The sequence below is a fragment of the Typopeltis vanoorti genome, chromosome 22 (assembly GCF_054136105.1).
Source record: "Typopeltis vanoorti isolate ZY-2024b chromosome 22, IOZ_Tvanoo_1.0, whole genome shotgun sequence".
Lineage (NCBI taxonomy): Eukaryota > Metazoa > Arthropoda > Arachnida > Uropygi > Thelyphonidae > Typopeltis > Typopeltis vanoorti.
This window is the reverse complement of record NC_143570.1, coordinates 67,204,855-68,055,105: the sequence shown is the minus strand read 5'-3', so window position 1 is coordinate 68,055,105 and position 850,251 is coordinate 67,204,855. Positions and strand designations below refer to the sequence as shown.

General features: G+C 36.6%; 4 protein-coding genes across 4 annotated transcripts; 1 reads left to right on the top strand and 3 right to left on the bottom strand.

Moving 5' to 3' along the window:
* Positions 1 to 46,808: 46,808 nt before the first annotated feature.
* LOC150094473 (uncharacterized) lies at positions 46,809 to 307,964 on the bottom strand. Its single transcript, XM_090411803.1, has 8 exons — positions 307,600 to 307,964; positions 264,687 to 264,784; positions 234,135 to 234,349; positions 188,231 to 188,447; positions 178,266 to 178,389; positions 127,037 to 127,239; positions 88,504 to 88,758; positions 46,809 to 49,260 (listed from the first exon to the last, which is right to left on the bottom strand). The coding sequence occupies exons 2-8, from the start codon at positions 264,763 to 264,765 to the stop codon at positions 48,650 to 48,652; spliced, it is 1,704 nt and encodes a 567-aa protein (XP_090267929.1). The 5' UTR covers positions 264,766 to 264,784; positions 307,600 to 307,964; the 3' UTR covers positions 46,809 to 48,649.
* LOC150094474 (zinc finger MYM-type protein 1-like) lies at positions 294,287 to 294,670 on the top strand. The gene has a single exon (XM_090412475.1). The coding sequence runs from the start codon at positions 294,287 to 294,289 to the stop codon at positions 294,668 to 294,670; it is 384 nt and encodes a 127-aa protein (XP_090268601.1).
* A 19,346-nt stretch (positions 307,965 to 327,310) lies between the features above and the next one.
* mus201 (rad2 superfamily protein mus201) lies at positions 327,311 to 623,803 on the bottom strand. Its single transcript, XM_090412474.1, has 12 exons — positions 623,583 to 623,803; positions 592,388 to 592,563; positions 522,526 to 522,704; positions 459,439 to 459,484; positions 458,238 to 459,177; positions 422,989 to 423,116; positions 399,196 to 399,321; positions 391,344 to 391,557; positions 363,619 to 363,763; positions 344,155 to 344,343; positions 338,098 to 338,182; positions 327,311 to 331,775 (listed from the first exon to the last, which is right to left on the bottom strand). The coding sequence occupies exons 1-12, from the start codon at positions 623,668 to 623,670 to the stop codon at positions 331,410 to 331,412; spliced, it is 2,682 nt and encodes an 893-aa protein (XP_090268600.1). The 5' UTR covers positions 623,671 to 623,803; the 3' UTR covers positions 327,311 to 331,409.
* Positions 623,804 to 677,793: 53,990 nt separating this feature from the next.
* On the bottom strand, positions 677,794 to 789,701 carry LOC150094471 (sodium-dependent organic anion transporter-like). Its single transcript, XM_090412263.1, has 6 exons — positions 789,407 to 789,701; positions 717,064 to 717,269; positions 712,100 to 712,304; positions 704,080 to 704,340; positions 692,888 to 693,038; positions 677,794 to 677,981 (listed from the first exon to the last, which is right to left on the bottom strand). The coding sequence occupies exons 1-6, from the start codon at positions 789,587 to 789,589 to the stop codon at positions 677,920 to 677,922; spliced, it is 1,068 nt and encodes a 355-aa protein (XP_090268389.1). The 5' UTR covers positions 789,590 to 789,701; the 3' UTR covers positions 677,794 to 677,919.
* Positions 789,702 to 850,251: the final 60,550 nt, after the last annotated feature.

Below are 850,251 nucleotides of genomic sequence, written 5' to 3'. Positions count from 1 at the left end.
GTAGTCAGTCGTTCTGCTCTGTATTTATATTTTGTTTTTCACTTGGGGTCTTAAGCTTAGTTTCCAATCTGTTCTGATATTCTGTTCTTAGCCTGTCTTCATTTAGTTTTGAGATGTCTTTAGCTTTTTGCAACTTTCCTTTTTACTTCTGTTTAAGTTTTAGTCTTATATTCGCAATCACTAAGCTGTGGTCCGAATCAATATCAGCTCCTTGGAATTATCTGCACTGTTGAAGTATGGCTCTTCATTTCTGGTCTATTAATATAAGGTCGATCATATTCCTATGTTTGCCATCGAAGGAGCGCCACGTCCATTTACGACAACTTTTTTGTTGGAATTTGGTATTGCAAATCATCAGGTTATTATCCGCGGCAAATTCCAGAAGCAAATTCTCTCCACCTTCATTTCTTTCTCCATATCCAAATTTTCCCATAACCTTTTCCCATGCTGTGATATTTTTGCCAATCGTTGCATTCCAGTCTTCTCCAATGATGAGTACATCCTGCTTCGGCACGTCATCAATTTCCAGTTGTAGATCCCTGTAAAATCTCTCAATGTTTTCATCTACACTCTCTGCAATGGGCGCATGTATTTGAATGGTCGTGATATTAAATGGTTGGGCACTGAATCTTGCAACCATTATTCTTTCACTAACTGGTTTGTATCCTATTATTGCCTGACAGGCCTTGTTACTTAGCAGGAAACCTACGCCTGCTTCATGCTTACTTTCATTTCCTGACCAGAGAACTCTTTCACCATTTGATTCTCCTGACAACGTCCATCTCATTTCTGAAATACCCAATATATCACATCTGTATTTCTTATTGAAGCAATTGCCCAGAGTGGACAGACATTCCATGTGCCAATTGATATTCCATCCTTTACAAGCCTGAGTTTGATTTTTTTTGTCTTTGTTTTCAGTAACTGATTTTTCGATCCAACCTTTATTACTCGATTGGGAACGCGGACCTTGTTTGACGGGGCCACGTCCGAGCGGGCATGAGTCTTTTCTCTTGTTCTTTGACATCAGATTTCAATCGTGTTTTTTTTTACTGTCAGCACATCAATATTTATCAGAAAAACACTTAGTCTTCCTTGAAGATCTTGGGAGAGGATCAGAAGGACATATAGAGTTAGGCTTAGGGTGGCCTAAGCTCGCCTTGACGCAGTGCCGTCATTGGACTTCTGTGGCATTTTATAGAGTTACTGGAGTTGTCCACTAACCCGCCATGTCCTGTTAGTATTGCCGCTTCTTGTTCGGGACTGCTCATTGGCTATTCGCAGCTAGCCACCATCTCTGATGGCCATTCCCCAATCCGCAAACAGGGGACCCGTCCGATGGCACGTAGCTTTTCCTCTGGGGGAAAGACCCCAGACCCTATATAGTACATACGTAAGTGAAATGCTGTTGTTCTGAATATCTGTAGATTCGTAAATTTGTAATGCAAACAATTTCGATTTTTTAAATTTTTTCAATGAGTTGCATTTCTGTATCGTTTGCCATATCAGATACCCGCCTTTCAACTGTATCATTCAACAATGGGATGTCTTTCATTTTACTTGCTGCAGACTGGCCTAGTACTTCATTACAAGCAGCAATCAAAGAAAAGCTTAATGAGTTCTTTACCAATGGAATACGGTTTTCTACATTTAGCTATCTGTAATGATATTAAATAGGATGCCATCAGAAGTGAAGTGTCAGTTGCTGAAGCCTGGGAAATAATTTTCTTTCTCTATTTTAAGTGCATCTCTTTTACGCATAAAGAACTCAATGGGCTTGTTGACTAGATCTGAATGTATTGTGTTGATTTTGTCGTAAGTCGCGATGGCTTCATAGCTTCGTTCCTCAGAACAATAGCACAAATGAGACATCGTGGTCGTGGCAATTGGTCAGGGTTTTGCATGAAGCCAAATTTTAAATAGCTGTCCATGTACTTACGAGTGAATGCAGACTTTTTCTTCGGTGTGCTGGTAGTTTTCCCCTCGTTTTGTACATCCTGAAGATCGCTCTGTAGGCTTGAGGTGGATGATTCACTATTTGTTGCATTACACACACATCTTCAATACGAGATTTCTCTTATTGAAGATGTCTCTTATTCATATTAAGATTTAAATCTGTAGGTTTATTACTTTTAAAAAATCACGGACCTCGGATTTCGAAACAAGCACTTACACACAGCAATGCGAACTTGCGAAGACAGTATCCAGTATTACTAGATTTGAGAACCGGATACAGCCTGCCTTGATCTTCAATTTCAGTGGAAAAATTTTCTTTATACTTCCATGCTGATTGTTACTGACATTTGAAACACAGATTTTAACACAACTTCGTTCAAATTTGAGAACTGAGGATATTCCACCCACTATTGTGGGTGGTGTATCCCCTGTTCTAATTGGCTTGTAGGCAATCTTTATCACCGGTCATAAACAGCAGTATTCCCCTTCCCGAATGTTGAAAGATTTCGATCTCTGAAAATTCATGAATACTTCCATGTTTAAAAATACACGGCTTAGTCATTGACATTTGCAACACAGATGGTATTTAGGCGTTCTGGATCTGAGCTTTTCGACACATTCACGAATACAATTCTCCTCGGAATATTTCCACTATAAAATATTTATTCATGAAAAATGCTTAGAAAACTAAAATGAAAAATTCCAGAAATTCCCGCGGCCGGTATAATTGATGCCAGGGCATCAATTGGTTGAGAAACACTTCTCTATAACGTTTCATATAATTATTCTTAGCAACCGTATAAATTCCACTTCCCTCTTGCCACGTCCCCTTTCCTCCCTTCCAGTAACGGGTTTTGTTCCTTTGAGGCCCTAGGTACAAATAAATAAATAAATAAATATAAATTTTCACTAAATTTGTAGATGCATATTATTTTTTTGGTATGTACGAAGGTGGTCTGAAACGTTCTCGGCCTCGACCATAGATGGCAACACTACCGGCACAATTTTTTTTCTAAGTTAGTACATCTGTCATAACTTTTGTAATCGCAAGTCACTCTACCAAGTAGTTTGTTTTATACAGCTCTGAAGCAAAAGTGTTGTATCCCTTGAAATGGATAAAATTGAGTATCCTGTGTTTATAAAATTCTTTGTAAAAGAAGGTTTAAGGCCAAATGAAATTCATTCGAAGTTCATGAAAGTTTCTGATCGCTCTTCTCCTTCGTTTTCGACAATTAAGAAATGAACTGCCGAGTTTAAACGTGGCCACACCAGCCTTGAAGATGATCCACTTGAAGGACGTCCAAAAAGTGTACACCAGAAATCATTGATCAAGCGTACCATAAGGTATTGGATGACCGGCGAGTCAAAGCGCGTGATATTGCTGAGACTATAGGCATTTCATAAGAATGTGTAGGATATATTTTGCATGAAGAATTGCATATAAAAAAGCTTTGCGCATGATGAGTGCCCTGCTTGCTCACAGCAAATCAAAAACGCACTCGCATGAAAATCTCTGAACAGTGCTTGGAGCGTTTTAACAAGAACAAAACTGATTTTGTGCGTCAATTATTACTATGGATGAGACATGGATTCACCATTACCCACCAGAATCCAAAGAGCAGTCAAAACAGTGGACAGAAGCCGGTTGTTCAGCGCCAAAGAAGACAAAGTCGGTTTTCCATTAGCAGGTCATGGCATCGGTGTTTTGGGATGCTAAAGGCATTTTGTTTATTATCTTGAAAAGGGTAAAACAATAACCAGGGAATATTATTCCGATATTTTAACCAGACTAGACGAAACAATTCGTGAGAAAAGACCTGGTTTGCAGAAGGAAAACATCATCTTTCCAAAGGACAATGTACCTGCCCACAAAGGTGTTCTGGCAATGGGAAAATTAAGGGATCTGCACTATGAACTGTTGGAACATCCATCCTATTCCCCAGATTTGGCTCCCTCTGACTTCTATCTCTTCCCAAAACTAAAACTCTTCCTCGCTGGTAACGTTTTTCTTCAAATCAAGGGGTCATTGCTGCTGTAGATAGGTATTCTGCAGATCTTACTGAGAACCACTACAGGGATGGGATAACGGCGCTGGAATAATGTATTAGTCTTAAGGGAGATTATGTTGAAAAATAAAAATAAATTTGAAATTATAAATTTCTTTTTTTATTGTTAGGCTGAGAACTTTTCAGACTACCCTTGTATTCTTTGAGGCCGCTCGAGGCGATGAAGCTCTAGGGCGCACCTATTGGTTACTCAGCCACCGCTTCCTTCAAATAATGTCCCCATAGTTAAAATATTCCATAATAATTGTTTGGCCTACACTCATTGTGTTAATCTGCTGATACACAGCATCTATATCTTCCTGTGGATCCCCTGGTCTGTAGTAGCACCCAACGTATCTTGTCCTATTTGCCTTTATCTCACACCAGATAGCCCAAAATTAACCATCTCCCTCAGACCTAAAATCCTCTTTAATTTTATTGGTTGTAATTCTCCGCCTATCACCAGCAATACCCCACCTCCTATCTTGTTCCTTCTATCCTCCTTGAAAATACAATATCCTTTACATTCTGTCCCTGTAATTATATCATTTTCAGTAACCTTGGTCTCACTGATGCCTATAATTTTGGCCAAGTCGAGCTAACCAATTCCAAAAACTCTTCACCCTTATTCCTGATTGCACTCATGTACATGCATTTTAAGATCCCTTTGTACCCATAGTTACTCTTGTACAGTCATTACCAACCCGTTCAAATAGGAAACCTGTGAAATCCCATTCAGCATTGCATAATCATTACTGTACACATGCTCATTTATCACAGGACTAGCCAGACACTCCCAAATATCTCTAGTTTTACCACACACACACTAAACACTTTCTCCAAAACCATTTAAATGTAGTCCATCAGGCATATATATAAATAATTTTGTCCATCAAATTCTCTCCATACATCAATAAAACTGCACACCATTCCTTCGGCAGAATCTTCTCATCGACAATCATTGCTCTTCTCAGTTCTGTCCTGTCATACTGAGGTAGCAGGCTCACAATCTTTACTTTCTTACTGCTCATTTTTAAGATCAGTAAGAAAGGAAAGTAAAGAAAGTAGCAGGCTCACAATCTTTACTGTCTTACTGCTCATTTTTGCTTCTACTGACAACTCTTTCATATCTTCTCATTGCATATATCTCACCTTTCAAATCATTTGTGCCTGCCAAAACAATTAACTCGTTCACTTCTTTCTCCTGCATACTTACAGCTTCAAACATCCTTTATCTTTGCACCTGGAAAACATGCTTTAATCACTTTCTCAAGTATACCTCTTATCATCGAACTGTGATACAATGCTATTACCTTTTTTTCCCCAGTTTTATGCTTTTCCCATTAACTTTTTTTTCATTGTCCATTCTTCTGTACTACACGTCAATCATTTCTCCAGTAGCTTGATCTCATGTTTTGTCCTATGAATGAGTCCACGTAAGCATGCAATTTCTTTGTGCACTGTCATCTCATCATCACTTTCAACTTCCTTCAAACTTACATTCGTATTTCGTGCACCAAATACTACTAATGCACTAATACTAGTCTCTTCATTCTTTCATTCCTTACAACTTGAATTTCTTAGTCATTTACGAAACATTTCCTACAAATAATCTCTCTCATACGACAAACCGTTCGCTCTCAGCAACAAAATCTAGGTTTATTTTTCAAGACAGAACTTTGCTCATAAAGTTAACTTTGGAGAACTGCAAGTTACAGAACTTAAAAGGTCAGTCCTCAAAACTGGAATGACTGTTCAAGTTTTTATCTTATAATAAACCTTTTCAAGTTCTAATATATATATATATATATTATATGTAAAACGAACCCAATTTTAATGGGAGATACAAAGTTATGTTCCACGCATTAAAAAATATGCACACGAAGTATGTGTAACATTATATTTAAAGCTTTAATAACACATACATATATATTGTTAAAATAAAATTATTAATAACGAAAACAAAACAAAATTATATATAAAAAATATGAAACTTCGTAAAGATATTACATATTTCTATGTTTAAGTTCCTGGTTTCGGATCACCTGCATTTTTTTTTTTAAAGTATCCAGTGTTAACTGCCTAGATTTTCTTTTTCTTTCTTTAAGGAGTTCAGTGTAAGGTCGAATAGATGCGATTACACTCCTTTTTACGTTCGCACGCCATTCCCAATCATGGTCTATTTCACAAAGTTCATCAGTCAATGTCTCTATGCTTGCAAGGATACTCTGTAAATCGGCCGTTTTTATATCTCTCAGAGGACCTTCGTTTTCTTTCTCCTCCTTTGCATGTTGACTTAATTGCTCGGCTAATTCTTTTAAGTCTTCATTGGAAAGCGGTTTATCATGGCTCTCTAAGACTTCTGTCACATCTTCAGCTGTAGTGTCGTCCAATCACACCTCTTGCGCAAGCTTGGTAACGTCTTTAATAACATTCTCCTCTTGTTCTAATTCCTCGAAATCGTGCATAAATGCTGGAAGAAGTTTTCGTCAAGCTCCTTTCATACACTTTGCTGACACTTCCAAGCTTCCTTGATGTTGTTAATGCCCTTCAAAATATCGAATGACCACCAATAGTCTTTAATAGTTTTCCTGAAGTGTCCAAGACTCTTACCATTTCCATAAATGTTATATGGAGGTAATAGGATTTGAAGATTAATATAATCCCCTGATCCATCGGTTGCAAAAGCGATGTGTTTGGGGGCATGTAAACAACCTTGTCATCCAATGGTGTTCTTACTTCAGCAAGGTTTTGTGGATGTCCAGGGGCATTATCCAAGAGAAGCAATGATTGGCTGGCAAATTATTTTCTTTACAGAAGCGTACAAATAATTTGTGTACCAATCTATAAAAACGTCTTGTGTAACCCAAGCTTCTTGTCCATTTCCAATAGACTGGCAGCATAGCTTTTAGACCCTTGAAGGTGCATGGTGTCTGTGAATAGCACACCAACATTGGTTTAAGCTTCAAGGTTCCAGAGACATTTGCACCCACCAAAAGTGTAAGTCTATCTTCTGCAGCTTTAAAACCTGGAGCAGAACGGTCTTCACAGGAAATGAAGGTGCGTGATGGCAATTTTTTCCAGTAGAGCCCAGGCTCAGCATTAAAAATGAGATCAGGAGGATAACTTCCTTGTTCTATAGTCTTGAAATTCTTTAGGAAAAGCAGCCGCTGCCACAACATCTGCACTTGTTGCCTTACCACATAATTTGACACTATGGCACTTTGAGATTTAAATCTCACGAACCAACCTTTGCTTCCTAAAAATGTTTCTTCGCCTCCGTATTTTTAAGATCCTCAAAAATTGTTTTTGCTTTCTCAGTTATACCAGCCTGAGTCAGAGGAATGTTTTTCTGATTCAAATCAATCCACCCATGATGATAATAATTTTTTCATTTTTTCATGAAGTTTATCCCTGCTATAACTTACATGGTTTGCATTTAATATACTGCCGTAGATTGTTTTATTCTATCTGCATTTTCCATAATTGTAGTAACAGTCGATGGAGGTAAGTTCATACTTCTACAGACATTAGCACGTGTCTGCGCATCTTCTATTCTACAAATCACCTCCATCTTCTTTTCAAGTGTGATTGATTTCCGCGCCTTCTTAACACCAAGTTCTGTTAACTTTTCTGCACTTCTTTTATCAGACATAGTAAGTATTTACGTACTTTATCAATTTAAATACATATGTATGTAAAAAAATTAAATAAAACAATTAGGTAGATTCAACAGTAAAACTAGGTTTGATACATATGTCGTAGTAGCTCGGTAAACACTACTGGTCAGACTTCTCAGTCAGGCCACACTACAGTAAGAAAGTATGCGCAGGTATCCGGGCGTTATTGTGAATCGGCATAAATTGAACCATAGTAAATAGATGGCTGCCTCTCTCTCTCTCTCTCTCTCTCTCTCTCTCTCTCTCTCTCTCTCTCTCTCTCTCTATATATATATATATATATATATATATATATATATATATATATATATATATATATATATATATATATATATATATATATATATATATATATATATATATATATATATATATATATATATATATATATATATATATATATATATATATATATATATACAGGGTGTTCGGGATAAATTTGACATATTTATAATTAATTATATTTTTCCGTAAGTTACATGTATTAACACACACTTCTCTTCATTTAAAAGTTTGGACCCTTCTTCATTCATATACAAGATGTCAGAAAGGATGGATAGCTGGAACCCACCTGAATCATGGAAGAGAATAACTTGTATCATGATGATTCGTGCCCGCCATCAAAATAAGGATATTACGACTGCTGCCCAATGCTCCCTGAATACAGTAAAAACAATCAGGCATGAACTAGAGACTTGCAATGGTGACTACGAGGATGTAGCAAGAAGAAAGATCCCTAGCAGACGATCTGATTGCGTTCGTACAGCAGAATTCCTCGCAAATCTGCAGGAACAGGTGTTGAAGAACCCTGGCATTGGAATTCGGGCTTTGTTCGTGGAGTTAAGCCCTAACTGTAGTCAAGCCCTGGATAACAAGGGTAGCCAATGGTAGGCCGTATGTATGGCAGCAGGATTCGGTCCCTTGCCACACCTCTGGGAAAAGTCAAAAATGGTTGTCTGAAAATTTCTACGACTTCACCAGTCCAAATGTTTGGCCTCCAAACTCCCCAGACCTTAACCCCATGGATTATTTTGTATGGGGCGCAGTTGAAAAAGACACCAATCGCACTTCCAGTAATACAAAAGCCCAGTTAATGGATAAAATTAAAACAGTTTTTGCGGCCCTTCCCAGGGAGACTGTAGCATCAGCTTGTTCGAGGTTCCGAAGCAGAATTGAAGCTGTGATCGATGCTAATGGTGGTTATTTTGAGTAAATCTTGTTGATAGTATTGTAATTAACTCTGCCTGTAATGTTTTTTTGTCAATTCATTAAATTTAATAGATACAAAGAAGATTTTCTTTTTCCTTACGAAACTGTCAAATTTATCCCGAACACCCTGTATATATATATATATATATATATATATATATATATATATATATAATGCAATGGAAGACCTCTAGATATAATGAATATTTAGCACTACTTTTGCTATAGTTTATGATGTAATCTCTCCTTTATATGTTAAATGGTATTATAAATTACTAAGAAAGTAATCTGCTACTGCTTATTCTCCAAAGGGGATAGGCATGGAAAATTTACCTTCTAATATTTTTATTTTGGAGATCGTGGGAAAGTCTTTCTCCATCATTAGCCAATCAGAGATACTAGCCCAAACTATTGATATTGAACAGCATCCAGTGAAGAAAATGTTTTGTGCTCATTTTCTGAGGTATATGGGATGAAAAACTCCCTTGCCCCTGTCAGAGATCAAAAAACTCAAAAACTGGTCGAAGAAAGGCTTAGAAAATGTTCCTCCAGTCAACAACTAGAATCAAATTTAGCATGATGTTTCTTAAGGTAGCCTAGCACTATGGATGTAAATGTCATTTCCACATGGTTACACTATACAATTATATATAATCATGGGTCAAAATATTAGAGGCATCATCATCCAGAAACATATTGCAAAGCAGACAATGGAAACAAATAACAAAAATAATATTAAAATAAAAAGTACACTATCTCCAGGAAATTGTGTTCAAGCTTGTGTCATGATGTGTCATCAGGTTTCCACAATGTATACAGGAATATACATTGTGGAAACCTGATGAGTAAGTAAATTTCAGAAGCCACTAAACTGCTAGGACAGTCACTTGCAGCAGTGTTTCTGGTATACAAAGAATGCCATTATAATAAAAAAACATTATCAATGTTGGATGTTGTTTAGGATACTGTCCAACATTATGTGTTGGACAATATCCTGATAACCATTACAATTTCTGCCCAGTCAAAGCAGGCAGCTATGGCTAAGGCAATGGAGTCAGTACTTTTCCCCCCTATGCTTGTTGAGCGTTTGATAGTTCTAGAATAACGGCTGAATAATGCAGCCTACATTAACATGTGCAACAACGTACACTCATTCATACTGATCAATTAATAATGATTAATAACTTCTAACAGAATAACGTTACATCCCAAAACATAATGGTCGATTGGTAGAGCCTCTGCTACTAATGGCTCAGTTAAATAAGTTTGAGCGCAGTTAGTAATTGGAAGGGAGGACCAATCGTTCGACGCTGTTGGCACACTCTCATTCGATGAGTCTTTGGACTCCCTGGAGGTGTTAAATCATCATAATAATAATGATGATAATAATATATTAACTAAAAATTGTTACAGGAATACATATTATCCTAAATAACCTGGCTTCCTCACTAACTAGATCCCAATCCCACTGAGTTGTGCCAAAACATAAATAATTACATGGATTCAAAGAGTCCATGAAATTAACACAAGTATAATGCTTGATACAAATTGAAATAACATGGATATGAAGCTTAGATTTTTTATGTATTTTATCCATTTGGCTATTTGGGTGATTAATAAGGCACCCTTCAAAGAATTTCGTATGTATTCAGAGAAGAAATTAATAGTACTATTAATTTCTTATGCTCTCGTTCTTCAGTAAACAGTATATGTAAATACACAATTTGAAGAAAAATTTGTTCGTATTTTGAGGTCAATCTGTGAAGTATCGAAAAGCTGATGATGCATGTGTTTTAATATTTAATGAATTATGATCATGGAAATTATTTGTAGAAAACATGCAAGCAGCAGAAACTAAATGTTTATAAAATAGCACTGAATAAATTAGTAAAAGATGGGTCATTAATCAAACTAACTGGCTTTAGAGAGTTCTCAGGAGCACCATTCCAAATGATTACAGTAAGGAATGGCCAGACTAATTTGTATAAATTTAACATATGTTCAGGAGAAAATTAATAGCTCATGTGAAAGAAAAAACCTAATTTCTTAGATGCTGAGGAAGTGCTATTTGTAATATGTTCATGTGAAGAAAATGGAAGTTATATCAAATAAATAAATAAATCCTATCTTATCAATATACATGGTGTTGTCAAAATGAAACTTGAATAAAAGATTCTTTGTTATGAGAAATTAGAAAGGATTGAAAATAAATTATACTGAACAATATTGTTTTTATCGTTCCTCCAAGTGTGAGCAACCTAAAGGTTTGCATGTGAAATATCTTCACAACAAGAAAACAGATGATAAAGATATTCATGATGCCCAAAATAATTACTTGATAGCTTGATTGCTAAATAAAATAAGTGACAAAACAGCAGTACAAAATATTAAAGAGGAATGCAATTAGACATACATATCAATAGTTAAGGTACAAATAAATCCGCAAACACCTGAAACGTGGATAAAGCAGGTGGAGTAAATATTTGACCAGAAATGCTGAAATATGGAGGTTTAAAAGTGGTTAGAAAGTAAAATTCCAGATTAGAATAGAGTTCTCGCAGTACCCATTTATAGAAAGGGAAATAAAACTGAAAGAGGAGAAGAATGTTCCAGGCAAAATTTATATCATACTGGGGAAGAAAAAAAAAATACCTTGTTAGTTTTTTTTTGACCTGAAGAAATAACAAGTGTTTCAAATCTTTAAAACACTAAATGTAAAGTGGGGAACAAATACCAAGAAGACAAGGATGTTCTCTTTCTCCAATACTGTTAATCTCTGCATTAAAAAGTTATTTTCATTTGACGTCAATGGATGCTGTATGGTTACTCCCTTACCTCATAGGGTTTGGGAGTGAAGCCTTCTGCTAGAAGAATTGGTAGAGTCACAGATTCCCTTTCCACACAGGGGTAGTATAAGACAATCACAAATAGCTATGCTCATGGTCAGATTAAAATCTTCAGCTTCTTGGCTAGAAAGCATATAAGCTAACCACTCAGCCAATCAGGTCGGATACACTGAACAAATCATAAATTAACAGAACCAATAAACAGAACTGAAATTAACTTGCTCTGATTTGCTCATGATATAGCAATTATTGCAAATGATGAGGAAAAACTGATTTATGCTGAAAAAATTGAAGACATTTTCACAAAATACAGCCTAAGAATACTAAATACTGCTAACCACAAATAAAGCTAATCCCATGAAATTAATATGAAAATAAATAACAACCAAATACAACATGTGACTACCTTTAAATACCTTGAGTCTCATCATGGAAGAAGCCAATCAGACATAAAAGCAAAAATAGGTTTGGCCAAACAGGTTTTCCATAAGAGAAGGAACACTAGTCAAGGATTCAAAAGTCAGTTTAAAAAAAGACTGATGAAAACATATGTGAAGCATAGCATTATATGGCTGTGAAAATTGACTTTAACAAAACAAGACACCAAAAAGTCGGAGGAATTCAATTTTGGTGCTGGAGAATTATGATGAGAATTAGCAAGATAGAAAGAAAGATTACTGAAGAAGTTACAAATGGGGTTCAAGAAGAGCAGCCATTAATGAACCAGATCAACAAGAGAAGAAAACGAATAACTAGACACTACTTGAGACATCGAGGCCTGTTTATAGAAATAATGGAGGGAAAGAAGCCAAGAGGTGGAACAAAAAAACATTTCTATATAAACAACTTAATAAAAATGGAACTAAGTGCTATAAGAAATAAAAAGAATGGGACGGGATAGGATGTTGACATACTGCTCCCACTAACCAATCTTCAGACTGATGCACCCGAGAAGAGGACTTGAAAATAAGAAAAAAATGTGGAAGAGAAACTCAGCGAAGAACAAGTTGAATCCAGGACAAATAGAGGTTGTCAGGATCAGATTTTCACTTTAAGAGAAATAAATGAGAAATTATGGAATTATAACAAGGAATTGTGTTTGTTTTTCAGGCCTGAAAAAGGCATATGACAAGGTGCCAAGAGAAAAGCTGTTCAAAGCACTTCAATTATATGGTGTATGTGGTACATTATATCCAGGAATATACAGTCTATATCTGATTGCAGTTCAGCAATTGGAGCTGAAGGAGATACTTGAAGATGGTTTCATATAAAATCAGATATTAGAAAAAGAGTAAACTATCTCACGATTTTTCATCATCTGCATCAATCAGATTAAGAATGAACTATAATAGCAATATCAAAACTGGAGATGCTAATCTCACTTCTTTACTTCATGTAGATGAAGTAAGTCTGCAGGATTCCTTAACTAAATTGAATAATCGATGTAACAAATTTGTTAGGAAAATTAACAATACAAAGACATGATAAGACAAAAGACTATGAAAATAGGCTACAATAAAAAAAAAAACAGCTGCATCCTGAAAGAGAAATGTATAGAACAAGTAAAACATGGCACGAATTAAATATGGAAATAAACAACAGAATAAACAAAGCTGGTATCATGGGGAATCAAATAAATTTATGTGGAATCAGAGGAAAATCAGTCAAAACATATTAAATCATAAATTTTTAATCTCTAAAGTTTTAATTATCTGAGAGTTGGGTTAGAAATAAAACAGTTCATCAAAGACTGGAGAATAGATATTAAAATTCTGAGAACAATTAGGTGTGTAAACAGATAGCATCAATGGCAGATGCTCTGGAAGTAGTCAACAGCACATTCTAGTACTAGCATGAGGCTGAAGATATGCAATATTCCCCAAGGGCTATTTGGCATGGTTGAATCAGCACTATTGGCAATAGCTCTGTGGTAGAGAAGGCAAGGGAAAACCACTCTACTATCCTCCCATGATGACCATAGCGACAATCAAGAATGATGATATGAGTGGGGCAGCTACCAGTCTGGTAAACCAAAATAGTACCTCTGAGGAAAGAGGTGGGGAAAGGAACGTTCACGCCCAATCTCAACACCCGATGAGAACCTGACGTTCTAAAGAACTGATACTTTTCTCAGCTTTAATCCAGCTATGACCAAAAAGTACCAATTAAGGAAACTTACACGTATTGGTACTTGGAATGTACAAGTATTACTACATACAGGCAAACACTGGACATAGTGCAAAATGAAATGAAAAGACTGAACATCGGTATACTAGGAATCGCAGAAACACGTTGGTAAAACTAGGGACACTTTACATCACTATTTTGATGGATATGATTCTATACGCAGAAACACAGAGTAGCAATAATTGTCAAAAATATATGTGCAAATCAATGTTGAGCTACAACCCTGTCAATGATAGGATATTTCCTTAAGGATTGACAGTAAGCCAATACCAATCACACTCTTACAAATTTATGCCCCTACAAACAGTGGCGTAACTAGGGCTTTTGCTGCCCTTTTCGATATACACCAAAAATACTAAAAAAAAAAGTCAAAAGGACAAAGCATTTTTGACAATCTGAGGCTTAATCACCGTCTAGCTGGTAAGACTGGCTGGCGTTTTTGCCGCAGCTCTCTGATCGCCGTAAACTCCCAAACGTGCAGCAGTATGGTAGATTTATTTAAATCTAGACCAGGGGTGGAAAACTTGTGCATGCCAAAATCGCGAAATCTTTGATACAAAATTTTCTCACGTGCCAACCGAAATTTTGGGGAACATATTATTATTTGGTGTCTTTTAAGTATTGGGAAGACCTTTTCAAATAATCAAAAATCACACCAGAATGGTAAAATCAAAGAATATTTTAAGAGTGATTATTGTAAATATTGAATGAATATAAAAATTAGAGATGGAATTTTTACTTAAAAGTCCTTCTACCCTGCTGATAGCGTGAATATTTTTTTATTTGCATTTAAGTATAATTCTAGCTGCCATATAAAGCCGCGCAATTTAAAGACGCAATTTTTAACATCAGCAAAAGAGTAAACAATAATTATGATTTATTTTTATTTTTATTTTTATAAAGTCAATCAGCAGTGCATAATCTCATAATCGTTCTACTTGACTAAAGCACAATAAAACAAAAAAAATTAAAGATATAATTGTATTACTTCTTAATCCCTTACGAGTAATACATAAAAATTACAAACAAAATAAATTGTTATTTTACTTACATAATATAATAAACAGAAGTTAATCTTTACTATTTTTAGCAAAAAACATCAAATCAAAACTAAAGAAAAATAGTGGACATTTTATTTATTTAGTATCAATGAGACTTTTGCTGCTGCATCATTAATGACAATTAATTTATAACAGGTTTATATTTTGTAACCTTTAGAGATATGCATGCGCTACTAGTTTCATCTGTAAGGCTACTCCTGTTACGCGACTTAACAGGAGTAGCCGTTTAACAGGAGTAGCCTCTTTTTCCTCACTTCTCTCTGTTACTTCCGTCTCTAATCACTCCTTTTCAATATTTTCCAAGTCAACTCTGAGGTCAACAAATTTCTGTCACCAAATTGAGCTACTTTGAAAATCAAGTGTAGAAATTTAATTAACAACCTTGGTTACTGTTTGCATCACTTCTTGAAGTTTCTTTAGGCCAGCGTTTGCACATAAATTTTCCTCATGTAGGATGCAATGAAAACCTATTAATGGATGACCAATATGTTTTGCAAACAGATTTACAAATTCTGCTTCCTTACCAATCATGCTGGGCGCAACATCTGTTGCGTTGGATACCACTTTTGAAATATCAATTTCACAAATAGATAATTCGTCCCTAACTGCTTTACATATTTCAATCCCACGTACGCTCAGGTAGTGTTACAAGGTTAATCATCTCTTTGCATACTTCGTCATTTCTACAAAATCGAGCAAAGATTGCCAGCCTAGCTGATGATGTAATGTCTGTTCTCTCATCAACACAAATAGAAAAGAACTTACATGAAGCCAAATCTTTTGTTAATTGCTCTGCTGTATTCCTTTCCAACTTAAGTATTCTATTCTTAATTGTTTTTCTACTCAGACAATTCGGAGGAGCGGAGCACATTCTCGCCATGCTGCACTAATATACTCCCCATCACTGAGTGGTTTTCTACGTTGGGTAATAACTTTTGAAACCTCAAAACTAGCAGCAACTAAGTTGGAACTAGGCCTACCTGAAATAAATTTCATCAAAGAATCGGTGTATTTTTTGTCTTGCTCAGTTCACGAGAAATTAATTCTTTGTTCTTGCTCACTTTTGTTACTTAATTTCTTGTGAACAGTTTCAAAATGTCACTTTACAGAAAAAGTCTTACAAACAACTGATTCGGAACATAAAATGCATAATGCTTTATTATCTTTCGTAATCATGCCACATTTTTCAGTCCAATATTCTTTAAATTGTCTAATATCGTTTTCATTTGAATGTCTATGTTCTTTGCTGGTGGTGGTGGTGACATTCTGCTCAATCTGTAAAGAGCAGGAAGCAAATACACACACACACACACACACACACACACACACACACACACACACACACACACACACACCACAAGAAAGCAATTAAATAATTGATAATTGATTTATTCATACAGCTCTTAACTTTAATGAAAATCGGATTATTGAGTGTAAAAATGTGGACAGACACATATAGACACTGACAAAAATTATAATTTGGACTCGATCTCATCGTAATCACTCTCTGCATATACCAAACCAAGTTTAAGCAAACCAAAAATTTGTGCAATTATAAGCCGACCTACACACGCAAATGAAAGAGAAGGGTATGCATGCAATCTAATCACGTGCAGATAACACTTCATAATCCTGAATATTGATAATACATTTCACATAGCTTTAAAAATAACTTACCGTATTTACTGGAATATAACTCGCCTTCGCGTATAACTCGCACCCCTGATTTTACTTTGTGAAAAAAGAAATTGAAACATTTCGCGTATACCTCGCACAGGAAATAAAAAAGTTTATTCACGTTCAGGGCGATAGTGACTCGCTTCCCGTGGCACACCACGCTCTCTCCCCTAGTAGCCAATAATAACTGCAGACAAGTAAAAGCAGGTCGATTTATTGTATCACTAAATAAGGTACAGACATTTGCAGTCTGTGTATTATATTTCTCAACAAATAGTGCAGTTAAAGACATCTGGGATAAACATGGCACTAACTAATGAATCACATGTCCCCTTCCCACAGAAACTATGCTATTTAGACTAAAGCAAACCATACTCCCACACATCTAGTTTTTAGGGTTTGCTGCACCACCAAACAAATGCAAAGCAATAATAAAAATCAACGGAAAGTATTAAAATTCGTAAACGTGTTAAAGCTAAGAAATATATAGTGAACATTGTTATGGCACTTTCAGATATTGAATTTGGTTGAAGAGAATTAGCATTTCAATTCAAAAATTGTCTACTAGCTTTTATCTTTGACTCGTGCGATCTTTTGTTAATCCAGCACCAGTCATATGCACATCTTCATAGGCACTATATCTTTACTAGCCTGGTAATAAGCTATCTGTTCATTAGTCATTCGTGAAGGATTGTTCATTAAATATCTCAAGTCTTGTAAATTACTAGTAATTTTTACTTGAAATAATGGGAAAGAAGGTGGTGCTAATTAGGTAGGATTCACACAAGGAAACTGCTCTCTAAGTAGGAAACAGCAATTGCGATCGTCGTGCAAGATATATGCGCGGATTTTACGAAAAAAACTGAAAACTTAAGTTTCCAACCCCCTCCCATATATATATATATATACAGGGTGTTCGGGATAAATTTGACATATTTATAATTAATTATATTTTTCCGTAAGTTACATGTATTAACACACACTTCTCTTCATTTAAAAGTTTGGACCCTTCTTCATTCACATACAAGATGTCAGAAAGGATGGATAGCTGGAACCCACCTGAATCATGGAAGAGAATAACTTGTATCATGATGATTCGTGCCCGCCATCAAAATAAGGATATTACGACTGCTGCCCAATGCTCCCTGAATACAGTAAAAACAATCAGGCATGAACTAGAGACTTGCAATGGTGACTACGAGGATGTAGCAAGAAGAAAGATCCCTAGCAGACGATCTGATTGCGTTCGTACAGCAGAATTCCTCGCAAATCTGCAGGAACAGGTGTTGAAGAACCCTGGCATTGGAATTCGGGCTTTGTTCGTGGAGTTGCTAACTGTAGTCAAGCCCTGGATAACAAGGGTAGGCAATGGTAGGCCGTATGTATGGCAGCAGGATTCGGCCCCTTGCCACACCTCTGGGAAAAGTCAAAAATGGTTGTCTGAAAATTTCTACGACTTCACCAGTCCAAATGTTTGGCCTCCAAACTCCCCAGACCTTAACCCCATGGATTATTTTGTATGGGGCGCAGTTGAAAAAGACACCAATCGCACTTCCAGTAATACAAAAGCCCAGTTAATGGATAAAATTAAAACAGTTTTTGCGGCCCTTCCCAGGGAGACTGTAGCATCAGCTTGTTCGAGGTTCCGAAGCAGAATTGAAGCTGTGATCGATGCTAATGGTGGTTATTTTGAGTAAATCTTGTTGATAGTATTGTAATTAACTCTGCCTGTAATGTTTTTTTGTCAATTCATTAAATTTAATAGATACAAAGAAGATTTTCTTTTTCCTTACGAAACTGTCAAATTTATCCCGAACACCCTGTATATATATATATATATCGCACCACGATTTTTAGCTTTAATTTTTGAAAAAAGTTCGAATTATATTCGAGTAAACATGGTATGTTTATGGCAATGTACAGGAAATTTGTTTTTATATCTAATAAGTTAAACATATTAATTGACAATAAACACTTCCAATCAATTTTAATGACTTACGATTTAATAAAATCCAAATCCACCTATATACAGACATTAGAAAACGGGTACGTTCTTTACGAAACATGAAAAGATATATCAAATGATTGTAAAGAAGTCGCTTTATTACTTTATTGGATGCCTGACGAATGATGCAACGATTGAATTGGATGAAACTTGTACATCAGTATATTGCAGAGATATAGATAAATAAAAAATAAAATAAAATAAATCAGCTAACGCCTTTTATTCCCTTATAGGGAGTATGCGAGGCCTTTATACCCTATCTAGCTTTTGGAGACTGAGTGGGCAGTTCAATCTCCACTGGAAGCCAATCAGAGATAGCTGGCCCATGTCTATCACTAATTATAGCAGCCACCGATGAAGAGGCTGGCAAACAAGTGCTGCCATCTCTTGGTACCTAACCCTAACAAGATATATTATTATTATTAATATTGTTATTGTTATTATTATTAGACATCTCCAGGGAGTCCAAAGACTCATCAAGGGAGAGTGTGCCAACAACATCCAACGATTGGTCCCCTTCCAACTACAAAACGCGCTCAAACTTACTTAACTGAGCCATTAGTAGCAGAGGATCTACCGATCGACCAACCTTTGGCTTTACTGTCTGAAATAATGTGGGTACTACGGTCGATTTTCTTGAGTTTACGGGATAAAAAACTCGAGTTTACAGGAGGAAAAACTGGCTTTCCTGTGCCAGAGATCGACTAACTCGGGAATCGGTTGAAGAAAGGCTTACAAAAAGTTCCTCCAGTCGGCGCCCGGAGATATAGATGGCTTGGAAATAAGATGTTTGTTTCTAATTTTCTTATTACTTATTATTACTCAAACAGTTGGTTGGGTTTGTTTATTTATTGCATTATTATTTGGTATTGCTGTACTTAATAAAATTGTATTATATTAATTTAAAATATACAAGTCAGCGAAGAAGTTCAAAATGTATTTTTTTATTTAATTATTTTTTAAGATGAGCCCTGGGTTACATGCTGGAAAAATCGTTGGCATGCCAACGGTTGTCCACCCCTGCTCTAGACTAACCATACATAAAGAATATAATAAATATTTTTTAAACGGTTTCGATAACGACCCAAATAATATAAATGTGTAACAGATTAAAAAAAAACTAATGATGAGTCAGGGATTTTAGCATTTTTAAGGTAAAAATGGAATCATATTTGTTAATTTTTATACACTGCATAAACGCATCAAAAGGGTTAAGCAAAAACCTTAATATAATAGGGAACCACAGAGATATTATATTACTGGGCCCTAAAATCCTGTCGGTGGCCTTAGTTATACACAGAATTGCTTATACTGTGATGGCTGCTTCTCGCAGCCGTCACAGTATAAGCAATAAACCAATAAAGCAATCGCCTTGCCATGCGTTTTATTGTTTTATTTTTAAGAATTTGGATTATAGTATGATAAGGATATATAATGGTTTTGTTATATTTATATTTTATTTATTTCAGTTGTAACTATAGTTGTTAAAAACTAATTATTAATTAAGTAATAAAAAATACTAAGTTAACATAAATAAAAGAATCGTCGACAAATAAAATTGTGTCTCATGTGATAGTCCCCAAAAAAGTGCCGCCCGGGGCATTTCTCCCTCCCCCCTTACTACGCCACTGCCTACAAGTGATGCAGATGAAAAGATCATTGACCTCTTCTACAAGGATCGGAATTTAGTCATAAATGGAGTACTGAAAACAAACATGTTGATCATTAAGTGATCACACTTAATTATTATTATTATTATTATTATTACGGGCAACTCCAAGGAGTCGATAAACTCATCGAGGTAGGCCCTAACATCATGTCAAGAACAACTATTCGACATTCACACAGTATCTATCATACCTCGCCTTGAACTCATTCACAGTCATGGTACCCACAACAGACTCTGGCAGCTTATTCCACTCATTCACCACTCTCCAAGTAAATAACCTAGTTCTAACACCCTTGCTAACCATACTCCTACCCAGCTTCCATGTATGGCCGCTAGTCCTCCCACCACCAGTCCTATTCTCAAAAATATCTTCTGAATTAATCTTATAGAAACCCTTCAGTGATTTGAATGTCTCAATCATATCACCTCTTTTCCACCTATCAACCAATTTCTGCAACCCACAAATCTTCAAGCTGTTCTCATAAGATTCATTCCATAGACCTGTTATCATCTTCGTCACTCGTCTCTGGATCTTCTGCTCCTCCTCCCCATCAAGAAGAAACCCTGCACCCATATCTGGGCACAGTAGTCTAGATGGGGGTCTTATCAAGACTCGATACAGAGGAACAATAACCTGTTTGTCTCTGCTTGTTAAAGTATTTTTCAGCAACTTGAAGAGCTGATTTAGCCACTTTTGCAATGTGCCCCCTAAACTTCAACTCCCTATCCACCAACACTCCCAAATCCCTGGCTTCGTCAATCTCGTGGAGTACAGTTTCACCAATGTGATATACTGCTGCTAATCTTTTCACACCAAAAACCTTACACTTTGCCACATTAAAGTGACATCCATTTTGCTTAGCCCACTCCTCCAAACTATCCAAATCATCTTGAAAAATTTTGACATCCGGTGCACTCACTATTGCTCTACCCAACTTTGCATCGTCAGCAAACAAATGAACACTTCCTCTCAGATCCTTTCCTATATCGTTAATGAATAAATTGAAAAGTAGTAGTCCAAGAACAGAACCCTGTGGCGCACCACAAGTCACAGGCCGTCTTTTGGACTCTACTCCTGAATAAACCACTCTCTGATATCTCTCCATCAACCACCCCTATCCATCTCACCAACCCTATATTCATACCCATATGCTGCAGTTTACTGATTAAAATTTCATTTGGTATCCTGTCAAAGGACTTAGCAAAGTCCATGAAACCAGGAAAGTTTCATAAGCTCTCGGGAACTCTTGGAAGTCTCTGGGAAACTTCCAAGGATGCATGGGCACTGACCAAGCATCCATATATTTGCCTTTTATTAGATAAAGATTTCACTGGCTTTACAGCGTTTTCGAACTGGTTGGTTTCTCTTCAGAGACCAAACAGAAACCTTAAAAGAGCAAAAACTCCTCCAGTACTAAGAAATCTAAATGTCAGAAGTGTATTTTTCATAAGTGAACCTCTTGGTCGGCATAAAAGTAATTACTACAGGAAGAACCATAAGGCTTCATTTCACCTATGTGAAATTACATATGCAAAGTGGATACTTGATCCAACATTATTTCAAAGCCAAATGTTTGTAGAAATTATGAAAGTTTCATAAGTTTACCTGAGAGCTTAAGAGAATACAATCCTTGGCATCCCTGAATTGCCTTAGCTTTGTAATGTTGGATCTAGTATCCACTTTACGTATGAGAATTAATGGTTACTAACACCTTCATTAAGCAGCACAAATGGAGACTATAAACGTGGAGGACAAAACAAGGAACCAAAGTGATGACATCCTTATTAGCAAAAGAAGGATGTCTATGATGAAATGTTAAAGCATTTCCCAGAGCTGACTGTGGCTCTGATCACCAATTCATTGCTGATATGAAAATACATTTGAAAACAAATAACATAATATAATATAATATAATATAATATAATATAATATAATATAATATAATATAATATAATATAATATAATATAATATAATATAACCCAGATTAGACTTCAGGAATTACTGAGACATATAGCATTAAATTGGAAAATATATTTCTAGAAACGAGGGAATTACTCCGAATGAAACTACCCCAGAAGAACTCTGGGATAAAACTAAAATAGTACTGGAAACTGCAAAGTCAACATTGCTCAAAAAATCCAGAATCAACACACCCTGGATATTAAATGAAACTTGGAAACAATTTGAGGAAAGACAAGAAATAAAGTCAAAAGGATTTTCAATGGAAGATGATAAGTAGGTCTATAACGAGTCATCGAAGCTCATCAAAGAACTTTCCATTAAAAATAAAAACAACTTTATCAACAACATATGCAAAGAAATTGAGCATCACTCATATTAAAATCAAACCCAAAACGAATTTGGCAAAATAAGGCTGTTGAATAGAAAATTAAAACCAAAGTATTCAAAGTACAGCCGATTCAATAATCGCATTCTTACTGAACTAATGGATATATTTAATAGATGGAAAGACTATTGCTGAAATACATACAAAGATAATTCAGTATCATTCAACAAAGAAAACACCAGAGACTTCCATAAGTAACCCTGCATTTTAAAAGAAGAGGTAGAAGCTCTAAAAAAACTCAGAAAAGGGAAACCTCTGGGCCAGAACCAAATACCAAGTGAACGTCTCAGATGTCTAGGACCTATAGGAATCAAAATCAGAAAAAAATCGTAATAAAATCTGGAGACAGGCGATTGGCCTGATGATTGGAAGATACATTTTTATCCCAATACTGAAAAAAAAGGAAATGCCAATAAATGCAATAATTATAGAACCTTGATCACACATGCAAACAAAATTCTTTTCTATATAATTATTAAAGAAAGACTTAAACAATATGTCAAGCAACAACTCCCTGCAGAAGAGGCAGATTTTAGAAAAGGAGCTGGAACCAAAGATCAAATTTGGTTGAAAAGGCTCAAGAATTTAATATTCTCTTGTATATGTGCTTCATTGATTATGCCAAAGCATTTGACTGTGTCAGGTGGGAGGACCTGTGGTAAATACTAAGTAAAATGGGCATCTCAGAAGATTTGGTACACCTTTTAAAACAATTATACGAGAGGAAGCAGACTGTGATGAAGATGGATGGGAAAACATCTCAGTGGTTCAGAGGTCTGAGACAATAATGCATACTATCCACTGATTATGAGAAAGGCACTTCTTTTAAAGTCCAGTTCTCCTTTTCCAGCAGCAAAGAAGAAATGGACTCCCTTATTAAGAGTTGAATGGGAAAGCTTGAAATATGGTTTAAGAATTAATCGTGATAAAACAAAATACATAAAATACATAGCAATAGATGAAAATGACAATTTTGCCCACAACATTGACTTCAAGAAGGTGGATGAATTCATTTACTTTGGAGTTCTACTAAGCACCAAGAGTAAGTGTCAACAGAAATTAAGAGAATTGCCATGGAAAGGTCAAAACTGGTGCATTGGCAGAAAATATGGAAAGACAATTATTTCTATCAACAATTTTTAGTTTAATCCTTTATCCAAGTGTAAGCAAACAAAGTTTGCACCTGGAGTATCTTCAGGACTGGGCAACTCGTGGCAAAGGTGGACTGAGTTCTCATCACTTTCCTTAGTATCCCATAATGCAAAGCACATCCTCTTGCAGACATGTATAATGCTATGCATTATGGGAAGGGTCACTACCCAGACAGGTTTCGACCTTTATTGAGGTCTCTTCAGTGGGAGCCAGACCCAGAGGTGATACCTAGCAGAATGCAGAACGTTACTGTCTATAAGGGTGAAGCATAATGCTTTTAATCGCTGCTATCTGATAGGTTACTGTGTAGGGAAAAATTTATGAGCTACGTGCTCAGCCCGAGTTTGGCAAGTAATCTTGAAAGGGAACTAGAATGGCCTTAGATCGTCTATATTTGCATAATTCCAATTCATCATAATTTGTTATTTGTTGGACTAATTCATTTGGATGTGAGGACGATTTTGAGAAGTACTTTACTGCGAGAGATTGCAGGAAAGAGTAGATATAAGGGATATTTTTGTCTCGATGAAGTTGAACATTTCTAATGTACCATGATGCATTTAAGTTCATGCAAAAGCATTTGTTTTGCAGTCTTTGCAGTTTAAGTATATTTGAGCTTGAAGTATGGCTCCAGGCGGGGGTATGCATAAGTGATAATGGGACAAATCATCAACTGGTAGAGGAGCAATTTGATTTTAATATCTAGTTTGCTGTTCCTATTGATAAGAGGATAGAGCTAAGCGATAACTTTTGATGCCTTTGCACATAAGGATTTTGTATGCAGGCTGAAGGTTAGTTTTCTATCTAGCAGTACGCCGAGATATTTGGCTTCTGTTTTCCAGGGAATCCTGATGTTAAATAGAAAGATGTATTCTTTGGGAGATGTTGAATTTTTTGTAAACAGAAGAGCACTACTTTTTTGGGGGTTTTTACTTGCAGTCTCCAAATAGAGAACCAGTGTTCCAGTTTCAGCAGGTTATCTTGTAGTTTCTTTGTAACAGGATGCAGTTTAAGAGATCTGGCCAGTATATCTGTATCGTCGGCATAGAGAACAATGATAGATGACATCGGGTTATGCGGGATGTCCGCCATGTAAATCGAGAAAAGTATCGACTCCAGGAGGGATCCTTGAGGCACTCCAGCCAAAATCCGCCGCTGGGTAGATACCACCCCATTCAGTTTAACATGCATGCATCTTCCAGAAAGAAAGGAATTAATGAGGTGGATCAGATCCAATGGAATGCTGGCTAAAATCAGCTTGTATAGGAGTCCAAAGCGCCATAATTTGTCGAAGGCCTTTTCTAAGTCAAGAAAGCCTGCTCTGGTGTATTGATGCCAGTTGAAGCTGGTGGTAATGTATTCAACTAGTCTATGGATCTGTTGAGTACTGCTGTGGAGTTTGCGAAAACCAAACTGCTCTATAGGTAGGATATTTAGCTTGTTTAGAGAAAGCTGAATTTTAGAAAGGATGACTTTTATCAGCAATTTTGCCCAAATTGGAAATCAGACTGATGGGCAATAACTCTGTGGCAGCTGTGGGTACTTACCAGGCTTATAAATAGGGACCACAACTGCCAACTTCCAAGCTTAGGGAAAGTATTTAAATCTAAGCATGGCATTTATTATTGTAGTAAGATGTACAATGGCCTTTCGGGGTAGCAGTTTGATAACTTTATTAGGGATGCTGTCAGGTCCAGGAGCTTTTTTATTTTTTAAATTTTGTACGATGTCGTAGATTTCGACTGTAGAAGTAGGTGTGAGTTGGCTGGTACAAGTATCACACTGTCTTAGTGCGTATCTGACGTGGCAGGGATTTTATAAATAGGATTGAAGTTCAGGTTATCGTATGAAGGGATGCACTGCTTTTCTAAGTTTTTGACTATAGTTTCGGCTTTTTCAGCATCTGAGTGAACTATGCCTAAATCCGATTTGAGATGAGGAAGAGTTCTATTTTTATTTTTGATATTTCTTAACAGTTTCCAAATGGTTTGATCACTGGGCAAAATGGAAGCTAATTTATCTTCCCATAGTCTGTTTCTGTGGGCCTTCAGTGCATCTCTCACTGGACTATTCAATTGGCTGAGTAACTTTTTATCCTGGGGAGTCCTGGTATTAAAGTATCTTTTTCTTGCCTTATTTTGTTTCCCTGATTAAGTTCATAATATCTTCTGGAAGTCTTTTCAGCTTAGAAGTAGGTGTATTTAAGGTGATAAATGATAAGGCTGCATTGATTTGTTGACTAAATTTATTGACTGCAGAATCAATTTCTTCTCTAGAGTTAATATGAGGAACAGGACCAAAGTAGTTTGGGAGCACATTGGATAATTTTTCAAAAGGTATGAAGGTGTGAGGCAGGGGAACAATCCCTTCTGATTGCCTAATTGGAGCAGAATAGGGTTGTGGTCAGAGGTTAATTCATCAAGTGAATCCAAGTTGTACTGCAATTTGACATTTTGGAGGACAACTATATCTAGGACATCGGAGGAGCCAATTGGACTGAGATGAATTGGTACTGAAGGACCAGCCACAGCTATGCAATTGGAACTTGCAGTATGCAGCCATTTTTGTTAGATTTACTGTTCCAGGCAGGATGTTTTGCATTGAAGACTCCAGCAATGATGGCCGGTCCTTTTACGCCAAGGATGGCATCCAGATCTGTGGTCAACAATGTTTTTGATGGAGGATTGTAAGCAGCAAAAATTTTTAGGTTTTCAATGGAGTTTGTGAGGACATTAATGCCTGTGATTTCGAGGTTGGTGGTTGTAGGGTTGGTTATTGAATGATGGTCTATATAGTTTTTTATAAGGGTGACTGTACCTCCACCTCTATACCCAAGTCTGTTGTTTCTGTAAATCTGATACCCTCTGATTTTTAGGTTGTCAACAGGCCTCAGGTGAGTTTCATTGATTAGAAATATATCTGGGTTATATTTATTATTGAATTCCTGGATTTCCAACACTTTGTTTTTGATACCGTTGACGTTCCAAGCAATAATCCTAAGTGAATCTGGGGTGGTGTTTTCCCTATGCATCAGAGAGTGCAGATAATATGGATTGGGTTTGCTGTAAAAATCTCTTTGTAACACTTAGTGATAGGTTTGAGTTGCTGAAATCCTGCAGCATATTTGCAAGAAAAGAGGTGATAATAGCTGATAGATTTGAACGTGGATTAACCAGGTTCTGGCTTTGTACTATCTGTTTGGAGCAGGCCACATCAGCATATATTCTCGCTTGATGTTGAAGATCCATTTTCTTAAGGGGCTCAGTTAATGGTGGACTAGCACCTGTTGTCATGTTCTCTCTTGGAGGACTGAGGAGCTTGAATTTCAGGAACTCTCGCACTAGATGACGAGGTAGATTGATTATTTGGATTGTTCCATCTGTTTTTGGGGTGATGTATACACCCTCTATAATTAGCAGGGTGAGGACCGCCACAATTAGCATACTTAGCCAGGGTGGATTTTAATTGTAAGCATCTTTTGTGGCACTGCCCAGAAGATTCTCTCTTCCTCAATGGTTCTGGGGTGATTTAGATTGTATGTCTTTGTATATATGAATCTCTACTAAAACTAGAGGCATAGGTGTCTTATTTGATCTGAACATTCTACTGACCTTTATGGGAGGTAGATCCTGTAAGTTGAGGTCAGTGACTATTTCATCCGTGTCAATATCCTCGTAGGACCACTTTCAGATTTTTTTTCTGAGGTAAGTGAAATTGTATGGAATTGAATTCTCCTTTGTAAGATTTCTATAATCAGCCACCGTGGCACGCTGAATTTTTATGCCCTCATCTACATTTTTGGCCAATCTATAATTTATTTGCAGGTTAGTCATGATTCTTAGGGCTGTCCATCCCTAATTTTCCCTTAGGATGATCGGTGGAGGCGGAGGGGTCTGAATTGGGAGTGTCTTCGTCCATACCAACATCATTTGTTGGTTTAGAAACGAGTTTTCCGCATCTTACGCGCGTGAGTTTACCCCTTGATCAGACGCAGACACCAGTAGATTGAGTTTTTCCTCCATTTGAGGAGTCTTCATTCTCTTCATCATCATTCCTGCATAAAGAATATAAGTTTAAGTTGTCGGGCCATTCTTGTTCAAATTTTTTAAGAAGCTTTTTAATGAAAGTGAGTGCTAGCACTTTGTCAAGAGTCAATGATGATGTCGGGATCAATTATGTTAGTAGGCCATTTCAGCTTGAACTTCTTTTGTAGTTATTAATGAATATGATAGCCTGCTCTTCATCAAGCAAGTCAGTGACATCTGGGTCAGGCACGCTCATATCGATTTAACTGTGTATGAGCGCGAATAGAAATCCTGCAGGTTTAGAGGAATTAGCAGGTTAGACTCTAGGCTAATGCGAGTCTACCAGCTAAACAATATGCAAGCGCAAAAATAGGAGAAATGAAGAAAGCTTACCTCTAAAAATCATTCGGAAATCCCAAAAAAGATATTACATTAATCAAAATGCAACACTAGTCACTTGACTTCCAGGTAAATACTCTATTCTTTCTCGGTATATTTTTTTTGACTTTCTTATATCGGTCCTTATCAATCAAATCGTGATACCTAGGTTGAAGCAATGCAGGTCATATTTCCACATACCAGTTGTTAAAAGGTGTCACAGCTTATTATTAAATTACTCTGGATTAGAAAAAGATGTTGGAAGCTTTTTTCACTTGGTTAGACTATAAATTATATATTTAATCCTTTATCCAAGTGTAAGCAAACAAAGTTTGCACTTGAAGTATCTTCAGGTGCAAACTTGAATACACTTGGATAAAGAATTAGTGATGAGAACTCGATCCACCTTTGCCACGAGTTACCTCGGTCCTGAAGATACTTCAGGTGCAAACCTTGTTTTGAACTGGTCTTCATAGTGACCCTTCCCATAATACATAGCATTATACATGTCTGCAAGGTACCCTATAATGCAAAGCACTATAGAATACTAAGGAAAGTGATGAGAACTCAGTCCACCTTTGCCACAAGTTGCCTCAGTCCTGAAGATACTTCAGGTGCAAACTTTGTTTGCTTACACTTGGTAAAGGATTAAACTAAATATATAACTTATAAAAATATTGATGTAGTTTGGGACGAAATGATCTCTCAATGTATTAGTGGCATATGGAAAAAGACATTAAAAAGTTTTGTGCACGATTTTGGAACTTTTAATTAAAAATAAATTGAGGTAATAGTGGGCCTAGCAAATGATAACCACACAGTTCAACTCATAGAAAGTGTTCCCTGAAGAGTTGGCCAACGAAGAATTGGTCGAACTGGAGGAATAACGTGTTGCAGAAGAGGAAGAACGAGAAAAGGAAGAGGAAAAAGAGAAACAAGTATCTAAGTATCTCCTATAATGCAAAACACTTGCATTATAGGAGATACTGATGCAAAATAAATAATAATTCAAAAAAAAAAAATAAACTTTCAACATCTTTCTCTAAATCCAGAGTAAATTATTAAAAAAGGGTGGCACACCAATTGGCAATCCTATAGATAGAGATGACCTGCTAATGCTTCTGCATGATATCTCCACTTGGGCCTGGCTCCCACTGAAGAGACCTCAATAAAGGTCGAAACTAGTCTGGGTAGTGGCCTTTCCCTTAATGCATAACATTAGACATATCCGCAAGATGTGTTTTGCATTATAGGAGATACTGAGATAGGAGTGTTGGTAGCTTGTTCCACCTTTGCAACAAGTTGCCCTGGTGTTGTACCACCTTAACCCAGTCCTGAAGATACTTTCAGGGGCAAACTTTGTTTGCTCACACTTGGATAAAGGATTAAAATAAATTTATTATACTCTAACCAAGTGAAAAATAAACTTTCAATAACACATGTGGTGTGTCTCCATAAATTCTTCACCTATGAATGCTGACCACTGTGTAACCTCACAAGAAAGAATTGCCACTAGGAAATAGATTATATAATGGACTTGGGATGTTATTGAGTCTTTAGCTTGCCACTGAATCTCCAAGGTTTGGTTCCTGTTCTCAAACTCTTTAATTTTTCCTTCAATAATCATTGTGTATTTTAGTTTACAGTTCACATCTGAGAGCTGATCAACTTTTATTTGCTTTAAAACTTTCTTACATGTTATTCTTTTCAATATGAAATTCAATTTTATCCTGCTCAAGACTAAATAGTGATCATTTCCAATTTCAAATCCTTCGTACACACTGGTGTCCTGTACCAGGGAGAAAATATCACTGTCGATAATAACGTAGTCAATGAGACTTTTCTTATTCCTTGCCTCTTCTCTCCATGTGAATTTGTGCACATTTTTATGTTGGAACATGGTGTTAGTAATAACCAGTTCATGTCCTGAGCAGAAATCCAACAAGTATTTGCCATTATTATTAGCTTTGCTCTTTTCTCCAAATTTTCCCAAAATATTTTTGTATGTCTGACAATCATTTCCTACTCTGCTATTTAGATCCCCCAACAAGGACCAACTTTTCATTTTTCATTGTGTCAGTTGCTTTTTCTAAAGCCTCAAAAAATTTCTACACTTCTACCTTAGGAGAACCTTCTGTGGGACCATAGGCACAAATAAGTCTCTAGTTCCCCATTCTCATATTTGCCCACATCACTCTACTTGAGACTGCCTGCCATTCAAGAAGATTAGCCTCATATTTAGTGTTGAATACTATGACTACCCCTTCTTTTCCTTGATTGTCATTGCCTGAACATAACATTTTGTATTTAATGCTCAGAAAGATCTCACCAGTTTTTGTCTTTTTTGCTTCGGTCACCCCTATTATGTCGATCTGGCACTTATCTAATTTCTCAACTAGCTCAATTTTTTTGCCATTCAGGCTTCTTATGTTGACAGTACTGATCTTTAACTCTGGTGATGTTGAGTTGGGGTGTGCTTTCAGATTTGTTCCAGTAGCTGACTTTTCGCTGTTCGCCCTGGTTCCCTGGCAAAAACAACAAGGGGGGGGAGGGCTTGTTTAACTGGGCAACGCCCCAGCTGGCATGAAATTCTATGAAATATTAACAGCAAATCACAAATGTGCAGATCCCCTGTAGTTCTATCTAGGTTTTCATCTCCAGCTATTTGGAATAAATAATTAAAATGTCTCAACAGTTGAGATCGTTCCTGAGTACTACATCATTCTGTGCATAACTACTGCTACATTATTCTGTCTTGAACATGTTTTCCATTAATAACAGCAGAAATGTGGTAAAAGGAAATATCTAACTTGTTCAACCATGAATGTCCACACTTAAGTTCTGAGTGCTAACAATGACACTCTGTTTAATAACTTATTGAAGTTATAAGAATACCCTAATAGGAGGGTTCTTGCTTGGAGAATTGCATATGGTTACCTCTCCAGTAAATGCGATCCAATAAGGATACTTTAATAACAGAGATCCAATCTGTGACATCTATTATAGGATTGGAAACAGTAGAACATGCATTCTCTTGACCTGCATATTTGGAACAGATTACGTAATTTGTTTGACATTCCACTGCTTACAACAGAACAGGTTCTTTTGCAATCCCCCTACCTGTTAGCAATGGGAAGAGAATTTTGAATTTTATAATTAATGAGTTAAAATAGTATTTATGGAAAGATAGGGAAAAAACATGCCTTTGAAAACAGCACCATAATATACAAATGTTTACAATATTCTATTATGAAATTTAGGAAAAAAACATTGTAAGAGATACCAAATTTTTTGGCTAGGTAGTGTAGACCAGTGCTTCCCAAACTTCTGGATGTCAGGGCCCCCTTTGCAAAAATTAAAATATTTCACGGCCCCCCTCGAAAAAAAATCGTAATAGAGATATATTATTATAATATTTAATGTATTTATATTCAATACAAAACATACACAGCGAATATTGCAAAAATCAAATACAAATATTACATTTTTTGCCTCTTACCGTTTGATTCTGAAGACGATGCGGGCTGTTCTGGTAAAATATGAAATACTGTCCTTTTTTTTTTTTTTTAGTCTGTTTCTGATTGTTCGCGGGATTTTTTTAAATTTTTTATCAGCCACTTATCGATCTCAGGGTTAAATTTTTTAACGTAAAATAGATCAAATACTATCACCACTTACCGATACTGGCACACCACCACACCACAGATTGATAACATGAAATTAGTGAATATTACCTGAATAAAGGAATCCCCGGACCAGGAACATTTTTTTCTTTTGTGACTTTTCTCCCTTTACGGTAATTAAGCCTAACGCGAAACAGACATCAAAGGCAGGTTATTAAAACGTGCATATGATTGGTGCGGTATTAGATCGCGCAATCGAAATATAAAAGCATAGCTGACAATTGAGTTGAAATGCTGATTATGAAGAGGAAAAGATGGCGGCCCGTGTGTTAGTGTTTTGTGTCGTGTATTATTGATGAATTGTGAATATGATTGATATGTTTTAGCGATTTATATTTATGCTTATCTATTAGTAATAGTAGTTAATTGCTTGCCACCATAAAGTTACTTTCTTTTCCATAGTACTTTACCCAGGTAAGTCATTTGTAACTACAAGGGCGATACGCTAGGCCTAAAACCGTCAGTATCGCCTTTCATTGTTTCTTATAGTGACATTTTATTGCTGGTAGACACCTAAACTACCAGTTTTTCACAAGCCAAACTATGGACTCTCCATAAGACGAGCTTGATTTCAAACAGCTATTGGCTATCTTTAAACATGTAGGAGGCCTACTACAAAGGAAATGGCAAGGTAAGGTGGCAATCCACCAGGTTGAAGAGGTAGAAACAGAGGACTGCCAATCCCCTGACCCTCTCCCCTGCACTTCTCAAGATAACATTAGAGAGATTATGTCACCGATTAATGATCAGACCCTAGTGGACTCAGATAACTCATTAGATTATCAGGTTGTCAGCAGAAAAAAACGTAAGAAAGATTCGCCAGCAACAGAGCCTGAAATAGTCCTTCAACCCCTGGAAAAAACAACTCCAATGGAGTTAACAGCACAACCTGACGTAAGAATAGAGACCGAATCCAGGGCACAACCTAAAGAGAGGATCCCACCTATAATCTTGAGAACCAAAGAAAAATGGTCATCAATAACAACCAAGATGAAGAACGTAAACATCAGATTTACATCAGCAAAGAGCACATATGAAGGAATCCGAATTCAACATGAAGGTATTTCGGACTACCGCCAACTCACCAGATTGCTGGATGATCTCAATGCTCCTTATCACACATTTCAGCTTAAAAGCGAAAAGAACTTAAAAGTAGTAATCAGAGGGCTGGCTGAGACCATACCAGCCGAAGAAATAGCTACTGACCTCAAATCACAAGGCCTAGAGCCGATTAAAATTTCACGGATGTACCGATCGGACAAGCGCCCTATGCCTCTGGTCCTGGTTGAGATCAGTAAAGAGCATAAAGAAATTTACGATCTTAAAGTAGTTTGCAGTTTGGTCATCAAGATTGAGCCTCTCAGAAAAAAGGCTTCAGCTGGTCAATGCCATCGCTGCCAAAAGTATGGACATGCGCAAAAGCTATGCAAAGCAGAATTCAAGTGTGTCAAATGCGGCAACAACCACCCTTCACACACTTGCATCAAGCCACGAACCACACCTGCTAAGTGTGCAAACTGTGGCGGCCCACACCCAGCAAATTACAAGGGATGCTCACTTTATCCACTCAACCTGCAGAAAACTAGAGAGGTTCTACCCCTGCCCAATCAGAAGAGAATTACACCAGAAAGCAAACCGCGAGTTGTTACTCCTGAAAAGTCATATGCTTCTACCGTCTATACTAATAATAAACCGGCATCTTGCAACCAAGCCACTGCAGCAATCCTAGCTGCCACACTAGGAGAGATGTTGACAACCTTTAGCAAAACAAATCCCAGTCAGGCTGACACCAATAAATTCCTCAAAAGCACACAAGTCATCTTCTCTATGATTAATGGATAACACGGTCAATTTAAATAATTCACTACAGATTGCTTATTGGAATGCTAACGGGCTAAAAAACAACCTCCTAGAACTAAAAGAATTTACTGAAAGATACAAGATAGACATCCTTCTGGTCAATGAGACGCACCTTAGACCTTGTGACAACCACAAAATAAAGTACTACACACTACTAAGATCAGATAGACTTAATGCCAGCGGGGGCAGAACTGCTATATTTGTTAAAAATAGCATTAGATACAATGAGATCAAGAAATCAGCAACCATAAACCTGGAAGAAACAGGAATTGAAATACAAACAAAAAACACAGGCAGTTTAAAACTATATTCAGTCTACAACCCTCCAGGCAAATCACTTCTAGCCCCAGACCACTCCCAACTCCTTGACACAAACGAAGCAACAATAGTGGCAGGAGATCTAAACGCAAAACACCCTGCGTGGAATAGTAGAAACACCAATAACAACGGGAAGAGCCTACACAAATTTGCTATGTCAAGAAACATCACCATAGCAGGTCCTGTCGAACCAACTCACTATGGACCAATGGGCAGGCCTAATGTGATAGATATCGCCATTTTCAGGAACACCCCATATCATTTAAAGTTGCAAGTTATTAATGATCTTAGCTCCGACCACAATCCAGTTCTGCTTAGCCTTTTGCGGAGAAGCAGTAACCATCCCCGAACAATCCTACATAAATCTCAAGAAGCTCAACTTAATTATCAGTAACACCACAGGCCCTGTTCCAACCATCTCCTCACCCAAAGAAGTAGACATAGCGATCAGTAAACTAGAAAGAACAATCCAATCTGGCCTACAACAGCCTCCACCGTCACCGTTCCAACCCAAACTAACCTGCTCCCTGATGAGATTCTAAAACTTATCCGAAGCAAAAACAAAATTAGGCGACAGTACCATTCAACACTATCACCCCAGGATAAAAAAGAGCTTAACAGAGCAATAAACCTAGTCCGATATGCAATCAAAGACCATAAAAATCAGCAATGGGAGAGAAAACTAAGCTCCTTAAGCATTGAAGATAACTCGCTATGGAAGATGACTAAAGCCCTTCGCAGCGATCACCTCAACATAAAACCAATACATGGAGAAAAAGGTAGTCTACCGAGACGATGAAAAAGCTGAAGCTTTTGCAGACTCATTGGAGCTGCAATTTCAACCAAACTACACTCATGCGGACTTGCGCTTCATTGAAAAAATCCACAAGCAAGTACGCTATGCACTTCGTCGTCCCGCCACCCGTGACAACTCAAACTACACTACACCAAATGAAATCCACCAAATTATCAAGAACCTCAATAACAGAAAAGCACCAGGTCCTGATCAGATTTCAAACAAAATTATTGAAGTACTTCCTCATAAAACAATAATGCATCTTGTGGCAATCATTAATGCTATGCTAAGACTCAATTATTTTCCCACTCGATGGAAGCAGGCAGATGTAATCCTTATACACAAACCAGGGAAAGCACCCCAGTTCCCCCAGAATTACAGACCTATCAGCCTCTTGTCGAGCCTGGGGAAAATAGCAGAAAAAGTAATTCTTAAACGCCTCCAAACTAAAACAGAGAATCTAGGTGTAATCCCAAAAGAACAATTTGGATTTAAAACTGGACATAGTACAATCCAACAAATCCACAGACTCATAGAATACATCACTATTGGATACAACTGGAGACAGCATACAGGTGCAATCTTCCTAGATGTGGCAAAGGCCTCATCCACAAACTAATTACTGCAAAATACTCACTAAACCTCATTCAAATCATAGACTCTTACCTAAAAGACCGAAAATTTCAAGTGAAAATTCGTGGACTCAGATCAACAACAAGAAGAATCACAGCAGGTGTCCCACAAGGCTCCCTGTTATCACCACTACTCTTTAACATTTTTATCTCTGATGTCCCAAGTACGACATCAACCATCATGGCATTTTATGCGGACGACATGGCAATACTCACCAGATTGCTCAAACCATACCTGGCCACCCAAAGATTACAGACTGCAGCTAAAAATCTTGAAAAATGGTTTCGATTATGGAGAATAGATGTTAATGCAGATAAAAGTACGGCCATACTATTTACAAGGAAGAAAGCAGACCATCATGGAACAATCACGATGTTCAACACTGTTATCCCATGGCAAACAGAAGTAAAATACCTGGGAATCATACTAGATAACCGTCTCAGTTTCAACTCCCACATCTCTCATGCTTGCAATAAAGCAAATTCAACAATAGCTCAGCTCTACCCTCTACTCAACCGCAGAAGCAAAGTCAGTCCAGTAAACAAATTAAGAATATACAAAACAATCATCAGACCTATACTGTCTTATGGTTCCCCGGCATGGAGTCACACCTCTCCTAGCAACATCAAACGATTGCAATGAATCCAAACCAAATGCCTCCGAATGATCTTTGATGCCCCATGGTTTGTAAGAAACACCATTCTCCATCAAGATGGAAACCTGCGACATACCTACATTTCTCCTCTCCTCCAGATAGCAACCAAGTACTTTACTCAAGCATCACTCCATCCCAACCTACTCATTCGTGAGTCATCCAACTATGATGAAAATGACAGATGGAAACATAAACGCCCAAAGGCGGCCCTGATCACAGATTGAAACCTTTCAACATAGCCCTAATAAGGGCGAGCCAAGTGCTCAAAAATTTCTCCATTAAACAAAGAATTTCAGAGCGATGTAGGGAGTAAAGTCCACGGGACTGACATCCATCAAGCCACAGAAGATAAAAGATAAAAAAGTTGAAATGCTAACTCCCTTCAACCGAATTCCATATGTGAAACTGCCATAACATTATATATATATATATATATATATATATATATATATATATTACTTAGTTTTAACACTTTTACGAATTTTAACATGTTCGGTTGAATTTTATTGCTCCCTTGGGAAATCGAACTCACACACATCTAATTAATAACAATAGTTTTTAGTTAGATACTGTGTTTACCCATGCAACATATGGTTTTGTTTCTGTATGAGGGGACACACGATTCATTAATTAGTGTTATTATTATCCCAGTTGTTTCTAATTGCACTATTTGTTGAGAAATATATTACACAGACTCCTCATACTTTATTCACTGGCATAATAAAAGTACTCGTTTCGATTGCCTCTGCAGTATAGTAGCTGTTAGGGAGGGGTGTTGTTTACCACTGCAAGCGATTTACTATTCTCCCCACATGAACTTGTTTAAGCCTTTCTTCCTGTGTGAAGTATATGCGAAACTTTTATTGGTAACAGAAAACTAGCTCGGATGACAGTGATAATATAAAACGAGTTTTGATATGTATATAAAGTCAATATCAACAGTCCCTGATTAGGAACGAGTGATGAAAGGGACAGGAAGATTTGGAGCTTCCCTGGAGAGCATTCGAAGTAAATACAATTAACCACTGCTTTGAAATGAAACATATGAATAAGCAATATTTACTAATATTCATTAAGCGCCGAAATACGCAGGAAGCAAAGTTTGTGAACCAACACCAATGTGTGAATTTTTCCATTAAAATAAAATAAAAAAAAAAAAGAAATAATAAATAATAAAAGTTAAATAGGTTTTTTTTAAAATAAAAAAATCTACTTAGTCTTAAAACATTTTAAATTTGTTTTCATTATTTCATAGCCCCCTCAACAAAATCTATGGCCCCCAGTTTGGGAAGCGCTGGTGTAGACCACCCACATTACAACATTCACCAGAGGGAGATAAAATTCTGTCTATCATTAACAGAGATTAACTTAAAATAGGCTAACCACCTGGGTACCAGTCTATTTTTGAATTTTACTTCCAACTGTCTTTTGGTTATTCAGCTGATTATGATTATGAGAGTGGTGAAAAAAAAAAAAAAAAAGATGGTCTTTGGCTACATGATGATATAAAGGAAATGAAGCTTCTTCCTCTCTCTCTATCTATTCTGGCTACTTTCAGGCTCTCTTATACCCATGTTACTCTAGGCCCATGATGAATACCACTTTTACTTTTCACATCTATAAAGGTCAATACCAGTCTGGATAGTGACCATTCCCACAACACAGAGCAATATACATGTCCAAAAGAAAGTATGTTTTGCACTGTGGGATATTAAGTGATTGACATGAAGTTAACAGCCTCTTTATAGAAGGAACCTAGTAATGAATATACTTCTCACACAAACTGTTTCTTATTATAATAAACAAAAATATAATTTCTTGTCAAATATATTTTACTTTATAACCAAGTAAAAAAAAAAAAATTCTACAACTATCCCTTAATGTTGGCAAATTATTATTATTATTATTATTAAGAGAGACCTCCAGGGAGTCAGGAACTCATCGAGGGAGGCCACATACTACACACACCAGCTATCATATTTATTCTTGAATTCATTTACACTGCTTGCACTCAACAACATTCAACGGCAATCCATTACAATCACGCAACACCCTATGAGAGAAAAATCTAGCCCTCATCCCCCTTCTTAGCGGCATTCACTCTCAGCTACCAAGGATGCCCTCTTGTCCTTTCCCCACCCTCCATAAAGTGAAAAATTTCATCAATTGAAATCCTGTATGCCCTTTCAGAAGTTTGTAAGTCTCAATCATATCAGCCCTCTTTCTCCTGTTTGCTAGTGTCTGCAGTCTACAAATTGCCAGCTGAGCTCTGCTAGTTGGTGCAATGTGAAAATTTGGTCTATTGTTGAATAGTTTCCTCGGAAACCAGCTTGTTCTATGCCTATCATTTCTTCACAGGTGTTTTTTAATCTATTTTGTATAATTCTTATGAATATTTTATAGGTGTGAGGGAGTAAATTGACTGGTCTGTAATTTCTGCAGTCTCATTTGTATCCTTTCTTGTATATTGGGATGATCTTTCCAGTTCTCCAGTCATCTGGGATCTCTCCTGTTTTGTATTTTATTGAATAGGGTTGTTAAATATTCTATTGATATGCTGCCTCCATATGACCACAGTTCAGTAGGGATAGTATCAATGCCTGGTGCTTCATTGTTTTTCATCTGTTTTATTGCATATCTAACTTCTTGTAAAAATTTTTGGGTGATCATTATTTTCTTCTATTGTTGGCATTGTAGTTTTGTTTCCTTCGTGGAAGATCTTAAAATGGTTTGACCAGATTTTTCTTATATATTCAATATTCCCGGTTTCAGTCATCTTGCTGTTTATCATTGTTACTGCTTTTGCTGAGAATTCCTTTGTAATTTCTCTTACAGTATCATGGAAGACTTTTAGGTTGTTTTGTTGGTATGCTTCTTGGCATTTCTTAGCTTTTTCTTCTAACCATTTTTCTTTGGCTTTTTTGCATAGGTTATCAACTTTATTTTTTAGTGCTCTGTATTTTGTTGTTTTCTTCTTTTACGATATTATTTTTCCTGTTGAATTTTATCTTTACTTTTGCAGTTAATATTTCGTGGTCAGTATCAAAATCAAAACTTCTTAATGTTCGTACATTATTTACTGATCTTTTCCATTGTTTGTTTATGATGATATAGTCTATGCAGTTCTTTATATTACCATCCGGGGATGTTGTATATTTATTATTAGGGTGTTGATAGAACAATATGTTTGTAATCATTAGATCGTTTGCTTTACAGAAGTGGAGTAATTGTTCTCCTCTGTTGTTAAGTTCTCGGTATCCAAATTTCCCCATCACATCTTTTTTGTCTGCTGTGAACTGTCCTATTTTAGCATTAAAATCTCCCATCACTATCATGCGTTCTCTATTTTTGGGATTATCTATTTCCTGTTGTAGTTCTTCATAGAAATTTTCTATTTCTTCCTCTGAATGGTTACTGTCCGGTGCATATATTTGGATTATTTTAATTGTTTGACCTTTTTATTTTGCTTGAAGTTTGGCTGTTTTTACTCTAGGAGACACTGGGTTTATTTCAATTACTGAGTGTGTAAGTTTCTTTTCAATTAATAATGCAACTCCTTCTCTGTGTATGGTATCTTTCTTCCTGAGAAGCACAGTCTTCCTTCTGGTAAATCCATGAATCCATCTCTGCACCAATGTGACTCTGATAAACCTAAAATACTCCCATTTCAGTCTTTTTAAATCTTCCTGAACTAATTGCAATTTTCCAGGTTGGTATAGTGATCTTATGTTGAGGGTGGCTACATGTTTCACATCCTTGGCTAACCACATTGCTGATTTCTCACCGACTCTATGTGGTCTTCGAGTAGGCGCGTCGGTTGTCCCGTACGCAGTAGCACTATCTCGGTTTGTAGACTTTCTCCTGCTCATGAAAGTTACTGGCATAATAATGTAGCCAGCTTGCCATGCCTCTGCTACATCCTTTGGTCCACAGCTCTTTATTCTTTATTCAGAGCAACCCATTTGGGTTTCCCCCATCTGCCACCCAGGGGACGCACCTAGTAGGAGTGTGGTCTCCCCCAAGTTGCATACGACTGGTATACAACAGCTACCAGTCGTATTCTCCCAAAAGCCTTAGCAAATCCAAACGTATCATGGTGTATCAATTCCCCTTGTCTAGTTCAATGGTTACATTTTTTTACAAAATCTTCACTACCACTTCTGAGATACTAATTGGTCGATAGTTAGATACATCGGTCTTTGCACCACTCTTATGCAATGGAATTACCATACATTCTTTCCATTCCTGTGGAATCTTCCCTGTTCTAAGACTCATTAAACAGTCTGGTCAATGGAATAGCCAGTTTAGGTGAACACTCTTTTAGTACATATGCTGATATCCCAAGTCCCTATTGCTGAATTCTTATTCAATTTCTGCAACAGCACTAATACCTCATCCTCATACACCTGAGTTTCTTCATCCTCTGAAGAAGTAGGAATGAGCTCAATGTTGCATATACCAGGTTGATAGATTTTAACAAAACAGGCACTCTTTAGTTGAACATCCTCATCTGTAACCCTCACACATCTGCATTTTGAAGTTATTCTTTCATATTCATCCTTTCTTTTACTTGCAGCATATCGATAGAATTCTTGTGGGTTGTCTTTAGCACACAGAGCCAGTTTCTTTTCATACTCAAACTTTGCTTTCTGTACAATAGTTGTGACTATTCCAGCTTGCTGCTTATAATGTTCATAAAGGACTGCATCCTTATGCAAACGGTATTCCTTCCACATCGTCCTTTTCTTACGAATCTCTTGCTTAATAAGATTACACATCCATTTGACTCCTACTCTATTTATTCTTCGAACTCTCTGGACACACTCTGATATCGCATCATTTAAGTATTGTTTAAATGCTTCCGATGCACTGTCGATATACTTCCCATCCATCAACTGATCCCATTCCACTGAACTCAGTTTATTCCTCAGTTGGTCATAATTTCATGCTTTGTAGTTCAGCATGTAGCCTTTTCTGAAAGGAAAATTCATAAATTTAGTCACTTCCAAAGTGAGTACCGAATGATCACTAACCAGAGGCAGAATAGTTACATCTTTAACTGAAACGCCCTCTGATACTATAATCAAATCTAACTCTTTGCCTTCGAGTTCTTTCTGTCACATGCTGCTTGAGGAAGTTGACCTGCAACAGCTCAATAAATGCATTTTCATTCTTCTCATGATTCTATTGCTATCCAATCAATATTTGGATAATTAAAGTCTCCCATTATGATTATCTTTTTGAACCCATCGTATTTATTTGATGATGCATTTCTTCATCACTAGCAACTGATCCACCAGGTCTGTAACAACACCCCACTATGTAATTGATCTTGTTAGATTTCACCTCACACCAAATAGCTTCAAACTCACTGCCACTTGAAATACTGTTAGTAGTACTACAATCACAGATCTCAACTCTACCTGGATTCAAGTCATCCGGTATCATTAGCAGCACGACCCCCTCTCCTGTCCTTAAAAATACTGTACCCTTTACACTCGATACCAGTTAGTATGTCTGATTCTGATAACCAGGTCACTAATGCCTACAATCTGAGGTCCCAACATATTGACTAAGGCAACAAATTCTACCCGTTTCTGATACTCCTAGCATTCGTGTACAGACATGATAATCTACTTGCACGTTCTTTTGTATACTCGTCTGCAGTCTGCATGGTATAGCTGAATAACTTTCAGATCTCTATTCTTCTCTAGTAATAAATGTTATAAAATACTAAATGTATTTATCTTTGCACACATTTGATGGGTCAGAACCGGATGAACTCAAAGTCGAAATCATTCTCTTCTCATCATTTCCATGAAAAAGCCCATTCTCTTCATTAACATAGTTATATAACATTGTCATGCTTACACTCACATTCCTCCATTTATACTTTAGTTTCCCTGACTCTCTGTGTTAGGTCTCATAGCAGTTATTAATTTATCTACACACCTGATACCAAATGCATTCAGGTGTAGGCCATCTCTCTAATACAAATCCAATCTTCCCTCAAACTCACTTTACACATCCAAGAACTTGCATCCATTCCTTCTACACAGGCTATGCATCAAATCGTTTGCCATCATAGCCCTTCTTCTTAATTCATTTTTATCATATCGAGGTAAAATACTGACGATTTTCACTTTCGCCTCTTCCAACAACCCTTTCATGTCCTCTCTCATACTGAACTTTTCTAGTTAAGTCGTTAGTACCTACTACAATTACGATCTCATTTAATTTTCTTTTCTGAATTGCTTCCTTTATATTCTTAATTTTCACTCCAGGAAAACTTAAAGTTATAACTCACTCATCAATAGCATGTTTTATTATAGTCACTATACCAAATAATCTCTTTCTTTTTACTAACAACGTCACTTACCTGATTTGTGTTACTTCCTGACTTACCTGTTTCTGTGCTTTGTTTCATATTTTGCTGCTTAATTTTCATTTTCTCCCTATGCTCATTTAAATGACTCTCGACGTTTTGTAATCCTTGCATCGTTTCTCTGATGATCTGCTTCAATTTTGCTATTTTGGAGGTTAATTCATTTTCATTCACTTCCTCCACAATTCCAATAACCTCATTATTGGGGATAGCTTTCTTGTTCTTGCCTGCAGTGCTCTTTTCAGCATTACTTTTCTTGTGCATTTCTGGCTTCATTTTAAACTTATATTTATTGTTGAAATATCTTAATAAAAATATTTTATAAAATACTATTTACACTAAAAAAACTAAAATCTACACTAATATACTATAAAACACCAATTTTCTAAGGAAAAAATCACAATAAAACAGAAAATCACCAATTTTACAGGAATGCTAAATTCACTGACTGATATGCCAAATACTTAATGTTGTTAACAAAGAATAGTTTTTCTCTGTTTGGTTTACCAATATGTCTTAACTCTATTATGCTTTTTATAGCAAGAACTAGAACGTTTTAACTTACAAAAAGAAAAATCAATGACTAACAGATCTTAGCTACATTCCATTCCTTGGGTACCTTTCCCATAGACAGACTCATTGAAAAGCCAGGTCAAAGGAGCTGTCAGTTCTTCAGCACATTCTCTCAAAACCCGTGGTGAAATACCATCCAATCTCACACCATTACTAACATCCAGAGTACTCAGTATTTAGAACACACTCTCCTCTTGCACCTCTAAACCTGCCCTACCACTCTAGTATTAAAACCTTCTCCAGGAAGAAATGCTGCAATAAAGTGCTCACTGAACAACTCGACTATGTCCTCTGCATCAGTCACTCTATTCCCATTTTCATCCCACAATGTCATTCTTCTACAATCATTTCTCCTCCTACTGGCCACACAGCTAAAAATATTTCCTATGAATATCTCTGGATCTCAGTGCCAATCTTTTCTCATATTCCAGTTTTGCTTTCCTCACAATACTAGTCATTCTCCTGGCCTGAGTGTTATATTCTTCATGTATCTGGTCTCCACCCCTTTATATCTTTTTCACCTGCAGTTCCTGTTTGTCATCCACTTTACACCAAATTGTGTCCGCTTCTGCACTAGTGGAATACAGCTTACTATTGATGCTAACAAATATTCTTTCACAATTTCAAAAGCACTAACATGCCCTTCATGGAACTGCCCCTAGTTCATACCCAAGACTATTATAATCACCTGCCTTATAATTCCACATATATGATCCCTTTTCTTTGATACTCCTGCATGTCTATTCATCTTTCAAGTCAAAACCACATGGTCACTCTCTCCAACTGGGAGAAGAGTGTCATCTCAGTTATTATTAGCTCTTCTGATGCTGACCAAATCCAAAACTTTTGAACCTCTTGTTCCCTCTATTACATGTTGCCTAAGACATTTGTCCCACACGAATTCTAGAAATTCCATTCCCTTATTACTATATATATACATTTTCCTCTTCCCAACTTATATTGCTATTGTTAAAATCTCGCATAACAATCATTCTTCTTGCTTGCCAAGCTCAACTGCCTAATACATCTCCTGCTACCCACCCTCTGTACATCTTGGATTGTAGCAACACCCGATTAAATATCTTGTCTTGCCCACCTCTACCTCACAACATATGCTTTCAAAACCATTATTGACACTGCCTTCCAAAGCCTCCACTCTTAGACAGAAGTCATCACTTATCATAAGCCGTACTCCACCACCATGTTTTCTCCTAGCCTGCCAAAGAATGTTGTACCCGGCTACTTCTATTCCTGTTATTATATCATCTTCCATCAACCACATCTCAGTGACCCCAAAAATCTTTGGCCAGACTGATGCTGTCAGGGGCACCAATTCATCGCCTTTATTCTGGATACCCCTGGCAATAATATAAAGCATAAAAATGTCACTGCTTCTATACTTATTATCCCCCTCCAATCCCACTGGACTCATTGTTATCTGATGTCATCCCCCTTCTCCCAAACACCCATTCCTATAAGAGGCCACCCCCTGCTAACATCCACCCTGGGAATTCTAGTTTCCCTGCAATTTTGACACACCGGCTCGTTCAGAAAACAGCAATCTCTCCAAATGTCTACGTCCTTCCTCATTCAAATGCAAGCAGTCTCTCGCATACAGTTCTTTTCTGTCCTCAAATGCCCTCCAAGCATCCACACGTTCCAATCCTCTCCTGACACATTCTGGCTATTATGCTATTCATTTTTAATGCTCTTCTGGTAAGTTTCTCATTATCATACCTGGGTAACACACACACAATCATTCCTCTTTTTTTCTTTTGTACAACCTCAAGCATGAAGCATAGATCTCTCACCACTCAACTTACAATGCCTCTCAAGTCATTCGTGACCACCATCACAATCATTTCATCCACCCTTTCACCCTGCTTAATTGCCATAGCCACACTTTCTATCATTCCTCCAGGCAAACACTCCTCTGGCATTCTATCTTGAACACTACAGATCATTGAGTCTCCATACATCACACCACTTACCACTGTTCCTTGATGGCTCACCTGCATTCCTCACTCTCCTCTAACCCTTTCTCTTGGTGTCCCTCTACTTACCTGCTGTCCTGGCATCACTCTATCCCTGATTCCAGCACTCCCTTGCATTCTTCACACTTCCTCTCTCTGGATGTTTCCATTCCCTCCTCTTCTATCATTCCAATAACTCTCTCTCTCTCTCTCTCATTCCCTCTCTTCTACTGTTTCTATTCTCTCCTCTTCAATCCTTACCATACCTCTCTCACTCCTACTCTGATTCGCCATGAATTCATCTCTTCCATTCTCCTAATCTCATTGTTCATACTTCTCATCTCGTTCACTAGCCATTTCACCTCATCTACCCCTCTCTGCAAGTTAGTCTCTCCCAATTAAGACCATCTCCGAAAACTTCACAATCATTCAAGTCTTCCACACTCCCCACTCTTATTTTTTCATTCATATTTCACTCGTTATTCTCACTAATCAACCACTCATCTCTTGAGATTCTACTGCTCCTGACACAAGGAGGCCTTGTGTCAGGAGCAGGAGAATTGGTAATTGAAACATCTAACTCACTGAATTCCTCCCATTGCCTACATTTTAGATATATGCGCATTCCCCCTTCTCTCACCCACCACATATCCAACTGGTGGGATGCATACATGCCGGAAAATTCTTTATTATGTTATATCTTCCCCCATTTAATCCTTAAATGGGGGAAAAGACTTGGTTACATGCCATTTGTAATTGGAGTTGTGGCTGCCGTCATCATTAACTTAGTGCCGAGGAACTACTACAACTAAACGCTAAATACTATGTTATATGCTCTACTGTAAGTTAATTTACTTACATGATACAAGTATAAACTATATTTAACTATACTAAATAACGAAACTTATCTTCTCTTCCACTGCAGATGCATCCAACTCTGACCTTGCCTTCTCGGTAACACAAAAATAACACAATATAACAACTAATCTCCAAAAGTAGTACCACTAAAGAACATTTATGTTATGAGAAAAAGTAGCACAATTCGTGACAGAGTCACACTATACACTGTTTAAAAAACATTTTTTTTTTTTTATCACAGCTCAAATCCCCAAAAGGTTTTTAGCGTCCTTCCAAATGGGATTCGCACCAAACCAACAACAGAAGCAGAAGCTAAGCAACATTTATTCACCAAATAATAATATCAAAACTAAAGTTTCATGTATTATTAAAGATTAAAAATTACTGCATTAGATTGGAAGGTGGAAAGTTTTAAATTAATTTTTAATATTTATTTCTTTAACCACAGTGTTTCCCAAAATTTAAATACTTGCATACAACTTTTAAGATTCTGGTGATACTAGAGTACTCCCTTCTCGGGAAACTGAGAGGGGAGTACTCTGGTGTTACTAAAGGCAGTCTGGGAAAGTCATAGTAATAGTTCATTCAAACACAAAAAATTATAAAGGTATTTTTTAACATTTGCCTTATAATAAAAAAAAATAATTATGAAATGCATTTTAGTTATACAAATCAAATATATGGTGTAGAAACAAAAGTTATCAAATTTAATTTTCAATAATAATAATAAAAATTAATGAGATGAATAAAATTTACAAAGAGTTCTGGACAGTGATTTGAACTATTTGAATTTAAACTTTTAATGCAAACAGTTTGAACCATGAAGTTGAACCACTACTGAGTCATCAACAAAGCAAGGCACTAACAGAGGTCAGTTTTATACATGCCAAGAGCCACATTTTGTGTAGAACTTTCTGTACATATTATGAGACTTTACTTGAATAATAATATATTAAATTACAGTTTCACACATATAAAGGAAACTAGAAGTTATTATATATTCCTATATAATATTATTTCAATGTAAAATGAGTATCACTCAGGGAGAAAGCAGAAGAATTGCCTGAAACATTTAAAATATAAACACAAGAATAAGTCGTACTAGCATGTGTATACTTCCACTTGTCTCAGTCAGAGCTGAGCAAGTAGAAGGATACGTTATTAAACTCCCACTGAAATAGGTATAGCATGTAATTACAAAAATAAAAATATAAACAATTAAGGGCAATTATTTCCCAAAACTTAGAGATGGGCTTACAGTCTGTTCAATTAAGACTAGGGCAATGGTGAAGGGCCTCAGACAATTCAAAAAATTGTGTTAAACACCAGGCAAGGATAGAGGTGGTAGGAAAGAAGATAACTTCTAGGCTGGTTTGAAAGTGGTATACAAATTATATTTGCACAGAATTGTTGCTTTTCGTTCAGAAGACCCTTTAAAATAGGGTATATGGTTCCTTGTAACATCAGACTGCAGTCTAGAAGAAGGATGATATTGATTATTTTCTGTATTGTGTGAAGCCTCATGCCACTGCCCTAATCTTTATTATTATTATATAACACCTCCAGGGAGTAAAAAAGACTTATCGAGGGAAGGATTCGAACCCACAGCCTTTTGGCTGGAGAGCAGATACGCTAACGACTCAGCCAACCAGGCAGGCCCTTTATCAAACAGAATGCATGCCTATCTCTAAGTTTTGGGAAGTAATTGCCATTAACTGTTTATAATTTATTTTTTACTTTTTGATTAATTACATAACTATGCCTGTTTCCCTGGAACTTTAATAGTGTTTGCTTCTACTCACTCATCTGTGACAGAGACACATGGAAGTATACACATGTTGTATGACTTATCTTTGAGTTCATATTTTAAATGTAGCCAATTCTGCTTTCTACATGAACGATGCTCATATTATACTGAGCAAAATATATAAGAGTATTTAATAAATTCTAATTTCCTTGATGTGTGAAACTATTATTTTAAAATAATATTTTGTCTACCATGATGAACATTTCCATTGTCTAACTGGCTTTATGAAGTCTGACTGGGGGATATATATAAACTATAATATCAGAGCATTAATCAAGGATATAGTTTAAAAATTCATCAAAAATCATTCATCATGTCCTGAATAGACTAATAATTTTCTGTTAAAAAATTGTTCTTTCTTCTTGCAAGACAGAGATGATCAATATTACAAGAATAAACATGTCTCAAATTAGCATCACTACCATTTTGAATCAACTCTTCAGCAAAACGAAATATTTCTATCAGAATTGCTTGATAAAGTGGTGTATCTCCAGGAGTAAAAGTTTTTACAAAAAAAGGAAAAAAAAAAAAATTAAAATGTATTAATGCAAGAATATGTTTTATTGTAAAGATCATAATTTGTATTCACCGATTGTGTATTACACATATCACACTTAAACAAAATCTATGGTATTTCATTACAAATAACTAAATGGCTGAGGATGGGAGGAATGCAATGCATAATTAAAACCATTAAAAAAAATGAAGAGAATGTTTCAAACAAAACTGCTTCAAAATCCTTCATCAAAACTTTTATCTCATAAATTAATATAAAAGGTTCTTCTCAGTAGCAAAATCTCCTTTATCTTGCATTTGTATGATTACAAAAAAGTCAGTGGCACTATAAAAGATAAATAATGGTGGTACCGTCAGCTAGGAGAATTGTTATTATCAATTTGAGATTCCATTTTATCTACTGTATCTTCAAAAAGAAGAAATCGCTTAAGTTGTAGAGGAATATACAGTCTCTGAACATTTAGCACAATATTGTCTCTAAGACTATGTCGAATAACAATGCGACATAAATCTACTAAATTCATAGGATTACATTTCATATAGATCAACCACCCTTTTATGCTCTGTACACTATAGTTGTGCTGGAAAGTAGAAGGAAGAATTTCCAGCCAAGGAGTCCTCCATAAATGAAATCCTGAATAGACTAATAATTTCACTGTTAAGAAATTGTTCTTTCTTCTTGCAAGGCAGAGATTATCAATATTACAAGAATAAACATGTCCCAAATTAGCATCACTACCATTTCGAATCAACTCTTCAGCAAAACGAAATTTCTCTATAAGAATTGCTCGATAAAGTGGAGTATCACCAGGAGTAAAAGTTTCAACATTCAACTGACACCCTTCCTGAAGAAGCATATGTAAAATTAGGCTAAATGTTATAATATCTTGTTCCTGGATTCCATCAACTGCTTCATGAAGCAAAGTCTGTCCTGATAAGCTATTGCGCATATTGACACTACCACCTAGGGAAAAAAAACAACTGATGAAGAGATTTAAAATTTTAACAGTTTTGATTGCAATAATATGAAAATTTGATTTTAAACAAAATGCAATGGAATAATTTTCCACAGTACTTTACCAGTTCCAAAGAATTACTGCACCTTGATTCAGACAACTGTTTCTATTTTTTGATATTCATGTATGGGCTTTTCACAAAATATTACTTTGTGATATTTTGTGAAATAATACTTTCAGTTTCCCTTTCATTGATATTACTTTCATGTAATATCAATCAAGGAAGGTATCTCAAGTTACTTTGTTGGCAGAATTTTGTCCAGTATGTTCTACACACTTTTTTTTTAACTGTATATTTGAATTCATCTTTTACTGTTGACAAGAAAAGGCAACATGTAGATCACCATAAGTGATTTTATATTTTATTATTTTTAACTGTATTTATTTGTCACTATGCAAACAGAAGTAGGAGCAGCCCAGATAAGGAGTGGCAGTGATGAACAGTAAAGGATGAAGTATACAAAAGGTATAAAATGGATTAATGGATGAAGCAAAAATGTGGAAGAAAGCATCATTAACATTAACACTAACATCATTGAGAAGGATGCTGAACCTGCAGAGATAAAAGAGTTATCATTCCATTGTATAAGACCCTGATCAGACCACACTTAGACTATTGTTCTCAAATTTTGTCTCAAGGATTTGAAGGAGATAAATTAACTGTGGAAAGGGTACAGAGGCAGATAACAAAGATGGTTTCAGGACTGTACAATGTTAGTTAGAGAAATGGCTGTGGGAATGTGAACTGCAGAGTTTGGTAGATAGGAGAGGTGAGATGATTGAGACTTTTAGATAGTCGAGATGTAGTTAGAGGGTTGACAATGGAGAGAAGCTGTGAGCAAGAGAATGAGGAGTGGTTTCTTTTAATGATGTTTGGCAACCGTGGAATTCACTGCCGAATAGAGCGGTGAGAGCTAATGAGTTCAAAGAGTGGTAAGATAGAAAAGCACCAGTTGTTTACATCACACCAAAACATGGTATGAATGCAAATTGTGAGATTCTTATCAACCACCCCAATCTGAACAATAATGACTTTTAAAAATCAAAAGCATATGGAAGGCACATAGTTACTGAAAGAAGACTATCTATAAGAAAGAATATTTTTCCCATGTTATCTTAAATAGAATTTAGCTTTGATGTAGTTTCTAAATAATTAATTAATTATTATATATTTTTTTTTCACTAGAGGTCATGCCAGTAGAATAACCGGTGATTAAATCATTGTTTCTTTAGCTTACTGTGTGTAATGTAACTCAGCTTGACCTTGTATATACTCCAGATGATGATCTTAATATGAAGATCTAAATGTTGGGAAATTAAGAGTTATTTATAACACGGTTGTAAAGTCCATAATTTCTAAAATGAATGCTGATCACCGTGCAACACTAAAGGAAAGAATAAAATGAGTGGTATGATAGACTTAGTGTTTCCTAGGAAGGACCTCCCACGATGAGTCTTTTGACTCCATGGAGGTCTGAATAATAAAAATAATAACATAGCAGTATAAATTGGGAAAAATAATCAGTTACATTAGGTAGGTAACACAGTTGATAAAAAAAGAGAAAGTAGAGATAAACAGAGCTTGACCAATCAGGCCAATACTGACTAGTAAGGAAAAAGTAAAGTGATATCCACATTATCACATTTTGCTTTTAATTTCTTTTCTTTCTTTTTTCTTTTATTTTTTCTGCTTATTTTTTTTAATGTGTGTGTGTGTGTATTTCACCGATGAAAGGCTGTCAGCCTACAGTTCATAACTCGATAGTATCAGTACTCTGAGCAGGTTAAGATAAATAATCTGGAAATCCTACTTGAGAGACCAATAAGCAGTGTGGTGATCTAACACTGAACAATGAAAATCATGAGCATGGTTATTCACAAAATACCAATGCCCATGGTGGAATTCAAATTCCCCATAGCCATGGATGTTTTGTGAATGTCTTGATTAGAAAATGGATAAGTTCAATAAAACAGTAATTCTGTTTTTCTTAGCTTTAATTAAGATGGTGTAATAGTGTTTCAGTACACTCTTTGAACAATCTCTCAAACTTAAAATACAACTAACATAACAGATGGTACTGGACAAGAGGATACTGTGGTCCATGTCCACGCCATGTTGCACAAGACTACAATATTGGTACACAATAAATAACGGGAAAAACTCACGTAGAAAGATTATTTATTAGTATAATTTTCAGGCATCTTCAGTACATTAAGCTCAAAATTAAACACTAACTGACAATTCCAAAAAGCGCCACCTAAGTAGCTAGTGTGAGATAACTAAAAAGGTCAATAACTTGCCTAAAAAAAAAATTAATACAATAAAAAGTTAGGAAAGATTAGCTGATTTGTAAAGTACTATCTCCCATAAAGGGGATAGACGTAAGCTGTCGGATCTGTTTAAGTTAGGAGAATGAAGTAGAGTTTCACATGTTTCTTTATAAAGGCTTTCCATGAGAAACTGACTTTTGTGAAGAACTCTTGTCTTTCTCCAATGAACTCTGTGTCTAGTGAAGATGGCATGTTCAGAAAGTCCAGACTTTTCAGGTTTAAAGTATTCAATATAAGATTGGTGTTCTTCTAGCCGAATAGAGGCAGATCTTCCCGTTTGTCCGAAATAAGATAATCCACAAGAGCACGGAATCTGGTAGACACCTGGATGATTAAGATGTGGAAGCTTGTTCTTAGGAGAAGTGAGAAAGGTGGAGATTTTTATAAACGGTCGAAAGGCAACAAAAATATTCAGTGGTTTTAAAACTTTTGCTATACGTTCACTGATGCCTTGTACATAAGAGATAGTAATGCACGTTATTTCCTCTGTGTTTGAAGAGGAAGACATATTAAAACTACTCAAAGTTCTTTCAATGAAGCAATTCTTATAACCATTAGATAGAAAGGAAGAAGTTATGTATTGTAGTTCTTTCTGTAAAAGATCGTCTGTAGAACAAAAGGAGTGGGCCCGATGAATATTTTTTACAATATTTTTTCAACAGAACATCCTTTTATCAAAAGTAAGAAAGGAGACAACCACAGTGTTGTAAACGCTCATAAGAAAGAGGGGGGGGGTGCTAATCCTTGGTGAATGGTAACCAGGAAGAGAATTTATTAACAGGAAAAAAATGTGTGATCTAAATTATATCTTTTAAGGATATTTGAAACTAATTCTGAGACTTGCAATGTGTGGAACTGGAATTAGACAGGGTCAGGGTTATTGGGAATAAGCCTGTGTCACAAATGTGCTGAATCTTCTTTGAGGTGAAATCATTCAACAGCATGATGCTTTCGATGGCTTCATGTTCTAGTTTCAGATCAGGTTAGAGCAGACAATATGAGGCCTATTAAATAAAGATCAGGTGATGATGACTTTTTGAGTATCTTCTTGGGTAATCTCAAGCTGTCCATTCTTTCAACATGTCCAATCCAATCTATTCATAGATCTTTATATATTTCTCTGCTGCTTTTCATGAATTCTTCTTTTAGCTTTTGCAGTCCCTACTTCACTTCCATACAATCAAGATGGTCCTGCCAAAACCTTACAGACCTTTCTTGTATGCTTTTAAATTTGGTTAGGTTTAAATATTATTGATCATCATGAACAGAAACTGGAAATTCTGGCATCAATAACAGCTTCTTCATATAATCTAGATATAATACAGAGAAGGCGTGGCCAACTTCATTCTATACGAGAGCCAATATATGATGAGTGGTAGCGTCACGGGATGGACACTTTTAGACAGAACTTATAAATAAAAATAAACTTTGCATTTTTTCAAGGCAAAGTTATATGTATTGAATTACTATCTCTCTTAAATCATTTTACTACTCGGAGAACAATATAAAATACTGATTTAAATATAAGTTGCTAATTTAAATTTAATTACATATTTCTGTAACCAGAGCAGAGCAAGTGACTTTCAATGATGCATTACTCTGGAGCACATAGAAATCTACCACTTCCACTACTACAACTTGCACAGAGAAGCAGTAGATTTTATAAATTGAGTAATCTTTTAAAGCTATTTTGATTCCTTGAGAATATAAATTTTTTCCGCCATCAGAAATAACTATAACTAGTATATCAATCAAAAAATCTGCGGTCGAAACCAATAGCTAAATTAATAATACATATAATTTAATATAGTTTTTATCTTGCCGCGGGCCACACAAAATCACGTTACAGGCTGTGGGCCTGTTGTTGGCCACCTATGATATAGAGCACCCAAGGTATGTGAAGCATTTAATTTGTTGCAAAATTTTACTTTCCATCATAACATTACTTCAGACAGGAGATAGTTCTTTAAAAGTAATGATTTTCATTTTATTTGTTCAATACTTACATTCTAAATTCTATTAGCAACACAGTTGTGGAACTCAGCCTAACACTAGGTTTATTTGTTATAAACCAAACAAGAAATTATATTCTTGTTTTCATCTTTATTTCAAGCAGGTATAAACAAACCAAAAATATGCATACGAAATATCTTTGCAACTAAGTTACTTGTTGTATTCGAACCTATATAGAGAGCAGTCTGTCTCAATGATTTGCTTTTGGTATCCCATGTGTATCACACTGCCTTTTCATACATATAATATGAAGAGCCACTACCAAAACTGGTTCTGACTGTTACTGAGGTCCCATGGACAGGAGCTAGACTGTGAATACACTGAATGCTATTTCAATGGCACAAGTCATGTTTCTCATATACAACATACTTTCCAATGTCGTATAACGCATTTTCAAATATTAAGTATAACATACTTCGTAGCCTCAGTAGCACAATTGGAAGAATGACAGCACTTTGCACCCTTCGATTGGAAAAGGCCTAATTTCGTTTCTCGCTGTGACGAGAAGAATCTTTATATGGATTTTTTCAATTGAAGGTGAACTAGTCGATCTCATATGGAGGTGGCATGGTTTTTTCTCCCACAAACTCAGGTTCTTCATCCCAAATACAGACAAATCAGCCATTTACAGATACTAGTCAACAGTAAACAATAAATTACAGCTAACCACAGTAATCAACTTTAATGAAATGAAAGTAACAGATATTTTTAATTTCTAGCATGCGCAACAGTTTTTAATTGGTAAACCACAGACTGCTGTATGTACCTTGAATTCCGGTTTCTTTGATTTGCTTGTTTCTATGCACTGATGATGTACTGTTATTTTCAGTATGAAATATCTGTACTTTCGTTTCATTAAAGTTAATTACTGTGGTTATTGTGTAATTTATTGTTTATAGTCATGCCACAGGTACCTTTAAAGATTAAACTTTAAAAAATACTACTGGTGGTGGGCAGTGGTGGCGTTGGTGTGGATGATGATAGTATTAGCAGTTCTGTGTAGTTGGTGGATTAAGTAGTGGAGACAGCGAGTTGCAGAGTAGATTGCCCTCCCTTGACGAGTCTTTGGACTCCTTGGAGGTGTCACATAATAATAATAATAAGCACCTGAATAACACAATTGGAAGAACAACAGAACACTGTACCCTTCGGTTGGAAAAGACCCGAGTTCGATTTTTGTCATGATGAGAGAAATCTTTATATGGGCTTTTTTAATTGAAGGCAAGTTAACTAACTTTGTACAGAGGTAGGAAACAATTGGTCTGGCTAATCAGAAAAAAGGGATCATCATCAATTTTCTTATATGTAACCAAACAAGGGTGTTCAGGTTACTATGACAGAACTACATGATGAAGTTTACATTATTATTACTCTATCAATAATTTTCCTCCAAATCAATCTATTACTTGCAAGAATTCCGATATTGTCATATCTAACATTTCATATTTTAAGGCACTTCTGACTGAATCAATCCACCTAGACCTTGGTCTTCCTCTTGGTCTCTTTCCTGTCATCTTGGCATCAAACACCTGTATTGCTAAATTTTCCTCACCCATTCTTGAATGCTAATAATGCCAAGATACTTTCTAATATCTACATTTTTAATATGATTGTGCCACTGATGTCATCTGTTCACTGTCCTAATTTTTCTCAGAACCCTTATATTTGTTGTCTCTAGTCTTTGATCAAGTGCTTTATTTCTAACCCAACTCTCAGATCCATAACTTAAAACCAGTGTAAACACTGGCTTGTATACTGCTAGTTTGGTATTTTGGCTAATTTGTCTTATTCCATATAAATTTCTTCAGCTGGCTACCCACAATACCAGCTTTGCTTATTCTGTTGTCTGGTTCCAGATTTAATGAAATCAAAGTAACAGATATTTTTAGATAAACAGATACTATAGGTTCCCCACTGAGAATGCAACTGATGTCTTCTATGTTCCTATCTATTTTCAAAGTTTTAATCTTTTTATTGCTGATTTTCATGCCAAATTTGTTACAGCTGTTATTCAATTTAATTAATCTTGAAGACTTTCACTAGATGTGTTTAGGAGTAGAACATCATGTGCATAAAGCAAAGACCTAAGTTTGACATCTCCAATTCCAATATCATGCCTAATGCCACCTTCTTTCATAATGTAATCCATACAGATGATGCATAACAGTGGAAATAATGTGCATCCTTGTCTTGCCCCTGATTTTACATCAAGCCTTCCCGTATTTCTTTCAATTCTAACTGCTAACTTACAACTTAAATGTAGACTAAGTATTGTTCTGTATAATATTATATTTACCCCATTTCATTGTAGTATTTTGAGAAGCTTTTCTCTGGGCACCTTGTCATATATTTTTTCCAAATCTACAAAATTTAAGAACAGATCCTTGTCATATTCCCGTGATTTCTCAACTGTTTGTTCGTGAAGCAAAAATCTGATCTTGACAACCTCTATATGCTTGAACCTAGCTTGTTCTTCAAGTTTCTCTTCCACAATCCTTTTCAACCTCTTTTCAAGTATAGAGCTCTCAAGTGGTAAAGGAGTACTTAAACACAGAAGATAGCCAACAATTGGCACAAACAGCACGATTACCAGACTTAAATCTGACTGAACATTTGTAAGACAGCAGCTGTTGTAGCAACAAATCCCATTCAGAAAGAATGGGATTTGTTACCACAGACTCTTATAGACATTCTTAAATTGAGCATGGCTCACTGCTGTCAGGCATGTTCAACCATTAGAGGGAATCATCTGCTGTACTGATATTGTGACCATATCTTCAAGCAGATTGTGTTAATTTCTAATGTGATCTTGGTAAATTTTTATATGCAACTATGTAGTGTCCCTTATACCTGTCTGATGTTTCTGTCTCCTCATTTTACTGCTATGCTATTGTACACCACCATACCAAATTTTGTCCTGCTTCATTACAAACTGCACAAGTTATCCCACATTTTCTAAACGTTTTTAAATTTTGGTGAACAGTGCAGATACTGTGGGGATCACTTGTCCTCTTAATAAATCAGCTTGTAATCTTGTGGAAATTTTCTCTTATATGAAATTTTTGTTCCCCTTAGCTACTCTTAATGTCATGTTCTTTGGCATCACAATGGCACCAAGAGAGTGGCCCAATCTTCAGAAGTTCTAATCTTCCAGTCCATGGTTGAACTACTGTTTTCACTCATCTGATCAAACTACAGAAATTTATCCTCTTTGGAATGAAATTCTTCATTCTCTATTCCATTCAAAATTCTCCCCAAATATTTAAGAGAACTGGTTTTCAAACAAGTGCCAAAGAGAGAGAGTGGAAGGAAAAAAAAAAAAAAAAAAAAAAAAAACCATATTGTCAGTGGCTGGAGACAAAAATTCCAGCTACATTCTTAATCTACAATGATTAATACATGCTTAACTGCATAACCATCAATAAATCAAAATTTGACTTTAGAATAGCTAAACTTTATAAATGCAGCACACTCATCTCTTGTAGAAATGGCAATCAAAGTTATCAGTTTTTTTGTAGAGGCGAGTGGATGCACATTCTGTCCATCAGTGCTTTCCTGACTTCTCATCCACACAGTATTATTGTAACAACACCTAAATATGAAGTCAGCTTTGTATCCCTCTTGGAGGCAACTTGCCTCCAAGAAGGATACAGATCTATATTACATCCACCTGGCTTCTATGGCCTCCATTAGAGAAATAGTTTAAGAATCATGAATAACCTACATACAAAAAAAAAAAAAAAAAAAAAAAATCATCTTTTCTACGGGTATTTCCATGAGTAATGTTCCACTGAACTGACATATATATCATTCCTTCACTTTCTGTTTAGTCTATAATAATATGAGCAGTACCACCATTTATATTTCAACTAATTCACTGAACCAGTTCCTTTTGCAGTTCTTCTATCATATCCTCTACCTCTAACCGGTAAAAATGTTCACTTCCACCTCCAGGATGCAAAACGTTACCTACTTTTCCTGAGAGAAACTCAAATCTCAACCTCCTCAAACACTGCTCACTGCTACTCTCCCAACTATGCACTCTTTGGCTCCTTTTGCCTCAGAGGTTGTGTGCGTGTGTGTGTGTGTGCACACATATTTGCTCTAGTATGCCATGACAAAGAGTATCAAACCTGAAATCTCCCAATTTTAACCTTCTTTGGCTAAAAATCACTCTACCTCATCTACCAAATTCTTATGCTGTCCCTACCACTTTCCTAATGCCAACAACCATTCTAAACTCTTCAATTACCTTTTCCGAAATGTTTATTTTCTTAAATCCAACTTTCATAAAAGTGAAGCCATTTTTCCCAAAGACTTCAACATTCACAACACTTCAAAAAATGGCATAAATAGAAGATATATTTGAACATCTGAACAAACTTAATTGAAAATGCAAGAAGCAAACAAAAATTATATTAACTTACACTGATAGTTAGTGGACTCAAATCTAAAATCCAGTTTTGGAAAAATGAAGTTAATAAGAGTTCACTTTCAATGTTTATTTGGTGTTTTAGTTTTAATTCAAGCAAAGAACTATTAGTACTTGTAGGGGAACATCTGAGAATGCTTGAGGAGAAGCACTATTTTATTTTGACCAAACCAACACATAAAAGTTCAACTGGATTTCACATTCATTTGTATCACTATCAGAAAAAATTTCAGACTTTGATCTTTCAATGAAAGAAAAGGAAGGGCTCCTAGATTTCAGGAATGATCAAATCATTTAAGTTCAATTTAAAGAGATTCAGTTCCAGTTGATGGAACTGAATCTCTTTAAATTCCCCATTAGAGAAAAAGCAATTAAGCTTTTATGATTTGTTACAACTTATCTCTGTGAACAATATTTCTAGTCGATGGTCACGATCAAGAATTTGAACAGGTCATGTTTAAAAGGTCTTGATCAGGAATTATGCATAGCTCTTTCAAGCATTGACAAAGACTTATCCGTCTCTTATTGAACAAATTAATTATTATTTTCCTTTGTGATTATTTTTAATGGGAGTGCAATAATAAATCTATACAATTTAGTTTTTTTCTTTCCTTCAGCTTCTCACTAAGTTGTAAAATAAAACTAGCAATGGGCATTGGTATCTACCTTTATACCATTTATTATTCCTGTCAAGATGCTGGTTGCACCCATATTTCATATTGGTTTTTATGCTATCATGAAAAACCATTATTAGAAAGAAGAGTGCTTTTTTATGTGAGAAGAAATGTTGCCAATAATAAGAGAGAAAAACTGAGAGCAGAATAGGGAGAGCAATGCTACACATTAGACTGCAAGACAAAACAAGGAATGAAGATGGAAGAAAAGAAACAAAAGTGTTGGATTATTATTATTATTACTATTATTATCCAGGCCTCCATGGAGTCAAAAGACTCATTATGGGATGTCATTTTTAGGAAACCACTCCTTGAACCCATTGACTGTTCCTGCTCTAACCACTCTCCCAGACAATGCGCTCCACGGTTCAACCACCCTCCATGCAAAGAAACCACTCCTCACCCTCGTGCTCACAGCCTACTATCGTAACTTCCAGGGATGGCCCCTTGTCATCACTCCTTCCCACTGTTCACCCAAGCTAAAGAATTCCCCAATGTCTACTCTGTAACAAATCCGTGTTGATTCTCACAGATAACATTACCCTCATCTGTCCAATGCTGTATATAGTCTCTCACTAATTTCTTTAAAACAGTTTAAAAGTCTCGATCATATCACCTCTCCTTCTTCTATCGACCAAACTCAGCAGTCCAATTCCCACAATCGATCCTCATAACTGACATTGTACAGTCCTGAAACCATCTTTGTTATCCGCCTCTGTACCCTTTCCACAGTTAATTTATCCCCTTCAAATCCTGGGGACCAAACCTGAGAACAATAATCTGAGTGTGGTCTGATCAGGGTCTTATATAACGGAATGATAACTGTTTTATCTCTGCAGGTCAGCATCCTTCTCAGTATTACAATAATCATCTAGGTTACCTTCACCACCTTTGCAATATGCTCCCTGAATTTCAGTTTTCTACACCCTCAAATCTCGTCTCCCCCACTTCCTCCAGTATAGCTCCTCCAATCGAGTATGCATCCTCCCATCGATGGTTCCCAAACTTCAAGACTTTACATTTTGCTGTATTAAACCGACACCCCCATTCATTTCCCCATCTATCCATCCAGTTTATTCAAATCTTCTTGCAGGGTTGCCACATCTGCACTAATACTGATAACCCTACCCAGCTTCACATCATTTGCAAACAACTGAATATCCCCTTGCAATCCATTGATATAAAAGTTGAACAATACAGGTCACAGTACTGAGCCCTGTGGAACACCACTTGTAACATTCTGCCTCCTTGATATTGCCCCACCATAATCTCTGATACCTATCGGACTGCCAATCCTGAATCCAGTTGGCTAATCCGCCATCTAAACCCATGTGCTGCAACTTAAATATCAGATTATCATGTGACACCCTGTCAAATGTTTGCAATATTTAAAAAAAAATGGCAGTGTATACCTTACCCTCATCAACTGCTCTTGTCACTTTATTATAAAAGGCAATCATATTACTTAAGCAAGAGCACTCCTTAACAAATCCGTGTTGATTCTCACAGATAACATTACCCTCATCTGTCCAATGCTGTATATAGTCTCTCACTAATTTCTCCAGGACTTAACTACTAATGACACAAAAACTGGCCTATAATTAGACACTTCCAGTCTGCTACTACACTTGTGCAGAGCACTATCTTACTTTCTTTCCATTCCCTGGGCACCTTTCCCACAGCCAGACTCTCACTGAACAGACAAGTCAAAGGAGGCTGTCAGTTCTTTAGCACATTCTCTCAAAATTCGTGGTGAAATACCATCCAGTCCCACAGCTTTACTGACATCCAGAGCACTCAGTATTTGGAACACACTCTCCTCCTGCACCTCTAAACTTCGAACCTGCCCTATCCCTCTAGTACTAAAATTTACTCCTACAGGATGAAATACTCCAATAAAAGTGTTCATTGAACAATTCCACTATGTCCTCTGCATCAGTCACTCTATTCCCATTTCTATCTCACAATGTCATTCTTTCACAATCATTTCTCCTCCTACTGGCCACATAGCTAAAAAATTCCCTAGGATTTTCTTTGGACCAATCTCTTCTCATATTCCAGTTTCGCCTTCCTGACCATACTAGTCACTCTCCTGGCCTGTGTCTTATATTCTTCATACATCTGCTCTTCACCTGTCTCTTTATATCTATTCCATAGCCTCTTTTTCACATGCGGTTCCTGTTTGATATTGTTTGTCATCCACTTTACACCAAATTGCATCCACTTCTTCACTCATGGAATGAATACAGCTTACTATTGCTGCTAACAAATATTCCTTCATAATTTCCCAAGCACTAATGATATCCTGGCCTTCCAATTCCTCCCTCCATGAAACTTCCCCAACTTGATATCTAAGACTATTACAATCGCCTGCCTTATAATTCCACATACGTTCTCGTGTCTTTGATGCTCCTGCATGTCTATTCATCTTCCAAGTCAAAACCACATGGTCACTCTCTCCAACTGGTGGGAGAGATGTCATCTCACTTATTAGCAACTCTTCTGATGGTATGACCAAATCCAAAACTCTTGAACCTCTTGTTCCCTCTATTACATGTTGCCTAACACATTTGTCCCTCAAGAATCCTAGTAATTCCATCTCCTTATTACTACATGCATTTTCCTCTTCCCAGCTTATACTGCTGTAATTAAAATTTCCCATAACAATCAATCTTCCTGCACTTGCCAAGCTCAACTGCCTAAACATCTCCTGCTTGCCACTCTCTGTGCTCCCTGGTTTATAACAACACCCCACTAAATATCCTGTCTTGGCCACTTCTACCTTACACCATATGCTTTCAAAACCATTAGTGTCACTGCCTTCCAAAGCCTCCACTCTTAGAAGACATAAGTCATCACTTATCATAAGCAGTACTCCACCACCATGTTTTTCTTTCCTATCCTGCCAAAATATGCTGTACCCTGCCACTTCAATTCCTGTTATTATATCATCCTCTGTCAACCATGTCTCAGAGATCCTAATAATCTTTGGCCAGACTGACGCTATCAGTGCCACCAATTCATCTCCTTTATTTCGGATACTCCTGGCATTAGTATAGAGCATAAAAATGTCACTGCTATACCTATCATTGTCTCCTCTCGACCCCACTGGACTCAGTGTTACCTGATGTCGTCCCCCTTCCCCCAAGCACCGATTCCCACAAGAGGCCACCCCTGCTACCATCTACACTGGGAATTCTAGTTTTCCTGAAGTGACACACTGACTTGCTTGTTCAGAAAACAGTAATCTCTCCCGTCCTTCCTCATTCAAATGCAGACATCTCTCGTATACAGTTCCCCTCTGTCCTCAAATGCCCTCCAAGTATTCACATATTCCAATCCTCTCTTCTGACACATTCTGGCTATGGTGATTAAAATCTGGTGATTTTAAAATTAAAAGAGAGATGGGTAAGACACTGCACAGATGAAAAGCAATAGATGGACAAAGACAATATCATCCAATTGCATTCATATGAAGGAAGGCCTGGGTAACCAGAGAAAAGATGGAAGGAGAATTTTAGCATCAGGAAGGTTTCAACAGAGAAAGATAGATAGACACAAACAGGGTGGCCTATAACCAAAAATGGTTATAAAAGGAGTGAATATGTTGGCTCTCTCTTGCTTGACAATTTATAGGTTAAGACATGAATCTGGGTGACTGTGGAACAGAATGCACAATTTTGTTTATTAATTATTAGCAAGTTGTATATCTAAAAGGAGAGGAAAGTTATATCAGAGTTTAATAATAAATAGTGAGGAGAAGGGGAATGGTTGCAGTAGTACATTGGTGTCGAAAAGCTAAAGACAAACTACATTTTTACCTGTATATGAAAAAATTTTCATGACTACAGCCAAATATGGAGATAAATTTATTGCCAGCACAGTAATAAATTATATTATACAAAAATGTGTTATAAATTGCATACAAATTAAATTGAGGTATGTTTTTGTCAAAAAGTTAAATTTCCTAAGGGCATTGTTAAGGAATTAACGTACAATGCTTATAGAAAACTATGTGGAGAGACATTTAAGCATGAACTATGCCCCAAACTGTGATGCAGCTCTCACAACGTTGTACCATGCTTAGCACTATGTGATTCAGAAGTTCTTGAGGCAAACTGGCCCACTCCTCCTTCAGAGCAAGGATAAAGTCTTGTTTGTTTCCTGAACAGGAATTTCGAGCAGCAATGAGTCTCCCTATTGTGTTCTATGTAGTCGAGATTTATAAAGTGTAGTGGTCACTTGATCTACAGAAGTATCTCCACTCCACGTGTATGATGTGGTATGGCACTGTCATCCATAAAAATGAATTCTTCGCCTACATCACCACAGAACAATTGAACATGACATTGATGAACCTCGTTGCAATATCAATCATTCACCAGTCATAGTTCCTTTTCCCAGCACTTGTAGCTTGGTGCATTCATTGAGCATAATGACTCCTCACACCATGACCCCAGCACCACCATATCTATCCCTTTCAAGAACATTCTTGCAATGGTAAACAGTACCAATTTCATTCCAGCTCAAGTGTCATCATCTAGAATTGAAGAAAAGACTAAAATGACTCATCTGTAAAGAGTACATTAGCGCATTGGTGTCTTGTACAATTTTTATGGATACAGAACCACTTAAAATGCACTCTACGATGAGCTGTGGATAAAGGAATGAAGACTTCAGGCCTTCGGACTTATAGGTATACTTGTCACGGGTGTCTTGCCACAGTTTGTTGAGATATCTATGTGCCTATAATTGAATGGAGCCGACTGACAAAGATGACCTACCGATTTTTTTTTTTTATGTTGAGCCCATACATGAGAAGTTAGGAAAGGAGGAACTTGTTTACATTTGATTTAAAAGACTATATTGTATTCCTTGGGAAACATCGTGGGAAGACTGTTCCACAATGTAGCAGTAGTAGGGATGGAGGAGGAGGAAAAGAAACTTGTTCTGGGGGTTTTAAGGTGCACTGTGAAGGGATGTTGAGCAAAAGATAAATCCTAATTTTTTAAAAGCCAAGAATGCAATGGTTGTGATGCATTTATGGCAGGAAAGGCTTGATGTCAGAGTAATTCCAAGAAGAGAAATATCATCTTGTCTGGAAATCTGGGTGTCGTCAAAAGTAATACTAGGAGAAAATGGTTCTTTTTTTGTGAGAAACAAGACACAATTGAGTTTTATGAGCATTAAAACTGAAGAGGTTATCTGAACCCCATTAGAGGATGGCTTGGAGATTAGAATTGAGTGAAGTCATGGCTGATGTTTGGTAGGTTGAGGTGAGCTGTGTAGAGTAAGGTTTAGCAAATGAAAGGTAGGAGTGCAATGTGCTGTCATCTGCAAAACTGTGCATTGGGTTGGGGGTCAGCTGAAGAGAGAGGACACAACTTTGTGTAATCCCAGTGTTAGTTGAATAGTGAGAGGATAAGAAACCATCCGCCACCACACATTGTGTGTGTGTCCAGACAGAAAGCTGGCAATCCAACTACAGAAGTCCTGAGCCAGACCAAACGATGGTAGTTTGTTTAGTAACCCTTTGTGTCAGACCCAGTGAAAAAGCTTTAGAGATATCAAATACAACCACTTGAGATTCACCAAACTTCTCCATGGCATTTGTCCAAAGATCGGTGACATATGTGAGCAGATCTCCTGTTGATCGGCAGTGACGGAATCCATACTGGCAGTCATTTATTAGTTTGATATAGGTAGTGTAGGAGTTGGGGAATGATGATTTTTTCAATTACTTTAGACAAGACTGAAGTGAGTGAGATAGGGGAAGTCAGATGGCAGTGAGAATACCAGTGAGATACCAGGAGAGTAAGAAAGCATAGGTAACATAGGATAGGAGTCAGTTCTAGTGCACACTTTCAGAACAATTGGAGGAATGCCATCAGGGCCAGGAGACTTTTTTATGTCTATCTGGACAGTATTTTTCTGATCTCTTTCTGGCAAAAGGATATAGGGGACATTTGCCATTATCCTCCTTCACACTTTGCTTCCAATGCATGCATTAGAAGCAAAGTGTGAAGCCAGGAAGTTGGCTTTTACTGTGGGTGATGATGCAACAGTGCTATCACCCATCATGGATATGATAGGGGAGGGGAGGGAATAGCGTTGGGCAAAAGTTATGACCAATTGATTTGGCGAAAGACCAAAAGGCTCGACTTCCTGGACAGGCTGCTAGTTTCCTGCTTTATGCTCTTTCAAACTCTGTTTGGAAGCATTGATAGTTTTTTTTTGCACTGATTTTGGGCTTGAGTATAAGCTCTAAAGGAGGATGGAGTTCTTGATTTGAGCCAGTTATGGTATGCTTGATTTTTCATTTGTACAGCCTTGGCACATCTTTTGGAGAACCAGAGTTAATTAGGGAACGGCAGTTCAAAGTAGTGTGGGGAATGTATGTTTCCATGTCTGTGAGGATTACTTTGGTGATAAGTTCAGTGCATATGCTTGGGTCGGAAGGCCGGAAGCAATAGTCCAACCATGAGAACGAGGCATAGAAGTTGCAGAAGCTGTCACACATGGCACTGTTATAATGCCAAACTACTCTTGAATGGGAGTGGCTTTGTAAGTGTTGTTGAATTGGGGGGGGGGGGGGGGGATGAGCACTAAATTGTGGTCAGAATTACCTAGTTGACCCATTACATTCACTATGTATTTGAAAGGGTCACTGGTGAGGAAGAGACCTAAGATGTTTGGAGAGTGGTTTAGGTTATCTGATATTCTGGTTGGCATATTAAAAAGTTGTGAAAGGTGACGGCAAATGTTTCAGCATCTCTGCCTGCAAGATCTATACAAATAGAGGAGGAAAGCCATTTGGTGTTGTGGACATTAAAATCTCCTAAGAGGATGATTTTGCTGTTGGGAAAGTGGAACTGGAGAAAATAAATTTTTAAGGAGAGGAAATTAAAAAGCTCAGGTTGGTGGCATTCTGTCTTCATGCTCCATTGTAGAGTGAGGATGACATCTTAGCAAATGTCTGGAACACATTCCATTGGCTTGAAATGCTGCTCAAGGGTTGATACAATGCTGTATGAATTTCCCAACTTTCTTGCAATATCAGTAATTCTATAGCCTTCTTCAAGCTTTTCAATAATTCTCCCCCAAGTGAAATCATCTAGATGATGTCTTTGAGACATTACAAGACATCCAAGTTAACAACTTTGTTCTTTTGTAAAAAGAGCTTCCTTTAAACATAATTCACATAATAAACATGATGGGTGATAGATGGCGTTGATGGTGATAGTGTCATAGTTGGAGAATTAAGTAGTAGTGAAGAGGAAGAGATGTATTTAGCGAAGTAGAGTAGTGTGCCCTCCTGCGATGAGGCCTTGGACTCCCTGGAGGTGTCACATAATAATAACAATTCACTTAGCACAGCCTTTTATACTGTCAAGTGCTACCATGTGACCCTTTCACAAGTGATTTGAAAATTTGAATGTGTACCCACTTCTTCATCTCATCTATCTGGTGATGGGTTGGGTGCCCTTTGTACAATCTGTCTTCAAATACTTCTATTTCTAGTCTTCTCAAACATGGTAATGAAGTTGGGGAATTTGCCTCTTTCTTTTAAGGATCTGAGCCAACTTTTCCTCGGTCTTCCGGGTGGGCACTGTGTACAAATTCAGGCATACAAATCAGTTATACAATCAGGTATACAATACAAGTCAGGTATACAGATTTCCACAAGCTGATTCGTCTGAATTTGCAGTTGTAATCTTCAGAAATAGTGTTCATCCTTAGGTTTTAGACATTAATGTATATGTAGTCAGTGATAAATATGTTACTGAGGATGAACTGAGTTATTTGTTTTGAAGTATCTGAAGTTTAAGTTATCAATAAGCAAGTATTGAGCTTTTACTGCACTTTGTGTTTTCTTATATTAGTATGAACCACAGTTATCCTTAAAAACTAATCCTCATACTCAACATTTCATAGTCCTGAGACAGTTTTAGTTACCTCTATGCTTCTCCCAATGTTTTTCTGTGCATAAATTCAGATATGACCTGATCAGTGCCTTATACAGAAGCATTATAAACTCCTTTGTGTATCTGTCATTATTGGAGGAATACTGATTAACCAGTAGAAACAACATGTCTGTCTGAACTTTGCCAACATGAATGATTTTACATTTGCCAACAATGACCTAAATCCTAATCCATCTGCCTGAAGTACCAATTTATTAAAAGGCAAAATTATTCCTCTGGCAGGAATAATTTTGTCAGTATCAGAGCCCTCTGGCCGTACTCCCTCCAATTTAGCATTATATGTAAACAAATGAATATTTCATTTTGCACCTGTGAATAATATCATAAATAAATAAATTAAAGAACAGCAGTCCCAAAACAAAGCACCTATGAAGTCAAAAAAGCATGGCATGGACAAAGTCAAAGGCATATTTAGACCTTGGGAAGATCAAGAACAAGGAAAACAATTTGGAGGTGAAGAAGAAGCAGGAAATGCACTTCGAAAATTTCTGGGGAACATCTGGTACTTTTCAGAGAAATTTATCACATCTGCTATTTTTCAATAACAAAGTTCCTTTTGAGACAAAGCAAAAAATTGGTGAAGATTTGAAGAAGTCTAGAGAAGAGAATCCAATGAGACAAGCTATACTTGCTACAATTAACCTAGCCATAATAATTTCTATGCAACTGAAAGATTTTGTGACATCAAACAATGTGGTTCTTCTCTACCATCAGAATTCCCACTGATTTCCTGAATAAGGATGCTGCAGCTGTCAATGACATTGAAGAAAAAGACATGGCCCTGATGGACAATTACAACAAACTGCCCGCCAATGATGAAGACTACAAAGAGTTTCTTTTGCTGGTTATAAGTGACTACAGAAAGTACTCCATTGCAAGAAAGTAACATGCTAAAATAACAGCAAAAAAAAAAAAAAAAAAAAAAAAAAAAAACAGAAAATTTAAGAATTTGTAAATTTTGTATAAATCTGTTTTGTATAAATAATAGTTTCATTTTGTCATTTCCTCTATAAATGAAATTGATTTTCATTTGAAAAAATAAATGTTACACGCTACTATAATAAATGTTACTAATTAAATAAAGATTTTTTTAAAATTCACTTTAGGCACTAATGTATATTTTTAAAATGAAAAAATAAACAAATTACATAATTTTATTGGGTGCAATATTAACAACTAATCATCACAACCTCTAAATATACTCTAAATCATTCATTTCAAATTTTCAAAAGCTTTTCAATGAGCAAGTGCCTCAAATGAAATTTAAAACATTTAAACTTTGCTATTTTTAAGATGGGTTGGGTCTCCTTTGTACAATCTGTCTCCAAATGGTTCTATTTCTAGTCTTCTCGAACATGGCACCATTTCTGGCAGCTAACTACTATTTTCACTTCTTCTCGCTCCTTCAAGACCTTCCTATTCTATTGCAAGGCTTGCATGAAATAATATGGTCAAGGGCATAAGTAACACTTTTGAACATTCCCTAAAAATACATTACAGTATGTCATCTTCCTCAGACTTAGTATCATCTGGTCCACTCAACATTCCATATATTCCATTTTCTGATTTTCTTGCATTAAGCCCCTGTATATAAATCATTTCAAATTGCTCACAGCTAAAATCTATGATTTTTTAATGGAATCAAATCAAATGGAACATTTCAACATTTTGGAAACACTTGGACAAGAAATTATAAACACTGGTACAGTTTTGGGGCCAAGATGGGATGCTTGCAGCTTAAGATCAACAGTTGCTACATGCCATGCAGCATTATACAAATATTTTTCTTCAAACAAAGAATTCAGGAATGGCTACATACCTTAACAAAAATTCTTCTTAGAAGATTTAACATTAATGATTAACATACTACAAGAAATCAAAACTTTTATAGTTTCTGTATTTGGCTTTGAAATTATGTTGGATTTAATATCCACTTAATTTATATAATTTTGCATCGGCAAAATGAAGCCTTTGGCTCTTTACTTTGGTAAATACTTTACTCACCGACCAAGAGTTTGCTTATGGAAAATACATCTCTCTGACACTTCAAGTTCCCTAATACTGAGAGTTTTTGCTCTCTTAGGTATCTGCCTAGTCTAGGGCAAAATCCAACAAGTTTGAAACATCTGTCAGACTAGTGAAATAGTGATGGTTTCAACTATCAAAATGGACCAACAGAAAGCAACATACAGGTGCTTTTAGCATCCATGCTTTTCCTATTGGGTTCGGGTAGGGCAACCCGTAATATGGTGACGGTGTATTCCCGCAAAACAATTTTCTAGTCAATTTTCACACGCAACTTTTTTTTTAGTTTCTGTATTCGGCTTTGAAATGACGCTGGATTTAATATCCACTTAATTTATATAATAGTAATATACAAATAAATAAAAAAGCTTAAAAAAGAAAATTAATGAAATCAAAAAAACTGATGTCTGTAAAAATACTGATTTTACAGAAATTCAAATCTACATAAACTTTCCTTGTGATAAGCTATTGAATGAAATTTAAACATATGAAAATTAGATTGATGGACTTATAATTTAAAAACAAGATATAATGTACAAAATAGTGAGAATTAACTATTTTGTACCTTCTCTTTAACAAAAGTCACAAAGTAGTGAACATGCTCACATGAGATTCTTGGAATATCAATGAAGTTTTTGTCCCTTAGAACGTTATCAAAGAGAAATTGTGTGAATTTGTAAATTCAACAATGAAATCAACATCAGATTTTTTTTACTATATGAAAATATTTTTTAAAAAATGCTTTGGCCTCAACATAAAAAGAAAAGGCTAAACCTGTCCATAATGCTGCTGCTGTTCTGCCAGAGGCAGAAAAACTGTTTTCAATTAGATATTACACCCAGATAAAAGAGGCTGTCTTGCAATTCAAAACATGACAAATTTGACAGAATTCAGCTGGCACATCATTTATTTTAATATACATCAGTAATTCTCAACCTATGGGGCGCATGAAGAAAGCGAAGAAAGTGGAAATCAAAGGCAAAACTGAAAAACTACTTTATTGAAACAAAAGCATTTAAAGAATTGATACAAAAATAATATAAAAACAAAAACATAAAATACACTCTGAAAATAAAATACTAAAATATATGAAATCCACTGTATTGAATAAACTAGTTATGCTTACAGGAGCATATCAATATTGCAAAATATACAACTAATTAAAACTACTAAACAATAACAATGAATCTAAAAATTAATGGCTTCCTTGGCCTGTGTTGAGAGCAAAGCTTTTCATATGATGGTGATGATACATTGAAAATTTACACTTTTAGTTCTCTTTCTATATTTAATTGAGATCTACATTTTGTTTTTAAGGCAGCCACTGCAGAAAACCCGATTTCACAAAGATAAGATGTTGGAAATCGCAGAAGTGCACGAAAAGCTCTTGACTTTAATGCAGAAAATTCATTGTCGACACCAGCCAAAAATTCAAACAGCGATTAAGATGCAAATTGTCTTTTGATTTTGCCACTTGGCATGAAGTCTATAAATTGTTTCTCTTCTTAAATTGAGAAACCTTCAGAGTAATTTGAAATGGGTTAAAACCCATTTCAAATTACCCCTGAGTGGCAAATAAAACCTTGATGTGTTGCTCTTCTGCCTTGTTGGTTTTGATAAATTCATCCACATTTGCAAACATTTCTAATTTTTGTTGCTTTACCTTTTGTTCCATAACTCTAGTTTTTTTTTACAAAAAGCATTAACTTTGTCACTCATCTCTAAGATATATGCATTTTTTCCTTGGAGTTGCAGGTTTAATATATTTAGTTTCTCAAATATGTCTACCAAGTAGCTCAATTTCATCACAAATAAGTGGTCTCTAAACTTCTCTGCTTATTCGTGATTTCCCTCTTCCAAGAAGATTGCTATTTCATCTCTTAATTCATAAACATGTTGTAAACATTTTCCCTGTGAAAACCATCTTGTCTCACAGTAAAATAGTAACGCTCAATGTTCCGCTCCAGCCATGTCTTTGCAAAGTTCAGAAAACAGTCTTGATTTTAAGGGTCTCATTGTTATATAATTCACAATGGTTATAATTGTTGTTAACAGAATGTTTAGGCCAGGAATCATTTCATTTGCAGGCATTGCATGATTCATAATCATACAATGTGTCCAAATACATTGTGGGGTTTTTTTCTTCACAAGGGCTTGTAAACTTTTAAACCTTCCAGACATAACTCGAAAACTACCAGTGCAAATTCCAACACAATTTTTCCCCTGTATGTTTGCCTTGCACATAAAATCGTCCAATATTTTGAACAACTCAGGTGCTGTGGCTCTTCTTTCTATTGGTTTACAAAACAATAACTCTTCAAAAGTTGTTGCTGCATATCTTCACATATATCAGCAATTTGCAAAGCAACAGTATCATTTGATAGAGGTATGCACTGTAGTTGTTTAGTAAAACTTTGAAAAGTTTTACTAAACAACTAAAGACCTTTTACTAAAGAAAGGCAAAACTTTCCAGTTTTGCCTTTTCTCCTTTTGCATGAGAAAAGGCAAGACTGGATTTAAGTGACACTGAAGATGACCAGGTTATCCTCATTCCACTGAAAAATGGTATGGAGATCAGTGTTTAAAGCATTATGGCACTGAATGCAGATGTTCTTGAAATCTGGGCACTGCATAATTTATTGAATGAGTAGGATGAATGGAGTATTCTATCATCAGCAAAGCAACAGATAGTATTAATGGTGACTAAGAATAGGTCATTTATGTATAGAGAAAGAGGGTAGTTGCTAGAACACCAAAGGTAGCAAATGTTCAAAGAGATGGAGCCATCCACCATGACACACAATAAACAACCAGAAAGAAAACTTGCTAATTACAGAGTGGCAAGTAGATCATCCTTTGGTCTACCTGCAACTCTGACTGAACAGGCCATGCTAGACATCATCAAATACTCTGGAAATGTGAATAGCACAGCACATTTCTCCAAACCTTTTCATGGCATATGTCAGTGATGTAAACTATGAGGTTAGCCCTGTATCTAGATTGACAGAATCCACACTGGAAGTTGTTGATTAACTGGTAGACCTCCAGATAATGGTGAAGTTAATTTTTTTATGACTTTCTCCATTATTTTGGAGAGGGTTGAAATGATGGCACTTTCAATCCCCTCATATTATTCTGCTTGTGTGCAACTTCTGTTCAAATTTACTCCATATGTTCACAAACTGCACACCTTTTGTCCCACAAAACTCAGCTTTTGCACCATTTATTATCTCTGTTCTCAGCTTGTTATCATCATCATACCTGGCAATGCTAACCACTTTCTCAACTACGTTATTATTCTTCACCTCCTGCTCTCAAACATGCTCTCAAATCTCTTTCTCCATTCTCAGATAACATTTTTTTTCTCACCTATAAAGTCATTTTGTTTCCATTACTACTACCAATAATTCTGGAAGCTGTTTATTTCTTCCACGCAAAGCCTTGTTTATATATGTCATACTGTGACGTCTAGAAAACATGTTTTAAAGTACCACCCTACTATATTACTATAACCAGGGACTAAAAATTTTTGTGTCAGCACACTAATCAGGCATATACTGTTGATAGTCAGGTACCATCTGATATAGTCACATGGACTTGGTCATGGTTTTGTTAATACTATGGCAATTTTTAACCAGCTTAACTAGTAACGTTGAAGCCAATATGTCAACTACTTATATATTAGTGTATTTATTGGTTTATGAGAAATGAAAAAAAAAAAAAAAACTCATCTTCTTCTTTAGCTTGCTGAACCTCTAAAGATTCTTTGCTGCAAATACCAATTGCTTCCATTCTTTTCTTTCATGAGCTCTTTCAGTATAGTTCAGGATTCCTATCTCAGCTGTTGTTTTGGATGTTTAAATTCCAAACTTTGCTTCCTCTTGGTCGCATTCCATCTGACCACATTCCAAACGCTTCCTTAGCTATTCTCTTCTCCATTTGTTCTGCATATGTCCAAACCATTTCAATCTACAAGCTCTTCATCAGATAGAAGTGGGGATCTATACAGCTCATATAATTTTTGATGTCTTCTCTCTGATTCATCTTGTGTTATCTCTTACCCAAAGATTTTTCTGAGGATTATATTTTGATAGATCTTGGTCTATTATGCTCCAGTTTCTGCTCCATATAAAACAATGATTGTCTTATATGTTTCTATTTTAACTCTACTTGACAGAATTTTGGAAGATAATGAATAATGTAGTGAATAATAAGATCTATGGAGGAATGTATTTTAGCTTGTATTTCTGTACTAATTTTATTATCTCCAGTAATCAATATTCCAAGATATGTGAAGGAAGTGGCATTTTTAAATTTCAGGTTATCAATGGCAAGCAAGCATTGGAAATGAAGCAACCCTATCAACATTTTTCTTGAAAAGCTAGAGGTATCAATTACTGTGAAACATTTCATGAGGAAGCCAGTTCCATAGAACATAAGAAGATAAAATAAGAGAGGTAAGTATGGTGAGTTTTCAGCTGGATTGTAAAAAGATGATAGACAGCTGCTGCTATGATTTAATATGCCCAATAGAAAGCAGAGGAATGATGGATGCCAGTTTGGTGGCGTAGCATCCATAGACAGCCTGAAACCAACCATCTGTCAGTGAAAATGGTGATTAAAGTGAGCTGGTGAGAGAGGGATCATTGATCAGACTATCCTCACACCATATAGAATTTTAGGGATATTTTGCACCCCCAAAAAGCAAAATTTGTATAGATGATGTCAATCTATACAAATTGGCAGATTTGCAATTTGTATAGAATTAGCAGCTGGATTCTATTCCTTTTCATTACGTGGAGCATTCTTTTTTTTCCAAGGCTCATAGGGATTTGCAACTGTCTTCCTATTTTTAAGTCATTTCCCATGTCTCAATAATATAGATAAATGCTGTAACACACATATTAAATAGCTTTCTTTTGAAACATAACTAAATATCCTAACAGGTAATGTTTATATAAATAAAATATTTTGTTTTAATAGTAGGACTTCTATTTATCTTTTTATCTTGTTTTTCCATAAAGTTGGATGTCTGGGATATATGTCAACTACATTTACAACAACATCATCTAATAATTTCAGTTTGACATGATCTGAATCTGTCACAAATTTTGTTTAGTGATGTCAATCTTTAAACCTTCTTTCCTGCTTTCTCTGTCAAGGATATTTAGCTTTTGGTGAGCTGCCACTTTATTTTTTACTATCTAAACAATATCATCTACAAAATGTAAATGATTTGGATTTCTCTGATGTTTGACCATTATGCCAACTGGTAAGTTCCAGTGTATAGATTGTTAACAATCTGATATATTTTGCTGGAATGACCTGCTGTTTGAAGCTGTTTCTCAAAATCTACAAATACTAAACATGCATTAAGTTGATATTCTTTTACTTTTTTCTATTACCTGGGTAATAGTTGGGATATGATCTGTTGCTTAAAGCCCAATTTGTTGGGAAAGCTGTGTGCATCATCAAAAATCTTGTATCTAAAATAATCGATATAAAAAGTTTGTACAACTGTGATAAAGTGACTAGCCTATAGTTATTTATATAATCTCTGCTGCTCTTTTTATGTAATATATTAGCAGATTAACAGATGCAGAGAACTCAGTAGCAAAGCAGATATACCAAGACAAGGAAGGGTCATAAAAGAACAAGATGTAGAGATGATGTACAAAACATGCAAGATTTTTTTTTTTTTTTTTTTTTTGGTATACATATATCTAGCAGTGGATAGAAAGAGGCTGAAGAAGTACCTGGATGAGTGAAAAATAACATTTTGATCAGTACCTGATGAATGAAAAATATCAGTATACACAATGCCCAGTTTTTTACAGGCCAAGAAAGCTAATGATATGATGCGTTTATGACAGAAAAGGTTAGAGATAAATTCCAGTTCAAGAAGAGAGATCTAATCTTGTCTGGTGATATATGGGTATTAATTATTAATACCCATATCATCAGATAATAATTAATAATCCTTGCATGAATTTATATTCAAGGATCATTAATTTGACATGGATTTTTATCATGTATTTGTATCTATTTTTGAAATTATGATCTTTATAAGTTATTATTTTGTAATTTGGACATGTTGCTTTATTTAAAAAGTAGTGTGTGTGTGTGTGTGTGTGTGCATGTGTGTGTGTAAGAGAGAGAAATGTGCATGCACTGTTCATTTCATATTGAAGAAATGAACAGTGCATGTTCATTTCTTCAATAATGATTTTTTTTCCCTACATTTCCTAAGAAATGTAGGGAAAAAATTTGTGTCAATAAATATAAGATATCTATATTTCTGTATTATTATAACTCATGTCTACTTTTTTTTTTTTTTGCAGATTAAAAGGTTTATTTGTAAACCTATAGTACATTTGTACAATGGGCAGGCCAAGGGTTTCCTGCCCCCTTCCCATTTTTATTGATTTTATATATATGGGCAGGCCAAGGGTTTCCTGCCCCCTTCCCATTTTTATTGATTTTATATATATATATTATTATTATCCCAAGACATCACTTTACGACAAATAGTTGAGAAAGCATGGGAATATAACAAAGATCTGTATTTAAGTTTTGTCGATCTGGAAAAGGCATATGACAAGGTGCCTAGAGAGAAGCTATTCAATACGCTGCAGTTATATGGTGTCAATGGGGCATTATATCAAGCAATACTTAGTCTTTATTTGAGTTGTAAGTCAGCAGTTAGAATTGAAGGAAGTACAGGAAGATGGTTTAATGTTAAATCTGGTGTGAGACAAGGATGTACATTATCCCCTCTGTTATTCATTATCTATATGGATCACATTATTGAAGGAAAGTGGTATTAAACATGATATCAAAATTGGAGATGTTAATGTCAGCTCTTTGCTTTATGCAGATGATGTTATACTTCTAAATAAATCTGCTACAAGTCTGCAAGATTCTCTGACTAAATTGAATAGCTGTTGTAATACATATGGTATAAAGGTCAGCAATAAAAAGACAAAGACAATGAAAATAGGCAGAATCATTGAAAATGTCAACTGTGTTGTGAATGGAGAACCTGTGGAACAAGTAAAACATTTCAGCTATTTAGGCACGATTTTTACTGAAGATGGTAAACTAAATATAGAAATAGACAACAGAATAAGCAAAGCTGGGATGGTGGGAAGTCAATTGAATAAATTTATATGGAATAAGAGAGAAATTAGTCGGAACACTAAATTAGCTGTGTACAAGACAGTGTTCAAACCAGTTTTAACTTATGGATCTGAGAGCTGGGTCAGAAGTAAAACACTTGACCAAAGACTAGAGACCACAGATATGAGAGTCCTGAGAAAGATTATAGGCATGAACAGATGGCATCAATGGCAATATCATATTAAAAACGAGGATATTAGGAAAGAACTTGACATTGTCAGCATCCAGGAATGTGTTAGCAGAGCTAATCTCAGGTGGTATGGTCACTTAAACAGAATGGGCGAGGAAAGATTAGCAAAACAAGTGTTCTCTGCCAGGTTGGCAGCAAAACGACCTAGAGGAAGACCAAGATATAGGTGGATTGATACTGTACAAAGTGCTTTAGACGACAGAAATATAAGATCTGATAATGTTGGAGTCTTGACTAGTAACAGACTGATTTGGAGGAAAATTGTAGATAGGAAATTAATAATGATGTAATTTTTTCATGTAGTACTATCATATCCTGTACACCCCTTGAGGGTACATGGCAGGAATTTGATGATGATGATGACATCATGGAGTCAAAGACTCATCTGGGAGATCCTTTTATCGCACACACACAGCTCATCATACCGTGTCTTGAACACATTCAAACTCCTTGCAGACACCACACTCTCGGGCAAGGCATTCCAATCATTTACAACTCTGCACGAAAAAAACCTGCCCCTCATTCCCCTATTCACATCCTCTTTATACAGTTTCCAGGGATGACCTCTGGTTCTCCCCCAATCTCCCATTATTTTCTGTAGAACTTCTCCAGCATTGATTATTGATATTATCAAGTCCCACAGTCTTATTAACATCTAGTTTACTCAACTCCCGATACACCTCTTCCTCACCTACAGTCAGTCTCTCTCTCCTCCCCATCATCTACTGCTCTCAAAATCTCCATGAAGTCACATTCACAAGATTGAAAGACCTTTATGAATTGCTTATTAAGTATCCCCACCACACATTCTGCAACAGCTGTCTTTATATCATTTTCTCATATCAGTGTCATCCTTCCATAATCATTCTTTCTTTTGCGGGCTACATATCGAAATAACTCCCTAGGATTCTTTTTAGCTTCATTAGCTAACTGCTGTTCATACCTCTCTTTAGCTACCCTCACCAACCAAGTCACCCTCCTTGCCTGGTCTTTGTATACCTCATGGAATTGGTTATTTCCACTTCTCTTATGCTGCCTCCACAATGCCCTCTTTCTCTGTATCAGATGCTTAATCTATTTATTCATCAATCTCACACCTACCTTATTTAACCTTCTCACCCTTGGAATACACTTAGACATTGCATCTACTAGATAGTTTTTTAAAATCCTCCAAGCTGCATTGATCTCTTTTCCAGCTAACTCCTCATTCCAGGCTACAGCCGCAAGCTGTCTCCTGAGCTCCTCATAATCACCCCCCCCCCCCCTTGTAGTTCCACATATACCCTTTTCTGACAGAGGTCCTCACACTGCTGGCAACCACTCAGGTAATCACCTCATGGTCACTCTCACCAATTGATGGATGATTTGACACCCGATTTATAATTACATCCTGTGATGAGATAACCAAATCCAAGACCCTCAATCCTCACGTGCCCTCTGTTACATACTGTCTGAGGTAGTTATCCCTCAAAAACTCAAGAAACTCATTTTCTTTACTTCCAGTTGCTATCTCATCATTCCAGTCTATATTGCCATAATTAAAATCGCCCATAATGATCACCCTTTTCATATTTGCTTGACTAATTTGATTATACATTTCACTATCACCACCATCCACATTACCTGGTCTATAATAATATCCAACCAAGTATTTGATTCCATTCACCTCTATCTCACACCATACTGCCTCAAATATTGGCACTATTTCCCTCTTGCATCTCTACTTTGTATGGACATAACTCTTTCTCTATCATCAATAGCACTCCCCCTCCCATTTTACCCCTTCTATCCATGCAAAACACATCTTACCTTCCATCTCTATTCCTGTCAGGATGTCGTCATCTTCCAACCATGTCTCACTTATTCCAACAATTTTGGGGTGAACAGACATAATTAATGCAACCATTTCATCTGCATCATTTCTTATACTTCTAGCATTTGTATACAAACACAACAGCTCATTTCTGGATCTACAACTACTTTCACTGATGCCTCTCACTCGATGTGATCTCTCCATGCTCGACTGGGGCCATTTCCCTTTCTGCTTATTCATTTTAAAACCCTTTTCAATTCCAACTGTTTCCTCTTGATCCCAGGTCATCCCATTTCTTTCCTGTCTACACATGTTCTCACCTCCTCTCGGAGCATCCACCTTTCTCACGCTGTGTACCCCTGTCCACCCTGAGCCTCCCCGCTTCCCTGCTCCTCTCCAACACCCATTTCTCTCATTTTCTACACTCATACCACTCACTTCCTCATTCATAACCACCTCTTCAATCTCTCCTGTCTTACTCTCCTGCTCTTCCACATCACTTCCTGCTTGATCTGATTCATTCTCTCTCACGCTACTCACTTCTCTACCTTCCAGCAGCAGTCTCTCCAAGCGACTCACACCATAACCACTCAAATGCAGTCCATCGCTCCCATACTGTTCACTTCTTCCTTCAAACTCATTCCACACATTAACAAACTGTACTCCCATCTCGTCACACATTTCAGCCATCATATCATTCATAATCCTTGATCTCCGCCTCATCTCACCACAGTCATACCTAGGCAACACGCTGACTACCCTTCCTGTCTGTTCTCTTTTATCCTTCTAAGCAGCCTCCTGACATCCATTCTGACTTGTTCTTTGTCCTCTGTCAAATCATTCGTACTGATTAAAACCATCAACTCCTTTGCTCGCTCCCTCCTCATATCCAATGCCTCAATCACTCTGCTAATTTTACCGCCTGGAAAACATACCTTGTGCATCCTATCATCCAGCACACCTTTAATAATGGAGTCGCCATATAAAGCCACTTGCTCATCTTTCGTTTACTCTTTCGTGCCATCATGATTAGTTTTAATAGTTTTTACCCGAATTTTCTTAATTTCATTCTGCATCCATTTCATCTCTTTCCTCATCCAATCCAATTCAACTTCCGAATCTCGAGTCACACTCTCTCTATCATTCATTCTTTCTAATTTTCTAACTCTCGACACTCTCTTCTTACTTTCACTCTTATTCATACTTCTGTGCTTCCATACTTTCGGTCCAACATGAGTCCGACTTTCGCTATCATTCAATCTTTTGATTTTTTCCGCTTTTGATTCCTGCATCACGCCATTTCCAGTTTCATTCATTCTCTCAATTTCGTTTCCTTCTGCCACTCTCACCTCACTTAGAGGGCTATATGGTATGTCGTGTTTGTGGATAGCGCATGAACAGATAAGTGATATTTTGAGTAAAAATTGATGAATTTGCATAGAATTTACATAGTATTGTTTACTTTTAGTATTTTAGCGAGGTCTGGGTGATTTTTGTGCATTTTTTGAGTATTTTAATAGTAAATTGATAGATACGATTATCTGTGCACATGGCTCCCATAAAGAGGAATACAAAGATGGCATCCAGGTCGCCCTATTTGTCTAAAAATCTTAACTTAAAGAATTTGATGCAGTGTACCGTTTGCAAAATATATGCATTGAGGAGAGAGGTTGGAGTCTGGTTAAACAACGACAGTGGAGTGAATGTGTGCAAAAAGTGTAAAGAATGTGAGAATTTAAAAAGTGCTTCAGGTCGTGTGAGTGATATCGTTGATGAAAGTGAGAATCTAGATAACAGTGATATTCGAGGTATGAATGGTGATATTTGCGAGATAGTACCTGATAGCTATGAGAGTGGCGTTGAAAGTGAGAATGAAGGTAAACATACAGAACGATTGAATAATCATCGGAGAATAAAAATGATGACACCAATCCAATGAGCGAGATCGCTTTGTTACGCAGAGCGATACATATTGGCAGCTGGAGTGTTGGCAAAAATGTTTACCAAGCGTACTGACTAATAATTGGCAAAATATGATAGAAAAAATAAGGGTATATGATAGTGAGTGTAAACAAAATGAAAGAGCATGTGTTATATGGAGATTCCTTAGTAAGAGTTCTGTTAGTTGGGAGTTTAACAAAATTGTACCAACCCGGTGCAAATGTTAAGAATGTAAGCAAATCAATTAGAATGCAAAAGCAGCGGGTGAAAGAAATGATAGTGATGGCAGGTACAAATGATTTGAAAGGAAACAAAAAGCCTATGAGTGAGGATGTGAAGGAATTGCTTCAGGTAGCAAAAGAGAAGAGTGAGAGAGTTAGGTTGGTGAGTCTGTTGCTGCGGTGAAGAGTATAGAAGGAGGGCCATAATTGCTAATGACATTATGTGTGAATTATGTTTGATGAGTGGTGTGGAATTTGTGGATGTGTGGAATGAGTTCGATGGGCGAAAGGATTTATATACAATGGATGGTTTACATTTGAATGGATTTGGTGTACGGAGACTTGAAAAGGTATTGTCGAATGTAGTGGAAGTGAATGTGCAGAATCAGGGAAACTAGAGTTATTGGGGGGGGGGGGGGGGGGGACAAGTAGATATGCAGATTTTAGGGAGACAATTGAGTATGTGAATGTGTGTAATATGCCCAAGAGAGTAGGAAAGACCATGAATCAGAACGGGATAGTTAGTATAAGGCATCAAAATATGATGGGACAAATCGGCTTCTGCAATTCATGTATACAAATGCCAGAAGTAACAGGAACAAGAAGGAATTATTTCTGGCCTTGGTTGCCAATAGCCTGTGCACTTGCAGACCACAGGCTATTGGCATTAGTGAAACATGGCTGACAGAAAATGACACAGCTAGTGGGATTGAATGTGAGGGGTATGGTGTGTTCAGGAGTGACAGGGAGAATAAAATGGGGGGGGGGAGTGTCATTGATGATAGCTGATGAGCTACAGCAAAGAAGAATAGAAGTGGAACTGCAGGATAGAGAAAAGAGAACATCTGACGCAATTTGGTGTGAGATTGAAACTGGCAGAACAAAATATACAGTTGGGTGCTGCAATAAACCAGGTGATGGAATAGATGGTGGAGAGAGTATGCACAAGCAAATAGAAGAAATGAGTAGAAGGAGGGTAATTATTATGGGAGATTTCAACTATGGTAACATTCATTGGAAGGAGGAGAGGACACATGGGAGGAAGGAATTGGATTTTATGCGGTTATTAAGGGATAACTATCTGCGACAGCATGTAATGGAAAATACTAGGGGTCAGAGAGTGCTTGACCTGGTAGTTGCATCTGAGAATTTCGCTGTAACGAATATGACCACGTTGCCACCAATTGGTGAGAGTAATCATAGGGTCTTGATTTGGGAGGTGGCTAAAGGTGTGGAATTTACAATTAAGACAGGGTACATGTGGAATTATCAGGCTGGTAAGTATAACAAGCTTAGGAGATTGATTGGTTTAGTGCCATGGCATGTACAACTACAAGGGCTAGAAGTTGATAGTGCATGGGAGGCGGTTAAGAAGTGTTTGCATGAAGTATACCTACGCTGACTGTATACCTATAGTCCAGATAATAAATTAAGTAGGGGTTAAATGGATGAATAACACCATTAAGATTGAGCTGCAAAAAAAGAAACAACTATGGAGGAAACTTAAGGAAAAAGGTGACTGACAGACTCATGAACGATATAAAGTGCAGGCCAGAAGGGTAACAAGTGTGGTAAGAAAAGCAAAAAAGGATTACAAAAGAACATTGCCCATGCAGGCTAAAGATAATCCTAAACAGTTATTTTGATATGTTGCAAGTAAAAGAAAAAATGTATATGGCAGAAAGATTTTAAAGAATGCCGATGGTAGGGAGGTAACCGAATCAGTTGATATAATGGAATTACTGAGCGAGCACTTTGCAAGAATATATCTTCCAGGTGGCAACATTGCAGAAATGAATGAACCAATAGATTATACGGGAATTGTGGTGAATGAAGTGTAGGTAAGTAGTCTATTGCAAAACCTCAATGTCAATACATCTGTGGGATTGGATGGTATACCAGCTCATGTCGTACATGAAGCGGCTAAAGAATTGTCAGTACCCTTGACCATTTTGTTTAATTTGAGTCTGAGGTCTGGGTTAGTCCCGAGTGGGTGGAAAGAGGGGAAAATAGTTCCACTGCATAAAGGAGGTTCCAAGACTGCTGTTGTAAATTACTGACCGATTAGCATATCAGGAATCGTTGTCAAGGTCTTAGAGAAATTATTCAAGAGAAGAATACAGGATTGGATAGATGAAAATGGGATCTATATGGGGGACAACATGGTTCTGTGAAGGGTAGATCATACCTCAGTAACTTGCTCACGTTTTATAACACAGTGATGGCTGAACTGGGTAAGGGTAATGGGTTTACAGTGATTCTACTGGACCTTGCCAATGCCTTTGACAGGATACTACATGGAACTCTAATGAGTAAACTGGAGCAGATGGGGATGGATATAGGGTTGGTGAGATGGATAGGAGGGTGGTTGATGGAGAGATACCAGAGAGTGGTTTTTTCAGGAGTGGAGTCCAAAAGACAGCTTGTGACTAGTGGTGTGCCGCAGAGTTCTGTTCTTGGACCACTACTTTTCAATTTGTTCATTAACAATATAGGAAAGGATCTGAGAGGAAATGTTCACTTGTTTGCTGATGATGCAAAGTTGGGTAAAGCAATTGCGAGTGCACAGGATGTCAAAATTTTGCATGATGATTTGGATGGTTTGGAGGACTGGGCTAGGGAAAATGGATGTCAATTTAATGTGGCAAAGTGTAAGGTTATGCATTTTAGAGTAAAAAGATTAGCAGCAGTATATCACATTGGTGGAACCGTACTCCAGGAGATTGATGAGGCCAGGGATTTGGGAGTGTTGGTGGATAGGGAGTTGAAGTTTAGGGGGCACATTGCAAAAGTGGCTAAATCAGCTCATCAAATCACTTGGTTGCCGAAAAATCCTTTAACAAGCAGAGATAAACAAGTTATTGTTCCACTATATCGAGCCTTAATAAGACCCCATCTAGACTACTGTGACCAGATATGGGCACCAGGGTTTCTTCTTGATGGGGAGGAGGTGGAGAGGATCCAGAGATGAGTGACCAAGATGATAGCAGGTCTGTGGAATGAACCTTATGAGAACAGGTTGAAGATTTCTGGGTTGCAAAAATTGGGTGATATGATTGAGACATTCAAATTACTGAAGGGTTTCTATAGGATTAATCCAGAAGATATTTCTGAGAATAGGATTGGTGGTGGGAGAACTAGGAGCCATACATGGAAGCTGGGCAGGAGTGTGGTTAGCAAGGGTGTTAGAGCTAGGTTATTTACTTGGAGAGTGGTGAATGGGTGGAATAAGCTGCCACAGTCTGTTGTGGGTGCTATGACCGTGAATGAGTTCAAGGCGAAGTATGATAGATACTGTGTGAATGTCAAATAGTTGTTCCTAACATGATGTTAGGGCTGACCTCATGAGTTAGCCCTAACATCATGAGTCTGTCGACTCCTTGGAGTTGCCCGAAATAATAATAATAATTAACATCAGTTATGGATTTTAAATCACTCTTTTTCTTTTTTACTGATTTTTTAACATTCTTTCACCTCTTTTTCACACCATCCTTCTCTTTCGAACGTGCACTAATTTTCCCCATGACATTCTCGCTACTAACACTTTCTGCCATCAATTTCATATTTGCATTCATCAATTCCTTGTTCAGGTCACACTTGAACAAGGAATTGATGAATTCCTTGTTCAAGTGTGACCTGAACAAGGAAACAATCCACTCTAAACATCCACAAATCATTTATGTAACCGAAAGAATACATATAACACACCTCACACTTAACGAAACGACTGAAGTCTAAGTTAAAGTCATGGAATGACAAAGCGGCCGCCATGTTTAATCTGCCAGTTACCACTCTAAAGTCTAATAATAACAACGAATTCATAATTAAGTTTAAGCAAAACAAACTCCCCCACACTAATAATAATAATAGTAGTGCACAACTTTTACAGCAGCTCTTACTCAAACAAACACTCAATCTGGAGCTCTTCTTACACACGTCAGCCATGCTTGACTCACGCGCGCTCTCTTCATATATACATTGTATTTTTACTTATTTTTAACATAATCCAGAAACTCTGGTCTAGAGACCAACACTGAACTTTTTCAAGCCACTTCAGGCCTCTATTACCCTACCATTCAAAAGAATACAAGGCAAGCTGAAAAGTAAAAAGTAATACTTCTGTTGAAAGAAACTAGAAAAAGCCCTTCAAAGATATAGACTAACCTAAAATTATCAGACATAACCCAACATAAACACACAATAGAACTGTTTGCATAACGTCCTTGACATTTTGAAGTCTGGATGGACAATCATTGGCTTTTAGTTTAGACTAAAATCTATGCGATTAATTTATTTGGTCTCATCACATTAACACTGAAGAGAAATTAAAAAATCAAAAAAGATTGTGCTACATGCTGGAAGCATATCAGAATAAGTGAAAATAATTATTATTCCTTCTTCCAAGCTCTTTTTATCACCACTTCTGGTTACCGGCCTCCTCCATTTTTCTCCCACTTGTTCTGTTGAAGGCTTCCAAATGCCAATTGCTATTATTATTTTTTTAATTTTTGCAAGGAAATGCTACACAAAATTTATGATTAATACAGAAATAATGAACTGACCAAGGGGTTATGAGCATGATGATTCTTTGTGACTATCTTTAACTGGGCAAATTTCATCATCTGATTTAAAACTACTCTCCCATTACTGAAGGTCTGAAGTGGTTTTTGAAAACGTTCATTTAGTTGTATAGTGTGTAGTCTCTAATGCAGAGTTTCTGGATTGTGTAAAAGTGTGTGTGTGTGTGTGTGTATAGAAAAAACTATATAAAATTAATAAAAACAGAAAAAAAAATCCTTAGCCCACACATGGTACTAATGTACTATAGGTTCACTGATGTTCACTATGTGCCTTTATAAAACTATGGTTTTAAAATAGTCTTTTCACAGTAGAGAGCATGCTGAATGCTCAGGAATGGTAATGGCCCACTGCATTAAGCTTCATGTCCAATAGAATAAGTAGATCAAATTCACACTAGAAAGAGTAGAAGCTGCTGGAATAAGGAAATTAGAACTGCAGAGTTCCCTGAAATGTCAGCATGTGCACCTATTCATAGAAAATGCCATGAACATTGACTGATTAGACCATGACATTCCTGCTTCTCAACAGTCAACAGCTTGTATTCACAACATCTCTAACTCTAACGCAAACAAAGAATGATTGTATTCACAATATCTCTAACTGTTGTGATTACTTGCAAACAAAGAATGATTAGCAATGAACAGTTGTGCAGAGTAACTTAGCTATAATGTCTCAATATGGTCGGTTCACATAAAAACAAATTTCAGATGAGTATTTAATACAGGCATTAAAAATTTCTGTATTATAAAAATTCTACTTTTATAAATTTAATTTTAAAACATACCAGAGTTGAAATATTTACAAATAAGAAGCTATGAACATTATAAATCCTTTATTATGTGAGGTAACTTTTATTACAAAATTAATAACTTAGCACGTATATAACCAACAGTAATAAACTTTAATGAATTAAAGGTACAAATATTTCATACTGAAAGTAACAGTACATCATCAGTGTAGAACAAACAGTTAAAGGAATGGAATACAAAGTACAGAATAGTCAGCGGATTACCAATTAAAATTGTTGCCACGTGCCAGAAAATTACTACTAATGAAATATTATTAAATAATTCTTAAAAACTATTTCATTGGTTACATAAGATAAGAATCTCCCAAACTTTTGGGAGAGAGAGAGACAGTCATTTCGATTCAAATCTGGCCGATGTAAAAGGGCTTCGCAACTTTCTTTGAAACCGTGTTCATATTTAAACTTACATCTGTGGATAAGAGAAGCTTTATCACACTGGATATTATGTTTAATGTCAATACTATGTTGTGCTAAAAGTTTATTTTTCACTTGGTTAGAGTATAATAAATTTAGTTTAATCCTTTATCCAAGTGTGAGCAAACAAAGTTTGCGCAAGTATCTTCAGGACTAGAGTAAGGTGGTACAACACCAGGGCACTCCTTGCAAAGGTGGAGCAAGCTACCAACACTCCTATCTCAGTATCTCCCATAATGCAAAACCCATCTCTTTGCGGATATGTCTAATGTTATGCATTAAGGGAAGGGCCACAACCCAGACTAGTTTCGACCTTTATTGAGGTCTCATCAATGGGAGCCAGGCCCAAGTGGAGATACCAGGCAGAAGCATTAGCAGGTCATCTCTACCTATAGGAGTTGCCAAATGGTGTGCCACCCTTTTTTAATAAATTACTCTGGATCTGGATCAATAAAAGTCTAAACTAGTCTGGGTTGTGGCCCTTCCCTTAATGTATAACATTAGACATATCTGCAAGGAGATGGGTTTTGCATTATGGGAGATACTGAGATAGGAGTGTTGGTAGCTTGCTCTACCTTTGCAAGGAGTGCCCTAGTGTTGTACCACCTTACCCCAGTCCTGAAGATACTTTCAGGTGCAAACTTTGTTTGCTCACACTTGGATAAAGGATTAAACTAAATTTATTATACTATGTTGTGCTAGACCAGACTTAAGAGGTTTCATGTATTCGATATAATACTGATGTTCCTTCATTCTTTTTTCCACAAAACAGTCTGTTTGTCCAAAGTATGTTAAATTACATTCACATGGTATCTGGTAAACACCAGCTAATGATAGAAGTGCCAGTTTGTCTTTTGTAGATGGCAACGAGTGAGAAATTTTGTTGATAGGAAAATATGTGGGAATAAGATGATACTTCTTCAACATTCTGCCAATAGGTTCTGAGATGCCTGAAATATAAGGGATTGGAACTCTGCGGTCTGTTGTGCAGAGTAACTTAGCTATAATGTCTTAATATGGTCGGTTCACATAAAAACAAATTTCAGATGGGTATTTAATACTCATCTGAAATTTGATACTTAATATCAAATTTCAAAGTATAAGTATAATGACAACCAATATGACAGTATTAACGAACTATGACAGTTTATTATCTAAGCTACTGCAGTATGTTATACTGTGTAAAATCTTCTGAATGTAGGGATCCCTGAGAGATAAATACTACCATAAAGTATCTTTCAGACTTTTATATGATATATGGTATTAAACCAAAAATAGTGACTTCTGCACAGAGTTTACACACAAAAGTACACAAACTGCAGAAAAGTTTTGTGTTTTGCCATCCAGTCTGATTATTATCATTCATCTTACAATAACATGCATGTGCACTATTCCCAATCAAGTGTGTTCTCATCCACCCTCCTCAATAATAAAATTTTTACTTTTTATTAATAGTCTAACATTTGAAAAAGTTTTGCTTGTGATGCATAAAATCTCTGCAGCTTTTGTTAGCAAAGATGATTTCTAAATGCACAACAGTTATACTATTAAAATTTCTGAAAGCTTCTATCCATCAAATGTCACACAATATTCAGAACAGGCTACTCACTCAGGTTACTACAAATGATCTTTATACTTCAAAATTTCATCACAAAGAGAATACTTCTCAAACTTTATTTACAAATTCAATGAAATCCCTCTATAGACAAATTTCATCCTCGGCCTGTTTAGGGCTTTTACCTTTGCAAAAGCAGTCATTTTGCACAGGTCTTTCATACCCAAAAGTAAACGAATGGTCAATATGATTGGCTCAAATTAAAACTCATTCCAAAACCATTAGTGTACAATAGTCCATCCATCTGTTCACTGGATATCAACAGATGCCATATGGTCACTCAGATGCTTGGTAATGTACCACACCAGACCTTGCCATGTGGTCCTGTTGTGTGCCTTTCTTGAGGCTTTAACTCTCTAAAGATCAGTCAATCCAGACACATCATCCATCCATCTCATTAATGGTCTTCCTCTTTTTCCATGAACTTTACCTTCTATTACTGTTCTGAGAAGTTTTCGTTCCATCCTTTCAATGTGTCAAAAGTATTTCAACTTTCTTCTGTCAATATCCTTATGGAGCCTTAAAGCTCTACCGATCCTTTCTAGCATCCATCCATGTGTCTGTTTCAGTATATCCTCAACGGCCTTCTGTAACACCGCATCTCAAAAGCAATTATTCATTTCCTATCAGACTTCTTTAGGTTCCAAGTCAATCTATCTCACATCACACTGACATGACAACATGTGATTGTACACTTATAGCCAAGCTGAAATTGCATCTACTGTCACAGATGCATTAGCACTTTTGAAAGTTGTTCACTTCTGTAATTCATTCAGTGTTTGGTAATATATATCAGTGCAACGATCATTTCTAATTACCCTGTATATAGTACAATCTTATGTGAATCCAAGATCCCAAAACTGATCATTCTGCCAAAACCAATGTTTTTTTGGAAAACAACTTATTTACAAGGATTTATTTTCCATAAAAAAATGTACGCCCCAAAGTTCACAGACATAATATACATACCACATTCAAGTAGTTCTTTAAGTATATCCACTTGCGAGCTTCGAACTGCAATATGTAAGGGAGTGTCTCCTCTGTCATCTCGGATGTTGACAAAGGCGCCAGCATGGAGTAACAGCTGAGTCAGTTCAGAAGAACGATGCATAACACAGTAATGCAAAAGATGATGTGTTCCTGTTACTTTAGCACCAGCTTCCAATAGTATACGAACTAATACAGAATCCTTTTGCCATACTGCTTCAGTTAAGGGAGTATATCCTAAAAGCATGCAGATATTAAAGATCAAGCAGTGCTAACAATAGATATAGAATTATATGATAACCATATAAAAATACTGCTTAAACTGTATGAATACCATGTTCACATTCAATTAAGATTCAGAAACATGCATCTGTGTGTGTGTGTGTGTGTAAGAGAGAGAGAGAGAATAACAGGAGATTGCCATTATCAACTTCCTGCTATTCACACAACTGTAAAAAACATTTCCACTTTTTCAGAATATGCTGTGTTTTGAACTCAGCAAGTGTAGCCTGTGATATTTTTTTTTTATCATGAGAATGCCATCAAATCATCTTCTCTTCAGCATCAATCTGAGTTTTGTTTTGCAAAAGAAAATATAATGTTCATGGTGCCAAAATCTAGGAAGTGAGGAGGGTGTAGACCAGGGCGTGGGTAATCTTTCCAGTTCAGGGGCCAAATTATCGTTCTGTCTCCGAGTCAAGGGCCAGACCAAATTATTAAATAAAATAAATCAATATTAAATGAATTAAAACAAGTTGCTACTTCATATTTCATTTATTTATAATATAATGAACGACATAATTGTATAGCTCAGTGGGAGTGGTGCTTGCATCCTCTGCATTTGGCTGCTCGAAGTTAGACCTAGGTTCAAATCTAGTCGCCAACTGGAGGAACTTTTTCTAAGCCTATCTTCCACCAGTTCCCGAGTTAGTCATTCTCTGGCACGGGCAAGTGGGTTTTCCTCCCGGAAACTCAGGTTTTTAGTCCCGTAAACTCAAGAAAATCGACCATAGTACCAACATTATTTCAGATAGTAACATATCCTGTTAGGGTTAGGCACCAAGAGATGGCAGCACTTGTTTGAAAGCTTCTTCATCGGTGGCTGCCTATAATTAGGGGCAAGCTATCTCTGACTGGCTACCGGTGGAGATTGAACTGCACACTCAGTCTTCAAAAGCTAGATAGAGTATAAAGGCCTCGCCTACTCCCTTAGGGAATAAAAGGCATTAGCTGATTTTTTTTTTACGTAACAATTTAATGTGAAGATTGGCCTTGTACTTCAACTACGAGACTATCAATATTGACGTGAATATTACTTAAGGATAATCACATAGAATTTTCGAGGTTTTCATCTGTTATTCTTGTCCGAATTTTTGATTTATTGTATTTCATCCCCGAAAAAACTTTTCACACATATGTGCTGCCGAAAAGACAAATGATTTTTCTTGAAAAGGCATGTAAATTGTATATTTTTCTTCCACCAAATAAAATTTATAAAAATCCATCAAAGCAATGTTGTTAAATTGTGATTTTAGCACTAAATCCGCCTGAAGTCAATAAGTTCCATCTGTAAGTTTTCTGGCACATTATTTACATCAGCATCCATCGGACGAGCAAATATAGCGAATGTGGAGTCTGTTTTTGAAGTCGGCAAACCTTGTATCAAATTGCTCTATTAGTGCCTTCAGTTCATCTCCATAACAATTATAACAGATATTTTTATGAGTTGCTAGAGTAGGAAAATTATAACAATTTTTAGCTCTGACTTTCCAACAATCTTAGTTTATTACAAAAAGCTTTGACATGTCCATGCAGTTCATGACCCAACTGCCCTTATTTTTACAATTTAAGATTCAGTTCGTTTAGGTATCCAGTGACATCTACAAGGAATGCTAAATCACACACCCACTCATCATCTTTTACTTAGTTAATTGCATTTCCTTTTATGTCCATAAAATCTGCAATGTCTTTTTTATTATTATTATTATTGTTCCGGGAAACTCCAAGGAGTCGACAGACTCATCGAGGGAGGCCCTAACATCATGTCAAGAACAACTATTCAACATTCACACAGTATCTATCATACCTTGCCTTGAACTCATTCACGGTCGTAGCACCAACAACAGACTCTGGAAGCTTATTCCACTCATTTACCACTCTCCAAGTAAAGAACCTAGCTCTAACACCCTTGTCAACCACGCTCTTGCCCAGCTTCCATGCATGGCCCCTAGTCCTCCCACCACCAGTCATATTTTCAAAAATATCTTCTGGATCAATCTTATAAAAACCCTTCAGTAATTTGAATGTCTCAATCATATCACCCCTCCTTCGCCTATCGTCCAATTTCTGCAACCCACAAATCTTCAACCTATTCTCATAAGGTTCATTCCACAGACCTGCTATCATCTTGGTCACTTGTCTCTGGACCTTGTCTCAGATCATAAAATTGTTTTAACATTTTACCTTTACTCAATCACCTCACTTAATAATAAGACACATCTTCATAATCCGAAAATAGTCTGCCAAATACTTCTTAAATTGGCTGTGATTAAGTGCACATGACTTAATAAAGTTAATACTGGCTACTACAACTTCCATAACATTTGTGAATTTAATCTATTTTGCATAAAGATTTTGTTGGTGGATAATGCAGTGAAAATTTGTTAAATTTTCCAGATGGATCTGTAGTTCTATTGCTCTTTCATGAACTATTCCAATAAATCCCTTCTGTGTACCAACCATTGCAGGGGCTCCATCAGTGCATATGCCAGATAGTGAACTCCATTTAAGCCCAAATCTCTCGAAGAAGACTGTGTTGACTGTTTCAAATATATCTTCACCGGTAGTTGTTCCTTTTAAGCCGAAGTGCCAATAATTCTTCTGATGATGTTGAAATCTGCATCAGCTCCTCGAATAAATATTGCTAGTTGTGCTGTATCGGAGGCATTGGTGCTGTCATCCAAAGCAATTGAAAATGCTTCCAATCTAGCAATCTTCTCTTTTAAACTTTTTTTGATATCATCAGCCATAATTTCTGTCTGACAACAGTATGTCTCGACATACGAATATTCTCGAAGTCTTTTTTTTCTTTTTAGAACATATTATACTTGCAACATCCAGCAGACATTCTTTGATAAATTCTCCTTCACCAAATGACTTAGAATGCTTAGCAATTTTTTCGCTTACCACAAAGCTGGCTTTGACAATGTTGTGGTGCTGTGTTCTTTGCTTGTTGAATATTTGCTGCTGGGTATTATAACTTCTGTATAATAACTATATAATAACTTCTGTATTTCATCTTTTCGTAGTTGTCCATCAATTTTTGGGTGATCCGCATGTCTCGAAATAAAGTGTCTCTTCAAGTTGTATTCTTTGTTGACGGATACGGATTCGCTGCACAGCAAACATACAGGCAAACCTTTATTCAGAATAAAATAATAATCCTCCGTCCAGTTGTCTTGAAATTGACGATTCTCTGCATATACTTTTTTTTTTTTTTTGCAATAATCCCTGACATTGTCCCAAATTTATAAGCGATATTCAGAACTATCAAACAAAACTGTCTTCTACACCGCAGGCACTGAACAGAACACAACATCAATGCAGGCACTGAACAAAGCACTACACCAGTGCAAGTACCGAACTGAAACGTTGTAACACGTTTACACACACCGCTAGTCAAAGTGAGAAAGAGACCTTGGTTGGAGAAAACAGTGTGTTTTGCTCAAGTCATATGACATCAGCTTAATGTGAGTTAGTAGAACATCAGTACTTTGGCTATCTTTTCTGATGTACCTCTGTATTACGGAAGGAAGGGCTAATGGGGCTATGTAGTATTTTATCTACTTTGTAGGAATTGTAGCTGTTGACCAAGAAAGTATGGTGCAGATATCTGAGTTCTGTGGACAGAGCTGTATTGTTAGAACAAATGGCTCTGGCTCTGTGTGTAAGTGTTTTTAAAATGCCATGCTGTTGGAATGGATGATGATGCAATTGTTTTTATGTAGATATCTTCCTGTGTGTGTTTGTTTTCTGTAAATAGGAAAAGATAGTGATCTATCTGAAAGGCAGGTGACTAAAGTGCCAAGAAAAGGTAAACAGTCATTAGATTCTTTCTCTACTGTGGAGTGGATTTTGGAGTGTTGGCTGTTTAGGAAAGTGACAAATGCATCCAAAGCCATTTGGCCCCATGTCTTATCTATGTGGCCAAATTGCAAACAATCATAGTTTAACCACACTAGGGGCTCGTATATAGCTGTGGTTAGTATTTTGTTTTCAAAGTGTTCCATGTAAAAGTTTAATAAAAGTGGGGGGGGGGGCTCACAGCAGTACCATTAATTTGTTTGTAGATTTTTCCTCCCCTTGTAAAGTAACCTGCATACACAGTAAATTTGAATAATTCAAAGATATCGGAAGAAAATTCAGACTTGATCAAATCAAGTGTCTATAAGTGGTACATTGGTAAATAAAGAGGTGACATCAAAACTAACCATTATGTCTGAATTTTTTACAAACGTAGAAGAGTTGCCAATAAGAAGAGCAAGAGACTTGGCTAACTATTGGGCAAGTTTATACATGGGGACAATGTGTGCTATCGACTATGGGATGTAGAGGGCGTAAATTTCCCCCCGATATCTTTGAATTATTCAAATTCTAATGCTAAAATACACTCAGTTAAAAAGAGAAAATACAGAGTAAAAAGGTTGGATTATACAAACACAATAAAAGCGCACTATGTTATCTCAAAATGCTCAACAGCATATTCTTGTAGAAAGGCTTATAAGTAGGCAATACATGACTATTAAATTATTTAAGGAATTCACAACATACATTGGAATATTAATTAAAAGAAACTTTAATAAATACTTCCTATATTTCGGCAAAGTCACATTGCCATCTTCATGGGAACATACAAACATGACACGTGCACACAGGCACTATAAAAAGCAAATGAGGCAGAAGATAATAAACTATTGTTGTCCCTAAAGTCCTAATGGTGTCCCCAAGTGGGCTATATTGCATTCTCTCGACCAGTGCTTCCCAAACTTCTGGATGTCAGGGCCCCCTTTGCAAAAATTAAAATATTTCACGGCCCCCCCTCGAAAAAAAATTGTAATAGAGAGATACATTATTATAATATTTATTGTATTTATATTCAATACAAAACATACACAGCGATTATTGCAAAAATCAAATGCATATATTACATTTTTTGCCTCTTACGGTTGGTTCTGAAGACGATGAGGGCTGTTCTGGTAAAACATGAAATACTGTTTTTTTTTTTTTTTTTTTTTTTTTTTTTTTTTTTTTTGAGTCTGTTTCTGCTTCTTCTGATTGTTCGTGGGAATTTTTTTATATTTTTTTTATCAGCCACTTATCCATCTCATGGTTAAATTTTTTAACATAGAATAGATCAAATAATATCACCACTTACCAATAATGGAACACCACAGACTGATAACATGAAATTAGTGAATATTACCTGAATAAGGGAATCCCCAGACCAGGAACATTTTTCTCTTTTGTGACTTTTCTCCCTTTACGGTAATTAAGCCTAACGTGAAACAGACAGCAAAGGCAGGTTATTAAAACGTGCATATGACTGGTGCGATATTAACAAAAGATCGTGCAACCGAAAGATAAAAGCATAGCTGACAATTAAGTTTAAATGCTAACTCTCTTCAACCGAATTCCATATGTGAAACTGCCATAACATTCATTATATATATATATATATATAATGAATGTTATGGCAGTTATATATATTACTTAGTTTTAACACTTTTACGAATTTTAACATGTTCGGTTGAATTTTATTGCTGCTTGGGAAATCGAACTCACACACATCTAATTAATAACAATAGTCTTTAGTTAGATACTGTGTTTGCCCATGCAACATATGGTTTTGTTTCAGTCTATACAGCATAGTTTCTGTAAGAGGGGACATGTGATTCATTAATTCGTGTGTTTTTATCCCAGTTGTCTCTAATTGCACTATTTGTTGAGAAATATATTCCACAGCCTCCTCTTACCTTATTCACTGGCATAATAAAAGTACCTGTTTTTATTGCCTCTGCAGTATGCAGGCTATTAGGGAGGACGTGTTATTTACCACTGCAAGTGAGTTACTATCTCCCCACATGAACTTGTTTAAGCTTTTTTTCATGTGTGAAGTATATGCGAAACTTTTATTGGTAACCGAAAAGTAGCTCGGATGACAGTGATAATATAAAACGAATTTTGATACGTATATAAAGTCAATATCAACAGTCCCCGATTACGAACGGCTGATGAAAGGGACAGGAAGATTTGGAGCTTCCCTGGAGAGCATTCGAAGTAAATACAATTAACCACTGCTTTTAAATGAAACATATGAATAAGCAATATTTACTAATATTCATTAAGCGCCGAAATACGCAGGAAGCAAAGTTTGTGAACCAACACCAATGTGTGAATTTTTCCATTAAAATAAAAAAAATAACAAAAAAGAAATAATAAATAATAAAAGTTAAACACGTTTCTTTTAAAATAAAAAAAATCTACTTAGTCTTAAAACATTTTAAATTTTGTTTTCATTGTTTCACAGCTCCCCTCAACAAAACCTACAGCCCCCAAAGGGACAGCAGCCCACAGTTTGGGAAGCGCTGCTCTTGACCATTGGGCTGATGTTCTCATGATGTAAGTCTCCCAAATTTGGGGCAGTCTCATGCTCCCAAATTTGTTGAGGTCTGGAACGTTTTTTAGAGCTGAGGCAGATTCTATGAATAATCTTTTTAACTTAAACTTACTGCAATGTATTACTTTGGCTTTCTTCCAACATATTCTGTGATGGGTATCCAGAGCATGGTCTGCAAGACCAGAGTGGCTGTACTGGTAAAACCGGATGTGGTCTTTGTTCCGAAATCCTGCCTGTTTGGCCAAAGTAGGATAGTTTACAGCTGCAAGGGACCTGGAATACCCTAGGTAGGTCTAGGGGAAGTGGTTGGTCTTTGGTAGAGCAGATAAGGGATGCCAATTTTTTATATGGTTTGTAACAAGAAGTCAAGTCATATTTTTAAGGATTTTGGTTACTTTTTCAGAGGTGCCTGGGATGTAAGGAATGGTGATAGATTTAGTGTAATCTTTATTGTGAAGGAGAGGGGGGGGGTCGACTGGTTTTAATATTTTTTGGATTCTATTGTTGCCGAAGCGCATGAGACGTCATAGAAAATCGTCCAAATGTTGTGGTTCAGCGTGCCAGAAAGCTCCTTCTCTAGCACCCAAATAGCTTTGTTGTCATATTTGCATGTTTCCATGAAGATGGCAATGTGATGTTGCCGAAATATAGGAAGCATTTATTTATTTCTTTTAATTAATATTCCAGTGTACATTGTGAATTCCTTAAATAATTTAATAGTGATGTGTTGCCAACATATAAGCTTTTTTACAAGAATTACTATCATCCACGGAGATTCTATCGCATGCAAGGCCTGCCAATATGGCAAACTGAAGTTGAAGATTTCTAAATCATTTGATCTTTCTAAAACGCTGCTGGGATAATGAGGTAATCCCAAATTGTGTTAAATTGAAGCACAGTTTCTCTTTACAGAAAGCTCTACGGATTTATAACCACGCTAGCTTTGCCCTACTATGAGAACAAATTACCGCTACAAGCATTCTCCTAGCCGATGAAAACAATGCTATTTAGGTGCTAGAGAAGAAGCTTTCTGGCACGCTGAACCACAACCTTTGGACGATTCTTTAGGACGTCTCGTGCGCTTCGGCAACAAAAGAATTTGAAAAAATACGTAGTCGGCACATCAAGAAATTGGATCATTTGAAAAAGGACTACCTCCATACCACAGCAACCACTCAATACAGTAGTCAACCTCTCTTCCGTTTGTTTGAAACCTGAAGCACTCATCGCTCTTGCATGTGGCCACAATTTCATCATATCTCCTAAAAAAATACCTGCCGAAGAAATAATAATCCAGATAGAACATGGTATCCGCAGCCTTCCAAACCATATCGCCAACAATGTCTGACTGGGTATAGCAGGTGTTCTCACCAAAGCAAGACCACCAAAAACCAACATATCCAAAGGTGAATATAAAGCTCTACAGGAAATGAAGAATAACAAAGAAATAGTAATTACCAAAGCAGATAAAGGAAACGCCACTGTGGTTCTCAACTAAAAAGACTACACAGGTAAGCTTAATGCTTTATTGTTAGATCGGGCTACCTACCTCCCAATTGAACATAATCCCACCAGCTCTCAAATTAGAACGCTCAATAGGCTCCTTAAGGTTATTTCTTCGCCTGCAGAAGTTACCAACAAATTAAAACCTTTTAACTCTAGACTCCCCCCCCCCCCCCAAATATATGGACTTCCAAAAATTCATAAATAATCTGTGCCATTACGTCCTATAGTGGATGGCATTGATTCCTCCACACAGAAATTAGCCAAAACATTTAGCCATCATACTGGCAACACACCATCACACACAAAAAAAACTCAGCCCACTTCAAAGCTAGTAAAGAAAACCTCTCACTCCAACATACTGACATAATGGTCAGTTTTGATGTCTCCTCCCTATTAACAAATGTCCCACTCAAGGAAACCTTAGAGCTCATCCAAACCAAATTTCCTCCCGATATCTCAGCCCTATTTCAGTTCACAATGAACTCAGGCTATTTCGTTTGGCAAGGAAAATTCTACAAACAGATAAAGAGGGACAGCCATGGGTTCACCAGTCTCCCCACCCTTGGCCAACTTCTTTATGGAGACTTTTGAAGAAAAAGCCTTAAACTCTGCCCCACAAAAAACCACCGTTTGGCTTCACTACGTGGATGATGTGTTCGCTATTTGGCCACATGGCTCAGATACACTCCACTCCTTAACACACTTAAACAACCAACACCCCAGAATCCTGTTCACCTAGGAAAAAAAGGAAAACAACTGCCTCCCTTTCCTAGACACTCTAATCACACACCAACCTGATGGATCTTTGGTTTTCTCTATTTATAGAAAACCTACCCATACAGGCAGATACATTCAGCAACAATTCCCCCCTCCCCCATCAATATGGAGTTATTAAAACACTACATAACAGGGCAAAATTAATCTGTTCAGATGACAATGCCCTAACCACGGAACTAAACCACATCCTTAAAACTTTCTTAGCCAATGGCTACTGTTGTGTCCCGAATAAGCATTAAAAGGGTTTATATTAAAATATGCAGGTCACAACATTAATTCTACTCAGGCAGAGAACATGGAATGTTGGCAATAGAAAAAATAAGTTGTTTGTGAATACAAGTCAAGATAAAGTATAAGGAATTGTAAAAAATTGTATAAAGTGTTTAAATATAATCTGTATTTTGTGTGGGCCTGATAATAGAAATCCATGTAAGCTGGCAAAATCCATTTGAAAAAACCAGCCTCTTGCACTGAAATAGTAAAGCCTGTGAGTCAGGGCTCAAAGGTCACTTTTACCGTCCTGAATTATGAAAGTATTGGAAAGGGAAACCTAAGTGTCTTCCAGGAATAGGAGACAGACACACGTGCGAAGAAATAATAAAGGGAGCTAATGAGATTGACGTGGACACAGGTGACCGAGTTGGCACGTATCGCAAATATCGAGATTTAACGAGAGGAGAAAATTGAACAAAAAGGCCTTGCATGAAGATTTGCGCTCTTACCTTTTTTTCCTGGATTCCTGATCTCTCGGAGTGGTCCTGCTCATCGTAGGAGGGAAGTCCCTGGCCAGTCGCGGAAAGCACTTAGTTCGTCCGTCGTAGTGTTTGTATTGGGCCAAGCTATGTCCGTGTTCTAGGAGAGCTGTGATGTTGTCGTACGACGGAGGGACTAAATTGAGCCGTCCATTCAAGGCAACGTTACCGTGCCACCTCCCATGTTTCCCTCGGAGATTCTACTAGCACTGTTCTATGGAAGATATCCTCCAAAGCGATTACATTTTGAAGGCCTTGATGATTAGACAAGGCGGGAACAAGTTTTAAGAGTTCAAGGACAGAAATGGTAATGTAGACTTTTGAAATACTAATTCCAGTTGTAAGAAGAGTGTGAATTTCCTGTATGAATGTTTAAATTGGACTGAACTTAAAGAACTGTAAGAGTTGCCTACAACTAGATACGTGTCCGAGACAGAGTTAAGAATTGTTTGCCCAACAGGCCGAATAGATACAAGATCATGTTAAACTAAAAGTGTAATTGTGCTGATGTGTTCACTGATAGCCACATGTATGCGAACGGCTTAATGATAATCTATGAATTGTATTTTATGATTGTATTTAAGGTTATTAAGATTTAGTATGTGTGATAAGTACAAGTTTATTAGAGCTTTTGATCTGAGTTGAGTGCAACCATATTATCCTGTTTTGAAATGTATTATAGTGTATCACCTTAAAGCTAATTAAATTGTTTCATTCATGTACTTGCCTGATCTGCCTATATTATATGAATTCAAAACTACCGCTCAAAATTACCAAACGAACCAAGCAGGATAAACCCATGAATACTAATGCAATAAGTAAGCTGCGACTGTAAGAAAGAAAAGGACAAGCGAAGGGGAGATAAATTTATGCTTGATCAAATAATCATTAACTCTCTAAAGGGGTCACCCTGAACAAGAATCCTTTCTACCTAGGTATTAGCTGGCGCAGCATAAATATAAATGTGTTAATACTTATAGGGTGAACTTCTTCAGATAGTTTGTTTAGGACATAGAGAGGCCAATAGGACTGCAAAGCACTGTAGGAGAGAATATTTGTTTATAGAGTTTAAATTATAAGGGATAAATGTGTATAAGTAAGATACAGTGTTAGACGAGTTTGAATTTAAGAAAGATAGAATATTGGACTAGTTAAGAAAGGGTAGATAAAGGGTAAATAACTAATTAAATAAAGAAAAGGCAAACAAGATAAGAAAAGGGCAAGAACATAATAGATTAGAGAAAAAACAAGAATAGTACACACCACTACAACCCCCAAAAAATATTAAAACCAGTAAAACACAACCTCCCCTTCACAATAAAGATTACACTAAATCTATTGCCATTCCCTACATCCGTGGCACCTCTGAAAAAATGACCAAAATCCTTAAAAAATATGACTTGACTTCTTGTTAGAAACCATATAAAAATTTGTCATCCCTTATCCGCTCTACCAAAGACCAACCACTTCCCCTAGACCTACCTAGGGTATAGCAGATCCCTTGCAGCTGTTAACTATCCTACTTTGGCCAAACAGGCAGGACTGTTTTTTAACTGAAGGGTGTTTAGTTGTGTTGCTTTGATTCTTTCTATTTCTAATTCATACTTTTTGATCAGGTCCTTCATTCTGGGCATGTTGTGGTTATTTGAGCCAGCTTTTGATATGTTGATTTTCTTGTAGAGTATGGAAGTCATCTGTCTGTGTTCTTATAGTTGTTCTTGACATGATGTTACGGCCTTCCTCGATGAGTCTAAGGACTCCTTGGAGTTGCCCGTAATAATAATAAATAATATTATTGTAATATTTATTGTATTTATATTCAATACAATTTATACTCAAGCTTTTGTATGTGTAATCTTGTGTTTCTTATTAATACCTTTGAAAGAATATCAGGATTTCGGAACAAAGAATACATCCGGTTTCACCAGTACAACCACTCTGGTCTTGCAGACCATGCTCTGCATACCATTCACAGAATACGTTGGAAGAAAGCCAAAGTAATACACTGCAGTAAGTTTTAAGTTCAAAAGATTATTCATAGAATCTGCCTCAGCTCTATAAAACGTTCCAAACCTCAACAAATTTGGGTGCATGAGACTGCCCCAAATTCCAACAGCCAAGACAACCCAATATAGCCTGCTAGGGGGGGTCACCATTAGGACTTTAGGAACAACAATAGTTTATCTTCTGCCTCATTTGCTTTTTGTAGTGCATGCACGTGTCATATTTGTATGTTCCCATGAAGATAGCAATGTGGCGTTGCTGAAATATACGAAGTATTTATTAAAGTTTCTTTTAATTAATATTCCAGTATTCGTTGTGAATTCCTTAAATAATTTAATAGTTAACAGTATATTCACTGTCAATCTGATTGGCTGAGTGGGTAGCAGATTCACTCTCCAACCAACAGACTGTGGGTTTGTATCCAGCTAGGTAACAGGTGAATTTTATCACATCAATTACTCCATTTACTTAAGGCCTAAAGAGTGGCTTGAAAAATTCTAAGTTCATTTCTAGATTATGTAAAAGAAAAATAACAAAACATTATGAACAACAACTCAAAATAGAAGAAGATAGCCACTCATGGTATTAATGTACTATAGGTTTCAACATTTCATGAGTGAGATTCACAAAAAAAAAGTCTGCAGATCAAGCTGTCATCCTCAATCACAAGGATGCACAATGGGGGGGGGGGGGGTCTGTCTGATTTTATTATAGGTTCTTCTACAATACTACATATCTATCATTCTGTATTTACTTAATTTAAGTATTTGTATTAATGTTCACTAATGCATTTACTGATTATCTTTTGTTTTCAGCATTAACCACCTTACTGGCCATTAAAGATCAAATACACACCCTCAAAAGCTTCATATCCATCATAAATTTCAATGGTATTACAATTTTAATATGCACTTCGCATCCATGGAAATGTGGACGTATATATATGTCCTGGCCGGTAGCGTGGTTAATGATGATCATCCTAGTTTATGATTAAGTTAATCAGTGCTCTTTTTTCTGCTTTAAAATTTTGTAGGTTAGAAGTTTTGAATGAAAGACTATAACTGTCATCTGTATAGGATCTGAACCATTATTCTAGCCATATCTTTTGATACACTACATATGCCATTTTCTATATGACCTAGGATGTACACCTCAAGAATTTGCTCAAGTGTTACTGTGTAATGAAACCTTTTGAAAGTGCACCAACTACAGAATACTTTTGTAGCTGTTATAATCTTATGATAAGGCATCAGCTGGAAATGATAAGGCAAGTGTCCTGTAGTGCATATATAATATCTGTCCATCATTAGATGTGTTATTTAGTACCTTATCTAAAAAAAAAAAAAGCATCTCTTAAATCTTAGAAATGTGAAAATGACATCACCTGTGACAAAATGCCACCTGCATTTGAAACATAGAGTGTTAATTTATTAAGTAGGAACATTTGGGAAGATTCTTGAGGATATTCATAATGTTTATACTCAAACATCATGCATCCTGAATATTATATTTAATGCTCCTTGTTCTCATGGCTGATTGAAAACAATCTTAAAGAGGTAAAGGAGTGTGGAGAGGACACTACCATGCCTGTTTAAGATGCCTGACTTATCAAGTCTGGCATCTTAAATATAAATTTATGATCAAAAGTATTGTTTATGATCAAACATATCAATATAATTTAATTGTTTAACTGACCAATATGTTTAATCATAAATATAAATTTAAGTAAGCCTGTGTAGCTCAGTGGATGTGGCGTTTGCACACCACGGCACTTGACCGCATGAAGGAAGACTTGATTTCGAGTCTAGTCAGCAACCAGAGGAAATTTTTCTAAGCCCTTTTTTTTTGATCGGCACCCGAGTTAGTCGATCTCTGGCATGGGCGAGCGGGCTTTTTCTCCCGGAAACTCGAGTTTTTCATCCTGTAAACTCAAGAAAATCGACCGTAGAACCAACATTATTTCAGACATTAAATACAAGTGTTAGGGACCACAAGATGGCGGCACTTGTTGAGCCGTCTCTCTCTCTTCACTGCGTGCCGCTTAATTAGTGATAGCCTTGGGCCACTTATCTCTAATTAGGTACCAGTGGAGATTGAACTGCCCACTTAGTCTCCAAAAAAAGTCAGATAGGGCTAAAAAAAACGGCCTTGCCTACTCCCTATATATACGGGAATAAAAAGGAGTTAGCTGATTTTTTTTTTTATTTTTATAAATTTATGATCAAATTTAACATATTGTGAAAATTTTATAAACTACATGCAATTTGTCCAAGTCTGAAAAGATCTGCCTAAGTGCATATGACTCAGCCAGCGTAGTACACTTTATTCCTTTCTTGCGTAAAGTGCCGGCACACCAAAAGAACGTATTAAACGGTAAAATGAATGTCATATTATTCACAGATAGGTAGTCATCAGATCTCCATTGAGAATGTGTATGATGATTGTAACCTATATGAAAAGTAGGAAAAACAATTTCCTCTCTTCTGCTTCTGAACTAGGTTGCAAACGTTTAAATTCAAGTTTAATCTCATCAAGTTTATTTGTCTGTGATTCCAGTCATGATGACTGTCATTATTTAATTATATTTTCTCTTATTAACTGTCTATATTCTTGTGATTCTCGTAGACAGGCTTATACGTTGGTTATGCATTTCTAAATCACTTAGGGAATTGAAACAACGTAGATCCGAATATAAATTAAATAATACTTTAATAGATATTTCCGATATTGCAGCAATGTCACATTGCCATTTTCTAAAGGAACTTACAAAAAGGCAGGTGCACACAGGCACTAACAATACAGTAACTGTACAGGTTACTGTATTGTTAGTGCCTGTGTGCACCTGCCTTTTTGTAAGTTCCTTTAGAAAATGGCAATGTGACATTGCCGCAATATCGGAAATATCTATTAAAGTATTATTTAATTTATATTCGGATCTACGTTGTTTCAATTCCCTAAGTGATTTAGAAAAGAAAAGAAATATATTCTTGTGGATGGACTTATATGTTGGTTACACATGACTTTAAATTTTTGAGGAAATGACAACGTATACTAAAATATTAATTAAAAACCTTTAATCAATACCTTCCAATATTTCGGCAATGTTACATTGCAATCTTCTGGGAACATAAAAACATGATATGTGCATGCAGGCACTAACAACGAGAAATTAAGCTGAAGAAGACAACTGGTGTTGGTCCTAGAGTCCTAAAGATACCACCTAATGGTCTAAATTCGGTTGTCTCGGCTGTTGGGCTGATGTTCTAAGGATGCAAGCTTCCCAAATTTGTTGAGATTTCGGAAGTTCTTTATAGCTGAGGCTGATTCCAGGAACAATCTTTCATATTTATATTTGCTACGGTATAGTAAAGTGGCTTTCTTCCAAGATATTCTGTGGTGAGTATCTAGAGCATGATCCGCAAGTCCTGAGTGGCTGTATTGGTGAAATCAGATGTAGTCTTTGTGTTTGGATATCCTGATATTAGCTGTCCTGCCTGTTTAGCAGTAGTAGGACAGTTTACAGCTGCAAGGGACCTGGTGTAAAATTTTGTTCTTTATTTATCGTTAATGTTTGTTGTTATTAACTACTCTGTTCTTCCCCTCGTGACTTTGTTTTAATACTCTCTTATGTAAATTTTATATCTTTGAGGTTTTCTAACATGCTATGTCTTTTCATTCTTAAGTTACTTACTACAAATTCAGTTTACATTAATTTCAATGCAGTCTCATAGCTCAGTCTAGGCCATAAATCAATCCAATCGGTAGTGAACGTGTATCAGTACATCAAGGGTGTGCCATGGCTTAACGGCAATTCCTTTGTTCTGCACTGCCGCTAATTCCCTTTCAGACTTACAGAAATTTATTTTTAGCTGCGTCACTCTATGTCTTAGATAGTTGAACAATGCAATATCAAGGAATTAGTTTCCAGCTTAGCACACTACAATGTTTATCTTAACTGAAACTATAAATTACTTAGATCACCTAAACTATCAAGATTTGCTTTGCAGTCGTAGCCTACTTTACTTTTATTCCCTCCTCTCCTTGGTTCTACTTTTATGAGCGGTTCAATAGGAAGAAAATCAGTCAATAAATTAACATAACAAAAACATTTAATCATCAATTTCACGAAAGTACAGACATGAATCATTTCAAGCATATTATTATATCAATAGTAAAGCTCTAGAGTACTCTGTTAATTACTTTAAATTTTTACACATTCTCTAAAACATTAATTGCGGATTACAGTTCAATTACAAGGCAATCTTATACTCCACCAACAGCATTTCTGGAAGAGATTTGCACTCTATGTGAATGCATCGAGTGCAAATATCTCCTCCACGGTGAAAATATCTCTCAAGGAATTCTACACAGCTCTTCAGCTTAAACTTTCTCTAGTCTCTTGAGTGAGAACACATAAATCCTTTCACTATTCAGTCTTAGCAACCTGAAAGTCCATCACACTAGCAACACATGATTTTCTCAGTAGTTATAAAACATATCAAAAGTCTACTTTACCCAGGCATGAAGAGATACCCGGCCTTCTACACATGCGTCCAGGCAGCACATCCTGCATCTCGTCCTAATTCTAATGAGACTTCATCTACGCGAATCTGCAATCGTCTCGGGTAGGGCACATCTTCATGGAAGCGACAGTGTAGGTTTGCCGCTCTCAGGCCAATCAGCTCGGCATGGCATTCTGTTCTCTGATGGGTTCCTTGCTGGATCGGGAACTTTGCTCTGCTTGGCTACAGGTTGACTCTCGAACTCCCTTGGACACATCCACGTGGCCTTCCGACCTCCTGACTCCGTTGAAGAAAAAGGACCAAGAGCTGTAGGCACCGCAACCGATTTTATATTGCACGCCCTATGTTTTTCTACCAACGTCACTGCTTTTCCTTCACTGCACATGGTACTTACTTCTCCCTGGCAACTAGCACACATACTTTACTCTAGTAAGCTCCCTGGAGAAACTCGCGTGCTACTCTGCCTTGCTCACATATTTTGCTTCGGGCATTTCCTTTTATAAGTCTATTTCTTCGTTCTCTCTCTCATGCACAATTATTTATAGAAAGCACACAGTTATTACATTAGGAGATTTACAAGAATTATCTACAATTAAATGACTCGAAACAGTATGTAGAAAGAAAAAGGAATTATGTTGGTAAGTTAACATCATCTTATTTAGTGTGATAAACCAATACTGACTCTGTGAATGACATTTTGCGTTAAACTCGGAATGAAGCTCTTGTAAGTTCAATCTTTCATTCCGAATTTAACAATGGTATACTCCAGACAGGTCTATGGAAAGTTGCTGGTCTTTGGTGGAGCAGATAAGGGATGCCAGTTTCTTAAGTGGTTTGTAACAGGTAATCAGGTCATATGTTTAGGATTTTTGTGAGCTTTTCAGACATGCCCGAGATATAAGGAATGGTGATAGATTTAGTATAATCTCTGTTAAGAAGGAATGAAGGGTTGTGGTTAAGTGGTTTTAATATTTCCTAGATTTTTTGGGGTGTTGTAGCCATTGGCTGAGAAGGTGTTAATGGTTAAGTTCAGTAGTAAAGCATTGTTGTCTGAACAAATTAATTTAGCCCTGTTATATAGGGATTTTACACCCGCTGTCCATAAAGAAACCGAACTTTTGATCGAAAATAAAACACAGGCCAATTATCATTATTCAAGTCATTTATTTCAATCAATATACTCTCCTTCAGCTTCAAAATGGCATGGTCAATTAATTCATTAAATGAGTTTTTTTATATCGGTTTTTGGGATACTGTTGAGGGTCGTGGTTACTGTCGCTTGAACGTTTTTAATGGTGTTGTATTGCTTTCCTTTCATCGGCAATTAAGTCAGGGGAAGAGAAAGAAGTCACAGGGTGCTGAATCAGATGAATATGGCAAGTGATTCAACACACAAACTTGGTTATTGCACAAAAACTATCTGACAGTGTTCGAATGATGAGATGGTGCATTATCGTGCAAAAGTGACCAGCTGTCTGCATCACAATATTCATGCCATATTCAATGAATTCTCGCTATCAATAGCTTCAAAATTTCGAGATAAAACTCATCATTGACGGAATGAATTCTTTGTGGATAAATGCCCTTGGAATCGTAGAAACAAATCAGCATAGCCTGTACTTTTGACCTCTCCAAGCGACTTTTTTTAGGATGCCCCTCTTCTGGTGGGGCATCTCCACTCAGCACTCTGGCGCTTTGTTTTGGGTTCATACTCAAAAAAAATGTTTCGCCACCAGTAATGATCATTTCAAGGAAGTCTGAGTCCTTCTGAGCAGTTTTAATAAGGTCCTTGCAGTGTTCACTTCGATACATTTTTTGGTTGTCGGTTAACTTGTGGGGAACAAATCGCGAATTCAATTTACGAAGGCCAAACTCTCGGTCAAAATGTTGTGCACAGTTGATTTTGGAATCCCCAATTCATCTTCAATCAATCTCACAGACGATTTCGGGTTTTCTTCGATGAAATCACGCACTTTTTGGATGTTAACTTCGCTCAGCCCAGTTTTTGGATGGCCTGGCTTTTCATCATCCTCAAGCGTCTCACGACCACTTTGAAATCGCTTAAACCACTCGTAAACTTAAGTATGGTATAAGCATTCATCACCTTATGCTTTTTGAAGCATTTGATGTGTTTCGATAAAAACTTTTACCATGTTTAACACGTCAATCGCAGCTCTCTGTTTGAAACTCATTTTCTGACCGTTCGTCATAACACACTGCCACTCTTGGCACTATAACTCAGCTTCTAATGAAACGAATGTCATAAAGAGTTGACACAACACTAATGAAGGTTGCCACTTTCGACAACAAAAAGATACAACAGGTGGCGCCACTAGTTTCTTCTATTTTCAAAAAGTTCATTTCTTTTTGGACAGAGGGTGTATAATCCCATATTGTTGAGAAGGGGGGGGGGTGATTGCTGGTGAATGTATCTACCTGTATTGGTTGGTTTTCTGTAAACAGAGAAAGCCAGGGATCCAACATATTGACATGTAATCATTGTGTCTAGAAAGGGGAGACTGTAGGTGTTTTCTTTTTCCAAGATGAACTGGATTCTGGGGTGTTGATTGTTTAAGCGTGTTAGGAAGTTGTGGAGTGTGTCTATGCCATGTGGCAAAATAGAGAACACATAGCATAGCCAGACAGTGGGTTTTTGTGGGCTCAGTTTAAAGCTTTTTCTTCAAAAGTCTCCATAAAGAAGTTTGCTTGGGGTGGAGAACCCATGGCTGTACCCTCTATCTGTATGTAGAATTTTCGTTGCCAAACTAAATAGCCTGAGTTCATGGTGAACTGAAATAGGGCTGAGATAACAGGAGGAAATTTGGCTTGGATGAAATCTAAGATATCTTTCATTGGGACATTTGTGAATAAGGAAGAGACATCAAAACTGACGATTATGTCAGTGTGTTGGAATGAGAGGTTCTCTATACTGGCTTTAAAGTGGGCTGAGGTTTTAATGTGTGATGGTGTGTTGCCAGTATAATGTGTGAGCACTTTGGCTAAATGTTTGGCTAATTTGTATATGGGAGAATCAATGCCATCCACAATAGGATGAAATGGCAAATTCTGCTAAATGGATTTGGTAATCCATATATTCGGGGAGCGGGGGGTCTAGAGTTGAAAGGTTTAGTCTTTTACCAAAATAAAGAGCCAAAGGCAGAAACTATAAAAGTTTTGTGCAAAAATTGACTAGAGAGCTTGCGGGAATACACCGCCACCATACTACGAGTTGCTCTAGCCAAACCCTTATATTGCCTTCTATTGATCCATTCTGATAGGTTTCACTAGTCTGAGAGCTATTTCAAACTCAATGATTTTCGTCAGAGACACTGTTTAAGTAAAGGTCTCTAAAAATTAGGCGATCCCCAAGACCACTCCCTACGAGTGACCAAAAAGATGTCCAACTCAGTGTTGGTTCTACTCAGTGACAGGCTCACTTCACCACTCAGCAGAACCGCTCATATGCCAGGGAAAAGCAACCACCAACTTGACCCCACACAGACCACGGAGGAAAGCTCTTCCTCTGGAGACTCAAAATGCTCTCTCAGGCAAAACTCTTCCGAAATCTTAAGCCCCCTCAGTGGGGCAAGATTCGGCAGAAACCGAAGAGAGCAAAAACTCTCGGTACTAGGGAACTTTAAGAATCAGAGAGGTGTATTTTCTGTAAGCGAACTCTAGGTCGGTGAGTAAAGTATTTACCAAAATAAAGAGCCAAAGGCTTCATTTCGGCAATGCAAATTATATAAATTAAGTGGATATTAAATCCAACATCGTTTCAAAGCTGAATACAGAAACTATAAAAGTTTTGGGTGCTCTTGTTAGTGCTAAATGTACATTCAGGAAGAAAGTAGAAAATAGGCAATTCACAGAGTTCATGCTACTAGAAGGTCAGAAGTAACAATAATAAATGTTAAAAATCAAATAACATTCCTAAGACTATAAAAAAAGCAGCAGTATGATTTGATAGCTGCTAATTAAATAGTTTCAGAAATATGATTGTAAGTTAGCCAGTCTCATATGGGAAGGAAGGTGTTCCTCCCAGAAACTCAAGTTTTTTATCCTTAACAGGCAAACCAGCCAGAAGAACACACAAAAGTTGCAGACAATGCAAAATAAGATTAACTGCCCTGTCATAACCAGTTTCAGGTTTCAAAGAAGCCAAGTCACTTCACCATGACAGGCCACTTGACCTAACATGAAAAAACATAAGCTATAATGGGTTTACGGACAATTCATAGCAGCAGGGAAAATTCACAGAGAGGAAAAATCATTGCGGGGGAAAATTCATTGCTGTCTGTTTCACATTAGGCTTAATTATTGTAAAAGGAGAAAGTCACAAAACAGAAAAATGTTCAGAGTGCATAAAAAAGTACTGGGGCCAGGACCTGAAGAGCCTGGCTGAATTTAGCCACTGGACCCTGAACATAAAAGTTCCCAGAGTATAAAAGCTGCTGTTCACTATGTTGGAGCTGCTACTGTGAATATATATTCCTGCTTAGATATTTGAAAGTGAAGTTCTGCACTGAAAATTTCAAATTAAACAGTTTTACATCATGTGTTCTCAGAAGTCCGATCCCCGACAGTTTTTTCTTTTGGTAATTTTTTCACCTGGATTGGCAAACCTGATTGTTGATCACTTCGTCGTCCACCTCGCTTTCCCCATGCCTTATGGAATTGTAACCATGCTGCTCTGGAAGGGTTACAAAAGACAAACAACTCATGTGAAGGGTGGCATCGTGTGTTCAGGAAACTAATTGGTGCTTCTCATCTGACAATATGGAAGTTTCTAAAAACTTTGAAGGATGAGCAACATTTCAATGAGGTGGGGGAAAATAGAGCAATATATAGCTGGCACCCAACCTCCTGGTAAGAAATGCTATCGAGATACCACAAAAACACTTGAGCTCATCGTTAGCGATTATGAAAATCCTGAAACTCTTAATTACTTAAGAGGAGTTGCCCATAATTTTTTTATTTTATTTTGTGGCTGTATATTCACCTTTTCTGTTTCATTTTTTTTTCTATACTGCTCAATTTTGAATAGTATGATATAAAAAGTGTCCCTTTTCATGATTATCAAAACAGTCCCTTTCAGGACTACAAATATTGATAGAGAGAGAGATGCCTGATTGTACTGGTTCCAGTTCCTCTTGAAGATAAATTTTTAAGTTGTTTTAATAACAACAAAATATAATAATTGCTCCTTCAAAGTGGCTAATGGTACAATTTTGAAGGAATAAAATAAAAACAGAACATCACAACATTCATGCCTTCTAGGTCACAACACTTGTTTTAATGTGTTTTAGCAGATAACAAACAGTTAAAATAATTTGAATTTTCACTAATAGATTTCATGTTATCTTTTCATGTATAACATTGTTTACGGTGTTCTTTTACTCCCTAAAAATAAGTCTCCATTATTACAACTACTGATTGTTGTCAGAAATCTGACAACATTCAGCAATTAGTTGGATATAACAATTCTTCCTAAATATTCTTAAATATGATGCTCTTTCTCCCTCACCTTTCTATCCCAGTTCTGTAACAATTAATATTCCATCTACAGAGCCTGCAGTAAGAAAGAATATGAATAACTTTATGCAAATTTAAAAAAAAAAAAAAATTTTGCACATATATCTGCGATGAATTTTTGTGCGATTGATTTTCCCCAGGTTGCTTAAAGGTCAAAGCTGTATAACTGAGAGGAGACCTCCACATAACCTTTAAAGGAATGCAGAGAACCAACCAGGGCTTCTGACCTAATGTCCAATCATTACCTTCTCGTGGTGCACCCTGTTGGGTATCTACCTGGATACTGAACGAACGAGGATGGGCTGGCAATTGGGATTTAGCTGACCAAATTGTATTCTTATTGGCTTAAACCAATATACAAAATGATGGTACAACATGACAAAATTTCATGCCATCACCTGGTTAAACAAGGCCCCTGTTGTTTTCGCCAGGGAACCAGAGCGAACAGCAAAAAGTCAGCTACTGGAACAAATCTGAAAACAAATCCCAACTCAACATCACCAGAGTTAAAGATCGGTACTATCAACATAAGAAGCCTGAATGGCAAAGAAATGGAGCTAGCTGAGGAATTAGATAAGTACCAGATCGACATAATAGGGGTGATTGAAACAAAAAAGACAAAAACTGGTGAGATCTTTCTGAGCAATAAATACAAAATGTTATATTCAGGAAATGACAATCAAGGAAAAGAGGAGTAGCCATACTATTCAACACAAAATACGAGGCTTATTTCTTGAATGGCAGGCAGTCTCAAGTAGAGTGATGTGGGCTAATATCAGAATGGGGAATTGGACAATGAGACTTATTTGTTGGTCACTGTCCAACAGAAGGTTCTACTAAGGTAGAAGTGGAGGAATTTTTTTGATGCTTTAGAAAAGGCAACTCACACAATGAAAAAGGAAAAGTTGGTCCTTGTTGGGGAACTAAATAGCAGAGTACAAAATGACTGTCAGACATACAAAAATATTTTGGGAAAATTTGGACAAAAGAGCAAAGCTAATAATAATGCCAAATACCTGTTGGATTTCTGCTCAGGACATGGACTGGTTATTACTAACACATGTTCCAACATAAAAATGTGCACAAATTCACATGGAGAGAAGAAGCAAGGAATAAGAAAAGTCTCACTGACTACGTTATTGTTGATAGTGATGTTTTCTCCCTGGTGCAGGACACCAGAGTGTACAGAGGATTTGAAATCGGAAGTGATCACTATTTAGTCTTGAGCAGGATAAAATTGAATTTCATATTGAAAAGAATAACATCTAAGAAAGTTTTAAAGCAAATAAAAGTTGAGGAGCTCTTAGATATAAACTGTAGACTAAAATACACAAAGATTATTGAAGAAAAAATAAAAGAGTTTGAGAACAGGAACCAAACCTTGGAGATTCAGTGGCAAGCCTTGAAGGAAACCCTGATTGATTCAGCCAGAGAGGCATGTGGTGAGGTTGTCTGCAAGGATATAAAAATCAGAACTCCATTGTGGAAACATGAAGTAAGAGAGGCAGTGAAGGAGAAGAAGAAAGCATATCAAAAGTTCCTGGCAAATAAGTCAGCTTGTGCTCTTAGAGAATACAGAGACAAATGTAAGAAAGCTAAACACTGTGTAAAATTAGCTAAACAAAAGTCATGAGAGGACAATGGCAAGACCATAGGAAAATAAATATCATGAAGGTGGTAAGATATTCTGGAGGTTGTTGAAGAAGCTTAGAAATGGAGGAAAGAGTGCTGTAAAAGGAGTTAGAGATGACAAAGGTGACATGAAAACGAGAGAAAAAAATATCATTGAAGTATGGAGTAATTACTTTGAAAAATTGCTAAATTATTACTATTATTACTATTATTACGGGCAACTCCAGGGAGTCATTAGACTCATCGAGGGAGGCCCCAAATCATATTCATCACAACTATCTGACATTCATACAGTATCTATCATACCTCGCCTTAAATTCATTCACTGTCACAGCATCCACTACAGACTCAGGGAGCGCATTCCACTCATTCACTACTCTAAAAGTAAAGAACCCAGCTCTAACACCTTTACTAACCACACTTTTGCCCAGTTTCCATGGATGTCCCCTAGTCCTCCCACAACCAGCCCTGTTCTCAAAAATATCTTCTGAATTAATTTTATAGAAACCCTTCAGTAATTTGAATGTCTCAATCACATCTCCCCTCCTCCGCCTATCAACCAATTTTTGCAACCCACAAATCCTCAACCTGTTCTCATACGGTTCATTCCACAGACCTGCTATCATCTTGGTCACTCGCCTCTGAAATGAAACAAGCAGTGATAGCACAGTGGTAAAAAAACACTCAACAGGCATACAGTCAGGAATACATATCCATACTTGAAGTAGAAAAAGCCATCAAAGGCTTGAAATGTGGAAAGGCAGCAAGAGTAGATGATATTCAGCGAGAAATGCTGAAGTATGGTGGTATAAAAGTCTTACAGTGGCTGCACTGCATAGTTCAGAAAGCCTGGACAGAGGGATGAATTCCCGATGATTGGAGTAGAGCTTTAATAGTACCCATATATAAAAAGGGAAATAAAACTGAATGTGAGAATTACAGAGGTAATTCCTACTGAGTGTTCCTGGCAAGATCTATGCAAGTATACTTGAAAAACGGTTGAGAAGAATTGTGGAAGAAAAGCTTGGTGAATAACAAGCTGGATTAAGGCCAAATAGAGGCTGTCAGGATCATATTTTCACTTTACGACAAATAGTTGAGAAATCATGGGAATATAACAAAGATCTGTATTTAAATTTTGCAGTTCTGGAAAAGGCATATCACAAGGTGCCAAGAGAGAAGCTATTCAATAGGCTACAGTTATATGGTGTCAATGGGGCATTATATCAAGCAATACTTAAGTCTTTTTTTGAGTTGTAAGGCAGCAGTTAGAACTGAAGAAAGTACAGGAAGATGGTTTAATGTTAAATCTGGTGTGAGACAAGGATGCACATTATCCCCTCTGTTATTCATTATCTATATGGATCACATTATGAAAGAAAGTTGTATTAAACATGATATCAGAATTGGAGATGTCAGCTCTTTGCTTTATGCAGACAATGTTATACTTCTAAATAAATCTCCTACAAGTTTGCAAGATTCCTTGACTAAATTGAATAACTGTTATAGTAGATATGGTATGTAGGTCAGCATTAAAAAGACAAAGACAAAGACAATGAAAATAGGCAGAAACATTGAAAATATCAACTGCATTGTGAATTGAGAACGTATAGAACAAGTAAAAGATTTCAGCTACTTGGCATATTTTTAGTGAAGATAGTAAATTAAATATGGAAATAGACAACAGAATCAACAAAGCTGGCATGATAGGAAGTCAATTGAATAAATTCATATGGAATATGAGAGAAATTAGTCAGAACACTGAATTAGCTGTATACAAGACAGGGTTCAAAACCAGTTTTAACTTATGGATCTGAGAGCTGGGTCAGAAGTAAAACACTTGACCAAAGACTAGAGACAGCAGATACGAGAGTCCTGAGAAAGATTAGAGGCGTGAACAGATGGCATCAATGGCAATATCATATTAAAAAAGAGGATATTAGGAAAGAACTTGACATTGTCAACATCCAGGAATGCATTAGCAGAGCTAATCTCAGGTGGTATGGTCACTTAAACAGAATGGACGAGGAAAGATTTGGAAAACAAGTGTTCTCTGCCATGTTGGCAGGAAAATGACCCAGAGGAAGACCAGGATACAGATGGATTGATACGGTAAAAAGTGCCTTAGATGATAGAAATATAAGATCTGATAATGTTGGAGTCTTGACAAGTAACAGAGTGATTTGGAGGAAAATTGTAGATAGGAAGTTAGTAATGATGTAAATGTAAATTTTTCATGTAGTACTATCATATCGTATACACCCCTTGAGGGTAGTACATGTCAGGAATTTGATGATGATGATTTTCCCCACGATTAAATTTCCAGCGATGAATAGTCTCCGTGACGAACTGTCTGGATACGGCTGTAATGAGGGGGATATGTGAATATATCCTTCCCCCATCTTCACAACTAGGCTACTTGTATATAGAGGTTAATGACTGCACATTAATTGCCTTAATATCTTATAATGCACAGCACACATCCTTTTGAGTGTCTATAATATAAGTACTTATATTATACTTAGTATTATATAATATTATACTAAGCATTATGGGAAGGGCCACTACCCACACCAGTTTTGACCTTTATTGAGGTACTGTTAAGGTGTAGGGGTATATATATATATATATATATATATATATATATATATATATATATATATATATATATATATATATATATATCCCCCATTGCAGTTTATATTATAAGCAGCATGGATGTGTTTAGATGGCTTGCCTATTAAAATACTGAAACGGATTTAAAAAAAAAAAAAAAAAAAACTGCTGAAAACAAAAAGTCTGTAGAGCAGAATTCCTAAATTTTCTTACTCTTAGACAGCATATAGTACTAATGTGCCATAGGAGTAAGATAATTTAGGAATTCTGCTCTACAGACTTTTTTGTTTTCAGCAGCTTTTTTTTTTTTAAATCCATTTCAGTATTTTAATAGGCAAGTCTTAAATCTGAAGTCCATAAAATAGAAGGTTTACTGTAATGTCTTTGCATCTTTATTTACTCATATTTACAACCCACATTTTTATATGTTTTATATAATGTTTTATATAAGATGTTTACAAGATGTTTTATATAATGCGTCTGATTTTGCAGTGTGTGTATATATATCAGTGTGTTTTGATCTTATCAGAAGTATATCATCTGCATAATCTAGATCTTCTATGATAAAGGATTCCATTTGATTCCTCTCCTTATACCTGCAACTTTTTTTTCATAATCCAATCAATGACTATACTAAAAAACAGTTCAGAGTTGCATCAATTCTTATCTCAAAAAATTCTGATGTTCGCTGTGCAATAATGCAATTTTTGCATTGTTTATACATTTCTTTTATTATATGTACATATCTGTCAGGAACTCCACAGCTTCTAATAATCATCCATAATATCTATCTATCAATACTGTCAAAAGTTATTTGATGGTATTGATAGAGAGAGAGAGAGATACTGATGACAGTAATACCGTTAAATGTCACTACGTAATATCTTTGTTTCATCTTCCCTTGCATGTTACTCAACAGCCTATCATGATAAAGAAGCTTGGCTTTTTGGTAACCTAAATTAATGTTTCAATACAAATGGTAATCCTACCTACAGTATACTATGGCTGTAAATTGAGTGTGTTCTGGCCAGTTTATCTGTTTTGTAGGAAGAAAAACCAGAGTTTCTGGGAGAGAAAAAAAATCTGCCATTTCCATATGAAACTGGCTAACTCACCTTCAGATGAGAAGTCCAATAAAGATTCTTCGCATCCTAGAGAGGATTCGAACCCTGAGGCATTGTCAAAACTGACTGACCTATGGAGGCTCTCCATCCTTAACTTTTCTTTCAATTAATTAGAAGAGTTTTTGCACCTTAGAAGTGATGCTTTATAATATTTAGATTATTTATATTTGTATCATATATATATATATATATATATATATATATATATGATACTTTATTATATCTTTATCTGAAATTTTATTGCCTTCATTTAATCATTACAATCACTGTATTGTAAATTTAATATTTCTCTATTCCAGGTCTCTCTGTCAAATAAGGGTGACTAATAAAAATCAAAGATTTAAGAGCAAATGAATCACCTTTAAGGATGCCTGAGAAAGTTATTTACATCTCACATACTCTTGATCCAAACCAGAGTCGCATTAATAATTTTTTTTTTATCTCTCTCCCACCCACGAAAGCTTCTATAAACCTATAGTAGACTAAAGATTTTTTTTTTTTTTCATTTTTATTAATTATTTTGTTTCTCTAGAAAATGGTTTCCAGTCTGGAAACCATACTCTAAAGACCAAACATGAAACTTTTTCAAGCCACTTCAAGCCTCCAATAAGCAGGGCAGTGGTTTCATACCAGGTAATGAAATTCATCCACAACAGGATTTGAACCTGCGGCCTGTTGGTTGGAGAAGAGATACACTAACCACTCAGCCAACTAAGCTGGCTGAATTGCTAATTGAAAACTATGTACAACCTAAAAATTAAAGTATTAGCATGATGTTGGTAACATAAACAGCAGAAACTTTCAGACACAAGAAAACTAGAATAAAGTTCACTATACTGCCTACCATGACAAAAAATTCAACTGTCATTGCTTAGTACTAATATCAATATCACTAAAGAGAAACATCTAGGACTATGAAATCCCTTTCCATTCTGCATGAAACTGTACAATTTTAAAATCATACTTTTTCAAAATGAAAGCTTTCACACTTTGAATTGGCGCTATATAGATGTTTCAAGAATGAAAGATTCAGTGCATGAACATGCATTTTCCAAATCATTTTGAATTACTATACAATCCATTAGTATTAACTTCTACAATGTTTTAGTATGATGAACATTGACAATTTTGTACAGTAGTAAAAATGTTGTGAATAACAAGATTTATGTATCATTTGACTCAATTATGGATGAAAATTTCATGAAAAAAATACACGAAAAGTAGCTTAATACTTCCAAGACATATATAGGGGCAGGAGAATCTCAATCTAGAGAGACGAATAGTGTGAAAGAGGGTGAAAATAATGAGCAAAATAAAAATAAAAAAAAAGTGTGGAGTGTTGAAAGTTTGAATCAGTGTAAAGTTTCCAGAGATGGTCTTTAATTGGGAGGATGAATGGCAAGCAAGAGTGGCTAACTTGCCGAGAGAGAGATAGATGAGCTGAAAGAGGAGGTGGAATGTCTCGGGAATGAGATGAGAAGTGTGGAAGATGAGATTAAGCAAATGGAAGAGATGGCTGCAAGGCAAATCAAACTAGGAGTGAGAGAGAGTTATGGGAATGATAGAAGGGGAGAGAATGGAAACAGTAGAAGAGAGGGAATGAGAGAGAGAGTTATGAGAATGATAGAGGAGAAGGAGAGAATAGAAACAGTCAGACAGAGGGAATGAGAAGAAAGTGAGGAAGTGCTGGAACCAGGGATAGAGTGATGCCAGGTAAGTAGAACACAGAGAGAAAGTATTAGATGAGAAAGTGAGGGATGCAGGCGAGCAATCAAGGAACAGTGTAGTAAGAGATGTGATGTATGGAGACTCGATGATCTGTGGTGTGCAAGATAGGATGCCAGAGGGTCTGCCCGGAGGGATGATAAAAACTGTGGCTATGGCAATTAAGTGGGGTGAAAGAGGGTGGATGAGATGATTGTGATGGTGGGCATGAAAGACTTAAGAGGCAGTGTAAATCGAGTAGCGAGAGATCTGAGATTCATTCTTGAGGTTGTACAAAAGAAAACGCAGAAGAAAAGATAGAGTGTGTTTGTTGCCCAGGAATGATAATGATGAGCTGAGCAGAAGAGCAGTAAAAATGAATAGCATAATAGCCAGAATGTGTCAGAAGAGAGGATTGGAATATGTGGATGCTTGGAGGACAAAAGGTGACTGTATGCGAGAGACCACTTACAACTGAATGGGGAAGGAAGTAGGCATCTGAAGAGATTGCTGTTTTCCAAATGAGTTGGTGCGTCAATGCAGGGACGCTAGAATTCCCAGGGTGGATGGTAGCAGGGGTGGCCTCTTGTGGGAATGGGGACAACATCAGATAAAAATGAGTCCTGAGGAGTGTGGAGGAGATAATAAATATAGAAGCAGTGACAATTAATAAGTTTTATACTAATGCCAGGAGTATCCAGAATAAAGGAGATCAATTGGTGGCGCTGATAGCATCAGTCAGGCAAAATATTATTGGGATCTCTGAGATGTGTTTGACAGAAGACGATATAATAACAGGAATAGAAGTAGCAGGGTACAGCATTTTTCAGCAGGATGGGAAGGGGAAAATGCGGTCGTGGAGTACTGCTTATGATAAGTGATGAGTTATGCCCTCTAAGAGTAGAGGTTTTTGAAGGCTGTGACACTAATGGCTTTGAAAGCATGTGGTATGAGGTAGAGTTGGTCAAGACAGGATATTTAGTGGGGTGTGCTAAGTCAAGGAGCACAAAGGGTGGGTAGCAGGAAATGTTTAGGCAGTTGAACTTGGCAAATGCAAGAAGAATGATTGTTATGGGAGATTTTAACTACAACAATATAAGTTGGGAAGAGGAAAACACATGTAGTAATAAGGGAATGGAATTTCTAGAATTCTTGAGGGACAAATGTGTTAGGCAACATGTAATAGAGGGAACAAGAGGTTCAAGAGTTTTGGATTTGGTCACAGCATCAGAAGAGATGATAATAATGATAATAACTGAGATGACATCCCTCCCCGCCCCGTTGGAGAGAGTGACAATGTGGTTTTGACTTTGAAAATGAATAGACATGCAGAAGTATCAAAAAGAAAAGGGAATGTATGTGAAATTATAAGGTGGATGATTATAATAGATATCATTGTGCTTGGGAAATTGTGAAGGAATATTTGTTGGCAGCAATAGCAAGCTGTATTTCATGAGTGAAGAAGTGGACACAATTTGGTGTAAAGTGGATGACAAACAATACCAAACAGGAACTGCAGGTGAAAAAGAGGTTATGGTTATAAGCAGAGGGGTGGAGAGCAGATCCATGAAGAACATGAGACTTAGGCCAGGAGAGTGACTAGTATGGTAAGGAAGACGAAAGTGGAATATGAGCAGAAATTGGCACTAAGATCTTTCTAGGGAATTTTAGTGAATTCCGTAGAAAGATCTTAGTTAAAAAATTAAAGAAAATTCTAGGGAATTTTTTTAGCAATGTGGCCAGTAGGAGGAGAAATGATTGTGTAAGAATGACATTGTGGAAAAAAATGGGAATAGAGTGACTGATGCAGAGGACATAGTGGAGTTGTTCAATGAACAACTCCACTATGATAACGAACACATTATTGGAGTATTTCATCCTGGAGAAGTAAAGTTTAATACTAGAGGGATAGGAAAGGTTACAGGTATAGAGGTGCAAGAGGAGTGTTCCATATACTGAGTACTCTGAATGTCAGTAAATCTGTGGGACTGGATGGTATTTCAACCATGGATTTTGAGAGAATGTGCTAAAGAAGTGAAAGTCAATGAAAGTCTGGCTACGCGAAAGGTTATAGGTCATGTTAAAAACATTTAATTTTCTTGACCAAAAAGCTCTAGAAAGAATTTTAACGGGATTATATTGATCAAGTGCATATAATAACAACTAAGTTATACCAACTAGTTTCACCAACTGAGGCTGTTGGCATCTTCAGGGTACATAACTGATGTAAGACACTAAAAGGTAAACAACTGTTACAAACTATAATCAACCGATTCCAATTAAATTAAACAAAGAACAGAGCGTGTACAATAAAATCATAGAGCGTGGATGATAGCACTTGTTGTTTAGGAACGTTCTATAGTTGGCACTATAATTCAGTTCTGGCGAGTTAAAGGATCTGATAAGGGTCTTCCAGATCATGGGCAAGTTAGTCCTTGGTTCATGTTAAAGTTATGTATCCAGCGGGCAACTGTTGTGGCCTCCTTAAAAATTCGGGAGTGGAAGTCCTCCTCCATGGAATTGTGCTTCTATCCCACTCTATGGTATGGTTCGTTCTTGAGAAATGAAATGCTAATCCCGATTTTTCTTCTCTGTTATTACTGATGTCACCTATGTGTTCTTTTTGCCTAATTTCAAGGCTTCTTGAAGTTTGGCGATGTAATTCAAGCCGCACGAGCAGGGTATGTTATAAACCCCAGCATATTTGGAGAAAGGATGGCTATCTTTTGGAGATCTTAAGAATTGTCTAATCATTTCTGTAGGTTTAAAGGCCATATTTTATGTGGTTTGAGGAGTCTAGCAATCTTATTGGAAACTTTCCCTAAGTATGGAATGACGATGGTAGAAATATAACGTACATCATCTTGTTGTCTTTGTCTGGGTTCAGAGAAAAGTATCTTGTGGTCGAGTCTTCGATGAAATCCATTCATGGTAAGGTTGGTGGATATCAGGGATTGTTCTTCCTGGAGGTCTTGTTGATCTGTTGTAAGGAGAGAGGCACGGTTCTTCAACATGCGTACAATACTGAGTTTCTGAGAAATGTGGTGTGAGGAAGTGAAATGTAAATAACGTCCTGTATTGGTAGGTTTGCGGTAAACCGAGAGGTTGATACCACCATTCGGAAGCTTCTTAATTAAAGTGTCCAGAAATGATAATTGGTTATCTTTTTCAAGTTCTAGAGTGAATTTGATTGTGTGGTGTAGAGAGTTGATTTTGTTGAGAAAGTCAAACAGGTGCTTTTTTGTGTGGTTCCAAACTATAAAGATATCGTCCACGTATGTCCATCATTCTGAGGGTTTAGGGTCTGTTTGAGTTAAGATTTTAATTTCAAATTCCTCCATAAAGAGATCAGCACAAGATGGAGAGAGGGGGGGATACCTATTGCAAGGCCAGTCAATTGCTGATATACGGTCTTATTCCATAAGAAAAAGTTTGATGTTAAACAATGACGGAACAGAGAAGTAATGTCTTGTGGGAGCAAACTTCCTAAAATGTTGATGACATCCTCCAAAGGGATGTTAGTGAATAGAGATGTTGTTCAGTTTCTCAACGAAATGTTGCGAATTTCGTATATAAGCATCCGAATTATGGATGTGTGGTTTGAGGAGGCCTGCCAGGTGTTTAGATAACAAGTTGGCAAATTGATTCCATTCACAATCGGGCGTAGTGATATTCCATTTTTGTGTACCTTAGTAGTGCCAAATAGTCTTGGTGTTAGTGGATGCATGGATTTCAATCTACGTTTTAAGTCTATAGACCAGTTCACCATATGACGTATTAAATCGTTGGTATCATTGTGGTTCTTTAGTGTTGGGTCTGTGACTAGGACACGGTAGGTTGATGTATCTGACAATAAGCTGTTAATCTTATCTTTGTAATCACTGGTGTTTAATATCACTGTTGAATTACCCTTATCTGCCTTCAATATGATAATGTCTTTCTTTTTCTTCGAACTATACAATGTTCTTTTTTCCAGAGTAGTGATGTTTTTGTTAGGAGTTCTGGAAGATGAGAGGATGATACTACTTTTTAATCTGATATCATTAGCTATGGGTTCCAGAAACAACGAGACTGCCTTTTCTATATTACAAATGATATCCACTTTACGGATATAACGAGGTGTTATTGCAAAATTGAACCCTTTTTTAAGTATATTGATCTCTGGTTTTGTTAATACATGATCCGATAAATTAAAAATAACTTTGCTGTCTGGTAGAGAAGGTTTTGACTTAAAACGTTTTGTACAAAGATCGTTAAATTTTTTGATTTGGTTTCGTTTGCTTGTTGGTAAAGGCTTTATCATAGCTAGTAGTGATCATTCTGTCCAAATGCGACCATATATCTTGATCTAAAGTACTAGAAATATCGTCATAAATCTGATAACAGTCTAAATCTATTTGGCTAAAAAGGAATCTGGTATGCTGTATCTGTTCACGTACAAGTGACAAAGATGTTTTAAAATAAATATGTTTCGCTCGTCTTGAATGGAATTGTTCTTTTAAAAATAGAAATTTCAGAATAATCTTGTTATCTCTGCATCTTTTCAAAAAAGTGAGGTGATTTAATAGTTTGGCTTTTTTACATTTAAGGAATTCAAAATGGCATACCTTGCTTTTGGTTTCCCCATGGATTCTATTCATGTTAAAACCGTTTAATTTTCTTGACCAAAAAGCTCTAGAAAGACTTTTAATGGGATTATATTGATCAAGTGCATATAATAACAAGTAAGTTATACCAACTAGTTTCACACTGAAGCTGTTGACATCTTCAGGGTACATAACTGATGTAAGGCACTAAAAGGTAAAAAACTGTTACAAACAATAATCAACCGATTCCAATTATATTAAACAAAGAACAGAGCGCATACAATACATTCATAGAGCGTGGATGATATCACTTGTTGTTATTTAGGAACGTTCTATAGTTGGCACTATAATTCAGTTCTGGCGAGTTGAAGGATCTGATAATCGTCTTCCAGATCGCGGGCAAGATTAGTCCTTGGTTCCTCTTAAGGTTATGTATACAGCAGGCAAATGTTGTGGCCTCCTTAAAAATTCGGGAGCCACAACAGTTGCCCGCTGTATACATAACCTTAACAGGAACCAAGGACTAATCTTACCCATGATCTGAATTACAGTGCCAACTATAGAACGTTCCTAAATAACAACAAGTGATATCATCCACACTCTATGAATGTATTGTATGCACTCTGTTCTTTGTATAATATAATTGGAATCGGTTGATTATAGTTTGTAATAGTTTTTTACCTTTTAGTACCTTACATCAGTTATGTACCCTGAAGATGCCAACAGACTTAGTTGGTGAAACTAGTTGGTATAACTTAGTTCTTTATTATATACACTTGATCAATATAATCCCAATAATAGTTTTTCCAGAGCTTTTTGGTCAAGAAAATTAAACGTCTTTTAACATGAATAGAATCCATGAGGAAACCAAAAGAAAGCTACGCCGTTTTGAATTCCTTAAATGTAAAAAAAGCCAAACTATTAAATCACCTCACTTTTTTGAAAAGATGCAGAAATAACAAGATTATTCCAAAATTTCTATTTTTAAAAGAACAATTCCATTCAAGACGAGCGAAACATATTTATTTTAAAACATTGTTGGCACTTCTACATGAATGGATACAGCATACCAGATTCCTTTTAAGCCAAATAGATTTAGACTGTTATCAGATTTATGACGATATTTCTAGTACTTTAGATCAAGATATATGGTCACATTTGGATAGAATGGTCACTACTAGCTATGATAAAGCCTTTACAACAAGCAAACGAAACCAAATAAAAAAATTTAAGGATCTTTATACAAAACGTTTTAAGTCAAAACCTTCTCTACCAGACAGCAAAGTTATTTTTCATTTACCGGATCATGTATTAACAAAACCAGAGATCGATATACTTAAAAAAGGGTTCAATTTTGTGATAACACCTCATTATATCCCTAAAGTGGATATCATTTGTAATATAGAAAAGGCAGTCTCGTCGTTACCGGAACCCATAGCTAATGATATCAGATTAAAAAGTAGTATCATCCTCTCATCTTCCGGAACTCCTAACAAAAACATCACTACTCTGGAAAAAAGAACATTGTATAGTTTGAAGAAAAAGAAAGTCATTATCATATTGAAGGCAGATAAGGGAAATTCAACAGTGATTTTAGACACCAGCGATTACGAAGATAAGATTAACAGCTTATTGTCAGATACATCAACCTACCGTGTCCTGGTCACAGATCCAACACTAAAGAACCACAATGATACCAACAATTTAATACGTCATATGGTGAACTGGTCTATAGACTTAAAACGTAGATTGAAATTCATGCATCCACTAACACCAAGACTATATGGCGCTCCTAAGGTACACAAAAATGGAATACCACTGCGCCCGATTGTGGATGGAATCAATTCGCCAACTTATTTGTTATCTAAACACCTGGCAGGCCTCCTCAAAACACACATCCATAATTCGGATACTTATATACGAAATTTGCAACGTTTCGTTGAGAAACTGAACATCTGCATCTCCAATACGGATTTACTCACCAGCCCGGATGCTACATCTCTATTCACTAACATCCCTGTGGAGGAAGTCATCAACATTTTAGGAAGTTTGCTCCCACAACACATTACTTCTCTGTTCTGTCATTGTGTAAGATCAAACTTTTTCTTATGGAATAAAAGCATATATAAGCAATTGACTGGCCTTGCGCCCCCCCCCCCCCTCAATCTTGTGCTGATCTCTTTATGGAGGATTTTGAAAATAAAATCTTAACTCAAACAGACCCTAAACCCACAGTATGGTGGACATACGTGGACGATATCTTTATAGTTTGGAACCACACAAAAAAGGACCTGTTTGACTTTCTCAACAAAATCAACTCTCTACACCACACAATCAAATTCACTCTAGAACTTGAAAAAGATAACCAATTATCATTTCTGGACACTTTAATTAAGAAGCTTCCGAATGGTGGTATCAACCTCTCGGTTTACCGCAAACCTACCAATACAGGACGTTATTTACATTTCACTTCCTCACACCACATTTCTCAGAAACTCAGTATTGTACGCATGTTGAAGAACCGTGCCTCTCTCCTTACAACAGATCAACAAGACCTCCAGGAAGAACAATCCCTGATATCCACCAACCTTACCATGAATGGATTTCATCGAAGACTCGTCCACAAGATACTTTTCTCTGAACCCAGACAAAGACAACAAGATGATGTACGTTATATTTCTACCATCGTCATTCCATACTTAGGGAAAGTTTCCAATAAGATTGCTAGACTCCTCAAACCACATAAAATATGGCCTTTAAACCTACAGAAACGATTAGACAATTCTTAAGATCTCCAAAAGATAGCCATCCTTTCTCCAAATATGCTGGGGTTTATAACATACCCTGCTCGTGCGGCTTGAATTACATCGCCAAACTTCAAGAAGCCTTGAAATTAGGCAAAAAGAACACATAGGTGACATCAGTAATAACAGAGAAGAAAAATCGGGATTAGCATTTCATTTCTCAAGAACGAACCATACCATAGAGTGGGATAAAAGCACAATTCCTTACATGGAGGAGGACTTCCACTCCCAAATTTTTAAGGATGACACAACAGTTGCCTGCTGTATACATAACCTTAACAGGAACCAAGGACTAATCTTGCCCGTGATCTGGAAGACCCTTATCAGATCCTTTAACTCGCCAGAACTGAATTATAGTGCCAACTATAGAACGTTCCTAAATAACAACAAGTGATATCATCCACGCTCTATTCTTTGTTTAATATAATTGGAATCGGTTGATTATAGTTTGTGACAGTTGTTTACCTTTTAGTGTCTTACATCTGTTATGTACCCTGAAGATGCCAACAGCCTCAGTTGGTGAAACCAGTTGGTATAACTTACTTGTTATTATATGCACTTGATCAATATAATCCCATTAAAAGTCTTTCTAGGTTATAGGTCAGTTTTTGTTTCATCAGTAGATGCTAAGATCTTGAGAAATTAGTGAGGAACCATATACAGCATTGGGCAGATGAGGGTAATGTTATCTGTGAGAGTCAACATGGATTTGTTAAGGGGCGTTCTTGCTTTAGTAATATGATTGCCATTTATAATAAAGTGATAAGAGCAGTTGATGAGGGAAAGGCATATACTATCATTTTTTTTGGATTTTGCAAAGGCATTTGACAGGTTGCCACATGATTAGCTAAAATTTAAATTGCAGCACATGGGTTTATAAGTCGGGTTAATCAACTGGATTCAGGATTGGCTGTCCGATAGGTCTTTATATCAATGACATTGTCAATGGATTGCAGGGGGGATATTAAGTTGTTTACAGATAATGTGATGCCAGGTACGGTTATTAGTAATGTTGCAAATGTGGCAGCCCTGCAAGAGGATTTGAATAAATTAGACAGATGGGAAAATGAATGGAGATATTCATTTTGATTCAAATAGTAATGATCCATTAATGAAGCAAAATGTGAAGTCTTGAAGTTTGGGATACATTGATGAGAGGCTGCATACTCGATTGGAGGACTTGTACTGGAGGAAGTAGGAGAAACAACAGAACTGGGGATGATGATTGATAGAAACCTTCACTTCAGAGAACTTATTGCAAAGGTGTTGAAGGTAACCCTGAGCATTGCTGCAAAACTGAGAAGGATGCTGACCTGCAGAGATAGAAGAGTTATCATTCTGTTGTATAAGACCCTGATCAGACCACACTTAGACTACTGTTCTCAAATTTGGTTCCCAGGATTTGAAGATAATTAACTGTGGAGGGGGTGCAGAGGTGGATAACAAAGATGGTTTCAGGACTGTACAATATTAATTATGAGGATTGGCTGAGGGAATGTGGACTGCAGAGTTTGGTGAATAGAAGAGAGAGGTGATATGATCGAGACTTTTAAACTGGTGAGAGGTACTTACAGGAGTTTTTTCACTTGGTGGAAGAACAGCGGGAAGGAGCAATGACAAGGAGCCATCCCTTTAAGTTATGAAAGGAAGCTGTGAGCAAGAGGGTGAGGAGTGGTTTCTTTGCATTGAGGGTAGTTGAACTGTGGAATGCATTGCCTGGTAGAGTTGTGAGAGTAAAAACCATCAATGAGTTCAAGGAGTGGCATGATAGACTTTGTGTTTCCTAGGAAGGACCTCCCATGATGTGTCTTTTGACTCAATTGAGGTATGAATAATAATAATAATAGTAATGATCCTTTAAATGGAATGCAGATCCCATTAGGAAACTCCATGCCAGCTAAATAAATTATTAATTATGGCATAGGGATCTGAAATTATTTCATGCTGCTCCAAAATTAAATATTAAGACGTCGACAGCAAAGCTTATTTAACAGGAATGGAACCATTAAAACTATTAATTATGGTACAAAGCTCTGAAAATATTTCATATCACTCTGAAATTAGATATTAAGATGCATATAAAAGAACTTATTTAACAAGATACAGTGCTTTGAAAGATACGTTTTGCCAAAAAACAACTTAAAACTATTAAGTTTTTTTTTCTTTTTTCAATTGCATTAAATCATCTGATTATACTATTATGAAACTCATAATGTAGACTGAAAATACTACCCTCCTTCATTTACAATGAAATATTTAGTAAGGAAATGAAGTCTCACCATGTATTTCTTGAACATTGACTTTTGCTCCATGCTTCAATAGCATTCTTACCACATCATGATTTGCTCGGCTCACTGCTAATACAAGAGGAGTACGATCAGATGCATCTAAAATATCAATTTTTGCTCCAAACTTTAGCAAAATCTGGACTATGGCTATATAGCCTCTACTTGCTGCAATATGCAATGCAGAAGACTTGTCACTGAAATAATATCAAAACATTATTTAACTATGCAAGATATCTGCATATCATCAAACTCAGTAGAAAATTTTAACATCATAAACATCTACATTTAATCAGGATGCCCATCAAGAGCAGAAAGTACAAAACAAACATTTTACAAAAATTTACTGGTAACAGAAACTGAATCTTTCAATCTGAATTTATTCCAGTTCTATGAATCCTAGCAATGCCTATTAATTATTGTACATGCCATTGGCATCGAACCTGCAACTTCACAATGAGCCATCCTTTGTTTTGTTGTGGATTATGTCAGGAACCTTCAACACATGACCTGCAAGCCACATGTCGCCCATGGAGCTCTTTGCATTCGCCCGCCGGCCATTTTGAAAAAATAACTACTTAACATTAAAATGCGATTAAATAAAAAATAATTTCAATGAAGCCCACGGGCCACTAAGCTATACTGCAGTATTTAGAATCGTAAGATGCTTTCCAGATTCACAAGAAATGCTGCGCATATGATACTTTACATAAACGCCTATAAAAGTAAACATTAAGTAGACATGCTTCTTCAGCCATCTGCCAGCGCCAAGCGGTATTTAAGTACTAGTACTAATGTTGCAGGTAGATGGCTGAAGCAGTAGTTCATTCGAGTGCGCTATCTAGTGCCTTCTCGATACTTCATTATTTTCATATAAATACAAGAGGATCTCATCCACAGTCAGTAAGTCTTGAACAGTGTGATATTCATGTATAAGTGCACACAGGTTCATCAGGTCAGCTATAGCCTATTGTGGTTTTATATTGCCTGAATTTTTTCATTAGTGCGAGACATATTCAGTGGATAATAACCATTACACGGACATTTTGGATCATTTTTTGGGTTCAATTTGTGTTTAATTTGTCGTGAGGCATGGTATAATGTTTCTTATTGTGTGTTCACTCTGTTATACAAAGATAAGATGAAATATTTTATGTTCATCTTATCTTTGGAACATAAAATATTTCATCTTATCTTTGTATAACAGAGCGAACACACAATAAGAAACATTATACCATGCTTGCCTCTGAGTATTAAATTAATGCATTGTAAAAATATCAAATATTTCATACTATGAGAAAACAATTAAGTATGCAATTTGTACCACTCACAAATTAGTTAAATAATAATGGAAGTGTAGACCTGTAGCAAAGTTCAATAGAGCATTATGTACTAAGAGATATAGAATGTTTGCACAAGTTCAAGATGGGGGGAGGTGAAGTCATGGAGCAGCAACGCGAAGAAGCGGTTCGCCCCAAGCAATCACATGCCGTCAGTGCACACGGGATATAGCGGCAAAAGCTGGATGGCATGACGTGAGCCCACGTGAGTGCGTTGGGTGGACATCGCAGAATGCAAGAATCGCCAAGAAAGAAAGGTGAAAATATAAGGGTCTAGCACCCCTGAAAAAAAGGCTTTTTGTTCCTGGATCTCCTGATGTTCATCTCGCGGTGTCGTGAGCGGGTGGAGGGCGGCAGCACCTCCACTCCGGAGGGTTTCGATAAAGGCATCGTCGGAACTACAGGGTGTCCCAAAATTAACGCAAGAAGTAATTTTGATAGAAAACACAGGTTTTTAATTAAAAATTGTAATTTCTTATTGATTCATAAAGTATATAGTATAGGGTTATGCATGAAATAGCATATCGGGTAAATGGCCTCCACGGCTTTGCTAGCACATATGCACTCTTTTGTCGAAATTTTCCATGACCGTTTTGCATAAATGTGGCTGAATTTCATTGATACAGCGTTCAATTTCCTCCTTCAAGGCGTGGGTGGTTGTGGGCTTGTTGGCATAAACCTTAGACTTCAAAAAACCCCAAAGAAAAAAGTCCAACGGCGTTAAGTCACATGATCTGGGCGGCCAATTCTGATCACCAAAACGGAAAATTACACGACCAGGAAATGATTCATGCAGTAATTGAATTGTTTCTCGGGCTGTATGGCATGTGGCACCATCTTGTTGAAACCACGTCATCCACATCCATATTGAAAGTTTATTTTTCACTTGGTTAGAGTATAATAAATTTAGTTTAATCCTTTATCCAAGTGTGAGCAAACAAAGTTTGTGCCTGAAAGTATTTTCAGGACTGGGGTAAGGTGGTACAACACCAGGGTACTCCTTGCAAAGGTGGAGCAAGCTACCAACACTCCTATCTCAGTATCTCCCATAATGCAAAACACGTCTCCTTGAGGATATGTCTAATGTTATGCATTAGACATATGTCTAATGGCCCTTCCCTTAATGCATAACATTAGATATATCTGCAAGGAGATGGGTTTTGCATTATGGTAGATACTGAGATAGGAGTGTTGGTAGCTTGCTCCACCTTTGCAAGGAGTGCCCTGGTGTTGTACCACCTTACCCCAGTCCTGAAGATACTTTCAGGTGCAAACTTTGTTTGCTCACACTTGGATAAAGGATTAAACTAAATTTATTATCCACATCCATATCTTGCAATTTAGGCACAAAAAACTGGATTATCATGTCATGATAGCGAGCACCATTGTTATTGCCTTACTGGTCACATTTTCGAAGAAGAATGGACCGATGATGCCTCCAGCCCAAAATCCGCACCAAACAGTGACACGTTGTGGATGCATTTGTTTCTCAACAATCACTCGTGGATTTTCTGAACCCCAAATGCGACAATTTTGTCGATTAACAAAGCCATCAAGATGAAAATGAGCCTCGTCGCTGAAGATGATTTTGTTCGAAAAATAAGCATCCACTTGTTGTTCCATAATCCATTCAACAAACTCTCTTTGCTGTGTGTGGTCAGTAGGCTTCAGTTCTTGAGGCAATTGAACTTTGTAAGCATAAAAATGCAAATCTTTCGTGAGAATACGCTGTAGAGAGCTTCTCGAAATGCCCAATTCAAGACCACGGTGCTGAATTGATGTTCCTGGACTCTCAGCAACACTCTCACGACTGCTTCGATGTTTTCTGTTGAACGACTTGTTGAAGGACAGCCAGAGTGTATAAGATCATTAATTGATCCAGTTTCCTTGAATTTTTTAATTAATCTTTTCACAGTTGAAGTTAAATCACTATTCTGACCATATTTTGTACGAAAATTGCGAACTGTAGCTGCCAAACCTTCATTAAATTTAAAATATGTTGCTCAACAATGAAAATGCATTGTTCTTTCGTGCAGCACTCCATTTTTAATAACCCTGAACTGTCAGCTGTCACGCTGTCTTTTTTTTCTCGTTGGCAACACTTTACCGCACAAATGGCGCTAAATTTAAATCTTGCGTGAATTTTGGGACACCCTTTAGAAGGTCGTATCCCCATGGAAAGAGTATGCCCGGCCGTCCATGGAAAGCCATATTGGAGCATATGGACATTTCGTCTAGGGAGAGGCAGATTCCGGTAGACCTTTGACGCAACGCAGAACCAAAGATAGATAAGTAGACCTTATTTGTATTTTGCTGAATGTGAATGAAAAATTTGTGCCACGTTGTAAAAACCAGAGGAAGGAACATTAATGATATTAATTAGGACTGAACTGCAGTGATCTAGAGAGGGTTACCTAAAATTCTTATTGTCTCCTATTGTGATAGAGTTACATAATATGTTCTAGGAGGTTTATAATATGTTTAAAGTAAGGAATTGCTTTCAATGAAGGAATCGTAAAAGATATAAATGCTATCTTGTGTGGTTTTATTGAAATACTAAAGAAATTAGAGAGTTATTGTGATAATCATGCATGATTAAGGTATTTAAGGGAAAAATTAAGAAATCTTACTTCAGAGATTTACAGTTTAATCAGTTTGAGTATACTTATATTATTGTAATATTCTAATTCTATCCTGACTGTCAGGAATTCCCTTAAGGTGGGAATTAAGCTTATTGTATTGTATGTACATATTTATGATATCTAATAAACCTTGCTTTTGTACCCAACTAAGACTATCTGTGATTTCTGGAATCTGATGCACCGCTTATGAAAAAAGTACCACGAACCTAGGCAGGAGACTAGAAAAAGAATAGAATTTGGCCACGTCTGTGAAATTACAAGGTATCAGTTAAGTACTGTCTTGAGATCTCTTCTTAATTAATAATATTGTTTAATCTAAAAGCACTAAGTGGCGCAGCGAAATATAAATTTCTTAGCGTTTTACGAGAGGTTGATCTCAGACAATCTGATATTGGTATTGGCTCGATCTCAAGGCAATTCCTTTGTCCCCCAGAGGTACCATGTGATACCCGAATGAGAGTTTAATGGGGATTTGACCCAAAGACTAAAGAATAGATATATGAGTAGAAAGTAAGACACAACAGTATATGAGTGGTGTGTATGAGTAAAGAGCATAAATCAAGTGATTCTTGTCAAGTTTTTAATGAAAAGTGGACCAATTTGTACTTTTTTGTGCCAATCAACGATAAGCCGATGTGTTTAATTTGTCGTGAGTCAGTGTCAGTATCAAAAGAATACAATATAAAATGACACTATGAGACAAAAGCATGCGTCCAATTTCAAAACCTTCAAGGGTGGTTTCATGTGGACAAAGTGAACCGTCTCCAAAGTGATTTAAAATGCAAGCAGGGTACGTTTAAAAGGCAGAGAGAAGAGAGCGAAGCGTGCGTCAAAGTAAGTTATGTAATAGCTGAAAAAACTGCTAAAAAAGATGGCAAGTTTGTGAAAGAGTGTCCCATTGCTGCTGGGGATATTCTGTGCCCAAATAATAAGGAAGTGTTTAAAAAACTGAGTTTGTCTGGGGTAACTGTAGCACGACATGCGAAGAACTTGCCAATGACACTGAGGAACTTTAAAAAAACAGTCATTCGAATTTATGTCATATTCACTTGCTTTAGATGAGAGCACAGATGTGAAGAATACAGCACAATTCGCTATCTTTGTCTGTGGCATTGATCAATAATTCATTGTGACAGAAGAACTGCTAGCATTCGGTACCTATGAAGGGAACGATGAAAGGCACTGATAATCTTGAAGCTGCCAAGAAAACGTTCCAGCGTTTCGACCTCAGCTTAACCAACCTCGAGGGTGTGGTAACTGATGGTGCCCCTGCTATGGTGAGAAAGAACGAAGGGTTTGTTGCACTGCTATGGAAAGAACCGGAACAAGAAGAATAAGATTTCATCCATTACCACTATTTAATCCACCAGGAGAATTTGTGTGCAAAAACTATTTGATTTGAGAATGTCATGAAAGTTATTGCGACTATCATCAACATTATTAGGGGAAGAGGATTGAATCTTCATCAATTTCAAGAGTTTTTGACCCAAGAGTGTGAAGCAGATCACGGCGATGTGGTTTATTATAGTGATGTGAGTTGGTTGAGCAGATGGAAAGGTTCATAAAAGTCTTTGACTTAAGGAGCAAAATACAGCAGTTCATGCAAACCAAGGGGGAATCCGACTGCAGAATTTAATGATCCGAAGTGGATGACAGACTTCCTTTGTGACTGACATCTCGTTGCATATGAATGACCTAAATACGCGGTTACAATCTAAAGATCAACTGGTGCACACTTAAGATGTGCGCTTTATTAGGCAGCACATACTTATGTGAGTAGTTCTTCCCCAGAATGAAGTATGTGAAGTCCAAGACAAGAGCTCAGATTACGGACCAAAATCTCGAAAATACTCTGCAGATAGCGACTTCCAACATTGATGGCAGCATCGCCAAACTGGTCAAGGAAAAACATTGCCAAATTGCCCATTGACAATGTAAAAATTGAATGTTTTCTTCAAGTATTGATTGTATTTACTTATCATGAACCCAACTCCTACCTATGCTCTTAAAGCTGAGCTTGTTTATTTTTATAGGATTTTATGTAAAGTATCAAATGCAAAGCATTCCTTGGGAATCTGGAAAGCATCTAAATACCACAGTATAGCTTAGTAGCCAGCGGGCTTCACTGAAATTTTTAATGTGGCACGCAGTGTCTGAAAGGTTGAAGACCCCTGGATTATGTTAAAGCATAATAGGGCAACAAGATGAATATATTATATCTGTAATAATGTATTTACATTACATATGCTATATTATATCATATTATATACTATATTATTCATTATGCAATTTATGCATTATATAATGTAATAATACAATGTAATTGATAGTAAAGTATAATCAATTTGTCAGTAATTTTTCCTTTGTTTGGAAAGTACTTGTAGATATTCCTTTATTACTATGATGAAATCAAACCTACCAACTTCCAACCTTTCAACCAAAGAGCATCAACAAAATACTAACTGCACTACAAAGGCAATGGTTTGTTTTAAATTTGTATACACAAACAGACAGTATATATATCTGAACTGAAATGAGAGATATTTATTAAAATGTCTCAATGTTAATTTAAATTTGACAGTTTTTTAGCAACAAAATTAGGTAAAAGGTTAAAGGACTACACAGTATTAATTAATTGTAGCGTATGATTCTGATACATCTTAGCATTAATGTTAAGTGTGAAGTTGTATTTTTGACTCTAGATACATTAACAGTGGGGAAGGGTAGATTAATTATTTATATACATTAAGTGAACAGTTCGTAAGGTTCACCATACATAAGTAGCATTTCTCCCCTTACCCATCAAGAATGGTCATGACTTATATGAACTCTGAATAGGCTGACTATACGTACCGTTTTTTTTTTTCATATATCCCGGCCGTCCTGTCGTTTTAATAAAAATGTCAATTTTGTCCCCTTCTTAATAAAAAATTATAAATATACTTTAATACTGGTTAATCATAAATTATTATACATAACCTATAGTCGTATATCAATATCATGGATACCAGTAATTTGTATAACCATGGAATCACATTGTTTGATACTAAATATCTGCAGTGATTTATTCAGAGAAAATAAAAAATACATGTTGGCAACACTTGAGCACCTCAGACGCAGCATCTGTTCTGCTGTAGCATTAGTTTTTGTTTTGCCTGTATGCTAACTGCTGGCTTTGTTATTCAATGCCATAGGTTTAAATTGCATATTTTTTAAAGTTTTAAGTCTCTTGCAATGTCAAAGGGGCAAAATTGCAGTTTAAATCATGATCTCCAGAAAGAATTCAAATTCATTAAACTGGACAAGTTGTGGAGTGATGGAACAAAAGTGGTATGCCAACATTGTAATGTCCATTTTTCCGCTGCTCATGGAGGCAGAAGCGACAGTCAACCAACATATATAGCTAGAAACATAAGGATGCTGAAAAGACTCTAGCTTCAGTTAAAAACATCACCTTGTTTATGGTGAGACGTGATGGTGATAGTGAAAGCGATAAAATTGCAGCAAGTGAAGCTCTTGTTGCCTATCATACTGTGCGTTCCTGGCCAAAGTTTTCGTGCAAATGACTGCTTGTCGACACTGATAAATAAAATTTATGAACCAAAATTTTCTTCAGCACGTACCAAATCAGAAGCAATAATTACCAAAGTCTTATCACCATAAATAGTGGGCAAAGTAATAGAGGATTTGAATAAAACAAAAAAGCATTAGAGCCAGTTTAGATGCATCAAACAAAAAAAGACAAACTTTTTCCAGTCATTTGTGCGGTACTTTTTGCCAAATTGTGGTGTTGAAGACAAAATTATAGACTTTATTTCCTTACCTGGTGAAATATCCGACCTACAGTGTGCTATGTTGAAGGAAGCAAGTGACAAATTTGACTTACAAAACAAAACTGTTGCTTTGTGTGCATATCACGAAGATATCACGAACACCAATTTTGGTGGTTGCAAAAGACTTGGAAAAAATAATGCGTGGCAAAAACTTGAAACTGAACTGAAGAGGCAGATTATGAAGAGGGTCTATCAATTGAGAGAATTTTAAGCATGTTTGATGGACTTTTTATTTTCATTCTCAAGAAAAATTCCATTATGTTGCGAAAATAGTTTGAAGATCCCTATTTGAAATTGTGGTTATCATTTGCAAGAGATCAAGTGTCTATGTTCAAAACATACATTAACTTAATTAAAAAAAGATAATTACAAAAATTAAGTGGATATTAAATCCAGCATTATTTCATAGCAAAATACAGAAACTATAAAAGTTTCGTGTGGAATTTGATCAGAGAGCTAATAAGAATACACTCACTAGCATTTACAAGTTGCCCTAGCCAGACCTAATAGGGAGCACGGCCACTAGTGTCCGTATATGGGCCTCCTACTGGTAGATTTTGATAAAGTTTCACTGGCCTGACAGCTGTTTTGAACTTATTGGTACATCCTAATTTTCGCATTGCCGAACTGAAGCCTTTTGGCTCTTTATTTTATAAAGTGAAAAAGATAATATTTCAGCTACAGAAGTAGCCACGAACATTGAAAATCTTGTAAGCAACTTTTCTGGACTCTTGTTTACAAGAGTCCAGAAAAAGTGAAATGTTTGTAACTACTGATGTTAAAAAACAACTGAAAATGTTAATAGATTCAGGAGAAATTAATGAATATAAGTATTCAAATTATGTGGATATATTGAATCCAACATTATTTCTTAGCCGAATAAGAAACTCAAAGACAGAAAATCTAAGAGTTTTATGCCGAATATAGAAAATTATAAAAGTTCGGCGAGTGCAAGCATAAGCCAACACCTGGTACATGCTACGGCAGCTCGTAGTAAAGGTGGAGTAAGATCCGATCACTGTCCTTAGTATTTTCCCATAATGTAAAAAACAACTCCTAGGAGATGTATGTTGTCATACATTATGGGAGAAGATCACTACCCAGACTGGTTTAGACCTTTTTTTGAAGTTTCATCAGTGAGCAGGTATACCCAGATGTAAATACTGAGGTTGCAGTAGTGCAGAGCTTATTTCTTTACTGTACGAGTCGCCAAAAGGTGCACTACTAAATTACTGAGATAAAGAGCCAATAGGCTTCACTTCGGCGAGGTACATTTATTCAAATAAATCCAACATTATTTCTTAGCCGAATAATTAACTCAAAGATGGAAAATCTAAGATCATGCCGAATATAGAAAACTATAAAAGTTCGGTGAGTCCAAGTGTAAGCCAACACCTGGTACGTGCTGGGGCAACTCGTAGTAAAGGTGGAGTAAGCTCCGATCACTGTACTTAGTATTTTCCCCATAATGTAAAACACAACTCCTAGGAGATGTATGTTGTTATACATTATGGGGGTAGGTCACTACCTGAATCGATTTCGACCTTTTTGAGGCCTCATCAGTGAAGTAAAGAAATAAGCTCTGCACTACTGCAACCTCAGTATTTACATCTGAATCTACCTACTCACTGATGAGACCTCAAAAAAGGTCAAAACCGGTCTGGGTAGTGACCTTCCCCCATAATGTATAACAATATACATCTCCTAGGAGTTGTGTTTTACATTATGTGAAAATACTAAGGAAAGTGATCGGAGCTTACCCCACCTTTACTACGAGTTGCCCCAGCATGTACCAGGTGCTGGCTTACGCTTGGACTCGCTGAACTTTTATAGTTTTCTATATTTGGCATGAAATTCTTAGATTTTCTATCTTTGAGTTTCTTATTCAGCTAAGAAATAATGTTGGATTCAATATATCCACTTAATTTGAATAAATGTACCTCGCCAAAGTGAAGCCTATTGGCTCTTTATCTCAGTAAATGAGTATAAGGTTTTTGAGGTAGTTGAGAATTTCTATGAAACTAGCTTAGAATATGTCAACAAGTGAAAGTGCAGTTTAGGAAACACTGAGAAGTTCAAGTGGATACTACTAAGGAAGGCAAATGAATGGAAAGAAATACAGGACAGCCTGAACGAGGAACTCAATCACACGCACAGAAACAGAAGAAACTAGTGTATTCGATCAGTGGACCCTTATAAAATCTATAATTGTCAGGCAATTGAATACATGGAATAAAGAAAACACTCCTATATCTAATAGATGGGTACAGATTTTTTCTGAAATGAGCAGAAACCACCTAGACTTTCAAGACTTTTGTAATATTGTAGAGTTTATTCTTTGTCTTCCAGGAAGTATAGCACCTGTTGAGAGAATACATTCTGTTATGTATGTGGTCAAAGGAGAAATCTAGATTAAGTGTTGAGACAATGAGGGCTATGTTAGTTGTAAGACAATTGTGTCATGGAGAGTGAGAAGCTTTATGATAATATGCTGAAAGACCGAAATGTGCTGTGTAAGATCACTTCAATGGAGAAACATTCATGGTATAATCGCGGTAAAATAGTCCCCTAAATCGTCTACCTAAATTTTTGTATGGGTTCTGTTACTGGAGAATAATGGTAAGCTCAATATGTTTATGTAATGAAACTTTTTTATCGTCTTACTTTTTCAAGAATACAGAATATTACATAACTCCCGTCCTGTTTTTGCCATCTCAATGTCCCGTTTTTGTCTCACAGAAATATGGTCAGCCTAACTCTGATCAAGGCTGATGCAGACTTGATCAAATTCTTCAGCAGCCTTAGATTAAGTGCAGCAGACTCTTATTTTGAACAGCTCATATCACCTCATCCCACAGATGTGCAGTTCTACTGAGATCTAGAAAATGAGCAAGCCAAAGTAGTAAATAATGCTCCTGGAACCATTCATGAAAGACACACACGTCTTGTAACACTGCACATTATTCAGATGGAAGTCAATAGCCTGGTTGGCTAAGTTATTCACATAGCCACTCTTCAACCAACAGGCTGCAGATTCAAATTCTGCTATGGAGATGGATATATGCAATTGTCTTTAAGTGGAAGATGAATTTCACTACCCAGTGAGAGACTAATATCTGCATACTGGAGTCATCAAAATAACTCCAGTATAAAAATAGAAAAAAAAAATCCTTAGCACATCCAGCATATTAATGTATTACAGGTTTACAACCTTTCATGGATGGGAGTCACATATATATGTTACGGTTAAAGTAATAATTCCTAGAGAAGTCTGGTAAATGTAATAAAAACATGTTTATAGGTTTTCGTTCTCAATAGAAATTATAACAGCTATAATATTCCGGTTATTGGTTACGTTAGGTTAGTTTATAATGAAAAAAGTAAGGAAAGTACTTCTTTTGCACTCAATGAAATCAGAAATCATTATAACCTAACCTTTATCGGTTAGGTTATAATGATTTCTGATTTCATTGAGTGCAAAAGAAGTACTTTCCTTACTTTTTTCATTATAAACTAACCTAACCGGTTAGGTTAGGCTATTGAGAATGAAAACCTATATAAATTAGGTACAAAATATTCTAATTTAGATGGTCAAGGCAAGATTTCCAATATTGCAATTGGTTAGGTTAGGTTAATTTATGATGAAAAAAAGTAAGGAAAGTAGTTCTTTTGAACACTGTAAACGTTTTTATTACATTTACCAGACTCCTCTAGGAATTATTAATAATAACCACATTTATTACTTCAACCGTAACATATATAAATTATAAAATTAAAAATTCATAATTTAAATTAAGGGGATATTAAATCCCACAGAGTTTTAAAACCGAATAAGAAACTCAAAGATTGGAATCAGAGAGTTTCTTGCAGAATATAGTAAACTATAAAGTATCGGCGACCACTGGCGTGAGCAAATGCAAGTGACCCTAGTCACTTGCATTTGCTTTCTACATTTGCAATACCGAAAGACTCGCAGCAAAGTTGGTAAATTCTGATCGCTATTCTTAGGTATTTTCCATAATGTAAAAACACATTTCCTAGGAAATGTATGCTGTTATTACATTATATGTAATAACATAATATGTAATGTATTGCTGTTATTACTAGGTCACTACCCAGACCGGTTTCAGCCTTTTTTGAGGCTTCATCAGTGAGTAGCTAGACCTAATACAGAAGTGTATAGCGAAAAGAACTTTGTGGAAAGGAACTTTAAAACTATGTGGGATTTAATATCCCCTTAATTTAAATAATGTTTTCATTGCTGAAATGAAGCTTATTAGCTCTTTATACTTAACTTAATGGTTGCACCAGTTTGGAAACTCGTATCACAAAGTATATAAGTTCTTTTCGCTATACACTTCGGTATTAGGTCTAGCTACTCACTGATGAAGCCTCAAAAAAGGCTGAAACTGGTCTGGGTAGTGACCTCCCTACCATAATGTAATAACAGCATACATTTCCTAGGAAATGTGTTTTTACATTATGGAAAATACCTAAGAATAGTGATCAGAATTTACCGACTTTGCTGCGAGTCTTCCAGTATTGCACTACCCGCTAGGGTCACTTGCATTTGCTCGTGCCAGTGGTTTCCGATACTTTATAGTTTACTATATTTGGCAAGAAACTCTCTGATTCCAATCTTTGAGTTTCTTATTCGGTTTTTAAAACTATGTGGGATTTAATATCCCCTTAATTTAAATAATGTTTTCATTGCCGAAATGAAGCTTATTAGCTCTTTATACTTAAGTAAAAATTCATATATCACAACTTTCAAATCAGCAGATCTAACATGTGCCAAGAAAACACTTCTGTAACTATACATGATATCATCCTGGCACAGCATCTGTCAGAAAGTGTAAGTATTCCTATAAGTAAGGTCTGACGCAACTTTCCAGTGGTCAACTGGAAAGTTGCGTCAGACCTTCCAATAGCATTAACAAGCCATTTTACCTCAGAAATACCAATGGTGTAGTGTTTTCAGGTATATCGATAATTCTTGGTACATTCTTAATACCGTATAAGTATATCAAATACAAATTATCATACTTTGCTCAAAGTCAACTATATCCATTTTGTTGAACCATCAGGTGATGAATAAGTACACACAACTGTTTGGTTTCTCACTGTGTTTTTATATCTTTAAGAAATTTGCTAATGTTAGCACAAATGCCTATGAAATAAGCTCCCAATATATGGTCTGTCTTCTACAATAATTTCTACAACTGAAATGTCAACTTCATCTCTGTATGCACATCAAGTAGTAGATGGTTGGTTGATGGTCTTTATCCTCAAACTTAGTAAATGCAGAAGTTCCATAGGAATCAAGTTTTTTTTTTCTTTCTTTCTTTTTTTTTTTTAAAGTTGCTTCCACCCACAAAAGGTTATTTTGCAAACCTATAGTACATTTTGTATGGGTGACCTAAAGATGTTTTTTTTTTCTATTTTCATCAATTCATCATCATCAGCCATTGTCAATCCAATGCTGGATGAAGGCCTTTCCAAGATTACTCGAAAACTGTTTGTCCATGGCTCTCCTTTCCCATGTCACTTGTCAAATCTGATGACATCATCAATCCACCATAATTTAGGTCGGTGTTGTGGTCGTTTTTTCCTTTCATGGAATCCAGTACGTCTTTTGTCCATCGTTGCCGTCGATCTTGTATTTGAGCAATATGTCCAACCCATTGCCACTTCAGATGTTTCACTCTTCCTATGATATCAGAGACTTTGGCTTGATTTCTTATTCAAACATATTCTTTTTGTGATCCAGTCTTGTGATTTCAAGCATACTTCTTTCCATAGCAAATTGTGTTGTTCTTACTTTGAATTGTATATAATTCAAAATTTTCAATCAATATATATATATATATATATTGATGTGTGTATGTACACACACACACACCAGGGATGTCACATGATTATTTCGGTTGGGTGTGCTGTCACGTTTTCCAGGAAGGGGGGGGGGGGAGAAGCTTGGAGATAAATAATTATTATTATTTATTATTATTATTATTATTGTGACACACCTCCAGGGAGTCCAAAGACTCATCGAGGGAGAGTGTGCCAACAGCATCGAATGATTGGTTCCCTTCCAACTACTAACTGCGCTCAAACTAGCTTAACTTTTTGTGAGCCATTAGTAGCAGAGGCTCTACCTATCGACCAACCTTTGCTGGAATTACATCAATAAATTTTTATAATTATTGATTTAATTAAATAATTACATCAATAAACGACTTTTAGCTTTTTTTATATAATTATTTGTCGATGTAAACTATAAATACATTATTTTCATTTTGCATCGATTTTAATGATCTTTAATTCTGGGGGGGGGGGGGGAAGCTATTCAGAATTAATAGTTTTTAGCACAATTTCATATATTAAAAAATTGACCAGCATATTTTATTATAAATCAACTAATTAATTAATCCTAAATTAAATTATTTCAGTTTAAAAGTAAAAAATCATAAAACTAACAAGTAAAATAATATAAAGTTACATACACTTACCTTTTAAAAATTTATTTTTTTGTTTAAATTTGTTTCACTAAAAATTTACAATTCACACTTCACTCTGTAACTCACTAGACACAGATGGCATACTGACCGGTCACTGTTCACAAATCAGAAAAAGATGAACCAAAAACAGGAAGACATGTTTTATTACTGCAATAAAACACATATTCTATGGCTACCCCACAACAGGCCAACCCATAATAAAATTTTAAAACAGACAAAGCGTTCCCAGGGTCGAGGGTGTAAGATTACATATCTCAATCAATTTTACGATTATAATTTGTGGAATTTTTTAATCGATCCCTGGGGAAGGGCCTCGTCCCCCCCCATTGAGACCCATGACGTGGCATTGCATTTTATCGACGTATGAAAGTTTTGAGAGGGCACAGCATCAGCACTCATCTTAATCGGTCCTCTGATACAATTAATTGCAGGATAAATTTGAATATTTCTGTGTAGAGTGAGGGAACAATCTGTTTTATGATTGATTAGAAAACAACAATGCAGGAGAATGCTATATTTGGTTGGTATATCTAAAATACTCAAAGATGAAAATATGTGAACCATCATTTACAAGACATGTGAGAATAGGAAGGAATAAGTGTGAGTAGAAACACTTTCATTAATGGTAAACGAATAATTAATAATTATCATTCGTGATATGTGTGTCCTATAAGTTGCTGGGTAGAGCGAGTAGCATGATCCTATAAATTCTAAACATGAATAAGTGAATTTATGATGGCATAATTAAAAAAAAACTTGTGTGAGAGAGAGAGAGTATTGCAGGAATAAATATGGTTTGATGGAGCAGAAAATCATCTTGTAAAATTTGTTCCACATGTTATGTATATTTCTCTGGTTTGTGTATATTTCGCTCCATTTTCCAAGAATTTTATTTTGTTTACTGAGATTCAGTATACATAACATCCGATCATTATCAGAATTATCCACACTATCGGGACTCCTAAATGCATTAGTTTTTTATTTTTATTCATTTTATTTTTTAGTATCAGCGATTCTTCTGTCTTATCAATCTCACATGTATTTTGTTGTAGATCAACGCCTTATAATACAGAGAATATTCATTTTTATTCTGGAATAGATATTTTTTACTGTCTGTTGTTTCCAAAGACTAGAATAAAAATGATTCTATACCATTAAAAAGCTTTGCAACCTCAACAGATGCTATACTGCACAAGCAAAAGAAAAAAACAATTAGCATTTTTCTCCTAACATCCACTTTCAGATTTTCAGTTCCAGGAAACATGTGTAACAGCTGTTTTGTAATAAAGCAGTCAGATATAGTAATATCTCAACTCATAACAGTGACAACATTCAATTGCAATGGTTGACACAATAAACAATCACAGCCGCTAGGCGCTGAGTGAGCTCAAAATTTAAGCTCACCTAGTCACGGCTTCTCAGCGGTTTAAAAATAATACAACGCTAAGAATTTGACAAGCTGTGCCCTCTTTACTTATTTCCTAATGGCTCAAAGGTGTATGTATTTTGAAAGCACACCCGGCTATTAACACAAATGTGATGCAATGTTTACGCAGCGAAAAGCGCCTTCTTCATGAAGCACTAATGCTTTATTATCCTCGTGAAGAGGACAATGAAGCATTAGTATAGTATATTGTGTTCAATTTTAGGAATCGCACGAAGTCTGCAAACAATTGGGTGAGTCTTTAACGGGAATAAATGCAAAAATATAATATCAGTGATAGTGATATTTCGTGGATGAGCACCGCACACCTAACATGCCCAAAATATTCGCCCCTGATATACACCCTCTGTCTAAAAAGAAACCAAACTTTTGATAGAAAATAGAACACAGGCCAATTATAATTATTCAGATCATTTATTTCGATTAATACACTCTCCCTCAGCTTCGATACAGTGTTTGGCACGGTCAATTAATTCGTTAAATAAGTTTTTTTTATATCGGTTTTTGGGATACTGCTGAGGGTCATGGTTACTGATGCTTGAAGTTTTCAATGGTGTATCACTTTCCTTTCATCGGCAAATGAAGTCGGGGAAGAGAAAGAAGTCACAGGGTGCTAAATCAGATGAATACGGCGAGTGATCCAACACGAACTTGGTTTTTGCTAATCTCACAATGTTCAAACGACGAAATGGTACATTAGTGTGCAAAAGCAACCAGCTGCCTGCATCATGATATCCATGATGTACGTGACGCTCTCACTATCAATCGCTTCAAAATAAAACTCACCATTGACCCTTTGACCAGGCAGAACAAATGCCTTGTGAATAAGCGAATCGTAGAAACAAATCAGCATTGTCTTTAGTTTTGACTTCTCCAAGCGACGTTTTTTTCAGATGCCCCTCTTCTGGTGGTCTCCACTCAGCACTCTGGTGCTTTATTAAACGATCATTACTGGTGACGACATTTCGTCACCAGTAATGATCGTTTCAAGGAAGTTTGAGTTCTTACAAGCGGTTTTAATGAGGTCCTTGAAGTGTTCAATTCGATATCTTTTTTGGTCATCAATTAACTTGTGGGGAACAAATCGCAAATTCAATTTACGAAGGCCCAAACTCTCAGTCAAAATATTGTGCACAGTTGATTTTGGAATCCCCCAATTCATCTTCAATCTATCTCACGGATGATTTCAGGTTTTCTTTGAAGAAATCATGTACTTTTTGGATGTTAACCTGTTAACATACAAAGACATCTGTGACACGTATTTTGTTTATTGCACCAAAATTGATTTTGACATATCGCAGATGTTACGAAGTTCGTGTCAATTTCAAACGAATTTCGAGTTAACATACAAAGACGTCTGCGACACGTATTTTGTTTATTGCACCAAAATTGATTTTGACATATCACAGACATTATGAAGTTCGCATCAATTTCAAACGAATTTAGGGTGTCAGGCAGTGAATATATATGCATATAAACTCTATTCACTAGTTAGTTTGTGTTGCAAATTATTATCGTACCTAATACGTCTGCAAATATTTATAATATATTAGCCAAAAGTGATACTGAAAGCATAGAGGACAGTCTGGATAAAAACAGGGAGACAAATTTATATCATCCAAGTGTTGGCATTTTTGACTTGTCAAGTGATAATAGTAACAGTAGCAGTGGAAGTTCGGTTTGAGGCAATGTTTGTAAACGTTTGAGACCGATATCGTCTAGTAGCGATGATTCTGATGTAACAGAAAATGAATGGAATTGGCAAGAAAAGGAAAATATTCCTATTATAAAACCATTTCCGGAAATTCCCGGCATCAATGCAATTGCTTTGAAGATTTGGTGCAAATCCGACACCTCTTTCTGTTTTGAAACAAATACTTGTGATGATTTCTTTGACATGATAGTTACAGAAACTAATATATTTTTGGCTCAAGCAATAAACGAGGAAATTACTAAAAAGATTGAAGAATGGATCCAATAACAAGTGACGAATTGCAGGCATATTTTGCATTATGTATAATTATGTCACAGGTAAAAAAATCTAATATAGACATGTATTGGTCAAAGAGGGCTGTGGTGGAGACACCCATATATTCAAAAATTATGCCTGGTAAATGCTTCTTGGCTATATCTCATTTTCTCCATTTTGTGGATAATGAAACAATAAAGGAAAGACAACAAAATATGTCAAGTGCGAAATATAGTAAACTAACTACCTGAATAATAAGTTTCAGCAATTATATACACCAGATAAAAATGTAGTAATTGTCGAATCCCTTATGAAATATATAAGTCGACTAAATTATGTACAGTTCATTTCTAGGAAACAAGCTATATGAATCAGACTCTGGATCTTGTTCAAAGTTCAAAATTTATACAGGAAAGGATAAAATTCTGGGAAGCGATACACCTGCATCTCAAAATGTCATCATGGAGTTGGCCGAACCTATTTTAGGAAAAGGATATACGTTATTCTTAGATAATTGGTATTCGTCACCAGAATTATTTTATTTCTTGAGAAAAAATAGTACAAATGTTGTGGGGACAGTTAGAAAAAATCGCAAGAATATGCCTAAGAAATTGATGACATATAAAATAAAAAAAGCCAATCAAAAACTTTATCTTGTTGAGGAATTTTGTCATTACGTTGCCACGATAAGAAGGATGTTTACATGATAAGTACAAAGCATTCAAAAGAAGAAATGGTAGATACAGAAGTAAGACGGGCAATGAAGAAAAAGTAATAAAACCTAAATGTGTTCTTGAATACAATTGCGGAATGGGCAGTGTTGATAGGCAAGACCAACCACTTGCTTGTTTTCCAATTATGCGAAAATGCATCAAAGGTTACAAGAAAATATTTTTCTTGTTGATGGATATCGCTATTTACAATGCTTATTTTTTATATTCCAAAGTACCCGATACATCAAACTAACAATAGTCAATTTCCGTTTGAACGTAGTAGAAGATATATTGTTAAATATATCTTTACCTAATTATAATACCCATGGATTTCCATCGCAAAAGGACTGCCCAATTAGACTGCAGGCAAAAAATTGGGCACATTTCCCTGAACATATACCTCATACTGATAAAAAGCAACATCCAGCAAAGAGATGCCATGTATGTGCCAAGCATAATGTAAGAAGTGAGACTACATGGCAATGTAAAAAAGTTTGACACTGTTACATTTACCGAAGTGCTTCGAAAAGTATCATACCTTGCAAAATTATTAATATTCTTTATAATAAGGTAACAATTAACGAAATAAATCACATGAATTAAATAAATAGCAGTTTTATCTGTTCCAACTTTAAAAATAATTTATATGTCAAAGGGTTAACTTCGCTCAGTCCAGTTTTTGGACGACCCAGCTTTTCGTCGTCTTCAAGCGTCTCACGACCACTTAGAAATCACTTAAACCAGTTGTAAACTTGAGTACAGGATAAGCATTCATCACCATATGCTTTTTGAAGCATCCGATGCATTTTGGTAAAACTTTTACCAAGCTTAACACAAGTTAATCGCAGCTCTCTATTCGAAACTCGTTTTCCGACGTTCATCAAAACACACTGTCACTCTTGGCACTATAACTCTGCTTCTAATAAAACAAATGTCATAAATAATTGACACAAACACTAATGAAAGTTGCCGCTTTTGACAACAAAAAGATACAACAGGTGGAGCCACTAGTTTTTTCTATTTTCGAAAAGTTTGGTTTCTTTTTGGACAGAGAGTGTGTGTGTGTGTGTGTATGAAAATCGATTTACTCGGTTGTTATACATTTTTATAAAAAGATTGAATGACTAGAACTGAGAGAAATGAAAACAAAGTTTATTAGTACTAGCACAACTAGTTTCAGCTTGTATCAGCCATCGTCAGATGTACATTAAAAAAAGAAATAACCAGTAAAAAAAACTGAGGAAATAACTGTAAACAACACGGAAAGTTAGTGTACATATATTTCAACATTGAAGTCTGTGCATTTAAAACTGTTCCCTTGTTAATGCATTACAGGCTGATAAAGCCTTTTATGTATGGGATTATTCTCCTCCCCAAACAAGATTTAGACATATCTTGCAGAATGATCAGTAAAGCTGGGAAGAAACTTCCTTTGTATGAGGAATTTGTTTTTTTTTTTTGTGGAGGGAGGGAGTGAAGAGAGACTCCCAATAAATGTGAGCTGTGATTATTATTTGGTTTAAGATATAGGTAATACAACATCAAAAATGCAGCAAATGGAGGTTGTAGTCCAGTTTAGTTTCCACATTTTGTACATCGAAGGTACTATCTTCCTGCTTAAACTGACTGCTATCACAGAGAAGGTTTTCATTTTCCTCTGTCAATGTGCACATTGATAGAGGAAACGTGCAAGAATGTGCAAGTGAACTGGCAGTGTCTCTGACGAAGTTGTTAAGTCTCAGCTCTGGCAGGGTTCCAAGGGAGTGGAAAACGAGTAAGTTAAATTACATAAAGTTGGCTCCAAGTCAGAAGTAGCAAATTACATACCAATTACTATCTTTAGAGTGGTGATTAAGGTAATGAAAAAGTTGGTTTAAAGTGAAATACAGGAATGATTGGATAGGAATATGATACTGTAAAGGGCTTTGTAAAAGGCAGGTCCTACCTCAGTAATTCATTCATATTTTATAATGTGACAGCAAAACTGGATAAAGGAAATGGCTACAAAACTATGATACTGCTGAACTTTGAAAAGGCATTTAACAAAATACTACATGGAAAATTATTACATAAGTTGGAGCAAATGGAAATCGATAGGTTGATGGCATGGATAAGGGGTGGCTGATACACATCAGAGGGTGATATATGGTGGAGTGAATCAAGGAGAATGAGGGTGACTAGTGGAGTGCCCCAGGGCTCTGGACTAGGACCACTGCTCTTAAATTTGTACATCATTGATATAGCAGAAGATTTGAAGGGGGGGATATTCAGTTGTTTGCTAATGAAGCAAAACTGGGGTGGACAATAGATGACAAAGCTGATGGAGATATCTTGAAAGAGGATTTAAATAAATTGGCTGTGTGGGCAAAGGACAATGGTTATCAATTTAATGTTGTAAAATGTAAGGTAATGCACTTTGGGATGAAAGGGTTACATAATTTGTATCATACTAATGATACTAGATTACAGGAAATTGATGAAGCTAGAGATCTGGGGGATGATAGTGGATACAGATTTGAAATTCAGAGGACATATTGCAAGAGTTGGCAAAATAGTGCAGAGGATTCCTTGGATGTTCAAGAACACATTGACAAATAAAGATAGGGAGGTTGTTATCCCTCTTCATAAGGCTATGATTTGGCCACATGTTGACTACTATGCACAGATTTGGTCACCTGCATTTCTAAGACCAGGAGGTGATGAAGATTCAGAGTTGAGTGATTAAGCTCACGGCAGGTCTGTGGAATTTTCCCTATGAGAATAGATTGACACAATTCTATGTCGGATTCTATCATGCAGAATAGATTTTCTGCATGATAGAATCCGACGCACCGCCTGAAAAAAGATTAGCATACGAACCTAAGCAGGAAACAAAAGAGTTAGGAGGTCTAGGTCACGATTGCAGTGGCCTAAACGTATTGTAGAAAATTATTGTAGATCTCTGGAATCACCTGTTGATTAAGACTTGCCAACTTAATATAATTACCTTAGGTGGCACAGTATAAAATAAATATTCCTAAAATTATAGGAGATGTAATTCCACAGAAGTTTCCATGTTACCTCTATCCAGGGACAACCCTTATGCTTGGAGGTACCACGTGACTCTTTTGGACAATTTTCCGAGTTCTAAATGTAAATGTTAGTGTAAAGAGAAAACGGGGACACAACATAAATGTGCAGCCGACTGGATAGGTTGGTTTTGGATTCTGTCCAGAAAATTTAGTGTAACAAAAAAGGCAGTTTTCCTTTTGAAGTAAGATTGCATTGGATTGTAAACTCAGATAGCAAGTATGTCTACCCCTAATAGTAGTACTGGGATGAACGACAAAGAATTCTTTAAATGTATAAACCCTCAGCAAGTGTTCCCTCAATTCTCCGGAGCGGAATCTGATGACGTGATTTCCTTTTTTCATTACATAGAGAAACTTAAAAAGGCTGGGAGGGAGGGGTCTGATTTTCAGTTGCTGGTTCTCCTTCACAGCAAACTGATTGGAAGAGCTAGGACGTTCCTGCATTCCTCTCCTATCTTGAAAGAGACATTAGAATACTCCAAATTTAAAGAGGGCCTAATCTCTCAGTTTTTGAAATTGATAAGCCTGGGACCGAATTTATGGATAGGGAGGATAGGGAGGGAATCTCTGAATTTCGAGACAGGTTGTTGATGTTGGCTAGCATCTTGAGTGTTTTTTCGAGTGAGGAAAGACCTCACTTAGACTGGGCAATCCTCCAGCAATTTAGACAGGGGTTAGGCAGGAGCTGAGGGAGGTAGCATTAACAAGAAAGCAACAAGCCTGGATCAGTGTTTCTGTGCAGTCAGGGAGCAAGAGCAATTGTTAGGGGATAACCGACCCACCACTGCTCAGGTCAAGTCAACATGATAGGAATTGATCACAGTCTATCCAGGAATTGTGAACAAGACAGAGAATGCAAAGAAATGAAGGAGAAGTCAAAGCAAAAGGATAAGGGTATCAGCTCTGGTGAGGTTAACAGCCTTGTAGACTTCTCTTGATATGCATAACTTGAGGTCCTTTATCGAATATGAAGTGGTACTCCTTCAGAAACCCATCATGGATAAATTAGAAGAAGTGATGGGAAAGTTTGGGGTAATGTCACTAAAGACCTCAGATTTAAGTGGGTTCAAAACTGAAGAGAGTACAAAGATAATTAGAGAAGAAGTAGAGCGACTACAAAAGCCCTTGTCTGACAAGCTAGATGTAGTAATACAATGGCTGGCAGAGGTATCCTATCGAGAAACAGGAGCCTCCCAGATGCTACAATTGTGACAAGATTGGGCACCTTGCCCGCAACTGTTTCAGTGGAAGGAGACGCTCTACCAGAAACCAAACTGATGAGCCGAGGTTGCATACGTATGTAAATAGGACTTGGAGCAAAGGACAGGGATGGAAGTAACCCTCTTGTGGAATGGTGACCCAAGGTAAGATTTGTGGAAATTACTGCAGTGCCTTGATAGACACAGGGTTCCAAACTTAAATTATCTCAGATGATTTCTTTAAGAGAGTGGAACCCTATGTGAGCAGTGAAGTCGCATACCTCAAAGAGCCTGTGAATATCTCGGGAATTTCGGTCTCCATGACACGAGTGACCAAAACTGTATGTTTAAGAGTATTTTTGCCAGAGTTTAGGCTGTGTGCATGACATGAGTTTCCAGTCTTGTCCACGACCAATCTACCACACATTAAACTTAATCTGGGAAATGATTTTATGACACAATACAACTTTAGGTGCGATTATGCTCAGAGAGAAGTGTATCTCCTTGGAAAAAGGCAGGTCACCCAAAGGAGTTATAGAATGTGATCCCACAAAGCTGAATGGGATTCTCAAGCATCTTGGTACCAAGCGAGGAAGTCAAAAAAGTACCCTGTTGACAAGTTTAAGGAACCAATGCGCGGCGATTTGGATTGGACAGAAACCCGATTGACCGAGAGGGCAGGCAATGAAGTAAGATCAAACTCACAAAACAAAGGAACATCAGATGGAGAAGACGCTTAACTAATGAAAATGAACTGGAATAGGTCTTGGCCTGCAGTGGAAGGGGTGTATATTACTAGCACTGAAATAGATAAGAGAGAGTCAAAGGAAGTAAACCTCGATCATGATAAAGTACAAGATAGAACCAAGTGCCTCAAGTTTGTCGGGGATTTCTTTAATAGAGTCATTCCACAGAATAACAAGAGGGAAGAAAATAGGAAATCATTAGAAAAAAAAAAAGGGGGGGGGGCTTTAGAAAGGGGAAACACTCAAAGCATAAACTTATCGGATGAAAATTTTTTGCGGGGAAAGGGGACCTTTGTTAAACTTTGATTAAACAGAATTCCAAAAAATTTCTGAATGTATCACAGTTTAACAAGAAAAAATATTTAAAGAAAAAGGGATGGAAGAAAAAAAAAAGGGGGGCGAGGAAATTCCCTTAGCAAAATGCTTGCTTCTGTGTGTGTACTTCTACCTTATAAATCAAAGAAGGAAAGGGAGTTATTTATGCAAAGGTCAGTAATATGGAATAATTCGAAGTTTGTCTATTCATAAAAAAAAAAGTTTCTGTATAAGTGATAAAAGAGTAACTTATGCAAAGCCAGTAGGGTAGAATGAGAAAAAAAAAAAATATAAAATGTGTTATGTAGTATTCGGATTAGTATTGAAACTTACATGTTAGCACCATGACTTGCATTTTTCATTCAAGGTCACGTAAACGCTAAATGAAGGAGGGATCAAGGCCCCAATCGGACGCGTGCACGGACAACATGGGGTAGCAGTGAAGAAAATTTAGCATATGCCATTGAGCGAGGGCCACGCTCAATCGCATATGCTATTGACATCAAATTAGTGATGTGCTCTAATTTGTTGGATGAGTGGCAGAGATAGCACTGATTTGTCGATAGGGGGAAGTGATATAAAAGGGTGAGCAACCCCCCTTTCACTCTCGAAATTTTTTATTTCATTTTATTTTTTATTTATTAGTATTTTTTTTTTAATCGGTGTTCATGCAGTTCCTGGAGCGGCGGAAGGAGGTCTTGTCTTCACTGGGCATAAGAAGCAGCCTCGGCCGGCAAAAGTCCTAAGAGAGGTTATCGGAGATGAGCATATGCCTATATCCCGCAGATGAAGGCTGGCAATTGTCAGATGAGAGGCTGAAACAAAGATTCGTTCTCCTGATTACATGAAGGAAGAGTCGACTTCCCGCCTGGTCCGAATACACCAACCAGTCTGAGCAGTAGGACACTCGATTCAGCGAGAAGACGTCAGGAAGCTACAAAATACTGTGTGAAAGCCACAAAATACTGTGTGAAAGCCTTGGTAAATGGTATCGTTACAATTTCTTTATCCTTTTATGCATATGGCTTTCAAACTTGTTATAGGAAGGTACCAGAGACATTGGGGAACATGTGTTTCTGATAACGGGAAAGTTTCTTGCTAGGACAGTAGCACGCTAAGAAAAGGAATGCTACAGAGAACTTAATAAAAGAATTACTGAACTGGCTAAGGCATTGCATAAGGTGTAAGAGAGAGAGAGAGTTTTAGTTGATATATCAGGATGTGTTATTAACGTTGAATGAATGAGTATATCATTGAAATAATGGAAGAAAGCTTAGTATTGAATTTTGGGGAGTAATTGTTTCCCAAGGAAGGAATATTTGTCTATGTGCAGACTGTAGAAATTTGCCACACCTTGTGGGCATATGTGCTAAATTTTAACTAATAATGATGTTCTTGTATAATGAATGATTAGTGCTTAGTATGAATTTTATATGAGTTGTAAATTATATTTGTGTCAATTAAATCCATGTTAAAATTTTGAGAATTAATGTTTTCTGCATGATAGAATCCGATGCACCGCCTGCAAAAATATTAGCATACGAACCTAAGCGGGAAACAAAAGGGTTAGGAGGTTTAGGCCACAATTGCAGTCCATAGAGTCGTTATTGTAGATCTCTGTAATCATCTCCTGATTAAGACTGCCCAACTTAATATAATTACCTTAGGTGGCACGGTATGAAATAAATTTTCCTAAAGTTATAGGAGTTTTGGACAATTTTCCGAGTTCTAAATGTAAATGTTAGTTTGAAGAGAAAACGGGGACACGACAGGATCAATGAAACACAGAATATATGAGGAATGGAGTGCTAGTGAAATCTTTAATCGTATTAAAGAAGTTGTTCATATGGTAGCTAAGGAAGCAATTGATTTTGAAAGAAATTTGAATCATAGTAATGTGGAGTGGATGACCAGAAATAGTGTTGAGATTATTACTGAGAAAGAAGCATATAAAGTATGGCTTAGTTTCTGGAAGATGTAGGATAAGCAGACATGGCTTGAAAAATTCACTTATCTATTTATCCATGACAAGTAAGAATTTTTAGTTGATGAGTAACAAAAAGAATCAGAAGAGGAGTTCCAGTTTAATTTAGTTTACATAATGCTGATTCTGTTTCATGTCATTAATAGTTTTTCACTGTTTACTTGTTGCACCTATTGGAAATTATGGTCATCACAAATACCTGTTTTGTCAGTTATCACTGACTTCATAATGGAATATGACAGTCGGCAACTTATAGTATCCTCTCCATGAGAGGATATGATAAGCACATATCATTTTATCTTCAGAGAGTGTGCTACAAGGTAACCAGTTAATTGTGACATGCAGAAGATGGCAGTAATTAGCATATTTCTTAACTAGTGATAGAATATATAGAATTTAACCCTTAAACAATGGATATTAAAACTTGGAAACTTGAGATAGAAGCATTTACTTTTTTCAAAACACTTCATGTTGACTGTTTTCTGAGTTGCCACATGGTGACAACTCAAAAAAACAATGAAAAAGTGATTTCCCACTTAAATTTCACAAGTGAAACCATAATCTCAAAACCATAATTCTCAAAAGCATAAAATATCGAGGAGAAACCCATAAGTTCTCTTTAAGAGCCTCATAAGTCTTTTTTATTCCTATAATATCAGACATGTGCAGGCAGTAAAGCCCCAACAATGACAGAGTACACAGGGCATATATAATAGAGTGCAAGCATCAGCACAGATAAATCCAACAATGCCATCAAGTGTTGCAGCTCCAAACAAGAGGTCACAGACACTAAAAAAGGCCTCCTATGTGATTTGTCACCAATGATCGTATGCTTAGTGCATAAAAATCGACAAATTGGCAAACATCTTGTGAACCTGAACCAGCCTTTCTTCTCTCCAATCCTCCCTTCAGCAAAACAGTTCCTCAAACCTAAAAAAAACATTGAAAGCTTGGAGCAGTGTTTTCCTACCATCGACCAAACCTTCTCCTGCATAATCAAATTAACTGAAACCAAGCTAGATCCATGATTGCACATAGATGAAAAATCACCCACACCAATACTAGTCAGCTCCATATCCTCATTGCATCAATAGTGCATGACTTAATCGAGGCCAAAAACAAAAAATATAATGCCATTATTTCCAACATCCACACCGAAAGCAACAATACACTGAATGAAGAATCACCAAAAGAATGGAAAAATCTGGTTTCGACTGTAGCAAATCACTAGATGCCACCGTTTCAGATCTATTATTATTATTATTATTATTACATCACACCTCCAAGGAGTCCAAAGACTCATCGAGGGAGGGCATCTACTCTACAACGCTTTGTCTCACTAGTCCACCAACCTTCATCATCTAACACCAACACCATCTACCACCGACTACAACCACAAACATCCATGCCCACGGCGGGATTCAAACCCGCAGCCTTTTGGTTGGAGAGCGGATATGCTGACCACTCAGCCAACCAGGCCAGCTCAAAATACCTATGAACAAAACAGTGATGGGACAACTTCCCTGTGACTGGTGAAAGTAACCTGTGATGCACTGGTGAATGCATCACAACTAATGACAGCTGTGAACAACCTCAAAGTCTATTCATCCCAGTCACGCATACGAGCCCAGCCTGACCTTACCTTTACCCAGCACAAGCAAGGCCAATGACTTCACAAACAACTGGAAGAAAAACTACAAAGCACTGCTGAAGCATGGTACATCGACTACAAAAGAGCAATTCTAGTGCAGAAAATTTTAGACTACAACCTAGTGCTTATTTTTTCGCCCACCAAGCAACACCCACACAGCTATTCTAATTCCCAAGGTAGGATACAGCATTTGGTCTTCAAACCCAAGCATATGCACTGAACTTGTCATTGAAGTAATCTTTCCTGGAATAGAAGCACATATTCTCCATTCCCCTGTAAACTCCCATCCCTGGTTCTCCAAAAGATGCACTAAGGCTGTACAAATGAAGAACCAAGCATACTGCAACTGGTTATCATCAATAACTCTGCCTTCTCTCACTGGTTACACCAAAGCCTGAAACAGCTGCAAGAAAATCATCAATGCATAAAACCAAACAGCTAAAAGCAGGAAACTTGCATCATATCCAAATGGCAGCCACACATTTTGGTCTCTGACAAAGCTGTTAGCCACAACTTTTGTGCAACACTGCTACTGCAACCAGATGGGTCTACTGCATTGTCATCCACAAATAAAGCTAATCTCTTGGCATCATACTTTTCCTCAAATGTCTGCACAGATGATTTTGGTAAAATTTCCCCAACCATTCCAAATACCCAACATTCAATGCCTCCCCTAACCTTTCACCAGAAAGTGATCAGAAAAATCCTATCCAAATTAGATACCAAAAAGTCTCCTGGTCCTGATAGCATTCCTCCTATTGTCCTAAAGATACATGCCCCAGAGTTGACTCCTATACTGTGTCGCATCTTTATGTTTTCTGACTGCACTGGCATCTACCCTACATTCTAGAAATTAGCCCATATCCAACCTATTCCTAAGAAGAGTGACAAATCCTTACCATCAAATTATTGTCCAATCTCTCTCACCTCTGTTTTCTCCAAAGTAATAAAGAAATATCAACAGTCAACTTCTATACTATCTTGAAAGTACTCACCTAATAAATGACAGCCAATATGGATTCTGCCAATGCCATTCAACAGGAATCTGCTCACCTATGTCACACACACCTCTGGATAAGTACCACAGGAATGTTTGGTAAATTCTAAGTGGTTGCACTAGATATCTCCAAGACCTTCAACCTGGTCTGGCATAAGGAGTCATTAGGTAAGCTTCTATCATTCGGTCTGTCTCATGACTTCTGCAACTGGGTCATCAGTTTTCTCACCACACACACACCAGGAGTAATGGTTGACAGTCCATCTTCTAACTATACAACTAATGCTGGCTTTGCACAAGATTTTGTCCTCTCACCCATCATGTTTCTTCTACACATCAATGACCTGCTACTGTTGACCAACATAACGATAGTACACTTCTCACTTGACAAACATTGTACCAAACAAACCACCACAATGCACAGAGCCACAATTTCTGCAAGCCTAAATTCTGATCTCCACACTATTCTTTGATGCAGCTTGGATAACCTTGTAAATTTCAACCCCTGCAAAACACAGTTCTGCCTTATTTCTCACAAAAGAAACTCATATTATTCCTGACTTACCTTTGACAACACTGAAATCTCTCTCGGGGTGCTTTAGGGCCAAAGCTATATAACTGAGAGGAGACTTCCGCATGGCCTTTAAAAGAATGCGGAGAACTGACCAGGGCTTCTGACCTAATGTCCAATCCTCACCTTCTCGTGGTGCACACTGTTAGGTATCTACCTGGGTATTGAATGAACGAGGATGGGCTGGCAATTTGGGATGTAGCCGACCAAACTGTATTCTTATTGTTCTTCGTATGTAGGGGCTTAAGTGCTGTGAGGACATCATGTTAGAGGCTTAATGGATTTTTTACAACACTCAAAAAGGATTAAAACAGAATTTAATACTTCCTATATTTCGTCCTAGTCACTAGGACATCTGCAGGGATTACAAAAACAACTAATGTAACATGAACACAAATATCATACAATACTAAGCCCAAACCACGTGGGTGACACTAAAGTCCTATCTAGGTGGAGCGCCCTCTAAGGGCGGTTGTAGGTGGCTTGGAATGTAAGGTGGGACAACTGGTGATGAGTGTTTCCCAAATCTTCGGAAGCTTAATGCAACCGTATTTATTAAGATTTCATTGATTTCTGAGAGCTGCTGCTTCTAAGAATAGTCTCTCTTTCTTGAATTTGCTGTGGTGGAGCATGGTGGTTTTCTTCCATGATACCCTGTGGGTGGTGTCCAAGACATGGTCAGCCAAGCCTGAATGACCATAGTTGTGTTTATAGATGTAAGATTTGTGTTCCATCTGCCTGGAGGTAATCTGCCTGTCTGTCCAAAGTACGCCAGCTTACAGGAAGGGGATACTTTGTAAACTCCAGGCAGAGAGAGAGGAGGGAGCTGATCTTTTGTAGAACAGATAAGGGTAGCAAGTTTGCAGTGGGGCTTATATGCTGTGTGTAGATAGTACTTTTTTAGAATCTTGGCTATATTTCGGATGTGCCACAGACGTAGGGAATGGTGATGGCATTTTTAAAATCTTGTTGATGAGAAGGACGGGGAATTGGGGAGGAACTGATTATTTTTTTGAAACTGGGATCGCTGTAGCCATTGGACAGGAAAGTGCTGTGTATGTGGTTAAGCTCAGTAGTGAGGGCAGTTCCACTGGAACAAAGATTGTGGGCTCTCTTGGTAAGAGTTTTAATAATGCCATGTTGTTGAGAGGGGTGGTGGTGGCAGAGTTTGTGAATGTATCAGAGTTTGTAAATGTAGCCCCCCCCCATGAAGAGGTGATATCAAAGATTATCACTAGTAATTACCAATAGTAACCTTGAATAACTGCGTTATTCAAGGTTAACTTTTCTATGAGGGCTTTAAAGTGGGTGGAGTTTTTTATATAGGAAGTGGACCTTCCAGTGAGGGGAGTCAGAGAGTTGGCCAGCTGTTTAGACAGTCTGTAGCAAGCTGCATTGGTGGCATCTCCTATAGGCCTGAGTGGGGAATTGGGTTTGTGGATTTTTGGTAAACCGTACATTCAGGAGGGATAGGAGCAGAAAGGTTTTTCGTGATGTCAGGGGGCCAGGAAGATACTTTTTTTAAGTAAGATTTTTAATTTCTTAAATTGTGTTTTTGTGGGGTCATGTTCTAGCGAGATGTAGGTAGCGCGATTGCAGAGGATAATATTCATTTTATGATTGTATTCACTGGTATTAAGAACGTCTGTGGCATTACCCTTATCTGCTGTGGTGATGACGATACTTTTTTCTTTCCGAAATTTCAGGAGAGCCATGCGTTGGACATACGATAAATTACTTTTTGAAAGCGAAGAATGAGCGATGATGTTCGCTACATCAAGTTTGATGTTGTTGGCTATCTCCGACAGTAAGCGACCGATCCCATTCGATGTTAGCCATTACATCAAGCACCGGCACTTCCTTCGGAGCGACAACAAAATTACGGCCAAGGCAAAGGGCGCCGATGGCATCGTCGTTGAGCATTTTGGAAGAGAGGTTTACTACTGTCTGGAGGGGGTTGAATTTGTGGTTGTGGTTTGTCATTAACCAGGTTGTTATATTTCTTGACGTGTTTATTTTTTGAAATTCTTTCTGTGTGGAAGTTTCAGAAATGCCAGGAGAATCGACCAAAGTTCAGGGTTAAGAATGGTGGAGAGCTCTGAATGTAAGGAGCCAATGGCAGCATTTGTCACTAAGAGGGTGGCACAAGTAAAGGCAATTTGTTCACGTAGTAATGCCAAGCTGGCACAGCTATATATGCAGAGTGCTTTTTTGGAATGGAAATTGGTCTTTAGTTTAACGCAGTTCGGTATCACTCTTGTATCCCAATATATTTTTAAAAAGGCCAGCCTATTTAGTTGCCTAGATAGTCGTAGTTTTTGACTTACCGTATTGCTTAGATTTGCGTGCTAAATCTTCTCCATGAATGATTAGAATTCGTGTGTAGAGGCTTAAGTGCTGTGAGGACATCATGCTGGAGGCTTAATGGATTTTTTTGCAACACTCAAAAAGGATTAAAACAGAATTTAATACTTTCTATATTTCGTCCTAGTCACTAGGACATCTTCGGGGATTACAAAAACAACTAATGTAACATGAACACAAATATCATACAATACTATGCCCAACCACGTGGGTGACACTAAAGTCCTATCTAGGTGAAGCGCCCTCTAAGGGCAGTTGTAGGTGGCCTGGAATGTAAGGTGGGACAACTGGTGATGAGTGTTTCCCAAATCTTCAGAAGCTTAATGCAACCATATTTATTAAGATTTGGTTGATTTCTGAGATTTGCTGCTTCTAAGAATAGTCTCTCTTTCTTGAATTTGCTGTGGTGGAGCATGGTGGTTTTCTTCCATGATACCCTGTGTGCGGTGTCAAAGACATGGTCAGCCAAGCCTGAATGACCATAGTTGTGTTTACAGATGTAAGACTTGTGTTCCTCCAGGCGGATGGATGCTGATCTGCCTGTCTGTCCAAAGTACACCAGCTTACAGGAACAGGGTACTTTGTAAACTCCAGGCAGAGAGGAGGGAGCTGACCTTTCGTAGAATGGATAAGGGTAGCAAGTTTGCAGTGGGGCTTATATGCTGTGTGTAGGTTGTACTTTTTTAGAATCTTGGCTATTTTTTCAGATGTGCCACGGATATAAGGTATGGTGATGGCATTTTTAAAATCTTGTTGACGAGAAGGACGGGGAATGGGGGAGGAACTGATTTTTTTTTTTTGATACTGTGATCGCTGTAGCCATTGGAGAGGAAATTGTTGTGTAAAAATAATCAGTTCATCCCCCATTCCCTGTCCTTCTCGTCAACAAGATTTTAAAAATGCCATCACCATACCCTACATTAATGGCGCATCTGAAAAAATAGCCAAGATTCTAAAAAAGTACAACCTACACACAGCAAAAAACGCCACTGCAAACTTGCTACCCTTATCTGTTCTACAAAAGATCAGCTCCCTCCTCTCTCTCTGCCTGGAATTTACAGAGTATCCTGTTCCAGTAAGCTGGCGTACTTTGGACAGACAGGCAGATCAGCATCAATCTGCCTGGAGGAACACAAATCTTACATCTGTAAACACAACTATGGTTATTCAGGCTTCGCTGACCATGTCTTGGACACCATCCACAGGGATTCATGGAAGAAAACCACCATGCTCCACCACAGCAAATTCAAGAAAGCGAGACTATTCTTAGAAGAAGCAGCAGCTCTCAGAAATCAACCAAATCTTAATAAATATGGTTGCATTAAGCTTCCGAAGATTTGGGAAACACTCATCACCAGAGGGCCCACCTTACATTCCATGCCACCTACAACTGCCTTAGAGGGTGCTCCACCTAAATAGGACTTTAATGTCACCCACGTGGTTGGGCTTAATATTGTATGATATTTGTGTTCATGTTACATTAGTTGTTTTTGTAATCCCCGAAGATGTCCTAGTGACTAGGACGAAATATAGGAAGTATTAAATTCTGTTTTAATCCTTTTTTGAGTGTTGTAAAAAATCCATTAAGTCACCAACACGATGTCCTCTTATTGGCTTAAACCAAAATATCAAATGATGGTAAAATATGACAGAATTTCAAACTGGGTGGAGCATCGCCCAGTTAAACAAGGCCCCCATTGTTTTCGCCAGGGAACCAGGACAAACAGCGAAAAGTAAGCTACTGGAACAATCCTAAAACCCACCCCAACTCAACATCACCAGAGTTCAAGATCGGTACTATCAACGTAAGAAGCCTGAATGGCAATGAAATAGAGCTAGCTGAGGAATTAGATAAGTACCAGATCGACATAATAGGGGTGACTGAAACAAAAAAAGACAAAAACTGGTGAGATCTTTCTGAGCAATAAATACAAAATGTTATATTCAGGCAATGACAATCAAGGGAATGAAGGAGTAGCCATAGTATTCAACACAAAATACGAAGCTAATCTTCTTGAATGGCAGGCAGTCTCAAGTAGAGTGAGGTGGGCAAATATCAGAATGGGGAACTGGACAATGAGACTTATTTGCACCTATGGTCCCACAGAAGGTTCTACTAAGGTAGAAATGGGAGAAGTTTTTGAGGCTTTAGAGAAAGCAACTGATACAAAGAAAAAGGAAAAGTTGGCCCTTGTTGGGGATCTAAATAGCAGAGTAGGAAATGATTGTCAGACATACAAAAATATTTTGGGAAAATTTGGAGAAAAGAGCAACGCTAATAATAATGGCAAATACCTGTTGGATTTCTGCTCAGGACATGGACTGGTTATTACTAACACCATGTTCCAACATAAAAATGTGCACAAATTCACATGGAGAGAAGAAGTAAGGAATAAGAAAAGTCTCATTATGTTATTATCGACAGCTATGTTTTCTCCCTGTTACAAGACAATACAATGTACAGAGGATTTGAAATTGGAAGTGATCACCATTTAGTCTTCAGCAGGATAAAATTGAATTTCATATTGAAAAGAAGAACATGTAAGAAAGTTTTAAAATGAATAAAAGTTGAGCAGCTCTCAGACATAAACTGTAGACTAAAATGCAGAAATATTATTCAATAAAAAATGAAAGAGTTTGACAACAGGAACCAAAATTTGGAGATTCAGTGGAAATACCTGAAGAAAACACGTATTGATTCAGCCAGAGAGGCATGTGGTGAGGTTTATAGAGGTTGTCTGCAAGAATAGAAAAATCGGAACTCGATGATTAAAGAGGCAGTGAAAGAAAAGAAGAAAGCATATCAAAAATTTTCTGGCAAATAAGTCAGCTTGTGCTCAGAGAATATAGAGACAAATGTAAGAAAGCTAAACTCTGTTTAAAACTAGCTAAACAAAAATTATGGGAGGACTTTGGTAAGAACATAGAAAATAAATATAAAGAAGGTAGCAAGATATTCTGAAGGTTGTTGAAGAAGCTCAGAAAAGAAGGAAAGAGTGCTGTAAAAGGAGTTAGAGATGATAAATGTAAAATGAAAACTGGAGAAAAAGATATACTTGAAATATGGAGTAATTACTTTGAAAAATTGCTAAATGAAACAAGCAGTGATGACAGCACAGTGATAAAAAACACTCACCAGGCATGCAGTCAGGAATACATATCCGTACTTGAAGGCCATCAAAAGCCTGAAATGTGGAAAGGCAGCAAGAATAGATGATATTCGGCCAGAAATGCTCAAGTATGGAGGTATAAAAGTCTTATAGTAGTGCACTGCATAGTTCAGAAGGCTTGGACAGAGGGACAAATTCCAGATGATTGGAGTAGAGCTCTCATAGTATCCATATATAAAAAAGGAAATAAAACTGAATATGAGAATTACAGAGGTATTTCCCTACTGAGTGTTCCTGGTAAGATTTATACAAGTATACTTGAGAAATGGCTGAAAAGAATTGTGTAAGAAAAGCTTGGTGAAGAACATGCTGGATTCAGGCCAAATAGAGGCTATCAGGATTCAATTTTCACTTTACAACAGATAGTTAAGAAATCATGGGAATATAACAAAGATCTGTATTTAAGTTTTGTAGATCTGGAAAAAGCATATGAAAAGGCGCCAAGAGAGGAGCTATTCAAAATGCTAGTTGTATGGTATCAATGGGCTATTGTATCAAGCAATACTTAGTCTTTATTTGAGTTCTAAGTCGGCAGTTAGAAATGAAGGAAGTGCAGGAAGGTGGTATAATATTAAATCTGGTGTCAGACAAGGATGTACATTATCCCCTCTGTTATTCATTATCTATGGATCATATTATGAAGGAAAGTGGTATTAAACCTGATATCAAAATGGGAGATGTTAATGTCAGCTCTTTGCTTTATGCAGATGTTATACTTCTAAATAAACCCGCTACAAGTCTGCAAGATTTCCTGACTAAATTGAATAACTGCTGTAATAGATATATGAAGGACAGCATTAAATAGACAAAGACAATGAAAATAGGCAGAAACATTGAAAATATCAACTACATTGTGAATGGAGAACCTACAGAACAAGTAAAACATTTCAGTTGAAGATGGTAAATTAAATATGGAAATAGACTACAGAATCAACAAAGTTGGTATGGTAGGAAGTCAACTGAATAAATTTATATGGAATAAGAGAAAAATTAGCCAAAACACTAAATTTGCTGTTTACAAGACAGTGTTCAAACCAATTTTAACTTATGGATCTGAGAACTGGGTCAGAAGTAAAACACTTGACCAAAGACTAGAGACCGCAGATATGCGAATCCTGAGAAAGATTAGAGGCATATACAGATAGCATCAATGGCAATATCATATTAAAAACGAGGATATTAGGAAAGAATTTGACAATGTCAGCATCCAGGAATGCATCAATCCAAATATGGTCACTTAAACAGAATGAGAGAGGAAAGATTAGCAAAACAAGTGTTCTCTACCAGGTTGGCAGGAAAACGACCCAGAGGAAGACCAAGTTATAGGTGCATTGATACAGTAAAAAGTGCCTTAGAAGACAGAAATATAAGCTCTGATAATATTGGAGTCTTGTCAGGTAACAGACTGATTTGGAGGAAGTTAGTAATGATGTAAATTTTTCATGTAGTACTATCATATCCTGTACACTCCTTAAGGGTATATATCAGGAATTTGAAGATGATGATGAAATCTCTCTCTTCTTGGTATTACCTTGACATCAAGGTTCTCTTGGCATAAATGCATTACAACCTAGGCATCCAAAAAATTAAGAATCCTCTTTTGTTCAAGACATTACTTTATCCTGAATAGCTATTAAATCTGTACAAATCACAAATCTGCCCATTATTTGAGTACAGTTTGCACATCTGGGGAGATGTTCCTAAGAGCTGCCTAAAAATATTCAATGTCATTTAGAGGAAAGCAGTCAGACTGATTAACGACTCCTCTCTTACCAACTCACTTCAACCACTCTCACACAGGTGGCTAGTATCTACTGCATGCATCTTCTATAAATATTTCCATAGTAAATGTTCATCATAACTATCATCAATAAATCCCCCCCCCTCTCTACCGAATCCACTGAAACACATCAGCTACCACCCAACATCCCTTCAGTCAAACACCATACTCATAGAACAAGTTTCTCTTCTTCCCCGATCATCAATACTGCTGTTGTATTCTGGAACAGTCTTCTCTTCCATATGTTTCCCTAGGAATACAATGCATAGGCCTTCAAATCTAATGTGAACAAGTGCCTTGTTTCCCAATTCTCTTCCAATACATGGTATTCATGTACTATAGGTTGATTAACCAACTTCTCGTACATGGGCCCAACATAAAAGGTCATGTAACACTATTTGCCTTGTTTGTCTAACAATGTTTTGGAGCAAATCAGAATTCAGAACTGTACTTATGTAGTTATATGTGTAAACCTAAGGGTTTTATTTTATTAAAATTTTATGATATGAATGTTTTACAATGTATGTTTGTAATGGCAGGGGAAAACTGTTGGCCTTTTTCCATAAAAGTGGTTCAAGATATGTGCTAGAAGTAAAAATGTAGAGTGAAGCAGATATATTAACTACTCATGTATTAGTGTATTATATATGTAATATATATTATGTATCACTTATAAAATTCATGCATTTTACAATACAAGATAAAAATAAGCCATAGCATTAACAAAACCTTATAATTTGAACAGATCGGAATAAACACGACTATGATAAAACAGGAAGCACTGTTAGAGTACACCCTGTCTAACATCTGACAAGTGAGATTTGCCTGTCTGGTGATTGCAAAATGTTTCAAGCTCTGAGGATTGGGAAAAGAGTCAAGTTAAGGGGAAGGTGAAAAAAGTGTATAAAAATGTAAGGGGAAATGTTGGAGCAGAGTTTGTTTTGATATTAATCACTCATTAAGACAGGGCTCCAGAAATGCATCTTAAATCTACTAACAACAAAAAATTGTGGGAGAGTAAAAATTTTTACTCACTCAAGGTATCAGTCTACTTCATATAAATTGTTATAGAGGATATTTTAAAAAATAATGTTATGATTGATGACAAAATAAAATACATTCTTTATTTCTTGCTACACAGGATTATACATAAATGTCCTTTCTTTTTAAATGTACACAACACAGCCCATTTACATAAGGGCTTCATATGGCCTCCAGTGTATCTTTTCTTGGTTGCAAAATACCACATGATCATTATCATTATCAAATGATTCATCTGCAATAAAATCCAGCAAAGAAGAGTCATTCATATGTGTCATCAACAAGTCATTCAAGGTGAAGGGTGCTTAAGGGTCAAAGCTATATAACTGAGAGGAGACCTCCACATAGCCTTTAAAGGAATGCAGAGAACCAACTAGAGCTTCTGACCTAATGTCCAATCATCACCTTCTCGTGGTGCACCCTGTTGGGTATCTACCTGGATACTGAACGAATGAGGATGGACTGGCATTTTGGGATTTAGCTGACCAAATTGTATTCTTATTGGCTTAAACCAATATACAAAATGATGGTACAACATGACAAAATTTCATGCCCGGCTGGAGCATCGCCTGGTTAAACAAGGCTCCCGTCGTTTTCGCCAGGGAACCAGGGCGAACAGTGAAAAGTCGGCTACTGGAACAAATCTGAAAGCACACCCCAACTCAACATCACCAGAGTTAAAGATCGGTACTATCAGCATAAGAAGCCTGAATGGCAAAGAAATGGAGCTAACTGAGGAATTAGATAAGATAAGTACCAGATCGACATAATAGGGGTGACTGAAACAAAAAAGACAAAAACTGGTGAGATCTTTCTGAGCAATAAATACAAAATGTTATATTCAGGCAATGACAATCAAGGAAAAGAAGGAGTAGCCATAGTATTCAACACTAAATATGAGGCTAATCTTCTTGAATGGCAGGCAGTCTCAAGTAGTGATGTGGGCAAATATCAGAATGGGGAACTGAACAATGTGTTGGATTCTGGGTGAAGGAATCTTGCAAAGAAATCATTCATTCAGAATCCTACATATTAAACTCACCAACAAAGAGAAATATCTGCACGTCAGCTGAAATTAAAAGTGAAACTTCTTCACTTTATGTATAAAATTTGTATTCTTTATTTCATGTACCATATATTTAAGCTATTGTGATTATATTAAGATTTTTTTTTGAGTATGTCTTAAAAGAGGGATAATCTGATTTAATTTAAGCCTCACTTAAGCTGTGTAAAAAATAACTGTGAGTCATCAAATAGTTACTAAATAATAATTCTTGGAAGGTATAAAACTACACGTGTACAGCGTAACGCTGGCGGCAGTTGCATACACGGAACGTACTTTGACGCAAATTCTGGGAATGCAAGAGCATAACAGTGTCAGGAGGGCAAGGAATGAACCCAAGGGGAGAAAAGAGACAGGTCATGTGCAAAGGGGACTCCGAAAAAGAGGGTGCTCTATCGAAGAACATAAGGGAGCGAGCAGCGTACCAGGGATCTTGTCTTGTTATATCGTTTTCCTGTTCGGTGGCTCGGAAGTTAGCGGGATTCGCGTAAGGGGAGGGATGAAGCATCTGTGCTAAAATAAGATGTCAGACAGCAGGCTTTCTTGAAAATGGAAAAGGATTCTACGCAGAGCTGAAGGTAAAAAAATTTCCAGTCCTATCAAGAATCAAGCCGTCACTGAGAAGTCCCATCGAGTTGTTCCTGAAATGTAAAGATTTAAGTCTGTTTTCGGCAGAAATAATGAAGAGAGCGTAATCCCTACATTGGCGTATGGACAGCCAATAGATAAGAAGTAACCAGACGTATACGCGATGCTGAAAGACATGGAAAAAGTTCGGTAAGGTGAAATTACTCTATTTTGTGTATAAAATTCATTAGAAGAGAGAAGATTGTTTGCAAATGTGAAATTAAGAACAGTATTCTAAAGAACTCTGTGGACAGTCTCTAATTAGAAAGTTAACCTCCTTTGAGAGAGTAAGAAGAATTGTTTGGAAAAGATCTTTAGTAATTGTATGTGATAGGATTAACTTAATGAGATCAGAATTGTGGATTTTAGTAACTGAATAACATTAGAATGTTTGTTCATATTATCTTATGAATAGCATTACGGAAAGGAATTTTAGTTTAACTACATATCATTTGCTATCTATCCCAATATGCAGTTATTGTGTTTGGCATGCTTTATGACCTTTAATTAATTTAGAATATTCTAACCTCTTAACTCGAGTTTCATTTAGTATTAAGTCACAATTGAGTGTATGAATTTTGTATTCTGTTTAGATATTCCAATAAACATGTCATATTTACCTAAACCTGAGTCATGCCCGATTACAATTCCAAACTACCACTTATAAAAATAGAACCTATTTTGGCGGGAAGGAATTAGGAAGTGTATATAATTATAGATTTAGGTCACGACTGCAATAGACTGAATCTATACGGCCGTGTTAAAGTAAAATATTGTGAAAGAAAGCCTCAGAATCTAGTATTGTCTCCCTGAGCAAGGATCCTTTCTGCTATAGGATACTGGCTAGCGCAGCATAATATAAATTTGCCAGTATCCGAAGAGGAAACAATCCTAGATATAAGTATATCAGGCCCTATATCTGACGAAGTAAAATAGCGATAGAAAGATACAATAGATATATATAAAACAGAAAATATATAGAGAAAGCAATGACCTAACAACAGAACAGCCAGTAGGATTTTAATTGAATAAGGCTTTGAATAAGAAAGGACATAATCAAGTAACAAACTAAGTATAAATCGTATAAATAAAATATTTCACAATGAGACTTATTTGTGTCTATGGTCCTACAGAAGGTTCTACTAAGGTAGAAGCAGAGGAATTTTTTGAGACTTTAGAGAAAGCACCTGACACAATGAAAAAGGAAAAGTTGGTCCTTGTTGGGGATCTAAACAGAAGAGTAGGAAGTCATTGTCAGAAATACAAAATATTTTGGGAAAATTTGGAGAAAAGAGCAAAGCTAATAATAATGGCAAATACCTGTTGGATTTCTGCTCAGGACATGGACTGGTTATTCACATGGAGAGAAGAAGCAAAGAATAAGAAAAGTCTCATTGACTATGTTATTGTTGATAGTGATGTTTTCTCCCTGGAGCAGGACACCAGAGTGTACAGAGGATTTGGAATTGGAAGCGATCACTATTTGGTCTTGAGCAGGATAAAATTGAATTTCATATTGAAAAGAATAACATATAAGAAAGTTTTAAAGCGAATAAAAGTCAAGCAGCACTCAGATGTGAACAGTAGACTAAAATACACAAAGATTATTGAAGAAAAAATGAAAGAGTTTGAGAACAAGAACCAAACCTTGGAGATTCAGTGGCAAGCCTTGAAGAAAACCCTAATTGATTCAGCTAGAGAGGCATGTGGTGAGGTTGTCTGCAAGGATATAAAAATCAGAACTCCATTGTGGACACATGAAGTAAGAGAGGCAGTGAAGGAAAAGAAGAAAGCACATCAAAAGTTCCTGGCAAATAAGTCAGCTTGTGCTCTTAGAGAATACAGAGACAAATGTAAGATAGCTAAACACTGTGTAAAATTAGCTAAACAAAAGTCATGAGAGGACATTGGCAAGAACATAGAAAATAAATATCAAGAAAGTGGTAAGATTTCTGGAGGTAGTTGAAGAAACTTAGAAATGTAGGAAAGAGTTCTGTAAAAGGAGCTGGAGATGATAAAGGTGACATGAAAACTGGAGAAAAAAATATCGTTGAAGTATGGAGTAATTACTTCGAAAAATTGCTAAATGAAACAAGCAGTGATAGCACAGTGGCAAAAAAACACTCAACAGGCATACAGTCAGGAATACATATCCATACTTGAAGTAGAAAAAGCCATCAAAGGCTTGAAATGTGGAAAGGCAGCAGGAGTAGATGATATTCAGCAGAAATGCTGAAGTATGATGGCATAAAAGTGTCTTACAGTGGCTGCACTGCATAGTTCAGAAAGCCTGGACAGAGGGACGAATTCCCAATGATTGGAGTAGAGCTCTAATAGTACCCATATATAAAAAGGGAAATAAAACTGAATGTGAGAATTAAAGAGGTATTTCCCTACTGAGTGTTCCTGGCAAGATCTAAGCAAGTATACTTGAGAAAAGGTTGAGAAGAATTGTGGAAGAGAAGCTTGGTGAAGAACAAGCTGGATTCAGGCCAAATAGAGGCCTGTCAGGATCAGGTCATCACTTTACGACAAATAGTTGAGAAAGCATGGGAATATAGCAAAGATCTGTATTTAAATTTTGTTGATCTGGAAAAGGCATATGACAAGGTGCCAAGAGAGAAGCTATTCAATAGGCTACAGTTATATGGTGTCAATGGGGCATTATATCAAGCAATACTTAGAATTAATTTGAGTTGTAAGTTAGCAGTTAAAATTGAAGGAAGTACATGAAGATGGTTAAATGTTAAATCTGGTGTGAGACAAGGATGCACATTATCCCCTCTGTCATTCATTATCTATATGGATCACATTATGAAGGAAAGTACCTCAGACGATAGAAATATAAGATTTGATAATGTTGGAGTCTTGACAAGTAACAGACTGATTTGGAGGAAAATTGTACATAGGAAGTTAGTAATGATGTAAATTTTTCATGTAGTACTATCACATCCTGTACACCCCTTGAGGGTACATGTCAGGAATTTGATGATGAGGTGGAGGGATTCATTGATGATCTCAACTTCCCTTTTATTAGATTAATTTAAAACCTTGTTCACATGATGACTTGATGGTATAATGGCTATAATTTCAAGTTGTTTTGAGAGAAATAGAAACCTGTTATTATTTATTGTCTAAAATTTTGAACTCTTAACCAGTCTTTCCCAAAATTTGTTGACTGATTCTTCGTTATCATCAAAATATTTCCTGGAATTTAATGTTTACCCAAATTTTAATTTCTTCTTTCCGTAAATCTTCCAGATCTTCAGCCAGATAAATGTATCAAATACTGAGACAGTTTTGGAAATTTCTGATTCATTTTCACTAAATATTTTTATCACATACAGAATAACTCTTTACATGCATTATTGAATATTATTATATATCCCTGAACTATTTATATTATCTAAAAATTTCCTCTCAAGAGGATGAGCTTTCATTTCTTTCAGGGGATTCAAGGTAATATCTACATGGTATTTTGTTTGACTTATTATAAGTTTTCCCTTTGAAAAATCAATGACAGTTGTTTGAATTAAGTTAAAAATCTAAGAGAAAACAGATTCTTCTTGCAAAGCAGTATGTTTTTAATTTCATTAACGAGCCTTTTGATATTGCAGCATCATCGCTTTTTTTCACTGTCTATTTCTCCAAATGCATGCACCCACACTATTCAACCTTAACGAATCATATACTTAAACTTCAGAATTTTTGAAAGAATGAGAAAAGTAACATAGCTGCTACTTTTCTCATTCTTTCAATTTTTTTTTTACTACTGTTTCAATGTCCAAAACAAAGGGAACATCTAAAATAGAATTTTGAACAGCCAAATTTAAATTATGTGTAATACAATATGTTGAAATAAGATCTAGCACATCTCTTTAATTTTGCCACTAGCCCATTGTTTTTTTCCCCAGCATTCCTGATTCAATGCCCACCAATTACGAGTCTTCCACAGCAAGAATAACTTATTCATTTCTTATTAACTTGCATAACTTATTCACCTCACTTTCGCATATAGCAAAGTATCTGGCAGCTGTTGAGTTTTGAAAAGGAATTATGAAAACAAATGTCTCTTTCAGCTTCTGATTTTTATTTATGTATCTCATATAAAGAACTAGTTTATCCTAATTTGAAACATCTATAGAAGCATCTAAAAGAAGAGGAGTATTTGATTTCCTTAACTAATTCATGCTTACAGACATCATTGATGCAAGTTCCTTATTCATGTCATTCTAGTACTGCTCTGCTGGACCTGTATCTATATCATGCTTATTTAGCAAGGCTATCAAGTTTTTGATATCAGTAATGGTTTAGCGAATTTAACTATATAATATAGGTTGTATTAAAAAGGCACTTAAGGTGTTCAAACATTTTAGAATCTATTTTTCTTCATCAAGCAGCTAGAGGTGTGTTTTCTGGATGATATCTAACCAAGTCTATGTCACAGCATCTTTTGTGAGAACTGAATGCTTCATGAGACCTAAATGTCTCTACTCCACTTTCTTTTCCAGGGTCCTTGAAAACCCTGCAGCAATCTAGTGTTACTGTCAGCAGCCCCCAAGATAATTTTTATAAAATGCAACTTAGTCTTTGTAACACATCTACATGAATTTCTTAGGCCATTTGTCTTGGAAAGCACATCTCATCTGACTGATTTTACTTGATGGTACAACAGAACTCTTTCCTCCAGTGTTTTTTTAGCACTTTCTAGTCCCTACAATTCGTTTTCAGTTTTGCATCATTTCACAAAACTTAAAGGTGTAGCTTGTGTTTTCTTTTGTTTATTATTCATAATGAAGGGTTAATTTATATAAATTATATAAATTCAAGTAATAAATTTCACAAAAATAACAAGACAGTAGCACTCGCTGTGGAACCAGACTCGCTTTTCATGATGTACACAGTCACATGATCTGATCTGTGACTTGTCTTTATATGATAAGTGTATTTTATAATAAAATAAAATAAAATAATTGAATTTTTTAAATAACAATGTTAAAATAGCCCTGTTGTTATGTAAAATGTTCAAGTATTTAATTGCACTAAGCCTAAGATAATACTATATTATAATTGTGCACCTAGATATACTACAGTATTTAAATAAATTGCGCCAGTTTTAACTTTTGTGTTTGTAATTACAGGTTTATTCGTTAAGGAAATTATATAGGAGAAGAGTACAATTTTTGTTTTTAATAATAGACTATCTATTACATATGTCATGCATAATGAATACACATGTAAGGTTAATATTGAACTAAATTAATGCACTAATTATAAAAAAATTTATTGGAAATGATAACTATAATTTAAATGAATTCATTATGTGAAAAACTTACTTATTTTGCTTGAAGTGTGTGAGATTTTTTATTTTCAAATAAGGCACTGTAACAACAACATGTAATGGTGGTTCTTTACTGCTTCATGACTGAAACAAAAACCGAAAGTATGACACATAAGGGGCATGCATGGAGTGAGAAGAACACTGTGATGTGGCTGGGAGAGAAATGAGAAAATTTTTGGAATTTGATAGCAGATATTATTCAATCCTTCATATAGAAAGAAAAATGTATAAAAGTTATCAATTGTTATGTTATGATGACAACGACAGAACATTGTTACAGGGAGAAGTAAAGCAGGATAAGATATTAATGACTGTTTGTTTTATTAATTAAATAAAGATGCTATCTCCTGGTTGGAAATAAAATTTCTTTAATAAATTCATTGGCTGCTGCCCGAGATCAAATGACTTGACAATGAATGAGATGTTTTAAAATAAAAACATCATCTCATTCATTTTAGAATGCTTAATATTCACTCATCACTTGTCTCTGATAACTTGCAAGTGGGTGAGTGGATTTCTGAAACCCTGCATTAGGATATTATAGGTTTCCTCAAGCATAGAGAACCATCAGGTGCATGATAACATAAAACTGTAGATCACATCTAGTGAGGTTAATACAGTCTGAATGAAATATTTTAAGCACCTTTTGAAAGAGGATAGGAAAGAATACATTCAAGGAGACAGATGATCTGAGGGTACAGGAGCTAGTGGATCCTTTTTTGGAAGATGAGGTGTGAGATGTCTTGGCAAGGTCACAGAATGAGAGGAGTACACACAGAATTGTGAGGCATGGAGGTGACCAGATGCTAAAAAATAACTGGAATGTTAAATCAAGTTCTAGAAGATGTGACTCCTGATGATTGGTCATCATCATCATATCTATAAAAAGTGTAATAAGAACAATCCTCCAAATTACAGAGTTATCAGTGTGATGACCACCACTAGTAGGTTATTGGGTAAAATGAAAACTACAAGTTTAGAGAACATTGTTTTCTCTCTCTCTTTCTATGTGTGTGTGCACACACTTCAGCAGAACAGGCTGGCTTTACTGATGGAAAGTCCTATAACATTGATAACATTTTCATCTTAGGACAGATCACAGAAAAAAAAAAAAATTGCCAAAGGGCCCAAAATACGTTTGACTTTTGTAGATCTTGAAACAGCCAATGATTCAGTTCCAATTAGCAGACTCTATAGATCGATGAGGAAGATGAATGTGAATAAGTTGATTCATTTGATTAAGAAAGGTAAAATATATAGAAGTTGCAGAGCAGTTGTTAAATGCTGCGATCCGGTATTGGGTGAGTTTGTAACATCCAAAGGCCTAGGATAAGGATGTGGAATGTTACCTACTCTGTTTAAGATCAACCTTGATGCAGTGCAGTCATACTGGAATGATTGATATATAGCTATGAAAACTGAGATAGGTGATAAGTGTCATTCATTCACTATTGCTTGCCAATGATCAAGACATAAATGCTCAGGATCAGGGTGACACAGATTTTATGATGAGGAAACTGGCTAATGTTTATAGTATGGAAGATCCAAAACTAAATTTTATGAAGACAACATATTTTGGTAATTGGTGGAGAAAGCAAAGACTTGGACCTCCTGGTTGGTAAAGTCAAGGCAGTAGATCATTTTAGATACTTGGAATCTATGATTCATAAGTAATATGTGCGAAAGATGTAATGACTGTCAACCAAGCCAATAATGCTATTAAGTATCTGAATGGTGATTTGTGGAGTCAAGATATTTGACAGAAAACCAAGAAGATGATACTCGAAATGATAGTAGAAACGTTCTGATGTATGGGGAGAAGGAGGAGGGATTTTGAATTCAAGGCAATAGAATGATAAAAGCTATGGAGGATGGATGACTTATGAAGAAGTATATGTATATCTTGCATTCAGAGAACTCAGAATGAGACTATTATGGAGAAATTGAATTTGCAAGAAAATGTGATGGAGACTGCTTGAAACATTGATCTTTTCAGTGGTATGGAGGGGAGGAGGGCTCAATGGATGTCTCAGGAGAGATAGCCCAAAAGGGTGGTGCATGAATCACCATCAGGAAGACAGAAGAGAGGATGGCCTTGATGTACATGGAGAGCAGGAATTGTGTAGGCAATGCAAGTCAGAGGGCTTCAAGAAACCTCCTGGAGAAGACCATTCACAATGATGAAAGAAATTATAATACAAAGCAACTGCAGAGAAGTTATCTTCAAATTCAAACACCTCTTCAAAGAAAGTGCTGAAGTTCTACATTGTCCCAACCTTTATCTCCAGAAGAACTACCTATGCTCAAAACCTGGGAAATTATTATCTGCAACTGTATTATTTATTTATTTTTAGAATACTATCCTAAAAGTGTCAGTCTATAATCTAGCACCCTCACAAATGCATATATAAAAAGTAATCACAAAAAAGGTAACTGTCATTTCAATTTAATGTTATTGGAATTTTCAACTGTTCCTTTCTACACTAATGATGGTCTGCACGCAAGCACGTACACGTGCACATGCACACACAAACCAAAATATCTGTATATTAACTGATTAGTTCATTACATAATCCTTACTGTGGTATGTTTATTCCTCTTACAAATTGATTCCCTACCTCTCAAAAAAGTTATTCTGGATATTTGGCATACCTTACTGATAAAATTACTTGATTCGCATACTCTCAAAAATTTTCTACATTAAAAAAAAATTAATTTTTTCTTCTTTTTGTCTAAGAAGTACATTTCATTCTTTCATCCGAAATTTTTAAATTACGTAATTGAAATTTATAACTGAATAAAATTTTAATATTAAATTTGTAATTAAAATTTATAAGATTCATATTATATGAGAGAAATCTTGGGGACGGGGAGAAATGCAACCCACAATGATATTGAGATTTAGTTCAATAAATTCACAGTTTATATAATTTCGAAATATAGGGTAAAGGAACAATCCTGTAGAAAGAGCTGGAATTTTTTCAAAAGAAATTAGGACAAAAAAGAAACCTGCATTTTTAAAATACGAAGCTTTAAAAAAACTGCAAAGCAAACTGGAGAGATACCAAACCATTCTAAAAATACCTACAAACTACAAACTGAATGTTCCAAATTAAAAAAAAAAACAACAACTGCAAAGCAGACTAGAGCGATACCAATTCATTCCAAAAATACCTAGCAAACTACAAAATTTATTTCAGAGGAAAGCCGAATGTTCCAAGCATCTTATCACTGGAAGAGTCAATTTTTTCAAAATGTAAAAAACAAAATCTCAGAGAGTGAACATCATATCAATGTTGCATTAAAAGACAAGAGAAGGCAGCCTTAACTGCACATCACATTGACATGCTATATCATTGGAACATGTGCAACTGCCACCCAACATCCCTTCATAGTGCAACTTGAAACCCACACAACAAGTTTCTTCTCCTCCTCCATCTATGAGGGAGGTCTGAAAAGTACTCTGCCTCGACCATAGATGGCAACACTATCGGCAAGATTTTGTTTTTCTAAGTTGGTACATCTGTCATAAGCACCCATGTGAAATCACAAGTCATTCTATCAAGTACTTTGTTTTATACAGCTGTCTGAAGCAAAAGTGTTGTCTGTATCCCTTGAAATGGATAAAATTGAGTATCGTGCATTTATAAAATTCTTTGTAAAAGAAGGTTTAACGCCAAAAGAAATTCATACGAAGTTCATAAAAGTTTATGATCACTCTTCTCCTTCGTTTTCGACAATTAAGAAATGGGCTGCCGAGTTTAAACGCAGCTGCCTAGCCTTGAAGATGATCCACGTGAAGGACGTCCAAAAAGTGTAAAACCAGAAATCATTGATCAAGTGCACGATATGGTATTGGATGACCGGCAAGTCAGAGTGAGTGAAATTGCTGAGACTATAGGCATTTCATAAGAACATGTAGAATATATTTTGCATGAAGAATTGCAAATGAAAAAGCTTTGCGCAAGATGGGTGCAGCGCAAATCAAAAATGCACTCGCATGAAAATCTCTAAACAGTGCGTGGAGCGTTTTAACAAGAATAAAACTGATTTTGTGTGTCAATTTATTACTATGGATGAGACTTGGATTCACCATTACAACCAGAATCCAAACATCAGTCAAAACCGTGGACAGAAGCCGGTTGTTCAGCACCAAAAAAAAGACAAAGTCAGTTCCATCTGCAGGAAAGGTCATGGCATCGGTGTTTTGGGATGTTAAAGGCATTTTGTTTATTAATTATCTTGAAAAGGGTAAAACAATAACCAGGGAATATTTTAACCAGACTAGACGAAAAAATTCATGAGAAAAGGCCCGGTTTGCAGAAGAAAAAAAATCATCAGGACAATGCACCTGTCCATAGTAATAAATTGACACACAAAATCAGTTTTATTCTTGTTAAAACCACGCACTGTTTAGAGATTTTCATGCAAGTGCATTTTTGATTTGCGCTGCACACAATGATATTTTGGCAATGGGAAAATTAAGGGATCTGCACTATGAATTGTTGGAACATCCACCCTATTTCCCAGATTTGGCTCCCTCTGACTTCTATCTCTTCCCAAAACTAAAACTCTTCCTTGCTGGTCAGCATTTTTCTTTGAATCAAGAGGCCATTACAGCTGTAGAGGTTTATTTTGCAGATCTTACTGAGAACCACTACAGCGATGGGATGGGATAATGGTGCTGGAGCATCGCTGGAATAAATGGGAGATTATGTTGAAAAATAAAAATAATTTTGAAATTATAAATTCGTTTTTTCATTGTTAGGCAGAGAACTTTTCAGACCACCCTCGTGTATATATATATATATATCCTTTAAGATTGGAGTTGGGAATATATATATATTCCCAACTGCAACCTTATCAAATGATAATAATTAACCCTTCAATAAGTAAATCTTGCTTGTACCTATCAACTAGTCAAATATAACCCTAACCAGATTAAAAAGAAAACAGAATTATTTAAGTTGGTCACTACCTGGTCACCAGAGAGTTAAAACACTGCTCCACACTATATTCACTCTCTGAGAACTTATAGTCTTTCTAAGATACACAAAGAGAACATATTGCTTTGGCTAATAGCTGAGGGTATTGACAACTCTAATTATTGTGGAGTTTATATTCCCATGGCTTGTGGCATTCATAATCAAATTAATAAGCAAAAAAAAAGCACGTAAAAAAGTAAAATAATTTAATAAATGAATGATGAGTTTCATACAACAATATTGTGTACTTCTTCAGATTGATACAATAAAACAAAAATATGAAAGATATTAACGTGGAGATTTCTAAATAAATAATCTTTTTTTTTTATTTTTTATTCGTTCAATACACGACAGCACTGAATGCAGGAATGAAATATCATGAACGAAGGTCAATGTTACAGGATATAACATATTTTGTTTCATAGCCTAATTCATTAATCTCTAATACATCTCTCATATATGATGCTTTAGAGATCATTTAATCAGGCCTTGGTTTTTATTACACTAGATTATACATATCATCTCACTAGCCTCTTGAAGTCTGCATACATAAGTATTGAATTCTATGTATGGCATTTTAGTGATTTGCCAACTGCCAAAAACACATCACATCAGTAGCTGTCTCAGCATCCAAGAAACTGGGCATTCTCATTTGTTCAAAATTTGTTCTATTTTACACCCAATCAACTCCTAACTATACACAAATCCCAAATCCATGTTTAGAATACTGGTCACATGTTCAGGATGCCCCACCTAAAACTTCCCTTAAAATCCTTGATGCTGTCCTGAGGAGCAATTACAATTCAATCTCTTACAGATTCACTTCAACTTATATCTCACAAATGCAGTTTTTCAGCACAGTGTCTATTCTACAGGTACTTCCATGGTCAATGCTCAAGTGAATTGGCAACTATCATTCCTTCACTTTCAGTTGCACCTGTTACAAGAGCAGCAGCTGCCCAACATCCCTTTACTGTGCAACTGCAAACACATTAAACCTGCTTCTCTTTTCCAACTAACAATTGTTAGTTGTGATTGAAATTGTTTTCCACAATTACAACTTGCAGCTCTTCAAAATAAACATTGATAAACATTTATCTGTCCTTAGCTCACCACACATGGCACTGATGCGCTCATAGGCCTCTTGACCTATAAGCACATCATTTAAAAAACATTTAAAAAAAATTGATTTGATGGTTTTCATTTGTGGTGTGGTCCACGCAGTTAGCCTAGTGGCTTTGCGCTTCGCAACCCCCCCCCCGGAGTTTATCTGGGGTTTTTCATCCTGCAAGCAGGCAAACTGGCCCTGTGAACATGCATGGATCTACAGCCATAAATATTAACCCCCCATGAGGGGACTCAACTCGCCCAAATAGGGACGGGGGGGGGAGGAAACTCCATATAAATAAATAAATTTGTGGTGTGAAACACCAATCCAGATTTATGCTCTCATTTTTCCTAAACATCTCGCACATTTTCTTTTTAATGGATTTCTCCAGAACAGCCCATCTGCTCAGAAATAAAGTAATTGCAATAGATTTTATAAAACTGCTGTTCTCTTCATAGGTTGATGAGCAGCCCTAATTATTGCTTAGCTAAGAGACTGGCACTCTGAGAGGGTAGGTTACTTCCTCTCCTATATAAAATGCACATAACACTTTGTAAAACAAAATTAAGAACATCATACTTCATAAAAAATGATGATGATCCTAATAGGAAGGTCCAATGTCTGGAAATTAAGTTATGCCTCTTAACAAGGTCTCCATAATTCTACTATAATGAATGCCGATCACCATGTAACATTAAAAGAAACCAAATTATAAACTCAGTCATAAGAAAAACATAATCTTGCAGCATACCTTGTCTTGCTATTTATACGACTCCCAGCTTTAAGCAACATTTCTGTTACTTCTTCATGTCCTCTGCTTACTGCCAGATGTAAAGGTGTAATATTTTCACTATCCGAAACATTCACTCTACAGCCTATTTAAAGATATCAATCATACAGATTATGAAAGTACAGTTTTTTAAAGTATAGGAATATATATCTGTATGATATACTTCATGAAATTATATCACACTTATGAAGGTCTATCTACACATGGGTCCAAGACAGAAGTAACAAATTACAGATCAATTAATATCTCAGAAGCGTTAGTTAAAGTATTGGAAAAATGTTAAAGGTAAACTCTACAATGCGAGGATAGGAATAAGATACTCTATGTTAAAAGTTTATTTTCCACTTGGTTAGACTATAATAAATTTAGTTTAATCCTTTATCCAAGTGTGAGCAAACAAAGTTTGCACCTGAAAATATCTATAGGACTGGGATAACCCCAGTCCTTAAGAAATTTTCAGGCGCAAACTTTGTTTGCTCACACTTGGATAAAGGATTAAACTAAATTTATTATAGTCTAACCAAGCGAAAAATAAACTTTCAACATCTTTCTCTAAATCCAGAGTAATTTAATAAAAAGGTGGCACACCTTTTGGCAACTCCTATAGGTAAAGATGACCTCGCTATTGCTTCTGCCTGGTATCTCCACTTTTGGGCCTGGCTCCCACTGAAGAGACCACAATAAAGGCGAAACTAGTCTGGGTAGTGGCCCTTCCCTTAATGCATAACATTATACATGGTGAATGAGTTTAAGGATAAGTGACAAGTACTATTATTTTACGCCATCTCCATGGAGTCCATTCACCATCAGGGAACTCGCAACCAATTCTGGCAATCCACTCCACTCATCGCTCTCCATGCAAAAAAAATCTAGTCCACACACTTTTACCACACTTTTACGCAACTTCCATGGATGACCCCCTAGTTCTCTGACTATTTGCCATATATTAAAAATTTCACTTACATCAATTTTATAAAACCCCTTTAATATCTTAAGTTTTTATCATGTCCCCTCTTTTCCACCTATTGACTAAACCAGCTATCAGAAAAAATAAATACAATACTATATAAATGGAATCATAATGCCACCTTTAAACCTCCTGCAGAATTAAAGAACATGTTCAACTCCTTTGATTCAACTCTGCTGACAGTGTTTCACATTTACTTCATGCTTCTGCATAGGCTGAGTATAAAGCTGTTGTAAGCTGAGTTTTCTGTTTCAAAGGCTTTCATACAGTTGTAGTTGAGCCAGGGTTCAGAAAGAAGGTGGAAATTTTGGATGGAATGAAGGGTGATAACTTTATGGCAGTGTGGATGATTTCTGTGACTCACTCTATGCAGGTGTCTTGGTCAGAATAGCAGACGCAACAGTTATGCCATGGAAAGTAATAGTTCCGGAGGTCATTCCACTTGGTATCTTTATAGTGACAAATGGCATGAGGTTGGCTGTAGTCAGAGGAGAGGGCTTTCTGTGAGACTGGAAACTTGCACGAGTGTGTGGTCGGAGTTATCAAGAGGAGAGGTGACCTGTACAGTGTGTCTGTAAGGAGAACTAATTAAAAAAAAAAAAAAAGATCAAGGGTAATAGGAAAGTGGAGAAAATTATTGGGAATTTGGGTAGGTGGGCGTAAGATTTGTATTAGATCACTGCTTATAGTCAAGTTGGAGTTGTTGATATTTCAAGTCACCCAGCTGTTTGGATGGCTGGATTGAAGATGGTTGAGCTTCATGGAGAGGAAGGTGAAGAGGGTCTTTGTGGTTTTCAGAGTTCAGAGATCTGTAAATGAAGCAGGTGAATGTTACTAAGTGAGGCAAGAAAACCTTGATCCAGAAGAGGTCAAAAGTAGGGGATTCTAAATTTGGCATTCTCTAGCAGACAATATCAGAATGCACATAGTTACAGGCGCTACCTTTGTGACAAAACAAATCATGGAGAGTATGATTTGGGCAATGAATATGAACTGTGGTTGATGTAGCTGCAACTTGGTTTTCTGTTAAGAGAATGAGGTATGGTTTAGATGTCTAAGTTGTGATGAATGTCATTTATGTAGGAACTCAAGCTGTGGATGTGAGAAAATGATTTTGTTTGGTAGGGATCTTGGTATGTTTAGAATATTGTGTTTTGATTTTGATTTGTTTGGATGAATTGGTCAATGAGAGAGATTTATTTTGATCGCAGTGTTGCTGTCATTGTTTGTCTCTTTCATTTTTGAGTTCTTGTTAGATGAAAGGAAATAGTGGGGACAAGCAGTAGGAGGAGAGAGACTTGTGAACATGATACCCAAGAGAACTACCAATCTCCATTCCATGGTTGCAACAGTGCCTCCTCCTGCAAACCACTACTTGGATTCCCTCCCCAATGACCTCGCAGTGTATGTGGCAGTGGGATTACATGTCAGATGACCAGGAAGCCTCCCGACTCGTTATTGACAAGTTCAGGCCCATATAATTATACCCTCTAAGAGAGTATAATTATATGGGCCTGAATCTCAAATTATAAAGAGAAGAGAGAGAGAAAGAGAGACCAGAACCCCTGCTCTGAAAGTCAAACATTGCCTTCACTATCTTCAGGGCCCCCAGTAAGCAGTGTGGTGTTTCACATGGAAATGAAGGTCATCTACCCCTAGTGGTCTAGTTGGCTATTTCCTTCAACTAAGAAGATATCCTTTTACAGCAGGAATGCTCACTGAATGCACCAGAGACCAGAGGCCTTTTTGTCAAAAGAGATCATGCCATGGGAAGGCAGGGTTGACTTGACAGGAAAAGGCTGCATATAACATGTATCACAAAGTATCACATGATACAAGGAAGAGACAAATTTAAATTATTTCAGTGCAAAAGCTTAGTTTGATTCCAATGAACTTTGTAGACAGCATCAATGGCATTTCAAGTGAGGTCAAACTTAAAAGAAGATTTCAAGAATTTGATGGAATTCTACATACATATATACGTACATCTTCAAGGTCCACCTTTCCTAATTGGGTTATGGGGGCAACAGCTGCAAGAGGAACTGTCAATGGTCATGGTCCTCTGCCACCAAGCCCAGGTGTTCTGGGGGGATTCCCAAACGTGTCTACCCAAGGTTTTGGATATAATCTATCCAGCGAGTCCTTGGCCTTCCACGTAGCCTCCCACACTCTGGCTTGGCAAAGAGGGCCTGCTGAGGGAGCCTCTCTTGTGGCATTCTGACCAGGTGCCCATACCAACGTAACTGTGATCTCTCAACATGGAGAAGCAGCGGTTAAGTATTGAGGGTTTCCCGACTTGCAGAGATTCTGAATTTGTCGAGTCTTGTCAGCCCCCTGCAATCCCCCTCGAAGGAACCTCATTTCAGACACTTGGATTCGTGTCCGCATTCTTTCGGTCATTACCCAACTCTCATGACCATAGGTGAGGATGGGGACATAGACTGTATTGAAGACAGCCAGCTTTGCCCTCTGGCTTAACTCTCGCTTCAATACTACCGAACGGCCAAGCTCCCGCAATATTGGGCTTGCTAAGCCAATTCGAGTATCTAGCTCTACGTCCCATTTTCCATCATTCATGAATATGGACCCAAGGTATTTAAACTTCTCCACCTGTCTCATTGGGACTCCACTTACATGTAAAGTGCACTGGGATGGTTGTCTTGAGATCACAAATGTTTCAGTTTTGGCCACACTGATCTTCATTCCGGCATCTACACAAACAGCTACAAACCTATCTAGGGGTCCGCTGGAGATCATCTGCGGAAGAGCTAAGCAGAACTAGGTCATCTGCAAAAAGCAGACATCCAATGTTACATCTTCCAATTCTGACACACTCACTACCTCGGCTGTGCCTATCAATCCAGTCCATAAATATTATGAAAAGGAGGGGTGACAGAACACACCCTTGGTGGAGGCCAAAGGAGACTCTGAAAGGTTCAGACTTTGTGCTGTTTACCCTGACATGGCAGCTAATAGTTGGCCATCCACTCCATACTCCTGTACTACTTGCCAAAGCTTATCCCAAGGAACCCGGTCATATGCTTTCTCCAAGTCCACAAAACATGTGTAGACATTCTTGGCATATTCCCAAGATTTCTCAAAGACTTGCCTTAAAGTGAAGATTTGGTCAGTTGTGCTTCTACCAGGACGAAAGCCAGATTGTTCTTCCTGGAACTTTGACTCAACTATGCTCCTGCACAGTCATTCCAAGCACCAAGCATACACTTTCCCAGCCAGGCTGAGCAAAGAGATGCCACGATAGTTACTGCTTCTGGTCTCCCATCTTGAAGACTGGTATTATTATGCCTGTCTGTCATTGCTTTGGTGCTCGCCCAGATATCCAAGCAGCCTGACACACTTGAGTCAGCCAGAGAACACCGTCTCGATTTAAGGCTTTTGGTATTTTGGGGCGAATTTCATCATCGCCAGCAACCTTGCCCGATTTTAGTGATGTCATTGCTCAATAGACCGTTTCTGCTGTGAGACTAGTCACTGTCCCGATCTGCACCTCTTGGATGTCCACAACTGTTGGGCCACCCAGGTTAAGAAGGCTCTCAAAGTATTCCCTCCATCTCTGGAGGATATCCTTCTTGGTTGTTAAAAGTGCACCATCAGAGGCCTTAATTGTCTTTGCTGTGCACGACTTCCTCCCTCGAAGGCGGTGGATGGTCTGCAAGAATACTTTGTTTGCATTTGCTTAGAACGAGTCTAATCTTTCTCCAAAGGATTCCCAAGTCTTCTGCTTTGCTGTCTTTACTGCCTCAGCAGCAGCTTTTCGTGACTCAGCATACTGCAAACGCATCCCAGGTGACCTGACCCTAAGCCATGTTAGATAGGAATCCTTTTTTGCCCAAACAGTTTTTTGGACTTCTTGGTTCCACCAAGGTGTCCTTTTCTCACTGCCCATTGCCATGTCGAGCCGCTTTCTGCCACAGCATGAGAGTGAGCTTCTCTCTTTGGGCTTTGTCATATGTTCCCACAAATCGGATCCTGATAACCTCCAATCTTCCCTTTCACAATTTTTCTTAGCCTTTCTTGCTTACATAAAACTTACTTAGAATACTCAATAAAGAAATTCATCTGTAATGCTCACATGCAGTTTTATTTCCCTATTTTACAAACGAATAATACAGTGTAGCTACTTTAAAACTCTTATATCTCCATATTTGAGCATTTCTGGTCAAATATCATCTACCTCCAGCTGCCTTTTCACAATGACAAAATTTAATGCCTGGTTAAACAAGGCCCCCATTGTTTTCGCCAGGGAACCAGGGCGAACAGCGAAACGTCAGCTACTGGAACAAATCTGAAAACAAACCACAACTCAACATCACTAGAATTAAGCATCAGTACTATCAACATAAGAAGCCTGAATGGCAAAGAAATGGAGCTAGCTGAGGAATTAGATAAGTACCAGATCGACATAATAGGGGTGATTGAAACAAAAAAGACAAAAACTGGTGAGATCTTTCTGAGCAATAAATACAAAATGTTATATTCAGGTAATGACAATCAAGGAAAAGAAGGAGTAACCATAGTATTCAACACAAAATATGAGGCTAATCTTCTTGAATGGCAGTCAGTCTCAATTAGAGTAATGAGGGCAAATATGAGAATGGGGAACTGGACAATGAGACTTATTTGTGCCTATGGCCCCACAGAAGGTTCTACTAAGGTAGAAGTGGAGGAATTTTTTGACGCTTTAGAAAAAGCAACTGACACAATGAAAAAGGAAAATTTGGTCCTTGTTGGGGATCTAAATAGCAGAGCAGGAAATGACTGAGACAAACAAAAATATTTTGGGAAAATTTGGAGAAAAGAGCAAAGCTAATAATAATGGCAAATATCTGTTGGATTTCTGCTCAGGACATGGACTGGTTATTACTAACACCATGTTCCAACATAAAAATGTGCAAAAATTCACATGGAGAGAAGAGGCTAGGAATAAGAAAAGTCTCATTGACTATGTTATTGTTGATAGTGATGTCTTCTCCCTGGTGCAGGACACCAGAGTGTACAGAGGATTTGAAATTGGAAGTGATCACTATTTAGTCTTGAGCAGGATAAAATTGAATTTCATATTGAAAAGAATAACATGTAAGAAAGTTTCAAAGCGAATAAAAGTTGAGCAGCTCTCAGATGTGAACTGTAGACTAAAATACACAAAGATTATTGAAGGAAAAATGAAAGAGTTTGAGAACAGGAATCAAACCTTGGAGATTCAGTGGCAAACTCTGAAGAAAACGTTGATTGATTCTGCCAGAGAGGGATGTGGTGAGGTTGTCTGCAAGGATAAAAAAATCAGAACTTCCTGGTGGACACAGGAAGTTACAGAGGCAGTGAAGGAAAAGAAGAAAGCATATCAAAAGTTCCTGTCAAATAAGTCAGCGTGTGCTCTTAAAGAATACAGAGACAAATGCAAGAATGCTAAACACTGTGTAAAACTAGCTAAACAAAAGTCATGGGAGGACTTTGGCAAGAACATAGAAAATAAATATCAAGAAGGTGGCAAGATTTCTAGAGGTTGTTGAAGAAACTTAGAAATGTAGGAAAGAGTGCTGTAAAAGGAGTTAGAGATGATAAAGGTGACATGAAAACGGGAGAAAATGATACCCTTGAAGTATGGAGTAATTACTTTGAAAAATTGCTAAATGAAACAAGCAACGATAACAGCACAGTGATAAAAAACAATGACCAGGCATGCAGTCAGGAATACATATCCATACTTGATGTTGAAAAAGCCATCAAAGGCTTGAAATGTGGAAAGGCAGCAGGAGTAGATGATATTCGACCAGAAATGCTGAAGTATGGTTATACATACTTCATGAAGTATGTATAACCATACTTCTTGAAGTATGAGTCTTACAGTGGCTGCATTGCATAGTTCAGAAAGCCTGGACAGAGGGACGAATTCCTGATGATTGGAGTAGAGCTCTCATAGTACCCATATATAAAAAGGGAAATAAAACTGAATGTGAGAATTATAGAGGTATTTCCCTACTGAGTGTTCCTGGCATGATCTATGCAAATATACTTGAGAAACGGTTGAGAAGAATTGTGGAAGAAAAGCTTGGTGAAGAACAAGCTGGATTCAGGCCAAATAGAGGCTATCAGGATCAGATCTTCACTTTACGACAAATAGTGGAGAAATCATGGAAATATAACAGAGATCTGTATTTAAGTTTTGTCGATTTGGAAAAGGCATATGACAAGGTGCCAAGAGAGAAGCTATTCAATATGCTACAGTTATATGATGCCAATGGGGCATTATATCAAGCAATACTTAGTCTTTATTTGAGTTGTAAGTCAGCAGTTAGAATTGAAGGAAGTACAGGAAGATGGTTTACTGTTAAATCTGGTGTGAGACAAGGATGTACATTATCCCCTCTGTTATTCATTATCTGTATGGATCACATTATGAAGGAAAGTGGTATTAAACATGATATCAAAATTGGAGATGCTAATGTCAGCTCTTTGCTTTATGCGGATGATGTTATACTTCTAAATAAATCCGCTAGAAGTCTACAAGATTCTCTGACTAAATTGAATAGCTGTTGTAATAGATATGGTATGAAGGTCAGCAATAAAAAGACAAAGACAATGAAAATAGGCAGAATCATTGAAAATGTCAACTGTGTTATGAATGGAGAACCTGTGGAACAAGTGAAACATTTCAGCTACTTAGGCAAGATTTTTACTGAAGACGGTAAATTAAATATAGAAATAGACAACAGAATCAGCAAAGCTGGTATGGTAGGAAGTCAATTGAATAAATTCATGTGGAATAAGAGAGAAATTAGTCGGAACACTAAATTAGCTGTATACAAGACAGTGTTCAAACCAGTTTTAACTTATGGATCTGAGAGCTGGGTCAGAAGAAAAACACTTGACCAAAGACTAGAGACCGCAGATATGAGAGTCCTGAGAAAGATTACAAGCATGAACAGATGGCATCAATGGCAATATATTAAAATCGAGGATATTAGGAAAGAACTTCACATTGTCAACATCCAGGAATGCGTTAGCAGAGCTAATCTCAGGTGGTATGGTCACTTAAACAGAATGGGCGAAGAAAGATTAACAAAGCAAGTGTTCTCTGCCAGGTTGGCAGGAAAACGACCCAGAGGAAGACCAAGATATAGGTTTATTGATACGGTAGAAAGTGCCTTAGACGATAGAAATATAAGATCTGATAATGTTGGAGTCTTGACAAGTAACAGACTGATTTGGAGGAAAATTAGATAGGAGGTTAGTAATGATGTAATTTTTTTCATGTAGTACTATCATATCCTGTACACCCCTTGAGGGTACATGGCAGGAATTTGATGATGATGACCTGTGATATGCATATCCTTACTGCATTCTTGAATATTTTCTGTTACTTCTTGTTTTATTTAACAATATTTCAAAGAGTAATTGCTGCAGACATCTAGAACATCTTTATCTTCAGTTTTTATATCACCTTTATCAATCCTGATTCCTCTCACAGGACATTTTCCTCAATTTCTAAGTTTTTGAAAACATCCAAATGTTTATTGTCTATATTCTTATCAAAATACCCCCGTGGATTTGTTTAGCTGGTTTTACACATTACTTCGTTTTTTTTTTGTTTTTTTTCCCCTCTGAATTCTCTCAGAGTACTTTCGATATGCTTTCTTTTTCATGACCTGTTTAACTTTCTGAGTCCTCCATGGAATTATCATTTTTCTATCCTTGCAAACAACTTCACCATGTGTTTACCTGGGTGAATCTATCAATGTTTTCTTGAGAGTTTTCCAATGAGTCTCCAAGATTTCATTCTTGTCTTCAAACACTTTCATTTCTTCATAAGTAATATTCAATATTTGAGTTCACAATTTCTCTCTGAAAGCTGCTCAACTTTGATTGCTTTAGAACTTCCTTACACACTTTTTTTCTTTTCAGTATGATATTCAGTTTCATGTCCTGAACTAACAAAGCTATGAACAATAAGACTTTTCTTATTTCTTGTGTCTTCTATCCATGTGAATTTGTACACATCCTTATAGTGGAATGTAGTGTTAGTGATGACTAGCCCATGTCCCGAACAGAAATCCAACAGTTACCATTATTTTTAGTTTCGCTTTTTCTCCAAATTTTCCCAAATTATTTGTCTGGTATTCATTTCCTACTCGACTGTTAACATCCCCATCAACTGCCAATTTTTTCTTTTTCTTTGGGCAGCTACCGTATAATCTGCTTAATAGTGCCTGCATTCAAGAATGCTTATCCTTGAGTTTAGTGCTCAGTACTATAGATACTCCTTTCTTTCCCTGATTATTACTGTCTGAATATAACAACATCTTGTAATGGTTATTTAAGAATCTCTCATCTGTTTTGGTAACACTGATTATATATGAACCTAGTGCTTCTGTAATGTCTTCTGACAGTTCCATATCCTTTCCACTGATGCCTATAATGATGACTGTGCTAATCTTGAATTCTGCTGATGTAGATTTGGAGATTGTGAAGTTTGTTCCAGTAGCTGAATTTTCACTGTTTGTCCTGGTTTCCCAAAGAAACAGCAGGGGAATTGTTTAACTGGACAACACTCCAGCTGGCATGAAATTCCATCATTTTGCTTTGTATTAAAAGAAAAAAAATTATACAGGACACACCTTAAACCTCAATACAAGGCATAATAACAATGATGACAATAATAATAACATACAATGTTGTGTTTTTTTTTGTTTTTTGAATAAATAACAAAAAACCATTAATTTACTATATATATATATATATATATATATATATGCTGGATATATATTAATGTTTAGAAACTTACTTATTTTTTAAGATAACTAGTCTGTTAAGCTACAGGATAAGCCTATTGAATTTCACTGCACTATAAAAAAAAAGATACTATTTTGGAAAATTAATTTCAGAATAATTTTCCAAAATATTAACAAAACAATTACTCATGTATTTCATTAAAAAGTACCTGATTTAAGAAGTAAGATAAGCACTTCCTTTTGACCAGCTTCAGCAGCATAATGAATAGGCATTCGATCATAAAAATCAGGCAGGTTGACATCACATTTTCTTCTGTGTGATGCATATCTACAGAGAGACTGATACAATCCAAGACCATGGTGACTACTTTGAGAATGGCTATCAGAAGACTTTCTTAAAGTTCTTTCTTGACTTGTTGACGCTAACTAATTGCAAAATAATTTTATTTCGATGCAATAATTAAGATTTAAAATATTTCAGAAATTTTAAATTTCTGAAAATTATTTCTATGAAAAACATATATTAATTTTAGCAAAATCCCATTTCATGAAATTTAAATTGCAATTTTGAATTTGTTATATTTTAACTGTGCATATTTCATCACAGAAACTTAGTAATAGTGTAAGTAGGTAAGGAGTGAAAGGCAAGATAGAACTCTCAGCTAGTTCTTATCTTAAAAATGTTGGTAAAGTAATGAGACCAGCACTAACATAGTATTGCAGATATTGACTTATGACCTGATATTTCATGAACACTGTTTCAGAAACCTCATTTTCAATGGTGGCAAAGAAAGATATACATTATTTAATATGTTTTTAGACAAACATGGGCATGGAATTTTACATTAAACTTTAAAAAAAAAAAAAAACAGTCATGGTTGCAGATGTATGATTTGTGTTCTTCTGGACAGATGGTTGCTGATCTACCTGTCTGTTCAAAGTGACTGAGAAGAAATATTAATGGAAGTATTAAAATCAGTTTTAATCCTTTCCAAGTGCTGTATATATTCCATTAAGCCTCCAACATGATGTCCTTGTAATATTTTCTTCATCTTTTATTTTTTATTATTATTCGTGACACCTCCAAGGAGTCTGAAGACTCATCGCAGGAGGACACCTATTGTACAACTCTCCGTCTCCACCACCACACCGAACCTCTATTACTATCATCTACATCAGCAGCCCACCACCACCACAGCTAGTATTTTTTGTCTGTAAATTGCATGTGTTCTGAAGGGCAGATTTGTCTGTATGCGGGATGAAAAACCGGAGTTTCCAGGAGGGGAAAAACCCTGCTACATCCGTATGAGATCAGCTAACTCACTTTCGATTGAAAAAGTCCATATAAAGATTCCTCCCGTCATGACAAGACTCAAGCTTAGGCCTTTTCCAATTGAAGGGCGCAACATACCGCTGTTCTTCCAATTGCACTATGGAGGCGCTACAACATCTTTACTGTTTTTTTCAACTATGTCAACTTTTCCCCCTTTTCTATTATATCTATACTATAGCTTGACTCCTTACAGTTATTATCCATTTAATACACTTTACCTTATTCTAATCCGATTAACTTAGTCCCACCTGTAATCCCTTATACTTCCTACAAGTGTTCGCGCTAGTGAAAAGGCCTCTGAAACGGGCAATTCACGGATACAGTTTAATATCTCCCACACCACACTATGTAATTCAGGAAAAATTTATATTATTTATCGAATGCATCATCCTGAATTAATTGTATAGCACGAGAAGATTAGTAATAACACATATAGGACAGATCACTTTCTTAACTAAACCTTAAATTACTCAGTCATGGCAATTTCTCTAATTTAGACACACACAGGTTCGATCATTTTTGTGAGACAGTGCATTGGTCAAAGATCAGGCGATAATTTTTAAATAAACAAAACATGTTTATTTAACCTTAAGCAACTTAACAATATAATACACAATTGGACATTTTCTCTAATGCCTATCTTGAGCTCAAATCATAACCTTCACAATTAGATCTGCTACTCACAATACTTAAATAACTTGTTTACAAATCTAGGCAATCACTGGCTTTACAAACGACATCACTGGTTAAACATTCTTTCTTAACATATACTAGCTAACACTCAGCCTCAATGATCTCTTATAGCGACCTTACAATTATTTTAACAGAGCTACGTTCAGTGGACAGACAATTCTTAATCGTTACCTTAGCATTAGTACAACAGAATCTACTCGCAAATTTTTCAGTATCACATACAGTCCTACCAGTTTTGAAGATTTTATAGTCTGCTGACTGCTTCCCTCCGTCCTATGTACCGACTTTCACTGATCGGCTCTTGGCAGTCGTCCTTCCATAGTTCTTTCCCAGGAATCATAGGACTGTTCCACGTAGGTACCAGATCTATTGTAGGCAGAGTGTATCTGGTTGCACATGGCACGTTCCGTTACTGGAAACACATTTCCGAAAAATAAACTACCACTCCTGGGTTCCCCGTACATAGGAGTAATGCTCCAACAAAATCTCGGGAGTCCGAGTGGGCCAACAAACTGCAGTAAGAGGAAAAACTAAGAGCCTTTTCTGAGGTTCTCAAGACCTCCTTTATATGATCTGTTATAAGTTCTTTGTTTCAGCGTTGGAGATCCCTGGATCTTCTGTAAAAATACTGACGTTAGTTGTCTTGACCTTCAGGTTTGGTGGCAAAATCTCCATATCCGAATGACCTTCAGCTCCTTTGTTCACTCTCAGGTCGCCAACATAATGTGTCTAATCGTCTTAACTTGAGGCAGAAATGTGTCTTTATAACATATTTTATTGGGGCTGTTGCCGCTAGAGGGATTCATAGTGTGTGGTGTTCATGAAAGCTCTGGATAAGATAAGTATTATTTTCAGTTATCGTTGATAAATTTATTTAATATTGCGTAGTTTTGTTTGCCTTGCATCTCTTGTGCATCTTTTTGTGTGTTTTTGGTGTGTTATAATTTGATAAAATACATTGCAAGTAAGTATGGCTCCAGTACGAAGGAAAATGGCAGCCAGTAATGATGGTTTGCCATCTTTATCAAAGAACAGTAGTATAAAACAGATGATTCAGTGCACTAGCTGCAAAATGTATGCTTTGCAGAGTGCGGTCGGAGAGTGGTTAGATGATAATAAAGGAGTGAATGTGTGTAGAAAATGTAGGGAGAATGAAAAACTGAAGAGTATTTCAGATCGTGAGTGTGATATTTTTGTCAAACTTCAGAATGAAGAAAATAGGGATATGACAAGAAACGACGAGGTTGTACCAGAGAATTGTGAGAGTGTGAATGTAGAAAGTGTGAATGATAGTATTAATGGTTTTACTGAGAATAAAAAAGATGAGACAGACGCAATGAGTGAGATCGGATTGTTGAATGGTGCGATACAAAGGGCAAAACAGCAGCTACAGCGTATGAGCAAAAGTCGACTGAATGAACCAGCCAATAATAAAAAGTATGACAGGAAAAATAGACATATGAGTGTGAACATGAACAAAATGAAGGATAGAGTGCTGTATGGAGACTCGTTAGTACGAGGTGTGATAGTAGAGGATTTGACAAAATCGTACCAACCTAGTGCAACCATTAAGGACGTAAGTGAGTCTATTAGAGAGCAAAAGGAAAGGGTGAAAGAAATGATTGTTGTGGCAGGTACGAATGATTTGAAAGGAGACAAAATGGAAACGATAGAAGACCTGAATGAATTGTTTGAGGTAGCAAAAGAAAAGAGTGAGACAGTTAGAATGATTAGTCTTTTGCCACGGTATGACAGTGAAATGTTTAAAAGGAGGGCCATAATTGCGAATGACTTTATGCATGGGTTATGTATGACGAGTGGTGTGGAATTTGTGGACGTTTGGAGTGAGTTCGATGGGTGAAAGGATCTACATAAGATGGATGGCTTGCATTTGAATGGTTACGGTGTAAGAAGACTTGAGAAAGTGTTGCTGAATGTGGTGGATGCGTAAATTCAGGGAAAGTAGATTTATTAAGGGGGGGGGGGAGTAGATATGCAGTCCTTAGGGAGGCAGTTGAATGTAAGAATGAATATAATATGCCCGAGCAAATAAGGACAACAAATCAGAGTGGGATAGTTAATATAAAGCATCAAGGTAGGGTTGGGGCTAATGGGGGTCTTAAATTCATGTACACTAATGCTAGGAGTATTAGGAACAAGAAGGAAGAGGTTTTGGCCATGGTTGGCACTTCCAGACCACAGGTTATTGGTATTAGTGAAACATGGCTGACTGTAGATGATATAGCTAGTGGGATTGAATGTGATGGGTATAGTGTGTTAAGGAATGACAGGGAAAATAAAATGGGGGGAGGAGTATTGTTGATGATATCTGATGAGCTGCAGCCAAGCAGAATAGAAGTTGAATTGCAGGATAAAGAAAAGAGCACATTTGAGGCCATTTGGTGTGAGATTGTGGCTAGCAGAACTAAATATGCAATTGGGTGCTTCTATAGACCAGGTGATGGAAAAGATGGTGGTGACAGTATGCACAAGCAAATAGAAGAAATGAGTGGAAGGAGGGTGATTATTATGGGAGATTTCAACTATGGTCGCATTGATTGGAGTGAGGAGAGGACACACGGGAGGAAGGAATTGGATTTTATACGGTTATTAAGGGATAACTATCTGCGACAGCATGTAATGGAAAATACTTGGGGTCAGAGAGTGCTTGACATAGTAATTACATCTGAGGATTTGGCTGTAACAAATATGACAACATTGCCACCAATCGGTGAGAGTGATCATTGGGTCTTGACTTGGGAGGTGGCTAAAGGTGTAGAATTTTCAATTAAGACAGGGTACATGTGGAATTATCGGGCTGGAAAGTATGACAAGCTTAGGAGTTTGATTGGTTCAGTGCCATGGCATGTATAACTGCAAGGACTAGAAGTCGATAGTGCATGGGAGGTAGTTAAGAAGTGTTTGCATGAAGCAATGGCTGACTGCATAGCTAGAGTCCGAATAATAAATCAACTAGGGTTAAAATAACACCATTAAGCTTGAGCTGCAAAAAGAAGAAACAACTATGGAGGGAATTTAAGGAGAAAGGTGACCGGCAGGCACACGAACGGTATAAGGCGCAGGCCAGAAGGGTAACGAGTGTGGTAAGAAAAGCAAAAAAGGATTACGAAAGAACATTGGCCATGCAGGCTAAAGAGAATCCTAAACAGTTATTTCGATATGTTGCAAGTAAAAGAAAAAATGTATATGGCAGAATGATTTTAAAGAATGCCGATGGTAGGGAGGTAACCGAATCAGTTGATATAGTGGAATTACTGAGCGAGCACTTTGCAAGAATATATCTTCCAGGTGGTGACATTGCAGAAATGAATGAACCAATAGATTATACGGGAATTGTGGTGAATGAAGTGGAGGTGAGTAGTCTATTGCATAACCTCAATGTCAATACATCTGTGGGATTGGATGGTATACTAGCTCGTGTTGTACTAGAAGCAGCTAAAGAATTGTCAGTACCCTTGACCATTTTGTTTAATTCGAGTCTCGGGTCTGGGTTAGTCTCGAGGGGGTGGAAAGAGGGGAAAATAGTTCCACTGCATAAAGGTGGTTTCAAGACTGCTGTTGTAAATTACTGACCGATTAGCATATCAGGAATCATTGTCAAGGTCTTAGAGAAATTAGTCAAGAAAAGAATACAGAATTGGATAGATGAAAATGGGATATTGTATGGGGGACAACATGGTTTTGTGAAGGGCAGATCATGCCTCAGTAACTTGCTCACACTTTATAACACAGTGATGGCTGAACTGGATAGGGGTAATGAGTTTACAGTAATACTACTGGACCTTGCCAAGGCTTTTGATAGGATACCACATAGAACCCTAATCAGTAAACTGGAGCAGATGGGGATAGATATAGGGTTGGTGAGATGGATAGGAGGGTGGTTGAAGGAGAGATACCAGAGAGTGGTTTATTCAGGAGTGGAGTCTAAAAGACGGCTTGTGACTAGTGGAGTGCTGCAGGGCACTGTTCTTGGACCACTGCTTTTCAATTTGTTCATCAATGATATAGGAAAGGATTTGAGAGGAAGTGTTCACTTGTTTGCTGATGATGCAAAGTTGGGTAGAGCAATTGGGAGTGCACAGGATGTCAAAATAATACAGGATGATTTGGATAGTTTGGAGGACTGGGCTAGGAAAAATGGATGTCAATTTAATGTGGCAAAGTGTAAGGTTATGCACTTTGGGGTGAAAAGAATAGCAGCAGTATATCGCATTGGTGGAACCGTACTCCAGGAGATTGATGAGGCCAGGGATTTGGGAGTGTTGGTGGATAGGGAATTGAAGTTTAGGGGGCACATTGCAAAAGTGACTAAAACAGCTCACCAAATCACTTGGCTTCTGAAAAATAACATGCAGAGACAAACAAGTTGTTGTTCCTCTGTATCGAGCCTTGATAAGACCCCATCTGGACTACTGTGCCCAGGTATGGGCACCAGGGTTTCTTCGTGATGGGGAGGAAGTGGAGAGGATCCAGAGACGAGTGACCAAGATGATAGCAGGTCTGTGGAATGAACCTTATGAGAATAGGTTGAAGATTTGTGGGTTGTAGAAATTGGTCGATAGGCAAAGGAGGGGTGATATGATTGAGACATTAAAATTACTGAAGGGTTTCTACAAGATTGATCCAGAAGATATTTTTGAAAATATGACTGGTGGTGGGAGGACCAGGGGCCATGAATGGAAGCTGGGCAAGAGCGTGGTTGAAAGGGTGTTAGAGCTAGGTTTTTTACTTGGAGAGTAGCGAATGAGTGGAATAAGCTTCCAGAGTCTGTTGTGGGTGCTATGACCGTGAATGAGTTCAAGGCAAGGTATGATAGATACTGTGTGAATGTCGAATAGTTGTTCTTGACATGATGTTAGGGCCTCTCTCGATGAGTTTGTCGACTCCTTGGAGTTGCCCGGAACAATAATAACAACAATAATAATAAATACTTCAACATTTGGTTACCTTTTACAATTTTGCATCAGAATTTAACATTAAATCAATGTTATGTATAATTTGAACCTTTACAATATTTTATAACTCATGAACAATTCTATAGTTACCTACCTTTACAAGTTAACAATCAGTATTTAACCATTAAAATACAGCAATATACAATTTTGTTTTTTCCTTTACATGATTAATAACCTCTGTAAAATCAATGTCGGAAAATTTTCACAAAATTTCACTGAATCGGATTTTACATCCTCACAGCATTTAAGCCTCAACACACAGAAGAGCTGTCATTTCGAAAGAGGAATGCTGGGAAGTAAGAAAGTAGACAAGAAAGGAAGGAAAGCAGGAAGAGGTCTAATAAATTATTGAGCTAAGTTCACTAATCTCGGGAAAGTTTTCATATGTATTCTTTAATTACTTTCCAAGGAGACATAATTCCAAAGTTGATAACTCAAATATTGTATACATATCCAGCCTTTATATATATATATGGGAACAGTTTATGCTTAATGAAAAGCAAGTGATATGCTCCAAGGAGCAATATCGAATCTGCCTTAAAAAGTCACTGTATTGAAAATGCATTCGGAAATGCTCAATTAATATATTCTTATTGTTTGAGCAATTATTCTTCATGACTACTTCAAAACTTTGAAAGATAGATGCAACCGACCAGGACGTATATATATGTCCAGATAAATCTGGATACGATTCTGTAACAGCTATTGAATAACATGGATAAGAAGTGCAAGTTGGTCTCACTATTTCATCCACCACAGCTGGCAGAGAGGTTAAGGATACTGGAAGACATATTCAAGTATATTGGACAAGTGAGATCTTTAGCTAATATATTTAAAGAATTTAAGAGATAGACTTAATGATTGAAAAAAAAATTTAATTAAAGATATATATTGAACTGTGATAAAATATATGCTGCAAAGGAGATTTCCACATGGCCAAATGAGACTACAGAACTTTTAGCTATATGCTGTATCTGTATGTATTATCTGTTGTATATATTTTATAGTGGAAATATTCTGAGGAGAATAATATTCATGAATATGTCGAAAAGCTCAGACCCAGAATGCCTAATAACATCTGTATATCATTAATTTTCACACATCGAAACCTTTCAACATTTGGGAAAGGGAATACCGCTGTTTATGACCGGTCATAAAAATTGCCTGCAAGTGGATTATAACAATGGGTGGAGTAACTTCTGTTCTCAAAACTGAAGGAAATGGAATCTGTGTAGCAAATGTCAGTGACCAAGTGGCATATTATGAAACATGGAAATATTCATGAATTATCATTAATTTTCACACATCGAAATCTTTCAACAATCGGGAAAGAGAATACTGCTGTTTATGACCGATCATAAAAATTGCCTGCAAGCCGATTACAACAATGGGCGATGTATCCTCTGTTCTCAAAACTGAACAAAATAACATCTGTGTGTTGCAAATGTTAGTGACCAAACAACAAGGAAGTTTGAAGAAATTTTTCCACTAAAATTGAAGATCAAGGTAGTCTGTATCCTTTCTTTTAAGCTTACACGGTGATCCGAATGCATTTTTGAAAATTATGGAGACAACTACCGTGATTGAATAAAAACTTTAGTTTAATATAACTAAAATCTACATTCGACGTTTAGACCTTTATGTCAAGGTCATCTTCTGGAGCATACAACGATACACAGAAAACAAGCTACACTACAATCAAACTGGTTTGTTAAAGATACTGACCAACCACTGCAACAATTGTTGGCCTGACTTCGGGGGGGAATTATACATCAACGCTCGAGTCCTATGATTAGTGTTATTTGTTGGTTGTAGAAATACACTGGCATAACAACAAGTCTCTATCTATATACATATATTAACATCATGATTATACTTGTACATTCCAGCCAGTTGGTATGGAATGGTTTCTAATACTAGCTGAAGATTGGCTAGAGTCCTGACTTATGCTGGATCTTATATATTAGGTAGGCTGAATGTGTGCCATCCAGATCCTTGGAATTTTCATGCCATCTTTGTTGTTGATATTTGGGATATTTATCAGGATTTCACAAACTTCCTTAAATTTCTTTTCATACCAAGTTTTTGTGTGGAGTAAAGAGCTGGTGCTTTTCCAGTTGAGTTGGTGCAAGGTGTTGAGTGCGTGGTCTAGGAGGCCTGCTTCACCATAATGGTTATATTTAATGTGTCCTTTCTTGCATATAGGGATTGTCCGTCCTGTTTCACCAATGTACGGTAAGTTACAGGTGCAGCAGATTCAATAGACTCCAGGATGTGCTAGTGGGAGGAGAGGATCCTTAGAGGAGTCATTGGCCAATACAGACATGGTAATTCATACCACTGCCCATCACAAAAATATGGAGTCATTAACACTCTTAAAAACAGAGCTACAACAATTTGCTCTAACCAGCAAGCCCTGAAACAAGAACTAAAAATCATCAGCGACACATTCATAAATAATGGCTATAAGAAAAATACTATTAATAAAATATCCATAAAACAACAACAAAACGAATCTAGATTACAGTAAAACCACAGCCATTCCATACATTAAAGGGTTATCAGAAAAAATCAACAGAATCCTACAACATTATAACCTCGATGCCACCTTTAAACCACCCACTAAACTTAAAACCATATTCAACTCCTCTAAGGATTCTCTCCTCCCACTAGCACATCCTGGAGTCAACTGCATCTGCTGCACCTGTAACTTACCGTACATTGGTGAAACAGGCCAGACAATCCCTATACGCAAGAAAGAACACATTAGACACATTAAATATAACCATTATGGTGAAGCAGGCCTCTCAGACCACGTGCTAAACACCTTATACTAAATCAACTGGAAAAGCACCCGCTCTTTACACCACACAAAAACCTGGCATGAAAGGAAATTTAAGGAAGCCTGCAAAATCCTGATAAGCCACCCAAATATCAACAACAAAGATGGCATGAAAATTCCAAGGATCTGGATGGCACACATTCAGCCTACCTAATATATAAGATCCAGCATAAGTCAGGACTTTATCCAATCTTCGGCTAGTATTAGAAACCATTCCATACCAACTGGCTGGAATGTACAAGTATAATCATGACGTTAATATATGTATATAGATAGAGACTTGTTGTTATGCCCAATGTATTTCTACAACCAACAGATAACACTAATAATAGGACTCTAGTGTTGATTTATATATATATATATATATATATATATTTTTTTTTTCCCACCAGAGGTCAGGCCAACAATTGTTGCAGCGGTTGGTCAGTATCTTTAACAAACCAGTTTGATTGTAGTGTAGCTTGTTTTCTGTGTATAGTTGCATGCTCCAGAAGATGACCTTGACATAAAGATCAAAAGGTGGAATGTAGATTTTAGTTATATTAAACTAAAGTTTTTATTTAAACACGGTAGTTGTATCCATAATTTTCAAAAATGCATTCGGATCACCGTGTAAGCTTAAAAAACAAGGATTCAGATCATCCATGGAAATGATACCCACAAGCGCTGCAATCGCTATGGTAAGTTAAAGATTCGTATTTCCCTCTTGATCAATCGACTGGCCTTTTTAAAGAGATGTAGAGACAATAACCTTTTTCCTATCTGCATCAGGATAAAAAAGAAATTTACGTACGCTAAGGCACTCCGTATTTATGACCACACAGAAAAAGCAATGCTCAGAGAATAGATCCAAACAGCTCGTCAAAACCTAGCAACAACACAAAATCAGGTGTTTCAAAATTACAATCAGAACTATCAAACTATATTAATCCAGACATTCTACAAGTACTTGAAAGAATTATTGACAATTCGGCCAAATATACCCTGGAAAAGAATAAAGAAGACCAAATTCCACAGTTTGAAACAATGGCAAAATATGGTGGCCGATCACAGGAATCCTCCAATCAGAAGACCTCCTCCCCGATAAACACCAACAATGAACAACAAACAAGAGAGACCAACCACCCGCAAGCAAGAACCATGTGATCAACCTATCAAGTCACACCCTGAACAACGGCGAACTTATGCTACTGAATAAAGGACTTAACTACGCAATAGCACCTAAAAAGGTAAACAAATCAGATTTTATCTACCACATAGAAAGAGGCATCAGGTCCCTACCTAACAATATAGCCCTTAAAATACGACTAGAAACTAGTAATGTCCTGAACACTAAGAAAACCCATACAGAAAAATTTCACAAAAACAGAACTAGCAGCAATTAAGTCATTAAAAGCCAAACAAAACATAATAATAACGAAATCAGATAAAGGCAATGCCACTGTCGTCCTTGATAGGTCAACATACGTACTTCAAATGAATTAGTAGCTGATAACAACACATATAAAATGGTAAATTGTTACACCTGATATCTTAGGAATATAATATTCTCAGCTATCATGGTGTAACATGAAGAATAAATATCATAAATTAAAACCCCTGCATGAAAAAAATGAATTATTTAATGGAAAATTTCTTGCATCCAGTAAAATGTATAAAACGTAAGGGTTGTTGTTAAAGTAGCTGATAAAGGAAGGAATGTATTAATATTGTAATATGACTTAAAATAAGGAATTCTAACTAAATAAGTAGCTAACAAAGGAAAGTATAGATTAATATTGTAATACGATTAAAAATGAGAGTTAAGTAAATAAGTAGAAAAGGGTGAGTCATAAAATACGTTATGTGAGAGATTAAGTTATTAAGTAGAATTCATAGAAAAGGTTTGAAAGGGGATTAAGTCAGGCTAGCACAAGAAAAGCAAAGCTATCGCTTAGGGCCAATCCCCGGATTGAAACTTTGAGAATGGGCTTGCCGATCAAATGACGTTTGGCGAGAAAACGCCACCCTAATTGGTCGATGATTAAAAAAACAAGTAGAAGGAGGAGAAAGGAAGTAAGAAAAGGTACCGTTAGGGAAGCAGCTATAAAAGGGTTGGTAACCCCACAGAGGACTTCTTTTTGGATAGTCGCTTTTGGCCTTGGAGTTTGGTTTTGGTTCCAGTGGAGTTCACGGGGTTTTCCTGAGTGGCGACAGGGGTGATATATCCTCGTCACAACACGGAAACGAAAGTGAGCGGGATTTCGATTCCCGTTTTCCAGAGTAGGAAGCAAAGGAAAAATTGCCATAGAGTCCTAGAAAAGGAGGGATCTTCTTCGTTTCGATGCTAGTGATAACTACGCAAAGCAGAAAGCTGTAAAGAGATCGATGTCCTCGTTGCTGATAGTAGAGCAAATATATGTGTGTTAAAGTATTCCAGAGCTCCGAGAAGTTATACCAAAGGTTCGTTTGGAAAAGAATAAAGGCCCATACGAAAAGCTCAAGAAAGGTACTGTAAATCATAACCTTTGTTAGCTAGAAATTTGTCTGTGAAAAGTATCGTGATTCCAATATAGAACTGTTGAAGTTATACTAGGACTTTAGTATATGATAGAATGTGTTATGTGTAGATTGACTAGTGTTAAAGATTTGTGAATGATTAAGAGTACTAAGGTATTTTTGCATGTCTATTATATTGCACAAGATATTTAAATGACATAATTGTGTGTTAGTGCAAATAACGGTATAACGGAATAGTGTGAATTAAGTAATTACGTATCCTAAGAATTGAATGCCTAATGTAATGTATAAAATAATTGAAATGTCACAAGTATGTGTTAGCAGTGAATGATTTGTTAATCTACTTCAGTATTAATAATCAGATAGTGTGAATTGATCTAATTTGTTCACATCAGGTGAATTTATGAATTAATGTGTATGGCGGCATAATCACAAATAGCCATATTGCTTGTAATGATTTAATGTTAGTCTATAAGTATTTTAGTTTAGTATTTGAATTGTACCATGTTTAGAATCTTAATAAACCTTTTGTTCAATGATAAAAGAGTTGTCTGATATTGCTATTCCAATGCACGCTTAAAATCATCGTACCTAATCACGCGGGAAATTTAATGTTGAGGAAAGAGATTAAGAGTCACGACTGAAATAATATTTAAATACTAAGAGATATATTCGAAATTGACTTTCTCCCTATTTATGACAACATAAATGGTGCAGTTGATAACCACTTGAAAATATTGTACTTAGTCACACGGAAATTTTAATTGAGAATCGAGTTAAGTGTCACGACTGCAATAGTTACACTTTCAGATATATTTGAGTTCTTTCTCCTTGTTTATGTATGTAATATCCTAAACTAAATATCCCAAAAGGTGCAGTATAAATACAAATATTAGGGGTACTACGGGGAGCAATAACTTAGATATTGGTATAAGTTTTGGTAAAATCTCGGGCATAGAAGTTAGAAGAATATAGATACAAGGAATTTGTAAGATTAGAGTAGAAATTGTAAATTGGGACGCAACAAAATTATAACCCAACAAAAAGGATAAAACTCAAGTCAGTCACTTCATGGCCACCAGACACGGTTAAAAAACTCAAACCCCACTACGCCCCCCCCCCCCCCAGAATATATGGGATCCTGAAAATACACAAACAAAATATGCCCCTCCGACCAATCGTAGAAGGAATAGACAGTCCCAATTACCACTTAGCCAAGAAATTAGCAGTAACACTCAAGTAGTTGGCAGGTCATTCCCCCTCCTACATAAGAAACACACAACACTTTATAAACAAAATTAAAAACATAACACTTGACAAAGAAGACTTACTAGTCAGTTTCAACATTGGTGAAACAGGCCAGACAATCCCTATACGCAAGAAAGAACACATTAGACACATTAAATATAACCATTATGGTGAAGAAGGCCTCTTAGACCACGCACTCAACACCTTACACCAAATCAACTGGAAAAGCACCTGCTCTTTACTCCACACAAAAACTTGGTATGAAAGGAAATTTAAGGAAGTTTGTGAAATCCTGATAAACATCCCAAATATCAACAAAAAAGATGGCATGAAAATTCCAAGGATCTGGATGGCACACATTCAGCCTACCTAATATATAAGATCCAGCATAAGTCAGGACTCTAGCCAATCTTCAGCTAGTATTAGAAACCATTACAGACCAACTGGCTGGAATGTACAAGTATAATCATGATATTAATATATGTATATAGATAGAGACTTGTTGTTATGCCCAATGGATTTCTACAACCAACAGATAACACTAATAACAGGACTCTAGTGCTGATGTATAATTTTTTTTTTCCACCAGAGGTCAGGCCAACAATTGTTGCAGCGGTTGGTCAGTATCTTTAACAAACCAGTTTGATTGTAGTGCAGCTTGTTTTCTGTGTATAGTTGTATGCTCCAGAAGATGACCTTGACATAAAGGTCGAAACATCAAATGTAGATTTTAGTTATATTAAACTAAAGTTTTTATTTAAACACGGTAGTTGAATCCATAATTTTCAAAAATGTAGTCTGTATCCGGTTCTCAAATCTAGTAATACGGAGTACTTTCTTCACAAGTTCGTATTATAGGGTGAAAGTTTCAAAACCGTAATGCCGTGATTTTTTAAAAGTAATAGGCCTGCAGATTTAATTTTAATATGAATAATAAAAGACAAGGGACTTTGTTTAAGTTTGGTGTTAAGAAATCTCTTATTGAAGGTGTATGTGATGCAACAAATAGCGATTCATCCACCTACAAAGCGATCTCCAGGATGTACAAAAGGAGGGGAAAACTACCAGCACACAAGAGCAAAAAAAGTCTGCATTCACTCATAAGTACTTATAATATTATAAATTTTTGGTGATCAGAATGGGATATGTCAATGAAAATCAACACATTAATTTAATGATGTTTATGTTTAATTAATTATTAATTAATTATGAATTAATAATAAAAAATCAGAAAAATTAACAATTAATTAATACATTACAAAATAACCAAGGTGTTCCGTGAAAATTTCAGGATTTGTGAAGTGTTCCGTTGTCAGAAAAGTTTGGGAAACCCTGTTCTAAAGAGTGAATTCTTTAGAACACAACAAAATAAAAATATATTTAATTTTATTTTTTGTTGATTAGAATGTTTTAGATTTGTATCCATGATGGTTAACTTACTCCACAACGGTCTTTAATATAACAAATTTGGATATAGGTGAGGCATAACATACTTGGAGCAAATAACATTCCTTAAAAATATAACACTTACACACCTCCATTCATTTCTAGCTCCATTAGTATTATTCTTTCCTCTGGGCTTTCTATAAACCTTTCGCCAGTATGAAATGCACTAATGAAACACTCATTCACTAAATCTTTTTGTTAAAATGCAGTGGCTACAATGCTAACATCTACCATCTTTGTTAATGTACTATAATTGAACTATAGTACATTAGAACAGTGTGTGTAACTCTTGTGTGTATTGGGACTATCATACAGGTATCATCATCAAATAGTGACACAGTACTAACGTACTATAGTTAAACTATCCTAAATTAGCACGATGAATGAGAAGAAAATTAACACTGGATTTGAAAACCCATAGATTGTACTCATTAGAAAAAAGATGAAAGGGAGGATTGTTTTCCAAAGTAAAAAGAATAAATAAAGAGGGAAAATTGTTCTGCGAGTGACTGAAAATGTTTAACAAATATATAAGGGAGCAGGGAAACTACCAGTGCCAATATTTCTAATGTACAATAGCTATTGAAATATTTGAAGAACATAAAAGGGTTGTTTGAAAAGTTTGGTAAATTTCCAACAGATGATGACACAATTCGTTCATTCATACCAGTGTCAGCATATATCATCTTTTTCATGACCTCTGGCAAAATTTTAGCTAGATGCGATGCACAGTTCTCGTTTGGCAAACATTTAAAATGACCGTGTTCGCATTTTTCATAAAAATGGATAAAAACGAGTTTCATGCAGTGATAAAACACTTTTATTTCAAGAAGTGGACAGCCGCATGGATAAAAGCCGAGTTACATGCAGTTCATGGGGACTCTGCACCAGCATTAAAGACTATTTATTTTTGGATAAATGAGTTTAAATATGGTCGTAAGTCCATCAAAGAAGAAGCTCGCTCTGGACACCTGACTGAGATCACTACGAAGGAAATGATTGACAAAATCCATGGTATTGTACCATAGTACAATACCATGGATTTTTACAATACCATGGTACAATTCCACGATATTGCTGAAATTGTAGGTATCTCAACTGAATGGGTGTACAATATCCTGCACGAAAAATTGCACATGAAAAAGCTGTGTGCACAATGGGTGCCGCGATTTTTGACTGTCGATCAAAAACAAATGCGAAAAGACATTTCAACGCAGCGTTTGGCGATGTTTAATCGCAATTCGCAGGATTTTTTGCATTGATTCGTGACTCTAGACGAAACTTGGATCGACCACTAGACACCTGAGTCCAAACCGCAGTCCAAACAGTGGACAATGCCTGGTGAAAGAGCACTGAAAAAATTTCAAAGTAGCCTATCATGATAATTCCTTGGGATTCCCAAGAAATTATCATGATAGACTATTTGGAAAAGGATAATAAGACAATAACAGGAGTCTATAATGCATCATTGTTGGACTGTTTAAAAGAAGAACTGAAGAAAAAACTGCCAAGATTGGCACACAAAAAAAGTGCTCTTTCATCAAGACAATGAACCGTCCCACACACCGGGCCGTCGCAATGGCAGAATTGCACAAATTGAGGTTTGAATTGGTTCCACATCCACCATATTCTCTGGACTTAGCCCCGTGTGACTTCTTGTTGAAAAGGCTGATAATGACTATTTTGCACAATTTGACAAATTCTACTTTTTAGATGGGATGAAAAAATTGGAAACTCGCTGGACCAAATGTGTAGACCTCAATGGAGACTATGTTGAGAAGTAAAGGTGACTTTTTCCAAAAAAATGTGTTTAACTTATTTTTTTTACCGAACTTTTCAAGCAACCCTCATACAAGTATCAGAAACTGAATGTCTGTGTGAAAGAGAATGATGAGAATTGGTGAGAAATGAGTCATTAATCAACCTAATTGCTCTCTTTTGCAGCAAGATAAGTACTTTTAGAGGGAACCATCTCCAAATGTGAGAACAATATACAATGTGAACAGATTAGTTGCAAAGTTTCAGGATAAAGATTCATAGCTAGTATCATATGGAGGTGGACATTTTTCTCCTGAAAACTTGGGTTTTTTTTTTGCCCCTCAAAACAGTCAAACTGGCCCTGTGAACACATATCTACAAACATAGGATACTAACTGCAAGATGGAAGAGATTTGAGCCTCACCATCTTATCTTTCTACTGCACATTATGGATCTCAGGTAGAGATCCATAACAGTCAACTTCCTGGATGGAGATTAGACTTGATAGGACAGTGTTTTCACCACTGCTGATCAACAAGGAAGCTTTCTTGAATATGTCAACTACCTTTAAAAATGCCATGGAAAAATCTGGGTAATCCATGTAGTTGCTGTTGATATCCCTGAAGCATTTGAGTGGATTTGTTACAAATGCCTGTTAAGTAAGCTCCCATCTTATGATCTATCCTCTGACTTCTATCACTAGATTTTAATTTTTCTCTCTCTCTCTCTAGTCACATATTGCATGTAATGCTATGGATGAATCTTTATCCTGAAACTTTGCAACACATTTTTGCAACTAATGGAGAGATTTTAAAGCCTGTCTTCTTTTATCTACTCTTCCTTCTATATGCCAATGTCTTCCATTTGAATGCAAATCCAGTCCAGTTTTGCTTTCTGTGCTTCTTTCTTATTTGACAAACCTTGCACTACACAAATGAACAACCTTCTAAACTGTTACCTTCTGCTTCACAGATACTGGGGGAAACTCTGAACTGGGGTTTTGATAACCTTGTTAATTTAGGTTTTTTGTTCTTGGGATAACCTAGCTTCCGTCTTTCTTTGCATAAACATATTATTACAAATATTGCCTCCTTAGTATCCAAGATATTAGGATTTCTATTTCATTCAGGATGTTAACTTGACCCCTAAGCAACTGTTAACTCTGTTACAAATTACACATCTGTTCAACATTGCTTCATAAGATGGGAGCTTACTTATCAAGCATTTGTGCCAAATTGACTGAAATGCCTCCAAGATATCAACAGCAACTACATGAGATTACCCAGATTTTTCCATGGCATTTTTCCAAAGATGGGTGACATATGCAAGAAGCTTCCTTGTTGATCAGCAGTGGTGAAAATACTGGCCTGTCAAGTCTCATCTCCATCCAGAGGGGGTTGACTATTATGGATCTCAACCTGAGATCCATAACATGCAGTAGAAAGATAAGATGATTAGGCTCAAATCTCTTCCATCTCACAGTCAGTATCCTATGTTTGTAGATATGTGTATTCACAGAGCCAGATGGGCTGTTTGAGGGGAGAAAAATCAAGTTTCCAGGCAAAAAATTCTCTGCCTCCATATGAACTATATGACTCAACATTTGATTGAAAAAACCTGATAAAGATTCCTCTCATCATAGACAAGATCTGAACCCAGGTCTTTCCAACCAAAGGGCTCATCTATAACAACTGAGCTATGGAGGATCAAAACCTTACTGGTGATTGTTCATTACATGCAACACAAAACTGATATAACAAAAAAACTGAGAGTTTATTTATGGTTTGCTCAGTTATATTAGAAAGACTGATTGAAATTATAACCTCACAGCTAAAGCTGAGGCAAGTATATTAGGTTTGTAAATTGTATGTATTCTCCTGATTGGTTTACCTGATTTGCATGATGAAATTTTAGAAAGAACTGAAGTTAAAGAAGTTATATGTTGCGACCTCAGATTATAGGTATTAGTGAGACCTGGCTATCAGAATCAGACTTACTAACTGGTATCGAGTGTCAAGGGTACAGTATTTTTTAGGAAGGATAGAGAGGATATGAGAGGAGGGGACCTGCTGCTAATGATATCGAATGACTTGAATCCAGTTAGAGTTGAGACCTATGATTGCAGTAATACTACTAACAATATTTCATGTGGCAGTGAGTTTGAAGCTATCTGGTGTGAGGTGGAATCTAACAAGACTAATTACATAATGGGGGGTTGTTACAGACCTGGTGGATCAGTTGCTAGTGATGAAGAAATGCATCACCAAATAGAAAAGATGAGCATGAAAAGAGTAATAATGGGAGACTTTAGGTATCCAAATATTGATTGGGTAGCAGCAGAATCTCATGAGAAGAATGAAAATGCATTTATTGAGCTGTTGCAAGACAATTTCCTCAAGTAGCATGTGAAAGAAGGAACTTGAGGGCAAAGGTTGTTAGATTTTATTATAGTGTCAGAGGGCATTTCAGTTAAAGAAGTAACTATTCTGCCTCCCATTGGTTACAGTGATCATGCGGTACTCAAGTTTATGAATGTTTCATTCAGAAAAGAATACATGCTAAACTACAAAGCAGGAAATTATGACCGACTGAGGAGTATACCGAGTTCAGTGGAATGGAATCAGTTGCTGGATGGAAAGAATATCGAGAGTGCATGGGAAGCATTTAAACAACACTTGAATGATGCGACAGAATGTGTTCCAAGAGTTCGAAGAATAAATAGGGTAGCAGTCAAATGGATGTGTAATCTTATCAATCTCTTGCTTAATGCGGAAGGAATACTGTGTGCATAAGGATGACATCCATTATGAATGTTATAAGCAGTAGGCTAGAATAGTCACAACTGTTGTAAGGAAAGCAAAGTCTGAGTATGAAAAGAAACTGATGCTGTGTGCTAAAGACAACCCACAATAATTCTATCGATATGCTGCAAGTAAAAGAAAGAATGAATATGAAAGAATTACTCTTCTAAATTCTGATGCTTGTGGGTCACAGATGTAGAATACGTTGTTCAGTTAATGAGTGTCCATTTTGTTAAAAGTTATCAACCTGGTGTACGCAACATTGAGTTCACAACTACCTCTTCACTAGATGAAGAAATGCAGGTGTATGATGCCTAGGTATTAGAGCTGTTGTACAAATTGAATAAGAATTCAACAGCAGGGACTGATGGGATATCAGCACATGTGCTAAAAGAGTGTTCAGCTGAACTGGCTATTCCTTTGACCGGGCTGTTTATTATGAATCTCAGAACAGGGAACATTACTTTCCCCCTTTGATATTTTGCCAGAAAATATCAAAGGGGGAAAGTAATGAATGTTGCATGTTGGGAATGATAATAATTTACCAAGCTTATCACAATACAACAGAACCACTCAAATGCAAAACAGGAGGAAGCAGGGCTGGACAGTAGTCACAACCAATAGATTTGGAGAGTCCAAAAAGTATGAAAGCACAACTGCCATTTGGATCTGATATAATTTCAGATCTCAAAATGAGTTTTGGAAATATGGATAATTACTTTCAGCTATTTAGAGCTTCAGTACTAACAGAAAACAGACAGAGCCGAAAGCTCATTGAGATGTGCTTGATTCTTCTTTTGTATCACCTTTGATTACTACTTGGAAATGAAAGTTCAAATAAGAAATGAGAAATAAACATGAAATGAAGAAATGAATGTTTCCATTTAAGAATTGTTTCAGTAGTATGTTCAGTGAAAACATATTATTGAGAATGAGATGACTGAAAACAATAATCCAACCAAGGAAATACTACAACACAGAAATTATGAAGATCCATCCACTTGGCATACTTATGTCAGATAACACATGCAAGAATGGCTAAGTGATGCTGCTCTGTGGAAGAAGAAGAAATCAAATACTAGACTGGGTCTAAACTGTGGATGACAAAAACATCCACTGTACTATACAGAGTCACTAGTAAGAAGTGATCAAGAAAGTTTGTTACGATAGTTAAGGTTATCTGATAAACATATGAATGATTTGTGTAACATCACTGGTGACAGCAAATGACTATCAACCATTATCTCTGAATCTGACCACTGATCCAGCAGGAAGTCATAAACGTGCTGGTTCAGTGGAGTTGGAAAATACAGTAGTGAACTAGTGAAGAGGAAATCAATCACGTTATGAGTTGTAGCATTAGGATAGCAAATCAAGAAAGCAAATGACTTCAAGAAACAGTGGAAGGGGAGTATAATTATTAGTCAAAGAAGATCAAGAGATTTTACATTGGAAATTCTTTAACATGGCATATCAAAACAAACACACGCATAAAAGCCACCTTTGAGACAAAGATTGTGCAAAACTGAAATGAGTACACACCGAGGAAACCAAAATTCAAATCTGTGTTAGGAAAACTGGTTTTTGTAGATGGATTTTTTTTTCGTTTCTCCAAAACACAGTAGTAGAAGGAATGAATGAGAAAGAAGAAACATCTGTTTTATGAGTCTGAAGCTAAACTGTGACCCAGTTTTGAACATCTGCTGCACATATTTTCATTTTAACAACAGTGACCATAGAGAAATGTCTCATAAAACAGATGTTTCTCCCTTAAATTTCGATTCTTCCTTACATGTAGATTCCTTAGAAGTCACAGAAACCTCATTGTATTTACTTATTTCTAGTAAACAGCATCATTTGTTTATTGTCATGCAAGCTTATATGCATGTGCAACAATCTATGAAATGAACAATCAGACTGAATAATGTTAAGCCAATGTACCTTTTAAGCAATAATCGTGAACAGTTTCATGATAAATAGTAATAATTTTATTAAACTGTTTAAACTAAACATATTTGGTCATTTTATAATTAAAATACAAACTTATTACTGATCATTTACAAAACAAACGTTTTGTAAAGAAACATAAAAAACCTTGTAAGGGTTTACAACGTTTTTTATGTTCCTTTCAATTTGCATTTACTAGTTTTTATGTCTTTCCATAAATGCCTTGAAAAAGCCAGACAGTTTGCTGGCTAAACTGGTAGGCTCGAATGTAAGTTTGTTTTGTAAATGGTCAGTAATAAATAAGTTTGTATTTTAGTAATAATTTTATAAATTTTCACATTCATGATATTGACTTCTAAAAGAAAAAGTTAATTTAATATAGTTGACCTTTGAAAAATGCAGGATTGAACTGCATGATCCACTCATGCGCATTTTTTTTTTTTTTTTTGGAATAAATATATTGAACATTTTTTCAGAGATTTCAACAATTTGAAAAAACTCACAGATGAATTGCATAGCTTAGAAATATCAAAAAAATTAAGAAAATGTTAGGTATGTCATTAATGCATAAAATGTGTAGATACTAGTCTATTTTATCATTTACTACTATAAAATAAGCACAAATTTATTAAAAAAAGTTAAAATTTCAAAACTTGTGCACATAAATGCTTACAGACTGATGGCGACATTTGCAATCGAAAAAAAATGTAAACAAACATAATGTGGTATTAAATAATATGTAGTATTAAATAAAAATAAAATAAAATATTAAATAAAAAAAATTGTTATTAATTAGTTAAATTAATGAATTATCATAAAATAAAAATTATAATGATTCATTCATTAGTGTATAGGCCATGCTAAAGTGAAGCAATCTTATCAATTGCACTAGACTACCATAAAGCAATCATATTGCTGCTGCTTCGTAATCAAGGCATGAATAGTTATACCTGTAAATAAATATGAATTTCTTTATCACATTATCTTTTCATTTTTGATGTCTAATGTAAGTGTTTTGTATCATATAAGACAATATTGATGTAGATACTGACAGACATATGATTCATCCTGTAAACAGAAAACGCAAACTTGCGGTATCAATGAATACAGTACAGTACACTACTGTAACTGTATTTTCACTTTCTTATGATTTTCTTTAATAACATTTTCTTTTCTCTAGCTTACTTTATTATAAAATTACAGTATATAATACATACATACCTTACAAAATGTTAATCGACTGCTTATGTTATCGATATGGTTTCTGGTCAATAGTAGGCTATTAGTGATTAAGTTTTTGGGGAGTCAAAAGTTATATGCAGATTTTCAAACAACGTGGGGGTTCGGTGCCCCTAATTCCTGCATTGTTCAAGGGTCAACTGTACTTATAAAAAGAAATTCAGTTTTATTCTGAAAATAAAATCTGTCAATGACATGAAGTGATATGCAATATTTGCATAACAAAATTTTCTGTAAATCTGGTCACCCTAAGTATTTTTTATCAGAAAGACTGTGGCTGGATTTCCAGTTGTACACAATGATGAAATGGCATGTTTGGTGGGGCATCACATGGTTTTTTACAAGCCCCTGTTGGTTTTGTCAAGAAATCAGGGTGAACAGTGAAAAGTTAGTTACCAACATTAGCAGAATTCAAGAAAGGTACTATCATCATAAGAAGTATCAATGGAAAACAAATGGAACCGGCAGAAAAATAACTACATAAGTACCATATTACAAGCTGACAAAACTGGTTTTACTGAAATGAAAGAGACAAAAACACATGAAATTCATCTAATTAACTATAAGACAGACAGACAAACAAGAGTAACTATGAAATAGGAAGTGACAAACAAGTAGGCAGGTAATAATGATAATTGAAAGGAAGTAATGACTATAGTATTCGATGCTAAACACGAAGATTATCTTCCTGAATAATAGGCAGTCTGAATTGGAATGATAGAGATTATTTGTGCTTATTGACCCATAAAAGGATTTACTAAGGAAAATGTGAAAAATATATCATAAATAAATCATAGCAATTTTTGACTGTACTGTAAGTTTTGATATATAGAAAAATGAAAAGTTGGTCCATGTTCAAGGTCTGAACAGCAGAGTAAGAAATGGACACCAGAATATTTTTTCTCCAAAAATTTGGAGAAAATAACAAAGCCAATAATACTGTTAAGTATTTGAGGAATTTCTCTTCAGGTCACAGAATAGTAATTACTAATACCAATGTTCCAACATAAAGATGTACAAATTCACATAGAGAGAAGATGGAAGAAATAAGAAGTCTCACTGATGAGGTTATTACTGATAATGGTAACTACATGCTGGTTCAGGATACAAAAGTATATAGGGAATATAACATGGAAAGTTGTTGCTGTTATTTGGAATTACAGCAGAAGCAACAAAGGCTATGAGTCCAGAGTATTATGTCAATCAATTGTGAGTGCTTTGGGTTGGTTTGCCTATCTTGCAGATGAAAAATTGAGTTTCAATGAGGGGAAATCCTGCCACCTCTGTACAATAGCTATAAAATAGGAAGTGTCATGAACTATTCATGAACAAGATAAAAATGAATTTCATATTAGAAAAAAAATTATATATAAAAAGTTTTAAGAAGATTCAAAATCAAGCAACTTTCAGAGGCTTTGACTGATTATAGAAGACAGCTAATATACAGAAAAATGAAAAGCTGGTCCATGTTGAAACTAAAGACTCAAATCTATAAATATTATTGAAGAAAACCTTGAAGACTCAGCAGCAGACACCCCGAAAACAACAGTGATTGATTCAGCCAGAGAGGTATCTTGTGAAGTTCTTTTCAAGGATAAAAAAATCAGATAAAAACTCTGTGGTGGACTACAGAAGTTAAAAAGGCAGTCAAGGAAAAAATAAATCATAGCAAGCAAGTCCAGCATGTATTTGGAGAGAATGTAGAGAAAAATACAAGAAAAACAAAGTAGTACTATATATGTCATAAGAAGCCTAATAAGAATAAAATAGATCAAATGAAATGAATGAAATCAAATGAAAAAGCTTAGAAATGGAAGAAATAATGCTGTTAAAGGAATCACAAATGATCAAGATCATGGATGTCATCAGAAGTAATTACTCTGAAAGAATGTTAAATGAAATGAAGTTACAGAGCAGTGGTAGAAATTATTCAAGAGGCATGCAGTCAGTCAGAAAAGCATGTCAATACTTGAGGGGGGAAAAAAAAAAAAAAAAAAAACATCAAAAAGCTGAAAAGTAGCTGAAATAGATTATATTCTAACAGAAATGCTCAAAAGTGGAAGCATAAAAGTTTTACAGTGAATACACTGAATGATTCAAAAGGTTTAGTTAGAAGGTTGAATTCCAGATGATTGAAGACGACAGTGCAATAGCATGTAAATGTCCATACTGTGTACTGTAATGTAATATACAGCAGTAGTACGTAAATGTCCGTTGCCGGCCTGGTTGGCTGAGTGGTTTGTGTATCTGTTCTACAGCCAAAAGTCAGGCCGCATCCGGCCCGCGAAACGATTTTGTGCAGCCCGCCTGTGGGTTTTGAGTTTCACGAGTGAAAAAATAAAATAACAATTTGAATTGAATGCATATATTAGATATTGTAATTCTATCACTATATTAGATATTGTAATTCTATCACTAATCGATAACCTCGATGTTGGTAATTTTATTTGATGTTTTTACATCACTATATACCCACGTATTTTTCAAATATTAGATGTGTCAAAGAAGCATTCTTACACTTTACTTGTTTCAACGTGCATGCTTCGGGCACTCACAGGAAATGTGAGCACGCGATCAGTGTTCTTCGTTTGTGCTATCCAGGTTGTGTCGCTGCTGCTCACCAAATTACTAGATACGCATTGTGATGCAGCCCTTGGATTACCTAAGGTTGGACAGCCCTGGTGTAGATGATGAAGGTAGAAGGAGAGTTGTAGAGTAGGTACCCTCCCTAGACGAGTCTTTAGGCTCCCTGGAGGAGGTGTTATGTAATAATTATAATAAAAAAAGGAAATAAAACTAAGGGTGAAAATTACAAAGGAATTTCCCTAAGAATAGGGAAAGAATGCCAAGGAATTCTCTAAGAATGCCAGATAGGATTTATGCAAAGAAAATACTAAGAAAAAAACACTGCACATTAAGGCTAATAAATAGGGATTGTCAGCATTTTTTTTTCTTTAATTTTAAGACAAACAGTTGAGAAATCACTAGAGTAACAAAGATCTTTTAAGTTTTGTAGGTCTGTAAAAAAGATATGACACGGTGCCAAGAGAAAAGATGTTCAAAACATTACAATTATGTGGTGTAAATAAAACATTATGCAGTGACATTATACTAAACAATACGTAGTCTATATTTAAGATGTAAGTCAACAGTTAGAATTTTAGGAGAGAAAAAGATGACTCGATGTAAAATCAGGAATAAGAAGGATATATACAGTTTCTAAATAATAATAATAATAATTATTATTATTATTATTAACATTTCACCTCCATGGAGTCAGAGACTCATTGTAAGAGGTATACACTATTGCATCCATGTGGAAAGGCTTATGTGTTTGTCACATATATTGAATTGGATTTTAACAGTACTGATGCGAACAAAGATTGTTAAGAAAATAACTATTTATTAACTTAAAAGCTAATATTTCGCTGGTATTATATCCAGCATCTTCAGAGCATGCAAACAAAGTTTGTTACAATAGTGAGACAATCCAGTGTAACAGTGGAGCTAGTATAAGTAATTGCAGCATGCAACACAAGACTAAAGTCCTAAGTCATCTAAGTTATAAAAAAATTAAAAAAAAAAAACAGTAATCCAAAGTTTTGAAAAAATAGTAGTCGAAAGTTTTGAAAAAAAATAATTTGGTCTTAGGATGACTGTCTCCCAACTCTTTGGTAGATTTATACAGCCATACTTGTTAAGGTTTGGAGTATGTTTTAAGGCTTCTGTTGATTCCAGGAACAACCTCTCTGACTTGTAGAAGCTTCTGTGCAGTACTTTTGTTTTTTTTTGCCAGACCATGCTTTGGATACACCAGTGCACAGGATCAATTGGAGTTGGTGTTGGCAGTACATGTTAGCTAATTTTAATGGTATTGACTTGTTTGGTCACCAAAAGTAAGCCAGTCATCCTGTCTGTTCATAGTAAGCCATAGTAAGTCACAAGAAAGATATTATTCTTGTGAAGGAAGAACTGTTGACATCTGCCTTGAACATAAAATATACATAGCAAGTCAGATCTAGCAGACCATGCCTTGAATACCCCTTCACACAGGATCAAATGGGAGAAAACAAAAGGGCTACACAAAAATTATAAGAGGGATTGTTTTTGGAATCAGCAGTAGCTTTAAAATGTACTCCAAACCTCAATAAGTATGGCCACGTGAATTTATCAAAACTCTGAGAGACAGTCATTTTAAGATCTAATTAATACTTGTTTCTCTCTTTTTCTAGCAAGGGATGGTGCCAATTAGGACTTTAGTTCCTTGTGTTGTCCATTACATCTTTTTTTTTAAACTAGTCCCACTGTTAAACCAAGCTGCTGATGTTTCATGTACTGTGACTAACCGTTCTTGCACTATGAAGATGCTGGATGTAATACTAGCAAAATATCAGCTAAGTTAATAAATATTTATTATTTTCTTAACTTTTTGCATTGTAATCAATACTTTTAATATAAACTAATAATCATTTATTAGTTGTTGTTGTTGTTTTGTTACATACCCCACCAGGAAAGAGGTTTCTTTACAGTAGAAATTACCTGTAATAATGAATTTCTCTTTAATCACTGCAGAAAGAACTGAATGGTAATTTGATAGTAAATATGCGACTTTTTTTTCCTTCTAAGTAATCAGTTGAATACCAGCTAATTTATAGGCTGCAAGATAGATATATCTTGTAAAAGAGAAGAATAAACAACTGACATAGAACAGGACTCAACCTTGAAGCAGCATCTTTAAAATATCAAAATTGAAATCAGGAAAATTTTGAGTATCTAGATTGCAACATTCTTCTGATCTCTTTCTTTCTACCAAATGACATATATTACATATCAGGAATGGCAGTAGGACATTTGGCATGATAATCAATGAAGAATTTCAGAAAAAGTACAAAGACTGGCTTTTTCTGTGAGTAATGATGCAACAGAACCATATAAAAAGGATGGAAGTATGAATGGATAAAAGTTATAAACAACAAGTTTGGCATGTGACCAGAAGGCAATGCTGTTAATTACAAAGGTGCTTTTATCTCTATCAAAATCAGTTTTACATGTATTCATCATTTTCTAGCAGTTATTTCAGCTTTGCTATACACAGAAAATGATAGCGGAGATTTTAATGAAAGCCTATGGCAGCATGCCCAGTTTTTCTCTCACAGAGCTCTGGCATACTTCTTTGAGAACCAAGACTAAGATGAGGGAAAAGAATCAATAAAGGGGAATGAGGAAAAAATGTTTCCATAATAATAAAAGCTGCTTCAATGATATCATCATCATCAATTTCCTGATATAATATCCTCAAGGAGTGTACAGACCACTGACAGCATTACATAATTAAATTTACATTATTAAATCTCCTATCAACGATTTTCTTCCAAATTAGTCAGTACTCCAATAATGTCTAACATTTTGGTATTCTAAAGGCATGTCTTACTGAATCAATCTACATAGATCATGGTCTTCCTTTAGGTCTCTTTCCTGCAATCTTCATCAAACATCTGTTTTGCTAACTTTTCCTCTCCCAATCTATTTGTAAGTGATTACACCACATTAGGATTTTTTTTTTTTTTTTTTTTTTTAAATAGTTGGGTTCCACCATGAAAAGTTTTTATGTAAACATATTATAGTACCATGCATTGGTAGAGATTTTTTCTATTTTTATTAATAAAAACACTAATTTTTATTTATTTATTTATTTTATTTTATTTTATTTTTTTTGCATAATAGGGAAACCCTGCTCTAAAGACCAAACATGGAACTGTTTACTTTTTCAAGTCACTTCAGACCTTCAATAAGCAGGACAGTGGTCTCACACCAGGTGATGAAATTCATCTACTACCTAAAAGCAATCACAAGCATCCACGCCCATGCAAGATTTTAATCTGTGACCTGTTGGTTGGAGAGTGGATATGCTAACCTGAGTTAGCATATCCACTCTCCAACCAGTAATCCAGCAATTACTATTATTACTGTTCTCAGATCCGTAACTTCAAATTGGTTTCAACACAGTTTTGTATACAGTCAGTTTGGTGGTTTGACGAATTTCCCTCTTATTTCATATAAATATATGCAGTTGACTTCCTACCATATCTGCTTTGCAAATTCTCTTGTCTATTTTCATATTTAATTTGCCATCTTCACTAAAAAGTGTGCCTAAATAGCCAAACAGGTTTCAACATTCAGGATGCAATTGATGTTTTCAATGTATCTATCTACTTTCGTAGTCTTTCATATTTTATTAGTGATAGTCCTACCAAATTTATTACAGCAGTTATTCAGTTTACTTAGGGACTCCAAAAGATTTGTACTGGCTTTATTTGTAACATCATCTGCATAAAGTAAAGAGCTGAGATTGATATCTCCAAATTTAATATCATGTTTAATGCCACTTTCTTTCATAATGTGATTAAAGAGAGGATGAATAATAATGGAGATAACGTGCATCCTTGACTCACACCTAATTGCACAACAAGAAGAAAAAAAAGTATAACTTTTTTTTTATAAAAATTGTAACTGAATAGAACTAATATGTACCCTCTAAGGGCTAGATAACCATAAAGTTAATTTGATGAATGACTGTCTCTGAGATACGGTCATTCATCTGGAAAATTAATGCAGTTATACTTGTTGAAGGAGTGCCTCATGGCTGACATGGATACTAAAAATAGTCTCTCAGATTAGAATTACTTCTATGTAGCATAGAAATCTTCTTCCATTTAATTCTGGGTGAAGGAATATTCAAAGCATGGGGAAAACCAACTTGTGATAGATGACTGCAGATTTCTGCAGTCATTTCTGTGTTGTTCTTGGAAGATGTTAACTGAGCTACTAGCCTATCCAAAGGAGGCCAACCTGCAAGCTCAAGAAACTTTATATAGTCCAAGATGTGCAAGATTTGCATTATAACTGTGGAGAACTTAAGCCATCTTTTCCGATACATCCTGAATATGCATATGAATATGAGTATGGAAAGTTTGGCTGTAATATTGTGTGCTGGTTGCAGGAAGAACACAGTGTTCTTATCAATTTTATAAGGACTGTAGCCACTGGACACACTGGTGACATGAAAACTTTTTTTTTTCAATGCAGTTCTCACCAACACAAGGTTTTCTGTAAACCTATAGTACAGTGTTTCTCAACCTGTGGCCCACAACGATGGGACAGGTGGTCTGCAGGCAGACTTAAATTAATTAAATAAATATAATTTTTTTAATTATCCAAAAAAAAAAAAAAAAAAATTAAAATTGAATAAGTAAAAATTATTGAAATCAAACCAACAAATAGAGTCAGAATGTTCAAAGGTGGAAGCAATAAAACTATATTGTTCTTCATTTCACTTTACTCTCTTTTATTATTCATCATTCTGCCACTAAATTTGTAGCTGCAGAATGACGAATAATAAAAGAGGGTAAAATGAAAAACAATCCAGTTTTATTGCTTTCGCCTTCCCTTGCTATTTTGTCAGATTTGAAGTGAACATGTGTTATCCACATTTCAACCAATTGCTTGTTGTGTATTGATTTTTACTATTGAAGGTTTCCTTCGACCAAGGCTCAGTATATTTTCAGAAGTGCTAAGTGATACTTGAACAAAGTGTGTCGTGAGTTAACCCCAGTATTTATATATTTATATTTTTCAGAAAAGTTTTTTTAATAATGGAAAAGTAGCTTAGAACTAGGACTTTGAAAAGAAGAGCAAATGAAACAGGTAATGCTAATTGAACTAATTCCTAATTGAACATGTGTTATCCACATTTCAACCAATTGCATGTTGTGTAATGATTTTTATTATTGAAGGTTTCCTTCGACTAAGGCTCAGTATATCTTCAGAAGTGCTAAGTGATACTCGAACAAAGTGTGTTGTGAGTTAAACCCAGTATTTATATATTTTTCAGAAACGTTTTTTTAATAATGGAAAAGTGGCTTAGAACTAGGACGAAAAGAAGAGCAAATGAAACAGGTAATGTTAACCCTAATTGTAATACACGTGTTGTAACGGCCAGTAAATCTGATACTATTAAAGTAGAAGAAACAAGCAGTTCAAAGAAAAAATACAGTAGGAAATATAACAGTTCATTTACTTAAATATAAAGAGCTAATAAGCTTCATTTCAGCGATATAAACATTATTTAAATTAAGGGTATTAAATCCCACATTGTTTTAAAACCGAACAAGAAACTCAAAGATTGGAATCAGAGAGTTTCCTGCTGAATATAGTAAACTATAAAGTATCGGCGATCACTAGCGTGAGCTAATGCAAGTGACCCTAGTATGTAGTACAATACCGGACAACTCGCAGCAAAGGCGGTAAAGTTCTGATCGCTATTCTTAGGTATTTTCCATAATGTAAAAACACATTTCCTAGGAAATGTATGCTGTTATTACATTATGGTGGGAGGTCACTACCCAGACCGGTTTCAGCCTTTTTTGAGGCTTCATCAGTGAGTAGCTCTAGACCAAATTATTACCAAAGCGTATAGCGAAAAGAACTTATATACTCTGCTATACGAGTTTCCAAACAGGTGCAACCATTAAGTTACTTAAATACAAAGAGCTAATAAGCTTCATATCGGCGATATAAACATTATAAGACATTATAACCGAATAAGAAACTCAAAGAGTGGAATCAGAGAATTACCCGCCGAATATAGTAAACTATAAAGTATCGGCGATCCCTAGCGTGAGCTAATGCAAGTGACCCTAGTACGTAGTACAATACCGGACAACTTGCAGCAAAGGCAGTAAAGTTCTGATCTGTTTGAAAACTCGTATAGCAGAGTATATAAGTTCTTTTCACTATACACTTTGGTATTAATTTGGTCTAGCTACTCACTGATGAAGCCTCAAAAAAGGCTGAAACCGGTCTAGGTAGTGACCTCCCACCATAATGTAATAACAGCATACATTTCCTAGGAAATGTGTTTTTACATTATGGAAAATACCTAAGAATAGCGATCAGAACTTTACCGCCTTTGTTGCGAGTTGTCCGGTATTGTACTACGTACTAGAGTCACTTGCATTAGCTCACGCTAGCGATCGCCGATACTTTATAGTTTACTATATTCGGCAGGAAACTCTCTGATTCCAATCTTTGAGTTTCTTATTCGGTTTTAAAACAATGTGGGATAACAGTTCATATTTAGAATTCGGGTTTACTTGGTGTAGAGATTAAAGTGAACAGAAACCTCAATGTGTTTTGTGTTAAAATGTTGTCGAACGAGTGCATGAAACCTGTGAAACTCCGAAAACATTTAGAAACTAAACATTGCGATGTGAAAAATAAGCCAACTAAATTTTTTTAGCAATGCTTAGGGACATTAAATCATGGGAAAGATATAATTTTTGGCCATGGCTTCCATTAACAGCAAAGCACTGGAAGCATCCTATCTCTTAAGTTTGACCATAGCGAAAACAGGGAAAGCTCATTCTATCAAGGAAAATTTACTACTTCCATCTATAAAAGATGTGGTAAAAAGTATGTTTGGTAACAAGTTACTAAAAGATGTTGATTTGATTCCTCTTTCGAATGACACTGTCGATCGCAGAATTAATGATATGGCAGGTGACATAGAATCTCAGTTAATCGAAAGAGTTAAGAAGAGTCCTTATTGTGCGTTACAAATAGATGAGACTATTGATGTTACAAATGATGCACAGTTAATATACTACATAAGATATGCTCATGATAACAACATTCATGACGATATTCTGTTTTGTAGAACTTTGTCATCCTGAACAACTGGAGTAGGAATATTTCACACTCTCAATAATTACATAATACACAAAGGGATCCAGTGGGAAAAATTAATAGGCTTCTGTTCGGATGGAACTTGTGCTCTTACAGGCAGGCATGGTGGGGTTATTTCTAAGATCAAAGAAGTAGCTCCGGATATGAATTGGGTGCATTGTTTCATACATAGGGAAGCGTTAGCCTCCAAAGGAATGCCACCAGAATTCAAAACAGTGCTATACAACGCTGTCAAGCTAGTTAATTTTATTAAAGCTCAACCGTTAAATAACAGGTTATTTTCAGTATTCTGCGATGAAATGGGCAGTGAATATACACAACTTTGGCTTCATTCTGAAATTCGCTGGCTTTCCAGGGGCAAAGTACTAACAAGGTTATTTCAATTAAGGCACGAAGTTTTATTATTGTAAATGGAGATAATTCTGATTTTGCATCACTCCTTGTTAACGAAGCATGGTTATGAACACTATCTTATCTTTCAGACATTTTTTCTAAATTAAATGAACTAAATCTCCCCCCTTCAGGGAAATTTTTTAACTGTTCTTGATGCCTACGACAAAATAAAGGCATTCGAGAAAAAACTGGTTTTATGGATTAATTATGTAAAAGACAGACAATATGCACCTTTTCCAACATTGGAATCCTTTTTAGTGGAAAATAATATTTTTGTTCATTCTGAGTTAGTGGAAAGGGTTTGTGACCACCTCAAAAATCTGAAACGGAATTTTGAAACATTTTCCGAATAACTTTTATAAGAAATTTCTGTGGGTTCGCAATCCATTTCAGGCTTGCAGTCACGATCTTTCGGTATCGAAAAAGGAACAGTTAATTGAGCTTTCAAGTGACAGTGGGCTTAAAATGCAATTCCGTGATCTTGGTTTTGCTCGATTTTGGATCTCGTCTTCGGTGAGAAGTGAAGTTCCAGAATTATCTGAAAAAGCATTGAAAATCGTCCTGCATTTTCTACAACCTATCTTTGTGAGAAAGGATTTTCATCGCTCCTTCAAATAAAAACAAAATACAAAAATCGTCTTAGTGTGTGTGACGATCTTCAACTGAAGTTGATAAATATTGAGCCAGATATCCAGCAACTCTGCAAGGGCCTAGAAGCTCAACCATCTCAATAAAAGTAAGTAGTAACATAATTATATCATATTATTTATTTGCTTAATAAAACTTAAATCTTTCTTCAATGATGATACACTTTTAATCATTTACTTCCAATTTAATTATGTTTCCATAAGTATTCAAAACATGCTTTTAGATTTATTATGTTATAAATGGCACAGTTTTTCCCGAAATGTTGGTAATTCCTACATAGGTTTTTTAAAAAAAATTACAAAAAGTCAAAACGATGTATAGGGAAATAAATTAAAAACACTATGTTTATTTTTGAATTCTTAATAAAACTGCGTAAAACTTTAATTCCAACATTCTAAAATGTTATTTTTCTTGTTTTCCGTTAGCAAAATCAATGACATTGTCAAAGTCTATTTCATCATTCAGTTGCCGTTTTATAGATAGTAAGGCAAGATTTCATAAACACCAAAAAAGGTGCCGCCAGGGGCCGATCTTCCTCCCCTTCCCCCAAACTACGCCTCTATAACTTAGTGGTCTGCAGAATTGTTTTAGGCATTTTACTGGTCCTTGGACTTAGAAAGGTTGAGAAACACTGTTATAGTAGATTCATATCATAGGTGAGTTAAATATTTTTCTATTTTTTTTATTAATTTTATAATTTTTTTGTATTTTTTACTTATTTTTTTACACTGTCTAGAGTTTACCTGCTCTAGAGATCATGCATGGAACCTTTCCAAGTCACTTCAGTCTCCAATAAGCAGGGAGGTGGGAGATGAAATTCATCTCCTATCTAAATGGTTCATTATCCTTTTCTGTTTACTGGAAACTTATATATATATAAAAGAAGGTATTTACATAAGTAATCACACCATCACTAACTCATTTACCATCAAAATAAAAAATAATTCACATCAGTCTTCATGCCTTTATACTTACTGCAATACAAATTAACTGGAATTCTTTCTAATACAGGAATGAAATTAAAAAAAAAAAAAAAAGAAGAAGAGTGAAGAGTTGCAATTATCAACTGTGTAATATATACACAAAACAAAGGAATCACAACTCATGTCGGGGACATCATCACATCTCTGCTGGCAAAACATGTAACACGGTGGCTTTGAAATTTGTAATTCAACTATATGAAGTACTCGGTTAACTGTGGTTCGGATAATACAGAGTTCAGCGTATATCCATGGCTACTAAGGGAACAACAACATTTAAGTTATAGGTTGAGAATTTGTTACTCCAGAACAACCAGATCACTAAAGTTCATTGTACCCTGTACTGAGATGAACAGAAAATTATCAGCATTTTAGATATTTGGCAAGTATTAACATCACATATATTTGTGAAGTGAATCTGGGAAGTTAAGTCTATTTACTGCATATGACTATTTCCTTTGTTTTACTTTATTGGGTGTTACTGAGTTGAAACTGGAAGAGAGTGGAATACAAGGTAACGGATTCTTAACAATGACATACACAAAGAAACCTTTGCAAATTGTAGTCCTACATACAACTATAGCAAGTACTCTTTTATATATATATATATATATATATATGACTTTTTTTTATATGTATATATAAAAAAAATATATATATATATATATATTTTTTTTTTTTTTTTGAGCCTGTGTAGCTCAGTGGATGTGGCGTTTGCACACCACCGCGCTAGGCCGCACGAAGGAAGTCTTGGTTTCGAGTCTAGTCGGCGACTAGAGGAAATTTTTCTAAGCCTTTTTTCGACCGGTTCCCAAGTTAGTCGATCTCTGGCACGGGCAAGCAGGTTTTTCCTCCCGGAAACTCGGGTTTTTCGTCCTGTAAACTCAAGAAAATCGACCGTAGAACCCACATTATTTCAGACATTAAATATATTGTGTTAGGGTTAGAGACCACGAGATGGCGGCACATTTGAGCCGTCTCTCTTCACTGCGTACCGCTTAATTAGTGATAGCCTTGGGCCATCTGTCTCTGATTGGGTACCAGTGGAGATTGAACTGCCCACTCAGTCTCCAAAAGTTAGATAGGGCTAAATGGCCTCGCCTACTCCCGTATATACGGGAATAAAAAGGCGTTAGCTGATTTTTTTTTTTTTTAATATATTTTTTTTTTTTTTTTTAAATCAAATCCACGAGAGGTAGGAAAATGTATAATATATGACTGCCATGTGGGGAACAGGTGAGGATTGAGAAAGAAGTCTAATGATATTTTACTTGAAAAATTGGAGGTTGTAGTTGTTTGGCAATGTGTCATAAGGAGGGTTGTTTCAAAGAACAGAGGATGAAGGAATATAAGGGGAAGGGAAGAAGCTAGTTCAGTGGGTTTGTAATTCTGCCAACAAAATAGATACTGGGCAGCTACTACTCATATTAACAATCCCAACAGAAAGTGGAGGAATGATGGTTGCCAAAAATAGTGAAAAATAGTGGAGCAACGTACATGGAACTACCTATAGAAAAGTTACAGCTGAAGCAATATGTCTGTGAGATGGAGGTTCAAATGAGCAAGCTGGGGGAGGGGGGTCAACTATAAGCCAAATCACTCTGCTGTGGAGAGCACTGGTGAAAGGTGAAAAACTTTCAATAAAAGTTGGATCTGGGAGAATTGCTTCCAATTTTACCAGCGAACTTTACGCCATAAATAAAGCACTTGAAGCCTACTTAAAATTATCATCATCTCAACAATCTGAGGGAATTATAATTTACAGTGACTCAAGATCAGCTAAGGAAGCAATCAAAAATGGCAATACCAAGCTCACACAACACCCATAAACTCTTGAATCAACTAAAGTGTTTAGGAAAAAGTTGCATTTCACAATGGATCCCTGCTCATGTAGGCATTGATTACAATGAAGTAGCTGATAAATTAGCAAAAGAGGCCAGAGAACTCAACCAAGAAACTCACATGATAACTCTTGCTGATGCTAACACACTAGCAAAAGCTAAACTAATTCCACCGAAATCAGTGATACAACATCAAATTCCCGAAGTCAATGCTGACAGAGAGACCTCCACCACGATAGCAAGACTACAAACAGGACATTATAGAGGAATGAAGATCAATACAGATGATACGAGAACATATAGAAACTTCAGCAACTGCCCCAATACCGAACTGACACCCACTCACATCTTTACCTGTCCAGCAATTACAGCAGCCTTGCAAGAAACAGATCCTAATCCTGAACAACAGCTCTATACAAACAAAATAATCGACATAGCCAAAGCAGTTCAAGGAGCACATGGAAACATCTAAGACAACAACAACCTCAAACATGTAAATAATATTCTAAGGATAAACAGATTTGAGATTTATATAAGTTAGCTGGATGAATGAAAAGAAGCATATAAAGGAAAAGAAGGCCTGGTTTTTCAGTAACTAAAGAAGCTACCAATGTGATATGTTTGTGTCAGGAGTGGCTGGAGGTAAATGTCAGCCTAAGGAAAGAGATCTGATCCAGTCTCACGATTTGTATATTATTCCAGTGTAAGGGTAAGCGAGATGAGATCCTTCTGTGAGAAGAAATAGCAAACAGCATTTTAGCTAGGTTATCTTTACTCTGCTAAAGGCCAGTATGGAGATCAGCATATTTTGAACACTGGTTATAAACAATCTTGAAGCTCAGAATGTCTGAATATTAAGTGATCTGAAGTGAAATGAGTAGGATGAATTGGAATATACTATCACTAGCAAAGCTGTAGACAAGATTAGTGGTGAATGAAAATAGATTATGGGGAGGGTGAGGGGGGAGCAAAGATATGTGACAGAACAGAGCCCTGAGGCACCCCTGCATTGATGGGGGAGCTCAAAGGAGAGAGTTGATATGATTGAGACTTTTAAACTGTTGAGAGACAGTTACAGGGTGGACACTGGGGAATTCTTTCGCTTGGTGGAGCAGTGGGAAGGAGCGATAACAAGGGGCCATCCCTGGAAAGTACAAAAGAAAGCTGTGAGCAAGAGGGTGAGGAGTAGTGGTGAGAGCAAGAACGGTCAATGAGTGGTATGATAGACTTTATGTTTCCTAGGAAGAACCTCCTGCAATGAGTCTCTTGACTCCATAGAGGCCTGAACAATAATAATAATAATGATAATAATACTGTCAGCCTATTTAAATCATCTTGCAAGCTCTCTATAATACCTTGATTAACTATTGTCCTAACCAACTTTGCAGTATCAGCAAACAACTGAAAATCTCCCTTCAAATGATTCCTATATCATTCATGTTCAAATTAAACAGCAGTGGTCCAAGGAGAGAGCTCTGCAGCACACTACTAGTCACCTGCCTTCTCCTGGATTCTGCTCCTCCATATACTACTTTTTGGTATCTATCCATGAGCTATCCTTTTGTGCATATCACCAGTTTCATATCCATTTGTTGCAGTCTGCATAACAGAGCTCCATGTAGTATCCTGTCAAACACCTTTACAAAATCTAGCAGTATTGTATAGCTATTCTCTTTATCCAACTCAGCTGTCATTCTATTATAAAAAGTTAGTAGATTACTAAGGCATGACCAACCCTTCACAAAGCGTTCTGCCCCTCATAGAGTACCACATTCTTATCCACCCATTCCAGAATTCTCATTTTAACCAACTTTTCCAGTACTTTTACTATGACTGCTGAGATACTGATTGATCTATAATTTGCTGCCACAGATGGATAGGTGGGTGGTTGATGGAGAGATATCAAAGAGTGGTTTATTCAGGAGTGGAGTCCAAAAGACGGGCCTGTGACTAGTGGTGTGCCGCAGGGTTCTGTTCTTGGACCACTGCTGTTTAATCTGTTCATTAACGATATAGTGAAAGATCTAAGTGGAACAGTTCATTTGTTTGCTGATGATGCAAAGTTGGGGAGGGCGATAGTGAATGCAGAAGATGTCAAAGTCTAGCAGGATGACTTAGATAGATTGGAGTTCTGGGCTAAGGAGAATGGATGTCAATTTAATGTGACAAAATGTAAGGTTATGCATTTCGGAGTGAAAAGATTAGCAGCAGTATACCACATTGGTGGAACTGTACTCCAAGAGATTGATGAGGCCAGGGACTTGGGAGTGTTGGTGGATAGGGAGATGAAGTTTAGGAGGCACATTGCGAAAGTAGCTAAATCAGCTCATCAACTCACTTGGTTGTTGAAAAATACCTTGACGAGCAGAGACAAGCAAGTTATTGTACCTCTGTACCGAGCCTTAATAAGACTTCATCTTTACTACTGTGCCCAGATTTGGTCACCTCGGTTCCTTCTTGATGGGGAGAAGGTGGAGAGGATCCAGAGGCGAGTGACTAAGATGATAGCAGGTCTATGGAATGAACAATATGAGAACAGGTTGAAGATTTGTGGGTTGCAGAAACTGGTTGATAGGCGGAAAAGGGGAGATATAATTGAGACATTCAAATTGCTAAAAGGATTCTATAAGATTAATTCAGAGGATATTTTTGAGATCAGGACTGGTGGTGGGAGAACTAGGGGACACCTATGGAAGCTGGACAAGAGTGTGGTTAGCAGTGGTGTTAGAGCCGGGTTCTTTACTTTTAGAGTGGTAAATGAGTGGAATAAGCTGCCTGAGTCTGTTGTGGGTGCTTTGACAGTGAGCGAGTTCAAGGCAAGGTATGATAGATACTGTGAGAATGTCGTATAGTTGTGTGGACATGATGTTTAGGGCCTCCCTCGATGAGTCTAAGGACTCCCTGGAGTAGCCCGAAAATAATAATAATAATAATAAAAAAAAGACTTAGATCCTCCTTTATGCAAAGGAATTATTTTGACCCCTTCCACTCTTTTGGGACTTTGCCAAAGCTGAGACTTAAACAGCCAAGTCAAAGGCATTGCCACTTCCCTGCACATTCTCTTAAAATGCAAGTTGATATCCCGTTCAATTCCACAGCTGTAGTTTTCCTGAATTTGTGCCTCCACTCTCTCTCACTGAACAAAGCTCTCTCTAGAACCTAACCTAACATTCAGATTCTGCAATATCCTAAGCACCTCCAATTCCTCAAGACAATTCCACAGCTGTATTTGCATTCAGATTCTGCAATATCCTAAGTACCTCCAATTCCTCAACCTCCGTTCTCACATCAGTTCCTTTCACCTCTGCCATAACAATATCTTCACTTGGATGATATACCCTTGCAAAAATGGTCATTCATTAACTCAACAATTTCATCTGCCTCTGTTACCTCTACGATCTGCACTCATTAAAGCTATCCTTCCTCAGCCATTCTACCTCCTACTTGCCACATAATGAAAAAGCTCTTTGGGATTTCCTTTCACCGGCTTGGCTAAATTCTTCTCATAATCTGATTTTGTCTTTCTTACCAGGCTGGTCACCTTTCTTGCCTGTTCCTTGTACCCATCATGAGTTAGTTGGTCATCTTTCTCCTTATATACCCTCCACGACATTTTTTTTTTTTGCAACTCTTGCTAAAGATGTTACTCATCTCTAACTCCTACTTGATTTATTTCCTGACCTTGGGTATACAGTGTAATGTTGCTTCCTCGAGATACCACTTACAAGTAGTAACTTGTAAGTCTTTATGCCACAGTACTGATTCATTTGCTGCACTGCCTTGTAGTTGCACATATACACTTAACTGGAATTTGCATGTTTTGCTACCTCCCAAGTCAAGACTAAATTCTTCTCAGTATATGATCACTTTCTTCAGTTGCAGAGATAATGTAGCCACCTTAGTTATGGACAATTTTCCTGATCCTATAACAAGATCCAACACTATCGTACCCCCAAGTCCCCCTCCATCACATTCAGCTTCAAGTAATTATCTCTCAGTAAGGGTATGAACTTTGGAGGAAGTTGAAGATCCCCCCCCTCTGCCAATAATAAATATTTGACTTGAATTCATTGTTCTAATCTGCTGATGCATGCCTTCCACAACATCCCTGGCATCCCCACGACCTATAGCAGTAACCAATTTTATATTTTGTTCTATTGGCCTCAATCTCATACCACAGTGATTCAAAAGAACCATCTGCCAAACTGACTCAAAATTTTTGTTGGCTGTATGAGTTCAGTAGTACCCCATCCCCCTGTCCTGTCTACTCTATTCTCCCTGAAAACACTAAATCCATCACATTCTGCCCCTGTAACTATGTCATCTGCTATTAGCTACTCACTAATGTCTCACTAATGCCTATAACTTTTCGTGAGGTTGCACTAACCAATACCAAAAACTCCTTCCTCTTATTCCTGATGCTTCTAGCATTAGTATATACAAACTATAGCATCACCTTAGACCTCCAACTACTTTTACATCTGGAAATGAGTACCCTGTTTGATATTGTTGCCTGAGAGACTAGATTCTGCATCCATATTTTGTTCATTCACTTCATTCATGGTTTCCTTCACACACGTGACTGCTTCAGATCTAATTTCTTTAGTTTTCCTGAATTTGTGCCTCCACTCTCTCTCACTGAACAAAGCTCTCTCTAGAACCTAACTCCAAATCCATTTAAGTGCAGTCCATCAGCATTGTACAAATCCTTCCATCCATGAAACTCAGGCCATGGGTCTACAAACTCTACATCATTCTTTCTGCACAATCTGAGTATTGATTCATTAGCTATCATCACTCTCCTTCATTCACCTCTATCACAGTATGGCAAGAGACTCGCAAACTTCAACTCCTCACTCTTCTTTTTCACATCCTCCCTTATACTTCTCACCTCTCAGGTAATTGGTTCCAGCCAAAACAATCAATTCTTTTACCTTCGCATTCTGCATTCTAACAAGATTACTAATATTATTAATTTCTGCACTAAGGAAAGAAGATTTTGTAGTGCTTTTGTGAATTACTCCCTTATCATAGAATCAGCATAAAAAATTATCTGCATATGCTCTTTCTCTCATTTATTCTTACAATTTTCTATTTTGCCTTTGAACCCCCTTGCTTTTTTTTCTGTTTTCAGTTCAACTGATCTCTTGCTGTTTATGCAGATTTTCAATCTCGCACTTTGTCCTGTGAAGGACTACATGAAAACATGCAATTTCTTTATTCAGGCTTTCTACATTCTCCTGAATTTCCACCACCACACTTTCAGTATTATCACTGATATTTACAGGGTGTTCGGGATAAATTTGACAGTTTCGTAAGGAAAAAGAAAATCTTCTTTGTATCTATTAAATTTAATGAATTGACAAAAAAACATTACAGGCAGAGTTAATTACAATACTATCAACAAGATTTACTCAAAATAACCACCATTAGCATCGATCACAGCTTCAATTCTGCTTCGGAACCTCGAACAAGCTGATGCTACAGTCTCCCTGGGAAGGGCCGCAAAAACTGTTTTAATTTTATCCATTAACTGGGCTTTTGTATTACTGGAAGTGCGATTGGTGTCTTTTTCAACTGCGCCCCATACAAAATAATCCATGGGGTTAAGGTCTGGGGAATTTGGAGGCCAAACATTTGGACTGGTGAAGTCGTAGAAATTTTCAGACAACCATTTTTGACTTTTCCCAGAGGTGTGGCAAGGGGCCGAATCCTGCTGCCATACATACGGCCTACCATTGGCTACCCTTGTTATCCAGGGCTTGACTACAGTTAGCAACTCCACGAACAAAGCCCGAATTCCAATGCCAGGGTTCTTCAACACCTGTTCCTGCAGATTTGCGAGGAATTCTGCTGTACGAACGCAATCAGATCGTCTGCTAGGGATCTTTCTTCTTGCTACATCCTCGTAGTCACCATTGCAAGTCTCTAGTTCATGCCTGATTGTTTTTACTGTATTCAGGGAGCATTGGGCAGCAGTCGTAATATCCTTATTTTGATGGCGGGCACGAATCATCATGATACAAGTTATTCTCTTCCATGATTAAGGTGGGTTCCAGCTATCCATCCTTTCTGACATCTTGTATATGAATGAAGAAGGGTCCAAACTTTTAAATGAAGAGAAGTGTGTGTTAATACATGTAACTTACGGAAAAATATAATTAATTATAAATATGTCAAATTTATCCCGAACACCCTGTACATTTTCCAGTCTACTATCAATACCCTCATACTCTACTATCATATAATTTGTTCTCTTGGCATTCACTCTCAAAACATTTATTACATGCTTACCCACTAGTTTTGCTCTTCTTCCACAAATCTTTCAACTTTTGCAACAAGTATATCTTACAAATTTTACACCGGACAAAATCACATGAACTTAGCTCACCAAACAAAGACACCTTAGCTGCCAATGTGCTGCTATGCATAGGTGCCATACCAACAATATATAGTTTAAGAAAATATATGTTTTACTTATGACTAAATAACTTAGTCTATCTCACACATTTAGGAAACAAATAAATACAATAAATTAACTCAGTATTTTTAGCAAATATTTGAAAAAATTACCTTTCCACAGCATTACAAATCAAAAACATTCACCAAATATCCACGAACCCAAACTTTTAATAGTATAGATTGTAGAAACAATATAGGACAGGTATTAGCTTTGGAGCACAAAGTTTGAGTACAATGTTAGAGATGCCATCAAGACCAGAAGATTTATTAGTGTTCAAGTTGTTTAGTATTCTTCTGATGCCTTTTAGCTGAAAAACCACAAGAAGCATAAGTTGCTCAGTTTCTGGTATAATAGGAGGCAATTTTTCATCTATGTAAGAGTTGGAGAAGAATGATGCCAGGTCAGCAGCTTTAATTTTAGGTGCTGTGACGTAGGAGCCATCTGGAACACACACACAGAGAGAGAGAGAGGTGGTAGTGCAGGTGAGCAGAAGTTGCATCCAATGGCCTTTGTAAGAGACATGAAGGCATGTCTGCCATTTGAACAGGAGTGGAGTTTATCTGTTGATGGTTGTTCTGCATTTACTGCATGCTTCAGCAGAGCATATGCAGCTAGTATTTATTCTTGATGCAAGCCGCTAGTAATAGGCTGAGTTTTTTCTTCAACAGCTTTGGGGCACCCTTGGTTGAACCATTACTTGGAAAATGATTGAAAATTTTGGACAGAATGAGGAATGAAGGATTTCATGCCAATGAGGATAATTTCTGTGACTCATTCACAGGAGGTGTTTGAAATAGCAGAGCAGAAACAGTAGTCTAACCAAGGAAAGTAAGAGAAGATGTTCTGGGAGTCATACCATTTGGCATTTTTCAGTTCATGAAGTGTTTTGTAGTGATGATATATAAACATTTGTTGGTGACTGCTCCCTCTCCCCATACATACAAAAAAGTTTACGAAGATAAGGTATGGAAAAACATGTAAGGAGTTGGTCCCCCAGCTAAACCAATCCAATGTTCTGGTCATCAAGTAATTGTCAGACTTCTAGGTTGTACCAGTGATGGGTGCCATCTTGATGAAATTTTCATCTTTATGGAATGTTCTGCATCAGTTGTGGTCAAAACCAGTTTTCCAGCATATCCAGATAGTTGGTGGCTAATAGTGACTGTTGACAAAGAAGAATGCTCCTCATATCATCAGCAACTAAATTACACAGAAGATATTCAATTTAAGGGAGTTGCCCTCTTGCTTGACAGAAATCTATGGGTTTTCTAGAGCCCACTGATGACAGATGCGCTTACTGATCTTGCTCAAGAGATGATACATTGCTTCATTATGAAACCCCAACTCAGTTATGAGTTACATCATATGTTATTTTAATAAAATCCACAACAAGTGTAATGAATTTCTTGGTAATGCTCACTTAGCTTGAAGACTTTGCAGTCTGGTAGAGCTTCAGATGAACATTTCTTCTGAACCAACCATACTTCTATAGATGAAATCTATGGATCAATGATTTGCCAATGAAACAATGCTATAAAATCATCGCATGTTGTGGCATCATACCTAAGGCAGTACTGCACCTTTTTCTTGAGGAGCATCCATGTTGCTTAACCTGCAAATGATGCCAGTCACGAAATTAACACTATTTACAAGTTAAGCAACACAGGAAGTTGAGCAACTGCTGTTTTGACAGCAGGAAACACTGGATTTTTTGACTATTTCTGAAATCTTCGGCATACCAATAAACATAAAATGTTTATAATCTATCATGCTTTATGAAATACCCAGTACATACATATGAAACATAATATACAGCATATCTGGCAGAATGCCTAACAACAAACAAATTATATATTTCATGAACTTGCACAAGTGCAATCCTGATGGCATGACAAATATCCAAATGGTACTAAATCACTCAACAGGTGAGTTTTTTTTAGCAATATGGTGTGACAGAATCACAGAAGTGGCTATTCACAGAATGCATTTCAGTCCTTACTCATCCTTTGAGTACCCACAAGAGGAAATCAAGGAGGCTTAAACCTGATGAACTACGAGTACATGCAATGGGATAAACCCTTCCAGTCTATCTAGAAATTGCTTATTTATAAAGATTTCACTAGATCAGCACAATGTCTGGGCTCTGACATGCTGAAGATATATATCCTTATGGTATACAGAAGGACTGCATATTGCCCCATGGGATACTTTCTGTGTAGCTCTGTAAAACGGTCTGATCATCCCAGTAACAAATTCATGGAATATCATAAATGATATTCGAAAGCTACACGAAAAGCATCCCATATCACTTCAAGTCAATCACATCCACTGCATAGTTATCACTTCCTTCTTAACTCAACACAGAACCAGTTTCCAATTATTTATACCATACCACTATGATAAATAAGTGATCCAATGTGTGCTCCATATCCCTGCCTAAATTCTCCTTGTACAATATCTGGAAACAACTACAGCAAACCAAAAACACACTTTCTACTGCTCTGTATGAATAGTACAATTCATTCACAACATGCACTGTACAGTAAACAAGATCACATATTTCTTGGGCTTCTAAAATTTCTGTTCAGCTTTATTAGTTTAGCATCAAAACCTTAACTTTTAATTAGTATTGCCTTCAGTTACAAATATAATCAAATATAACTGATAATTTCAAAAATAAATAAATAAACATAGAATAAGTACTACACATTTGTGATGACAAATGAATGAAATAAAATATCTAAAATGAATTATCTAGTTTATCAGCATACAATATTATAGAAACAGTGTTTACACCAAGCAATGAAAAATATTAATAAAATTATGTGGCTCTGGTAAGTTCAAATATATTTCACTAATAGGGGGCTACACCCCGTGGTGCCTATGGCACCCAACTCCCCGTGTTCAGGACTGGTAGGTCGGTTCTCCTTGAATTCTGATGACTCGAATTTTGAAGACTCGAAAGGGGGAGTTCTGGCACCTGCAGCACCCAACCCTCCGAGTTCTGGACTGGTAGGCCGGTTCTCCTTAAATTCTGATGACTCGCATTTTGAAGACTCGAAAGGGGGGTTCCAGCCCCCTGGCACCTATGCCGCCCAACCTCCCCAAGTTATCAGAATTCAAGGTTCTCCTTGAATTCTGATGATTCGAATTTTGAAGACTCGAAAAACATGACATACAAAGGCTTATATATAGGGTAGATATCAAAACAACAATATCAGTAATAATTAACTTTACCCTTCATACTGTAATAAAGCCATACCTCTATATTATGAAATTCCTCAGACCACGATAACAGTTCAGGTTCCAGAAGTGAATTTGAAAAACTGTTCTCTTCTCCATCTTCATTATTTATGTCATCTGGAGGTAAATACTCTTCTGCTTGCAAAAGGACCTGAATAACATCCAAATGTCCTAACTGTGCTGCTCGACCCAGAACAGTACACCCAGAATGAGCCAAACTATTCACATTTGCACCTAACAACATCATAAATAAAAAATTATAAAATAAATGATTGCAGCGCATTTTACCAGCATGGTTGACCAAGTGGAGTGTATCTCCATTTTCAAACCAGCAGCCTGTAGGTTCAAATCCCACTGCAGCACAAATGTTTCTCAGTGTCTTTAGGTGGTAGATGATGCTATTTAAAGGAGTATAGTATAGTATATTTAGGAAGGACAGACAAGAGAGAAGATGGGGGTATGGTGCTAATCATATCACATGATTTGTGTCTAATTATGGAAGAAAGCTATAACTGCAATAAGAGCAACGTTTCCCATGTAGCAGCGAATCTGAAGCTGTATAGTGGGAAGTGGAGTCTAACAAAATCAAATTCATGGTGAAGTGTTGTTACAGACCTAACAGATTAGCTGCTAGTGATGAAGAAATGCATCCCCAAATAAACCCTAATAGGTACTAAACAATTATGAATATGTCAGGTTGGTGCAGGAAATGTACAGAAATGTGAAGACAAGTGTTCGGACCTGTCTGGGACAGAGAGAAAGTTTTCAAGTAACAGTTGGCTTGCATCAAGGGTCAGCATTAAGTCCGTTTCTGTTTAATATTGTGATGGAGGTGGTAACAGAGGAGGTGAGAGAAGATGTGCCTTGGACAATGTTGTATGCAGATGACATCTTGCTGTGTGCAGATTCAAGAGAAGACGTGGGAACTAAACTGGAAAGATGGAGAAAAGTACTGGAAGAGAGAGGTATGAGACTGAGCAGAAGTAAGACAGAGTATATGTATTGCACAGTGGGGGGTGGACAGGAGACAGATCTGGAGCTGGAAGGAAATGTCATCAGGAAGGTGAGAGACTTTAGATACTTAGGTTCAACAGTGGAAGAAGATGGAGGAGCTGAGAAGGAAGTGGGATGCAGGATACAAGCAGGCTGGAGGAACTGGAGGGAGATGGCTAGAGTGTTATGCGATAAGAGGGTGCCGATCAATCTGAAAGGCAAAATCTATAGGACAGTAGTGAGGCCAGCTATGACATATGCTATAGAAACTGTGGCCCTGAGGAAAAATAACATCAGCAGGATGGAAGTAGCAGAGATGAGAATGCTTAGGTGGAGGATGTGTGGTGTGACAAGAAAGGATTGTCTGAGAAATGACTGTCAGGGGAATAGTGAAAGTTACGAACTTAGGAGCGAAAATACAGGAGGCAAGGTTGAAATGGTTTGGTCATGTGATGAGGAGGGAAGACGAATATGTGGGAAGAAGGGATGGATGTGCAGATGGATGGGCAAGGAAGGCAGAAGCGTGAGCGGCCAAAGAATAGATGGAGGGAGCTGGTAGAAGAGGTCTTGAGGATGAAGAACTTGAATGTGGTGACAGCCCAAGACAGGAAAGTGTGGAGGATACTCATTATCAACAGTGACCCCACTTAAGTGGGAGAAGCTGCAGAAGAAGAAGAAGAAGGTACTAAACAATTAATTATCATAAGTGACTTTAATTATCTAACCATTGACTACATAGCAGTGAAATCTCATGAAAAGAATGAAGGGGAATGTATTGATCTGTTGAGGGACAACTCCTTAAGCAGCATATAACAGAAGGAATTCTGTGTCCAGGAGTATTAAGATCTAATTACATTGTCAGAGAGGGTTTCAGTAAAAGACATGACTGTTCTGCCTCCATTTGGTTAAGACCGTGATTGTGATGTACTGACCTGGAAAGTAGCTCAGCGTATAGATATTCTGTTCAGAAATGGTTTCATGCTGAACTACAAAGCAAGAAATTAACCAACTGAGGAGAATACTGGGGTTTGATCACATGGTATTGGTTGCTAGATGAGAAGAATATTGACAGTGCATGGTGTATTTTTTTTTTTAATGTTTGCCAATGAAATTTTGGATTGTGTTCCTAGAGTTCAAAGAATAAATAGAAATAGGGTCGAAGTGAAATAGATGTGCAATCTTATTAAGCAAGAGATCCTTAAGACCATGTGGAAGGAAAAGTAGAAGTAGTGGAGACAGAGTTTTACAGTTGGTGTCCTCTCGCGATGAGTCTTCGGACTCCTTGGAGGTGTCACGAATAATAATAATAAAACTGTGTACATAAGGATGACTGATGCCATCCTTATGTACATAGTTATGAAATTTATAAAGCACGAGTCAGAAGAGTTGTAACTATTATATGGAAAACTACGTGTGAGCATGCAAAGGATCTAGCTCTGAAAGCCAAAGACAATCCAAAAGAATTCTATCATTATGTTACAAGTAAAAGAAACAATGAATGTGAAAGGATATCGCTGCTAAATGCAGACAGTATGAGAGTGACAGATGCAGAAGATTGTTAATAGGGACCAATGGGATTTCAACATAGATGCTAAAAGAATGTTCAGCTGAAATGGTTGTGCCTTTGACCTTGCTCTATAATGAGTCTCAGCACAGGAAAAATTCCACAATTGCCCTGAAACTTTATATTCATGAAATTAATTATATAATAATGTATATATATTTGTTTGTTTGTTTTTCTCCCAAAATCTTCGGTTATTCCTCTCACAAAAACAGGCAAAATGACTAGAGAACACATGCAATTAACAGATAAAACATAAATCTACGGGAAGTGAATTGCAGTTGCAGAGTAGTCTTCCCATGATGAATCCTGGAATTCCACAATGATACCGTGTAATAACATACTGTTTAAACTTTTATAAATAAAATGTTGAAAGTTTTTTCACTTGGTTATACTATGAATTAAACATGCCAAAAATTATATTCTTGGTTTAATCCTTTATCCAAGTCTAAAAGGAGATGTGCTTTGTATTATGAGATACTAAGACAACTGATATTTAGAAGCCCAGTCATTAAGATACTTCATACGAACTTTGTTAGCTTACACTTGGATAAAGGATTACACAGAATATAATTTTATGATAAAACCAAGAACATGATAAAATATTATCATCATGTGGGATCTCTATGAAGTTTGTAGATGCATTAAGGGAGGCTCTAAACATTATGTCAAGTCCTATTCAATATTGGCACAATATATATTGTACTTTGATTTGAACTCATTTACAGTCACACCAACCACAACAGACTATGGCAACCTGTTCATCTCATTCATCATGGTCCAAGCAAAACACCTAGTCATCACACTCTGGCTCAATTTCCAAGGATGGCCCCTAGTTCTTCCACAACCAGATCTGCTCTGAAAAATTTCCTCTGTAATTTGTAATGTGTATGTCTCAATCATATCATCCCTTTTCTGCCTGTCAACCAACTTCTATCATCCACAAATCTTCAATCTATCCTCATAAGATGCATTCCAGACCTGCCACCATCTTGGTCACTTGCTTTTGAATCCTCTCCACCTCCTTCTCATCTCCAAGAAACACAGATGACCAGGTCTGTGCACGGTAGTTAAGATCAGATGTTATCAAGGCCCTATAAAAAGGTATAATAACCTACTTATCTACTTGTCAAGGTGTTTTTCAATAACAAAGTACAGATAACCCTCGTATAACGCAGTTTTGATATAACACGGTCTACAAATTGCGGTATCCCTTGTTCAACACAGTTTCGATATAACGCGGTCTACAATTTCTAGTAACCCTTTTTTTTTTTTTTTTCATATTTTTCACTGCGGGACTTAAAAATCAAATTTCATCTTCATTAAATTTGTGTCTGCCCATATCGTGCAAGTAGTTATAAGTATCGAATTTAGTTTTATTGTATCACTGAATAAGGTATACTGTACAGAGGGCTTTTGCAGTCTGTGTGATTCTCAAAAAATAGTGCAATTAGAGACAGAATAAAAATGGTGCTAATAAATCACATCTACCCTCTCACAGAAGCAACACTATATAGACTTAAGCAAAACCATATGTTGCACCGAAACACAGAATCTAACTAAAAACTATTGTCCAATTTTTTTCAATTATGAAATAAGTTTTTTTTTATTGCATTTGAAATTCTTGATGTCATTATGACAGATCACAAAGGCTAACTTAAAATAAAAGACTACCAAGAATTGAAACATGCCATATAATAAATGTGCGAGTTCGCCTGCTACCTCAAATGGAAACAAGAAGCCATAAAATTCAACCAAGGATTGAAACGTTAATATAAGTTGAGTCAGTCAGTAATGAGAAGTTCCATCAGAATGATAAATGACACCCTGTTGTGAATGTGTTAAAACTAATAGTGAATGTTGAGAGTTTATTTTTCACTTGGTTAGACTATAATAAGTTTAGTTTAATCCTTTATCCAAGTGTGAGCAAACAAAGTTTGTGCCTGAAAGTATCTTCAGGACTGGGGAAAGGTAGTGCAACACCAGGCAACACGTTGCAAAGGTGGAGAAAGCTCTCATTACTCCTATCTCAGTATCTCCCATAATGCAAAGCACATCTCCTTGCAGATATGTGTAATGCTATGCATTAAGGCAAGGGCCACTACCCATACCGGTTTCGACCTTTATTGAGGTCTCGTCAGTGGGAGCCAGGCCCAGTAGTGGAGATACAAAGGCAGAAGCAATGAGAGGTCATCCTAACCTATAGGAGTTGCCAAAGGGTGTGCAACCTTATTATTAAATTACTCCGGATTCAGAGAAGGATGTTGAGAGTTTATTTTTCACTTGGTTAGACTATAATAAGTTTAGTTTAATCCTTTATCCAAGTGTGAGCAAACAAAGTTTGTGCCTGAAAGTATCTTCAGGACTGGGGAAAGGTAGTGCAACACCAGGCAACTCATTGCAAAGGTGGAGAAAGCTGACTGACCTCTCATTGCTTCTGCCTTTGTATCTCCACTACTGGGCCTGGCTCCCACTGACGGGACCTCAATAAAGGTTGAAACCGGTATGGGTAGTGGCCCTTGCCTTAATGCATAGCATTACACGTATCTGCAAGGAGATGTGCTTTGCATTATGGGAGATACTGAGATAGGAGTAATGAGAGCTTTCTCCACCTTTGCAATGAGTTGCCTGGTGTTGCACTACCTTTCCACAGTCCTGAAGATATTTTCAGGCGCAAACTCTGTTTGCTCACACTTGGATAAAGGATTAAACTAAACTTATAATAGTGAATGTTGTTATGACAGTTTCAGATGTTATGGAATTCGATTGAAGAGAATTAGCATTTCATCTCAACACTTGTCGGTTGCTTGTGTCTTTGGGTCGCGCGATATTTTCTTAATACCGCGCCAAAATGTCTTTATAGCTGTTGTCTAGGGTAAAACAAAATTCAGCTTGTACGTATTGTAACAATTAAAAAAAAAATTGAATAATTTATAAGCGTATAAAAGGATACGTACATACATACATCTTCAAGGCCCACTCTTCCTAATTGGGTTGTGGGGGCAAAAGCTGCAAGAGGAACTTCCAATGGTCATGATCCTCTGCAACCAAGTTCAGGTGTTCTGGAGGGATTCCCAAACGTCTCCACCCAAGGTTTTGGATATAATCTATCCAGTATAAAAGGATATCACCTATAAATCGTTGACATGCCATCAAAATTCTCAGATGTGCCACCTGTGGCACGAGTGCCATAGGTTCACCATATAGGGTTTACTGTATAAAGTGTTTATTGTTGAAAATTGTCTTCGTTTTCTGCCAGGAAAGCCAGGAAATTGGAGAAAAACCAGGAGTTGTTGCAAGGAATCTGAATTTAAATGAATCAATAATTCGAACAATCAAACAAAATGAACATAAAATCTGAGAAAGTTTTATTGCTGGGTCAACGGTAAGTACAAAGCGCGTTGCTCATGTTCACGATATTCTAATAGAAAAAATGGAGAAATCTCTAATGATTTGGATAGAAGACTGCACTCAAAAGAAAATTCCTTTGGATGGACACCTTATTAAGCAAAAAGCTCTCAAAGTTTATAAACATTTAAAAGAACTTGATCAAGATTCTTGAGAAGAAATCTCTCAGCATGGATTTTCTGCCAGTAAGAGTTGGTTCGAAAACTTTAAAAAGCGGTTTTCTTTGTATAATCTTAAAATCCAGGGAGAATCAGCATCAGCAGATGTTGAAGTTGCACAGAAATACCCAGCAGAACTTTTAAAAATCATTAAAGAAGGTGGTTACAGTGCAGACCAGGTGTTCACTGCAGATGAATCTGGATTATATTGGAAAAAAATGCCAAAAAGCACCTATATTTTGAAAAATGAAAGATCAGCTCCTGTATTCAAAGTTTCCAAAGACAGAATTACTCTACTGTTTTGTAGTAATGCATCAGGTGATTACATGACAAAACCAATGTTTATTAACCGATCTGCAAATCCTCGTGCGATGAAAGGGCTCGACAAGTCCATCCTACCTGATTATTGGCAGGCCAACAAAAAGGCATGGGTTACAGCTAGCATGTTTGAAAATTGGTTTTTCTAGTGTTTTGTACCTGATGTAGAAAGTTACACAAAGAAAAAGAATATGGACTTCAAAATTCTACTAATTTTAGATAACACACCAAGCCACCCAACAAATTTAAGCCACCCAAATATTAAAATAACTTTTTTGCCACCTAATACTACTTCACTTATTCAACCACTTGACCAAGGAATAATATCAACATATACAGGGTGTTCGGGATAAATTTGACATATTTATAATTAATTATATTTTTCCGTAAGTTACATGTATTAACACACACTTCTCTTCATTTAAAAGTTTGGACCCTTCTTCATTCATATACAAGATGTCAGAAAGGATGGATAGCTGGAACCCACCTGAATCATGGAAGAGAATAACTTGTATCATGATGATTCGTGCCCGCCATCAAAATAAGGATATTACGACTGCTGCCCAATGCTCCCTGAATACAGTAAAAACAATCAGGCATGAACTAGAGACTTGCAATGGTGACTACGAGGATGTAGCAAGAAGAAAGATCCCTAGCAGACGATCTGATTGCGTTCGTACAGCAGAATTCCTCGCAAATCTGCAGGAACAGGTGTTGAAGAACCCTGGCATTGGAATTCGGGCTTTGTTCGTGGAGTTGCTAACTGTAGTCAAGCCCTGGATAACAAGGGTAGCCAATGATAGGCCGTATGTATGGCAGCAGGATTCGGCCCCTTGCCACACCTCTGGGAAAAGTCAAAAATGGTTGTCTGAAAATTTCTACGACTTCACCAGTCCAAATGTTTGGCCTCCAAACTCCCCAGACCTTAACCCCATGGATTATTTTGTATGGGGCGCAGTTGAAAAAGACACCAATCGCACTTCCAGTAATACAAAAGCCCAGTTAATGGATAAAATTAAAACAGTTTTTGCGGCCCTTCCCAGGGAGACTGTAGCATCAGCTTGTTCGAGGTTCCGAAGCAGAATTGAAGCTGTGATCGATGCTAATGGTGGTTATTTTGAGTAAATCTTGTTGATAGTATTGTAATTAACTCTGCCTGTAATGTTTTTTTGTCAATTCATTAAATTTAATAGATACAAAGAAGATTTTCTTTTTCCTTACGAAACTGTCAAATTTATCCCGAACACCCTGTAAGTCATATTATATGCGCCAAACATTTCAATTAATTTTGGAAAGAATGGAATCTAATCCAAACATGACACTGCCTTAAGCGTGGAAAGAGTTTTCAATATTAAATTGTGTAAAAATTATTTCTCTGTCTCCATTAAGGAATTACAACCCTCTACGCTGAATGCTTGCTGGAAAAAAATATGGCCTGAAGCCATAATGGAACAAAATTTTGTACCTCCAGTGGATGCTGAACTACGTTGTATAATAAATGTCGCACACATATTTGGTGGAGAGGGCTTTTGCGATATGGTTGAAAATGAAATTAGTGAATTAATTGATGGAGAAACAGATTTAAATGAGAAGGAACTGGTACAATTAATAGATGGTGTAGAACCAAATGGCAGGGACAGTTCTGCCAAAGATTCTGATTATGATGAATCCGTTAAAGAATTCAGTTTAAAGAAATTGGCAGAAGGATTGGACTTGGCAAGAAAGTTAGGAAGTTATTTTACAGATAATGATCCCTCAATGGAGCATTCGGTAAAATTCACGAGATAACTAGATATTTGTTTAGCGCCATATTATGAACTTAATAAAAAATTGCAACATAGCAGAAAGCAAAGTCTTATTACTGACTTCTTGATGACTAAACCAGCTGAAGTATGCAATGAGAATTATACAAATGATGTCCAAGAGATTTCAAGTGGTGACGACCTCTGGCCACTTAAAGAACATCTATGAAATGTTATTTCTGAAGACTGTGATGACGATTAAAATATGCGCTTTATTTTAATGCGTCTAAAACATTTATGCATTATGTGCAAATGAAATTTATGTACAATTTGTAATTTTAAAATTTTATACTAAGCATATGTCATAGTTTATGTTTTCTTAACTTACATGAATTACCTGAATTAAATAAAAATATTGTTTTTGTTGGATATGTCATTGTTGTTTATATAATTTAAAAAAAAAAAAAAAAAAAAAAAAAAACAATTTCGGAACCTAACCCTACTTTTTCTATGTGATCTATGTCTCGTATAACGTGATTTATATAACGCGGCATTTCTATGGAACCTAACATCCGCGTTATACGAGGGTTACCTGTAATATGATGAACTGTTTTTAGCTATTATGCCCTCTAAACTTCGACTCCCTATCGACTTACACCCTGAAATCCCTGGCTTCATCAATTTCCTGGAGTATGGCTCCATCAATATGGTTAACGGCTCTGATAATCTTCATAATCATCATAAAATTCCTGATATATAGCCTCAAGGGGTGTACAGGATATGATAGTAGTACATGAAAAATTTACACCATTACTAACTTCCTATATACAATTTTCCTCCAAATCAGTCTGTTACCTTTCAAGACTCCAGTATTATCAGGTCTAATATTTCTGTCTTCTAAGGAACTCTTTACTGTATCAATCCACCTATATCTTGGTCTTCCTCTAGGTCTTTTTCCTGCCAACTCAGCAGAAAACACTTGTTTTGCTAATCTTTCCTCTCCCATTCTGCTGCTTAAGTGACCACACTACCTGTGATTAGCTCTGCTAACACATTCCTGGATGCTGACAATGTCAAATTCTTTCCTAATATCCTCGTTTTTAATATGATATTGCCATTGATGCCATCTGTTCATGCCCCTAATCTTTCTCAGGAATTTCATATCCACAGTCTCTAGTCTTTGGGCAAGTGTTTTACTTCTAACACAGCTCTCAGATCCATAAGTTAAAATTGGTTTGAACATTGTCTTGTATACAGCTAATTTAGTGTTCCGACTAATTTCTCTCTTATTCCATATAAATTTATTCAATTGACTTCCCACCATACCAGCTTTGCTTATTCTGTTGTCTATTTCTATATTTAGTTTACCATCTTCAGTAAAAATCGTGCCTAAATAGCTGAAATGTTTTACTTGTTCTATACATTCTCCATTCACAATGCAGTTGATATTTTCAATGTTTCTGCCTATTTTCATTGTCTTTGTCTTTTTAATGCTGACCTTCATACTATATCTACTATAAAAGTTATTCAATTTAGTCAGGGAATCTTGCAGACTTGTAGCACATTTATTTAGAAGTATAACATCATCCGGATAAAGCAAAGAGCCGAGATCCAATTTTGATATCAGGTTTATTATTCTTATTATTTGACACCTCCAATACCACTTTCTTTCATAATGTGATCCATACAGATATGAATAACAGAGGAGATAATGTACATCCTTGTCTGACCAGATTTAACTTCCTGTACTTCCTTCAATTCTAACTGCTGACTTACAACTCAAATAAAGACTAAGTATTGCTTGATATAATGCCCCAATAACATCATATAACTGTGGCATTTTGAACAGCTTCTCTCTTGGCACCTTGTGATATGCCTTTTTCAGAACTACAAAACTTAAATACAGATCTTTGTTATATTCCCATGATTTCTCAACTATTTGTTGTAAAGTGAAAATCTGATCCTAACAGCATCTTTTTTTTGTTGTTGTTGTTGGGTCCCATACACAGGAGGTTTATTGGTCAACCTATAGTACATTAGTACTGTGTATGGGTGGTGGGTTGGGAAAGGAGGAATTTGTTTACATTTAATTTGAATGGCTTTAAATTGTATTCATTATGAAACACAGTAGGTGGGAGACTGTTCCACAGTGCAGCAGTTGTAAGGATGAAGGAAGAGGAAAAGAAATTTGTTCTGTTTGTTTCCAGGTGTACTGTGAAGGGATATTGTGATGCAGTGGCTGCATGTGTTTCAATGATTTGGCCTGAATCCAGCCTGTTCTTCACAAAGCTTCTCTTATACAATCCTTCTCAACTGTTTCTCAAGTATACTTACATATATCTTACCACAAACACTCAGTAATGAAATACCTCTGTAATTCTCACAATCAGTTTTATTTCCCTTTTTATATATGGGTACTATGAGAGCTCTACTCCAATCATCTGGAATTCATCCCTCTGTCCTAGCCTTCTGAACTATGCAGTGCAGCTACTATAAGACTTTTATACCTCCATACTTGAGCTTTTCTGGTCGAATATCATCTACTCCTACTGCCTTTCCACATTTCAGGCTTTTGATGGCTTTTTCTACTTCAAGTGTGGATATGTATTCCTGACTGCATGCCTAGTCCTGCAAAATTTTAAAATCTTTATTGACTATTTCACAATGAGATTCCATGATGGATGGGGTGTCGCTTGGTTAAATAAGGTTCCCTGCTGTTTTCGTCAGGGAACCAAGATGAACAGTAAAAAGTTAGCTATCGGAACAAGCTGCAACTCAACATCTAGATTCTAGAAGAAGACGAATAAACCCAACATCAGAAGAACTAAAAATAGGAAACCATCAATATAAAGAGTATTCATGGAAAGGAAATCAAACTTGAGGAAGAATTGGAAAATTACCATATGGACATAATTGGTATTACTGAGACAAAGAAGACAAAAACAGGGAAGATATTACTAAATAATAAGATGTTATTTTCAGGCAATAATGATAAAGGAAAGGAAGGAGTAGCTATAGCATTCAACACCAAGCATGATGATAAACTTCTTGACTGGAAGGCAGTTTCATATAGAGTTATGTGGACAAATTTCAAAATGGGGATATGCACAATGAAACTTATTTGTGCCTATGGTCTCACAGAATGTTCCTCCAAGTGGAAGAATTTTTTGAGTCATTAGAACAGGCAGTTGACATAAAGTAAATGGAAAAGTGGTACTTGTTGGAGATCTGAACAAAAGAGTAGTAAACAAATCCCAACAGGCACACAGGAACATTTTGGGAAAATTTGGAGAAAAGGGCAAAGCTAATAATAATGGGAAGTATTTACTGGACCTCTGCACAGGACACAAACTAGTCATTACTAATAACATGTTTCAACATAAAGATGTGCATGAGTTCATGTGGAGAGAAGACACAAGAATGGATACAAGAGCGTACAGAGGATTTGAAATTGGAAGTGACCATTACTTAGTACTAAGCAGGATAAAAATGGATATCACATTGAAAAGAACAGTATGTAAGAAAGTTTTAAAAAGAATTAAAGTTCAGCAGACTTTACAAGTAAATTGTAGACTCGACTATGCAAACATTATCGAAGAAAAAATGAAACAAATTGAAAACAAGAACCAAACCTTGGAGTCTCAGTGACAAATTCTGAATAAGACATTGATTGATTCAGTTAAGGAGATATGTGATGAAGTCGTCTGCAAGGATAGAAAAATAAGAACACCATCATGGATACAAGTTTAAAAAAGCAGTCCTGGGAAAAAAAGAAAGCATACCAAAAGTTCCTAGCAAACAAGTTGGTACATGCCCTAAGAGAATACAAAGAAAAATGTAAGAAAGCTAAATTATGTGTAAAAGTAGCTAAACAAGTCATGGGAAGACTTTGTAAGAGTATAGAAAATAAATATCAGGAAAGTGGCAAAATGTTCTGGAGGCTATTGAAAAAGCTTACAAATGGAGAAAAGAGTACTGTAAAAGGAATCAAAGATGATAAAGGCAACATGAAAACTAAGATAAGGATATCCTAGATGTCTAGAATAACTGCTTTGAAAAACCGTTCAACGAACCAAGCAGCAGAACCATACTAGAAAATTTTCAAGAGGAATGCAAACAGGAGTACATATCAATATATGTACATATAGCTATCAAAAACTTGAAATGTGAAAAGGCAGCTGGAGTAGATGATATTTGACAAGACATGCTTAAGTATGGAGGTATAAAAGTTTTGCAGTGGCTACACTGCATAATTCAAAGGGCCTGGTCAGAGGGTTGAATTCCTAATGATTGTGGTAGAACTCTCATAATACCTATCTATAAAAAAAGGAATAAAACTGAATGTAAGAATTACAAAGGGATTTTTCTACTAAGTGTTCCAGGAAAGATTTATTCATGCATACTTGAAAAGAGGCTGAGAAAGATTATGGAACAAAACCTTGGAGAAGAACAAGCTGGGTTCAGACCAAACAGAGGTTGCCAAGATCAGATTTTCACTTTCAGACAAATAGTTGAAAAATCACAGGAATATGACAAGAATCTGTACTTAAATTTTGTAAATTTGGAAAATGCATATGACAAGGTGCTCAGAGAAAAGCTTATCAAAACCCTACAATTTATTGGGGTGAATGAAACATTATACAGATCAATTCATAGTCTATATTCAGTTGCTGGTCAGCAGTTAGAATTGAAGAAAATACAGGAAGATGATTTGATGTAAAATCAGGGGTAAGACGAGGATGCACATTACCTACACTCTCATTCATCATCTATATCAATGTTTCTCAACTTGTGGTCTGCGACGATGGGACAGGTGGTCTGCAGGCAGACTTAAATTAACTAAATATATATTTTTTAATTATCCAAACAAAACAAATTAAAATTGAATAAGTAAAAATTATTGAAATCAAATGGAGACAGAAAAAAAACAACAAATAGCATCAGAATGTTCAAAGGTGGAAGCAATAAAACAATACTGTTGTTCACTTCATCCCTCTTTTATTATTCGTCATTCTGCCGTTAAATTTGTAGCAGCAGAATGATGAATAATAAAAGAGGGGTGAAGTGAACAACAATATAGTTTTATTGCTTCCACCTTCCCTTGCTGTTTTGTCAGATTTGAAGTGAACATGTGTTATCCACATTTCAACCAATTGCTTGTTGTTCATCGATTTTTATTACTGAAGGTTTCCCTCCTTCAACCAAGGAGGGAAATCCCTCCTTGGTTGAAGGAGGGAAACGTTTGCACATAGCAAAAACAGGGAAACCTCATTCTATCGGGGAAAATTTACCGCTTCGAGCTATAAAAGATGTGGTAAAAACTATGTTTGGCAACAAGTTACTAAAAGATGTTGATTTGATTCCTCTTTCAAATGACACTGTTGGTTGCAGAATTAATGACATGGCAGGTGACGTAGAATCTCAGTTAATCAAAAAAGTTAAGAAGAGCCTTTATTATGCATTACAAATAGACGAGCCTACTGATGTTACAAATGATGCGCAGTTAATATGCTACATAAGATATGCACATGATAACAACATTCATGATGATATTTTGTTTTGTAGAACTTTGCCATCCTGAACAACTGGAGAAGAAATATTTCACACTCTCAATAAGTACATAGGTTGGTTGATTGGTAGAGTCTCTGCTACTAATGGCTCAGTTAAGTAAGCTTGAGTGCGGTTAGTAGTTGGAAGGGAACCAGTCGTTCGATGCTGTTGGCACACTCTCCCTCAACGAGTCTTTTGACTCCCTGGAGGTGTCAAATAATAATACTCAAAGGGATCCAGTGGGAAAATTGTATAGGCTTCTCTTCGGATGGAGCTCGCACTCTTACAGGCAGGCATAGTGGGGTTGTTTCTAAGGTCAAAGAAGTAGCTCTATATGAATTGGGCGCATTTTTTCATACATAGGGAAGCATTAGCCTCCAAAGGAATGTCACCAGAAATTAAAACTGTGCTATACAAAGCTGTAAAGCTAGTTAATTTTATTTAAACTCGACCGTTAAATAACAGGTTATTATACTCTGCAATGAAATGGGCAGTGAATATAGGCAACTTTTACTTCATTCTGAAATTCGCTGGCTTTCCAGGGGCAAAGTACTAACAAGGTTATTTCAATTAAGGCACGAAGTTTTATTATTTGTAAATGAACATAATTCTGATTTTGCATCACTCCTTGTTGACGAAGCATGGTTATCAACATCGTCCTATCTTTCAGACTTTTTTTGAAATTAAACGAACCAAATCTCTCCCTTCAGGGAAATTCTTTAACTGTTCTTGATGCCTATGACAAAATAAAGGCATTCGAGAAAAAATTGGTTTTATGGATTAATTATGTAAAAGAGAGACAATTTGCACCCTTTACAATATTGGAATCCTTTTTAGTGGAAAATTATATTTTTGTTGATTCTGAGTTTCTGGAAAGGGTTTGTGACCACCTCAAAAATCTGAAACGGAATTTTGAAACATATTTTCCCGAGTAAATTTCTTATAAGAAATTTCTGTGGGTTCGCGATCCATTTCAGGCTTGCAGTCACGAGAATGATCTTTCGGTATCAAAAAAAGAACAGTTAATTGAGCTTTCAAGTGAGAGTGGACTTAAAATGCAATTCCGTGATCTTGGTTTGGCTCGATTTTGGATCTTGCCTTCAGTGAGAAGTGAATTTCCCGAATTATCTGAAGCAGCATTAAAAATCGTCATGCAGCTTTCTACAACCTATCTTTGTGAGAAAGGATTTTCATTGTTCCTTCAAATGAAAACAAAATATAGAAATCGTCTTAGTGTGTGTGCCAATCTTCGACTGAAGTTGACCAATATTGAGAGAGATATCCAGCAACTCTGCAAGGGCCGAGAAGCTCAACCATCTCATTTAAAGTAAGTAGTAACATAATTATATCATATTATTTATTTGTTTAATAAAGATTAAATTTGCTCAATGATGATATATTTTTAATCGTTTACTTCCAAAATTGTTTCCATATGTATTCAAAACATACTTTTAGATTTATTATGTTATAAATGGCACAGTTTTTCTGAAATGTAGGTAATTCCTACATAGGTTTTTGAAAAAAAATTACAAAGATTCAAAACGACGTATAGGGAAATAAATTAAAAACACTATGTTTATTTTTGAAATAAAACTTTAATTCCAACATTCTAAAATGTTATTTTTCTTGCCTTCCTGTCAAAATCGATGACATTGTCAAAGTCTATTTCATCACTCAGTTGAAGTTTTATAGACAGTATGGCAATATTTCTTAAATACCAAAAAATTGCCACCCAGGGCGGTCGCACCACCCACCCCAGGTACGCCTCTGTAACTTAGTGTTCCGTAGATTGTTTAGGCATTTTACTGGTCCTTGGGCTTAGAAAGGTTGAGAAATGATGATCTATATGGATCACATTATGAAAGAAAGTGGCATTAAGCCTGATATTAGAATTGGGGATGTCAAACTTAGCTCTTTGTTTTATGCAGATGATGTTGTACTCATCAACACATCTAGTGCAAGTCTCCAGGATTCACTAACTAAATTGAATAACAGATGCAACAAATTTGGCATGAAAATCAGCAATAAAAAGACCAAAACTATGAAAATAGGCAGGAGCATACAAAACTTCAGCTGAATGGAGATCCTATAGAACAATTAAAATATTTCAGCTATTTGCGCACAGTTTTTAGTGAAGATGGCAGGTTAAATCTGGAAATAGACAATAGAATAAGCAAAGTATGGTGGATAAACCAGTTTTAAATTATGGATCTGAGAGTTGGGTTAGAAATAAAGCACTTGATCAAAGATTAGAGACCACAGATATGAGGGTTCTGAGAAAAATTATAGAATCAGTGGCACAATCATATTAAAAATGTAGATATTAGAAAGGAACTTCACATTATTAGCATTCAAGAATGTGTCAGAGCTAACCTAAGGTGGTATATGGCCACTTAAATAGAATGAGTGAAGTAAGGTTAGCAAAACAGGTGTTTGATGCCAAAATAGCAGGAAAGAGACCTAGGGGAAGACCAAGGTCTAGGTGGATTGATTCAGTCAGAAGTGCCTTAGAAACACATAATGTTAGATTATTATTATTATTCAGGCCTCCATGGAATCAAAAGATTCATCGTGGGAGGTCTTTCCTAAGAAACACAAAGTCTATCAAGACTTGTCGAGGGGAGGTTCCCCCTAAGAAACACAAAGTCTATTATATCACTCCTTAAACTCATTGACCATTCTCGCTCTCTCACCACTCCATCAGGCAATGCATTCCATGGTTCAACCACCCTCCATACAAAGAACCCACTCCTCACCCTCTTGCTCACAGATTCCTTTCGTAACTTTCAGGAATGGCCTCTTGTCGTCACTCCTTCCCACTGTTCAACCAAGCGAAAGAACTCCCCAGTGTCAACCCTGTAACCACCTCTCAACAGTTTAAAAGTCTCAATCATATCACCTCTCCTTCTATCCACCAAACTCTGCAGTCCACATTCCCTCAGCCGGTACGCATAACTATCATTGTACAGTCCTGAAACCATCCTTGTTATTCGCCGTTGTACCCTTTCCACAGTTAATTTATCTCCTTCAAATCCTGGGAACCAAATCTGAGAACAACAGTCTAAGTGTGGTCTGATCAGGGTCTTTTACAACGGAATGATAACTGTTTTATCATTCCGTTGATAAAAGTCAGCATCCTTCTCATTATTGCAGCAATCTTTGTTACCTTCACCACCTTTGCAACATGTCCCCTAAATTTCAGGTTTCTATCAATCATCAACCCCAGATCTCGTCTCCCCTACTTCCTCCAGTATAACTCTTCCCATAGAGTATGCAGTGTCCCATCGATGTTTTCCAAACCTCAAGACCTTACATTTTGCTGCATTAAACCAATACCCCCATTCATTTGCCCATCTATCTAGCTTATTCAAATCCTCTTGCAGGGCTGCCGCATCTGCACCATTACTAATAATCCTTCCCAGTTTTGCATCATCCGCAAACAACTGAATATCCCCTTGCAATCCACTGACAATGTCATTGATATAAAGGTTAAACAACATATGTCCCAGTACTGAGCCCTGTAGGATGCCACTTATAACCCTCTGCTTCCTTGAAATTGCCCCACCATACACAACTCTCTGATACCTATCGGAGCAACCAGGTCGGTTATTGAGATATCTACTGCATTTATTTCCTCCCAATATTGGAGTGTTCACAATGTAACAATATTGGAGTGCTCACAATGTAACAATATTGGAGTGCTCACGATTAAGATTGATTTGGAGGAAAATTGTTAATAGGAGATTAATATTAATGTAAACTTAATCATGTAGTTCTGTCATAGTAACCTGAACACCCCTTGCGGTTACATATCAGGAAATTGATGATGATGATTATTGACTATTGCTCTACTCAATGTTGCATCCATTAGCAAACAATGAATAGTTACTTTCAGATCATCTAATATAATATAATATATAATCCTAAATGAAACAATCAATATAACAGTGTGGTATCTGCAACTGGTTACTATGCTTCAATGAAACAAGCATATAAATAATTCCAAATGTAAATTTCCAAGATAATGCTATGAAAATTTTAGAAATTTTATCACAATAATTTTATAATGTCAATGGTGTAAATGATGAAAATGAACTCTTGATTTTATTTTTATTTTTTTGATTATGTGGCTCCCATCAATGAAAGGTTGCAAACCTGAAGTATGTTAGGGATAAGAGATTTTTTTGATTTTTTTAAAATAATACAGAAACATGGTTCTAGAAACCTAGCATGAAACTTTTTTTCATGTCATCTCAAGACACCAATAAATGGAACAGTGGTGTCACACTGGGAAATGCAATTCATCTCCCATTACAGATATGGGTGTTTGTAAACGTCTTTGCAAACACCTGTACTCACACAATGGGATTCAAACCCCATGGCCTGTTGGCTGGAAAGAGGATATGTTAACTAATCAGCCAACCATGCTTGTCTCCAATGCTGGAAAGAAACATAAATGAGTTTAAAACAAAACAAAACAAAATATTATATTTTATATAACTATAAAAAGTAGTAAAATCAGTTGTGGTTTAACTACATAGTTTCGTAATCAATTATCAGTGTTCTTTATTCTTGACATGTCTAATTATTAAATTTAATACAATATGATTATCGCCATCAATTACTGAAGAAAGCCTAAATGGCTTCATTTCAACAATTATGAATTATTATTATAAAGCCATTCTTATTTCATGGCTGAACATATAGAAACTCAGAAAATTTTGAAAGAAAACCAGGAGCTTATGAGAATACAACTCTTGGCATCAAAGCTACCTTGGCTTGCACTAGTTAAAAGATACAAGCTATGTCCAGGAGCCCATATATTTGCCTTTTATTATTGCTTTTAGGTTTCAGTGGCATGACAGCTGTTTCAAACGTTGGTTCTCATCAGAAACAAGGTAGAAACATGACTGGTGTCTAACATTTGGATTGCTATGACTCCTTTCATTAATTTTTAAAATGTATACACCATAACAAAAGAATAAACCAATGATAAAAAAAAGATTACAAAAAAAATAATAATTAAAATAGTAATTATAAGTTCCTTCTGGGTGAATGTGGTGTAGTGCCAGATGACAAATAATCCAAGTTACCAAGGAGGGTAATTATTTCACTTATGGTAATTAAATATGCTACTAGTCCCCATCCCCAGTTATCTGAAAAGTAGTGCTTCATTTAAAATTTTTAAAAAATATGCGAGACTAGTGTAAGTAGAGGCGGCAGTTAATGTATTCCATTTCTGATTCAGGAGAGCAAGTGGTAATAATAACAACATTAAGCCTAAGGTCTTATGATATATAAAGCTAAAGTCGTGCGTTGTATTGTCCACTGTTCCAGTTGCAAAGTAACTTCTTTATGAAGTTTTTATTTGGTCAGAAATGAAATAACATAAAATAAAACAATCACAAGGTGTAACGGATGTTGTGGGATGAAGGGAGTACTGTCGATTATACTAATAACAGAAGTAAGAAGTATTCAGAATAAGGAAAAGGAGTTTTTGGCATTGATTAGCCAAAAGCTATAGGATTACTGAGATTCCACGATGAGTCTCTCACTCAATAGATGTTGGATGTTAATAATAATTTGGTTAAATATACTCATACACAAAGGATATAGTATCTTCAGAGAAGAAGGCACAAGGAACAAAGATGGTAGGAGGATTTTTTTGCTAATGATAGCAGAAGAATTGAAGCCAAAAAGAATAAAAATGCATCAAAAGGATAGAGATGCAGAGGAAAGTTCATTTGACACTATCTGACATGAGACAGAGGGTGAAATATATAATTGGTATCTGCTGTAATCTGGGGGGAAGGGTATAAGAGAAAATGCAAATGACAAGCATTGGTAAATTAGCACAATGAGTTCAGGTCAAGTAATTAATATGGGGAATTGCAACTATGGTGAAATATATTAAGAGAAGCAATGGTCAAAAAGAGGGAAGGAAATGGAATTTATACAGCTGCTAAGAGATAATTACCTGACACAGAATGTAATGGAGGGAACTCGAGGTTGGAGAGTGCCTGATCTGATTATAACATCAGAGAACTTAACAGTAACCAATCTAGCAATGTTGCCTCTGCGTGAAGTACGAAATCTTGTAATCTTCACCTGGGGGATTGCAGAATAAGGAATGCAGAATTTTCTGTTAAGAAGAGATATACTTGTGAAATTACAAAGAAGGAATTATGAGGCTGAGGAATTGATGTCTGGAAGTGCCATGACATTGTCAAAGGTGCAGGAGTTGCAGGCAAAGAAAAGTTGTGGAGGGAATATAAAGAAAAAGGAGGATCAGCATGCCCATAAGCAGTAAAAGGCACAGGCAAAAAAGGTCACTCTTCTTGAATGTAAAGACGGCCAAAGCTGACTATTAAAGAAAGGTAGCTAATGAGGCCAAAAGAAATCCTAAGGACTTCTTTTGCTATGTGGCAAGTAAATGGAGGAATGACTATGGAAGGATGACTTTAAAAAGTGCTGATGATGGGGAGGTAAGTGAAGCAAAGCAAATACTTGAATTACTGAGTGATCATTTTACAAGAGTGTACCATTTAGGTGGTGATATTGCAATGCTGGAAGTGATCGGCTGATGGGAGAATAGGCTGAACAAATGGAGGTACTAAAAATATTGCAGAACCAGTACCTGGGCCTATTGTAAGGGCGTATGATCTAGGTGATGATACTGCAATGTTTGATATGAAATTGACTGACGGGAAAATAGAAGTTGAAGAAATGGAGGTAAGAATATTGCAGAACCTGAATGCAAACATAGCCATGATATTAGATGGCATATCAGCATGTGTATTATGAGAATGTGCAAGAGAATTATCAGCTCCTCTGACCAAGTTGTCTGATTTAAGCCTCAGTACTGGAAAAGTGCCAATATCATAGAAAAGGGTGAAAATAGTCCCAATGCACAAAGGTGGGTCCAAGATAGAAGTAGCAAATTATAGGCAAATCAGCATCTCAGGAATAATGAGAAAAACTGATAAAAGACAGAATTCAGGACTGGGTGGATAGCTTTATGATACCTTATAAGACTTCACTTAGACTACTGCGTGCAGGTCTGGTCTCCTGATTTCCATGGTGATTCTGATACAATGAAGAGAATGCAAAGGAAATGTCAAAAAATTATATCAGGATTGTGGAATACTGATTATGAAGACAGACTGAGAATTTGAAGGATGCAGACACTACAAACAGGAGTAATGTGATTGAGACTTACAAACTTCTGAAAGTGTTATACAGAATTTCAGTAGATAGAATTATTCGTTTTTTGGAGGCTGGGGAAAGGATGTGAGGGCATCCTTTGAAGTTGAGAATGAGTGCTGTCAAGAAGGGTTAGATTTTTCTCTCATAGAGTGGTGCACGATTGGAATGGATTGCCGTTGAATGTTGTGTGTGTGCAAGTTGCTTAAATGAATTCAAGAACAGGTATGACATCTGGTGCGAATACTATGGCCTCCTTCGATGAGTTCCTGACTCCCTGGAGGGCTCTCTTAATAATAAAGGACAACATGGTTTTGTGAAAGGTAGGTCTTGCCTTAGTAATTTGCTTACTTTTTATAATCAAGTAACAATGGAGTTCGATAAGGATATGCTTACTTAGTGATACTGCTAGACTGCAAAGGTATTTGACAAGATTCCATATAGAACTCTGTTGCATAAACTGGAGCAAATGAGGATGGATGTGAATCTGGTGATTCAGATTAGAGGGTGTCTGACAGACAGATATCAAAGAGTGATTTATGAAGGAGTTGAGTAAAAGAGAAGGCAAGTGACTAGTGGTGTACCACAGAGTTCAATACTTTGTCCTCTGTTGTTTCATTTGTACATCAATGACAGAGGAAATGATTTGACAAGAAATTTTCAGTTGTTTGCTGATGATGCAAAACTCCAGGATGTCAAGAAGGATTTAAACAGATTAGCAGTATGGGAAAAGGTAAATGGCTGGCAGTTTAATGTGGAAAAGTGTAAAGTGATGCACTTCGGGAAGAAGAGATCACACTGGTGTAACTGAGCTGCAGGAAACTGATGAGGCCAGGAACTTGGGGCAGTGATTGTGGACAGGGATATGAAGTTTAGAAGGCATATAACAAAGAGCCATTTCAAATGGCTTTTTTTCAAACCATTTCAAATATCAAAAAAGAGGATTCAGATATCACACCATGTGATTTGGAAAACCATTTACAATTTAAAGACGATCACAAAAATCCCTGGCACAGAGAGATACAACCTAGCTAGAATGCAGGCATGTGGATAGTCTTTTTGGGGCAACCTGGCCAAAACTGATGTAATTGTGTTTCTGCTTATATTTATTTGCAATGTGGCATGTTTGGCCATAACATATGGGATCACATGCATTGCTGAACATATAAAATTATGTTGTAAGAGAGGAAACTAGATATTGTGACAACTGTGAATATTTTAGGTGGTCCGAAGATTTTTGACAGTGTGTATTTTTGAACAATCCTACTGACATTTTCTAAGGCTTCTTATGCATAACATGATACATTTGGCATTTTTAATTTCATTATTGTGTTGATTATTTCTAAAGATGTTCTCTATTATTTGGATTTACTTTTGTAGGTGTGAATGACTGATTAGAGTTCCAATAAATCCCACTTTTGGAGAAATGTCAAAAGACCTCTTCTAGCACCTGAAAACCCATAAATTAATCCATGAACCAAAATTGATTTTGGCACTCAACCTACAATAGATCTCTTATCCATCATTAGCCACCTTTGCACACAAACCATAGAAAGGTTTGGAGAAACTCATGTTGTCACTCTTGACATTTCCAAGGCAAATGATCTGATATGGCCTAAAGGTTCATTTAATAAACTCCCATGGTATACCTTTTATCCTTTGCAACTCTGCTCATTCAGTACATGAACAACCAAAGAGGAAAATGCCCACTTAAATATTCACGTGTATTTGCAAACTACAGTTCACATTATGTTCAGTTTCAGAGTATACAGGCCTCCATAAGCATATCCACAACTTCCTCATACATAAATGGCTTTCTCTCTTCGATCTTAAATCCTATCTATAGTTTTCTTGATAACAGTACATTCTATTCTTCCTCTTTATTTGACAAAAAACCTCACAGTGCTCATTCCAAACCTCAAGACCTTCCATAGCCAACATCTCAACCACTGATCTAATCATTCTCCAGTGGGGTGAAGATAACCATGTCAATTTCAAATCACAAGAACAAAGTCCTGTCTTCTTTCTCATAATAGATATCACAGTTTACCTCCTCATATGATAATGCTCCAATGTCTAGACATAATGAGATTTCTCTTCTTGGACTAATATACATCATGAGTACATCAATACTAATATATTGTACAATACAATAAATTAGAACCATGGATGGGCTAAAGACTGGATAATTTGCCAATTCCATTCTAGAGATCATGCATGAAATTTTTCAACCCATTCAACTATTTCAGGCCTCTAATTAGCACTGTATTTGATTCACACCAGATGAGGAAAATCATCTACATATAAGTACTTTCACAAACATTCATGCAACCCAAATTCATAGTCTTCTGTTTTGAGAGCAGTACACTATCCACTCAACCAACCAGGATGGCATTTCTTGCTTCCAGTATAATTATATAATTAAAGTCTCCCATTATTACACTCAACTAGTTGTATCTGCCTGAAACACTTCTGAATCACATCCCTCTACATTTCTTAGTCTAGGGCAAACATGTAACATCTCCTAAACATTTGAAATGCCTGCACACCAAATGATCTGAAAGAATTATTACTAGTGCTTCCTTTAATCTCCACTTGAGGAGACAACTCTTCTTGGATCATCAGCAATATCCTCTTCATCTTTTTTATATTACTGTATTCTCAAAAATTACCATATTCGTCACATGCTATTCTTGTCAGCATGTCATCCTCTATTCAACCACATCTCAGTGCTGCCAACAATCTGCAGGCCAACTAATTTTATCAAGGCCACAAACTCTGCCCCTTTATTCCTAATAGTTCTCACATCAGTGATGACAACTCCTTCCCACAATTCCTTGCCCTATCATTCCATAAGACATTTGATCCCACTGCTCCACCATCATTCATCATATACATATTCTTGTAGCTTGCACTCAGTGCCATCACAGTTCAATTCTCATTTCCCTGCCTAGACAGACAGACAGACAGACAGACAGACAGACACACACACACACACCACCTGTCAAAAGCAATCAACCCAGCTTCACACTGCCACTCTCACTGAAATACAGATTTTCTCCTACCTTCAAATACTGCATACATGCAATATACGTATTCAAGCCCTCTCTGTGGCTATTGCTGAAGCTATATCTGCTTCAGCAGCAATTCCAATTAAAGCAAACCTAACCTCATTTGAGAACGACAAAGAAAACAATATTTAATGCACAGATTACAAAAGATTTTGAAGCTTGAACTCATGCACTACAGGTCTGTCAAATGAAGAGAAGAATGGAGCATACTGTCATAAACAAAATTATAAATAAGATATGATATGAAATCAGAGAGAAGTTGTTTATGTAGAGGAAGAATAGCATGGGCAAAAATACAGAGCTTTGAGGTAAACAAAGGTGGGAAAGTCTGAAGAGAGTAATCTATCAATCATGGCACAACATGAACAATCAGAGGCAAATAAAAATCTAGTTGAAAATAGGTGGAAGATAGATTATAATATGATTATTTGGCAAGCAGGACTATCTGAATCAAATGCAAGCCTGACGACAAGTTCCTCCAAATCTTTCTGTAGGTGAATAATGCATTCATCAACTTTTGGGCCTCCAGGTAGTAAAGAAGTGATTGTTGATGACATTATCCATTTGTATTTTTGAGAGAAGTAAAATGAGGTGACATGAGGGCAACAGAAGGATAGTTTAATGGCTGACTTTTTTCCTCTCTTCTATAGGATGGGGTGAATGTATGTTTGCTTGAAGATGATATAGAATGCTTGTTAATTCTAAGCACAAATTCTGAACACAACCAAGTTGGATGGAAGGAGATTACCACCAAGACTAGTAGACCTGTTGATATTCAAGTTATTAAAGGATTCCCTGATGTTTTCTAAAAAAAGATGATAATTATTATCATCATAAGACCACAAAAGAGTCCAAATTCATTGTGAGAGGTTCCACCATCTCACACACACACACAGATCACCATCATACTGTACTTAAATGCATTCACTGTCTTCACACTGACCATACTTTCAGACAATCATCCACCACTCAACATGGAAAAAACCTACTCATCTCGCTAATCACAATCTCCTTATATTGCTTCCAGGAGTGACCAATTGTCCCCTTCCCATAGATGAAAAATCTCATCCACATTGATTTAGTAATAATCCCTTACCAGCATACAAGTCTCAATCATATTTCCTTCTGATATCCACCAGACTCTGCAAATTGAATTCCTTCAGCTGTCTTCATTCATACTCAATTCCCAAGACCAGCAACCACCTTAGTCAATCATCTCTAGACCTTTTCCAATAGCTCTTCATCCTTTTGAAAACCATTTGATCAAATCTGTGTACAATAATCCGCATGCAGCCTGATAAAAGTCTCATACGATGAAACCCTAGCATCTTACTTCTATACATCAGTGTCCTCTGCATCACTGCCATAATCCACTGTGCTGGTCTCATAATCTTAGCAATGTGTCGCTGAAATTTCAGGTCCCTGTCCACCACACACCCTATATCTCTCATCTTCTCTACCTCCTCCAAGATCTCTTCTTGTGCTGCCTCCAAACCTTACACTTTGTAACACTGAAATGTCAACCCCAATCATTTGCCCATTCAAGTCCTCTTTCAAGGTTCTACTCCTCATTTCTCTTCTCAACTTTGCATCTTCAAACAATTATATATATACTGGAAGATCCTGCTCAAGAGAAGACCCAACCCGTCTTGGACGGAAAAGAAGAAGAAGAGGATATATACCGGTATATATATATAAATATTGCCATTCAAACTTTCACAAATACCATTAACATAAAAGTTAAATAGTAACAGCCCCAAAACATACCCTTGCACCACACCACTAGTGACTTTTCTTGGATATTATTCCTCCATACACAACTTGCTGATCAGACAACCAATCTCCAATTGAACACATGCATTCCCCCCTTGTCCAATGCATTTGTCACCTTGTTATAATATGTAAATAATAGATTGCTAAAGCACAATCTTCCTTTAAGAAACCCATGCTGTCCAAAGAGAATGCTGCCAATATCAACTTCTGAATCTTGGCTCTAACTATCCTCTATAACTTTAACAACAACTGCAGACTCACAGATTGGCCTACACAAATTGCTCCCCTCCCTTGTGAAGGGGAGCAACTTTGTCCTTTCTCTACTTTGTCAACTTTCTTTGTCCTTTCCCGTTCGAATTTGGCCCGATTTAAGAGTTCTGTTAAAAAATAAAAAATAAAAAAAAGTCAACAAGTTAATTCCCTGAAACACCTCAAAACATGCAGAGATGTAGCTTTATTCATATGAATCAAGTTTATTCAATTCCTCACATATCTCCTGTTCACTCATCATCAGTGGCTCCTCTCCTCTTCCCAGTGCACTCAAGTTCTACATGATTTCACTTTCAGAAGAATGAGATACCTTCATGAATTGCTCATTTATTATCCCAACTATATCCTCTGCAGTGGTAATCATTCAACTCTTTTCACCATCCAATATGATCCTTCCATAATTCTTTTTTCTACAGCCACATATCAAAAGAACTCTGGGATTCTTTTGTCATCATTTGCTAACTGCTGCTCATACTCTACTTTTGCTACCATAACCAAGCAAGTCACCTTTCACATCGATTTTTTGTACTCTTCACACAACAAATTGCCACTCATCTTGTGCTGCCTCCATAATGCCTTCTTCCACTTCTTCAGTCATCCATTCCACACCTACCTACTTACTTTAATCTCCTGACCTTTAGACTTTGCTGTGGTATTCTTATTATAAGAGTTGCTGGAGCAGAATGATGCCAATACAATGGCAGTACTACCTGGATGTGAAGGGTGCCAAGTTTTTGGCATCTGGATCAGAAGTGGATTTGATGGATTTTTTCTTTCTTTTTTTTCCTAATAGCTGAAAAGCTAAATCTCGCTCCTTCACCACTTGTGATATGATGATTTGGTGTGTTCATGGAAAACCAAGATATGAACAGATGACAGAGTGTTCAAATTAGTAATCAGCAAATGGGAAGAAGGAATTCAAATCTCTGAGGTCACACCATTTGGCACTGTGATGGCCAAAGGACAAAAGAGTGAGAATTAATTGGTGAAGGACTTTCTGTAGAACATGAGAAAAGGTCGATGAGGTTATGGTTTGAGTTACTAAGAAGGCTGTTATCTATTGCACATGTGGAAAGCAACTTGATTAAAAGCTTGTATACTAAAATTATCACTTTTGGCCTCGGTAAATTATGTGATGCACTTGTGTCACTCATATAGTTTACATTAGGACTGTATTTTGTATAGGATGCATCAAAATATGCATCCTATACAAACTGCACAATTCATGTTATCTGGTATTCCACTTTTGTCTTTGTGTTGCTACTGATATTTGTTTCCTTCACCATCTTCCTTTCATTTCCCTCAGAAACAAAAAAATAAAAATAAAGTGTATCTGGGACCTTGGGTTCTGGTTTTGTAGACCAGAATGAATGGCATCCCAATAACTGGGGAGACACAACTATTGAGATGCTTTTTTGCATTATGGGATAAAATGTGGAAGAGCTATGTCATGCTGGAAATACATAAAATTGTGTCAACATAAATACATTACTTAATACTTGCAGAAATAGTGCATACATATCACTTAACTAAGATAAACTTCAAAAAATAAAACTGATCAGTGAACTCATTGCAAAAGACACCAGCACAATGAAAATTACTTTCCACAGTTGTTAACATTTATTTCAACAGAGTTTTGGATTTGGTTATAGCATCAGAAGAGTTGATAATAACTAAGATGACATCTCTCCCACCAGTTGGAGAGAGTGACCATATGGTTTTGACTTGGAAAATGAAGAGACATGCAGGAGTATCAAAGAGACTGGAACGTATGTGGAATTATAAGGCAGGTGATTATAATAGTCTAAGACGTCAACTTGGGGAAGTTTCATCGAGGGAGGAATTGGAAGGCGGGGATATCATTAGTGCATGGGAATGAAAGAATATTTGTTAGCAGCAATGGTAAGTTGTATACCACAAGTGAATAAGAGGAACACAATTTGGAGTAAAGTGGATGACAAACAATATTAAACACGAATTGCATGCGAAAAAGAGGCTGTGGAAGAGATATAAAGAGACAGGAGAAGAGAAGATGCATGAAGAGTATAAGACACAGACCAGAAGAGTGACTAGTATGGTAAGGAAGACAAAACTGGAATATGAGAGGAGATTAGTCCTAAGATCCAAAGAAAATCCTACGGAATTTTTTAGATATGTGGGCCAGTAGGAGGAGAATTGACTGTAGAAAAATAATACTGTGGAATAAAAATGAGAATAGAGTGACTGATGCAGAGGACATAGCAGAATTGTTCAATGAACACTTTATTGGAGTATTTCATCCTGGAGGAGTCAGTTTTAATGCTAGAAGAATAGGACAGGTTCAAGGTTTAGAGGTACAGGAGGAGAGCATGTTTCAAATACTGAGTACTCTGGATGTCAGTAAAGCTGTAGGACTGGATGGTATTTCACCACGAGTTTTGAGAGAATGTGCTAGGGAACTGATAGTGCCTTTGACCTGGCTTTTCAATGAAAGTCTAGCTGCAGGAAAGGTGCCCATGGAATGGAAGGAAGGTAAGATAGTGCCATTGCATAAGGGTGGTAGCAGACTGGAAGTGAATTATAGACCAGTTTGTGTGTCATCAGTGTATATACAGTTTGTGTATATACACGTTGGGCAGATAAGGATAATGTTATCTATGAGAGTCAACATGGATTGTGAAGGGGGCACTCTTGTTTTAGCAATATGCTAGCCTTTTATGATAAAGTTACAAGAGCATTAGATGAGGGAAAGGCATATACTGCCATTTTCTTAGACTCAGCGAAGGCATTTGACAGGGTGCCACATGATAAGCTGATATTTAAGTTGCAGTACATGGGTCTGGATGTCAGATTGGTCAACTGGATTCAGGATTAGCTGTCCGATAGGTATCAGAGAGTTGTGTATGGTGGGGCAGTTTCAAGGAAGCAGAGGATTACAAGTGGGGGTCCCACAGGGCTTAGTACTGGGACCTATATTGTTTAACCTTTATATCAATGACACTGTCAGTGGATTGCAAGGGGATATTCAGTTGTTTGCAGATGATGCGAAGCTGGGAAGGAAAGGATTATTAGTAATAGTGCAGATGCAGCAGCCCTGCAAGAGGATCTGAATAAGCTAGATAGATGGGCAAATGAATGGGGGTGGTGTCAGTTTAATGCAGCAAAATGTAAAGTCTTGAGGTTTGGGAAACATCGATGGGACACTGCATACTCTATGGGAGGAGTTATACTGGAGGAAGTAGGGGAGACAAGAGATCTGGGGTTGATGATTGATAGAAACCTGAAATTTAGGGGACATATTGCAAAGGTGGTGAAGGTAACACAGAGGATTGCTGCAATTATGAGAAGGACACTGACCTGCAGAGATAAAAGGGTTATCATTCCGTTATAAGTCTCTGATCAGACCACACTTAGACTATTGTTCTCAGATTTGGTCCTCAGGATTTGAAGGAGATAAATTAACTGTGGAAAGGGTACAGAGATAGATGACAAAGATGGTTTCAGGACTGTACAATTTTGGTTATGAGGATTGGCTGAGGGAAAGTGGACTGCAGAGTTTGGTGGTTAGAAGAAGGAGAGGTGATATGATTGAGACTTTTAAACTGTTGAGAGGTGGTTACAGGGTTTTGACACTGGGGAGTTCTTTTGCTTGGTTGAACAGCGGGAAGAAGTGATGACAAGAGGGCATCCCTGGAAGTTACAAAAGGAAACTGTGAGCAAGAGGGTGAGTAGTGGTTTCTTTGCATGGAGGGTGGTTGAACCATGAAATGCATTGCCTGATGGAGTGGTGAGAGCGAGAACTGTCAATGAGTTCAAGGAGTGGTATGGTGTTTCCTGGGGGGGGGGACCTCCCCTCGATGAGTCTTGATAGACTTTGTTTCTCAGGAAGGACCTCCCACGATGAGTCTTATGACTCCATGGGAGCCTGAATAATAATAATTTCAATACACAAACTCTGTATAGACAGGTGATAAATATATGATAAATATAGTATAGTGACGATGATAAACAGCAGTGAAAAAAAGGGAAGGTTGGTATCAAACAAGCATTTGATGCTTGGATGGCAGAAAAATAAAAAGAGAAAGATCCACTTGGATTGATTCAGTTAGAAGAGTAAAATCTCTTATAAAATATAAGATCTGAGAAGAATGGAGTTCTGACAAATAAGACAATGCTGGAGAAACACTGCTAAGTTACTAATAACATAAACACTAATCATGCAGTACTATCATAGCATCATGTACGCTTCTTGAAAATCTGTATTAGGAATATAATAATGATGATATAAAAAGACACCAATTAATATTATGAGATTATTCCATTTAATATTTAGGCATATTTTCTCTATGCTTGTGAAAATCACTTGGTGAACAAGGTGAAATACTGGCCTAATAACTAAATAAAATTTAGCATATTATTATTATACCATTAAACAAAAAATCAAGAGTACTGCATTCTTTTTATATTTTGATGTTTCATTATTACATAATAGTGGTTTATTTTACTTGATAATTTTATGAGTGAAATTATCCAAGTTGATCATACCCCTCCTTAGTAATGCTTTGATAAGCTCAATATCATTCTTATTTACAGCAGTAAAGAGTTCTTCATTCAAACTAGACATGGTCAGCCATTTGCTTTCCCTAGAAATAATAATACATGTTGTTATAAGTAACTTGAAATGCAATATCATTCCAATGCCACAATAACATATATAAACAAAGAAAATGTTATCACTACACTAGAAAACACTTAAACATTGTTTTAATTGTTTAGATTGTTTTAATGTTCTGTTTAAGTGTAGGGAAAGATTCTTCCCACTTCAGACATACATCCCAAAAAATTAGACACACTGCCAAATTCAAGCAAAAATGTTCCTGAAAATAATGATCAAATTTCAAAGTTTTTATTTTTATTTTTTATTTTTTTTGTGTGTGTGGAGGGGATCCTGCTTCTTAAGTAGTTCTGCTGGGGAAATCTACTAACTGGTTCTTTCATACCTAAAGTTCCTACAGCCTCTAATCCAGGTTTCTGACTTCTTTTTTCCCTCCTAAGTGAGATATTTGTGGTCTCTAAGACACTTAGGCTTAGCTTGCAGATGATATTCTTGCGCATACATCTATTATGCACTTTAGATGACACAAATTATTCCTTAAAAAACAACTGAGTAGAAAAAAAGATTCTTTCTGCATCACACACACACCAAAAAAAGTGCACAGACTCTAGATTGATCAAAGAGTGTCTCTGGAAATGTTAGCAAAATCTAAAATAGTCAAAGGATTCTTCTCTCCCATAGAATCAGTTTACTAATAAGTTTACCTAATAATGTGTGTGTGTTGTGTGTTGAAAGGGGGGGGGGGATATCTAGTCATGAAGTCATTCTTGGGAAAGCTCCTGAATGATGAAGCCCCATATTCTTGCTCCCAATTCAAAGTCCTATCTGAGAAGTATTGTACATGCAAAACATACTACAGGATTTTGTAGCAGGCCTCACTTGCAGCATGAATGATTCCCATCATTTAAAAATGTGGCAGATAAGATACAGGAAATGCATGTTTGAATGAAATGCAGGCAATGGGAGGAGTTGGATGATACTGTAATAAGTATCTCAGATTTCGCTGGTGACAATGGTGCTAAGGCAGTGTTTCCCAAAGTGTGATATGCAAAAGGCATTTAAACAAAATGTGACTCTTGACACATATCGACCAACCTCCATTAAGGAAATACCTGGTTGACGGCACGATCGGATTCTAAGCACATGGTTAAACTTTTGCTTTAAAAATTGAAATTCAAATAGTTTGAACCATGCGGTTGGAACTCTCTGCTAAATCTAACAAGTGTTTTTATATATATATATATATATACGCGCGAGCACACGCGCGCGCGCGCACGCACACACACACACACACACACACACACTAGGGTCTCTTTTTATGCAGATCTTTTTTATGCGGATTTGAAGTTATGCAGTGCATGCCCACAGATAGGAGACCTTTCAACACTTCTGTGCATGTCAACAGAAGGAGAATCCATTCCAATAATATAGTAATCCAGCGTTTCCCAAACTTTTTCTACGACAGAAACACTTCACAAATCCTGAAATTTTCATGGAACACCTTGGTTATTTTGTGATGTATTCATTAATAATTAATTGTTAATTTAGCTGATTTTTTATTATTAATTAATAATTGATCATTAATTATTAATTAAATTTGGCCCAATGGAGGGGAAAAAGCACCGAAGAAAAGCAATTTCTTTGGAAATGAAAATTGCAATTTTAGATTGCTTAGCAAAAGGAGAGGGATCTACGGCGATTGGTAAACATTTTAATTTAAGCGAATCTACTACAAGAGCAATTAAAAAGATTGAAGTCGCAATAAGAAAATCTGTCATTTCTGGCACAAAACTAAGTGCCAAATTATCATCTCGTAGTCAAGAGATGCTCTATTAGAAAACACAGAACAAGTGCTCGTAATTTGGATTGAAGAATTAACACAAAGGGGAATTCGTATAAGTGGTTATTTAATTAAAGAAAAAGCTCTTTGGTTTTATGAACAGATGAAGCAATTGGAGCAGTCTCCTTCCGCTTCCCAGGCTGATAAAGAATTTTCGGCTAGCAAAGGATGGTAAACCAGGTTTTTAAAAAGGAATGGACTTCATAACTTGAAGATTACAGGCAAGGTTGCATCAGCAGATGAAGCAGCCACCAAAAATTTTTAAGAGAAATTAGCCAAAATTATTGAAGATGGTGGATATTGTCCCAATCAAGTGTTTAACGCTGACAAAACAGGATTATTTTGGAAGAAATGCCTAGTCGAACTTACATCGCAAAGTCTGAGAAAAAAGCAAGCGGATTTAAAGCAAGCAAAGATCGAGTAACGTTGTTACTTTGTAGCAATGCATCAGGAGATCGAATGTTAAAAACCCCTCCTAGTAAATCGATTTCTAAGACCACATGCTCTAAAAGGCAAAGATCTAAAACAGTTGCCGGTACATTGGATGGCTAATACAAAGGCCTGGGTAACAACTGCTGTATTTACTGAATGGTTCAATAATTGCTATGTACCAGAAGTGGAAAGATACATGAAGCAAAAGGCTCTTGATTTTAAAGTTTTATTAATTGTTGACAATGCACCAAGTCATCTGCATTTAGAACATCCAAATGTGCAGGTAGTGTTTTTTTCCACCCAATACAACAAGCATTATTCAGCCATTGGATCAAGGCATAATTACTACTTTTAAAAAAATATTACGTTAAGCACACTTTTCAATTTATATTGGATAAACTAGAAAATGAATCATTAACAGTAACTGATGTTTGGAAAAAAATTTATATTTTGGACTGCTTAAATCATGTTGCATCTGCTATCACTGAAATAAGACCACAAACTTTAAATGCTTGCTGGAAAGCAGCTTGGCCTGGATATATTGCAAACAGTGCAGCCATGCAAACATCTTGTGGATAATGCCTTAAGTGACAATGATATTATTGGATAGCGATTAACTTTAGATATCGTCGAAGATCCAGAAAACGATAGTGAATCGGAAGAAAAACCTGTCTCCCTCACTGCAAATATAATTCAAGGTCTTGAACTGTGCAATAAATTGGAAAATCATTTTCTTGTTAATGACACAAATTCTGAACAAGCCTTTAAATTCCAACGTGAGCTGAAGAACTATGTCTGGATATTGCGAGCTGTATAAAAAATTAGTGAAATCATCAGCACAGAACGAGGGCGAAGCTAATCCTGTTTGTGAAGAACCATTGCCTTAACCATACAGATCTGATGCACCGACTATCTCTTCTGGTGATGAAAGTGATTTTGCACCAGTTCGCAAACGTTGCCAAATAGTGTCTAACAGCGATGATAATTCTGATGACAAAATGTTAAAAAAAAAAAAAAAAAAAAATGTTACTTTTCAATAAAATTAAATGAATAAAGTTTTAAAACAAAGCTTTATTCTTAAATAAGAATGCCTTAAAATAAGGCATTCTTATTTTCCTGAATTTTCATAAACTTTTTTTATGCAATTTTAGGTTTATTTTAATTCATTGCTTCGGTTTTATGCGGTTTTAGAAAATTATGGAACGTATCCCCGATTTCTCAATGTAAGTTAGGCCTGTTTTGTGCGATTTTTTATATGCAGTTTTCTGTGGAACGTATCTACTGCATAAAAAGAGATCCGAGTGTTACATGTATTTTTAACAAAAAATGCATGTAAGAATGTATAAAAAATTTCAAAGTTTGTAATTTATTTTTACACAGTTGTCATAAAATAAATATCTTTATTAATAATAATATATGAATGAAAATTAACTTCTTCCCAATTGCCTTGGTCTAAGAGAGAGTACATCTGTGTTACTAAAATTTCAGGAGGGATACATTGGTACTGAAATTTTGGGAAACATTGTACTAAGGAAATCTGTTTGCAAGAGAGTTATGAGTAGTATGATCAAGGGGAAGAAAAGCTAGTGTCAGGTGACGGACTTGATAATAAGTAGCATAACTGAAGATACGAAAGATCTAAAGGATGATGCTGACTGTGTCAAAGAATCTTGGAAAAAGAGAGAGAGGAAGTGGAGGGTATGAAAAATGAGTTGACCCACATGAAATGAGAGATCAGAATAGAAAAGCTGATTGATGCAAGATAAACAAGAAATGTGAGAGAAAGTTGCAGGAATAAGAGAAAGACAGACAATGGGCATATCAGGGAACGAGAGAGAATGAAAATATATAAGCAAGGGAAAGTGAGATGAGAGGAAGGCAGATGATAATTAGAAGAGCAAGGAAGGAGAACACTGGAGAAAGCGAGTTAGGGATGCAAGTGAGCAAGGAATGGATGGATCTGAGAAGAGTGATGTATAGAGATTCAGTGTTTTTTGGCATGCAGAATACAATATTAGAGAAGTGCTTGCCTGGAGGAATGATGGACGATGTATATGGCAATAAAGCAAGGTAAGAATGGAGATGATAGTGATGACTGTACAAAGATCTAAAAGACAGAGTGAATCAGATTGCAACAAATTTGGGGTTTACTGTTAAGAACTCGGAAGTGTGAGAGGGAAGACAGTGAATGTTTCGCAAAGATATGATGTAGAATTAAGGAGGAGATCAGCAATAATGAATGGTACAATGGCAAGGATGTGTCAAAAAGGAGGTCTGTATATGTGGATGCCTGAAGTGCATTTTAAGATAGAAGAGAGCTGTATGCAAGAGACGGAGAGCATTTGAACATAGAAGGACAGGCATCTGGATAAATTGTTGTACTCAGGGCAATTGAGAATGTTAATACAGATAAACTAAATTTGCAAGGGCATATGGTAGTAGAGGAGGCCTCTTATGGGATAGTTACTTGGGGGATGGAAGAATGTATGGTATGTTGCAAAGTCAACTGGAGTCTACAGGGAATAATAATAGGGATAGAAATGGTAATAATGCAGTTCTTTATACAAATGCCAGGAATATCAGGAATAAAGAAAGTTAACTGAAGTTTATAAAGGACATTAACATTTCCAATTTTCACATTAAAAGCTTCAGCCTGTCCTAGGATTACTGGATTCAGTCAAATCTAGTTGCATGAAGATAATGACCTGACAGGAATAGAAGTAGAAGGCAGAAGAATATTTCAGCATGATCATCAGCATCATCAAATTATGATGCTGATGTAACTGTCATGTACCCTCAAGGGGTGTACAGGATATGATAGCACTACATGAAAATTTTACATCATTCTTATCTACAATTTTCCTCCAAGTCAATCTCTGTTACCTGTCAAAGCTCCAACATTGTCAGATCTTATATTTCTATCTTCTGAGGCACTTTTTACCATATCAATCCACCTATATCTTGCTTGGTCTTCCTCTGGGTCGTTAACCTGCCAACCTGGCAGAAAACACTTGTTTTGTTAATCTTTCCTCTCCCATTCTGTTTAGGTGACCATACCACCTGAGATTAGCTCTGCTAACACATTCCTGGATGCTAACAATATCAAGTTTTTTCCTAATATCCTCGTTTTTAATATGATATTGCCATTGATGCCATCTTTTCATGCCCCTAATCTTTCTCAGGACCCTCATATCTACTGTCTCTAGTCTTTGGTCAAGTTTTACTTCTAACCTAGCTCTAAGATCAATAAGTTAAAATTGGTTTGAACACTGTCTTGTATACAGACAATTTAGTGTTTTGACTAATTTCTCTCTTATATCATATAAATTTATTCAGTTGACTTCCTACCATATACCAGTTTTGTTGATTCTGTTGTCTATTTCTGTATTTAATTTACCATCTTCATTAAAAATCGTGCCTAAGTAGCTAAATGTTTTATTTGTTCTATAGGTTCTCCATTCACAATGCAGTTGATATTTTCAACGATTCTGCCTATTTTCATTGTATTTGTCTTTTTATTGGTGGCTTTCATACCATATATATTATAACAGTTATTCAATTTAGTAAAGGAATCTTGCAGACTTGTAGCAGATTTATTTAGAAGTATAACATCATCTGCATAAAGCAAAGAGTTGACATTAACATTTCCAATTTTGATATCAGGTTTAATACCACTTTCCTTCATAATGTGATCTATATAGATAATGTACATCCTTGTCTGACATTAGATTTAACATTAAATATGTTCCTGTACTTCCTTCAGTTGCAGTAACTAACTGCTGACTTACAACTGAAATAAAGACTAAATATTGCTTGATGTAATGCCCAATGACACCATACAAAACTGTAGCGTTTGAATATCTTCTCTCTTGGCACCTCATCATATGCTTTTTTCAGTTCTACAAAACTTAAATACAGATCAGCATGTTTTTCACCAAGCTTCTCTTCCACAATCCTTCTCAACCATTTCTCAAGTATACTGGCATAAATACTAATAAATATTAAATAAATACTATATAAATACTAATAAACACTGGCACAAAAAGCTGGCCTAGTTGGCCGAGCGGTTAGAGTATCCGCTCTTCAGCCAAAAGGCTGCAGGTTCGAATCCTATCGTGGGCATGGATGGTGGAAGTTTTTTTTTTTTTTTTGCAAACTTTGTTTGCTTACACTTGGATAAAAGATTAAACTAAATTTATTATTTTTGTGGGCATGGATGTTTGTGATTGTCTGTGAAAATAGTAATGGTCATGGTGGGCAGTAGATGGCATAGGTGTAGATGATGCAGTTCACTGTAGTTAAGAGGATTGAATGGTCGGATAGAGAGTTGTAGAGCAAGTGCCCTCCCTCGATGAGTCTCGGACTGCCTGGAGGTGTCAAGTAATAATAATAATAATAAATCTTACCAGGAACACTCAGTAGAGAAATTCCTCTGTAATTCTCGCATTCGGTTTTCTTTCACTTTTTTTACATATGGATACTATGAGAGCTCTACTCCAATCATCTGGAATTCATCCCTCTATCCAGGCCCTCTGAACTATGCAGTCACTGTAAGACTTTTATACCTCCATACTTGAGCATTTCTGGTCGAATATCATCTACTCCAGCTGCCTTTCCACATTACAGACTTTTGAGGCTTTTTCCACCTCAAGTATGGTGTATTCCTGATTGCATGCCTGATCAGTGTTTTTTTGCTAGTTTCATTTAGCAATGAAGCTTTTTTCATTACTTTTTACTATTTTTACATTATTACTTGTTTTCAAAGTAATTACTCCATACTTCAAAGATATCTTTTTCTCCATGATAGGAAAGGCAAACAGGGTGGTGGAGTGTTACATATGATAAGTGATAAGTTTAGTTGTCTCAGAGTGGAAAACTGAGAAGGAAATAGAACTGACAGTTTTGAAAGTGTATGGTGCGAGATGGAGATGGACAAGTCAAAACATTTAGTTGGATGCTGCTATACGCCAGGAAACATAGAGGATGAGAAGCAGAAAATGTTTAGGTGGATTAGTTTAGCAAGTGCAGAGCGAATGATCATTATTGATGATTTTAACTACAGCAGTACAAATTAGGTCAAGAAAGCAACGTACAGTAGTAAGGGAATGGAATTTCTGGAATTATTGAGAGAGGCAAACATCTCACATAATGCACAGTGGCGAAAACACAAGGATTAAGAGTCTGATCCTTTTGTTCTAGTAAGACTGACCATACATGCAGATGTTTCAAGGAGAAAGGAATTTATTATTATTATTATGTGACACCTCCAGGGAGTCCAAAGACTCATCAAGAGTGTGCCAACAACATCGAATGATTGACCCCCTTCCAACTATAACCACACTCAAACTTGCTTAAATTTTTGCGAGCCATTAGTAGTACCAATCGACCAACCATTGCTGGCAACAGCAGACAACTATAATAGTCTTAAAAATCAGCTTAGAGCAATTCCATGGATGGAAGAATTGGGGGGGGGGGGGAGTAGTGAAGAAATATTTATCAAACAGCAAAAACAAATAGCTTGCCTCAAGTGAAAAAGATAAAACAATTTGGTGTAAAGTGGATGACTAATGAAATCAAACAGAACTGCAGATAAAGAAGATGTTGTAGACAAAGAGAAAGAGAGAGAGAAAGGTAGAAAGCAGTTGCATAAGGAATATAAGACTCAGGCCAGAAACACACCATTGTCTTCCCTGGAACATAATCAATGTGCTGTTGCTAATTGCAACAGCACATTGATTATGTGCTGTTGCAGACACTTTGGATGAAATTTTGTTAGAATCACAACAACAGTTTCATATCCTCCTAAATTTGTAATATTGAAAGAGCGAAAAGAGAAACAGTGACTAAACTTTTCTATCCATGGGTTAGTACTGTAAAATCATACGAAACAACAGGAAAACAGGTCCACATTCAGCCCATCCCCAAAAAAGGTGATAAAAGTCGACCAATGAACTACAATCCAATTGATCTAACTTCTATTCTCTCTAAAATTATGGAGAAGATCATTAACAACCAACTCTTGGGCCAGCTAGAGACCTCCAAACTACTCAGTTAACAGCACTAAATCCACTCAAAATCTACAACTGATCTTGCTTTCATCACCCACTTCTGGACTCAAGCCATGGAAAAATTTGGAAACATTCATGTGATTGTCCTCAACATTTCAGACATTTTATTGGATTTGGTACAGGGGCCTACTTAGCAAACTGCCATCCTATGGTCTGCCTTCCACAGTCTGCAACTGGATCACAAACTTTCTCACTGGTTGCTCAGTGTGTGTTATGATTTAACAGGAGTGCCCCAGGGTTCCATTCTTTCACCCACTCTCTTCCTCTTGTATAAAAATGACCTGCTCTCACAGACCTCCAATCGTAATCATGGATTTACTGATGGCAGTACACTTCATTCCTCCTCTTTATTTGACAAACCATGAAGTGCTCAAGTATTAGAATTCAGATCCACCATAACCAATGGCCAGAACTCCAATCTCCTAGCTACAACCCAATCAGCAGGAGCAACCTTGTAGACTTCAATAATACTGAGATATCCAAACATGATCAGATATCCCTTCTTGGACTTCCAATTTTTCTTGCCACAAACACATTTCAACTGTAGCTTCTGAAGCCGCTAATAAACTTGGTGTATTTTTTTCGCACAAGACACTTCAGACATTGTTAGCATCTAGGAATGTGTTAGCAGAGCTAATCTCAGGTGGTATGGTCACTTAAACAGAATGGGACAGGAAAGATTAACAAAACAAGTGTTTTCTACCAGGTTGGCAGGAAAAAGACCCACAGGAAGACCAAGATATAGGTGGATAAGTAACCAAGGTACAGTAAAAAATGCCTTAGAAGACAGAAATATAAGATCCGATAATGTTGGAGTCTTGACAAGTAACAAATTGATTTGGAAAAAAATTGTAGATAGGAAGTTATTAATGATGTACGTTTTTCATGTAGTACTATCATATCCTGTACATCCCTTGAGTGTATATGTCAGGAATTTGATGATGACACTACTTCAGACCTTCACAACTGTTAACTCTATACAAATCCCAAATCCACTCTACCATGGAATATTGCTCCGATATTTGGGTGGTTGGATCAGAATTCTCTCTAAGATTGATCGATTCTATCCAGAAGGCAATCTGGCTAATTAATGTTGTTTTCACAGAAACTAAGTAAATAATTTATTAACTTGATGCTGATATTTCGCTGGTGTTATAACCAGCATCTTCAGAGCACAAAAACACTGTTTGTCACAATACGCGAGACTAAAACAACATGGTGTACTTAAACAAAATTGTAGCAGCAACACAAAGACTAGAGTCCTGATTTTGGCGCCCTCTATCTGAAAAAAAAAAAAAAAGCTATCATATATTACTAGAGTCCTAGAAAAGTGCTAGTTTTTTCTTAATATGACTGTTTCCCAGATCTTCGGCAAGTTAATACAGCCACATTTGTTGAGATTTGGAGTGTGTTTTAGGACTTCTGTCGCCTCTAAGAACAATCTCTCTGATTTATACGGGTTTCTGTATAGTACTTTTGTGTTTTTCCAGTTGATCCTGTGTGCAGGGGTATCCAGAGCATGGTCTGCTAGGCCCGACTTCCCATAATGATAATTCCGGACGTATCTTTTATGTTCGCTGATGCGGATGTTCACAGTTCTTCCTGTTTGACCGTACTAGGCTTGATTGCATGAGCAGGGTACCTGGTAGACTCCTGGATGTGATAAAGGAGGAATGCTGTCCTTGGGTGAGTGGATGAGGGTGGCTAATTTGCTACATGGTCTGAATGTAGTGCGTAGTTTATGTTTATTGAGAATTCTTGAGATCTTTTCGGATGTGCCTTTAATGTAAGGGATGGTGACTGTTTTGTTGTAGTTCTCTGTGGTGGATGGTGGGAGGGGTTTCTTAGGAGTGTTTAGTATTTTGTTTATTTTATGTGGATTGTAGCCGTTGGCCAAGAAGGTGTGGCGTAAGTGAGTCAGTTCAGCAGTAAGAGCCTTGTCATTGGAACAGATTGCTCTCGCTCTATGGGTTAGCGTTTTTAATATGCCATATTGTTGTGAAGGATGATGGTGTGATTGTTTGTGTAAGTATCTGCCTGTATGTGTGGGTTTTCTAAAAACTGAAAATGATAAGGAACCATCTGGGAGACGTGTGATGAGTGTATCCAGGAAGGGCAGACAGTTGTTGGTTTCCAGTTCCATAGTAAAGTGGATTTTTGGATGTTGGCTATTTAAATGTGCTAAGAATGTTTTCAATGTCTCAGGGCCATGTGGCCAAATGGCAAGCACATCATCAACATAGCGTAGCCAAAGTGTTGGTTTGAGAGTGGCTGTATTGATTGCTTGTTTTTCCAGGTGTTCTATGTAAAAGTTGGCTGGGGGGGGGGGGGGGGGGGGGGGGCATGGCTGTCCCATCAATTTGTTTGTATATTTTCCCTTTCCATGTGAAATATCCTGTTTCAACTTCCACTTACCATATTGTCATGTCTTGCGTGCGATATCGTCTCCGTGAAGAATCCTTAAACGTGTGGACAGACTTATGTGTTCGTCGAACATGTTGTTTATTATTTTAACGGTATAACAGAACACAGAAACTAAGTAAATAATTAATTTATTAACTTGATGCTGATATTTCGCTGGTGTTATAACCAGCATCTTCAGAGCACAAAAACACTGTTTGTCACAATACGCGAGACTTAATAGTAAGCTTTGACATCACTTCACTATTCATAAATGTACCACTAATAGAAACCCTCAATCTACTGAAGTCACACTTCCCCCCTGATATATTTGAACTATTCAAATTCACAATACATGCAGGATATTTCACATGGAAAGGGAAAATATACAAACAAATTGTTGGGACAGCCATGGGCTCCCCCCCCCCCAGCCAACTTTTACATAGAACACCTGGAAAAACAAGCAATCAATACAGCCACTCTCAAACCAACACTTTGGCTACGCTATGTTGATGATGTGCTTGCCATTTGGCCACATGGCCCTGAGACATTGAAAACATTCTTAGCACATTTAAATAGCCAACATCCAAAAATCCACTTTACTATGGAACTGGAAACCAACAACAGTCTGCCCTTCCTGGATGCACTCATCACACGTCTCCCAGATGGTTCCTTATCATTTTCAGTTTTTAGAAAACCCACACATACAGGCAGATACTTACACAAACAATCACACCATCATCCTTCACAACAATATGGCATATTAAAAACGCTAACCCATAGAGCGAGAGCAATCTGTTCCAATGACAATGCTCTTACTGCTGAACTGACTCACTTACGCCACACCTTCTTGGCCAACGGCTACAATCCACATAAAATAAACAAAATACTAAACACTCCTAAGAAACCCCTCCCACCATCCACCACAGAGAACTACAACAAAACAGTCACCATCCCTTACATTAAAGGCACATCCGAAAAGATCTCAAGAATTCTCAGTAAACATAAACTACGCGCTACATTCAGACCATGTAGCAAATTAGCCACCCTCATCCACTCATCCAAGGACAGCATTCCTCCTTTATCACATCCAGGAGTCTACCAAGTACCCTGCTCATGCAATCAAGCCTACTACGATCAAACAGGAAGAACTGTGAACATCCGCATCAGCGAACATAAAAGATACGTCCGGAATTATCATTATGGGAAGTCGGGCCTAGCAGACCATGCTCTGGATACCCCTGCACACAGGATCAACTGGAAAAACACAAAAGTACTACACAGAAACCCGTATAAATCAGAGAGATTGTTCTTAGAGGCGACAGAAGCCCTAAAACATACTCCAAATCTCAACAAATATGGCTGTATTAACTTGCCGAAGATCTGGGAAACAGTCATATTAAGAAAAAACTAGCACTTTTCTAGGACTCTAGTAATATATGATAGCTTTTTTTTTTTTTTCAGATAGAGGGCGCCAAAATCAGGACTCTAGTCTTTGTGTTGCTGATACAATTTTGTTTAAGTACACCATGTTGTTTTAGTCTCGCGTATTGTGACAAACAGTGTTTTTGTGCTCTGAAGATGCTGGTTATAACACCAGCGAAATATCAGCATCAAGGTAATAAATTAATTAATTATTTACTTCGTTTCTGTGTTCTATTATACCGTTAAAATAATAAACAACATGTTCGACGAACACATAAGTCTGTCCACACGTTTATGGCTAATTAATGATCCCACTCTCATATCCACTTCAATCCCTCTCTCACAGACGTTCAATTTCTACTTTGTTCCACAGGAATTGCATGTCTGTGAGACATTCAATTTTCTTCTTCTTCTACAGAAATTATTATTCCTCCGCCTCCAAAATCATTAGAATGAAAGCCATTGCTAACCAACACCCTTTTCACAGCTCATCTTGAAACTCACACAACCAACTTCACTGCCACTTCTTTGATTCCATCTACTTCTGTTGTTTGGAAGAGTCTCCCCATTCTGCCTTCCCCAATGAATACAACCTTCAGCTGTTCAAACAAAATGTGAACAGATTCCTCCTTTCTTCTATTCCTCTTGCCCACACACACACAGCACTAATGTGCTATAAGTCTTGTGACCTTCATATGTGGATCAGATACACATATATATATATATATATATATCTTTCAGTTTTGAGAACAGAGGATATGCCGCCCATTGTTATAATCCACTTGCAGGCAATTTTTATGACCGGTCATAAACAGCAGTATTCCCTTTCAAAATGTTGAAAGGTTTCGATGTGTGAAAATTAACGATAATTCATGAATACTTCCACGTTTAAAAATACACGGTTTGGTCACTAACATTTGCTACACAGATATTATTAGGCATTCTGGGTCTGAGCTTTTCAACATATTCACGAATATTATTTTCCTTAGAATATTTCCACTATAAAATATTTATTCATGAAAAATGCTTAGAAACTAACATGACAAATTCCAGGAGAACTTCTCGCAGAACACAGCTTGGGAAACCTTGCTCTACTGTATGGGGTGCAAATTGATCTTCATTGCTTTGTCTTTATTGTGCACTTGTATGTTCAAAGAAGGATTATGGGTCTCAAATATATGGTTCTACAAGGCAAAGTAGCCTGCGATGGCCAGATCCCATACACATCAGGTTTATGCAAACTATTGTCATGAATGTTGACAACATTACCAACACCAAATATAACAACCTTCCTCCATTGCGAGTTAGCATTCCATCCTGTAACCTGTCACTGTACTTATTAAGGAAGTCTCGTACTCCATCTGTCTATATGCAATTATTTAACACACACACACACACACACACACACACACACACACAGAGCAGAACTAATTATCTTCCACTCTATACTGACAATTCAAAATCTGAAACCTCTGTTGGTTGTGCTACTGTATTTCATGACTTAAAGGGAGGAAACTCCATACGAATAAATAAATAAATAAAAATACCACATTCAATCATATCTTAATTTATTGCAGTAGCATAAACAGAGGTGTCAGATTTTGAATTATAGGCAAAATTAGAAATTATATAGGTGAATCAATATCTCAGGAGTGTTGTTGGTTAAGGCATTGGAGAAGTTAATAAAGAGACTGCAGGACTAGTTAGATGTGAATATGATACATTATGGGGGGGGTGGCAACATAGTGTTGTGAATGGCAGGTCTAGCCTGAATAATTTGCTAATTGTTTTGGAACCACTCTTATGCAGTAAAACTATTTTGCCCTCTTTCCACTCCCTTGTTTCCAGAACTGAGAGTAAATTAAGCAGCTTAGTCAGAGGAATTGCCAGTTCCTTTTCACATCTTTGATACACAGACTGATATACCATCTAAACCCATGTTTGTGTTCACATTAAGGTTAAGCAATACTAAGCACATCCAATTCATCTACTTCTGTACTCCCATCAGTAAATATCACAGCAGATACTGGAATATCTCTACACTTGCAAAACGATACTCAGTAACTCAACTATTTCTCCATCTGCTTCTGTAACCTCCCTACCATTAGCACTCATTCAAGTCATCTTTCCATACTTGTCCTCCTTTTTACTTACCACACAGCAAAAGAACTCTTTGGGATTTCTTTTGGCCTCATCAACTAATTTTCTCTAATAATTAGCTTTGGCCTTCCTTACTATACAGGTCATCCTTGTTGCTTGTGCCATGTACTGCTTATGGGCTTGCTGTTCATCTTTCTCTTTATAATATCTACACAACTTTTTATTGTCCTGCAACCCTTATTTAATAATGCAATTCATCCATCAAATATGTTTTCATAACATGTTAGATGACTAGTTACTGAGAGAGTCCATAACGTCTGCTATCTAGGAAGGAGAATGAGTAGGATAATTAAGGTGTTGTACATGAGAGAGAAATGAGCAAGAGAGTTAGTCATGATTGTGAGGACAAATGATCTAAGTAGATATAATGAGGATGTGAGGGCAAGTATCAGGAGGCTATTGAGAAGAGTGAAAGATAATAGTGTGGAAGGAAAGGCTGTCAGTGTGTTGCCGAGGTATGATGATGAGTTGTGATGGAGAGCCAAAATCATGAATGGTATGACAGTGGAGCTATGTGGGGAGTATAGTTTGTAGATATATGGCATGTGTTTGAGGGAAGAATGAAATTATACAGGCGCGATGGATTGCATTTGAATAGCTTGGGAGTGAGTACACTGGAGAAAGTGTTGCTGGATGGAAATACAGTGTGTGATGAGTGTAAGAGAACAGAAGAAAGATGAAGGGAAAAATCAGGAAAGTGGTATTGAAGAGACAGAAGTGATTGAAAACAGTAGTGTGAGAGATGAAGAGAGAATGGGAATGCAAGAGGAACAGGGTGGAAAGGGAGAGAGGGCATAGAGAGAGTGGATGTGAAAGTGGGTGAACATGTGTATGAATATGAAGTATATTGCGATGTGGATGGAGAAGTTGAGACCGAGCAGATATATGTAGTAAGTGGTGATAAAGGTGATCGGACAGGTGTGGTGCGGAAATCACAACCAACAAATGGCTTGGATAGGACGGGTTATAGATCTAAAAATGAACTACCATGTTCATTTACAAAACCAGAAGTATCAGAATTAAGGGAGATGAAATAGTTTTGCTGATTGAGTTTATTTGTCCCAAAATCATTGGAATAAGTGAAACATGGTTGAATCAAGAGGATATTCTTACATGAATAGAATGGAAGGATAGTAAGGACAAGAAGGGAGGAAGAATGCTGCTGATGATAGCAGGGGAATTATGTCGACATAAGGTAGACATGAAAGAGGGAAATAGCGGCAATGGTTATGAGGCAGCATGGTGTAACGTGGAGGTTGACAGGAAGACATATTTAGTGGATGTTGCTATAGGCCCAGGAATGTAGAGGGTGGTGATGAAAAAATGTATAAACAACTTGAATTAGTGAACAAAAGAAGGATAATTATTATAGGTGATTTTAATTATGGAGGCATAGACTGGAATGAAGACATAGCGCTTGGGAATAAGGAAAATGGATTCTGAAGTTCTTGAGAGATAACTATCTCAGACAGCACGTGAAGGAGGGCACGCAAGGATCAAGAGTTCTAGATCTGATAAATTCATCAGAGGATGTAATTGTGGGAATTGTGGGATGAGGATGAAACACCCTTATAAGTTGAACGGTAAGGAAATAAATGCTGCATGGAACTGACAATAAGAAATACATAACAGCATCAATTTGTGAATGTTTCTGAAGGCCAAAAGACTGAATAAAGTAAATGTAAAATGGATGAATGTGGAGCTTAAGCATGAAATCTGGAAAAAGAAGGTACTTTGGAGGAAATATACAAGATAAATAATGGTAATAATCAGTTACATGAGTATAAAGAACAAGCCAGAGTGACTCAGTTAGTAAGAAAAACAAAAGTGTATCATGAACAGAAACTGGCAAATCAGATGGAAAAAATCCTAGACAGTTTTTTTGTAGACATGTGGTAAGTAGAAAGAAGAATGATCATGGTAAGATGATGTTAATGGATGAAAATGGTAGAATAGTAACTGCTCCAGAAGACATTGGTAAGGTATTCAGTGATCAATTTATAAGGGTGTTACATCCTCATCAGGGGGAAATCATGAGAAACTCAAGTGTAGAAGACACAAGAGAGGGTGGCTTAATTGTGAGTGACATGAGGTATTTGAGGAAATAAATAAACTCTATGTCAATAAGGCAATAGGATTTGATGACATATCACCAGGTATCATAAAGGAATGTTCCATAGAATTGGCAGTAGCAATGGCATGTCTGTTTAATAAGTCTTGCAACAGCACAGGTCCCAAAGGAGTGGAAGGAGGGTAAAATTGTTCCACTGCATAAAGGTTTTGATAAGGTTATAGCTTCAAATTATAGGCCAATCTGTATATCTGGAGTTATGGTGAAGGTACTGGAGAGGCTGGTGAGAAGTAGGATACAGAAATGGGCTGATAACAGCAGTATTCTCTGTGGTTATCAGCATGGGGTTGTTAAAGGGAGATCATGTTTCACTACCTTACTTATGTACTATAACCAGGTGACAAATACTTTGGACAGGGGAGATGCATATATAGTGGTGTACTTGGATTTTGCAAAAGCTTTTGATAAGCTGCCACATGACAAGCTGCTAAATAAATTGAAACAGATGGGATTGAATAACAGACTTCTGAGCTGGATCAGTGACTAGCTGTCGGATAGGTATTAGAAAGTTGTATATGGGGATGCAGTATCCTGAAAGAGGAAGGTCACTAGTGGTTGATGGAAGTTTTTTCACTTGGCTATGCTACCAATTACCGTATTTGTTGGCGTATAAGACGCACCCCCTTTTTTGTACACATATTTTCAGAAAAAAAGAATATTATAATGAATTTACAGTATTTCAAATATAAAGTAATAAATAGATCTATTTTCAACAAATACCTAATCTAACTAATGATGAATCAATGAAATCCAATAATTTTTTCTTCATATTCAGTTGGCATTCTTTTGTGATATTTTTGTTTTAATCCGCATACATAGCTGGTTTCTCTTCTTGAATACCATGATGTTGATCCAGTAAAGTTCGCGATCCCTCTGTTATTGACTATCGCTTTCGCTTGATGAATAATAATTTTTATAGACATTGAAAGTCCACCTTTTCTGTGGTCTAAAATCCAAGTATTCAGTTCTGCCTCAAGTTCTAGCCATTTTGTAGTTCCACTTCATAGGTTATGTTTACTGTGAGTTGCTTTTTTTAGATCCTCTTCCTGAGGAGAAGTGAGAAAGGTGGAGATTTTTCTAAACGGTTGAAAGGCAACAAAAATATTCAGTGGCTTTAAAACTTTTGCGATATGTTCACTGATGCCTTGTACATAAGGGATAGGAATGCGCGTTATTTCTTCTGTGTTTGAAGAGGAAGACATATTAAAACTACTCAAAGTTCTTTTAATGAAGCAATTCTTATAACCATTAGATAGAAAGGAAGAAGTTATATATTGTAGTTATTTCTGTAAAAGATCGTCTGAAGAACAAAAGGAGTGGGCCCGATGAACCCTGCCTTTTGACTGGGATGGTGATGAGATTTCGCATGGATATAATGGCCTGTATGAGTCTTCTTTCTATAAACTGAGAAATGTAGGTTACCATCTGGTTGCCGAAGAATTAGAAGATCTAAAAAGGCTAACTGCTTATTTGATTCTACTTCTAGGGTAAACTTGATCCTAGGATGAAGTGCGTTTAACTTAGTGAGAAATTGTTGAAGTTCATCCGAAGAGCCCTTCCATACAGCAAAAATGTCATCGACATATCTGAACCAATGAGTAGGTCTGGGAGAAATGTTGTCAAAGATACGTTGTTCAAAATGTTCCATAAAGAAATTGGAGATAGCAGGAGAAAGAGGATTGCCCATTGCTGTTCCTTCAATTTGTTGATACAACTTATTTTTAAAGGAAAAATAACCAGAATGTATTACAAAATCAAATACGTTTACAATGTCTGAAGGAAATTCCTGTTGTAGTAATTCAATGCTTTCAGAAAGAGGCGCATTTGTAAATAAAGAAACAACATCTAAACTGATCATGATATCAGAAATGCAAATGAAGATCTGAAATTTTATTTTTGAAATCCAAAGTATTTTTTATATAAGTATCAGTTCTTCTAGTTGAAGAGGAGAGTAAATTTGATAAAAATTTTGAGATTTTGTAAGTGGGGTAACCTATACAATCTACGACTGGTCTTAACAGAATGCCTGGGTTATGAACTTTTGGAAGACCATACAATCTAGGCAGACGACCGAAAAAGGTTTTAAGTTTTTTCTTTTGATCTTCATTCCATGTAGATACATTCTCTATAAGAGAATTAAGTCTCTTCAATTGACTCCGGGTAGGAGTCAATTGAAGAGACTTAATTATGACCAACTTAGTATTCTCCTAAGTTGGTCATAACTTCCAGCTTTGTAGCTTGTTCTCTAATTGGAACAACTATATAATTAGCTACTTCAGAGGAAAGTGTGGCATGATCACTGTCACCAGCTGATCAAAAAATAGTCATTCTTAACAGAGCCCCCCCCCCCTTCTGACACTATGAACAAATTTAATACCTTTGACCTTGAGTTCCTTCTTTCATATGCTGCTTCAGAAATTTGTCTTGTAAGAATTCAATAAATTCTGCTTCATTCTCATCATGAGATTTCCTTCTACCTAACAAATGTTTGGATAATTAAAGTCACCCATAATGATAATTTGTTTAGTATACCCATCAAGGTAATTTAGCGATGCATTTCACTGTCTCCTGCAACTGAACCCTCAGGTTTATAGCAACACTGTACCATGTATTTTAATCTGTTAGCCTCCACTTCACACCACTGCTTCATGGGACATTATTACTGTTATTGCTTTCATGCATTTCTGAATGAAAATGATTTCTCAATCCCAGTTACAACATCTGATTCTGATATACAAGTTTTACTAATGCCAACAACCCTATGCCACAATGCATTCAATAAAGCAACAAACTCAACCCTTTTGTTTTCCTGATGCTCCTGGCATTTGTGTATAGACAAATTACCACCTGCCTTTTCCTATACTTAGATATGCAATCTGCTTGGCCTTGTTATATAACTTTCTCTTTTCTCTCCCCAGACAGACTCAAAAGTACTGAAGGTACTGGAGAGGCTGGTGAGAAGTAGGATACAGAAATGGGCTGATAACAGCAGTATTCTCTGTGGTTATCAGCATGGGGTCTAAACCAAAAGCATACATTTCCACCCCTTCACCAGATGTATAACCATATTCAATGCTATTAATAACTTTATCATATTTTCATACCACAGTTGAAGTTTCACACATCCTTGCCATTCCTCTTATCAGTTTCCTTCACTCTTCTTAATATACTCCTTCTTAACAGAAAATTCTGTATGTCTGGCAATCTCCCATGTGAAAACTACATCCATCACCTGTCCTCTCCACTACAAGTTGTCTCAAATGGCTCTTAGTAGCCATATAAATTCCATTTCCTTCGTCCAATCTATCACCATAGTTTAAGTCTCCCATAATAATTATTTGATGTGCACTCATGCTAATTTGTCAATGCATACCATTTATATTCTCCTTCATATCTTAGCAGCAATATTCACTCATGCACATGCTCTTGGCTGCACTGTGCATTAGATTTTCTTGTTAGAATGATTTATAACATGTATTATAACAGTCAGCAAACTGTGAAAATGTGTCGCCTTTCAGACTAAATTTTCTCTTTGGCAATTCCATCTGATCTCCATTTTTGTACAATGTTCTGGAGAAGTTTAAAGCATCAGAATTCACTGTCACAACCTGTCTGTGTTCTAAGTTCTTAAACTATACTCTATAAGATATGTTCAGTGTGAATTAAAATTCATACTGAACATTATGCTTACATTATGCTTCATAGTAAGTCATATGAATGATTTACATCTCATTTGTTTTTAAATTTAGAACATGATATATAAAATAGGATTCGGTATACTTATGACATAGTCTTGTATTTGAGATGCAGAAAAGTAAATATAGTAAAATAAATAATTAAATCAGCAGCCTAGTTGGCTGAGTAGATAACGCTTCCACTCTCCAACCAAAAGTTATAAGTCGGAATCCCACCCTAAGCATGGATCTCTGAGAATGTCTTTTAGTGGTAGAAAAGTTGTGTTGGGTTGTGATGCAAGTCTACTACTCTGTGAAATGGCTAGAAAAAAAAAAATTCTGTTATATAACTGAACAAATAAATGAATTAGTGGAATGAACTGGCAGAATTAGTTCTGTGCTCTCTGATAGTGAATGAGATTAAGGAGAGATATGATAGGTTTTATGTGTATAATAGTTAGTTGGATCTTCCACAGAGATACTGTATGACATTATTATTATTGTGTGATCCCTTCAGGGAGAACAAAGACTCATTGAAGGAGAGCACCTACTCTACAGCTCTCGGTCTCCACCACTCAATCCATCAACTACAAAGAACCGCAACTATCATCATCTACACCAGCGTTTCCCAGATTGTTCCTACGACGAAACACTTCACATATCCTGAAATTTTCACGGAACACCTTGGTTATTTTGCAATGTATTAATAATTTATTAATTATTAATACATTAATTAATTATTAATACATTACAATATTAATAATTAATTGTGGAATAATAATAAAGAGTATTAGTACACATATTTATACGGTGTGACATGTTGACAAATATAAAATTACATTTAAATCAATTATCAATCACTGGACTAATGAAATCGTGCAGCATATTGTAGTTTTCCTCAGGCCAACATCATTAAATTAATTTGTGCTGATTTTCATTGACATATCCCATTCTGATCACCAAAAATTTATAATATTATAAGTACTTACAAGTGAATGCAGACTTCTCCTATGTGCTGGTAGTTTTCCCCTCCTTTTTTACATCCTGGAGATCGCTTTATAGGCTGGAGGTGAATAAATCACTATCTGTTGCATCATAAACACCTTCAATAAGAGATTTCTTAACACCAAAATTAAACAAAGTCCCTTGTCTCTTATTCATATAAAAATGTAAATCTGTAGGCCTATTACTTTTAAAAAACACACCACTACGGTTTCGAAACAAGCACTTTCACCCTACAATACGAACTTGCAAAGAAAGTAGTCAGTATTACTAGGTTTAAGAACCGGATACAGACAACCTTGATCTTCAATTTCAGTGGAAAAATTTTCTTTATACTCCCTTGCTGATTGCTCACTAACATTTGCAACACAGGTGTTATTTCGTTTAGTTTTGAGAACAGAGGATACACCACCCATTATTGTAATCGGATTGCAGGCAATTTTTATGACTGGTCATAAACAGTGGTATTCCCTTTCCCGAATGTTGAAAGATTTCGATGTGTGAAAATTAACGATAATTCATGAATATTTCCATGTTTAAAAATATGCGGCTTGGTAACTGAATTTTGCAACAGAGATGTTATTTCATTCAGTTTTCACCACAGAGGATATGCTGTCCATTGTTGTAATCGTCTTGCAGGCAATTTTTATGACCAGTCATTAACAGTGGTATTCCCTTTCTTGAATACTTCCATGTTTAAAAATACACGGCTTGGTCACTGACATCACAGAACATAATTTGGAAAACCCTGATCTACACCAACGCCATCTACCGCCCACCACCACCACTAGGTATTTTCACAGACAACCACAAATATCCATGCCCACAACAGGATTCGAACCCGCAGCCTTTTGGCGGGAGAGCAAATATGCTAACTGCTCGGCCAACCAGGCCGGCAATAATATTAATAATGATTATATTATATATTAATACATTAACATATAATATATTATTAAGATAATATATTAAATTAAATAATAAGATAATATTAATTATTAATAATAATAACCCTTGGCACATCCAAAATTACTAACAGACAACACTCTTAGCCTTTAACTAACTGGATATGATCAACAATATATTCTTAGGGAATTTAGAATTTATATATTTTTATTCACAATAAAACAAAACAAATTAAAAAAAAAAACATGGAAAATCACCTCCCACCAAAGGGGAGCGAAGAAAAACACTTTAGTTACTAATTTGTTATTTTTATTTTTTAAAAAGGGTAATAAAGAAAATCCTAAAAATTATACAGCTATAAGCATTTTAAATTATTTTCAGAAAATATATAGAAATAATATTGAATAAGAAACTTCCAAAATATTCAAAATAATTTTTTCCAGAATCACAGAATAAAAAAGGAAATTCATGTACTCATACAATCTCTACCCAAAATTAAGAGAAAAAAAAATTCAAACACATTAGATTTATATTTTTTCAAAAGCATTTGATACGAAAACAGAACACATGCAATTTATACACGAAAATTTTGTTGTTAGTGATGATGGGCAGTAGATGGCATTGATGATAGTAGGAGAATTAAGTAGTAGTGGAGAGGGTGAGATGTATTTAGCAAAATAGAATAGAGTGTCCTCCTGCAATGAGTCCCTGCACTCTCTGAAGGTAACAATAACAACTATTATTATTATTATTATTATTACGTGACACCCCCAGGGCGTCCACTGACTTATCAATGGAGGACACCTACTGTACATCTCTGTCTCCACCACTCAATCCACCAACTACAACTAACTACAACTACACGAATACCATCTACTGCCTGCCACCACCACTAGTATTTCCTCAGACAATCACAAATATCTATGCTCACGGCAGGATTCAAACCTGCAACCTTTTGGCTGGACAGCAGATATACTAGCTGCTCGGCCAACCAGGATGGCATTTTATTATAATAATAATAATGAGCATTTTATTTAAAATATAACAAAGACAAATACCAAATCTCGGAAAGAAACCACAAAGTTATACAGAGGTGTCCCATATCTGCAATGTAATATATTACTATTTATAACTATTTATTACTATTTTTAAGTGACACCTCCTAAGAGTCCATGGGAGGGCACACTACTACACTATACACAACTCACTGTCTCTTCTACTTAATTATCCTACTACAACCACATCAACATACAATGCCATCTACAGCTTACTGACACCAACTGTATTTTTTGTATGTAAATTGCATGTTCGTTTGGCCGATTTGCCTGTATGTAGGATGAAACACCTGAGTTTCCAGGAGAAATAACTAAGCAACTCTGTATGTTTAATATATTATTATCATCTCTGAATATCTGATATATTAGTATTATTATTCTGAACCCCAATGGAGGCATAAGACTCGACATGGGAGACCCATCTTAGAACAACATAAAGCATCACACAACTGCTAAAACTCATTTCTCTCTGCACATTCATTATATCAGTTAATGAAATCCATGGTCCAACCACCCATGCAAAAAAGTCCTCTTTCACCTTCCTACTCACCACAATCCATGTGTCAATCCTGAAAACATCCAACAACACTTTAAATATCTCAATCATGTTGCACCTTCATCTTTTGTGCACCAAGCACTGAACTTTGAGTTTATCCTCAAATAACACTGTAAAGTGATGATATCATTTTGGTTAATTGCCTTTGTATCCTCTTCAAGGTTAACTCACTTCTTCAAATCCCTGCACACAATAATCCAGATATGCCTTGATCAGTTTTATACAAAGAAATCGCCACTCTTATCTCTGATGGTTAACGTCCTTTGTAATATTGCAGCAATTCTCTGAGTTACCTTCACCTTAAACTTCAAACTTTTATTTACTATCACCCAAGATCCCTTATCTCATCTATTCCCTCTAGTATATAACCACCACTGGAGTACGCACCCACCAATCAGTGGATCCCTTCCCTATACATCCATTGTCCAAAACCTTACATTTAGTTGCATTAAACTGAGATTATTATTAAGAGATCTTCAGTGATTTCCACATCCTACACATACCAGTTATCATACTTGTTCTGGAATTCATTCGCACTGCTTGCACTCACAACATCGAATGGCAATCCATTCCAATAATGCACCACTCTGTGAGAGAAAAATTGAGATCTCACCCTCTTCTTTGCTGCATTCATTCTCAATTTCCAAGGATGCCCTTCTGTTCTTTCCTCACTCTCCGTAAAATAAAACATTCCATCAACTGAAATCCTTTATGACCCTTTCAGAACTTTGTAAGTCTCAATCATATCACCCTTCTTTCTCCTGTTTGCTAGTGTCTGAAATCTACAAATTCTCAATCTGTCTTCATAATCAGTATATCACCAACCTGATATCATTTTAACACTCTTCTATCCTGTATCAGAATCACAACAGAAATCAGGAGCCCAGACCTACTCACAATATTCCAAGTGAGATCACGGCTTTGTAAAGAGGCAAAATGACATTTTATCTTCACAGGTTAAAGTTCGTTTCAGCATTGCAATTATCTTTTGCATTAGCAATCTTTGCTACATAGTCCCTGGACTTTAACTTACTAACAATCTAAGATTCCTAGTCTGATCAGTTTCTTTTAACCCCACCAATATAACATGACATTGGATATCTAATCACACCAAAGTGCATGAATTTACATTTACTGACATTGAACTGATATCCATTTTCCAATGCCCACAATTCCAGCCTATTCAAATCATTCTGAGTGCTGCATATCAGCTACATTCCTGATTACATTAACTTATCTTTGTATCATCAGTAAACAGTGCTGGATTAAGGGATGGGCAGACCAGGCAGCTGCCCAGGGCATCAAAACTAAGGCCAGAATAGAGTCTTATATCTAAGCAACTTTGAAAAGGTGAAGTAGGGTCTTATTTCCTATTAAAAGTCCATAGAGAGAGTGAAGAATGTATTGATAGCAACAATAAACGGTAACAGCAAAATAAACCACTGCTAGATAGCAGGGACTTCATTTGATAACAGTCATCGTCACTATTCATTATGCGTGATTTTTTTTTTAAATATTTAAGATAGGATGGATCGCAAAGAAATTAAATTAAAAGTACCATAAAGTTGTTTTAATTGAAGCTCAAATTATAAAAGTTTAGTAAACAAATCAAAAATGTACATAATATTCAGTAGGTGAGGTGGAAGCGTGCGCAAAAGATTGAATATTGGTACGACACAGCACATTGGCTAAACCAATTAACTAATTTAAAACTCTCTCATAAAAGGCTTTCTCCATATTGATTCTAATTTTAGGTGTTAGTTCATTAAATCAGAATTATACAAGATCGTCTTTGTCCATTCTGTGTTTTTGTATGTGTTATGTGTTTTGAAATTATTAAGTATTTCTTTTTGTTTTATTTTGCATGTCCTTGAAATTTATAATAATACTGGTGATTTAGTGGTAAGTTTTACATTTTATTATTTTTACTATTAATACAATGTCAGGTAAGACTGTCAGGTAAGACAATGTCAGGTAAGACTGAGCCCAGTGGAGTCTAGAAGGGATAATGCTGGGTATAGAAACAATGGCATTTATATGCTGTATACTAATGCCAGGAGTATCCGGAATAAGGGAGAGGAATTGGTGGCGCAGATAGCATCAGCCTGGCCAAAAATTATTGCGATCACTGAGACGTGGTTGACAGAAGGGGATATAAAAACAGAAATAGAAGTCGCTGGGTATAGCATTTTTCGTCAGGATAGGAGGGGAAAGCGTGGTGGTGGGGTGCTGCTTATGATAAATAATGACCTATGTCCTATAAGAGTGGAGAATTTGGAAGGTAGTGAGACAAATGATTTTGAGAGCGTATGGTGTGAGGTAGAGGTAGGCAAGACAGGATATTTAGTGGGGTGTTGCTACAGACCCAGGAGCACAGAGGATGGGGACCAGGAGATGTTTAGACAGCTAAGTTTGGCAAGTGCAAGAAGAATGATTGTTATGGGAGATTTTAACTTCAGTAGTATAAATTGGAAAGAGGAAGATGCATGTAACAATAGGGGAATGGAATTTCTAGAATTCTTGAGGGACAAATGTCTTAGGCAACATGTAACAGAGGGAACAAGAGGTTCAAAAATTTTGGATTTGGTTATAGCATCAGAAGAGTTGATAATAACTGAGTTGACGTCTCTCCCACCAGTTGGAGAGAGTGACCATATGGTTTTGACTTGGAAAATGAATAGACATGCAGGAGTATCAAAGAGACGGGAACTTATGTGGAATTATAAGGCAGGTGATTATAATAGTCTTAGACGTCAACTTCGGGAAGTTTCATGGAGGGAGGAATTGGAAGGCAGGGATATCACTAGTGCGTGGGAAATTGTGAAAGAATATTTGTTATCAGCAATGGTAAGTTGTATACCACGAGTGAAGAAGAGGACACAATTTGGAGAAAAGTGGATGACAAAGAATATTAAACAGGAATTGCATGCGAAAAAGAGGCTATGGAAGAGATATAAGGAGACAGGTGAAGAGATGCATGAGGAATATAAGACACAGGCCAGAAGAGTGACACGTGTGGTAAGGAAAGCGAAACTGGAATATGAGAGGAGATTGGCCCTAAGATCCAAAGAAAATCCTAGGGAATTTTTTAGCTATGTGGCCAGTAGGAGGAGAAATGACTGTGGAAGAATGATATTGTGGTAAAAATGGGAATAGAGTGACTGATGCAGAGGACATAGTGGAATTGTTCAATGAACACTTTATTGGAGTATTTCATCCTAGAGGAGTCAGTTTTAATGCTAGAGGGATAGGACTGGTACGAGGTCTGGAGGTACAGGAGGAGAGTGTGTTTCAGATACTGAGTACTCTGGATGTCAGTAAAGCTGTGGGACTGGATGGTATTTCGCCACGAGTTTTGAGAGAATGTGCTAGGGAATTGACAATACCTTTAACATGGCTTTTCAATGAAAGTCTGGCTTTGGCAAAGGTGCCCAGGGAATGGAAGGAAGGTAAGATAGTGCCATTGCATAAGGGTGGTAACAGACTGGAAGTGTCTAATTATAGGCCAGTCTGTGTGTCATCAGTAGTTGTTAAGATCTTGGAGAAAGTAGTGAGGGACCGTGTACAGCATTGGGCAGATGAGGGTAATGTTATCTGTGAGAATCAACATGGATTTGTGAAAGGACGCTCTTGTTTTAGCAATATGCTAGCCTTTTATAATAAAGTTACAAGAGCATTAGATGAGGGAAAGGCATATACTGCAATTTTCTTAGACTTGGCGAAGGCATTTGACAGGGTGCCACATGATAAGCTGATATTTAAGTTGCAGCACATGGGTCTGGATGTCAGATTGGTCAACTGGATTCAGGATTGGCTGTCTGATAGGTATCAGAGAGTTGTGTATGGTGGAGCAGTTTCCAGGAGGCAGAGGGTTACAAGTGGGGTCCCACAGGGCTCAGTACTAGGACCTATATTGTTTAACCTTTATATCAATAACATAGCCAGTGGATTGCAGGGGGATATTCAGTTGTTTGCAGATGATGCGAAGCTTGGAAGGATTATTAGTAATAGTGCAGATGTGGTAGCCCTGCAAGAGGATTTAAATAAGCTAGATAGATGGGCAAATGAATGGGGGTGGTGTCAGTTTAATGCAGCAAAATGTAAGGTCTTGAGGTTTGGGAAACATCGATGGGATGCTGCATACTCTATGGGAGGAGTTATACTGGAGGAAGTAGGGGAGACAAGAGATCTGGGGTTGATGATTGATAGAAACCTGAAGTTTAGGGGACATATTGCAAAGGTGGTGAAGGTAACACAGAGGATTGCTGCTATTATGAGAAGGACACTGACCTGCAGAGATAAGAGGGTTATCATTCCATTGTATAAGTCTCTGATCAGACCACACTTGGACTATTGTTCTCAGATTTGGTCCCCAGGATTTGAAGGGGATAAATTAACTGTGGAAAGGATACAAAGACGGATGACAAAGATGGTTTCAGGACTGTACAAGGATAGTTATGAGGATCGGCTGAGAGAATGTGGACTGCAGAGTTTGGTGGATAGAAGAAGGAGAGGTGATATGATTGAGACTTTTAAACTGTTGAGAGGTGGTTACAGGGTTGACACTGGGGAGTTCTTTCGCTTGGTTGATCAGCGGGAAGGAGTGATGACAAGAGGCCATCCCTGGAAGTTACGAAAGGAAACTGTGAGCAAGAGGGTAAGGAGTGGTTTCTTTGTGTGGAGGGTGGTTGAGCCGTGGAATGCATTGCCTGATGGAGTGGTGGGAGCGAGAACGGTCAGTGGGTTTAAGGAGTGGTATGATAAAACTTGTGTTTCTCAGGGGGGGACCTCCCCTCGATGAGTCTTGACAGACTTTATGTCTTAGAAAGGACCTCCCTCGATGAGTCTTTTGACTCCTTGGAGGCCTGAATAATAATAATAATAAAATAATAATAATTAAATCCCCTTTAACTGTTAATTCGATTTTTTTTTTTAATCATAAAAATTTGGAATTTTTAACCCTTCAAAATGTCTTCTAAAAAATTATCTGGAGCAGAAAACCATAAAAGAAAATTAGAAAAAGAAAGAAATATTTCTAAAAGTGCAAAATATTTAACTAGCTTCCTAAAATCAAATTCATCTTCACCTGACTCTACTTCTTTTAACATTTCAATAAAAGAAGATGCATCACGTGATGAAAATTCTAGATAATTAAATTCTGATGATATAAGTCTAAATGAAAAAGATCAAAAAAATGAAAATAATGATTTGCAAATTTCAAATTCAAAAGTGACAAATTTCAAAAAAAACCCACAGAACATTTCTGATAATACTTTTCAGTATAACAATCCTGCTACATGGCCTTTCCCATTAAACTCTGCAGTTTGCAATTATATTTTATCTTCAGATTTATTAGAATGTACCAGAGATGAAAGCACTGATTTTGTTTATCCCAGAGACACAGAAAATCGATATTTTTCAGCATCAACGTATTATAGAATAACTCCAAATGGTGAAAAATATTTACGAAAATGGCTTATTTATTCAATGAGTGCCAACAAAGTATTTTGTATTTGCTGCAAATTATTTTACTCTAATAAAGTAACTTCAGCCTTAGGATCAGTTGTCCATTGTAAGTGGAAACATAAATGATTACTTAAAGAGCCAGGAAAATTCACCAGAACATGTAAAAAATAATTTCAAATGGGTTGAAACAAATACGAGATTTCAAAAAAGTAAAACAACAATAGATGAAGAAATGCAATCAGTCATTGCTAAAGAATGAGAGCATTGGAAATATGTATTGAAAAGGCTGTGTGATATTATATTATTTTTTTTATCAACCCATAATTTGGCTCTCCGCGGTTCATTAGATCGGTTGTATACTCCAAATAATGGCAATTTTTTGGGTTTGATAGAATTATTGAGTAAATATGATGTCATTATGCACGAACATGTACGTCGCATTTTGTCGAAGGAAACCCATGTAACATATTGCAGCAAAACTATTCAAAATGAAATAATCTCTCCTTTGGCATCAGCTGTTTGGGATGATATTGTTAAGCATGCCAAAGAAGCAAAATACTTTTCAATTATTTTAGATTGCAACCCAGATATTAGTCACAAAGAACAACTTTGTTTCACTTTACGATTCATAAATTTAACAGAGTCTATTTTAGTTATTCAAGAACATTTTGTTTCATTTTATGAAATCAATGAATCTACAGGAGAATCATTATATGATAAGATCATTAAGTTGCTTTTAGATTTAAAATTAAATATTAATGATATTAGAGGGCAGGGTTATGACAATGGGTCCAATATGTGATTAAAAAATAAAGGTGTCCAAGCTCATTTACAGCAAGTAAATCCCCGAGCATTTTAGGAGATGCAGCAATGTCTTGCCCACAATCTGTTTCAGTTTTTGATGTTATTCAATGGCTTTATACATTATTTTCAACATCTGTTGCTAGATGGAAAATTTTAACTGATAATGTACCAAATTTCACTGTTCAAGCAGTATGTGAAACTCATTGGGAGAGTCGTATTGAATGCATAAAGTCAGTTAGGTATCAGATTGTCAAAATTCATGATTCAATGATAATACTTAGTGAAAATTCAACTGATGCTGCCACCAAATCTGAATCTTTAACATCAGCGGAAAAACTCTGCGATTATTCCTTTTTAGTTATGTTAGTGACGTGGTATGACATACTTCATCGGATTAACATAGTTAGCAAATCAATGTAAACAAAAAGTATGGATTTAAAAACGGCTATGAATTTATTAAAATCATGTATGGAATTCATTAGACAATACCACACACTAGAATTTGAAAATGCTTTGACTCAAGCTGAGGAATTAGCCAAGCTTTTAAGAATGGAGCCAATATTTACTGAAAAAAGAATAATTCCTAGGAAGAAATTTAGTTATGAATCTGAAGACACTCTTGTTACTGTTGATGAGAGAACAAAGTTTAGAATAACGATATTCAACATCATTTTGGACATGATATTAACATCTCTTGAAGGAAGATTTGAACAAATAAAAACATAAGCGAAATTGGGTTTTCTTTTTAACATAACTAAAATAGGCGATTTAAACGAATTAAAAAAACTATGGATTTGCATTCAATTCTTCATCATGAAAATAATAGTGACATTGACGGGAACGAGCTCTTTGAAGAAATTAAATCTCTAAACAGTTTACTTCCGGAAAACATCAATTCACCATTGGAAACTTCATAATTTTTAAAAGCAAATAATTTGCAGAATATAATTCCAAATACAATAGTATTGTATTGGGTTGCAGTGAGAATTCTGCTGACAATTCCTATTACAATAGCAACAGCTGAGGGAAGTTTAAGCAAATTGAAACTTATCAAAACATATTTGCGATCAACAATGGGGAGTGAGAGATTAAATTCTTTAGCCTTACTATCTATTGAAAATGCAGTTGTTCAGAAAATAGACATTAGTGAAAGAATAAAAACTTTCGCAGATTTAAAATCAAGAAAAATGTATATTTAAATTATAATTGACAAAATCAAAAGTGTAAAACCCATAATATTTTTAATAACCAATAATTTAGTAATTTTTTTTTGTATGTACTATTTTATTTTTTTGTTAGTGAATAGAAATGATAAGTAGAAATCTTGAAGTTATGAAATTATTAATCATTTGAAAAAACCTATACCTACTTACAATCAGGAAGTATTAAATATTTAAAAAAAACCTTGGGACGCCAAAGAAGGAGTTAGCCCAGGGCGCAAAATTGTCTTAGTCCGGCCATGTCAGTAAATAGCAATATGTCACCTGTCAAATCATTCACAATGTCATTAATTTGAAGATTGTAAAACAGTGGGCCAAGGATTAATTATTGTGGTACACCACTGGTTACATAATTCCAGCAGAATCACATTTCACATAGGCCACTTTTTGATATCTGTGAAGTCAGCCACCCTCTTATCCATGCTAATATTTTATAATCCAAACCCATATTCTTCAATTTAGACAACAGTTTGTCATGCTGTATTATGTCAAAAGCTTTAGCAAAATCCAACAGTATATGGTGTATCCATTCCCCTTGTCCAGTTCAATGGTAGCATTATTATAGTAGGTGAATAAGTTGCTAAAACATGACCTTCCCTTAGTAAACCCATGCTGTTCATTGCAAAGTAGAGATTCACTGTCAACCCATTTCTGAATGTGAGCACTAACCAACTATTCCAAAATCTTCACCACCACCATGAAGTTTTCGAAGATGGTCTCAATTGGGAGGATGAATGGCAAATAAGAATGACTGACATGCAGAGAGAGAAAGATGAGCTGAAAGAGCAGGTGGAATGTCTAGACAATGAGATGAGAAGTGTGAAAGATGAGATTAGGTGAATGGAAGAGACGAATGCAAGAGACAAATCAGAATAGGAGAAAGAGAGAGTTATGGGAATGATAGAAGAGGAGAGAATAGGAACAGTAGAAGAGAGGGAATGAGAGAGTTATGGGAATGGTAGAAGAGGAGAGAATAGGAACAGGAGAAGAGAGGGAATGAAAGAGAGTTATGTGAATGATAGAAAAGGAGAGAATAGGATAAGTGGAAGAGAGGGATTGAGAAAGAGTTATGGGAATGATAAGAGGAGAGAATGGAAACAGTAGGAGAGAGGGAATGAGAAGAATGCGAAGGTCAGGAAGGCAGGTAAGTAGGGGAACACAGAGAGAAAGTGTTAGAGGAGAGAGAGAGAGAAGCATGTGAGCAATAGAGGAACAAGGTGGTAAGAGGTGTAATGTATGGGGACTCAATGATCCGTGGTGTGCAAGATAGGATGAGTGAGAAGTGTTTGCCTGGAGGAAGGATAGAAAGTGTGGCTATAGCAATTACAAGGGGTGAAAGGGCAGATGAGATGATTGTGACTGTATGACGTGAGAGGTAATGTAAATTGGGCAGCGAGAGATATAAGATTCTTGCTTGAGATTGTACGAAAGAAGACACAGAGAAGAAAGATAGTATGTGTGTTGCCTAGGTATGATAGTGACGACTGAGCAGAAGAGCAATAATATTGAATAATATAATAGCTAGAATGTGTCAGAAGAGAGGATTGGAATATGTGGATGCTTGGAGGGCATTTGAGGACAGAAAGAAATTGTATGCAAGAGAGAGAGACCCCTTGCATTTGAATGAGGAAGGACATAGCCATCTGGATAGATTGCTGTTCTGAACGAGTCAGTGTGTCAATGCAGGGAAACTAGAATGCCCAGGGTGGATAGTAGCAGGAGGGCCTCTTGTGGGAATGGGTACTTGGGAGACGGGGGACGATATCAGATAACACTGAGCCCAATGGAGTCTAGAAGGGATAATGCTAGGTATAGAAACAGTGGCATTTTTATGCTTTATACCACATATGGGCAACCCCCGGCCCTCTACTTCTTTTGATCCGGCCCTAATCGATTTCAGCAAAGTTTGTCTGATTCACGGTGGGAGAAAACATGGTGTGTTCTACTAGCTCACATTAGGCTGACATCATATGACTTGCACAAAAACACTATGTTTTCTCCAACCAAGGTCTTTTTCTCACATTGACTAGCAACATATGTGAACGTGTTACAATGTGTCAGTTCAGTACTTGCGTTGGTGTTGTGCTTTGTTTAGTGCCTGCATTGATGTTATGTTCTGTTCAGTGCCTACGGTGTAAAAGACAATTTTGTTTGACAGTTCTGAATATTGCTTATAAATTTAGGACAATGTCAGAGGTTATTGCAAAAAAAAAAAGCTAAGTAGATGAAGAGAATCGTCAATTTCAAGACAACTGGATGGAGGATTATTATTTTATTCTGAATAAAGGTTTGCCTGTATGTTTGCTGTCCGACGAATCCGTATCCATCAACAAAGAATACAACTTGAAGAGACACTTTACTTCGAGGCATGCAGATCACCCAAAAATTGATGGACAACTACGAAAAGATGAAATACAGAAGTTGAAGAAGAACTTGGATACCCAGAACAAATGTTCAACAAGCAAAGAATGCAGCACCACAGCATTGTCAAAGCCAGCTTTGTGGTAAGCGAAAAAATCACTAAGCATTCTAAGTCATTTGGTGAAGGAGAATTTATCAAAGAATGTCTGCTGGATGTTGCAAGTATAATATGTCCTGAAAATAAAAAAGACTTCGAGAATATTCATTTGCCGAGATGTACTGTTGTCCGACGGATAGAAATTATGGCTGATGATATCAAAAAAAAGTTTAAAAAAGAAGATTGCTAGATTGGAAGCATTTTCAATTGCTTTGGATGACAGCATCGATGCCTCCAATACAGCACAACTAGCAATATTTATTAGAGGAGTTAATGCGGATTTCAACATCACAGAAGAATTACTGGCGCTTCAGCCGTTAAAAGGAACAACTACCGGTGATATATTTGAAACAGTCAACACAGCCTTCGAGAGATTTGGGCTTAAATGGAGTTCACTATCAGGCATATGCACTGATGGAGTCCCTGCAATGGTTAGTACACAGAAGGGATTGGAATAGTTCATGAAAGTGCAATAGAACTACAGATCCATCAGGAAAATTTAACAAATTTTCACTGCATTATCCATCAACAAAATTTGTGTGCAAAATCAATTAAATTCACAAATGTTATGGAAACATTTGTGAATTTAATTCACAAATTAAATTGTAGTAGCCAGTATTGACTTTATTAAGTCACGTGCACTTAATCACCGCCAATTTAAGGAGTATTTGGCAGATTATTTTCGGAATATGAAGATGTGTCTTATTATTGTGAAGTGAGGTGATTGAGTAAAGGTAAAATGTTAAAACGATTTTATGATCTGAGACAAGACACTGCAGATTTTATGGACATAAAAGGAAACACAATTAACCAAGTAAAAGATGATGAATGGGTGTGTGATTTAGCATTCCTTGTAGATGTCACCAGATACTTAAACGAACTGAATCTTAAATTGCAAAAACAAGGACAATTGGTTCATGAACTGCATGGACATGTCAAAGCTTTTTGTAATAAACTAAGACTGTTGGAAAGTCATATAAGAGCTAAAAATTGTTATCATTTTCCTACTCTAGCAACTCATAAAAATATCTCTTATAATTGTTATGGAGATGAACTGAAGGCACTAATAGAGCAATTTGATACAAGGTTTGCCGACTTCAAAAACAAATATTCCACATTCGCTATATTTGCTCGTCCAATGGATGCTGATGTAAATAATGTGCCAGAAAACTTACAGATGGAACTTATTGAGCTTTAGGCGGATTTAGTGCTAAAATCACAATTTAACAACATTGGTTTGACGGATTTTTATAAATTTTATTTGGTGGAAGAAAAATATACAAATTTACACGTTTCAAGAAAAATCATTTGTCTTTTCGGCAGCACATATATGTGTGAACAGTTTTTTTGAGGATGAAATACGATAAATCAAAAATTCAGACAAGAATAACGAACAAAAACTTTGAAAATTCTATGCGATTATCCTTAAGTAATATTAACGTCAATACTGATAACCTCGTAGTTAAAGTAGAAGGCCAATCTTCACATTAAATTGTTATCTCATTCATTATGTTATAAAATTTATGTAGAGCTTTATACCAAAGCATTATATTATAAATAAATGAAATATGAAGTAGCAACTTGTTTTAATTCATTTAATATTAATTTATTTTATTTAATAATTTGGTCCAGCCCTTCACTCGGAGACAGAATGATAATTTGGCCCTCGAATTAGGAAAGGTTGCCCATGCCTGCTTTATACTAAAGCCAGGAGTATCCGGAATAAAGGAGATGAATTGGTGGCGCTGATAGTATCAGCCTAGCTAAAGATTATTGAGATCACTGAGACATGGTTGACAGAAGAGGATATAATAACAGGAATAGAAGTAGCGGGGTAGAGCATTTTTTGGCAGGATAGGAAAGAAAACATGTTGGTGGAGTACTGCTTATGATAAGTGACAACTTATGTCTCTAAGAGTGGAGGCATTGGAAGGCGATGACAGTAATGATTTTGAAAGCACATAGTGTGAGATAGAGGTGGGCAAGACAGGATATTTAGTGTGGTGTTGCAACAAACCAACGAGCACACAGGGTGGGGACCAGGAGATGTTTAGACTGTTGAGCTTGGCAAGTGCAAGAAGAATGATTGTTATGGGAAATTTTAACTACAACAGTATAAATTGGAGAAAGGAAGATGCATGTAGCAATAAGAGAATGGAATTTCTAGAATTCTTGAGGGACAAATGTCTTAGGCAACATGTAACAGAGGGAACAAGAGGTTCAAGAGTTTTGGATTTGGTCATAGCATCAGAAGAGTTGATAATAACTGAGATGATATCTCTCCCACCAGTTGGAGAGAGTGACCATGTGATTTTGACTTCGAAGATGAACACACATCGAAGAGATATAAGGAAACAGGTGAAGAGCAGATGCATGAAGAATATAAGACACAGGCCAGGAGATTGACTAGTATGGTAAGGAAAGCGAAACTGGAATATGAGAAGAGATTGGCCCTAAGATCCAAAGAAAATCCTAGGGAATTTTTTAGCTATGTGGCCAGTAGGAGGAGAAATGATTGTGGAAGAATGACATTGTGGGATAAAAATGGGAATAGAGTGACTGATGCAGAGGACATAGTGGAATTGTTCAATGAACACTTTATTGGAGTATTTCATCCTGGAGGAGTAAATTTTAATACTAATCGGAATAGGGTAGGTTCGAGGTTTAGAGGGGCAGGAGGAGAGTGTGTTCCAAATACCGAGTACTCTGGTTGTCAGTAAAGCTGTGAGACTGGATGTTATTTCACCACAAGTTTTGAGAGAATGTGCTAAAGAACTGACAGCTCCTTTGACCTGGTTTTTCAATGAAAGTCTGGCTACGGGAAAGGTGCCCAGGGAATGAAAGGAAGGTAAGATAGTGCCATTGAATAAGGACGGCAGCATAGTGGAAGTGTATAATTATAGGCCAGTTGGTGTCATCACTAGTTGTTAAGATCTTGGAGAAATTAGTGAGGGACCATATACAGCATTGGGCAGATGAGGGTAATGTTATCTGTGAGCGTCAACATGGATTTGTTAAGGGGTGCTCTTGTTTGATTGGTAGATAAGAGAAAGCCACATACTGCCATTTTCTTGGATATAGTGAAGGCATTTCACAAGCTGCCACATAATAAGGTGATATTTAAGTTGCAGCACATAGATTTGGATGTCAGGTTGGTCAACCGAATTCAGGATTGGCTGTCTGATAGGTATCAGAGAGTTGTGTATGGTGGGGCAGTTTCAAGGAGGCAAAAGGTTACAAGTGGGTTTCCCACAGAGCTCAGTACTGGGACCTATATTGTTTAACCTTTATATCAATGACATTGTCAGAGAATTGAAGGGGAATATTCAGTTGTTTGCGGATGATGTGAAGCTGGGAAGGGTTATTAGTAATAGTTCAGATAGTCCACCAAGAATAGCCTTACAAGAGGATTTGAATAGGCTAGACAGATTGGCAAATGAATGGGGGTATCGGTTTAATGCAGCAAAATGTAAGGTGGGAAGCTGCATATTCTATTGGAGGAGCAATACTGGAGAAAGTAGGGGAGACAAAAGATCTGTGTTTGATGATTAATAGAAACCTGAAATTCAGGGGACATATTGCAAAGGTGGTGAAGGTAACACAGAGGATTGCTGCAATAATGAGAAGGACGCTGTCCTGCAGAGATAAAAGAGTTATCATTCTGTTGTAAGACCCTGATTAAACCACACACTATTGTTCTGAGATTTGGTCCGCAGGATTTGAAGGGAATAAATTAACTGTGGAAAGAGAACAAAGGTGGATAACAAAGATGGTTTCAGGACTGTACAATGTTAGTTATGAGGATCAGCTGAGGGAATGTGGATTGCAGTTTGGTGGATTGAAGAAGGAGAAGTGATATGATTGAGACTTTCAAACTGTTGAGAAGTCGTTATAGGGTTGACACTGGGGAGTTCTTTCACTTGGTTGAACAGTAAGAAGGAGTGATGACAAGGGGTCATCCCTGGAAGTTATGAAAGGAAGCTGTGAGCAAGAGGATGAGGAGTGGCTTCTTTGCATGGAAGGTGGTTGAACCGTGGAATGCATTGCCTGATAGAATGGTGAGAGCGAGAACGGTCAATGAGTTTAAGGAGTAGCATGATAGACTTCATGTTTCCTAGGAGAGATCTCCTGCGATGAGTCTTAATAGACTTTGTGTTTCTTACGAAGTGCCTCATGCGATGAATCTTTTGACTCCATGGAGGCCTGAATAATAATTCCTGAAATACTTATTGGTCAATAGTTGGACACATCAGTCTTTGTACCACCTGATGCAATGGGATTACCAGACATTCTTTTGACTGCTGTGGAATCTTCCCTGTTCTGAGACTAAAATTATATAGCCTAGTTAAAGGAATAGCCAGATCAGCGAAGCACTCATTTAGCATCTATGCTGATATCCCATCAGTCCCTATTGCTGAATTCTTATTCAGTTTGTGCAAAATTTTTAATACTTCCACCTGATGAAGAAACACCTGAGTTTCTTCATCCAGTGAACTCAATGCTGCATATGCCAGGTTGATAACTTTGAGTGAAATGGGCACTCAGGTGAACAACCTCTTCTACATCTGTCACCCTCACACTATCTGCATTCAATAGTTATTCTTTCATATTCATTCTTTCTTTTATTTGCACAGCATATCAACAGAATTCTTTGGGATTCTATCTTTAGCTTGCAGAACCAGTTCTTTTTATACTCACTTAGCTTTCTGTACAACTGCAGTGACTCTTCTGGCCTGCTGCTTATAATTTTCATAATGGATATCATCCTTATACACACAGTATTCCTCCCACATCATCTTTTGATTGATAATATTACGAATCTTACAAATCTCTTGATTGATAAGATTACACAAGTATGTCACCTGTGTAGTACTCTATAACCATTTGAGTCCTAAACTATTTATTCTTCACCCTCTTGGAACACATTCTGATACTGCATCATTTGAGTACTTTTTAAAGGCTTTCCATGTACTGTCGATGTTCTTCCCATCCAACAACCAATACCATTGCACTGAACTCAGTATACTACTCAGTTTATCATAATTTCCTACTTTATAGTTCAGCATGTAACCTTTTCTGAATGGGCATTCAATAAACTTAGCCACTTCCCTAGTGAGTATCACATGATCACTGTCAAAAACCAGAGGTAGAATAGTTATATCTTTAACTGAAACACCCTCTGAAACTATAATAAACTATAACACTCTTTGACTTTGAATTCCTTCTGTCATATGCTGCTTGAGGAAGTTGTCTTGCAATATCTCAATAAATTCAGTTTCATTCTTCTCATTGTGCCCATCATCTTTATTTAGAATAGATTTCTTCATCATTAGCAACCAATCCACCAGGTATATAACAACACCCCCACTATGTATTTGATCTTGTTAGACTCCATCTCACATTTCGTGTGATGATGGCATCAAAGTCACTGCCACATTAAAATCTGTTACCAGTATTACACGCATCGGCTTCAACACTAACTGGATTCAAGTCATCTGATATCACTAGCCGCATGCTCCCTCCTCTCCTATGCTGTTTATCCTCCATAAAAATATTGTATCCTTTATACTTGATCTTAGTATCTCTGATTCTGAAAGCCAGGCTCACTAAAGCCTGCAATCTGAGGTCCCAACATATTGAAGTCTTTGTTGTTTCTTATTCTGCTGCTTAACTTTCTCTTTCTATGTTCATTCAAACATCACTCGACTTTCTGTAATTCATGCATTGCCTCCCAAATAATCTGCTTTAACTTCGCTATTCTAGTGGTTAACTCATTTTCAATACCCTCCTCAACATCTTCGATATGCTTAGCAGGGCAAGCCTTCTCATTCTTGACTTAGCTGCTCTTCTTAGCATTACATTTCTTGTGCATTTTTGGCACCATTTTTGAACTATTTAATATTCATCTTAACAAAAAAAGTTACAAAACATGTTATAAAAATGTTACAAAACACTAAATACACTAAAATGTAAACTAACATACTATAAAACACTAATTACCTCAGGGAAAAAACACAATAAAACAGATAAAAATCACCAATTTTACAAGAGTGCTAAATTCACTGACAATCACAATGTAGACTTGAACCCAAGCATCAATAAAATAAAACTTATTATTCAATTACAGTTTTACCAACATTCGATTATTCCACATTGCCACTATTTCTAATAACCTTTCAAGGTTTCACATCTTCTGCAATAACTGAATATCACCCTGCAGCAGTATCATTGAAATAAGTGTTAAAAAGCAAAGTTCTAAATACTAATTACTGTGGAATCTCCACTTGTGACCTATCCCTTCTTTAATATTGCCATTCCATACATAATTCTCTGATATCTATCAGACAGCCAATTTCAAATCCATTTCATTAGCTTGATATCTAACCATATGTGTTGTAACTTAAATTTTATTATTTTCTTGACCTCCACAAAGTTGCAAAAGTCATCTTCCCTTAATGGTCCCCTAATATCGTCTTATCATATCAACTTACCATCAACTATATATCAATTTATCATGTGCCACCTACCAAAGGCCTTATCACATTCCAAAAAAAAAAAAAAAAAAAAAAAAGGGCAGTATATGCCTTTCCTTTATCAACAGCTCTTATCACTTTATTATAAAGGGCAAGCAAATTACCAAACCAATGGTGCCCTTTAAAAAATCTATGCTGACTTGCACAGATATTATCCCTCCTCTGCTCAACTTCGTAGTAATTTCACTGATTTCTAAAAAATCCTAATGACCACAGAAGAAATACAAATTGATCTATAGTTTGACACCTGCATTCCATCACTACCCTTGTGCAATATCACTATCTTCCTTCATTTCTTCCACTCACTGACACTGTCCCATAGCTATGCTTTCATTGAATGGCCAGGTCAATGGAGCTGTCAGTTTCTTAGCACATTCTCTTAAATCATGCAGTGAAATCCCATCCAGTCCCACTGCCTTTATGACTTCCAAAGTTCAGTATTTGAAACACATACTCTTCATGCACTTCTAAGCCTTCAATCATCATCCCTCTAGGAACAAAGCAAGCTGCTTTTTTAGGATGAAATTCCTCAATGTAGATTTCATCAAATAGCTGCACTATAATTATTTGCACTGGTCACTTAACCTCCTTTTCCATCTAATAGGTTCATTCTTATACAATTATTTCTCCTCTTACTGGTCACATAAAATTTCTTCAGATTTTCCTTGAACTTCGAATTCCCTTACTATACTACTCATTTTCTTGGCCATATTTCTCATGCAGTTGATCTCCACTTCTCTCTTTATGCTTTTACCATAACTTCTTTTTCATGTGAAGTTCTAGTCCGATTTCATTAGTCATCTACTTTAAACCAAATTTTGTTATCTTTTACGCTTGATGAATACAATTTGCCATTGTTGCTGATAAATGTTTCTTCACTAGCACCCTCATGCACTGCTATCTCTCCCTTGTAATTCTTCCGTCCATGGAACTGCCCCGAGTTGATTTCTATGATTATTATAGTCACCCACCTTATAATTTCACATAAATTCCTTTCTTCTTTACACTACTGCATGTCTATTTGGCCACTCTCAACAATGCAGGAGGGGGGGGGGGTCAGATTGACATCTTAGTTACAATTAGAGCCTCTGATGCAAAGACCAAATAATCCAAAACTCATGATCCTTTTCTTCAAGAATTCCAATTCTTTATTACTGTGTGCTGCTGTCTCTGTCCAATTTATACTTTTATAGTTAAAATCTCCCATTATGATTACTCGTCTGACTGATCAACCTAAAACATTTCCTGCTCATCATACTCTGTGTTCCCTGGCTATAGTAACATCCATCTATATATCTTGTCCTGGTTCCACCTCACCCCATATACTTTCAAAACTGTTAGTGCAATTCCCTTCCAAATTCTGTACTCTGAGAAGACTTAACTCATCACTTCAGACCCTATTTGCTCTTCTTATTCTTAAAAATAAAAAATAAATAAATAATTATGTGTGTGTGTGTGTGTGTGTGTATATATATATATATATATATATACATACACACACACACACACACACATATATGAATGAAGTCATAATACAATAAAACAGAAAGCAACATCAAGTTACTAACTATCCTCTAATGTAAATTTAAACAAACTTAAAATTTAAACATCTTTTCTCTGATGACCAGGTAATTAGATACTAAAGAAAAACACAAAAATCAGTAGTTTGTCAATTGGCAGAAAATAGATTTCTAGATTCCTAGAATATACCAAAAGCTCCAAGGATCAACAACAATACCAATCAAACTATGTGTATAATAGAGATACTTTTTTTTCTGTTGTGGTAAAATTTGATTACGACAACCTCCATTTGGCCTTAAACAAGTTATTCTTCTTTGTTTCAATCCATGGTTGAATTGTCATCTATAAAACAGCAAGCTTCAAGTAAAATTTTAAATTTTGGATAAGGTGGGATGCTTCATACTCACTTGGTAGAGATGTGCTGGAATAAGTGGGGAAAGCAACAGATATTCAGGTGATTGAAGATAAAAATTTTGGGTTCAGAAGACATATTGCAAAGGTTGTGAACACATCTCAGAGAACTGCTCCAATATAATAATAATACTGAGGAGGACACTGACCATGAGAAGAGTGATATCTCATTGTATAAAGCTTTGATTAGACCACAATGGATTTCTGTACTGAGATATGGTCACACTGGGATTTGAAGATGGGATAACCTTGGAGAAGGTACAGAGAAGAATAACAAAAATACTATTAGGACTGCACTATGCTGGTTATAAGGGTAGATAAGGACATGCAGACTGCAGTATGCCAATTAAATCAACAGTATGCCAATTAAACTTTGCATGACTATGGTGGCAATATTCATGTATGACTCTCAGAAGGGCAAACAATCTTAAACAACTTCTTAAATAAATCTGACTGGTTAATTTATTGCATAAAACGTTTATATTCTTATACAGCATGTTAATAAGTGCATATGTGTGTATGCAGGGGAGTGTGAGTGAGTTTGAAAGCACTTTTAGTCTTTTTTTGTACTTTAGCCATTGGAAATTTCATCATCATGTGTAAAAATACAAATAAACTGGTGAGAAATACCAATCGTCTTGCTACTAATAGATATAACAGGGTCGTCCCATTTATATGTTGGTCTTGTAATTTGGTTCAATTGAAAATGAAATATATTACCTACCATTTGTACCCAATACTAGACTGACGAAAACTCCGTCATTTCGATACTTCAACAGGCCATTATAATCCGATTTCATTGTTCTTAAAAGGAAAATTTTTTTTCGTTGGCAGTCACCCTATTCAGAACTAATTCAAAAGTGATGCACTGCACTCAAAAATATCCCACAACCATTCACTATCAGTTTAGGCTGAGTTTATGGAGATACGACTTTATGACCGCAGTTAAAGTAATTGTTTAAACAAGAATTATTCTAATAATAATAATAATAATTTTCATTATATTTTCTTCAAGTCGAATTAAAGCAATAACGAACTGAGATAAGCTATTTTTTTTTCTTTGCTGTGTTTTTAAATTTACAATTTAAATTTAATGTGATAATCTTTCGCACCCAAACAATCTAATCTTAGTTACACTGTGGAATTATTAAAAGATATTAGAAGTTAAAAAGCATTTAATAAAATATTGGGTATTGACTTGAAAATTTGGATGTCAATATGATCTATCGATTTTATTTTTATAAATTGTTATAAATTTCTACCATTATTTTTATATCTTTATGTGTAAATTTTTGTCGTGTGTGTATAATGTATAAGTTATTATTATTATTATTATTATTATAACGGTGTCTGCATGGAGTCAAAAGACTCATCTCGGAAGACCCTACATTGACACACTGACTATTATTTACACAATACCTATCATACCTCTCATTAAATCCATTCACAGACGAAGCATTCACAACCACCTCTGGCACTCCACCCATTCACAATCCTCCCAGCAAATAATCTAGTCCTAACACCCTTGTTAATCACACTCTTACATGATTTTTATGGATGGTCCCTCGTTCTCTCCCTTCCTGCACTGGTCTTAAAAATGTCATCAGTATGAATCCTATAAAATCCCTTTAATAATTTATATGCCTCTATAATATCGCCTCTCCTACGTCTATCAGCTAGTTTTTAGAGCCCACAGATATTCAATCTATCCTCGTAGGAAACATCCCACAGACCTGCAACAATCTTTGTAACTCACCTCTGAATCCTCTCCACCATTTCTTCATCAACAAGAAATCCAGGTGACCAGATCTGTGCGCAATAGTCCAAATGCGGTATTATTAATGCGTTATAAAGTGGATCAATGACTTATCCCTGCTGGTTAGTGTGTTCTTCAACAACGATGTAATTTGATGTGATCTTTTGTCAATCTTTGCAATATGCCCTTTAAACTTAAGTTCTCTGTTCACAATAACTCCAAAGTCCCTTGCCTCGTCAAATCTTGCAGTCCAGTTCCATCAATATAGTAAAAAGTGTAGGATCACACCTTCCGGAAGTGCATCACCTTACACTTAACCACGTTAAACTGACAGTCATTTACCTTAGTCCATACCGTCAGCCTATGTAAGTCATCCTGCAAGATAATTACATCATCTGAATTGATTATCACCCTTCCTAATGTTGCATCATCAGCAAACAAGTGGATATTTCATAACTGGCCTATAGAAATTATAAAAAAAAACTAAAATCTATGCACCCACTTACTCCTAGATTGTATGGCCTTCCAAAAATTCATAAAGAAGGTATACCATTACGTCCAATAGTTAATGGAATCTATTCTCCCACTTAGCAACTGTCCAAGTATCTTGCGAAGATTTTACAACAACACATTCACGTCTCAGATACTTATATTAAAAACTCAAAACATTTTATAGATAAAATAAAAAACATCCCTATTTTTGAAGAGGATATACTAGCAAGCCTGGACATTACATCTCTGTTTACTAACATTCCAGTGGTTGAAGTCATCAGCATCTTAGACAACTTGTTTCCAAGAAACATCACTACTTTGTTCGATCACTGTTTAACTTCTAACTATTTTATTTTGCAAAAAACGATCTACAAACAACTCACTGGATTAGCTATGGGTAGCCCCCTCTCACCTCCTTGTGCTGACTTATTCATGGAAGATCTAGAGAAAAAAATCTTAACCCAGATCATTCCAAAACCGAAAATTTGGTACAGATATGTAGATGACATTTGTATCATTTGGGATCATACGAAAGAAGAACTAATGAATTACCTCAACCAAATCAATAGTTTCCACAATACCATCAAATTCACATTAGAAATGGAAAAAGATAAAAAAAAACTATCATTCCGTGACATTTTAATAAAGAAACAATCCAATAATAGTATCAACCTATCTGTATACAGAAAACCTACAAATACTGGACGTTACCTCCATTTCAACTCAGCTCATCACATAGCTCAGAAACTTAGCATTATCCATAGTCTCAAGAAAAGAGCTATACAGTATACGACAGACAAGGATGACCTACTAACGGAATTAACCACATTATCCAGAGAACTTTCTTTAAATGGTTACCCAAAAAGACTCTATAACAAGATTCTCTTTACTGATATACCACATTGACAACGTGATGACGCCCAATACATCAGTACAATTACGATTCCTTTTGTCAGCAACCTTTCCAAAAAATTAACTAACCTTCTAAAACCACATAATATCAGGGTAGCATTCAAGCCAATCAACACTATTCGGAAATTTTTAAGATCATTGAATGATCCTCATCCATTCTACAAGTATTCTGGAGTATATAATATACCTTGCTCATGTGGTATTAATTGTGTAGGTCAGACTCTAGAAGCTTTGAAAAGAGAAAGAAAGAACACTTAGGATATGTCAGAAACAACAGACAAGACATTTCAGGCCTGTCTTGCCACTTTGCCTCTACTAACCATCACATTGAGTGAGATAAGAACCTTATGCCCCATATAGAAGATAACTACCATTCAAGAACCTTCAAGGAAGCAGCTACAGTCGCCCGTAAAACTGAAAACCTAAACAAGAATCAAGGTCTAATTTTACCAGAAATTTGGAAAACTTTTATCAGATCATTAAACATCAAAGAAATGAACTTTCATAACAATTACGTCATGAGCCATAACGAATAAATCACGTTATTATTATTATTATTATTATTATTTTGACACCTCCAGGGAGTCCAAAGACTCATCGAGGGAGAGTGTGCCGACAGCATCGAACGATTGGTCCCCTTCCAACTACTAACCGCGCTCAAACTTACTTAACTGAGCCATTAGTAGCAGAGGCTCTACCAATCGACCAACCTTCGCCGGCTAACGAGACACGCACATTGTCACGCACAATACCAATTTTTTGTATGAATTAGAACCATCAGTTATAACCTAGTCTGTAACCTTCATTTTAGCTTACTAGTTTGTATTCCCTGAGGATGCTAATAGAAAAAGATTGGCGAAACATGTAGGAGGATAAAATAAAGCTACTTGACAAAGATTATATAAAAAAAGTGTAATAGCCTTATGAATAATTGTCAAGAAAAAATTCAACACAAGTGGATATTTCATTTCAAAGTATTCCCAGTATCATTGATGTAGAAATTAAACAATAGAGGGCCAAGTACTGAGCCCTGAGGTACACTAATCACCTGCCTTCTCCTAGACTCAGCTCCTCTATAAACCACTCTTTGATATCTATCCACCAGCCACCCTCTAATCCAAATCACCAGCTTCGGATCCATACCCATTTGCTCTAATTTATGCACAAGAGTTCCATGTGGAATTCTGTCAAATGTCTTTGCAAAGCCCAGCAGTATGACTGAGTGAGGATTATCTTTATCCAACTCCACTATTACTTGTTTATAGAAGGTAAGCAAGTTACTGAGGCAAGACCTACTCTTCACAAAACCATGTTGCCCCTTATAAAGTATCATATTAGTATCATATTGCTCTCCATCCAGTCCTGAATTCTAATTTTTAGCAATTTCGCCAAAACCTTATCCACCACTCCAGATATATTGATTAGTGTCTATAATTTGCAACCTCTGTCTTAGACCCTCTCTTATGCAGTGGAATTATTTTCTTCTCTTCCCACTCTATTGATACTTTAAAAGAACTGAGGAGTAAATTAAACAGCCTGGTTAAAGGAGGTTCTAATTCTCTTGCACATTCTCATAACATGGGCGGATATGCCATCTGACCCACTGGCAGTGTTATCATTAAGGTCCTGTAATATATTAAGAACCGCTATTTTGTCTATCTCTAGACTCTCATCAGTCAATGACACATTTGATAGTGCAATACCACAACCAAGGTGGTACGCTTTTGCAAAATGATCACTAAACAAATAATTATTTGATTTACTTCTGTAATTTCCCTACCATCAACACTTTTTAAAGTAATCTTTCTGTGGTTATTCTTCCTTTTATTTGTCACATAGCAAAAGAACTCCCTAGGGTTTCTTTTGGATCATCTTCCTTTCATAATTAGCTTTGGGTTTCCTTACCATACAGGTTACTCTCTTTGCCTGTACCTTGTACTGCTCATGGGAACGCTCATCTCCTTTTTCTTTATACTTCCTCCACAGCCTCTTCTTTATCTGCAACTCCTGCTTAATAATATTATTCATCCATCTTACTCCTACTTGATTTATCCTTCTGACTCTGGGAATGCAGTCTGATACAGCTTTCTTTAAATAGTCCTCGACAATCTCCCACGCAAGTCAACATCTCTTCTCTTCAAATTCTTGTGCCATAGCACTGCAAAAAGCTGACTTTCTGCAGTGCTATGTCATAATCACCAGCCTAATAATTCCACATATATCTCTTCTTAACAGAATAGTCAGCACATCTTACAATCTCCCAGGTCAAGACCACATGATCGCTTTCCCCAAGTGGATGCAGTGTAACTAAATCACTTATTGATATGTGATATGTTATGACCAGATCTAACACTCTCGAATCTCTTGTCCCTTCCATTACATGCTGTTTCGGGTAGTTATCTCTTAACAACTGCATAAACTCCATTTCCTTTGTTCCTTGTGAACATTCCTTCTCCTACTCTATGTCCTCAATGTTAAAGTCCCCCATAATTATTCAAATTAAGTAGATATTGAATCCAACATTACTTCAGAGCTGAGTAGAAAAACTACAAGAGTTTCATACCGAATATATATAGTAGAGACTATAAACGTTTCGGCGGGTACAAGCGTAAGCAAAAACTTTCATGACAAGGACAACTCGTAATAAGGGTGGAGTAAGTTCCGATCAGACCGGTTTCGACCTTATTTGAGGTCTCGTCATGAATGTTGTATTCAATATCCACTTAATTTGAATAATTTTACATCGCCGAAGTGAAGCCTTTCGGCTCGTTATTTTTAGCAGTCCCCCATAATAATTACTCGACTTTCACTCACTGTGCTAATTTGCAAATACATACTATCTACATTTTCCCTTATACCCCTTGGATTATAACAACAACCGATTACATATTTCGCCTTGTTGATCTCTATCGCAGACCAAACAGCCTCCAATGAACTCTCTACACACTGGCGCACCCAGGGAGGGGGACAAGGGGCCTCCCCCCCCAAAAAAAAAAGAAAAAGGAAAAAACAGTAGAAAAATTTCCAAAAATATTTTCTTAATTAAAATTATATATTTTTTAAAATTTATGTTGTGTCTTCTCTTTCTATGCAACTTATGAATTAGCGATCACATAAGATGGGAATACCCTATAGCACTCGGGAATTCTGGCCGCTGTGAACGCAAGGCGAATGAAGTAGTGCTCGGTCGCTACTTTGTTTGCTCGAGCAGGGCCAGAGGAGATCACGGATATCATGTATTGGCGTTCACTGCAGATGCTCAGTCATAGCTTGTATGCAATGCATAGTGTGTACTCTCAAATCGTCTACTCAATTGCCCCCTCCCCCAAGATTAAATCTTGAGTGGCGCACTTAGGATTAAATCCTAAGTGCGCCACTGTCTCTACATACCTGTCACCTTGAGGCACTTCTACCTTTTTTGGCTTTAACGCTTCGCTTATCATTAGTAAAACCCCTCCCCCCATTCTGTCATCTCAGTCCTGCCTGAAATAACTGTGCCCTTACATTCAATCCCTATACCTATATCATTATTAGTTAACCAAGTCTCACTAATTCCTATAATTTTTGGTCAAGTTTTACTAGGTAATGACAAAAATTCTTCGCACTTATTCCGAATACTTCGAGCATTAGTATATATAAACTGCAATATTCCCTTCCTCCCATAAACTCATTGTGTATGAATTAGCCCGCTCTCTATACTGTTAATTTTCTGCGAACAATTAATCCCAAATTCACAGCGATTAATGACCGTAGTACTATTTACAGCTGACTCTATCACCTGCCTCTCTAGCAAATCCCATTTCCCTGTTTTTGACCATATACTCTATCCTTTATCAATAAATGTTCTAAATGCCAAGCGCCCAATCCATTTAAGTGCAAACCATCTCTCTTAAAATACTTCTTCCTTTTATCAAACTCATTCCAGACATTCATAAAATGAATATTCAGTTTCATTTCTTTGCAAAAGCTTTTACACAATCTTGACATCATTCCATTTACTATAATTGCTGTTATGTTTAATTCATCACTGTCAAATTTTGGTAGCACACTCATGATCTTTCCACTCTCGCTCTTTGCATTCATTGCTATCATTAAATCCTTCAAATCCTGTCTCACAAAAAATCTTTAGCTACCTAGATCATTCGTCCCTATAACTGCAATAATCTCACTCGCTGTCTTTTTTGCAATTTCACAGCCTTAGTTATATCCTTAATCTTTGACCCTAAATAACACGCTTTAATTACTCTACTATCCTTCACACCCTTATTATAGAATCCCCATACAGCACAATATCTTTTTTGCTCCTTTTTAACTTGACATGCTTTACCCCCACTGATGCTTGATTTTGTCCCTGATCTTCTCTCCCATTCTTTTGTACATCGCTCAGCAATCTCTGTGTATGTGTTTCTGCACTATTTATTTCATGCACACACACTCACTTAATCCGTTACTAATAATCTGTCATTCTCATTCCTTGTCATTCTTAATCCCCCCCATACTTTCTATTCAATTAAAAAAACATTAGAACATATTGGAATGCTGCAAGATAGACTATACAATTTGGTCAGTTCAAAATTATAAAATATATTACAGTCATTTAAAAATATCAGTTCCTTTATCTCAGGAGATCTTACACAACAAAGTTTACTCCACATGCTTCTATCAGTTACATTGGGATATGGCTGTATAAAAAAGACATGTTTCCTATGAGACTAATGGCACCTAACTGCGAAGTCTTGATGATCACTTAAACTTGGGACATTAGACAAACCAGATGTATCATCATATATTACGGTAAAACTTCGGTGTTTATACGAGTCAATTAATACAGGCAAAACAGTTGATACATTAGATGTGAAATGGGCTGCATAATCTTTCGTTTCTACCTTGGCATCAGATTCAAGAGGTGATACTATAGACGCAAAAGATGATAATAATGTTAAGTAATCTGGATTGACATCCCTAGTAAGTACAGAAGAAATGGTTGACTCAGATGACATATCAAAACTAGAAAGTAAAGGATTGATGTCATCACTACCCAAGATTTTGATTGGCAGGTGAGAATTAACTGTAGCATCAGAAACTGAATGGGACAATATACTGGTATGTACACATTCACCTGACAGCTGACCTTCAGCACCCAGGTCAAGGCTGCTAAAAAGTTGATTTAGATGACCATACTCATTTGGCAAGTCTGTCTCCTTGTTCTTTAATGATACCAAGTTATCTATGACACTGTCACATGAGTTGTCAAATATTTACCCAGTTTAATTTTACTAAGTGGGATAGAAACAAGCGTTTCAAGATGCTTAACCTCTGACATTGACTGCCTTACATTACTTATATCAGACATTTTGGCCATTTGGCTCTTTGTAACGTTCAGATCTAAGTCCATCATAGGTCTTTTTGACGATTCCCTCGTTGACTCTTACTTATCTGTTTCTTTCTTTGAATGCCCCTTTCTTTGGCCAGACACAATATGATTATGCATGTTCGGTTTCCCCTGCTTCGTGACGATCATTACCTGAAGCTCCTTGCTGTGTGCCTTCCACAGAATCAAAGCACTTAATAGCAACTTCCGAAAAATCTTTAATTTTTAGCAACCTCGCAGCTTTTAACAATGATGGAAGCATATCCCGTGAAATATTAATTTCTCCATGGTACATATATCGTACCAACAACCAGGGGCGACTTCTAAAAGAAATAGTGCCAGGGCTCTACCTTGGAAACAAAAATCCAGAGCACGAAGTACGGCATTATTATTATTGCGACGGCCATATGGCAGAGAGATTGCTTTGTTTTCTGAAACAAAATAACAAGAGCGGCAAGCTGCTATTTTTTGACCGAAAGCTGGAAATGCATTATAAGTCTCATTATTATAATTTATTATAATGAATTTAAAAAATTTGATAGTTTTAAAAAAGTACCAGGGCCTGGCCCGACTACACTCCTGCCTTTAACCATGTCTGAATATCATTCCCCTTTATCAAGATTGTCTAACTAAAAGGTGCTTTCAAATAATATGGTCGCAATATTGAAAATCTTTATTAATTGTCTATATTAGTAAATATACATTCACTGAAATTATTTTTATAGTAGGGTTTCTCAAATTTAGTAGCAATAGAAAATTTTAATGGATTTTAAAACTTGAAAGAAAAAAAAAAGTTTTCTTATATTCATAACTTATTAATGGAGTAAACTGAATCATACTTCAATAAACAAAAATTTCAAAATAATGCTAGGACATTGAAATTTATTTTATTTAGGCGAAGATTACAGTCTTACATTGTTTTCCCTTCACCAATTCTTGGATACGAGGAGGAATGCTTGAAAGGGTACAATGCAGGTCATTTTCAACCCCCGCTTGATTTCGAGTCTAGTCGGCGACTAGAGGAAATTTTTCTAAGTCTTTTTTCGACCGCTTCCCGAGTTAGTCGATCTCTTTTCTGGCACGGGCAAGCGGGTTTTTTCTCCCGGAAACTCGGGTTTTTCGTCTCGTAAACTCAAGAAAATCGACCGTAGAACCCACACCATTTCAGACATTTAATATCTTGTGTTAGGGTTAGGGTCCACGAGATGGCGGCAGATATTGAGCCATTCTCTTCACTGTGTGCCACTTAATTAGTGATAGCCTTGGGCTAGCTATCTCCAATTGGGTGCCAGTGGAGATTGAACTGCCCACTCAGTCTCCAAAAGTTCGATAGGGCTAAATGGCCTCGCCTACTCTCTATATACGGGAATAAAAGGGCGTTAGCGTAATTATATATATATATATATATATATACTGTATATATATATATTTTTTTCTAACCTTCGACACAAATGGAAGCAATGTATGAATAGAATTTTTTGACAAAACTTTGCTACAAATAACACATTGATACCTTTCTTCTCTATGATGATGACAGATGCGAATCCATATTGAATATATGAATCATTGTATCTTTTTTTTTTTTTAACTCCTGATGGGCAAAAATAATGCACAAGTAACAAAAATGTACACGCGTATACTACTATATGCATCTTTAAAATACTGCAAGTGAACGCAGAGTGATATCTTAATGTTACCACTTCGGCACATCACCATTGCTATGCCAACTTTGCTGTTATCAGTTTGCAATAGACAGTTGAAAAGACTTAATTGCGGTTGATAGGTGGGGCTTATTCAGCCATGTTTTAGTGTGAATGTCACGTGTGTGAGACACGTCACATTTTCTAAATATGTCGAATATATTTTGGTTTGTAACAAATGTTTATTAATCTTTCTAAAAATGGTAAATATTTGTGAGTTCCTGAGTGTAAAAATTGTACCATTAAAACATCTAAAAACTGAAAATCATATTCAATTTCATATAAATATGTATTTAAAGAAAATTGATAGGTTACAATATAGTGACCAGATTATCCAAGGACCAATGCTGGACACGTTCCACTGGTTGCATAACTTTTGTTTGCTGCTTTGCCTACCCTCCAGGCATAGGTTCTAAAATTGCTGTATTTCTTCTTATCCCAACAGAAACATAATCATACCTTTTCAATAAAATATTCTGCATGTGGTGCTAATACATTCTTGATGATAGCTTCTGCTTTTGTCCTTGCACATGTGAATTTGCTGTCGAATAATTTGTGGATCAATTTGGATGTAGAGTCCATGGATCTAAAAGTTTGATTTTTATATGGTATCGAAGAAAACACAGCCTCAGCAATCGCTAATTCTCTTTCTTTCATCCCAAATTCAGTTTGACAGAGAAAACTGGTCATCTTTACAGATGAAGCTGCCTGTAGAGCTTTCTTATCGTATCAGATCGTATCAGAAGCTAAATGCCAATTATGATATCTCGCTTTCCTCCAGAGTTCACAGAAAAATTTCCCAAACATGAAACTGTACATGAAACATATCCATCCTGTTCATACTCCTTAATAAGCGGATACTCTTTTTTTTTTTTTTTTCAAATTAACTGTCAGTTTGCAATCCCTTCATTTTCTTTTTACTGACATAGTTTAAACCTGATTATTAAAAAATAATTAAATATTTTAAAATAATTATAAACTTTACAATTTTTGAACATATAAAAAGGATATACCAAAGTTACTTTGTTATATCTTTTTGCCAAAGTATTACTTCTGCGAATACCTGGGATGTGATATCAAAAACAACAATTGATACTATATCTACAAGTAAAACTTTTATTTTGAAACATACAACAAAATATCATTCTTTAAATTACCATTACTATAACCATGGTCGATATGTATCGTTTCGTGGTTTCCTTTGCTCCACAATCGATTTTGTATCGACATGAATGAGGTACTGAAAGGCCTCAAACTAACAATAACTTAAATTACGGTTTCGACCTCAATAAAGGTCGAAACAGGTCTGGGTAGTGACCTTCCCTCATAATGTTAAACAGTAATACATCTCCTAGGAGCTCGAATTTACATTATGAGAAAATACATCTCCTAGGAGCTCGAATTTACATTATGAGAAAATATTAAGGACAGTGATCGAAACTTGCTCCACCTTTGCTCCGAATTGTCTAGTGTTGTACTACCAGGTGTTGACTTACGTTTGGACTCGCCGATATTTTATGAATGAAATTTAGAAGCAACAAATATCACATCTAAACTTTGTTTTATGATAATAATAATGTTTATTACGGGCATTAGCCCAATTACAATTTGTTACAGATGGTTGTGAATTGTACAGCAAAAATAGGTAATATTTTTACAAAACAGAATACAAATAACATGCATTAAACATACTGTAAATTATAGAGTAAAAACAAAACATAAAACGTTCGTATTACATAAATTTAGATTACACTGATTGATGATACTTTTGTCAAACCTTAAAATAAGTTTGGCATATAATCAAAAAATAACTTTACATGAAATAGTTCTTCAGAATAAACAACTAATGTATGTTCGTAGTTTACTCTTTCTCTTAAGGTGAATTAAGATAATTTAAATGCTGTACACATACTACTGCTGTTCAGGACCGGTAAATGCTATACAATAGTACAATAGATGTATGTTTGTACATCTGGTCACATAAGGTTACAACCTAATTTTTTTTTAATTTCCTTTCAAGCATCCTAATATATTAAATTTATTGATTAAAGTACAGTTAATTCTGCCTAATGACTTCAATAACTACGGCCATTAATTATTAATAATAAAGTAATTATGTTTAAATTCTCATTATTGTTTAGATTCTCATTATCGGAAATAGGCTTCTCATTGTTGTTTAGATTCTCATTATTAGGTGTTCCATTATTGTTAGGTACAACAGTATTTCATTATTAGGTTGTTCAAATGCATCATGAAGATGACTAAATCTCAATGTTGTTAATTCCTATCTAACTTTTGGAGACTGAGTGGGCAGTTCAATCTCCACTGGTAGGTAGCGAATGAGATAGCTGGCCCAAGGCTATAACTCATTAAGCGGCACGCAGTGAAGAGACAGCTCAACAAGTGCTGCCATCCCATGGTCCCCTGACCCTAACACAATATATTTATTTACTGTTTGAAAAATAATGTGGGTTCTATGGTCGATTTTCTTGAGTTTACGGGACGAAAAAAACCAGAGTTTCCAGGAAAAAAAGAAACCCCTTGCCTGTGCCAGAGATCGACTCACTCGGGAACCGGGCGAAAAAAAGGCTTAGAAAAATTTCCGCCTAGATTTGAAACCAAGTCTTCCTTCATATGGCCAAGTGCTGTGGTGTGCAAACGCCACATCCACTATATTTTATTTACACCAAAGCATCTAAGTACATTCAAAATAAATATATGTGCAACTATTTACAATATATATACACATGTACATAGAATGCTTATTCTATTGGGCATTTTGATTTACATTTTTTCATATCTTAGCAATATGTATATTTTTACAATTTATTCTTCCGGATTTTTAACATCATAATCTGCTTCTTCCTCAAGTCCTTTTAACATAAGCTGAGCAGTATTTTTTTTTTCTTTTCATATAGCATATCTTTTGTATCCATTCCATTCTATATTATGAGTTTAATTTAACAGTCACATATCTATTTTCATAAATCATATTTCCTTCTATTATACAGGGTGTTCGGGATAAATTTGACAGTTTCGTAAGGAAAAAGAAAATCTTCTTTGTATCTATTAAATTTAATGAATTGACAAAAAAACATTACAGGCAGAGTTAATTACAATACTATCAACAAGATTTACTCAAAATAACCACCATTAGCATCGATCACAGCTTCAATTCTGCTTCGGAACCTCGAACAAGCTGATGCTACAGTCTCCCTGGGAAGGGCCGCAAAAACTGTTTTAATTTTATCCATTAACTGGGCTTTTGTATTACTGGAAGTGCGATTGGTGTCTTTTTCAACTGCGCCCCATACAAAATAATCCATGGGGTTAAGGTCTGGGGAATTTGGAGGCCAAACATTTGGACTGGTGAAGTCGTAGAAATTTTCAGACAACCATTTTTGACTTTTCCCAGAGGTGTGGCAAGGGGCCGAATCCTGCTGCCATACATACGGCCTACCATTGGCTACCCTTGTTATCCAGGGCTTGACTACAGTTAGCAACTCCACGAACAAAGCCCGAATTCCAATGCCAGGGTTCTTCAACACCTGTTCCTGCAGATTTGCGAGGAATTCTGCTGTACGAACGCAATCAGATCGTCTGCTAGGGATCTTTCTTCTTGCTACATCCTCGTAGTCACCATTGCAAGTCTCTAGTTCATGCCTGATTGTTTTTACTGTATTCAGGGAGCATTGGGCAGCAGTCGTAATATCCTTATTTTGATGGCGGGCACGAATCATCATGATACAAGTTATTCTCTTCCATGATTAAGGTGGGTTCCAGCTATCCATCCTTTCTGACATCTTGTATATGAATGAAGAAGGGTCCAAACTTTTAAATGAAGAGAAGTGTGTGTTAATACATGTAACTTACGGAAAAATATAATTAATTATAAATATGTCAAATTTATCCCGAACACCCTGTATATTCATATATTTTGTATATTTCCACTTACACATGGGATTCGATCTACGTTAGTATCTCTTGTTAGGAGACACTTAAAAAAACAAGCCTATGTAAGGTTACAATGTAAAATCTGAACCTGTATATGTTTTAACATATACAGGTTCGGATTTTACATTGTGAATTAATCTGACAACTGAATTCTATTTCCATATACCATATTTATATATGTATATACAAATAAACACATTTACATACACATACATATATACCTATTACTACTTTACATATAATACAAATTCTCTACATATGATCATTCATATTCTATAGATGTAATTATAATTATTTTACCTATTATATATATTCTATACATAGTTTCTTTCATATATTTTTGGCTGTATATCATTAATTGGGTTATTGCTACATCATTATCTCTTGTATGTATGCGTATATAGGGGAGCCACATCCACTGAATTACACAGGCTCCATTTTTTAAGCTGATAGGTGCACAAAAGAAATAAAAAATAAGTGTTATTATCCTGATTCATATAGTATAGTATGACTAAGAAAGGTGTTAATATTTATTATGTACAAGTTGTTTTGTGTATAGAAAGGCATTAGGAAATCTCAGAACCAGTTGATTTACTGAACAATAACAATTTTGTATATTTGTATTTTAATATTCATCATTATAGTAAACTAGATTACTAATATTTTATGGAATCTTCATAACTTTTGAACTAGTAGGAATTCTGCAATGAAAGTTATATGCTTATATAGCCTAAAAATTTGAAACAATTTATTTTGATAATTGTAGGGGTTATTTATTCACGATTTTTAATTGTGCCTTTAATTTGTGATAATGCTGTCTTGTTCTAATCTTTGCAAAGTTTACAGAGATCTTATATATAGGAGCAGTAGAGCATTTTTTCACGGTATAATACACTTTTTGTATATATTATCATTTTTGAACTGTGGAAATATTTTATATTTTAACTGAACCTCACGTCAGCATTTCTGTACTAGAATTGTTATCTACACTTTTGGAAAAATATTGTATTTTTCATTCACGTTTGTTGAATTTCATTTGAGAGAGCCAGAACTTGCCTTTCCTGTACTACTAGTGTAGTATATTTGCATACCTCTTTATGTTCTGACACAGAAATTCATTATCTATCACAATTATCATCTTGCACTTTGAACCCATCATGATTAAGGATATCTTTACAGATATGTTTAAATTCAAATCTTCAGGTATTAATTTATAACCCGTTTTATGTATGGTATTCTGCAATTTTTTATAACATATCACTGCATCTTCATTTTTTCCGTGTTTTCATTTATGGTCTATTGGTAGAAAACCAAGTGCCCAAGATGCACTGTAATTTGGATGGAAAATATTCGTCCCAAATCAACTCTCTTTTTGTATCTTCTATTTCTTGCCTGCATGTCCTAGGAGGAACAGATGACACATATCTTGCGGGCAAGAGTCTTGACTGTCCAATCTTTTTATTATTTCACACCTCCAGGGAGTCCAGACTCATCGAGGGAGGGCACCTGCTCTACAACTGACGGCAACCACCAACAAAATCTACTGCCGACCACCATGTTTTTCCACAGACCATCACAAACATCCATGCCCACAGCAGGATTCGAACCTGCAGCCTTTTGGCTAAAGAGTGGATACAGTCCTGAAGAATACATCTTCTGGTGAATGGTCTCTTATATACTGAAAAGCTAAGAATGGCAAATACTTCTCTCTTTACTAGATTATTCAAAAAAATGAAATAACCCATTATTTTCCTTTCCCAAAATAACTTAATTCTTAATTCGATTTTGTCCAAGAAAATATATTTCTGTGTGTGGCCAAATTGTGAACACATCATCATAAAATGGAGGGACAAGAGGTGATAGTAGTGAAGAGAAGTTCCTCCAAGTGTTTCATGAAGCAATTTGACAGAAGTAGTGAAATGAGTGCCCATGGGAAAACCTAACTGCTTGTATAGATTCTCTTGCCAGAAAAGTATCTGGGCACTAATAGCAAAATCAAATAATTTCATATCAGCTCAAAAATCCTAGAAAGTAATTAAATTTTTATATCTAATAGAACATTGGTGAAGACTGAAATCACATCAAAGTACACCATGATTCAGAGCAGTGAAGGTGGATACCTTTTACTTTAGTGATGAAACCTGGTATTTTTTACATAGGAAAGCGATTTTCTGTTCTAATGAAGAGTAGGTTAGAAAAAAATTTGATAATTTATAGGGAAAACTGTCAACACAGTTGATCACTAGTAGCAGGAAGAGGTGATGTCCATTTTATGAATTTTTGGCATACATTATAATCTGGGTATTCTAGCATTAAAATTTTTTTTGATTAGTGTCATCATCTGAGTTTCCAGTGTCTAGCAACTGATTTTATTTGTGATAGATTTATAAATAGACCAATCTCGGAGCAGAATGTTCATTTTACATTTATTTTCTGTTGATTCCATGGTAACTTCCATGGAGTCAATACTCGTTCTGGGAGGCCCACTCAACCAACAACAATACATGCATGACCTCCAGGATGAGAAATATTCTTGTAGCCACAGGATCCTATGTAGGACACAAAGATTGCTCACACAATCCTTTCTTTTACTGTTGCAAGGTGATCAGCATTCATTTTTGAAATTATGGACTTTACAACCGTGTTATAACTATTTTTAATTTCCTGACCTTCATATCAAGGTCATTATCTGGAGTATATCTTGAAGTATATTCATGAAGCAATTTGAACTACTTTGGTTATTCTACTGGCATATGGTCATGCCAGTAGAATAACCGGTGATCAAATCATTGTTTCTTTAGCTTTCTGTATGAAATGTAACTCAGCTTGTCCTTGTATATACTCCAGATGACCTTGATATGACGGTTGAAACGTCGGGAAATTAAAAATAGTTATTTATAACACGGTTGTAAGGTCCATAATTTCCAAAATGAAAGAGGATTGTTCACACAAGTTCTTTCAAATTTGAAGTTTTCAAATATGAAGATCTTTGGAATAAATCCAATCTTAATCTAAAAATTTCCCAATTCTAGGAATTAGTGACTTTGATTCATACCAAAACACATTGCTTGGAAAGAAGTCAATGGACACATTAGCATTGTAAACAAAGAGCAAGAGCAACAGCACCCATCTTAATAAGATGCAGGGGCAAATTCTCCATGCTCGCTGCTCAAGCTCATTACTTGAGAAAGAAGTAATATTTATTTGTTAATAAATGCATGCATTTATAAGCATTCCATTTAGGCTTTTATTTTTGTAGACAGAAGACGTCGTAAGCTTGCACTGCAATAATTGAACTTTGCGTTGTATATCGAAGACTGATGCTTGCTTGTCTAGTCAAAGCTACCTTGGCTTGCTCGGTTGTGGGAGCTTCCAAGTCCTCACTGCAGCAATGTGATTTCATGCGCGTGCATAGCCATTTCCACTCCCTTCACGTAGTCTTAAACACAGGCCATACGCAGCCAAAGTAGCTCTAGCCAGTGAGCTTCAGCCAGCCTTTACAAGTGCGCATGTTGCCTGGGAAAATTAAGTTACAACCAACTTTTTATGATGATGTTATTGACCAGTGTTCATAAAGAAGAACCGTATGGTAGAATTTGTATTCAAGTAGCTAAATTGAAAAAGATAGAATATCGTTTATAAAATAAATGTTGTATTTGTATGATTAAATGTACATAAATTTCTAAATATATAGTTTTAAATGGTCAGTAATTCACTATTCTGCTAATCAGACTTCAATCACTCCCTGAATGATAACCAGAGCAAGCATGAATTTCAAGACCAGCATTCGCCCCTGATAAGATGTAGGACCTCCAGCCACTGCAATGGTCACAGCAATCCTATGGGGAATACTTTCCACAAGCATACAATAGCAATCATTGAGAATTTTGGACCATTCTTCATGTAAGTATGTAATGAGGCCCTGCACTGTTGTGGGATGCACATCCCTTGATGTTCCAGTCCCACAGATGTTCTCATCAATATGTACCAGTTGATCTCAACCCTACATTTTGATGTAAGTTGAGATCAGGGCTCTGTAGAGGCCAATCAAGTGTGGTGACGCTCATGTTCACAAAACACACAGTTATAGCAGCAGCCTTGACATGGTGCATTGTCTTGCTGAAAGAGACAATGATGGGTTCTGTAGAAACTCCACAAAATAGGATGCATGTCCAGAATGTTCAGATGCCTCTTGGAGTTCAATGTTTGTGCTACCACAAACAGAGGTCCGAGGCCAAACCAAGAAAAACAGGACCATACACCATCACACTACCACCTCCGAAGTTCATAGTTTGGGTCATACACTCTGGTAAGAGACATTCACTAGGCATCTGCCACACCTATAATCTGCTCAGTAGATTGTGTAATGTGATCTGTCACTCCATAACAGCTTTCCAAACTTCATCCCACTGTACAAGCTCTTTGCACCAATATGGAAGACCCACATTACCCAAACCAACACTGCATGTTGGTTCGGGTATAGTGGGGCTTGCATATTGCAGTCCTACCATGGAAACCTATGATGTGAGCCTCGGGTTCTGAATGTTTTAGTGCCCGGAACTCCTAATTCAACATGTAAGACAATGCATGCCGGTTTTTACATATTATCCTTCATATCATCCTATGGTCACATTTGGTGAGTCATCTACTGCGAGCAGCTCTTGCAATTGAATCTCTGTACTTTCATCTCAGTGTGGTATCAGTGTTTTATTTTCTATGAAAAGTTCGGTTTCTTTTTGGACAGAGGGTGTAGTACATTAGCTGGTTAGATTACTATTGCCCCACTGCTAAGCAAGTACAGTGGTACGCTAATTCTTTCTCTTCTTAAATTCATATATGGTTTTGTGTCTCATTAATGTGCATTCATATACAATTTCTTTGACCTTTTAATAATTTAAATGATAATCGCACCTTGTATTCTCCAAAGGGAGAATGCATAGTATCCGTTTAGTGATGCTGCCCATCAATCATCTTCAGAGTTTCTGAAGATGATTGATGGGCAGCATATTTATCCATGGGGAGAGAGTATTTACTTTAATAGTCTTACTGTAAATAGTCTTTCTTCTAGCAGTCAAATGCTATCAGTTGCCATTTCAACAAGGCTTGAAAAGCACCTTAAATATATCAACCAAATATAGAATTTCCCTTAAGAGAGGGCAGCACCACCACTATAAATGTTAATTACTTAAATATAAAGAATAACCAAAGGTGTGGGGAAAGGAGAAAAAAAAGACCAAACTATTTTAAGTTATAGAATATATACTCCAAAATCATACAAGTGAGAAAGAAGCCAGTTAGCATTTGCAAGTCCTAACAAGCACTTGCATATTTTTATTAATGCATATTTGTGTAAGATTGGTCTTTTTGCAGGTGCAGGAAAATGTAATATAGTAACTTAGTACAGCACATCTACGAAGTATCTAATTTTTAATGAAATCTTTAAAAACATACAGGATGTTGAAAAGCATTTACAGTACAAAAATGTCTTGTGCTTGGATATTTGAGTGTAACAAAAGATTGCTGGATGGTCTAGAACAGCGCTTCCCAATGAAAACAAATTTAAAATGTTTTAAGACTAAGTGTGCCATGTCAAATATGTATGTAAGATGCTAAAAATGTAATATTTACATTTGATTTTTGCGATATTCGCTGTGTATGTTTTGTATTGAATATAAATACAATAAATATTATAATAATATATGTCTGTATTATGATTTTTTTTTTTGATGGGGGCCATGAAATATTTTAATTTTTACAAGGGGGCCCTTACATCCATAAGTTTGGGAAGCACTGATCTAGAAGATGGGCACATAACCCAAAATCTAGTCAACACAAAACCTGATGAAAACATATTCTCGTTAGCAACTGGAAGACAGATGGAACATTGTAGTGTTTGTTTAGAAAAGATCAGAGTTCGATTATTCTCAATATGTCAAGAGGACTCTTTGTATGGCCTTCTTCAATTGAAAGCGAGTTGCCAATCTCATAGGGCTGTAGCAGTTTTTGTTCAGGGAAAATCCAGTTTTTAATCCAGAGTACAGGTAAATCAGCCCTAGTACATGTATAATTTACAAAATTCACTATTAATGATAGTAGATGGCATATTATTACATGACACTTCAAGGAGTTCAAGGGCACCCCACACAACCTACTGTCTACACTACTACTTAATCCTAAAGCTACACAGATGGTAGATGGCATTGTGTAGCTTGAGGATTAAGCAGTAGTGTAGAGAATGGGTTGTGTGGGATGCCCTTGAACTCCTTGAGGTGTCATGTAATAATAACATATACCAAATTCTAACTGTGCAGTGATTGCACAATTAGAATGATGGTTAAATAATAAACCATTTGCAAATTTCTGGCCAAATATTTGGATATGACGAAGGTAAGTGAATATGTTGTATGATGTTTTGATGCAACAAATCAAAGTTCAGTCTGTGGGCCACTGTTGTTCAATCTATGCAATAATGACAATGACTGGCCTGGTTGGAGTGATTAGAGTATCCGCTCTCCAGCTAAAAGGCCGCAGGTTCGAATCCCACTGTGGGCATGGATGTTTGTGATTGTCTGTGAAAATACCAGTGGTAGTGGGTGGTAGATGGTGTTGGTGTAGACGATGATGGTAGTTGCAGTTTGTTGTAGTTCATGGACTGAGTGGTGGAGCCAGAGAATTATAGAGTAGTTACCCTCCCTCAATGAGTCCCTTGTGCTCCCTGGAGGTGTCATGTAATAATAATAATAATAAAAACCAAAAAAAAAAAATAAATAAAAAAGTATGAAATTCTCTTCTTGAACACAATGGAAATGGAACAGGGAAGCAGCACACAAACAGTAATGAGAAGTCCCGTAGGTACAATAAACATGCGAAAAACATTTCCCAACTTGAATGTGTTAAATGAGGCGGTATTTGATTGCATCCCTAGTGTTCGAAGTATAAATAAGTTGGGAGTGAAATGAAATGGATGTGGAACCTTATTAAGCAAGAGATCCATAACAAGAAGATAATGCAGAAAGAATATCGTGAGAGGAGTTATGAAACATATAAAGCTCAGACCAGAAAAGTAATGCATACTATGCGAAAAGTTAAATCGGAGTATGAAAAGACATTGGCTATGCAAGCTAAAGGCAATCCAAAAGAATTTTATCGTTAGAATGAATGTGGAAGAATAACTTGACTGAATGCAGATGGTACTTGAGTGTCAGAAGCTAATGAGATTGTTCAATCAATGAGTGCTCACTTTGCTAAAATATATCAACCATGTCTATGCAACATGGTGCACAATGCTATTAATACATTGGATGAAGAAAATGAGGTTGAAGAGTTGTTACGTAACATGGATAAAAATTTGTCAATAGGGACAGATAGAATTTCAGCACGTTTGCTAAAGGAATGTTCAGCAGAATTGGCCAGGTCTTTAACATGCTTGTATAACTTGTGTCTCAGCTGAGGAATGATATCACAGGAATGGAAGGAATGTATGATAGTTCCATTGTACAAGGGTGGTGCAAAAACTTATGTCTAACTACCAACCTATCAGTATCTCTGGTTTGGTAGTGAAGATTTTAGAGAAGTTGGTAAGAACTTGCATACAGAAATGGGTATATTTCATTGCTCATATTTTATGACAATGTTATGGCGAGTTGGATAAAGAGAATGGATACACTATGATAATGTTGGATTTTGCTAAGGCATTTGATGGGATACCACACAAAAGGCTGTTGCATAAACTAGAGAATATGGGATTGGAATATAAACTCTTGACTTGGATTGTTGGATGGTTAACAGAGAGATATCAGAAAGTTGCATATGGTGGGAGAGAATCTGCCAGATTTAAGGTGACCCAGTGGTGTACCTCAGAGTTCAGTCTGTGCACCATTGTTGTTCAATCTATACATTAATGACATTAGGAAGAATCTAACAGGAGATGTGCAATTGTTTGCAGATGATGCAAAGATAGGCAGGGCAACCAGGGATGCTGCTGATATCCAGCACTTATAAAATGATACAAAGGCTGGAAATTTGGGCAAATGAAAATGGCTCTCAGTTTAATGTTAGTAAGTGTAAAATTATGCACTTTGGCGTGATGAGAATTCCAGCAGTATATTATATTAGCAGGGTTATGCTACAAGAAACTGATGAGGCTAGGGATCATGGAGTAATGGGGGATAGGAATTTAAAGTTCAAAGGTCGCATAGCAAAAGTTGCAAATATAACTCTGAGGATAATTGTGATGTTGAAGTGAACCTTAATATGTAAGGATAAGGAACTCAATGTGTCTCTTTATAAGGCTTTGATAAGATCACACCTGGATTATTGTGCAGAGATTTGGTCTCCCAGGTTCCAAGGGGATAAAGAAGCTGTGAAAAAAGTGCAAAGAAGAGCTACAAAAATTATATCTAGATTATGAGGATAGATTGTGAGCATGTGGATTGCAGACTCTGGTTAATAGGAGAAAGAGGGGTGATATGATACAGGTCTAAAAACCTTTTAATGGATGTTACAGAATATCATCATCTGATGAAATTTTTTGTTATATGGAAGGTGGGGAGAGAACACAGGGTCATACCTTGAAGTTCAATTTGTTCATAGTCAAGAAAGGGGTAAGATATAGGTTTTTGTCTCACAGAGCAGTGATTGAGTGGAATAGTTTGCTTTTGGGATGGTGAGTGTATCTAGTGTGAATGAATTTAAGGGAAGGTATGATAGCTGGTTTGGGTGATTTATAGCCTTCCCTTGATGAGTCCTTGACTCCCAGGAGGTCTCAGGTAATAATAATAATTGCTTTAATCACCCAACTGGCCTTGGCAGATGAAACACATACATCACTTTACATCCACATTTTGCATAATTGAAAAATCCAAAACTATCTAAAATCTTTATTCCATTTTCTCCTTGTGCATTAGGATCAATGACTATTCACACCTAAGTAACTCGACTTCTTTGAAACCTAATTAATGCTTAGATAGGGACGTTAATCCTCAATCATGTGTTCTTCTGGCTGGTTGACTGTTTTGTGGGATGAAAAACCTGAGTTTCTGGGAGGAAGAAACCTGCTACTCTTGTATGCGACCAGTTAACTCAACTTTCAACTAGAACGCCCTGATAAGATTCTTCACATCCTAGACAGGATTCTAACCCAGATCTTTCCAACTAAATGGCACTGGAGTGGCAAAACCAAATGACCTACAGAGGATCTAAAATCTTTATATCTTCTTTTAATTTTTAATATTATATTATGAGAATATTTGAATACATATAGGGATATTTTATTTTTAGTATGTCAGTTATTCTCCTTAATTCCAACATAAAATCTTTAGTTGTAAAATTAATTATTTTATTATTATTCAAAATACCAAAAGAACTCAAGTTCAAAGCATCCTAGATTTTGATCTCTGTCTACATTATGTTAAAAATCTATGACAAATTGCTACACTACCAAGCAGGTAAATGGCAGAATTTATATCAAGAGGGGGGGGGGGGGAGGAGAATTTGGGTTCATTCCATTCAAGTTCTTGAGAAGAGAATTTAGCATTTTTCTTATGAACTGAGACATCTGTTATCCATAGTGTTAGTGGACTAAATTATTATTATTCCCACCTCACTTCACTTCACTGAATATTTCATCTTACTGACTAGCTGTATCTTCAATTTTTATGTAATTCAGTTCAGTATGTATCAAAATTCATGCTACTTCTTAAAGTTACAGATTTTGTGTATAAGAAGGGCATTACATTTCTTTATGCCAATTTCTCAGATGGAAGTGCAAGCAGTTCACACAAGCATGGTGCTTATTTCCCATATGTATATTTTTTAGAGCTATACTCAATGTCACAGTAAATTAATAACACACTTCAAAATTGTTCTGAAGGCAATTAAATTCTTCTGCAGCAAAATAAACACAAAATGAACTGATATCAGTCTTTTCTTTACTTGGAAAGTTCAAGTTTCAGGGCTTATTGGAAAGCTGCTGAACCTTCCAAGTAGACCCTGAAATGAAACACCAGTGATGACATTTCATGTTGGGCCTTAGTGTTTTTATTGAAAATGGGACAAATTTAAAATAATAGCAACTTACCATAATTAAAAGAGAATGGTAATATTTAGATTTTTATTCTTAAGAGTGTCTGGATCTATCTATACTTTCTGGATTGGCCTTTTGTTGGTAAACTTGTCAGGAGCATGGTCTTCAGAAACATCAAAATTTATAGTTTCATGGTTCATGGAAATGCTCAAATTTTGCATATTAAGCTACTTTTTTCTTCTTTTTTTTTTGCCCCTTTTTTTTTAAATAAAAATAAACTATATATATTGTCTTGTTCAAAAACAATTGCAAAAAAAAAAAATGCTCATGAGTTGTCCTCTGAACTATCCTCCGAAAGCTGTTCAGTATGTTTCCTATGGAATGATACATTCTGCTGTATGCTATTATTCATATACTGAAGCATTTGTTTATTTTTTTTTATTTTTGTCCTTTTCTGATTCAATGATCTTCTCTTTAACTGTGAATGAGTCTTCATTTTAAGACAACCAGCTTTTTCATCATTACTCTGAGGCATTGAAACATGCTCTTGAATTTCATATTGTTCTGATTTATTGGTATTCTTAGCCAAAGGTCTAATATTCTTGACTGCATTTTGGATTCTTTTGCTTGGAAACAAATTTATTTCCTTCTTTAAGTTAATGGTAAAGAATGATTCTAGGTGTTTCTGTGTCTGAAAGTAAACAACAGATTATATTGCTGAAAACAAAAGTTTTTATGTATTCATTTATAAAATAATAAAAAAAAGTCATACTTTACAAATATAATAATAGTGGAGTACCAAATTCAAGAAATGAAACATATGCTTAAATCTAAATAAATTATTTCAGGAAAAGAAATATTGCTTTATGACTGTTAAATTAAGAGTTTTCAAATTTTTGAAAACAGGTGGATTTTTCAGGTATTTCCACAGTGGTTAACATCAACAATAAAACTGGAAAGCAGTAAAAAAATATACCTTCATGATGTTTTGTATTGAAGAAGTTGGTCAAACATCAAACTAATGAATGAGTGGATAGGAAAACTATGATACCCCCCCCCCCCACAGGAAATATCATAGCTTTGTGAAGGGATAGGTCATGCCTCAGTAATTTACTCACTTTTGATAAAAACATGACAGGTAAATAGAATAAGTTGTTATAAAAGTGTGCTCCTATCATTTTCTATGTTGCCATATTTTTTGCTTTCTTCTTTCACTGACATCTACTCCACACCCTCAAAATTAGTCTGGCATCTGTACACCCACAGATGCAAGACCCTTTGACACTTCTGAGCATGCCAAAAGAAGGAGAATCCATTCCGATATTAGGGTAATCAATGCGTTTCGTGGGATGATTGTTTATTATCATACGTCAGAAAATTGGCTTTTCTTTTATGAAAATTCTAGTTTTTAAAGTGGTAAATACTTTGCTTGTACAACAGTTGGAAAATTTACACATAAAGCACATGATTTTGCATGTTGGTGACCAATTCTTACATCCTTTATTCTTTCTCCCCTTCAGCATGAATTAACTCTTCTTGGCACGTTGCCTAATAAATCACTGTTAGTATGGATTCTGCCACTAATGATCAACATGGAACCTGGTTAGATATATCACCCATCTCTGGGCGATATATCTAACCAGGTAAATATCATGAAGGTATTGTACTTAACATCTCCAAGGCTTTTGACAAGATTTGGCACAATGGAATATTAAGTAAGCTCCCATCATTTGGTTTCACCCATGACTACTGTAACCAGATTTTTGACTGAATGCACATGTGATGGTGGATTTCTCCTTATCTTCTACACAACTAATACTGGGTTCCACAAAGTTCTGTCTTCTCACTCCACTTTTTCTTGCTCAGTTGACAAACCTTGCTCTATAAAAATTACCATGCTTTACAGAGCATGAACCTCCACTACCTTTAATTCTGATCTTCAAACCATTCTTAAATGGGGTTTGGATTGCCCTCTCAATTTCAATGCTAGCAACAGGCATTTCTACCCGCCCCCCACAAAAAAAAAAATCTTCAGCATTATTTTGGCAAAGCACAAATCTCTAGAAGATTATATTTCCCTTCTTTAAATTATCCGATATCAAGCCTCTCTTGGCATAAACACATTATGACCATTGACTCCTCAACATCCGAAAAAACTAGGATTGTTCTTTTGTTCTAAGATGGGTAAGGAGAGAGGAATGGCTGGTGGAAGGTATCAATGTCTAAGAAGTAGTATCAGTGGAACTTGTAACAGATCCAGAAATGAACTGTTATGTTTGTGTACAAATGCCAGAAGTATCAGAAATAAAGAGAACAAAATTGTTGGAATAAGTGAGATGTGATTGGATGAGATCCTGACAGGAATAGAGATAGAAGGATATCATGTTTTCTGTGAAGTTATTTTAGGTGTTCTGTTGTATTAATGCCAACTTCTTGGCATTAATACAACAGAACTTTTTAAAGTTAGACTACAAGAAAGACTACAACTATGATAGTTAAAACAGTTTACTTCTTCAAGAATTGTATTTTCAATAAATAATTTACTTTGAATTGGTTCTGTTGCTTGAAAGGCCATAATGTTGATTTTTTTACACTTGACATTTCCATATTAATTTTTTAGCATTAAGTTTTAAATGGCACACAGACCTGATCATCTGTATATAACACTTTGTCAAGATGGCTATTTCTTTATAACAGGATATTCCATGAGCAATCTTGAAGGTCTCATAATGACATCTACGAGGGCAGTCTATAAAGTTCTTGGCCCATAGATGACAACACTATCAGCAAGATTTTTTTTTTTTCTAAGTTGGTACATCTGTCGTAAGCATCCATGAGAAATTGCAAGTCATTTTATCAAGTAGTTTGTTTTATACAGTTGTCTTAAGCAAAAGTGTTGTCTGTATCCCTTGAAATGAATAAAATCGAGTATCGTGCTATAAAATTCTTTGTAAAAGAAAGTTTAACGCCAAAAGAAATTCATTCGAAGTTCATAAAAGTTTATGGGCACTCTTCTCCTACGTTTTCGACAATTAAGAAATGGGCTGCCGAGTTTAAACATAGCTGTACCAGCCACGAAGATGATCCATGTGAAGGACGTCCAAAAATGTGTACCACCACCAGAAATCATTGATCAAGTGCATGATATGGTATTGGATGACTGGCAAGTCAGAGTGCATGAAATTACTGAGACTATAGGCATTTCAAAAGAATGTGTACAATATATTTTACATGATGAATTGCAAATGAAAAAGCTTTGCGCAAGATGGGTGCCATGCTTGCTCACAGCAGATCAAAAACGTACTCGCTTGATGACTATGATTTATTACTATGGCTGAGACTTGGATTCACCATTATATACCAGAATCCAAATAGCAGCCAAAACAGTGACAAAGTCGGTTCCATCAACAGGTCATGCCATCGGTGTTTTGGGATGCTAGAGGCATTTTGTTTATTAATTATCTTAAAAAGGATAAAACAATAACTGTGGAATATTATTCCGATCTTTTAACCAGACTAGATGAAACATTTTGTGAGAAAAAACCCGGTTGCAGAAGAAAAAAATCATGTTTCATCAGGACAATGCACCTGCCCACTAAGGTGCTTTGGCAATGGAAATATTAAGGAATCTGCACTATGAATTGTTGGACCATCCACCCTATTTGGCTCTCTCTGACTTCTATCTCTTCCCAAAACTAAAACTCTTCCTCGCTGGTCAGTGTTTTTCTTCGAATCAAGAGTCGATTGCAGCTCTAGAGGGGTATTTTGCAAATCTTGCTGAGAACCACTACAGAGATGGGATAATGGTGCTGGAGCATCACTGGAATAAATGTATTATTCTTAAGGGAGATTATGTTGAAAAATAAAAATAATTTTGAAATTATAAATTTGTTTTTTCATTATTAGGCCAAGAACTTTTCAGACCACCCTCGTATATTGTCTTTCTTGTTTGTCTTTGCCATTATCCCATTTTACTTGGGGTCGCCTGTCATGGTCTATTCTGTTCCTGTGGAGCCAGGATATTCTGTCCTGGGTTGTCAATGTCCCCAACTGGGCAGTTTGAGGTCTTTATTTATTTATTTTTTATAAGGGACGTACAGTTCTGTATGTACTTCCATACACATTTATAGATGGCATATATATATATGCCGATGGAGTTGGAGCAGATGGGGTTGGATATTAGATTACTGCATTGGATTGGAGACTGGCTATCTGATAGGTATCAACAAGTTGTGTATGGGGGAGTGATATCCAGGAAAAGGAAAGTCACTAGTGGAGTGCCTCAGGGGTCTGTTTTAGGGCCATTACTGTTTAACTTGTATATTAATGATATTGGTGAAGATTTGGATGGAGATATTCAGTTGTTTGCAGATGATGCAAAGTTGGGACGAACCGCAAAGAGTAGTGAAGATGTTGTGGTCTTACAAGAAGACTTGAATAAGTTGAGTGATTGGGCATGGAAATGGGGATGTGAGTTCAATGTTGCAAAATGTAAGGTTTTAAAATTTGGAAGACAAAGATGGGATGCAGAATTTATGCTTGGTGAGGATATATTGTTGGAGGTGGAAGAAGTGTCCTCCGCTTCTGGGAATGATGTGGAGGACACTGACATGTAGAAGTAGGGAGATTCTTGTTTCGTTGTATAAGGCATTTATTAGGCCACACATGGACTATTGTGCCCAGATTTGGTCACCTGGTTTTCAGAAGGATGAAGGGATGTTGGAAAGGATCTAAAGGCGACTGACTAACGTAGTTTCTGACCTGTGGAATGCCGAGTAAGAGGAAAGATTGAGAAGATGTAATTTGCAGAGGCGGGTGGACAGGAGGAAGAGGGAGGGATATGATAGAGATCTACAAGTTGGTAACGGGTTGTTATAGGATCAATGCTGAAGAAGTTCTACAGAAAATAGCGGGAGATCGGGGAAGAAAAGAACCAGAGGTCATCCCTGGAAACTGTATAAAGAGGATGTGAGTAGGGGAGTGAGAGGCAGGTTTTTTTCATGCAGAGTTGCAAATGATTGGAATGCATGCCTGAGAGTGTGGTGTCTGCAAGGAAATTGAGTGTGTGTTTAAGACACGGTATGATGAGCTGTGTGTGATAAAAGGACCTCCCAGATGAGTCTTTGACTCCATGAGGTCTTGGGGTAATAATAATAATAATAATAATAATAATAATATATATATATATATATATATATATATATATATATATATATATATAAATGCCATGTATAAATGTGCATAGAAGTGTGTATGGAACATGTCAGATGGCATGATTTACTGGTTTCTAATTTCCAATTGAATTTCAGTTCCTAAATCGACTGTTATGAGGCCATACATACAAAGATTGTCGATTTTTACAATTATTTGGTTTAAATAAGTAAATGTTAGCCAGCCTTGTTGTCTGAGTGGTTAGCGTATCCACTATCCAACCAACAGGCTGTTGGTTCAAATCCCATTATGGGAATGGATGTTTGTCAATGACTAGGTGGGGGATGAATTTCATTGCCCAGTGTGATGAGACCATCACCCCTACTTACTGACTGGAGGACTGAAGTGGCTTGAAAAATATTCTCATGCTTGACCTTGTTCCCAACTGTAGAGTAGGATTTCTTTCCAGACTTGGTAAAAAATAAATACAAATATATATATATATAAATAAACTCAATAAAAATAGAAAAAACAATTCTTAACTCAACCATGGTACAAATGTGCTATAGAATTATAGAAGCCTTTTGGGTGGGAGCCACATAAAAAGAGAGTAGAAGAAGAAAACTCTGCCACACAGAAATTGCTATAGGTCTGAGAGACGTTTTTCAGAATATGCATTAGCTATGAAGCACTCCCCTGGCATCAACAAGCATGGTTCTATTAATTTGCCAAAGATCTGGGAGGCAATCATTCTGAGACCTAATACAGCCTGACTTCTAGTTTAACTTTATGGTTACCTGGTCCCTAGAGTGTCTTCTTAGGGCATTAGTTCTTTTCAGTTACAATTTGAAATGTTTCCACAACAATCTAGTCGAGGGCTGTGTGCTTGCCACAACTGTAATTGTGTTCTAATGATGATGGGTAGAAAAACCAGTGAAATATTAGTATGTTCAATAAATTAATTATATATTTTTATCTCTTGGTATGGTTTATGCTCTGAAGCACTATTCTGAAGATTTCCACAACTATCTGGCTGAGTTCACTGTGTACAGTGATAAGTATTTTTTGCTCTGAAGATGCTGGTTTGAATTCAGTATAATATTAGAAGCTTAATAATTGATTGTGTCAATTATTATGTTATAATTGATTCTGTCAATGTTATTTAGGATGCTAAGAACATAATGAATGTTTGCCAACAAGTAGGATTTTCAGCACAGCATTTAACCTTTATTTAGAATTATGGCTGATGGAACAACAAAGGCTATGAAGCTAGTATACTATTATGTCATGTGTGTTCTCTTGCCCCTTTTTCTGTTTGTGTGGAATGAAAAAATACATTCCATTTCTAGGAGATTAAACTCTGCCATTCATCCATCCATCTATCTATCTATCTATCAATATATATATATATATATCATTTGGTATATAAGACTGGCTAACTCACCTTCAGTTGAAAATTCCTCCTCCTGTCCTAGACAGGATTAGAAACCAAGTCTTTCTAGCCAAAGGGCAAACAGCAATATCCTTCCAGTTATGTTACAGAGACAGTCCCATTTGCATAGCAGTAAAACAGATGAATTAGTCAAAATTTGAATATTGGTGCCCTTCTCCATATATTATTATTAAATATTGAGCACTGAAGATGGAGTTAGTTGATTTATAAGCTTTAGATTAAGCAATATGAGAGGAGCATTTTGCTTGTTTCCTGGTTGGTTGAGAATGCATCTGCTATTATAACATGAATCCAAGGGTAAAACTATTTGTGTGATTTAACTATATTTTCCAATAACTGCATTAAAACTACATAATTATTAGTAAATTATATGAATTCAAGGATATACTTCGAGCAAAGTTATACTTACTGTTCTTTCATTCACACGTTTAATTACTGGCAGGAGAATACTATCCACTTTATTTTTATGCCAACCTAATTTTTCTTGAGCAAAAGTAGCAGCACATTATGAAAAATAACTCAATTTGGAAAACATATTGTTTAATGTTCAGAATATTCCTAATATTCTAAACATATTTAATTCAAAATATCAATTAATATTCTAAGTATTAAATGATATTTAGAATACTGGAGGTAATAGAATTTCCTCTGTATCCAACTTATAAGCTAAAATCTTGTTTTATATTAATACAAAAACTTATTAATTTAAAATAAATGTACAAATTTATTCATTAGAAAGCTGATAATCAGCCGATGATTATTACTTTCATATATATATTCATTCCATTAGGTTGGTTTCATAGCCTGAGTTGCTTCGGCCATAAATGCAAAATAACCTAACCTAACCTAATCAAATTTTTGGCCGAGAGGTTAGCATATCCGCTCTCCAGCCAAAAAACTATGGGTTTGAATCCAAGCATGGGCATGGATGTTTGTGATTGTCTGTGGATATACTAGTGGTGGTGGTGGCGGGAGGTAGATGCCGTTGGTATAGTTGTGACTAGTTGTAGTTGGTGGATTGAGTGGTGAAGACAGAGAGAGATGTAGAGTAGGTGTCCTCCCTCGATGAGTCTTTGGACTCTCTGGAGGTGTCACATAATAATAATAATAATAATAATAATAATAATAATAATAATCATTTATGAGCAGTGTCAGTGTGGACATTGTTCACAATTTTTGGGGCACATCAACTTTGGTATATAAAGAAGAGGGAATATTGTCAGGAAATATGGACTTTGATGAATGTGCTTAAAGAGTTTGTCAGTGTTTTTAATCATAGATTTCAATTCTGTAACAATAGTTTTGTTATGAGATAAATTTTGATAATGGGGGGGGGGATTTAGGAGTAAGCAAGCAAGAGTTGGTAGTGGTAGTAGGGACATATGACTTGAATGGGAACAAGGAGAAGGTAAGATTAGATATCAGGAGGTTGTTGAGAAGGATAAAAGATAATAGTATGATAGTAAAGGTAATCAGTGTGTTGCTCAGGTATGACAGTAATGAGATGAGGCAGAGAGCAAGGATTATGAATGATATTATTATTCAGGCCTCCATGGAGTCAAAAGACTCATTGTGGGAGGTCCTTCCTAAGAACATAAAGTCTGTCAAGACTCATCGAGCAGAGATCTCCCCTAAGAAACACAAAGTCTATCATACCACTCCTTAAACTCATTGACCGTTCTCGCTCTCACCACTCCATCAGGCAATGCATTCCACAGTACAACCACCCTCCATGCAAAGAAACCACTCCTAACCCTCTTGCTCACAGTTTCCTTTCGCAACTTCCAGGGATGGCCTCTTGTCATCACTACTTCCCGCTGTTCAATCAAGTGAAAGAACTCCCCTTGTAATCACCTCTCAACAGTTTAAAAGTCTCAATCATATCACCTCTCCTTCTTCTATCCACCAAACTCTGCAGTCCACATTCCCTCAGTCGATCCTCATAACCAAAATTGTACAGTCCTGAAACCATCTTTGTCATCCGTCTCTGTACCCTTTCCACAGTTAATTTATCTCCTTCAAATCCTGGGGACCAAATCTGAGAACAATAGTCTAAGTGTGGTCTGATCAGAGACATATACAATGGAATGATAACCCTTTTATCTCTGCAGGTCAGTGTCCTTCTCATAATTGCAGCAATCCTCTGTGTTACCTTCACCACCTTTGCAATATGTCCCCTAAATTTCAGGTTTCTATCAATCGTCAACCCTAGATCTCTTGTCTCCCCTACTTCCTCCAGTATAACTCCTCCCATAGAGTATGCAGCATCCCATCGATGTTTCTCAAACCTCAAGAACTTACATTTTGCTGCATTAAACTGACACCACCCCCATTCATTTGCCCATCTATCTAGCTTATTCAAATCCTTTTGCAGGGCTACCACATCTGCACTATTACTAATAATCCAGCTTCGCATCATCTGCAAACAACTGAATATCCCCTTGCAATCCACTGGCAATGTCATTGATATAAAGGTTAAACAACATAGGTCCTAGTACTGAGCCCTGTGGGACCCCACTTGTAACTGCTCCACCATACACAACTCTCTGATACCTATCAGACAGCCAATCCTGAATCCAGTTGACCAATCTGACATCCAGACCCATGTGCTGCAACTTAAATATCAGCTTATCATGTGGTACCCTGTCAAATGCCTTCACTAAGTCTAAGAAAATTGCAGTATATGCCTTTCCCTCATCTAATGTTCTTGTAACTTTATTATAAAAGGCTAGCATATTGCTAAAACAAGAGCAATATGTTTTAGCAATACCCTTCACAAATTCATGTTGACTCTTCACAGATAACATTACCCTCATCTGCCCAATGCTGTATACGGTCCCTCACTACTTTCTCCAAGATCTTAACAACTACTGATGACACACAAACTATCCTATAATTAGACATTTCCAGTCTGTTACCACCCTTATGCAATGGCACTATCTTACCTTCCTTCCATTCCCTGGGCACCTTTCCTGCAGCCAGACTTTCGTTGAAAAGCCAGATTAAAGGCACTGTCAGTTCCCTAGCACATTCTCTCAAAACTCATGGTGAAATACCATCCAGTCCCAAAGCTTTACTGACATCCAGAATACTCAGTATCTGAAACACACTCTCCTCCTGTACCTCTAAACCTCGAACCTGCCCTATCCCTCTAGCATTAAAACTGACTCCTCTAGGATGAAATACTGCAATAAAGCGTTCATTGAACAATTCTACTATGTCCTCTACATCAGTCACTCTATTTCCATTTTTATCCCACAATCATTCTTCCACAGTTATTTCTCCTCTTACTGGCCACATAGCTAAAAAATTCCCTAGGATTTTCTTTGGATCTTAGGGCCAATCTCCTCTCATATTCCAGTTTCCCTTTCCTTACCACACTAGTCACTCTTCTCGCCTGTGTCTTATATTCTTCATGCATCTTCTTTTCACCTGTCTCCTTATATCTCTTCCATAGCCTCTTTTCGCATGCAATTCCTGTTTAATATTGTTTGTCACCCACTTTACTCCAAATTGTGTCCTCTTCCTCACTCGTGGTATACAACTTACCATTGCTGCTAACAAATATTCTTTCACAATTTCCCACGCACTAATGATATCGCGGCCTTCCAATTACTCCCTCCATGAAACTTCCCGAAGTTGACATCTGACTATTATAATCACCTGCTTTATAATTCCACATACGTTCCCATCTCTTTGATACTCCTGCATGTCTATTCATTTTCCAAGTCAAAACCATATGGTCACTCTCTCCAACTGGTGGGAGAGATGTCATCTCAGTTATTATCAACTCTACTGATGCTATATCCAAATCCAAAACTCTTGAACTCTGACGTGTGTTTTGCTGAAAAACTACAGGAGGCACACTTTGCTAATCAGATTATGGCATGTTAGGAGGTGATCTATGGTCATCTATGCAGGAGTATAGATGATTAATATTCATTAATCATCTATGTTGAGGTTGAGTTGAGGCTGTCACAGAGAAGGTTGTTGCCCTGGGGAAGCAGATGAATTTGGAAGTAGAGGCCGAAGATGTCACAGAGCTTCTGGCATCTCATGGGGAGGAGTTGTCAGCAGAAGACCTCATTCAGTTAGAGAAGCAGCTGATTGAGAAAGAGGAGGAAACGGTTCCAATCCCTGAACCCAGGAGATTCACCATCAAGGGCTTGGCAGAAAGTTTCCTCATTGAGGATGGGCTGGCCAAGTTTGAGGCTGAGGATCCCAACACTGCTAGGTACACAAAGGTCTTCCAATGGGTTAAGCCAACCACAGGATAAAAGGTAAAGAATTGTTTTCATTTTTTTTTTTTTTTTTTTTTTAATCACCTGTACAGAATGTATAGTTTCGTTTGTCATTTTGGGGGGATTGTTCTCATTTTTGTTTGTTTTTTTATTACAGTTTCATTTTTGTCATTTTTCTGTACTATACAGTAATTATGTTCTCCCTTTCATTTTCCTATGGCCTAGTTCTGTTTCTTGATATATATGTATGACTTTAGGATGTTTTAGCTTAGATAACTTAGACTATGGTAATTCCGACTTTCATCGAAAATCGCCTTATGTCAGTCCGTAGGAACAGATCTCCGACGTAACTCTAGGTCCCTTTGTATTTGTTTTTAATCTTTGTGAGTGATATGGTCACAGGATTGCAGGAGGATATTCAGTTATTTGTAGATGGTGTGACAGTTCAGGAGAATTGAAATAAGCTGGACTGATGAGCATATGAATGGAGGATGTCAGTTTGATGCAACTAAATGTAAGGTTTTAAAATTTGTGATCGGCTGATGAGCAGCTGCACACTATTCGTGGATGCTAGAGGAAGTGAATGAGGTAAGAGATCTTGCAGTGATAGTAGATAAAAATTTGAAGTTTAGGGTACGTATTGTAAAGGTGGTGAAGGAAATCCACAGAATTGCTGCAATACTAGGAAATTTAACCAGCAGAGATTAAAGAATGATGATTCCATTGTGCTCAGATCTGGTTACCAGCATTTGTAGAAGATATATTAATCTCAAAGTTTTACAGAAATGGATAGCCAATATGATATCATGACTTTACAATGAGGCCATCCCTGGAAGTTGTGAAATGAGATACTAAGAGATGGTAAAAATGACTTTTTGCATAGAGGGCAGTTGAACCATGGAATTCATGGCATGATAGAGTGGTGAATGGATTTAAAGAGTAGTCTGATAGACTGTGTATCTGAGATGGGCCTTCCTCGATGAGTGTTATGACTCCATGGGAGTATGGAATAATAATGACTAGTAAAATGTTTGTAAAAATGGTTCGCCATCTTTGTTCAGTAACTGTAACATAAAGGATTATTGAATGTACTATCTGCGAAATGTATGCATTGCAGAGAGCGGTTGGAGTATGGTTAGATGATGATGATATTGGAGTGAATGTGTGCAGAAAATGAGGAATTAGTGTGTTTCAGGTCGTGAGTGTGATATTTTTATCAAATTTCAGAATGTAGAAAATAGCGATATGATAAGAAATTGCGAGGTTGTACCAGAGAGTTGTGAGGGCGACGTAGAAAGTGAGAATGAAGGTATTAATACAGAGCAAATTAATGATTTAACAGATAATAAAAAATATGAGATAGATGCAATGAGTGAGATCGCGCGGTTGAGCGGAGCAATACATAGGGCAAAATGGCAGCTGGAGCATATGCACAAATGCCTACCGAGTGTACCAGTCAATAAAAACAGTATGATAGGAAAAATAAGAGTATGATTGTGAACGTAAACAAAATGAAGGAGCCAGAGCTGTATGGAGATTCGTTAGTACGAGGTGTGATAGTAGAGAATTTGACAAAATCGTACCAACCTAGTGCGACCATTAAGGACGTAAGTGAGTCTGTTAGGGAACAAAAGCAAAGGGTGAAAGAAATGATAGTGGTGGCAGGTACGAATGATTTGAAAGGAGATAAAATGGAAATGACGACATTAAGGTCCCTAAGAAAATGACTTCGCTATTTGGATAGCTGGATTGCAGATGGTCAAGCTTCATCGAGAGGAAGATGAAGAAGTTAGAATGGCTTTTGAAGTTTGAAGACAGGTAAATGCAGCAGATGAATGTTACTAAATGGAGTAAAATAATTATATACAATTCTATACATTATCTACTCATCAATTATATAGATTATTATAACCCATTCAGGTTATAATAATGTACATAATTCTGTCTATAACCAATATAACTTTCATATCTTCAGCCTCTTGACCTCTCATTTCAAGCTAATCATATGCATCCCATGCACATTCTTGGTTCAATTCTTAAAAAACTTCTGAATTTTCTATCAAACCTAAAAAATGAAGCATAATTTTTTTGTTTTATAACATATTTAAAATTACTTATAGGATTTACGAAATGACTAATATCATGTCTACAAATTGTCATGACAATAAAATTTTTCAAACATTCATAAATAATTTGCAGCAATTTAAATAATAAAATAAGGATATTCTCTTAGCCTATCCAAATCAGGCACACTCCAGGAAAAGCTTTCAGTCGAAGTGCTGACTTCAGGCTGAAGATAAGCATCAAACACAGATGAGTTTGGAAATCCAGTTGGTAAAAGAAGCTTCTGAAGTTTGGCTCTTAATTTATTTTTGGGTGGTATTGCATGTTTTTGAGCATTCTCCCACCATTGCCTATATTATGAAAAACGACAGACTTACAGACACAGAGTATACAGAACTGAAAACTTAACACACAAATGTTTTACTAACTATTCAGGGAAGAGAAAATATACAAAACTTGTTTATCATATAAATATTTTGCAATAAATGTATCAATTTAATTAAAACTTTATATCATTTTTAGATCTCTCTAACCAAAAGAATGAAAACTTAACATGCTCACATTTTATATTCAAGCAACCGAAAATACAAAACTTGCTGTGAGATAAATATTTTTCAATAACTGTCAAGATCTGTCATGAAAAAAAAAAAATAAAATAAAATAAATAAATCATCAACATTCTTTATATCTCTAACAAAGACAGATAATACGATAAAGAGCCAAGAGGCTATTTTTCCGGCAACATAAATTAAGTTAAGGGGGATAGTAAATCCCGTATTATTTTACAGCCGGGTACGAAACTCGGAGATCGAAATACATTGAAATCTAAGAGTTTCATGCCAAAGAACTATCGGCGAGTCCAAGCGTAAGTCATCACTTGGGTAGTACAACACTAGGGCAACTCGGAGCAAAGGTGGAGCAAGATCCGTCACTATCCTTAATATTTTCTCATTATGTAAAATGTAAAATTATGTAAAATGCAGCTCCTAGGAGATGTATTACTGTTTTACATTACGAAGAGGAGTCACTACCCAGACCGGTTTCGACCCTTATTGAGGTCTCATCAGTGAGTAGGTAGACCTGGAATATCAAGGTTTAAGTGAGCCAAACTTACAAAAACTCTTAGATTTTGATCTCTGAGTTTCGTACCCGGCTGTAAAATAATACGGGATTTACTATCCCCCTTAACTTAAAGACAGATAATGTTAATCATTCTGCTTTGTGTGTCAAATAAACAGTTTATTCAGCAATTTTCCCACTGCTGCAGACAATATTCTTCCTTATATACTTAACTGCTATGTATGAATCCTAAACATACATAACAATTTGGCTCTGAATGTTTAGGATTTAGTAGTTTAGGCTCACTCTTAAACATATATATATATATATATATATATATATATATCTATCTATCATAAAATATGGCTGTTCTCTTGAGTATCCTTCCCCTCTAAAAAACAAACAAACAAACCTTTCTATGAAATATTATTTGAGACTAGTGCACCACTCAGCCTTCACTCTCGCAGAGAGTTAGTTTCTTCTGTAGAACAGTCTCTCATTCCCCATCCCAGATACTTCCATGAGTTCATTTGAAACTTTCTCTTATACCTTTTCAAACAAATCATCATTCATTGATAACTTTTTTGAATTTTATAACTTTTCATTCTTTACCACAATTTATCTTCATTTATTTTTCAAATTATTAAATAGTATTGATAAACCTTGTTTGTTAATTTCTAATCTTCAACCAATCCTCCATTTCACAGCAGGAGTACTACAACAGTGTTTTGAGAAATAAGATTAACAGCCCACTACTATGAAAATGTATATGTGCAGAGGGAGGCTTGAATAGTAGAAGTGAGCATTTATTATTACTATTATTATTACTATTACTATTATTACGGGCAACTCCAGGGAGTCATTGGACTCATCGAGGGAGGCCCCAAATCATATTCATCACAACTATTTGACATTCATACAGTATCTATCATACCTCGCCTTAAACTCATTCACTGTCACAGCATCCACCACAGACTCAGGGAGCGCATTCCACTCATTCACTACTCTAAAAGTAAAGAACCCAGCTCTAACACCTTTACTAACCACACTTTTGCCCAGTTTCCATGGATGTCCCCTAGTCCTCCCAAAACCAGCCCTGTTCTCAAAAATATCTTCTGAATTAACTTTATAGAAACCTTTCAGTAATTTGAATGTCTCAATCATATCTCCCCTCCTCCGCCTATCAACCAATTTTTGCAACCCACAAATCCTCAACCTGTTCTCATACGGTTCATTCCACAGACCTGCTATCATCTTGGTCACTCGCCTCTGGATCCTCTCCACCTCCTCCCCATCAAGAAGAAACCTAAGTGACCAAATCTGAGTACAGTAGTCTAGATGGGGTCTTATCAAGGCTTGATACAGAGGAACAATAATGCTTGTCTCTGCTTGTCATCGTATTCTTCAGCAACCAAGTGATTTGATGAGCTGTTTTGGTCACTTTTGCAATGTGTCCCCTAAATTTCAATTCCTTATCTACCAACACTCCTAAATCTCGTGCCTCATCAATTTCCTGGAGCACGGTTCCACCAATGCAGTAAACTGCCGCCAATCTTTTCACCCCAAAATGCATAACCTTACATTTTGCCACATTAAACTGACATCCATTCTCCTTAGCCCAGACCTCCAATCTATCCAAATCATCCTGCAAAATTTTGACGTCATCTGCATTCACTATTGCCCTACCCAACTTCGCATCATCCGCAAACAAATGAACTGTTCCTCTCAGATCATTTCCTATATCATTTATGAACAAATTAAACAGCAGTGGTCCAAGAACAGATCCTTGTGGCACACCACTAGTCACAGGCCGTCTTGTGGACTCTACTCCCGAGTAAACCACTCTCTGATATCTCTCCGTCAACCACCCTCCTATCCATCTCACCAACCCTATGTCCATTCCCATATGCTGCAATTTACTGATTAGAATTCCATGTGGAATCCTGTCAAAGGCCTTGGCAAGGTCCAGTAGAATCACCATAAACCCATTACCCTTATCCAGTTCAGCCGTCACTGTGTTATAATACGTGAGCAAGTTACTGAGGCATGACCTACCCTTCACAAAACCATGCTGTCCCCGATACAGTATCCCATTTTCTTCTATCCAATCTTGTATTTTCCTCTTGACTATTTTCTCTAAGACCTTGACAATGATTCCTGATATGCTAATCGGTCGGTAATTTACTACAGCAGTCTTGGAACCACCTTTATGCAGTGGAACTATTTTCCCCTCTTTCCACCCGCTCGGGACTAACCCAGACCCGAGACTCAAATTAAACAAAATGGTCAAGGGTACTGACAATTCTTTAGCTGCTTCTCATACAACACGAGCTGGTATACCATCCAATCCCACAGATGTATTGACATTGAGGTTATGCAATAGACTACTCACCTCCACTTCATTAACCACAATTCCCGTATAATCTACTGGTTTATTCGTTTCTGCAATGTCACCACCTGGATGATATACTTTTGCAAAGTGCTCACTCAGTAACTCAACTATCTCAACTGATTCAATTCAATTCAAATGATTTATGGCATCTATTCTGTTCATACAACAAATGCAGGATACTTCTATGTATATAAACATATACAGAAAAGTAAGTAACATGATCCAGTGTCAGTTGATAGAAGTGAAAGACATATATATAATGTAAAACATGGAAATGGATTTGGGATTGTAGCAACATTTTTCACTGGGTCAGAAAGTGCATTATACTTCCAAGAAATTGAATTATTGTTTTTATCTTTCCTAGAGTAAGAATGAAAACAAGAATATTTCCTTAGTCATATAATTCACAGCACATTTTCCTTTCAGATATATGTATATTGCAATATACACGTATTGCAATTTAAAAGAGGGCTCATCAGTAAGAAATCATATTCAACATACCAGTACCAAAATTGAATATAATGTTATAATACTCTGAGACATTTGAAGCCAGTTCTCCTCTGCTCCCCATCAAGTTAGAAAGTAAATTATATTTGTCACAAAATTATATTCTTCTTTTCATCTTTTATCCAAATATAAGCATATAAATGTTTGCAAGTGAAGTAAATTCACAAATAGTTGTAAAGACTTTCCTGTCAAGTCACAGAGCTCATCTAATTTGATACCACTGCAGTGGTAAAGGATACAAGAATGAGAATGGCTAAATCTTTGGCGTTACAAAAATGCCCTCCATAAGAAAAGGATTTTCTTATAGAGAGAAGAGGTGACAATCAATATAAAAAGTAATCGACCAGGCTTTTCAATGAAAGTCTGTCTATGGAAAAGGTACCCAAGGAATAGAAGGAAGGTAAGATAGGATAGTGCATTGCATGAGGGTGGTAGCAGACTTGAAGTGTCTAATTATAAGCCAGTTTGTGTGTCATCAGTATAATAAATTTAGTTTAATCCTTTATCCAAGCGTGAGCAAACAAAGTTTGCGCCTGAAAATATCTTCAGGACTGAGGTAAGGTAGTATCACACTGGGCAACTCGCAGCAAAGGTGGATCAACCTCTCAACTCCTTGTCTCAGTATCTCCTATAATGCACAGCACATCTCCTTGCAGACATGTATACTGCTATATTAAGGGAAGGGCCACTACCCATACTGGTTTTGACCTTTACTGAGGTCTAGTCAGTGGGAGCCAGGCCCAGAGTGGAGATACTAAGGCAGAAGCAACAGGAGAGGTCATCCTTACCTATAGGAGTTGCCAAAAGGTGTGCAACCTTATTATTAAATTACTCTGGACTTAGAGAAAGATGTTTGAAAGTTTATTTTTCACTTGTTTAGAATCAAATAAATTTAGTTTAATCCTTTATTCAAATGTGAGCAAACAAAGTTTGCGCCTGAAAATATCTTCAGGAGTAAATATATTTATAGGAATAAATATCTTTATTATAGTCTAACCAAAAGACTATAATGACTAGAATATAACCAAGTGAAAAATAAACTTTCAAACATCTTTCTCTAAATCCAGAGTAATTTAATAATAAGGTGGCACACTTTTTGGAAACTCTCCTATAGGTAAGGATGACCTCTCCTACTGCTTCTGCTTTAGTATCTCCACTCTGGGCCTGGCTCCCACTGACGAGACCTCAATAAAGGTCGAAACCCGTATGGGTAGTGGCCCTTCCCTTAATGCATAGCAGTATACATATCCGCAAGGAGATGTGCTGTGCATTATAGAAGATACTGAGACAAGGAGTTGAGAGGTTGATCCACCTTTGCTGTGAGTTTCCCGGTGTTGTACTACCTTACCTCAATCCTGAAGATATTTTCAGGTGCAAACTTTGTTTGCTCACACTTGGATAAAGGATTAAACTAAATTTATTACAGCCTAACCAAGTGAAAAATAAACTTTCAGACATCTTTCTCTAAATCCGGAGTAATTTAATAATAAGGTGGCACACCTTTTGGCAACTCCCATAGGTAAGGATGACCTCTCCTATTGCTTCTGCCTTAGTATCTCCACTCTGAGCCTGGCTTCCACTGACGAGACCTCAATAAAGGTCGAAACCGATATGGGTAGGCCCTTCCCTTAATGCATAGCAGTATACATGTCCGCAAGGAGATGTGCTGTGCATTATAGGAGATACTGAGACAAGGAGTTGAGAGCTTGATCCACCTTTGCTGTGAGTGGCCTGGTGTTGTACTACCTTACCTCAGTCCTGAAGTTATTTTCAGGTGCAAACTTTGTTTGCTCACATTTGGATAAAGGATTAAACTAAATTTATTATAGTCTAACCAAATGAAAAATAAACTTTCAAGTGTCATCAGTAGTTGTTAAGGTCTTGGAGAAATTAGTGAGGGCAATATACAGTGTTGGGCAGATGAGGGTAATGTTATGAGGGTAATGAGAATCAACATGGATTTGTGAAGGGGCGCTCTTGCATAAGTAATATGATTGCCTTTTATAATAAAGTGAAAAGAACAGTTTACGAGGGAAAAGCACACACTGCCATTTTTTTCTGGATTTTGCAAAGGCATTTGACATGGTGCCACATGATAAGCTGATATTATAGCACATGGGTTTAGATGTCAGGTTAGTCAACTGGATTCGGGATTGGCTGTCTGATAGGTATCAGAGATCTGTGTATGGTGGGGCAATATCAAATTAGTAGAAGGTCACAAGTGGAGTTCCACAGGGTTCATTACTGGGACCTGTATTGTTTAACCTTTATATCAATGACATTGTCAATGGATAACAAGGGGACATTCAGTTGTTTGCAAATGATGTGAAGCTGGGAAGAGTTATTAGTAATAGTACAGATGTGGCAGCCCTGCAAGAGGGTTTGAATAAACTAGACAGATGGGCAAATGAATGGGGCATGTCAGCTTAATGTAGCAAAATGTCAAGTCTTGAAGTTTGGGATACATCGATGGGAGGCTGCATACTCGATTGGAGGACCTGTACTGGAGGAAGTAGGGGAGACAACAGAACTTGGGGTGATGATTGATAGAAACCTTCCATTCAAGGAACTTATTGCAAATGTGGTGAAGGTAACCCAGAGTATTGCTGCAATACTGAGAAGAATGCTGACCTGCAGAGATAGAAGAATTATCATTCTGTTGTATAAGACTCTGATCAGACCACATTTAGACTATTGTTCTCCAATTTGGTCCCCAGGATTCAAAGGTAAATTAACTGTGGAGAGGGTGCAGAGGTGGATAACAAAGATGGTTTCAGGACTGTACAATATTAATTATAAGGATCGGCTGAGGGAATGTGGACTGCAGAGTTTGGTGGATAGAAGAGAGAGGTGATATGATCAAGACTTTTAAACTGTTGAGAGGCAGTTACAGGCAGACACTGGGGAGTTCTTTCACTTGGTGGAACAGTGGGAAGGAGCGATGACAAGGGGCCATCCCTGGAAAGTACGAAAGGAAGCTATGAGCAAGAGGGTGAGGAGTGGTTTCTTTGCGTGGAGGGTGGTGGAACCGTGGAATGCATTTCCTGATAGAGTGGTGAGAGCAAGAATGGTCAATAAGTTCAAGGAGTGGTATGATAGACTTTGTGTTTCCTACGGAAGACCTCCTGTGACGAGTCTCTTGACTCCATAGAGGCCTGAATAATAATAATAATATAAATAGGCTGAGAATGTTGGAAGGATGATGAGTAATATTTGTATCCTGGTGAAGTAGATCACCAAATAATCTGTTTGTTTCCAAATAATTACTAAATTACTTTGGTATTGCTTCCAACTTGATTAGTGAAGGTAAAGAAGGGTAGTCAGTAACCAAATGCATTAAACCATGTTTCAGAGATAAAAAAATCAAACAGATATTGACTATTAAAGTTAGGAGAGTGGTGAAGGCAGCAAAGAAATCTTAATACAGAGTATATCATAGGGAGAATTCAAATTTCAGCTATCTCTAGACTAGAATATCAGATCTCACAAACATCCATCTTTTATGGAAGTCATGCAGAATATACAGAAGATGCAGCTTTACAACTTCTATCCTGTTTTTACAACTGGTATAAATTTTCTATTATGACTATATGAAATGACATATAGTCATAATAGAAGCAAAGAGATTAAGATGTATATCCTTCAAGAGCAGGTTGCCAACCAACAGAGACCATAGCAATAATTTGAGAATAAAATATATTAACTACCATGAATGATACAAGTTTTGTTGCAAAATAGTATATCATGCATTTTTTAAAAAACTATTGCTGTGTCCAGGGGCTATAGCATGGAATGAGGAATTGATGAGAAATAAAATGAATTTTGCTTGGGAACTGACAAAGAGATACTTAACAGCATCAATATGTGAATGTATTCTGAAATTTGGTGGGCTGAATATGATAAGTGTCTAATGGATGAATAAGAAGCTTAGGCATGAAATCTTGGAATGTTGGCCTATCTTCCTGATCGACCTGCTTAAGTATCATGGTGTATCCATTTCCCTTGTTATAACATTGTGAGCAAGTTGCTAAAACCTTCCCTTAGTAAACCCATGTTGCATAATGCAAAGTAGAGATTCAGTCAACACATTTCTGAATGCGTTGACGCTGCTCTAACCAATATTTCCAAAATCTTCACCACCACTCCTGCGATACTAACTGGTCAATAGTTGGATACATCGGTCATTGCACCACCCTTATGCAATTGAATTACCATACATTCTTTCCATTCCTGCAGAATCTTCCCTGTTCTGAGACTCATATTAAACAGCCTGGTCAAAGGAATAACCATTTCAGCTGAATACTCTTTTAGTACACTTGCTGATATCTCACCTATTGATGAATTTTTATTCAGTTTGTGCAACTCTAATACCTTGTCCTCATACACCTGAATTTCTTCATCCAGTGAAGAGGTAGCAGTGAGCTCAATGTCCTGTACACCAGGTTGATAGCTTTTAACAAAATTGGGACTCATTAGTTGAACAACCTCTTCTGCATCTGTAACCCTCACTCCATCTGCATTTAGAAGAGTTATTCTTTCATATTCATTCTTTCTTTTATTTGCAGCATATCGACAGAATTCTTGTGGGTTGTCTTTAGCATGCAGAGCTAGTTTCATTTGATACTTTGCTTTCTGTACAACAGTTGTGAATATTCTAGCCTGCTGCTTATAATTTTCATAATAGACATCGTCCTTATGAACACAGTATTCCTTCAACATCATCCTTTTCTTATGAATCTCTTGCTTAATAAGATTACACATCCATTTGACTCATACCCTATTTATTCTTCGAACTCTTGGGACCCATTCTGATATCGCATCATTTAAGTATTGTTTGAATGCTTCCCATGCACTAGTGATATTCTTCCTATCCAGCAACCGATTCCATTCCTTGTTGTAATTGAACTTGTTAGATTCCACCTCACACCAGATGGCTTCAAACTCACTACAAGGGGATAAAATACTGTTAGTAGTACTACAATCATAGGTCTCAACTTTAACTGGATTCAAGACATCCAATATCATTAGCAGCACGTCCCCCTCCTCTCCTGTCCTCTCTATCCTTCCTAAAAATAGTGTACCCTTTACACTCGATACCAGTTAGTATGTCTGATTCTGATAGCCAGGTCTCACTAATGCCTACAATCTGAGGTCCCAACAAGGCAAAAAAATCTACCCCTTTGTTTCTGATACTCCTAGCACTCGTGTACAGACATAATAATCTATCTGCATGTTCTTATACTCTTATCTGCATGACACGGACAACTTGCAGATCTCTATTCTTCTCTAGTGCCTTATATATATATAGATATCTTTGCACACGTCTGATGGGTCCAAACTGGACGAATATAAAGTTAAAATTGTTCTCTCCTTGCAAACATTTCCATGACAAAGCCCATTCCTATCATTAACATAGTTGTATAACATTGTTGTTCTTACACTCACATTCTCACCATTCCTCTCTTTATAATTTAGTTTCCTTTCCTGACTCTCTGTGTTAGGTCTCATACCAGTTATTAGTTTTTCTAGACTGATGATACCAAACACATTCAGGCGTAGGCCGTCCCTCTTATACAAACCCAATCTTACCTCAAACTCGCTCTACACATCTAAAAATTTGCATCTATTCCTTCTATACAGCCTACGCATCGAATCATTTTCCATCATAGCCCTTCTTCTAAATTAATTTTTATCATATCGAGGTAAAATACTGACGATTTTCACTTTCTCACTCTTCACTCTTGCCTCTTCCAACAACCCTTTCATGTCCTCTCTCATACTGAACTTCGCTAGTTATGTCGTTAGTACCTACTACAATTATAATTGAATTGCTTCTTTTATATTCTTACTACACTAAAAAACACACGTACTAACCACAGTGATAACTTTTAATACATAAATAATTCATCCCAAGTATCTTGGGACATCATCAGTACAGTATTCAAACAATACTAGAAATAACATACAGTTGGGGTGCATGATTACAATGGAATCTCAATATGCATGCAGTAACGTGTTATAGAAGTAAATTAAAAATATAACTGAACAAAACAAAAAAAAAAAAAAACTAACACATATAAAGATTATTTTACACAATTTTGTATGACAATTTTCCATACTTTAGGAATAGTAAGAACATCGTTGCGGTTTAAATTTGGTCTGTGTAGTAGGAACTTCAGCACTTTCTTTATATAAACGTTCATGTTTATATAAAGATCTGTGTAAAAGTTTGAACTTTTCCCAATGGATCCTATGGTTTGGATTTTCAACTCCGTGTTGAGAGAGAGACCAGATTTCTGCGGTTCAAAAAGACGAATGTGGTCTTCATGTTCCGAGATGTGTTTCTGAACAGATCTACCTGTCTGTCCAAAGTAAGACAATTTGCAGGAGCATGGGATCTCATAAACGCCAGGTAAGATCAGAGGTGAGAGTTTGTCCTTAGGAGAAGGTAACAAGTTATAAGATTTGGTTGATGGGTTTGTAAGCAGTGGCAAAAATTGTATTTCTTGATAATTTTTGAAAGACTTTCGGAGATGCCTTTGACGTAAGGTATGGGAATCCTATGGACTTCTTCTTGTCCAGGTTGATGTGTGGGGAAGTGACTGTTGATTTTTTGAGTTGTTTTATCCATTTAAGTATGGCTGTATTTTTGGTTATTTCTAATTCTTGGTTTAGAGATTCTTCAGAGGAGCAGAATTTGTGTGCTCTGAAAACTAGTGATTTAATGATGCCAAATTTCTGAGATGGATGATGAGCGGAAGAATTGTGAATGTAGCGACCTGAAAATGTAGGCTTGCGATAGACAGACGTGCCGATGGAACCGTCTTCTTCTCTTTGAATGTGTAAATCCAGAAAGGAGATATCCTGTGGAGATTCTTTTTCTAGCGTAAAGTTGATGCGAGGGTGAAGAAGGTTTATTTTATCTAGAAACAGTTGTACTTCCTGTTCGGGATGATACCAGACTGCAAAGACGTTGTCAACATATCGTAGTCAAATTTTTGGTTTGGGTTCAAAAGTGAAAATTTTTTCTTCCAGGTGTTCTAGAAACAGACTAAGTTTCGTGATAAAGGAGACCCCATTGCTGTTCCTTCATCTTGCTTGTAAATTTTACCTTTCTAAGTGAAGTAACCAGATGTAATAACAAATTTGAATAATTCAACTATATCAGATGGAAATTTTTGAGTTAATAATTCTACTGTTTCTTTATGGGTAATGAACGTGAAGAGGGAGACAATATCGAAGCGAATTAACAAGTCAGTTTTTAACAGTCAAAAGGGTCAAAGCTGTATAACTGAGAGGAGACCTCAACATAGCCTTTAAAGGAATGCGGAGAACCGACCAGGGCTTCTGACCTAATGTCCAATCCTCACTTTCTCGTAGTGCACCCTGTTGGGTATCTATTTGGATACTGAACAAACAAGGATGGGCTGGCAATTTGGGATTTAGCCGACCAAATTGTATTCTTATTGTATAATAAATTTAGTTTAATCCTTTATCCAAGTGTGAGCAAACAAAGTTTGCGCCTGAAAGTATCTTCAGGACTGGGTTAAGGTGGTACAACACCAGGGAAACTCATTGCAAAGGTAAAGCAAGCTACCAACACTCCTATCTCAGTATCTCCTATAATGCAAAATACATCTCCTTGCAGATATGTCTAATGTTATGCATTAAGGGAAGGGCCACTACCCAGACTAGTTTCGACCTTTATTGAGGTCTCTTCAGTGGGAGCCAGGCCCAAGTGGAGATATTATGCAGAAGCATTAGCAGGTCATCTCTACCTATAGGAATTGCCAATTGGTGTGCCACCCTTTTTTTAATAATTTACTCTGGATTTAGAGAAAGATGTTGAAAGTTTATTTTTCACTTGGTTAGAGTATAATAAATTTAGTTTAATCCTTTATCCAAGTGTGAGCAAACAAAGTTTGCGCCTGAAAGTATCTTCAGGACTGGGTTAAGGTGGTACAACACCAGGGCAACTCGTTGCAAAGCTGAAGCAAGCTACCAAAACCCCTATCTCAGTATCTCCTATAATGCAAAACAAATCTCCTTGCAGATATGTCTAATGTTATGCATTAAGGGAAGGGCCACTACCCAGACTAGTTTCGACCTTTATTGAGATCTCTTCAGTGGGAGCCAGGCCTTAACCCAGTCCTGAAGATACTTTCAGGCGCAAACTTTGTTTGCTCACACTTGGATAAAGGATTAAACTAAATTAATTATACTCTAACCAAGTGAAAAATAAACTTTCAACTGTATTCTTATTGGTTAAACCAAAATAAAAAAAGATGGTACAACATGACAAAATTTCATGCCGGCTGGAGCGTCGCCCAGTTAAACAAGGCCCCCATTGTTTTCGCCAGGGAACCAGGGTGAACAGCGAAAAGTCAGCTACTGGTACAAATCTGAAAACATGCCCGAACTCAACATCACCTGAGTTAAAGATCGGTACTATCAACATAAGAAGCCTGAATGGCAAAGAAATGGAGCTCACTGAGGAATTAGATAAGTACCAGATCGACATAATAGGGGTGACTGAAACAAAAAAGACAAAAACTGGTGAGATCTTTCTGAGTAATAAATACAAAATGTTATATTCAGGCAATGGCAATCAAGGAAAAGAAGGAGTAGCCATAGTATTCAACACAAAATACGAGGCTAATCTTATTCAATGGCAGGCAGTCTCAAGTAGAGTGATGTGGGCAAATAGCAGAATGGGGAACTGGACAATGAGACTTTTTTGTGCCTATGGTCCCACAGAAGATTCTACTAAGGTAGAAGTGGAGGAATTTTTTGAGGCTTTAGAAAAAGCAACTGACACAATGAAAAAGGAAAAGTTGGTCCTCGTTGGGGATCTAAATAGCAGAGTAGGAAATGATTGTGAGACATACAAAAATATTTTGGGAAAATTTTGAGAAAAGAGCAAAGCTAATAATAATGGCAAATATCTGTTGGATTTCTGCTCAGGACATTGACTGGTTATTACTAACAACATGTTCCAACATAAAAATGTGCACAAATTCACATGGCGAGAAGAGGCAAGGAATAAGAAAGTCTCATTTACTATGTTATTGTTGATAGTGATTTTCTCCCTGGTGCAGGACACCAGAGTGTACAGAGGATTTGAAATTGGAAGTGATCACTATTTAGTCTTGAGCAGGATAAAATTGAATTTCATATTGAAAAGAATAACATGTAAGAAAGTTTTAAAGCAAATAAAAGTTGAGCAGCTCTCAGATGTGAACTGTAGACTAAAATACACAAAGTTTATTGAAGAAAAAATGAGAGTTTGAGAACAGGAACCAAAACTTGGAGATTCAGTGGCAAGTCTTGAAGAAAACCCTGATTGATTCAGCTAGAGAGGCATGTGGTGAAGTTGTCTGCAAGGATAAAAAAATCAGAACTCCCTGGTGGACACAGGAAGTTAAAAAGGCAGTGAAGGAAAAGAAGAAAGCATATCAAAAGTTCCTGTTAAATAAGTCAGCTTGTGCTCTTAGAGAATACAGAGACAAATGCAAGAATGCTAAACACTGTGAAAAACTAGCTAAACAAAAGTAATGGGAGGAGTTTGGCAAGAATATAGAAAATAAATATCAAGAAGGTGACAAAATATTCTGGAGGTTGTTGAAGAAGCTTAGGAATGGGGGAAATAGTGCTGTAATAGGAGTTAGAGATGATAAAGGTAACATGAAAATGGGAGAAAAAGATATCCTTGAAGTATGGAGTAATTACTTTGAAAAACTGCTAAATGAAACAAGCAGTGATAACAGCACAGTGGTAAAAAACACTGACCAGGCATGCAGTCAGGAATACATATCCATGCTTGAAGTAGAAAAAGCCATCAAATGCTTGAAATGTGGAAAAGAAGCAGGAATAGATGAATGATATTCGACCAGAAATGCTGAAGTATGGTGGTATAAGAGTCTTACAGTGGCTGCACTGCATAGTTCAGAAAGCCTGGACAGAGGGACGAATTCCTGATGATTGGAGTAGAGCTCTCATAGTACCCATATATAAAAAGGGAAATAAAACTGAATGTGAGAATTACAGAGGTATTTCCCTACTGAGTGTTCCTGGCATGATCTATGCTAGTATACTTGAGAAACGGTTGAAAAGAATTGTGGAAGAAAAGCTTCGTGAAGAACAAGCTGGATTCAGGCCAAATAGAGGCTGTCAGGATCAGATCTTCACTTTAAAACAAATAGTCGAGAAAGCATGGGAATATAACAAAGATCTGTATTTAAGTTTTGTCGATTTGGAAAAGGCATATGACAAGGTGCCAAGAGAGAAGCTATTCAATATGCTACAGTTATATGATGCCAATGGGAAATTATATCAAGCAATACTTAGCCTTTATTTGAGTTGTAAGTCAGCAGTTAGAATTGAAGGAAGTACAGGAAGATGGTTTAATGTTAAATCTGGTGTCAGACAAGGATGTACATTATCCCCTCTGTTATTCATTATCTATATGGATCACATTATGAAGGAAAGTGGTATTAAACATGATATCAAAATTGGAGATGCTAATGTCAGCTCTTTGCTTTATGTGGATGATGTTATTCTTCTAAATAAATCCGCTACAAGTCTGCAAGATTCTCTGACTAAATTGAATAACTGTTGTAATAGATATGGTATGAAGGTCAGCAATAAAAAGACAAAGAAAATGAAAATAGGCAGAATCATTGAAAATGTCAACTGTGTTGTGAATGGAGAACCTGTGGAACAAGTGAAACATTTCAGCTACTTAGGCACGATTTTTACTGAAGACAGTAAATTAAATATAGAAATAGACAACAGAATCAGCAAAGCTGGTATGGTGGGAAGTCAATTGAATAAATTTATATGGAATAAGAGAGAAATTAGTCGGAACACTGAATTAGCTGTATACAAGACAGTGTTCAAACCAGTTTTAACTTATGGATCTGAGAGCTGGGACAGAAGTAAAACACTTGACCAAAGACTAGTGACCGCAGATATGATAGTCCTGAGAAAGATTATAGGTGTGAACAGATGGCATCAATGGCAATATCATATTAAAAACGAGGATATTAGGAAAGAACTTGACATTGTCAACATCCAGGAATTCGTTAGCAGAGCTAATCTCAGGTGGTATGGTCACTTAAACAGAATGGGCGAAGAAAGATTAGCAAAACAAGTGTTCTCTGCCAGGTTGGCAGCAAAACGACCCTGAGGAAGACCAAGATGTAGGTGGATTGATACGGTACAAAATGCCTTAGATGATAGAAATATAAGATCTGATAACATTGGAGTCTTAACAAGTAACAGACTGATTTGGAGGAAAATTGTAGATAGGAAGCTAGTAATGATGTAATTTTTTCATGTAGTACTGTCATATCCTGTACACCCCTTGAGGGTACATGGCAGGAATTTGATGATGATGATGTCTTTTATTTTTACGTGAAACTCTGTGGGATTTTTGATTGAAGAGGCTGAGTGGCCTATGTGAGGACGGAGAAGGTTAGATAAGAATCTTGATAACTTGTAAGTCGGACTGCTAATAGAATCTATGACGGGTCTGAATGGAACATTAATTTTGTGAAGCTTGGCTAGGCCATAAATTCTAGGAGGTCTAGCAAGGGATGTCTTGAGTTTTTTAATGAAGCCAACAGACTTTGTTTCGAGGTAGCAAAAATAATCTATGATGCCAAACCTTCGGACTTAAATATCTCACCATCGGAATTGAAAGCTCTTACCTCCTTAAAATGTAATAAAAACATAATCATTACCAGAGCTGACAAAGGAAAATACCACTGTGGTTCTTGATACCAATTCATATAACCGAAAAATGAATTTATTACTCCGCGATCGTAATACTTACGCCAAACTGGATTATGATCCTACGAAACGTCGACTCCGGAAATTAAATAAGTTACTTGATGAAACCTCCTCCTTTGATGAAGAAACAATTAAAAAACTCAAGACATACCACGCTAGACCTCCTAGAATTTATGGCCTACCCAAGCTTCACAAAATGAATGTCCACTCAGATCCTCGTAGATTCTATTAGCAGTCCAACTTTTTTTTTTTTTTTTTCTTTTCGATCAATGTAAATTATAAGATGATATAAACTGGGTTTAATAGGTCAGAGATTTTTGATATAGAATGTTAGCCTACTAGTTTTGCCATCTGACTGGTGGCTTCATCTGGGCAAGATAATTCTATACAAAACAGCTTAAAGAACAAAAACAAGCTTAAATTACAACTAATACATAACCGAAGGATGAAAAATATCAAATTCATATGAACCGTTACACGAATGGGTGGAGCATGTATGTTGGCAGTTGGTCAGCCATTGTTTATCAGGTGCATCACATCAGAGTTCAACTTCGTAGCCAATTATAGGATACACCTGCTAAACGATGACTGACCAACTGCCAACATACACGCTCCACCTGTTCATGTAATGGTTCATATGAATTTAATATTTTTCATCCTTCAATTATGTATTAGTTGTAATTTAAGCTTGTTTTTGTTCTTTAAGCTGTTTTGTTATCTTGCCCAGATGATGTCACCAGTCAGATGGCAAAACTAGTACACTAAGATTCTGTATCAAAAATCTCCAATCTATTACACCCAGTTTATATCATCTTATTCTTTCTTTTTACTAACAATGTCACTTAATTGATTTCTGTTATTTCCTGACTTATCTGTTTCCGTGCTTTGTTATTTTTTATTTTGCTGCTTAATAAAAATAACAATAATATTAATGTTATTTTTTTATTTTGCTGCTTAATATTAAGCAGCAAAATTAATAATAATATTAATTTTGCTGCTTAACATGGGAATCACAAAAACTCCTCTTGAGTTTTTGTGATTCCCATGTTGTTTCTCTGATGATCTGCTTCAATTTTGTATTTTCGAGGTTAATTCATTTTCATTAACTTCCTCCACAACTGCAATAACCTTGTTAGCAGGGCTAGTCTTCTCGCCTGCGATGCTGTTTTTAGCATTACTTTTCTTGTGCGTTTTTGGTGCCATTTTAAATTTATACTTATTGTTGAAATAACTTAATAAAAATATGTTATAAAATATTAAATACACTAAAATCTACACTAATATACAATGAAACACTAATTTCCTAAAGAAAAAACACAATAAAACAGACAAAAATCACCAATTTTACAAGAGTACTAAATTCACCGACCAACCACAATGTATCTTCAAACCAGAATTTATTATGATAAGTTGGTTTACAAGCTGCAGAGGACAGAAATAGATAATATACTATTTCTATCCTCTGGTTAGGATCAGAGAATGGCTCTCTGATTGATACCAGAAAGTTTTGTATGATGGAGCTGTGTCTCAGAAAAGGAAGGTGACCAGTGGCATGCCTCAGGGTTCTGTTCTTGGGCCCCTACTGTTTAACTTGCTTGTTAATGATATTTCTTGTGGATTGACTGGGGATCTTCTTCAAATGTTTGCCAATGATGCAAAATTAGGTAGAATTATCAGGAGTAGTGCTGATGTTAATTACAGGAAGTTTTCAATAGGCTTTTAGCTTGGACAAATGAGTGGGGTTGCATTTTAATGCCAATAAATGCAAGGTATTAGCAAAATAAGTAGAATTATCAGGAGTAGTGCTGATATTAATTCTGTACAGGATGATTTCAATAGGCTTTTAGATTGGACAAATGGGTAGGTTTGCAGTTCTAATGTCAATAAATGCAAGGTGTTACACTTTGGAATACAGAGACATAAGGCTACATACTGTATTGGTGGAGCTGTACTTCAGGAAGTGGATGAGATTCAGGATCTTGGAGTGATGATGGACAGGGGACTGAAGTTCCTAGGGCATATCGCATGTGTTGCAAAGACTGCTATGATAAAAAGTACATTGGCATATAGATATAAGTGGGTGGTGGTGCATCTATATAAGGCATTGTTTAGACCACATATGGACTATTGTACTCAGATTTGGTCACCTAGTTTTCATTGTGATGTTAATTTGGACACTAGAGAGGGTCCAAAGATGAATAACTGAAGTGATATCAGGCCTCTGGAGTGTTGGTTATGAAGAGTGTTTGAGAGAATGTGGATTACAGAGGTTGGTGGATAGGAGGGAAAGAAGAGATATGATAGAGACCTTTAAGTGAGTTAAGTGAACAGATTAATACAGAAGAAATTATACAAAGAGAGGATATTAAGATGGGAGGAATGAGGGGCCATCTCTGGAAGATTTATAAGGATGTGGTGAAGAAGTGAGTGAGGAGTAGATTTTTTATGTGGAGAGTTATGAATGAAATGGATTGCTTGAGCGTTTTGAGTGCGGAAAGTGTAAATAACTTCAAAGCTCAATTATGATAGGCATGTTGCTGGTTGAGTGGGTCTCCCACAATGAGTCTGTTACTCTATGGAGGTTATCAAATAATAATAAGAATATCGATGGTATTGGTTTGCAGGAAATTGATGAGACTAGCGACTTAGAGATAATGGTGGACAAGGAGTTCAGAGGGCATATTGCAAAAGTTGGTAAAATAGCTTGGTTGTTGAAAAACATGCTAACAACTAAGGATAAGGAAGTTATTTTTCCTCTTTATAAGGCTATGATTCGACATCTTGACTACTGCACACAGAATTGGGTTTCTTGGGGACTAGGAGGTGGTCAAAAAGATTTACAGATGAGTGACCAAGATGGTAACAGGTCTATGGAATACTCTCTACGAGGATAGGTTGAGGGTTTGTGGGTTACAAAGTTTAGTTGATAGGTGAAAAAAAGGAGACATGATAGTAAATTTTAAGATATTAAAGAGGTTTTATAGAACTGATGCAGGTGAAATATTTCAATATATGACAAATAGAGAACTAGGGAGCATCGGTGGAAATTGTGAGTGTGGTTAGTAAGGGGGGGGAGGTGCAGATGAAATTTTTTGTGTGGAGAGTAGTGAGTGAGTGGAATGGATTGCCAGAATTGGTTGTGAGTTGCCTGACAGTGAATGGATTCAAGGAGAGGTATGATAGGATTTGTGTGTATGATGGTTGATTTGGGTCTCCCTCGATGAGTCTCCAGATTCCACATAAAGATGCCGTCAATAATAACAATGACAAATTTACAAAGACCAACAATCATGCAGGTACACTAAGCTATCAAAAACACTTATTATATAATAATAATAATAATAATAAAAATCACTTACTATATAATAAAAAATATTATACGAAAATGCAAGCAATATCACCAATTATTTTTGTATTTTGCATTTTATCACAAGCTTTTATAAGATTCATCTCCCCCCCACCACCAAGTCTGGATACAGATAGCATTGTTGCTAAGTGGTTTCGAAGATAATTAAAAATGCAGGCTGCAAATAAAAGTTGGTAGAATAAAAATATTTTACAAATGTTATCAACATATTCTATATTTGATTTATTATATGTTTGCAAAAATATTGAGTGATATTCTGACAGAATGTAAGCTGTGACCCTTTCTTACAAAAAGAAAAGATTCAGCCTGAAATCAGGCTAGATTGCATATTCCACTCGAGCCATGGATGTGTGCTTATTCAGATAAGGAAGAAAATTTTTGGCCATAAAAGCCAATGCCTTAGACATGCACACAACAGAATACTGGTATATTTTATTCTTTGTAGACATATAAGTTAAAACATTTTTCTGTAAAATATGAATTCCTAATTGGAATGTAAATCTTTACCTGAATAGATTGAGGGATTCAATGCCATCTGACTGAAATTCACTTAAAATTTCCATTGCAGTTACTGGTCCTACATCTTCTATACCATTTGTGTAATCTGAGCCAGTCAACATAGCAAAACATATTAATTTTTGGCGATTCAGACCTACAACAACAAAAATTATTATAACAGCAGAATTTTGTCATGATTTGTAATTAATATATCATAAGAGATCCATATCAGATAGATGAATAAGTTGCATTATTTAGAAGTACATTTCATGATTCACACAAACAAACATGAGAAATTTTGTTGAGAAGAAAAACCCATAATTCATTTATTATGTATGCAAAAAAGTATTTAAAGACAATCACACAACCAACATTTAATCCTAACGACATGTTATGACAGTCAAGTAATCATATTCATAAATCTTATTTTGGCTAAGATGGGAGCCAAATTATTGTGTGTTCCCTAGTTAGCTTGTCTATTTTGTAAAGAGAAAATGCTAGTTTCTAAAAGGGGAAAAAAATTGTCACAAGTGTATGAGATTTTCTAACTCACCTTGAGTTAAGTCATTATGGGAGATTTTAACTGGGATGTTATCCCCCCCGGTAGAGCGTTGGACCATGTGATCCTGACTCCCAAGATGAAGACATCAAGGAAAAAAGTAATTTATGTGTAATTTATCACATTATAATGCATGTGATTATAATAATCTCAGAAAACAGCCTGGGGCAGTTCCATGGATGGAAGAATTAGAAGGGTGAGATATCACAAGTGCACAGGAACTAGTGGAGAAACATTTATTAGCAGCAAGAGTAAACTGTATATCTTGAGTACAAAAGAGAACAAAACAATTTGGTGTAAAGTGGATGACTAACAATATCATACAGGACTTACAGATGAAAATGAGGTAAGAAAGCTTAAGGAAAAGGGAGGAGAGCAGTTGCATTAGGAATATAAGAATTGGACAAAGAAGGCAAAACTGGTATATGAGATGAGATTAGCCCTGAAATCCAAGGAAAACCCAAAGCAATTCTTTCATTATATGACCAGCAGAAGTAGAATGATTGTGGAAGAATGACGATGTTTGATGAAAATGGAAGTAGCGTGACTAATGCATAACACATAATGGTGTTGTTTAATGATAATTTATTAAGGTATTTCATCCTGGAAATGTAGGTTCTATTACTAGAGGGTTAAGGATGGTTCAAGGTTGAGAAGTGCATAAACAGAGTGTGTGTTTCATCAAATGCTATGTACTTTGGATGTCAATAAGACAATGGGACCAGAAGCAATTTCACCATGTGCTTCAAGAGAATAATGTTCTAAGGAATTGCCAAATCTGTTCACTTGGTTTTTGAACCATGATAAGTCAGGCTATGGAAAAGGTGAACAAGGCATGCCATTGCATAACAGTGGTGGTAGAATAAGTGGCAAAGTATTGACCAGTTTGTATTTTTTTTGAAGTTGGTAAGATAACATTATCCTTGGCAGACAAGAGTAATGTTATCTACAAGTGTGGTCTGAAAAATTCTTGGCCTAACAATGAAAAAATGAATTTATAATTTCAAAATTAGTTTTATTTTTCAGCATAATCTCCTTAAGACTAATACATTTCTTCCAGCGATGCTCCAGCACCATTATCCTTTCCCTGTGAGTACTCAGTAATATCTGCAAAATACCCTTCTACAGTGCAATCACCTTTGATTCGAAGAAAAACGCTGAGCAGCGAGGAAGAGTTTTCTTTTTGGGAAGAGAGAGAAGTCAGGGGGAGCCAAATCTGGGGAATAGGGTGGATGTTCCAACAAATCATAGTGCAGATCCCTTAATTTTCCCATTGCCAAAACACTTTTGTGGGCAGGTGCACTGTCCTGATGAAAGGTGATTTTTTTTCTTCTGCAAACCGGGTCTTTTCTCACGAATTTTTTTGTCTAGTCTGATTAAAAGATCAGAACAATATTCCACGGTTATTGTTTTACCCTTTTCAAGATAATTAAGGTTTTCAAGGTGTTTTGGGATGCCTTTAGCATCCCAAAACACCGGTGCCATGATCTTTCCTGCTGATGGAACTGGCTTTATCTTCTTGGGTGCTGAACAACCGGCTTCTGTCCACTGTTTTGAATGCTGTTTGGATTCTGTGTGTGTAATGGTGAATCCAAGTCTCATCCATAGTAATAAATCGAGGCACAAAATCAGATTTTATTCTTGTTAAAATGCTCCATGCACTGTTCAGAGAATTTCAAGCGAGTACGTTTTTGATCTGCTGTGAGCAAGCATGGCACCCGTCTTGCGCAAAGCTTTTTCATTTGCAATTCTTCACGCAAAATATATCATACACGTTCTTTTGAAATGCCTAAAGTCTCAGCAATTTCATGCACTCTGACTTGCCAGTCATCCAATACCATATTACGCACTTGATCAATGATTTCTGGTGTTGTTACACTTTTTGGACGTCCTTCACGTGGATCATCTTCATAGCTGGTACAGCCACGTTTAAACTCGGCAGCCCATTTCTTAATTGTCGAAAACGAAGGAGAAGAGTGCCCATAAACTTTTATGAACACTTCGAATGAATTTCTTTTCATGTTAAACTTTCTTTTACAAAGAATTTTATAGCATGATACTCAATTTATCCATTTCAAGGGATAAAGACAAACAACACTTTTGCTTAAGACAACTGTATCAAACAAACTACTTGATAGAATGACTTGCAATTTCTCATGGATGCTTATGACAGATGTACCAACTCAGAAAAAAAAAATCTTGCTGATAGTGTTGCCATCTATGATTGAGGCCAAGAACATTTCAGACCACCTTCATATGAGGGTCAGCATGGATTTCTTAAGGAGTGCTCTTAAGAAATGTTTTAGTACTCTGATTGTCTTTTTTAATAAAATAAAAAGTGTGGTTGATGAGGGAAAGGCATATGCTGTCTTTTATTTTATTTATTTATTTTTGATTTTACAAAGGCATTTCACAGGGTACCACATGACAGACTGATATTCAAGTTACAACAAACGAATTTAGATATCAGGTTAGTGAACTGGGTTGGGGATTAGCTGTCTGAGAGATATCGGTGAAGCAGAAGTAGGGTTACACCAGGGCTGAGTACTGGAACTAATATTGTTTAACCTTTATGCTAACCACAGGATCAATGAATTGCAAGGGGGGGGGTATTCGGTTGCTTGCCATTATGCAAAGCTGGGAACGGTTATTATTTTAATAATAGTGGCAGTGTGTCACACTTTAGGAAGATTTGAATAATCTTCCTAAAGTGTTAATGTAATTCCCAACAGTTTAATGCAACTAAATGCAAGGTCTTGAAGTTTGGGATACATACATGGGTGGCTGAATACACTGTAAGTATAGTGTATTAAGCCACCCAACAATGTATTAGAACTGTATTAGAGGAAGAGGAGGAATCCAGGGACCTTGCCATGATGATTGACAGAAACTCAAAGTTTAGTAGCCATTTCTACTAAATATTGCACAGGTAGTGAGGGGAGCCCAGAAGATTATTATTGTTTATTATTATTATAATTCAGGCCTCCATGGAGTCAAAAGACTCATCATGGGAGGTCCTTTCTAAGAAACACAAGTCTATCAAGATTCATCGAGGGAGATCCCTCGTAGGAAACGCAAAGTCTATCATACCACTCCTTAAAGGCATTGACCGTTCTCACTCTCACCACTCTATCAGGCAATGCATTCCATGGTTCAACCACCCTCCATGCAAAGAAACCACTCCTCACCCTCTTTCTCACAGTTTCCTTTCGTAACTTCCAGGGATGGTCCCTTGTCATTACTCCTTCCCGCTGTTCAACCAAGTGAAAGAACTCCCCAGTGTTAATCCCATAACCACCTCCAAACAGTTTAAAAGTCTTAATCATATTACCTCTCCTTCTTCTATCCACTAAACTCTGCAGTCCACACTCCCTCAGCTGATCCTCATAACTAACATGTACAGTCCTGACACCATCTTTATTATCTGCCTTTGTACCCTTTCCACAGTTAATTTATCCCCTTCATATCCTGGAGACCAGAACTGAGAACAATAGTGTGGTCTGACCAGAGTCTTATAGAACGGAATATAACCCTTTTATCTCTGCAGGTCAGTATCCTTCTCATTATTGCAGCAATCCTCTATGTTACCTTCACTACCTTTGCAATAATGTCCCCTAAATTTCAGGCTCAATCATCAACCCCAGATCTCTTGTCTCCCCTACTTCCTCCCACAGAGTATGCAGTGTCCCATTGATGTGTCCCAAACCTCAAGACCTTACATTTTGCCGCATTAAACTGACACCCCATTCATTTGCCCATCTATCTAGCTTATTCAAATCCTCTTGCAGGACTACCACATCTGACTATTACTAATAACCTTTCCCCTTGTAATCCATGGACAATGTCACTGATATAAAGGTTAAGCAATATAGGTCCCAGTACTGAGCCGTGTGGAACCCCACTTGTAACCTTCTGCCTCTTTGATATTGCTCCCCCATACACAACTCTCTGATATGTATTGGACAGCCAATCCTGAATCCAGTTGACCAATCTGACATCCAGACCATATTCTGCAACGTGAATATCAGCTTATCATGTGGAACCCTGTCAAATGCCTTTTCTAAGTCTAGGAAAATGGCAGTATATGTCTTTCCCTCATCAACTGCTGTTGTCACTTAATTATAAAAGGCAATCATAATACTAAAGTAAGAGCGCCCCTTAACAAATCCAAGAAAACATTACCCTCATCTGCCCAATGCTGTATATGGTCCATCACTACTTTCTCCAAGATCTTACTAACTACTGATGACACACAAACTGGCCTATAATTAGACATTTCCAGTCTGCTACTGCCCTTATGCAATGGCACTATCTTACCTTCCTTCCATTCTATGGGTACCTTTCCTGCAGCTAGACTTTCATTGAAAAGCCAGGTCAAAGGCACTGTCAGTTCCCTAGCACATTCTCTCAAAACACGTGGTGAAATACCATCCAGTCCCACAGCTTTACTGACATCCAGAGTACTCAGTAGTTGGAACACACTCTCCTCCTGCACCTCTAAACCTTGAACCTGCCGTATCCCTCTAGTATTCAAATCGACTCCTCCAGGATGAAATACTCCAATAAAGTGTTCATTGAGCAATTCCACTATGTCCTCTGCATCAGTCACTCTATTCCCATTTTTATCCCATAATGTCATTCTTTCACAGTCATTTCTCCTCCTACTGGCCACATAGCTAAAAAATTCCCTAGGATTTGCCTTGGATCTATGGGCCTATATTCCAGTTTCGCCTTCCTTACCATACTAGTCACTCTCCTGGCCTCTGTCTTATATTCTTCATGCATCTGTTCTTCACCTGTCTCCTTATATCTCTTCCATAGCCTCTTTTTTGCATGCAGTTCCTGTTTAATATTGTTTGTCATCCACTTTATTCCAAATATTTCTTCACAATTTCCCAATACTAATGATATCACGGCCTTCCACTTCCTCCCTCCATGAAACTTCTCCAAGTTGACGTCTGACTATTATAATCACCTGCTTTAAAATTCCACATACGTTCCCGTCTTTTTGATACTCCTGCATGTCTATTCATTTTCCAAGTCAAAACCATATGGTCACTCTCTCCAACTGGTGGGAGACATCTCAGTTATTATCAACTCTACTGATGCTATATCCAAAACCAAAACTCTTGAACCTCTTGTTCCCTCTGTTAGATGTTGCCTAAGATATTTGTCCCTCAAGAATTCTAGAAATTCCATTCCCTTATTGCTACATGCATCTTACTCTCCCAAATTTATACTGCTGTAGTTAAAATCTCCCATAACAATCATTCTTCTTGCACTTGCCACGCTCGACATCTCCTGGTCCCCACCATCTGTGCTCCTTGGTCTGTAGCAACACCCCACTAAATATCTTGTCTTGCCCACCTCCGCCTCACACCATATGCTTTCAAAATCATTAGTGTCACAACCTTCCAAAGCCTCCATTCTTAGAGGACATAGGTCGTCACTTATCATAAGCAATACTCCACCACCATGCTTTCCCTTCCTATCCTGCCAAAAAATGCTGTACCCAGCAACTTCTATTCCTGTTATTATATCCTCTTCTGTCAACCACGTCTCGGTGATCCGAAAAATCTTTGGCCAGGCTGATGCTATCGGTGCCATCAATTCCTCTCCCTTATACTGACTACTCCTGGCATTAGTATACAACATAAAAATGGCACTGTTTCTAGAATCCACTGGGCTCAGCGTTACCTGATGTCGTCCCCCCTTCTCCAAAGTACCCATTCCCACAAGAGGCCACCACTGCTACCATCCACACTGGGACACTCTGACTCATTGAGAACAGCAATCTCTCCAGATGCCTACATCTTTCCTCAATCAAATGCAAGCAGTCTCTCGCATACAATTCCCCTCTGTTCTCAATCACACTCCAAGCATCCACATATTCCAATCCTCTCTTCTGACACATTTTCGCTATTATGCCATTCAATATCACCGCTCTTCTCCTCAGCTCGTCACTATCATACCTAGGATACATACACTATCTTTCCTCTCTCTGTCTTCTTTTGTACACCCTCAAGCAAGAACCTCATATCTCTCGCTGCCCTACTTACATTACCACTGAAGTCATTTTTTCCTACCATCGCAATCATCTCATCCACCCTTTCACCTCTCTTAATTGCCACAGCCACACTTTCTATCATTCCTCCTGGCAAACACTCCTCACGCATCCTATCTTGAACACCATGGATCATTGAGTCCGCATACATTACACCTCTTACCACCCTATTCCTCGAATGCTCACATGCATCCCTCACTCTCTCTCTCTCTCCTGTAACACTTTCTCTGTGTGTGCTCCCCTACTTACCTGCCTTCCTGACATCATTCTATCCCTTGTCACTGTGCTCCCTTGCATTCCTCTCATTTCCTCTCTCCAGCTGTTTCCATTCTTTCCTCTTCTATCATTCCTATATGTGACACTCATTCCCTCCCTTCCACTTTTCCTATTCTCACCTCACCTATCGTTCATACAACTCTCTCTCTCATTCTCTCTCTTCTACTGTTCCCATTCTCTCCTCTTCTATCACTCCCATAACTCTCTCCCATTCCCTCTCTTATACTGTTCCTATTCTCTCTTCTTCTGCCATTCCCATAACTCTCTCACTCCTCCTCTGATTTGCCTTGCATTTGTCTCTTACATTCGCCTAATCTCATCTTTCACACTTCTCTTCTCATTCCCCAGACATTCCACCTGCTCTTTCAGTTCATCTATCTCTCTCTCTCTGTAAGTCAGCCATTCTTGTTTGCTATTCATCCTCCCAATTGAAATCATCTCCTAAAACTTCAGAATCATTCAACCTTTCCATACTCCCCACTCTTATTATTTTATTCATACTTCTCTCGCCCTCTATCATACAGTCATTTCTCTAAGTGGAGAATCTCCCATCTCTGACTCAACGAGGTCAGTTATGGTCATTTCTAAATCATCAACTTCCTCCCATTGCCTGCATTTTGCACATATACGTTTTCCTCCTCTCTCTCCTGCCACATATACAATCGCTGGGATGCATACATTCCCGATATCCCGCATGCTACAAAATCCTGTATGATATTGTGCAAAATGGAGTCCTTAAATGAGGGGGGGGGGAACTTGGCGATATGCCATTTGCAATTTTTACTGCCCTGCCGCCATTATTCAAAATAGTGTCGCTAATTAATGTTAAAAAAAATAAACGCTAAATAAGTATTAGGGAGTATAACTATAAAAAAAAGTACAAACAATTACAAACTGAACATTTAAGTACACTAATACTGAGAATGATGCTGACCAACAGAGACAGAATAATTGCATTTGGATTGTATAAAATCCTGATCTCACCACATCTGAATTACTGGGGTCAGGTTTGGTCACTGGGATTTGAAAGGGATAAATTAACCTCAGAGAGGTTGCAGAGACAGATAAAAATTATATCAAGACTGTACAACATTAGTTATAAGGACAGGCTGAGGACATGCCGATGGAAAAATCTGATAGAAGGAGAGGTGATATGATTGCAACATTTTAACTGTTCAGAGGTAGTCACAGGGTCCACACTGGGGTAGATCTTTCATAGGATGGAACAAGGAAAGGAGTGAAGACAAGGAGCCATCTCTGGAAGTTATGAATGGAAGTGCTGAATAGGACAGTGAAAATTAGGTTTTTTGCATGGAGAATGGTTGGATTGTGGAATGCATTAACTGATGAGGTAGTGAGAGCATGAATGGTAAATGAGTTTAAGCAGTGGCATGATGGACTGTGTTTTCTAGGATGGCCCTCCCACAATGAATTCTGTGAATCCATGGGTCTTGACTAAAGTCATTTATAAAGGTGAGCCTATAAGTATGAGCCTAAAGGAATAGATTAATACCGTTGTATAAATAATAAAGTCATTTATAAAGGTGATCCTATAAGTATGAGCCGAAAGGAATAGATTAATACCGTTGTATTCCGTCCTTTCCTCATATTTTGTATTAATCGATAACACACCAACCACCAAATCAAACTTTTATAGATATAGAATGAAGTTTCATAATATGTGCAAGTGTGGCATATGCTCAATTTGTAGTATCTAACTAGGTTACACCATGGAAGTCAAATGCTGGTGGAACTGATGGTCAAGTGATCTCAGTATAAGTTGAACTTTGGCAAATTCTTGTGGTCTGTAGTAACTAACATTCAAGAAGGAATTACTGGCCGAGGTGGATGAAATAGCCAGAACATTTTCATGGATCAAAACTTTATCGGCATTCTACCTTTTATCATGTAATTATCCACCTCTGCATTTAATCCCTTAACGGCGATTTTAGAGCCTTTAGCGGATTAACCTTGGTGGAGCGACCTTTGTACCACTTGTCTTTATGTGTACTGTGCTACTTGGAATTTCCTTTACTTGTCCTACGATATCTGACCTTTTCTTTTGCTGCATAATTTATTTATTGTGTCTCTTCATAAAAAATAAAAACGAATTTCAAATATGCAAAAATAAATATTCGATCCTGAAATGACCACAGATCAGCCTTTACAATGAATCTATTTAGTAGTAGTAAATTTGCTGTCGTTTATTCTTCAAATCACTACAATGGAACAAGACAACTTTATGTTCTTTCACTTTACAGACAATATAGAAGCAATTTTTTTTCATTAATTTTCAAATGCTTGTTTACATTAAAAATATTATGCCAAATATATATATTTTTAAAATAACATTTATTGAAATAAATATGGACCTTTTGCTTTCTTTCCTTGCAAAATACCATTATATGGATTGTCACATTTCAGTTTTAACACGATTTTTTTTTTTTTTGTTGTTGTTGTTTTTATGAGCAACAAATGATGTTAAATTGCATTACTTGGTTTCTGAATGCGAGTCCTTTTTTAGTATCCAAAATTTATATCCAATGATATTTTAGCAGGGTCACTTCGCCTTGCCTTTTCTTGTCTTTTGCTTAAAATTGCAAGTTTTTTTTTTCTTTTGTAGGATGCACATTACTATAATATCCAGTGCATAACCACTGTAGATATGTTGAAAATATAATAATAATAATATTATTATTATTATTATTATTACAAGCAACTCCAGGGAGTCATTAGACTCATCGAGGGAGGCCCCAAATCATATTCATCACAACTATTTGACATTCATACAGTATCTATCATACCTCGCCTTAAACTCATTCACTGTCACAGCATCCACCACAGACTCTGGCAGCCCATTCCACTCATTCACCACTCTAAAAGTAAAGAACCTAGCTCTAACACCTTTACTAACCACACTTTTGCCCAGTTTCCATGGATGTCCCCTAGTCCTCCCACAACCAGCCCTGTTCTCAAAAATATCTTCTGAATTAATTTTATAGAAACCCTTCAGTAATTTGAATGTCTCAATCATATCTCCCAACCTCCATCTATCAACCAATTTTTGTAACCCACAAATCCTCAACTTGTTCTCATAAGGTTCATTCCACAGACCTGCTATCATCTTGGTCACTTGCCTCTAGATCCTCTCAACCTTCTCTCCATCAAGAAGAAACCTAGGTGACCAAATTTGGGAACAGATGGGGTCTTATCAAGGCTCGATACAGAGGAACAATAACCTGCTTGTCAACGTATTCTTCAGCAACCAAGTGATTTGATGAGCTGATTTGGCCACTTTTGCAATGTGTCCCCCTAAACTTCAACTCCTTATCCACCAACACTCCTAAATCTCGTGCCTCATCAATTTCCTGGAGTACAGTTACACCAATGTAGTAAACTGCTGCTAATCTTTTCACCCCAAAATGTATAACCTTATATTTTGCCACATTAAATTGACATCCATTCTCCTTAGCCCAGACCTCCAATCTATCCAAATCATCTTGCAAAATTTTGACATCATCTGCATTCACTATTGCCCTACCCAACTTTGCATCATCTGCAAACAAATGAACTGTTCCTCTCAGATCCTTTCCTATATCAACAAATTAAACAGCAGTGGTCCAAGAACAGATCCTTGTGGTACACTACTAGTCACAGGCCATCTTGTGGACTCTACTCCTGAATAAACCACTCTCTGATGTCTCTCTGTCAACCACCCTCCTATCCATCTCACCAACCCTATATCCATCCACATATGCTGCAATTTACTGATTAGAATTCCATGTGGTATCCTGTCAGAGGCCTTAGCAAGGTTCAGTAGAATCACTGTAAACCCATTATCCAGTTCAGCCGTCACTGTGTAATAATATGCGAGCAAGTTACTGAGGCATGACCTAACCTTCACAAAACCATGTTGTCTTCGATACAGTATCCCATTTTCATCTATCCAATCTTGTATTTTCCTCTTGACTATTTTTTCCAAGACCTTGATAATGATTCCTGTTATGCTGACTGGCTGGTAATTTTCAACAGCAGCCTTGGAACCACCTTTATGCAGCGGAACTATTTTCTCCTCTTTCCACCCCCTTGGGACTGACCCAGACCCAAGGCTCAAATTAAACTAAATGGTCAAGGGCACTGACAATTCTTTAGCCGCTTCACATACGACATGAGCTGGTATACCATCCAATCCCACAGATGTATTGACATTGAGGTTCTGTAGTAGACTAGTTACCTCTACTTCATTCATCACAATTCCAGTATAAGCTGTTGGTTCTTCCATTCCTGCAATGTCACCACCTGGATGATATACTCTTGCAAAGTGCTCGCTCAGTAATTCCACTATATCAACTGATTCGACCTCCCTACCCTCAGCATTTTTTAAGATCATTCTGCCATGAACATTTTTCCTTTTACTTGCAACATATTGAAAAAACTGTTTGGGATTCTCTTTAGCCTGCATGGCCAATTTTCTTTCGTAATCCGCTTTTGCTTTTCTTACCACCCTTGTTACCATCCTGGCCTGAGCTTTATACTATTCCTGCGCCTGCTGGTCACCTTTCTCCTTAAATTCCCTCCACAATTGTTTCACATTTTACAGCTCAAGCTTAATAGTGTTATTCATCCATTTAACTCTTACTTGATTTATTATTCGGACTCTTGGTATACAGTCAACCATTGCCTCCTGCAAACACTTCTTAACCACCTCCCATGCACTATCAACATCCAGCCCTTGCAGTTTTACATGCCATGGTGCTGAGCCAAACACACACCTAAGCTTGTCATACTTACCAGCCCGGTAATTCCACATGTACTCTGTCTTAATTGTAAATTCCACCCCTTTAGCCACCTCCCAAGTCATGACCTTATGGTCACTCTCACCAATTGGTGGCAACGTGGTCATGTTCGTTACAGCCACGTTCTGAGTTGCAATTACTAGGTCAAGCACTCTCTGCCCCCTGGTATTTTCCAGTACATGCTGTCGCAGATAGTTGTCCCTTAATAACCGCATAAAATCCAATTCCTTCCTCCCAAGTGCCCTCTCCTCTTTCCAATCAATGTTACCATAATTGAAATCACCCATAATAATTACCCTCCTTCCACTCATTTCTTCTATTTGCCTATGCATACTATCCCCACCATCTATTCCATCACCTGGTCTATAGCAGCATCCAATTGTGTATTTTGTTCTGCTAGATTCTATCTCACACCAAACAGCCTCAAATGCCTGCAGTTCAACTTCTATACTCCTTGGCTGCAACTCATCAGCTATCATCAATAACACTCCCCCCCCCCCTTTTTATTCTCCCTGTCATTCCTGAACACGCTATACCCATCGCATTCAATCCCACTAGCTTTATCATCTTCTGTCAGCCATGTTTCACTAATACCAACAACCTGTGGCCTGGAAGTGCCAACCAAGGCCAAAAACTCTTCCTTCTTGTTCCTAATACTCCTGGCATTAGTGTACATGAATTGCAGAAGTCCATTAGTCCCATCCCTACTTTGATGCCTTATACTAACTATCCCATTCTGATTTGTTGTCCTTCGTACTCGCTCGGGCATATTATACTCATTCATACACTCAACTGCCTCCCTAAAGTCTGCATATCTACCCCCCCCCCCTTAATAAATCTAGTTTCCCTGAGTCTGTACATCCACTTCCACATCATTCATCAACACTTTTTCAAGCCTCTGTACACCAACTCCATTCAAATATAACCCATCCATCTTATATAAATTCTTTCACCTATTGAACTCACTCCACACATCCACAAATTCCACACCACTCTGCATGCATAACCCATGCATAAAGTCATTGGCAATTATGGCCCTCCTTCTAAACACTTCACTGTCATACCGCGGTAAAATACTCACCATCCTAACTCTCTCGCTCTTCTCTTTTGCTACCTCAAGTAATTCCCTCACATTCTCTATCATTTCCATTTTGTCTTCTTTCAAATCATTTGTTCCTGCCACGATTATCATCTCTTTCACCCTCTGTTTTTGCACTCGAATAGATTCACTGACGTCCTTTATGTTCGCACCCGGCTGGTACGATTTCTTCAAACTCTCAACTATCACACCTCTTAATAGTGAATCCCCATACAGCACTCACTCCTTCATTTTATTGACGTTTACAAACATTCTATTCTTTTTCGTAACAGTCTTTCGCCGTTTATTAGTCAGTATGTTCAGCACACATTTTTCCATACGCTCCAGTTGCCTTTTTGCTCTGTGTATCGCTCCGCTCAAATGTGCGATTTCACTACTCGCATTTATCTCACCATTTTCATTATCAATCAAATCATCCATTCGTTCTGTATTTCTGCAATATGTACGCTATCTTATCTTAAAAATAATAATTAAAATAACACAGAAAACACATAAAAATTGCACAGACACACCAAGAAACAAAAAGCAAACAATACTACATATAATTCTAGTAAAATTGCCAATGATAACACAAAATACTACTAATCTTTTCAGGAGCTCTCGACAAGCCGACGATCATATCAGTGCGACACCTAGTGACACCATAAATAAAGGATATATAAAGGATATCCTATATGGAATGATTCAAAATTTTGAAGATTTTCTAATGCATCCCCTCCCCTCCCTCTCCTCTCCTGGAACTCAATTACATAACTAATCTAAATTTCAATGGGTTTGAAAGAAAGCTTTCACAAGCAGTATTCAAAATATATTATTTCATTTTATCATTTTGACAAAAGATATAAGGCAATAATATTGTTGTGCCATCGAAGCTTCTAATTCTGTACTGCAGATATTTCAGAGAATTTATTTTAAAAATTGTTTAAATGTTTAAACAATTTAAATATAATTTCACAAAACAACTGTTACAAACATAAGTCACTTGAGGTACATGCACATGCATTTTTAGCATAAAAAAGTAGCAAAAGTTTAGCTACTTCAACAATGTGACTTATCTAAACTAGAAGAAAATGTCGTTATATCTGCTGATGTTAGAACTCTTACATAAATATTTTTTTTCTGGCATAATTTCTCTATTAGTTATAATGTAATCAATTTACAGATTTTTGCCCTCTTGTATTCTCCCATCTTATGTGCAGTGATTTCTTGTTCTTCCTTTGTGCTTTGAAAAGAAAGTGCAAATCATTATTTACTTACTATTTTTGCCAACAGAACATCTGGTATAATCATAAGAGTGACATTTTACCTTTTTTCTCCCACACAAGAAAAAGAAATAAGGCAACGTTATTGTTGAATCTGTTGAACTTTATTGCAGTAGAAATTTTTATTACAAAACTTTGCTGTTTTGTAATGCTGGCCTGGTTGGCTGAGTGGTTGGCATACCTGCTCTCCAGCCCAAAGGCTGTGAGTTTGAATCCCACCATGGGCTTGGATGTTTGTGAAAATACTAGTGGTGGTGGGCAGTAGATGGTGTCAGTGTAGATGACGATTGTAGTTGAAGAATTGGGTGGAGACAGAGTAGTAGAGTAGGTGCCCTCCCTCGATGAGTCTTTGGACTCCCTGGAGCATAATAACATAATAATAATAATAATAATAATATTATTAGTGCTACTTTGAAAATTTTTAATCTGTGTGCCACAGATTAGAAATTTAGAAGATTAGAAAACACTGCTATGAAAATTTAATAGACAAAGTTTCACTTCACTGAATTCTTATTTACTACAAACAATCTTATAATAGGTAAATTTCAAAAACAGTTGCATCAGAAGGGATTGTGGTACACAGGAGATTTCAAAATTAAGAAATAAACTGGGGAGAATTCTCCATGCTTGCAATGCTTGCTGCGCAAGCTCATTACTTGAGAAAGAAGTAATATTTATTTGTTAATAAATGCATGCATTTATAAGCATTCCATTTAGGCTTTTATTTTTGTAGACAGAAGACGTCTTAAGCTTGCATGGCAATAATTGAGCTTTGCGTTGTGTATCGAAGGCTGATGCTTGCTCGTCTAGTCAAAGCTACCTTGGCTTGCTCGGTTGTAGGAGCTTTCAGCTCCTCGTTGCAGCACTGTGATTTCATGCACATGCATAGCCATTTCCACTCCCTTCACGTTGTCTTAAACACAGGCCATATGCAGTCAAATATTCTAGGCAGTGAGCTTCAGCCAGCCTTTACAAGTGCGTGTTGCTTGGGAAAATTAAGTTACAACCAACTTTTTACGATGATGTTATTGACCAGTTCATAAAGAACCATAGGGTAGAATTTGTATTCAAGTAGCTAAATTGAAAAAGATAGAATATCATTTGTAAAATAAATGTTGTGTTTGTATGATTAAATGTACATAAATTTCTAAATATACAGTTTTAAATGGTCAGTAATTCATTATTCCGCTAATCAGACTTCAATCACACCTCTCACTCCCTGAATGATAACAACAGCAAGCGTGAATTTCAAGACCAGCATTCGCCCCTGGAAATAAAACATCTCAGAGAATGATTTAGCCTACTATTCAGAATTTTTTGGAATATAATTAAAGGTATCACTCACACACACACACACATATATATATATCCCACACACAAAATTTGGAATCCATATCACATCAATGCTGTGTGTTGGCAAAGAGAAAATGTTTGTTATTATTTATATATTTTATTTTAGTATATCACATCAATGCTGTGTGTTGGCAAGGAGAAAATGTTCATGTTATTATTTATATATTTTTTGGTGAAATAATTTACTTTTCAAGCAAGTTTTCCCAATTTATAAAAATTTATATTTCATGAAAAACAGAATTTGAGTATTATGAGATAACATGAGTGTCTTCTGTTGATTATTACTCTGTAGGTATTAGGAAAATTCCATGTTCTAATAGTAACTGTTTTTCTTTTTTTAAAGTTAGAAATAAAAATTTTATAATAAGAGTAATAGTTAATCTTATTTTATTTGTTCTTCTTAAGTGAATGAGAATAATAGAAAATTATATTATTGTTATGTAACTATTGTTATTATCACTATGCTGTTATTATAGAATACAGTTTACATTATGATAACACAATAAGTTTTCTGATATAAATTGATACGTACATGAAAAATGTCCCTTTATCCCATATTTAGTAAAATATTACAATTATAAGATTGTTATTATTCTTAATTTACTTATTTTATTTTTAGTTTACTTATATTCATTTATTCTGTCTTAATTTTAGTTTATTTTATTCATTCAATTCAAACTCACTATGTTTAGACTATCTCTACTTAAAACATAAGCCTCTCAAAGTTAATCCTTTCGTGACCTATTTCTGTCCCCCTTTGCTATTAGACAAACTTAGTGATATTTGTTAGTCTAATGTGTGCAGTGTCCCACTCAAGCACAAAGTCAAATTAGAAAATTTACTTTTTATTTTCGACTGCGCCACCTAATTTGATTGGATATTGTTAGAAAGATGGGGTGGGAAAAACAGGAAATATTCACAAAACATATATACTATTTCTCAAAAATGCAAGTCGTGACTATTTGTTATTCTTCCCGCAGGTTCACAATCTTAATTTTTAAAGATAATACATTGGCTAAGGAAAACAAACCAGGTACAGTAATCCCTCGATTAATGCGCCCCTGTTTAGTGCGTCATTTTTTTCAATACCCAAATTCGATTAGTGCACCTATATACATCTTAAAAATAAATGTTACAGATTTTAAAAATTTTCTCTTTGTGCATTTTTATGGCTAACTATTTTAAAAAATCACTCACCAGAATGAAATAATTTAGTTACTGATTGAAAACATTTTACAAAGTTATTTTTAATGGCATACTACACTACTACTATGTACACTATGTTCCAAATTTTTACCGCCAAAATTCATGTCATCTGCTATAGTACGCCCACAGATTCGAGACCCTTCGACACTTCTGCGCATGTCATAAAAAGGAAAATCGATTCCGATAATAGGGTAATCAATCTGTCTTCTGGGATGAGTTGTTTATTATTACACGTGGAAAATTAACTTCTCTTTTGTGATCATTGTAATTTTTAAAGTGGTAACTATTTTGCTTGTATTACAGTTGGGAAATTTTATCTATAAAGCACGTGATTTCGAGTGTTGGCCACCAATTCGTACGTCCTTCATGATAATGTCCAAGAGTTAATTAAATCTCATTCTGAAGAATTGAGTGATTCTGACCTGCTAAATTTAGATGCACAGTGGGAAGATCCCGGAGAATATGAAGAAAATTTAACCACTGATAGCCAAAAGAATTTTCACAGAAACAATTGGAAAATATTTTTCATACAATCGAAGTTTTTAAGCAGCAATGCTTAGAGGCTGACCCTGATGAAAAGAGAAGCAGTAAAATTTGCAGAAGAGTAGAAGAGGCAATAGGGCTATACCATCGGTTGTATGAAAAAAAGAAACAAAATGCCCGCCAAACTACGTTAGCTCAATTCTTTGTTAAGAAGTAGAATAATAAATTTATATTCTGATTATGTTTTATTGTTCTTTTAGCTTCATGGTTTTCCTTTAACTAGACCCTAAGACATATCCTAATTCTTTTATAAAAAAAAATAAGGGTCAAAAAAGAAATCTGAGGAACGAATTATACATTTTCCCATAGGTTATTATATCCGGTTAGTGCATTTTCGATTAATGCGCCTGTTTTAAAGAATGCATTAGGCTCACTAATCGTTTTTCTACTAAGACAATAATTACAAAGGACATAAGTTACTGAGAAGTTAAATCACACAACCATTAAATACACATTTGAATGTAAAATTCATGCAATAAAGCTCACAATGCATTTAACACTGAGGTACTTTATAAGGAAGTTTCCTTTGACATTGCTATACATAAAAATTGTGCACTGTGATCACAAGTAACATAAACTCATCCTTTAAGTGTAGCAACTTAAATCTTGTCTAGCTACATACACTCCTTATTAGCACTATTCCGTCTTACAATTAAACACACATTCAATATCCAAACACGTAAATAAACATATTATTCCCCACAACACTTTTGATTTTAGAAACTGCCTGTTTACAAACACTTAAGCAACACACATAATTCCGATACACACTTTAACAAAGATATAAAAGCTGCTGCTTACTCACATAACCATGTGTGAACTCTCCCAAAACTTTTACCATAAACCACCTCAGGATTTGACCATTCCTCTCCTGGAAAATTTCTTCTTGCTTTTAGGACCTACGCTAGCGGTAGACCTATGGAACCTGCCTCATCAAGATACTGCCAACATAGGAGGTTCTCAGATCGATCGGACACCATTGACCCTCTACGGCCTGGGGAACGGCTGGTTACAGGAATACAGCTGGCAACTGTGGGAGACTTGTCGATGATCACGGGAACACAGCCCAATGACTACAAGGAAAGGCCTTGACAATGACCAGAGAAAAGGAGAGCGAGCTAAGAGCTACAAGCTCCTTATATACCATACTTATTCCTTTGTTCACATAGTCTGCTTTTCCAGATAAGCCTATAGCGTTATTACGTCAATGCTGCCCGTTTTGATAACAACATTTAGCCTCATGACCTTTGGCAGATATTTGTCATTACTAATCTGGCTAATCCCTACCAAGCTTTACAATTAAGTCGACCTATATGCACTTTTACAGCAATTCTTATAACATTATTAGAAATATATACATGTTTGCACAAGAATAATGTTTAATTTGCCAAATATTTCGGTCTGAATATTACGGACCATCTTCAGTGGCTACGTAGGAATAGTTTTAAAAAACAAACTGGAATACGAACAATTGATCATTCACACATAGAACAAGCTGCGTGATGTCATATCGCTAAGTATTAGAAGAGTAAACGTTTTTTAAGTCATAATTAAAGATATTAATTCAGAAATTCATATAATAATCTTAAATAACATTAGACTAATATAGGAAATTTACAAAAAATAAAAATAAAAAATAAATAAATAAAATAAAAATTAATGTATTATCCTGATTAAACTTTCGCAAATTTTTGATATCGATATACAGTCATTACGATTCAAGTTAGGACGTTGAAGTAAGGCCTCCACACTTTCTTTAAATAAACGTTCAAATTTGTAGTGACATCTGTGTAGGAGGAGAGTCTTGGACCAAAGGATGTTGTGGCTTGTTTCTAATCCATATGCTGAGCTAATCCAGATTTCTCAGGTTTGTTGTGTTGAACTGATGACTGATGCTCTTGAATTTTTTTTTTCTATAGAACATCCAATTTGTCCAAAGTAGGAAAGATTACAATTACAAGATATATAGACGACATCTTTGCTGTATGGCCTCACAACATAGACTCCTTACCTTCCTTTTTAATCAGTATCAATTCCTTACATCCTCGTATAAAGTTTACCATGGAGATTGAAAAAGACAACAAGTAATCTTTTTTAGATGTCCTTCTCATCTGTTCACCTTCTGGTATTCTTACAACAGTTTACAGAAAACCAACTTTAACAGGTCGTTATATTCTCAAAGAATCTGCTCATCATCCTTGTCAGAAAACAGGAATCACAAAATGCTTAATCCGACAAGCCAAAACTAACTGTTCAACTTCTCATTTATTACAGAAAGAACTTTCGACTATCAAACATCACATGAAACTAAATGGCTTCTCCGAAAAGGGTACACAACATCTTTTCGATTCTTACAATCCAACACAGAACAGCAAAAATTTAATACATCGAGTTCCAATTCCTTACATTTCTGGAATTTCAGAACCAATTTCAAGAATTCTGAAGAAATATGATTTAACAGCCACTTATACATCTATTAACAAATTATCCCCCCATTTTCCTTCATGTAAAGATAATTGCTCAACCTTGTCTCTACCTGGTGTGCCTGGTATGTATCAAGTTCCTTGTAATTGTAATCTTTCCTACTTTGAACAAATTGGACGTTCTATAGAAAAAAGAATTCAAGAGCATCAGTTATCAATTCAACAGAACAAACCTGAGAAATCTGGATTAGCTCAGCATGGATTAGAAACAACCCACAACATCCTTTGGTCCAAGACTCTCCTCAGACTCAAGTGTTCATCTCAATACAAAGAAAACTTATCTTAAATATTCTAGCTGAAGTTAGAAATTACTCCAAGTAAATTCAAATAAGTAGTCAATCAATTATTATTTAAAGTAATTATATATAACTCATTTAGGAAACATATATACATAAGTGATGATCAGTAATATAAGTATCAAGATCAGTAATATAAGTATATAAGTGGGAGGCTTAAGGGTCAAAGCTGTATAACTGAGAGGAGGCCTCCACATAGCCTTTAAAGGAATGTGGCGAACTGACTAGAGCTTCTGACCTAGTCCAATCCTCACCTTCTCGTGGTGCACCCTGTTGGGTATTTACCTGGATATTGAACGAATGAGGGATGGGCTGGCAATTTGGGCTTTAGCACGACCAAATTGTATTCTGGAAAAACTTTTATTGGGATTATATTGATCAAGTGTATATAATAAACAACTAAGTTATACCAACTAGTTTCGCCAACTAAGTCTGTTGGCATCTTCAGGGTACATAACTGATGTAAGGCACTAAAAAGTAAAAAACTGTTACAAACTAAAATCAACTGATTCCAATTTTATTAAACAAAGAACATTAAGGGAAGGGCCACTACCCAGAAGGGTAGTGGCCCTTCCCTTAATGCATAACATTAGACATATCTGCAAGGAGATGTGTTTTGCATTATAGGAGATACTGAGACAGGAGTGTTGGTAGCTTGCTCCACCTTTGCAACGAGTTGCACCACCTTACCCCAGTCCTGAAGATACTTTCAGGAGCAAATTTGTTTGCTCACACTTGGATAAAGGATTAAACTAAAATTTACTATACTCTAACCAAGTGAAAAATAAACTTTCAACATCTTTCTCTAAATCCAGAGTAATTTATTAAAAAAGGGTGGCACACCATTTGGCAACTCCTATAGGTAGAGATGACCTGCTAATGCTAGGTGCCTGCCTGGTATCTCAACTTGGGCCTGGCTCCCACTGAAGAGACCTCAATAAAGGTCGAAACTAGTCTGGGTAGTGGCCCTTCCCTTAATGCATATCCACAATTAGACATATCCGCAAGGAGATGTGTTTTGCATTATAGGAGATACTGAGACAGGAGTGTTGGTAGCTTGCTCCACCTTTGCAACGAGTTGCCCTGGTGTTGTACCACCTTACCCCAGTCCTGAAGATACTTTCAGGCGCAAATTTGTTTGCTCACACTTGGATAAAGGATTCAACTAAATTTATTATTAGTCCTTAGTTCCTGTTAAGGTTATGTATACAGCAGGCAACTGTTGTGGCCTCCTTAAAAATTCGGGAGCAGAAGTCCTCCTCCATGTAAGGAACTGTGCTTCTATCCCACTCTATGGTAAGGTTCGTTCTTGAGAAATGAAACGCTAACCCCGATTTTTCTTCTCTGTTATTACTGACGTCACCTATATGTTCTTTTTGCCTAATTTCAAGGCTCCTTGAAGTTTTGCCGATGTAATTCAAGCTGCACGAGCATGGTATGTTATAAACTCCAGCATATTTGGAGAAAGGATGGCTATCTTTTGGAGATCTTAAGAATTGTCTAATCGTTTCTGTGGGTTTAAAGGCCACTCTTATTTTATGTGGTCTAAGGAGTCTAGTAATCTTATTGGAAACTGTTCCTAAGTATGAAATGATGGTAGAAATATATCGTACATCATCTTGTTGTCTTTGTCGGGGTTAAGAGAAAAATAGCTTGTGGAAGAGCCTTTGAGGAAATCCATTCATGGTAAGGTTGGTGGATATCAGGGATAGTTCTTCCTGGAGGTCTTGTTGATCTGTTGTAAGGAGAGAGGCACGGTTCTTCAACATGTGTACAATACTGAGTTTCTGAGAAATGTGGTGTGAGGAAATGAAATGTAAATAACGTCCTGTATTGGTAGGTTTGCAGTAAACTGAGAGGTTGATATCACCATTCAGAAGCTTCTTAATTAAAGTGTCCAGAAATGATAAGTGGTTATCTTTTTCAAGTTCTAGAGTGAATTTGATTGTGTGGTGTAGAGAGTTGATTTTCTTAAGAAAGTCGAACAGGTCCTTTTTTGTGTGGTTCCAAACGATAAAGATATTATCCACGTATCTCCACCATACTGTGGGTTTAAGGTCTGTTTGAGTTAAGATTTTACTTTCAAAATCCTCCATAAAGAGATCAGCACAAGATGGAGAGAGGGGGCTACCCATTGCAAGGCCAGTCAATTGCTGATATATGGTTTTATTCCATAAGAAAAAGTTTGATGTTAAGCAATGACGGAACAGAGAAGTAATGTCTTGTGGGAGCAAACTTCTAAAATGTTGATCACTTCCTCCACAGGGATGTTAGCGAATAGAGATGTAACATCCAGGCTGGTGAGTAAATCCATATTGGAGATAGAGATGTTGTTTAGTTTCTCATCGAAATGTTGCGAATTTCGTATATAAGTGTCCGAATTATGGATGTGAGGTTTGAGGAGGCCTGCCAGGTGTTTAGATAACAGATAAGTTGGCGAATTGATTCCATCCACAATTGGGCGTAATGGTATTCCATTTTTGTGTACCTTAGGAGTGCCATATAGTCTTGGTGTTAGTGGATGCATGGATTTCAATCTTCGTTTTAAGTCTATAGACCAGTTCTCCATATGACGTATTAAATCGTTGCTTTCATTGTGGTTCTTTAGTGTTGGGTCTGTGACTAGGACACGGTAGGTTGATGTATCCGACAATAAGCTGTTAATCTTATCTTTGTAATCACTGATGTTTAAAATCACTGTTGAATTTCCCTTATCTGCCTTCAATATGATAATGTCTTTCTTTTTCTTCAAACTGTACAATGTTCTTTTTTCCAGAGTAGTGATGTTTTTGTTAGGAGTTCTGGAAAATGAGAGGATGATACTACTTTTTAATCTAATATCATTAGCTATGGGTTCCGGTAACGACAAGACTGCCTTTTCTACATTACAAATGATATCCACTTTAGGGACATTATGAGGTGTTATCGCAACATTATGAGGTGTTATCGCAAAATTGAACCCCTTTTTAAGTATATGATCTCTGGTTTTGTTAATACATGATCCGATAAATTAAAAATAACTTTGTTGTCTGGTAGAGAAGGTTTTGACTTAAAACGTTTTGTATAAAGATCCTTAAATTTTTTTATTTGGTTTCGTTTGCTTGTTGTAAAGGCTTTATCATAGCTAGTAGTGACCATTCTATCCAAATGTGACCATATATCTTGATCTGAAGTACTAGAAATATCATCATAAATCTGATAACAGTCTAAATCTATTTGGCTTAAAAGAAATCTGGTATGCTGTATCCTTTCACGTAGAAGTGCCAAAGATGTTTTAAAATAAATATGTTTCGCTCATCTTGAATGGAATTGTTCTTTTAAAAATAGCAACTTTGGAATAATCTTGTTATCTCTACATATCTTCAAAAAAGTGAGGTTATTTAATAGTTTTGCTTTTTTACATTTAAGGAATTCAAAACAGCGTATCTTTCTTTTGGTTTTCCCATGGATTCTATTCATGTTAAAAAAACGTTTAATTTTCTTGACCAAAAAGCTCTGGAAAAACTATTATTGGGATTATATTGATCAAGTGTATATAATAAACAACTAAGTTATACCAACTAGTTTCACCAACTAAGTCTGTTGGCATCTTCAGGTGTTGATGTTTCTGTTGGCATCTTCAGCTGTATAACTGATGTAAGGAACTAAAAAGTAAAAAACTGTTACAAACTAAAATCAACCGATTCCAATTATATTAAACTAAGAACAGAGCACGTACAATACATTCATAGAGCGTGGATGATCTCATTTGTTGTTATTTAGGAACGTTCTATAGTTGGCACTATAATTCAGTTCTGGTGAGTTGAAGGATCTGATAAGGGTCTTCCAGATCACGGGCAAGATTATGAATGTATTGTACGTGCTCTGTTCTTTGTTTAATATAATTGGAATCGGTTGATTTTAGTTTGTAACAGTTTTTTACTTTTTAGTGCCTTACATCAGTTATGTACCCTGAAGATGCCAACAGACTTAGTTGGTGAAACTAGTTGGTATAACTTAGTTGTTTATTATATACACTTGATCAATATAATCCCAATAAAAATTTTTCCAGAGCTTTTTGGTCAAGAAAATTAAACGTTTTTTAACAAATTGTATTCTTATTGGCTTAAACCAAAAGACAGAAATGATGGTACAACATGACAGAATTTCATGCCAGCTGGGGCGTTGCCCAGTTAAACAATGGCATGTTTTCGCCAGGGAAACAGGACAAACAGCGAAAAGTCAGCTACTGGAACAAATCTGAAAACATGCCCCAACTCAACATTACCTGAGTTAAAGATCGGTACTATCAACATAAGAAGACTGAATGGCAAAGAAATGGAGCTCACTGAGGAATTAGATAAGTACCAGATCGACACACTAGGGGTGACTGAAACAAAAAAGACAAAAACTGGCGAGATCTTTCTGAGCAATAAATAAAAAATGTTATATTCAGGCAATGACAATCAAGGAAAAGAAGGAGTAGCCATAGTATTCAACACTAAATATGAGGCTAATCTTCTTGAATGGCAGGCAGTCTCAAGTAGAGTGATGTGGGCAAATATCAGAATGGGGAACTGGACAATGAGACTTATTTGTGTCTATTGTGCCACAGAAGGTTCTACTAAGGTAGAAGTGGAGGAATTTTTTGAGGCTTTAGAGAAAGCAACTGACACGATGAAAAAGGAAAAGTTGGTCCTTGTTGGGATCTAAATAGCAGAGTAGGAAATTATTGTCAGACATACTGTGTAAAAACTAGCTAAACAAAAGTCATGGGAAGACTTTGGTAGGAACATAGAAAATAAATATCAAGAAGGTGGTAGATATTCTGGAAGTTGTTGAAGAAGCTCGGAAATGGAGGAGAGAGTGCTGTAAAATGAGTTAAAGATGATAAAGGTGACATGAAAACAGGAGAAAAAGATATCCTTGAAGTATAGAGTAATTACTTCAAAAAAATGCAAAATGAAACAAGCAGTGATAGCACAGTGGCAAAAAATACTCAACAGGCATAGAGTCAGGAATATATATCCATACTTGAAGTTGAAAAAGTCATCAAAGGATTGAAATGTGGAAAGGCAACAGGAGTAGATGATATTCGACTAGAAAGGCTCAAGTATGGAGGTATAAAAGTCTTACAGTGGCTGCACTGCATAGTTCAGAAGGCTTGGACAGAGGGATGAATTCCCGATGATTGGAGTAGAGCTCTCATAGTACCCATATATAAAAAAGAAAATAAAACTGAATGCGAGAATTACAGATGTATTTCCCTACCGAGTGTTCCTGGTAAGATTTATGCAGGTATACTGATAAACGGTTGAGAAGAATTGTGGAAGAAAAGCTTGGTGAAGAACAAGCAGGATTCAAGCCAAATAGAGGCTGTCAGGATCAGATCTTCAATTTACGAGAAATAGTTGAGAAATCATGGGAACATAACAAAGTTCTATATTTAAGTTTTGTAAATCTGGAAAAGGCATATGACAAGGTACCAAGAGAGAAGCTATTCAATATGCTACAGTTATATGGTGTCAATGGGGCATTATATCAAGCAATACTTGGTCTTCATTTGAGTCGTAAGTCAGCAGTCAGAATTGAAGGAAATACAGGAAGATGGTTTAATGTTAAATCTGGTGTCAGACAAGGATGTATATTATCCCCTCTGTTATTCATTATCTATATGGATCATATTATGAAGGAAAGTGGTATTAAACATGATATCAAAATTGGAGATGTTAATCTCAGCTCTTTGCTTTTTGCGGATGATGTTATACTTCTTAATAAATCCGCTACAAGTCTGCAAGATTCCCTGACTAAATTGAATAACTGTTGTAATAGATATGGTATGATGGTCAGCAATAACAAAACAAAGACAATGAAAATAGCCAGATTCACTGAAAATGTCAAGTGCGTTGTGAATGGAGAACCTGCAGAACAAGTGAAACATTTCAGTTACTTAGGAATGATATTTAATGAAGATGGCAAATTAAATATGGAAATTGACAACAGAATCAACAAAGTTGGTATGGTAGGATGTCAGTTGAATAAATTCATATGGAATATGAGAGAAATCAGTCAGAACACTAAATTAGCTGTATACAAGAGAGTGTTCAAACCTGTTTTAACTTATGGATCTGAGAGCTGGGTCAGAAGTAAACCACCTGATCAAAGACTAGAGACAGTAGATATGAGAGTCCTGAGAAAGATTGGGGGGCATGAACAGATGGCATCAATGGCAATATCGTATTAAAAACGAGGATATTAGGAAAGAACTTGACATTGTCAGCATCCAGGAATGCATTAGCAGAGCTAATCTCAGTGGTATGGTCACTTAAACAGAATGGGCGAAGAAAGATTAGCAAAACAAGTGTTCTCTGCCAGGTTGGCAACAAAACGACCCAGAGGAAGACCAAGAATTAGGTGGATTGATACGGTAAAAAGTGCCTTAGATAATAGAAATATAAGATCTGGTAATGTTGGAGTCTTGACAAGTAACAGACTGATTTGGAGGAAAATTGTAGATAGGAAGTTAGTAATGATCTAAATTTTTCATGTAGTACTATCATATTCTGTATACCCCTTGATGGTACATGGCAGGAATTTGATGATGATATACATAAGTTATTTTGTTACTTGAAATTTAATTTTTTAAGTGGATGCTAAGCAGAGTAGATAAATTATATCAAATCCTTGTATGGAATTGTAATTTTTTGTTTTCCTCAGGCACTCATTCCTTTTCAATAAGAAAAAGAATTTAGCGTAAGAAACAAAGTAGTCATACCACAGTAGTGTTCATCAACAAAACAACTTCCAGGATGTGAAGAAATGACAGTTCTTACAAACCAGAGGGATGTATATTAAAATAATTTTTCTCCTCCAGTCACTAATGAGATGAATTATCAACAACTGCTTTGCTTTCTTAATTAAAGAAATTCCTGTACAAAATATTTTGAAAATATCACAATATCAATGCAATTAACAACCTATATATCTTGATGAACTGTTTTATTCCTTAATTAATTTTACACAAAGTTTCAATCTACATTATTCCATAACTTTCATTGTTCCCCTCTCTCTCTCTCTCTGTATATATATATATATATATATATATATATATATGTAATATCCAACCGTAATAAATTTTCTAGCACGCTTTCATCACTAGGATGCTGTGTGACATCATGCAAATTGCATTTTCACATTTAGTCATAAGTTATTACTGATTGCAGTAAAATGTGCTTTTGTATTGAGATAAATAATTTCTAATAACTTCACTAAAACATATTATCCACATTTCACTTCAGTATTTTCTTGGACTATGCATCTAAAAATCCAACACATGTTAAAGCAATTAAAACCTACTTTCAGTATCAGTCATGTATGCTCTAATTAATTAACATGAATCTTGGACATTTTCATATTCTCAATATTTCACAATACTATATACTATTTATTTATTTATTTGTAATCAATTAAAGCAATGTGTATTTCACTTGAAAATGTTCATGAAATAACGGTACCCTATAATAATGCTCCTTGAAGGTATAACACAGGAAATGGCAATGATAGCAATAATAGTAATGAAAAGCCTGAAATCTTTGCAAAAACAAATTTTATAAAGTGAGAAGAAAAGAAAGAAAGACATCATGAAAAACCATTTGTGATAGCACAAATAAAACAAAAGGAGGAGAACTGCTAATATTTGATACTGAATCCAAAAACAACACATTGTAATGAAAACAAGTTCTTTAATGAAAGCATTTGCTTCTTATAAAAATACTGTACACAACCACAAAAAATTCTTAATTTAAATAAAATGCTTACCCAAATGAGCCAAAATTTCTGAATCTTTAAAAAATTCCACATATTTGTTGTGTGCAAAGAAGTTCTTATAAACTCTGCGTCCACCAAACAACCATACATCACTATCATCAGTTATAGTGCCCTCTGTTAAATTCATGAGATCTAAATAGGCACACTGTGCTTCTGCTTCCATTGGACTTAAAATATATGGAATACCAAACAGCTTCAACAGTTCCTATATAAGAGATAAAAATTAAGTTTTATTAAGAATTAATTTAAACTTAAGCTAAGACCATTATAGTATTACGAGGCACATCGAGAAATAACATGCATTTCTGGCACTGCAAGTAGCATATATAACAGACATGCTGTCAATTCTCAGTCTGTGTTTATAAGTTTACCATTGTATTGTACAAGGGAGAGGGTTTCGAAAGTTGTAATAAGCACCTAGAATAAAAATGATACTAAAGCAACTGATATAACCCACAAGAAAGAACATATCTTAAAATCTTTTAATCTCCAATGTTTCATCAAATTGCAATAATTTGTTCTTTTTCTTTTAGAATATATAAGACATAAAATTAATTATTTTTTTGTTCTAGGTGTTTATCAGAACTTTTCAGATCCCTCCCCCCTTGTAAAATGAGTAAATAATCAAAATCCTCACAGTAGCAAGCAACAGTCAGTGATAAAATTTTGAGTGAGGGAATGGTGAGAAGATGGCATAGGATGTTCAGCGAAGGGAGGATGAATGTGCACACTCGAAGACCATGGAACGTTGGGACAACATACATTCTTTGAATATGCTTATAGAATATGCCACATTATTCTTGTAACGTCTGATATCTGTAATTTCACTGCCAATCTGCTCGATCAGGTGACATGAATGAGCACACATTTCATGCACACTTCTCATTCATTACTACACAAAATCATCATGGAATACTTAGAGTATTGCAAAAAGTGCCAAAATTTGCTTATTGATGATCACAAAACAAAAGTGCATGGTGGCAACATTAAATTTTATGAAGGTGACAAATTTTTGAACCATGCTGTGAAAGGATATGAAACTTGGATTTTTCACAAGATACCAGAGAGTAAAAGCAATCAATGCAATGGCAACATAGTAGATCTCCAAAAACACAAAAATTTCATTTGATGCTTCCCTCCAGGAAATCATGAATAGTGTGTTCTGGGAGAGATGTGATTTGCTCATTGATATTATGCCTCAAGGAACAATAATAAATGCAATATTTACTGTGAGACTAAAACAATTGCAGTAGCCTATTTGAAACAAAAAATGAGGCCACCTCGGTTCTGGAGTTGTTTTAATTCATGATAATGCATGACCTCACACTGCTGCTCAAACATATGAGCATCAACTGTTTGAACAATTCAAATGGAATGTCTTTCAATCCCACAGCCTGATTTTGCATCAAGTGATATTCAGCTTTTTCTCTACTTGAAGAGATTTTTAGCAGCCCAGCAATTCAACAGGGATGATGGCTTGAAAAAGGAAACGAGTGATTAGGTCAAAACACTAGCAACAGACTACTTTGATGAGGGAATGCAAAAACAAGTGCCCAGATATCACAAATATTTCAAAGTAGGGGCAAATATGTGGAGAAGTATCTGACAAGTATATGTAAATAATAATATTGAAAACATCATTTAATTGACAACCAATTAGAACTTAGTTTCTAGATGTGTCTCGTATATATATTTAAAAGGGTTCAGATACAAATATTACTAAAATGATAAAATATGAAATTGCAAAGTATTATATCAAATATATAATACAAAATAATGCTGGAGGATAATATATTTGTGTTTATGTTTATATTGGAATATGGTGTATAATCTTGGGCAAGTTATTCTATTCTGCAGAAAGAAACACCAAGTTTCTTCAAGCAAAACTTCACACCACAACATAAGTGACTTTCAGTTACCAACAGGAACATTATGATTTTAAAAGCAGATAAGAGAAATGTCAAGAACTAATACAGCATACTAATGGACATTAGATATTCTGTGGTGCAAAATGAAATGAATAAAAGTTTTGTATGGATTTTAGTTGTGACAGTGTGGAAAACACATTTGTATTTTGAAGTTTACTTTTCCAATATACTGCTTTGTGTGTTGTATTGTTTATTTCTATTGATTATGGTAGCCACTGTATCTCTGTTTACTGATACACTGTTTCCCACTAACATTTAAAGATTACATCAATTTGCACAGTATCATACCAAGTTTTGTTGCTCCTACTGCTCCTGTGGTATGTATGCTTTCCATCATTTAAAAAACTGTGGCAAGTAAGAGACAGAGGAGGCATGTTTGCATGAAATGAAGACACTGAGAAGAACTAGGTGATTACAGTATCAGTATATCTGATTTCAGGGATATTAGTAATGATAGTGGTGTGATGGAAATGAGCAGTGTGTGTGAGAGAGGGGGCAGGGTAGGAAGAAGAAGTCAAGTGTGAGGTGACGATGGATGTTTTGTGAGTAAAGATATCGAAAATGTGAAGGATGGTTTCAATAGTGTCAGTGAATCTAGAGTGAGGGTAGAATGTTTAGAGAGAGAGAGAGAGAGAAAGTAGAACGTACGAAAAATGAGTTGATTCATGTAAAGAGAGATTAGGAGATTTGAAAGGCTAACTGATGTAAGATGAACATGAGGAGGTGTAAGAGAAACTTATGGGAATGATAGGAGCAAGGAACAGAGTGATGGGAGGAAGGCAAACAATATGTAGGAGAACAAGAAGGGAAAGTATTGAAGGAGAGAGAGAGAGAGAGAGAGAGAGAGAGAGAGAGCATAAATGAAAAGGTGAGCAAAGAAAATAATGGATCTGTAAGGGGGAGTAATACATGGAGATGTAATGATTCTTGGTGTGCAGAATAGAATGTTAGAGGAATGCTTGCCTGGAAGAACAAGAATGTGATAATGGCAATAAAGTGAGGTGAGAATATGGATTACATGATAGTGATAGTACAAATGATTTCAGAGGGAGTGTGAATCAAATGGTCAGAGATTTGAGGTTAATATTAGAATTGAGCAACAAAAAAGTGTGTGAAGGAAGATAGTGAGCATATTGTCCAGATATGATAATGCAGAAATGAGAAGGAGAGTGGCAATAATGAACAACTTGAGAGCAGGAAGGTGTTGCAAGAGAGGTCTGGAACATGGGATGTAACTGAACATGTAATGAATAGGCATCTGGAGAGATTGTTGTTCTCTGGGCAAGTAAGAGTTGCCCAGAGAAACAACGCAAACAGGAATGGTCTCTATAGTTTTTAATGGAACTATTTTACAGAACCAACATATAGGTCAATAAATAAATATTTCAAAATATTATGTAATTTAAATAATTTTAAGCTCTTTCCTTCACTCTCAAAAATGTCCCAGTTTGAATGATAAATTATATGGTCACCCTATATATGGGATATGTGAGTGCAAGATTTAAGGTGACCAGAGGTGTATCACAGGGATCAGTTCTTGGGATCCACTGTTACTCAATCTTTACATTAATGGCGCTGGGAAGGATTTGACAGGTGACATCCAACTGTTCACTGAAGATACAAAGATAGGTAGGGTAATTAAGAATAGGGCTAATATGTAGAACTTGTGGAATGATTTGAATAAGCTGAAACTGTGGGCATGTAAAAAAATGGTTGTCAGTTCAATGTTAGTATATATAAAGCCATACACTTTGATGTAATGAGATATCCAATGTTATACAGTAAACCCTTGCTGAAAGCAGGGGTTACGTCATTAATACATTGCGCGCATGGCAAAATCGTGTTCCGCAAAGTTAACTTTCTATGGAAAAAAATGTGTTAGGTATAGTTCAAATTAAGAAAGTATGTATGTATAATTTAAAATAACCTAAATATTGTTGCATTTAAAATGGAAAAATGAAACAAATGTTAACTAAAGGATTTTTATTACTGCTTAATAAGTAGGTACATGATACAATTATTTTTTTAAAAAGCTAGTGATTTTTGCTTGGGACAATGACTGACACAACTCTTTAAAAGTTTCGCAGTAAGGAGCGCAGAGTTTTTCAATGCCTTTCATAAAGTGTCCTCTTCTTTCTTCATTTGGGTCAATCTCCATTGCAAAATCAGACAGTTCCTGTGCCTTTTTTAACAATTCATTTAACTTCTTGTAAGTTAAAGGCACTTTATCTTCTTCACTATCGCTGCTTTCACTGTCTGCTGGTGTTACAAGATCATCCAATTCTTCATTCGTCATTTCTCGATTAATTCTTTGACTTCTCCTTCTTCCATATCTGAAAATCCTTCACCGCCAATTGCTTTTGCAATTTATACGATTTCTTTGGCTTCATTTTCAATCAATGGAAATCCTTTAAAATTGTTGATAACTTCTGGCCAGAGCTGATGCCAGCAAGCATTCAATGTTGATGAATTCACTTGTTCCCATGCGAGTTTAATCATTTCTATGCAGTGGCTTATGTTGAATCGCTTCCAAAATGCCATTAGCGTGTCGTGCTTTCCTTCGTCTAGTGCTTTATTTGCAGAGGTGTAAACATGCCTGACATAATAGGCTTTGAATATTTTTATGATCCCTTGATCCATTGGTTGGATTAAGGAAGTGGTGTTAGGTGGGAGGAATAAAACCTCCACATTTGGATGCAATGTTGTGAGGGCTTCAGCATCGTGTCCTGGAGCATTATCGAGAATTAGGAGAACCTTAAAGCACAGGTTTTGTTGTTCTAAGTAATGTTTGATTTCTTTAACGAATGAATTTTCAAACCAGTTATTAAAGAGGGCTTTTGTTACCCAAGCTTTTCTATTCCACTTCCACACAACAGGCAATTGCTCAAAATTTTTTCCCTGCAATGCACGAGCCGTTTTAGATTGAAAAATGAGCAGAGGCTTGCACTTGAAGTTGCCTGATGCATTTCCACAAAAAAGCAAATGAGTCTATCCTTAAAAGCTTTAAAACCCAGGACAACCTTTTGTGTCTTTGTGATGTAGGTTCGTTGTCCCATTCGCTTATAAAATAGGCCCGTCTCATCCACATTGAAAACTTGTCGCGGAATGTAGCCCCTCTCTTTAATGAATTTCAAAAATTCGGATTTGAATTTCTCTGCTGCTTCTTTATCTGCAGAGCCAGCTTCTCCCTGAAGCTTTACATTGTGCAAATTAAAACGATGCTTAAAGTTTACAAGCCAACCTTTGCTTGCTTGAAAGTCAATTTTCTCTGACGATTGGCCATCTTTATTTAAAACAAAAGAAAACAAATCTAAAGCTTTGTTTCGAATACCAACACCATCCACAACTGAGCCTTTTTCATTTATTTGATTGTCAATCCAAGCTATTAATATTTTTTCCATCTTTTCCAATTGCGGAATTCTTCTTAAAACTTGAGCAACCTTTGCCGAAGTATCGCCTGAAGCTTTGACACTAAAACGAATGTTTTCTTCATTCTCCCATATTGTTCTTATGCCTGATTCGTTTATAGCTAGTTCTCTTGCAAGCAATGAAATGCATGTACCATTTTTCAACTTATCTAAAATTTCAATTTTCTGAGATAATGTCAAAACTTTGCGTCTTTTTGCTGCTTTATCATTTTCATTCTTCCTCTTAGATGTCCTATTGTATTTTTGAAATTAAAAGAAATACAAATACAAAAGGAGAAGAGGATAAACACTGATAAATATGTGATTACAGCTCTGCTAACATGAGTGAAATGATTGCAACTCGGCCTGGGTCACTCAGCTAGCGAGCAGTGCCAAGCAGGGTTGCTGGCCAATGCTCTGCAGCGTATCACGTATGAATGAAATTCTAGCATTGGACAAATTAAATGGAAAAACAATTAAGATAACGTGTATGTGCAAAATCGCATTCTACAAATCTGTGCTCGGCAAGGGTTTACTGCATTGTGGGATTATGCTAGAAGAGACTGATCAGGCAAGGAATTTGGGAGTTTAAGTAGATGGGAAGTTGAAGTTCGAGGGTCATATAGCAAAGATTGCAAATACAACTCAGAGGATAATTGCAATGCCGAAATAAACTTTAACATGTAATGATAAGGAAGTCATTTTGACTCTTCACAAGGCCTTAATATGACCTCATTTGGTCTTGTGCACAGGTCTGGTCTCCTGGTTTGCATGTGATGCTGATACAGTGGGGAGAGAGAGAGTGCAAAGAAAAGTGTTAAAGATGATATTAGGATTATGAAACCCAGATAATAAAGACTGATTAAGAATTTGTGGATTACAGGCACTATCAAAAGAGGGGTGATATGACTGAGATGTACAAACTTCTGAAATGGTCACACACGATGATGAAATCTTTCATTTTACGGAGAGTGGGAAGAGGGCATCTATTAACTTGAAAATGAATGCAGTGAAGAAGGTGTGAAGGCTAGATTTTTATCTCATAGAGTGAGATGTGATTAGAATGGACTGTCTTTGGAGGTTGTCTTGGAAGTTTTTCCACTTGGCTATACTATAAATTACCGATAGCAAGAAATTATATACTTGGTTTAATCCTTCATCCAAGTGTAAGCAAACAAAGTTTGTGGCTGAAGTATTTTCAGGACTGGGGCAACTCGTATATAGAAGCTAATGACTTCACATCACTTACACAGCACATATCCTTGCAGACATGTATAATGCTATGCATTATGGGAAGGGTCACTACCCAGACCAGTTCAACCTTTATTGAAGTCTCATCAGTGGGAACAAGACCTAGAGGTGATACTAAAGTTGAAGTAATGCAGAAGTAATCCAGAGTATTTTAATAATAAGGTGTGACACCTTTTGACTACTCGTATATGAAAATATGACTTCCGCATTATTTCAACCTTAATATCACCTCCGGGTGTGGCTCCCACTGATGAGACCTCAATAAACCAGACCAGTTTCGACCTAAAGGTCAAAACTGGTCTGGGTAGTGATCCTTCCCATAATGCATAGCATTATACATGTGCACAAGGATATGTGCTTTGCATTATGAGATACTTTATGAGATACTCGTGTATATATATATATATATATATATATATATATATATATAATATACGAGTTGCTTCAGTCCTAAAAATACTTCAGCCACACTTTGTTTGCTTACACTTGGATAAAGGATTAAACAAAGTATATAATTTCTTGGTATCTTTAATTTGGAGGTTGTGATTGCAGGTATTGTGAATGATTTCAAGCACAATGTGCTGGTGCAGGTGATATGTGATCATCCTCTATGAATCTCTGATTCCCTGGTGGTCTCTCTCTTAATAATAATCAACATATAAGAATTCTGATATTGTCTTAAGTTACTCATCTCTGGATGCTCTCTAGTTTACACATCCCGATGTACACTAGGTGACCAAATTTGTGCAAAAAGGGTGGTGTTAATATGTGATAAATGTTTAATTCTGGTTTTCTGTCTTATAAACTCTTATTTATATATCCATGAAATGGCAAAGTCTACATACTTCTATGTGTGTGTGTACTTTTTTTTTTAATGTGGCTTCTACCCAAAAAACTTTATTTGCAAATCTATTGTATATTAACATTTGCACTGTAGGTGGGCTAGATTTTTTTTTCACTAATTTTATCAATTTTCTATATATATATATTTTTGTATTTATTTTTTTACATAGTCTGAAAATCCTACTCTAGAAATCAAAAATGGAACTTTTTGAAGCCAATTCAGGCCTCCAAAATGTGTGATGATCTCATAATCAACAGCCATGCCCATAGCAGAATTCATGCTTGGAGCATGCTAGTTGGAGAGCAAATGTACTAATCACTCAGCCAATCAAGCCGTAATATACTATCATTAATTTTAAAATCAATAATATAAACACAATATAACTATAATACTCAATTAATTTGGTATCTTACCTGAATTTCTGGATACATTTGATGATTCAGAGTTGCTACTTGTCTTTCAAGCTTGGCAGAATCAGCTTGGAGAGAGACATTTTCAGAGTCCAACTCTTCAGTCATTTTCTTATCATCATAATGGCACTTTAAGATTTATAAAACAAAAAGATCAGAAAAAAGTCTCATTGATAATTTTTAAATAAATTGATAAATGTGTTTTCTTTTTATCCTTTTTTAAAACAGTTCATAAAAGTGAAAATTTCTTTTCTTGTACCTTTCTAAAGTGGGACCTCCTTCCACCACCAAAGTGGAGGCTGTTAATGCTTAATTTTCATTAAGAGTTCTCACTCTGCACAAAATAAACGTTTAATTTACAGGCATACAATTTAAAAGGATATAAGAAAGTTCAACTCAGATAGGATTTTGTTACTAGCTACTTCACAGGACTTCTGAATTCGATGAGCTCTTACTTTTCTACCTTCTTAGTCAAACCTAACTTGCACTACAGTGTCAGAGGTATTTCTTCAAATTATCAGGAAGATAATTTGAAGAAATTATTACATACCTAATAGTCATTCAGACTATTAGGTATGTAAAGAACCAAGGGCTTTAACATAACATGCAAAACTTAATTTTCATGGTGTGTCCAATTATCAGGTATCTATCGGATGCTAAACGAATTTGTAAGAATTAACAATTTGGATTAGAGTATGCATGCACTAGAGCCTCTAAAGCCCTTTGGTTACAAAGACCCGGGTTTAATTCCCATCAGTGACGTGAGGAACATTTATCTGGTCTCTTTCGACTAGAGGTGAGTTAGCCGGTCTCATACAGAGGTAGGGTATTTTTTACCCAGAAACTTGGGTGTTTCATCTCCCAGAACAGCCAAATCGTCCCCATAAACACACATCAATTAGTCATCAAATATGTCCTAGCCATATGCTGGTCCCGAGCCTGGATAAAATTAGGGGGTTGGGGGAAATCAATCAATCGTAAAATCTCACCAGGAATGCTTTGTAGGCAATGCCTACAAAATCACCTATAGTCGGAAACAACTGAAAGAGAAAAACTAGCAGCAGCATGCATGCATGCACTACAGAAAACACCGTTATAACAAAATGATGCACTATAACGAATTATGAAAAAGTTCCACAGAACCAATGCTATTTTAAGCTCAATATTACAAATGGTAAAAACTCAAACCCTCATGATAGCAAAATGAATTTTGTAGCAAATGATGTCACAATCAGTAGACAATGGAAATCATACATTGACAACAGAACACAAAGGAAGAACTCAGTGAAATAAAAGAAAGGAAATAAACAGGAAATAAAATAAAATAAACGGCAGGAAACCATATATTGAAAATATGCAAAGTACTGACAGGAACCATATATAAAGCACACAAAAATTACAACATGAAAATGTACGAGGTGCCATAAAAAAAACAGACTAGTTACAACTCACTCAATTTAAATTTGAACTCAAACCCCTTCAAAGTAGTCCCGTTCCAAGTTCATGCAGTGATCCCACTGCTTTTGCCATGCTTCAAATGCTTCCCATAAGTCTTTTTGTTGAAGCACATCAAGCACCGCTTGCAGTTCATCTTGGATCTTCTTAAAGGTGTTGAACTGCCACCCCTTCAGCTTCAATTTCATTTTTGAAAACAAAAAGAAGTCACAAAGGGCTAAATCTGGTGAGAAAATAGGATGTGGGATGACTATCATGCTGTTGGCCACCAAACATTATTGCATTTTTATGGTGCTGTGTTAGGGAGTGTTGTCATGGCAGAGGAGCCAGTTGCAGCTGCGGTATAGTTCTGGTCTTTTGCAATGAACTCTTCTTTCAACCACCTTAAAATGTTGCAGAAGTATTCTGCATTAATCATCTGACTGGGTGTGACAAATTCTTGGTGCAAAATCCCCCCTTAATGTTTAAAAAAAAAAAAACGCTCTTTGTTGCCCTCCTGACTTGCCTTCTTCGGTTTCGGGGAATGTCGATTCTTCCAATGTGATGGTTGCTGTTTTGTCAATGGGTCATGGCTGTAAACACAAGTCTTGTCCCCTGTGATGATCCTTGAAATAAAGGTTGGGTCACAATTAGCCTTTTGATGATGATCTTGACAGACATTGACACAGTGATCCTTCTGGTCAGAAGTCAAGACACAGGGAATGAACTTGGCAGTGACGCGATGCACATTCAAATCTCTTGTGACGATCATTTGAGCAGCTCCATATGAAATCTCAACTACGTCAGCAACATCCTGGATGGTGATGGATGGTGATGTGTCAATCTGCACGGATGATCTGTTGAAGTTTTTCCACATTTTCATGAGTTGTGCTGGTGGATGGTCATCCCGGATTCTCATTGTCCTCCAAGGGCAGAAACCCTTCTTAAAACATGAGCACCACTCAAAACACTGAGTTCAGCTCATGGCTTAGTTTTCATATGCCTTATGAAGTAATCAAGTTTCTCTGTGGCAGATATCCCTAGTTTTATGCAAAATTCACATTTGCCCTTTGTTCTAATTTCACATTCATGGCGAAATCGCAGAACAGCAAACAAGTAGTAAGAATAATGAGCATTACAAGTTAAAGTGCACACACAGCTCAATAACACATGACAGGTTGACTCAAAGTGTATGCTACTGACACATGGTGGCATGAGATTGTAACTCGATCTATAGCCGAGTATCTCATAGAGTCCAGTTTTTTTTTTTTTTTTTTTTTTTTTGACAGCACCTCATACAAATGCACAATTAGGTGTGGCATAAGAAAGAAGTAGAAGAATATGAAATAATAAAAATGAAAATCCAGAATTAAATTTATTTTACAGTAGTTTATTAAATTAATGTCATTTACCCCAAATCTTCATAATGAACCAATTATGGGCAAGAATATACCATTAAAATATAAAATTACATCAAAAACTAGAATTTTAAATCAGAAATATGCACTCTTTTACCTTATGGATAAAGAATCTTTCAAACACAAACTGTGGCGATTCTGTACATCGCTGGAAGTCTATCCAATTAGAAGTTGACATTTACAGGAGCTATGTCAATCACTTATCTCTTTCCCTCAGGCTGACTAATGCAAACTAGTTTTCATCACTCTATGTAATTGAAAATGATCATTTGTAAAGTTAACTGCTGTAAAGTTAAGTTTTCAGACCATTTTTGATTTCAATGGTACACTGCACATATGGGTTCATTATGAAGGTTTCAGGTAAGTGACCAACTAATGTAACATTCTGAAATTTAAATGCTATTTCTGGATTTTTCATTTATATAATTTCTTACTCAACTAGTTCTTATGCCTCCCATTATTGTTTGTATTTGTACTTTTTCATGTTACCATTTTATGGAATTATGTATGATTCCTGCCAATCTTTTGTTCTGTTATTAACATACAATTTTTTGCAATTTCCTGTGTTCTGTATGTAGTGATTTCTTTCTCAATTTTTAATTTCCTTTGTTCTGTTTCCTACATCTGTTTCATAGCATGTGTGTGGTAGGCTGGGAAGAGGTCAGCATTTTTTCCCTTAAATTCACTACAGCGAATGCCGGGCTGTAAAACTTATCTCTCTGGTCCCTAGAGACCAGACACAAGTCTGTTATAGCATCATTATTTCCTGATATATATTTTCAAGGAATGTATTGCTATGCTGATAGAAATATTATTATTATTATTACACACTCCATGGAGTCGACAGACTCAATTCAACTGACAACATATTTATGATACAGAATCTTAAAAACCTTAACACTCCTTGCATTAACAACATATTCTGAAAATGTGTTCCATTCATACAATTCTCCATGTAAAAAAATCTACTCCTCACCCTGCTTTACCACACTTTTACATAATTTCCAGGAATGACCTCTAGTTCTTCCCCTCTCACCTTCTCCTCTTTTTATAATCCCCTCTGCATTAATCTGATAAAATCCTCTCACTAACTTAAATGTCTCTATCATATCACCTCTCTTCCTCCTATCCACCAAACTCTGCAATCCACATTTCTTCAACCTCTCACCATAGCCAGCATTCCAAACTCCTGATATTGTCTTAGTCACTCATGTCTAGACCCTTTTCAATGTCTCCACATCCCATTGAAAACCAGGTGACCAGATCTGAGCACAATAGTCCAAGTGTAGTCTGACCAGTGCCTTATACAGTGGCACAACCACTTCCTTATCCTTACATGTTAGTGTACTTCTTATCATAGCAGCACTACGATGTGCAGCCTTTGCAACACTAGCAATATGCCCTCTAAACTTCAGTCTACTATCAACCATCACTCCCAAATCTCTAATCTCATCCACTTCCTGCAGTACGGCACCATCAATATAGTACATAGCCTTATATTTCTGCACTCCAAAATGCAACACCTTGCACTTATTGTATTAAAACTAAAATCCCACTCTTTTGTCCAAGTAAAAAATCTATTCAAATCTTCCAAAAGGGATTCAGCATCAGAAGTGCTACTTATAATTCTTCCCAACTTTGCATCATCAGCAAATAATTGAAGATCCCCAGTCAGTCCACATGATATATCGTTTCCAAACAAGTTAAACAGCAGGGGCCCAAGAATAGAACCCTGGAGCATGCCACTGGTAACCCTTCTTTTTTGAGACATTGCTCCAGCATACAGCTTGCTGGTATCATTCAGAGAGCCAATCTCTGATCCATCTAACCAATATACTATCTATTCCCATCCTCTGCAGCTTGTACACCAAGTGGTAATCTATTAAACGCTTTTGCAAAGTCTAAGAATATCACTGTATATGATTCTCCCATATCCAACACACTCATCACCTTATCATAAAATGCAAGTAAATTACTGAAACAGGACTTACCCTTTACAAATCCACAGTGACTTTCATAAAGAATGCCATGTCCATCAACCCAATTCTGTATTCTATTTCTTACCGATCTCTCCAACATCTTGACCACAACTGCAGTTATACAGACTGGCCTATAGTTGGAGACTTCTGTCTTTGAACCATGCTTGTGGAGTGGTACTATTTTGTCTTCTTTCAACTCCTTAGGCACCTTAGCCACTGCAAGACTTTCATTAAATAACCAGGTCAAGGGCATAGCCAACTGTGGTGATATGTCATCCATTCCCACAGCCATATTCATATTTAACCCAACCAACATCTGATATACCTCTGTTTCTTTCACTTCCAATTCTCCTAATATTTACCTCTGTTTTATATATTGCACGGATCATTTACACCAGTATAACATATGCTGATAAAGTGATCGTTCAATAATTCCACTATATCCTTTGCACCTGTTAGTCTGCTGCCATGACTATCCACCAATGTTAATCTGTCATAATTATTTCTTCCTCTTGCTTGCCATGTAACGGAAAAAACGGAAAAATTCCCTTGAGTTAACCTTGGCCTGACCAGCCAATCTCCTCTCATACTGCACCTTTTCTTTCCTTACCATGCACGTCACCTTTCTAGCCTGCACTTTATACTCTTCATGGATCTGATCATCAATACTGTCTTGTACCTCCTGCATAACATTTTCTTTTCCAGCACAGCTTGCTTGATTTCACTGTTCATCCATTTCGCTCCTACTATATTTACTCGCTTAACCCTTGGTATGCAGTCATACATTGCTTTTATCAGATACTTATGACTTTCCATGTATTGCATCCATTTTTGGCAGTGACCTTTTCGTGTTTCATCACTTCCCAAATGAGTACCTCATGATCACTCTCAAAACAGGCAGCAGTGTCAACACTTCATTAACAATTACATCTTGAGAAGTTATTACCAAATCTAAAACATTAAAGCCTCTAGTTTCTTCAATCACATGCTGCTAAAGATACTTATCTCAGAAATTCCACAAACTCGTTCTCCTTGCTCCCATACACTATCTCCCCCCCCCCCTTCCAGTCTATATTCTTGTAATGTAATTAAAGTTTCCCATCAGTATCGCCTTCTTTTTTTATGCCCAACTAATTTGCCTCAGCATTTCATTGCACAATCAGTATTCCCTGCATTCCCTGGCCTATAACAATATCTTATCAGATATACTAACCTGTTTATTTCAATTTTGCATCACACAGATTCAAAATCTGTGCATGCACTATCAACTTCCACACTTTGCGAACACAATTCCTCTGCAATCATTAACAGTACTCTCCTCCTCTTTTCACATCTCTATCTTTCCAGAAAATTATATATCTTTCTAATTCTATTCCTGACACCACATCCTCCTCACCCAACTTTGCACTTGTCAGATGTCATCTCCTTCGAAGAGGTTGACAACCATGAGCTTCCACCATGTATGGTTTTGTGCTTCTCTTTTGCATTCTTCATAGTACAAAAAGGTCCAGTCCTTAATATTTCCCATCCAATTTGTTCTTTGTTCCTCTTCTTCTTTTCCCTTGTATCATTCCTTCTAGAAGTGTTTTTTGTAGGAATTCATGCCTTAGTATGTGACCAAGGTAGGTAGTTTTCCTTTTCTTAATGGTGGTCACTTATTCCAGTTATTTTTGGGCATACCATCTCTATCAATGCAACAAACTCAGCACTCATTTCAAATACTCTTTACATTTGTGTAAGGAGTATTTGAAACTGTGTTTTTGAAATTTGAGTATTTGAAATCTGTGTGTTTGGGGCCATTCTACCAGCAAAAACATTCTCTATTCTAGCTGCTATACTACACCTCTCTCTTCAGTTTGACCACTCCCATTTCCCTGATCCTGACTTTGATTTCCATTCCTACCTGTCTCATCCTCACCTTTATGCATTCCATCATCTTGTGCTGCTGCAACCACATCTTCAATCTCATATCCATCTTCCTCCTGCTGTACAATCTGTTGATTTGTGCTCTCCTGTTTCACAGGTAGACTCTGATCATTTGCTACCTTAACTTCTTGACTCTGTGCCTTCACAGAAAACAATAGCCTTTCTAAATATCCAGCACTAAACCCATTCAAATGTAACCCATCAGCTTTATACCATTCCAAATTCCTTTCAAATTCACTCCACAGATTTACAAATTGAACCCCCTTTGCCTCACACAACTCAACCATCTTACTAGTCATTATCTCCGCTCTCCTTCTCAATTCTGTTATATCTAGGCAACTTTCCCAACAACACTATTCTTCTTTACCTGTTGCAACAACTTCCTCAAGTTTCTATCAACATTCTTTTTCTCACCAACCAAGTCATTTGTGCCCATGCTACCACTAATTTTGATGACAGGTATTATTTCTTTTCCTGCAACGCATTAGTTATTTGATTCATTGTTCCACCAGGAAAGCATATTTAGTGCACTTTATTAGTAATCACAACTCTAATGATTGAGTACCCGTACACTGATATACGACTATCCTTTGACTCTTTCTATATATTACCTTCCTCCTTCTCATTATCATCAGCCAATCTCCCCTTTAGTTGTTTAATACCTTCTTCCAGATGTTTCATTTCATTTTTTATTTTCACTAACTCCTGCCAAAGCTCATCTGCTACAGTCCCGACGTTTGCTCCCATTTCTAATTGCTCTAATCTATCCAGACACTTTTCACATACGTTAACACTTTCCTTCTCATTTACCCACAGTCCAGAAATCTTTCCCATTTTTCAGTGCATACATATAGAAGTTTTCACAATGTATCCGTTGCGAAAAATCCAAGGCAGAGCCAGACTTTTGTACAGAAGCCTTCTGTGCTATTGACGTACCTTTCTTTATGGATGCCATCTTCAGTTTATCGTTTAGAAGAAAATATCAATTTTCTAAACTGCTAAACAAATTCACTTGAAAGATCTCCAACACGATTTCCAATGCCAGCAAAGACCAGCCACACTCATTATGTTCTTGATGTATGATATGTTTCTGTAACTAATGCCATCTTGTTCACTCCATTAATTTTCCAAACCTATAGTCTCCAGTTTTCAACATGATAGTCTAATTTAAGTTAAGGGATATTATATCCCATATTGTTTCTTAGCCGAATAAGAAACTCAAGGAGTTTCATGCCAAATATAGAAACTATATAAAGTTCGGCGATTCCAAGCATAAGCAAATACCTGGATAGTGCCACACCTGATCCATTAGGTAGCGCAAGCTGAGGCAACTCATAGAAAGGGTGGAGCAAGCTACGATCACTATTCTTGGTATTTACCCATAATGTGAACTTAGCTCCTAGGAGCTGTATTATTATTCAACATTATGAGAGAAGGTCACTACCCAGACCGGTTTCAACCTTTTTTGAGGTCTCATCAGTGAGTAGGTAGACCTAGTTAATACCAAATTTGTAGCGAACAGAACTTATCCCTTTTATGAGAATTGCCAAGAAGGTGTCCTAATAAATTACTAATTATATGAAGAGCCGAAGGCTTCAATTCTGCAACATGAACTTATTTAAGTTAAGGGATATTATATCCCATATTGTTTCTTAGCCGAATATAGAAACTATATAAAGTTCGGCGATTCCAAGCGTAAGCAAATACCTGGATAGTGCTGCACTTGATCCATTAGGTAGTGCAAGCTGAGACAACTCATAGAAAGGGTGGAGCAAGCTCCGATCACTATTCTTGGTATTTACCCATAATGTGAACTTAGTTCCTAGGAGCTGTATTATTGTTAAACATTATGAGAGAAGGTCACTACCCTGACTGGTTTCAACCTTTTTTGAAGTCTCATCAGTGAGTAGGTAGACCTAGTTAATAATGTAAGTTCTGTTCGCTACAAACCTGGTATTAACTAGATCTACCTACTCACTGATGAGACCTCAAAAAAGGTCGAAACCGGTCTGGGTAGTGACCTTCTCTCATAATGTTGAACAATAATACAGCTCCTAGGAGCTAAGTTCACATTATGGCTCATCTGCTACAGTCCCGATGTTTGGGTAAATACCAAGATTAGTGATCAGAGCTTGCTCCGCCCTTTCTATGAGTTGCCTCAGCTTGCACTACCTAATGGATTAGGTGCGGCACTATCCAAGTATTTGCTTACACTTGGAATCGCCGAACTTTATATAGTTTCTATATTCGGCATGGAACTCTTTGAGTTTCTTATTTGGCTAAGAAACAATATGGGATATAATATCCCTTAACTTAAATAAGTTCATGTCGCTGAATTGAAGCCTTTGGCTCTTCATATAATTAGTAATGATAATCTAATTTATTTTGACTTTTAGATCCATGTGTTAAAATTGATTTGAACACTTTTGTATGAATTTGAACTCCAATAATGACTAATGTCTCTCTTATTATTATTATCCAGGCCTCCATAGAGTCAAAATACTCATCGTGGAAGGTCATTTTTAGGAAATACAAAGTCTATCATACCACTTCTTGAACCCATTATCCGTCCTTATTCCATATAAATTTTATTAACTGGCTTACCGCTTATCATTATCATAATCAAATTCATGAGATGTACCCTTACAGGGTATGTTATGAAAATGTTACATCATTAGTACCGTCCTATAAACAGTTATTTTTCTCCAAATTAATCTATTATCTGTCAAGACTTCAATATTATCAGATTTTATAGAGTGATGAGTTTAGTTGCAATTCTTTGGGATTGCTCAATGAGATATGGAGTGATCTACAAGATCACTCAGAGTTTTTGGAGAGGTATCCCCCACGCTTTAACATATCTCAAATAAAGGTCAAAACCAGTTTGCATAGTAGCCCATCCCATAATGCATAGCATTATACACATTTGTAAAGATGTGTGCTTTGCATTATGGGATACTAAGGCAATTGATGTGAGGTCATTAGTCTCTACATACAAGTAGCCCAGTCGTTAAGATACTTCATGCACAAACATTGTTTGCATATGCTTGGATCAAGGATTAAACCAAGAATATAATTTTTTGGCATCTTTAATTTATATGTAAAGTCTAATATTTGTTATGTAGCTGAGCAGGTAAGATAATGGTTTTAAATACTATGGTTTACGAAGAAAAGGAAAGTGGCCCAATTTCCCAGCATTCTAATGTTTCAAGAGTCTAGTGTCAGATACTGAATGGAGAACTTCTTGACAAGTTATTCATTCAGGATCTAACATGTAAGCTTTACAAAATGACAAAGAAATTTGCATAATACCTGCTTACCAGTAGAAGATGAGAAACACCTAAATTATTGTATGTGAAAGTTTATATCAGAATGTGTAATATATTGGAATTTATTTATTGTAAAACGGAAAGCTAAAAATCAAGAATAATGTCAGATTAGCATTTCATGTAAAGGGATAATGGCTTAATTTATGTATTACTAAGCTATCATAAAATTGTAAGTCGCCAGGTAAGAAATGACTAATAGGTTCAACGGTTACGTCTAAGCTGCAAATACCTGTCATAACGCCGAAGGCTGTAGCTTACGGGGAAGGCTGACATAAGCGCTTTTCCTCGAAAACAACACCTAATAGCAAGGAGGGAAAGCAAGGGGATCAACCTAAGGGCAATGCAAGCTATGGATCGTGTGAAAAACAATACAGAAAAGAGGGCACTGAGAAAAAGTATTTAAGGCAATACGTGCCAAGCTCATGGCTTTTTTCCTGTTTTCTTCGGAGATTTTGGAGATCGAGGACTCTCGACGAGTGATCGGAGATAGGACAAGCCGAGGGTGCTATGTCGACGACATAGCACCCTCGGCTTGTTCCCTTTTATTACATGAGGAATATAGGGATTTGGCTAGGAAGGTGACTAATAACTAATATTTAAGGAATTGACAGCGTATACTGGAAATATAGATTAAATAAACTTTAATATACACTTTCCGATATTTCGGCGAACGTTACGTTGCCATCTTCTTGGGAACTTACTAAAAAGACACGTGCACACAAGTACTAATACAACAAATGAGACTGAGGCTAGGACGCTAGCGTTTTCCTAAAGTCCTGATGGTGCCCCCTGGCGGGCTATATTGATAGTTCTTGGCCTTTGGGCTGAAGATAAAAGTTTCCCAAATTTGGGGCAGTTTCATGCATCCAAATTTGTTGAGGTTTGGCATGTTCCTAAGGGCCGAGGCTGATTCCATGAATAGTCTTTCATACTTGAACTTGCTGCGGTGTATTACTGTGGCTTTCTTCCATCTTATTCTGTGGCGAGTATCCAGAGCGTGGTCTGCAAGCCCAGAGTGGCTGTACTGGTGAAATCGGATGTAATCCTTGTGTTCTGAGATTCTGATATTTGCTGTCCTGCCTGTTTGGCCAAAGTAGGACAGTTTACAGCTGCAAGGGACCTGGTATACACCAGGTAGGTCTAGGGGAAGTGGTTGGTCTTTGGTGGAGCGGATAAGGGATGCCAGTTTTCTATGTGGTCTGTAACAAGTGGTCAAGTCATGTTTTTTTAAGATTTTATTGATTTTTTCTGAGGTGCCTCTGATGTAGGGAATAGTGATGGATTTAGAGTAATCTTTTTTGTGAAGGGAAGGGGGTGGTGGGTTGTGGATAACTGGGTTAAGTATTTTTTGGAGGGGGTAGCCGTTGGCTGAGAAAGTGTCACGGATGTGATTTAGTTCAGTGGTTAGGGCTTGATTATTAGAACAGATTATTTTTGCCCTGTTGAATAATGTTTTAATAACTCCATATTGTTGTGAGGGGGGGGGGGGGATTGTTGGTGAATGTATCTGCCTGTATGGGTGGGTTTTCTATAAACTGAGAAAACCAAGGTTCCATCAGGTTGGCGGGTGACTAGTGTGTCTAGGAAGGGGAGGTTATTGTTTTCCTCTTTTTCCAGGGTGAATTTGATTCTAGGGTGTTGGTTGTTCAAGTGTGTTAGGAAGGAGAGGAGTGAATCCGGGCCATGTGGCCAAATAGCGAAAGCATCATCAACATAGCGAAGCCATATGGTAGGTTTTTGTGGGGCTGAGTTTAAGGCTTTCTCTTCAAACATCTCCATGAAGAAGTTGGCCAGGGGTGGGGAAAGTGGTGAACCCATGGCTGTCCCCTCTATCTGTTTGTAGAATTTTTCCTGCCAAACGAAATAGCCTGAGTTCATTGTAAACTGAAATAGGGCTGAGATATCGGGAGGAAATTTAGCTTGGATTAGCTCTAAGGTTTCTTTGAGAGGGACATTCGTGAATAGGGAGGAGACATCAAAACTGACCATTATGTCATTGTGTTGGAGTGTAAGGTTTCCTATACTGGCTTTGAAGTGGGCTGAGTTTTTTATGTGTGATGGTGTATTGCCAGTATAGTGTGAGAGCGCTTTGGCTAAATGCTTGGCTAGTTTGTAAGTGGGGGAATCAATGCCATCCACTATGGGACGTAATGGCACATTTTCTTTGTGTATTTTTGGGAGCCCATATATGCGGGGGGGTCTAGAGTTATAGGGTTTTATTCTGTTAGTAATCTCCACAGGCCAAGAAGTGACCTTCTTAAGGAACCTATGGAGTTTTCTAATTTGTGAGTTGGTGGGATTGTAATTAATGGGGAGGTAAGTGGAACGATCTAATAATAAAGCTTTGAGCTTACCTGTGTAATCTTTAAGATTAAGTACCACAGTGGCGTTTCCCTTATCCGCTTTGGTGATCACTATATTTTTGTTTCTTTTCAATTCTTGTAGTGCCTTGTATTCACTACTGGATATGTTGGATTTTGGAGGTTTTGCTTTGTTGAGAACACAGGCTACATCCAATCTGATATCGTTGGCGATGTGGTTGGGCAGTTGGCGAATCCCGCGTTCAATTTGAATCATTAATTCCTCGGCCGGTAATTTCCTAGGAGCAATGGCGAAGTTGTGACCACGTGACAGAGCGTGGAGTGCTTCTGGCTTTAAGGTAGCTGACGATAGGTTAACCACAGTGTTGGTTTGTAGTTTGGGCGCCGAGTTCTTTGTTAGTTTATCAAACTTGTTGATATGTCGGCTTCGTACTCGTTCAAATTCTTTTTTAGCTGCCGTACACGAGACGTCATGTAGTACCGACCAAAGCTCGTGATTCAGCGTATGTGAAAGCTCGTTTTCCAGCGTTGTTATAGCGATGTTTATATCGGCTAGGGAACCGCGTGTAGCGGTAATTTGCTCCCGAAGTAATGCCTGGCTCGCGCGGTTGTAAATACGGAGAGCTTTCTGTGAGATGAAGCGGTGTTTGAATTTAACACAGTTCGGGATGACATGATTATCCCGGCAGCGTTTTAGGAATGCCAGACGGTTAAGTTGTCTGGATTTGGCCAACCTAGACACACTAGTCACCCGCCAACCTGATGGAACCTTGGTTTTCTCAGTTTATAGAAAACCCACCCATACAGGCAGATACATTCACCAACAATCCCACCCCCCCCTCACAACAATATGGAGTTATTAAAACATTATTCAACAGGGCAAAAATAATCTGTTCTAATAATCAAGCCCTAACCACTGAACTAAATCACATCCGTGACACTTTCTCAGCCAACGGCTACCCCCTCCAAAAAATACTTAACCCAGTTATCCACAACCCACCACCCCCTTCCCTTCACAAAAAAGATTACTCTAAATCCATCACTATTCCCTACATCAGAGGCACCTCAGAAAAAATCAATAAAATCTTAAAAAAACATGACTTGACCACTTGTTACAGACCACATAGAAAACTGGCATCCCTTATCTGCTCCACCAAAGACCAACCACTTCCCCTAGACCTACCTGGTGTATACCAGGTCCCTTGCAGCTGTAAACTGTCCTACTTTGGCCAAACAGGCAGGACAGCAAATATCAGAATCTCAGAACACAAGGATTACATCCGATTTCACCAGTACAGCCACTCTGGGCTTGCAGACCACGCTCTGGATACTCGCCACAGAATAAGATGGAAGAAAGCCACAGTAATACACCGCAGCAAGTTCAAGTATGAAAGACTATTCATGGAATCAGCCTCGGCCCTTAGGAACATGCCAAACCTCAACAAATTTGGATGCATGAAACTGCCCCAAATTTGGGAAACTTTTATCAAAAGAACTTCAGCCCAAAGGCCAAGAACTATCAATATAGCCCGCCAGGGGGCACCATCAGGACTTTAGGAAAACGCTAGCGTCCTAGCCTCAGTCTCATTTGTTGTATTAGTACTTGTGTGCACGTGTCTTTTTAGTAAGTTCTCAAGAAGATGGCAACGTAACGTTCGCCGAAATATCGGAAAGTGTATATTAAAGTTTATTTAATCTATATTTCCAGTATACGCTGTCAATTCCTTAAATATTAGTTATTATGTCTAACCAGCGTATAAGCCTCTCAACAAGAATAAGGAAGGTGACTAGCATTGTAAAGAGAGAAAAACTGGAATATGAGGGGAGAATAGCTCTGAAATCCAAGGACAATGCTGAGGAGTTTTTTTACTATGTCACAAGTAGGATGAAAAATAATAGTGGACAGATTACCTTGCTGTATGGAGATGGGAATCAGATGACCAATGCAGATGACACAGTTGAACTATTTAAATGATCACTTTATTAGTGTGTTTCATTCTGGTATGGCAGGCTTACTCCTAGAAGGTTAATGAGTGGTGAAGTATTAGAAATGAACAAAGAGGATGTATTCCAAATACTGAGTATACTAAACAGCAATAAAGCAGGGCGACTAGATGGAATTTCACCAGATGTTTTAAGGGAATGTGCTATGGAAATGACTGTGCTATTAACTTGGCTGTTTAATGAAAGTCTTATAATGGGGCAGGTTCCTGGAGAGTGGAAGGAAGGTGAGATAGTACTATTGCATAAGCATGGTGGTAGAATGGAATGGAGGTATCAAACTACAGGTCTGTTTGTTTTTCTTCTGTAGTTGTAAAATTTTAGAGAAATTCATAAGAACTCGTATACAGAATTAAGCAGATGAGAGTAATATTATTTATGCAGACCAGGCATGGATTTGTTAAGGGGCATTCTTGTTTTAGTAATCTGGTTACCTTTTACTATTGAATAACAAGAGCAGTGAATCAGGGTAAGGAATATGCTATCTTTTTTTTTTTTTTTCAAAGGCATTTGACAGGGTGTCACATGACAAATTGATTTTTAAATTGCAAGATATGGGTTTGGATATCAGTTAAGTGGATTGTATTGGCTCTCTGATAGATATCAGAGAGTTGTATATGGGAGAGCCGAATCAGGGAGTAGGAAAGTTACAAGTGGAGTTCCACAGGGTTCAGTACTGGCACCATTAATGTTCAATCTTTATGTTGCTGATATTGTCACAGGACTACAGGGAGATATTCAGTTTGTGTTTGCAGATGATGTGAAGCTTGGGGGATTATTAGTAATAGTGCTGATATTTTGGTTCATCAACAGGATTTGAATAAGCTGGAAAGCTTGGCAAAGAAAAGTGGTTGTCAATTTAATGCAACTAAATATAAGGGTTTAAAACTTGGGATGCTTCATACTCAATAAGCAGAATTATAATAGAAGTTGTGGAAGCAAGGGATCTTGGGGTGATTGTGGATAGAGATTTAAAGTCCCAAGGACATATTGCAAAGGTTTTGCAGACATCTCAGAGAATTGCTCTCATGTTGAAGAGGGAGAGCACTGACTGTAAGAGATAAAAGTGTGGTAGTCCCATTGTATAATGCTTTGATCAGAAAACATCTTGATCTCTGTGCTCAGATCTGGTCACCAGGAATTGAAAGGGATGAAGTAACCTTGAAGAAGGAAAATGAGATCAGGACTGTACAATGTTGATTATGAGGAAAGACTGAAAGTATGCAGACTGCAGAGTTTGGTGGACAGAAAACAAAGAGGGGTGGGGATATGACTGTAACACTTAAGATGTTGAATGGTTATTATCATATTAATACAGAAGAGATTTTTCATATGGTAGAATGAAGGGAAGAAACAAGGACAAGGGGCCATCCCTGGAAGTTGCAAATGGAAGTGGTGTAGTTAAAGTGTCAGAGAGGCTAGTGAAGGTAAGGATCCAGAACTGGGTTGACAACAGTGATGTTATCTTTGATGGACATCAAGGATTTGCCAAAGAGAGGGCATATTTTAGTAATCTACTTATTACAATAAAGTGACAGCTGCATTGGATGACAGAGATGGCTACATGGTATGCTTAGATTTGGCAAAAGCTTTTGACAGATTACCATATAAGTTGATAGTCAAACTAGAGAAGATGAGATTGTATATCAGACTAATACAATGGACTGGAAATTAGCTATCTGATAGATGTCAGCAAGTTGTGAACAGGAAGCAATATCCCAGAAGGGACAGTAACTAGTGGAGTATCTCAGGAGTCTGTTTTAGGGTCACTGCTCTTTAACCTGTATGATAATGATATTGGGAAAGATTAGAAATGTGAATATTCAGTTGTCTGTAGATGATGCAAAATTGGGAAGAACTATGAGGTATAGAGATGTTGCAACCTTATACAAAGACTTAAATGTACTGAGTGAATAGGCACAAGAGTGGGGATGCCAGTTCAGTGATGCAAAATGTAAGGTTTTAAAATTTAGAAAACAAAGATGGGGTGCTTAAGGGTCAAAGCTATATGTGGAGGTCTCCTCTCAGTTATAGCCTTTAAAGGAATGCAGAGAACATACCAGGGCTTCTGACCTAATGTCCAATCCTCACCTTCTCGTGGTGCACCCTGTTGGGTATCTACTTGGATACTGAACGAACGAGGATGGGCTGGCAATTTGGGATTTAGCCGACCAAATTGTATTCTTACTGGTTAAACCAAAATAAAAAAATGACGGTACAACATGACAAAATTTCATGCCAGCTGGGGCGTCACCCGGTTAAACAAGGTCCCCGTTGTTTTCGCCAGGGAACCAGGGCGAAGAGCGAAAAGTCAGCTACTGGAACAAATCTGAAAACAAACCCCAACTCAACATCACCAGAGTTAAAGATCGGTACTATGAACATAAGAAGCCTCAATGGCAAAGAAATGGAGCTAGCTAAGGAATTAGATAAGTACCAGATCGACATAACATGTGCAACTGGAACAAAAAAGACAAAAACCGGTAAGATCTTTCTGAGCAATAAATACAAAATGTTATATTCAGGCAATGACAATCAAGGAAAAGAAGGAGTAGCCATAGTATTCAACACAAAATACGAGGCTAATCTTCTTCAATGGCAGTCAGTCTCAAGTAGAGTAATGTGGGCAAATATGAGAATGGGGAACTGGACAATGAGACTTATTTGTGCCGATGGTCCCACAGAAGGTTCTACTAAGGTAGAAGTGGAGGAATTTTTTCAGGCTTTAGAAAAAGCAACTGACACAATGAAAAAGGAAAAGTTGGTCCTTGTTGGGGATCTAAATAGCACAGTAGGAAATGACTGTGAGACATACAGAAATATTTTGGAAAAATTTGGAGAAAAGAGCAAAGCTAATAATAATGGCAAATATTTGTTGGATTTCTGCAAAGGACATGTACTGGTTATTACTAACACCATATTCCAACATAAAAATGTGCACAAATTCACATGGAGAGAAGAGGCAAGGAATAAGAAAAGGCTCATTGACTATGTTATTGTTGATAGTGATGTTTTCTCTATCAACAATAACACTAACACAATAACAATAACAAAGGACACCAGAGTGTACAGAGGATTTGAAATTGGAAGTGATCACTATTTAGTCTTGAGGCACAATATTATTATTATTATTATTATTATTATTATTAAACAAGATCTCATGGAGTCAAAGACTCATCTAGGAGGTCCTTTTATCTCACACACATCTCATCATACCAGGTCTTAAACACATTCAAACTCCTTGCAGACACCACACTCTCAGGCAAGGCCTGGTTGGCCGAGTGGTTAGTGTATCCGCTCTCCAGTTAAAAGGCTGCAAGTTCGAATCTGGCTATGGGCATGAATGTTTGTGATTGTCTATTTAGTCTTGAGCAGGATAAAATTGAATTTCATATTGAAAAGAATAACATGTAAGAAAGTTTTAAAGCAAATAAAAGTTGAGCAACTCTCAGATGTGAACTGTAGACTAAAATACACAAAAATTATTGAAGAAAAAATGAAAGAGTTTGAGAACAGGAATCAAACCGTGGAGATTCAGTGGCAAGCCTTGAAGAAAGCCCTGATTGATTCAGCTAGAGAGGCATGTGGTGAAGTTGTCTGCAAGGATAGAAAAATTAGAACTCCATGGGACACAGGAAGTTAAAGAGGCAGTGAAAGAAAAGAAGAAAGCATATCAAAAGTTCCTAGCAAATAAATCAACCTGGGCTCTTAGAGAATACAGAGACAAATATAAGAAAGCTAAACACGGTGTGAAACTAGCTAAACAAAAGTCATGGGAGGACTTTGGCAAGAATATAGAAAATAAATATCAAGAAGGTGGCAAAATATTCTGGAGGTTGTTGAGGAAGCTTAAGAATCGAGGAAAGAGTGCTATAAAAGGAGTTAGAGATGATAAAGGTGACATGAAAACAGGAGAAAAAGATATCCTTGAAGTAGGGAGTAATTACTTTGAAAAACTGCTAAACGAAACAAGCAGTGATGACAGCACAGTGTTAAAAAACACTGACCAGGCATGCAGTCAGGAATACATATCCATACTCGAAGAAGAAAAAGCCATCAAAGGCTTGAAATGTCTAAAGGCAGCAGGAGCAGATGATAATCGGCCAGAAATGGTGAAGTATGATGGCATAAAAGTCTTACAGTGGCTGCACTGCATAGTTCAGAAGGCCTGGACAGAGGGACGAATTCCCAATGATTGGAGTATAGCGCTCATAGTACCCATATATAAAAAGGGAAATAAAACTGAATGTGAGAATTACAGAGGTATTTCCCTACTGAGTGTTCCTGGCAAGATCTATGCAAGTACACTTGAGAACGGTTGAGAAGAATTGTGGAAGAAAAGCTTGGTGAAGAACAAGCTGGATACAGGCCAAATAGAGGCTGTCAGGATCAGATCTTCACTTTACGACAAATAGTCAAGAAAGCATGGGAATATAACAAAGATCTGTATTTAAGTTTTGTCGATCTGGAAAAGGCATATGACAAGGTGCCAAGAGAGAAGCTATTCAATACGTTACAGTTATATGGTGTCAATGGAGCATTATATCAAGCAATACTTAGCCTTTATTTGAGTTGTAAGCCAGCAGTTAGAATTGAAAAAAGTACAGGAAGATGGTTTAATGTTAAATCTGGTGTGAGAGAAGGATGTACATTATCCCCTCTGTTATTCATTATCTATATGGATCACATTATGAAGGAAAGTGGTATTAAACCTGATATCAAAATTGGAGATGTTAATGTCAGCTCTTTGCTTTATGCGGATGATGTTATACTTCTTAATAAATCCGCTACAAGTCTGCAAGATTCTCTGACTAAATTGAATAACTGTTGTAAAAGATATGGTATGAAGGTCAGCATTAAAAGACAAAGATAATGAAAATAGGCAGAATCATTGAAAATGTCAACTGTGTTGTGAATGGAGAACCTGTGGAACAAGTAAAACATTTCAGCTACTTAGGCACGATTTTTGGTGAAGATGATAAATTAAATATAGAAATAGACAACAGAATCAGCAAAGCTGGTATGGTGGGAAGTCAATTGAATAAATTCATATGGAATAAGAGAGAAATTAGTCAGAACACTAAATTAGCTGTATACAAGAGAATGTTCAAACCAGTTTTAACTTATGGATCTGAGAGCTGGGTCAGAAGTGAAACACTTGACCAAATACTAGAGACCGCAGATATGAGAATCCTGAGATAGATTATAGGCATGAGCAGATGGCGTCAATGGCAATATCATATTAAAAACGAGGATATTAGGAAAGAACTTGACATTGTCAGCATCCAGGAATGTGTTAGCAGAGCTAATCTCAGGTGGTATGGTCACTTAAACAGAATGGGCGAAGAAAGATTAGCAAAACAAGCGTTCTCTGCCAGGTTGGCAGCAAAACGACCCAGAGGAAGACCAAGATATAGGTGGATTGATACGGTACAAAGTGCCTTAGACGATAGGAATATAAGATCTGATAATGTTCGAGTCTTGACAAGTAACAGACTGATTTGGAGGAAAATTGTGGATAGGAAGTTAGTAATGATAATTTTTTCATGTAGTACTATCATATCCTGTACACTCCTTGAGGGTACATGGCAGGAATTTGATGATGATGATGAAAATAAAGATGGGATGTAGAATTTACTCTTGGTGGGGATATATTGTTGGAGGTGCAGGAAATAGATCTTAGAGACAATTGTCTAGGGTATTTTCTGGTGTCTGGAATATTGAGTATAAAGACAGGAAGAAGAGGGCTGATATGATAGAGATGTACAGGTTGGTAAGAGGTTGTTATAGAATTAATGTTGAAGAGGTTTTTCATAAAATGGTGGGAGATGGGAGAAGAACAAGAGGTCATTCCTGGAAGCTATACAGCAGGAGTATCAAACCCAATCGGAACGCAAGCCATTTGACATAAAATCGTATCTCAAGTGGGCCGCAAAAACTTTTCAAGTAAAAAAACCTGCACTAATTACAAAGGGAAGTTAAAGAATAAGTATAAATAAATTGGAAAATTAATAACAAAAATTTTATTTATTCTAAGTCATTACACGACAAAACAATAGTATAATGATTATGACAACTCAAAAAAAAAAAAAATAATAAAATAAATAAAGAATATTTTTATTATATTAATGTTTACAAACAGATGGCATTTAAACCAAATTAAACTGAAATTAATTTTTTGCTGCTTTGTGTTTGAGTTAGTGGATGCACTCACACACATCCAACTAAAAACAATACTTTTTAGTTTAGATACTGTGTTTGCTGGTGCAATATATGGTTTTGCTTGAGTCTAAACATCATTGTTAATGTGGGAGGAGACATATGATTCATTAGTTAGTGCATTTTTATCCCAGTTGTCTCTAATTGCACTAAAGAAATATATTACACAGACAGCAAATGTGTCTGTTCTTGTGTGATCACTGTGGAAGGACTTCCTGACCTGGGGGGCATCTGTTGTCTCAGGATGCCCAGTTTTAAACTTGGCCACCTATCTGGACTGTTGGATATGTTGGGGCACCATCACCTAAAGCAGGGGTGGGGAATCTCTCGCCTGCGAGTCTATTTCAATTCACCCCTTTGCTGATGTACTCGTATGTATATGTAAATAAAATTTTATAATAATTTAAATTTATTATAATTAAATTTATTTAAATTTAAATAATTAAATATACAAAATCAAAAATAACTATATTACATAAAATATGATCGTAATACGTCTGGCAACCATCAAATCGAGACCAGCCATTAAAATATAAAGAAATCAGAAGCATTTCTCAGGGGCAAAGTTCTGACTTTCTCTCATTGGTTGCTTCCCAACTACTGCCACGACATTTTCCCGCGTGTGAAAACATATTGACTTTTGACTTTGTTTTTCTCATGTAGTACTGCAAGTGCCTTGTAATTAACCAGCTGACAACTTTATTCGATTTATTTTTTTAAATGACAAGCTGTAGTGAAAATCGTAAATGAAGTAGTGAATGTGATCTGTTTTGTGACAAATGGACAGAACTATACTTCTTTATTGAAATTAATGACAAGTGCATTTGTCTTATTTATAACGAACATGTTGCAATTTACAAAAAATATAATCTTGAATGACATTATTTGAGTAAGCATAAGAAATATGAAAATTTTAAAGGATCAGAACGTTTAGACAAGATAGCCACTTTGAAAGAAAATATAATCAAAAGCCAATCTCTTTTTAAAAAGCTTATTCAGGAAAGATCATCTGTAACTATGCTATAATTGCTTTAATAAAGTTCTCAGTTAAAATAAAATAAATATAATTTTTTAAATAAATTAAATATAACCTTTGCTTGATTGTTATAATTATATGTCTACACAATTGTAATTAAAAGATACCATATCAGATGAGAATGTTACACATTTACTTATTGAGATATATATTGCACACTACATACACTATATATAAGAATTAAAATTTGCCAGTCGTCGCCTGCAGAAGTTTTTAAATTAGCAATTTTCGCCCTTGATACTAAAAAGGTTCCCCACCCCTGACCTAAAGTCTCACAGAAAGTTTGGTGAATGTCGGCTGCAGACTTTTCTTGCAGGGCAAAAAACTTAATGCCAGGCTGCGCCTCTGTGTCTACGAATTTCTTCAAATCTCTGACATGTCTTCTTATATATCCTAAAAGAAAAAGAACAAATTATTACAATTTGATGAAACATGTGGATTAAAGGGTTTTAAGATATGTTCTTTCTTGTGGTTATATCAGTTGCTTTTAACATAATTTTTGTTCTAGGTGTTTATTAGAACTTTTGAAGACATCTCGTATGTAATCTGTGCAGGGCATTTCATTATGTACTGCAGAACAATTTTTTTTTTTCATAAGGAAGAAAGTTTTGATATTTATAAGTAATGAGCTAAAATATCATTTATGGAAAATTAGAAAAAAAATGGCTTTGAAAACCAGCAATATGAAATAAAAATGCATTAAAAATATTGTATTATGGGCATTCATTCTACTGTTCAGTTTCACGATTTTTATATTGAGAAAGAAGCATTTTTCATCAGGGGAAGATGAAATGTTGCCTATTCTTATTATGAGAGGTTTTTCATCCTATGGTCTTATGATGAATGGAAAGCCATCCCCCGGCAGAGAAGGCTAACTCAAAGTGGTTAACTCAGAAAAGCTAAGTACCTTGGTAACCACTTATGTGGATTTTAGTTCCAACTGGTATTTTGGTTGTTCAGCAGCATGAGACCAGTGAAAAAGAAAAAAAAAAGATAGCCTTTGACTGACATGATGATATAAAAGAGATGAGGTCATTTTTTTATTTCTTCTACTATCCACCAGGCTCTCTTGCAACCCTACTACTCAAGGTCTATGATTCTAGAATCAGTATATAATTAGTCTGGATAGTGACCCTTTCCATAATGTTTTTGCACTGTGGGATACTAAGACAATTAATGCCAAGTTCGTTGCCTCTATATAAAAGTAGACTAGTCATGAAGATACTTCATGCACAAACTTTATGTTTGGATAACGGATGAAAACACTTAAGAATATAATTTCTTGTCAAGTATAATTATAGTTTGTAATCCAATGTTAATACTTTCTCCAAATATACCCTTTACAATGTTATTGTTGTACCACTTTTACCAAAACAATATCATCCTTAAATAATCACTCTTTTTTCTACTGACTATTATCAAAAGAACTTCTTGGAATTTTTTTGGCCTCATTAGCTAACTACTGCCCATATTGAGGGCAGTAGTTAGCTCTATCTCACACTATATTGCCTCAAAACCACTAAACCATTGCCACTATTTGTCTCTTGCATCTCCAACTGAGAGGAGCATAACTCCTCCATCTTCCCACATCTCATGTACTCTGACAATTTTGGGGAAAATAAACTCTTTGTGGTGTCAGTGAGATTTGATCTATATAACAAGTCCCACTGACACCACTTTTCAGATATGCTTCTTACTCCTTATATCCAATGCCTCAATCACTCTACTGATTCTACTTCCAGAAAAACAAACCCTGTGCATTTCTCTTTAAATCACTTGAGGCTTCCCATTGAAAGCCTGAAGTGGCTTGGAACCCCCCCCCCCTTTCTAAGCAAGGTTTATGGATATACGGATCTTCACTGACCCAGTGTTGATGTATTATCCATTTATATAGTATCTATCTGTAGCATTTGATGGATGGGATTATCAATATGTAATGGAAAAAATTTTAAATACTCATTAATAACACCAAACAAAAACATCTGAAATTAATCTTCTAGTGAATTGACTAATCATGTAACTAAGTAATAACAACAGATATGGGTAAGTATATAACTACAAAGCAGGGTAAATGATAACTGCATTTTTCTTTTAAATTATTATTCAAACTGATGAAAGTGATTGTATCCTTACAATTAATGTACAATTTGCTCCTTTTATGATTTCTGATTTCAGATAATTATTTTCTTCCAAAACTTCAACTTCTTGGGTCTTGCAAAAAGCATGGGAATGCAATGGTGATGAAATTTTATATGTTTCATCTAAAATAAAAATACAGAATGAAAAGAAACTTGAAATGATAACAATAAGTTTTACTTATTAATACTTTTCACTCTATACAGTCCCAGAACTAAGGCAATAAAATGATAACATTTTTTATATTCACTTACTACTATGACTCTCTACAGCCTAACCTAAAAGTTTCTTTACTATATCATACATTTTGTGATATCTGGAAATGATTTACAGAAACACATCTCACTCGTAATAAATTTAGTTTAATCCATTATCCAAGTGTAAGCAAACAAAGTTTGCACCTGAAGTATCTTCAGGACTGAGGCAACTCGTGGTAAAGGTGGACCACGCTCTCATCACGCCTCGTCTTAGTATCTCCCATAATGCAAAGCACATCTCCTTGCAGACATGTATAATACTATGCATTAAGGGAAGGGTCACTACCATGACCGGTTTCGACTTTTATTGAGGTCTCGTCAGTGGGAGTCAGACCCAGAGGTGGTGACACCAAGATGAAAGCAATGGAGAAGTCACATTTAAATATACGAGTTGCCAAAAGGTGTCTCACCTTATTATTAAATTATTCTGGATTTAGAGATGGATGTTAGAAGTTTTTTCCCACTTGGTTAGACTATAATAAATTTAATAAATTTAGTTTAATCCTTTATTCAAGTGTGAGCAAACAAAGTTTGCACCTGAAAGTATCTTTAGGACTGGGGTAAGGCAGTACAACATCGGGCAACTCGTTGTAAAGATGGAGCAAGCTAACATCACTTCTATCTCAGTATCTCCCATAATGCAAAAACATCTCCTTGCAGATATGTATAATGTTATGCATTAAGGGAAGGGCCACTACCCAGACTAGTTTCAACCTTTATTGAGGTCTCTTCAGTGGGAGCCAGGCCCAAGTGGAGATACCAGGCAGAAGCTTTAGCAAGGTCATCTCTACCTATAGGAGTTGCCAAATGGTGTGCCACCTTTTTATTAAATTACTCCGGATTTAGAGAAAGATGTTGAAAGTTTATTTTTCACTTGGTTAGACTATAATAAATTTAGTTTAATCCTTATCCAAGTTTGAGCAAACAAAGTTTGCGCCTGAAAGTATCTTCAGGACTGGAGTAAGGTAGTACAACATCGGGAAACTTGTTTCAAAGGAACAAGCTAACATCACTTTGGGAGATACTTAAATAGGAGTGATGTTAGCTTGCTCCACCTTTGCAACGAGTTGCCCGATGTTGTACTACCTTACCCCAGTCCTGAAGATACTTTCAGGCGCAAACTTTGTTTGCTCACACTAACCAAGTGAAAAGTAAACTTTCAATATAATAAATTTAGTTTAATCCTTTATCTAAGTGTAAGCAAACAAAGTTTGCACCTGAAGTATCTTCAGGACTGAGGCAACTCGTGGTAAAGGTGGACCAAGCTCTCATCACTCCTTGTCTTAGTATCTCCAATAATGCAAAGCACATCTCCTTGCAGACATGTATAATGCTATGCATTAAGTAGACTGGTTATTGAAGGGAGTAATGAGTAGTGGCCCTTCCCTTAATGCATAGCATTATACATGTCTGCAAGGGGATGTGCTTTGCATTATGGAAGATACTAAGACAAGGAATGATGAGAGCATGGCTTCAGGACTACTTCCCAGACCGGTTTCGACCTTTATTGAGGTCTCGTCAGTGGGAGCCAGAATACATGTCTGTAAGGAAATGTGCTTTGAATTATGGGAGATACTAAGACAAGGAGTGATGACAGCTTGGTCCAACTTTACCACGAGTTGCCTCAGTCATGAAGATACTTCAGGTGCAAACTTTGTTTGCTCACACTTGGATAAAGGATTAAACTAATTTATTATAGTCTAACCAAGTGAAAAATAAACCATAAACTTTCAACATCTTTCTCTAAATCCAGAGTAATTTAATAATAAGGTGAGACACCTTTTGGCAACTCGTATAGGTAAATATGAATACAACCCAATGTAAATATTGAAGGCAATGAGAGAGCAGACAGACTAACCAAAGAAGCAAGCTACTCACCTTAAAAATTACACCCACTACCTGATGCTAATTCTGTCGCAAAAATAAGATTGTTAAAACAAACTATCAAGAAGAAGCATAAAATCAGTGAAATTAATGAAAATAGAGAAATAACCACAATCAACACCAGACAAAGGAGGGAACATTTTAAAGGCATGAACATCCAGCCGGATGGTACCAGACGCTATGAAATATGCAAGAACTGTCTAGGAGCCGAATTAACACCTGCCCATATCTATTTTTGTCCAACAATTGCCACTGCTCTATAGAAAATTGTCAATAACCTTATAGAAAAGCTCTACTCAATCAAAGTTCAACAGATTGCCAAAGCAATTCTACAGGCTCATGGTCATATCTAGAAGCCCTTCAACGGACTCGACAACAACAACAACAACAACATGAAATTATATGTCAATATATCAAACACTTCTACAATAGCAAACAAATTAATCTGAACACTCAAATTTTAAAGAAAAATTTTAATTTTGCAAGAAAATAAGTTCCTAATAAGTTCATGAATTCACTTAAACATGGACTCTACCATCAGAGAAAACATTTTTCTTATTTCTGCATCTCGAAACCATACTTTTAAAATGGATTGTATTAAGTAAACCTTTGTATCACAAGTTAATTATCTAGGTCTCTTTTTTACTATGGCTCACAAATTTTCTATTGGGTTAATATCAGGAGAGTTACCTGGCCACTGAAACAGTTGGATGCTGTGATTTGAGGCACTTTTTCACTTTTTTCAAAGTGTGGCATGGAGTGAGATCCTGTTGGAAGATAAGTTCTTTGTCTACACAAAATGAATAAAACACTACAAATATCAACTTGTTTCTTCTTCAAGTGTCATTCCCTAGAAGGAGGTTGGCAACCATGTCACGGAACTTTTTTCTTTCTTTTGCTGCTCTGGAACATTTATGGTAATTCAAGCCAATCCAGTCTTTAATGTCCTCAAACCACATTCTCCTGGGTCTTCCTCTCCCTCTTTTTCCATCCAGTTTTCCTTCTGATATTAATTTCTGAATGCCTTCTTGTCTAGTTAGATGTCCAAAATATTTAAATTTCCATTCTTTAATTATTTTCATTAATGTTCTTTTCATTTTTGCTTTCTTTAAAACATCTTCGTTTTTTATTTTCTCTGTCCATGGTATTTTCGACATTCTTCTGATGGTCCACATTTCGAAAGCTTCTAATTTTTTTCTCTGCTTCTTTATTTAGAATCCAAGGTTCAGTGTTGTAGAGAAGGCTTGACCAGATATAGCTTTTATTAATTTTTTTCTTGTGTCTATATTAATGTCTCTGGATGTTAGAATAGTTTTCATATCAATAAAGGCTTTTCTTGCTATCAATATTCTACTTTTTATTTCTTTAAGGGAATTTCCTCTCTCTGTAAACATTTGTCCCAAACATATAAAAGACTGAACCTGTTCAATTTTCTTTTTGTTAACAGTTATGTTTAATTTTTTATTTATTGGTTCTTTTAATATAATAATGAACTTTGTTTTCTTTAGGTTGATAATTAATCCCATGTCTAAGCTTCTGTTGTAAATTTCTGTGACTAAGTTTTGAATTTCTTTTACACAATTCTTATTCAGCTATAAGAACTGTGTCATCTGCATACCTGAAGTTGTTTAAGTTCCTACCCCCTGACTTTTTACAGCTTTCAGTTGTGAAATATTTTTAAAAACTTGCTCACTATATATATATATTAAGACACATCCTTGTCTTACTTCTTTTGATTTGCTAGAATATGCATTTTCATATCTTATTTAAGCCATTTGATTTCAGTATATATTTGTAATTATACATAGATCTTTTCTTTTTAACCCGTTATTCTTGTGATCTATCGAATCAAATGCTTTGGTGTAATCAATAAAACAAAGATATATGCTTTTCTGGTTATCAAGAGTTCTTTCACATAATGTTTCAAATTGAAAATTCCTTCTCTTGTACCTTTGTCTTTTTGAAAACCTGATTGAGTGTCTTCTATTTCTGCTGATAAAGTGCCTTTTTTTCTTTCTAGGATTATTCTCAGCAGTAATTTTGTAACATGGCTTGTTAAACTTATTAGTCTATATTCTGAACATTCAAAAGTTATTGGAATTTTGGAAATAGTAACAAAGATGGATTTCCTTAGATCATCAGGGATGTATCCTGTATCATAGATGATATTAAAAATAACCTTTAGATCATTAAGTGTGTTTTCATTTACTTTCTTTAACAATTTGATAAGGATCTGATCAGGGCCTGGTGTTTTACCTGTTTTCATTTGACTTAGAGCATATTCTATTTCTTCATATGTAATTGGTTCATATTTTGTCTATCTGGTGCATCTGTGTAATCAGAATCAAACAGTTCTTTTCCATATTCTTTCCATCTTTTTATGATATCTTATGTCTCTAGTAGCATTTTTCCATTTTTTATCTTTTTTACAAGGGTCACTATTTGTAGCGAGTCTCCTCCACAATCTCCTGTCTACGACAATCTCCACCTCCTTCCACTGAGGAAGGAGGTGGAGATTACAAAGGAGCAATTTGACTCCTTTGAGAATGACAAGAGATGCTATCTTTGGGTTATGGCAGATGATAGAAAAGTTTCGAGAGAAGCAACGGGAGCTACATCTAGTATTTATTGATCTGGAGAAAGCATACAATAGAGTGCCAAGACAAGAAGTCTGGAGGTGTCTAAGGGAGAAGAAGGTACCAGAGAAATATGTCAGGCTGGTGCAGGAGATGTATAAAAATGTGAAGACAAGAGTTCGGACCTGCCTGGGAGAGACAGAAAGTTTTCCAGTGATAGCTGGCTTGCATCAAGGGTCAGCATTAAGTCCGTTCCTGTTTATTATTGTGATGGAGATGGTGACGGAGGAGGTGAGAGAAGACGCACCTTGGACTATGTTGTATGCAGATAACATCGTGCTGTGTACAGAATCAAGAGAAGAAGTGGCAGATAAACTGGAAAGTTGGAAGAAAGTACTGGAAAAGAGAGGTATGAGACTGAGCAGAAGTAAGACAGAGTACATATGTTGTAAAGTGGATGGCAGCCAGGAGACAGATCTGGAGCTGGAAGGAAATGTCATCAGGAAGGTCAGTGACTTTAGATACTTAGGTTCAACAATGAAAGAGGATGGTGAGGCTGAGAAGTAAGTGGGATGCAGGATGCAAGCAGGATGGAGGAACTGGAGAGAAATGGCTGGAGTGTTATGTGATAAGAGGGTGCTGATAAAAATCTAAAAGGCAAAATCTACAGGACAATAGTGAGACCAGCTATGACATATGCTATGGAAACTGTGGTCCTGAGGAAAAATAACATCAGCAGGGTGGAGGTAGCGGAGATGAGAATGCTTAGGTGGATGTGCGGTGTGACCAGAAAGGATTGTCTGAGAAATGACTATGTAAGGGGAACGGTGAAAGTTATGAACTTAGGAGCAAAGATACAGGAGGCAAGGTTGAGATGGTTTGGTCATGTGAGGAGGGAGGAAGAGTATGTGGGAAGAAAGGTCATGCAGATAGATGTGCAGGGGAGGAGGAAGCGCAGGTGGTCAAAGAAGAGCTGGAGGAAGATGGCGGAGGAAGACTTGAGGATAAAGAACTTGGATGCGGCTACAGCCCAAGACAGGAGGTTGTGGAGGAGACTCACTACAAACAGCGATCCTACTTAAGTAGGAAAAGCTCCAGAAGAAGAAGAAGAATCTTTTATACAAGGATTATAGTTGAAATTTTTCTTTTTATTTGTCAGAGCATGAATTGACTTATGCACTTCTTTACTATTGTTTTTTGTCCAATTCCTCTATTTCTTTACATTTTTCATTTAGTCACTTGTCTTTAGCCTTCATGCATTCATTTTTTATAATTTTACTGAGTATTCTATACTGTTGTGTACTTTTCTTTTTTCGTCTTCCATTCATAAGTTCTAGTATTGATTCAGTCATCCAAGGTTTTTTCTTATTGTATTTAATTTTTGGAATAACCTCATTAGCTGTCTTATTTTCAATTTCCTCTGTGTTACAAAGTATACTGTCTTCTGTTTTATATCCTACATGATCTAATTTTTTCCTAATTTCTGAGTTAAACACCATTATGTTGTCAGGTATATTCAGAGCTGTCAAGTCTTTCAGTATGATTGTTTTTAGAAATGTTTTTTAGTTTAATTTTCAAAGTAGACACAACAGGGTTATGGTCTGAATCTATATCAACACCAGGTATGTTTTTATGTTGGTTGTATTATTTTTTAATTATCATTATGAACTCTATTTGGTTTCTTATAGTTATCTGGGTTTGTCCAAGTATATAGTCTGTGCTTTGGATGTTGAAAGAAAGTATTGATTATGTGTAAGTTGTTTTGAATGCAGAATTGCATCAGTCTCTTACCTCTTTCATTTCTTTTGCCTAATCCAAATTTTCCAACAACTGGATTTTCTTCTTCTTCTCCAACCTTTGCATTCAAGTGACCCATCACTATAAGTATCTCATTTGATTTTACATATTCTATAGATTTTTGTAAGTTGTTATCAATATCTTCTATTTCTTCATCATTGTGAGTCACTGTAGGGGCATAAACCTGGATAATTATGATGTTAAAAGGCCTTGCGGCTAATTTAATAAGTATTATTCTTTCATTTATGGGTCACAGCCCCATTGCACATTTAAAGATGTCGTCTTACTTAATCATGAAACCCACTCCATATTTGTGTTTCTCTCCACCAGAATATACAAAAGTAAAGCCATCTTTTTCTAGTTTTCCCGTGTTAGGCCATCTTCTTTCAGTAATTCCCATCACATCAACTTTAAGTCTTTTCATTTCCTGTAAAAGGTTGTCAAAATTCCCAAGTTTATATAATGTTCTCACATTCCAAGTATCAATTTTCATGGAGTGCATTTGCAGTGCTCCATGATGCATTTGCAAAGCTCATTTTATTCACACTTTCAGTGTCTTCTTGGAAAGTAACGTGGTGAGGCCCCGATCTCTTTCACATCTGCAATAGCCAGCTAACTTGGCTCACTCTTGTTCTTGGCTCACAATTGTTTAGCACTATCATAATAATCTGTACATAACAGGAACTGATGATGACTTTTACAATTTAGTATGACAACTTGTTTACACTATTCAAATCGCACAACACTATTAATAAACATTGTAGAGCCAGTTAAAACATGCAGCATTCAAACAAAATAGTGAACTAACACCAAAACCGAAACCAAATTTATTATTAACTGAAACAAAAACCAAACCCAAAACAAAAATTCAGCTTGTTTGGATTAAATTGTTCACTATTGCAGTGTTCCTCAACCTGTGGTCTGCAGGCAGACTTAAATTAATATATATTTTTTAATTATCAAAACAAATTAAAATTGAATAAGTAAAAATTATTGACATCAAATGGAGACTTAAAAAACAACAACAAATATAATCAGAATGTTCGAGGGTGGAAGCAATAAAACTATATTGTTGTTCACTTCACCCTTTTTATTATTCGTTATTCTGCCGCTATAAATTTAGCAGCAGAATAATAAAAAAGGGGTGAAGTGAAAAACAATATAGTTTTATTACATCTGCCTTCCCTTGCTGTTTTGTCAGATTTGAAGTGAACACGATTTCAACCAATTGCTTGTTGTTTATTGATTTTTATTACTGAAGGTTACCCTCCTTCAACCAAGGCTCAGTATATCTTCAGAAGTGCTAAGTGATACTTGGACAAAGTGTGTCGTGAGTTAACTCCAATATTTATATTTTTCGGAAACATTTTTTAATAATGGAAAAGTGGCTTAGAAATAGGACTTTGAAAATAAGAGCAAATGAAACAGGTGATGTTAATCCTAATTGTGATACACGTGTTGTAACGGTGAGTAAATCTGATACTATTAAAGTAGAAAAAACAAGCAGTTCAAAGAAAACAGTACGAAATATAACAGTTCATTTACTTAAATATAGTAAATATTTACTATAGTAAATATGTAAACTGTAGGTCGCAGAATTAATGATATGGCAGGTGAGGTAGAATCTCAGTTAATTGAAAGAGTTAAGAAGAGCCCTTATTATGCGTTACAAATAGATGAGACTACTGATGTTACAGATGATGACCAGTTAATATGCTACGTAAGATATGTGCATGATAACAACATTTATGATGATATTCTGTTTTGTAGAATTTTGTCATCCCGAACAACTGAAGAAGAAATATTTCACACTCTCAATAATTACATAATACACAAAGGCTCCAGTGGGAAAAATGCATGGGCTTCTGTTTGGCTGGAGCTCGTGCCCTTACAGGCAGGCATAGTTGGGAGTTGTTTCTATGGTCAAAGAAGTGGCTCAGGACATGAATTGGGCATATTGTTTCATACATAGAGAAAGGTTGGCCTCCAAAGGAATGCCACCAGAATTTAAAATTGTGCTATACAAAACTGTAACGCTAGTTAATTTAATTTTATTAAGGCTCGACCACTAAATAACAGGTTATTTTCAGTATTCTGCGATGAAATGGACAGTGAATTTCCAGGGGCAAAATACTAACAAGCTTATTTCAATTAAGGCACGGAGTTTTATTGTTTGTAATTCTAATTGTAAAATTAGAATTAGAACATAATTCTAATTTTGCATCATTATTAAGGCTTGACCACTAAATAACAGGTTATTTTCAGTATTCTGCGATGAAATGGACAGTGAATATATACAACTTTTGCTTCATTCTGAAATTCAGTGGATTTCCAGGGGCAAAATACTAACAAGCTTATTTCAATTAAGGCATGGAGTTTTATTGTTTGTAATTCTAATTCTAAAATTAGAATTAGAACATAATTCTAATTTTGCATCACTCCTTGTTGACGAAGCATGGTTATCAACACCATCCTATCATTCAGACATTTTCAGGGAAATTCTTTAACTGTTCTTGATGACTACGACAAAATAAAGGCATTGGAGAAAAAAAAAAAAAAAAAAAAACTGGTAAAAGCCAGATAACTTGCACCTTTTCCAATATTGGAATCCTTTTTAGTGGAATATAATCTTTTGTTGATTCTGAGTTTCTGGAAATGGTTTGTTACCACCTCAAAACTCTGAAACAGAATTTTGAAACATATTTTCCGAATAAATTTAAGAAATTTCTGTGGATTTGAGATCTATTTCAGGCTTATAGTCATGAGAATGACCCTTTTGTTATCGAAAAAAGAACAGTCAATTGAGCTTTCAAGTGACAATGGACTTAAAATGCAATTCCATGATCTTGGTTTGAACTGAATTTCCTGAATTATCTGAAGAAGCACTGAAAGTCATCATGCAGTTTTCTACAAACTATCTTTGGAGAAAGATTCTCGTAGACAGGCTTATACATTGGTTATGCATTTCTAAATAACTTAGGGAATTGAAACAACGTGGATCCGAATATAAATTAAATTATATTTTAATAGATATTTCCGATATTTCGGCAATGTCACATTGCCATTTTCTAAAGGAACTTACAAAAAAAGGCAGGTGCACACAAGGCAATAACAATACAGTAACTGAGAATGAAGATTTGAAGCTATTGTTCTCCTAGAAGTCCTGATGGTGCCCTCTGGAGGGCTAAGTAGGCGTTCTTGGCCGTTGGGCTTAAGGTCTGCTGATGTATGCCTCCCAAATTTGGGGCAGTCGCATACAACCAAATTTGTTGAGGTTTGGAGAGTTTCTTAGGGCAGAGGCTGATTCCATAAATAATCTTTCGAATTTATATTTGCTCCGGTGTATTATTGTTGCTTTCTTCCACCGTATTCTGTGGCGAGTATCCAGAGCATGGTCTGCAAGACCAGAATGGCTATACTTGTAAAACCGGATGTAGTCCTTGTGTTCAGAAATTCTGATATTCGCTGTCCTGCCTGTTTGGCCAAAGTACGACAGTTTACAACTGCAAGGGACCTGGTATACACTAGGCAGGTCTAGGGGAAGTGGTTGGTCTTTGGTAGAGCGGATAAGGGATACCAATTTTCTGTAAGGCCTGTAACAGGAGGTGAGGTCATGTTTTTTTAGAATTTTGGTAATTTTTTCTGAGGTGCCTCGGATGTAGGGAATGGTGATGGATTTAGAGTAATCTTTTTTGTGGAGGGGGGGGGGTTGTGGTTTGTAGGTTTTAATATTTTTTGGATTTTTTTTGGGGGGGGTAGCCATTGGCTGAGAAAGTGTTGAGGATGTGATTTAGTTCAGTGTTAAGGGCTATGTCGTTAGAACAGATTAGTTTAGCCCTGTTGTATAGTGTTTTTACCACTCCATATTGTTGTGAGGGGGGGTGGTCGGATTGTTGGTGGATGTATCTGCCTGTATGGGTGGGTTTTCTGTAAACTGAGAAAACCAAAGTTCCATCAGGCTGGCAGGTGACTAGTATGTCTAGGAAAGGGAAGCAGTTGTTTTCCTCTTTTTCCAGGGTGAACTTGATTCTGGCGTGTTGGTTGTTTAAGCGTGTAAGGAAGGAGAGGAGTGTTTCAGAGCCATGTGGCCAAATAGCGAACACATCATCAAAGTAGCGAAGCCATATGGTTGGTTTTTGTGGGGCAGGGGCTAAGGCTTTTTCCTCAAAGGTCTCCATAAAGAAATTGGCCAAGGGTGGTGAGAGTGGTGAGCCCATGGCTGTCCCCTCTATTTGTTTGTAGAATTTTCCCTGCCAAATGAAATAGCCTGAGTTCATTGTGAACTGAAATAGGGCTGAGATATCGGGGGAGAATTTAGCTTGGATTAGCTCTAAAGTTTCCTTGAGTGGGACATTTGTGAATAAGGAGGAGACGTCGAAGCTGTCCATTATGTCAGTATGTTGGAGTGTAAGGTTTTCTATGCTGGCTTTGAAGTGGGCTGAGTTTTTATGTGTGATGGTGTGTTGCCAGTATAGTGTGTGAGCTCTTTGGCCAAATGTTTAGCTAATTTGTATGTGGGGGAATCAATGCCATCCACTATGGGACGTAATGGCACATTTTCTTTATGTATTTTTGGGAGTCCGTAAATACGGGGGGGGGGGGTATAGAAACGGTTTTAATCTGTTGGTAACTTCTACAGGCCAAGAAGTGACTTTCTTAAGGAGCCTGTGAAGTTTTCTAATTTGTGAGTTGGTGGGATTGTAATTAATAGGGAGGTAAGTAGCCCGATCTAATAGAAGAGCATTCAGCTTACCTTTGTAGTCCTTTTGGTTAAGTACTACAGTTGCATTTCCTTTATCCGCTTTGGTGATAACTAATTCTTAATCTGTCAGCCTCGTATCTTTTCAAACTCTTTGTCTGCAGCAGTACACGATATGTCATGTAAAATTGACCACAGTTCTTGATTCAAAGTGCCTGAAAGTTCATCTTCGAGGGTACGAATAGCTTCGTTAATTTTGGCTAAGCCTAACCGCGTGGTGGTGATTTGTTCGCGAAGTAACGCGTAGCTAGCGCGGTTTTATATACAGAGCGCTTTTTGCGACACAAAACGGTGCTTCAATTTTGCACAGTTCGGGATTACCTTGTTATCCCGGCAGTGTTTCAGGAAAGTCAGACGATTTAATTGTCTAGACAGCTTCAACTTCATTTTACCATATTGGCGAGCCTTCCGTGCGATTGTATCTCCGTGGATGACGTTGATTACGAGAAAGCCTGAAGCTCTCAACGTGCTATCACGTGGCCACAACTTCGCCATTGCTCCCAGAAAAATACCAAGTGAGGATATTATGATCCAGATTGAAAGAGGAATCCGCCACCTTCCACATCAAATCGCCAACAGTGTAAGACTGGATGTAGCTTGTGTCCTTTCCATAGCAAAACCACCCAAAACCAATATATCCAACAATGAATTTAAAGCCCTACAGGAATTGAGAAATAATAAAGAATTAGTTATCACCAAAGCGGATAAAGGAAATGCAACTGTAGTACTTAACCAAAAGGACTACAAAGGTAAGCTGAATGCTCTTCTATTAGATCGGGCTACTTACCTCCCTATCAATTACAATCCCACCAACTCACAAATTAGAAAACTTCACAGGCTCCTTAAGAAAGTCACTTCTTGGCCTGTAGAAGTTACCAACAGATTAAAACTGTTTAACTCTTTACCCCCCCGGTATTTACGGACTCCCAAAAATACATAAAGAAAATGTGCCATTACGTCCCATAGTGGATGGCATTGATTCCCCCACATACAAATTAGCTAAACATTTGGCCAAAGAGCTCACACACTATACTGGCAACACACCATCACACATAAAAAACTCAGCCCACTTCAAAGCCAGCATAGAAAACCTTACACTCCAACATACTGACATAATGGACAGCTTCGACGTCTCCTCCTTATTCACAAATGTCCCACTCAAGGAAACTTTAGAGCTAATCCAAGCTAAATTCTCCCCTGATATCTAAGCCCTATTTCAGTTCACAATGAACTCAGGCTATTTCGTTTGGCAGGGAAAATTCTACAAACAAATAGAGGGGACCGCCATGGGCTTACCACCCTTGGCCAATTTCTTTATGGAGACCTTTGAGGAAAAAGCCTTAGCCTCTGCCCCACAAAAACCAACCATATGGCTTCGCTACGTTGATGATGTGTTCGCTATTTGGCCACATGGCTCTGAAACACTCCTCTCCTTCCTTACACACTTAAACAACCAACACGCCAGAATCAAGTTCACCCTGGAAAAAGAGGAAAACAACTGCCTCCCTTTCCTAGACACACTAGTCACCCGCCAGCCTGATGGAACTTTGGTTTTCTCAGTTTACAGAAAACCCACCCATACAGGCAGATACATCCACCAACAATACACCCCCCTCACAACAATATGGAGTGGAAAAACACTATACAACAGGGCTAAACTAATCTGTTCTAACAACATAGCCCTTAACACTGAACTAAATCACATCCTCAACACTTTCTCAGCCAATGGCTACCCCCCCCAAAAAATATTAAAACCTACAAACCACAACCCCCCCTCCTCCCCCCCTCCACAAAAAAGATTACTCTAAATCCATCACCATTCCCTACATCCGAGGCACCTCAGAAAAAATTACCAAAATTCTAAAAAAACATGACCTCACCTCCTGTTACAGGCCTTACAGAAAATTGGCATCCCTTATCCGCTCTACCAAAGACCAACCACTTCCCCTAGACCTACCTGGTGTATACCAGGTCCCTTGCAGTTGTAAACTGTCGTACTCTGGCCAAACAGGCAGGACAGCGAATATCAGAATTTCTGAACACAAGGACTACATCCGGTTTTACAAGTATAGCCATTCTGGTCTTGCAGACCATGCTCTGGATACTCGCCACAGAATACGGTGGAAGAAAGCAACAATAATACACCGGAGCAAATATAAATTCGAAAGATTATTTATGGAATCAGCCTCTGCCCTAAGAAACTCTCCAAACCTCAACAAATTTGGTTGTATGCGACTGCCCCAAATTTGGGAGGCATACATCAGCAGACCTTCAGCCCAACGGCCAAGAACGCCTACTTGGCCCTCCAGAGGGCACCATCAGGACTTCTAGGAGAACAATAGCTTCAAATCTTCATTCTCAGTTACTGTATTGTTATTGCCTTGTGTGCACCTGCCTTTTTGTAAGTTCCTTTAGAAAATGGCAATGTGACATTGCCGAAATATCGGAAATATCTATTAAAATATAATTTAATTTATATTCGGATCTACGTTGTTTCAATTCCCTAAGTTATTTAGAAATTGTGAGAAAGAATTTTCATCTCTCCTTCAAATAAAACAAAATACAGAAATCGTCTTAGTGTGTGGCAATCTTCGACTGAAGTTGACCATTACTGAGCCAGATATCCTGCAACTCTGCAAAGGCCAAGTAGGAATTGCAGAGGCTCATTAAAAGCAAGCAGTAACATAATTATATCATCTTATTTATTTGGACTGCAGTTTCTGATTATTCTTGTTACTGGTTTTGGAATTAATCCATTTCCAAAATCGCAGATGAAATGACAGTTATGCAAAGTGGCGTCACGGTGAGGCTCAGCTCTGCTGGCGAGGAGGATAGCTGCCTGCATCCCATTTAGTGAAGTTCTGTATCTTGTACGGTCACTTGCAGGAATATGCGACTGAGCACACCGAATCTGTGGGAATGCAGATAACAACATCCATACGGTCATGGATTGTACAGAAACACACATCACAACATAACGAATACAAGCAGCACACAGGATGGATATAAATAAAACCACCACACAATTGATGATCTGCCAGATTTACGATGATCACTGTTGTGGCTCTGGATAAAACAGGACGGATATAATTAAAACCACCATCATCACACGACTAGTACAAATCACATGCGTACGGTATATACGGCATACGGTCACTGGCAGGAAAATGCACCAGACCACATGGATGGCACTTTGCGACTGACATCGTGGGGTGGACTGTTTATAGATAGTGGGAATGACCTCACATAACAGGATGTCTTAAATTTTTTTGCTGGTCATGGAAAACTCCTCAGAAAAATAAGGCGATTCGTATCGGCCAGAAGTGTGTGTGTGGATGGGGAGGGCATTAATTGCTTTGGGATGTTCTGAGTGAAATTTTTGGGTATATGCAGGGGATGGATTGGACAGGACAAGGGATGTCATCCATGATGGAATCCATGGATGTCAAGTTCGTAGTCAGTATTATGATGAATGGAGTAAGATAAGAACAATATTTTCCCCTCGACTCACAATGCACTTAGCAAATGGAACAGCTTACATGTCACAGGTCGAATCTGAGAGTATGTGAAGATAAAAGTTGCAGGGCTTCATGAGTATGGGCAGATAAATGGGGATAACATATAAAATAGAAAAGTTGCTGTGGGTAGATGAATGGGGATTAAAGATAAATGTCGTTGTGGGCAGATAAATGAAGGTATCAGGACGTCGCTGACATTCTTCATTCATTTGCTCATGGTACCAACGTCGCTAAAAATGTTGTTGTTGTGGGGTGAGCTTAATGAGTGTGGGCAGATGATTGGGGATTTTCAGCAGGATGGTGCTGACATACCCATTCATTTGCCCACAGCAAATCGGAAACTGATACCTTTATTTGTTTAACAAAAATTAAAACTTTGTTCAGTGATAATACACTTAATCGTTTGCTTCCAACTTAATTATGTTTCCATATGTATTTGTAAATGTTTATGTATATGTAAAATGTATATGTAAATGCTGTATGTAAATATGTAAATATTATATGTATGTGTTGTAAATGTATATGCAAATGTTGGTAATCCCCACATACATTTAAAAAAATTACATAACTTGGTGGTCCGTAGAATTGTTTTAGACATTTTACTGGTCTTGGGGTTAGAAAGGTTGAGAAACGCTGCACTACTGTATGTGATTTGTTGATGTGCAACGTAATAGTATGAAATTAAGCAAACTGCTTCTTTAGTTTTATTATTTGTTATATTTTTTTCAGCATCCTTGTTTGAATTTTTTTTAACCAGTTCATTTCTTTGGTCATTAAATCAGACCTTGTGGTGCAAGTTTTCTCTCCTACAGAACACATACCTCCTTCAGCCACTCTCAACCTTGTGTCCTTTGGCACAGTGGAATAATCCTACATGGAATAATGCTCAGCACCTCTTTTCCCTTCCAAGGTCAGACTAATATTCCACTTTCATGATCAAGTAATAGAAATTATTCTTGTGGAAAAAATCCTTTCAGAATGAATAATTTCTGTAATATTTTAAAATAATTTTAATAAGAATTTAATTTTTTTCCTTTGTAACAATTTTTGTAATAGTTTCATTCGCAACTCCTAGTCATTGTCTAACAAGTAAACCAAAGTGGTTCAAGAAATTCAGTATTATGCAAATGTTGTGAGACAAAAACTCAAGTTGCATTCTGAGCATATACTGAAGATCACAACTGCATAATAAACTGCAAACAGATTCATATCTGACTTTAAATAGGATGAACATAGATAACTCACACTGCCTCTGAGCAGAGATGTACTTATCCCTTTTCTACACATGTGCTATAGGTTTCATTCTCTAGTGTGTGTGTGTGAACAAACTTTCTGTCTATTAATGTTCCAGTTCTCTCTCTCTCATGCAAATTACACTACTGCAAAGTTAGCTAAAGAAAATGCTGATCTGGAATTATTTGTCTCCAACTCCTCAATAAATAACCTGAGCAATTCATCCTCTACCATACCAGAAATGGTAAATTACATGCCTGTTGTAGCCTTTCATCAGACATCCAAAGAATTTTGTATTCAAGAATTGTTCTTTGGAACCTGTCCTATATAGCATCTCTGCTCTTGCATACTTAAATGCCATCCATCCCCTACAGCCTGGAAGGAAGCTCATATTAATTCCCTACCCCTTGCCCAAAATGAGAAGATAAGAGCATGCTACTGTCCTATATCATTCATCTAAGTCTTCTCTAAAATAATGGGAAAGATCATCAGTAACATCTTATTACCTAGAAACCTGCCACTCTAAATGCATAGATCTGTTCTAGACATATGCCATGAAACGTTGTGGAAAAACCTTTCTGTGGCATTTACACAGCATTTGATGATCTGATATAGAATTAAGTTCAACAAACCACTTTCTTATGGACTGCTTTCCCAGCTTATGTAATTAGACAATAGCCAAAGTTTCCTTTAGTGATTCACTGCATTTCATGGTGATGCTTGAACATTCCAAAGCTACAAGATCTACAATAACAACTTGATCTGCATGTCATGCTTCAACGCTACCAAATAGTCCCATGCTACTTTCTGTAAAAAAAACTCATCTGTCTTGCAAATGTGTGTGTGTGTGCGTGAGAGAGAGAGAGAGTCAGTAGCTGATAATCCTTCTCTTACAAATTCACTCCAAATGTTGTTTCACAGACTGTTCTGTTCTATAACTTAAGATTTAAAAAAGTTAAGCAAACTTAGATCAGTTAGGCCATCATTTTAAAATATACTATATTATTAATTAATGCTTATTTTTGCATATCAAAGTGACAAGCATTATTATATACTACCACTTCAACTTCTTTGTAAAAGTACACAAAGAAATTGTGTAACTCTTATAGGAAACGGCCTATATTTAATTATTATTATTCGTGACACCTCCAAGGAGTCCGAAGATGCATCGCGAGAGGACACCTACAACTGTCTCAACTATTACACCGAACCTCTACTACAAATCATCTCCATCAATGCCATCTACCGCCCACCTCCACCACTACCACAACTAGTATTTTTTGTCTGTAAATTGCATGTGTCCTGAAGGGCCGATTTGTCTGTATGCGGGATGAAAAACCCGAGTTTCCGGGAGAAAAAATCCTGCTACCTCTGTATGAGATCGGCTAACTCACCTTCGATTGAAATCGTCCAGATAAAGATTCCTCCCGTCACGACGAAAATCAAACTTAGTCCTATTCCAATCGAAGGGCGCAATGTACCGTTGTTCTTCCAATTGCGCTACGGAGGCACTTAACCAAAACAAAACCACCAACTGCTGATATTACCTCTTTTTTTTTTTTGTTTCTGTCAAGCCACCATCTGTTTCAAGAGGAAGGGAGTACTCCTACCTTGTTTTCCCTTCAGAGCTAATTGAAAATCTGAAATCCTTTCACCAGACTTATTATTATTACATGACATCTCCAAGTAGTAAAAGGACTTGGCGCTTGAGAGCAGACTACACCACTATAACTCACCATCTTCTTTACTTAATTCTCCAACTACATAACACTATTGCCACCAACACAAAGTGCAATCTACCACCATCACTACCACTAGTATACGATTGTCTGTAAATTGTGTGTGCTCTCTTAACTTTTTTTTTTATTGGTAACCCACAGCAAGAATTACATGTATCAGAGTGAGCTTAAAACATATTTAATTTGAAGATTGTGATCTCAAACAAATTTTTATATCTTGATTCATGTTTGGGTTATCAGTACAGTATTCTGATTCTTAAATAATGTAAATGCCATTTTTCTTTCTAGGTAAATATGGACATGTGTCAAGTTTCTTGATCGTGAATCAATCATATTATGATTATTTCAGCAGCCCTCAAAGGAGTCGCAACACTCATCACGAGAAGCCAAACTTAAATAACCACTCCTTAAACCTATTCACTGCTTGCATATTTACCACCCTATCAGCAAATGAATTCCATGGTCCAACCACCCTCCATGCAAAAAACAGCCACTACTCACCCCTTTCTTTTGCAAACTCTGTATTGTGTAAGCTCTCAGTCTGTACTCATAAATAACATTATCCTGATATCATTTTTGTTATTGACCTCTGTACCCTCTCCAAGGTTAATTTATCCTCTTTATACAAAGGAATTACTACTCTTTTAACTCTACTGGTCAAAGTCCTAATTAGCAATGCAGCAATCCTCTGAGTTACCTTCACCACCCTTGCAATATGTCCATTAAACTTTAAATTTTTAATCGCCTATCATCCCAAGATCCCTTATTTCTGCATCCACAAAGATCCACAGAGTATGTTACTCAAACAATCAGGGATTATTTGAGTGACACAGACTGCATACTTGTGATCAAGAGGATAAATCAAATAGGGGTTAAATGGATGTAGGAACTGGAAAAAAAAGGGAAAAAAAGTGGAGGAAACATAAGGAAAAAAAGATGAACAGCATACTCAAGAGTTTTAATATCTTTCCTCTCTGCTGACCTCTTCTTCTACTTTCACATTTATAATAAGAATCTTTGCACATAAAAGCTGTTGTAAATTTGTCTTATAGTTCAGATTATTTATTTATTTTTTTTACATATTATAAAATAATCAATTTGGCTAGTAAAGAATGTAACCTGCTGTTTCCATTCTGTTTTTCAAGAGTTAAAAGTGGTAAGTCAGAAGGCAATTACTGCTTGCTAACATTCAAAGGTCACTTTCAAGGAACAAATTCTTTTCCAAGTTCCATAACATAGAAGTTTAGATTTTTAACTTCCACATTTTGATATTATGTCAATTTGTCACAGTTTATGCTTCCTTTTATGCCATTAATTTATGTATTTCATGAAAGTTATTTTCAACTTTATTATACAGTTCACATTTTAAGTTACCAAAATGTGAATAGGAATTATTTTGAATACCTGGTCCTTACTTATTAGACAATTATAGTCATTTGAAGTATTTTACAGGGCATTAATAACATCAATTCTGTAAAATACATATTAGTAGAGCTTGAAATCTCACCTGTGATAAAGCACATAACATTTATGCATTGTAAAATATTGATGACTTCAACAATTAATAGTGGTTTTCCAGTTGATTCACAATGTGAATGAAAATGATATTTCTATTAATATAAAAATCACAAACCAGGATTGTAAGAGTGCACTTAGTAAGCAGTCACAGTCTGTAAAGGCTCTATAATCTCTAAGCAGTCTTTGCCTTTTTTTTTTTTAAATTAACTGGTAGGAATTTAACTGTGTGTGTGTGTGTTGTAGTGTAGTGTATTTTGTTTTAATTTCAGTTGTATATTATTAACTAGAAGAGTAAAATATGCTGACTGGTGGAAGAGTGATGACAGCTTTCTCACTGTATTAATTAGAACAATTAGATAAGTTGTGGGAGTTCAAATCAAATATATTTAAGATGAATTGATGAATGAAAATAAAAATAAGGCGAGTGTAACTAAAGAGAATGAAAACATACATAGATGAGAAGAATTTATCTTATTAAGAATTATTATTATTTTTTAATTTGAGGATCACACACACAGTCCTTAATGAGAAAGGGCAGTGTGTGAGCACTTAAAAAAAGTACATTATCTTGTAAAAGAACCTGGTAAAAATGGTGGGAGTGAAAAAGTGAGATAGCATGAGAGTGAGAGCTTTCCTTAATGCATAGCATTATGGGAGATACTGAGACAAGGAGTGATGAGAGCTTGGTCCACCTTTACTATGAGTTGCCTCAGTCCTGTGAATACTTCAGGCGCAAACTTTGTTTGCTCACACTTGGATAAAGGATTAAGCTAAATTTATTACAGTCAAGTCTAACCAAGTGGAAAATAAACTTACAACATCTTTCTTTAAATCCAGAGTAATTTAATAATAAGGTGGTACACCTTATGGCAACTCGTATAAGTAAATATGACCTCTCCATTGCTTCTGACATTTCTGGGTCTGGCTCCCACTGACGAGACCTCAATAAAGGTCGAAACCGGTCTGGGTAGTGGTCCTTCCCTTAATGCTACGCATTAAGGGAAGGGCCACTATTAAGACATATTTAGACCACTATTAAGACATATTTAATGCATAGCATTAAATATGTCTGCAAGGAGATGTGCTTTGCATTATGGGAGATACTGAGACAAGGAGTGATGAGAGCTTGGTCCACCTTTACTACGAGTTGCCTCAGTCCCAAAGATACTTCAGGCACAAACTTCGTTTGCTCACACTTGCATAAAGGATTAAACTAAATTTATTATAGTCTAACCAAATGGAAAATAAATTTCATATTCACTTGGTGGAGTTATAGAAATGGAGGATGCAAGGTATCTTGGGGTGATTGTAGACAGAAATTTCTAATAAAAATTTGAAGTTCAGAGAACAGCTGCAATATTCAGGAGCATACTGACCACAATAGATAAAAAGGATAGTGATTCCACTAAATAAAGCTTTTATCACACCACATCTGGACAGGATTTGAATGGGATGAAGTAACCTGGAAGAGGATGCAGAGACATATAACAAAAATTGTATGCAGACTACATGATGTTGGTTACGAGGAGAGCCTTGAGGACTTGCAGACCTCATTGTTTAGTGGATAAAAGACAAAGTGAGGGGGGGGGGAGTTATGATTGAAACATTTAAGCTATTGAAGGGTTATTATCAGATTGCCATAGGGTCATACCATGGACATGAATGATCCCCATGTCCTTTGGAAACAAGAACAAAGGTCATCCTTGGAAACAGTAAAAAGGTAAGAAGTCAGTTTTTTTTTTTTTTTTTCCCATGGAGAGTAATAGGAGCATGGAATGTATTGCTTGAAAGGATGGTGAAAGTGAAAATTGTGGATGAGTTTAAGGAGTGGTATAATAGACTTTGTGTTGACTGGCACTGACCGACCACAATGAGTCTTGTGACTCCATGAAGGTTGGAAAAATAATAACAGTTGGAAGACAAGAACCTTACACACTAAGTGACAAAAGCTGAAGAAAATACTGATTCAATCAGGAAATCATGTTGTGACAATATCTGCAAGGATAACAAAAAATTAGAACTTCGTGGCTGACTCAAGCAGTCAGAGGCAGTTCTAGAAAAGAGGAAAGCATACTGCTAACTGATGGCAATCAGTTAGCAGTATGCTTTCCTCTTTTCTAAGAAAAATGAAAAAAAAGTCACAGAAGGGTTTTTTTGGAAAAATATGCTAAGATAAATATCAAGAAAGAGGTAAACTGAAGGCTACTGAAAAATCTTAAAAATTGACAGAAAGAAAGAGTACTGTAAAAGGAATTGGAGATGATAAACATGACAAAAAAAAAAGGATATTAAATACATTATATTATATATTAAAATATAATATTACAATAAGAGCAAACTTGTAGGACACTCCAGAAAAAATTGTTAAGTTTGTTATTGTGAAGAGTTTGCTATAGTGAATTTCTTTTAGCATAGCATTGAACCTATGGTTGGGGCTTTTCAGTAGTTTGTTCTAGTTCTGTACTTTGAAAGTTTATTAAATAAATAGCCACAGAATGGTGGCAGATAAATGCAGACTACATGGATGTTGATGTGGACATTCTTAGGTAAATTAAAGTTAGTGGATAAAATGAAGAAAGGAGAGTGCTATTCTGCAAAATATTCATTTCCCAATAAGATTAAAAGGAATTTTTTTTAAAATAGTGATATGACATTTATTGTTGTGCAGATCTGAAAGCTGGGCATGAAAAAGAAACAGGAACAACTGACATGCAGCAAAAATGGATATGTTTCAATAGATATCTGAAGTTAGAAGGGATTGAATAAGGAATGAACATATTGGGAAAAATTTAAAAGTGCATGCGATATTTACTCGAATATAACTCGCCCTCACATATATCTTGCATCTCTATTTTTACTTTATAAAAAAAGGCGAAAGTTTCGAATATACTTTGCACATGAAAAAAGTTTAAAACTTTAAGAAACAGATAGTAAATGTTATGGCAGTTTCAAATATTTTGGAATTCGGCTGAAGGGAATCACCATTTTAACTCAATACTCATCGACTTGCCTTTGTTGTTGAGTCGTGCGATCTTTTGTTAATACTGCAACAACCATATGCAAGACAGGAGGAATCAGCGATACCGAATAGCAGATTCTTGGTAAATCATATACACATTTTTCAGTTTTTTTTAAATCATGGCAATCGTATGATTACGAAATGATAAAAGCACAAGCCATAATGAAACTGTTTGTTTTAATTTAATTACAGAAGCATTATTGCTACACTTGTATCACATGACGATCAGCAGCCAATTGCATAAATAACATTCATAATTAAAATTTAAATGCATTCATTTTATAAATAATGCGAACAATTATAAATTATAATGAATACAGAGAATTTAATTATAAACATCAATTTAATTTTTTCCTGAAAAACTTCAGTTTACGAAAATCCCTGTACAACTCGCACCACGATCTTTTAACTTTAATTTTTTGGGGAAAAGCGCAAGTTATATTCGAGTAAATATGGTATTATTAAGGAGAGTGACTAATGGTGTGCCACACTGATCTGGGCACTACTGTTTTAACTTGCATATTAATGATAGTGTCGATGGTCTGGAGGTTGTTAAAGGACATAGCTAATACAGAATTCTTGGAAGGCTGATTTGAACAGATTGGTTGGTTATTGTTTTTGGATTTATTGTCAAAGCAAATAAGGCTATGGAGCCTGCATATTTATGTCTGTAATTTGAATGTGTTCTTCTGGCTGATTTGCACAAGGTATGAAAAACCCAAGTTTCCAGGAGAAAATTCTACCAACTCTGCCAGTGCTGGATTAAGGGGTGGGCTGACCAGGCACAAAATGTAGGGGGCACCAAAACTAAGGACGGCACTAGGGCCTTAGAGCCTGTGCTCCTTCCAAAAAAAAAATAACCTGGCAATGGAAGCATTGCTACACTTTATTCCACTCCGAGAAGATGTAAATATTGAAGGAACATATAATAATTCATTATCTTCTATTGATAGAAATGTCAACTTAGCAAGTAAAAAACAGTCACATATTTAAGAATGCTGTCTATATACTTTTTATCTTTATATATGTACTAGTATAACCTGTTGCAAATGTATTTCTAATTATAAAGCAAAAACAGAATAAAGTGTAAAAATCAATAAGGAAAAAGGAAAGAAATAAAAACTATTAACAATTTAACTATCCTCTGCTTGTAATAAACATAAACAAATATAAATAAAAACAATTAAATACAAACCCCATTACAGTTATCTAAACTAAAACTAATTATCTTCTTTTTTTGTCAAAGGCCAATGGTTTCTATCTCCTATCCATGTAAAGTAATACGTAACACAAAACTTCATAGAAAATTTTTTTAACATTGTGCGAAACATTTTTTGTACCAAAATAATTTTTATTATCCTACGATAGCCATGAAATCCAAAAATTTCCATCAAATCATGTGTATTATGGACATTGTGGACAGACAAATATTTTAAAAAAGACAACTGGCAAACAATTAATGAAAATGAAAAGGAAATAACTAATGAAGAATTAGAAATCAGCCTGAAAGAAACAAGAAACGGAAAATCAGCTGGAGAAGATAAACTAGGTTCAGAACTATATAAATATGCAGGAACTAGATTCAAAGAAAGACTTATTTTCAAATAAAAGTTTATTCAACTGGTATCCCCCTAATAGAATGGAAAAAAGCAATTGTGATTCCTATCTTTAAAAAAGGTAATAGAGATGACACTAAAAACTATAGAGGTATCAGTATACTAAATTCCTGTTACAAAATATATAGCAGAATCTTAAATAGCAAACTAATGAAATATTCCAAAAACTTTATTTTAGAAGTACAGAATGCATTTAGAAAAGGATGATCATGTATAGACCCAGCCTTTTGCCTAAAATTAATAATAGAGAAAAGAAGAGAATACAATTTAGAAACACATATTGCATTTATTGACTTTGAAAAAGCATTTGACAAAGTTAAAAGAAACATATTATTTAAAATATTAAAAGCAAGACAAATACCAAATAACATCCTAAAAGCTATCACAAGTATATATGAAAATAATCAAATACAAATAAGATTAAATCACGAGCTATTATATACGAGAGAGATAAACCAAGGGGTCCGACAGGGATGTCCACTCTCAGCAACTCTTTTTAATATCTACTTCATCATCATCATCATCATCAAATTCCTGCCATGTACCCTCAAGGGGTGTACAGGATATGACAGTACTACATGAAAAAATTACATCATTACTAACTTCCTATCTACAATTTTCCTCCAAATCAGTCTGTTACTTGTCAAGACTCCACCATTATCAGATCTTATATATCTATCGTCTAAGGCACTTTGTACCGTATCAATCCACCTATATCTTGGTCTTCCTCTGTGTCGTTTTCCTGCCAAGCTGGCAGAGAACACTTGTTTTGCTAATCTTTCCTCTCCCATTCTATTTAAGTGACCATACCACCTGAGATTAGCTCTGCTAACACATTCCTGGATGCTGACAATGTCAAGTTCTTTATTAATATCCTCATTTTTAATATGATATTGCCATTGATGCCATCTGTTCACGCCTCTAATCTTTCTCAGGACTCTCAATACTCTCACAGGACACTGCGGTCTCTAGTCTTTGGTCAAGTGTTTTACTTCTGACCCAGCTCTCAGATCCATAAGTTAAAACTGGTTTGAACATTCTCTTGCATACAGCTAATTTAGTGTTCCGACTAATTTCTCTCTTATTCCATATGAATTTATTCAATTGACTTCCCAACATACCAGCTTTGCTGATTCTGTTGTCTATTTCTATATTTAATTTACCATCTTCAATAAAAATTGTGCCTAAGTAGCTGAAATGTTTTACTGGTTCCACAGGTTCTCCATTCACAACACAGTTGACATTTTCAATGATTCTGCCTATTTTCATTGTCTTTGTCTTTTTATTGCTGACCATCATACCATATCTATTACAACAGCTATTCAATTTAGTCAGAGAATCTTGCAGACTTGTAGCGGATTTATTTAGAAGTATAACATCATCCGCATAAAGCAAAGACCTGACATTAACATCTCCAATTTTGATATCAGGTTTAATACCACTTTCCTTCATAATGTGATCCATATAGATAGTGAATAACAGAGGGGATAATGTACATCCTTGTCTCACACCAGATTTAACATTAACCATCTTCCTGTACTTCCGTCAATTCTAACTGCTGACTTACAACTCAAATAAAGACTAAATATTGCTTGATATAATGCCCCATTGACACCATATAACTGCAGCGTATTGAATAGCTTCTCTCTTGGCACCTTGTCATATGCCTTTTCCAAATCGACAAAACTTAAATACAGATCTTTGTTATATTCCCATGCTTTCTCGACTATTTGTCATAAAGTGAAGATCTGATCCTGACAGCCTCTATTTGGCCTGTATCCAGCTTGTTCTTCACCAAGCTTTTCTTCCACAATTCTTCTCAACCGTTCTCAAGTGTACTTGCATAGATCTTGCCAGGAACACTCAGTAGGGACATACCTCTGTAATTCTCACATTCAGTTTTATTTCCCTTTTTATATATGGGTACTATGAGAGCTCTACTCCAATCATCGGGAATTCATCCCTCTGTCCAGGCTTTCTGAACTATGCAGTGCAGCCACTGTAAGCCTTTTATACCACCATACTTCAGCATTTCTGCTCGAATATCATCTACTCCTGCTGCCTTTCCACATTTCAAGCCTTTGATGGCTTTTTCTACTTCAAGTATGGTTATGCATTCCTGACTGCATGCCTGGTCAGTGTTTTTTATCACTATGTTGTCATCACTGCTTGTTTCATTTAGCAGTTTTTCAAATTAATTACTCCATACTTCAAGGATATCTTTTTCTCCTGTTTTCATGTCACCTTTATCATCTCCATATAGCCCCAGCCGGCATGAAATTTTGTCATGTTGTACTATCATTTTTTATTTTGGTTTAACCAATAAGAATACAATTTGGTCAGCTAAATCCCAAATTGCCAGCCCATCCTCGTTCGTTCAGTATCAAAGTAGATACCCAACAGGGTGCACCACGAGAAGGTGAGGATTGGACATTAGGTCAGAAGCCCTGGTCGGTTCTCTGCATTCCTTTAAAGGCTATGTGGAGGTCTCCTCTCAGTTATACAGCTGTGACACTTAAGCACCCCTAATATCTACTTAAATTAAATAATAATAAAATGGAATAAAAATTTACATCAAGGAATTAAAGTTTCTCCTACAGTAAACTTAAACACTCTCCTCTTTGCCGACGACCAAATAATAATTACAAATTCTGAAGATAAACTACAGAAAGCTATTTTAGATCTAAATGAGATATCCAAAGATTATGGTATGATAATATCAACAGAAAAATCAAAAAATATGGCCTTTAAATGACAAGATCCACAAGAACTAAAATAGTAATAGATAACAAGATCTTAGAACAGGTGAATTCATTTAACTACCTAGGATGTATGATCACATATGAAAATGAAAAAGATATAAACATAAAAATTGCAAAATATTTAAAAATAACAGTGTAATTAATTCTATATTTAAACCAAACCTAGTTCAAAAACAAACCAGACTCAAAGTATACAATACATTAACCCTACCAGTCTTAATGTATGGAAGCGAAATCTGGACAATAAAACAAAAAGCCAAACAAAGATTAACAACAGCAGAAATGAAGTTTATGAGAAAAACTGCAGTATACCCTATTTCATCACAAAAGAAATGAAGAAATTATAAAAGAATTAAATCAAGAACCAGTAATAGAAAAAATTAAAAAATATAAACATAAATGGATGGAACACATTCAAAGAATGAAAACAGAAAGATTACCAAAACAAGCTTTAAAATACAAGCCATTAGGAAAAAGAAAACCAGGGCGTCCTCTTAAACGATGACTTCTAAGGCTGGAACAGGCCATGGTAGGCCTAAATCTTTGATATGCATGATGATGATGAATAAAAATAATCTAACCTTCACATTATAAATATAATATTACATTATTTATTATTGAGTGTTAAATGCATTTGTAATGTCAAAATACATATAAGATTTTGTAACATTTACGTACAGATACTAAAGAAAACATAAAATTAAACACCAAATTGAAATGAGAAGAATTTCTATAGAGAATTGTGGACAGATAAATATTTTAAAAAAGATAACTGGCAAACATTTAATGAAAATGAAAAGGAAATAACTGAAGAAGAATTAGAAATAATCAGCTAAAGAAACAAGAAATGGAAAATCACATGAAGAAGATAAGTTAGTTCAGAATTATATAAATATGCAGGAATAAGATTGAAAGAAAAACTACTATTATTTTTAATGCTAGAGGGATAGGGCTGGTTCGAGGTTTAGAGGTACAGGAGGAGAGTGTGTTTCAGATACTGAGTACTCTGGATGTCAGTAAAGCTTTGGGACTGGATGGTATTTCACCACGAGTTTTGAGAGAATGTGCTAGGGAACTGACAGTGCCTTTAACCTGGCTTTTCAATGAAAGTCTGGCTTCGGCAAAGGTGCCAAGGGAATGGAAGGAAGGTAAGATAGTGCCATTGCATAAGGGTGGTAACAGACTGGAAGTGTCTAATTATAGACCAGTTTGTGTGTCATCAGTAGTTGTTAAGATCTTGGAGAAAGTAGTGAGGGACCATATACAGCATTGGGCAGATGAGGGTAATGCTATCTGCGAGAGTCAACATGGATTTGTGAAAGGGCGCTCTTGTTTTAGCAATATGCTAGCCTTTTATAATAAAGTTACAAGAACATTAGATGAGGGAAAGGCATATACTGCAATTTTCTTAGACTTAGCGAAGGCATTTGACAGGGTGCCACATGATAAGCTGATATTTAAGTTGCAGCACATGGGTCTGGATGTCAGATTGGTCAACTGGATTCAGGATTGGCTGTCTGATAAGGTATCAGAGAGTTGTGTATGGTGGAGCAGTTTCAAGGAGGCAGAGGGTTACAAGTGGGGGTCCCACGGGGCTCAGTACTAGGACCTATATTGTTTAACCTTTATATCAATGACATTGCCAGTGGATTGCAAGAGGATATTCAGTTGTTTGCGGATGATGCGAATGGGAAGGATTATTAGTAATAGTGCAGATGTGGTAGCCCTGCAAGAGGATTTGAATAAGCTAGATAGATTGGGAAATGAATGGGGGTGTCAGTTTAATGCAGCAAAATGTAAGGTCTTGAGGTTTGGGAAACATCGATGGGATGCTGCATACTCTATGGGAGGAGTTATACTGGAGGAAGTTGGGGAGACAAGAGATCTGGGGTTGATGATTGATAGAAACCTGAAGTTTATTGGACATATTGCAAAAGTGGTGAAGGTAACACAGAGGATTGCTGCAATTATAAGAAGGACACTGACCTGCAGAGATAAGAGGGTTATCACTCCGTTGTATAAGTCTCTGATCAGACCACACTTGGACTATTGTTCTCAGATTTGGTCCCCAGGATTTGAAAGGGATAAATTAACTATGGAAAGGATACAAAGACAGATGACAAAGATGGTTTCAGGACTGTACAAGGATAGTTATGAGGATCGGCTGAGGGAATGTGGACTGCAGAGTTTGGTGGATAGAAGAAGGAGAGGTGATATGATTGAGACTTTTAAACTGTTGAGAGGTGGTTACAGGGTTGACACTGGGGAGTTCTTTCGCTTGGTTGAACAGCAGGAATGAATGATGACAAGAGGCCATCCCTGGAAGTTACAAAAAGAAACTGTGAGCAAGAGGGTGAGGAGTGGTTTCTTTGCGTGGAGGGTGGTTGAACCGTGGCATGCATTGCCTGATGGAGTGGTGAGAGCGAGAACGGTCAATGAGTTTAAGGAGTGGTATGATAGACTTTGTGTTTCTTCGGGGGGGGGGACCTCCCCTTGATGAGTCTTGACAGACTTTATGTTCTTAGGAAGGACCTCCCACGATGAGTCTTTTGACTCCATGGAGGCCTGAATAATAATAATAATAATATTTTTAAATAAAATGTATTCAACAAGTAACCCACCAATAGAATGGAAAAAAGCAATTGTGTTTCCTGTCTTTTAAAAAGGTAGTAGAGATGACCCTAAAAACTATAGAGGGATAAATATTCTAAATTCCTGTTACAAAATATATAGCACAATTTTAAATAACAAATTAATAAAATATTCTGAAAACTTTATTTTAGAAGTACAGAATGGATTTAGAAAAGGATGATCATGTATAGACCCAGCCTTTTATTATTATTAATTACTAAAATTAATAATAGAGAAAAGAAGAAAATACAATTTAGAAATACATACTACATTTATTGACTTTGGAAAAGCATTTGACAAAGTTAAAAGAAACATTTTATTTAAAATATTCAAAGAAAGACAAATACTAAATAATATCCTAAAAGCTATCATAAGTATATATGAAAATAATCGAATACAAATAAGATTAAATCATGAGCTATCATATACGAAAAAGATAAACCAAGGAGTCTGACAGGGATGTTCCTTTTCAGCAACTCTTTTTAATTTTTATCTAAATGAAATAATAATAAAATTAATTAAAATGAAATGGAAAAAAAAAAGATATTTCAAATTTAAATGAGACAGCCAAAGATTATGGAATGATTATATCAACAGAAAAATCAAAAATAATGGCCATTAAAGGACAAGATCCAGTAAAAACTAAAATAGTAATAGATAAAAAGATTTTAGAAAAGGTGAATTCAATTAACTATGTAGGATGTATGATTATATATGAAAAGGAAAAAAAATATATACCTAAAAATTGAAATATTTAAAAATAGCAGGTGTAATTAACTCTATATTTAAACCTAACCTAGTTCAAAAAGAATCCAGACTAAAAGTATACAATATGTAGCCCTACCAGTCCTACTGTATGGAAATGAAATCTGGACAATAAAACAAATAAAACAATAAAAAACATAATAGTCACAACTGTTGTTTGTACAGAAAGCAAAGTCTGAGTATGAAAAGAAACTGGCTCTGCACCTACAAGAATTCTATCGATAAGCTGCAAGTAAAAGAAAGAATGAATATGAAAGAATAACTCTTCTAAATGCAGATGGCATAAAGGTTATAGATGAAGAAGAGGTTGTTCAACTAATGAGTGCCCATTTTGTTAAAAGCTATCAACCTGGTGTACGCAACACTGAGCTCATTGCTACCTCTTCACTGAATGAAGAAACTCAAGTGTACAAGGGACGAGGTATTAGAACTGTTGCACAAACTGAATAAGAATTCAGCAATAGGGATTGATGGAATATCAGCACGTGTGCTAAAGAGTGTTCAGCTTAACTGGCTATTCCTTTGACCAGGCTGTTTAATATGAGTCTCAGAACAGACAAGATTCTGTTTGAATGGAAAGAATATATGATAATTTCATTGCACATGTATGGTGCAAGACAATGTATCCAATTATCGGTTGGATACATCCAAAAATTGGTTAGGGCTTGCATTCAGAAATGGGTTGACAGTGAATCTCTACTTTGCAATGAGCAACATGGGTTTACTAAGGGAAGGTCATGTTGTAGCAACTTGCTCACATTCTAAACAATGCTACCATTGAATTAGACAAGGGGAATGGATACACCATGATACTTTTGGATTTGACAGAATACAGCATGGTAGACTGTTGCATAAATTGGAGAATATGGGTTTGGATTATATAATATTAGCATGGGTAAGAAGATGGCTGACTGACAGATAGCAAAAAGTGGTATATGGGGGATGTGAGTCTGCAAGATTTAAGGTAACCAGTGATGTACAAGGATCAGTGCTGGTCCACTGTTATTCAATCTATACATTAATGATATTGGGAAGGATTCAACAAGTAACATACAGCTATTTGCTAATGATGCAAAGATAGGTAGGGTAATCAGGAATGCTGCAGATATGCAGTACTTGCAGAATGGTTTAAATAGGCTGGAATTGTGGGCATGGGAAAATGGATGTCAGTTCAATGTCAGTAAATGTAGTCATGCAGTACTTCGGCATGATTACTGAATACCTTTTAACAGACAATTAGTATCCTACATGAGCATAAAAGGGTCAACACAGTTCACACTTTCCTGATATTTTGTAGCCGTTAAATATAATGGAGGCAAAACACTTCCCATGATGAAAAGATATTGGTGGGATTATGCTTGAAGAAACTGATGAGGCTAGGGATCTTGGAGTGTTAGGAAGTTGAAGTTCAGGGGGCATGTAGCAAGATTGCAAATACAACTCAAAAGATAATTACAATGCTGAAACAAACATACATGTGTAAAGATAACCAATGTCATTTTGCCTCTGTACAAGGCATTGATATGACCTCCCTATTGTGTGCAGGTCTGGTCTCCTGGTTTCCATTGTGATTCTGATATACTGAAAAGAGTGCAAAGCAGTGTGTTAAAAATGATATCAGGATTATGAAATACTGATTATGAAGACAGATTGAGAATTTGTAGACTGCAGACACTAGCAAGCAGAAGAAAGGGGAGTAATATGATTGAGAATTACAAACTTCTGAAAGGGTCATACAGGATTTCAGTTGATGGAATTTTTTAATTTATGGAGGGTGGGGAAAGGACAAGAGGGCATCCTTGGAAGCTGAGAATAAAGGGTGAGGGCTAGATTTTTCTTTCATGGATTGCCATTGGATGTTGTGAGTGCAAGCAGTGCGAATGAATTCAAGAATAATAGCTGATGTGTGTAGTATGTGCCCCCCCCCCCCCCTCGATGAGTCCCCGACTCCCTGGTGGTCTCTCTTAATAGTAATAATAATATTGTAGTAAAACCATTCAAAATGAAATAATTACTCTTTTGGCCTCAACTGTTCACAAAGATATTGTTAAGCATGCCAAAGAGGGAAAACACTTTTCTATTATTTTAGATTGCACTCCTAACATTAGTCACAAAGAACAACTTTCTGTTACTCTGTGATTTGTAGATTTAGCTGAGTCTGTTTTAGTTATACAAGAGAATATTGTTTCATTCTACGAAATCCACGAATCTACAGGAGAATCATCATTTGATAAGATCATTCAATTACTTTTAGATTTAAAATTAAATAGTAGTGACATTAGAGGACAGGGCTATGACAATGGGTCCAATATGTGAGGAAAAAATAAAGGTATTCAAGCTCGCTTAAGGCAAGAAAATCCATGAGCATTTTACATACCTCGTGGCTGCCATTCTTTAAATTTGGTTATAGGAGATGCAGCAATGTTTTGCCTACAATCTGTTTCATTTTTTGGTATTATTCAATGCCTTTATAGATTCTTTTTGGCATCTGTAGCTAGATGGAAAATTTTATCTAAGAAAGTACAAAATTTCACTATTAAAGCAGTATGTGAAACTCAGGAGGATCGCATTGAATGCATAAAGTCAGTTAAATACCAGATTGTCGAAATTCATTATGCACTGATAATAGTCAGTGAAAATTCAACTGATGCAGCCACCAAGTCTGAATCTTTAACACTAGCAGAAAAACTTTGTGACCATTCCTTTTTCATTATGTCAGTGACATGGTATGACATACTTCATTAGATAAACATAGTAAGCAAATCTATCTAAGCAAAAAATATGGATTTATAAACCATTATAAATTAATTAAAATCATGTACAGAATACATTAGTCAATATCATACACAAGAATTTGAAAATACTTTGAATCAAGCTGAAGAATTAGCAAAACTTTCAGGACGAAGCCAATATTTACAGAAAAAAGAATAGTTTGTTAAAGGAAATTATTTAATTACAAAACTGAAGACACCATCCCTGTTGTTGATGAAAAAATAAAGTTTAGAACGAGGATATTCAATATAATATTAGACACAATATTAACATGAAGAAAGATTCGAGCAAATAAAAAGTTATGAATAAAATTGAGGTTTTTTTCTCTTTATAATTTAACTAAAATAGGTGATTTAAACGAATTAAGAAAACATTGTATTGATTTGCATTCAATTCTTAAGGGTGAAAGTAGTAGTGACATTGACAGGAACAAACTGAAGAAATTAAATCTCTGAATAGTTTACTTCCAGAAAACATCAATTTGCTGTTAGAAACTTTACAATTTTTAAAAGCAAGCAATTTGCAGAATATTGTTCCAAATTGTTCCATGGGTCACACTGAGAATTTTGCTGACAATTCCTATAATGATAGCAACAGCATATTTAAAATCAAGAAAAAAAAATCTAAACTATAATTGATTAAATTAAAATTACAGTGTAAAATCAATACTTTTTGTTTGTAATCATTTTCATTTGTTTCCTTTTTATGTAGTATATCTGAGTGAATAAAAACAATAAGTAGAAATAATGAAGTTATGAAATTATTAATAATTTGAAAAAATACTTATACTTACAATTAGAAAGTACTTATTAAAAAATAAAAAAAACTTAGGGGCATCACACACGGAGTCTACCAGGGGCACAAAATTATCAAACTCAGGTCCTTCCACCCAGTGGGCATTGTTGACACAATCTGTGCTACAGAGGCTCCAGATTTGAACAGACTTCTGTAAGCCTTGCACTGACATTCATAGTAATGAATGTCAGTGCAAAGTTATGCATTCTGGACTGAGGACAATGTAAACTGAGTATCATATTAATGGGAAATTTACTGCAAGTGGTATTTAAAGCTAGAAGGTAAGGATGATAGCAGAATAGTTTAAAGGCTGCAATGTTAAGATGGTTAAGTCATTGCATCAGATAAAACTGCAATGTCAAGGAGGAACAGTAATATGCAGGAATAAAGAAGTCATTTTCCTACTTTTCAAAATTTCAGTAATACCACATCTGGACTACTGTGCTTAGATATGTTAGCCTGGGTTCTATGGAGAACTATGGAATTTTGTATATAAGAAAGATGTGGTCTTCAAAGTTTCAGAAATGGATGAAAGATAGGAGATATGACAAAAAATTGGTAAAGAAATTTAAGTATACAGAAACAAGAGAGACTATGCAACTGCTGGAAGGTAGGAGGAAAACTCAGAGTCAACCATGGAAACTTAAGTGAGGGAGCAGTTATGAAGCAAGTGAGGTGCATATTCCTATTACATAGTAGTAAGTATGTGAGAGTTGTGAGTGTATCTTTAATGAATATGTTTAGAGATATGAGTATTTAGATTGTGAGTCACTGGACTGTCTGGAAGAACCTACATAATAATATCTAGGAAGAATGAGATCAGGAGTACATTTTAGTACTGGAAGTAAAAAAATCAGAAATGTAGAAATGAAGTGTAGAAAGAGCTGGAAAAAGATATTCCACTAGAAATGCTCACATATGGAGATATAAAAATTTTACAGTGGCTACCCTATATAACTTGGGAAAGTCTGCTCAGAAGGTTGAATTATAAAGCATATGACTGGAGCGGAGCTCTCATAATATTTTGCATATACGAGAAAGTAAAACTGAATGTGAATTACAAAGGAATCTTCCAACTTGAATATTCCATGTAAGATTTATGCAAGCATTCTCAAGGCTAATAAAAATTGTTGATGAGAATCCTGGAGAACAGCAACCTTAATTAAGGTTAAACAAAGGTTGTCAACATTTGATTTTTTTTTTAAGACCAGCAGTTATGAAATCTGGAGAAACCATTTCTAGGTTTGTCAAATTTTGAATGCTACATAATTTATGGATAGAGACCTTGTGCCTAATCATAGAATAGCAGTTTTTAAGAAATTATAAGCCCTTTATACAGTTGACTCACACTAAAGCAAGCACCAAATCTGAAACAACTCTCAGTATAAGAAACTAAAATTTCCTAATCAAAGCTCCAGAGGTACAATGCTATGCAAATGATTGTCATAGGTGGTCCCTATGACAGTTAACTGTAAGAAACATCTGATTATGTTATGGAACATTTAGATAACCAACTAATCAATGTAAAGTCATTAGCATGGTAGATTTTGATTGCTGTATTACAAATAAATAATGAAGCAAAAAAAAAAAAAAAATGCAGGATACCTGAGAAAGTGTCAATCATTTTGTATTCATTCCCATTATCCTTTAGTAATGAGACATCTAAGTTGCTTTTGTTGGCAGCTAGTGAAGATTCATCTGTATTATCATCAGCACTTATGTGAGAGAATGGAAATTTGCAGTTTAATTCTTGATAAGTCTCTTCATCTTTTGGTATAGGGAACTGCATATTTTGTTTACTAATAAGATTAGCATAATTTTCTTCTGCAGCCTCTTTTAGAGGCTTCAAAGATGGAGGTTCTAAGTCATGCAATACAATGCATTCTGCAAGAGATTCATTTTCAGAAGATGAATTTCCAGGCAAAATTAAACTGGCATCTTCATTATAATTTGGATGTTGATGTTTTAAACTATCATCAGCTTCATCTGGACCTATGACAAGTTTTCGACAACTTGACTCTGAATTTAATATTGAAGTGTCTTTAACGCTATAATGTTCAAATTTATCTTTACAAAAGTTCTCAGCAATTGCTGTACTTTTCAAGGGATGACTCATGGTTGACATAATATGTATTTCAGTTGAAGTTCCATGGTCTAATTGTTTATCTTTTATCAAATCTACTTCACTGTGAATGCTATTACTGTCTGCTATATATGTCTTAGATGATTCAGAAATATCTCCTGAAGTAAGTTCTGACTCCTTTACATGTTTCTCTGAACTGTTTACATGGACTGCTGGACTGTTTATACATTTTTCAGGACTGTTCTCAATCTTTTTCATTAAAATATATTGAGCAGAATCTTCAGATATAATTTTTCTTACTTCAACATCACGATTATTTGTTTCTTCATCTTCTTCATAATACACACATATACGTGATGAGAAATCTTTATTTATTTCCTTTTTAACTTCTTCTATCTTCTTTTGCACATGTCTTCTCTTCAAAAGATTATTAACTTGGTATTGAGAGAAGATATAGGATTCCTATTTAATAAAAAAAAAATAAAAACATATGTATAAATTTATCTATCTCATATATTTAATAAATACTTGTAAGAAATTATTTTGGGATATGACTACAAGACATGTAACTTATAATCACAACCAAACAAAGAAGAGTTTGCAATAATAAACTCTTCTTAGCTGGCTTCATCAAACATGAAACTTGTAAACATCTCAAATGTATGATAAATACAAAAGCTAGACCATTCAAAACTTGGAAATTTAATCAACATCTTAATTTACATGATAATGATTCCTCACTACTCCAAAATGAAGATGGAAATTCCACCTAAAAAAAAAAAAAAAATCAACAAGGTTAATAACTTCACATATATACTACAATCTTAAATCTAAACATACAATGACAACGCCAAGAAGGGTGTATACAGCTGATTCATTAATCAAATTTGTCACACTGCAAATAGCTATAAACAAAAATCCTTATTTTTTTAAAGGTCATTTATGTCAATTTATTGTTTGATTTAGCCCGGAGAATGATTAGAATTACGTGAAGATAAAAATATTTTAGCAACTAATCTTTATTCTACTAAAAATAGGAAACCTTAAAATATATATTTAATGTTGAACATTCCAGAGCATAATATTTCATGCAATGTAAGTTCATTATCAAAAACAGGCAGTTAGTACCAACTACCTATCAAGGGACAATAATCATTGTAATGTGACAAGATACAGTTGACCCTTGAATAATATGGGTTTGAATTGTGCAGGTCCACTTGTGCGTGGATTTTTTGCAATAAATATATATGAAAATTTTTTGGAGATTTGCAACAATTTGAAAAAACTCATAGATGAACCGTGTTTACCTAAAAATATTGAAAAAAATAAGAAAAAGGTAGGTATGTCACCAATGAATAAAATATATGCAGATACTAGTCTATTTTATCATTACTACAACAAAATAGACACAAATCTATTATAAAAAAGTTAAGATTTATCAAAACTTATGGACACAAACACTTACAGACCATACATGGTGTCATTCAGAGCAGAGAGAAATGTAAAGAAACATAGTATGCAGTATTAATACTATGTATAAAAAATAATTATTTTTATGCATAGTATTAATAAACTGCATAAAATTAATTATTAATTAGTTAAATTAAATTAAATTAGTTAAGTTAAATCAGAACTGCATAAAATTAATTATTAATTAGTAAAATTAAATTAAAATTAATTAGCATAAATATAAACTTTTTATAACAATTCATTTGTTAGTGAACAGGCTAAGCTACCATGAACCAATTGTATCGATTACACTAGACTACCATAAAGCAATCAGATTGCTTCTTTGTTGTCAATGCATGAATCATCATCATCAAATTCCTGATATATATCCTCAAGGAGAGTACAGGATATGATAGTACTACATGAAAAATTTACATCATTACTAGCTTCCTATCTACAATTTTCCTCCAAATCAGTCTGTTAAATGTCAAGACTCCAATATTGTGGACAGACTTATGTGTTCGTTGAACATGTTGTTTATTATTTTAACGGTATAATAGAACACAGAAACTAAGTAAATAATTAATTTATTAACTTGATGCTGATATTTCGCTGGTTAACCAGCATTTTCAGAGCACAAAAACACTGTTTGTTTTTCAGAGCACAAACAGTGTTTTTGTGCTCTGAAGATGCTGGTTATAATACCAGCGAAATATCAGCATCAAGTTAATAAATTAATTATTTACTTAGTTTCTGTGTTCTATTATACCGTTAAAATAATAAACAACACTCCAATATTATCAGGTCTTATATTTCTAGACCAAGATAAATATATTTCTTATATTTATCTTGGTCTTCCTCTGGATTTTTTCCTGCCACCCTAGCAGAGAACACTTGTTTTGCTAATCTTTCTTCTCCCATTCTGCTTAAGTAACCATACCACCTGAGATTAGCTCTGCTAATGCATTCCTGGATGCTGACAATATCAAGTTCTTTCCTAATATCCTCATTTTAAATAAGATATTGCCATTAATGCCATGTGTTAAAGTCCCTAATCTTTCTCAAGACTCTCATATCTGCTGTCTCTAGTCTTTGGTAAAGTGTTTTACTTCTAACCCAGCTCTCAGATCCATAAATTAAAATTGGTTTAAACACTGTCTTGTATACAGCTAATTTAGTGTTTTAGCTAATTTCTTTCTTATTCCATACAAATTTATTCAGCTGACTTCCTACCATACCAGCGTTGTTGATTCCGTTGTCTATTTCCATATTTAACTTGCCATCTTCACTAAAAATTGTGCCTAAGTAGCTGAAATGTTTTACTTGTTCTATAAGTTCTCCATTCACAATGCAGTTGATATTTTCAATGTTTCTGCCTATTTTCATTGTCTTTGTATTTTTGCTGCTGACCTTCATATCATATCTATTACAACAGTTATTAAATTTAGTCAGGGAATCTTGCAGACTTGTAGCGGATTTATTTAGAAGTATAACATCATCTGCATAAAGCAAAGAGCTGAGATGCTGTAAAGATGCATTTACTACAACAAAATAAACACAAATTTTATTCTTATTTAATCCTTTATCCAAGTGTAAGCAAACAAAGTTTGCACATGAAGTATCTTTACAACTAGGCTACTTGTATATAGAGGCTTATGACTTCACATTAATTGCCTGAGTATCCCATAATGCAAGACACACCTCCTTTCAGACATATATACTGCATTATAGGAAAGGCCCATATTCAGACTAGTTTTGATCTTTATTGAGGTCTCTATCTGAAGTCATTAGCCTCTATATACAAATAGCTTAGTAATGAAGGTACTTCATGTGCAAACTTTGTTTACTTACTTGGATAAAGAATTAAATGAAAATATAATTCAATGTTTTTAAAGGTGCACGGTCTCTGGGAATGGTAAACTGTAAGATTTAAGTTTTAGGTCCCCTGAAATGTTGTCGCCAATCATAACAGTGACCTGATCTTTTGCGACCTTGAATCCAGGCATAGATGAATGATAGAAACCTGAAATTTAGGGGACATATTGCAAAGGTGGTGAAGGTAACACAGAGGATTGCTGCAATAATGGGAAGAACACTGATCAGCAGAGATAAAAGAATTATCATTCCGTTGAACAAGACTCTGATCAAACCACACTTAGACTATTATTCACAGATTTGGTCACCAGGATTTGATGTGGAAAGTGTACAAAGGCAGATGAACAAAGATGGTTTCAGGACTGTACAATGTTAGTTATGAGGATCGGCTGAGGGAATGTGGACTGCAGAGTTTGGTGGATAGAAAAAGGAGAGGTGATATGATTGAGACTTTTAAACTGTTGAGAGGTAGTTCCAGGGTTGACAATGGGGAGTTCTTTCACTTGGTTGAACAGCGGGAAGGAGTGATGACAAGGGGCCATCCCTGGAAGTTACAAAAGGAAACTGCGAGCAAGAGAGTGAGGAGTGGTTTCTTTGCATAGAGGGTTGTTGAACCATGGAATGCATTGCCTGATAGAGTGGTGAGAGAGCGAGAATGGTCAATGAGTTTAAGAAGTGGTATGATAGACTTTGTGTTTCCTAGTAAGGACCTCCCATGATGAGTCTTTTGATTCCATGGAGGCCTGAATAATAATAATAATAATAATAATAATAATATTCTGGCAAGTTTAATTTAAATTATAACAAAGTGAAAATACTTCATCACTATTTCTAATCCAGAAAATTTTAATAATAAGGAGATACACATTTTCACTACTTGTATATGGGAAATATATAACTTCTGGATTACTTCACCCTTGGTATCCCTTCTGGGTCTAGCTGCAAATGAGAGACCTAATAAATGTCGAAACTGGTCTGGATAGTGGCAATTCCCATAATACATAGCATTACATAGATATGAAAGGATATGTGTGCTTTGCATTATGAGATATGAAGGCAATTGATGTAAAGTCATTTTATCTCTATATACAAGTCGCCTAATCATGAAGATATTCCATGTGCAAACTGTCGATGAGTTTAGGGAGTGGCACAATAGACTGTAATCTTGTGCTGGTCTGACACAATGAGTCTTGTGACTACATGGAAGTCAAGAAAATAATAATCATTCCTAATTTTTGTGGCAGGATGCAATGGTGTGGTGTATTGGCACCTTTATTAAGTGACGCGTAACATACAGATATTGTTGGTTCTTATTCCAAAAGCATTAATCACACTAAGAAGTAAAAATATCAGTAAATAATTTTTTCATTTTTGTTTCATATCCTTTGTAATTTTTCCTACCAGAAAATAATTAGTATCTGCATCTATTGTTTTACAAAAAAAAAAAAATTAATAATGATAATAATTTTCCATAGGGAGTAGGCAGCACTCTCTCAGTACAGTAGGCATGAAAATCTAAGGAACCAGAGAAATAGTTTGTTATGGGAGAGGAAGAATCGATTCCTCCTCCCCACACCACCACTACATTCCCACAATGCCAAGGAAAAAGTGGGAGATAAAACAAAGGAGTTTTCGGAAAAGAGAACTTATGGTAAATATAACTAACAAAATTAACGGAAATAACAAAAGAAATGACACTGATGATTTATGTGCTTTATGTATGGCAGGAACCATACATAAAGCACATAAAACATGAAAAGTACAAATATATACCCTCTGTCCAAAAAGAAACAGAACTTTTCGAAAATAGAAGAAACTAGTGGTGCTACCTGTTGTATCTTTTCGTTGTCAAAAGCAGCAACCTTCATTAGTGTTGTGTCAACTGTTTATGACATTTGTTTCATTAGAAGCCGAGTTATAATGCCAGTGTGTTTTGACGAACGGTCAGAAACAAGTTTCAAACAGAGAGCTGCGATTGACTTTTGTGTTAAACTTGATAAAAGTTTTTTTTACCAAAACGCATCAAATGCTTCAAAAAGAATTTTGAAGCATTTGACATTGTGAGGAGAATGCATTGCTTAAGTGTGTTGTGAATGTAGAACATCGAATCAATTCAAGGCACAGTTGGATGAGCTTTGTGTGTGATAGTGTGTAGCTCCCAAGATGAGTCTCTACTCCATGAAGGTCAGATGTTAATAATAATAATAATACAGATGTTAACACCTATATAATTTCATTCGCATTTGAATGAAATATTATAACTTCTTCCAAATTGCTTTTTCCAGAGAGGATCATGCTGGTGTTACTAACATTTTAAAAGAGATATATGTGTGATGAAAGTTTGGGAAACACTGATCCAGATGATATCTCCTCTTGGAGTGGTAAGGCACAACTTCAAGTGTGCACAGCAGTGATCTGATGAGCTATACAAACAGTAGCCAAGATACTGGCAGGTTCTTCCTATCTCGATAAGTTAAGAGTCAAGTGCCAAATTACTACGAAAAAGATACCCTGGTCTCCAGGATGGGATTTTGTATAAAGCTAGTAACTCCATCAAATAAAAATATTTGTAACTCAGAAGCTTTCTGAGTGTTTTCTCCTTGTTTGTAACAATTAATTAGTAGATCTTATCATATAAGTATGTTATTACTACTAAATGAGTTATTAAAAGTACACATGAAAACACATTTTGGATTGTTCCACTGATCTGTAAATCATTATTATTATTACCTGAATAATAATAATAATATATTATTATTCAGGCCTTCATGGAGTCAAAGGACTCATCATGGGAGGTCCTTATGAAACATAAAGTCTAACATACCACTCTTTGAACTCACTGACCATTCTTGCTCTAACCACTCTCTCAGGCAATGCATTCCATGGTTCAACCACCCTCCAAACAAAGAAACCACTCTTCATCCTCTTGCTCACAGCTTCCTTTCATAACTTCCAGAAATAGCCCCTTGTCATCGCTCCTTCCCGCCATTCCACCAAGCAAAAGAACTCTGCAATGTCTACCCTGTAACTGCATCTCAACAGTTTAAAGGTCTCGATCATATCACCTCTCCTTCTTCTATCCACCAAACTCCGTAGTCCACATTCCCTCAGTTGATCCTTGTAACTGACATTGTACATAATAAATTTAGTTTAATCCTTTATCCAATTGTGAGAAAACAAAGTTTGTGCCTGAAAGTATCTTCAGGACTGGGGTAAGGTGGTGCAACACCAGGATGACTCCTTGCAAAGGTGGAGCAAGAAACTATCACTCCTATCTCAGTATCTCCCATAATGCCAAACACATCTCCTTGCAGATATGTCTAATGTTATGCATTAAGAGAAGGGCCATTACCCAAACTAGTTTCGACCTTTATTGAAGTCTCTTCAATAATCTGGTGTTGCACCACCTTACCCCAGTCCTGAAGATACTTTCAGGCGCAAACTTTGTTTGCTCACACTTGGATAAAGGATAAAACTAAATTTATTATATTCTAACCAAGTGAAAATGAAAAAATAAACTTCTGACATTGTACAGTCCTGAAACCATCTTTGTTATCTGCCTCTGTACCCTTTCCACAGTTAATTTATTCCCTTCAAATCCTGGGGACCAAATTTGAGAACAGTAGTCTAAGAGTGGTCTGATCAGGGTCTTATACAATGGAATGACAGCTCCTTTATCTCTGCAGGTCAGCATCCTTCTCAGTATTGCATCTAACTGATTCTAAGTTCTAACTGATGAAATGCATGCTTGTAACAATAGAAATTTATTAAATAGACATCTGTGCAGTCTTTTTATGACATATAATACAATGAACTTAGATCATATCCAATATGTCTTTTGTAGAAAGTCATCTGTGTATGCATTCATAGGTTAATAACTTTAGAAGATTGTTCTTGATTTTGATCTGAAAGAACTTTTTTAGCAGAAGGTAATATACAATCAACTCTCACTATAGTAAACACACTGTAACAAACTACTGAAAATCCTCAATCATAGATACATTACTGTGCTGAAAGAAATCCACTATAGCAAATTATATACTACTGCAGTTGCTACAAGTTTGTTATAGTTAGAGTTTTGCTTTCCACTAATGCCTTTTATTCATAAAGAATTAAATTAATAAATAAGATGCACATACACTAGCGCCATAGGGTGGCGCTAGTGTCCTTGGTAAATGTGGCGGTCGAGTTTAGCTAGTCTAGAAAACGTGTTTTTAAAGTTAAATATAGTGTGGCTTTTTGTCACAAATTATGCTGCAATTGTGCATCGGTTAGAAACAAGTGTCCTTCAGTGGTATTATTGTTTAGAACTGTGTTGTATATATTGTGTTTTCACTGCCGTTTGTTTCACTATAACAACGTGTAAAGATGGCGTCCAACAAGAAACGTACGTCAGCGGCGCGCAGGACTTCTACTACTACACGAAAGGCTGGCTCAGCGTTAGATTTTTCGCAATGGATGCGGTGCGGAAACTGCTACATGTATGCACCGAAAAATGTGAAGGATCTGTGGTCGGTCTGGCAAAATGAGAAGAAAGAAAATGTCGACGTATGTGAGAAGTGTCGGGATAGGCTGGAGCGTTTAGGAATGGAAGCAGACATCGGGACCGTAGCGGAAGAACTTCGGCGGGAGTTTATGAAAATGAAAAATGACCTTCATCTTCTTCATGAGGAAGTGGAAGTGATCGGTAAGGAGATTCTGGAAGTTAAAGCTGAGTTTAATGTGTTAAACAGAGAAATTAGGACTATAGAGATTACTTTAGCTGAAGTAACTAGAACAGGATTACATATGGGTGAGTCTTTGAATGATTCAGTAATAAATAGTATGGGAGTGATTGGGAGTCAACATAATAAAACCACAAGTGGCCTAGAAGAAATGAGATGTAGTGAGAGTGGGGGGGTAAGTAATAGAGAGTTGAGTAATGAAGCTGGGAGAGTCATGCTGAATAGTGTAGAGAATGAGTCCATGAGTGTGGACTTGAATGAAGTTAAGAGTGGTAAAATATATGGTGATTCTATGATTAAGGGTATGGAGAGTGGTATGCATGAGGAGTGCTGGGCTGATGGGACAATAGAAAGAGTGGCTTTAGCGATAAAGAGAGGGCATGAAACAGACAAGATGATAGTTATGGTGGGTACGAATGACCTGAGAGGTAGTATAAATCGGGTAGGAAAAGATTTAAGAACATTATTAGATATTGTGAAGAGGAAAAGTGTCAATGGGAGAATAGTGTGCGTGCTGCCTCGTTTTGACAATTACGAGTTAAGTAGACGAGCAATGATAATGAATGATATGATTGCAAGAATGTGCAGAAAAAGAGGTCTGGAGTTTGTTGATGTTTGGAGTGTGTTTGAAGGAAAAAGGCAGTTGTATGCTAGAGATGGACTGCATCTTAACATGGAAGGACATAAGCGATTGAAGGAGTTATTGTTTTCTGAACAGGTTGAAGTTATTGGGCAGGGAAACTAATATTGAAAAGGTTGAGTGTAAGAGAGAGAAACTTTAGCACTGATTGTGTATTTATTGATCCTTATAGGCAGAATAAATTGCAGAAGAGAGGGGATAAAAATCGGCATAGGACTACGGTAGTTAGTGACTTATATATCAGTTCTAAAGCCGGTACAAGATCTAGAGGGAATCTGCAATTTTTGTATACCAATGCTAGAAGCATTCGAAATAAGAGAGAAGAATTTTTGGCATTAGTCAGTGAAATCTCACCAAAAGTTGTAGGCATTAGTGAAACTTGGCTGTCAGCAGAAGATGTGGTCACTGGAATTGAATGTGAAGGGTACAGTATTTTCAGGGAGGATAGAGAAGATAGAACAGGAGGAGGAGTACTGTTGATGATAGCCGATGTGTTGCAGCCAAAGAAAGTAGTATATCATGATGATAGACATGTGAATGAGAGTTCATTTGAGGCAGTCTGGTGCGAAATAGTGACCAACGCAACCAAATATAGAGTTGGATGCTGCTATAGGCCAGTGAGTACGGGGGAAGATATTGAATTCATGCATCAGCAACTTAGTGCAATGAGTGAAGGCTTAGTGATTATTATGGGGGATTTTAATTATGGTGATATCAATTGGAAGGAGGAAATATCTCGTAGCAAAAAGGAAATGGAGTTCATACATCTTCTACGAGATAATTACTTGAAACAGCACGTAACTGAAGGGACACGTGGTGTGAGAGTGTTGGACCTGGTTATTGGTTCAGAGGTTATATGCATAAGTAAGGTGTCCTCGTTACCTCCAGTTGGTGAAAGCGATCATGTGGTATTGACTTGGGAGGTTGCAAAATCTGTGGATTTTTCTATTAAGAAGGGGTATATACGGAACTACAGGTTAGGCAATTATAACAAGCTTCGGAGTGAGCTTGCAGCCATCCCATGGCAAAACATATTGCAAGGGAAAGATGTTAGCAGTGCTTGGGATAAAATCAGCGGGTATCTGAGGAAAGCAATATCAGATTGTGTCCCTATGGTCAGGAGGTCAAACAAGGCAGGCATTAGATGGATGAGCAGTAGTATCAAGCTTGAACTGCAAAAAAAGAAAATGTTATGGAGAATTTACAAGGAGAAGGGCGATCAGGACACCCATGAGCAGTACAAGGCTCAAGCTAGGAAGGTTACCAACATAGTAAGAAAAGCTAAATCAGATTATGAGAAGACCTTAGCCAAAGAGATCAAGGGTAATCCCAAAGAGTTCTTCCGCTATGTGGCAAGTAAGAGGAAGAATGACTTCGGAAGGATAACCTTAGTGGGTGCTGATGGTATTGAGGTGACAAAATCAGATGTAAGAGTCGAGTTACTGAGTGATCACTTCTCAAAAGTCTATCACCCAAGTGAGGATATCTCTATACCTATAGCAATACCTAATGTGAGAATTGAAGCTAAAGAATCAGAGGTATTAAATATATTGCAAAACTTAAATGCAAACACTGCGGTAGGCTTAGATGGAATATCAGCTCGGGTGTTGCGTGAATGTGCAAATGAATTGTCAACCCCTCTTACCTGGATATTTAATTTAAGTTTGAACTCTGGTATGGTCCCTAGGGAGTGGAAGTTAGGCAAAGTGGTTCCTTTGCATAAGGGTGGCTCTAAAACTGCGGTATTGAATTACAGACCAATCACCATCTCAGGAGTAGTGGTAAAAGTATTGGAAAAGTTGGTTAAAGACAAAATTCAAGAATGGGTGGATCAGGATATGATACTCTATAGAGGCCAACATGGTTTTGTTAAAGGTAGATCCTGCCTTAGCAATCTATTAACTATTCATAATAGAATAACATCCAAGTTGGACAAAGGAACTGGCTACACAGTGGTACTTCTGGATTTTGCTAAGGCTTTTGACAGGATACCCCATAGAATACTGTTACGCAAATTGGAGCAGATGGGAATGGATATTAAATTGGTGATATGGATAGGAGAATGGCTCAGGGAGAGATACCATAAGGTGGTGTATGGAGGAGCTGAGTCCAGAATGAGGCAGGTGACCAGTGGTGTACCTCAGGGCTCTGTGCTTGGGCCAATGTTGTTTAATTTGTATATAAATGATATAGGAAACGGCTTAAAGGGAGATATTCAGTTGTTTGCTGATGATGCAAGGTTGTGTAGTGCAATAAAAAATCAAGCTGATGTTGAAAGTTTGCAGGAGGATTTAAATAAGCTGGTAAAATGGGCAAAAGAAAATGGATGTCAGTTCAATGTGGAAAAGTGTAAAGTCATGCATTTTGGGATTAAAAGATTACCAGCTGTGTACTACATCGATGGAAAGGTACTCCAAGAGATTGATGAGGCTAGGGACTTAGGGGTATTGGTAGATAGGGAGATGAAGTTCAGAGGACACATTGCTAAGGTGTCCAAGATTGCACATAGGATTACTTGGTTGTTGAGGAACACACTGACATCCAGAGATAAAGAGGTTATTATTCCCCTTTATAAAGCATTGATACTTCCACATTTGGATTACTGTGCTCAGGTCTGGTCACCTGGATTCTTTGGAGATCAGGAGGCTGTGGAGAGGGTTCAGAGAAGAGTGACCAAGTTGGTGAGTGATATAAAAAATACTCCCTACATTGATAGATTGAGAGCTTGTGGATTGCAGAGATTGGTTGATAGGCGAAGAAGAGGTGATATGATAGAAACATTCAAATTACTAAAAGGTTTTTATAGGATTGATGCAGGGGAAATGTTTCAGCTGTGTGATAGTGATGGAAGAACAAGAGGTCATCTCTGGAAATTAAAGAAGAGTGTGGTTAACAAAGGTGTCAGAACAAGGTTTTTTTGCCTGGAGGGTGGAGAATGAGTGGAATTCATTGCCTGACTTAGTTGTGAGCTCTTCGTCTGTAAATGAATTCAAGAAGAGATATGACAGATATTGTTTTGCTAGTTTGGGTCTCCCGCGATGAGTCTACTGACTCCATGGAGATACCCGTAATAATAATAATAATAATAATAATAATAATACAAAAAATTAAGTTAAACAATGCAGTATCGACATATAAATAGAATTCATATGTAGATAATAGATACAGTATGTAGTACAAATAGAATTTGTATGTAGTTGGTAAAAGAACTCAAAGTAATCCTTTGTGCTATTTTACCAACTTTTGTAACATGCCCCTTGAACTTCAACTCTGTCCATCATTACCTCCAAATCCCTAGCCATTTCCTGAAATCCAGTACCAACAACATGATACATGGTATGTAACTTCCCACCAAAAGTGCTTAATCTTACATTTTGCAACATTAAATTGATAATCATTATCATTTGCCCATGATGCCCATGCATACATTAATCGATAGTTGTGATTTTCATTCTGGAGACAGGACAAAGTATGTAAGTTACTTCCAGTGGATAAAAATCTGTATCTATATACACTAAGTGAGAATGAAATAAAGAATGTAGTAATGAGGTTAAAAAAAAGGGGCGGAGGGAGGAATTGGGATGTGATCATATAAAGGTCAAAAAAAACTACATATTATAATTAAACCTAATTAAAAGTTCTCTACACATTTTATTAATAAATCTTTTGAACACGGGAAATTTAAGAACACTTAAAGGTTGCCTCTGTTATTTAAAGGAGATAATAGAAATGAAATCAGACATTACAGACCAATATCTACATTATCTACAGTCTCAAAAGTTATTGTAATCTTAATTTAAAAAACAATTAAATAATTAAATATGCTACCTAAATTCATATCCTTTTGTGCACCTAATCAGTACGGATTCAATTGGAAAAAGCGCCATAAAACAGTTTATAGTGGGATAAATAAAAGGAATGTACACAGCAGTTCCATTTTTCTTGATATATCTACAACATTCAACTGAGTGCATCAACTTACTCCTAAAAATGTCTACATACAGAATTAGAGGAGTTACAGGAAAAACTTAATTAGATTAATTAATTGCATTAATTAATGCAATTAATTAATCTAATTAAGGCACGCTAAGTGAAATCTCCTTAAGCGATTACAATAAACAATAGTAATAATTATAATTCATCCATCAGTTAGTGTAAATTTGAAAAAAAAATACAGTATAAGCTATGTTAGAGGATAAAATCAATTGCTTAAATTTTTACTTAATGTCTAAACATTTGATCGAGCTACTTTTTCACAAAAATATTAAGTAAATATGTTTGAATCATGCTCGACTTTTTCATCTTGTCATGCAATTTGCAATAGCTGGCGATTGCTTTATCAAGATTTCGGCAGACTTCGAAGCTTCATTCCATATCACGATCAGCATCAAACAAAATTTCATTAGCATACTCAAAATACTGATAAAATTAAATTCATATATTTCACCTTAACAGATAAGCTAGATCACAACATAACTATTAAATGGCATGAAACAAATTATTGGTACTCAAAATTGTAGTTTTTACTAAATAGTTTAAGGAAATTACAACGTAAACACTTCCAATATTTCGGCAACGTCATGTTACCATTTTCACAGGAACTTAAGAACAAGACACATGCATGCAGGCACAACAAATAGTAAATGAGGAAGAAGCAGGAAGCTATTCTTTCTCCTAAAGTCCTGATGGTGCCCCCTATTGGGCAATTGGGCTGAACATCTTCTGATGTAGGTTTCCCAAATTTGAGGCAGTCTCATGCAGCCAAATTTGTTTGCTCAAATTTGGGAAACCTACATCAGAAGACCTTCAGCCCAATCGCCCAAGAATACCAACATTGCCCACTAGGGGGCACCATCAGGACTTTAGGAGAAAGAATAGCTTCCTGCTTCTTCCTCATTTACTGTTTGTTGTGCCTGTGTGCACATGTCTTGTTCTTAAGTTCCTGTGAAAATGGGAACGTGACGTTGCTGAAATATTGGAAGTGTATTAAAATTTATTTTAATGTGTATCCTAGTTTACGTTGTAATTTCCTTAAACTATTTAGTAAAAATGTATAACCAACGTCTAAGCCTTTCCATGAGAAAAACTGTAGTTTAGTCAAAAAAAATAAAAAAATAAAATCAGTTATGTATTTGTGTCTCCATAATCAAGAGCAACCTGAAATGGAACTCCCTTAACTCATTTTTAAAAAATAAATTGTGGTTTGTAATTAACAGAATATATCGTGCTAAAAAATTTGTAAATGCAACATTTTTAAGATGCTTATAATGTTCATGAGTAAATTCTTCATTTCAATATAGTATCATCTGTTGCAGTGCCAATTACTACAGAAATTTGCTTCCACTGGTCCAAATACAAAATAGAATAATCAGAGCTATTGCAATTACTAATTTCTTTGCTTATTCAACTAGTGATCTCTGTTTGCCATTCTTAACATTTTGCCATTATAGAACTATATATATACTATATGTGAGAAATAACATTATAAATTTCTCTGCATATAATGTAAATTATGGTTTATGTTGTGGCCAGAACTTGCTGGTAATTCCCAAGGTTAACGAAGAAATTTTTCACAAATCTTTTGAGCACTTAGCACCAAGCAGCTACAATAAACTGCCTAAAGAAGTAAAGTCTGTAACCTCAGAATATGCTTTTAGAAATAGATTGAGAGACCACCTCATGGAACTAAATAATGTCAACTTTATTTTAAATGTATATTATAAGAAATGACTCTAAATATAATATATATGTTTCAAGTATATGCTGTATGTTATGTGTGCCCTCATAGATATAATAACCTACATCATCACCTACATTTGTATTTTTATAGCAACAGTAGAGCTATGGCCATTGGTTGCACAAATTGTACAGTTCCTTCTAGTTTTTTTTTTTTAACTTATCTATTTATTACCACTTGAACAGGGATGGAGGAGGTGGAGACAGCCTTCCCTACTGCCTCTCCAATCAACCCTTATAAATCCCCTTAGAACCCAGTGAAATCAAGGTACCCATTTTGGGACATAACCAGAGGCTGTTCAGGTCCAGCACCTTCAACTCATGACATCTGCAACCAACAATGGGCTGTGAACTTGCCAACAAATGGTTCTCTTGTGAAAGACCCCTGCATCTGCCAGCCCAGCTTCATCCTTCCAAGAAGGCTATGGACAACTATCAACAGAATCAAGGTGAACCAGGGCAGATGCAGCTACCTCCTACATAAATGGAATATGGCAAATAGCTCCTACTCTGACTGTGCCCATATTCTGCACTCTATTAAACATATCATTAGAACAGAAAATACCAGAAAATTTAGAGGCTGAGGAGACTATGTATGTAACATATTTGTGACAGGATAAACTGAATGTGACAGTCAGCCTAAGAAGAGAAAGCTGATCTTGAAAGGAAATTGGAACATTATAAAAGTGATACGGAGTGAAGTAGGATCTTTCTTGCAGGTAATAAGGCAGGTCTGAGTTTTTATGGCATTGAAATTTACTGTCTTAATGCCATTTGAGGAGATCAATTTTTAAGTCATTGGTTATTGAGGATCTCGAGGCTTCCATCATTTGAGTACTACAGGGTTTCTCAAATGAGAATGAGGAATGAAGAGTACTGTCATCACGGTATCCTCACATAGGGAAAGGCTGTCAAGAAGGCATAAGGTATGTATATATGCCTTCTTGACAGCCTTTCCCTGTGTGATTACCTTCCAAACCATTACCTCATGATCACTTATACTTGGCAACATTGAATGGACATTCATTGTCCTTTTGCCCATATAATCAGACTGTTCAAATGGTCATGGAGGATCTTGAGGCTTCCATTATTTGAGTACAATAGGGTTTCTCAAATGAGGAAGAGGAATGAAGAGTACTATCATCGGCAAAACTGTGAATAGGAATTGAAGTCTCAGAGAGAGAAGATCATTCACATAAAGAAGGAAGAGTGTGGGTAAGAGTACAGAATCCTGAGGCATTCTAGCATTGATAGAGAAATCTGATGAGAGGAAGCCTTCCACCATGAATAACCAATGAGGATGTTGGCAATTCAATCACAAAGTGTAGGAGGGAGGCCATAAGATGGTAGCTTGGTCAGGAGGCTTCAATACCAGATATGATCAAATGCCTTCGAATCTCTACAACATGAACATAAAAAATACACCCGGCACTATCGCTATGGCAAGTCAAGTCAAGCAGACCATACTTTAGATACCCCTGCACACAGGATCAATTAGAAAAAAACAAAAGTGCTGCACAGAAGTCCTCCTTCCTTTTTAAAATTTTTTTATGGAATTTACAACCGTGTTAAAAAAACTTTTTTATTATCCCAACGTTTCATTCTTTACATCAAGATCATCATCTGGAGCGTAGATGAGCTGAGTTACATCATTAACTGTAAGCTAGAAAAACAATGATTTGATCATGTTATTCTACTGGCATGACCTCTGGTGGAAAAAAAAAATTCAAAAAAATAAAATAAAATAAAATAAATAAATAAAAAATTAAAATAAAATAATTTTTTTTTTTAAAATAAACCCTAAAAGAAAGGATTGCTGCACAGAAGCTTTTATAAGTCAGAGAGATTGTTCTAGGAATCAACAGAAGCCTTGAAACATACTCCAAACCTTAACAAATATGGCTGTCTCTCTTTCTCTCTCTGTTATTTTTTTTTTTAATATAGATGGCGCCTAATTAGGACTTTAGTCTGTGTTGTATGTTACAATTGTTCAAACTAGTCCCATAGTTATACTGGATTGTTGTTGTTGTTGTTGTCTCATGTACTGTGATAAACTGTTTTTGTGCTCTGAAGATGCTGGATAGAATACCAGCAAAATATCAGCAATAAGCTAATAAATTGCCAGCCTGGTTGGCCGAGTGGTTAGTGTATCCACTCTCCAGCCAAAAGGCTGCGGGTTCGAATCCCGCCATGGGCATGGATGTTTGCGATTGTCTGTGAAAGCACTAGTGGTGGTAGTCAGCGGTAGATGCTGTTGGTATTAGATGATGAAGGTTGGTGGAGTAGCGAGACGAAGCGTTGTAGAGTTGACTTCCTGGAGGTGTGTGAAATATAATAATAAAAAAATAGTTATTTTTTTATCAGTCTGTATTCTCATCAATACTGTTAAAATTAACCAACGTACAACGAACACATAAGCCTTCTCACACGTTCTCTATAGCAGTTTTGCTATTTTGCCTTACGCTGTTAACACCAGTTGATTCATTCTCCCACTTTCCACAAATGGCATTTTTTGCACTCACACATAAAACATTTGTGACACACTTTCTCTCCACTTCCACTTTAATACTATAAACCATTCACTACTGGTAACGAGTACATAGAACATACACTATAGTGTACAACATCCCTCATGCTGAACTCAATGAACAAAGAAACCTTGGCTGCCATTTTCCTCAGATGTATCAGTGCAAAGAAAAACACTTTCTGAATGATATGACACACACACTCAAGTTTACAATCTAAATGGAAGCAAAATACTAAACAAAATAGCTACTAAAATTAATATTTAATAAAATAAAAGAAATCTGGAAGCCACATGCACTAATGCTTCTAGTATGTACTACGCCATTGTGTCCAAATGGCTGCTGAGTATCTATTTTAGGCTGCCATGTTGCATTGCGATTAATTGGTTACCTCCTGATACAACCGAATGCTCCATAAAATAAAACGATGCATGCATATTCTAATCCTATCAGTGGTTGTATTCCATTAATGATAATCAGCAAAACAGGTATTTGTCATGACCAGCATTCCTCAATATATGCGATAAGTATAAACACACAAAAAACTATTAACATAAACAGAATCACATTACATAACTAAAACAGACAAACAGAAACTTCTGTGTTTTTTTTTTGTTTTTTAACTCATCAATGAAAAATTCTCATTCATCAGGGATGAGTACCTGAGTGTATTTTTCAAGCCCAGTATATATACACTCATGCAGAAGTTATAAATCAGCATTTAAAATTGAAGGGTGCTCAAGAAGATGGGGCTAAATCAGGTGTAAACCAGGGTTGTGCACTTTTCCCATGTTATTTAGAATTCACGTCGCATCATTAATCAATAAGTATTAAATCTGATATTCAAATAGCAGATGTTGAGGTAAGTTCATTACTAAATGCAGATGATGTTATATTCTCTTAAATAACAGCTGCAATTTGGTATGAAAATCTGCAATAAAAAGACTGAAAGTTTGAAAATGGAGAGGGAGACCAAACATATTAACTGCATTCTCACAATTATTAGAGATTAGCCATTAAACATGGAAACTGAGAATAAGTATGGTAGCTAGTTAAATAAATTTATATGGAACATGAGAAAAATTATCCAAAAAAATAAATCTAGTAGTAGCTAGCTTTATTTTTGATGGTATCAATAACAGAACCATATTAGAAATGAATATATCAAAAAAAGAACGAGACATCACTAATATTCAAGAATGGTAAGCAAAGCTAAATTCAGATGGTCACTTAAACAGGATGGTGGATGATAAATTAGCAAAAACAAGTGTCTGAAGCAAAAAATGAAGAAACAAAGATTGTCTGGATCTATTTTATATCCACTCTTTGAAACGGTATGCTTTCTCCCCCTTAAAGGACATCATAATATTATCCAACCATTTCTGAATTCTGTCTTAAATCAAGTTTTCCAATACCTTTACCAAACAGGCATATTTGCATTGAGATTCTGCAATATCATAAGTACTTACAATTCGTTTATTATCACATCATTTACTGTTACATCAGCCACAGTATCATCTATCATCTAAGTGAATTATCTTCACTTAGATGATAGATGCTTGCACAATTCTTTCTTTCATGCTTACATGATGATCAGAATACATTACGAAAAATTATGGATGCAACTACCATCTTAGAGTAAAACTTCAGTTTAATATAAACCAAAATATACACACTCAACATTTCGACCTTCACATTAAGGTCATCTTCTGGAGTATATGTATATATACAAAGAAACAAGCTGCACTACAATCTACATGGCATGCTAAAGTTAGTGATCAAAATAAAATTACTTATATAAGTATACATATAAATTGTAACTGGTATGGATAGTGGCCAATAAAAAAAGAAAAATTGCTTAGAGTCCTAAGTCAGGGTTTGCTGGAAACTAAGTAGGCTGAGAAATTTGGAGTCATCAACACCCTCAAAAACAGGGCTATAACAATTTGCTCTAATGAACAAGCTCTTAATCAAGAATTAAAAATTCTTAGCAATACATTTATAAATAACGGATATAGCAAAAATACTATTAATAAAATTCTTCATAAAACTTCATCAAAAAGTAATATAGATTATAGTAAAACCATAACACTCCCATACATTAAAGAAGGGATTGCCAACCTTTTTGTTTCCTAGAGCACATTCAAAATACCGGTAGGGCGACGGGCGCCATCTATTTTTTCAAGCAAATTTTTTGAATTCTTTTGTTAAATGAATACATACAAAGTTTACATTATATAAAAATTTAAATATATATATGTAAGATAGTGTGATCTTTGGCATTGCATTTCATTGGCTAGTGCTTCATAATTAGGAGAATATGATGATATTCCATTTCTTAAACTGGAATGAACAACTTCGAATGCGTGTCTACTTTACATTGTATGCGTTTAATACTCGTCATGTGTCATTAACGCATGCCATGAATTGTTGCGTGATTATTTCAAACTATACGGCACACGGTTGAACAGCAGCGGGCACACACAAATTGGTCGACGGGCGCCATGGTGCCCACGGGCAAAGGGTTGGGACCCCTGCATTAAAGGGTTATCAGAAAAAAATCAACAGAATCCTACATCATTATAATCTTAATGCCTTTTAAACCACCTTTAAAATTAAAAAACATATTCAACACCTCTAAGGATCCTTTCCCCCCACTGGCACACCCTGGAGTTTATTGCATCTATTGCACCTGTAACTTACCTTATATTGAGGAAACTGGACGTACAATCCCTATCCGTAAAAAATAACACAAACGGCACATTAAATATAATCATTTTGGTGAAGCAGGCCTCTCAGATCACGCTTAACACCCTGCATCGAATTGATTGGAAAAATACTTGTTCTTTGCATCATACAAAAACTTAGTATGAACGGAAATTTAAAGAAGCCTGTGAAATTTTGATTAACCTCTCTACTCTTAATAATAATCGGGGCTTAAAAATCCCAAGAATTTGGATGGCAGACATTCAGGCCCACTTAGTTTCCAGCAAACCCTGACTTAGGACTCTAAGCAATTTTTCATTTCTTTTTGCCACTATCCATACCAGTTGCAATTTATATGTACACTTATATAAGTAACTTTATTTTCTGTTTATTTATTTATCTATTATTTTATACATGAACATGTTATTCTCCAGCTTAATTAACTTTGTAACTTAATAGATAATAATAATAACAGGACTCTAGCTTTGATTTAGTGAGGGTTTTTTTTAACACCAGATGTCAGGTAAATAGTTTTAATGGTTGATCAGTAACTTTAGCATGCCACGTAGATTATAGTGCAGCTTGTTTCTTTGTATATATACATATACTCCAGAAGATGACCTTAATGTGAAGGTTGAAACGTTGATGTATATATTTTGGGTTTATATTAAACTAAAGTTTTACTCTAACACACGGTAGTTGGATATAACTACCGTGTTAGAGTAACCAACTTTTTTGGTAACAAATAGACAGTGCACTGAGATAGAAGAATTACAAAATAGGAACAAAACCAAAGAAGCATTTCTGAAAGTGAAAGAACTTAATGGAAAAACAAAACGTACACAGTTTAATAACATCAAGGACAAACATGGAAACATACTCATGATAAGAAAAAGATAAATGGAAGATGGGTGGAATACTTATCAGATCTCTATGATGATGATAACAGTAACATGTTAGATGATTCAGGATATCATGCCGGCCTGGTTGGTCGAGTGGTTAGCGTATCTGCTCTCCAGCCAAAAGGCTGTGGGTTTGAATCCCGCATTGGGCATGGACGTTTGTGATTGTCTGCAGAAAAATTAGTGGTGGTGGTCTGCGGTAGATGGTGTTGGTGTAGTTGCGGTTCATGGTAGTTGATGAATTGAGTTGAAGAGCAGGTGCATTCCCTCGATGAGTCTTTGGACTCCCTGGAGGTATCACATAATAATAATAATAATCTTAAGTTAAACGTAACAACAGATACCATTCTATCCACATGAAAGGAGGTAGAACAAGTAATTAAGAATCTTCCTAATAATAAATCCCCTGGGTGTGATAATATTCCAGCTGAGCTACTGAAACCTTTGACTGGCAATAATAACAACTATTTAATGGAATCCATTCAGGACATCTATAAAACAATAAAATTACCTGAAGTTTTTACAACATCTATCTGTATACCAATTCCAAAGAAACATAATGCACAAAATTGTGAAGATTACAGAACTGTGAGCCTAATATCCGATGCATCTGAAATTATTTTAACCATCGTTAACAAACAAATTGAAAGAGCCATAAGCAGTGAATTGAGTGAACAGAAAGGCTTCAGAAGAGGAATGGGAACCATTAATGCTATCCTGGAACTAAAAATACTAATAGAAAGATCACTTGAAAGAAATAGGAACATTTACATATGCTTCATAGACTTTCAGAAGGCTTTTGACCAGGTAAAACATAATAAAATGTTCAATATATTAGATAAATTAGACATAGAAGATCATGTACTTAAGATTATAAAAATTATTTACACCAAATAGAAAATGCAGCTGTTTAACTCTAAGACTTCTGAAATGAAAATAAAAAGAGGAGTTAGAAGAGGTTGTATCCTTTCACCAAACATATTTAATATCTATAGTGAGACAGTGATGAAAAATATTGAAAAACAAAAAAACAGGAATTAGTATCAATGGTATAAAATAAAATGGTATAAGTATTCAACACAAAATACGAGGCTAATCTTCTTGAATGGCAGTCAGTCTCAAGTAGAGTAATGTGGGAAAATATGAGAATGGGGAACTGGACAACGAGACTTATTTGTACCTATGTTCCCACAGAAGGTTCTACTAAGGTAGAATTGGAGGAATTTTTTGACGCTCTAGAAAAAGCAACTGACACAATGAAAAAGGAAAAGTTGGTCCTTGTTGGGGATCTAAATAGCACAGTAGGAAATGATTGCGAGACATACAAAAATATTTTGGAAAAATTTGGAGAAAAGAGCAAAGCTAATAATAATGGCAAATATCTGTTGGATTTCTGCTCAGGACATGGACTGGTTATTACTAACACCATGTTCCAACATAAAAATGTGCAAAAATTCACATGGAGAGAAGAGGCTAGGAATAAGAAAAGTCTCATTGACTATGTTATTGTTGATAGTGATGTCTTCTCCCTGGTGCAGGACACCAGAGTGTACAGAGGATTTGAAATTGGAAGTGATCACTATTTAGTCTTGAGCAGGATAAAATTGAATTTCATATTGAAAAGAATAACATGTAAGAAAGTTTTAAAGCGAATAAAAGTTGAGCAGCTCTCAGATGTGAACTGTAGACTAAAATACAGAAAGATTATTGAAAAGAAAATGAAAGAGTTTGAGAACAGGAATCAAACCTTGGAGATTCAGTGGCAAACTCTGAAGAAAACATTGATTGATTCTGCCAGAGAGGCATGTGGTGAGGTTGTGTGCAAGGATAAAAAAATCGAACTCCCTGGTGGACACAGGAAGTTAAAGAGGCAGTGAAGGAAAAGAAGAAAGCATATCAAAAGTTCCTGGCAAATAAGTCAGCTTTGTCTCTTACAGAATACAGAGACAAATGTAAGAAAGCTAAACAGTGTGTAAAACTAGCTAAACAAAAGTCATGGGAGGACTTTGGAAAGAATATAGAAAATAAATATCAAGAAGGTGGCAAAATATTCTGGAGGTTGTTGAAGAAGCTTAGGAATGGAGGAAAGAGTGCTGTAAAAGGAGTTAGAGATGATAAAGGTGACATGAAAACAGGAGAAAAAGATATCCTTGAAGTATGGAGTAATTACTTTGAAAAACTGCTAAATGAAACAAGCAGTGATGACAGCACAGTGATAAAAAACACTGACCAGGCATGCAGTCAGGAATACATATCCATACTTGAAGTAGAAAAAGCCATCAAAGGCTTGAAATGTGGAAAGGCAGCAGGAGTAGATGATATTCGACCAGAAATGCTAAAGTATGGTGGTATAAAAGTCTTACAGTGGCTGCACTGCATAGTTCAGAAAGCCTGGACAGAGGGACGAATTCCCGATGATTGGAGTAGAGCTCATAGTACCCATATATAAAAAGGGAAATAAAACTGAATGTGAGAATTACAGAGGTATTTCCCTACTGAATATTCAATTGAATAAATTCATATGGAATAAGAGAGAAATTAGTCGGAACACTAAATTAGTCGTATACAAGACAGTGTTCAAACCAGTTTTAACTTATGGATCTGAGAGCTGGGTCAGAAGTAAAAACACTTGACCAAAGACTAGAGACCGCAGATATGAGAGTCCTGAGAAAGATTAGAGGTGTGAACAGATAGCATCAATGGCAATATCATATTAAAAATGAGGATATTAGGAAAGAACTTGACATTGTCAGCATCCAGGAATGCATTAGCAGAGCTAATCTCAGGTGGTATGGTCATTTAAATAGAATGGGAGAGGAAAGATTAGCAAAACAAGTGTTCTCTGCCAGGTTGGCAGGAAAACGACCCAGAATAAGACCAAGATATAGGTGGATTGATACGGTACAAAGTGCCTTAGACGATAGAAATATAAGATCTGATAATGTTGGAGTCTTGACAAGTAACAGACTGATTTGGAGGAAAATTGTAGATAGGAAGTTAGTAATGATGTAATTTTTTCATGTAGTACTGTCATATCCTGTACACCCCTTGAGGGTACATAGCAGGAATTTGATGATGATGATGGTATAAAATACAACAATCTTAGATATGCTGATGATACCATTCTAATAGCAGAAAACAGAAACAAATTAATCAAATTACTGCAGCTACTAATTGAAGAAGGTAAAGAATTTGGATTAGATATTAATGCAAAAAAAAACAAAATTTATGATAATCTCAAAGAAAGTAGATCCGAGCCAGAAATATTCATAAACAATATGAAAATTGAACATATAACAGAATACAAATATTTAGGCACCTACTTTACTGCAGACGGAAAGCAAGATAAAAAATAAAAATAAGAACAGCCATAGCTAAAGATGAATTCTGGAAAAATAAAGATCTGCTCAGAAGTTCTATGAAAAGAAAAGCGTGATAAGAACATTAGTGTGGCCAATTTTTACATATGGAAGTGAGACCTGGATATTCAAGAAGAGAATAAGGCAACAGATAATGGCCTTTGAAATGTGGTGCTATAGGAGAGCTCAGAAAATCCCATGGACAGAACATGAGATTGGCAGGACACATACTGAGAGGTTCAGCAGGACAGAGGATACTAACAGTTTTAGAAGGAAAAATTATGGGAAAAGGATCAAGAGGCAAAAAAAACGAAGGAAATGGCTTGAAGATATAAGATCACTGACAGGATCACATGGTGTAAAATTATGCGTTTTCTTATATATATCCTTATCCTGGTTTTTACTGTGCCTTTTGGCTTGGGGGTTTTATTTTATAATATCGTCATTCAATCTTACACGTTCCTCTTTTTATACTGTAGATTCCTACCTTCTGTATTCTATACTCCTTCTACCTGAGAGCAATGGAAAAATTTATTTAGATTTTATGACTGTGCCATCCATGCCTCAATATGGTGCAAGAAATATATTACTTCCAGTAGGTTATTAAATCTTCCACAACAAAATTCTCTTAATCGTCCCCAAGTTAATCGTTTGCTTTGCAGTCCTGGCCCTTTTCTCACTTACTATTTATATCAATGTTTCCCGCTTAGGTTCGTTTTTTATTTAAGATCAATGCATTGCAACTAAAATAAGATCAGGCAAAAACTTCGTTAAAATACAACATGGGATTTAATGGTCATCAAACAGGCATATAATATACACTACAAAACAGAGGGTGATCCTCTGTAATTCAAAAAAAGAAAAACTCTAGAGCAAATTTGCATATATCTCTACTTCAAATAAATAGAAGGCACACATCATGTTATCTAACTAGCTCATAGAGTTATCGTTCATAAACTTCTTAATATTTGCATCTCTCAGAGAATTATCATTTAACAAACTTCTTAGTACCTGCACATATCTCTCTTCAATTAATACAGTGCACACATCATGTTACCTATCTCGCTTAAAGAATCATCACATAACCAACTTCTTAACATTTTGCATATATCTCTCTTTTATCTATATAAGGCACACATTATGTTATCTATCTGGCTCAAAGAAATTCTCATTTAACAAACAACTTAATACTTGAACAATCGGCATTAAAGATATGTTACAAATAGTATAATATCATACATAGTAGAATAGTATAGCATCATATTACAAACTTAAAATTTCATACAAGATTATATACAGGCATTAATTTAAAATTCATAACCCAAAATACTTCCTAGGAATTTGCTATACACTCTTTCTTAGATGCAACTATCAAAGCTATATTCATTCTTAAATGCAATCATCAAATTTCAGACAGAGCAAGTCTCTCATGGTTATTCTAGCTATTCAAGTCCATATACATGCAATTTTTTTCCAATTTCTACAACCTATTCTTATAGCTTTGCACTCTCAGATCCCATTGGCTGCGACTTCCTATATTTTCTTTTCTTTGTCTCGCGTTTTCGATCTCTACTCCTTCAGATCCTTGGGGATAACCGGGCCATTCATCAAGTTGTCTCGCAGGATGTGGATGACAATTTATCGGTGTGTTGATACACCGGCGAAGGGTTGCAAATTTTTCAGGGCTTTCACAGACTTAGATAAACGGGAACAGCTCATTAGACAAGTTCGGCGGTACCTCAGCTGATTCATTCCCAGGTCATCTACGCTTCTGGGCTGAATAACGGCTGGCAGCATGGCTTCCCTCCTTGACACATCAGGACATCACTCTCAGGCCTTTCTACCACATCGTCTCCTCATAAGCTCATTTCTTCTCTGTGTCAGAAAAAACTCCTTGTGTCTCTGGAAATCCCATCTTATATTTCATCAGTTTTGAGAACCTGGGTTCAGTTTTCTAAACCCCATGCACTCCTTGCGTGCACTTACGTGAACCCGTTACATTGTCATATGATTCCTGGTTTCTGGAACCTTCAACAAGCCCTTTCTTCTCCGTCTTCGTGTTCTAATCTCATTAAGTCAGTCAGCGGAACAGCCGTTTGAATTTTTCCGTCCCCTTTTTGCATTGACCTCAAGGTTTTGCATTGACCTCAAGGTACGAGTTCAACCCTAGGTGACCTCAAGGTCACCTAGGGTTGAACTCGTAAACAAACTTTCAAACAGCGTTCCGACTGTAGAGCGTTTCCCTTAGCCTTGAAAGTTTTGCATCTTTTGTTCAAAGAGACAGCTAATTCCCGTTGGGCTGTACATATGTTATACACAATATAAAAATGTTAAAAGAAAGGACTATTTACAGGTGTTCTGGGTTCTGCCTAACTGTAAAAACTTGATGCATTTGTTATACAAAATTTATTCTTGTTGCATCGAATATTTACAATGGCTATGCAGAAACAAAAAGGAAAGCCACCAACAGAGAGAACTGGAAGGACATGGTGTTGCACCCTCTCACTGAGGAAGCTACATGAAGAAGAAGAATGTATGCTTGCACAATGATCACTCAATAACTCAACTATTTTATCTGTTTCTGTCATCAGCACATGTTCAAGTTAGCATTCCACAGCCATTCTTTCTAGTACTTGCTATATAGCAAAGAAAATTCTTTGGGATTTCCTTCAGCCTGCTCAATTAGTTTTTTTTTGTAATCTGATTATGCCCTCAAATAGAGTAAATAAACATAATATATAGCATATGCTATATACAGTATATACCATATTTTTCCGTGTATAAGATGTCCCCATGTATAAGACAAACCTTACTTTTTCGAACCCAAAATTAAGAAATCAATATTTTAAACATAAAACAGAATACATTTGATATCTTTTTAAATATTCAAAGTATATTTAGTAATTAGGTAATATTTTTAAGATAAATACTAAGATGCATTTTTAAGAATGCATTTTCTGGGCTAACTTGGTTTGTGTTCTCATCGTCAACCCTTCTCTCCTCATGAAGTTGAAGCACCATTTTGCCTTTCCTGTGAAATCAACAATGTTCATTTCTCTTGCAAATCTTTTTGCCTCATATTGAATAAGCTTGGTTGACACACATATCCTACTCTGGCACTACTCCATAATCCAAGTCTTAAGCCTCTGCTCCAAGTTTGGCCATTTTGCTGGTTTCCTCTTAAGGCCCTCTACTTTTTTTGGCATCTTGAGTAGTTGTTCTTCCTGTTTTCTCCACTGTTTAATCATACACTCAGTGGGAGAAGGTCCAAACTGTCTCTCTGAAGCTTTATTTCTATGTTCATTTGTGTAATTGATGACTTTTAACTTGAATTTTGAAGAATATGACAATCGTTTTTTATTATCAGACATTTTTACGGGCTAGTGCTAAAAATATTGTTAATGCATTAACTTACATTGCCAACGAGTTGCAGACGTACGAATGCTTTCAGAGTTCTGATTGGTTTATTCAGAATCAGCTGTTAATGATGTCAATTAGTGTGCATAGTGTGTGTGCTGCCTCGTTTTGACAATTACGAGTTAAGTAGACGAGCAATGATAATGAATGATATGATTGCAAGAATGTGCAGAAAAAGAGGTCTGGAATTTGTTGATGTTTGGAGTGTGTTTGAAGGAAAAAGGCAGTTGTATGCTAGAGATGGACTGCATCTTAACATGGAAGGACATAAGAGATTGAAGAAGTTATTGTTTTCTGAACAAGTTGAAGTTATTGGGCAGGGAAACTAATATTGAAAAGGTTGAGTGTAAGAGAGAGAAACTTTAGCACTGATTGTGTATTTATTGATCCTTATAGGCAGAATAAATTGCAGAAGAGAGGGGAAAAAAATCGGCATAGGACTACGGTAGTTAGTGACTTATATATCAGTTCTAAAGCCGGTACAAGATCTAGAGGGAATCTGCAATTTTTGTATACCAATGCTAGAAGCATTAGAAATAAGAGAGAAGAATTTTTGGCATTAGTCAGTGAAATCTCACCAAAAGTTGTAGGCATTAGTGAAACTTGGCTGTCAGCAGAAGATGTGGTCACTGGAATTGAATGTGATGGGTACAGTATTTTCAGGGGGGATAGAGAAGATAGAACAGGAGGAGGAGTACTGTTGATGATAGCTGATGTGTTGCAGCCAAAGAAAGTAGTATATCATGATGATAGACATGTGAATGAGAGTTCATTTGAGGCAGTCTGGTGCGAAATAGTGACCAACGCAACCAAATATAGAGTTGGATGCTGCTATAGGCCAGGGAGTACAGGGGGAGATATTGAATTCATGCATCAGCAACTTAGTGCAATGAGTGAAGGCTTAGTGATTATTATGGGGGATTTTAATTATGGTGATATCAATTGGAAGGAGGAAATATCACGTAGCAAAAAGGAAATGGAGTTCATACATCTGCTACGAGATAATTACTTGAAACAGCACATAACTGAAGGGACACGTGGTGTGAGAGTGTTGGACCTGGTTATTGGTTCAGAGGTTATATGCATAAGTAAGGTGACCTCGTTACCTCCAGTTGGTGAAAGCGATCATGTGGTATTGACTTGGGAGGTTGCAAAATCTGTGGATTTTTCTATTAAGAAGGGGTATGTACGAAACTACAGGTTAGGCAATTTGGGTGGGGGGGGGGGGGGGTGGGGGGGGGGGGGGGTGGGGGGGGGGGGGGGTGGGGGGGGGGGGGGGTGGGGGGGGGGGGGGGTGGGGGGGGGGGGGGGTGGGGGGGGGGGGGGGTGGGGGGGGGGGGGGGTGGGGGGGGGGGGGGGTGGGGGGGGGGGGGGGTGGGGGGGGGGGGGGGTGGGGGGGGGGGGGGGTGGGGGGGGGGGGGGGTGGGGGGGGGGGGGGGTGGGGGGGGGGGGGGGTGGGGGGGGGGGGGGGTGGGGGGGGGGGGGGGTGGGGGGGGGGGGGGGTGGGGGGGGGGGGGGGTGGGGGGGGGGGGGGGTGGGGGGGGGGGGGGGTGGGGGGGGGGGGGGGTGGGGGGGGGGGGGGGTGGGGGGGGGGGGGGGTGGGGGGGGGGGGGGGTGGGGGGGGGGGGGGGTGGGGGGGGGGGGGGGTGGGGGGGGGGGGGGGTGGGGGGGGGGGGGGGTGGGGGGGGGGGGGGGTGGGGGGGGGGGGGGGAAACCTGCACATTTGCTATGATGAGGTAGAACGCCGCATTGTCGAGTCAAAAGAAATTACCTTGGACCCTCTTCATATGAACAATAATCTCAGCTGTAATTTGCCTGACTCTTTCAGCTCTACTATCAGATACTGGTGATCTCGTGGATACACACATGCAAAGGTGTACAACAATAGAACTTTAACACAGACTATAGCTCAAGTTCATAATAACTGTAATTTACAGTCGAATTTATAGCTTTAGAGTGTCTGAATGATTTTTTCAGTGTCTTTTAATAGCTTTCTATGTTCTTAACACCTGATGAAGTCAATCCCGACAAAACATGTTGTATATCCAATAAATCTCAATTTGTTATAATTCTCAGATTTTTAGTCAGTTTATATAAAAAATGAATATATATTAGGGTTACCAAGTAATTTTATAAATAAACTTGGTTATTTTACTCCTAATTCCAAGTAAGACAGTTAAGTTTGCACCTGAATGTAGTTCAAGTCTAAAGGTGGTACAACATCAGGGCAACTCATTGTAAAAGTGGATAAAGCTCTGATCACTATTCTTAGTATTTTCCATAATGTAAAGCACATCTCACTAAGAGATGTATACTGCAATACATTATGGGTGGGGTCACTACCCAGACTGCTTTCAACCTTCTTGAATAAGTAAAGCCGTCTCTAAAAATTTGGACGATCCCTAGACCACCCAATAGTGGGCGAAAGATCATCCATCTCAGCGTTGGCTCCACTCAGTGATGGCCTTCCACCCACCACCGAGCAGAACCGCTCATATTCTGAAGAAAAGCATTCACTGACAAAGCCCCTCACCAGGCTGTGCCAGAAAACACTTTCCCCAGAGACTCAAATTGTTCCCTTAAGGCAAAAACCTTAAGAGAGCGAACTCATATTAGCAATCTCACCGGTTTCAACCTTTTTTGAGGTCTCCTCAGTGAGTAGCTAGACCCTAAATACCAAGGTTTTAGTAATACAGAGCCTTATCAACTTTACCTATACAAGTTGCAACAAGGTGTTTTTTTGAATAAGAATCTCTGGAGGAGATATAGATGTAAAAAAGTTTTTTTAACTTGGGAATAATGTATATTACTTGATACCAAGTAATTTTATAAATAAACTTGACTATTTTACTCCTAATCCCAAGTAAGCAAACAGTTAAGTTTGCACCTGAATGTAGTTCAAGTCTAAAGGTGGTACAATGCCAGGGCAATTCATTGTAAAGGTGGGTAAAGCTCTGATCACTATTCTTAGTATTTTCCATAATGTAAAGCACATCTCACTAAGAGATGTATACTGCAATATCTCCTCCAGAGATTCTTATTCAAAAAAACACCTTGTTGCAACTTGTATAGGTAAAGTTGATAAGGCTCTGTATTACTAAAACCTTGGTATTTACGGTCTAGCTACTCACTGAGGAGACCTCAAGAAAGCTTGAAACCGGTCTGGGTAGTGACCCCACCCATAATGTATAGCAGTATACATCTCTTAGTGAGATGTGCTTTACATTATGGAAAATACTAAGAATAGTGATCAAAGCTTTACCCACCTTTACAATGAGTGGCCCTGGTGTTGCCCCACCTTTAGACTTGAACTACATTCAGGCACAAACTTAACTGTTTGCTTACTTGGGATTAGGAGTAAAATAATCAAGTTTATTTATAAAATTACTAGGTAACCCTAATATACATTATTCCCAAGGTAAAAAACTTTCTTATATATATATATATATATATATATATTATTTTTTTATTTTTAAAAAACTCCAGGTATTCTAATTTAATATTCCCACCTTGTCTCAAACATCCCCCCACCCCCCTTTTATTGGCCTAACAGCAGAAGTATGGAGAACAAAGACATCCTAAATGATATAATCACGTAATCACAAGAAAGATATTTATTTAACCAAATATTTCGGTCTGGAAATAGCAGACCATCGTCGGTGGTATTACAAGAACAGTTTAAAAAATATACAAGCTAGAATACTAACAATAGATCGTTGAAATTAGAACATGCCGCGTGATGTTATATCACTAAGTATGAAACGAAATATTTTGAAGTAGAAACATGATTGAATTTGCTAAAAAAAAAAAAAAAAAAAAAAAAAAAAAAAAAAAAATTAATGAGTAATCTTGATTAGGCTTTCCCAGATTTTTGATATAGATATGCAGTCATTACGATTCAGGTTGGGATGATGGAGCAAGGCCTCCACGCTTTCCTTGAACAAACGTTCGAACCTATAACGGGATCTATGTAAGAGGCGCGTTTTGGACCAAAGGATGCTGTGGTCAGTTTCAATCCCGTGTTGAGCCAAACCAGACTTTTCAGGTTTATTGTGAAGAATGGATGATTGATGTTCTTGGATTCTTTTTTCAAGAGAAAAAAGAATTGAAATCGGGATTGAAACTGACCACAGCATGCTTTGGTCCAAAACGCGCCTCTTACATAGATCCCGTTATAGGTTCGAACGTTTGTTCAAGGAAAGCGTGGAGGCCTTGCTCCATCATCCCAACCTGAATCGTAATGACTGCATATCTATATCAAAAATCTGGGAAAGCCTAATCAAGATTACTCATTAATTTTTTTTTTTTTTTTTTTTTTTTTTTTTTTTTTTAGCAAATTCAATCATGTTTCTACTTCAAAATATTTCGTTTCATACTTAGTGATATAACGTTGAAAATTTATTTATCACTAGGTTAGACTATAATAGATTTAGTTTAATCCTTTATCCCAGTGAGAGCAAACAAAGTTTGCGCCTGAAATTATCTTCAGGACTAAATATAGTGTTGTACTATCTTATCCAGTAAGTAGTGCAACACCAAGGCAACTCGTGGCAAAGGTGGAGCAAGCTACCAGCACTTCTAACCCAGTATCTCCCATAATGCAAAACACATTTCCTATGTGGATATGTATACTGTTATGCATTAAAGGGATTGGCCATCTACCCAGACTAGTTTCGACCTTTATTGAGGTCTCTTCAGTGGGAGCCAGGCCCAGAGCTGGAGATACCAGGCAGAAGCAGTAGCAAGTCATCTGTGCCTATGGGAGTTGCCAAAAGGTTTATCACCTTTTTTAAAAATTACTCTGGATTTAGAGAAAGATGTTGAAAATTTATTTATTATAGTCTAACCTAGTGATAAATAAATTTTCAACATCTTTCTCTAAATCCAGAGTAATTTTTAAAAAAGGTGATAAACCTTTTGGCAACTCCCATAGGCACAGATGACTTGCTACTGCTTCTGCCTGGTATCTCCAGCTCTGGGCCTGGCTCCCACTGAAGAGACCTCAATAAAGGTCGAAACTAGTCTGGGTAGATGGCCAATCCCTTTAATGCATAACAGTATACATATCCACATAGGAAATGTGTTTTGCATTATGGGAGATACTGGGTTAGAAGTGCCTGGTAGCTTGCTCCACCTTTGCCACGAGTTGCACTACTTACTGGATAAGATAGTACAACACTATATTTAGTCCTGAAGATAATTTCAGGCGCAAACTTTGTTTGCTCTCACTGGGATAAAGGATTAAACTAAATCTATTTTAGTGATATAACATCACGCGGCATGTTCTGATTTCAACGATCTATTGTTAGTATTCTAGCTTGTATATTTTTTAAACTGTTCTTGTAATACCACCGACGATGGTCTGCTATTTCCAGACCGAAATATTTGGTTAAATAAATATCTTTCTTGTGATTACGTGATTATATCATTCAGTCTTATGTCGCAAGTATCCTTAAAACAACAAAGACATCCTAACATCCAAACAAGGTATGTGCAAAATTTCTTCCTCTATTAGTCTGCATATATTTACCTCTAAAATACACTTATAATGCCCTAAAAAATTTTTGAGTAAAAAGCCAATGTATTTAACATAAGGGACAGAAACAGGCTAAAATAGCCGTATAAATAATAGTTTTTTATTTATTTATTTTACGTATAGGGATTGTACACCCAGTTTCACCAATATAAGGTAAGTTACAGGTGCAGTAGATGCAATAAACTCCAGGATGTGCCAATGGGAGTAGAGGATCCTTAGAGGAGTTGATATGTGTTTTTTAATTTTATAGGTGATTTAAAAGTGACATTAAGATTATAATGGTGTAGGATTCTATTGATTTTTTCTGATAGGATGGTTATGGTTTTACTGTAATCTATATTCTTTTTTTAATGAAGTTTTATGAAGAATTTTATTAATAGTATTTTTGTTATAGCCATTATTTATAAATGTGTTGATAATAATTTTTATTTCTTGTTTAAGAGCTTGTTGATTAGAGCAAATTGTTATAGCTCTGTTTTTAAGGGTGTTAATGACTCCAAATTTTTGCAATGGGTGGTGATATGAGTTAGCATGCATATATTGGCCAGTATGTGTCGATTTGCGGTAAACCGACACTTTTTTTTTTTTACCAGCAGTCAGGCCAATAATTGTTGTAACAGTTGGTCAGTAACTTAAGCAAACCATGTAGATTGTAGTATAGCTTGTTTCTCTGTATATATATATATATATATGTGTGTGGATGCTCCAGATTATGACCTTGATATGAAGGTCTGTTCATTTTGGATTACATTAAACTAAAGTTTTGCTCTAACATGGTAGTTGTCTCCATAACTTTCCATAATGTATTCTGATCACTAAGCATGTGTAGTTCTTAATAAACATGTGCTCCAATTCAGTGGAGTATTTAGGTATTTCCTGACCCTAGGCCTGCAGAAAGTGCTGCCCCTCATGACCATTCCCCTTGCTTCACATTGTGTAACTTTCTTCTGGGTGGTGTCATTTTCAATTTCGGACAAAGTGGAAATTATTTCCTTCCATCCCTCACGAAGACTCCGACAGGCATCATCACGAGCTGACCAACGAGTAAGCGAAGGACGTTTGATTGCTTCTGCAGACGTTTCCAGGCGCTTTCTTAGAACACTCCACCGATGTGATGAAGATATGAAAAATACGTACGGTTTCTGAAGGATATCAAAAAATGCGGAAAAGTACCAACGGGATTCGTCGCAGCGCAAGTACCAATTAGAGACAGAGAATGTCCAGTGCACGGTGTGAATTCTGCCAATGGATTTATTTCAACAATTCTTGCTGCAGTCCTGTGTACTTGCCTGACATGTTACTAGCATGTCACTATGCCTGCCCTCTGCAATTTGCTACATCAATTCCAAGCTCGTTTAGCGAAGTCAAAACCGCCTCTTGTAACCCTTCGGATTTGTGACTTACATTAGGAATGAAACGCAAGAAACGCTCCACAGGAGTTCCATGTTCTTTCACATATCATATAATGGACAGCTGATCGACATGTGACAAGTCTGGTGTTGAGTCAACACTTATGGAATTGTACTTAACTATTTTAAGTTCTTCCACAATACTTTCTTGCCTATTATTTTAATAAATTCCTCATACGTGACAAAGGAAAGATAGGAAACGAAACCTTTTCTTTTTTCCCACTTTTGGCAATCTGCTCAGCAAGAAAGGGATCAAATTCACTAATCCCTACTGCCTTTGTGTCACATTACCGACAACAATACAGTAGCTTTCCATGCACAAGTCTTGGTCTGTATAGTTATGCAGAATCTGATTACATGCCAATATGCTTGCAGACTAAACTTACAATGAGGAAAATAAAAATATTTCTCTACTTGTGAGTAGATGTGGCATATAAGGAACATGTTATAATTACAAAAATGAGAGCCTGGAAATTTCAGCCGCCCCTCAAAATTTGCTGCTCTAGACCCGGGCCTATACAGCCTATACCTAAATATGCCACTGGTCCAATTACTGGAATCTTTCTTATAAACAAGATTTAAGTTCTTCATGCTATAAATCACTTTGGCTATCCAACTTATAAACTTTCAAAACATCTGTCAAACTTCTCTCCTTATTTATTAGAAATTCTCCAATATTTGTTAAAAACTCAGAAGATTTCAAGAACAAAATTTCCAGAATTATATTACTACAAGCAGATTTTTAAATTAATTTTGATACGGTTTCACTCTTTACAAGTATCCCTCTTAGAGACACATTACAGTTAGTACCTAATGATTTTTCTCCAAACAATGCAAAACTGTCTAACTTTGATATAAATGTAAGATACTTTATTTTGTAGATAGTTTATTTTGACAGAAAAAGTATTTCCTGTCAAAATAAACTCCTCATGCAAATTGAAGGAACCACAATGGTTTCACCTATCTGTCCCACCACAGCCAGCAGGAACATTTCAAAGAGTATATACTTATACTTAAGAAAACAAATATACGGAAGTACATTGATCTTGATTCACATCATCAGCCATCTAGCAAGTCTGGTATCATCAAAATCTTAGTGTGTCAGGCACACTCCTTAGGCACCAATGGCTCTTCTGAAAAACAGAAGTATATTTAAAGCTACTTTCATCTCCAATAGCAACAACTCTGATGTTATCAACAAAGTCATTGATATTCTTGGCATTTATCCCAGTCCTTCTTCAGAGGAAGTTTCTAGTCTCCATTCTGTGGCATCTCTATTTTTTGCTATGTAGCAAGTATGAGGAAAAATTATTGTTGATGAATTACTTTGCTAGATGGAGATGGGACTCAGATAACCAATGCAGATGACATAGTTGAGCTGTTTAATAATCACTTTATTAGACTGTTCCATCCTAGTACAGCAAGCATTGTTTCTATAGGGAAAGGAGTGGTGAAGTGTCAGTAGTGAACGAAGATGAGTATTTCAAATACAATACTGAGTACACTAAAAGTCATTAAGGAAAAGGAACTAGATTGAATTTCATCATATATTTTAAGGGAATGTGCTGTTGAACTGACCATGCCATTAACCTGGATGTTTAATGAAGATCTTAGAATAGGACAGGTTCTGGAAGAGGGGAAAGAGAGTAGGATACTACTGCCAATGCATAAAGGTGGTGATAGAATTGAGGTATCAAACTATAGGCCTGTTTGTATTTCTGCTGTGGTTGTTAAGATTTTGGAGAAATTGGTAAAAACTCATATAGAGAATTGGGCAGATGATGGCAATATTATTTATGCAGGCCAGAAAGGATTTGTTAGGGGGGGGGAGCTTTTGTTTTAGTAATCTCAATGCCCTTTACAATAGATTAACAAGAGCATTGGATGAGGGTAAGGTATATAGTGTCATTTTTTGGGTGTAATATATGAGTTTGGTTACAATCTTCCTACTTTCGGATAGAAATCAGAGAGTAGGAAGATTGTAAGTGGAGTTCTGCAATGTTCAGTATTTGGACCATTACTGTTCAAACTTTATGTCACTAATAATGGCATAAAGTTTAAACATTCCCTGTAGTCCTGTAATATTGTTGCAGGACTACAAGGAAATATTGCAGTCCTGTGACAATATTATTGACATAAAGATTGAACAGTAATGGTCCCAATACTGAACCTTGTGGAACTCCACTTATAATCTTGCAGGTGATGCAAAGCTTGAGAGAGAGAGAGTTATTAATAATAGTGCTGATGTGTTGGCTCTTCAAGAGGATTTGAATAAACTGAAAAAGTGGATAAATAGCTTGATTGGAAGAAGTGGAGGAAGCAAGGGATCTTGGAGTGACTTTATAAAAATTAATAGTTCAGATAACATATTACAAAGGTTGCAAAGAAATCTCAGAGAAGTGCTGCAATAATGATGACAATTAACCACCTTTGGATTTTTGTATTCAGAACTGGTCACCAGGATTTGAAGGGTTACAGGAAAATTCATCGAAAAGCGAATTCATCGAAAGACAATTCATCGAAAAGGCAATTCATCGAATGAATAATTCATCGAAAGACAATTCGTCGAAAATGCAATTCATCGAAAAACAATTTACCGAAAATTTTAAATTTTCGAAAATGTTATGGTAAAAGTATTCCATTTAGAACAAAAACTGAACCATGCAGACAGCTTCTTGTACCAACAACTTCTGCTAGGTCATTTAAGTCAGAGAGGTTTTGTAATACAGTACATAATTTGGACACATTATTTCTTTGTCGCCCCGAATATAGCTGAACTGAAAACTGGAATGTTTCGACATTTTCTTGTAAAAGTTTCACATAGCGAATCTGAGTAAAATTCATCCCATAATAATTGCTGTATTGAAGTCGCATATTACTACTAGCAATAATAATAATAATGAAGCCCGCATAGTTCAGTTGGTAAAAACGAAGCCGTTCAGTTAGAAAGACGTGGGTAGTTAGATCCCATTTACACATAATTTTTATCAGTCCTGTTCTGCTAAAGGTAAGTTAGCAGGCATAATATAGATAGGGATGGGCTTTCTTCCGGAAACAGGCAAATCAGTCCCATGAACAGACATGAAACAGTAATCGGACAAGAAAGACTATAAGAACCATATTGTTCTATAATTTTTCCCTATGAAAGTAGCATTGTAATCTCTTTATTCACGGTTCAGGTTTTGTTCCAAATGGATCAATTTTCTCATAACATTTTCGAACATTTTAAATTTTCGGTGAACTGTTTTTTCGATGAATTGCATTTGCGACGAATTGTCGTTCGATGAATTGCCTTTTCGATGAATTGTCTTTCGATGAATTGCCTTTTCGATGAACTCTCCGGATACCGATTTGAAGATGAAGTAACCTTGGAGAGAGTACAGAGATGGATAACAAAAATGACATCAGGACTGAACAATGTTGATTATAAGGATAGTTTGGTTAATAGAAGACAAAGTGGAGGGGGGGGGGATATGATTATGACATTTCAGCTATTGAAGGGTTTGGATTAACTGGGGAAGGAAAAAGGAGCCATCCTTAGAAGTTGCAAAAGGAAGTGATAAAAGAATAAGAGGTTGTATCCTTTCTCTGATTAAGAGTAAGAGGTTTTTTGCATGAAGAGTGGTAGAAGCATGGAATGGGTCTGAGAGTGTAGTAAAAGTGTAAACAATGGATGAGTTTAAGGAGTTGTACAATAGCCTTGGTAATGACTAGTGCTGACCTCCCACAATGAGTCTTGTGACTACATTGAGGTCAATAAAATAATAGTAATAATAATTCCATATGTCAAATGTCTATCTGAGTAGCTTGAAACTAATCTTCAAGCCTCATTCAGTCTGATTTGCAAACATTCTTACACTCCCCAAAAGATAAATATCCTCCTCTTTCCTATCAAGAGGTTTAGAGAAATCCATGTTCATGTGGCCTTTCTTAATATGGCACATAGGTGAGTTGAGTTTGCAGAAATATGTCTACAAGAACATCAACATTACATCAAACTCTGATTTTGATAAGTTATATCTTGGCCAGCCATGCCTTATCTATTGGATTCATTGAAATAAAAGTAAAGTTTTACACTAAAATCAGCTGTGTATTGTATAGGTGGGACACCTCTGAAAAAATAGGTTCCATGGAGGTTGTAAAAACAACTGCCATCTGACATCTCTTATCCACTCTTCTAAAATAAAATCACCCAGTGATCAATAAGTCTCCTTGTTCTTGCAAGATGCCTTATTTCAATGAAATTAGAAGAATAACAATCATCCTGTTTAAAATCATCTGAATAATAGATTGGTTATTCTCTTTGGATTCTGTACACTGGATAAATCGAAAAATCTCCCTACTGTACAGAATTGAATATAAGTTTGCAATATTCCTTCTGGCATCCTCTATAGCTGAATACCAAACCTCAATAAGTATGGTGTCTAAACACATCAAAGATTTAGTTAGAAGTCTTTCTCTCTCTTTTTAATATACCTTTTTCAAGTCATCAGGCCTCATCATATATTTTGCTCTGTAGTCCTCTCAGAGGATCCAGGTCTTGTTCTAAATGAATTTATTCATCTCCAACAGTGGGAAATAGTTTTTCACTATATCACTTTTATTTCTTCTATTATCTACTTCCATATTTAATTTGTCATCTTCAAAAATATTGTGTTCATTGTTCACTGCCATCATGAAATTGCCTGTACATTTTCATCAACTTATTTTGGTGAGTAGATATCGCTCCTGCAAATGGTGTTAGTCACATTATTTATACTGCCCAGTATTCCACATGTAAGTGTTACATACATCCATATGTAACATTGAGCAAAGCATATTCCCAAATGAAAGCTTTGCTATTTCTTTGGAGCATTTCAGATCATTACAAATCAACATTTGAGGCAACACTAAGTGCTACACTGGTCATGTAGTAACTAGTAAGTAAATAAATATATTATTTATTATCTTAATATTGTCTTGGGTTGTGAATTAAAACTATCATAAAAATTCAACAATTTCTCTGACTAGACTGGTATTTTGATCTACTCTAAAATTTGCTGTCACCTTGATTTTGGTTTGAACTCAATTATTTTTAAGCTTAGACAAAAAAAATAATAATAATAAAATAAAATATAAAATAGCTGCTCTGGCTAAAAAACAGAATTTAATGAAATTGTTATTTAGGATCTTAGCAAAAATTTGTCAAAGTATTTTAATTTTGATTTAAATCAGGCCACCTTCTTTGACAAATTAGGCAAAAGCAATTCAGAATGATATATTATAAAATTTATGCTATAAGAGGCATTAAAATATATATATAAAAAAAAGGGTTGCTTAAGGGTTAAAGCTGTATAACTAAGAGGAGACCTCCACATAGCCTTTAAAGGAATGCGGAGAACCGACCAGGGCTTCTGACCTAATGTCCAATCCTCACCTTCTCATGGTACACCCTGTTGAGTATCTACCTGGATACTGAACAAACGAGGATGGGCTGGCAAATTTGGGATTAAGGCAACCAAATTGTATTCTTATTGGCTTAAACCAACACACAAAATGATGGTACAATATGACAAAATTTCATGCCGGCAGGGGCATAGCCCAGTTAAACAAGGCCCCCATTGTTTTCACCAGGGAAACAGGGTGAACAGCGAAAAGTCAGCTACTGGAAAAATTCTGAAAACACACCCCAACTGAACATTACCAGAGTTAAAGATCGGTACTATCAACATAAGAAACCTGAATGGCAAAGAAATGGAGCTAGCTGAGGAATTAGATAAGTACCACAATACTGAGGCTCTGATATGATCGTCGGCTTTTGAGAGCTCCTGAAAAGATTAGTAGTATTTTGTGGTATAATTGACAATTTTACTAGAATTTTATGTAGTATTGTTTGCTTTTGTTTTTTGGTGTATCTGTGCAATTTTTGTGTGTTTTCTGTGTTATTTTAATTATTATTTTTAAGATAAGACAGCGTACATATGGCACCGATAAAAAAAAAAAATGGCGGCCAGGTCGCCATGTTTGTTTAAGAGTTTTGATGTAAACAAATTTATGCAATGTGCTGTATGTGAGATGTATGCTTTGCGAAGAGTGGTGGGAGTCTGGTTAAATGATGATAGTGGAGTTAATATGTGCAGAAAGTGTAAGGAGAATGAGGATCTCAAGCATGTTTCGGGTGGCGAGAGTGATATCGTTAACGATAGTCAAAATGTAGAAAATGGCGGTGTGATAGAGAATTGCGTGGTAGTGCCAAATAGGTGTGAGAGCATCGTTGAAAGTGTAAATGAGGGTAGAAATACAGAACGAATGGATGATCTGACTGATAATGAAAATGGTGAGATAAATGCGAGTAGTGAAATCACACGTTTGAACGGAGCGATACACAGAGCAAAAAGGCAACTGGAGCGTATGGAAAAATGTGTGCTGAACGTACCGACTAATAAATGGCGAAAGTGTGTGACAACAAATAATAGACTGTTCATAAACGTAAATAAATGAAGGAACGAGTGCTGTATGGGGATTCACTATTAAGAGGTGTGATAGTTGAGAGTTTGAAGAAATTGTACCAGCAGGGTGTGAACATAAAGGATATCAGCGAATCTATTCGAGTGCAAAATTAGAGGGTGAAAGAGATGATAATTGTGGCAGGAACAAATGATTTGAAAGAAGACAAAATGGAAATGATAGAGGAAGTGAGGGAATTACTTGAGGTAGCAAAAGAGAAGAGTGAGAGAGTTAGGTTGGTGAGTATTTTACCGCGGTATGACAGTGAAGTGTTTAGAAAGAGGGCCATAATTGCCAATGACTTTATGCGTGGGTTATGCATGGAGAGTGGTGTGGAATTTGTGGATGTGTGGAGTGAGTTCGATGGGCGAAAGGATTTATATAAGATGGATGGGTTACATTTGAATGGAGTTGGTGTACGGAGACTTGAAAAAGTGTTGATGAATGATGTGGAAGTGGATGTACAGACTCAGGGAAACTAGACTTATTAAGGGGGGGGGGGAGTAGATATGCAGACTTTAGGGAGGCAGTTGAGTGTATGAATGAGTATAATATGCCCGAGCGAGTACGAAGGACAACAAATCAGAATGAGATAGATAGTATAAGGCATCAAAATAGGGGTGGGACTAATGGGCTTCTGCAATTCATGTACACTAATGCCAGGAGTATTAGGAACAAGAAGGAAGAGTTTCTGGCATTGGTAAAACATGGCTGACAGAAGATGACAAAGCTAGTGGGATTGAATGCGACGAGTGTTCAGGAGTGACAGGGTGAATAAAAAAGGGGGAGGAGTGTTATTGATGATAGCCGATGAGTTGCAGCCAAGAAGTATAGAAGTTGAACTGCAGGATAGACAAAAGAGCACATTTGAGGCTGTTTGGTGTGAGATATAATCTAGCAGAACAAAATAAACAATTGGGTGCTGCTATAGACCAGGTGATGGAATAGATGGTGGGGATAGTATGTATAAGCAAATAGAAGAAATGCGTGGAAGGAGGGTAACTATTATGGGTGATTTCAATTATGGTAACATTGACCGGAAAGAGGAGAGGGAACATCAGAGGAAGGAATTAGATTTTATGCGGTTATTAAGGGACAACTATCTGCGGCAGCATGTAGTGGAAAATACCAGGGAGCAGAGAGTGCTTGACCTAGTAATTGCAACTGAGAATGTGGCTGTAACGCACATGACCATGTTGCCACCAATTGGTGAGAGTGACCATAAGGTCATGACTTGGGAGGTGGCTAAAGAAGTGGAATTTACGATTAAGACAGGGTACATGTGGAATTACCGGGCTGGTAAGATTGACAAGCTTGGGTGTGTGCTTGGCTCAGCGGCATGGCATGTAAAACTGCAAGGGCTGGATGTTGATAGTGCATGGGAGGTGGTTAAGAAGTGTTTGCAGGAGGCAATGGTTGACTGTACACCAAGAGTCCGAATAATAAATCAAGTAGGAGTCAAATGGATGAATAACACCATTAAGCTTGAGCTGTAAAATAAGAAACAACTGTGGAGGGAATTTAAGGAGAAAGGTGACCAGCAGGCACAGGAACAGTATAAAGCTCAGGCCAGGATGGTAACAAGGGTGGTAAGAAAAGCAAAAGCGGATTACGAAAGAAAATTGGCCATGCAGGCTAAAGAGAATCCCAAACAGTTTTTTTAATATGTTGGAAGTAAAAGGAAAAATGTTCATGGCAGAATGATCTTAAAAAATGCTGAGGGTAGGGAGGTCGAATCAGTTGATATAGTGGAATTACTGAGCGAGCACTTTGCAAGAGTATATCATCCAGGTGGTGATATTGCAGGAATGGAAATGGAAGAACCAACAGCTTATACTGGAATTGTGATGAATGAAGTAGAGGTAACTAGTCTACTACAGAACCTCAATGTCAATACATCTGTGGGATTGGATGGTATACCAGCTCGTGTGGTTCGTGAAGCAGCTAAAAAATTGTCAGTGCCGTTGACCATTTTGTTTAATTTGAGCCTCGGGTCTGGGTCAGTCCCAAGGGGATGGAAAGAGGGGAAAATAGTTCCACTGCATAAAGGTGGTTCCAAGGCTGCTGTTGAAAATTACCATCCAATCAGCATAACAGGAATCATTATCAAGGTCTTGGAGAAAATAATCAAGAGGAAAATACAAGATTGGACAGAAGAAAATGGGATACTGTATCGGGGACAGCATAGTTTTGTGAAGGATAGGTCATGCCTCAGTAACTTGCTCACATATTATTACACAGTGACGGCTGAACTGGATAAGGGTAATGGGTTTACAGTGATTCTACTCGATCTTGCTAAGGCCTTTGACGGGATACCACATGGAATTCTAATCAGTAAATTGCAGCATATGGGGATGGATATAGGGTTGGTGAGATGAATAGGAGGATGGTTGACTGAGAGATATCAGAGAGTGGTTTATTCAGGAGTAGCGTCCACAAGACGGCCTGTGACTAGTGGTGTGCCACAAGGATCTGTTCATGGACCACTGTTGTTTAATTTGTTCATTAATGATATAGGAAAGGATCTGAGAGGAACAGTTCATTTGTTTGCAGATGATGCAAAGTTGGATAGAGCAATAGTGAATGCAGATGATGTCAAAATTTTGCAAGAAGATTTGGATAGATTGGTGGTCTGGGCTAAGGAGAATAGATGTCAATTTAATGTGGCAAAATGTAAGGTTATCCATTTTGGGGTGAAAAGATTAGCATCAGATTACTACATTGGTGGAACTGTACTCCAGGAAATTGATGAGGCATGAGATTTAGGAGTGTTGGTGGATAAGGAGTAGAAGTTTAGGGGGCACATTGCAAAAGTGGCCAAATCAGCTCACCAAATCACTTAATTGCTGAAGAATACGTTGACAAGCAGAGACAAGCAGGTTATAGTTCCTCTGTATCGAGCCTTGATAAGACCCCATCTCAACTATTGTGCCCAGATTTGGTCACCTAGGTTTCTTCTTGATGGGGAGGAGGTTGAGAGGATCTAGAGGCGAGTGACCAAGATGATAGCAGGTCTGTGGAATGAACCTTATGAGAACAGGTTGAGGATTTGTGGGTTGCAAAAATTGGTTGATAGGCGGAGGAGGGGAGATATGATTGAGACATTCAAATTACTGAAGGGTTTCTATAAAATTAATTCAGAAGATATTTTTCAGAAAAGGGCTGGTTGTGGGAATACTAGGGGACATCCATGGAAACTGTGCAAAAGTGTGGTTAGTAAAGGTGTTAGAGCTAGGTTCTTTACTTTTCGAGTGGTGAATGAGTGGAATGGGCTGCAGGAGTCTGTGGTGGATGCTGTGACAATGAATGAGTTTAAGGTGAGGTATGATAGATACTGTATGAATGTCGAATAGTTGTGATGAATATGATTTGGGCCTCCCTTGATGAGTCTAATGATTCCCTGGAGTTTCCCGTAATAATAATAATAATAATAATAATACGCTACAGTTATATGGTGTCAATGGGGCATTATATCAGGCAATATTTAGTCTTTATTTGAGTTGTAAGTCAGCAGTTAGAATTGACGGAAGTACAGGAAGATGGTTAATGTTAAATCTGGTGTGAGACAAGGATGTACATTATCCCCTCTGTTATTCACTATCTATATGGATCACATTATGAAGGAAAGTGGTATTAAACCTGATATCAAAATTGGAGATGTTAATGTCAGCTCTTTGCTTTATGCGGATGATGTTATACTTCTAAATAAATCCGCTACAAGTCTGCAAGATTCTCTGACTAAATTGAATAGCTGTTGTAATAGATATGGTATGATGGTCAGCAATAAAAAGACAAAGACAATGAAAATAGGCAGAATCATTGAAAATGTCAACTGTGTTGTGAATGGAGAACCTGTGGAACAAGTAAAACATTTCAGCTACTTAGGCACAATTTTTATTGAAGATGGTAAATTAAATATGGAAATAGACAATAGGATCAACAAAGCTGGTATGGTAGGAAGTCAATTGAATAAATTCATATGGAATAAGAGAGAAATTAGTCGGAACACTAAATTAGCTGTATACAAGACAGTGTTCAAACCAGTTTTAACTTATGGATCTAAGAGCTGGGTCAGAAGTAAAACACTTGACCAAAGACTAGAGACTGCAGATATGAGAGTCCTGAGAAAGATTAGAGGCGTGAGCAGATGGCATCAATGGCAATGTCAATAGCAATTAAAAATGAGGATATTAGGAAAGAACTTGACATTGTCAGCATACAGGAATGCATTAGCAGAGCTAATCTCAGGTGGTATGGTCACTTAAACAGAATGGGAGAGGAAAGATTAGCAAAATAGGTGTTCTCTGCCAGGCTGGCAGGAAAACAACCCAGAGGAAGACTAAGATATAGGTGGATTGATGGTACAAAGTGCCTTAGACAACAGAAATATAAGATCTGATAATGTTGGAGTCTTGACAATTTGACTGATTTGGTGGAAAATTGTAGATAGGAAGTTAGTAATGATGTAAATTTTTCATGTAGTACTATCATATCCTGTATACCCCTTGAGGGTACATGGCAGGAATTTGATGATGATGATGAAATATAAAAAAATATAAGGCCTTTATAACCATGCAATAGCATGATTAAGTTCAGTTTCTGTGATAACAAACTGCTATGAATAATGTTATTGTGAAACATATCCTGTTAAGATTATCTTAACATAATGATGATTATCTTTGATATCTACTGCAAATTTACTATTTTCAAAACTTCCAGGTTCTTTTCTTTGCAATGGATTATTATTTTATAACCAGCCGTTCTTCTGTTCACTGTGCCTCTCTTCGGTAAAACAACTTCTGAACATAGGCAAATGTGTCGAAAATCTCGAACAGCACATCAACTTCACTTTCGTTTAAAAGCTTTAAACGAAACTTTTAACAACAAAATATGTGCAATCGAAGCTAAGCTAGATCAAATCGAAAACCAGCACAATGCAAGTTCCACTCCACCAGTGAAAGAACTTCACGATCTAATCGCATCAATGGTAAACAACTTGATGGAGGCTGAACACAAAAAACTCAACGGCATCATTCTGAACTTCCCGATGGAAAATGGAAAATCAGTACAAGAAAACATCAAGAAACTAGCCAAAGAATGCAAAATCAAATCCAGAGAATATTGTCAGGTGCCATCGTTTTGGTTCTATAAATAAAAGGAAGGATGGTACGAATTTCCGCACCTAGTAAAAGTGACTTGCGACATGTTGACAAGCACATCAAAAATAATAACAGCGATCAACAACAAGTTTAAAGACTCCTGCCCCCAGTCATGTATACATGCACAACCAGACTTATCATTTGCACAAAGAGAACGAAGACGCTAGCTTCAAAGACAACTCGAAGAAAAACGTCAAAATGGTGACAACAGTTGGACCATCAACTACACACAAGATAAACTGGTGAAAAAAACCAAGTGATACCACTAGCAGCCACCATGGAGACCAGCAGGCAGGCACCGCATAGGAAATGTGCAAGACCCATGCGGTCCAACATATGACTCACAAAACCCGACACATCAACTTCGCTAACATCTGTGGCCTAAATTCCAACCTGAATAGTGTCCACTACCACCTACAGTCTACCAAACCCCACCTACTCTTGCTGGCAGAAAATCAAATCTCACCTTCCCCCAGCACCACTTATCTCAACCTTCCAAACTACTCACTCTTTTACAACTTTCATCCTAAGGGTGGTGTCTGTGCATACATCTGCTCTGATATACCTTGCCAGAGAGCACCTAACCTAGAATCACCCAACATCGACCTTCTTTGGTTGAAAATATCTCTTCCCGACTCAGTTCAATTCATCTGCTGCCTCTATCGCTCCCCCAACACACCCAACCACCCTGAGCTCTTTAATTTCCTCTCCCTAAAATTCGACTTTCTCCAATCCTACTTTCCCGACAGCAAAATCATCCTTCTAGGAGATTTTAACATACACAACACTAGCTGGCTTTCCTCCTCCAGTTGTACAGATCTGCAGGCAAACATTTGCTATCACCAATGACTTTACACAACTTGTTCAGATGCCAACCAGAATACCAGATAACCCAAACCACTCCCCAAACACCCTAGATCTCTTCCTCATCAATGATTCCCTCCAAATACACATTGAAAGTGAGCCCCCTGGGCAATTCTGACCACAATCTAGTGCTCATCTCCTCCCCCATGCAACAACGTTTACACAGACACTCCCATACAAGAGTAGTTTGGCACTATAACAGTGCCAAGTCGGACAGCATCTGCAACTTCTATGCCGCATTCCCATGGCTGGACTATTGCTTCCAGCCTTCCAACCCAAACATATGCACCAAGCTTATTACCAAAGTAATCCTCACTGGCATGAATACGTTCATTCCACACAACACTCTGAGGTTTGGCCATTCCCTAATGAAACCTTGGTTCTCCAAAAGATGCGCCAAGACTGTAGAGACGAAACACCAGACATACCACAACTGGCTGAAATCAAGAACCTCATCCTCCCTCAAAGCCCATAATAGATGCAAGAAAACAATCAACGCTTCCAAAACAGAGTTTGAAAGAGCAAAAAGCAGGAAACTAGCAGCCTGTCCAAATGGCAGCTGAGCCTTTTGGTCTCTTGCCAAAGCAATTGGCTGCAACTTCTGTCCAACACTATTCCCACCCCTATCACACCCTGATTTCTCTACTGCTTCATCACCCCTCAGAAAAAGCCAATCTTCTGGCCTCATACTTTGCTTCAAATGCCTGCATAATTGACGATATGGTAAATGACCCCCAACCATTCCAGACACCCAACATACAATTCCCCCTATATCCTTTTGCCAGGATGAAATCAGAAAAATACTGTCCCAATTAGACACAAAAAAGCCTCCTGGCCATGATGGCATTCCCCCAATTGTTCTGAAAAATTGTGCTCCAGAACTGACCCCATCCTATGTCACCTATATATACTCTCCTACTCCACTGTAATCTATCCCACAAACTGGAAATTGGCCTATATCAGCCCATTCCCAAGAAGGTAAATGAAGAATCCCCAATTACCGCCCTATCTCGCTTACCTCAGTCCTGTCAAAGGTAATGGAAAAAATAATCAATTCCCACCTCCTACACTATCTTGTAGACACTCACCAAATAAATGACCACCAGTATGGATTCCACCACTGCCGATCAACAGGAGATCTACTCACATACGTCACCCAAATGCTATGGAGAGGTTTGACGAATCTCAAGTGGTTGCAGGATATCTCCAAAGCCTTTGACCGGGTCTGGCACAAAGGACTACTAGGCAAATTATCATCATTCGGTCTGACCAAAAACTTATGTAGGTGGATTGCCAGTCTTCTGTCTGGACACACACTGTGTGTGATGGTGGATGGCTCCCTATCCTTGCACCACTCAATTAATGCTGGGGTCCCACAAGGTTCTGTCCTCTCACCAACCCTGTTCCTGTTGTACATCAACGACCTACTGCAATTGACCTCCAACCCAATACACAGTTTTGCAAATGACAGCACACTACACTCCTCGCTTGCATTTGATAAGCCTTACCCTACACAATTCACCTCATCCTACAGAACATCAACCATCACCACCCTCAATTCCGATCTCCAAGCCATCCTACAATGGGATTTGGATAACCTCATAAATTTCAATGCCAACAAAACCAGTTCTGTACTATTTCCCATAAAAAATAACAACTTTTTCCCAGTATCCTTTTCGACGATACCCAAATTTCCAAACAGCCTGAGATCTCGTTCCTCGGAATCACCCTCATATCAAACCTCTCCTGGCACAAACATATCTGAAACATTGCATCCTCAGCCTCAAAAAAACTAGGATTTCTCTTCGGCTCAAGACGTTACTTCGCCCCTGAACAGCTATTAACATTATACAAGTCACAAATCCACCCAACTATTGAATACTGCTCCCACATATGGGGGTGCAGTATTCAATACTAAGCTCATTGGAACACGTGCAGCTGCTGCACAACATCAACATCCCTTCACAGTACACCTAGAAACAAACAGAACAAATTTCTTTTCCTCTTCCTTCATCCTTGCAACTGCTGCACTGTGGAACAGTCTCCCACCTGCTGTGTTTCCCAACGAATACAATTTAAAGTCATTCAAATCAAAGGTAAACAAATTCCTCCTTTCCCAACCCACCACCCATACACGGTACTAATGCACTATAGGTTGACCAATCGACCTCCTGTGTATGGGCCCAGCATAAATAAAAAATAATAATAATTTACAGTACAATGAAAAGCTAGGCTGGATGTTCATATGTTTTAGAACCTCTTTATCACCTTTTATTAGTGCTTCATTACTATCTTAGTTTTCCATAACATCATATTCATCAGGGAAACAGTTTTGTTACTGTAGACAATTTACCATAGTGAATTTTCTTTAGAGCAGCACTGTGCCTGTAGAGATAGCACCTCCGTAGCGCAACTGGAAGAACGACGGTACATTGCGCCCTTCGATTGGAATAGGCCTAAGTTCGATTCTCATTGCGATGGGAGGAATCTTTATCTGGACGATTTCAATCGAAGGTGAGTTAGCCAATCTCATATGGAGGTAGTAGGGTTTTTTATCCCACATAGACAAATCGGCCCTTCAGAACACATGCAATTTACAGACAAAAAATACTAGTTGTGGTGGCGGTGTGAAGGTGGGTAGTAGATGCCGTTGATGGAGATGATTCGCAGTAGAGGTTCGGTGTAGTAGTTGAGACAGTTGTAGGTGTCCTTCCGCGATGAGTCTTCGGACTCCTTGGAGGTATCAGGAATAATAATAATAATAATAATAGTCACAACTTTCCAGTTCTTTTTACAATAATTAAATTTGTAGAATTTTTTTTCCCCCTTGGTTACAAAGTAAATTATACTTAACAAAATATTCTTATTTTCATCCTTTACTCAAGCTTGAGCACATGAAGTAACTTTATGATAGGCTATTTGTATCAGGAAGTAGATGACTTCACATCAAATTAATCTATGTAACTATACTCAAGCCATTTCCTTTTGGATGCATATATTGGTGGCACATGGATTATGGAAATCTCATCAGTGAGAGTTACACTTGTCGAGATACTGAGAGCTAAATTAATGGTAGAAGTGATTCCATACACAAGTAGACAACAAGTGTATGGAATCACTTCTACCATTTAGAGCATTATTAAAATACTCTATCAGAGATATTTGTCGATTTTTTTTTTTTTTTTTTTTTGCTTTTTGCTTGGTTACAAAGTAAATTAAATTAATTATATTCTTGTTTTTATCCTTTATCTAATCCTTTGTGGATTGGCCACACAAATCCAAATCTGGCCAATCCATCCTTAGAGTACTGTTCACATGATTGGGGTGGTACACCTAAAATCATACTAAAAATTCTCACTGCTATCCAGATGAGCACAATTTGGCTCGTAAGATAATCCCTTCTTTAGAGATTCACTTCAACCTCTATCTCTCAGACTCATTGCCTCAGCTCTTATGTCTTTTCAACAAGTACTTTCATGGTCACTGTTCCTTTGAACGGGAAATCATCATTTCTCCACTTTCTGATGGACCTGTTAAAACAAGAGCAGCAGCTGACTAGAATCCCTTTTCAGTACAACTGCAAACTCAATGAATCTGCTTCACCTATTGCTCTTTTATTCCATCTCTATTCTATCTCTGTCCTCTAGAATAGTCATCCTCATGAAGTGTTGCCAAACTATAACCTGTAACTCTTCAAGAAAAATGTCAATAAATGTCTTGTTTTCCAACCTTCATCTGTTGTGCCTAACATATAGCAACATTAGTCCGACAAGTTCTTCTACCTCTCATGTATGGGTTTAATATAAAAAATTAAATCAAATTGCTATATTTGTTATAACATTTCCTACAGTGAGAGTTGACTGTGCCTGTGGTTATTCTCTACCTGAATAGCCTCAGAACTCAGCATCTTCCATTTATACAGTTAAAGAAGCTCTGTCCATGGCTTTGGAAATGCCCTGTGAAGTGCCTTGGTAATGCTTTGTTATCTTATGAAGTGTCTTAAATATCACCTGCTTTTCACACATTATATTACTGTCTCTTTTATACATTATTGTATGTGGATGAATCTGGAGTACATGGCATGCCATCCTTTAGCTCTGCAGCTTGAACAGTGTTCTGAAGTTATTCATGTTGTTAAATCAAACATTCAAGGCAACACAATCAGAGTTGTGTTCAGAGCTCGGAGAATGTCCTGTTCAAGAAGTATATTACAGTCTCCAACTCTCATTCACAGTCAATGTTACCGTGAATGAGAAATATAAAATACATGGGATGAATCTTAGAGGTGAACTTTACATAGACACATGGAATATACAGGGGGCTACAAATGGGTATTCTTGATATTGTCTAAAGAGATGAAGAGGTATAGAATTGACATCCTGGGAATTACAGAGACCAGATGGAATTCCTCAGAAAGACAGGATGGTGAGCTAGTTATTTATTAAGGATGTGATTCAGAGCATCATGGGATAGATGTGATACTGAGGAAAGATAAAGCAAGAGCTCTTCTTGGTTATAATACCATTAATGACAAGATATTTTATTAAGCTCAAGTCTCATCCTACCAGCAGGCCAATCATGGTTATTTATGTACCCCACACAGATTGGGCTGATGAAGAGCAGGAGGAATTATATGAAAATACCCAGTCTGTTTTGGACTTCCTACCAAGGAGAGATGTACTTTTCATCTTAGGGTATGTCGATGCAAAAATGGGAAAGAGTATGACAGTTAGGCCTGAGCATAGCAAATTTGGTCTGAATGAATGCAATGCCTATGTTGAAAGACTGTTAAAATTTTGCCCATGTTAACAGATTAATCATTAACAACACCTGCTTCCAGAAATGCCTACAACATACCTATACCAGACATTTAACATTGATAGGTCAAGGCACTAGAGAGATTACATCCCCCAAAGGTGGAAGATGAGCATCTTTGATATGAATGCATGTCCTGAAGCAGAGTGTGGTACAGACCATCAGCTAGTAAAAACTCAAGTAAGACTGATACTCCAAAACCTTTCAAGTCAGGCCCATCCAACTAAACTAGATGTAAGAGTAATTCACAGCAGCTTCACAGAAGAAACATCAACATCATATTATTATTATTCAGGCCTCCATGGAGTCAAAAGACTCATCGTGGGAGGTCCTTACTAGGAAACACAAAGTCTATCATACCACTCCTTAAACTCATTGACAGTTCTCGCTCTCACCACTCCATCAGGCAATGCATTCCACGGTTCAACCACCCTCCATGCAAAGAAACCATTCCTCACCCTCTTGCTCACAGATTCCTTTCGTCACTTCCAAAGATGGCCCCTTATCATCACTCCCTCCCACTGTTCAACCAAGCGAAAGAACTCCCCAGTGTCAACCTTGTAACCACCTCTCAACAATTTAAAAGTCTCAATTATATCACCTCTCCTGTTTCTATGTACCAAACTCTGCAGTCCACATTCTCTCAGTCGATCCTCATAACTAACATTGTACAATCCTGAAACCATCTTTGTTATCTGCCTCTGTACCCATTCCACAGTTAATTTATCCCCTTCAAATCCTGAGGACCAAATCTGAGAACAATAGTCTAAGTGTGCTCTGATCAGGGTCTTCTACAATGGAATGATAACTCTTTTATCTCTGCAGGTCAGCATCCTTCTCAGTATTGCAGCAATCTTCTGTGTTACCATCACCACCTTTGCAATATCTCCCCTGAATTTCAGGTTTCTATCAATCATCAACCCCAGATCTCTTGTCTCCCCTACTTCCTCCAATGGAGTATGAAGTGTCCCAAACCTCAAGACCTTACATTTTGCTGCATTAAACCAATGCTCCCGTTCATTTGCCCATCTGTCTAGCTTATTCAAATACTTTTGCAGGGCTACCACATCTGCACTATTACTAATAACCCATCCCAGCTTCACATCATCAACTGAATATCCCCTTGCAATCCATTGAAAACGTCACTGATATAAAGGTTAAACAATATTGGTTCCAGTACTGAGCTCTGTGGGACCCCACTTATAACCTTCTGTCTTCTTGAAAATTCCCCACCATACATAACTCTCTGATACATATCGGACAGCCAATCCTGCCAGTTGACCAACCTGACATCCAAACCATATGCTGCAACTTAAATATCAGCTTATCATGTGGCACCCAGTCAAATGCCTTCGCTAAATCCAAGAAAATGGCAGTATATGCTTTTCCCTCATCAACTTCTCTTGTCACTTTATTATAAAAGGCTAGCATATTACTAAAAGAAGAGCGCCCTTAACAAATCCATGTTAACTCTCACAGATAACATTACCCTCATCTGCCTAATGCTGTATACGGTCCCTCACTAATTTCTCCAAGATCTTAACAACTAATGATGACACACAAACTGGCCTATAATTAGACACATCCAGTCTACTACCACCCTTATGCAATGGCACTATCTTACCTTCTTTCCATTCCCTGGGCACCTTTCCCGCAGCCAGACTTTCACTGAAAAGACAGGTCAAAGGAGCTGTCAGTTCTTTAGCACATTCTCTCAAAACTCGTGGTGAAATACCATCCTGTCCCACAGCTTTACTGACATCCAGAGTACTCAGTATTTGGAACACCCTCTCCTCCTGCACCTCTAAACTTCAAACCTGCCCTATCCCTCTAGTATTAAAATTTACTCCTACAGGATGAAATACTCCAATAAAGTGTTCATCGAACAATTCCACTATGTCCTCTGCATCAGTCACTTTATTCCCATTTCTATCCCACAATGTCATTCTTCCACAATCATTTCTCCTCCTACTGGCCACATAGCTAAAAAATTCCCTACGAATTTCTTTGGATCAATCTCTTCTCATATTTCAGTTTCGCCTTCCTTACCATACTAGTCACTCTCCTGGTCTGTGTCTTATATTCTTCATGCATCTGCTCTTCACCTGTCTCCTTATATATCTTCCATAGTCTCTTTTCCACATGCAGTTCCTGTTTGATATTGTTTGTCATCCACTTTACACGAAATTGTGTCTATTTCTTCACTTGTGGAATACAGCTTACTATTGCTGCTAACAAATATTCCTTCATAATTTCCCAAGTACTAATGATAACCTGGCCTTCCAATTCCTCCCTCCATGAAACTTCCCCAAGTTGATATCTAAGACTATTATAATCACCTGCCTTATAATTCCACATACGTTCTCATTTTTTTGATACTCCTGCATGTCTATTCATCTTCCAAGTCAAAACCACATGGACACTCTCTCCAACTGGTGGGAGAGATGACATCTCAGTTATTATCAGCTCTTCTGATGCTATGACCAAATCCAAAACTCTTGAACCTCTTGTTCCCTCTATTACATGTTGCCTAAGACATTTGTCCCTCATGCATTCTAGAAATTCCATTCTCTTATTTCTACATGCATCTTCCTCTCTCCAATTTATACTGCTGTAGTTAAAATCTCCCATAACAATCATTCTTCTTGCACTTGCCACACTCAACATCTCCTGGTCCCCATCCTCTGTGCTCCTTAGTTTGTAGCAACACCCCAAGATAGTCAAATGTTTTTTTTTCAAGACTAGTGAGAATACACCTAAAATGTGGTAGGAAAGAGCCAAGGTACAGAGCCCAAGGTCATAATACAGGATACAGCTAAGAAGCATCTAGGCCCAATTAGAAGACCAAGAGACCCATGGTATCAGATTCAACATAGGATCTGAGTGAAAAGAGGCAGATGGAGGAAACAAAGAAGCATACAGACTAAAGGATATAAGAGATTACATAGAGAAGCCAGGAAAGCCATCACAGGAAAAGGAAAATTATTATGCTAACACATGTGAAGAGATAGAGTTCCAGGTGAGGAGACAGAATTATAAAAGTAACTTAAATTTAAGCCCAAATTTAATTTTATCAAAGACAGGAATGGAGAAGTACTAACAGAAGAACTGAAAATCAAAAACAGACAGAATGAGTACTTTGAGTAACTGTACAGCAGAGAGAATAAGGAAAATTTGAAAGAGCCCTCTCACCAAGAAAATTTAGATTTGGAACATCCTCTATTTAGGCATAAAACTGAAAGAGCAGTTAAACAGCTTAGCAACAATAAGGTCCCAGGTGCAGATGGAATCCCAGCAGAGTTAATTAAGGTCACAGGGGATGGAGGAATAAGAGTGTTTCACAGATTGATTACAAGGATATGAGAGACAGGATCATAGCCTAGAGACTGGAAGAAGTCTGGTTTCATACCACTGCACAAGAAGATAGATATGAAGGATTGCAAGAAGAAAAGAACTATTAGTTTAACATCTCATGAAAGGATGATTTTATTAAAGATTATTCTAAATATGACTGAGGCCAAAATTGAAGCAGAGATGCCTGAGGAACAAGCAAGAAAGGTACCCCTACCTTTCCTGCTTGAGATCAGATTTTGCCTTAGACAGATCTTTGAGAAGTATAAAGAGTTTAGACTCCCTTTGGTAATGTGTTTCATACACTACTCCAAAGCTTTTTAATTTGTTCAGCATGTGAAATTGTGGGAGATATGAAAATAATTGGTTTTCCTCAACACATTATCAGGTTGATTGCTAACTTGTACAGTGAACAAGAAGCCCTGGTAAGAACAGGTTTTGATTAACTGATTTGCTTCGAGTAAGCAGGGAAGTTGGGCAAGTATGCCTACTTCCACCTGTTTAGTATTTATGCTCCATGGCGGGAAAACATAAACAAACTACATAAGGATTCCAAAATAATCTTCCAATGGATCCCATCCCGTGTGGAATTAAAGGGAAACAAAACTGCAGATAAAGTATCAAAAATGGCCGCAACATCAAGTGATACCACAAATTTCGATCTTTTTAAAACCACCCAAAAAGAAAACATAAAAAGAACAATTCTTCAGGACATGACTCACCACTGGTACTTAGCAGAAAATCCAGGAGCTACCATCAACTCCAAGTTTAATTGCAGTGCCACTACCATGATCTCTCACCTCAAGACTGGCCACACAAGACCAATCAAGTTTAGCAATGGCATAAAAGTCTTCCCCACCTGCAAAATCTGTAACATCGAGGAAGCATCACCAATGCATTTGCTACACTGTATGAACATTTCCAAATGTGAACTCTATAACAATCCAGAAAAGGTGTTGTATAAAATACATGAACTTGACCTCTATGATCTGGTGTAATAATACCATGGGATAATTAAAAAAAAAAAAAGAAAAAAAGTATTTATGCTGAGGACATTTTGCATGTAGCACTGGATGGACTTAGGACAGGAATTAAGATAGGTGGCAGAGGGATCAGTAATCTGAGTAATGCTGATGATACAGCACTCCTTTGTAATGACAATGAAGGACTAGGACAAATTCTTGACAAGTTCAGAAAGAACAGAGGACTCACACTGAACCCTAGCAAGATAAAGATTATGGTTTTCAAAGGAAGTATAGATGGGGAAGCTCCTGAGAAATAAATGTGCCTTAATGGAGAAGTAACTGAGAAAGTCAGCAAATTTGAGCAACTGGGCTTCATCATTAATGTGAAGAATTGCTGTTTTGAAGATATCAGAAGATTAGGAATGGCTAAAACAGTGGTCAGAGACTTGAGATAAATCTGGAAGGATGGATCTATCTCCACAAGAACAAAGTTGAGGATTCTGGATGCAACTGTTTATTCAACAGCAACTTATGGATGTGAAACCTGGAACCTAAAGATGGGTCTGAGGAAAAGGGTAGCTGAATTTTCAGATGAGTTACAGAAGACTGTTGAGGATCTCTATATTGAAAGGCAGACAAATGGATGGGTGCTAGAAAGGATCATTAGACTTTAAGACTCCTTAAAAGTATTGACAGAAGAAAGCTGAAATACTTGAAAGAATGGAAAGAAGATTTCTTAAAACAGTAATGGTGTGTCTGGAGTAAATGATCTTCAGAGAGTTGAAGCCCCTAGAAAAGCATACAACAGGACCACCTGTTAACAGATGGTTCTGTTATATGATTCACAGGTAGGATTCACCATTTGTTCATATTAAAAAATAAAAATCCATATCAGTTGCGATTATAACAGCAGAAATTGAAAAAAAAAAAAATAAATAAATGAATCTTATCCAGAGCTCTGTGTACATATCTTTTTTACTTCCTGCTATACTTAGGGATTCCAGATACATTGAAAAAAAATACGGGACAAAAAGCTATCCCGAAGAGCTTTCTTGGGACAACAGGATGCATTAGCCAAAAACGGGATGATCCTGTATTTTACGGGACATCTGGGATCCCTAGCTATACTAAACAATGGCTTGAATTATTTAGTGAACTCAGGTCAGGCTTTCTACCTGATAGTTAATGGGATCCCCATAAGAAATGAAAGCTGCCTCAGCAGTTGGAATTCTTACAAAGTGATAATAACAGACAGTCATGATCTTAAGTCAAAGAGACTTCAGCTTTTTTTTTCCCTTCATTCAGTCCTCTATTTTAAGTATCTATTTTCAGTATAAAAGTAGAATAAGCATTAAAAGAATAATATAATATAATACAAGAAGGGATACTTTCAATTCTTTTACCACTGAAAGGGATATGAAATAGCAGGATCACTTTACTGACTAAGGAATAGGTGAATTACTGAGTGATCACTTAGTGTGTACAATTCAGGTGATGTGAGAACAGAAATAGATTAACTAGAGGTGTTCAGGATATAACAAAATCTCAATGCAATTATGGCCATGGGATTGGATGGGATACTAGCCCTGGAAATGCTTCTGTCAAATATTAAGTCTCAATTCTGGCAACATATAGTTCCATTTTAAAGGAGACTCCGAGAGAGATAGCACATTATAGACCTTTTAGCATCTCTGAATTGGTGACATTAATTATAAAAAATTACTTTGGAAAACATGTTAGAGGAAGAATTCAGGAATGGGTGGATAACAATACAACATTTTATCCAGAGGCAACATTCTGACAGAGATACAAAGTGATGGCTGAGTTCAGTTGGAGATAGGAAATGGCTACACACTACTGCTGGACTGTGCAAATCATTTTACAGGATATTCTATCACAGAACTCTGTTAAGTAAATTGAAGCAACAAGATGAATAAGACGTTGTGGCATGATAAGAGGCTGGTTGATAGATAGACATCAAAGAATAGCATAATGTTGGGGTAGAATTCAGAAAGTAGGAGACTGGTGTGCTGCAGGGATTTGTACATGGGCCACTGATAAATAATTCATGTAGACATTAAATATTTATATACAACAGCAGTAAATTATTTGAGGGGGTTGATGATGAAAAACTGGAGATGGCAACAGTTAACAAAGGTGATGTAGAGAACATGATTTATACAGACTAATAGTGTGAGCAAAGATTATGGTTACAATGTAGTAAAAAGTAAGGTTACATGCCATGTGATACAATGATGGAACTGGATTGCAAGAAGTTAGATTATTATTATTATTTATAGGGGTAGTCCATGGAGTCAAAAGAACTCATCATGAAAGACCCACTCTGTCCATTAACATAATATCTATTTCACCTTAAACCTATTCACTGTTGGAGCACTCAACAACCACCTCTGGCAATCCATTCCAATCATTCACCACTCTTCAAGTAAAGAACCTAGTCCACACACCCTTACTAACCACACTCTTAGACAATTTCCAAGTGTGACCCTTTGTTTTTCCCCTACTTCTCATATATTGAAAAATTTCTTTCATGTCAATCTTATAGAATCACTTGAGTAACTTATTAGTTTCTACCATATCCCCTCTCCTCCACCTGTCAGCTGAACTCTGCAACCCACAAACTCTCAATCTATCCTCATACTGAACATCCAGAGACCTGTCATGAACTTGGTCACTCGTATCTGAATCCTCTCCACTACCTCCCGATCCTCCAAGAAACATAGGTGTGAGCAAATCTGTACACAGTAGTTAACATGTGGCCAAATCATAACCTTATAAAGAGGGATAATAACCTCCCTATCTTTACTTTTCAATGTGTTCTTCAGCATCCAAGTAATCCTCTGAGCTATTTTGCCAACTCTTGTACTATGTCCTCTGAATTTCAAACCTCTATCTGCCATCACCCCTGGATCCTTAGCCTCATCAATTTTCTGTGAACTAGTACCATCAATATAATACAAAGTATGTAATCTTTTCATCCCAAAGTGCATTACTTTATATTTTACAAGATTGAATTGATAATCACAGTCCTTTGCCCACACTACGAATTTATTTAAATAATCCTGTAAGACATCTACATCACCTTTATCAACTATTGTCCTTCCTAGTTTAGCATCATCGGCAAACAACTGAATGTCCCCCTTCAAATCTTGGGCTATATCATTAATGTACAAATTAGAGAGTAGCAATCCTAGTACAAAGCCCTGGACACTCTGCTAGTCACCCTCATTTGCCTTGATTACACTATATCATACACTACCCTATGATGTCTATCAGCCACCATCTCTCCCATCCATGCAACTAGTTTCAAATCCATTTCCATTTGCTCCAACTTATGTAATAGTTTTCCATGTTGTATTCTGTCAAATGCCATTGCAAAGTCCAGCAATATCATGGTGTAGCCATATCCATTATCCAATTCTGCTGTCACCTTATTATAAAATGTGAGCAAATTACTGAGGTAGGACCTACTTTTTACAAAGTCAGCTGCCACTATAGAGTATCATATTCCTATCCACATACTCCTGAATTTTACTTTTAACCAACTATTCCAATACTTTAGTCATTATTCCTAAGATACTAATTAGTCTGTAATTTTCTACTTCTGTTTTGTAGCCACTTTTATGTAACTATCTTATACATCTTTCCACTCTCATGGAACCTTGCCAGAGCCAAGACAGAGATTAAACAACTTCATCAGAGGATATGCCAGTTCACTTACACATTCCCATAGCTCATGAGCTGACATACCGTCCAGACACAATGCTGTGTTTACATTGATATTTTGCAATATACTGAGTACTTCCAGCTTATCTACCTCAATACTCACATCAGTCCCTGTCACCCAGTAATTGTAAAGTCACCACCTGGATGATATACCACTGCAAATGGATCACTTAGTAACTGAACTATTTCTTCTACTTCTGTTACTTTCTTACCATCAGCACTGAGTAATCTTTCCATAATCATTATTTCTCTTACTTGCTATGTAGCAAAAACACTTTGGCCTGCTTAGCTAATTTTCTCTCAAAATCTGATTCAGTTTCAGTATTCCTTATGTACTAGTCACAAGTTTCTTGCTTGTGCTTTATACTGCTCATGAGCATGCTGATCACCTTCTTGATGATTGATAGAAACCTGAAGTTTAGGGGACATATTGCAAAGGTGGTGAAGGTAACACAGAGGATTGCTGCTATTATGAGAAGGACACTGACCTGCAGAGATAAGAGGGTTATCATTCCGTTGTATAAGTCTCTGATCAGACCACACTTGGACTATTGTTCTCAGATTTGGTCCCCAGGATTTGAAGGGGATAAATTAACTGTGGAAAGGATACAAAGACGGATGACAAAGATGGTTTCAGGACTGTACAAGGATAGTTATGAGGATCGGCTGAGAGAATGTGGACTGCAGAGTTTGGTGGATAGAAGAAGGAGAGGTGATATGATTGAGACTTTTAAACTGTTGAGAGGTGGTTACAGGGTTGACACTGGGGAGTTCTTTCGCTTGGTTGATCAGCGGGAAGGAGTGATGACAAGAGGCCATCCCTGGAAGTTACGAAAGGAAACTGTGAGCAAGAGGGTAAGGAGTGGTTTCTTTGTGTGGAGGGTGGTTGAGCCGTGGAATGCATTGCCTGATGGAGTGGTGGGAGCGAGAACGGTCAGTGGGTTTAAGGAGTGGTATGATAAACTTTGTGTTTCTCAGGGGGGGACTTCCCCTCGATGAGTCTTGACAGACTTTATGTCTTAGAAAGGACCTCCCTCGATGAGTCTTTTGACTCCTTGGAGGCCTGAATAATAATAATAATAATAATAATAATAATAATTCTTTCCACAATGCTTTTTTCTTTTTTTTTGCAGCTCCTGCTTTATATTGCTAGTCATCCACTTAGTTCCTACTCAGTTTATTCTCCTTACCCTGGGTATGAACTCTGATACTGCGTCATTCAAACAATCTTTGACTGCTTCCTAATGACATTCATTCCACATAGTTTCCTATGCCATGGCATTGCTCTAAGTTGTCTCCTAAGTTTGTCAAAATCACCAGCTTTCTAGTTCCACATAAACCCTTTCTTGACAAATTTCCATGTATTGAGCAAACTCCCAGGACAAGACTGCATGGTCACTTCCCCCAATTGGAGGTAGAGTGGATATTCTGATGCTATTACCAGATCCAATGCACTTAAATTCATATTCCCCTCCATCACATGCTTTTTCAGGTAATTATCCCTTAGTAACTGTATAAATTCCATTTCATCATGTGTCATTTTCTCCTTCCAATCTATATCACCACAGTCAAAATGGGTAAGGATTTCAAGTTGATGGTGAATAGGGAGTTGAAGTTCAAAGGTATACTGTAAACACAGGCAAAACAGATCAAAGGATCAGTTGGATGTTGAAGCATACACAGATAACTAGGAATAAAAAAGGTGACCTCTCTTTATGAGGCTCAGATACAACCCAACATCTGGACTACTGTGCATAGATTTAGATTTATTATTATTTATTTTCATTATTTTCCTGACCCTCATGGAGTCACAAGACTCATCATGGGAGGTCAACACGTGAACACAAACTCTATCATACCATTCCTTAAAATCATCCAGTTTACATGCACCCTCTCAGGCAATGCACTCCATGCTCTGACCACTCTCCATGCAAAAAACTTATTCTTACCCTTTTACTCACCACCTCCTTTTGCAACTCCCAGGGATGGCCTCTTATCCTTGTTTCTTTTTCTCATTCTACCATAAGAAAAATTTCCTCAGTGTTAATACAATAATAACCCTTCAACAGCTTAAATGTCTCAATCATATCCCCCCTTTCCCTTCTATCCACCAAACTCTGCAGTCTACATGGCCTCAGTCTATCCTCATGATCAACATTGTACAGTCCCGACATCGTTTTTGTATGTCTCTTCACCCTCTTCAAGGTTACTTCATCCCTTTCAAATCCTATTGACAGATCTGAGCACAGAAATCCTGATGTGGTCTAATTAAAGCTCTATGCAATGGGACCAACACATTTATCTCTCGTGGTCAATGTTCTCCTCGACATTGCCATAATTCCCTGATGTGTCTTCACAACCTTTGCAATATGTCCCTGGAACATCTCTATCCACAATCACCCCAAGATCCCTTTCTTCCTCCACTTCCAGTATAACTCCACCAAGCGAGTATGAAGCATCCCATCCGTGGATCCCAAATTTTAAAACCTTACATTTATTTCATTAAACTGACATCACCATTGCTTTGGCCACCCTTCCAGCATATTCAAATCCTCTTGAAGAGCCAAAACATGAGTACTATTATTAATAACCCTCCCAAGCTTCACATCATCTGCAAACAACTGAACATCTCCCTGTAGTCCTGTGACAATATCACTGAAATAAAGTTTGAACAGCAATGGTGCCAGGATTGACCCCTGTGGAACTCTACTTGTAACTTTCTTACTCCCTGATACTGCTCTTTCACATGCAACTCTCTGGTATCTATCAGAGAGCCAATCGCCAGATGCCTGGGTTTCTTGGAAAGTGAAGTGTTGGAAATAGGGGCAAGTGAAAAGGCAACTGACAAAAATGGTAAGCGGTTTGTAGAGTGCTCCGTATGAGTATGACTGAAGGTTTGTGGGTTACAATGTTTAGATGAGTAAGAAAAAGAGGGAATATAATACAAACTAAAAGTTTCTATCTAATTTTAATAAAAAAATTTTAAATAAAGCAAATCACCTACTCCACTATCCATATCCACCTACTCCCTTCAGATCTTTTTTGAACTTCATGTTGAAGGTTTAATGGAATATTGACAGCACTAAGAAAGGATTAAAAAATAATTTTAATGCTTCCAATATTTCGTCTTATTTACTGAGACATCTTCAGGAAGTACAAATAATAAACAACAAAATACTCAATGAAGTCAAATGTGGGTGACTGTAAAGTCCTATCTAAGGAGGTGCACCCTCTATGGCATTTGTAGGAGGCCTAGAATGTAAACTGGGACCTCTGATGATTATTGTTTCCCAAATTTTGGTAAGTTTTATGCATCTGTATTTGTTTGAATTAGTTTCATTTCTGAATGCCACTGCCAATTCCAAAAACAGTCTTTCATTTTTAAATTTACTATGGTGGAGAATGATGGTTTTCTTCCAGAAGATTCTGCGACTGGTATCCAGTACATGGTCTGCAAGGTCTGAATGACCATGACCACAGTTGACTGCAGATGTAAGATTTGTGGCTAAATGGATAGCAGCTGATAGACTTGTCTATCCAAAGTAAGCCAACTTGTAGTTACAGGGTACTTTATATACTCCAGGCGCTGAGAGAGAGAGAGAGAGAGGGTTGCTGATCTCTGATAGAACAGATAAGGGTAGCAAGTTTCCAGTAGGGCTTCAAAGCTGTGTAGAGGTTGTACATTTTTTAAAGACCTGGCTATTTTTTCTGATGTGCCCTCAAATGTAGGAGATGCTGATGGGATTTCTGAAATCCTTCTGAAGGGATGGCCAAGGAATGGGAGAAAGACCTAATTATTTTTTTAATTCTAAGCACTGTAGCCATTGGATAGGAAGGTGCTGTGTATAGTTGAGCTCTGTTGAAAGACAGACTCCACTGGAACAAAGATTATAGGCTCTATTGGTTAGAGTTTTAATGGTTGGGAGGGGGTGATGGTGTGAAAAGTTTGTGACTGTATTTGCCTGTGTGAGTGGGTTTTCTATACAGTGAAGGAGAGATTACCATTCGAAAGGTGTTTTTTTAACTGACTGACTTATAAGATAATTATTGCAAATCTTAATTCCTTATTAAATTAAGAAATTAATAACATTTAATTATGTTTTTTCTATCTTATTTTAATAATAAAAAAAATTAAAGTGAATCACCTATCTGCTGTATGACTTGCTAGTGGAGGAAGTTTGTATAAGTCATTATCCAACTGTACATTACAACTCTCACCAGAACTATTTTGAACAAACTGATTTATAAGATAATTACTGCAAATCTTAATTCCTAATTTATGCCTTTTCTTCTCAGCTGCATCTTTTTTTTTCTGACGAGAGGCCTAAAAACATTAAAAAAAAAAAAAAAAAAAAAAATATATATATATATATATATATATATATATACACACACACACACAGACACCATACTTGTGTTCATAGAAACCATATCACCTTACATAAACTAGTTTTCACAATTTTCATGGCAAAATCACTATGGCTAGTTACGTGCAGTTAACACCTCACAGAAAAAGCTTTGAATAGAGAAGCTATTCGTCTCATGAAATAACAAAAAGGGTGTCCTGTAGTCAATCTACTGTGGTATGGCTGCTGTTGAAAATGAAGAAAACTGGATCTGCTGAAAGGAAGGAAGCCACTGTCTACACCAGGGTTTCCAAAACTGTGTTCTGCAGAAGGTGAATAAGTGTTCCGCGAGAAGTTCTCCTGGAATTTGTCATTTTAGTTCTCTAAGCATTTTTCATGAATAAATATTTTATAATGGAAATATTCTGAGGAGAATAATATTTGTGAATATGTCAAAAAGCTCAGACCCAAAACGCCTAATAACATCTGTGTATCGTTAATTTTCACACATCAAAATCTTTCAACATTTGGGAAAGGGAATACCGCTGTTTATGACCGCTCATAAAAATTCCCATCAAGCGGATTATAACAATTGAGGCCATATCCTCTGTTCTCAAAACTGAAGGAAATGAATCTGTGTAGCAAATGTCAGTGACCAAGCAGCATATTTTTAAACATGGAAATATTCATGAATGAATTATCATTAATTTTCACCATTCGAAATCTTTCAACAATTGGGAAAGAGAATACCGCTATTTATGACCGATCATAAAAACTGCCTGTAAGCTGATTATAACAATGGATGGAGTACCCTCTGTTCTCAAAACTGAGTGAAATAACATCTGTGTTGCAAATGTTAGTGACCTATCAGCAAGGAAATATAAAGAAAAATTTTCCACTAAAATTGAAGATCAAGGTAGTTTGAATCTGGTTCTCAAATCTAGTAATACTGAATACTTTCTTCGCAAGTTCATATTGTAGGGTGAAAGTTTTGAAATCGTAGTGCCATGATTTTTTAAAAGTAATTGGCCTGCAGATTTAAATTTTAATACGAATAAGAGACAATGGATTTTGATTAATTTTGGTATTAAGAAATCTCTTATTGAAGGTGTTTGTGACGCAACAGATAGTGAGTCATTCATCACCAGCCTACAAAGCGATCTTCAGTGTACAAAAAATACAAATTAATTTAATGATGTTTGTTTAATTTATATTTAATTAATTATTAATTAATAATCAATAATAAAATAAGCTAAGTTAACAATTAATTATTAATTAATACATTACAAAATAATCAAGGTGTTCCGTGAAAATTTCAGGATTTGTGAAGTGTTCCGTAGAGTATCGGAAAAGTTTAGGAAATCCTGGTCTACACCATGCCAAGATTGAGTTCTAAAGCAGCTCTCCTCAAAAGTCGGCGTGCATCATCCAGAGAACTGAAACGGGACTGGGGAACAGAAGTTGTGACAAGATCTGTAAATGTTAGGAGAAGACTCATTTGACAGGGAATGATAGCCAGGTGCCCTAAAAAGAAGTCCTCATTAACCAAAAAAAAAAAATAAATAAACTGCTTGGTTAAATTGGTGCAAAGATCATGCCAAATGGACCCCTGATCAGTAGTTCAGTGAATACATAGGTGTACCAGAAAATTTTTGAAGAAAAATTGCTGTCTACTATCAGAGACCACTTTACCGTAATGACAAACTGCATCTTTCAGGATGATTCTGCCCCTTGTCATAGGGAATAAAAAAGCAAGTAATGCTATTATAACCCTAAAATGTACCATATGAATTGAGCTTAGTACTTAAAAAAGTAGGTTAATAAGTGGCTCAATGAACACTTGATTCAGTGGCCTACCATAGGTAGGAAACAGCCCAGATCTCAACTTCATTAAGAGTTTATGGTACCAAGAAAAAGCCAAAACACTTTGGGAGCTCCAAAAAGCTATTATAAGGGTAAGGAACCATGAACTGACAGTTGTATTCAAAAGGAAATTGATTTTGTCAATGCCCTGCCAATGCCAAACTGTAATAAAGTCAAGAGGAGGGCCCATGAAGTACTAAACAGCAAAAGGTGAATTTTCAGCTTTGAATGTTAGTAAAACTGTGTAGTTGGACTAAATTTTGATACCAGTATTTGTTATTCCAATGAAAATATCACTGTTCACTCCATTTTTGAAATATCTGCAAATTTGTTGTCATTTCCTAATTATGTCACATCTTGTAGTAAAAAGAGCCAAATATTAATCACAAATAAAAATGTTATATTACCTTCATTATTTGTGACAATTATCATGCTACACCCTTTTCAAAAAGGCATTCAAATTTAATTACCAAAAAAAAATGGTTAAAGCAGATAATGCAGTTTCTATGAACATGAGTGTATGTGTGTGTGTATATATATCTATATCTATATATATATATATATATATATATACCGAGTACGGAGTTAATACTACAAATTGCTATAAATATATATATATATATATATTTTTATGAAAAAATTGAATGACTAGAACCGAGATTTAATTAAAAAGGTTTTAATATAAACACACTACTAGTTTCGGCCTGTAACAGCCTTCTTCAGGTGACATTATAAAAGAAAAAACACTAAACATTGAGGGTTAAAAGACTATGAACAACATAGACAGTCTTTATACATAATTAGCATGAAAACGTTGTAGTTGTATTTGAAGCTGTTCTTTCATTTGTTGCATTGTTGGGAGAGTGCGTGCTTGCTGCATCACGTGAACGCCAGTACATGATTACAGCTGAATGACTATCTGGGAGGTTGTAGCTTAAGTTGTTATTTAGATGAACAGGATTGAAGATGATTTTCTCTCGATTCCACAATTTTTCTCTCTATTTCGTCACTGCAACGGAAGATGTTTGTAGATTTTTCCCAGCAGACTTTGTGACTTTGGTTATCATCATTAGGATTAGCCGAGAAAAGGATGTGACTTGATAATGCACTCGCTCGCTGTCTCTTGTAAGTAATGTCTCTCATGTGTTCTTCCATACGCATTTCGACAGATTTGTCTGTCTGCCCGAAATAAGGAATATCGCAGTCGCATAATATTTTATATACGACAGGGTATTTGAGTTGATGATGACAAGGTTTTGGGTAGCTAATTAAGGAACGGATCTTTGGAAGTGGGGCTAATTAAGGAACAGATCTTTGGAAGTGGAAGAAGAAGGCTGTTACAGGCCGAAACTAGTAGTGTGTTTATATTAAAACCTTTTTAATTAAATCTCGGTTCTAGTCATTCAATTTTTTCATAAAACTATGTATGTTAACCGAGTCAATGATCATTCTGTCATATATATATATATATAATTTTTTATTTCCAGAACACAGTTCTAAATATAATCAGTAGTTTCATAATAACCATAAATTAATATTTAACATAGAAATAAACATTTTAAGTGATGATATTTCAAATTTATCAAACTGATATTATTACTACTTACTTAATAAGTCTATATTCTACATCTTGTACTTTAAACTGAAGCTAATATGAAGTTAGAAATTTATTACTCTGTAGCAGAATCAGAACAATGCTATTTGGATTGAAAAAAAAAAAAAAAAGGGTTTGAATCCTAAAAAGGGATGTCTGACCAACAGTGAATTAGTAAGAAATACAGACAAAACAAACAACCCACTTTGAAAACATCCAAAACTAATATATAACAAACAATGGAAATAGAATTAACAACCCAAACTGAGTAAAATCAGATTATAAAAAGCTAAGTCATTTGGATATAATAGGTCATTTGGCCTAATATAAGCAAATGAAAGATAAAATTAATCATGACTAGCTACACAAAACATTATAATCTCAATATTAATTAGGCATTAGAGAGGGCAGCTGGATCAATGAAAAAGGAAAAATTGGTTCTTGTATAATAGTAAAATAATAGGAAATGATTACCTAACATATAGAAATGTTTGGGGAAAATTTAGAGAAAAGCTCAAAGCTCATAATAATGATAAATGCCTGTTGGATTTCTGTTCAGGACATGGATTAGTTATTACTGACCATGTTTCAAGAAATAAGAAAAGTCTCACTGGCTATATTATAGTTGATAGTGATGTTTTTCCACTACTTCAGGACAGAGTATACAGAGGATTTAAAGTAGGAAGTGATCAATATTTAGTTTTAATCAGAATAAAACTGAATTTCATATTGAAAAGAAGAGTGTGCAAGAAAGTTTTAAAGCAAATCCAGATTCAGCAGCTTTCAGAGGTGAATTGAAGACTCAAATACACACATCATTGAAGAAAAAATGAAAGAATTTGAAAATAACCAAACTTTGGAGATTCAATGACAAATCCTAAAGAAAACATCGATTGATTCAGCCAGAGAGGCATGTGGTAAGGTTATAAGGACAGAAAAATCAGAACTCCATGTTGGACTCAGGAAATTAAAGAGGCAGTGAAGGAAATGAAGAAAGCATATCAAAAGTTCCTGGCAAGTAAATCAGCTCGTGCTCTTAGCAAATACAGAGAAAAATGCGAGAAAGCAAAGCACTGCGTAAAACTATATAAACAAAAGTCATGGGAAGACTTTGGTAAGAATACAGAAAATAAATATCAAGGAGGTGGTAAAATATTCTGGAGGCTATTGAAACAACTTAGAGATGGAGGAAAAAGTACTGCAAAAGGAATCAGAGATGATAAAGGCAACATGAAAACTGAAGATAACAATATTCTAGATGTCTGAAGTAATTACTTCAAAAGACTGCTAAATGAAACAAGCAGTGTCAGCATGATGGTAGAAAACTTCCAAAAGGAATGCAATCAGGAATACATATCCATACTTGAAGTAGAAAAAGTCATCAAAAACCTGAAATGTGGAAAAGCAGCTGGAGTAGATGAAATTTGACCAGAAATGCTCAAATATGGAGGTATAAAAGTTTTACAGTAACTGCATTGCATAATTCAGAAGGCCTGGTCAGAGAATCAAATTCCAGAGCATTGGAGCAGAGCTCTCATAGTCCTGTCCTATTCTGTGCCTCTTTGCTGCATTCCTATGAGAGATAAGTCCAGTATTCTATATTTTTCCTCCACTCCAGTCTTGTCTTCCTCTCCTTCTCTTTCCCTCAACAGTTCCTTCGAGAAGTGTCCTTTGTAGGCAGTTATGTCTCAGAAATGTCCGAAATAGCTGACTTTTCTCTTTTTAATTTCTTTTATCAGGCTCCTCCTGTTCATGCATACCATCTCTAGTACCTCTTCATTTGTCTTTCCATGATATTCTCAGAGTAGATTCTTCGCAGCATCCACATTTCAAATGCCTCCAGTTTTTTTCACTCAGATTGGAGAGTGCCCATGTCTCTACTTCGTATAATAATGTGGACCATATGTAACATTTGGAGATCTTAGTCTTGTTTTCAGATTTAATTCTCTAGATGTCAGTAGATTTTTCATACTGTTAAAAGTTGACCTTGCAATTTCAATCCTTTTTCTAATTTCATCTTCTGTCCTACCTTTCTCTGTGATCAAGTGTCTGAGGTATGTTTATGTTTGCACCTGTTCTAATTTATTTCCTTTTATATTGATGCATAATTTTGGTATTTCCTTTTCTCTTGAAATTATCATGATTTTTGTCTTTTTAAAGTTGAAATTGAGGCCATACTGTTTGCTATACTTGAGGGTTTCCTCTATATCATTCTTGAGGTCATATCTGTTTTCAGCTAGAAGAACAGTGTCATCTGCATATCTTAGGCTATTAATATTTCTGCCCCCTACAGTGATTCCTTTAAGGTTAGTAATTTTATTAAATATTTCTTCTGTGTACAGGTTAAAGAGAATCGGAGACAAGACACAGCCTTGTCTCACACACCTTTCTGAATTTGGAATTCTTCTAAGGTCTCTGTATTTATTCTCAAAGATGCAGTCTATTCCCAGTAAAGATCAGTTATTAGCCGTATGTGTTTTCCATCCATGCCTATTTTTGAAAGATTTCAATTAATTGCTCATGTTGAACACTGCTGAATGCCTTTTTGTAATCTATGAAGCAGAGATATACATCTTTTTGTTTTTCTAGATATCTTTCTATGATGGTTCTGACATTGAAAATACCTTCTCTTATACCTACATTTTCCCTGAAGCCACTTTGTGTATCATTTATTTCTGTTTATTTTTCTTTTATTTCTTTCAAGAATAACATATAGGAGGACTTTTGATACTTGACTGATGAGGCTAATTATCCTGAACTCTTCATATCTTGTAGCTATCATTTTTTTGGAAATTGGAACAAAAATTGAGTGATTAATATCTTTGGGTAGAAATCCAGTCTCTTATATCTTATTGCATAAATTTGTTAGAAATTTCATTCCTACTTCATCGAGCCCTCAATCATTTCGCCAAGATATTATCTATTCCTGCAGCTTTATGTGGTTTTAGTTTTCTGACAGTGTTTTCAACTTCACGAAGTAAAATGGGTGGTCCTTCTAAATCAGTCTGTTCAGGAATATTATTTCTTTGTTGCTTGTATAATTTCCTTGTATATTCAATCCATCTTTCCATGATGCCTTTTTTATTCATTAGAAAATGGGTCTCTTGAGACTCTAATGACACTTGCATTATTTATTATATTTGTCGAGCTTGTCATTTCTCTGATCTTTTCATACAATTCTCTGCTACTGTCTTCTATCAAGTGTTTTCTAAGTCTATACATTTATTCTTAATCCATTCCTCTTTGGCTTTCCAGCATTCTTTTTTTTATTTCTTTATTCATGCTTTTATATTCAGGTTTGTTCTTTAACTTTTCTCTTTGTTCCATCAACTTTAATATTTTTTCATTTATCTAAGGTTTATTCCTTTTCCTTTTTAATTGTGGGAGTGTATTTTTGGCTGCTTCATTGATGCTGTTCTTGAATGTTTGCCAGTTCATGTTAAAGATACCAAGCTATTTTAAACCTGGTTTTACTCCATTTCCCAAGTAAGCAAACAGACAAGTAAGTCAAGTTTGCGCCTGCAAGTATTGCAAGTCTAGATGACCCCACACATAGTGCAAGTCAAGGCAACTCATGGTAAAGGTGGATAAGCTCTGATCACTATTCTTAATATTTACCCTTAATGCAAAGCACATCTCCTGGAGGAGATGTATGATGCTATGTATTAAAGGCAAGGAGCTACTACCCAGACCGGTTTCGACCTTTATTGAGGTCTCATCAGTGGGAGCCAGGCTAGAAATACCAAGATTTTAGTAATACAGAGCTTTACCATGAGTAGCCTTGACTTGCACTGTGTGTGGGGTCAACTAGACTTGCAATACTTGCAGGCGCAAACTTGACTTACTTGTCTGTTTGCTTACTTGGGAAATGGAGTAAAACCAGGTTTAAAATAGCTTGGTATCTTTAACATTTATTATACCCAAGGTAAAATACTTTCTACTGTTCATGTTAATTTCATCAATTGGTTTCTATTTTCTGTGTGAGTTGTGGTGTCAGACTTGTTAAGGGAGTTTGTAAATTCTTTTATAAAGCAGTCTTTAACTTCTTGGTTTTTAAGTGAGTCTGAATTATAAGTTTCTCTTATGAATAGTTGGCTTGGTATCTTAAGTTATATTTTGATTTTTGCAATCACTGGGTTGTCTTCCAATCCTATATAAGTAATTTACCTTATATTGGTGAAACTGGATGTACAATCCCTATACGTAAAAAAAGAACACAAAAGAAACATTAAATATAACAATTTTGGTGAGCAGGCCTCTCAGATCACGCTCTCAACACCCTACACCAAATTGATTGGAAAAGTACCTGCTCTTTACATCATACAAAAACCTGGTATGAAAGAAAATGTAAAGAAGTGTGTGAAATTCTGATTAACCACCCTAATCTCAACAATAATGGTGGCATAAAAATTCCAAGAATTTGGATGGCACATATTCAGCCTACTTAGTATCTAGCATACTTTAGGAAACTATTCCATACCAATTGGTTGAAATTTATATGTATAATCACATTGGTTTTTTTTTATTTTTTTTAAATATATATATATATATATAAACATGATGCTCTCCAGTCCAATTTAGTTTTGTAACCCAATAGATAATAATAATAATAATAATAATAGGACTCTAGCTTTGATGTAGTAAAGAGTTTTTTTTGTTTTTTTTTTCACCAGAGGTCAGGCCAATAATTGTAGTAATGGTTGGTCAGTAACTTTAGCAAACCATGTAGATTGTAATGCAGCTTATTTCTCTGTATATATTGTGTATGCTCCAGATAATGACCTTGATATGAAGGTCGAAACGTCAAGTAGTGATTTTGGTTTATAACTAACAGTTGTCCCCATAATTTTTCAAAATGTAAGCTTGTCTATTAGATTAACAAGTAATCTTGTACACCTCTGGAACAGAGAAAAGATGAAATTTATCAGTCAAGCAGATAAGGGCAACTGGCTTATCTGCTGACAGAGATTATATGTCTTTAAAGCAGTGCAGAGATTCTACTTCTCTAAAACTTTTAAAAAAAAAAAAAAAAAAACTTTAAAAACCTTACCTTACCCAAAATTTATAAACCCAATAAATCTCTCCATCCTTTAATAGATGCTACTGACCATACTTCATCTTATACAAAAACTTCCACCCACTTTAAATCTTTAACTGAAACTTTAGTTTTTAATAGTAAAGATATCATGACACTTTAACATTAATTAAAAATGTTCCCCTCTCCCAATAACTAATCTCTTCATTTTACAATCCACACCAGTTACTTCAACCGGTATATAAACAGAAGGAAAAGACATGGGCTTTAGCCAATTTTTGTATGGAGCATTTCAAAAAACATGCTCTTGATACTGCATAATCAAACCTTCTATCTGGCTAAAACAATAAAACTCATACGGACAAATCAGCTTTCAGAACACATGCAATTTACAGACAAAAAATACTAGTGGTGGTGGGTAGTAGATGGCTTTGGTGTAGATGATGATGGTAGTAGTGGTTCAGTGTAGTTGATGAATTCAGTGGTGGAGACAGAGTTGTTGATTAGTGCCCTTCCTCAATGAGTCTAAAGACTCCTTGGAAGTGTCACGAAATAATAATAATATTAATAAAATACATTGATAATGTGTAATCCATTTGACCACATAAGCACAGACACATGAGATTATCCACTTCAACAGTCAGCATCACAGAACCTAGTTCACTGGAGAAAAAAAGAAAAGAATAATATATTATGTGATGTGCTTTTTTGTTTAGCAGAGAACAGGTCCATTCTGGTTTTTTGTATTTTGGCTTGCAGAAGAGCAAAACTCCAATTTCTGTATACCTTCTGTGCCTTTTCAGACTGTACATTTTCTTTGATTTTCAGAAAATCAGGAATTATAGAATTACCTCTGTAATTTTTTTAAAAAATAAGTCTGTTAGAAGGGACTTTTTTGCATTAAGGAATGCACTTTTTTTCCCTGTTTTTCTATTTTTTGCTATTTTCAAGTTTAAAATGCATTTATAAATTGGTTTAGACAATACGTTGGTTTATAAACATAATCTATTATTCTTTTCTCCAGTGAACTAGGTTCTGTGATGTGGCAAATTCAATATCTCCAAAATATATGGAATGCTATAGATTGCAAGCATCCAAGATGGTTTCAAAAGGAGAAAAAGATTGTGAATATAGTATAATAAATATAAAGTGACTTGCAGAGAGAGAGAGATAGATGAGTTGAAAGAGGAGATAGAATGTTTCGGGAATGAGATGAGAGTAGGCAAATGGAAGAGATGAATGCAAGGCAAATCAGAGGAGGAGTGAGAGAGAGTTATGGGAATGATGGAAGAGGAAAGAAGAATGCGAGGGAGTGCTGGAACCAGGGATAGAGTGATGCCAGGACAGCAGGTAAGTAGGAGAACACTGAGAGAAAGGACAGATGAAAGAGAGTGAGGGATACAAGTGAGCAATCAAGGAACAGAGTGATAAGAGGTGTGATGTATGGAGACTCGATGATCCATGGTGTGCAAGATAGGATGCCGAGGAGTGTTTGTCTGGAGGGATGATAGAAAGTGTGGCTATGGCAATTAAGAGGGATGAAAGGATGGATGAAATGATTGTGATGGTGGGCACGAATGACTTGAGAGGCAGTGTAAATTGGGCAGTGGGAGATCTGAGATTCTTGCTTGAGGTTGTGCAAAAGAAAACGCAGAGAGGAAAGATTGTGTGCATTGCCCAGGTATGATAGTGACGAGCTGATAACCAGAATGTGTGAGAAGAGAGGATTGGAATATGTGGATGCTTGGAGGGCATTTGAGGACAAAAAGAAACTGTATTCGAGAGACTGCTTGCATTTGAATGAGGAAGGACATAGACATCTGGAGAGATTGCTGTTTCCTGAATGAGTTGGTGTGTCAATGCAAGGGAAACTAGAATTCCCAGGGTGAATGGTAGTAGGGATGGTCTCTTGTGGAATGGGTGCTTGAGGGAAGACATCAGTCCAGTGGGGGGTCTGGAGGAGATAATGATAAGTATAGATGCAGTGACATTTTTATGCTTTATACTAATGCCAGGAGTATCGCCATAAAGGAGATGAATTGGTGGCGCTGAAAGCATCAGTCTGGCCAAAGATTATTGGGATCACTGAGACGTGGTGGACAGTAGATGATATAAAAACAGGAATAGAAGTAGCAGGGTATAACATTTTTCGGTGGGATAGGAGGGGAAAATGTGGTGGTGGAGTACTGCTTATGATAAGTGATGACTTATGTCCTCTAAGAGTGGAGGCTTTGGAAGGCAGTGACACTAATGATTTTGAAAGCATATGGTATGAGTTAGAGCTGGGCAAGACAGGAGATTTAGTGGGGTGTTGACACAAGCCAAGGAGTACAGAGGGTGAGGAGTAGGAGATGTTTAGGCAGTTGAGCTTGGCACGTGTAAGAAGAATGATTGTTGTGGGCGATTTAAACTACAGCAGTATAAGCTGGGAAGAGAAAACTGCTTGTAGTAATAAGGGAATGGAATTTCTAGAATTCTTGAGGGAGAAATGTCTTAGGCAACACATATCACCTACATAATTATTATCACCCAACACCCCATGGAGTCAAAGACTCATCTAGGAGGTCCTTTTATCATATACACAGCTCATTATATCACACTTTAAAAACACTCAAATTCTCTGCAGACACAATACTCTCAGGCAAGGCATTCCAATCATTCACAACTCTGCATGCATAAAATCTACTTCTCACTCCCCTGCTCACACCTTCTTTATATAGTTTCCAGGGATGACCTCTGGTTCTCCCCTGATCTCCCACTGTATTCTGTAGAACCTCTGCAACATTGATCCTATAATAACCCCTTACCAACTTGTAGGTCTCTTTCATATCTTCCCTCTTCCTCCTATCCACTGGACACTGTAAACTGCATCTTCTCAATCTTTCCTCATATTCGACATTCCAGAGGTCAGAAACAACCTTAGTAAGTTTCCTTTATCCACCTTCTGCTGGCAACAATATAATCTGTCTGATTTCTGTATTCACTATTAGGTGGAGCCCACGTGTAAAATCTTCTTTTATGTTGTTGAAAGCAAGTGTTTGCAATAAAGCAACCATTTTTGACAAAAAACTCCAACATCCTTTTTCCTGCATCATTCCTCAGTCCTAAACTAAACTTTCAGTGATGCCTCGTTCTTCTTTTTCTCCCACCTTTGCGTTCCAATCACCTAACATCAAGAGAAAATCTGCTTTATCAATACTGTATACTACTAGTTGCAATCTACTGTAAAATTCTTCAACTTCATCTTCACTTGAATAGCGTTTATTCTGATTAGAATTAATCTGTCAGACACTGGGTTGTAACCCAAAATATATTTTCTGTATTCTATTCTAATTATGAATGTCACTCCATTTCTTCAAAGGTTTCCATGTTCAGAGTAATACATCATAAAATCATCAGTATCAAAGTGGCTCATTCCTGTCCATCTCAGCTCAGCGATTCCAAAAATATTAACTCTAGTTCTTCTCATTTCTTCCTTTACCAGTTCCAGTTTTCCTTGATACATGCTTCTTACATTCTATGTTCCGGTTTTATGTAAATCAGTAAAGCAAAGGCATCTTCTGAGATTAACTGCATCAGAAGTTGAACTTCTAGAAGGCTTTGATCCAACTTCATCAATTCCTATTAGCTTCATTGGAAGTTCCTCTCTGCTCTTCCCCAGTAGCCATTTCGATGCCTTCCAATCTGGGTACCCCATCTTCCAGCACCATATCATAATAACTTAAGCCTTTGTTCATAAGATTTTTTGGTACATCACAATCTACCATTTTGGGAGTTCTGTAGCTGTGTTTATTATTACAATTTGTGATAACTGTAATAATAAGTTTTTTTTTAAATTAAAATTTCATGTGTCAGTGTCCAAAAATTTGTGTTGCTCTAAAAACATTGCTAATGTTAGTTTATGGTCATCTAGGCCAAGTAAATCCAGATAATCTTGAGAGGAGCTTCTATTCCACAGCAAGTCAATATTCATATCCACAATTATGAGAACATTGTCACTTCTGATCTCATCTAGAATACCCTTTATACTTCTTGTATAAAGTTGGACTTTGTATAATAATGTAAACTATAGACAGCGATTACATATATATTATGCTGTTCTAAATATAAATTGACATTTTCAGCTGTTTTCATTTTTACGTTGTTAATATTATTAACGTTCTCAAGGGCTCACTTTAGTGAGTATGGGCATGGCAAACCCGTGGTCCCTCCCCTTTTTTCTTTGCTTCTTTCTTTTCTTCTTGCTACCTTCCCCCCAATGCTATTAGAGTATTCGAGGGCCTCTGCAATCCTACCACTAAGAAAGTGGTAGGGTTGCAGAGGCCCTTTCATCTTATGTGGAAAGGGCCTCTGCAACCCTACCACTTTCTTCTTGCAATGACTTCACTCCAAAATGCTACTATGATTGTGCCTAATAATGCATCTCATGCTGCATTGGCTGTCGCGCAGAATGATCAGAGCTGCATTCAGGGCTTAGGCAGAGGGTCCTGTTCGAGAAGTATATTACAGTCTCCATCAAAAGTCAGTGATACTGTGAATGAGCAACACCGAATGTATAAGATTACTCTTAGAAAGGAATTTTACATAGGTACATGGAATGTCTGGGGTTTATAGATGGGTACTCTTGAGATTGTCTGTAAAGAGATGGATAGATATAAAATTGACATCTTGGGAATTACAGAGACCAGATGGAATGGAGAAGGTCACTTCAAAAGACAGGATGGTAAGCTAGTTATTTACTCAGGTTTTACTCAAAACATCATGGGGTAGCTGTGATACCGAAGACAACTCAGGCAAGAAGCCTTCTTGGTTATAACCCCATTAATGATAGGATACTCTCCATTAGACTTAAGGCTCAGCCTACCAATGTATCAATTGTGGTAGTTTATGCACCCTGCATGGATAGGCCTGAAGAGGAGAGTGAAGAATTCTATGAAAACTTACAAACCGTTTTGGACTGCCTACCAAGGAGAGACATACTGTACATCTTAGGAGACTTAAATGAAAAGTGGGAAAGAGTATGAGAGTCAGGCCAGAGTGTAGTATGTTTGGTCTGGGTGAACATAACACCCATGGTGAAAGACTGTTGGAATTTGCCCGTGCTAACAGATTAGTTATTACCAATACCTGTTTCCAGAAACATCCACGACAGACCTATACTTGGACATCTAACATTGATAGGTCAAGGCACCAGATTGATTACATCCTGGCTCTCCAGCAGTGGAAGACAAGCATCTCTGATGTGCATACTTGTCCTGGAGCAGATTGTGGTACAGACCATCAGCTGGTAAGAGCCAAAGTAAGACTAAGACTCCGAAATCTTCCAGGTCAGGCACATTCCACTAGATTGGATGTTAGAGTAATTCCTAGTGGATTCACAGAAGAAACATCAACTCAGCTGGATGAGTTTTTGGAGACCAATGAGGAAATCTCACCAGAAATGCTTTGGGAAGGAGTCAAGATGATAATACAGGATACATCGAAGATGTATCCCGGCCCAATAAGAAAACCAAGAGACCCATGGATATCAGATTCAACATGGAAACTAATCAAAAGAAGGTGGCTGGAAAAACAAAGAGACACACGGACCGAAGAATACAAGAGATTACATAGAGAAATCAGAAGAGCCATCAAGCAGGACAAGGAAAAGTTCTATACTAATAAATGTGAAGAAATAGAATTCCAGATGAGAAGGCATAATTATAAAAGGTAGTTTTATTTAGTTCGTGACTTAAAGCACAAGTTTAAGCCTAAATTGAATGTCATCAAAGACAGGAATGGATCATTACTAACAGAAGAGTTGGAAATCAAAAACAGATGGAAAGAATACTGTGAGGAACTGTACAGCAGAGTGGATAAAGAAAATGTGGAGTCCTCCCACCAAGAAAATTTTGATTTGGAACCTCCTCCACTTAAGCATGAAGTTGAAAGAGCAGTTAAGCAGCTCAACAGCAATAAGGCCCCAGGTGCAGATGAAATCCCAGCACAGTTAATTAAGGCCACAGGGGATGGAGGGATAAGAGTGTTTCATAGATTGATTACAAGGATATGGGAGACAGGATCGTGGCCTAGAGACTGGAAGAAATCAGTTTTCATACCACTACACAAGAAAGGTGATATGAAGGCATGCAAGAATTATAGAACTATTAGTTTGATATCTCATGCAAGCAAAATTTTATTAAAGATCATATTAAATAGGATTGAGGCCAAAGTTGAGGCAGAGATGCCTGAGGAACAAGCAGGTTTTAGGAAAGGTAGGGGCACCAGAGATCAGATCCTTTGCCTTAGACAGATCATAGAAAAATATAAAGAATTCAGACTCCCTCTGGTAATGTGTTTCTTAGACTACTCTAAAGCTTTTGACTGTGTTGAGCATGTGAAACTGTGGGAAGTAATGAAAAGAATGGGTTTTCTTCAACACACTATCAGGTTGATAGCCAACTTGTATAAGGAGCAAGAAGCCACAGTAAGAACAGGTGTTGGATTGACTGACTGGCTTCAAGTTGGAAAAGGAGTTAGACAAGGATGTTTATTTTCTCCTCACTTGTTTAGTATATATGCAGAGGACATCATGCGTGAAGCATTGGATGAGCTCAGGACAGGAATTACAATAGGAGGTAGATTGATCAGTAATCTGAGGTACGCTGATGATACAGTACTCCTTTGTAATGCCATGGAAGAACTCGGACTAATTCTTGACAAAGTTAACAAGATCAGTAATAACAGAGGACTTCAACTGAATTCTAGCAAGACAAAGATCATGGTTCTCAAAGGAAAAACAAACAGAGAAGCTCTTGAGAAACAACTGTATCTTAATGGAGAAAGAATTGAGGAAGTCAGCAAGTTTGAATACCTGGGATCCATTATTAATGTGAAGAATTGCTGTTCAGAAGATGTCAGAAAAAGGTTAGGAATGGCTAAAACAACAGTCAGAGACCTGTCTAAAATCTGGAAGGATGGATCTATCTCCATGGGAACAAAGTTGAGGATTTTAGATGCAGTTGTTTTTCCAACAGCGACTTATGGATGCGAGACTTGGAACCTAAAGAAGTCAGATAAGAAACGAATATATGCTTTTGAGATGTGGTGTTACAGAAGGCTGTTGAGGATATCATATACTGAAAGGCGTACAAATGAATGGGTGTTAGAAAAGATTAGTAGAACTTTAAGGCTCCTTAAAGATATTAACAGAAAAAAGTTAAAAATATTTTGGACACATAGAAAGGATGGAAGGAGGACTTCTCAGAACAGTAATAGAAGGTAAAGTTCCTGGAAAAAGAGGCAGGGGTAGACCATCAATGAGATGGATGGATGGATGGATGGCATGTGTGGAGTGACTGATCTTCAGAGAGTTGAGGCTGCCAGAAAAGCAAACAACAGGACTACATGGCGAGGCCTGGTGTGGAACATCATCGAGCATCGGAGTGACCATATGGCATCTGCAGATGCCCAGCAAAGAGAGAGAGAATATTATTAACAGATGGAGAGTTTCAAATAAGGATAATTACACCTCCAGATTTTCAGTTTTTTCACTCGGTTATACTATAAATTAAAGATGCCAAGAAATTATATTCTGGGATTCATCCTTTATCCAAGTGTAAGTAAGCAAGGTTTGCTCATGAAGTCACTTCATGAGTCTCTACTTGTATATAGAGGCTAATGACTTCACATCAATTGCCCTAGTATGCCATAATGCAATGCACATATCCTTACAGACATGTATAATGCTACACCCAGAGCCAGACCCAGAAGTGAGGCCAAGGAACGAATAACGAATAACAATTCTGGTTAGATGGGTGAAGCAAAATTGCTTTTCGTATTCCCCTTTGTCTGAAATGAAAAACTCTGAATGGAGTGTTTATGAGCCGCATGCTCGCCCAGTGAGGGCAGTGAAATTAGCTGTGTTCAGCTGTACTTAAGATATATTTTGGCCTTTTATATTTGTAGCTTTCCGCTTCATTATGTTCTGAAGCTTCCTTGATCAACAGATTTGGGTGGTTGCTAGTCTTGGTAAAGAACTTCACTGTTAGATCTAGAAGAAGGGAAGAGATGTAATTAATGTTGACTTCTCTATGGATCTGGGTGTTTCTGATAAACCAAGGGGCATCCAGACAGACAATTATTCTGCAATCTCTGTAGTTTTAAAATATTTGTATTTGTGGTGTGGCTCCATGCAGGGGACGCATAAGTGATGACCGGCCAAATCACCATCTTGTAAATTATTAATTTTGTTTGTGTATCCAGTTTGCTTTGTCTGTTGATTACAGGGTAGAGTTGGGCTATGACCTTGGATGTCTTTGAGATAATGTGTCTTATATGATTGCTGAATAGAAGTTTTCTATCCAGGATCACTCTGAGATATTTGACTTCGCTCTGCCACGGAATCTTAACTCCCAAAAGACGAATGTCCTCCATATTGTGTATTTTCTTCCTTCTAAACAGTATAGCTGAACTCTTCTGTGGGTTAACTTGGATCCTCCAGTCCGCTAGCCATCTCTCTAATATATGTATACTGGTTTGCAATCTTCTAGTTGCCAGTTTTGGGCTCAGAGATCTTGCCATTAATGCAGTATCATTTGTATATAATGCAGTGAATACTGTTCTCGGGTTCAGAGGGATATCTGCTACGTAGATTGAGAATAGGAGAGGGGCCAGAAGAGAGCCCTGGCGTACTCCTGTGAAGACCCTGCATCTGGATAAAATCAATTCTCTGACCCTGACTTGCATATATCTTTCAGGTATGAGTGGAGTATTCTTATCAACTTGATTGGAAAGCCGAACTTTGAGTTTGTAGAGAAGGCCTTGATGCCACACTTTGTCAAACGCCTTCTCTGCATCGATGAAGATGGCAGCAGTACTGATTTTCCAATTGAAACCTTTTGTAATGATTTCTCCTAGCCTGTGGATTTGTTGAGCTGTACTATGGGCCTTGTGGAAGCCAAACTGTTCGTCAGGCAGAACTCCTAACCTATCCGTTTCTGCTTGGAGTCGTGTGAGGATCACTTTGATGAAAATGCTCGAATCTGAAAATTGCATTGGTAATTTTGACGAGATGAACTATGGCCTTTCTTGGGAGTAGTTTTACTATTCGGTTAGTTATGCCATCGGGTCCTGGAACTTTTTATTGTTTAGGTGTGTGACGATATTCATTACTTCAACCAGAGTAGGGCCTGTCTAGAGAGATCAGTGCTCACATCTTCAGGAGTATCTTCAGCAATCTCATGTAGAACCACCTTCAGGTTCTTTTCGCTGGGTAAAGTGAAGGTGTGGTATGGGACATTAGCATTGTCCATAAATCTGATCATCTGTCTGTAATCCATGACAGAAGTGGGTTGTATTTTAACTCCCTCATCTGAGTTTTTGGTCCATGAGAATGAGATGTTTTGTTCTCTGAGGGCTGATGAGACAGGGATCCATTTTACCTTATCTCTTAACTGATGACTGGTGGTATCTTTTCTTTAGGAACATTGAGTGCTTCCATCCCTGTTGTTTTGGGTTCTTCAACATTGGTTGAGATTTTTCTCTTCTTTTTGACCATTTGGAATTCTGTGTGTTTCCAAGGTCTGATAACTGCTGTCTTGGGATGTAGCATCTTCCATACTTGGAGAGAGTGTGCAAAATTTGATTGCATCAGGGTTATGGGATCTTCACTTATGTCATCCATATTGTGACTGCTGGGGGGGGGGATGTGTCAAAGAGCTTGACTTTTCCCGGCCAATTATCACTCAGCAGCTTTCCTAGCCTGAGGAATTCCTTGTATACTTCCTTGAATTTGGCCACATTCAGAAGTTTTGCCATGACAACAATAATTTAGAAATGTGTAAAGACACAGATGGAGAAAGAGTAGAGATTGCTCAGGTGTCCCAAGCAGGTTACAGGTAATCCTGTGGACTTTTGAGGGTCCACTAGTAAATCCCGTAGACACTCTCAGGTGTCTGCCAGCAATAAAATACAACTAGCTGTCCTACAGTAGGAAAAAGGAGTGTCACGGATTCACTTGGCCACAGATTGAAATCCTACCTCCCTAAATAAAACCATAAATCCACCACTGGTCCTCATTGTGGGTGGAGCCTGCTGGCCATTAGACCTCTTGCATGTTTCATGCAGAGGGGGAGATAGTAGGAAACAAACTGTGTGTGTGCCAGTGCAATGCACGTTTCGTGAAAAACCTTGTAAACAAACTAATCAGGCTCAGTCTAAAATAATACGTCCATTCACATCAAAAGCCAAAATCAGAATCTCAGAGTCTCACTAACTCGTTGATACCAAGGTTGAAGTAATGCACAAATCATGTTTTCATATACAAGTTGTCAAAAGGTGTCACACCTAATTACTATAATACTCTGGATTAGGGAGAGATGTTGAAAGTTTTTTCACTTGGTTATACTATAAATTAAAGATGCCAAGAAATTATATTCTTGGTTTCATCCTTTATCCAAGTGAAAGCAAACAAAGTTTGGTTTGCATGTGAAGTCACTTCACAACTGGGATACTTGTATATAGAGGCTAATGTCATCACATAAATTAGATGAGACCTCAATAAAGGCCAAAACTAGTCTGGATAGTGGCCTTTCTAGACTTGTTGGTTCCATGCATAAATGCATGGCATTATACATGTCCGTAAGGATATGTGCATTGCACTATGGGATACCAAGGCAACTGATGTGATGTCATCAAATCAATTCATACTGCTAAATACATTGATTCTAACCGTGATCATCACCCTTGTCCATTGGTGGCTCGTCCATAAGTGCTGCATTGAATGCACTCCAGCATTGAGTATACTAGCCAGTACTACTTGTATACTACTATTATACTCAACACTGGAGCTGCATTTAATGCAGCCCTTATGGATGACCTGACGCTGCCCTTGACAGAAATATGGTGTAATCAAACATATTACTATTATTATTACTATTATTACGGGCAACTCCAGGGAGTCATTAGACTCATCGAGGGAGGCCCCAAATCATATTCATCACAACTATTTGACATTCATACAGTATCTATCATACCTCGCCTTAAACTCATTCACTGTTACAGCATCCACCACAGACTCAGGGAGCGCATTCCACTCATTCACTACTCTAAAAGTAAAGAATCCAGCTCTAACACCTTTACTAACCACACTTTTGCCCAGTTTTCATGGATGTCCCCTAGTCCTCCCACAACCAGCCCTGTTCTCAAAAATATCTTCTGAATTAATTTTGTAGAAACCCTTCAGTAATTTGAATGTCTCAATCATATCTCCCCTCTTCCGCCTATCCATTCTTATCCTATCGATCAAATCATCCATTCTTTCTGTGTTTCTACCTTCAATTACATTTTCGGCAACGCTCTCACACCTATCTGGCACTACCACGCAATTCTCTAGCACACCGCCATTTTCTACATTCTGACTATCGTTCACGATATCGCTCTCGACACACGAAACACGCTTGAAGTCCTCATTCTCTTTACACTTTTTACACATATTAACTCCACTATCACTTTCTAACCAGACTCCCACCGCTCTTCGCAAAGCATACATCTCACAGACAGCACATTGCATAAATTCGTTTACATCAAAACTCTTAAACAAATATGGCGATCTGGCCGCCATTTTTTTCTTTATCGGTGCCATGTGTGCGCTATCTTTTCTTAAAAATAATAATTAAAATAACAGAAAACACGCAAAAATTGTACAGACACACCAAGAAACAAAAAGCAAACAATACTACCTAAAATTCTAGTAAAATATCTAATGTTAACACAATATAGTTGACAGAGCTCATAAAATTTGTTGTACAGATTCTCTTCTAAACAAAGAACTGTTTATTATCAGAACTACCTTTATTGCTAATGGTTATAATGAAAAAATATTGAAAAAATAATCAATAATTATGATTTGTAGATAAACTTATATGTTAGTTACGCATCACTTTAAATTTTTCGGGAAATGACAACTTATACTAAAATATTAATTAAAAACCTTAATCAATGCCTTCCAATATTTCGGTAATGTTACATTGCCATCTTCTGGGAACATAAAACTATGATATGTGTGCTCGTTGTTAGTGCCTGCGTGCACATATCATAGTTTTATGTTTCCAGAAGATGGCAATGTAACATTACTGAAATATTGGAAGGCATTGATTAAAGTTTTTTAATTAATATTTTATTATTATTATTATTATTATTATTACTACGGTCTACTCCAGGGAGTCCTTAGACTCATCGAGGGAGGCCCTAAACATCATGTTCACACAACTGTTGAACATTCTCACAGTATCTATCATACCTTGCCTTGAACTCGCTCACCGTCATGGCACCCACAACAGACTCTGGCAGCTTATTCCACTCATTTACCATTCTAAAAGTAAAGAACCCAGCTCTAACACCCCTGCTAACCATGCTCTTGCCCAGCTTCCATGGGTGTCCCCTAGTTCTCCCACCACCAGTCCTGATCTCAAAAATATCCTCTGAATTAATCCTATAGAATCCTTTTAGCAATTTGAATGTCTCAATCATATCTCCCCTTTTCCGCCTATCAACTAGTTTCTGCAACCCACAAATCTTCAACCTGTTCTCATATGGTTCATTCCATAGACCTGCTATCATCTTAGTCACTCGCCTCTGGATCCTCTCCACCTCCTCCCCATCAAGAAGGAACCGAGGTGACCAAATCTGGGCACAGTAGTCGAGATGAGGTCTTATCAGGGCTCGGTACAGAGGTACAATAACTTGCTTGTCTCTGCTCGTCAAGGTATTTTTCAACAACCAAGTGAGTTGATGAGCTGATTTAGCTACTTTCGCAATGTGCCCCCTAAACTTCATCTCCCTATCCACCAACACCCCCAAGTCCCTGGCCTCATCAATCTCTTGGAGTACAGTTCCACCAATGTGGTATACTGCTGCTAATCTTTTCACTCCAAAATGCATAACCTTACATTTTGTCACATTAAATTGACATCCATTCTCCTTAGTCCAGAACTCCAATCGATCTAAGTCATCTTGCAAGACTTTGACATCTTCTGCATTCACTATCGCCCTACCCAACTTTGCATCATCAGCGAACAAATGAACTGTCCCACTTAGACCCTTCCCTATATCGTTAATGAACAGATTAAACAGCAGTGGTCCAAGAACAGAACCCTGTGGCACACCACTAGTCACAGGCCATCTTTTGGACTCTACTCCTGAATAAACTACTCTTTGATATCTCTCCATCAACCACCCAGCTATCCATCTCACCAACCCTATATCCATTCCCATATGTTGTAGTTTACGGATTAGAATTCCATGTGGTATCCTGTCAAACGCCTTTGCCAGGTCCAGCAGTATCACTGTAAACCCATTTCCCTTATCCAGTTCAGCCGTCACCTTGTTATAAAACTTGAGCAAGTTACTGAGGCATGATCTACCCTTCACAAAGCCATGCTGTCCTCTGTACAGTATCTCATTTTCATCAATCCATTCCTGTATTTTTCCCTTGACTACTTTCTCCAAGACCTTGACAACGACTCCTGATATGCCGATCGGTCGGTAATTTGCAACCATAGTCTTGGATCCTCCTTTATGCAGTGAAACTATTTTCCCCTCTTTCCATGCCTTCGGGACTAAGCCAGACCCGAGACTCAGATTAAACAACATGGTCAAGGGCACTGATAATTCCTTAGCCGCTTCATGCAAGACCCGTGCCGGTATACCATCCAATCCCACAGATGTATTCACATTAAGGTTCTGTAATAGACTATTCACCTCCACTTCATTCATCACAATTCCCGTATAAACTAATGGTTCATTCATTTTTTCAACATCACCACTTGGATGATATAATTTGTCTAATATAATATAATATGTATAATTTGTCATTTCCTGAAAAATTTAAAGTCGTTAATAATCATGGTTGTTGTCATAATTCTCCTCAAGAAGAAATTACCAGAATTTGTATTCCATAATGTTCAGGGACTTTCATAAAAAATAGCAAGATTACTTCACATTAACATACAAGTATTAACATACTTCAGATTAACATACTTTCCATCCAGTTCACAAACTTAATACATTCCTTATCTCACCAAAAGACAAATAACCCCTCTATCTTATCCTGGAGTTTACAGAATTCCTTGCTCTTGTGGCTTATGGTATTATGGACAAACAGTTCAATCTGCACAAATTAATCTCTTGAAGAACATCAGGAATACATTTCTCTTAAAGAGCCCAACAAATGCAGTTTAGCAAGCCATGCATCACCTATAAAACACCGGATTCAGTGGAACAAAACCGAAATATTACACGAATGTGTTACTTTCTTCTGGAAAGACTCTACAAAGAAAGCTGTGAAGCACACATTCACAACCTGACCTGAACAAAAGCAATTATTAATATATATATATATATATATATATATAGTTATGAAAGGAAACTGTCAGAAAGAGGGTGAGGAGTGGTTTCTTTGCATGGAGAGTGGCTGAACCATGGAATGCATTGCCAGATGGAGTGGTGAGAGCGAGAAGGGGCGATGTGTTTAAGGAGTGGTATGATAGACTTTGTGTTTCCTAGGAGGGACCTCCCTCGATGAGTCTCAATAGACTTGTGTTTCTTAGAAAGGACCTCCCACGATGAGTCTTTTGACTCCATGGAGGCCTGAATAATAAAATAATATATACACATACAGGTATCCCTTGCTTAATGCGGGATTTGATTAACGCGGCAAAATTGATTGTGACGCTCCCTTTATATACGTGGCAAGAGTTTTAATTAACGTGGCAAGAGTTTTAATTTAATTATTTCATTTTGGTAAATTTAAATAATTAAATTTAAATTTACCAAAATTTAAAGTGCATTACCAAATACAACATTGTTGCTACAATGAGCATCATTGCAACTTTCAAAGTCTATTTTCTTAAAAAGACATTCTCAAAGGCAGCAGAAACAACAACAGGAGAAAATGTGATTAGGCTCCAAGAACTTTAGAAAAATTTTAACATTAAGCACACAATTGAAAACATTCATGATTCGTGGGAGCAAGTGTCTTCTACCTGCATGAGAGCTGTTTGAAAAAACCTTTTACAGAATGCGCTAATGACTTAGGTGGCTTCCAAAATCCTGTGAACACCGTGGTTGAAGAAATCGTTGCAATTGGTGAAGATCTTGGTTTTGATGGTGTTGATGAAGAAGATGTTAAAGAATTACTGGATTCAAATTCAAAAGATTTCAGTGACAACAATCTTCTTGATATTGAACAACAACAACACGCATATGAAGACAACGAACGAATGGAATGTGAAGATGAGGTTCCAAAGGATATAACAATCAAAGAACAGGATGGAATATTTCACAGTTTACAATCACTTAAGCAGCAAGTAATGGATATGGATCCAAATGTTAATCGAAGAATGCTTGTTTGCTGAGGTCTAGAGAGTCATTTTGCTTGTAACCTATGATAAGAAAAAAAACAAACTGTTCAAATGACTCTTTATAACTTTTTTTTTTTTGATAAAAAAATTGCAGTAACTAATGTAGGTTCAAGCATTTATTAAACATTTACTTTGCATTCATTTTTTATCTTTCCTAAAAGAGTATCATATAAAATGAATTATTAATAAAGTAATGGATCATGGACAAATTGTAATTTTTACCACTGATTGTTATATTTGATTAATGCGATTTCGATATACGCAGTAACATCGAGGGATTAATTAATCACGTTAATCAAGGGATACCTGTATATAAAATTATAACAATCTGGATACAGCATAATGCATTTGGTATACAAATAAACTCACAAATAAAGATAATGAAGATAGAGACACTTATTTGCAGGTGATCAACTTGTATTAGCTACATGAAAAAATGATCTACAGAGATCAGTACAATCATTAAATGAAATTTTGGAATATAATATAATATAAAAATATCAAAAGTAAAGAAAAAAATATGGCTTTCAAAGGAGAAAACTCAATAAGAAGAAAAATAGTGACAGATGACAAAATATTAGAACAAATAAATACTTTCAAATACCTGGGAAGTGACTTATATCATAATTATGAAAATGATATAGACATTAAAATATCAAATTGTGTTCATGTAAACGGCATAATAAATAATATATTGAAGCCATCCTTGGTACAAAAACACACCAGAATCAGATTATATAATGTTCTGTCTAAACCAAGTTTATTATATGGAAGTGAAACATGAACCATAAAAAAGAAGAATGAAAAATGGATTCAAACAGCAGAAATGAAATTTCTCAGAAAAACAGCTAGATATACCAAGTGGGACCATAAAACAAATGAAGAAATTTTACAATCTCTGAATATAAAACCAATTTGCCACTATAAGTAAATATAAAGAAAAATGGTTAGAACATCTAAATCGACAATAGCAGACTGCCAAGAATACTATACGAATATAAAAAAATGGAAAAAGAAGAATTGGAAGACTAAGAAAGTGATGGAGTGAGAATGGAACAGCCAAATGGCCTAAAATCCATGACAGGAAAAAGAAGTGGAAATCAGATTAAAATACAGGGGGTTCTCAAGTTACGTCAGAGATCCGTTCCTACAGACCGACGTAAGGCGATTTTCGATGCAAGTCGGAATTACCATAGTGTAAGTTACTTACCTATCCTAAAACACCCTAAAGTCATACGTATATATCAAGAAACAGAACTAGGACATAGGAAAATGAAAGGGAGAACATAATTACTGTATAGTACAGAAAAATTACAAAAATGAAACTGTAATAAAAAAAAAAAAACATAAAAATGAGAAAAATCCCCAAAATGACAAATGAAACTGTACATTCTGTACAGGTGATTAAACAAAAACAAAAAACAAAAATGAAAACAATTCTTTACCTTTCATCCTGTGGTTGGCTTGCACACTGGAAGGGGTGTTGCAAGGAGGGAGAGACTGACTTAATGGAAGGAGGAGGAGGAGGCTGGAGAGGCAGGACAGGCTGCAGAAGGTGCAGAAGATACTGCAGGTGCAACTAAAGAAGATGGAGAGGCTGGAAGAGGAACTGAAGAGACATTTGAGGTACCAGCACCTGCTGCAGGCCTCTACCTTCATGAAAAAACGTTCCAGGTTAGTCTGGAATGATACCATCCTCTTCTCCTATTATATCTCCCTATAACACTGCAGGCAATCCATAACCCCCTCGGAAGATCTTTGTGTACTTAGCAGTGTTAGGGTCCTCAGCCTGCCTCAAACTTGGCCAGCCCATTCTCAATGAGGGCAAAACCTTCTGCCAGGCCCTTGGTGGTGAATCTCCTGGGTTCAGCAGGTTGGAACCGTTTCCTCCTCCTCAGTCAGCTGCTTCTCTAACAGAATGAGGTCTTCTGCTGACAACTCCTCCCCATGAGATGCCAGTAGCTCTGTGACATCTTCAGCCTCCACTTCCAAATTCATCTGCTTCCCCAGGAGACAGCCTCAATTGTCTCCTCATAGCCATGGAAATCATTCACAAACTGGGGGGACAGTTTTTTCCACACACCATTCAAATTGTCTGCTTCACTTCATCCAAAGCATGCTCAATGTTTTGTATGGCATTATAAATGCTATACGATTTCCAAAAGTCTTTGAGGGTTAAGTTCCTGTCTTTTTCAGTTGCTCTGAAAGCCATAGCAAATGTCCTGCAGAGGTAGTAGGCCTTAAAGGAAGCAATAACACTCTGGTCCATAGGCTGCAAAAGGGTTGTGGTATTTGGTGGAAGGTAAACCACCTTAACATTAGGATGAAAGTCATCCAAGTGGACAGGGTGATCAGGGGCATTGTCTAGCACTAACAATGCCTTAAAGGGCTCACCCTTGGCTGTACAGTACCTCTGAACTTCTGGCACAAAATGATTGGTAAACCAGTCCTCGAAGATTTGAAGTGTCACCCATGCCTTCTTATTGGACCTCCAGATGACAGGCAGTTGACCCTTCCAAATGCTCTTTAGTGCCCTTGGATTTTCAGCCTGATAGACCAACAAGGGCTTCATTTTTAAGTCGCCAGCAGCATTAGTCCCAAGAAGTAAAGTCGGTCTCTCCTTACCGGCTTTATGGTCTGGTGCTGCCTTCTCCTCGTTGGCAATATAGGTACGATTAGGCATACATTTCCAAAACAGGCCTGTCTCATCCACATTAAACACTTTTGAGCACTGTAGCCCCCCCCCTCCCTTATTATCTCAGCTAACCCCTCAGGAAACTCACCAGCTGCTTTATTATCACCACTATCAGCTTCACCTTGCACCTTAAGGGTATGTAAATTGCCCCGAGCCTTAAACCGCATAAACCAACCTTTACTAGCATTAAACTCTTCACCTGCACTTGTTTCCCCATTTTCACTTTTCAATGCCTCAAACAATCTTTTCACCTTTTCTTGAATTAACATGAGGCTAATTGGGATACGGCGTTGATGCTGGTCTTCCAGCCAAAGAACAAGAAGCCTTTCCATCTCGATCATGAGCCTACTACGTTTTTTTCGTAATCACAGTCGATTTCATGGGAGCCAATCTTTTCACGTGTTCAAGGATGCAAACTTTATCCTTGATAATAGTCCTGCCTGTGGTACGACTAAAGTTTGATGTGTAGCCAATGTTCGTTGCCGTTTCTCCCTTTTTTGCCCTTTTAATAATGTCTAATTTCACTTCTAATGTAATGGCTTTCCTTTTCTTCGACATACTGCCATCGGAAGAGTCTGCCTTATATTTAGGAGCCATATTGAAGGGTAAAAAGTCACAAAAAAACACAAACACAAAAGTGAGAGAGCAGATGTAAACAAAGCACGTGGTACCCAAAGAGTATATGCTGGGATCCAAGCGATGCCACCTCTGTCAAACAAATGCCGCATAATGGCGTATTCTTCCACCGCACTCACAAACAAGTTCGTCCGCGACGTTTCAATTTTACGTTGCGCTGTTTCAAGTAGGAATTTATTTTTTAAATTATTTATGGGATTACCGCCGTAAAGTCGAAACGACGCATGTCGAGGACCCCCTGTATATATATCTATTTTAAATATGAAAGATATTATCATTAAATAACAAATAGTGTAAGACTGCAAAGCATGCAGGATATAATGAAATTATTTGATTTTATTAGGCACTCCAGATATTTTATATCTCAGATATTTCTCAGGAGCTCACATTGGTGAGTACGGGAATGGCAAACCCGAGATACCTAAGCTAGACCTGATCTTACTTCGTACAATATACACTTGCTATATCACATCTGGAGACTGGTCTTCTACTCTTCTTTCCCTCTACTCTCTCTTACTTCTTACTCTTCCCCCTCTCCCAGTGCTATTAGAACAATTCGAGGGTGAGGGGTGACTCTTTCTTCTCAAACTGTAGTTTCCACTATCTACTAAAAAAAATCAAGCCTAGTTGTCTTAAGGTGGCAGCCCCACCACTAGGATACCTATTGTCATGCTAGTCACCTGACATAGGGAAACAAATATTAGTTTCAAGTCTCAACGAAATCCAAAACGGACAGAAAACATGGGAATCCCCACAAACTGGAAAAGGTTAACCCTTTAACTGCTGATTTTATATTCTACTGACATTGTCCCATGTGCTGAATTAATTTTGCAAAAAATTTATAAATAAAAACAATTAAAATTCTTACTGAAGTAAGAAGTCCAGACAGCATCATACATTCTTGATATACAGCTGTTCACTCACAAAAACGGCAATAATAGTGTTTTATAAAATGTGCATAATCAAGGGGTGTCCACTTGATTAAGCAAATTACACACACTAATTTATGTAGAATCACCAGGATCTTCTTCATCTGAAGTACACAATTCACTTAACTTGGACAATTCTTCTCCCAACTCATTTGTTGTTAACAATTCATCAATTTGATCATCAGAATATCTGCATTATCTTACAGATAATGCAGATATTTACTGGTAGACGCCATATTGTGACATCATAGAAATCCCCGCAGTCAAATGATTTATGCCTCGTGCTGCATATTATCATTATTATTATTATTCGTGACACCTCCAAGGCGTCCGGAGACTCATCGCGGGAAGACACCTACTGTACAACTCTCAGCCTCCACCTGAACCTCTACTACCAATCATCCACATTAACACCATCTACCGCCCTCCACCGCAACTAGTATTTTTTGTCTGTAAATTGCGTGTATTCTGAAGGGCCGATTTGTCTGTATGCGGGATGAAAAATCGAGTTAAATCGATTTTTCATCGATTTAACTCGATGAAAATGGCGATAAGGTCGCCATTTTTTTCCGTGCTCGAGTTAACTCGACCATAGCAGTTAAGGCTTAAGAAACTTTGGAAAAAGAAAAAAGTGGTGAAATATACTACATGGAACATTACTAGCATAGCACATAAATAAGAAGAATTAGATAAAATTTTAAATGATGAAAATATAGACATTGCAGTTCTTACAGAAAACAAAAAAGAAACTTAAAGGAACAAAAGAAACAGCTAACTACAATATCATATATAGTGGAGTGGACAAACAAATACATGCAAAAGCTGGTGTAATGATTTGGATCCATAAATCAATTAAAGTAAAAATAACTCATTATACATACTAGAATGAAAGAATATTAGAAGTGCGATTAAAATTAAATAAAGAAAATTTAACAGTTGTTGGAGTGTATGCTCCTGAAGAAGGAAAAGAAGAAGAAAATGATTACTTTACAAAGAGTTACAAGGAATATATGAAAAATTAAATAAAACAGACCATATAATTATAGCCAGAGATCTCAAGGCTTAAGAAACTCAATGCCAGAATAGGAATGAAAAAAATTAACAATCATATATAAAAATTTGGAGCACCAACAGTAAACAAAAATGGAAAACGACTCACTGATTATACAATATATAATAATTTAAAAATAATGAATACATTTTACAAACATAAAAATATACATAAATATACATGATGTGCAAGAGGACAAAAATCAATAATAACCTACTTTATATAGCAAATGAAAAAGCAGCAAACCTCTTCCTAGACATTAAAGTTAGAAGAGGGCTAGAAATTGACACAGATCACTATTTAGTACAGGCAAAACTAAGATTTCCACCAAATTGGCTACAAAAAAATAAACAAACTAGAGAAACAAAATCTAATTACAGAGTAACACTACTAAATGATTCAAGTATAAGAAATTTATACCAACAGAGGATTAATAACTACTTAGAAAAAAATACAAGAAAATGAAGACATTGAGAAAGAATGGAATAATATAAAAGAAATTATCGCATCAGCAGCATATGAAAGTCTAGGAACACACAAAAAATATCATAAAAATAAAAAATTACATATATGGGAGAATGAAATAAAAACAATAATTGAAAATAAAAAGTTGGCTAAGTAGTAAAAAACAAGAAGATGAAATTGAATATAGAAAAAGATGAGCAATAGCCAAAAGAGAAACCAGAAAGAGACACAGAGAAAGCTGGGAAAAATTTGTATCATATAGTCTGCCCACCATTTGTAGATCTCTGCTTGGCATCTTGCCAAGAATAGTCGATTCATGCTGAACAGGAGAAAGAAATGAAGGACATACGAATTGGTAGCCAACAAGCGAAATCACATGTTTTATAGGTAAAATTTTTCAACTGATATACAAGCAACATAGTTAACTACAATGATCATAAAAGAGAAGTTAATTTTCCGGCCTGTAATAATAAACAATTCATCCCACAATACGGACTGATTACCCTATTATCAGTATGGATTCTCCTTTTTCTAACATGCGCAGAAGTGTTGAAGGATCTCTAATCGGTGGGCGAACTATATCTAGAAAATGACATATACAAAATAAGACCCAGTGCATACAATATACTAAAACACATGAATGAAGATATAAAAGAAACTGCAAATATAAATTGTGAAATAGATGTAAAAGAATTCTTGGATTACTTTACAGATCTTTGGATAATACTGGCATCAAAAATAATTACACCAGTAACTTACAAAATACCTTAAATGATATGATAACAATGAAAGAATTAAAGGACAACCTAAATAAAATAAAAAATGGCAAGTCAGCAGGAGAAGATGGGATAAACTTGGAACTGTATAAATTTGCTGGAAAAAAATTTCATCAAAAATTACTAAAATTTTTAAATAAAATATATAGAAATGGACAAATACCAATAGAATGGAATACAAGCATAGTAATACCTATATTTAAAAAAGGGGGATAAAACAAAACCTGCTAAATACAGAGAAGATGTGATAAACTCCAAACTGTATAAATTTGCTGGAAAAAAATTTCATCAAAGATTACTAAAATTTTTAAATAAAATATGTACAAATGAACAAATACCAATAGAATGGAATACAAGCATAGTAATACCCATATTTAAAAAAATGGGGATAAAACAAAACCTGCTAATTACAGAGATATTAGTTTATTGAATACATGCTGCAAAATATATAGCAGAATACTTAATGAATATATAGCAGAATACTTAATGAAAAACTAAAAATATACAGTGAAAGTGAAAAGATATTATTAGAATGTCAAAATGGATTTAGAAAAGGACACTCTACAATGAATGAAGCTTTCTGTTTAAAACTACTTTTAGAAAAAAGAAGCAAATTAAATTTGAAAACTCGTCTTTTGTTTATAGATTACGAAAAAGCATTTGATAAAGTAAAAAGATATATATGTTTGATATATTACAAAGAATATATTAATATTCTTTTTACATTATTATTTTTATATTACAATATTACTACATGCAATATTGTACAATGTTAGTTATGAGGATCAGCTGAGGGAGTGTGGGCTGCAGAGTTTGGTGGATAGGAGAAGGAGAGGTGATATGATTGAGACTTTTAAACTGTTGAGAGGTGGTTACAGGGTTGACACTGGGGAGTTCTTTTGGTTGGTTGAACAGCGGGAAGGAGTTATGACAAGGGGCCATCCCTGGAAGTTACAAAAGGAAACTGTGAGAAAGAGGGTTAGTAGTGGTTTCTTTGCATGGAGGGTGGTTGAACCATGGAATGCATTGCCTGATAGAGTGGTGAGAGTGAGAACGGTCAATGTGTTTAAGAAGTGGTATTATACTTTGTGTTTCCTAGTAAGGACCTCCCACGATGAGTCCTTTGACTCCATGGAGGTCTGAATAATAATAATAATAAATATTGCATGTAGTAAAATATACCTAATATTTTACTACATGCAATATTGAATATATATATAAAAATAATGAAATAAAAATAAAAATAAATGAAAAGTTGTCTAAAAATAATCTATAAACCAAGGAGAAGACACTCTGTCTCCAACACTTTTCAATATTTACATTAATGAAATATTAATACAGTGGAACACCTTAAACAATCAAGGTATAGAAATTTCCCAGAATAACAAAATAAATACACTATTATTTGCAGATGATCAGGTAATAATATCAGATAAGGAGGCCAATTTACAAAGAGCAATATATAATTTAAACATTACAGTAGAACAGTTTGGAATGAAAATTTCCATAGATAAAACTACAACAATGGCATTTTGTGGACAAACTGCAGTTAGAAGCAAAATAGTTACTGATAATAAAATAATAGAACAGATAAACACTTTCAGTTATCTTGGATGTGAAATATCATATGAAGGAGAAAAAGACATAAAATTAAAAACTTAAAAATGTTTACAGATTATAGGCCCGATAAATAGAACACTCTACCCAAATATAGGACAAAAAGAAACATGCTTGAACATATACAATACTTTAGAATAGAACTGCAAAATACACATTATTAGATCAAAAAGGGAACGTAGACATTTTAAAAGAACTAAAAAAAAATCAATAGAAGAAAAACTAAACAATTATAAACAAAAATGGATTGAACATGTAAACCGAATGGCCAATACCCAATATCCTAAACAAATACTAAAATATAAGCCAACTGGAAAGAGAAGGCAGAGTAGATCTCAAAAAAGGTATTGGATGGATAATGAGACCGGAACAGACCAATATGGTCTATACCCATAATTAGTGTTATGATGATGATGAGTTATACAGTCAAGTTGTAAAGGGACCATTATAAGAAGTCCACTCTCTCTCTCTCTCTCTCTCTCTGCACTTGCTAACGTTTATTTAGAACATTTAGAAGACATCATTTTTTTATCCATACAACCCTGTCTTCATTTTGGGTTCGTTATATAGATGTTTTTGATATTTAGATCCATAACCTACTTTTTATCTAATATAAACAATCTACATCCACAAATTAAATTTACTATGGAAAAAGACAACAAATCGTCGTTTTTAGATATTCTACTCCTACATTCATCATCAGGCGAATTAATGGCCTGGTTGGCCGAGTAGTTAGTGTATCCGCTCTCCAGCCAAAAGGCTGCAGGTTTAAATCCCACCATGGGCATGGATGTTTGTGATTGTCTGTGAAAATCAGTGGTGGTGGGCAGCAGATGGCATTGGTGTAGATGATGATGGTAGTTGTGGTTCATTGTAGCTGGTGGATTTGAGTGGTGGAGACAGAGAGCTGTAGAGTAGATGCCCTCACTCGATGAGTCTTTGGACTCCGTGGAGGTGTGATACAATAATAATAATAATAATATAGTATCATTACTCCCTTTTATCAAAGGCCTGCTTTCACTGGACATTACATTATTATTATTATTATTCAGGCCTCCATGGAGTCAAAAGACTCATCGTGGGTGGTCCTTCCTAAGAACATAAAGTCTGTCAAGACTCATCGAGGAGGAGGTTCCCCCTAAGAAACACAAAGTCTATCATACCGCTCCTTAAACTCATTGACCGTTCTCGCCCTCACCACTCTATCAGCCAATGCATTCCAAGGCTCAACCACCCTCCATGCAAAGAAACCACTCCTCACCCTCTTGCTCACGGTTGCCTTTCGTAACTTCCAGGGATGGCCTCTTGTCATCACTCCTTCCCGCTGTTCAACCAAGTAAAAGAACTCTCCAGTGTCAACCCTGTAACCACCTCTCAAGTGTTTAAAAGTCTCAATCATATCACCTCTCCTTCTTCTATCTGCCAAACTCTGCAGTCCACATTCCCTCAGCCAATTCTCATAACTATCCTTGTACAGTCCTGAGACCATCTTTGTCATCCGTCTTTGTATCCTTTCCACAGTTAATTTATCCCCTTCAAATCCTCGGGACCAAATCTGAGAACAATAATCCAAGTGTGGTCTGATCAGAGACTTATACAATGGAATGATAACCCTCTTATCTCTGCAGATCAGTGTCCTTCTCATAATTGCAGCAATCCTCTGTGTTACCTTCACCACCTTTGCAATATGTCCCCTAAACTTCAGGTTTCTATCAATCATCAACCCCAGATCTCGTCTCCCCAACTTCCTCCAGTATAACTCCTCCCATAGAGTATGCAGCATCCCATCGATGTTTCCCTAACCTCAAGACCTTACATTTTGCTGCACTAAACTGACACCCCCATTCATCTGCCCATCTATCTAGCTTATTCAAATCCTCTTGCAGGGCTACCACATCTGCACTATTACTAATAATCCTTCCCAGCTTCGCATCATTTGCAAACAACTGAATATCCCCTTGCAATCCACTGGCAATGTCATTGATATAAAGGTTAAACAATATAGGTCCTAGTACTGAGCCCTGTGGAACCCCACTTTTAAACTTCTGTCTCCTTGAAACCGCTCCACCATACATAACTCTCTGATACCTATCAGAGAGCCAATCCTGAATCCAGTTGACCAATCTGACATCCAGACCCATGTGTTGCAACTTAAATATCAGCTTATCATGTAGCACCCTGTCAAATGCCTTTGCTAAGTCTAAGAAAATTGCAGTATATGCCTTTCCCTCATCTAATGTTCTTGTAACTTTATTATAAAAGGCTAGCATATTGCTAAAACAAGAGCGCCATTTCACAAATCCATGTTGACTCTCACAGATAACATTACCCTCATCTGCCCAGTTCTGTATACGGTCCCTCACTACTTTCTCCAAGATCTTAACAACTACTGATGACACACAGACTGGTCTGTAATTAGACACTTCCAGTCTGTTACCACCCTTATGCAATGGCACTATCTTATCTTCCTTCCATTCCCTGGGCACCTTTGCCGAAGCCAGACTTTCAATGAAAAGCCAGGTTAAAATCACTGTCAGTTCCCTAGCACATTCTCTCAAAACTCGTGGTGAAATACCATCCAGTCCCAAAGCTTTATTGACATCCAGAGTTCTCAGTATCTGAAACACACTGTCCTCCTGTACCTCTAAACCTTAAACCTGCCCTATCCCTCTGGCATTAACACTGACTCCTCCAGGATGAAATACTCCAATAAAGTGGTCATTGAACAATTCCACTATGTCCTCTGCATCAGTCACTCTATTCCCATTTTTATCCCACAATGTCATTCATCCACAGTCATTTCTCCTCCTACTGGCCACATAGCAAAAAAATTCCCTAGGATTTTCTTTGGATCTTAGGGCCAATCTCCTCTCATATTCCAGTTTCGCTTTCCTTACCACACCAGTCACTCTTCTGGCCTGTGTCTTATATTCTTCACGCATCTTCTCTTCACCTGTCTCCTTATATTTCTTCCATAGCCTCTTTTTCACATGCAATTCCTGTTTAATATTGTTTGTCATACACTTTACTCCAAATTGTGTCCTCTTCTTCATTCGTGGTATACAACTTACCATTGCTGCTAACAAATATTCTTTCACAATTTCCCATGCACTAACGATATCCCGGCCTTCCAATTCCTCCCTCCATGAAACTTCCCGAAGTTGACATCTAAGACTATTATACTCACCTGCATTATAATTCCACATAAGTTCCCATCTCTTTGATACTCCTGCATGTCTATTCATTTTCCAAGTCAAAACCATATGGTCACTCTCTCCAACTGGTGGGAGAGATGTCATCTCAGTTATTATCAATTCTTCTGATGCTATAACGAAATCTAAAACTCTTGAACCTCTTGTTCCCTCTGTTACATGTTGCCTAAGACATTTGTCCCTCAAGAATTCTAGAAATTCCTTTTCACTATTGCTACATGCATCTTCCTCTCTCCAATTTATACTACTGTAGTTAAAATCTGCCATAACAATCATTCTTCTTGCACGTGCCAAACTTAGCTGTCTAAACATCTCCTGGTCCCCATCCTCTGTGCTCCTGGGTCTGCAGCAACACCCCACTAAATATCCTGTCTTGTCTACCTCTACCTCACACCATATGCTCTCAAAATAATTTGTCTCACTTCCTTCCAAAGCCTCCACTCTTAGAGGACATAGGTCATCACTTATCATAAGCAGTACCCCACCACCACGCTTTCCCCTCCTATCCTGATGAAAAATGCTATACCCAGCGACTTCTATTCCTGTTATTATATCCCCTTCTGTCAACCATGTCTCAGTGATCCCAATAATTTTTGGCCAGGCTGATGCTATCTGCGCCACCAATTCCTCTCCCTTATTCCGGATACTCCTGGCATTAGTATAAAGCATATAAATGCCATTGTTTCTATACCCAACATTATCCCTTCTAGACTCCACTGGGCTCAGTGTTACCTGACATCGTCTCCCTTCTCCCAAGTATCCATTCCCACAAGAGGCCACCCCTGCTATCATCCTCCCTGGGACACACTGACTCGTTCAGAACAGCAATCTCTCCAGATGCCTACGTCCTTCCTCATTCAAATGTAAACGGTCTCTCGCATACAATTCTTCTCTTTCCTCAAACGCACTCCAAGCATCCACATATACCAGTCCTCTCTTGTCACACATTCTTGCTATTATGCCATTCAATATCACCGCTCTTCTGCTCAGCTCATCATTATCATACCTAAGCAAAACACACCCTATTTTTCCTCCCTCTGTCTTCTTCCGCACAGTCTCAAGCAAAAAACCTCATATCTCTCGCTGCCCAACTTACATTACCACTCAAGTCATTCATTCCTACCATCACAATCATCTCATCCACCCTTTCACCTCTCTTAATTGCCATAGCCACCCTTTCTATTGTTCCTCCTGGCAAACACTCCTCACGCATCCTATCTTGAACACCACGGATCATTGAGTCGCCATACATTATACCTCTTACCATTCCCTCCTCTTCTTTCATTCCCATAGGTCTCTCTCATTCCCTCTCCTCTACTGCTATTCTCTCTTCTAGCATTCCCATACCTCTCTCTCCTACTTTTTCCATTTTCTCCACTTCTAGCACTTCCATATCCCTCTCTCATTCTGTCTCTCCTACTGTTTCCATTCTCTCCTCTTCTAGCACTCCCATACATCTCTCTCATTCCCTCTCTCCTACTGTTTCCATTTTCTCCACTTCTAGCACTTCCATATCCCTCTCTCGTTCTGTCTCTCATTCTCTCTCTTCTACTGTTTCCATTCTCTCCTCTTCTAGTGCCCCCATACCTCTCACTCATACTCCCTAAATTCTCTCTCTCTCTCTCTCTCCTATTCTGATTCTCCTTGCATTTATCTCTTCCATTCTCCTAATCTTATCTTTCATACTTCTGCTCTCATTCACAAGACATTCCACCTCCTCTTTCAACTCATCTATCTCCCTCTGCAGGTCAGTCACTCTTAATCTAAATTCACTCTCCTAAACAAAACCATCTCCTAAACTTTCACAGTCACTCACACCTTCCACACTATCAACTATTATTTTCTCATTCATATATATCTTTTTTTCATTCTCTCCTATCACACTACTTGTCTTCTTACGTTCATTCCCCGTTCCTGGAGCAACAAAGTTGGATATCGATATTTCTAATGCACTTATTTCCTCCAACTGCCTGCATTTTGCACATATACGCTCTCCGCTCTCTTTCACAAGCCACATATCTAATTCCCGAGACGCATACATGCCGCAAGTACTGCATGCCACAAAGTCCCTTATGATGTTGCTAATAATTGAGTTCTTAAATGGCAGAGGACTTAGCGATACGCCACTTGCGACTGCTGCTGAATCTGTCATCATTCCTTACTGCCGAGTAGCGTAATCGTTAATTATTCAATTAATAAATTCCGTTAAATAAATAGAAAAAAAAGTACAAACAATTACAAGCAAAACAAAACATTTAAGTACACTAAATAAAATGAAATATAACTAAATACAGTAATGAAAACTTAGCTTCGTTTTTGTCTTCCACCATTATGCATTCGATTCCGAAGGTAACCAAAATATATTATATCGCGACAGCAACTAACTTCCAAAAAACAACCACTGAAGTACACTCGTATTCAGAGAAACAATTTAGCACTCAAAAACGTAGAAAAACAGGAAAAAAAACGGACTATTCACCAATTAAAAATCACTTTCTTCTACACAGCTCAAATTCACCGCCACATGCTACGGTGACACTAGCACCACTAAAAAAAAAATAAAAGCATTGCATCCATTACCCTCCAAGGGTATTATTAATCATTATTCACCGCATCTCATTATCATTCAACAGCATTATCATTATATTCAACAGCAATCAGTGCACCATCCATTACAGAAGACTGGAATTATAAAAACCTTATGATATGCTCACACTATTTGTTTTACACCTCAACTATCACAGCAGGAACTCTTAAACATCAAATGATATATGAAACTCAATGGCTTCTCAGAAAGGACCATGTAACAGCTTTTTAAATGCCTATAATCCTAGCTCAAATAACAAAGAAACAGTACGTAGAGTTTCCAATTCCATACATTTCTGGCATCTTAGAACCCATTTCAAGAATTCTTAAATACAATTTAGTGGCTACTTTTCTCCATATCAACAAATTATCAGCATGGTTTCCATCTTCAAAAGATAAATGGTCTTGAGCTCTACCCTGGGTGTACCAAGTTCCTTGTGACCTTCATCGTTTTTCTTCTTCTTCTCTTCAAGGATTAGGCCTGTTCACTTCACTGGTCTTCCTCTCTCTTCCCCCTGCCTTTGGACTATACCTATCTACCTCTTTTGGTAGCCAATATCTTTCCATTCCATTTCTCTCTATATTCCTCGATCTTTTCATTTATGTCATAAATATCTAGCTCTTTTCTAATGTCTTAATTTCTTATATGGTCCAATTTTGTGCATCCTTTAATTGCTCTTAAAAATCTCATCTCTGCAGTGTAATTTATTTTCATCTTTCTTTTTAACAGTCCATGTTTCGGAACCTTATAACAGAGTGGGAGGGGCCATTACTTTATAAAATTTTAGTTGTGTTTGTTACAGCCCTTTTAATTATTCCACAGATTTTCTGAAATGTTTTATTTTTTCATGTATATCTTTATATTTATGATTTGTTGTTATGCAGCCTGGGGTGCAAAGTCCAATTCTATCTCCCCGTGGTGCACCCTGGGGTGTTGGGAATCCTAGCCATTATCGGACCTGGACCCAATACCACTAATAGAGCTCTGGTGAACACTTCAGAACACTAGTCAGGAGAAGTGTATATATATCCAACTACAGCAAAGATGCCACTACTGCAACAACAGAAACGGATCTGAGTCCTGTGTGTTCCACACTCATCTTTCTACGGCGGTGGTAAGGCAATGAGTGAGGCCAGCAATGCTAAGAATCTCGTAGATGAAGGCAGGCTGCCTATTAGAACTTTGAAAATGGCAATCAGTACTCTCAATACTCAAACTTTGGCAAGAGACTGCAGAATAGATTTATTAATCAAAGAACTAACCAATATCAACTTAGATATCCTCCTAATGAATGAAATAAAAAGATTAAAAGAACTGGCAGCAAGATGGTACAATGGCTCATAGATACTCCTTGAAGCATCCTCAAGAAGTGGCAAACAAGGCAGAGTGGGGCTTTGTTAAATCTAAGCTTACCCAGCCAATCCTTTCTTGTCATATCATATCTGAAAGAATGAGTCTCCTCCACACCTTCCTGTCTTGGGCTGTCACCACATCCAAGTTCTTCATCTTCAAGTCCTCTTCTACCAGCTCCCTCCATCTCTTCTTCGGCTGCCCACGCTTCCGCCTTCCTTGCACATCCATCTGTATGACCCTTCTTCCCACATATTCGTCCTCCGTCCTCATCACATGACCAAACCATCTCAACCTTGCCTCCTGTATTTTTGCTCCTAAGTTCGTAACTTTCACTGTTCCCCTGACATAGTCATTTCTCAGACGATCCTTTCTGGTCACACCGCACATCCACCTCATTCTCATCTCTGCTACTTCCATCCTGCTGATGTTATTTTTCCTCAGGGCTACAGTTTCTATAGCATATGTCATAGCTGGCCTCACTACTGTCCTATAAATTTAGCCTTTCAGATTGATCGGCACCCTCTTATCGCATAACACTCCAGCCATCTCCCTCCAGTTCCTCCAACCTGCTTGTATCCTGCATCCCACTTCCTTCTCAGCTCCTCCATCTTCTTCCACTGTTGAACCTAAGTATTTAAAGTCTCTCACCTTCCTGATGACATTTCCTTCCAGCTCCAGATCTGTCTCCTGGCCGCCACCGACTGCACAACACATATACTCTGTCTTACTTCTGCTCAGTCTCATACCTCTCTCTTCCAGTACTTTTCTCCATCTTTCCAGTTTAGTTCCCGCTTCTTCTCTTGAATCTACACACAACAAGATGTCATCTGCATACAACATTGTCCAAGGCACATCTTCTCTCACCTCCTCTGTTACCACCTCCATCACAATATTAAACAGAAACGGACTTAATGCAAGCCAACTGTTACCTGAAAACTTTCTGTCTGTCCCAAACAGGTCCGAACACTTGTCTTCACATTTCTGTACATTTCCCGCACCAACCTGACATATTTCTCCGGCACCTTCTTCTCCCTCAGACACCTCCAGACTTCTTGCCTTGGCACTCTATCGTATGCTTTCTCCAGATCAGTAAATACCAGATGTAGCTCCCTTTGTTTCTCTCGATATTTTTCCATCATCTGCCGTAACCCAAAGATTGCATCTGTTGTTGATCTACCAGGCATGAATCCAAATTGTTCCTTTGCAATCTCCACCTCCTTCCTCAATCTACCATCCAGAACCCTTTCTAGGATCTTCATTGTGTGGGACATCAACTTTATTCCTCTGTAACTTTTACAGTCTTGTGCATCCCCTTTACCCTTGTAGATGGGGACAAGAGTACTCTCCCTCCATTCCTCGGGTATATTTTCCTGTTGGCAAACTTTCATGAACAGGTCCCACAGCAGGTCAATTCCCTCTTCCCCCAGTGCTTTCCATGCCTCCACTGGAATTCTGTCGGGGCCCACCGATTTTCCATTCCTCATCCTCTTCATGGCCTCCGGCACTTCCACTCTACTGATGTTCTGCACCATCCCCTCAGAAGGCTGCCCATCTCCTCTGAGAGTACTTGCATTTTCCTCATTCAAAAGTCCCTCAAAGTATATTTTCCATCTGTTTCTTATGTCCACATCCCTCCATAATACTCTTCCTTCAGCATCTTTGATCTGCCTCACAATATAACAATATAACATAATAAAGAACAATATAACAATAAAATTAATATCATGCCATGCTGCAACATCTGTAGCTGACAATCAAGAAATAGAAAATTTTACATGAATCTTGAACAGGCATTAAATTACAAGTCAACATACATGCATAAAACAAAACGAAACATTTATAGGTCCAAATGGCCTGGGAGAGAAATAGAAGAAGAGAGAGATTAGTTGAATTCACTGCAGCTGAACGACTCTTTATTATGACCACTTTTTTCAACAAAATGCCCAAGAAGAAGATGGACTTGGCAATCACCAAATGGAGATATAAAAAATGAAACTGACTACATTTTAACAGACTGTAAAAGACTGGTACAAAATGTTGGTACAACAGGCAAAACATATTTCAACGTACTCTGACCACAGACTCCTCAGAGCCATTATAAGAATAGACCACAAAAAAGAACAACATCAAACCACAAAAGACAACCCAAACTAATAGATTACCACAAATACATAGAAGAGGCTGAATGGACTATTAAGAACTTCTACATAAATGAGACTACACTGAATTTATTAATAAATTCAACGCGTGCAAGAAAAAAATCAGAAATTCCTGTAAAACAAAAGAAAAGGGAACAACTCTCACCTCAAACCACAGAGGTACTGAAAAAAAAGAGAAAAGAACTGAAGAATACAAAATTACATGTAAGTTACTAAGGAAAAGAATTCCAGAAGACTACAAAGCTTTCAGGATACAAAACTAAGAGAAGCAGCACAGGCAAAAAAAACCAGCCTCAAAAAAATTGAGAAAGACTTAAATTTTAAACAGTCAATTCCATCTGCTCTACAGGATCAAAATGGAGAAAAACATACTAACAGAAAAAATACAGAAGAAAATGTGCAAAATTTTTATAATGACCTTATGCAACTAAATGCTAAGTCTCAGAACTTATCATTCCAAAACCAAGCATTATACCAGATGTATGTCCAAAAGAAACAGAACATGCCCTTAAGAAAACACGATCAGGACTTGATCGTGTTAAGGCCAAAGAAATCCAACAAAGCCTTGATCACCAGATTCAAGTGGTATTTCAAACAAGGAAGAATGGAAGACCTCAAAAAAACATACTTCTATTCAAAAAAGGGAACAAGGAAGACAAAAAAATTATCATCCAATCTGTCTCTACTCTCTCACATCTATAAAATCATGAACAGAGAAATACTGAACAGAATCCAAAACACTCATGAAGACAACTCCAGTAGAGAGCAGGCAGGATTTAGAAGAAGCTTCTCCACAACAGATCTATTGTGGAGGAATAAGCATAGATCATATCCAAGTCATTTCACAATTAACAGAAAAATGCAGAGAATACCGAATACCTCATGTTTCCTCTTTATTGATTAAAAAGGACAATAACAAAAAAAACAAAAAAAACATTTCATACCATAGAACACAATGTAGTCATCAATGCCTTAATGGAAATAATTGTTGATCCTACTTACATCCACATTATAAATTAACAAAAATCAGATCACACAAATAACCCTATTTGATCAACCCATAAATATAGATATAATAAATTTCGTTTAATCCTTTATTCAAGTGTAAGCAAACAAAGTTTGCACCTGAAAGTATCTTCAGGACTGGGGTAAGGTGGTACAACACCAGGACAACTCGTTGCAAAGGTGGAGCAAGATACCACACTCATGTCTCAGTATCTCCTATAATGCAAAACACATCTCCTTGCGGATATGTCTAATGTTGGGCATTAAGGGAAGGGTCACTACCCAGACTAGTTTTGACCTTTATCTCTTCAGCAACATCTTTCTCTAAATCCAGAGTAAATTATTAAAAAAAAGGGTGGCACACCAATTGGCAATTCCTATAGGAGAGATGACCTGCTAATGCTTCTGCATGATATCTCCACTTGGGCCTGGCTCCCACTGAAGAGACCTCAATAAAGGCCGAAACTAGTCTGGGTAGTGGCCCTTCCCTTAATGCATAACATTAGGCATATCTGCAAGGAGATGTGTTTTGCATTATAGGAGATACTGAGACAGGAGAGTTGGTAGCTTGCTCCACCTTTGCAATCAGTTGTCCTGGTGTTGTACCACCTTACCCCAGTCCTGAAGATACTTTCAGGCGCAAACTTTGTTTGCTCACACTTGGATAAAGGATTAAACTAAATTTATTATACTCTAACCAAGTGAAAAATAAACTTTCAACATCTTTTTCTAAATCCAGAGTAATTTATTAAAATAAGGGTGGCACACCATTTGGCAACTCCTATAGGTAGAGATGACCTGCTAATGCTTCTGCCTGGTATCTCAACTTAGGCCTGGCTCCCACTGAAGAGACCTCAAGATTTTTCTAGCCTGGTTCCCACTGATGAGACCTGTTTGCAGCGGCCCCGAGAGAAAGCTCCATGTTCCAGTCCTTCTTCAAACCTGTTCCAGAGGATTCCAGCGATCCAGACATCTCGAAGATATTGGTTACTGCGAATGAAAAAGATGGCAGCTCGTGCGTTAGTGTTTAGTGTGGTGTATAATTGATGATGAATTATGAATTGGTTTGATATGTTTTTAGCGATTTATATTTATGCTTATTCATTAGTAATAGTAGTTAATTGCTTGCTACCATAAACAGTCACTTTATTTTCCATAGTGCTTTATCCAGGTAAGTCATTTGTAATTACAAGCGGGATTCGCTAGGCCAACATTGCTAGTAGACTAACTCAGTCTACAGGACATTTGCTGGCAGGCTTCAAGCCCTGCGGGATCATATATTGCTAGTAGTCCGTCTAGGTCTACAGGATAATTTGCTGGCAGGCCCCCGGCCCTGCGGGATTATTATACTGCTTTTAACCCATCTCTGATGGGTTAAAAGCAGTATAATAATTTTAACCACTTTGAGATAGACAACATCAAAGATCACATCCAGTTCCTTAACAAGGCACAGTCTCTAGAAGTGCTCAAACTTATAATAAGCAAATTAGAAACTGACTGGCCAGGATTCATAAAAGAGTACATTCACTCTAATGATGGAGAGGAGGAGGAGAATGAGATCTCACAAGAGGATCTCATTGCTGCTCTGTCACCAAAATCCCCCTGTCAAAACATCTTTCAAGGGGAGCACACTTACAAAAGAAGAAGAATCATAGATGGCCAGATGGATGAAGACACATGTACATTAGAAGTACAAAAGAACACCAAAAAGGTTCCACCAGTAATACTTAGGGACAAGGACAAATGGACCACTGTCGCCACAGCCCTTAGAGAACACAAAATTGCATATTCCTGGGCAAAAAATCAAGATGAAGGAGTCAAAATCCAACCAGCCTCAGTCACTGACTACAGACAGCTAACAAGACTAATGGATAACAAAAGTCTCCCATATCATACTTTTGCTTTACCCAGCGAGAAAAATCTCAAGGTTGTGCTTGGCGGAGTGATCGAGGGTGTCACCTGTGAAGATGTCACCACTGATCTCATGAGTCGGAACCTAACACCAGTGAAAGTGAGCAGGATGCTCAGGGCAGATAAAAGACCACTGCCACTAATACTCGTAGAAATTGATAAGACACAGAAAGAGATTTATGAATTAACAACGATATGTGGCCTCAGAATTTCTACTGAACCAATAAGGAAGAAGTCGATGGCTGGGCAGTGCCATAGGTGCCAAAGGTTTGGCCATGCCCAAAATCTCTGCAAGGCAAATTACAGATGTTTAAAATGTGGCGAGGGCCACCAGACAGTCATGTGCACAAAACCAAGATCCGCTCCAGCTAAATGCGCAAATTGTGGAGGACCTCACCCTGCAAACTACAAGGGATGCATTACACACCCAAATAACTGAGGGTTACAAAAAACTACCCCTCCAACACAATTCAGCGATGCTCAAGCCAGCCGTGCTAATCACACCCCAGCCCAAACTATCAGTAGCCCAACAACTCAAGAAAGGAAACAAATGCCTAAAACTTATGAAGAGGCAGCACGAACAAAGGCTACTCCATCTCATGACCATATAGGCTCAAATCTAACTTCAGTACTAACTGCCTCACTAGCTACCATGTTACAAGAATTCAGTTTGACGAATCCTTCACCGTCCTCCACGAAAAGATTCCTACAAGGTACCCATTCAATTCTGACAGCCCTCAGCAATGAATAGAAGAAAATTCCATCCCAACTCTCTCATGATCACGGCATGGAATGCCAACGGACTCAGCAATAAAACCCTAGAACTACAAGAGTTCTCTCACAGGCATAATCCTGACATAATACTGGTAAACGAAACACATCTCAGGCCAGCTAATAATCCCAAATTAAGGAACTATACTATGTACAAAACAGACAGACTAACCGGAAGTGGAGGAGGAACAGCTATATACATTAAAAACTATCTAAGCCACAATATTCTGACCAATCCCCAAACCAAGAACCTAGAGATAACAGGCATTGAAGTTAATACCAACAACGCTGGCAATATCAAAATCTACGCTGTATATAATCCACCCAGCATTCCATTGCTGGTATCCGATTTGGACCCCATTCTCGGCTTCTCCGACTCCCTCATCATGGCTGGTGACTTTAATGCCAAACATACAGCCTGGCATAGCTCCACAATCAATGATAAAGGTCGAATTCTAAACCATTACGCAATGCAAAATTCTATTGTTGTAACCGGACCCACAGAGCCCACCCATCATAGCTCAACTGGAAGTTTAGCTGTACTTGACATAGTTGTCCTCAAAAACATCAGATACCAATACCAGCTGGAAGCAATAAATGAACTTTTATCATATCATAACCCTATTCTGCTTAAACTTGGTACACAAGAACAATTCTCCCCTCCCCACTCTTTCATATCTTGGGACAAACTCACCAGAATCTTACCTGATCACATTGGCCCAGTCCCTACTATTCATACTAAAAAGGAGATAGAAATGGCTGCAAAAACTTTACTAATCAAATCAAAAATGCAATAAAGGCAGTTACCCAAACCACAGTTTTTCACCCTAGTGGACGGATCCCCGAGGAAATTATGGATTTAATTAGACTGAAAAAGAAAGCCAGAAAGCGGTATCATAACACAAGATCTCCTCAAGATAAAGCAAATTTGAACAAATTAAACAGACAAGTACCTGAAGCCCTCCAGACACATCGAAACCGGGAGTGGGAATCTAAGCTAACAAAATTAAACCCTGAGGACAACTCCATATGGAAGTTTCTGCGAACCTTCTGCACCAAAAGACAACTTTTACCCCCAATTCAAACCTCGAAAGGAATAGCTCACAATGATGGGGAAAAAGCAGAGGCCCTAGCTGACAGCTTGGAAAGTCAATGCAACCCCTCATATGAAAATTTGAACATCAATCTTATCTACAAGATTCACCGCCGAGTTAGGCAGGCCATAACAGAACAAAAAGATGATCTAGAATCTCTCACACCCACTTCTCCAACAGAAGTCATAAACATTATAACCCACCTGAACAACAACAAAGCTCCAGGCCCAGATGGAATTACTAACAGAATAATTAAACTTCTCCCCTGAAAAGCCATTGTACATCTAGTCAGCATAATTAATGCCATCCTCAGATTCCAGTATTTCCCTTTAACATGGAAAATAGCGGATGTCACACCAATCAAAAAGATGGGGAAAAATGCTCAACTCCCTGAAAACTACAGACCTATCAGTCTTCTGTCTAACCTTGGAAAGATTGCAGAAAAAGTAGTCCTTACTAGCCTTCAATCACAAACGGACCAACTACATATAATCCCAAATGAGCAATTTGGACAAAAAAAAAACCATTCTACCGTTCAGCAGATCCACAGGCTGATCGAATACATTTCCGAAGGCTTCAACCGGAATCTTCATACAGCTGCAGTCTTTTTAGATGCTGCAAAGGCTTTTGATAAGGTGTGGCATCAAGGTCTTCTCTACAAACTCATCACATTCAATATACCTATTAATCTAGTTAAAATAATTCACTCTTACCTCAGAGACAGATACATGCAAGTCAAAATAAATGAAACTGTACCAACCAGACGCAAGGTTCTGGCGGGAGTACCGCAGGGCTCACTCTTGGCCCCCTTGCTGTTTTCTATCTACATTGCTGATATCCCTCAAAACTCAAGCTCACAATCACTGCATTATATGCTGATGACACTGCATTATTAGCCAGATCTCTCAGCCCAAAACTGGCTATTAAGAGACTCCAAAGCAGCATTCACACGCTGGAAAGATAGTTTATGGACTGGAGAATTCAAACCAATCCACAGAAGAGCTCAGCCATACTGTTCACTAGAAAAAAGCCTCAAATCAAGGAAGATATACATTTACTAGGTGTTAAAGTCCCATGGCATAATACAGTCAAATATCTTGGAGTAATTCTGGATAAAAAACTACAATTCACCAACCATATAGAACACATAAGTTCAAAGACGTCTAAAGCAATAGCGCAGCTAAACCCCATGATCAACAGAAAAAGTAAATTAGATACTCAGAACAAACTGCTCATATACAAGATGGTAATACGCCCAGTCATAACTTATGCATCTCCTGCATGGAGTCACACTTCGAAGACAAATAATCAGAAGCTGCAGAGAATACAAAACAAATGTCTGAGAATGAGTTTAGATGTGCCATGGTTTATCAGAAACTCCCAAATCCACAGAGATGTCAGCATTCCCTACATCACAACTCTTCTTCATGACCTAGCTGAAAAGTTCTTCAATAAGACAATTAATCATCCGAACCCACTGATCAAGCAAGCTTCAGACTATAATGAAGCAGATTTCTGCAAATACAAGAGACCCAAGTCAATTCTATGCTCAGCTGAACAGAGTTAACCTCACTGCCCTTTCAGGGGGAGCTTAAAGTTCAATAATTCTCCACCGAAAAAACCTTCCTTTTCAGATGGAGGAGAATATGAAAAGCATTTATGCTTCACCCATCAAGTCAGTACCGTTATGTGTAGAATTCCAGCAACAGTTTAGGAGAACCGAAAAGAGAGCTCCGATTGAAGTCCTGCCTTGGTAAGATTCCTTTGTTCTTTTGTGGGTTTTTTTTTAGGCCTATACACGGCATTCTGCTACTTTATAGGAATAGACTATCCTTGGAAAGTCTTCTTCCTTTCTTTGTTTAAGTAATGTCTTCGGTTTTACCGAAGGTAAGAACCCTCGGGTTCGAAACTGATGCTAATATTGAGAAGAGGATGTTTGCGACGACTATAATTAACTTTATCCCCTTAACTTATAATTAACTATGTCGGGGCAGACAGCATTTCTGGTTTTACCCCTTACGGGGGGGGGGGGGGGAAGGTTTCAAGTTGCATGCACTAACGTTGCAACTAGAGAAAAATTACTGACAGGAGTCGAGTGCCAGGGAAAAATTTTTCACCCTTTTGTAGTGGGAAGTCTTTCCAAAAGAGTAAGAATAGATCGGTTCCCGCTAGAATATCTCGAAGAAGACACTGACATCATACCTAAAGTCTTCTCAAAATGGGGAGCCGTGCGTGACATAAAAATTGGCACAGACACTGACTTCCCTCAATGGAAGTCATGAGAAGTCACCTTTTCTATCATGATGAAGGCAGAAATTCCGAATTTCGTCAAGATAGGATCGGCCAGGGTAATGGTTAGCTACCCTGGCGTAAAGTGACTATGCTTTAAGTGCGGATCACCTGAGCATTTGGGCGCTGGCTGCCCCACAAATAAGTGCAGGAACTGCATGTTGACAGGACATGCCTTAGCGCAATGCGAAGCATCTTGCTGGAAATGCAGAGACGAAACTCACAAAGTTAATGTTTGCCCTAACAGAACGCTTGCTGAAAGAGCAGGAGGTGCCATAACACCTGCAGCAGTAGCCATTCCAGTAATCAGTCCGGAACTCACAACAGAGGACTCTCAAAATACCGGCCAAATTTTAAACGAACCAAAAGCACTTAACTCAGAAGATTTTCCAGTCCCCCCCCCCATCCCCCAACTATTGTAACCACTATGACAGAAAATCAGGCAATACGAGAGAAAAACGCAGAAGGCAAAACTAAGAAGAAAAAGAAATGGAACGGCAAGACATCTCACACCATTGAAACAGAAGGCAACATTAACAGCACAGAATCGGAGGAAATGGAAACCAGTACCAATACAAAGAAAAGACCTATCACACCAGAAGAAGAAGGAAATAAAAGAACCAAGCCGAACACCGAAAGTCCAACAGAAATGTCAAGTTCTGAGGACGAGCAGGAAAACGAAACAGCCGTCGAAAAATCTGAAGAAAACGAAACAGCCGTCGGAAAATCTGAAGAAAACGTACTGTTCAGTTGGGATCTCAAACCAGCCATCAATTCGACATATATTACGAGTCCCGAGTTATTGGAAAAAGTGACTACGGCACTAACGGAATTGGGATATCCTAAAATACAATATGCGGACGAGATGAATAACAATCAGATATCGATAAAATGGGGAGACCATATTTACCACAGACTGCACTGGAAACCAATCGATATGCAGAAACTACTAAATTTAACGGATGAAGAGGCGACATTATTTGTTAAATTTCTAGAAAACGTTGCAAAACTATTTGAAGAAAAGGTACTGGAGAGAATCAGGGAAGAATCGAATTAAAAAAAAAAAAGAGGGGGGGGACACATGGCAGTTCCTTCTGTCTGCTTGTAGATTTTGTTCTTACAAGAAAAATAACCAGAATTGATGGCAAAGGAAAAGACAGCTAAGATATCAGAAGGAAAAACGTTTTTTAAAATAAGAATGTTAAGGTATCAATTAAGGGAATATTGGTAAACAATGAGGAGATGTCAAAGCTTACCAATATGTCTGTGTTATTTAAAGTTAAATTTTCTATTAGGGTTTTGAAATGGGTAGAGTTTTTTATATAGGATGTGGAAAGTCCAGTGGGGGGGGGGGTCAGAGAGTTGGCCAGCTGTTTTGACAGTTGTAGCAAGGTGTGTTAGTGGCATCTACTATAGGTCTTAGTGGGGAATTGGGTTTTGGATTTTTGGTAAACCATATATTTGGGGGGGGGGGGGAAATGGGAACAGACAGGTTTGAGTTTTTTTGTGATTTCTGGGGGCCAGGAAGACACTCTTTTAAGTAAGTTTTTTTAATTTGTGTTTTTGTAGGGTCGTGTTCTAGCGGGGTGTAGGTAGAGCGATCTCGGAGGATAATCTCTATTTTTCGATTGTATTCCATGGCATTAAGAACGACTGTGGCATTACCCTAATCAGCTCTGGTGATGACGATACTTTTTTCTTTTCGTAATTTCATGAGAGCAGTGCGATGGGCAGATGATAAATTAATTTTTGGAGGCGAAGACTGGGCGAGGACATTAGCTATGTCACGTCTGATGTTATATGCTATCTCTGGCGCTAAGCGACAGATCCCGTGTTCGACATTGAACATCACATTAAGAACCAGTGCTTCTTTCAGAGCCACCACGAAATTGTAGCTGAGGCTTAGGGCACTGACGGCATCGTCGTTGAGCCTTTTGGATGATAAGTTTACTACTGTCTGGAGCGGTTGAATTTGCAGTTGAGGCTTGGCGTTACAAAGGTTGTTAAATTTCTTGATATGTTTATTTTTTATTTTCTGAAATTCTTTCTGTGCAGAAGCTTCTGAGATCCCAGAGAGAAGAGACCAAAGTTCAGGGTTAATTACAGCGGAGAGCTCCGATTGTAAGGAGCTAATGGCGGCATTTGTCATGGAGAGGGTGGCACAAGTAGCGGCGATTTGTTCCCTCAGTAGTGCCAGGCTGGCACGGTTATATATTCGGAGGGCTTTTTTTGGAGTAAAAGTTGATCTTTAGCTTAACACAGTTCGGTATTACTCTTGTATCCTGACATCTTTTTAAAAAGGCCAGCCTAATTAGTTGTAGTTTTGACTTACCGTGGATAAAAGTCACAGGATCTCATGGAAAAAAAACCACCATGCTCCACCACAGCAAATTCAAAAAAGAGAGACTATTCTTAGAATCAGCAGCAGCTCTCAGGAATCAACCAAATCTTAACAAATATGGTTGCATTAAGCTTTCTAAGATTTGGGAAATGCTTATCACCAGAGGTCCCACTTTACATTCCAGGCCATCTATAACTGCCCTTAGAGGGTGCTCCACCTAGATAGGACTTTAGTGTCACCCACTTAGTTGGGCTTAGTATTGTTTTGTTATTTGTATATGTTACATTAGTTTTTTTGTAATCCCTGAAGATGTCTCATTGACTGAGACAAAATATAGGAAGAATTAAATTCTGTTATAATTCTTTTTTATTTGAGTGCTGTATACAATCCATTAGGCCTCCAACATGATGTCGTCACAGCACTTAAGCCTCTACACATGGATTTATTCATATTCTTTTTTTGAAAAAAAGCATTGGCAATTTTTAAATTATTGAAAGTACAGAAGTCTAATAGTTTTTGAACATTGTTATTCATGCAAATTCCTCCATATTTTCCTATTACATTGGGATTGATTATTTCCAACTCTAGCCAATAAGATCTTCTGCTATTAATATATAGTCATTTTTATTACATTTATTTAACTGTTTTTGTAGTTTGTCATGAAATTATTTGGAATCTTCTTTCCTATCTTCTTCAGGGGTATAGAATTCTATGATATTTAAGTAGCTTCGGTTTGTTTTTAATTTAACTATTATAATTCAATCATTTACAAAATTGTACGTCGTATTCTATTTTTCCATTTATTGTTGATTAAAATGGCCACACCACTAGAAGTTCAAGTATGGTGGTAGAATTTGATTTTATCTTTAATTTATGTTAATATAACATAAATTAAAGAGGCCAAGAAATTATATTATTATTAAGAGAGACCTCAGGGAGACTCATCGAGGGAGGCCACATACTAAACACACCAGCTATCATACCTATTCTTGAATTCATTCACACTGATTGCACTCACAACATCCAAAGGCAATCTATTCCACTCATGCACCACCCTCTCAGAGAAAAATCTAGCCCTCACCCCCTTCATTGCTTCCAAGGATGCCCTCTCTTCCTTTCCCCACCCTTCATAAATTGAAAAATTCCATCAATTGAAATCCTGTATGACCCCGTCAGAAGTTGGTAAGTCTCAATCATATCACTTCTCCTTCTTCTGTTTGCTAGTGTCTGCAGTCTACAAATTCTCAATCTATCTTCATAATCAATATTCCACAATCCTGATATCATTTTTAACACTCTCCTTTGTACTCTCTCCAATATCTCAGAATCACAACAGAAACCAGACCTGCACACAATATAACCAAGTGAGGTCTTATCAAGGCCTTATAAAGAGGCAAAATCACATCCTTATATTTACATGTGAATGTTCGTTTCAGCATTGCAATTATCTTTTGAATGGTCTTTGCAATGTATTTACCACATGGCCCCTGAACTTCAACTTCCTATCTATTAACACTCCAAGATCCTTAGCCTCATCACTTTCTTCTAGCCTAATCCCACCAATATAATACGACACTGGATATCTAATCATGCTGAAGTGAATGACTTTACATTTATTGACACCCATTTTCCATTGCCCACAGTTCCAGCCTATTCAAATCATTCTGCAAGTACTGCATATCAGCAGCATTCCTGATTACCCTACCTATCTTTGCATGATGCAAATAGCTGTATGTTGCTTGTCAAATCCTTCCCAATATCATTAATGTACAGATTGAATAACGGTGGACCAAGCACTGATCCTTGTAGTACACCACTTGTTACCTTAAATCTTGCAGATTCACATCCCCCGTACACCACCTTTTTAATATCTGTCAGTCAGCCATTTTCTTATCCATGCTAATATTCTATAACCCAAACTCATTTTCTGCCATTTATGCAACAGTCTACCATGCTGTATTCTGTCAAAAGCCTTAGCAAAATCCAAAAGTATCATGGTGTATCCATTCCCCTTGTCTAGTTCAACGGTAACATTGTTATAGAATATGTTGCTAAAACATGACCTTCCCTTAATATATTCTTGGTTTAATTATTTATCCAAGTATAAGCAAACAAACTTTGCACATGAAGTAACTTCACGACTAGACAACTCTTATATAGAGGCTAATGACTTCACAACACTTGCCTTAGTATCCCATAATGAAAAGAACATATCCTTATGAATGCATAATGCCATACATTATGGAAGAGGTCACTGCCTAGACCGGTTTTGACCTTTAAAGAGGTATGTTTGAGTGCGAGGATAAACCTCCAAAAACTCATACGATCTCTCAGATCACCCAAAAATAAGTGACCCGAAGGATCGTTTAATTCAGTGGTAGTTCCACTCGTTTAAATGATCCACCATCCCACCACCAAGAACCCTGAACAGTTGCTCCAATAGGAAGCTCACATCACCACTCATAATCTCAAGGAAAGAACCATTTCAGCACAAAAGCACATTAGTGAGAGTCAGAACCAGAAATCATACCAAAGTTGAAGTAATGCAGAAGTTATATTTCCATATACAAGTAGTCAAAAGGTGCCACACCTTATTACTAAAATACTCTGAATCAGAGGTAGATGTTGACAGTTTTTCCCACTTGGTTATACTATAAATTAAAGATGCCAAGCAATTATATTTTTGGTTTAATCCTTTATCCAAGATGGTTTTACTATATAACATAGTAAAATGATCTATATTTTTGTTCCCTTTAGTTTCTTTTTTTTTTTTTTGTTTCTTTATCACAGCTATATTAATATTCTTAGTTTTTAGTTGTTTTATTAATTCTAATTCCTTTGTTGATATGCTTCATACATTCCACATTCTTACTTTGGACAAACTGGACACAATGTACAAAAGAGATCAAAAGAACAGCAATCTTACATTAGCAACAGCAAATCTGAAAAATCTGGATTGTTGTAAATAGATACAGACCAAAACATCCTACAGTCTGAAACACACTTACTTCATCAAAGTCAGTAATGATCGTTTAAAGAAAGCACTGAGACCCGACTTCACTGTCTGGACTTAAATTGGAAAGCCTAATCACACATCAATATTCTTTTAATTAATAGCTAATGGTTTATCAATATTACGAGGGTGGTTTGAAAAGTTCTTGGCCTATTAATGAAAAAACGAATTTATAATTTCAAAATTATTTTCATTTTTCAACATAATCTCCCTTAAGACTAATACATTTATTCCAGCGATGCTCCAGCGCCATTATCCCGTCCCTGTAATGGTTCTCAGTAAGATCTGCAAACCCTCTACAGTTGAAAGAAAATTGAAAGAAAAACACTGACCAGCGAGGAAAAGTTTTACTTTTGGGAAGAGACAGAAGTCAGAAGGAGCCAAATCTGGGGAATAGGGTGGAGGTTCCAACAATTCGTAGTGCAGATCCCTTAATTTTTCCATTGCCAAAACACCTTTGTGGTCAGGTGCATTGTCCTGATGAGAGATCATTTCAAGATAATTAATAAACAAAATGCCTTTAGCATCCCAAAACAACGATGCCATGACATTTCCTGCTGATGGAACCAACTTTTGTCTTCTTTGGCACTGAACAGCCAGCTTCTGTCCACTGTTTTGACTGCTGTTTGAATTCTCGTGTGTAATGCTGAATCCAAGTCTCATCCTTAGTAATAAATCAACACACAAAATCAGTTTTATTCTTGTTAAAATGCTCCAAGCACTGTTCAGAGATTTTCATGCGAGTGCGTTTTTGATCTGCTGTGAGCAAGCATGGCACCTGTCTTGTGCAAAGCTTTTTCATTTGCAATTCTTCATGCAAAATATATCCTACACTCTTTTGAAATGCCTATAGTCTCAGCAATTTCACGCACTTTGACTCGCTGGTCATCCAATACATGCACTTGATCAATGATTTCTGGTGTTGTTACACTTTTTGGATGTTCTTCATGTGGATCATCTTAAGGCTGGTATGGCCACGTTTAAACTCGGCAGCCCATTTCTTAATTGTCGAAAACGAAGGAGAAGAGTGCCCATAAACTTTTATGAACTTTAAAGGAATTGCTTTTGGTGTTAAACCATCTTTTACAAAGAATTTTATAACTGCAAGATACACAATTTTATCCATTTCAAGGGATACAGACAACACTTTTGCTTCGGATAGCTGTATAAAACAAAGTACTTGATAGAATGACTTGCATTTTCACATGGATGCTTATGATAGACGTACCAATTTAGAAAATTGAAATCTTGCCAACAGTGTTGCCATCTATGGTCGAGGCTGAGAACTTTTCAGACCCCCCCTCATATAATATTTCCTTAGTTATACCAAATACATTGTTTTGTTTAAATTACGCAGCTCTTACTTTTTCAAATCAATCCATTGTTCGCTTTCTACTTTGTAATGAACTATTCTCACCATTGAAGATGGTCTGTAATATATGGCCTTAAATAGTATTATTTATGCATTGTGTTTTTTTTTTTTTTTTTTGCATTAATTGAAGAAACCTCTCATGGCACAAGTATCTCTTAAACAACAAAGAATTCTTGAAAAGAAATTGATGAAGTGGCTTGATTTGTGAGAAGGTGTGGACTACCTTTTTTGATATAAAAAAAAAAAATCCAAGTTGCATACTTCAAATTAAAGCAATTTCTGAGTGGTTCAGGTGTTTTAAGAATAGAAACAGAAACAAACCAACTACAAGGAAAGAGTTAGTGTGTGATTTCAATAGCTATATTTTTTTTAGAACATGTTATCAAAAAGAAACAATTTTTCATTTAAATTTTTGTTCTGGGTTTCAAGTTTTTTCAGTATTCTTTAATTAAATGCAATGAATAGATGTGCTAATATGCTAATTATTATTTCATTATTTAAACAGGTCTCCAAAAAGACATTTTTAATATCACTGTTTTGTTAATTTTTTTAAATGTTGATTTTTAGATAAACGTCTTTTAAAAACATTAAAAACTTTTTATCATACATATTTTCTTGAAAAAGGAAAGGTCATGAAAATATTTCATTACATATATTCTTTATTAGATTCTTTATTATTTATTCTTTATTTATATAGTAATCTATATACAGGTAGGTATTCAAAAATCCAGCAACCTCCGGACCTGAAGGGTGCTGGATTTTTGAAAATGCCTGATTTCGGATGGTTATATATGCTGTATATTTTTAACAGAAAATCACTATCTGTACAGTCCTTTAAAGAAAGAAAATTAAACACTAAATGAAAAGCTTATGAAATTTTAATGTTCACCAACTAAATATAACGGTTCTACAGAATTTCAGTTCAACTGAATAAAATAGTTCTTCAGAATTTTAATTAATAAAATGTTGATGGTGGTGACAGTACATCTAGTTGACTTGAAGTTAATGGCAGTGGATTATCAAGTGTGGACATCACTGCTGCTTTTTCCTGCTTCCTAGCTATTTTCTTGAATATATCATGCAGTGTCTGCTGCTTCATATATTTGGGTCTTTCTCTAATAAGTTTATCTTGGAGTAAGTAAACATTCATGATTTCTTGTTCACTTACAAAACTTCACTGCTCAAGTCCAGCCAGCAGTTCAGTTGTGAATGCAATTAACCTGTCAATAGAGATTCTTTCTCTCACATCTTCCTCCTTTTCGTCACTGCTTTCATCTTCATCACTACCTGTAGAGGCATTTCTCTCCAGACTTTTAACCATATCTGCAATTTCAGAATCAGTGTAATGATGAACTGTAGGCACATTATCATCGACATTCATCCATTGCGTTAAAACATCTTCATTTATCCATGATGAAAGTTCCTTGGCATCAGGATTAGTTATATCTTTAACACAAGCAAGAAGTTCCTGTATAAGCTGCTTTTCTTTGGGAACCCTAAACCCTGCAATATTATTTTCAGTGTCTTCATTAGAATGAGAAGTAAACGTTTTACGCCACCTCTTTTCTTTGCTGAATCCATAATGGGGCTATACAGCAGCAAATAAATGATAAAATGAGAAGGAATAAGCTGGTTATCACAATGCTTATCGACTACAGCACCATCAAAACATAAACTTAAACAGAAAATAGTGGCGCAACAACGTGGTAAATTTGAAAATGTGCACTCTGAAATCCATGCTGGAGATCTGAAGCAACCAGATTATTGATGGCCGAATTTTTGAATGCCTACCTGTACTATACCATAAGCAACAAAGTGCTAATTAGGTATGTGGTGGTGGTGGTGGGGGGGGGGGGGAATGGAGGGGAAAAGTCTTCATTGCTCACCAATTATGGAAATTCCCTTATTGATATATATATATATATATATTTATTTTTATTTTTTATATTAGAATTTTACTGACTAGAAACACTGAGATAAGACAAAAAAACTTTAATTAGAACACAACTAGTTTCATCAGAATGCCGACTTCTTCAGGTGTACATACTATCACAAAAAACATAAACAAGTTTAAGTATATATGCGTAATTGTTTAAGTAAGAGCGGCTGTAAACGTTGTACGCTACCGATATTATTAGTGTGGGGTTTTTTTTTCTTGCCTAAACTAAATACGAAATCGTTAATATTAGACCTAATAACCTGCAGAGAAAAAAAAAAAAAAAAAAAAAAAAAAAATGGCGGAGCCATTGTCATTCCATGATTTTAATTTAGATTTCAGTCGTTTCGTTAAATGTGAGGTCTGTTATATGTATTCCTTCGATTACATAAATGATTTGTGGATGTTTAGTGCGGATGGAAGAAGGGTGTGTGCGAAATGTGACCTGAACGAGGAATTGATGAATGCGAATATGAAATTGATGACAGAAAGTGCTAGTACCGATTGTGTCGCGAGAGCACATTTGAAAGAGAAGGATGGTGAGAAAGACAGGCGAAAACATGTTAAAAAATCAGGAAAAAAGAAAAAGAGCGATTTGACAACCGTAACGGATGTTAAAAGGGACGAAAGCGAGGTGGAAAGAAACGAAATTGGGAGAACGAATGAAAGTAGAAATGCCGTGATGCAGAAATCGCAAGTAAAAAAAATCGAAAGAATGAATGATGGCGAAAGTTGGACGCATGTTGGAACGAAAGTACTGAACCAAAGAAAGATGAATGACAGTAAAAGTGAGAAGAATGATAGCGAAAGTTGGACGCATGTTAGTCCGAAAGTACGGAAACAAAGAAAGATATGTGAGAGTGAAAGTGAGAAGAATGATAGTGAAAGTTGGACGTATGTTGGACCGAAAGTACGGAAACAAAGAAGGATGAATGAGAGGGAAAGTGAGAAGAGGGGGTCGAGAGTTAGAAAGATTTAATGATAGAGAGAATGTGTCGCGAGGTTCGGAAGGTGAATTGGATTGGATGAAGCAAGAAATGAAATGGATGCGGAATGAAATTAAGAGAATTCAGGTCAAAACTATTAAAATAAATCATGATGGCATGAAAGAGTTAACGAAAGATGAGCGAGTGGCGTTGTATGGCGACTCCATTATTAAAGGTGTGCTAGAGGATAAAATGCACAAGATATGTATGTTTTCCAGGTGGTAAAATGAGTAGAGTGATTGAGGCATTGAATATGAGGCGGGAATGAGCAAAAGAGTTAATTGTATTAATTGGTACAAATGATTTGAGAGAGAACAAAGAGCATGTCAAAATGAATGTCAGGAGACCGCTTGGAAAGATAAAAGAGAACAGTGTGACAGGAAGGGTAGTCAGTGTGTTGCCTAGGTATGATTGTGGTGAAATGAGGCAAAGAGCAAGGATTATGAATGATATTCTGGCTGAAATGTGTGAGGAGATGGGAGTACAGTTTGTTAATGTGTGGAATGAGTTTGAGGGACGAAGTGAGCTGTATGGGAGCGATGGACTGCATTTGAGTGGTTATGGTGTGAGTCGCTTGGAGAGACTGCTGCTGGAAAGTGGAGAAGTGAACAGAGAGAATGAATCAGATCGAGAGGGGAGTGATGTGGAAGAGCAGGAGAGTAAGACAGGAGAGATTGAAGAAGTGGAAATAAATGGAGAAGTGAGTGGTATGAGTATAGAAAATGAGAGAATGGGTGTGCAAGAGGAGCAGGGAAACGGGGAGGCTCAGGGTGGACAGGGATACACAGCGTGAGAAAGGTGGATGCTCCAAGAGGAGGTGAGAGCATGTGTAAGTGGGAAAGTAATGGGATGATCAGGGATCAAAAGGAAACAGATGGAATTGCAAAGGGTTCTAAAATGAAGAAGCAGAAAGGGAAATGGCCCCAGTCCAGCATGGAGAGATCACATCGAGTGAGTGGTATCAGTGGAACTAGCTGTAGATCCAGAAATGAGTTGTTGTGTTTGTATACCAATGCTAGAAGTATAAGAAACAAGGCGGATGAAATGGTTGCACTAATTGCGTCTGTGCGCCCAGAGATTGTCGGAATAAGTGAGACATGGTTAGATGAGGATGACATCCTGACAGGAATAGAGATGGAAAGGTATGATGTGTTTCGTAAGGATAGAAGGGGTAAAAAGGGAGGGGGGAGTGCTATTGATGATAGAGAAAGAGTTATGTCCACACCAGGTAGAGATGCAAGAGGGAAATGGGGCCAGTGGTTTTGAGGCAGTAAGGTGTGAGATACAGGTGAATAGAATCAAATACTTGGTGGGATGTTGTTATAGACCTGGTAATGTGGATGGTGGTGATAGTGAAATGTATAGTCAAATAAGCCAAGCAAATAAGAAAAGGATGATCATTATGGGTGATTTTAATTATGGCAATATAGACTGGAATGAAGAGATAGCAATTGGAAGTAAAGAAAATGAGTTTCTTGAGTTTTTGAGGGATAACTACCTCAGACAGTATGTAACAGAGGGCACACGAGGATTAAGGGTCTTGGATTTGGTCATCTCATCAGAGGATGTAATTATCAATGAGGTATCAAATCATCCACCAATTGGTGAAAGTGACCATGAGGTGATTACTTGGGTGGTTGCCAGCAGTGCAGGGACCCCTGTGAAAAAGGGGTATATGTGGAACTACAAGGGGGGGGGTGATTATGAAGAGCTCAGGAGACAGCTTGCAGGTGTAGCATGGAATGAGAAGTTAGCTGGAAAAGAGATCAATGCAGCTTGGGGGATTTTCAAAAAATATTTAGTAGATGCAATGTCTAAATGTATACCATGGGTGAGAAGGTTAAATAAGGTAGGTGTGAGATGGATGAACAAAGAGATTAAGCATGCAATACAGAGAAAAAGGGCATTGTGGAGGCAGCATAAGAGAAGTGGAAGTAACCAATTTCATGAGGTCTACAAAAACCAGGCAAGGAGGGTGACTTGGTTGGTGAGAGTAGCTAAAGAGAGGTATGAACAGCAGTTAGCTAATGAAGCCAAAAAGAATCCTAGGGAGTTCTTTCGATATGTAGCCAGCAAAAGAAAGAATGATTATGGTATAAAGACAGCTGTTGGTATGGAAATGGTATAAAGACAGCTGTTGCAGAATGTGTGGTGGAGATACTTAATGAGCAGTTCATAAAGATCTTTCAATCTTGTGAATGTGACTTCATGGAGAGATTAAGAGCAGTTGATGATGGGGAGGAGAGACTGACTGTAAGTGAGCAAGAGGTGTTTGGGGAGTTGAGTAAACTAGATGTAAATAAGGCTGTGGGACTTGATAATATATTATTATTATTATTATTATTATTATTATTATTATTATTATTCAGGCCTCCAAGGAGTCAAAAGACTCATCGAGGGACGTCCTTCCTAAGACATAAAGTCTGTCAAGACTCATCGAGGGGAGGTCCCCCCCCTGAGAAACACAAAGTCTATCATACCACTCTTTAAACTCACTGACCGTTCTCGCTCCCACCACTCCATCAGGCAATACATTCCACGGCTCAACCACCCTCCACACAAAGAAACCACTCCTTACCCTCTTGCTCACAGTTTCCTTTCGTAACTTCCAGGGATGGCCTCTTGTCATCACTCCTTCGCGCTGTTCAACCAAGCGAAAGAACTCCCCAGTGTCAACCCTGTAACCACCTCTCAACAGTTTAAAAGTCTCAATCATATCACCTCTCCTTCTTCTATCCACCAAACTCTGCAGTCCACATTCTCTCAGCCGATCCTCATAACTATCCTTGTACAGTCCTGAAACCATCTTTGTCATCCGTCTTTGTATCCTTTCCACAGTTAATTTATCCCCTTCAAATCCTGGGGACCAAATCTGAGAACAATAGTCCAAGTGTGGTCTGATCAGAGACTTATACAATGGAATGATAACCCTCTTATCTCTGCAGGTCAGTGTCCTTCTCATAATAGCAGCAATTATCTGTGTTACCTTCACCAACGTTGCAATATGTCCCCTAAACTTCAGGTTTCTATCAATCATCAACCCCAGATCTCTTGTCTCCCCAACTTCCTCCAGTATAACTCCTCCCATAGAGTATGCAGCATCCCATCGATGTTTCCCAAACCTCAAGACCTTACATTTTGCTGCATTAAACTGACATCCCCATTCATTTGGCCATCTATCTAGCTTATTCAAATCCTCTTGCAGGGCTACCACATCTGCACTATTACTAATAATCCTTCCCAGCTTCGCATCATCTGCAAACAACTGAATATCCCCTTGCAATCCACTGGCAATGTCATTGATATAAAGGTTAAACAATATAGGTCCTAGTACTGAGCCCTGTGGGACCCCACTTGTAACCTTCTGTCTCCTTGAAACTGCTCCACCATACACAACTCTCTGATACCTATCAGACAGCCAATCCTGAATCCAGTTGACCAATCTGACATCCAGACCCATGTACTGCAACTTAAATATCAGCTTATCATGTGGCACCCTGTCAAATGCCTTTGCTAAGTCTAAGAAAATTGCAGTATATGCCTTTCCCTCATCTAATGTTCTTGTAACTTTATTATAAAAGGCTAGCATATTGCTAAAACAAGAGCGCCCTTTCACAAATCCATGTTGACTCTCACAGATAACATTACCCTCATCTGCCCAGTGCTGTATACGGTCCCTCACTACTTTCTCCAAGATCTTAACAACTACTGATGACACACAGACTGGTCTATAATTAGAGACTTCCAGTCTGTTACCACCCTTATGCAATGGCACTATCTTACCTTCCTTCCATTCCCTTGGCACCTTTGCCAAAGCCAGACTTTCATTGAAAAGCCATGTTAAAGGCACTGTCAATTCCCTAGCACATTCTCTCAAAACTCATGGTGAAATACCATCCAGTCCCACAGCTTTACTGACATCCAGAGTACTCAGTATCTGAAACACACTCTCCTCCTGTACCTCCAGACCTCAAACCAGTCCTATCCCTCTAGCATTAAAACTGACTCCTATAGGATGAAATACTCCAATAAAATGTTCATTGAACAATTCCACTATGTCCTCTGCATCAGTCACTCTATTCCCATTTTTATCCCACAACATCATTCTTCCACAGTTACCGCATATCACCGCATATTCTGAAGGAATGTGCCAGAGAGTTGACACCTGCCTTGACATATTTTTTTAATACGAGTCTTGCACTTGGTCAAGTCCCTAAAGAGTGGAAGGAGGGCAAGATTGTGCCACTTCATCGAACTCAAGCATCAAACTATAGGCCAATCTGTGTGTCAGGTGTTGTGGTTAAGTTGTTGGAGAAGCTTGTGAGAACTAGGATCCAGAGTTGGGTTGACAACAATGGTATAATCTTTGATGGACAGCATGGATTTGCTAAAGGGAGGTCATGTTTTAGTAATCTACTTACTTATTACAATAAAGTGACTGCTTCCTTGGACAGAGGAGAAGGATACACAGTAATATACTTGGATTTCGCAAAAGCTTTTGAAAGAGTACCTCATGATAAGTTGACAGTTAAACTAGAGCAGATGGGGTTGCATATTAGATTAGTGCATTGGATTGGAGACTGGCTATCTGATAGGTATCAACAAGTTGTGTATGGGGGTGCAATATCCAGGAAAAGGAAAGTCACTAGTGGAGTGCCTCAGGGATCTGTTTTAGGGCCATTACTATTTAACTTGTATATTAATGATATTGGCAAAGATTTGGATGGAGATATTCAGTTGTTTGCAGATGATGCAAAGTTGGGACGAACCATAAAGAGTAGTGAAGATATTGTGGCCTTGCAAGAAGACTTGAATAAATTGAGTGATTGGGCAAGCAAATGGGGATGTGAGTTCAATGTTGCAAAATGTAAGGTTTTATAATTTGGAAAACAAAGATGGGATGCAGAATTTATGCTTGGTGAGAATATATTGTTGGAAGTAGAGGAAATAAGAGATCTGGGGGTGATAGTGGATAAGGATCTAAAATTTAGGGGACACATCACCAAAATTGTGAAGACAACACAAAGACTTCTGGGAATGATGCGGAGGACACTGACGTGTAGAAGTAGGGAGATTCTTGTTCCATTGTATAAGGCTTTGATTAGGCCACACATGGACTATTGTGCCCAGATTTAGTCACCTGGTTTTCAGAAGGATGAAGAGATGTTGGAAAGGGTCCAAAGGCGACTGACTAAGGTAGTTTTTAACCTCTGGAATGTCGAGTATGAGGAAAGATTGAAAAGATGTAATTTGCAGAGTCTAGTGGAGAGAAGGAAGAGGAGAGATATGATAGAGACCTACAAGTTGGTAAGGGGTTGTTATAGGATCAATGGTGGAGAAGTTCTACAGAGAATAGTGGGAGATCAGGGGAGAACCAGAGGTCATCCCTAGAAACTGTATAAAGAGGGTGTGAGTAGGGGAGTGAGAGGCAGGTTTTTTTCATGCAGAGTTGTGAGTGATTGGAATGCCTTGCCTGAGAGTGTGGTGTCTGCAGGGAGTTTGAATGTGTTTAAGATGCGGTATGATGAGATGTGTGCGAGATAAAAGGACCTCCTAGATGAGTCTTTGACTCCATGAGGTCTTGTTCAATAATAATAATAATAATAAGTTAGGAACAACAACAGTCAAGTCTGAACTGGCATTCACGTGGCAGGTCTAGCATGAGGCATTAGTGAGTGGAAACTATCTCAAGAATGCCAAAATTGAATTACTGCTCTGTGCGAATCAGGAAAGCTATAACTTAAAGTACTGTTCAATGTGAGAGGGTCCAGGAATATTTCTTTTGATTTTAAGATGCGTCTTTCTAGTTCATCAGGGCATTTATGGACATTTGTAGTAAGATTCCAGTCTATCTGGTGTTGACACTCTTCTAAATTAGAGTTGGCAGAGAAAAGGATATGACTGGAGAGGGTGCTTGCAAAGGTTCTGTTGTAAGTGATATCACATTGATGCTCTTCGAGTCGTAGAGAGACAGACTTATTGGTTTGCCCATAATACGGCCAGCTTCCCGCAACTACAGATGATTTTATATACTCCTGGGAATTGAAGTTGGTGTTGTTTTAGCTTAGGTTGACTCAGGAAAGAACGAAGTTTCGGTAGGGTAGTGAAGCAAATTCTAATATTAAATTTCTTCATAATTTTCGCCAATTTGGGCGATAGAGAACTCACATACGGTAATGGAATGTGAGCAATAGGGTTAGAGTTATCTTCCTGCCGAGGTTGGAGATGTGGGTATAGACGGTTAGAAATGCTTCGAGGTGAGTAACAGTTGTTTAAGAATAAATGTCATAAACAAATCTTCACAAACCCTTTCTTCAGCAGAAATAAGCATACTTTCTAAAGGGCTCAACTTTGTCCGTCTCCTACCTCTATTCCAAAGGAACTCTTTCTCACCAAAATAGAAAAGGCTGCCTCACATCTCCCAAAACAAGTAACAAACCTACTCAGAATAGAATCTATTTTTACAATCAACAACAGTCATCTGCCTCCAGATCTCATGCTGAAAGAAAAGCTATCCACCAACTTTGTAATAACAACGACATAATTCTACCAGCAGACAAAGGAAATGCAACAATCGTCCTTAACAGATCTGATTACCACACCAAGATTAGCAAATTATTAATGTCTAATACTTAGTGTCTTCTGCAAAGTGACCCCACGAGATAACTTCGCAACCGAACCAAAAACCTTCTCAAGTCAACTTCGGAATTTCCAAGACACACCAGGTTATCTCTGTTTTCTTCATCCGCTGAGTCCCTGTTTATAAGGCCTTCCAAAGATACACAAAGCAGACACACCTTTAAGAATGATAGTTAAAGGCATTGACTCACCCACTTACAACCTGTCAAAATACCTTGCCTCATCCTTAAAAGATCTCACTGGAAATTCTTCCTCATATATCAAGAACAATGAAGATTTTGTATCTAAGGTAAAAATTTACAACTCAGGAGTCTGACAGAATAGTCAGTTTTGATATTGTCTCTCTCTTTACAAATGTTCCTACCGAAGAAGTCCTCAATATCCTAAAAAACAAGCCCTCCAAAAATTTTTTCTCCTTATTAATGCATTGTGTGAACTCTGGTTATATCTTATTTAAAGGAAAAATCTTTAAACAAACCAGCGGCTTTACTATGGGTAGCCCTCTGTCTCCAGTGTTAGCCAACATTTGTTTTGAAGACTTTGAGGAAAAAGCAATTTCTAGCACTACACTAAAACCCAAACTGTGGCTTCGATACATAGATGACATCTTCCTCATCTGGGAATATGGTGCAGAGAACTTACAAACCTTCCTAGATCATTTGAACAACTGCGACCAAAATATTAAATTCACATCAGAACTTGAGGTGAACAGTATCCTCTCCTTTTTAGATTTAAAAACTACTAGGATGCCTAATTGTCTCAAATTTTCTATTTTTCAGAAAACAACTCATACGGACAAATACTTATATGCCTCCTCTCATCACTTCCCTCCTCAGAAACTCAGAATTTTCACCACTCTGGCTCACCGTGCGAGATCTCTAATTTCAGAAGAAGACCTTCAAATCAAACTTATCCACCTCAAAAGCACTTTCTTAAATAACTGCTACTCACCTCGAAGCATTTCTAACTGTCTATACCCACATCTCCAACCTCGGCAAGAAGATAACTCTAACCCTATTGCTCATATTCCATTACTATGTGAATTCTCTATCGCCCAAATTGGCGAAAATTATGAAGAAATTTAATATTAGAACTTACTTCACTACCCTACCAAAACTTCGTTCTTTCCTGAGTCAACCTAAGCCAAAACAACACCAACTTCAGTTCCCAGGAGTATATAAAATCATTTGTAGTTGCGGAAAGCTGGCCGTATTATGGGCAAACCGATAAGTCTGTGTCATATGACTCGAAGAGCATCAATGTGATATCTCTTACAACAGAACCCATGCAAGCAACCTCTCCAGTCATATCCTTTTCTCTGCCAACTCTAATTTAGAAGAGTGTCAACACCAGATAGACTGGAATCTTACTACAAATGTCCATAAATGCCCTGATGAACAAGAAAGACGTTCTGGACTCCTCACACACGAACAGTAATTTAAGTTATAGCTTATCTGATTCACACAGCGCAGTAATTCAATTTTGGCATTCTTGAGATAGTTCCCACTCACTAATGCCTCATGCTAGACCTGTCATGTGGACGCCAGTTCAAACTTGACCGTTGTTGTTCCCAACTTGTTTATGTTTTATGTGAGAAGTTCACTTTTTTAGCTTGTTAATTTTCCAGTTTTTTGTGATAGTGTGTACACCTGAAGAAGTCGGCATTCCGATGAAACTAGTTGTGTTCTAATTAAAGTTTTTTTGTCTTATCTCGGTGTTTCTAGTCAGTAAAATTCTAATATAAAAATGTGTACAATCTGAGTAAATACCCTTTATTTATAAATATATATATATATTTTGGTCTCAATTAATAGCAGTAGCTTAATCTGACACTCCATATACATATATATGGAAATTATTTTTTCTAATACTTCATTTAGCAATAAATACATTTTAAGGCCACATATAGAACTGGCACTAGGAGAAGAACAAGCTGGTTTCAGACCAGGACGAAGCACAATTGATCAACTAATCACATTAAGAGAGCTAACAGAATAGACACTAGAGTACAACCAACGTTGCTACATAAATTTCATAGACTTTCGTCAGGCATTTGATTCAATCCATAGAAGAGAACTATGGAAAACTATGGAAGAATTTGGAATTGCCAACAAAACCATAAGAATAATAAAGAATCTGTATGAGAAATCTCAAAGTGCAGTACGAATGGAGGAAACCTTAACCAACTGGTTCCACACAGAGAGTGGAGTAAGACAGGGATGCAATCTGTCACCAGACCACTTCAATCTTACACCGGAAGAAGCAACCAATAAGACCTTAAACAATGAAGACTCCAGAATCAAAATATATGGGAAAAATGTGACAAATTTAAAATTTGCCGACAACATTGCATTACTTGCAAGCACAGAAGAAAATCTACAGCGAATTTCTGATAAAATAAAGGAGGAGTGCATAAAATCTGGATTAAACATATAATATATCTGTTCATATTAAACGTATCCATTCGATTAAACATATAATACATTTGATATATATTATTAAACATAATATATATCAAATATAGACAAAACAAAAATTATGCAAATAGGAAAAAGAACCACCAATCTGAAAATTGAAATTGATAATGAGAATCTAGAACAGGTAGAAAACTTCACTTACCTTGGAGGAGTTATTGAGTACAATGGTGAAATTATGAAAGATATAAGCAGACGAATCAGTCAAGCATCCCAAACTTTAATAAAATATGGAAGTCAAGAGACATCAAACAATAACAAAAGTAAGAATCTATGAAACAATGGTTCTTCCAATACGCCTCTATGGCAGTGAATGCTGGAATCTCAAAAAGACTGAAGAGAAAAAAAAATTATTAGTTACTGAAATGGGCTGGCTAAGAAGATTACTTGGAGTATCTCTGCTGGATCAACTAAGAAACAAAGACATAAGGAAATTACTAAAACAAGAAATAACAATAATAGACAAAATCCAAGAAAGAAGATTGCGATGGTTTGGCCATGTGACCACAATGGGAACAGAAAGCCTACCATCTAAAGCCCTGAATACAACGATGGAAGGCAAAAGATCCAAAGGATGGCCTAGAATTAGATGGATAGACAAAATAAAAGAGGACCTGAAAACCAAACCACAACAAGCGACACGAAACTGGATATAATTGTTCGAACTCTCCCGGGACAGACAGAAGTGGAAAGAGTTCATTCGGCCTCATCATCATCCACATAAATGATGGAAGAGAGAAGAAGAAGAAGAAGAAGACATTTTCAGGCAGTGACAAAAAGACTTGAGAAGAATGATGAGAAGCATGATATGCAACATTAATGGATATCGCATATTGTGAACTGGAATAAATGATATCCAAGAGCAATAAGATGACCTGAAAGTGGCTATGAGATTTAAAAATAAATAAAAAGTAAAAATATCAGCTACATACATTTAATAACATTTAATAGACCTTGCAATCAGATCTCTCTCTTAATGGTTTCAATATAAAAATAATTCAAAAAGAAACTAAAGAGATGTGGTTAACCAGTATCAAGATATCCTCCAAAATTCCATGTTCTAAAACAGTGGTCGCCAAAGTGGTCAATATAACATTTTTAGGGGTCGATTCGGGCTCAGAGGTCAATAGAAAAATATAAGACATCATTGTATGGGTAATATTTAATTCCGTTAACTTGGATTACCTCCGTCCTGAATGACAACGCGATTAAGAGTGAATCGTGGGAACAGTGACATTAAATAGGACCTGTAAGATGGAGCAAGGTCATGAAAATAGTTACGGAGGCCAATGAAGTAGGCCAAAACAAAGTATTTACCAATAAACGGATTTGAGTGGTTCCCGCCCGGCCGGCGTGGTGGGAGCAAGATTGAATACATGTAAGTATAAGTAAATAAGAACCGCGCACGTGTTGATCCCAGTCTCATTTTTGCGCATCGACATGCAAATGAGCATTAATGTTCTAAAATTCATCAACATACATATTATAATTCAATCGTTATCCATTCACGAGGTAAAGTTCTCTATGTTGAAGAGTTCAGCAGGGCTGGTAGTAATACCAGTGATATTACTAGTGATAGTAATAGTAGTAGTAAAAGTAATATAATAATATATATTATACATATAATAAACACTGTAACTATAAAATAAAAAATCTAAAAACTCACATAAGCGTCTTTTTCGCTTGTCCTATTATAATTACGTAATAGTAAAATAGAGGGGGGGTCAATAAAAAGTCAAGAAACTCTTGAAGGGGTCGATGGTCAAAGAAGTTTGGCAACCCCTGTTCTAAAAGATCTCTAAAATATTCCATGAATCCTTAAAATTACATTCTTTACTCTTGTGAGGAAAAAATGCTCATCATCATACCTTAGTTACAAATAAAATTTATCTATGGATAGCATTCAGAGTAATTTTATTTATAATTTGAGGCTCAAATTAATACAAATCGTATATAGTACTGAAATAAGAAGTGAAGAGCTGATAGATTACATTAATCTTTTATCAGAAATCTGCCTTAGTTTCCCTTCATTTGGTGAAACTAATTAACATCGTTTTGCTGCAGTTCTTTCGAATCTGGGACACTAATGTTTTTAATCATTCTTTCATCAACAAAATGTTAATATGAATGATATATGCCTGGTTCTGGAAATATGGATAGTGGTAAAGAGGAACATCTAAAATGTATTTATTCATTTATTAATGACTGTTGTTGGCATCTTTTCCAGTTGCAGTTATCATGCTGCATACTGTATGTTTTATACTGTTTCTACTGGTCCTTTGATTTAAATAAATATAAAATGCCAGCTTTAGAACAAATGAATTATGAGTGTAAATAATTTATTACTAATAAATGTGTCAATAAATGTTACTAATAATACTTATGTATTATGTCACAAAAATACGTCTTCCAGTTACTATACATATACGAATTAATACAAACTAGTAATATACAAACTATAGTTTGCTTCTTTAGCTGAGGGGCACTACCATCAAATACAATCACAGGTTTTATTTTGTAGAACAAAAGCTTGCATAATCTATGAAATAAACCCAGAAGATGAGCATTGTGAAGAGGTCGCCCATTATCATCTCTATATCCTTTCAAAGCTTGATTCAGCCATATACTGATATCTGTATGCAAATAAGGAATTAGCAAGAATTTAAATATTTCTTTAATAATGATGATAAATGGATTTAAAATACTTAAAAGAAATATTCAAATATATAAGTAATGACATATTAAGACACAGAATATAATAATATAATAAGCAAGCACTTAGCCATTTACTGCAAGGTTATGCCTTGTAGTAAATGGCTGTAGAAAATCACCTGTTATGGTAATCCCTTGCATGGCAAGCTGTCCAATCCAATGTTGAAAAGCTTGTCAATATTGGATTTGAAGACTTGTAGATGACACTCTTTAGGAAATGCATATGGGGAAAATTATTAAAATGACAGCAATACAATGAATGAATGAACGAAGAGGAAGTTTTAATTTACAGTTCGGAGTTCAACTGCCAATGTCACATTTGTTTCAACAGATTCAGAAGAGCATGTAGAAATTATAAATGACTATTCAGATGATCTGTCTTTAACAACCAAGTCTTGCTGGCCTGCTCTTTGTACTTTTCATGCAACTGATTATTATCAATATGAACATACAAGCAGCAGCAACTGAGTGGTAAAAGAAAAGTAAGGGATAGGTCATTAATAAACCTAATTGCTTGCTCTCTCTCTCTCTCTCTCCATCCCCTGTATTAAGTTAGGGATTTTCAGAGAACTCTTTGGAACACCATCCAAATGTGAGAGCAGTATTTCATGAGTGGATGGATTTGGAATTTGAATAGAGGTAAAATAATGCCTTGAGGGAGAAAACCTAATTTCTTACATGCTAGGAAGATGACATTTTTAATGACAAGAGAGATTGAAGGTTAGAGAAAATTCATCCCAAGGAAAAAAAAATCTGTCAACTTGTCTAGAAATCTAGATATTAGCAAAAAGCAGTGGGGCTGAAAAACGAAAAAAAAAAAAAAAAGTTAAGACTTGGGGAAAAACAATTTTTTTTTACGTGAAAGAAGACAAAATTCTGGGTCTTACTAGGATTAAAATTAACAATTTTACCAGAAGGACACTGAGGAATGATTAAATGATGATAAACAATAAGAGTTTAAGGTTGTAGAAGTTTATCTGGAATCTGTCAAATGAGATAAAGAGGAGTGAAATGTATATTTATCAGCAAAACCGTGTAACGGATTTGCAGTCAACTGGAAAAGGAAGAGAAAAGGTTTATTATTATTTAGAATATGATGATACAATGGCTATGATGTGCATACAGCAATGTATGGTAGCATCTTATTAAACCAATATATTGTAATTAATGTAATGTAATGTTGTCTCTATAAATTGCATATATTCTATGACTGGCATGTCTGTTTAGCAAGATATAAAAAAAACTATATCTACTACTACTGCACTACCTTCAAGGGCGAGTTGCTGCTCTATCCAGGTATTTGCTTACGCTTGGAATCGCCGATCTTTATATAGTTTCTATATTTAGCATGAAACTCTTTGAGTTTTTATTCAGATAAAATAAAACAATTTGGGATATAATATCCCTTAACTTAAATAAGTTCAGGTCACCGAATTGAAGCCTTTGCTCTTCATTATAATTAGTAATTTAATAGGACACCTCTTGGCAATTCTCATAGAAGGGATGTAAGTTCTGTTCGCTACAAACTTGGTATTAACTTGGTCTACCTACTCACTGATGAGACCCCAATGAGGTTGGAAACCGGTGCGGGACGGATCTGGCTTTGAGAGGCTCCCCTTGGAGGTAGGTTTTTGCCTGTCTCTGAGTGGGGCCACCGCTGAGATTATGGCTCTGCTTGGTGGTGGGGTGAGCCTGCCACTGGGTAGAGCCAATGCTAAGAAGTTCTTCTCAGTGACGGGGTGAACCTGTCATCGAGTGGAACAACGCTGAGTTGGGCGATCTTTCGGGATCGTCTTATTTTTAGAGTCCGCTTCACCTATACGTAAGGTCGAAACTGGTCTGGATAGTGACCTTCTCTCATAATGTTGAACAATAATACAGCTCCTAGGAGTTAAGTTCACATTATGGGTAAATATCAAGAATAGTGATCAGAGCTTGCTCCACCCTTTCTATGAGTTGCCTCAGCTTGCACTACCTTCAAGGGTCAGTTGCTGCTCTATCCAGGTATTTGCTTATGCTTGGAATCGTCGATCTTTATATAGTTTCTATATTCAGCATGAAACTCTTTGAGTTTTTATTCGGCTAAGAAACAATATGGGATATAATATCCCTTAACTTAAATATAAAAAAAAAAAAAATAAAATAAAATAAATAAAAAAACTGAATTTCAGGATGATGGAAGCTTACTACCTTTGTGCCAAACCCCAATCAAAGGCATCATAAGCAACACTTGAAATTCCTCAAATTTTCCATGCCATTTATTCAAAGGTGGGTTTGAATGTTGACAGGACAGTTGAATTCAAAGTTGAAAAATCAAAACATGTTTTTGGAACAGTATGAGAATGTTTACCAGGATCAACAAGAAATGGAAGGAAACTAAGAAAAATACAGAAGCTTCAGAGTTTGGCTTTTTCTGCCAGTTACAATGAAACAAATTGATTCATGAAAAAGAGGTGGAAACAGAGTTGGACAAAAGCTGCAGCCAACAATTGTTGGCACAGCTTTTGGCCTTTCAAAATAAATTATAAAACTGTTGATAATTTGCAGCAAATTGTAATATGATAAATTCTTTTCTTCTACAGCTTTGGCATACTTTGGTACAGGATGAGAATTTAAAGTGGAACTTAAGATATACTGATGATATCGTACTAATAACAGAGAATGAAAACGACATGAACTCCTTGCAAGAATAGAATGGCATTGCTTGATACAAACTCAAAATTAACATCAATAAAACAAAGCTAGTGATCCTTGATAGGAATCATAATAGAAACAGTTCAGGACAATGAATCTGAGTTCTTATCTGAGTTCCTGCTGTATACTAATGGGAGTCATATGAAGGAATATGAAGATGAATTATGATGGGAAGATGATCAATGACTCACAAAGGCAATTAAAAAGAAAATTAATGCTTTTGAAATGTGAGCCTAGAAGGATGCTTCGAGTTCTTTGGAGACAGAAAAAAGAACCAACCTGAGAATCAGAGACCAGTTGAATTCTGAAATGAGTCTCTGGAGTATGGAAAGAAGAATCCTCAAATATTCTGGACACATCAAAAAGAGAGAGAGAGAGAACACTGAAAAACTCTTCATGCAGGACAAGATGTAGGAGCTACAGGAAGAGGCGGCAGGCCACATGGGAGATGGCTAGATCAAATCCCTGCTCTAACTGGACTAAGGTTGGAGGTTGCAACTTAGAATGAAAGAAGACAGAGAAAGGTGAAGGAGACTAATGGATCAGGTCACTAGTCCTCAGTCATGGGAAGACTGACAAAGAAGGCCTAATAATACTCTTCCATGTACTGAGAGGCACTAATGGAATTTTCATTTTTTTCCCGTACCCAAAAAGATGTTTTTTTTGTCATGTTGTACCATCATTTTTTTGATATAACATCATTAATTTGATATAACTACATGAAAAAATTATTGGTATAATTTTTTCATGTAGTACTATCATATCCTGTACACCCCTTGTGGGTACATGGCAGGAATTTGATGATGATGATGAAAAAGATGGTTAGAGAAGTGAAAACCAAATTTTCAAGACTAGTTTATAATTCACATGCCAGTTCCAATGCAACATTTTAGTTACCTAACAAGGCAGACAAGGAACAAAAAAGGTACCATGAAAAAAGGTCTATGAATCATTGAAGCATTACAGCAAAGACAATTTATTTTTTTAAAAAAAGCATGTTTACATATATTTATACTTGACAAGAAATCATATTCCTAAAAACAATAATATAACTTCTTGGCAAGTTTAATTTAACTTATAACCAAGTGAAAAAACTTTCTACAACTATCTCTGATTCAGAGTATTTTAATAAGGTGATACATCTTTTCACTACTTCTATATGGAAAATATACAAATTCTGCATTACTTCAACCTTGGTATCTTATCTAGGTCTGGCTCCCAGTGATGACATTTTAATAACATCTATCTTCGAGCTTGATTCTGATAAACAGAAGGGGTTCGGTTCTACTTGGCAGTAGATTTTTGCTTGTCACTGAGCAGAGCTACTAATGAGTGATGAGAATTTGATGAGTTTAATAGTGATCCTTTTGAGCCGCTCAGTGATATTTGGTGCAATCTTGTAGATCACTCGGTTTTTGAGAGAGGTACCCCTACATTTAAACTATACCTCAAGAAAGGTTAAAACTAGTCTGGGTAGTGGCCCTTCCCACAATGTATAGTAGTATACATATCTGCAAGGATGGGTATTTTGCATTATGGGATACTAAGACAATTAATCTGAAGTCATTCTCCCTCTATATACAGTTTTAGACAAGAATATAATTTCTTGGGAAGTTTAATTTAACTTATAACTTAAAGCCACATAAAAGAGTGAAAAAAACTTTCTAAAATTATATTCTTATTTTAATCCTATACCCAAGTGTAAGTGCAAAGTAACTTCCTGACTGGTCTAATCATATAGCAAGGCTATTGACTTTACATCAACTGCCTTAGTATCCCATAATGCAAAAACATTATGGGGAAGGTTCACTACTCAGACTGGTTTTGACTTTTACCAAGGCTTCATCAGAGGAAGCCAAACCCAAGGTTAAATTAATTAATGCAGAAGTTATATTTTCCATATACAAGTAGAAAAAAAAATGTTCCTCACCTTATTATTAAATAAGATGAGAGATAGACGTGGAACATTTTTATACTTGGTTACAATGTATATCATATTTAGCATCAATTTTTGTCTCCAACTCTTGTACAGACAACCAAGGCAAGCTTCCTCCCACTATTCCAAGAACTATCATAGTATGACTCCTCTGATCTTTCACCAGAAGGGCATCAGAAAAATACTTAATAGCCTTCTAATAAGTCTCCTGGCCCTGATGATGTTCTTCTAGTTGTACTAAAAGCTAATGCTCCAGAACTAACAGCTGTCCTGTATCACCTTTTCAAGTTGAATCATGCCTCTTCCAGACTCATCTGGCATCTATCCAACTGCTTGGAAGTAGAATTTTATCTAGCCTGTTTCCAAAAAGGGAGATAAAAGTCAATCATCAAACTAGTATCCTACTGTTTTGATTTCAATATTCTTGAAAAATAATAATGGAAAAGGTCATTGACAGCTAACTGCTTCACTACCTGAAACTGACCAATTACTTAGAGATGACCAATATGGATTCTGCCATTCTTACTCCACAGCAAATCTAGCTAACCTCAACCCACCTTAGGACACAAGCCATGGAAAAGCTAGAGAAACTCAAATGTTTCCTCTTGATATTTCCAAGACATTTGATCAAGTCTATCATCATGGTCTTCTTACACCAAGCAAGCAGCTTATGGTATTCCTCCTACCCTCTGTAAGAACCTTAGAAGCTTCCTCTGGTCATGGTGGATTTCCTTTCATCAGATTTTTCCGATGTTGGAGCATCTGAGGACTCTGTGTTTTACATACATTCTTCCTCATATATCAATAATCTTTTCTCTCTGATATCCAAATCCTATTTGTAGTTTTGCTGATGGCAGTACTTTCAATTCCTCTTTTTCATTCTCAAACCTTGTAGTGCTCAAGTGATTCATGCTTTGAGATTCTTTATAACCAATGCCTTAAAACAGATTTTCATGTGAGGTGAGGATAACCTGGTTAGTTTTAATGGCATAGCTTCTGGGTCTGGCTCCCACTGATGAGCCCTCAATAAAGGTCGAAACTGGTCTGGGTAGTATTCGTGTGTAGAGGCTTAAGTGCTGTGAGGACATCATGTTGGAGGCTTAATGGAATGTATACAGCACTCAGAAAGGATTAACATAGGTTTAATACTTCTTATATTTCGTCCTAGTCACTAGGACATCTTTGGGGATTACAAAAACAACTAATGTAACATGAACACAAATAACCTGCAATACTATGCCCAACCACGTGGGTGACACTAAAGTCCTATCTAGGTGGAGCGCCCTCTAAGGGTGGTTGTAGGTGGCCTGGAATGTAAGGTGGGACCTCTGATGATCAGTGTTTCCCAAATCTTAGGAAGCTTAATGCAACCATATTTATTAAGATTTGGTTGATTTTTGAGAGCGCTGCTGCTACTTCTAAGAATAATCTCTCTTTCTTGAATTTGCCGTGGTGGAGCATGGTGGTTTTCTTCAATGATACTCTGTGGGTGGTGTCCAAAACATGGTCAGCCAAGCCTGAATGGCCATAGTTGTGTTTAGCGATGTACGACTTGTGTTCCTCCAGGCGGATGGATGCTGATCTGCCTGTCTGTCCAAAGTACGCAAGCTTACAGGAACAGGGTACTTTGTAAACTCCAGGCAGAGAGAGAGGAGGGAGCTGATCATTAGTAGAACGGATAAGGGTAGCAAGTTTGCAGTGGGGCTTATATGCTGTGTGTAGGTTGTACTTTTTTAGAATCTTGGCTATTTTTTCGGATGTGCCATGGATTAGGGTATGGTGATGGCATTTAAAAATCTTATTGACAAGAAGGACAGGGAAGGACATAACATTATACATATCTGCAAGGAGATGTGTTTTGCATTATGGGAGATACTGAGATAGGAGTGATGTAAGCTTGCTCCACTTTTTGCAACGAGTTTCCCGGTGTTGTACTACCTTACCCCAGTCCTGAAGATACTTTCAGGCACAAACTTCGTTTGCTCACACTTGGATAAAGGATTAAACTAAATTTATTATAGTCTAACCAAGTGAAAAATAAACTTTCAAAAGAAGTACTGGATTGGATTCCATGAGAGGAAAAACGACCACAACACTGACCTAATTCACGATGGATTGATGATATCATCAGATTTGCAGGAGTGACATGGAAAAGGAGAGCCATGGACAGGCAGTTTTGGAGTAATCTTGGAATGGCCTTCATCCAGCAGTGGATCGACAATGGTCGATAATGATGATGATATATATGTAAGAAATTTTTAAAAAGAATCTAAGTCAAGCAGCTCTTAAAAGTAAACTAGACTCAATTATATATAAATATTATTAGAAAAAATATGAAAGGATTTGAAAACAAGAACCAAATTTTCAACTCTGAAAAAAAACCGAAGTAACCAAATTCTGAAAAAAAAACACTGAATGATTCAACCAGGCAATCATGTGGTGAGACAGTTTTCAAGAATACACAAATCCAAAGTGCATGATGAACTCAAAGTAAGAATACAGAAAATAAATATCACAAAAGTGGCAAAATAGTCTGGAGGCTGTTGGAAAGCACAAAAAAGAAGAAGAGAATACTGTAAAAGGAACCAGAGGATGCACGACTGACTTCTTTTCCTTCAAATTCTTCCATCATAATAATCACATGCCTTTATAATTCTTTATAAATTTCTTCCTCTTTGATAGTTCTGCATGACTATTCATCCTTCAAGTCAGGACAACACGTGCAACTCCCACCAGCTAAGGGCAAGTATGACATCCTCACCATGATGAGATCCAAGGGAGGCTTTTGGGAATAGCTTTTGAAGTACAAGATCAACAAGAAAATTCCCTAAACATGAAATTTCTAAATGTAAATACTAATAAAATAATGTTTGAAGTTTCAAAGATGTGCTTCATGAGCTGCAAATAGATAACATAACTAAACATACAGTATACATAAAACAGCAAGAGGTGTTACTCAGATACTGGAGAACATTTTGACTTTCATTGCGATGTTTTTTTTTTTAAAAAAAAGAAGAACATATACAAATACTGGCCACTGAATTTCATGTTTCATGGATGACAATGTTACTGTCCATCGCACAAGAATTGTTCAGCAGTGGCTCAGTGAGCATGACAACAACTTCCACTATCTTCCCTGGCCACCACAAAGCCTGGATCTGAACCCCATTGAGAATGTAATGGATATTTTAGAAAAACAGATCTGGAGCAAAGTCCTGTTCTATCAAATTTGAGCCAGTTAAAGGACTAGCATGTGTGGTATGTTGTAGACATAGATGCAATCCAACACCTTGTGGAATATAATAAATTTAGTTTAATCCTTTATCCAAGTGTGAGCAAACAAAGTTTGCACCTGAAAGTATCTTCGGGACTAGGGTAAGGTGGTACAACACCAGAGCACTCCTTGCAAAGGTGGAGCAAGCTGCTAACACTCCTATCTCAGTTATCTCCCATAATGCAAAACACATCTCCTTGCAGATATGTCTAATGTTATGCATTAAGGGAAGGGCCACAACCCAGACTAGTTTCGGCCTTTATTGAGGTCGCTTCAGTGAGAGCCAGGCCCAAGTGGAGATACCAGGCAGAAGCATTAGCAGGTCATCTCCACCTATAGGAGTTGCCAAATGGTGTGCCACCCTTTTTTAATAAATTACTCTGGATTTAGAGAAAGATGTTGAAAGTTTATTTTTCACTTGGTTAGAGTATAATAAATTTAGTTTAATCCTTTATCCTATTGCATTATGGGAGATACTGAGATAGGAGTGTTGGTAGCTTGCTCCACCTTTGCAAGGAGTGCCCTGGTGTTGTACCACCTTACCCCAGTCCTGAAGATACTTTCAGGTGCAAACTTTGTTTGCTCACACTTGGATAAAGGATTAAACTAAATTTATTATACTCTAACCAAGTGAAAAATAAACTTTCAACACCTTGTGGAATCTATGTCAAATTGCATATGTGCTGTAATTCATGCTAAAGGAGGTCTAACACGGTATTAAATAAGTTTCTAATTCAGTGACTGGTATCTGCAGATGTTTAAAACAATGGACTGATATTCAGAGCACGAAACTATCAAAAAGGAGATAATGCTTTCAGTCCTTGAGGGTGTGAAGCTAATAAGGGTATGATACATGAACAATTAAGTACAACGGAATATTCTGTGAAATTATTTCAACGAATACTGTCATTGTAATCTATGTTCTAAAAGACATTCACCAGTTTAAATATTACTGTGAAATAAATTGTATATGGCTACATCCTGTGAAACAGAAATAGAGGTTTCTCTGCACAGTGGCCAAATGGAGAGAGTTCACATAGTTCTCTAAAGGAATTAAAGCTGCCAATTGAATGAGTCATGTTTATTAACAATATGGATACCCTGGATGATTTGTTTGCAAAATAGCTAAAGAAAATGAAATGGTTTTTTTTTTTTGTTTTGCAAGGAGAAATCTCAAGTTTCCAGAAAGAAACATTTCTGCTTCTTCCATATGACAACAGCTAACATGCTGTTGAAATGTTTTTATAAATGTGCATCACATTTATAAAGATAAAGTCTGACTCATCCTTTCAAAACATGGAGCATTTGTCATCCTTCTAACTGTGCTATGAAGCTCACTTACAATAGTGTGACTGATGAGTATTACAATTTGAAAGCAAGAGTCTGAAACTGATTTAGCCACTGATATCTACTGTTAATTACACACAACAGCAGACAAAACCAGGATTTATAGAATAGTTTATTTTTCTTGTGTTTTGTCACCAATTAATTTTTTGTCCTCAACTCTAAACATTATTCATCTCTCTCTCTCTTTTTTTTTTTTTTTTATTGCTCTCTTTAGTTTGTCTGATTTAGTTTTTACTAATGCATCTATGGTTAATATAACAAGTAACAAATGTATAACAGTATAAAAGAAATGAGTCAGTGTACTAGCTGTGAAATGTACGCTTTGTGGAGTGCGGTCGGAGTGTGGATAGATGATAATAAAGGATTGAATGTGTGTAGAAAATGTAGGGAGAATGAGGAATTGAAGTGTATTTCGGATCGTGAGTGTGATATTTTTGTCAAACTTCAGAATGAAGAAAATAGCGAAATGACAAGAAACGGCAAGGTTGTACATGAGAATTATGAGAGTGTGAATGTAGAAAGTGTGAATGATAGTATTAATGGTTTCTCAGAGAATAAAAAGGATGAGATAGATGCATTGAGTGAGATTGCGTTGTTGAATGGTGCGATAGAAAGGACAAAACAGCAGCTAGAATGCATGAACAAAAGTCGACTGAATGAACCAACCAATAATAAAAGGTATGACAGGAAAAATAGACGTATGAATGTGAACATGAACAAAATGAAGGACAGAGTGCTGTATGGAGACTCATTAGTACGAGGTGTGTTAGTAGAGGATTTGACAAAATCGTACCAACCTGGTGCGACCATAAAGGATGTAACTGAGTCTATTAGAGAGCAAAAGGAAAGGGTGAAAGAAATGATTGTTGTGGCAGGTACGCATGATTTGAAAGGAGATAAAATGGAAATGATAGAAGACCTGAATGAATTGTTTGGGGTAGCAAAAGAAAAGAGTGAGAGAGTTAGAATGATTAGTCTTTTGCCACGGTATGACAGTGAAATGTTTAAAAGGAGGGCCATAATTGCAAATGACTTTATGCGTGGGTTATGTATGACGAGTGGTGTGGAATTTGTGGACGTTTGGAGTGAGTTTGATGGGCGAAAGGATCTATATAAGATGGATGGCTTGCATTTGAATGGTTATGGTGTAAGAAGACTTGAGAAAGTGTTGCTGAATGTAGTGGATGTGCAAATTCAGGGAAACTAGATTTGTTAAGGGGGGGGGAGTAGAGATACAGTCCTTATGGAGGCAGTTGAATGTAAGAATGAATATAATATGCTAGAGCAAATAAGGACAACAAACCAGAGTGGGATAGTTAATATAAGGCATCAAGGTAGGGTTGGGGCTAATGGGGGTCTTAAATTCATGTACACTAATACTAGGAGTATTAGGAACAAGAAGGAAGAGGTTTTGGACATGGTTGGCACTTCCAGACCACAGGTTATTGATATTAGTGAAACATGGCTGACTGTAGATGAGATAGCTAGTGGGATTGAATGTGATGGGTATAGTGTGTTCGGGAATGACAGAGAGAATAAAATGGGGGAGGAGTATTGTTGATGATAGCTGATGAGCTACAGCCAAGGAGAATAGAAGTTGAATTGCAGGATAGAGAAAAGAGCACATTTGAGGCCATTTGGTGTGAGATTGTGGCTAGCAGAATTAAATATACAATTGGGTGCTGCTATAGACCAGGTGATGGAAAAGATGGTGGTGACAGTATGCACAAGCAAATAGAACAAATGAGTGGAAGGAGGGTGATTATTATGGGAGATTTCAACTATGGTCGCATTGATTGGAGTGAGGAGAGGACACACGGGAGGAAGGAAATGGATTTTATGCGGTTATTAAGGGATAACTATCTGCGACAGCATGTAATGGAAAATACTAGGGGTCAGAGAGTGCTTGACCTAGTAATTACATCTGAGGATTTGGCTGTAACAAATATGACCACATTGCCACCAACCGGTGAGAGTGATCATAGGGTCTTGACTTGGGAGGTGGCTAAAGGTGTAGAATTTTCAATTAAGACAGGGTACATGTGGAATTATCGGGCTGGAAAGAATGACAAGCTTAGGAGTTTGATTGGCTCAGTGCCATGGCATGTACAACTGCAAGGACTAGAAGTTGATAGTGCATGGGAGGTAGTTAAGAAGTGCTTGCATGAAGCAATGGCTGACTGTATACCTAGAGTCCGAATAATAAATCAAGTAGGGGTTAAATGGATGAATAACACCATTAAGCTTGAGCTGCAAAAAAGGAAACAACTATGGAGGGAATTTAAGGAGAAAGGTGACCGGCAGGCATATGAACGGTATAAAGCGCAGGCCAGAAGGGTGACGAGTGTGGTAAGAAAAGCAAAAAAGGATTACGAAAGAACATTGGCCATGCAAGCTAAAGAGAATCCTAAACAGTTTTTTAGATATGCAGCAAGTAAAAGGAAAAATGTACATGGCAGAATGATTTTAAAGAATGCCGATGGTAGGGAGGTAACTGAATCAGTTGAGATAGTTGAGTTACTGAGTGAGCACTTTGCAAGAATATATCATCCAGGTGGTGACATTGCAGAAACGAATAAACCAGTAGATTATATGGGAATTGTGGTGAATGAAGAGGAGGTGAGTAGTCTATTGCATAACCTCAATGTCAATACATCTGTGGGATTGGATGGTATACCAGCTCGTGTCATACGTGAAGTGGCTAAAGAATTGTCTGTACCCTTGACCATTTTGTTTAATTTGAGTCTCGGGTCTGGGTTAGTCCCGAGCGGGTGGAAGGAGGGGAAAATAGTTCCACTGCATAAAGGTGGTTCCAAGACTGCTGTTGTAAATTACCGACATGGGGGACAACATGGTTTTGTGAAGGGTAGATCATGCCTCAGTAACTTGCTCACGTTTTATAACACAGTGACGGCTGAACTGGATAGGGGTAGTGGGTTTACAGTGATACTACTGGACCTTGCCAAGGCCTTTGATAGGATACCACATGGAACCCTAATCAGTAAACTGGAGCAGATGGGGATGGATATAGGTTTGGTGAGATGGATAGGAGGGTGGTTGAAGGAGAGATACCAGAGAGTGGTTTATTCAGGAGTGGAGTCAAAAAGACATCTTGTGGCTAGTGGAGTGCCACAGGGCTCTGTTCTTGGACCACTGCTTTTCAATTTGTTCATCAATGATATTGGAAAGGATTTGAGAGGAAGTGTTCACTTGTTTTCTGATGATGCAAAGTTGGGTAGAGCAATTGTGAGTGCACAGGATGTCAAAATTTCACAGGATGATTTGGATAGTTTGGAGGACTGGGCTAGGAAAAATGGATGTCAGTTTAATGTGGCAAAGTGTAAGGTTATGCACTTTGGGGTGAAAAGAATAGCAGCAGTATATCGCATTGGTGGAACCGTACTCCAGGGATTTGGGAGTGCTGGTGGATAGGGAGTTGAAGTTTAGGGGACACATTGCAAAAGTGACTAAAACAGCTCACCAAATCACTTGGGTTCTGAAAAATACTTTAACATGCAGAGACAAACAAGTTGTTGTTCCTCTGTATCGAGCCTTGATAAGACCCCATCTGGACTTCTGTGCCCAGTTATGGGCACCAGGGTTTCTTCGTGATGGGGAGGAAGTGGAGAGGGTCCAGAGACGTGTGACCAAGATGATAGCAGGTCTGTGGAATGAACCTTATGAGAATAGGTTGAAGATTTGTGGGTTGTAGAAATTGGACGATAGGCGAAGGAGGGGTGATATGATTGAGACATTCAAATTACTGAAGGGTTTTATAAGATTGATCCAGAAGATATTTTTGAAAATATGACTGGTGGTGGGAGGACTAGGGGCCATGCATGGAAGCTGGGCAAGAGCATGGTTGACAAGGGTGTTAGAGCTAGGTTTTTTACTCGAAGAGTGGTGAATGAGTGGAATAAGCTTCCGGAGTCTGTTGTGGGTGCTACGACCGTGAATGAGTTCAAGGCAAGATATGATAGATACTGTGTGAATGTTGAATAGTTGTTCCAGACATGATGTTAGGGCCTCCCTCGATGAGTCTGTCGACTCCTTGGAGTTTCCCGGAATAATAATAATGTAAAAAAAAAAAAAAAACTTCCATATGTGGAAGTTTTTTCTAAGTATATAAAGAAATAAAATTTAATAAAATTAAAACTAACAGCTGCTGATGTGGTTTGGCCAGTTTCAACAATGTCCTATGGTTGACAAAACCTGGGTTCTAACTCCCCTCGTAGAAACTTGGGTTTTTCATCCCTCAAAAACCGGCAAATCAGCCAGAAGGACATATGTAACTGATAGTCATAAAACACTGTGCAGAAAGGATTAACTTCCCTACAAGAACATTATTTGGATTTTAAGTAGCCCAATTCCTTTGCTCAGGTTACTGAGTCTAACACACAATGGCAAAATGGAAAATTAAAGCTATAAAGGATGACACATATTAATATACTGTAAAATTATAAAAGGACATGATACATTTTGATCAGTCATAAGTGAGTGTATGCAGTTCAGGCAGACGGTTAAAAGCAGTAATATTTTGACTTGATCTCATTTCTGTGCTTAAGAAATAAAGACAGTCAATTAAAATATGATGGTTAAAACAGAATCACAGTACTTACATATCGGTGTGTCACTGCCTGTCACAATAAGGGTGTGTAAGATTACTATGACCTATAGAGTCAAGCAAGAACAACTTCCTCTTTACAGTTCTTGGACTATGCTGTTACAGTTTCATTTCAAGATTGGTTCATTTCTTTTTTTTTTTTTTTTTCTATTTTTGGAAATATCAGTATTCTATAACTCTTGTAGTCCTCACTTTTGGGAATCAATTAGCAGCCTATCTCCATCCCACATCACTATTTTAATCAAGTGCATTCCAACAGTGTGTTCAGAAAAGTGGTGGTATAGGAATATGGCCGACAATCCTGCATCTTAATCCTAGTGAGTAATTATTGATTTGTCTAGTTATTTTTTTCTAAGTTATTAGGTTGCAAGAAAGGGGGGGGGGGAAACTTACATTTCTTTTTAATAGTAATCCTATACATGAGAAGTCAAAAAATAGTTGATGTTAAGCATATCAGTGCTGTCCATGAGGTGCAGGTGAGGATTGAGAAAGAAGTTTATTGACATTTTTCTTGAAGAGTTGCAGGTTGTAGCTGTTCGGGTATACTTCATGAGGTAAGTTGTTCCAGAAGATGGAGGTAAGTGAAATAAGAGAGGAAGCAGGTCCACTGGTCTGCAGCTGCACTGTAAAGAGATGCTGATAAGTTTAATTGCTCTCCTCTGGACAGCATCAAGAATTTTTTGAGAGGTATTAGGTGCACCATCCCAAAGATGTGAGCATTATTCTAAAGATGGGTAGACTTGATATTTGTAAGAAAGTTGTGTGGGTGTAAAATAGAATCTCTTACGTTGAAGAGAATGCCTAGTTTTTTCGATGCTGAAGAAGCTACTGATGGTTTATACCATGAGAGGTAAGTGTTAGTCCAAGCAGAGATCTGATCCTGTCAGGTGATGTGTATAATACTTGGGGTAAGGGTAGGTGAGCTGAGATTCCTTTTGCAAAAGATAATGGCAAGACTGCCTTTTGGTGGCAATGAATGTGACCAGACTGTCCTTTTTCCATTGAAAGATGGTATGCAGATCAATGTTTGAGTGGAGATGATTTTAAAATCACTGCTGAAGATGATTTTACAGCTTGGGATGCTGAGCAATGGAAGGTTTGTACAAACCTTCCATTGCTCATTCTTTGTACAATGAACTCTCCATTCACTGTATACAAATGAGTACAATGAATAGAGAGTTATCATTAGGAAAGCTGTGAAGATTAATGGTGACTGAGAACAGATCATTTATATACAAGAGAAAAAGGATAGGTGGTAGAAAAGGGTCCTGAGACACTCCTGCACTGGTGGCAAAGCTTGATGAGAGGAAGAACTCCACCAGTAACATGCAGTGAACAACCAGAGAGAAAGCTGGCTACTCAATTACAGAAGGCTGTAAGAGTGGCAATACCTTGATACCAGATACATTCAAAGCTCTGGAGCAACAGTACAAGTTTCTTCAAACCGTTCCATGGCATTTGTCCAGTTGTGGGTGATGAGGACTGAGGTCAGCCATGGACCCTGAACAGCAGAATCCCTATTGGTGGTCAGATATTAATTGGTGGGCCTTTTCATTGCATTTTAGGTAGTAGTGGAGAAGTTGACTATTGATGGTTTCCTCCGTTATTCTGGAGAGGATTGAGTTCATGGCAAAACTGGTCAGTGGTTGGATGATAGGCTTCTAACTTATTTTGGAATAGACTGAATATGTGATTATTCTATGCATTTTGATAAGTGCCAGCTAGGTATAAAAGATTGTAGAGAAGATACAGGACAGGTGTTAGCTCTGGAGCACAATGTTAAGTACAATTGGACAGATGCCATCAGGACCAGATAACTTTTCAGAGTCCAAGCTATTTAATATTTTCCTAATGTCTTTAAGACGAAAAATCAACGCAGGCCTACAGTGCTCAGATTCTAGTGTGGTAGGTGATATGCAGAGCAGAAGGGAGCTAGTTGCAGAGGAACCAATTCTATCTTAGTATTAACCAATTAGGTATTCATTTGAAATTATGTACAAAGCAACTAAGGCTATGAGGCCAGTGTTAATTCATATGCTACCTGTTATTAAATAACAAGTTAGAAACCTGTGCAAAAATTGACTAACTTTTCCAAGGGAAAAAAGTTACTATAGTTGATTACTAGAATCAAACCTATCGATATTTTTTAACCAATCCAGCACAGACTATGCAGACACATAAACAAACACACATCCAGAGTGTTCTGCTATTGAAATAATCTCAAGTCCACTTACTCATTATATGGAGCAAAAGATAACTAATTGCAGAGGAACCAATTCTGTCTTAGTTAATAACTAATTAGTTATTACTATTTATTTGGAATTATTATTTTCCTGACCTCCATGGAGTTCACAAGACTCATCATGGAATTCTTGTGTAGAGGCTTAAGTGCTGTGAGGACATTATGTTGGAGGTTTAATGGATTTTTTACAACACTCAAAAAGAATTAAAATAGAATTTAATACTTCCTATATTTCGTCCTAGTCACTAGGACATCTACGGGGATTACAAAAACAATTAACGTAACATGCACACAAAAACTTACAATACTAAGCCCAACCACGTGGGTGACACTAAAGTCCTATCTAGGTGGAGCACCCTCTAAGGGCGGTAGTAGGTGGCCTGGAATGTAAGGTGGGAACCTCTGGTGATGAGTGTTTCCCTAATCTTCAGAAGCTTAATGCAACCGTATTTGTTAAGATTTGGTTGGTTTCTGAGAGCTGCTGCTGCTTCTAAGAAAAGTCTCTCTTTCTTGAATTTGCTGTGGTGGAGCATGGTGGTTTTCTTCAATGATACTCTGTGGGTGGTGTCCAAAACATGGTCAGCCAAGCCTGAATGGCCATAGTTGTGTTTAGCGATGTACGACTTGTGTTCCTCCAGGCGGATGGATGCTGATCTGCCTGTCTGTCCAAAGTACGCAAGCTTACAGGAACAGGGTACTTTGTAAACTCCAGGCAGAGAGAGAGGAGGGAGCTGATCTTTTGTAGAACGGATAAGGGTAGCAAGTTTGCAGTAGGGCTTATATGCTGTAAAGATCTCTTTTCCTTTGCCATCAACTCTGGGTATTTCTCTTGGAATAACAAAATCTACAAGCAGATAGAGGGAACCGCCATGGGTTTCCCCCTCTCACCCCCCCTTGCCAATTTCTATATGGAAGATTTCGAAAAACGAGCCATAGACTCAGCCCCACTCAAACCTTCTATCTGGCTAAGATATGTAGATGATGTATTCTCTATTTTGGCCTCATGGCCCAGACATGTTAGACTCCTTCCTCGGTCATCTCAATAGCCTACATCCAAGAATCCAGTTTACTATGGAAAAAGAAAAGAACAATTGTTTACCCTTCCTAGACACCTTAGTCACGCGCCTGCCTAATGATACACTTGCCTTCACTGTATACAGAAAACCCACACACACACACAGGCAGATACATTCACAAACTCTTCCACCACCACCCCTCACAACAATATGGCATCATTAAAACCCTTACCAAGAGAGCCCACAATCTTTGTTCCAGTGGAACCGCCCTCACTACTGAGCTTAACCACATACACAGAACTTTCCTCTCCAATGGCTACAGCGAACACAGTATCAAAAAAATAATCAATTCCTCCCCCATTCCCCGTCCCTTTCGTCAACAAGATTTTAAAAATGCCATCACCGTACCCTACGTCCGAGGCACTTCGGAAAAAATAGCCAAGATACTAAAAAAGTATAACCTACACACAGCATATAAGCCCTACTGCAAACTTGCTACCCTTATCCGTTCTACAAAAGATCAGCTCCCTCCTCTCTCTCTGCCTGGAGTTTACAAAGTACCCTGTTCCTGTAAGCTTGCGTACTTTGGACAGACAGGCAGATCAGCATCCATCCGCCTGGAGGAACACAAGTCGTACATCGCTAAACACAACTATGGCCATTCAGGCTTGGCTGACCATGTTTTGGACACCACCCACAGAGTATCATTGAAGAAAACCACCATGCTCCACCACAGCAAATTCAAGAAAGAGAGACTTTTCTTAGAAGCAGCAGCAGCTCTCAGAAACCAACCAAATCTTAACAAATACGGTTGCATTAAGCTTCTGAAGATTAGGGAAACACTCATCACCAGAGGTCCCACCTTACATTCCAGGCCACCTACTACCGCCCTTAGAGGGCGCTCCACCTAGATAGGACTTTAGTGTCACCCACGTGGTTGGGCTTAGTATTGTAAGTTTTTGTGTGCATGTTACGTTAATTGTTTTTGTAATCCCCGTAGATGTCCTAGTGACTAGGACGAAATATAGGAAGTATTAAATTCTATTTTAATTCTTTTTGAGTGTTGTAAAAAATCCATTAAACCTCCAACATAATAAACTCATCATGGAAGGTCAACATAAAGTCTATCACCACTCCTTAAACTCACCTAATGTCTGCACATTCACCACCCTCGCAAGCAATGCTATGCTCCTACCAGTCTCCATACAAAAAATTTACTTCTTACCCTTTTACTCACCATTTCCTTTTGCAACTTACAGAGATGGCCCCTTGTCTATGTTCCTTCCCTTCATTCTACAATATTAAAATTCTCCTCCACATGATAACACTTCAACAGCTTAAATGTCTCAATAATATCCCCTCCCCTATATCTTCAATCTGCCAAACACAGCAGTCTGCATGCTCTCAGTCTATCCTTAACATTGGACAGTCCTGATATTTTTGTTATTTGTCTCTGCATCCTCTTAAAGGTTACTTCATCCCCTTCAAATCCCAACTAACCAGATCTGAGAACAGAAATCAAGACATAGTCTGATCAAAGCTTTATACAATGGGATTATCACACTTTTATCTTTGTGATCAATGTCCTCCCTCTTCAACATTGCAGCAATTTTCTGAGATGTCTTCAAAACCTTGGGAATGTGTCCTCGAAACGTCAAAAAATTAGCAACAATCTCTCTAGCCAAAATCCTCCCAAGATCCCTTGCTTCCTCCACTTTTTCCAATATAACCCAACCAAGTGAGTATGAAACGTTCCATCTGTGGATCCCAAATTTTAAAACCTTACATTTACATGCAATGAAGTGACATCTCCATTTCTTTGCCACCTGTATAGCTTCTTCAAATCATCTTGAAGAGTCAAACCATCAGCATTATTGCTAATAACCCTCCAAAGCTTCACATCATCTGCAAACAACTGAACATCTCCCTCTAGTCCTGTGACAATATTATATTGACAAAGACTGAAAGAGTACTGGTCCTAGTACTGAATCCTGTGAAACTCAATTTTTAACCTTCATAGTCCCGATACTTATCAGAGAGCCAATCACACAATCCAATCCACTCACCTAATATCCACACCTACAGGGTGTTCGGGATAAATTTGACATATTTATAATTAATTATATTTTTCCGTAAGTTACATGTATTAACACACACTTCTCTTCATTTAAAAGGTTGGACCCTTCTTCATTCATATACAAGATGTCAGAAAGGATGGATAGCTGGAACCCACCTGAATCATGGAAGAGAATAACTTGTATCATGATGATTCATGCCGGCCATCAAAATAAGGATATTTCGACTGCTGCCCAATGCTCCCTGAATACAGTAAAAACAATCAGGCATGAACTAGAGACTTGCAATGGTGACTACGAGGATGTAGCAAGAAGAAAGATCCCTAGCAGACGATCTGATTGCGTTCGTACAGCAGAATTCCTCGCAAATCTGCAGGAACAGGTGTTGAAGAACCCTGGCATTGGAATTCGGGCTTTGTCACGTGAAATGAATGTTGCAGCCTCTACTATGAAGCTTGCACTCAATGAAGACCTCCGCTACTACTCATACAAGCGCCGCAAAGGTCAGCTGCTTACAGAAAAGGCCCGTGAAAAACGTTTGATAAACGCGAAGAAACTTCTAAGCAGAGTGAAACATCCTGCGGAACCACAAACAATCTGGTTCTTTTCCGATGAGAAAAACTTTTGCCAGGATCAAAAACACAACACGCAGAATAACAGATGGCTTGCATACAGTACAAAGGACATTCCTCGTGTAATGCAGACTAAATTTCCCCAAACTGTGATGGTTTTCGGATGTGTATCCTCTGAAGGCAATGTGATGCCTCCGCATTTTTTCCAAGAGGGCCTCAGGTTGACTTCAGATGGCTACGTGGAGTTGCTAAACACTGTAGTCAAGCCCTGGATAACAAGGGTAGCCAATGGTAGGCCGTATGTATGGCAGCAGGATTCGGCCCCTTGCCACACCTCTGGGAAAAGTCAAAAATGGTTGTCTGAAAATTTCTACGACTTCACCAGTCCAAATGTTTGGCCTCCAAACTCCCCAGACCTTAACCCCATGGATTATTTTGTATGGGGCGCAGTTGAAAAAGACACCAATCGCACTTCCAGTAATACAAAAGCCCAGTTAATGGATAAAATTAAAACAGTTTTTGCGGCCCTTCCCAGGGAGACTGTAGCATCAGCTTGTTCGAGGTTCCGAAGCAGGATTGAAGCTGTGATCGATGCTAATGGTGGTTATTTTGAGTAAATCTTGTTGATAGTATTGTAATTAACTCTGCCTGTAATGTTTTTTGTCAATTCATTAAATTTAATAGATACAAAGAAGATTTTCTTTTTCCTTACGAAACTGTCAAATTTATCCCGAACACCCTGTATATGTTGCAACTCAAAAATCAACTTATGTCATGTGGCTTTCTGTCAAATGCTTTTGAAAAATCAAAAAAAATGAGTGTTTGCCTTACCTTCATCCACTGCTCTTGTTACTCTATTGTAAAAGGTAACCATATTACCAAAACAAGAGTGCCCTTTAACAAATCCATGCTGGCCAACATAAATATTATTATCCTCATCTGCACAATTCTGTATATGAGTTCTTACCAATTTCTCCAAAATCTTAATTACAGAAGAAATACCAACAGGCCTATAGTTTGATACTGCCATTCTATTGCCACCATTATGTAATGGTACTATCTTACCCTCCTTCCATTCTCTCCAGGAACCTGTCCAATTGCAAGACTTTCATTAAACAGCCAAGTTAATGACATAGTCGGTTACATAGCACATTCCTTAAAACATGTGGTGAAATTTAATCTAGGCCCTCTGCCTTATTAATTATGAGTGAGGCAACTATGAGGGTGTGCTGAAAAGTTGTGAAGGAATTGAGGTAGAACTATGTAACTTATACATTATTCTGCATCTTCTCCATGAAGTGTTATACACTTGTTATAATGCTGATACATCATTTGTAATCCTCTGAGAAAAAAAGTCTTTTCCTTGTTGCACAAACCAGTCCTCAGCTGCAGATATGACTTCATCATCTGCAGTAAATTTTGTTCCTTTCAAGTGTTTCTATAAATTTGGGAATAGGAAATAGTTAGATAGGGCCAGGTATTGTGAATAGGAAGGGCAGACACTGAAAGTCCAAGCTGTGTATTGTCTGTTGGGTTTCATGAGCAGCGTGAGAAGATATGTTGTCGTGCAAAAGCAACATGTCTCTGCTCAGTTTCTCATGCCATTTTTCCTTCACTACTACCTTCAATGCTGTTGATTAAACTGCTGCTGTAACAGTTTCACTTTTTTTTTTTCAGGTACTTGTTAAGGATTACATATCCCAAAAGACAATGGCAAGCACCTTCCCTGCTGACTTTTGAGTTCAGAACTTCTTTGGCCATGGAGAACCTTTGTGTATCCACTCCATTGACTGTTGTTTGGTCTCTAGGTCACAGTGATGAAGCCATGCTTCGTCAACAGTCACAATACGAGCCAAAAAATTTGCACCTGATTTTTCAAAATGACCCAAAATCCCTTGAGATGGCAACACACATTCTCTCTTTTGGTTGGCATTCAAACATTTGGGGACCCACTTCACCAAGAGCATCTACATGTCCAGATATTGGTGAATAATGACCCCAACGTATATCCTAGATATCCCGAGTCTTTGCAATGTTCTTGGCTTGTATTCGTATATAATCATCATCATGGCATGCACTGCATCGATGTTTTCAGGTATAATCACTGTGGAAGGTCTTCCTGACCTGGAGGCATCTGTTGTCTCAAGATGCCCCTGAGATGACCAGTTTTAAAATCGTCTGCCCATCTAGCAATTGTTGGATATACTGGGATATCATTCCCCTAAAGACTCACACAATGTTTGACGAATGTCAGCTGCAGACTTTTCTTGCAGCATGAAAACCCCTGACATGTCTTCCTATCTTTCCTAAAAGAAAAAGAATTATTACAATTTGAAGAAACATGGGGATTAAACAGTTTTAAGATATGTTCTTTCTTGCAGTTATATCAGTTACTTTAATATCATTTGCGTTCTAGGTGTTTATCAGAAGTTTTCAACACCCCCCCCCCCTCATAAGTTTACAAGGCCAGCGTTTTATATCTGTTAATTCAAATGTTCTTCTGGATGATTTGCCAATTTTGCAGAATGAAAAACCCTGCGACTGCCATATTAGTCTTTAATAGTGGACTGTTGTCTTGGATCCCACTTTCCAAAAACTATCAATTGTGTAGGATACCAATTACACTGGAGAAAGATACTAATGAGGAGGATTTTTATTATTTTTTTTTATTTAGTATTTTGGAGTTGATGACTAATGTAATTCCTTAGAGAAAGTAAGTTAGGATATACTACCAGAGCTTGAAGGGGGAAAGTGAATGACTCATGTTAGAGGATTAATACAGTGAAACAACACTGAGGAAAGGATTATTATCATCATCATTATTATAGGCCACTCCATGGAATAGTAGACTCATCAAGGAAGTCCCTAAACATCATGGCAAGCACTATCCAACATTTGCGCAGTATCTATTATACTTTGCCTTGAACTCATTCATAGTCATGGCACCAACAACAGACTCTGTCAACGTATTCCATTCATTCATCACTCTCCAAGAAAAAAATCTAGTGCTAATAGCCTTGCTAACTATACTCTTCCTCAGTTTCCAAGAATGGTCTCTAGTTCTCCCACCACCAGACCTATTTTGAAAAATTTCCTCTGTGTTAATCTTGTAAAAATCCTTCAGTAATTTGTATGTCTCAATCATATCAACCCTTTTCCCACCTGTCAACCAATTTCCATAACTCACAAATCTTCAATCTGTTTTCGTAAGAGTCATTCCATAGACCTACTACCATCTTGGTCACTTGCCTCTGAATCCTCTCCACCTCTTCCTCATCACCAAGAAACCCAGGTGATGATCTCAGTGCAGTAGTCAAAATGGGGACTTATCAAGACTCGATAAAGAGGAATAATAACCTGCTTGTCTCTTCTTGTCAAAGTCTTCTTCAGTAATAAAGTAATCTGATGAGCTGCTTTAACCACTTTTGTTGTGTGTCCTTTAAACTTCAACTTCCTATCCACCAACACTCTCAAATCTCTTGCTTTGTCAATTTCCAGGAGCACAGTTACATCATGGTGGTATACAGCTGGTAATCTTTACACCCCAAAATGCATGTCACATTAAACTAACATCCATTCTCCTTTTCCCAGACTGTCAGTCTATCCAAATCATCATGCAAAATTTTAAAATCAACTGTATTAACTATCACTCTACACAGTGGTGAGCTATGAAAATTTTAACAAAGGGCTCACATCGTCAAGCAAAAAAAACCGTATTTCACACAAAAATGTTTATTAATACAGCTTGTGTACAAATGCCAATCAAAAAGTATGAGGGGATAATCAACCTGTAAAGGCTATCATTTTTAAACAAATATTTCATGATCTAAACATGAAATATTTGCACACAATCATTGCACACAGTGTTAATTTATCTTACATAAGAAAAACAATTTTGAACTATCAATATATAATACGAATAAAATCTTTTATAATTGCACATATGAAACAGTCCACTTTTTTATAAACAAAACAAATTTCTTTTGTTTGCGATAGAAGTTTTTATGACAAACAATCTATAAATAATAAATAAATATTATCTAAACACAATAATTGAAGTATGCTATAATTCTCTTTTATTTTTATACTTCAAGTGATAATCAGCGGTACTAATCAAGGAGCATAATTTTACAGTCCTATTTATTTATATGCGATTACCAAACGTGAATTCTTATTTTTAAAATGGTAGTAACAGTAACTATAATATTTTATTTAATAAAATCACTTTGTTAGGTTACCATATTTCAAAGTTACTGTATGAGTTTTTCGCTTAATATATTTCAAAAAATTATGTTCTGTTTTTTTTTTTTTGAAAAAATAAAAAAGTAAACAAGAAGAACAAGGGGCTCTCAAATTTGAGAAAAATTAACAAAGGGCTCGGGCGAGCCCCTTATAGCTCACCACTGACTTTACCCAATTTTGAGTCATTAGCAAACAAGTGAACAGTTCCTCTCAGATCCCTTCCTATATCATTAGTGTACAAATTAAACAGCAGCAGAAGAACAAAGCCCTATGGCACGCCACTAGTCACAGGCCTTCTTCTGGACTCTACTCCTGAATAAACTACTCTCTAATATCTCTCCATCAACCATCCTTTTATCCACCTCATCAACCCTATATCCATCCCAAGTGCTGCAGTTTACTGATTAGAATTCCATGTGGTATCTTGTCAAAGGCTTTTGCAAAGTCCAGCAGTATCACTGTAAACACATTACTTTTATCCAGATCAGCTGTCACTGTATTATAAAACATGAGCAAGTTACTGAGACCTGACCTACTCTTCACAAAACATGTTGGTCCAATACAGTATCCAATTTCTGTCTATCCATGCCTATATTTTGTTCTTTACCAACTTCTCCAATACCTTGACCTGATATGCTGATCGGTTAGTAATTTACTACATCAGTCTTGGAGCCTCCTTTATGCAATGGAACTATTTTCCCCTCTTTGTCCCCCTTGGAATTAACCTAGAGCTGAGACTTCGATTAAACAATGTGATCAAATGCACCGACAATTCCCAAGCTCTTTGACATAAAACTCGAGCTGGTATACCATCTAATCCCATAGCTGTATTCACATCAAATTTCTGTAATATGCTATGCACCACCATTTCATTTATCTCAGTTCCCAGATAAGTCTTTGCCTCTCTCGTTATTGCAATATCTCCCTCCATCTGGATGATATAACTCTTGTAAAGGATTCACTCAGTAATTCTACTATTTCAACTGATGTGTGTCTGGGATTATCTTTTGCTTGCATTGCTAATTTCCTTTTGCACTCTGCTTTTGCCTTTCTTACCACACTGGTTAACATTCTGGCCTTCACTTTGTACTGCTCATATGCCTGCTGGTCACCTTTCTCCTTGAATTTCCTCCACAATTTTTTTATTTTTCTGTAGCTCCATTTCCATTTAACTTGATTTACTCTCCTGACTGTAGGTACGAAGTCTGCATTACTTTCCTTAAACACTCTTTTACCACTTCCCATATACACTAATAACATCCAGCCCTTAGTTTCCCAGCACTGAACCAAGCAATATCCTATGCTTGTCATGCTTACCAGTCCTGTACTTCCACATATACCCCTTCTTAAGTGAAAATTCCACACATTTTAGCCACTATCCAGGTCTCAAGACCATATTGGTCTTGAGACCTGGATAGTGTCTCTCACCAATTGGCAACAATGTGGTCATATTGGTGATAGACAACTTCTGTGATGCAATTGCTAGATCACGCACTTCAAACTCCTAGCATATTCCATCACATTCTATCTCAGGTAATTATTCCTTATTAACTGTATAAATTCGATTTCCTTCCTCCTAAGTATCATCTCCTACTGACAATCAATGTTCCATAGTTGAAATCTCCCATATAATTACCCACCTGCTAATCATTGAGATTCTTTGCTGATGCATGCTATCCCCATCATCTTTCCCATTCCCTGGTCTAGAGAAGCATCCAATTGTATATTTTGTTCTGCTGGCCTCTATCTTATACCAGATAGCCTCAAATGTGCTATTTTCACTAGCCTGCAGTTGAACTTTTACTCTCCTTGGTTGCAGTTCATCGGCCATCATCAATAACACTCCTCTACCTCATTGTTTTCTCTCTATCCTCCCTGAAAGCATTATACCCTTCACATTCTATCCCACTAACTATATCATCTGCTGTCAGCCATGTCTCACAAATGCCAATAATATTTGGCCAGGATGAACAACCAATGCCAAAAACTTTTCTCCTTGTTCTGAATGGTCTTGGCATTAGTGTACATAAAGTGCAAAAGCCCCTTAGGCCCACCACCACTATCCTGATGCTTTATATTAACTATCCCATTCTAGTTTGTTACCAGTGGTACTAACTTAGGCATTTTATGCACACTCTTACACTCAACTGTCTCACTGATATCTGCAAATCCACTCAACAGCTACCCCCTAAAACCTCTAGTTTTCCTGACTTTGCACATCCACTCTAACTTCATTCAACAACACTCTTTACAGATTCTGAACACCAAACTCATTCAGATGCAAATCATCCTTCTTGTATAAGTCCTTTTACCCATCAAACTCACTCCACACATCCACAAACTCTATATTATTCCTTCTGCATTAAAAATATTATTTAATTCTTCCAACATTTTATCACTGAGACTTTATCAAAGAGTACAATATGAGACTGTAACACACACACAAATAGAGGCAACACAAAACTAAGTGAAACATGGGGACAAAAGACTGAGGAATACATGGAAGTACCCAAAAAATACACCTGCAGTCGAGACTATGGTCAATCGTGCCTTGCAGACCATGCTTTAGATATGGCTCCTAGAATCAGCTGGAAAAAAAAAAGACCACCAGCCTCCATCTCAGTAAATGTAGAAGAGAAATATTATTTTTGAAATCTGCAGCTGCTCTCAAAAATCAGCCTAATTAAATAAATATGGTTGCATTAAACTTCCCAGATTTTGGGAAACACTAATACTTCGAGATCCCAGTTTACATCCTAGGCCACCAACAGGCACTCACAGAAGGTACCCCAACTAGTTAGGATTCTAGTCTTTCATCCACGTGTTTTACTTAGTTTTGTGTTGACTTTGTGCTTGCATGTTACAAGTCTCCTATTGTATTCCCTGAAGATATTTCAAGTAACTAAGATGAAATATTCGAAGAATTCTTCCAACATTTCACGTGTGTGTGTATTACAATGTTTTTAATCCTGCTGTTTCACTCCATTAAGTTTTAATCCTGCTGTTTCACTTCTCAGTGCTGTTTCACTCTATTAAGCCTCTAACATGAGTTTCTCCCAGCACTTAAGCCTTAAACACATGAAGTAAGTGAGTGTGTGAAAGAGAGAAAATGGGATGAACTGGTTTGAATTAGGACCACAGCAAAGAAGGTGCCAGTAAATTGTCTGTTAATTGTGGGCATTCTTATGAGCAGTTCACCTGTCTGCATGTAAATGCTCTAAAGAACATCCTCCTAGAAACATCTATTTTTCTAGGAGGGTGTTTTTTAAATATTTCTGAGTGGAAAATCCTGCCGCGTCTATACGAGATCACTTAACCAGCCTTCAGCTGAAAGGCCATTACAAGTTATTAAACTCCTAGATGGAATTTTTTATTTTTTATGTTGAGCCCATATACGAGAGGTTGGCTGGTCAACCTATAGTACTTTAGTATCGTATATGGGTAGTGGTTGGGAGAGAAAAAACTTGTTTACATTTGATTTAAAAGGCTGTATGTTGTATTCCTTAGTTAATACATCATGGGGAAGACTGTTCCATAGTACAGCAGTAGCAGGGATGAAGGAGGAGGAAAAGAAACTTGTTCTGTGGGTTTCAAGGTGTACTGTGAAAGGATGTAGGACAGCAGCTGTACGTATTCCAATGGGCTTAGTACAGAGTGGGGGGAATTATTGATGCTGTTTCAGATGAACATTTCCCATGGAAATATTTATAGACTATAAATATTGTAGAGCCCAAATGTCTAATTGCTCTCCTCTTATTGAATCAAGCATTTTGAGAGAGCTTTTAGGAGCCCACTCCAAATGTGAGAACAGTATTCAACAGCTGGGCAGATTTGCGATTTGTATAAATTTAACACCTGTTTAGAGGTGAAGTAACGTCTTGAGAGAAAGAGAAAACCTAGTTTTTTGGAAGCTGAGGATGCAATGGTTGTGATGTCTTTATGCTAGGAGAGGCTTGATGTTAGGGTAATTCCAAGAAGAGGAATCTCATCTTGTCTGAGAATTTCAGAGTTATCAAAAATAATGCTGGGGGAAAATGGTTCTTTTTTGTGAGAAACAAGACAGAACTGGGTTTTGCTAGCATCGAAGTTGATGAGGTTATCTGAGCCCCCATTGGAGGATGGCTTGGAGGTCAGAATTAAGGGTGGTGGTTGATGCTCTGTGAGTTGAAGCGAGTTGTGTAGAGTAGGGTTTGTCAAATGAAAGGGAGGAGTGTAATGTACTGTCATCTGCAAAACTGTGTATTGGGTTGGACATCAACTGAAGCAGATCATTGATATACAAGAAAGAAGAGGGTCGGTGAGAGAACTGAGCCTTGTGGAATCCAGCATTATTGGATGGTGAGAGGATAGGGAGCCATCTGCCATCACACATAATGTGCATCCAGACAGGAAGCTGGCAATCCATCTGCAGAAGTCCTGAGATAGTCCAAATGATGGGAATTTGCTTAGTAAGCCTTTGTGCCAGACCCAGTTAAAGGCTTTAGAGATATCAAGTGCAACCACTTGGGATTCGCCAAATTTCTCCATGGCATTTGTCCAGCGATGAGTGATGTATGAGAGTAGATCTCCTGTTGATAGGCATCATGAAATCATGAAATCCAAAGGACAAATGCTACAATGTCCTCATAGCTGCACTCTGGAGGTGTTACAGAACAGGAGATGATTGAATGGATGGAAGTTAATAAATCTTGCATGGAATCTAGACATTAAAAAAAATATAGCACACAGCTAGTTCTTCTGATGAAGGGGAAGTTAAAAGTGCATTTAATCTGCTATCCTCAGAGTACTGATTCCATCTGTATCACATTGAATTTCCCCTAATTTTCTTCAAAATCACATTTTTTAACCTATGTTCAATTGTTACATCCATTTCAACCTTCAACTCCATAAATTAAAACTTGTTTGAACACTGTTTCATATACTAGTTTAATGTTTTTGATGATTTTTCTCTTATTCAACATAATTATGCAGCTGGCTCACTACACCAGCTCTTTTTAGTTCTATTATCTATTTTGAAATTTAATTTGCCCTCTTCTAAAAAAAATTTCCCTAAAATAGCTTAAATGCTTTACTTGTTTTACAGGTTCTTCGTTGGAAATGCAGTTCTCATGTTCTGGTAATTTCCATAAATTTCTTGTCTTTTTATGGATGCATGATTTTCACAGGAAAAACTGCTTAGTAGCCATCTGATTTTGCTACTGCGTACTAAACATTCGTAGTGGATCTGTATCAACCCAAGTTTGATATTTGGTTTAATCATTTTTTCCTTTATGTGATGATGATAAATAACATAAATGAGTAACAAAGGCTTAAGTGCATCCTTTCCTTACACCAGAAGCATTTGATTGCATTGTACCATAATGTTTGTGTTGAACTATTATTGTAAACTAATACAAAATACAATTTTCTCTGCTAGGTCTTAAATTATCAGCATCCTCATTCCTTGCTGACACCTTTTGCCAGAACAGCAATTCTTAAACTGTAGGTAAATTGGTAAATGTGAGTATATTAAATATTTATTACAGAATTATTTAAGTTATTATACACCTTCCATATTATATTCGTTTAATTTATTGCAGAAATAAACATTGTCAAGCATGATTACAGTGATTCCATTATTTAAAATGGGTTATGGATAAAAAAAAAAGTTTCAGCCCATAGTCAACATAACTAGAAAGAAAAAGAGACATCCATATAAAGAAGAGAGAGCAAGACAACCTTTTCTGGATGAAAATTTTAGTAAAAATGGTATTCAGTTGAATATTTAGAGAACTGTACCTTGAAAAAAAGCTATGATAAAAATAAAACAGCATCATATTTCTGATTTTAACTGGATTACATGTGAAATGAAAGTTTCTTTGTTGTTTTTTTTAATAAAAACAGGAAATAGACTATCCTCCAATTCTTTTTATTAATAAGGTTGAACCTAGTTCTAAAGATCCACAAAAGTTTCTCATAGTTTCTCACACACAGCTCATGAGCCTTGGGTTGCAGATCATGATCTAATCCCTTAAACAACAATCCCATCAAAGTACTCTCATGTACACATTCACTAAATAAGACAATGTATACAATAATGAACATTAGTTCTGGTAGATAATCATATGTAAGTATAAAATTTAACTCGTAAAGGAAGCAAGCTTATTATGCTTGTACAGCATACCCGTTTCTCTTCAGAATGTTCTTTGTTTTGAAACTTATGCTTAAATTATAATGATTTATGCATAAACTGAAAAACTTATGCTTCATATGATATTCCAGGGAGTCATTAGACCTCGATGAGTCTAATGACTCCCTGGAGTTGCCCGTAATAGTATTACTTCCCATCACAGCTCTGCAAATTTGAAAGTAAGACCCTATTTGGCAATTTCTCTTGTAAAAATAAGTATCTGTTGATAGTTGAGGAGAGTAAAGAAAGGAGAGTTTAGAATATGGATGGGTGAACGAATATAAGGGTTAGAAGACCATGTCACCTACCAAGCCACTCTCTCAACTTGGATAACTTCTGTTATCCATAGTTGTGGGAACTGCTAGGCATATTGCCTCATGATATGTTCTTGCTTGGTTTCTTTTCCTCTATCATATTATAATATAAACATAATTTATATTATAATGTAAACATTGTGCCCTCTCTCGATGAGTCATTGGACTCCCTGGAGGTGTCACGTAATAATAATAATAAGCTGGGCATAGATTATTTTGAGATATAATACGCAAGGACAACCTACAATCCTAAGCTTCATCTCGACTAGATACAAAATTAATATTATTGATAAACTTAATTAACGATTATCAAAAATTAATTAAAATTAGCAAAGTATGTAATATGCACGTACACATTACCTAATTATATATGATAATTATGCAATGTGCGTTATAACAATCACATGTGTATGTTTATGGGCAATGAAAGGATACCAACTGCAAGCACTTTATTCTCAAAACGCTCAAGATTTATCGGTATTCCAACTGGCGCAAGAAGCTGCCACAGCCCTTGAACTCCCATGTTCGTAAACTGATGTAACTTTTCCTTCTAAAATTCTAACCATTGATGTAATAAATTTTCTATCTTCGAACAATAAGACATTTCAAAGGTACGCTTATGTTCTAAAATTCTTCAAACACACTTTCCGCACAAGCACTGCATTTCGATCACAAAAAAAAGTAAAATAGTAACCTGTTTCGAACAGCAATGTTCACAAATAACAAATAACAGCAATGCTCTCGGGAAAATAGTATCAACTGTAACGTCCTACATAGCAACATTCGAGTATCACATAATTGTAATTAATAAGAAATATAAATTATGTTTGGTGACATTATATTTAATTTGATTTTATGAATAAATAGACCATCAATTTCATTACAAAAAATTGTATTTATTACTAATTATATGAAGAGCCAAAGGCTTCGATTCCGCGAATGAACTTATATTTAAGTTAAGGGATATTATATCCCATATTGTTTCTTAGCCGAATAAGAAACTCAAAGAGTTTCATGCCGAATATAGAAACTCAAAGAGTTTCATGCCGAATATAGAAACTATATAAAGTTCGGCGATTCCAAGCGTAAGCAAATACCTAAATAGTGCAGCACCTGATCCCTGAAGGTAGTACAAGCTGAGGCAACTCATAGAAAGGGTGGAGCAAGCTCCGATCACTATTCTTGATATTCACCCATAATATGAACTTAACTCCTAGGAGCTGTATTATTGTTCAACATTATGAGAGAAGGTCACTACCCAGACCGGTTTCGACCTTATGTATAGGTGAAGTGGGCTCTAAAAATAAGACGATCCCGAAAGATCGCCCAACTCAGCGTTGTTCCACTCGATGACAGGCTCACCCTGAGAAGAACTTCTCAGCATTGGCTCTACCCAGTGGCAGGCTCACCCCACCACCAAGCAGAGCCATAATCTCAGCGGTGGCCCCACTCAGAGACAGGCAAAAACCTACCTCCAAGGGGAGCCTCTCAAAGCCAGATCCTCCCCGCACCGGTTTCCACCCTCATTGGGTCTCATCAGTGAGTAGGTAGAATGGGAGTTCATGCCTTTCATCACTGGCCTCTTTAGATTTAAAAAAAAAGTTGTGCTGAGAGTCAGCTTGATAATGAGAGAGGAGGAGAAAGATAGAGTGGATAGTAGTAGATAGTTAAAAGAGGCCTCAGTCGATACTTGGCCTGACTTAAATGCCAGCACCAAGCAGATCTCCGACATTATCTCTCTCCATCCATTCTTTTCCGCGTTCCCCGGCCAGCCACCTCTTCAGATGTCTGGCCGATGAAAGAAGTGAAAAACAAATGCAGGAGGACACACATAAATTGAAAAGCAAAAGGAACTAGGATACATAGAAGCAGACCAATAAAAGAGCTAAGACACACATAAAATAGGACAACAAAAGTCAGTGAAATAACAGAATAGTACTGTAGGAACTGGGGAGGAGCCTGGCCCGAGTGATGCAGCCCACAAGGAGCTGCACCGCCTCGCTGTAAGCCTTCGCCGCTCGGGTTCTCAGGTCCGCCCCCTCCTGTGAACTAGATATGAACGAGAAATTCTAAAAATGAACGACAATTTTTTTTTTTTTTTAAATTCGATCCTTCCCTGATTCTCTCGAGTACCTTTTCTTCAAATAGTTTTGCAACGTTTTCTAGAAATTGAACAAATAATGTCGCCTCTTCATCCGTTAAATTTAGTAGTTTCTGCATATATATACGAAACACACCTACGTCCCTGCGATAATCCCAAACTCAGAAACTACTCGTTACTTAGAAATGACAGACTTAATGCCAGAGGTGGAGGCACTGCCATCTTTGTCAGAAGAAACATTCGCTATAATGAGACTAAGAAGATTACTACATCTAACCTCGAGGAGACGGGCATAGAAATTCTTACCAACAATGCAGGCAGCTTAAAGATTTTTTCTGTATACAACCCCCCTGGCAAACCTCTACTCCCCTCTGATCTCTCTCAGCTACTAGATACAAATGAAGCAGTAATTGTAGCTGGAGACCTCAATTCCAAGCATCCTTTATGGAACAGCAAAAGCTTTAATAACAACGGAATGATCCTCTATAACTTTTCCTTGAAGAGAAATATCGTTATTGCAGGCCCTATTGAGCCAACACACTACGGAGCGATCGGCAGACCTGATGTTTTAGATATTGCTATTTTTAACAATATTTCTCATCATTTCCGACTTCAAGTGATTGACGAGCTAAGCTCAGATCACAATCCAGTACTCTTAAGTTTAGGGGAGGAGCCTGAGCTCATTCCCAGCCATTCCCACACAAACTTTGCAAAATTCAAGAATAAAATGAACACTATCATAGACTCAGTACCGACTATTTCCACCCGTGAAGAAATTGACGCGGCAGTCAACAATCTTGAATCTAAAATACAGGCTGGCTTATCCGCAGCTTGCTCTACTTCTACCCCAGCTCAAGTCAACCTACTTCCTGCAGAAATCCTTGCTCTGATAAGGAACAAAAACAGGCTCAGACGCTGCTATCACAACACGCTATCTCCGCAAGACCGTCGAGAACTAAACAGAGCGTCCAACCTAGTCCGTTACGCTTTAAAAGATCACAGAAACCAGCAATGGGAAAGAAAACTCTGTTCTCTCAAAACTGAAGATAATTCTCTGTGGAAGTTGACTAAAGCTCTCCGTACAGATCGCTCTAACATCCAGCCCATTCACGGAGAAAGAGGCCTTGTTTACAGAGATAACGAAAAAGCGGAAGCGCTCGTTCAAGCCCTGCAACTTCAGTGCCGTCCTAATTATGCACAAGCTGATCTAGTCTTCATAGAAAAGATACATCGTAGGGTACGTTCTGTACTTCGGCGATCTTGTAGCTGTGAAAATATCTGCCCCACCTCACCTAAAGAGGTCTATTCAATTATTAGGAAGCTTAAAAACAAAAAAGCCCCTGGCCCGGACGAAATTACCAACAAAACAATTAAAGCCCTCCCACACAAAGCTGTCATGCATTTAGTAGCGATTATCAATGCAATTCTGAGAATTCATTATTTCCCCTCAAGATGGAAACAAGCCGATATTTTCCTTATTCTCAAGCCTGGTAAAGCGCCTCAGATGCCACAGAGCTATAGACCCATCAGTCTTCTATCATGCCTAGGAAAAATAGCAGAAAGAGTCATTCTCAACCGACTTAATGAGGAGGTGAATAAAAATCACATAATTCCGAAAGAACAATTTGGCTTCCGTACTGGACATAGCACTACACAGCAAATTCACAGACTGACTGAGTTCATCACTACAGGCTTTAACTGGAAACAGCACACAGGAGCTATCTTTCTTGATGTTGCAGAAGCTTTCGATACTGTATGGCACAAAGGTCTCATCTACAAATTAATTGCAGCCAACATCCCTCTTTATCTTACCAAAATTATTAACTCCTTTCTACAGGACCGTAAAATTCAGGTTAAGTTGCGTGGAATTAGATCATCACTGAAAAAAATCACTGCTGGTGTCCCTCAAGGTTCGCTGCTCTCACCGCTTCTTTTTAACATCTTTGTTTCTGATGTTCCTAGCACATCACTAACCACTATAGCTAGTTATGCGGATGATATGGCTATTCTCAGCAGATCTCTCAGGCCTAATATAGCTACTCAGCGATTACAAACTGCAGCAACAAATTTAGAAGACTGGTTCAAAAAATGGAGAATATCTGTAAATGCCGATAAAAGCACTGCCATTCTTTTCACAAGAAGACAAGCATCTCATGTTGGAGAAGTTAAACTTTTTAACACAGCCATCCCATGGAGATCTAGCACCAAATATCTAGGCATTCAACTTGATAACCGTTTAAACTTTAACTCCCACATAGTTTATGCATGCAAAAAAGCAAACTCTGCAATAGTACAACTCTATTCTCTGCTCAATAGAAGAAGCCAAGTCAGTACTGATAACAAACTACGGATCTACAAAACAATTATCAGACCATCGTTAACTTACGGATCGCCGGCCTGGAGTCACACTTCCGCCACTAACATCAAAAAGCTACAAGTTATACAAAACAAGTGCCTCCGTATGATCTTCAACGCTCCGTGGTTTGTAAGAAATACTCTCTTACATCGAGATGCCGATATTCCAGATATTTCCACTTTCCTCCATAACAGTGCTGCTGCTTATTTTGCCAAAGCAGCTGTTCATCCAAATCAACTCATTCAAGAGTCATCTAATTATGACGAACACGATAGGTGGAAACATAAACGCCCGAAAGCTGCTTTGCTTATCGATTCTAGTACCTCCGTACAACCCTAAATAGGGTGAGCCAGGTGCTCGCTAACACTTAATACAAGACTATTCCATACCGATTAAGGGATAGAAGTCCAAGGGACTGTAATCCATCAAGCCATATCAGGTTATCAGGTTATCAGCCGATCACTCAACCGACTTAATGAGGAGGTGAATAAAAATAACATAATTCCGAAAGAACAATTCGGTTTCAGTACCGGACATAGCACTACACAGCAAATTCACAGACTGACTGAATTCATCACTACAGGCTTTAACTGGAAACAGCACACAGGAACTATCTTTTTAGATGTTGCAAAAGCATTTGATAAGGTGTGGCACAAAGGTCTCATCTATAAATTAATTACAGCCAACATCCCTCTTTACCTTACTAAAATTATTAACTCCTTTCTACAGGACCGTAAAATCCAGGTCAAGTTGCGCCGAATTCGATCCTCACTGAAAAAAATCACTGCTGGTGTCCCTCAAGGCTCGCTGCTCTCACCGCTGCTTTTTAACATCTTTGTTTCTGATGTTCCTAGCACATCACTAACCACTACAGCTAGTTATGCGGATGATATGGCAATTCTTAGCAGATCTCTCAGGCCTAATATTGCTACTCAGCGATTACAAACTGCAGCAAGAAAATTGGAGGACTGGTTCAGAAAATGGAGAATATCAGTAAATGCCGATAAAAGCACTGCCATTCTATTCACACGAAGACAAGCATCTCACTCTGGAGAAGTTAAACTTTTTAACACAGCCATCCCATGGAGAACTAGCACCAAATATCTAGGCATTCAACTTGATAACCATTTAAACTTTAACTCCCACATAGTTTATGCATGCAAAAAAGCAAACTCTGCAATTGTACAACTCTATTCTCTCCTCAATAGAAGAAGTCAAGTTAACACTGAAAACAAACTACGGATCTATAAAACAATTATCAGACCATCGTTAACTTACGGATCTCCAGCCTGGGGTCACACTTCCCCCACCAACATCAACAAGCTACAAGTTATTCAAAACAAGTGCCTCCGTATGATTTTTAACGCTCCGTGGTTTGTCAGAAATGCTCTCTTACACCGTGATGCCGATATTCCAGATATTCCTACGTTCCTCCATAACAGTGCTGCTGCTTATTTTGCCAAAGTAGCTGTTCATCCAAATCAACTCATTCGAGAGTCTTCTAACTATGACGAACACGACAGGTGGAAACATAAGCGCCCGAAAACAGCTCTGCTTATCGGTTCAGGTGCCTCCATACAGCCCTAAATAGGGTGAGCCAAGTGCTCGCTAATCTTTAATGCAAGACTATTTCATAGAGACAAAGGGATTGGAGTCCTTGGGACTGATATCCATCATGCCACATCAGTTATCAGTTATCAGTCGGGAGCCGATCAAGATTTCTCGAAAGTATCGAGCAGACAAGCGCCCCATGCCTCTGGTCTTAGTAGAGATCAGTAAAGATCAGAGAGAAATTTATGATCTTAGAATAGTCTGCAACTTGGTCATCAAGACCGAGCCACCGAGAAGAAAGGCATCGGCTGGTCAATGCCATCGCTGCCAAAAATTTGGGCATGCGCAAATGTTATGCAGAGCAGACTACAAGTGTGTGAAGTGCGGTGGCAACCATCCCTCGCACACTTGCGTCAAGCCAAAGACCACACCTGCTAAATATGCGAACTGCAGTGGCCCACATCCTGCTAATTACAAGAGTTGTTCTCTCCGCCCATCCAACCTTCAAAAGCCTAGACAGGAGTTAATCCAGCCCACCAGAAAAAATTGTGAGATCTGTGCCTGAAATCAAAGCGCGAAAAGTTACACCAGATAAATCTTATGCTTCCGTGGTTTCCTCGAGTAACACTGAGGTACTCCCTGCAACTAGCAGTCAAAATTCTTCAGCAATTCTCGCTTCCTCACTAGGGAAGATGCTAATGGCCTTCATCAAAACAAATCCAAGCCAGGCCGACACCAACAAATTCCTTAGGAATACTCAAGTCATCTTCTCCATGATTAATGACTAATCCGGCTTCAACATTAAATTCTATGCAGATAATATTCTGGAATGCAAACGGTCTCAACAGCAAAATTTTGGAATTACAGGAACTTACAGATCATTTGCAAATTGATATTCTCCTCATTAAAGAGACTCACCTACGTCCCTGCGATAATCCCAAACTCAGAAACTACTCGTTACTTAGAAATTACAGACTTAATGCCAGAGGTGGAGGCACTGCCATCTTTGTCAGAAGAAACATTCGCTACAATGAGATTAAGAAGATTAATACATCTAACCTCGAGGAGACAGGCATAGAAATTCATACCAACAATGCAGGCAGCTTAAAGATTTATTCTGTATACAATCCCCCTGGCAGACCTCTACTCCCCTCTGATCTCTCTCAGCTACTAGATACAAATGAAGCAATAATTGTAGCAGTAGATCTTAATTCCAAGCATCCTTTATGGAACAGCAAGAGCTTTAACAACAACGGAATGATCCTCTACAACTTTGCCTTGAAGATAAATATTGTTATTGCAGGCCCGATTGAGCCAACACATTACTGAGCGATCGGCAGACCTGATGTTTTGGATATTGCTATTTTTAACAATATTTCTCATCAATTCCGACTTCAAGTGGTTGACGAGCTAAGCTCAGATCACAATCCAGTACTCTTAAGTTTAGGGGAGGAGCCCGAGCTCATTCCCAGCCAATCCCACACTAACTTTGCAAAATTCAAGAATAAAATGAACACTATCATAGACTCAGTACCTACTATCTCCACCCGTGAAGAAATTGACGTGGCAGTCAACAATCTTGAATGTAAAATACACGCTGGCTTATCCGCAGCTTGCTCTATTTCCACCCCAGCTCAAGTTAACTTACTTCCTGCAGAAATCCTTGCTCTGATCAGGAACAAAAATAGGCTCAGACGCCAATATCACAACACGCTATCTCCGCAAGACCGTCGAGAACTAAATAGAGCCTCCAACCTAGTCCGTTACGCTTTAAATGATCACAGAAACCAGCAATGGGAAAGAAAACTCTGTTCTCTCAAAACTGAAGATAATTCTCTGTGGAAGTTGACTAAAGCTCTCCGTACAGATCGCTCTAACATCCAGCCCATTCACGGAGAAAGAGGTCTTGTTTACAGAGATAACGAAAAAAGCAGAAGCTTTCGTTGAGGCTCTCCAACTTCAGTGCCATCCTAATTATGCACAAGCGGATCTAGTCTTCATAGAAAAAAATACATCTTCGGGTACGCTCTGTGCTTCGGCAACCTTGTAGCTGTGAAAATATCTGTCCCACCTCACCTAAAGAGGTCTATTCAATCATTAAGAAGCTTAAAAACAAAAAAGCCCCTGGTCCAGACGAAATTACCAACAAAACAATTAAAGCCCTCGCACACAAAGCTGTCATTAATGCAATTCTGAGAATTAATTATTTCCCCTCAAGATGGAAACAAGCTGATATATTCCTTATTCTCAAGCCTGGTAAGGCACCTCAGATGCCACAGAGCTATAGACCTATCAGTCTTCTATCATGCCTAGGAAAAATCGCAGAAAGAGTCATTCTAAACCGACTTAATGAGGAGGTGAATAAAAATAACATAATTCCGAAAGAACAATTTGGTTTCTGTACCAGACATAGCACTATACAGCAAATTCACAGACTGATTGAGTTCATCACTACAGGCTTTAACTGGAAACAGCACACAGGAGCTATCTTTCTAGACGTTGCAAAAGCTTTTTCGAAAAGGTGTGGCACAAAGGTCTCATCTATAAATTAATTGCAGCCAACATCCCTCTTTATCTTACCAAAAGTATTAACTCCTTTCTACAGGACCATAAAATTGAGGTCAAGTTGCGTGGAATTAGATCCTCACTGAAAAAAATCACTGCTGGTGTCCCTCAAGGCTCGCTGCTCTCACCGCTGCTTTTTAACATCTTTGTTTCTGATGTTCCTAGCACATCACTAACCACTACAGCTAGTTATGCGGATGATATGGCAATTCTTAGCAGATCTCTCAGGCCTAATATTGCTACTCAGCGATTACAAACTGCAGCAAGAAAATTGGAGGACTGGTTCAGAAAATGGAGAATATCAGTAAATGCCGATAAAAGCACTGCCATTCTATTCACACGAAGACAAGCATCTCACTCTGGAGAAGTTAAACTTTTTAACACAGCCATCCCATGGAGATCTAGCACCAAATATCTAGGCATTCAACTTGATAACCATTTAAACTTTAACTCCCACACAGTTTATGCATGCAAAAAAGCAAACTCTGCAATTGAACAACTCTATTCTCTCTCTCCTCAATAGAAGAAGTCAAGTCAGCACTGAAAACAAACTACGAATCTACAAAACAATTATCAGACCATCGTTAACTTACGGATCGCCAGCCTGGAGTCACACTTCCCCCACTAACATCAAAAAGCTGCAAGTTATTCAAAACAAGTGCCTCCGTATGATCTTCAACGCTCCGTGGTTTGTCAGAAATGCTTTCTTACATCGCGATGCCAATATTCCAGATATTCCCACTTTCCTCCATAACAGTGCTGCTGCTTATTTTGCCAAAGCAGCTGTTCATCCAAATCAACTCATTCCAGAGTCATCTAATTATGACGAACACGATAGGTGGAAACATAAGCTCCCGAAAGCTGCTTTGCTTATCGATTCTGGTGCCTCCGTACAACTCTAAATAGGGTGAGCCAGGTGGTCGCTAAGCTTTACTACAAGACTATTTCATACCGATTAAGGGATCGAAGTTCATGGGACTGTTATCCATCAAGCCATATCAGGTTATCAGGTTATCAGGTTAATATCAAACTGGAGGACCAGGGGAAAGATGGCGGCTCGTGTGTTAGTGTTTACTGTCGTGTATTATTGATGATGAATTATGAATTGGTTTGATATGTTTTTAGCGATTTATATTTATGCTTATTCATTAGTAATAATAGTTAATTGCTTGCTACCATAAACAGTCACTTTATTTTCCATAGTGTTTATCCAGGTAAGTCATTTGTAATTACAAGGGCAATACGCTAGGCCTACAGCCGCTAGTATCGCCTTTGTTTGTTTCTTATAGTGACATTTTATTGCTGGTAGACACCTAGGAGTGTCTACGGGATTTGCTAGTGAATCCTCAAATTGTGAATGAAACCAGGTTCGAGGATGTATATAAGGAATTCCTCATACCGGGAAAGCTGCTGAGTGATAATTGACCCGGAAAAGTGAAACTGTATGACACGTTTCCGCGCGAATGTGTCTCAGACGTTGTCGCTGAAGGTCATTTAGAATCGGTGCCTCCTACTCCTTCAGACTTTGTAGAAGTGCGTGCACGCAAAAAGCGAAGAACAACAGATGAACCGAACAATGACAATAGTGAAATGGAACAGAATTCTCAGGGTTCGGACACCGCTATCTCTCCCAAAGAAAAGGTGCCTCCGATCATCCTTAGAGAAAAGCATAAGTGGGCAGCTTTAAGATCCACAATGTCCAATTTGCATATTGGCTTCATTAAGGCCAAAAACATGGATGAAGGCATAAAGATCCAGCCAGCAACAGTGACAGACTATAGAAGGTTGTCCAAAGAACTGGACGACAGAGGCATCCAGTATCATACCTTTGCGCTCAGCTCCGAAAAAAACTTAAAAGTAGTCCTTCGTGGTGTCTGTGAAGACATTGACACAGCAGAAATAGCTGCTGACTTAAATTCTCAGGATCGGCCCCCAGTCAAAGTGAGCAGAATGTACAAAGCTGACAAGACTCCCATGCTATTTGTCCTTGTTGAGATTCATAAAATATACAAGGATATTTACAACTTAAAAACAGTCTGTGGTCTCATCATCACACCGGAACCACTCCATAAAAGATCATCTTCTGGGCAGTGCCACAGGTGCCAGAAGTTTGGCCATGCCCAGAATCTATGCAGAGCGGAATATAGATGTTTAAAATGTGGAGACAGCCACCCAACCAATACCTGCACAAAGCCGAGGACTACCTCGGCCAAATGTGCCAACTGCAGTGGCCCTCATCCCGCGAACTACAAAGGATGTACTCAGCACCCAAAGAACAGACGGATGGAGGCAATCAATCAGCCCTCCTCCTTCAGCACAAGAACACCAGAGGCCAAGACATCAAAACCGGAGACTCAGCGGCCACAGTCGTAGACCTCCAATAATAGAGACACCCGAAAGCAAATAAGAAGCTATGCTTATGTGACACATAAAACTAGACCAAATCCAGAACAAAATCAACCAACAGCACCTAAAACCTAACAGCTGTTATTACGGCCTCACTAGCAAACATGCTACAAAATTTCAGCCTATCAAACCCTATTGAACCCTCCACTAAAAGATTTCTTCGTGTAACACAGGTCATCCTCGCAGCTCTCATAAATGAATAGTAACAAACTCATTCCAGCATCTCTTCAGATAGTTGCATCGAACGCAAATGGCCTTAAAAACAAAATTCTGGAACTCCGACACTTCACATCTAGGTATCAACCAGATGTTATTTTAATCAGTGAAACTCATTTAAAACCCTCAGATAAGGGGCTATCGTATACAGAAATGACAGACTACTCTACAGAGGCGGCGGCACTGCCATCTTTATAAAAAACTACATTAAGCACCACTCTGTGAGCATTCCTTCAACCACTAACCTTGAGATTACAAACTGAAAATCTACTCAGCTTACAACCCTCCCCAAAAATCTCTACTTCACTCTGATCTAAATGCCATCTTATGCACCAGAGAGCCCACCATTATTGCCGGGGATCTGAATTCCAAGCATCCTGCGTGGAATTGTACAACCACAAACAAGAATCGTTGCATCCTTTACAATTACTTAGGATCAAGCAACGCTGTTGTGGCAAGCCCCACCGAACCAACTCATCTCAGTACGTTCGGCACTGATGACATCCTGGATATAGCTATCCTTCAGGATATTAAACTTCAATTCAGCATCATATTTATGGATGAACTATCATTTCCTACAGCTGGGAAATCAAGAATACCTATGTCCTCCTTCTCGCTCCTACATTGCATGGGAAAGACTGTCAGCAGCACTGAAGGATTATATTGGAGCTGTTCCTCACATACGCACAAAAGAAGAAGTAGAAACTGCGGTTACAAATCTCCCACAACAAATTAATTCTGCTATAAAGGTAGCTTTCTCCTACAAATCTGCCCGCAAGCCAGATCGTTTGCCTGAAGACATCATGAACTTGATCAGAGACAAAAACAGAGCTAGGAAAAGATACCGTAACACGTGTGCACCACAAGATAAAATAAATCTAAACAGATTAAATGGGGCAGTAAGAGATGCACTCAGAGCCCATAGAGACAAAATATATGGGATGAAAAGTTATCCACCATTTCTCATACTGATCACTCCATCTGGACTACTGAAAAATATCAAAAACAAAGACAGATCCCTTCCCCCAATATTCTCTGACCAGGGCCTTGCTCACACAGATGTAGACAAGGCAGAAGTTATAGCACACAACTTAGAGGAGCAATGCAGGCCTTCGTATAGAAACTTTGACTTTGACCACATATATAAGATTCACAGCAAGGTCAGACACTCGCTCAAACTTCCTATCTCCAGCACCGACCTTATTGCACCAACATCATCTGCTGAGTTATATGACATTATTAAAAAATTAAAGAACAAAAATGCTCCTGGGCCAGACGGCATTACTAATCGGGTGATTAAACTTCTGCCCCGAAAAGCAGTAGTGCACCTGACCAGTATAATAAATGCAATTTTAAGATTTCACTATTTTCCTTCCACCTGGAAACTGGCTGACGTAATTCCTATACATAAGCCAGGCAAAGACCCACACCTACCGAAAAATTATCGTCCAATCAGTCTTATCTGGGTAAGGTTGCAGAGAAGGTCGTCCTCTCACGACTCCAAACCTCAGTAAATGACCTAAACATCCTCCCTAAAGAACATTTGGTTTCAGGCAACACCATAGTACTACCAGGCAAATCCACAGAATTGTGGAATACATCACCACCAGCTACAACTGACACCAGTGCACTTATCCAAAGCATTTGACAAAATCTGGCTTTTTGGACTCCTGCACAAACTTATCTAAGCCGGCACCTCACTAAAAATGGTTCACTTAATCCATTCATATATTCAGAATAGATCAATGCAAGTAAAAATCAACGGTTCTACATCCTCCCAGCGCCACATCTTTGCTGGAGTGCCGCAGGGATCTCTACTGGCTCCATTGCTGTTCTCTATACACATGTCAGACATCCCGCATAATCCGATGACTTCCATTTTGGCCCTGTATGCGGACGATACGGCAATACAAACCAGATCTCTCAGACCCCATTTTATTACCAGAAAGCTTCAAGAAAACCTTCTAAAGCTGGAGGGTTGGTTCTCCAAGTGGGGATTGGAAGTCAACCCCCAGAAAAGCTCAGCCGTTCTTTTCTCAAAAAGGCCAATGTCTCCTGCAGGAGATGTGTTACTATTCAATACTAAAATTCCCTGGCGGACAGAAACAAATTACCTGGGTGTAATTCTCGACAAAAAGCTATCTTTCAACCAACACATCAAATCTGAGTGCACAAAGACATCTATAGCTATAGCTCAGATCTATCCGCTAATTAATAGAAATAGCAAGCTCAGCAACAGAATCAAATTGCAACTATACCAGATGATGATTCGTCCTATAATCACCTATGCCTCTCCGGCCTGGAGCCACACCTCTAATGCTAACATTAGCAAAATACAGCGAGTGCAGAATAAGTGCTTGAGAATGATTCTGAACGCCCCGTGGTATGTTAGAAACAATGAACTCCATAGAGACACAAATATTCCCTATATTTTTTCTTTTCTACAATCCTTAGCAACCAAGTTTTTCCTAAAGACGTCCACACATCCCAACGATTTGGTTCAGCAAGATGCAGCATACGATCCAACGGACATATTCAAATATAGAAGACCAAAAGCTATATTAGCCTCCTATAACGATACATAATCTCCATGCCCATTCAGGGCGAGCAAACTGCTCGTAAATTTTACCCTCACTGTAACCACGACAGATAGCGGGGAATATGAAAAGCATTTTGCTTCACCCTTAAAGAATAAATGTCAATTGTCAATTGTCAATTAATATCAAACTGTTAACTGTTAACTTCTGTGGCTAGGTGGATCTCAATCCCGTAGATTATAATCACTTCATCGCTAGGAAGTTGATTTAAATTATTAAGAGATTATTGAGCACCTGGCTCGCCCAATTTAGGGCTGTGTGGGAGCGCATGTACCGATGAGCAGAGCCGCTTTCGGGCGCTTGTGCTTCCACCTGTCGTTTTCATCGTAGTTAGATGACTCTCTAATGAGTTGGTTTGGGTGAATTGCTGCTTTGGTGAAAAATGCAGTTGCAATGTAACGGAGATACGTCGGAACATCCGGAATGTCAGCATCTCGGTAGAGGAGAGCATTCCTGACAAACCACGGAGCATCAAATATCATACGAAGGCACTTGTTTTGGATGACCTGCAGCTTCTTGATGTTGCTGGGGGCAGTGTATCCCCAAGCCGGCGATCCGTATATGAAAGTGGGTCTGATGATTGTTTTATAGATCTTAAGTTTGTTGTTAATATTCATTTTGCTTCTTCGGTTGATGAGGGAGTAGAGTTGGCTGATTGCTGTGTTGGCTTTATTACAAGCATAAGTAATGCGAGGGTTCAAGCTGAGTCGGTTATCCAGTTGTATGCCTAGATACTTGGTTTTGGTTTTCCATGGGATTTCTGTGTTAAAAAGTTTGATTACTCCGTGTGTGTTGCTTTTCGTCTTGTGAAGAGGATAGCAGTGCTTTTCTCTGCATTGACTTCTACTCTCCATTTCCTGAACCAGTCTTCCAGGCTAGTTGCTGCGTTTTGTAGACGCTGCGTGGCTAAGTGTGGTCTTAGAGGTCTGTCAGAATCGCCATATCGTCCGCATAGCTAGCAATGGTGGTTGATGCTGCGTTTGGGATATCTGCGACGAAGATGTTAAATAGTAGTGGCGAAAGTAGTGATCCTTGGGGGACGCCTGCGGTGATTCTTCTCGGTGAGGATCTGAGTCCGCGCAGCTTCACCTGGAATTTCCGGTGTTTTAGGAAGGAGTCTATGAGTTTGGCAAGATAGAGAGGTATGTTAGCTGTAAGTAGTTTATATACAAGGCCTTTGTGCCACACTTTATCAAAGGCTTTTTCAACGTCGAGAAAGATAGCTCCTGTGTGTTGTCCCCAGTTGAAACCAGTTGTAATGAATTCTGTCTACCTGTGGACCTGTTGGGTAGTGTTATGGTCGGCACGGAAGCCAAATTGTTCACCCGGGATCAGGTTGTTTTTGTCCACTTCAGCTTGCAGTCGGTTTAGAATGACTTTTTCCGCTATCTTTCCCAGGCATGATAAAAGGCTGATTGGTCTGTAGTTTTGCGGGAATTGTGGCGTCTTACCTGGTTTGTGGATGAGAATAATGTCTGCGTGTTTCCATCGAGTGGGAAAGTAACTAAAACGGAGTATTGCGTTAATAATGGCAACGAGGTGCATAATTGCCTTATGCGGGAGCGCCTTGATGGTTTTGTTTGTAATTTCGTCTGGTCCTAGGGCATTTTTGTTGTTGATTTTTCTTATTATGGAGAAGACTTCTCTAGGCGAAGTATTGCAGATATTTTTACGGCTGCAGGGCTGGCGTAGTGCGTTTTGGACATGTCTGTGTATTCTTTCTATGAAAAGTAAGTCTGCATGTGCATAATTTGGGTTACATTGAAGTTGTAGGGTGTCTGCAAAGGCTTCAGATTTTTCATCGTCTCTATAGACAATACCTCTTTCTCCGTGAATGGTCTGTATGACAGAGCGGTTTGTTCGGAGAGCGGAAGACAACTCCATCTTCCATATGGAGTTGTCTTCCTCTTCAAGAGAACACAGTTTTCTTTCCCACTCTTGGTTTCTGTAATCTTTCAATGTGTAGCGAATTAAATTCGTCGCTCTATTTAGCTCCTGGCGATCTTGAGGAGAGAGTGTGGTGTGATAGCGGCGCCTGATCTTATTTTAATTGCGGATTAAAGTGCTGATGTCTTCTGGAAGTAGGTTTTCTTGGACTGGGATGTGGGCGGAGGAGGCTGCAGATAAGCCAACATGTATTTTATTTTCAAGGTACTGAACCGCTGCATCAATTTTTTCTCGCGACGAGATAGTTGGTACTGAGCCTATTAGGGTGCTGAGAGTAGTATTAAATTTTTTGAAGTTAGTATGCGTCTGGCTGGGAATGAGTTCTGGATCCCCTCCCAGGCTTAAAAGTACTGGGTTGTGGTCAGCACTGAGGTCATTAACGACTTGTAGTTGAAAGTGATATGATGTGTTCTTGAAGATGGCAATGTCAAGCACTTCTGGTCTGCCTCGCGGCCCGTAGTGCGTTGGTTCAGCCGGACCTGTGATAACGATGTTCCTTAGTGAAGCGAAGTTGTGTAGAACGCGTCCATTGCTGTTGAAGCCTTTGCTATTCCATAGTGGATGTTTAGAGTTAAGATCACCTGCCACAATTGTTGCTTCAGTTGTATCGAGCAGCTGAGAAAGATCAGAGGATAATAGAGTGTTGCCGGGGGGGGGGGGTTATAGACTGAGAATATTTTGAGACTGCCTGCATTATTGGTGTGGATTTCGACACCAGTATTTTCCAGATTTGTTGTGTTGATCTTTTTGATTTCATTATGTCGGATGTTCCTCTTGACGTAAATGGCAGTACCGCCACCTCTGGCATTAGATCTGTCGTTTCTGAGCAATGAGTAATATCTGAGTTTAGGGTTATCACAGGGTCGGAGGTGAGTCTCATTTATCAGGAGTATATCATTGTAGCGGTCTGCAAATTCTCGTAGCTCCAGGAGTTTATTATTGAGACCGTTTGCATTCCAAAATGCGATCTGTAAAGAGTTCGTTGTGCTGGCCGGATTATCCATTAATCATTGTGAAAATGACTTGGGTGTTCCTCAGGAATTTGTTGGTGTCAGCCTGGGAGGGGTTTGTTTTGCTGAATGCCAGTAACATCTCTCCCAGAGTAGCGGCAAGCGTTGCGGTGGAGTTTTGGCTGCTCGATCCCGGCATGTTGTGTGAAGAGGCCGCGGAGCCATATGATTTGTTGGGTGTTACTGTCCGCGTTATGACTTCCGGTGCAGGTTGTGTGCCACGCTTCTGAGTGGGCGGGGCTGTTGCCTCTCTCCTCTCCGACAGGTTAGATGGGCAGAAAGAACAGCCCTTATAGTTGGTTGGATGTGGGCCACCACAATTTGTACATTTTGTAGGCGTTGTCCGTGGCTTAGTGCAGTGTGTGAGGGATGGTTGTTACCGCACTTTACACATTTGTATTCTGCGCTGCATAGTTTCTGCGCGTGCCCATATTTTTGGCAGCGATGGCATTGACCAGCCGATGCCTTTCTTCTCAGTGGCTCAGTCCTGATCACTAAGTTGCAGACTATTCTGAGATCGTAAATTTCTCTCTGATCTTTACTGATCTCCACTAAGACCAGAGGCATGGGACGCTTGTCTGCTCTATACATACGAGAAATCTTGATTGGCTCCAAGCCTTGTGATCTGAGGTCAGTAGCTATCTCTTCTGATGTTATGTTTTCTACCAATCCTCTGATCACTACCTTAAGGTTCTTTTCACTTTTTAGTTGTTAAGTATGGTATGGTAGTTTCTGTTCAGCCATAAGCCTGGTGAGCTGGCGGTAGTCCGTTGTTCCTTCCGGCTGTATGCAGACTCCATCATTTGTGTTTTTGGCTGATGAGAAATTGATGTTATTGTTCTTCATCATTCGTGCAAGTGACGACCATTTTTCCTTAGATATCAGGATTACTGGTGGTATCCTCTCTTTGGGCTGTGTCAGTATATCTGTCTCTGTTCTTGCACCAGATAGCACGGATGTGTCCATTTGATGTACTATTTCAGGTTCTGCTGCTGGTGAACTCTTCTTACGCTTTTTTCTGCTGACAACCTGATAGTCTGCAGAGTTATCTGAGTCCACTAGGGGTTAGTCGTTTACCTGTGACATAATCTCTCTGGTGTTATCTTGAGAAGTGCTGGGGAGAGGGTCAGGGGATTGACAGTCCTCTGTATCCACTTCTTCTACTTGGTGGATTGCCACCTTACCTGGCCATTTCCTTTGTAGAAGGCCACCGATGTGCTTAAAGACAGCCAAAAGCTGTTTGAAATCAAGCTCGTCGTATGGAGAGTTCATAGTTTGGCTTTAGAGAAACTAGCAGTTTCTCGGGTAATCCTGTAGACCTGTAGACTGAGTTAGTCTACTAGCAATGTAGGCCTAGCGAATCGCGCTTGTAATTACAAATGACTTACCTGGATAAAGCACTATGGAAAACTCATCATCAATAATACACGACACTAAACACTAACACACGAGCCGCCATAAATCAATAATGAAATCCCCACAATTCAAGGAAAAAGTCCATGCTTTCTTGCTTTAAATACTCATGGGAAAGGTGTAAACATCAGTATTATTTGCAAAAGCATTGCCATTAGTCGATAAGTTTTACTTATCAAGGCAAACAACCTTTCCAGTTAATATCAAGTTTGTAGCGAACAGAACTTACATCCCTTCTATGAGAATTGCCAAGAGGTGTCCTATTAAATTACTAATTATAATGAAGAGCCAAAGGCTCGGAAAGGTGTAAACATCAGTTTACACCTTCCAAATGGAAAATAAAGCGACTGTTTATAAGCGGTGTCCTATTAAATTACTAATTATAATGAAGAGCCAAAGGCTGGGAAAGGTGTAATCATCAGTATTATTTGCAAAAGCATTGCCATTAGTCGATAAGTTTTACTTATCAAGGCAAACAACCATTCCAGTTAATACCAACATTAACATTTCTGGCTAGATGGGTGAAGCAAAATTGCTTTTCATATTCCCCTTTGTCTTGTAATGGAAGAACTTTGAATGGAGTGTTTGTGAGCTATATGCTCGCCCATTGTTAGTTAGTTGCGTTCAGCTGAACTTAAAATAGTTGAATGTTGTTCTTGGGTTCAGAGGGATGTCTGCTACATAGATTGAAAACAGTAGAGGTGCCAGAAGAGATCCTTGAGGTACGCCTGCCGAGATCCTGCGTCTGGCAGAAACCGTTTCGCCTACCCTGACCTGCATGTATCTGTCTTTCAGATAAGAATGTATTACCTTTATTAGTCTGACTGGGAAATTAAATTTTATCAGTTTGTAGAGAAGACCTTGATGCCATACTTTATCAAACGCCTTCTCTGCGTCGATGAAGATGGCAGCTGTATTGAGTTTCCAGTTGAAACCTTTAGTAATGATTTCTACCAGCCGGTGCACTTGTTGGGCTGTGCTATGGGCCCTACGGAAGCCGAACTGTTCGTTAGGCAAAATTCCTAACTTATCTGTTTCTGCTTGGAATCTTGAGAGGATCACTTTCTCTGTTACCTTTCCGAGGCTGGATAATAGGCTTATGGGTCTGTAGCTTTCAGGACGGTGAACATTTTTTCCTCGCTTCTTCAGTGGTATGATTGTGGCTGTTTTCCATGTAGAAGGGAAATGCTGGAATCTAAAGATAGCATTTGTAATGTTGACGAGATGGACTATGGCCTTTCTTGGAATTAGTTTTACTATTCTGTTAATACCAACCTAAGTCGTATGACGTTGCTGACTATAAGGGTGAAGCAAAATAATTTTTTAATCCCTGCTACCTGATAAGGATTTCTGTGTGAGGAAAGGTTTATGAGCTAAATGCTCTGCCTGAGTGAGTGTGATTTAGAGATCTTCATTTGGAAGTAGGATGGCCTTCGGTCTCCTGTATTTTGAGAAGTCTGTTTCATTATAATTGGCTGCTTGTTGCACTAATTCATTTGGATGTGAAGAGGATACTGAGAAGAACTTTACTGCTGAAGACTGCAGGAAAGAGTAGATGTAGGGGATATTTGTATCCCGGTGGAGTTGGACATTTTTGACATACCATGGTGCGTTCAAGATCGTGCGGAGACATTTGTTTTGCACTTTCTGTAGTTTGAGGATATTTGTACTTGAGGTGTGGCTCCAGGCTGGGGAAGCATAAGTAATAATGGGTCGAATCACCAATTGATAAAGGAGCAGTTTTATTTTGGTATCCAGCTTGCTATTCCTATTGATAAGAGGGTAAAGCTGTGCAATGACTCTTGATGCTTTCGAACATGAGGCTTTTATATGTGAACTGAAAGTTAGTTTTCTGTCCAATAGTACACCCAGATATTTAGCTTCTGGTTTCCAGGGAATGTTGGTATTAAATAGGAAGATATCATCTTTGGGAGATATTGTGTTTTTAGTGAAGAGCATGGCGATACTCTTCTGAGGGTTTACTTGCAGTCTCCATTCCGAGAACCAGTGCTCTAATCTCTGCAGGTTTTCTTGCAGTTTCTTGGTGACAAGGTGCGGTTTAATAGATCTGGCTAGTATAGCTGCGTCGTCTGCGTATAGGGCAATAATGGATGACATTGGATTGTGAGGAATGTCTGCCATGTAAACCGCGAAAAGTATCGGTGCCAGAAGGGACCCTTGAGGAACTCCTGCCAAGATGCGTTGCTGGGTAGATAATATATCATTTAGTTTGACTTGCATTCGTCTTTCACTAAGAAATGACTTTATGATTTGGACTAGATCTAATGGAATGACAGCCAAAATCAACTTGTATAGCAGTCCAAAGTGCCATAATTTGTCGAACGCCTTTTCTAAATCAAGAAAAACTGCTCCGGTGTATTGATGCCAATTATAACTTGTGATAATGAATTCTATTAGTCTATGAATTTGTTGGGTGGTACTGTGAAATTGGCGAAAACCAAACTGTTCTGAAGGAAGGATGTTTAATTTTTTTACTGAAAGTTGAATTCTGGAAAGGATAGCTTTTTCTGCTATTTTGCCCAAATTTGATATCAGACTTATGGGACGATAACTTTGAGGCTGCTGAGGATCCTTGCCTGGTTTGTATATAGGAACTACGTCTGCCAACTTCCATGCAGAGGGGAAGTACTTAAACCTGAACATAGCATTTATTATTGTTGTGAGATATACGATGGCCTTTCGGGGTAGCAGTTTAATAACTTTGTTGGAGATGCCGTCAGGCCCTGGAGCTTTTTTATTCTTTAAATTCTTTATAATGTCATAAATTTCAGCTGGGGAAGTAGGTGTGAGTTGGCTGGTACAGGTATCAGGCAGTTTTAACACGTGTCTGACGTGGCGGTGGACTTTGTAAATATGATTGAAATTTAGATTATTGTATGAAGGGCTACACTGTTTTTCTAAATTTTTAGCTATAGTTTCGGCTTTTTCTGCATCTGTGTAAACAATGATCAGTTCAGATTTGAGAGGAGGAAGAGATTTGTTTTTGTTTTTGATGTTTCTTAGGAACTTCCAAACGGATTGATCACCAGGTGATATGGAGGCTAATTTATCTTCCCATAGTTTGTTTCTATGGACTTTAAGTGCATCTCTCACTGCACTGTTCATTTTGTTGAGATATTTCTTGTCTTGGGGTGCTCTGGTGTTGTGGTATCTTTTTCTTGCTTTATTTTTCTCCCTGATTAAGTTCATTATGTCATCTGGTAGTCGTTTAGGCTTGAAGGCAACTGAATTTGAGGCGATAGATGCTATGGCTGTGTTTCTTTGATCAGTAAGTTTATTGACTGCAGAATCAATTTCTTCCTTGGAATTAATATGAGGGATGGGATCAATGTAGTTTGGAAGCATTTTGGATAGTTTTTCCCAGGGAATGAAGGTATGAGGCGAATGGGGAAGATCCCTCTGATAACCCAGTTGGAGCAGAATAGGATTGTGGTCTGGTGATAACTCATTCAATGATTCCAGGGAGTACTGTAGGTTGACATTCTGAAGGACAGCTATATCCAAGACGTCGGATGAGCCAGTAGGACTGTGGTGAGTTGGCACTGAGGGACCAGCCACAGTTGCGCAATTTGAGCTTGTGTAGTTAAAGAGGATGCGGCCATTCCTATTTATAGACCTACTGCTCCAGGCGTGATGTTTTGCGTTAAAATCTCCGGCAATAATAACCGGCAGTTTAATGCCGAGGATAACATCAGATCTGTGGTCAGCAATGTTTTTGATGGTGGGTTATAAGCAGAATATATTTTTATGTTTCCGATAGAGTTTGTGATGACATTGATACCTGTAAGTTCGAGATTGGTGGTTGTAGGAATGGCTACAGCATGATGATTGATGTGGTTTTTAATGATGATGGCTGTGCCACCACCTCTGTAATCCAGTCTGTCATTCCTGTAGAGTTGATATCCTTTGAATTTAGGATTGTCAGCAGGTCTTAGATGAGTCTCATTAATTAATAATATATCCGGATTATATCTGTCATTGAATTCCTGCACTTCTAGTATTTTATTTTTAAGGCCGTTGGCATTCCATGAGATAATCATTAGAGAATCTGGGGTAAATTTTTTCCTATGCATTGGAGAGTGCAGATAAAATGAACTGTGTTTGCTGCAAGAAACTTTTTGTAGTGCTCAGTGATGGATTTGCGTTACTGAAATCCTGTAACATATTTTCAAGAGAAGAGGTGATGATGGCTGTTATATTTGAATGTGGATTTGTCATATTCTGGTCATGGATTGCATTTTTGGGGCAGGCCACATCAGCATATGTTCTTGTTTGGTGTTGAAGATTTATTTTCTTAGGGGGCTCAGTTGATGGTGGGTGAACACCTGTCATCTTGTTCAAGCTAATAGGAGCCTGATGAACTTGAGCTTCTGGGGCTTTCGTTTCTGTCAGTGAGGTAGACTGACTGATTAACTCAGTTTGTCTGTTTTGTGGGTGGCAAATGCACCCTCTGTAATTTGCAGGGTGGGGCCACCACAATTAGCACACTTAGCCGGGGTGGTTTTTGGCTTGGAGCAGGTATATGTGGGGTGGGTGTCACCACATTTCAGACATCTGTATTGAGATTTGCACAACTTCTGGGCATGACCAAATTTTTGGCATCTATGGCACTGCCCAGAAGAGGCCCTCTTCCTAAGTGGCTCTGGTGAGACCTTAAGCCCACAGATTGTCTTCAAGTTATAAATATCTTTATAGGTGTTGTGTATTTCCACCAATACTAGAGGCATAGGGGTCTTGTTAGATCTGTACATTCTACTGACTTTGATGGGAGGCAGATCTTGCATGTTGAGGTCAGCAGCTATTTCAGCTGTTTCAATGTCTTCAGATACTCCTCGGAGTACCACTTTAAAATTTTTCTCCGAGGTAAATGTGAAGGTATGATATTGTATACCTCTTGTGTCCAACTCCTTGGTTAGATTTCTGTAGTCAGACACTGTAGTGGGCTGAATTTTGATGCCCTCCTCTGTGTTCTTGGCAGTCGAGTAATTTATCTGCAGGTTGGCCATGGTGGTTCTTAAGGCTGTCCATCTCTGCTTTTCCCTAAGAATGACTGGAGGCACCTTTTCATTGGTGGAGGCAGAGGAATCTGTGTTGGGGGCATCTTCATCTATGCCATTTTGATTTACTGACTCCGAGGCGAGAGTTTTGCGTTTTTTACGCGCGTGCCTCTCTTCTTGATCTGAATGAGTAGAGTCAGAGATAATTGGACTTAGTTTTTCCTCCATTTGAGGAACGTCTTCATTTTGATCTTCATCAGTTTCGGGTAAAGAGTAAAGATTCAGGAAGCCGGGCCATTCAAGCTCGAACTTCTTAAGGAGTTTCTTTACGAAGCTGAAAGCCAGTCCTTTATCTAGAGAGTCTATAATGATATCAGGATCTATCAAGTTTGATGGCCATTTGAGCTTAAATTTCCTTTGAAGTTTATTTACAAGTATGAGCGCTGGCTCTTCATCCAGCGAATCTGTGAGGGCATCCAAATCTAACACATTCATCACTGACAGTTTGCGTATAAACGCAAGTAAATGGATCTGAAATAGATACGCTAACAATGGCGATTCTAACGGCTGTTAGGCCTAACGAATTGCCCTCGTTGCAATTAGAGTCCACTTACCTTCGCTGATGTTCTTGAATACAGTATAATCCGCAATTTAATGACTTTAAACACGTCTCAGCTAGTTAATCTAGCAGCTAAACTACAAAACCAAAGTTTCTCATATTTGATTAACACTCGGCACTACTTCTATGAACCTTAAACTGCTGCCTAGAGAAAACACTCCCAATCCCAATCAAATTCGGCGCCTTTTTCGGTGCTTATCCTGTTAATACCAAGTTTGTAGCGAACAGAAATTACATCCCTTCTATGAGAATTGCCAAGATGTATCCTATTAAATTACTAATTATAATAAACAGCCAAAGGCTTCAATTCGGCGACATGAACTTATTTAAGTTAAGGGATATTAAAGCCCATATTGTTTCTTAGCTGAATAAAAACTCAAAGTTCCATGCCGAATACAGAAACTATATAAAGATCGGCGATTCCAATCGTAAGCAAATACCTGGATAGAGCAGCAACTGACTCTTGAAGGTAGTGCAAGCTGAGGCAACTCATAGAAAGGGTGGAGCAAGTTCCGATCACTATTCTTGATATTTACCCATAATGTGAACTTAACTCCTAGGAGCTGTATTATTGTTCAACATTATGACAGAACGTCACTATCCAGACCAGTTTCGACCTTTTTTGAGGTCTCATCAGTGAGTAGGTAGACCTAGTTAATACCAAGTTTGTAGCGAACAGAACTTACATCTCTTTAATGAGAATTGCCAAGAAGTCCTAATAAATTACTAATTATATAATTAATAATTTATTAGGACCTCTTGGAAAGGCTTCAGTTCGGCGACATGAACTTATATTTAAGTTAAGGGATATTTTATATCCCATATTGTTTCCTAGCCGAATAAGAAACTCAAAGAGTTTCATGCGTATAGAAACTATATAAAGTTCGGCGATTCCAAGCGTAAGCAAATACCTGGATAGTGCAGCACCTGATCCTTAAAGGTAGTGCAAGCTGAGGCAACTCATAGAAAGGGCAGAGCAAGCTCCGATCACTATTCTTGATATTTACCCATAATGTGAACTTAACTCCTAGGAGCTGTATTATTGTTCAACATTATGAGAGAAGGTCACTACCCAGAGCAGTTTCGACCTTTTTTGAGGTCTCATCAGTGAGTAGGTAGACCTAGTTAATACCAAGTTTGTATCGAACAGAACTTGCATCCCTTTTATGAGAATTGCCTTTGGCTCTTCATATAATTAGTAATTTATTAGGACACCTCTTGGCAAGTCTCATAAAAGGGATGTAAGGTCTGTTTGCTACAAATTTGGTATTAACTTGGTCTACCTACTCACTGTTGAGACTTCAAAAAAGGTCGAAACCGGTCTGGATACTGACATTCTCTCCTAATTTTGAACAATAATACAGCTCCTAGAAGTTAAGTTCACATTATGAGTAAATATCAAGAACAGTGATCGGAGCTTGCTCCACCCTTTCTATGAGTTGCCTCAGTTCCAACTACCTTCAATTATCAGGTGCTGCACTATCCAGGTATTTGCTGACACTTGGAATCGCCGAACTTTATATAGTTTCTATATTCGGCATGAAACTCTTTGAGTTTCTTATTCGGCTAAGAAACTGTATTTATTATTAATTTGATGAAAACTTATCTTAGTTCGCATAATGAATTTTTAAACAGTGGTTAAGTGTCATACTTAATTATTATATAATTATTATATATTATATGATAATAATTAATAATTACAATATAATTACTTAATTACTTTATGTGGACGTTTCCAATCAAAGGTGAGTTAGCCGATCTCATACGGATGTAGCAGGGTGTTTTCTCCCGGAAACTCGGGATTTTCATCCCGCATACAGACAAATCGGCCCTTCAGAATACATGCAATTTAAAGACAAATAATACTAGTTGTGGTGGTGGTTGGCGGTAGATGGCGTTGATGGAGATGATTGATAGTAGAGGTTCAGTGTAGTGGTGGAGACAGTTGTATAGTAAATGTCCTCCTGCAATGAATCTTCGGACTTCTTGGAGGTGTCACAAATAATAGTACCATGATATTTAATTTGATTTTATGAATAAACAAGTCAATGAATTCGTTATCAAAATTTATACCCTGCAGCCCTTAGACTCCTCGGGGGGGGGGTAAGCATCATGATAATCTCTATCGAACATATGCACAGTATATATCGTACTCTGCTTTGAACTCATTCTCAGTCATGTGTTACCATGGGCAACTGTTAAACTGTGAATGAAAATGTTTTGTATGTTTTTATTCTTCATTCACATTTAACATAATCTACCATATACTAAGCAAGACTTGTTTAAATATAAATTGCTAGTCCCTTGCTTAAGATTTATTATTCATGTATTATCCTTGAGTTTTATCAGTTATTATTTAATTATATAATTTTAATGTATACTATGGAAAGGACTCTGTAGTAAATAACATTTATAAATAATATTATGAGGAATTCTATGTATGTAACTTTTATGTACCTTATATAAACTGTAAAATGTATTTTATTATTATTATTTGTAAATGAAATGAAAGAGAAATTAAGTAACTGTAATATTTTTATTATTATTTTTCATTACTCAGTGTAAAGGTATAACCTTATGTAACACTAATGCTTATGTTTACGTTCTGTTTTGATCGTTGCCATGGAGATAGAAATAAAATAGAACGCGCGAGCGTAGAGCGTGAGCTTCGATAATTGGGAGAAGAGAAATTAATGAGTTGGACGGAGTGAACAAGTTTTAAGCGGGAAGAAGGAAGGCATATAAGCGAGAGGTAAAAGTAAACAAGGAGACTGAAAAAGTTAATTGGAAAAAAGAAGATGGCGTCTTGCCTAGTGCTCATACATCTGATTCGCGATTCTGATATTTGATATAAAATGTGATTTAATGAACTCGACAAATATTTTTACTGACAGTGAATAGTCCTACTGATATAGTCAACCGGTTTGGTTCTTGTATAGGCTCATAAAAACTAATTCAGTAGGTAAGTTAACCTTTTTTTCCGAAGCAACGGCGATACGCTAGGCCTACTGCCATCAGCATCGCCATTGTTTCATTACATCAGTTGTTATTTTAGAAACTACCTGTTTTCACTATACGGTAGACAGAAATGGAAAGCATGTCCTGTTATCCAGAACAAAATGTGGGTCCAACCACAGACCTGCCGTACGAGGAACTCACCTTCAAACAGCTCCTGGCTATTTTCAAGCATATTGGAAATCTGCTACACACAAAATGGCCAGGTAAGGTAGTAGTTCATGAAATCCAAGAAGTTGATACGGACGACGTTCAACTTCTTGAACTACTCCAAGACAACGCTACGGAAAAATCCACAACGGCTGAAGATCATTCCCGTACTGACCACACTGATTTCCAGGAGGTTCGCGCAAGCAAAAAGCGCAAAACTGTGACCTCCGAAACACCAATTATAGATGTCATGGAAGAAGATGGCTCTGCCCCAGACTCACCTACCTCCGCAAGGGAAAAGATCCCCCCGATTATCCTGCGTGAGAAGAACAAATGGATGACTCTAAAGAGCATAATGAACAACCTGAAGATCTCATATAACAATGCAAAGAATATCACAGATGGTGTAAAAATTCACCCTAAAACTGTCACAGACTATCGTAGGTTAACAGCAGAACTAAATTCCAGAGGAATTCAGTACCATACTTTCTCACTCGGTTCGGAAAAAAATCTCAAGGTTGTGATTAGAGGCGTGCCTGAGGATGTCTCCACCGATGAAATCACCACAGACCTGCACTCAAATGATTTACCACCTATCAAGGTCAGCAGGATGACCAGGAGGGACAAGACTCCAATGCCATTAGTGCTGATCGAGATCAGTCAAACCTATAAACACATATATGACTTGACAACCATCTGTGGATTAAAAATCTCGGTAGAACCGTTAAGGAAGAGAGCTTCTACTGGGCAATGCCATAGATGTCAAAAGTTTGGGCATGCCCAGAAGATGTGTAGGGCCGAATTTAAATGTTTGAAGTGTGGGGTTGGTCACCCAACCAACACCTGTTCTAAATCAAAATCTACCCCTGCTAAATGTGCCAATTGTGGCGGTCCTCACACATCCAACTACAGAGGATGTCTGTACAATCCACGTAACAGGAAATCTGAAGAGGGACCATTCTCTCCTTCCATCAGCTCGCCTACATCTGCGGCTACTTCACAGTCTCCTAAAGTACAGAATAAAAACTCAGAAGCCCATCTGTTGAAAACTGAGGTCCCTCAAAAAACGACTCTAAGCTGGCAGCCCAGGACATATGCGGATGTAACCCGCCCTAAACAGACATCCCTACAACAGTCAACATCACACCCAAATATGACAGCTATCATTACTGCGTCCCTGGCAAATATGCTATTAGATTTCAGCAGATCTAATCCTTCACAAAGTTCTACTAACAGATTTCTAAAAGATACTCAAGTTATAATTTCAGCGCTCACTAATGAACAGTAAAAAATTAAAACCAGAAGCCCTAGAGATAATAGCCTGGAATGCAAACGGCTTAAGAAATAAGATCCTAGAACTCCAAAATTTTGCCCACAGACATCGGCCAGATGTTCTACTAATAAATGAAACACATCTAAGACCAGCTGACAATCCCAAAATCTATGGATATCAGTCGTATAGAACTGACAGATCAACCCACAGAGGTGGAGGCACGGCAATTTTCATCAAAAATTTTATCTCTCATCACTCCATAAACATTCCTACTACCTCCAATCTTGAGATCACTGGCATCGAGATTCTCACGAGCTCAGTAGGCAAATTAAAAATTTTTGCAGCATACCATCCACCACAAAAAGCACTACTACCTTCTGATTTGAACGCCATATTTGACACTGGAGAGCCTACCATTGTGGCAGGTGATTTAAATGCCAAGCATTCTACCTGGAATAGCCACTCCACTAACAAAAATGGACAGATACTACAGAATTATGCTGATTTCAACAACCTTCACGTAATAGGCCCAGCTGATCCCACCCATCACAACACCTATGGTAGGGCCGATGTATTGGACATAGCCATACTGCAGCACATCAGACTCCAATACAATCTAATAACAATCAATGATTTATCATCAGATCATAATCCAATAAGGTTAAAATTAGGAAATCTTGAAAAATCATCCCCACCCCCTCACTCATTTATTCCTTGGGAAAGGCTCTCCAAGATGCTCCCGAAATATATTGGACCTGTTCCCATCATTAAATCAAAAGAGGAAATTGACATAGCTGTCAAAAATCTAACAGAACAGATTACAGCAGCCTGTACAGCAGTTACTACCCCTGCAACCACCCACAAGTCCAACCACCTGCCTGAAGATACTATGAATCTGATTAGGGAAAAAAATAAGGCTAGAAAAAGATACCATAACACTAGGGCGCCACAAGATAAACGGATCTTAAATAGGTTAAATTCTGCAGTGAGAGATGCACTCGCAGCTCATAGAACTCAACTCTGGGAAGAAAAACTGACCTCCATCTCCGCTGACAGCCACTCTGTATGGAATCTTTTTCTGATTATTCATAATCAGAAAAACTTCCTACTGGAAATCATAATTTCCAGTAGGAAGGGAAATACTTGTAGTGAAGTATGGAGTTGATTATGTTTACCAAAAGATCAAGAACAAAAATAAACCTCTTCCCCCTCTGCAAACAGATTCAGGTCTCATCCACACCGATGCTGATAAAGCTGAGGCAATAGCGAATCACCTTGAAAATCAATGCAAACCTGCATACAGTCACCTTGACATTAGTCATATCTACAAGATACACCGTAATGTCAGATATTCACTCAAGTCTGCTCCCACACATTCTACTCAAATCACACCCACCTCACCTGCTGAAATATATGCTATTATTCAGAAATTCAAAAATAAAAAGGCTCCTGGACCCGACGGCATCTCCAACAAAGTTATAAAACTTCTACCTCGCAAAGCTATTGTTCATTTGGTAAACATAATCAACTCCATACTTCACTACAAGTATTTCCCTTCCTACTGGAAATTGGCATACGTTGTTCCAATTCATAAACCTGGAAAGGATCCCACTCTGCCACAGAATTACAGACCAATCAGTCTCATTTCTAATCTCGGAAAAATTGCTGAAAAGGTAATTCTTACTAGGCTTCAAGATTCTGTACTCCTGTTAAACATCCTGCCTGAGGAGCAGTTTGGTTTCAGACAGTTGCATAGTACCACACAACAAATACACAGATTGGTGGAACATATCATCACAGGTTTTAACTAGCGCCAATGCACTGGGGCTGTCTTCCTAGACTTAGCCAGTGCATTTGACAAGGTTTGGCATTATGGTTTACTATACAAGCTTATATCATCCGGTATCCCAATCGGACTCATTCAACTCTTAAAGACGTACCTCTGCGATAGGCGCATGCAAGTGAGACTAAGTGGAGTGGTGTCCTCACAGAAACACATCTTGGCTGGAGTTCCACAAGGGTCCTTACTAGCACCAATCCTATTCTCCTTATACCTGCATGATATACCACACAACCCATTATCTTCAATTAAAGCTCTTTATGCTGATGACACAGCGATATTGGCCAGATCATTAAAGCCTCACCTAGCCATCAAGAAACTGCAAGAAAACCTACTGCAAATAGAGCAATATTTTGCCAAATGGCGTCTCCAGGTGAATCCTCAGAAGAGCGTAGCCGTCTTATTCTCGAGAAGATCAGTGCTTCCCAAAGAAGATATTCTCCTCTTTAACACAAAAATTCAGTGGAAAACAGAGATCAAGTACCTTGGTGTAGTAATGGACAGTAAACTGACTTTCAACTCCCATATCAAGACTCTCTGTGCAAACACATCCAAAACCATAGCCCAGCTCTATCCGCTAATAAACAGAAACAGCAAACTGAGCACCAGAATCAAACTTCTCATATACAAACTGATGGTTCGTCCAATACTCACTTATGCCTCACCGGCCTGGAGCCATACTTCAAACTCAAATATCATTAAATTACAACGCATTCAGAACAAGTGTCTTAGAATGATCCTGGGCGCTCCATGGTTCATCCGAACTGTCCAACTGCACCGCGACACGGAGGTGCCCTATATTTACACCTTCATGCGGACTATAGCAACCAAATTCTTTTCAAAGGCAAGTGTGCATCCTAACAGACTGATCCAACTGGCCGCTGACTATGATGCAACGGACTATTCTAAGCACAAAAGACCTAAAGCCATCCTAAACCCACTCACTGAGGATTAATCTCCTAGCCCAATCAGGGCGAGCTATATAGCTCATAAACTCTTTCCACTCACAGTCTCTGTTAAGATAGCCGGGAATATGAAAAGCTTTTGCTTCACCCGTTAAGCCAGTAATGTTACTAGTTACTAGTTACTAAAAAGTTAATTAAGGATTAAGATGGCGGCTCGCGTGTTAGTGTTTTGTGTCGTGTATTATTGATGGTGAATTGTGAATTTGACTGATAAGTTTTTAGAGATTTATGCTTATTCATTAGTAATATCAGTTATTTGCTTGCTGCCATAAACAGGCATTTTATTTTCCATACTGGTTATCCAGGTAAGTCAACTGACTTCACAAAGGCGATACGCTAGGCCTACTACCATTAGTATCGCCATTGGTGTTGTATTTTAACATCTTATTGCTGGTTGACAAGCCTATGCTTGATATTGCTGGCAGTCCTTTGCGGCTGCGGGATATTTTACAAAAATTTCTGCTGGCAGGTCTTCAGACCTGCGGGATATTTTATTAACGCACATACGCAGTTAAATCGATATGAGCGTACCTGACCTAGACGTATTCACTGATTTGCTCGATAAAGAGCCAGCTCTTGAACTCATTGATAAACTCCAAAAGAAGTTCAAGCTGACATGGCCTACTAGCATGATTGACCCCGACACTATTATCGAGTCACTCGATAAAAAGCTAGCACTCAGTTTTATTAAAAAGCTCCTCAAAAAGTTTGAACGGGATTGGCCCGGCTACTTAAATTTGTATTCCTCACCTGAAGTCGATGTTGAGGAAAATGAAGACTCCTCTCAAATGGAGGAAAAACTCAATCTAGTTGTCTCTACCTCTAATCCTTCTGATCAAGAAGAAACCCACGCACTTAAGAAGAGAAAAATTCTTGCTGCTGAGTCAACAAATGTTGTTCGTATGGACGAGGATGTTCCCACTTCAGATCCCTCTGTTTCCCCCAATGAAAAGGTGCCACCGATTATCCTAAGGGAAAAGCAGAGATGGACATCACTCAGAACCATCATGGCTAATTCACAGATTCGTTACACGTCTGCTAAAAATGCAGACGAGGGAATACGAATCCAGCCCACCACGGTGGCTGACTATAGAAATCTTACAAAGGAACTGGACACTAGAGGAACCCAATATCACACATTTTCACTTGCCTCCGAAAAAAATCTGAAAGTAGTCTTACGAGGAGTCTCCGAGGATATTGACACAGATGAAATAGTTACTGACCTTAACCTACAGGAACTACCCCCCCATAAAGGTCACTAGAATGTTTAGATCAAATAAGACACCTATGCCTTTAGTTTTAGTAGAAATTCATAACATTTACAAAGAGATTTATAATTTAAAATCAATCTGTGGACTCAAAATCACCCCAGAACCATTGAGAAAGAAATCATCTTCTGGGCAGTGCCACCGATGCCAAAAATTTGGCCATGCCCAGAAGCTATGCAAAGCTCAGTTCAAATGCCTAAAATGTGGCGAGAATCACCCCACAAACACCTGCGCCAAGCCAAAATCCACCCCGGCTAAGTGCGCTAATTGTGGGGGTCCTCACCCTGCTAATTATAGAGGGTGTATATTACCCCTAAAACAGATGGAATGATCCAAGTCATCAATCTACCTCGTCATCTAGTGCGAGAGTTCCTGAAGCTCAGGCTACTCAGTTCTCCAAGAGTGAATACATGACAACAGGTGCTCGCCCATCATTAACTGAGCCCCTTAAGAAAACGAATCTTCAACATTAAGTAAGAACATATGCTGATGTGGCCCGCTCCAAACAGATTATACAAACCCAGAACCGGAATAATCCACACTCAAATCTATCAGCTGTTATCACCTCTTCTCTTGCAAACATGCTGCAGGATTTCAGCAACTCAAATCCATCCTTAAGTGTCACAAAAAGATTCCTACAGCAAACCCAATCCATATTATCTGCACTCGCTGATGCATAGAAAAAAAATCGTCCCAAACTCTCTTAGGATTATCGGTTGGAATGCCAACGGTATAAAAAACAAACTGTTAGAAATCGAGGAATTAAATAATAGATACAACCCAGATATACTGCTAATTAATGAAACTCACCTGAAGCCTGCTGACACCCTGAAAATCAGAGGGTATCAGATTTACAGAAACGACAGGCTTGGGTATAGAGGTGGAGGTACAGCCACCCTTATCAAAAACTATATCAATCATCACTCAATAACCAACCCTACCACCACTAACCTCGAAATCACAGGAATCAATGTTCTCACAAACTCAATTGGAAACCTCAAAATTTTTTCTGCATACAACCCTCCATTAAAGACATTATTGACCTCAGATCTGGATGCCATCCTTGGAGTAAAAGGACCGGTCATCATTGCTGGAGACCTCGATGCAAAGCATCCTGCTTGGAACAGTAAAATTACTAACAAAAATGGTCGCATCCTTTCTAGCTACACAAGATTAAATCATGCTGTTGTGGCTGGACCTACCGAACCAACTCATCTCAGTACATCTGGCACTGCTGATATCCTGGATATAGTCATCCTGCAAGACATTAAACTACAGTACAGCCTTGCATCACTAAACGAGCTGTCGTCGGATCACAACCCAATTCTACTGCAATTGGGAGAACAAGAATGCCTGTCTCCTCCTTCTCATTCAGGCATATCGTGGGAGAGATTGTCTAAAACACTTCGGGATCAAATAGGACCCGTCCCTCACATATGCACACCAGAAGATGTGGAATCTGCAGTGACTAGCTTCACCCAACAGATTAAGACCGCTATAATGGTTGCAACCTTCTAGAAACCTGTTCCCAAGTCTGATCGTTTGCCTGAGGACATTATGGACCTGATCAGAGAGAAGAGTAGAGCTAGGAAGAGATTTCATAACACTCGCGCACCTCAGGATAAGACAGTGCTTAACAGATTGAATGGAGCAGTAAGAGATGCACTTAAAACACATAGAAACGAAGTTTGGGATAAAAAGTTAGCCTCTATCTCACCTATTGATCACTCTATCTGGGGCCTACTGAGAAACATCAAAAATAAAAACAGATCCCTCCCCCCTATAATCTCAAACCAGGGCCTAGTCCACACAGATGCAGATAAGGCAGAAGCCATACTTAAAAATCTTGAGGATCAGTGCAAACCTTCTTATAACAACATCGATTTCAATCATCTGTACAAAATCCACAAACAGGTTAGGCATGCACTAAACCTCCCGGATACCAGTGCTGATCATATTGCACCCACATCACCTGTTGAATTATATGATATTATTAAAAAACTTAAGAACAATAAAGCTCCTGGACCAGACAGCATCTCAAACAGGGTGATCAAGCTGCTACCTCGAAAAGCTATAGTGCATCTGACCAGTATAATAAATGCAATCTTAAGACTTCACTATTTTCCTTCCACCTGGAAAATGGCTGATGTGATTCCTATACATAAGCCAGGCAAAGACCCACACTTACTGCAGAATTATCGTCCAATCAGTCTCATCTCCAATCTGGGTAAGGTTGCAGAGAAGGTCATCCTCTCACGACTCCAAACCTCAGTAAATGACCTAAACATCCTCCCTAAAGAACAGTTTGGTTTTCGACACCATAGTACTACCCAGCAAATCCACAGAATTGTGGAATATATCACCACCAGCTACAACTGGCGCCAGTGCATGGGAGCTGTATTCCTAGACCTATCTAAAGCATTTGACAAAATCTGGCATTTTGGACTCCTGCACAAACTTATCTCAGCCGGTATCTCACTAAAAATGGTTCATCTAATCCGTTCATATCTTCAGAATAGATCAATGCAAGTTAAAATTAACGGTTCTACATCGTCCCAGCGCCATATCTTTGCTGGAGTGCCGCAGGGATCTCTACTGGCTCCATTGCTGTTTTCTGTATACATGTCAGACATCCCACACAATCCGATGACTCCCATTTTAGCACTGTATGCGGATGATACGGCAATACTAACCAGATCTCTCAGACCCCACTTCGTTACCAGAAAGCTTCAAGAAAATCTTCTACAGCTGGAGGGTTGGTTCTCCAAGTGGAGATTGGAAGCCAACCCCCTGAAAAGCTCAGCAGTTCTTTTCTCAAAAAGGCCAATGTCTCCCGCAGGAGATGTGTTACTATTCAATACTAAAATTCCCTGGAAGAAAGAAACAAATTACCTGGGTGTGATTCTCGACAAAAAGCTATCTTTCAACCAACATATCAAGTCTGCATGTGCAAAAGCATTTAAAGCCATTGCTCAGATCTACCCGCTAATTAATAGAAATAGCAAACTCAGCAACAGAATCAAATTGCAGCTATACCAGATGACGATTCGTCCTATAATCACCTATGCCTCTCCGGCCTGGAGCCACACCTCTAATGTTAACATTAGCAAAATACAGAGAGTGCAGAATAAGTGCTTGAGAATGATTCTGAACGCCCCGTGGTATGTTAGAAACAATGAACTCCATAGAGACACAAATATTCCCTATATTTTCTCTTTTCTACAATCCTTAGCAACCAAGTTTTTCTTAAAGACGTCCACACATCCCAACGATTTGGTTCAGCAAGCTGCAGCATACGATCCAATGGACATATTCAAATATAGAAGACCAAAAGCTATATTAGCCTCCTACAGTGATACATAATCTCCATGCCCATTCAGGGCGAGCAAACTGCTCGTAAATTTTACCCTCACTGTAACCACGACAGATAGCAGGGAATATGAAAAGCATTTTGCTTCACCCTTAAAGAATAAATGTCAATTGTCAATTGTCAACAAGGAGACTGAAGGGCAGGGAATTCAAGGGAGTAGCATTCAGAGGTGTACGGAGACTCCGAGAAAACTTATAGATAGCTGAGAGTAAAGTCAGCAGTGGCAGTAATAGAAATTTAGTGCCGTAATAGGATAACTAAAAGACCGGAAGAATAATAGAAGATTCAGAATAAACCCACTAAGTTTTAGAATTACTACGTATTTCTATATCGCTTTAAAGAAGGATTGTACAAAGCTCAATTTGTTATACATTAGTAAACATGGAAAAATTATTCTGCCCTATAGTAAGCCCGTCAAAAATTGTGTAGCGTGATAAATAATAATTCAGTTATCTCCTTGAAGATTTCTTTTGAATAGTGTTCCATCAGAGTAATAAGTGAATATAAGTTTGAAATGTGCTAACATTGAATCTGATGTGCTAAGAATTAATCCCAGTAAGAACAGTTCTATTTTATTTTATTTCAGTGTGAAGGTTTAAGTGATAGTTCCATCTCGAATATCCTAACATTTACTGTGGAGTTTCACTGAATTTTGATTAATAATGTTATAAGTGCTTGCTAAGTGTTAGATATACAGTCTAACTGAGTGATACCAGCAAATTTGTTTAACAAGAAATTCTGTAGTAATGATCAGCATGAGCAATCTTTTATTGAGAGAACTGTGAATTTTGTATCTGAAGATTTGAAGTCTAATTTAATATGAATGTTTTGACATGAAGAACTAAGTTAATTGTATTATCTTATTTTCGGAGTTAAATTTATGTATTTGTCATATAACCTTGTATTAAATGTTTTGTTTTATTGATTTCAATATTGTGTGAGCCTGATTCTTTTTCATTGCACCGTTCATAAAACGTTCGAACCTTGCGGGAGCCCTAAGTGAAAAATATTAAATTCGGCCAGTATGAATAAGGAGACTGCTAAGTTAATTGAAGATTGATTCTGCTATTTTACATAGACTAATCTAAATATAGGGTGGCGCAGTATAAATATAAATTTCCCTGCATTTTGATTAGTAATCCACCAGCAATTAATTGATTTTATTAAGAACAACATTACAACAAGATGGCGAACCATAGAAACAAGAAGGACGTTCTAACACAACCCAGTCCACACATTCAATACTCTCCAAGCAAAAAATCTAGCCCTTATACCCACACTCTTGCTCCTTTTCCAAGGTTAGACCCCCTAGTTCTCCCACCACCACCTTTGTTCTGAAAATTTTCCTCCGTATTAATCTTGTAAAAACTATTCAATAATTTGCATGTCTCAATCACATCACCCCTTTTCTACCAGTCAACCAATCTCTGTAACCTACCAATCCTTAAACTGTTCTCATAAGGTTCATACTCAGCACTACATTTCGATGACAAAAAAAGTAAAATAACAACCTGTACTTCTATTATGAATATAATAACAGCACTGCTCTCGGAAAAACAGTGTCAACTGTAACATTGAAACTATTTTTCAACGTTGGTAGCATGTCTATGGAATTATTCCATAGACCTGCTACCAACTTGGTCATTTGCCTCTTGGTCCTATCCACCCCTTCCTCATGACCAAGAAACCCAGAAAGCTGTGGAGCAGTGGCTGCCGGTGAAAATTTTAAATGGGGTGCTCCATATACAAAATAAGAAAAATAATTTATTTTTTCCTAATCAGTAACCAATCTATTAATAAATAAATTTACATATTAAAAATTGCTTTATTAAAAATATTTCTCCCTCACCATGAACACACACCAATAATAAAAGTTTCATACACAGAAATAACGCGCGCAAGCATACAATTTATCTGTAGCAACACTGCTCAACAAACAGTGTTGGATTCACTTCGTACATGCAGTGACAAGTGCAAACGAATATCGGTGAGTCTAGAGCCGTAATTGGCCAAACGTGATAATTCCGACACTGCGTTAGGTCACAGTGCATTCGTTTCGTAACCTAAAGCGTTAGTCGAACAATTCCAATTATTAACTATTCATATGAAGAGGATATACTAGCAAGCCTAGACATTACATCTTTGTTTACAAACATTCCAGTGGTTAAAGTAATCAACATCTTAAACAACTTGTTCCCAAGAAACATCACTACTTTGTTCAATCACTATTTAACTTCTAACTATTTTATTTGGCAAAAACTGTCTACAAACAAATCACCGGATTAGCCATGGGTGGCCCCCTCTCCCCTCCTTGTGCTGACTTATTCATGAAGATCTAGAAGAAAAAATCTTATTCCAGATCATTCCAAAACCGAAAATTTGGTACAGATATGTGGATGAACAATTTGCATGTCTCAATCACATCACCCCTTTTCTACCAGTCAACCAATCTGTGTAACCTACCAATCCTTAAACTGTTCTCATAAGGTTCATACTCAGCACTACATTTCGATGACAAAAAAAGTAAAATAACAACCTGTACTTCTATTACGAATATAATAACAGCACTGCTCTCGGAAAAACAGTGTCAACTGTAACATTGAAACTTCTTCTGTCATCTGTTATCTTCCTCAGATAAGCTCTGCTAAGCTTCGAGGAAGAAAATTACTAACTTGCAAGTATCTGTTATACACACTTGTAATGCGTTATAAATATTATATACATATAATTACTACAGCAACTATGTATGCAATTCATCTGAGACATAAAAAAAAAAAAAAAAAAAAATTCTGTATAATCCTTATTGTAAATACTGTAAATATTATTATTGTATGTAACTTATACTGAGACATAATAAAAAAAAAAAAAAAAAAAAAAAATTAGCCTTTACATAGATTGCCAATGCAAATCGACGAAATTATAATACGTTACATCCATAAAAAGTACCAAACAATATAAATAGTGTGATAATATTACAATGTAATATAAAGAAATATATTATAAGGATGTAATAAAAACATTATGATTATTAAAATTTTATGTAAATAATCAAATTACTTTGTACGGTATGTTTATACGAAATAGGAAATATAATATTTTAATTGTATGTATGTAAATACCGTGTATAAAGATACTTTGTCAAACTTTGAAATAAAAATGTGAACTGTAAAAAAAAAAAAAAAAAATTATTATTATTATTATTATTATTATTATTATTATTATTATTATTATTATTATTATTAATAATACAGATATCTTATACAACAACATTAAACTCACACTGGAGGAAATATATAAGAAAAAAAATTATTATTATTATTATTATTATTATTATTATTATTATTATTATTATTATTATTATTATTATTATTATTATTAATAATACAGATATCTTATACAACAACATTAAACTCACACTGGAGGAAATATATAAGAAAGCTACAAAGAAAGTCCGAATTCGATCAAAAACAACACAAAATCCTTGGATAACACAAAACTTAATCCTAGAAATACACAGAAAGGACGCTTTATGAAAAGAATTAAAGCGATATCCAAATAACACAACTTTAAAACCTGAATATAAGATAACAAGGAATCGCCTTACAACACAAATCAGAAATGCAAAAAGAAGCTACTACAGAGACAAACTAACCTCCCCACAAAACAACATGAAACAAACCTGGCATCTGATTAATGAGATGCTAGATTTTGTTCCCAACACCACTGCATACGAAACCATAAAACACAGCTTCATGAAAGACGCAAAACCTATCCAACAACTAGCAAATGACTTTAACCAATACTTTGCAGACTCCATCCAAGAACTTCACAGAAATATTCCCCCAATCACAAAACGAGACCCTCCACTTGGACCGCGATCAAAACAGACATTATGGTTCCCAACCATAAAAGAAGCAGAACTTCTCTCAGCAATACATCAAATCAAACCAAACAAAGGCCCAGGAATAGATGGTATCAGACCTAAAGATATAAAGCAACATGCAACTAGTTTAAGTCCTATCCTACTAGAACTAATAAATAAAATATTTAAAACAGGACAGATACCAAGTATGCTAAAGACCGCCATAATTACACCCATATACAAACAAGGAAAAAGAAATTTAATCAGCAATTACAGACCCATAGCAACATTACCAATTATCAATCAAATTATGGAGCGGATCATACTGAAGAAACTCACAGCATACACTGAGATCTTTAATATTATCCCCAAAACACAATATAGTTTTCAGAAAAATAAGGGAACAACATCTCTCTTGGAAGACTTTACAGACGTAATTAATACCGCCTTAGACAAAAACAAAATAGCCATGGTAGTCTTTATAGATCTAACCAAAGCATTCGATACACTTACACATCAAACCTTGTTAGAAAAGCTGAGGCATGTTGGAATAGACGGGCCTCTTCACAGGTGGTTTACAAATTACCTCCAAAATAGAAAGCATATCACACGTATCGGACCAAACCGAAGCAGAGAGCTACCAGTAACCTGTGGAGTTGGGGACAGTACAGGGAGCTGTACTCTCCCCAACTCTATTCAACATTTACACGCACGATATTAATCAGTTACCACTCAAAGGTAAGATATTCCAGTACGCAAACGATACAGCAATAATATCCATCCATAATAACGCAAGCATAGCCCAAACAAATATGCAACATGATATAAATCTGATCATAGACTGGCTCACGAAAAACTCCATAAACTTAAACTCAGAAAAGACAAAATTAATGATATTCAGAAATCCACTGACTCGACCAGTTGATAACAAATATATAACCATCCAACATCCACTTTCCAACACAAAAAACACACAGAACAGCAAAACCACTACAATCACTCAGGTTGAAACAATACGATACCTTGGAATTTACCTCGATGCAGATATGAACTGGAATAGCCATATAAAACATCTACACAACAAACTCCGAACAATAAGTGGCAAACTCTACAGATTAAAAGACATAGTTCCCATACGCCTAAAAACACTAATATACAAAGCACTATGCCAAAATATACTAAGATACGCTATAAGAACGTGTGCTTTCTGTGCACCATACAAATTAAATAGATTAATGTCGCTACAGTACAAAATGACAAAACTGATCTTTTGGGAACAAAGAGAAAATCAAGACCTTATAAACATTGCAATGGCAGAACACAAAATACTGACAGCAAAACATTTATGCCACTATGCAGCCTTGCTAAAACATTATTTCGATGCCAACTACAGGACAGTTAGAAATACATACCGTATAACAAGACCTCAGACTACTAATTATATCACATATAAATACAATAATCACTACGGAAAGGCCACGCGAAACTTCTACATCCCAGACATGATAAACAAATTACCTTTTGAATACAGAAACCTTACAAACTACAATAGCCTGAAAAGAGCTCTAAGGACATACTACGAACAAGAAACACGCACCCAAAATACCATACAAACTTAATGAAACACAATATATTCACTCAGGCTTCCAGTTCGGCGACGCATCAGTACATTCCAATTTATTGTGTGTGTGTGTGTGTGTGTGTGTGTGTGTGTGTGTGTGTGTGTGTGTGTGTGTGTGTGTGTGTGTGTGTGTGTGTGTGTGTGTGTGTGTGTGGGTGGGTGTTGGTGGGTGGGTGGGTTTGGGTGGGTGGGTGGGTGCGTGCGTGCGTGCGTGCGTGCGTGCGTGCGTGCGTGCGTGCGTGTGCGTGTGAGTGCGTGCGCGCGAATTTCTCAATCATAGATTCCGTAGCATCCTAACACAGCAAAAAAAAAAAAAATACATCATAACCAACTGGTGTCATCCTCAGATAAGCTTACATTTAAGCTTCGAGGATGAAAGGAAAAAAAAAATTAGTTTTCATCCAAGATGTATCATATGTAACCAAAATGCACGTAATGTACGTATCACAAGAAAACCAATCAATGTATGTATTATATGTAAACCAATGTACGTAATGTAAATATCACATGTAAACAAATGTAAGTAATGTATCATATGTAAACAAATGAATGTAATGCATATAATAATTGTAACAAATGTATATAATGTATATAATAACTGTAACAAATGTATGCAATGTAAAAAAAAATATTTTAAAAGTAAATCATGAGTTTACACCGTATGTTTGTGAAAATAAGGACACATAATATTCAGATTGCATATGTGTAAATAGTGTTGTATAATCACACCTTTTCAAACTTGAAAAAAAAATAGTAAACCACAACATGTAATATTATACAACTTATGTAACTCTGAACAATATAATTGTAAATTATTGTTATGATTGTTATATAAAAAAACTGTTATCATCATTACTATTTAAATCTCATTATATATAGCACAAAGTGCTGAACCTTGTAAAATAATATACTGAATAGATGATCATTGTACATATGTAAATATTTGAAAGAACAATAAAAAAATTATTATTATTATTATTATTATTATTATTATTATTGTGGCAATTCTTCTGTTTAAGTGTGGTTAAATATTCTTGAATTCTTCCAATTTTTTTTCTTTTGTTGTTGTTGTTCATTTGGGAGGGTTGGGAACCAATGTTGTGAAGAGTGTTTATGTATTCATCATATGTCAAGTTATAAAATGGTAAAGTAGATGTCAAAACTAGTCTAAAATAATAATAATAATAATAATATTATTATTATTATATAATCCATCTAACGTATAGAACACGCAGAACACTAACACCATCGTTCAAGTTGAAGCAACGCGATGCCTTGAAATTTACCTACTTGCAGATATGAACTGGAATGCTTACATAAACAAACCCCTGACAACATTGAGCAGTAAAGCAGTACAGAATAAAAGACTTAGTTCCCATATACATAAAAATACTAATAAACGAAGTAATATGCAAATACATAAGATACGCGATAACAACTTATGTATTTTGTGCAGACTACAACTAAATAGATTAATATCATTATATCATAAAAGTGAAACACTGATATTTTGGAAACAAAGAGAGGGAACCCGCTTTTTAACAGGTACGTTAAAACATTACTTTGATATCAACTACGGAATAGCTAGAACAACATACATAACAAGGCCTCAGACAACTAACTACATCATGTACAACAATCAATTTAGAAAAGCCTCCTGGAAATTCTTCGTGTAGATATGTTAAACAAACCACCTTTTGAAAACAGGATTACATGTTTATCATCCTACACGGTAAACGTCTTTAAGGCCATAATATGAACGAGAAATATCTCCTTCAATATACACTGGTATCCAAAAGCTAAGGACGAACTACATGTTTACCTCTATAAAAAAAAAGGTTCATGACTACAGCCAATTGTGGACATAAATTTATTTCCAGGATACTAATAAACTATATTACAAAAAAATTATTATAAGTTTGTACAAATTAAATTGCGATACGTTTTTGTCAAAAATTACAAATTTTCTAAGGATGTAGTTAAGAAATTAATGTATAGTGCTTATAGAAAGCTATGCGGAGAGACATTTCAGTATGGAATATTTACACGTCGAACTGTGATTCCGCACTCGCAACGTAGTACCATGCTTAGCACTTAGCGATTCAGGAGTTCTTGAGGCAAAATAGCCTACTCCTCCTTAAGAGCAAGGATAAGGCCTTGTTTGTTTTTCTAAAGGAGACTTTCGAGCAGCAATGTGTCATCTACTGCGTCCCAAACATGTTCTATGAGGTTGAAATCTGGGGAGCGTACTGAATACTCAATTCGATTAATATCTTCGGTCTCCAGAAGTATCTTCTCTGGTCATGTGCGATGTGGTGTGGCATTGTCCATAAAAATTAATTGTTCGCCTACAGCACCACGGAACAATCGAACATGACGTTGAAGAACTTCGTTGTATACAGTCAGAGTCCCTTTTTCTAACACTTATTGCTCAGTGCGTTCATTAAGCATAATACCGCCCCACACCATGATCCAGCACGGGCATATCTATCTATCCCTTTCAAGAATATTTTTGCGATGGTGAGCAGTACCACTTTCATGTCAGATCAAGTGTTGTATAGAATCGGACGAAAGACTAAAACGACTCTCATCTGTGAAGAGTACATTACCTCATTGGTGTCTTGTCCAACTTTTATAAGTTGGACAAGATGTGCTCTACGATGAGCTGTCAATAAAGAGACGCCGACTACGTACCTTCTGGCATATGCCTACTTGTTGCAGATGTTTTGTTATTGTTTGTCGAAATATCCGCGTATCTGTGCTTGAATGGACTTGCAAGTTAACCTGTCATGGTGTCGATTACATTTTGCTGTCAAATGTCAAAAATCTGTCTTCATTCCTAGTAGAGCAAGGATGACCCTCTTAGCAATCGTTTTTAACACATTCCATTAGTTTGAAACGCCTGGATACCACGATAAGTGACATTCCAAACTCTCTCTTTCTAGTAAAATCAGTAATTCTGCCATCTTCTTCAAGATTTTCAATAATTCTCCACCGCGTGAACTCATCTAGATGATGTCTTTGAAGCATTACAAAATATCTAAATTTGCAACGTTATTCTTTCATGAAAACATCTTCCTTCAAACACAATTTGCTTAGCGCAACCTTTTGCCTTTTATCCTGTTGAGTACTACCACGTGATTCCTTTGCGCGCGATTCGGAAATTTGAATGTACCACTTTCTACTCGAAATCGTCAGTTATACTAATTGCCACAAGCTGATTCGTCTGAATTTGCGGTTGTAATCTTCAGGAATAGTGTTCGTCCTTAAATTTTGGACACTAGTGTACCTTACAGACTTAAAGGGATGCATTCAACTAGATCAGGCTCGACAATTCAGTATCTCATGATGGCATTCCTAGGAATCGCGTGGTATCTATTAAATCCAGGGCCGGTCCGAAAGTATCTGATGCCCCTAGGCAAAGAAAATTAGTCTCTCTCTATATATTTTGTCATTCTCACGCAAGCACACGTATACATACACAGGTATTACTTACAGAAATACTGCTCTATGGAGAACACTGGCTATTTTGGCCACAAACGTTCTTTCTTCAGCCGCTGTAAGAATGTGAGATACACGGGTACCAAAACTATTAGCCATCGGACTCAACTGTCACCTACGAAAAAGCTTGACCGAACTAATCTGAAATCAGTAGAAGAATGCCGGAGTGGGGATAACGACAAGTAAAGGGAGCGAAGAGAAAGACCAATTAGAGGTCTTATTTCACAAATACTACCAATCAGAATCCCTGCCACTGCAATTCTATGAAAATTCCCACGGCATTCTTATACTGATTTAGAATAAACTGAACTGAAGTAACAAGACGATTCTGTGAGAAAATGAATGGCGTAATTAAAATAAAACCCCAACTTCTCAGACCTCAGAGAGCTTACAAAAATAGGGCTTAATCTAAAAATCAACAGAATTAAGTCTATAGGGAATTGAAGATAAGAAGTGAGAACAGTTGGTTAATCGGCTAGATTGTTAGTTTGAGGGATACCCCAGAACTTCCCCGATCATCTTGGGACAGATGCTAGAAGGAATAAAAATCTTTGTACTTGAGGTTAAGTATACAAAGAGCAGGGGAGTGGAAGAAATAAAAAAAAGGCAAAAATAATGCAAAATCATCAGCGAGAACCAGGACGGCTTGACTTATTTCAGTTTTTTTTTTTATTATTAATCAAGGTTTTACTAATTTTTTTCAAAGGTAGTAATTTGATATTCTGATGGAGGTTCTTTAAGTGGTTGAGAAACCTGTGAAGATTCTCAATACTATGCTCCCAAATGAGGAACATATCGTCCACATATCTAAGCCAAATTCTTGGTTTTAAACTAAAAGAGGAGATTGCCTTTTGTTCAAAATCCTCGAAAAAAATGTTGGCTAATATAGGAGAGAGGGGCTTCCCATAGCTAATCCTTTGACCTGTTTATAAAGTTTATCTTCGAATTCAAAATAGCCAGAGTTTACACAGTGAGGTGGTAAAGAGAACATTTTGTTTGAAATCTTGTTCTTTAAAATCTGGAGAAATATCAAATTAAATAAATTTGATATAATTTAAAATATCAAATTGACCATGGAGATTGAAGAAAATAGTTCCCTCTGTTTCCTAGATGTTAAACTCACCAAGACGCCTGAATCAATAAAAGTCTCTATATTTAGAAAGCCAACACACACGGACAGATATTTGCATGCGTCCTCACATCACCATCCAGCGCAAAAGTTGGGTATTATATCAACTCTTGCGAATCGTGCAAGATCTGTACTGTCAGATGAAGAAGAACTAAAAAAGAACTACAACATCTTAAATGGACCTTTAAAAGCAATGGACCTTAAATGGACCTTTAAAAGAGTATGTTTGTTGATACTCTTTAAAAAGTATCAACAAACAATTATCCCACCGTCAACGTAGCAACTTAGAGACAAAGGACGACTCCAAAGGTTATATCTCCTTGAAATATATCAGCACACTATCCAAAAAACTGAGTAGAATCTTAAAGAAATTTAACATGCAAACGTGCTTCTCGACTCTTCCAAAAATAAGATCAAGTTTCAGCAACTAGAAACAATCTCACAACCTTCCACAATTCCCAGGTGTATACAAAGTCACATGTGAGTGAGGAAAACATTACTATGACCAAACGGAGAAATCTATCCTCCTACGTCTCGAAGAACACCAGCGAGACCATGCTTACAAGAGAACCAGAGCTACTGCCCTATCAGGCCATGTCCTGTTTTCAATAAACACGAACAACGAAAGCCGCCAAGATGAAGTAAAATGGACAACAACTTCAAACCTACACATTTGCCACGATGAGGTAGAACGCCGCATTGTCGAGTCAAAAGAAATCACCTTGAACCCTCTTCATATGAACAATAATCTCAGCTATAATTTGCCTGACTCTTTCAGCTCTACTATCAGATACTGAAGATCGTGTGGTTCCACACACGCACAAGTGTACAACAATAGAACTTTAACACGGACTATAGCTCAAGTTCATAACTATAATTTACAGTCGAATATTATAGCTTTATAATTGTATAGCTTTAGAATGTCTCAATGTTTTTTTCAGTGTCTTTTAACTGCTTTCTATGTTCTTAACGCCTGATGAAGTCAATCCCGACGAAACATGTTGCGTTTTCAAATAAATCTCAATTTGTTATAATTCTCGGATTTTTAGTCAGTTATATATATATATTGTTGCCATAAGGTTAAAACAAGTTGCCATAAGGTTAAAACACCTTATGGCAACTTGTTCTGGTAAAATACTTATAAGCTCTGTATTACTAAATCTTGGTATTTCTAGCCTAGCTCCCACTGATGAGACCTCAATAAAGGTCGAAACCGGTCTGGGTAGTGGCCCCTTGCCTTTAATACAAAACATCATGCATCCCCTTCTTGGAGATGTGTTTTGGCATTAAGGGTAAATATTAAGATTAGTGATCAGAGCTTATACCACCTTTACCACGAGTTGCCTTGGTCTTGCACTACCTGTAGGATCAGCTAGACTTGCATCATTTGCAGGCGCAAACTTGACTTATTGTCTGTTTGCTTACTTGGGAAATGGAGTAAAACCATGTTTAAAATTGCTTGGTATTTTTAGCATATATATATATATATATATATATATATATATATATATATATATATATATATATATATATATATATATATATATATATATATATATATATATATATATATATATATATATATATATATATATATATATTATATATATATATATATATATATATTATATATATATATATATATATATATATATATATATATATATATATATATATATATATATATATGCTAAAAATACCAAGCAATTTTATAATATATATATATATATATATATTATATATATATATATATATATATATATATATATATATATATATATATATATATATATATATATATATATATATATATAGTCATATGAACTAATAGAGGTCGTATGTTAACCGAGATCATTAACTCGGTTAACATACGCATTTCTTAAAAAGAATTGAATGACTAGAACCGAGATTTAAATAAAAGGTTTTAATATAAAAGCACGACTAGTTTCGGTTTGTAACAGCCTTCATCAGGTGACATTATAAAAGAAAAAAAAAAGAAAAAACACTAAACACTGAAGCTTAAATAAAGGTGAACATCATAGAGAGTCTCGATACAAAATTGACATTAAATTGTTGTGGTTGTATTTAAAGCTGTTCTTTCGTTTGTTGTATTGTTGGGAAAGTATGTGCTAGTAGCATCTCGTGAACGCCAGTACATGATTACAGCTGAATGACTATCTGGGAGGTTGTGGCTCAAGTTATTATTTAGATTAACTGGATTGAAGATGATTTCCCTAGATTCCACGATTTTTCTCTCTAGTTCATCATTGCAACGGAAGATGTTAGTAGATTTTTCCCAGCAGACTTTGTGATGACTTTGGCTTTCATCGTTAGGATTAGCCGAGAAAAGGATATGACTCGATAATGCACTGGCTGGCTGTCTCTTGTAAGTAATGTCTCTCATGTGTTCTTCCATACGCAATTCGACAGATTTGCCTGTCTGCCCAAAATAAGGAATATCACAATCACACAATATTTTATATACACCAGGGTATTTGAAATGATGATGACAAGGTTTTGGGTGGCTTATTATGAAACGGATCTTTGGAAGTGGAGTGAACAAGGCTCTGATATTGTATTTTCTTAGAACGTTTGCTAATTTATGTGAAACTGTAATTATGTAAGGAATAGATATATTGCATTTGAATCTACGTGTTTCTTCTGAGCGATGTCTATGAGGATTAAGAAGGAATCTTTCAATGATTCTCTTGGAATATCCATTAACTTTGAAAGAAGTTTTGAGATGGTTTATTTCAGTAAGCAGTTCATTTGGGTCATCCAGAAGAGAACGGGCTGTATGTCCCAAGGTGGAAATTATTTCAAGCTTATGAGGAGGGAAGTGATAGGACTGACTATGTAGATATCTGTTGGTATGTGTGGGCTTTCTATACATAGATATTTTCAGTTTACCAGAAGAGCGGGTCAGTTTGACATCAAGAAAAGGCAGGGAATTAATCGTTTAAAGCTCGGCAGTAAACTATTTATTTTGGCAGTAAACTGTTTATTTGTCTGTCTGTCCAAAACTTATTTTGGGCATCAGACAAATCTGTCGAATTGCGTATGGAAGAACATATGAAGGACATTGCTTACAAGAAACAGCGAGCCAGTACATTATCAAGTCATATAATTTTCTCGGCTAATCCTAATGATGAAAGCCAAAGTCACAAAGTCTGCTGGGAAAAATCTACTAACATCTCCCGTTGCAATGATGAACTAGAAAGGGAAATCGTGGAATCTAGAGAAATCATCTTCAATCCTGTTAATCTAAATAATAACTTGAGCAACAACCTCTCAGATAGTCATTCAGCTGTAATCATGTACTGGCGTTCACGAGATGCTACTAGCACGTACTTTCCCAATACAACAAACGAAAGAACAGCTTCAAATACAATCACAGCGATCTAATGTCAATTATGTATAAAGACTCTCTATGACGTTCATCGTTTATTTAAGCTTCAGTGTTTTAGTGTTTTTTCTTTTTTCTTTCTTTTATAATGTCACCTGATGAAGGCTGTTACAAGCCGAAACTAGTCGTGTTTATATATTAAAACGTTTTTACTTAAATCTCGGTTCTAGACATTCAATTCTCTTTGAAAAAAAATAAAATATTTACACACACACACACACACACACACACACACACACACACACACACACACACACACACACACACACACACACACACATATATATATGTATACATATATATATATACATATATATACATATATATATATACATATATATGTGTGTGTGTGTGTGTGTGTGTGTGTGTGTGTGTGTGTGTGTGTGTGTGTGTGTGTGTGTGTGTTCATGCTTTCATTTTAATGAATGCATTAAAATCATACTGAAAATAATAAAGATAGTTCTCAGTAGAAGTGGCGCTTGCATCCTCTGCGCTTGGCCACTTGAAGTTAGACCTAGGTTCTAGTCTAGTCGCTGACTGGAGGAACTTTTTCTAAGCCTATCTTGGACCGGTTTCCGAGTTAGTCGATCTCTGGCACAGGCAAGCGGATTTTTCCTCCCTGAAACTCGGGTTTTTCGTCCCGTAAACTCATGAAAATCGACCGTAGTACCCACATTATTTTCAGACAGTGACATATCTTGTTAGGGTTAGGTACCAGGAGATGGCAGCACTTGTTTGCCAGCCTCTTCATCGGCGGCTGCTATAATTAGTGATAGACATGGGCCAGCTATCTCTGATTGGTTACCGGTGGAGTTTGAACTGCCCACTCAATCTCCAAAAGCTAGATAGGGTGTAAAGGCCTCGCCTACTCCCTATTAGGGAATAGAAAAAGATGGCGGCTCGAGTATTAGTGTTTAGTGTCATGTATTTCTGATGATGATTTATGAATCGGTTTGCTATGTTTTTAGCGATTTATAGTTATACTTATTCATTAGTGATAGTAGTTAATTGCTCGCTACCATAAACAGTTACTTTATTTTCCATTGTGCTTTATCCAGGTAAGTCATTTGTAATTACTAGCGCGATTCGCTAGGCCTACATTGCTAGTAGACTAACTCAGTCTACAGGACATTTGCTGGCAGGCTTCAAGCCCTGCGGGATCATATATTGCTAGTAGTCCATTTAGGTCTACAGGATACTTTGCTGGCAGGCCCCTGGCCCTGCGGGATTATTATACTGCTTTTAACCCATCTCTGCTGGCAGGAAATAGCCACTTTGAGATGGACAACATCAAAGATCCTATCCAGTTCCTTAACAAGGAGCAGTCTCTAGAAGTGCTCAAACTTATAATAAGCAAATTAGAAACTGACTGGCCAGGATTCATAAAAGAGTACATTCACTCTAATGATGGAGAGGAGGAGGAGAACGAGATCTCTCAAGAGGATTTCATTGCTGCTCTGTCACCAAAATCCCCCTGTCAAAACATCTCTCAAGGGGAGCACACTTACAAAAGAAGAAGAATCACAGAAGCCCAGATGGATGAAGACTCAAGTACATTAGAAGTCCCAAAGAACACCGAAAAGGTACCACCAGTAATACTTAGGGACAAGGACAAATGGACCACTGTCACCACAGCCCTTAGAGAAAACAAAATTGCATATTCCTGGGCCAAAAATCAAGATGAAGGTGTCAAAATCTAACCAGCCTCAGTCACTGACTACAGACAGCTAACAAGAATAATGGATAACAAAAGTCTCCCATATCATACTTTGCTTTACCCAGCGAGAAAAATCTCAAGGTTGTGCCTTGCGGAGTGACTGAGGGGGTCACCTGTGAAGAAGTCACCACAGATCTCATGAGTCGGAACCTAACACCAGTGAAAGTGAGCAGGATGCTCAGGGCAGATAAAAGACCAATGCCACTAATACTCGTAGAAATTGATAAGACACAGAAATAGATATATGAATTAACAACGATATGTGGCCTCAGAATTTCTACTGAGCCACTGAGGAGGAAGTCGATGGCTGGGCAGTTCCATAGGTGTCAAAGATTTGGCCATGCCCAAAAACTCTGCAAAGCAAATTACAGATGTTTAAAATGTGGCGAGGGCCACGAGACAGTCATGTGCACAAAACCAAGATCTGCTCCAGCTAAATGCGCAAATTGTGGAGGACCTCACCCTGCAAACTACAAGGGATGCACTACACATCCAAATAACCGAAGGTTACAAAAAACTACCCCTCCAACACAATTCAGCGATGCTCAAGCCAGCCGTGCTAGTTATACCCCAGCTCAAACTATCAGTAACCCAACAACTCAAGAAAGGAAACAAATGCCTAAAACTTATGCAGAGGCAGCACGAACAAAGACTACTCCAACTCATGACCATGTAGGCTCAAATCTTACTTCAGTAATAACTGTCTCACTAGCTACCATGTTACAAGAATTCAGTTTGACGAATCCTTCACCGTCCTCCACGAAAAGATTCCTACAAGGTACCCATTCAATTCTGACAGCCCTCAGCAATGAATAGAAGAAAATTCCATCCCAACTCTCTCATGATCACGGCATGGAATGCCAACGGACTCAGCAATAAAATCGTAGAACTACGAGAGTTCTCTCAGAGGCATAATCCTGACATAATACTGGTAAACGAAACACATCTCAGGCCAGCTAACAATCCCAAATTACGGAACTATACCATGTATAAAACAGATAGACTAACTGGAAGTGGAGGAGGAACTGCTATATACATTAAAAACTATCTAAGCCACAATGTTCTGACCAATCCCCAAACCAAGAACCTAGAGATAACTGGCATAGAAGTTAATACCAACAACGCTGAAAATATCAAAATCTACGCTGTATATAATCCACCCAGCATTCCATTGCTGTTATTCGATTTGGACCCCATTCTCGGCTTCTCCGATTCCATCATCATGGCTGGTGAGTTTAATGCCAAACATACAGCCTGGCATAGCTCCACAATCAATGATAAAGGTCGAATTCTAAACCATTATGCAACACAAAATTCTATTGTTGTAACCGGATCTACAGAGCCCACCCATCATAGCCCAACTGGAAGTTCAGATGTACTTGACATAGTTGTCCTCAAAAATATCAGATACCAATACCAGCTGGAAGCAATAAATGAACTTTCATCAGATCACAACCCTATTCTGCTTAAACTTGGCACACAAGATCAATTCTCCCCTTCCCACTCTTTCATATCTTGGGACAAACTCACCAGAATCTTATCTGATCACATTGGCCCAGTTCCTACTATTCACACTAAAGAGGAGATAGAAATGGCTGTAAACAACTTTACCATCCAAATCAAAAATGCAATAAAGGCAGTTACCCAAACCAAAGTTTCTCACCCTAGTGGACGGATCCCCGAAGAAATTATAGATTTAATTAGACTGAAAAAGAAAGCCAGAAAGCGGTATCATAACACAAGATCTCCTCAAGATAAAGCAAATTTGAACAAATTAAACAGACAAGTACCTGAACCCCTCCAGACACATCGAAACCGGGAGTGGGAATCTAAGCTAACAAAATTAAACCCTGAGGACAACTCCATATGGAAGTTTCTGCGAACCTTCTGCACCAAAAGACAACTTTTACCCCCAATTCAAACCTCGAGAGGAATAGCTCACAATGATGGGGAAAAAGCAGAGGCTCTAGCCGACAGCTTGGAAAGTCAATGCAACCCCTCATATGAAAATTTGAACATCAATCTCATCTACAAGATTCACCGCCGAGTCAGGCAGGCCATAACAGAAAAAAAAGATGATCTAGAATCTCTCACACCCACTTCTCCAACAGAAGTTATAAATATTATAACCCACCTGAACAACAATAAAGCTCCAGGCCCAGATGGAATTACGAACAGAATAATCAAACTACTCCCCAGAAAAGCCATTGTACATCTAGTCAACATAATTAATGCCATCCTCAGACTCCAGTATTTCCCTTTAACATGGAAAATAGCAGATGTCACACCAATTAAAAAGAGTGGAAAAAACACTCAACTCCCTGAAAACTACAGACCTATCAGTCTTTTGCCTAACCTTGGAAAGATAGCAGAAAAAGTAGTCCTTACTAGACTTCAATCACAAACGGACCAACTACATATAATCCCAAATGAGCAATTTGGATTCAGAAAAAACCATTCCACCGTTCAGAAGATCCACAGGTTGATCGAGTACATTTCCGAAGGCTTCAATCCGAATCTTCATACAGCTGCAGTCTTTTTAGATGCTGCAAAGGCTTTTGATAAGGTGTGGCACCAAGGTCTTCTCTACAAGCTTATCGCATTCAATATACCTATTCAGCTAGTTAAAATAATTCACTCTTACCTCAGAGACAGATACATACAAGTCAAAATAAATGAAACTGTATCAACCAGACGCAAGGCTCTGGCGGGAGTACCGCAGGGCTCGCTCTTGGCCCCCTTGCTGTTTTCTATCTATATTGCTGATATCCCTCAAAACCCAAGCTCAACAATCACTGCATTATATGCTGATGACACTGCATTATTAGCCAGATCTCTCAGCCCAAAACTGGCTATTAAGAGACTCCAAAGCAGCATTCACACACTGGAAAGATGGCTAATGGACTGGAGAATTCAAACCAATCCACAGAAGAGCTCAGCCATACTGTTCACCAGAAAAAAGCCTCAAATCAAGGAAGATATACATTTACTAGGTGTTAAGGTCCCATGGCATAATACAGTCAAATATGTTGGAATAATTCTGGATAAAAAACTACAATTCACCAACCATATAGAACACATAAGTTCAAAGACGTCTAAAGCAATAGCGCAGCTAAACCCCATGATCAACAGAAAAAGTAAATTAGATACTCAGAACAAACTGCTCATATACAAGATGGTAATACGCCCAGTCATAACTTATGCATTTCCTGCGTGGAGTCACACTTCGAAGACAAATATTCAGAAGCTGCAGAGAATACAAAACAAATGTCTGAGAATGAGTTTAGATGCGCCATGGTTTATCAGAAACTCCCAAATCCACGGAGATGTCAGCATTCCCTACATCACAACTCTTCTTCATGACCTAGCTGAAAAGTTCTTCAATAAGACGATTAATCATCCGAACCCACTGATCAAACTAGCATCAGACTACAACGAAGCAGATTTCTACAAATACAAGAGACCCAAGTCAATTCTATGCTCGGCTGAAAACAGTTAATCTCGCTGCCCTTTCAGGGCGAGCTTAAGGCTCAATAATTCTCCACCCAAAGAACTTCTTTTTCAGATGAAGGGGAATATGAAAAGCATTTTGGTTCACCCATCAAGTCAGTACCGTTATGCGTTATTAGGGAATAAAAGGCGTTAGTTGATTTTTTTTTTTTTTTAGTTTTTATATTGAATGGAGTTTGGTATTCGGGATTTTAATAATAAAGATATTAATTGAATGTGATGAAATTTAGTATTTCATTTTATTTAATCTATTTTTTGATTCTGATGATATACACTGAATAAACATAAAGCATAACACTTTCACGAATTTTAAAAGGAAATATCAGCTTCTTCCAATTAAACTTTTCTATTCTTTCTGGTGACGATTTATGAATTCTTCAGCTTCCGATTGAATTGTCCCATTTACATCTGAAAGAAAAGTAAAAAAGAATGTCCAAAGCTGTATTCGAAGGCATTAATCAGATATTATTTTTAGATACAAAAGCACCATTAATTTCTTGATTTCACTGTTAATGTTATTTTTTACACTTCTTTTTTGTGTCCCATTACTCATTCGTAAATCTACTCTATATAAGCCAATGCATATATTTATACTCTGCCTTAAATTTATTCCATTTTAATGTGTTGTGAACGGATATATTAATATCCCTTCTCAGGCACTCTCATGCAGACAATTAGTTAAAAATAAATTTTGATTACAAGAAAGCAATGACTAAACGGCAGACAATAGCCGCTATCTCGTATTCTTGATCCTAACCAGTTTGTGCGCTAAGCGTGAGTTGGTGGTTTGTTAGTTAAAAGTATTTAAATGAAATGTGAGTTTAGTATGGAGAAAAAACAAAAAAAAACTGGTCACATGATTGTCTAATTCATGAGAAGATATATACGGGTTTTAATCATCATCATCACAGTCCTGCCATGTACCCCTCAATGGGTGACCAGGATATGATAGTACTACATGAAAAATTTACATCATTACTAACTTCCTATCTACAATTTTCCTCCAAATCAGTCTGTTACTTGTCAAGACTCCAACATTATCAGATCTTATATTTCTATCGTCTAAGGCACTTTGTACCGTATCAATCCACCTATATCTTGGTCTTCCTCTGGGTCGTTTTGCTGCCAACCTGGCAGAGAACATTGTTTTGCTCATCTTTCCTCGCCCATTCTGCTTAGGTGACCATACCACCTGAGATTAGCTCTGCTAACGCATTCCTGGATGCTGACAATGTCAAGTTCTTTCCTAATATCCTCGTTTTTAATATGATATTGCCATTGATGCTATCTGTTCACGCCTATAATCTTTCTCAGGACTCTCATATCTGTGGTCTCTAGTCTTTGGTCAAGTGTTTTACTTCTGACCCAGCTCTCAGATCCATAAGTTAAAATCGGTTTGAACACTGCCTTGTATACAGCTAATTTAGTGTTCCGACTAATTTCTCTCTCATTCCATATGAAGTTATACAATTGACTTCCCACCATACCAGCTTTGTTGATTCTGTTGTCTATTTCCATATTTAATTTACCTTCTTCACTAAAAACTGTGCTTAAGTACCTGAAATGTTTTACTTGTTCCACAGGTTCTCCGTTGAAAAAGCAGTTGACATTTTCAACTATTCTGCCTATTTTCATTGTTTTGTTTTTTTATTGCTAGCCTTCGTACCATACCTATTACAACAGTTATTAAATTTAGTCAGGGAATCTTGCAGACTTGTAACGGATTTATTTAGAAGTATAACATCGTCTGATAACGCAAAGAACTGACATTACCATCTCCAATTTTGATATCATGTTTAATACCATTTTTCTTCATAATGTGATCCATATAGATAATGAATAACAGAGGGGATAATGCACATCTTTGTATGACACCAGATTTAACATTAAACCATCTTCCTGTACTTCCTTCAATTCTAACTGCTGACTTACAACTCAATAAAGACTAAGTATTGCTTGATATAATGCCCCATCGACACCATATAACTGTAGCCTATTGAATAGCTTCTCTCTTGGCACTTTGTCATTTGCCTTTTCCAAATCAACAAAACTTAAATACAGATCTTTGTTATATTCCCATGCTTTCTCAACTATTTGTCCTAAAGTGAAGATCTGATCCTGACAACCTCTATTTGGCCTGAATCCAGCTTGTTCTTCACCAAGCTTTTCTTCCACAATTCTTCTCAACCGTTTCTCAAGTATACTTGCATATATCTTACCAAGAACACTCAATAATGAAATATCTCTGTAATTCTCACATTAAGTTTCATTTCCCTTTTTATATATTGGTACTATGAGAGCTCTACTCCAATCATTTGGAATTCATCCCTCTATCATGTGGAAGAAAAGCTTGTATACTTCAGCATCTCTGGCCGAATATCATCTATTCCTGCTGCCTTTCCCCATTTCTGGCTTTTAATGGCTTTTTCGACTTCTAGTATGGATATGTGTTCCTTACTATATACCTGTTGAGTGTTTTTTTACCACTGTGCTATCACTGCTTGTTTCATTTAGCAATTTTTCGAAGTAATTACTCCATACTTCAAGGATATCTTTTTCTCCCGTTTTAATGTCACCTTTATCATCTCTAATTCCTTTTATAGAACTCTTTCCTCCATTTACGAGCTTCAACAACATCCAGAATATCTTGCCACCTTCTTGATATTTATTTTCTATATTCTTACGAAAGTCTTTCCATGACTTTTGTTTAGCTAGTTTTACACAGTGTTTGCTTTCTTACATTTGTCTCTGTATTCTCTAAGAGCACAAGCTGACTTATTTGCCAGAAACTTTTGATATGCTTTCTTCTTTTCCTTCACAGCCTCTTTAACTTCCTGTGTCCGCCATGGAGTTCTGATGTTCCTATCCTTGCTGACAACCTCACCACATGCCTCTCTGGCTGAATCAATCAATGTTTTCTTCAAGGCTTGCCACTGAATCTCCAAGGTTTGGTTGCTGTTCTCAAATTCTTTCATTTTTTCTTTTCCAATAATTTTTGTGTATTTTTGTCTACAGTTCACATATGAGAGCTGCTCAATTTTATTCTTTTCAATATGAAATTCAATTTTATCCTGCTCAAGACTAAATAGTGATCACTTCCAATTTCAAATTCTCTGTACACTCTGGTGTCCTGCACCTGGGAGAAAACATCACTATCAACAATAACATAGTCAATGAGACTTTTCTTATTCCTTGCCTCTTCTCTCCATTTGAATTTGTGCACATTTGACACCAGACACCAGACACCAGACACATTACTAACACCATGTTGAAACATAGTGTTAGTAATAACCAGTCCATGTTCTGAGCAGAAATCCAACAGGTATTTCCCATTATTATTAGCTTTGCTCTTTTCTCCGAATTTTCCTAAAATAATTTTGTATGTCTGACAATCATTTCCCACTGTGCTATTTAATTCCCCAACAAGGACCAACTGTTCCTTTTTCATTGCGTCAGTTGCTTTCACTAAAGCATGAAAAAATTCCTCCACTTCTACCTTAGTAGTAGAACCTTCGGTGGGACCATAAGCACAAATAAGCCTCATTGTCCAGTTCCCCATTCTCCTATTTTCCCACATCACTCTACTTGAGACTGCCTGCCATTCAAGAAGATTAGATATTTATTTAGTGTTGAATACTATGGCTACTCCTTCTTTTCCTTGATTGTCATTGCCTGAATATAACATTTTATATTTATTACCCAGAAAGTTTTCACCAGTTTTTGTCTTTTTTGTTTCAGTCACCCCTATAATGTCGATCTGGTACTTATCTAATTCCTCAGCTAGCTCCATTTCTTTGCCATTCAGGCTTCTTATGTTGATAGTACCGATCTTTAACTCTGGTGATGTTGATTTGGGGTGTGTTTTTAGATTTGTTCCAGTAGCAGACTTTCCGCTGTTCGCCCTGGTTCCCTTGCGAAAACAACGGGGGCCTTGTTTAACCGGGCGACGCCCCAGGCGGCATGAAATTTTGTCATTTTGTACCATCATTTTGTATTTTGGTTTAAGCCAATAAGAACACAATTCAATTTGGTCGGCTAAATTTCAAATTGGCAGTCCATCCTTGTTCTTTGGGTCTGCGCATTCCTTTAAAGGCTATGTGGAAGTCTCCTCTCAGTTAGTAAGTCAAGTTTGCGGCTGCAAAATTGACTTACCTGTTTGCTTACTTGGGAAAAAGAATTAAAAACCTAGCTTATAAATTTGCTTGGTATCTTTAACAAAATATATACCCGAGGTAAAAAACTTTCTACATCTTACTCTCATCAGGAGATTTTTATTTTAATGAGGTCAAAGCACCTTATGGCAACTTGTTTAGGAAAAATATTTTTAAGCTCTGTATTATTTCACTCTTGGCAATTTTTAGGTCTAACTCCCACTGACGAGACCTCAATAAAAGTCGAAACCGGTATGGGTCTACCTACTCACTGATGAGACCCCAATAGGGTTGAAACCGGTGCGGGGAGGATCTGGCTCTGAGAGACTCCGCTTGAAGGTAGGTTTTTGCCTGTCTCTGATTGGGGCCACCGCTGAGATTGGCTCTGCTTGGTGGTGGGGTGAGCCTGCCACTGGCTAGGGCCAATGCTGAGAAGTTCTTCTCGGTGACGGGGTGAGCCTGTCACTCAGTGGAACAACGCTGAGATGAGCGATCTTTCGGGATCGCCTAATTTTCAGAGCCCGCTTCACATATATAGAGGTCGAAACCAGTATGGGTGGTGACTATTACCGTAATGCATAGCATCATACATCTCCGCAAGGAAATGTGCTTTGCATTAGGGGAAAATTTTAAGGAAAATGATGAGCTTACTCCACCTTTACAACGAGTTGCCTAGTGTTGACTTTGTTTTCCCAAGTAAGCAAACGTGACTTACTTGTCTGTTTGCTTACTTGGGAAAAAGGATTAAAAACCTAGCTTATAAAATTGCTTGGTATATTTAACATAGTATATATCCAAGGTAAAAAAAAACTTTCTACACACACACACACACACACACACACACACACACAGTGGGCAGACAAGTTGGAACATCGGTTTCTGGTGTACTACGCTCATCCTGTGGAAGGAGGGGCGGAAAATGTCTATGGGGGCAGTTTTCTGTCACCGTGTATTTATGAGGGTGTCCTTGACTTTTATTTTTGTAGGTGGAGTGTTTTCCGAAATTGAATCTATCCCACACTGCTGTTATATTTTTTGAGGATTTAATGATTTTTCCCTATACAGCATTAAATATTAGTGAATCTTTAAATTCAATAAACATGTTTGTTTAATTTTTAATGCTCAGTTAGTTTGTCGTGTGTGTTTTTGATTTTTTGAGAAGGGGCGGCGTTAGATTTTTCTGTCGTAGCGTCGATTACTGAACTTGATTAGGATACACACTCGATACAATTAGAAATATAGAAGCAATCTCAAAAACATCTTTTCTCCAAAAACAGCCATATGCAGAGGGGGGGGGGGAATACCAGAAATACACACTAGAGCGAATACAAAATTGTCATATAGACATTTGCCACCCATCTTTCATACAGGGCAAAAGAGAAACAATGTTTGGGAAAGGAAAACCATTAACTCGTCCACACAAACAATGCACCAAAAATAAACTACCGCTAAGAAACACAGAAATTTAAAAATCAATCATATCCCCACCTCCTCCAAAAGAGGGGGATATGATTTCGACTCTCCCATACAACTAAGGAAACAATATCAGGCAAAACACAAACCTCTCTATTCGCACAGTACCCTGCTCTATCCAGATTTCTGAGGGACAGCAGCTGATTTTTCCTTATCCCTAATGAACTCAGTCAGACTGTTCATAGTAGAGAAAGCATATTTTGTACATGTTCATGCGGATATTTTAAAAACGCAGTATATTCTTAATTCAACAATTCTTGTTACATTAAAGACATCAAACGAAATTATGCCTACCGTTTTTCTCAATAAGTCCAAACAAAAAAAGGACTATGGCACCTGATTAATAAGAACAAGTGACAAGAAAACAAAATAAAATAGCAAGAGCAACCTAATATCTTAATGCTAATTGCATTGCATCGATTTCATATGCAGAATCTTTGAAAGCAATCATGCTTTATGAATTTCTTTTTGCTTCCCCTGTTTTTCGATGATGTGAACCCTAAAACTAGTTAATGTACTTCCTTGGATGACTGACTTTAAAAGAAAGAGATACTGAACACTGCAACCGCTGCGGCTTTTGATGAAATGAAAGTTTCCCTACATCTCTGATAAGTGTCTAAAAAGTAAAATTGTCCAGAGCAGTGTTTCTCAAAGTTTTTCCGACTACGGAACACTTCACAAATCCTGAAATTTTCACGGAACACCTTGGTTATTTTGTATTGTATAAATTAATAATTAATTGGTAATTTAGCTGATTTTTATTATTAATCAATAATTGATAATTAGTTATTAATTAATAAAACATCAATTAAACCATCATTAAATTAATTTGTGCTGATAAATTAATTTAAAAATGACAAAATCCAGAACTTCTCGCGGAACACCTATTCACCCCCGCGGAACACCAGTGTTCCGGGGAAGCCGGTTGAGAACCACTGGTCTAGAGTGTAATTCTGATAATCGTTAATCACTGTTTTTTCTAACGCAATTTTAATGACTGTTCTTGCTTAGCAATATACATGTTCTTGAGGACATGTATATTGCTATGCATTAAGGGTAGGGCCACTACCCAGACCGTTATTGAGTCGTCAGTGGGAGGCAAACCCAAACGTGAAGATACTGAGGCAGAAGCAATAGAAGAGATCATATTTACCTATACACGGTCTGGGTAGTGGCCCTACCCTTAATGCATAGCAGTATACATGTCCACAAGGAGATGTGCTTTTCACTATGGGAGATACTGAGACAAGGAGTAATGAGAGCTTGGTCCGCCTTTGCTCGGAGTTGCCTGGTGTTGCACCACTTTACCCCAGTCCTGAAGATATTTTCAGGCGCAAACTTTGCTTACACTTGGATAAAGGATTGAACTAAATTTATTATAATGTAGTATTTGTTTGTAATTTAAATTTTTTAATTTTTAAATAGACTTTAAGAGAAATGTGTAGTTTCATTAATTTCTCGTATTTCCGGTTTTGACTCTTTGTCAAAAAAAAAAAAAAAAAAAAAAAAGAAATTTCCTCAAAGCTGCAGTATCTCTTTCTTTCCAGTTAGTAATACAAGAAAGTACATTAACTAGTTTCAGAGTTCAGATCACTGAAAACAGTAACAGAAACGAAACATTCGTAATGTGCTTGTTTTCGTATAGTTTGCATGGTAAATCGATAAGTTCCTCTTAATATATTATTTATTCTTTTTTTCTTGTCACCTCTTCTTCTTGGATTCTGTTTCTTCTTTTTATGAGGATTCTGACTGAATTACTAGGTAAGCAAAATCAGGTGCTGTCTTTCACAGTAAAAAAAAAAAAAAAACTGGATAGTGAAGGATTTTTGTGAAGGGCGGAAGGTTTTCGTTTTTGCTGTAGTTGATTAGTATTGTTGGTCTACTTTTGTGTGTGGGGAGTCGGGATCATTTCCCCCTTGTCTCCTCGTGATGTATATTTTAGGTGTATTTTTTGTGTGGAGGAGTTAACGGTGTTGCTTTCCCTAACATTGCATCTCTTTGTCCTCTGTGTGAAGGAAGAGTGGAAAAAATGTGTATGTTGTGATTTTTTTTTTTTTTTTTTGTCCTGGTATTTATGTGTGCTTTTCTTCCTGTAGCTTTTTTGGAGAAAGAATGCTACTGAAGGTGCTTCTGTATTTCTCAGTGTGACTTGTTCAATTCCAATAATCGACACTACAATAGCAAATAAATAAATAAATAAATAAATAAATAAATAAACCTTATCTCCTCAAGAAATCGAACACTCGCAGTCAGCTTTCATATAATAAATAAATAAAAACGATTATTCAAGAACTTCACCAATATTAGCTGCTGCATAGAAAAATATCGATAAATCCTCAAGAAATGCAAAACCTGTGGGGTAATACGACTCCAAAAACGCACCCCTCACTCAAAGAAACCACTTAAAAGAACCAGAAAGACCCAAACACAGAGCCATCCCATAGACATTTCTACCCCTTCACCATGAAGAACAAACAGCAATAATACATGGAAAAAACGTTAATCCCACTGATCTGCCCACATTACAAAAATGTAGATCTTCAGAAATATATACGACTACTAACAAAAATAGATAACCCCGCCAGCAACCATTAAACCCCGATGATGCTATTGGATAGAAAAAAGATTCCCGCTTCCAATCAATTTCTCCCCACACAACCGGCACCACCCACTGGAACCAATCACAAACTTTTCTCTTCCCAGAATCCCCTCCACCAGTTCACTTCCTTCCCATAACCCTGTCTTCGAACATGAGCTCGAAGGAACTTTTATTTTATACTTTCTTTTATATTTTGTTGTTAAAATGTCTATGGCAATGGATCTTGCATCCATAGCGCTAGGCTGCACGAAGAAATACCGTTTTAAGTTTGGTTCTATTCGCCAACAGAAGACTTCCTCATGGGTTTTTCATCTCATATCGATCAAGAGAACACTAGTAGAAGAGAACAGAGGTTACTTAGAGTAAACTCAAAAGTAGCATTCACGGCATTCACACTTGTTACCCCCACAACATCGGTGGGCACGTGGCGGGACTAGATTACTTCCAGGTTTTGAGTTTATTGATTTAATAAGAACTAGATTAAATGCCCTGCCCGGCCCGCACAGCCCGATGAGGCAGTGATGACATTAGCTATAGGGCTGACTGCCGTTACAGCAAGACTCTGTCTCATATTTCCCAATGCTGTTTCCAGACAAATAGTGTCCGTGTGCAGAAAGATGATGCGGTGGTCTCCATATTGGCTAACCGTTTTAAGAACAAAGGCTTGGAGACCACAGTTGAACCATACTATAGAACAACTTCTGGCGTTAGAAAGCCAGATATAGTAATGAGGAGAGATGGTGGTGTTTGGGTGATCGATGTTCAGGTAGTGGGTACTGGGTGCTCACTTACCTATTACCATAAGAGCAAGGTTGTTCGGTACTACGTTTATTGCTGACCTTGCTAGGCAAATAGAAGAGGAGTTTGGGGCGACTTCTCGTTTTACCAGCGCCACCGTCTCTATGATACTTGTCTTTACTTGACTTATCTGAGAGTGATGTTAAAGTTATTTCTTTGAGGGCCCTGCAAGGTACACTAGTGGCCTGTCATTACCATCAGCGCATGACAAATAGGATACCAAGGACAAGTGTCGGGTGATACCTTTGTAATCTTAATTTTTATGTAAAGGCTTCGGCCTTCTTAAGTCCTTTTGGACGTTATGTAAGAATAGTACTGCTCTATCAGTACGAAGTATAATAAAATTGCCTAAATGCCACCAAACAATTGCCTCAGTACTTCCATTCAAGATTCACTTTTCAAGTCTGATAATCAAGCTTCAACATGAAAGTACATTTTACAGAGTATGGCCTTATTGATTATCCTATACGTGTTAACCATCCAAGTTAATGAAGCCCGCATAAAGCTTCTGACATTCACGAGTTGCTTATTTTAAACAGAATCCAACATACGTTAGATTTGTACAAAAGTAACATTATTTAATAGTTTTTTTGGTTAATTTAATTTTCTCATGTATCATAATAGTAATATTTCCCACAAAATAGAAACAACAACAACAAAAAAAAAAACAGGAAACATCGACAATCGAAAAATTGTTGACATAATATAGTCCTTGGAGGTGTCACGTAATAATAATAATAATAATAATAATAATAATAATAATAATAATAATCTCAGTGTGATCGAATGGAAAACCATTACTCTGCTTACTGAAGGAAGTGGCTTGAGAAGATTTTATATTTGGTCTCGAGAGGAGGGGCTCAAAGGATTGTCTAATCCTTAGTCCACCCACAATACTCATTTACAACACCTTTCAGGGATGGGATGAGCATAAAAAAGAATAAAAACGAGTGATATCATTCTACAAAAATTAAATTATGAAATGTATTTTTATGATTGTCTACATTCATTTCCTTGCTTGCTTTGTTCAACTGTTTTCATTTTGTAGGTAAATTAATACGTAATTTCCTGAGAAGAAAAAAAAGGAATGGAAATATGAAAGCAGTTCTTATAATCAGCAATCACCTACTCATCTGCATAGCCAAGTAGATATCACTGCTGTAGGAAGAAAAGTAAGTTCGAATCCCAGAATAGCATGAATGTCTGAGGAAGTCTTTGGGTTGTGGAATTTTCGTATCACCAGAAGAGATTGTCACCTCTGCTTACTGCAGACTCAAGAGATAAACTGAAGTTATGTGAAACTGATCTATAAATTTGGCCAACTTTCGTTTAAAAATGAAAAGACAAAAAGGAAGAAATCCACAAAACAGAAATAAGGAAGTGAGAACGCTCTCTATAAAACACTCCCAAGTAATATCGATTCATTAATTCTCCTCTCTCTCTCTCTCTCTCTCTCTCTCTCTCTCTCCTTACACACACACACACACACACACTAAAATGCTGAAGGTTGTAATCTTATATGCTTTCTGGTCAGTTTTGAAGCTGTTAAATGTTCAATATTGGCTTTGAAATTATGATAGATTTTTAATATCCTATCATTTAATAATTTTACATTGCTAAATCAAAGCAAGCCAATACTTTCTTCAACTATCAGTTAAGAACGCGAAGAAATCGAGAATAATAAAATTACTGAAACTGATTTTGGGTTAAAACAAATTTACATCGAAATACAGAAACACATTTCAAATATGCTCAAAGCTGCCCACAGTATATAAACCAAAATACTGAAAATAAATTGCCGGTATTTGGTTTCTCAGAGGAAGTGGTGTTTGCACTCCTCAGCGCTAAACCGCCTTTAGATAGAGTTCAAGTCTAGCCGCCGACTAGAGGAACTATTACTAAGCCTTTTTTTTCCGACTAGTTCCCGAGTATTCGATCTCTGGCACGGACAAACGGGTTTTGTCTCCAAGAAACTCTGGTTTTTCGTCCTGTAAATTCAAGAAAATCGACCGTAGAACCCAGACTATTTCAGACATTAAAAATATTACGTTAGGGTTAGGGACCACGAGATCGCGGCACTTGTTGTGCCATATCTTCACTGCGGGCTGCTTAATTAGTGATGGTCTTGGGCTAGCTATTTCTGATTGGCTACCAGTGGAGATTGAACTGTCCACTCAGTCTTCAAAAGTTAGATAGGACTAAAACGGCTTCGTCTAATCCCTGTACCGGAATAAAAAGGTGTTAGCTGATTTTTTTTTTTTGATGATTTCATCTACCTTCCATCTTTTTTTTTTTAAAGTTAAATTATGATAATATATATGGATGAAGAAGGCAGTTGTATCAGAAGCCTAAAATACCTCTACTTGACTTATTCTTGTAATGAAGAATAAGTCAACTAAAGATAGTTTAAATTATAAAAATATCAAAAATCCTCTAACGTCTTTTTATCAAAGGGAGTGAATACATGGAGCTCCTTTAGTCTCAACAAACGTTTTGAAGAGAGAGAGATTGACAGCCAGTATCCATCTTTCAGCTTTCGCTGATAATGAGGTGAAACTACCAATGAATCAAGGCTTTTCACGAGCATGCTCACAACTGTCACTCTCTCTTTGCCCTAAACTCTAATATTCGTGTTAGTTTCTGTAAAATTGTGAATTTTATGGTCTATGTTTTGAAATACAGGGAAAAAAGGCCTGCTTATCCTTCCGAAGATCGACAAATATGGAAACTCGTTAAAGAAAGGCCCAGAAAAGTTCCTTTACTTGCGATTAGAATGAAGTCTATAATGGTTTCTGCTTAGGCAGCCTAACGTTATTTCCAACATTTCCGCAAAGCTGCAAAAGCACTGAGAGGAAAAATGCCAATCAACGATGAGAAAGAGAGAGAGAGAGAGAGAGAGAGAGAGAGAGAGAGAGAGAGAGAGAGAGAGAGAGAGAGAGAGAGAGAGAGATTATTTGAAAAAGTAAAAGAGGAGGTAAAATAGCCTTCATAAATTCACTAATGGAATATGCAGACTGAAAACATAAAAAATTCGACAGAATTTTAATTTTCAAACTCATCCTCCGAACACCATAGAAGAATTTTCTACAGCAATATATCCATAAAGTGAAATCGAAACTGACTTAAAATTACTTACCTGTTCTCGACAAATTAGAGCATGTACGAGGGTGGTCTGAATAGTTCTCATCCTAACAATGAAAAAACGAATTTATAATTTCAAAATTTTGTTTTCCAACATAATCTCTCTTAAGACTAATTCATTTAGTACAGTGATGCTCCAGCGCCAATATCCCGTCCCAGTAGTGGTTCTCAGTAAGATCTGCAAAATACTCCTCTACAGCTACAATCACCTCTTGATTCGAAGAAAAACGCTGACCAACGAGGAAGAGGTTTAGTTTTGAGAAGTCAGAGGGAACCAAATCTGGGGAATAAGGGGGTAGATGTTCCAACAATTCATAGTGCAAATCCCTTAATTTTCCCATTGCCAAAACATCCTTTGTGGGCAGGTGCATTATTCTGATAAAAGCTGATTTTTTTCTTCTCCAAACCGGGTCTTTTCTCACGAATTTTTTCGTCTAGTCTGGTTAAAAGATCGGAATAATATTCCCCAGTTATTGTTTTACCCTTTTCAAGATAATTAATAAACAAATGCCTTTAGCATCCCAAAATATCGATACCATGACCTTTCCTGCTGATGGCACCGACTTTGTCTTCTGTGGCGCTGAACAACGGGCTTCTGTTCACTGTTTTGACTGCTGTTGGGATTCTGGTATGTAATGGTGAATCCAAGTCTCATTCACAATAATAAATAGATACACAAAATCAGTTTTATTCTTGTTAAAATGCTCCAAGCACTGTTCAGATATTTTCATGCGAATGCGTTTTTGATCTGCTGTGAGCAAGTGCGGCACCCATCTTGCGCAAAGCTTTTTCATTTGCAATTCTTCATGCAAACTATACACTACACGTTCTTTTGAAATGCCAATTTCATGTATTTTGACTCGCCAGTCATCAAATATCATATCGTGCATTTGATCAATGATTTCTGATGTCACACTTTTTCAACGTCCTTCACGTGGATTATCTTCAAGGCTGGTCGGCCACGTTTAAACTCGGCAACACATTTTTTAATTGTCGAAAACAAAGCAGAAGACTGCCCATGAACTTTTATGAATTTCGAATTAATTTCTTAATGCGTTAAACCTTCTTTCTCAAAGAATTTTATAACAACACGGTACCCAATTTTATCCATTTCAAGGGGCACAGAAAACACTTTTATTATTATTATTATTCCTGATACCGCCAAGGAGTCCGAAGACTCATCGCGGGAGGACACCTACAACTGTCTCAACCATTACACCGAACCTCTACTACGAATCATCTCCATCAACGCCATCTACCGCCAACCTCCACCACCACCACAACTAGTATTTTTTGTCTGTAAATTGCGTGTGTTCTTAAGGGCCGATTTGTCTGTATGCGGGGATGCAGACAGCTGTATAAAACAAACTGCTCAATAGAATGGGTTGCAATTTCACATGGATGCTTATAACAGATGTACCAACTTTGAAAAAAAAAATGTGCTGATAGTGTTGCCATGTATGGTCGAGGTCGAGAACTTTCCAGACTACCCTCGTATAGCTTAGTTTAGTGGAACTGCCGTGTGCGTCCACAACACTATACCACTCGAAGAATGGCTACCAAAGTTCATTTCAAGTAGTCGACTAGAGTAACGCTTTCAAAAATTTTTTTCGAGCGTTTCCCGAGTTAGTCGATCTGTGGCAAATGGGAAGAGGTTTCTTCTCTGGGAAACTCAGGTTTTTCGTCCCATAAATTCAAGAAAATCGACCATAGAACCTACACTATTTCTGACAATAAGATATCCTGTTAGGGTTAGGAATGTGCTACCACCTCTTGTGCTGTCATCTCTTGGTGCCTAACTCTAGGTTTGGAACCAATAAAATGTATTAGTAGGTTTATTTTATTTATATTTATCCTGGCACTTGTTTGCCAGGCTCTTCACTAAATGCTGTGTATACTTAATGGTAGTCTTGGGCCAGCTATCTCTGATTGGCTACTGGTGGAGATTGAACTACCACTCAGTCTCCAAACGTTATATATATGGCTAAAACGGGCTTGCCTACTCCTATAGGGGAATAAAAGGCATTAGCTGGTTCATTTATCTTGACAAATTAATTAAAAAATACTTGTAATATATTTTCAGAATATACTGAAATGAAATTTCCTTACTTCTTAGAACTTTTTTTTTGCTGATGAAAAGGATAGAATAGAAAGACAAAAGAATGATCCTTGTTGTGAAATACTGACAGTGCAATCACTCCGAATATGTATAAAAAAAGATAATCTACGTTTTGACGTTATATTTAGTATATACTAGTCCATACCAACTGGCAGCAAAAAGAGCACTTAGGTTCCAAGTGTAAAAATTATCTTCGTGCATTTCGTGCTTCAGTGCACTTTGTTTCATGCAGTAACGTCGACAATGTGTAGCATAGAGGCAGCCTGCCTCATGGCGCGGCTTAATAAGGGCACTCCTTCAGCCATATTGCGGTAGGCGCCGTCGCTACGCTGACTATTCCTGTTAGCGTAGCAAGTGCGGAAAGAAGTGTTTCCAACCTTAAACTGGTTAGAAATTATTTTGCGAACAGCTATGACCCAAGAAATATTGGTTGGGCTAGCAACTATATCGACAGAGGCGGACATAGCTTATAATTTTAATTTAGGAGAGTTATAAACAGTTTTGTTGTGCGATATCCCCGTAGAGCAAACATTTAATAGATATTATTATGTAATCGTTTTGCATTAATATTTCTCTTGTAATAATAACAAAATAGCATTTGGAGATTTTCTTATATTTTTGTCTTGTAATCCATCAGGAGTATTATTTAATTGTTTGCCTCAAGGCGCGATCTAATCTGACGAAGACCCTGGTTTAATAAGAGTAGAGAAGGAATTATCAAGATAAATCGACAAGATTGAAGCTTTCATCAATGAGCTTTGCTTAAGCTTAGGCAAAACAAAAACGTGTAGTATTATATCTTCATTCTTAGGAAGGTACAATACCAGGTACAATAAGAGGTTATCGTTTCTGTCATTTTTATTCCATAATATTCATATTAAAATCTCATGCGAACTTATGGAAATATATAGCAGAGTCTATATATTTACAATTGCATGTGCCTTGGAGTTCCAAATTTGACATGGTATTGCATATCTTACTGATATCTAAAGTATTTTTTTTAAAAAAATAACTTGGATATTATTTTAGTTACCTCGTTCTGAAATAACTGGAAAATGGCTTTCTCTTTTTAGGCTCTTTCTCTGGTATCGTTTTTTGATTTGGTACGTAAGACAAATAAATGCACTTCCTGTTATCATTGAAAAACCATACATCCAGGGCAATAAGATAATAACTGCTTGTTGCTAAACAAACAAACAAACAATCAAAAAAGGTTAGGCGTTCACAACCTGCTACAGTTGTACAGTTAAAAATTAATAGTCATAAAAGCTTATACGAGGGATCTTTCACCTAATATAAAAAGGGTTAAGTTTAAATTCGTAAATTTCATTCGAAGTTATATAATTTTTAATATATACATTAAATATTTGTTTGCCTTTTAAAACTTCTATATCTATTTTCAGACATTTGTTTGAATGGTGTTTTTTGATTTGTTTTAAATTAAAACCTGAGAGACGGATTTTCTTCAAAAGAAAATTTTCAGAAATTTTCTTTTGAAGGAAGCTAGTATCGATATAATGCATTTAGATCTTCTTATTACTAGTATATATCAGACTGATTTTCATCTATTTCACTTTAAATGAAAGTTAAAATAACACAGTTTCTATAAAAGTTTCAAATTTTCCAGAATAATAAAAGTTTCATCCACATGTTGTAGTCCATAACAGACTGAAGTTATTCAAGAGCATCTAGCTACAAACATTAAACCAACTCTCATCATAAAATCTACTAATTACTAGAATACGTGGTGCAAAAGACACTCGCAACATACAATAGTGATATGAAGTTTATGAATTATTTAACCCAAAGGCGAAATTTCTAAAGAAAAACTTCGTTCCTGAAGCTTCTGTCAATACATGAATCAAAAACAGTTAGCAGATTTCTTTCAATCAACTATCATCATAAGCCAAGTCGCACTACTCGGGGAAAAAAAAATGAAACTCCTCAGTCACCCAGCACAGGACTAAAAAACAAAGCGATCGATATACTTCACATTACCATATTCGAGATCAAACGAAAAAAAAATTCTCACGCTATTACCAATAACTTGAACATGACATACATACCAGTCCAGAAATATATTTAATAATAATAATAATAATATATTATTTAAAATATATTATTATACAAAAAAAACCACCAATTCATAATAACCAACTGGTGTCATCCTCAGATAAGCTTACATATAAGCTTCGAGGATGAAAGCAAAGAAATTAGTTCTCATACAAGATGCATCATATGTAACCAAATGCATGTAATGTACATATCACATGAAAACCAATGTATGTAATGTATGCATTATATGTAAACAAATGTACGTAATTTAAATATCACATGTAAACAAATGTAAGTAATGTATCATATGTAATCAAATGTATGTAATGTATATAATAACTGTAACAAATGTATGCAATGTAATAAAGCTCATCGTATCTCAACTTAAATGCATTCACTGTCTCTGCAAATCACTCACCACTCTCCATGAAAAAAATCTACTCCTCACTCCCTTGTGAGTTTGGAGTAGATTTTTCTTTTTCCCTCACCTGAAACAGCTTCCAGGGATGGTCTCTCGTTCTCCCCGTCTCCAGATATTCTACGAAAAATCTCATTCATTAACTAGTAGTTATCCTCGATCACTTCTCCCCCTCTTTTTATATCCATCAGGCCCTGTTATTTGCATTTTTTAAATCTGCCCTCATATTTCACATTCCACAGACCAGAAATTGACTTAGCGATCGTCTCTGAGCCCTCTCCAACAACTCACCATCTTTTGAAAACCAGGTGACGAAATCTGTGCACAGTAATCCATAAGCGGCCTAATAAAAGTCTTGTACAATGGAATCAAAACATCCTTACTTCTACACTGACATGTAGAAGTAAGGATGTTTCCACATCATTCCTATAATCCGCTGTCGTCCTCGCAATTTTAGTAAAATGATCACGCAATTTCAAGTTCCTATCCATCACAATCCCTAAGTTCTTCATCTCCTCCACGTCCAAAATATCCCCACTTGCATCACATCTTTTCTTCCCAAATTATAAAATTACACATTGTAACATTAAACTGACATCCCTAAACCCCATTCAGTCAGTTTACTTTGGTCCTTTTGCAAACTACAACATCTTCTCTACTTCTCATAACTCTCCCCAACTTTGTGTCATCTCCAAACAACTGGATATCACCATTTGAGCCTTCCCAATGTCATTTACATACACAATAAACAACTATGGCATTAAAACAGACTACTGGGGCACACCAGTATTGACTTTCCTCTTCTAGAATATCACTCTCCCCCATATACAACCTGTTGGAAGTTTTACACTTGGTTATACTATAAATTAAAGATGACAAGAATTATATTCTTGGTTTAATCCTTTATTCAAGTGTAAGCAAATGAAATTTTCCCCTGAGGTAACTTCAGGACTGGGAAACTCGTATATAGATGCTAATAACTTAACACCACTTGCCTTAGTATCCCATGATGCAAAACACATATCCTTACAGACAGTATAATTCTATGCATTATGGGAAGGGCCACTACCCAGACCAGCTTCGACCTTTGTCGAAGTCTCATCAGTGGGAGCCAGACCCGGAAGTGATACCAAGGCTGAAGTAATGCAGAAGTCACATTTCAGTATACAAGTAGTCAAAAGGTGTCACACTTTAATACTACTTAAAATACACTGGATTAGATAAAGGTCGAAACCAGTCTGGGTAGTGGTCCTTCTCATAATGCATGACATTATACGTCTTTAAGCATATATGCTTTGCAGTCATTAGCTTCTAGATACGAGTTGCCCAGTCGTGATGTTACTTCAGGCACAAACTTTGTTTGCTTACACTTGAATAAATGATTAAACCAAGAATATAATTTCTTGGCATCATTAATTTACAGTATAACCAAGTGGAAAAACTTCCAACATCTGTCTCTAATGCAGAGTATTATGCAGAGTATTTCAGTAATAAAGTGTGACACCTTTTGACTACTTGTATATGGAAATATGACTTCTGCATTACTTGAGCCTTGGTATCACTTTTGGGTCTGGCTTCCACTCATGAGACTTCAATAAAGGTCGAAACCGCTCTGGGTAGTGACCGCTCCCATAATGCATTGCATTATACATGTCTGTAAGTATGTAAGTATATGTGGTTTGCATCATGGGATACTAAGGGAAGTGATGTGAAGTTATTAGCATCTATATACGAGTTGCCCAGTCCTGAAGTTACTTCAAGGGCAAATTCCATTTGCTTACACTTGGATAAAGGATTAAACAAAGAATATAATTTCTTGGCATCTTTAATTTACCATATACAACCTGTTGATACCTATCAGGTCCAATCTCCAATCCAACGCACTAATCTGCTATCCGACTCTATCTGTTCAAATTTAGCTACTCATATGGTAATCTATCGAAAGCCTTTGCAAAATCTAAATATTCTACTGTATATGCAGCAGTATTCGTCACCTTGTTATAATAAGTAAGCAGATTGATAAAACATGATCTTCATTTAGCAAACCTATGCTGTCCATTAAATAGAATTCTACTGCTGTCTACCCAGTTCTGAGTCCTTGTCCTTTCTAGTTTCTCGAACACCTTGGCTACAACTAGACAAGCAGATTGGCCTATAATTTGAAGTCTTAAACTTATCACTCCTTTATGAAGTAGAACAATTTTGCCATCTTTCCATTCCTTTGGGACCTGTGCTAATCTAAGACTCGTTGAAAATGCATGTTAAAACTGTTGTTAACTGCCTGGAACATTCCTTCATGACACGCGGTGATATATACCATCAAGACCCATGGCCTTTCTGACATCAAGTTTACTCAACTCCTCATATACTTCCTGCCCACTCAATGGTTCCTATCCCTTCCTACTGCTCTCAAGTTCTGCTTTATGTTACAATCACAGGGATACTCTACTATATCCTCCTCAGTGTTTATCACTCTCCCATAATCGTTATTCCTTCTACTGGCCACGTATCGAAAAAACTCCCAAGGATTTCAAGGATTTGTTTTAGCGTCATTTGCTAACTGCTGCACATACTGCACTTTTGTTACCTTTACTGAGTCACCTTCCTTGCTTGCTCTTTGTACTTCTCATGTAACTGATTATCTCCATTCATCTTGTGCCGCCTCCACAATATCTTTTTCTTCCAGATTGCATGCTCCACCTCTTCAGTCATCCAGTTTACACCTACCTTATTTAATATCCTGACATTTGGAATACACTTAATCATTGCCTCTGCCAGATAATTACCAAGTAGAGACAAAGCAGCATTTATTTCCTTCCCATGTAATTCCTCATTAAATGATATCGCTGCCAGCTGCCTCCTGAGTTTGCCATAATCACTTGTCTTATATTTCCACATATAATTCTTTCTCACAAAAGTCCTGGTATGGCTGGTATGGCTGGCCACCACCCAAGTGATAACTTCATGGCCACACTTTCACCAACTGGAGGATGATGTGACACTTCATTTACAATATCTTCTGAGAGATACTCAAATCCAAGACCCTCGATCCAAGTGTGGCCTCTGTTACGTACTGCTTAAAATAATTATCCCTTAAAATCTCAAGAAATTCATTCTCTTTGGATCCTGATTTTCTCCACCTCCACTTCACACTATACTGCTTCAGAACCACTCTCAGTATTTGCTCTTGGCATCTCCACCCTAGATTATCAAAACTCCTGTGCCATCGCCAATAACACCCCTCCTAACTTTCTGCTTTGTCTGTCTTCTCGAAAGACTAGATATTGCTCCATCTCTATTCCACTCAGAATATCATCGTCACTTAACCATGTCTCTCTTATACCAACAATTTGAGGTGATTAAATATCAACACTACAACTTCATTCCCCTTGTTTTCAATACTTCTAGCATTTGTAAACATACACACTAGCCTATTTCTGTTTCTTTCTATAACAAGTCCCACAAACCCCAATTCTTGGACATGACCTTTCTACACTCTCCCCTATCCATTCCATTTCACCAACTATTTAGCCCACAGTTGGTGAAAGTGGTCAAGTGGTCATTCTCTACTGACGTGGGAAGTGGATAAGTATCTGGATGTCCCATTCAGAAAAAGCTACATGCTAAAATTCAAAGCAGGAAATTATGATCATCTGAGGCGAATGGTCTATCCCATGGTATCGGTTGATAGATGGGAAAGAATTCGGCAGTGCATGAGAAACATTAAAAATACTTAAATGATGTAGTGTTAGAATATATCCCTAAATGTAGTGCATAAAGTTTGAAGAATAAATAGAGTAGAAGTAAAATTAATGTGCATTCTTATTAAGTAAGAGATTCTAAAGAAAAAGATGATGTGGAAGGAAAACAGTGTGCATAAATAAAATGCCTGTCATGAAAGTTACAAGGCGCAGGCTAGAAGAGAATTGCAAATATTGCAAGGAAAGCTAAGCCTGAATATGAAATGAAACTCTCTCTTCAAGCAAAATAATTCTATCATTATGCTACAAGTAAATGAAAGACCGAATGTGAAAGAATAACTCGATTGACAGATGGTATGCAGGTGGCAAATGCAGAGATAATCGTTCATCGAATTAATGCCCATTTTGCCAGAAGCTATCATGCTGGTGTATGCAGCATACAGCTCAGTGCTATATCTACACTGGAAAAGAAAGTGGATGAAGACGTGTATGAGGAGGAGGTGCCACACTTGCATAAATTGAGTAAGAAGTAGGCAATGGGGATGTGATGAGATATCAGGATGGATACTAAAACAATATTCAGGTGATCTGGCTGTGCCTTTGACATGGTCGTATAATTTGGGTTTCAGGACAGGGAAGATTCCGTATGATCGGCAAGAGTGCATGATAATTCCATTGCACAAGTGTGGTCCACGGACTAATGTGTCTAGCTATTGGCATATTATTATCTCAGTAGTGGTGGTGATTAACATTTTGGAAAAGTTTGTTGCTTGCATACAAAATTGGGTTCCTAGATAATCTATACTTTGCAATGAACAGCATGAGAACTAAGAGGTCATGTTTAGTAAATTGATCACATTTTATAATAATGTCTTCGAAGAAAGGAAATGGATATACCATGATACCTTTGGAAGCTGTTCAGGCTTTTGACAGGACACAGCATGGAAGGGTGTTGCCTACGTTGCTTGGATAAGAGATTGCTGAATGGCTGGCTGACCGACAGATGTCAAAAGGTGGTTTGTATCAGAGGACACAAGAGTATAAGTCTACAAGATTTAAGGTGACAGTGGTGTACCCCAGGGATCAGCCCTTGGTCCGTTGTTTCAATCTTTTCATTAAAGACATTAGGCGGGATTTGTCAAAAGACAGCTGACTGCTGATGCTGAAAAAAATAGGCGAGGTAATCAGGCATATTCGAATGACATGAACTTGCAGAATAATTTGAATAGGCATGCGTTATGGAAGTATGAAAATGCCCATCAGTTCAATGACAGAAAATATAACGTTATTCACCTGGATCGGATGAGATTATACAGTTGCGTATTATATTGGTGAGATTGTGCTAGAAGACGCAGATAGTAAGTTGGAGTTCAGACACCATTATTTCAAATGCAACCAAGAGGATAAATTCAATGCTAAAACGAACATTAAATATGTAAGGAAAAGAAAATCATTGCGAGGCCCTGATATGACCTCAACTGTACTACTGTGCGCAGAGCCCGTTTCCGAGATAATGAATATAAATTGGAAAAGGACGAAATGAGAGTGCAGAAGATGATACTGGAACTATGGAATGCGGATTATGAAGACATATTGAGAACTTGGAAGACTCTAGGAAGCACGCTGAGTCAAGATGGTCGTTCCAAAACCGACATTAAATACCGAATTGCTAAGGCAACTGTGGCCCTACAAAAGTTAAAATCATTGTGGAGAGATAACAGAATAGCAATCACAACCAGACTAAGACTAATTGACATTTTGGTGAATTTTATCCTCTTGTATGGTTGTGAGGCCTGGCCTTTATTGAGGGAAGATGAGAGGAGACTCCTGTCTTTTGAAATGAAAACTTACAGAAGACTCTTGGGAATTCCTATACTGCTCACGAAACCAATTCATCCGTTTCGGAAAATGTTCGGAAACGGATGAATTTAATAGACGAGAAAAAAAAAAGGAAAATATTCTGACAGTCATCAGAAGAAAACATATGAAATGTATCGGACATGTGGAGAAGGCTAAAGGCATTCCAAAGCAAACACTAGACGGAATCGTTCCGGGATCAAGGGTTAGGGGCCGACCTCGATTAAAATGGACTGGCAACATAAAAAAATGGACAAATTTCCCCATTTCTCAACTGACATCAAGAACAAGAGACCGAGATGATTGGAGGAGGATAACAAAGAACATCATCTACCAGCCATGAATGACCCAACGGTCCATTTAGGACTATGGAAGAGAAGAAGAAGAAGAATTGAGAACTTGTAAACAGCAAGTAGCAGAAAACAAATGAAAGAGAGGTGATATGATAGAGACCTTCAAACTTCTGAATGTGTCATATAGGATACCTGTAAATGCAATTTTTCATTTTATGGAGGATGGGGTGAGGACAAGAGAGCATCCATGAAAGTTGAGAATGAATGCAGTCAAGAAAGGGGATGAGAGCAATATTTTTCTCTCATAGAGCAGTGCGTAATTGGAATGGTGTACCTTTGGAGGTGGCGAGTGCAGGTAGGGTGAATGAACTCAAGAAAAGGTTAGGCAGCTGGTATGGGTGAAATGTGTCCTACCTCAATGAGTGCATGACTCCTTTGAGAGCTCTGGTAATAATAATAATAATAATAATAATAATAATAATTTTTTTTTTTTATAGTTTATTATCTCTCAAATAATTACATGAATATACTAATATTTAGGCAACAATGCATCTTTTTCTTGCAAAATGGTTCAGTAAGAATTATAATTACTCTTAATATCATTATCATTTGCAGAATTTCTCATTGACACAAGAGTAAAAAGTGTGTATTATTACCATTAATAATAATCATGATAATCGTGTTTATTATTAATGACTCACAAGTTAAACAATATTACTTATGTTGCAGTTCACATAATAATAATTTTTTTAAATTTAAATTGTAAATTAAATATATAATTTTAAACTTAAATATATAACTGAAGTATTACTATCACATTTTCTGTTTACTACTAGAATTCATTACAGAATGTTAAGTGAATAATGTTAGATAAATACTACTACTGGGATGTAACTCAACTGCACCCTCGAAACTTTGTAATTAGCTTATCTGAGGGTGATACTGGTTATATATACATATATTTGTTATTGATTTGGTTGCTGTGTTGGAAGTAGGCAGATCTTTGGGAGGTCAAATGAATGATCTGAAAGGTCGGATCAAAGTGAAATTGCCGATATATACTGTGTTATTGCATCTGTCTTGATGGTTCACGTTCCTTTTTTATTGCAGGCTTCTTTTTGAACTATTTAGGAGGCTTTTTTCTTCACAGTGGCAGCCTTTCTATGTCTTCTGTGCTTTTAATTTGTATCGGCTTTGAAGTTTGTGACTTCCTTATGAATATCTTGGCATCTCTGGTCCACAAAAATTGGTAATTTTTTCCATTTTTGCTTTTCGTGTTTGGTACAACAGATTCTGGTTGAATGGTGTTAAATATTCGGATAGGAAGATTGGTGTATTGTCTTGCTGTACGTTCAAGTCCTTGGCAACTGGTTTTTTCTGCCTGCTGGCTTTTATGAGATTGTCTCTTGTGGACTTGCTCTTAAGACGAATTATGACTGGGGCAGGTCATGAGAAGCCTTGGTTTTTGCTCTTCCTAGGAATCCGATTTACGGTCTGAATGTCTTTAAGCTGTAGGGGGATATCAATTACATGGCCTAATTTTAAAATCACGTCTCTGAGGTTTTCTGTAGGTGCAGTTTCAGGAAGACCGTTTATGACAAGATCTTTTTCATGTTGTTGCTGATTTAAACGTTCGTACTGTAGTTTTAGAGAATGAAGTTCTTGACGGAGTTCGGATGTCTCTTTCATCAAATTGTATTGCCTGTCTTTTAGTGCGTTAATGCTCATTTTAATGTCTTTTACCATTTGCAACACTTCTATAACTGCTAAATTATTATGTTTTACCAAATCTTCATATTCGCTAGATTTTTTTGTTATTTGTTCGTTCTGTTTCTTAAAGAGTTCTTGCACAAGATCTACTAAGCTGGCTTTTATAGTCACCAGACCGTTTTCTATTAGTATACTTAAAGAGTTTAAATTATAGGACTCACCTGCGTTTTTTTGTCTGTTCAGTTCGTCATCTGATTTCGCCTCCGGTATAATCGGCTGCATCGTAGGTGGTTGCCTTACATGCGTTTCTTTGTTCCTCATGCAGATTACACACTTCCATTCCTCACGTGTTACATCGGGCTCATATTTATGTTGCCCGGTTGTTTCTGAAAAGCCGGCACATTTTAAGTGTAGAATCCTACTGCATTTCGTACAAGTTATATTATTTCCGTTGGACGATAACTCCTCCAGGCATTTGATACACTTCATGACTCACCTTTCTTCCCTTAGGCGGTGAGGCGTGATTATAAAGATGGCGACGTCCTTTGTTCTTCGCTGGTTGTTGACCACGGTCCTCTCTGTTCCCTTTTCAACACTTCAAAATTTGATTTCTTCTTAGACGATCTCGTTGAATTTTATGTCACTGTCTTCGGCGTGATGAGTAGGGTTTCTTGGGAGCACTTTCAACTTAAAACAGGAGTTGGAACCACTTTAAAACTATAAAAAACTGGAGCAGCGATATCACCGTGCGACCGTTCGCATGCCTACACAGCGCCCTCTGTTGTATAATAATAATAATAATAATAATAATAATAATAATAATAATAAGTTTTTGAAGTGATAAATCCAGTATGAGAGAGGATATGAAGTTGGAAAAAGCGAGACTAATAGTTGTGAGTTTCGATTATTGGAGTAACTATGAAATATCAAGAAGTGAAAACAGATTAAAGTTGGTTAGAACGAAAATATCTAGTTGTAAATATCTCGCCAACTTATGAATGTTCATGAAGCTTATCCTGAATCTTAAGTAGTGCAATCTTGGATGCTGATGTGAAAAGGTGAGATGAAATGGCAAATAATGTGATATTGCAATGTTAAGCTCGACGAACAACAACAAAAAAGAAAAAAAGACGGCTATTTTAGTAAGGTGTCTCTCTCATTGTTTTTCAGTTAGCATCAGAGCAAATGAAAATCAGAATAACGAAGTCGAACTGCATCTTCAAGCAAGAGAGAACATAAATTCATAGTCCATACCAACACAGATCAGCACATACATACATACATACAGTGGCGGATTAAGGATAGTTGTGGCCACTTGCCAAATTATATTTGGGAGCTCCCAAAAAAATAATAATAATAAAAATAAATAAAAGTTAGGTGGCAAATAAATGAAATTTTGTACTTTTGAATATTTTGAACTTCTGGATTTTTCTGCCTGTTAAAGGATAATAAATAATAAAACTTTTTATTTAAAAAAAATTATCAGTTTTTTTACAATTTTACAAAGTTTTTTTTTCACTTGTACTACACTCAAATAATGAAAACACGAAAAGTCACACTAAAAAGTGATTTTTGAAACAAATATCTCACTCTTAGACGATTCAATAACAAATGAAGTTAAGGAGCAACCAGGCGAAACTTCCTATCTCGGCAATGCAATCAGTTTTCGTAACCGCGAAGCTGTCAACAGCGCCGTATGCCGACATTGGTATTGCGGCATTATTTAAAGCGTAGATAGTGCACGCTGTTCAAAATTCGAATTAAAAAGTAATAATTGTTTTGAAAAAATTTTCGCTTCAAATAATCAATATTTTTATGATGTTTACTGAAAACATTAATCTATTTTAAAACACTATAGGAAAATGTCTTGACTTGGGAACCCCTAAAGCTTGAAGCCCCTATGCACGTGCCTCATAGATAATCCGCCACTGCATACATACACAACGAAAGATCGTTTTATCTGCTATAAAACTCAGTTCTTTGTAACTAGCCCGACTCAAAGTTAAATGATTATTATAAATCACTTTAGAGCCGTTTACATCATTATACTGTTAAAATAGTGATTTAATTTTCAGTTGTCATTATTTCTAAACCGATTAGTCAAAGTTCTTAGGAATAAGCAATTTATTATTTTAATTATTATTATTTTTAAATATTATAAACGTTTACAGTCTTTATTTTACATGCTTACCTCTACAGGAAAAGAAAGCGAAATTATGGTAAGTGCTGTCGGTACATTTTGTACTCCACATTCAATCGAAATCGTCTTTCTGACGGGCCAATTCTGTTTGAAAAGTGATGCTAAACAAAAACCTAATGTTAAACCAATAAAGGGTAGACTCAAAATTATGGCATATAATTTTCCAGGTATTCCCACAAACATATTTGGGAATACTATCGTTTGTAGCACGATGCAGGCAAGTAACAACATCAGAGCTATATATCCTCCTATCTAAAATAAGGAAAGAAAAATAAAGCATAAGAAACTAATAATTAAAACAAACATCTTTCGTCTCAATTCTTAATGGACCAAAATTTTACAAACGTAGTAAATAATTGGCATATATTCTGTACGTAATAAAAGCTATATAATACTGAATATCGTATACCTAAGTATGCGCATATTCGAAAAAAAGAAATAATAAATAAAATAAAAACTTGGCATTACAAACACATCACAAAAAAAAAAAAAAATCGATGTCACAATCTCAGGATAGTGTAAATGGAATTTAGTGCAAGATGCCATCTTCTACAAATCTAAAGGAGGTTTGATTGATCGATTTTTTGTTTTGAATTACTGCCGAAGGAATTAAGGGTACGTGACTACCAGTGTACCTTGTCTGTAAATTGCATGTGTTCTTTTGGTGTTTTCTGGGAAGGAAAGCTCTGCCACCTCCGTATGTGGTTCGAACAGGATAAAACTTTAAAAGACCAGTGCGGGTAGTAGAAGAGAATACTCCTTTGGTTTTTGACCTTACAATGACCTTTCTTTGATTACCATTTGCAGTGTCCCTCGTAAAGACATGAGATTCTTATGACCTTGTCGGCTTGGGATGTTATTGTAGAAAGTTGTGGCATTGCTTACGTGCGTTCGTGATTAATTGTCAAGAAAATTTCTTCATGAAATTAGATAACCATATTCGGAAAATAAGCATGCAAAGGCCATCTGTAAAACTAAATTTATGAATGATGTGAAATGTGAATGTTGATTTGAAAAATCAAGAGCCTCCTGCGTAACTCGACTAAAGGGCCTCACTTAGAAAGAATTGGATTATAATCCACTCTGTGATGCAAGAAGTATTATTAACAATTTTTCAACTGATGTTAAGTTATCTGACCATAGACGTACGTGGAAGTGCGTTTCCAAAGAATACGGGAATTTTACTCCTTCAGTACTGATAAACCGAAAACGCAAGCAATTAATAGGCATCCAGTCAATGCATTGTATCAATACGTTTTAAAAGATGAAATAAGATGATTACTTTCTGCACAATAACAATATCCTACAAACAATTCGCGCCTACACTATGCGCCACTTTCTTGCAAAAGCAGGGGGAAAATCGCAATTCAAAGTTACAGCGCTGTTATCGAGTAGGGATGAACAACAGAAGTCCTTTCCAGAGTAAAGAGGATTACTTTACACGTAAAAGAAATAGCTGCGTGTTTCTGTTGTAAGACATGGATAGCTTATTAATAAATTACCATTTGCAGTATCCCTCGTATGCCGAATGCTATAGTTCACCCACCGTTTGTAGATCTCTCCTTGGCATTTTGCCAAGAATAGTCGATTCATGCTGAAGGGGAAAAAGAAATGAAGGATGTACGAATTGGTCGCCAACATGCGAAATCACGTGCTTCTTTGTCGCTGTACTAGTACTAGCTTGATTTTTGTTGTCGCTTTTTTTGCATTATTTTTTATTATTAATTTGTATGATGGATCCAGTACAGTCAACAAGTTCTGTTGTTAAACGTTTCAGTAGCTCTTGCAAAAGAATATTGAATAATGGGCTGACATTCTGGGAAAAAAGAATTGTCTCCTTGTTCCCCTTTCTCAAGTCATAAAACGTGCAAGTGCAATTGCGGGCGTATCGGGGTCGACTGTTAAAAGAATTCGTAGGGAATCAAAAGGTGAAGGTAAACCAAAATTTAAATCTCCTAAAAAAAAAACGCCAGAGTAAAGAAAACCATCGAAACCTTAACTTTGAATGATGTTGATGTACACGTTATAAGAACCATTCACAAATTTTACGTGGTCGAGAAAAGAGTGCCAACTGTTCCGAAATTGATTCCTGTGCTTAAAGAAAAAATTAATTTTCCTTGGAAAAGAGAAACTTTAAGGAAAATACTTCATGAAATCGGATTTTGTTTTAAAAAGTCCCAGAATAAAAGGATTGAGCGAAGTGACATTGTTTTATCTAGAACGTAGTATTTGAGAGCAATAAGACGTTTCAGGGAGGAGAAAAGACCGATTGTGTATCTCGATGAAACTTGGATTGATAGTCATTTAATTTATGGAAAATGTTGGCAGTCTAAAGAAGAATGTGGAGTGCTACAAACCGGAAATGCCTCGCGGCGCATAATAATTTTGTGTGCGGGTTGAGAAATGGATTTTTTTACCGAATTCAAACTTACTATACAAAGTCAGTTACCATAGGCAAATGAATTCTACGATCTTCGAAAAGTGGGCAGAAGAAAAACTAATTCCAAACCTTCCTAAAAATGCTGTTGTTATAATTGATAACGCTTCATATTCGATTCACTTTCATACTTCATATTCACTTCATATTCACTCTATTCGATTAAACGAAGTTCCAAATTGGTCTAATAAGAAGCAAGTTCTTATGGATTGGCTCTCTGCAAATAAGATTTCTCATTCCCCACATATGCGAAAAATTGAATTGCTTAATTTGGTCAAAAGAAACTCGCCCACAACTAAACTATTTAAATTCGACACGATGCTCAAAGAGCGTGGATTTCTAGCTTTGAGGCTACCACCATATCATTGCGATATTCATGCTATCGAGTATGTTTGGGCAGAAGTGAAAAGTTTCATTCGCCATCGCAACGTAACTGGGGATATTGACATGTCGAAACTTTTTAAGCTTTCAGAACAGACAATTGAAAGTATTACAGTTCAAAAGTGGGGAAAATATTGCTTTCATGTCACCTCATTGGAAAATATGTATTGGGACAGAGACGGAATTATCGAAGAATTATGCGAACCTTTGGTGATCAGTTTAAGTGAAAGTGATGGCGATTCAGACACCGATTCAGATGACTATGAAGATTAAAAGGATTTGATAATGGTAATTTTTTCCAACCTTTTTTGCATGGATTTGTTAAAAGAGTCACAACAAGTCATAAATAATTAATCGGTTTAGGACATTAAAGTGTCTCAGTTCTCTCAACTGTAAGTTTAGAATATCTAAGTTCATTTGGAAAAAATTATGTTTTTCTGTATAATTATTTTTATTTTATAGAAAACTTTCTTAAAAATAAACTTAGTTAAATTTTTGTTTTATGTTATACCTTTTTTAATGTTGTTAATACTCGACGTACATTTTTCCAATTGTTATACAAGCAAAATAGTTTCACTTTAAAAATTACAATGTTCGTAAAAGAAAAGCTAAATTTTCCGACCTGTAATAATAAACAAACACATCCCAGAAGACAGATTGATTACCCTATTATCGGAATGGATTCTCCTTTTTCTGACATGCGCAGAAGTGTCGAGGGACCTCTAATCGGTGGGCGAACTATAAGCGTCGGTATTTATTGTATAATGAAATATAATGTATAATGTACTAGTATAATGTTGTATAATGTTATTATTATTATTATTTGATATCTCGAGGGAGTCCAAAGACTCATCTAGGGAGTGTGCAAATAGCATCGAACGATTGGCCCCTTCCAACTACTAACTGCGCTCAAACTTAACAGAGCCATTAGTAGCAGAGGCTCTACCAATCAATCAACCTTTGCCGGCATTATTAAAAAATCTTATTACTGTGGTTACGTGTGTATGTTTAGTCAAAGCCTCGGTAACTCAGCTAATTTTGATGATGCTATTTGATTGCCAAAACCACGGTTCAAATCTCGTGTAGGACGCAAATAATCTTATCGGGATTTTTCAGTGGGAGGCGAGTTAGTTGCTCTCGATGAAAGCAAAGAATTTTTTTTTGGAAATTTCTTTTTTTTTCCCCTTTCATCCTGAAAACCCATCAGAAGAACATGCGCAATATACAGACTTAGAAGACTGCGGGAATAAGGATTAACCACCCAATTCTGTCAGATCACGGTTCTAACTGAGTACAGTGTAGATCTACTCGTAAACTAACAAATAGATGGATCTCGAATGCAGCTGAAAAATATGTTGGATAAAGGAAATTCTTCATTGAATTTTTTTTTTTTTCCATTTAACATAACAGAAATCTTGAAATGTGGATTTTCATGGACGGGAAATGAAGAGGAACCTATTCCAAATTTTGTTCTATTAAAAATAAATCACATTTTTTGTTTACATGAACATATAAATTCAAATAAAATAGATAATCAATATTTTAAATTAATTTATTAATTTTAATTACGTAATTTGTTTTTAATCAATCAATCAATTATTTTTAATCAAATAATTATTTTTAATTAATTAATTAGTTAATGCATTTTATTTATTATTTATTTATTAATTATTTTTATAATTGATTAATTAATTTTTAATTAATTAGTTATTTAATTAGTTATTTAAGTAATTTTATTAATTATTTATTTTTTTATAATTAATTAACTAATTAATTAATTAGGGGTACTTGATAATAATGAAAATATTATTATACGCGGATTATATTATAATACGCGGATATCTTAAGTTTGAGAAACACTTGGCAAACAGTGATTATCAGTGACTGCCTGAAACATTACATAGTAAGTCATACTTTACAGTTTGTTAAACCATTGAAATACGTTTCTCACTTTAAAAATGTCATTTCAGTGGTGACTCATTCTCTCATTATACGAACAGAAAAACTTTGTTAATCTGACTAATCACAAAGAGATGATTTTGGTTTATTCGCAGAGTGGTAATTTTTTGCCATGTCACATAGCATAGAAATGAATATGAATATATATATATATATATATATATATATATATATATATATTAGTGGGGGGACCCTGTCTCCCTACGGCGCCCAACCCCACGAGTTCCGGGCTGGTAAGCGTATGTCGGGAAGCCGGAGACAAAAAAACGAAACGTGACATAAAAGCGTTTCAATTTTCGGCTTATCTTTATATATATATATATATATATATATATATATATATATATAAAGATTGGAGTAGACGATTTTTTTAGAATACACACTACTCATCGCATACGATCTATGATTGAGCATCTGCAATGATCGCTAATTCATGATAATCTAGAAATAGAAGACATGACACAACATAAATAAAAAAATGAAATTAATTAGGAAAAGATTTTTGGAACATTTTCTGGTGTTTTTTCCTTTTTTTTTGGAGGACGCCAGAGACCCTTTGACCTCCCTTTGGTGCGCCACTGTATATATATATATATATATATATATATATATATATATATATATATATATATATATATATATATATATATATATATATATATATATATATATATATATATGATCATATATATATATGATCATATATATATATACATATATATATATATGATCCTGCACTACCCGTGGGATCAGTTAGACTTGCATCAATTGCAGGCGCAAACTTGACTTTTAGTCTGTTTGCTTACTTGGGAAATGGAGTAAAACCAGGTTTAAAATTGCTTGGTATCTTTAATCTTTAATATATATATATATATATATATATATATATATATATATATATATATATATATATATATATATATATATATATATATATATATATATATATATATATATATATAAAGGTAGCGATAGAAGCGCAAGAAAACCTCATACATGAAAACGAGGAATTGCGGAAAGAGGTAAACACCCTGAAATGCCAAATCGAACACATACTACAAAAAGAACGGAAAAAAGAACTTCAAATATAGGGATTGTGAACAACGTTGTGAATTCAACCTAAAGCAAAAAGGGTACTGTACGAAATGGATAAAAAGAACACAGAGAACATCTAATACAGATGGTTTTAGGTGTATCATCTTGAAAAAAAAATGTCTGTCAGTAAATAAGGTATCAAGAATTACACATTGTGAGCACAAAGTGTCAGTAAAAAAAAAAAATCAGAAATCGTACAATCTGGAAATAAGCTGAGGTTAATTATAAACCCTCCAAAAATGTGAACATTCTGTGGATCTGCCAAATAGAATTGACTTAATGAGTAATAGGACGTGAATAAAAATACGAACAATTTTTTTATTCTTCTTCTATAGAAGAGAGCGACAAAATAACTTTCTTTCATCAAAATCAGAGATTATGTGCAACATTAGTTATCCTATATACTTAAGGGGCATCAATGGTATAAAAAGACTGATTATTCACCGAATATATATCATTTATATTTCAATATTTAATCACAAGAATAACCAGTAATTTTACAAGGTGTGTCCCTTAAGAATATAGGCAAATTTGCTATATTGTATTGGTTTACATTTTAGAGGAACAACATGAAAATTTTTCAGAAAGACAGTGTTTAATTACTCTGATAATTTCACTTGGAATAATCACTTCATGTTAGTGATCAATGGCTGAATGGCCTTTCAACAGCTAGCAACTTGGCTTCTTTTAAAACTAATTAAAACTCTGGTAGAGTGGTTAATTTCTGTCTATATATTGTATTATGGCTGTCGATTGTAATCAATGTCGATTGTATTTGCGTATTTTGCAGGATGAAAAACTTGAGAAAAATGTCCGTTTCCTTTTCATGAGACCTGCAATGAAAAAAAAGAAGAAAAAAAACTTGCAGGATGAAAAACCTGAGGAAAATGCCCGTTTCCTCCTCATGAGACCTGCAATGATTAAAAAAAAAAAAAAAAAAAAAAAAACTGGTAAAGTTCTTTGCGTCCCAGATAGAATTAGAAATCAGGTCTTTCTAACAAAACGGCATCATCGAAACTGACTGAGCCAAGGAAGTACTTCGAAAATTATTCTAGATAATGAGGCAGACATGATTCAAATGCGCAAGCTTTTGATATGGTGTCAGATCTTTGGCAATTGTCACAGATTTTCAGGAATCAATAATTATATTTTTATGTTAAGGATTCCTCCCCCCCTTTCGTAAAACGTTGAGATGTTATGCTTGAAGGCCACCTTACTGCTACAGAGTGGGATCAGTGTTTAGTGAAATATACCAAAAAGTTAATATTAAACAGGGTGGGCCATAAGTCACAAAGGGGTTTAAAATGCGAATTACTTTTATGATTATTAATTTTTTTCGTTTTTTTTTTTTTTTTTTTTTTTTAGGTATTCTTAGGAACATCTGGGAAGTTAATCATGGAAAAATTCACAGCGAACAACGAACCAAAATCGTGAAATTTTATTAACTGCAATTAATTGGTTATCACGTTCTCTATCTTTTGGCTTCCGACTTCTTTTTATTAGGTTATCTGAAAAATTGTGGTTGTAAACAAGCCCCAGACAATCCAACAGGTGAAGGAGGGCACTCGTGCAAAAATTAGGGTGCCCCAACTGTCATGGAACATGCTGTAGAAAGAGCACGTTTTGTGAAGCCAAAATTGAAAAGCATTTAAGTGATATGATTTTTCATAACTAATAAAAAAATTCCAGGTTCTGTATTTTATTATATCAGAAAATAATATAAATGATTATCATTACGTAACACCTCCAGAGAATCCAAAGACTCATCGAGGGAAGGCACTTACTCAACAACTCCCTGTCTCCACCACTCCTCTAATCGCAACTACCTTCGTCACCTACACCAACGCCATCTAACGCCGACCACCATCACTATTTTCACAGATAATCACAAACATCCATGCCCACGGTGAGATTCAACCCCACAACTTTTAGGCTGCAAAGATGATATGCTAACCACTCGGCCAACCAGTCCGGTGAATTAATAAATACAAAAGTTATTAAATGCGTTAAATCCCCTTCGTGATATGGACCACCCTGTATATTGCTGTTTTTAAAATGGAACTGCACACTCACTGCGTCCTCATAAAAAAAAAAAAGTATGCTTCATGCTTTTGATGTCATTCACAGCTAAGGAATTACCTTTGTAATGAAAGTTGCTAGTTTTGGACATTTCCAACGTAAAAATACTCCTGCTGCAGCAGGAGAAGTCACAGCTACCAGGGTTGATGCTAGATTAGCATAAGGAATTACTAAATCTTCAGTTTCTAGATTACGACCGTAAATCCAAATGTTCAGTGGCATGAAACCCATTGCAAGAACTGTAGATAACGAAGTCATAGCAATGCTGGAAGAAAATTTTTAAAAAAAATTAATACAATGATAAATAATAGCTGTCCTATGAATCCACAATTAATATTGAATGATTATGATTAATGTTCATTTAAATAATTAACTGTTTTACATTTTTTAAATATATAAAGAATATTTATATATAGCAGATTGCGAGTAAAAGATCGAGGTTGCAAGCAGTCCGGAAAAAGTTCTACCTAAGTGAATAATCTGTATATAAAGCAATTACTTTGCTTGTATTTTTTTTTTATCATCACAAGCTTACATGACATTAAACTCAGACAGTAAACGCAAAATATAATAATAAATTAAAAAAATCATGTAACACCTTAGCAGGGCCGCGCCAACCCGAGGGTGAAAAGGGTGTACCGCACCCGGACGACAACATTAATAGAGCAGCAAGAAACAAATATCAAATAATTATTTTATGTAGCTAATATATCTAATTTGGATTATACAATGCAGTATAATCATTAATAGTAATAATATTAATTTCTTGGTATGTCCTACATCGTAAAATTGAACTAATATAATATTAATAACCCTTACTTTTAGATGTCAGACGGAAGAAAAAGATTTTCTGGAGCAGAATATAGAAAACGAATAGCACAGAAAGAAGAAAATGTAAAAAAAAAAAAAAAAATACGACTCCTATTTCCAATTATTTTCCATCTACATCTTCATGTACAGACAAATCTTCAGTTGCTCGAGAAAATTTTGAAGATTCTTCTTCTTCTGCCATACATTTATCTGAAGATTCTATAGCTGCTAAAAACGATGCTTAGAAAATTCATCTTTCACTTCTGAAACTCTCAACAGCTCACTCGGTTCATCGGAAAAAACCAGGTGACAAAAGCGTGTGCAATAAAAGTATGACAACTGAAAACTCTCTTATGAATTCTATCCGTGAGCATGATTTTGATGATCCAGGAAAGTGGCCTTTAAAAATAACAGATAATCTCAAAATGATTCTAATAGATGTTGCACCTAAACAAATATATGATATTGATTTTCCAAAAGATGAAAAAAACAGATCATTTTCAGCAGATTATTACTATAAACGTTTAAGTAATAACGAAAAGATACGCAGAAATGGTTATTGTATTCTAAATGCAAAAATTCTGTATATTGTTTTTCTTGTAAACTTTTTAACGATAAAATTAATGTTCAATGATGCAATTGGTTATTGCGATTGGCAACATTTATCGAGAACATTAGAGAGTCATGAAAAATGTGAAGCACATATCAAATGTCACAAGTCATGGATCAATTTAAAAACGTCATTTATAAATATTAATACAATAGATGCGGTAAATGAAGAATTAATTAAACTAGACAAAAACCGTTGGAAATCGATAATAGAAAGGATTATTTATACAGTTCAATTTTTAGCAGGACAAAAGTTAGTTTTCAGAGGTATAAATTAGGTAAAAAAAAAGGTATAAACAGTAATACATTTTTTGAAGATAGCAACGGTAATTTTTTAAAATTAATAGAAACTGTAGCAAAATTCGATAATGTAATGGCAGATCATATAAGTCGAATACAAACCAATAAGAACAAAATGGCAATTATTTAGGCGAAAAAATTCAAAATGAAATAATTTCAATAATAGGAGAGAAAATAAAATCTAATATTGTTAAAATGCTAAAATTAAATAAATATTACGTTATCATTTTAGACATCACTCCAGACGCATCTCACGAAAATCAATTAAGTATTGTTGTAAGATTTATTATTATTATTATTATTATTCCTGATACCTCCAAGGAGTCCGAAGACTCATCGCGGGAGGACATCTTCAACTGTCCCTACACCTTACCTCTATTACGAATCAACGCCATCTACTGCCCACCTCTAACACCACCACAACTAGTAATTTTTGTCTGTAAATTGCGTGTGTTCTGAAGGGCCGATTTGTATGTATGCGGGATGAAAAACCCGAGTTTCCGGGAGAAAAAACCCTGCTACCTCCGTATGAGATCGGCTAACTCACCATTTGTTCACCTCGATAATGACAACAAGAAAATAGAAATCAGAGAACACTTTTTAGGATTTTATTCACTTACTAACTCAACAGGCGAGGGTTTAACAAATTTTGTTGTAGATTTTTTGCAATCAGAAAATATAAATCTACGATTTACGTGCTCAAGCATATGATAACGAGGCAAGCATGAAGGGAAAAAATCAGGGTCTCCAAAAGAGAATAAATTCATAAAAAATTTTTAAATATGAACCCGAGAGTGTTTTACGTACCATATGCCGCTCATAATCTAGTTGTAAATGATGCTGCAAGTGTTCCGCGTGAAATAGCAATTTTTTTTTCATTAATTCAGGAAATATATAATTTTTTTTTCTAAATCAGCCTATCGTTGGAAAATTTACGTTTTACTGTTAAAAAGTTTGTGATACGAGATGGTCAAGCCGCATAGATGCTGTAAAAGCTTTAAGGTATAATTTAAAAAAAAATATACGATGCTTTATACATTTAATATCAAGATAAATCAAGAGATAGCGACACAAGGAACGAAGCTGAATCATTATTAAAAATTAAATCTTTCAAATTCATATGTTCTCTTGTAATATGGCACCAAATCTTATCGAAAATTAATGTCATAAGTAATTTGGTGCAAAAACCGGACGTAATTATGTCTACAATAATGAAAATATTGATAGACCTAAAAAATTATTTAAAGGATTGTAGAACAGATGAGGCATTCAAAAATATGTTAGGGGAAGCAACCAAAATTGCAAATACAGTGGATTGTGATCGAATTTTTCCTTGTATGTCAATAGTCAGACTTCGGAAAACAAAATGATTATTCTCGCATGAAAGTGAAGATGAAGTTACTGAATCGCAAGAACAAAATTTCAAAGTCAGTTTTTATTTAGTTATAATTGATAAAGCTATTTCAAAACTTGATGAAAGATTTACGTTATTGAAAGAACATAATGATGTTTTTGAATTTTTAAATGACATTTATTTATTAAAACCAAAGGAGGGGAAAAATTAAAATATTGTAAAGGTTTGGAGATAAAATTAACAGATGGTGAAGATTCTGATATAAACTCCTTGGAATTATGCGAGGAAATAGAAAATATTTTAATTCATCTTAATCCGAATATGAACGCATTTTCGGTACTTGTGTATATGTTTTCGAATGATCTTAGTGTTTTCCGCAATTTGTCAATAGCACTAAGAATTTATTTAACAATACCTGTGACTGTTGCAACTGGCAAAAGAATCTTTTCAAAGCTGAAAATTATAAAAAAATATCTCCGCAGTACAATGGCACAGGATAGACTCAACCATTTAAGTCTTATTAACATAGAACATCAAATTGCTACTAATTTAGATACTAATTCAGATATGGAGGATATAATAAATGATTTTGCTACAAAAAAATCACGTCAAATAAATTTTACATAAAGGCATGTGCAATTAATCTTTGTTTATATTAAGAAATAATTGTTGTTGTTTTTTTTTTGTTTGTTTTTGAAAAAAAAATTTAAAAATAACTATACGAAACTATGTATTCTGTGTTTTTAATAAATAAGACATGTAGCTTTTGGTTTGCATAAATTGTTATTTTATTTATTGTAGTAAATGCCACATGCAATTTCTTTTAGTTATTTTCTTAATAACTAAAAGAAATTGAAAATAAAAGGGGGGGGTGACGGTTTTATCTCCTGAGACCTCAGGTTTTTAACCCTCAAAACAGGCACAGGACAAGGCCAGAAGAACACAAGCAGTTAACACTGGCCTCAGCTTTAGTTGATTTAGTGGTAATAACAATAACGGCAAACAACATATCTTTTCTTCTTCCAGAAAGAAAACAACTACGTGGCTATTATATTTGAAAACCTTTGCACACTCCTGAGGAATAAGAATTAGGCATAGTCAAAACTCGCAGGCAGGTAAATGGAATATCTCCCTTCGAAAGTACCGTTCTCAAAACAGTACAATTATCACAGAACTTAGTAAAGTGGATTTTTCTTGTCAGCTATCTGAAAAAAGGTTCCCTGTATTTGTACAGGGAACCTGTACCTGTATTTGTTCTGTATGTGAAAAAAAATTTCAGAAAAGGTCACATATATCCTTAAAAATTCATTTTGTTTTCACTTTTAAGAACAATATTGTCCCTTATACCTCCATTTAAACGAAGTTCGTTATCTTTGTTCACTTATTTTATTATGTTCAGCATGATTCGATGATGCAGTCATTAATTGTTATGGATCAATAAATAAATGACTGAAACATGAAAAATACATCCGATATCTCAAATATCAAATCTAGATTAATCTCAATCCCATGTTATAAGAGTACCCCCCCCCCCCCCAAAATATTCTGTTGCCTCAGAGTACTTTTTAATAAGACGATCATATATTGATCGTCTAATTTTACGTGAGGCTGGATGCCAAATCAGAAACAAGGAATATTTGAAGTAATGTACTGGCAACAACGCTACACACTGCACTGTATCGAGCTTTCGAATAATTTCATTTGTATTTGGTTACTTGTAAATTTTTTTGTAGTTCTGATTGTGCAACTAAACTGGATACAAAACAGAAAATAATAGTAATTAATTACTAATAAATATTGGTCTTTTATCCTGTTAAAATTCTCCGTTGCCTTATAAATCAAATTGTACTTAAGAATTCATACTGAAACCTCGTCCATACCAATGTTTGTACTGTTTCAATATTAATTAAAATGACAAAAAATCATATTATTAAAATAAATGGAACTTTACCTTAGAGAGAGATCTCCATCACAAAAGTAAGTGAATGCATTTGAAAGAACTCCTCCAGGACAACAGGATATTATGAGAACTCCTGTGGCATATAGTTCACTCACATTCAGGGCCAGCATCAAAAGATAAGCACAAAGAGGAACAACAAAAAATTGACTTGCAATTCCTATACAGATGCCAATGGGTCTCCGGATATGACTATAGAGCTGTAACATAAATAAATAAGCTAATTTATATATATATATATATATATATATATATATATATATATATATATAAACTTTTTCATCCTATTTCTCAAGTAAGCAAACAGAAAAGCAAATCAAGTTTGCGCCTGAACATAGTTCAAGTCTGAGGCAACTCGCGATAAAGGTCGAGTAAGATCCAATCACTTTCCTTAGTATTTTCCCCTAATGCAAAGCACATCCCCTTGCGGATATGCATGATGCTATGCATTAAAGGCAAGGGCCACTACCTAGACCTGTTTCGACCTTTACTGAGGTTTCATCAGTGGCAGCCAGACCTAAAAAATGCCAAGGTTGAAGTAATGCAGAGCTCATAAATTTAATCTAAACAAGTTGCCACAAGGTACTTTGACCTTATTATTTCTCAGAAAGAAGAGAAAGAAAGAAAGATACTTTCAGGCGCAAACTTTGTTTGCGCCTAAAAGTATCTTCAGGACTAGGGTAAAGTGGTACAACACCGGACAACTCCTTGTAAAGGTGGAGCAAGCTACCAACACTCCTATCTCAGTATCTCCCATAATGCAAAACAATGTTGGTAGCTTGTTTCACCTTTGCAAGGAGTTGCCATGTGTTTTACCACTTTACCCACATCCTGAAGATACTTTCAGGCGCAAACTTTGTTTGCACACACTTGGATAAAGGGTTAAACTAAATTTATTATAGTCTGACCAAGTGAAAAATAATCTTTCAATATATATATAGAAAGTATTTTACCTTGGGTATAATAAATGTTAAAAATACCAAGCAATTTTAAACCTGGTTTTACTCCATTTCCCAAGTAAGCAAACAGACAAACAAGTCAAGTTTGAGCCTGCAAGTGATGCAAGTCTAGCTGATCCTACAGGTAGTGCAAGCCCAAGGCAACTCGTGGTAAAGGTGGCATAAGCTCTGATCACTAATCTTAATATTTACCCTTAATGCCAAAACACATCTCCAAGAAGGGGATGTATGATGTTTTGTATTAAAGGCAAGGGGGGCCACTACCCAGACCGGTTTCGACCTTTATTGAGGTAGAATGGAAGTTCATGTTTCTCATCATCAGCCTTTGGAGTAAAAAGCATGCTGAGGATCAGCAGACAGTATGAGGGGAAAAACACGAAAGGTAGAGTAAGATAGCAGGAGGTAAAAGAGGCCTCAGTCAACCTGTTTAGCCGTTCCACAATGTGAGTTTGGCTAAGAAGTCTATACACATCATCTCCTATCACCTGTTTTTTTTTATTTTTTTTGTTTTTTTTATTTTTAATATAAAATAAAATTACCATACATAAATCAAAATTTAAAAAACCTGAGGTTCGCATTTAAGTTTGTCCGAATCAATAAAACTTATCATCAGGTGTTTATGGAGGATGTCCGTCAATCCCTGCTTTAGACCGATATTTAGAAAATTACTATTAGCTCTTAATTGTTGTTATTAAATAATAAATAAAGTTTCTTGATTAATAAATGTAATAACCTTACTCTTATTCCAAATTTTAAAGTTACTTGTTGTTCTTAGATTGCTTAGGGCTTAAGGTCCAGGAAAGATAAATAGATTAAAATTACAATTGAATTTTTTTTTTTAAAATAGTATTAATAGCATTGTGGCGAACTACCAAACCTTGTACCATTCGGACTCAGAGTTGGGGTAGAATCTGGCCCGGGAGATGCCGCTCACAAGAAGCAGCACTGCCTCGCTGTAAGCCTTCGCAGCCCGTGTTCTCAGATCTACCCCTCCTTTGGAATGTGAAAAACCATGTGAACTAAGATTTGTAGTGAATCAGACAAGAAACATCTATTTTCCCCAAGGAGGAGCTAGACAGTCGTAAAATTTACAGGAATATGCAGGGTTTGATATGTCCCTGTATGAGGAAGCATATTTTGGGCGGTTTACAGTATTTATTTACAAACTTAAAGTCATCTAGTAGATGTCTTTCTTGTGCTAAGAAACCAGGTAAATAGAAAAAAAAACCTTTCTTTATTGTTACATACATTAGTTCTGCGTCGCGTACCTGGGATTTTTTCCGTACTTTCCAGATGTGATACTTCAATACATTTATTAAGAAAATAGTAAATTTTTGGGTCTTGCTAACCGGTGGAGGAAATTGTATCGGGGATCCACTTACTTCACAATCACAATAAGATAGTAAATCGGGATACTATATCGCTAACAACTCTTTAGATCTAAATCAATCAATCACCGGACCTCAAGATAGTCAAAAATGCTCCACCGTCTCAACGGCTCGGCAGATATCGCAGAAGGGATCGCATGGACTGGGTACATACCTCGATTTGATTAGTTTCACCGGGAGCAGCCCGTAGGCTATTCGCCAGGCTACATCCCGATGAAAAGGCTGTCCCCAGCTATTTTTAATGTTTATAAAAAGAATTTCGTTATTTGTCCTGAGATTGGGTGTATCACGCCTGGAGAGTTGGAAGATATCCCAGTATACTGCTTTTGGTTTGTGTGTGAGGATTTCTGTTCCATTGTCTCTGAGTGTTGTGAGCAATTTCACTAGTGTGCGGTACCACTTGGGCACAACCTTTGTGAGGGGTCCAGCATAGTCCGTGATCCCAAAGAGGGGGAGGTAAAATCCTATAAAATATCTAATTAGGAGGCCGGAAGCGTGGTTGGAGTTTAAGGCCTTCCGTACGGTTTTGAACGTATTTGCATGGCGCAAGCTTTTGAGATCAGGCAGAGCGTAACCCCCTTCTTCATGTTTTAGTTGTAGGTATTCTTTTTTTACCTCGTGTTTTTTATCATTCCAGAAGAAGTCTATGAGCTTTTTTGATAATTGATTTTTTTGTAGTAGTGTGATGCTTGTGATGTTGACGGTGTGCATCAGCATTGGAGTAATGATTGTTCTTATTACTGTGGCTCTGCCATAAAAGGAAAAAATGTTGGTTTGAACAACCTTATCCTTTCCATGCTTGTTTCCTGCAATTTTTGAACTGGTAATGCTAGGGTCTCAGAAAAAGGAACACCTAGTATTGTTAGAGGCTGCGTATGCAGCGTTAAACCGTAGGGAAGTCCAGTGTTATGGAAATTTCCAAAACTTTTGATTTTAGTTTTTTGTGCGTTAACGCGAAGACCACTGACTATGCTGAAGTTTTGCAGTATATGTCAAGATAGATGCAGATGGACTCAGAATCTCTGAGTGTAGCCACTACATCATCTGCATACGCCACTATTTTGCATTGTCTGGAGACTTGGGGCAGTGGAATACCGTTAATTGCGGGGGTGTTCTCAATTCTCCTGATCAGGGGCTCTAACGATAGGGAGAAGAGGAGGGGGCTTAGCGGGCAGCCTTGCCTAACGCCTCTCTTTATGCGGATTGGTTCTGTCAGAAACCCATTAATAGATAGTTGGGTCGAGTCCTCCGCGTACATGTTTTTAATTGTAGGCTTTAATTTTAAGTCTCTGGCCCACGCCTATTTTTTTTAGGGTGTCCTGCAAGTACATGTGGTTGACGCTGTCGAACGCTTTTACCAGGTCGGTGGAGAGAAGTGCCAGGGGGTATTATTTTTCCTTTGCCAGTCTGATTAAGTCTCTTAACAAGAAGAGATTGAATTCCATAGATCTACCGGGGATTCCGTAGACCTGTGAGCTTGTTATTATATTTTCTATTCCGCCCTTAATGCGCGTGCAGATAATTTTTGCAAACAGTTTGTAGTCTAAATTGGTTAAGGAGATCGGACGCCAGTTATTTGACAAAGTCCGATCTCGCTCTTTCTTTGGAATAAAGACTGTGTAGCTCTTAACGAATTCCTCGGGGATGTTTCCCGAAGTGATGAATTCGTTGAAGATGTTTACTAACGCTGGCACTGCAAAATCCCAGATAGATCTATAGAACTCGATCCCCAGTCCGTCTAGCCCTGGGGTCTTTTTAGTCTTCATTGTTTTGCACGTTCACTAAGATGATCGGGAAGACGTCTCATCAGTGGGAGCCAGGCAAGAAATACTAAGATTTAGTAATACAGAGCTTATAAGTATTTTACCAACACAAGTTACCATAAGGTGCTTTAACCTTATTAAATAAAAATCTCTGGAGGAGATATAAATGTAGAAAGTATTTTACCTTGGGTATAATAAATGTTAAAAATACCAAGCAATTTTAAACCTGGTTTTACTCCATTTCCCAAGTAAGCAAACAAACAAACAAGTCAAGTTTGCGCCTGCAAATGATGCAAGTCTAGCTGATCCTACAGGTAGTGCAAGGCCAAGGCAACTCGTGGTAAAGGTGGCATAAGCTCTGATCACTAATCTTAATATTTACCCTTAATGCCAAAACACATCTCCTAGAAGGGGATGTGTAATGTTTTGTATTAAAGGCAAGGGGGCCACTACCCAGACTAATTATAGACAAGTTATGGTAACTTGTGCTGGTAAATTACTTATAACTCTGTATTACTAAATCTTAGTATTTCTTGCCTGGCTCCCACTGATGAGACCTCAATAAAGGTCGAAACCGGTCTGGGTAGTGGCCCCCTTGCCTTCAATACAAAACAGTATAATATATATATATATATATATACAGGGTGTTCGGGATAAATTTGACAGTTTCGTAAGGAAAAAGAAAATCTTCTTTGTATCTATTAAATTTAATGAATTGACAAAAAAACATTACAGGCAGAGTTAATTACAATATCAACAAGATTTACTCAAAATAACCACCATTAGCATCGATCACAGCTTCAATTCTGCTTCGGAACCTCGAACAAGCTGATGCTACAGTCTCCCTGGGAAGGGCCGCAAAAAATGTTTTAATTTTATCCATTAACTTGGCTTTTGTATTACTGGAAGTGCGATTGGTGTCTTTTTCAACTGCGCCCCATACAAAATAATCCATGGGGTTAAGGTCTGGGGAGTTTGGAGGCCAAACATTTGGACTGGTGAAGTCGTAGAAATTTTCAGACAACCATTTTTGACTTTTCCCAGAGGTGTGGCAAGGGGCCGAATCCTGCTGCCATACATACGGCCTACCATTGGCTACCCTTGTTATCCAGGGCTTGACTACAGTTAGCAACTCCACGAACAAAGCCCGAATTCCAATGCCAGGGTTCTTCAACACCTGTTCCTGCAGATTTGCGAGGAATTCTGCTGTACGAACGCAATCAGATCGTCTGCTAGGGATCTTTCTTCTTGCTACATCCTCGTAGTCACCATTGCAAGTCTCTAGTTCATGCCTGATTGTTTTTACTGTATTCAGGGAGCATTGGGCAGCAGTCGTAATATCCTTATTTTGATGGCGGGCACGAATCATCATGATACAAGTTATTCTCTTCCATGATTCAGGTGGGTTCTAGCTATCCATCCTTTCTGACATCTTGTATATGAATGAAGAAGGGTCCAAACTTTTAAATGAAGAGAAGTGTGTGTTAATACATGTAACTTACGGAAAAATATAATTAATTATAAATATGTCAAATTTATCCCGAACACCCTGTATATACTGTATAATATATAATACAATAGATAATAGTGTATTTTAAGCACATTTTGCAGGAGGAACTCATAGCGTATTTTGTTTACTAACTGTCTTATATATCCATGTTCTCTGATCTTGGACTATAACAGTACTACACTGTATTCTTATTGCAGGAATCAGGTTTGTTGAAAGAATTTATACTCATTATTATTTATAAATCCCAGTAAATGTACATTGAATATCTCGGACTAAACATGAATTAACATACAGAAAAATTATATGGAAAACTACATTTTTTCTCTAATACCTGGCACACTGTTTAAATAGGGTTAAATAGCCCAGTAGTGTATGTATGTTAAATGTATATACTCAATGAATAATACATGCTAAACAATTCTATAAAACTGGAAATTGGGGAAGGTTTAGAGTTTAGCATCTGATATCGAAGTGTAATTTAGGTAGCCATATTACTCAGCAATCAGCGTGCAAGTGCAATTGGAACAGTAACAAGAGCAACTATGTATCACGTCATTAAAACATGGAAATATTTTGGAGAAAGGAGGTAAAAGAAGAAAATAAGGAGAAATGATGGATTGATCAAAATGTGCAGGAGAATACTAAAAGAGGATTCTCTATTTCTGTCGTTGCTTATTACTGGGCCTTCTCCACCAAGAGTTCTCGAATACATCATCTCTAAAGGTTAGATCCGGAATACTATGTACCAAAGGCTAAGGTTTCAATTTCCATGGAAGAGGTGCTTCATACAATACGGCCGCAATTCGGTTTGCATGGTGCAGATCTCCTTACTGCTTACTGGATGGTAGACCAACAGAATGCAGTGCTGTAAATATGTTTTTTTTTTCTTATATGACTAAGTTCAACAACAAAGAAATGCATCACTGCTGTCTTTAGGCTGAGCTGCCTTTGTAGATCTGAGAAGGATGACTGTTGTATAATTACCTATCACTTTGCACTTGTTTATTACATAAGGTTCTTCATCATCAGGCATTCCTTTTAAATCTTCATGTCTGTTCTCGTACAACAATTGCTGCCTTTGGAATGAACTGAATGTTCTCGATTTGTGAATAGTGACCAGATTGTAATTATCAATTTTCATGACTATTCCTTGCGCAGTAGTGCCGCTTTCTAACTTAATAAAAAAAATTGTTTATTTTTACACAAATGGATATTGTAAGCCGTTGTTTATAATTTCTCATTACTGAAGAAAAAGTACTGATATCTTTATAGTTTTAATAAATATGAATTAAAAATTAGAATAAGTACAGCATAAACAAGCAATATTAATTTTATTGGTTGGAACATTTGTTACTAGATAATGGAGTTCAACAAAATATAATTGAGCAAACGTTTTGTTCCTTCTTATGGCTTACTTTTTCAGAAAATATGCCTTTACTACTACTACTACTAATAATAATAATAATAATAATTTTTTTTAATATAATATATTTAGTGATTGCTAAAATATTTATACATACAATAAACATCTTGTGTGACATTGCACCTTATAATTTTACAGAGTTTAGCACTAACTGCTGCAATTCCTACATTGGATTTCAATTAAAATTTTTTTAGTAATAATTTTTTGCCTTTATATTATGTATTTACAACACATGTTCTTCTAATGTTAACAATGAAAATTATACAGAATTTTTTTGTATAATTTTTTATTTTTTTATTTTATTATTTATTTATTTTTTTATTTTTAAAGTTTGAGAAAGAGTGACTATTCACCCAAATTTCTGCATTTGCTTATAAGGATTACTTGTAGATGAGCGAGGCAAGTTAATCCCACCTAATTCGAAGCTTGGGTTAGCTTTTATGAAGAGAGTGGGATTTCCGCTTCACTATTTATGTTGTTGCTACTGTTAATGTATGGGATGTAGGCATAGGATGTTAGTGATTTATGATGTGCAAATTAGAGTTAATGGTGTATTAACTTTGTTGGTATATTTTCCAGAGTTCGTTTTTTAATGTTCTGCAGTTATCTACGTGTTTTAACTTTCTTGGTAGGTTTTTGAGTTGCGTGGGTATCTGATGTGATCTCACAAAAGAACCGTATGAGTTGTTGAAGGGTGTGGGGATGTAGAGAGTTGTTGTAGGTCGTGTAATACGATATGTGTCTCTGTTGTTTCGGTAGGTGATGTTGAAATAATTCCATGTTAATGTCATGTAGTGTTTCAGGTTTTTAATGCTCAGAATTCTGTGTATCGCCATGTGCTTGTCGGATATTGGTTGTTGCGTGTAAGGTGTTCAGATCACTGTTGACACGATTTTCCTGTGTAGTGTTTCTAATTTTGTTAGGTGGCTGTTTGATGTATTTGTATAGACTGTTATTTCGTATCTGAGTAGGGATTCGCAGATACCGTGAGACAGGAGTTTTTTTATGTTGGGTGGAATAATATCTTTAACTTGGAAGAGTTTTGCTGCGATGATCCGGAGTTTGGTGTGCAGGTATTCTATATGTTTTGTCCATTTAAGGTGGGAATCTATATAGAGATCGAGTTATTTCGCGTGTGTTACAGGTTTAATTTCGGAACATTGGCAGGTATTTTTGCTGTTAATGTAGCGGTATGTGTGACAATGTATCGATAGTGATGCAGGGCATATGATTCTTGGGTTGTGTATTATCAACATCTGTGTTTTGGTGCCGTTGATTAGAATTGCGTGTTGGTGGAAGTATGTTGTGATTTCATTTAGGTCTTGTTGTGCTTCGAAGAGAGCCGTGTTGATGTCTGCGTGGATTGCTAGTAGTGCAGTGTCATCTGCGCATTGAAATATTTGACTTCTAATGGATATGTTATGTAGATTGTTAATGTATATGTTGAATAGAGTGAGTGATAATATGGCACCTTGAGGTATACCGTGTTTTATTTATATACTCCGACTGTGACATGTACCTATTTTTGTTACTTGTGTTCTGTTTGAGAGGTAGTTCTTGAACCATGTATGCGGTGTTCCTCTTATACCTATTGAGTATAATTTGGTGAGTAGTATGTCATGTTTAAGTGTATCAAATGCTATGGTTAGGTCCAGCAATATAACGACAGCGTACTTGTTTTTGCCGAGAGCGTTGCTTATTGTATCAGCGATGTCATCTAATAAAGTAATGGAGCTTTTTGTTTACTGAAAGCCATATTGGTTATATGAGATGATGTTGTACTTCTGTAAATAGTTCTGTAGTTTAGTATGTGTTATTTTTTCTAGAATTTTTGAGATGACTGGTAGTGTAGCTATTGGTCTGTAGTTCTGAGTACCGTTTCTTTTGCGTGTTTGTATATTGGCGTAATTACTGCAGTTTTTAGTTGTTGTGAAATAATGACTGTGTCGAATATTATGTTCATGAGTTTCAAAAGTATTGGATTTATTTGTTCAAAGTCTGCTATAAGGTCTGTGAGTCTTATTTTGTCTATTCCTGGAGTGGTCTTTGGTTTTAGTTGTAGTAGTGCCTCTTTCAATTCGTGTTTTGTTACGGGTGGAAAATACAGCGATTGTTGTTGACTTTGTGTGGGTAGTTTTTTGTTGATCGTTGGTAGTTTGTATTTTTTGAGTTGTGTGATGTTGTTTGTGAAAGCATGGTTGAATGGGTCTGCTAGTTGCTCTTGGTTTGTGTCCTGACCGAAGTTTTTTGCAATAAAATCTTGTGCTGAAGTTTTCTTTTTTCAGGTTACTAATTCGATGCGTGTAGCCCATGTTTGCTTAATGTTGTTGTTATATTTCATGAATTTTTGGAAGTAGTATCGTCTTTTTGCCCTACGAATTTTTGTTGTTAGTTTATTTCTTGTGTTTTTGTATAAGGTTTGTAAATGTGTGTTACTGGGTAACTTTTTTAAGTTTTTTCCATAGATTTTCTTTTTCAGTAATAGTATTTAGTATGTCGTCATTTATCCATGGATTGTTGTCTGTTTGTCGCCTCGTTTGTGTAGGTTTTGTTGCTTTTTTGTATATTTCTGTGAACTTTAGTTGAAAATTCTCGTATAATGTTACAGGATCGTTTATTTTAAGTAGGGAATTCCAGTCTCTATTTTTTACTTGGTTATCGACAATGCTCTTTTATGATCGAGTTTTGTCCACTTTTATGATGGTGGTGGTGAGGGGGGGGGTAGGTAACCTAATAAAACGAAGTTGAGACAAAGTAGTGATCGGCAATTTTTATGTTAATTACTGATGAGGTATATGCATGGATGGGAGCCCGTATTTTGATATGATCAATGCATGATTGTGTTAGTGAGTTATTGAGTATTTCTTCTATTGTTGGGGAGTTAATGGTAGGGTTTATGTTGTACTGACTTAGTATATCAAGATATGTGTTAGTGGTTGAAGAAGCGTGGTCAAGAGTATTTGTGTTAATGTCTTCTATTAGGATGAGCCTGTGTGTTCTACGCGGTTCGATGTCGCTTAGCCATGTTTCTAACTCGTGAAGAATACTGAGTGGATTATTATCTGGGGGTCTGTATATTGTGTATTTGATGCTATTGTGGCCATTTGTGAGTTCCAAAATGAATATTTCCGCATGTTCGAAGTGAGTTTGTTCGAAGTGAGTCTGTCACATTGTATTTTTCTTTGATAAATGCCACAATGCCACCTCCTCTTTTGTTTGGTCTACATAAGTTGTAGGTTTGATAATTATTTATGTTGTATGCGTAAATTTCTGTGTCGTTTATTGCAACTTCGGTCAGTATTAGCGCATCTATGTTTATCATGGTATAATTGAGCTGTGTTATTAATGTAAGCCAGTGTTTTTTTTATACTTCTTATGCTTGTGTGTATGATAGTGAAGTTGGTGTTGGTGGAAATGTTGTCTGACCATTTCTTCAAAGAGTCAAAGACCTTGAAGTTTATGTTGTCTGACTGGATATGTTTGCCTATGTTTGACATCTTCATTATATAGTTTTTAAATGAGTTCTAATCTTATTCTTATGGATGTAAAGAGTTAGTGCTTTATATTGGTAAGCTGTGTAAGTCGGATTCACTTGTAATTACGTATACTCGAGTGTTTTCATTCTTTCTCAAAAATATCTGGGAATTCTTTGTCCACAGGAACTTGTAGTTTTTCTCTGTTTTTGTCTTTGTTGCTTGGTATAGAAGATTTTTTAAGTATGGAGTCCAGTGTTCCGCTATATAGATCGGTGTTGGGAGTTTCTTATCAGTTAGGATCGTTTTTGTCGGCCTTGTTTTCTTGCTTGCTGTAAGAATGGAGTCTCTCAGATTTCTGTTGGTAAAACGAGCGATGATTGGTGGCAGTCTCTGTTAATTTTTTTGTGGGCCTCGGTTGATATAGGTGATATCTGTCGTTGCGATTTGAATTCCAATTTTGCTGCCGATCAGTTGCATTATGTTGCTTAAGTCTTCTGTATTTTCTTTCGTTATTCCCTCAATTTGAAGTTCTTTTTTTCTTTCTTTTTGTAGCATGTGTTTCATTTGAGACTTGAGTGTTTTTACTTCTTTCTGCAATTCTTGATTTTCGAGTTGGAGTGTTTCCTGCGTTTCTGTTGCTACCGTTAATTTCGTCTTTATTTCTCGCACAGTTCCTAACATTTCTTCAGAGTTCTCGTTATTGAACTGTATGTAATGTTCATACTCCTCGAATTTTTTGTTAATTTTATCCATGTGTGCATTTAATAAGTCTTTCACCATGAGTTTAAATGAATCAAAGTTATCTATAATTTTAGGATCCGGAAGCGGCTTACCTTGATGTGTGTTGTTACTTTTCTTCGGTGTCTGGTCTTTGTTCTTCGTTTTCTCACGGCACTGTTGACATCGCCATTCGGTCCGTTTCACAGCTCCTTTTGCTTTCCACATGCTTTCTAAGATCCCTGAACAGTGGAAGTTTTGTTTTTTTGTTACATCCGGAACAATGCGGCCCGTCCCCTTAATCGCTTAATGGTTTATTGCATTTGTTACAGCTCATTTTGTTTGAATTTCGCTGGCTCAGTGACCTTTAGCCTTTCTTCCCGTTAGTGACTATAGTGCGACTTTTAAAGTGGCGACGTCCTTTGTTCTTCGTTGGCTGGTAACTGCAGTACACTCTATGAACTTCCAACACTGAAAATTTGAATCTCTTACTTATTCGATTTTGGTAATTTGAACGTTCCTGTCTTCAGCGTGACTAGTAGAATTAAATAGTAGCACTTTCAAGTTAGAAATATGAGTTAATTAACTCTTTAAACCTATATATAATAATAATATTATAAATATAAAAATAAAAATAAAATATAAATATAAATATAAAATAAAAATATAAAAATAAAAAATAAAAATAAAATATTAAAAAAAAAATAAAATAAAATAATTTATTACATATGATAGATACATTACATAGTTTTGATTACGTATGATATAACATTGCATATATTCGTTTATATATGAAACAACATTACTTACTTTTGTTTACATATGATACAACATTACATACATTTCTTTACATTTGATACATTCATGTATTCTTAATAAATAATAAATCAGCTATCGTATTTTATTCTCTTCTAGGGGGTAGGTGTAGCCTTTATACCCTATCTAGCTTTTGGAGACTGAGTGGGCAGTTCAATCTCCGCCAGTAGCCAATCAGAGATAGCTGGTCCATGTCTATCACTAATTATAGCAGCCACCGATGAAGAGGCTGGGAAACAAGTGCTGCCATCTCTTGGTACCTAACCCTAACAAGATATGTTACTGTCTGAAATAATGTGGGTACTATGGTCGATTTCCTTGAGTTTATGGGATAAAAAAACCCGAGTTTCTGGGGGAAAAACCTGCTTGCCTGTGTCAGAGATCAACTAACTCGGAAATCGGTCGAAGTAAGGCTTAGAAAAAGTTCCTTCAGTCAGAAACTAGACTTGAACTTAAGTCTGAATTCAAGCGATCAAGCACAGAGGACACAACAGGCCTATTCATGTATTCTGATAATAATAATCATAATTTTTTTTCGCAATAATATTTATAATAATCTATAACATATGATACTTACATTACATACTTATTATTACATATAATACAACATTACATACATTTGTTTACATGTGATATGTACATTGCATGCATTTCATTACATATGATACATTTATTTTTTTTTTATTTATTTATTTTAGATCTTGGATGAGATGAGATGTATTTTCTCAGTTTTCATCCTCAAAGCTTATTTGTGAACTTATCTGAGGATGACACCAGTTATTATTTATTGATTTATTTGCTGTGTTGAGAAGCTATGAAATCAAATCTATATTTAATTGGCTTGATTTCCACTGCAGCCATTGATTGAGAAATTCGCACATGCACGCACCCGCACGCACGCACACGCACACACGCACACACACACACACACACACACACACACACACACACACACACACACACACACACACACACACACACACACACACACACACACACACACACACACACACACACACACACACACACACACACACACACACACACACACGATAATTTGGAAAGTCTTGATGCATCGCTGAACTGGTAACCTGAACGAATATATCTATGTCTTTCATTGCAGTTGTATGGTATTTTGGGTGTGTCTTTCTTGTTCATAGTATGTCCTTAGAGCTCTTTTCTGGCTATTGTAGTTTGTAAGATTCAAAAAGGTAATTTGTTTATTATGTCTGGGATGTAGAAATTTCGCATGGCCTTTCTGTGGTGATTATTGTATTATATGTGATATAATTAGTTGTCTGAGGTCTTGTTATATGGTATGTATTTCTGACTGTAGTTGGCATCGAAATAATGTTTTAACAAAGCTGCATAATGACATAAGTGTTTTGCTGTCAGTATTTTGTGTTCTGGCATTGCAGTGTATATAAAGTCGGTATTGTCTCTTTGTTTCCAAAAGATTAGTTTTATCATTTTGTACTGTAATGGTATTAATCTATTTAGTTCGTACGGTGCACAGAAAGCATATATTGTTATAGCATATCTTAGTATATTTTGGCATAGTGCTTTGTATATTAGTGTTTTTAGGTATGTGGGAACCATGTCTTTTAACCTGTAGGGTTTGCCAGTTATTGTTCGGAGTTTGTTGTGTAGATGGTTTATGTGGCAATTCCAGTTCATATTTGCATCGAAGTAAATTCCAAGGTATCGTATCAACCTGAGTGATTGTAATGGTTTTACTTTTCAGTGTGTTTTTTATGTTGGAAAGTGAATGTTGGATGGTTATATATTTGTTATCAACTGGTCAAGTCAGTGGATATCTGAATATCATTAATTTTGTCTTTTCTGAGTTTAGGTGTATGGAGTTTTTTGTGAGCCAGTCTGTGATCAGATTTATGTCATGTTGCAAAGTTGTTTGGGCTATGCTTGCGCTATCATGGATGGATATTATAGCTGTATCGTCTGCATTTTGGAATATCTTATATTTGAGAGGTAGCTGGTTAATATCGTGCGTGTAAATGTTGAATACAGTTGGGGAAAGTACAGCTCCCTGTGGTACTCCACAGGTTACTGGTAGCTCTTTGCTTTGGTTTGACACGATACATGTGATATGCTTTCTATTTTGAAGGTAGTTTGTAAACCACCTGTGAAGAGGCCCGCCTATTCCAACATGCCTCAGCTTTTCTAACAAGATTTGATGTGTAAGTGTATCGAATGCTTTAGTTAGATCAATAAAGACTACCATGGCAATTTTGTTTTTGTCTAAGGCGGTATTAATTACGTTTGTAAAGTCATCCAAGAGAGATGTTGTTCCCTTATTTTTCTGAAAGCCATATTGTGTTTTGGGGATAATATGAAAGGTCTCTGTGTAGGCTGTGAGTTTCTTCAGTATGATCCGCTGCATAATTTGATTGATAATTGGTAATGTTGCTATGGGTCTGTAATTGCTGATTAAATTTCTTTTTCTATGTTTGTATATGGGTGTGATTATGGCGGTCTTTAGAATACTTGGTATCTGTCCTGTTTTAAATATTTTATTTATTAATTTTTCTAGGATAGGACTTAAGCTAGTTGCATGTTGCTTGATATTTTTAGGTCTTATACCATCAATTGCTGAGCCTTTTTTTGTTTTGATTTGATGTATTGCAGAGAGAAGTTCTGCTTCTTTTATGGTTGAGAACCATAATGTCTGTTTTGATTGTGGTCCAAGTGGAGGGAGATGTTTTGTGATTGGGGGAATATTTCTGTGCAGTTCTTGGATGTAGTTTGCAAAGTACTTGCTAGTTGTTGGATAGGTTTTACATCTTTCATGAAGCTGTGTTTTATGGTTTTGGCTGCGGTTGTGTTGGGAACAAAATCTAGCATCTCATTGGTCAGATGCCAGGTTTGTTTCATGTTGTTTTGTGGAGAGGTTAGTTTGTCTCTGTAGCAGCTTCTTTTTGCATTTCTGATTTGTGGTCTAATGCAATTCCTTTTTATCTTATATTCAGTTTTTAAGGCTGTGTTATTTGGATATCACTTTAATTCTTTCCATAAAGCGTCCTTTCTGTGTATTTCTACGATAAAGGTTTGTGTTATCCAATGATTTTAATAAGAAAAACAGACAGGTGTTCCCAGTCTGTTTTTATTATTTCGTGATTGACTATTTCTTCGTCTATTATTGTTTTCTGTCGCTTTTCTGCTGTGGGACATTGCACGGATATTGTCTTTGTGTGCAGGTTCAGAGCATTGAAGTAATGGTCTGCTACTTTGCACTTTATGACTGATGCAGTGTAACTGTTTGGTGGTGCTCGGACATTTACATGATCCAGACAGGAGGCAGTGATAGTATTTCCGAATATTTCTTTTCTAGTACATGATGTTATTGTTGGTATTAGATTATACATGGATAGCTTGTCTAGGTATTGTGCAGTGTTTTTCTAGTTTTCGTTTGCAATATTTATGTTTATGTTGCCAATTATAATTAGGTATTCAGTTAAGCATAATTTTTGGCGTGAAAACCAGCAATTGAGCTCATGTAAGGATTTTATCATGTTTAGGTTTGGTGGCCTGTAAATAGCATTTAGTATTATGGGATGCTATCTATTAGTAGTATTAGTGAATTCGAGGTAAAGGGTTTCAGCATGCTCAAACTATCAGCCCGTTTCTTTTGCTATTAATTTGTTTGATAAATATTAATATTCTACTCACTCTTTTTGTTTGATGGTATGATAAATCTATGTTGTTGTTGGAAGCCTGGAATTTTGAAAGCAGTTGCTTCGTCATTAATTATGGATACTTCTGTTAAAATCAATATATCAATAATGTCAGTGTAATTCCTCAGATAAGTATGTGATAATAACCAATGTTTTCATGATGCTTCTGATGATAATATGCAAGATTGAGAGACTTCTCGCTTTTAATGTGTGTTGTTTCCATGCATCAAGCGATTCGAAAGTACAATTACTGATGTATTCTGGTGTAATTACATCTATCTGATAGTTCACATTCATTTTTGTTGTGCTGAGATCTTTTTTGAACTAAGTTGGAGTCTTTTGTTTCACTCTGGCAAGCAATCTGTATCTTCCGAGCTTTTTATTTGTATAGACTTTGAAGTCTGTGACTTTCTCAAGAATATTTTTCGATCTTTGATCCACAAAAATTGACACTTTTTTTCTGTTTTTTCTTTTCTTGCTTGGTTCAAAAGATTCTAATTGAAAGGTGTTAAATACTCAGACAGAAAGATTTGCATATTGTTAAATCCTTGACAACTGGTTTTTTCAGTCTGCTAGCTTTTATGAGATTGTCTCTTGCAGCCTTGCTTGTCAGATGGATTATGACTGGTGCGGGTCGTGGCATGCTTTGTTTTTTGTTCTTCCTGGGAATCCAGTTTATGGTCTGTCTGAATATCATTATGCTGTAGGGGGATGTCAATTGCATAGCCTAACTTTAAAACTGCGTCTCTGAGATTTTCTGTGCATTCAGTTTCTGGAAGACTGTTTATGCAAGGTCTTCTTTATGTCGTTGTTGGTTTAAAACTTTGTGTTATAGTTTTATGGAATTAAATTCTTGATGCAGGTCCAATGTTTCTTTTATTAATTTGTGTTGCCTGTCAGTTAGTGCTTTATTGCTGGTTTCAATGTCTTTTATCATTTGTAAGACTTTGACTTTTGAATTATTAAATTTAACAAACTCTTCATATTAGCTAATTTTTTCTGTTATGTGTTTATTCTATTTATCAAAGAGTTCTTGGACAAGGTCTACTAAGCTGGCTTTTATATTTTATAAACCTTTTTCTAGTAATAAATTTATGGAACTCAAATGATAAGACTCACTGGTATTTTTTTGTCTGTTCAGTTCATCGTCCGATTCTGCCTATGGCATAATCAGTTGCATCGTGGGTGGCGGCGTTTCTTTGTTTTCTCTACAGTATAGGCATTTCCATTCCTATCGTTTGGTTGGATTTGTATTGCCATGTTGTTTCTGAGAGTCAGAACATGTAAAGTGATGATTCCTAAGGCATTTCCTGCAGGTTATATGACTTCCGTCGGACTTCAGGAACTTGTAGCACTTCATGACTCGCCTTTCTTCCCTTGGACAACTGTAAAGATGGCGACGTCCTTTGTTCTATGCTCGTTAGTGACCACGGTGAACTCTGCTCAATTTTCAGCACACTGAAAATTTGGTTTCTACTTGGCCGATTTCGATGAATCATATATCACTGTCTTCAGTGTGACAAGTAGAGTTACTTAACACTTTTAAATTAACAAGAGGAGTTTGAACCACATTAAAGTATAAAAATACTGGACCAGCGATACAACTATGCAACCATTCGCATGCCTACACAGCGCCCTATTATTATTATTATTATTATTATTATTATTATTATTATTATTATTATTATTATTATTATTTTATTTTTTATTTTTTTTATTTTTTTTTATTTTTTATTATTTTTATTTTTTTTTATTTTTTATTTTTTTTTAAATTATTATTATTATATGTGCTAATACTGACAAACGTTGTAATAAACAATACAGGAATTTACTAATACAGCATTAATAATTACCAAACCTGCAACATATGCAGACCAAACAAAAGAAGAGGTGGCATCGTGGCACTTATCAAAGAAAAACACAATGTGCTGAAACTCATTTTTTTATTTGTTAAACTCATTTTTCGAACACTAATTTTGAAAATCACAAATAGCCACAAACATAATATCAAATACACAATAAACATAATATACAGAGCCCCAGATAATAATAATCCACTCAGTTTTCTTCATGATATAGAAGCATGGCTAAGCGTCATCAAACCCTGTAAAACACATAGGCTGATCCAAATAGGAGACATAAATATAAATAAGCTTGACCACATTTCTTCAACCACTAACACATACCTCGATATACTAAGTCAGTAGAACATAAACCCTACCACTAACACTCCAACAAGAGACGAAACTCAATAACTCACTAACACAATCATGCATTGAGCATATCAACATATGGGCTCCCATCCATCCATACACATCATCAGTAATTAACGTCAAAATTGCCCGATCGCTACTTTGTCTCAACTTCGTTTCATTACATTACCCCCTCCCCTCCCACCACCACCACCAAAGTCGACAAAACTCGATCATATTAAAACAGCTTTGTTTAATATGATCGAAAAATCATATTAAAGAATATGATTATTTGATATGAATTTAATGTTTAATATGAATTGCCAACTTAAAATAAATGATCCTGTAATATTATATGAGAATTCCAACTAAAGTGCACAGAAATATACAAAAAAGCAACAAAGCCTACACAAACGTAGCGACAAACAGACAACAATCCATAGATAAATTGCAACATAATAAATAGTATTACTGTAAAAGAAAATCAATGGAAAAAACTATAAATGTCTCCCTGTTACATTTATAGTTTTTTCCAAACCTTATACGAAACCACAAGAAATCAACTAACAACAAAAATTCTTAGGGCAAAAAAAAGACACTATTACTTCCAAAAATTCATGGAATATAACAACATGAAGCAAACATGGGCTACACTAAACGAATTAGTAACTAGAAAAAAGGAAATTTCAGCACAAGATTTATTGCAAAAGGTTTTGGTCAGGATACAAACCAAGAGGAACTAGCAGACCCATTCAACCATACCTTCACAAACAATAACATACAACTCAAAAAAGACAATCTACCAACGATCAACAAAAAAACTACCGACACAAAGTCAATAACAAACGATGTATTTTCCATCCGTAACAAAACAGGAACTGAAAGAAGCACTACTACAACTAAAACCAAAGACCACTCCAGGAATAGACAAAATAAGACTCACAGACCTTTTAACACTCTTTGAACAAATAAATCCAATACTTTTGAGACTCGTGAAAATAATATTCGACACTACCACTATTCAATAACAACAAAAAACTGCAATAATTACTCCAATTTACAAATAATGTAAAAGAAACGATAAAAGAACAATAGCTACACTATACAGTCACTTAATACAGATCAACTACAATAACAGTCATTTCAAAAATTCTAGAAAAAATATCACACACCGGACTATAGAACTATTTACAGAAGTACAACATTATTTCACAAAATCAATACGGCTCTCAGAAAACAAAAAGCACCATCACATTATTAGAAGACATCACCGATGCAATAAAGAAAGCTCTCAACAAAAACAAGTACGCTGTCCTTATTCTGATTGACTTAACTAAGAATTTGTCACACTTGAACATGACATACTACTCACCAGACTATCCTCAACATGTATAAGAGGAAATCTTCATACATGGTTAAGGAACTACCTTTCAAACAGAACACAAGTAACAAAAATAGGTTCGTGTCACAACCGGGGGATACAAATAAAACATGGTGTCCCTCAAGGCGTCATATTATCACCCATTCTAATTCAACATATATATTAACGATGTTCATAAAATGGCCATGAGGAGTCAAATATTCCAGTACATAGATGACACCACACTACTAGCAATCCACACAGACATCAACATGGCTCTCTCCAAAGCACAACAAGACCTAAATGAAATCGACACATACTTCTACCAAAACGCAATTGTAATCAACAGCACAAAAACACAGATGTTGATAATACACAACCCAAGAATCATACGCCCTGCACCACTATCCATACACAGTCACACATACCGCTGCATTAACAACAACAACAAAAAAAAAAAAAAACTGCCAACGTCCCGAAATCAAATCGGTAACACATGCAAAATACATTGGTCTCTACATAGATTGCCATCTTAAATGGATAAAACATATAGAATACCTTCTTACCGAACTCCGGATCATCGCAGCAAAACTCTTCCAAGTAAAAGACATTATTCCATATAACATAAAAAAAAACTCCTATATCACTGTATCTGCGAATCCCTACTCAGATACAGTATAATAGTCTATGCAAACACATCAAACAACCACCTAACAAAATTAGAAATATTCCATGGGACAACTGTGTCAACAGTGATTTGGACACCTCACACGAAACAATCAATATCCGCCCAACACATAGCGATACACAGAATTCTGAGCACTAAAAATCTGAAACACTACATAACCTTAATAAGAAATTTCTTCAACATCGCCTATTAAAACAACAGAGACACATGTCATATAACACGACCTACAGTAACTCTCTACATCTCTACACTCTTCAACAAATCATACGGTTCTTTTGTGTGGTCACATCAGATACCCACGCTACTCAACAACCTACCAAGAAATTTGAAACACATAGATAACTACATAATATTGAAGAACGAACTCTGGAAAATATACCAACAAAGTTAATATATCATTAACACTAATATACACATTACAAATCACCAGCATCGAATGCCTACATCCGTTCATAAACAGTAACAACAACATAAATAGTGAATGAGCTAATCCCACTCTATTCATAAAAGCTAACCCAAGCTTCGAAGTAGGTGAGATTAATCTGCCTCACTCATCCACACGTAATCTTCATAATCAAAGACTGCAAATTATGTTACAAAACAGTCAGTACGGTGTATAATAATAATGAAGATACAGATATTTTTAAAGAAAAGTATATGAATTTGTATCCAAAGGAAAAAATACTGAAAATAAATAATGTGGAAACTTAAACTGCATACAGTATGATGTACAGAGCATCGATTGTAATATTCATTAATTGTAAGTATGTAAATTCTCTGTACGATGAAAATGGAAAAATTGTTATTTTATTCATAATGTGTAAACATGCAAAAATATCTGTAATAATCATATGTATGTAATTTATCAAAGACATTATTATTATTATTATTATTATTATTATTATTATTATTATTATTATTATTATTATAGAGGGCGCTTTAGCAGCAAGCAGTCGCAAGCACGCTATTTCGATGCTCCCATATTTTAAGTTGCAAAGTAGATCTTTTCTTGTGAATTAAAATTTAAAGTACATCAGTGAACTCCGTTCTTCAAGACGAACATATAGATGTAAAAACTGTAAGTATCTGTTAAGTAATAATTAAAATATAAGTATTCAAAGTTCGAAGTATACGTTGGTCAACTACGCGAGAAGAGAACAAAGGAGGACGCCATATTAGAAAATACAGCAAGATCGTCAAACAAGAAGTATGAAGTGCTACAAATGCCAAGAAGACCTAACGGGGGAAGAAAACCACGTAACATGTAGGAACTGCCAAAGAAACATGCATTTTTTATGTTCAGGATTGTCCGAGACTACCTGGCAGCGAAAATCAAACAAGAATCGTGACGAGTGGAAGTGTCCCCATTGCAGAGATAACAAAGGAACGTCGCCTTCGACCGCAGGCGGAAAACAGCCAACGCAGAAAACAACCGCAGGCAGTAAACAGCTATCAACAACAGAGGGAATTAAAAACAAAGAAAACAACAACGGAAACGCAGGTGAGCCATCTTTAAATGCATTACTTGAAAATAGATTACAAAACCTAAAAGACTGTTTAATCGATTTTGTTGGAGAACTATTTAAAAAACATACCGCACAAATTACAGAAAAATTTAACCAATACGAGGCATTTATTAAATTTAATAATAACTCGATAGAAGATATGTTACAGACCGTTAGAGAAATTAAAAACTGCGTCAAAGAGCTAACTGAAAGACAGCATAATTTAATTAAAGAGACAACGGACCTAAGGCAAGAACTAAACTCTCTAAAGCAACAGTACGAGCTCTCAAACCAACAGCAGCACAAAAATGACCTCCTCATAAATGGTCTCCCAGAAATAGCTACGGAACCTCTAAGAGACACTGTAATACAACTAAGCCAAAAAATCGGCTCCCCCATTGAACCAAGAGACATCCAGTCAGTGCATCGGTTACCACAAAAAAGGAAAAGAGAAAATAATACCTGTCCTTTTCCCGTCGTAGTGCGACTCACCAACAGCCTAACAAAAACTACACTTATAAAAGCTAGCAGGATTAAAAATCCAGTAGTAAAGGATCTGAAAGGAGACCACGACAACACCCCAATATACTTGTCTGAATACCTTACTCCACACTATCAGAAAATATTCTACCAAGCAAGGAAAGTAAAAACAGAAAACAATTACCAGTTTATATGGATAAGAGACTGCAAAATATTCCTTAGAAAGACACAAGACTCAAAACCAATCGAAATAAAATCCGTAGATGACCTCAACAGGCTGTCACATCGAAAGGAATATTGACAACTCGTAAAGAAGGACCAGCACCCCAACCAACATGAATGCACACCATCAAGCAGACGTAATCACCCCGGAACATGATAATTACCACATTCTGAAATCAATATCAGAATGGAAACAACTGACAATCCCCAAAAAAGGACTATCTATTTTCCACATCAACATCAGATGCATTCAAATATACTGGCTGACCCTGCAAGCTTATCTGAAGGATGATATAGACGAAATAGACATTTTAATACTGATTGAAGTATCTACGACAAACGAAGAGGCATCCTCCTACCAAATGCCACACTTCCAACAACACAAACACTGCAGACAAACAAAACGAGGCGGTGGTATAATAATATTTACCAAACATAAACTAGAAGTAACAGAAATAAACTATAAATTAGAATACGCAGAAAACATATGCATCGAAATTAAAAACATCAAACAAGAAAACTCCCTGATATTAAACGCAATATACAGACCACCCAACTTAAGCACCACAAAATTCCTAGAAGAACTAAACAGATGGCTTTCAGCCACGAACGTAGGCACCTCAAAATACTTGATAATAATAGGAGACATTAATATAAACATTAGGAACATAAATAACAACACAGAACAATACCTAGACCTATTATCGGCATATAACATAACCCATCCATACAGTCGTATACATGAGATGAGATAGTCGGAAACACAACAACCTCAACCTGCATTGATCATATAAATATAAGGGCCCCTCCAAACAGCCACACAGCAGCCGTCATAACATGCAAACTAGCAGACCATTATTTCACAGCATTGCAGTTACACACTGAACCAGAACCCATAAAAATCACTGAGACTACAAAACAGTATCATAGCATTGTAAACGAAGCAATAGTGAACGATGAAATCAGAAAAACAGACTGGACGCAGATAGCATCTTTAGACTCTGCTGAAGCTGTATATAATAATCTTAAACTTGCATTTAACAAAATATACAACAAAGCATTAACAAAAATAAAAATACGCCCCCAAACGAAACAAAATCCATAGATAACAGACAAAATACTAACAGACATACAAAGAAAAGATGCCCTATGGAAACAACTTAAGAAGTCGCCAAACAATATCGCTTTAAAAGCTGAATACAAAAGAAAACGGAATCTCCTAACAACCCAGATTAGAACGGCAAAAAGAAACTATTACAGCAACAAATTAACAACAGCGCAGAATGACATAAAGGAAACCTGGCACCTGATTAATGAAATGCTGGACAATATACACAGAACCACTGCCACAGAAACAATAAAACACAGCTTTGCCTGCGACCCCAAATCCCTCAAACAGTTGGCAAACAACTTTAATCAGCACTTCGTGAACTCTGTCCAAAAGCTACAAGAAACAACCTTTCCTCACACATACGAACATTCTCCACTAGGTCCACGAGCAACCCAGTCGATGTGGTTCCCCACAGTAACAAAAGAAGAACTATTACTAGCAATTCAACAAATTAATCCTAACAAAGGACCGGGGATAGACGGAATCAGACCAAAAGACATCAAGAAACACTCAACCGACCTACTTCCAGTTATACAAAAACTGTTAAATAAAATCTTCGAAACGGGACACATACCTGAAACACTGAAGACTGCATTAATCACACCCGTACACAAACAGGGAAAAAGAAACATAATAAGTAATTACAGACCTATCGCCACGCTGCCTGTAATCAACCAAATCATGGAGCGCATTGTACATCAGAAACTCTACACATACGTTGAAAAATTTCAAATCATACCCAAAACACAATATGGCTTTCAAAAAAAATAAAGGAACAGCAACACTCCTGGAAAATTTCACAGACCTAATAAACGCTGCATTGGATAAAAACAGAATAACATTAGTGGTATTCATTGACCTAACAAAAGCATTTGACACACTAACACATAAAACCTTGTTAACAAAACTTACCCATATCGGAATTGGAGGTCGTCTACTCCAATGGTTTAAAGCATACACGAAAAACAGAAAGCACATCACACGTATAGGATCAGCACACAGCAAAGAGGTACATGTAACCTGTGGAGTACCGCAAGGAGCTGTCCTATCTCCCATTCTATTTAACATATACACACACGACATAAGCCAACTCCCCCTAAAAAGTAAAATCTTCCAGTATGCAGACGACACTGCCATAGTATCCATTCACAACACTGCAAAAATCGCTTATAAAAATATGCAACACGACATCAATCAAATCACTAACTGGTTAACCAAAAACGGCATATATATAAACCCTGGAAAAACAAAGCTAATGATATTCAAAAACCCCCAAACCCTGCCCTTAGAAACTAAATATCTCACTATCAAACATTCATCCTCCTATACACAAAGTGCAGAACCTGAAATCACAACCATCACACAGGTGAAAACAACACGCTATCTTGGACTTCACCGATGCAGATCAAAGTTGGAATAGCCATACAAACTACTTACATACCAAGCTTAGGATAATAGCAAGCAAACTATACAGATTAAAAGACATTGCCCCAACCCACATAAAAATACTAATCTATAAAGCATTATGTGAAAACATTTTAAGATATGCAATCACATCATACGCATTCTGCACAGACTACAGACTTAACAGGCTACAATGGTTGCAAGATAAAATCATAAAACTGATATTCTGGGAACAACCCACTCTTATGCAGGAAGCATGGACAAAACACAAAATATTTAAGGTGAAACACTTACGCCACTACACAGTCATGTTAAAACACTACTACAGCCCAACATATAGAGTAACCAGAACAACATATCAAATAACAAGACCACAGTCAACAAACTACATAACATATAAGTACAACAATCAGCACGGCAAAGCCACCCGAAACTTCTACGTACCTGACATGATAAACAAACTGCCGTTCGACAACAGAAACCTAGGAACATACAGAGAGCTGAAACAGGCACTATATAAATATTATAGCGAGAATGAAAATTAGAGCAATTCCTGTTTCTCTCTCCCCCACCACACATACACACACACACAAACCTACGACAACCCCCCCATCTCAAAAAACTACCACTACAAGAACACAAAGAAACAAACACACCATGTCTAAATCCAACCCTATTTGCACAAAAAAAAAAAAAGTTAAACTGTAATAGCAGTCGAAGTCTTTCAAACACGTACCAACAAACAGTAAAATTAACACCTGGCTTGTGACCACTATAGGAACACAACCATGAAACCACCACCCTCTGTCATCTATTATCTTCCTCAGATAAGCTCTGCTAAGCTTCGAGGAAGAAAATTACTAACTTGCAAGTATCTGTTATACACACTTGTAATGCGTTATAAATATTATATACATATAATTACTACAGCAACTGTGTGCAATTCATCTGAGACATAAAAAAAATAAAATAAAAAAAATTCTGTATAATCCTTATTGTAAATACTGTAAATATTATTATTATATGTAACTTATACTGAGACATAAAAAAATGTAAAAAAAAAAAATTATTATTATTATTATTATTGAATTGTGTGTGTATGCTGCATTACCGCATTGTATTGTGAATTGTGTGCACATTGGTGCCAATCCATATTTAGCTACTTTAAAAAAATGTATATACATATTTATAAAATGTACTCTGCATTTTGTATATCGAATTTTCGTACTGTACAGAAAAGATAATATGTTTTTCATTGTGTGTGTGCAGATACTCTGTGTGATAGTAAATCTTATCATTTTCATTGTAAAAACAAATAAGTCGTTTATAAAAAAAAAAAAAAAAAAAAAAAAAAATAATAATAATAATAATAATAATTATTATTATTATTATTATTATATTCTAAATTCAAAAATTCTGTATAAACCTTATTGTAAATATTGTAAATATTATTATTGTATGTAATTTATACTGAGACATAATAATATGTTTAAAAAAAAAAAAAAAAAATTATTATTATTATTATACAGGGAAAAAAAAGAAAAGAAAGAAAAAAATCTGTACGAATTTCATTGTTATATAAAAAAAACAGAATTAAACCTTGCAAATATGTAATCTTATGTGTCGTAAACATGTAATCACAATATGTAATCATAATTTTAATAATAAAAAAGCATTGATTTTTTAAAAGAAAAATATGTAATCAAGTATGTATCATATGCAATCAAATGCATGTAATGTATGTATCATATGCAATCAAATGCATGTAATGTATGTATCATATGTAATAATAAAAAATGTAATAATATGTACTAATAAAAATATGTAATAATAAAAAATAAAAATAAATAAAAAATTATTATTATTATACCTTGCCCATAGAAACTAAATATCTCACTATCCGACATTCATCCTCCTATACACAAAGCGCAGTACCTAAAATCACAACCATCACACAGGTGAAAACAACACGCTATCTCGGACTTCACTTCGATGCTGATCAAGGTTGGAATAGCCATACAAATTACCTACATACCAAGCTTAGGATAATAGCAAGCAAACTATACAAATTAAAAGACATTGCCCCAACCCACATAAAAATACTAATCTATAAAGCATTATGTGAAAACATTTTAAGATACGAAATCACATCATATGCATTCAGCACAAGCTACAGGCTTAACAGGTTACAATGGTTGCAAGATAAAATGGTAAAACTGATATTCTGGGAACAACCCACACTTATGAGGGCAGCATGGACAGAACACAAAATATTTAAGGTGAAACACTTATGCGACTACACAGTCATGTTAAAACATTACTTCAGCCCAACCTATAGACTAGAGTAGCCAGAACAACATATCAGATAACAAGACTACAGTCAACAAACTACATAACATATAAGTACAACAATCACAATAGCAAAGCCACCTGAAACTTCTATGTACCTGACATGATAGATAAACTGCTGTTCAATGACAGAAACCTAGGAACATACAGAGAGCTGAAACAGGCTCTATATAAATATTACACCGAAAATGAAAATTAGAGAAATTCCTCTTTCTCTCTCTCTCTCTCTCTCTCTCTCTCTCTCTGTCTCTCTCCTTCACACACACACACACACACACACACACACACACACACACACACACACACACACACACACACACACACACACACACACACACACACACACACACACACACACACACACACACAAAATATATGACAAACCCCTCTCAAAAAACAATGTCACTACAAGGACACAAACATACCATGTCTAAATCCAACCCTACTTCAAAAAAAAGTTAAACTGTAAAAGCAGTTGTGGTCTTCTAAGCACATAACTACAAACAGTAAAATCAACACCTGGCTTATGACTGGTATAGAAACATAATCACGAAACCACCGCCATCTATTTACATACACACATATCTTCCTCAAATAAGTTCTACAGAGCTTCCAGGAAGAAATCAGAATTTCCTCCCAATGCCTCCCATCTTATTTATCTTAGACATAATAAAACGTTAAAAAAATTGTAATAGTGCATATGAATATTTAATGTAAATGTATATGGATATATACAGTGTACTTGTATACAAAAAAAATATTATTAAAAAAATATGTTATCACATACTTTTTATCCAGTACATATTGTAAACATTATATGTGAATGATAATAAAGTTATTACAAATATTATTATTATTTACAAAAATTAAGTGAATATTAAATCCAGCATTATTTCATAACCGAATACAGAAACTATAAAAGTTTCGTGTGAAATTTGACCACAGAGCTTTTGTAGAGACCGCTTCTACCTATCAAGGCGAATACATGGATGGAGTCTGCTGCAAGTGAGACAGATTGTAAAAGAAGAAGAAAAAATAGTTTAAAAAGATACAATGACAATAGCTCTGTGCAAATGCTTCAAGCAATTACTCTAGAGGGGCTTCTAAAAGCAACACGAAACAAATCGGATTACAAAAAGGAACAGCAAAATAACCGATATATGAACTGGAAAAATAAACACTTCCATTGCCAATTTTTTCGAGATACTGAGAATAAAACTGACGTGAAGAGCACATGGCAATGACTACAATATGGATATATTAAAAGAGAAATAGAAGGATTTATTCTAGCCGCTCAAAAACGGGCATTACAAACTGATGCAATAAAAGCAAATATTTCTAACATCAATAATAACAGCAAAGGCAGATTATACGATCACAAAGATGAGACTGTAGAACATCTAATCAGTACCTGCAGCAAGGTAGTTCAAACTGACTATAAATACTGCCTTTAACAAGTGGCCAAAATAATTCATTGGCATGTATGCAAAAAAAATGGCTTTCCTACTTCGGATAACTGGTGGCAGCACAAAATAGAGACAGTAATGGAAAAGAAAACAGCGAATATTCTCTGGAACTTTAGAATGTAAATTGATCGGCATTTGTAACACAATGGAACTGACATCACAATCCGAACATCGACAGGTTTGGATTATTGATATCCCAGCACCCAGTGATAACAACATTAACAAAAAAGAACTGGAAAAATTACTAAATATCAAGATCTGGCAATCAAAGTTGGCCTGCTGTGGCTTGAACAACACACCAAAGAAGTCATCCAATTAGTTAACGGTGTATTTGGTGCTTCAACTTAGCTATCCAACTATTACAGCAATTAAACATCAACAAAGTGACCCATAGGGAAAAATAAACAAGAATTACTTGGAACAGTCCATATTTAACGACAATACCTGACAGATTATTCTTAGAATCTTGGGTAGAATCTGAATTGTTCTGAATCACAAGTTGAATTGTTGTTTAAATAAGAATACTTTAATATTTTAATTATTTGTTGCAGTCAGGCTTAGTTGAAGACTGGATGATATCTGGGCGCACTTTTCTCTTCATGAAAGATAAGGATAAGGGTGCAGACCCAAATAACTATCGTCCAATAACATGCTTACCAACTATGCTTAAGATGTTCACTGCAATCATAGCAAATTCCATATACCACTACTTATCAGATAATCAGATTTATCCGATTGAACAAAAAGGCAATTTTCAAAAATCTAGAGGAACAAAAGACCAGATCCTTATTAATAAAATGATTCTCAGAAACTCGAAAGACGAAAAACTAATTTAAACATGGCATGGATAGACTACAAGAAAGCATTCGAATCCCTCCCACAATCCTGGATCCTAAAATCACTAAAATATTTGGAATTAGCAAAAACATATGTTCGTTTCTGGCTACTGCTATGAAATCATGGAAAACAACATTAATGAATAATGAGCGATTTGGAAATACCAGCATTAAACGTGGAATTTTTCAAGGTAATTCCTTGTCACCATTGCTCTTCAACATTTCTTTGATACCTTTGTCTATGAGTCTGAAGAAAACAAAACTTCGATATGAAATTTCTAAATGTAATATTAAAATTTCCCATCTGTTGTATATGGATGACTTGAAGCTATATGGAAACTCGGCCCAGCAAATAGATTCTTTATTGAACACAGTTCGTATTTTCAGTAAGGACATCAAAATGGAATTTGGTTTAGATAAATGCGCAATTTTATCTATTAAACGAGGAAAAATTAATGACACTAGCAATTTTATTTTTTATCAAGAGAAATATATATAAAAGCAATTTCAGCTGATGAACACTATAAATACCTAGGAATATTAGAAGCCAATGATATTCTTCACTCGAAAGTTAAACAACAGGCAGCATCAGAATACATTAAAAGAGTTAGAAATATTCTGAAAACAAAACTAAATGGATTAAACACAATTAGAGCAATGAATTCTTGGGCTATACCAGTGATCCGGTACACAGCTGGCATAATAAATTGGAAAAAAGAAGACCTAGACAAACTAGACCGCAAAACTAGAAAACTAATGACTATGCATCATGCATTACATCCACGAAGTGATGGTGATTGGTTGTACCTATCGAGGAGAATAGGTGGACGGGGTCTGCTGCAAGTGAGAGAGGCTGTGGAAGAAGAAATTGGTTTAAGAAATTACATCGACAATAGCTCTGAGCCAATGCTTCAAGTAATTACACAATAGGGCCCTTCTAAAAGCAACAGGAAATCCGATTACAAAAATTTGTAATCCGATTACAAAAAGGAACAACAAAATATCCGATATGTGCGCTGGAAAAATAAACCCTTGCATGGCCAATTTCTTCGAGATACTGAGGACAGAATTGACGTGAATAAGACATGGCAATGGCTTCAACACCGATACATTAAAAAAGAAACAGAAGGATTTATTCTAGCAGCTCAAGAACAGGCATTACAAACTAATGCAATCAAAGCAAAAAATTTCAACATCAATAATAACAGCAAATGCAGATTATGCGATCAGAAAGATGAGACTGTAGAACATCTAATCAGTGCCTGCAGAAAAATAGATCAAACTGACTATAAATACCGCCATGATTAAGTGCCCAAAATAGTTCATTGGCATGTATGCAAAAAATATGGCTTTCCTACTTCTGATAACTGGTGGTAGCATAAAATAGAGACTGTATTGGAAAACGAAACAGCAAAAATTCTCTGGGACTTTAGAATACAAACTGATCGGCATTCGGAACACAATAGACCTGACATCACAATTATCTAACATCGGCAGGTTTGGATTATCGATATTGCAGTACCCAGTGATAACAACATTAATAACAAAGAACTGGAAAAAAATACTAAATATCGAGATCTGGCAATCGAAGTTGGCCGACTGTGGCTTAAACACACCAAAGTCATCCCAATAGTTATCGGTGCACTTGGTGCAACTTCAGAGAAGCTGTCCAACTATTTACAGCAATTAAACATCAATGAAGTGACGCCATATGACCTATAAAAAATAGCATTACTTGGAACAGTTCATATTTTACGACGCTACCTAACGGACTATTCATAGATTCTTGGGTAGAATCTGAATTGTTCTGAATCACCAGTCAAATTTTTATTTATATGATATCTTGTTTTGACTGTGTATCAATTATGTGAATAATAAAAAAAAAAAAATAATAATTGTTTACAATGTATATTATTATAATATTAACAGTGATGATCATTACAGATGTTTCTGCATTTTTACACTCTATATGTTACGCACAGATTGCGAAATCCCACAATTCACGGAATGCGCAACATTTTTGCTCATTCCATGAATTGTATAACGCACTTTCGTGGAATGTGTAGAATTTTGCACAATTCATGAAATGAACATTACGTTTTCTGCCCATTTCATGAATTGGGGGTGCATAGTTATAGCATATAAATAGATGACAAACGGTTGAAGAGTGATAAAATAGTTTTAATTCAAAAACTTTTATTACATAAAATTAGTTGTGCACTTCGACAAAACGCAAGAAAAATATTATTACCAAACTTCTTTCGTTACAACTAACAAGTAAACAATAATTAAAGATTTTCAAGACTTGTTTGGATGGCATGAAGAGTTAGGTTAGGTAGTTAAAAGAACTTGATTTTTCAAACAGCTACGTTTCTTATTTGTACAACGTGTTTCATAAGAGCATCTTTTGAATCCTTTTGAGTTATTGAAAACTGGCTTGAGAGAAATTGTTTTGAAAAGGTTGATGTTTCAGGGATTGTCTATAAATGAAGTACCAACTATAGACACGTCAGAGCTCTAGTTCGCCAACTTTCTGTTGGTAATGGACAAGGATTCAAAAGATGCTCTTGTAAAACACGTTGTACAAATAAGAAATGTAGCTCTTTGAAAAATCAAGTTCTTCTTCATCCATCCAAAAAGTCTTGTGAAAATCCTTTATTATTGTTTACTTGTTAATTGTAACGAAAGAAATTTGGTAATAATATTTTTCTTGTGTTTTGTCAAAGTACAAAACTATTTTTATGTAATAAAAGTTTTTGCATTAAAACTATTTTATGCTTCTTTACCCGTTTGTCATCTATTTATATGCTGTAACTATGAACCCAATTCATGAAATGAGCAGAAAATGTAATGCTCATTTCATGAATTGTGCAAAATTCTACACATTGCACGAACTGTACAACCGCGTTATAAAGTTCATGGAATGAGCAAAAATGTTGCGCATTCCGTGAATTGTGCGATTTCACAATCTTCGCGTAATATATATATATATACAATAACAATGGATATAATTACTCTATATAATAATATTTTATTTGTTAATAATAATTTTTTTGTCTATTATCATCATATAGATTATTTACAGTTAAGACATATTACATTTTCTGCTCCGTACAAAATTCTGTTTAAAGTGCCTTATTTCTACGTAATAGTTTTTTCTTTAAACATAAATACACTTTTTTTTTTTTTCATATCAATATCATCATTTGTTATTATACACAGTATTGACGTATACATTACAATGATTTGCAGTCTATGATTATGAGGATTAGGTGAATGAGGCGGGCTAATCCCCCCTACTTCGATGCTAGGGTTAGCTTTTATGAAGAGTGTAGGATTGGCGTTCGCTATTTTTGTTGTTTAGTACTCTATAGATGGAATATAGGGATTGGATGCTGGTGATTTGTCATGTGTACATACGTGTTAATGCTATATTGACTCTGTTGGTATAGTTTCCAGAGTTCGTCTTTTAATATTCTGTAGTTGTGTATGTGTTTTACATTTCTTGGTAGGTTCTTGAGTAGCGTGGGTATCAGATGCGATCTCAACAAAGAACCGTAGTTGTTGAAGGGGCTAAGGATGTAAAGAGTTATTTAAATTAAGGGGATATTAAATCCCACATTGTGGGATTTAATATCCCCTTAATTTAAATAACTTTAATAACTCCCCTTAATTTAAATAAATTAAGTGGATATTAAATCCCACATTGTGGGATTTAATATCCACTTAATTTAAATAATGTTTATATCGCCGAAATGAAGCCTATTGGCTCTTTATATTTAAGTAATTTATGTAAAGAGTTGTTGTGGGTCGTGTTATGTGATATGTGTCTCTGATGTTGCGATAGGCGATGTTGAAGTAAATTCTTAGTAACATTGTACAGTGCTTCAGATTTTTAATGCTCAGGATTCTGTGTGTCTCCATAAGCTTTTCGGATATTGGCTGTTGGTATAAGGTCTCCAAATCACTGTTGCCACGATTCTCCTGTGTAATATTTCTAATTTTATTAGGTGGCTGTTTGATGTGTTTGCGTCGACCGTTATACCGTACCTGAGTAGAGATTCACAGATACCGCGGTATAGCAGTTTCTTATGTTAGATGGAATAATCTCTTTTACTTGGAAGAGTTTTGCTGCGATGATGCGGAGTTTAGTATGTAGGTAATCTATATCTTTTGTTCCATTTAAAGTGGCAATCTATCTAAAGGTCAAGGTATTTTGCATGTGATACGGGCTTGATTTCGGGACATTGGCAGGTATATTTGTTGTAAATGCAGTGGTATGTGTGACAGTGTAGCGATAGTGGTGCGGGCCCGCGAGATTCTCGGATTATGTATTATTAACATCTGTGTCTTAGTGCCGTTGATTACAATTGAGTTCTGGTAGATGTATGTTGTGATTTCATTTAGGTCTTGTTATGTTTTGGCGAGAGCGGTGTTGATGTCTGTTTGAATTGTATGTAGCGCGGTGTTATTTCAATAATGAAATATTTGACTTCTTGTGGCCAGGTTATGAACATCGTTAATGTAGATCTTGAATAGAGTAGGTGACAATATGGCGCCTTTTGGGACACCGTGTTTTAATTGCATACCCCGGCTGTAACATGAGCCTATTTTTTGTTACTTGTGTTCTGTTTAAGATTAGTTCCTGAACCAGATATCCAGTGTTTCTCTTATCCCGATTGAGTATAGTTTAGTCTGTAATATGCCACGTTAAGTATATCAAAAGCTTTGGTTAAGTCAATCAGTATAAGGACAGTGTACTTGTTTTTATCTAGTGCTTTGTTTATGGCGTAGGCGATGTTTTCTAATAAAGTGATGGTGCTTGGTTTAATCCATTATCCAAGTGTAAGCAAACAAAGTTTGTACTTGAAGTATCTTTGAGGTCTGGGGAAACTCGTGGCAAAGGTAGCATGACTTCACATCACTTGCCTTAGTATCTCATAATGCAAAGCACATCTCCTTGCAGACATATATAATGACATGCTTTATGGGAAGGGTCACCACCCAGACTGGTTTCGACTTTTTTGAGGTCTCATTAGTTGGATAATGAATTAAACCAAGTATATAATTTCTAGGTAGCTTTAATTTATAATATAACCAATATAATATAGTATAACCATATGACTTCTGCATTACTTCAACCTTGGTATCTCACCTCCGGGTGTAGCTCCCACTGATGAGACCTCAATGAAGGCCGAAACCGGTCTAGGTAATAACTCTTCCCATAATGCATAGCATTATATATGTCTGCAAGGAGACGTGCTTTGCATTATGGGATACTAAGGCAATTGATGCGACGTCATATCACCATTGTCACGAGTTGTCCCAGTCCTGAAAGATACTTCACATGCAAACATTGTTTGCTTACAATTGGATAATGGATTAAACCAAATATATACTTTCTTGGTATCTTTAATTTATAATATACCAAGTGAAAAGCTTTCAACAAAGTAATGGTTTGTTTGTTTCCTTAAAGCCATATCGGTTTTGTGAGATAATGGATAAAGTTGTACATCTGCAAATAGTTCTGTAGTCTAGTGTGTTTTATTTATTTTTCTTGAGTTTTTGAAATTACAGGTAGGTTAGCTATTGGTCTGCAGTTTCGTGTATCATTTCTTTTACCGTGTTTGTAAATTGGTGTAATTATCGTTTTTAGTTCTTGTGGAATAATGCCTGTGTCGAATATTATGTTCACAAGTCTCAAAAGTATCGGATTTATTTGTTCAAAGTGTGTTAAAATGTCTATGAGTCTTATTTTGTCTATCCCTGGAGTCATCTTTGTCTTTAGTTATAAGAGTGCTTCCTTCAGTTCCTGTTTTGTTACAAGTGGAAAATGCATAGTTTGCTGTTCACTTTGTGTTGGTAATTTTGTTTTGTTTATCCTTGGTATATTATCTTTTTTGAGTTGTGTGATATTGTTTCTGGATGAGTGTTTGAATGAGTCTTCTAGTTCCTCTTGGTTTATATCCTGACCGAAGCTTTTTGCAATAAAATCGTATACTAAAATTTTCGTTTTTCGAGTCAGTAATTCGTTCAGTATAGCCCATGTTTGCTTCATATTGTGATTATATGTAGTGTCTTATATTATGTAGTGTCTTTTTGCCCTAGGAATTTTTGTTGTTAGTTGATTTTTCTTGTATTTCTATATAATCTTTGTAGTTGAGTGTTACTGAGTGACTTTTTTTAGTCTTTTCCATAGATTTTCCTTTACAGTAATACTATTCAGAACATCACCATTTATCCATGGTTATTGTCTGTCGCCTCGTTTGTACAGGCTTTTTTTGTATATTTCTGTGAACATTAGTTGGAAGTTCTCATATAAAGTTACAGGATCATTTACTTTATGCAGGCAATTTCACTCTATATTTTTGACAAGGTTGTTGACAACTCTTAAATATGATCGAGTTTTGTTGACCTTTGTGATAGTGGGGGGGGGGGGAAAGGAAACATAATGAAACGAAGTTGAGACAAAGTAGTGATCAGCAATTTTGACATTAATTAGTGATGATGTATATGTATCGATGGGAACCCGTATGTTGATATGTTCAATGCATGATTGTGTTAGTGAAGTGTGGAGTATTTCTTCTCTTGTTATGGAGTTTATGGTAAGGTTTATGTTGTACTGATTTAGTATCAAGGTATGTGTTAGTAGTTGAAGAAGCGTGGTCACGAGTATTTATGCCAATGTCTCCTATTAGGATGAGCTTATGTGTTGTATGGTGTTCAATGCCAGTTAGCCATGATTCTAATTCATGCAGAAAGCTGAGCTGATTATCATCTGGGGTCTGTGTATAATGTTTATTGTGTATTTGATGCTATGTTTGTAGTTTGTGATTTCCAAAATTAGTGTTTTCGAAAGTTCGAAATGAGTTTGTTTTTTGGTCATACTGTTATTTTCTTTGATGAATACCACGATGATACTTCCTTTTGTTTAGTCAACTTAAGTTGTAGGTTTGGTAATTATTAATGTTGTATGAGTAAATTTCTGCGTCCTTTATTGCAACGCCAGTCAGTATTAGTGCATTTATGTTTGTCAAGGTGTAGTTGAGCAGTGTTATAAACCTAAGCCAGTGTTAGTATGGAGTATGGAGTCCAGTGTTGATATATACATTAGTGTTGGGAGTTTCTTGTCATTCAGGATCGATGTTGTCAGCCTTGTTTTCTTGCGTGCTACAAGAATCCAGTCTCTCAGACTTCTGCTGGTAAAATGAGACGATGTTAATAGAGACGATGTCTGTGGTTGTGGCTGGAATGCCAATTTTGGTGCCAATCAGTTGCACTATGTTGCTTAAGTCTTCTCTTTTGGTATTCCCTCTATTTGCAGTTCTTTTTTGTAGTATGCGTTCGATTTAGCATTTCAAGGTGTTTACCTCTTTCTGTAATTCTTCATTTTCGCGCTTAAGGTTTTCTTGTGTGTCTATTGCTACAGTTAATTTCGTGTTTATGTCTCATACAGTTCCCAGCATTTCTTCAATTTCCATGTTATGTACCGTATGTAATGTTCATACTCCTGAAAATGTTTTGTTAATTTGTTCCATGTGTGTATTTAGCAGGTTTTTAACAATGAGTTTGAATTAATCAAGGTGATCTGTAATTTTAGGAAGGGGAGGGTTTACCTTGATGTGTGTCGTGTCGTTGCTTTTGCTTGGTGTCTGTTCTTTGCTCTTCATTTTCTCGTGGCATTGTAGACAGCGCCATTCGGTCCGTATCACAGCTATTTTTGCTTTCGACGTTCTGTCTGAGATCCCAGAGCACTGATAATGTAGTCTTCGTCTACATCCAGAGCAATGTGGCCTGTCCCCCTTCGTCGCTTAATGGCTTATTGCATTTGTTACAGCTCATTGTGCATGACTTTCGATGTCTCGGTGGCCTTTGAACTTTCTATTCTTTAAAAACTGTAGTGTGACTTTTAAAATGGTGACATCCTTTGTTCTTTGCTGGTTGATGACAGCAGTTCACTTCTGACTTTCAGCACACAAAATTTGGATATTACTTAGTCGATTTCGATTAATAAAACGTCCCTGTCTTCAGCATAACAAGTAGAATTAAACAGCAGCACTTTCAAATTAAAAATATGAGTGAAAATCACTTTAAACCTATTAAGATGGGAGCAGCAATAACAGCGTGCATGTTCCCATATAGGGAGTAGGCGAGGCTGTGTTTTAGCCCTATCTAACTTTTGGAGACTGAGTGGGAGGTTCAATCTCCACTGGTAGCCAATCAAAAATAGCTGGCCCAAGGCTATAACTAATTATTCGGCATGTAGTGAAGAAGGAGGCTAGTAAGTGCTGCCATCTGGTGATCCCTTACCCTAACACAATATTTTGATGTCTGAAAATAGTGTGGGTTCAACGGCCGATTTTCTTGAGTTTACAGGACGAAAAACGGGAGTTTCCATGAGAAAAAACCTTGTTTTGGTAATCTTTCTGTTTTCATTCTTTGAACGTGTTCCATCCATTTATGTTTATATTTTTTAATTTTTTCTATTACTAGTTCTTGGTTTAATTCTTTCATAATTTCTTCGTTTCTTTTGTGATCAAATAGGGTATACTTTGCAGTTTTTCTCATAAACTTCATTTCTGCTGTTATTAATCTTTGTTTTTCTTTTTGTTTTATTGTCCAGATTTCGCTTCAATACATTACGAATGGTAGGGCTAATGTATTATATACTTTTAGTCTGGTTTGTTTTTGAACTAGGTTTGGTTTAAATATAGAGTTAATTACACTTGTTATTTTTAAATATTTTGCAATTTTTATGTTTATATCTCTTTCATTTTCATATGTGATCATACATCCTAGGTAATTAAATGAATTCACCTCTTCTAAGATCTTGTTATCTATTACTATTTTTGTTCTTGCTGGATCTTGTCCTTTAAAGGCCATAGTTTTTGATTTTTCTGTTGATATTATCATACCATAATCTTTGGATATCTCATTTAGATCTAAAATAGCTTTCTGTAGTTCATCTTCAGAATTTGTAATTATTATTTGGTCGTCGGCAAAGAGGAGAGTGTTTAAGTTTACTGTAGAAGAAAGTTTAATTCCTTGATGTAAATGTTTATTCCATTTTATTATTATTTCATTTAAGTAGATATTAAAAAGTGTTGCTGAGAGGGGACATCCCTGTTGGACCCCTTGGTTTATCTCTCTAGTATATGATAGCTCGTGATTTAATCTTATTTGTGTTTGATTATTTTCATATAAACTTGTAATAGCTTTTAGGATATTATTTGGTATTTGCCTTTCTTTTAATATGTTTAAATAATATGTTTCTTTTAACTTTGTCAAATGCTTTTTCAAAGTCAATAAATGCAACATGTGTTTCTAAATTGTATTCTCTTCTTTTTCTCTATTATTAATTTTAGGCAAAAGGCCGGGTTTATACACGATCGTCCTTTTCTAAATCCATTCTGTACTTCTAAAATAAAGTTTTCAGATATTTCATCAGCTTGCTATTTAAGATTCTGCTATATATTTTGTAACAGGAATTCAGTATACTGATACCTCTGTAGTTTTTAGGGTCATCTCTATTACCTTTTTAAAGATAGGAATCACAATTGCTTTTTCTCCATTCTGTTGAGGGGATACCAGTTGAATAAATTGCATTTAAAAATAATAAGAGTCTCTCTTTGAATCTAGTTCCTGCATATTTATATATTTTTGGACCTACTTTATCTTCTCCAGGTGATTTTCCGTTTCTTATTTCTTTCAGTCTGATTTCTAATTCTTCTTTAGTTATTTCCTTTTCATTTTCGTTAATTGTTTGCCAATTGTCTTTTTTAAAATACTTGTCTGTCCACAATTCTGTGTAGTAATTTAGAAATTCTTCTTATTTCAATTAAGTGTTTAATTTTATGTTTTCTTTGGTATTTGTATTTAAGAGTTTCAAAATCGTATATACATTGGGTCTTCTTTTATATAAATCATGTTCTAAATTAGAAACAAATTTGTTCCATGATTCTGTCTTTTTCTGACTTCTCTTTTAGCTATGGCTCTTATTCTTTTATATTCTATTTCATCTTCTAATCTTTTACTGCTCAACCATTTGTGATTTGTGGCTTCTTTTTTCTTTTTGATTATTTCTTTCATTGTATCATCCCAGATCTTCAGTTTTTTTCCTTTTATTGAATTTGTTTGGTCTTTCCTAAGCTTTCATTTGCTGCTGCATTTAGTATCGTTTTTATATTAAGCCATTCTATTTCTATTTCTTCATTTTGTTTTATTTTGTCTAGATATTGGTTAATTCTTTGTTCATATACTCATTGTACATTTGTGTCATTCAGTAGTCTAGTTTTATAAACAAATGTTTCTATATTTCTTTCTGTTCGTGTTACTTGTAGCCATTTAGGTGGTAATCTTAATTTTATTTTAACAAGGAAGTGGTCACTGCTTATTTCATATCCGCTGTGAACTCTAACATCTAGTGAAAATTTTGATGTCTTTTCATTTAGTATAAAGTAATCTAATATTGATTTCCATCCTCTTGCTGCTGAAGTATATTTATATGTCGTTATGTTTATAGAAGGAATTCATTGTTTTTTAGGTTATTATAAACTACAAAGTCGATCAATTTTTTACCATTCCTGTTTAGAGTATGTTCTCCATGTATTCCTATATAATTATTAATTTTCGTGTTTTCGATTCTTGTATTTAAGTCTCCTGTTAAAATTATGTAATCATTTTTATTTATGTTATTATATATGTTTTGTAGCTGATTATAAAAATCAATATTATCTTGTTCTCTTCCCTCTTCTGGGGTATATAAACCAATTATTGTTAAATAGCCTATATCTATTTTTATTCTAGCTTCTATTATTCTTTCATTCCCTGATTTATAATGTTTTAACTGTTTTGAAAGTGAGTAATGAATCCAAATCATGACTCCTGCTTGTGCTCTTTGGTCTCTGTCAACTCCACTGTATATCACATTAACATTTTCAGTTAATGTGATATATATTTTCACTCCACTGTATATCACATTCACTGCTATTTTAAAATTTCTTTCATTTAATAATTGGTCTAATTCTAAATATTTATATGCTATTCCTCTTACATTCCAGTTTCTATGTGTATTATATTTTGTCGTTTTCATTTTTGTTTTACCTTTTCCATTCAAGGGTCGTTTCCTATAGATTCAACCCGATTATCTTTTTCTGTCAGCCTACAAGTAGAATTATGTTCTCCATGTCAAGGGACTAGCCTGACGATGGAATAGTTCAGTGGTTGGGCTGACATTCTTTTATATCCATAACTAATGACAAAGCGACTGCTTTCCAAATTCCAGGCTTCCAACAACATAGATCATGTCGCCAAACAAAAAGAGGGGGTGGAATATTACTATTTATCAAACAAAAATTAATAGCAAAAGAAACGGCCTATCAGTTTCAGCATGCTGAAACCCTCTACCTCGAAATCATTAATACCACGAATACACAGCATCCCATATGCTATTTACAGGCCGCCAAACCTAAGCATGATAAAATCTTTGCACAAACTCAATTGCTGGCTTTCAAGTAAAGAAATATGCTAGTAGTATGGGGCCCACTAGTGACCAAATGCTTCCGGTAGGGGTGGTTTTTCCTTGAGGGTAGATGTGTCAATGGCTTCAGCTCCTAGTAGGGGTGACGGTTCTGACCAAATGCTTCCGGTGGGCGTGGCTTCCTGACGTCATTGTGAGTGACGTCATGAGTTTGGAATGTTAGGAATTTCCCTGTGGGCATATGTGTGAATGGCTTCAGTTCTTGTGTTTTGGTTCGCGTATGGCATTATGGGTGATGGTAGAGATAAGGATTCGTGTTGTGATTGGTGGGACACTTCTGACAAAATGCTTCCGGTGTGCGTGGCTTCATGGGTGTGGAATGTTTGGAATTTCCCTCTTGGCATATGTGTCACTGGCTTCAGTTCTTGTGGTTTGGTTCGCGTATGGAATTATGGGTGATGGTAGAGATAAGGAATCGTGTCGTGCGTGTGTGTTGTTTTCAGATGTAGATAAGTGATGTCATTTGTTATTTGTAAATAAGTGACGTTGTTGTTTTGAATGGAAAGGATGATATTAGTGGATAAGAAATCGTGTCGTGATTGGTGGGACACTTTAAACAAGATCAAGATCAAGATAAGATAAGGAATCGTGACGTGAATGTTTGTTGTTGTCAGATGAATTTCAGTGACGTCATTTGTTAGTTGTAAATAAGTGACGTTGTTGTTTTGAATGGAAAGGATGATATTAGTGTATAATAAATCGTGTCGTGATTGGTGGGACACTTTAAAAGATCAAGATCAAGGTAAGATAAGGAATCGTGACGCGAATGTTTGTTGTTGTTATTGATTTTGGAATTTCGCTGGGGCCATTGTCTGTCAGAAATATCACGTGATGTTTTTGGTTCGTTTATTGCCTTGTGGGTGATATTTAGAGATAAGAATCGTGACGTTATGTGTTTGGAAATTCACAGTTTCGAGGTTTTCTGAATAATTTAATTATATGCTATGTCACTCAAACATACAGTTTTTTTTTCTTCTATAGATGGTTGTACTAATTTTCCAATACATTTTGAGGTATTTCTTTCCTGTTAAACGGTGGGATTCTTAGAGTAAGTCGTGATGGCGGCAGTCTTTCGAGATTTTCTGAATAATTAATTATATACTTAAAATAAAACACAGACAAACACACATACACATTAGACATAAAAAATCGCTAATGTATCCATGTTGATACTCTAATATATATCCTATGATTATTCTTATGGAAAAAAAAACTATTCAGTATTAGAATTACGCTTACCAAAAAACATACGAGCAGTTGTTATGTTTAAGTTAAAAAAGTACTTACAGCTTTCCAGATGACTTCTAAATACGAATATTCCAAAATAGTTGAATTTTATATCCACAACACAACACAAACACAAAAACCACAAAGAATGAAATTTTCTGTAAATACTGTAACCTGAACTAGTTACTTCATCCTTTAGATTACAGACCATAGATGCTGTGGTTTCGTCATTTGCAATATCCCCCAGCGAGTGGTTTTCTTCAAAGGGGATGACATGAGTCACATCCGTAAATTGGGGTATTGTTCAAAAGGTAGCATTTCCTCAAGTTTGGATATCTCTCAAATAATTACATATGACTAAGGGATTAGTATCCACATGTTTGAATGACACATATTCTAAAATTATTCATTCTTCGTTACCATCGGAATTCATTGGTGTAGTAAATTAATGTTTACATTTAGTTTTAATTTAGAGTACTATCCGATTTGTTGTCTGTATTAATTCTTTCCCACTGTTCCCCAAGCTTGGTGGGAAAGTCTATGTGCCATTTTGTTCAGGTTAAGTGTTATTTCTGGTTTCGAATTCCGATTGTTGTTAGAGTATGGAATTCTGACAAGTGAAATTATTATTATTTTTTTTTTTTTCAAATTGAATGGTTATTTTCTGTATTTTACTTTTAAACTTCATTTTCTAACAGAATAACTGAGCAGAATTAATAAATATATAAAGTATATGTGAATTTATTTTCCAACACTGAATATTTCTCATTATGTCTTATCTTAAAGTTGCCCAAGCTTGGTGGGAAAGTCTATGCGAAATTGATTCGTTATTTTCTGTATTTTACTTTTACAGGTCATATTCTAACAGAATAACTGAGCAGAATTAATAAATATATAAAGTATATCTGAATTTATTTTCCAACACTGTATATTTCTCAGTAAGTCTTATCTTTAAGGTATCTATCTTATCCGGTCGCCTTTTGTTGTACGTAGGTGAGAAATCGTGTGTTTTGTTTCGAACTCTTGGTTTCCATTGGGAAATTACCAATATAACTATTAATTTTACCTACGATTCCTTGTGCTCTTAACCTATTTCTGTAAGTAGAATTTATTTGTGAATTATTTACCGACACTGTTAATTTTCATTAACCTTGTTTGTCGGCGACTAGAGGAAATTTTTCTAAGCCTTTTTTCGACCGGTTCCAGAGTTAGTCGATCTCTGACACGGGCAAGCAGGTTTTTCCTTCCAGAAACTCAGGTTTTTCGTCCTGTAAACTCAAGAAAATCGACCGTAGAACCTCATTTTTTCAGACATTAAATATAATGTGTTAGGGTTAGGGACCACGAGATGGCGGCACATTTGAGCCATCTCTCTTCACTGAGTACCGCTTAATTAGTGATAGCCTTGGGCCATCTATCTCTGATTGGTACCAGTGGAGATTGAACTGCCCACTCAGTCTCCAAAAGTTAGATAGGGCTAAATGGCCTCGCCTACTCCCCACACATGGAAATAAAAAGGCGTTAGATGATTTTTTTTTGTTTGTAGATAACGAAAAAATAAGACTTTTAATTCAATGAATCAAAAAAAAATTCTCTGGTTATTTTGTGGCATGAAATTTCACAAGGAAAAAAAAAATGTTATCTTCCTTCTTAAATTTGTATAACACATATACGACACCCAATTTGTTCATTTAAATTTACACATTTTATTGAACGAAGTGTTATTTACAAATTGTATTTACGGAATCTAACAATACAGAAAATAAATAAATTGAAAAATACATCAAAGGTTCTTCCATGGTTGTGGAATTTCCATCGTATGGTTTTGACAATGTGACTCTCATCTGAAAGTTAATTTTTCCTTTGGGGTTCAATGGGAATTTATTACTGTAGTAAAATTAAGGGTTGTGTATTTATTTCTTTGAATCCAATACGTATACTTCAGAGAATTATTAAAAGCACAGTATAATTATGTTTCCAAAAGCATTTAAAAGTACACATTATGTTTTCACGTTTTGGGCATCCAATTTCATTTAAATCAAGAACAGGCCTTCCTATTAACTTCGTTAATGTTTTTGATTTTTCTCTTCCTTTGGCAAGTAATATATGATATTTGCATGTTGATTCTATCATCCAATCTCTTAGTTTAAAAATTTAGAAAACGCTTTATTTATGATAACTTTTTAGGAAAAAAATACGTTTTTTATGATAACTTTTTTGGAAAAAAAATAAAAAAACGCGTTGTTTTATTTTTTTTTTTCAAAAAAGTTATCATAAAAAACGGGTTTTTTAAATATAATTTAATTTAAATTTAAACAAAAAAAAGTTATCAGTATCAATTGCAGGTGACATCACTAAAAGATATCTGCAAACGATGAGCTCACTCATCTCCACTAGGCTGAGTAGACATCTTCTGGAGGAGAGGGGATGGTGACAGACTAGGTTGATGGGGTTAGGTGGGGGGAGCATTGCAGGGAAGACATCTGTCACTGTCTGTGATATCACAGAATGAGAGACATATGTTCCTCAGAAATATCCAAACACATAACGACATTGTTGTCATGTTTTGTTTGACTATGGAATTGTGGGTGATGTTTTTGAGATAAGATATCTTGGAATTTTCCCAGGGTGACACACATCCGTCATTGTCGTCATGGTTTATCCAACACCATGTAGAAACATCTCCGTGAATCATCTGTGCAAAAGTTTCATTTTGGAAGGAACGGTCAGGGTTAAGGGTCAGGTAAACAGTACTATAAGGAAAAATAAACGAGTCAAGCGTCTTTGCAGTTACGACAATTCGTTCATCCTGTGAAGTTATTGTATTGTGTTGTGGTGATTGGTATCCAGGAAAGTAAAGTAAAGTAAAATAATGGGTGAGTCACAAAAGTCATTGAAATTTTCTTTCTTCAGGAAAATAGCACGAGGCAAAACTTTTCACCTAGCTCTAAAAGGATGGAAACCGATTATTATTTTAGAAGACATGTACATTGTGATGTATTTATCCAGGACCACTTGGGAAAAATTACACAGGAAGTGGTCTGATATCCTCGGCTACTTGCAAAGAAGAGTTGATTAGGAAATGGACCTTGGTGAGTGTTATATTCTGAAATGCCAAGATGGGGAACTTATACTTGATGATACAGGAGCTGAAGGAAGTAAAGTTTTTTCTATTAGTTGTGAAGAAGCTGAGAGATTTTCACCAAAAATGTACGACACTGATAATCATTTCTATTTTTGGAAACTGAATTACCATCTGTTCGTATAATGGGAAAAATTATCGCCCAACATTTAAATTCATCAATGGTAAAATTAGACTTTCAAGATTTTATCCAATTCGATAAAGATTCTTTATTTTGGGACATTTACAAACATTTTACAAAAACTGTTTGTGTATATTTGCTGACAAAAGAATACACAGAATGTTTAGTGAGGCATGGTGTCATTTCCAGACTGACACAATATCGAACGTATGGAAGTGTGGTTACCATGGTATCTGATTTAAAAATTCTTTTGCATGACCAGCTATTTTGATGTAATGTAACCAAGAAACAGTGAGTAACAAAAATTTTATTCATTGAACTCTTTGGAAAATGTTAAGAGTCTAAACTAAATATTGTGAAATATTTTTAGGTAATTACATGTTTCGAATTTTTCTCAGTGAATATACTTGTAAATAGTATTTCAGCAAAATAAAATGTGCATTTGTAAACTTAAACGAACAAAGATGTGTGTTTTTGTTGTTGTGTTTTTCCACAGTGAATTTTTACTCAGTTATTCTGATTAGATCTTGATATTTAAATCCACAACTTTATATCTTAATGCAATTCTGTTTAATTATTTTAAAAAAATCACAACTGTGAAATTAATGCCAGGAGAGGGAAAAAAAGTGTTGAAAACGAATATCCATGTATTGATTATTTTAGAAATTGTCTAATGCTACCTATTAATATCATTTGAGTTATCTGAAAACAAATCGTTCACATAATCGAAAATCCAAACTGTTAGAATTTGGTTATTTTACAGAAAGAGAGAGAGAGAGAGAGAGAGAGAGAAAGAGAGAAGCACCTAATTAAACCAACAAAACGTGACTTTAACACTTCTTTAAAGTTTGGCATAGAGAAAATGTTTGTACTCTACAGATAACACATATACAAATTTTACCTTTCCTTACACAAAGTAAGATAAAAACACACCAACAGTATATCCAACAGCATGTGAAAACGTGTTGTTGAGTCATCTGTGCAAAAGGTTTATTTTTGAAGGAACGGTCAGGTTAGGGGATGGTAAGTGTAAACACTACTATAAGAAAATACCATAGAGTCGAGTGACTTTGGACTTAAGGTAATCGTTCATCCAATGCAGCTGCTGTTTTGTGATTTGTGTTTGGTAATGGAAAAATAATGGGTGAGCCACAAATTTTTTGAAAGTTTCTTTGTGAAAAGTTCTAATTGTTTAGAATTTTGTAAACGAATGTTACCATAAAGTATACGATCAGAGCTAATAATCAATGAAATAATAATAAATAACTATTTATTTGTGGTGCCATATGAAGTAATCGAAGAAGAAGAATGAAGGAAAACGATTATGAAAAATCGACAGTGGGTGAAAAATACGAATTTTCAGTTATCATTGGGATAATTGATGTACAATTTTTGTTGAATAAGAGTTCAAATTTATTTCCTAAAGAAATTTGTATTTCTGATGGAATTAGTGTAAGATATGCAGTGACAAACAAAATCACATTGTAGTTGGAAAGAATTACCTGAAAGAGTTCAAAAACAGAATCCTTGGTTAATAAAATATAACCATCAGCTGAAGTGGGAAATTGGTTCACTAGCTTTGGACAAACTAAGAGATTGGATGATAGAATCAACATGCAAATATCATATATTACTTGCCAAAGGAAGAGAAAAAAATCAAAAACATTAACGAAGTTAATAGGGAGGCCTGTTCTTGATTTAAATGAAATTGGATGCGCAAAACGTGAAAACATAACGTGTACTTTTAAATGCTTTTGGAAACAAAACGAAAGATTTGTGCTTTTAATAATTCTCTGAAGTATACGTATTGGATTCAAAGAAATAAATACACAACCCTTAATTTTACTACAGTAATAAATTCCAAACGAACGCCAAACGAAAAATTAACTTTCAGATGAGAGTCACATAGTCAAAACCATACGATGGCAATTCCACAACCATGGAAGAACCTTTGATGTATTTTTCAATTTATTTATTTTCTGTATTGTTAGATTCAGTAAATACAATTTGTAAATAATATTTCGTTCAATAAAATGTGTAAATTTAAATGAACAAATTGGGTGTCGTATATGTGTTATACAAATTTAAGAAGGAAGATAACATTTTTTTTCCCTTGTGAAATTTCATGCCAGTAACCAGAGAATTTTTTTTTTGATTCATTGAATTAAAAATCTTATTTATTCGTTATCTACAAACAAGGTTAATGAAAATTAACAGTGTGGGTAAATAATTCACAAATAAATTCTACTTACAGAAATAGGTTAAGAGCACAAGGAATCGAAGGTAAAATTAATAGTTATATTGATAATTTCCCAACGGAAACGAAGAGTTCGAAACAAAACACACGATTTCCCACCTATGTACAACAAAAGGCGACCGGATAAGATAGATACCTTAAAGATAAGACTTACTGAGAAATATACAGTGTTGGAAAATAAATTCACATATACTTTATATATTTATTAATTCTGCTCAGTAATTCTGTTAGAATATGACCTGTAAAAGTAAAATACAGAAAATAAACAATCAATTTGAAAAAAAAATAATAATAATTTCACTTGTTAGAATTCCATACTCTAACAGCAATCGGAATTCGAAACCGGAAATAACACTTACCCTAAACAAAATGGTGCATAGACTTTCCCACCAAGCTTGGGCCACTTTAAGATAAGACGTAATGAGAAATATTCAGTGTTGGAAAATAAATTCACATATACTTTATATATTTATTAATTATGCTCAGTTATTCTGTTAGAAAATGACCTTTAAAAGTAAAATACAGAAAATAACCATTCAATTTGAATAAAAAAAAAATAAATAATAAAAATAATTTCACTTGTCAGAATTCCATACTCTGACAACAATCGGAATTCAAAACCGGAAATAACACTTAACCGAAACAAAACGGCGCATAGACTTTCCCACTAAGCTTGGGCAACTGTGGGAAAGAATTAATACAGACAACAATCGGACAGTACTCTAAATTAAAATTAAATGTAAGCATTAATTTACTAAACCAATGAATTCCGACGGTAACGAAGAATGAATAATTTTAGAATATGTGTCAATCAAACTTGTAGATACTAATCCCTTAGTCATATGTAATTATTTGAGAAATATCCAAACTTGAGGAAATGCTACCTTTTGAACAATACCCCAATTTACGGATGTGACTCATGTCATCCCCTTTGAAGAAAACCGCTCGCTGGGGGATATTGCAAATGATGAAACCACAGCATCTACGGTCTGTAATCTAAAGGACGAAGTAACTAGTTCAGGTTACAGTATTTACAGAAATTTCATTCTTTGTGGTTTTTGTGTGTGTGTTGTGTTGTGGATATAAAATTCAACTATTTTGGAATATTCGTATTTAGAAGAGTCATCTGGAAAGCTGTAAGTACTTTTTTAACTTAAACATAACAACTGCTCGTATGTTTTTTGGTAAGCGTAATTCTAATACTGAATAGTTTTTTTTTTTTCCATAAGAATAATCATAGGATATACAGGGTGTTCGGGATAAATTTGACATATTTATAATTAATTATATTTTTCCGTAAGTTACATGTATTAACACACGCTTCTCTTCATTTAAAAGTTTGGACCCTTCTTCATTCATATACAAGATGTCAGAAAGGATGGATAGCTGGAACCCACCTGAATCATGGAAGAGAATAACTTGTATCATGATGATTCGTGCCCGCCATCAAAATAAGGATATTACGACTGCTGCCCAATGCTCCATGAATACAGTAAAAACAATCAGGCATGAACTAGAGACTTGCAATGGTGACTACGAGGATGTAGCAAGAAGAAAGATCCCTAGCAGACGATCTGATTGCGTTCGTACAGCAGAATTCCTCGCAAATCTGCAGGAACAGGTGTTGAAGAACCCTGGCATTGGAATTCGGGCTTTGTTCGTGGAGTTGCTAACTGTAGTCAAGCCCTGGATAACAAGGGTAGCCAATGATAGGCCGTATGTATGGCAGCAGGATTCGGCCCCTTGCCACACCTCTGGGAAGAGTCAAAAATGGTTGTCTGAAATTTTCTACGACTTCACCAGTCCAAATGTTTGGCCTCCAAACTCCCCAGACCTTAACCCCATGGATTATTTTGTATGGGGCGCAGTTGAAAAAGACACCAATCGCACTTCCAGTAATACAAAAGCCCAGTTAATGGATAAAATTAAAACAGTTTTTGCGGCCCTTCCCAGGGAGACTGTAGCATCAGCTTGTTCGAGGTTCAGAAGCAGAATTGAAGCTGTGATCGATGCTAATGGTGGTTATTTTGAGTAAATCTTGTTGATAGTATTGTAATTAACTCTGCCTGTAATGTTTTTTTGTCAATTCATTAAATTTAATAGATACAAAGAAGATTTTCTTTTTCCTTACGAAACTGTCAAATTTATCCCGAACACCCTGTATATTAGAGTATCAACATGGATACATTAGCGATTTTTTATGTCTAATGTGTATGTGTGTTTGTGTGTGTTTAAGGACAGGTATTTTAAGTATATAATTAATTATTCAGAAAAGCTCGAAAGACTGCCGCCATCTCGACTTACTCTAAGAATCCCACTGTTTAACAGGAAAGAAATACCTCAAAATGTATTGGAAAATTAGTACAACCATCTATAGAAGAAAAAAAAATAACTGTATGTTTGAGTGACATATCATATAATTAAATTATGCAGAAAACCTCGAAACTGTGAATTTCCAAACACATAACTTCACGATTCTTATCTCTAAATATCACCCACAAGGCAATAAACGCACCAAAAACATCACGTGATATTTCTGACAGACAAGGGCCCCTGCGAAATTCCAAAATCAATAACAACAACAAACATTTGCGTCACGATTCATTATCTTATCTAGATCTTGATATTGTTTAAAGTGTCCCACCAATCACGACACGATTTATTATACACTAATATCATCCTTTCCATTCAAAACAACAACGTCACTTATTTACAACTAACAAATGATGTCACTGAAATTCATCTGACAACAACAAACATTCACGTCACGATTCCTTATCTTATCTTGATCTTGATCTTGTTTAAAGTGTCCCACCAATCACGACACGATTTCTTATCCACTAATATCATCCTTTCCATTCAAAACAACAACGTCACTTATTTACAAATAACAAATGATGTCACTTATCTACATCTGAAAACAACACACACGCACGAGACGATTCCTTATCTCTACCATCACCCATAATTCCATACACGAACCAAAACACAAGAACTGAAGCCAGTGACACATATGCCAACAGGGAAATTCCAAACATTCCACACCCATGAAGCCACGCACACCGGAAGCATTTTGTCAGAAGTGTCCCACCAATCACACCACGAATCCTTATCTCTACCATCACCAATAATGCCATATGCGAACCAAAACACAAGAACTGAAGCCATTCACACATATGCCCACAGGGAAATTCCTAACATTCCAAACTCATGACGTCACTCACAATGACGTCAGGAAGCCACGCCCACCAGAAGCATTTGATCAGAACCGTCACCCCTGCTAGGAGCTGAAGCCATTGACACATCTACCCTCAGGGAAAAGCCACGCCTACTGGAAACATTTGGTCACTAGTGGGATCCATACTACTTATGCTCAACCGAACACCTAATGATAATTGGCGACATAAACATAAATATTGCAAATGAAAACCAGAACAACACTGTACAATACCGAGACACACTATCCATGGTATAATCTAATACCAACACCAGCATCATGTACTAGAGAAGAAATATTCGCAAATACTATCACTCCCTCCTGTCTAGATCATATAAACGTCCGAGCACCACCAAATAGTTACACTGCATCAGTCATAAAGTGCAAAGTAGCAGACCATTACTTCACCACTCTAAACCTGCACACGACAGAAAACAATAATAGACGAAGAAATAGTCAACCACGAAATAAGAAAAACAGACTGGGAACACCTGGCATCAGATTCAGCAGATATCTTATACAACAACATTAAACTCACACTGGAGGAAATATATAAGAAAGCTACAAAGAAAGTCCGAATTCGTTCAAAAACAACACAAAATCCTTGGATAACACAAAACTTAATTCTAGAAATACACAGAAAGGACGCTTTATGGAAACAATTAAAGCGATATCCAAATAACACAGCTTTAAAAACTGAATATAAGATAACAAGGAATCGCCTTACAACACAAATGAGAAATGCAAAAAGAAGCTACTACAGAGACAAATTAACCTCGGCACAAAAACAGGAAACAAACCTGGCATCTGATTAATGAGATGTAGATTTTGTTCCCAACACCACCCCCTCCGAAACCATAAAACACAGCTTCATGAAAGACGCAAAACCTATCCAACAACTAGCAAATGACTTTAACCAATACTTTGCAGACTCCATCTAAGAACTGCACAGAAATATTCCCCAAATCACAAAACGAGACCCTCCACTTGTACCACAATCAAAACAGACATTATGGTTCCCAACCATAAAAGAAGCAGAACTTCTCTCAGCAATACATCAAATCAAACCAGACTATAGTATTGCAGGATAGTGAAAGGAGCTCATTTGAGGCTTTTTGGTGTGAGATTGATACTGGCAGAATAAAATATACAGTTGGGTGCTGCTATAGACCAGGTGATGGAATAGATGGTGGAGATGGTATGCATAAACAAATTGATGAAATGAGTGGAAGGAGGGTAATTATTATGGGGGATTTCAACTATGGTAACATTGATTAGAAGGAGGAGAGGACACATGTGAGGAAAGAAATGGATTTTATTCAGTTATTAAGGGATAACTATCTGAAACAGCATGTAATTGAAAATACTAGGGGTGTGAGAGTGCTTGAGCTGGTAATAGTATCTGAGAATTTGACTGTAATGAATATGACCATGTTGCCACTTATTGGTGAGAGTGATCATAAGGTCTTGACCTGGGAGGTGGCTAAAGGTGTGAAATTTGTGATTAAGACAGGGTATATGTGGAATTACTGTGCTGGCAAGTATGACAAGCTTAGGAGATTGCTTGGATCAGTGCCATGGCATGTACAACTGCAAGGGCTGGACGTCGATAGAGCATGGGAAGTGATCAAAGAGCATTTACAGGAGGTTATGGCTGATTGTATACCTAAGGTCCGAATAGTGAAACAAGGAGGGGTTAAATGGATGAATAACACCATTAAGCTTGAGCTGCAAAAAAAGAAACAACTATGGAGGGAATTTAAAGAAAGGGGTGACCTGCAGGCACACGAAAGGTATAAAGTACAGGCCAGAAGGGTAACGAGTGTGGTAAAAACAGCAAAAGCCGATTATGAAAGGAAACTAGCTATGCAAGCAAAAGAGAATCCCAAACAGTTCTTTCAATATGCTGCAAGCAAGAAAAAAACTGTACATGGCAAAATGATTTTAAGGAATGACGATGGTAAAGAGTTCACTGAACCAGTCGATATAGTGGAGTTACTGAGCGCGCACTTTGCAAAAGTATATCATCCAGGTGGTGACGTTGAAAAAATGAAGGAACCATTAGTTTATATGGGAATTGTGATGAATGAAGTGGAGGTGAATAGTCTATTACAGAACCTTAATGTGAATACATCTGTGGGATTGGATGGTATACTGGCATGGGTCTTGCATGAAGCGGCTAATGAATTATCAGTGCCCTTGACCATGTTGTTTAATCTGAGTCTCAGGTCTGGCTTAGTCCCGAAGGCGTGGAAAGAGGGGAAAATAGTTTCACTGCATAAAGGAGGATCCAAGACTATGGTTGCAAATTACCGACCGATCAGCATATCAGGAGTCGTTGTCAAGGTCTTGGAGAAAGTAGTCAAGGGGAAAATACAGGAATGGATTGATGAAAATGAGATACTGTACAGAGGACAGCATGGCTTTGTGAAGGGTAGATCATGCCTCAGTAACTTGCTCAAGTTTTATAACAAGGTGACGGCTGAACTGGATAAGGGAAATGGGTTTACAGCTGGACCTGGCAAAGGCGTTTGACAGGATACCACATGGAATTCTAATCCGCAAACTACAACATATGGGAATGGATATAGGGTTGGTGAGATGGATAGCTGGGTGGTTGATGGAGAGATATCAAAGAGTAGTTTATTCAGGAGTAGAGTCCAAGAAACGGCCTGTGACTAGTGGTGTGCCACAGGGTTCTGTTCTTGGACCACTGCTGTTTAATCTGTTCATTAACGATATAGGGAAGGGTCTAAGTGGGACAGTTCATTTGTTCGCTGATGATGCAAAGTTGGGTAGGGCGATAGTGAATGCAGAAGATGTCAAAGTCTTGCAAGATGACTTAGATAGATTGGAGTTCTGGACTAAGGAGAATGGATGTCAATTTAATGTGACAAAATGTAAGGTTATGCATTTCGGAGTGAAAAGATTAGCAGCAGTATACCACATTGGCGGAACTGTACTCCAAGAGATTGATGAGGCCAGGGACTTGGGAGTGTTGGTGGATAGGGAGATGAAGTTTAGGCGGCACATTGCGAAAGTAGCTAAATCAGCTCATCAACTCACTTGGTTGTTGAAAAATACCTTGACGAGCAGAGAAAAACAAGTTATTGTACCTCTGTACCGAGCCCTGATAAGACCTCATCTCGACTACTGTGCCCAGATTTGGTCACCTCGGTTCCTTCTTGATGGGGAGGAGGTTGAGAGGATCCAGAGGTGAGTGACTAAGATGATAGCAGGTCTATGGAATGAACCATATGAGAACAGGTTGAAGATTTGTGGGTTGCAGAAACTAGTTGATAGGTGGAAAAGGGGAGATATGATTGAGACATTCAAATTGCTAAAAGGTTTCTATAGGATAAATTCAGAGGATATTTTTGAGATCAGGACTGGTGGTGGGAGAACTAGGGGACACCCATGGAAGCTGGGCAAGAGCGTGGTTAGCAGGGGTGTTAGAGCTGGGTTCTTTACTTTTAGAGTGGTAAATGAGTGGAATAAGCTGCCAGAGTCTGTTGTGGGTGCTATGACAGTGAGCGAGTTCAAGGCAAGGTATGATAGATACTGTGAGAATGTTGAACAGCTGTGTGAACATGATGTTTAGGGCCTCCCTCGATGAGTCTAAGGACTCCTGGAGTAGCCCGTGGTAATAATAATAATAATAATAATAATAATAGGCATTTCAAAAGAACGTGTAGGATATATTTTGCATGAAAAATTGCAAATGAAAAAGCTTTGCACAAGATGGGTGCCGCGTTTGCTCACAGCAGATCAAAAACGCACTCGCATGAAAATCTCTGACCAGTGCTACGAGCGTTTTAACAAGAGTGAGAGACTGATTTTGTGCGTAGATTTATTACTACGGATGAGATTTCGATTCACCATTACACACCAGAATCCAAACGACAATCAAAACAGTGAACAGAAGCTGGTTGTTCAGGGCCAAAGAAGACAGTGTCAGTTCCATCAGCAGGAAAGGTCGTGGCATCGGTGTTTTGGGATACTAAAGGCTTTTTTTAATTAATTATCTTGAAAAGGGTATAGCAATAACCAGGGAATATTATTCAGATAATTTAACCATACTAGACGAAGAACTTCGTGAGAAAAGATCCGGTTTGTAGAAGAAAAAAATTACCTTTCATCAGGATGCACATACCCACAAAGGTGTTTTGGCAATGGGAAAATTAAGGGGTTTGCACTATGAATTGTTGGAAATTCCACCCTATTCCCCAGATTTGGCTCCCTCTGACTTCTCTCTCTCTCTCTCTCTCTCTCTCTCTCTCTCTCTCTCTCTCTCTCTCTCTCTCTCTCTTTCCTAAACACTAGAACTCTTCCTCAGTGGTCAGTGTTTTAATTCGAATCAAGAGGTGATTGCAACTGTAGAGGGAGTATTTTGCAATCTTACTGAGAACCACTACAGGGACAGGATAATGGTGCTGGAGCAGAACTTTTCAGACCCCCCTCGTGTATATATATATATATATATATATATATATCTGTCTGGCTCCCACTGATGACATCAAAATAAAGATCGAAGCTGGTCTAGGTAGTGGCCCTCACGTGCAAAACTTTGTTTTAGTATATATATATCGACTGTGGTCGACCTTATTTTGGCCAGACAGATAAATCTGTTTCACTTCGTCTTGAGGAACATAGACGTGACATCTCTTACAGTAGAACACGAGCGAACGCCCTTTCCAGTCATGTCCTCTTCTCGGCAAACTCTAACCTTGAAGAACAGCCACATCAGGTTGACTGGGAACGCACTACTAATTTATATATATGCAAGGATGAATTCGAAAGAAGAATTATTGAATCAAAAGAAATAGTTCTGGACCCTTCACATTTGAACAACAATGTAAGCTACAATTTTCCTGATTCCCATAGCGCACACATTCAACTCATGCCAACGGTAGCACGCGGTCACCTATTCAAATATGACTGTTACTATTCTACTTTTTATTAAGCTGGAAAGTAAGTGTTTTTTACCTTGTTATTTTTGTCTTATGTGTTTTATTTGTCACCTGAAGAAGTCGGAGCACCGATAAAACTAGTCGTGATGTATTAAAGGTTTTTTTATACTTTCTCGGGTTCTAGTCAGTTAAATTTATTTTTATAAATGTATACATCCCGAGTAAATCATAATTTCAATAATATATATATATATATATTTATATATATATATATATATATATATATATATATATATATATATATATATATATATATATATATATATATATATATATATATATATATATTAGATTATATGTAGAAAGTATTTTACCTTGGGTATAATAAATGTTAAAAATACCAAGCAATTTTAAACCTGGTTTTACTCCATTTCCCAAGTAAGCAAACAGACAAACAAGTCAAGATTGCGCCTGCAAGTGATGCAAGTCTAGCTGATCCTACAGGTAGTGCAAGACCAAGGCAACTCGTGATAAAGGTGGCATAAGCTCTGATCAATGGAGTAAAACCAGGTTTAAAATTTCTTGGTATTTTTAACATTTATTATACCCAAGGTAAAATACTTTCTACATTTATATCTCCTCCAGAGATTTTTATTTAATAACTCTAAAACACCTTATCTAGCCTAGCTCCCACTGATGAGACCTGTTTTCAGCGACCCCGAGAGAAAGCTCCATGTTCCAGTCCTTCTTCAAACCTGTTCCAGCCTATTCCAGCAACAGTTTAGGAGAACCAAAAAGAGCGCTCCGATTGAAATTCTGCCTTGGTAAGATTCCTTTGTTCTTTTTGTGGTTTTTTTATGCCTATACACGGCATTCCGCTATTTTATAGGAATAGACTATCCTTGGAAAGTCTTCTTCCTTTCTTTCGTTAAATAATGTCTTCGGTTTTACCGAGGGTAAGGACCCTCGGGTTCGAAATAGATACAGAGATCGAGAAGAGGACGTTTGCTAGAACCATTATTGATAAAGTAGGGGCAGACAAAATTTCCGGTTTCACACCTTATGGGGGTGGAAGATTTCAGGTTGTTTGCACGGACGTTGCAACACGGGAGAAACTGCTGAATGGAGTAGAATGCAAAGGGAAACTTTATCATCCTTTTGTGGTGGGAAGCGTTTCCAAAACAGTTAAAATTGATCGATTCCCGCTCGAATATTTAGAAGAAGACAGGGATGTAATAGTAAAAGTCTTCTCGAAATGGGGAGCCGTCCGGGATATAAAAATTGGCACGGATGCTGATTTTTCTCAGTGGAAGTCAGGAGAAGTTTCGTTCTCGATCATGATGAAGGCAGAAATCCCAAACTTTGTCATGATCGGGTCAGCGAGGGTAATGGGCAGTTACCCCGGCGTAAAAAGACAGTGCTTTCGGTGCGGATCACTGGAACACTTAGGCGCGGACTGCCCCAAGAACAAGTGCAGGAACTGCATGGGGGCAGGACATGCACTAGCCCAGTGTTCAAAGCCTACAAGTCATGACTACCTGACTGCAGATAAGACAGTGACAGAAACTACCACTATAGATCCTGACGTTTTCCCAACACTCACAACCCCAGTTATGGTGATAACAAATGACAAAATTCAACCACCTGCTGGCAACAAGAGAGAAGGAAAAACAGAGAAAAAAGAAAAACGAAATGCTAGAAAAATCATCGAAACCGAGGATGAAATGGAAACGGAGACTAACACCAATGCCACCAAACGACCTATCACACCAGAAGAAGAAGAAAATAAAAGAACCAAACCTAATTACGACAGCCCAGCAGAAACGTCAAGTTCAGAGGAGGAGGAAGAAAAAGGAAATAAAACAGACACCCATTTAGAAACAGATGAACAGGAACAAAGAGACGATCTAAGACCCATAGGAGAATCCCACAATCCTAGAAAAAAATCTCATAGAGGAATTCCAGGCAAAGCTGAAACAAAGGCAATATCAGAACCGACAAAGTTCCCTCACGCAATGGCCAATGCACCTATATTGCATCTGTTAAAGGACTTCCCCGAGGAGGAGGCGATGCTACGAACAGCAATAGAAACATTCGGAGACATTCAACTGATAATCACAGGACAAAACGGGCCAAGAGTCGTCAGTGCAGATGGAACGACGTGTTTGTCGATAATATAGATGAAATCACTCATGAAGAGATCAATGATTTTATCGATGCAGAGGACGACGTGTAACTAGCACTGCACAGAGGCCTCTACATGCTAAACCACGTCCGTGGAGACAAATTAGCAGATCTCATCATTAAAACCCACAACAATAGACGGAAGGAGGATTTAAACCTCGCCTAACAAGTCAGTCGACTCCTAGCATTGATCTGCCAGGGAAGGAAGGGAAAAAAAAAACTTTCCTTTAAGTTTTGTTTCGTTTAAATTTTGTCCACACAGGAGGGGATATCCTGAGAACCTGGGCTGCGAAGGCTTACACCGAAGCGGTGCAGCTCCTTGTGGGCTGCATCACCTACATCAGGCTCTTCCCCCACTCTTCTCAGTTTAAATTGGTCTTTCATGTCACCCAGTTGTTGTTGTTGTTGTTGTTTTTGTTCTGTCTTTGCTATTAGTGATATCTAACTTCTTGTGTCCTTTCTCAGTTCTTCTTTTTAGGTGTCCTCTTTCATTTGTTTTTCACTCCTTTCGCCGGCCAGACATCTGAAGAGATGACTGGCCGTCGAGAGCTGAAAAGAACGGATGGAGGGAGGAAATGTCAGAGATCTGCTTGGCGATGACTCTTGAGTGTGGCCAAGTAGATCGACTGAGGCCTCTTTTAACTACATACTGCTATCAACTCTATCTTTTCTACTCCTCTCTTACTATCAAAGCTGGCTCTCAGCACAACTTTTTGACTCTAAAGAGGCCAATGATGATGAGATATGAACTCCCATTCTACCTCAATAAAGGTCGAAACCGGTCTGGGTAGTGGCCCCTTGCCTTTAATACAAAACATCATACATCCCCTCCTTGGAGATGTGTTTTGGCATTAAGGGTAAATATTAAGATTAGTGATCAGAGATTTTTATTTAATAAGGTTAAAACACCTTATGGTAACTTGTTCTGATAAAATACTTATAAGCTCTGTGTTACTAAATCTTGGTATTTCTAGCCTGGCTCCCACTGATGAGACCTCAATAAAGGTCGAAACCAGTCTGGGTTGTGGCCCCTTGCCTCTAATACAAAACATCATACATCCCCTCCTTGGAGATGTGTTTTGGCATTAAGGGTAAATATTAAGATTAGTGATCACAGCTTATGCCACCTTTACCACGAGTTGCCTTGGTCTTGCACTACCTGTAGGATCAGCTAGAATTGTATCACTTGCAGGAGCAAACTTGACTTGTTTGTCTGTTTGCTTACTTGGGAAATGGAGTAAAACCAGGTTTAAAATTGCTTGGTATTTTTAACATATATATTATATATATATATATATATATATATATATATTACGTGTGTGTGTGTGTGTGTGTGTGTGTGTGTGTGTGTGTGTGTGTGTGTGTGTGTGTGTGTGTGTGTGTGTGTGTGTGTGTGTGTCAAAGATACCAACAAATTTTTTTATACTTGGTTTTAATCCTTTTCCCAAGTAGGAAAATAGTTTCGTGCGTGAAATATATTCACGTCTAAGCTACTTGTATATAGAGGCTAATGACTTCATATCACTTGCGTTAGTATGTATCCCATAATATAAAGTACACCCACTTTAGGGCGTGTATAAGGCAATGCATAATGGGAAGCTACACTAACCAGACCAATTTCGACCTTTATTCAGAGCACCTTTAACTTCTGCATTTCTTCAACCTTGGTATCTCTCCCAGGTGTGGCTGACACTGATGAGACCAAAATAAAGGTCGAAGCTGGTCTAGGTAGTGGCCCTCACGTGCAAAACTTTGTTTTGCTTGGGGAAAGGATTAAAACCAAGTAAAAAATTTCTACATATATATATAGAATATATATATCCTACATATATCCTATATAGATCCTATATATATGTATATATACAGGATCTAGTGGTGGCCAGTGAAAATTTTAAGTGGGGATGCTGCATATATAAAATTAAAAAAAAATTTTATATGTAAATAATTTTAATATGTAAATTTATTAATAAATAAATTCACATATTAAAATTGTGAATTTATTAAAAATATTTCACCCTCACCACGAACAAACACCAATAATAAAAGTTTTATATCTCATAGAAATAACGCACGCATGAATACAATTTATTTCTAAGCAACACTGCCCAAACAAGCCAGTGTCGAAATCACTTGTAACGTGCAATGACAAGCGCAAACGAATATCGGTGAACCTAGCTGCATTTGGCCGAACGCGATAATTTTGACACTGCGTTGGATCGCAGTGCATTTGTTTCGTGTAACGATAATTGAAAATATATAATTCTTTTCATTTCTGCAGGGTTAGCCTAGTGGCTTTGCATTTTGCAACCATATGCCTGGGGAAGGAGTGTCCCAGGATTGATTCCCGTCGAAGACGTGAGGAACTTGAGGATGTTCCTCAGGCACAGCCAAGTTAGCTGGTTTTAGGCGCGAGCAGTGGGGTCTTTTCCGCCAGTTTATCTTGCGCTTTTCATCCTGCAAGCAGGCAAACCGGCCCACTGAACATACGTTTCTACAGCCAAAAATATATTCCCCCAGTGGCAGACTAGACGACAGTCTGGTCTGCAACTGGGGGAATATATTTTTGGTTAGGAGTGGTACTAACAAGTAGTCACATCTAAGTAACACGCGGACCCCGCATAGGAAGAAGGAATAACGCGTAGTGAAAGAAAGAATAATTCTTTTCATATTTTGAACAGTGACACTTGTCATAATTCAGCCTTGTGTCTGTAATAAATTAATAATTATGTTATTTTAACCAAATAAAAAAAGATTTACAAAAAATAGTTCACCAACACCACGAACATGCACCAATAATAAAAGTTTCATATCTCACAGAAATAACGCACGCAAGCATTCGATTTTTTTGTAAGCGACACTATCCAAACGAGCAGTGTCGGAATCACTTGTAATGTGCAATCACAAACGCAATCGAATATTCCAACCGAGAATTCCAATTATTTACTATTCAATCAATGTCAAAACATAAGTTGTAACCTTTAACATGTTGTATTGCATTGACATAATGTTGTAAGCATTGTTATTATTTATAAGCACAAAAAAATTTAATTTTTTAATTTTTTTCTTTTGGGGTATTTCGGAGCAAGCCATCACTGATAGGATCATATAAAAGACTAAATATTCATAATTCAGGTAACCAACTGATATCAAGACATCAGCTAACGCCTTTTTATTCCCATATAGAGGGAGCAGGCGAGGCCGTTTTAGCCCTGTCTAACTTTTGGAGACTGACTGGGCAGTTCAATCTCCACTGGTACCCAATCAGAGATAGCTTGCCCAAGATTATCACTAATTATGCGGCATGCAGTGAAGAGAGAGAGACGGCTCTACAGGTGTCGCCATCTCGTGTTCCCTAACCCTAACACTCGTATTTAATGTCTGAAATAATGTGGGTTCTATGGTCGATTTTCTTGAGTTTACGGGACGAAAAACCGCTTGCCCGTGCCAGAGATCGACTAACTCGGGAACCGGTCGAAAAAAGGCTTAGAAAAATTTCCTCTAGTCCCCGACTAGACTCGAAACCAAGTCTTCCTTCGAGCGGCCAAGCGCTATGTAAACGCCACATCCACTGAGCTACACAGGCTCTTTTAGTGGAGCAAAATATATGTATTAAATACAGAATCCAAGAAAAAATGTATTGAAAGAAAAAGACAAAATGCAGAAAAATTATGTATATAAATATAAAATCATTCCATTATTAATATTACTATTGAACTGTGTATTGTATTACTGCATTATACAGTGAACTGTATGCACATTCAGGCTCTGAATCTATTGAACCGTGTCAATCCATATATAAATACGATGGATAAATATTTAGTTGAAAAAATAAGCTAACCCCTTTTTGTTATTGGGAGTAAGCGAGACCGTTTTAGCCCTATCGACCTTTTGGAGACCTGAATGGGCAGTTCAATCTCCATTGTTAGCCAATCAGAGATAGCTAGTCCAAAGCTATCCAATTAATCGGTACACAGTGAAGAAGACGGTTAACAAGTGTCGCCATCTATTGGTCCATAACCCTAATCCTAATTTTTAATGTCTGAAAATAGTCTGGGTTTGATGGCCGATTTTCTTGAGTTTATGGGAGACAAAAAACTCGAGTTTCGGGGAGAAAAATCCCGCTTGTCCATGCCAGAGATCTACTAACTCAGGAGCCAATCGAGAAAATGCTCGACTGGTTCCTCTATCGGGCAACTAGATTTAAACCCAAGTCTTTCTTCATGCAGAAGAGTATCTTAGAGTTCAAACGCCACTTCTACTGAGCTACATAGGTTCTTTAGTTAGTTTTTAAAAAACGGAAAATTATTTCAAAAGTGATTTGGAGCTCTCATACACAACAGCCAATAACCGGACCCCTTATGGCGATGCACAAAATCCTGAGCATTAAAAATCCGAAATACTACGTAATATTACTTGTTGGATTCAATATCCACTTAATTTGAATAATATGTTTCCTTGTTTATATATATATAAAAACACCATGTATGATAATAAACCTTGTCATTGTCAAAAAATTATTAATATCTTGACCTTTACATATATTGTCACTGTAAATTGACAAAATATATAGAACGCCTACATACTAAAACTCCAGATCATTGAGGAAACTACCCCATCTGAGAGCAGTATTCAATAGTTGGGCAGATTTGTGATTTGTATAGGGTTAAAAGCTGTCTGAAGCAAAAGAGAACCTATTTTTTATGCAGAGGAGACAATATTTGTGATATGTTTGTGCCAAGAGAGATTTGGGTAAGATGGGAAGAAAAGGTTTTTTGTTGTTGTTGTTGTTGTTTTGTGGAAATTAATACAGAGCTGTGTTTTGCTAGCATTGAAGTTAAGTTTATTCAAACCCCAGTAATGAATGTTGTGAAGATTGGAATTTAAGGTAGTAGAGGTTAGATTTCTGCAGATGGTGGTTTGTGCTTTGCAAAGTTTGTCAAACAGAAGGAAGTACAGTGGACTCCCTATATCATCAACAAAACTGTATATTTGATTACAGTCAGCTGAAGTAAATCGCTTATATGTGTGAAAGTCTGGGATGAGAGCCTATTGCCATTCTACTGGACACTTCCTAACACCCACAACTTATGTGGCAGAAGGTGACAAAAAACAAAGGCACTTTCCTCTTCACAAATGAGACGATTTTCACCATACAAGTGTTTAACCAATCGAGTATATGCCCCAGATAGTCGCACAGCACTTGCCAGCACCCATGATTCAGAAAGGTCATCATCCCACATCAGTGATGGCCTGATGGAGGGTGATGTATCAGGTGGGAATTCCAAGTTCCATTTCTGTGAGAAAGGGGTCAAGACCTCCACCAAAGTGTGTGAAGACACTGTGATATGGCTCATGAACAACACCTTGTTTCATGTTAGGCAGTAGACCTTCCAACAGGACTTGTCCCCTGCACTTAAGGTGTGGGCCACACAACAGTGGTTGGACAAAGACTCAGAAATTTCCTCTTCATAGATGAGATTTTCACTATTCAAGAGGTTTAACCACCAATACAATAGAGTACATGCCCTAGATAGTCACACAGCACTTGCCATAGTACCCAAGATTCAGAGAGGTCATCACCCTGTGTCAGGGATGGTTTGATGGAGGGTGTATCAGGGGGTATCCAAGCTCCATTTCTGTGAGAAAGATATGTTAACCATGATCAGCTATGCAAGAACTGGAGCAGAAGTAGATAGCCAAGAAGTTGGCTATTTATGTGGGTGATGATGATGCAGTTGTACCATCTGGGTGTAACAGTGTTAGGTGTATTGCTGGGCAGAAGTTAACGACCAATAGCTTTGGCTAGAGCTCAGAAGTCATAGCTGCCATTTAGGCAGAGTTTCCTGCTTTTAGATCTCTCAAAGTCAGTTTTTAATGTGTACAACACTGGTGCACCTGTGGTATGGGTGAAGCAGAGCTTAGATGTTGAATGGTAATTTAGGGTGGAGTGGGGAATAAATGTTTCTGCGTTGATAAAATTATTTTGGTGATTTGTTCTGCACATAGGTTTGACTTGGATGTCTAGAAACAGTAGTCGGACCAGGGATAAAATGCAGAGAAGTTGCAGAAGAAATTCCACTTGGATTTCTATTAATGCCATACAATGTGTGAATGTGAGTAGTTTTGCATATGTTGCTCAGATAGAAGATGCAAGCGTTCAACATTTTTAACAATGGGGAAGAGATCTGCATTAGACTGTGGTCTGAACTGCTAATGATGGTGGTCGGCGGTATATGACATTGGTGTAGTTGTGTTCAGTTGGTAGATGAGTGGTAGAAACAGAGTTGTAGAGCAGGTGCCCTCCTTTAATGAGTCTTTGGACTCCCTAGAGATGTCGTGCAATAATAATAAAAATAATAGTATTTTTTACCTCTGAGAACGAAGTTTCGCTTAACAAAGTGATTTCCTGGAACGCATCGTCTTCATTAATCGAGGTATGACTACACTTCACTCTCTTTGTGCATATCACAATATCTGACTTAGTCCACATCTACCAGTGTTCTTTATAACTATTTATCTAAAAATGAATGTTGCATTGTATCATATAGTTTATTCTATAACATCCTGTACAAAACCGGAAATATAATATAAGAACAGTATTTAAAAAGGGCGTATATCCATAAAATATGTACTTTTTTTCAGAATTGATTATATGGAATGGAAAGTGAATATTGTGTATTTCATAAATAACATTTATATTAACCATTATCAAAATATCAAATGGGGAAAGAAAGAGAAATATATGACACACACACACACACACACACACACACACACACACACACACACACACACACACACACACACACACACACACACACACACACACACACACACACACACACACACACACACACACACACACACACACACACACACAATTACATACTAGCAAACTTTCTAGAAATTAAAAATATGATCGTGTTCGAAGTTATGGTGACTTCGCTAATTTCGCTAATTAGTCGATTTCATATTTCACTGTTACAATTACTAAATCTTTCGATCATTTATTATTGTATTACTCAAGCAACAGTTTAAAAATTATGTTTTAGCTTCAAAAATGAACGACCTTCCATTCTAAACCTACAATCCATGAGGAAAAACGATAGTTTCAATTGCTACTGCTTGGATGGATTAACTGAGAATTAAGGAAGAAACTGAGTTAGCAATAGCATTTTTGTTGGAATGCTGGGACTTTCGCCGGTTATCCTTTCAATGCTTGAATATTGTTCTTTGTATATCATCAGTGCCATATCCTTTTTTGGAAGGGCACAGCAGTGGGCAATGCGGCTTACATTTACATTCCGAACTTCACAGATTCTGGCATGAACTTGGTAATAAGTATAATATTTAAGTAATTAATGACTGATTAATCTAATAATTCGAAGTCTTGGAAGTAGCTTAATTTGATTGGTGGCTGATGCCATTCACTGGCTGCGCTCTCTTAAAGAAAAGACGACTTCCCCAACAATCTATATCCTTTCTTCTACTCAAATTACAACCTAAGAGATTTGTTTATGATAAATAGAGATGAAATTATTATATTGAACTTAGAATGTAGAGAATTACACATGTTATGTTGCTTGTCTGATGAAACCTAGCTCCAAGATCATTCGGTAGTAATAAACGTCAAAATGTTTATAACTTAATTAGACATTGCTAAGTTCGCTACCATTGAAGATAAAGACTATCGCGAATGATGTAAATTATTTACTGCTGAGTAAATACTGCCATGTTTATTACTACCAAGTTTTGCACTTTATCAGTTGCAAAACGAGAAGATAAAAAAAAAATCAATCGCCAGTGAATTAGTATGTTATTCAAAATTACAAATAAGGCATTTCACTTTTATAATAAATTTCAAGCCGCATTCTTATTTGGAGAAATCGCTTTTTAATCACCCGTTAAAGACATCTGTTTTCGAGTTTTAAAATATTTAATATAATTCTTCAATTATTTTAAGTATTTATGCAGCATATAGAAAATGCAACATATTATGTTGCATTTTCCCAATATTCTATATCTTGTTGTTGTATTTTGTAAGCAGTTCTATAGAGCTGCTTACAAATTACTGTTTTAAATACAAAACCAAATAAAATATTCAGACCAGATATTATATTCTGCATTTGATTGCTTAACTAAAAAATAACTAAGCCTTGTTTTCAAAAATTATCTCTATGATTTGTGTATCGTAAGTTCTAAATCAAGCACTGAGCTCAACTGGTCTCTTTTGCTGTTGATGAAAAACGGAGATTTCTCAAGCATGTGTGTGTGGGTGGTGTGGTGGGAGTGAATCTACCACTTTATTGCGAAGTGGGCTAAACTGCTACCTTCAGATAAGTCTAAAAAGTCAGTTGACTTGGTTTAAATTAGTGCCAATATACTTGACTGATATATTTGCCTTTGTCTAGTATCATGCGATTGGATTACAACTCCGAATTAAACATATAATATAAAAGAGCAATTCTACTTAGGAATCTTTACAGATAAGAGAACCTTTTGAAAAACCGCAATTTTATGCATGTTCTAAAAGACACTAAAATCGTTTGGTTTTTGAAAATTTCAGTTTCTAGTCTAAAAAATGAGTAATGCCTTGCAAAATATGGGATACAAATACAAACGTAGTCTAGAAGTAACAAATTAGAAAGATGATATATTATTTCTCATTTCATTTCCGTACAAAAGTCATAGATTAATTTTGACTCGAAAAAACTTGAAACACGAAAATGTATCTAAGACCGAAGAAATAAATTAGACAGTACGGATAGTATTGTTTTACAATCGCTTAAAACTCCTAGATTATTTCTTAAGTCGAAAACACTTGAAAAATTACTTAACTGCTGTTACTGCATGTTGACTTTTGAAGAAATCTTTCAAAATATTTATTGCCCTTGATTTTTATTTGCAGCAGTTAATGTCTATTTTTCAGATTAATTTTATGTGCTTTTAGTTAAAATAAAAGTAAAGTAAATAATAATAGCACGCTGTTAGTACAGATTTGTAAAAAATTATTTTTTATAACGCATACTTTCTGACGAAATTTAGAGAATCATGATAAACATGGCAGCATGTAATGTTTGCTGTACATTTTTATAGATATATCTGATCCACACACGAAAGACCACAAGACCTATAGCACATTAGTGCTCTGTATGGGCAAGAAGAAAAGAAGAAAAGAGGAATCTCCTTCATATTGTTTGAGTAGCTGAACGTTGTATTTTTTGGGAAAGGCAGATTGGGGTAGACTGTTCCAAAGAACAGAGGTAGATGGTGTGAAAGAGGAGGCAGTGAACTTGGTTAGGTGTTTCAAGAAGGACTGTAAAAGGGTTTGTTAGCAATTGCTTTTCTACTTTAATGATTCTGGAGGAAAAGAGTGACGAATTCAGCAGAAAACTGTTCATGGAATTATCTGTAGATGAGGCAAAAGGCCGAAACTGAACGTCTAGGATTTTCCAGATCTCTCTCTCTCTCTCTCTCTCTCTCTCTCTCTCTCTCTCTCTCTCTCTCTCTCTTCTGAACAGAATCGAGTAATTTTAGAGAAAAGTTTGGTGCACCACCCCAAATATAGGATCACTATTCCATGATTGAGCTGGTTTCGGAATTGTATAGAATTAGTAGCTGTGAAGTAGTGTTCTGTGCGAAAAGTACACCAAGTTTTTTGGGCAGCTGCAGAAGTTATAGCTGATATGTGTTTGTACTAGGAAAGATCGGAGGTATGTAGGTCAGTCCAGAAAAGAAAATCTGATCGTGTTTGGATATCTCAGTAGTACTGAAGATAAGTGGAAGGGATGCTAGCTCTTTCTTGCAAAAGATCAGATAGGATATGAACAAAAAAATCTATTCCTTTTGCTACCTTTGCCATGAACCAAAAACTCACAGGGATGTTTATTTGTTTTGCCTAACTGATATGTAAACTATAACACTAGAAAAAAAGAAAGAAGTTCTTATGCATATCTTTCTGTCTGCTATAAAACCGTTCTCACGCTCTGACTTGTCTACCCCTCGGAAAATTTGTTTAGCTACTGAATTCAGCCTTTGATAAGCTGTGATGTACATTTCATGAGGCGACATGACTTTGTCAGGTGAGGTCTCGTTTAAAGGAAGTAGTTATACAAAGATATTACGGGAATTTGGAAATTATTATTATTTTTTATTTTTTCCCCTGTAGAAATATAGAAACAGTACAGAGAGTTTAGAGGCCGATACCTGAGATAATATGTGAGCAATGGAATGGTAACTGTGAAGAGAGAGAGAGAGAGAGAGAGAGAGAGAGAGAGAGAGAGAGAGAGAGAGAGAGAGTAAATTTGCATTGCAATGTTTGATATAAAGATTGAAATGGGGGGAAATAGAAATATGAGCTGGTGAAGGGATTTTGTAGGATAGACAAAGGAGATATTTAATACCTGTGTTTTTCTTGTTGCTAGGAAGGAAAAGGAGGAAGAGTTCTCCGGTCCTTCCTGGATATTGAGTAAAAATATAGTCTCCATTGGACGCAGGAACATATCTTTCTTGGTTAATTGAACATGTTTTTGTAGTGATGGACACGGTGATAGTGAGTAAATTTAAAGAGACGTGCGATCGGGATTATTTGAACTGCAAAAAATCTTGTATAATTTTTAGATTTTCCTAGAATTATATTTGATAAATATAATAAGTATTATCTGAGCCAGAGAAAGGCCCACAATTCTCAGGTCTCCATAGAGGTATTAGATATAGATGCTATTTCAATGGGTATTTCTTGCGTTCTTTTCTCATATTCTTCAATAATTTATATAAAAAAAACTAACTCACCTTTCTGATTATCTTTACTGCTCTCTATTTGTTGTTAATAGTTTGCAAGATTCTTGCTCCATCTTTGGTTTCGCTTTTATGTACTTTTAAAAATAATTCTTTGCTTTCACGTTTCTCTTAATCCCTTCGATTAGCTAGTACATTTGTTTCTTCTTCTGACTTTAATTCTACTTTATATACAAACGACTAAGAGTCGTTTGTCTAAAGTGTGAATAACCCTTATAAGGAATTTTAAATAGTAGAGAGATGAATTACCTAGTCTTATACTGGGTGGTATAGTATAATTTTTTTCAGTAGAAAACTTGGGTTGTTCATCCCATAAAACAGACAAAGTTGCCAGAAGAACACTTCTAGCACTACTTACAATCTCATTAAGTGTTTTCTGATTGATTGCTGTATGCTGAATGAAACAAACGCAGGTTTCCGGGAGAAAAGCTCTGCTGACTGTTTATAAGGACGGATTACTCACCTTCTGATAATTACAAGAGGAAGTTTCTCCAAACTATTCCAAGAAATTTATCCAGAGAAATTTGGACTGCTATATCGAAAGCGGCAGAATTCGAACCGGTCATCGTTGATTAATCAGTGTTCGCCTCCAGGCAATAATAGACTGTCTGTTATTTTGAGAAAACTGAGATGAGCGATGGGACAATAGTTTGATATCAGTTTGTTATATACCGTTTTTGGCATTTCCTGAATATAGGGACATTTCATATTGATGGGTATATGCTCGATGAGTATCAAAGTAAGAAGTTCCTATCCATTCTCTGTTTACTCCATGAATATGCATGGAGTAAACAGAGAATGAATTGACTAGTTCATTGAAACAGGAATTAGAGAATAGGAATGACTTCACGAGGGCAATTTGTTTTCAATATTATATCAGATACTTTCTGATTATTAAAGAGAAGAATAGAAGGACAGAAGTTTTGTTCTATGGCGAGGCGAGGGACTAGGAGGGTTGGACGGAAGGCGGATATTCTTTATTTTGCACTTTCAAAGCCAAGATTTGGATTTGTTCATAGTATTGGTCTAGTTTCAGTGGAGACTGAATGAGAAGCTTTGGTTTTTGTCACGAAATACGTGAAATATGCTGAAATTTATTGAAGAACCAAATATAGTACACAGAAGAAAATTGCATCTATTATGTAGTTGGAAGGAGACGCGATTAAAGAGAAGATCAAGTGTATCACACTTGAGTGAATAGTGAGCATTAACTTGTGTTCTGGTAGAAAAGTGAATAATTTGTGGTTATTGCTACATATATTTTTTAATATTCGCTGAGGATTTTTGACATTTTCAATGAAATAAGGCTTATATAGGAAGAGTAGTGAAACTTTTTCTGTTATATCACTGATGGTGCGTTGATCTTTGGTTGGCAATTCCACAATTAAATAATTCTATATTTTATGTCGTCGTGATTATTGTGTACCGTTTATTTGGTCATTAGTTCCTTCACTTGCACTTAAAGAAGTCATGCAATTAAGACTATTAGTGTATTAGTTAAAACCAGTGATTTTCAACCTTTTCCATAATACGGCACGCTTAGACTAATTATTAAAATTCTGCGGCACACTAAAATTATAATCTTTTAATTTTTTTGATGATCTAGCAAAAATTAGGCATAATTTTGATTGATTTATACACATAAGAAGAGGGAAGACCAGACACTAATAAATAAATGCGCAAATTACGACATTATTTCTTTCAATTAATTTTTTTCATAAATCTCGCGGCACACCAATGTGCCGCGGCACACCGGTTGAAACTCGCTGGGCTAAACTATTACACTATTAGTGTCTCTAAATATGAATAATTAGTTACTTCTGTACTAGTTACGCCTGTACTTTTATTGGTTATAAACTTGCCTTGTAAACTGTCCAAGCAAGTTTAACTGTCAAAGCAAGATAAACCAACAAAAACTGAACAGAGTTCAACGCCTTATATCCATACGTATAATTAAAGGATACAAGCAATATCTTTCGAGGCAGCTTGCGTTATTGCAGCTCTAACACCGATCTGCCTGAAAATAGCAGATCGGTGTTAGAGCTGAAATAACGCAAGCTGCTTCGAAAGATATTGTCCTGTATCCTTTAATTATACGTAAGAATTATCTCTTATATATGAAGTCACTTCCGGAAGATATACCGAAATTAGAACATCCATCTAAATTGCTACGACCGTCTGCTTCACTACAGTAAGTTCCCTCACCCAGCAAAGAAAATAAATATTAAGAAGGAAAGCTCTGAAAGTGACGAATTCCATATATACACTGACGGAAGCATAACTGGAGGGAATGTAGGCTGTTCTTTCGTTTCTTATAACAGGCAGTCCATTATACAAAGACACTGCTGTAGATTGCATCCGCTGTATTCCAACAACCAAGCAGAACAACTTGCTATAGTTCAGTCACTTACATATCTCCAGGAATTAGAACTCAACACCTCTCAGCAAAAGACAGCAACAATTCACAGTGATAGTAGAAGCACTATAGACGGCATAAAAAACCAGAACAACCATATTGCATTAATAGAACAGACAAGAAATCTGGTTCGAAATCTCACTCTAGAGGGATGGGAAATCAAGTTCTGCTGGGTGAAACCGCATACTAGAATAGCAAGAAACAAGAGAGCGGATCAGTTGTCTAAAGAAGCAGCTAGAAACGAACGGTTAGAAACAAGTTACCAGAAGTACTCGAAATCCGCTATAAAAACACTTGCAGAAGAGAAAAGTCTAGACATGTGGGAAGAAGAAGAATGGAAAAGTTCAAAAGAGGGATAAACAACAAAAGAATTCTTCCCTAGCATCAGAAGCAGATTCCCGCTGAAAAAACACGCCATTTCTCCTGGTTTAACCACCCTACTAACGGGACACGGAAAATTGAGACATTAATTACACAGATTCCATATCCTGGAATCACCATCGTGCATTTCCAGTCCACACCTTCAACAAACTGTTGACCACATACTTTACGACTGTCAGCTATTGGACTCCGTCCGGATGTCCCTAGTACAACACATCATCACTTCTGGAGACAAGTTGCCAGTGTCAATACAGAGACTTATCGAAAAATATTACATAGAATTAATTAATTTGCCAATAAAATTAACTTCCAGTCCTTGTTATCTAACATAAATACTGATATTATGTGAATTATACTGTATAGCGTTAATATATATATATATATATGTGTGTGTGTGTGTGTGTGTGTGTGTGTGTGTGTGTGTGTGTGTGTGTGTGTGTGTGTGTGTGTGTGTGTGTGTGTGTGTGTAACAATATAAATATAAATATGAAAACTGATAAGAAAATATAAATAGAAATGTTAATCCCTCTTGTAAGCTACATGTAATATAAAGCATTGTAATGCAATGGAGCATGTAGGAATAAATTACCTCCTGGTAAGGTTACTATTGGGAGGAAAACGTAAAACACACACACAACTTGTAATTTAGCAATTTGTAATTTAATAAATAAATAAATAATAGCTATTGGCTATAAACAATAATAAATAATAATAGCATTATAATAGTAATAAATAATAACAATTGGATATGAACAGTATTTCCAAAAAAAGAGGAAGAAATGCCATTACCTGATTCCACGTAATGTCGCATCCCATAGAAAACATTACGATTATCAATATTGCCAGGAGTAAAGCGTCGAGAATAATTTTCATGAAAGCCATTTGTTGTAACTGCTCTTCGTAATATTCTATAGTATTATTATAATTTTCTGTATCATTTTCGGTCAAAAGCAAATTCAGACTTTCATTCATTGTGTAAATGAAATTCTCTGAAGAAGAAAATTAAAAATATTTCGCTTCCGTGTACTAGGAAAGTAATTCAAGTGCTTTAATCAAGGTATGCATATTGTGCACATAGCCTGCGAATAGCAAATGAAGTAAATGTGCACGTGATATATTGACACGTGCACACTTACTCAACAGCAGCTATTTGCAGATAAGCAATCATGTAGGAAAAAGTAAAAAGTTACGCAAGATTGGCTACATTTCTGAATTTCTGAGAAGCTTCAATAAGACAAAAATGTCGCAGACCTATTTTTCCTTCGCATGATTTTGAAAAATGTTGTGGGTTGTGTTTTTTTGATATAAAAAAGCTGGTGTTTATGTACATTTCATTAATCTTTTTCTGGATGAGAAAATGATCAGTTATTTTGCTGTTACAGCATTAACATCTAGATAGAATGCTTCCAATAAATAGAATTTTTCTCATTTCGGCAGATGTTGCTGCTAAATAAGTCATTAAAATTCGAAAAAACAGAACCCACTTCGGTTGGACAGCAATGACGATGCTCTTTGCTTAAAAAGCCCTATTTTGTATTCTCAATCGTGACATGAAGAATATTAAATAACAGCTTTACGAATGAAACTGAAGTGGACTGTGTTATAAGGGGTGGAGAAATTTTCTTTCTAAAAACTTGGTTTTTACACTGTAAAACGGGACAATCGGCTGCGAGAGAGCATACGCATTAACTGACAGTGGACTCTGCAGAAGGGATTAAGAGACTCGTGGTAGCCAGTGAGCTAAAATACCTAGGAGTAATAATGGACGAATAATTCACCTTCATTAAACACATCTCAAATGTTCCCGAAAAAAGCTAACAAATAGTAAACCTCCTAGCTAAGTCGGCAAGTATAAAGTGGGGATTACGCCAACATATACCGGAGCATGCAGCATAAGATATACTACCACGTATATCTTATGCTGCACCTGCGTGGAAACATACACTAAAATCAGAGATAAACCAACAAAAAATAAACAGAGTTCAACGCCTTATAGCCATACGTATAATTAAAGGATACAATACAATATCTTTCGAGGCAGCTTGCGTTATTGCGTTATTCCTTAAGATATATCGAAATTAGAACATCGATCCAAATTGCTACGATCGTCTACTTTACTACAGTAAGTGGCCTCACCCAGCAAAGAAAAAAATATTGAGGAGAAGGAAAGCTCTGTAAGTGACGAATTTGATATATACACTGACGGAAGCAAAACTGGAAGGAATGTCGGCTGTTCTTTCGTTGCATATAACAGGCAGTCCATTATACAAGAACGCTGCTCTAGACTGCATCCTCTGTTCCAACAACCAGGCAGACAACTTGCTATAGTTGTTCTGCTTAAAAAAATCTGATTCGAAATCTCACTCTAGAGTGATGGGATATCATGTTCTGCTGGGTGAAATTTTGGAATAGCAGTAAACGAGAGCGGATCAGTTGGCTACAGAAACAGCTAGAAAAGAACGGATAGAAACCAGAAGTACTCGAAATCTGCTATAAAAACACTTGGAGAAGAGAAAAGCCAGACATGTGGGAAGAAGAATGGAAAACTTCAAAAAACGGATCAACAACAAAATAATTCTTTCCTAGCATCAGAAGCAGACTCCCGCTAAAAAAACACGCCATTTCTCCAGGTTTAGCCAACCTACTAACGGGACATGGAAAATTGGGACATTAATTACACAGATTCCATATCCTGGAATCACCATCGTGCATTTTCAGTCCACACCTACAACAGACTGTTGACCCTATACTTTACGACAATCAGCTATTGGACTCCATCCGGATGTCCCTAATACAACAAGTCATCACTTCTGGAGACAAGTGGCAAATGGCAAGACAGAGACTTATCGAAGAATATTACATAAACGTAATAGAAGTATTGTAATGCAATGGAGCATGTAGGAATAAATTACCTCCTTGTAAGGTTACTATTGGGAGGAAAACGTAATAGTTATTGGCTATGAACAATAATAAATAATAATAATAAATAATAACAATTGGCTATGAACAGTATATTCCAAAAAAAGAGGAAGAAATGCCATTACCTGATTTCACGTAATGTCGCATCCCATAGAAAGCATTACGATTATCAATATTGCCAGGAGTAAAGCGTCGGTAATAATTTTCAACAAAGTCATTTGTTGTAACTTCTCTTCGTAATATGCTATCGTATTATTATAATTTTCTGTATCGTTTTCGATCAAAAGCAAATTCAGACTTTCATTCATTGTATAAATGAAATTCTCTGAAGAAGAAAAATAAAAATATTTCGCTTCCGTGTACTAGGAAAGTAATTCAAGTGCTTTAATCAAGGTATGCATATTGTGCACATAGCCTGCGAATAGAAAATGCAAATAAGTGAGCAGGTGATATATTGACACGTGCACACTTACTCAACAGCAGTTATTTGCAGATTTTGCTGCTGATTATGTCATTAAATATGCCTTTGGACAGCAATGACGATGCACTATGCTTAAAAAGCCCTATTTTGTATTCTCAATCGTGACATGAAGAATATTAAATAACAGCTTTACGAATGAAACTGAAGTGGACTGTATTACAATGGGTGGAGAAATTTTCTTTCTAAAAACTTGGTTTTTACACTGTAAAACGGGACAATCGGCTGGGAGAGTGCATACGCATTAACTGACAGTGGACTCTGCAGAAGGGATTAAGAGACTCGTGGTAGCCAGTGAGCTAAAATACCTAGGAGTAATAATAGACGAATAATTCACCTTCAATAAACACATCTCACATGTTCCCGAAAAAAGCTAACAAATAGTAAACCTCCTAGCTAAGTCGGCAAGTATAAAGTGGGGATTACGCCAACGTATACCGGAGCATGCAGCATAAGATATACTACCACGTATATCTTATGCTGCACCTGCCTGGAAACATACACTAAAATCAGAGATAAACCAACAAAAAATAAACAGAGTTCAACGCCTTATAGCCATACGTATAATTAAAGGATACAATACAATATCTTTCGAGGCAGCTTGCGTTATTGCGTTATTCCTTAAGATATATCGAAATTAGAACATCGATCCAAATTGCTACGATCGTCTACTTTACTACAGTAAGTGGCCTCACCCAGCAAAGAAAAAAATATTAAGGAGAAGGAAAGCTCTGTAAGTGACGAATTTGATATATACACTGACGGAAGCAAAACTGGAAGGAATGTCGGCTGTTCTTTCGTTGCATATAACAGGCAGTCCATTATACAAGAACGCTGCTCTAGACTGCATCCTCTCTGTTCCAACAACCAGGCAGAACAACTTGCTATAGTTGTTCTGCCTTAAAAAAATCTGATTCGAAATCTCACTCTAGAGTGATGGAATAACATGTTCTGCTGGGTGAAATTTTGGAATAGCAGGAAACGAGAGCGGATCAGTTGGCTACAGAAACAGCTAGAAAATAACGGATAGAAACCAGAAGTACTCAAAATCTGCTATAAAAACACTTGGAGAAGAGAAAAGCCAGACATGTGAGAAGAAGAATGGAAAACGTCAAAAAAACGGATCAACAACAAAATAATTCTTTCCTAGCATCAGAAGCAGACTCCCGCTAAAAAAACACGACATTTCTCCATGTTTAGCCAACCTACTAACGGGACATGGAAAATTGAGACATTAATTACACAGATTCCATATCCTGGAATCACCATCGTGCATTTTCAGCCCACACCTACAACAGACTGTTGACCCCATACTTTACGACAATCAGCTATTGGACTCCATCCGGATGTCCCTAATACAACAAGTCATCACTTCTGGAGACAAGTGGCAAGTGGCAAGACAGAGACTTATCGAAGAATATTACATAAACATAATATAAGTATTGTAATGCAATGGAGCATGTAGGAATAAATTACCTCCTTGTAAGGTTACTATTGGGAGGAAAACGTAATAGTTATTGGCTATGAACAATAATAAATAATAATAATAAATAATAACAATTGGCTATGAACAGTATATTCCAAAAAAAGAGGAAGAAATGCCATTACCTGATTCCACGTAATGTCGCATCCCATAGAAAGCATTACTATTATCAATATTGCCAGGAGTAAAGCGTCGGTAATAATTTTCAACAAAGTCATTTGTTGTAACTTCTCTTCGTAATATGCTATCGTATTATTATAATTTTCTGTATCGTTTTCGGTCAAAAGCAAATTCAGACTTTCATTCATTGTATAAATGAAATTCTCTGAAGAAGAAAAATAAAAATATTTCGCTTCCGTGTACTAGGAAAGTAATTCAAGTGCTTTAATCAAGGTATGCATATTGTGCACATAGCCTGCGAATAGAAAATGCAAATAAGTGAGCAGGTGATATATTGACACGTGCACACTTACTCAACAGCAGTTATTTGCAGATTTTGCTGCTGATTATGTCATTAAATATGTCTTTGGACAGCAATGACGATGCACTATGCTTAAAAAGCAATATCTTGTATTCTCAGTCGTGACATGCAGAATATTAAATAACAGCTTTACGAATGAAACTGAAGTGGCCTGTGTTATAAGTGTGGAGAAGTTTTCTTTCTAAAAACTTGTTTATTATGTCATCATCATCATCATCATACGTATCAAGGATTTAGGCCTAGCTTAAGAGGACGTCCTGGTTTTCTTTTTCCTAATGGCTTGTATTTTAAGGCTTGTTTTGATAATCTTTCTGTTTTCATTCTTTGAACGTGCTCCATCCATTTATGTTTATATTTTTTAATTTTTTCTATTACTGGTTCTTGGTTTAATTCTTTCATAATTTCTTCGTTTCTTTTGTGATCAAATAGGGTATACTTTGCAGTTTTTCCTCATAAACTTCATTTCTGCTGTTATTAATCTTTGTTTGTCTTTTTGTTTTATTGTCCAGATTTCGCTTCCATACATTAAGACCGGTAAGGCTAATGTATTGTATACTTTTAGCCTGATTTGTTTTTGAACTAGGTTTAGTTTAAATATAGAGTTAATTACACCTGTTATTTTTAAATATTTTGCAATTTTTACGTTTATATCTTTTTCATTTTCATATGTGATCATACATTCTAGATAGTTAAATGAATTCACCTGTTCTAAGATCTTGTTATCTATTACTATTTTTGTTCTTAAAGGATCTTGTTCTTTAAAGGTCATAGTTTTTGATTTTTCTGTTGATATTATCATACCATAATCTTTGGATATCTCATTTAGATCTAAAATAGCTTTCTGTAAGTTATCTTCAGAATTTGTAATTATTATTTGGTCGTCGACAAAAAAGGAGAGTTTTCAAGTTTACTGTACGAAAAAGTTTAATTCCTTGATGTGAATTTTTATTCCATTTTATTATTATTTCGTTTAAGTAGATATTAACAATGAATTGCTGAGAGGGGACATCCCTGTTGTACCGCTTGGTTTATATCACTCGTATATGATAGCTTGTGATTTAATCTTATTTGTATTTCATTATTTTCATATATACTTGAGAGAGCTTTTAGGATATTATTTGGTATTTGTCTTTCTTTTAATATGTTAAATAATATGTTTCTTTTATTATGTAAAACGGGAAAATCGGCTGCGAGAGAGCATACGTATTGACTGACAGTGTACTCTGCAGAAGGGATTAAGAGACATATTTATTAAAAGTTTATTCATAAAACACAAAGGTACTTGTTCATAGCAGACGATGAGATGACGAAAATAATTTTTCGTTATTCATTAGTAAAATAAGACTTAAAATGGAGAAGTTTCTCTACTGGGAAAACGAGCTCATCATGGAAAAATAGGGTGCATTTAAACTTCGTTTGTATCAAAGAAGTTTAAATGCAAATGTGATAAAAAAAAATATTTTAATTTGGTTTCCGTCAGTTTTTCAGCAGCCTTCGGATACTAAATGTTATCACTCAGTGATAATATTTCATATCTTGTAAAAAGAGTTCATTATATAAAAAGATATCCCATAATACGCACACAAAACCTTAAAACAGAAATCAAGAACTCCTACACAATACAATGCAGATAACTTCATTCCATGTTCGTTAATATGGGCATTGATTTCGGATTTTTAGTTTATAGGCATTTCATTAGTTCGATAAACTATATAAAGCGGAATAATGAAACAGAGACATTAATATTACATATTTTCAACAATTTAAAAACAAATAAGTAATCTGAGACAGTTTGAGAGCGTCGACAATCGCTTCAAATGGATGATAAACCAGAGAAGTTTTTTTTGTGTCACATGTACAAAAACTGATGCAACATGCAGAACGTTTACCCTGAGTTCGAATTGACCTCAAAATTTCTCTACTGCACAGAAGTTTTGAGTGAATCAAAAATTAATATTTCGCCTAAGACGTAGTAAAAGATCAAAGTGAAACTGTACGAAACTTATCTGAAATATGACGACAGTTGCTTACCCTGCGTTTTGCTGCTTATGCGTTATTTAACCTGACTTACCTGGTGATCCACAGAGTAAGTGGATCGAATTCTTTTCTCCGTCGTGAATCTTGGTCAAAGTGTTCTTTCTCTAAGTGGTCTTTCTTTGGTTAACTTTGACTTGGTTTGAATTCCGGTCTAAACAACCGAAAGCTGAGCTTAACTGAGGTAACTACATGCATTCATCTAACCAGTTTTCAGTAATTTAATGGGATTAAAACCCGTGTGGCCATTTAGGTAGTTAATCAGTGAACGATAAGGGTACAGTTTGGCTATCCGTTGATCTTGAAAAGTTTGTTAGAACTAGCCTAGCACCCTATCTTTGGGGAATAAAAGGCATATTTGACTGTATACAGAAGAGGACAATCTGCCTAATAGGTAATCTCTCCTCACACACTTCCTCCAGTCAGCTTCTCACAGGCGCTCTGTTTCTGTCTTAAGCATTTTATAGGTACTCTAGTGGGCTTTGCTCCACTAAAAAAGTGGCGACTACCGTTTTTCCTCTTTCCTTTAATCATGTAAGAACCAGAGTAACCATTAGTTAACATTCTTACAAAGTCTAATTCTAAACATATCAAAACCGACTTCTTATCATCTTCATTCAGTCAATCTACCTCTGTTCTTAAGAACAGCCTTCTTCATACTGTTTTTCCAATTAATAAAGTCGCGAATTTTCAAGAAGCATGTTAATATGTACGTGTTCATAGAGGTCACAAACCTTGAACATGCCACTGTTCTAGGTCTTGCAACCTTCATATGCAGGAATCAATACATATATTAAAAATAATTATTGGTTTGATTTGGAAGAAACCAAAAAATAAGGAAGTTATGAAATGCTTTACAGTGTTGGATCGTCAGTAGTAGTGCGGCCACTTCTGACAAGATCAAGATCAAGATAAGATAAGGAATCGTGACGTGATTGGTTGATGACGTCATTGTGTGCTTGGTTTCACGGGTGTGGAATGTTTGGAAATTCCCTGTGGGCATATGTGTCACTGGCTTCAGTTCTTGTGTTTTGGTTCGCGTATGGGATTATGGGTGATGGTAGAGATAAGGATTCGTGTTGTGATTGGTGGTGCAATTCTGACAAGATGAAGATCAAGATAAGATAAGGAATGGTGACGTGGGTGTGTGTTGTTTTCATATGTAGATAAGTGACGTCATTTGTTATTTGTAAATAAATGTCGTAATTTGTTATTTGTAAATAAGTGACGTTGTTGTTTTGAATGGAAAGGATGACATTAGTGTATAAGAAATCGTGTCGTGATTGGTGGGACACTTTAAACAAGATCAAGATCAAGATAAGATAAGGAATCGTGACGCGAATGTTTGTTGTTGTTATTGATTTTGGAATTTCGCTGGGGCCCATGTCTGTCAGAAATATCACGTGATGTTTTTGGTTCGTTTATTGCCTTGTGGGTGATATTTAGAGATAAGAATCGTGACGTTATGTGTTTGGAAATTCACAGTTTCGAGGGTTTTCTGAATAATTTAATTATATGTTATGTCACTCAAACATACAGTTTTTTTTTTTTTTTCTTCTATAGATGGTAGTACTAATTTCCAATACATTATGAGGTATTTCTTTCCTGTTAAAGGGTGGGAATTCTTAGAGTAAGTCGTGATGGCGGCAGTCTTTCGAGCTTTTCTGAATAATTAATTATATACTTAAAATACCTGTCCTTAAACACACACAAACACACATGCTGTGGTTTTGCATTTGCAATATCCCTCAGCGAACGGTTTTCTTCAAAGGGGATGACATGAGTCACATCCGTAAATTGGGGTATTGTTCAAAAGGTAGCATTTCCTCAAGTTTGGATATTTCTCAAATAATTACAAATGACTAAGGATTAGTATCCACATGTTTGAATGATACATATTCTAAAATTATTCATTCTTCGTTACCGTCGGAATTCATTGGTGTAGTAAATTAATGCTTACATTTAATTTTAATTTAGAGTACTATCCGATTGGTTGTCTGTATTAATTCTTTAGCACTGTTGCCCAAGCTTGGTGGGAAAGTCTATGTGCTGTTTTGTTAAGGTTAAGTGTTATTTCCGGTTTCGAATTTCGATTGTTGTTAGAGTATGGAATTCTGACAAGTGAAATTATTATTATTATTTTTTTTTTTTTTTTCAAATTGAATGGTTATTTTCTGTATTTTACTTTTAAAGGTCATTTTCTAACAGAATAACTCAGCAGAATTAATAAATATATAAAGTATATGTGAATTTATTTTCCAACACTGAATATTTCTCATTACGTCTTATCTTAAAGTTGGCCGAGCTTGGTGGGAAAGTCTATGCGCCGTTTTGTTTAGGGTAAGTGTTATTTCCGGTTTGGAATTCCGATTGCTGTTAGAGTATGGAATTCTGACAAGTGAAATTATTATTATTTTTTTTTTTTTCAAATTGAATGGTTATTTTCTGTATTTTACTTTTAAACTTCATTTTCTAACAGAATAACTGAGCAGAATTAATAAATATATAAAGTATATGTGAATTTATTTTCCAACACTGAATATTTCTCATTACGTCTTATCTTAAAGTTGGCCGAGCTTGGTGGGAAAGTCTATGCGCCGTTTTGTTTAGGGTAAGTGTTATTTCCGGTTTCGAATTCCGATTGCTGTTAGAGTATGGAATTCTGACAATTGAAATTATTATTTTTTTTTTTCAAATTGATTCGTTATTTTCTGTATTTTACTTTTACAGGTCATATTATAACAGAATAACTGAGCAGAATTAATAAATATATAAAGTATATGTGAATTTATTTTCCAATACTGAATATTTCTCTGTAAGTCTTATCTTTAAGGTATCTATCTTATCTGGTCACCTTTTGTTGTACATAGGTGAGAAATCGTGTGTTTTGTTTTGAACTCTTGGTTTCCATTGGGAAATTACCAATATAACTATTAATTTTACCTTCGATTCCTTGTGCTCTTAACCTATTTCAGTAAGTAGAATTTATTTGTGAATTATTTTCCCACACTGTTAATTTTAATTAACCTTGTTTGTAGATAACAAACAAATAAGACTTTGAATTCAATGAATCAAAAAAAAAATTCTCTGGTTACTTTGTGGCATGAAATTTCACAAGGAAAAAAAAAATGTTATCGTCCTTCTTAAATTTGTATAACACATATATGACACCCAATTTGTTCATTTAAATTTACACATTTTATTGAACGAAATATTATTTACAAATTGTATTTACTGAATCTAACAATACAGAAAATAAATAAATTGAAAAATACATCAAAGGTTCTTCCATGGTTGTGGAATTGCCATCGTATGGTTTCAACAATGTGACTCTCATCTGAAAGTTAATTTTTCATTTGGCGTTCGTTGGAAATTTATTACTGCAGTAAAATTAAGGGTTGTGTATTTATTTCTTTGAATCCAATACGTATACTTCAGAGAATTATTAAAAGCACAAATCTTTCGTTTTGTTTCCAAAAGCATTTAAAAGTACACGTTATGTTTTCACGTTTTGGGCATCCAATTTCATTTAAATCAAGAACAGGCCTCCCTATTAACTTCGTTAATGTTTTTGATTTTTCTCTTCCTTTGGCAAGTAATATATGATATTTTCAAGTTGATTCTATCATCCAATCTCTTAGTTTGTCCAAAGCTAGTGAACCAATTTCCCACTTCAGCTGATGGTTATATTTTATTAAACAAGAATTCAGTTTTTTAACTCTTTCAGGTAATTCTTTCCAACTACAAGGTGATTTTGTTACTGCATATCTTAGACTAATTCCATCAGAAATACAAATTTCTTTAGGAAATAAATTTGAACTCTTATTCAACAAAAATTGTACATCAATTATCCCAATGATAACTGAAAATTCGTATTTTTCACCCACTGTCGATTTTTCATAATCGTTTTCCTTCATTCTTCTTCTTCGATTACTTCATATGGCACGACAAATAAATAGTTATTTATTATTATTTCACTGATTATTAGCTCTGATCGTATACTTTATGGTAACATTCGTTTACAAAATTCTAAACAATTTGAACTTTTCACAAAGAAACTTTCAAAGAATTTGTGGCTCACCCATTATTTTTGCATTACCAAACACAAATCACAAAACAGCAGCTGCAGTGGATGAATGATTACCTTAAGTCCAAAGCCACTCGACTCTATGGTATTTTCTTATAGTAGTGTTTACACTTACCATCCCCTACCCTGACCGTTCCTTCAAAAATGAACCTTTTGCACAGATGACTCAACGACATGTTTTCACATGCTGTTGGATATACTGTTGGTGTGTTTTTATCTTAATTTGTGTAGGGAAAGGTAAAATTTGTATATGTGTTATCTGTAGAATACAAACATTTTCTCTATGCCAAACTTTAAAGAAGTGTTAAAGTCATGTTTTGTTGGTTTAATTAGGTTCTTCTCTCTCTCTCTCTCTCTCTCTCTCTCTCTGTAAAATAACCAAATTCTAACCGTTCGGATTTTCGATTATGTGAACGATTTGTTTTCAGATAACTCAAATAATATTAATAGGTAGCATTGGACAATTTCTAAAATAATCAATACATGGATATTCGTTTTCAACACTTTTTTTTCCTGTCCAGGCATTAATTTCACAGTTGTGATTTTTTTAAAATAATTAAACAGAATTGCATTAAGATATAAAGTTGTGGAGTTAAATATCAAGATCTAATCAGAATAACTGAGTAAAAATTCACTGTGGAAAAACACAACAACAAAAACTCACATCTTTGTTCATTTAAGTTTTCAAATGCACATTTTATTTTGCTGAAATACTATTTACAAGTATATTCACTGAGAAAAATTCGAAACATGTAATTACCTAAAAATATTTCACAATATTTAGTTTAGACTCTTAACATTTTCCAGAGTTCAATGAATAAAATTTTTGTTACTCACTGTTTCTTGGTTACATTACATCAAAATAGCTGATCATGCAAAAGAATTTTTAAATCAGATACCATGGAAACCACACTTCCATACGTTTGATATTGTGTCAGTCTGGAAATGACACCATGCCTCACTAAACATTCTGTGTATCCTTTTGTCAGCAAATATACACAAACAGTTTTTGTAAAATGTGCGTAAATGTCCCAAAATAAAGAATCTTTAACAAATTGGATAAAATCTTGAAAGTCTAATTTTACCATTGATGAATTTAAATGTTGGGCAATAATTTTTCCCAGTCACCTTGTGTGTCACACTGGGAAAATTCCAAGATATCTTATCTCAAAAACATCACCCACAATTCCATAGCCAAACAAAACATGACAACAATGTCGTTATGTGTTTGGATATTTCTGGGGAACATATGTCTCTCATTCTGTGATATCACAGAGGGTGACAGATGTCTTCCCTGCAATGCTCCCCCTCACCTAGTCCAATCACCCTAGTCTCTCACCATCCCCTCTCCTCCAGAAGATGTCTGCTCAGCCTAGTGGAGATGAGTGAGCTCATCGTTTGCGGATATCTTTTAGTGATGTCATCTCCAATTGATACTGATAACCTTTTTTTTTTTGTTTGGGAAAAAAAAATTTAAAAAACGCGTTTTTTATGATAACGTTTTTGGAAAAAAAATAAAAAAACGCGTTTTTTTTTTTTTCCAAAAAAGTTATCATAAAAAATGCGTTTTTTTCTTAAAAAGTTATCATAAAAAACATGTTTTTTAAATTTTTTTTCCCAAACAAAAAAAAAAGTTATCACTATCAATTGGAGGCAACATCACTAAAAGATATCTGCAAACGATGAGCTCACTCATCTCCACTAGGCTGAGCAGACATCTTCTGGAGGAGAGGTGATGGTGAGAAACTAGGGTGATGGGGCTAGGTGGGGGGAGCATTGCAGGGAAGACATCTGTCACCCTCTGTGATATCACAGAATGAGAGACATATGTTCCCCAGAAATATCCAAACACCTAACGACATTGTTGTCATGTTTTGTTTGGCTGTGGAATTGTGGGCAATGTTTTTGAGATAAGATATCTTGGAATTTTCCCAGAGTGACACACATCCGACATTGTCGTCATGGTTTATCCAACACCATGTAGAAACATGTCCGTGAATCATCTGCACAAAAGTTTCATTTTGGAAGGAACGGTCAGGGTTAAGGGTCAGGTAAACAGTACTATAAAGAAAAATAAACGAGTCAAGCGTCTTTGCAGTTACGACAATTCGTTCATCCTGTGAAGTTATCGTATTGTGTTGTGGTGATTGGTATCCAGGAAAGTAAAGTAAAGTAAAATAATGGGTGAGCCACAAAAGTCATTGAAATTTTCTTTCTTCAGGAAAATAGCATGAGACAAAACTCTTCACCTAGCTCTAAAAGGATGGAAACCGATTATTATATTAGAAGACACGTACATTATGATGTATTTATCCAGGACCACTTGGGAAAAATTATGAAGGAAGTGGTCTGATATCCTCGGCTAGTTGCAAAGAAGAGTTGACTACGAAATGGACCTTGGTGAGTGTTATATTCTGAAATGCCAAGATGGGGAACTAATACTTGATGATACAGCAGCTGATGAAAGTAAGGTTTTTTCTATTAGTTGTGAAGAAGCTGAGAGATTTTCACCAAAAATGTACGACATTGATAATCATTTACTATTTTTGGAAACTGAATTACCATCTGTTCGTATAATGGGAAAAATTATCACCCAACATTTAAATTCATCAATGGTAAAAATAGACTTTCAAGATTTTATCCAATTCGATAAAGATTCTTTATTTTGGGACATTTCCGAACATTTTACAAAAACTGTTTGTGTATATTTGTTGACAAAAGAATACACAGAATGTTTAGTGAGGCATGGTGTCATTTCCAGACTGCCACAATATCAAACGTATGGAAGTGTGGTTTCCATGGTATCTGATTTAAAAATTCTTTTGCGTGACCAGCTATTTTGATGTAATGTAACCAAGAAACAGTGAGTAACAAAAATTTTATTCATTGAACTCTTTGGAAAATGTTAAGAGTCTAAACCAAATATTGTGAAATATTTTTAGGTAATTACATGTTTCGAATTTTTCTCAGTGAATATACTTGTAAATAGTATTTCAGCAAAATAAAATGTGCATTTGTAAACTTAAATGAACAAAGATGTGTGTTTTTGTTGTTGTGTTTTTCCACAGTGAATTTTTACTCAGTTATTCTGATTAGATCTTGATATTTAAATCCACAACTTTATATCTTAATGCAATTCTGTTTAATTATTTAAAAAAAAATCACAACTGTGAAATTAATGTCAGGACAGGAAAAAAAAGTGTTGAAAACGAATATCCATGTATTGATTATTTTAGAAATTGTCCAATGCTACCTATTAATATTATTTGAGTTATCTGAAAACAAATCGTTCACATAATCGAAAATCCGAACGGTTAGAATTTGGTTATTTTACAGAGAGAGAGAGATAGGGAAAGAGAGAAGCACCTAATTAAACCAACAAAACATGACTTTAACACTTCTTTAAAGTTTGGCATAGAGAAAATGTTTTTACTCTACAGATAACACATATACAAATTTTACCTTTCCCTACACAAATTAAGATAAAAACACACCAACAGTATATCCAACAGCATGTGAAAACATGTCGTTGAGTCATCTGTGCAAAAGGTTCATTTTTGAAGGAACGGTCAGGGTAGGGGATGGTAAGTGTAAACACTACTATAAGAAAATACCATAGAGTCGAGTGGCTTTGGACTTAAGGTAATCATTCATCCACTGCAGCTGCTGTTTTGTGATTTGTGTTTGGTAATGCAAAAATAATGGGTGAGCCACAAATTCTTTGAAAGTTTCTTTGTGAAAAGTTCAAATTGTTTAGAATTTGTAAACGAATGTTACCATAAAGTATACGATCAGAGCTAATAATCAGTGAAATAATAATAAATAACTATTTATTTGTGGTGCCATATGAAGTAATCGAAGAAGAATAATGAAGGAAAACGATTATGAAAAATCATCAGTGGGTGAAAAATACGAATTTTCAGTTATCATTGGGATAATTGATGTACAATTTTTGTTGAATAAGAGTTCAAATTTATTTCCTAAAGAAATTTGTATTTCTGATGGAATTAATGTAAGATATGCAGTGACAAAATCACCTTGTAGTTGGAAAGACTTACCTGAAAGAGTTAAAAGTCAGAATTCTTGGTTAATAAAATATAACCATCAGCTGAAGTGGGAAATTGGTTCACTAGCTTTGGACAAACTAAGAGATTGGATGATAGAATCAACATGCAAATATCATATATTACTTGCCAAAGGAAGAGAAAAATCAAAAACATTAACGAAGTTAATAGGGAGGCCTGTTCTTGATTTAAATGAAATTGGATGCCCAAAACGTGAAAACATAACGTGTACTTTTAAATGCTTTTGGAAACAAAACGAAAGATTTGTGCTTTTAATAATTCTCTGAAGTATACGTATTGGATTCAAAGAAATAAATACACAACCCTTAATTTTATTACAGTAATAAATTCCCAATGAACGCCAAACGAAAAATTAACTTTCAGATGAGAGTCACATTGTCAAAACCATACGATGGCAATTCCGCAACCATGGAAAACCTTTGATGTATTTTTCAATTTATTTATTTTCTGTATTGTTAGATTCAGTAAATACAATTTGTAAATAATATTTCGTTCAATAAAATGTGTAAATTTAAAGGAACAAATTGGGTGTCGTATATGTGTTATACAAATTTAAGAAGGAAGATAACATTTTTTTTTCCTTGTGAAATTTCATGCCACAAAGTAACCAGAGAATTTTTTTTTGATTCATTGAATTAAAAGTCTTATTTGTTCGTTATCTACAAACAAGGTTAATGAAAATTAACAGTGTGGGAAAATAATTCACAAATAAATTCTACTTACAGAAATAGGTTAAGAGCACAAGGAATCAAAGGTAAAATTAATAGTTATATTGGTAATTTCCCAATGGAAACCAAGAGTTCGAAACAAAACACATGATTTCTCACCTATGTACAACAAAAGGTGACCGGATAAGATAGATACCTTAAAGATAAGACTTACTGAGAAATATACAGTGTTGGAAAATAAATTCACATATACTTTATATATTTATTAATTCTGCTCAGTTATTCTGTAAGAATATGACCTGTAAAAGTAAAATACAGAAAATAACGATTCAATTTGAAAAAAAAATAATAATTTCACTTGTCAGAATTCCATACTCTAACAGTAATCGGAATTCGAAACCGGAAATAACACTTACCCTAAACAAAACGGCGCATAGACTTTCCCACCAAGCTTGGGCAACTTTAAGATAAGACATAATGAGAAATATTCAGTGTTGGAAAATAAATTCACATATGCTTTATATATTTATTAATTCTGCTCAGTTATTCTGTTAGAAAATGAAGTTTAAAAGTAAAATACAGAAAATAACGAATCAATTTGAAAAAAAAAATAATTTCACTTGTCAGAATTCCATACTCTAACAGCAATCGGAATTCGCAACCGGAAATAACACTTACCCTAAACAAAATGGCGCATAGACTTTCCCACCAAGCTTGGGCAACTTTAAGATAAGACGTAATGAGAAATATTCAGTGTTGGAAAATAAATTCACATATACTTTATATATTTATTAATTCTGCTGAGTTATTCTGTTAGAAAATGACTTTTAAAAGTAAAATACAGAAAATAACCATTCAATTTGAAAAAAAAAAAAAAAATAATAATAATTTCACTTGTCAGAATTCCATACTCTAACAACAATCGGAATTCGAAACCGGAAATAACACTTAACCTGAACAAAACGCCACATAGACTTTCCCACCAAACTTGGGCAACAGTGGGAAAGAATTAATACAGACAACCAATCGGATAGTACTCTAAATTAAAATTAAATGTAAGCATTAATTTACTACACCAATGAATTCCGACGGTAACGAAGAATGAATAATTTTAGAATATGTGTCATTCAAACATGTGGATACTAATCCTTAGTCATATGTAATTATTTGAGAAATATCCAAACTTGAGGAAATGCTACCTTTTGAACAATACCCCAATTTACGGATGTGACTCATGTCATCCCCTTTGAAGAAAACCACTCACTGGGGATATTGCAAATGACGAAATCACAGCATCTACGGTCTGTAATCTAAAGGATGATGTAACTAGTTCAGGTTACAGTATTTACAGAAATTTCATTCTTTGTGGTTTTTGTGTTTGTGTTGTGTTGTGGATATAAAATTCAACTATTTTTGAATATTCGTATTTAGAAGAGTCATCTGGAAAGCTGTAAGTACTTTTTTAAGTTAAACATAACAACTGCTTGTATGTTTTTTGGTAAGCGTAATTCTATTACTGAATAGTTTTTTTTTTCCATAAGAATAATCATAGGATATACAGGGTGTTCGGGATAAATTTGACATATTTATAATTAATTATATTTTTCCGTAAGTTACATGTATTAACACACACTTCTCTTCATTTAAAAGTTTGGACCCTTCTTCATTCATATACAAGATGTCAGAAAGGATGGATAGCTGGAACCCACCTGAATCATGGAAGAGAATAACTTGTATCATGATGATTCGTGCCCGCCATCAAAATAAGGATATTACGACTGCTGCCCAATGCTCCCTGAATACAGTAAAAACAATCAGGCATGAACTAGAGACTTGCAATGGTGACTACGAGGATGTAGCAAGAAGAAAGATCCCTAGCAGACGATCTGATTGCGTTCGTACAGCAGAATTCCTCGCAAATCTGCAGGAACAGGTGTTGAAGAACCCTGGCATTGGAATTCGGGCTTTGTTCGTGGAGTTGCTAACTGTAGTCAAGCCCTGGATAACAAGGGTAGCCAATGGTAGGCCGCATGTATGGCAGCAGGATTCGGCCCCTTGCCACACCTCTGGGAAAAGTCAAAAATGGTTGTCTGAAAATTTCTACGACTTCACCAGTCCAAATGTTTGGCCTCCAAACTCCCCAGACCTTAACCCCATGGATTATTTTGTATGGGGCGCAGTTGAAAAAGACACCAATCGCACTTCCAGTAATACAAAAGCCCAGTTAATGGATAAAATTAAAACAGTTTTTGCTGCCCTTCCCAGGGAGACTGTAGCATCAGCTTGTTCGAGGTTCCGAAGCAGAATTGAAGCTGTGATCGATGCTAATGGTGGTTATTTTGAGTAAATCTTGTTGATAGTATTGTAATTAACTCTGCCTGTAATGTTTTTTTGTCAATTCATTAAATTTAATAGATACAAAGAAGATTTTCTTTTTCCTTACGAAACTGTCAAATTTATCCCGAACACCCTGTATATATGTTAAAGATACCAAGCTATTTTCAGCCTGGTTTTACTCCATTTCCCAAGTAAGCAAACAGACAAACAAGTCAAGTTTGCGCCTGCAAGCGATGCAAGTCTAGCTGACCCTGCACGTAGTGCAAGACCAAGGCAACTCTGGTAAAAGTGGAATTAGCTCTAATCACTAATCTTAATATTTACCCTTAATGCAAAACACATCTCCTGGAGGAGATGTATGATGCTTTGTATTAAAGGCAAGGGGCCATTACCCAGACCGGTTTCGACCTTTATTGAGGTCTCATCAGTGGGAGCCAGGCTAGAAATACCAAGATTTTAGTAATACAGAGCTTTTAAGAATTTTACCAGAACAAGTTATCATAAGGTGTTTTAACCTTATTAAATAAAAATCTCAGGAGGAGATATAAATGTAGAAAACATTTTATCTTGGGTATAATAAATGTTAAAGATACCACAGCTATTTTAAACCTGGTTTTACTCCATTTCCCAAGTAAGCAAACAGACAAACAAGTCAAGTTTGCGCCTGCATGTATTACTAAAATCTTAGTATTTCTAGCCTGGCTCCCACTGATGAGACCTCAATAAAGGTCGAAACCGGTCTGGGTAGTGGCCCCTTGCCTTTAATACAAAGCATCATACATCTCCTCCAGTAGATGCGCTTTGCATTAAGGGTAAATATTAAGATTAGTGATCAGAGCTTATTCTACTTTTACCAGAGTTGCCTTGGTCTTGCACTACGTGCAGGGTCAGCTAGACTTGTATCACTTGCAAGCACAAACTTGACTTGTTTGTCTGTTTGCTTACTTGGGAAATGGAGTAAAACCAGGCTTAATATAGCTTGGTAACTTTAACATTTATTATACCCAAGGTAAAGTATTTTCTACATTTATATCTCCTCCTGAGATTTTTATTTAATAAGGTTAAAACACCTTATGGTAACTTGTTCTGGTAAAATTCTTATAAGCTCTGTATTACTAAAATCTTGGTATTTCTAGCCTGGCTCCTACTGATGAGACCTCAATAAAGGTCGAAACCAGTCTGGGTCGTGGCCCCTTGCCTTAAATACAAAGCATCATACATCTCCTCCAGGAGATGTGCTTTGCATTATGGGTAAATATTAAGATTAGTGATCAGAGCTTATTCTACTTTTACCAGAGTTGCCTTGGTCTTGCACTACGTGCAGGGTCAGCTAGACTTGCATCACTTGCAACAGTAATGGCACTGAGAACAGTACAATAGAGATGAGGAAATAATTTATTAGCAGCACGGAGTTAAGTAAGAGGCTGCAGTACAAAGAATTAAGTGCTGTAAGCAGTTTACGAAGGAGAGAAATGTAAATTGACAACTCAGAATATTGATATGGAATTCTGAAGTTAATGTTGTATTCCACTGCTTTCAAGGAAGATTAGTGGAAAACTGATTCTATTGCAAAGTAGTATATGAGGAATAAGTGAATTTTCTAGTGCAAGTATGTTTGCATTTGTGATGTGCTGAAGTTAAAGATTAAGTTAATTTAAAGAAGATTACTTTTGAAATGTGTAGCTCCAGTGTTATAATTATCTAAAGTTTTAAGTGTGCCTCAGTGAACAATTTGTGCAAAGATTTATTCCGGTAAGAATAGTTGTACTTTATAGCATTTCAGAGTGAAGTTATAAGAGTTATCTCCTTCTGTTAAATCCTAACATTAACTGTGGTGTTTATGCTGAAATTAGCCGAAGCTAGAAGGTTAATAATCTTCCCCCCTTAAAGTGATAGCTATCTCTTGACTGAGCTTTGTGATTTCTGACTAAGGGATAGATAAAGAATACAATTGTTAAAATATTTGCTGTGAATTTCAGTGGTAAAGAACTTTAGAACTATCTTTGCCTATTAGGGAGAAATTAGATTTTGAAACTCAGTGTTTAATACCAAAAGTTACGTGAATGTTATGTGTAGTTGAAGAGAGTTAATTTTGCATTATCTTGTAATAAAGTATGCTTATGTATATATTATATAACCTTGCATTAAATGTTTAGTTTTATTGATATCAATTTATTGTTAGCCTGATTCTTTTCCACTGCACCATTCAAAAAATTAACGGACCTAGCGGGAACCTCAAATGTTAATGTAAAATTCGGCCTATATATTAACATTAGACTGCTAAAGTTAATTAATATTTGATTACACTATTTTGCATAGACTAATCTGAATATGGGGTGGCGCAGTATAATAGAAATTTCCATATATTTGGATTAGTAATCAACATACAATTAATTAACCTTAATAAGAACTACGTTAAAACAAGATGGCGGATCAAAAGACAGGAAGGACGATAGTAGTAGTGCGGCCACTTCTGACAAGATCAAGATCAAGATATGATAAGGAATCGTGACGTGTTGGTTGATGACGTCATTGTGTGCGTGGCTTCATGGGTGTGGAATGTTTGGAATTTCATTGTGGGCATATGTGTCACAGGCTTCAGTTCTTCTGTTTTGGTTCGCGTATGGGATTATGGGTGATGGTAGAGATAAGGATTCGTGTTGTGATTGGTGGTGCAATTCTGACAAGATGAAGATCAAGATAAGATAAGGAATGGTGACGTGGGTGTGTGTTGTTTTCAGATGTAGATAAGTGACGTCATTTGTTATTTGTAAATAAATGTCGTCATTTGTTAGTTGTAAATAAGTGACGTTGTTGTTTTGAAAGGAAAGGATGATATTAGTGGATAAGAAATCGTGTCGTGATTGGTGGGACACTTTAAACAAGATCAAGACCAAGATAAGATAAGGAATCGTGATGTGAATGTTTGTTGTTGTCAGATGAATATTAGTGACGTCATTTGTTAGTTGTAAATAAGTGACGTTGTTGTTTTGAATGGAAAGGATGATATTAGTGAATAAGAAATCATGTCGTGATTGGTGGGACACTTTAAACAAGATCAAGATCAAGATAAGATAAGGAATCGTGACGCGAATGTTTGTTGTTGTTATTGAGTTTGGAATTTCGCTGGGGCCCTTGTCTGTCAGAAATATCATGTGATGTTTTTGGTTCGTTTATTGCCTTGTGGGTGATATTTAGAGATAAGAATCGTGACGTTATGTGTTTGGAAATTCACAGTTTCGAGGTTTTCTGAATAATTTAATTATATGCTATGTCACTCAAACATACAGTTTTTTTTTTCTTCTATAGATGGTAGTACTAATTTCCAATACATTATGAGGTATTTCTTTCCTGTTAAAGGGTGGGAATTCTTAGAGTAAGTCGTGATGGCGGCAGTCTTTCGAGCTTTTCTGAATAATTAATTATATACTTAAAATACCTGTCCTTAAACACACACAAACACACATACACATTAGACATAAAAAATCGCTAATGTATCCATGTTGATACTCTAATATACTGTATATATTTGTATATAATTTCACGTACTAGCCAAATAACGGTATATTCGCCTTATCTTGGTCCATTTTGATAAGGATTCACTGCCCTGACAGCTGTTTCGAACTGGTTGGGTTTCCTCAGAGATCAGGCAACTATTTAAGAATATTAGGCACTCCCACAGACTACTCCTTGCGACTGACTGAAAGATCGTCCAGATTAGCGGTGGGTTCCACTCAGTGACAGGCTCACCCTACCACTCATATTCCAGGGAAAAGAATCCACTGAAAAGGCTCCATATGGGCCATGCCAGAAAACACTCTCCCTGGAGACTCAAATTGCTCTCTCAAAGGAAAAGTCTCCTGAAATTTTAAGCCCCCTCAGCGGGGACAGTTTTTATTTAATGCCCTCTCTAAAAATTAGGATGATCCCCCAGACCACTCGCTACGAGTGATCTGGGGGACAGAGGAACTCAGCGTTGGTTTCCCCCAGTGAAAGGCTCACTCCACTACTGAGCAGAACCGCTCATATTCCAAGGAAAAGCACCCACTGCCAAGGCGCCACTAGAGTCCCTGCTGGAAAATGCAAATCCCAGAGAATCAAATGCTCTTCGAAAGCAATACTTTTCTGAAATCTTAAGCTCACTCAGCGGGACAAGACCGATGTTTAAGTAAAGGGCCTCTCCAAAAGTCAGGTGATCTTCCAGACCACTCCCTACCAGTGACCGAAAGTTCTTCCAACTCAGCTTTGGTTTCACTCAGTGACAGACTCACCCTAGAACTGAACAAAAGCACTCATATTCCAGGAAAACTCATCCACCGGCAAAGCCCTTCATGGGCCACGCAGGAAAACACACTCCCATGAGACTCAAAATGCTCTCTCAATGCAAAATCCTCCGAAATATTAAGCCCGGTGTTTACATAATGTTCGAATATAAAAATTAGGCATTCTCCCGGACCACTCCCTACGAGTGACTGAAAGATCGTTTAACTCAGCATTGGTACCACTCAATGACAGTCTCACCCGACTACTGAGCAGAAGTGCTCATATTCCAGGGAAAAGCATCCACCGACAAAGCCCCTCACAGGCCACGCTGGAAACCACTCTTCCCGGAGCAAAATGCTCTCTCAAGGCAAATCCCCCGAAATCTAATTCTCCCTCACCAGGAACTAGATTCGGAAGAAACTTAAGAGAGCAAAAATCCTCGTTCAGTACCATTGAACTCGAAGTGTCGGAGAGGGGTATTTTTCGTAAGCGAACTCTCGGTATGTACGTAAAGTATTTACTAAAAAATAAAGACCCAAAATGCTTCAGTTTGGTGGTGCAAAATTATATAAATCAAGTGGATATTAAATCCAGCATTATTTCAAAGCCAAGTGTAGAGTCTATGTAAGTTTAGTACGAAAATTGACCAGAGAAGTTACAGAAATACACTTGTCAGCATTTACGATTGCCCTATCGCTGACTTGGGCAACTCGCAACAGTACTGTCTGTTTTTTATATTGTTGTTTGTGGGGAATAAACTGGTGAAATTTCGTACGAAACTTTTATAATTTCTACATTCTGCTTTGAAATAATGCTGGACTTAATATCCACTTGATTTATATAATTTTGCATCGCCGAACTGAAATCTTTTGGCTCTTTATTTTTAGTAAACTATCAGTTGTTACCCGTGCGTACGAACGACACTTAACTCTGTACCGGACAAGGCCGATGAAATAGCCAGACCACTCCAGTATTTCTCATTGATCTAAACTTCATCGGCATTCTACGTTTTAACATGCAATTACCCACCTCCGCCATTAATCCCTGAATGGCGATTTTAGAGGCGTTAACAGATTATCTGTGGTGGAGTAACTTATGCGTAACTCGTCTTTACATGTACTGTTTTACTTGGAATTTCCTTTATTGTCCTATTATTATTATTATTATTATTTTGACACCTCCAGGGCGTCCAAAGACTCATCGAGGGAAAGTGCGCCGACGGCATCGAACGATTGTCCCTTTTCCAACTACTAACCACGCTCAAACTTACTTAACTGAGCCATTAGTTGCAGAGGCTCTGCCAATCGACCAACCTTTGCCGGCTTTGTCCTATGATATTTTACCCTTTTTTTAACTGCAAAAAGTTTTCAGCGCCGTCTAGTTTTTATATTACGAATTTAATATTTAAAAAGAAGTATTTTATTTTGCAATTATAACTAGGCTGTTTTTTTATATTGTTGTTTGTGGGGAGTAAGTTTTTAAAATGTGGCCCCCATAGAGAGTGAAACCCCCCCTGGCGCTTAATGCGCCTTATGGCAAATGTGGCCATGCGCATGAAAATCTCTGAACATTGCTTGGAGCGTTTTAATAAAAATATAAAACAGATTTCGCGTCGATTTTTTTACTATGAATGAGACTTGGGTTCACCATTACACACCAGAATCCAAATGGCAGTGAAAACAGTGAAGAGAAGCCTGTTGTTCAGCACCAAATACAAAGTCGGTTCCATCATCATCATGGCATCGGTGTTTTGTGATGCTAAAGGCATTTAGTTTATGAATGATCTTAAAAAGGGTTAAACAATAACCGTGGAATATTATTCCGATCTTTTAATCAGACTAGACGAAAACATTCGTGAGAAATGACCTAGTTTCCTGAAGAAAAAATCATCTTTCATCAGCAGGACAATGCACCTGCCTTTTCTTCGAATGAAGGGGTGATTGCAGATGTAGAGGGGTGTTTTGCAGATCTTACAGAGAACCACTACAGGGACAAGAAAATGGCGATGGTGCATTGCTGGAATAAATTTGTTAGTCTTAATGGAGATTATTTTGAAGGATAAAAATAATTCTGAAATTATAAATTCGTTTCTTCCGAGTAGTTGTCAGAAAACCTTCGTATATATAATAGGCCCTTGTTTCTACTGAGGAAAACAGGTTTGATATTTACTCATTCGTTGTCGTTTATTATGAATAACATATCATACAGGCGTCTAAATATCTAGGGGGTAGTATGTTTAGTATGCTGTATTTATTACACATTACACTGTCCTTATATTTGTTGTAGTTAAGATTTGAATTACTTTATTCCGAGCAGAGACTAAAGGTTTCAGCGTAGTGAGATAGATTCCTCTCCCAACTTAATATACCATATTGTAGTGTGCTTTGAATCCAGGAAGAATATAATATTTTTATCATATTTAAATTTAAAAATCTATTTAGGTAATAAAGTCTGTTTAACCTAATCCTATTTTATTTACGATATCCGATATGCGGTTGTCATCTTAAATTATTATAATTTTTAAACCCAAGTAATTTATTATACTGAGTTTTTCTGTTTCCTCGCAGTTGCAATTTGAATTCCTCCTGCAATTCCAATCATGCCAAACTAATTGCGCAGTGAATTTCATTTTGCCTGTTGTATTTCGCAAAGTTTAAATTTACATATTTAGTTTTTGAGACTTTCAGACTCAGTTTGTTTGACTGGAATCAATTTGTTACTTTAAAAAATATCAGAATTCACAATGATTTGCATTTGTTCGGCCGTGTCTGCAGAGAAGGTACTTTACTATCTGCAGAAGTATCTATTTTACTGTTTACTTTAAGATTGCAGAAAGGAATTATATAAATATTAAATAAAATTGGTCCTAAGACAGATCCTTTTGGTACCCCGCAGGCTACTGTTTTGTAGCTGCCTCTAACTCTTGTTTATTTTTACAATTTGTGATCTGACATAGTCAGATCACAAATTGTTTATGTTCATCAATGGAGGTATAAACTCTGTTTTGAAGTTCAGTAAAGCATGTTCTGCGCTAAATTTTCGCCTGAACCGAAATTTGGAAAAAGTTGTTTTTGTCCAAAAATTCGTGAGTCTAATTTTTACCAATTTCTCTAATATTTTCGTAAACACCGGTAGAAAGGAGATCGGTCTGCAATTTTTCAAGTTATTTTTGTTTCTCTTTTTGTAAATAGGTACAAATATGGCTTTCTTAATATCTCATGGAAAGATGCCTGCCATCAGTGATAAGTTAAAAATGTACATTAGGGGTTCCATAATGTATATTTGGCATTCTTTCACAATGCTTGTGTTAATACTATCGTATCCTAAAGTTTTGGTTGGTTTTATGCTGGCTGTAACAGTTTTCATTCCGTTTTCACAAGTGGGGAAAAGATATATGAAGGTATCAATTCTCCTGGTAGTGCAATTCTGAGCGGTGGTTTTAGCCTTTATCAGAATGCTTTTACTGACTGTGGAAAAGTGATTATTGAATTCTTCAGCTAGTCCTCTGTTTCTTTTCTTTATTGGTATCGATATCTTTAAGTATGGGGAGGTTCGTTTGTGTATATATCCTTTCCGACTAATCCGACATACAGACAAATCGGCCCTTCAGAACACACGCAATTTACAGACAAAAAAATACTAGTTGTGGTGGTGGAGGTGGGCGGTAGATGGCGTTGATTCGTAGTAGAGGTTCGGTGTAGTGGTTGAGACAGTGGTAAGTGTCCTCCCGTGATGAGTCTCCGGACTCCTTGGAGGTATCAGTAATAATAATAATAATAATAATAATAATAATAATAATTTATTCACAAACTTCCATTGTTTTCTGGGGTTGCCTTCGCATTTTAGGAATACATTTCTGTAGTATTCGTTTTTAATTTCTTTTAATTTATGGTGTATTAGATTTCTATAGAACTTGAAACTGTGTTCATAATATTAGTATTAGTTCTTAATAATATTATTAACAGATATGGAATTTCGAATAAATACAATTACACCTCCAGACTTCTAATAATTTCTACATTGATAGTAATTTTTAAATTCGTTTAATTGGTAAAAATCAATTTCTTCGTCTTTAACCCAGATTTCTGTTTATATCAGAACATCTAGCCGATACATTAAATCGTCCAGTTGTAGTTCAAAGTTTTCTCATTTATCTCGAATACTTCTTATATTTATATATAAAATATGCACGGTAGTTACATTGTCTGAGGATAAAGTGTTTCTTAATTCTACTGAATCATGTTTCAAAGTAAACAATGTACAAATTACGCTCGCTGTTTTCTCGGAATTTAGACAAGTCTTTTTTGCATCTGATTCGCCATATTTTCGATGTATAGTCTCTTCTCATTAAGAGTTTGCCCTGTTTGACCGAGATATGTATAGTGGAGTTTTCAGGTTTCCAGTCAAGTTCTCGTTTAAATATATTTTACATATTTTACTATCTTTATTAAAATTGTCATATGTAGCAGTTGAATTCAGTCTATATTTGATACTTTTGTATCCATTCAGCCCTTGGTATCTGATCGCTTTACATTTAAATTTTATAATCACAAGCATTGTTTCTCTGCCCACTAGGAAAACGATGTATGGCCTTACTATCATTTTCAGTATAACTGAACTTGATTTTGTATGCAAATTTTCTTTGGTGTTTTGTAAATATTCTCGCATGGCTTGAGGAACACCAACGATTTCCAGATTTTAGCTAATTGCCTGTTGATTCAGAATACCCACGGTTTCGAGAATTTTTTAAGCTCCCTATGCAGCTCCATATTTGCGTTTTCTAGTTAAAAGTTCTTTGTCTTAAGTTCCTTAACATCTTGTGTCAGGCTATCAATCGCCAGAAATTGATCTATTTTGTTTCAGGAATATTAAGTAGAACTTCTTAAGTCGTTGACTTTTGTTGAGAGTGGCATTTTAATGCTTTCATTAGCACCATTAAATCTGTTATACATATATTGTCCATATTACTAATCTCAGGAATGCATGCATCATAACCCCTGGGGAAAGTTGGCAGGCGTTGGATATCATTGGAATGGCGTCCGTCGTAGAATAAACAGTTGAAACATTGAGCAGTTCGTTGTTGTTCTTCGAATTTGAATGAAGTGCATTTCCAGTTTGGTTTCCTGATCATAGAGAGCTTTTTAAATTGACTTTTGCTGAAACCCGGCACATTAAAAATAATAAATGCTTTTACATTTATCTCTACACTTCATAACAGATTTACAGCCAATACATAATCTTTCATTTAATGCATTTCAAAAACTTTCCAGCAGATGCCATTATGTTCAGTTAGTATTGGGCTACTGTGCATGATGACCAATAAACCGATTATTGTCTACTGAGCATGGTGCGCAATGGAGCGATTGTTTCCTGCACCTGCAGTGTATGATGTACAGTAGACCTATTTTGATCTACTGCACATTATGTGCGGTAGTGCGATTTTTTCTACTGCCCATAACATTCCGATTTTGTTCTATACGCCTTATCCGTCTACCGATTTCGTTCTACCCGGCATGATGCAGAATACTCCGATTTACGTCTATTGCGCATGATGCGCAATGAATCAATTTTGGTCTTCTGCGCATGATGCACAATAGACCAATTTTAGTCTACTGCACATGTTGCGCAATGGACCGATTTTGGTCTACTGCGCATGATGTGCAATAGTCCGATTTTCTTGAACTGCGCAGGATACGCAATGGACGGATTTTCATTTACTGCGCATGATGCGCAATGAGACAATTTTTTCTACTGCTCATGATGCGCAATAGTCCTGTTTTGGTCTACTGCGCATGATGCGCAATGGATCGATTTTCAACTACTGCGCATCATGCGCAATGGGCCGAATTACTTGTACTGCGCATGATGTGTAATGAACCGATTTTCGTCTTCTGCGCATGATGCGCATGGGCCGATTTTGGTCTGCTGAGAATGATGCACAGTAGTCTGATTTTCGTCTCCTGCGCATGATATCCAGTGGATCGAATTTCGCCTTCTGCACATGATGCACAATATACCGATTTTAGTCTTCTGCGCAATGGACTAATTTTGGTCTACTGTGCATGATGCCATTGCCCCTTTTGGTCTGTTTTTCTTTTTATTGTAAGTTACTTTATTTGGAAGCTTCCTATTATAATACAAAATGTTGAATTACATAATGCATAATTATGTAATGCGACTTATGTCCTTCCATTATATATCATTATATATGATATACATATAATATATATTTATCATATATAATATGATATACATATATTATATTATATATATATATATATATATATATATATATATATATATATATATATATATATATATATATATATATATATATATATATATATATATATATATAATATAATATAATACATACATATATATATATACTCTCGGGGGGGACCCTATAACACCTAGAGAGCACGTCCCCTGGGTGGCAGATAGGGGCGCTCACCATGTGTGTGTGTGTGTGTTTGTGTGTGTGTGTGTGTGTGGTGGGGTGGGTACGAATGTACTGAATAAGGACTCATGGACTAACAGGGCCATAAGGGACAATCATCTTGATTGTAAGGGAAGCGGCACTCCCATGGACACCTAGTTGGATCTATCCTTCCTTCTTCTACTTTGAGGAAGATCCACTTACTTTAATCTTTCCTATTAGGCCTTATCAACCAACTCTTTTTATTTTATGACTCTTATGCTATTAGAGTACTCGAGGGCCATGGAGACTTTTCATTTCTGGCCTTAAAACTATGTACGGCCACTCTATAAACCTGACTATAATTCTTCTATAATCTACTCTTTCCCACTTCAATATACCCTATTCCTCCTATCGGTTTAAATTCGGAAGAAGGCTAGTTCAGAAGCATTAAGGTAGCAGCCCTACCACTGAACTATTCCATCGTGAAGCTAGTCCCTGACATGGAGAACATAATTCTATTTGTAAGCTGACAGAAAAAGATAATCGGATTAAATCTATGGGAAACGACCCTGGAAAGGAAAAGGTAAAATAAAAATGGAAATGAAAAATATAGTACACATAGCAAACTGGAATGTAAGAGGAACAGCAGATAAAGATATAGAATTAGACCAATTATTAAATGAAATAAATTTAAAATAGCAGTAATCACTGAAACAAAAAAGTAACTAAAAGGAACTATGAGAACCAAAAAGTTTAATGTGATATACAGTGGAGTCGACAGAGACCAAAGAGCACAAGCAGTAGTCATGATTTGGATTCATAACTCCCTTTCAAAACAGTTAAAACATTATAAATTATGGAATGAAAGAATATTAGAAGCTAGAATAAAAATAGATAGAGGCTATTTAACAATAATTGTTGTTAAATAGGCAAATATTTAACAATAATTGCCCCAGAAGGAGGAAGATAATAGGATAATATTGATTTTTATAATCAGCTACAAAACGTATATAATAACATAAATAAAAATGATTACGTAATTTTGCAGGAAACTTAAATGCAAGAATTGGAAACACGAAAATTAATAATAATATAGGAATACATGGAGAACATACTCTAAACAGAAATGGCAAAAAATTGATTGATTTTGTAGTTTATAATAACCTAAAAATAATGAATTCTTTCTATAAACATAAAGACATACATCAATATACTTGGGCAGCAAGAGGATGGAAATCAATATTAGATTACTTCATATTAAATGAAAAGACATCAAAATTTTCACTAGATGTTAGAGTTCACAGTGGATATGAAATAACAAGTGCCCGCTTCATTGTTAAAATAAAATTAAGATTACCACCTAAATGGTACAAGTAACAAGAACAAAAAGAAAAATTAAAAATTTGTTTGTAAAACTAGACTATTGAATGACGCAAATGTACAATGGGTATATGAACAAAGAATTAACCAATATCTAGACAAAATAAAACAAAATGAAGAAATAGAAATAGAATGGCTTAATATAAAAACGATACTAAATGCAGCAGCAAATGAAAGCTTAGGAAAGACCAAAAAATTAAAAAATGGAAAAAAACTGAAGATCTAGGATGATATAATCAAAGAAATAATCAAAAAGAAAAAAGAAGCCTATCACAAATGGTCAAACAGTAAAAGATTAGAAGATGAAATAGAATATAAAAGAATAAGAGCCATAGCTTAAAGAGAAGTCAGAAAAAGACAGAGAGTCATGGAACGAATTTGTTTCTAATTTAGAACATGATTTATATAAAATAAGACCCAGGGTATATAAAATTTTGAAATATTTAAATGCAAATACCAAAGAAAACATAAAATTAAACACCGAATTGAAATAAGAAGAATTTCTAAATTACTACACAGAATTGTGGACAGACAAATATTTAAAAAAAGACAACTGGCAAACAATTAACGAAAATGAAAAGGAAATAACTAAAGAAGAATTAATTATTTAGTTATTTCCTTATGATTTTCGTTAATTGTTTGCCAATTGTCTTTTTTAAGATATTTGTCTGTCCAAAATTCTTAAATAACTAAGGAAGAATTAGGTAAATCAGCCTGAAAGAAACAAGAAACCTAAAATCACCTGGAGAAGATAAGCTGGATTCAGAACTATATAAATACGCAGCAAAAAGATTCAAAGAAAGAATCTTATTATTTTAAAATAAATTTATTCAACTGGTATTCCCCCAATAGAATGGAAAAAAGCAATTCTGATTCCTATCTTTAAAAAAGGTAATAGAGATGACTCTAAAAACTATAGAGGTATCAATATACTAAATTCCTGTTACAAAATATATAGCAGAATCTTAAATAGCAAACTAATGAAATATTCCAAAAACTTTATTTTAGAAGTACATAATGGATTTAGAAAAGGACGATCATGTATAGACCCGGCCTTTTGCCTAAAATTAATAATAGAGAAAAAGAAGAGAATACAATTTAGAAACACATGTTGCATTTATTGACTTTGAAAAAGCATTTGACAAAGTTAAAAGAAACATATTATTTAACATATTAAAAGAAAGACAAATACCAAATAATATCCTAAAAGCTATCACAAGTATATATGAAAATAATGAAATACAAATAAGATTAAATCACGAGCTATCATATACGAGAGAGATAAACTAAGGGGTCCGACAGGGATGTCCCCTCTAAGCAACTCTTTGTTAATATCTACTTAAATGAAATAATAATAAAACGGAATAAAATTTACAATAAGGAATTAAACTTTCTTCTACAGTAAACCTAAACACTCCTTTTTGCCGACGACCAAATAATAATTACAAATTCTGAAGATAACTTACAGAAAGCTATTTTTGATCTAAATGAGATATCCAAAGATTATGGTATGATAATATCAACAGAAAAATCAAAAACTATGACCTTTAAAGGACAAGATCCAGCAAGAACTAAAATAGTAATAGATAACAGGTTCTTAGAACAGGTGAATTCATTTAACTACCTAGGATGTATGATCACATATGAAAATGAAAAAGATATAAACGTAAAAATTGCAAAATATTTAAAAATCACAGGTGTAATTAACTTTATATTAAAACCAAGCCTAGTTCAAAAATAAACCATACTAAAAGTATATAATACATTAGCTCCACCAGTCTTAATGTATGGAAGCGAAATCTGGACAATAAAACAAAAAGACAAACAAAGATTAACAACAACAGAAATGAAGTTTATGAGAAAAAACTGCAAAGTATACCCTATTTGATCACAAAAGAAATGAAGAAATGATGAAAGAATTAAACCAAGAACCAGTAATAAAAAAAAATTAAAAAATATAACCATAAATGGATGGAACACGTTCAAAGAATGAAAACAGAAAGATTACCAAAACAAGCCCTAAAGTACAAGCCATTAGGAAAAAGAAAACCATGACGTCCTCTTCAACGATTCAACCATTACTTCTAAGGTAGAAACAATCTCCTTGAGAGGTACATTTGTATATAAAGATTCTATATCAAAGCTCACCATAAGATCTGTAGGTTGCAATGAGACATTTTTTAATTTTTCTAAGAAATCTGAGGATTTTTTTAGAAAGGAACTTGAGTTGCCTATGTGAGATTTCAATAATTTAGCTAGATATTTGACTATACGGTAAGTAGGAGAATCAATACAATGTACTATTGGACGAAGAGGAAAATTAATATTATGTATTTTAGGAAGACCACAAAATCTAGGAGGTCTTGCAAAATGAGTTTTAAGTCTTTCATTTGTGTCTCTATCTAAACTGATGACTTCATCTAAGAGAGAATTTAATTTCTTTAGTTGTCTGTTGGTTGGATTATAATCAAGTTCTTGATATGTGGAGTGATCTCGAAGTAAAAGAGAAAGTTTTCTTCTGTAATTTTCTGAGTCCATAACTATTATTGCTTTCCCCTTGTCAGCTTTGGTGATAATGAGGTGATTGTCTTTTCTCAAGGACTGTAAAAGATTTCATTTCAGAAAGAGATAAGTTGGAAGGAGGAAGTTTGGCCTTAAGTAGAGAAGAGGCGATTTCTCTATCACTAAAGCTAATGCTGTAGTGATAGAGCATTAGCTTTATCACTAGTTAGATGACTGAGATTCCGTTCAATGTTAACTAGGAAATCTAGATACGGTATCTTATTAGGAACAATAGAAAATTCATGTCCTTTTTACAGGATGAGGGTTTCGCTATCAGTTAGAGGACGTCCGGATATATTGAGAATCCAATTATCTGGAGTTTTGAAGGGCTTGAATTATTTAGACGAAAGAGCTTCATATTTTCGGTTTAGATGTTGACTTAGTTTATTATATGCTGTTGAGTAGAATATTTAGCCACATTTATAACTATATGTGAAAGATGTGGATCCAAGTTTGCGAAGATCAGAAATATGATGACTGTGAATAGCAAGATCACGTTTAGCAGCTTTAAGTTAGTTACGGATTAACGATAAACTGGTGTTCCGGTAAATATTATGAGCTCCAGGACTCATAATATTATAGTTTCTTTAATCTTAGCGAAATTGGGAATAATCTTGTTGTCGCTGCATTTTTTTAAAAAAATTGATCTTTGCTCGTTACCTACCCTTGTATAACTGAAGGTTTTCCTACTTTACCGGTTATTTTGGTGGCATTTTCCACGTGAAGGTTTAAAATTTGATGTTTTAAGGATACTTGTGACATAAAGACTGAATAATATATGCACGTAAACACAAGAAAGATATTTAATTAACCAAATATTTCGGTCTAGAAATAGCAGACCATCTTCAGTGGCACTACAAGAACAGTTTTAAAACAATACATCAGTCATAAGAACCCATGTAAAATTGCAAGTCATTCTATCAAGTAGTTTGTTTTATACAGCTGTCTGAAGCAAACGTGTTGTCTGTATCCCTTGAAATGGATAAAATGGATATTATCGTGCTGTTATAAAATTCTTTGTAAAAGGCTTAATTCCAAATGAAATTCATTCGAGTTTCATAAAAGTTTATGGGCACTCTTCTCCTTCGTTTTCGACAATTAATAAATGGGTTTAAACATAGCCATATCAGCCCCGAAGATGATTTACGTGAAGGACGTCCACAAAGTGTAACAGCAGAGAAAGTGCAAAATCATTGATCAAATGCACGATATGGTATTGTATGAGCGGTTATTAATTGATCTGACAGATCAATTAATTTTTCTTACCACACTCATGATGAATTCATAGCGTTAATAGTTAATAAAAGACAGAAATATTAATATCAAAAAGAAAGGAAGCTGCTTATTTTGCAATAATACTCGATTCGACGCCAGACGTTGCCCATAATAACGACACGTCACTTATTTTATTTTCTTGCAAGTTGCTTCTTAAATATTTTTTTATTCGTTACAACACTGAAATTGAGCATTCAGCACTTCCATTGGAAATAGGGATCGTTAAAAATTGTTCGGAAAAGTAGATTTTAATCCATCATTTATAAATCCATAAATCCGTACATATTTTTAATTGAAGAATTTTCTTCCTTTATCATTATTAAAAATTGCTTAATCTCAATAAATTTTTCTGATTCGATCTCAGTCAATATTATAAGTTTGTAAAATTTTGTTAATACTAGTCTTCATCTATATCTTTCTTCAAAAAATGTCAAACATATCTGATATGTCCAAATAGCTTTTAGCTCTTTCATTAATTTTCAAAAAAAAAAAAAAAATATATATATATATATATATATATATATATATATAAACATAGATGGATGGAACACGTTCAAAGAATGAAAACCGAAAGATTACCAAAACAAGCCTGAAAGTACAAGCCATTAGGAAAAAGAAAACCAGGACGTCCTCTTAAACGATTCAACGATGACTTCTAAGGCCGGACTTAAGCCTAAATCTTTGATACGTATGATGATGATGATGATTAATTTCCAAAATTAGCTTATCGCAAATGACATTAAAAGTATTAACAATGAAATTTTCTTTCCCGCGTAATATAATCTCATCGTTAGGTCGTGAAACTTCGTCACACAATTTTTTATAAGTTTTATCACTTTCCGTCTCATCTTTAAATTTTCTCTCATCTGTTAATAAATTCTCTTCTTCAATCAAAGCAGCAAAATTATTTCTTACATCTAAAATAAAGCCAACTAGAGACTGTAACAAATCATTAACCTTACACAAATCCATATCCGGAACTTATAGATATTTACTAGTAGTATTTATTTTGTAAAATTTTGTCCCACACAACTGATAAAATTGCTGTTTCTGAATTGTCAAAATGTTCACCCAATGAAGAGCTCTCTAATTTATAAATATTTTTTTCATGGATAGTTCAAGTAATGTCTCTTTAATTTGTTTATGTCCACTTTTCAAAGCCAATATAGCGTCAGTGAAACCATCTCATTTCACTTAGTCTTTTAACTGTTAAAGATTTTTTCTAAATGTTTAAGGAGTATACCCCATCTTCTTGTCGAAGATGAAAAGTAATTATATACATTTTGAATAAAACAAAAATATTGCACTATTCCAGGAGAAGATTCCGCAGCACAATTGCTAATTAAATTTAAAGAATATCTTGAGTATATAATGTGCAAAGGGACTATACTATGTTTTTTCAGCCTAGCCTCTAAACCTCTATAGACACCTTTCATATTGGTGGGATTATCATATTTTTGTGCTCTGCACATTTTTATCTCCAAAGAAATTTCTTCTAATTTTTAAATACTATCTCTTCTAAATATAAGGAATAAGTTTGTGTAATACTGATGAATCCGATAAATGTTTCTCTAAAGTCAGAATTTGCGGTAACGCTAAAATAATATATAATGGTAAATATAATAGTTAGTTGGTCATTATTGACAACGTCTGGCGTCGAATCGAGTATTATTGCAAAATAAGCAGCTTCCTTGCTTTCTGATATTAATATTTCTCTGTTTTATTGACTATTAACGCTATTAATTCATCATAAGTGTGGTAAGAAAGATTAATTGATCTGCCAGAACCATTTTCATGTGATGTTTTAAAAAATAATCAAATTCACTTAAATATATTCGTGAAAAATCAGTAACTTAATGGTAGTTATTATTCTTTTTAAAATCCCTCTCTCTCTCTTTCTCTCTCCAAGAATTTCTTCTGATTGTATTTGTTTCGTTCGTTCAGAATCAATTCGACTATTTACAGAACTTGATTTTGTTTTGCGACATGTTGCACATCGCTCGAATATGCTCCGTAGAACGCTCATGATCACATGAGGTGTGTATTATATTTCTCCAGTTATTAAAACCCTTCATTAAACTATTATTTGACTTTGAAAACAATTTGCAAACAAAGCAGAAAATTGCTTTGATGGCTTCTGAAAAAATTAGCACCTATCATTTCCCCTTTGTTCCATTTGTCTTTCTACAGTGAAAATATGATTCGTTTACATTTCTGACATATATTCTATTGCGTTCTGTGTATTGCTTTTTTTTTTTAACTCTCGATTTTACCAATATTGTGAGGCAAATCTATCAAAATACATTCGATAAGCTGTTTTTCCTCTTCTCTAAGTCGTTCTGTTTTACTATGTCCGTATTCAAACTTTCTTAGCATCACTTTGTGTATTATACTATAAAAGGTGAAATAAATATATATTAAATCCAAAATAAACATATGAATATATTAATTATATGAAGAGCCAAAGGCTTCAATTCGGCGACACAAACTTATTTAAGTTAAATAAGTTTATGAAACAATATGGGATGTAATATCCCTTAACTTAAATATAAATATATAATTATGTTAAAAGCTAAAAAAAATACAAAAACATAAACATTAGTATCTAGGTTTTGTTATAATAATCGAGTAACAGTAAAATAAGAATAATAAATTCATTGAAAAATATATTCTTACCGAATGACCATAAAATCAGGTAATAAAACTTGTATATAATTTCAAGTACTAGCCAAATAACGGTATATTCGCCTTATCGTGGTCCATTTTGATAAGATTCACTGGCCTGATTCACAGCTGTTTGGAACTGTTGGTTCTCTTCAGAGGTCAGGCAACTATTTAAGAATATTAGGCGATCCCCCAAACTACTCCTTACGAGTGATCGAAAGATCGTCCAGCTTAGCGTATGTTCTATTCAGTGACTGGCTCACCCACACCACTGAGCAAACCGCTCATATTCCAGGGAAAAGCACCCACCGACAAAGCCCCGATAGCGGCCCTGCCAGAAAACGCCAGACCCCAGAGGCCCAAATTGCTCTCTCAAGGTAAACCTTCTCCAAAATCTTAAGTCCCCCTCCTCCCAGCAGCGCGGACAAAACCCGATTTATAAGTAAAGGCCAATCTAAAAATTAGGCGATTGCCCAGACTACTGCGTACAAGTTACTGGAGGATCGTCTACTCAGCGGTAGTTACACTCAGTGATTTGTTCACCCGACCACTCAGCTGAACCACTCATATTCCAGGGAAAAGAATCCACTGAGAAGGCTCCACATGGGCCATGCCAGAAAACACTTTCCCCTGAGACTCAAATTGCTCTCTTAAAGCAAAACTCTCCTAAAACTTTAAGTTCCCTTAGTTGGGACTTTTTTAAGTAATGTCCTCTCTAAAAATTAGAATGATCCCCCAGTCCACTCCCTACGAATGATCAAAAAATCGCCCAACTCAGCATTGGTTACACCCAGTGAAAGGCTTATCCCACTACTGAGCAGAACCGCTCATATTCCAGGGAACAGTACCCACTGTTAAGGCGCCGCTAGAGTCCCTGCTGAAAATTGCCAATCCCAGAGATTCAGATGCTCTCCCAAAGCAAAACTTTTCTGCAATCTGAAGCTCACTCAGTGGAACAAGACCGATGTTTAAGTAAAGGCCTCTTTAAAAGTCAAATGATCCCCAGACCACTTTCTACCAGTGACCGAAAGTTCGTCCAACTCAGTTTTGGTTCCACTCAGTGACAGGCTCATTACTGTCAAAAAACCGCCCATTTTCCAAGAAAAAGCATCCATCAACAAAGCCCCTCACGGATCACGCTGGAAAACACTCATCCAGGAGACTCGAAATGCTCTCTCAACGCAAAATCCTCCGAAATATTAAGCCCAGTGTTTAAGTAAAGGTCCTCTATAAAAATTAGGCGTTCTCTCGGACCACTCCCTACCAGTGACCGAAAGATCGTCCAACTCGGCATTGGCACCACTCAATGACAGGCTCACACTACTACTGAGCAGAACCGGTCATATTTCAGGGGGGGGGGGGAAGCATTCACCGACTAAGCCACTTACAGGCCATACCTGAAACCACTCTTCCTCAGAGATCCAAAATGCACTCTCATGGCTAACCCCCTAAAATCTACGTCTCCCTCACTGGGATATTATGCAATTAACCACCTCACTAGATTCGGAAGAAACCTAGGCGAGCAAAAACTCTCGTTCAGTACCAATGGGCTTGAAGTGTCGGAGAGGTGTATTTTCTGAAAGCAACCCTCGGTCTGTGCATAAAGTATTTACTAAAATAAGAGACAAAAGGCTTCAGTTTGGCGCTGCAAAATTATATTAATCAAGTTGACATTAAATCCCGCATTATTTCAAAGCCGTTACGGAAATAAACTCGCCGGCTTTTACGAGTTGCCCTAGCACCGACTTGGGCAACTCGTAAAAGCCGATATGTGGTCCGCGCTAGGGCAACTCGTAAATGCCGGCGAGTGTATTTCCCTAAATTCTCTGGTGAAATTTCGTACGAAACTTTCATAATTTCTATATTCGGCTTTGAAATAATGCTGGACTTAATATCCACTTGATTTACATAATTTTGCATCGCTGAACAGAAGTCTTCTGGCTGTTTATTTTTAGTTACCTATCAGTTGTTTACGCGTGCGTACGAACGACACTTAACCTCTGTACCGGCCAAGGCGGATGAAATAGCCAGACCATCCCAGCATTTTTCATTGATCAAAACTTCATCGGCATTCTACGTTTTATTATGCAATTAACCACCTCCGCCATTAATCTCTGAACTGCGATATTAGAGCCGTTAACAGATTATCTGTGGTGGAGTGACTTATGCGTCACTCGTCTTTACGTGTACTGTTTTACTTGGAATTTCCTTTATTGTCCTATGATATTTTACCTTTTTTTAACTGCAAAACGTTTTCAGCGCCGTCTAGTTTTTATATTACGAATATCATATTTAAAAATAAGTATTTTATTTTGCAACCATAACTAGGCTGTTTTTTATATAGCTCTTTGTGGGGAGTAAAGTTTTAAAATGTGGCCCCCATAGAGAGTGAGGGCCCAGCTTCCGCTTAATGCGACTTACGGTAAAATGCGGCCCTGGGGATTAGCTTTCATTATTCAAGTTGTTGTTACACTTTATGGATGGGATGTAGGCATTGGATGCTGGCGATTTGTGATGTGTGTATTGATGTTAATGGTATATTAACACTCTTGATATATTTTCCAGTTCGTCTTTTAATATTCTGTAGTTATCTACGTGTTTTAAATTACTTCGTAGGTTGTTGAGTTCCGTTGGTGTCTGATGTGATCTCACAAAAGAACCGTATGAGTTGTTGAAGGGTGTGGGGATGTATAGAGTTTTATACGATATGTGTCTGTTGTTTCGATAGGTGATGTTGAAGTAATTTCTTGTTAATGTCATGTTTCAGGTTTTTAATGCCCAGAATTCTGTTTATCGCCATGTGCTTGTCGGATATTGGTTGTTGCGTGTAAGATGTCCAGATCACTGTTGACACGATTTTCCTGTGTAGTGTTTCTAATTTTGTTAGGAGGCTGTTTGGTGTATTTGCATAGACTGTTATTCCGTATCTGAGTAGGGATTTGCAGATACCGTGATATAGGAGTTTTTTTTTTTTTATGTTGGGTGGAATAATGTCTTTAACTTGGAAGAGTTTTGCTGCGATGATCCAGAGTTTGGTGTGTAGGTATTCTATGTGTTTTGTCCATTTAAGGTGGCGATCCATGTAAAGACTGAAGTATTTTACATGTGTTACAGGTTTGATTTCGGGACATTGGCAGGGTTTTTTTTTTTGTTGTTAATGCATCGGTATGTGTGATAGCGTATCGATAGTGCACGTGATTCTCGGATTATGTATTATTAACATCTGTGTCTTAGTGCCGTTGATTACAATTGCAGTTTGGTAGAAGTATGTTGTGATTCATTTAGGTCTTGTGATTTGGAGAGAGTCTTGTTTATGGGTGTGTGGATTGCTAGTAGTGCGGGGTAATCTGGGTACCGAAATATTCGACTTCTTATGGCCACGTTAGGAATATCGTTAATATACATGTTGAATAGAGTGGGTGACAATATGCTACCTTGAGGAACACTGTGTTTTTTTTTGTATATATACCTCAGGTGTGACATGTACCTATTTTTGTTGCTTGTGTTCTGTTTGAGAGATAGTTCCTGAACCTAGTATGCAGTGTATCACTTATATCTATTGAGTATAGTTTGGTGAGTAGTATGTCATGTTCAAGTGTATCAAATGCTTTTGTTAAGTCAAGCAGTATAAGGACGACGTACTCGTTTTTAACCAGATCTTCGTTTATTGGGTCGGCGATGTCTTCTAATAAAGTGGTAGTGCTCTTTGTTTTCTGAAAGCCGTATTGGTTTTGTGAGACGTTGTATTTCGGTAAATAGTTCTGTAGTCTGGTGCGTGTTATTTTTTCTGGAATATTTGAAAGCCATTGGTCTGTAGTTCTGAGTATCATTTCTTTTACTATGTTTGTAAATTGGCGTAATTATTGCAGTTTTTAGTTCTTGTGGAATAATGCCAGTGTCGAATATCATGTTCACGAGTCTCAAAAGTATTTAATTTACTTGTTCAAAGTGTTAGAAGTGTTAAAAGGCTGTGAGTCTTATTTTGGTGTTATCTGTGAGTCTTATTTTGGTGTTATCTGTGAGTCTTATCTTTGGTGTTAGCTGTAAAGGTGCTCCTTTCAGTTCCTGTTTTGTTACAGTGGAAAATACGTAGTTTGTTTTTGACTTTGTGTCGGTAGTTTTTTGTTGATCGTTGGTAGATTGCCTTTTTTGAGATATTGTTTGTGAAGGCATAGTTGAATGAGTCTTCTAGTTCCTTTTGGTTTGTATCCTGACCGAAACATTTTGCAATAAAATCTTGTGCTGAAGTTTCTTTTTTCGAGTTACTAATTCGTTAAGTGTAGCCCATGTTTGCTTCATGTTGTCGTTATATTCCATGAATTTTTGGAAGTAGTAACGTCTTTATGTCCTACGAATTTTTGTAGTATTACTGTAAAAGGTTTCTTTTACAGTAATATTATATAGTATGTCGCCATTTATCCATGGATTATTGTCTGTTTGTCGCATCGTTTGTTTATTTGTAAGCTTCCTATAATAGTACAATATGTTGAATAATCATATGTGTAACCTAAGAGCAACAGCTCATCCAGGTTACGATATGCATAAAGTTACAAAAATTTATGTAATGAATTTTCATTATACACATATGTACATTCATATGATATACATATTACATATTATTATTATAATATAATTATATAATAAAATCGCAAATAAAACAAAATTTCGTCATACAGAGAAAGTTGCATAATAAATTTAAATGCTATTTAACTGCTTTGTTTTATTTTGTTCTTAAGGAACAAAATAAAACAAAGCAGTTAAATAGCATTTAAATTTTACGTTTTACATAAGACTGGATCTTTGAATACAAATATGCTAAAAACCAATAATTTATACAATTATTTTGAACAGAGCTTCCTCATTTCTGTGGGAAAATAAATACTCTTTGATTAGAGTTTTGTATTTGTTTGGGTTAGTTTCATTTCTTATTGTTAAAGGTAATGCGCTGAATACTTTTGGTGCTAAATAGGTATAATGTTTGTGTATTGCTTCTTTATTTGCTTTTGGAACTAAATATTTTAGGCCCTTATGTCTACTAAGGAACGTATCTTGTTTGATATTTACGTATTCGTTGTCGTTTTTTATGAATAATAGTACCCTATAGACGTATAAATATCTAAGGTTTGGTATGTTTAGTATGGTGTATTTATTACACGTTGCAGTATCCTTATATTTGTTTCTAGTTAAGAATTTAATTACTTTTTCTGAGTCGAGACTAAAGGTTTCAGAGTAGTGTGATAGAATCCTCCCCAACTTAATATACCGGTACCATATTGTAGTATGCTTTGAATCCAGGCAGAACATAATAGTTTTAGCATATTTAAATTTAAGAATCTGCTTAGGTAGTAAAGTCTGTTTAACATAATCCTTACTTTATTTACGACATCGGTGATATGCGGTTTCCAGCTTAAATTACTATCAATTTTTAATCCCAAGTAAGTTATTACCCTGACTTTTTCTATTTTCTCGCAATTGCAATTTGAATTTGTCCTGCAATTCCAATCATGCAAAATTAATTGTGCAGTGAAGTTCATTTTGCCAGTTGTATTTCGCAAGTTAAAATTTTCATATTCAGTTTTTGAGACATTCAGATTGAGTTTGTTTGACTGGAACCAATTTGTTACTTTCAAAAGATCAGCATTCACGATGGTTTTCATTTGTTCGGCTATGTGTCTGTAGAGAAAATTAGTACAGTATCATCTACAAAAGTATTTATTTTACTGTTTAGTTTAAGATTGCAGACGTCATTGATATAAATATTAAATAAAATTGGTCCCAAGACAGATCCTTGTGGTACACCGCAGTCTACTGTTTTGGAGCTGCTATAGCTGTTGTTTATTTTTACAATTTGTGATCTGGCATTTAAGTAATTTTTGAACCAGTTTAGGGCAGTACCTCATATTCCTATGACTTCTAATTTTTATAAATTAAAATTTCATGTAATACAGCGTCAAAAGCTATGTGTATATTTAGAAATACTGCTAATGTTAGTTTATTAGTAATAATATTTTGGTTTACAGATCAAGCGCTGATCAATTTTATTAATTTAACCAACTAGTTTCGCCAATATTTTACTGTTGGCGTCTTCAGGACATATAGACTGAAACAATCTCAGTAGGGGCTACCCCAATTTAGACCACGAAAGGAAATTCAGACCAGGAAATACCCCATAGTGACAAGGAAAAGGCAGAGGCTCTGGCTGACAGCTTGGAAAGTCAATGCAACCCCTCTTATGAAAATTTGAACATAAATCTCATCTACAAGATTCACCGCCGAGTCAGGCAGGCTATAACACAACAAAAAGATGACCTTGAACCTCTCACACCCACTTCTCCAGCAGAAGTTATAAATATTATAACCCACCTGAACAACAATTAAGCTCCAGGTTCAGATGGAATTACAAAAATAATCAAATTATTCCCCAGAAAAGCCATTGTACGTCTAGTCAACATAATTAATGCCATCCTCAGACTCCAGTATTTCCCTTTAACATGGAAAATAGCAGATGTCACACCAATTAAAAAGAGTGGAAAAAACACCCAACTCCCTGAAAGCTACAGATCTATCAGTCTTCTGTCTAACCTTGGAAAGATCGCAGAAAAAGTAATCCTTACTAGGCTTCAATCACAAACGGATAAACTAGGTATAATCCCAAATGAGCAATTTGGATTTAGAAAAAACCACCCCACCGTTCAGCAGATCCACAGGCTGATCGAATTCATCTCCGAAGGCTTCAACCGGAACCTTCATACAGCTGCAATATTTTTAGATGCAGCAAAGGCTTTTGATAAGGTGTGGCATCAGGGTCTTCTCTACAAGCTCATCATATTCAATATGCCTACTAATCTAGTTAAAATAATTCACTCATACCTCTGAGACAGATATATGCAAGTCAAAATAAATGAAACTGTGTCAACCAGACGCAAGGTTCTGGCGGGAGTGCCGCAGGGCTCACTCTTGGCCCCCTTGTCTTGCACTCTTGGTCCACATCCATATCTTGCAATTTAGGCACAAAAAACTGGATTATCATGTCGCGATAGCGAGAAGCATTAACTGTTATTGCCTTACCAGCCGCATTTTCGAAAAAGAATGGACCGATGATGCCTCCAGCCCAAAATCCGCACCAAACAGTGACACGTTGTGGATGCATTTGTTTCTCAACAATCACTCGTGGATTTTCTGAACCCCAAATGCGACAATTTTGTCGATTAACGAAGCCATCAAGATGAAAATGAGCCTCATCGCTGAAGATGATTTTGTTTGAAAAATAAGCATCCACTTGTTGTTGTTCCATAATCCATTCAACGAACTCTCTTCGCCGTGTGTGGTCAGTAGGCTTCAGTTCTTGAGTCAATTGAACTTTGTGAGCATAAAGATGAAAATCTTTCGTGAGAATACGCTGTAGAGAGCTTCTCGAAATGCCCAATTCAAGACCACGGTGCCGAATTTATGTTCCTGGACTCTCAGCAACACTCTCACGAACTGCTTCTATGTTTTCTGTTGAGCGACTTGTTGAAGGACGGCCAGAGTGTATAAGATCACTAATTGATCCAGTTTCCTTGAATTTTTTAATTAATCTTTTCCCAGTTGATGAAGTTAAATCACTAATCCGACCATATTTTGTGCGAAAATTGCGAACTGTAGCTGCCAAACCTTCATTATTTTTAAAATATTGCTCAACAATGAAAATGCGTTGTTCTTTCGTGTAGCGCTCCATTTTTAATAACCCTGAACTGTCAGATGTCACGCTGTCTTTTTTTTCTCGTTGGCAACACTTTATCGCATAACTGGCGCTAAATTTAAACCTTGCGTGTATTTTGGGAACAACCTGTATAAACTCGAGTGTTTTCATTCTTTCTCATAAAAAAGTCCACAGGAACTTGTAGTTTTTCTCTGTTTTCCTCTTCCTTGCTTTGTATAAATGATTTTTAAATTAGAGTTTTTTGTCAGTTAGGATCGATGTCGTCGGCTATGTTTTCTTAATAATAATAATAATAATAATAATAATAATAATAATAATTTTTTTTTTCATTTTTTAACACTTTATTATGTGTTGCACACATATAATAATTACATTATAAAATTATAGAAATTACCAAATTTAAAAATTATAAAAATTACATACACATAATAATAATGAGTATTTTTTTAATTCAATGATTTTTTTTTAAAATTATGATTATATATTATGCATTTACAAACATGTTTTATTTTTATTTTTAAGAATGAATTTCATATAAATTTTTCTTTTTTTTTGTATAATGTATTAATAATAGTTACTGTAGCTGGTAATTTATAGTTGCAGTTGAATAAGATTACATTTTAAACAGTATTTATAGTATAACAATAAGTTATATATATATCAGCAAAAAAAAAAAAAATCAGCTAACGCCTTTTTATTCCCGTATAACGGAGTATATATATATATTCTACAATTTTTGCTTTTAATGTATTTAAGCGCTGTAACTACAACACTTCAATGTAATAAATGGATTTTTTTTTCTGTTGATCTCAGTTGATATATAAAGTCCCAGCTTGCATGCTGAAGCTTTATAGTAAGCTTATCTGAGAATAACGCCAGTTAAATATATTTTATTTATTTGATTGCTGTGTTGGAAGTAGGCTGATGTCTGAGAGGTCAAATAAATTATCTGAAAGGTCTGATCAAAGTCAAATTGCCAACATTTTCTGCTGTTATTGCATTTGCATTGATGGTTCACATTCATTTTTATTGTGGTCTTATTTTTGAACTAATTAGGAGGCTTTCTTTTTATTTCACTATGGCAGTCTTTCTATGTCTTCTTTTAATTTGTATTGACTTTGAAGATTGTGAATTCCTCAAGAATATCTTGGCATCTCTGCTCCACAAAAGTTGGTAATTTTGTTTCTGTTTTTGCTTTTTTTGCTTGGTATAACAGATTCTGGTTGAATGGTGGTAAATATTCAGATAGGAAGATTGGTGTATTGTCTTGCAGTGTGTTCAAGTCCTTGTTAACTTGTTTTTTCTGTCTGCTGGCTTTTACGAGATTGTCTCTTGTGGACTTGCTTGTAAGACAAACTATGACTGGTGGAGATCGTGGCAGGCCTTGTTTTTTGCTCTTCTTGGGAATCTGATTTATAGTCTGAATATCGTTATGCTGTAGAGGGGTGTCGATTGCATGCCCTAATTTTAAAACGACGTTTCTGAGATTTTCTGTAGGTGCAGTTTCAGGATGATCGTTTATAACAAGATCTTCTTTATATTGTTGCTGATTTAAATGTTCATATTGCAGTTTTAGGGAATTAAGTTCTTGACAGAGTTCGGATGTCTCTTTCATCAAACTGTGTTGCCTGTCAGTTACTGCATTAATGCTGATTTTAATATCTTTACCGTTTGCAAGATTTCTTTCACTGCTAAATTATTGTTTGACCAAATCCTCATATTCGCTAGATTTTTTTATTTGCTCGTTCTGTTTATCAAAGAGTTCTTGCACAAGACATATTAAGCTGGTTTTTATAGTCTCTAGACTTTTTTATTAGTATATTTAAGGAGTTCAAATTATAGGACTCACCTGTATTTTTTGTCTGTTCAGTTGGTCATCTGATTTTGCCTCAAGTGTAGTCGGCTGCACCGTATGTGGCTGCCTTAGGTGCATTTCTTTGTTCTCCTAGCGAACGAGTAAGCACTTCCATTCCTCATGTGTTGCATTGAATTTACTTTGCCAGGTTGTTTCTGAAAGGCCAGCACATGTAAAGTGTAGATTTCCTGTGACATTTCCTACATGTTATATGATTTCCGTTGTACGATATATCCTTCAGGCAATTGATGCACTTCATGACTCACCTTTCTTCCCTTCAGCAACTGTACTGCGATTGTAAAGATGGCGACGTCCTTTGTTCTTCGCTCGTTGTTGACCACCGTCCTCTCTGTTCACTTTTAAACACTTCAAAATTTGGTTTCTTCTTAGCTGATTTTGGTGAATTTTATATCACTGTCTTTGGCGTGACAAGTAGAGTTACTTGGAAACAGTTTCAAATTAAAAACAGGAGTTAGACACACTTTAAAACTACAAAAAAAGAGCAGCGATATCACCGTGTACCCAATTATATGCCTATTCAGTGCCTTATGTCAATAACTACAAGAACAAGAACAAGAACAATAACAACAACAACAACAACAACAACAACAACAACAACAACAACAATAATAATAATAATAATAATAATAATAATAATAATAATAATAATAATAATAATAATAATAATAATAATAAAATTAATATTAATAGACTTACTAGTCTCTTCTGGTTTTGGAGTATCTCCTTATGTGTATTCGTCTGTTTGTTTTCCATTTTGGTTTGTATTTTAGCATTGTTTTTGGTAGCCTATTTGTGTTTATTCGCCCGTTGAATTCATTTGTTTCTGTAATTCTAATTTGTAAAACTAATTTTATTATATTAAAAAAAATCAGCTGACGCCTTTTGGAGACTGAGTGGGCAGTTCAATCTCCACTGGTAGCAAAGTAGCAAATCAGGAATAGCTGGCTCAAGATTATCACTAATTAATCGGCACGCAGTGAAGAAGGCGGCTAGTAAGTGCCGCCATCTGGTGGTTCCTAACCCTAACACAATATATTTAATGTCCGAAAATAGTGTGGGTTCGACGGCCGATTTTCTTGAGTTTACGAGACAAAAAAACCGAGTTTCTGGGAGGGAAAACCTGCTAGCCCATGCCAGAGATCGACTAACACACACACACACACACACACACACACACACACACACACACACACACACACACACACACACACACACACACACACACACACACACACACACACACACACACACACACACACACACACACACACACACACACACACACACATTTTTTTTCTGTAGTTTATGTGAATTTTCTGTTTCATTTTTTATCTAGTTTAGTGTATTCTGATGTTTTTAAAAATTTAATTTCTGGTGATATTGATTTTTCTTTTCATAGTTCTTGTTTCATTTCCATTATAATATAATGGGTTTAATTTTATATATTTCTTTGTAGGAAATTTGTTTTATAGAGATCATTAACAAAGGTATAATTTTATATTATTTATTGTTTTGGATCTTGCCTACTCCGTTTGGTGAATAAAGGGCGTTAATTAATTTTTTTATTCGTGTTTCAAAGCTGTTTTTTCAATAGCTTATTATTATTATTATTACGTGACACCTCCAGCGAGTCCAAAGACTCATCGAGGATAGCCAAGATAATTACTTATTAACTTGTTCATTTGCATTTCTATTCAGAACAAATTTGGTTCTCATCGGTTCCTCTTTCTTCAAAAGCCGATTTTTTATTGGAAGATATTTTTTACTTCATATTTGATAACAACTTGCGAAAGTTGTGAAAAGCTAACTGTAGTTTGTTCTTTTGTATTAGCAATTAACATTTGATCATCTGCATATAATGCTAATGCCTTTAGTCGGTAATTTGGTTCTAACAAATTTTTGTGTTACCCACTGTCTGTAAGGAAACAAGAGTCGTTAACTGATTTTTAGAACTTTAATTAGCTTTAATTAACTCTGATTTCCAGAATTTATAGAACAATAAAAAATCGAGATAAATCGGAGGTGGGGAAGTAAGTTAGATTATATAAAAAGTGATATTGAATCTGGTTATCATATACAAATGAATGTGTCTCAGCAATATGTGCAAATGAGCACGGCATAAAAGCTTGAGTTTTGGAGTGGATTTCCATTGAATACATTTCATGATAGCACAATTCCTGGATGTCACTGCAAGATATCATTTAACCGGCCGGATAGATGGCTGGCCGCCTGAATCAGCGGCGAGCCATAGGCTGCCCAAAGTTAGGCGATGTAACCGGATGGTTGCGTGTGAGTCGTTCGGTGGTTCACAGACTGTGGAATCAATTCTAAAAACAAACAGCATCCTGGAAATACAATGAAGGAAGGCCACGGGTTACAACTGCAGTGGGTCACAGATATTTCCAATTATTCTCCTGCCAAAATAGGAGGGCAATCTCGAATCAGCTATGATCTATTCTCACATTGATTACAGGAAACATTGGTATTTGCTTTCGCTGTATGCAGAAGGTTTCACATAGGTGTTCTGTGAGAGTGCATCTTTCAGTTCCACTTTGGACCAGGAGGAAAGTACATTGTTTGCTGTTCCCTAATTCGGGTTAATTAGGCAAAATTACCCTAATTTGAGTTAATTTTGCCTAATGTCAAAAAGTATCTCTGTTTTTTTTTTTCAGTTATATGATGTTGTTAGTAAAGGCATAGTTAAATGATTCTACAAGTTCCTTCTTGCGAAAGGAACTTGCAGGTTCTTCTCCTGACCGAAGTTTTTGGTGATAAAATCTTGTGGGATTTGTGGGATAACAGCCTGTGTAGCTCAGTGGATGTGGCGTTTGCCAACCACGGCGCTTGGCCGCACGAAGGAAGACTTGGTTTCGAGTCTAGTCGGCGACTAGAGGAAATTTTTCTAAGCCTTTTTTCGACCGGTTCCCGAGTTAGTCGATCTCTGGCACGGGCAAGCAGGTTTTTCCTCCCGGAAACTCGGGTTTTTCGTCCTGTAAACTCAAGAAAATCGACTATAGAACCCACATTATTTTCAGACATTAAATATATTGTGTTAGGGTTAGGGACCACGAGATGGCGGCACATTTGAGCCGTCTCTCTTCACTGAGTACCGCTTAATTAGTGATAGCCTTGGGCCATCTATCTCTGATTGGTACCAGTGGAGATTGAACTGCCTACTCAGTCTCCAAAAGTTAGATAGGGCTAAATGGCCTCGCCTACTCCCCGTATACGGGAATAAAAAGGCGTTAACTGATTTTTTTGATTTTTGAAATCTTGTGGGAAGGTTTTCCTTCTTTGGGTTAATAGTTCAATAATTATAGACCATGTTTTTTTCGAATTGGCATTTTTTTTTTTGTTGGATTCGATATTTTTTTTATTGATTGCTAAAATATTTATACATACGGTAAACATCTTGTGTGACATTGCACCTTATAATTTTACAGAGTTCAGCACTAAGTGCTGCATATTTTTTGGATTTCAATTAAAATTTTTAATAATACTTTTTTTCCCTTTATATTATGTATTTACAGCACATGTTCTTCTAATTATACGTGTTTTTTGGTCGTAAAATGTAAGACTTATTGTTAAACTGACCATAGATTTTTAATTCGTACGTATGTTCGTACAATATTGCCTGCCGGTTTCGTTACCTTGTCTTTTAACTAGTATGTCCAAGAAGTCTAGCTGTTCGTTGTTTTCTACTTCTAGAGTAAATTTGATTTTATTGTGGAGTGCGTTGATTCTATTGACAAACATATGTAGGTTTTCCATGTTGTCTTGCCATATGATGAAGATATCGTCTACATATCTCCACAATATTGAAGGTTTAGGAGTAATGCTGGTGAAGATTTCATTTTCAAATTTCTCCATGAAAATGTCTGCACATGGTGGTGACAGAGGGCTGCCCATGGCTAGGCCTTCTAATTGTTTGTATACCTTGTTGTTAACTTTGAAGAAATTTGATTGTCAGCAATGCTTGAACATCGTTATAATATCAGCAGGAAAGAGATCTTTGATAATGTTCATGACTTCTTTATTTAAAGAAGCAGCAGTAGTGCTACGTATAGGCAACAACCTAAACAGAAATCAAGGGGCCATACTGAATGATACTTGGAAAAATCTAGTTAATTCCCTCAGTTCAACAGAACTACAGTAGGCGAATAATCATATTACGCGTTAGCATGTAATTCGTGTTCATGTTACTGAGTAGAAATGTCACGCGAACGTGTTAGCTTAGCTACCTAACAGGTACTAACGTTTTTCTGTATTCTTAAACCTTTTTTGCATTTATCATTTTTTTGTACTGTGCAAGCCTTGAAAAAGGTAGTGAGTTCCTAGCGAAACCGGTGGGCAATATTGTACGAACATACGTACGAATTAAAAATCTACGGTCAGTTTAACAATAAGTCTTATATTATCTTCTTCTAATATTAACAATGAAGACTATACAGAATTTTTTGTTTAATTTTTTTTTTTCAAAGTTTGAGAAAGAGTGATTATACGAACATATTTCTGCATTTGGTTATGAGGATTACTTGTAGGTGACTGAGGAAAGTTAATCCCACCTACTTCGTAGCGTGGGTTAGCTTTTATGAAGAGAGTGGGATTTAGCCTTCACTATTTGTGTTGTTGCTACTGCTTATGTATGGGATGTAGGCATTGGATGCTAGTGATTTGTGATGCGTATATTAGTGTTGATGGTATCTTAACTATGTTGGTATATTTTCCAGAGTTCGTTTTTTAATGTTCTGTAGTTATTTACGAGTTTTCAATTTCTTGGTAGGTGGTTGAGTTGCGTGGCTATCTGATGTGATCTGACAAAAGAACCGTATGAGTTGATGAAGGGTGTGGGGATGTAGAGGGTTGTTGTAGGTCGTGTTATACGATATGTGTCTCTGTTATTTCGATAGGTGATATTGAAATAATTCCTTGTTAATGTCGTGTAGTGTTTCAGGTTTTTAATGCTCAGAATTCTGTGTATCGCCAATGTGCTTGTCGGATATTGGTTGTTGCGTGTAAGGTGTCCAGATCACTGTTGACACAATTTTCCTATGTAGTGTTTCTAATTTTCTTAGGTGACTGTTTGATGTATTTGCATAGACTGTTATTCCGTATCTGAGTAGGGATTCGCAGATACTGTGATATAGTAGTTTTTTTTTTATGTTGGGTGGAATAATGTCTTTAACTTTGAAGAGTTTTGCTGCAATGATCCGGAGTTTGGTGTGTGTAGGTATTCTATATGTTTTTGTCCATTAAGATGGCAATCTATGTATAGACCAATGTATTTTGCATGTGTTACCGATTTGATTTCGGGACATTGGCAGGGTTTTTTTTTTTTGTTGTTGTTGTTAATGCAGCGGAATGTGTGACAATGTATCGATAGTGATGCGGGGCGTATGATTCTTGGGTTGTGTATTATCAACATCTGTGTTTTGGTGCCGTTGATTAGAATTGCGTTTTGGTTGAAGTATGTTGTTATTTCATTTAGTTACTCTTGTGCTTTACAGAGAGCTGTGTTAATGTCTGTGTGGATTGCGAGTAATGCAGTGTCATCTGCGTATTGAAATATTTGACTTCTTATGGATATGTTATGAACATCGTTAATGCATATGTTGAATAGATTCGGTGATAATATGGCACCTTGAGGTACACAGTGTTTTACTTGTATACTCCGACTGTGACATGTACCTATTTTTGTTACTTGTGTTCTGTTTGAGAGGTAGTTCTTGAACCATGTATGCAGTGTTCCACTTATACCTATTGAGTATAGTTTGGTGAGTAGTATGTCATGTTCAAGTGTGTCAAATGCTTTGGTTAGTCCAGCAGTATAAGGACGGCATACCTGTTTTTGTCGAGAGCTTTGTTTATTTTGTCGCGATGTCTTCTAATAAAGTAATGGTGTTTTTGTTTTCTGAAAGCCGTATTGGTTTTGTGAGATGATGTACTTCTGTAAGTAGTTCTATAGTCTGGCGTGTGTTATTTTTTCTAGAATTTTTGAGATGACTGGTAGTGTAGCTATTGGTCTGTAGTTCTGAGTATCATTTCTTTCGCCGTGTTTGTATATTATCGTAATTACTGCAGTTTTTAGTTGATGTGGAAAATACCCGTGTCAAATATTATGTTCACGAGTTTCAAAATAATTGGATTTATTTGTTCAAAGTGTGTTATAAGGTATGTTAGTCTTATTTTGTCTATTCCTGGAGTGGTCTTGGGTTTTAATTGTAGTAGTGCTTCTTTCAGTTCCTATTTTGTTATGGGTGGAAAATAAATCGTTTGCTGTTGACTTTGTGTTGGTAGTTTGTCTTTTTTGAGTTGTGTGATGTTGTTTGTGAAAGCATGGTTGAATGAGTCTGCTAGTTCCTCTTGGTTTGTGTCCTGGCTGAAGCTTTTTTGCAATAAAATCTTGTGCTGAAGTTTTCTTTTTTCGAGTTATTAATTCCTTGAGTGTAGCCCATGTTTGCTTAATGTTGTAGTTATATTCCATGAATTTTTGGAAGAAGTAGTGTTAAATTGTGAATGAAACTATGTTGTGTAATTTATTTTTTTTCATTCACATTTACATTGCTTATTATGTATTAATCATGATTTGTATAAAAATTATTTATTATTCCTTAATTTAGGATTACTATTTAAATATTTATTCTAAACATAACCTACTATTAATTTATTAAGCAATAATATGTGCAGAATTTATAATAACTAAAATATATATATGATGTAACGAAAAGTATTATTATAATTAATTCTATACGTAATGAAAAAGCTGATTAAGTAGCTTAAATATTCTGTTTATTCTTATTTGTGAAAATTTAACGTTATGTAATCACTCATGTAGTAGTAGAACATTGTATTACATTAGCGAAATGTTTGCGTTCATTTGTTGTTATGGAGACGCATGAAATAAACAAGCACGAGTCGAAGAGAGCGTGACCTTCGGACTGAAAGGAGAGGAAAGATATTATAGATAAGATTTTTTAATTAGAGGAAAGAGAGGAAGTTTTTGCGGAGCGGGAAGGAAGGTAGGATACAAGCAAAGGAAGTGGAAGAAAATTATGTTTTCTAGGGCAGAAATTCATGAGAATAGTGTTTATAAGTGAGCCAAAACATAGTGAATCATATACTTAGCTGCAAGTGAAGTCAGCTGTGTTGTAAAGGAAAATTAATGCCGTAACCGGATAAATAAAAAACTGGACATTCAATGGAAAATTCTGATTAGTTCCAGTTAGTCTAGGATTACGTCTTAATTTTATGTTGCCCTGAGAAGAATTATATTGAAATTAACTAGTTTGAGAAAAGTAAACAAGGAAAGATATCAGTGCCTTATTGATGTTTTTTTTTGAGTAGTGAAGCGCAATTAACAGTAGTTCAGTTAAATCGTAGGAGAATTTTTATTAATGTGTTCCTCTAACGTAAATAAGTTAATTCAAAAGTGTGCTCACAATTGATTGATGTATTGAAGATTGTATCTGGTAAGAGTAGTCATACTTGTTTGTTTATTCTAACATTAACATATCTTCGAAGTTCAAAGTCCGAAATAAGATTGCTTGGAATATTGTCTACTTGATTAGTGCTTCCTGTGAATTTAAACATTAAATACAGCTGATAGATATGTGGAGACTGATTAAATAAGAAGTTTCGTTTTATTAACTTGAGTTAAGAAAGCTTGTGATTTTGAAGCTGTGAATTGTATGTGAAAGTTTAGAACATTGAATTGGCATGAGTGACTTAGCAAGATGTATTAAGTTGATTGTATTGTTCATTTTAAAGCAAAATTCTTGTAATTGTTATATATATCATATATTAAATGTTTTATTTTGTTAATCTAAATATTGTGTTTGCCTGAATTCCCTTTTATTGCACCGTTCATAAATATTCGAATCTTGCAGGAACCCCAAGTGGAATAGTAAATAATTCGGCCTAAATAAATGAGGAGACTGCTAACTTAATTAAGAATTGATCCTACTATTTTATATAGACTAATCTTAAAATAGGGTGGCGCAGTATAATTATAAATTTCCCTACTTTTGGATCGGTGATCAATTTGCAATTAGTTGTTATATTGATAAGAGTGACTTGAACCAAGATGACGGATTTAGAACATAACATGAAAATAGAACGTCACGACAGTAGCGTCTTTTGGCCTTACGAATTTTTGTTATTTGTTCATTTCTTGTGTTTTTTTGTATAAGGTTTGTAAATCTGTGTTACTGGGTGACTTTTTAAGTTTTTTCCATAGATTTTCTTTTACAGTAATAGTATTTAGTATGTCGTCATTCATCCATGGATTGTTATCTGATATGAATAATAATAATAATAATAATAATAATAATAATAATAATAATAATAATAATAATAATAATAATAATAATAATAATAATAATAATAATAATAATAATGTGATAAAACTTGTGATATCATTTTATTTTTCATCTTACAGAGTATTTTCCTATACACAATAATGTATACCATTACTTTTCTTTACAGGGAATTATTCCAGGGTAAAGATATGCGCAATTCATCTCTGTTACAGAGACCTAGCCTCTTCTTTACCAAGACCGCACTGCGTGGCGAAGAATCACATCCTTCGAGAGGTTCCTCCCGTTTTTACAGAACAGTGCGTATCTAGACTGGAAAGTCGAAAAATATTCCAGAAGAAGGCAATGGTAAACTACCTCAGCACCTTGACAAGAACATTCCATGAACGTGCTAAAAATGAGAAAGTACGATATGGTGCCTGATGGTAAGACTCCCAGGCCTGAAGCCATCCAACATGCAAGTGGGAAATAACAGAGGGCCTCCACGAGTAGAACTAGTTTTTATGATGTGTTCAGGTCAAACCTGGAAGGAATCTTGTTCACTGGTGTTGATGTTTGGAAAAGGGAGGCTCCCTATTTCACAAAGAAACACAGGATTGGAACTTGGAATGTTAGAAGTATGAACCAAGGTAAGCTGGAAATAATAAAGATGGAAATGGAGCACAAGAAGCTGGATATATTGGGAATAAGTGAACTTAGATGGACAGGAATGGGCCATTTTCAGTCAGGGGAACTATATGGTGTATTACTCAGGACATGAGACAAGTCGAAAAAATGAAATATCTTTCTTACTCAGGAAAAAGATGGCTAGGTACGTATTGGGTTATAATCCAGTGAGTGACAGAATCATTTTTCTCAGAGTGACTGTACATCCAATGAATATGACCATCATTCAGGTTTATGCACCTACTACAGAGGCATCAGAAGAAGACATTGAAGACTTTTATGGCAAGTTACAAGAAGTGATAGATGCAGCACCAAAGGCGAGATTTATGGCTACTTCTTGGAGATTGGAATGTAAAAGTGGGAGCAACTGAGGAACAAGGAATAACAGGTCATTTTGGTTTAGGTATTCGTAACACTGCAGGGAAGAGACTAGTTGAGTTTTGTGCAGAGAATTCTTTGTTTGTTGCTAACACCTGCTTTAAACAACACAAAAGACGATTGTACACATGTGTATCACCTGATGGACAACACAGAAATCAAAGTGACTATATACTTGGACAAAAAGATGGAGAAGTGCAATTCAAACTGTCAAGACTTTTCCAGGTGCAGACTGTGGAACAGACCATGAGTTATTAGTGGCTACGATACATGTGAAACTACGGAAACTGAAAACAACACAAATGTCTATCAGATATGATCTTGGAAACATACCAGCTGAATACAATATTAGCATACAGAACAGATTCAACACACTCAATTTGTGTAAAAGAGAACCAGATGAACTATGGGAAGAGATTAAAGATATAATTAATACAGAAGCAAAGAAGAATATTCCAACAGTTTGCAAGAAGAAGAAGAAGAAGTTCAAATGACTGTCAGAAGATGCCATCAAAACTGCCATCGAAAGGAAGAAAATGAAGGCCACAGGAAATTTGCAGGAAGTACGGCATTTGAATGCAGAGCTTCAGCGACAAGCCAGAAGAGACAAGGAAAAATACTTTAACCAGGAATACCAACAAATATAAAATCAAAACAAGAAAGGAAAAACAAGAGAATTTTCAAAAAGATCAGAAAACTAACAGGGAAGTTTAATGTCAAGGTGACAATATTGAAAAGTAAACACAAAGGATATCTTACAGAAGCTGCAGACACCAGAGAAAGTTGGGTATACACAAGCCCTTTACAGAAAGGACTCCAAAATTACTCAGAAATTTGAAGAGCAGGATTTTACACAGGAACTAGCACTACTGGAGAGTGAAGCGAGGCGGGCACTGCAACAACTGTCCAGTAAGAAAGCAGCAGGAGGAGATGGAATACCCATTGAGCTGCTTAATGCCCTAGGATAAGAGGCAGTTAAAATTTTAACAGCTCTATGTCAGCGAATTTGGATCACAACTGCATGGCCTAGGGAATGGAAAAAATCAGTTTATATACCTTTATTGAATAAAGGCTATGCAAGAGAGTGCGAAAATTATAGAACTACAGCATTGATTTCTCATGCAAGTAAAGTCTTACTTAAGATCATTCAGAAAAGGCTGGAACCATTCATGATGTGAGAAATGCCAGATGAACAGGCAGGATTTAGAAAAGGCAGAGGAACAAGAGATCAAATCGCCATTGTGAGATGGATAATAGAAAGAGCACAGGAATATCACAAGAATGTCTACCATTGATTCCTTGACTATAGCAAAGCTTTTGACTCTGCAGATCACGTGAAACTGTGGAAAGAACAATAGGAGTCCCAGAACATTTCATTATCCTTCTGAGGAAGAAGCTACTGTCCTAAGAGATCTTGGAGAAACTGAGTATTTCACAATAGGTATAGGGGTACTACAAGTATGTATTTTATCTCCGTACCTGTTTAACTTGTACATCGAATACATTTTAAGAATGGCAGAGCTGGAGGAGTCTTCAGTTGGAATTAAAATTGGTGGGAAAATATTAATAATTTGAGGTATGCAGATGATACACCTTGTTAGAAAAATGCAAAGAAAATTTGAAATAACTTATTATGAAAGTTAAAGAAGAAAGTGCTAAGTATGGTCTTAAACTTAAACTCAAAAAGACAAACGTTATGGCAACATGCGAACTTAATGATTTTGAAGTAGATGGGGAGAAAATGGAAGCAGTTAACAATTTTGTGTTCCTAGGATCTTGAATTGATAAACGTGGTTATTGTACAGAAGAAATTAGAAGAAAATTATTATTCGAAAAAAAAACAATGACATATTTAAACAAGATCTTTATAGATAAAGGTATTAACCTCACAACAAAAATGAGAATCGTGAAAGCAATGGTATTCCCTGTTGTGCTGTTTGGATGTGAAAGTTGGATCCTGAGAAAGAGTGAAAGAAGGAAGATAGATGCATTTGAATTATGGGTTTGGAGACGTTTACTAAGAATACCATGAACTACAAAGCAAATCAGTGATAGACAGAATAAAGCCAGATAGCATCCTTGAAGCTATGATCATCAAGCAAAAATTGTAATACTTCGGACGTGTGATGCGAGCAAATGACAGTCTGGAGAAGATGATGATGCTTGCTAAATTGATGGAAGCAGGAGAAGAGGCAGACCAAGAATTAGATATGTGGATGGAGTTAAAGAAGCAACTGGAGTGCGCTTGGAGGTTCTGAAATACATGGTCAGGGACAGATCGGAATGGAGAGTGTATGTTCGTGGAGTCGCCAGGACTCGGAAACGACTCGATGGATCATAACACACACATACTATTACATTTTCTGTTCAGTACAAATATAGAGTACAGTGATTTAAAAAAAAAGAAATGTACATAATTTCCCACCCCCTATAAGAATATCATAGCTTATTACTATGCAGCCTATTTACATATATGCTATTTTTTATTTTTATTTTTAAATATCAGTATCTTCATTATTGCTATATACTTTACTGACTGTTTTATTACATAATCTGCATACTTTGATTATAAGGATCACATGCAGATGAGTGAAGCGAGTTAATCCCACTTACTTCGAAGCTTGGGTTAGCTTTTTTGAAGAGAGTGGGATTTAGTCTTCACTATTTATGTTGTTATTGTTTATGCATGGGCTCAGGCATTGGATGCTGGTGATTTGTGGTGTGTATATTAGTGTTAATGGTGTATTACCTTTGTTGGTATTTTTTCCAGAGTTCGTTTTTTAATGTTCTGTAGTTATCTACGTGTTTTCAATTTCTTGGTAGGTTGTTGAATTGCATTGAAATCTGATGTGATTTCACTGAAGAACCATATGAGTTGTTGATGGGTGTAGGGATGTAAAGAGTTGTTGTAGGTCATGTTATACGATATGTATTTCTGTTGTTTCGATAGGTGATGTCGAAGTAATTCCTTGTTAATGTCATGAAGTGTTTCAACTTTTTAATGCTCAGAATTCTGTGTAACGCCATGTGCTTGTTGGATATTGGTTGTTGCGTGTAAGGGTCCAGATCACTGTTGACACGAATTTTCCAGTGTAGTGTTTCTAATTTTGTTAGGAGGCTGTTTGGTGTATTTGCATAGACTGATATTCCGTATCTGAGTAGGGATTCGCAGATACCGTGATATAGAATTTTTTTATGTTGGGTGGAATAATGTCTTTAACTTGGAAGAGTTTTGCTGCGATGATCCGGAGTTTGGTGCGTAGGTATTCTATATGTTTTGTCCATTTAAGGTGTTTAAAGCAATAAGTATTTAAGGTGGGAATCTACATAGAGACAAGGTATTTTGCATGTGTTACAGCAGGGGAGGGGAACCTTTATAGTATCAAGGGCGAAACTTGCTAATTTAAATACTTCCACGGGCGACTGACAAATTTTAACTCTTATGTATAATGCATGTAGTGTGCAATATATATCTCAATTAGTAAATGTGCAACATTCTCATCTGATATGGTATCTTTTAATTACAATTGTGTAGACATATAATTATAACCAGGGGTGGAGAACTTGTAACATCGGCGAAAATTGCTAAATTAAACGTCCGCGGGCGACTGGCAAATTTTAACTCTTATATATAGTGTATGTAGTGTGCTGATGTACATATGAGTACATCTGCAAAGGGGAGAATTGAAACAGACTCGCGGGCGAAGGGTCCCCCACCCCTGATTATAACAATCAAGCAGAGGCTAAAAAAAAAAAAAAAAAAAAAAATCAGCTAACGCCTTTTTATTCCCGTATACGGGGAGTAGGCGAGGCCATTTAGCCCTATCTAGCTTTTGGAGACTGAGTGGGCAGTTCAATCTCCACTGGTACCAATCAGAGATAGATGGCCCAAGGCTGTCACTAATTAAGCGGTACTCAGTGAAGAGAGACGGCTCAAATATGCCGCCATCTCGTGGTCTCTAACCCTAACACAATATATTTAATATCTGAAATAATGTGGGTTCTACGGTCGATTTTCTTGAGTTTACAGGACGAAAAACCCGAGTTTCCGGGAGGAAAAACCTGCTTGCCCGTGCCAGAGATCGACTAACTCGGGAACCGGTCGAAAAAAGGCTTAGAAAAATTTCCTCTAGTCGCCGACTAGACTCGAAACCAAGTCTTCCTTCGTGCGGCCAAGCGCCGTGGTTGGCAAACGCCACATCCACTGAGCTACACGGCTATATTTAATTTATTTAAAAAATGATATTTATTTTATTTTAACTGAGAACTTTATTAAAGCAATAATAGCATAATAAATATTTCATCAAAGTTAATGAAGCTTACCTTTAATAAGCCTTTTAGTGAGAAGGCTGAAACTAATGTTTTTGTGAAAGTTTAGAAATATTTTAGAAAACTTTAGAAAACGGCTACTCGTAGTTCATTGGCAAGATTTTCGTCAGTGAGGTTTACGAAGGCGATTTTTTTTGCCAGACTTAATTTTGAAAAAAATTGCTCGCATTGATAAATAGTAGAAAACTGAGTAGCTATTTTCAAGGCATTATTTTTTACAGAAGGGAATTTTTCATAATCAATACATTTGTAAAAGTCCAAATATAGGCAGATTACTATATTTTGATCTCGAAGTGTTATACATCAGCAAAGGTTGAAATAGACTCGCGGGCGAAATTTCGCCCCCGGGCGAGGGGTACCCTACCCCCTGTGTTACAGGTTTGATTTCTGGACATTGGCAGGTATTTTTGTTGATAATGCAGCGGTATGTGTGACAGTGTATCGATAGTGGTGCGGGCGCATGATTCTTGGGTTATGTATTACAATCATCTGTTTTTTTTGGTGCTGTTCATTAGAATCGCGTTTTGATAGAAGTATATTCTCCCCCCCTAGGAATTTTTCCGCCCCGTGCAGTAGCATATTTTGCCGTCCCGTCACCCTTATTTTTCTTATAGTTTATGCCAACTTTGCCGCCACAAAAACTTGGCGCCCCGCGCAAGTGCACGTTCGGCACAGTCGGTAGAACCGGCCCTGAGTATGTTGTGATTTCATTTAGGTCTTGTTGTGCTTTGGAGAGAGCCGTGTTGATGTCTGTGTGGATTGCTAGTAGTGTGGTATCATCTGTACTGAAATATTTGACTTTTTATGGCCATGTTTTGAACATCGTTAATGTATATGTTAAATAGAGTGTGTGATAATATGCCACCTTGAGGAACACCGTGTTTTATTTGTATACCCTGGCTGTGACATGTGCCTATTTTTGTTATTTGTGTTCTGTTTGAGAGGTAGTTCCTGAAACATGTATGCAGTGTTCCTCTTATACCTGTCGAATATAGTTTGGTGAGTAATAAGTCATGTTCAAGTGTATCAAATGCTTTGGTTAGGTTCAGCAGTATAAGGACGGCGTACTTGTTTTTGTCGAGAGCTTTGTTTATTGTGTCGGCAATGTCTTCTAACAAAGTGATGGTGCTTTTTGTTTTCAGAAAGCCGTATTGGTTTTGTGAGATGATGTTGTACTTCTGTAAATAGTTTTGTAGTCTGTTGTGTGAAATTTTTGAACTGACTGGTAGGG

Coding starts and splice junctions, on each gene's coding strand:
- LOC150094473 (XM_090411803.1), bottom strand. CDS start 264,765: ATGTCTAGTTTGAATGAAGAACTCTTTACTGCTGTAAATAAGAATGAT. Junction 188,448..234,134: donor AGGAATTTCATAATATAGAG/GTATGGCTTTAT, acceptor TTTTGCAATTAG/TTAGCGTCAACAAGTCAAGA. Junction 127,240..178,265: donor CGTATAAATAGCAAGACAAG/GTATGCTGCAAG, acceptor ATATTATTTCAG/TGACAAGTCTTCTGCATTGC.
- LOC150094474 (XM_090412475.1), top strand. CDS start 294,287: ATGCACGAACATGTACGTCGCATTTTGTCGAAGGAAACCCATGTAACA.
- mus201 (XM_090412474.1), bottom strand. CDS start 623,670: ATGGGAGTTCAAGGGCTGTGGCAGCTTCTTGCGCCAGTTGGAATACCG. Junction 391,558..399,195: donor AAATGTATCCAGAAATTCAG/GTAAGATACCAA, acceptor TCTCTTATATAG/GAACTGTTGAAGCTGTTTGG. Junction 338,183..344,154: donor GATTTGGATAGGCTAAGAGA/ATATCCTTATTT, acceptor ATGTGCTGCTAC/TTTTGCTCAAGAAAAATTAG.
- LOC150094471 (XM_090412263.1), bottom strand. CDS start 789,589: ATGAATGAAAGTCTGAATTTGCTTTTGACCGAAAATGATACAGAAAAT. Junction 717,270..789,406: donor GCGACATTACGTGGAATCAG/GTAATGGCATTT, acceptor TTTATGTTACAG/CTCTATAGTCATATCCGGAG. Junction 677,982..692,887: donor TCCAGTTATTTCAGAACGAG/GTAACTAAAATA, acceptor CTTTTCTTTCAG/ATGTAAATGGGACAATTCAA.